The 1,139,070-nt window shown below is 40.0% G+C and overlaps 5 protein-coding genes, 2 long non-coding RNA genes and 1 other non-coding gene across 31 annotated transcripts; 5 read left to right on the forward strand and 3 right to left on the reverse strand.

The window, feature by feature from the left end:
- Window positions 1–69,516: 69,516 nt before the first annotated feature.
- On the forward strand, window positions 69,517–737,359 carry HPSE2 (heparanase 2 (inactive)). The gene is made up of 12 exons (XM_073240566.1): window positions 69,517–69,927; window positions 72,792–72,949; window positions 136,387–136,548; window positions 520,116–520,289; window positions 531,456–531,627; window positions 550,302–550,349; window positions 594,241–594,334; window positions 610,704–610,810; window positions 612,773–612,887; window positions 706,273–706,418; window positions 712,777–712,923; window positions 731,967–737,359. Exons 1-12 carry the CDS (start codon window positions 69,638–69,640, stop codon window positions 732,130–732,132), a joined length of 1,779 nt encoding a protein of 592 aa, XP_073096667.1. The 5' UTR covers window positions 69,517–69,637; the 3' UTR covers window positions 732,133–737,359.
- LOC118966962 (small nucleolar RNA SNORA17) lies at window positions 168,587–168,716 on the reverse strand. Its single transcript, XR_005053716.1, has one exon. It is a non-coding gene; the product is annotated as a small nucleolar RNA SNORA17 (small nucleolar RNA).
- Window positions 737,360–746,489: 9,130 nt separating the features above from the next.
- On the forward strand, window positions 746,490–771,267 carry HPS1 (HPS1 biogenesis of lysosomal organelles complex 3 subunit 1). Of its 13 annotated transcripts, none has more exons than XM_073240567.1 (22): window positions 746,490–746,647; window positions 748,209–748,321; window positions 750,106–750,222; window positions 754,497–754,634; window positions 754,829–754,971; window positions 755,364–755,472; window positions 757,701–757,861; window positions 758,341–758,443; window positions 759,162–759,260; window positions 759,385–759,454; window positions 761,292–761,347; window positions 762,520–762,687; window positions 762,776–762,955; window positions 764,039–764,100; window positions 764,597–764,731; window positions 764,815–764,879; window positions 765,907–766,052; window positions 768,328–768,441; window positions 768,532–768,572; window positions 768,728–768,767; window positions 769,999–770,081; window positions 770,514–771,267. In XM_073240567.1, exons 3-22 carry the CDS (start codon window positions 750,106–750,108, stop codon window positions 770,674–770,676), a joined length of 2,193 nt encoding a protein of 730 aa, XP_073096668.1. In that variant the 5' UTR covers window positions 746,490–746,647; window positions 748,209–748,321; the 3' UTR covers window positions 770,677–771,267. The 13 variants fall into 13 exon arrangements, 9 of the variants coding, with proteins under 9 accessions (XP_073096668.1, XP_073096674.1, XP_073096676.1 ...); XM_073240572.1 differs by having other exon boundaries at window positions 746,541–746,647; window positions 748,218–748,321; XM_073240569.1 differs by lacking the exon at window positions 746,490–746,647 and adding an exon at window positions 746,677–746,871.
- A 125-nt stretch (window positions 771,268–771,392) lies between these two features.
- Window positions 771,393–797,915, forward strand: PYROXD2 (pyridine nucleotide-disulphide oxidoreductase domain 2). Of its 2 annotated transcripts, XM_017642921.3 has the most exons (16): window positions 771,393–773,152; window positions 777,201–777,220; window positions 779,696–779,789; window positions 779,874–779,947; window positions 783,110–783,265; window positions 785,169–785,322; window positions 787,013–787,074; window positions 787,169–787,266; window positions 789,243–789,384; window positions 789,757–789,891; window positions 791,191–791,263; window positions 791,521–791,677; window positions 793,809–793,963; window positions 794,654–794,760; window positions 796,242–796,362; window positions 797,149–797,915. In XM_017642921.3, the coding sequence occupies exons 1-16, from the start codon at window positions 773,026–773,028 to the stop codon at window positions 797,232–797,234; spliced, it is 1,761 nt and encodes a 586-aa protein (XP_017498410.1). In that variant the 5' UTR covers window positions 771,393–773,025; the 3' UTR covers window positions 797,235–797,915. The 2 variants fall into 2 exon arrangements, with proteins under 2 accessions (XP_017498410.1, XP_017498411.1); XM_017642922.3 differs by lacking the exon at window positions 783,110–783,265.
- Window positions 797,916–896,267: 98,352 nt separating this feature from the next.
- On the forward strand, window positions 896,268–919,360 carry LOXL4 (lysyl oxidase like 4). 2 transcript variants are annotated; one of them, XM_073240577.1, is made up of 16 exons: window positions 896,268–896,804; window positions 897,113–897,135; window positions 900,623–900,937; window positions 901,550–901,728; window positions 902,601–902,806; window positions 904,240–904,278; window positions 904,415–904,634; window positions 905,524–905,707; window positions 905,895–906,049; window positions 906,816–906,983; window positions 908,087–908,249; window positions 910,579–910,822; window positions 911,928–912,043; window positions 912,722–912,858; window positions 913,258–913,369; window positions 915,447–919,360. In XM_073240577.1, exons 1-16 carry the CDS (start codon window positions 896,362–896,364, stop codon window positions 915,515–915,517), a joined length of 2,775 nt encoding a protein of 924 aa, XP_073096678.1. In that variant the 5' UTR covers window positions 896,268–896,361; the 3' UTR covers window positions 915,518–919,360. The 2 variants fall into 2 exon arrangements, with proteins under 2 accessions (XP_073096678.1, XP_017500305.3); XM_017644816.3 differs by lacking the exon at window positions 897,113–897,135 and having other exon boundaries at window positions 896,670–896,804.
- A 146-nt stretch (window positions 919,361–919,506) lies between these two features.
- R3HCC1L (R3H domain and coiled-coil containing 1 like) lies at window positions 919,507–1,060,411 on the reverse strand. 9 transcript variants are annotated; one of them, XM_037015732.2, is made up of 8 exons: window positions 1,060,245–1,060,358; window positions 1,040,687–1,040,772; window positions 967,781–969,591; window positions 939,200–939,375; window positions 934,625–934,695; window positions 928,379–928,474; window positions 927,746–927,886; window positions 919,507–920,315 (listed from the first exon to the last, which is right to left on the reverse strand). In XM_037015732.2, the coding sequence occupies exons 3-8, from the start codon at window positions 969,575–969,577 to the stop codon at window positions 920,248–920,250; spliced, it is 2,349 nt and encodes a 782-aa protein (XP_036871627.2). In that variant the 5' UTR covers window positions 969,578–969,591; window positions 1,040,687–1,040,772; window positions 1,060,245–1,060,358; the 3' UTR covers window positions 919,507–920,247. The 9 variants fall into 9 exon arrangements, 8 of the variants coding, with proteins under 8 accessions (XP_036871627.2, XP_036871626.2, XP_036871628.2 ...); XM_037015731.2 differs by lacking the exon at window positions 1,040,687–1,040,772 and adding an exon at window positions 1,006,445–1,006,550 and having other exon boundaries at window positions 1,060,245–1,060,286; XM_037015733.2 differs by lacking the exon at window positions 1,060,245–1,060,358 and adding an exon at window positions 1,059,906–1,060,116.
- On the forward strand, window positions 928,500–933,953 carry LOC140850371 (uncharacterized). The gene is made up of 2 exons (XR_012133089.1): window positions 928,500–929,391; window positions 932,433–933,953. It is a non-coding gene; the product is annotated as an uncharacterized lncRNA (long non-coding RNA).
- A 14,223-nt stretch (window positions 1,060,412–1,074,634) lies between the features above and the next one.
- LOC108396933 (uncharacterized) lies at window positions 1,074,635–1,115,115 on the reverse strand. 2 transcript variants are annotated; one of them, XR_005060643.2, is made up of 4 exons: window positions 1,114,966–1,115,113; window positions 1,105,700–1,105,837; window positions 1,099,138–1,099,250; window positions 1,074,635–1,076,018 (listed from the first exon to the last, which is right to left on the reverse strand). It is a non-coding gene; the product is annotated as an uncharacterized lncRNA (long non-coding RNA). The 2 variants fall into 2 exon arrangements; XR_005060644.2 differs by lacking the exon at window positions 1,074,635–1,076,018 and adding an exon at window positions 1,083,524–1,086,275 and having other exon boundaries at window positions 1,114,966–1,115,115.
- Window positions 1,115,116–1,139,070: the final 23,955 nt, after the last annotated feature.

Here is a 1,139,070-nt window from a genome sequence, read left to right on the forward strand (position 1 = left end):
TTTGTACATCTTCTATGGAAAAAATGCCTATTCAGGTTCTTTGCTCATTTTTTTAATTGTATTGTTTCTCTGCCTTTGAGTTGTATGAGTTCCTTATATATTTTATATATTAACCCCTTACCAGATGTATCATTTGCATTACATAGACTGCCTTTTCATTTTATTGTTTATTTCCTTAGCTCTGCAGAAGCTTTTTAGTTTGATGTAGTCTCACTGGTTTCATTTAGCTTTTGTTGCCTGTGTTTTTGTCATCATATTCAAAAAATCATTGCCAATACCAATATCAAGGAGTGTTTCCCTTACATTTTCTTCTAGGAGATTTATGGTTTCAGGTCTTATGTTTAAGTCTTTAATCCATTTTTTTCTGGTTACTAATTTAGTGTCCTTTCTTTTCAGCTTGAAGAACTCCTTTTAGTAATTCTTGTGAGGAAGGTGTGGTGGTGATGAATTCCCTCAGATTTTGTTTATGGGAAAAGATCAATATTTATAAAACAGAAATCTGGTTACATCAATCCTCTCCTCCCAGTGGTTCTCTGTCCATCTTAGGATAAAGCCCTTCATATGGCTTATCAAAGTCATGAGCTGCCTTCTCTCTGCTTCTTAATGATGGTAAATGGCGGAGCTGGGATTGGAACTTGGATAATAGACTTCCAGAGCCTATGTTCTTCATTGCTTCATTCCTTCCTTGCAGTCAGCCATATTGAATTGCTTTCTTGTCCCTCATGAACTATGCTTTTTCTTATCTTTAGGCTTTTCTATATGCTGTTGCCTCTGCCTGGAATTTTCTCTATCCATGCTCTTGGCTTAGAAAACCCCTCCCTATTTATCTTTCATATTTCAGCCTTGAAGATTCTCTAAAAAGCTTTATATAATTCCCCGAGTCGGGGTCAGAAGCCCCTGCCCTACAGTCCTCAATATCTGTTTTCTTCTCCTGTCATCTAACATACTCATATTATAATTGCTAGTGTATTTACTTTTTGACAAGTATTTCCTGTGATTTCAGGGACTGTGAATCTTATGCATCATTATGGTGGCTACCACAAATAAGCATTGGGAACATATTTGTTTATAAATGAACAGATTAAAGTTCCTTAACAGGATATTCTTTTTTTCTGGAAGTTTTTTTTATAAACAATACTGGTGTGCTCAGTAAGAGACAACTATATATTTTTCCCTTTTTGGATCTCTTGGGGGTGATTCAAAGTACAAACTAGAAAGAACTCAAAGGCAGAGAAGATGCTCAGCAGACAGAGACAGAAAAATAGAAGCCTGGGACGGGTGAAGGCTGGCACCATCTTGCTTCCTAGAGAAGTTTCCCCTCAATGGCTTTCTTTGCTGGGGTACCAGTATTTTGGCTGGGTGGGGACGTCTGTGAGACCTGGGAAGGTGGCTCCTTTCTAGCCTGGAGCCTCCTCACAGCTGGTAACATCGCGATGCTTCATCATCGATGAGGGCGCGTTGGCGTGGGGGGGGGGCCCTCTTTCCAGCCCAGAATGCTCGCACTGGGGAGCTTCCAGGGGTCATGAAAGGTTCAGGAACTTTTCATAGGTCATCGAATGTGCAGTGCCCCTCCGACACGTGTTCCGCTTCTGCGCTTGTCTGTGCGGAGCAGCGGCTGAAGCGGAGGGAGCCTGCGGAAGGATAACGGTGACCTGACGCGAGGCCGTGAGAGGAAAAGTGCCCGCAGGCGAAGAGCCGGCCGCTCTCCGCGGGCATCGTCTGAGCGGCGACCCCAGCCAGGCCGGGCTGGCGCCTGGGACCTCGGAGGGCGCTGACAAGAGCGAGAAAGCTATACTTTCAAGAAAGAAGGATCCAGGAGGGGATTATTTTTCCTGGCCTGCAATGGTCAAGGGCGCCAGGATCGGTAGACGGAAGGGGCCACCCAGCCAACACCCGACCCTGGGCTGAGGGTAGGGTCGGCGAGAAGCAGGTGGCGGCTCCCAAGACAGGTGAGCACCCCCCGCCCCCCGTTCGAGGACTCCTGGAAGTCCTGATCAAGGAGAGGGATCCAGTGGGTGGGGACCGAGAGCAAGATTTTCTGAAGAAATCATTTATACTCCCCCTTCTGGAAGACCGTGGAAAATGGTGGTTATTGGATTTTCAGTTAATGCAACCGGGTGAGGCTTTATGGAACCGAGGAAGAGATTAGTGGGTAGGACTCATCTGAAGAAATTAATTTTTAAAAAATATTCCCAATAGTTAAACATTTTTTTTTATTAAAGTATCATTGATATATAATCTCATGAAGGTTTCACATGAACAATGGTGCGGAAGAAACTAATTTCTTAAAAATACTAATATCAAATCACCATAGAAATAGCTATGGCATTGACAGTGAATTTCCAAGCTTTTTTGTTTAGCCTGAGTCCAGAGATTTAGGTACATTTATTTCTTGTTTGCCCTCCTTCCATTCCTCCTACCTGGCCTCCTTCCCCACTTACTCTCCTCACGTTTTAACTCCTGCTGCCTCTGGCCCTCATCACTCCGTCCCTTCTTCCAGTGAACTAGGAGTTCTTAACCTTAGAATTCTGGTGGTCCATGAACTAAGAGGGAAAGAAAAATCACATCTTTATTTTAACATCTAAGTAATTGTTTGTCTCTATCAATTATGAAAGTAATCATAAACCGTAGTAATATTAGCAATACCTGTAACTATGTCATCAATAGAAACCATGTAGTATTAACATGCACTTTTGTCACCCTAGAAATCACAAATGTTGGCATTCACATTATTGTATTTGGACATGTTTTTGCTTGTTATTTTGAAATTATGTTATTTGACTTGTCAGCTGGTTTTTTCCAATGCATTAATATTGAAACGTTTAATACCGTAATATTAATTTAAAAAAACACTTTTGATAACTGTAGTTCAGTATAATTGGGTTCCTTTGCATACTTCTCAGTTCCTAATCTCAGTATGGTGCATAGAAGGAAAATTGGTGTACGTCTTGATGAAGTGAATGACCCTAATCGTTGGGCTACAAGTCTTTTTCCAGTTTAGGAAGTTTCTAGTTCCTTCTTTCAACAAAATTCAAGAGGGATCTAATGTAGTTGTTAATTGGACTAAATATTTAGATGACTAAAAGTAATTTTTAATAATAGACTACTGTGGGATTTTTGGTGTGCAACTCTGGAGAACAAAGTATGTGATTTTGCCATAACAAAACGATTGCCATTCCTACTTATTTATTTACGTAAATGAGCTTTCTCAGGGCTAAAAAAAAGGAAAGGGATTGATTTTGTATATTGACTAATACTGTCAGTAAATGCACAGATTTGTAAAATAAAAGCCACATTCACCTCACTAAGAGATATCAAGCCAATAAAAATTTGCTTATGTTTAATAATTATACAAATTTTATTGTGTTTATGCTATTTTGCTTAATTGGGTACTAATACTAATTATAATGACAGCATAATTCAGAAGACATTTCTTAATACTCTGAGTCTTATGATCACTTTAAGGGACACCTTGATTTTGGATTTCTGGTCTCCAGAACTGTGAAAGGGTACATTTCTGTTGTTTTAAGCCATCAGGGCTATGGTAATTTGTAAAAGCAGCCAAAGGAAACGAATATATAGGGTATATAGTGTATGTAATGTTCAATTTGTTAGATAGTGCCAAATAGTTTTCCAAAGTGGTTGTACCAGTTTTCACCCTTAGCAGCATTGAGAGTTCTGGTTGTTCTGCATCAAGGGTTGGATGCCAGATATTAGAGTCAGATAGATATTTTAGGCCATATGGACTTGTGGCAGATATTCAGCTCTGTCATTACTGCATAAAAGAAGCTGTAGACAATACATAAATGAATGAGCATGACTGCATTCCAGTAAAACTTTATTTACAAAAACAGGTTTCGGGGCCTAGTTTGCTAATCCTTGCCCTGTATCCTCACCAGCACTTGGTATTTTCTGTCCTTTTCTGGTTGATGTGTAATGGTATTTCATCATGGTTTTAAATCACATATCCCTGATCACTAATAAAGTTGAGCATCTTTTCAGGTGCTGTCTATTCTCTTTTGTGATGTACCTGTTCAAGTGTTTTGCCCACTTTAAAAAATAATCGAGATGTAATCCACATACCATAAAATTAATCCTTTATTTTAAAGTATATAATTCAGAGATCATTAGAATATTCAGAGTTGTGTAACCATCACCACTATCTAATTTCACAGCATTTTCATCAACCACTCCCCGCCCCGCAAAAAACACCCCATACCCTTTAACAAATTTAACTGTCCATTCCTTCTACTCCCAGCAACCACTGGCAACCATTAATTTACTTCTTGTCTCTGTGGATTTGCCTATTTTGGACATTTCATACAAGTGAAATCATATAATATGTGATCTTTCACATAGCATAATGTTTTTGAGGTTCATCCATGTCGTAACATGTATCAGTAGTTCGTTCCTTTTGTGACTAGGTAATATTCCATTGTATTGGGTACAACACTTTTTTTTTATTATTCCTCAATGGATGGGCATTTGGATTGTTTTGGCCACTCTGGGTTCCATACTTGTCAAGTAATGCAAAAAGACAGCTGGGATTTTGATAGGGATTGTATTGAATTGTAGACCAACTTGGGGAGTATCCAATTTTTAACAATATGAAGTTTTTTGCTCCATGACCATTATAACAGGGTATGTCTTTCCATTTATTTAGAGCTTCTACAATTTCCTACAACAATGCTTTGCAGTGTAAAATTTTGCCTTTCTTTTATTAAATTTATTCCTAATTACTCTGTTAATGGTATTGTAGATTGAATTGTTCTCTTAATTTCATTTTTAGGTGTTTATTGCAAGTATATAGACATACAATCTATTTTGTGTGTTGATCTTGTATCCTGTAATGTTATTGAACTTGTTTCTTAGTTCTAATTGTTTTTTAGTAGAATTCTTAGGATTTTCTATATAAATATAAGGTTATGTCATCTGTGAATAGAGATCATTTTACTTCTTCCTTTCCAATCTGGATACTTCTTAATTTTCTTGCTTAATTGCTCTGGTTAGGTTAAAACCTTGAGTGAAATGTTGAATAGAAGTGGTGAGAGCAGACATCTGTGTCTTGTTTCTGATCTTAGGAAGAAAGACTATCACCATTAAATATTATGTTAGCTATGGGTTTTCTGTAGATGCTCTTTATCATATTGAGGACATTCCCTTCTGTTCCTCATTTGTTGAGTGCTTTTACTACAAAAGGGTGTTGGGACTTGTCAAATGTTATCTCTGGGTCTGCCTAGGTGGTCATGTCATTATTGTCCCTTATTTTATACATACTTATTTATACATACCTTATTTTATCCATATCTTATTATAGTGTCTGCTTTTCATATGTTGGTAATCTTGTTTTTTGCTCACTTTAAAATTGGGTTTGTCTGTGGGTTTTGTTTTTATTTGTAGGAGTTCATTATATCTTCTTTTGGTGTCATTGCACTCTTAATGATGTCTTAATGAGCAAAAGATCTTAATTTTAATATAATATTAAAGTTAGTATAATTATAATATAATCCTTGTCTTCTTCTTTACAGTTAATGCTTTCTGTGTCTTAAGCAATCTTTATCTACTCCAAGATGTTTTCCTGAAAGCTCTATTATTTTACTTTTCACATTCAAATCTGTAATCCATCTGGAATTGATTTAAGGTGTTACAGGTTGGGATTATGTTTATTCCCATATAGACGTCCAATTCACCTTCCTTACTGGACTGCCATCTTTTTTTCATGAATTAGGTGGTCCCATGTATGTGGGTATGTTTCTGGGTAATACTATTCTGTTCTAAAAGTATTGAAAAAAAATTTAAACTCTTTATGCTCAGTTCAGTTTTTGCATTAATTATTTCATGGCTGCTTTTTCTAGTTTAAACCAATTTTGTCATAATGTTCAAAGTTAAGGTGAAATTCACATAACATAAAATTAATGGCATTTAGCGCATTTGCAGTGTTGTGCAACAATTAACTCTGTCTAGTTCCAAAACATTTCATCACTCCAAAATAAATCCTGTGTCCATTAAACAGACAGTTCTGATTTTCCATCCCTGACAACCATCTATATGCTTTCTGTCACTCTGGATTTACTCTGTGAATTCATTCTGGTTATTTCATATACATTGAACTATACTTTTTCTGTCTAAGTAGTACGATGCTTTCTGCTTTTAACCACATTGTAGCATGTATTATGCATTAGTTTTGTTTATCTTTGCACCAAATGTCTTAATTTCTACGGTTTTATAATAAGGCTTATTATCTGGTAGTTCTCTAATTTTATCATGGTTCAAGACTTTTTTGGCTTTTGTTGTTCCTTTTGTATTTTACTGTAATGTTTGGAATCAGCTTATCTGTTACACAAAAAATAAAACAACAACAAAAACCCTAAAACTGGCTAGGATTTTAATTGGGAATGCATTAAATCCATAGATCTGGTTGGAAAGAACTGATAATTTAACATTTTAACTATTCCAATTCATGAATATGGTATATCACTGCATTTTAATGTAGAAGTCTTACATATTTAAAAAAAATATTCCTAGATATTTGACATTTTTGGTGCTATTATAAATGAATTTTCATATCTATAATATAAAATGAATTTTCATAATCTATTTACTTATTGCTAACATATAGAGAGATAATTTTTATATTGACATTTTATCTAGCCACCTTGCTAAATTCACTTATTAATTCTAATAGTTTACCTGTAAATTCCTTTAGATTTTATACATCACAATTATTTGGTGAATATGAAAGCTTAATTTTTTCCTTTTTAATCCTGTATGTCTTTTAAAACTAGTTGATTGAAAACATTTATTGCAGTAATATTGTTGAATTTTTTATCCTTGTTCATTCTTGATCTCAAGGGGAAACTTTATGTTTATTAGCTGTGTTTTTTTGTGCATTCTTTTTATCTAAGTAAAATAAGTTACTTTTTGTTACTAGTTTACTAACAGATTTTATTTATGAATGTGTTTTAACTTATATCAGATTCTTTTTTTAACTACCAAGATGATCATATGATCTTTATTCTTTTTTTAAAATTAATTTGATGAATTACTTTAATTCTTTTTTTTACTTCCATTGTTATTTTTTATTGAGGTGAAATTCGCATAACGTGCAATTAACAGTTTTAAAGTGTACAATCCTGTAGTATTTGGTGTATTCACAATGTTGTGCAACTACTAGCTCTCCCTAGTTTTAAAACATTTTCATGATCCCATAAAAACACGCTGTACACATTAAATAATCACTCCTCATTCTCCTCTTCTTCCAAACCCCTGGTAACATCCAATCTACTTTCTGTTTCTTTATATATAATTTGCCTAGTCTGGATACACATAGAAAGAATCATACGATATGTGACCATTTGTATCTGACTTCTTTCACTTAGTATGGTTTCAAGATTCATCTAAGTTGTAGAGTAGTATGTATGGTATGACTACTTCGTTTCTTTTTGTGGCTGAATAATATTCCATTGAATGAATATATCACATTGTTCATCCATCCATGAATGGACATTTGGGTTGTTTCACTTTTTGGCTTTTATGAATAATGGTGCTAAAAGCATTAATGTACATGTTTCTGTGTGGATATATGTTTTCATTTATCTTGGATGTATACCTTGAAGTAGAATTGCTGGTTCATATGGTAATTCTGTCTTTAACTTTTTGAGATCCTGTAGACATTAAAAAGAAAATGGGAAGATGTTATAAACAACTTGACTCCAATTAATCTGGCAAGCTGCATAAAACTGACAGTTTTTTTTGTAAAACATGAATAAAAAATAAATATTTTTTATTTTATTTTTATCCTGTATTAAGCTGTTCATTATATACTTTTGTACCATTTCAGTTCTAGAAATTACAACATACATTATTAACTTAATATAGTCTAATAAAAATTATTATCTTTATCATTTTTCCATTTTCAAATCTCTGGTAAACAACAACTTGTATGTGTTGGCCCAACTTGTTGCTGGAGGAATTAGTGTGTCTTGTGTGAGAAGGGACTGTTGGAAGCTTGCAGATGATTTCCTCTGGACATTGCCTCATGTACCATTTACCTTTGCTGATTTTGCTTTCAGTCCTTTTCAGTGTAATAAATTAGAGCCAGAAATATGACTGTAGGTTGAATTCTCTGAGTCCTTCATGCAAATCTTTGAACTGGGGAGTTGTTTTGGGGGTCCTCAACACAGATGTTGAGACATGGTGCCACACATGCATTAAGAGGGCATGATAAGCTATATTACTTATCTAGTGAACCTTTCTAGGGAGAGCAGGGCTAGGCTCCCAGTAGGTCCAAAAATGACTTGTGAGAACAGTAGAGGTGACTCACTTTGGCTTTTATTTTTGTTGGGGGTTGGGCTGGAGTTAGGGTTCTCATGTATGGGCCAGAGCTTGCATATTTTATTTTTTATTATTTCATTTTTTTTATATTAAGGTAATGGCTTGTGTGTTTTAGATTCCCACCTGTGCCAAAGGAGGGAACACATGGGGATTGTTATCAGCTTTCTCAGGTATTGGGGTTTGAAAGCCATTAGTAGTTATGGAAAGGAACACTAAGGGGCCAGACCCCAGGACAGTAGGCATAAATGGGGCTGTTCTGGGCAATCCTGCCATCTGGTATCCTGATTTATCAAACACCTACTATGCTCCCAAATCACTGTTGGTGCCATGGAGAGAGCAGCAAGCAAAAAGAAAAAATCTCTGCTTTTGTGGAGTTTATAGGTTAGTATTAACATTGACCACAGTTAGTATAAGGGTATATATTCTTCTAGGCATATATATGGACATTTTTCTTTTTTTTAATTAAAAACATCGTGTATTTTATCATTTTAATGAAAACCTTTAGAAGTATACCATATGACCTCCTGACTTCTTATGTAGAAGACCCTCAAAAACAGGCAATGCTGGAAAGGAGAATAAACCAAGAGACCTTGCCCCAGGGCTCCTGTTCCTTCCACTACAGCCAGCCAAGATGCTTTGTCCTGATCATTAGCCCCCTTTGGTCTCAGCCTCTCATCTGTACAATTTGGACATATGCTTTGCCCAAGTGAGGTCCATTTCCAGCACCTTCTGTGTGGGTTAATTCTGTTCTGCATTTCCTCCAATGAACTCTGATGATGTGGAAAGATTAAAATGCATCCTCCGAGAAGAAAAAATGAAAGCCATCAGTAGTTAAACATCAGAAATGAGAGTCAGATTCTTTATGGTATAAATCAACTCTGATATTTGACAACTGAAATGTTCCATGTTTCATTTAATTGAATTTAAATTTGTTTAAGCCATGTGACCTTTTTGTTTGGAACACCAAAGGTGATAAGAAGCGTCTTTGTGAGATCTTGTAGTGTGGTGTTAGTAGTATGTGTAGGAATATGTGTGACCCTACTGTATATTTTGGGTATCAGTAAAGCATGAGATTCTGAGAGTTATTTACCCCGAATGGGGCAGCTTTAGATAAGAAATTATTTCTATTTGCAATGACCCAAGGGTCTGTAAAAATGTGTAAATGAGACAGTTTTTGACTAAAGCATCCAGTTCTATGATCACTGCCCACAGTTTGGCCAATTTTGCTGACCCTTGGGTTCCATTCTTCATAAAGATGTACAATTAAGGGGATGAAATATTCCTATATTCCTAGGAATAGAGGGAGGTATCTTGTTCAAATTTAGTGAGATTCCTGTATAATTGTAGTTTGGGCTTCAGTACCAATTAAAACTATGGAGTTTTGCCAAGTGGCAGATTTCAGCAGATGTTAATGTTAATTCAGAGCCTATGTTGTAGAGGTGCAAAAGCCAGTTGGCATGCTTTTTTCTTTTTGTTGTATAAATTCTTTTAGTAGTTCTTGGACTTCCAATTGGATTAAATTGTGAACCTCTGTCCCAGATTTTTGTTTCTTCTCTCTGTAACCATGTATGTGTGTGTTTACTGGGCATATTTTGGGGTTGGGGGTAAGGTTCCTTTCAGCTCATATTTAGAACTTCTTTCTTCCATAGATTCTCAAATACATACCATCAGGATTAGGGGCTACCCCATGGCAAATGTAGTTTGATTGGTTTAAAGATCCTGGGTTTAACTCAAGTTTGGATTAACTCCTGGGCTGTGCCAAGCTGGCAGGAGCAGAAGTAGAGGTATTTAAGGCACAGCGTGAGCCACAGTGTTCTAGGTTAGTGCACCTCAGCACACTGGGAGGTGTTTACTCTTCCTCTACACGAGTGACCATGTGGGCTGTGTATAGCACAGTGTATCAGCCTTTTTCCTGAGTGTTCTGTACAATAGTGTCCTGTACTTTGTTGAGACACACAACCATTGGTCACAGGGTAAGAGTTGTATCCTTGAGTCTAGTATTAGTCGTGGGTGAAATTGAGACACACAATTTAGTATGAGACACATGACTCGGGGTCACTTGAAGGAAGGATCCAATCCCATACTCCTGTCTTTAAATGCAATGTACAAAAGTCTGAGAGAGTGAAAAGAGTTTCCACAGTTCTTGAGGTTATGAAGTAGAACATGGTACCTATGAAGGTTTGATTGTAAATTGGCTTTTTCTTTGTCTTCAGATACCTATGTATGTCTTTCCTTTTTAAAACTTAACTGGAATGGCCATAAGTAAAGCTATGAAGTCATTAGGAACTTTGATGCTACAAACCTCCTTTCTATACTGCTTTCTCTTCACTTCTCTTTTTCACCAGAGATCAAAGAAAAGAACAATAGCAGTCTTCATAACCAAGGATCCCACCAACACTTGCAAAGCATTTTCCTGTTTGCTTTCTTATTTTATACTCACCTTATGACATAAGCCTGGCATTTTACTAGTGCAAAACAGCTCAGAGATAGTAAAGGAGGGCTTAAGGGACAATGATGAGCTTTTCTTTGTGTCCTTGGTAGGCCCAAGGTGGTCTAGTAGAGTCCAAAATATTTGAGACCCCAATGGGAACAAATTTACCTCATCATAGTTTCTCTTAGTCAGTCATTCCATGACCCAGTATTTTTTATGCATCTTTCACTACTTAAAAAATTTTTTTATTTACTTATTTTTTCTAAGTTCCCATCTTAAGCCCTCTTTAAAGCCTTTCTTTATTTTTATTTTATTTTATTTTATTTTTTGAGAGGGCATCTCTCATATTTATTGATCAAATGGTTGTTAATAACAATAAAATTCTGTATAGGGGACTCAATGCTCAATGTACAATCATTAATCCACCCCAAGACTAATTCTCGTCAGTCTCCAATCTTCTGAAGCGTAATGAACAAGTTCTTACATGGTGAACAAGTTCTTACAAAGTGAATAAGTTCTTACATGGTGAACAGTACAAGGGCAGTCATCACAGAAACTTTCAGTTTTGATCACACATTATGAACTATAAACAATCAGGCCAAATATGAATATTCATTTGATTTTTATACTTGATTTATATGTGAATCCCACATTTCTCCCTTATTATTATTATTATTATTATTATTTTTAATAAAATGCTGAAGTGGTAGGTAGATGCAAGATAAAGGTAGAAAACAGTTTAGTGCTATAAGAGAGCAAATTTAGATGATCAGGTGTGTGCCTGTAGACTAAGTGTTAATCCAAGCTAGACAAGGGCAATAAAACATCCACAGATGCAGAAGATGCCTTTCTTTATTTTTAAACATTGTGGAAAAATAGACATAACATCTTTACCATTTTAAAGCATACAGTTCAGTAGTGTTAAGTATATTCACATTGTTGTACAACCCATCTCCAGTGTTCTTTCATCTTACAAAACTCAAAACTCTGTACCCATTAAACAAAAACTTCCATTTCCCCCTCTCTCAGGCCCCTGGTAACCACCATTCTACTTTCTATGTGTTTGACTACCCTAGGTACCTCATAAGAGTGAAATCACACAGTATTTGTCTTTTTGTAACTGGTTTATTTCACTTAGCATAATGTCCTCAAGGTTCATCAGTGATGTAGCATATCACAGAACTTCCTTTTAAAGGCTGAATAATATTCAGTTGTATATATGTCACATTTTGTTTATAGACATTGGGTTGCTTCTGGCTTTTAACAGTCGGGAATAATGCTGTTGTGAGCATGAGTGTACAAATATCCTTTCAAATAAAGAGATTCTTTTTTAATTAAAGTCTAGCTGATATGCAATATTATATTAGTTTTAGGTGTACAACATAGTGATTAACATTTGTATATATTTTGAAGTGATCACCATGATAAATCTAGCTGTCAACATGTAGAATTATTACAATATTATTCACTATATTCCATATGCTGTATGTTGCATCTCCATGTCTTATTTATTTATTTATTTATTTATTTATTTATTTATTTATTTAAATTTGAGTCATAAATACAAAGTTTATTTGTAATAGCAAAAAATTATAAATTACATGAGAATGCTTAAAAATATATATCCACTCATTGGAACAAAAATGACCATTAAAATTATGTTTACAATTACCTTTCTTTTTTACAAACATATAAAGGGAGGGGGACACAATAATTAACTCTCAGGTATCTATTACCCAGTTTCAACAATCACCAACACATGGCCAACAATTAGCTTTTAATAACATATAAAAATAATTTTGATACAAGACTAAGATGAAAAGAACAGTGTGATTCATCCATGTTAAAATAAGCCTAGGGAAAAAAATGAAGGAAATACACTGAAATATTAATAATGGTTGCCTCTAAGTAGTAGAATTACAGAATGATTTTCATTCTGCATCATTATTTTTTTTGTGCTTTCCAAATTTTCTACAAGAAGTATATTATTATTATTATTATTATTATTATTATTATTTTTTGAGAGGGCATCTCTCATATTTATTGATCAAATGGTTGTTAACAACAATAAAATTCAGTATAGGGGGGTCAATGCTCAATGTACAATCATTAATCCATCTCAAGCCTAATTCTCGTCAGTCTCCAATCTTCTGAAGCATAACGAACAAGTTCTTACATGGTGAACGAATTCTTACAGAGTGAATAAATTCTTACATGGTGAACAGTACAAGGGCATTCATCACAGAAACTTACGGTTTTGATCATGCATTATGACCTATAAACAATCAGGTCAAATATGAATATTCGTTTGATTTTTGTACTTGATTTATATGTTGATCCCACATTTCTCCTATTATTATTATTATTTTTATTTTTAATAAAATGCTGAAGTGGTAGGTAGATGCAAGATAAAGGTAGAAAACATAGTTTAGTGCTGTAAGAGGGCAAATGTAGATGATCAGATGATCAGGTGTGTGCCTATGGACTAAGTATTAATCCAGGCTAGACAAGGGCAGCAAGACATCCACGGATGCAGAAGATTTCTCTCAAAGCAGGGGGGGGTGAGGTTCTGAGCCTCACCTCTGTTGATCCCCAAATTCTCACCTGATGGCCCCCCTGCGACTGTGCCTGTCTTAGGTTGTTCCTCCCTTGAGGAATCTTACCCGTCTCTGGCTAACCAGTCATCTTCCGGGGCCATACAGGGAAATGTAAAGTTGGTAAGTGAGAGAGAAGCCATATTGTTTGCAAAGGTTAGCTTTTTACTTCTTTGCAGATTTATGCCCTGTGGCTTCTATGCCCAGCACTTGTCTCGAGGTATCTTTACCACCTGGAGGAATTATGATACTCGGTAAATTCGATATGAGGCACGAATTCTATTTAAGGGTTGTAATTAGGAAGGAAGAAGAAAAGCTATAGATGTAGCATATGAAGGAAACATGGGAGGATTGATTATTTCTTTGACATATCTTCTTGTATAGTACCTTAAGTATGTATAGGTTTTAAACTACTAACTAATTTGCACACACATATTAACATAATAGGAATACAATGACATAAACAAAGCAAATCTGTAATTACCATCCATCTCCAGTGAAGCCAAGAAAACCATTTAGGCACCCTAGGCATCTGTGAAAATTTATCTGTGATATGATGGATATTGTCCAACTGTACTTGAACCATCAGACAAATTAAAGCAGCCCATTTCTGGGATCTGTTCACATCCCATATGTTCTTTTAACCGTAGATAGTCTATAGTCATGAGATTTTGGAGTGCTACAACTTGCACCCCTCCCAACTCCTGGTTGAGTTCCAACAGTACAGATCCAGTCAAATTCGTTGTCTCACTGTATGCACATGCCAGCCTAGACATCTCCCTCCTCATTCCTATGGCAAGTCCAGGAGACGGTGGGCTGGATGCAGCCACAACCACAGCATCGTCCGGATACCTGTGGAGGCTTTTTGATGATCATCCCCCGGCACAAGTCCTCCAGAGAGTGCTGATGCCGGAAGTTCCTCCTCATATCGTATCTTAGTTCATTTTCTGGGTATCCAAGGTAGGCCTTGATCTTCTGCATAGAAACAAACAGACCCTTTGCCCACACTTTGACATGCCCTCTATACCACTGTGCAGAACTCATTGGAGGTCAGCACACAGTAACTGCTTTTTTTTTTTTTTTAATTAAGAGAAAGGAATATTATTAGAAAAGAGTACCTCCATAGCTGATCATCTGACACCCTTTAAGTGATCAACATTAAGGATATTTAAAGCATGTGTTGATCTTTGATTTACCAATAGTTTTATCCTGTCTAGGAGTAATCCCCCTTTTCTTTCTTTCTTTTTTTTTTTTTTCTTTTTTTAATTTTTAATCTACACTTACATGAAGAATACTATGTTTACTATGCTCTCCCCTATATCAGGTCCCCCCTAACAACCACATTACGGTTACTGTCCATCAGCTTAGCAAAATGTTGTAGAGTCACTACCTGTCCTCTCTGTGTTGTGCAGCCCACCCTCCCCTTTCTCCCTCCCCCCATGCATGCTAATCTTAATACCCCCCCTTCTTCTTCCCCCCCCATCCCTCCCTGCCCACCCATCCTACCCAGTTCCTTTCCCTTTGGTACCTGTTAGTCCATTTTTGGGTTCTGTAATTCCGCTGCTGTTTTGTTCCTTCAGTTTTTCCTTTGTTCCTATACTCCTCAGATGAGTGAAATCATTTGGTATTTCTCTTTCTCCGCTTGGCTTATTTCACTGAGCATAATACTCTCCAGCTCCATCCATGTTGCTGCAAATGGTTGGATTTTTCCACTTCTTATGGCTGAGTAGTATTCCATTGTGTATATGTACCACATCTTCTTTATCCATTCATCTACCGATGGACATTTAGGTTGCTTCCAATTCTTGGCTATTGTAAATAGTGCTGCGATAAACATAGGGGTGCATCTGTCTTTCTCAAACTTGATTGCTGCATTCTTAGGGTAAATTCCTAGGAGTGGAATTCCTGGGTCAAATGGTAGGTCTGTTTTGAGCCTTTTGATGAACCTCCATACAGCTTTCCACAATGGTTGAACTAATTTACATTCCCACCAGCAGTGTAGGACGGTTCCCCTTTCTCCACAGCCTCGCCAACATTTGTTGTTGTTTGTCTTTTGGATGACAGCCATCCTTACTGGTGTGAGGTGATACCTCATTGTAGTTTTAATTTGCATTTCTCTGATAATTAGCGATGTGGAGCATCTTTTCATGTGTCTCTTGGCCATCTGTATTTCTTTTTTGGAGAACTGTCTGTTCAGTTCCTCTGCCCATTTTTTAATTGGGTTATTTGTTTTTTGTTTGTTGAGGCGTGTGAGCTCTTTATATATTCTGGATGTCAAGCCTTTATCGGATCTGTCATTTTCAAATATATTCTCCCATACTGTAGGGTTCCTTTTTGTTCTATTGATGGTGTCTTTCGCTGTACAGAAGCTTTTCAGCTTAATGTAGTCCCACTTGCTCATTTCTGCTGTTGTTTTCCTTGCCCGGGGAGATATGTTCAAGAAGAGGTCACTCATGTTTATGTCTAAGAGGTTTTTGCCTATGTTTTTTTCCAAGAGTTTAATGGTTTCATGACTTACATTCAGGTCTTTGATCCATTTTGAGTTTACCTTTGTATATGGGGTTAGACAATGGTCCAGTTTCATTCTCCTACATGTAGCTGTCCAGTTTTGCCAGCACCATCTGTTGAAGAGACTGTCATTTTGCCATTGTATGTCCATGGCTCCTTTATCAAATATTAATTGACCATGTATGTTTGGGTTAATTTCTGGAGTCTCTAATCTGTTCCACTGGTCTGTAGCTCTGTTCTTGTGCCAGTACCAAATTGTCTTGATTACTATGGCTTTGTAGTAGAGCTTGAAGTTGGGGAGTGAGATCCCCCCCTACTTTATTCTTCTTTTTCAGGATTGCTTTGGCTATTCGGGGTCTTTGGTGTTTCCATATGAATTTTTGAATTATTTGTTCCAATTCATTGAAGAATGTTGCTGGTAATTTGAGAGGGATTGCATCAAATCTGTATATTGCTTTGGGCAGGATGGCCATTTTGACGATATTAATTCTTCCTAGCCAGGAACATGGGATGAGTTTCCATTTATTAGTGTCCCCTTTAATTTCTCTTAAGAGTGACTTGTAGTTTTCAGAGTATAAATCTTTCACTTCTTTGGTTAGGTTTATTCCTAGGTATTTTATTCTTTTTGATGCAATGGTGAATGGAATTGTTTTCCTGATTTCTCTTTCTATTGATTCGTTGTTAGTGTAAAGGAAAGCTACAGATTTCTGTGTGTTAATTTTGTATCCTGCAACTTTGCTGTATTCGGATATCAGTTCTAGTAGTTTTGGAGTGGAGTCTTTAGGGTTTTTTATGTACAGTATCATATCATCTGCAAATAGTGACAGTTTAACTTCTTCTTTACCAATCTGGATTCCTTGTATTTCTTTGTTTTGTCTGATTGCCATGGCTAGGACCTTCAGTACTATGTTAAATAACAGTGGGGAGAGTGGGCATCCCTGTCTGGTTCCCGATCTCAGAGAAAATGCTTTCAGCTTCTCGCTGTTCAGTATAATGCTGGCTGTGGGTTTATCATATATGGCCTTTATTATGTTGAGGTACTTGCCCTCTATTCCCATTTTGCTGAGAGTTTTTATCATGAATGGATGTTGAATTTTGTCAAATGCTTTTTCAGCATCTATGGAGATGATCATGTGGTTTTTGTCTTTCTTTTTGTTGATGTGGTGGATGATGTTGATGGATTTTCGAATATTGTACCATCCTTGCATCCCTGGGATGAACCCCACTTGGTCATGGTGTATGATCCTTTTGATATACTGTTGAATACTGTTTGCTAATATTTTATTGAGTCTTTTTGCATCTACATTCATCAGGGATATTGGTCTGTAATTTTCTTTTTTGGTGGGGTCTTTGCCTGGTTTTGGTATTAGGGTGATGTTGGCCTCATAGAATGAGTTTGGGAGTATTCCCTCTTCTTCTATTTTGTGGAACACTTTAAGGAGAATGGGTATTATGTCTTCTCTGTGTGTCTGATAAAATTCCGAGGTAAATCCGTCCGGCCCCGGGGTTTTGTTCTTGGGTAGTTTTTTGATTACTGTTTCAATTTCTTTGCTTGTAATTGGTTTGTTTAACTTTTGTGTTTCTTCCTTGGTCAGTCTTGGGAGGTTGTATTTTTCTAGGAAGTTGTCCATTTCTTCTAGGTTTTCCAGCTTGTTGGCATATAGGTTTTCATAGTAGTCTTTAATAATTCTTTGTATTTCTGTGGAGTCTGTTGTGATTTTTCCATTCTCATTTCTGATTATGTTGATTTGTGTTGACTCTCTTTTTCTCTTAATAAGTTTGGCTAGAGGCTTATCTATTTTGTTTATTTTCTCGAAGAACCAGCTCTTCGTCTCGTTGATTTTTGCTATTGTTTTATTCTTCTCAATTTTGTTTATTTCTTCTCTGATCTTTATTATGTCCCTCCTTCTGCTGACTTTAGGCCTCATTTGTTCTTCTTTTTCCAGTTTTAATAATTGTGATGTTAGACTATTCATTTGAGATTGTTCTTCCTTCTTCAAGTGTGCCTGGATAGCTATATACTTTCCTCTTAAGACTGCTTTCGCTGCATCCCACAGAAGTTGGGGCTTAGTGTTGTTGTTGTCATTTGTTTCTATATATTCCTTGATCTCTATTTTGATTTGTTCATTGATCCATTGATTATTTAGTAGCATGTTTTTAAGCCTCCATGTGTTTGTGAGCCTTTTTGTTTTCTTTGTAGAATTTATTTGTACTTTCATACCTTTGTGGTCTGAAAAATTGGTTGGTAGAATTTCAATATTTTGGAATTTACTGAGGCTGTTTTTGTGAGCTAGTATGTGATCTATTCTGGAGAATGTTCCATGTGCACTTGAGAAGAATGTATATCCTGTTGCTTTTGGATGTAGAGTTCTATAGATGTCTATTAGGTCCATCTGTTCTAGTGTGTTGTTCAGTGCCTGTGTGTCTTTACTTATTTTCTGCCCGGTGGATCTATCCTTTGGGGTGAGTGGTGTGTTGAAGTCTCCTACAATGAATGCATTGCAGTCTATTTCCCTCTTTAGTTCTGTTAGTATTTGCTTCACATATGCTGGTGCTCCTGTATTGGGTGCATATATATTTAGAATGGTTATATCCTCTTGTTGGACTTAGCCCTTTATCATTATGTAGTATCCTTCTTTATCTCTTGTTACTTTCTTTGTTTTGAAGTCTATTTTGTCTGATATTAGTACTGCAACCCCTGCTTTCTTCTCACTGTTGTTTGCCTGAAATATGTTTTTCCATCCCTTTACTTTTAGTCCATGCTTATCTTTGGGTTTAAGGTGAGTTTCTTGTAAGCAGCATATAGATGGGTCTTGCTTTTTTATCCATTCTATTACTCTATGTCTTTTGATTGGTGCATTAAGTCCATTTACATTTAGGGTGACTATTGAGAGATATGTACTTATTGCCATTGCAGGCTTTAGATTCGTGGTTACCAAAGGTTCAAGGTTAGCTTCTTTAGTATCTTACTGCCTAACTTAGCTCGCTTATTGAGCTGTTATATACACTGTCTGGAGATTCTTTTCTTCTCTCCCTTCTTATTCCTCCTCCTCCATTCTTCATATGTTGTGTGTTTTGTTCTGTGCTCTTTTTAGGAGTGCTCCCATCTAGAGCAGTCCCTGTAAGATGCCCTGTAGAGGTGGTTTGTGGGAAGCAAATTCCCTCAGCTTTTGCTTGTCTGGGAATTGTTTAATCCCGCCATCATATTTAAATGATAGTCGTGCTGGATACAGTATCCTTGGTTCAAGGCCCTTCTGTTTTATTGCATTAAGTATATCATGCCATTCTCTTCTGGCCTGTAGGGTTTCTTTCGAGAAGTCTGATGTTAGCCTGATGGGTTTTCCTTTATAGGTGACCTTTTTCTCTCTAGCTGCCTTTAAAACTCTTTCCTTGTCCTTGATCCTTGCCATTTTAATTACTATGTGTCTTGGTGTTGTCCTCCTTGGATCCTTTCTGTTGGGGGTTCTGTGTACTTCCATGGTCTGTTCGATTATTTCCTCCCCCATTTTGGGGAAGTTTTCAGCAATTATTTCTTCAAAGAGACTTTCTATCCCTTTTCCTCTTTCTTCTTCTTCTGGTATCCCTATAATACAAATATTATTCCTTTTGGCTTGGTCACATATTTCTCTTAGTGTTGTTTCATTCCTGGAGATCCTTTTATCTCTCTCTATGTCAGCTTCTATACGTTCCTGTTCTCTGCCTTCTATTCCTTCAATGGCCTCTTGCATCTTATCCATTCTGCTTATAAATCCTTCCAGGGATTTTTTCACTTCTGTGATTTTCTTCCTGACATCTGTGATCTCCTTCCGGACTTCATCCCACTGCTCTTGCATTTTTCTGTGCATCTCATCCCACTGCTCTTGCATTTTTCTCTGCATCTCATCCCATTGCTCTTGCATTTTTCTCTGCATCTCTGTCAGCATGTTCATGATTTTTATTTTGAATTCTTTTTCAGGAGGACTAGTTAGGTCTGTCTCCCTCTCAGGTGTTGTCTCTGTGATCTTTGTCTGCCTGTAGTTTTGCCTTTTCATGGTGATAGAGATAGTTTGCAGAGCTGGTACAAGTGACCGCTGGAAGAGCTTACCTTCTTGTTGGTTTGTGGCCTTCTCCTGGGAGAATAGCGACCTCTAGTGGCTTGTGCTGGGCAGGTGTGCGCAGACAGGGCTTCTGCTTCCTGCCCAGTTGCTATGGGGTTTATCTCCGCTCTTGCTGTGGGCTTGGCCTGGCTGGGGCTGTTCCTCCAAAATGGTGGAGCCCGGTTGGCGGGGGAGCGGCCGGGAGGCTATTTATCTCCGTAAGGGGCCTCTGTGCTCCCTGCTGCCCAGGGGGTTAGAGTGCCCAGAGATCCCCAGATTCCCTGCCTCTGGTCTAAGTGACCTGTCCTGCCCCTTTAAGACTTCCAAAAAGCACTCTCCAAACCAAAACAACAACAGCAACAATGAGAGAGGGAACAGAAAGAAAAAAAAAGGAAAAAACACGCGATTTTTTTTTTTTTTTTCCCTCGGGTGCTGGTCCCAGGCACCTGCTCACTGGTCCTGCTGCCCTGTCTCCCTAGCACCAGGGTCCCTGTCCTTTCAAGGCTTCCAAAAAGCACCCACCCACTGGTCCCGCAGGGAAAGAAAGCTCCATAGTCTTTGTCCTCAGGCCCTGGTCCCAGGCACCCGCTCACCAGTCATGCCGCCCTGCCTCCCTAGCACTGGGGTCCTTGTCCCTTTAAGGCTTCCAAAAAGCACTCGCCAAAAAGAGAGAAAAAAAGGGGAAAAACGCGCGATTTCCTCCGTCCTCAGGTGCCGGTCTCAGGCACCCGCCCACCGGTCCCACAGGGAAAAATGCAGGATATTCTTTGTCCTCAGGTGTCGGTCCCAGGCATCTGCTCACCAGCCCCGCCGCCCTGCCTCCCTAGCACCGGGGTCCCTGTCCCTTTTAGGCTTCCAAAAAGCACTCGCAAAAAAGAGAAAAAAAAAAGGGGAAAAACGCGCGATTTCCTCCTTCCTCAGGCGCCGGTCTCAGGCACCCACCCGCCGGTTCCGCATGGAGAAATGCGGGATATTCTTTGTCCTCAGGCGCCGGTCCCAGGCACTTGCTCACTGGTCCCGCCACCCTGCCTCCCTAGCAACAGGGGCCCGTCCCTTTAAGGCTTCCAAAAAGCACTCGCCAAAAAAAAAACCGCTCCGGTTTCTTTCCACCTGCCGGGAGCTGGGGGGAGGGGCGCTCAGGTCCCGCCGGGCCGGGGCTTGTATCTTACCCCCTTCGCAAGGCGCTGGGTTCTTGCAGGTGTGGATGTGGTCTGGATGTTGTCCTGTGTCCTGTGGTCTCTATTTTAGGAAGATTTTTCTTTGTTATATTTTCATAGCTCTATGTGTTTTTGGGAGGAGATTTCCACTGCTCTACTCACGGCGCCATCCTCCATGTCGTATTTATTTTATAACTGAAAGCTTGTATCTTTTAATCCCCTTCCTTTATTTTTCTCATCCTCCTACTCACCTTTCCTCTAGCAATCAGATTGTTCTCTGTATCTATAAGTCTGTTTATTTTGTTTGTTCTTTTTTTTGTTTTTTAAAGATTCCACATCTCTTAGTACATTAGACCAAAATCTGATCTGCTGTCAGCTGTTTATGAATTTGAATAGGCTGGCTCAGGTGGCACTGTGAGAGATCTGTCCCCAGAAAATACTTGTTGAGAAAATTTCCAATAGATTTAAATTCTCATATTTGTTAGAGTTTTTTTTGCAGTCATATGCAATTTTAGCAATGTGGATCAACTAGGAATTAACTGTGCATTTGAGTTTCTGTAGGAAACAGTGTTTGACTTAAAAACAAACCAATGAATACAGCTTATTTGTAAAGTCTAAAGTGACTGTATTTGAGGGTGTTTTTTTTCCTTTTTCAGTTTTTTAAAAATTTTGGTATCAGTATACAATTACATGAGCAACATTGTGGTGGTTACTAGATTTCCCCCATTATCAAGTCCCCACCACATACCCCATTACAGTCACTGTCCATCAGTGTAGTAAGATGCTATAGAATCACTACTTGTCTTCTTTGTGCTATACTGCCTTCCCTGTGATCCCCGCTACATTATGTGTGCTAATCATAATGCCCTTTATTCCCTTTCTCCCCCACTTCCCACCCCTCCCCTTCCCCCAGTCCCTTTCCTTTTGGCAACTGTTAGTCCTTTCTTGGGTTCTGTGATTCTGCTGCTGTTTTGTTCTTTCCATTTTTGCTTTGTTCTTATGCTCCACAGATGAGTGAAATCATTTGGTACTTGTCTTTCTCCACCTGGCTTATTTCACTGAGCATAATACCCTCTAGCTCCGTCCATGTTGTTGCAAATGGTAGGATTTGTTTTCTTCTTATGGCTGAATAATACTCCATTGTGTATATGTACCACATCTTCTTTATCTATTCATCTACTGATGGACACTTAGGTTGCTTCCATTTCTTGGCTATTGTAAATAGTGCTGTGAGAAACATAGGGGTGTGTATGTCTTTTTGAAACTGGGAAACTGCATTCTTAGGGTAAATTTCTAGGAGTGGAATTCCTGGGTCAAATGGTATTTCTATTTTTAGTTTTTTGAGGAACCTCCATAGTGCTTTCCACAATGGTTGAACTAGTTTACATTCCCACCAACAGTGTAGGAGGGTTCCCCTTTCTCCGCATCCATGCCAGCATTTGTTGTTCCTAATCTTCTCTATGTTGGCCATCCTAACTGGTGTGAGGTGATATCTCATGTGGTTTTAATTTGCATTTCCCTGATAATTAGCAATGTGGAGCATCTTTTCATGTGCCTGTTGGTCATCTGAATTTCTTCTTTGGAGGATTGTCTGTTCATATCCTCCACCCATTTTTTAATAGGGTTATTTGCTTTTTGGGTGTTGAGGCATATGAGTTCTTTATATATTTTGGATGTTAACCCCTTGTCGGCTATGTCATTTACAAATATATTCTCCCATACTATAGGATGCCTTTTTGTTCTGCTGATAGTGTCCATTGCTGTACAGAAGATTTTTAACATGATGTAGTCCCATTTGTTCATTTTTGCTTTTGTTTGCCTTGCCTGAGGAGATGCATTCAGGAAAAAGTTGCTCATGTTTATATTCAGGAGATTTTTGCCTAAGATTTCTTCTAAGAGTTTTAGGGCTTCATGACTTACATTCAGGTCTTTGATCCATTTTGAGTTTACTTTTGTGTATGGGGTTACACAAGAATCCAGTTTCATTCTCTTGCATGTAGCTGTCTAGTTTTGCCAACACCAGTTGTTGAAGAGGCTGTCATTTCCCCATTGTATATGCATGACTCCTTTATTGTATATTAATTGACCATATATGTTTGGGTTTCTATTTGGACTCTTTATTCTGTTTCATTGGTCTATGGGTCTGTTCTTGTGCTAGTACCAAATTGTCTTGATTACTGTGGCTTTGTAGTAAAGCTTGAAGTCAGGGAGCATAACTCCCCCTGCTTGGAAAGATTTGGAAAAAAGTATATATTCCTTTTCAGGATTGCTTTGGCTATTTGAGGTCTTTTGTGGTTCCATATGAATTTTAGAACTATTTGCTCTAGTTTGTTGAAGAATGCTGTTGGTATTTTGATGGGGATTGCATTTAATCTGTAGATTGCTTTAGGCAGGATGGTCATTTTGGCAATATTAATTCTTCCTATCCATGAGCATGGGATGTGTTTCCATTTATTGGTATCTTCTTTAATAAAGTGTCTTGTAGTTTTCAGAGTGTAGGTCTTTTACTTCCTTGGTTAGGTTTATTCCTAGGTATTTTATTCTTTTTGATGCAATTGTGAATAGAATTGTTTTCCTAATTTCTCTTTCTGCTAGTTCATCATTAGTGTATAGGAATGCCACAGATTTCTGTGTATTAATTTTGTATCCCGCAACTTTGCTGAATTCAGATATTAGATCTAGTAGTTTTGGAGTGGATTCTTTAGGGTTTCTTATGTACAATATCATGTCATCTGCAAACAGGGACAGTTTAACTTCTTCCTTGCCAATCTGTATGCCTTTTATTTCTTTGTGTTGTCTGATTGCCGTGGCTAGGACCTCCAGAACTATGTTGAATAAAAGTGGGGAGAGTGGGCATCTTTGTCTTGTTCCTGATCTTAAAGGAAAGGCTTTCAGCTTCTCACTGTTGAGTATAATGTTGGCCATGGGTTTGTCATATATGGGAGAGTGTTTCTTTTTTGATTGTTGTTGATAAATATCTTGATTTCTAATGGGGATGAAGTACCTTTTATCTAAGTCAGCCTGGATAGTAGGGGAGTTCTAGTCCTTTTAACCCTATGTTCCTAGTGGTTAGGGTTGAAAAGGAAGAAGCAGTGGTACCATCAAATACCCAGATAGAGCCTCAGCTTGGCTGCTGTATGGATCACTTCGCAGGTCTCTCAAGGTGGGAATTACCTGGATGTAGGAGAAATGTCTCCTGGGGCCTGAGGCCACTGGCTAGAGAGATAAAAACAAACTCACATTGAGGAGGAGGAAATAAATTTTCATTCTGATTTACATGGAGGGGAAGAAGGAACACCTTGATCAAGGCTGGGAAATACTGCCTTCCAACTTACTTTCTTTTATTTGATGTTCACAGTAATTGTATTCTACATATGAGATGACTCTGCCTTAAAGTGGTTAAGTTGCATGATTTAGGTTTTTCAGCTCAGGTCTTTCCAAAGCCAGAAAAAAAACTTTATCTGCTGTACCTTGTTGCCTTATTAGTGGCCTTTTTTTTAAAAAAAAATAAGGTTTGGAAAAAAGTGTATCATTGGAATCTATTCTTTTGTCAGTTGAAGTACAGCTGTACTTCCCAGCTGTCCCTTGCTTCAAATAAAATTTTAAATACAGTATTATAAAGGATTTGGAAAATACAGAAATAAAGAAGAGGAAAAAGATCTTTAAACCAGTCTTTTTTCCATTGTTGAAATAATAATTGTGAGTGTATTTATTTATAATTGTATCTTGCTTTTTTCATTTAACATTACAACCTAAGTATTTTCAGCTTTAATAAACTTTTCATAAACCTAATTTTAGTGGCTACTTGATAGTCTATTTTGTGAATGTATCATAATCCCATTTGCTAAGGGGCAGTATAGTAAAATGGTTAAGAACATAGACTATGTATTTTCTGTGTTTTAGTCCTGGTTCTGTTTCCTTTTAGCTGTCTTTATAACCTGGACAGCTTAATTTAGCTACCTTGATTTCTCTGTTTTTACACTGAGAGTATAGTACCTGTTGAGAGGATTGAATGAGTCAACACATGAAAAAAACTCTTTGAATATTGCCTAATGTAAAGTACATGTTATTTAAGTAAAGGATAATATTACTATTAATTTTCCACTGATAAATATTTAGGTTGTTTCATTTTCTCATCTGATAAAAATGCTATTATAAACATCTCTATTCTTGTAGATTTTTGTGGGATTTTGATTACTTCCTTAAAATAGATTTCCAGGAGTGGAATTACTGAATCAAAGTGTATATTTTAAAGCTCTTGAAATATCTCACCACACTGCTTTCCAAATGTGTTGCTAATTTACAGTTTACCCTCATGCTTGCAGTGTGTTAGAATGATTATAGGTCTGTCCTATGAGTGTTGTTGGTAAAATGTAATAAACATAGCAGTTTTCCTTGACATAATTTTTTTAAATTAGAAGATTGATCTTCAGTGAGAAATATAACTGTTCCAGGAACTATCATGTATATGTAAGTGAAAACCCATTCTTTTTTAGATGGAGTTAAGTAGAAACCATGTTTTCTGAGCAGAGACTCAGAACAAAGGGAGTTGGTGGACAAATCCAATGTTTTATGTCACTAGGCTGAGATTACCATTAAACAACAATTTAATAATCTCCTATGTTATCTCCACAATGGAGGTCATCGTGTCAGTGGGAAAATAATGATAACATCACATTGAGCACTTACTAGGTGCAGACCCTTTAATAAGGAATTTACACATATGTATTATTTAAGGCCTATAATGACTTAGGTAATACTGTTATCACTGCTATTTTACACATGGAGAACTTAAGCTCTGAGAGGCTAAGTAATTTGCCCAAGATCATCAGAGTTGGGATTCAAACTCTGGCAGTGTAATGCCCAAGTCTGTGCTCTTTACCACTGCCCCATTTTGAGTATTGAAAGGGGTTAAGGAATACTCTCATTGGGCATAATTAAAAAACATAATCCATTCATCAGACCATACTGTTGTATTCATCTGAGAGAAATATTGCTGGAAAGAGGTATTTTTGCCCTATTAAATAGGTTTGCCAGGAGGTGAAGACTAAGGAGGAAACCTGGAACCTTTTTGGAGTTTAAGGTGTTAGCCTTGTCCATCTGTGAGGGACCTTGGCAAGCATTTTCACTGTCAGTCTTGGAAAATCACAGATAGCGATGGTTTGGACTGAGAGAATAAAACATTTTTAACTTTCTCTGCTCATATTTCCCTTTCCTTTCTGTCACCAGTAATTGGCTATAATATGGGTCTGAGGTTTAAAAAAATTATAATTGTTACATTTTTTTATTGAAATCTGTTTTGTCTTCTTGATCAATTTTTAAATTGTTCTGTGGCTTTATACTGTTTTGAATTGTTTAGATTAAACAAATATTTTTCCTTGTCTTATGTTTTCTTTTAGAACTGGCAGCTATAAAACACAAAAGTTGTTCACTTGAGCATGACCCTTAATTGACTCCTTCCATCTCCAGCCCCTGTTTTTATAGGACGAACAAAACATTCCTATCCCCTTCCCTAAAACTTGTTCTGGGACTGGGTACACAGTCTTCTCAGAATTTTAAAAATGTGTATTAAGTCATAGCTTGTCCAGATTTCAAATTCTTAATTTTATATGACAAGGGCAAATCATACCTCAAATTTTATTTCAATGTGAATTATTTATCTTTCAAGGTACAGTTCAAATCGTATTCCCTCAATAAAGCCTTGCCTGACTGCTCTAGCCTATCTGGTGTTTCTCAATCTCAGCTCAACATTTGCTATATAATCATGCACTGCTCTGTGAAATAGCTTATATAGTTTGCTTTTTTTTTGCTATTTATTTCCTCTAATGGTAACATTATTTCATTTTATATTTGTGTGCCTTTAGATTTCATCGTAATTCTCTAATAGGTGTTGTATGTATGCGTAGTGGTGGTATCTGGGGAGTGGGTAGCTCCTTATCATACCTAACAGATGAAGGGGTCACATGCACCTTGGAAAAGCATAGGACTTATGGCCTCCTGCTCAAGCCAGCAAAGTAGAGATGACCAAATGGGTGGGGATAGAAAGGGAGGGATGAAAATTGAGAGGGAATTCCTCCTTGAAGGAGGGCTGGGAGGAGGTGGAAGCAGTTGCATATCAGAAACTTCAGAGGTGTGTGAGATACTTAGGTTAATCAAAAGATGTTTGAGAACTACTGCTCTAGAATTGTACTCTCCAGTAAGGTATCTACTAGCCATGTGTGGCTTTCGAGCACTTGTAATGTGGCTTAGATGAATTGAGATGTGCTGTAAGTGTATAATAAACATTGAATTTCAAATTTAATATGAAAGAAAAAATGTAAAATGTAAAATATATCAATAAGTTTTAATGTTAATTACATGTTGAAGTGGTAATATTTTATATATACTGGGCTAAATAAAATATATTATTAAAATTAGTTTGCCTGTTTCTTTTTACCTTTTTAAATGTGACTGCTGGAGAATTTAAAATTACATTATGTGACAAATCTGTGTTTCTCATTTTATTTCTGTTGAGGATAAACCTAAGTATCTCACACACCTCTGAAGTTTCTGACATGTATCCCTTCTGCTCCCACTTCCTCCTAACCCTCCTCAACACTGCTCTAGAATGCAAATTTTGTGAGTGTAAGGGCTGTCTCATTCTCTCTGTAATGCCTCGCATGTAGCACGGTGATAAGCACATAGTAAGCACCTCTTGAATCATTGTTAGATTAAAGCATGTCTTCCCCTCCAACTAGATTACAAACTTCTGGCAACTCAGGTCTGAATTTTAATGTTTTGAAAACCTCCCCATAGGCTTAGTAGAGTGTTACATACATAGTTGGAATTCAGAACGTATTTATTAGATGAATGAGTTAAATAATGCTTTCTCAAGAAAACTTCTCATTTTTTAAAACTGTTATTAGCCAGTTTCCAGCTGGTTTTCAAACATTTTCAATATGATATATTTGGCTACTTGTCTCTTTCCCTTTCCCTTTTCTTCTCCTTTCCCTTCTCCCAGTCCCTCTAAACTCTTCTTTTTCTTGGACATCTGCAAATCAACATAGCATAAAGGTCCTGACAACCTTTTATTTATTCCTTCAAAAGCCATCAGTCAGCCCCCTGCTGTATCTAATTTTTTGTTCATCCTTGCAAATTTCAATTAAAGTTCACTGGTGAGGAGGAATGGAGCTTGCTAAGATCTAGCTTTTCTCTCTTTGCCCAGAAGCCTGCACAGCCTTTTGCAGTGGGGCTTGTTATACTGTGATTTACTTGGCAGATTGGAACTCTCTCTGTAGGCCATTATGTTTTATAACTAAATAACTAAATGGGAATAAGAATCTAAGAGAAAAAAGAGAATGTGAGCTAAGGAAGAAAAAGTGCACAAACTCACAGACAATGGAGATCTGGTGGTGGTGCCAGCCCTGGTCCTTACTAAGAGTGTAATTCTGGGGAAATCTCTTCTCAGTCTCAGATCTTCATTAGAAAGACCTAAGGAGTTAGGATGATTTCTCTGGCACTAACACACTCAGTGATCCTCTAGCCACTAACCAGACAGCGGAAACAAATGAAGTTCAGACTATTGTGAATTCAGGATGTGAACTCTGTTCGTTGCCCCACCTTTTGTGACCTTGTGTGCTATCTTATTTCAACATAAATGTTAACTCACTTACCTTTTGATACTACTTGTTATTTTTTTCTGTTTCCAGAAGAAATAAAGATTCTGGAAACCAATAATATGGGGGCTCTTCCAAGGTTCACTTTAGCTCTGATTACTTGTGGTTGTTCAACAATTGCTTTTTCTTTCTTTTTATTTTTTAAAATTGTGTTAAAATACATAACATAAAATTTACCATCTTAACCATTTTTAAGTGTGAAGTTCAGTGGTATTAAATATAAACACATTGTTATGTAGCCATCACCACCATCCATCTCCATGACTTCTTTCATCTTGTAAATCTGAAACTTTATACCCACTAAGCAACAACTTCCCATTCTTTCCCCACCCAGCCCCTGGAAACCACCATTATACTTTATGTCCCTGATGATTTTGACTACTTTAAGTACCTGACAGAAGTGGAATCATACAATATCTGTCTTTTTGTGACTGGCCTGTTTCACTTAGCATAATGTCCTCAAGGTTCATCCACTGAAGCATATTGCAGAAACTCCTTGATGGACACTTGGATTGCTTCCGTGTCTCAGCTATTGTGAATAATGCTGCCACAAACATGGGTATACAGATGTTTCTTTGAGACCCTTCTTTCAGTTCTTTTGGGTATATAGCCAGAAGTGGAATTGCTGAGTCATATGGTAATTATATTTTTATTTTTTTAAGGAATCTTCATACTGTTTACCACAGTGACTGTACGAGTTTACTTTCCCCCAGCAGTGCACAAAGGTTCCAATTTCACTATATCTTAGCCAACACTTTTCTTACTTTTTTTTTTGCATTAGTCATCCTAATGGGTATGAAGTAGTAACTCATTATACTTTTGATTTGCAGTTTCCTAATGATTGGTGATGTTGGGCATCTTCTCATGGGTTTGTTGGCTATTTTTATATATTCTTTGGAAAAATGTCTATTCAGGACTTTTGCCCATTATTGAATCAGGTTTTTTTTTTTTTTTGTTGTTGTTGAGTTTAAGGCATTCTTTATATATTCTGCATGTTAATCCCTCATCAAATGCATATAGTACCCTACTTAGGATTTTTTTTTAAGTTTTTAAATTTTATGATGGTGTGAAAGTTTTACACATTCAGTAGAAACTGTACTTTGAATTTAAAATTTTGACCTTTTCCCAGACTAGCAATGTGCAGGATAATATTATCTCATGATTCTGGGCAGTAGCAGCGAGCCACAGCTCCCAGTCAGCCATGCGATCATGAGGGTAAATAGTTAATGCACTAAAACCATTCTTTATCCATACAACCATTCTGTTTTTCACTTTCAGTACAGTATTCAATAAATTTTTGAGATATTCAACATTTCATTATAAAAGAGACTGTTGGATGATTTTGGCTAATTGTAGACTAATGTAAGTGTTCTCAGCATATTTTAGATAGGCTTAGCTAAACTGTGATGTTCAGTAGGCTAGGTGTTAAATAGGTTTTCTATTTATGACATTTCAATTTACAGTGGGTTTATTGGGATGTAACCCCATCATAAGTCAATGAAGATCTGTAAATGATTTGCATATATATTCTCCCATACTGTGGGTTGCCTTTTAATTCTGTGGATAGTGTTTCTTTATGTACAAAATTTAAAAATTTTCATGTAGTCCAATTTTCCTATTTTTTCTTTGATTGCCTGAGCCTTTGGTGTCATATTCAAGAAATCATTGCCAAACCCAATGATATCAAGCATCCATCCAATGTTTTCTTCTAAGAGTTTGTTTTAGATTTTGCATTTAGATTGATCCATTTTGAGTTAATTTTTATATATAGTGGTAGGTAAGGGTCCAGCTTCATTCTTTTGCATATAGTGTTCAGTTTTCCCAGCACCATTTGTTGAAAAGACTGTACTTTTTCCATTGAATGATTTTGGCACCCTTGTCAAAAATCATTTGATCATATGTATACATAGTTTTCTTTTTTCTTAGTGTCTTTGTCTGGTGTTAGTATCAGGGTTATGCTAGCTTCAAATAAGTTAGAAAAGTGTTCCCTCTTCTTCAGTTTTTTGGAAAAGTTTAAGAATGATTGGTATTCTTTTTTATGTTTGGTAGAATTTACCAGCAAAGCCATCAGGTCCAGAGCTTTTCTTTCTTGGGTGAATTTTGATTACTGATTCAATTTCCTTACTAGTTATAGATCTACTCATATCATCTGCTTCTTTGTAATTTAGTCTTGATAGGTTTTGTGTCTCTAGGAATATGTCCATTTCATCTAGGTTTTCCCATTTTTTGGCATACATTTGTTCATAGTACTCTCATAATTCTTTTTATTTCTGTAGAGTTGGTAGTAATTTCTTCACTTTTACTTAAATTTTATTAATTGGAGCCTTCTTTTTTTTCCTAGTCCATCTAGATAAATGTGTATCAATTTTGTTCATCTTTTCAAAGAATCAACTTTTTGTTTATTGCTTTTCTCTGATGTTCTATTCTCTCTAAGAGTCCCTTAAGTTGTAAAGTTAGTTTGTTGATTTGGGATAGGTCTTGTTATTTAACGTAAGCATTTATAGCTATAAATTTCGCTCTTAGCCCTGTTGTTGCTGTGTCCTGTAAGTTTTGATGTAATGTCATTTTTGTTTTCATTAGTTTCTAAATATTTTCTAATTTTCCTTGTGATGTCTTCTTTCACCCATTGGTTGTTTAAAAGTGTGTTGCATTAATTTCCAAAATTTATTGCATTTTCCAGTATTCTTTATGTTACTGAATTTCTTCATTCTGTTGTGTTCAGAGAAGAAACTTTGTATGACATTTATATTTTTAAAACCTATTGAGTCTTCATTTGTAGCCTAACATAATTATCTATTCTAGAAAATGTCCCATATGCACTTGAGAAGAACGTATATGCTGTTGTTGGGTGGAGTGTTTTGTATATGTCTGTTAGATCTAGTTGGTTTATTGGATTGTTTATATCTTCTATTCCCTTGCTTATTTTTTGCCTGGTTCTTCTATTTATTATTGTAAATGGGGTATTGAAGTCTGTATTATTATAGAATTGCCTGTGTCTCCCTTTAGTGCTATAGTTTTCTTTGCTTCATATATTTTGATGGCCTGTCCTTAAGTGTGTATTTACAATAATTATTTGTTTTTGCTGTATTGAATCTTTATTAATGTATGGTGTCTCTCTTTGTCTCTCATAACTTTTTGATTTAAATCTACTTTTATCTGATACTAGTATACACACTCCTGCTCTTTTTTGATCACTGTTAGCATGGAATATAGTTTTCCGTCCTTTTACTTTCAGACTCTTGTGCCTTTGTATCTAAAGTGAGTCTCTTATAGACAGTATGTAAATAGATCATGTTTAAAAAAATCCATTCTGCCAATCTCTGCCTTTTCATTGAAGAGCTAATCTATTTATATTTAAAGTGATTACTGATAAGGAAGGGCCTCCTTCTGCCATGTAGCTATTTGTTTTCTGTGTGTCATGTTTTTCATTCCTCAGTTCCTCCACAGGCCTCAAATTGTGGAGGAAATGAGAAAATCATGGTTTTAATACTTAATACTTGAAAGTGCATTTTAAATCTGTACACATATGATTCAGTATCAAGATGAGAAAGATGAGTTATTACATGTTAAATAGTCTTCAAGGAAAGTGGAAGATTCTTGAAAAAGATGAAGCTACTTAAGTATTCATTTTTAAACAACCATTTATGAGGCACTTAATATTTACAAAGTAGAGTGCTTGGCTCTGTAGAGATGTAAAATAAAATAATAATAATGGCAGTCACCATTTGTTGAATAAAGACAAGCACAATGTTAAGCCATTTAAAATGTAAATTTACTTAATCCTTACAACTCTGTGAGGTTAAGTATTAATTATTATTCTCTTGTTCCCTCACTGCATCAACCAGTCTTCTTGGCTCTACTTCCATATCTCATTTCAATTCACTTCTAGGTATCTTTACTGCTACTGTTCTAGTTCAAGCCCAGTAGTATCTCATGTGACTTGCTGATTTCCTGCTTGCATTTTTGTCTTCCTGTGATCCTCTCTCTACACAGCAGCCATCATGAACTTCTGAAAAATATCTCTAAGATTAAGTCACTTCTGCTTAAAATCCTTTAATGGGGAGACAGAAAAAAAGATTGTGGTGTGGGAAGGCAAGGCAAAAACCTCCTCCCGAAATCACATAGAAAATGAAAATACAGCAAATATAACTAGGCCTGAAATCAACCAGGAGACTGCAGAACTGAACACCTACATCTGGGGACAAGAGAAGACCCTACAGAAAAAGCCAAGCCCTCTCCCAACCCCACCCACAGATAGGAGGAAGAGGAACAGAGTGGGGAGGGATTAGAAGCCCAGGACCCTGAACACCTGGCACTGGTGATCTGCTCCTTGAACATGAGCCCACAAGCCAACATTGCATGGTGCCCTCATGATTGGTGGGGCTAGACAACAGAGGTGGGCAGAATACTCAGGGAGGCTGAGATCCCAGCTGCCTGTGGAGACCCCTCTGAGAAAGAAAAGGACAGCAGGCAGTTTGAAAGACTTCCCAGCATTGAAAGGGGGCGCCAGAGGAACAAGGATTGTAGAGTGCTCTCTGTTTAGGAGAAAGGTCAGGTGGACAATACTTCCCAGCCTGCCCTCAGCCCAACAGGTTGGTAGCCCTCAGGAGGTTTAGATGCTCTATCCTGTCGCTGGCAACACAACCAGGAGACTCCTTGCAGTGAAGCATGGCCTGCTGGCTGGCAGTGAAATCAAACTTTACACTCAGGTGGAGAACCCCCAGGCTTCTCAGCCCTTTGTTGGCCAGCAGGGGAGCTGCATGCAAGAACCAGTCTCAGGAGCTCCTTCTTACTGGCAAGCCCTGGTTCTGTTCACCAGCCTCCCAGCCATCACAGCAGGCTGGGCAGAGGGCCCACTGCACGGCAACAGCTGGGGCTCCCACATGGGAAATTGACCTGGGCACTAGAGGGTGCCTCCTCCACAAATCTATTATCGCATAAGAAATACTAAAAAAAAATGAAGAGACAGAGAGGAATTTGGTCCAAACAAAAATTAAATAAAAAATTCCAGAAAGAGGGCTTGGTGTAACTGAAATCATCAATCTTCTTGATAAAGATTCCAAAATAAAATTCATAAACATGCTTACAGAACTATAGAAATATATCCAAGATTTCAGGGAGGACTTCAACAAAGAGATAGAAATTTTGAAAAATGCAGTGTCTGAAGTGAAACATGCAATGGAGGGATTTAAACATAGATAAGATGAGGTAAAGGAGATGGTAAATGAAATAGAATTAGAGAACAGGAAAACAAAGAAGCTACGGAACAGAGAGAGAAAGGGATCTCTAGAAATGAAAGAATAATAAGAGAGCAATGCAACCCATCCAAATGGAGCAATATTCACATTATAGGAGTACCAGAAGAAGAAGAGACAGAAAAAGGGACAGAAAGCCTTTTTCAGGAAATGACTGTTGAAAACTTCCCCAATCCTAGGAAGGGAATAGTCACTCAGGTCATGGAAGTGCAAAGATCCCCTAACACAAGGAACCCAAGGCATATAATAATAAAAATGGCAGAGATCAAGGACAAGGAACAGAGTATTGAAAGCAGCCAGACAGAGAGAAAAAAACCATTATAAAGGAAAACTCATCGAACTATCAGAAGACTTCTCAGCAGAAACCTTATAGGCCAGAAGGGAGTAGCATGGTATATTTAATGCAATGAAACAGAAGGGCCTCAAACCAAGAATAGTCTACCCAAGATTATCATTTAAATTTGAAGCAGGGATTAAACAATTTCTAGATAAGCAAAGTTGAGGGAATTAGCCACCAACAAACCATTTCTACAAGGTATCCTAAAGGATCTGCTCTAGACGGGAATGTTCCTAAGATGAAATAGCTGTCACCAGAGAAAATAAACCCACAGTAAAGGTAGTAGAACAATTAATTTCTAAGCAATTACAAAATTAACTACTCACAAAGTTAAACAAGGGATGCACAAAGAGTATAGAATATGACACCTAATATATAAAGAGTGGAGGAGGAGGAAGAGAAGAAGGGTAGAAAAAAGAAGAATCTTTTAGATTGTGTTTGAAATAGAGTAATAAGTGGTTTAAGATAGACTGTTATCTAGTAAGGAAGCTATCCTTGAACCTTTGATAACCACAAATCTAAAGCCAACAATGGCAATAAGCACATATCTATAGATAATCACCCTGAATGTAAGTGGACTGAATGCACCAATCAAAAGACATAGAGAACTTGTATCAGACAAATACTACCTTTACTGTGGGTTTATTTTCTCTGGTGACAGCTATTTAGCCTTAGGAGCATTTCCATCTAGAGCAGATCCTTGAGGATACCTTGTAGAAATGGTTTGTTGGTGGCTAATTCCCTCAACTTTTGCTTATCAGGAAATTGTTTAATTCCTGCTTCAAATTTAAATGGGCAGAGTATTCTTGGTTCGAGGACCTTCTGTTTCATTGCAGTAAATGAATGAAAACAAGGCCCATCTATATGTTGCCTATAAGAGACTCACTTCAAAACCCAAAGACATACACAGACGAAAATTGAAGGGATGGGAAAATATATTTCTTGCAAGTTATAGGGAGAAAAAAGTAGGAGTTGCAGTACTTGTATCAGATAAAACAGACTTCAAAACAGAGAAAGTCATAAGAGACAAAGAAGGACATTACATGATAAAGGGGTCAGTCCAACAAGAGGATTAACCATTATAAATATCTATGCATCCAATATAGGAGCACCTAAATATGTGAAAGAAATGCTAACAGAATTAGAAGGAGAAATATAATGCAATGCATTCATTTTAGGAGACTTCAACACACCACTCACACCAAAAGACAGATCATCCAGATAGAAAATAAACAAGGAGACAGAAGCACTGAGAAGTATATTAGGACAGATGGACCTAACAGACATCTACAGAATACCCCATCCAAAAGCAGCAGGATACACATTCTTCTCAAGTGTACATGGAATGTTTTCCAGAATAGATCACATACTAGGACATAAAAAGAGCCTCAATATATTAAAAAAGATTGAAATTGTGCCAACCAGCTTCTCAGACCACAAAGATATGAAACTAGAAATAAATTATGAAAAAGAAACAAAAAAGCCCACAAACATATGGAGGCTTAATAACATGCTCCTAAATAATCAGTGGATCAATGAGCAAATTGAAACAGACATCAAGCAATATATGGAGACAAATGAAAACAACTCAACAGCCCAAAACCTGGGGGATACAGTGCAGTTGTGAGAGGAAAGTATATAGTAATACAGGCTACCTCAAGAAAGAAAAACAATCCCTAATGAACAGTCTAAACTCACAATTTTAATGAAACTAGGAAAATACGAACAAATGAGGCCCAAATTCAGTAGAAGGAGGAACATAATAATTGATATAATAATAATAATGATCAGAGCAGAAATAAAAATTGAGAAGAACAAAACAATAGAATCAATGAAACTAGGAGCTGGTTCTTCAAAAAAATAAACAAAATAGTTAAACCCCTAGCCAGACTTATCAAGAAAAAGGAGAGTGTACACACATAAACAGAATTAGAAATGAAAAATGAAAAATCACAATGGACACCATGGGAATACAAACAATTATTAGAGAATACTATGAAAAATTAAATGCCAACAAATTGGATAACCTAGAAAAAATGCACAACTATCAAGAAAAATACAACCTTCCAAGACTGATCCAGGAAGAAACAGAAAATCCTAACAGACCAATTACCAGCAATGAAATCAAACTGGTAATCAAAAAACTACCTAAGAACAAAACACCTGTCCCAGATGGCTTCACCACTGAATGTTATCAAACTTTTAAAGAAGAGCTACTACACATCCTTCTTAAAGAATTCCAAAAAGTAGAAGAGGAGGGAATACTTCCGAGCTCATATATGAGGCCAGCATCACTCAAATACCAAAACCAGACAAAGATATCACAAGAAAAGAAAATTACAGACCAATATCCCTGATGAACCTAGATAAAAAAATACTCAACAAAATATTAGCAAACCTAATTCAAAAATGCATCAGAAAGATCATGCATCATGAACAAATAGGATTTATTGCAGGGATGTAAGGATGGTACAATATTTGAAAACCTGTCAACATCATACATCATATCAACAAAAAAGACAAAAATCATATGATCATCTCAATAGATGCCGAAAAAGCATTTGACAAAATTCAGCATCCATTCATGATAAAAACTCTCAACAAAGTGGGTATAGAGCATATGTACCTCAACATAATAAAGGCCATATACGACAAACCCACAGCCAACATCATGCTTAAGAGCAAAATGCTGAAAGCTTTTCCTCTAAGATCAGGAGTAAGAAAAGGATGCCCACTCTCTCCACTTTTATTCAACATAGTACTGGAGGTCCTAGCCACAGCAGTCAGACAACACAAAGAAAAGGCATCCAAATTGGTAAGGAAGAAGTTAAACTGTCACTCTTTGCAGATGACATGATATTATACATAGAAAACCCTACAGACTCCACCAAAAATAGACTCCACTTCTATTAGAACTAGTAACTGAATTCAGCAAAGTTGCAGGATATAAAATCAACAGACAGAAATCTGTTGCATTCTTATATACTAACAATAAATTGGCAGAAAGAGAAATCAGGAAAACAACTCCGTTTACAATTGCATCAAAAAGAATAAAATACCTAGGAATAAACCTAACCAAGGAGGTGAAAGACCTATACTCTGAAAACTACAAGACACTCATAAGAGAAATTAAAGAAGACATCAATAAATGGAAATACATCCCATGCTCATGGATAGGAAGAATTAATATTGTTAAAATGTCCATTCTGTCCAAAGCAATTTTCAGATTTGATGCAATCCCTATCAAAATACCAACAGCATTCTTCAATGAACCAGACCAAATAGTTCTAAAATTCATATGGAAACACAAAAGACCCTGAATAGCCAAAGCAATCCTGAGAAGGAAGAACAAAGCTGTGGGATTACACTCCCTAACTTCAAGCTCTACTACAAACCCACAATCATCAAAACAGTTTGGTACTGGCACAAGAAGAGACCCATAGATCAATGGAACAGAATAGAGAGTCCAGATATAAACCCACACATATGTGGCCAATTAATATATGATAAAGGAACAATGAATAGGGAAAAGACAGCCTCTTAACTGGTATTGGCAAAACTGGACAGCCACATGTAAGAGAGTGAAACTGGATTATTGTCTAACTTCATACACAAAAGTAAACTTGAAATGGAGCAAACACCTGAATGTAAGTCTTGAAACCATAAAACTCATAGAAGAAAACATAGGCAAAAATCTCTTGAATATAAACATGAGCACTTTTTTTTAGAACACATGTTCTTGGGCAAGGGATACAAACTAAAAAATGAACAAGTGGGACTACATCAAACTAAAAAGCTTTGGTACAGCAAAGGCCATCAGCAGAACAAAAAGGCACCCTGGGAGAGTATATTTATAAATGACCTATCTGATAAGGGGTTAATATCTAAAATATATAAAGAACTCACGTGCCTCAACACCTGAAAAACAAATAACCCAACTAAAAAATGAGCAGAGGGTCTGTACAGACACTTCCCCAAAGAAGAAATTCAGATGGCCAACAGGCACATGAAAAGATGCTCTACATTGCTAATCATCAGGGAAATGCAATTTAAAACCACAGTGAGATATCACCTCACACCAGTTAGGATGGCCAACATCCAAAAGAGAAGAAACAACAAATGCTGATGAGGATATGGAGAAACGGGAACCCTCCTACAATGTTGGTGGGAATGTAAATTAGTTGAACCATTGTGGAAATCAATATGGAGGTTCCTCAAAAAAACTAAATACCAAAATACCATTTGATGCAGTAATTCTGCTCCTAGGAATTTACCTGAAGAAAACAAGATCCCTGATTCAAAAAGACATATGCACCCCTATGTTTATCTCAGCACTATTTACAATAGTCAAGATATGGAAACAATCTAAGTGTCCATCTGTAGACAAATGGATAAGGCAGATGTGGTACATATATGCAATGGAATGTTATTCAGCCACAAAAAGAGAAGAAATCCTACCATTTGCAGCAACATGGATGGAGCTAGTGGGTATGATGCTCAGTGAAATAAGCCAGGTAGAGAAAGACAAGTACCAAATGACTTCACTCATTTGTGGAGTGTAAAAACAAAGCAAAACTGAAGGAACAGAATAGAAGCAGACTCATAGAAGCCAAGAAGGGACTAGTGGTTACCAAAGGGGAGGGATTGGGGAGGGTGAGTGGGGAGGGAGAAGGGGATTAAGGGGCACTATAATCTGCAATCACAATATAGGTAGGCCACGGGGTAGGCAGTATAGGATGGAGAAGACAAGTAATAACTATAGTGTCTTACTATGCCGATAGATAGTGACTGCCAGGGAGTGGGGGTGTGAGGACTAGATAATATGGGTGAATGTTGAAACCACAATGTTGTTCATGTGAAACCTTCATAAGATTTTATATCAATGATACTTTAATAAACAAAAGAAAACAAAGCAAAAAACCCTTCAGTGACTTTCTGGTACATGTAGTATAAAGCCCAAACTCTACCATAATCTACTGGGTCTTACACCATCTGTTCTTTCTTATCAAGGCATTGGAAGGGACTTTGAAAAACTCCTCATCCAGAAAGCTAAAGAGACATGTCCAGGGTTACACAACAGTTAATGGCAAAGCTAGCCAAGAGCCCAGATATCCTGCACTTGCAATCACAGGTTCTTTGCATAGCCTCACTCTGCCTCACTGTTGGGTTGCTCGGAGCAGTCTTTAAAGGATATGCTGAGAGAGCCTCTGGGTCTTCTCTGACATCAACTTTAAAATATGTGCCAGTGTGAATTTTCATATATCGAGTATGGGATTTTTCAAGAAAGTCACGTCTGTTTTATTTATTCAGTGTAGTCCCTGACAGCAATATGCAAATATAGAATTTATTTAGTCTGCCTCCCCTGGTGACTTGCCAGTCTCTGAGGGGGAGGAACACATTTTATGTTTCCCGTGGGTTTTGTTGCCATAGCTTGATTTCCCATAATGAAAAGAGTCCTGGGTAGCCTCATATGGGAGAAAGCTGGAGATTATTAAATGCTTCTGTCTTATGTACATTGGGCATTCATATTTACTTATGAATATCCTCCATGCATTGAATTTAGAACTTGCTAAAATCTAGCTCTCAAAAATTGCTTTCTTGGGTATTCTGATGAACTATAGTATTTGACAAAGGAAAGCCTAATCTTTTAGTTTTAGTGTAAGAAATAGGAATTTGTGTTTTATTTACAATTTATGAATCTCTCTTAGCTAAGTGTACTCCCTTAGGTAAAGAATAGAAGTCTTGATTCTTACTGAGAACTATAAATTCTTTCACCTCTTTTTTTCCAGTGCAACACATTCTTTATTAGGATGGATCTTCTTGGTCCAATATCCTGCATCATCCTGTCTTTCTGGATGTAATTTGTTCTCTGAGTTTGCTCATTTATGTATTATCATTTTCTGTGGTATCAGTAAAGAACAATGCAACTTTTTCATGAAAAGAAGCCTTTCTAGTTGGTCTGTTATCTGTTAAAAAGAACAGCAATGGCAACTCTTGTTCTGAAATGAAACTTCTTTTTTCCTATGATAAATGAAGATCCAGGGAATTTATACAAGCCCAATGACTAGGAGAGGAATAATGGATTTTATAAATTGTGATTTTGATGACTTCAATCAGTTATCTTTGGTGTTTTGAAGTCTAGAATCTAAACAGGCACTTTTCAAAGGGAAATATGTGCCTAGACCATAGTTTGTTAAACATTTCACTATTTCTCTCTTCCCCCATTGGTACTTTCAATAAAGGAATTATCCGAGCCTTTCATTTATTGAACACCTACTGTGTGACAGCTTCTTTTACATACTTTAACTTATTTAATCCCCTCAGTAACTTAATTTTTATACTAATTTGTACTGATGAAGAAGTAGAAGGTCAAAAGTCCAAGAAATTTGCCTAAGGTCACACAGTTTGTGTGGTAGAGCTGGGATTTAAACCCAGATTTGTCAACTTCTATGGTGGTGAATGCAGTTGACTACTAAATATTCATCCTCTCCTCTTATAAACAGAACCCAAATTTAATTTGAGGCAGCAAAAGACTATTTCTCAGTCTCCTTTTCAGCTAGGAATGGCCATGAGATATTGGTGGAAATTGTTGGATGGGAGTTCCTGGAGTGACTCAGTCTGGGTTACCTTTTGTTCCTCTCATTTTCCTTGCTCCTATCTAGAAATTAGATGTGATGGCTGGAATTCCAGAAGTTGTCTTGTGAACATGAAGGAACCTTGAGAATACAAGCCACATGCCACTGCTAAGGACAGTGGAGTGGAAACATAGGAGTCTGAGACTCTGATGACAGTATGGTGCTGTCTTGCCAATGGGTTTCAGCCCCAGAGAAGTTCATATAAATTCAGTGAGACTGAAAACATTCCATTGTCAAATGTTCTTGGGGTGAAAGGTTTTATACCCAGCTTTGTTCCCACAGTGGCAGGTCAATCACTAGAATCCCATCCACTCAGAGTGAGTCTGCATGCAGCAAGCCAGTCTCTGCCTCTGGGCCTGTGTGTCTAGTCTCTGTCCTCGGCACTGCCACCACTCCAGCCTCTGCTCTCCTGCAGCCATGCAGCAGCCCAGAGCACTGGGCAGAGCTCGTTATATAGTGACTCAGTCAGTAATAGCTTATTGCCTATGGGTGTGGAAGCAGTAGCCTAGCAGTAGGCAAGTTATATCATCAAGTAGTTTAGGTTTAGGTGAGGATCTTGGCCATAGGAACTTCAGTATCCCCACTGGTTCCACCATAACAGTCCTGGACTGTTTAACTTCACACTTTATGTTAATGAGGGAGAGAGAGACAAACAGAAAAAAAAAAGAGTTCTCAAATCTGTAACAAGCAGCTGAGTGCAGTTCCTAATTAAGACAACCTTTAGAACCCATTCTACATTTACTAGACAAGTACTAGACCAGTACTTCTGGTCTGCCTGCCATTTTTTGAATAGTTGAGTGACTAACTTTTTAAGTTTAATATAATCCAGTGTCTTGCGATTCAAAGTGAGGTGGGTGGAAGAGCAGCATTGGCATCACCTGGTAGTTTGTATGAACAGCAACATTTCAGGCACTGCTGCAGACCTACTGAGTCATAATCTGTATTTTAACAAGATCCCCAGATGGTTTTTATGCCTATTGAAGTTTGAGAAACACTGGTTGCCATAGGCTATAAGAGTTTCTCAACTGAAAATGAATTGTGCAAAGTATACTTACAAGTATGCCTTGATTTATGCAAGGCATATATTTATGATAAACAGTAGACCAAAGTTTTGTAAATTAAATTATACTAAATACACTGAGAAAGAGTGGCATATTCCTTTTTAAATTGTTTTGGCTGACATTTACTATATATCAGTCATTGGGTTAAGCCTTTTACTTGGCATTGTTTCTTAAAACAGTTCAATGAGTATAGATACAATCACTCTCATCATCATCATCATCATCACCATTCCAGTTTATAAGTGAGAAAACTAGAAATCAGAGAGTTTAAGTAACTTGCATACGCTCAAACAGTTCATTTATGGCAAAACCAGAACTTCAGTTCAAATCTGTCAGATTGTAAAACCTGCACTGTTAGGCTTTTAAAGTTATCATGGTATATAGTCTTTGTTAAGATCTTTTTTTAAACGAAATACCCTCTAACCTTTTTCCTTGGAGGTTTTTGATACACTGAAACAAGTTATGTAATAAATATAATAATTCTAAGTTATCTATTAAACATCAGTTGTTACTGGCATTAACAGCATTATTTCTGCCAGAACTTTTTATTTGAATTTACATAGTTATTATGATAATACACAAAATAAAATTTGCATTTTGAAAGTTCCTAATTACCCTTCTTTGATCTTATAGTTTAAATTTTATTTCTTTAACTATTATTTTTTCTAATTAGATAGGTCATATGTTTATCATAAAATGTTTTGGAAATACAGGAAAGTGTAAAGAATAACATAAAAATCACTTGTAAACACAGAAATAGCCATGTCTGTCTTTTAGACTTTTTTTTTCTGGCATATGTAATACATACACATTTTCATTGTCAAAGTTTTTTGACAAGTCCTGCTGTCCCTAATTTATTGTTTGGAGTTTTATATGTTAGCTTTTCTTAATGTGAGGTGCATATATGTATTATATGATAGACATCTTGAAATCTCCACCATCTTCTTAGAAATTTGAGAGTTTGTATTTCATTATATTGTGCATTTGGCATTTATACTATCAAGAGTTAGCTAATTGTTCCAAAAACCACCAGGATGCACAAATACTAAGTATTTCTTTTATTAAATGCCTTCTAACATGGGGAGCAGTATCTAAAGTACCCTCAGAAGTGGAAGAGCTTGTAGAGATCTCACCTAATGAAGAACCAAACCCCTTCCAGTATCCTGTATTTTTATGCCTTCATCCAGTGAGACTGAGCTCACTCCCTCATAAAGTATCTATTTCATTTTTGTTGAACAGTTTTATTTGGCAGATTTTTCTTAAACTGAGCCCCAAACTTACTTTCCTTTGTTTCTGCCTGTTGAATCTGGCTCTGCTCTCCACAGAAAAACAGAAATAATTACTTGAGCTTCTTTCTGATTTTCTCAAGGTGGGGTGCAAGTGTCCCAGGAGAATGAGTGACATGATTTACCTTTTTGATTGATATGTTTTTGTGTTATTAATGTACTTTACTTGGTACAGTAGTAAATGTGTATAATTCATAATTATATATATTTGATCTGTTAAAATAGGATAAAAAAGTTTGGAGATCAGTTTTAATATCCTGCCAATGTCTTTCTAATATCTGAAGCCTCTCTTTTATAGTTCCTTTTCCAACTAAGAAGTCTCCTGGGATCTTTCTTCAACTGACCTTCATAAGGTTGTGTTTTTAGATTTTTACTATCTGCTTTCTCTCCCCAGAAGCTCTCTAAATCAGTTGTCCCTCCAGATGTGGCCTATCTAGTCAGAACAATATTTTGTGAGGATAGACTCTAATGTTTACATTGCACATGAGTTATTTATCCTTTTGTTAGACATTTAAGTTCTTTCTGACTTATGAAAAATGCTCTGTGCTCATATATGTACATGTATTCTTGTGTATCATTCCAATTATTTCCTTAGGATAACTTACTAATTGAAATTGTTCTCTTAATAAATAACAATACTGTAAGGCATTTGATATATATTGCCAAATTGCTCCCTAGAAAGATTATATTACTTTATTCTTTGGCTAGAATTAGATGAGAGTATCCAATTATTTTAGCCTTGGCAAAAATTAGTTATATTTTGGGGCATTAATATTTTATTTTATTCTTTTCTAATTAAATTTACAAAATGAAATTCATTGTTTTCATTTCTAATTTCTTTGACTTTTGGTGTTATGTTTTCTGTACTTAACCTTCATTGTACCAAATGTGTCTCTTCGGCACATGATTTGTTCTGAACATTACGTATTTGCTATTTCTGAATACCTTTTTCCTTGATTTAATTTTTGGGCCAACAAGCAAATAAATGGAAAAATATTAATTAAGGCATCCTATAGAGGTAAATTTTGTCTTTACAGGAGTAAGAAAAAAGAAGCCTAAGAAATGCAGGTTTAGGTACATACACCCATGACTTTAAAGTGTAGACTAGTAGATTATCTGAAGAGAAGCATTTTACTGGTATAAAGCCATTTTCTATCTTCTAGGATCCTAGCAAAATTGCTTTTCCCTCTGTCACAGTATGTTGTTTTCTAAAGTTACTTGCTCTGTAAGCCTTGTGTGCGTGCAAGTGTGTGTGTGTTTAAACTTTGTAATGCCATTGAATGATAGAGAGGACTGTGTTTTTGTGCAGTGTCTCCTCTCACTCCCTGGAAGATGTCTTGGTTTGAATGGGAGATACGTTTATTCCTAGAAGTTGTCAACATGTTTGTTTTAAATATTTTTCCTGTAATTAGATAAAAACCTACTAGAGCATGGTCACTATCTATTTTCTCCTCTTTATCTAATTCTTTCAGAATTGACCTGATACCTTGAAGATTGTGACTGTCGGCAATATAGCACCATGATATAATATATTTCTATTTCCATTACATAAACACAATAATCAGTGTAAATGGTTGCAGTCATTATTTTTTGCTTTTATTTTAAACTTACAAATACTAACCATTATTATAGTAAACTAATATTTTTTATATTACAATATTCTTTTTAGTGTCTAAGTCATTTCTTGATAACTGATTGGTTATGCTAGGGTACTTCTTTTGCATTAAATGAGACTCTTGTGGCTTGAAAAGAATCACTGTCACTGTCACTATCTTAATAACCCCTGTAGAGAATAAACTCAGTATTATTGCTTGTCTGCTGTTACTAGTAGCAGTTAAGCTATTTGCCAGTTATGGGATTTTCAAGACCTTAAGCACAGATTTAAAAAATAATCTCGAATGCATAAAAGAGCTTTACAAATATAATTTGGATGAGGCTATGAATGCTTAGGTGAGAGCTTGGGAGAAGAGAAAGGATAGGTTATTTGAGGTATAAATATATTAAAGGATTATGTATAGTGAAAAACCCTGGGCTGGAAGCAAAATTCCTTTAAAAATTATGACTAGACATTCATGCTACATAAGTACCCAACTATGACATTTTAACACTTTCCTACAGGGTTTTTATATACTAATGAAATAAAGACATTTAATGATACATAGAATAGTTCTTGGATTGTTTACTCAATAAGCAACTGTTATAGTAACAGTATTAGTCTAGTCTAGTAACAGTAACAGTATAGTAACAGTATAGCTATTACTATATCTCTTGGATTGTTTACTAAATAGGCAACTAAACAGTAAACTGTGTTTACTAATTAGTAAACACAATGTATATAAAGTACTGCACAGAGTGCTCAGTTGTAGGTGCTAGTAAATGGGGTATTCTGATTATTGTTCTAAGTAGTAATATTGTTTTATATGTGTGATAAAATAGTTCAAAAATTAGTTTTTTCACTTTTCAACAAATATTAAGTACTTACTGTAGGCAAGGTACTATGTGTGATCATAAGATGAAAAAGATACTATTATTTTAGACATCTAAGCTATCATCACTAAAAATTACTAATAAAACCAAATTTTTAGTATCTCTGTTTTGCTGGGTTGTTTTTCCACATCTGTGTACATGATACTGTGTACTTTTAATCAGTTGTTAACATTAACAGGATTTCACATCACACACATACACACCCTCCTGTAAAAATCTCTTCCCTTTACTCCGAGGAGAAGGGTTCTCCTACAGTCCCATGTCCAGGACATTTTGGCCGGAGGGAACCCTGGCTGGTCTGGTACCTGGGATGATGTTGGCTGTTCTCAGAGCAATACTACAATCATTTTCTTGTGGGGGAAGGGATGAAGAAGACCCAGGAAGGATGCTACAGCTGGAAAAAGGGAGTATTTGAAGTACATGGGCTTTTCATAATCCTGGAATGGACCCTAGAAGTGGTGTTGGGGGAGTGGGGGCTGGTGAGGGTAGGGGGGAGGGGGATTCAGTAAGAGGGGTCATGATTTTTAAAAAAAGGAAGGAAGGGAGAGGGCTGTCTCTGGAATCCTTTATAACCCAGACTTCCAAAGCAGGTAAAGTAGGGTGATCGTAACCTGTCCAGTTTGTCCAGAAGAGTCCAGTTTATGCCTTTGTCCTTATGTACTTATTAGTAGTATCCCCTTAATTCTCAGAAATGTCCCAGGTTGCACAATAAATTATTTGGTCACCCTTGGGGTACTGAGGTATAGGAGTCAAGAAAGTGCCCCTGGCTCATGCCATCTACATGTCCACCTACAGAGAGTACAGGGATGCATTGAGGGGAAATGATACAAGAAGAGTTAAGTGCAAACAGTAAGATGAATCTTAAGGATTTCACCTCAGCTTGTCTTTATCTCAATAGGAAAAGACAGAAGCTGAATGCAAAATTACTCCTATTCTCCAAGAGCCATAATACTGGGTTTTGGAAAAACTGGATTCTAGATCTAACTCAGTCACACCTGGCTATATTGCTTTTCCTCTTTGGCCCTGCAAAAGCTTAAGTTTTCACATCTGTAAAATGAAGGACTGAATTAAATTATTTGTTTTTTGAATTAAATTATTTAAGTCCCATGCAGTTCTGATATTAGATTATTAAAAAAAAATAAATAGTAGACTGGAAAAGAGTACCCTTGTAGAATTTTGTTCTAGTTTAAAATGTTTTGTTCATGTAACTGAGATCACTAAGTCTTCTGTTGGTGATGTGTATTTCCTAGCTGAGAACTGTGTGGTTTGACTTTATACTACATGAAGACTTGCTCCAGTTTGCTCTGTGGAAATTGAGATAAAATTGTTTTTCAGACAGTTGTAGTATCGTCCTTGTTAGAGAATTTTATTACCTGCATTTAGTCACCTAAGAAGTGATCTCAGACAGAATGGGAAGCTCTGAAGACATCCAGACATGTTATCTCTTACCAAGGCAGTTTGATGCAGGACCTGAAAGCCCCCTTTAAGTTCCCCTGTCCACTGAGTGATAGATTACTGCACAGGAGTGCTAAGCTTAGTCCTTAGTTTCTGTTCCTCTCTTCTTGGACTTCTTACCTCACACTGTTAATAGGTATTTAGCTATTCTTTATTTATACAAATGGTATCAGAGAAGTTATTTGATGTCAGATTGGTTAATGATCCATTTGCCTTTAGCTTCTATGGGCTTGCTTCAGATTGGATCTTACAAGTCATGTCCCTGACATGAGAGATAGTGCACATCTCCTCACTGGCCAGCTTCATGGCTTCTGTTTTGTCTCCACTGTTAACAGCCACTCTGTCTCTCTGTACCATTCATTTTTTCTAGAGGCTCTGTCAATTACTGGATCATTTATCTGCCACTCCATCCCTCTGTCCGTCCATCCATCCATCCATCCATCTGTCCATCCATCTGCCAATTTTATATGTGTGCTCCTTAAGATCTGTATCAAAACTGCAAGAGAGATGGCTTGTATCCTTTGTTGTGCAGAAGTTAGTCCCATACTTCAAGGGGTAATTTATGTTTTAGACCTGATTCTCCTGGATTTTAGTGCTTAGATTTAGAGTCCCATTTTCTTAGATTCTGTTTTCCTTGTCTATAATTTGTTAAACATTTACCATTAACCTGCTTTACAGTCATTGCATTTGGGCCAATGATAGAAGGAGAAAACAAATTCTGACGCTTTGCTTTTTTTAACTAAAAAAAACCCTTTTATTATGGAGAGTTTGAAAAGAGCCCCCAAAATAGAATTGTGTGATGAACCCATGTATCTACCACTTAGATTAAATAATTACATTTTGAGAATTTTTTTCTCTGTCTTTCTTCTCCTTTTTCATAGAGTACCTTAAAGCAAACCCAATTTCACTTATAAATACTTAAGGATGCACCATTAACTCTGAAGACCGTTTCTTTTTTTAAACATTGTGATACCCTGAGGTTTGTTCTATCTTTGATGTTCTAATTTTTGCTTAAAGGGAGCTTTCATTATGGGAAGAGTGTAAGGAAGGAGGCAGGGAAGGGGAGGTTGGGGTGTATAAATGGGGGTCTGGGAGTCTAGCAGTGAAGGGAATTTTAATACCTCTTTTAAAATCATACACAGGTGATCAGATGATGATCAGATGATTCAGACCCTAATTGGTTACCACTGGTAGCGCTATATTATTATTTAATCTTACTTGTAAGCAGATGTTCTTCTAGGGCTTCCCAACACAGGACCTGAGCTTGAGGACATTATCATAAATATTTCATTATATATTTAAAAGATAAGAGCTTTAAAAAAAACGTAACTATAACTATAGTTACATCACCTATAGAACCATATTTCATAAAAGATAACACTAAGAGTAGGATGAGAAGATGGCGGCGTGAGTAGAGCAGCAGAAATCTCCTCCCAAAACCACATGTATCTATGAAAATATAACAAAGATAACTCTTCCTAAAATAGAGACCAGAGGACAGAGGACAACATCCAGCCACATCCACACCTGAGAGAACCCAGCGCCTCGCGAAGGGGCAGCCCAAGCCAGGCCACGCCCACAGCAAGAGCGGAGATAAACTCCATAGCAGCCGGGCAGGAAGCAGAAGCCCTGTCTGTGCACAGCTGACAAGCACAAGTCACTAGAGGTCACTATTCTCCCAGGAAAGGAAGGCCACAAACCAACAAGAAGGAAAGCTCTTCCAGCTGTCACTCGTACCAGCTCTGCAAACTATCTCTATCACCATGAAAAGGCAAAACTACAGGCAGACAAAGATCACAGAGTCAACACCTGAGAAGGAGACAGACCTAACTAGTCTTCCTGAAAAAGAATTCAAAATAAAAATCATAAACATGCTGACAGAGATGCAGAGAAATATGCAAGAGCTAAGGGATGAAGTCTGGAGGGAGATCACAGATTCCAGGAAGGAGATTACAGAAGTGAAACAAACCCTGGAAGGGTTTATAAGCAGAATGGATAAGATGCAAGAGGCAATTGAAGGAATAGAAACCAGAGAACAGGAACGTATAGAAGCTGACATAGAGAGACATAAAAGGATCTCCAGGAACGAAACAATACTGAGAGAACTATGTGACCAATCCAAAAGGAACAATATTCATATTATAGGGGTACCAGAAGAAGAAGAGAGAGGAAAAGAGATAGAAAGTCTCTTTGAAGAAATAATTGCTGAAAACTTCCCCAAACTGGGGGAGGAAATAATCGAACAGTCCACAGAATTATACAGAACCCAACAGAAAGGATCCAAGGAGGACAACACCAAGACACATAATAATTAAAATGGCAAGGATCAAGGACAAGGAAAGAGTTTTAAAGGCAGCTAGAGAGAAAAAGGTCATCTATAAAGGAAAACCCATCAGGCTAACATTAGACTTCTCGACAGAAACCCTACAGGCCAGAAGAGAATGGCATGATATATTTAATACAATGAAACAGAAGGGCCTTGAACCAAGGATGCCATATCCAGCATGACTATCATTTAAATATGATGGCGGGATTAAACAATTCCCAGACAAGCAAAAGCTGAGGGAATTTGCTTCCCACAAACCACCTCTACAGGGCATCTTACAGGGACTGCTCTAGATGGGAGCACTCCTAAAAAGAGCACAGAACAAAACACACAACATATGAAGAATGGAGGAGGAGGAATAAGAAGGGAGAGAAGAAAAGAATCTCCAGACAGTGTATATAACAGCTCAATAAGCGAGCTAAGTTAGGCAGTAAGATACTAAAGAGGCTAACCTTGAACCTTTGGTAACCACGAATTTAAAGCCTCCAATGGCAATAAGTACGTATCTCTCAATAGTCACCCTAAATGTAAATGGACTTAATGCACCAATCAAAAGACACAGAGTAATAGAATGGATAAAAAAGCAAGACCCATCTATATGCTGCTTACAAGAAACTCACCTCAAACCCAAAGTCATGCACAGACTAAAAGTCAAGGGATGGAAAAACATATTTCAGGCAAACAACAGTGAGAAGAAAGCAGGGGTTGCAGTACTAATATCAGACAAAATAGACTTCAAAACAAAGAAAGTAACAAGAGATAAAGAAGGACACTACATAATGATAAAGGGCTAAGTCCAACAAGAGGATATAACCATTCTAAATATATATGCACCCAACACAAGAGCACTAGCATATGTGAAACAAATACTAACAGAACTAAAGAGGGAAATAGACTGCAATGCATTCATTTTAGGAGACTTCAATACACCACTAACCCCAAAGGATAGATCCACCGGGCAGAAAATAAGTAAGGACACAGAGGCACTGAACAACACACTAGAACAGATGGACCTAATAGACATCTATAGAAATCTACATCCAAAAGCAACAGGATATACATTCTTCTCAAGTGCACATGGAACATTCTCCAGAATAGATCACATACTAGCTCACAAAAACAGCCTCAGTAAATTCCAAAATATTGAAATTCTACCAACCAATTTTTCAGACCACAAAGGTATAAAACTAGAAATAAATTCTACAAAGAAAACAAAAAGGCTCACAAACACATGGAGGCTTAACAACATGCTTCTAAATAATCAATGGATCAATGAACAAATCAAAATAGAGATCAAGGAATATATAGAAACAAATGACAACAACAACACAAAGCCCCAACTTCTGTGGGACGCAGCGAAAGCAGTCTTAAGAGGAAAGTATATAGCGATCCAGGCACACTTGAAGAAGGAAGAACTATCCCAAATGAATAGTCTGACATCACAATTATCGAAACTGGAAAAAGAAGAACAAATGAGGCCTAAAGTCAGCAGAAGGAGGGACATAATAAAGATCAGAGAAGAAATAAACAAAATTGAGAAGAATAAAACAATAGCAAAAATCAATGAAACCAAGAGCTGGTTCTTTGAGAAAATAAACAAAATAGATAAGCCTCTAGCCAACCTTATTAAGAGAAAAAGAGAATCAACACAAATCAACAGAATCAGAAATGAGAACAGAAAAATCATGACAGACTCCACAGAAATACAAAGAATTATTAAAGACTACTATGAAAACCTATATGCCAACAAGCTGGAAAACCTTGAAGAAATGGACAACTTCCTAGAAAAATACAACCTCCCAAGACTGACTAAGGAAGAAACACAAAAGTTAAACAAACCAATTACGAGCAAAGAAATTGAAACGGTAATCAAAAAACTACCCAAGAACAAAACCCCGGGGCTGGACGGATTTACCTCGGAATTTTATCAGACACACAGAGAAGACATAATACCCATTCTCCTTAAAGTTTTCCAAAAAATAGAAGAGGAGGGAATACTCCCAAACTCATTCTATGAAGCCAACATCACCCTAATACCAAAACCAGGCAAAGACCCCACCAAAAAAGAAAATTACAGACCAATATCTCTGATGAATGTAGATGCAAAAATACTCAATAAAATATTAGCAAACAGTATTCAACAGTATATCAAAAGGATCATACACCATGACCAAGTGGGATTCATCCCAGGGATGCAAGGATGGTACAACATTTGAAAATCCATCAACATCATCTACCACATTAACAAAAAGAAAGACAAAAACCACATGATCATCTCCATAGATGCTGAAAAAGGATTTGTCAAAATTCAACATCCATTCATGATAAAAACTCTCAGCAAAATGGGAATAGAGGGCAAGTACCTCAACATAATAAAGGCCATATATGATAAACCCACAGCCAACATTATAGTGAACAGCGAGAAGCTGAAAGCATTTCCTCTGAGATCGGGAACTAGACAGGGATGCCCACTCTCCCCACTGTTACTTAACATAGTACTGGAGGTCCTAGCCACGGCAATAAGACAAAACAAAGAAATACAAGGAATCCAGATTGGTACAGAAGAAGTTAAACTGTCACTATTTGCAGATGGTATGATACTGTACATAAAAAACCCTAAAGACTCCACTCCAAAACTTCTAGAACTGATATTGGAATACAGCAAAGTTGCAGGATACAAAATTAACACACAGAAATCTGTAGCTTTTCTATACTCTAACAATGAGCAAATAGAAAGAGAAATCAGGAAAACAATTCCATTCACAATTGCATCAAACAGAATAAAATACCTAGGAATAAACCTAACCAAAGAAGTGAAAGACCAATATCTATCCTGAAAACTACAAGTCACTTTTAAGGGAAATTGAAGGGGACACTAACAAATGGAAACTCATCCCATGCTCAATGCTAGGAAGAATTAATATCATCAAAATGGCCATCCTGCCCAAAACAATATACAGATTTGATGCAATCCCTCTCAAATTACCAGCAACATTCTTCAATGAATTGGAACAAATAATTCAGACATCCATATGGAAACACCAAAGACCCCGAATAGCAAAAGCAATCCTGAGAAAGAAGAATAAAGTAGGGGGGGATCTCACTCCCCAACTTCAAGCTTTACTACAAAGCCATAGTAATCAAGACAATTTGGTACTGGCACAAGAACAGAGCCATAGACCAGTGGAACAGATTAGAGACTCCAGAAATTAACCCGGACATATATGGTCAATTAATATTTGATAAAGGAGTCATGGACATTCAATGGCAAAATGACAGTCTCTTCAACAGATGGTGCTGACAAAACTGGACAGCTACATGTAGGAGAATGAAACTGGACCATTGTCTAACCCCATACACAAAAGTAAATTCAAAATGGATCAAAGACCTGAATGTCAGTCATGAAACCATAAAACTCTTAGAAAAAAACATAGGCAAAAACCTTTTAGACATAAACATGAGTGACCTCTTCTTGAACATATCTCCCCGGGCAAGGAAAACAACAGCACAAATGAACAAGTGGGACTATATTAAGCTGAAAAGTTTCTGTACAGCGAAAGACACCATCAATAGAACAAAAAGGAACCCTACAGTATGGGAGAATATATTTGAAAATGACAGATCCGATAAAGGCTTGACATCCAGAATATATAAAGAGCTCACATGCCTCAACAAACAAAAAACAAATAACCCAATTAAAAAATGGGCAGAGGAACTGAACAGACAGTTCTCCAAAAAAGAAATACAGATGGCCAAGAGACACATGAAAAGATGCTCCACATCGCTAATTATCAGAGAAATGCAAATTAAAACTACAATGAGGTATCACCTCACACCAGTAAGGATGGCTGTCATCCAAAAGACAAACAACAACAAATGTTGGCGAGGCTGTGGAGAAAGGGGAACCCTCCTACACTGCTGGTGGGAATGTAAATTAGTTCACCTATTGTGGAAAGCAGTATGGAGGTACATCAAAATGCTCAAAACAGACTTACCATTTGACCCAGGAATTCCACTCCTAGGAATTTACCCTAAGAACGCAGCAATCAAGTTTGAGAAAGACAGATGCACCCCTATGTTTATCGCAGCACTATTTACAATAGCCAAGAATTGGAAGCAACCTAAATGTCCATCGGTAGATGAATGGATAAAGAAGATGTGGTACATATACACAATGGAATACAACTTAGCCATAAGAAAAGGGCAAATCCTACCATTTGCAGCAACATGGATGGAGCTGCAGGGTATTATGCTCAGTGAAATAAGCCAATCAGAGAAAGAGAAATACCAAATGATTTGACTCATCTGTGGAGTATAAGAACAAAGGAAAAACTGAAGGAACAAAACAGCAGCAGAATCACAGAACTCAAGAATGGACTAACAGGTACAAAAGGGAAAGGGACTGGGGAGGATGGGTGGGTAGGGAGGCATAAGGGGGGGAAGTAGAAGGGGGTATTAAGATTAGCATGCATGGGGGTGTGGGATAAAGGGGTGGGCTGTACAACACAGAGAAGACAAGTAGTGATTCTACAACATTTTGCTATGCTGATTGATAGTGACTGTAAAGGGGTTTATAGGGGGGACCTGGTATAGGGGAGAGCCTGGTAAACATAATATTCGTCATGTAAGTGTAGATTAATGATAACAAAAAAAAAAGCATTTCCTGTGTGGTGACCTCCAATGAGTTCTACACAATGGTATAAAGGGCATGTCAAAGTGAGGGCAAAGGGTCTGTTTGTGTTTATACAGAGGATCAAAGCGTAATTTGGCTACCCAGAAAATGAACTAAGATACGATATGAAGAAGAACTTCCAACATCAGCACTCTCTGGAAGAGTCATACCAGAAGATGATCATCAAAAAACCTCAACAAAGATCCAGGCGATGCTGCAGTTGTAGCTGCATCCATCCCACCGGTTCCTGGACTTGCCATTGGAATGAAGAAGGAGATATCTAAGCTGGCCTGTGCTTTCATTAAAGCAACAAATTTGACTGGATCTATACTGTTGGAACTCAACCAAGAATTAGGAGAAGTGCAAGTTGTAGCGCTCCAAAATCTTACGACTACAGACTATCTACTGTTAAAAGAACATATGGGATGTGAACAGTTCCCAGGAATGGGTTGTTTTAATTTGTCTGATTTCTCTCAGACTGTTCAAGTACAGTTGGACAATATCCATCATATCATAGACAAATTTTCACAAATGCCTAGGATGACTAACTGGTTTTCTTGGATTCACTGGAGATGGCTGGTAATTATAGATCTGCTTTGGTTATGTAACTGTATTCCTATTATGTTAATGTGTGTGTGCAATTTAATTAGTAGTTAAAACCTATACATACTTAAGTTACTCTACAAGAAGATACGTCTACGAAATAATCAATCCTCCCATGTTTTATTCCGTCTACTACCTCTATAGCTTTTCTTCTTCCTTCCCAATTACAACCCTTAAATAGAATTCGTGCCTCATATCGAATTCACTGAGTATCGTAATTCCTCCAAGTGGTAAAGATACCTCAAGACAAATGCTGGGCATAGAAGCCACAGGGCATAAATATGCAAAGAAGTAAAAAGCTAACCTTTTCAAACAATGTGGCTTCTCTCTCTCTTACCAACTTTACATTTCCCTGTATGGCCCCGGAAGATGACTGGTTAGCCAGAGACGGGTAAGATTCCGCAAGGGAGGAACAACCTAAGACAGGCACAGTCGTAGGGGGGCCATCAGGTGAGAAATTGGGGATCAACAGTGGTGAGGCTTAGAACCCCCCCCCCCCTGTTTTGAGAGATATCTTCTGCATCCGTGGATGTTTTAATGCCCTTGTCTAGCTTGGATTAACACATAGTCTTCAGGCACACACCTGATCATCTACAATTGCTCTCTTACAACACTAAACTATGTTTTCTACCTTTATCTCGCATCTATGTACCACTTCAGCATGTTATTAAAAATAAAAATAATAATAATAATAAAGGGAGAATTGTGGGATCCACATATAAATCAAGTATAAAAATCAAACGAATATTCATATTTCACCTGATTGTTTATAGTTCGTAATGCGTGATCAAAACCGAAAGTTTCTGTGATGACTGCCCTTGTACTGTTCACCATGTAAGAACTTACTATGTAAGAATTTGTTCACCATGTAAGAACTTGTTCATTATGCTTCAGAAGATTGGAGACTGACGAGAATTAGGCTTGAGATGGATTAGTGATTGTGCATTGAGCGTTGACTCCCCTATACAGAATTTTATAGTTGTTAACAACCATTTGATCAATAAATATGAGAGATGCCCTCTCAAAAAAAAAAGATAACACTAAATCCTTAATATCAAATAGTCAAGTTTCCAATTGCCTTATAAATATTCTGAGATTTTTTTCATTTGAATCATGTGGTTGATATATTTTTAAGTCTCTTTTAATCTAAAGTGCCTTCCTTGTAGTTTTTTTCTAGAAGAAACCAGGTCATTTGTCCTAGGATGCCTAGCTGGTAGAATTTTCCTAAGTCTGGATTTTTCTGCTTACTTACTTCCCTTGATGTTCAATGTGTTCCTTTGCCTTCTGTATTTTTCTGTAAATTGGTCATTGAGTTTGGAGATCCAGGTTCTTTTTTCACCCCCCTCAAGACTTCTTCATAGGTAACTGTGTTCTTCCACAAGGAGGCACATTATATCTGATGGTTTCTCTTTTTGTAGTGTTATATTCCCAAGGTTCCGTGATTCCTCTTAGTAGGGAAATCCGTGCATTGTGGTGGGGGTTATTGCTACTGGTTGGTCATTGTTTCTATTCTATTTTAGTGGATAGAACTAGGAAATATGATTTTTTAAAAAGATAAAATACATCCTGAATTCTTACTCAAACTCAGTACTCTAGGATTTTTACCTAACCTCATCTTTTTTTAATTTTGCTATTATTGATGTACAATTACATGAGCAATATTATGGTTACTAGACTCCCCCTATTATCAAGTCCCCACCACATACCTGATTACAGTTACTGTCCATCAGCATAGTAAGATGCTATAGAATCACTACCTGTTTTGTCTGTGTTATACTGCTTCACCTGTATTCCTCCAACCCTGCTACATTATGTGTGCTAATCGTAATGCCCCTTTCCCCCCCTTATCCCTCCCTTCCCACCCATCCTCCCCAGTCCCTTTCCCTTTGGTAACTGTTAGTCCTTTCTTGGGTTCTGTGAGTCTGCTGCTGTTTTGTTCCTTCAGTTTTTTCTTTGTTCTTACACTCCACAGAGGAGTGAAATCACCTGACACCTGTCCCCTTCCCCCGGTCCCCCCACTGAGCACAACACCCTCCAGCTCCCATCCATGCTGCTGCAAATGGTAGGATTTGTTTTCTTCTTAAGGCTGAATAATATTCCATTGTGTATATGTACCACATCTTCTTTATCCATTCATCTACTGATGGACACTTAGGTTAACCTCATCTTTTTAAAAATATTATGTGTTATTCTAATTCTCTTGCCTTTCTTCTATGCTGAACACTCTCATTCTCATTAATGCTGGATATAGAATAAAATAGAATATTACATAAAGTATTAATTTGCTTTATCTCACATCAAACACATAATATCTAAGAATAATATCAACACTACCTCTAACAATTATGACTTTAAAGTCACTTGAAATATTTCCTCTGTGTGTAGTACCCCCACGTGGATATACAGTTAGGTTGCTTTGTTTTATTTTATTTTTAACTTTTAAGGGCTGCTTTAAAACTTTTCTTTTATAATTAAGTAAAATATTTACATGATTCTAAGTCAATCACTAAAACAAGCTCATTAAAAAAATTCAATACATACGTAATGTTTTAGTCCACTTGTACTCTAATTTTTGTCTCTTGGCTTCCTATGTGAATCAATATTAAAATTAGCCAGGTATCTTCTTTCCTTTTCCATTTCTTCTCCCCTTGCATCTGATCTGAAGTAACATCCATTTATTTCCAGTTAATTAAGTTTATTCTACTTTTTTTCATCCTTTCCCAATTTTTGTTAGTTTCAATGGATCTGCATTTTTAGAACATATATTCTTGTCTGCTATATTTATTATATTTGCTCTTTTATACTTATCATTTAGTCTTAGTTATAAGCCTTATGTGTAAGTAAATATATTGTTAATACATACCTAACATAGTTCTTACATAGATGTCTCTCCTGTTGCTTGGATTACCTAAGTTTATTTTGTAATAGATTTCTCTGGAAAGGGTCCATAGAACAATATTCCTCGAGTCCTTACGTGTCCTTAAGTTTTTCTTTGGCTTACTTGAAAGACAGTTTGGCTTGATGAAATCATTGACTAAATTTTCTGACCTTGAGTATCTTAAATATGCTATTTTACTGTTTTCCAGCATAAAGTGTTGCTGTGAAAACTGATGATAAATCTGATTTCCTTTCCCTTATAAATAACTTGGTCTTTTTGCTTATGACCAGAAAATGTTTTCTTTTTTTCCCCAGCTTTATTGAGCTGTAGTATATTTTCTTTTATTTTTTTATCCAGTATTTTACTAGATTATGTCTAGGTTTTGGTCATTCTGTGATGCACTGTGTCCTTTTCAATATGTAGTTTTTTTCCCCAGGAAAATTTTATTGAATTATGATTTTTTTATATTTACTTTCTGTAGTTGTCTCTTTCTCTCAGTTTCTTTTATAAATCTTTTTATTTTTGTTCTCTTTTTTATGTTTCTTTTATATATATTCACTCTTTCAGTTCTTTTGCTCTTCATTTTTGAAGTAATATTTTTCTTTTATTTTTTATTCTTTTCCTGAGTTCTCTCACCCTACATCAGTTTTTCTAATTGTGGTTTATGCTTTTCTTTCATATTTTCTTTAATATTCTTAATTTCCTTTACTAGGCTTTGAAATATTAGATTATAGTTTTCATTGTTTTCATGGGCATGTGCTTTCTGGCATAATTTTATTATTTCTAGAGAGGTTATTCAACTTCTGTTCTCTTTCTTCTTAACAGTTTTTTTGCATGAGGTTGATTATGATTTTTGTTGTTCATTTTTATGCAAAATTGGTTTTCCTGAATTTTAGGAAGAGGTGATGGATTAGGAGAGCTTGCCTAGCTTCGCAGCTCTAAAGCTTCTGTGTGTGTGTATAGCATTGAAAAGTATGGTCTGTTGCTTTCTGAGATATCCTGCTTTCATTTCTCTCTTCCAATTGTATCTGAGCTTTCTGTTTCCTTTGCCTTGATTAACTGCACCAATACATATTATTTTCCCAAACATTTCTCCTCATCATGGCATTTTGTTTGTAGAAGGGAGTTTTGGCTGGTTGGTTTTGTGAATTCACAGGGCCCAAAGAACTTAAGGCCCTTCAGACTTCCCATGGATCCTTGAACCCACCTACAAGTTGGATTATACAAAGTCTCCTCAGTTTTCTGCTGCTGTTTTCAAGTATGTCTGGTGCTCTTTACAGTGAATGTATATGGACACAGAGAGAGAGGGAGGGAGGCAGAAAAGATGGAGAAGGAGAGGGGGAAAGGGAGGGAGGGAGAGAGAGGGAAACATAAACAAGAATGCATGCATGCACATGAGTTAGAGGATTTCTGAGAAGGCGTCAGGAGCCAGGTTCTCCATGCCTTACTCTCTAACCACAGTGTGCTCAGTAAAAGAGAGGATAGTCATGGGTATAGATTTAGAGTCTATACAATAGCAAATATATATCATATTCAAAATCTTTAAAGAAAATGATCAACATTGCTGAAAAAGGAAATTTTCTTTTGTGCAAAATATATTCTCTGATGTCTAGAAGGGAGTGCCATTTTGATCAAGGAAGGAAAGCTGATAAAAATGTTGAAAGATATGCTATGTTGATTTAAATATTTATAAAATATTTTAATGTTTATTAGCTAAATATATGGGCCTACTTATATATTACGAAGACTCATTCAAAATATCCTAGTTTAGCCTCTGAATCTAGATTTGAATCCCCAAGCTATGTCTTACTAGTTACTTCCAGCAAGTTATTTAATTTCTCCAAGCTTCAGGTTTTTTTTTTCTTTAACATGAGGCCATGACATCTTACTACGCTGATGGACAGTGACTGCAATGGGGTATGGGTGGGGACTTGATAATATGGGTAAATGTAGTAACTGCATTGTTTTTTCATGTGAAACCTTCATAAGAGTGTATATCAATAATACCTTAATAAAAAATTAAAAAAACATGAGACCATGAGAACATGTTAAACTTATTGTAAAGATTAAATGAGGTAACACATTAAAATGCTTTGCACAGTGCTTGGTACCTAATAAGTGCATAAGAACATTGCTTCTTTTTAAGTATTATTCTTTGTCTGCATGAGTGGGTAGATGGATTTCATACCTGAGATGACAAAGGGCTTACAGGGACATTGGTTTTATTTTCACATTGAGTTTTCCTCTGGCAAGAACAGTTTTTGCCTGTTTGTCTTCATGGTATTGTGTATGACCTACTCTTTCTCTTCAATAGTATGACTTTATTTTGATTCCATTATGCCTTGCACACAATGGGTACTCAATATATTTGACAACTTTTTGTCTTCACAAAATGTGAGTAGCTCACTGCTTGTATTTAGATAATCTGGTTAAAGCTCAGCTTGGCCATGTCCACTTTTGTCTTCATGAACTTTGTGCTTTTTTTACCACTTGGACTCTCAGACTTCCTAGCAGACAACCTAGGGGTTGTTTCTCTAGCTGGTGCTGGCTGTTGCTGTGTTTGAGATTGCTGCTTCATCTATCATTACTCTTGCAAAGATCTGTAGACACATCTGTGGGCATTAATTTTCGTGATGTTTCTGACTGCTCTATTCCATATTTTACAATTGCTTATTCACCATCCATGTTCACCGAACCCTATAGTCCATATTCCTTGTAGTGTTTACCCAGTCCATTTCTGTTTTCTTTGGCTTTGGAAAATCATCTTATTAATGACATAGTAGTATGAATTTTCCTTTTGCCTCTCTTTCCATGGGCTGTATATTAAGTGCTATGTGTTATGCAAAGATGAGTTCCACTGGACTTTTAAATAACTGAGGAAGTTTCAGTACTTAATCGCTAAAACATAGACAAAAGGGAACAGAGCTAGTCCTGGAAACCTTCTAAAATAATGGAGCTCAGGTTCTATTTGATGTCCCCTAAAGTAATGCTTCTCAGACTTTAAATCTGAATTTTAATCTCTTGGGGAATTTGTTAAAATGTAGATTGTCATTTGGCAGGTCTGGGGTGGAGCTTGACATTCTGCATTTCTAACGGCTCCCAGGTTTGATGATGGTGCTGGATCTGTGGCTCTTACTTTGAATATCAAGGCTTTTAGAGCAGCAGTATGATCTGACCAGTTGTACAATGAACTAGTAAAATATGTTTTCCCTCCATTTACATATTTATGGGCATTAATCATATGAAATATCTTAATACTGGTAAATATTTATATAAAATACAAATCTCAAATGTAAATGAGAGGAAGACTTATTTAACAGTTTTTAGCTTCATTGAGGATGGATTAGGAAGCGTATTTAAATTAGTATTAGGGGTTTAGTTTAGCCATTAAATATTTTTCTGATGTTGCTAGGCATTTTATTTTTACATGTACTCCCTGCCCCCAAATTATTACAACAGATTACTGTTCTCTGTTCTTATTTTACATATAAAGAAATTGAGATTCAGGGGAGTTAAACAACTCCTTTAAGGCTTCTTAGTAAGTCGTAAAGTTGAGATGAATTTAGATTTGACCTTGAAACTCATCCATTTGGCTCTGTGGTAAGCTGCTTTCCAAATACTGCTTTCCTGGGAAATGGTCTTCATATAAATATTTAAATATGTATTATGGATCCCTGTAAAGGAGTTCATATGTTTATCTATCTGGGAAATTTTAGGTATTTTAGCTTTGTGAGTCTTTACAGAGTTCTGTGAAGCTTACAGCGGTGATGGAAGGTGTGTGAGTGTGTGTGTGTGTGCTCATGTGTGCACACTCATTTTCCTTACATGAGATAGTTTCCTAAGGAGATATTTCCTCCTCTGTAAAACCAAGGACCTGAAGTAGATGATCTCTAATATTCCTTCAAGCCCAAATATCCTATAATATATGGGATGTTTTTGTTTTTGAAAATGTGTTGAGGTAGAGGGAGGATTTAAAACATTTTCACCAGCAGATGGCGCTCCAACATTTCTACAACAGGTAACCTATAGCTAATAGAAGCTAGGCAAAACTGGAGACAGAAAAGGCAAGAAACAAAAAAACAAAAAACCCCACCAACTCATACAAGTGTGATGATTCCAGTTATCACTGTGATGGAAAATTACATATATCTGTCAAGTAATTACATATATTACATATATATATAATATATATATAATCAAGTAATAGACCCCTATATATACAAATTAATGTTAAATCATAATCCCTTAAAAAATTCCTTACAGTGTTCCATAGCAATTTCCACCAAACTCTAGTATAGTACTTACCAAATGGATTTTTGTTAACCTGTTCATTTGCCAAGCTAGACCATCAGGTTTCTTAGTACAAGATTTCTCTTTCAATCCCAAGATGGGGCAAGGCACTAGGGAGACACACTACCTAGTCATTAGTTAATACTCAATAAGTATTTCCCCCTTTCATTACCAAGAATATTAGTTAAATATTGCATTGAATGCAGGAAAATGTTTATGAACATTGGTCCATGCAAAGCCTTTTTTATTTCCTTTCAATGATTACCTAATAGGCATCAACTCTAATGTGTTTGGTGTGTCCTTTGGTATTTTGTATCCTTGCAAAATATATTGTTTTGTGTATGTTTAATAACATTGTTATTATGCTGTGGATATTCTTCTCTTTTTTGTTTCTCACATATTATTCTATTTAAAGCCCATCCATGTTGTATGTACATTTAGGTCATTGCTCCTGACTGCTGCCCTCCTCATTTTATCTATCCATTTCCCTTGTGAAATGGCACTCGAACTTTTTATAGTAAGTAACCTATAACTAATCTCAAAGTAGAAACTAGGCAAAACTGGAGACAGATAGAAAAGAAAAAGAACCCCCCCCCCAAAAAAACCCATAAACTTATATAAGTGTGATATGTATTAGTTTAATTCCTCAGTATTAAAATCAGTTTTTACTGATCATCCTTATTTAAGTCCTTTTATGAGTCTTTTGTGAGTTGCTTGGGAATTTATGCCCATAATGGGATTGCTGTGTTTTAGGGAATACACATAAGTAATTTCACTGAGTATCTCCAGAATGGCCCAACTGGTTTACACTCTTCTCAGCATGCAGAAAGGTTCCCATCTCCCCACATTCACAATTTGTGTTTCTCACTATTCACATTTTGCTAATCAGATGTGTAAAGTGAAAACATTTCTTGAATGAATAATCAGTTGAGAACCCGTTAAAGCTAATAGCATACATGGTATTTGCTTGCTTAATTTTCCCCCTTTGAGGATAGTTCCTTACTATTTGAACTTTCGTTGCCTGAACTCAGGGACAGAATAGATTCCAGTAATTTTTTTGTTTTTTGAGATACTTTTTAGTATTTGAACTCTGGCTCCTCATTACCTGAAACCTAGGAATTAAATAGATTCAAATAACATGGTATTCTTTGTCATCTAAATTTGCTTTCTGAAACTAGAAGCCAAATAGAGTTGCATAGTAAGGATATGCTGAGGCCCTACTCCAAGTAAATTATCAGAATATCTGGGGGTGGCCCAGGCATGATAATTTTTAAAAGGATCCTCAGGTGATTTTCATGTGTGGCCAGGGCTCTTAAATCATTGACCTAGACTCTTAAAATCATTTTTATTTCTTCCTGAAAAGGAAAAATTATTTTTACTATTTAAACACAATATCATGCTGGCTAGGCTTCAGAAAATCAAAAAAGAAATGCAAAAGTTAAGTGTCTGATGGAAATGAAACATACTTTCTGAAAGTCACAGCACATCAATGTCTCTAGGTGACCCAAAGGACTAGAAAAATTGGACAATTTGGTGAGAACTAAGGTTGGTAAAGTTTAGCATAATGGCATTGAACCAAGGAAAGATTAGGATCTTCTTATGTGAGGACAGAACTAATCCAAAGAATTAGGGATCTAAATGTTAATTCAGACAGAGGTAAAATATTCAGTTGAGCATGTATATACAAGTAGAGTCTATCAGCTGATTTTGATTATTGAGGAGTAGATTGAAACAGTGGCAGGCTTTCTGTTGTCAGTATTTGTTTCATTCCATTATTATGAACAAAGCACGTTAGGGTATATAAAAAGGTCAAAATATGCTGTTAGCCTAGGGAGCAATAGAAAATATAATCATAGCTAGTCACTTTTTTAGGGTCATCAAATACAATTGTGTTCCCTGCAGATGTATTATTTCAGATCCAAGTTCTTAATGTTGAGACAAAAGCAGATATATTGAGATAAGTATATATGATTTATGTATTTCATTTTCTTAGAAATTATCCTTAGCAGTAGTTAATACTTAGAATTGTCTGACTAGGAAAGTGGTATAGAGGAGAGTGTATAAACAGCTTATAGTTTGAAGGTAAGTATAAATGACTTATGGTTGATGAAGCTATAGAATATATGAAAGGCAATCTGGATTTTTGTCCTGGGACATTATATATAAAAGTTCTCAGGTATTTTCAAGAACACACATACCAAAAACATAATCTGGTTATCAGTAGAGCTGGCTAGTCTTAGGTTCTTTAAGAAACAGCATTTTGAACTTTCTATTTGCTTTATAGAATTATGAGGATAAAGCTTGTCCTATCTATGCTATGAGCATAAAATGGAATAGTATACATATAAAATATACTATTTCAAAACCTTAGGTTTTAAGTGTGTAGAATTATTCCTGCCTTATCTATGCAAATTATAGTTCCACCATGAAACCCAACCAGTGAAAATGTAGTCAAGTAGTAACTATGCCAGGAATTAAAGACATTACCTCATTGAAATCTCACAACACTCATGGAGGGACATTTTAAAAATTTATTTTATTTTTATTTTATAGATGGGGAAATTGGGGCTAAGCAAGAATAAATAAGTTGTTCAATAAAGGTCACATGAGTAGAGAATAAATTGTGAGCTGGATTTTAACCAAAGTCTATTGAGCTCCAAAGACCTTGCAATTTCCAGTTTAACATGATGCTTTTGAGAATTTGCCTGACTGTACAAAACGCAAAATGGGCTAGGATGGTAAAATGACTCTTCAATGAGTGTGACTAAGGACATGAATAATTTTAATCTTTTTAATTGTTACTTGGTTTTCCACCTATAGCACTTCCTCGAATAGCTGTAATCCCTACCCGCAAACATGCTAAGGGATTTCAAACTGAACTCATTGGAGTTATCTACATTTATTATGGTTATGATCTTCCCCACGTAAGTTTGTTGCTTGATGGCAACAACAGGGACAAAAACTATCCAGGTTGAGTTTTCTTAGGTTATGAGGGAGAACGTAAGTCATAGAATTATAAATTCCTTTCCTCTTCAACTTTCCATGTGGAGAAAGTGTTGCCATCCTTTGCTCCTCAAAGCAGGACAGAAGCACAGTCTTTGTTATACTCAGCACTGTCCTTTGCCCACTTTTGTCTCCCTCTCCTAGTGGAAAATTGAAGGAGGCATGGAAACCTACTTAACTTTTCTTTTTTTAACCCTACGTGGTTAAAATATGTGGTATCTACCAATTCTGTTACTGCATTTATTGACATCATATTAGATATTGTTTACCTTTGGTTTCAAGTTTACTACTGTTTTTTATATATAACTTAATTCTTGCCCCAGGCTTCAATTAGGGGGATGTATTTGTGGCAAGTATGGGAGAGAGGGAATAAAAAATAACAAGAAACAAATAGCACAATTGTATATTTTAGAATTTATAAATCACTTTCTTCATGCATAACCTGATTTGATTCTTACTCTATGCTAGCATGTTATATTAATTTTAGAGTAGGCAGCTGAGGCTTAGAAAGTTAAAACATTTATCCAAGGTCACAAAGCAAGTATCTGGGAAAATCAGGATTTAAACTCAGATCTCCTGACTCCTAGTCCAAGGTTCTTTACTTTGACAAGTTGTTAGAGGGTATGCAACATTTTAGCCACTTACATTTAGCCACTTACGTTGGTTAAGAACACAGACATGGGCTTTGGACTTAATTGGCCCTGTGTTTCAATCCCTGTTACTACTTACTAGCTGTGTACCATGAGAAAGTTGTTTAATGTCTCTGATCTCAATTTTCTTATATGAAAACTAGGTATAATAATGAATTTTATTGGACCATGAGTTCTCAATAAATAGTAGTCATCATGGACAAATACACAAGCAAGGAGGAAACAGTAGACTGGCTGCTATCACTTCATACTTCTCAGTCCCAGTTATGAGGGAAAGAATTTTGTTCCTGCTATTATACATCAAGGTATAGTTCTCTCAGTTGGGAAGAATGGGTATAGAAATAACTATGGCTTTGAATGTTTAATAGAAGGAAAGGGAAGTGGCATATAGAGTCAAAGAGTTTGTGACAGGCTAAAAGTGACAAAAGAAAACAGGAAAAGTGGATAAATTATTGTAGTGGAGATGACCATTGTTAAAAAGTATGTGCATCTTGCAGCAATAGTGTATGTATGCTACAGAGTAGACTTTGATCACATTAGTCTCAGTCACCACTCTTGGTACCTATGTTGGTCACTGGCATACTTCCAGTGGTCTGAGATGAAATGATAACAATGTTATAGTGATTTCTCATGGAGCTAAGTTTATTCAGTTTAAACAATTGCTCTTTGACATGTCATTTCAGCTTTATATGGCTGTTAGTATGATCTTTTCTTTTAGAAAGTAATAATGATAGTTGATAGATTTTTAAAAGATCCTTACCAGACAAAGTTAAAAATTGGCTATTATATGTAAGCTGTTCTCCCCACTAACTACTGTTTATTTTGAAATCCCATAGTCTAGAAATCACTGAACCAGTTAATCTTCAAGATTTCTTACAGGTATGGCAACCTAGATTCCTAGATATGAAGACTTGATCTACTAGGACTATTCAGTAACACCAGGCAGAGCCTCCAAGGAGACTTCAATGCATCTTGTTTCCAATAACTCATATTTTATACAGAGGCCCATTCTTGTCCCCTAGTAAATTACAGTCTAAGAACAGAGGTGCAAATTGTTGTCACCAGCACACAGAAGATAGGATAGAAACATCAGTCTAATATAAAGATTAATAATTAACTACTTACAACATGTAATTTAGGGTTAGATGAGAGGCAAGACAAAAACCATGATACAGGGAGGGAGGGCTATTTGGAAATTGCAGCACTCTGGAGATCTACACCCAAACTAGACCAAAGGACCAAACAATCAAGTAAGTCATCTAGGAGTCAACTAGTGCTATCTGGAATTCCTTAAATTTTACTGAATTGCTTTCTTTGACTCAATGTCCTGAGGCTGGACATGACTATAGAATTTCAATGGTTAGACTCCAAAGATGGTTTTCATTAAGAATTAAGAAAAAAGCACTTTGTTTTGTTGGTTTTGATTTTTATACTACATATGGATGAAAACATTAAATACTGGATAAAGTAGGTAGGCCACCGAACAGTTGCAAAATAGTTGGATCAGTAAGCAAAAACTGTGGATAAAATTCATAATTAAGCAGATTCTCCTTATACCCAAGATCATCCTTGGTCACAAGAGTAGGTATTGTTGAAAGATACTTTAATTATAGACATCTAGTAGGTGAGTTATTTCTTTATTTTATTCAAGTGGTCTTCCTCTGGTTGGAATTAATGTGGCTTCTAAAAGTATATCTCATTGTAAGCCAGGGAGTGTTTAGACCCTTGGAAATTCTGGCCTTGTTAAAAATATGCAGTTGGTTTTAGTTCTAAATATTGCAAAGGAACTAATAGTTTCTGAATTTGCAAGGTGTTTTCTTAGCAAATGCAAATTAGCAAATACTAATAACTGAGAAAGCAAATCCTTGAATAGAAACCTTAAACAAAGTTTACTGTGACAAAAGTATTCACATTCTTCTTGAGAGCAGTATATGATTTTAGTATATTGAGCATGGTTTGATTTACCATTAATTTATTTCACAGACATTTATTGAGTGCATATTACTAAGTGCCTAGGCCTGCAGATACAAAGATAATCTTTGCTTACCAGGCTGTCACCATCTCTAGGAGGTGCTTGGTGTACATTTTAAAAATACAGAAATTTCCACTGGACCTTATACTGTAGCACATATTCACACACACACATATTTTAAAGAATCTAGGTGTGTTAGAAACTTTTAGGAACTTAAGGAAGCAGGACCAGAGGCTTAGGGCCAGAGCCCACATCTAACACTTAAGTATGTAATACCTTGTTTTTAAAAATCATTTAAAAATAATATGCCATGGCCTCATTTTATGAGTCCTATTACTAGAAGGTCTTATAGGCATGTCACACTTTAACCCAACCTAACCTCTGGATTTCCTGGTTGCTTACTTTGGAAGGAGCTAGATAGGAAACCTCAGTTGAAGGTCATCTACTCCATCTAGCCCTTTTCAGATTCTTTAATCCTGTCTGGGGGTAGGGAAGGGGAGACAGGTTGCCATTTTAGTGTTTGTGGGCTCTGAAACTGCCTTTTGTGTACCCACCCTTGGGGAAAATCTTTGTTCTGCATTTTAGAGTTTTGCCTGTTTGATATCGTGGGTACCCATGCTTCATAAAGTAGTTATTTTCATCTGCCAAGTAGAAGGCCCATTTTGTTTCAGAAAGAAGTCAAAAGTGGGGCCCAGTTGAGTGACTGCAGTAAACTGGGCCTGGCTTTTTTCCTGTCCTTAAGTTTGGGACCCAGGACTCCATATGAGAGGTGCTGTGGGTTGGCACTCCCTCTGTAAGCTTGGGTGGGTGGTACACTGTGGGCCCCCCAGGACTGTTCCAGTGCATTCAACATCCATGTGCCTGTGGCCTCTGGCTGTGACTGGGGCTGAGCTTGAGAACCCAACCATGTCACTCTGTTCCTCTCTGGCACCATAAAGTCACACTTCCGTGCAGGAGGGTAAGCCCAAGGTTGACCTCAAGGAGGGGCTGGTGGAGTGGCTGAGCAGTGGCTCAGATGGGCGCAGCTTCCCCCCAGACTATCCAAGCACTGACCAGGTTGCTTTGACTTGGCCTGTCAGTGAGTATCGAAAACCCAAGACACTTTAGCGTTGGCTGCAGGCAGAATGGAGCCACATCTTGGGCCCTTTTCCCGCCTGGTGGATAAGCCTTTTGACCTGGTAGCTGTGTGTATTCCTTCTGGCCACTCTTTGCCCTATCAAGGTCGGAGGATCTTCTGTGTGGCTGCCCATCGCGTCGCAGAGGTCCATACTTGTGTCCATGGAGCCTCCCTCTGCACTCTGTTTTGGCAGGATTGCAGTCGCCGGCGCAGGACCCCTCTGCAACTTAACCACTAATGCTTTGGCTGCTTCAATCCAAAGGGAAGGGCCTGGAACACATGAAATGCCTGACGCTGTCCCGACAAACAGGCGTGCGGCCGGTGCGGACCCTACTCCAGTGTGCTCAGGGCTGGCTTGGGGCTTTCGTGTCGGGGTCGTAGCTAGAACCGCCCTCCCCAGAGCCTCGCTGGGAGGGAAGTAAAAACAAGAAGTACCGCCCCGTACCCGAAACGTTATAGCAGTACAGTTTCGATCCCTCTTTCCGTTTCCTGACCCTAGAGGGTTAAAATCAGGAGGGTACATCGCCACCCCTTCCCCCTACTTCCCGCCTCTCCCCCCACCCCCTTACCTTTAAAAAGTTAAAAAATGTCTGCAGTCCAAATCTCTTAAAGGGGCGGTGCTGGTGAACGAGTACTTTTGGCACGAGTCGCTGAGAAGGCTGGCTAGGGGCGTGAGTTCGCTCCACCAGCACCAAAACACTGAAAAAAAAAAAACATAAAAAAAAACCCGAGAGAGGTGGGGGGGAGGAAGGGAAAAAAGGGGGGGGGAAGGCAGACAGACACACACTTTAGATAAGGACAATTAGTCACCAGCGAGACCCTGAAGGAAGAGAGGTTTTAAATCAGAGGGATTTAATGAGGGTGCTCTGTGCCCTCCCTGAAGCCATGCCCTGCAGCGACTCCCGCCCCCCCGCGTGCCTAGCCCCGGTGGCCGTCTTCTGGGCTCTGTTGCTCCATCTCTCCCTTTCCTCCCGAGCTGGAGACAGGAGACCCTTGCCTGTAGACAGAGCTCCAGGTTTGAAGGAAAAGACTCTGATTCTACTTGATGTGAGCACCAAGAACCCAGTCAGGACAGTCAATGAGAACTTCCTCTCTCTGCAGCTGGATCCGTCCATCATTCATGATGGCTGGCTCGATTTCTTAAGGTAAGGCAGGGGCTTCGAAGGATCATTTTTTTTTTTTTAGTTACAACCCCCCACCTCTTCCTATCCCCCAGTTCAAAGGGGGAAGAAGAAAATAAGCCAAGCGGATCTCTCAAAGAGAAGAAGGGTTTTCCTCCTCCTGGAATATTTGCTGTGAGTCTGTAACTGGTGATTGAGAAAAGCAATGTTTTCTATTAAGATGCACATGTTTGCAATGCAGAAGGCATTTCAGAAACTTATCAGTTATGACTGAAAAAATGTTGTGCTTACATATATCCACAATTAGCCTCCCCGTCTCCTTCTGAAAAAGAAACAAGAGGTTCAAGGCAGTTACAAAGCGAAGATCTCGAGCAACAAAGACCCGAGAGGAATGGGTGTGTGTGTGTGAGTGCGTGTCTGCGAGTGTTCAAGCGGGGATCGCACCAAAGTGGAATTTTCCACGGAAAGAACGTCTCGTCAGTTCTCTCCCACTCCCAGACAGAAAACGAATTTAAGCAGTGGCTTGAGCGATGGGCAAGTCGGATCGAATTAAAAAATTTTTATTTTATATCCTCTTTTGTCGTCTCCAGACTTCAGGACTTTGTTAAGACGCTTTTTATAGACCGAATGGCCCCTACCGAGTCCCTCCTCCTTAAGTCTCCTGCGGTAACTGCATAGTTTAGTTTTTCTTTAAAGAAAAAAAAAAAAAAAATCCTCGCTCCGGTCATAGCATATATAAGGAGAGCGGAAAGGGTCCTAGAAATACTCCCGGAATATTTCGGAGGTCTGGACCCGGCACCGGCGGATAGCAAACCTGGAGGTTTGTGATCACGGACTCCCCTACTCTAGGGTTTGGAATATAATTGGGCTCATTTTGTCACCGGGTTACTAGGTTAGAAGTTAGGCAACCAACCACGGTTTCTTCCGATCAGGAACAGTTGCAGTGTAAAAAGGAAAAACTCCTCTAATGTCGAATCCAAGTGTTGAATTTTTAAAAATTCCCTCCAAAGTGGAGCCTCAGCTGTAGGCTCCCCCAGTGAGCCCTGAGCGCTCTCAGTCCCACTTCCCTGCCCTGAGGCCGCGTCCGCCGTGCGTCTTTCGTGAGTATCTTTAACTCCTTAAGAAATAAGAGTTTTGCTTTTCGTGTGAGTTTTGCTTTTCGTGTGCGTCTGGCCCTCAGCTCCGCAGGTCTCCCCCGGCCTCGGCCTGGTCCGCGGACCGGGCAGGTAGCGGGGAGGCTCCACTCGGAGCTCTCCATCCACGTGGAGCGAGTGTCGCGGGAGGACTAAGTGGCTGCTGCTGTCGCAGCAGAGGCCGTTTCGGTTCCTTTGGGGGCCTCCGCGCGGCCCGGCGGACTCCTCGGAAGCTCTGCCTTGCTGCGGAGCGCGTCTCTGAGCTTGTCCGAAGGTGGGGGGCATAGGGGTTTTTCTGAAATGCACGCCCCACTTGCATTACGCTTCTCCAGCTGCGCGGACTCCTTCAGGTTTCTTTTTCTTTCTTTTTAATTTTAAAACCATCTTTTCGCTCAAAATGCTTGCCGGTGAAACAGATTCTGGAAGGCGTCTTTTCGGGGAAGAAGCCGTGGCGGGCGCTTTTGCATTGGCTGTGTAGGCTTCCGGATGGATGGTTGTTGGAAGTGCAGTTTCCGCGGGGCCAGCCTTCGCGGAGGTCTCCTCTGCCCGCTGCCGGCCCACGCGACGCCGCGACTGCGCCCGCCCAGGAACTCGATCCTGGAGTCCTTGGCCAAACACCCTTCCCGCCACCAGACTTCTCTGAAAGCGGAGCCCAGGGTTCTTTTTTTGTTTCTCGTATCCACGTCTTTTATCATCCTCTTTAGTTTCCCCATTTGGATTTGGATTTTCAGAACCAGAACCAAAACCAGAACCAGCGAAGAGTTAAAAAGAAGTCACAGACGCGGAGCTCAACAGCTGATCCCCTTAGCACTAAGATCATCTGTACTTGCTCTTTCTCTACCCCTTCGCAAAGTAGCAGCGCTGGTCTTAAAAAAACCTGTTTACGCAAACCATGAACTTAAATAGATGTAAATGCCGCTGTTTTGGTGCTCCTCTAGTCTCTTCCGACGCGCAGGTTGCACATTTAGGCAAATTTCACATTCCCCAGCGCTTGCTTCCAGAGGACCCCAGGTGGGAAGGAAAAAAGATGGAGCCCAACTCGAGGGGCGGAGAGGGTGATGTTGCCTTTCCTGAGGTCGTGGTGAATCATTTCAGATGTCAGAGAGACATTGCTTTTATTGCGAAAGGTGGGATGGGGAGTGTTCTCAAAAAGTCAAGCATTTACCCTGGGAATCGCTCTTGTCCAGGGGTTTGGGACATGGATGCGGTTAAAGAGTAGTGGAAAAGTAAAAATCAACTTGACCTCAGGTGCCTGCTCTGAGAAAAGGGTTGCAGGTTTCGCCTTCTGGTCGAGGAGACAGATCCCGGCTTTCACCTTAGAAATTTGACCAAAGTCTGAGGCCGGCGGTCCCAGTGCTGGGGGACTCCGCCTGGAGCGCCATCCCGGCAGTGGCAGAATCCACCCACTCCGCCTTAGTCCGGTGTTCTCAGCAGAAGTGCCCCTCGCTCCCCTCCACACATAACTGTTAACATAATTTACCTTTTGGAAATAATTACCTTTGGCGAGTAGCATCGGGGTGTCTGAGGGAAGGGGTCGCCGCAGCCTGGGCGCCCTGGGGAGCCGGGCGGCCGAGGGTAGGGGCGGGCTGGGGCGCTGGGCGCAAGCGAGACACATCCGAGCGGCCGGGGCCCCTCGCGGACGACGGGCCGGGGCGGACACAGAGCCCCTAGCCACGGCCAGGGTGCCCTTGGTGGGTGCCCCTCGCCCTCTCGCCTTCCCCCGGCTCCTTTCCTCTATTTTCTCTACCCCTGCAGCTCCAAGCGTCTGGTGACCCTGGCCCGGGGACTTTCGCCCGCCTTTCTGCGCTTCGGGGGCAAAAGGACCGACTTCTTGCAGTTCCAGAACCTGAGGAACCCGGCGAAAAGCCGCGGGGGCCCCGGCCCGGATTACTATCTCAAAAACTATGAGGATGGTGAGAAACTTGCTTTCCAGCCTTGCGGGGTGGGAGAAGTGTGTGGAATGGGAGAGAGCATTTGCTCTGGTGTGTGTGTGTGTGGTGTGGTGTGTGTGTAAAAGCTGGTAGCTGTGAGCAAGGGGGCACTGGAGTGTGGGACATCTGACATGATTACTCAAAGGCGGCTCACCAGGTAGTCCTGGTCCCCGCTGCCAGCCTTTCTCGGGGTGGCTGAGCTCCGAGGGGAGAACTGGTAGCCAAAATTTCTGGCAGGCTAGTCTTGTGGGGAGAAGATGCAGTGAGTTTCTTGAGAAACTTCAGCCAGGTTCATAGGCTACTAAAGGGTTAGGGTCACATTTCATTATTAAAACTCCAGAAAAATGTGCTTTTTTGTTTTTCTTACTTCTTCTTGCTTTCCTGAGATGAGGATATGGAAGCCCCTTTTAAACCCACTCTATAAAGTGTTTTGGAATAATCGCTTTTAGATGGGTCCCTTGTTGGGGAAAGCTTGAAAAATCTCTGCGGTGGCTTCTCCTTCAAACTGCTTAATCTCCACAGTCCCATTTCTTCTGTTTTAAAATGGAATTATAAATGCCAGCCTTCTTTCCTGCCAGGATCAGATGAGTTAAGTGTTGGAAGGGTTTTGAAAACTCCAAATACTATTCCAGTGTGAGAAGTCAATCTTTTTAAGTTTTAACAGTCTCATTTTAACTAGGGAAAAATAAAAATAAAAATAAAAATGGGATTAAAAAATTTTTGTTTAGAGCGTTTGGTGTAATATCTATGAACTTTCTTGTGGGTAAAGGGACATACTGTTTCAAACAGGCAAGATGGGAATTGGTGGGTCTTCCATTATTGAGGCTATTTAGATTGGATAAAAGAGACATTGGTGTTCATTCTTGAAGGGCTATCTCTGCCCTGCTGTCCCTTCTCATAAGTGAGCTACAGTTTTATTTTTAAAGGGTTCAGGGACAGGTTCTCAGAGCTCCCTGGATTTTGTTACAACTATCTTTATAAGCCAGCAAAATGAGGAAATGCTGTTGTATATTCTGGGGCTTTCCCTGAATGAGCATTCTGGAGAGATACTGGAATCTATTTCAAGGGTGCCCGAGAAACACTTTTAAGTGCCAGAATGGAGAAAGAGAGCAAGGCTTCTTGAGTGTGAAGTGTGAATAGGACTTAGTCTTACAACATTTGCCAACATGGGTAGGTGTTTAAGGCTACACCTTTTCAAAGGTAAATGTCATTGCTATAAAAACATGGATTGCAAGTATATTTTGCTGTCACTCAGCATAAAATGCTGAAAGGTAAAAGATAATCCTGAACAGCAGCTGTGATGGTAATTTGACCCAGGGCCTTATAGCTCCCAGGGTCACTGTCAGTTCTGTGATCAGACACAAGAAGGGATAATATTAATGGTTTTCCTGATGAAACAGCTCTTCTTCCAATCTATTTGAATTGCTTCCTCTTTGGTTTGTGGAAAAACTTGTAAGAGCCTGATTGACCACTGGGAGGGGTGAGGGGGAAGGATCATTATAAATTAATAGGAATTGGCTTTTTTCTCCCAAACTTGTACCTGGTATTATATTATCTATTCAATGAGAACATGAGAGCTGCTTAAAATGAAGGGTACAATTTGTTTCCCTTTGTCAAAGGAGAAAGTGGGCATCATGGGGAGAAAGGAAATTGGCGGAAGGCCTCGCCCCATAAAACTTCGTAGAATTAAAAAAAATCAGATATGGAAAAGATCTAAGAGGTCATCTTCAATCCTCCCACCGCTTCACAAGCCAGTACAGGATCATTGCATATGGAATCTTTTTCGTGTTTTGTCCAACCTGGTATTAAATATCCTTAGGAATTCAGTTTTTACCATACCTGTGGGAAAGAGTTCTTCTTATCTCATACATTTTTGCCAGCAAATTTTCCTTTTATAAATATTCTCTAAATCTTTTGATTATTCCTTTTTGCCTTTTTTTAGACATCTACCTTCAAAATAATTTGTCTTTGGTGTGTCAGCTTTTCAAAAAAAGGGTTCCTCATAGCTGCTTTTTATCTAGACTACCTGGATTTAATTCTTTTAAGACTTTCTTTAAAGTCACTCCTTCAGACACTAATCTGTTTTATTGCTCCTAGCTGAACTCCTTTTGATTTATGTCTCCCTAGTACTAAGATGCTCTGAACTATAGTAGTATTTGAGGCCTTAGCAGAGTTAGAGAGAGTAGGAATGCCCCTTTTCTGCCCTTTGCTGCTCACATATCCTTAAATCACCTAGCAGAATCAAGGCAAAAATGTTTTTGGTATAGTCTTAGCAATTTTGTAAATATTATACTTGAATTATTGCTTTTCATCCAGTGATAACTGTCATCATCATGAGCATCTAGAAATAATTAGGTCTTCTTAGTCAATGGCCCTGTAGTAGGCACTTGGGCATAAGCACCTTATTAAAAAAAGATGTATTGACTTAAACATAGTACAGAGTAATAACATACATTTTGAGTAATAAGATACATCTACTGGCATTTCATGAAGTGGAATTTCATTGTGGAATTTGGACTTACAAAGCCTGCATTGCAGGCTGTTTTATCATCGGTGAATGTATGGCCTTGAACTTGCTGCTTCTCTATAGCATATGGATGATGATACTACCTGCTGTGCATTGCTTTGTGAGGGCTCTAAGAATGTGTGTAGAATATTTTGTCAATTACAAAGCACTATATGAAGGCTAAGGATTCTTTAATTAAAGAAAATTTCAGAAAATTTATAACATTTAATATTTTAAAGTGGGATTAAGGAATGATTAAGATTTGGTGAGACATAAGTTTATGCAGAAGAAAGGAGAAAGATTTAGGGATTTGTTTGAGAAGATTAAGAGAATATAGGGAGTTTTGTTTCTAAGGAACAGAGATGGAACACAACGTGGCTTTTTTTCTTCCGTGTTTGGTAATGAGAGAAGTGACTAATCTTTGGTTTTGTTATACACTAATGTTAAAATGAACTGATAGTTTCAGCTTGGGTAAAATACACTTTTCTGGTTAATTCATTTATATTGCTACCTTGATGTGATTTGTTGTTATTTTCACCTGAATTAATAGTGCAATTAGTAAGTCACATGGCTTTTATTTTCCAGGTACTTTTTTTAGAAGCACTTTAATACAATTGCATTTTCTCTTTCTAAAGCCACTGTTCATGTATCCTTTAATATGGGTATCTACTCCCTTCTATGCTTAGGGAACTTGAATTTCATAGAAATATGGTGATGATGGAGGAAATGAAAATAGAATTGTTCTTTCATACCTCGGAATCTTACCCTTTGCCTAACTTCCTCTCTGTTCTGTGTGAGGTTATGCTTTTCTTGCTCCCAACAAAGAAATCTTGGGTTAATCTTTTGTTCTTAAGTTTATTTTGCTTCTTTGTTATAAATTCAGTGTGCTTTATTTGTATGCCTGTCTCTTTTATGTACATATCTTTAATCAAGATGTACATCATTTATTATGCACATTGAAAACCAGATTAATATTTATAAAATATCAGATTCATCACGTCACTCTTTTGCGTAAAAACTTTGATTAGTTTTGGATTGCTTACAGAAAATGTTGAAACTCTTCAACTTGGCATTTAAAACCTTTCACATTTCAATCTCAGCTTATATTTTGTGTCCTGTTTTTTCATATACCTTTTATTACAGCTCTACTTGGTATTCACTGTCTCCTTAAAGTACCTTCATAATCTCAACCATGCACTTTTGTTCAGCCAGTATATCCCTTCTTTGAATGTCTTTCTCTTGGATTCTGTTTAAATCTTGACCCCTACCCTACCCAATTCTTGAAGGTCCATTGCAGATGCCCCTTATTTTAACAAGAACTCTCCTGAGTAGGCCATTCCATAGTAATCTCTTCTTTCTCTAGGCTGTTGTAGCTTTCACTCTTTATATAGTTCTTTTGTCCCCTTCCTTGTTTTGCTTATTAACTTTCCACATATGTGTGTGTGTGTTTTACTTTTTCAACTAGAATGCAAATTCTTTATAGTAAGGGACCATATCTAATTATTGTATATTCAGAAGAGTTTAGCACTGTGTGTGATGCATAGTAGAACTTCAGCAAATATTTTTTGATATGTAATAGATTAAGAGTGCTGTTAAAGGCACTGGGAAAATTGAGGCAATTAATGAAGAAATGAATGCATACAGAAAAATTTTATTCATTTTTGCCTTCAATGCATATTCCAATGAAGTCCATTTTTAATGCCTATATTAATGACATTCTTCATTATTTTAGCCATTTGCTTGTATCTTTGGTAGTCTTAAATTGTCTTGGTTTCATGCTATGCTAAATCAACTTTACCCTCTGATTTAAAGCCTTGTACTGGACCCATGTGAGTTTTTTATTGTATCTGTTTCTTCTTTGACTTTACTTTTGCTTTCCCTCATTAGCTTATGTCGTTTCTATGCCTAATTTTCCAAGTCTTGATTTTATAAAATGCCTTTTTACAGAGTTCAATGTTTTTAATCTCCATCTCCTGAAGATTTTCTCTTTAGAGAGCTTCTGAAATCCTATATGATGAATGTGAGTATACTTTGTAAACACTAAGGCACTATACAACTAATATTATTGTTTTCCTTTCTCCAGGAAGTTTTCCCAGTCTTAGTAGAGGTGAGATAGCTAATTCTTTTTCTTTCTATTCCCATTCCATTAGTCAATACATATGACATAAGAACAGCACAACTGCCAAAGTATATATTTACTTTGAACTTATCCATCTTTCACTATCTCATTTTATTTCACATAAATGTTTATTGAAATTCAATTACATTTAACAAGTTTTTGTTGATTACTATTTATTTTCATGCTGTAGAAAAAATGCCAGAATATCAAATAAATAAAACATACTGTCCCAAATCACCGGTAGAACACAGCAGTAATAATTGCTCTAGGTAAGATTCACTAATCAGTAAATAAGTATATGAAATTTTAAGGTAAAACAAAATACTTACATACCTCAAACATCTCTCCCATAATATTAGTTAATTAATTGTTGTGGTGGTTTTAGCATATTTAAAAAATCCTTTGATACTTCTCTCTCTAGGAGGTAGAGTTTGACTTCTCTCCCCTTGAATGTGGGCTGGATTTAATGCCTTGCTTCCAAAAGAGTGAGTCTGTAAAGGGGAAAATACTAATTTTACAGTGGAAAAGCTGACAGACATCATTTTAGTAAAGTGATCAAGGTTAACATCAGCAGCTAAGTCATATTTATATCATATATTCCCTGACATGATGTGATGAAAAGGGCACTTTACCTTTGTGGTACTCTTTCCCCAAATCTATAACTCTCAGTAATTATGAGAAAACACTAGTAAAACCCAGTTGAAGGACACCATACAAAATACCTAACCTGTCCCACTGTCAGTGAACTGATAGCTTAGTTAGTGAGATAACATTTATACTGATAAAAATGAAGAGTAACAAAGGCAATATAAAATGAAGTGCTCAGTGGAACATAATAGTTTGCTAGTAAAACAGGAAAAGTAGAGATGAATAGTGGCCAGTCTTAGGTGGGAGTTAGATTGGGCCTTGTGAAAGATGGGTAGACTTTGGAGAGGTAGACATCAGAAGAGGGGACGTTGACTCAAGGAAAAGAGCATGAGAAAGCCTCAGTGTGTGTTTGAATAGTAAGGAGACCACCCTGGCTGCATAGAAGGTGTATGTTAGGAATTATCTTATTTCATATTGGTAGAACCATGTCAAATTCTTTTTTATAGAAGCCTGTTTGCACATTTTTTGCTAATTCAGAAATGTTTACAATGAAAACTTTATCAGTAAAAGTACATGTTAGAAATTATTCTATGGACTATTGCTAGAATTATGTCTAAACTGGGTTTGGAAGTTCTGGTGTATTTTTGCTAGTTCTAAAATTTGTGACTAATAAAGAAGGAAGAAATTACATGTGTGAGAGAAAAGGTTGGTTGGGTAAATCCAGATCAGATTGTGAGACTCTAGAATTTTAGACATAGTAAAATGAAACTGTTCCTGTAGGAAAATAGAGGCTGTTATAAGTTCGTTTACTCCTTTGGGGAACAGAAGGACACATTACAACACAGGTAATGACCCTTGTCCTCTCACATTCTCCTTTTCCAAATATTGTACACATTCTTGTACTCTAGCTTAAGTGTGCTATAAGTGCACTTGGTGAAGTTTGAGTTATAAAGCATGTTTGAAAGACAGATAATTTAAAATTGAATTCTTAATTTGATTGATACTTTGTAGGGTATGTAAAATGAAGAAAGGCTTTAGGATTTGTTTATTTTTTTTTATCCTACAATCTTTTATAAAGTAAAATGAGGCTAGTATTTTATAGTGTTCATTCACTCATGAATTTACTCATTGAGCGGGCATCTAGTTTCAGGCCTCTTTTTGACACTGAGGCTGGGAAGTTGAATGAGGCCCAGGTACTCTTGTCAGATTACATGCTACTGACCTCTTGTCATGTCAGCAGAATCAGCCAAAAGCATTTTCAAGAGAGTGTTAGGCCCAAGAAAAGCCTCCATGCCAACTGTGTCATTTGGCATTGTGTGATTTGTCTGTCAGCTTTCTATTTGATAACAGTTTAATATATGTTAAACTATATATTTGATACCATTAAATATTGTATTAAAGAGTGTCAAAAATCACCTGAAGTCTTATGTATGCTTTATTTTGTCTGTTGGAAACAAAATGGATGTGTTTTCTGTAACGTCTGAAATTTGGTACCCAGGTTCTGAGTGCTGGCTGCAGCTCACTGTACCCCTGTGAACTTGAATGTGGTATCTCACAAAGATACTGTCATCATGTCATTTAACCACAGTTCAGTCATTTTGGCCATCTACAGAGTGCTGGAAGTGGTAGAGATCAGGAAATTCTGGTGTACTACTTTCATTGAATCAAATCTAGTAAATAAACCTTTGACTTGCAACTATATTTGTATAATTTATTACCTGGTCATTGGGTGCAAAGGTAATATACAAACAGTTTAGACACAGTAAAATGGAACTGTTCCTGTAGGAAAATAGAGGCTGTTATTGTACAACACACATTGTACTGTTTCCAGTACCAATTATCATTCTCTCCCCTGCCAAATTCATTTAAAATTTCTCTTGTTCTCCCAAGCCCACCTGGTGGAATAGGTACCTCATGGAAGAAAATAAGTTTCTTTCAGAATTTCCTGGATCTGTTCAAACTGCCAGTCATGTGGTTTGGGCTCCTGGCAACTGGAGCCAGGAGCCTCTTCTGAGAATCCTTCATCAAAACTGATTCGATGTTAAGAATCTAAACTTTTGTGCTTCTTCTTAGTGCCTAATCGAGTTTTCAGTGTTTCAGTCTGTGAGGCAATGGACCTCTCAGCTGTGTATGTGTGTGTGTGTATGAGGGTGGGGTTGTCGGGGGAACTCTGGAGAGGAAGAGAAAGTGAATGACTATATGAGCACAAAAGAGTTTGGTGTGTTTATTTCTTGCACTTGTCCATGGTTGTTGATTAGGCAAAGTAATACCCATTTTTAGACTAGTGGCTATTGCTGTACAAGATATAGATATCTTGTCGAACTCTTTTATGCTTTGATTTCATGATCTGATTGAACTGGGTTCAGTTTTGTTCAGTTTTGTCACTTTAGTATAGTGAAAAACTGTAATTTTGCTTAATCCAGAAAACATTTTTTGATTATCAGATACATACCAAGCTTAGTGCTAGATATTGGGGCTACCGAGAGGAATAAAATACGAACTGTACTCTCAAAGTGCTCAGGTCTTACATATTCATTAGAATTTCACAGTGGTTTCCAGTATTGTATCTCTATTTTAGTCAGTCTAATCTTTGCCCTATCCTCCTCTTTGCTCATAATATACCCTCCACCTTGAATGCTCATCGTCCCTCTTGAGTTCAAATTTTATTTGTCTTTCAAACTCTGCCCAGGTCCCCTCTTCCATTAAGCCTACTACTAAGCCAGTCCCCATTAATTCCCCTTCATTCTCTGAATTTTTCTGAAATTCTCTGAATACTCGATCTAATTTACTCCAAGTGCCTCAGAATTCACATTTGATTGACTTACGTAGACATTATGTATTTCTCTAGGAATTTACAATAAAAATACACTGGCAATGACAGATACATAAAAATCTAAATAGAGATCATTACATTGCATGGAACAGACATATTAAGGCAAACTAAGTACTTATGTTACTTACAAACCTTAAGGCATGTTCATTTTGCTTTTGGTGTGGCAAAGAATGAAGAGTGAAAAATATAAGCTGCATATTTAGAAAAGATGCATATTAGAAAAATTGGGGACCTTATTTTCACTTGCTCTGGAAAAGCAAGAATGCCTTGAAGGATGGAAGGTGAGATTGCAAGGCTGGGAAAAGGTAAATTGCCCAGATTTGTAGCATTATCTCTGAAATACGGAAGAATGGATGTTTCTCTGCAGCTAGTAATGGTAACAATATCGTATTACCTAATATTATACAGAGTTCTTATTATATGCCAGAACTATTTTAAGCAATTTACATGCATAAACACTTTAACCCTCTTATCTACCTTATGAGGAAAGTACTGTTTTCTCCATTTGATATATGGGGAAACCAAGGTGCAGAGTGGTAAAGTAAGTTGCCCAAGACCACGCAGCTAATGAGCTGTGGAGCAGGGACTTAGTGACATTCGTCGTTAAACCTTCAGGCTTAAATGGAGCCTCTGCTGTAAGAGATTGACAAGGAGACTTTGGTACTAGTCTCAGTTCTTCTACTAACTGTGTGCCACTGGGCAAGTTGTTAATCTTCCTGAAAACTTGCTTATCCGTAAATGAAAAAAACCTGTCTACATTGCCTACATGTAGTGTCTAATTCTAAGATTCTGTGAGTTAAAGATCTCAGATACAAAGACATGCAGGAAATAGTAGCAAGGAGAACAAGACAGGATATATTATATTCTAAGGTTAAAGGATGTAGAACAAGCTGTAAGGGCTATATGAATTCAGAGAGGTGGCTTGAGTAAGAGCTGGCATAGTCAAAACAGGAGCCTAGGATCAGAGGTCTTGACCTGGCCTTAGGGGTGAAAAATAATAGCTACTGTTTGTTGAGCTCTTACTGTGTTTTACATATGTTGTGTCATTCAATTTGTAAATCAATCCTGTGAGAAATGTTTTGTGTGTGCATGAAGAAACTGGACTGAGACTTGCTCAAGGTCGTATAGACAAATAGTTGGTAGAATCAAAGTTAGAACTCAGCGTTATCTTCTCTTCACTATGCTTGGATAAGAAAGGGATCCAGGCTTTGATTCATTCATTATTTTGTTTATTGGTTCCTCTATTGTAGTAATCAAAAGCCCTATACCAAGCGTTGTAGAACATTAACAAAATATGTGCTATAGGCCTTCCTATGAGGGTATTTGAAGGTCTTGTGGGTAAAGACACAAAATAGATTAAAACAATTAAAGAATGATCACAGAGATATGTGAATAATTGAAAGAGATGGCTGTCACACTTTGCCACATATTGAAGGAATAGAACAACAGCTAATACAATGTGGGATAGAACTTAATAGTTTCTCTGCCAAGGAGGTATATTTTGGCAGTACCTGCATTGAAGAGAATAATAGCAGTGGATCAATTGTGTTAATTAATGTAAGCAAATGTCAGGAAAAAAAGCAGAAAAACAAGAATATTTGAAAAAATTTTTGGAAAGTTACCATCAAACTGTTGGGCAATTGTACAATTACTTTATTTTTATTTAGAAACTGGAACCATACTCTGTCTTAAGCCTGGTGAAACCTTGTAAAGGGTAAAGAGAACTGGTAAAGGTGAGGTTTCAAGAAAACCCTTCCTTAATCCCTCCGTTCCTCCCTCCCTTATCTTTCTGTTTAAACTGAGATTTTGTTAAATTCAAGTAGAGAATACTTTTATAGAAACTTAAAGTGAAGAAACCAAGTTGTAAAGAGGCTATATGTTCTACAAAGACTCTCAGGGTATTTAACGGACTGCTGGTAAGTGGTAGGGCTGTGGGTGGGTAGAAGACACTCTCATTCTGAAGCTGGTGATTTGCACTGACTTTATATAGCATAACAGCACAATGTTTCTCATTCTTCTACCAAGTCAGCTTCAGGGGCCTTTCCTCTAGGGGTTTATATTAGCTTGAATCTGATTTGAAAGTTTGAGAATGGGGTTAACTGAAAATTATTATTATTTCCCTTGCATCTGTTTCCATCTCATTTAGGCACTCATCACCTCATACCTATTCTGTCCCTTTCTTTCAGGGAGCTGAGTTCCCTCTCTCTAAACTCAATCCATCCTGCTGCTTGAGTAATAATTCTGCAGCTCCATGGTCTTCCTGTCACTGCCCAGTTAGAAACCTTCAGGGATATCCTTTGTCTGCTAACTCAAGTCCTCCTCATCTTCTGCAGCTTTCCAAGGCCCTCTAGGGTCAGGCAGCATTCCTAGTCCAGCTTCTCTCTGCTTCTCAACAGGAGCCAGAGTCTATTTCCAAGCAGATGGTGTAGCTTCTTGTTACAGAGCTCTTACTTTCTCTGCATTCTCTTAATTTCTAACCTTCTGGGTCCCCCTGCTGCATCAACTGTTAGCCCACTTTCTACCCATTTCTGAATTCTTCCTACCTTGCAAAGCCCTATTCAAATTTGACCTCCTTCTCTATGGAGTCTTCACTATCTCAGCTCAAAGTGATTTAATTAATCAGTTCAGTAAGATTTATTGAGCCTGAATTTCTAAGGTACTTAATTGTCTAAAAATCCCTCCTTTGCTATTTTCATATTCTGCCTTATGTTCTCAGGTATCTTTTTGTGTATGTTTATGTAGACTTACACCATTTCTTTTGTTTCTACAGCATCTAGTTGAGTGTGTTTTGCATAGTGGCTCTTCAGTAAATACTTGTTGACTGATTATTTGCCATTTATTGGGTTGCTTAAACACTAAAGGAAATAATCTCTCTTCCATTCATTGTTTTTTTAAAAATTCATAGTATATTTCTGATTAATGCTTAACTTCTTTATTCATGTTTTTATTTTTAAAGATTTATGCTTTTTATTTATTTTATTAAATACTAATGTAATGCATACTTGCTAATATAAATTCAATAATCCATATATCAAATAACACCTAACCCCACTCCATAAATAGAAGCACTTTTAACAGCCTGGCATGAATCTTTTTAGAACTTCTTCTATGCATAGTGATGTATATAAATTTTTAAGTATATGAGTGATCATAGTATTATACAACTTATCTAGATAACCTTTTGGTCAGTAATTATGTCTGTTTTTCAGTGGCTAAAGAATAATCCATATGTGGATGAACTATAATTTAACAATTTAATTTTTTCATTTATCATTTTTTGCAAAGTCTTCCATTTGCTACAGTTTGTAGTTTCTAACAAAGCAGTGCTGTAGTATCATATTTCTTTCTCCATATTGGAACTTGGTCTAAATTATTTTCCCCAATGTCTTTTTAAACACCCTTTATCCATTTTAATCCTTTCTGCTATAATATATTTTTTGAGCAAATGTCAAGTAAACAACCACAGCAAAACTAAACTAACTCTGTACATCAAAGTATGGTTTCCTTTAGTAAAACAAAATGTTTTGTAATGTTTTGGATACAGATGGAAAGTGACGCTAAAAGCATTTTGACTTTTTGTTCAAGTACTGTATCACTGTATAATATGAAAGAAATCCTATCTCAGGATTTTCTTTGAATGTCACTCATCTTGTTGAAGCTGCTCTGTGAATCTGAATACTAGTAAGCTGAAAAAGAGAGATTTATAAAGATCTGGCATAATGTTTTGTTAGAATAAGAAGGTGGAAGATAGCCAATTTTGAATGGCTCCCTTATCAGTTGTTTGCAGGAGAAAAATAATTACTCTTACATTTGTAATGTTCTTTATAAGATTGTAAGAACTCCCATCCTCACAGTAACTGTGTATAAAAAGTTTATTTAAAATTTTGTCATTTCCATTTTATAAATGAGAAAACAGACTCAAGGAAATTGCTCAAAGTAACAGCTTTCCAAGTGGCAGAGCTGGGATTAGAACACAATACCTTCCTTCAGGCCTGAAACTCTTAAATGAGGTATCACAGCTAATGATAATTCCTTTGCACCACAGAAAGTAACCAAGCAGGGACTTGGGTTCTTTGGTGGTTGGGCCAATCTGAAACAGATTCTCTGGGAGGCTAGATTTTGAGAAAGGTCATGTTTGCTTGTAGGTGTGTTGGGGCCCAGTTTAGTCCTGGATTCTTGCATCTTTTTGAACTGTTCTTCATTGACAGACTCCTAGACAGCCCATAGAATCCTATTCTTGGAGATCTAGCACCTGAATCCCAGACTCCCTTGAGACTAGCCTACAAACCCAGGATGAGATTAGAACCAGCCCTAAGAATGGGACAGAGGGAACTTTGAGACTCTGTGGGATGCCACTGTCACTGAGGAGACTTGCAACAAAGAATTTAAAAGCCTTTTAAATGCAAACATTCATTAGCTATCTCAGTGCATCAAAGGACAGGGAGGAGGAGATTTTTTTTGTTTCATTTACCATGGAGGAGGCCTATAGTGAATAAGCAGAGGAGCTGGAAATAGAACATGAGCTTTTTGGTGACATAGGCATGAAACCATGCACAATTAAAAAAAATGTTTGTAATCACCATTGAGATAAATCTTTGCATATCTCTCAGTGCCCTTATAGATATGCTGTTTTCATCTGGGTATTTATTTCCTTGCAGTTGTTGAAAAACCAGATTGTGGACTCACTTCCCTGGCCATTATGAAACCCTTTGGAAGAGTAGACTCAGGTTAAACCTAGACAGATGTAGCTTCAAAAGTAACTCCAGGCCAGGCTTAGCCAAGTTAAAATCTATAGGTGAAACTAAACACGTAATCTAAGACCACTAGAAAAATAAGTGTTATTGTTTCGTAGAACATTTGTAGAAGCAAATGAATGGCACCCCAGTCCAAAGGTCAGGATTTTCAACAACTTGCAGCAGAAAACTTGCACTTACTAAATGTCTTCTCTAGGGTTTTTGTGTTAGTGTATGACTGAGGTCTTTTGTTTCTTCTGTTTTCCTCCTGGCAATAAAGTTGAAGTTTAGCAAGCTTTGAAAATGAAATTTCTCATGGAAGTTATAGCCACAGGTTTTAAGTTTTCATCACCTAAATGTGGAAGAGAATGATTGAAAACTTGGGGGGGAGGGTAAAAGAGAGCCAAGGACACATGTGGTGTGTATCAAGCATCAGTATAAATCAGGAAGGTGTGGTAAGGGGGATTTCCTGTGTTACAGAACTGCTGAAATAGGGCTCCCCCACCTTCTATTGCTAATTCCAAGTAAAGGTGCTGGCCTTTTTTGACACCTTGAAGAGATGGTTTGCCTCTTACCTGACATACTGTAGTTTCCTTGTACCTTCAGTTAACTGTTTACTGCTAGGAAAAAGTCATCCTGAGGACAATGTGTTCACTGATTATGTCCTTTCTTTTGTGCCTCGTAAGATTGGCAGGTACTTACCTGTAGATGGGGCCAGACTAGTATATTTGAGCTTGTTCTTTTTTATGCCTGCTGTAGGACAATTCATTTCCAGGTTTCCAGGTCTTATAATAACAACTATGATTTTTGAGCACTTACACATCCCAAGTATTAGGCCAACAGCTTTTCGAAGGTGATCAGAGTTTTAGCTTAGAGAAGTTAGGCAGTGGTTCTCAATTCTGGATGCACATTACAGTTAGCTAGAGGAACTTTGAAAAATATTGAATCCTAGGCTAATCAATCTCTGGGGTGAGGCTGAGGCATTGTGATTTTTAAAAATCTCTCCAGGTGGTTCTAAAGTGTACACTAGTCTAAGAACCTCTGGGTGAAGTGATTTACCTGAAGTACCCCACCTAGTCTTTTGTGCGGTTCAAATCTAGACAGTCTAAATAGGAATCTAGAGTCCAGGCATAGCCAACTCTACTGTAGTGATGCCTAAACTTTAATGTGCATGCAATTCAATTTTGCCCATGCTGTTGGTCTGGGGACCATACTTGGAGTAGTAAGGTTTTGCCACTGGTTACTAATAGTACAAATAGCAGCAGAAGGAAAAAATGTTCACTGAAAGGCAGCAAGATGGGAGCTGGGAGGGGCTGCCTACCAATTTTACATTAGCGATGATGTCAGGGATCATGGTCTGATTATATAAACTTTTCAGTATTTTTCTAGGGCTAAATAACCTGTTTCAGATTATTTCACTATTCCTGAGAACCTCTGGAACTTCAGGACTGTAGGCAAAACTAGTAAAAATTCACTTATTAAAGTGTTTTCGTCTGTTAGGTAGATTTGTGGGTGGTAACTGCTAAATTGGTCAGCTTTCAAAACCTTTTCCTCCTCTTCTTTAAGGAGGCTGAAACAGGAGTTCAGATAGATGAGAAATTACAAGAAATGCATGAATTTTCAGTTCAATGCTCATTTGATTAAGCACCTAATGAGTACCAGCATTGTAATATACTCTCCCAAAGGACACAAAAGTCAATGGAACATTCTAATAGAACACTTTAATGCTCTAATAGAACTCACACTTTACTGCAAAAAAATGGCATATACAATAGATAATGATATGGTAGAAATATGAATATATAAATTACAGAGGAAGAAGCAGTAAACTTAGCCTGAAGTAGCTGAGGAAGACTTCATAGGTGTTACCAGACGTCTGATTTGTTATTTCCGATTGTTATATGGTTTATAAAAGCTTAGGTTCTTAGATCATTAATGAGATTCTGTAAAGTTTCCTCTGTATTATAGAATAGTTTTATAATTTTGAGATTAAGTGCCCAGGTAATTCTCATCAACTACATGCATGAAAAAATTGAGATTAAATGTATTTTCTTCTGGAAACAATATCAGTAAACATCATCAGCCTACATTTATTGATCACTTATAAGGTATTACAAGCATTACCTCATTTAATCTTTTTAAAAAATGGCTTTATTGAGATATAATTCATATTCAATACAATTCACATACCATTTAAAGTATGCACTTCAGCAGCTTTTAGTATACTCATGGAGTTGTACAAGTCACCACAATCAATTTTAGAACATTTTTATCACTCCAAAAGGAAACCTTGTGCCATGCTGCCCAAAGCAATTTACAGATTCATTGCAATCCTATCAAAATACCAATGGCATTTTTCAGTGAACTAGAGAAAATAATCTTAAAATTTATATGGAATCACAAAAGACCCCAGTAGCCAAAGCAATCTTGAGAAGAACAAGCTGGGGTGTTACACTCCCTGATTTCAAGCTCTACTACAAAGCTACAGTGATTAAAACAGTATGGTACTGGCCCAAGAACAGATACCTAGATGAATGGAATGGAATAGAGAGCCCAGAAATAAACCCACACATACATGGTTAATTAATATATGACAAAGGAGCCATGAATATACAGTGGGTAAAGGAAAATCTCTTTAATAACTCATGTTGGGAAAACTGGACAGTTATATGTAAAAGAATGAAACTAGATCACTTGTCTTAAACCATACACCAAAGTAAACTCTAAATGGATTAAAGACTTAAATGTGAGATATGAAACCATAAAACTCTTAGAAGAAAACATAGGCAAGAATCTCATGAACATCAGCATGAGAAATTTCTTTATGGATACATTGCTATGGGCAAGGGAAACAAAAGCAAAAATAACAGGTGGGACTGCATCAAACTAAAAAGCTTCAGCATAGCAAAGGAAATCCTCAGTAAAACAAAAAGGCGACCTACCATTTGGGGGAATATATTTGTAAATGATATATCTGATAAGGGGCTTATATCCAAAGTATATACAAAGCTCATACAACTCAATAGCAAAAAGTGAAAAATAAAAATAGTCCAATTAAAAAATGGGTAGAGCACTTGAATAGATATTTGTCCAAAGAAGACATACAGATGTGGCCAACAGGAACAAGAAAAGATCTCAACATCATTAATCATCAGGGAAATGCAAATAAAAACCACAATGAGTTTCACCTCATACCAGTCAGAATGGCTATTATGCAAACAACAAGGGATGTGGAGAAAAGGGAACCCTCCTGTACTATGGGTGGGAATGTAAATTGGTCCATTCTCTGGAAAACAATGTGGAAGTTTCTCAAGAAACTAAAAATAGAATACCATATGACCCAGCAATTCCACTTCTGGAAATATACCTGAAGAAAACAAAATCATTAATTTGAAAAAAATATATGCACACTTTTGTTCATTGCAGCATTATTTACAATAGCCAAGATATGGAAGCAACCCAAATACCTATTGTAGATGAATGGATAAAGAAGAGATGGTACATATACACGATGGAATATTACTCAGCCATAAAAAAGAAGGAAATCTTGCCATTTGCACCAACATGGATGGACCTAGAGGGTATTATCCTAAATGAAATAATCCAGCAGAGAAAGACAAATATGATTTCTCTCACATAAAGAATCTAAAAAATAAAACAAACAAACAAATGAAAATAGATCCCTATATATGATCATCTGACTCTTTGTCACCATAGAGTAGAAGTTGGCAGGATAAGTGAAATAGGGTGAAGGGAATAAAGAGGTACAAACTAAAAATTACAAAATAAGTTAGTCATAGGAATGGAAGTACAACATATAGAATATAACCAATAATACTGTAATTTCTTGGTATAGTAACGGAATTACACTTACTGTGGCAAACATCTAATGTATGTAATTATCAAGTCATTATGTTGTACATCTGAAACTAACATAATTTTTCATGTTCCAATAAAAATTATACAAAAGGAAACCTTGCATTCCTTAGTTATCTCCCGCACTTGCCAGATAAAGGCAACTTCTGTCTCTGTGGATTTGCCTATTACAGATATTTCTTATAAATATGTTGTTCTTTGGGGCTCACTTCTTTAATTTAGAATAATATTTTCAAGGTTCATCATTGTAGCGTATATCAGTACACCATTTTTTACTACCAAAGAATATTCCACTGTATGGATATACCACATTTTCTTTATCCCTAAAAGAATGTTTCATGAGTATAATGAAAACTTTTTGATGCAGTGCCAACTCCCTCCTGCCTGTGTAACTGCCTTTGGTATTTCTCCCTTTGGTCTTATTATTACTGTCCTATTTTAGGCCTTTCACAAAAATGGTAACCTCTTAACAAGTGTCAGTGGCCCTAATTTCTTTGGAAGAAGAGAATGAACAGCTCTTCAACATCTGTTCTCTGCCGGGCACTTTGTATTATGTCATTTAATCCTCACAACAACCTTACGAGGCAGGTTTTCCAAATACAACCATCTAAAGATGAGGAAACTGAAGTCTAGACAGGTTAACTTAGTCCAAGCTTTATAACTAGGACTTGGCAGAGCCAGAGCTGATCATGATAAAATCTGTGTTTTTTTCAACAATACATGGTTGCTCCCAGTCCATTTTAGAATCTTATATCTAGTTCAGTGATGAGTACTTAGTAGGTAGTCAAAAATGCTTGCTTGTATTGAATAATGTTTTAACATACCCTTAGAACATTTTAAAGTCAGTGAGGGGCTAATGATCCTCTTACTATAAAATTCTGACTCACTCCACACATCATCTTAGAATAGACCTCTGTCCCTGGTAGCTCAGCTCCTGAGTGTGTGGTGGTATTTTTAAAATCACTATATATCCTGTGCAAAGCACAGGGCTTGACACACAGTAGGTGCTTGATAAATATTGTTGAAAGAATAATGAATGGGTTAGTTTGTGGTGGTCCAGAATCCTCAAAATTGAAAACAAAGATTTTTAATTCACGTCGCTTGAGGGTAGTTGTCCTTTCTGTGGTTGGTAATGGAACTGAATTTGCAATCACCATTAACCAAAAGAGCCCCAGAGTCTACAGAGAGTCTATGAGTCTAATGTAATTAAATATTCACATGTGAAGATAGAGGTCTTGAAAAGCTGCAGCTTGTATGTGAAGGAGTGCTCACATCTAGAGAGTCTTTCTGTCTTGGAGCTAGCTTGTTTATTCAGAAGGAAAAAATAAAAGGAAAAACTAAAAACAAACAAAAGCTAAATGGGCAGTGCTTAGTAATTGGATATGAAGAAGGAGTAGAGTTCCTAGACTCTGCTACTTGGCAGAGCTCTGGCTTGTTCCCCAGTAGTCTAATTTGCTTTCCTAGCATAGGAGAGAGCAATGGTGAGGGCATGGAAGTGAGCACTGTGAGATCTTAGTGACACTGGTTGGCTGAAGAGTTGCCGCCATAGATACCAGTGTCATGCTCATCATCTGGCAGTCTTGGTTTATTGGGAGTTAGAAGGGCTCTGGAAATAAATGAGCATAATTTGAGAAGTGAAATTTTCTTGGGAATGAAGGAATAGAGGGTGGGTTTTTGTTTTATGCATGTTAAACTTTGATCCCCTTTTTGGGGTTTTTTAGTCATGGTCAGAAGTACTTAGAAATGAAGGGATACTTGTCTTTGTTTTGTGTGTTTGTTTCATAAACTGCTTAATGTTTGGGAATTGATAAAGTGAAAATAATGATCATGTGCCATTGGGCCAGCCCCATTCCAATATACCAAGGCCATTTGGAAACCAGTTATAAAATACTTCCCTTGAGAAATGAAATTGGATTGGGATTTGGGATCAGACTGTTGTTGAAGACAATCTGAAAGTTAATTTGAGAGTTAAGGGTTTCGGATTTTATCCTTCAGAAAGCAGAGAATCAAGGAAGGATTGTGACTTAAGAAAAGTATATGTGATTTTTCGGAAGGTCTCATGTCTTCTCACTGGACAGAATAAAACAGTGGTAGGTTCCTATCTGCAGAAGGACCAAGGAGAGGCTAATGAAGATATCTAGGAGTGAGTTGAGAACAGATTACATTAGTGAAGGAGCAGAGGGAAGGAAAGGAATAGTTAGGGAGTTATTACAAAGGAAAAATTGACAGGACATGGTAACTGATTTGATGTGGATAGTGTCCTTTGCAATTAATTTGTGCTCTATTTTTAACTTGAAAGGGAGACTTAAAAAAAGATTCACTGGGATCAAACAATGCTTACAAACTAAGGGATTAATAGTATTGGCATTAGTCAAACTTAATTTTTAAAAATTTAGTCACTGCAGAGCTGGTTTTTGGCTTTGTTAGTCAACTGGAAACAATCGCCTTTTTCTCTTCTCGCTTTTATGTTTTTTTGCCTGACTTCACTCGCAGAAAGGCATATAAAGCCAGACAACTGGATAGGTGAGGATGGCATTAAAAATGTTTTCCAAGTATTAGAATATGGGAAGAAAACACCTATGTATTTCAGACTTCCCCAGATATTTTTTCCATATCTGTGTAACAAATGTGTATGAATCTAGCTAACATATATGGAAAAACATTTCCTGTCACTAATCTGTACTCTTGAACCTGCCCTGTTATCCTGCAGTTATATGTTCTTGCTTATAGATACTAGGTAAGTGAATGGATGGTCCAGTTATTGTCATCATCATTTTGTGGTCCTCCTCTATGGTTATTTTTATTATAAATGACTTCAATTAAACATTTAATATTAGTCAGACATTGTATTCATATTATACCTACTATAGGTACCATTTTTGTATTCCTTAGATAAGGAAACTCAGGCACAGAGATAAGTGACTTCAAGATCATACAGTTAGTAACAGAGCGAGGACAGGAACTCAGATCACATTGACCCCAAAGTTCTGTTATATCTGGTAAAATGTTTGCAAGTACATCTCCAGTAGACACGTAAGGAACATCTGTTTTAGAGCTAAAAATCCATAGGATAATATTATTGTATTTCATAAAGAGAAATTGGGCTGAAGGGGCAAGGAATTATTTACAAAATGTTTGACATTTTTCTAGGTGCCTGTCACCTTGCTACATACTGAACACATTTCAATAAGTGAGTGACTAAAGGTAATGAGTCCCTATCTGCCCAGGTAGGGTTTTATTTTTTTAATTTTGTTAAAAATCACATAGGATTTACCATCTTAGGGAAATATATTAATTCAGTAAACTTGCAGGATATAAAATCAACGTAACTAAAGTCAGTTTTGTTTGTGTACACTCACAACATACTATCCAAAAAGGAAATTAAGAAAATAATCTCACTTATAATAACATCAAGGAGAATAAAATACCCAGTAATAAATTTAACTAAGGTGAAAGACAGGTACACTGAAAACTACAAAATACTAATAAAAGAAATTAAAGACACAAATAAATGGACAGATACCCCATGTTCATGGATTGGAAGACATACTCCCCCAAATTATCTACACATACATTGGACTCCTTAGCACATCTCAATGGCATTTTGGCATCTATTTTTATACAGAAATAGAAAAAACAGTCCTAAAATTCATTTAGAACCACAAGGAACTCCAAATAGCCAAAACTATTTTGAGAAAGAAAAAGCTGGAAGCATCACACTTCCTGATTTAAAATGTAGTACAAACTTACAGTAATTAAAAACAGTATGGTACTGGCATGAAGACAGACATAAAGATCAGTGGAACAGAATAGGGAGCTCAGAAATAAATCTATGCATGTACAGTCAACTGATCATCCCAGTACCAAGAATATACAATAGGGAAAGGTTAGTCTCTTAAAAAAATGGTGTTGGGAAAACTAGATACCCATTATCCATATGCAAAAGAATGTAATTGGATCCTCATCTTGCACCATGCACAAAATCAACTCAAAATGGATCAGAGACTAAAATAAAATCTAAAGCTGTAAAATTCCTAGAAGAAAATACAGAGGAAAGATTCATGACATTGGTTTTTGGCAATGATTTTTGGATATAACATCAAAAGCACAGGCAACAAAAGCAAAAAAAGACAAATAGACTGTATCAAACTAAAAAGTTTCTGCATATTAATCCAATCTGTTTTAATAACTAGAATGAAAACTGGGCAAAGGACTTGAATAGACATTTCTCCACAAGACATACTAATGGCCAGAAGACATGCAAATGGCCAACAAGTATATGAAAAGATGCTCTTTGATTACTAATCATCAGGGTTATGAAAATCAAAGCCATAGTGACATTAATCTCGCACCTGTTAGGATGATATTATCAAGATGTTATCAAAGAAGTAAAAGATAACAAGTGTTGGTGAGGGTGTAGTGAAATTGGAATCTGTGTACACTATTGGCGGGAATGTAAAATGCTACTGCTGCCATGGAAAACAGAGGGTCTTCAAAAAATTAAATATAGAAATATCATATGAGCCAGTAATATTACTTCTGGGCAATTATCCAAAAGAATTGAAATAAGCATCTCAAATGATATTTGCACTCCGTGTTCATTGTAGCATTATTTATAATAGCCAAAATATGTGGATATGGAAACAACCTAAATGTCAATGGGTGAATGGATAATGAAAAAATGGTATATACACACAGTGAATGTTAGTCAGCCTTAAAAAAGAAAGAATCCTGCCATATGTGACAACATGTATGGATGTTGAGGACGTTTTGTTAAAAGAATAAGTAGTTATAGAGTGGCAAATACTACATGATTCTACTCACATGAGATATCTGAAATAAACACATAGAAGAAAAGTAGAATGGTCGTTGCCAGGAACTTGGAGGCAGGGACACGAGGAGTTGCTATTCAACAGGTATATAGTTTCAGTTATGCAAGATAATTAAATTCTAGAGATCTTCTGTAACAATACTGTTTTGCACACTTAAAATTTTAAGAGGGTTGGTCTTAAGTATTCTTACCACAATAAAAAAATTTCCATCATCACATTATAAAGCCCTGAAGTTTATTATATGAATACATTAGGGTTTAAAAATTTCTGTTTTTGGCATCCTAACTCAATTGCAAGGTCTATGAAAGTGGTGTCCATACCTTTTATTTCTTCCGTACTTTGTACATCTAAAATCGTGGAGAATCACAAGTAGGTAGTTAAAACTTTAATGGATATAGTTGTTAATTGTGAAGAAAGTAATGACATTCAAAGTGGTGGAAACTGATACTTTTGAACATTTTCTATGTACCAGACATTGTGCTAAGTGTTTAGTGTGGTTTGTTTCATTTAAATATTTACAAAACCCTAGAGAAATTATTACTACTCACTTTCTAATGATGAGGCATCTGAGAGAAACATAGTGAGTTGTGTGAGATATGTTAGTAAGAATTGAAACTATGTCCTTTTTTAATTTAGTTTTTTTAAGTATATTTGATACACAATCTTATATTGGTTCCAAGTATATAACACATTCAACAGTTACCCATATTACTAAATCTTCACCTCCACTACTATAGCTACTCTCTGTCAACACTGGAAAATGTTACAGAATCATATGCTTTATTATCCATACTGTACTATGATCCCTGTGGCCAGTTTATATGATGATTGAGAATTTTTGTGCCCCATTATCCCTGTCAGCCTCCCCACCCACCCAACCCAATCCCTGTCCCATGATAATCATCAGTCACTTCTCAGTCTCTATGAGTCTACTCCTGTTTTGTTCATTTTGTTTTGACTGGTTATTTTATATTCCATAAATAAGTGAAGTCATGGTGCTTGTTTTTCTCCACCTGGCTTATTTCACTAAGCATAATACCCTCTACGTACATCCATGTTTTTGGAAATGGCAGGATTTCTTTCTTATTCATAGTTAAATAATATTCCACTGCATATATGTACCATGTCTTCTTTATCCATTCATGTATTGACACTTAGATTGCTTCCATATCTTGACTATTGTAAATAATACACTGATGAACATAGGGGTGCATATATCTTTTTGAATCAGGGATTTTGTTTTCCTTGGGTAAATTCCTAGGAGTGGAATTAGTGGGTCAAATGATATTTCTATTTTTAGTTTTTTGATGAATCTTCATACTGCTTTCCACAGCAGTTGCACCAATTTGCATTCCCATCAACAGTGTAGAAAGTTTCTATTCCTCTGCATCCTTGCCAGCATTTGTTGTTTCCTGTCTTTTGGATAGTGGCCATTCTAACTGGTATGAGGTGATATCTCATTGTGGTTTTAATTTGCATTCCCTGATGATTAGTGATATGGAGCATCTTTTCATGTGCCTGTTGGCCTTTTGTATTTCTTCTTTTGAGAAGTGTCTGTTCAGGTCTTCTGCCCATTTTTTAATTAGGTTATTTGCTTTTTGGGTGTTGAGGCATATCAATTCTTTATATATTTTGGATGTTAACCCCTTATCAGATGAGTCATTTACAAATATATTCTCCCATACTGCAGGATGCATTGTTCTGTTCATGTTGTCCTTTACTGTACAGAAGCTTTTTAGTTTGATGTAGCCCCACGTGTACATTTTTGCTTTTGTTTCCTTTGTTCAAGAAGATGCATTCAGGAAACAGCTGCTCATGTTATATTCAGGAGATTTTGCCTATGTTGTCTTCTAAAAGTTTTATGGTTTCATGACTTACATTCAGGTCTTTGATCCATTATGAGTTTACTTTTGTGTATGGGGTTAGACAATAATTCAGTTTCATTCTTTTACATGTAGCTGTCCAGTTTTGCCGACACCAGCTGTTGAAGAGGCTGTCATTTCCCCATTGTATATCCATGGCTCCTTTATTGTACATTAATTGACCATATATGCTTGGGTTTATATCTGGTCTCTCTAGTCTGTTCCATTGGTCTATGGGTCTGTTCTTGTGCCAATACCAAATTGTCTTGATGACTGTGGCTTTGTAGTATAGCTTGAAGTCAGGGAGTGTAATTCTCTCTGCTTTATTCTTCCTTCTCAGGATTGCTTTGGCTATTCAGGGTCTTTTGTGGTTCTATATGAATTTTAGAACTATTCTCTCTAGTTCATTGAAGAATGCTGTTGGTATTTTGATACGGATTGCATTGAAACTGTAGATTGCTTTAGGAAGGATGGCCATTTTGACAGTATTAATTCTTCCTAATCATTAGCACAGGATGTGTTTCCATTTATTGGTGTCTTCTTTAATTTTTCTCATGAGTGTCTTGTAGTTTTCAGAGTATAGGTCCTTTACTTCCTTGGTTAGGTTTATTCCTAGGTATTTTATTCTTTTTAATACAATTGTGAATGGAATTGTTTTCCTGATTTCTCTCCCTGCTAGTTCATAGTTAGTGTATAGGAATGCCACAGATTTCTGTGTATTAATTTTGTATCCTGTGACTTTGCTGAATCAGATATTAGATCTAGTAGTTTTGGAGTGGATTTTTTAGGGTTTTTTTTTATGTACAGTATCATGTCATCTGCAAACAGTGACAGTTTAATTTCTTCCATGACAATCTAGATGCCTTTTATTTCTTTGTGTTGTCTGATTGCCATAGCTAGGACCTCCAGTACTATGTTGAATAGAAGTGGGGAGAGTGGGCATCCTTGTCTTGTTCCCGGTCCTAAAGGAGAAGCTTTCAACTGTTTAGTATGATGTTGGCTGTGAGTTTGTCATATATGGCCTTTATTATGTTGAAGAACTTGCCCTCATTTTGTTGAGAGTTTTTCTCATGAATGTATGTTGAATTTTGTCAAATGCTTTTTCAGCATCTATGGAGATGATCATGCGGTTTTTGTCCTTCTTTTTGTTGATGTGGTGGATGATGTTGATGGATTTTCAAATGTTGTACCATCCTTGCATGCCTGGAATAAATCCTACTTGATCATGATGGATGATCTTTTTGATGTATTTTTGAAATTGGTTTGCTAATATTTTGTTGAGTATTTTTGCATCTGTGTTCATCTGGGATATTGGTCTGTAATTTTCTTTTTTTGTGGTGTCTTTGCCTGGTTTTGCTATTAGAGTGATGCTGACCTCCTAGAATGAGTTTGTAAGTATTCCCTCTTCTTCTACTCTTTGGAAAACTTTAAGGAGGATGGGTATTTGGTCTCCACCAAATGTTTGCTAGAATTCAGTGGTGAAGCCATCTGGTATAAGGGTTTTGTTCTTAGGTAGGTTTTTGATTCCCAGTTCAATATCATTGGTGGTAATTGGTCTGTTCGGATTTTCTGTTTCTTTCTGGGTCAGCCTTGGAAGGCTGTATTTTTCTAGAAAGTTGTCCATTTCTTCTAAGTTATCCAGTTCATTAGCATATAGTTTTTCATAGTATTCCCTCATAATTCTTTGTATTTCTGTGGTGTCCATAGTGATTTTTTCCTTTCTCATTTCTGATTCTGTTTATGTGTGTAGACTTTTTTTCTTGATAAGTCTGGCTGGGAGTTTATCTATTTTGTGTATTTTATTGAAGAACCAGCTCCTGCTTTCATTGATGCTTTCTATTGTTTTATTCTTCTCAATTTTATTTATTTCTGCTTTAATCTTTATTATGTCCCTCCTTCTACTGACTTTGTGCCTCATTTGTTTTTCCTTTTCTAATTTCATTAATTTTGAGTTTTGACTGTTAATTTGGGATTATTCTTCTTTTCTGAAGTAGGCCTTTATTGCAATATATTTCTGTCTTTGCATGGCCTTCACTGTGTCCCACAGATTTTTGCATTGTTTAATTGTTATTGTCATTTGTCTCCATATATTGGTTGATCTCTGTTTTTATTTGATCATTGATGCATTGATTATTTAGGGGCATGTTATTATGCCTCCATGTGTTTGTAGGATTTTTCATTTTCTTTGTATAATTTATTTCTCATTTCAGACCTTTGTGATCTGAGGAGCTGGTTGGTATAATTTCAGTCTTTTAAAATTTACTAAGGGTCTTTTTGTGACCTAGTATATGATCTATTTTTGAAAATGTTCCATGTGCACTTGAGAAAAATGTGTATCCAGTTGCTTTTGGTTGGAGTGTTCTGTAGATGGCCATTAGGTCCATCTGTTCTAATCTGTTAAGTGTCTCTGTCTGTTTACTAATTTTCTGTCTGGTTGATCTGTCCTTCAGAGTGAGTGGTGTGTTGAAGTCTCCTAAAATGAATCCATTGCATTTTATTTTCCCCTTTAATTCTGTTAGTATTTGTTTCACATATGTATGTGATCCTGTATTGGGTGCATAGATATTTATAATAGTTATATCCTCTTGTTGGACTGACCCTTTTTCCATTATGTAGTGTCCTTCTTTGTCTCTTTTTACTTTCTTTGTTTTGAAGTCTATTTTGTCTGATACAAGTACTTCAACTCCTGCTTTTTTCTCCCTATTAGTTACATGAAATATCTTTTTCCATCCCTTTACTTTCAGTCTGTGTATGTCTTTGGGTTTGAAGTGAGTCTCTTGTAAGCAGCATATAGACGGGCCTTAATTTTTTATCCATTCAGTGACTCTGTGTCTTTTGAGTGGTGTATTCAGTCCATTTACATTTAGGGTGATTATTGATAGGTATGTACTTCTTTCCATTGCAGACTTTAGTTTCATGGTTAGCAAAGGTTCAAGGTTAACTTCCTTACTATCTAAGAGTCTAACTTAACTCACTTTATATGCTATTGCAAACAGAATCTAAAGGTTCTTTAGTTTTTTCCTCCTCTTTTTTCTTCCTTCTCCCTTCTTTATATATTAGGTATTATATTCTGTACTCTTTGTCCATCCTTTGACTGACCTTGGGGATAGTTGATGTAATTTTGCATTTGCTTAGTAATTAATTGTTCTACTATCTTTTCTGTGGTTTTATTTCCTCTGGTGACAGCTGTTTATCCTAGGAACACTTCCGTCTATAGCAGTACCTTCAAAGTTTACTCTAGAGATGGTTTGTGGGAGGTAAATTCTCTCAGCTTTTGCTTATCTGGAAATTGTTTAATTTCTTCTTCAAATTTAAATGATAACCTTGCTAGGTAGAGAATTCTTGGTTTGAGGCCCTTCTACTTCATTGCATTAAATATATCATGCCATTCCCTTATGGCCTGTGAGGTTTCTGCTGAGAAGATTGATGATAGCCTGATGGGTTTTTCTTTGAATGTGATCTTTTTTTTTTATTAAGGTATGATTGATATGCACTCTTATGAAGGTTTCACATGAAAAAAAAATGCAGTTACTACATTTACCCATACTATCAAGTCCCCACCCATACCCCAATGCAGTCACTGTCCATCAGTGCAGCAAGATGCCACAAATGCACTATGTACCTTCTCTGTGCTACACTGTTCTTCCCATGATCCCCCACACCATGTATATGTGATCTTTTTTCTCTCTCTGACTGGTTTCAATAGCCTGTCCGTATCCTTGATCTTTGCCATTTTAATTATTATATGTCTTGATATTGTTTTCCTTGCATCCTTTGTGTTGGGAGATCTGTGCCTCTCCATGGCCTCAGAGACTATCTCCTTCCCCAGATTGGGGAAGTTTTCAGCAATTACCTCCTCAAAGACACTTTCTATCCCCTTTTCTCTCTGTTCTTCTTCTTGTACCCCTATAATATGAATATTATTCCGCTTGGATTGGTCACACAGTTCACTCAATATTCTTTTGTTCCTAGAGATCCTTTTTCTCCCTGTCCCTCAGCTTCTTTGTATTCCTCTTCTGTAATTTCTGTCCCATTTATTGTCTCCTCCACTGTATCTAGTCTGCTTTTGAGTCCCTCCATTGTATTCTGAAATGATTGCATCTCTGTCCTGAATTCGTTCCTGAGTTTTTGAATATTTTTCTGTACCTCCATGAGGATGTTTATGATTTTTATTTTGAAATCTCTTTCAGGAAGATTGATGAATTCAGTTTCACTTGATCCTTTTTCCTGTGTTTGTGGGATTGGGGTTTGAACGAGGTTACTTTGACATTTTCATATTTGTATGTGGTGCCCTCTAGTGTCCAGAAGATCTACTCTCTCGAGCTGTTCAGCCCCTGGAGCAATGTCGGTGGTCAAAGGGGAGTGCTGCTGGTGCCTGGTCGGAGGAAAGAGCTGTTTCCTGCTTCCCGACTTCTATGCCTATTTCCACTGCCAGAATCAGTGGGCTGAACACACGGGTGTAAGCCTTTATGCTTTGCATTTGTAGCTTCTGTAGGCAGGGCTTCCCTCTGGCTGGCCTGATGCCAGGGCAGGGGATGCCAGTTTGCTAGTCAGGTATGGGCTGGCTGGGAGGAAGGCACAACAGGCTGTGTGTCATGGTGGGGGGCCTTGGGGCTCTGTAGCTAGCCAGTGTGATGTAGTGTGTGAAGTTCCTGAAAGTTCCCAGCCTGCTGGGCAGAATGCACCTGGACAATTTTGTCCACCTGTCCTTTCTCCTGAGTAGTAAGCTCTGTGCAATCCTTGCCCTTTTAGCAGTGCTCTTATTGTTAAGAAGTCTCTTAGACTGCCTGCCTTTCTTTTGTCCCACAGCAGCCAGATATGGATCCTTGTTTTACACAAGTGGCTGGAATCTCAGTCTCTCCTGGCATGCTGCCTGTCATAGCTTTCGAAGTCCTCTAATCACCAGAGCACCATGCAATGTAGGTTCGTGTTCCCAGAGCAGATCTTCAGGGCTAGGTGTTCAGTAGTCCCAGGCCTTTATTCCCTCCCTGCTCCATTTCTCTTCCTCCTGCCAGTGAGCTGGGGTGAGGGAAGGGCTTGGGTCCTGCCAGAACACAGCCTTGGTATGTTACCTTGTTCTGTTGGTCTGTTCTTTTCTCCAGGTATATGCAGTCTGGTGCAGCCTTCTTTCCTGTTGCTTTTTCAGGATTAGTAGTATTAAGTATATTTTTATAATATATATGGTTTTGTTAGGTGGCCTCTGTCTCACCTCTCACACTGCCATCTTTAATCTCTCTTGTTTTTTTTTTTAACTTCATACATGCTTAGTAAGTAATTGGTCTACTACCATTTGTGTAGGTTTATTTTCACTGACAAAAAATATTTAGGTCTAAGACCATTTCCATCTACAGAAGTCCCTTTAACATATACTGTAATGCTTGTTTAGAGTAGTGAATTCTTTTAACTTTCATTTATCTGGGAAACTTCTAATCAATTCTGAATGATATACTTGCTGAGTAGAGGATTTTTGGTTGTAGGTTCTCCCAATACATTAAATATTTCAGGCTATTCCTTTTTGGCCTGTAAAGTTTCTGCAGATAATCTGCTGATAGCTTTATGGAGCTTCCCTTACAGGGAATTTCCTCTATTTCTGCTTTTAAGATTCTCTCTTTATCTTTAATCTTTGCCACTTTAATTAGTGTATTAGCGTTGTACTCCCGGCATTCCTTTAGTTCCTCTGTACCTCCAGGACCTAGGTGTCTATTTCCTTCCCCAGATTGAGGAGGTTTTCAGCAATTACTCCTTCAAAGAGACTTTCTTTTTTCTCTCTCATCTTATTCTGGTACTGGTATTATGCAAATATTGTATTGTTTGGAGTTGTCTCTCAGCTCTCTTAGTATCTTTTCATTTTTATAAATTCTTTTTTGTCTCCTGGTTGTTTTCTTCTTCTCTAATTTCTTTCTCATTGATTATCTTTTCTACTTTCAGTAGTGTAGTTGCCCTTCTCTCCATGTACTTTTCATTTCAATTATTACATTTGTCATCTCTGAATAGGTCTTTTTTCAAATCTTCTTTCTATTTGTTGAAGTTCTCCTTGAGATCATCAATTATTTTTGTCAGGTCAGTGAACATCTTTATGACTATTACAGCGAAATCTTTTTCAAGGATATTTGTGATCTCTATTTTATTAAGCTATGTCTGTGGTGTCTTATCCTATAGTTTTGTTTGGAACATATTCCTCTTCCTCCTCATTTTGTCTGGGTTTCTGTGTTTCTTCCTTTGTATTACATATATACACTATGCCTCCTGGTCTAGAGAATGTCTTTACGAAGAAGGCATCTGTGGTACCCAGAAGGTCAAGAGTCTTTCTCACCAGTGCTTGGCTCTCCTTTGCAGTGCAGTTACAGTTGCTGTTCTTGGGCTGTGGGCTTTTTGCCTGCCTGAGGGCTGTCACTGATCTCTGTTAACAGATGATGAACAAGCTCTTCAATGGACCCATTTTGTGCTGTGGAGTGCTTCTCCTGGGATCATTTTGAGCAGGGATCCCCTCTGTCTTCTATGCAGCATTGGCTGCTCTGTTGACCTGGCATGGTGGATGGAGTAGTGTGCTTTTCAGTGCTGCAAGGCTGAGCCTCCAGGGAGGGAGTTGGAGCATTTGGAGCTTGGTTCTGCAGCACCTCAACAGCTGGGCTGTTAGAGGGCCTGTAAAGCTGGGAAAGCCTCCTTTGCGTGCCATGCATCAAGGTTGACTGCTGTTGGGCCAAGTGGGTTGGGTAGATGGATGGGTATGCAAGGAAGCATCCTATGGGGCTGAGCCACCAGAGAGGGGGATGGAGCATTTTGGGCTGGTTCCTGAGTGTGCCCAAGCAGTTGGACTTTAGGAGGGTGGGTGAAGCATTGTCCACCTGTCCTTCTTTGGAGAGACCTCCTTACAGTCTCCACCCCTTTTGCTCACTTTCTGTTGCTGCTAATCTTTCAAACCTGCTGCCTCTTTGTTGGGTCTCAGTGGGATGGATGAAGCATGCCTGTCCTCCATAAGCAACAGAAATGTCAGCCCCCCAGCGTGCCCTGACTCTCCCTGATGTCTAATTCCGTTAATCACCACAGCCCAATGCAATGTGGACTTATGTTCCCAGAGCAGATCTCCAGGGCCAGGTATGCAGGATTCCTGAGCGCCTATCCCCTTTCCTCTCTGTTCTTCTCCCTCCCTCTTGTGGGCTGGAATGGGGGAAGGTCTTGGGTCCTGACCCATGACAGCTCTCCACTTTACCCTTCTCAATGTAGTCTTTTCTTCTCCTTCGCTCTTCCTCCTGCCTGTGGGCTGGGATAGACTTGGGTCCTGCTTGCTCATAGTTCTGCCACATTACACTTTTCTATGTGGTCTTCTCTTTTTCACTAGCTGTAGATGGCCTGTTCTACAGTCTTTCTGGGTTAGTTGTATTTGCTGTAGTTCTTCCTTGGTGTGTATGTTGGAGGAGGTTTCCACCTTGCCTTCCTACTCTGACATCTTTTGATCCCCTGCCAGTATACTTTTCATTTCTCTTATATTTTTTATCTCTAGAAGTTCAATTTGTTTCTTTTATATCTTTTGTATTTCTCATTTTCACTCTTATGCTTACCTTTATCTTCTTGAACAGAGATATATTAAAAATTTTATTGTTTCTACATCCATCATCTGTCATTTCTGTGTCATAATTATATTTATTTTTCTTCTGTTTCATTATTTTCTGTATGAGGAACCTGAAGCATAACTTGTACCATAAATTTCAGTTATAGTGTGTTCCAGATTGGTGATTTGGTATTTTAATAAAATGACACCATTCACCACACTGAGTTGATGATGGAAATAATTTTATGGATTTTGGTTTGTTTCTATTTAAGTTATAATTTTTTTTGTAGTTGCTTAAGAACTATAGGGTGATTTTGTGTTACTAAATAGTTGAATAACGTGATGGTGAAAAGAATCTAACTTAATTTTGGGGATGGTCCTTGAGAATTTCTTTTCTCCTCTTTGTCTTTAAAAGGAGAGCTACATCTGAAAGACACTGGCAGGGAACATCATAGATATTCTACTCTTGTCTCTTCTCATCCTCTATCACAGCAGCATGCCACTTTCTGGGTCTAGACATTGAAATAGTGGACTCCCAACTTTTCTACTGACAATGTACCTCTGTTAGTAAAACTTCTGGTCACACCCACAAATTCTGTTTGTGCATGCATATTTTTAAATCATGTGCTATAGTAATATAGCATATCCATGAAATTGTATTCTGTATTACATATATACAATATGTTGTATTATATATATATTTATATAGTATACTTTACAAAATTATATATAGCATATTCACAAACACAGAAAATATAACAGATTAAAATGTATGTTATTCTAGAGTTTTAGGTTTTTACTGGTGTATATACTAATTATAGAAGTCAGGACATATGAACATAATTCTTGCCAACATTACTCACATTTTGTTAGTGATTGGTTAATTCTTTTGATATTTTTACAAAGGATGGTACCATGATGCTGCATATCTGTGAAGTATAGTTTAATTGTCAAATGTTTGTGAAACATTAAAGCAAATTAAATAGAGTTTAATGAGTTGTTGCTATATTAGTATGCAGTGTAAATCTCCAAGAAAGCAATTAAGTATGTATTTCATTAGACCAGTGTTCCTCAAGATGTGATTTGAGAAACTCTGGGTCTCTGAGAATGTTTTGTTTGGAATCAATGTGGTATACCAATTAAGGACATTGGCTTTAGAGTCAGATAGGCTTACATTTGGACACGAGCTGTGTGATCTTGGACAGGTCATTTAATCTTGCTAGCTCTTAGTTTTTAATATCTGTAAAACAAATAATAAATGGCTAACATTTATTGAACACCTCATTTAATCTTCACAGATATTCCATGCAATAGATTCTCTCTTTATCTCTGTTTTATAGATATGGAAACTAATGAACAAAGAGGTTATATGCCTTCTCAAAGATTACTCAGTTTATAAGTGGTAAATTACAAAGACTGAACTCAGGTGGTCTGACTCTAGGATCTGTGCTCTTAATTATTACTCTATGCGGCCACATTGTGTTATTGTAGAATGACATGATATATAAAATATCAGCACAGTGCCCAATGCATAGTAGATACTTAACAAATGGTAGTTATTCTCTTCTTTTAGCTGAGTCCTTGCATTATTGCCCCTAAAGCAATCTGTGTTAGGAAGGGCTGTGTACCAAACGAGGTTAGAGAAACTCCATAGTGAGGCAGGCAGTAGGGGAGATTCATGTGGGTTAACAGAAGCATCCACCTGGGCTAGTTCTTAGGGAGTTGAAAGCACACTCCTCTACTTCCTAAATTGGCCAGAGCATCTCTTGAATGTCCTGTGACTAAAAGCACAGCAACAACTCCCCATCAGGCATTGTGGTCAATTAATTCAGAGGAGGACAGACATTCTAGGATATTTCAAGGGTTTCCCTTTGTCTCAAAAAGGACCCACGTCAGATGCACTGCTCCCTTCAGAGCCACAGAGTCTGTTCAAAAGATTATGTTGTGCATAAGCAAAAATAAAGAAGAAAGCAAAACAATATAAAAAACCATGCTTGATGTGCAATTGGTTATCTGTACCACGCAGTCAAGTGAGTTCCCTCAAGATACTAACTTAGGGTATTAGTTGCAGTCTTCATGTGGGTCTGATGTCTTTTTGTGTATAGCCCCCACTAGGCAATCATCAAGCTTTGCAGCAGATAGCACTTCATTAGAATTTCTACACAATGACAAAACCGCTTAAGTTAAGTTCATGCTTTTTAACAACCCCTTCATCTCTCAAATAAGAGTCTTTTTCTCATCAGTTGTCTACTCTGACATGTAGAAAAAGAGAGCAAGGTAGATGTCTCTGCCTTATGAGGAAATGTGGGATCTTCATTTAAACTTGTTCTCATGTGTGTTTTGCTTTCTTGGCCTATTTATGTAAATATAAGAAGCCAGAAGCCAGTAAAAAGAAAAATCATGAAGCTATCCATGAAACATGGCAGAAGCACCCTCCTTGAATGATAAACAAGCTCAGCTGCAGTAAGATCTGTAGTCTGATTTTCATTACTGAAAAACTTCCACTGGATGGACAGTTTGTCCAGATGAGTTAATTAATTTTAAGAGCTTTCTGTCCTCTTAGAAATATACCATTCCAGATTGGATGAAAACATGTTTACTTTGAACATTCATTAGTAATTCTGGGTCAGCCACCCCACAGCTTGGTTTGCTTTGGTGCCAGCTGCATGTGGCAGAAAAGTTAATTAGATGTCTCTTGTTGTGTTAAAAGGGGGAAAAGTTATGTGGGGAACAGGACTCTTGCAGGGAAAATGGAGCGTGGAGTTTCCAGTTTTCCTCAGGATTGGGAAGCCATAAACACAGAGACTATTCCATATAAATTATAATGGATTCCGGCACTTTTTCCAAGGATATCTTCTCATCTCTGCAAATGAATTTCTATTTCAATATTCTGCATATATGTAAAGAAATTATTTCACTTGTCCAAAGGCTCTGTTTTACCCTCAGATTTATCCTGCCTTCCAAGTTCTATTTGAATGCTACCTTTACTCCCAAAGTTTCTCTTAATTGCCATGGTTTTATTATGGCTTCTTTTGTCTGATGTTCTAAAGCAATAGGATATAAACAGTGTGCTCTTTACCAGTGTATTGTACTGTTTGCTGGTGTTTTTTAAGTGTATTTAGTAGGTCTCTCAATTAGATTTATATGAGGAAATACCTGGAGAATGGGTAGAATAAGAGACAGCCTTTGCAAATGATTTTGGAAAAAATTCCCTCTTCCTCCACCTCCTCCCCATCCCCTTTTTATCAGTCAGCATTATTTAGATGAAATTTGCCAATTTTTAAGTCTACAATTTGATGGATTTTGGCAAATATGTTCATTTGTTGACTACTACCACAATCATGAGAGAGAACATTTCTCAAAAAGTTTCTTCTTTCCCCCTTTTAGTCAATCCCCCACTCCCCCTGGGAACTAGTGATCTGCTTTCAGTCACTATAGTTTTACGCTCTCTAGACTTTTATTAAATGATATCATGCAGTAGATAGCCTTTATGTTGGGCACCTTTGACTTGGTATAACACGTTTGGAGATTCATGTTGTATGTTTCTCTTTATTGGTAAGTAGTTTTCATATACTACAGTTTGCTTATCCATTTACTACCAGATGTAAATTTTGGGTTCTTTCCAGTTTTTGGTTATTATGAATAAATTAACTGCTTTGAAAATTCCTATGTTTTCATGGACATATGTTTCCATTTCTTTGGGATAAATACCTGTGAATGAAGTTGTTGGATTGTTTGGTAAGTGTATGTTTAAATTTTTAAGAAATTGACAAGCTTTTCCCCAAAGTGATGGTACCATTTTGCATTCTCACCACCAGTGTGTGAGAGTGGCAGTTACTCCACATCCTCATCAAAGCTTGTTATGGTTAGTTTTTTTAATTTGTGTTATTCTAGTGTGCAATGGTATCTCTCTGTGTTTTCATTTACATTTCATTTAATTTGTGTTATTCTAGTGTGCAGTGGTATCTCTGTGTTTTCACTTACACTTCCCTAATGACTAATGATATTGAGCATTGTTTTATGTGCTTATTTGCCATGTGTATTTTCTTTGGTGAAATTTCTGTACAGATCCTTTATCTTTAAATTTGGTTGTTTGTCTTATTCAGTTGTAAGATTTTTAAATATATTCTGGATGCATATCCCTTTTCAGATATTTGTTTTGTAAATATTTCCCCCTTGTACCTAGTTTGCCTTTTCATTTTTTGAAAATGTCTCTTTTGAAGAGTAAAAGAGTGAAGAGGGTAAAAGGTTAAAAACAATAATGTAAAAAAAATAAAAGCTGTGCATCCTTCAATTAGAGAAGGACAGCTATACATTACTCAGAGTTCCACTTTCGTGTTGGAGACAAAAGGGGCTCAGAGCCAGAGTCACTGCTAAGTCATAGAAAGCCATCCTTTCCTTAACTTTCTGGTATGATCCATGTGTCTTGTGAGGGCAGGGGTTAGACTGCGTTTGTGTCTGTGTTTTCAAAATGCCTTGCCAGGTAATAATAGTAATATTTAGAGTGCTTTCTTCATGATAGGCAGTGTGCTAAGCATTACAAAAGAAAGTTTTTAATTTTGGTGAAGTCCAACTCATCATTTAGAAAATAGTTTGTGCTTTTTGTGTTCTAGGATTTACAAAATACATTTTTAAATGATCAGAATCTACCTTCAATTAATATTAGTTTCTTGCATAGTATAAGGACTAGATTTCTCCCCCTATCCTTCATGCCATCAATATCATAATTTCATTTTGACATATTCAATTCACAAAATTCATTGCTCCTGTTTTTTGCTTGAATCATTCAACTATCTCTTAGAGTAATTAAAAAATAGGGAAAAATTTTGCTTTACCTTCATTTATTCCTTTTCTGACACTCTTCAGTGTTTTTTTATATCCAAATTTCTGACTTATATCATATTCCTTCTGCCTGAAGACTTTCTTTAACATTCTTGAAGAGTAGGTGTGCTGACAATGACTTTGTCTGAGAAAGTATTTTTTACTTTTGAGGGATGTTTTTGCATAGTATAGAATTCTGGGTTGACATATGATTTTCTTTTAACAGTTTAAAGATGCCACTTTATTTTCTTCCATGGTTTCTGAAGAGAAGTTTGCTGTAATTTTTATTATTATAGGCACTGTATCATTTTTTCTTTGGCTGCTTTCAAGATTTTTCTCTTTGCCTTTGGTTCTTAGCATTTTGACTTTGGTATATCTAGGGTGGTGTGTGTGTGTATTTGGTTGTTCCTCTGCTTTTGAGTTCTCTGTTTATTTTTTTAAATCTTTATTTTCTCTTTGCATTTCATTTAGGTAATCTATTTGACCAGTACTTGCTTGCTTGCATTGTTTCTGACAGAAAAGTCTATTGTCATTCACACACACACACACACACACACACACACACACACACACACACACACACACACACACATATTCACAAATTATTTTTCTAAACCTAATGTGTCTTTTTGCTCTGTCTGCTTTTGAGATTTTCTCTTCACCTCTGGTTTTTAGCAGTTTGATTACGATATGCTTTCTTGTGTTCTTCCTGTTTCTTCTTCTTTTAGGGGTCTTCTGGGTTTATCATTTTTGTCAATTTAGAAGTTTTGACCATTATTTTTTCAAGTATTTTTCCATCTCTTTTTTTGCACCAATTACTAATATGTTAGGCTGCTAAATATTGTCTGATAGTTCAGTGATGCTTCGTCAGTTTTTTTCCAATCTTTTTTTTATTCTTTTTATATGTTATTTTAGATAGTCTCTACTGCTATGTCTCTAGTTCTGTTAATCTATTCTGCAATGTCTGAGTTACTGGATTTGTAAATCCAATCCAGCATACTTTTTTAAATTGAAGTATCATTGATATACAATCTTATATTGGATTCAAATATACAACACAGTGGTTCAACAGTTACTTATATTATTAAACCTTCACCCCCACTAGTGCAGTTGCTGTCAACATTGAAAGATGTTGCAGAATCATTACAGCAGTTGTACTACTATCCTCATGGCCAACTTATATTACGATAGAGAATTTTTGTGCCCCTTCATCCCCCTTACCCTCCCCACCCACCCACCCACCTCAAACCCTCCCCCATGGTAACTGTCAGTCACTCCTCTGTCTATGAGTGTACTGCTGTTTTGTTCATTTTTTTTATACTCCACAAATAAGTGAAATCACACGGTATTTGTCTTTCTCCACCTGGCTTATTTCACTGAGCAGTTTGCCCAACCCCAGTTATTGAAGATGCTGTCTTGTTCCCATTGTATATTCATGGCTCTTTTATCGTATATCAATTGACCATATATGGTTGGGTTTATATCTGGGCTCTCTATTCTGTTCCATTGATCTATGGGTCTGTTCTTGTGCCAGTACCATGCTGTTTTGATTACTGTAGCTTTATAGCATAGCTTGAAGTCAGGGAGCATAATACTCCCTACTTTGTTTTTCTTTATGGCTGAGCTGATCTAAGTCAATTCATGTTGCAAATTGTAGTTTTTTTATGGCTGAATAATATTCCATTGTCTATATGTACATCTTCTTTAGCCATTCATCTGTTGATAGACATGTTGCTTCCATTTCTTGGCTATTGTAAATAATGTGCTGATAAACATAGGGGTGATGTATCTTTTTGAATCAGGGGTTTTGTTTTCTTTGGGTAAATTCATAGAAGTGGATTTACTGTGTTGAATGGTATTTCTATTTTTTTTTTTTTTAGGAATCCCCATATTGCTTTCCACAGCAGTTGTATCAATTTACACCCCTATCAACAGTGTAGGAGGGTTCCCCTTTCTCCACATGCTTGCCAACACTTGTTATTTCTTGTCTTTTGGATAGTTCATTTTGGATAGGTCATTCTAACTGGTGTGAGGTGATATTTCATTGTGGTTTTGATTTGCATTTCTCTGATGATTAGTGATGTGGAGCATCTCTTCATGTGCCTGTTGGCCATCTGTAATTCTTCTTTGGAGAAATGTCTGTTTGGGTCTTCTGCCAATTTTCTAATTGGGTTGTTTTTTTGGTGTTGAGTCATATGACATCTTTATATATTTTGTGTGTTAGTCCCTTTTTGGATGAATCATTTACAAATATATTGCCCCATACTGTAGGTTGCCTTTTTGTTGTGTTGGTGGTGTCCTTTGCTGTACAGAAGCTTTTTAGTTTGATGTAGTCTGACTTATTCATTTTTAATTTTGTTTCCCTTGCCCAAGGACATGTGTCCATGAAAAAAATTGCTCATACTTATGTTCAAGATATTTTTGACTATGTTTTCTTCTAAGAAAATTGTGATTTCATATCTTTCAGGTTTTTGATCCATTTCAAGTTTACTTTTTTATAAGAACTTAGACAGTAATCTAGTTTCTTTCTCTTGCATGTATCCATCCAGTTTTCCTAACACCAGTTATTGAAGATGCTGTCTTGTTCCCATTGTATATTCATGACTCCTTTATTGTATATTAGTTGACCATATATGCCTGTGTTTATATCTGGGCTCTTATTCTCTTCCATTGATTATGGGTCTGTTCTTGTGCCAGTACCATACTGTTTTGGTTACTGTAACTTTGTATTATAGCTTGAAGGTAGGGGGCACACTATCCCCTACTTTGTTTTTCTTTCTCAGGATGGGTTTGGCTATTCAGGATCTTTTGTGACTCCATATGAATTTTAGAACTGTTTGTTTATGTTCATTGAAAAATGCCATTGGTATTTTGATAAGAATTGCATTGAATCTGTAAATTGCTTTGGGAAAGATGCCCATTTTGAGAATATTAATTCTTCTTATCCATGAGCACAGGATAAATTTCCATTTGTGTCTTCTTTAATTTTTTTCATGATTGTCTTATAGTTTTCAGAGTAGAAGTCTTTATTATTCTTGGTTTATTCCTAGTTATTTTATTCTTTTAGGTGAATCGGAAATGGAATCATTTTCCTGATTTCTCTTTCTACTAGTTCATTGTTAGTATATAGGAACAAATGTAACAGATTTCTGTGTATTGATTTTGTATCTGCAACTTTGCTGAATCTGTTGTTAGTTCTAAAAGTTTTCTGGTGACATCTTCAGGGTTTTCTATGTATAATATCATGTCATCTGAAAATAGTGACAACTTCTCTCTTGCCAATTTGGATGCCTTTTGTCTCTTTGTGTTGTCTGATTGCTATGGCTAGGACCTCCAGTACTGTGCTGAATAAAAGTGGTAGGAGTGGACATTGGTGTCTTGTTCCCAATATTAAAAGGAAAGCTTTCAGCTTTTTGCCATTAACTATGATGTTAGCTGTGGGTTTGTCATATATGGCCTTTATTATTGTGATGTATGTGCCCTTTATACCCATTTTGTTGATAGTTTTTATCATGAATTGATGTTTTACTTTGTCAGATGCTTTTGCAGCATCTATTGAGATGGTCATGGGGTTTTTCATCTTTCTTTTTGTTATTGTGGTGTATCATATTGATTGATTTACAAATATCGCATCATCCTTGCATCCCTGGAATAAATCCTACTTGGCTGTGATGGATGGTCTTTTTCAGGCATTTTAAAATTCAGTTTGCTAATATTTTTTGAGAATTTTTGCAGCTGTGTTCAGGGATATTGGTGTATAATTTTCTTTTTTTGTAGTGTCTTTGCCTGGTTGTGGTATTAGAGTGATCCTGGCCTCATAGAATGAGTCTGGAAGTATTCCCTCCTCTTCTACTTTTGGAATACTTTAAGAAGGATGGGTATTAGTTCTTCTTTAAATGTTTGGTAGAATTCAGCTGTGAAGCTGTACAGTCCTGGACTTTTGTTTCTTGGGAGTTTTTTGGTTACCAATTTCATTGATGGTAATTGGTCTGTTCAGATTTTCTGTTTGTTCCTGGGTCAATCTTGAAAGGTTGTATTTTTCTAGAAATTTGTCGATTTCTTTTATGCCATATATATATATATATATATATATATATTTTTTTAAATGTTGGTTTGTTTACCTATTTTATTTATTTATTTAAGGTTTCACATGAAAAACATTGTGGTTACTACATTCACCCGTATTATCAAGTCCCCACTGCACCCCATTGCAGTCACTGTTTATCTATGCCATATATTTTTTCATAGAATATTCTAATAATTCTTTGTATTTCTTTGGGATCCATTGTTACTATTCCTTTTTCAGTTCTGATTCTGTTTATGTGTGTACACTCTTTTTTTCTTGGTAAGTCTGGCTAGGGGTTTATCTATTTTGTTTATTTTCTCAAAGAGCCAGCTCTTGGTTTCATTGATTTTTTTCTTTTTTTTTTTAGTCTTGTCTATTTTATTTATTTCTCCTCTGATCTTTATTATGTCCCTCCTTCTACTAATTTTGAGTTCTTCTTTTTCTAGTTTCTTTTAGTGTGAGTTTAGACTGTTTATTTCTTATTGTTCTTGTTTCTTGAGGTAGGCCTGAAATGTCTCAACAGCTATGTACTTCCTTCTTAGAACTGCTTTTGTACATCCCATAAATTTCAGACTGTTGAATTTTTGTTTTCATTTGTGTCCATGTATGGCTTGATTTGTGTTTTAATTTGTTCATTGATTCATTGATTATTTATTTAGAAGCATGTTGTTTTCTTTCCATGTATTTGTAGGGTTTTGTTTTCTTTGTGTAATTTATTTCTAGTATCATATCATTGTGGTCTGAGATGTTGCTTGATAAAAGTTTCAATCTTTTTGAGTTTATTGATGCTCTTTTTGTGGTCTGGTATGTGATCTGTTTTGGAGAATGTTCCATGTACACTTGAGAAGAGTGTGTATCCTGCTGCTTTTGGGTGGAATGACTGTAGATAATCTGTTAAGGCCATCTGATCTAATGTATTGTTCAGCACTGTTGTTTCCTTACTTGTTTTCTGTTGGGTTGATCTATTTATGTGAGTGGTGTGTTAAAGTCTCCTAAAATGAAGATTTTGCAATCTATTTCCCTCTTGAACTGTTAGTATTTGTTTTATGTATTTAGTTGCTCCTATGTTGGATGCATAGATATTTATAATGGTTATATCATGTTGTTGGACTGATCCCTTTATCATTGTGTAATATCCTTCTTTGTCTCTTGTGATTTTGTTTTGAAATCTATTTTGTCTGATATAAATACTGATATTCCTGCTGTTTTCTCCCTATTATTTACATGAAATACCTTTTCCATCCCTTCACTGTTAATCTATGTGTATGTTTGGGTCTTAAATGAGTCTTTTGTAGGTAGTATATAGATGGGTCTTGTTTCTTTATCCATTTTATCACTCTGGGTCTTTTGATTGGTGCATTCAGTCCATTTACATTTAAGGTAATTATTGATAGGTATGTACTTATTGCCTTTTATTGGTTTCTCATTCTTTTTATAGTTTCTCTCTGTTCCTGTCGTCCTCTCCTGTTCTCTTGTTACTTGATGGTTTTCTTTAGTATTGTGTTTGGATTTCTCTTTAAAAATTTTTTATGTATCTATGACAGGCTTTAAGTTTGTAGTTATCAGAAGGTTCAAGGATAGCTTCCTGACTCTCTAACAGTCTATAGTAAGTTGATGATTACTCTGTTTCAAACACAATCTAAGGGTATGTCTTTCTTTTTCCTTTTTCCTCCTCTACACTTTATGTATTAGATGTCATAATATACATGTTTTGTATATCCCTTGATTGATTTTGTGTATAGTTGGTTTTACTTTTTGTTTTAATTTCATACTTGCTATGTATGTAAGTGGTCTACTGCCTTTACTATGGATTTATTTTTACTGGTGAAAACTATTTAGCCTTAGGAGCATTACCATCCAAAGCAGTCCCTTTAACATATCCTGTAATTCTAGTTTAGTGGTTATACATCCCTTGAGCCTTCATATATTTGGGAAATGTGTAATCTCTCCTTTGAATTTGAGTGATAATCTCAGTGGGTAGAAGATTCTTGGTTGAAGGTCCTTCTCTTTCAATACATTAAATATTTCATGCCACTCCCTTCTGGCCTGTAAAGTTTCTCCTGAGAAGTCTGCTGATGGTCTGATGGGGTTTCCCTTATAAGTAATCTTTTTTCTCTGTCTGGGTGCTTTCAATACTCTCATCTTATCCTTAATATTTGCATTTCAATTATATGTCTGGTACTGTCTTCCTGGGGTTCCTTTTGTTAGTGATTCTCTGCACTTCTGTGACCTGAGTGTCTATTTTCATCCTCAGATTGGGGAATTTTCAATAATTATTCCCTCAAAAAGACTCTCTATTCTTTTGTTTCTCTCTTCTTCTGATATCCCTACTGTGTGAATATTGTTTGGATTGGTCACACAGCTCTCTTATCATTCTTTCATTGATACATATTCTTTTTTCTCCATGTTCCTCAGCTTCATTGTGTTCCTGTTCTCTAATTTCCATCTAATTGATTGTCTCCTCTACTTGCAGCAAACTATTATTCATTCCTTCCATTATATATTTCATTTCAGTTGCTGTAGTCTTCAGCTCTGAGTGGCTCTTTTTCAGCTTTTGTATGTCTTTCTTGAAGTACTCCCTGAGATCTTCAACTCTTCTGCAGATCAGTGAGCATATTTATGACTGTTAGTTTGAAATCTTTTCAATAACATTGGTGATCTCCATTTCATTAAACCCTTTCTCTGGTGTCTTAATCCTCTAGTTTTGTTTGGAACATACTCCTCTGCCTCCTAATTTTGTCAGGGTTTCTGTGTTTCTTCCTTTGTAATACATGGCTCCACTATGCTTCCTCGTCTATGGAGTAACGGCTTTATCAAGAAGGTATCCTGTGGCACAAAGAAGCTCAAGAGTCTCTCCTCTCCAATCCCTGTTTATCCTTTGTGGTGGAGCCCTGTTTGCTGTTGGTGGGCAATGGGCAAGGCTACCTTTCTGTTTGTCTGCAAGGAGTAGTTCATCTCTGTCTGCTGTGGCCTACAGTTTGCCTCAGCTGGCCCTTGTAATCATAGCCATGGCTTCTGCTGGGATTGTTGTGGGTGGGGCTGCCTTCTGCCTGTCCTGCAGCAATGATAGGCCTCCTGAGTTAATGGGGTGAGCAGGGTGGTTGCACAGCAAGTCGCTTGGTGGCAGTGGTCACAGCTGCTGTAGCTTGTTGCTTGGGTGCTCCCTGGTAGTGGCAAGGGCACATCAGTGGGCTTGGCTGCCCATGGAGAGGAAGGAGCTCTGGGTACTGGCTTCTGTAGGCACCTCTCTAATTGAGCAGGGAGAGGAATGAGAAAACTGGGAAGCCTCCCTCTGCCTGCCAGGCAGCAAAACCTGACCCTACTGGGTCAAGTAGGCTGGTGGACCAGCAGTGTGCAGGTAAGTGTCTAGAGGCTCAGCCACCAGTGAGAGGGATGGTGTGTCTGGGACTCCTGATAGTACCTGACCTGCTGGGCCATTGGAGGGCTGGAAGGTATCATTTCTCCAGCAGAGAGAGCTCTGTCCAACCCTCACTCCTCTGGTACACCTTCCAGTGGTGGTGAATCTTTCAAACTGCCGCCTCTGTGTTGGGTCTCAGTGCAATCTGCAGAATGTGCCTGTCTTCTACAAGTGGCTGGAATCTCAGTCTCTCAGAGTCTGTCCCTGGTGTCCCTCCCTAGTAATCACTAGAACCCAATGCAGGTGTTGGCTTTTGTTCCCAGAGCCAGGTGTGCAGAGCTCCTGAGCACTATTCCCTCTCTGCTCCTTTTCTCTTCCTCCTGCCTGTGGACTGGGCTAGGCTTGGGTCTGGCTTGATCTCAGCTCTGCTACATTACCCTTTTCTGTGTGGTCTTCTCTTCTTCACTAAGTGTAGGTGATCTGTTCTGCAGTCTTTAGGTCATTTTCAGGTTTTTGTATTTGCTGTAGTTACTTGTTTGGTGTGTATGTGGGAGGAGGTTTCTGCCTTGCCTTCCTACTCTGCCATCTTTTGACCCCCTGCCAGTATACTTTTCATTTCTCTTATTATATTTTTATTCCTAGAAATTCAGTGTGTTTCTTTCATATCTTCTGTATTCCTCATTTTTACTCTTATGCTTGCCTTTATCTTCTTGAACAGGGATATATTTATATATCTTGAATAGAGATATATTAAACAACTTAAAAAATTTCTTTGGTTACTACATCCATCAACTGTCATTTTTGTCTTATATTTATTTATTTTTATCCTGTTTATAAGTTTTATATTTTCTTCTTTGTATGTTTCAATTTGGATATTAAACATTTTGAATTTTACATTGTTGGATGCTGGATATTTTGTAACTCCTTTAAATATTTTTTTGTTTTTTTGGGGAATGAAGTTAAGTTTCTTATAGTCCATTTGATTTTTTTCAAGGCTTTCTTTTAAGCTTTGTTAGAGTGGTCAAAAACAGTCAGTCTGTGGCTAATTTGGCTTCTCTACTGAGGCAATACCTTTCTGAGGCAGTACCTTCCTACATCCATACCTTTCTTATTCAAATGCCTTGTGTGTTAGGAGGTTTTTTCATTCTGCCTACCAGAACATGAACTGTTCCTGGCTCTGTGTGAACTGTGGTGATTGTTCCACTTCCTTCTCTTCTTGTGGCTCTTTTCCTTGCCGTGGTCATTTTTCATGTATGGCAGGTCATTATCCCAAGATATTAGGTGATTCTACTGCAGATATCTGGAGCTTATGCTTTTTGTGTAGCTCCCTCCTCCCCTGTACTCTATTCTGTAAATTCTAGTTTTGTTGGCCTCCTTGAACTCTGAATTCTGTCTTCTCAACTCACCAAGACTGCTGAGTTCTGTTTGGGTTCCCTCTGCTCATACTACAGTCTGAAAGCTCAAGGTAGTGAGATGGGGCATCATAGGACTCTTTCTTTGTTTCTCCTTCCTCAGGGATCACTGTTCTGTGCTGTTTTCCTATGTCTGAAAGCTTGTTTCATGTATCTTCGTCCTTTTTTAAGTTATTTAAAGTAGGAGGGTTAGACTGGTTCCTGTTCCTGCATCATGAGTGGATGCCAAAATTTGTGATGTGATTTTAAGTTTCCCAGAATGTCTTCCTATACCCAAATGTCTTCCTTACTCCCTTTCAGGGTGCTTACAACTCCACCACTAAATAATCAGTAATTTGGATCTTTTGGTATTTGAATATCCTGTTAAGATACAGAAATACCCCATAGGAGAATAAGCATAATAGCACAAGCAGCTCATTAAATATTTATGGAGCATCTGAAAGCATAGAAATGTTATAGAACTAGAACTCTGGGTATCTGGTTTCAGTCTGAGATCTACCACAAACTACATGTGAACCCTGGCCAAGTTATTTAACTTGTCTAGGCCTGGTTTTATTTTTTATTTTGGTATCATTAATATACACTTACATGAGCAACATTGTGATTACTAGATTCCCCCCATTATCAAGTCCCCACCACATACCCCATTACAGTAACTGTCCATCAGCATAGTAAGATGCTATAGAATCACTACTTGTCTTCTCTGTGTTGTACATCCCTCCCCATGACCCCTCCTACATTATGTCTACTAATTGTAATGCCTCATTTCCCCCTTATCCCTCCCTTCCCACCCATCTTCCTCAGTCTCTTTCCTTTTGGAAACTGTTAGTCCATTCTTGGGTTCTGTGAGTCTGCTGCTGTTTTGTTCCTTCAGCTTTTTTCTTTGTTCTTATACTCCACATATGAGTGAAATCATTTGATACTTGTCTTTCTCCACCTAGCTTATTTCACTGTATTATGCTCCATCCATGTTGTTGCAAATGGTAGGATTTGTTTTCTTCTTAAGGCTGAATAATATTCCATTCTTTATATGTACCACATCTTCTTTATCCATTCATCTACTGGTGGACACTTAGGTTGCTTCCATTTATTGGCTATTGTAAGTAGTGCTGCGATAAACATAGGAGTGCATATGTCTTTTTCAAACTGGGCGCCTGCATTCTTAGGACAAATTCCTAGGAATGGAATTACTGGGTCAAATGATATTTCTATTTTGAGTTTTTTGAGGAACCTCCATAGTGCTTTCCGCAATGGTTGAAATAATTTACATTCCCACCAGCAGTGTAAGAGGGCTCCCCTTTCTCCACATCCTCACCAAAATTTGTTGTTTGTCTTTTGGATGTTGGCCATCCTAACTGGTGTGGTGATATTTCATTGTGGTTTTAATTTGCATTCCTCTGATGATTAGTGATGTGCAACATCTTTTCATGTGCCTGTTGGCCATCTGAATTTCTTCTTTGGAGAAGTATGTGTTCAGATCCTCTGCCCATTTTTAAACTGGATTATTTGCTTTTTGTTTGTTGAGGTGTGTGAACTCTTTATATATTTTGGATGTCAACCCCTTATCGGATGTGTCATTTGTGAATATATTCTCCCATACTGTAGGATTCTAGGCCCAGTTTTATCAGTCATAAAACATAAGGTAGATGGAATGGATTAGTTGGAATAGTGATTAGTTGTCCTCTGGCTAAGTATTTACTCCTTAAGGAGATTAGAGTTGGAGAAACACAATGCAATTTCCTTAAAACAAGAACAAATCATAAAGGACAGTGCAGCAGAATATTACCTATGCTAAGTGCCAAGAGAGTCAGATGTTAACCTAATAGAGTAACATATTAGGTCTGAAGGAATAAGATCAGGCTTTGTGGCAAAGATGGAACTCAAGGTGTTCCTTGAAGGGTGGACAGTAAGGAGAGTAAGATGTTCACCTTTGTTAGATAATTTTCATTGTCTAATGAGAGTCCAGTCTTCTGAGACTGGATCAATTTCAGAAAGTTATTTATGAAAAGTAACTGTTCCTTTTCCTGTATCACTAAGCGATAACAATATTTTAATAGTGGTTATACTTCTTGTGGCTATTTTGAGATGGTTATAGTATAATTTTTTTAAGGTATGAGTTTTGCAGACACTATCTAGTGTTTCTTAAACAATTCCAGATCTAATTTTTATGTCCCAGATATAATTTTTAATCATTATTCTTCCCTTCGACTTCTGTGTTCCCTACCTTGGTTAATGGCATCACTGTCTGTCTTCTCTTTTAAGGAAAACTTTGAACTACTTTTGATTTTTTTCTGAATCTGATCTCTCGTATTCATTTGGCCATCTGGTGGTTTTTCTTACCTCTGCACTCTTCTTTCTTGCTACTGCCAACCCTTCTAACTTCTCTCCTTAACTATTATGACAGGTTACTAGGTCTCTCTGCTCTGAAGCTCTCCTAATATATTCCTCATACTGTTATCAGAGTTATTCTCCTGAATAGTCTTCAGTAGGTTACTTCTTTAATTCATAACATCTGACATTTCATCAGACCCTGGAAGATAAAGCTTAAATCATAAAAGCACTCATAAATTTGCTCCCAGACTGTATTTCCAGGTTTCTTTCTACCCTGCTGTACTCTGGTCTTAGTATTCTAAATATTATGTGTGGAAAAGGGAATATTGCGAACAGGAAGCAGGATTAGCAAAGGTGTGAAAATATGAAATGCACTTGGATTCTCCATCATGTAGACATCTACTTATCCTTTAATAGAGCCTTGGCTAAGAAGTCAACCTCTTTTATTACAGAATCCTGACTTCATCTCTTTTCCCTATTTATGCAGATTGTAAGTACTTAATACATTTTTTCGGAGTTACTTCTGTTCTTATTTATATGGTAAGCCATTAGCTTCCTGAGGCTAGGGACAAACATTTATTCATTTTTACATTCCTTGTATCCAGTATAGTGTGTTGAACACATTGTAGGAACTGATATATTCGTTTGAATTGATCACCAGCATATATAATAACTCCTTTTGAAAGCCTGGTCCTTTCTAGGACTTTTATTTCTGTAAGTCCCCTGAGGCTGCCACTAGGAGGCTCCAAAGCCATCTACATGACGAAATTTGGTTTGCTTCCAAGTTAGACAAGGAACTGATGATGCTTGACAAATCCTTATCTAAAATTCAGATGTCTAAACATTTGTTTTAATTTTTTCAGAATTCTGTTTTTTTTTTTGTGGTTGACTTTGACATTCAGCAGCTTTATATTATACATTGCCCTTTGGAGAATTTATAATATACCCAAATGATGATAAGGCCAAGGGTATAAATATTCTAGTCCAAGCCGATCTACCCATATCAAGGGGGAAAGTCAACTCTCAAAGAAGCTGTGTTAGCTTTTTCAGGCACAGAGTGAAGGCAACTGCTACTAACTCTAATCTGGTACCTAAATATTTTTTCTCTTCATGAAAAAGGCATGTATTAAATGTAGTGGTTGGCTTCTCTCCTTCCCTGTCATTCAATTAGCTTCAGAAGATTTGAACACATCAAATTCCAACAGAAGTTGCTTTTTAAGATTATTGTTGCTCAATGACCAAATATGTCAGGCTATTGGCTTTAACTGGAATTCATGATTGATGCTTTGGTACAGTAAATTATAAATAATTTCTTAGAAGGTTGGCTCTGTAGGGCCCTCTTGACCCTAGAGCTTCTGCTTTTCCCCGTTTGGACGTGAGGAGGAAGAGATGAGTCCATTGGTGCAGAGTTACACTGAACTGTTCATCTGCCTCTGTCTTCTCTTTTCACATCTAAATTTTGTCTGTTCTTCATGGCTGAGCTAATCTTCTATGAGTGTTTCTCCAGGTTGTAATAATCTCTTTTTTTTTATGAATTCAGAACAACTTTAGTTCTTGTAGTGCAATCTTCTACCCAATGTGTGAATCCTACCAACTATGTGTAAATATGGTCCCAGATACACTGAGTAAATCAGCACATGTCTTAGTTTCTGCTAAGACTGGTTATGTAGGTATTCTTGTCTGAGCCCATTCCTATTCTATGAACTAATGCTTTACTTCAAGCTGTGTGTACCACTTTAACAGTTATTTATGGTTACACAATCCTTGCGTGAGACAATTTATTTCGCACTTTTCTGAAGAACCAATCTGGCCAAACAAAGTATCTCTGTGGATGGAATCTCAGCAATAGCAGTGAAAGAGAAGAAGTAGAGGTGATACATTTTGATATTTTATGTAAGTTATCATTAGATCCAGTTCTTATGGGACTTACACTTGGAAATAGACTTTATGTTGATTGGGTATGAGTCCTGGTGTACAGATGAAAAATCAGGGTTGTGGTCAATACTGTGAGAACAGTACTAGAAATATTTAGTAGATGACTTATGCTGAGTTATGGAAAATCTCTGCTGCTGGGTCCAGCCTCCAACCGAATTGTATTGCATGTTTTCATGAGCATTCTTGAGATGAAACGATGGTGTCTTCATCTGGGAATGATGTAAAACTAGAGAAATACTGCAGACCGCAGCAGAGGGGGCTGGAGCAGAGACTTGAATATTCATGGACATCTGCCAAGTGTCCATATATATTTGCATACACTTAGTAGAAATGGATAAAAATACCTACTGAGGCAAATACTGCCAGGGCATCATTTATTTTGCTGGGTAATATAGTGAGAAGAGCAACAGCAGTTAGAAGGTCCAGGTTCTAATCTTTGCTTAGTACAAAATAATGTGCGGTCAAAATGCTGGGCAAATAACTTCATCCTTGACCCCTCAAGAGCAGGGCTCAGCAGTACAGTGGGCAGGCCAAGTCTTGCCACTACCTGTTTTTGTAAAGTTATATTGGAACACAGCCAGGCCCTTTTATTTATGTGTTATCTATGGCTGCTTTTGTATTACAACAGCAGAGTGAGTAGTTGCAGCAGAAGCTGTGTGACTTATGAAACCTATTTATTGTTTGGCTTTTTATAGAAAAAGTCTGCTAACCCCTGCTTTAGAGAACATTTGTAAAAATTGGGGTGGTTTCACTCATTGAGACTAGGGATGCTATTGGTGCCTGGATGGTGGAGCCAAGAATGTCAAATGCCCTTTAGGTCAGGACATAATGAAAAACTGTCTTACTTGAAATTCCAGTAGCTTCTTTCTAGGGATTCCTTATCTATTTTTGATTCTAAGGACAGCCCAAATTTAGATTCCTAAACTTAAGGAAATTTAAGTTTCCCAAGTAAAACGGGTGAGGAATTTTTTTAACGACTCTTCATAACCTGAAAAGAAGTATCCACCAATAATCTAAATCAATTAGTATGCTTAATGGTGAAATGTCAGAAGCGTTCCATTTAAAATTAGGAAGAAGCCAACAGTGCCCGCAGGTCACCTTTGTACTAGAGGTTCTAGCTGGCACAGTAATGTCAAGAATTGTGAAGGGTCTGAGGTTTTGCTCTACTTGCAGGCTAACCAGGTAGCCTGCCAGAGTTTCCTAGATGCTGACAGAAGATATGAGACTCCTGTGTTAGACACAAAGGAATTTATTTTTTATAGCAGTAGCAGTGGACAAAGTATTAGTATGTTTTTTGCAGTTTTCCTGAGCCTCAGTTCCCAAAGGACAATGGAAAGAGTCCTAGGTGATATTTGTATATGAGGGTTGTATGATATGAGGGGAACCCTGAGATTAGGGAACCTCAGTCTTTTATAATGAGAAGTAAACAGATCTGCCCTTTATTCTGGAGGGAAATATTATGTTTATTATATTGGACACTAAGCATGCCTGCCCTTTGCTCTGGAGGGAGGCACTATCTCCATCTTCCGAGGCTGTTCATATACAAACATTGTTGAAAAGATAATCTGCAACAAAGGCAGCCAATGTCTCTGATTGTGAGATAAGCAGAAATTTAGAGTCCTATGTCTTCCAACAAATAATTAAGGTAAATAAAAAATGTGTAACTTTGTATGGTGACAGATGGCAACTAGATTTATTATGGTTATTATTTCACAATTTATACAAAATGTTGAATTACTATGTAGTACAGCTAAAGTTAGTATAATGCATGTCAGTTATGCTTCAATAAAAATAAAATATAAAAGGTTTAAGAATAAAGAAACAAACTTGTTTTTATTAGCACATGTATGTTTGTTTACATAGTGAATTGATGAACGTCTAGACATAAGTGTTTAGAAATTATCAGAGAGCTCACTAAGGTTACTGGGATTCAAGTTCTGTATAGCAAAAACAGTTGCATTTTTATAAATTAGGGACAAAAATTTAGAACATATTGTAAAAATGATACCATTTATAAATTCACAAATAAAGTATAGGACCTTTGAATAAATCTAAGAAATGTTGCACCACATTTTAATAGAGTACACTGTAAAACTTCCCTGAAAAATATAAAAGAAGACCTACATGTAGAACCATAATGTCATGGATGGGAAGATGAAATACCTTGACATTGTTTACAAATAAATTTATAAATTCAGTGCAGTTCAAACTCCTGCAAATGTACATGTGTATATGTGTGTGTGTGTGTGTGTCTAATTTAAAAGGAGTAGAGTATTTGATGTAGAGTAAGCATTTAATAAAATTTAATCTCCATTCATGATAAAAACTCCCAGAAAGTAGGAAGAGTAAGGAACTTCCCTACCCTGATAAAAATCATCTATAAACATGCTACAATAACATCATTCTTAATGATGAAAGGGGGAATACTGTCCATCTAAGATTAAGAAGAAGGCAGGATGTTCAGCCCACACTCATATTTAACATAATACTTGAAGTCCTAGCCAGTGAAATAAAGCAAGACAAAGAAATAAAAGGTATTCAGATTGAAAAGTAGGCATAAAACTGTATTTGAAGATAACATGATAATCTACATTAGAATATCTCAAAGGATCTATAAAGAAGTCCCTGTAACTAGTAATGAGTTTACCAAGACTGCAGGATAGTATGACAATATACAAAAGTGAATCACACTTCTATACATGTACTTACTATGAACATTGAAATGTGAAATGTACAGAAAATGCCATTTACAGTATCACCAAACATATATATATAACTAAGTGTATGCAAAATATTTATACTAAAAACTACAAAACAGTGGTGAAAGAAGTCAAATAGATGAAGAGAGATACATGTTCATGAATTAGTAAACTCAATATTGTTAAGATAGCAATTCTCCCCAATATGTGATCTATAGATTCAACTCAATCCCAGTCAAAGCCAAAGAAAACTTTAGAGATATGTGTGTGTGTTTATTAGAATATGTGAATATGTGTATACACACACACACACACACACACACACACGAACTAGAATAGGTAAAACAGTTCTGAAAAAAAAAAGACCAAATTGGGAAGACTCATATTTCTTGATTTTAAGACTTATTATAAAGCTACAGTAATCAAGGGAGTACAGTATTGGCTATAGTAATCAAGAAGAGTATAGTATTGGTAAAGGAAAAAGAATTAGTGAAACAGAATAGAGGGCTTAGAAATAGACATAAATATTGTCAACTGATTTTTGACAAAGGTACAGGGTAATTCAAGAGGGAAAGGAAGTCTTCAACAAATGGCACTGGAACAATTGGAAGTTCCTATGTAAAAAGATAAACCTTGGTACACACTTCACACTTTAATAAAAAATTAACTCAAAATTGATCATATATCTAAATATAAAACATAAAACTTACAAGACTTCTAGAAGATAAGGTAGAAGGAATCTGTGTGATCTTAAATTGGCAAAACAAATTTTACAATAGCAAAACTATGATACATAAAAGAAAGAACTGATAAATTGGATTTTATCAAAATTTCAAACTTTTGCTCTGTGGAAGACCCTGTAAAAGGAATGAAAAAGTGAAACCACAGACTGGGAACAAATATTTTAAAAATCAAAAATCTGATAAAGGATTTGTAACTAGGACTTAAAAATAACTTAAAATTAAAAATTTTTAAACTGAATAAAAATTGGGCAAAAGGTATGAGCAGGCATTTTATCAAAGAAGATATTTGGATAGAAAACAATTATGTGAAATCATTGTCATAAGAGAATGGATATTAAAACCACAATGAGATACCACTCTCTGTTAAAATATCTAACAAACAAAACTGAAGATACGAAGTGCTATTGAGGATGTAGAGCAAATAGAGCCCTCATATATTGGTGGTGAGAATGCAAATTAGTGCAGCCACTCTGGAAAAGAGTTTGGCAGTTTCCTATAAAGCTAAACACACTTACCACAAGACCTGTAGTTTTGCTCCTAGACATTCATCCAATTTCATTAAAAACTCAAGTTCAGAGAAAGACCTGAATGTGAATGTTTATAGAAGATTTATTCATTGCCCCAAGCTGGAAACAACTCAGATTTCCTTCAGTAGGTGAATGGGTAAACAAATGGTGGTATGCTCATTCAATGGAATACTATTCAGCAATAAGGAGGAATGGGCTATTGATTAACAGCACGGAGGAATTCGAAATACATTTTTCTAAGTGAGTGAAGCCATATTCCAAAGCTACATAATAAACGATTTCATTGATATGACATTCTGAAAAAGACAAAGCTTATAGGGACAAAAACCCCAAGCCAAACAACAGAAGAGTGCCAGGGTGAGAATGGAGGGAGGGACTTGTAATGAAAGGGTAGCATAATGTCATCAAGGCTTATCTATGTGGTAGCATGTGTCAGAATTTCCTTTAGCAGCAGAATAATATTCCACTGTATGTATGCACTACATTCTGTTCATCTATTTTTCTTCAGCTGCTTTTATCTTTTAGCTATTGAGAGTAATGCTTCTGTGAACATGGATGAGTTATTTTTGTTACTTTCTAATAGCTTTTTTGAGCTATAATTTGTAGATAATAAAATTCATCCAGTATAAGTGTATAGTTTAGTTATTTCTGAGACATTTAATAAATTGCACAACCATTATCATAATCCACTTTCAGAGCATTCCGATGCCTGTTTGCAATCAATCCTTATTCCCATACCAGCCCCAGGAAACTATGGATAGCTTTCTGTCTCTACTAATTTGATTTTCCCTTCCTAGAAATTTTACAGTCTTCTTGTATTTTGGTTACCCAGTCTAGCATTTATCAGTTGTTTATTTCTTTTTATTGCTAAATAGTATTCTACTGTATGAATCCACCATATTTTGTTTATTCATTTACCAGTATATAGATGTTTGGGTTGTTTCCAGTTTTGACTGTTGTGCACAATGCCACTATGAATATTCATGTACAACTTTTTGTGAACATAGACTTCATTTCTCTTAGGAGTGGATTGTTGGGTTGTACAGTAAGTTTGTCTTTTTTAAGAAATTGCTTAAGTGTTTTCCAAAGTGGCTATATTGTACATTCCCATTAACAATGTATGAGAGCTACCATTTCTTAACATCCTTGTTAACACTTGGTATTGTTGGTCTTTGGGATTATAGCCATTCTAGTGGGTGGTACCTCATTGTGGTTTTAGTTTGCTTTACACTAATGACTAATGTTGTGATGTTGTGTATATTTTTTATATGCTTATTATCCATTTGTATATCTTCTTTGGTGAAATGTCTATTCATATATTACATGTTTTTAATTGTGTTAGTCTTTTTATTAATTTGTCCTTATATATTTGTAAAATTGTGTTTATATAGTTTATCACATACATGATTTTCTAATATTTTCTCTCAATCTTTGTCTTGTCCATTTTCTTAATGATGTCTTAAAAAGCAAAATCTTGTACTTTTGGTGAAGTTCAATTCATTTTTTTCCATTATGAATGGTACTTTTGGCATTATAACTGAGAAATTTTTACCTAGCCTAAGGAAGAAAAGAAAAGACGTTCTCCTTTATTTCCTAGAAAATTCATAGCTTTAGTTTTTATATTTTGGTCAATGATCCATTTTGAGTTAATTTTGGGGGGTATGATTTGAGGTAAAGGTCTAACTTTTTTTTAAACTTTATTTTGTAAACTCATAAAAACTTGCAAAAATATGTTATTTAGAAGTATGTTCTTTAGCTTTTTAGTATTTGGGGGATTTTCTAGAGATCTTTCTGTTATGGATTCCTAATCTAAAATTCCACTGTTGTCAGAAAATACACCTTGTATGACTTCAGTCCTTTAAAATTTATGAGACTAATTTTTTGGTCTAATAGAAGATTATCCTGGTTATGTTTCATGTGCAATTAGGGAATATGTGTATTCTGTTTTTATTTGGTATGTTCTATAAATGTCAGTGGGTCAACTTGGTAGATAGTATTTTTCATGCCTTTTTTTTTGATACCCTTACGTATTTTCTGTCTGGTTCTATCAGATATTCTGTAAGGTATTGAAGTCTCCAGCTGTAATTGGTGAATGCCCCTTTTAGTTTAGTCAGATCTTGCTTCATGTATTTTGGAACTCACATAGGTGCATATACATTTACAATTGTTGTGTCTTCTTGACCCTTTGATCACCATGATCTGTCCCTTTTTGTTTCTGGTAGTATTTTTTGTCTTAAAAACAATCTTGTTTTGCATAGCAAGAGAAATCAACAAAATGTAAAGGCAACCTACTGAATGGGAAAAATATTTGCAAATGTACCTGATAAAGGATTAATGTCCAAAATATGTAAAGAACTCTTACAAATCTATAGCTAAAATAATACAAAAGAAAATCCTCTGAGTAAGAAATGGGCAGATCTGAATAGACATTTTTCCAAAGAAGACATACAGATGGCCAACAAATGCATGACAAGATGCTCAACATCACTAAGTAAGGGAAGTGCAAATCAGTGTGCAATGACATATCTCATTCCCACCTATTCCCACATGTGTTAGACTGGCTATTATCAAAAAGACAAGAAATAGCAAGCTTTGGTGAGGATGTGGAGGAAAGGGAGCCCTGGTGCACTGTTGGGAATATAAAAGCCAGCCATTATGGAGAACAGTGTGAAGGTTACTCAAAAAATGAAAAGTAGAACTACCATATAATCCAGTATTCCACTTTTGGGTATTTATCTGAAAAAAACAAAAACCCTAATTTGAAAAGATTTTGCCCCCTCTCCATGTTCATTGCAGCATTATTTACAATAGCCAAAATATGGAAACAACCTCAGTGTCCATTGATGGATGAAAGAGTATATATATAATGAAATATTATTTAGCCATAAAAAGCATTGGAATCTTGCCATTTGTGACAACATGGATGGAGCTTGAGAACATTATGCTAAATGAAATAACTCAGACAGAGAAAGACAAATACTGTAGGATCTCACTTGTATGTGGAATTTAAGTTAAAAAAACAACCACCAAGCTCATAGAGAACAGATTGGTGATTGCTGGAGGTGAGGTTGAAGGAGGTAGGTGAAATGGGTGAAGGAGGTCAAAAGGTACACACTTATAGTTATAAAATAAAAAAGTCATGGGGATATAATATATACCATGGTGACTATAGTTAATAATGTTGTATTGCATATTTGAAAGTTCCTAAGATACTAAATCTTAAAAGTTCTCAACACTGAAAAACATTTTGGTAACTGTGTATAGTAATGGATGTAATAGATTTATTGTGGTGATCATTTAACAATATATACAAATATCAAATCATTATATTGAAACTAATACAACATTATATGTCAATTATACCTAAAAAAAAAAAAAAAGCAGATTACCCAAAGCTTAAGGGAAAAAAACTTAAATGAGCTCTCTTAGCCCATCATTAGGGAGTATTGCCTAGAACTTACAAATTGTGAAGGTAATGTGAAAGAATGGGGAAAACAGAGTGGGGCAACCCAAACTCAAAATAAACCACCTTTGTGAGTCAGAGCCATGAACTCTTTGCCTAAAGAGAATGAAGGAGGAACTAAGTTTCTTAATGCAATAATGAGAGCAATTGTTCATAGAAAAAGGAAAATCTTTACATTTCCTCTCTTCCCCAGAAAAAGCATGATTAAATAACATAATGGTTGCCACTCCAAATCCTGTAATTTTTTTTGTCTGCTATGAATATGACACTCTGTTATGGATATCATTTGCATATATTTTTTCCATTCTTTTATTTTTAACCTATTTTTGTTTTTAAATCTAAAATATGCCTATTTTCAACAACATACACTTGGATCTTGCTTTTTAAAACTCAGTCTGTATCTGTATCTTTTAATGTGTATGTTTAGTCCTCTCACACTTATTGCAGTCACTGATATAGTTGAATTTATGTCTCTCTTTTTGATATCTTCTATATCTCTTATGTTTGCTACCTTTCTGTTGTATTTTCTGGATTTTTTAAAAAAAGATGTCTTTTAGATTACTCAGTTCTGGTGATTTTGATATTGTTTTACTTTCAGTTATTTTCTTAGTGGGTGTCTATGGTATTATAATATGCATGTTAACTTATCACATATTCAAGTTAATATTAAATTATAGAAATTTTACTCCAATATAGTTCATTTTCCAATTCCCTCTGTTGTATTATTTTTTTATATATCACATCTATATGTGTTTTAACTATAGCTATAGCATATTTTTTATATTATCTTATGCCTTTTAAAGAAATTAAGAGTATAAAAGCTCTTTTGTTTACCTACGTGTATACCATTTCTAATGTATTTCATTTCTTTCTGTGTATTTGATTTATCTACTATCATTTCCTTTTAGCTTGAGGGACTTTAATTTTCTTATATTGCAGACCTGCTAGCAACAAATTTAGTCTTTTATTTAAAGTAGAAATACCATTATATTGCTTTCAACTTTTGCTTTCATTAAAGTATTATTGATATTACAATCTTATGATGGTTTCATGTAAACACCACTGTGGTTTCAACATTCACCCACATTATCAAGTCCTCACCCCCTCTATTGTGGTCACTGTCTTATCAGCATAGTAAGATGTTATAGAGTCATTCTTTGTCTTCTCCGTGCTGTACTGCCTTCCCCATGACCTACTTATTTTGTGATTGTTGCTTTCATTTTTTAATGATAGTTTTGCTGGAAATGTAATTCTTGGTTATCAGAAATTTTTTTCTTTCAGTATGTTCAATATGTTATTCCACTGCTTTCTGGCTTCTATCGTTTCAGATTAAAAGTAACCATTATTTGCATTGCTGGTTCCCTTCTTTGAGATGAGTCCCTCCAACCAGCTTTTAACTTTTTCTTTTTATCTTGGGTCTACAACAGTTTTACTATGTGTGTCCAGGTATAGATGTGTCTAGGTACAGATCTCCTTGTAATGATTGTTTTGTTTGTTGTACTTATTGGATCTGTAGATTAATAATTTTCATCAATTTTGGGATGCCTTTGATCATTATTTTTTAAAATAATTTTCTACCCTTTCTGTATTTCTCCTCTCTTCCTAAAACTCTCATATTACCCATCTGTTGGAATGCTTCATTTTGTCCTACAGGGCTCTAAGAATTGCTCATCTTTTCCTTGATCCTTTTCTCTGTTTTTTACATTATGTCATTTCTAGTTATCTGTCTTCACATTCTCTGATTCTTTCTCCTGCCACCTCAAATTTGCTAAATCCCATCTTGTGCATTTTTTATTTCAGTTTCTGTACTTTTCAACTCTAGAATATCCATTTGTTCTTTTTTTTTTGGATAAAAGTTACTATTTCTTTATTTCATTCTCCTATTTATTGAGTCATTGCCAGGCTTTTCTTATATTTAACATGGTTTCTTTTAATTCTTAAAAACATCTATAATGTATTCTTTAAAATCTTTGCTGGATCCATATAGAGTTAATTTTATTGACTACTTTTTTTTCTTGAGTATGGATCATGCATTCCTGTTTTTGCATGACTTTTAATTAAAAAAAAACTTGGACATTTTAGATATATCATAGGCAATCTGTAATCTTATTTTTTCCCATGAGAATTGTTTTGCCTTTTTAAAAAGTAAATTGTTGGGACTTAATCTTTCTCTCTTGTGTTTTCTTCCTGCAATAACAATGAAAAACTGATATTTATTCTTGGTTTTTAAAGTTATTTTTATTTTTTAGCTTGACTTCCTAGGGTTTGCCTCTGGTTCTTCATAGCTTAGTGATCAGTCAATGATTGTTCAGAACTAGTGTTTCGAACACTATGAATCTATGAATCTTTAAGTCTTCTACTTTCTGCTGATGGATTTTTGTGTGGATTGGTAAGAAGATTTAGTTCTGTGGTCATTTTTAAGTCTGCCTCACCTTTTGCTTTCCTTCTTGCTTCTTGGATCTCATCTCTGTGTTTGTGTACAGTCTCCCAGTTAGCCAGCTTTGTGTGAAGAATCCTTTGCTAAATATCCTCTGCATGTGAACACAGGCTTCCAGTCAGGCAAGGATATGTGGAGAGTTTATGTAGCTCATTTTTATGTCTTTCAAAGTTCTAGGATCTCCCTCTTACAATTTTTGGCTGGTCTGCCAATCTGCCACTTGTCCCCACAAGTACTGCAACCTTATGCTAGTGGAACTGTGGGTTACTAATTTAATGAAGAATGGAGAAAGATGTATGGAAGAAAGAAGCAAGGACAAAAATAGAAACATTTCTGTACTCATGTTTCAAAACTAATGATGGGCAATAACTTGATGTTAGGGTATCAACTTTGGTGCAAGATGCCCTCTTCTTTGCTGCCTTTCACAGGCATCCTTGAACTATAAATCAGGGTAAAGTTCATAGGGGAAGATGATATATGGACAGCTTGATATTGAGAACCATACTTGTTATGTGTTACAGCAAAGAATATCAGCAAGAAGGAGAAAGCTAGTAGCAGGAGAGTAGATATTTAGAGATCTTTCACTCCATCAACTTCTCAGTTTGGTAGACCAGGAGAAAACCAAGGCACAAGGATGTTAAGTTTTTAGTTTATAGTTTCACAATTATTTGGCAAATTAGTTGAAATTTATACCAGTCTTCTGGCTTTAAATCTTTATTGTGTTTAGCAAGGAATACAAGGAAAGCATAAGTTTTGGTAGGACCATAATGTCCTTGAGTTAAAAATGACCTAGAGGAATAGAACCCTGCTACACTGTTAGTGGGAATGTAAGTTGGTGCACCCACTGTGGAAAGCAATATGGAGGTTCCTCAAAAAAAATAAAAATAGAAAAATCATTTGACCCAGTAATTCCACTCTTAGGAATTTACCTGAAGAAAATAAAGTCCTTGATTCGAAAAGACATATGCACCCCTATATTTATCACTGCACTATTTGCAATAGCCAAGATATGGAAGCAACCTGTGTCCATCATCAGACAAATGGGTAAAGAAGATGTGCTTCTTACATACAATGGAATATTATTCGGCCATAAAAGGAAAAGAAGTCCTTCTATTTGTAACAACATGGATGGATCTAGAGGGTATTATGCTCGGTGAAATAAGCCAGGTGGAGAAAGACAAATACCATATGATTTCACTTATTTGTGAAGTTTAAAAACAAAGCAAAACAGAAAGAACAAAATAGTAGTAGACTCATAGACAATGAGAAGGGACTAGTGGTTACCAAGGGGGAGGGGTTGAGGCAGGTGTGGGGGGAGGGTGACAGGGATAAAGGTGCACTATAATTTGTGGACACAATATAAGTTGGTCATGGAAACAGTAGTACAGCATGGAGAATACAGTCAATGATTCTGTAACATCTTACTATGTTGATAGTAACTGCAATAGACAGGGTGAGGATTTCATAATGCGGTAACTATTGAACCACTGTATTATATATTTGAAACCAACATAAGATTGTATATCAATGATACTTTAATAAAAAAATGACCTACAGGAATAATGCCCTCCAATAATAATTTACTGATATTATTATAATTATTCTTAGCAACCACTAAAACAACCAGTGCTTGTTGAATGCCTAGTATGTCACTATCCCTGTGTAAGGTCATTACAAATATGTTATTAGTATTCTCATTTTTGAAAATTAGGAAAGGAGAGATTTGCTGATTTGTAAAGAGCTCTCAGATAGTAAGTAGTAGAGCTGGGAACCAAACTTGTATCTGCTTGAATTCAAAGCTTATGCTTGTAAGTATCTATTATATTGCTTCACATAATTTTGGTGAAAGTACTTAACCTGCACTTGGCAGGCTGTAGTGATTATACTGAAATTATTGTGCCTGTGTCGCTTCCACTCTGCTTGAATATATCTAGGGATGGGAAACTCACTCCATCCTCAGTTAGCTCTTTTCCTTATACGACAGCTTCTGTTGTTTTCTCATGTGGAGTTGTATTGTATGTCTTTTGGTTATGTCTGTAATGTTTCGCTTTCTGGATTTATACAGAATAAGTCAGTTTTCTTTTTGGTATAAAAGCAAGTCTTCAGTTTTTTTCTTTGCCATGCTCAACAATCTCATCTTTTTTCATCTGTTTTTAAATTATAAAATTATTTCCCATCTTGATACTTAAGATGTACTCTAGATAATTGGTATTCTGCTGAGAGATCCTAATTACAGTTGCAAATAAATATAATACCACAGCTAGGCTGCTAATAACAAAAATAGTAATACCTTCTCTTGGTAGAGCTCATATTAGACAGGAGGCATAATGCTAAGTCTTCTGTGTCTTTTTACAGTAACAGTAGATGAAGGAATTGAAGCTTACAGAGGCACTGTTGTCTGTCAGTTCTGCAACTAATAAGTCACCACTATACCAGAATTTGAACCATGGTCACTGCTTAACTCTAACTCTTCACTACTACTCATCCATACAGTAGGAGTAATAATATTGTTTATTGTTTATCATTATGAAAAAAGATTAGGATTTCAAAAATAGATAGCTATTATTGGTTTATACAAATAGTGCTTTTATCTCACACGACAAGAAATCAAGAGATGGGCAATCTAGCCCAAGTATGACAGCTATGGTAGCTCAATAACGATGTAGGGACTTAGGCCCTTCCTATCTTTCTGTTCACCATCCTTAGCATGTAGTCCTTTGGCCTCTTGCTTCTTGACTCATTGCCAAAAAATGACTACTGTTCTTCTGGGCCTTATGTCTATGTTTTGTCCATGGAATAGGAAGGACTAAAAAGCTGAAGGAAAAAAAAACTGGTTTCCTCTTAGTGAGGTTTGTCTTTTAATTTGGCAAGGGAAGGCCCCCTCAGGATGTCTGTCTGTAGCTCATTGGCAACTACCATGTTACATGGCTACTCCTTGGTTCAGGAAACAGAAATTTTGTGTTTTAGCTTTTCAGTCTCTGGAGTAAGGTGAAGGAGAAGGGATTGTGTTTAGAATTTGGGTCAGCTTGTCAGTGTCTACCACATACATGTATAGGATTGTTGGAAGGATTCAATGATACATTGTAATTTAAAAGTTCTGCAGAGTGTAATTTAAATATATGCCAACTATTATTCCTCTTGCCTTCTATTAATAGTTTTAAAAACTAAAGTGTTTCCTTGAATTTATTCTGATTTTGTATTCAAGCCTCAGAAAAATCTATAAGATTAATTACTTGTGTAAATGTTAAACAAGTTCACTTTATTTTTTAAATTAAAGCATAGTTAATATACAATATTATTTTGGTTTCAAGTATACAATATAGTGATTTACCAGTTATCTACATTATTAAATCCTTACCTTAACTAATGCTACTATCTGTCAACATGGAAAGATGTTACAGAACTATTAAATATATTCTCTATGCTGTACTTTCATCCCCGTGATGAATTTATATTATGATGGAGATTTTGTACCTCTTTATCCCCTTCACCTATTTTACCACCCACCCGAATCCCACTCCCATGGTAACCACCATTCACTTCTCAGTGTCTATGAGTCTACTGATGTTTTAAACAAGTTCACTTTATTGCCTACATTCTAGAAATTGGTACAAATGTATTTACACATAAATACTACATTATTTCCAACCAGCTACCCTATTTTCATCTAAGAATGAGTAAGGACCATTCCCACATCTGGCTAATCTTTGTGTACCACACATCCTAAACCCTCTTTGTATCAGGGGTTTGTGTATTTATATCTTGTTTATATCTTGACATCTTATAGGGTTCTCTTGATGGATTTGAGGTTATTTGTCTAGAACAATGTTCCACTGTCCATGCCAAATGCCCTATTTTCTATTAGGTGTTTTGAACATTGCTTAAAGAGCCAAGTCTTTTCTATTGGGACTATCAATGTGGGCATTAGTTTTTCCTCTCCAAAGCCTTTGGTGTCAACAGTGACAGAGCAGTGTTTTAAAAACATTTTCTCTTAAAATCCTTCAGTTTTCTATGCAAAACTTGAAAGTTTCTAGAGTTGTCATCCAGATTATTGCTGATAAAATCATTTTTTTCTATGATATCAGCTGAATTATGCTTTAATTTGTAAAAATAAATAATTAACTTCAGGATATGAAAGCTCCTTGCTAATTGGGAAGCATTCTAGATAAATGGTCATTCTTGAAGAAGGCTGTTTTCTGGAGAATATTTTTGCTTTGAGTGAAGTATAAAATATACTGAAGTATAAAAAACATCCTGTCACTAATGGGAAAATAATTGGGAAGAGGCAAATCTGCAGAGTGACTCAAAGAGCCCTGCTCTTGCTTTCTTCAGTGACCCATAAAATATTTCCAGATTTAAAGAGTGAATAATGGGTCAGAATTTACCTAGAGGTACATGAAAAATAGAAACCTGACCAGCTAATCCAAAGAATGGCAGCCTTAATTTGAACTGAATGGGCTGGTTGGGAGGTAAATTTGAAAACAGGCCAAGTATCCTGAATACACATGCTGGAACTGTCACCTAGACCTACAGGATGAGGTAGGGGAAATGACCTTCATAGTCACTAGTATTCAGACAACTATTTAAAACACAATAAAAATATTGTATTATTTTTCTTAATGGAGTTTATAAATTCTGTCATTTTAGGTGAAACAGAACTTTGATGTATGTATGTTTTTTTGTTTCCTTTTTTGTTTTTGCTGCCTGCCTTCTTTCTTTCTTTTTGTAGACATTGTTCGCAGTGATGTTGCCTTGGATAAACAGAAAGGCTGCAAGATTGCCCAGCACCCTGATGTTATGCTAGAGCTCCAACGGGAGAAGGCAGCTCAGATGCATCTGGTTCTTCTAAAGGAGCAATTCTCCAATACTTACAGTAATCTCGTATTAACAGGTAAGGCTACTGGAGTCAGCTGAAATCTTAGAGCGCTGTAGATTGATGGCCTTTATCAGTTAGCAACTTGATGCTTGGGAGACACTAAAGGGGGATCCAGATGAGCCCACATCTGTCTGTCTCCACCCACCATATTCCTTTTTTAATTGTGATGACTCTTGTCTTCTTGTGAAAAATGTTTCTTGTAGTTTGCAGATGTATTTTGGCTTGAAGTTGTGGGCAATTCGGCATGTATGATCTCAAAAGACTGAACCAATGAAAACCTAATGAAGCTTTGTAAAAATATGACTTTTTAGATGTGTGCCAGTAGATTTGAGAGAATTACTAAATTTGGTTTCTAAGAAGCAACTATTTGCCTCTTCCTGTTTATGCCTTTTCTATGAACTCAGTGAATATAAAGATGAAATGTAAAAGAGATAATGATCCACAGGCAGAACTGAAAATTTTCTGTTCCTGGTAGAGTTTGAAATATCTAGGGAATTTGATTTTCTTTTTAAGAGCAAAAAGGCTATGAGACTGAGCCATATTCCCTTTGGTTCTAGGAGGGAAGTGAATATGTGTGAGGGCTCAAAGGAGGAACAACTTTTTTGCAGGGCTGCCTATAAACTTTGCTGGTAAAGAGAATGTGAGTTGCATACTTCTTTCCAGCTTTGGAAAAGATTCTAATAGCAGACTAATGTGAGAATCATGAAGGACTTGAGATGAGCTAAGAAGAGCAGTCCAAGTTATCCCTGTTTTCTTAAGGGAATGCAAGGTGGACCTGCATTATATTGATCCTAAAAATCTTTGCAAATCAGAAGTGTATTTTCCCTTGTTTATGTCTAGTTAAAAAAATAAAAAGATGGGATGTCTGACAATATATGAACACTTCACACTTAATTTTGTAAGCTCCAAGTTAGGAAAATTTTAGTTTTTTTTACAGGTTTCCTGGTATTTTGCCTGGAATTGCTGAGGGGCAACCAAGTTGTTTTCCTTTTGAAAAAGCATAAGTCTCTTCCAACTTTTCATCTTAATACCTGGTAGAAAACCCAATAGCATGAGATGAGAGCCAGATTTAAATGTGGCTTTGTTGACCAGAAAAGAGGATTATGGATTTCTTAAGTATAGTCTCTGTTTCGCTCTTTGATAGGTCATTAAGGAGAGAGAACTTAAAAGTGATTTATGGCCAATACATGTATTTTCCTAAACGGATTAGTGAAACTGTGTTTAAGTTTAGATGTTTAGGAAGAGCATAGATTTTTCTACAGATTTCTTTAGTCTACCTCAAATATACAAATGTACATGTATTTAGTATTTTCCAATTGAATTATTAGATATGAGATTTTTAAATTTCATCCTTATTTTGATATTTCTAATTTCCATCCATATTCTCTAATATGTTAGATTGGTCAGACCCATCTTCTTTAACGTGGCATAGAAAGGGCTTAGGGTAATTCTAACCCTAAACTGTGGATCCAGAGTATGGCTTAGAGGCATATTATCTTTGAAAACACAAGTGTTCCATTGCGTTCATTGGAATCTTTTCTAATTCTCAGTAACATAATCCCTTTGGATGTTTATTCGCAGTTCAAACTGTTGGAATCAACATTGTCAACTTTTACTCTGACAACTTGCTTACTTTCCACTAAACAAACTTACCCTAGAGAAGAGCCTCTTTCCTGCTCTCACTTCTCCTAAGCTGCTTCAAAGAGTCCTCAAACATAGTCCACATTTTTCACCCAAATGCCTATGCAGAGGTGGTACCTTGCTGCAGACAGAGCATTTGGTGTGCCCTAGTTTGTTTACATGAAAGTTCAAAAGGTTCTGGTTCCAGGTGTTGGGAAGAAATGGAGTCATTTTAACTTAGCATTAATGATAAAACTATTTTAATATCCTTTAACTAAGTCTTTGATTTTACACAGTGTGGTTTTCTAATTGTTATGAAGTTTAATCCTTGATTTCTTGTATAAATTTTGAGAACATGGTCTCCAGACAGCTAAACATAATATTTAAACATAACTAAACTAACTTTTGTAAATATTTCCCTTTTCAGTGATGAATGTATATTGGTAAGGAGGGTGAGGTTGAAGGGGCAGAGACCTTTCAAATGAAGAGGCTTTCTTAACCAACATGTTCAGAACACTTACTCTGGGATTTCTGCTTAGTGATGTTCCACTTATTTTGTATAACTCTAGCATAATGTTTGAAATACCTGCAATGAAAGTATTTACGTGGGAGCAGGATGAGGAAACTGGGCCTCTAAAATCTTAGAAAGAAAACTTTTTTTTTCATGCCTCTGTCCTCCAACCCCTCTCCTCAATTACTTATAGCATTTCATGTATATGGGTAGCAGTGTGTCATAATTGTTCCCTGGTCAGTTAGTGGTATATTCTTTATTTTAAAATTGGACAACTAAGATCATAGTATAGGAAAAAATTAATCAAGTGATTGAAATGTCAGATGGTTAAAAGCATGTTAAAAATAATTGTTTTTGTTCCCCTCATGGACAAGCCCACATTTTTAGATGTTCCATCTTTAACTGATGTGATTGTCAGTGTTGAGGTGAGAGGCATGTATTTATATTCTGCATTCCAGCTCATGATCTCTCTTAAACAGCCACCCCTCAGATGAGGACAAATGACATTCTAGCTTTGAGGGTCTTCTGACCATTTAATAAAAGGAAACAACTCTACAGTCTTAGTGACAGCCTAATTAATGGAAACTAATAACAGTTCTTAAATGCATGTATCATATTGAAGTTCCTCATTATATCATATTTTTGGAAAAATGGATTGTATTTTTGCATGGTATTAAGCATGTTTTAATGTTTTCATATGAATGATTTACATGGTATTGGCAATAATGTTTGCATTTCCTAACCTACAGGGTTTTTGAAGTGAACTCTAAGGTTATGGGATGGTAATGGAATAATCCCAGGAGAAACACCAGTGATAGTACTGATTTAAATGGTGAGGAGTCTTATGTACACTTTGGCCACACTGACTCACCATCACATGCATGTATGCTTGTCCTGTAGCTTCTTGAATCTGAAGAGTTAATGTCAATGTGCATGTTACTCAAGGAGTGACAAATGAGAGGGAAAGTTGGGGAGGAGACTTTAAGAAAGGGCAGGGATCATGTCTTCAGTTTCATTGTTATCTCAGGATTCTTAATGTAGTAATGCCCTGTAAATTTGTTGAAATATTTTACTGTGTGCATAATTGAAGACTACATTTTAAGGGATAATTTTGACATCTATTAAATAACTTTCATAGATTCAGATTCAGTTATTTGTCTCCCTCACCTTTACCCCACCCCTTTTTGAGGTATAAATAATCATCATAAATGGATGGTATTATTCAAGATGCTTCCCAATATTCCTTTATGAAGACTTGCATCATGTTATTGGCTGGCACTTTTGGTTTTATACTTCTCCTTCCCATCTTTAGATTCCAGAGTGGACTGGGACTCCTGTGATCAGCTTTACTGTATTATTTGGCAAATGAATTGAGCAAAATTGGTTCATACTTCCTGTTGTGGACCATTCTTCTACCTTCAATATTGAGCATAGAGCCCGAATCAGTGGAATAATTGTTCTTTCAGTTCCAACAAACTATAATGATGAAAGAACTGTTTCCAAGTCTTTTTAAATTATGTGCATTGTATTTCATAGTATTGGATATAACATACTTTATTTACCATTTTCCTATTAATGTACATCTTGACATTTACTTCTTTAGAGTAGATTTCTCAAAGTGGATGTTGTGGTCAAAAGGTATTTTTAAATTTTATAAATTCAGGTTTTATTGAGGTATAATTTATATTCAGAAAGAACAAATTTTGACAAATGTATATACTATAGAGTCATATGGCCATCACCATGATCAAGATACAGATTTCTGTTACTTAATAAGTTCTGTTGTCTTGCTTTGCAGTCAGTCTCCTTTCCCTGCCTCCAGTCCTTAGCTGTGTCTGATCTAGTATTTGTCCCTAAATGTCATATAAGTGGAATAATAAAGTAGTTGTGTGTCTAATTTTTTTCACTTAGTATACTTTTTTTTGAGTTTCATTCATCTTGTTACATATATTAGCATTTCATTCCTTTTTTGTTGCTGAGAAATATTTCATGTTATGAATATCTTTTAACTTATTTATCAATTCATCTGTTGATGGACATTTGGTTTTTAGTTTTTGGTGATTATGAATAAAGGCACTGTAAACTTGTTCTCAGATCTATGTTGACATATTTTCATTTCTCTTTGGTAGATACCTAAGAGTGGGATTGCATGATTTATTGTGTTTGGAAAAGAAATTGTCAGACTGTTTCCCAAAGCGTCTGTACTATCTTGCATTTCACCAGCAGTGTGAGAGTTGTAGTTCCTCCAAATCTTTGATAACAATTAGTATTGTCTTTAAAATTTTAGCTATTCTAGTGAATATGTAGTAGTTTCCTTTGGTTTTAATTTGCAGTTTACCTTATGACTAATGATATTGAGCATCTCTTATGTGCTTATTTGCTATCTATATATCTTTCTTGGTGAAGTATCAGTTCAAACCTTCTGCCCATTTTAAAAAAAAGTAATGAGTGTTGTTTTCTTACTATTGAGTTTCAAGAGTTCTGTATGTATGTTGGGCTAACAAGTCCTTTATCAGACATGTGATTTGCAAATATTTTTTTCTCTGTGACTTGTCTTATTTTCTTAACAGTTTATGTCAAAGAGCAGAAACTTAATTTTGATGAAGTCCAATTTATGACTTCTTTGCTCTTGTATTTAAAATTTTAATGCACCTTGCCAGACAGTTTTCAGAAAAGACTGTAGCAATTCCCATTCCCACTAGCAGTGTACAAGAGCAGTTATTTCCTAGCATTCTCATTAGCACTAGGTATCCATGCTCTTTTCAGACATTTTCAGTATAACAGGTGAGAACTATTATCTTGTTGCAATTTTATGGCTGTAGCTAGGGCAGGTGTATTTTCACACATTTATTGGTGATTTCCGTTTCTTGTTTTGTGCATTGCCTATTAATATTATTTGCCTTTTAAAAAAATTGGGTGTTGATCAGTTTATAAGTGTTCTTTGTGAATTAGGAATTAGGAATGTTAATCCTTTGTCAAATGTATTGCAAACCATTTTCTTCCCTGGGTATCATTCATTTTTGTGACTCTTTTTTATTTAGAGCTTCAATCTTTTACTGTGACTGAAATTTGTTTATATATAGTGCAATATAAGTGTTTTAATATTGTTTTCTTCCAAGTAGCTAGCCAGTTTTGCATACACTGTTTTTAAAATAGAACATTCTTTTGCCACTGAATTAAAACATCGTATTATTACATATTTATACTCCCACATACATTTGTACCTATTTCTGAACTCTATTTTCTGTCATTTTTCTATTCTGCTGATGCTATACTGTTTTCATATCCTTTTACTAGTATACTATTTTGAGGCTTATTAGCCACCCCCTTATTTTTCTTTTTCAAGGTTTTCATGTTTATTCTCATAAAATTACTTTTGGAATGAACTTTTTATTTTCTCTAGTTCAAGAAAATACATCACTGGATTCTGATTTGAATTGCATTTGACATAATCCTACTTCGGGAAGGATTGATTTTTTTTTTTTATAGCAAGTCTTCCTTGGTATGTCTCTTCACTTGTTCAGTTCTTGTTTTATGTCATTTGATAATTTTTATAATTTTTTCCTATACCTTTCTTGTTAAATTTATTCTTTAAAATTTTATACTTTTGCTGATGTTGTGAGTGAACTTATTTCCCTTTATAACTTACTGATCAAACATAAAGGTAGATCTGTCTCTTTTCTAAATTTTTGCCAATTATTTTCCTTTTAATTTCCAAGACCTCTCAAACAGTATTGAAAAATAGTGATGATAGCTGCTTTTTACCTGGTTTTAAAGAAAATCACTTCACTATTTAATAGGCATAAACATTTGAATACTTATCCACTAAAATCAATACCTTTAAGGTCAAAATATGTTTTTTCAAAATGAGAATGACTATTATTATTTATGATTACAGTAGAAATAAAAACATTTTGATGTTTTTCTAGACATCTATTCATATACAAATTATTTGTAAGTCATAAGCTCATAATTTTATGCAACCAAATGAAATAATACATGCCTGTTATTTTGTAACATCCTTTTTAACAACATTTTGTGGACATCTTTCTGAATCAAAGAATAGAGCTTCATATTCTTTTTAATGGCTATATTAGAATTGTATTGTATGGATATATTGTAATTATTTAGTTGACCTTCTTTAATAGACATCATGGTTGCCTCTAATATTTCATGATTATAAACTATGTTGTGATGAACATCATAGCATATATATTTATGTATATCTTTCTATAATTCCTGGAAGTATAAGTGATATGTCAAAGGAATGCACATATAAAATTTTGATGCATTTAGTAAGTGGACTTCCAGAAAGATAATGGCAATTTATACTTTTATCAACAAAAATGAAATAATTAATTTATCTTGTCTTTCATTAATGATGATTATTTTTCATCCTTTTATCTGTGCCAGTGTAATAGACAATAATCGATATGATGTTTTTAATTACATTTCATTTAATTGATTACTAGTGAGGTTAATGATTTTTTTATATTCTTTGCCATTTCTATTGTGAATTACCCTTTTCTTTAGCTCACTTTTTTATTGGGTTATTGTTCAATTTCTTATTTAACTATAAGATTTTTTAATGTATTAGGGGTAGTAATCTTTTGTCATGTGTATTGAAAAAAATGTTTTCTTGGGCTTTAAAAATTTGTTTTTGTTGTGTATGTAGTTTAGAAGTCTTTCCATTTTGTTTTTTTCTCTCCCTTTTTCCCTTTCTCCCTTTCTCTTTCTTAGCTCACCTCTTTCTTGGGGCTTGCCTCTAATCAGCCTTTGGTATTTCTAGTCCAGAACCAGGTTTTACTGTGGTTTTCAGTTTCTGCCCTGTGGTGATACTTGGGGCATTTTACGTCCAGTCTCTGGGCCACATGGCCTGCCTGAGTTCTAGGTGTCCTTTCAGCCCCCTCACCTCTCTCCCTGCCACTCCCCATTGTTGTCTCTGGCAGCAGGCTAGCAGTGCTCTTTTCTTCCCGGGATTTAGTGAGTCTGGCTCTGGTCCTCCATCTCTTCCCAGGGCACTTTTTATGTGCATTATCTCTTAGCGGTCAAACTGCTGGCTGCCACTGTGACAGTGATAGTAGGTTTGGATCAGAGACTATTTTAGATACAGCAGTCAGGGAGGGCCTCTCTTAGCTGAGACTTTCCAGCTGTGTAGTCATTCCTTAGTATGTTCTAAGCATCAGTGTCCGCATCATTAATAGGTGGATTGTTTTTCACTTGAAAATGTGCAGTGTTTTTCTCTTTGAGTTATTTTTGGGAATCATAATCTCAGACTTTGTCAAAACTACAGGAATAATATTTTGTTCTTGTATTTAAATAAGACAGTAAGTGTGAAAATACTTCACAAATGGTAAGATATCTGCGTCATTTCTTTATAAATGAAGGAATCTTAGTGGTCCCTTGGTGTAGAAATGTGCAAGTGGTTGGGCAGCTTTTAATTCTACCTACTATGTTCAACATATGTGTTTTGGAATCAGGCAATCTGAGTTTGATAGTAGAACAGTGGCTTAACCAGCTCTCTTATATTTATCCTCTCTTTAGCTTTAATTTGTTCAGGCAAAAAATGATGATGGTATCTTACCTATGTCAGATAATTATTTGAGGATTTAATGAAGCTATGTATATGTATACAATGCTTTAGCACAATGCCTGGCCCAGAGTAAGTATTCAATATATGGTAATTTATTATTATGATTAATCTTAATGTGCTTTCAAATGCAAATATTATTCTTGGGTAGTTCATTTCCTTTTCTGGTACTGAAATTTGTTCTTAAAACCTCAGTTGATATAGTATGATAAGACAAAAACCAATCAGAAGCAATTTTGAGCTCTGCTTTTTAATTTATGATAACTTCATGGTAAATCTCACTACCACTCTGAACCCTGGATTTCTTAGGTATCTACGATGTGTGTAGAATTAGTAAAATTAAGCACAGAGTCACTCAGTCTCCTGGAAAACAAAGGTCTGAAAATGTGTCATGTAGGCAGCATTGGTCATATTTTTTTAGTCAAGCACTGTGAGTTCCTTGAAGGCATGATACTAACTAGATTATTATTAATTGGTATTAGAATTCTTCCTGATTAACCCTAAAGTGAAGCTCTGAGGCTGAACAGAACAGAATGTAGGTGGTATTTTACATATTTAGAATGAACTAAATGCTATTATCAACACAATGAAATGACTGCATAAAATTCAGTGAAATACACAAGCACATGAGGTTAAATAGCACATAACTAGAAGTTCCTCTTTTCTCCAACTGCTTTATGGTTTTAAGCACAAAGAATACATTCTGTTGCTTGTAAGTCCTCTTATGAGTCATCACACAAGTGAAGAACTTTTGTTTTTTACAAACTCAATTTCTTCTTACTAGATTTAACAGATATAAAATTACATTTCAGTAAAGATCAGATTAGTAACATAGGAAAAAAGTATATAATTACAAAATACTATGTACTTTGTGTATTAAAATCATTGTATTGGCCATTAGCATAGAGAATTACTAAATGATGTTTTTTTTTAAAAAAAGTGCTCATGTTCTGCTTCTCCCAAAATTAGACTTGGGAGCATTGACTGATTTTTCTCCTAAGTAGATGAAGGTTTTGTCTATATGAATTGCAGAATGAACTTCTTGTTTTCAGGAGTCTTTGTATTAGGAGACCTGTAGAGATGATGATTACTTCTTGCTTTTCACTTCTACTCTGTAAAGGATGATGTGGGAAGGAGTCCTTTGAATTCACTTTAACTCTCCTGTTTTCTCACTATGAGAAGTAATTCTTGTAGGGCTCCTTCATTTAGGTTGATGGTATCACATCAAACATAATTGAATAAAGCAATTGGGCATTGAATTAAATGTAGACAGCCCTCTGCAGGTCTGGTTGAACCCACCAGTGGATTGGAGTATTTAGGCCATTTATCTCCAATGTCCAGGTGGGTATGGGGGGGGTGTATATAGGCACTCCAGGAGATAAGCAAAAAAATCCATTGAGTGGGGGAGTTTTGCTAATAATTAATTGCATGGTCATGTTGACAGAATATTATTGGTATTGTAAAATTTTAAATTTATTCTGAGAATAAAGTGAGAATTTTCATAATTGGGAAGAATTCCCAATGTACCATCATCTGTCAGATTATTTTTAGTGTATTTCAACATATTGCAATTCACATGTGCCAAGTGAAGTAGATTTCAAGGGTTTTCTGAGAAGAAACTAGATTGAATATAGTTCTAATAATACCAGCACAAAGAAACAAAATTACAAAGCTGGTGGTTTGTCTTTTAGCGTGAAATCTTTGTCAGCCACATAATGTGGTAAAAATAATCTGAACAAAGTTGTCCAAAAAAATTCTGAATTATCAAGAAGACAATTTGAAAATTGAATGTACATGTTATTTTTAGTAATGTGTCTTATTGAAAGTTTATATAATGCCTGTCATTATTATTAATACTGTTCTAAAAATAGCAAAAAAGGGTTTTGAACCATTATCAAAACAAAACACAGTTTAAAAGATATTGCTTATTTAATTTTTACCTGATTAATTTAAAATCTCTTTTTTGACCTATGTTTTGTGTGACTAAAATATTACTACAGTAGGTGTCTGTGTAATATATATGTATTACATATATGTAATTATGTATAAATATACATAATATATATGGGTTTATGATAAAAAATATTCTACTGATATGCAGTAAAAAAATTTGGAGACTAAAAACCTATGAAGTGCTGTGTTTCTCAAAGCAGCATGGGAAAATAGATATAAGCAGAAACTTTAGGTCTAAAGAGACCTGAGTTTTAATCCTATACTTACCATGTGCTAGTTGTGTGTGGGCGAACTACTTAATTTCATTCCTATTTGCAAAACAGAGAAAATAGTATCTTACATGGCTTGTAAAGATTTGATTAACTAATGTTATGAAGTGCTTAATACAAAGTCACCCCTCATGAACATTAGCTATTGTTGTTATTATAATTATTATTAATAAAGAGGTTGTATGTCCTTTAGGGAGTCATCCATAAATGCACTCATGTCTCAGATACTATCATAGTGCAAAGTGATAAACAGCTTAGTAGATTACAAAAGAAGCACAACCTTAAGTTTCATGATTGTTGTCAGAACTAAACTTTTCCATGCATCTGCTTTGTGTGTGTATGAATGTATGAGGATCTCGGCTTTGGAAGAAGTAGAGTTTATTGTAGAGATTCTATGGGTACAAGTACATGAACACACTTGGCACACTTCTTTCCCAGAGCAGCTCTAGTCTCTGTTAGGGTTCTGAAGAGGAAAAGTGAAAACATCTGATAATTTCTTCAGTCTTCAGCCTGTTTCTTTTGAATGTAATGGCTTCAGCTGTTACAGGTTTCCTCTTCCTTCTCTCAGTATGAATGAAATTTACAGATCTGCAGATAAAGTTTCACATACAGTCTGGGTTACTGTGAAAGTATTGTGGGAATAGGAAGTGATTGCACTATGCAGTAGGGAAAAATAATGTTTTGTTCATTTGGAATAACCACTTGATTCTTCTGTGTCTTTTGTTGTAAAATATATTATTGCTATACAGTGATTAATGGTTAATGTATTAAGAAGAAATTTTCAGAATTGAGAGATTTGATTTTCAGCTTTGCCATTTGCTTCATGTGTGTTCTAGGGCAAGCCTTGGCTCCCTCATTCATAAATTTGGAATCAATAGAGTCTGCCTTTTGCCAATATTTATGCATCCCACATCTGAGCATCTATCATGTAGTAGCATTGTCTTAGGGATATGTAGATGATAATGATCTGATCCCTGTCCTCTCTGAAAGTGTAGTCCAATAGGGAGATAAACATGTAAACAATGATGCCTGCAGTGATTAGAGCTATATTTGTGGGACAAGAGTCTGAGTTGGCCTACGGCAATCAGAGTGGTGTTCATGAAGGAAGCATGCTAACGACCTCTGTGTTTCCTATTCTTGCATTGAAATTCTGGTTAGCACTTGTTTCAAAACTAAGGACTTTTTCGCAAACTAAAAGGAATAGGAACAGGAAATGTTTTCTTCAAATTTGTTGGTAGCCTCTGATGCCTTCAAACGAAAAAAATTAGGTTGCAGGTAAGTAACATACCTTTTTTTGTACACTAGGATTAGAGATACTATATGTAGGTACCTGCAGATGTGGTTTGAATTAGGAACTTGGAAGATCTCAGTCTATCTTCCTTCTTCTTTTTCTTCTTATCTGTCTTTTGCTTGTGGGAGGATATACATCAGGGCCTTACCCTCTTCTTTCTCCCTCCAGGTTTCAACCCAAACATACAGTTTAAAATGTCACAAAGTGGTTGGTTCAGATTTTGTGGGGTCCATAACTCATAAAATTTTATTTGCCTTCTTTAAGACAAAATACAAAATTGTGAACTCAAAATTACACAAAAAATTTATATGGAAAGGCAAAAGATACAGAATAGCAGCACAATACTGAGAAAGAACAAAGTTGGAGGACTAACACTACCCAAATTACTATAGAATCTCTGGGTGTAAAAGATGGCAGAGTAGGAAGGCAAGGCAGAAACTGCTTCCCATGTACACCAAAGGGAGCAACTACAGCAAATACAACTAACCCTGAAAATGACCTGAAGACTGCAGGCCATCTATGTCCAATAAAGAAGAGAAGACCACACTGAGGAGGGTAAAGTGGCAGAGCTGTGATTAATGGGGACTGAATCCTTCATCCCAGCCCATAAGTGGGAGGGAGAGGAATGGAGTGGGGAGGGGATAGGTGCTCAGGAATCCCACACACCTGGCCCTTGATATCTGCTCTGGGAACAAGAGTCCACATTGCACTGGGTTTTGGTGATTAATGGGGCTGGACATCAGGGTGAGTTGGAGTACTTTGGGAGGCTGAGACTCCTGCTGCATGTGGAGGACAGGCACACTCCATCAGTCCTGTGTAGACTGAAAATAGAGGCAGCAGTTTGAAAGATGTACCAGCAGTGGGAAATGTGCCAGAGGGGTGAGGGTTGGAGAGAGCTCTCTCCAGAGGAGAATGGGCAGGTGGATGATGCTTCCCTAAGCCTCCCTTAACTCAACAGTTTGGGTACTCATTTGACTCAGTTTGGAGTCAGTTCCAAATGCTCCATCTCCCTCACTGGTAGCTCAGCCACGTGGAATGCTGCCCTGGGCACTGCTCCACCCATTCTACTAGCCCAGCAGGAGCCAGCAGATGGTGGCCACATGCACAATGATCCTGACAGAAGAGCCCATGACACATAAAGGGCACTCTGATATGATCCATCAGCCTTTGTTGACAGAGATCAGCAACTACCCTCAAGCAGGCAGAAAGACAGCCCCACCTATAGCCAACTAACAACTGTGGCTCCACTGCAAAGGAGACCCAAGCCCTGGTGAGCAAACAGTCTTGAGCTCCTGGGCATTACAGGATGCCTTTCTGATAAAGCCATTATTCTCTAGACCAGGACTCATAGCAGATACATATAATACAAAGGAAGAAACACAGAGACCCAGACAAAATGAGAAGGTAGAAGAATATGTTCCAAACAAAAGAACAAGTAAGAAACCAGAGAGAGGGCTAAGTGAAATGGAAGTTGCCAGTCTTCTTGATAAAGATTTCACAGTAACAATCAAAGATGCTCTCTGACCTGGGGAAAAGAATTGATGATCTCAAGGAGAACTTCAACAAAGAGAAAGACCATTTGTAAAAGAGCCACTCAGAGCTAAAGAATACAATAACTGAGATGAAATATACAAGGGAGGGAATGACTAGTAGACTGCTGGAAGTAGAGAAGATAATCAGTGAGATGGAAATTAGACAACAGGAAAACAACTAAGCTGTGGAACAGAGAGAAAAATAAATTTCTAAAAATGAGAAGGTGCTAAGAGAGCTGAGTGAAAACTCCAAACAAAACAATATTGCATTATAGGGGTACCAGAAAGAGAAGAGAGGGAAAAGGGAATAGAAAGTATATTTGAAGAAATAATTGCTGAAAACTTCTCCAATCTGGAGAAGGAAATAGACACCCAGGTCCTGGAAGTACAGAGAGTCCCTAACAGAAAACAATACCAAGACAGCTAGTAATTAAAATGACAAAGATTAAAGATAAAGAGAGAATCTTAGAAAGAGATAGGCAGACAGTCATCTGTAAGGGAAACTCCATAAGGCTATCAGCAGATTTCTCAGCAGAAACTTTACAGGCCAGAAAGGACTGGCATGAAATATTTAATGTATTGGAAGAGCCTACAACCAAGAATCCTCCACCCAGTAAGCATACCATTTAGAATAGAAAAAGAGAATTCACCGCCAGTAACCCAGCATTACAGCATATATTAAAGGAACTTCTGTAGATGGAAATGTTCTTAGACCTAAATATTTTTCATCAGTGAAAATAAACCTACAGGAATGGTTGTAGACCAGTTACCTTCTAAGAAAGTATGAAGTTAAAACACCAAAAGTACCAAAAACATCTATACACAGAATAGTAAAGGAATGTGCAGAAGATATAGATTATGACATATATAAAGTGTAGAGGAGGAAAAAGAATTAAAAAGTAGTACTTTTACATTATGTTCAAAATAGAGCAATCATCAACTTAATATAGACGGTTATATATTTAGGTAACTATGAGCCCTATGATAACTGTAAACCTATAGCCTATAGCAGATACAAAAAAATATTAAAAAAGAGAAATACAAGTATAACACTAAAGAAAACCATCAAATAACAAGAGAAAAATATAGGAGAGGAAGAAAGGAACAGAGAGGAACTACAAAAACAGCCAGAAAATAATTAATAAAATGACAATAAGTACATACCTACTAATAATTACCTTAAATGTAAATGGACTAAATGCACCAATACTAAGACATAGGGTGACAGAATGGGTAAAGAAACAAAATTCATCTATATGCTATGTACAGGAGACTCATTTCAGACCTAGACATACATAGCCTGAAAGTGAAGGGATGGACAAAGATATTTCATGCAAATAAAAGGCAGAAAAAAAGCAGGAATAGCAGTACTTACATCAGAGAAAATAGACTTCAAAACAAAGAAAATCACAAGAGGCAAAGGACATTACATAATGATAAAGGAATCAGTCAAACAAGAGAATATAACCATTATAAATAAATATGCATTCAACATAGGAGTACCTACATATGTAAAACAAATACAAACAGAACTAAAGAGAGCAATAGACTGCAACTCAATCATATTAGGAGACTTTAACACACCACTTACATCAATGGACAAATCAACCAGACAATGAAACAGGTGTTGAATGACATATTAGACCAGATGAACTTAACAGATATCTACAGAATGTTCCACCTAAAAGCAGCAGGACACACATTTTTCTCAAGTGCACATGAAATGTTCTCCAGGATACGTCACATATTAGGCCACAAAAAGAGCCTGAATAAATTAAAAGATTGAAATTGTATCAAGCAACTTCTCCAACTACAATGGTATGAAACTAGTAATAAATTACACAAAGAAAACACATGGAGGTTAAACAACATGCTCCTAAATAATCAATGGGTCCATGAACAAATCAAAGAGGAAATCAAACAATATGTGAAGACAATGAAAACAGAAACACAATAGTTCAAAATATATGGAATGCCACAAAGGCTGTTCTAAGAGGGAAGTACATAACAGTACAGGCCTATCTCAAGAAACAAGAACAATCCCAGGTAAACAGTCTAAACTCAGATCTAAAGAAACAAAAAAAAAGGAACAAATGAAACCCAAAGTTAGTAGAAGTAGGGGCATAGTAAAGATCAGAGCAGAAATAAATAAAGTACAGAAGAATAAAACAATAGAAAATTGTCAATGAAACCAACAGTGGGTTCTTTGAGAAGATAAACAAAACAGAAAAAAGAGAGAGGACACAAAATCAGAAATTAAAATGAAGTTACAGTTGACACCACAGAAATACAAAGAATTATTAGAGAATTATATGAGAAATTATATACTAATACATTTGACAACCTAGAAGAAATGGACAAATTCCTAGAAAAGTACAATCATCCAAGACTGATCCAGGAAGAAACAGAGAATTTGAACAGATCCATTATCATGAAGGAAATTGAACTGGTGAATCAAAAAACTCCCAATAAACAAATTCAGGACCAGATAGCTTCATGGGTGAACTCTACCAAACATTTAATGGTGAGCTAATACCCATCCTTCTCAAAGTATTCCAAAACATAGAAGAGGAGAGAACACTTCCAAACTCATTCTATGAGACCAGTGTCACTCTAATACCCAAACAAGATAAAGATAGTAAAAAAAAAAAAGTATAGCCCAATATCCATGATGGAAATAGATGCAAAAATCTTCAACAAAATATTAGCAATCCAAATTCAGAAACACATCAAAATGATTATCCATCACAACCAAGTCAGATTTATTCCAGGCATGCAGGGATGGTACAGTATTTGTAAATCAGTCAATGTGATACACCACATTAACAAGAAAAGGATAAAAATCATAGGATCATCTTAATAGATGTTGAAAAAGCAATTGACAAAACATCCATTCATGATAAAAACTCTAAATAAAATAGGTATAAAGGAAACATACCTCAGCATGATAAAGCCCATATATGACAAACCCACAGCTACATCATATAATATGGCAAAAACCTGAAGGCTTTCCCTCTATGGCCAGGAACAACACAAGTATGCTTACTCTTACCACTTTTATTTAACATAGTACTGGAGGTTCTAGCCATGGCAATCAGACAAGACAAAGAGATAAAAGGCATCCATGTTTCTAAGGAAGAAGTAAAACTGTCACTATTTGCAGGTGACATGATACTATATATAGAAAACCCTAAAGACTCCACCAAAAAACTATGAGAACTAATAACTGCATTCAGCAAAGTTGCAGATTGCAAAATCATTATACAAAAATCTGTTGGATTCCTGTATACTAACCATGAACTAACTGAATGAGAAATCAGGAAAACAATTTCATTTCCAATTGCATTAAAAAGAATAAGCTACCTAGGAATAAACCTCACCAAGGAGGTGAAAGACCTGTCTGTACTCTGAAAACTGCAAGACACTCATTAGAGAAATTAAAGAAGACACAAATAAATAGAAATCTATCCCATCCTCATGGATAGGAAGAATTAATATTTTCAAAAATGCCTACTAAGCCTAAACAATTTGCAGATTCAGTGCAATTCCTATCAAAATACCAATGGCATTTTTCAATGAACTAGAGCAAATAATCCTAAAATTCATATGGAACCACAGAAGACCCCCAAAAGCCAAAGCATCTTGAGAAAGAACAAAGCTGGGGATATTATCCTCTCTGATTTCAAGCTATATTACAAAGCTATAGTAATGAAAACAGTATGGTATTGGAACACAAACAGACCCACAGAAGATCAATGGAACAGAATAGAGAGCCCAGATACAAACATGCATATATAGTCCTAGTCAATTAATATATGATAAAGGAGCAATAAATATACAATGGGGAAAAGACAATCCCTTCAATAACTGGTGTTGGGAAAACTGGGCAGCTATATGTAAGAGAAACTGGATTACTGTGTTAAGTCCACACACAAAAGTAAACTCAAAATGGATTAAAGATACCTGGATGTAAGATATAAAACATTAAAGCTCTTGGGAGAAAACATAGGCAACATTTTCTTGAACAGAAACATGAGCAATTTTTTTCTGGACACATCTGCATAGGCAAGGGAAAGAAAAAAGAAAATGAATAAGTGGGACTACATCAAAATAAAAAGCTTTTGTACAGCAAAGGACACCATCAACAAAACAGAAAGTAATGGAATATATTCATAAGAGATTTATCTGATAAGGATTTATCATCCAAAATACATAAGGAAATCATATGCCTCAACACCAAAATAACAAATAACCCACTTAAAAATGGGAGAGGACCCGAATAGATGTTTTTTCCCAAAGAAGAAATACAGATGGACAACAGGCATATGAAAAGATGCTCCACATCACTTTTCATGAGGAAATGCAAATTAAAACCACAGTGCGGTATCATCTCACACCAGTTAGAATGGCCACTGTTCAAAAGACAAGAAATATCAAGTGTTGGCAAGGATGTAGAGAAGTGGGAACTCTCCTATACTGTTGTTGGGGGTGTGAAGTGGTGCAGCCACTATGGAAAGCAGTATGGAGAGTCCTCAAAAAACTAAAAGTAGAAATACCATACAATCCAGTAGGATTTACTTGTAGGATTTACCTGAAGAAAACAAAATCTCTCATTTGAAAATTATAGGTACCTCTATGTTTATTGCCACATTATTTACAATAGCTAAAATATAGAAGCAACCAAAGTGTCCATCAATAATAGATGAATGGATAAAGATGTACATATACACAGTGGAATATTATTCAGCCATAATAAAGAAATAAATCCTGCCATTTGTAACAACATGGATGGATCTAGAGGGTATTATCCTATGTGAAATAAGCCAGGCAGAGGAAGACAAATACCATATGATTTCACTTGCTTGTGAAATCTAAACACAACACAACAAAACAAAAATGAACAAAACAGCAGTAGACTCATGCTGGTGGTTACTGTGGGGGAGGGTTTGGGATGGGTAGACTGGTAGGATGAGGGAGGTAAAAGGGCACAAAGTCTCAATTATAGTATAAGGTGGTCATGGGGATGAAAGTGCAGCATGGAGAATATAGTCAATGGTTCTGTAACATCCTTCTATGTTGACAGTAACAGTACTAGTTGGGGTGAAGACTTAATGTGTGTAACTTTTGAATCACTGTGTTGTATACCAAACTAATATAACATTGTATATCAACTATACTTCAGAAGAAAAAAGACTTACTATTAAGGTACAGTAATCAAGGAAATTTGACACTGGTGAAGGAATAGTTAAACAGATAATCCGATAGACTCAAGTGCCCAGAAATAGATCCACACAAACATAGTCAATGATCATTGACAAAGGAGGGAAGATAATTCAATGGAGAAAGGTTAATATTTTCAACACATTATACTGGAACAACTGGATATCCATATACAGAAAAAAAATCTAGGAATAGACCATTCACCTTTCACAAAAATTAACTAAAAATGAATCATAGACTTAAGTGTAAAACACTAAACTATAAAACTTATAGAAAATAATATAGAAGAAAATCTAGGTGACTGTGGGTTTGGGGATGAGTTTTTAGCTGTAACACCAAAAATATGATCTGTGAAATGAAAAATTGAACTTCATTAAAATAAAAAGCTTCTGCTCTTTGAAAGACATTGTTAATAGTATGACTAAAGTCCAAAAATACTCTTAATTCTTAATTTTAATTTGGAGTAATATAATGATATTTAATATTTGATTTATGAAAAAATTATCTTTGCTTTCTTCCTGACATATATTTCAAACGCGAAGTGGCTGACCTTCTACAAACTTAACAGACATTTCCCTTTTATGAAAGGGGAAATGACTACTAAATAAGATTTGAATGATCTTTCATTAATCTTTTAGATAGTTTCAATAGATTTTTGAGTTTTCCAACCCATTGGTAAAGGAGAAATTGAATAAAAATAGATTTTTCTTCTGTCACCAGGATTTAAGTAAAATGTTTATTTTATCCAGTAAAAGCATCATCTTTAAATGTCAATTTCCATTTACCCCATGATTACTATTTTCTTAATGCATTTTGTGAAAATGGAACCCTACACATCCTTGTATGAGTGAGCCTTAACTTCTCTATCAGGCTTCCCGCTTCCCGTATAGTGCAGTCATACTTTCTGTTGGAAGAGAGGAGGCTACTTAACTATTGTATGCTCTAAGACAAGGAAGACATGTTCTACCGCTCAAGGGTGGAGCTTCTGTATACAACTCGAGAAGTTTCCACGTTTGTGCGGTGGCTGCTGCTCCCTTCTCCTCAGCGAGGACTTTAGGCTGAGCAGACAATCAGGACCTGAGGCACATCTATACAAGGAAGTATAGAGTCCCATTTTCACAAAATGTGATGAGAAAATAGTAATCCTGAGAAAATTTGTTCAGGGTAAGTGGAAATTGATGATTGAAAATAAGGCTTTTACTGGATAAAATAATTATTTTAATTAAATCCTGTGACAGAAGAAAAACGTACTTTATTCCATTTCTCCTCTATCAATGGATTGGAAAACCCAAAATTCCTATTGAAGTTACCCAAAAGATTAATAAAAGCATCATGGGCCCACTCAAAGTAAGAGTATGTGTTAAGCAGGAAATAGTAGAGGAAACTAATGCTGAGGAGTATGCCCTTTTGCTTTAGAAGAGCTTTAACATTATATTGCATTGGGAGGAGAAACTCTCAGACTAACATCCTTGTGTCTTAGATAATTCTTTTTATGATGTTTTAGAGATGTTTGCCTATGACACATACTTACTTACTAGCATATGATTTCGGGAGAACAAATTGGTCTGCCCACCTTAAAGTGTTTTGTTTACACTCTTCCTGACCCCATCACATCACTCTGTCTGGGCTCTTGTTTCTTGATCCTTTTTCACATGAGTAGATTCACAGAACCTGATTTTCATGGGACCTCATACAACCAATCTCATATTCAACAGTGATATTTAGACTTTTATTTCTTTCAGCTTAATTGTTATATCTGTGATGATTCCATTTTTCTCCACACACTGGTGATACCCAGCCCCGTGTATGGAAAATTTTTCTTTGTGTTATCCTCAACCTGTTTGTAGAAGAGGCAAAGTGGAAGAGAACAGGGCCCACAATTGTTATGGAGTCAAAATGCATTCTTGAGTGTTTAGGGGTACAGAATGCTGCCACTTTTGTTCCATTTTTTTCTCATATAGAGCAGAAGAGGCAGCAAAGAACCAGCCCCATAATAGCACAAGAGCTTCAGGTTCAGCATTATCTTTTAGGTAATTCTTGGAGTCAACCCATTTGCAGCTGGGAAATGATCCATTATACCCTGTGCCACTTGGGGATGACTTTTGTTTGCCTGGCTGAAGTCATCATTTAGCATTTAGTACTCTAGGCAAGAATTGCAGGAAACTAATAAAAAGCTAACCAGATAAAAGATTTTCCAAATTAAATATATATTTATAGCTGGGAGTAGTATTAGCAATGAGGTCCAACCCTGCCACATTATAGGTAAATAAAGTGAGACTACTTGTCGAAGATTATACACAGTTGTCTAGGTAGGACTCAGATCCATGCTTTGGATTCTTCAGTTCATTACTTTTCCATTACACTGGAAAATGTTTTCTGTCCTGGAAATAAAATAGCTTCTGTCCAATTGAAAAAGAATTACACAATTAAAGAATTAATTCATGTATGTACTCCAACAATTTTATTGAGGGACTGCTCTGTTTAATGCAGAGGTAGGTACCTGAAATATGGAGGTGAATATGTCAGTTTGAGCCCCAGGTGAGCCTTCTATCTGTTGGTCCACCTGACAGGTAGATCCACACAACCGAGGAAGTTAAGTACTGTCTACTCTCAGATGTGTGGACCCAGAGTAATTCTGCCTGGGGAGTAAGGAAGTGGAATTTTTACTTGGGTGTTGGAGAAAGAATATGAATTTTGCATGAGAGGATACAGTTTAATTTTATTGAAAATGTAACCAATCATTTAACCTTTGATGATCTACTGACACTCTGATGTCCCTGTAGTAACGGTGTCACTGCAAGAGCATCCAATTTAAGAAACCACTTAAGGCTAAAAGGATTACAGCTACAAGATAAATATAACTTTTAAATTCTCTTTAGGTCTTGTGTCTTTATTTTTGATGGCTAGATGGTAGTTACTGATACTGTCTGTTTTTAGGACAATGATTAGGTTTTAGGCATAGATAATGGAGAACAATATCCCTCTGTTATATGCTTGTATTTTGAATAATAATTGTTTACCTAGGGGATAATATAAATTGGCTATGAAATACTGCATAGGGAAATTGGAAGAAACATATTTCTAAATATGAGAGGCATGCTGTGTTCCTAAAATAAACTATGATTTGTGTGTGTGTGTGTGTGTGTGTGTGTGTGTGTGTGTGTATAAACAGTGTCTCCTCTTTCTCTTCTGGGTTATCACAGATCACTTTTAGTATGTCCTCTCTTTTTTCTGAAGTCATGAAATACTTTGTTAGTACTTTTCTGGTGATCTCTGAACACAGTAAAATTTTAAAAGACTCTCAAATCCTCTCAACACAAGTCTTTTTTCCAGTTGCCTAGTTTTGTGGCTTTGTGTATTTGTTCTCAGCTGTTTCCTGTCTTGTAGCTCAAAATTACAGTATCTTCTTTTCACTCTTCAGTAGTTCTGAACAGTATCTTCAAGAGGAGGCATACAATGCTATTGTCTGCTCTAGCTACTTATAATTCTTTCATCTAGAGAGGAATATAGCCTGTTGTTATATCTATATTTTTATATCCTGTTTGAAAAAGCAAAACAGATTTGAACTGCTTCTTCATAGAAAATTACTATTTGCAGAAGGTGAGGGGGACTGCTCTTTTAGAAAGATGAGTCCAGGAGATACTGTTCACTTTCTTACCCTTCCTCATTCCATGAAAACTAAGTATGTTCAGTGTGCAGGTGTCTGGGAGAGATACATATTTAGTGATCAACCAGAAGTTCCATGATAATTCCAATAATATGCTGTTGGGATTTTGAGTATCCTTTTATCAATCAACCATTTATTAACAAAATCAAGTGTATATAAGGCACAATGGTAGGAGCTATAGAGAAAAAGTTTAATGTAAGTTTTTGGTAGCTAAAACTGGTAAATATTGATTTTAGAATAAATGTCAATATAAAAACATTTAAAATTACAGAGTTAATAGCAAATATAAAACTAAATTGTTACAGTTTATGCATAGTGTTGGTTGAGATAGAGAAGGACATGGCATTTTTGGGAAAGGAGCCTATTAGAAACAGTACTAACTCATTTTCTCAGTTAACTGAGAAACAATAAAGGGCTTAAAAACCAACGACAGAAATTTTTTAAAAATTACAGTCTCAGAATAGAAACTGATTACTATATAAAGGTATAGTTAATGTTTTACAACCAATGGATCTTTTCAAGGAAAAGTTTAAATATTCTGTTTCAAAAAAAACCTAGACTATTATCAGATTAATGTCAGAGAAAAGGACATGGAACACATTCTAGAAAAATTAGTGGGGAGTAGTAAATTCTTTAAACATTGGAGTCAGAAAAGGCCTATGTTTCTAGTCCCAGAAAGCAGGATTAGAATTCTGACTTAAATAACATAAACAGTGGAACTCTGGAAAATAATTTAAGCCTTAGTGCATCAGCTATAAAGTGGGGATAATAATAGTATTTATTTCATAGAGTTGAAGTAAGGATTAAGTAATCTGTATGTTTAGGGTTTAGCACAGTGTCCAGTTTATAGTAAGTTTATAGTAAGCCCTCAAGTAAGTGGCTGAGTAAGTGGTAACCATCACAAATACAATGTAGTCAAAGTTTGGAAAAAATACTAGAGGTTTAAAACATAATATTATTTTAAAATTTTTATGCTGTTTTTCTATTACATTAAAATCAGAATTGCTTTTCATATTTAGTTCATGAGAACTGTAGCACTTTAGTTAGCTGGTGTAGGCTTAAAATGGTTGTTGAATAATTATTGATCAAATATCATTAACCTTCCTGTAAATTGCCCCCAAACCCTGCTAAAATATGCACCAATAAAATGATCATCACAAGCAGAGCTGTTTTAAAATTTTTTTTCCTTATGGAGATTTTTATGTAAATATAGAAAATATTTTTTCTAAATGTGATAAATGGAGTGGTCAGCTATTTTAAGAGCTTTTTGTGTATATTTTCTACAAACCTAAATATCAGTACAACAGATAATTTTTGCATTTTTTAATAATTCAAGTAATAAGATGGAATTAAGAATAAAAGGTGCATATTAGAAACATTCATTTAGTGTTACTTTATCATATTAAGGAAATCATAATAATAGAGATTCAAGCTTTGTGAGAGGAAAGATAAATAGCATCGGAATTGAAATTCAGCGTATTTGCAAAGTATATAGGCCCTCTTAAAATATGAGGTGTGTGTTTTTTACTCACTAGTATCTTGTGTCAGAATTTAATGATGAAAGGCTAAGACGATTAAATTTGGAAGTAGAAAGGACAGACCTCTAAGAAAGACAGGTTTGGTGGGAGGAATAGAACCCCCAACAGCAAGTTATAGCCATAGAAGTTCCCCACCCCCTGCCCACTTTCAGAGTCTTGACAACTTTATGGGGAGACAGCGACTTTTCCTATCTTGAAACTAAGAATGTCCTTACTATGTGGTCTCCTTCTATTTTATGAGTTCAGTTTTGGAAAAGCAGAACACTGGGGGCTCGGTCCTAGTTTTTCTACTTATACTAGCATTTTGATGGACTTGCCACTTAATTCCTGTGAACCCATTTTCTTATCTGTAAAATGAGGATAATGTTTTCTATATATCTAGCTCATAGGATTGTTTTCAAGATTAAATGAACTAAGGTACATAGAAGTACTTTGCAGATTATAAAACCCTACTTAATTATGAGACAGTGTTATAATATAGGTATATCCCTAGGTGTTAACTATGTTATGTTTAGGAAGTAGTTTACAAAGATTATTATTGTGAAGTACTTGGCACTATAAAAAGTTTATAACCTGTAACAAAGTAAAATTTTATGACTTATTTTTTATTTTATTAATGGAGATAATTAGATTGTGAGAAGAGAATACTAGAGTTAACTACAAAAAAGAAAATTATAGAACTAATTGGAATAGATCAGTTATTTTCCAGAATTTTTAAAGAAACCTAAAAATATATTAAGGACATGAAGTTTCCTAATATTATTGAAATAACCAAATGCCTCTTACAGTGTAAAAGAGGCTTTGCTTATTAGCTTTGTTAGGGATTCAGGAAATATAATGTTCTTTACTACAAGGAGGGATATTTTTTTTTCCCCTGTGGGAAATAAAAGCATTTTATTCCAAGTTCTACAATTTAGAGAAAACATAATTCTTGGAAAATATTTCAGCATCTTACAGCATGGATTGTCCCCAAATACAAAAGTTTGATCAGTTAACCCAGAGGAGATACACAAAGATTATAAATCTGGACTATATAGAAGGATGAACTGGTAATACAGAAGGGGACCACATAGTAAGGACATTCTTAGTTTCAATTGGAAAGTTATTTAACAATCCTAATGTCATTTTTTCATTGCTTAAACAGGCAACAAAACCCCATGAGATTGTTGTGAGAACTAAATAAGTAAACCACTTTGAAAAGTGTCAGACATGTAGTGAGTACTCAGTACATTTTAGTTATGGTATTATTTTCATTGTTGACAAAATATAGATGTTAGATAAAAGAAAAATCAAATTTTAAAATTATGTACTATTATAGAATCATTCAATAAAATGTCATGAAGCTATTAAATTCCTGGGCTTTTTTTTTTGAAAAGGAAAATTATATATGGAAAAAACACCATATGCAAAATCAATTGAGTCATCTCAGTTTTGTTTCAAAATACGTAATTTTATGAAGATTTGAAGACAATATATAAATTTATACATATAAATTTATAAGTTTACTTATGAATCATTCATTATGGGTGACTTTAATTTTCTTCTTTGTGTTTTTGGGTAGGACTTCACTCATCCAGTAAAAAAACGTTTTCAGACTGCATCATAATGCAAAACCATACTGTGTTATATACAAGAAAAAGAACTTTAAAATGTGATTCAGAAAGATTGAAAATAAAAGCATGCAAAAAGTATACTAGGATGTCTACACAAATATTCATAGCAGCATTAGTAAGAATAGCCAAAAATTAGAAACAGCCCAAATGCCCATCAACTGATGAATGGCTAAACAAAATGTAGTATATCCATTACAATGGAGTATGATTTGGCAGTCAAAAAAATGTTGTAGCATGTATTGCTAAATGCATTGATTCAACATGGATGAACCTTGAAAACATGCTAAGCTAGTCACAAAAGGGCACACTGTTGTGTGATTCCATTTATATGAAAAGTCAAGAATAGTCAAATCAATAGACAGAAAGTGGATTTCCTAGGGCTTGAGGCTTGGGCAAAACGGGGAGTGACTGCTAATAAGCACAGAGTTTCTGTTTGGGATGATGAAATGTTCTAAAATTGAATGTGGTGATGGTTGCACAATACTATGAATATAATAAAAACCATTGAATTGTACACTTTAAATGGGTGAATTGTATGGTTGTGAATTATATCTCAATAAAGCTGTTTATAAAAGTATACTAGGCAAATACCAAAAAAATTCGGAGTCACAGTAGAAATAACAGGAAAAGTGAATGTTAGGCCAAAAGTAATGAATGAGACAAAGCAAATTTAACCATGCTAATACATAAAAACTGCAATGCCAGATGTGTATATCTATGTACCAAATAACTCTCTCTCCATTTCCTTTGCATGTCTTGAGACTGGGATGATCTGCAGAGTATACTTTCAAAAACACTGTGTAAAAAGATATGTTTGGAAACCTTAGGATTAGCATTTGTGCTCACTCACGTAACAAAGATGAGAGCAACTTTTGAGTTAAAGAACTTTAAAAGGAAAGCTCATAGAGAAGTAAAAAGCCATAGTGAATTTTGTTTTAAGTTAATGAACAAAGTAACATGTCCTTTATTGACAGATAATATGGCAAAAGGACCAGAAAAAAAAAATGATGTCGCAGAACTGCAACATCAAGAACATTTGAGTTAGGGGACATAGTGATTACATTCATACCCCAATAAAGGAGTGCATCTGAGGCAGAAGAATATGCTGGCAGAGCTATCAAGAAATGCCACAGTAGGGAATGGAGCACAGAATGCCAAATGGAACAAGTGTAGGAGACTTTGTCCCCTTCATTTTTTTTTTTTTTTTTGAAATTAGAGTAACTCCACTTTCTAACGAAACAGAATTGGGCCAAAATCATAGCAAGTAATGGCTCTGACTTTTAAAGAAAGAACTCTGTTATTTATAGATCGCTGAAGCTGTGAGTGTTCTAGAAATAATCATGAATTTAGAATCTGGAGTCCTAGGTTCAGTTTTTGTTCTGGAGGTAGCAAGTGGCTTTGGACAAATAACAATGTTATTTACCCTTATTTCATAAGGTTCAACTTAAATGAGGTAGTTACTGTGATTCTCTGTGCTGCATAATAGGAGCTTAATAAGTTGAGTTACAGCTCTGTATCACCAAGTACATGAAATAATTTAGGATATTTTAATTAATTATTTATTTTTTAAGGTTAGGATATTTAAGAACTTTTTATTTTCTAATTTTACTGAGTAATATTACAAGAAGCTGCTAAGGACTAATAGTTTAAAAGGAATGTTTTTGTCACTAATAGAAGTGTTGGTCTGTAAATAACATTTCTGAAGGCTTATTACCATCAAAGAAAGAAAACACAGGTTTTTTTTTCTTTCTTTTATCCCTGGTTAAGGTAAAATCCAAGTGTTTGAGTTAAGATTATTGGGACTCAGAGTTTTGTGGGAGGGAGGCTGAAACACAGTTGGCTGCAGTGGGTTTTATGGACTGACAGGCTACAGCAATAGTTCTCAAACTCAAGTAAGCATGAGAACTTGTTAGAAAATACAGATTTACAAGCTACAGCCCCAGAACTCTTGAATGGACACAGGAAATTCCAGTTTTACCAATAAGTACTTCAAATGTTTTTGATGCACACAGATCTTTGATTGCACTTTGAAAAAATTGAGCTCCAACCTATGTAAAACTATCATAATAATAACGGTATAAAATATAATAATGTACAGATGAAAGAATGATTTTTTAGAAAATTTATTAATATTTTTACATAGTTGATCATGTTAAATTCCTTGAAATATTTTTTCCTCCCCTATTCATCTATTTATTGCTTTATGTATTTCTCACTTAAGCATGTACACTTAGATTTTATTTAACATTTATAGATAATTTAAATTTATACTTTTGAAAGGAGAGTACTCTGATAATGATTTCCTGCTTTGGGGAAATCTTGTTGCAGTAGAACTTTCCAAATGTTCCAGGTTCTTCTTGAGCAAATTCCCTCATTCATTCAAAACATATTTATTGGGGACTTAGTATGTGGCAGGCACTGTTTTCACTGCTGCAGAATCTTAACAGTAGCCATTTTAGAAAGGAAGAGAAAACAGGCTAAATGAATAAAATATGTTCTCTGTTAGATGGTAGTAAGTGCTCTGGAGAAAAGGAGCTAAGAGTTTTCCATTTTAAGTAGGGTGTTGAGGGAAAAACTCATTGGGAAAGTGACATTTAAGGGAGATTGAAAATAGTTGGGGAGCTAGTCATATAGGTAATAGAGGAAGAGCGTTCCAGGCTGATGGTGTATCATGTGCAAAGATCTTGAGTTATGAGCATGCCTGTGTGTTCCAGGGACAGCCAGGAGCCCACTGTGGCTGGAGAGGTGTGAGCATAGGGAGTATAATAGGGAGATGTGTTCAGAGACTTGATGAGAAGGGAGGTTCAGGAGGTAAGGGATGGGAGGGGACAGATGATTTATGGTCTTGGGAGTTTTTTAAGTTAGAATAATGATCCTAAAATAATCAGAAAGCATTGGAGCATTCTGAGTTGGGTTTTAATAATCTAGTTAAGTATTGCCACAAAATATCTTATTCCTCTCTGAAAATTCAGTGCGTGCAAAGTAAGCATTTAATAAATATTTTGTTGAACTGCAATTCTGAAATGAATTGTCATAAATAGGGTTTGGGATTGGCATCTTCACATTAAGAATTTTTAAAATAAATTATTTACAAGTTGATTTTGATAATAAATGCCAAAGTTCAGTCAAGTTTTGATAGTTAGTTCTTGCTGTGAACTCCTAGTCTTCAGATGAGTTAATCAAAGCTTGCACAATCACAAAAACACTTCTTGTGGATAAAACATGTCTTTCCCTTAGCAATTTTTAAAACTGAAGTAACATTGTGTATACGTTAGCTTTTTCAAAAGTTATCGCGCACTGAGCCCCTTCTACCAAAAAAAAAAGTAATATGTTTATTATAATCACTCAGCAGTTTTTGTTTAAGTCTGGAACTTAAAAAATTGTAAAGAAATCAGAGTTTAATTCCAAGTTTCTAAATCTTATTGAGTTTAATGGAGGGGCTTGGTAGAGGCATCTCGATAACTTGACTGAATTTGCAGTTTTGGGACAGTTCAGGTTAGTATTGCCTGAAGCCCATGGAAAGCCATTGGAATATATTGAGAGGATTATTCTTAGATTTGCAGTTTAAAAATATCATTCTGCCGCCTGTGTGGAAAATGGCTAGTATTCAAGTTGGGGGTCAGGAGATCAGAACAATGAGACTATTACAATTGTCTGGGGAAAAAATGAACAGGGTTAAATATAGTAGAGCTGAAGAAAAAGTGAGACTCAAGAGTTATTAAAGAGATAGAACTGAGAGGTTTTGGTGACTGAATGTATGTGTGTATGTGTGTGTATGTGTGGAGAAGGTGGGGTGGAGATAAGGTAAGGAAGAGTGAGGAGTGTAGGCTGAGGCTTAAGCTTCCAGGTAGTTCCAAATCACCACTTGACCAGATTGCCTCCATGTGTATGCAAGTTCATAAATGTCTTGGAATTATTAGTGTTTCCAGTTCAATTCAGTGAAAAATAAATGAAAACAAGAAAAAACACAAGAAAAAAAAAGACAGTCAAATTGTTTTAGAATTGAATACAGCTTTCTAACACTCTAACAATTGTTTTTGAAATTATCAGCATTAATTGGACTCTCAGTTTTATTTTCTCTTTAACTAGGAGGTGGATCTGGGAGTGAAAAATCTTCTTCTGGGCTGGTCATCAGGGCAATAGCAGGCTGGGGAACACGGAGGATTTAAAATCTATTCTTTCCTTAGGTCAAAAGGCCACACAGGATCCCACTGGGCTGTGAAGCACTTCATTTGATCACAGCCTTCATGCATACTTCTGGTATTCTGTGCACATTTAAGAGAATGGGAGCCAAAATCAAACCAGTCTTAGCAAAGAGAATTTCAGCAGTTGACTCATTAGGAATATGCAGAGGACCATAGTCTGCCCTCAGACGCACACCCAAAATTTCCATTGACATCAGTACTTACTGTTCACATGTATCCAGGGACAGGATCTGGCCCTTAGACATTAAATTAAATAATTCCGTCTGTGGGATGCCAGAAAGTATCACAGATCTGCTGAGAGGGACAAGCTACTAACCATGAAAGGGAAGTTTTTCTGTGGTAATGTCGATACTGATGGATTAAGATGGCCTAGGGATATAAAATAAGGCCCATACTCATTACTGTTTAAGTTTATAAGCATTTATGATTCGCAAATGTGTTTTCAAGAATACAAATGATTTTTCAAATATTCAAGATATAACTCTAGTGAAGTTTTCATCCTTTGCTTTCACATACAGTGAAGTTAAAAATCTAAACCCTAACATTTCACATTCACTCTTGTTCTGTAACTTCAGACTTGGAATAATACAGAGAAAACCAAATATTCTCCAAACTAGTGCTACATTTCATCCACTGGTAGATGCATTTTCCACAATGAAGGTGTCTAGAGTTTGAGAACTGCTAGGAATCTTGGACTCAAAAAATGAGGAAATGATATACTCTGCATGATTTTCTAATTTGGGAGTTAGATGGAGTTCAAGCCCTTGACAATTCTCAGAAGGAGAGAATGGTCCTCCCAACTTTTTTTTGCATGATAGTAAATAGAAGGGAGTCTTCATTTTGTGACTGTAACAAAATGTGGAAAATGCATTTGTTCTTTGAAAGTTAAGATCAGTATAATTTGCTTTCTGTAAGAATACTAATTCAAAAGAAAACATAGGCAAAAATCTCTTGAATATAAACATGAGCAACTTTTTCCTGAGCACATCTCCTCAGGTAAGGGAAACAAAAACAAAAATGAGGAAATGGGACTACAGCAAACTAAAAACTTCTGTACAGGAAAGGACACCATCAGCAGAACAAAAAGGAGGCATCCTACAGTATGGGAGAATATATTCATAAATTACTGATCTGACATGGGGTTAACATCCAAAATATATTAAGAGCTCACATGCCTCAGCACCCAAAAAAACAAATGACCTGATTAAAAAATGGGCAGAGGATCTGAACAGACACTTCTCCAAGGAAGAAATTCAGATGGCCAACAGACACATGAAAAGATGCTCCACATCACTAATTATCAGGGAAATGCAAATTAAAACCACAATGAGATATCACTTCACACCAGTTAGGATGGCCAACATAGAAAAGACTAGGAACAACAAATGCTGGTGAGGATGCAGAGAAAGGGGAACCCTTCTACACTGTTGGTGGGAATGTATATTAGTTTAAACATTGTAGAAAGCAGTATGGAGGTTCCTCAAGAAACTAAAAATAGAAATACCATTTGACCCAGGAATTCCACTCCTAGGAATTTACTCTAAGAATGCAGCAGCCCAGTTTGAAAAAGACGTATGCACCCCTATGTTTATCACAGCACTATTTAAAATAGCTGAGAAATGGAAACAACCTAAGTGTCCATCGGTAGATGAATTGATAAAGAATATGTGGTACATATACACAATGGAATATTACTCAGCCATGAGAAGAAAACAAGTCCTACCATTTGCAACAACATGGATGGAGCTAGAGGGTATTATGCTCAGTGAAATAAGCCAGGTGGAGAAAGACAAGTACCAAATGATTTCACTCATTTGTGGAGTACAACAACAAAGCAAAACTGAAGGAACAAAACAGCAGTACACTCACAGACTCCAAGAAGGGACTAGCAGTTACCAAAGGGAAGAGGTTGAGGAGTGCGGGTGGGGAGGAATGGAGAAGGCGATTAAGGGGTATTATAATTAGCACACACAATATGGGTAGGTCATGGGGAAGGCAGTATAGGGTGGAGAAGACTAGTAATGACTATAGCATCTTACTATGCTGATGGACAGTGATTGCAATGGGTGAGGGTGGGGACTTGATAATATGGGTGAATGTTGAAACTACAATGTTGCTCATGTGAAACCTTCATAAAATTGTATATCAATGATACCTTAATTTAAAGAAAATAGAAAAGAAAATTTAAGAAGGAATTCTGATTCCAATATATACAAAAGTTATCATTTGAGACAGAGGATTAAAGATGGTGGCATGAGAGGTGAGACAGGGGCTTCCTCCTAAAACTGTGTGTAATAAGAAAATATAATTAATACAACTAATCCTGAAACAGCAACAGGAAAGAGGGCAGCGCCAAACTGCATACACCTGGATAAAAGAATAAACCTCATGAAACAGGATAACATACCAAAGCTGTGGCCCAGCAGGACCCATACCCTTCCCCCACCCCAGCTCACCAGTGGGAGGAAAAGAAATGGAGCAGGGAGGGAGTGGAGGCCTGGGCCTTCTGAATACCTAACTCTGGAGATCTGCTCTGGGAGCACAAACCTACATTTCATGGTGCTTTCATGGTACTCTCATGATTAGGGGGTTGGAAAGCCAAGACAGGCAGAATTCCTGGAGAGACTGAGATTCCAGCCACTTGTGGAAAGCAGGGATCCATATCCAGCTGCTCTGGGACAAAAGAAAGACTGGCAGTCTGAGAGACTTCCTAACAGCAAGAGGGCTGCTAAAGGGGCAAGGATTGCATTGAGCTCACTGCTCAGGAGAAAGGACAGGTAGATGAAATTATCTGGGTGCACTCTGCCCAGCAAGTTGGGAACTTTCTCAGTCTTCAGGCACTCCAGCTCCATGGCTGGCTACACAGCTCAAAGACCCCATCCATGATATGCAGCCTACTGCACCTTTTTCCCGGCCAGGGCTCGCAAACCGGCAAACCCTACTCTGGCATTAGGCTAGCCAGAGGGAAGATCTGTCTACAGCAACTACAAATGCAAAGCATAGAGGCTTATTCCTGTGTGCTTGGCCCACTGGTTTTGGCAGTGGAGGTAGGCATAGCATCCAGTAAGCAAGAAACAGCTCTTTCCTCCCTGCAGGGACCAATACCACTCCCCTGTGACACCCAACAATGCTTCAGGGGCTGAGCAGCTCCAGAGAGTAGAGCTTCTGGGCACTAAAGGGTGCCGTATACAAATATGAAATGTCAAAGAAACCTGGTTCAAAGTAAAATTATGAATACACCTGAGAAAGTTTAAAATGAAATTGACCTCATGAATCTTGCTGAAAGGGATTTCAAAATAAAAATCATTAACATGCTTAATGATTACCAAAGGTTACCAAAGGTTCAAGGTTAACTTCCTTACTAGGGACAGAAAAATATTCATGAACTCAGGAATAAAATCCAGTTAGAGATCCAATCATTGAAGAGCACAATGGAGAGTATTAAAAGCAGATTAGATATGGTGGAGGAGATAATAAATGAAATAGAAATTAGAGAAGAGGAACACAAAGAAGCTGAGGCACAGAGAGGAAAAAGGATCTCTAAGACTGAAAGAATATTGCGAAAACTGTGTGACCAATCCAAGCAGAACAATATTCACATTATAGGGATACCAGAAGAAGAAGAAGAGAGAGAAAGGGATAGAAAGTGTCTTTGAGGAGGTAGTTGCTGAAAACTTTCCCAGTCTGGGGAAGGAGATAGTCTCTCAGGCCATCGAGATCCACAGATCTCCCAACACAAGGGACCCAAGGAAGAAAACACCAAGACACATAGTAATTAAAATGGGAAAGATCAAGGATAAGGACAGACTGTTAAAAGCAGCCAGAGGCAGAAATAAGATCACATACAAAGGAAAGCCCATCAGACCAACATCAGACTTCTCAGCAGAAACCTTACAGGCCATAAGGGAATGGCATGATGTATTCAGTGCAATGAAGCAGAAGGGCCTTGAAACAAGAATACTTTATCTGGCAAGATTATCATTTAAATTTGAAGGAGGGATTAAACAATTTCCAGATAAGCAAAAGCTGAGAATTTATCCCCCTCAAACTGTCTCTACAGTGTATTTTCTGGAGGGATTGCTATAGATGGAGGTGCTGCTAAGGTTTAATACCTGTCACCAGAGGTAATGAAACCACTGTAAAGAATGTAGAACAGTTAGTTACTAAGCAAATGCAAAATTAAATAAACTATTCTCAAAGTCAATCAAGGGATAGACAAAGAGTGCAGAATATGATACCTAATATATAAAGAATGGAGGAGGAAGAAAAGGAGGAGAAAAAAGAACCTTTAGATTGTGTTTGTAATAGCGTATTAAGTGAGTTATGTTAGACTCTTAGATAGTAAGGAAGTTAACCTTGAACCTTTGGTAACCATGAATCTAAAGCCTGCAATGGCAGTAAGTACATACCTATTGATAATCACCCTAAATGTAAATGGACCGAAAGCACCAATAAAAAGACACAGAGTTGCTGAATGGATTTAAAAACAAGACCCATCTATATGCCATCTACAAGAGACTCACTTTAAACCCAAAGACATACACAGACTAAAAGTGAAGGGATGGAAAAAGATATTTCATGCAACTAATAGGGAGAAAAAGCAGGAGTTGCAGTACTTGTTTCAGACAAAATAGACTTCAAAACAAAGAAAGTAACAAGAGATAAAGAAGGACATTACATAATGATGAAAGGGTCAATCCAACAAGAAGGTATAACCATTATAAATATCTATGCGCCCAACACAGGAGCGCCTATATATGTGAAACAAATACTAAGAGAATTAAAAGGGAAAATAGAATGCAATGCATTCATTCTAGGAGACTTCATCATGACACTCACTCTGAAGGACAGATCAACCAGACAGAAAATAAGTAAGAAGACAGAGGCACTGAACAACACATTCGAACAGATAAACCTAACAGACATCTTCAGAACTCAACACCCAAAAGCAGCAGATTACACATTCTTCTCAAGTGCACATGGAACATTTTCAAGAATAGATCATATACTAGGCCACAAAAAGAGCCTTGATAAATTAAAAAGGATTGAAATTGTATGAACCAGTTTCTCTGACCACAAAGGTATGAAACTAGAAATCAATTATGCAAAGATAATGAAAAAGCCCACAAACACATGGAGGCTTCACAACATGCTCTTAAATAACCAATGGATCAATGACCAAATAAAAACAGAGATCAAGCAATACATGGAGACAAATGACAACAATAATGCAACACCACAAAATCTGTGGGACACAGCGAAGGCCATGCTAAGACGAAAGTATATTGCAATACAGGCCTACCTCAGGAAAGAAGAACCATCCCAGATGAACACTTTAAACTTACAATTAACGAAACTAGAAAAAGAAGAATAAATGAGGCCCAAAGTAAGTAGAAGGAGGGACATCTTAAAAATTAGAGCAGAAATAAATAAAATCAAAAAGAATAACACAGTAGAAAGAATCAGTGAAAGCAAGAGCTGGTTTTTCGAGAAAATAAACAAAATAGATAAACCCCCTAGCCAGATTTATCAAGAAAAAAGGAGAGTCTACACACATAAGCAGAATCAGAAATGAGAAAGGAAAAATCACTACGGACACCACAGAAATACAAACAATTATTAGAGAATACTATGAAAAATTATATGCCACCAAACTGGATAACCTAGAAGAAATGGAGAAAAATATAATCTTCCCAGGCTGACCCAGAAAGAAACAGAAAATCTGAACAATTAACAGCAACAAAATTGAATTGATAATCAAAAACTTACCTAAGAACAAAACCCTGGGCCAGATGGGTTCACCGCTGAATTTTATCAAACATTTAGTGAAGACCTAATACTCATTCTCCTTAAAGTTTTCCAAAGAGTAGAAGAAGAGGGAATACTTTCAAACTCATTTTATGAGGCCAGCATCACTCTAATACCAAAACCAGGCAAAGACACCACAAAAAAAGAAAATTACAGACCAATATCCCTGATGAACGTAGATGCAAAAATACTCAACAAAGTATTAGCAAACTGATTCAAAAATACATAAAAATGATCATCCATCATGATCAAGTAGGATGCAACAATGGTAAAACATTTGAAAATCTGTCAACATCATCTACCACATCAAAGAAAGGATGGACAAAAACTGCATGATAATGTCCATAGACGCTGAAAAAGCATTTGATAAAATTCAACATCTATTCATAATAAAAATTCTTAACAAAATAGGTATTGAGAGCAAATTCCTCAACATAATAAAGATCATATATGACAAAACCCACAGCCAACATTATACTTAACAGCGAGAAGCTGAAAGCTTTTCCTTTAAATCAGGATTAAGAAAAGGATGCCCACTCTCCCCACTTCTATTCAACATAGTACCAGAGGTTCTAGCCACGGCAATTAGGCAACACAAAGAAATAAAAGGCATCCAGATTGGCAGGGAGGATGTTAACCTGTCCATGTTTGCAGATGACATAAAAACCCTAAAGAATCCACTCCAAAATTACTAGATCTAATATCTGAATTCAGTAGAGTTGCAGGATACAAAATTAATACACAGAAATCTGTTGCATTCTTATACACTAACAATGAACTGGAAGGAAGAGAAATCAGGAAAACAATTCCATTCACAGTGGCATCAAAAAGAATAAAATAGCTAGGAATAAGCCTAACCAAGGAAGTGAAAGACCTATACTCTGAAAACTGTAAGACTGACATGACAGAAATTAAAGAAGATACCAATAAATGAAAACACATCCCATGCTAATGATTAGGAAGAATTAATATTGTCAAAATGGCCATCCTGCCTAAAGCAATCTACAGATTCAATGGAATCCCTATCAAAATACCAACAGCATTCTTCAACGAACTAGAGAAAATCGTTCTAAAATTCACATGTAACCACAAAAGACCCGGAATATCTAAAGCAATCCTGAGAAGGAAAAGTAAAGCAGGAAGATTATGCTCCCCAACTTCAAGCTCTACTACAAAGCTACAGTAATTAAGACAATTTGGTACTGGCATAAGAACAGACCCATAGACCAGTGAAATGGACTAGAGAACCCTGATATAAACCCAACCATATATGGTCAATTAATATATGATAAAGGAGCCATGGACATACAGTGCAGAAATGACAGCCTCTTCAACAATGGTGTTGGCAAAACTGGACAGCTACATGCAAGAGAATGAAACTGGATTATTGTCTAACCCCATACACAAAAGTAGACTCAAAATGGATCAAAGACCTGACTGTAAGTCATGAAACCATAAAACTCTTAGAAGCAACATAGGCAAAAATTTCCTGAATATCAGCATGTGCAACTTTTTCTTGAATGCATCTCCTCAAGCAAGGGAAACAAAAGCAAAAATGAACACATGGGACTACATCAAACTGAAAAGTTTCTGTATGGCAAAGGACACCATCAACAGAACAAAAAGGCATCCTACAGTATGGGAGAATATATTTGTAAATGACATAACCAACAAGGGGTTAACATCCAAAATATATAGAGAACTCACAGGCCTCAACACCCAAAAAGCAAATAACCTGATTAAATAATGGGTGGTGGATATGAAGAGACAGTTCTCCAAAGAAGAAATTCAGATGGCCAACAGACACATAAAAAGATGCTCCACATCACTAATCATTAGAGAAATGCAAACTAAAACCAAAATGAGATATCACCTCATACCAGTAAGGATGGCCAGCATTGAAAAGACTAAGAACAACAAATGCTGGTGAGGATGCGGAGAAAGGGGAACCCTTCTACACTGCTGGTGGGAATGTAAGCTAGTTCAACCATTGTGGAAAGCAATATGAAGGTTCCTCAAAAAACCAGAAATGGAAATACCATTTGACCCGGGAATCCCACTCCGTGGAATTTACCCAAAGATTACAATTTCTCAGACTCAAGACATATGCATCCCTATGTTTACTGCAGCACTATTTACAATAGCCAAGATATGGAAGCAACCCAAGTGTCTATCAGTAGATGAATGCATAAAGAATAAGTGGAACATATACACAGTGGAATACTATTCAGCTATAAGACACAGATCCTACCATTTGCAACAACATGGATGGAGCTGGAGGATATTATGCTCAGTGAAATAAGCCAGGTGGAGAAAGAGAAGTACCAAATGATTTCCCTCATTTGTGGACTATAACAACGAAGCAAACCTGAATGAACAAAATAGCAGTAGATTCACAGACTCCAAGAAGGGACTAGTGGTTACCAAACGGAAGTGGTGTGGAAGGGTGGGTTGGGAGGGAGGGAGATGAGGATTGAGGGTATTATGTTTAGTACACATGGTGTGGGGTGTCATGGGGAAAACAGTGTATCCCAGAGAAGGCAAACAGTTTATCTGTGGCATCTTCTACACTGATGGACAGTGACTGCATTGGGGTATGGGTGGGGACTGGATAATGTGGGTAAATGTAGTAACCACACTGTTTTTTCATGTGAAACCTTCATAAGAGTGTATATCAATAATACCTTAATAAAAAGTTTAAAAAATGTTATTATTTGAGCTCTTCAGATGAAAGTACTCTTGTGTATTACCATATTTAGGCTGCTTAGTGCTGATACTTAAACATATCAGCATTGTGATATGTTTTACTTTCCCCTCAAATCTTCAATTCAGTTAAAGAAACATTTTTTGTGTGACTCCTTCTAGGCTAGTTTCAGGGCCCACACTCTAGGCTGAAAATCCTGTTTCCACTATCTAGGTACTGATTACCTATTGATTGGGGCAGACATACACATTATGCACAGAAGACAGAGTATATGATAAGTTCTGTAATAGACATAAGTAAAATTCTAGGAAAGAGAAAGTTCCAATTTGCCTGCTATTTTGGAAGGGCATCAAGTAGCCATGATCATCTGTGATGCACTTTGAAAGTGAAAGTTGTTTTGACAGGTGACAGAGGTAAGGGTAGGATAATGAGATCAGTGTTCCAGGTGGAGTGATAAGCCTTAAAAAAGGACTAGATAAGTGCTTGATGTGATATTGGGGAGCAGTGAAGTATGTGGTGTGATTGGAGTGTAGAGTGTAGTGAGTAGTAATAGTGGAGGTAAGATAGTTGGCACCTACCTCTGGCCATTAAATGCCAAACTGAGGAATTTGGATTTTCCTCTGAAAGCACTTCACATTTCTTAGTGTTTGGTCCAATCTCAGTCCATATCGGGATAAAATTCCAGTCATTTCTCTTAATAAAAATAGTTCCAAAGATAATATCTCTAAGCGTCTTACACTCACATCCAGTTTTTATTTTTCACTTTCTTTGGCTACTTACAATTCTCTCTACCCTATCAGGAAAGTCTTAATATTGAATAAATGGGTTTATGAGTTAGTATGATGGGTATCACAGAAGGGATTCAAGGTGAGAAGGTAATATGCAAGTGTTTGGATGAGAAAAAAAGATGCATGAAGTAGAAACAGCTTTCAGCTCTTGTCATTGTAGTTTTCTCTTGCTTGGAGATGATGTACGTTACCAGCAAAGACATGCATCTAGTCCCAGTCTGGCAAATGGTGGTGCTGGGACATAATCTTGGGCCTCTCTATTAACCCCAATACACACATTTGGACAAATTACTCCATTTCTCCGGACCTCATGTTCCTCATTTTAAAAATGAGGGGTGGTTCTAAATAAGCTCCAGGTCCCCTTCCTCTTCCATGAGGCGATGTATAGCAGTCATGGCAAAACAGTACCTCTTGGCTTTTTCTTTGCTGAGGGACTCTGGCATCTCGCTCTGGATGCACTCAGCTGATTTCCTGCATCTGGCTTGCTCTGCTGTCTTACACTTACATGCTAAGGGAAGGGTTGTGGAAGATACGGGAATGAGAGTGCTAGAGGTAGAGAGGAAAGTTGGTCCTCAAGGTGTACTTTGAGCTGGCAGTGTGAAGGGTATAGACAAGGAGGGAGAACTATAAAATAGACAAAGCTGATATTTCTCACTCCTGAGTATGTTGCTTTATGTACCTTCTGTGTGTCAGGCAGTAATGACTGGTGCCAGCTGGCTTGTTTTGTACATTCTACTCAGTTAATTTCTTCAGATATAATCACTTTGTTTGCTGGCAACCAAAGGCATGCATTTGCTTAAAAGAGGAGGTATCTCTTACCAAGTTTTTTTCTTCTTCTTTTGTTTCTGTTTTTTTAGCATATTGTCCCTTGACAGATAAAATTCAAATTGTTGGCCTCATTCAAATCCATTTCTAACTAGTGGAGCCAACCTGCCCAGCAAAAATGGTTCCCCAGGGAGGCTCAGTGGTGGCTTCTTTGCAGAAATAGCTAACTTTAAAAATAACCCTTTGAGTATAAGGGAAAATCCATGCCCTGAGATAATTTGGATTCTTATGTTGAGGGCCTTTCACCTACATGTGTGCACCAAGTGGTTTATTAGTGAAAGGGCTATCACATACTTGCATAGAAAAAGACTGTGTTAAATCTTAATTTTTTCAGCATTTTCTTTAGGGGAAAAAAGGTTGAAATCGTTCATTGTCCTTAGTTCTCTGGAATTGAAAATATGGACTTAATGTCTTAAGTGTACCGATTACCAAGAAAAGCAAATGCTTTTCCATGGCATTCTGGAAACATTACTCTGCCTAGCACTTATTTCAGGATGGTCCTTTCTGCAAAGTGTGCAAGCCAAGCATATCTTGGATTTCTGACCTGGCTGTGAATGGCAGCCTTTTTCTAAATAGCTGTGCCTTCTGTTTCAGATTGAAAAAGAGGTAACCAGGCCTGGAATGATTCTTGGGAGAAAACCTTGAATGGTAACTTAAAAAAAAGCATTTTGCACGTTTTCTTACAACTTCAGAAGCCTTTAGGTTCAGACTTGCAAATGAACAATGCCTTCTGGTTTCATAGGCAGTTTCAACCTTTTGAAAAATTATCTTCCTTGACATCTGTTCTTTTTTCTTCAACACATTTTCTTTTCCATGATTGACCCCAAAAGCATATTTGTTGGAGGAAAAGAAGCTCAGGTCCCTCTCAGTAAACACTTCTTTCCAGGAAAAATAAATAACAAGATAGTTGAGAAGTGATGGAGGATTTTTCGCTGCCCTCTGGATTGCCCACAGTGCACCCAGGAACTGTCTAGACTGAGGAAGAAAAGACCTTTGCTTTTGGTCAGTGTTCGTGTGCCCTGGGTCTGGCCCCTGCAGCCTTCTCCCTTTGTTTTTCTCATAGTCTGTGAAAATACATTGTCCATCATGTATGAGCCTTTTGTGAGTTTCTGAGTATAGGTTTCTGTAACACCAAGACTTGTGGCCTATTCCCGAAGGTCTCTTTCTCCTTCAAGTTTAGGCAGGAAATCTGAGGTTCCATGTCATAATAAAAATAAAGAGGTGAAATACATGAAAGCCCACTGTAAATTGTGAAATGCACTTTAAATGTAAGATCTTATCAAAAATAAAATGGAGGTATAAAAAATCTCCTAGACTTCTACATGATTTACTTTAAGTACTTTTCACAGTTGCTTTTGATTAAAAACTTCTTAGAATAGTGTTGAAGTTATCTAGTTCACACTTTTCTTTGGGCAGAAATCCACTTAAATAATTTTAGAAAGATGGATATTCTTTTCATTAAAGTCTGTAGAAGAGAAGAATCCACATCCCTTTTGGCAGCCCTTGCCAGTATTTCATAGTTCCTTGAGGTGTGAATTCTGATTTACAACCTAAGGATCTCCTTACCTAACTGAAGGTTGTTTCTTTTGTCTCATTAAGTACTCCTATTCCTAACATTCACAGTCACAAAGAGTTGATTATGTTCTGTGTTCAGGAGCTTCACTGGACTGTTCATTTCAGCCTTTAGCAAAGGTGTTGAACAGGCCATGCAGCAGCTCTTTCGGCTCCAAAATGACAGACTCTGTCATTGTCTCCAATTATCTGAAGGGCTGTGGAAGAGTGATTAACCATGGCCTGTAGGTGTAGGGTCTTGTGAAATATGACAGGTGCAATTTAAAAGGAGACATGTTTTAGTTCACTGTATGGAAGGGCTTTGTGGTAAAGCTGTGTAAAAACGAATGGGTAGCTTTAGTTGATTGTATCATCATCATCATCATCATTATCATCACCACTATAATTATTTTTATAGCAGAATAGTACTCTAGTAGCTACTTATTGAATGACTAATATGTCCAGGTAGTGTACTAAGGGCTTGAAAGACATTATGTTTAATCTTCAAACCATCTTGTGAAGTATCATCCATTTTACAAATAAAGAACCTGAGACAGAGTTTTGAGTTCCTTTTCCTATATCCAGGCTACATAATAGATGCTCATATTGTAAAAAGATTGAAGCAGTACATGGGAGGAGGTTGACCACTATTCATTTTTATATTGTGCCATGTGAGTTTTAAATGCAAATGCATTTAACTTGTATGTAGAAGTACAGAAATTATGACTTGTACTTTGTAGCTCATGCATGCATATGTATTTTTTATCTTAACCACAACAGTGGAAATGCTATGCAATCCATCTCAACAGTTTTTATTTATTTTTTGATAGTGCACACATTCTACAAACATTTGCTACTTACTGACGAATAAGGAGGAACCAAAAGGACTAAGAACTATGGGTTGTCCTATCTTTCCCTGTATTTCCATGTTATTTTTATTGTGAGTGGTTGGCTAATACAGTGAAGGAACATGAATAAGAAAGGATATGATAAGCTTCCTTGGTTGTTTGAGTTTCTTAGAATGCCACTGCTTTCTTTCTACATTAAAGAAAGCTCTGGATTGAATAAAAAGTATGACTCTAAAGGTTGTTAGTGCCTCTGCTTCCTCAGTCATGGATACAATCTTCTTATTCTGGACTGACTTTGAGTCTTCCTGAACTCCTACATTGGACTTCCATTGGAATCCATTGGATCCATTGGAATTGTGTGCTCATAGAACTTTATGAGGGCTAATATGTGAAAGAGTAGCAAGGAATGGTTGGGTGGCGGGGGGACTTGGAGGGTGAGGGAGTGGGGTAGAATGGGATACACTTACTGTGCACATTGCCTCTACTCATGTACATAATGCATTGTCCCTGGACTTAACTTATAAAACACAAGATCAATGATACAATCATAAAGAATTTTAAGATGGTGATGGCAGAGCATCAAACTAAAGGCAGAGCCCTTATAAGCACAGGACTTTGAGTATAAGGTAAGCATGTTATAGAAGCTGTGTGGTGAGTATCACAAAAGCTATATGCAAATGGGACAGCAAGTAGCTGGGTTCACATGCATATTGTATGCATCTCTTCTGCTCACAGTCATGTTTCATTGTCTCAGCGGACTTTGCTTACAGAACAAAGTTCAAGGATAAAATTATAAGGAATTAAGATGGCAGCAATAGAGATTAAACCAAGCATAAGGCCCTTCTAAATGTAGGCCCCTGTAAGACTGTATAGATCTCATACCTATGAAGCTGGCCCTGGCTTCTTCACTTAACATTTCTGATGCCTGGGATAGGAAGACTCAAAGCTTGATCTCATCTGGGCCTGTTGACTAGAGCACCTACATGTGGCCTCTCAGTGTGAATTGTTTTTCTCTCAATGTGGTGCTTAGGTACCAACAGGGAGAATCCTTAAAGGGATATTTCAGAGGGTAAATATTCCAAAAGAACCAGGTAGAAGCTTGGCCTTTAATGATATAATCTTGGATATCACATGATACCACTTCTGCAGGTCAAGGGAGGGGACATAAAGACGGGAAGAATGTAAAAAAAAATGTGGGACCATGTTTTAAAACTTTCAGTTTTATCAGGTGCTCAGGTGTTTTCATATTCTTTTTTTCTCTTCTCCATTCTCATTTCTTCCAACTAGTTCTTTCTCTCTCATTCCCCCTCCTCCCTCTCCTTGCATCACACTTTTTCTCCATGTTGAATGGGAGAAAAAATTTAGAGAGATGGAGAGGAAATAAAAGTGGGTGAGAAACCAGGAGAAAGCAAGAAAGAAAGTGGGATTAGCACTTACCTCTCCATTTAGCTATGAATTTATGGCAGTATTTAAATATTTAAAAATTTCAGACACCCCAATATCTCCATTATTCCATCTCAGCCCTACCTCATCGCAAGAAAAATATGTGATTCTACACAGTACCATTTTTTCCTGTTTATTTTTCATTTATTTGCCTTTAAATATAAGCACTTCTATTAGCCATGGTCTTATATTCTCTGCACTTCATTTCTCTCTATCGACTCTACTACATTTCTTGACTTCTCTAGAATTCAAGCAACATGGCTTCAAATATTCTATAACCAGCATTATATAAAAGAGATAGAAACTTATTCCAAATAAACTGAAGCAAGATGTGACTTCAAGAGGAATTTTGGCCAATAAATGTGAAAAAAAAATCTCATTGTATATGCTAAGAGAATGCATTTGGCAAGAGCATAGACTTCAGTGCAAACTGATAGAGCTGGTTTGTATAAAGCATCTTTAACCCATCTGCTACTTGAATGATGGCTTCTGACTTAGTCTCCTTATTTCAAAGGATACTATTTGAGTATTGCCTTAAATCTCAAATAGCACTCATAAAACAGCACTTTGATTTGCTAAGGGGAAGTAAATCAGAAACATGTAGACTTGGCATCACTCAGATTTACAAAATGATTGAGCAGTGTCAGGATAATGCCAAGTAAAACAATGTGATGAACTCCAAACATCATTTTCTCACATACCTAAGATTACTTGGTTCCAGGCTCTCCAGGGTCAATGCCAGAGATATCCTTGCCCTGATAGAATCTATGGCTTTAAGAAGGGAATGTATCATGGTGTTTATCTCTAAAGTCACCACAGGACTGGTTTATATTATTTAGTAGACAATTAAGTACCAACAAAAGCATTTTATGTTGGTCTTATTGTTTTTTTTGGCCAAGATAGTTCAAACTAGGTATATTAAAGTAGTGTCCCATAAGAAACATTAGGCTAATAACTTAAACCCAAATGAAATCTTTTCAGAGTAGGAAATTATATTTTATCTTAATAGTTATAAAAGTATTTTCATTTTTGTTCTCTTTAGATAATTACAGTATCATATCTATACCATTTTATATTCCACTTTTCCCATGGATTGTAACAGTATGAAGAACATGGGTTTTAGAGCTGGACAGATCTGGATTCGAATCTTGGCTCTGTCATCTCCAGTCTCTATGGGTTTGATCAAGTTGTTTATCCACTTTAGTCTTCAGTTTATCTGTAAAATGAGGATGACAGCTGACACCCAAATATAACTTGGGTTCCGCATGACTAGTTTCTGTGTATTATCATATTAAAAGAAACAGCGATTTAGCACAACAGTGTAACTGAAGATAATTAAGATCTTTAGTCTTTAAAATGCAAAATAAAAAACTTACAAAAACCTGTAACAGCTTTATCAATGTGTAATTGGTATTCAATAACTGCACATATTTAAAGCATAAAATCAAAATAATTTTAACATTAATATACACCCATAAAATCATCACTACAATCAAGATAATGAATTTATCTATGTTCCCCAGAAGTTCCTGCATACCTCATTGTAAAACTTTACTTCTGTTCCATCCTGGTTCCCCCATCCCTAGGCAACCACTGACCTGTTTTCTGTCATATGTATTAGATTGTATTTTAAAAATTTATGTAGATGGGATCATACAGTATGTACTGCTTTTTCTTGGCTTCTTTTACTCAAGCGTAATTATTTTGAGATTCATTCATGTTGCACATATTAATAGTTCATTCCTTTTTATTGCTGAATGAATAACCTGTTTTATTAATATACCACAATTTGGTTATTCATTTACCTGTTGATAGCCACCTGTTTGTTTTTCTTTGAGTTTTTCACCATCACAAATCAAGCTACTGTGAACATTCTTGTACAAGTCTTTGGATATATGCTTTTATTTCTCTGGCAAGTGTATGTTTAATTCTTCAAAAAACAAACAATTTTCTGTAGTTATTTCTCTGTCAGGTGTGTGTTTAACATTTTAAGAAACTAAAAAACTGTTTTCTATAGTAATCATTTTATTGTTATCGTTTTACTTTCCAACAATGTTGTGTGGAAGTTCTAGTTGCTCCATATCCTTGTCAATACTTGGTATGGTCAGTCTTTGTAATTTTAGGTATTCTAATAGAGATGTAGTGATATCTCATTTTAGTTTTAATTTACATTTCCCCAGTGGAAAGTAGTGTTGAACATAATTTCATGTGCTTATCTGCTATCCATATATCATCTTTGGAGAAGTGTATGTTAAAATAATTTCCCATTAAAAAATTGGATTGTTTGTTTATTTTTGAGTTTTGAAAGTTCTCTATATATTCTAGATAAAAGTCCTTTATGAGAAATGTGATCTGTAAATATTTTCTCCTCGTGTGTGGCTTTTTATTCTCTGGACAGTGTCATATAAAGAGCAGAGTCTTAATTTTGATGAAGTCCAGTTTATATATATATTCTTTTATGAGTTGTGCTTTTGGTGTTATTACATTCTAAACGCACAGAAAAATCTTTAAAAAATGTTTTTAGACATCTCTAAATTGCTCTGGACAGCAGTACTGATAAATCTAGATCTATACTTTCCTCAGATCTTCTCAGTACTTGGATATGTAGACTTCTGTTTCTCTGCCTCTACCCACTTTTCCTCTTTTTATTATGGACAAAATATCTCAATCTTATTTGTCCAAGGAAGCATTTTTTTTTAGGTTACCAAATAAGAAGCTGCTACAGTTGTAGTAATTGCACTGTCTACATAATCTTCTTTAGATGAGAGCAAAAATGAACAATGTGAGCATTAGATGAGATGATACATGACAGTACTGAGTGCTAAGTGAAATGCTTGGTATGGCTATCATTATGATTGCCATTTTCTACTGGTTAGCTGAACACTTTTCAGCATTGAGTAATGGTGCTATATAGCTATAACTATAGTGTGTACATAAGAAAGGAGAGAGGGAAGAAAAAGTCCTATTTTGGAATATACTCTTAAATGTAAGGTTTTTTAACTGGAAAATCAGTTGTTTTCCACAAATGTAGTAACCTCATGTGAGAGATACCACCTAGACCAGTAAGATGTCCAAAATCTATAAAATGATTTAAGAACTTAGAGGTCTAGCTCACATGACTTGATCCCAATATTGTCCTGCAGGTCAAAATATTTCAGTTATGAACTTCTGTGGACAGGGATAGGGGAAAAAAATTTCTCTTACAACCTTTATAGGTAGCTATTCTTGATTTTCCTATGAGATGGCCTTAAATTTTTTTTTATAATTCTTTTTAATTTAATTTTTATTTTATTTTGGTATCATTAGTCTACAATTACATGAAGAACATTATGTTTACTAGGCTCCCCCCTTCATCAAGTCCCCCCCACATACCCCCTCACAGTCACTGTCCATCAGCATAGTAAAATGCTGTAAAATCACTACTTGTCTTCTCTGTGTTGTAGAGCCCGCCCCATACCCCCTCCACATTATACATGCTAACTGCAATGCCCCTTTCTTTTTCCCGTCCTTATCCCACCCTTCCCACCCATCCTCCCAAGTCCCTTTCCCTTTGGTAAGTGTTAGTCCATTCATGGGTTCTGTGATTCTGCTGCTGTTTTGTTCCTTCAGTTTTTCTTTGCTATTATACTCCACATATGAGTGAAATCATTTGGTACTTCTCTTTCTCTGCCTGGCTTATTTCACAGAGCATAATACCCTCTAGCTCGATCCATGTTGTTGCAAATGGTAGGATTTGTTTTCTTCTTATGGCTGAATAATATTCCATTCTGTATATGTACCACATCTTCTTTATCCATTCATCTACTGATGGACACTTAGGTTGCTTCCATTTATTGGCTATTGTAAGTAGTGCTGCGATAAACATAGGAGTGCATATGTCTTTTTCAAACTGGGCGCCTGCATTCTTAGGGTAAATTCCTAGGAGTGGAATTACTGGGTCAAATGATATTTCTGTTTTGAGTTTTTTGAGGAACCTCCATAGTGCTTTCCGCAATGGTTGAAATAATTTACATTCCCACCAGCAGTGTAAGAGGGCTCCCCTTTCTCCACATCCTCACCAAAATTTGTTGTTTGTCTTTTGGATGTTGGCCATCCTAACTGGTGTGGTGATATTTTATTATGGTTTTAATTTGCATTCCTCTGATGATTAGCGATGTGCAGCATCTTTTCATGTGCCTGTTGGCCATCTGAATTTCTTCTTTGGAGAAGTATGTGTTCAGATCCTCTGCCCATTTTTAAACTGGATTATTTGCTTTTTGTTTGTTGAGGTGTGTGAACTCTTTATATATTTTGGATGTCAACTCTTTATCGGATCTGTCATTTATGAATATATTCTCCCATACTGTAGGATACCTTTTTGTTCTATTGATGGTGTCCTTTGCTGTACAGAAGCTTTTCAGCTTGATATAGTCCCACCTGTTCATTTTTGCTTTTGTTTCCCTTGCCTGGGGAGATATGTTCATGAAGAAGTAATTCATGTTTATGTCCATGATATTTTTGCTTATGTTTTTTTCTAAGAGTTTTATGGTTTCATGACTACATTCAGGTCTTTGATCCATTTGGAGTTTACTTTTGTGTATGGCGTTAGACAGTGATCCAGTTTCATTCTCTTACATGTAGCTGTCCAGTTTTGTCAGCACCTTCTGTTGAAAAGACTGTCATTTCCCCATTGTATGTCCATGGCTCCTTTATCATATATTAATTGACATATATGTTTGGGTTAATGTTTGGAGTCTCTATTCTGTTCCACTGGTCTGTGGCTCTGTTCTTGTGCCAGTACCAAATTGTCTTGATTACTGTGGCTTTGTAGTAGAGCTTGAAGTTGGGGAGCGAGATCCCCCCCACTTTACTGTTCCTTCTCAGGATTGCTTTGGCTATTTGGGGTCTTTGGTGGTTCTATATGAATTTTTGAACTATTTGTTCCAGTTCATTGAAGAATGCTGTTGGTAATTTGATATGGATTGCATCGAATCTGTATATTGCTTTGGGCAGGATGGCCATTTTGAAGATATTAATTCTTCCTAGCCAGGAGCATGGGATGAGTTTCTATTTGTTAGTGTCCTCTTTAATTTCTCTAAATAGTGTCTTGTAGTTTTCAGGGTATCAGTCTTTCACTTCCTTAGTTAGGTTTATTCCTAGGTATTTTATTCTTTTTGATGCAGTTGTGAATGGAATTGTTATCCTGATTTCTCTTTCTATTAGTTCATTGTTAGTGTACAGGAAAACCACAGATTTTGGTGTGTTAATTTTGTATCCTGCAATGTGCTGAATTCTGATATTAGTTCTAGGAGTTTTGGAGTGGAGTCTTTAGTGTTTTTTATGTACAATATCATGTCATCTGCAAATAGTGACAGTTTGACTTCTTCTTTACCAATCTGGATTCCTTGTATTTCTTTGTTTTGTCTGATTGCCATGGCTAGGACCTCTAGTACTATGTTAAGTAACAGTGGGGAGAGTGGACATCCCTGTCTTGTTCCTGATCTCAGAGGAAAAGCTTTCAGCTTCTTGCTGTTCAGTAGAATGTTGGCTGTAGGTTTATCATATATGGCCTTTATTATGTTGAGGTACTTGCCCTCTATGCCCATTTTGTTGAGAGTTTTTATCATGAATGGATGTTGAATTTTGACAAATGCTTTTTCAGCATCTATGGAGATGATCATGTGGTTTTTGTTCTTCTTTTTGTTGATGTGGTGGATGATGTTGATGGATTTTCGAATGTTGTGCTATCCTTGCATCCCTGGGATGAATCCCACTTGTCATGGTGTATGATCCTTTTGATGTATTTTTGAATTCGGTTTGCTAATATTTTGTTGAGTATTTTTGCATCTACGTTCATCAGGGATATTGGTCTGTAGTTTTCTTTTTTGGTGTGGTCTTTGCCTGGTTTTGGTATTAGGGTGATGTTGGCTTCATAGAATGAGATTGGGAGTATTCCCTCCTCTTCTATTTTTTGGAAAACTTTAAGGAGAATGGGTATTATGTCTTCTCTGTATGTCTGATAAAATTCCGAGGTAAATCCATCTGGCCTGAGGGTTCTTGGGTAGTTTTTTGATTACCGCCTTAATTTCATTGCTGGTAATTGTTCTGTTTAGATTTTCTGTTTCTTTCTGGGTCAGTCTTGGAAGGTTGTATTTTTCTAGGAAGTTGTCCATTTCTCCTAGGTTTTCCAGCTTGTTAGCATATAGGTTTTCATAGTATTCTCTAATAATTCTTTGTATTTCTGTGGGGTCCGTCGTGATTTTTCCTTTTTTGTTTCTGATTCTGTTGATGTGTGTTGACTCTCTTTTTCTCTTAATAAGTCTGGCTAGAGGCTTATCTCTTTTATTTTCTTAAAGAACCAGCTCTTGGTTTCATTGATTTTTTCTATTGTTTTATTCTTCTCAATTTTATTTATTTCTTCTCTGATCTTTATTATGTCCCTCCTTTTGCTGACCTTAGGCCTCATTTGTTCTTCTTTTACAAATTTTGATAATTGTGACATTAGACTATTCATTTGGGATTGTTCTTCCTTCTTTAAATATGTCTGGATTGCTATATACTTTCCTCTTAAGACGGCTTTCACTGTGTCCCACAGAAGTTGGGGCTTTGTGTTGTTGTTGTCATTTGTTTCCATATATTGCTGGATCTCCATTTTAATTTGGTCGTTGATCCATTGATTATTTAGGAGTGTGTTGTTAAGCGTCCATGTGTTTATGAGCCTTTTTGCTTTCCTTGTACAATTTATTTCTAGTTTTATACCTTTGTGGTCTGAAAAGTTGGTTGGTAGGATTTCAATCTTTTGAAATTTACTGAGGCTCTTTTTGTGGCCTAGTATGTGGTCTATTCTGGAGAATGTTCCATGTGCACTTGGGAAGAATGTATATCCTGTTGCTTTTGGGTGTAGAGTTCTATAGATGTCTATTAGGTCCATCTGTTCTGGTGTGTTGTTCAGTGCCTCTGTGTCCTTACTTATTTTCTGTCTGGTGGATCTGTCCTTTGGAGTGGGTGGTGTCTTAAGGTCTCCCAAAATGAATGCATTGCATTCTATTTCCTCCTTTAATTCTGTTAGTATTTGTTTCACATATGTTGGTGCTCCTGTGTTGGGTGCATATATGTTTATTATGGTTATATCCTCTTGTTGGACTGAGCCCTTTATCATTATGTAATATCCTTCTTTATCTCTTGTTACTTTCTTTGTTTTGAAGTCTATTTTGTCTGATACTAGTATTGCAACACCTGCTTTTTACTCCCTGTTGTTTGCATGAAATATCTTTTACCATCCCTTGACTTTTAATCTGTGCATGTCTTTGGGTTTGAGGTGAGTCTCTTGTAAGCAGCATAGAGATGGGTTTTGCTTTTTTATCCATTCTATTACTCTGTGTCTTTTGATTGGTGCATTCAGTCCATTTACATTTAGGGTGATTATTGAAAGATATGTACTTATTGCTATAGCAGGCTTTAGATTCGTGGTTACCAAAGGTTCAGGGTTAGCCTCTTTAGTATCTTACTGCCTAACTTAGCTTGCTTATTGAGCTGTTATATACACTGTCTGGAGATTCTTTTCTTCTCTCCCTTCTTATTCCTCCTCCTCCATTCTTCATATGTTGCATGTTGTGTTCTGTGCTCTTTTTAGTTGTGCTCCAATCAAGAGCAGTCCCTCTAAAATACCCTGTAGAGGTGGTTTGTGGGATGCAAATTCCCTCAAGTTTTGCTTGTCTGGGAATTGTTTAATCCCTCCTTCATATTTAAATGATAATCATGCTGGATACAGTATCCTTGGTTCAAAGCCCTTCTGTTTCATTGCAGTAAATATATCATGCCATTCTCTTCTGGCCTGTAAGGTTTCTGTTGACAAGTCTGATGATAGCCTAATGCGTTTTCCTTTGTAGGTGACCTTTTTTCTCTCTCTGGCTGCCTTTAATACTCTGTCCTTGTCCTTGATCTTTGCCAATTTAATTATTATGTGTCTTGGTGTTGTCCTCTTTGGGTCCCTTCTGTTGGGAGTTTTGTGTGCTTCCATAGTCTGAGCAAATATGTCCCACCCCAGTTTGGGGAAGTTCTCAGCAATTATTTCTTCAAAGACACTTTCTATCCCTTTTTCTCTCTCTTCTTCTTCTGGTACCCCTGTAATGTGGATATTGTTCCTTTTGGATTGGTCACACAGCTCTCTTAATATTGTTTCATTCCTGGAGATCTTTTTATCTCTCTCTGTGTCAGCTTCTATGCGTTCATATACTGTGGTTTCTATTTCATCAATGGCCTCTTGCATCTTATCCATTCTGGTTATAAATCCTTCCAGAGATTGTTTCATTTCTGTAATCTCCATCTGGACATCATCTCTTAGCTCTTGTATATTTCTCTGCAGCTCCGTCAGCATGTTTATGATTTTTATTTTGAATTCTTTGTCAGGGAGACTGGTTAGGTCTGTCTCTGCAGATCCTCTCTCAGGGGTTGTCTGGACTATTTTGGACTGGACTAAATTTTTCTGCCTTTTCATCGTGATAGCGGTGGCTGTAGGCAGGTTGCGGGTGTGTCAGCTGGGAGAAGAAAGTCCTTTCCTGCTTACTGGATGCCTTGCCCTTCTCCACTGGCTGTGTCAGTTACCCGCACTCCTGGAGCAGCCACCGGATTAATCCCTTAAGCTGTTGTGGGCGGGGTCTCTGTCAGAGCAGCGCAGAGCCCTGCAGGGAGTGGCAGGCACTCCAGGTGCACTCCTCACGATAGCGGTGCCCCTGCCAGGTAGCTGTGTGCTAGCAGCGGCCTTTGGGTCTGGCCTAGGTGGCTGTTCATCGGGCTGGGATTCCGGTTGGCTGCTTGGAGTGCAGCTGCTCCCTCTGGCACTGCTGCAGGTGCACACGGGCCTCTCCTGTGCTCCTCTGGCACTGTCACCACTGGCTCACGTGGGCCGCTCCCAGGGCACTCGGTCGCCACTGCTGTAGGCTCACGCAGGCCTCTCCCAGGCCTCTTTGGCACCGTGGCCACCAATGCACATGGGCTGCACCCAGGCTGCTCGGTCGCCACTGCTGCAGGCTTGCGCTGACCTCTCCCAGGCCCCTCTGGCACCGCTGCCATTGGCACGCATGGGCCATTCCCAGTCTGCTCGGTCACTGCTGTGGTGGGCTCGCATGAGCCGCTCCCAGTCCCGCTGGTGCTGCCGGCGCATGCGGGTTGCTCCTGGTCCCCTCTGGCACCACCGCCCCGGGCGCACACTGCCACTCTCCCACTACTGGGCTGGTGTGTCGGGGTCTGCGCCAGTTGTGGGAACGACTGGCAGGCTGCTTAGTGCTGTGAGGGGCTTCAGAGCTGTGCTGCTGCCCAGGGGGTTAGGGCGCCTAATGTTCCCTGGGATTCCCACATGCTGGTTAAGTGTGCCAGGACAACTTCGTCCAGCTGTGTTGTCCCTGTCTCTTTAAGACTTGCAAAAAGCACTCACTTTTCTTTTGTCTCAGGGGTGCCGGTTGCGGGGACCTGCTTGCATGTTTTGCTTTTCCATTTCTCTAATAATCAGCACCCCGTGCACCTTGTGTCTGCACTCTGGGTGTGGATTTCTAGAGCTGCTTGTTTAGCAGTCCTGGGCTTTCACTCCCTCCCCATTCCGACCCCTTTCTTCCCACCAGGTTCTGGGGTGGGGGGTGTTCAGGTCCCACCTGGCCACTGCTTGCATCTTACCCGCTTCATGTGATGTTGAGTTCTCACAGATATAGTGTATCCTGACTGTTGTACTGTATCTGCTGGTGTCTCTTTTAGGAATAGTTGTATTGTATTTTCATAAATATGTATGTTTTTGGGAGGAGATTTCCACTGAACTACTCACACCGCCATCTTGGCTCCACCCCCCTCGATGGCCTTAAATTTTTAAAGGACTTTTGAGATCTAGGTTGGTTCTAGAGCTTCTTTAATATATACTTGGATAATATTTCCAGTTTCCTAGTGGCCTTAAGAATCAACCCAACTGGAACACAGAGGTATCAAAACTAACTGAGTTCTGTGATGTTGAGTTTTGTTCAGACCAGGTTTAGAGTACTCTCAGGGGAATATTGGCCTCACAGATGAGTTGGAAAGTATTCCCTCCTCCTCCATTTTCTGGAAGAGGTTGTGAAGGATCGATATTATTTCTTCCTAAATGTTTAATAGAATTTACCAGTAAAGCCATCTGGATGTGATCTTTATTTTGAGCACAGATTGTTAATTACCAATTAAGTGCCTTTACTCATTATAGGTCTATTCAAATTTTCTATTTCTTTGTGAGTTAGTTTCTTCTTGAGTCATTTGTGTCTTTCTAAGAGTATGTTATCTAAGTTGTCTAATGTGTTAACATAAAATTGTTCATAATATTCCCTTATAATTTTTTCAATTTCTGTAGGATCAGTGGTGATGTGTCCTTTTTCTTTTCTGATTTTGGTCATCTGTCTTATTTCTTTTCTTGGTGGGTCAAACTAAAAGTTTGAACAGTATTTTTTTTTTTAACCTTCTCTGAGGCATTTTTTGGTTTTATTTATTTTTCTCTATTGCTTTTCTGTCTTCTTTCTAATTGATTTGCAGTCTCTTCTTTATTCTTTCCTTTGGATTGTGTTTACTTTTTATTTTTTAGGTTCTTAACATGGAAGCTTAGGTTATTGATTTGAAAACTTTTTTTTTATAGCAGAGGCATTTAAAAGTTATAAATTTTTCTCTAAGAATTACTTAGCTGAAAATAGATAAATTTATTGCTGGCTATTTTTACTTAAGAAGATAGAGTAGTAGTTTTTAATCTTGGTTTGGCAGAGACTATCCAGATATTTGTTCTGCTTGGACATTGGGGTTGAATATTTACTGCCCTGCCAAAGCTACAATCTTTAGGGGCATATACACTGTTGCTGGAAATTCTGTTTTGTCCCAAACATTTGTCTTCTAGAGAAAGACTTACAAAACTATTTCCCCAGCTGCCTGTCTTTACCTAATTCACTTTCTGCCCTGCATTTGTGATTTTTCTGTGACTTTTCATTTTATTAGTTCAGTTGATTTTTATGATCACTAAACTGAAGAGAGGAGAGGAAGTGAGGGATATTATGCTCCAAATGATGGAAGGACCTAACATTAGAAGGCTTGAATTTTGTCCTCAATTTCACTACTTTTGGTTGAGTAGAGTGATATGATTTCAGAGGTATCAGGAAGGCATTCTTCATACCTTCATTCCTTCCATCCATCTCTGTCTGGTTGATGCGCACTTACTTTTCAGTCCTTGGCTTAGATATTCCTTCTAGAATTTTCTATCACTTTCACTTGGTTAGACCTCCCCTTGCATAACAGCGTGGCTTAACTCTATCATAGCAATTACTGTACTTTAGTGTACCTGCTTGTTTATTTAGGTTCTCCATGTTCTCTGAGGAAAGGGCCCATTAATTTGGTTTACATTGTATACAGTACCTGGCAATATTGGGTACTCTTGTGGAATTTAAAAAATCAATTTCTAAAATTTAGCAGTTATAGCTTTATTCCTTTGTATGTTTTTTACTCATCAATGTAAGTAGTTTTTCAGATCCTTTCCTGAAAGCAGAATTTGTTGGAAAGGAGCTTGGGTAATGGGAGGCAGCACTGAAGGAGAACTGGGCAATTAGAAAGAGGCAAAGGGCACTCTAAATGCTCCATTTGCCTCTGAGCTTAACATGATTTATTGGAATTATGTTTTTTCAAATGCAAATTTGTAGCATTTTTATATTCATTGATGAAATGAAAAATATGTATATTTAATTTGATGATGTCACAAAATTAAGCTGGTGATCTTGTTATTCCTGAGAGAAAAATGTTCAAATTTGAAATGATCTGACAAACTGATAAAAGGGAAACCTATAAAAAGAGGGAAATTTTAGTTTGGGGTAATTATATTAGAAGACAAGTAGGTGAGAGATGGCATCCTGTTCTTTGGGAATGGTATTGATGTCTGTAATATGGCTTAAGCATGAGAATAATAGTAAAAAAAGGTATGGGTTGCTAAAATTTATAAGGAAATTGTATCTAATCATATTCTTATAATTCTGTACTTTAAACCTAGAATTACCATATTTTTATGCATATGGAAGACTTGACACACTGGTTTTTTTTTTCTTGACTCAAAAATGATTTAAAGTAAATTCTGGTAAGGAACAACAATACTTCACATTTTTCTATCACCTTAATTCCTTTTGGTTGATGAGATATAACTTAAAAATAACACCCCCTGTACTTTGCTTTATAATCTGTGGAACATTTTTCTTTTTCTTTAAAAATTGTGGAGGACATTCATTTGGTTGGAGAAAACTGTAAGATATACTGTATATATTTATATATATATTTAACATACATGAATATATATATAAAGTTTCCCCTATATTTTCCAATCCCACTTCCCTGGAATTGACACCATTAACAGTTGTATAAAACTTCCAGACTTTTTTCTATTCATGTGTAAACCTTTTATGTGTGTATATATAACATATGTAACAAAGATATAAATGTAAAATATCCACATATAGGCACACATTTATTCGCAGTTTAGTTATTTTAATGAACATTCTGTACATGTATTTTCATGAATTTATGATAGTTTTTCTGATTAACAGTTAACTAGCAGTAGAATTGGAATGAAGATTACTTACATTTTAAATGTTACAGGCAAATTGCCTCCCAAAAGGTTTATATTCCCTCCAGTTATGTATGTAAGTATCATTTTTCCTACAACCTTGCCAATGTGGGTATTATCAATCTCTTTAATTCTTGCCAAGCTGAAAAGTAGTATCTCCCTGTTTATTTTGCAGTTTGTTGATCTCTAGTGTGGTTGAGCATCTTCTGTAAATTGCATATGTATGCATTGCCATTTTTTTCCTGTGTACATGTTCTTTGTATTTTTTATTTTGATTTGTAGAAGTTTTTGAATTATTAGGGTTATTGATGTTTTTGTTAAATATTTGTTATAAATATTTTCTCTCAGTTTAATATTTATTTTTAACTTTGTTTGTTGTCTTAAAAAATTCATTTGTATTTTGTCAGATCTTCAAAATTTTCACATCATACAATTCTTAAAACAAACTTATGCAAGTAAGAATTACCTTCATCATTGTACAGATGAGCTAGCCTCATGAGGTTCATACAGTTTAAATGACTGGCTCAAGGAGCAAGGGACTCAGATCTATGCCTCCGCTGCTAGTAATGCACACGAAGACAAGGGAGACTAGAACATTGCTGAATTGGCTCAGGAGGTATAGAACAAGGAAGGAGCCACAGAACAAAGAATGTTCCCTTCCAAACTGATTGTACCTCAGGGCCCAGCTGTTGGCTAACAGTCTATAAGGAAGGTATGCCTAAAGCAGCAGGAATAGTTTTGCAATGGCCTCTAGGTGGTTCTGGTGATATGAAGTGTTTGTAACTCCTTTGGCTTAGATTTGACACCCATTTCCCTTCCTCGCCTCTCCTTGCCAACTTTGTTTTATGGCTCTTGGCTCAGGTCTTGGATATTAACTTTGCTTATTACTTCATGACTTCTGGCTCTGGCCATTGGCTGTGCCTATGGACAGATTACTGGCTGTAATCCTCCTGGATCCCCTGGTTCCAGATCTAGGATTCTGGCCCTGGTTGTAGACCATGGTGCTGATACTGTGCTTTTAGGTCTTTGTATTCAGTGGATGACAGAGAAATGGAGAGTTGGGGAAAACGCAACAGAAAGCACTGTATTTAAAAACGCCCTTAAAATGTTTAATGAGAAAATTCAGCTACTGGATACCAAGTACCTGTGAGGAAGTGGGGATAGGTTGGAAGAGTGGTTCATTTTATTCTTCTTTCTGGCTGGAAAGAGCTAGTTATGGGCAATTTACTCTTTCAGCCTGAATTAAAATCATATGAATTCTCCTTAATCATTCTGTCACCTGGGGCTTGGAAGGCACAGGGAGACTAGAAGTAACTGGAATGTACTTCCTAGCCAATCTGAAATCTAGGAAGCAAAGTAAGTTATTGTTAAATAAAAAAGCAAAGTATGAAACATTATGCATAGTGTAATCCAATTATAAAACACTACCCTAGAATATGAATATTGGTTATAATTCTAACTCATTATCAGTAAAGTCCAACTTTGACTTACTGAAGCAGAAACCTCCTGGTAGGGGTTTTGGTGGCAGATTAATAGAAGTGTTGGAGCAGTTTCTTGGAGAACCCCTCTACCACTATGAGTTTACTATAAGCAAATACTGTCATCAATCACAGTCTTGTACCCAGCCGTGGGGGAAACCCAACATTTCCTCTAATAGTTGTCAGCAAATGGAAGTTTCTATAATTTTCAGATTAATGAACACTTTAAAGCAGTTCTATTTTTCTAGATATTGTTTACAAGTAATATCTCATTTAATCCTTACAACATTCCTATTTACAGATAGAGAATTGAGACACATAGAGCTTGAGTAATTTGCTCAAGCTCACTCAGCTAAAGTGGTAGAGTAGGGACCTCCAGAGTCTGTGCACTTTACTATCCTAACTGCTATGCTGTGCTGCCCTCCATGTGTGAAAATGTGGAAGAGGATGGATGTTTTCTTTAGCAATAGCTAACATTTATTATAGCTAACATTCATTGTTTATTACATTCCAGTACATGTGCTATGCACTTTATATGTGATGTTACTTAATCTTCATGATAGTCCTTTGTGGGAGGCACTATTATTATTTATTTTTTATAAATGTATGTTATATAAATAGATGTAAAACTTGAGGTTTAGAGAAGTAAGGTAACTTGCTCAAGGCCATATAATCAGTAGTGGCAATGCTAGAATTTAAGCATACGCCTCTCTGATGCCAGTATCTATGATACTGACTATCCTCTATACTGATAAAAAAGAAACAACAATAAACTACAGATAAATTTACTTTTCTAAGCATTTGAACTTACAAATCTGCAGTTATAAGTTCAGATACTGAAAGGCAACTTTGGGAAATTTCTGATTGACTAGTAAGAATTGATATACTCATTTGAGGACTTAGTGTAGAGACAGAGTGGTGTAATAGACAGCATACTGGACCATCTGGGAGATAGGTTACTAGGGTTGGAGTAGACCAACTACCCAGTCATGTGACTTTGTGTAACATAGTCTACCCCTCTGGGTTGAAGACTTACCTATAAAATCAGTGAATAGGATTGCATAATCTCAAAACAACTTTCGGATTCTATTGTCATTGATGATTGCCACAAATAGATTATATGGAGGAAATGTTAGGCTATTTTGGAGTTTGGTTTTGCCTGGCTGTCCAGTCTGAAATTACGCTGTTTGCGTCTTTTTTGGGCGTCTTTTTTGGACAATTTTCAATTGGTTGACTCTCTTTGCCATGAGCAGGCAAATTTCCTTCCTGCTTAGCTTCCTTCCATCATCACCCTGTCTGTAGAGGGCCACCCCTGTCTCTTAACATGTGAGTTTCTTTTCTGCAGGGCTTTCTGTGTAACTATGTTCTTCTATATTTTTTGTAACTATATTCTCCTTGAATTTTTATTGTTGCTCATGTTTGCTTCTTCTGTAGAATTTTAAATACTATAAGCTCAAACTTTTAAATTCACTTTGATTTTAAACATTAAAAATATGTCCCTCAATATATTTCACAAAGACATTGATTTATGTTGCTATTATCATTTTATTATGCCTTTTGTGATTTATTTCTCATATTTTACTATATTTGTAATGTCTCCTTTTTTTCTTTGGGGATGATCCTTTTTTATCTGTAAGGTTTTTTGGGGGGATGGTAGGGGATTTACATTGCATTATTGCCTTTTTTGGCATTTTTCTAATTTTGTTCTTGTTAGGCAGAAAGTATTTTTTCAGTACATTTTTGAAAGTTGGGATTTTTCTCATGCAATTCTTCTAAGCTTTCAGTACCAGTTCCTGGCCTGGTACCTATATCTAGGAATGGACCCCTCAGTGAAAACTCTTAAAAGTGCTGTGCTGAAACTTACAGTCATAAATTATGAATTGTTCATCTTGCTTCCCTTTTTCTGTACTTAATTCTTTTTCCTCTTTGAAAATGATATATGAATTTGTTGTTCCCAGCAAATAAGGCTACCAAAATAGATATGCTAATTTGTTTGGGTGGACATGTTAGCATTTTCATTAAGAAAAAGGGGGAGGGGGGGACAGAAAGAGAAAAGAAAAGAAATGTACCATTACCTGTATTAATCTCTATCATTACCAAAATAAAGCCACTATAGGTATTTGAAAATGTTTGTGATCATCAAGGGACCGCCCTTTCTTGATGTCCACAAGAATGAAAGAAGATATATAAAAATAACAGAGTAAAAAATTCTTGAATGTTTGAAAGTGGAGAAGGAATTTATTTTAGATACTCATTTATTTAGATCTCTAGGCATCTGCTTATCCTGAGAATGAAAAGTTTGCCACAATTACTCATGATATGATGGAACACTTCAATTTTGAAAAAAATATACTCTGAATAAGGACTCACAGGAGATTCTTGCTGCAAACACTGTGCAGTATTGGATCTGAACCTTGAATATTGGTCTTTATTGGTACTGAACAAGATTAGCAAACTATGGCCCATGGGCCAAATCTGGTCCACTGACTGTTTTATGTATGGTTTGTGAGCTAAGAATATTTTTTTTCATTTTTAAATGGTTAAAAAAAAATCAAAAGAGTAGTATTTCATGACATGTGGAAAGTATATGAAATCCAAATTTCAGTATCCATAAATTGGAGCATACTCATTTGTTTACATATTGTCTCTAGTTGTTTTTATGCTACCATGGCAGAGTTGAGTAGTTGCAACAGAACCTGCATGGCTCATAAAGTCTAAAATAGTGGCTGAGTTCTTCTCTGTTTTTTTTATAGACAAAGTATGCTGTTACACTCATTGTATAAAGCAAGATAGGACTAAAAGAAAAATGGGTGGGGGGGAAGAAATGAAGGTAGAGAATCCAAGCAGAATTCCTTTCCTGTTACCTTTTAATCCTGCCCTTCGCCCTTCTATTTTCCAGTAAGCTTTTCTCATTTTCTCTTTATATACACCCTTTTGCACCCCACGTTCATATTCACAAACACACATATCCTGTGAAAAGAAGAGAACCAAAGTCTTTCATTTTTATCAGGGTTCACAGTTGCTTTTAATTTTTAAATTATATTTTCCACTATTGTTTTAAATCTGAAGTTTGGACCAACCTGGGGAATGAAACAGGACCACAGTATGTAGGCTCTCCATTTGGCAACAGCTAAAAGTAGTGCTAAGACTAGTCAAGAGAAGTGAGACTGAAAATGAAGCTTTGTTGGCTTGTGTTGGGAAATTTGGACCAGAACTGACAGTTGGAGCACCATTTTTGACCACTGTGCTGGGAATCCTTTTTTTCCTCTGTGCAGAAAGCATTTAAGGGTTAAGCTTCTACCATTAAATTCTTTGTGGGGAAACAACACACAAAACTAGGGGGTCAGTTTGGAGGAGAAGCTGAAACTGATTCAAACAAGATTTCATTAACTAATTTGGGGAGCATTTGGCGCTGTTCTGAGCTATACAATTACTCCTTTTCTCATCTCCACTGGCACTCTGAGAATCAGATCACCTGGGGAAAGCAGATTTAAAAAATTCCAGATGGTGTGTGCGATGCTCCAGCTGTGGAGAATCTCTCCCAGTCAGGCAATCTGCCTCTCTGCCGGAACCCTCTAAAACTGTGCTGCCCATTTGTCATGCTTCTCCAATTGCAGCCTTCTGGATAGCTTCTCTTTGCCTTGTCTGACTCTTCCTTTCCAGTTTTTATCATCCCCCTCCATGAGCTAATGTAGTAACATCTCTTCATTGGCTATAAATCCATAGAAGAACCCTATATAAAATATGGTTTTGTGAAGGAAAATTGGAAAGCATCTGTTTTTTACCCATAAGATTCAGTGTTCACTTGTCTCATATGACGACGTGACTGTTCGTGCATGTGTGAAAAAGAAAAGAAACAGGAAGAGGGGTGGGAAAGGCTAGCACGAGGGTAAGCAAGAAAGAATTCATGCATGTGTTTTTGGAGCCATCTGGACAAAATAAGTTCATCTCCATGTCAGCTTGATTAGAATCTTGGGTTAATGGTGGGAAAGGTTAGTCTCACTGACTTGAATGATCTTGGTGGGGCTACCAAGGAAGCGATTGCTTCTGGATTGGTCCTGGCTATTGTCTTAATAATAAGCTTTGTCTGGAGTTATTCCTAGTTCATGGTGGCAAGGCTTGATGCTTATGGGCATCTTCTGGTCTCCAGAAGGTTCAGGTGGGCTTTTCTTGGAAGTTGAACACTGTGGGAGGTGAAGGATAGAAGCAGATAAAAGATGAAACTTCATGCTGTTAGCTACCTGATGTCTTTGTGTCTTACTGTAGTGAATGTGCCTTTCCTAATCTATATAATATTAAATGGGTGAGTCTAAGAACCTTCCATTTTTGCTATGTTGTAGTCTATAATTGGGTTCATTAATGTGCATGGGTCACTTGAGTTTTTTTTTACTTGGTACTTGGAACCTTTTGAATTTGAGATGGAAAATTACATAAATTGACAGGGCTGAAATTTCTTTTCCCATATTGTCATTTTAAAAATTGAAGTAAAATTTACATATCTTAAAATGCAAAGATCTTCAGGGTACAATTTGATTGGTTCTGATAAAAATATACACCTATATAACCACCACTTCAAACAAGATCTAGATTATTTCCATCATCCAGAAAATCCCTTATTGTCCCTTTCCAGTCAGTTCCTACTTCCCAAAGGCAAACACTCTCCTGATTTCTATCACTATAGATTATTTTGCCTATTCTTGAACTTGATATGTTTTCTTTTGTGTTTGGCTTTGTAAGCTTAACATGTTTCCAGTACTCATCCATGTTCTATGTATCAGTAGTTCAATTAAAAAAAATTGAGTATGTTTTCTATTGTATGAATCCCACAATTTATTTATGCTTTCTCCTGTTAATGAACTTCTAACTTGTTTTCAGTTTTATAAAACAAAAAGTTTTAATTAGGGTAAGTCCAGTTTATCAAAATTTTCTGTTACAGTTAATGTTCTCTGTGTGCCATCTAAGAAATCTTTGTCTACTTTCAAGGCCATAAAAATTTTCTTTCATGTTTTCTTCTAGACATTTTATAGCTTCAGCTTTTATACTGAGGTCTGTGATCCATTTCACATTAATTAGTTGTGTCAAGGAGAGATTAATGTTCATTTTTTCCATATGTTTATCCAGCTATATCAGCAGCATTTGCTGAAAACACCATCTTTTCCCCACCTAATTATACAGTTGAGGATTTGGGCTATTTGTCTGTAGGTTTCTCTTTTTGTAATGTCCTTGCTGGATTTTGGTATTTCACTTATGCTGGCTTATACAATAAGGTGGAAGCATTTTTTTTCTTCTGTTTTCTCAAAGAGTTTGTGTAATACTGATACTGAGTCTTCCTTAAAGTTCATAGAATTTGCCAGTGAACCCAGCTGGGCCTGGAGTTTTATTCCTCTGAAATTTTTAGTATAAATTTAGTTTCTTTAATAGATATAGGGCTATTCAGATTTTCTATTTCTTCAGTAATTTTTTTTTTGTCAAATTTGTTGGCATAAAGTTGTTCAGAATAATACCTTATTATCCCCTTAATATCTGTAGGATCTGTAGTGATGCTTCTGTTTTATTTGTGATATTGCTAATTTTTTTCTTAATTATTCTTGGTTGATGTTTATTAGTTTTATTAATCCTTAAAAGAAAAAACTTTTGGCTTTGTTAATTTTCTCTTTTGTTTGCTGATTTCTATTCTGATTTTTACCCCTTTGTTATTATGGCTTACTTTGGATTTAATTTGCACTTTCTCTGGCTACTTAAGGTAGAAACTTCACTAACCAATATTATATCTTTGTCTTTCTCTAATGCATGAATTTGAAACTATCATTTCCTCCTTCAAATATTGTTTTGACTGTATTCCACATATTTTGGTATGTTTTTAATTCTCAGGTTGAAGTATTTGTGACTTTTCTTGTGATTTCTTCCTTGACAGATGGGTTAGGTAGAAATGTATTATTTAATTTCCAAATACTGAGAGATTTTCTAGATATCTCATTATAATTGATTTCTGATTTAATTTAATTTTTTTGTCAGACAATACTGCATAAGTTTTCAATCTTTTAGTTTTTAGATTTACAGTTGGTGTTTTTCATCAAACTTGTCAAGTTTTGGTCATTATTTCTTCAAATATTTTCTTTGACCCAGTTTTATGTACATTAAATCATTTCATATTGTCCCAACAACCCATGAGGCTCTATTAAGTTTTTTCAATAATTTCTCTCATCCCTTCTTTAAATTGAGTTATTTTAATGATCTGTCTTCAATTTACTGCTGTTTTTTCTACACTCTGCTCTTAAAGCCCATCTAGTGAATTTTTTATTTTAGTTCTCAAATTTCTATTTGGTAGTTATTTATTTCCATTACTTCACTGAGGTTCTTTTTCTTTTAACTCTTTAAAACTACATTTTCTTTTAATTCTTTACCTGTTTGTAATCAATGCTTTAAAGTCTTTGCTAAGTTCAACATCTGAGCCATTTCTGATCTGTTTTTCTATTGACTAGTTTTAATTTTGTTGTTATTTTTGACTATGAATAACATTTTCTTATTTTTTTGATGTATTTTTTTATGAATTGAATAGTGATATTGCAAATAAAAATATTGTAGAGTGTCTGGATTCTGTCATGTTTTTCTGAATAGTGTTGATTATTATTATATATTATATAGCAATTCAATTAAGGCTGGTCACCTTAAACTTTTGTAGACTTTGTTTATGCTTTGTTCAGATCTGTAGACAATCCAGGATGTTTCTCAAGCCCCTCTAGCTTGACAGAATTTAATGTTCAAATTCTGTCTCCCTTGTGGATCTCATTAGGACTTGGTTTCAGACTTTGTTAGGGTATATCTAGAGTGAATCTTACACTAAAGCTTGGTCCTTACTCCTGTGGTGTGTCCCTCTGGTGTCTCAACTGAATGCTAGGGATGTTATCAAAGTATTAACAGGATCTCTCTACTCTGAAGAGGCCAGGGACTCTGCTTTTCATCTAGCATTGCTTATCTCTAGTATCTCTATTTCCCTCTAAACTTCATAGAAACTGCTCTCTAGTAGACCTTGTGTGGTGTCATTTTGAACATGTATGTACAGCCTTGCCCTCAGTCAGGGATTTACATTCACCTCCCACATGGGGCCTTCTTCTCTGCACAGCCAACTTTTCCCTGTTACCTTGCCTCATAAATTGGAGCTACTTCAACTTACCTGAGCTCTGATTTCTGCTTTTTCAGGTTAGTGGGATAACCTTGACTTGGTCAGGCTGGAGTTTTCTGCACTGCAGTTGGAAAATTATATCCATTTAGAGACATGGGTGACCATGTGGCTTGACTCATGAGTTTCCTTTCTCTCAAGGGTTGCAATCACTGTTCACTGCCTTATAAAGGTTGTCTCAAAGAGTTTGTTCAGTTTTATAGCTGTGTATTTCAGGAGGCTGATCTAGTACCAGTTACTTAAACATGGTTGGAAGTGGAATTCCAGGTCTGCTATTTGCTGTTTGTTTTCTGTGTTCTGTTTTTTTTTTTCTTCTTCTTGTTTTTCTCTTGTTCCGGAAGCATCCCATCAAAAATGGTAAGGAGAGAATAGAATGCTGCCAAGAAAAGTGTGGGGCACATTTCCTCCACATGCTAACTATAGGATTCTGCCTTATTTGTGACTAGCTTAATTACCAAGTTATCTCTTGTCAACTAGCCTTTTGGGAATGAGTGAAAAAATTTAAAGGAGAGGCAAATATCTCAGGAACTAGAGTTCCCAGCCTCTTCCTTATAGTTGCTTCATATTCTTATGGCTGAATAGAATATGAGGTCCAGGCCAGTGGACTCTTGGAATTGTATGAGGTTTAAGCATACCTTTTATATTCCCATGTATGGAAGTATAACAACATGTTAACTTGGAAATTTCTACTAAGGCTTCAATATACAAAGATGTCACAAACTAAAGCAAAGTACCAGTCCAAGATACAAAAGGATGTATGTGGAAACTGGTCACATAATCTTAAAATCTCCTCACCCATAAGGATGGTTAGGTGTCTGAGGAGAATTTTTTAAGGAAGGCAAATTGGAGAAAGTAGTACTTGTGAATATTTTTCTCCATGCCTTTTTCCCAGGAATAGGGTGAGAGTGCCTCCCTCTTCACTAAGGTCAAGAGAGAGGGCTACCTGAGGCACTTGATAGGAATTTCCTAACATTTTGTGTGGGAAAATGCAGTGAACCAACTTCAGGAAATCTAGAAAATAAAAGATAGGTGGCCTATCTACTTTCATGGTAGGACAAAAGAGAATTGTTGCTACATTGGAATTGGCTTGTACTTGCCAGAGTGTTATGAGGGAAAGAATTCATAAATGTTTCTAGTGGATCAGATGTGAGGTCATATGAACAAGCAATTATAGGGGACATCTTAGATCCAGTTCTACAGAGGATCATAGAAGGGCAGACAGTCCTCAGCAAGGTGGATTACTATGTCCCTTAGAGCCTGAGGAAGGAATGGGTCACTTCCAGAATAGCATGCATTCCGCAAAATTGAGGAAAATAAATGTGATAGGCTTCTAGCATTTGGGTGTGTGTGTGGAGCTTTGAAAGCTCCTGCAAGAGAAAGAGTAGCTTTAAGCTTCTGTCAGGCTCAGAGAGCATGAAGTCAAATCATAATAATATGAAGCCAAATTATAACATACCAATTAAATAAGAGTTTTCTTGTTTCCCTTACTTTTCCTTTACCCTTGTGCAAACCCTTGAGCAGGAGGTAGATGTAATTTTGAACAAAGTATAAAGGTTTGATTATTCTTACTTGTTCCTCAAGAATGACTTTCAAGTATAAATGTCTACCTCTATCCCTTAAAACCCACTTACTAGACCTAAGCTGTTAACTGTAAAATATGTGTCCTTCCACATTTTTTCTATGATTACCTGAGTAGATTATAGACTATATACATGCATATATATGCATATGTATGCCCTCACATGTATATTTTTCTTTTTGTAAAAATTGATCATATACAGATGTTCTTCAAATTACATTTTTCATTTAAAAATGTATCATAGGTATTTCTATATCAGTGTATATAGTTCTGCCTTCCTTTTAATAACTGTTTGTATTTCAACTGAACAGATATAACATATTTATTAATCACTCCCCTATTAAGGCATATACGGTCATTTCTAGTATTTAACTATTTTTAACTATGCTACAAAGAAAATATATGTTAAAATAGTCATGGAATTATTTCTACAAGGTGATAGGGTTCTAGATTTAGGATTGCTGAGAGTGTACTTCTTAATTTTGTTACCAATTTATATTCCCAACATTAGCGTCCATTTTCATAACCACCAATTTTTTGTCTTCTGTAATTCACATTCATTTTCTTCTACCTGTTATATTGAACTTCATATTTTGTAAAACAGAAGAGTATTCTTATGTAGTTAAATATGACACTCACTTCAAAGAGCAGAAGACGAAAGCAGAAGAGTTAAGTCAGAGAGATTAGATGTGATGTGAGGACTCTACCTATTGTTTCCTTTGAAGATGAAGAAGGGAGGCTATGAGCCAAGAAATGTGGGTAGCTTCTAGAAGATGGCAAAGGCAAGGAATTGGATTCTCCTCTGGAAATTCCAGAAAAGACTGCAGACCTGCTAACACAATTTAGCTCAGCGAGACCCATATCATACTTCTTGCTGCCAGTAATACAATAAAATAAATTTATATCATTTAAGCCACTTAATTTGTGGCAACTTGTTATAGCAGCAATAGAAAGCTAACATAAACTGTCAAGATAATTCTTCTAATCATAAGTGTTCATCCACTACAGGATTTTTAAAAAACTCTTAAAAAGCAAAGGAATAAATTAACGTTAAAATAGATAAAAGTGACTTGAAAGGGATAGGAGAGGGAGTATGTGTGGACCCTGAGGTACTTCAATGGAATCCTTAGTGTTCCTTAGGAATCCTTAGTATTCACTTTGAAGATTATTGATTTTTTTTATTGAAGTGTTGTTGACATGCAGTATTATTATTAGTTTCAGGTGTACAACATAGTGATTCAGCATTCATATACATCGTGAAGTGATCAAGATAAATCTAGCTACCATCTGTCATCATACAAAGTTGTTACATATTCCCTATGCTGTACATTGCATCCCCATGTCTTATTTATTTTATAACTGGAAGTTTATGCCTTTTAATCCCCTTTCCGTATATTACTGATTTGTAATAATTGAATAGTGTTGTGTTTTGCTGCTTTTGTAGACCCATAATTACTAATGTACTAATGTTTTTTCTCTCCACCTCTTTCTAAAGCAGTGGGCGAGTGGAAGAGGGACCTCATGATCTCAAGAAGTAATGGAACAGGTTGAAGACATTTTCTAAACATTGGTCTGTGTGCAAATATGTGTCTGCTGAATCTAGATACAACAGCTGTTTCTTACTTTCTTATGATGTGCTCCAAACATTCAGCAGTATCTATAAAAAACACCTTTAAAATGTCTTATTTATGATGTGGCAAGTGGAGATTAAGATTATTGTGCTTATATTTGAGCCAGATATATGTGGTGCGATTGATGCAGGCATTCAAACTAAGGCTAAAAGCCTAGGTTAATTCGTGTATATTTTGTGGATGCTGGGGTTGCTCTAATACTTAATAAGGTAGTGGAAATCCCAGGAGCAAAAGTCACTGACTAATAATAGCTTGCCATATTTGAACTTCTGGCATTCTGTCTATAAGCCTAAAAAGTGCTGAGCCTGTTCCTTTTTCATTCATTCCCAATATGTCACATTTACCTTAGAGATGTACCGACTTAACTACAAATGTTTATTTTCACATTTGAGGACATTCACAGCCTTCCCCGTTTTGCCTCCCAATGGTATCCTGTAAATAATCAAAATATTATGAAAACTGGTGATTTTCTGGTCCCCACAATTAGTTGTACTTTTGCCTTTCCATGCCTCCTTCCACTTAAAATTCTCTTTCATCCTTCCTCCATCTTAGCCTATAGAAGATTTAAACATTTTTCAAATCCCAGCTCAAATTCTGTCTCCTTATTTGGAGCACCCTCTTATTCCCTCTGAATTGGAAGGAATTTGTCTGTTATAGAGAGGTTAACTTACTGTGCACAGTATCATAGAAATTTACATATTTATAAACTTGGATCAGGACTTTCTTAGTTAATGTTTTTAATTTCTTTAAGATGTAATATAATTTTAGGTTCTCAGGAGATATAAGGTTATTTGAAATAATTATTAGAGTAGAAAAGCTAGGACACTTGACATGGGCATACCCACACAGAAAATTTTTCACATTTGAAGACCAGTTTTGGTTGTTTGGGGTTTGGGTTCAGTGTTTTTATGTGCACCTTCTATTTTGTATTAATGTATTTTTTTCCTTACATACTTGTTTCATTTATTTGATATGAAAGTTCAAATAACTATTTTTTTATTGCTGTATTATTGAGGTACAACCTTATATTGGTTTCAAGTTTACAGCAGTCTTTAAACAGTTACCCATATTATTGAATCCTCATCCCCATTAGTGCAGCTACTATTTGTCAATATAGGAAGATGTTAAAGAATAATTTTCCATGCTGTACTACCATCTCTGTGACCAACTTATATTATGATTGACAAGTTTTTGTGCCCTTTTATTCCCCTCACTCTTCCCACCCATCCACCCTAATCCCTCCCTCACGGTAACCACTAGTCACTTCTCAGTGTTTATGAGTCTACTGCTGTTTTTTTCTGTTTTGATTTTAGATTCTACAAATAAGTGAAATCTTCTGGTATTTGTCTCTCCACCTGGCTTATTTCATTTAGCATAATATGTTCTAAGTCCATCCATGTTGCAAATGGCAGAATTTCCTTTTCTTTATGGCCGAATAATATTCCATTGTGTATATGTATTACATCTTCTTTGTTCCTCTATTGATGGACACTTAAGTTGCTTTCATAACTTGGTTATTATAAATAATGTAGCGATAGCCAGAGGGGTGCATATATCTTTTTGAATAAGGGATTTTGTTTGGGTAAATTTCTATAAGTGGAATTACTGGGTTGTGTGGTAATTCTATTTTTAGTTTTTTGAGGAACCTTCATATTGCTTCCCACAGTGGCTGCACCAATTTACATTCCCACCAACAGTGTAGGAGAGTTCACTTTCCTCATGCCCTTGCCAGCTCTTGGTATTTCTTGTCTTTTGGATAGTGGCCATCCTAACTGGTGTGAGGTGATGTCTCATTGTGGTTTTGATTTGCATTTCCTTGATAATTAGCAATGTGGATTTCATGTGCCTGTTGGCCATCTGTATTTCTTCTTTGGAAAAATGTCTGTTCAGGTTGTCTGCCCATTTTTTAATCAGGTTATTTTATTTTACTATTTTTTTGGTGTTGAGTCATATGAATTCTTTATGTATTTTGGATGTTAACCCCTTATTGGATAAATCATTTACAAATATATTCTCCCATACTGTACATTGCCTTTTTGTTCTGCTGATGATATCCTTTGCTATACAGAAGCTTTTTAGTTTGATGTAGTCATGCTTGTTCATTTTTGATTTTCTTTCCCTTGCCCAAGGAAATGTGTCCAGGAAAAGATTACCCATGATTATGTTCGAGAGATTTTTGCCTATGTTTTCTTCTAAGAGTTTTATGGTTTCAAGTCTTACATTTAGGGCTTTAATCCACTTTGAGTTTACTTTTGTGTATGGAGTTAGTGAACCAGTTTCATTGTTTTGCATGTAGCCATCCAGTTTCTCCAACACCAGTTATTGAAGAGACTGTCTTTTCCCCATTGTATATTCATGGCTCCTTTATCATATATTAATTGCCCATATATATGTTGATTTATAACTGGGCTCTCTATCTGAAGTACTAGACTATTTAAGAGTGAATAGTATATTAGTCTTCTTGGTAATGATACTTTAGGACAAAGAAGGGAAAACTTGACTCTGCTATTTCTGAGTTCACCTCATAATTGAAGAACACCCCCAAAATTATTATTTTCTCTTGAGCCTTGGGAGGCTCAGAGGGGTAAAAAATGAAGGTTCTATCATGGGTTCTTGTCCTATTATGGACAAATTGTTTCTTGTTTAACATATTCTTATTTCTCCTTTCAGCTGCTCAATTAGCCAAAAACTAGCCTTCAAGAGAAACCAGTTAGGTCTCCTACAGATAACTTTCATTCCCCCATTTCCATTTATTCAAGAGGAAAGAATGAAGAGTCAGCCTCAACTGTATTCGTTCAACATAAATGTTTTTTGTTCACCTAGAACAGTGTCTACCCCATATATTAGTGACCAAATCAAAGTTCCTGTCCTCAGACTAATGGTTGTTCTGGGTACTTGATCCAGACCCTTAAGCCATCATTTTCTCATTGAAAATCTGTGCTCTCTTATCTTCCCATTTTCCCCAAATCTTTGCTGACCTCAGCTACCATATTGCACTTACTTCTACCTTACCTATGACTTGACCTTATTTTTGCTGTTACACTGTATTTCAGAACCCATGTTATTTGGATGCCCAATGCTCTGGCCTCAATTCACTGTCATTCTTGATTTTCATCTACATGTCACTGTTCTTTACTGTCAGAACCTAGAGCTTGCTCTCAAAAGAGATTGAGGACTTCTGCTTCTGACCAAGAAAGAGTAATAGGAACTGAATTTACCTTGACACCTGAAACATCTACAACACCAGGAAAATATATGAAAGCAGAGTTTTAAAGACAGCACATTGGGCAGCCCAGGAAAGTGATCTCTGAGAAAGGGAGATAGATAAGATAAGGTGTGTAGTTGCAACAGCTTATTGCTTACAGAGAACTTGCTGACTTCAGTGGAAAGAGCGGGAAACCAAGGCTGAGTCCATTGGTTTCTCCGAGATGAGGAGATTGAACTAGGAGTCCAAGAAGAACAAGGTGGCTAGATTTCACATATGTACACAACGTTTCAGAGATATTCAGTGTCTGCATTGAGTTTCCAGCATACTACTGACCAGCACACTTGTATATCGAAAATGTCAGAGACCAGGGAATAGTTATTCAAAAGAAGCAGAAGGAACAATCTGTGGAGTTACATAGGTCTGGTAATAGTTATTCTCACCACCATTATGAAAAGCCTTAAAATTAATGGGATATTGGGTAAATTACTCAGAAGTGTATTCTCTCATTGGTGGGGTAAAATCAGTGTTAGGTCCTGCTTAACAAGACTAAAAAGCAGGCATCAACAGAATCAAACTGGTTCTAAGAGGGAGGAGTTCGGGAGAGTGACTGAGTTGTTTATGTGCTCCAAGGCTTATCTCTCCTTGAGCTGGGAATGTGTAAATTTGATCCTAAACACTATATTAAAAACTGAGAACTGAAAAAAGAGCTAGACCACTGACCCAGCACCATACTAGCCACTGGGGGTCACAAATGCAGAATATATTAAAATACACAATGCTTTGAAAATAAGCCTCTTGTTGAAACCATAATCCAAGGAGGACTGGTTTGAACTTGTGGCCTGAACTCATCTGCATTGACTGCCAACTAAAACAAAAATGTCAACATTCTCTATAGGACAAAAGGATCCAGTGTCTTACATCATACTATTCAAAATGTCCAGATTGTGTCCAAAATTACAATCCATACAAATAAACAGGATGCTCCAACAAGTAAAGGTGGATACTCTTAACACAAATGGCAATCTACACTGTCTCAGTAAAGAAATAGAAGATATGAAGCAGAATAAAGGGGAATTTTAGAACTGGAAATATAATAACTGAAATAAAAAACTCACTACAGAGACTTTACAGCATAGTGGAAATGACAGCAGAAAGTGTCAGTGAACCTAAGTTAGATCAAGAGAAACTATCCAGTCTGAACAAAAGAGAGAAAAAAAGATTGAAAAATAATTTAATAGATCTCAGCGATCTAAGGGTCAATACCTAACATTCATGTCATCTGAGTCTTAGAGGAGAAGTGCAGTACAGAAAAAAATATTTAAAGAAATGATCTCTGACATTTACCAAATTGGATGAAAGACATAATTGTACAGATTCAAGAAACTCAGAGAACACCAAACAGTACAAACCTAGAGAAATCTACACTGGATACATCATAGTCAATCTGAAAACTTAAAGCAAAGAAAAAGCTTTAAAGTAGCCAGAGAAAAAGAATGTATTATTTATAGAACTACAATTCAAAAAGTTGCAGATTTCTTATCAGAAACTATGATTGCCAGAAGAAGCAGATATTCTCAAAGTGTTGAAAGAAGAGAACTGTCAACTATAAATCCTGTATCAGGTGAAAACATCCTTCAGAAAGAAGGTGAAATAAGACATTCTGAGACTAATGAAAATAACTTATCCCTAGGAAGTCTCTTCTGAAGAATTGCCACAGTACGTTTTTCAAATAGAAGGGAAACGGTACCAGAAGGGAACTTGAAAAATCAGAAATGAAGGAAGAGCAATAGAAATGGTAAATTGTATCTTATGTGTACTTTATCACAATAAAAAAGTAAAAATATGGAAAAAGTTATTCTGTGAAAACACTGATAAAAAGAAAGTTGAAGGGATTACATTAATCAGACAAAATAAAACTCCAAAGAAATGAAAATTATCGGGGACAAAGGAGGATATTACATAATGATAAGAGGACCACTTCACCAAGAAAACATAATAATCCTAAATTTGTGTGCACCTAACAGCAGAATGCCAAAGTAACTGAAGTAAAAAGTAACTGGGATAAATTATTTAGATTAAGTTACATTAAGAATGATTCTGTTTATGTAAAAATGTACAAAATATAGACTATTGCAACAGAAATCAGATCAATGGTTGCCTGGGTACAAGTGGTGGGATTACCAAGGGTATGAGGAAACTTCTAGGAGTGACGGATATGTTCATCACCTTGATTATAATGATGGTTTCTTGTGTACATACCTATTTTAAAATTTATCAAATTGTATACTTTAAATATAAGTTCTTTTTGTATATTGATTATGCCTCAACAAAGTTATAGAGAAGCTTAGAAGAGAGAGACTGAAACAGCTCTAATCTTTCACACTCATCTTGATTCATAGACTCTATTTCTCCCTATTCCTGCTTTTCTTCCCATTCAAATCCACTGTTTATCTTCTTTGGTTCTCTGGCGTCTTAGTCACTTGAAGCTCCTTTGCTTTTGGATAGCCCCTTTCTGACCATATGTCTAGGAAAGTCAAGAGACTGAGGGAAGTTTTGGAATGTCTGACCTTATAATTCTAGCTGAGAAAAGAGAACATAATCTAAAGGGAGAGGGTACAAGAAGGACAGATATTTTAAAGGTTTTGTTTTAAGATCTTGAATTTTGAAGTCACAAAGCCACCAATTATTTATAAGCTTGGTGTACTGAAAGCCACACACACGCACACACACACACACACACACACACACACACACACACACACGGCAAACACTTGTCCCTGTCCCCAAAATGCACACCCCCCCAAACATTTGCAAAGATCTCAATATCACCAGTCACTAGGGAGAGACAAATAAAAACCCAATGAAATACTACTTCACACTCACTAGGATGGCCATAATAATTTTTAAAATAGAAAATAACAAGTTTTGACAAAGATGTGGAGAATTTTGAATCTTCATACAATGCTGGTAAATTGTATGCTTTGTAGTCTAAAATGTGTGATGGATATCTCTGGGATGTGATCTGTGGTTTGTTTGGGTTGCTGTCATGTGTGCTTGTATTTGTGTTCATAAATAATTGTAGAATGGCTTTGTAAATAAATACTGTCTTTAGGACACTGTAAATTTGAGAGTAATGTAAAACAGAGGGCCAGTGTAGGGCTTTTCTAGAAAGGAAAGGTTTTCATTTTAGAACATTATAACTAATTGGAAGAATAACTTGTATAGACATAGAATATGAATAACTAATTAACATTTGTATAAATATTCTGAAATTCAAAAAGTGTTTTACCATATGTAGTCTCATTGATTCTTGTAACATCTCAGTGTTATAAGTGGCTTTCATTATCCTTATTTCATGAAGGAAAAACAACTTACTTTTCAGTGCACTTAATGCTAATCTAATGTAGTTTTTGCTAGGTTAAAGATCATGTGAAGATAACATCAAGAGATGATCTTTCCTCCTGAATTGTCTCCATTCTTGCCTGAAGGATAGGGTCCTTCCTAAATATCCTAGGGCTTTTGTAGTTCAAGGCAAACACTTGTTCTTATCCCTGAAGTGCTTCTGGGATGAAGAAGCAATTGGAAAGTAAATATTGGTTTGAAGACTACTAATATTTCAGGAAGAAAACAATTCTGAACCAGACACCTTGAGGCTCAGGGAGTGAACCCTTCAGGATAGGAATATAGAGAGTTAGTGGACAGGCCATTATGTGTCCATTATGGTGTGTATTTTGTAGATATAGAGATTTAGAGAGAAAAAGGCTGCTGGGAAATGGGAACTTGTTGATATGGATGGTTTGATAGTAATCTTCACTCTCTGTGTAAACCTTGGCTATGTTATTTTAAGTTGGTGTTTTCTCACCTATAAAATAGAGATAATAATAGCATCTCCCTCGGAGGGCTTCTTTTGAGGATGAAAAAATACCACACATACAAATCGTTAATATAAGACCTGATATGGGCTAAGCAATTAATACTATTAGCTATTAATATTAATAAGTTGTCATAGTGAAGACAAAGATTATATACTCTAGTAGCAGCAAATCTGTTAGAGAACACTTGGAAGTTGGAGAAGATAGTCACATAGAATACCTTTAGGTAGACAGATAGGACTTGGGGGAAAGAGAGGATTACCTAGAGAAATTTCCACAAATGAACATTAGGACCACCAGGAATGCAGGTGATCTAACCTACAGGATAGGTAATGGAAGAACAGAGAGAAAACATCTTTTTTCCTAGGTCATTATAAAAGCAATGAGGTATTTTCTAGATTTAGGGGTGGGAGTAGAAGTAAGGGTGAAATTAGGAAAGGAAGTGACAACTAGTTTTGGATGAGGGGTACTGAGAGAATTGACAGGAACAGAAAAGATTCTTTCAGCAGTATGGTCTAAAGAAGAAAAATACCTGAAATCTCTTGGGAGTGTTATTGGTAAAAGCAAAGAATTAGGAAAAAACACTTGAGGACCTTTTGTAGGAGGACTGCTCAGTTTGTTTTTCACGTGTTTTCAGCTGCTGGATATGGTTGCACTCTGAGCACTATATTGGTTTGCTATTGTTATGTAACAAGTTGCCCCCCAAATTGAATGGCTTTAAGCAACAAATATTGATCTTAAGTCTGAGGCTCAGCTGCTTGGGGATTACTTGATTTAGACTGGCCTTGGTTTAGGCTTCTCTGCTCTTTGAATCAGTGAGTTAACCTGAGCATGTTCTTACAGTGATTGTAGAATGCAAGAGAGCAGATGGAAACATGCAAGGCCTCTTAAGTGCTAGGTTCAGAAATATATCACTGTCATACCAGCCTCATTTTGTTGACAGAAAGTCACATGGCCAACCAAACTTAAGGTCATGAGGTTGGGAAGTACATTTGACACATAGAGGTAAAGCAGAGTGAGTGAAAATTTATGAACAATTATCTATTATCTATTCTACTAATAGCTCCAAGAACACTGGCAAAGGCTCTTCAAAAAGCTAAATAGTTTGGCACCCATTACATTGATTTGCACTATGTAAGTCATACTCCTGACTAAAACTGGAACTTTGAACAGATCTTTCTATTTGCCTAGCAAATTAGAATTAGAAAGAACTTTCACATGTTATTTCAGAACTATTTTTTAGGATAAGCAGAGGTAATCAACCCTAAATTAAGGATCAGAGACATGAAATGGCAATCCCAGGTTAACAGTCTCTAAGGATGAATAGACAGGAATGACTTCCACCTGATTTAATACAGAAGAAATTCTGAAACATAGTTATATACTCAGGAGCCATCTTGGGCCTTTAATACAAAAAGTAATTCTTTATCTCTGATTAAGGGCGGGGAGATTGGAAGAATGGCTTTGACACATTTCCTTCTCTTTGTCCAGTAGAGGACTGTAGACTAAGAAAGAAACCATAGTTTTCTTTCTTTGATATCAGATGGGTGGAAAACTGATTATTTTTGGTTGCTTCTACAATTTCCTCTTATTCCAAAAGCCTAGGAAATTAGAATTGATTACTACTTTGCCTTTGAAAATAACTAGATTTGAAAGCATTTGTCAACTAGTATTTGGCAGTGGTTAGAAAATGCCTCAGTTGATGTAGCTTTTAGTTGCACTTATGATTTGGTTTGAGTATGTGGTGGCAGTTACTATTTGTTTCCTACCCAACAGCCATTCCTGCCCTTCCTTCTTTCTACAAGAGTCTCACTTTTGTTTAGGAGCAGGAAGCTATACACTTCAGGGAAAGATGCTTGCTTCCCAGCCTTAGGAAGGTGCATCTTAATTACTTTAAGTCAATCTTGGGAATTCTAATCTCTTTATCAGTGATTGGTTTGGGAATGGCTAGTGAAGTAAAAATGGAAGTCTACTGGGGGGATTCTGGGGAAGGTTTCTTCACTTTTAAAATAAATGCTCTGAAGAAAACAGTCAGCTTTTCTGCCTCCAGACACAACTGTGTGAGGAGGCAGTGCCTGAAGCTGCGGCAGCTATCTTGCTACCATTAAGGGACATGCCTGAGGACAAAGACCATCACTTTAACAACAGTGAAGCAGAAATTGGAAAGGATTTGCATCATTAAATATATCACTGAGCCACTGAATTAATCAGCCATAAAAACACTTCAAGACTCCCTTTTTAATGGTAGATATTACATTGATTGTAATTGAAAGTAGGAACCTGTAGTGAGATGTCATGATGTCACCTCTGGGTACTCCACCCTCAACCACACCACGCAACAAGTATACACACACTCTATCCTTCCTCAGGTATGCTTTACAAAGAATAAAGCATTTTATAGTTGTGGTAGGAGATAAAAAGCTTGGAAAGCCTCCCTCTAGAGAAGCTGCTGTGACTGCCTTGGAAATGAAATGTCAGATCATCTTTCAGTCCAGGGAAAGCACACTGAAATTTACAGGGGTGCAGAGTGAAAGAGAACTGGGCTTGGATCCAAAAGACCAGTATTCTATAAAAGACTTACTGTGGGACCTTAGGAAGTCATTTTACCTTGATGTCTATTTATTTATCCTCAGTTAATAACTATACAGTAACTGAACAATTATTTAATTTATTTAGTAATTATTAAATTTTATGAATTATACATTCATTTGAAAACTTTGTTAATGTTTTGTTATTTAATTGCCTCCAAGAGATCAGGAGCCATGTCTGGTTCTACTCATTATCGTAACTGTTAGCATAATTCCTGACAGAATAAGTGCTCAAAAAATAATTATGACTGAAGAAATCTATCTATAATATGAATAGGACCTAGGAGAGGATCCCTAAGGTCACTTCTTGTTCTGTAAAAAAGGGGAAAATTATATTTTCTCATGCCCTCCTTAGTGTAAAACAAAATAGTCCTTCTTTGAGAAGGAATATAAATGCCATTGTATTTGAGGGGGAAACTATCTCAGTCCCTGAAGCATCAAGATACTGGGGGAATTAAAAAGAACTTTGAAACTAAATCTGGCTATTTTAACTTGACAGGAGTGAATTTGGCCAAGCTTGAAAGTATATGCATACATTTACTTTAAAGGCCAAGGTAAGATCATACAAAGGTAAGACTATTAGCTTGGACTATTTGGTCTCAACCAGGAATAAGAGAAAGTCCAATTTTTCATGTGTTGAAATAAATTTTGGAGCTTCCATAAAAGTGATTGGGAAACTAAAGAATTCTCTAGGAGAACTGACTCCTATATGTGAGGTGCCTCTGATGCAGAGGACATCTTGAAGTAATGTGCAACTCTCGACACCTCTTTGACACTTAGTAAATCTGACCTTTCCTTTCATCTGTCATTATACTGAATCACATGGCCCAGCTAACACATTGCAACCAAACTTCAAAATTGCAGCCTGGGAACATGTGCTCCCTCAACTTGATTAGCGATATTACCAGTGTTTAAACCCATTTCCTGTCACATTGGAGGATGGAGGTTACTTGACAGGAAGTCATTCTGCTGTCATCCAGCAGGGCTGCCAATGCAATTCTTTAAACTTGTTGGTGAGTAGAGAGGCAGCCAGCTTTCCTCTGGTCTAAAGCTTTTGCACATGTTGAGTAATGCAGGAATTTAGCATATCATGGAGGCACCTAGTTTTGATACTAATGGAATGTGCATTTTCTTGAGATTTTGAAGTTCTCAAATGTTTTGGCAAATGCTGACATAGAAACTGTTTTCGTTAAAAATGAGCTTCTTTTGTGCTTAAAGGGTCATTTTGCATTAGCTGTGTCTTCAAGTTGATTTTGAAAAATCACCTCTTTGGGGAGTGGTCAAAAAAGAAGTCCCAAGAGGCAGCACATTTCCTCTAATAAATTCAAGCAACCTTTTCTTTGTATTGAAGATATTATTTGTCATACATTTTCCTTGTCATACTGAGTATTCCCAGACCATCATTTAAAACAGATTGGTAATTTGGCCCTTAATTTTGGCACCTGTACATCTTTTAAAGCTCTGGTCTGTATTTGGAGACTTAACTACTCTGTAAGTTAATACCCTTTTAGGGCCTAAACACCACCATTAACAGCAAATTGGCCTCTCAGGATGCTGGATAGAACCATTTTTTATATTTATTTGTTTAATCTTTATTAGCCAAAGGTTGTCCAACAGCTCTAAGGGAGTGAATTGCCCATGAGGCTTGGAGGCATGTTTAAATCTTTCCCTATAACTCCAGGGTTAGGATCACTGTAAGTATTTTGGGCTGCTTATGATTTCAGCCTCCCTTTCTAGGCAGCCTCAAAACCCCAGCCATATGCTGCTCCAATTCTGGCCTGTTTTAAGTCCTAGATTTTCATAGCTGGAGGAGACCACAGAGATCATCTGGTCAAAACCACTTATTTACAGATAGGGAAGCTGAAGTCTAAAGAAGAGAAGTGATTCAGCTGCTAGAGTCTGACATTTTTTCTTTTCCCAGAAGGCATTTGCTTTTTAAAAGAAGTTATTTAAGGCAAAATCTTCAAGAACCAGGAGAAAGGATTCCTGCTGATGGAGTTGCATGAACTTCCATGTGGTGGGGAGGGAGGTGTTCCTGGACAGGGAAGCTCTTTAAGTAGGTGCCTATTCCTTCTGCTTTTCCTCCTTAGTAGTACTAAGTCATCCTCTTCTAGGGAGGAAGACTTTAAAATTAGAGAAGCTTCATTTCATAAAATATAAGGGTGTGTTTACTTCAGGACAACACCTAAGCAGAGTGCTTGGCATGAAGTAGGTGCTTAAAATGTGTATTGAAAACATATATCAAAATGACTTTAAAGATTCTGATCTGACGAAAAGTAAGATTCTATTAAAGGAAGAGCATTTTACTTAAGAGTCCAGATTCCCAACTCTAATAGTAGTGCTTGCACATCCAAGCATGACTAGTGATTGTTGAGCTGTCAATATTCTGAAATTATGCAATTAACATTTATCTTCATGAGGTGCTCGGTGTCTGTTCAGAAGTACTTGACTAATCTTTTGCTGATTCTTGGCTGGTAGGGCTTGAGACGAGATCGGAATACTAGATTCTTAGAGTTGGATGGCCTCTTAGTGGTCATCTCAGCCAATCTACTCTCTAAGCCTTACTTGATCTCCCTTTGCAATAAACCTGCCTGCCATATTATTAACCAGGTTTCGTTTCAAGTACTTCCAGGATAGAGCAGCTCCTCATACCACGATGTGGTCAGTCATCTTTAAGCAGACTTAGAAAATTATTATTTTAAAAATAAGTTCTTATCATTAGCAATAACCTGCATCCCCTGTGGAATCATAGCAGTCAAAAACAATCCCTCTTCCACAAGACTACAGTTCATGAGTCTGTTTTTTACCCTAAGCTTGCAGGGTATATTGTTAACATTATATGTTCTTCTAATGGAAGATGAAGATTCCTAATCAGACTGATTCTGTGGTTATGTTTTTCCTAAAGTATGTTTTATTTACCTTTTATAATATTTTGTGCTTAAAGATTTTCAAAGTGGTAGCTAATAAACACATTGTTCCCTTCCTAGTCTTTTGGCTTTCCAAAATGATTGTTGCTTTTTGTTGTTTGTTACTTTCAAAAATGGACAAGTTTCTTTCGGTGTCCTCTCTAAATAGTAAAGAATCTCATGGCCCACAAAATCTCTCGAGTTTTGGATTGTTTCTTTGTGAGAGAACAGCTGGGTCACAATAGAGAGGATTCTAAAGGTCTGCCATTAATAATAGGTTTTTGGGTAATTCCAGTTTTCAGTCCAAAATAAGTGAATAAATAGACAAAAATAAGAGTGTATCACTCCTCTGCTCAAAGGTTCTTTTAGCCATGGTTGTCTTCCCTTTATGTTTAAATGTTATTTGAATGTTACAGTCCTACTCCCAGTGTGATCCACAAACAGGCAGCATGGATATTACCTAGGAGCTCATTGGAGATGAATTCCCAGGTCCTGTCCAGACCTATTGAATAAAAATCTCTGGTTCCCAAAATTTGTGTTCTAATAACTTCTCAGGGGATTCTGATGTACACTAAAGTTTGAGATGCATTGATACTTACTTCTTAGACTGACATTCAACATCTACTGAAATGCCTAACATTTCTTCCTGTTTCTTTCCTTATTATCTGCTCCTAAGCTTTGTCCAAATTCAAGTACTTGATATTCCATCATGGATCCTTAACTACTTTACTACTAATTTTTGCTCACACCATTCACTCAACTATGACTATTCTTTTTGCTTTTTTTGCATTAAGGACCAGTTAGATGTGTTCTTTTCTATAAAAATATCAGGAAACCCCCAACTGTAAGGTGGCTTCTCCTTTTTCTAAGGCTGTTACAGCAATTTGTGTTCCTTGCACATTACATTCTCCTCTAAATTAGAGTTGCTACTTATCTTTTCTGCAAACCTCCATCCACTTCTCTATTCCACTCTGACCATATATTCTTAGGAGAGGTCTCTTTTTTAACTTTTCCATAAACATATAATTGGGGATCAGGAAATGTTTTTGAGCAAATGAAATAATCTGCTATAAATGGAAAAGCAGTGAACTCAGAATTTAGAGACCTGGGTTCTGGTCTAATCTCTGCCATCGATTTGATTTTTTTGAGGGAGTTTCTTCATCTCTCAGAAAGTCAGTGTTTTCTTCAGTAAAGTAAAAAAAGGGTTGGACTAGCTGGTTGTTTCCCAAACAATAGTCTACAGATGAAAACCAATCTGTGATGAAGTTTTTAACAATTTAGGATGAAATGAGAAAAAAAATATATGAGTTTTAATGAGGCTAAATTAATTTAATTTTTAAGTTCCGAGTTGATGTCCTTGCCAGATTATTGTTATTAAAAATGTCTATAACATTATAAAATGGGGATGATAATTGGTGGTAGTTTTTATTTTAAATATATTTTGCTAAAGCAAATGACTTCAAGAAAATGAACAACCCTATTCTGGTACCCTCAAAATTTTTCTTTTTTGACATGTTACTCATCTGTGAAATCCATAAATATGTGAATTGCTGGCTTAGCTGCTCTCCCAGTCTCCTTTCACATTTAACATTCTATAGCCTATGAATTGTAGCTTGGACACAAAACCCCTATGGAGAACCTTAAGTGCTACAGGAACTGAAGTTTGGAATTCCACAAGAGACTGGCTGCCTTGTCCCTGGGGTCCACTGTATAATCGGTACTTCAGGATGGTGGCAAGGACATATGGCTGCCAGCAACCCTGCTCTGGGGGGAGATTGAAAGCTGGCTGTGGTGTTCAGTCTTCTTTTAAGAGCCTGCAGAACAGCTCTAAAAGCTTTTGAATTGAAAAACTACATATTTGCATAATTCCCTCCAATCCTTGAAAAGTTTTTGGTTTACATTTGACAGGGCAATAGGAACTTTCAGGTGTAAGCTAAGGAAGGGCAGGGGGACCAGTTAATAGTAAATAGCAATGCTTCTAAAACGACGCTTGTTTTCAGTTATAGGATTGAATTCTATTGTAGTAATAAAGGAACCATGTAAGAAAAGCTTATCAAACTGTCCGTGATATTGTTTCATTCTATTTCTATTTCAGCCCCCATATCCATTCCACTCCCCCAAGCACTGAGTCTGGCTGCTTTAGTATTCAAGCAGGCTGACTCAAAAGGCTTTCTGCATCTGATTTTACAGTAGCATATCTCTCGATTATTAACACATTAAAGGCAATATATTTTGAGCTTAGAAATTTGATACTAATTGGCTTTGAGATATTTTATTTAAAAAACATTTTCCAAATGGGGCTGTGAATTGTTAAGTTTCTTATTCAGGACTAAAGAAAACATTAATTCTGCCAGGAAAAGTTTGTCCAGCAGGGCAGAAATACTAGTCTTGGAGTTTACCTGTCAATCTTTTATTTTCATGTCCTTTCCTAGAAACAAGCCTACAAGCTAATTGACTTCTGTTCCTTTCCTCCTGGCCTCTCATTTTTCTGAACATAGAGACTCAAATTAAAACGAAGATAAAATTCCAGGGGAAGCTGGCATTGATCAGGGTTTGGATTAAATTAAATTAAGTGCTTTTTATTGAACTCAGCAGTATTAGTTATTAAAACCAGAAGGCTTTACCCTGGCTAGCATAAAAAAAGAAAACAATGACTCATACTGCAGCACAGATTTTATTGGGAAATTAAAGCACTCGTTTTCTCTTATTCCATTAAAACTTTTTCAGACTAACACATGTAAACAAGATCAGGAGATGGAAAACAGTGAGGAGTCAATCTTTCTGGGCTCTCGTGCTTTGTGGGTTCTAGCTTTCAGTTTCAGGAATTTAGGGGGAGAAATCGTATCTGGAAAGAAAACAGGAAGGCATAGTAGGATTTTGTTTTTTGGAGGGCATAAGTCAGAGGAGTTGCCAAAGTGCTCCTTTGTTTCTGTATTGACTTGGAATTATGTGTATAGGGAAAGGAGAGAGGGCAACAGTATATTTTAGGATGAAGAGCATTAACCAGGAACTTAGACCACCAGATACTAGCCTTGGGTTCACCACTTACAGGCTGGCTGGCCTTTGGGTAAGATGCTTAATCTTTCCGATCCTGTTTTCTCAGCTGTAAAAGAAGGAGCTTGACAGGGATATTCCTATGGACTCTGCTGTCATTCTGTCATCTATTTCTGTGTTTTGTTTTGTGCTGTGGGAAACCACCATGACCTATAGGAAATGTAGCAATTAACCAGGCCAAATCAAATCTGGCTCGCCATCTATTATTATTATTATTATTATTATTATTATTATTATTATTATTATTATCTTAACTAAGAAAGTCCATACTTTATTCAGAGATCCTTAGTTTTTTACATATGTTTTTTTCTATTCAGGATCTCATCCAAGATACCATGTTACAAGGAGTTGTTATACCTTTTTAAGGCTCCTCTTGATTGTGACAGTTTCTCAGATATTCCTTTGTTTTTGATGACTCTCACAGTTTTGAGGAGTACAGGTTAGGTATTTTATAGAGTGTCCTCTTTATAGGGATTCGCCTGATGTTTTTTTATGATGAGACTGGGACTACAGATTTTTGAGGTAGAAAACCACAGAGATAAAGTAACATTCTCATTGCATCATGCTAAGAGTACATGTTATTAGCAGAACTTAAGCACCATTGATATCAACATTGATGACCTGGTTGAGATAGTATTTGTCAGAGTTCTCCACTGTAAAGTTACTGTTTTCCTCTCTTTTCCATACTGTACTTTTTGGAAGGCAGTTTTATGTGCAGCCTACACTTTGAGTGAGAACTTATAGTCTACTTCCTTGAGGATATAGTATTTATATGAATTATTTGTATTCTTTTACATGAGAGATTTGTCTCTTCTCCATCTATTTATTTATTCAGTCATTCATTAATGTCAGTATGGACTTATGGATATTTATTTTATGCTTTTGGTTATAATCTAATATTACTTTATTTCATTGCTCAAATTTTTCTAGCTTTGGCCATTGGGAGCTCTTTCGGTTGACTCCCATGTATCTTTGACATACTCCATCATTGAGTTTTTGTTATTGTTATTGTTAGTGTTGAGCACTTCCTTCTATCACCTGTTTTTGTAAATAAAGTTTTATTGGAACACAGCCACACTCATTCATATTCTGATGATTGCTTTTGCACTACAAAGGCAGAGTTAAGTCACTGCAATAGAGACCATATGGCCTGCAAAGCCTGAAATGTTTACTATCTGACCCTTTACAGAAAAACGTTTGCTGACTCTTCATTTAGACCATTCTTTATGCTTGCTAGTAATGCACTGTAGTTGTAACTTGATGGAGTATAATTTCCAGGATTTTCAGATTTAACTTTTTGTCATTATTTTCACTCAGAACATGATCTTGACCCTCAAGTATAAATCATGAGTGTACTGTCAACAAGCCTTGGCTAACCACTCATGCGTTTGGGTGACTGTGTTCCTTTGGCTATGTCTACTTCTTTGCCCAGTTACTTGACTAGGTGCGAGGTACTTTTTCTGTCAGCAGTTCTTTCATTGAAAGGAAAAATTGAAAGATCAGTTTTACTGTGTCTTTATTCCTTTTACTAACTTTGACTAAAACATTCATACAACCAAGGTCTGAGTTGTTTAAATGGCTGTATACTTGAGAAATTCCTTGTTGATAGTGCTCTAACTAGATCTACTTCATGAAAGCAGATAGGTGGAGAATTTGTTGTGAAGTGAAGGATGTTGACTTGAGTTTTGTACAAGTCCATCAAGCTTATTTCATTGGTTAATTCACTCAAATTAGAACCAAAGGTTCCAGTAGTGAAATATGAGTGCATTAGCCCACTTCTCCTAAGTGTTCTCTAAGCCATATGCTCTGACCTATAATGAGAGAAAATAAATTATCAGGGTCCATGGTGGTTTAATATGTCTAAACATCTGGATTTAGACATAAATCTTATTTCATTATGGTTTTCACAGTCCAACATCATCATCTCACCAAATTAGTAAAGTTATCAATAGAGGGTGATTAGAAAAATAGGGTGATTTATTTTGAATAATAAGTGTATTAAAATCCCAATGAAATAACATTAGTGTTATACCTTTAAATTACAGTTCAACCCTGTAATAACACAGATAGGAATAGAGTGGAAAGGGTAATACTCATATACCTTCTCTGGTGTATTGAGACTGATATCCTATATGACATCGTGCACATAGAGGACAGGATTTGACCCATTGTATGGCCTGATTCAGATTATAGCATAATGGTGCTTTATAATAGAATTTTCCTATAAAAATTAAAATTAAAATAATGGACTGAGAAAGGTAAAATTATCTCAGGTACATTAAGCTTAACACATAATATAAAGTCCTATTTCTTTCTTTTTTCACTGCCAGTGTTTTCAAATATGTAGTCTGTCCACAGTCTCTACTTTAAGTCCATGCTCCCATTAGTTTTCTGAAATCTTCCTTTTTCTCTGATTACTTGCCTGACTCTGAACTCTTGAGGTCACGATAACCTCCTAATTGCCAAAGACAGTTGTGTTTTACCAGCCGTGGTTTCCTTGATTTACATGCAACATTTGATACTGTTTTGTACCTCTGAGTATGTGCATGGGTTTTTTTTTTAAGTTGGTTGTTAGTACTTAACTTTTGTTGCTCTGTGCAGTTTTCCCTGGTGATTTTGTTCCCTAATTTGTCTCCATGTCTATGCAGATGATGGTCAAATGTACTGCCAGCCTGATCTCTCTCCTGGGTAATCTTCACCAAACATTTTCATGTGGTGTCTTGAGTCATCCCAAATTCAGTGTGCTTTAATCTGTTATTTTTCTTTCTTTATTTGGTTCCTTTCTCAGAAGAACAATCCCATATGAACAGTCTAAACTCACAATTAACAAAACTAGAAAAAGAAAAACAAATGAGGCACAAAGTCAGTAGAAAGAGGGACATAATAAAGATTAGAGCAGAAATAAATAAAATTGAGAGAATAAAACAAAAGAAAGAATCAATGAAAGCAAGAGCTGGTTCTTTGAGAAAATAAAGAAAATAGATAAATCCCTAGCCAGACTTATCAAGAAAAAAAGAGAATCTATACACATAAACAGAATCAGAAATGAGAAAGGAAAAATCACTACACCACAGAAATACAAAGAATTATTAAAGAATGTTATGAGAAATTATATGCTAACAAACTGGATAACATAGAAGAAATGGACACCTTAATAGAAAAATACAACCTTCCAAGGCTGACCCAGGAAGAAACAGAAAATCTGAATAGACCAATTACCAGTAACAAAATTGAATTGGTAATAAAAAAACTACCTAAGAACAAAACACCTGGACCAGATGGTTTCACTGCAGAATTTCTTCAGACATTTAGTGAAGACCTAATACCCATCCTCCTTAAAGTTTTCCAAAAAGTAGAAGAGGAGGGAATACTCCCAAACTCATTTTATGAGGCCAGCATCACTCTAATACTAAAACCAGGCAAAGACACCACAAAAAAAGAAAATTACAGACCAATATCCCTGATGAACATAGATGCAAAAATACTCCAAAAAATATTAGCAAACCAAATTCAAAAATACATAAAAAATATCATTCATCATGATCAAGTGGGATTCATCCTAGGGATGCAAAGATGGTACAACATTCGAAAATCCATCAACATCATCCACCACATCAACAAAAAGGACAAAAACCACATGATCATCTCCATAGATGCTGAAAAAGCATTTGACAAAAGTCAACATCCATTCATGATAAAAACTGTCAACAAAATGGGTGGAGAGGGCAAGTACCTCAACATAATAAAGGCCATATATGAAAAACCCACAGCCAACATCATATTTAACATTGAGAAGCTGAGAGCTTTTCCTTTAAGATCAGAAACAAGACAAGGATGCCCATTCTCCCCACTTCTATTCAGCATAGTTCTGGAGGTTCTCGCCATGGCAATCGGACAACACAAAGAAATAAAAGGCATCCAGATTGGCAAGGAAGAAGTCAAACTGTCACTGTTTGCAGATGACATGATATAGTACATAAAAAACCCTTAAAGAATCCACTTCAAAACTACTAGATCTAATATCTGAATTCAGCAAATTTGAAGGATACAAAATTAATACACATTCCTATATATATTGCATTCCTATATACTAATGATGAACTAGCAGAAAGAGATATCAGGAAAACAATTCCATTCACAATTGCATCAGAAAGAATAAAATACCTAGGAATAAACCTAACTAAGGAAGTGAAAGACCTATGCTCTGAAAACTACAAGACACTCATGAGAGAAATTAAAGAAGATACCAATAAATGGAAACACATCCTGTGCTCATGGATAGAAAGAATTAATATTGTCAAAATTGCCATCCTGCTTAAAGTAATGTACAGATTCAATGCCCTATCAAAATACCAATGACAGTCTTCAGCAAACTAGAGCAAATAGTTCTAAAATTCATATGGAGCCACAAAAGACTCCTAATAGCTAAAACAATCCTGAGAAGGAAGAATAAAACTGGGGGATTATGCTCCCCTGACTTCAAGCTTTATTACAAAGCCACAGTAGTCAAGACAATTTGGTACTGGCACAAGAACAGACCCACAAATCAATGGAACATACTAGAGAATAAAGAGAATATAAACCCAACCATATATGGTCAATTAATGTACAATAAAGGAGTCATGAATATACAATGGGGAAATGACATCCTCTTCAACAACTGGTGTTGGCAAAACTGGACAGCTCCATGCAAGAGAATGACACTGGATTATTGTCTAACCCCATACACAAAAGTAAACTCAAAATGGATCAAAGGCCTGCATGTAAGTCATGAAACCATAAAACTCTTAGAAGAAAACATAGGCAAAAATCTCTTGAATATAAACATGAGCCACTTTTTCCTGAACACATCTCCTTGGGCAAGGGAAACAAAAGCAAAAATGAACAAATGGGACCACACCATGCTAAAAATATTCTCTACACCAAAGGACACCATCAGTAGAACAAAAAGGCATCCTAAAGTATGGGAAAATATATTTGTAAATGACATATCTGACAAGGGGTTAACATCCAAAATATGTAAAGAACTCACATGCCTCAACACCCAAAAGCAAGTAACCCTATTAAAAAATGGGCAGAGGATATGAACAGACACTTCTCCAAAGAAGAAATTCAGATGGCCAACAGGCACATGAAAAGATGCTTCACATCGCTAATTATCAGGGAAATGCAAATTAAAACCACAGTAAGATATCACCTCACACCAATTAGGATGGCCAACATAGAAAAGACTAGGAACAACAAGTGCTGGCCAGGATGCAGAGAAAGGGGAACCCACCTACATTGCTGGTGGGAAAGCAATATGGAGGTTCCTCAAAAAACTAAAAATAGAAATACCATTTGACCCAAGAATTCCACTCCTAGGAATTTACCCAAAGAAAACAAGTCCTCAGATTCAAAAGACATACGCACCCCTCTGTTTATTGCAGCACTACTTACAATAGCCAAGATATGGAAGCCACATAAGTGTCCATCAGTAGATGAATGGATAAAGAATAAGTGGTACATATACACAATGGAATACTATTTAACCATAAGAAAGAAACAAATCCTACCATTTGCAACAACATGGATGGAAGTAGAGGGTATTGTGCTCAGTGAAGTAAGTCAGGCAGAGAAAGACAAGTGCCAAATGGTTTCCCTCATTTGTGGAGTATAACAATGAAGTAAAACAGAAGGAACAAAATAGCAACAGATTCAGAGACTCCAAAAAGGAACTAGTGCTTACCAAAGGGGAGGGGTGTGGGAGGGTGGGTGGGGAGGGAGGGAGAAGAGGATTGTGGGGGATCAAGATTGGTGCACATGGTGTGTGTGGGGTCACAAGGAAGACAGTGTAGCACAGAGAGGACAAGTAGGGACTCTGGCATCTTATTACACTGATGGACAGTGACTGCAATGGGTTGGGAGGGGGATTTGATAATAAGGGTGAATGTAATAACCACATTGTTTTTCTTGTGAAACCTTCATAAGAGGGTATATTAATGATACCTTAAAAAATTTAGTTCCTTTCTCCTAAATTTCTTATCCATTTTAATAATCCTACCAGTCTCAGGATTGTCTGGGTCTGGCATTTGATAAACCTTTTCTCTAGTTCTCTCTAGCAGTGAGTTAACAAATTCTAATGACTTTCTGCTTGTACTGCCCCACTCCCTTTTATTTCCTTGCTCTGCCTTTCAGTAAATATTTACTAAGTACTGTCCACCATGTGCCAGGAGTTGCTTTCATTTTTCCCTTCCTTTCCATTCTCTCCTAGTTTACTACTCCACATCTGCACTATTAAAATGAACACCTCAGATTGGCTTCACTGCTTTATTCTTTCTCCGTTAATCCATCTTTCCTACCCCATGCCAGGTGACATTTCTTAAGAGTGAATTCCATCATTTCATTCAAAGAAGTATAGTGGGCCCCCACTATAGAGAGAAGAAGGTAAAACTCCCAAGATTAGTGGAAGAATCCTATGATTTGGCCCAGGCTTGTCTTTGGAGTGTCAGCTACCTCTTCTTTGCTGTGTAATCCTTTGTCTTGCCAATGGGTTTCAGCCATGGGCAAGTTCACTATGGATTCAGTGAGACTGAGGAATGGCAATGGAATGTTCTTGGGGTGAAAGGGTTTATTACCTGGCTTGTTGTCTTGGTGTTAGGTTTAGCACTGTAATTATGTCTGCATCCAACAGCCTGCAGGTCTGTCTGTAATCCTCCTTCATCTCTGCCTCCTCCCAGAGCACTGGGCAGAGCTCTTTATACAGTGACTCAGTCAATAATAGCTCATTGCCTATGGGTGTGGGAGCTGCAGCCTGGCAGTAGGCCAGTTACATATCAAGTAGTTTAGGTTCAGGTGAAGATCCTGGCCATAGGAACCTTCACTTTATCCACACGCTCTGTCCTCCAAAGCAAGCTTCCTCATAACCCCCTAAACTCACCTTTCATTGGGCTTTCCCTCTTGAAAATCTTGGTAGTCAGAGTCTGCTTACCTAAAATGCCTTCCCCTTTGCATTCCACAGGGAAATCTGTATGTCCTTCAAGTTACAGCTTACATCTCACTTCCAGTGAGATTTTGTAAGTACAGAGTGGCAGCAGGCAAAGGTAGTGTGGCATATGAAAGGAGAAACAGAATTGAACATGGAGGACCTATCTCTGATAGTCACAATCTGGGTAACTTTGGACCAATCATTTGGCCTGTCCTGGCTTCATTTCCTCACCTATAAAAGTTAGAGTATACTGTTACCTTTATAAGGATGTTCAGAGGATTAAAAAAATAGACATGGGTAAACTCTCCAGGCATAGTATCTGGCACCTCGTTTTTGTCCACAAAGGTTTGTTGCATGTGAGTCTCCAAAGATAAATTGCAATAGCATTGTTTGCACAACTCATTTCTTACTCTGTGTATTTACTGCCTACTGCAGTGAGTTAGCTCTTTATAATTGCTTTCTCTCCCTCCTCTCTCTCTCACACACATACACATGCACATGCACACACACACATGCTCCCTCTCCCGCTCCCACATACCTACCAGATTTCTTTGGGCATCGCATGGGAACAGTGAGTTCTGACTTAAAGATTATTTCACCGATGGCACAAGATTTAACTATAACCATCTCTCACTTTTTTTCTCCAAGCTCAGTCATCCCCAAACACTACCCCTATCCCCATACACACACACACACCCATATTCTTGGATCCAAGCAATAATTGATAAATCTGATTACAGTCTCATTTAGAATTCCATCTTTGATGTGCCTTGCCCTTTGGGCAGAATGGAAGGAAAAAAAGAACTTATTCTTTGCTAATGATGAATACATTTACAAGTTTGGAGTCTCTTTAGGATCCTCTGGCAACTGGGAGGTGTTGCTGCAGCCTTATGTACATTGTGAAATGGTAGAATGTACCTTTTGCTGAGTGGACTTCTTACTGTAGTGTGGAAATCTGGTAGTAGGTTATCTTCATGTGTCTCTCAAATAGCGAGCACATGAGTATCAAGGGGGAAGCATTGAAATTCAAGGCACAAATCCCTATGTAATCCTGAGAAATGATGGAGAGTTGTTGGAAGGTTGAGTGAATTGGTTCAGTTGTAGTGTATGGAAAAAGTGATTTGAGGTCTAGCTTCCAGAACAATTTAGAGCTAAATAAAGGAGGATCTATGTTTCCAGGGAGCTGAGGCCAAGGTGTGATGATTATTTACAGGCGTTTTCATGCCTTTCTTACAAGAAGCTTTCATAGGCAGATAGTAATGGGCCAAAAGCATATAAAGAAATCTGTAATCTTTCATCTTTTCTACATCTAGAAATCTCCTCTATGTTCAACAAAAACTAGCTGAGCTTTCCATCAGGAAGATATTTAAAGGCTATCACAGGGAAAAAAAAAACCACTCAAAATTTTCTTTCATTTTGACAAAATAAACAAGTGAAAGTTTTCAAAAAGTTCCTAAAAGGACAGTCTTTGGATTGTAATGTGTCTGTATCCCCTTAACCCAAATCATAGCTTTCTCTGTTCTACTTGCTGGTGATGAAATATATCCAACTAGGTGTTGGCTTGACCTTCTGACATCAGGATAAAGACTTCATCAGATTTCAGCACAGTTAAGCTTGTGTACAGTGTGGTACCTAGAAAGGAGTCCTCAGAAAGCAATGGTTTGGGCCCAGGTAGTGGGAGCATTTTTCCTATTGTATTAGAAGTAAACCAGTGCTCCTGATGGGAGGAAAAGGTCACCATGTTGTGGGACGTGCCTTCTGTGAGATGAGGCTCTGACCACTAATGACACTTGTGCTTTTCATTACAACAGAGGTGTTAACCACATCGTGCTGGCTGTGCTCCAGCCCAGGCCAAGGAACCTTCTGTTGCCACAGCCTTCCTCGTCTTCACCTCAGTTGGTTGTAGAATTCTTCACTTCCTGTCCTAAACTTTTGTGAGGTGTCATGGTTGTTAAACAGCTGCCATGTTGCAGGCCAGATGTCGCTGCACTTTAGTGTGCATGAAATATTCCTCTTATAACATATCAGATAGTTAAAAAATTTGTTTTGAAGGTTTGTAAAACACTTAGGATTCCTTCAGATAAGAGGGCTATTTGTATATTCTTAAATTGTATGTGAAAAATGTACCAAAATATAAAATACAAAGGTGAAGATACTGTAGGCCCACAGTCTTCTGATTGTGAAGATAAATTACCAGCTATTTTGAGAGGAACAAGTGGACATAATCCAATTAGACTTTCAAAAATCTATAACAAGTTTTCTAATCAAAAACCTTTAAAATGTAGTAATTGCATTGATTTTTGGAGTGGGAAGGATCTGTCTTGACTGAAGTAGGGACTTTAGGAACAAGAAACAAAAGGAAGGATTAATGCATACTTATGTTAGTTTAAAAATTATTTTATTGAGGTGTAATTTACATAGAGTGAAGTAAAAAGATATTAAGTGAACAGTTTTACCAGCTTTTCACAAATGCAACACCCTTATGTAAACCCATCCATATCAGTACCCAGTACATTTCCATCACTCTCAGAAAGTTTCCTTTTGCCCCTCTTTCCCAGTCACTACTCACCCTGCCCCACCCTCAAAAAACCACTGGTCTAATTTCTATCAACATAGATTTTGAGTTTGACTTTTCTAGGACTTCACATAAATAAAATTATGAAGCATGTACTTTTTGTGTCTGGCATCTTGCACTAAGTGTAACATTTTGAGATTTATCTATGTTGTTGTTTGCATCAGTAATTTGTTCCCTTTTCATTGCTGAGTACTATTCCATTATATGTCTGTACCATAGGTTGTTTATGCATTATCCTATTGATGGACATCTGGATTGTTTCCAGTCTTTGGTTATTATGAATAAAGTTTCTAAGAACATTCTTGTGCAAGGATTTTTTAGACATACATTCTCATTTTTCTCATATAAATACCTAGGAGTGGAATTGCTGAATCATAGAATAGATAGATATGTATGTTTAGTGTTTGACGATATTGCCAAACTATTTTCCAAAGTGGTTTTACCATTTTATGCTCCCACCAACAATGTGCAAGAATTTTGGTTGTCTCACATCCTCTCCAACATTAATTCTTTTTCATTTTGCCAACAGCAGTGGATGTGGACTGGTACCTCATTTTTTAAAAAACTTTTGAATAATTTTGGATTTAGTTTTGAAATTTAATCTAAGTTTGGATTTTAAAGTTCCTATAACCCTTCACCTAGCATCTCTTCATGGTTACAGTGATCAAAACTATGAGATTAATATTGTTACACTACTATTAACTAATCTACAGCTTTATTTGGATTTCCTTAGCTTTTCCACTAACACCCTTTTTTGTTTCAAGATCCAATCCAGAATATCATATTGCTTTTAATATTATTATGGTTTTAATTTTCACTTTTATGGTCACTAGTGATGATCATTTTTCCATGTGTTCATTGGCTATTTGTAGATTTTATTTTGTAAAGTGTTCATGTGTCTTGCCTGTTTTTTTTGTTGTTGTAGGGGACTGTTAATTTTCCTTTTTTTATCACTGATTTTTAAGAACTCCTATTTGTCTGGATATAGGTCCATTGTCAGATATATGTATTGTGAATTTTTTTCCCCAGGCTATGGCTTATCTATTAATTTTTTTAAAGTTTCTTTTGATGATCACAAATGAGTACTTAAGAGAGAAGTATAATATTTGAGTTCACTTGGATCAGAAAGAGATTTAACTCAGATTTAATATTTTAAAAATTAATCAGAAGAAAAAAACATACAATGACTTTGCCAAAGAGATAGATTGAACTAAGTTTGTCTGGACATTAAAATATAAACCTGGAGGGGGGGATAGATCAGAAATTGTCCCAATAACGGTAATAATAATAATAATAATAATAATATCAACATCAAGGCTAATCCTTTTGGGCACTTATTATATAGCAGACCTTTTGTTTACTGGTGTATAGGCATTATTTCATTTTATTCTCACAACAATCTTATGAAGTAGGATTATTATTACCCACATTTGAAGGTAAGGAAATCAAAGTTTAAAGAAGTTAAATAATTTGCTCAAATTATGATTTAGAAAATGGTGCATTAATCCAGGTAATCTGACTCCAGAATTTCTGCACCATTGTGACAGAAAGAAAATCAGTGAATGTCAGTGTGTGGCTATGAACATGGAAACCAAGAGCTATTAAATTCTGTTTCCTGATGTCATTGCTATGGCAGAAAACTTTATGGAAAATACAGTTTTATCCTTGGACAAAAGCAGGCTGAATTATATTCCAAGTAGGTACCCTCCTACTTACAGCACCATGTATAATTTTTTTGGTCACTGTATTTCAAAATGATGGAGTTAGAAAGGTCAACTAAAATAATATATATAGAAAGGAGGAGGGGTAGTGGTGATTGAGATATTCAGGAACAAATTATATAATGCATTTCTTTTAAAAATTGAAGAAACCTTTCCCAGAAGCCCCCAGTAGGCTTCGGTATTTACTTCAGTGGCCATTCCCAAAACCAATCACTGATAAAGAGATTAGAATTACTACAACTACTTAAAGTAACCAAGATCCACCTGCCTAATGTTGGGAAGGAATCAGCTTCCCCTGAACAAACTTAGGTCCATTTAGAAAGGAAGCTAATATGAAACTGAAAGGGAATATAACCAATATATATAAGTACACAGTATATGGACAAAATAAGCATGGTTTTAGTCACTGGATCTCAGGAATGTAGCATGAGGACCATCATTGAAGCTTCTTCTACTGATGGAAGCTTAAGTGTAAACTAAAAGGAATAACTCCTTTATACAACTTACGGAACTTATTTATTGAAGACATAGTGAAGGGTAAAAATAGAAATATATTCAGAGGAAAGGTTGAAAGGTTTAATGAATGGCCATTACTGAGTTATTTAGGGGAGCTAGGCTGTGACAGGGAGGGGAGTAGGACATTCCTAAACTTTGAAGTTGATGTCCAAGAAGACAGTTATGTTCAATTTCAACAAATCCCATTGTGGAACTTCAGGACATTCTATATGTCTGAACAACTTGTCTTTCCCAGAATATGACATTGTATTTTTGTTACTGTGTATGCTTGGCGCTCTTCATCTTTTAAGATTCAGCTCAAAAGACTTCTTTTGTGAAGACTTACCCATCATTTCCAGGCAGTTAGTTACTCATTATTCTGTGCTTCCTGCAATTTCCTCTATTTTAGCACCAATTACAGTGTTTAGGCAATGTTATACCTGAGATTTTCACTAGTGAATGACTGGATGGCAAACTCTGAGTTCAAAAGATCAAAGAGAGAGCAAGAATGTAAAATCCTCCTATGTACCCAGAACTACAAAACTAGGTATTGGTTAACTGTAGTGATTCCCACCACAACTATTACTCCTCTTGTGAACTAAGGCCCAGAGAAGTTAAGTAATTTGTCCGAAGTCAAATAGCTGCAAAGAAGTATAGTCAGGATTTGAAACCAGTGCTGTTTAACTTCCAATCTCATGCTTTTAACTGGTATAATATGAAGATTTTTTGACTCCTGTATCACATTTTAATTTACTCTACACCTGGATACTATTGAGAATACCTGTAGGGAGGAGGGATGTTACTCCTTTCCTTAAGCAATTTGGGCCTCCTTTACAGACATCATTCTACTCTCCCTTGTTATACTTGGATAATATGCTCTTGAGTGAAAGACTTTTCTTTTGCTTCATTATTTATCCATAGATCTAGCACATAGAAGATGTTAAATGAAAATTTATTAAGTTATATCTTACTGTGTTCTAATGATTCAGCGCAGAGGCTGGACTATAACTTGGAAATAAAATCCTCATTGCCTACTTTCCCTATAGATCTCCCTATTAAATGATTGGCAGCAACATAATCCATGCTTGTGTTCTGGAGCACATTAATGTTTTCTATTTTGGCTTTTACTAAACTCTAAACTAGAGTTAGAGTTTAGGGTTATTACTAGAGAAGTTCTTAAAAAAAAACCCAAACCAGTTACTATGAAAAACAACTATTTAAATTACAGAATCATCCTGAAGAAGGCATAAAGCTAAAGGAGAAAGGACTATTTTAGTTCCCTAAAGCCCAAGGGAACAGTAAAATATTTTATACAGTAAAGTATATTTTGTCATTTTTGACATTTATTTTTAAAAAGTGACCTTGCCTTACATAAGAGTCTATCCTGTATTTAAGAATATGCAGTAACATATTGTCTCTGACTTTAAGGAAATTAAATTCCAGTTGGGAAGACAAGATAAAGTTAAAAGATGCAATTGATTTATTTCTACATGAGTTAGTGGTGTATGGCTTTAGATAAATATTTGTGCAACTGATGAAATGGGAGAGGTGTTGAAAACATTAGGGGTCAGGGAGGGTTTTGGAGGAAGTAGAATTGTCTGGGTACAGAGTGCTTCAGAACTGCTTGCCAGCAGGTTTTTTTTTTTTTTGCTATCACAATTACATTAACAACATTATGCTTACTAGACTCCCCCTATTATCAAGTCCCCACCACATACCCTATTACAGTCACTGTCCATCAGCATAGTAAGATTCTATAGAATCACTACTTGTCTTCTCTGTGTTGTACTACCTTCCCCATACCCCTCCCACTACATTATGTGTGCTAATCGTAATGCCCCTTTTCCCCCCTTATCCCTCCCTTCCCACCCATCCTCCCCAGTCCCTTTCCCTTTGGTAACTGTTAGTCCATTCTTGGGTTCTGTGAGTCTGCTGCTGTTTTGTTCTTTCAATTTTTTTCTTTGTTCTTATACTCCACAGATGATTGCAATCATTTGATACTTGTCTTTTTCTGCCTGGCTTGTTTCACTGAGCATAATACATGCTAGCTCCATCCTTGTTGTGGCAAATGGTAAGATTTGTTTTCTTCTTTTGGCTGAATTATATTCCATTGTATATATGTACCACATCTTCTTTATCCATTCATCTACTGATGGACACTTAGGTTGTTTCCATTTCTTGACTATTGTAAGTAGTGCTGCGATAAACATAGGGGTGTGTATGTCTTTTTCAAACTGGGCTGCTGCATTCTTAGGGTAAATACTAGGAGTGGAATTCCTGGGTCAAATGGTATTTCTATTTTGAGTTTTTTGAGGAACCTCCATACTGCTTTCCACAATGGTTGAACTGGTTTACATTTCCACCAGTGGTGTAGGAGGGTTCCCCTTTCTCCACGTCCTTGCCAACATTTGTTATTTGTCTTTTGGATGTTGACCATCCTAACTGGTGTGAGGTGATATCTCATTGTGGTTTTAATTTGCATTTCTCTGATGATTAGGGATGTGGAGCATCTTTCCATGTGCATGTTGGCCATCTGAATTTCTTCTTTGGAGAAGTGTCTGTTCAGCAACTCTGCCCATTTTTTAATTGGATTATTTGCTTTTTGTTTGTTGAGGTGTGTGAGCTCTTTATATATTTTGGATGTCAACCCCTTATTGGATATGTCCAATGGATTTATGAATATATTTTCCCATACTGTAGATGTCTTTTTGTTCTACTGATCGTGTCCTTTGCTGTACAGAAGCTTTTTAGTTTGATATAATCCCACTTGTTTGTTTTTGCTTTTGTTTCCCTTGCCCTTGGAGATATGTTCATGAAGAAGTTGCTCATGTTTATGTCCAAAAGATTTTTGCCTATGTTTTTTTCCAAGAGTTTTATGGTTTGAAAACTTACATTCAGGTCTTTGATCCATTTTGAGTTTACTTTTGTATATTGGGTTAGATAAAAATCCAGTTTCATTCTCTTACATGTAGCTGTCCAGTTTTGCCAATACCAGTTGTTGAAGAGGCTGTCATTTCCCTATTGTATATCCATGGCTCTTTATTGTATATTAATTGACCATATATGGTTGGATTTATATCTGGGCTCTCTAGTCTGTTCCATTGGTCTATGGTCTGTTCTTGTGCCAGTACCAAATTGTCTTCATTACTGTGGCTTTGTAGTAAGTAGAGCTTGAAGTCAGGGAGTGTAATTCCCCCAGTTTATTGTTCCTACTCAGGATTGCTTTGGCTCTTTGGGGTCTTTTGTGGTTCCATATGAATTTTAAAACTATTTGCTCTAGTTCATTGAAGAATGTTGATACTTTGATAGGAATTGCATTGAATCTGTAGTTTGCTTTAGGCAGGATGGCTATTTTGACAATATTAATTCTTCCTATCCATGAGCACGGGATGTGTTTATATTTATTGGTTTCTTAATTTTTCTCATGATTGTCTTGTAGTTTTCAGAGTATAGGTTTTTCACTTCCTTGGTTAGGTTTATTCCTAGGTATTTTATTCTTTTTGATGCAATTGTGAATGGAATTGTTTTCCTGTGTATAGGAATGCAACAGATTTCTGTGTACTAATTTTGTATCCTTCAACTTGGCTGAATTCAGATATTAGATCTAGTAGTTTTGGAGTGTTTTCTTAGGGGTTTTTATATACAATATCATGTCATCTGCAAATAGTGACAGCTTGACTTCTTTACCAATCTGGATGCCTTTTTTTTCTTTGTGTTGTCTGATTGCTGTGAGTAGGACCTCCAGAACTATGTGGAATAAAAGTGGGGTGAGTGGGCATTCTTGTCTTATTCTCAATCTTAAAGGAAGCTTTCAGCTTCTCACTGTTAAGTATAATTTTGGCTGTGGGTTTTTCATATATGGCCTTTATTATGTTGAGATACTTGCCCTCTATACCCATTTTGTTGAGAGTTTTTATCATGAATGGATGTTGAATTTTGTCGAATGCTTTTTCAGCATCTATGGAGATAATCAGGTGGTTTTTGTCCCTCTTTTTGTTGATGTGGTGGATAATGTGGATGGATTTGCGAATGTTGTACCATCCTTGAATCCCACTTGATCATGATGGATGATCTTTTTGATGTATTTTTGAATTCTTTTATTATGTTGAGATACTTGCCCTCTATACCCATTTTGTTGAGAGTTTTTATCATGAATGGATGTTGAATTTTGTCGAATGCTTTTTCAGCATCTATGGAGATAATCAGGTGGTTTTTGTCCCTCTTTTTGTTGATGTGGTGGATAATGTGGATGGATTTGCGAATGTTGTACCATCCTTGAATCCCACTTGATCATGATGGATGATCTTTTTGATGTATTTTTGAATTCAGTTTGCTAATATTTTGTTGAGTACTTTTGCATCTATCTTCATCAGGGATATTGGTCTGTAATTTTCTCTTTTTGTGGTGTCTTTGTCTGGTTTTGATATTAGAGTGATGTTGGCCTCTTAGAATGCGTTTGGGAGTATTCACTTCTCTTCTACTTTTTGGAAAACTTTAAGGAGGATGGGTATTAGGTCTTCACTAAAAGTTTGATAAAATTCAGCAGTGAAACCATCTGGTCCAGGAGTTTTGTTCTTGGGTAGTTTTTTTTATTACCAATTGAATTTTGTTGCTGTTAATTAGTCTATACAGATTTTCTGTTTCTTCCTGGGTCAGCCTTTGAAGGTTGTATTCTTCTAAAAAGTTGTGTATTTCTTCTAGGTTATCCAGTTTGTTACCATATAATTTTTTATAGTATTCTCTCACAATTCTTTGTATTTCTGTGCTGTCCAGAGTGATTTTTCCTTTCTCATTTCTGATTCTGTTTATGTGTGTAGACTGTCTTTTTTTCTTGATAAGTCTCAGTAGGGGTTTGTCTGTTTTGTTTAATTTCTCAAAGAACCAACTCCTGCTTTCATTGATTCTTCCTATTGTTTTATTCTTCTCAATTTTATTTATTTCTGCTCTAATCTTTATTATGCCCCTTCTTCTACTGACTTTGGGCCTCATTTGTTCTTCCTTTTCTAGTTTCATTAATTGTGAGTTTAGACTGTTCATTTGGTATTGTTCTTCTTTCCTGAGGTAGGCCTGTATTGCAATATATTTCCCTCTTAGCACAGCCTTTGCTGCATCCCACAGATTTTGCAGTGTTGAATTATTGTCATTTTTCTCCATATTTTGCTTGATCTCTTTTTATTTGGTCATTGATCCACTGATTATTTAGGAGCATGTTGTGAAGCTTCCATATGTTTGTGGGCTTTTTCATTTTCTTTGCATAATTTATTTCTAGTTTCATACCTTTGTGTTCTGAGAGGCCGGTAGGTACAACTTCAATATTTTTGAATTTACTGAGGCTCTATTTGTGTCCTAGTATATGATCTATTCTTGAAAATGTTCCATGTGCACTTGAGAAGAATGTGTATCCTGTTGCTTTTGGATGAAGTGTTCTGTAGATGTCCACTAGGACCATATGTTCTAATACATTGTTCAGTGCCTCTGTCTCTTTACTTATTTTTTGTGTGGTTGATCTGTTCTTTGGAGTGTGTGGTGTGTTGAAGTCTCCTAAAATGAATGCATTGCATTCTATTTCCTCCTTTAATTCTGTTACTATTTGTGTCACATATGTAAGTGATCCTGTGTTAGGTGCATAGTTATTTATAATAGTTATATCCTCTTGTTGAACTGACCACTTTATCATTATGTAATGTCTTTCTTTGTTGGGACTCTCTTTGTTTGGAAGTCTGTTTTGTCTGATACAAGTACTGCAACTCCTGCTTTTATCTCCCTACTAGTTGCATGAAATATCTTTTTCCATCCCTTTACTTTCAGTCTGTGTATGTCTTTGGGTTTGAAGTGAGTCTTTTGTATGTAGCATATATATGTGTCTTACTTTTTATCCATTCAGTAACTCTATGTCTTTTGATTGGTGCATTCAGACCATTTACATTTAGGGTGATTGTCGATAGGTATGTACTTATTGCCATTGCAGGCTTTAGATTTGTGGTTTCCAAATGTTCAAGGGTAATTCTGTTACTATCTAACAGTATAATTTAACTCACTTTGTATGCTATTACAAACATAATATAAAGGTTCCTTTTTTTTGTCCTTTTTCTTTCCCCTCCATTCTTTATATGTTATGTTTCATATTCTGTACTCTTTTGTCTATCCCTTGATTGACTTTGGGGGTAGTTGATTTGATTTTGCATCTGCTTAGTAATTAATTATTCTACTTTACTGTGGTTTTATTTCCCCTAATGAAATCTATTTAGCCTTAGGAATACTTCCATCTATAACAGCCCCTCCAAAGTGCACTGTAGAGGTGGGTTGTGTGAGGTAAAGTCTCTCTGATTTTGCTTATCAGAAACTTGTTTAATCCCTCTTTCAAATTTAAATGATACCCTTGCCAAGTAGAGTATTCTTGATTTGAGGCCCTTCTGCTTCATTGCATTAAATATATCATGCCACTCCCTTCTGGTCTGTAAGATTTCTCTTTAGAAATGTGATGATAGCCTAAGGGTTTTCCTTTGTATGGAATCTTTTTTCTCTCTCTAGGTGCTTTTAAAAGTCTGTCTTTATCCTTGATATTTGCCATTTTAATTATTATATGTCTTGATGTTGTCTTCCTTGGGTCCCTTGTGTTGGGAGATCTGTGCACCTCCATTGCTTGAGAAACTATCTCCTTCCCCCGATTGTGGTAGTTTTCTGCAATTACCTCCTCAATGACACTTTCTATCCCTTCTCTCTCTCTTCTTCTTTTTCTCTCTTTTTCTCTCTCTTCTTCTTCTGGTACTCCTATAATGTGAATATTGTGCCGTTTGGATTGGTCCCACAGTTCTCTCAATATTCTTTCATTCTTAGAGATCCTTTTTTCTCTCTGTGTCTCAGCTTCTTTGTATTCCTCTTCTGTAATTTATAATCCATTTACCAGCTCTTCTACTGCATCTAATCTGCTTTTAAATCCCTCCATTGTATGTTTCATTTCAGAAATGGAATTTCTTAATGATTGAATCTCCGACTTAAATTCTTCCCTGAGTTCTTGAATATTTTTCTGTACCTCCATGAGCATGTTTATGATTTTTATTTTAAACTCTTTCAGGAAGATTAGTGAGTTCACTTTCATTTGGCCCTTTTTCTGGGGTTTGTGAGATTTTAGTCTGAATCAGGTTCCTTTGATGTTTCATAATTCTATGTGATGCTCTCTAGTGCCCAGAAGCTCTAGTCTCTGGAGCTGCTCAGCCCCTAGAGTGAGGTTGGAGGTCATAGGGGAGCAGAGCTGGTGCCTGGGGGGAGGAAAGAGCTGTTTCCTGATTCCCAGCTGCAGTGCCTGTCTCCAGTGTCAGACCCAGTGGACCGAACGCACAGGTGTAAGCCTCTGTGCTTAGTGTCTCTAGCTGTTGTAGGTGGGGCATCCCTCTGGCTGGCCTGATGCCAGTGCAGTGACTGCCATTTTGCGAGCAGCTGCCAGCAGGCCAGGAGGAAGGTGCAGCAAGCTGCATCTCACGGTGGGGGGCGGCTTGGAGCTGAGTAGGCAGCCAGGGGGATATAGTGCCTGAAGCTCCTGGAAGTTCCCCACGTGCTGAGCAGAGTGCACCCAGACAGCCTTGTCCACCTATCCCTTGTCCCACATAGCAAGCTCCATGGAAGCTTACAATCTTTCTTGTGTCCCTGTTGGTAGAGTTCCATAAGCTTGCCTTATTTTGGAATGTAGATGAGCAGATTTGAATTAATTTTCATTTTTGAGCTGGAAGACACATATGCCATATTATTCAAACTACTACCATGATGCTGTAAATGTCATGGTGAGAAGTATTGTTTAGCATATTGTCTGATATTTAGTAGGAGCCAGTAAATATTGGTTGTATGAACACTGTTTGTTGAGTGGAGACAAGTCCCAAAGAATTAGAGTGTATTTCCCAACAGAGTGGTTCCCAACTCTCATCTTTTGACAACTGTTCTTCATGGTTTCTTTACAGCAAGTAACTCAAGAGATTAACTATATAATCCAGATGCTACATTTAGATTTTTTTCTTCCTTAAGTGATTAACTATTAAAATACAACAGTGTTTGTTATATCAAAGGTAAATAACTCAATGAAATATACTTTGGATTAAAATGGAATGAAATAGAAGCATAAGTACAAGTTGATTTGTAAATCCCTAGTTGATTGCTTTTCAGGATTGTCTTACCTAGCATGCATGCATAGTAAACTTTTTCTACCATAATTTTATCTTGGCCTCTGCTTGGTTGGTTACTGGTAACTTTGGCATTAGCAAGCCACATCTGCTTTTAGGTATTTAAAGCTCTTCTGAGTCTTTATTTTCTTTTATTCCTTCTTAGCAAGAAGAATTAAAATTTACTTCCTTTGCTTTTAGATTTCAGATATTCAATAATTTCACCCTAAAACTCAGCCAGGAATTCATTTATTTATATGAGAGTCTTCTAACTGTTAAGGAATCTGTTGGGTTCATAGAGAAAACTTTCTTCTTAGGGTATTCCCTTTGCCCCCAGCTCTTTCATCTGTTTTTATTGTTGTTCTTTTGTGATTGACTTAAAAAACTTATAACTTGGCAACTTTACACCTATCTCTCTTCTCACTGCTCCAGACTCCTCACAAGACTGTATCTTTGTGGATATATAGTTGAAAGAGAGTCTTAGTTGACACTGTTCAGGTGAACTGGCATTTTCTTAATTTAATGACAGATGACCTTTTATCCATTACTTGAATTTTTGCTGGGGGCTGAGCCTTTTTCCTTTAAAAAATACTTTAAAACAAATATTGATCAAGATTAAACAAAACCTAATTTTTGAGGAAAAAATGGATACAAGAATTATTTTTTCACAGCAATAACTTGGAAGCAGCGATTTAAGATCAGTATGGAGTTAGTGATTAGTCAAATGGACAGTTTGAGGGAGTGAGGCCAGTAAGAAGGTTGCTGTATCCAGGATTAAGGTTTCAGTGTTAAAGAGATATTATAGAAATAATGTATGGATGCAAGGACTGGATTGACTTTTTAACATTTTTATGAGTAGTAAGGGGGAAATAAAAATTGCTGTAAATACAAGGCATTCAGGAGGACAGACTGGTTTTAGGTATATATATTGGGGGTGAGAAAGGAGGGCAGGTAACAATATTAGACAAGAAGTTAGAGGAGATGTCAATATTGGAAAGAGAGTTTTGGACTTCAGTAGTCTAGAGTTCTTCTACCTTAAGACTGTTGGATCTCCTGGTAGAGCCAGAGTGAGAAGGAACAAGAGGAGTGAACATTTTGTAAGCCCATTAGTAAATTGGATAATGTGTTAATAACCTTTCATAATGCTGCTTCAATGACTTTTATACTAACCCTGTGAAGGTATGAGCCTCATTTTCCAGATGAGGACATCAAGGGACTTGCTAGCATGTGGTGGAGACAGAGTTAAACTCAGTATTTTGTTTCCAAAATCCATGCTCTTCCCATTTATATCACTCTTGATTCTGACACCAAGGGAAAAACTGGAAAGAAACTTTGGAGATAGGGATCAGGAAATACACAAGGGTAGTAATTTGGGGATGAGAGAGCATATAGAGAGCACCAAAGAGTTAAGTTGTCTAAGAAAGAAAACAGGGTGTAATTTAGGAAGTGTGAGAATTTGTTGTCGACTAGTGATGTTTTATCTAAAACCAGGTTATATAAATGTGGAGTTGATTCAGTTTGGAATATTTCTTCAGTGGTCTGGTCACTGCTGTGCTTGAATTTTTCTCTCAACATTGAATGCATTGTATATTGCCACCTACCATAAGTATATTCCCATCTTTGACTAAAGATTCCATGAGGGATAGCTACTGAAATTCTCACAATTCGGAAGGGTTTTAATTATAATATTCCATCATACTCCAAATTAGCAGCAAAATCACAGCAGATATTGGTCCATAGAAGAACATTTTGACTTTACAGGCAGACTATAAGCTACTGGACAAAAATATTGCCTAATGGTTTACTTAACATTATTGGGCTTTGCAATAATATCAGGTTCAGTCATGTGGAATTGCCAATACTATAAAATTTTAATAAAAATAAAAAAATAAGAGCAATAATTTTTTTATTCTTTTTTATTAAAGTATCATTGATATACACTCTTATGAAAGTTTCATATGAAAAACAACGGGGTTACTACACTCACCCATATCATCAAGTTCTCCCTTAATACCCCATTGCAGTCACTGTCCATCGGTGTAATAAGGTGCCACAGAGCCACTACTTGTTTACTCTGTGCTACACTGTTTTTCCCATTATTCCCTCACATACCACGTGCACCAATCATGATACCCCACAATCCCTTCTCCATCCCTCCCCACCCACCCTCCTCCACCCCTCCTCTTTGGTAACTGCTAGTCCCTTCTTGGAGTTTGTGAGTCTGCTGCTATTTTGTTCCTACAGTTTTGCTTCATTGTTATACTCCACAAATGAGGGAAATCAGTTGGTATTTGTCTTTCTTTGCCTGACTTATTTCACTGAGCATAATACCCTCTAGCTCCATCCATGTTGTTGCAAATGGTAGGATTTGTTTCTTTCTTATGGTTGAATAGTATTCCATCATGTATATGTACCACTTATTCTTTATCCATTCATCTACTGATGGACACTTATGTGGCTTCCATATCTTGGCTATTGTAAATAGTGCTGCAATAAACAGAGGGGTGCATATGTCTTTTTGAATATGAGAAATTAAATTCTTTGGGTAAATCCCTAGGAGTGGAATTCCTGGGTCAAATGGTATTTCTATTTTTAGTTTTTTGAGGAACGTCCATACTGCTTTCCACAATGGTTGAACTAGTTTACAATTCCCACCAGCAGTGTACAAGGGTTCCCCTTTCTCTGCATCTGCGCCAGCATTTGTTGTTCCTAGTCTTTTCTATGTTGGCCACCCTAACTGGTGGGAGGTGATATCTCATTGTGGTTTTAATTTGCATTTCCCTGATAATTAGTGATGTGGAGCATCTTTTCATGTGCCTGTTGGCCATCTGAATTTCTTCTTTGGAGAAGTGTCTGTTCATATCCTCCACCCATTTTTTAATTTGGTCGTTTGCTTTTTGAGTGTTGAGGCATGTGAGTTGTTTATATATTTTGGATGTTAACCCCTTGTCACAAATGTTATTTACAAATATATTCTCCCATACATTAGGATGCCTTTTTGTTCTGCTGGTGGTGTCCTCTGCTGTACAGAACCTTTTCAGCTTGATGTAGTCCCATTTGTTCTTTTTTTCTTTTGTTTCCCTTGACCAAGGAGATGTGTTCAAGAAAAAGTTGCTCATGTTTATATTCTAGAGATTTTGCCTATGTTTTCTTCTAAGAGTTTTATGGTTTCATGACTTACATGCAGGCCTTTGATCCATTTTGAGTTTACTTTTGTGTATGGGGTTAGACAATAATCCAGTTTCATTCTCTTGCATGTAGCCATCCAGTTTTGCCAACACCAGTTGTTGAAGAGGATGTCATTTTCCCATTGTATGTCCATGGCTCCTTTATCATATGTTAATTGACCATATATGCTTGGGTTTCTATCTGGGCTCTCTATCCTGTTCTATTGGTCTATGGTTCTGTTCTTGTGCCAGTACCAAATTATCTTGATTATTGTGGCTTTGTAGTAGAGCTTGAAGTTGGGGAGCATAATCCCCCACTTTATTCTTTCTCAGAATTGCTTTAGTTACTGGGGGGTCTTTTGTGATTCCATATGAATGTAAGAACTATTTGTTCCAGTTTGTTGAAGAATGCTGTTGATACTTTGATAGAGATTGCATTGGATCTGTAGATTGCTTTAGGCATAATGGCCATTTTGACAATATTCATTCTTCCTATCCATGAGCAGGGGATGTGTTCCATTTATTGGTATCTTCTTTAATTTTTCTCATGAGTGTCTTGTAGTTTTCAGAGTATAGGTCTTTCATTTCCTTGGCTAGGTTTATTCCTAGGTATTTTATTCTTTTTGATGCAATTGTAAATGGAGTTGTTTTCCTGATTTCTCTTTCTGCTAGTTCATCATTAGTGTATAAGAATGCAACAGATTTCTGTGTATTAATTTTGTATCCTGCAACTTTGCTAAATTCAGATATTAGTTCAGGTAGTTTTAGAGTGGATTCTTTAGGATTTCTTATGTACAATATCATGTCATTTTCAAACAGTGATGGTTTAACTTCTTCTTTACCAATCTGGATACCTTTTATTTCTTTGTGTTGTCTGATTGCATTTCTAGGACTTACAGAACTATGTGGAATAAAAGTGGGAATAGTGGACAACCTTGTACTATTCCTGATCTTAAAGGAAAAGCTTTCAGCCTCTTACTGTTAAGTATGATGTTGACTGTGGGATTGTTATACACGTCCTTTTGTTATGTTGAGATACTTGCCCTCTATAGCCATTTTGTTGACAGTTTTTATCATGAATGGATGTTGAATTTTGTCAAATGCTTTTTAAGCATCTATGGAGATGATCATGTGGTTTTTGTCACTCTTTTTGTTGATGTGGTGGATGATGTTGATGTATTTTCGAATACTGTATCATCTTTGCATCCCTGCAATATATCCTACTTGATCATGATAGATGATATTTTTGTTGTATTTTTTAATTTGGTTTGCTCTTTTGTTGTGTATTTTTGCATTTATTCATCTGGGATATTGGTCTGTAATTATCCTTTTTTCTCGTGTCTTTGCCTGGTTTTGGTATTAGAGTGATTCTGGCCTCATAGAATGAATTCAGAAGTATTTCCAGTTCTACTTTTTGAAAAACTTTAAGGAGGCTGGGTATTAGGTCTTCATTAAATATTTGATGAAATTCAGCAGTGAGGGATTTGTTCTTAGGTAGCTTTTCATTACCAGTTCAGTTTTGTTTCTGGTAATTTGTCTGTACAGATTTTCTGTTTCTACCTGGGTCAGCCTTGGAATGTTGTATTTTTCTAGAAAGTTGTCCATGTCTTCTAGGTTATCCAGTTTGTTAGCATATAATTTTTCATAGTATTCTTTAATAATTCTTTGTATTCCTCTGGTGTCCATAGTGCTTTTTCCTTCCTCATTTCTTTTTTTTAAATTTTGGTATCATTAATTTGCAATTACATGAGCAACATTATGATTACTAGACTCCCCCCATTATCAAGTCCCCATGACACATCCCACTACAGTCACTGTCCATCAGCATAGTAAGATGCTATAGAATCACTACTTGTGTTCTCTGTGTTGTACTGCCTTCCCCATGGCCCACCTGACATTATGTCTGCTAGTCGTAATGCCCCTTTTCTCCCCTTATCCCTCCCTTCCCACCCATCCTCCCCAGTTCCTTTCCCTTTGGTAACTGTTAGTCCATTTTTGGTTTCTGTGAGTCTGCTGCTGTTTTGTTCTTTTAATTTTTGCTTTGTTCCTATACTCCACAGATGAGTGAAATCATTTGATACTTGTCTTTTTCCACCTACCTTATTATTACTTTTTTTTTTGGAGAGGGTATCTCTCATATTTATTGATCAAATGGTTGTTAGCAGTTAACAACAGTAAAATTCTGTACAGGGGACTCAATGCACAATCATTAATCCACCCCAAGCCTAGTTCTCATCAGTCTCAGATCTTCTGAAGCACAACAAACAAGTTCTTGCATAGTGAATAAGTTCTTACATGGTGAACAGTACAAGGGCAGTCATCACAGAAACTTTCGGTTTTGATCACGCATTATGAACTATAAACAATCAGGTCAAATATGAATATTCATTTGATTATTATACTTGATTTATATGTGAATCCCACATTTCTCCCTTATTATTATTATTATTATTATTATTTTTAATAAAATGCTGAAGTGGTAGGTAGATGCAAGATAAAGGTAGAAAACATAGTTTAGTGCTGTAAGAAAGCAAATGTAGATGATCAGGTGTGTGCCTATAGGCTAAGTATTAATCCAAGCTAGACAAGGGCAACAAAACATCCACGGATACAGAAGGTTTCTCTCAAAACAGGGGGCGTGAGGTTCTAAGCCTCGCCTCTGTTGATCCCCAGTTTCTCACCTGATGGCCCCCCTGTGACTGTGCCTGTCTTAGGTTGTTCCTCCCTTGAGGAATCTTACCCGTCTCTGGCTAACCAGTCATCTTCCAGGGCCATACAGGGAAATGTAAAGTTGGTAAGTGAGAGAGAAGCAATATTGTTTGAAAAGGTTAGCTTTTTACTTCTTTGCAGATTTATGCCCTGTGCATTTTATGCCCAGCATTTGTCTTGAGGTACCTTTACCACTTGGAAGAATTATAATACTCAGTAAATTCGATATGAGGCATGAATTGTATTTAAGGGTTGTAATTAGGAAGGAAGAAAAAAAGCTATAGAAGTAGCAGATGGAAGAAAACATGGGAAGATTGATTATTTCTTTAACATATCTTCTTGTAGAGTAACTTAAGCATGTATAGGTTTTTGTCGCGACCCTTCAGGGACCGAAGTGACATGCCCAAGGTCTTGATTCTTCTCTAGGCTTTATTGTCTAATCTCTCGTGGCGGTTACAGCAGTTGTCGGGCAGCTCCTCTCCCTCCCGGCGGGCTCCCTTATATTCAGTCACCCAACCAATCCGGGACAGTATCATGCGTGACCTTTAAGCGGATAGGTGTCACGTGCCACTCTAAGTGGGCAGCACGAGCTGTGCACGGGTACGGAAGTCTGCTGGGCCAATCCCCAACAGGGAAGAGGGGAAAGGGTGGTGAGCAGGAAGCAGGCGCCATCTTTAGGGCGTTGTCCAGGTAGAGTGGGGCTCAGCCTCGGCTGTAGGCCGGGCCCCCACATCTCCCCCTTTATTGTTTTATAACCAAAGGTCTGTCGGGATCATGCCTGTCTTAGGTTGTCCGGAGTCTGCAGCATTCTTACCTGTCCTCAGGCAACAGACAGCTTAGGTCTGCGCCCTGTCTTAGGTTGATATGCGCAGCTCCCGATCTTACCCGTCCTTGACTACTGATCCAGCATATTAAGCCATACTCTAGGGGAGATGCCTTCCTCTAGCGCTGCCATGGCCTGCAACAGGACCTTCCTTTCTCCCCGTTGCTGTTTATGTAACAGACTTTCCTCCCAAGCAGGAGGAGGCCCACAATTAGCAATATTCCTATGATACCTACACCTGACCAGGCTTTGGTGGTGTTTAACACAGCTTCAGCTATTTGAGCTACGGAGCAAAATTTCTAACCATAGCTGAGTGGTGAGCTCATCAAGCTCACTGGACCAATTTGTGGTTAACATCTTGCCTAACTGTCTGGACAAGTTGGCAGCTTTAGAATAATTATGAAAAGGAATACCAGTAACATACCCCCGTATAAGAATGGACGCAGCCCACAGACAAAACCTCCCCCAAGAGGTCCAATTGTTCTTGAAGAAGGTTCAGTGGCCTGGGACAGACCATTCAGTGTCTCTGCCGTAGGAATGGTGATAGTCAGCGCGGCGGTGGCTGCAGCTGCAGCTCGGCTCCGCCGTCGCCTGCTGTAGGATCCACGGCAGGAGCAGAAGCAGTGCGATCATCTTGTACCTCCGCTCCGGGGTTTTCCACTCTGCGTATCAGACGTTCAGGCACCCAAACAGGGTTCCGCTGGTCCCTCCTCGGTTCCCTCTCCCAGTCTGGTCAGCCGACCGAACGGCGTCCAGCGACGTTCCTGAAGAGTTACAAGCTCTACTTCATCGGCAGGCGCCAGGGTCAGCGGATCAGGTCGTGACGAGGTTTAGCGATTCCCGGGGTTCGGCACCACTTGTCGCAACTCTTCAGGGACCAGAGCAACATGCCCAAGGTCTTGATTCTTCTCTAGGCTTTATTATCTAATCTCTCATGGCGGTTACAGCAGTTGTCGGGCAGCTCCTCTCCCTCCCGGCGGGCTCCCTTATATTCAGTCACCCAACCAATCCGGGACAGTATCATGCGTGACCTTTAAGCGGATAGGTGTCACGTGCCACTCTAAGTGGGCAGCACGAGCTGTGCACGGGTACGGAAGTCTGCTGGGCCAATCCCCAACAGGGAAGAGGGGAAAGGGTGGTGAGCAGGAAGCAGGTGCCATCTTTAGGGCGTTGTCCAGCTAGAGTGGGGCTCAGCCTCGGCTGTAGGCCGGGCCCCCACAGTTTTAAGCTACTAATTAAATTGTGCACACAGATTAACATAATAGGAATACAGTTGCATAACCAAAGCAGACCTACAATTACCAGCCATCTCCAGTGAAACCAAGAAAACCAGTTAGGCACCCTAAGCATTTGTGAAAACTTATCTTTGATATGATGGATATTGTCTAACTGAATTTGAATAGTTTGAGAAAAATCAGACAATTTCAAACATCACATTCCTGGGAACTGTTCCCATCCCATATGTTCTTTTAACAGTAGATAGTCTGTAGTCTCAAGATTTTGGAGCACTGCAACTTGCACTTCTCCTAATTCTTGGTTGAGTTCCAACAGTATAGATCTAGTCAAATTTGTTATTTTACTGTATGCATAGGCCAGCCTAGATATCTCCTTCTTCATTCCAATGGCAATTCCAGGAACCAGTGGGATGAATGCAGCTACAACTGCAATAGCGCCAGGATCTTTGTTGACATTTTTTGATGATCATCTTCTGGAATGACTCTTCTAGAGTATGTTGGTGTTGGAACTTCTTCTTCATATCGTGTCTTAGTTCGTTTTTTGGGTAGCCAAATTAGGCTTTGATCCTCTGTATAAACACAAACAGACCCTTTGCTCACACCTTGATATGCCCTTTATACCATTGTGAAGAACTTATTGGAGGTCACCACACAGGAACTGCTTTTTTTTTTAAGAGAAAGGAATATTATCAGAAAAATGTACTTCTATAGCTGATCCTCTGACACCCTTTAAATGATCAAAATTAAGGATATTTAAAGCATGCATTAATCGTTGATTTACAGTTAGTTTTATCCTATCAGGGAGTAATCCCCCTTTCTGTTTTTTTTTTGTTATCATTAATCTACAATTACATGAAGAATATTATGTTTACTAGGCTCTCCCCTATACCAGGTCCCCCCTATAAACCCCTTTACAGTCACTGTCCATCAGCATAGCAAAATGCTGTAGAATCACTACTTGTCTTCTTTGTGATGTACAGCCCTCCCCTTTCTCCCACCCCTGCTTTATGCATGCTAATCTTAATATCCCCCTTTGTCTTCCCCCCACTTATCCCTCCCTACCCACCCATCCTCCCCAGTCCCTTTCCCTTTGGTACCTGTTAGTCCATTCTTGGGTTCTGTGATTCTGCTGCTGTTTTGTTCCTTCAGTTTTTCCTTTGTTCTTATACTCCACAGGTGAGTGAAATCATTTGGTATTTCTCTTTCTCCGCCTGGCTTATTTTACTGAGCATAATACCATCTAGCTTTATCCATGTTGTTGCAAATGGTAGAATTTGTTTTCTTCTTATGGCTGAATAGTATTCCGTTGTGTATATGTACCACATCTTCTTTATCCATTCATCTACTGATGGACACTTAGGTTGTTTCCATTTCTTGGCTATTGTAAATAGTGCTGTGATAAACATAGGGGTGCATATGTCTTTTTCAAACTGGGCTCCTTCATTCTTAGGGTAAATTCCTATGGGTGGAATTCCTGGGTCCAGTGGTTTTTCTATTTTTAGTTTTTTGAGGAACCTCCATCCTGCTTTCCACTATGGTTGACTATTTACTAGTTTACATTTCCACCAGCAGTGTAGGAGGCTTTCCCTTTCTCCACAGCCTCGCCAACATTTGTTGTTGTTTGTCTTTTGGATGTTTGTGATCCTAACTGGTCTGAGGTGATATCTCATTGTGGTTTTAGTTTGCATTTTCCTGATGGTTAGGGATGTGAAGCATCTTTTCATGTGCCTGTTGGGCATATGAATTTCTTCTTTGGAGAAGTGTCTCTTCAGATCCTCTGCCCATTTCTTAATTGGATTATTTTCTTTTAGTTTTTTGAGTTGTGTGAGTTCTTTATGTATTTTGGATGTCAACCCTTTATCAGATATATCATTTATGAATGTATCCTCCCATACTGTAGGATGCCTTTTTGTTCTGTTGATTGTATCTTTTGCTGTACAGAAGCTTTTCACTTGATATAGTCTCACTTGTTTATATTTGCTTTTCTTTCCCTTGCATGGAGAGATATGTTCATAAAACATGAGCTTTTTCCTAAGAGTTTTATGGTTTCATGACTTACATTCAGGTCTTTGATCTATTTTGAATTAACTTTTGTGTATAGTGTTAGATGATCCAGTTTCATTCTCTTACATGCAACTGTCCAGTTTTGCCAACACCAGCTGTTGAAGAGGCCATCATTTTCCCATTATATGTCCATGGCTCCTTTATAGTGTATTAATTGACCATATATGTTTGGGTTAATATCTGGACAGTCTATTCTGTTCTACTGGTCTGTCAGTCTGTTCTTGTACCAGTACCAAATTGTCTTGATTACTGTGGCTTCATAGTAGAGCTTGAAGTTGGAAAGTGTGATCCCTCTTGCTTTATTCTTCCTTCTCAGTATTGCTTTGGCTATTCGGGGTCTTTTGTGGTTCCATATGAATTTTAGAACTATTTGTTCCAGTTTCATTGAAGAATGCTGTTGGTATTTTGATGGGGATTGCATTGAATCTGTGGTTGTTTTAGGCAGGATGGCCATTTTGACATTATTTATTCTTCCTAGCCAAGAGCATGGGATGTGTTTCCATTTGTTAGTGTCCTCCTTAATTTCTCTAAAGAGTGTCTTGTGGTTTTAAGGGTATAGGTCTTGCACTTCCTTGGTTAGGTTTATTCCTAGGTATTTTATTCTTTTTGATGCAATTGTGAAGGGAAATGTTTTCCTGATTTCTCTTTCTGCTTGTTCATCATTAGTGTATAGGAAAACAACAGATTTCTGTGTATTAATTTTATATCCTGCAACTTTGCTGAATTCAGGTATTAGTTCTAGTAGTTTTGGAGAGGAGTCTTTCGGGTTTTTTATGTGCAATATCATGTCATGTGCAAGCAGGGACAGTTTGACTTCTTCTTTACCAATCTGGGTGCCTTTTATTTCTTTGTGCTGTCTGATTGCTGTGACTAGGACTCCAGTACTGAGTTGAATAACAGTGGGGAGAGTGGGCATCCCTGTCTTGTTCCCAATCTTATGTGAAAAGCTTTCAACTTCTCACTGTTAAATATAATGTCTGTGGGTGTGTCATATATGGCCTTCATTATGTTGACGTACTTGTCATCAATACCCTTTTTTTTGAGATTTTTTTTCATGCATGGATTTTGATTTTTATTGAATTCTTTTTCAGCATCTATGATGATAGTCATGTTGTTTTTGTCCTTCTTTTTGTTTACGTGGTGGATGATGTTGATGGATTTTCGAATGTTGTACCATCCTTGCATCCCTGAGATGAATCCCACTTGATCATGGTCTATGATCCTCTTGACATATTTTTGCATTTGGTTTGATAATATTTTGTTGAGTATTTTTGCATCTATGTTTGTCAGGGATATTGTTTGTAATTCTCTTTTTTAGTGGTGTCTTGGCCTGATTTTGGTAGCAGAGTGATGCTGGCTTCATAGAATGAGTTGGGCAGTACTCACTCCTCTTCTATTTTTTGGAAAACTTAAAGGAGAATGGTTATTATGTCATCTCTATATGTCTGATAAAATTCAGCAGTCAATCCATCTGTCCTGGGTGTTTTGTTCTTGTGTAGTTTTTTCATTACCAATTCAGTTTCGTTTTTGGTAATTGTTCTGTTTATATTTTTTGTTACTTCCTTGGTCAGTCTTGGAAGGTTGTATTTTCCTAGAAATTTGTCCATTACTTCTAGGTTATCAAGCTTGTTCGCATATAGATTTTCATAGTATTCTCTGATAATTCTTTGTATTTGTGTGGTGTCCATCCTGACTTTTCCTTTCTTATTTTTGATTCTGTTTATGTGTGTAGATTCTGTATTTCTCTTAATAAGTCTGGTATGTGGTTTATCTGTTTTGTTTATTCTCTCAAAGAACCAGCTCTTGGTGTCTTGATTTTTTCTGTTCTTTTATTCTTCTCAATTTTTTATTTCTTCTCTGATCTTTGGTATGTCCCTCCTTCTTTGGTCCTCATTTGTTCTTCTTTTCCAGTATTAATAATAATTGTAGACTATTCATTTGGGATTGTTCTTCCTTCTTTAAATAGGCCTGGACTGCTATATACCTCCCTCTTAGAACTGCCTTTGTTGTATCCCACAGAAGTTGGGGCATTGTGCTGTTGTTGTCATTTGTCTCCATATATTGCTTGATGTCTGTTTTAATTTGGTCATCAATGCATTGATTATTTAGGAGCATGTTGTTAAGCCTCCATGTGTTTGTGAGCCATTTTGTTTTCTTCGTACAATTTATTTCTAGTTATTTTATTCTTCTCAATTTTATTTATCACAGAACCTTTGTGATATGAGAAGTTGGTTGGTACAATTTCAGTCTTTTTGAATTTGCTGAGGCTCTTTTTGCGCCCTTTTATGTGGTCTATTCTGAAAAATGTTCCATGTGCAGTTGAGAGGAATGTGTATCCTGCTGCTTTTGGATGTAGAGTTCTGTAAATGTCTGTTAGCTCCATCTGTTCTAGTGTGTTGTTCAGTGCCTCTGTGTCCTTATTTATTTTCTGTCTGGTGTATCTGTCCTTTGGATTGAGTGGTGTGTTAAAGTCTCCTAAAATGAATGCATTGCATTCTATTTCCTCCTTTAATTCTGTTAGTATGTGTTTCACATATGTCAGTGCTCCTGTGTTGGGTGCATATATATTTATAATGGCTATATCCTCTTGTTTGACTGACCCCTTTAACATTATGTAATGTCCTTCTTTATGTCTTTTTACTTTCTTTGTTTTGAAGTCTATTTTGTCTGATACAAGTACTGCAACACCTGCTTTTTCTCCCTACTATTTGCATGAAATTCCTTTCCCTTCTCCTCTCTTTTAATCTGTGTATGTCTTTGGATTTGAGGTGAGTCTCTTGTAAGCAACGTGTAGATGGATCTTGCTTTTCATTCATTTTACTTCTCTGTGTCTTTTGATTGGTGCACTCAGTCCATTTACATTTAGCATGATTATTGATAGATGTGTACTTATTTCCATTGCAGGCTTTGGATTAATGGTTACCAAAGGTTCAAGGGTAGCTTCTTTACTGTCTAACTGTCTAACTTTAATTCATTTATTATGCTATTATACACATAGTCTGACGATTCTTTATTTCTCTCTTTCTCTCACATCTTATTCTTCCTCTTTCACTCTTTGAATGTTAAGTGTTTTATTCTGTACTCTTTTGTGTTTCCCTTGACTGTTTTTGTGAATAGTTGATTTTATTTTTTGCCTTCAGTTAGTATTTTGTTGGTCTGCTTCCTTTGCTGTGATTTTATTTTCTCTGGTGTCTTCTCTTTAGTCTTAGGTGTACTTCCTTCTAGAGCACTTCCTTTAAAATACCATGTAGAAGTGGTTTGTGGGAGGCAAATTCCATCAACTTTTGTTTATCTCAAAAATTTTAAATCCCTACTTCAAATTTAAATGATAATCTTGCTGGATACAGTATTCTTGGTTAAATGGCCTTTTATTTCATTGCATTAAATATATCATGGCATTCTCCTCTGATCTGTAGGGTTTCTATTGAGAAGTCTGATGGTAGCCTGATGGGTTTTCCTTTGTAGGTGATCTTTTTTCTCTCTCTGGCTACCTTGTCTTTGATCTTTCCCATTTTAATTATGATATACCTTGGTGTTGTTCTTCTTGGGTCCCTTGTGTTGGGAGAGCTGTGGGCTTCCATGATATAAGAGACTGTTTTCTTCCCCACACTGGGGAAGTTCCCAGCCATTATTTCTTCAAAAACACTTTCTATCCTTTTTTCTCTCTCCTTTTCCCTTAGTACCCCTATTATGCGGATATTGTTCTGTTTTGATTGGTTACACAGTTCTCTTAATATTCTTTCATTCCTAGACATCCTTTTCTCTCTCTCTCCATCAGCTTCTTTGTATTCTTGTTCTCTGATTTCTATTCCATTAACAGTCTCTTGCACCTCATCCAGTCTTCTCTTAAGTCCTTCTATCGATTGTTTAATTTCTGTTATCTCCCTCCGGACTTCATCCCTTAGCTCTTGCATATTTCTCTGCAGGTCCATCAGCATGGTTATGATTTTTATTTTGAATTCTTTTTCAGGAAGATGCGTTATATCTATCTTGCCAGGCCCTCTCTCTGGGGTTGTTTGAGTGATTTTCAACTGGGTCAAGTCTTCTGCCTTTTCATGGTGATAGAAGTGATCACCTGCTAGTGGAGCTTGTGTCAGCTGAGAGAACAAAATCCCTTCCTGCTTGCTGCTGGCCTTGCCCTTCTCCACTGCCGGTGCCAGTTACCTGCAAACAGGGAGCAGTCGTCTCTGGGTTAATCTCCTGAGCTGCCATGGGTGGGTTGGCCCGTGGGATAGCCAAGGGTACTGTGGGTAATCGCAGATGTGCTGCATGTGTTCTCCTGCAAGAATGGTGCCACATCATGCCTTCCAGACCTGCCCCAGCTTACTCTCCCTGTGCTGGGCAGCTGCACATAGGGGCAGCTTCTGGGTCTGTTCCAGTTAGCTGTGCACTGGGAGAAGACTCTGTTTGCTGTGGGCAGGGCTGTTTCCTGGCTGCTCCACAGCAGTGTCAGGTTAGCTTGTTTTCTTTTAGCTCCTACAGGGGGGAATGAATGGCAGGCTGCTTATAGCCATGAGGGGCTTCGGAGCTGCATCGTCACCCAGGGGGTTAGGGCACCTGAATAACCTAAAGATTCCTAGCATTCCGGGCTGAGTGTGCCGGGATGATTTTTTCCACCTGTTGAACCCTGTCCCTTAAGATTTTTAAAACACTGGCTTTTCTTTTGGCCCAGGGGAGCTGGCTGTGGGGACCTGCTCACAGTCTCCCTCTGGGATTTTACTTTTCAGTTTCTCTAATAACCATTACACCGTGTGATGTTTTTATATGCTCCTGGTGCAGATTACTAGGGCTGTTTATTTAGTAGTCCTGTGCTTCCACTCCCTACCCACTCTGATTCTTTTCCTCCCACCAGTGAGCTGGGGTGGGGGGTTGGTGATCGGGTCCCGCCAGATCACGGCTTTGTATCTTCCCCTTTTTGTGATTTGCTGAGTTCTCACCAATGTAGATTTAGCCTGGCTGTTGTACTGTATGTTGTGGTCTCTCTTTTAGGAATAGTTGTATTTGCTGTATTTTGAAAAATACGTATGGTTTTGGGAGGAGTTTTCTGCCACCTTACTCATGCCACCATCTTGAGCATCTCCAGTTCCTTCCTCATTTCTGTTTCTGTTTATGTGTGTAAATTCTATTTTTTCTTGACAAGTCTGGCTAGGTGTTTATCTATTTTGCTTATTTTCTCAAAGAGCTAGCTTCTGCTTTCATTTATTCTTTCTATTGTTTTATTCTTCTCGATTTTTTCTGCTCTAATCTTTATTATGTCCCACCTTCTACTGACCTTGGGCCTTATTTGTTCTTCTTTTTCTAGTTTCATTAATTGTGCATTTTGACTGTTTATATGGGATTGTTCTTCTTTCCTGAGGTAGGCCTGTATTGCAATATACTTCTCTCTTAGTGCAGCCTTTGCTGCATCCCACAGATTTTGTGGTGTTGAGTTATTGTTGTCATTTCTCTCCATATATTGCTTCATCTCTGTTTTTATTTGATCACTGATCCATTGATTACTTAGGAGTATGTTGTGAAGCCTCCATAGTTTTGGGGATTTTTCGATTTCTTTGTGTAATTTATTTCTATGTTCATACCTTTGTAGTCTGATAAGCTGGTTGGTACAATTTCAATCCTTTTGAATTTACTGATGCTCTTTTTGTGGCCCGGTATGATCTATTTTCGAAAATGTTCCATGTGCACTTGAGAAGAATGTGTATTCTGCTACATCTGAGTGGAGTGTTCTGTAGATGTCTGTTAGGTCCATCTGTTCTAATGTGTTGTTCAGTGTCTCTTACTTATTTTCTGTCTGGTTGACAGAATGTCCTTTGGCCCTGTGTTGAAATCTCCTAAAATGAATACGTTGCATTCTATTTCCCCCTTTAATTCTGTTAGTATTTTTTTCACATATGTAGGTGATCCTGTGTTGGGTGCATATATATCTGTAATGATTATATCCTATTGTTGGACTGACACCTTTATCATTATGTAATGTCCTTTGTCTATTGTTACTTTTTTTGTTTTGAAGTCCTTTTTGTCTGACACAAGTACTGAAATGCCTGCTTTTTTCTCCCTATTAATTGCATGAAATATCTTTTTCCATCCCTTCACTTTTAGTCTGTGTATGTCCTTGGGTTTGAAGTGAGTCTCAATAGTAGGCAGCATATAGACAGGTCTTGTTTTCTTTTTATCCATTCAGTGACTCTTTGTCTTTAGATTGGTGCATTCAGACCATTTACATTTGCTGAAATTATTGATAGTTATCTTCTTATTGCCTTTGCAGGCTTTAGATTCGTTGTTACCAAAGTTTTATGGGTAACTTCCTTACTATCTAACAGTCTAATTTAACTCACTTAGTATACTATTAAAAGCACAATCTAAAGGCTCTTTTTTCCCCCCTCCTTTTTCTTCCTTATCCATTCTTTATATATTAGGTATAATAATATGTACTCTTTGTCTATCCCTTGACTGACTTTGGAGGTTGTTGACTTGATTATGCATCTGTTTAGTAATTAAGTTTTCTGCTTTGTTTACTATGGTTTTATTTCCTGTGGTGACAGCTATTTAGCTTAGGAACACTTCCATATATAGCAGTCCCTCCAAAATACACTGTATAGATGGTTTGTGGGAGGTAAATTCTCTCAGCTTTTGCTTATATGGAAATTATTTAATCCCTCCTTCAAATTTAAATGATAATCTTTCCAGGTAGAGTATTCTTGGTTTGAGGCCCTTCTGCTTCACTGAGTTAAATATATCATGCCATTCCTTTCTGACCTATAAAGTTTCTGCTGAGAAGTCTGATGATAGCCTGATGGGTTTTCCTTTGTATGTGATCTTTCTTTCTCTCTCTGGCTGCTTTTAATAGTCTGCCCTTATCCTTGATCTTTGACATTTTAATTATTATATATCTTGTTGTTGTCTTCATTGGGTCCATTGTGTTGGGAAATCTGTGCACCTCCATGGCCTCAGAGACTGGGGAAATTTTCAGCAATTACCTCCTCAAAGACACTTCTATCCCTTTTTCTCTCTCTTTTTCTTCTGGTACCCCTATAATGCGAATGTTCTTCTATTTGGATTGGTCACACAGTTCTCTCAATATTCTTTCATTCCTAGAGAACCTTGTTTCTCTCTGTGCTTCAGCTTCTTTGTATTCCTTTTCTCTTCCATTTACCATCTCCTCTGCTTCATCTAATCTGATTTTAAATCCTTCCATTGTATGTTTCATTTCAGATATTGTATTCCTTAATGATTGAATCTCAGTCCTGAATTCATCCCTAAGTTCTTGAATATTTTTCTGTACCTCTGTAAGCATGTTTATGATTTTTATTTTGAAATCTCTTTCAGGATGATTGATGAGTTCCATAATTTTCTGGTGTTGTGGGATTTGGGTTTGAACCAGGTTCCTTTGATGTTTCATATTTGTATGTAGTGCCCTCTAGTGCCCACTCTTGTCTTTGGAGCTGCTCAGCCCATGCAGGAGCAATGTTGGCAGTTCCAGGGAATGGCGCTGGTGTCTGCGGGGAGGAAGGAGCTGTTTTCTGCTCCGTGGCTGCGGTTCTTGTCTCCACTGCCAGAACAAGTGGGTAGAGTGCACAGGTGTAAGCCTCTATGCTTTTTGTTTGTCGGCGCTGTAGGCAGGGCCTCCCTCTGGCTTTCCTGATGCCAGGGCAGTGGCTGCCAGTTTGAGGGCCAGTGCTGGGTGGCTGGGAGGAAGTCACAGCAGCTGCATATCACCCTGAGGGGCCTTAGAGCTGCATAGCTAGCCAGCAGGATGGAGCGTCTGAAGTTCTTGAAGGTTTCCAACCTGCTGGGCAGAGTGTGCCCAGACAATTTTGTCCTCCTGTCCTTTGTCCTGCACAGTAAGCTCTGTGCAGTCCTTGCCTCTTTAGCAGCTCTCTTGCTGTTAGGAAGTCTTTCAGACTGCCTGCCTTTCTTTTGTCCCAGAGCAGCTGGATGTGAATCCCTGTTTTCCACAAGCGACTGGAATCTCAGTCTCTCCAAGTATTCCACCTGTCTTAGCTTTCCAACCCCACTAATCTCCAGAGCCCATGCAATGTAGGTTTGTGCACCCAGAGCAGATCTCCAGGGCTTGGTGTTCAGTAGTCCTAGGCCTCCAGTCCCTCCCTGCTTCATTTTTCTTTCTCCCACAGGTGAGCTGGGGTGAGTGAAGGGCTTGGGTCCTGCTGAATCACGACTTTGGTACATTACCCTGTTCTGTGAGGTCTTTTCTTTTCTCTAGGTGTAAGCAGTCTGGCATAGCCTTCTTTCCTGGTGCTCTTTCAGGATTAATTGTATGAACTATATTTTTGTACTATTTATGGTTTGGGGAAGAGGCCTTGTCTCACCTATCATCCTGCCATCTTTTTTCTCAAGAGCAATAATTTATTGACATTACTAAATCTTTATGATGTTCTAAATGATTACCATGATTATCTCATTTAATTCATAAAGCAAGCTATGCAGTAGATACTATTTACTTCTTTCAGAGATGAGGCTAAGAAATGTGAAAAGAGTTGTTATGAGCATACAGGTTGGAAGTTCACAGAGTTAATATTTGAACTGAGGTCTCTGTGGAAATGCCCTGCCTTTCAGTATATTAGGTTGGTTTTAATGGAGAACTGTAAAACTGAAGATACCTGTATTATTAATTACCTATGTATAGTATTGATCTTACATGGAATACGTTATTTACTTTTTAATTAAGTCATGCAAACACGGATTGCCTGTCTAGCTGCAGATACCTTCCTAATGTGGCTTTAAGTTTAGAATAACTTTCTTTGTTCTGAGGACAGTGCAGTGTAGCTTTCTCTCTTTTTCTTTGCCTTGCAAACTCCTTCTCTAGACATTTCTGCTTTTGTTGATTAAATATCTTTTTGGAAAATAGGGAGGATGTTTGAAAGATGATATCAATAAGAAAGGATTTCATTCTTTCCTATTCATTGTTCTTTAATGAGTTACTATAGTAGTTGATTTGTATAAAGTTGATGAAAACACTGAATTAAGGAATACTGAGCTATTATTTCTCAGGGAAATCCAAGGTTAAGGTAGGTTCCTGTGAGCTTCTGGTCACATTTTCATCAGTCAATCAACATATTGCCTTGTTTTATATGTGTTTCTGTGTAAAGACACCTTATTTAATATGTACTTCATAGGAATAATTAATTGTATTCATCTATAATAAAAGATTATCTGAGATGGTAGTAATATTTTCCTGACCCTGGGTAATGTGAAAGCAAATTTCTTTGGCTTTTAACCATACCACAATGCTGTCTTCTCTGCCTTTTAAAAAATTGGTCATCATCGCATGAATTCACAAATTTAGCCACTTTTCCATAGCTTCACCACACACATAGATGTTATTTAAGTGCTATTTTGAGTGCCCTCCTTTTAGGAGATATACTGTATTATTGATTTACTAACATCAAACTCAAGGCCAATAGAACTAGAACTTGTGCCTGAAGGAAGCTTATCTACTAAACATGTTTCCCTGGTAAGGCACATCATAGCATTCATCTACTTAGGAGCACTAGAGAGCACTTCTGCGCTAAGCTTGGGGTCCATTTTAAATAGCACAATCACTGACAAAAAGAACAAAAGTGTGAAAAATGTGGCACAAAATAGGCTCATAAAATCACACTTGTTTACAGTATGAAAGCTGAAACAGAAGGCAGATGTCAGCTTGTTTGACCTCAGTTGGGAACATGTGAGTTGAACATCAAACTTTATGCCACTCTCCCTGTCTGCAAATGACCACAAGAGTACCATGAACATTGACTTTGGTGTTACAAAGAGATTTTAGCCAATGGACAAATTTACAAACACAGAATCAGTGGAAATAAGGACCTGTAATTGGATTTATTATAAACCACAGTTTTTTATGCACTGCAATTTTTAGTACTTTTATGATGGCTTTGAATAAATTAGGAAGAACAAGACCACATTTTAAAAGTTACCACATACTTTATTACTGTATATTTCTTAGAGTAGTCCTGTAAAGGAAACTTTTGAAAGTACCAGGTTGCTATCAGACAAACAGAAGTGAATTATGTAAAGCGATTATTTTTAAACCATGGAGCAAGCCACTGGTTAGTCAAAATGCTACTGTGCCAGTCAGCGGTAGATTGCCAGGTTATTTTTGCCACTTCTGTTGGTACTATCCTGCACCTTTTCCTTTTCCTTTTTACTAGGGCCTGCTGAAGGAAGATGATCTGAGATTATAGCTTTTTTTCCTTAATATTTTACACCTGCTCAAAGGTACATGTTTTGTCAAGAAATACTTATTGAAGGTTTTACTAAATATACTTGCAGTTTTTAACATTTGTATTACAAGTGTGATGAAGTGGTTAAAATTGCAGGCTGGAAATTAAGCCTGGTTCACATGCTGGCTCTACCTTTTTCTAGATATGTAGATGAGGGCATGATGTTTACTGCCCAGAAGTCTTTTTCTCTATTTGTAAAATTGATGAAAGAATAGCATGTTATTTCATGTATACTATAAATATATGAAATACATATTCACCTGTATGAAAATTTATGAAATCTTTATTTCATGTGTACTATAAATAACATATAATTCATATTCATAAATAATTACTAGGCTGTGAGAGTTAAATGAGATAATTTGTATAAAATGTATAGCATAACACCAGCTACAATAGTATTTTATAAGTAGCTATTCATTACAAAGAATCTGTTTTAAATGAGAATACAACAGTTCTCTAAGAAAGATAGTGTTTATGTCACCTCTGTATTTATTGTATGCTTTATAATGAAGCCTCAGAGAAGTTAAGTGACTTGCTCCCCAGACTCTACCACCTTAAGTCTGGATAGCCATCCCTCCTGTGAATTTACAATAAATCCTGCTCTTACCCTGTTAGAATATTATTTATAAGATAATGTAATAAGTTGCTCCAAATGACATGAGGGCAAGGATCATGTTTTCATGGTTGACTTCCTGGTTGCCCAGCTCATTGCCTGGCGCATAGGTTTCCAGTGTCTGAATACTGAATGAATAGATTCAATAGCCAAAGTCACAGTTTATATGTAGTAAATCAGCCCTTCTGTTTTCCATTTCTACTCTTATTGCCATTATATCCATGGTTCTCAGGTATAGACTAGATTCAAAGGATGAAGACTACAGAGATGTACAAACATGGCTCCAGTTCAAGGAGTGTACAGGCTATTAAGACGGAGGATAGAGAGTGAAGGAGTTTGCTGCAGCTCCAGTAACAAACTACCACAAACACAGTGGCATGAAATAGTAGAAATGTATTCCCTCACAGTTCTGTAGGCCAGAAGGCTGAAATCAAGGGGTCAGCAGGGGTGGCTTCATTGGCAGACTCCCAGGGACATTCTGTTCTTTGCCTCTTCCAGCTTCTGGTGGCACCAGATGTTCCTCGGCCTGTGGCTACATCGCCCCAATCCCTGCCTCTGTGGTCACACTGCCTTCTCCTCTTCTCCTCTTCTATCTGTTCACTATGTGTCTCTCATAAAGGCACTTATCTTTGGACTTAGGGCCCACCCAGATACTCCAGGATAATTTAATCTCAGATCCTTAACATAATTACATCTGCAAAGACCCTTTTTTTTATTACGGTATCGTAATATACAGTCACGTGAGCAACATTGTGGATACTAGATTCCCCTCCTTATCAAGTCCCCACCACATACCCCATTACAGTCTCTGTCCATCAGCATAGTAAGATGCTGTAGAGTCACTACTTAAGACCCTTTTTACAAATAAGTTAACATTCACAGATTCCAGGAATTTGACATGGATATTTTAAGGGGTCATATTTTAGCCTACCACAGACAGCAATCACTGTCAAATCTGTGTTTATGAGAGTACAAACCATTCTTTACTTCAGGTGTGAGGAATGATTGTGTTGTCAAGAAAAACAGGGAGATAAGTATGTACAAAACACAGCTCAGCCATACTTAAGATTGTCTTTTTAACATATATTAATTTCAGAATATCTTCCCAGCCACTCATGCTAAATACTTATTGGGAAATTTAATATGCAGTTCCTCTCCCACCAAGAAAGGTAGTGGAATACAGGCTCTGGACTTAGATTGCTTGGTTATAAATCCCTCATACTATGCCCATAATTTACTAGCCATGTGACCTTGAGTAAGTCTTGCCTGTAAATGGGAATTACAATAATACTTACCTCACTGGGTGGTAGTAAGAAATTAAATGAGTTAGTAAATGTGAAGCATTTTGAACAGTACCTGGCACATATTAAGCACTTAGTTACTTAATGCATATTAACTATTATTAGCTATTGCCTTTGTTGGGGATGCAGGAGAAATATAAGATATGGTTCCTTTCCTTAAGGGAAATACAGAACATTCTATTGAGGCAAAATTCTGTGGAAAATATAGGACTAAGATAGCTGAGTTCTGGTTGTAGGATGAGACCCAAATTGAGAAGTCTGTCTCAGAGGATGTTACAGTGAATCTCTTGAGAGATGAGGGGACCTAAACTGGAGCTGTAGAATAGAGTAGAAGGGCTAGATGAGAGAACAGTTTTAAATAAAAGCGGACCAAGACTTGGCAACTTTATTCTACCTTGTTATTGGGGAAAGGGGACCAATTCTTTTCTTAGTTCTACACTATTTCTAAAACTAGCAGTGGTTAACGTTTTTTTCTGAAGTGAATTAATAAAAAGATTCCTTTCAGAGCTCATGTTTTCTGAATCTGAACTCTTCTGATATTTGAAGAAATATCTCTAGGTCCAACAGTTTGTTCTGGTGAACTGAGTGCTGGAGGCCTAACCTAGGACCAGCCTCTCCTATTGTCTCAATTGTTCTCTGCTAAATAATCTATCTTAACATCCACTCACTCCTGCTCTTACAGCTGTTGAAACACATGAGCTGGGTCTCAGATGTCTATATATATATAGAGAGAAGACTTTCTGAGTAAATTACATATGCTTATATCTTTCGTAAATACTTATTCTCTTTCCATTCCCTTCCTCTGATGGAAATACAGAGAAATAGAAAAGAAAAAAAAAAAGCAAGTCTTGTGAAAAGAGGTGGCTATTATTTCTCTTTTTTTTAAATTTTTTTTTATTGAAGGGTAGTTGACACACAGTATTACATCAGTTTCAGGTGTACAACACAGTGATTTAACATTTATATACATGATAATTCTAGGTACCAGCTATCACCATACCAAGTTATTACAATATTTTGACTATATTCCTTATGCTATACATTACATCCTGGTTACTTATTTATTTTACAATTGGAAGTGTGTACTTTTTTTTTGTTGTTTGTTTTTTTTTTTTTTTTGAGGGCATCTCTCATATTTATTGATCAAATGGTTGTTAACCACAATAAAATTCTGTATAGGGGGGTCAATGCTCAATGCACAATCATTAATTCACCCCAAGCCTAATTTTCATCAGTCTCCAATCTTCTGAAGCATAATGAACAAGTTCTTACATGGAGAACAAATTCTTACATAATGAAAAAGTTACATGGTGAACATTACAAGGGCAGTCATCACAGAGGCTTTTGGTTTTGATCATGCATTATGAACTATAAACAGTTCAAATATGAATATTCATTTGATTTTTATACTTGATTTATATGTGGATACCACATTTCTCTCTTTATTATTATTATTTTTAATAAAATGCTGAAGTAGTAGGTAGATACCAGATAAAGGTAGAAAACATAGTTTAGTGTTGTAAGAGAGCAAATGTAGATGATCAGGTGTGTGCCTGTAGACTGTGTTAATCCAAGCTAGACAAGGGCAATAAAACATCCACGTATGCAGAAGATTTCTCTCAGAATGGGGGTGGGGGGGTGGGAGGTTCTAAGCCTCACCTCCTTTGATCCCCATTTTCTCACCTGATGGCCCCCCTGCGACTGTGCCTGTCTTAGGTTGTTCCTCCCTTGAGGAATCTTACCCGTCTCTAGCTAACCAGTCATCTTCCGGGGCCATACAGGGAAATGTTAAGTTGGTAAGTGAGAGAGAAGCCTTATTGTTTGAAAAGGTTAGCTTTTTACTTCTTTGCATATTTTATGCCCTGTGGCTTGGTATGCCCAGCATTTGTCTTGAGGTGTCTTTACCACTTGGAAGAATTATGATGCTCGGTAAATTCGATATGAGGCATGAATTCTACTTAAGGGTTATAATTAGGAAGGAAGAAGAAAAGCTATAGAAGTAGCAGGTGGAAGAAAACCTGGGAAGATTGATTATTTCTTTGACATACCTTCTTGTAGAGTAACTTCAGCATGTATAGATTTTAAACTACTAATTAAATTGCACACACACATTAACATAATAGGAGTACAGTTACATAACCAAAGCATACCTGTAATTACCAGCCATCTCCAGTGAAACCAAGAAAACCAGTTAGGCACCTTAGGCATTTGTGAAAACTTATCTATAATATGGTGAATATTGTCCAACTGAACTTGAACAGTCTGAGAGAAATCAGACAAATTAAAACAACCCATTCCTGGGGACTGTTCACATCCCATATGTTCTTTTAACAGTAAATAGTCTGTAATTGTAAGATTTTGGAGCGCTACAATTTGCACTTCTCCTAATTCTTGGTTGAGATCCAACAGTTTAGATCCTGTCAAATTTGTTGTTTTGCTGTATGCACAGGCCAGCTTAGATATCTCCTTCATTCCCATGGCAAGTCCAGGAACTGGTGGGATGAGTGCATCTACACCTGTAGCAGTGCATGGATCTTTGTTGGGGTTTTTTGATGGTCATCTTCTGGCATGAGTCTTCCCGAGAGTGCTGATGTTGGAAGTTCTTTTTCATATCATATCTTAGTTCATTTTCTGGGTAGCCAAATTAGGCTTTGATCCTCTGTATAAACACAAACAGACCCTTTGCCTACACTTTTATATGCCCTTTATATCATTGTGTAGAACTCATTGGAGGTCACCACACAGGAACTGCTCTTTTTTTTTTTTATCATTAATCTACACTTACATGATGCATATTTTGTTTACTAGGCTCTCCCCTATACCAGGTCCCCCCTATAAACCCCTTTACAGTCACTGTCCATCAGCATAGCAAAATGTTGTAGAATCACTACTTGTCTTCTCTGTGTTGTACAGCCCTGCCTTTTCTCCCACCCCCTGATGCATGCTAATCTTAATACCCACCTTTTTCTCCCCCTCCCTTATCCCTCCCTTCCCACTCATCCTCCCCAGTCCCTTTCCCTTTGGTACCTGTTAGTCCATTCTTGAGTTCTGTGATTCTGCTGCTATTTTGTTCCTTCAGTTTTTCCTTTGTTCTTATACTCCACAGATGAGTGAAATCATTTGGTATTTCTCTTTCTCTGCTTAGCTTGTTTCACTGAGCATAATACCCTCCAGCTCCATCCATGTTGCTGTAAATGGTAGGATTTGCCCTTTTCTTATGGCTGAGTAGTATTCCATTGTGTATATGTACCATGTCTTCTTTATCCATTCATCTATCGATGGACATTTAGGTTGCTTCCAATTCTTGGCTATTGTAAATAGTGCTGCGATAAACATAGGGGTGCATTGGTCTTTCTCATACTTGATTGCTGCATTCTTAGGGTAAATTCCTAGGAGTGCAATTCCTGGGTCAAATGGTAAGTCTATTTTGAGCATTTTGATGTACTTCCATACTGCTTTCCACAATGGCTGAACTAATTTACATTCCCACCAGCAGTGTAGGAGGGTTCCCCTTTCTCCACAGCCTCGCCAACATTTGTTGTTGTTTGTCTTTTGGATGGCAGCCATCCTTACTGGTGTGAGGTGATACCTCATTGTAGTTTTAATTTGCATTTCTCTGATAATTAGCGATGTGGAGAATCTTTTCATGTGTCTGTTGGCCATCTGAATTTCTTCTTTGGAGAACCGTCTGTTCAGTTCCTCTGCCCATTTTTTAATTGGGTGATTTGTTCTTTGTTTGTTGAGGCGTGTGAGCTCTTTATATATTCTGAACGTCAAGCCTTTATCGGATGTGTCATTTTCAAATATATTCTCCCATACTGTAGGGTTCCTTTTTGTTCTATTGATGGTGTCTTTTGCTGTACAGAAGCTTTTCAGCTTAATATAGTCCCACTTGTTCATTTTTGCTCTTGTTTTCCTTGCCCGGGGAGATATGTTCAAGAAGAGGTCACTCATGTTTATGTCTAAGAGGTTTTTGTCTATGTTTTTTTCCAAGAGTTTAATGGTTTCATGACTTACATTCAGGTCTTTGATCCATTTTGAGTTTACTTTTGTATATGGGGTTAGGCAATGGTCCAGTTTCATTCTCCTACATGTAGCTGTCCAGTTTTGCCAGCACCATCTGTTGAAGAGACTGTCATTTCGCCATTGTATGTCCATGGCTCCTTTATCAAATATTAAATGTCCATATATGTCTGGGTTAATTTCTGGATTCTCTAGTCTGTTCCATTGGTCTGTGGCTCTGTTCTTGTGCCAGTACCAAATTGTCTTGATTACTATGGCTTTGTAGTAGAGCTTGAGGTTGGGGAGTGAGATCCCCCCTTCGTTATTCTTCTTTTGCAGGATTGCCTTGGGTATTCGGGGTCTTTGGTGTTTCCATATGAATTTTTGAATTATTTGTTCCAATTCATTGAAGAATGTTGCTGGTAATTTGAGAGGGATTGCATCAAATCTGTATATTGCTTTGGGCAGGATGGCCATTTTGACGATATTAATTCTTCCTAGCCATGAGCATGGGATGAGTTTCCATTTATTAGTGTCCCCTTTAATTTCTCTTAAGAGTGACTTGTAGTTTTCAGGGTATAGGTCTTTCACTTCTTTGGTTAAGTTTATTCCTAGGTATTTTATTTTTTTTGATGCAATTGTGAATGGAGTTGTTTTCCTGATTTTTCTTTCTATTGGTTCATTGTTAGTGTATAGGAAAGCCACAGATTTCTGTGTGTTGATTTTGTATCCTGCAACTTTGCTGTATTCCGATATCAGTTCTAGTAGTTTTGGAGTGGAGTTTTTAGGGTTTTTTATGTACAGTATCATGTCATCTGCAAATAGTGACAGTTTAACTTCTTCTTTACCAATCTGGATTCCTTGTATTTTTTTGTTTTGTCTGATTGCCGTGGCTAGGACCTCCAGTACTATGTTAAATAACAGTGGGGAGAGTGGGCATCCCTGTCTTGTTCCCGATCTCAGAGGAAAAGCTTTCAGCTTCTCGCTGTTCAATATGATGTTGGCTGTGGGTTTTTCATAGATGGCCTTTATTATGTTGAGGTACTTGCCCTCTATTCCCATTTTGCTGAGAGTTTTTATCATGAATGTATGTTGAACTTTGTCAAATGCTTTTTCAGCATCTATGGAGATGATCATGTGGTTTTTGTCTTTCTTTTTGTTGATGTGGTGGATGATGTTGATGGACTTTCGAATGTTGTGCCATTCTTGCATCCCTGGGATGAATCCTACTTGGTCATGGTGTACGATCCTTTTGATGTATTTTTGAATTCGGTTTGCTAATATTTTGTTGAGTATTTTTGCATCTACGTTCATCAGGGATATTGGTTCACAGTAGTTTTTCTACTGTGTAAGTATGCAGCAGAGTATATACTGATTCAGCCAGGCACGTCAACCTAATAATCTCAGCAACTGTTGCAGTTTCTCTGAAATCTAGTTATATTTCATGAAAAGCAGTCATCCAAACAAAGTGAAAAAGGAATCAACTTCGGAAATAAAGTTGAAGAAAATAAAATTAAACCAAATTGGAAGAACATTTTACCTTATTTCTATAGATCAGTCTTAATATATTATTCATTCAAAGAAGGTAAGTCTAACATTTCATCTGCTCTATAGAACACCAATAAGAAAACCATTACATTAAACAAGAGGATAACAGAACTAATAGAATTCAATTTTTCTACTAATGAAGGTTTTATGTTATCTTTATTTAGCATCAGTACCCTGCTTCTAAAATAGTACATTTGCAATCTTCAGTTAGTGCGTGTAGCTAAAGAGGAATTAGCAGTAAAAGGTAACAAAAAGTTCTTAGTTACTTTATAATGAATATATTTATGCCCAAAATTGCCATACCTATCATGTAACTCAGAATTTTCCATAATCTCTTTCTATGGTCACTGAGTAATTTTCTCTATAAACTTGCTGCAGTCTTTTAACACCCCACATTAAAGATACAGGTTTCTCCTGTCAGCTGAACATTCACTTTACATCATTTTGCTTTTACGAAAGACCTACATCAGTACCTGTTTTGCTAACCAAGAGAAGTCTGGAAGAAGTTTTTCACTTCTATAAAATGGTAGTTGCTTTTCCTCTTTCCTCCATTTTGGCTTTCCAAAGTTTTCATAGGAACACTCTACTTTCAGATAGCAGAGAAAATCTGTATTTTATTTGGCATTATAAATCATTATTTAAGCTCACTTAAGCTCCCCTGTACTTTGAACCTCTCTTTTGTTACTATGTGTGTGGTGATGTTAGTGGAGATACGGTGCATGGTGAGGATAAATATAGTTTTTTTTAAAGAAATTATTTCATTTTTGTCCATTTTGCTTAAAAAATAAAAAGTAGAAAAGAAGGTTAAAAACATGACCTAAATATACTTCTAGAAAATTATAATTAAAACATGAGCATGTTTGCCAACTGAAAAAGAAAATGTTGTATTTCTGTTCTTAGAAGTTGTTCACATTTGGTAAAGCAAATTTGAAATTTGCTTTGTTATAACTAAGATGTAATTATCAAGACCATTTAGTTCAGAAAGACTGCTTACATAGTTGATACTGTTTTAAGTTTTGTAGGCCTCAGTATTTTGCTTTGGAGATAGCATCTTCAATACATGACAATTTACCTTCAGAGACAAAGGTGTTTGTGGGCAGGAAATTCTTTGAACATTCTCAGATGGTGATACATTGGAGGAATATTCTATAATAAGTGAATTAGCTTGTTTCTTTTAACTAGGTAACAGCTTTTTCTGAAAGCTGTTTGTGTCAAAGTAGTGACTTGCAATTGATCTAGACAGAAGATTGCTTATTTATTCAGGTAACTTTGACATACTGGTAATCATGGTTATATAGTTCAAACAGAAAGCTGCAAACACTGTCCATTTTGTGTTATGGCTTTGCTGAGGGCTTTCTTAGCAAGGGTTACTATAACCTCTAATTGATGGAAGGTATAATAAGCCTTAAATTTATACTTCATTAGTATAGTTTATTATTGTTCCCCTTAATTTATACAAATCATTACAAAATTATATTGTACAGTGGAACCCACTACAACTGCAGTCCTTATAAGAAAAAAACATTCACAGATATATGTATCTTTTTTTTTTCTGGTTGCTTAGTGAAATCTAGAAGAATACACCACAGTTCAACATGATGGTGTTAATATTACATGACTCAGGAATCAAGATTAACAGCTTATCATCTTTAAAAAAACCGTTTGTATCAAAAATGTTTTTGATCTTGAAACTAGGAACATGATGCCCACATGGAGTTGTCCCATTGAGAGATAACTGCATCCAAGGAGAGTACATTTCTAGGAACAAAAATGTTTTCTGCTTTGCTGATTAGGGGTAGAAGCTGATATAACGAAAATAGAACTATGTTTGTGTCTTCCTTCTCTTGACAATCTTAAGCTTTTTGGAATGGGGTTGATGAGTAAGAGGAGGAGAGGAATAAGGAAAGACAGTAGCAAAGTTGTTTTACTTACTGCAAAAATAATGATGCAATGTCAGATAATCAGCCTAATGTTGCAGAACAGAGATCTCAAAGAAAGACCCATGGATCAGTGGACACCACAAATCAGTGGACCAAGACGTGGAAGATTAAGTCCATGAAGTTAATAGAAGAAAATATAAGTCAATGTCTGTGTGATCTAAAGGCTCAAAAATAACTTATTGACAAAGTTTTAAAGCACAACCCATAAGGCAAAGACTGACAAATTGAATGAAGAATTTCTGTGCAATGAACCTTCCAGGGCCAAAATTAAAGACAGATGTCAGAGGAAAGAATACACTGAGAATGTCTATAATGCATAAGAGATTAATATCTTGGGTGTATTTGGAACTCCTGAAATTAACAAGAAAAGAAAATAGCTGAAGAATAGGAACAAAAGATTTACTTAGGAGAAAACCCTAAAAACTAACAAGCATGCACTCAAAAGTCATTAGTAATTTTGAAGATACACATTGTAAAAACAATGATATACTACTTTCTACCTATTAGACTGGCAAAGTAAGAAAGTTTGATGAAGCCAAGTGTTGACAAGTATAAATATAGGAACTCCCATGCACTGCTGGTGGGACTGTAGACCAGTACAGTCATTCTTCAGAGCAAATAAAGAGTATCCTTAACTTGCTGACTTTGAAATTCCACTCATGTGTTTTTACTTCCATGGAAATTCTCATGTAGATGCATAGAAGGACATGTACAGGGTATTCACTGCAACTTTATTCATGGTGGAGGAAGTTGAACAATCTGGTTGTTCATTACTGCAACAGTACATAGATCAACTGTGGTGATGACATAGCAAGGGGTATTATGTGTTATGCAACAATTAAAAGCAAGCGATTTTGTTGTTATACATAGCAACATGGATGGATCATAAAAACATGGAAGAGATAGCAACATATAATGCAATACATGCTTACAAAATAATATTCATTTATAAAAGCACATGTAAAATAAAATATATTAAACACATTTAAGTGGTTGTCTGTCTTCAGGAGAGGGGACTTGAATATGGTATGGGTATAAGAGAGAAATAAGAAAAGAAATGCAATAATGGGGGCCTTTGCAATGATCAATGATGATAATGTGTCATGAACTGAATACATTAATTCTGCTCTCTGCAGTTGAGATCACAAGCAAAACAACAAAAACAATGTTATAACAAAAGAAATTAAATAATAACAGAAATTAAAAATAAAAATTACCTACAATTCCTCTACAAATTCTATGTTGTTTGAAAGAATGAATTTTGCTGCTGTTAGTCTTTGTAAGTCTGGTGCCTGGTCACATAATAGTAAATGCTAAGTGAATTATTGTCAATTAAATAAGTAAAATGAATGGGTAAATGAATACAAGTAATTATTTTTCAGTAATCCTGTGTTCCTTACACTTACTATCTCCAAATTTTAAACTGCTCTGAATCAGGGAAATAAATACAACCTCTCTGTTTTGGTGGCTCTGCACATGTTATCACAAACTGTTTAATTAGATCAGAGACTTCTTATAGAACACAAATTTGATCACTTCAATAATAAAATGCTTTATTGGTTCTATTTACAGTTTTGGGGGAAAATGACTTTTAAAAATTTAACATGTTCATGATTTGGCTTGTGACTACTTTTTCCCCTCTCTTTTTGCTTTTAAAATTCATTTTTTAAATTGAAGTATATGTGATGTACAATATTGTATTTCAGGTGTACCTCACAATGATTCAATATTTTTATACATTATAAAATAATCCCCACAGTAAGTCTAGTTACCAGCTGTCACCATACAGTTATTATAATATTATTGACTATATTTCCTGTGCTATGCATTACATCCTCATGACTTATTTATTTTATAAGGAAGTTTATACCTCTTAATCCCCTTCATTTATTTGTCCCCTACCTAACACCTACCTCCATACTTTGCTAACCAACAGTTTGTTTCCTATATTTATGAGTCTCTTTCTGTTTTGTTCGTTCATTTGTTTTGTTATTTAGATTCCACATATAAGCAAGATCATATGGTATTTATTTTTCTCTGTCTTGCTTACTTCATTGTAACATAATTCCTTCTGGGTCTACCCAGTTGTTGCATATGGCAAGATTTCATTCTTTTTTATGGCTGAGTAATATTCCATTGTGTAAATGTACCACATCTTTTTTACCCATTCATCTATTGATAGATAGACACTTAGGTTTCTTCCATATCTTGTAAAAAATATTGCAGTAAACATAGAGGTACATGTATCTCTTTGAATTGATGTTTTTGTTTTTTTTGGATAAATGCCCAGAAGTATAATTGCTGGATCATATGGTATTTTTATTTTTCATTTTTTGAGGAATCTCCATACTGTTTTTCATAGTGGCTCTACCAATTTACATTCATACAACAGCAGTGTTTAAATGTTCCTTTTTCTTCACATCTTTGCCAGTACTTATTTTTTGTGTTTTTGATAATAGCTAATCTGACAAATGTGAGGTGATATCTTTCTGTGGTTTTCACTTGCATTTCCCTGATTAGTAATGTTTAACATCTTTTCATGTGTCTGTTGGCCATCTGTATGTCTTCCTTGAAAAAATGTCTACTCAAGTCCTGTACCCATTTTTCAATAATAGGGTTATTTGTTTTCTGATATTAAGCTGTCTAAGTTCTTTATATATTTTTGGATAGTAACTCCTTGTAGGACTTATCATTTGTAAATATATTCTCCCATATGGTAGGTTGCCTTTTTGTTTTGTTGATGGTTTTGTTTTGTTGCTGTTTGTTGTTTGTTTCCTATGCTTTGCAAAAGGCATTTTAGTTGATGTAATACCACTTGTTATTTTAGCTTTTTTCCCTTACCTGAGACTGATCCAAAAAAATATTGCTAAGTCTGATGTCAAAGAAAGACCTTACTGCCTGTTTTCTTCTAAAGTTTTATGGTTTTAAATCTTACATTCAAGTCTTTAATCCATTTGAACTTATTTTTGTATATGGTATAAGATTGTCCAGTTTCGTTATTGTGTGTGTAGCTATCCAGTTTGCCCAACACCATTTATTGAAGATACTGTCTTTTCCCCATTTTATATTCTTGCCTCCTTTGTCATAAATTAATTGACCATATGTGCATGGGTTTATTTTTGGGTCATCTATTCTATTCCATTGACCTATGTGTCTGCTTTTTTGCTAGTGCCATGCTGTTTTGATTTCTGTAGCTTCATAGTATAGCTTGAAATCAGTAATTGTAATACATCCAGCTTTATTATTCTTTCTCAGGATTGCTTTGGCTGTTTGGAATCTTTTGTGTTTCCATACAAATTTTAGAACTGTGTTTTAGCTCTGTGTGGTATTTTGATGGGGATTGCATTGAATCTGTAGATGCCTTAGGTAGAATGGACATTTTGACAATATTAATTCTTCCAACTCATGATCTATCTTTCCATTTATTTGTTTGATCTTAAATCTCTTTCATCAACATCTTCTAGTTTTCAGAGTACAGGTCTTTCATCTCATTGGTTAAATTATTCCTAGGTATTTTATTCTTTTTGATTCAACAGTAAATGGGATTGTTGACTTAATTTCTCTTTCTGATACTTGTTATCAGTATATAGAAATGAAACAGATTTTTGCATGTTAATTTTGGGTCCTGAAACTTTACTCAATTCATTTATTAGTTCTAATAGTTTTTTGTTGGAGTCTTTTGAGTTTTCTGTATACAGTATGATATCATCTGCAAATAGTGATAGTTTTACTTTTTCCTTTCCAATTTGGATACCTTTTATTTTCTGCTTAATTGCTATGGCAAGGACTTCTAATTTATATTGAATTAAAGTGGTGAAGTGTGCTTCCTTGTCTTGTTCCTGATTTTAGAGAAAAAACTTAACTCACAGGTGTTAGCTGTGGGCTTGAACACATATTTTTGCTTCATGTCTTTCTTCAAGTACACTGAGCTCCATGTCATTTGGAATTTCTTTCATGTGATAAATCTTTTCATGTGTGACATGTTATTTGATGACCGTTTGTCTCTGCACATTCTGATTGTGGAATAATGCTCTTTCACCCAAGAAATTTACAAGTGGTTTCAAATACTTGGGAAAATCAAAAAGTCTGTTTTAGGCCAGTTACTTCTATTAAACACTGTCTTGGATGCAACGGATGCACTTACAAGAAGAATGTAAGGCATGTATTCCTTAAGTTAATGTGCTTATTAGTATCAGCTCACTTTGATTGAACAGAGTACCCAAATCATTATTTTTCCACTAATCTAGCTTTATCCTTGCCTTCATTGAGCCAGAGAAGGTTCTGTAATTTAAAATATCAGAGTTGCAAGTGGTTCTTAAGATCACTCTAGTGCAAACCCTTGGGTCTCCAGTTAGAAACTGAGGGGAAAAGGAGAAAGTGATTGTCTTAATGCCACAATGTATTTTGTCATCAGTCAAGAGTGCTTTCTAGAAACCACATCATGCTATTATTTCTTAGTTAGCTTCAAGTAAGGACCTAACATGAACGCTTGTCTAGAAAGATAGAACTAGAAACATAAAGAAGAGAAGATTGAAGCACAGACTTGTCAATTTGCCACCTTGAGGCTTGTGGGATTTTCCCTTTCTGATAGACTAGGGGAAGTCTGGGTAAAATCGTTGGCATTGGGCCTCAGATCAGTGCAACATTAACTATCTGAACTAGGAATGAACAGTGGACATTTCTTCTCGGATGCTTAAGAGCAGGTGGGAAAAGGAAAGGTTCATATAGAAAGTCTTTGGGTTACTAAAACTTGGCTTATGTAAATTTGGCTTTACTTAGTTTTCCATAGGCCAAGATAAATTTTTCATGGTGCATAAACATATATGTCATGCTCAACCTTGAGTGGTTTTTTTGTGTGAGGAATGAGAAGACCTGACAGGAGTCTCATTGGAAAGTCATACTCTCTCTCGTTTTATTACAGATAGTCACTTAGTTATCTAGTAATGTAAAGTGACTATGTTTTATATAAAAACCTAGTACTTATAAGGAGTTTCCACAGTACAGACTGTCCATGACTTATGGTTTGACTTAATGATTCTTTGACTTTATGATGGTGGGAAAGCAATACACATTCAAAAGAAATAGTACTTCAAATTTTGAATTTTGATCTTTTCCCAAGCTGGCTATAAGCACTAGAGTACTCACTCGTGGTGGTGGACAATGGCAGTGAGCTGCAGCTCCCCAGCCACATGATCACCACAGTAAGCAGACTCTACACTTAGAGCCATTCTGTACCCATGCAACCATTCTGTTTTTCACTTTCAGTACAGTATTCACTAAATTACATGGGATATGCAATATTATAAGATATGCTTTGTGTTAGATGGTTTGCCCAACTGTAGGCTAATAAAAGTGTTCTGAGCACATTAAGGCAGGCTAGGCTAAGCTATGATGTTTGGTCAATTAGGTGTTGTAAATATGTCTTCAGTTTATATTTTCAACTTAAGATGGGTTTGTTGGGATGCAACTCTGTTGTAAGTTGAGGATGATCTGTAGTCACTTTATTGAAGTCAGGGAATATTAGTGATAAAAAACCCAAATGGTGTACCTATGGGGATCCACTGCTGATTACCTAAAGGCAAACTAAGCTTAGGCTTATGGTTCTGGTGAAAATAGGTGCAGCTGATTTCAAAAAATAATATCTGTTTATACAAAAGTGCCTCCATGGAGAAAGTCGGAAATTTGTTGGACTTCCTTATAGTTTTTTTCCTTTACAGGTTGGAGTTGTTTTTATCTTGAACTACATGGTGGGAGATATGTAGGGAAAGGGAAGTCCCCAATTTTTCAGTTCTATGAAGGTCTAAATCAATCCTTAATCTGAAAAATTCATTATTCTAGACAGGAGTAAATGAGTCATGTGTGTGATAGACTTGTTCCCAGTATTCCCTAAGGCCTCAGAATTTCAATCGAGTGAATCAGACTTCACTCGATTCTAGCCCCTGGTCAATTTGGAAAGCCATTCACCACAATTGGGTTGTTTCTGAACTCTCCAAAGTTAAAATCTTATAAGCCATCTATCCATAACAAGTGGCAGTTTGGGGTCACCAGTTGTTACTCAACTGAATTATCAACCAAATATTTTACTGTATTTGCTTTACCAGTTCATTATTTAAATTATTTTTTCCCAAACTTAACTTAGAGTCTGTCTGAGGCTTGACCACATGGGACGTTTGACATTTTAAAGGTCAGCTGGTTTGAATTATTTGTATGTAAGAGTCAACAGATTTGTTTTTTCTTTTTAAACAGGGAAATGTCTATTGTTTTTTCCACTTGAAAAACTAAATAAAACATACAAATATCTCATGAGCTTTCCTCAGACTTTCCCAGAAAGAGTCTGTATTTATGCTGAGACAGAGCATAGGGAAATTGTAACCTCAGATGGTTTGGAGGCAGTTTGTTTGCAATAGCTGAAGGGTTAGATAAGGGGAAGCCTGTAGGAAGAAGACTTACACTGGTTTAAGTGAAGAGAAGAAAACAGGACTTCTTGTTTGTGTTACAGCAGTTTACTCCAATACAGAAACTCATAAACTCCAATACAGAACCAAATTTGGGATATGGTAGGGGTGGAGCTAATATAGTACTATGTGCTAAGCTGTTTTGCGAATATTTTATTGCCTCTTTGCTTAGACCAGCTCCAGTATCCATATTATCTTGTTGAACTTATCCTCCATGGCAGCTAAAAGTACAGGAGAAAACATCTTGCATTCTACCACCTTCTAACTGCTCTCTCCTCTAAACCATGATTCATACAGCAGAGAATGATCTTAGAATGAAACCCAGGTAATACACTTCCTTGCATAAAACCGTAACTTTTTTCCATAGCCTGGAAGAGCTCTGCATGATCTGAGCCTGTCCTAGAAGGATTAAAATCTCAGCTAGTTGAAGGGGAGGGTTAGGCAGGGAATAGGCCAAGGGAGCCTGGCTATTGGTTGGTGCAAAAGCTACAATTTTAAAAGTCACTACCATTTAACTCTCTTCTCTTTGTATTACATTGGTAGCTTTCATATTGCTACTTCTGAAGTCTTTTCATTATAGTATTAGCAACTGCAATTTAATATATTACTGGTACCTTAAAAAATGTGACACTTTGGTAGAATATGCTAGGGGGTAGGAACTGCTTCCCCTTCTCTCCCACCTTACTCTGCTTCAGTCTAGTCCCTTTTTGTTTCTATACCTCATCTATCTTTTCAGTTACTTTAATTTGCTAAACTGTTGCTGCTCTCAGGACCTTCACATAAGCTGCTGCTTCTCCCTGGAAACATGTCCTCCTTCTGTTTACCTGATCAACTTCTACTAATCCTGTAGAACTCAATATAATTCAGTCCTCATTAAAAGGGATTTACATGAATGATTGAATGAATGAAAGATACAAAGAGGAACAATGCAAAGTAGTAGACCTCAAAGATCATGTAAATACTAGGATGATACATTCTGAATACACGAGAAATTCTTGATACAAGACAGCTAATTAAGAGACCTGAATGTTTAGAGGAGGCAGCAACCATTTTTAGCTGAGGTTTTTGTAATAGACTTTACAGAGTAAGGTTGGTTTTGAAGAGAACTTGAAGGATGGTATATTGTAGGCCTAAAGGAGGGGCACAAGAAAATGGAAGGCTTTTCTTGTTTGAGAGAAGTTAATATGGGAGTTGGATTGGAGTGAAGAGAATTGTCTTGCCCATGGGTTTCAGCCCCAGGCAAGTTCACTATGGATTCAATGTGACCAAAGAAATTGACAGCAAAACGTTCTTGGGGTGAAAGGGATATACCCAACTTTATTTCCAGGTGGCAGGTCAGGCACTAAAATCCCGTTCACTCAGAGCAAGTCTGCATGCAGCAAGCCGGCCTCTCCCCTTGCCTCTGGGCCCCTCTGTCTGCACAGCCATCCTCTGGGTCTCTCTGCCTGCACAGCCATCTCACACAGCTGTCCTTTGGGCCTCTCTCCACAGTTGTCCCACACAGCTGTACTCTGGGCCTCTGTCCTCGGTGCTGCCACCACTCCAGCCTCTGTTCTGCTCTCCTGCAGCCTTGCGGCCCTATCACTGTGTTGTGTGCAGAGCACTTGGCGGAGCTCTTTATATAGAGTCAACAGCCATGTATTGCCCACAGGTATGCAGTGAGCTAGTCAACCAGGGCCAGGTGAGAATCCTGACCACAGGAACTCTCATTTATCCACAAGAATCATGAACTTTAAAGATTGAAGAGAGTTTATATCCAGACTCAGATAACTTCAGTTGAATACTTATCATATGTTAAGCATGTTCTTTGTTTTTTTACTTAAATTATATTTCCCCAATTATATTAAAACATTATTATTTATCTTTATATTTTAGTTAAGGAAACTATGATTCATAGAGGTTAAGTAACTTGTGCAGGAATATGCAATTAGCAAGTGGCAGAAACTGGCATTTTAACTCCTTATCTCCTTGCTTGGAGTCTAGTACTCTTTACTTTCCTGAGCTAGTTTTTTCAGACAGTCCCAAAATAAAAAACTTGGGTTGGAAATAGATTGCAGAGGATCTGAATATGAAATTTGAACTTTCTCTTTTAGGCAACAATATGTATTAAAGATTTTGGTCAGGGGAATTACATGATGAAAATAATATTTTAGGAAGATTATTCTGGCAGCCATATGCTAGATAGGTGAGAAGTGGGTGTCAACTGTCTGTTGACAGAGAGACTAGTAAGGAAGCTGTTGTAGTAGTCTGTGCATGAGGTAATAAGTGGCCCTACCTGGAAATAGAAAACATGGGGAGCAATTTATGAATATTAGGGAAAAGATCAAGGACGAATCAATAGTACTTGGTAAGGAAATATAATGGGCAGGAAAGAGAAGCCAAGGGTGATTCCAAGGTTTTGAGTCATCTAGGAGACTGGTTCACCTCTACTAAAAGAGAATGGGAAGCCAGAGACTGACACTGGTTTCAGGGAAAACATAAAGAAATTGGATTATTCTTATTATGCTTGCAGGACATATAATTGGAGATGTTCTGCAGACATCTTAAGAAGATATGACTGGAATGTGGGGGAGAAGTCAGGGTTTGAGAGAACAAATTAGTGGTCAATTTAATTAATTTATTAGTTGACTAATAAATAAGGTAGCAAATGTCATGAATGCAGATGAAATATGTAGCATTAGAGGGTTTTGATAGAGATAAGAGCAGAGGACTGGGAAAAGATACTTGAGGAATGCTATCCTCTAGAGGGAAGGGGAAAGTGGTACCTGAAATATAGACAGTAGAATGTTTAGAGGGTGGGAGAACCAGACTACAGGAATATTATGGGGAGGAAGGGAGGAAGGTGCTTTAAGACATCAAGTGTAATTAGCAATATGGCAGTGTCAGGTGCTTGGTATTCACAGATAATATGGTTTCTAAGTTATTACTAAACAATATCAAGTTTTTAGCTAGAAAAGGGGTCAAAATGAAAGGAATGTCAAGGAAAACCAAGTAGCTCCATTTAATTATACTTCCAATAAACTCATTTATTTATAATGTATAACAACTATTTTCCTCCAAAGAGTTTTGATCTCTGTACAGGAAACTTTAACTAGAGATTGCTACATTACACATTCACAGGAAGGATAATAAAAAAAATAACTGGAAAATAAAACAAACAAAATTAGGAAAGAGTAGGCAGTTGAGAGAAGAGCAAAATCAAAATTTGGAAGGGTGATGGTCACAAGTGCCTGGACAGGCATCAAGGGTGGGAAACTTTGGTGTGGAGCCATTGAGCTGTGCAGGCATTGCTCACTTAATAATAGGCACGCTCTTCTCAAGTATGTGAACAACCACCTGTGTTTCCCATTGATTTACATTATAATGTGAAATATTTTATCTCTATCTTGCATTGAATTCAAATAATAGACTCTGATGTTCCTAATGACTGTTTTTGCTAAGTCTTTAACTTTATCTTGACATTTGGTCCTAGTCTATAAAGTGTCTTGCCAATGGGTTTCAGCCCCAGGCAAGTTCGCTATGGATTCAATGTGACCAAAGAAATTGACAGCAAAACGTTCTTTGGTGTGAAAGGGTTTATTACCTGGCTTGTTCTCCCAGCGGTAGGTCGAGCACTAGTGTCTCTGCCTCTTTATATAGCACAATAATAGCTACTGCCTAAAAGTGTGGAAGTGGTAACCTAGCAACAAGCCAGTTATATCATCAGGTTGTTTAAGTTCAGTGAGGATCCTGGCCATAGGAACCCCAACTCCCCCACAAAAGGCACTTCTGAAGCCTTTTTCCAGCCCACACAGTCTCTTATTCCATTCCTGATGCTTAGTTGAAACTGCCACCATTGATGTTCTACACTTTAAGAAACATTTTCACACATCTTGTCTGAAACTTCTTTGTTTTAAATCACCAATACCTCTACTGGGCAAAAGGCTATAAGGGGGCTTTCATACCCATAATTTTGTATTTCTTGATAATTCTGCATTTCTAGTCATTTCATGGCTGTTACAAAGAAACCAAGTAAAAGCAAGGCAACACAACAGTGAATTTGGGGATGAGTGAAATAAAAGATGGGGACACAACTTAATATACAAAACATCCTCAAAATACTGAAATAAGCAAGCAAAGAAAAGAGACTGGAAGAAAACATTCTAAAGTGTTAATAGTAATTATCTGTAGATGTATGCATTGTGGTTTATTTATTTTTGTATTTTCATACCCTTTTGCTTTTGCTGTTTGTATTGTCTGAGTTTTCTGCAATTACCATATTTTAATTTTTACAATAAAACATGATGGAAGTGTCTTGTTACTTTTTTATGCATTTCCCTAAGGGCTTTAACATGATGGAAATTTAATAAGCCTATCTTAGTTATTGACTAATTCTTAATGAAAGTAGTGAAAATTGTGTGTTGTAGAGAAATCTTATGCTGTGTGGGTTCTAAGGACCCTTAAAGTGACTACCAATATTCTACAGATGGAATTGAGTTGGATTAGGTTCCCAATTCAAGAAACATTCGCAGAGTTTGTACTCTGTGTAACATAAGGGAAGCTAAAGGTGAGCAAGACTTCCGAAAACTAAATCCATTTAGGGAAAATGAGAGATGTATGGCTAACTACAATTCAAAGAAGATGAATTCATGCTTATTAGAGGTACAAACAGGGCTGTGGGGACTACAGTTGAGGAGGAAATTAATTTAGCATTGGGGTTGTAGAGGGATACATTTCTAAATGTTCATTTTTCAGATTATATAATAACTAGTAACTCTCAAATTTAGTCATTTCAACCCACCTTCATAATTTCCCCCTTACCTGCATAACATTTTACAGTTGATCCATCTTTTTTACATTAATAATTTGAACAAATGAATTAAGAAAGTAAACTTTATCTTAGTACTATAAATGGAAAACCAGTTCACTTGCATAAAAAGATAGTGACAAAAAATAAAGACAGTATAAACAAAATAGAGTTATTAACTTCTATCTAGGTAGTGTTGCCTGTTCCTTGGCTCTGAGTCTGAGTCCTAATAAAACAGAAAGCTTAGCAAGTGTTGGAGAGATGCTAATGACATTATAGCATGGCACTGGGACTTGCTTCTTAACAAATCTGAAAATCAAAAAGAATAGAAAATGGAATGGCTTTCTAACTAGGTGACTAAATGCTATTTAATTACTTCTCTAACCACTCATAGTACCAGTCTCATTTCTTTGGAGGTACTTTGGTGAGTAAGTATTCCAGATTTTAGGTCTGAAAGATATGATCTCAGTAGAAGAAAGGCAAATTTTATGGAAGAAGTGGTGTCTGAGGCTTTTGGTTGGCAGAATCTGAGGCAGGGATATTTCCACGGAAAAACTGTACATAGAAACATACTAGATTCTGTGGAGGCAGTAGAAAGAAGAGAAGGAGGAAGACTTGCTTCTATTTTACAGTATTATTTTTCTGCTTCCAGAACTCATTTTGGCTCTAGAAGTAAGGATGAGCAAAGTACTAGCCTTTCTGTATTTCTAATGCTTTCTTCTTAGTTGTCTCCATCTTAGATGAAGGCCTCTGCCCCCAATCCTCTGTGATTCTGCTTTAGACTATAAATGCCTCTGCAGATGTGAATAATAGGTGCCTTTTTGAATGTAGAAGGTGTTTATATACTGAAAATGGACTTCACTGTTGGGGTTTGCTGGAGTTTTATCAGCTTCAAAATTATGACCTCTCAAATGTAGATCATTGAACACATTAGTATCGTTCCACAAAACATCTTGGGCACCAACAGTGCTTTGATGCTTTGAAATTCAAGATAAATGCTGTCAGTCAAGATAGAAAATGATATTCTTTATGAGCCAGACCTCTGAAAAGATACGGGTGCTGGACTTGGCAGCACATTAACAGCCCCTGGGACTCCTTTCCCACTGGCCATTTTTTCAGAGCTAATTTTGACAAGAGGCTGGAGAGAATTCCTTTTAGTTCTCTGGGGAATGTGAAATTACTAGATTTATAATATTTATCTTGTTCGCCTCAGAAGTGCCCAACTTTAAGCTTGGTCAGAATTGTAATTTGTAGCAGAATGTGAAGTAATAATGAAATGAGTCCCTTAGAAAGTAGGAATTCATGTCTCAGGCTAATATTCAGAAAACATGACCAGTGTCCTAGTCAACTTCCTCTCAGAATAATAAAAAATATATATGTTTGCTGCATGTTTGTAGTGCCTTTTCCACTCACTGTATGTCAGACACTGTGTTTTTTACTTCACACACATTAGCTCTAATTTTCACATCAACTCTATAAAGTTGATATTTTTCCCACTTTCAGATTGAGAAATTGAGGTTATGCAACTAGCCAAGGTCACATAACTAGAAGTGGTGGGATTCAGTACCTTCAAACTCTACAAGTCTGTATCTTTAAATTTTGTTCCTAAATTTGACATAATACTCTAGGTGAGGTGTGATAGAAATATAATCTAATAGAAATATTGTAAAGTTTTTAGTATTAATGTAGCTTGAGATTACATCTTCCTGTCTCCTCCTTCCTATCCATCTGTGGCATATGAGCATCACAAGCATAAGATGCTGTTAGAGCACAGGGTTTAGAACACAGATCTGGTTTGAGTCTAACTGCATCACTGACTAGTTGTCAGATTTGGCAAGAGATTTAATTTCTCTAGTGCTCAGTTGCTTTAACTATAAATCAGGCATAATAACAGTGCCTGTCTCTTGAAGTTATTATTAGTAAATGAGATAAAGTAATTTAAGTGCTTAGCACATTGCCTAGCATGTAGTAAATTCTCAGTGATAGCATAAATAAAAATCATTGTCATTACTTATTTATTTAATTGAAGTTCACCCTTTCCTATTGCATCAGCTTCTCTTTTATTCCACAGTTTTTTGTGTAACCTCTTTCCTTCTATGTTTTTTCTATAATTCATTATCTGTTTGACTACTCCTTGACTTTTAACTTTTTCTCTGCAGTGTCCAGCCAGGTTCTAAAAATGTGTTAAAAATATGTCATATGCAAATTAGTTGGCCTGGTTTATGTGTTATATATGTTTATAAATATATATGAGTGTGTGTGTGTGTTTGAGTGTGAGTGAGTGACATGTATAGAGACAATGAAAGACCTCTGAGACACCAGCCTTATAGGGTATCGTTTTGTTATCAACCCCACTGATCTCTTGGGAATCCAGATCCATCTTTAAACTTCTAAATTTTCTGGAAGATCTGTGACTCAGATTGTCACAGCTTGAAGAGAGCAAATGCTGGAAGAAGAGTCAGCCCCTCAGCTGCTCCCTTTCTTTCCTCTGCAGATGGGAACCCTTCCCACAAACCCCTGTATGAAAAGTGGGAAATGCAGAAGGGAAACTGTTGAGCTGTTTATTTTATTGCAAACAAAGGTTAAAAGAGTCTTCTCTGAATATTTTTCTTGGAAGCCAAGAATGAAATCTTGTATTACTTTCCAGTATGTTTATTTTGAGGGAATTAAAGATTTAACTACCTTGAATTGTACCTCTATTCATAACATGCCTACATAATCTTCTTTAAGTCCAAGTACTGCAATGCAACAATTGGGAAAAGCTGCTCACGAAGTTGGGGAAGGAGGAGTGAGACTCAAGAATCAGAAGACACTTTATTGTTGGAGCATATGGAATTAGAAGACTGCTGTGTGAGCATGCAGTCATGAAAAGGGAACCTAGATCAATCAGTGTTGAATGGTCTCAGGCTAAGATGACCTTATTTATCCTTATCACAGTGAAAATGATCCTTTTAAGTGGATTGAAAATACTACAATTTAAATTTATTACTGTGACCTATTATAAGGTCTAATATGCCACTCTCCTGATTTCATGCTGTAGTAGCCTTTTCCTCATTCAGTTTTTACCAGTGCCCCAGCTTTCTTTTGATTCCAAAGATACAAAGAGTTCATTCCCACTTTGGGGATTTTGCACTTGTCCTTCCCTCTGATTGAAACATTCTACCTCTAAATCTTTTATAGCTTGCTTTGTTTTCATCACTGAGGCTACAAGCCATATCTTAGTTCTTCAGAGAGGCCTTCCTTGACCATCTTTGCCAAGAATGCTATTTGCTTCCTACTATCCCTTCCCCCTTTCTTCCCTTCTTGGGCACATTGGCACACAATCAAATGACTCTATTATGACCCAGCCTTCCTTGCAGCTGAATGTTGCCCTATAACTAAGTTTTGGCCAATGAGATGTAAGCCAAAGTATAATGAGGTGCCTTGTAAACAATCCCTAAAAGGAAGAAGGTATGTCCTTTTTTATCTCCCTCTCCATCCTGTTTCCTGGAATACCAAACATGGTGACTGGGCTCCAGCATCCATCTTGGATCATGGGGAAAATGACATTTACTAGGTATGATGGAGTGGAGATATGGAAAGCCTGAGTGCCTGATAAATTTGTGAGTCTCTAAAGTAGCCCCAGATCATCTACTTTCAGGTTTCTTTTAAATGAGAGGGAAATATCTCATTTAGGCTATTTTTGGTTCTTTTGTACATTCAGCCAAACCTACATTAAAGTAACCCTCTCCTACCTGCACATGCCATGCTCTTCCCTACCATTATTCTCTGGTTTGTCTTCTTCATGACACATTTTAGAAAATGGAAATTCCACTTACTTTCTTTATTATTTGTCCCTCCCATCCAGATTGTAAGGACTGTAGAGAAGGGACCTTCTTTGTTCATATAGTGTCCTCAAAGCTAAAACAGTGTCTAATAGGTTGCAGTGAAGGTGGTTGAGTGAATGAAATCTGTAAGCTAAAATCCCCCCTACTCATATCAGCATTTGTCTCTGTGATTCTGCTTCTATGGCTACCAGTCTTATGAAACACAACTTCTTTATGTGGGTATAGCAATGTATTTAAATAGGTCTTTCTAGCTGGTATCATTGATGCTTTGATCCATTGAGTATTTAAAATGCAACATCACCTACAAAGCCACGGTAACACAATTTGGTACTGGCACAAGAACAGACCCATAGACCAATGGAACAGACTAGAGAGCCCAGATAGAAACCCAAGGGTATATGGTCAATTAATATACGATAAAGGGGCCATGGATATACAATCGGGAGATGACAGCCTCTTCAACAACTGCTGTTGTCAAAACTGGACAGCTACATGCAAGAGAATGGAACTGGATTATTGTCTAACCCCATACACAAAAGAAAATTCAAAATGTATCAAAGACCTGAATGTAAGTCATGAAACCATAAAACTCTTAGAAGAAAACATAGGCAAAAATCTCTTGAATATAAACATGAGCAACTTTTGAATGCATCTCCTCGGGCAAGGGAAACAAAAGCAAAAATGAACAAATGGGACTATATCATGCTAAAAAGCTTCTGTACAGCAAAGGACACCGTCAGCAGAACAAAAAGGCATCCCAAAGTATGGGAGAATATATTTGTAAATGACATATCTGACAATGGGTTAACATCCAAAATATATAAAGAACTCACATGCCTCAACACCCAAAAAGCAAATAACCTGATTAAAAGTGGGTGGAGGATATGAACAGTCACTTCTCCAAAGAAGAAATTCGTATGGCACATGAAAAGATGCTCCACATTGCTAATTATCAGGGAAATTCAAATTTAAACCACAATGAGATATTACCTCACAACAGTTAGAATGGCCAACATCCAGAAGACTAGGAACAACAAATACTGGTGAGGATGTGGAGAAAGGGGATCGATCCCTCCTACACTGCTGGTGGGAATGTAAACTAGTTCAACCACGTGGAAAGCAGTAAGAAGGTTCCTCAAAAAACTAAAAATAGAAATACCATTTGACCAGGGAATTCCACTCCTAGGAATTTACCCAAAGAAAACAAGTTCTCAGATTCAAAAACACATATGCACCACTATGTTTATTGCAGCACTATTTAAAATAGCCAAGTTATGGAAGCAACCTAAGTGTCCATCAGTAGGTGAATGGATAAAGAAGTGGTGGTACATATACATAATGGAATACTATTCAACTATAAGAAAGAAACAAATCCTATCATTTGCAACAACATGGATGGAGCTAGAGGGTATCATGCTCGGTGAAATAAGTCAGGCAGAGAAAGACAAATACCAAATGATTTCCCTCATTTGTGAAGTATACCAAAGAAGCAAAACTGAAAGAACAAAATAGCAGTAGACTCACAGACTCCAAGAAGGGGTGATTACCAAAGGGGAAGGGTGGTGGAGGGTGGTTGGGGAAGGAGGGAGAAGGGAATTCAGGGGTATCATGATTGGTGCACATGGTGTGTGTGTGGGGTCACAGGGAAGACAGTATAGCTCTTAGAAGACAAATAGGGACTCTGGCATGTTACTACACTGATGGACTGTGACTGCAATGGGGTATGGACAAGGACTTGATAATCAGGGTGAATGTAATAACCACATTGTTTTTCTTGTGAAACCTTCATAAGACTGTATATCAATGATACCTTAATAGAAGAAACCAAAAAAAACTCAATGTCATCTTCGTGTCTAGTTTTCTTTTGAAGGGAGCATCCATTGTCATCTCTAAGTATGTAAAATCAATTTAAGCTATTTTTAGTTCACTATGATAGAATCTAAACTGTGCATACATTACAAAGAAGCAAAGTGTAAAATGCTGGGTTTATGTAGTACTCACCTTCTATGTATAATAATAGCCTCAAATAGAATGAAAGTTTTTTATTTCACTTATTTGTCACTAATGTACTAAGTGGACAAGGTTGGTGCTTTGTAGAGCTGTGCTCCCAGGATTCCAGAGACTGCATATGGCTGACTGGTGTTCAGATTGTCATTTCTTTTGACCCCACGGAGAAAAACACATGGGATCTCCACCAAAAGTGGTTCAAAGGTAACCATTGATGATATGAGAAAATGTTTAGAATACTTTGCAAGTGGTAGGAAACCAAGGAAACTTAGCTCTGAAATATTTCTAATGTCTTAAGGGAGGAAAATGAAAAATGATGGAGGGCCAAATGGTATTAATGTGTAGAGGAAATCTCTGAGAAGTGATAAAATCTAATGTCCTGTGCTCATAGAGGTGAGAATGTGACCTCTGGATTCATGAGGGTAAGGGTGCATTGTGAATGGTAAGACATTTTAGGGTTTTTGGAGAGAAGGGGTAGCAAGGAGGATTTTGAGAGTAGAAGGAAATGCAGAGAAAAAGAAAGGGGATATTACTTCAAGTGCGGTGCTGGAGAGCAGACTCCTTCATTTCAGTGCCCTCAGCATTCACACTGGGCTGGCACGTAGGAATGCTCTGTGAATGGTACACTGTAAATGGGAAAAGTGTAGCCTGTCTGCTCTCTCCACATCAAAGTTGAAAAAGCCATAGAAAAATACCTACATTAAAATCAGTCTGAAGATTTCATTCTACTAGAGAAATATAAAAGCATGAGAAATACAGAACCTTCAGAAATGTCAGAAAGTAACTTCAATCAACTGGTGACTTTTAAAGCTTAAATCTTTAAAATGTTCTCCCTAATGCTGTTAGTGTTGTCATTTTTGAGGAAACCTTGGTACCTTGCTATCATGAGTGTTTAAATCAAGAAGATTTTAGTGACGTATTTGGTGCCATTGGGACTCCCAACAGAATGGAAAAAGGAATGAAGGTTTTCAAGCCTTCACACTTTCCTGCCCACGGCCCTCTCCAGACTCTTTTCCTCCCACTTCATGTTCCTTCTTAATAATAATAACTACTACTTACTGAGTGCTTATTACAGATTTGATCCATACTCAGCACTTTCCTTACAGTTTTAATCCTGGCAAAAACCATGTAAATTTGGAAATTTTATTCCCAGTTTGTAGATGAAGAAGATGAGGCTTAGAGGAGTTAAGTGTTCAGTGTTGGATAGTCACCAAGTGGCAGAGCTAAGATGAGGACCCAGGTCTACCAGGCTCCAAAGTCTGTGTTCTTAACCAGTTGCTCTGTCATGTGACCATGTTTTACTGTTTCCATGTTACCCATTGTTTCACTCCCTAGTTATCATCCAGGTAAGCCTTATCCATCATCACCAGTTCCTCCAGCTCCAAAATAGTCTGTCCTTTCCCTCCCTTGATGTGGAGCGTGTCCTTTTGCTCTTAGCCAACTGAGTTCACAAACTTCAAGCAGGGCTGGGTGGATTATACAGGATACCACAGTGCACAGACAGGAGCTGGGGTAGAAGGGACCAAGACTGTGGTGTTAGCACAGTTTGGTGCAGGGAGATGGCTAAGGCTGACCTGGTCCCTGCTGTGTTGGACAGAAACTTGGTAAGCTAAGCAAGCATTGATAAGGACAAAGGGTCACAGTCACAGTGGCAGAACTGGATTAGACATGTCCATGTGGGATAAGGCCACGTCAGCAAGGTTCCAGTCATGCGGGATGACTTCCATTCCAAGGCTCTTTCCCTAAGGAGTGGAATGAATTCTAACTTCTACAGGGATCTTAGAACTGAAGCCTTTTATTGGGCATCTCAGAACTGCCAGGTCAACCCCGCTACCAGAAGAAAGCCCAGCATTTTTGTGTAAGCAATAGCCCTCTTGTTCACTGGGCATTTTTTTGGCACCTATGTAATAGACCCTTTTTTTGGAATCTTTTTCCAGCTATGAAACAGTCCTTTGGACTTATTTGGAGCTTTGGCAGAAGTGGGGAGAAGAGAAAGTGTGGGTTGGGTATCATGAGTCATTACTCTTTCTCAGCTTACTGCCCTACTGCTATGGAAACAATTATGTCTCCCCAAATTTATATGTGAAGCTCTAACCCCCAGTGTGACTGTATTTGGAGATAGGGCTTTTGTGAAGTAATTAGGTTAAATGGTATTATAGAGATCCTCTAGCATTGGTGGCCTTATAAGAGAAGGAGACAAAAGACCTTTCTCTCTTTCCATGCATAAGCACTGAGGGAAGGCCACGTAGGACACAGTGAGGAAGCCGTCTGCAAGCCAGGAACAGAGCTATCACCAGAACCCGACCATGCTGATGCCCTGATCTTGGTCTTCCAGTCTCCAGACTATAAGAAAATAAATTTATGTTATATAAGTTACCAATCTATGATATTTTGTTATGACAGCCTGTGCTGACCAATACAATTATTTTATCATCAGAGTATTTGTCTTCAGAGGCTGATCACTGGCCAGAGCAGCAGGAATTCTTTCAGTTCTAAAAGGAAAGCAAACTGATGAAAGTAATTCACACTGAGTTGTGAATGACTGATAAATTAATCTAAGAGAGAAAGGATTTGCCATTTTAAAGTCAGGTTTGCAGCAACTCATCTCTCACTCTTTCTTTATTCTCCAACTCCCAATCCTGTCTCATTTTGCCCAACTACACACACACACACACACACACTCACACACACTCATATATACTCACACATGTCATCCTTTTTTTTTTTTTTTTTTTGAGGAAAGAATCGTTTATTGACTTGCTAGCAAATGAGGGAGATGTCATCCTTTTAAGCAAGGAGCCCTTCCTCAATGGCCCTTGACTTTCTCAATGACCCTCTTTTCACACACATGGGAGTGGTTGAACATGGGAACAAGAGGTGATCTGCTGAACATCTCACTTGCAAAATGGAGGCCCCCTCTGACAGTAGATTGTTCTTTTTTGTCCATGACATGTGAAAAACAAAATCCTTTAAAATAGAATCCAGAGAAAGTCACTCATCATCCCCCGTTGTAACTAAGAACAGCAACTCAAGTCAGCAATTATTCAGTGTAGGGTTAAGAGTGGTTAAGGCTTTGGAATCACCTACTTGGGCTTGAATCTTGGCTCCCGATTATACTGAATGAACTTGGGCAAGTCACTTTACTTCTGCAAGCTTTCATTGCCTCATCTATAAATGGAGTTATGATAATAACTATTCAAAGGGGTGGGGGATTTAGTTGGGTAATCTATGTTAAGCTTGAAGCAGATAATGTGGTTGTCTAAAAGTCAATAGATGTTAGCTTTATTGTTATTATTTTCTAAGCACCTCCTGTAAAGGACACTGTACTTGGAAATACACAGAGAAATAATGCTCTGCTTTTGCTCTCGGGGAACTTACAAGCATGAAAAACAACATGCAGAATTCCTATGAGATTAAGAGACTCTCACAGACACCACATCTCTTCAAGTCCCTGTTTTCCAGTAAAGCTACTGTCATGTTTTCCTGCACAGTCAGTTTATCTGTCTTCTTAAGCCTTTTGAAGTCAGCTACACTTTTTTTTTGCAGCTTTCCTCAAGCCCTGTGCACAATATGGCCAAGTATTATACCTCATGTATTATTTTTTGTCACTTCCCTGGTGCTTCTCCAAAGCAGATCTTTGAATGCAAAGGAAGGAGAGTTCCTTGGAAGAACATCTAGTCCAGAGAGACGCTCCATGTATCAACATGCCAACTTTGTTGTTTCTTCACAAAGGTAGTGTATTTTCTTGAAAACAAACAAACAAACAAAATAAAACAGCTCTCTAAGAATGATCAGTGTATCTTAATGGTACCACTGTTTTAGGGTAAAAATATTTTGCTTATCTGCTCCATTAGAGGCAGGGCTGCAGTATTTCCATAGTCATATTGTTGTCATACAGAAGGGGTTAATGCAGTGTGCTTTTGGTTTTGAAAAAGAAAAGGAGCCAGTGTTTGTCTTCTCATGCTTATAAAATGGTTCCAGTATCTCCCTCATGTTGTACCCCTCTTCCTTCTCTAGTTCAACTACTAGTATGTGAAAGGGGTTAACCACCACTTCTTGTCACCTATACTTACATGTCTGGCTTAGATAGCTGTCACATGAACTTTTCTTCATTCATTATAGTCTTTCACATAAGGTGGCTCAGAAAGCTAGCCAGAGGCAGAGCATATATAAACAGTGACACTAGTAGTTAGAACAAAGAAAGGGGGGGGGGAAGTCTTACCACTTTTCAATGGGCTAAAAATTGCAATGTTACTATGTTTTTTGGAAGAAGGAGCATGTCAGTTCAGCACTTATTTGAATTGCTCATTCCCTTTAATGAGTTATTTGAGATCGAAATGTTGATTTGTTTATTGAGTGAGCATATGTCAGTATTGTACTTAAAAAAAGGTGCTGATTAGTTCAACCATTTCAAACTGGGCAGGAGCCCAGTTTGAAAAAGACATATGCACCCCTATGTTTATTGCAGCACTATTTACAATAGCCAAGAAATGGAAACAACCTAAGTGTCCATCAGTAGATGAGTGGATAAAGAAAATGTGGTACATATACACAATGGAATATTATTCAGCCATAAGAAGAAAACAAATCCTACCATTGCAACAATATGGATGGAGCTAGAGGGTATTATGCTCTCAGTGAAATAAGCCAGGCAGAGAAAGACAAGTACCAAATGATTTTACTCATCTGTGGAGTATAGGAACAAAGCAAAAACTGAAGGAACAAAACAGCAGCAGACTCACAGAACCCCAAAATGGACTAACAGTTACCAAAGGGAAAGGGACTGGGGAGGATGGGTGGGAAGGGAGGGATAAGGGGGAAAAGGGGCATTACGATTAGCACACATAATATAGGGGGAGTGGGCACGGGGTAGGTTGTACAACATAGAGAAGACAAGTAGGGATTCTATAGCATCTTACTACACTGATGGATAGTGACTGTAATGGGGTATGTCGGGGGGGACTTGATAATGGGGGAAGTCTAGTAACCATAATGTTGCTCATGTAATTGTAGATTAATGATACCAAAATAAAAAAAAAAAAGAAAGAAAAAAAATAGGGGAGTAAAAAGGGTGATGGTACATTTGCCATCATATGACATCATAATGAAATAACAGGTTAATTACAGTGTTTCTGGGATTTGTGCTTTTAGAAAATCAGTTTTAGGGAAATTGGTACAGCCACAGAGATGGTCAGAAACAACAGGAAATATTGATAATATAGAAGAAAAATTATAATTGATTCTGTGAAAAAGATAGTATCATTTTATATTTTTTACTCATTTTAATCATTTGACAAATATTTATTATATCCTACTGTATTTCAATGAATTTAAGACTATCCATTATGACATGAATCATCATTTGAGGTACCCCTAGAGTGACAGGCAGCTTCTGATACAGCTTCCAATGATCCACACCTCCTAGTATGCATGCTTTTCAGTAATCCTGAAGTATGGGCTAGACCTGGTGACTTGTTTCTAAAGAAGAGAATATGGAAAAACAATTGGGATGTCATTTCATGACTAGGTCACAAAAGCCCATGACTTTAATTGGTCAAGACTCTGGCACTCTTCTTTGCCTTCTTGCTCACTTTGTTCAGATAAGGCAAGCTGCTCTTTTGTGATATGCAATAAAATACAGAGAGGCCAACATCCTAGACACCCTGAGGGCAGAGGCCCAATTAAGCTGCTCCTGAGTACAATACACATAAAAAGGAAAACATTAAGATGGAATAAATTGTTATTCTCTAGAATTTTCTTTCCTGACTTAATACAGAAGAAATTAATCTTTTCTCAGTTTGAACTAGATGTAAATGCTTTTACTGTATATTTTTTTGCTGGTATTTTTACAACATTTTCCTCTGTTTGCCGTACGCTGCCTTGTATTTTTCCTTTTCTGTGCCTTTTTCCTTCATCTGACTTTTTCCCCCTTGGGATGCAACTTGTCTTTATAGAGAAGAAATATATGTGCTTCAAGGCCAAAGCTTACTGACTTTGTTATCTTAATTTTCCTGAGCCTTAAGTTTCCAATGTGTAAAATGGGAATAGTAGTATCTGCTATATTGACATGACATTTTTTATTTCAAGTGACAGAAACCCAATTTAGACTAACTTAGGCACTTAGGCAAGCAGTAAAAGTAGAAATTTATTAATTTATTTAACTTCAGAGTGGGGTACGATTGAGGCTCTGGAGTGACTGACACCAGGGACTACGATGTTGTAAGAATGGTCCCTTTCTGTGTGTGAGCTGTACACTTTCTGGTCAGCTTCGTTTTCCGATGCTGCTTCTTTTTCATGGCTGGAAATTTGGTCACCAGCAGCTCCTATTTCTTATGTCTCTGATACAGCTTTGCCACCAGAGAGAGACTGAATTTCTTTCCCTAGAGAAAGTAGAGAAAACTCCAATTTAATAAATGCCAAGGAAAGATTAATTGGCCCAGCTTGGGTTACACTGGTTGTGGGAAAAGGCAGAGGCCTGTATTTGGCAACCCTCACTCAAGAAAACTACCTGGTTAGAATGTGTGTGTGTGTCCAGGAGGACATTATACCATTTTTTTGAAGGATTATTATGAAAGTTAGAATAAAAGCCCTTCTGAAGTACTTGGTTTATATTATTATTATTATTATTATTATTATTGTTACTCTTTTTTTCTATGAGTGTATAAGGAATAGTCTTATCTATATATGTGTGACATAGAGACTGCATTCACCACCCACCGATTTTGATGATTGGGCAAAATGAAATATTACAATGTGAATGGTAAGTGCAAAACAGAAGATTAATATTATCAAATTGTCTTTCTTTGGGTACCATTACATTTTCTCCAAAAATGGTCTGACATCGAAAAATATGAGATTAAAGAAAAACTTTGAAGAGGGAAAATAATTACCTACAATCCCATTTACTTAATGTTTTTTTGTGTATTCCCATTCAGGCTTTTTCCACATCCCCCCAAATCTATAGAGTTATAATTGTATTTACCTATACTTTCTATCCTGCTCTTAATATTGTGTAATAAATATTACCTACCTTTCTAGGTTCCCATCTTTCTAGCAATTAGTGATAACATAATGGCTATATACTATTACATTGTATTGATGGACCATACTTTTCCCTTATTTGTTGGATTTTACAGTTTATTTTTGGTTGTTAGATAATGTTGCATTATTGATTCTTAGTAGTACACTGGATTAAAGATAGGTTGTATTAACATAAAATTGTTCACAAATAAACAATTATACTACCGGCTGGTAAGTGTTCAGTAGTGCATGAAAGAATGTGTCAGAATGTGTTTCATGGAAATAAGCAAACTTTAACATGTAAAGAGTAATTGGTTGAGGATGAAAGGAGAGGGAAAATTATGTGCACTTGAAAATTGTGATGGACAGATCTTGTGTTATAATGTAAGATGCCTTCAATATCAAGAACTTTGACTTCTGTATTTGCCCAGCTCTGTGACTTCGGAGAAACCCTTTCCTAATCTCCTGAGACTCAGTTTTCAGAAGATTTTTAAAGTTCCTTTCAAATAAAAATTTATTTGATTAATATCTGATTGTATACAGACTATCTGACCAGACAGATGCTATAGGTAATGCTTTCCTAATACAGATTACAAAGCTGAATAGCAAAATTATAATAATTGTGAGTAACAACTATCTTGATAGCTGCTGGAAGCTAGTGTCTGCCAAAGGTAAGACATTTGATTGTGGCAGTTTTATATCTAAGAAGGTAAAGAAAGAAAGCAATGGTATATTCTTTCTGTGTCATCTATAAATGTGTAAGTAGGGAAAGCTATTAGAAGATCAAATGTGAGCAAAAGGTATTTTTTTTTTTAGAGGGCATCTCTCATATTTATGGATCAAATGGTTGTTAACAACAATAAAATTCTGTATAAGGGACTCAATGCACAATCATTAATCCACCCCAAGCCTAATTCTCATCAGTCTCTGATCTTCTGAAGCATAATGAACAAGTTCTTACATGGTGAACAAATTCTTACATAGTGAATAAGTTCTTACATGGTGAACAGTACAAGGGCAGTCATCACAGAAACTTTCGGTTTTGATCACGCATTATGAACTATAAACAATCAGGTCAAATATGAATATTCATTTGATTTTTATACTTGATTTATATGTGAATCCCACATTTCTCCATTATTATTATTATTATTATTATTATTATTATTATTATTATTATTTTAATAAAATGCTGAAGTGGTAGGTAGATGCAAGATAAAGGTAGAAAACATAGTTTAGTGCTGTAAGAAATCAAATGTACATGATCAGGTGTGTGCCTATAGACTAAGTATTAATCCAAGCTAGACAAGAGCAACAAAACATCCATGGATGCACAAGATTTCTTTCAAAACAGCGGGGGTGAGGTTCTGAGTCTCACCTCTGTTGATCCCCAATTTCTCACCTGATGGCCCCCCTGCGACTGTGCCTGTCTTAGGTTGTTCCTCCCTTGAGGAATCTTACCCGTCTCTGGCTAACCAGTCATCTTCTGGGGCCATACAGGGAAATGTAAAGTTGGTAAGTGAGAGAGAAGCAATATTCTTTGAAAAGGTTAGCTTTTTACTTTGCAGATTTATGCCCTGTGGCTTTTATGCCCAGCATGTGTCTTGAGGTGTCTTTACCACTTGGAAGAATTATGATACTCGGTAAATTCAATATGAAGCACGAATTCTATTTAAGGGTTGTAATTAGGAAGGAAGAAGAAAAGCTATAGAAGTAGCAGATGGAAGAAAACATGGGAAGATTGATTATTTCTTTGACATATCTTCTTGTAGAGTAACATAAACATGCATAGGTTTTAAACTACTAATTAAATTGCGTACACATATTAACATAATAGGAATACAGCTACATAACCAAAGCAGACCTACAATTACCAGCCATCTCCAGTGAAACCAAGAAAACCAGTTAGGCACCCTAAGCATTTGTGAAAACTTATCTATGATATGATGGATACTGTCTAACTGAATTTGAATAGTTTGAGAAAAATCAGACAAATTAAAACAACACATTCCTGGGAACTGTTCACATCCCATATGTTCTTTTAACAGTAGATAGTCTGTAGTCTCAAGATTTTGGAGCACTGCAACTTGCACTTCTCCTAATTCTTGGTAGAGTTCCAACAGTATAGATCCAGTCAAATTTGTTGTTTTACAGTATGCACAGGCCAGCTTAGATATCTCCTTCTTCATTCCAATGGCAATTCCAGGAACCAGTGGGATGAATGCAGCTACAACTGCAACAGCGCCAGGATCTTTGTTGAAGTTTTTGATGATCATCTTCTGGAATGACTCTTACAGAGTATGTTGATGTTGGAACTTCTTCTTCATATCGTATCTTAGTTTGTTTTCTGGGTTGCCAAATTAGGCTTTGATCCTCTGTATAAACACAAACAGACTCTTTGCCCACACTTTGATATGCCCTTTTTACCATTGTGAAGAACTTACTGGAGGTCACCACACAGGAACTGCCTTTTTTTTTTTTTAGAGAAAGGAATATTATCAGAAAAATGTACTTCTATAGCTGATCCTCTGACACCCTTTAAATGATCAAAATTAAGGATATTTAAAGCATGCATGAATTGTTGATTTACAGTTAGTTTTATCCTATCAGGGAGTAATCCCCCTTTATTTCTTTTTTTTTTGTTATTATTAATCTACAATTTGATGAAGAATATTATGTTTACTATGCTCTCCTCTATACCAGGCCCCCCTATAAACCCCTTTACAGTCACTGTCCATCAGCATAGCAAAATGCTGTAGAATCACTACTTGTCTTCTGTGTGTCGTACAGCCCTCCCCTTTCTCCCCCCCCATTATGCATGCTAATCTTAATACCCCCCTTCATCTTCCCTGCCCCTTATCCCTCCCTACCCACCCATCCTCCCCACTCCCTTTCCCTTTGATACCTGTTAGTCTATTCTTGGGTTCTGTGATTCTGCTGCTGTATTGTTCCTTCAGTTTTTCCTTTGTTCTTATACTCCACAGATGAGTGAAATCATTTGGTATTTCTCTTTCTCCGCTTGGCTTATTTCACTGGGCATAATACCCTCTAGCTCCATCCATGTTGCTGTAAATGGTAGGATTTGTTTTCTTCTTATGGCTGAGTAATATTCCATTGTGTATATGTACCACATCTTCTTTATCCACTCATCTACTGATGGGCACTTAGGTTGCTTCCAATTCTTGGCTATTGTAAATAGTGCTGCGATAAACATAGGGGTGCATCTGTCTTTTTCAAACTTGAGTGCTGCGTTCTTAGGGTAAATTCCTAGGAGTGGAATTCCTGGGTCAAATGGTAAGTCTATTTTGAGCATTTTAGGGAACCTCCATACTACTTTCCACAATGGTTGAACTAATTTACATTTCCACCAGCAGTGTAGGAGGGTTCCCCTTTCTCCGCAGCCTCGCCAACATTTGTTGTTGTTTGTCTTTTGGATGGCAGCCATCCTTACTGGTGTGAGGTGATACCTCATTGTAGTTTTAATTTGCGTTTCTCTGATAATTAGCGATATGGAGCATCTTTTCATGTGTCTGTTGGCCGTCTGTATTTCTTTTTTGGAGAACTGTCTGTTCAGTTCCTCTGCCCATTTTTTAATTGGATTGTTTGTTTTTTGTTTTTTGAGGTGGGTGAGTTCTTTATATATTTTAGATACCAAGCCTTTATTGGATCTTTCATTTTCAAATATATTCTCTCATACTGTAGGGTACCTTTTTATTCTATTGATGGTGACTTTTGCTGTATAGAAGCTTTTCAGCTTAATATAGTCCCACTTGTTCATTTTTGCTCTTGTTTTCCTTGCCCGGGGAGATATGTTCAAGAAGAGGTCACTCATGTTTATGTCTAAGAGGATTTTGCCTATGTTCTTTTCTAAGAGTTTTATGGTTTCATGACTTACGTTCCGATCTTTGATCCATTTTGAATTTACTTTTGTGTATGGGGTTAGACAATGGTCCAGTTTCATTCTCCTACATGTATCTGTCCAGTTTTGCCAGCACCATCTTTTGAAGAGACTGTCGTTTCACCATTGTATGTCCATGGCTCCTTTATCAAATATTAATTGACCATATATGTTTGGGTTAATGTCTGGAGTCTCTAATCTGTTCCACTGGTGTGTGGCTCTTTTCTTGTGCCAGTACCAAATTGTCTTGATTACTCTGGCTTTGTAGTAGAGCTTGAAGTTGGGGAGTGAGATCCCCCCTACTTTATTCTTCTTTCTCTGGATTGCATTGGCTATTCAGGGTCTTTGGTGTTTCCAAATGAATTTTTGAACTATTTGTTCCAGTTCGTTGAAGAATGTTGCTGGTAATTTGCTAGGGATTGCATCAAATCTGTATATTGCTTTGGGCAGGATGGCCATTTTGAGGATATTAATTCTTCCTAGCCATGAGCATGGGATGAGTTTCCATTTGTTAGTGTCCCCTTTAATTTCTCTTAAGAGTGACTTGTAGTTTTCAGGGTATAGGTCTTTCACTTCTTTGGTTAGGTTTATTCTTAGGTATTTTATTCTTTTTGATGCAGTTGTGAATGGAGTTGTTTTCCTGATTTCTCTTTCTATTGGTTCATTGTTAGTGTATCGGAAAGCCACAGATTTCTGTGTGTTAATTTTGCATCCTGCAATGTGCTGAATTCCAATATCAGTTCTAGTAGTTTTGGGGTGGAGTCTTTAGGGTTTTTTATGTACAATATCATGTCATCTACAAATAGTGACAGTTTAACTTCTTCTTTAACAATCTGGATTCCTTGTATTTCTTTGTTTTGTCTGATTGCCGTGGCCAGGACCTCCAGTACTATGTTGAATAATAGTGGGGAGAGTGGGCATCCCTGTCTTGTTTCCGATCTCAGAGGAAAAGCTTTCAGCTTCTCGCTGTTCAGTATAATGTTGGCTGTGGGTTTATCATATATAGCCTTTATTATGTTGAGGTACTTGCCCTCTATTCCCATTTTGCTGAGAGTTTTTATCATGAATGGATGTTGAATTTTGTCAATTGCTTTTTCAGCATCTATGGAGATGATTGTGTGGTTTTTGTCTTTCTTTTTGTTGATGTGGCAGATGATGTTGATGTATTTTTGAATGTTGTACCATCCTTGCATCCCAGGGATGAATCCCACTTGGTTATGGTGTATGATCCTTTTGATATATTGTTGAATTCGGTTTGCTAATATTTTATTGAGTATTTTTGCATCTACAATCATAGGGATATTGGTCTGTAATTTTCTTTTTTGGTGGGGTCTTTGCCTGGTTTTGGTATTAGGGTGATGTTGGCTTCATAGAATGAGTTTGGGAGTATTCCCTCTTCTTCTATTTTTTGGAACACTTTAAGGAGAATGGTTATTATGTCTTCTCTGTGTGTCTGATAAAATTCTGAGGTAAATCTGTCCGGCCCTGGGGTTTTGTTCTTGGGTAGTTTTTTGATTACCGTTTCAATTTCTTTGCTCGTAATTGGTTTGTTTAAGTTTTGTGTTCCTTCCTTGGTAAGTCTTGGTAGGTTGTATTTTTCTAGGAAGTTGTCCATTTCTTCTAGGTTTTCTAGGTTGTTGGCATATAGGTTTTCATAGTAGTCTTTAATAATTCTTTGTATTTCTGTGGAGTCTGTTGTGATTATTCCGTTCTCATTTCTGAATCTCTTTTTCTCTTAATAAGTTTGGCTAGAGGCTTATCTATTTTGTTTATTTTCTCTAAGAATCAGCTCTTGGTTTCATTGATTTTTGCTTTTGTTTTATTCTTCTCAATTTTGTTTATTTCTTCTCTGATCTTTATTATGTCCCTCCTTCTGCTGACTTTAGGCCTCGTTTGTTCTTCTTTTTCCAGTTTCGATGATTGTCATGTTAGACTATTCATTTGGGATTGTTCTTCCTTCTTCAAGTGTGCCTGGATCGCTATATACTTTCCTCCTAAGACTGCTTTCACTGCGTCCCACATAAGTTGGGGGTTTGTGTTGTTGTTGTCATTTGTTTCTATATATTCCTTGATCTTTATTTTAATTTGTTCATTGATCCATTAATTATTTTGGAGCATGTTGTTAAGCCTCAATTTGCTTGTGAGCCTTTTTGTTTTCTTTGTAGAATTTACTTCCAGTTTTATCCCTTTGTGGTCTGAAAAGTCAGTTGGTAGAATTTCAATATTTTGGAATTTACTGATGCTCTTTTTGTGGGCTAGTATGTAGTCTATTCTGGAGAATGTTCCATGTGCACTTGAGAAGAATGTATGTCCTGTTGCCTTTGGATGTAGGTTTCTATTGATGTCTATTAGATCCATCTGTTCTAGTGTGTTGTTCAGTGCCTCTGTGTCCTTACTTATTTTCTGCCCAGTGGATCTGTCCTTTGGGGTGAGTGGTGTATTGAAGTCTCCTAAAATGAATGCATTGCTGTCTTTTTCCCTTTTTAGTTCTGTTAGTATTTGTTTCACATGTGCTAGTCCTCTTGTGTTGGGTGCGTATATATTTAGAATGGTTATATCCTCTTGTTGGACTGAGCCCTTTATCATTATGTAGTGTCCTTCTTTATCTCTTGTTACTTTCTTTGTTTTGAAGTCTATTTTGTCTGATATTAGTACTGCAACCCCTGCTTTCTTCTCACTGTTGTTTGCCTGAAATATGTTTTTCCATCCCTTGACTTTTAGTCTGTGCATGTCTTTGGGTTTGAGGTGAGTTTCTTGTAAGCAGCATATAGATGGGTCTTGCTTTTTTATCCATTCTCTTACTCTGTGTCTTTTGATTGGTGCATTAAGTCCATTTACATTTAGGGTGACTATTGAGAGATATGTACTTATTGCCATTGGAGGCTTTAAATTCGTGGTTACCAAAGGTTCAAGGTTAGCCTCTTTAGTATCTTACTGCCTAACTTAGCTCGCTTATTGAGCTGTTATATACACTGTCTGGAGATTCTTTTCTTCTCTCCCTTCTTATTCCTCCTCCTCCATTCTTCATATGTTGTGTGTTTTGTTCTGTGCTCTTTTTAGGAGTGCTCCCATCTAGAGCAGTCCCTGTAAGATGCCCTGTAGAGGTGGTTTGTGGGAAGCATATTCCCTCAGCTTTTGCTTGTCTGAGAATTGTTTAATCCCACCATCATACTTAAATGGTAGTTGTGCTGGATACAGTATCCTTGGTTCAAGGCCCTTCTGTTTCATTGCATTAAATATATCATGCCATTCTCTTCTGGCCTGTAGGGTTTCTGTCGAGAAGTCTGATGATGGCCTGATGGCTTTTCCTTTATAGGTGACCTTTTTCTCTCTATCTGCCTTTAAAACTCTTTCCTTATCCTTGATCTTTGCCATTTTAATTATTATGTGACTTGGTGTTGTCCTCCTTAGGTCCTTTCTGTTGGGAGTTCTGTGTATTTCAGTGGCCTGTTCGATTATTTCCTCCCCCAGTTTGGGGAAGTTTTCAGCAATTATTTCTTCAAAGACACTTTCTATCCCTTTTCCTCTCTCTTCTTCTTCTGGTACCCCTGTAATACGGATATTGTTCCTTTTGGATTGGTCACAAAGTTCTCTTATTATTCTTTCATTCCTGGAGATCCTTTTATCTCTCTCTATGTCAGATTCTATGTGTTCCTGTTCTCTGGTTTCTATTCCATCAATGGCCTCTTGCATCTTATCCGTTCTACTCTTACATCCTTCCAGAGTTTGTTTTACTTCTGTATTGTCCTTCCTGGCATCTGTGTTCTCCCTCCGGAGTTTATCCCATTGCTCTTGCATATTTCTCTGCATCTGTGTCAGCAGGTTTATGATTTTCATTTTGATTTCTTTTTCAGGAAGAGTGGTTAGGTCTGTCTCCTCAGGTGTTGCCTATGTGATCTTGGTTTGCCTGTAATTTTGCCTCTTCATGGTGATAGAAATAGTTTGCAGAGGTGGAACAAGTGACGGGTGGAAGAACTTCCCTTCTTGTTGGTTTGTGTCCTTCCTCTCCTGGGAGAACAGTGACCTCTATTGGCTTGTGCTGGGCAGCTGCTCGCAGACAGGGCTTTTGCTTCCTGCCCAGCTGCAATGGAGTTTATCTCCGCTGTTGATGTGGGCTTGGCCTGGCTCGGGATGCTGCTCCAAAATGGTGGAGCTGCGTTGCAGGTGGAGCGGCCGGGAGGCCATTTATCTCTATAAGGGGCCTTCGTTCTCCCTGCTGCCCAGGGGGTTAGCCCAGGGGGTTAGAATGCCCAGAGATCCTCAGATTCCCTACCTCTGGACTAAGTGTCCCGCTCTGCCCCTTTAAGACTTCCAAAAAGCACTCGCAAAACAAAACAAAACAAAACAAACAAAAAGTAAATAATTAATTAAAAATAAATAAATGAAACCGCTTGCTTTTCTTTATCCTCAGGCGCCTGCCTCAGGCACCTGCTCTCTGGTCTTGCTGCCCTGTTTCCCTAGTATTGGGGTCCCTGTCCTTTTAAGATTTCCAAAAAGCACTCGTCAAAAAAAGGAAAAAAAAATATTGGCCACTCGCTTTTTTTTGTTCTCTGGTGCCGGCCTCATGCACCCACTCACTGGTCTTGCTCTCCTGTTTCCCTAGTATCCAGGACCCCATGCATGCACTGTGTCTGCACTCTGGTCTGGATGGCTGGGGCTGGGTGTTCAGCAGTCCTGGGCTCCCTCTCCTTACCCGCTCCGACTCCTCTCCTCCCACTGGGAACTGAGGGGGAGAGGTGCTCGGGTCCTGCAGGGATGGGGCTTGTATCTTACCCCCTTTGTGAGGCGCTGAGTTCTCACAGGTGTGGATGTGGTCTGGATGTTGTCTTGTGTCCTCTGTTCTCTATTCTAGGAAGAGTTGTCTTTGTTTTATTTTCATAGATATATGTGGTTTTGGGAGGAGATTTCTGCTGCTCTACTCACGCTGCCATCTTGGCTCCCAAAAGGTATTTTTTTTAAAAGAAAAGCAGTGAATTCTGCAAAGAGAGTAATATATATGTTCCAATGTCTGTAAAAACAATGTAAAGAATTATAAAGCTCGTGCTTTGTGAACATTTAGAAGAAAAAGTGATCAGTAAAATAGCCAACTTGTGCTCACTAGAAGAAACCCTGCCAAAATAAATTTGCTTCATTTTTGGGTGCGGTTAGTGGCTTGATGTATTGGAGAATTCTATACACGAAGAATATATTGATTTCAGCAAATCAATTTACAAAGGCTTCCATGTCATGCATCTTGTAGCTAAACTTGTGAATTTGCACCTAAGTGAAGTTGCCGCTGATAGAGCAACCATTGTGGTGTGACAGCGAAACAATCTAAGCAATTTTAGGCTCCATTAATAGATGTGTAATGTACATAAAAAGGGAAATAATGACCCCCCTCACCATTTATCAAAATTAACAGTGCTTAGGAAGGTCCTTGCTTTCCAGGTGCCCTTATCTTCCAAAGTCAGCACTGTGGAGAAGATAAAAGAATAGATGTGTGAGCTTAAAAAGGTCAGGGATGAAGAAACTTGAAGCTAACTAGGGATTTCAGGGATAAAGCATATATTGCGGAAACATCAGAACAGGTAGAATGAGTGTGTTACAGGTTTCCTGAGGAATGGTATTGTGTTTCATTGACTTTTAAATCCATTCTCACCCCTAGAGTCTAGCACATTATGCCTGGAACAGAGGAAATCCTCAGTAAACAATTTAAATAAATGATAAATGAAAATTCACAATCAGGTTGTCTTCTATATTGAGCAGATGCCCTACTAGTACCTCTGTACCTCATGATCACTGAAACAGCATGAACTATATAATTTACCCAACACGATGCTACTGCCCCTGGAGTTGTGCAAAGATAATACTTCAGTGGCAGAGTTTATAGATGTCCTATCCAACTCTTTCTTTTCTAGATAAGGAAACTGAATCCCCAGAGAGACCAACAGACTTGTTAAGGATCCCATAGCTAATTAGAAACACAATTGATGTGGGAAATGCTGGTCTCTTGGATACTAGTCCAGCAAAGCTCTTTCCCTGCTTCCTTTCTGTTCTCTGGCTCTATGCTTGAGTGGCTTTGTAGCCAAGTCACTTAATATATTTTGCACCTGAGTGCTTGATGTAAATGGACTCCTGATCACTCCTGAGCTCATTCCCTACTTCCACTCTTTGCCTTCCATACTGATCTGCATACTTGTTCTTATACCTGTTTGGCCTTTCAGCATCTTCCTTTCACTTTTCACTGTACCCAGTCTGGGATTTTGGTCCTCAAGACTATCCTAATGCTTTCTTTTTTTCTTGAAAAGCCAAAGATAATGGTTTTATTAGTTATCTATTTGTGTGTACAGACTACCCCAAAGCCAAGTGTCTTACACTAAAAACATTTATCATCTCAGTTTCTATGGGAAGAGAATATGGGAGCTGCTTAGCTTGATGGTTGTAGTCTAAAGTCTCTCATGAGGTTTCTGTCAAGATACTGGCTGGGGATGTAGTCTCATCTGGAGGCTTAACATGGGGAGGATCCATTTATAAACTCATTCATATGGTGTTGGGAGGCCTCAGTTCCTCACTGGCTGTTGGTCAGAGGCTTCAGTTCCTTACCACATGGAGTTTTCCATAGGTTGTCTGGGTCTCTCCATGATATGGCAGCTGGTTTCACCTAGAGTGAACGAGCTGAGAGACAGAGTGACAGAGAAGAGGAAAGAGAGGAAGAGGGAGAGAAAAATCATTGTCTTTTGTTACCCAATCCTGGATGACATGCCATCTGCTGTGTGTTATTTGTTACACAGACATTACTGGTACGGTGAAGGGTACTACACGAGGGTGTGGATACCAGGAGGTGGGGATTATTGGGGTCCGTTTTGGAGGCTGCCTACCACAGAATCTAGGAGTGTTCTTTGGTAAGGAGATCCAGAAACAATTAAAACTTATTTGAAAACCTATTTTCATGGGGAATGTATTCATGTAGTCCAAAAATTCAAATATAAAAAGATATTCACTACCAGTCTCCCATTCTTGCCCTCAGTCTTCCCTCTTCTCATTTCTAACCATTTAAAAATATTTCTTATGTATTAATTTAGAGCAAAGGCTGGAAAAAAGCTTTTATAAAAGGTAAGATAGTAATTATTTTAGGCTTTATAAACCATATAGTCCATGTTGCAACTGCTCAACTCTGTTGTAGAATGAAAGCACCCATAGACAATAATAAACAAGAGAGAATGGCTGTGTCAAAAAAACTTTATTTATAGACACTGAAATTTGAATTGAAAAAAAAATTTTCTGTCATGAAATATTATTCTTTTGATTTTTTTAGCCATTAAAAAATGTAAAAATTATTCTTAATTTGTGGGTTGTACTAAAACAGGCTGATTTTGCTCAATGGCAGTAGTTTATCAGCCTCTGTTCTCTATTTTCTTTATGCAAATGCAAACATGCAAATATATAGTCTTACTTTTTCCCCATTAGGTACGTTAAATAATTCTGCATCACTGCAGGGTAATCCTGTCATCTGTAGTCTCAAATTTTTGGTTGTTGGAAACTCTGCAGTCAACTACCCAACGTCTTCAGCAGCCAGTCAACATGCATACATTTTAACAAAGTTGGGCTAGAACTACAATCCTGATCAAGGAAGACCTTTTCTCTCTGTTAGTCATAAACCATAGGAAAATGGAAGATTATAAAATCTGCAGGGTCCAGTGTCCTTGACGCTTCCAATTCTCTGTTCCTTTGCCTGGCATGATGACAGTGGTGTATGTTTCTGGAACTTTGTGTCTGCTATGTGTTTACAAGGGCATGTTCGATGTACCATGGGTATTAGTAGGAATGTGGCAGGATGTCGACTGCTGCTAGGGAGCATCAGCATCCAAAGAGGACTTAAAGGACTTAAAGGGAGGGTGGCTTGTGGTAGAAATGTGGAATTTGGTGGTAAATGGATAAATAAAACCTGGTTTTTATGTCTGGTTGGATTTTTTTTTTAATTTAGAGTTTGGTGGCAAAGTTTCAGTGTTCTGGAAAGAATAAGGGTGAGTAAGGAAGCTGTATTATTACTTCCATTTAATGTGTCCTAATAACTGACTTTTTTCCCCTTCACCTTGTGGGCTTTGTGGGAACAGCATGTCTCAGGTTTAATGGTGCCTTGCAGGCATGTTGTTGTTTTGTTGTTGTGACCATTTCTGTCAATGCTTGAAAGAGGGTGATTAGGAGGGAAGACAACGAGAAGTTACTTAGGCAATAGGCTGGTGACAATTTAAACAGACCAAATTTCCCCAGTACCTAAAAAGCTACTATGAAGCTCACCTTCTTTTTCTTATGCTTCGTGCAGGGCTCACTGTCTCCATGAATGGGTAATCATAGCTGTATTACACTGTCTCCTTCCCTCAGTTCGGCTCTGTGCACTCTGTGTGTTTCACTACTCTCTGGTCATATATATATTTTTAATTTTGCTATCATTAATGTACAGTTACATGAACAGCATTATGGTTACTAGACTCCCCCAATTATCAAGTCTCCACCACATAACTCAATATAGTCACTGTCATCAGCATAGTAAGATGCTATAGAATCACTACTTGCCTTCTCTGCATTATACTGCCTTCCCCGTGTCCCCCACTACATTATGTGTTCTAATCATAATGCCCCTTTTTCCCCCTTGTCCCTCCCTTCCCATCCATCCTCTCCAGTCCCTTTTCCTTTGGTAACTGTGAGTCTATTCTTGGGTTCTGTGAGTCTGCTGCTTTTTTGTTCCTTCAGTTTTTGCTTTGCTCTTACACTCCACAGATTAGTGAAATCATCTGATACTTGTCTTTCTTTGCCTGGCTTATTTCACTGAGCATAATACCCTCTAGCTCCATCCATGTTGTTGCAGATGGTAGGATTTCTTTTCTTCTTATGGCTAAATAATATTCCATTTTGTATGTACCACATCTTTATCCATTCATCTACTGATGGACACTTGGGTTGCTTCCAATTCTTGGCTATTGTAAATAGTGCTGCGATAAACATAGGGGTGCATATGTCTTTTTCAAACTGGGCTCCCGCATTCTTAGGGGAAATTCGTATGAGTGGAATTCCTGGGTCAAATGGTTATTTCTATTTTGAGTTTTTTGAGGAACCTCCATATTGCTTTCTACAATGGTTGAACTAGCTTACATTACCACCAGCAGTGTAGGAGGGTTCCCCTTTCTTCACATCCTCGCCAACATTTTTTGTTGTTTGTCTTTTGGATGGTGGCCATCCTAACTGGTGTGAGGTGATATCTCACTGTGGTTTTAGTTTGCATTTCTCTGATGATTAGGGATGTGGAGCATCTTTTCATGTGCCTGTTGGCCATCTGAATTTTTTCTTTGGAGAAGTGTCTTTCAGCTCCTCTGCCCATTTTTTAATTGGCTTATTTGCTTTTTGTTTGTTGAGGTATGTGAGCTCTTTATATAATTTGGATGTCAACCCCTTATCAGATATACCATTTATGAATATATTCTCCCATACTGTAGGATGTCTTTTTGTTCTACTGATGGTGTCCTTTGCTGTACAGAAGCTCTTTAGTTTGATACAGTCCCACTTGTTCATTTTTGCCTTTGTTTCCCTTGCCCAAGGAGATATATTCATGAAGAAGTTGCTCATGTTTATGTCCAGGATATTTTTGCCTATGTTTTTTTCTAAGACTTTTATGGTTTCATGACTTACATTCAGGTCTTTGATCCATTTTGAGTTTACTTTTGTGTATGGGTATGACAAAATCCAGTTTCATTCTCTTACATGTAGCTATCCAGTTTTGCCAAAACCAGTTGTTGAAGAGGCTGTCATTTCTCCATTGTGTGTCCATGGCTCCTTTATCATATATTAATTGACTGTATAAGCTTGGGTTTATATCTGGGCTCTCTAGTCTGTTCCATTGGCCTATGGGTCTGTTCTTGTGTCAGTACCAAATTGTCTTGATTTCTGTGGCTTTGTAGTAGAGCTTGAAGTTAGGGTGTGTAATGCCCCCTGATTTATTCTTCCTTCTCAGGATTGCTTTGGCTATTCGGGGTCTTTTGTGGTTCCATACTAATTTTAGAACTATTTACTCTAGTTCATTGAAGAATGCTGTTGGTATTTTGATAGGCATTGCATTGAATCTATAGATTGTTTTAGGCATGATGGAAATTTTGACAATATTAAATCTTCCTGTCCATGAGCATGGGATGTGTTTTCATTTACTGGTTTCTTCTTTAATTTCTCTCATGAGAGTCCCTTAGTTTTCAGAGTATAAGTCTTTCATTTCCTTGGTTAGGTTTATTCCTAGGTATTTATTCTTTTTGATGCAATTGTGAATGAAATTGTTTTCCTGATTTCTCTTTCTGCTAGTTCATTATTAGTGTATAGGAATGCAACAGATTTCTGTGTATTAGTTTAGTATCCTGCAACTTTGCTGAAATCAGATATTAGATCTAGTAGTTTTGGACCGGATCCTTTAGGGTATTTTATGTACAATATCATGTCATCTGCAACAGGGACAGTTTGACTTCTTCCTTGCTGATCTGTATTCCTTTTATTTCTTTGTGTTGTCTGACTGCCGTGGTTAGGACCTCCAGTACTATGTTGAATAAAAGTGGGGAGAGTGGGCATCCTTGTCTTGTTCCTGATGTTAAAGGAAAAGCTTTCAGCTTCTCACTGTTAAGTATAATGTTGGCTGTGGGTTGTCATATATGGCCTTTAGTATGTTGAAGTACTTGCCCTCTATATTCCCTGTTCATTTTTTATTTTAATTTTGTTCTGTACCTTTAGTTCTTATTTAGACTTTTATTCATTCTTCCTGTTCACCTTCAAACCTCTTCCCATTGGCTCAGGACTAATTTTGAAAGTCAAAGGTCTTTTATTATTTTTTTTCCTGAGAGTACTCATTTTGTGGCTTCATCAATTCATTCAGTAAGGCAAAAAGCCTGCCCTTATGAGGCTTGCTTTCTAGCAGAGGAAAACAGACAATAAATAGTAAACATTATCACTAAATAAATAGAGTATTTTAAAAGGTAATGTGGCCTATTTGCACTTCCAGGAAGATAGGGTAGATGTACTTTTACCTATTTTTCTTGCTAAGTACAACTAGAAATCCTGGGTATGTGTGTATATATATATATATATAACAAATAGAAAAAGAAATGTGGTGAGAAGAAGGCAGGCCCGAATCCAAGGAATGACATGGTGCTGAATTCCTGGGGTTTTCTTTTTCCTTATATATCCCAAACTTGATGCTGAAGAAGCCAACAAGCTAAAAATGCCAATGTATGCAGAGAGAACAAGTCCCAACAAAAGCCATTCTCTGTAGTCAAAGGGCCAATAAAGGAGCAACCTAGTAAAAGGGAACGCTTTTATGTAATAATTGCTTTACTCCACCTGAACACTACAGAAATATTGTGTCTCCCTCCACTATGCTAACAGAGGCTGAGTGTGGATCCCATATTACCACATTTGTGAAGCTTTAATGCTGCTCCCCAGCATCCTTGCCAGAGGAATTTCAGATAAGTCCAAGTAGGGCCTTGGACTTTCATTCTCACTGACTGAAATGAGGGGCTGCTTTCCTCCTCCACATGGTATCATTGGGGACTGGAGAGCTGGAACTTACACTCAGGGGGGACTCCCCTTAGGAGTCCATGGAGGCTGAGTTGGTAGCCTGGACTTTTGCTTCCACCTGGCAGTAATGAAGTAGTGTTCTTACTACTCCTACCAGAATGGTGTCAAAAAGAGCCTGTTAAAACAAGGTTTAAAAAACACCAGGAATCATATAATGTAATATGAGAACTTCCAGGTTTCATTAGAAAACTACTACTGTCATTCCAAGAACCAGATCTCAAACTGAATGAAAAAATGCATCTAATAGTTACTGTCTTAGTCATTTGTTTTATAAGAGCACCAATCCCATTCATGAGTCTCCACCCTTATTGCCAAATTATATTCTAAAAGCCCCATCTCCTAATACCACAGTGGGAATTAGGATTTCAACATATCCATTGCAGATGCCAATACCAAGATGAAAGAAATATTAAGAGTTATCTGACAAATATTTGAAAGTCATCATGATAGAAATACTATAGTGAGCAATTTAGGAACATACTTGAGACAAATGAAAGATAGTCTAGGAGGTATGAAGAAGAACTAAATGAAAATTTTAAAACTGAAAAATACAATAGCCAAGACAAAAGAACTCAATGAATAGAGCAGAATGGAAGGAATAGAAGAAATGATCAGTTAGCTGGAAAATGGAGTAATAGAAAATAATAAATCTGAACCAAAGAGAGGAAATAAGCTATAAATAACAAATGAACAGACTTTCAGGGACCTGTGGGATTATAACAAATGAGCAAATATCCCTGTTATTAGAGTCCTGGAAGGAGAGAAAAAGGGGGTGAGGCTGATAAAGTACTTGTAGATAATAATGGCTGAAAACTTGGCAAGAGAAATAAACCTACAGATTCAAGAAGGTAAGTGAAACCCACACAGGACTAGCTCAAAGAAACTGAAAGCAAATAAAAAAAGTCTTGAAAGCATTCTAGAGAAAAATGAAACACTACCTATAGGAGAAAATACTTCAAATGACAGCAGATTTCTCACTAGAAACCATGGTGACCGGAAGGGAGTGTCACAATATTTTTCAAGTACCGAAAGAAAAGAACTATCAACCCAGAATCCTATATCAGTGAAAGTATCTTTTGGGGCTAAGGCAGAAATCAAGATGTGGTTAGATTGAGGAAAATAAAGAGAATTTGTCACCAGAAGACCTATTCTAAAAGTGGCTAAAGAAAATTCTCCAAGTGAAAGGAAACAACAAAGGAAGGAACATTTGGAAGGGAGAAAAACATAAGCAAAAATACGGGTAAATACAATAAGCTTTTCTTTTATTGAATTTTACATTTGACATGTAAAGCAAAATTTATACCACCGATATGGTTCTAATGTAGGTAAACAAAGTATTTCTTTAAATTGTATTATAAATAAGGGATGGTAAAGGAATGTGAAGAGAGAGGTAAAGTTTCCACATTTCACTTGAACTGATAAAATGACAATATGAGCATAATAATAAGAAATAGAAGTTCATTTAAAATATAATGACATAAGTGGCTGAAAGTAAAAGGATGGGGAAAAGTATACCATGTAATCTTTAATCAAAGGAAAGCAGAAGTAGCTACAATAACACAAGATAATATGTGAGGTGATGGATGTGTTAATTAACTCAATGGGAGAATCCTCTCACAATATATATGTATATCAAATCATTATGTTGTACACTTTAAATATCTCACAATTTCATTTGTTGACTATACCACAATAAAGTTGAAAAAAAATCAGATAAAATAGACTTTAAAACAGAAAATTACCAGAAGTAGACAGGACATTACATAGTGATAAAAAGGTCTATATATCAGGAAAATATAATAATCTTCAGTGTTTATACACCAAACAATAAAGCTGCATACATATGAATCAAAAACTGATAGAACTTAAAGGAGAAACCCAGTATTATGGTTGGATATCTCAATACCCTCCTCCCAACAACTGATATAACAACTACACAGAATATTGGCAGGGTATGGAAGAACTCAGCACTACCATCAACCACGAGGATCTAACTAGCATTTATGGAACATTCCACCCAACAACAGCAGAATACACATTCTTTTCAAGTGCCCACAGAATATATGCCAAGATAAACCATACCCTGGGCCATCAGACAAGCTTAACAAATTTAAAAGAATTGAAATCAAATAGAATGTGTTATCCAACCACAGTGGAAACAAACTAGAAATCTGTAATAGAAAGATAATAGGAAAATCTCCAAACACTTGAAAATAGATGGTAAACAATACACTAAAAATTCCTGTGTCAAAGAGGAAGTCTGAAGGGAAATTAGAAAATACATAGTTCAATGAAAATACAACATATGAGCATGTGTGGGACACAGTTAAAGCAGTGCTGAGATGGAAACTTACAGCAATAAATGTATACATTAGAAAGGAAGAAAAGGCTCAATTCAATAATCTAAGCTCCCATATTAAGAATGAAGAAGAATAGTAAAATAAAACCACAGTGAGAATGAAGGAAAAGTAAAGAGCAGAAATCAATGATATTAAAAACAGAAAAGCAGGAGCCAAGATGGCAGCGTGAGTAGAGCAGTGGAAATCTCCTCCCAAAACCACATAGATCTATGAAAATATCACAAAGAAAACTCTTCCTAAAATAGAGACCAGAGGACATAGGACAACATCCAGACCACATCCACACCTGCAAGAACCCAGCGCCTTGCAAAGGGGGTAAGATACAAGCCCCGGCCCGGCGGGACCTGAACGCCCCTCCCCCCGGCTCCCGGCAGGTGGAAAGAAACCGCAGGGGTTTTTTTTTTGGCGAGTGCTTTTTGGAAGCCTTAAAGGGACAGGGACCCCGGTGCTAGGGAGGCAGGGCAGCAGGACCGGTGAGCAGGTGCCTGGGACAGGCGCCTGAGGACGGAGAAAATTGCATGTTTTTCCCCTTTTTTTTTTCTTTTTGGCGAGTGCTGTTTGGAAGCCTTAAAGGGACAGGGACCCCAATACCAGCGAAACAGGGCAGCAAGACTGGTGAGTGGGTGCCTGAGACCAGCGCCTGGGGACAAAGAAAATCGTGTGCTTTTCCCAATACTAGGGAGGCAGGGCAGTGGGACCGGTGGGCGGGTGCCTGGGGCTGGCGCCTGAGGACAATGAAAATCGCACGTTTTTCCCTTTTTTTTTTTTTTTTTTTTTTTGGCGAGTGCTTTTTGGAAGCCTTGGAGGGACGGGGACCCCAATACGGGGAGGCAGGGCAGCAAGACCGGTGGGCGGGATATAACCATTCTAAATATATATGCACCCAATACAGGAGCACCAGCATATGTGAAACAAATACTAACAGAACTAAAGAGGGAAATAGACTGCAATGCCTTCATTTTAGGAGACTTCAACACACCACTCACCCCAAAGGATAGATCCACCGGGCAGAAAATAAGTAAGGACATACAGGCACTGAACAACACACTAGAACAGATGGACCTAATAGACATCTATAGAACTCTACACCCAAAAGCAACAGGATATACATTCTTCTCAAGTGCACATGGAACATTCTCCAGAATAGACCACATACTAGCTCACAAAAAGAGCCTCAGTAAATTCCAAAAGATTGAAATTCTACCAACCAATTTTTCAGACCACAAAGGTATAAAAGTAGAAATAAATTCTACAAAGAAAACAAAAAGGCTCACAAACACATGGAGGCTTAACAACATGCTACTAAATAATCAATGGATCAATGAACAAATCAAAATAGAGACCAAGGAACATATAGAAACAAATGACAACAACAACACAAAGCCCCAACTTCTGTGGGATGCAGTGAAAGCAGTCTTAAGAGGAAAGTATATAGCAATCCAGGCACACTTGAAGAAGGAAGAACAATCCCAAATGAATAGTCTAACATCACAATTATCAAAACTGGAAAAAGAAGAACAAATAAGGCCTAAAGTCAGCAGAAGGAGGGACATAATAAAGATCAGAGAAGAAATAAACAAAATTGAGAAGAATAAAACAATAGCAAAAATCAACGAAACCAAGAGCTGGTTCTTTGAGAAAATAAACAAAATAGATAAGCCTCTAGCCAAACTTATTAGGAGAAAAAGAGAATCAACACAAATTAACATAATCAGAAATGAGAATGGAAAAATCACGACAGACTCCACAGAAATACAAAGAATTATTAAAGACTACTATGAAAACCTATATGCCAACAACCTGGAAAACCTAAAAGAAATGGACAACTTCCTAGAAAAATGCAACCTCCCAAGACTGACCAAGGAAGAAACACAAAAGTTAAACAAACCAATTACGAGCAAAGAAATTGAAACGGTAATCAAAAAACTACCCAAGAACAAAACCCCGGGGCTGGACGGATTTACCTCGGAATTTTATCAGACACACAGAGAAGACATAATACCCATTCTCCTTAAAGTGTTCCAAAAAATAGAAGAAGAGGGAATACTCCCAAACTCATTCTATGAAGCCAACATCACCCTAATACCAAAACCAGGCAAAGACCCCACCAAAAAAGAAAATTACAGACCAATATCCCTGATGAATGTAGATGCAAAAATACTCAATAAAATATTAGCAAACAGAATTCAACAGTATATCAAAAGGATCATACACCATGACCAAGTGGGATTCATCCCAGGGATGCAAGGATGGTACAACATTCGAAAATCCATCAACATCATCCACCACATCAACAAAAAGAAAGACAAAAACCACATGATCATCTCCATAGATGCTGAAAAAGCATTTGACAAAATTCAACATCCATTCATGATAAAAACTCTCAGCAAAATGGGAGTAGAGGGCAAGTACCTCAACATAATAAAGGCCATATATGATAAACCCACAGCCAGCATTATACTGAACAGCGAGGAGCTGAAAGCTTTTCCTCTGAGATCGGGAACCAGACAGGGATGCCCACTCTCCCCACTGTTATTCAACATAGTACTGGAGGTCCTAGCCACAGCAATCAGACAAAACAAAGACATACAAGGAATCCAGATTGGTAAAGAAGAAGTTAAACTGTCACTATTTGCAGATGATATGATACTGTACATAAAAAACCCTAAAGACTCCCCTCCTAAACTACTAGAACTGATATAGGAATACAGCAAAGTTGCAGGATACAAAATTAACACACAGACATGTGTAGCTTTCCTATACACTAACAATGAACCAATAGAAAGAGAAATCAGAAAACAATTCCATTCACCATTGCATCAAAAAGAATAAAATACCTAGGAATAAACCTAACCAAAGAAGTGAAAGACTTATACTCTGAAAACTACAAGTCACTCTTAAGAGAAATTAAAGGGGACACTAATAAATGGGAACTCATCCCATGCTCATGGCTAGGAAGAATTAATATAGTCAAAATGGCCATCCTGCCCAAAGTAATATACAGATTTGATGCAATCCCTATCAAATTACCAGCAACACTCTTCAATGAATTGGAACAAATAATTCAAAAATTCATATGGAAACACCAAAGATCAGGAATAGCCAAAGCAATCCTGAAAAAGAAGAATAAAGTAGGGGGGATCTCACTCCCCAACTTCAAGCTCTACTACAAAGCCAGAGTAATCAAGACAATTTGGTACTGGCACAAGAACAGAGCCACAGACCAGTGGAACAGATTAGAGACTCCAGAAATTAACGCAAACATATATGGTCAATTAATATTTGATAAAGGAGCCATGAACATACAATGGCAAAATGACAGTCTCTTCAACAGATGGTGCTGGCAAAACTGGACAGCTACATGTAGGAGAATGAAACTGGACCATTGTCCAACCCCATATACAAAGGTAAACTCAAAATGGATCAAAGACCTGAATGTAAGTCATGAAACCATTAAACTCTTGGAAAAAAACATAGGCAAAAACCTCTTAGACATAAACATGAGTGATCTCTTCTTGAACATATCTCCCCGGGCAAGGAAAACAAGAGCAAAAATGAGCAAGTGGGACTACATTATGCTGAAAAGCTTCTGTACAGCGAAAGACACCATCAATAGAACAAAAAGGAACTCTACAGTATAGGAGAATATATTTGAAAATGACACATCCGATAAAGGCTTGACGTCCAGAATATATAAAGAGCTCACACGCCTCAACAAACAAAAAACAAATAACCCAATTAAAAAATGGGCAGAGGAACTGAACAGACAGTTCTCTAAAAAAGAAATACAGATGGCCAACAGACACATGAGAACATGCCCCACATCGCTAATTATCAGAGAAATGCAAATTAAAACTACAATGAGGTATCACCTCACACCAGTAAGGATGGCTACCATCCAAAAGACAAACAACAACAAATGTTGGCGAGGCTGTGGAGAAAGGGGAACCCTCCTACACTGCTGGTGGGAATGTAAATTAGTTCAACCATTGTGGAAAGCAGTATGGAGGTTCATCAAAATGCTCAAAACAGACCTACCATTTGACCCAGGAATTCCACTCCTAGGAATTTACCCTAAGAATGCAGCAATCAAGTTTGAGAAAGACAGATGCACCCCTATGTTTATCGCAGCACTATTTACAATAGCCAAGAATTGGAAGCAACCTAAATGTCCCTTGGCAGATGAATGAATAAAGAAGATGTGGTACATATACACAATGGAATACTACTCAGCCATAAGAAGTGGAAAAATCCAACCATTTGCAGCAACATGGATGGAGTTGGAGAATATTATGCTCAGTGAAATAAGCCAAGCAGAGAAAGAGAAATACCAAATGATTTCACTCATCTGAGGAGTATAAGAACAAAGGAAAAACTGAAGGAACAAAACAGCAGCAGAATTACAGAACCCAAAAATGGACTAACAGGTACCAAAGGGAAAGGAACTGGGGAGGATGGGTGGGCAGGGAGGGATAAGGGGGTGGAAGAAGAAGGGGGATATTAAGATTAGCATGCATTGGGGGGAGGGAGAAAGGGGAGGGTGGGCTGGACAACACAGAGAGGACAAGTAGTGATTCTACAACATTTTGCTAAGCTGATGGACAGTGACCGTAATGTGGTTTTTAGGGAGGACCTGATATAGCGGAGAGCATAGTAAACATAGTATTCTTTATGTAAGTGTAGATTAAATATTAAAAAAAAAAGAAAGAAAGAAAGAAAGAAAAGGGGGATTACTCCTTGATAGGATAAAACTATTGGTAAATCAAAGATCAACGCATGCTTTAAATATCCTTAATATTGATCACTTAAAGGGTGTCAGATGATCAGCTATGGAGGTACTCTTTTCTGATAATATTCCTTTCTCTTAATAAAAAAAAAAAAAGACAGTTCCTGTGTGCTGACCTCCAATGAGTTCTACACAGTGGTATAGTAGAGGGCATGTCAAAGTGTGGGCAGAGGGTCTGTTTGTTTCTATGCAGAAGATCAAGGCCTAGCTTGGCTACCCAGAAAATGAACTAAGATACAATATGAGGAGGAACTTCCGGCATCAGCACTGTCTGGAGGACTTGTGCCGGGGGATGATCATCAAAAAGCCTCCACAGGGATCCGGGTGATGCTGCCGTTGTGGCTGCATCCACCCCACTGTCTCCTGGACTTGCCATAGGAATGAGGAGGGAGGTGTCTAGGCTGGCATGTGCATACAGTGAGACAACGAATTTGACCGGATCTGTACTGTTGGAACTCAACCAGGAGTTGGGAGGGGTGCAAGTTGTAGCACTCCAAAATCTTATGACTATAGACTATCTACGGTTAAAAGAACATATGGGATGTGAACAGATCCCAGAAATGGGTTGCTTTAATTTGTCTGATTTCTCTCAGACTGTTCAAGTACAGTTGGACAATATCCATCATATCATAGACAAATTTTCACAAATGCCAGGGTGCCTAAATGGTTTTCTTGGCTTCACTGGAGATGGATGGTAATTACAGATTTGCTTTGTTTATGTCACCGTATTCCTATTATGTTAATATGTGAGCGCAAGTTAGTTAGTAGTTTAAAACCTATACATGCTTAAGGTACTCTACAAGAAGATATGTCAAAGAAATAATCAATCCTCCCATGTTTTCTTCCATATGCTACCTCTATAGCTTTTCTTCTTCCTTCCTAATTACAACCCTTAAATAGAATTCGTGCCTCATATCGAATTTACCGAGTATCATAATTCCTCCAGGTGGTAAAGATACCTCGAGACAAGTGCTGGGCATAGAAGCCACAGGGCATAAATCTGCAAAGAAGTAAAAAGCTAACCTTTGCAAACAATATGGCTTCTCTCTCACTTACCAACTTTACATTTCCCCGGAAGATGGCTGGTTAGCCAGAGACGGGTACATTTACATGGCCCCGGAAGATGACTGGTTAGCCAGAGACGAGTAAGATTCCTCAAGGGAGGAACAACCTAAGACAGGCACAGTCGCAGGGGGGCCATCAGGTGAGAAATTGGGGATCAACAGAGGTGAGGCTCAGAACCTCACCCCCCCCTGTTTGAGAGAAATCTTCTGCATCCGTGGATGTTTTGCTGCCCTTGTCTAGCTTGGATTAATACTTAGTCCATAGGCACACACCTGATCATCTACATTTGCCCTCTTACAGCACTAAGCTATGTTTTCTACCTTTATCTTGCATCTACCTACCACTTCAGCATTTTATTAAAAATAAAAATAATAATAATAATAAAGGGAGAAATGTGGGATCCACATATAAATCCAGTATAAAAATCAAACAAATATTCAAATTTGACCTGATTGTTTATAGTTCATAATGCGTGATCAAAACCGAAAGATTCTGTGATGAATGCCCTTGTACTGTTCACCATGTAAGAACTTATTCACTATGTAAGAATTCGTTCACCATGTAAGAACTTGTTCATTATGCTTCAGAAGATTGGAGACTGACGATAATTAGGCTTGAGATGGATTAATGATTGTGCATTGAGCATTGACCCCCCTATACAGAATTTTATTGTTGTTAACAACCATTTGATCAATAAATATGAGAGATGCCCTCTCAAAAATAAAATAAAAAAAATAAAAAAATAAAAAAAAAACAGAAAAGCAATAGAAAAATCAATGAAGCAAAAAGCTCATTATGTGAAAAGAGCAATACAGTTGACAGGATAGCAAGACAGAAAAAGAGAAACACAGATAATTGAATTCACAATTTAAAAACTCCCAAAAAAGAAATTTACAGGCTCAGATGGTTTCACTGGAGAATTCTACTGAATGAATAGTGTTCTAAGCAATTTCTCCATAAAATAAAAGAGAGGGGTCCATTTCCCAATTCATTTTATGAAGCCAGTATTGCCCTGATATATTGAAACTGGAAAAACCCAGAATAAATAAGGAAAACTACAGACAATATCCCTCATTTATATAGATTCAAAAATCCCTAACAAAATATTAGCAAATAGAATTCAGCAATATATAGAAAGATTTGTACACCATGACCAAGTTGATTTTATCTCAGGGATGTCAGGCTTGCTCATTATTCAAAAAGCAATCAGCGTAATCCACCATATTAACAGACTAGAGAAGAAATACAATATATCCCTTAATGCAGAAAAATCATTTGACAAAATTCAACATCCGTTTATGGTTAAAAACTCAGAAAAACAGGCAAAAAGGGGAGCTTCCTCAACTTGGTAAAGAGCATCTACATAAAACCTACAGCTGACATTCTATTTACTGGTGTAAAACTAAATGCTTTCCCGCTTAATTTGGGAACAAGGGAAGGATATCTATACTCATCACTCTTGCTCATGATAGTGTTGAAAGCTCTAGCCACTGCAGTAAGGCAATAGAAGGAAATAAAAGCCATATAGAACAGAATGGAAGAAATAAAACAGTCCCTATTTACAGATGACCTGCTTGCCTATGTTGAAAATCTTAAGGAATTTACCAAAAATAAACAAATAAAACCTACAACTAAAAAAACGAGTCCAGCAAGGCAGCTTATAACATATACCAACATAACAAGACCAACATATAAAAATTTGTTGTATTTTTATACATTCATTGTATACTAACAATGAACACATGAACATTGAAATGTAAAATGTAATGCCATATATAATCACACAGAAAAATGAAATGCTTCGATGTAAATGTAACAGACCTGCATTGGAATCGTATGCTTAAAACTATAAAATGCAGAGGAAATAAACAAGAAAATATTTAAATAAATGTGGAGACATATATTATTTATTGATTGGAAGACTCAACACAGTAAAATGTCAATTCTCCCCAAATTAAGATACAGATTTAACAGAATTTCTATCAAAATTCCAGCAAGGTTTTATTTTTAAAGTTACATGAAAAGGCAAAGGAGGTAGAATAGCTTAAGTCATTTTGGAAAAGAAAAAGTGGGAAGAATCAGCTTACCAATTTTGACACTTATTAGGTAGGTACAGTAGTCAAGAATGTGTAATATTGGAGAGTGATAGAAACAAAGATCAATGGAATAGAATAGAGAACCTGGAAATATTCCCACACATATATGACCAACTGATTTTTTACAAAGGTGCAAAGGCAATTCATGGAGAAAAGATAGCTCTTTTCAACAAATGGTATTGGAGCAATTGGACATCATAGGCAAGAAAATGGGCTTTGACTTTTATATCACACCTTATACAGTTATTACTGAAAATGGATTATAGATTTAAATTTAAAACATGAAACTATAAACTTTCCAGAAAAAGGCATAGGAGAAAATCTTCAGGATCTAGGGCTAGGTCAAGAATTCTTAGACCTGTGCTGAAAGCATGATCCATAAAAAGAAAAATTAATAAGTTGGGGTTCATAAAAAGTAAAATTTGCTCTGTGAAAATCCCTTTTAAGAGTATAGAAGACAAGCTGTAGACTGGAAGAAATATTTGCAAGTCACGTATCTGACAGAAGACTTGTATTTAGAATATATAAAGAATTCTCATAATTCAACAGTAAAAAGTCCAATTAGAAAAGTAAAAGAAGACATGACAGATATTTCACTGGAGAGGATATACAGATGGCAAATAATCATGAAAAGATGTTCAATACCATTGGCTAGTAGGGAAATTCCTTAATTCTGTTCTTAAACTCAAGCTTGTTCTTTATTATATAGATCTAACTCTCCCACTCTTCTTCCTAGAATTTTATTTATCAAGTAACAAGTAGGGTTGTGGCATAACCATTGTACAGGCATATTCCATTACCAAAACCAAATATTACTCTTACTCTTGGCCAACCATGACTCTAAGAGCCATGAGAAGGGGGCAAACCCTTTACTCTTTAGTTTTCCTTTCATTTCACAGAATATTATTTAGATAAGTGCTCAGAAGTCTTTCATTTGTTCTTTCCCTCTTTTTCTTCCTTTTCCCCTTCTCATAGTGTGTCAGTTTCATGTTGCTGTCCTGTTGGTGCTCAACAGTTGTGAGCATCCTTTCCCTTTGTGGCCATTTCATCGTGTGTTTCGGAGTGGAACACCTCCAAGGCAAAGGCAAACATAGCCCTTTCGCTTAGACAGACGGCCTTTTGCAGCCTAACTTCAGTATGTTAGGCTCTCAGACACTCTGCCTTTCACTAAGGAGTGAGGATAGGCTACACGATAGAGTGTCCTACCTGGTCAGTTTTGATAATCATAGTAGTTGAGTACTTAGTATGAGCATGTACTGTGTACCAAGTGCTGTACCAAGAACATGACATACATTAAATCCTCAATTTTCCTTATAAGAAAGATACTATTACTGTTTCTGCATATACAGATGAGGAAATGGAGATCCAGAGAGACTCAGTGGCTTGTTCAGAGTAACAGGGCCAGTAAATGACAGAGCTGGGACTTGAACCCTTGTCTCTAGAATAACAAAATCTGAGTATGTAGGTCACTATCTAGATTTCTTTATTAATGTGGATTTCTAGTTGAAACTATAAAACCCACTTTAGCTGTGTAAGCATAAAAGGAATTTATTGAAGGATATTAGGTAGCTATCAGAATCTCTGAGAATGCCAGAGAGATCCTAGATTTATCCTTTTCCTTACAGCTGATCACTAGACTCCAGCACACAAGTCTTTCCTCATGAGTTGTCCTCTACTACTTTATAGTTACTAACCCTTACCTCAAAAAAAGGAGCATAAGAATAGATGATAGAACATCCTGGAAAATACTCCCTTAATAAGGTTCTCTGGCATTGATGGGAGGAGGTCTATGACTGTACTGATTTCAGAAAATTTCCTTACAGGACACTGGCTCCAACTGCTGGGGAATAGACTTTGAAAAGAGAAGGTCTGTGCTGATAAGTGATGTCACATTTGGGCAAAGGAGCATGTGCTAATGAACCATGCAAAGCCCCAGTCACTAAAGTTGGGGTTTACAGATGTGTTTTTATGGATCCTTATTTACCATGAACATTTAGATGGTAATTGGAGCACAAATTGTCTGTTAAAATAGTTATTTCAGCTTTCCCCTGACCATCATAATCTTCTGGTAATCCCTCTTTTGGCCTCTCCAGCTGTCTGTCCCTTATTTAGAGAGAGGCCAGCTTCCCCTTTGCTGTTGTGAGTGAAGGCTGAGCCTTAATGTGTGGCCACTTACATAGCTTCTCAGCTTTCTAGTCAAAAAAGAGGCCAGATCACTTTGTATGGTCACTGTGGAGACCACAGTGGAGAGCAACTGCGTCCACTCCCAGAACACGTTTCCACTAACAACAATGACATAAATAATAGTAATTTCCAGTTACTGAGTACTCAGTGTGTGCCAGGAGCTGTGCTAACTGTTCGGCCTTGATCCATTTAATCCTCACAGCAATCACACAAGATGGGGACTATTATTATTATCAGTTTACAAATGAGGGAACTGAGGATCACAGAGGAAAAACACTTGCCCAAGGTCACCCAGTTTGAGCACTTAGTGAAGCCAGAATTTAGACCCAAGTGTGTAGGAGTATAGAGCCTGTACACTTAACTATCATGCCAGACTGCCTCCCTTAACTAGAATTCTTGTGTGTTGACTTTGAGTAATGTCATCCAAATATTCTCCTGGCAGCTGGATGAAGCTGCTTGCAGCAGGAAAGGCAAATTCTCCTGAGAAGTGGATGAACGTTGTGCTCCAGAAAGGACTATGTATTTGCCTGAATTGCTTGTGCCCCTGGGACTCAAAGAGGAGACAATGATTATTTTAGTTGAGAATTCACTTGGTTCAAAAAAAAATTCTTATGGATAGAGCTTTCACTATTTTTAGTTCAATTCAGTTTTTATGGGAAGTTTAATCTAATTTAATTCAATTATATGAAATGTTAGTAAAAGATGTTCTGGAAGTTAGAATGGAACATATGACCCAAGGGAGGTGGGTAAGTCATTAGGAATAAAATGTCTGTGAGGGTTGTTAAAAACTGGACCAATGTGTAATTTCTTCCTGAAGACCAGCTACATTTCAGTCTCCAAGAGGTGGTTTAGGTGTGAAATTCTCTGAGGAGGGTCTCACGTTTCCTTGTGATTCTTATTCTTAATAAACTTACTTAAACTACTATGCCAGTTCAGGTACTCTATGAAGCAGACCCCAAGCGAGGAATTAGACGTTGTATAAGTTTTATTTGGAGAAACATACATGAAGAGTAAAGAGGAAAGGAGCAGAAGTAGGCACAGAGAGCCTTCGGATGGTGATGCAGGTCTGTTGCTTGTGAAAGGAGCCCGAGAAGGAAAGAAATTGGGCAGGAAGAGCTTTAGACCCCAATGCAGTTCTGAGAGTCTTGCTGATGGGGAGTCTTTGGGCAAAAGATTGCCAATAGAAAAATTCTGTGTTGGGGGAATGGCCTAGCTCCTCTGCACCTTCTGGGAGCAGCACATGGGTCAGAGGGTGGGGAGTGTGGCCTCAGAGTGAACGCTGCAGTGGATCTAAAGGTATAGCAGCTGGAGGCTGTCAGACAGCTATGCTTCTAGCAGCAGGTCTCTTGAAGGGAGTGCTCAGTGGGGCGTTTTCCATGTCTGCCATAGTTACATATTGCCTTGCCAAACTGGGGTACATTCCTAAAATTTACTGCTAGTGTCAAGTGAACCAAGAAACAGACTTTCCATTTAAGCAGTATTTTCTCCTAAAAGTAAATCCCCTGGTATCAAAGTGTATTGTCTGTAAAAATCCCTTCATCCTTTCCTTTCTGGACACTGTATCCAACTATCTGGCCTTTTTCTTTTTTCTTTTTTGTGGAATCTATTAAAGCTTTGCCATTTTGGTATCTAATAATTTTTCTAAAATCTTTGTTCTGATGTGAGTAGAAAGAACATTCTTGTATATACTTTTCATTTTTCCATATTGATTGCTAATTTTATCTTTTTAATACACTTACAATTTGTTCTTTCTCTTCATTCCTTGTGCTATTATATTAGCTCAGTTCCCACATCCTCACTTCCTTGGATTATTTTATTACCCTTACATCTGTTCTGTCTACCTCTGTCTTGTTGCTGGTTAGTATAGGTACAAAACACAAATCTGACTTTTAAAGAAATGGCTTACTAGCATTTAGAGGAAAAAAAAATCCAAGCTCCCTAACAGGGCAAGTGAGGCAATTCATAACTTATCCCTGCCCACTTGTTACCCTTATCTCCTTCTATTCTTCCCCATGTGCTTTCTATTCCAGTGTTATGAAACCAATTATACAATTATAGTTCTGCATTCTGCCTGCCTATGTATATACTCTCTTCTTTGTCTAGACTGTGCTTTTTCATATCTACTTGACACACTGCTACCAAAAATTTGGTCAGGTAAAGCTGCTCTTTGAAGCTTTTCCTGATTTCTGTACATAATTGATCACTTCATCTTTTATATTCCTTCTGAACCTCCTATCAGTCTGTAATTGCAAGCCCCATGTTTCATATTATAATTATTTGTATCCTTTTCTCAAGGACCCAGTTTGTGTCTTATTTTTCTTTACAACCCTTGCACCAAGCACAGTGCTTGGCCCAGAAGAGGTGCTCAATAAATACTGGTGAACTAAACCAAATTGAGTTATGTCTTTGTATTGTCTATGATGTCTTCCACAGTCTCCTTGAACAAATAGTTGTGTAATAGGATGTACATGAATAAAATGAAAATGTATTTAAGGAACAATAAGAAACCTCATTACGTGACCAAATTTTTGGTCAAGTAGATATGAAAAAGCACAGTCTAGACAAAGAAGAGAGTATATACATAGGCAGGCCGAATGCAAAACTGTAATTGTATAATTGGTTCCATAACACTGGAATAGAAAGCACATGGGGAAGAATAGAAGGAGATAAGAGTAACAAGTGGGCAGGGATAAGTTATGAATTGCCTCATTTTCAATATTCATTAACTGGAAATATTGTTGATAATCTTTATTTACATCTTATAATCTTCATTAGTTGAGAGCAGTTGCCTTATTTGTCTTACTATAGGGTCAACACCATTCATGTGTGCATCACATATGTACACACAAATGTGATGATGCAATAGGCAAGAATTTAGGGCCTGAGTTATCTGGCAAGCATGATCCTCACATGGATCATTTTCATTTCCAAATAATCTGTGCTTGAACAATTATATTCAGTTGTATCTGCAGAAAAATGTCACTAGTGTGTGTGACTGCTCTTCATTTTTATTCCCTGTGGGCACTAACATCAGAAAGACAAATAAAAAGAGAAGTGAAATTTCCTTGTCTACCAGAGTCCCTCCTTTACAGGTGTTGCAAGATGTTTATTTGTTCATTGTGTCATTCATTCACTCAGTCAGTCAGTCATTTCATTCATTCATCTTTCAGTTTACAGAGATAAGTAAAAACAGTCTTTGAGGAAAAAGTAGTAATAGTAATAATGAGAGTAGATACCAGTTATTGTGCTCATTCAGGCACCAAACTCTGATTTAATCCTCAGAACAACTGAGGTAAAAAATATTTTCATTTTAAAGATGAAGAATTGGATGCTCAGAGAAGTTGAGAGGTAGAGCTAAGATTTCAAAGCAGGAATTAGTGCTTTAAATTAGCCCTATTCCAGGGTTGATTTCAGAATCTTTTATTTCAGAATCATTCCCACCTACTCACCTGAAGGTTGATTATATAATTTATATTGCTGAGATTTTTGCACTCAATCCAGGAATTGGATGGTACCACTTGTAAATTAGATGATGGCATACAAAATAAGATTCTGAATTACCATCATATTTATTAAACAGCTAATGTAAATAGTTAGAACATTTGTAGTTTAGTTCTTATTTTGCCTAGGAGAATCATTTCTATTAAAAATGCTAGTGATTCTTCCTCAGAGCTGCCAGGGAGGGTGTCTGCATTTAAATTGACAATGATAAAACAGTCTTGGATAGATTTATAGTTGTGTAACATTTATAAATGGCTTCCTCCTTTCCTATTTTCCTCACCAAAACAGAAAGAATCAAAAAACCTGGCACAATCTGGAATAGTTGCCAAGCCCCCATCTGAGGCCTTTACTTTGCTTTTAATAAAGACAGACCACAACAAAGCCCAAGGGGAACTCCAGTCAGACCTATAGCGGCCTCATTTCCTCCCAGTAGGAGGCACGGCTGAAGAATGGTTCAGAGGATAGATGCTCTCAAAATAGAGCAATGCTAAAGTGAAATGGGCTGACCAAGGTAGAGAGTGGGGCCCTGAGCTCTGGGTAGAGGCAGGGGCAAGGCTTCTGTGTTAAGGCTAATCAGAATAGATGATCTGATTATCTCTTAGGATATAAACACTCCCCAAACTTAATGGTTCTATTTATGTTGAAAGGAATCAAGAAACAAACTTTGTTATGTTATTTGGAATAAATCTGTGCAGATGGTAAGCAGAACCAGTAACTGTTTGAAATTTTGTGACAAGCCAGGGGCATACATGAATATGATAACTTTTCCTTTTTGAAAGCACTTGATTTTATCAGCTTGTTTACCTACCTGTCACAATAAAGCATAAAACCAAGAAACACTTGCATAGACTAGATATCTGAGAAATGTGTTCCTGGTAGCTAAGAGGCAACACGAGGGTCATATATCAGCTTTCTGCTCTTTGTTAAAAGGAGTAATAAACTAGTTCTTCCAAAATCACCTAACTGGTTGTCAAATGGAGTATGACAGTGGGCAGATTTATAGCAAGGGTAGATATTGTCTGTGTAACAAATTGCTCTCTTGCATCAGTATTTCATGCCCTGTGCAGATAAATCAGAAGCAATTTGTCTCATTCCCAAAAATCCACTCCCATTAAGTTGTTAAACAAAGCAAGTAATTGTGGCACAGAGTTTTCTATTCTTTAATCCTCAAGCAAAGGACACTATTGAGGGCTCTGACAAACCTGGATAGTTATTGCAGCCGGAGCAGAACTGGTTAAGTCTTATTTTGCCTTCCAACAGGGAGCTAAAAGTAATTGCAAAATATTTCGTCCCCCTTGGCTCTGCGTGTAGACTTAAAATTAAATTGGTTCTGGTTAGCAAGCTAGAACAGGGCAACTAAATTGAATTTTCTGAGGAATGTTGTGAATCCTATGTGAAACATACACACACACACACACACACACAATTTGTATGTTTCCTGCTATCCTTTCCTTTGTACTCTTCTCTCTCCTGTCCACTGTGGTCTTTCTGTGCTCTTTTCCCTGTTGGTAAGGCCAGCCTCAATTGTATCTCATTGGAGTTTTATAGCATTTCTACCTGTGCATATTTTTCTGAAAGTTCCAGTTGCTCTTTGTCACCCTTTCCAAACATCCTTCCTTTCCCAAAGTACAAATTACTCCCTTTTTTTCTCTTCTCACTCACACACCTCGCATGGAATGAGATTATTGTCAGCATTTTATTGAGTTTGCATAGAGGAAAAACAAACACAGAAAGACCATAGACAGAATCATGTGAAGTGTTAGGCTGCTGATTATGTTTTTAAAGCACCATCACAGCCTTTTGGTGATGCTAACTTCCAGAATAGATGATGACATTATAAAGAAGATTCTAGAACTATCCCCTTATAACTCAGTTTTTCCCTTTTACTTTAATTTTTTTATTTAAAAATTTCCTTTCTTACTGTAAAACTAGTGCTTTGTTCATTGTAGAAAATATGGAAAATTCAGAAAAGTATATAGAAAAATGTAAAAACTGTATCAAAGTTTATTGAGTTTCATGGACATATATAAAGAAATAATCTTACCATCAAAGATGAAAACAATGAATGATTTGATATACTTCCTCCCAGTTTTTTTTTAATGTGTATTACTTTCTGTATTGTTGAGATTATACTGTAGATACACTTTTAGATATTGCTTTAACTTTGGAAAATTTTATAACTTTTTTTCTTAAATTGATCTTTGATGTAGAGTTATGGCCTTGGGGTGAAGTCTTCCACCTACCTCCTTTCCATTATTGTCTGAATGTTCAGTTAGCAGGACATCTGGAATGCGATAAAATTGGCTTCAGTTTGGCAGCAGATGGATGCCCATCTTCCAAGCCCTTCTACCTTTACCCTTGAGTGTAGAGGGTAGGTATCTGAGTGCTTACGCAGTTCAGATTTCTCAGCCTCCACTAGGGTGCTTTTTCACAGGGCCTAAGCAACTTTTCTTTTTAAACATCCATTGTGTATGTAAGAAGATACTAGATCAGACATACATCTGATGCTATAGCAAGTTACTAAGTGTGGCTGTCCTGTATAAAGAGGTATTTGCATTTGGCCTTTAGGTAACATATTGGAGCAATCTTAGTTTTTATTTTATGGTTCCTTCCAGGAAGGTAAATGCCTCAACTAATACTATATTGTGTGTATTTGAGAAATTCATAGTGTTTTTTGTTTTGTTTTTTTGCCCCTTACTTTTGATGAAGAAAAAAGCATTAAGTCTCACAATGCTTGAATCCTCCATTTTCACCTACTAAAATTTCATTTCCCTCACTGATCTTATTAGAAAGAGAAAAAAAATACAAGCTATTTGTTTTAGTCCCCTCAATTATTTGTGGACTGGAGGCTCTGCCAGTCATTCAGTATGATACTTTGCTTGCTTTTATCAGCCCCTTCTTGATAAGTTCCTCAATACTTTCAAAAATCTATTTAAAAATGTTTGAAGATCCATCTTAGATGCACCATTGAGAGCTTTAATTTCATTTTATTTGCTCTGATTCAGGTGTTTCTATCATGGTGGGCAGTCAGTGGTTCACATCCCTGGGCTTTGTCAGTGGTGTTGGGCTGATCATTTGGGAAATTTTTAGACTAGTTTTTCTCACAAACAAAGTGTCTTCTGGGTGGTGGTTTCTGATGTTTCAAGAGGAAACCAAAAGCCAGGAATATTTCAGACTTCTTGGAGGCCAGTTCTTTTTCCAGTATTGTTGGGACCTGCTTCATCTCTGCTGTGCACTAACTGAAGATGCCATAGGAGATTATAGAGATTTACACACAATTTACTTCATTACATGAAGATAGATCACAAATGATTTTGTCCTGCAGTTCATCTCGATAGTTCTCCCACTAAAGCAAATAAATAATTTAAAATGGTGATTGGCTTCCAATGTGTACAACACTCAAGTTGCAGGGGTAGTGACTTTAATCATCTCAGTTTAGTTGTAGGATTTGAGAAGATGGGGTTCTTTTAGCATTTTGCAGCTGACATGGTTAATTAAATGATAACTATCTTGGATATAAATTAGTTGACACATTTCTTTGATATGTTTCTTTTGGATAGCTGAAATCTTTGGATAGAGAATCTTAATGTTAGCCTATGAAAACAGAGGGAGATATAAGAAAGAAGAGTTTACCTAAACTGACTCTAATGGCATTGCTAGAGGATATGATTTTCCAGGCATGGTGTCTAGCTGAGGCAGATGTTACCAATTCAGGAGGTGAGTATTAGACATAACTATTACAGAGAATAAAGTAGTTGCTAGATACAGGACATTCCCCTCTCTTTGCATATTCCTTCAATTCCACATCCAGTCAGTCTCCAAATCCTGTTAATGGTAATCTGTCTTCCTATCCTTCTTATCCTTGTCAACTAATCAATGTGTTGCTAAAATTTATTACTTAATATTTGCCAGATACTACCATAGATGCATTATCATATTTAATTCTCACAACAGTTATGCAAATATAAACATTAATATCTATATTTTACAGAAGAGGAAACAGGTTTGGGAGATTATGTAATTTCCCAAGGTCAGACAACTTGTAAGTGACAAAACTAGGTTTCAAACCCATTCCATCTGGCCCCAAACTACTCCATCCATTGCCTGCTCTATATGCAACAGCCTCCTAACTTTCCTGCCTCCACCTCCATCTCATTCTAGCTCCCTCTAATCTTTTTTTTCAGTACTACTATGTTAATATTGAAATATGCAAAAGTGAGTCTGTCCCCAGTTGCATAAACAATGAAGTCTAAAGTTCTTCGCTTGTCCCAAACTGATTGTAGCTGGATCCCTATTTCATCTCTGACTATCCTACTCATTCTTTGCCTTTGTACCCCTCCCATCTCCTTATGCTTCAGACTTGTTGGCATCATCCAGACGATCCCTATTCTTCAACATTTCGGTGATGTTTGGCTGCCTGGAACACACTGCCTGCCCCTTCTTAGTCTGTGAGCTCCTCTTCGTCTTCCCACACCCAGCTCCACTGTTCCTCTGTGCGGCTTCTCGCAGCTTTTCCAGGCAGATTTCATCACTCTGACTTCGATACTTCTATTACATGTGCCAAAAGCCTTAATTATTTATGTGCCTGTTCCCCCTCACAAGCTTGCTCTCTCCTTATGAACAGGAGCTAAGTCTTATTCTTTGTATCATCTCCTGCAGTTCCTAGCAAACAGTCTGGCAATGGGTATCAATTAATGTGCTGCCCCCAAAGATAACTGGGAGCCACATCCTGTTCTTGGTTAAAGAAATACAATCCAAAGACTAGAGCAACATATATTAAAATTCTTTCCCCCCTCCAAACAACTTCCTTTACCAATAGAATTTGGTCTAATGGAAAGATCACTGCATATTATCCAGCTGACTTGGGTTCAGGGTTTGTGTTCTGGGTCATACTGAGTCTTAAATGTTATATGTGGCATAGAAGCACTTTGCAAGCTACAAAGCAATGTACTCACCTTGAGTGATTACTGTTGCCCTGGGCCTGTTTTCAGGCCTACATTGAGCATTTTCCCTTTCTGCCTCTAAAGCCTTCTTCTGTCTCATCTAGGAAGATACTGCTGCTAGATTTTTTTTTCTTACATTTTTCTACCAAATATAGCATACAAATAAAAAAGAGCATAAAACAGGTATGTACTACAAATAGTTATACACAAATGAAGTCTTATGTAACTATCAAGAAATAGAAGACTGCTGGCACTCTGTGTAGTTGTCCCCACTCTCTGTGTGTCCTTTTGTGATTTTTCAAACTTTTAGCCCTGCTTCCTTTGTTTCCTTTCAGTTGAAACTTTTCACTCCTGGTGGCTCAACATCCTCCTTGGGCCTGGTACTGTGCTGAAGACAATGAGGGCACCCAACCAGGGAAAGCTTTACCCAATAAAGCAGCTCCATCTCATTGCCCCAGTTCCTCCCTGGGAACCATGACTACCCTTTCCTTCCTCACAACTGTCAACTTCTTCCCTGTGTCCTTGGGAAGGTAAGCAGACAGTCCCTAAGTGCCCATCCTATGGCTTCATTGCATCAAAGGCCTTGCTGGTGCCTTTATCTCTTGGAGCATGTGTAGATATTGTCTTTATGAAAATATTTTTCTTCTTACAATAGTATTATGGTCTCTTTTTAGAAAGCTTGGAAAATACTATAAAGTATAGATAAGAGTGTTAAGTAATCATGCAGAAATAGCTTACATTTCTCTTGACTGTTTTTTCCATATTTGAACAACTTTTAATCTTGTTTTTTTCATTTAATGTGGTATTATAGGTATTTTCTCATGTCATTACAATTCATTAAAATTATCTTAATGGTTGCCCAATATTCCATCACATGACTATAATTTACTAAGCTATTCCTTTATGGGTGGCATTTAAATTGTTTTCTATTTTTAAAATTTTCTAAGTAACCTTTCATTAAACACCTTTGTGAATAAGTTTTTGCTGCATTTCAGTTTATTGGCATAGACTAAATTCCCCAAACAGAAATTACTGAGTTTAGAGGCATGCATTTCAAAATATATCCTCTTTTTTTTTTTTTCTGATTGTAGAACTATCACATGTTTCTTATTGGCATTTTGGAAAGTATAGGAAAGGAATAAAGAATATTACAAAAGTTACCTGTATCAGTTACTGAAGTAACAAACCCTGAAGTGTCAATGGTTCAATACATTAGCAGTTGATTTCTGTCTCAGAGAAGTGTGGATCAGGCCTTACCTGAAGTGCGACTCTCCTCCAAGCATCACAGGAAAGTTCTCTTTTTGGCTCCATCATTTTGTGGCTTCAAAGTCACTTTGGTGTTATAGCTGACTGACAGTAGGGAAAGGCAAGTAAGAATATACATAGATCTAGGCCTGGAATTGACGTGTATCTCTCCCACCTACATTTTGTTGCCTGAACTTGGTTACATGACCAAGAGAGTTACCAGGCTACAAGGGAGAAGACGGTTAGGGCAGGACATTTGTCTTTGGGGCCAGAAGGAAAAAGAAATTGCTTGGAGAATACACAGCCTTGTGTGTATGGCATGTTACCCACAATCCTTTCTCCCAGAAGTAACCACTCTAAGTGTGTGCTACGGTCTGAATGTGTACCCACCAAAATTCATATGTTGAAAACCTAATGCCCAATGTGATAAAATTAGGAGGTATGACCTTTGGGAGGTGATTAGGTCATGAGGGCAGAGCCCTCATGAATGGATTTAATGCTGTTATAAGAGAGACACTAGAGAGATCCCTCACCCCTTGCACCATGTGAAGATACAAAGAGAAGTTGGCAACCTGCAACCTCAAGGAGGACCATCACCGGAACCTGACCATGCTGACACCCTGATCTTGGACTTCCAGCCTCCAGAGCTGTAAGAAATAGATTTCTGTTGTGCATAAGCTGCCAGTTTATGGTATTTTGTTATAGGAGCCTGAATGGACTGATACTATGGTTAGATTTATTTTCTTTTAATCTTTTGATGTAAATATACTGAATATAAAAGCAATCATTTTTCATATATATCTTATATCCAGTATTTATTGCCTAACATCTTAGGAACATTTTTATATTATTAAATATTCTAGCTTTGAATATTTTTGAAGCTCTTGACATGTAATGGCAAATTTTTTAAAAAACTATGGTGCCACTCTCACTTGTGTGAGAGTGACTTGGATGGTTCTTTATTGCTTCATGTCTTGCTTGACCTTTCTGGGCCTCATTTTCTCATTTATACACTTCAAGTAGTTGTGAATATTTAACAACTTAGTGCAGGTAAATTGCTTAAAATAGTGTTAAGTAAATGTTATCTATTATTATTATTATTATAGTTGTATGAAGAGACTTGAACTTTCCAAGTCAACTATCAACGTTATGCTTTTATTTTGGTAACTTGAATACATTTTGCATCCCTTTGTGCTTGATACTGAGTTTTCTAAGTACTTGTAAAATAATTTTTTAGTCACAAAAGGGTGATCTCTCTCAAACAAGCTTAACTACAGTGGTGAGGTTTTCAATAAATACTGAAAATTTGTTGGGGATACAGGAAGGGTAAGAAAATTACTGTTTGTTGAATACCTTCCTTGTGTCAGACAATGTTTTGTATCTTTATACCATATCTCATATAATTCTTTTAGCAACCCTTTAAAGCAGGAATTATTATCCAGATTGATTAGATAAAGAAAGAGAGGTTCAGGTAATTAATCCAAGATCACAAATGTTAATAAGTAGTGGGATCTAAATTTAAACCCAGATCTGGCTCCTATCAAAGTCTCTCTACTATCCCATGCTTCCTCCTATTCATTCTGCTTTTCTTACTGCACTTGTGGAATGTTAACGTGGAGTAATGTGCAGTTTTTATAGGCCAAGCAGTGTCAGAGCAAATACAGTGAGTATTGTTAAGTATCCAAAAAAGAAACGTGAAACACCTTTGAGAGAATCCTTTAATGTTGAGAGCTGCTTCTTTACTTTTCCATTTTCTTTTCTTCCCTTCCAGATTTTTCAACTGAGAAGCAGAAAGAGCTCTTTAGTTTACACACGTTCAGACAATGTGCTAGCATCAGAAACAAAGTACACATTGTACCTCCTTACTCTGGTTGTGTTGGCTACATTGCCCTGAGACTTCAGCTGAGTACATACCAAAACACAAATCCAACTCCCCACTCAACATTTTCTGTTATTAATGACTTACCTTCCTGGCCATTTAAAATAGTCTGGATTGGTACAGAAACTTGGGGAAGTTTGAGCACATTATCATTTAAGCTTCTTCCCCACATCCATTGTTTTCAGCACTCCTCTTACTTAACAGTTAGGCTCCTACCGTCCTAGTTGGGCTCCCTTAATCTCACTCACAGACTGCTATAGTAGCCTTCTAACAGGTCTCCTTGCTTCTGGTCGTTTTTCCTTCTGCTTCATCTAGATCATTCCTTGGGCCAAATTTGGCTTGCCGCCTGTTTTTCTACTGTCCTGAGAGCTAAAAATAGTTCTTGCATTTTTTAAAGGGTTGGGGGAAAAAAAGAAGAATATGTGGCAGATCCAACAGCCAAGAATATTTACTCTCTGGCCTTTTACAGAGCAAAGTTGTTGACCCTTGATTTAGATTATCTCCTGCAGATCAATCTACAGAAAACTCTCTCAGAGACAATGAGGCATATGATATAATGAGATGAAAACTGGCCCTGGACTGTGGAATCTTGAGTTCTAGTCCCAGGCTAAAGTTTCTCTGTTGTATCCTTATTTAGAAAGGGAAGTGAAATGATAATGATCTTTAAGTTGCTCTTGTTTTAACATTATACCATTTGCTTAAAAAAACTTGTTTTTAATTATATGAGTAATTCATGTATATGAGAAATGTTTAAAGCACTATAGTGTATATATATACAAACACACACATGTATACACATGTGTGTGTTTGTGTGTGTTATGTGTGTATCTTAAAACTGTTTCTAGGTGAAACTTTTAAAGACTTATATACACACATGCATACACAAACACATAAACATATAAATATATGTCTACAATTTTTTTCCAACTTAACAATACATTGTGGATATCTTAAGTTGTCAGTGCATAAAATATTTCTATCATTTCCAAAGATGGCAATACAGTGGCCTATTTACACTCCAGGTATGTGCCATGGCAAATGCAAAATTTGCATTCGTGCCTGGAAATGAAAAGCTTCATGAAGCACTGATCTGAAGTATCCCTAGCCTTCATAAAAAGATGGTGTTAAGTTATTCCATATGGATGAGTGATTCTTTTGTTCTTTCTTTAATTAAGGTATCATTGATGTACAGTCTTATGGAGGTTTCACAACAGCAACATTGTGGTTTCACATTCACCTATATTATCAAGTTCCTCCCCCATTGCAATCACTGTCCATCAGCGTAGTAAGATGCTATGGCATCATTACTTGTCTCCTCCTTGCTGCACTGCCTTCCCCGCGACCTACCTATATTGTGCCTGCTGATTATAATGCCTCTTAATCCCCTTCTCCCTCTCTCCCACTCAACCTCCCCAAAACCCCTTCCTTTTGGTAACTGCTAGTCCCTTCTTAGAGTCTGGGAGTCTACTGCTGTTTTTTTCCTTCAGTTTTGCTTTGTTGTTATACTCACAGACGAGTGAAATCATTTGGTACTCGCCTTTCTCTAACTGGCTTATTTCACTGAGCATAACACCCGGTAGCTCCATCCATGTTGTTGCAAATGGTAGGATTTCTTTTCTTTCTATGGCTGAATAATATTCCATTGTGTATATGTACCACTTCTTTTTTATCCATTCATCTACTTATGGACACTTAAGCTGCTTCCATTTCTTGGCTATTGTAAATAGTGTTGTAATAAATATAGGAGTGCATATATCTTTTTGAAACTGGGATTCTGCAGTCTTAGGGTAAATTCCTAGGAGTGGAATCCTGGGCCAAATGGTATTTCTATTTTTAGTTTATTGAGGAACCTCCATATTCCTTTCTACAATATTTAAACTAACATACATACCCACCAACAGTGTAGGAGGGTTCCCCTTTCTCTGCATCCTCACCAGCATTTGTCTTTTGGATGTTGGCCAACCTAACTGATGTGAGGTGATATCACATAGGCTTAATATAGTTCCATTTGTTCATTTTTGCTTCTGTTTCCCTTACCCAAGGAGATGTGTTTAGGAGAAAGTTGCTCATGTTTATACTCAAGAGATTTTGCCTATGTTTTCTTCTAAGTGTTGATCCATTTCTAGTTTACTTTTATGTATGGAGTTAGACAGTAATCCAGTTTCATTCTCTTACATGTAGCTGTCCAGTTTTGCCAAGACTAGCTGTTGTAGAGGCTGTGATCTCCCCATTGTATGTCCGTGGCTCCTTTATCATGTATTAATTGGCCATATGTGTGTGGGTTTATATCTGGGCTCTCTAGTCTGTTCCATTGATCTATGGGTCTGTTCTTGTGCCAGTACCAAATTGTTTTGATTACTGTGGCTTTGTAGTAGAGCTTGAAGTTGGGGGGTGTCATCCCTTAGCTTTATTCTTCCTTCTCAGGATTGCTTTGGCTATTCGGAGTCTTTTGTGGTTCCATATGAATTTTAGAACTATGTGTTCTAGTTCATTGAAGAATGCTGTTGGTATTTAGATAGGGATTGCATTGAATCTGTAGATTGCTTTAGGCATGATGGCCATTTTGACAATATCAATTTTTCCTATCTGTGAGTACAGGATGTGTTACCATTTATTGGTGTCTTCTTAAATTTTTCTCATGAGTGTCTTGTAGTTTTCAGAGTATAGAGCTTTCACCTCCTTGGTTAGGTTTATTCCTAGGTATTTGATTCTTTTAGATGCAGTTGTAAATAGAATTATTTTTCTGATTTTCCTTCTGCTAGTTCATTGTTAATATATAGGAATGCAACAGATTTTTGTGTATTAATTTTGTATCCTGCAACTTTGCTGAATTCAGTTATTAGTTCTAGTAGTTTTTTGGTGGATTCTTTAGGGTTTTTTATGTACAATATCATGTCATCTGCAAGCACTAACAGTTTAACTTCTTCCTTGCCAATCTGGATGCCTTTTATTTCTTTGTGTTGTCTGATTGCCATGGCTAGGACCTCTAGTATTATGCTGAATTAAAGTGGTGAGAGTGGGCATTGTTGTTTTGTTTCCAGTCTTAGAAGAAAAGCTTTCAGTTTTTCGTTCTTAAGTATAATGTTGGCTGTGGGGTTGCCATATATGGCCTTTGCTATGTTAAGGTACTTGACCTCTACACCCGTTTTATTGAGAGTTTTTATCTTGAATGGATGTTTATTTTGTCAAATGCTTTTTCAGCATCTACTGAGATTATCATGTGTTTTTTGTTCTCCTTTTTGTTGATGTGGTGGATGATGTTGATTGATTTTCGAATATTGTACCATCCTTGCATCCCTGAAATAAATCCTACTTGGTCATAATGGATGATCTTCTAATGTAGTTTTGAATTTGTTTTGCTAGTATTTTGTTAAGTATCTTTGCTTCTATGTTCATCAGTGATATTGGTCTGTAATTTTCTTTTTTTGTGGTGTCTTTGTCTGGTTTTGGTATTAGAGTGATGCTGGCCTCATAGAATGAGTTTGCAAGTATTCCCTCTTTTACTTTTTATAAAACTTTATGAAGGATGAATATTAGGTCTTCTATAAATGTTTGATAAGCTTCAGTGGTGAAGCCATCTGGTCCAGGGGTTTTGTTCTTGGGTAGATTTTGATTACCAATTCCATTTCATTTTAATTGCTGGTAATTGTTCAGTTCAGATTTTCTGTTTCTTCTTGGGTCAGCATTGGAAAGTTGTGTTTTTCTAGAAATTTGTGCATTTCTTCTAGGTCATCTGATTTGTTAGCAGATAATTTTTCATGGTATTCTTCAATAATTCCTTGTATTTCTGTGGTGTTCCTAGTGATTTTCCTTTCTCATTTCTGATTCTGTTTATGTGTGTAGACTCTCTTTTTTGCTTGATGAGTCTGGCTAGGGAGTTATCTATTTTGTTTATTTTCTTGAAGAGCCAGCTCTTGCTTTAATTGATTCTTTTTATTGTTGTATTCTTCTCAATTTTATTTATTTCTGATCTTTGTTATGTCCCTCCTTCTACTGATTTTGGGCTTCATTTGTTCGTCTTTTTCTAGTTTCATTGATTGTGAGTTTAAACTGTTCCTTTGGGATTGATCTTTCTTGAGGTAGGCCTATATTGTAATATACTTTCCTCTTAAAACTGCCTTTGCTACATCCCACAGATTTTGGGGTGTTGAGTTTTTGTTTTCCCTTGTCTCTATATATTGTTTGATCTCTGTTTTTATTTGGTCATCGATCCATTGATTATTTAGGAGCATATTAAGCCTCCATGTGTTTGTGGGCTTTTTTGTTTCCTTTGTTTAATTTATTTCTAGTTTCATTATTCTTTCTTTTTTAAAGACTTATCTTTTTTACAAAAATGAGATGCTTGTCCATGTTGTTATTCTGTCTTGCTTGAAATGACCTTTTGTATTACCTCATATTTATCCTAATTCTACCAGCCCTTCAATATTCATCTTTATCCCAGGGTTCCATTTTTCCTGGGAAATTTTATATCCCATTGCCTAAGCCTAATTTACTCTGCTTTCAGAATTTCTACTCTCTTGCTCCTCTCTTTCTCCAGGAATGTAAGACTTGCCCTTGCATATAAGGACATTATTTCTGTCTCCAGTTTTTCCCAAATCACTAACTTAGAGCAGCAACTATAAGTGAAAAATCCTGTTTAATTTCTCAAAGGCATATAACATTCTGAAATATTTTATTCTATTCACCAAAAGTGTAGAATTCTAGATTTTATTGCTGAGAGGATCTCAGGCAATAATTTGTTTTTCTGAGAGCTTTTAGGCAAAAAAGATATCATCATATCTATTTAACCCAAACAGCAACAGAGGTCTCCAAAGATTCTATGATTTGTCCAAGTCTGTGTCAACTAGTCATTCTTCCTTCCAGATTAATGAATATTAAGCAGGTCTTTTCATCTCAGATTCTGACACAGTATATAATATAAATATATATACAAAAACAGTAATTGAGAGCATAATTTAGACCACAAGCAAGACCTGTGTTAGAGTCCCTACTTCATCCCTTCTTTCCTAGCTGTGTATTTCTAGACAAGTTACTTTACCTTTGTAAGCCTTTATTTCTTTATCTTTAAAATGGGCTTAATAATAGTGCTTCCTCATAAATACTTGTGAGAACTAAATACTTAAGTGTACTATATGACATGCTTAACATAGCTCCTAACAGAGCAAACTCAAATCATTATTAATATAAATGATGCTAAATATACTTCAATAAAGAATATATCAAAAATAAATAAATAATTGAATACTAATCCCTCCTCCCCCCAATGACATTAAATAAACAAATTATCTCCATTAGCAAGCTGTCCTAATATTCTGAATCTTTTAATTATTGACAAAATGTCCTTATATCTAACCTGTATCCTTCATACTAAAATTTTTCTATTCTTATACTATTTGTTATCTCCCTTTCACTTGTTGCTGAAATGAATAGCTCAGATACCTTTCACCTGCCCTCTAATGTTCCTTTGGCTCCCGTGCCTCCTCTCCAGGTTTTCGGTAGCTTATGCAGTTGTTGAGTACCGAGTTGAATACCATAACTGAACAAGAACCTGATCAACTGCTCAGTGTCCTGGGTTTCCTAGAGACTTATGGTTCTCCTAATATCATAGTTTTTTCACAATGAAACTATGTGGTAGTGGTTCAGCATCTCTGTGGCTTGCTGGTTGGTTTTCCCAGAAAGCAGATTCTGAGGTAGAGATTAGCATAGAGGGAGTTTTTATGGGGCATACTCTCAGGATTAATGCTTCCAGGGGAAGAGAAGGAGGCAGAATTGGGCAGAGGAAGTAGTTCAACTGTGATGCTTTCCAAATAAGGGCTCAGCAAACTCCATGAAAACTCTGGAGGTGGGATACCCTTTCAGAGCTGAGGTGAGGGGGTCAGATTTTCAGATCCCTACATCAACTGGTCATTGGATGCAGGCTGCATGACATTGGAGGAAGTGGCTCTTTTCGGTGAAGGACAGTTCCTCGAGTGGCGGTCAGTTGAAGATTGTCAGTTAATAGCAATCCTGGCATCTGGGAAATAAGTCCTTCAGCCCTGAGGAGGAGTCCTGGTGGGTGTAGCATAGTATCCACTACAGCTTGTTTTGTGCAGTTGTTCTCCCTGACCCCGAAGGGCATTGTCTTCCATTGTCTCTACTGAATATAATTCTTTTAGTTTCCAATTCTGTTTTCAGTTTGGGTCTTCTTAGTGTACCCTCTAAAATCACAGAGTACTTCTGAACACAATTAAGGGATTTTCAATCCAAGACCAGTAACATTCAACCTACGCCTTTCCAACCTTTATTAAATAATACAATGTTGGTGCTGTTTACAGCAGCTCAGGGAGAGCTTTATAACCAGTTGTTTTTAATGCTGAATAGGTGGAGAGGAACACCACAATGCCATAGCTAGTAGTTACTATCTCCATACCTACAGATTGGCTGAATGTGAGTCAACGGGGCCAGAACATTTAAGTATTTCTCTAGGTTATTTAAATAAAATATTTCCCTTTTCTTAAAATTTAGTTTACCCCCACCCCATTCATCTATGAGTTGCTAGGCTCCAGTCAGAAGTTGTCAAAAACATGATAGTATTATATAGGTACAAATGCAAACATTTAGCTTATATATTGATTGATTATGGTCTCTCTTTTCCTTCTGTCTTTTATGGCCAGATAAGTGAGAACTGGCAATAATGTATTAAATGTTAAAAACTTTTTGGGAGGGGCTCATGATGGAAGCATGAGTAGGATCGTGGAAATCTCCTCCCAAAATCATGTATAGTTTTGGAAATACAACAAATACAATTATTCCTAAAAGAGAGACCAGAGGATACAGTACAACAGCCAGGCTACATCTACATCTGCAAGAACTTAACATCTCATGAAGTGGGTAAGATACAAAGCCATGACCCGGCAGGACCCAAGCACTCCCCCAACCCCAGCTCACCAGCAAGAGGAAAGGAGTTGGAGTGGGGAAGGTGTGAAAGCACAGGACTACTAAATAAGCAGCCCTAGTAATCTGCACCAGGAGCACAGACACACATTGCATGGTGTGTGCTGGATATTAGAGAAACAGAAGGGTAGGGTCCGAGATGGAGAGTGCGAGCAGGTACCCATAGCGGCTCCCCTGGGACAAGAGAAAAGTGGGTGCTTTGTAAAAGTCTTAAAGGGAACAAAATCGTCCCAGCACACTTAGCCCAGCAGGCTGGGAATCTTGAGGAACTTTGGGCCCTCTAATCCCCTGGGGGGTAAAGCAGCTCTGAAGTCCCTTATGGCAATAAGCAGCCTGCCATTCATTCCCCCAGCTGGCACTGCAAGTGGGGCTGACCCACCACAGCTGTGGTGCAGCCGGAGAGTGACCCCATCTACAGAAACCATACAGTCTCCTCCCAGCATGCAACTAACCAGGACAGGCAGCAGAAGCTGGAACAAGGTATGGAAGGCACATAGGGGCACCGTTCTCACAGAAGAACACACCTGGCATGGCTGTGACCTCCCACAGTGCTCTAGGCTAGCCTGAGGGCAGTCCCACCCACTGCAGCTCAGGAGATTATCTCAGAGACTGCCTCCCACTGTGTGGGTAACTGGCACAGGCAATGGAAGCTGGAGCAAGGTCTGGAAGGTATGAAAGGGAACCATTCTTGCAGGAGAACACACAAGGCATGGCAGCAACTCCCTGCAGTGTGCTAGGCTATCCCAAGGGCTATCCCACTCACAACAGCTCAGGAGATTATGCCAGAGGGTGCTCCCAGTGTGCGGGTAGATGGCACATGCAGTGGAGAGGGGCAAGGTGACCAACAAGCAGGAAGGGACTTTGTTCTCCCAGCTGACACACATGCTACCTGCCTGCGACCACTTCTACCATGATGAAAAGGCAGAAGAATCTGGTTCAGTCAAAAATCACTCAGACAACCCCAGAGAGAGGGCCTGGCAAGATAGATATAGCCAATCTCCCTGAAAAAGAATTCAAAATAAATATCATACCCATACTGATGGACCTGCAGAGAAATATGCAAGACCTAAGGGATGAAGTCCGGAGGGAGATAACAGAAATGAAACAATCGACAGAAAGTCTTAAGAGCAGACTGGATGAGGTGCAAGAGACTGTTAATGGAATATAAATCAGAACAGGAATACAGAGAAGCTGAGGCAGAGAGAGATAAAAGGATCTCTAGGAATGAAAGAATATTAAGAGAACTGTGTGACCAATCCTAATGGGACAATATTCGCATTATAGGGGTACCAGAAGAAGACAGAGAAAAAGGGATAGAAAGGGTCTTTGAAGAAATAATTGCTGAAAAATTCCCCAAGGTAAGGAAGGAAATAGTCTCACAGACCATGCAAATCCACAGATTTCCCAAAAAAGGGACCCAAGAAGGACAACACCATGACATATAATAATTAAAATGGCAAAGACCAAGACAAGGACAGAGTATTAAAGGCAGCCAGAGAAAGAAAAAAAGATCACTAACAAAGGAAAACCTGTCAGGCTATCATCAGACTTCTCAGCAGAAACCTTACAGGCCAGAAGAGAATGGCATGATATATTTAATGCAATGAAACAGAAGGGCCTTGAACCAAGAATACTGTATCCAGCATGATTATCATTTAAATTTGAAGGAGGGATTAAACAATTTCCAGATAAGCAAAAGTTGAAGAATTTGCCTCCCACAAACCACCTCTACAGGGTATTTTAAAGGAACTGCTCTATACAGAAGCACTCCCAAGGCTAAATAGATGTCACCAGAGAAAATAAAATCACAGCAAAGAAAGCAGACCGACCAAATACTAACTAAAGGCAAAAAGTAAAATCAACTATCCACAAAAGCAGTCAAAGGAAACACAAAAGAGTACAGAATAAAACACCTAACATATAAAGAATGGAGGAGGAAGAATAAGAAGGGAGAGAAATAAAGAATCATCAGTCTGTGTTTATAATAGCTTAACAAACCAGTTAAGTTAGACAGTTAGATAGTAAACAAGCTACTCTTGAACCTTTGGTAACCACGAATCCAAAGCTTGCAATGGCAATAAGTACATATCTATAAATAATCACCCTAAATGTAAATGGACTGAATGAACTAATCAAAAGAAACAGTGTAATAGAATGGATAAAAAAGCAAGACCTATCTATGTGCTGCTTACAAGAGACCCACCTCAAACTCAAAGATATACACAGACTAAAAATGAAGTGATGGAAAAAGATATTTCATGCAAACAATAGGGGGGAAAAAGCAGATGTTGCAGTACTTGTATCAGACAAAATAGACTTCAAAACAAAGAAAGTAACAAGAGATAAAGAAGAACATTACATAATGATAAAGGGGGCAGTCCAACAACAGGATATAACCATAATAAATACGTATGTACCCAACACAGGAGCACCAACATATGTGAAACAAATACCAACAGAATTAAAGGAGGAAATAGAATGCAATGCATGCATTTTAGGAGACTTCAAAACACCACTCACTCCAAAGGACAGATCAACCAGAGAGAAAATAAATAAGGACACAGAGGCACTGAACAACACACTAGAACAGATGGACCCAACAGATATCTATAGAACTCTACACCCAAAAGCAGCAGGATACACATTCTTCTCAAGTGCACATGGAACAGTTTCCAGAATAGACCACATACTAGGGCACAAATAGAACCTCAGTAGATTAAAAAGATTGAAATTGTACCAACCAACTTCTCAGATCACAAAGGTATAAAACTAGAAATAAATTGTACAAAGAAAACAAAAAGGTTCACAAACACATGAAGGCTTAACAACATGCTCATAAATAATCAATGGATCAATGACCAAATTAAAACAGATATCAAGCAATATATGGAGACAAATGACAACAACAGCACAATGCCCCAAATTCTGTGGGATGCAGCGAGGGCAATTCTAAGAGGAAAGTATATTGCAATCCATTCCTATTTAAAGAAGGAAGAACAATCCCAAATGAATAGTCTAAAGTAACAGTTATTGAAATTGGAAAAAGAAGAACAAATGAGGCCCAAAGTCAGCTGAAAGAGGGACATTATAAAGATCAGAGAAGAAATAAATAAAATTGAGAAGAATAAAACAATAGAAAAAATCAGTGAAACCAAGAGCTGGTTGTTGGAGAAAATAAACAAAATAGATAAATTCCTAGCCAGACTTAGTAAGAGCAAAAGAATCCACACACATAAACAAAATCAAAAGTGAGAAAGGAAAAATCACGACAGACCTTACAGAAATACAAAGAATTATTAGAGAATACTATGAAAATCTAACAAGCTGGAAAACCTAGAAGAAACAAACAACTTTCTAGAAAAATACAACCTTCCAAGACTGAACAAGGAAGAAAGAGAAAACCTAAACAGACCAATTACCAGCAATGAAATTGAATTAGTAATCAAATAGTACCCAAGAACAAAACCTCTGGGCCAGATGGATTAACCTCTGAATTTTATCAGACATATAAAGAAGACATAATACCCATTCTCTTTAAAGTTTTCCAAAAAATAGAAGAGGAGGGAATACTTCCAAACTCATTCTATGAAGCCATCATCACTCTCATACCAAAACCAGGCAAAGACCGCACAAAAAAAGAAAATTACAGATATCCCTGATGAACATAGATGCAAAAATAGTCAAGAAAATATTAGCAAACCAAATTCAAACATACATCAAAAAGATCATCCATCATGATCAAGTAGGATTTATTCCAGGGATGCAAGGACAGTACAATATCTAAAGATCCGTCAACATCATCCACCACATCAACAAAGAGGACAAAAACCACATGATCATCTCCATAGATGCTAAGAAAGCACTCGACAAAATTCTACACCCATTCATGATAAAAACTCTCAACAAAATGGGTACAGAGGTCAAGTACCTCAACAAAACAAAGATCATATATGACAAACTCACAGTTAACATCATATTTAACAGCGAGAAGCTGAAAGCTTTTCCTCTAAAATCGGGAACAAGACACGGATGCCCACTCTCCCCACTCTTATTCAAAATAGTACTGTAGGTCCTAGCGACAGCAGTCAGACAACACAAAGAAATACAAGGCATCAGATTGGTAAAGAAGAAATGAAGTTGTCACTATTTGCAGATGACATGATATTGTACATAAAAAACCCTAAAGACTCCACTCCAAAACTACTAGAACTAATATAGGAATTTAGCAAAGTTGCAGGATACAAAATTAATACACAGAAATCTGTTGCATTCCTATACACTAATGATGAACTAGCAGAAAGAGAAATCAGGAAAACAGTTCCATACACAAATGCATCAAAAAGGACAAAATACTTAGGAATAAACCTAACCAAGGAAGTGAAAGACTTATAGTCTGAAAACTAAGATACTCATGAGAGATATTAAAGAAGACTCCAATAAATGGAAAAACATCCCATGCTCATGGATAGGAAGAATTAATATTTTCATAATGGCCTAAAGCAATCTACAGATTCAATGCAATCCCTATCTAAATACCAACAACATTCTTCAGTGAACTAGAACACATAGTTCTAAAATTCATATGGAACCACAAAAGACCCCAAATAGCCAAAAAATTCCTGAGAAGGAAGAATAAAGCAGGGGGAATTATGCTCCCTAACTTTAAGCTCTACTACAAAGCCACAGTAATCAAGACAATTTGGTACCACGGAAGAACAGACACATAGACCAATGGAACAGACTAGAGAGCCCAGATATAAACCCAAACATATATGGTCAATTAATATATGATAAAGGAGCCATGGATATACAATGGGGAAATGACAGCCTCTTCAACAACTCTTGTTGGCAAAACTGGACAGCTACATGCAAGAGAATGAAAATGGATTATTGTCTAACCCCATACAAAAAAGTAAACTCAAAATGGATCAAAGACCTGAATGTAAGTCATGAAACCATAAAACTCTTAGAGAAAAACATATGCATAAATCTCTTGAACATAAACATGAGCAACTTCTTCACGAGTATATCTCCCCAGGCAAGGGAAACAAAAAGAAAATGAACAAGTGGGACTATATCAAGCTGAAAAGCTCCTGTACAGCAAATGACATTATCAATAGAACAAAAAGATATCCTACAGTATGGGAGAATATATTCATAAATGAAATATCTGAAAAAGGATTGACATCCAAAATATATAAAGAATTCATGCACCTCAACAAACAGAAAGCAAATAAACCAATTAAAAAATAGGCAGAGGATCTGAAGAGATGCTTCTCCAAAGAAGAAATTCAGATGGCCAGCAGGCAAATGAAAAGATGCTCCACATCACTAATTATTAGAGAAATGCAAATTAAAACCATAATGAAGTATCACCTCACACCAGTAAGGATGGCCACCATCCAAAAGACAAGTAACAACAAATGTTGGGTAGAATGTGGAGAAAGGGGAGCCCCCCTACAATGCTGGTGGGAATGTAAAGTAGTTCAACCATTGTGGAAAGCAATATGGAGGTTCCTCAAAAAACTAAAAATAGAAATTCCATTCGACCCAGGAATTCCACTCCTAGTAATTTACCCAACGAATTTAATTCAAGAAGACATATGCACCCGTATGTTTATCACAGCACTATTTACAATATCCAAGATATGGAAGCAACCTATGTGTCCATCAGTAGATGAATGGATAAAGAAGATGTGGTACACATACACAATGGGATATTATTCAGCTGTAAGAAGAAAACAAATTCTACCATTTGCAACAACATGGATGGAGCTAGAGGGTATTATCCTCAGTGAAATAAGCCAGGTGGAGAAAGAAAAGTACTAAATGATTTCACTCATATGTGGAGTATAAGAACAAAGAAAAATACTGAAGGAACAAAACAGCAGCAGAATCACAGAACCCCAAAATGGACTAACAGTTACCAAAGGGAAAGGGACTGGGGAGGTTGGGTGGGAAGGAAGGGACAAGGGGGGAAAAGGGGCATTACAATTAGCACACATAATGTAGTAGCGTCAATGGGGAGGGCTGTACAACACAGAGAAGACAAGTAGTAATTCTATAGCATCTTACTATGCTGATGGACACTGACTGTAATGGGGTATGTGGTGGGGACTTGATGATGGGGGAAGTCTAGTAACCATCATGTTGCTCATGTAATTGTAGATTAATGATACCAAAAGAAAAAAATTAATTAAGAATAATTAAATTAAAAAAACTTTTAGAAAATCCCTTTTATTTGTATATCATTAAGATTGAAATACATATATATATGAGTCAGGTCATTGAAATATTAGATTTGAAATCATCCTATTAAGTCTGCTATATTACATTACTATTTGATATTTTAAAATTGTTTGCATGTCTTTAATATAGATGATCTGTCTGTAGAGCCAGCTTACTTTTACCATCATTTAAAAAATTTAGCCTATATATTGATTGATTGTGGTCTCTCTTTTCTTGACTTTATGTGGATTTATTGATTGACTTCTTCTTTAGCTTTCAATTTCTTTGATTTTTTTTAAAGATAAAGGAAGGGTAGTAAATATGCAGAGAATTTTCAGTTTTTACCAGAAGCCACCATTGCATTGTTAAGAAAATATTAAATCAACCAGAAGACCCTGTTCTTAAGCCTGTGCCTGTAGCTGCCTAGGTCCTCATTTGTGGAAGATTTGAACTACAGTAGGTTTGTATTTGAATTATTCTGGGAGAGGATATTGCTCTCACTGAGATAACTTCACTTTCACCTTTCAAAAGAAAATGTATGTGATCAATAAGAGTATCAAGCTCATAACTCTTCTAAAATTCCCTTTCACCTTCAAAGCCCTGTGTTCAACATCATATTTTCTACCACACCTGTGTTTCATTCAAGATGGCTATCCAGTTGGCCTTTGTCTCTTCCAACCATGATCTAACTCTTCTTCCATTTCATTCTCTATCTCCTCACTTAGTCTTGAAATCATTACATTTCAAGCTGTTCTCTTTTCTTGCAGAAACTATTAAAATTCCATCTGTTACTCTCAGTGACAGAAAAATACTATATTTATTATTTTTTTCTCAGATCTGAAAACACATTCCTAATTCTTTATCCTAATTTACTAAGAAAATTAGATGAAGCAGGAGTTATTTCTAAACTTGACATGTCAAGTGTACTATAATATATAGTTATGTTTCTTATCATATTTGTACTTAATTATCACAATAACCCAGTGAGGTGGGTGGCATTTTATCGATTTTACAGTTAAAAAACTGGGAGAGGACTCAAGGTCATTAAATGTCTTGCACAAGATCACAAGCCACTTCATCTAACTCAACTTTTCTAACTCTAAGTCTAAATGGCAAGGCCTGTTCTCCCTTAGCATTTTTACATGCTTGAATCATGGTACATGTTGATTTATATCTTAATTGTACATTTACATATTAGTCTCCCTTACTAGGCTGTGTACTTTTTGAGGGCAGACACCAAGTCTTTTTGACTTTGTACCTTCGATGCTTAATGGAGTGTAGAACATGATATAGCCATTCCATAAATTTGTCATGTGAATGAGTAAAATCAGGAAAGCCTCACATATTATTGTAGTCCAAGAACAAAGGTGAAATAAAACCCCAAAAGAAAATCTGAGGAGCAGTTTTCTAGGAATATAAGAACATTTTAAGTGCCTCTAATGCAACCAACAGGAGAAACAGTTGGTAAGACCACTTCTGATCATTTAGTATACAATTCACCTATTTAAACTGTACTATTCAATGACTTTTAATATATCTACAAAGGTATGCAGCTGTCACCACTGTTAACTTTAGAACATTTTCATTTCTCTAGAAAGAAAACCTCCAGTCATTAGCTGTCACCTCCCAAACCTTCATCTCCTCTAGCCCTAGGGAACCAGTAACCTACTTTCTGCCTCTGTAAATTTACTTATTGTGGACATTTCATATAAATGGAATCATACAATATATGGTCTTTTGTTACTGTCTTCATTCACTTAGCATAATGTAGTCAAGTTTCATCCATTCATCCAGCATATATCAATACCTCACCCCCTTTTTAATGGCTGAATAACATTCTACTACATGGAGATACTACATTTGTTTATCCATTCATCAGTTGATGAACTTGCAGGTTGTTTCCACCTTTTGACTATTTTAAATAATGCTATTATGAACATTGCATTCAATTTTTGGTATAGGCATGCTTTTATTTCTTATGGGTATATATCTAGTGGTGGAATTGTCAGATCACATGGTCACTCTATGTTTAAACATTTGAGGAACTATGAGACTGTTTTCAAAAGAGGCTTCACTATTTTACATTTCTACCAGCAGTGATTGATAATTCCAGTTTTTTCATATCCTTGCCAATGCTGGTTTTCATCTTTTTATTAGCTATATTGTTTATATAAGGGAATAAGGAATGTGGTGAAAAGGTCAGAGAAGAGAATATTGCCATATGATAGAGGTCTATAGGATCATCAATTTTATTTGAATATCTAAGAAAAAATCAAAACTCTAGAGTATTTTTTCTGATATTTAAAAAATTACTTAACTGCTATTTATTTTCAATATTTGATATGAAAATTTCAAATATATAGGCAGGTTGACAGAATTTTACATTGAACACTCATATACTCGCCATGTAGATTCTACTGTTAACATTTTTGTATGCTTGCTTTATCAACTTTCTATCCACTTGTGCATCTTACTTTTGGTGCATTTTAACATCAGCTCCAGAAATCAATATAGTTCATCCCTAAATGTTTCAGCATGTATATCATTAACTATAGTTTATTACTTAATATAGATTTTCTTTAATTTCACAAAAAATTTGCATACAGTGAAATGCACAAATAATAAGTATATATTCACTGAATTCTAACAAAAGCATATACATGTGTAACACAGATTATAGACTTTTAAGTTAGAAAGGACCTTAGAGGTTATTAGACTCCCCACTTCCATTTTATAGATAGGAAAATTGATGTCCAGAGAGAGGAAGTAACTTGTTCAAAAAAGAAGGAGGAATAGAACATCAGCTTAGCATGCTTTGACTCACCCAGACTGTAGGTGTTGAGGTTGCTATGATCCATAGGCAACCCCTCATGTGGCAATAATCTTAGACTTTATTTATTTATTTGAAAAATTTTTTTATTAAGGTATGACTGATACACACTCTTATGAAGGTTTCACATGAAAAAATAATGTGGTTACTACATTTACGCGTATTATCAAGTCCCCACCCATACCCCAATGCAGTCACTGTCCACAGTGCAGCAAGTTGTCTTAGGCTTTATTTAATCTCATGTTCATTATACATGGGCTTAAATGAAGCAGGACTTTGTATGTCAAGTAGTCAAGTTTCCTTTCAGAGCACTTCATGAAACAAAACAAGTTAAGTGACTGAAAAGTGTATTCAAAATCACAAATTAAATTTTCACGTCTTTCTTCAGTCAAACACACCTTTATTCATGTATTTCCTAGTTTGCATAATCATATTCAGGTACTCCTTCTGCTAAAACTTTGTTCCAAATCCCTCTCTTTTCTAATCTTTTGCCCTATTGTTTATCCCATATAATTAATACCTCCTAAGTCAGCACACTGTGATTGTGGCTTCAGATCCTAAGGCATCTTTAATGCTGAGGAAATAATGGATGACTTCGGGTTATGATTACATTAACAAATGATAGCATTTTCAGGCAACCTAAATGTTGAACACTCTGAAATTAAAGTCTTAGAGATTGAGGTTACTGGTGTTGATTAGCCTGGGTAAGAGAGATAAGGAGAGCTGGCAGTAATAACTGAGGATGTGCCTATTCCAGTCTTCATGTGAAGTGCTTTACATGTATTATCTCCTTAATTTTCATAATCCTCATAGTAGTCTTACTGTGAATATTTAACAGCTGAGGAAACTGAGGCCTAGAGAAGTTAAAAATGACATAGGATATACCAAGATGAAATTCCAGACCTGTCAGATGCCAGAGCCAATGGTGCGACAACTCTGTTATACTGTCTCTGAGATAGGTATCTTTGAACATTCAAGGGCTGTCAAGGAAGGTTATATTAGGGCAGCTGCTGAGGGCAGAACTTGGACCAAATATGGCTGTTAGAGGAAAGTATATTTAGACTCAGCAGGGGAAGCTTTTCTGACAGAGCTGTCAAGAAGTGGACAAGGTAGCTTGTATAGCTTCAAGCTTCAGACATGAGAAATAGTCAGTAGGCTAGGTGACTGTTTTAGAGAAGATTCCTGAATACAGTTGGAGATTAAATTTGTTTTTAGATTTCCCCAATACTGGAATCACCTGGAAATTTTTTTCCAGGTCAACTGGATTGAGGCAAAATTAATATATAATAAAATGTTCCCATTGTAATTGTACATTTTTAACAGATTTATACAAGCATGTAGCCACCACCAAAATCAAGATACAAGACATTTCAATAAGCCTCAGAATGGCCTTGTGCTCCTCCCCTAATGCCACCTGTATCTCCCTTCTCAAGCAAATATTGCTTCTCTTTTTTTCCCTAGTTTTTGGCAATTAGGAATAAAATGGTTATTAATATTTATGTATACATTTTTGTGTGGACATATGCTTTCATTTCTCTTCAATAAATATCTAGATGCACATAGAGAAACTGCCAAACTGGTTTCTGAAGTAGTTGTAACATTTTACATTCCCACTAGCAAGGTATGAGAGTTCCAGTTCTGCATCTTCACCAGCATTTGGAATTGGAAATCTTTTAAATTTTATCCATTTTGGTGGACCTGTAGTAATATCTCACTGTATGTGTTTTTCATAATGGCTTTATCGGGGTATAATTTACAATAACTGTAGCTATTTAAAGATTTCAAGGTGATGCACCTGTGAAACCATCACCACAACCAAAATAATGAACATATATATCCATCATCCTGAAAAGTTTTCTTGTGCCTTTTTGCCACTCTTCCCTTTCTCCTGCTTTCCACTCTGTCCCCAGGTAACAACATTGATCTGCTTTTAATTATGATAGGTCAGTTTGCATTTTCTAAAATTGCATATAAATGGAATATTATAGTATATCCTTTATATTTGTTTTAACTTCTCTCTCCCAGAATAATTACTGTGATAAGCATCCATAGGGTACTATTCTTTTTTATTACTAGTGATATTCAACTGTATGGCTATACCACAGCTTGTTTATCTATTCATCTATTAGTGGACATTTAGTCTGTTGTCTAAATAGGTACTTAGTCTATTGATAGATGGTTATTTCTAGTTTTTGACATTTAAATAAAGCTTCTATAAACAGTTTGATACAAATTTTCACTTGTTTGTAAGCTTTTATTCCCTTTGGGTAAATAACCTAGGGATAGTTGGGTGACATAGTAAGTAAGTGCATGCTTAACTTTCTAAGGAACTATCAAAATGTTTTCTAAATGAATATACTACTCTCCATTCCCACTAGCTATGCATGAGAGTTCACATTCCCTTACATCATTACCAAAACTTGGAATAGGCAAGCAATCTTTTATTTTCAGCCATTCAAATAAGTATATAGTGGTACGTCATTATGGTGTTAATTTTATTTTCCTAATGACCAATGATGAACATTTTTCCATATGCTTATTTGCCATCCATATATCTTCTTTGTTGAAGTGTTTGTTCAATCCTTTGCCCAGTTTAGAATTTGGTTGATTTTTCTTATTATTGACTTAGTGTTTTCTTTCTTCTTGAGTTTTAAGAGTTCTTTATGTATTTTGGATACAAGTCCTTTATCAGATAAAATGGTTTACAAATTTTTTCTCCCTATATGTTACTCATTATTTCATTATCTTGATGATATCTTTCACTAATCTAAAGTTTTCAATTTTGATGAAGACCAATTTATCCATTTAAAAAAATAGATTGTGCTTTTGGTGTTCTATCTAGGGCCCATGGGCCAAATCTGGCCTGTTGTTTGTTTTAGGCAATAAATTTTTTGAGACACAGCCATGCTACTAGTTTACATACTGTCTATGACTGATTTTAAACTATGATAGCAAAGTTGAGTAGTTAGAACAGACTACATGCTTCACAAAGTTTAAAATACTCTTTTGCCCTTTACATACAAAGAAAACTTTGGCTAACCCAAGACAGAGTTTTTTGCCTTAAGTTTCTTGTACAAGTTTTATAGTTTTAGATTTACATTTTGGTATATGATGCATGTAGAGTTAGTGGTTTTTATGGGAAGAGAACAAGTATCAAAGTTTGTTGTTCTACAAATGGACCTACATTCCTATGAAATTAATTCAAAAGACTATCCTTTCTCCATTGAGTTGCCTTAATACTTTTATCAAAATCAGTTTTCCATATATGTTTTACTTTATTTCTGGGCTCTGTGTTATGTTCCATTTATCCATTTGTCAATTTTCACACCAATGCCATACTCTCTTGATTTACTTTTAGCTTTATGATAAATCTTGGCATCAGGTAGAAATAACATTCTATTTTGTTGTTCTTAAAATTGTTGAACTAGTCGAGATCCTTTGTATTTCCTCATGTCTATTTTAAAAAACTTGTATGTATCAAAATACCAACAGCATTCTTCAATGAACTAGAGCAAATAGTTCTAAAATTCATATGGAACCAAAAAAGACCCCAAATAACCAAAGCAATCCTGAGAAGGAAGAACAAAGCGGTGGGGGGAGGATTATGCTCCCCAACTTCAAGCTCTACTACAAAGCCACAGTAATCAAGACAATATGATACTGCCACAAGAACGATTCCATAGACCAATGGAACAGACTAGAGAGCGAGATAAAAACCCAAGCATATATAGTCAATTAATGTGCGATAAAGGAGCCATGGATATACAATGGGGAAATGACAGCCTCTTCAACAACTGGTGTTGGCAAAACTGGACAGCTACATGAAAGAGAATGAAACTGGATTATTATCTAACCCCATACAAAAAAGTAAACTCAAAATGGATCAAAGACCTGAATGTAAGTCATGAAAACATAAAACTCTTAGAAGAAAACAGAGGCCAAAATCTCTTAAATATAAACATGAGCAACTTTTTCCTGAATGCATCTCCTTGGGCAAGGGAAACAAAAGCAAAAATGAACAAATGGGACTACATCATGCTAAATAGCTTCTGTACAGCAAAGGACACTATCAGCAGAACAAAAAGGCATCCTACAGTGTGGGAGAATATATTTATAAATGACATATCCAACAAGGGGTTAACATTCAAAATATATAAAGAACTCACATGCCTCAACACCCAAAAAGCAAATAACCCAATGAAAACATGGGCAGAGGATATGAATAGACATTTCTCCAAAGAAGAAATTCAGATGGCCAACAGGTACATGAAAAGATGTTCCACATCACTAATTATCAGGGAAATGCAAATTAAAACCACAATGAGATATCACCTCACACCAGTAAGGATGGCTGTCATCCAAAAGACAAACAACAACAAATGTTGGTGAGGATGTGGAGAAAGGGGAACCCTCCTACACTGCTGGTGGGAATGTAAACTAGTTCAACCATTGTGGAAAGCAATATGAGGTTCCTCAAAAAACTAAAAATAGAAATTCCATTTGATCCAGGAATTCCACTCCTAGGAATTTACCCAAAGAATTTAATTCAAAAAGACATATGCACCCGTATGTTTATCACAGCACTATCTACAGTAGCCAAGATATGGAAGCAACCTATGTGTCCATCAGTAGATGAATGGATAAAGAAGATGTGGTCCATATAAACAATGGAGTATTATTCAGCTGTAAGAAGAAAACAAATCCTACCATTTGCAAGAACATGGATGGAACTAGAGGGTATTATGCTCAGTGAAATAAGCCAGGTGGAGAAAGAAAAGCACCAAATGATTTCACTCATATGTGGAGCATAAGAACAAAGCAAAAACTGAAGGAACAAAACAGCAGCAGACTCAGAGAACCCAAGAATGGACTAACAGTTGCCAAAGGGAAAAGGACTGGGGAGTGTGGGTGGGAAGGGAGGGAGAGGGGAATAAAAGGGCATTACAATTAGCACACATAACGTAGGGGTTGGGCACAGGGAAGGCAGTATAGCACAGAGAAGACAAGTAGTGACTCTATAGCATCTTGCTACGCTGATAGACAGTGACTGTAATGGGATATGTGGTGGAGACTTGATAATGGGGGGAATCTAGTAACCACAGTGTTGCTCATGTGATTGTATATTAAGGATACAAAAAAAAACTTACTGAGATTTCGATTGAAATTGTAATGAATTTATTGATAAATTTTGGAGAATTGACATCTTAACAATACTAAGTTTTCAAACCCATAAGCATCATTTATTTTTCAGCTATGTAGGTCTTTAATAATTCTTAGTTATGTTTTATAGTTTTCAATGTACAAATCTTTCACCTCATATTTATTCTTAAGATGTCAATATTTTAATGAAATTGTGAGTGATATTTAAAAAAATTTATTTCTGATTTTACATTGCTGGTGTATAGAAATACTGTTGATCATTGTATATTTATCCTATATATTACAACCTAGTAGGTTTTTTGTAGATTCCATTGGATTTTCTTTATAAACAATTATCATCTGAGAAAAAAGATTATTCTTTTTTTCCAGTCTGAATGCCTTCCATTTTTTGTATTGGCCTATTGCACTGGCTAAGACTTATAATCCAATGTTGAATAAAGTTGTGAGAATGGGCAACCTTTTCTTCTTAATCTTAGAGGAAAAACATTCACCCTTTTACTATTAAGCATGATGTTAGCTGTAGATTACTTATAGATATCCTTTATCAGATTGAGAACATTGCTTTCTATTCCTATTTTGATGAGTGTTTATCATGAATGCATATTGAGTTCTGTCCAAATTTTTTTGCATTTATTGAAATGATTTTATAATTTTTCTTTTTAATCTGTTTAGATGTTAATTACATTGGTTGGTTTTTCAAATGTTGAAACAGCTTTTTAGTCCCAGGATAAAACTCATTTTGTCATGATGTATTATTGTTTTCTATATTGCTGAATTTTCTTTGTGGGAGTTGTAAGTTACAAATGAATTTCTTTAATAGATACAGGGCTATTCAGATTTTCACTTTCTTCTTTAATCAGTTTTGACAATCTGTGTTTTTCATGGAATTTTTCTTTTCATCTATATTGTGAAATTGGCAAAAAATTGTTCATAGTATTCCCTTATTACCCTTTTAATATATGTAACATCTCCAGTGATTACTCCTCTTTTATTCCTGATCCTGTAATATATGTCTTCTTTCTTTTACATGCTCAGCTTAATTTAAGAATTCTAATTTATATTTTCAGTGAACCAGATTTTGGTTAAATAAAATGTTCTATTGTTTTGTCTCTTTAAAACTTTCATTCATTTCTGCTCTTACTTTGATTTCTATCCTACCTAGTTATGGTTTAATTTGCTCTTTTCTTTTTATCATCTTTATTATATCTTAATTCTTTTTGTCTTTAGAGGTCTTTATTTCATCCTCATTTTTCAAAAAAGGCTGTGCTTAACATACAATTCTGGGTTGGTAGTTATTTGTTTTCTCATCACTTTAAGATATTTTTTCACAGTCTTTTGGTTTCAGTTGTTTTTGAGAAGCTAGACGTCAGTCTAAGTGTTGTTCCTGTGTATACCATCTTTCTCTCTGACTACTTTTAAGATCATCTCTGTCTTTGATATTTTGTAGTTTTACTGTGATGTGTCTTGGTGTAGATTTCTTTTTTATGTATCTTGCTTGGTAATGTTTTTATTCCTAAATCTGAAAATTCAAGTTTTCATCAACTCTGGAAAGTTTCCAGTCTTATCTTTTAAATATTACCTCTCACACTTTCTGTCTGTTATTTCCTTTGGAACTTTGTTTATATTCATATTAGAACTTCTCATTCAAACCTCAGAGTCTCTTAACTTCTCTTTAATATTTTCCATCCCTTTGACTCTCTATATACCTTTCTAGGTAAATTTATTTAGGTTTGTCTTCCATTTAATTAATTTTCTCTTTTGCTTTATTATTCTGTTTAACCTTTCATTGAATTTTTAATTTAATGGTGACATTTTCAATTTCTAGAAGTTCTATTTGATTCTTTCATTCTTTTTCAGATTTGCCTCATGATTTCAGTTTTTAAAATGACCTTTATTATATCTTTAAACATGGAAAACATAATTTTGTCATATTCTGTACCTGATAATTTCAATATCTGAAATCTTTTTTGGGTATGATTCCTAGGATTGTTATTTTTCTTGCTGCTTCTTGCTCATGGTGCTTTGTTTTCTATTATTACTTATATGCAGAGATTGTTGCACTCTTGAATTTATGATTTTTCTCCAGGTACATTTGGGCACCAGGTACATTTGTTTTACCAGGTACATTTGGGCACTAGCAATCCATAACCACTTTAAAATAAATTATAAGACTAGGCTTTTCTTTTATCCATATCACTAGTGTGAATTTAGGTTACATACTTATGTGAAAGTCAGGTAATAGCAGTGTTTTCAGAACATATTTTTTCCTTCCATCCATGTGTTCTGTGCCAACATCGAGAGAGGCAGTTTTCTTTGCTGTTATCTTTCATGGGATTTTTGTTTGTTTGATGTTTGATTTTCTTCTAGTTTATCATTTCACTGTGGTAAAGCCCTTGGAAGCCCTGGCTTTATGCAAGGATCATCTATCTGACTTCCTGCCTTGAGGAGCTCTGGACTTTCTCTTCTGTCTTTGTACTCAACAGTATCATAATACTAGTGCTCACAGTCTCTAGGCTTTGGTGGATACTCCCAGAACTTTTGTTTTAAGTGATTGCTTTTCTCTCTGGATTCTCTAATTTCTACCGTTTTTTATTTCTCTTATTTTTTGCCAGCTCAGTAACATATTTTTGAGGTACTTTTATGTTTTATTCAGAATTTTACTTTTTATGCAGGTCAAGTAATGTTCAGGGTATTCAATTTCCTGTTTGACTAGAAATGGCACTCAGGCATTTTCTTTTATTATTTGTTGTCCTAGCTCATGACTTTCTTGTAATTTGATCCTGTAAATGCAGATATTTACATGGAATACATACACTTTCAACTTCAGAAGAAAAGGCTATCTTAACAAGTAAGGCTTTATGACTGTGTACTAGTTATGTATCCTTTTAAACCTCATTCTAAGGATGGTGATGATGATACCTACCACATAGTGTTATTTACAAGAGTTAAATGAGGTAACGTACATAAAGACCAGTGTGTGGCATTTGGTAAGTACTCAAGTTAGCTCTCCCCTTCCTTCCCGCTGCAGGAGAGAGGATGTCTCTACAAAGGCTTAACACCAAAAATATAACAGCATTATTGGCTTTTTAAACAATATACTTCTCACTTTAGTCACAGAAGTTAGTCACAATTCTTGGCTATAGGGATAATTAAAATCATTCAGGAATATGAGAGACTTGTCATTAAGGTAATTAATTTTAGTTGCCAGTTAACTGGTTGATGAATTAGTTGTGTCTTTTGGAAGTTGGGACTGAAACTCAACTCATCAGAAGGGGCACTGGCCCAGCTGTGAATATCTTGTTTGTTCCAAAAGAGATCTTTAAAGGATAGGAGAGTGTTCTGCTCAAGAAATGTCTGAGACTTGGTAAATTGGGAGCTCAGGACAGAAAGGCTCATATTTGTTAATATCTGGTTGATTTCCTATGCCTATTCCCATGCCATGCACATGATTGGCAATTAATAAATATTTGCTGAATTAAGTAGAAGATGGACTTGGTAGTATCAGGCTATATTGAGGAATTTTTATTCCAAATTTATTCCAAAGCTCATTTAGAATCTTTGGGATTGTGATGGGGCCTTGGTTGTCATAAGTAGGTCTTATGAGGATTTGAATTGAGCCGCAGAGATATAATGCACCTAATCCCCAGGACTCTCTTATTTTCTGATAACATTTAGCTTACTTAAGTTATTCTTTTTTCTTTTCCTTTCATACATAACTTTAAAAAGAGTATTTTCTAACATTTTGCACATCTTCTTTTTTTATATTCCCTATCTGATTTTGTGTCTGAAAGATTTGTGACCAAATGCTCGATTTAAGAATATAACAACTACTAATTTCAGTACTTAAATTCTATGAATTAGTGAGAAATAAATGTCCCACATCTGTGGCCTTTCAGCTGCACTGATTCTGTATGGTTTGAATAATTAATTCAGCTTATTCTTACCTTTCCATGCTTGTGGGATCATTTTGAAATTTTGATGACCTTCTATTCAAATGGTTTTCACTGGTTATTGCTAATTTGGATTTTAGTTTGTTTCTTTCTTTCTGAATCCATTTCATATTTTGAGTAAATACTTTGATGGAATGACCATAAGAGTTTAAAATCTAGTCTGTCAGTAAAATAGTCATGTCAAAAGCATCCTCTCTAATCACCCTGTGCACACAGCACAGAGCTGTGGAACGTTCTACTCAGCTATTAGGATTCTTTGAGCCTGGCGCCCCTTTTATAATACCAGATGAGCCCAGACTATCATTTCATAATGTTATCTGTTATCCGGAAGGTTTTTTTCTTTTGTTTCATTTGTTTGTTTTTGTCTACTGAGTTAATTTTAAAAATGCATTCTATGACAATATACCACACTAATATTGAAAAATGTTTAAAGAAAACCTTCATTTATCCAAATAACATCAACTCTTTTCATTTCAAGTCCTTTTGTAGCCCTTATATACATGTACGCACATTTTACATAGTTGGAATCATAATGTATAAGCAATATGGGACATGCTTTCTTCACTTAACATTATGCTATACCTATTTTCCCATATCATCTGCCCCTTATAATAATAATTTCAGTGGCTTCTTAATTCTCTCTTAAGTTTTTTAAATCTCATTTTAATTGTTGAACATTTACATTTTTTTCAGTTTTTTCACAGCATATTCACTGATACCACACATTATCATCAAACACCTTGTTTCTTCTTTACAATTCTTTCTTTTTTTTTTTTTGAAAGGGCATCTCTCATATTTATTGATCAAATGGTTGTTAACAACAATAAAATTCTGTATAGGGGACTCAATGCACAATCATTAATCTACCCCAAGCCTAATTCTCAACAGTCTCCAATCTTCTGAAGCATAACGAACAAGTTCTTACATGATGAACAAATTCTTACATAGTAAATAAGTTCTTACATGGTGAACAGTGCAAGGGCAGTCATCACAGAAACTTTCGGTTTTGATCACGCATTATGAACTATAAACAATCAGGTCAAATATGAATATTCGTTTGATGTTTATACTTGATTTACATGTGAACCCCACATTATTATTATTATTATTATTATTATTATTATTATTATTATTATTATTATTATTTTTAATAAAATGCTGAAGTGGTAGGTAGATGCAAGATAAGGGTAGAAAACATAGTTTAGTGCTGTAAGAGGGCAAATGGAGATGATCAGGTGTGTGTCTATAGACTAAGTATTAATCCAAGCTAGACAAGGGCAACAAAACATCCACGGATGCAGAAGATTTCTCTCAAAAAAGGGAGAGTTGAGGTTCTGAGCCTCACCTCTGTTGATCCCCAATTTCTCACCTGATGGCCCCCCTGCGACTGTGCCTGTCTTAGGTTGTTCCTCCCTTGAGGAATCTTACCCGTTTCTGGCTAACCAGTCATCTTCCAGGGCCATACAGAGAAATGTAAAGTTGGTAAGTGAGAGAGAAGCCATTTTGTTTGAAAAGGTTAGCTTTTGACTTCTTTGCAGATTTATGCCCTGTGGCTTCTATGCCCAGCATTTGTCTTGAGGTCTCTTTACCACTTGGAGGAATTATGATACTCAGTGAATTCGATATGAGGCACGAATTCTACTTAAGGGTTGTAATTAGGAAGGAAGAAGAAAAGCTATAGAAGTAGCAGACGGAAAAAAACATGGGAAGATTCTTTATTTCTTTGACATATCTTCTTGTAGAGTAACTTAAGCATGTATAGGTTTTAAGCTACTAATTAAATTGCATACACATGTTAACATAATAGGAATACAGCTACATAACCAAAGCAGACCTACAATTACCAGCCATCTCCAGTGAAACCAAGAAAACCAGTTAGGCACCCTAGGCATTTGTGAAAACTTATCAATGATATGCTGGATATTGTCTAACTGAATTTGAATAGTTTGAGAAAAATCAGACTATTTGAAACAGCACATTCCTGGGAAGTGTTCCCATCCCATATGTTCTCTTAACAGTAGACAGTCTATAGTCGCAGGATTTTGGAGCGCTGCAACTTGCACTTCTCCTAATTCTTGTTTGAGTTCTGACAGTATAGATCCAGTCAAATTTGTTGTTTTACTGTATGCACAGGCCAGCTTAGATATCTCCTTCTTCATTCCAATGGCAAGTCCAGGAATTGGTGGGATGAATGCAGCTACAACTGCAACAGCGCCAGGATCTTTGTTGAAGTTTTTTGATGATCATCTTCTGGAATGACTCTTCCAGAGAATGTTGATGTTGGAAGTTCTTCTTCATATCGTATCTTAATTTGTTTTCTGGGTAGCCAAATTAGGCTTTGATCCTCTGTATAAACACAAACAAACCCTTTACCCACACTTTGATATGCCCTTTATACCATTGTGAAGAACTTATTGGAGGTCACCACACAGGAACTGCTTTTTTTTTTTTAAGAGAAAGGAATATTATCAGAAAAATGTATTTCCATAGCTGATCATCTGACACACTTTAAATGATCAAAATTAAGAATATTTAAAGCATGCATTAATCATTGATTTACAGTTACTTTTATCCTATCAGGGAGTAATCCCTTTTTTTTCTTTTTTCTTTTTGTTATCATTAATCTACAATTACATGAAGAATATTATGTTTACTATGCTCTCCCCTATACCAGGTCCCCCCACAAACCCCATTACAGTCACTGTCCATCAGCATAGCAAAATGTTGTAGAATCACTACTTGTCTTCTCTGTGTTGTACAGCCCTCCCATTTCTCCCCCCCCCATTATGCATGCTAATCATAATACCCCCTTTTTTCTTCCCCCCCTTATCCCTCCCTACCCACCCATCTTCCCCAGTCCCTTTCCCTTTGGTACCTGTTAGTCCATTATTGGGTTCTGTGATTCCACTGCTGTTTTGTTCCTTCAGTTTTTCCTTTGTTCTTATACTCCACAGATGAGTGAAAACTTTTGGTATTTCTCTTTCTCCGCATGGCTTATTTCACTGAGCATAATACCCTCTAGGTCCATCCATGTTCTTGCAAATGGTAGGATTTGTTTTCTTCTTATGGCTGAGTAATATTCCATTGTGTATATGTACCACATTTTCTTTACCCATTCATCTACTGATGGACACCTAGGTTGCTTCCAGTTCTTGGCTATTGTAAATAGTGCTGCGATAAACATAGGGGTGCATCTGTCTTTTTCTAACTGGGCTGCTGCATTCTTAGGGTAAATTCCTAGGAGTGGAATTCCTGGGTCAAATGGTAAGTCTATTTTGAACATTTTGAGGAACCTCCATACTGCTTTCCACAATGGTTGAACTAATTTACATTCCCACCAGCAGTGTAGAAGGGTTCCCCTTTCTCCACAGCCTTGCCAGCATTTGTTGTTATTTGTATTTTGGATGGCAACCATCCTTACTGGTGTGAGGTGATACCTCATTGTGGTTTTAATTTGCATTTCTCTGATAAATAGTGATGTGGAGCATCTTTTCATGTGTCTGTTGGCCATCTGTATTTCTTTTTTGGAGAACTGTTCAGTTCCTCTGCCCATTTTTTAATTGGATTATTTGTTTTTTGTTTGTTGAGGTGGGTGAGCTCTTTATATATTTTGGACGTCAAGCCTTTATTGGATCTGTCATTTACAAATATATTCTCCCATACTGTAGGGTACCTTTTTGTTCTATTGATGGTATCTTTTGCTGTACAGAAGCTTTTCAGCTTAACATAGTCCCACTTGTTCATTTTTGCTCTTGTTTTCCTTGCCCGGGGAGATATGTTCAAGAAGAGGTCACTCATGTTTATGTCTAAGAGGATTTTGCTTATGTTCTTTTCTAAGGGTTTTACGGTTTCATGACTTACATTCAGGTCTTTGATCCATTTTGAATTTACTTTTGTGTATGGGGATAGACAATGGTCCAGTTTTATTCTCCTACATGTATCTGTCCAGTTTTGCCAGCACCATCTGTTGAAGAGACTGTCGTTTCATCATTGTATGTCTGTGGCTCCTTTATCAAATATTAATTGACCATATATATTTGGGTTAATGTCGGGAGTCTCTAATCTGTTCCACTGGTGTGTGGCTCTTTTCTTGTGCCAGTACCAAATTGTCTTGATTACTATGGCTTTGTAGTAGAGCTTGAGGTTGGGGAGTGAGATCCCCCCTTCGTTATTCTTCTTTTGCAGGATTGCCTTGGGTATTCGGGGTCTTTGGTGTTTCCATATGAATTTTTGAAGTATTTGTTCCAGTTCATTGCAGAATGTTGCTGGTAATTTGATAGGGATTGCATCAAATCTGTATATTGCTTTGGGCAGGATGGCCATTTTGACGATATTAATTCTTCCTAGCCGTGAGCATGGGATGAGTTCCCATTTATTAGTGTCCCCTTTAATTTCTCTTAAGAGTGACTTGTAGTTTTCAGAGTATAAGTCTTTCACTTCTTTGGTTAGGTTTATTCCTAGGTATTTTATTCCTTTTGATGCAATTGTGAATGGAGTTGTTTTCCTGATTTCTCTTTCTATTGGTTCATTGTTAGTGTATAGGAAAGCTACAGATTTCTGTGTGTTAATTTTGTATCCTGCAACTTTGCTGTATTCCGATATCAGTTCTAGTAGTTTTGGAGTGGAGTTTTTAGGGTTTTTCATGTACAATATCATGTCATCTGCAAATAGTGACAGTTTAACTTCTTCTTTACCAATCTGGATTCCTTCTATTTCTTTGTTTAGTCTGATTGCCATGGCTAGGACCTCTAGTACTATATTAAGTAACAGTGGGGAGAGTGGACATCCCTGTGTTGTTCCTGATCTCAGAGGAAAAGCTTTCAGCTTCTTGCTGTTCAGTATAATGTTGGCTGTGGGTTTATCATATATAGCCTTTATTATGTTCAGGTACTTGCCCTCTATACCCATTTTGCTGAGAGTTTTTATCATGAATGGATGTTGAATTTTGTCAAATGCTTTTTCAGCAACTATGGAGATGATCATGTGGTTTTTGTCCTTCTTTTTGTTGATGTGGTGGATGATGTTAATGGATTTTCGAATGTTGTACCATCCTTGCATCCCTGGGATGAATCCCACTTGGTCATGGTGTATGATCCTTTTGATATACTTTTTAATTCGGTTTGCTAATATTTTATTGAGTCTTTTTGCATCTACATTCATCAGGGATATTGGTCTGTAATTTTCTTTTTTGGTGGGGTCTTTGCCTGGTTTTGGTATTAGGGTGATGTTGGCTTCATAGAATGAGTTTGTGAGTATTCCCTCCTCTTGTATTTTTTGGAACACTTCAAGGAGAATGGGTATTATGTCTTCTCTGTGTGTCTGATAAAGTTCCGAGGTAAATTCGTCCGGCCCGGGGGTTTTGTTCTTGGTTACTTTTTTGATTACTGCCTCAATTTCTTTGCTGGTAATTGGTTTGTTTAGATTTTGTGTTTCTTCCTTGGTCAGTCTTGGAAGGTTGTATTTTTCTAGGAAGTTGTCCATTTCTTCTAGGTTTTCCAGCTTGTTGGCATATAGGTTTTCATAGTAGTCTTTAATAATTCTTAGTATTTCTGCTGAGTCTGTCATGATTTTCCCGTTCTTATTTCTGATTCTGTTGATTTGTGTTGATTCTCTTTTTCTCTTAATAACTTTGGCTAGAGGCTTATCTATTTTGTTGATTTTCTCAAAGAACCAGCTCTTGGTTTTATTGATTTTTGCTATTGTTTTATTCTTCTCAATTTTGTTTATTTCTTCTCTGATCTTTATTATGTCCCTCCTTCTGCTGACTTTAGGCCTCATTTCTTCTTCTTTTTCCAATTTCGATAATTGTGACGTTAGACTATTCATTTGGGATTGTTCTTCCTTTTTCAAGTGTGCCTGGATGGCTATATACTTTCCTCTTAAGACTGCTTTCACTGCCTCCCACAGAAGTTGGGGCTTTGTGTTGTTGTTGTCATTTATTTCCATATATTCCTTCATCTCTATTTTAATTTGTTCATTGATCCATTGATTATTTAGGAGCATGTTGTTAAGCCTCCATGTGTTTGTGAGCCTTTTTGTTTTCTTTGTAGAATTTATTTCTAGTTTTATACCTTTGTGGTCTGAAAAGTTGGTTGGTAGAATTTGAATATTTTGGATTTTCCTGAGGCTTTTTTTGTGGGCTAGTATGTGGTCTATTCTGGAGAATGTTCCATGTGCACTTGAGAAGAATGTATATCCTGTTGCTTTTGGGTGTAGAGTTCTATAGATGTCTATTAGGTCCATCTGTTCTAGTGTGTTGTTCAGTGCCTCTGTGTCCTTACTTATTTTCTGCCTGGTGGATCTATTCTTTGGGGTGAGTGGCGTGTTGAAGTCTCCTAAAATGAATGCATTGCAGTCTATTTCCCCCTTTAGTTCTGTTTGTATTTGTTTCACATATGCTGGTGCTCCTGTGTTGGGTGCATATATATTTAGAATGGTTATATCCTCTTGTTGGACTGAGCCCTTTATCATTATGTAGTGTCCTTCTTTATCTCTTGTTACTTTCTTTGTTTTGAAGTCTATTTTGTCTGATATTAGTACTGCAACCCCTGCTTTCTTCTCTCTGTTTTTTGCCTGAAATATGTTTTCCCTTCACTGACTTTTAGTCTGTGCATGTCTTTGGGTTTGAGATGAGTTTCTTGTAAGCAGAATCTAAATGGGTCCTGCTTTTTTATCCATTCTATTACTCTGTGTCTTTTGACTGGTGCATTAAGTTCATTTACATTTAGGGTGACTATTGAAAGATATGTACTTATTTCCATTGGAGGCTTTAAATTCATGCTTACCAAAGGTTCAAGGTTAGCCTCTTTAGTATCTTACTGCCTAACTTAGCTCACTTATTGAGCTGTTATATACACTGTCTGGAGATTCTTTTCTTCTCTCCCTTCTTATCCCTCCTCCTCCATTCTACATATGTTATGTGTTTTGTTCTGTGCTCTTTTTAGGAGTACTCCCATCTGCAGCAGTCCCTATAAGCTGCGCTGTAGAGGTGGTTTGTGGGAGGCAAATTCCCTCATCTTTTGTTTGTCTGGGAATTGTTTAATCCCTGCATCATATGTAAATGATAATCATGCTGGATACAGCATCCTTGGTTCAAGGCCCTTCTGTTTCATTGCATTAAATATGTCATGCCATTCTCTTCTGGCCTGTAAGGTTTCTGTTGAGAAGTCTGATGGTAGCCTGATGCATTTTCCTTTATAAGTGACCTTTTTCTCTTTAGGTGCCTTTAAAACTCTTTCTTTGTCCTTGATCTTTGCCATTTTAATTATTATGCATCTTGGTCTTGTCCTCCTTGGGTCCTTTCTGTTGGGAGTTCTGTGTATTTCTGTGGTCTGTTCGATTATTTCCTCCCCCAGTTTGGGGAAGTTCTGAGCAATTATTTCTTCAAAGACACTTTCTATCCCTTTTTCTCTCTTTTTCTTCTTCTGGTACCCCTATAATATGGATGTTGTTCCTTTTGGACTGGTCACACAGTTGTCTTAATATTGTTTCATTCCTGGAGATCCTTTTATCTCTCTCTGCATCAGGTTCTATGTGTTCCTGTTCTCTGGTTTCTATTCCATCAATGGCCTCTTGCATCTTATCCATTCTGCTTATAAATCCTTCCAGAGTTTGTTTCACTTCTGTGATCTCCTTCCTGGCATCTGTGATCTCCCTCTGGGCTTCATACCTTAGCTCTTGCATATTTCTCTGCATCTCCGTGAGCATGTTTATGATTTTTATTTTGAATTCTTTTTCAGGAAGACTGGTTAGCTGTGTCTCCTTCTCTCATGTTCTCTCTGTGATCTTCGTTTGCCTGTAATTTTGCCTTTTCATGGTGATAGAAATAGTTTGCAGAGCTGGAACGAGTGACCACTGGAAGAACTTCCCTTCTTGTTGGTTTGTGGCCTTCCTCTCCTGGGAGAACAACAACCTCTAGTGGCTTGTGCTGGGCAGCTGCGTGCAGACAGGGCTTCTGCTTCCTGCCCAGCTGGTATGGAGTTTATCTCTGCTGTTGCCGTGGGCGTGGCCTGTCTCAGGCTGGTGCTCCAAAATGGTGGACCCGCATTGGAGGGGGAGCAGCCGGGAGGCTTTTAATCTCTGTAAGGGGCCTCCGTACTCCCTGCTGTCCAGGGAGTTGGAGTTCCCAGGGATCCCCAGATTCCCTGCCTCTGGACTAAGTGTCCCGGGATGTTTCCATCTGGTTTTGGGGTCCCTGTGCCTTTAAGACTTCCAAAAAGCACTGGCCAAAAAAAAATCCACTCACTTTTCTTTGTCCTAGGGTGCTGGCCACAGGGACCTGCTCACCAGTCTTGCTGCCCTGTTTCCCTAGTATCCAGCACCTCACGCATGCACTGTGTCTGTGCTCTGGTCCGGATGGCTGGGGCTGGGTGTTCAGCAGTCCTGGACTCCCTCTCCCTCCCCGCTCCGACTCCTCTCCTACAGCCAGGAGCTGGGAGTAGGGGTGCTCGGGACCCGTGGGGCCGGGGCTTGTATCTTACCCCCTTTGCGATGCGCTGGGTTCTCGCAGGTGTTGATGTGGTCTGGATGTTGTCCTGTGTCTTCTGATCTCTATTCTAGGAAGAGTTGTCTTTGTTATATTTTCATAAATATATGTGGTTTTGGGAAGAGATTTCCACTGCCCTACTCACGTCGCCATCTTGGCTCCATCCCCTACAATTATTTCTTAAAGATAAATCCCAGAAGTGTAGTTATTGGGTAAACACGTAATAAAAGATAGTAGCTTATATGTCTTTGGTACTTGTCATGTACCAGGTTGGCAGTGAAGCAGTCCTTTACCTCAATTTTATTTAAACTTCACTATATCTTTCAAATTGCTACATTATTATCATTATCTTACAGATGAGATAGCTATATTAAACAGCTTAATTAAATGGGTTTTGCAATCTTGCCTCTGAAAACTAGAGACTGCAATTGGAACCACTGTGTGAGTCCCATGTCCGGGATGCATTTTACCAAATTTCTCTTCTGAAGAAGAGTTGTATTAATTTATAGTTGTTCTCCACCCTTTCTTGTCCACCCAAGCTGTGAATGAGAGTACAGAATCTCATGAATCTTAGAACAGATTGTGCATTCTCCTCCCTCTTCCTTCCACTCAGTTTTGTTCATTTGGTAAGAGCAAAAGGTACCCCATAGTTAATCTAGAATTTTGGAGCTGGGAGGGAACTCCTGGACTACTATCTTGTTGATTAATAAATTGAGGTTCAGAGGAGTGAAGACATTGTCTGAGACCAGGCCGCAATCCTTTGACTCCCTGGCAGCGCCTTTTTGCAGTGTACTTTGCTCCATGCAGCTGATTGTGTCTTCCTTTTGTATTCTCTTCCATGTTCTCACTTTGTCCTTGTCCACAGATACCAACTATATATTTTGTAGAATGAGCAAAGAGTCAAAATTTAAAAACCGAAACAAATCCACTTTTTAAAACTCAATCAGCATAATTTCCAGTTCATTGTTATTTGGAGAAGGAGCAAAAGAAAAAAATCTAAAACAAAAATGCATGTTATTTTGGAAGAGAAAGTGATTGATCTGACATTAGTATCACTGATGAGATTTCTAATTCTGTGAATGTGACTCCAAATTACAAGTTTTCACATGTCTTTTAAGCAATTCCAGATTGAAAGAAGTATCAAACTTAATTGGCTTCCTACAATTCCTGTTTTTGTTGAGAAATGACTTGTTTATAGATAACAAGAGATTTATTTTACCAAGGCCTTGTGGACTATAGAGAAACATATTTGATGCGTAAGTGAATTATGTGTGTTTCAGTGTGTTTATGCGAGCCACTTCAAAGAGGAGTAAAGCAGGGAAGAAAAACCCCTAAATGCCCATTTAGTTAAATTGTTTGACATAGTTATCTTTCTGTAAAATAAAAAGAGTAATTGAGTACTTAATATATGTCAGGTTTGTGTTTATCATACCTTCATTTATGTAATCCCCAAACCAAGGATAAAATCATTCCCATTTTACAGATGAGGAAACTAAGCTCAGAGAAGTTAACTTACTTACTCAACATCACAACAGATAATTAAGAGGTGAGATAGTATCTACCTGATTCCGCTATGGTTTGTGCTCTCACTGAAGTGCACTGATATTTTTCCTTGATTTCCTAGTACAAAAATGGGATAGTCAATTATAATCATTTTTAGTAAGTATACAAAAATAATTTATCCTTTTATGGTCTGAGAAAAGAGATTTCTGAATGAGTCTAAGAGTTATTCTGAAGAAATTTCCTTAAGTATGAGAATATAAGTGACCAGACTCCATCACTCCAACAGATTTCACTGAACAATAACTGTAGAGAGATCAGAAGGAGGAATCTCATTACCAGATTGCCTTCCGAGCTGATTACCATGAGCTGTCTGGGCTTTCTTTCTGTAGAACTTACCCTGGTGTTTGCATGTGTGTGCACACATCTGCACGTGCCTGTGTCTTTAGAGGCTTGTCTCCGTTAATTTCTGCAACTGGTCTTTTTGTGTATCCACATTTTCATTTTAAAATGGCTTTAATTATATTTGCCTCTGTCCCCAAGGCTTATGTTTCCTGTTTACCAAAGGGTACATCTGTACCAAGTTTGGCACATGCTTGTTTTTCATCTCTTCCCTGTGCAGCTTCTCTTTCCCCATGGTAGGTTCTCCCTCTATGTATTCAAGATTGCATTTTTTCTGCCCCTCCTCCCTTATTGCTTTTCCTGTTAGTTTCTGGTCTGCTGACTTGTTTTTCTTCAGAGCTCATCCCTGTGAATATTTCTGGAAGTAATCCTGTTTTCCTTTTTGAACTCTCACCATACCTCGAATGCTCTTTCTTTCCTGACTCCAAGACTTTCATAATACCTTTCTGTCTATGCTTCTTGCTCCCCATTTACTAGACTCACTGATTTTGCATTGTCCACATGGTTCACATTTTTAAACCAGAAACATCTGCATGGGGAGGAGATGCTAATAATGCATAATTAAATTTTCCAAATCTTAGACCTCTTTACCAGTGTTATTTAGTTCTTTCACATAACAAAAGGGCTAGGAGATAATAGCACTTGTTTTATTCCTACTGCAGAAACAGAGGGGGCTGATGACTTGAAGAAAATGAAGTAAATTGAGATCCAATCCTGAAGTCCATGCAGTATTAAAACTGACATTATGATTCCTAGCTTTGACCTGAAAAGATTAACTTATACTTTATGTTTGTGTTCTATACAGCATTAATCAGAGGTGATTATGTAGATTTGTGATACAGGAAAGATTATTGTTTAGTATCTTAATCATTTGAAATTTGTGACTTTTTTTGACAGCACTGAGGCCTTTCTGTGTGCTATTTCTCTAAATTTACAGAAGAAGCAAAACCATAAGTCTGTGCTTTGCTTCTTCATAAAATAGAAGATTGAGAAGTATCTGATCATACTGTTTGTTTTTATATGAATATGATTAATTGCATATGAACCCATAGAAATTTGGAAACTGTTTTTAAGCAGCTAATTATCCTATTATATCTTCCAAATTCATGATTCATCCTATCAATAACCTGCCTAACAAAAACACTCTGGCTGCCCCTTTCCTGCTGAATTAAGGAAGTACACTCCTAGCCCCACCTAGCTGGTTTTGCATTAAATATATCCATCTTTTCATGAACTCTTCTGATCCTCTTAACCCTTTCCTTAATCTCCAGTCCTGATGAGTTTACTCAATAGGCCATTCCAGTTCTAGCACTAAGCCTGGAACATGTTAGGAACTTGTCTTCATTCAACTCTTTGCTGAGTGGATGAACTTTACTGTTCCACCAAATGAATCCTTTTATCTCTCTCGTTGAACGTTCCTGGCCCTGCAGGAGTTTCCCTATAGTGCTTTTTACTTAGTAGGTTTTGTATTTGAGTCATTAGCCCTAGAAGACCCATAACTCTCTCTGTCTAGAAATTAATTAAGGCATTGCACATGATAGATGCTCTACAAATGTATGGGTAGTTGGACATATGTGAAAATAATAAATATATATTCCACTAGGTTAGACTGGCATGCCTTTTATTTAGTCTAAGTAAATATGATTCACCTTATGTGTTTTGGTTGTATCTATGTATATAATTCATGTATATAATATATATAGAATATATGAATATTTGTAGTATTTCTTCTCCAGTTTATTTCTGAAAAGCCATGTGGCAGGAGATTTATGACTGAGAAATATAAGAACTCATGGTGAAAGTAGTCTTTTTTAAAAAAGAAGTGTTTATTTTTTTAAAAAATAATCTTAGGAGGACTAAGAAATCACCTGTAATCATCTTTATAAAATTCTTTATTTTGTATGTCTTAATATTGATAACCTCAAAGGACACCTTTCAGATTCTCTTCAACCTAAAGTTTACAAGATACTCATAAATTGGTTATGCTTTTTTCTTGCAGATAATAAGGATACTAAGAGGATGTTTATTTTTCTATAACTGGCCTTTCATCTAAACTTTTAACACATTTCAGGTTGTATGTTCTGTCTCCAGGTTTCACTATGGTCCCAGAGGTTAAAATAATTTGGATTCTGTGAATGGAAACATAAAAATAAAAATAAAAAGCTATAGATACCCTTAATTTAATTTGCTCTGCAAAACTGAGTGGGCATTTCCCAGTTTTCCTAGGTCTTAGCTCTGCCATGCCAAAGCATATTTTTTCAGTCCCTGTTTTACATATAGCTTCCTTTCTCCTAACAAATAAAACATACTAAGTTCTAAGTACTCGAATTACTTTCTATAGTTTCCGTTATGTATTTCAAGGCAGCATGGTAAACATTACTACTGCTTTGCCAACATTTTTACTTTTTTTAAATTCCCACCATCCTTCTTTTGCTGGATTACCTCCAAATCATCTATCTGTTCATCATTTGCATCTCTTTGAATAGTTGTGGTGTAGAATTTAGCACCTGTTGGAACATCCTCACCACCTCCCCTAAATTCACTTGCTCTAAAGCACCAGCAAACAATGTAGATTTTGTTGAAGATTTCCTGAAGGAGCAGAGGAGAGAGTTTATATCACTCACTCCACAACCAACAAAATCTCACTAGTTATTTCTATCCTTTAAAATCTTTCTGTAGCTTTGCTCTACCAGCAAGGATTTTCTAACCGTAGTTTTTCTTCATGCGCTTCTCAGTTTTATTGGCTCCTTTTTTGACCAGATTTTCCATAGAATTCTTAGTTCTTCATCACTTTACTATGAAAAGTTCTTAGGTCAGTTCTATCTCTTACCTGCAAACCTACAGATATAAAATCCTCCCATAGCTGAAAAATACAAAGGACCATTTAGTAGGGGATCTATGTTGTCTGTGAGGAATGATCTTTTATAACATGAGAGGTCTTACTCCAAACTCTGAGCATATAAAATATTTATTTCAATTAAGTTCTGTGTTCTTCCCACCCAAAAGAAGCTGTCTTTTTATTTGCTAAGAGAATAAACAATTCTCTATATTTTTGTTATACCTAATATCTCTAATAAGAGTGGCTTAAAATTAACGTATTTTGGAATATATTCATTGGAAAAGGAAAGATACAAAAAAATCTACCTATATTAGAATTTTGTTCCGCATTAGTTGTTGTGGAAGAATTCATATTGGGAGTATTAAATACGTAAACATGTATTAAGTGCAGTGTCTGGTTATTCTTATTGTTATTTGTTAATTCTTGTTTATTGTTGTATTGCTGTAAATTTTGTTAGATTTCCACCAGACTAAAATTATATGCAAGAATCTTTTAAAAACATATTAGAACTATAATGTTCAAATGAGTTTTAATCTCTGTAAAGTACTTATTAGCCATCAGACACGTACTCCAGCAGTGTTGCTATCACAGTAAACACTTTTGTCCGAGGGAATAGCTTTCAGGCGATTAAGTTAAGTCCTCATGGGAAGAAAATCAATTTCTTCTATATTTAATTGTAATTAAGAGTTGGTTTTTCTACTCCAAAAGTAATAAGGTAGTTTAGTCACAAACTTTCTTCACTGATTTAGCTCCAAATTGCTTTTGACTTACCACCAGTGAGAGTGTTGTTGAAAATAGTGTGCCACAGGCTCAGAAGGCAGTATCCAAGGAGAACCAACGGTAGCAAATTTATATATAAATATACCATTTCTTAAATACTTGTGTGATCTTCAACAAGTCATTTCTCTTTTCCTCTGGCCCTGTTTCCTTCTTTAGTGTATTGGCACTGTCAAATTCTGTCGTTCAGTGATCACTCTAGAAAATTGATAGCAGAAAAAAGCAACACCTTAAGGCAACTTGAGTTGGACCTTCAAGACAGGGAAAATAGGATGAATGTTTATCAGGAGTGTGATTTCATTATGTACTCTTGCTTGTTTTTTAATGCTATAATTTAAATTTTAACTCTTTGGATTTGGAAAATATAGTTCTTGTGACTACCATTTTATTAGAAAAAGCTGGTCTCAAGACAGGTATTATGTTATGTAAAAGGCTGTCAGATAGGAATAAAACTATATGTGATTGTGAGTTTGAATGAAACTGAAGTAGACCACCGGAATCCAGTGTTGTCCTTTTTGCCCTTCAGTGATCTGAAAGACAAAGTCAAATGTATAATATAATTGGTAACCAAGGCTGTGCTGAGATGCCTTCATTGTCAAAAAGGTATATATAGCCATGGAGATGGGAGCTGGCTCTCAGAATACCAGTTAAGCTGCAGCAGGGCTGATGCCACAGTGTCCCTGAGAATTTCCAAGCATCAGTGTATAATAGTAGAAAAAGTACAGACCTTAGAGTCTGATCTGATCTAGGTGTATTTCCTGGCCCTGCCTCTTACAGTTCAGTGATTGTAGGAAAGTGATCTCACTTTTTTGAACCTCCGCTTCTGTGTTCATATGTGGGAATAATTCTGCCTACTTTGCTCTGGTGTTTTCATGAGAAAGTATATGTAAAACATAGATGCTCAATCAGTGGGGTTTTGATTATGTACCTGGTTTATTCTTTGGGGCTCATAAAAATGTAATTTTAATTTACCCCCACTCCCATCATTAAGGTAAAACATAGCCCTTTTGGCTACATCCAAGTAGAGTTGATATGGAAAGCACAGTTAGGAGCTATACCCAAATGAAGTCCTTCTCCTCTAATACAGCAGGACTAGACAGAACCAGACACTTGTCTTCCCTGCATTCACGCAAGTGTTGGTACCCCCGTGTCTTGGTCTTAGGAAAAAAAGCTTGTGTACTTTTTAGCTAAAATCACTTAGATTCTTAGTCATGTTGGTATGATTAAATAGTATATAATATTATTCATAATTAATGACATCTAATAGCAAATATTTTTAAGTTAAGTTTTATATAACTATTCTTATTTAAGATAATTTATTCCTTGATTAAACAAATATTTATTAGATTCGTGCTGAAAACATGATACAGGTATCATTAGAAGTTTGCATTATGCCACGTTGCCTTTATGAAAGACCTCCATTCCTGTTTTACAAACCAAAAGAAATCCAGAGAATTATTACTTTTATGAAAAAAAGTGAAAAGCAAAAATATCGTTCAGCATTTGTTTTGCAGTGAACTGTTACAGAGGCAGCATGTTTATACCCCAGGCAGCAGGAGTGGCACAGTCCAGCTCGTTTCCCAGGAACTACATCAGCATCTCAACATCAAGCTGCCAAAGCTTTGAACTGTGTGAGCATCTGTGTTTTATCTTGATTTATTTCGTGCAACCCTTCACAAAATGTGTCCTAAGGTACCAGACAAGCCTACGAGGTTAGTTTTTGTGTCTGGGAATGCTCAAAGATTTTTCCATATAAATTAATAGTAATTGCTTCTTCACTTTGCGCCATTTCAGCTTACAGAAGTTTTTGTAGGCATGCTCTACTTTTGGGTAGTGGGGGAAAACTGTTCTGTAGCATTTAATCAACACCTTGAAGGGAGGATTTAGATATGCAGATTTATTAGAGCCTGTCATTCCAAGCAGAAAAACAGCCTGAGCAAAGGTTTCCAGAAAACTGGCTGCTGTAGATAAGCAGGTAAAATGGTGCCTATCTTTGGTAAAGTTAATAACTCTGTGAACAGTTACGTGCTTTCTTAGTAAGACTGGAAACTATTCCTTTTTGAAAATAGTTCCAGGTATAGAAGTAGAAACCCTGAAAATTGCATAAGAACTCATTGAAGATGCAAAATAGTAAATGCAAAAAAGTAAATTGTTGGCAGCCCAAACAAAAAAAATTTACCAATCTTCTTTTTTCTCATTATTTCCCTACCTCTATTCAGAGGAGAAAAAATTTTTACATCTTGGACAAATCGTTTTTCTCCTCTATCTACCATTATATCAACTATTTAGGCATTTTATTTTGATTCCTTCCTATGAGCTAGGGTTAAAGACTAGTCAGGGAACAAGCATGCAGGCTGGTTGGCAAGAAGGATTTTCTGTAGAGGCTTTTTCCCCAACTAAGAAATAGAACACAGTCAAATTCCTCTGTGAATTTGAAATAAGTGTGGTCAAGTTTAATACTTGAAATACAAGGGCATCTTGCTCCATACTGTCTCTAGTCTTGGGGATAGAATGAACATCCTGTTTTCCTTCCTGTGGTGGAGAGATTGCTAAGCCCAATTCTGGTGGTCAACATGACATATGTAATTCCAGCATTAGACTGAGCCAGAGTTTACCAAACTTCTTTTATATCATAGTCATGATTTTTGCTGTATCTATTCACCATCTGTTAAATTGTTGACAATATTTTCATTTAAAGCAACTTACTCTTTACTAATCTTTTATTTAAATACTTATATTTACCTCACTTAAGGTAAACATACCTGTAAATTCTCAGGTTTGATATAGTAGGTTTTCTAACATTCACAGTAAAATTTAAACGTTTGCTTATTTACACTCAGAATCATACCATGAAGTTCCAGTGGTACACATACAGCATTATGAGCAATGATAATTTAAACTCACCACTGTCCCTTGACACTACTGACTGCAGTGTCTAAGAAAATGATATCAGAAAAGTGCCAAGAAAGCTACAGCAACTTCTAGATATTTTTTCTTACCTTATCAAAAAGTATGAAGCTGTCTCATTCGTCACTGTCACCCACTACCTAGAACCCTTTCTGGCATGTGATAGATTTTCAGTAAATTTTTATTTAAAAACTTATGGATAATTGAAGACCCAAAGATTTGTTTACTGCCTTTTCTTTTCCCAGAGAAGTTCAAGAGTGTAGCTTCCACTGAAAGGATGCTAAGCAGCATCTGCTTGTTCTGTGTAGATTAATCAGAGAACATTAAACTTGACCACAAAGTGCCATGACCAACAAAGAGGCCCCTAGTTAATGCTGGAGATTTGTTTCTCAAAGTATAGGACATAAAATTTTAGGTGATTTTACATGATTCATGGATGTGGCATTAAATGGCATATGAATCACATAGTGAGGAAGTTATTCTAGTTTCAAGCTTCCTTTAACTCTATTTACATCAAGTACTTTCTAATTTGGTACTTGCTGAAGAGCTCTCAAATACTTCAAAAGGCAGGCAACAATATATAATTGGCTTTTAATAGCAGAATTTTATTTTCTATTTGTATCTCTGTTTATAGAACAGTATGTTATAGTTGTTAGGCAGGCAGGCTTTGAGTTACTCAGCTGAGATTAAAAATACCAGGTGTGCTACCTCCTGGCTGTGAGATGCTGGGTAGGTTACTTCTCTGTGTCTCTTTGTTCTCAACTGTATGTGGATTCAATAATGGTATTTACTTCATGGGGTTCATGCTAATACATGTAAAGCACCTAATAGAATACCAAGCACTAGTAAATAAATAATGAATAAGTGTTAGCTATTGTATTTATTTTTGGTAAGTGACAATAGTTTTGCATTATAGTCAGAAATTAAATTTATGTTAGAATTTGACAAGTAAAAAAGTGGTTAATATAGGAAAAAAATAAGTAAATATAGCATAGGAAAGATGGCGGCATGAGAGGTGAGACACAGGCTTCCTCCTAAAACTGCATGTAATACAAAAATATAATCAATACAAATAATCCTGAAAGAGCAACAGGAAAGAGGACGGCGCCAGACTGCATATACCTGGAGAAAAGAGCAGACCTCACAGAACAGGATAACATACCAAAGCTGTGGCCCAGCAGGACCCAAGCCCTTCCCCCACCCCAGCTCACTGGCAGAAGGGAAAGAAACAGAGCAGGGAGGGAGTGGAGGCCTGGGACTGCTGAATACCTAGCTCCAGAGATCTGCTCTGGGAGCACAAACCTACGTTTCATGGTGCTTGCATGGTACTCTTGTGATTAGGGAGTTGGAAAGCTAAGACAGGCAGAATTCCTGGAGACACTGACATTCCAGCCACTTCTGGAAAGCAGGGATCCATATCTGGCTGCTCTGGGACCAAAGAAAGGTGGGTAGTCTAAGAGACTACCTAACAAGGAAGCCCTTAGCAAGAAGGTGGCTAAAGGGGCAAGTATTTCCCAGAGCTTACTGCTCAGGAGAAAAGACAGGTAGATGAAATTGTCCAGGTGCACTCTGCCCAGCAGGTTGGGAGCTTTCACGATCTTCAGGTGCTCCAGATCCCTGGCTGGCTACACAGCTCCAAGGACTCCCTCCATGATACACAGCCTACTGTGCCTTTCTCCCAGCCATACCCACCTGGCTCGCAAACCAGCAAACCCTACCCTGGCATTAGGCCAGCCAGAGGGAAGATCTGTCTACAGCAACTACAAATGCAAAGAATAGAGGCTTATACCTGTGTGCTTGGCCCACTGGTTCAGGCAGTGAAAACAGGCATAGCAGCCGGGAAGCAAGAAAGAGCTCTTTCCTCCCCCCAGGCACCAATACCACTCCCCTGCGACCCCCAACATTGCTTCAGGGGATGAGAAGCTCCAGAGAGTAGAGATTCTGGACACTAAAGGGTGACATATACAAACAGGAAATGCCAAAGGTACCTGATTCAAAGTAAAATTATTAATACAACTCTTGAGAAAGATTTAAATGACATCGACCTCATTACTCTTCCTGAAAGGGAGTTCAAAATAAAAATCATTAACATGCTCATGGAGGTACAGAAAGATATTCAAGATCTCAGGAATGAATTCTGGTCAGAGATCCAATCATTGAAGAGCACAATGGAAGGTATTAAAAGCAGATTAGATATAGTGGAGGAGACGATAAATGAAATAGAAACTAGAAAAGAGGAATACAAAGAAGCTGAGGCACAGAGAGAAAAATATTGAGAATGAAATAATATTGAGAGAACTGTGTGACCAATCTAAACAGAACAATATTCACATTATAGGGGTATCAGAAGAAAAAGAGAGAGAAAAAGGGATAGAAAGTGTCTTCAAGGATGTAATTGCTGAAAACATCTCCAATCTGGGGAAGGAGACAGTCTCTCAGGCCATGGAGATGCACAGATCTCCGAAGACAAGGGACCCAAGGAAGACAACACCAAGACATACAGTAATTAAAATGGCAAAAATCAAGGATAAGGACAGACTGTGAAAAGCAGTCAGAAAGAGAAATAAGATTATGTAGAAAGGAAAGCCCATCAGGCTATCATCAGATATCTCAGCAGAAACCTTACAGGCCAGAAGGGAGTGGCATGATGTATTTAATGCAATGAAGCAAAAGGGCCTGGAACCAAGATTACTTTACCTGGCAAGATTATGATTTAAATCTGTAGGAGGGATTAAGCAATTGCCAAATAAGCAAAAGCTGAGAGAATTTACCTCCCACAAACCATCTCTACAGAGTATTTTGGAGGGACTGCTACAGATGGAAGTGTTCCTAAGGTTTAATAGCTGTTACCAGAGGTAATAAAACCACAGTGAAGAAAGTAGAATAGCTAATTACTAAGCAAATGCAAAATTAAATTAACTATCCCCAAAGTCAATCAAGGGATAGACAAAGAATACAGAATATGATACCTAATATATGAAGAATGGAGGAGGAAGAAAAAAGAGGAGGGAGAAAAAAAGAAAAAGAACCTTTAGATTGTGTTTGTAATAGCATATTAAGTGAGTTAAGTTAGACTCTTAGATAGTAAGGAAGTTAACCTTGAACCTTTGGTAACCACGTATCTAAAGCCTGCATGGCAGTGAGTACGTACCTATCGATAATCACCCTAAATGTAAATGGACTGAATGCAGCAATCAAAAGATATAGAGTCACTGAATGGATAAAAAAACAAGACCCATCTATATGCTGCCTACAAGTGACTCACTTCAAACCCAAAGACATACACAGGCTAAAAGTGAAGGAATGAAAAAAGATATTTCATGCAACTAACAGGAAGAAAAAAGCAGGAGTTGCAGTACTTGTATCAGACAAAATAGACTTCAAAACAAAGAAAGTAACAAGAGACAAAGAAAGACATTACATAATGATAAAAGGGTCCATATAACAAGAAAATATTACCGTTATAAATAACTATGTGCCCAACACAGGAGCACCTACATATGTGAAAGAAATACTAAGAGAATTAAAAGGGAAAATAGAATGCAATGCATTCATTCTAGGAGACTGCAACACTCCAGTCACTCTGAAGGACAGATCAACCAGAGAGAAAATGAGTAAGGGAACAGAGGCACTGAACAACACATTAGAACAGATGGACCTAACAGACATCTACACAACTCTACACCCAAAGCAGCAGAATACATGGAATATTTTCAACAATAGATCATATACTAGGCCACAGAAAGAGCCTTGGTAAATCATAAAGATTGAAATTGTACCAACCAGTTTCTCAGACCACAAAAGTATGAAACTGGAAATAAATTATGCCAAGAAAAAGAAAAACCCCACAAACACATGGAGTCTTCACAACATGTTCCTAAATAACCAGTGGATCGATGACCAAATAAAAACAGAGATCAAGCAATATATGGAGACAAATGACAACAATAATTCAACACTGTAAAACCTGTGGGACGTAGTCAAGGCCTTGTTGAGAGGAAAGTATATAGCAATATAGGCCTACCTCAGGAAAGAAGAACAATCCTATATGAGCAGTCTAAACTCACAATTAATAAAACTAGAAAAAGAAGAGCAACTGAGGTCCAAAGTCAGTAGAAAGAGGGACATATTAAAGATTAAAGAAGAAATAAATAAAATTGAGAAGAATAAAATAATAGAAAGAATCAATGAAAGCAAGACCTGGTTCTTTGAGAAGATAAACAAAATAGATAAACTCCTAACCAGACTTATCAAGAGAAAAAGAGAGTCTACTCACATAAACAGAATCAGACATGAGAAAGGAAAAATCACTATGGACACCACAGAAATACAAAGAATTATGAGAGAATACTATGAAAAATTATATGCTAACAAACTGGATAACCAAAAAGAAATAGACAACTTTCCAGAAGAATACACCCTTCCAAGGATAACCTAGAGACAGAAAATCTGAACAGACCAATTACCAGCAAAGAAATTGAACTGGTAATCAAAAAATGACCTAAGAACAAAACCCCTGGACCAGATGGCTTCACTGCTGAATTTTATCAAACATTTAGTGAAGACCTAATACCCATCCTCCTTAAAGTTTTCGAAAGAATAGAAGAGGGAATGCTTCCAAATTCAATTTATGAGGCCAGCATCACTCTAATACCAAAACCAGTCAAAGACCCCACCAAAAAAGAAAATTACAGACCAATATCCCTGATGAACATAGATGCAAAAATACTCAACAAAATATTAGCAAACCAAATTCAAAAATACATCAAAAAGAACATCCATCATGATCAAGTAAGATTTAGTCCCGGGATGCCAGGGTGGTACAACATTCAAAATCTATCAACATCATCCACCACATCAACAAAAAGAAGGACAAAAACCACATGATCATCTCCATAGACACTGAAAAGGCATTCAACAAAATTCAACATCCATTCATGATAAAAACTCTCAACAAAATGGGTATAGAGGGCAAGTACCTCAACATAATAAAGGCCATATATGACAAACCCACAGCCAACATTATACTTAACAGTGAGAAGCTGAAAGCTTTTCCTTTAAGATCAGGAACAAGACAAGAATGCCCACTCTCCCCACTTTTATTCAACATAGTTCTGGAGGTCCTAGCCATGGCAATCAGACAACACAAAGAAATAAAAGTCATCCAGATTGGCAAGGAAGAAGTTACTGTCCCTGTTTGCAGATGACATGATATTGTACATAAAAAACCCTAAAGAATCCACTCCAAAACTAGTAGACATAATATCTGAATTCAGCAAAGTTTCAGGATACAAAATTAATACACAGAAATCTGTGGAATTCCTATACACTAACAATGAACTAGCAGAGAGGGAAATCAGGAAAACAATTCCATTCACAGTTTCATCAAAAAGAATAAAATACCTAGGAATAAACTAACCAAGGAAGTGAACGACCTTTACTCTGAAAACCACAAGACACTCATGAGAGAAATAAAAGAAGAAACCAATAAATGGAAATACATTCTGTGCTCATGGATAGGAAGAATTAATATTGTCAAAATGGCCATCCTGCCTAAAGCAATCTACAGATTCGATGCAATTCCTATCAAAATACCAACAGCATTCTTCAATAAACTAGAGAAAATCTTTCTAAAATTCATATGGAACCACAAAGACCCCAAATAGCCAAAGCAATCCTGAGAAGGAAGAATAAACTGGGGGGGATTATGCTCCCCAACTTCAAGCTCTACTACAAAGCCACACATTTCAAGACAATTTGGTACTGGCACAAGAACAGACCCAAAGACCAATGTAACAGACTAAAGAACCCTGGTAAAAACCCAAGCATATATGCTCAATTAATATATGATAAAGTCATACAATGTACATACAATGGGGAAATGTCAGGCTCTTCAACAGTGAGTGTTGGGAAAGCTGGACAGCTACGTGCAAGAGAATGAAACTGGATTATTGTTTAACCCCATACACAAAAGTAAACTCGAAATGGATGAAAGACCTGAACATAAGTCATGAAACCATAAAACTCTTAGAAGACAACATAGGCAAACATTTCCTGAATATCAGCATGAGCAACTTCTTCCTGAACGCATCTCCTCAGGCAAGGGAAACAAAAGCAAAAATGAACTCATGGGACTACATCAAACTAAAACGTTTCTGTACCACAAAGGACACCATCAGCAGAACAAAAAGGCATCCTACAGTATGGGAGTACATATTTGTAAATGACTTATCCAACAAGGGGTTAACATCCAAAATATATAAACAACTTACATGCCTCAACACTCAAAATGCAAATAACCTGATTAACAAATGGGCAGAGGATATGAAGAGACAGTTCTCCAAAGAAGAAATTCAGATGGCCAATAGACACATGAAAAGATGCTCCACATCACTAATCTTCAGGGAAATGCAAATTAAAACCACAATGAGATATCACCTCAAACCAGTAAGGATGGCTAGCATTGGAAAGACTAAGAACAACAAATGTTTGCAAGGATGCGGAGAAAGGGGAACCATCCTACACTGCTGGTGGGAATGTAAGCTAGTTCAACCATTGTGGAAAGCAATATAGAGGTTCCTCAAAACACTAAAAATAGAAATACCATTTGACCCAGGAATCCCACTCCTTGGAATTTACCCAAAGAATACAACTTCTCAGATTCAAAAATACATATGCACCCCTATGTTTATTGCAGCACTATTTACAATAGCCAAGATAGGGAAGCAACCTAAGTGTCCGTCAGTAGATGAATGGATAAAGAAGATGTGGTACATATACACAATGGAATACTATTCAGCCATAAGAAAGAAACAAATCCTACCATTTGCAACAACATGGATGGAGGTGGAGGATATTATGCTCAGTGAAATAAGCCAGGTGTAGAAACACAAGTGCCAAATGATTTCCTTCATTTGTGGAGTATAACAATGAAGCAAAACTGAAGGAACAAAATAGCAGCAGACTCAGAGACTCCAAGAAGGAACCAGTGTTTACCAAAGGAGAGTGGTGTGGGAGGGTGGTTGGGGAGGGAGGGAGAAGCGGATTGAAGGGTATTATGTTTAATACACATGGTTTGGGGGATCATGGGGAAAACAGTGTAGCACAGAGAAGGCAAATAGTGAATCTGTGGCATCTTACTACACTGATGGACAGTGCCTGCCTTGGGGTATGGGTGGGGACTTGATAATATGGGTAAATGTAGTAACAACATTGTTTTTTCATGTGAAACCTTCGTAAGAGTGTATATCAATAATACCTTAATAAAAAATTTAAAATATATATATAGCATAGGTAGTAGGAGGCATAGTTAAAATCAGGAAGGTAGACGACTCAACTTTGAAAATAGTATGCTCACGTATTAGTTAAGAAGTGAGTTAACCAGTTCTGGGAGAGCTTCCAAAAGCTAGTGCCTCCCAAATTGAATGTTCCATGGAATTACTCCAAAGTTTATTTGTGACCAGTGAACCTAGCCTGGCATATAGGAAGAATTTTATACATATTTGTTGAGTAATGAATGAATGCAGATAACTGGTACCTAGAATTTCCTTGGTAAAAACTCATTTTTTTTTTCTATTTTGCTTTTTGAGGAAAATGTTAAGCCTATTTTCAGCTGTCCTGTAGCCCATCTCTGTGGAGACATAGGGTGGAGTTTTCTAGTTATTTTTCATAATAAAATGGCAACTTTGCCATCTGTACATTGATATGCAAAGAATATGGATTTCCTTGCAAGAAACAGCAATAGAATATCTTCATTGCAGGCTCTCAGTAGAGAGCATTGTCCTGAAATGTCACACAATGGTCACAGTCTTAGCTGAGCTCAATAAAAATTGAGGAAGAAGGGCGAAAGAACATGTGCTCTCTTTACCTTTCTGTGAATTCCAAGTTCTATTCTCAGACCAGATGAAACTAACAGATGAATATTTATCTGCGTCTTATTACTTACTATCCTGTATATATGCTTTCATTGAGTTTTTAATGTTATAGCTTGAGTTAGTTGGACATAGCTTTATTATAGGGAATGCTATTGAATATTTTAAAAGCCATCCTCAAAAACATTATTTTATTGTGAAATATTAGATAAGCACCTACTGTATAAATGTCTTTTAAAAGATGAATTAGCATCCTGCCTTTTACTATAAAATATGGTTTATTTGGTGGGCTCATGAGTTTCTGTTTTGCTTCTAAGTGATGGGAAGCTTGGAACTAAAAATAATGTTTCTTTTTATAGTAACATATATTAGCCTAGTTTTTAAGGAAATACATGCTTCCTATCACTATGACTGTTATTTTAAATTTCTATTTTACTAAAATATTTGTAGATGTTTTTTATTGTAAGCTATGTGTAATCCTATTTGGAAGAAGAAGTCCTGGGAGGCAGTTTAGGTAGTGATAAAGTGCCCATGCTCACACTGTGTTCAGATCCTGGCTTCATTGTGTCCCAGCTGTGTTATCATGACACTTTGCTTAATCTTTCTGTGCCTCATTTTCTCATCAATTGAATGGGAATAATAATAGGCACCATCTCATAAGTCTGTTGAGAGGATTAAATCAGTTAATGCTTAGCCCAGTGCCTGGGAAATCCTAACTGAAAACAAATCCTAGCTGTTTTTCAAAAGTAGGAAATGTGATAAATAATAACTAGGATTTAATCATTATGAGACTCAAACTGATAAAAATTGAAGTAGTTAAAAATTAAGTGTATAATGTTTTCATTTCCAAAACAAATGTACCAACTATTTGTAGGGTGGTGATTTGCCAAGGCCTATGTTCTCTGGTTTTGGCTGGATAGCAGATATACAGTAAGAGTATTTGGGAGCAATTTTCATTCAACTTTTAAATTATTCCATGTCTTCCATGTTCCATGTGTTGCTCTGGAACCTGAAGATTCAGAAATAAAGAAAATAAAGTCCTAGCCCAGTGGAAATTAGCATCTAGGTTTAAGAGGGTATCAAAGGAAAAAGCTAGCTAGCTTCAGGGAAGAAACAGAATCTAAGCTATTGAGAATTTCAATATATAGTAATTCCAAAGGAATGTATGTGAGTTCTAGTCTTTAAAACTGACCTGGAATGTCCACTTCCAGCCAAGATCAAATAACAAATAACAGAATTATGCTCTTGACTTAAACAACTTAAAAGCTGGACAAAATATAGGTAAGTTTCAGATCTGGGACAATAGACAGAACAGGACTGTGATCACGGAGAAAAGGAAAACAAATTATCTCCGACTTGCTGCCTGTAAGTACTTTCTCGGTCACAGCCCATGCACAGGATGTGTATAGTGAAGGGGTCTAATTTTTTTCTGGGAGTTATGGAAGGCCTTCTTAAGGAAGATATATTTATGCTGAGACCTAAATATTCATTTATTTATACAACAAATATTTTTTGAACATCTATTAATTGCATGCATTGTTTTAGGTGCTGTGGTGGCAGAGCTGAACAAAACAGACAATGTAGGTAACTTGCTTTCATGGGTTAGAAAGAGACAAACAGGACAAGGTGGTTAGGGATGATGGAATGTTCCAGACTGAAGAAAGAGATGGTTCAATGGCACAGAAGTGAGAGAGATCCTAGTATGTCCAAGCGATTAAACATTTACTTTGATTAGAATGGAAATAGAGGGAGTTGACAGGTGAGGAGTTGCAGCGCAGCTGGAGAATGATGCAGTGGTCACAGCATGCAGAGTTTGTAGGTTGTGTAAAGATTATGATGCTTTATTTCACTGGTAATGGGAAAGCACTGATACTTTTAAGCAAAGAAGAGGTTGAATCAATTTTATTTTATTAAAATGTCACTTTGGCTTGAAGTCAAGAATGAATTTGAATGGGCAGGAGGCAGGGACATAAATTAAACTAATTCAGAACCCCTAGTGAGTGGCTATAGAGACTGGACTATGGTATGACAGTGGAATGGAAAGAAGTAAATGAATGAGATAGATTGGGTGGTAGATTCAATGTCTGGGGAGGTAGGAAAGAGAGAGAGAGGTGAGAAATGACTTCAGCAACTGGGAGAATGGTGTGCTTTACTGAAAAGGCAACTCTGGAGAAGGAACATATTTGGGGGAGGACAAGATAAGTTCAACTTTGGATAGACTGCATTTGAGAAGCCTATGAAATATTCACAAGGAGCTGGTAAGGTAGTGAATAACAGGTCTAGAGCTCAGTGAGAGTGCCAGCAAAATATGGGAGGCTTCAGCATGTAGATGGTAATGGAAGCCATGGATGTTGGTAAAAGTAGCCCTGTTTACCACAATACACCTAGAGTCTTTTGCCTTTTGATTTTGTTTTGTTTCACTTCTCTGTATGCTTAGTAGTTGTTTAAAGGTACTCCCAACACACCTGTATTCTATAAGAGATGCTCTTAGTCTTTGATTTCCTTCAGAGTACTCGTACTTCTTTCTAGCTTCTGGTATAAACGTCTGTACTGCTGCATGCACCATCAACATGTTTGATAGAGAAACCGGGAAGCATTATTCCTGGTCTAATTGGTGACTCATAACAGGTATATCATTCCACATTTGAGACAATAGGTTTCTTAGGAATTACAGGAATTTTGAAGGATTTTTTCTTCTACCATGATGTGTATCCTGGCAAAATAAATATGCATTCCTTATTGGATCAGGCAGCCAGGAATGTAGAGCTCTGGGAAATCCCTGAAGTAATGAGCTCTGCAATGTAAAGACCCATGTGAATTATTTTCAGGCACAAGTTGATTGAGCTTGTCCCCAAATTGGCAATGGTTTTTATGGAGCAAACATCTGTGGCCTTGGTGGACCTCAAGAAAATAGACTTACAGCTGACAATTTTTGAGTTAATAATGGGGAACAACTGTAGTTCTGTGTGTGTGTGTGTGTGTAAGATGCATTTCTGCAGAATTCTGTTCCAATAGGGAACATGAGTTTTACATTACGCCTGTTTGCCTTTCTATACATGACTTTGCCTTCAGTCTTTCCCTTGCTGAAGCTGCAGTGCTAGTCTTACTCTGATGTTTCTTCAGTGAGGCTGGAGGCATGTCTTTTGGCAGGGTTCTGTGTTTATTATAATCTCTGTGATGTGCAAAAGTAAATTTCTTCTTTAACTTTCTCTTTAAATACTTAGAATTATGAATGTGGTTTTAATTAAGGATTTCAAATTGAAACATTTCCTTTTTCTTAGGACAGTTTTCAGTTAGAATATTTTAGGGTTTTGAGAAATACCAGATCCCCAACTCACAGAGTACAAAAAAAAAAATCATCAGTCACTCCTTTAAGCTGTCATGGTGTGGCTTCAGTTATAGGGCATGGATTTGGGTCACAGTCACAAATAAGTAACTCTTTTTGCCCCTTTAAATTACTACAACTTATCTGCAGATTTGGAAAACCTTTCCTAAATTATATGGTGGGTCTTCTTCCTTTATGTAAACTCATGCTTGTTAGGCTTAGGTCTTACTCCAGGACTGGCTTGTCAGATCAGATACAGACTTTTCCTATTCTAGGCTTATGACCTTGGCAAGTTGATTAGCCTCTGTGAACCTCAGGAGCTTCATATGTGTACCTAGATGTTCTGCTTTTACCAGGTACAAAGTGAATGTTCAAAATTAAATGACTCTGTATGCTCTACTTCCTTTTGATCATCTATCTATCTATCTATCTATCTATCTATCTATCTATCTATCTATCTATCATCTATCTATCTATCTATCTATCTATCTATCTATCTATCTATCTATCTATCTATCTATCTATCTACTTATAATTATGTGGAAATAACTCCTCAGAGCTATTATGGAACCTAAGTAAAAATCATTGCCTCTGGCAGTTGGCCGGAGGTACTTATTTTCCTCTCTATATGCTTTTGTACCATCAATTTTTTTTCCATGTTCAAGTATTACTTTTTAAAAAAGAGCAAAGAAAAGTCAATATGAATGCCCCTATATTGTGAATTGTGAGAAATATTTTCTATTCTTGGAGTTGTTTTTTCAGATGTTCCTAAGATTGCTTTCCCAGTCCTAAGTGATCCATCCTCTTGAGTGTCAATAGCAAGTCTGCCATGCCAGCAAAGGATTTGTACCCTGATGCTGTTGCTATTTCTCTTTCTTGTAGGGTGGCTTCTTTATTCAAGGACAACTTGTAGTACCTGCTAATTTCTGCCCAGAAGCACAGCTTTGTTTGCTTCCAGATTTGGGCCTCCACCCTCCTTTTCCCACAGTCTCATGGCCTTGCACAGGCTGCAAGCAGCTGCTCAGAAAGAACCAACAGGAATGATGAACTAGTAGAATTGAAAATGTTTTCAAGAAGTCTCCTCTTGCAGGAAGCTGTCAGCTCTGTTTTTATGGGTAGGGATTCCATAGCTTCCCTGGTAGATGCGGTCCAGTTTAGTCTTTACCTCCTATATTGTCAGTATTACATTTCTCTCAATAACTTGGATGAAGATAGAGAATACATATATGACATGATAATGGTGATAACATCAGGATCCAAAAATATCTGAGGAGGCTGTAACTAAATTAAATATAACAAGATAGACCTATATAAATATAGGCAAATGGTCTATTACTTTAATGGAAAGAGATGTCTGAGCATCAGTCTGTGTGAAAAAGAACTAGGATTTTAGGTGAAAGTAATGGGCTACCAAAAATATTTATCCTCAGTCTGTTTGAAAATATGAAAAAATACCTAGAATGAGAGCGATGATAATCTCATCCAGTCAGACTATATATAAACTGTTGCTTTATCTATCAACAACTTATTTTTGAGGGGGATAGTAACAAACTGCATTTATAGGAGAGTAACAAAAATGGAGAAGAACCTGAATCTTTGTGGTGATGTTTAATTGTGAGAGCTAGCATCTGTTCATCAGTTTTTGTGTACCAAACATTCTGTTATGAGCTTGTTGCGTAACTTGTGGTAAATTAGATTATTATTTAGTAAATATTCACTCCTCCCTTTCCCAAATCCACTAGAAGAATAAACTTTCCCATCCCACTGATGTTGCTGTGGACTCATGGTCCACAGAGTTTATTTTCCCCTCCTCTTAGCTTTGGACTTGGGCACAAACTTTCTTTGATCAATGGTAAGCTAGTAGATGGGCCAGGGAAAAGCCCAGATTTTTGTGTTTTCTTAGTTGAATTTACCCTCTTACACTCCTGCTTTTCACCATGAGAGGAACATGCTTCAGGTAGTTGCTGGTCTGAGGAAGATAGGACATATTTGGAGCAGATCAAGACCTAGTCTGCAGCTTTTGAAGTGCATCACAGCCAAAACCAGCATAAATCAGCTGAACCCCAGTCAATCTGTCAGTAAGAGAGCAGAAATAAATGCTTGTTTTGTACACTATTGAGTTTTGGCATAGTTTGTAATGCAGCTCTATTGTGGCAATAGTTGATGCATATTGTAACAGATAACCTTGAAGTCTCAATGGCTCATAACAAAAAATTCTTTTTTCCCAAAAGTCTGTGAATCACTTGTGGCTCTGCTGGACTTGGCTGAAATAGGCTAGGCTTGACTTCAGATGCAGGTTGGGTTCAAGTCAGCTTTGTGTGTTTTCTTACCTTCCTTGGACCAGTGGCTCCCTGGGAACATATTCTTATAGAAAATCATCACAGCATAAGAGAGTAACCAAATCATTCAAGGATGTTTAAAGTTTCTGATTATGTCACTTCTGTTAAGATTACATTGGCTAAAGCAAGTCCTTTGGCTAAACCCAGTGTCACTGGGATAGGAACATATACTCCACCCCCCGTGGTAGGGCCCGCATACATGGCAAAGAGCATGAAAATGTATACTTCTAACACAAGGGGGGGTCTGAAAAGTTGAGGACAGTGCTTATCCCAGTCACCCTAGTGCTTGGCATATAATTTATTTTAATCTTAATAACAATACTATGGAATCAGTATCATTAATATTTCTCTTTTACAGATGGGGAAACTGAGATACAGAGGGAATAGTAAGAATCCAAATATCATACAGTCAGCAGGTTGTGGTTATGGGATTTGAACCTTCAAAATGTGATGTGAAAGACTGTACTCTTACTACTATGATTCACCTCCTCCCAAACATGCCATATGGGCAATATCTCAGGGAATCAGAACCACTTTGCCTAGAGAGAAGAAGCCATGTGTTCACCATCCTACTAACTCTATAGGGTTATCATGCAGAACAGAGAAATAAGGTATGTTTTATGTGTCCTCAAAATGTAGGAGTAGTGGCTAGAGAGATCAAAGGGACATAAATTTTGGCACAATTAAAGAAAACCATTTTAACTATTAAGTCAAAAGTTCTTAAAGATGGAATATCCAAGTAGATGCTTAGATGACCACTAGGGATGGATTTTATAGAGATTTCAATATCATATGGCAAATCCAGTTAGCTTAAGAGAGGACTGAAACTTTAAGGATCCTTCCAGGCAAAAAGTTTTGTAATCCTATGAAAATATAAGTTGTTCTAAATGTAGATATTGATTCTTAGTTTAAAAACTTTACCAGTAAATCCTACCATTTGCAACAACATGGATAGAGCTAGAGGGTATTATGCTCAGTGAAATAAGCCAGGCAGAGAAAGACAAGTATCAAATGATTTCCCTCATCTGTGGAGTATAAGAACAAAGCGAACACTGAAGGAACAAAACAGCAGCAGAATCACAGAACCCAAGAATGGACTAACAGTTACCAAAGGGAAAGGGACTGGGGAGGATGGGTGGGAAGGGAGGGATAAGGGGGAAAAAGGGGCATTACAATTAGTACACATAATGTAGTGGGGTGGGGGGAACCCGGGAAAGGCACTATATATAGAGAAGACAAGTAATGATTCTTTAGCATCTTACTACGCTGATGGACAGTGACTGTAATGGGGTATGTGGGGGGGAACTTGATAATAATAGGGGGAGTCTAGTAACCATAATGTTGTTCAAGTAATTGTATATTAACAATATCAAAAAAAAAAAAACTTCACCAGTAGTAATAAAGGAGAGTTTTCAAATGTTTAAAGTGGCTAGAAATTTTTTTGAGCTAGCTAATGATACTTTCTCTTCTAACTTTATCTCAATATGCTCTGAATAAGCTATTCCCCATTCTATAATATTCCATGAGGTTTTGTGACAAACTTTTAATTTAAAAGTTGATAATTAAAACTCATAGTAAAGATAGCATTTGAAGTTTCTACTAACTGTGTCAAGTTTTAAAGAATATTTTTTAACAAGAAAATATACTAAAATAGTTGTCTGATAGAAAATTCCAAATTCTCATGGAATTCTTCTTCAGCAGGATGTTCATTAATATGGTAAACTGTAATTTGTTGACAGGGTCACATGCTAATGTCCTTCTGGTTTGATAAGCCCCATGACCCTTCTACTACAGTAGTTTCTTATTTATACATATAACAGTAGCTGTCAGGCAAAAGTCAGAGGATGTCCCAAGACAAAAATTGCTTGATGGTAACAAAACCCCACTCTACATTTTATATTTTTCAGGACAGCAGTCAGAGGACCAGCCAGTGTAGTGATATTTGAACCTTCTGTTTCTGCTGAAGGTTTTGGTTAGAGTAGAAATATCAATTTCTTTGAGCGGATGTGTCTTTCTATGCTTAAGTGGCATGGTCTATCATAGAAATGTACTTGTTACAACAAATTATGAGAAGGATAGCTTCCTGAAGTCTTTATATATTTAAAATTACATAATTAGTGATATAATTTCCTATAGAAATAGGTGTGGAGCCTTATAACTATTGCAGAAAAATTTTGACTTTAATGATACTTTTTGTTCTTCTAACTTTGTCTCAGTATAATGGAAGTAACTCCTGAGAATCTGCATTCTCCTAAATTAGCAGCATGACATACTATGGTTGTTGTCTAGTATTCTTCATGACATTTTGTCAGATCTAATTTTCTTTTTTTTATTTTGGTATCATTAATATACAATTGCATGAGCAACATTGTGGTTACTAGATTCCCCCCATTATCAAGTCCCCACCACATACCCCATTACAGTCCCTGTCCATCAGCATAGTAGGATGCTGTAGAGTCACTACTTGTCTTCTCTGTTGTACTGCCTTTCCCCATGCCCCATGCCACCATGTTATGTGTGCTAATCATAATGCCCCTTTTTTCACTTATCTCTTCTCTCCCACCCACCCTCTCCAGTTTCTTTCCCTCTGGTAACTGTTAGTCCATTCTTGGGTTCTGTGAGTCTGCTGCTGTTTTGTTCCTTTGTTCTTATACTTTGTTCCTTTGTCCAGTTTTTTCTTTGTTCTTATACTCCACAGATGGGTGAAATCATCTGATACTTGTCTTTCTCTGCCTGGCTTATTTCACTGAGCATAATACCCTCTAGCTCCATCCATGTTGTTTCAAATAGTAGGATTTATTTTCTTCAAATGCAGAGCTGGTTTACCATTTGAAAATGTACATATACACCTTTATCATATACACCATTTGCAAATAACATCTCACATTCAGTAGGTTGCCTTTTCATTTTGCTGATGGTTTCCTTTGCTGTGCAAAAGTGTTTTAGTTTGATATAGTCCCAATAGTTTATTTCTACTCTTGTTGCCCTTGCCTAAGGAGACTGGTCCAAGAATTATTTCTAAGACTGATATCCAAGAGTTTACTGCCTGTGTTTTCTTTTAGGAGTTTTATGGTTTAAGGACTTAAGTTTAGACCCTAATCTATTTTGAGTTTATTTTTGTATATGCTGTAAGACAATGGTTCAATATCATTCTTTTGCATGTAGCTGTCTAGTTTTCTCAACACCATTTATTGAAGAGACTGTTGTTTCCTCATTGTATGTTCTTGCCTCCTTTTTTGTAGATTGATGGTATTGGTGTGGATTTATTTCTGGGCTTTCTATTCTGGTCCATTGGATCTATGTGTCTTTTTGTGCCAGTACCCATGCTGTTTTGATTACTGTAGCTTTGTAGTGTAGTTTGAAATCTGGAAGTGTGGTATCTCCAGCCTTGTTCATTCTTCTCAAGATTGCTTTGGCTATTCAGGGATTTTTGTGATTCCATACAAATTTTTGGATTGTTTGTTCTAGTTCTGTGAAAACTGTTAGCTGTATTTTGATAAGAATTTCATTGAGTGGATACATAACTTTGGGTACTACAGACACATGAGCAATATTAATTCTTCCAGTCCATGAACATGGTATACCTTTCTATTTATTTATGTCATCTTCAGTTTCTTTCATCAGTGTCTTCTAGTTTTGAAAGTGTAGGTCTTCCACTTCTCAGTTAAATTTATTCCTTGGTGTTTTATTCTTTTTGATACAGTTGTTAATGGGATCATTGTGTTAATTTCTCTATTAGTTCATTAATAAGGCATAGAAATGCAATAAATTTTGAGTCCTGCAACTTTACTGAATTCATTTATTAATCTAATTGCTTTTGGTGCAGTCTTTAGGGTTTTCTACTTATACTATGTCATCTGCAAATACTGACAATTTTACTTCTTTACCAATTGGGCGCCTTTTTTTCTTTTGTAAAAAAAAATTCCTTTTGATTGCTGTGGCTAACACTTCCAATATTATGTTGAATAAAAGTGATGAGAGTGGGAATGCTTGTCTTGTTCCTAATCTTAGAGGATTAAGTTCTGAATGTATGTACTACTGTGAGCATACTGAATTCTGAGAGGCTTTTTATTATTACACATTTTCTCAATCAAAAGAACTAAATACTGCTTGGGTTTATATCCTAGCTCTACCATTTGCTAGTTTCCTGACCTTGGCCAAGTTCTTTAAGTTCCCCAAGCTTCATATAGCTCATGAGTAAAATGAGGAGAATAATATTACCTTTTGGCCTTATTGGCAGATTAAATGATATAATTGGTGCAAAATATTGATCATGGAGCCCAGTTTATAGTAAGTCCTCAAATGTCAGCTATTATTGGTTTTTTAAATCACATAGTTAATCCAATAAACATCCACTGATACATAGCTCTATGTGTTCGCATCCAGCTTACGATACTGATTTCCTATTGGAAACCATGTACTTTTGCAGTATCTCTGTGGCTGTTTACCAAGAACGGTCTGCAGTGTCACTTTAGCAACTTAGAAAGAACATTCTTCTCCTTTATGTAGTTATTTTTATAAAACTTTGACCTTCTGCTTTTTAATAAAATATTACAATGTGGTGCAAATAACAAATATAATTAACAATGTATTCTTAATTTATTCCTTTTGCACTTTTCAAATTAAAATTCCAGTTGGTTAAACTTTGGTATATAAAATTCAGTTCATATAGAATTTCAGTTAAAACAGGCTGAGGTTTCGCAAACCCTTTAGTCTCCTAAAATACCTCCTAGAAATGTGTTCTTTTTGGACCAATTTTCTAAAATAGAGAATTTAGTTTGTTAATATAGTAAATTTTATTGATTGATTTTCAAATGTTAAACCAGCTCTGCATTCCTGGAATAAACCTTACTGGTCATTATATATTATCCATTCAATATATTGTTGAATTCAATTTGTTAAAAAAATTTTTAGAATTTTTGCATCATGTTCACAAGGAATAAATCAGTTTGTACTTCCTAATAATGTCTTTGTTTTGACATCAGGGTTATGCTGGTCTCATAGAAAAAGTTGAGAAGTACTCCTTCCTTTTCTATTTTAATCATTTGTTACTGTTTCATCCTTAGATGTGGGTAGAATTTGACAATGAAACCATCTGGACATGGATTTTTCCACAGGAGGTTTAACTACAATTCAAACTTCTTTAGTATATATAAGGCTATTCAGATTATGTAGTTCTATTTGTGGAATCCAAAGTGATGCCATCTTTTTCACTCCTATTACTAACAATTTATGTCTTCTCTCTTTTTCCTGATTAGTCTTGCTTGAGGTTTATCAGTTTTATTGCTCTTCTCAAAGAGCTAGCTTTTAGGTTAATTGGTTTTGCTCTGTTATTTTTGTGTTTCATTGATTTCTCCTTTGATCTTTATTATTTCCTTTCTGCTGGTTACTTCGTCTTTAATTCACTCTGCTTTGTCTAGTTTCTTAAGGTAAAAGATAAGATCTAATATAGGAATTTAATACTATAAATTTTCTCCTAAGTGTTGCTTCAGTGGCATCCCATAATTATGATATGTTTTCATATTCATTCAGTTCAAAATGCTTTCTAATTTCTTCTCTCTGTCTTTATACAGGCTTATTATTTAGAGCAGTTTTAGGTTCATAGCAAAAGTAAGTGGAAAATACAGAATTCCCATATACTCTCTGCCCCAACACAGGCACAGCCTCCTCCACCATCAAATTCCAAAACCAGAGTGGTACATTTGTTATAATAGATGATCAATATTGATACATCATTATCAAACCAAAGTCAATAGTTGACATTATGGTTCACTCATGGTGTTGTAACTCATGGTGGTGTAATGATATGTATCCACCATTATAGTATCATACAGAATTGTTTTACTGCCCTAAAAATCCTCTGTGCTCCACCTATTCATCCCTCCTTACCCTCAACCCCTGTCAACCACTGATCTTTTTACTATCTCCATAGTTTTACCTTTTCCAGAATATCATATAGTTAGAATAATACAGTAGGTAGCCTTTTCAGATTGGCTTCTTTCAATTAGCAGTATGTATTTTAGGTTCCTCTACAGTTTTAGTGACTTGAGAGATCATTTATTTTTAGTGCTGAATAGTATTCCATTGCCTAGATATACCACAGTTTATTTACCTATGCACCTATTGCATCCAAATTTGGTCAATTATGAGTAGAACTGCTGTGAACATTCATGTGCAAGTTTTTGTCTGGAATTAGGTTTTCAATTCATTTGAGCAAATACCAAGGAGTGCAATTGCTATATGGTATTAAGAAATGTTTAATGTCATTTACACATGTTAAGGATCTTTCTAAAGGTCTTGCTGTTACTGATTCCTAATTTAATTCCACTGTGGTCAACGAACATACTTTGTATAACTTGAATTTGTTTAAATTTACTGTTTTATGGTTCAGAATATGGTCTTTTTAGTAAATTATTTGTGTGTTATTGAGAAGAATGAGTATTCTGCTGCTGAGTAGATTGTCCTATAAATGTCAGTAAAGTAAAAATATTTGATAGTATTATTCAAGTCTATTCTGTCCTTGCTAATTTTTCTGCATGCTTTTCTATAAATTATTGAGAGAATACTTTTGGAATCTCTGACTATAATTATGGATTTGCCTATTTCTCCTTGCCTTTCTGTCGGTTTTGCTTCAAGTCTACTTTGTGTGATACAAATATAACTAGCTTTTCTTTGACTAGTATTATTATGATGAACCTCTGCTCATCCTTTTGCTTTTAACCTGTTTGTTTCATTTAGTTGGTCTTGCTTTTTTATCCAATCAGACAACCTTTGCTTCTTAATCAAGGTATTTGGAGAATTTATGTTAATTACTGATACATTTAGGTTTGAGTCTGTCATTTTATTTGTTTTCTCTGTGTTCCATCTTTGTTTCCTTTATCCTCTTTCTCTGACTTTTTTTGGATTGATTTTAAAAAATGATTCCATTTTGTTGGCTTTGTTGGCTTATTAGTTATACTTCTCTTTTGCTATTTTAATGACTGTTTTAAGATTTAAAGTATACATCTTTAACTTTTCATAAACTACCTTTAAGAGACATTGTACCACTTCATGTATACTATAAGAAGCCTACAATGACATCCTCTCCCAGCCTTTGTATCATTGTTGTTAAGCATTTTACTTTTATATGATATAAACTCCACAACACATTCTATTATTTTTGTTTTAATAGCTAATTATCTTTTTTTCATTAAGGTATCATTGATATACAGTCTTATGAAGGTTTCACATGAGCAACATTTTGCTTAGAACATTCACCCATATTATTAAGTACTCCCCCACCCCATTGCAGTCAGTGTCCATCAGTGTAGTAAGATTACTACACTGCTAACTATCTGTTACATATATTTAAATCATTAGAAAAAAATTAAGAATTTATCCCTGTGCTTTCCACTTCTAGACTCTTCATTCTGTATGTAGATCCATATTTCCATCGGCTATTATTTCCCTTCTGCCTTAAGGGCATTATGTAACATTTCCTGTATTTTAGGTCTGGTGCTGAATTATTTGATCTTTTATATTCTGAAAATGTCTTTATTTCACCCTTATTTCTTGAAAGCTATTTTTGCCTGGCTATAGGATCCTAGATTGACAGGGTTGTTGGTTTGTTTTTTTTTTTAAGAGGGCATCTCTCATATTTATTGATCAAATGGTTGTTAACAACAATAAAATTCTGTATAGGGGAGTCAATGTTCAATGCTCAATCAATAATCCACCCCAAGCCTAATTCTCATCAGTCTCCAATCTTTTGAAGCATAACGAACAAGTTCTTACATGGTGAACAAATTTTTACATAGTGAATAAGTTCTTACATGGTGAACAGTACAAAGGCAGTCATCACAAAAACTTTCAGTTTTGATCACGCATTATGAACTATAAACAATCAGGTCAAATATGAATATTTGTTTGCTTTTTATACTTGATTTATATGTGAATCCCACATTTCTCCATTATTATTATTATTATTATTATTATTTTTAATAAAATGCTGAAGTGGTAGGTAGATGCAAGATAAAGGTAGAAAACATAGTTTAGTGTTGTAAGAGACCAAATGTAGATGATCAGGTGTGTGCCTGTAGACTATGTGTTAATCCAAGCTAGACAAGGGCAATAAGGCATCCACAGATGCAGAAGATTTCTCTCAAAACAGGAGGGGGTGAGGTTCTAAGCCTCACCTCTGTTGATCCCCAATTTCTCATCTGATGGCCCCCTGCGACTGTGCCTGTCTTAGGTTGTTCCTCCCTTGAGGAATCTTACCCGTCTCTGGCTAACCAGTCATCTTCCGGGGCCATAAAGGGAAATGTAAAGTTGGTAAGAGAGAGAAGCAATATTGTTTGAAAGGGGTAGCTTTTTACTTCTTTGCAGATTTATGCCCTGTGGCTTTTATGCCCAGCATTTGTCTTGAGGTATCTTTACCACTTGGAGGGATTATGATACTCGGTAAATTCTACTTAAGGGTTGTAATTAGTAAGGAAGAAGAAAACCTATAGAAGTAGCAGACGGAAGAAAACATGGGAAGATTGATTATTTCTTTGACATATGTTCTTGTAGAGTAACATAAGCATGTATAGGTTTTAAACTACTAATTAAATTGCACACACACATTAACATAATAGGAATACAGTTACATAACCAAAGCAGATCTATAATTACTAGCCATCTCCAGTGAAGCCAAGAAAACCAGTTAGGCACCCTAGGTATTTGTGAAAATTTGTCTATGATATAATGGATATTGTCCAACTGTACTTGAACAGTCTGAGAGAAATCAGACAAATTAAAACAACCCATTCCTGGGAACTGTTCACATCCCATATGTTCTTTTAACAGTAGATAGTCTGTAATTGTAAGATTTTAGAGCACTACAACTTGCACTTCTACTCATTCTTGGTTGAGTTCCAACAGTATAGATCCAGTCAAATTTGTTGTTTTACTGTATGCACAGGCCAGCTTAGATATCCCCTTCTTCATTCCAATGGCAAGTCCAGGAACCAGTGGGATGAATGCAGCTACAATTGCAGCATTGCCTGGATCTTTGTTGAGGTTTTTTGATGATCATCTTCTGGTATGACTCTTCCAGAGAGTGTTGATGTTGGAAGTTCTTCTTCACATCGTATCTTAGTTCATTTTCTGGGTAGCCAAATTAGGCTTTGATCCTCTGTATAAACACAAGCAGACCCTTTGCCCACACTTTGACATGCCCTTTATACCATTGTGTAGAACTCATTGGAGGTCACCACAAAGGAACTGCTTTTTTTTTTTAAGAATAGCTGATTATCTGACACCCTTTAAGTGATCAAAATTAAGGATATTTAAAGCATGCATTAATCGTTGATTTACAGTTAGTTTTATCCTATCAGGGAGTAATCCCCCCCTTCTCTTTCTTTCTTTTATTATTATTATTATTATTTTTTTGATATTTTTGATCTACATTTACGTGAAGAATATTATGTTTACTAGGCTATCCCCTATCCCAGGTCCCCCCTATAAACCCCTTTACAGTCACTGTCCATCACCATAGCAAAATGTTGTAGAATCACTACTTGTCTTCTCTGTGTTGTACAGCCCTCCCCTTTCTCCCACACCCCCATGCATGCTAATCTTAATACCCCTCTTCTTCTCCCCCCCCCTTATCCCTCCCTACCCACCCATCCTCCCCAGTCCTTTTCCGTTTGGTACCTGTGAGTCCATTCTTGGTTTCTGTGATTCCACTGCTGTTTTGTTCCTTCAGTTTTTCCTTTGTTCTTATACTCCACAGATGAGTGAAATCATTTGGTATTTCTCTTTCTCTGCTTGGCTTATTTCACTGAGCGTAATACCCTCCAGGTCCATCCATGTTGCTGCAAATGGTAGGATTTGCCATCTTCTTATGGCTGAGTAGTATTCCATTGTGTATGTGTATCATATCTTCTTTATCCATTCATCTACCGATGGAATTTAGTTTGCTTCCAATTCTTGGCTATTGTAAATAGTGCTGCGATAAACATAGGGGTGCATCTGTATTTCTCAAACTTGATTGCTGCGTTCTTAGGGTAAATTCCTAGGAGTGGAATTCCTGGGTCAAATGGGAAGTCTGTTTTGAGCATTTTAATGTACCTCCATACTGTTTTCCACAATGGTTGAACTAATTTACATTCCCACCAGCAGTGTAGGAAGGTTCCCCTTACTCCACAGCCTTATCAACATTTGTTGTTGCCTTTTGGATGGCAGCCATCCTTACTGGTGTGAGGTGATACCTCATTGTAGATTTTATTTGCATTTCTCTGATAATTAGTGATGTGGAGCATCTTTTCATGTGTCTGTTGGCCATCTGTATTTCTTTTTTGGAGAACTGTCTGTTTAGTTCCTCTGCCCATTTTTTAATTGGATTATTTGATTTTTGTTTGTTGAGGCGTGTGAGCTCTTTATATATTTTGGACGTCAAGCCTTTATTGGATCTGTCATTTACAAATATATTCTCCCATACTGTAGGGTTCCTTTTTGTTCTATTGATGGTGTCTTTTGCTGTACAGAAGCTTTTCAGCCTAATATAGTCCCACTTGTTCATTTTTGCTGTTGTTTTCCTTGCCCAGGGAGATATGTTCAAGAAGAGGTCACTCATGTTTATGTCTAAGAAGTTTTTGCCTATGTTTTTTTCCACGAGTTTAATGGTTTCATGACTTACATTCAGGTCTTTGATCCATTTTGAATTTACTTTTGTATATGGAGTTAGACAATGGTCCAGTTTCATTCTCCTACATGTAGCTGTCCAGTTTTGCCAGCACCATCTGTAGAAGAGAATGTCGTTTTGCCATTGTATGTCCATGGCTCCTTTATCAAATATTAATTGACCATATATGCTTGGGTTAATGTCTGGAGTCTCTAATCTGTTCCACTGGTCTGTGGCTCTGTTCTTGTGCCAGTATGAAATTGTCTTGATTACTGTGGCTTTATAGTAGAGTTTGAAGTTGGGGAGTGAGATCACCCCTACTTTATTCTTCTTTCTCAGGATTGCTTTGGCTATTCAGGGTCTTTGTTGTTTCCATATGAATTTTTGAATTATTTGTTCCAGTTCATTGAAGAATGTTGCTGGTAATTTGAGAGGGATTGCATCAAATCTGTATATTGCTTTGGGCAGGATGGCCATTTTGACTATATTAATTCTTCCTAGCCACGAGCATGGGATGAGTTTACATTTGCTAGTGTCCCCTTTAATTTCTCTTAAGAGCAACTTGTAGTTTTCAGAGTATAGGTCATTCACTTCTTTGGTTAGGTTTAATCCTAGGTATTTTATTCTTTTTGATACAATTGTGAATGGAGTTGTTTTCCTGATTTCTCTTTCTATTGGTTCATTGTTAGTGTATAGGAAAGCTACAGATTTCTGTGTGTTAATTTTGTATCCTGCAACTTTGCTGTATTCTGATATCAGTTCTAGTAGTTTTGGGGTGGAGTCTTTAGGGTTTTTAATGTACGATATCATGTCATCTGCAAATAGTGACAGTTTAACTTCTTCCTTACCAATATGGATTCTTTGTATTTCTTTGTTTTGTCTAATTGCCATGGCTAGGACCTCCGGTACTATGTTAAATAGCAGTGGGGAGAGTGGGCATCCCTGTCTAGTTCCTGATCTCAGAGGGAAAACTTTCAGCGTCTCACTGTTCAGTATAATGTTGGCTGTGGGTTTATGATATATGGCCTTTATTATGTTGAGGTACTTGCCTTTATTCCCGTTTTGCTAGGAGTTTTTATCATGAATGGATGTTGAATTTTGTCAAATGCTTTTTCAGCATCTATGGGGATGATCATGTGGTTTTTATCTTTCTTTTTGTTGATGTGGTGGATGATGTTGATGGATTTCGAATGTTGTACCATCCTTGCATCCCTGGGATGAATCCCACTTGGTCATGGTGTATGATCCTTTTGATATACTTTTGAATTTGGTTTGCTAATATTTTATTGAGTATTTTTGCATCTACATTCATCAGGGATATTGGTCTGTAATTTTCTTTTTTGGTGGGGTCTTTGCCTGGTTTTGGTATTAGGGTGATGTTGGCTTCATAGAATGAGTTTGTGAGTATTCCCTCCTCTTCTATTTTTTGGAACACTTCAAGGAGAATGGGTATTATGTCTTCTCTGTGTGTCTGATACAATTCCGAGGTAAATTCGTCCGGCCCGGGCGTTTTGTTCTTGGGTACTTTTTTGATTACTGTTTCAATTTCTTTGCTCATAATTGGCTTGTTTAAGTTTTGTGTTTCTTCCTTGGTCAGTCTTGGAAGGTTGTATTTTTCTAGGAAGTTGTCCATTTCTTCTAGGTTTTCCAGCTTGTTGGCATATAGGTTTTCATAGTAGTCTTTAATAATTCTTTGTATTTCTGTGGAGTCTGTCCTGATTTTTCATTCTCATTTCTGATTCTGTTGATTTGTGTTGATTCTCGTTTTCTCTTAATAAGTTTGGCTAGATGCTTATCTATTTTGTTGATTTTCTCAAAGAACCACCTCTTGGTTTCATTGATTTTTGCTATTGTTTTATTCTTCTCAATTTTGTTTATTTCTTCTCTGATCTTTATTATGTCCCTCCTTCTGCTGACTTTAGGCCTCATTTGTTCTTTTTCCAATTTCGATAATTGTGATGTTACACTATTCATTTGGGATTGTTCTTCCTTCTTCAAGTGTGCCTGGATCGCTATATACTTTCCTCTTAGGACTGCTTTCGCTGTGTCCCACAAAAGTTGGGGCTTTGTGTTGCTGTTGTCATTTGTTTCTATATACTCCTTGATCTCTATTTTAATTTGTTCGTTGATCCATTGATTCTTTAGGAGCATGTTGTTAAGCCTCCATGTGTTTGTGAGCCTTTTTGTTTTCTTTGTAGAATTTATTTCTACTTTTATACCTTTGTGGTCTGAAAAATTGGTTGATAGAATTTCAGTATTTTGGATTTTCCTGAGGCGTTTTTTGTGGGCTAGTATGTGGTCTATTCTGAAGAATGTTCCATGTGCACTTGAGAAAAATGTAAATCCTGTTGCTTTTGGATGTAGAGTTCTATAGATGTCTATTAGGTCCATCTGCTCTACTGTGTTGTTCAGTGACTGTGTGTCCTTACTTATTTTCTGCCCGGTGGATCTATCCTTAGAGGTGTGTGGTGTGTTGAAGTCTCCTAAAATGAATGCATTGCAGTCTATTTCCCTCTTTAGTTCTGTTAGTATTTGTTTCACATATGCTTGTGCTCCTGTGTTGGGTGCATATATATTTAGAATGGTTATATCCTCTTGTTGGACTGAGCCCTTTATCATTATGTATTGTCCGTCTTTATCTCTTGTTACTTTCTTTGTTTTGAAGTCTATTTTGTCTGATATTAGTACTGCAACCCCTGCTTTCTTCTCACTGTTGTTTGCCTGAAATATGTTTTTCCATCCCTTGACTTTTAGTCTGTGAATGTCTTTGGGTTTGAGGTGAGTTTCTTGTAAGCAGCATATAGATGGGTCTTGCTTTTTTATCCATTCTCTTACTCTGTGTCTTTTGATTGGTGCATTAAGTCCATTTACATTTAGGGTGACTATTGAGAGATATGTACTTATTGCCATTGGAGGCTTTAAATTCGTGGTTACCAAAGGTTCAAGGTTAGCCTCTTTAGTATCTTACTGCCTAACTTAGCTTGCTTATTGAGCTGTTGTATACACTGTCTAGAGATTCTTTTCTTCTCTCCCTTCTTATTCCTCCTCCTCCATTCTTCATATGTTGTATGTTTTGTTGTGTGCTCTTTTTAGGAGTGCTCCCATCTAGAGCAGTCCCTGTAAGATGCGCTGTAGAGGTGGTTTGTGGGAAGCAAATTCCCTCAGCTTTTGCTTGTCTGGGAATTGTTTAATCCCGCCATCATATTTAAATGATAGTCGTGCTGGATACAGTATCCTTGGTTCAAGGCCCTTTTGTTTCATTGCATTAAATATGTCATGCCATTCTCTTCTGGCCTGTAGGTTTTCTGTCAAGAAGTCTGATGTTAGCCTGATGGGTTTTCCTTTATAGGTGGCCTTTTTCTCTCTAGCTGCCTTTACAACTCTTTCCTTGTCCTTTATCTTTCCCATTTTAATTATTATGTATCTTGGTGTTGTCCTCCTTGGATCCTTTCTGTTTGGGGTTCTGTGTATTTCCGTGGCCTGTTCGATTATTTCCTCCCCCAGTTTGGGTAAGTTTTCAGCAGTTATTTCTTCAAAGACACTTTCTATCCCTTTTCCTCTCTCTTCTTCTTCTGGTACCCCTGTAATGTGTATATTGTTCCTTTTGGATTGGTCACACAGTTCTCTTAATATTGTTTCTTTCCTGGAGATCCTTTTATCTCTCGCTATGTCAGCTTCTATGCGTTCCTATTCTTTGGTGTCAATTCCATCAATGGCCTCTTGCATCTTATCCGTTTCTGCTTAGAAATCCTTCCAGAGTTTGTTTCATTTCTGTAATCTCCTTCCTGGCATCTGTGATCTCCCTCTGGACTTCATCCCATTTCTCTTGCATATTTCTCTGCATCTCTGTCAGCATGTTTATGATTTTTACTTTGAATTCTTTTTCAGGAAGACTGGTTAGGTCTGTCTCCTTCTCTGGTGTCTCTGTGATCTTGGTTTGCCTGTAATTTTGTCTTTTCATTGTGATAGGCATTGTTGGCCGAGCTGGGACTAGTGATGGCTGGAAGAACTTCCCTTCTTGTTGATTTGTGGCCTTCCTCTCCTGAGAGAATATCGACCTCTCGTGGCTTGTGCTTGGTAGCTGCACATAGGCAGGGCTTCTGCTTCCTGCCTGGCTGCGATGGAGTTTATCTCCACTGTCACTGTGGGCGTGGCCTGGCACAGGCTGCTGCTCCAAAGTGGTGGAGTTGCTTTGGAGGGGGAGTTGCTTGGAGGCTATTTATCTCCGTAAGGGTCCTCTGTGCTCCCTGCAGCCCAGGGGATTAGAGTGCCCAGAGATCCCTGGATTCCCTACCTCTGGACTAAGTGTCCCGCCCTGCCCCTTTAACACTTCCAAAAAGCACCTGCCAAAATAAAACAATGACCACAGAAAAAATTTAAAAAAAAAAATGGCCACTCGTTTTTCTTTATTCTCTGGTGCCCATCTCGGGCACCCGCTTACCAGTCTTGCTGCCCTGTTTCCCTACTATTGGGGTCCCTATCCCTTTAAGACTCCCAAAAAGCACTCACCACAACAAAACCCCAACAAAAAGAAAAAAAAAAAACGGTGGCCGCTTGCTTTTCTTTTGTTCTCCGGCACTCATCTCCGATACCCGCTCGCTGGTCTTGCTGCCCTGTTTCCCTAGTATTGGGGTCCCTGTCCCTTTAAGACTTCCAAAAAGCACCCACCACAACAAAAGAACAAAAAAAAAAATATGGCTGCTCGCTTTTCTTTTGTTCTAGGCGCTGGTCTCCAATACCTGCTAACTGTTCTTACTGCCCTGTTTCCCTAGTATCCAGGGCCCCGCGCATGCACTGTGTCTGCGCTCTGATCCAGATGGCTGGGGCTGGGTGTTCAGCAGTCCTGGGCTCCTTCTCCCTCCCGCTCTGTCTCCTCTCCTCCCACTGGGAGCTTGGGGGAGGGGCACTTGGGACCCACTGTGCCGGGGTTTGTATCTTACCCCCTTTGCGAGGTGCTGGGTTCTCGCAGGTGTGGATGTGGTCTGGATGTTGTCCTGTGTTCTCTGGTCTTTATTCTAGGAAGAGTTGTCATTGTTATATTTTCATAGATATATGTGGTTTTGAGAGGAGATTTCCACTGCTCTACTCACGCCGCCATCTTGGCTCTGCCTCCAGTTTGTTGGTTTTTTAAAAATTATTTTTAAGTACTTTATAGATGTCCTAGTTTCCTCACATTGTTTCTAATGAGAAATCTGAAGTCTTAATTATCTTTGCCCCTCTGTATGTAACACATAATTTTTTCCTGTGGCTGCTTTTAATGTTTTCTCTTTATCATTGGTATTGAGCAATTTATTTATGATGTGCGTTGATGTAGTTTTCTTTATGTTTCTTATACTTGAAGTTCTTGGAGCTTCATGGATCTGTGCTTTTATGGTTTTCATTAGATTTGTTAAGTTTTTTTCCATAATTTCTTCAAATAGTTTAAAAATCTTCACTTTCTCTATTCCTTCTGAGACCCCAACTGACTATGTATTAGGCTGCTTGAAGTTGTTCAGTGAGCTTAGTTATGATCTACCATATTTTTGGATTCTTTTTACTCTGTGTTTCATTTTGGATAGTTTCTAATACTACTCCTTCAAGTTCACTAATATTTTTTCTTGTATTTTCTAATGAACTGTTAATCCCATCCAGTGTACTTTTCATCTCACACATTGTAGATTTTACCTCTAAAAATTTGATTAGGGTCTTTTTTATATCTTCCATGTCTCTCTCTCACTTTCTGAACATACAGGAAGTTGATTTTGATTAACTGATTATTTTTCTTATTATGGGTCATATTTTCCTGCCTCTTTGCATACCAGGTAATCTTTGATTGAATGACAGATACTGTGAATTTTACCTAGTCAGGATCTGTATATTTTTGCATTCTCATACATTGTTTTGAGATTTATTTATGAGTAGAGTTGAGTTACTTGGAAACAACTTCATCCTTTCATGGCTTGCTTTTATGATTTTGCAGGAAAGTCTTGGATGGATAGTATTCAGTTTAGAGGTATTGTTCTCCATACTGAGGCAACTCAGACCTTTCTGAGTACTCTATCCAAAGTGTTGTGAATTATGAAACTTTCCACCTGTCTTTTGGCAATTAGTACTATTCTCAGTCTTGGTGAGTACCAGGCACTACTATCTATAATTTTTTTTGGTGATTATTTCCATGCCTTCAGGTAGTTTATTCATGCTTATGCACTGTTCTCTACTGTGCTGAATACTTGAGGAGAACTTTCTGCAGATATCCAAGAGTTATGTTTCCATACTTTTCCCTCCTTTCTGGTACCCTGAACTAGGTGCCTTAATCTCCCCAGACTCTCATTTTCATCTCCCCAAATCAAGAAGTCTACTATCTTCCTCTTACTTTTTCCTCCCTGTGCCAAAGCCTATAAACTGTCTCAGGTTAGAAAGATGAGATATTATAGTGCTCACCTTATTTATTTCTTATCTTTCAAAGTTCACTGTCCTTTGGTGTTTGATGTCCAATGTCTTGAAAATCATCATTTCATGTATTGAGTCTGTTCCTTTTACTCCACCTTGGCTGGAAGCAGAAGTTTCCCACATTTTCCTTCAAACTACATTTAATGCTTAATTTGAAAATATCTTAGGAATCAGTCGACATACTCTCTATTTTTTAAAATAATTTGTTTTTAAGTAATTTTGTTTTCTTTTTATGGCCACCAAGATTAAATAACCTCCTCTACTTGAGAAGAGAAAGTTCTTCACTATAATTCAAGTCTGAATTATTCTTCTATCTAGGGGTATCATTATTGTGCTTCCATTGAGATTATCTTCTATGAACTCTTTTAACACCAACATTTTATATATCTGTTTTCCTGTGACAATAGGCACAAACTATTTTGGTAACACTTTGTAAAGATAGAAACAGTGAACAAAAGAAAATTAATTTGACCTAATTAAATATCATTGTTGCCTGCTAAAATTACCCAATGCTAAAACCAGCTTTCACATATCTTCTAAGGTGTTGAAACAGGAAATGATCTAAGAATGATAATTTTTAAAATTGCTTTGATTATTAGGAAATGAAAATTTCAAAACATTAAAAAATGTTGTTAAATAATACACATTTGATCAATAGTGCTCAAAAATTATTCTAATACTAAGCCAGTAAAGACTTTCTAGGCATAGTCAAATAATGAAGGTCAGAGGAAAAAACCTGGCAATTTATATAGTAGCTTTTCCTCATGCAGAATGCATCACTTTAACACTGTCATTCTTTAGCAGCAGATTTGCATTTGTGGGTATCCTATTTGGCCTGGGAAATGTGTGATGTATAGTGTTTTCAGATAGTTCTGATGTGGGCTTAGTGAATCTAACAAACTGGGTAATTTTGTTTAGCTTCTCTTAGGCTCATTGTCTTCACCTGTAAAAATGGTAATAATAATAAGATCTATTTTAGTGTAAAGATTAAATAAGATAATTTCTTAGTCCATGCATTCTCAATAGGGTCAGTTTAACCCTCAAGTTGGTGAAAATTGATTCTTAGGGGAGTGTGGATGAAAAAAATTTAGATATTACAGTGCTCTGTGCCCCTTCAAAGGGCTTCAGTAATAAAATAGATATATAGTATATGTGTGGCATTAAATTTTATGGGGGAGGGAGGGTGATTAAGAAAAATTTCCAAAAGGGCTCCCAGGGGAGTTATCAAGAAAAAGTTGAGACTAACTGCTTTAGTCTAGTATTTAGCCAGTCTCATTAGTATTATTAGTTTGGCTGACTGATTAGAATCAAGGATGCATTTTCTGTGTCAGATTAGTGTTGTAAGTTAATGGTTCTGAACATGTAGACTTCAGGTTTCTAGGAACCTCAGAATTAGAAGAGGTCTTTGAATCCATTTACATACCAATTGTTATCTATAGGCTAAATAAATTTTATTTTGCATACTATATATCTTTTCAGTTACATATATATATGTGTGTGTGTGCATATTGTTATAATAGTATAACTTCTCAAATATATATTATGATGATTACAATTGAAATTCACTTAAAGTTTTGAGTTCATAACAGCTTTCTTCATTATGTATTTTTTCAACTAATAGATCCTAAAAAATCCAGCTATCATCATTTGAGAGTTCAGAAGATGTTTTTCTATTAGAAAAAGCTCCTTATAATTGTATAAGATTGATAAAAATACTTACAAATGAGAATTAGGGTTTTTAGGCCAACATTGAAGATCTATTTATCTCAGAGCATAGCTGAGCTGTATTACCAATTGTAGGCTTGAGTAGCTCCGAGATGAGCCCCTTCTAAACTGGAAGCAGGAGGGTGTGGTAGGTTTCTTCTACAGATAATCCTTTAGTGGCACTGCATAGGGTGAGTAGGAGAAGCCAAGGAGCAGCAACTGTGTACATATAGGTAGTTCAGAGGGCAAGTATTCCTAAATTGGGAACTATGTATATATTTTTATTTATTTATTTATTTATTTATTTTGCCAGGTTTATTCCTTTTCCTAGCCTTTCAAATTACTGACAAGATCTCCCAGAAGTAATGTCAATGATTGGGGCACTGGAGTTTCTTGAATCCTATTAACTGCTTTGTTATTTCCTTCTCATATTTTACCAAGGCTTGGGTCTCATTGCCTGTGACTTCATGGAATCATGAATTTTCTTTTCTATGTACAAACAACATTGTTTCCACATCTGGTCCCAAGAATCCTAATCAGGCCTCCTTGAAAGTTTTCTCTTGCCTGCTCTCCTCTTTTGGGACTTCATGCACAATGCCATTGTTTTATTCAAAATTTTCCTTAGGGATCCTATTTTGTATTATGAAGCCTTCCATGATCATTATCCCATAGCCAAAAATAACTGGACTCTAGACTGATGATCTGATAATAGCATTAAAGAGATGAATATTTTCAAATTTATCATCCACACTTTAATATCAGGTTAGCAACACTGTGAGATAGGACAGCCATGCTCTGCTAATCCCACTGAGACCGAAAACAGAGGCAGTTTGAAAGATTTACCAGCAGTAAAAAGTGTGCCAGAGGGGCAGGGGTTCGAAGGAGCTCTCTCTGGAGGAGAAAGGGTAGGTGGATGAGGCTTCCCTGGTCCCTCCTCAGCCCAGATGGCCAGACACTTGTGGGAGCCAGCTCCAAATGCTTCATCTCCCTTGTGGTGGCATGCCCCTGCACACCTGCACAGCCCAGCCCACTCAGCCCAGCAGCAGTTTAACTTTGCTCCCTGGAAGGCAGAGGGAGGATACTTTCCTGGCTTTTCTGGCCCTCCTTCACCGCAACTGGTGGGCCCAACTCTCAACTCTGTAGCTCCCTCCCCAGCAGCTCATTCCCAGAGTGGTACTCCACTGCACATCCACCCAAACTGGCCCACCTGGTCCAGAAATACCACCATTGCTACTGGCAGGCAGAGGATGGACCCACCCACAAAGAATCCTAGCAGAACCATCTCACAGCACACAAAGGGCATGCAGAGGCCAGCTGTCAGCCTCTGCTAACAGAGATCAGCCACTGCCAGAAGACAGGAAGAAAGGTGGTACTGCCTACAGCCCAGCACCAAAAAACTACAGCTCCACCACAAAGGAGAAGTAGGCACTGGTGAGCAGAGTCTTTAGCTTTTGGACACCACAGTACACCTTCTTCATAAAGCCATTACCTTCTAGTCCAGGAAGCATAGCTGAGCTATATAATATAAAGGAAGAAACACAGAAACACAGACAAAATGAGAAGGCAGAGGAATATGTTCTAAATGAACAAGATAAGACATAAGAATAAAGGCTAAATGAAACAGATTTCCAGTCTTCTTGATAAAGCTTTCAAAAAACATTTGTAAAGATGCTCACTGACCTGGAGAAAAGACTAGATGATCTCTGGGAGAATTTCAACAAAGAGATAGAAAATTTTAAAAAGAGTGACTCAGAACTGAAGAAAACAGTAACTGGAATGAAACACACAGTGTAGGGAATGACTAGTAAAACACTGGAAGTAGAGAAGATAATAGGATGGAAATTAGAGAACAGGAAAGCAACCAAGCTGAGGAACAGAGAAAAAAATAGAATTCCTAAAAATGAGAAGTTGCTAAAGAGCTTTGTGACAACTCCAAATGAAACAATATTTGCTAATAGGGGTCCCGGAACAAGAAGAGAGAGACAAAGGGGTAGAAAGTCTCTTTGAAGAAATAATTGCTGAAAACTTCAGTCTGGGGAAGAAAATAGACACCCAGGTCCTGAAACCACAGAGATCCCCTAACAAAAGGAACCCCAGGAGACAACACTAAAACATTTAGTACTTAAATGACAAAGATTAAAGATAAAGAGAATCGTAAAAGCAGCAAGAGCTAGGCAGACAGTTACCTATAAGTGAAACCCATGAGGCTCTCAGAAGATTTCTCAGCAGAAACTTTACAGGCCAAAACTGAATGGCATGAAATATTTAATGTATTGAAAGGGAAGAACATGAAACCAGGAATCCTTTACTTAGCAAGGTTATCATTCAGAATTGAAGGACAAGTTAAAAGTTTCCAAGATAAATGAAGATTAAAAGAATTTGCTACCACTAAACAACCTCATAGGATATGTTAAAGGGCCGTCTGTAAATGGGAATGTTCTTAAGCCTAAAGATTTTTCATTAGTGAAAGTAAACCTATGTAAAGGTAGTAGACCCATTACTTACTAAGCAAGTATGAAGTTAAAAAAAAAAAGTAAAATTAGCTATAAAAAAATCTGTTGAGGGATATACAAAAGATGTAGATTATGATATACACAAAGTGTAGAGGAGGAAGAAGAATAAAAAGAAGAAGTACTTTTAGATTGTGCTTGAAATAGAGCAATCATCAACTCAATATAGACTTTTATATAGTCAAGAAGCTATTTTTGAACCTTATGGTAACCACAAACCTAAAGCCTATAATAGATACAGAAAAAATTAAAAAGGAGAAATACAAACATAACACTAAAGAAAACCATCAAATCACAAGAGAAAATTATAAGAAAGGAATATAGAGGAACTAAAAAAGAATCAGGAAATAATTACTAAAATGGCAATAAGTACATAACTATCAATAATTACCTTAAATATAAATGGCCTAATGAACGAATCCAATGACATAGGGTTTCAGAATGATAAAGAAACCAGACCCATCCATATGCTGCCTACAAAACACTCATTTTAGACCTAAGTATGTATGTAGTTTGAAAGTGAAGTAATGGGAAAAGATATTTATGCAAATATTGGAAAGAAAAAAAAGCAGTGTAGGACATATATGAGACAAAAACAAGAGACAAAGAGGATATTACATAATGATAAGGGGATTAGTCATATAAGAGGATAAAACAATCATAAATATCTATATACCCAACATAGGTGCACCTGAATTTATAAAGCAAATACTAAAAAACCTAAATGGAGAAATAGCAACACAGTTGTATTAGGATATTTTAACACCCCACTTAACTTCAATGGACAGATCATCCTCACAGAAAATAATTAAGGATATAGAGGCATTGAACAACACATCAAAAAAGACTTAACAGATATATACAGAACTATCCACCCAAAGCAGCAGGAAACATATTTTTCTCAAGTACACATGGAACATTCTGTATAATAGATCACATATTAGGGCATAAAAAGAGCCTCAATAAATTCCAAAAGATTGAAATTGTATCAAGCAACTTTTCAGATCATAGTGTTAGGAAACTAGAAATGAATTACATGGAGAACACAAAAAAAACCCCAGGAACACATGAAGACTAAACAACATGCTTCTAAATAATCAGTGGATCCATGGAGAAATCAAAGAGGAAATCAAACAGTACATGGAAACAAGTGAAAACAGAAACACAACAATTCAAAATATATGGTATGCCGAGGACTAAAGATGGCGGCGTGAGAGGAGAGACAGAGGCTTCCTCCTAAAACTGGATACAATTAGAAAATTTAATTATCATAATTAATCCTGAGAGAGCAACAGGAAAGAGGATGGCATCAGACTGCACACAACTGGAGAAAAGAGCAGACCTCAGTGAACAGGGTAACGTACCAGAGCAGTGGCTCTGTGGGGCCTGAGCCCCTCCCCCACCCCAGCTCACCTGCGGGAGGAAGACAAATGGAGCAGGGAGGGAGTGGAGGCCTGGGACTGCTGAATACCTAGCTCTGGAGATCTGCGCTGGGAGCACAAACCTACATTTCATGGTGCTTTCATGAGACTTGCATGATTACTGGGTTGGACAGTTAATACAGGCAGAGTTCCTGGGGAGACTGGGATACCGGCTGCTTGTGGAAAGCAGGGATCCATATCTGGCTGCTCTGGGACAAAAACTTATACCTGTTTTCCCAGCCCACTGGCTCAGGCAGTGGAGACAGGCACAGCAGCTGGGAGGTGAGGAACAGCTCTTTCCTACCCCCAGGCACCAGCACCGCTCCCCTGTGACCCCTGACATTGCTTCAGGTGCTGAGCAGCTCCAGAATAGAGCTTCTGGACACTAGAGGGCGCCATATACAAACATGAACCGCCAAAGGAACCTTGTCCAGAGCAAAATTGTTAATACAACTCCCAAGAAAGATTTAAATGATATGGACCTCTTGACTCTTCCTGAAAGGGAGTTCAAAATAAAAATAATCAACATCCTAATTGAGGTACGGAAAGACATCCAAGAACTCAGGAATGAATTCAGGTCAGAGATCCAATCATTAAAGAGCACAATGGAGGGTATTAAAAGCAGGTTGGATATGGTGGAGGAGACAATAAATGAAATAGAAACTAGAGAAGAGGAATGCAAAGAAGCTGAGGCACAGAGTGAAAAAAGGATCTCTAAAAACGAGAGAATATTGAGGGAACTGTGTGACCAATCCAAACAGAACACTATTCACATTATAGTGATACCCGAAGAGGAAGAGAGAGAGAAAGGGATAGAAAGTGTCTTTGAGGAGGTAGTTGCTGAAAACTTCCCCAATCTGGGGAAGGAGATAGTCTCTCAGTCCATGGAGATCCACAGATCCCCCAACACAAGGGACCCAAGGAAGACAACACCAAGACACACAGTAATTAAAATGGGAAAGATCAAGGATAAGGACAGACTGTTAAAGGGAGCCAGAGGCAGAAATAAGATCACATACAAAGGAAAGCCCATCGGACTTCTCAGCAGAAACCTTACAGGCCAGAAGGGAGTGGCATGATGTATTTAATGTCATGAAGCAGAAGGGCGTGGAACCAAGATTACTTTATCCAGCAAGATTATCATTTAAATTTGAAGGAGGAATTAAACAATTTCCAGATAAGCAAAAGCTGAGAGAGTTTACCTCCCACAAACCATCTCTGCAGTCTATTTTGGAGGGACTGCTATAGATGGAAGTGTTCCTAGGGTTGTATAGCTGTCACCAGAGGTAGTAAAATCATGGTAGGGAGGGTGGAGCAGTTGATTGTGAGGCAAAAGCAAAATTAAATTGACTATCCCCAAAGTCAATCAAGGGATAGACAAAAAGTACAGAATTTGATACCTAATACATAAAGAATGAAGGAGGAAGAAAAAGGAGGAAAAATAGAAAAAAACCTTTAGATTGTGTTTGTAATAGCATACTACATGAGTTAACTTAGACTCTTCGATAGTAAGGAAAGTAACCTTGAACCTTCGATAACCATGAATCTAAAGTCTGAAATGGCAATAAGTATATACCTATCGATAATCACCCTAAATGTAAATGGACTGAATGCACCAATCAAAAGATATAGAGACACTGAATGGATAAAAAAACAAGACCCATCTATATGCTGCTTACAAGAGACTCACCTCAAAACCAAAGATATGCACAGACTAAAAGTCAAGGGATGCAAAAAGATATTTCATGCAAACAATAGGGAGAAAAAAGAAGGTGTTGCAATACTAGTATCAGACAAAATAGACTTCAAAACAAAGTAACAAGAGATAAAGAAGGACATTACATAATGATAAAGGAATCAGTCCAACAAGAGGATATAACCATTCTAAATGTATATGCACCCAACACAGGAGCACCAGCATATGTGAAACAAATACTAACAGAACTAAATGGGGAAACAGACTGCAATGCATTCATTTTAGGAAACTTCAACACACCATTCACTCCAAAGGACAGATCCACCAGACAGAAAATAAGTAAGGACACAGAGGCACTGAACAACACACTAGAATAGATGGACATAATAGACATCTATAGAACTCTACACCCAAAAGCAACAGGATACACATTCTTCTCAAGTGCATATGGAACATTCTCCAGAATAGACCACATACTAGGCCACAAAAAGAGCCTCAGTAAATTCCAAAAGACTGAAATTCTACCAACCAACTTTTCAGACCACAAAGGCATAAAACTAGAAATAACTGTACAAAGAAAGCAAAAAGGCTCACAAACACATGGAGGCCTAACAACACGCTCCTAAATAATCAATGGATCAATGGCCAAATCAAAATGGAGATCCAGCAATATATGGAAACAAACGACAACAACAGCACAAAGCCCCAACTACTGTGGGATACAGCAAAAGCAGTCTTAAGAGGAAAGTATATAGCAATCCAGGCATATTTAAAGAAGGAAGAAAAATCCCAAATGAATAGTCTAACGTCACAATTATCGAAAATGGAAAAAGAAGAACAAATGAGGCCTAAAGTCAGCAGAAGGAGGGACATAATAAAGATCAGAGAAGAAATAAACAAAATTGAGAAGAATAAAACAGTAGCAAAAATCAACGAAACCAAGAGCTGGTTCTTTGAGAAAATAAACAAAATAGATAAGCCTCTAGCCAAACTTATTAAGAGAAGAAGAGAATCAACACACATTAACAGAATCAGAAACGAGAAAGGAAACATCATGACGGACCCAACAGAAATACAAAGAATTATTAGAGACTACTATGAAAACCTATATGCTAAGAAGCTGGAAAACCTAGAAGAAATGGACAACTTCCTAGAAAAACACAACCTCCCAAGACTGGCCAAGGAAGAAACACAAAATCTAAACAAACCAATTACCAGCAAAGAAATTGAGGCAGTAATCAAAACACTACCCAAGAGAAAAACCCCTGGGCCAGATGGATTTACCTCGGAATTTTATCAGACATACAGAGAAGATATAATACCCATTTTCCTTAAAGTTTTCCAAAAAATAGAAGAGGAGGGAATACTCCCAAACTCATTCTATGAAGCCAACATCACCCTAATACCAAAACCAGGCAAAGACCCCACCAAAAAAGAAAATTACAGACCAATATCCCTGATGAATGTAGATGCAAAAATACTCAATAAAATATTAGCAAACCGAATTCAAAAATATATCAAAAGGATCGTACACCATGACCAAGTGGGATTCATCCCAGGGATGCAAGGATGGTACAACATTCGAAATCCATCAACATCATCCACCACATCAACAAAAAGAAAGACAAAAACCACATGATCATCCCCATAGACGCTGAAAAAGCATTTGACAAAATTCAACATCCATTCATGATAAAAACTCTCAGCAAAATGGGAATAGAGGGCAAGTACCTCAACATAATAAAGGCCATATATGAAAAACCCACAGCCAACATCATACTGAACAGTGAGAAGCTGAAAGCCTTTCCTCTGAGATCAGGAACAAGACAGGGATGCCCACTCTCCCCACTGTTTTTCAACATAGTACTGGAGGTCCTAGCCATGGCAATTAGACAAAACAAAGAAATAGAAGGAATCCAGATTGGTAAAGAAGAAGTTAAACTGTCACTATTTGCAGATGACATGATATTGTACATAAAAAACTCTAAAGACTCCACTCCAAAACTACTAGAACTGATATTGGAATATAGCAAAGTTGCAGGATACCAAATTAACACACAGAAATCTGTGGCTTTCCTATACACTAACAATGAGCCAATAGAAAGAGAAATCAGGAAAACAATTCCATTTACAATTGCATCAAAAAGAATAAAATACCTAGGAATAAACCTAACCAAAGAAGTGAAAGGCCTATACCCTGAAAACTATAAGACACTCTTAAGAGAAATTATAGAGGACACTAACAAATGGAAACTCATCCCATGCTCTTCGCTAGGAAGAATTAATATAATCAAAATGGCCATCCTGCCCAAAACAATATACAGATTTGATGCAATCTCTATCAAATTACCAACAACATTCTTCAACGAACTAGAATAAATATTTCAAAAATTCATATGGAAACACCAAAGACCCCGAATAGCTAAAGCAATCCTGAGAAAGAAAAATAAAGTGGCAGGGATCTCACTCCCCAACTTCAAGGTCTACTACAAAGCCACAGTAATCAAGACAATTTGGTACTGGCACAAGAACAGAGCCACAGACCAGTGGAACAGATTAGAGACTCCAGACATTAATCTAAACATATATGATCAATTAATATTCAATAAAGGAGCCATGGACTTACAATGGGGAAATAACAGTCTCTTCAACAGATGGTGCTGGCAAAACTGGACAGCTACATGTAAGAGAATGAAACTGGATCACTGTCTAACCCCATACATAAAAGTAAATTCAAAATGGATGAAAGACTTGAATCTAAGTCATGAAACCATAAAACTCTTAGAAAAAAGCATAGGCAAAAATCTCTTGGACATAAACATTAGCTACTTCTTCATGAATATTATCTCCCCAGGCAAGGAAAACAAAAGCAAAAATGAACAAATGGGACTATATCAAGCTGAAAAGCTTCTGTACAGCAAAGGACACAATCAATAGAACAAAAAGGAACCCTACAGTATGGGAGAATATATTTGTAAATGACAGATCTGATAAAGGCTTGACATCAAAAATATATAAAGAGCTCACACACCTCAAACAAAAAGCAAATAATCCAATTAAAAAATGGGCAGAGGAGCTGAACAGACAGTTCTCCAAAGAAGAAATTCAGATGGCCAACAGACACATGAAAAGATGCTCCACATCGCTAATTATCAGAGAAATGCAAATTAAAACCACAATGAGATATCACCTCACACTAGTAAGGCTGGCTATCATCCAAAAGACAAACAACAACAAATGTTGGTGAGGTTGTGGAGAAAGGGGAACCCTCCTACACTGCTGGTGGGAATGTAAATTAGTTCAACCATTGTGGAAAGCAATATGGAGGTTCCTCAAAATGCTCAAAATAGACTTACCATTTGACCCAGGAATTTCACTTCTAGGAATTTACACTAAGGATGCAACACTCCAGTTTGAAAAAGACAGATGCACCCCTATGTTTATCACATCACTATTTACAATAGCCAAGAAATGGAAGCAACCTAAGTGTCCATCAGTAGATGAATGGATAAAGAAGATGTGGTAGATATACACAATGGAATATTATTCAGCCATAAGAAGAAAACAAATCCTACCATTTGCAACAACATGGATGGAGCTAGAGGGTATTATGCTCAGTGAAATAAGCCAAGTGGAGAAACACAAATACCAAATGATTTCACTCATCTGTGGAGTATAAGAACAAAGGAAAAACTGAAGGAACAAAACAGCAGCAGAATCACAGAACCCAAGAAGGGAGTAACAGTTACCAAAGGGAAAGAGACTGTGGAGAATGAGGGTAGGGAGGGATAAGGGCAGGGAAGAAAAAAAGGGGATATTATGATTAGCATGTATAATGTGGGGGGTGGGTTAAATGGGAGGGTTTTGCAACACAGAGAAGTCAAGTAGTGATTTTACAACATCTTACTATGCTGATGGACAGTGACTGTAATGGGGTTTGTGGGGGGGACTTGGGGTAGGGGAGAGTGTAATAAACATAATGTTCTTCATGTAATGGTAGATTAATAATAAAAAAATTAAAAAATATATATATGGTATGCCACAAAGGCAGTTCTAAGAGGGAAGTCCATAGCAATGTAAGCCTACCTCAAGAAATAAGAACAATCCCAGATGAACAGTCTAAACTCAGATCTAAAGGAGCTTGAAAAAAAAAGTACAAATGAAATCCAAAGATAGTACAAGGAGGGACATAAAAAAGATCAGAGCAGAAATAAATGAAGTTCAGAAGAATAAAACAATAGAAAAATATCAATGAAAACTAACAGCAGGTTCTCTGAGAAGGTAAATAAAATAGACAAACTCCTAGCCAGACTTAACAGGAGCAAAAGAAAGAGAACACAAAGTCAGTAATGAAACAGGAGAAGTTACAATTGACACCACAGAAATACAAAGAATTATTAGAAAATTATATGAGAAATTATAACCTATAAATTTGACAATCTAGAAGAAATGGACAAATTCCTAGAAAAGTACAATCTTCCAAGACTGACCCAGGAAGAAACAGAAAATTTGAAGAGATCAATTATTCTGAATTAAATTGAAATGGTAATAAAAAAAACTCCCCATAAACAAGTTCATGACCAGATGACTTCACAGGTGAATTCTTCCAAACATTTAATGATGAGCTATCTTTCAAAAAATAGAAGAAGAGGGAATCTTCCAAACTCATTCTATGAGGCCAGCATCACACTTATACCCAAACAGAAAGTATAAACTAATATTCTGATGAACACAGATGCAAAAATCCTCAACAAAATATTAGCAAACAGAATTTAAAAATACATCAAAATGATCATCCATCATAACCAAGTGGGATGTATTCCAGGAATGTAAGAATAGTACAATATTCATAAATCAATGAGATACACCACATTAACCAAAGTCAGGATAAAAACATGTGATTATCTCAATAGATGCTGAAAAAACATTTGACAAATTCAATATCCATTCATAATTAAAACTTGCAACAAAGTGGATGTAGAAGGATAATACCTTAACATAATAAACGCCATATATGACAAACCGACTGCTAACAATTTACTCAGTGGTGAAAAGCTGAAAGCTTTTCCTCTAAGATCATGAAGGATGCCTTCTTTCACCACTTTTATTTAACATAGTACTGGAAGTCCTAGCCATGGAAATCAGACAAGAAAAAGAGATAAAAGACATCCAAATTACTAAGGAAGAAGTAAAGCTGTCACTATTTTCAGATGACATGATACTATATGTGGAAAACTCTAAAGAGTCCACCAAGAAACTATCAGAACTAATAACCAGATTTAGCAAAATTGTAGGATACAAAATCAATACACAGAAATCTATTGCAATCCTATATAATAATGAACTTGCAGAAAGAGAAGTCAAGAAAACAATTCCATTTACAATTGCATCAAAAAGGATAAAATATCTGGAAATAAAATCTTACAGGTGAAATACCTGTACTCTGAAAACTATAAGAGATGAAAGAAATTGAAGAAGACACAAATGAATGGAAATCTATCCCAAGCTCAGGGATAGGAAGAATTAATATTGTCAAAATGGCCATTCTTCCCTACGCAATTTACAGATTCAGTGCAATCTCTATCAAAATACAAATGGTATTTTTTAATGAACTGTAAGTAATAATCCTAAAGTTTATATGGAACCAGAAAAGGTCCCAGATAGCCAAGGCAATCTCAAGAAGGAAGGACAAAGCTGATGGTGTCACACTCCCTGGTGTCAAGCTCTACCACAAAGCTACAGTGATTAAAACAGTATGGTACTTGCACAAGAACAGACTCATAGATCAATGGAACAGCATAGAGAGCCCAGAAATAAACCCATGCATATATGGTCAATTAAAATATGATAAAGGAGCCATGAATATCCAGTTGGAAGACAGTCTCCTCAATAACTGGTGTTGGGAAAATTGGACAGCTACATGAAAGAGAATGAAACTGGATTACCATCTAATAACATACACAAAAGTAAAAGCTCAAAATGGAGTTAAAGACCTAAATATAAGATAAGAAATTATAAAACTCTCAGAGGAAAACAAGCAGAAATCTCTTGAACATAAGCATGAGCATGTTTTTCTGGGCATGTCTTCTCAGGCAAGGGAAATAAAAGAAAAAATAAGCATGTCAGATAACATCATACTTAAAAGTTTCTGTACAGCAAAGGACACTATCAGCAGAATCAAAAGGCAACCTACAGTATAAGAGAATATATTCATTAATAGTTTATCTAATAAGGGGTTAACATCCAAACTATAAATAACTCATATGACTCAACACCAAAAAATATAACCCAATTTGAGGAAGGGAAGGGCACAGGATCTCAATAGACATTTTTCCAAAGAAGAAATACAGATAACCAACAGGCACATGAAAAGACGCTCCACATTGCTAATCATCAGGGAAATGCAAATCAAAACCACATGAGATATCCCTTCATACCAGTTAGAATGATCATTATCCAAAAGACAACAAATACCAAGTGTTGGCGAGGATGTGTAGAAAAGGGAAACTTCCTACAGGGAATGTGAATTGGTGTAACCACTATGGCAAGCAGTATGGAGGTTCCTTAAAAAACTCAAATAGAAATACCATATGATCTAGTAGCTCCACTTCCAGGAATTTATGCAAAGAAAACAAAAATCTCTGATTTGAAAAGATATGCACCCCTATGTTTATTGCCACATTATGTACAATAGCCAAGATGCGTATTTAACCAATGTGCATCAATAGATGAATGGATAAAGAAGATGTGGTACATATATACAATGGAATATTATTTATCCATACAAATGAAAGACCTCCTGGCATTTGTGACAATATGGATGAATCTAGAGGGTATTAAGCTAAGTGAAATAAGCCAGGCAGAGAAAGGCAAATACCATATGATTTCACTTATATGTGGAATCTAAAATCAAAACAGAACAAAGGAACAAAACTGCAGTAGGCTCATAGACACTGAGAAGTGACTGGTGGTTGCCATCGGGGAAGGGTTGGGGAGGGTAGGTGAAATAGGTGAAGTGGATAAAGAGGCATAATATACATTTATCACCTGGATGAAAATATAGCATAGAGGATTGTCAGTAGTTCTTAAACATTTTCTGTGTTGACAGATAATAACTACACTTGTTGGGGTGAGGATTTACTAGTGTATGTAACTGTTGAATCACTGTATTGTATACTTGAAACCAATTTACTATTATATATCAACTATACTTCAATAAAAAGTGAAACTAGAGATTTTTCTAAATTTCTAAGAACTGACATTTGGAATATATGAGAACTTCAGGTGTTACCAATTTGAAGATAATGGATAAAACCCTTTAATTTCCTTCCTCTATGTTTTTTCTTTCTGGATGTCAGCATGCTGTCTCTTTTCATGGGGGCTCATGCTGTGGGCCTGATCTCTCGTACCCTTGACACCTTGGGGCTTTGTTTCCAGAGTATAAAGGTGTCACCTTCTTATACAAAATAGTATATCAATCTGAGCCTTGGCTCCAACCCAGCTAGTTGGACCCCTATGAATGGACTCATTTCTTAATATGTCTGCTAACCAATGTTTATTGGGAGCACATAATTTTTCTCAATTTAAACATGTATTTTCATTTTAATATCATATTGGACAGCTTATTATTCCTCTCAATACTCGAGAGCCTATATTTCAAAGATTCACCCTCTCCAGTTGATATTTAAATCATGAGACTTCTTGGAATCATAAATATCAGTGGCCACATTTCTTATTACTGGTGGCACTAGGGTTCACCTCCCACAGTGTTGAGATGTGGCCTGTTGAGCTCTTCTTCCTGAATCCTCCTCTTGATAGTGATAGTCGTCTTTTGCCTGTCCAGGGATATGGTGCCCTCTCATGTCTGTCCTCTCCTGGATCCATCAAGATCCTTTCTTGACCTCATATCTATCAAAATTTATCTTCACATTATGTCAACAAGAGATGATGAATGATGATCTAGTAAGTAATAAAGTAATGGTGGGTGAAAGTGCATGAATGAATTAACATTTACCTTAATATGGTTTCCAAAGCCAAATTATGCCCTGTGTCCTAGATGTTCTGTGGTGGTGCTCCCAGATCCCTTGGGAGGTAGAAGTATTCTAGATCTACCCCTTCCCTGCCTCTCCAGCCTTCACTGCTTCAATCACAGAGCTTTAATTTCACTTGTTTTATAATTTGGACCTCCCATGTGGGATTTCATTCAATGAAATATTCAGGGAATAAGAAGATTGGAAGAACACTGTTTATTCTGGAAAAGAGGTGAATGTTGGGGCTTCTGTTTCTTTGGCTAGATCTTCTATAAAAAAAAAAAAGCTTCCCCAAGCCCTGTATTTGGCTATATTTAGGTCTTGCTTCAGATAGTTATGTGGGTCAGAGAAGAATATCTTGACTATCACTCACTTTGAATATTTAATGAAACCAAGCTCCCTACCTTTCATAATGAGAATACTTTAATATCTTTATCAGCTGAGGAATTGTCTTCATTCTGCATTCATCCACTCAATCAGAATGCATTTGTGAAGCACCTTCAGAGTATGAGATAGTGAACTGTGTGTTCCTTGCCTCAGTGTGCCTAACATCCACATTTTATTTGTGTGTGTGCCTGTGGGAGGGGGGAATGGGACATGTAAATTGGATTACAGAGTAAAATGAACTGAATGCTTTTATAGATGTGCAGAAAACTAATAAAGCAATTAGTGTAATTATTTTGAACTTGTGGGTATAGGGAATCTGGGGAAAAGGCTTCATAAAGAAGCTGGCATTTAAGTCTTAAAAATTGAGAAGGCTTTCAAAAGTTGAAAAAGAGGATATATAGCTTCGTGATTAGTGGACAATGCACAATATTGAGATTGTGCTCTCTTGCCAGGGTTTACACCCGGGCTCTAATACTACCTAGAAGTGTTACTTGGAACAAGTCATTTAACTTCTCTTGGTCTCACTTTCCTCATTTGTAAATGGGCATATTAGTAGTAACTGTTTCATTGAGTTGTGAGGATTAAATAAAGCAATGAATGTAAAATACTTAAATTATATAGAAATGCTCCATTTCATTAACTCATAAATGTTGGCTATTTTTATTGTTTTTATTTTTGATTGGGGGAGGGTATTCCAAGTTCATTGAATAGCATAAGCAAAAGTAGGAAAGTATGACTTTGAAAGGTTGACTCTGATATTCAGGGCTTCCACGGCTGGGACGTCACTGGAGTTCTCAAAAGAGCTCAGGTCCCTTACTTGGGGATGTCTTATGACAGCACAGTCATATTTTAAATGATACTCCTTTTTGCCAGCCAACCTGGGAATGAAAAAATCATTTATAAAGAGGACCAAAGTTTTTCTGTAAAGGGAGAGATAGTGTGTGAATGTGTGTGCTTTAGGCTTTGTGAACCATATGATTTCTGTCACAACTCTGCTGTTGTATGTGAAAGCAGCCCCAGGCAATAATACATAAGCAAATGACTGTGGCTGTATTCCAATAAAACTTTATCTATAGACACTGAAATTTGAATTTCATGTAATTTTCATGAAATTCAAATATTAGCTATCTTTTGATTTTTTCAACCGTTTAAAAAAATGTAAAAACCATGTTTTGTTTGTGGGCCATGCACACACAGGTTGTGGGCTGGATTTGGCCTGCAGGCCATAGTGCTGATCCCAAATTCGGAACATTTTTCACTTGGTGGAATAAATTCTGCATTCTAAATAATTGAGTTTGAAATGGACTTTTGTAATACAACCTGTTGGTAAGGTAAGGGCTACATAGCCTCTACACAGTATTTTTTAGCACCCCCTCTGCTGGTTGATTTTATTTACAAATGTATTATGAACACATTTCTCAGGAATTCATTCTCCTTACAAATGATTACCAATTCACATTTACTAGTAACATTGAGTTTGACATCCTTCTACACAATTCCAAAGAGGCTTTTTCATCAACTTTCGCTCTCCTTTCAATCACTAATATCAATCACTGTTACTTCTTCACACTCATTTTAACTTCCTACTGATTTATCAGTGAAAGTTGTGGCAATTAAGACCATGGAAGTCAACTTATCAAGTACAGAAATGAAATTCCTAATGGCAAATTTGGTGTTCTATTAATTGCCTTAAAAATATCAGAGATTTTAAAGTTGGAATCAAAGCTTAACAATCATGCTTCAGGGTTTGTTTCATTCTGTTTATGTTTTGTATTTTTCATAGGCTGCTAATTGCCACACTTACTCTATTCCAAACAGTCAAGGTCAAGAGTAGTAGAATTTACAGTTTCTGGGTCAGTCCTTCTCTTGATGTCTGAAAAAACAAATTTCAGCCTCCAGAGGTAGGGATGTTAACAAAAAAAAAACAGTCTCATTCTTGTAGGCATTAAGTAATTACTGCTGTATCACTGGGCAAGCTACTTTAGCTTTCTGAATCTCAGTAGCTTGTCTGTAAAATAGGAAGAATAGCTACTTTGAAGGATTGTCAAGGACTGAATGAGATTATATGTGATACCTGATAGCTATGATTGTTATTTGATAGCTATTATTATAATGTGCCTCTAAGACCAGTGTTTTTCCTGTATAAAACTTTCTCAAATAGTTCAGTCTCCACCTTTTTTCCTACTCACAATGTTTTGTTTCCACTCTGCATTCCCTGTTTCAGATAATGCATAAAAATGCTAAAGAAAACTGTGTTAGATTAGATCTCTGGGTAACTCCATTATTAATACTTGTTTATTAAAAGTCATATACATTTAATTCTTTGTTTCTGATCATTAATATAATTCTCTTTCTGGTGTAAGACCCAACTCCATGGAGATCCATGGGGTAGATTTTTTATGTCTTTGGAACTTGGTTTGGAGGATGTGTGTGTTTACTGTTGTGTATTTCAAAACATCATTTTTATGTTATAAATATTGTACTTCAAGTAATATGCTTTGGGGGATTATTTAAAAATTGATGGTGTTTGGTGTTCACACCCAATAAAGAGGTATTTGTGGCTCCAAAAAATCATACTCTTTCTTCCCCAACTAGCAATTGGTAGGGATGAAGTGCCTTCATATTGTAGTGAAGTATTTTCTAGCTTATACAGGAATATAAACATGTTTTTTTTCTATTACGTATATGTCTGGCTACAAAGTACAGATATGAATGCCTCTCTTCCTGTGTAAATAAGGTACTCAAAGGGGACTGTAAGTAAAATAGATGGTCCTGGAATAAATAGGAAGGGCTGATTAGCATTATTAAGTGAATAAAAGGTATAAGAGTCAGAGGATGAATTAGCCTACAGTCCCAAGAAGGGAGCTTCCATATTTGGTCTGATATCTCCTGAGAGATGATGTCTCTGAGTGCCTCTACTTACAACTTTTTGTGATCAATATTTGATAGACACAGGCCTGGAGGTAAGGTCCGCCTGAAGAGAAGCTGAATGTGAGGAAGTCATAGAGAGGGAAAGGAGACATTTCCTATATTATGGAAAAGCTAAACCACCTGCTGGGTTGCTGAGTCTTGGCCAGACTGCAGCTGATCATCAGCTTCCTGGAGTAGTAAAGGTTCTTCTGTGGGGATAATACTAAAGTAGTACCTATTATATTGTTTCTGACTTTTTTACTGGAGACAATGTATAGCTACATGTGGGATGACAGGGAAAGGCAAGGAGCAGGGTTTTCATTCTGTGTTCTCCTGGTTTAGCTTTAGTCTTAGATGGGCATTGTGTCCCTAGGTCTCAGAGGTGAGGCTTTCTCATCAGTGATTCTGCCTCATCCTGGGTGATAGAGAATCCCTAACGGTCTGAGTCCAGGACTGTTTCCTGCCCCACCCAGAGGGGTAGTGGGTTTTTTCTTTTTCTCTTCACACCCTCAATTGCAGTTCATTTTCAATTGTTCTTTGAGAGTGATAGGGTGTGCTTCTAATTTCCCAGCAGTTTAGACCTTTTGCATCTTAGAGAAGATAGGGGGAAGGACCTGGACAGGCTTCGTGCCTTTCCCGGAATAACTGTTATTTTTCTCACTTTTCCTCAACCCTCCCAGGCCTGAACCACCAAGGAGAGGTTTCCTTGGTTTCCCATTCTGTCCTGGTGCCACCCTGCCCATCACTCTAATGCGCGCTCACTGAGATCCAGAGAGACGAGACTACAGGTAGTTGGCAGAACTCTCTTTGTATCTCAGAATTCCAGGCACTCTATACTCTCATGCTAGCCCACATTCTGCCTTTTGTAATTTGTTGAGATTTTTAGTTGAGTTCCTACCAGCTTGGGTGGGTCTGGCATCTCCTACCCCCATGCTCTTCCCCAGATAAGCAAATATAGGCATCCCATCTCTCCTTGGAGGTACATATCTTTCATTAAAATTCAGCCTTGTTGGTTGCCCTGAGATTTTTGAACCGTTTCTAATGGATTCAAGAAATAAGTTTGTAGATTATCTGGCTTTTTCTTGCATTAGGGTGAGAGTGAAGCTTCCTATATTTTAAGAAGGCATCACAAATCCAGTGAATTGACACATTCCTCTTTCTTGTTAGCTTTATTGGTTATGATAGGTGAATATTATGTATAAAGAGCCTCAGTGGTTTAGAATAACTTCCTATAAAACAAGTATAGAAAGTTCAGGTTTTCTTTCCCCTCTCTGGTAGTGAGTGTCCCTCCCTTTTTTGTGCATATACATCTTGGTTTTCATATGCTTCTCAGTATGGTCTTTACATGCTCTATGTTCTTCTCTTTTCTCCTTACTAGAATTTCAGTTCCTTGTGGACAGCAGTTTTTATCCATTATTCGTATTTGTCCCTCCCCACCTCCTCCTAGCATACTCCCTGTGTGAAGGAGTAGGTTCATATATGTTTGCTAACTTCCAAATTTATCCTCAGTTATAGATCACTAGCCTAGTAGGTCTTTAAAGTCATTTCATTCCCTGAATGGAAAGCTGAAATGTCATTAATTGGTCTTGACAAGTAATAAAATACTGACAGTAGTGCCTAAAGATACATTAAAATAAACAAAAAAAACTAAAAATAGGTTTCAGTCTTCTCTTGTGTGAACAATGCATTTAACAATTCATAATTGAATTTCTTGTAAGTGAACTTTGAGATAATTCTCTTTGCTTGATTACACAGTAAACCATTTCTCATAAAAGAATCATTAACTCATGAAATAGCCATTATGATGCAAAGTGTGCATGTAATATACAATATAAGGAAAGCAGTCTAAAGGAAATTGTGAGAAAGAGCAGAGGACTTTCAAGAAACCTTTACTTGTAAATTTACCTGTAAATTCACATTCTTGCCTATAAGATCTTCAATTCCCAGAGTCAAGGAAAAAAGGCAACTTTTTCTTGTTCTATTATTTCAGATTGCTTGCTTTTCTTAGCATAATTTTAAAAACTTTTGAGATATACAAATCTTACTTACTGTCTTTATTTTTCTGATCAATTTACTTAGAAAGAAAGACCAAAGGGAAGATGAAGAAGATAATATTATTCTTTCACTTGTTTAGTGCTTTACAGTTTGTAAAATAATCTCACGTATCTCTTGTGTGACTGAAATAGGACCTTTAGTTCATTTTACAGATAACGGAAGCTCAGAGCAGATACATGAGTGGCCCAAAATCATGCACTTAGTAAGAAGTAGAGTTAGACCATCTCTTCTGACTTAGCCTCATAAATTGCCTTTTTCTGTCTGCTCTGTCCCTGTTAGGATTCTTTTATAAACACATTCAGGTTCCGAATATATGGAATAGTTGTTGCTGAGGAAGAGACTACTGTGGGTACGTGGGGTTCAGTGGGAAGGTAGTACTTCTGTTTTTCTTGGCCATTTTACTCAAAACCATCATCTCACTATGCCAAAACATTTTCCCTAATGATGCATGTGGAAAGGAAAGGAGATGAAAAGAAAGAAAGGAAAGGTGTTAAGACTATGAAACCAAAAAAGTAGAGGAAAAAGAATGAGAAAAGGATAATCATAGGAAGCTCTATTTTTTGTGTTGTCTATTGTCAATATCAAAGGCAAAAACGTAGACCGGAAGAACTCCAATTAGAACTTAGTTCTTGGGGAACTTTGTTTGCTAAAGCACCTTGCTTCTCTGGAAAGGAATGGAACAAATTGCCTCAATGCCTTTACTTGGCTCTATAGCAAACGTAAGAGGGAAAACATCTCCCCTTTGTTTATGTTTTCTTTACCTCCACAAATGCTCAGAACTTGCAGGGAAAGTTTTGCTGTTCCTCATCATTTAGCCATGAGAATAAAATGGCTTGGCCTTCCATAAATTGCCTATGCATAAGAACTTTTCAGAGAAGATTAATGACAAGGATATTTATGAAAATGTTTCTGTGACTTTCATTTGTAACGATTCAGATATGTGGTTTTTGCCATTTGTATTTAATTTACATTTTAAAACTTTTGGTTTGGAGCTGAGCCAGACAACATATAGCCCAGCAGAGGGTCTTGAAACTGTGTAAAAGCAAATAAATAACTGATCCAGTGGCTTTATGTACATATAGGAAACTTCTCAGCTCTTGTTCAAAGAAATCAGCAGTGTTCTAGTGGCAGGTGGGTAGAAAAACTCATCTTGTTTTTCCTACTTTCTTTCTTCAGTTTCTTCCTTCAGTTTGTAGGGTGTTAGAAAAAATTCAGGGTTATTCCTTTTGTGAAATCTTCATCTGAAGAGGATTAGTTCTTTGAATGTAAATGAAAATGGGGGCTACCATATCTGGACACCAGTCTTGCCGACATGACATGGTGGATTCATGATAAACCCTATTTAGCATTATTTTAGCATCTCTTTCTCCCAGCTCTCTTAAAAGACAAAGTAAGGGAGAAGCATTACCAACCTGTCTTTGTCTAGGTGATTCTAGGTGATACTGATAACTTAAGACACTTGGTTGTAGAGAAAAAGACTCCAGAAATAATTGGTCTGATCTCATGTAGAAACTTTCTTGGAAGTAGGGGTGAGCTTATCTGCAGCACAATTAAAAACTAGTTTACTTTTTGTCTTAATGACCTCAGGAAGTTGGTATTCTAGCTAGGCTTTCACGGAGGTGAGGGTAGGATTAGAGAACTTTTTAAAGAAAAATCACTTCAAAATGCAAAGGAATCTAGGAAAGAAGACCCAAGTGGTGAAAGGCTACAGAGAATCTGCAGAGAAGGTGTTGTTCCATGTGAGAGACACTTGCTTTTTTCAGAAAGAGGAAGAGCAGAAGGATCTGGGAAGAGGCTACAAGAGAGGCATGAGTTGGTTGGGGGACATATTTTCTTGAGGAATACTTTCCTGGCTTTGTGCTGAACAAAAATACAGTTCAGCATTGAACAACATAGGTTTGAACTGTGTGGGTCCACTTACACAGCATTTTTCAATAAATATGGTACTGTAAATGTATTTGCCCTTATTATTTTCTTAATGTTTTCTTTTCTCTAGTTTACCTTATTGTAAAAATACAGTATATAATAGGTATAAGATAAAACTGTGTTAATCGACTGTTTATGTTATTGATAAGGCTCCTGGTCAACAGCAGGCTCTTAGTAGTTGAGGTTTTTTGGGGGAGTCAAAAGTTATGCACGACATTTGATGGCATGTTGTGTGGGCATCAGCACCCCTAACACCCATGTTGTTCAAGGGTCAACTGCATAAAACCTTTTCCCTCTCTAAAAACCTGTGCAGCAGTAGTTTAAGGATATGTGGAAAGAGGTAGAGTGCATGGACTACGGAGGATCCCAGAGAAATAGCACCACTAAAATTTAAACCTTCCTCTGTTCAGTCAGGCTGCCCAAGTCTCAGGTAACTTCTTGCCCCTGTTACCAAGACCTTTGGAGGTTTCACTTCCAAAGATCTGTAAAGGCCCAGATCATGTGGATGTGTCTCCTAAGGTACCTCTTCTCTTCCAAATTCACCTATACTCAATATATATGGTTGGCTGGTTAAATAATTTTATTAATGTGTTGAACAATCTCAAAATGCAGACTGTTAGTTTCAGATATTTAGTTTTAGTCACATTGCCAACTCAGTTTGATGTGGATTTCCAAAACATCCCAAGTTTTAGAGTCATTTCTGTTCTCCCTTTCTGGTTCACTTGCTAAATCAACATCTGTTTCTCCCAGCTCCCTTGGAATATAGAGAAAAGCAATAGCTACCTGGTTTTGTCTAGGAAAGTTATTCAACCTCTCTGAGATTATAGAGACCTATAAAATGACAATAATAATATCCACTTTACAGGCTGGTCAGGAGGATTAAAGTAATACTTCTAAGTCATCTAGCTTAATACCTAGATCCTCGTAAGCATTGGAGTCTACTGACTTGTTTCAGATAGTTACTTCTAAAGTTGCCAGAACTGTTTTTTATTAATTCTTTCTTCATCACTTCTAACCTGTGTTACTCACTTACAGAAAGTCTTGGAATATCTGTTGAACAATGTCAAATGGACTTGGAATGTGTTCCACTCCATATGGAATGATTTGTGGGGTACACACAGGCCTTTTCTATCAGGAAACTTTTCCTGTATAAAACTAAAAGTGATCTTATTGGTATATTTGAGTTCACTTCTTCATATATCAATAAAAAATAAAAATTTTTAATTCTGTTTTCTTATTTTTACTTTTTAAGGTGAACTTAGAGCTAAATTATCTCTTCTTTATATTTATCCTTATATTGAGAAAGAGGAATGAGTCTTACCACTTTTCTAGTTCTTATCTTTCCTTTTTCTTTAGAAGATCCTATGGTTATATTAAAGCCTTGACTTTCCCTTCCAAAGCTTTGGGTGAATCTGTTCCTTAACTTCCTGGTGATGAATCCAGGACTCTTCTATCTTGGTCTTCCTGCCCTTCCCTCCCCTTCCCTCCTCTCTCCTTCCCTTCCCCTTTCCTTCCTTCTTTCCTTCTTCCACCTCTTCAGCCCAGCTACATTTCGTGAGTGCTTCATCTTGATCCTTGAAATGTACTGCCTTTTGCAAGAATAGTTGCCAGATATTTCAAATCTTAGCTTACTCTTTTGCTTATTTACTCTGCTGTTTAATAATGGGGCTCACTTGCTCAGCCTTTTGCAAGATGTAGAGTACTTTCACATATATTTAATGTCATCCTTTACACACATGTGTGCATGTGTGTATGTATATGTGTGTAACATGTGTCAAAGTATATGTATTAATTATGCAGCCTATTGTGACACAGTTAACTGGGAGGGAAAGAATGTATCCTTCACTTTCTTCTCACTCATTCTTTCTCTGGCACTTCTCCATTTCCCATATTCTATAGTAGAGGGCTAGTATTGGACAATTTACTTAATGTCTTTGGGCTTCAGTTTCTTCGAGTATAAAAGGGAGATAGTAATTCCCTGCCCTGTATGAGAAAGTGCTTTGTAAAGTGCTGGGAAATTATAAGGGGTTATTTTCTTCTTCCCCACTGGACTGTGGGCCTTGAAATGGCAGAGAGTGAATCTGATTTGCTTGTGTAAACCCAGAACACTTGGAATGTGGCAGGCCCTCAAAAATGTCTTGTGAGAGGAAGGAAAGGAGAGAGTAAAAATAGGAGGGAAAGGGAGCAAGGGAAGGACAAAAAGGGAACACAGGGTGAGGAGGAAAGGGAGAGTGGGGAGTAAAATTCCCCAGTGCAGAGATTCAAGATGGTGGCATGAGAGGTGAGACAGAGAACTCCTCTCCAAACCACAAATAGTACAAAATATAGTTAGTTAATAAAACTAACCTGAAAGCAGCAACGGGAAAGAAGGCTGAACCAGAGTGCATACAGACCTCATGAACAGAGCAGACCTCATGGAACAGGGTAACATACGAAAGCCTTAATCCAGTGGGACCCAAGCCCTTCCCCCACCCCAGCTCTCTGGTAGGAGGAAGAGAAATGGAGCCGGGGACGGGGTGGAAGCCTGGAACTGCTGAATACCCAGCCCTGGAGAACTGCTTTGTGAGCAGAAACCTACATTGTGTGGTGCTCTAGAGGTTAGGGGGCTGGGACAGGGGCAGTGCTTGAGAGACTGAGATTCTGGCTGTTTGTGGAGGAGGGGATCCACACCTGGCCACTCTGGGACAAGGGAAAGGCAGGCGGTCTGAGAGGCTTCCTAGCTGCGAGAGGGCTGCTGAAGGGGCAGGGTTTGCACAGAGATTGCTGCGCAGGAGAAGGGAAAGCTGGAGAAGGTTGTCTCAGTGCACTCTGCCCAGCAGGTTGGAACTTTGAGGAGCTTCAGGCATTCCATCCTCTTGGCTGGCTGCTCAGCTCTGAGGCCCCCCAACTGTGATACGCAGCCTGCCGAGCCTTCCTCCTGGCCTGACAGCACTGGCTAACAAAACAGCAGTCACTGTGCTGGCGTCAGGCCAGCAATAGGGAGGCTCCACCGACAACAGCTAGAGATGCCAAGCACAGAGGCTTACACCTGTGTGCTTGGCCCACTGGCTCTGATACTGGTGACAGGCATCGCAGACCGGAATCAGGAACCAAATGTTTCCTCCCCCCAGGCACCAGCTCTGCTCCCCTACAGCACCCAACCTCACTCAGCTGGGCAGTAGAGGGCACCACATACAAATATAAAATGTCAAAAGAACCTGTTCAGAACAAAATCTCATAAACCCCAGAAAAAGGGCCAAATGAAACTGAACCCACCAATCTTCCTGAAAGAGAGTTAAAAATAAAAATCATAAACATGCTTATGGAGGTACAGAAAAATATTCAAGAACTTGGGAATGAATTTAAGATGGCGATTCAATCATTACATAATTCCATATCTGAAATGAAATGTACAATGGAGGGATTTTAAAGCAGTTTAGATGTAGTAGAAGAGATGATAAATGGACTAGAAATTAGAGAAGAGGAATACAAAGAAGCTGAGGCACAGAGAGAAAAAAGAATCTCTAAGAATGAAAGAATATTGAGAGAATGGTGTGACCAATCCAAATGGAACAATATTCACATTATAGGAGTACCAGAAGAATAAGAGAGAGAAAAGGGGATAGAAAATGTTATTGAGGAGGTAATTGCTGAAAAGTTCCCCAATCTGGGGAAAGAGATAGTCTCTCAAACCATGGAGGTGCACAGATCTCCCAACACAAGGGACCCAAGGAAGACAATATCAAGACGTAATAATTAAAATGGCAAAGTTCAAGGATAAAGATAGACTTTTAAAAGCAGCTAGAGAGAGAAAAAAAATCACATACAAAGGAAAACTCATCAGGCTCTCATCAGATTTCTCAGCAGAAGCTTTACAGGCCAGAAGGGAGTGGCATGGTATATTTAATGCAATGAAGCAGAAGGGTCTTGAACCAAGAATACTCTATCTGGCAAGGTTATCATTTAAATTTGAAGGAGGGATTAAACAATTTTCAGATAAGCAAAGGCTGAGAGAATTTACCTCCTACAAACCACCTCTACAGTGCATTTTGGAGGGACTTCTATAGATGGAAGTATTCCTAAGGCTAAATAGCTGTCACCCAAGGGATAGACAAAGAGTACAGAATATAATTCATAACATACAAAGAATGGAGGAGGAAGAAAAAGAAGTAAAAAAAAGAAGAACCTTTTGGTTGTGTTTGTAATAGCATATGAAGTGAGTTAAATTAGACTGTTAGATAGTAAAGGAATTACCCTTGAACCTTTGGTAACCATGAATATAAAGCCTGCAATGGCAATAAGTACATACCTATCGATAATCACCCTAAATGTAAATGGTCTGAATGCACCAATCAAACGACATAGAGTTGCTGAATACAAGACCCATCTATATGCTGCCTACAAGCTACTCACTTCAAACCCAAAGACATACACAGACTGAAAGTAAAGGGATGGAAAAAGATATCTCATGCAATGAATAGGGAGAGAAAAACAGGAGTTGCAGTACTTGTATCAGACAAAATAGACTTCAAAACAAAGAAAGTAACAGGAGACAAAGAAGGAAATTAAATAATGATAAAAGGGTCAGTCATTGAGAGGATATAACTATTATAAACATCTATACACCCAACACAGGATCACCTACATATGTGAAATGAATACTAACAGAATTAAAAGGGGAAATAGAATGCAATGCATTCATTTTAGGAGACTTCAACAAAGCACTCACTCAAAAGGACAGATCCACCAGACAGAAAAAAAGTAAAGAGACAGAGGCACTGAACAAAGTATTAGGACGGATGTACCTAACAGATATCTACAGAACACTCCATCCAAAAGCATCAGGATACACATTATTCTCAAGTGCACATGGAATATTTTCAACAATAAATCATATACTAGGCCACAAGAAGAACCTAAGTAAATTCAAAAAGATTGAAATTCTACCAACCAGCTTATCAGATCACAAAGGTATGAAACTAGAAATAAATTATGCAAAGAAAATGAAAAATCCCAAAAACACATGGAGGTTTAATAAAATGCTCCTAAATAATCAATGGATCAATGACCAAATAAAAAGAAATCAAGCAGTATATGGATACAAATGACAAAAATAATCCAACACCACAAAATCTGTGAGATGCAGCGAAGGCCATGCTAATAGGGAAATATATTGCAATACAGGCCTACTTCAGGAAAGAAGAACAATCCCAAATGAATAGTCTAAACTCACAATTAATGAAACTAGAAAAAGAAGAACAAATGAGGCCCAAAGTCATTAGAAGGAGGGACATAGTAAAGATTAAAGCAGAAATAAATAAAATTGAGAAGAATAAAATAATAGAAAGAATCAATGAAAGCAAGGAGCTGGTTCTTCAAGAAAATAAAGAAAATAGATAAACCCCTAGGCAGACTTATCAAGAAAAAAAGAGAGTCTACACACATAAACAGAATCAGAAATGAGAAAGGAAAAATCATGATGGACACCACAGAAATACAAAGAATTATGAGAGAATACTGTAAAAATTTATATGCTAACAAACTGGATAACCTAGAAAAAATGAACAACTTTCGAAAAATACAACCTTCCAAGGCTGACTCAGGAACAAACACAAAATCTGAATAGACCAATTACCAGCAAGGAAATTGAACTGGTAATCAAAAAATTACCTTAGAACAAAACACCTACACCAGATGGTTTCACTGCTGAATTTAATCAAACTTTTACTGAAGACCTAATACCCATCCTCCTTAAAGTTCTCCAAAAAGTAGAAGAGTGGAGAATACTCCCAAACTCATTCTACAAGGCCAACATCACTCTAATAACAAAACCAGGTAAAGACACCACAAAAAAAGAAAATTACAGACCAATATTCCTGATGAACATAGATGCAAAAATAACCAACAAAATATTAGCAAACCAAATTCAAAAATACATCAAAAAGATGATCCATCATGATCAAGTGTAATTCATCCCAGAGATGCCAGGGTGGTACAACATTCGAAAATCCATCAACATCATCCACTACATCAACAAAAAGAAGGACAAAAAACACTTGATTATCTCCATAGATGCTGAAAAAGCATTCGACAAAATTCAACATCCATTCATGATAAAACTCTCAACAAAATGGGTATAGAGGGCAAGTAACTCAACATAATAAAGGCCATATATGACAAACCCACAGCCAACATTATACTTAATAGCGAGAAGTTGAAAACTTTTCCTTTAAGATTGGGAACAAGACAAGGATGCCCACTCTCCCTGCTTCTATTCAAAATAGTTCTGGAGGTCCTAGCCATGGCAATCAGTCAACACAAAGAAATAAAAGGCATCCAGATTGGAAAGGAAGAACTCAAACTGTCCCTCTTTGCAGATGACATAATATTGTGCATAAAAAACCCTAACGAATCCACTGCAAAACTACTAGATTTGATACCTGAATTCAGCAAAGCTGTGGATACAAAATTAATACACAGAATTCTGTTGCATTCCTATACACTAACAATGAACTAGCAGAAAGAGAAATCAGGAAAACAATTCCATTCACAATTGCATCAAAAAGAATAAAATACCTAGGAATAAACCTAACCAAGGAAGTGAAAGACCTACAATCTGAAAACTACAAGGCACTCATGAGAGAAATTAAGAAACCAATAAATAGAAAGACATCCCATACTCATGGATAGGAAGAATTAATACTGTCAAAATGGCCACCCTGCCTTAAGAAATCTACAGATTCAATGAACCTATCAAAATACCAACAGCATTCTTCAGTGAACTAGAGCAAATTGTTTTAAAATTAATATGGAAGCACAAAAGACCCCAAATAGCCAAAGCAATTCTGAGAAGGAAGAATAAAGTGGGGGGGAATTACACTCCCTAACTTCAAGCTCTACTCCAAAGCCACAGTAATCACGACAATTTGGAACCATCACAAGAACAGACCTATAGACCAATGGAACAGATTAGAGATCCCAGATATAAACCCGAGCATATACAGTCAACTAATATATGATAAAGGAGCCGTGGATATACAATGGGGAAATGACAGTCTCTTCAACAGGTTGTGTTGGCAAAACTGGTCAGCTACATGTAAGAGAATGAAAGTGGATCATTGTGTAACCCCATATACAAAAGTAAACTCAAAATGTACCAAAGACCTGAATGTAAGTCATGAAACCATAAAACTCTTAGAAAAATCATAGGCAAAAATTTCTTGGACATAAACATGAACAACTTCTTCATGAACAAATCTCCCCAGGCAAGGGAAACAGAAGCAAAAATGAACAAGTGGGACTATATGAAATTAAAAAGCTTCTGTACAGCAAAGGACACCATTGGTAGAAAAAAAAGACATCCTACAGTATGAGAGAATATATTCATAAATGACATACCCAATAAGGGGTTGACATCCAAATTATATAAAGAGCTCATGCACCTCAGCAAACAAAAAGCAAATAAGCCAATTAAAAAATGGGCAGAGGAGCTGAACAGATATTTCTCCAAAGAAGAAATTCAGATGGCCAACAGGCACATGAAAAGATGCTCCACATCTCTAGTCATTAAATTAAAACCACAATGAGATATCACCTCACATCACTTAGGATGGCCAACATCCAGAAGACAAACAACGAGAAATGTTGGCGAGGTGTGGAGAAAGGGGAACCCTCCTACACTGCTGGTGGGAATGTAAACTAGTTCAACCATTGTGGAAAGCAGTATGGAGGTTCCTCAAAAAACTCAAAATAGAAATACCATTTGACCCAGGAATTCCACTCCTAGGAATTTATCCTTAGAGTGCAGGAGCCCAGTTTGAAAAAGACATTCACCCCTATGTTTTGCAGCACTATTAACAATAGCCAAGGAATGGAAGCAACCTAAGTGTCCATCTGTAGATGAATGGATAAAGAAGATGTGGTTACATACACACAATGGAATATTATTCAGCCATAAGAAGGAAACAAATCCTACCATTTGCAACAACATGGATGGAGCTAGAGGGTATTTTGCTCAGTGAAATAAGCCAGGCAGAGAAAGACAAGTATCAAATGATTTCACTCATATGTGGAGTATAAGAAAAAAGAGAAAACTGAAGGAACAAAACAGCAGCAGATGCCCCAGAACCCAATAATAGACTAACTGTTGCCAAAGGGAAAGGGATTGGGGAGGATGGGTGGGAAGGGAGGGATAAGGGGGTAAAATGGTTCATTATGATTAGCATGTATAATGTAGTGGGGGTGACATGGGGAAGGCAGTATAACACAGAGAAGACAAGTAAGTAGTGATTCTATAGCATCTTACTATGCTGATGGACAGTGGCTGTAATAGTTATGTGGTGGGGACTTGATAATAGGTGGAGTCTAGTAACCATAGTATTGTTCATGTAATTGTACATTAATGATAACAACAACAACAACAAAGAAACATTCTCCAGTGCATTTGGTGTTTACTCATCTTGGGCGAGTTTAGCAGGTGAGACTGGTGCGGCTAAAGGAATGTGCTAACAGTCCGACTTCCCTGCTGCTGTCTCAGGGCTTAGGCACTCACCCATGTCCATGGCTCCTGAAATATATGTTCTGTTCCTTGTATTCCCAAGGCTACTTCTGACCTATCTATTTTGGTGCAGTGATAAAAATTGACAGAATGTAAGCAGTAAGTAAATAGGCCTTTAGAATCTGACATGAGTTTTATGAGTTTCCAGCTTTTACCTGATTCTCTTTTTCTCTAACTTTGCTGCTCATTGGCCTTTCTTTGTTTTTAATCCTTCTGCTCGCCTCCTGCTAAGTCTATTTTCTCTTTTAGTCTCAAATCCTTAAAACTTCCTTGGCTGTGGACAGTCTACTTCATCTTAGTCTCAATTTTTTTGAGACTGTTTTTTTCACTTGAATTATTTTATATATTATGTACACAGAAAACATCTAGCTGGTGCACTAAGATTTGTTAACATTTAAAAATCCATATGCTGGTTCTTATTGTTCTCCCAGCCCAGTTGAGCGATCAAATTCTTGTGGAAAACTCAAGGCTGCTTGCTGTTTTCCACAAATAATACAATGACCACACAACCTGGATAGTCTAATAAAGTACTAATTAAGTTAATTTTGTAAGTTGACAGACCAAGTGTTTTGATATTATTCTGGCAAAATATGGTCATATGGAGATGACATAAGCTGGTCTACAGGTTATGTACCATATGTAGAGAGAGTAATATTTCATAAAGGATACATTACCTAGCTAAGGCAGAGTTGGCTCATACCTGATATGTATGTTGCTGCTACCTCTTTCACTTCTTACTCAGAGGAGGCATTAATAAATTATCACAGTTCTATTTCCCACTGAGGTCCCACTTTGCCTGGGAATCCAGGAATACATTCCTGATGCAAGCAGATTGACAGAGAATATAAAATCCAGTAGCTGTGCTGGAGTAGTGGTTAAAACTACAGACTTTAGTGATTAGGCAAATTTGGATCAGTCTCAGCTCAAACATTTATTAACTGTATAACCTCTCTTAACCTTAATTCCCTTAGCCATAAAATGGGGATAATAATAAATGCCTCCTATGGCATTTATTTTTGTAAGTATTAAATGAGATAATATGAAGAGCTCAACAAATGACTTGACACATAACAAGTGTTCAATAAATGGTAGATGCTACTGTGATTAGAATTAAAAGAGATACCAAATGAATTTTGGGAGGCTGTATCTTTGTGTATATTGCTTTCCACAAAGACCCATCTTTGACTGAGAAGCAAGGGAACATAGAATCTGCCCTGAACACAGCATCCTCAAAGCTCTGGGGAAACCTTTTAATAATATAGAGTTTGTATTTCCAATCAAATGTTGTTGAATCTGAAGACGGATGGTGAATTGAAGAAAACAACTGTACCAGACTGTCAAAGGTATTCTTGGGCCAAGTTCAGCCGTCAGTGTCCTTCCTTTGTATTTTCTTATATATTTATTTATTTATTAAGGTATCACCAATATACACTCTTATGAAGGTTTTACATGAAAAACATTGTGGTACTACATTCACCCATATTATCAAGTTCCCCCCATACCCCATTAAAGTCATTGTCCATCAGCATTGTAAGATGCCACAGAGTCACTACTTGTCTTCTTGGTGCTACACTGTCTTCTCTGTGACCCTCCCCCAACACCATGTGCATCAGTCATAATACCCCTCAGTTCCCTTTTCCCTCCCTCTCCACCACTCTCCCCTACCTCTCTGCTTTAGTAGCTGCTAGTCCCTAATTGGAGTCTGTGAGTGGGCTACTGTTTTGTTCCTTCTGTTTTGTTTTGCTGTTATATTCCACACATAAAGGAAATCATTTTGTACTTGTTTTTCTTCACCTGGCTTATTTCACTGTGCATAATACCCTCTAGCTCCATTCATGTTTTTGCAAATAGTAGGATTTCTTTTCTTTTTATGGCTGAATAATATTCCATTGTGTATATGTACCACATCTTCTTTATCCATTCATCTACTGATGGACACTTAGTTTGCTTCCATATCTTGGCTATTGTAAATAGTGCTGTGATAAACATAGGGTTGCATATGTCTCTTTGAATTTGAGATCTTGTTCTCTTTGGGTAAATTCCTAGAAGTAGAATTCCTGGGTCAAATGGTATTTCTATTTCTATTTTTAGTTTTTTGAGGAACCTCCATATTGCTTTCCACAATGGCTCAACTAATTTACATTCCCACCAGCAGTGTAGGACGGTTCCCCTAACTCCGCATCTTACTAGCATTTGGTCCTTGTCTTTTTTATGTTGGCCATCCTAACTGGTGTGAGGTGATAATCTCATTGTGGTTGTAATTTGCATTTCCCTGATAATTAGTAATGAGGAGCATCTTTTCATGTGCCTGTTGGCCAACTGAATTTCTTTTTTGGAGAAGTGTCTGTTCAGATCTTCCACACATTTTTTAAACAGGTTATTTGCTTTTTGGGTGTTGAGACATGTGAGTTATTTATATATTTTGGATGTTAGCCCTGTGTTGGATATGTCATTTATGAATATATTCTCCCATACTGTAGGATGCCTTTTTGTTCTGCTGATGGTGTCCATTGCTGTACAGAAGCTTTTTAGCTTGATGTAGTCCCATCTGTTCATTTTTGTTTTTGTTTCCCTTGCCCGAGGACATGTGTTCAGAAAAAAAGTTGCTCATGTTTATATTCAAGAGATTTATGTCTATGTTTTCTTCTAAGAGGTTTATGATTTCATGACTTACATTCAGGTCTTTGATCCATTTTGAGTTTACTTTTATGTATGGAGTTACACAATAATATAGTTTCTTTCTCTTACATGTAACTGTCCAGTTTTGCAAACACCAATTGTTGAAGAGGCTGTCATTTCCCCATTGTACATCCAAGGTTCCTTTATTGTGTATTAATTGACCATATATGCTGGGGTTTATATCTGGGCACTCTATTCTGTTCCACTGATCTATAGGTCTGTTCTTGTGCCAGTACCAAATTGTCTTGAGTACTGTGGCTTTGTAGTAGAGCTTGAACTTGGGGAGCATAATCCCCCCAGTTTTATTCTTCCTTCTCAGAATTGCTTTGGCTATTTGAGGTCTTTTGTACTTCCATATTAATTTTAGAACTATTTGCTCTAGTTCAGTGAAGAATGTCATTGGTCTTTTGATAGGGATTGCATTGAATCTGTAGATTGCTTTTGGCAGGATAGCCATTTTCACATTATTTCTTCCTATCCATGAGCACGGGATGTGTTTCCATTTATTGGTATCTTCTTTAACTTCTCTTATGAGTGTCTTGTAGATTTCAAAGTATAGGTCTTTCACTTCCTTGGTTAGGTTTATTTCTAGGTATTTTATTCTTTTTGATGCAATTGTGAATGGAATTGTTCTCCTGATTTTCTCTTTCTGCTAGTTCATTGTTAGTGTATAGGAATGCAACAGATTTCTGTGTATTAACTTTGTATCCTGCAGCTTTGCTGAATTTGGATATTAGATCTAGTAGTTTTGGAATGAATTCTTTAGGGTTTTTTATGTACAATATCATGTCATCTGCAAAGAGGGACAGTTTGAGTTCTTCCTTTCCAATCTGGATGCCTTTTATTTCTTTGTGTTGTCTGATTGCCATGGCTAGGACCTCCAGAACTATTTTGAATTGAAGCGGGGAGAGTGGGCATCCTTGTTTTGTCCCCGATCTTAAAGGAAAAGCTTTCAGCTTCTCGCTGTTAAGTATAATGCTGGCTGTGGATTTGTCATATATGGCCTTTATTATGTTGAGGTACTTGGCTTCTACACCCATTTTGTTGAGAGTTTTTAGCATGAATGGGTGTTGAATTATATCGAATGCTTTTTCAGCATCTATGGAGATGATCATGTGGTGTTTGTCCTTTTTGTTGATGTGGTAAATGATGTTGATGGATTTTCAGATATTGTACTGACCTTTCATCCCTGGAATAAATCCTACTTGATCATGATGGATGATCTGTTTGATATATGTTTGAATTTGGTTTGCTAATATTTTGTTGAGTATTTTTGCATCTATGTTCATCAGGGATATAGATGCATAATTTTCTTTTTTTGTGTGTGGTGTCTTAGCCTGGTTTTGGTATTAGGGTGATGCTGGCCTCATATAATGAGTTTGAAAGTATTACATCTTCTACTTTTTGGAGAACTCTAAGGAGGATGGGTATTAGGTCTTCACTAAATGTTTGATAAAATTCAGTGGTGAAGCCATCTGGTTCAGGGTTTTGTTATTGATTACCAATTCAATTTCTTTGCTAGTAATTAGTCTATTCAGATTTTCTGTTTCTTCCTTGGTCAGCCTTGGAAGGTTGTATTTTTCTAGAAAGTTTTCCATTTCTTCTACGTTATCCAGTTTGTTAACATATAATTTTTCATAGTATTCTCTATTAATTCATTGTATTTCTGTGGTATCCATAGTGATTTTTCTTTTCTCATTTCTGATTCTGTTTATGTGTGCAGACTCTCTTTTTTTTTTTGTTAAGTCTGCCTAGGGGTTTATCTATTGTCAATTTTTTTTAAAAAAACCAGCTCTTACTTTCATTGATTCTTTCTATTGTTTTATTTTTCTTGATTTTATTTATTTCTGCTCTAATCTTTATTATGTCGCTCTTTCTACTGACTTTGTGCCTCATGTGTTCTTCTTTTCCTAGTTTTGTTAATTATGAATTTTGACTATTCATATCGGTTTATTCTTCTTTCCTAAGGTAAGCCTGTATTGCCATATACTTCCCTCTTAGCATGGCCTTTGCGGCATCCCATAGATTTTGCAGTGTTGAGTTATTGTTGTCATTTGTCTCCATGTATTGCTTGATCTCTATTTTTATTTGGTCATTGATCCATTGATTATTTAGGAGCATGTTGTTAAGCCTCCATGTGTTTGTGTGCTTTTCTTTGCATAATTTATTTCTAGTTTCATACCTTTGTGGTCTGAGAAGCTGGTTGGTACAATTTCAATCCTTCTGAGTTTACTGATGCACTTTTTGTAGCCCAGTATATGATTTATTCTTGAAAATGTTCCATATGCACTTGAGAAGAATGTGTATCCTGATGCTTTTGGGTGAAGTGTTCTGTAGCTGTTCATGAGGGCCATCTTTTCTAATGTGTTGTTCAGTGCCTGTCTCCTTACTTATTTTCTGTCTGGTTGATCTGTCCTTTGGAGTAAGTAGTGTGTTGAAGTCTCCTAAAATGATTGCATTTCATTCTGTTTCCCCCTTTGATTCTGTTAGTATTTGTTTCACATATGTAGGTGTTCCTGTGTTGGGTGCATAGATATTTATAATGGTTATGTACTGTTGTTGGGCCAACCTCTTTATCATAATGTAATATCTTTCTTTGTCTCTTGTTACTTTCTTTGTTTTGAAGTCTATTTTGTCTGATACAAGTCCTGCAATGCCTGCTTTTTTCTCCCTATTAGTTGCATGAAATATTTTTTTTCCATCCCTTCCCTTTTAGTCTGTATATATCTTTGGTTTGAAGTGAGTCTCTTGTAAGAAGCATATAAACGGGTCTTGTTTTTTTATCTGTTCAGTGACTCTATGTCTTTTGATTGATGCATTTGGACCGTTTACATTTAGGGTGACTTTGTATTTTCTACTTGCTTGAAATTTTTCTAGGTTGTTTTGCATCTTTGGATATATACTCTCTCTGACTTTCACAGGATACTATTGAATTCATCTGCCTATGTCAGTGTGAGCCCTGTCATTGAAAACTGTGCCACTGCACCAGTTTGGCAGTTACTTTAGGGAAGGTCATTTTAAAAGAGCATTTGTTTATTTTAATGATTTTTTTTTTTTGCTTCTTGCCTTGTGTTTCAGTAGCTTTTGATTTTTTAGGTTGTACTGGAAGTGTCTTCCTTAATGATAAACATTTTTTAATTGTGCATCAGTTATTCCATAGATATTTCCAACAGATGCTACCCCATTCCTGGGTTTTCTAGACAACAAGTGAAAAATTGTGCAGGAGATATGTATCAAGGCCTGTCTCCACACTCATCACACTCACATATAGCATTGTACTGTATGTATTTTCAGGTTCCTTTTAATATAATCAGGAATTTCAAAACACAGGTCATTATAAAGTAATATAACCAAGTGTAGGAAGTAGCAGAGCTTAACTTAAAGATCCAGGAGCCTTGGATCCTAGTCTGGGGCTTGGTTCTAATTGGTTGTCTGACCTTTCTTGTTTAAATCACTTAACTGCTGTGGACCCTAATGTCTTTGACTCTATATGAAAATGAAGGTCCACATTATCGATTCTTGGTGACTTGGTAAAACCTCTGAGGCATTTTAGAATGCAGTGGAGTGGTATATGAGTAGTCTGAGAAATATATTCAATACAAAAAGTATGTATCATTGCCATGAATAAAATTAGAGAAACAAAAAGTAAAAAAACTCTCCTTGGTTTGTAGTGCTAAAAGAGTTTGAGAAATAAAATTTTGCAAGTATCTCAGACCTCTTCTATATTTATTTGGCATGTAAAGATGCAGAAATCTATTAGAGTTAGCATTTCCAAATGTGAATATAACACAATTTCTGGCCTCTAGGAGTTACTAATTTTGATAGTAATGCCCTTCTGCCCTTACTTTCTGGTCTCTGTTTCTTAAACTCTTAAAATTTTGAAATTATTTCTTGCTAGTTTCAAGTCACCATTTGTAAGTAATATAACAACTGCCATTTCAGAGTTTTTCTATGAACATCCCTTAAAACAATGCTTTATGTTTTGTGTTTCCAAAATCCAAAATATGAGTTCTGAAAATAATAGCAATCATGTTTTAAAATTTATCTTATGTTAATGAATACTCTAATTGAAAGTGGTACAATTTAATGTTTCTTAATATAACTATCAAAAAATAACTTAAAATAATTCATATATGAAAATGGTTAGTAAAGCCATTATGTTTTATTTTCCTCACAACCAAGAAATTGTGTGTTAGATGTAAATAGAACATTGTGCTTTTGAAAGCATTTTCAAATATATGTTTATGTATAGTGATTCCAGGAGGTAGGCAGGCAGGGTATAATATAACTATCAAAAATTTCAACTTTAAAATTCACAAAAGCTGATACAGACATTTTAACCCAGCTTAACGTCTTCTCAAATATAAGTTTCTATCAGTAAGCTTATAATAATATATTTCTCTGCAGAATCAGCCATGACAAAAACCCATCTGATGGTAAATAATTCTAGCTGTAGAGAGAATCTGTACAGTTATCTTGCTTTATAGGAGACAGAAACCCCACAGCACATGGCAGGCCCGAGGCCTCTTGTTGTGCATCTGTTCAAGAGGGAAATATTATGAATGGAAAATAATTCTTACTGGTTGGGAAACATAACTACTGGTAATTACAAACTCTGATTCCTTTACTGAACAGTCCCAAGACAATTAGCAAGAGCTTGTGATCTAAAGATTCCAGCTGCCTTCAGTGCAAATGACCCAGTTCTCAGCCTTATGTTAGTTCCTGACACACCTGTGTGCTGGCCAGGACACACTGGAGAGTAGACGGGAAGTCCCTTGTCCAGCCCTCCTGCAGCTACAGACCAGAGACACACACCAGGTGTGACTAGAAAGTAATGAGGCTCAATTAGAAACAAAACAAGACAAGGAACCAAGAATAGGATTTATGCATCCAGTGAAGGACTGTTCCTCAAAGTGGTCACCATGGAAAACATAAAATGCTGCCACAGCACATAACACTTTTAGAATATTTCCTTGCAAACGGCCTTTAAAGATTATAACGTCCACAACAAAATCTGTCCATTTCTTTATACTCACATGTCGGTCTTTTAACCAAAACTTTGTGATTTTCTATATATATATGTGGTAGTGCTCAGAAGGGAGGTCTGTATGGACATAGGCACCACCAGAGATCCACCATTGCCACCAACCACTTATTAGAAGCAGTAAAAGGAAATGAGAAACTGATGTTGAAAGTACTCTTGGGGCTGCTCACTAATGTTCAGCACTGCAGCATTGGCATGAGTGGGGAGAGAGGAGTAAAGCAATGAGCTCTCCTGCCCTGACCGTGCTCCTGACTTAGCTTGGTACACTTTTTATTTCCTTTTCTGCAAGTCTGCCTCATCCTGCCCCACTCTGAGGCATCTCCCTTATTCCTAGCTATCGCTTACCACTTTGCCCCTCCCAGTTACAACTCTAAGAGTTCCCTCCATTTCATTTGTGTCACACTTGCCTTCAGCCAAGAAATAAAAATCTTAATGGCATTTAACAACTGCCTTACCTTGCACATAATGGAAACAAATGCTCTTGATTTGATGTAATTTGTTAATGGAGGAGTACACTGGACAGAGGTTGGAGTCTGCAGTCAGAAAGCCAGGATTAGAATCTTGGTGTTGTCAAATATGTCACCACTGTGAGTTTCAGATTCCTCATCTGTACCAGGGAAAAGAAATGCCTGCTTTTCAGGATTTGTTGTAAAGATTAAATATTAGATATATATATACATACATAATATACACTTAATATCTGGTAGCTAATATTAAATATAAATGCTGAAGCTCAGAGGTTAAGTGATTTTCCTATGGTCACATGGTTGATTGATATCCTGGTATGGACTGGGATTCACCTGTCATCTGTAATAACTGCTAATCCATGGTGCTGACTTTTCATTTCATTAATATTTCTCTGTCTTTGTCTTGGAAACTTTCCTATGTACATGTCAAAAATTGACAAAGATCTAAATTCTTCAAATTACTGTCCAGTTCTAAGGAATTATTGTTGGACATACTGCTACCATTTAAATAATTACCAAAACCATGTAAGAATATGAATAGGTTAATATCATAAACTCAAGCATAGCTCCCAACTCCAAAATCTAAGCAGCTTGACATGAAGATCCTGGTAGCCTAGAGACTGACCACTCCTGCATACTCAGTTTTTACTGGAAACTGTAACCTTGCAGATGACTTCTGAGAAAGCTTCTCACTCCTTCTTTTATCCTTACCAACCCAAAGACTATCAGATTTGGAAGAGACCTCAGAACTCAGCTAATCCACGTCCTAAATTTGCAGATGAGGAATGTTAGGCCTAGAAAGGGAAAGTGACTTTGCCTGTCAAGGATATACAGCATTAAGTAAGGAAGACTAAGCCCTGCCACAAATCATGGAATGAATTCTACTGGAGGACACTGTACTTTCTCTCAATGTTCCTCTAGATTGCCATCTGCCCCCACCTTTTATTCAACCATATTTTCTACTCTTTTCCTTTACCTACTGTATAATCTAGCCCAGCTGAACTATTAATTCACTTTTCCTTGTAAATGATTTCCTGCCCCATCCTGATAGTGAGGAGGTTTTCTTAATTAAAAGGTAATTTTTTTACTGGAATGAACAATAGGGATGAAATAAGACAATTTGAGTTTAAGTTTTTCAGTTGTAGGATCTTGGACAAGTGACTGAATTTGTCCAAGCCCCCGTGTCCTTACATGCAAAATATAAAATCCAGCTGAAAATTGTTCTAAGGTTTATATAAGAATGTGTATTTTTAAAGGAAAATGTGTATTTTGAAAATGCTTGGTAAAATGTTTTTAAGTGTTATTGCTGCCTCCCATTTCTGTTTCTCAAAGATGATTTCAAATGCCACTCTTGGAAATTTTCATTTACCATCATCATCTCTTCTTCCAACTGAAAGTAAATCCTCCCTTTTTGACCCCCAATAGCACTTTCACTATACTTGGGTCACTTAACCTATGTACCTTTTATTATAATTATTTATATGTATGTCCTACCTTTCCTACTAACTTGCAGGGATCTGGAGGACTGGATTTCAGATCACTTCATCTTTGTGTTCACCTCTGAGAAGGCAGTATGGTGTTGGGACATTGTGGAGATTTTATTACACTTAATGGATAAATGAGGAATTTGAATTCATGATCACAAAAGCATTATTTGCTTTTTTAATAATCCATTTCTTCATCTAATCTGCAGCTTTCATGAACAGAATACTGGTGAGGTTTGGGAAAGGGTTTGAATCTGGTGAGAATTTAGGGTCTCATAACTGATATCAAATACAATAGCAGTGCTAGAGTCAAATTACCAGATGTCAATAACATGAGAAAATTACCTCTCCTGACTTTTGGATTCAAATTTTCAGCCTTAATGTTGCATGGCTTTGCTTTTGGCCTTTAATTTATAAAGTTTCTGTATTTTAATTATGTCAAGATGAATGAAGTGAATGTTCTTTATATGGCTCATTATCTACATTAGTAAAGACAGTGTAGTAAAATGTGAATCACATAGTTTTCACTGGCCTATTTCTAGAACTGTCTGTTGCAATTTTATATTAACTTCTTTAGATGGTTCATGAATTTTAAATATAGACTAGATCATAAATTTCCAAACTCATGTAGCTGGGTGAAGACTGTGTATGGAATCCACAACTGTTCCCCTGTGTGCATTGTCAGTTGAGCTCTGCTTCATAGGAAGGCAGCTGAGGGTTTAGAAGGCCAGTAGTATAGATAAAATAGGGCAATGGATACCTTCCCACATTCTTTTACAATCATTTAACACCTAGTACTATGTTGGTGCTATGAGGAACATAAAAATGAGTCAGGCATCGATCCTTCTCTAAAAGAAAGGATGAAAATGTAAGAAGATAATTATATTATCAACAGGGTTTACAGAAATAATACAATGCATTTAACTCTATGTGCCAGGCTGTTTGTACATTATTGTTATATTACGATGTAGTACATCTTTACAGTAAAAGGGTAAGATACACACTGTTATCACGTTTTTACAGATTAGAAAACTGAGGCTCAAAGGGATAAAGTAAGTTGTTCATAGTCACTGAAATAGTTATTGGGATTAAAACTCAGCTCTGTCTGACTCAAAAGGCAGTTACAGCAAAATTTGAACCATAGGTGAGAGGTACAAATTTCTATGGGAAATTAGAGAGAAAAAATATTCCCAACCTGTAATTTTAGGAACAACTTCAACTGTTTTTAAAATTATAGTTGATATACAGTTTTATATTTGTATCAGGTGTACAATCTTGTAAAATTTCAACTATTTTGACAGGAATTTGTCTGAAATATATAATATACTTCCCTGATGTCTTTTTTATAAATTATGTAATAGTTCAAACATACAGAATAGAGAATAATACAATGAATATTCATGTATCAACTATACAGATTTGTCATATATTATTGTTATCAAATTTGCTTCATATATGTATATATTTTTCTTTTTAACAAAACCTTACATATATTTAAGGGTTTCTTTGTACCTTTCCACGATCCAATTTCTTCACTCTGCTGACTTAATGGCTATTCTGATTTTGATATTCCTAAATCTGATCTTTTTGGGTCCTATATATAGAAAATAGGAAACAGTAATAATGCTAATGGGTGGCATCAAATGGCAGCCTTAGCACCCCCCCCCAACACTTTCTCGTACCTGCTCCAGTGACAATACAGTTGCCATTTCTCTGCCTTATGTACAGTGCAAATGCTTTTTACTCTTTCAATCTAACAAGCTTACTGACTCTAAGCCTCTCCAACCCAAAAATTCTTGAATTATCACTGAATGAAAATAATGCATACATTTCTTGATGTAGCTGGGTCAAACTATGAATATTAATGATGATGCTGTCTTAAACTGTTGTGGTATTTTGTTATGTCAACTAGGCAAGGCTAAAGTCCCCAACTATTTAGTCAAATGTCAACCTAGGTTTTACTATGAAGGTATTTTGTAGATGTGATTAAAGTTCATAGTAACTTGACTTTATTCAATAGAGAGTATCCTAGGTAATCTGGGTGGATTTTTTCAATCAGTTAAAAGGCTTTAAAAAGCAGGGTTGAGACTTCCTGAGGTAAGAAGAAATTCTGCCCATGGACAGCAGCTTTAGTCTGTGCCTGTGAGTTTCAGTCTGTCCTTACTGATGGCTTGTCTGGTGCATTTAAGAGTTGCTAGCCAGACCCAAGTTGCATAAACCTTGTAATAAACCTCTTAATATATGTGCAATATATTATATATTATTGTACATATATATATGTACATCTCCTTAATATAATTTTATATATATATATATATATATATATATATATATATATATATATATATATAAAAATCTCCTACTGGATATCTCCTGCTTCTCTCATTGAATTCTGAGTTCTATACTATATTGGAAGAATATTCTGGTAGGGTGTGTATTTCTTTGCTACTTCCTTCTTCCTTCTTTCTTCTCTCCCTCCCTATTAAAATATTAGTTATGTTATTATTATTCAATCATTCAAAAACTATTATTTTGAGTTGTTCATCTTCTCTCTCCCTTTGAGGCTGTTTTTTATCATCCATTATTTAACAGTGTATTGTGTATTTAGTAGGTACACAATACACATTTGCTGAACTGATGGTCTATAGCTATCCCTCTTCATTTCTAGTTTGTTTCTAAAACACTATAAGCTTACAAACCACACAAGCTAGTATTTAAGAAAAGTGCATAAAGTGAGAATAGATAAAACAGAATAAATGGCATGGAGTTCTATGCATCTGTCTCAGAAATTTGAATTCTTATCAAAATCCACCTTAAAGTTTGTGAGGTCATATATAATTGGTTTCCTGAAAATCTGCTTTATGCCAATCAATTGCAAGGAAGCAGATAGATTGTGAATTGATAAAGACAGCAAAGCATTCCAGGTTCCATGCTAGAGATTTGCATGGGGTACTTTAAAGGTCTGAAAGCGGCAGAATATCACTTTATAACCCAGGTTAATGACTAAACATGTGAAACATTACTTCACTTGCAAAGGTAGTTTTAGATTCCAAAGAAAAGGTGTGAGAACACGTGATTAGAAAGTTATAGAAATGAGAATTTGAGGAGCATATAGGTAGTATCCCATCTTCTTTTAAATCTGTAGTTGAAGACTGGTCTTTTGAGTTGTAGCACTTCCATCACTATAGCATAATGATTAAAACAGGCTGTGCACTCAGTCCTGCACTGGAAAGGATTGAGTGGCCTAGGAACATGCCATATCTTAGTGATTCTAAGATGGACTCTTTAGAACTTGATGAATTATAATAAGATGAGCACCTTTATAACCACCACTGAGGTTAAGTAAAACTTTTTGAGCCATACCAAATCCCTTCACTGTGCATCACCCCAATTAATCCCCTCCCTCCCTCCAAAGTAACCATATAACAATCAGTTCCTTGTATTTATTTATATTTTTACCACCCAATCATGAATCCCTAAATACTCTAGTTTAGTCTTCTTCATTAAAAAAGAATCATGCCTTTGAAGTCCTTTAATAAGTTCTCCCTTCCTCCTTTTCTGTTCCTTATAGTTTGTATGTGGAAGAATCCAGGGCATTTGACCCGGAGAGTTTACCACAATCTGAGTTGTGCTGATTGCATAGTTATGTTGCAGTTGAACATGTTCTTCTGTCCTCTGTATTTCTGGAAAATTGACAGCTGGATTCAGAGGCTTGATCAGACTCAGGTTCACTCTCTTTGGCAAGACCAACAGTTCTCAAACATTTTAATTTCAGGATTCCTTTATTTCTTAAAATTTTTGAAGACCCCCTCCCAGAATCTTTTGTTTATGTGAGTCATATTTATCAATATTTGCCATTTTAGAAATTAAAACTGATAAATTTGAAATACCTATGTAATAATTCATTGAAAATAATACAAACCCATTACACATTAACATAAATAACATTTTTAAATGATAAATACTATATCTTACAGAATGAAAAAATGGTGAGAAGAATAACATTGTTTTACATTTTTTGCAAATCCCTTTAATGTCTGGCTTACTAGAAGACAACTGGATTATCATATCTGCTTTCGTATTCAATCCATTGTATCATGTTTTATTTGAAGAGCATGAAGGAAACCTGCTCTTATATTAGATATATAGGTGGAAATGTAGGGACTTCACAGATCCCCCAAAGGGTTCCAAGGTCTTTAGATTACCCTTTGAGAATCTCTGGACAAGTCTATAGGTGGTTTTGAGATTTTTCATCAAGAGGAACATGATGTTCAGCACCCAAATGGATTAAATCATTAGAGGATGCAAAATGGTGATACTCTTATCATTTATTTTTAATTAACTGATTGAAATAGTTTTTGCAAAAATCTACTTCCCACATCTACTGGTTACTCAGTAGCACAATTAATATAGGAAAGGTAGAATAAGTAATTCTTTTCCCTGTTTACCATTTTTCAGGATAATTAATTAGTTGTCTATCATCCTCTGAAGGTGACCAGTTGGTTTTTAAAATGTCAGTATGGGTTAATGGACTTAAATATATTTCATGTCTTCAAATCAGTTGCAGTTATTATCCTTTTTGAAGCTTATATTGCTCTAAACTAGCTGGAGCCTCTTGAAATTGCCTCCAGAGTCCTGATAGTGAAGAAGCTAAGCCCTGTCATTTTTTTCACAGTCAACATCTCTGAAATAAGGGTTTGTCTTACAATTAGTTGGGTGTCATTGTTTATTTACCAACATTTTTTTCTTTCTTAGTGATATATAGAATAATAGTGTATGAAATAGTCAATAACATTTTAGATTTGTTGAAATGCTTTAATACAAATGAAATTTATTTCTTGCTTAAAGTCTGATGGAGGCATGTTAAGCAGCCCTCATTCATGTTACTATATCATCTGAAGTGCTGGCCTCTAGATTTACTGTGGCAGATTTATAAAAATCAGAGGATTGTACCAGATGCTTAGTCTAGGCTCAGAAGTGTTATGTATCACTTTTATCCAATTCCTCATTGGTTGAATTTAATCATGTGGTTGCAACTTGATTACAAGGGATTCTAGGAACTGTAGTCTTCCATTGTGCCTAAGGAACACATCAGTGCCTCTATAACATTAGATAACTTGCTAACATCTATGTCTCAGTTTCTTCATCTATAAAATAAAGATGATAACAATACCTACTATATAATATGTTAAAGATGAAATAAATTAGGACATATAAAGCATTTCATATAGTACCTGACATATAGTAAGTACTTAATAAATTTTACCTATTAATAATAATAATATTATTTCAATAGCAGTGTCTTAAAACAAATGCCTAATATGTTCCAGAATTCTGAAGCGTGGGTATTCCTTAAAAGGTATTCTTCAGAACATGGTCAGAGTCAAGAAGCATATTTTGTTTTAGCAGATACGTCCATGCTCCAAACCAGTCCCCTGATGAAGCCATCGTTTTTTAATTTACCTTGAATTGTCAGGTCAAAGAATAAAGATTTCCAAGAAGAAAACTAGTTGGTAGTCATAACTTGATTTTTGCTTCTTCACTAAGGGATCTGATTCCATATTTTGCTTCTCTAAGAGCCTCATGGATTGTTAGGTGTTTGGAGAGCTGTCTGCATCTTGACTATTTGAGTATGCTTTTAAAAGGTTCCAGAAACTGCTGTTTGTTGATAAATCAGAGTAATCAGAAAGAAGAGTATTAGTGAAACTGTAAAAGAGGAACAAGATTTTATGCAGTGGTGCCAGCTGTCATCCCACTTAGGAACACACATCATAGATTTCAGTGCTTTTCAGACATCTGCTCTCATAGCCATATTAAACAGTCGTTCTGTCAGCAAAAGTCCTGGCAAAAGAGCTCCATTATTTCAGGAATCACATTCCCAGGCCTGGTGTCTGTATCTCCATACTTATGGGTATGAAGAAATCTTATACTACTTTCTTGCAAAATTAGCCCATGCTCTAGGACTTGTATACACATTTTCTTGCTTCATGGCTGGAATTCAAGCTTCTTTCTACATTAACTAAATCTGTAGCCCTAGATCAATAGTATCTGAGCACCCTTTCTATCTCGTAATCTGAAAAGAGTAGCCACTGTCTAAATCCTTTCCCACATGGATCACTACCACAAGTTGTCTCTAATCACCTGGTGCAGATCCTTAACTACCTCACCTAGACTTTCTGAATCCTCCAAGCTGAACTCATACCTCATGACAATTATCTAAACCCTTAACATTTTTAGATTGAACCCAGGTCTTGCAGTTTATTTCAAGCTGTTTGTCAGCTTTCACTTGAACCTAGAAACCACTGTTGTCATTTGAACTCTTTACCATCTGACGATTGAAAACAGACCCCACGCTGGTCTTCCAAGCTTTATAATGGCAAGAGATTGAACCCAGACCTCATTCCTGACATCCAAAATTCTTACCATTTGAGGATTAAACTCACTCCCAGATATTGTCCAAGCTCCTTGCCATTTGGGGACCAAACTTTAGGTCTTAGGACTTTTATCTAAGCTCTTTACAGTTTCTGGATTTAACCCATGCTGCTCCTGTTATCAAAGTATTATCTCAATTGGAGATTGACTGCACTCCACAAGGCAGACAGCCAAGCTCTTCAGCAGTGAGATATTGAACCCAGACATCACTGAGAATTGTCTTCCAAGTTTTGTGCCAGCTGGATTTCCAGCCCAGTCTGTGGCTGCCTTCCAACCCTTTACTGGTGGGGGAGAAACAGAGGTCCCCAGACCACTTTAAGCATTCTATCCAGAGGGACCAAACCTATCTGTGGTCATTATCCAGCCTCTTTACCAGCTGTGGATTGGACTCGGCTGTCAAAAAAACAAGCGGAAAGATTGGTTGAAAGTCTGTTTATCTTTTTCAGCTGCTAAAGATCTTGAATGATGATATTAGTAGCTCTAAGAAGCAGTACTTCTCAAAATGTGGCTTCCCACCACCTGCCTCAGAATCACCTGAAGCTGCCTATTTAAAAGGCAGATTTCTGAGCTTTCTCCAGGTTCTTCTGGCTCACAATTCCTAAGCTTGTGACCATGGAATCTGCATTTTTAGCAAGCACTCTAAGTGATTCCCCTGCACACTAAAATTTGAGAACCACTGCCCTTGAGCAAGGTCTCCCTTATCTGTTAGAGAACAATCCCAGATCTCCCAGCTGCCATCCAGCTGTTCACCAGCTGGAGCTAAAATGCAGGTTCTTATTAATATATTTTATCAGTATATTACTTTATCAGCTGGGATATATAAGCCAAGTTTTTCCTAACTTAGCTGTGCTAGTTTTACTCATTCCCCTGGTTCCCCTCCTCTGCAGGGAAGGGAGTGAGTTGAGTTGAGGTACAGCATAGCCAACTCTGCCACAGGGATTTTATTTCCCATTCAGAGAGGATCACCAGTATAGTACTTGCCTTGGGTGAAGCCCGTCAGCAACCCCTAATGCATGCTCCTAGGACTACACCATCCTGTAAATACAGAAAGGCCTGTGTGTGTGGCTTCTGTGAAGGTTAAAACTGGTCCTTCTCCAGCTTCTGTCTAGGAGGCAAGCTAGTCAAATTGGCATAGCAAGCAGTGAGACCCTAAACTTCTTGTCCACCCTACTTCTTTCTGCTTCCTTGCACTCTCCCCTCCCCAATATAAAAAAATAAGAACATTTGCAAAACACTGTTCTAAAAGGAAATGCAGAGGGGTGGAGAATGAAAAACAAACAACCTAGATGTTAACATCTGGAGCAGACCAAATTAAGACATAAGAACTCATTACTGCAACAATTACTTACTAAGTCTGGGAAACTTAAACCTAAATCTGGGTTGAAATTTTTCAAGCATGCCTTAATATAAAAATAACTTGGGAAAAAATCTGCATGGACTATTGTGAATCAAATTGAATTTCATGTCCACTATTGAAAATGCGTGGCCTTACTTTCCCATTGATTCTGAGGGGAGAATCCTGCTGTCTAGGGCTGAAACACGTTTGTTTGCGTTTAACCAAGGAATGCTAAGTTAAACCATCAAGTCTTTTTCCAGATACAAGATGAATGTTTATCTTTTTAAACTCTTCCTAAAAGTGAAGCAAAAATTCTCATAATGTTAGAAGTTTTGTTAATAAACCTTACTTGTGTCTACACAAGCACTTTTACTGGAGGTTCAGATTCAGGAAGTGTCAAGCATAATTCTTATAAATTCTTCTTCCCAGGAATCCCTGAGGCTCAGGGTTTTGTCAGTGAACCTACTATTTTTGTCCTGAAGCCTTTGTTTCAGAATCATAGATATCTTTTGCCCATTAAGTAAAGGAAGGCATGATGCTGATCTAAAATGCTCCCTTCCTCTCCCTTAAGGCCTATTCCTTAGCTGGCTTTCTTTTTCTTCATCTTTCCCTCCTCCTTTTCATTCCCCTTCTGTCCCCTCCTCCCTGCCACTCTTATGTCACCATTGTTTTCTGTCTTCCCCACTGAAATGTAATCTCCACTAGGACAGGGACTGAATCTGCCTCACTCATTGCAGTTTTATTAGTGCCTGTCACATAGTAGACAGTGATATTTATTGGCCAACTGCAAGAATGCCTCGTTAAATAAATGAATGAATAAGAACAGCCAGAAAAGAAATAATTAACTTAAAAAATGACCAGTGATAATGGAGAATAGCAAGATGTTAAAAAAAGAGATTTAAAAAAAAAAGAAGTTAAAAAAATCCAGGTATATATCAGAAATATTGTGGGTTCAGTTCCAGACACTGCCATGAGACTAATATTGCAATAAAGTGAGTCAAATGAATTTTTTGTTTTCCCAGTATATATAAAAATAATGTTTACACTATACCAGTCTATTAAAGTGTGCAATAGCATTATGTCTTAAAAATGTACATGCATATACATAACATAAAATTTATTATTTTAAGCATTTTTTTGCTTTTTTCTTTTATTTTTTCTTTATTTATTTTTATTAAGAGAAAGGAATATTATCAGAAAAGAGTACCTCCATAGCTGATCATCTGACACCCTTTAAGTGATCAACATTAAGGATATTTAAAGCATGCGTTGATCTTTGATTTACCAATAGTTTTATCCTATCAAGGAGTAATCCCCCTTTTCTTTCTTTCTTTTTTTTTTTTTAATCTTTAATCTACACTTACATGAAGAATACTATGTTTACTATGCTCTCCCCTATATCAGGTTCCCCCTAACAACCACATTACGGTTACTGTCCATCAGCTTAGCAAAATGTTGTAGAGTCACTACTTGTCCTCTCTGTGTTGTGCAGCCCACCCTCCCCTTTCTCCCTCCCCCCATGCATGCTAATCTTAATACCTCCCTTCTTCTTCCCCCCCCCTTATCCCTCCCTGCCCACCCATCCTCCCCAGTTCCTTTCCCTTTGGTACCTGTTAGTCCATTTTTGGGTTCTGTAATTCTGCTGCTGTTTTGTTCCTTCAGTTTTTCCTTTGTTCTTATACTCCTCAGATGAGTGAAATCATTTGGTATTTCTCTTTCTCCGCTTGGCTTATTTCACTGAGCATAATACTCTCCAGCTCCATCCATGTTGCTGCAAATGGTTGGATTTTTCCACTTCTTATGGCTGAGTAGTATTCCATTGTATATATGTACCACATCTTCTTTATTCATTCATCTGCCAAGGGACATTTAGGTTGCTTCCAATTCTTGGCTATTGTAAATAGTGCTGCGATAAACATAGGGGTGCATCTGTCTTTCTCAAACTTGATTGCTGCGTTCTTAGGGTAAATTCCTAGGAGTGGAATTCCTGGGTCAAATGGTAGGTCTGTTTTGAGCATTTTGATGAACCTCCATACTGCTTTCCACAATGGTTGAACTAATTTACATTCCCACCAGCAGTGTAGGAGGGTTCCCCTTTCTCCACAGCCTCGCCAACATTTGTTGTTGTTTGTCTTTTGGATGGCAGCTATCCTTACTGGTGTGAGGTAATACCTCATTGTAGTTTTAATTTGCATTTCTCTGATAATTAGCGATGTAGAGCATGTTTTCATGTGTCTGTTGGCCATCTGTATTTCTTTTTTAGAGAACTGTCTGTTCAGTTCCTCTGCCCATTTTTTAGTTGGGTTATTTGTTTGTTGTTTGTTGAGGCATGTGAGCTCTTTATATATTCTGGACGTCAAGCCTTTATTGGATGTGTCATTTTCAAATATATTCTCCCATACTGTAGGGTTCCTTTTTGTTCTATTGATGGTGTCTTTCGCTGTACAGAAGCTTTTCAGCTTAATGTAGTCCCACTTGCTCATTTTTGCTGTTGTTTTCCATGCCCGGGGAGATATGTTCAAGAAGAGGTCACTCATGTTTATGTCTAAGAGGTTTTTGCCTATGTTTTTTTCCAAGAGTTTAATGGTTTCATGACTTATATTCAGCTCTTTGATCCATTTTGAGTTTACCTTTGCATATGGGGTTAGACAATGGTCCAGTTTCATTCTCCTACATGTAGCTGTCCAGTTTTGCCAGCACCATCTGTTGAAGAGACTGTCATTTTGCCATTGTATGTCCATGGCTCATTTATCAAATATTAATTGACCATATATGTTTGGATTAATTTCTGGAGTCTCTAATCTGTTCCACTGGTCTGTGGCTCTGTTCTTGTGCCAGTATCAAATTGTCTAGATTACTATGGCTTTGTAGTAGAGCTTGAGGTTGGGGAGTGAGATCCCCCCTACTTTATTTTTCTTTTTCAGATTGCTTTGGCTATTCAGGGTCTTTGGTGTTTCCATATGAATTTTTGAATTATTTGTTCCAATTCATTGAAGAATGTTGCTGGTAATTTGAGAGGGATTGCATCAAATCTGTATATTGCTTTGGGCAGGATGGCCATTTTGACTATATTAATTCTTCCTAGCCAGGAGCATGGGATGAGTTTCCATTTATTAGTGTCCCCTTTAATTTCTCTTAAGAGTGACTTGTAGTTTTCAGAGTATAAGTCTTTCACTTCTTTGGTTAGGTTTATTCCTAGGTATTTTATTCTTTTTGATGCAATTGTGAATGGAATTGTTTTCCTGATTTCTCTTTCTGTTGATTCATTGTTAGTGTATAGGAAAGCTACACATGTCTGTGTGTTAATTTTGTATCCTACAACTTTGCTGTATTTCAATATCAGTTCTAGTAGTTTTGGAGTGGAGTCTTTAGGGTTTTTTATGTACAGTATCATATCATCTGCAAATAGTGACAGTTTAACTTCTTCTTTACCAATCTGGATTCCTTGTATTTCTTTGTTTTGTCTGATTGCCGTGGCTAGGACCTCCAGTACTATGTTAAATAACAGTGGGGAGAGTGGGCATCCCTGTCTTGTTCCCAATCTCAGAGGAAATGCTTTCAGCTTCTTGCTGTTCAGTATAATGCTGGCTGTGGGTTTATCATATATGGCCTTTATTATGTTGAGGTACTTGGCCTCTATTCCCATTTTGCTGAGAGTTTTTATCATGAATGGATGTTGAATTTTGTCAAATGCTTTTTCAGCATCTGTGGAGATGATCATGTGGTTTTTGTCTTTCTTTTTGTTGATGTGGTGTATGATGTTGATGGATTTTCGAATATTGTTCCATCCTTGCATCCCTGGGATGAATCCCACTTGGTCATGATGTATGATCCTTTTGATATACTGTTGAATTCTGTTTGCTAATATTTTATTGAGTATTTTTGCATCTACATTCATCAGGGATATTGGTCTGTAATTTTCTTTTTTGGTGGGGTCTTTGCATGGTTTTGGTATTAGGGTGATGTTGGCCTCATAGAAAGAGTTTGGGAGTATTCCCTCTTCTTCTATTTTTTGGAACACTTTAAGGAGAATGGGTATTATGTCTTCTCTGTGTGTCTGATAAAATTCCGAGATAAATCTGTCTGGCCCCGGGGTTTTGTTCTTGGGTAGTTTTTTGATTACCATTTCAATTTCTCTGCTCGTAATTGGTTTGTTTAACTTTTGTGTTTCTTCCTTGGTCAGTCTTGGGAGGTTGTATTTTTCTAGGAAGTTGTCCATTTCTTCTAGGTTTTCCAGCTTGTTGGCATATAGGTTTCCATAGTAGTCTTTAATAATTCTTTGTATTTCTGTGGAGTCTGTCGTGATTTTTCCATTCTCATTTCTGATTATGTTGATTTTTGTTGATTCTCTTTTTCTCGTAATAAGTTGGGCTAGAGGCTTATCTATTTTGTTTATTTCCTCAAAAAACCAGCTCTTGGTTTCGTTGATTTTTGCTATTGTTTTATTCTTCTCAATTTTGTTTATTTCTTCTCTGATCTTTATTATGTCCCTCCTTCTGCTGACTTTAGGCCTCATTTGTTCTTCTTTTTCCAGTTTCGATAATTGTGATGTTAGACTATTCATTTGGGATTGTTCTTCCTTCTTCAAGTGTGCCTGGATTGCCATATACTTTCCTCTTAAGACTGCTTTCACTGCGTCCCACAGAAGTTGGGGCTTAGTGTTGTTTTTGTCATTTGTTTCTATATATTTCTTGATCTCTATTTTAATTTGTTCATTGATCCATTGATTATCTAGTAGCATGTTGTTAAGCCTCCATGTGTTTGTGAGCCTTTTTGTTTTCTTTGTAGAATTTATTTCTAGTTTTATACCTTTGTGGTCTGAAAAGTTGGTTGGTAGAATTTCAATATTTTGGAATTTCCTGAGGCTTTTTTTGTGGGCTAGTATGTGGTCTATTCTGGAGAATGTTCCATGTGTACTTGAGAAGAATGTATATCCTGTTGCTTTTGGATGTAGAGTTCTATAGATGTCTATTAGGTCCATCTGTTCTAGGGTGTTGTTCAGTGCCTCTGTGTCCTTACTTATTTTCTGCCCGGTGGATCTATCCTTCGGGGTGAGTGGTGTGTTGAAGTCTCCTACAATGAATGCATTGCAGTCTATTTCCCTCTTTAGTTCTGTTAGTATTTGCTTCACATATGCTGGTGCTCCTGTATTGGGTGCATATATATATTTAAATGGTTATATCCTCTTGTTGGACTGAGTCCTTTATCATTATATAGTGTCCTTCTTTATCTCTTGTTACTTTCTTTGTTTTGAAGTCTATTTTGTCTGATATTAGTACTGCAACCCCTGCTTTCTTCTCACTGTTGTTTGCCTGAAATATGTTTTTCCATCCCTTGACTTTTAGTCTATGCTTGTCTTTGGGTTTAACATGAGTTACTTGTAAGCAGCATATAGATGGGTCTTGCTTTTTTATCCATTCTCTTACTCTGTGTCTTTTGATTGGTGCATTAAGTCCATTTACATTTAGGGTGACTATTGAGAGATATGTACTTATTGCCATTGGAGGCTTTAGATTCGTGGTTACCAATGGTTCAAGGTTAGCTTCTTTAGTATCTTACTGCCTAACTTAGCTTGCTTAATTGAGCTGTTATATACACTGTCTGGAGATTCTTTTCTTCTCTCCCTTCTTATTCCTCCTCCTCCATTCTTCATATGTTGTGTGTTTTGTTCTGTGCTCTTTTTAGGAGTGCTCCCATCTAGAGCAGTCCCTGTAGGATGCCCTATAGAGGTGGTTTGTGGGAAGCAAATTCCCTCAGCTTTTGCTTGTCTGGGAATTGTTTAATCCCGCCATCATATTTAAATGATAGTCGTGCTGGATACAGTATCGTTGGTTCAAGGCCCTTCTGTTTCATTGCATTAAGTATATCATGCCATTCTCTTCTGGCCTGTAGGGTTTCTGTCGAGAAGTCTGATGTTAGCCTGATGGGTTTTCCTTTATAGGTGACCTTTTTCTCTCTAGCTGCCTTTAAAACTCTTTCCTTGTCCTTGATCCTTGCCGTTTTAATTATTATGTATCTTGGTGTTGTCCTCCTTGGATCCTTTCTGTTGGGGGTTCTGTGTAATTCCATGGTCTGTTCGATTATTTCCTCCCCCAGTTTGGGGAAGTTTTCAGCAATTATTTCTTCCAAGAGACTTTCTATCCCTTTTCCTCTTTCTTCTTCTTCTGGTACCCCTATAATATGAATGTTATTCCTTTTGGATTGGTCACATAGTTCTCTTAGTGTTGTTTCATTCCTGGAGATCCTTTTATCTCTCTCTATGTCAGCTTCTATACGTTCCTGTTCTCTGGCTTCTATTCCTTCAATGGCCTCTTGCATCTTATCCATTCTGCTTATAAATCCTTCCAGGGATTGTTTCACTTCTGTGATCTCCTTCCTGACATCTGTGATCTCCCTCCGGACTTCATCCCATTGCTCTTGCATTTTTCTCTGCATCTCATCCCATTGCTCTTGCATTTTTCTCTGCATCTCTGTCAGCATGCTCATGATTTTTATTTTGAATTCTTTTTCAGGAGGACTGGTTAGGTCTGTCTCCTTCTCAGGTGTTGTCTCTGTGATCTTTGTCTGCCTGTAGTTTTGCCTTTTCATGGTGATAGAGATAGTTTGCAGAGCTGGTACGAGTGACCGCTGGAAGAGCTTCCCTTCTTGTTGGTTTGTGGCCTTCCTCTCCCCCTTCACAAGGCGCTGGGTTCCTGCAGGTGTGGATGTGGTCTGGATGTTGTCCTGTGTCCTCTGGTCTCTATTTTATGAAGAGTTTTCTTTGTTGTATTTTCATAGCTCTATGTGTTTTTGGGAGGAGATTTCCACTGCTCTACTCACGCCGCCATTCTGGCTCTGCCCCCTATTTGAAGCATTTTTAAGTGCATAGTTAAATTCCATTAAGTATACTCACTTGTGCAGCCATCACCACCAGCCATTTCCAAAACTTTTTCCATTTTGCAGAACTTAAACTCTGTACCTGTTAAACAATAATAATACCCTATTTCCCCTTTTCTTAACCTCTGGCAACCACCATTCCACTTTCTGTCTCTATGATTTTGAATACTCTAAGTGCCTTTTATGGGTATAATCACACAGTATTTCCTTTGTGACTGGCTTCACTTAGGATAATGTTTCACTTAGGATAATGTCCTCAAGGCTTATCGATGTTGCATTTATCAGGATGTTCTTTCCTTTCCAAGGCTGAATAATATTTCATTGTGTGTATATACCACATTAAAAAAATTTTTTTAATTGAAGAATAGATGACATACAATATTACATTGGTTTCAGGTGCACAGCATAGTGATTCAGTATTTCCCTAAATTACTAAATACCACAGGAAGATAAGTTACCATCAGTCACCAATAACAAAGTTATTACCATATTGACTATATTCCCTATGTTCTGCTTTACATCCCCATGACCTACTTATTTTGTCACTGGAAATCTGCACTTCAAAATGCCTTTCACCTATGTCACCCATACCCCCACTCCTTTTCCTTCTGGTGGCCACCACCTTGTTCTCTGTGTTTATGAGTCTATTGTATTTGGTTTGTTCATTTGTTTTGTTTTTTAGATTCCACATATAAATGAAATCATATGGTATTTGTCTTTGTCTTACTTATTTCACTTAGCATAGTACTCTCTGACTCATCCATGTTGTCACAATTGGGAAGATTTCATTTTTTATGACTGAGTAATATTCATTTGGTCTGTGTGTGTGTGTGTGTGTGTGTGTGTGTGTGTATTTACAATGTCTTCTTTATCCATTCTTCTATTGATGGACACTTAGGTTCCTTCCATACCTTGGCTATTGTAAATAATTCTTCAATGAACATAGGGGTGCATATATCTTTTTGAATTACTGTTTTCTTTTCTTTGGGTAAATATCCAGAAGTGAGATGGATGGTAAGATTGTATGGAGTTTCTATTTTTCACTTTTTCAGGAACCTCCATACTGTTTTCCATAGTAGTAGCTGCACTGATTTATATTCCCACCAACAAGGCAAAAGTGTTCCCTTTTCTCCACATCCTCACCAACACTTGTTTTTTTTCCTTGTATTAGCCATTCTGACAGGTACAAAGTGGTATCTCATTGTGGTTTTGATTTGCATTTCCCTGATGACTAGTGATGTTGAGCATCTTTTCATGGGCTTTTAGCCATTTGTGTATCTTCTTTGGAGAAATGTCTATACAAGTCCTTTGCCTTTTCTTGAATTGGGCTTTTTCAGGGTTTTGTTATTTTGTTTTAGGAGTACCTGATCTTTGACACATTCAGACGGCAGGATGATATGACACCAATAATTTTTACCAAGAATCAGATGATTATGAATTCTAGCCCAGGCTTTACCACTTAGCAAGTTTGTGACTTTGGAAAATTTCTTTATTCCTTCCAAGCTTCAGCACCCTAGATATTTTCACTCTGCTTACCTTTCAAGATTGTAGGCACCCAGTAAAAAATATGAATATCTTCTGAAAATGACAAAACTTTATGCAAAGAGGAAGCTGTGTGATTTAGTTAGTGTTCTCCAGAGAAAAACAGAACCAGTGGGATGTGTATGCAGTGGTGTATGTGTGTGTGGGGGGGCAGGGTGTAGAGAGAGAAAGAAGGAAGGAGGAGGAGGGAGAGAGATTGGTTTATTTTAAGGAATTTTCTCTCACAGTTGTAGTGGCTGGCAAGTCCAAAATCTGCAGGGCAGGTTGGCAGGCTGGAGGTTCAGGAAGAGTTGCAGTTTGAGTCTAAAGGCAGTGTACTGGCAAAATCTCTTTTCTGCTAGGGAGGCCAATATTTTTTCCTATTAAGCCTCCAATTGATTGGATGAAGTCTACCCACATTATGGAGGTTAATCTGTTTTACTCAAAGTATACTGATTTAACTATCAGTCTCATCTAAAAAAATACCTCCACAGAAATTTCTAGAATTATGTTTGACCTAACATCTGAGTACCATAGCCTAGCAAAGTTGACAAATAAAGTTAACTATCACACAGTGATATAGTGGGCAGATATATTCTTTGGCGGTACCTCTGACCCAACAGTTTTAAAATACCTTTTAATTGTTAACTTTCATCACATGATAAAATATGTAATTCATTCACCCTTCCATGCCCCAGTCCTTTAACCACCATAATTATAGTTACTATTATTGTTTCTCTTTTGTAAACAAATTTAAGCTGCCCTACTCTAAGCATCTTTCTGCCCTTTTCTGTCGAAGGCTGTTACAGTGATCTACTGCTGCATTACAAACCACTCCCAAACATAGTCGTTTACAATAGTAATTATTTAGCTCACAAGCTTTTAATTTGTCCAGCACTTGGCAGGGAAGGCTCATCTTTGCTCCATGTGGCATCAGCCAGCTGGACAACTTAACCTGGAGTTGGTGGATCAACTTCCAACATGGCTGACTCACATGGCCAGTAAGTTGGAGCCTGCACAATACCTACTGGGGTTGAGGGCTAGGGGCCTCAGGTCCTCTCCACATGGGACTTTCCATGGGCTGTTTTTCTTTCTCATGACATGATGGCTGGGTACCAAGGGTGAGCATTATAAGAGACAGGAAGTAGAAGCAGGCAGTTTCTTAAGAGGCCTAGTTCTAAAAATTGGCACAGTGTCCCTTCTGGAATGTTATATTGGTCAAATAGTTACAGAGTCCAGATTCAAGGGCAGGAGATAAAGACTCCACTTTTCAATGGGAAAATTTCTCCTACACAATACACATATTTTAAATCCCTCAGAATTTTCTCATGCATTCATTCAACAGATCTTTACTGAGCATTTACTATGTACTTTGTATTTTAAGCACTTGAAATACAATGGTGAACATGATAGACAAGGTCTTGGCATTCTTTGGCATATATGTTTTAGTGGGGAAACAACATGAAAATCAGATGATGATAGATTTTCTTCAGAGAATTAAACTACAATGATATGATAAAATGCCTGAAAAATGAATGCTTTCAGCTGCAAGTAACAGCTGCAATGAATTAAGGTAATTTAGATAAGAAGTCTGGAAATAGAGTGGTTCTGGCTAGTTAACCTAGTGGTCAGAGACATCATCAAGAGCCCAGATGCTTTCTGTTTTTCACCTCTCTGTCATCAAACGGCAGCAGGTGTTCTGGCATTGCGTTCGTCCGTGCCTCTGTCCTTTCACAGGTGAAGAGAAGGGATGCATACACATCTTCTCTTTTCCTTTTGCATAAGTGAGAGAAGTTTTCCCAGAGTTAGGTTTCCTTCGTGTCTTATTGGCTAGGATTGTGTCACATGCCTATGTTTAAACCAATCCTAGAAATGGTAGTGAGACTGCTACAACTGACTTAGACCATGGAATTCATCCCCTATCCCCTTGTAGGCATCAATCTACTTAAGTGAAGGGTAAATAAAATTGGAGTTTTGTTAGAAAAGAAAGAAGGGGAACTGGCTTTACCTTCAGTGACTAAAATTTAAGTTGGGTGGTTAGAAAAGACCTTTCTTGAAAAGGTGACATTTAAACTGAAATTGGAATGAGAGGAAGGAGCCAGCTTTGCTTGAAGGAAAGAAAACCCTTAAGGAACTATGTAATTGTCATCCTACCTACTTCTCCAGGGTCCTTTAAAATTATTATCTATGTGTCCATACCAGCCTTTGGCTTACGACATTCCCTGTGGCTTTATGGGCTTCTCTCCTTCCTTTCATCATAGTAGTACCTATTTTTCCCTCAGAAAAGCTCAGCTCAAGCATTACTTACTCGGGAAAACTTTCTTTGCCTCTCCCCACCCCACATACAGCCAAACACCAGATCAAATCTCCTTGAACTGATGAACTCTTAAGAACTATGTATCTTTTGTAAGCTGTATGTCTGTCTTTGGTTGTAATTATTACAGCAGAGTTTTTGAGTATAATTACTAGAATAGTGTGTACTCCTCCTATTATGCCTTTGGCTGCAAGAACACAGGCACCATATCCATTTTTTTCACAGTATTATATCCCTAATGCCTAGCACAGTCCCTGGCACATAGTGAGGGTTCCATAATGTTTGTTGAGTGAATAAAAGGGAGGAAAGGATGGAAGGAATTCTTAAGAAATATATAGGCTACTAAGGAAGATAGAGAAATAAGCACACAATTTCAATGTGGCCTGCTAAGAGCTAAATTAGAAGCAAGATATTAAAAGGCTTTTAAGAACAGAACAGCAACAACTAACTCTGCCTGAAGGGTTTTCTTGAAAGCAAAGCCAACTCATGAACTGGTTTCATATTCTAGGCAAGTCCCATCTTTTAATTATGTCCTCAAACAGCCCAACTAAATAGCTTAAGGGAATAAAATAATACTACAAGAATCAGAATGTTCCTAATCTGTCCCCTAGTTTATAGAATCATAAAAGATTAGAAATGAGACAGACATCTGAAGTCATACAAATATTAACTTCTTCATTCTAAAAATAAATTAAATAATACTGTTAACCTAGTGAGCTCTCTTGATGGTGAGAGACATTAGCACACGCACAGTCTTTAAGTACCACAGGAAGTAAAAATGAAGGAATATTGTCTGACTTAGTTAATAAAGTTGTTTTGAATTAAAACATACATGCAGAAAAGTGTATGCAGCATTAATGACTAGCTAGAACATATTTTACACTTTTACAGTGAACACAACTATATAATCACCCATATCAGGAAATAGATCATTACTAGTACTGAGAAGGTCTCAACATGAGCACTTTCTGTCACTAGCTTTAATCTTCTTTTTGATTTCTGTTTTGACTTTAAGCACCATAAATTAGTTGTGCCTGGTTTTGAACTTTAAATATATATATGGAAACAGAATTCATATTCTTTCATGCTTGGCTTCTTTCATTCAACATTATTTCTGTGAGATTCATGTTGCATATAGCTATAATTTGTTTATTATCATTGCTATATAGATTCTATTATTTGAAAACACCATTTATTTAATATATCTATTGTTGATAAACATTTGGGTTTTTCCAGTTTGAGCTATTAAAAATAGTACTTAAAAATAGAATTGAATATTAAAAATAATGCAAGAATGTCTAGAGACATTTTTGTGTTTTGATGAATATATGTTCACATTTCTATTTGGTACATGCCTAGGAGTGAAATTGGCAGGTCATAGGATTTTATACTGGGCTTTATCTATTGCCCAACAGTTTCCCAGTGGGTATCCAGTTTATACACCCCATTAGCTGCTCTAGTTTTTCTGCATTCTTTCCAACACTTGGTAGTGACAAACTTTTTCATTTTAGCCATTCTGATGGTACGTAGTGTTATTTCATTGCATTTTGCTGATGACTAATGCAGTTAGGCATCTTTTCAAATGTTTGTTAACCGTTGGTTAGCCTCCTTTATGAATTGCCTTTTCAAGTCTGTTCATTTTTTATTACTTGTCTTTTTCTTACTGAATAGCTATTCTGTTTTTATATATTTTAAATACAATCCCTCTGTTGAGTATATGTATTACAAGTACTTTCACCCTCTCTGTTCTCACTGGCTTCATGGTATATTTTGGTGAAAAGAAGTTCTTAATATTATTGTAGTTCAATTTGTCAATCTTTTCCCTTTTTGGTAGTGCTTTTCTGTTTAGGAAATTATTGCTACCCCATGTAATGAATATGTTCTCCTGTGTTATTTTTTAGAATCTTTATTGTTTTACCCTTTACATTTAGACTGATAGTACCCATTGAATTGATGATTTTGTATATGAGGTTATGAGGTGGGAATGGGGCAGGGCTAGGTTAAAATTTTTTTCTATTTGCATATCCAGTTGACAAAGCACCATTTTTAAAAATTAATCAATTAATTGATTTTGTTGTCATTAATCTACAATTACATGAAGAATATTATGTTTACTAGGGTCCCCCCTTCACCAAATCCCCCCCACAAACCCCATTACAGTACTGTCCATCAGCATAGTAAGATGCTGTAGAATCACTACTTGTCTTCTCTGTGTTGCACAGCCCTCCCCATGATCCCCCACATTATACATGCTAATCGTAATGTCCCCTTTCTTTTTCCCCACCCTTATCCCTCCCTTCCCTCCCTTTCTCCCCAGTCCCTTTCCCTTTGGTAACTGTTAGTCCATTCTTAGGTTCTATGATTCTGCTGTTGTTTTGTTCCTTCAGTCTTTCTTTGTTCCTATAGTCTTTGGGTTTGAGGTGAGTCTCTTGTAAGCAGCACAGAGATGGGTCTTGCTTTTTTATCCATTCTATTATTCTGTGTCTTTTGATTGGTGCATTCAGTCCATTTACATTTAGGGTGATTATTGAAAGATATGTACTTATTGCTATTGCAGGCTTTAGATTCGTGGTTGCCAAAGGTTCAAGGTTAGCTTCTTTAGTATCTTACTGTCTAACTTAACTCACTTATTGAGCTATTTTAAACACTGTCTGGTCATTCTTTATTTTTCTCCCTTCTTATTCCTCCTCCTCTGTTCTTTATATGTTGGTTGTTTTATTCTGTGCTCTTTTGTGTTTCCTTTAACTGCTTTTGTGGGTAGTTGATTTTATTTTTTGCTTTTAGTTAGTATTTGGTTGGTCTGCTTTCTTTGCTGTGATTTTATTTTCTCTGGTGACATCTACTTAGTCTTAGAAGTGCTCCCATCTAGAGCAGTCCCTCCAAAATACCCTGTAGAGGTGGTTTGTGGGAGGCAAATTCCCTCAACTTTTGCTTGTCTGGGAATTGTTTAATCCCTCCTTCATATTTAAATGATAGTCGTGCTGGATACACTATTCTTGATTCAAGGCCCTTCTCTTTCATTGCATTAAATATATCATGCCATTCTCTTCTGGCCTGTAAGGTTTCTGTTGAGAAGTCTGATGATAGCTTGATGGGGTTTCCTTTGTAGGTCACCTTTTTCCTCTCTCTGACTGCCTTTAAAACTCTGTCCTTGTCCTTGATCTTTGCCATTTTAATTATAATGTGTCTTGGTGTTGTTCTCCTTGGGTCCTTTCTGTTGGGAGTTCTGTACACTTCCATGGTCTGATTGATTATTTCCTCCCCCAGTTTGGGGAAGTTTTCAGCAATTATTTCTTCAAATACTCTTTCTATTCCTTTTTCTCTCTCTTCTTCTTCTGGTACCCCTATAATGTGGATATTGTTCCTTTTGGATTGGTCATACAGTTCTCTTAATATTGTTTCATTCCTGGAGATTCTTTTATCTCTCTCTGCATCAGCTTCTATGCGTTCCTGTTCTCTGGTTTCTATTCCATCAATGGCCTCTTGCATCTTATCCATTCTGTTTATAAATCCTTCCAGAGATTGTTTCATTTCTGTAATCTCCCTCCGAATGTCTGTAATCTCCCTCCAGACTTCATCCCTTAGCTCTTGCATATTTCTCTGCAGCTCCATCAGCATAGTTATGAGCTTTATTTTTAATTCTTTTTCAGGAAGACTGGTTAGGTCTATCTCCTTCTCAGGGTTTGCCTCTGTGATCTTGGTCTGTATCAATTTCTTCTGCCTTTTCATGGTGATAGATGTATTTTTGGGGAGCTGGCGCATGTGTTGGGTAAGAGAAAGTCCCTTCTTTCCAGTTTATGGCCTTCTTCTCCTGGGAGAACAGCGGCCTCTAGCAGCTTGTGCTGGGCAGCTGCATGCAGACAGGGCTTCTGATCTTGCCTGGCCGCTATGGAGTTTATTTAGCTCTGCAGTTGCTGTGGGTGTGGCTTGCCTCTGGCTGCTGCTCCAATATGGCGGAGCCACGTCAGAGGGGAAACAGGTGGGAGGCTGTTTATTGCAGTGAGGGGCCTCCAAGCTGCGCTGCGGGGGTTCTGGCACCCAGGGTTCCCCAGGATTCTTAGCTGCTGGGCTAAGTGTCCCAGGGTGCTTCCATCCAGGTGTGGGGTCCCTGTCCCTTTAAGACTTTCAAAAAGCACTCGCTTTTCTTTGTCCCTGGGGCGCCGGCTGCGGGGACCTGCTCACAGGTCTTACTGTCCTGTTTCCCTAGTTTCCATCACCCCACACATGCACTGTGTGTCTGCCCTCCAGTGTGGATGGCTAGGGCTGGGTGATTAGCAGTACTGGGCTCCCTCTCCCTCCCCACTCCAACTCCTCTCCTCCTGCTGGGAGCTGGGGTGAAGGGTGCTCGGGTCCCGCTGGGCCGCGGCTTGTATCTTACTCCCTTCGCGAGGCGCTGGGTTCTCATGGGTGTGGATGTAGTCTGTCTGTTATCCTGTGTCTTCTGGTCTCTCTTTTAGGATTAGTTGTATTTGTTGTATTTTTAAAAATATATATGGTTTTGGGAGGAGCTTTCCACTGCTCTAGTCATGCCACCATCTTGGTTCTCTCCAGACCAAGCACCATTTTTTGAATAGATAATCCTTTCCCTGCTTATCTTCACTGTAACCTTTATCATAAAGCAAGTGTCCAGATATGTATAAGTATGCTTCTGGGGAGAACTAATACTGAGTTTTCCAGTCCATGAACATGATATATCTATTCATTTATATTTTCCAGTAATTATTTCATAGTTTTCTGTGTAGATGCCTTATACATCTTTTACTTTAACCAAATTATTCAAAGAAATCTTGTTTCAAATGCAGTATGTTATTGGAAATATAACGTCTCATGTCTTCCTGATTTCATTTTCTCATTTTTTGTTGATGGAATATAGAAACACAATTGATTTTTTATATGTTGATGTATATCCAGGAACCCTCTTAATTTATTTATTCATTTGAAAATCTTATCTGCAGATATTTTAGATTTTTTTATGTATATAACATGTCATCTATAAATGACATTTTTATTACTTCCTTTCCATTTCTTATACCTTTATTTTTAATTCTTGACTTGTTAGATGATGTGGACCTCCAGTATAATGTCAAGAAGAAATGCTGATGGACATCCTTATTTCATTACCAATATTAGAGAGAAACCTTTCACTTTTCTATCATGACTGTGAGGTTTGTGGTAGATATTTCTAAATACCCTTTATCTAAGGATGTTCCTTCAGTCCTAATTTGTTCATATTTTTTGTTATAAATGGATGTTGAATTTTATCTAATGCTTTTGTTGTTTATCTATTGAGATGATCATATAATTTTCTCATATATGGTGAATTACACTGATTGTTTTTTGAATGATAAGATAACTTTGTAGTCTTAGAATAAACTCAGTTTGGTTTTGATGTATTATCCTTTTATATATTGCTAGATTTTGTTGGCTAAGATTTTATTTAGGATTTTTACATATCTGTTCATGGGAAAACCTGATTTGTATTTTTTTCTTTCTTGTAATGTCTTTGTTGGATTTTTGAATTAAGGTTGCACTAGATGTAATCATATCAAGGTTATGCTTTATCTAATAAAATTGATTGGGAAGTGTTCCCTCTTTACTTTGGTTCTCTCAAAGACTTTGTGTAAGTTTGGTATTATTTCTTCCTTAATTTGAAGGGAGAATTTATTAGTGCAACCACTTAGTTATAGAGATTTTTTTTTGTGGGAATGTTTTAAAATACAGATTAAAAATTTTAATAGGTATTAGACTACTCATATTTCTATTTCAATTTTTTATATCAAGGTATTATATTAGTTTCAGGTGTACACCATAGTGATTTGATATTTGTATACATTGTAAAATGATAACCACAGTAAATTAGCTAACACCTTTAACACCTTATATAGTTATAAAAGTGTTTTCTTGTGATAAGAACTTGTTAAATCTATGTTCTTAGCAACTTTTAAATATATAATACAGTATTATTAACTGTAGTCACAATGCTGTCCATTATGTCCCTATGTCATTTATTTTATAGCTGGAATTTTGTGCCTCTTGACCCCCTCCACCCATTTCTCCCTACCACCCCTTGTCTCTGACGACCACCAATCTGTTCTCTGTATCTGTGAGCTTGTTTTTATTGTTTTCTTTGGTTTTCAGATTCCACATACAAGTGAGTTCATATGGCATTTGTCTTTCTATGATTTGTTTTACTTAGCATTATACTTCTTTTGCAAGATTTCATTCTTTTTTAATGGCTAGATAATATTTCATTGTATTTATGTACCACAACCTCTTTATTCATTCATCCATTGATGGACAGTTAGGTTGCTTCCATATCTTTGCTATTGTAAGTAATGCTGCTGTGAACATATCTTTTAGAGTTGCTGTTTTCATTTTCTTTGGATAAATACCCTGAAATGGTCATATAATAGTTCCATTTGTCAGTTTTTGAAGGGCCTCCCCACTGTTTTCCATAGCGGCTACACCTATTTGCATTCCCACCAACAAGGCACAGGTTTCCCTTTTCTACACATTCTTGCCGACGCTTGTTCTTGTCTTCTTGATACTAATCATTATAACAGGTGTTAAAATGAGATATCTCATTATATTTTTGATTTACATTTTCCTGATGATTAGTGGTGTTGAACATTTTTTCCTGTATCTATTGCACATTTGTATGTCTTTGGAGAAATGTCCATTTAGATCTTCTCATTTTTCAGATTGTTATCTGCTATTGAGTTGTATGAGTTCTTTATATATTTTGGATATTAAACCTTTATCATTATATGATTTGCAAATATTTTTTCTCATTCAGTAGGTTACCTTTTCATAGTTTTGATGGCTTCCTTTGCTATGCAGACAGTTTTTGATTTGGTATAATCCCACTGGATTATTTTTGTATTTGTTGCTTCTGCTTTTGGTGGCAGATTCAAAAGTTTATTGCCAAGATCTATGTCAAGGAGCTTATTGCTGCCTATGTTTTCTTCTAGGAGTTTTATGGTTTCAGGTCTTACATTAAAGTCTTTAATCCATTTTGAGCTAATTTTTGTGTATAGTATAAAATAGTAGTCCAAATTCGTTCTTTTGTATGTGGCTGTCCAGTTTTCCAAGAACCCGTTAATGGAAGAGACTGTCTTTTCCTCATTGTATATTCTTGGTTTCTTTGTCATATATTAACTGATGTATGTGTAGGTTTATTTCTGGGCTCTTTATTCTGTTCCTTGATTCTGTTTCTTATATATGTCAATTTTGTTAGATTGATTTTTATGGGAGTTTCCATGTTGATCTATTCTTTCACCCATCTGTTACTTAAAAGAGTGTTGCTTAGCTTCCAGTTATCTCTTAAAATATTTTAATTCCAATGTAGAAAAACACATTCTTACCCTTTGAAATTTATTAAGACTTTCCTTGTGACCAAGTATATGTTTTATATGGTAAATGTTCTTTGAAAAGCATTTTTTTTGTTTGTTTGGAGTTCTGTAAATATTGATTATATAAACTTCATTGAATCTGTTCTTTAAATATTACATATCCTTCTTGATAGTTTTTACCTGCTTCTGAAAGTTACTCATAGAAATATGTTAAAATCTCCCAGTTATGATTTGTGGACTTGATTATATACATTGTTAGTTCTGTTAGCTTTTGCTTTATACATTGAAGCTATGCTTTTACAAGCATGAAAATATAGAATTATTATATATTCTTGGTGGATTACCATTTAACCACTTTTTCTCTTTATAGAAATCCATCTGTATTAGTTTATATTGCTGCTATAACAAATTACCACAGATTTAGTGGCTTTAAACAACACACATTTATTCTCTTGCAATTTTAGAGATTACTATTCAAAAATGGGTCCCCCAGGGTGGTGTTCTTTCTGGAGGTTTCCAGGGAGAATATGTTTCCCTGCTCATTCTAGGTTCTAGAGGCTGTCTACATCTTTTGGTTTATGGCTCACTTCTTCTATCTTAAAAACCAGCAGCCTAGCATATTCACCTCTCTTTCCATCTATCCCTCTTCTGCTATTGTCACATTGTATCCTGATTCCTTTTGCAGCTCTCTTACAAGGCGTCTTTGATTAAATCAGGCCTATCTAGACAATCCATTATAATCTCCCAAAGTCTAGATGTACAATTTGAGCACATCTTCAAAATCCCTTTTGCCATACAAAGTAACATTCACAGGTTCTTGGGATTACAATGTGGACATCTTGGCAGTGAGGGAAGGGAGCCATTTTTCGTCCTGCCACACTATCTTTTAAGGTTTCATTGTCTGATAGAAATACATAGGTACATACAACTTTATTTTGGTTAGTCTTTGCATGGGATTTTTTTTCATCCTATTACTTTTATCCTTTCCCTATCCTTATATTTAAAGTTTGTCTCTTTTTCATAATACATAGTGGGTTTTGTTTTTCTGTTTAGCTGAAAGTGTTTGTCTTTTAATTGGAATTCTTAATCCATTTCCATTAAATGTTACTTATATGTTTGGATTTACATCTATAGTTTATTATTTACTTTCTAACCATCCTATTTTTTCTATGTTCCTGTCTTGAATTTTAAAGTTCATAACTTTTATTAATTCATTTCCCCCCTTAGTAGCTAGTTTTATAAACATTCTGTTACAACTTTTTAGTGATTATCCCTCAAATTATAGCCTACATTATTGACTTATGATATAAATTAGTACTTTTATTTATTTATTTACTAGATAATGCAAGGATCATAAACTCCCTTAAATCCATTCATCTACTTCCCATCTTTTGTGCTGTTGCTGTCATATCCTTTACTTCTTTGCATATTTGGAAGCCCACACTCCCAGAAGGGAGTAAGCATGAGCTGAAATCCACTAGGTACCTTTGCCTCCCTTGATAACTACTTTGACCATGAAGGAATTTAGAGTATAATGGCTGCTGCTTACCTTCTGCCTTTATATCTTCCATAAATTCCTTTTGGTCAACTCTAACCCAGAACTATATAGGAAGGGGTCTGGGAAATGTTCCCTACTTAACCAAGCCAGCACGTCATTTTCCTCCAGAAACCATTTACTTTTGTTGCTATCCAACAGAGTAGGGGCAAAATTACCTTAATACATTTGGGGACAGAGCTGACTTGAAACTTGTTTTAGTGTTTGTGGGGACTTCTAGTTTGTGGGGACTTCTACTTGTGGTTCATTCTACTCCTAGGATGCATCCTTTTAGAATTCCAACAGAAAGTTCAGGACAAGTGTTATATCCCAGTACTGTGAGACTGGGGAAAGCTGTGCTCAGTGTCTCAGCCCTTTAGCTGCTATTTTCTTCTTGACTGTAGCTGCTTGGCTGTGCACTGCAGGTGAAACAGCAAATGATTTGAGAAAAGGACCATGAAAGTACATTCAGTTAACCTCAGGAAGGTACACCCTTCTTTCATAGATTTACCTCTTAGGTCCTGACTGTCTGGTAACTTCCCAATGTCTTTATACTGATTTTTAAAATCCAGTTTTTCTAGCAACAGGAAGGTTTGTCTGATACAGCATGACTCTTTATAACCAAGAATGGATATCTCAGAGTAATTTTTAAATTTATTGGTGACAAATGTATAATACAACAAATTATATTGGGTGAGAAACAGGAAGCAGGCAGAAATAACATTAAGAAACAATAAATAATTGTTATTTTATTGGCTGACTTCCCTATTGTTGAAGAGAATTGTTTACCATAGTTACATAAATAAACTCTGCTGCTTCTCACTGTGAAGCATCATAATACATAGGATTGCCTAAATGAAAAGTGGACATAAATTGTGATTTGGTATGTCTGCCCTTAATGTGCTCCTTAATTGGTTGTTTTCTTCTGTCCCTGGTATTTTAGTAAGTGTGGCCTTTTCCTTCAGTAGTAGACTATCAGCCTATTCAACCTGTGAATAGACTAATCGCAAGCTATGCCCTTCAAATTTGATGAAAAAATCCATGTGGCCATTTTTTATTTGGAATAGAACAGAGAAATAGACAATTATGTTTATGTGGATTGGATCTGTATAATCTACAAAAAATACTGGTAGGACTAATAAGTGAATTTATAAAGATTGTAGGCTATATCGTCAATTCACAAACAATTCTATTTCTACATAGCAGCCATAAACAACTGGAAAATAATTTTTTAAAATACCATTCTCAATACCATCAAAACAAAAAATATTTAGCAATAAATTTGATAAATTGGATCTATGAAAATTTATATAAAACATTTTCATTGATATGTATGGGGCCTTTGGGTTAAACAAATTCAAGCCCTGGTTCCACCAATTCCTAACAGGTTAATCTTGGGGTACTTACCTCTTTAGACTTCAGTTTCCCAAATTAGGATTGTAAAAAATATCTCAAGGGGTTCGAATAAGTTAACTGTATGGCACATAGCAGGTGCTTAATGTATGTTAGTGGTCTCTCTTTGCTTTGTATAATACTTTGAAATCACACTCTACCTGTAAACTGAAATGTTTTATTTCAAAGGTGGCCAAATTGGCTATTTTAACTTTTTCAGATACTGGTTTGCTGATTAAAGCAAAAACATATATTTCTATATGTTATCTATATTCATAAATGATATGTAATATGCTTATGTATACTATATATTTACATATAAATAAACAAGGTATTTATTTTATATATATTATAGATAGTATATTATTATATACCATGTATAATATGTATTTATATATTATTATTTATATGAATATTACATATAAAATATGTATAAATTTATAAAATATATTTTTATCATATATAATTATGTTATTTATTACTTGAATTGTTTATAAATTTTAATCAATTACTTACATATTTATAGAAATACTTATAAAATTTACCCCTCAGGAATCCTACAAAGCATTTTCCAGTTGGTACAAGTGGAGGTCAGAGAAATAAAGCAAGTCAGTCCAGGCAAATAGCTGGTTAGCAGTGGAGTTGGAACCCCATCCCACACTGAGTGATTCCAGAATCTATGTCTTTAAATGTTACATTTCACTCTTGTATAGCATTTTTTTCAGTGATCTGGTTCTATTTGGCTCTTGAGGTCAGGGCCACTTTTATACCTAGATGGAGAAGGAAGTGATTTTAGGGATTCTGACGTCAATACTTCCTCCTCTTCAGCTTCAGAGTGATTTGAAGCCAATGAATTGAAGCTTCTTGTTAAGGTGGCTAGATTCAAGTTAATGACTGAGGTACTGCCTGTAAAGTTGCATCCTGCTTCTATCTAGAGAATTTAGTTTAGATACCAAAAATGCTGGTATTTCTAGGTCTTTCCATGATTTGTTGGAAGAAAATGAACTTCTGGGCATGCAGCTTTGATCCAGGTTTATTTAGATGGCTCAAGTGTCACAGTAAATGTCATTTATTATTATTATTTTTATTTCTTGATAGGAATGATAGATCAGAAAGCAGTTTTCCTGGGAGGAAGAAAGAGAAGTCATTGGGGATTATCTTTGAGATAAGGGGAAATAAGCAGAATTGGGAGGCAGGAGAAAGCCAGCACTGACCACCAATTCTTTATTGTTCAATGATCTCTTAATCATATCTTTGGTCTCAACCAGAGCATAGAAAATATTTGTGTGAGAGCCCACATGAACTGTGGTCCATACTTTGCTGCTGTGAGTTCCAAACTTACCTGAAAATATGAACCATGTTAAGAAGCATGAATTCTTGGGGTTCTCTCCTCAAACCTGCTAAATTAAAATTTTCAAGAGAGAAACTTATTTATCTATATATTCAATAAGCATTCAGAGAAAAAACAGAAAATTCAAAGTGACTGTTATCATCAAAGTTAAGAAACATTGCTTTAAATCTGTACTGTTGAATACAATAGCCACTAGCCACATGTGGCCATTGAGTGCTTGAAATGTAGCCAGGACCATATGTCAGATGATAACATTTTGGATATATTGTGCTAGAGAAAAGGTATTATTATTAATTTCATTTGTTTTTTATTTTTATTTTTTAGTGGGCCTTCCAAAAATTTTTAAATTACACATGTAGCTTGTATGACATTTGTTTTTCTGGACAGTGGTGCTTTGAATAGGTAAATATTTCTCAAATATGGTTTGTGGACCACCTGCATCAGACTCTCCTGGAGTGATTTTTGAAATAGAAGATTCCTAGGTACTAGCACAGGAATCTCTGAGGTGGGACTAAAAATCTGTGTTTTTAACAGGTGTTCACAGGTGATTCCTGTGCACTGTCAAGTTTGAAAATTCCTGTAACAGGCCTTTATTCCTGTAGTTCCAATTTTCAAATCATAGGAGTCAGGACAATTCAGGTGAATTTGGGTAATCTCCTCAGGTTAACTCTTGATCCACTTATAATCCTCCCTGAACAGTATTCCTTGTAGATAGAGGATGGAGCAAGAGTTACTCATAAGAAGATTGTCCTGTGGTTGAAATCTGTCTGATATTAATATAGTATTGGCTAGTGCTAGATAGGCTTATGAGAAAGAACCACACTCATCAAATGAAAGCTGAAGTGGCTTTATTAAAATGAGACAAAGTAGACTTAAGAATAAGGACTATTGCCAGGATTAAAGAGAAACACCTCATACAGATAAAGGGGTTGAGTCATCAAAAAGATTTAACAATCCTAAATATTACTGTACAAAGCAGCAGAGATTCAAATTATATGAAGCAAAACCAGATAGAATTGAAAGGAGAAATAGACAAAATCACATTTCTGCTCAGTGACTTTAACACTTCTTTCACAATTGATAGGATAAATGGAGAGAGAACTAATTAAGGGTATAGAAGATCTGACAACACTATCACCTAATTTCACTTGATTGACATTTACAGAACATTCAACCAAAACAAATTACATACCCTTCAAGTGCACAGAGAGCATCCAGCAAGATAGACCATATTCCGGCCACAAATCCAGGCCAAATTTTAATGAAATTAAAGGGAATGAAATCAAAGTATGTTCTCCGAGTGGAATGGAATTAAATTAGCAACCAATAACAGAAATATACCTGGAAAATTCCCCAAATATTTTGAAATTCCTCAAATAATTGAAAATTAAACCACACATATCTAAATAACCCACAGGTCCAGGAGGAAGTACAGAGGGCATTTAAGAGTACCTTAAGTAAAATAAATATGACAATACACTCTATTAAAATATGTGGGATGTAATTAAAACAGTGCTTTGAGGGAAATTCATAAGCATCAGTGATCTAAGCTTCAACACTTATGGAACTGCAAAAATAAAAAAATTAAACCTGAAGCAAGTAGAAGGAAGCAAATAGTAAAGATAAGAACAAACATCCATGAAGTTGAAAACAATAACAGTAGAGAAAATCAATGACACAAAAGCTGATTCTTTGAAATAAATAAAATTGACAAGTCTCTAGCCAAACTGACCAAGAAAAAAGATAATACATAATTTATATGTACTAAAGTTCAAGAACTTAGATGAAATAGACAAAGTTCTTAAAAGACCAGAACTACCAAAATTCACTCAAGAAGAAATAACTTGAGTAATACTGTATTTATTAAAGAAAGAAATTGAATTAATATTTAAAAACCTTTCAACAAAAACTCCTGGCCAACACTGTTCATTGGCAAATTTTGCCAAATATATAAGCAAGAAATAATACTGATTATATACCAGCACTTCTAGAAAATAGAAAAGGTGGAAGCACTTCCCAACTCATTTAATGATGCTGGTATTACTCTCATACCAATATCAGACAAAGCCATTACAAGAAAACTACAGATCAATATCTCTCATGCAACATAGATTCACAAATCCTTAACAGAAGTTTGGCAATTGAATCCAGATATGTAAAAAGGATCACATGGTAATTATCCTCAAAATGCAAGGCCGATTCTACATTCAAAAACCAATGTTCTTCAGACTAAGTAAGAAAAACTATGTGATTATCTTAATAGAGGCAGAAAAAGCATTCAGCAAAATTCACTATCCATTTATGATGAAAACTCTCGGCAAAGTAGGAATACAAGAGATTTCCTATGCCTGATAAAAGATCATCTGCAAAACCCACTGTAATCTGAATGGTGTAATGCTTAAACATTTCTTCTGAAATAAAGAATAATGCAAGGATGTCTACTTTAACTATTCCTATTCAACAGAATGAGAGACAAGAAAAAGAAAGGCTTCCAGATTAGAAAAGAGTAAGTAAAGTTGTCTCTATTTACAGTATGGACAATGTGATTCTACAGAAAATTTCAAAGAATCTGCAAAACACCACTGGAACCAATAAGTGTGGTTAGCAAGGCTGCTAAGATTAATATTAAAAAATTTGCATATCTTAACAATGAACAATTGGGGACAGAAAGATATCTGGAAAATTCCCCAAATATTTTGAGGTTCCTTAAATATTTGTAAATTAAACCACACATATCTAACTACAATGTAATAGTTTTGTAATATGATATGTTCGTGTATATAAATACATTATTGTATGTAACATACAACATATTATGTAATTATTATTATTATGTAGTACTGAATAATACATTTATAGTAGCATCCCAAACCATGTTAGTATTATATACAACTCTAACAAAATATGTGTAAGATCTGCATGCTGAAAACTACAAAACACTGATAAAATAAAGAATATCTGAATAAATGGAGGTTTTGCTGTGTTCATGTTTTGCAACACTCATTACTTTTCAGACGTTAGTCTGATCTTTAGAGTTGTTAGGGGAGGCTTTGGGTATTTTCCTCGGTTCTTGTCCCCACCACAACAAAGAATTGAAGAGCAGAGACACAATAATTAAGCAGAGTAAAAGTTTTATTTAAAGTTACTTAAAGAGAGAAAAAGTGTGAAAGAGCTCAGGGAGGAGAGGTGCCCTGAAGGTTAAGCTTTATTTAAAGAGAGCAAATGCACACTTGGAGAGGGGGAGTATGAGCTACCTCATAGAAGAGGTACACTGAAAGGTTTAGTTTAAGTTTTAAGGCTACACACTTAGAAAGTGCGGGTGACCTCAGAGAGAGGAGTGCACTGAAAGGTTTAGGGTCTGTGGTTTTATAGGTGGTTGAAGAGTTTTAGGAATGCAACACAGGGCCAGGTGCAGACCAGCCAAATTGTTTCAGAATGTTCATCTTTGTTAAGATATTAAGTTTCCTTTTTTTTTTTTTTTACCTAAACACAAGAAATACACTGCTTTGATTCCTTTCCAGGATATCAGCTTCTGTCTGATATTCTGGAAAGGATATCAATCAAGACTGTTTGCCCTGCCTCCAAGGTGGGCTGAGCCACTGTCTTTCTGATTAAAATGCAATCTTAGCTTTAAGATAGAATTCTTTCTGAATAAGCTGGGCCTTTTAGCAGGTGCTAAAGTAAATCTTACAATGCTGTGTTCTAATTGACACAGTGAAAACATAGGTCATGCTGAGATACTTTTCTTTATCTGGGGAGTATTCAAACTTCTAGGCCAAGTTGCTCCTGGCCTTTGAGCTTTCTATTTTTAACTGGTTAACTTTTTGAGTCCCTTCTAGTGGGCTTTACTGGCCTTATTCTCTTTCCACCCTGCTCATATGTTTTCCTGCCTAAGAGAGTGACCTGAAGAGTGGTATCACCATCAAAACCCAGAAAGAATTTTTGTAGAAATTAACAAGCTGATTTTAGTATCTATTTGCTTAAGGTTGTTCTGAGGATCAGATGATATAACTACATATAAAGAGTTTATTACAAAGCCTACCACATAGCAAACAATGCATATTAGCCAATATTATACAATCTTTTTTCACTGCTCCCTTTGATCTGTGGATGCCCTTGATCTTAGACACTATATTTCCTTCCATATATACAAAGAGTTGTATCCTCTTGGGCTTTCTTCCTCACTCATTCATTCATTCATTTCTTCATTCAGTCTACAAAAATTTATTGAGCACCTACTCTGTGCACAGCATTATGGTAAACTGGGGAAACAATGAATAAACAAACAGAATTTTCATTCCAGTAGCAAAAGAGGCATTAAATTATATCTATAAACCATAAAACTATAGGTATTTTATACAACTCTGTAATTACAATTGTGAAAAGTGTTTTGAAGAAGTAGAGAATACCATGAGTGAGGTGACTGGGAGATTTATCCTGGGCTGGAAGTCTTCCTTGACAAAGTAGCATCTGAATTGAGGTAGGGGGATAGGAGGAGGGGTCGATCACAGGGAACAGCCTATGAACAGGTCCTGAGACTGTGAGAGAAGGCCGGTGGTATAGAAGATAAGAAAGGCCTGTGTATCTGGGTATATACACTAAAGAAGAGGAGAGTTCAAGAGGTTATTGGAGAGGAAGGCAAGGGCTAGATCACGCTGTAGTCTTTATCTTAAGAGTAACGGGAAGCCAGTGAAGAGTTTGTAACATGGTTTGGTAAACAGAGGATTAATCCATCCATCCCTGCTTTCATGCATCACAGCTGTATTTTGAAGACCTATGTATAAGGCACTAACTTGACTTCTTCATTCAGCAGTGAAGAAGCCAGATGTATGTAGATTATGTTGAAACTGATGAAGCTTAGAGTTTAGGACCCAGCATGTGCACAGGCCCCTCTGAGTGCCTGTGCCAGGTTGCACTCAGGATGCATTTCTATGTAAGCATTTCTAGTAAAATGTCTAAAAAAAGTCTCAGAAGAGAGAGATCTTAATCTCTAAAATCTAATGTAAAGTTTCAATAATCTCTCATGGTTTCTTTTTTCATTCTAAATATATATATATAAGAATGCTCCCTAAGTTGTATTAGTTGCAGGTCCCACAAAACCTGGATCTACCCTGAATTGTAGCCTTCTTACAGTCTCATAGGGGAGGCAGATAAGTAAACAATTTCAGTATAATGAGGAGTGCTGGAATAGAGAAAGGCACTGGACCCCAGACATGTGTGCGGAGGTAGTGAAAAGCAGGGAAATTAGTACCTGAAGGTTGTAATGATTCATACATAAACACAAAAGCAAGGAGAAGTGCAGATCCACTAATAAAAATATGGAAGGAGTGGGAGTGTCTTTGGGCTAAGCAGGAAGTTACTGGTTACTGGTTGCCATGGAAACACAATTTGACTCCAATCATGATTTTGAAGAAAATTGTGAATATGGACCAGACTAAAGGGCAAGAAAATATTTTATGGTTTTCCTCCATCTGTTCTGCCTATAACAAGGAAAGATCAAAGAATTAAGTAAAACCTTGCCAGGAAGTAAAAGAAGGCAATCCCAGATAAGGTTGATAGGAAAAGCACTTAATTAAAGTCAATTTCTTGAGAGAGTAGGTCAGATAATAGGATTTTACCTTCAATATGTAGCATTCTTTAAAGTATAGATGTCTACTATTAGTATTCTTTAGAATTTAATATTCTTAAGAATAATTCGTCAGGTCCCTGTAGCACTAAAGATTTTAGTTGTTAATATTATTATTAATATTACATATTTTAAAAAATTTACAGATGCTGGTAAAAATACAAACTTCATTGCATTATGTAGAGTAAGACATGATCATCCACTCTTATTCCTCCTAATTCCCAGGGTTAGTTATCATTTAGTTTGGTCTTTTTCCAGCCAAATAAGCAAATATATATTGCAGATAGGTAAATATATACACTCATAAACACAGAGAGCTTTCAAAACTCCAGAATGGAGCCATGCTATACTTACTATTTATTAACTTGCTATTTTCACAGCAAGTGTTAATAAAGCTTAACACTGTATCATAGCCTTATTTCTGTGAATACAGATTAACATTGTTTCTAGTGTTACATTATATTCATAGTAGGCAGGTACCTTAATTTTAAAAATTTATGGAAAAATTTTAAACATAAGCAAAAAACCAGCGAGAATTGTATAATGAACCCATCACTCTATTTTAGCAGTGAACAAAATTCATGGCAATTTTCTTTCAGCTATACACTCACCATTTCTCCTACCCAGTTATGATTAGACATTAAAGTTATGTCTAAGATTTTACTAAATAAATACATCTATAATGGATATGTTTATTTTTTAAGTATTTTTTAATTGAAGCATAGCTGGTAGTATTATATTGGTTTCCAGTGTAAAACACTGATTCAACAGTTACACACATTATTAAATCCTCACCCCAAATACTGCTATTACTATCCATTAACAGAGCCATTGAGTATACTCTCCATGCTGCACTTCCATCCCCATGACCAGCTTGTATTATGATTGAGATTTTTGTGCCCCTTTATCCGCCTCACCCACCTACCCACACCCAGCCCCTCCCCACTGATAACCACATGTCACTTCTTAATGTCTACGAGTCTACTGCTATTTTGTTCATTTTGTTTTGTTTTGTTTTTACATTCCACATATAAGTGAAATCATATGGTATTTGTCTTTCCTATAGTGGATATATTTATAAATGTATCTATTAATGCATATTATCAAACTTTGAGCCCCAGAGCACAGGAGTGAGTGAGTGACAACTGGAGTGTTCTCTGATGGAAGAGGTACCTGGGAAGGTAGATGTCTAGACTCTTCTAGATTGCAAGAGAAGCTGCAAACAGAAAACTAAAATCTGGGAGTTAATGATTTTGTAGAGCTGGGGCCTTGGAATAGAAACCAGTAATTAGAGATAAATGTTCTCAGTTAAGATAAGTTCTAGCTTATATATTAAGCTAGTAAACTGGAACTTCAGAGCTATGTAGCTAAGATACTAATTGGAGAATATCAAGACTGGAATTTTATGGCACCTTTGAAGGGCTCTCTAAATGTAATCATGGGAATATAAGTTTTTATATAGAGACTGTAAAATTAGGAAAATGTGAGAGGTATTTGAGAGGGCCCAGATTGTGCTCAGATTTTATTGGTGTGATTTCTCTGAAGATTATCAGATGTTTGCATCATTCAGACCTAGTTATAAAATAACATGTTTTACCAATAAAGAGAACTTTGTTTTTTTCTGGCTCTGAAAAAGGACTTAAGTTTTTTTAAACTTTCCCAAGTGTTAGCTGAAGGACTGCTGAGTGTGACTCTCAATTCCGAAAAGAGTTCAAAATTCTTTTTTCTTGATTAAGGACTATATGCTAGAAGTTGTATTTGATCAACCACATGAGCTATTGCATTAATTAGGTTGTGAAGTTGTAATGCCCCCAATTATTGGAGTTGGGAATGGAGTGGAGCAAATAAAAAAAGTATTTCTAAAGAAGACTCACTCTCCTTTGGGGTTGAATTGGGTATAGGATAGGGATTTTTAAAATGGAAGAATGATACTGTGGCTTAAGACAGGATGACCAGAAGAGTGACAGTACCATCCACAGAAACAGGATTTCTGGGGGTTAAATAGAGTTTGGGGGATGATGATGAGCTCAGGAGAGTCAGAGTCAGAGAACTGTGGGCTAGAGATGGTGCTGTTAGAGCAGCTCATATAGAGAAGTAGACTGAAGCCATAGACAGGAGTCATCTAGCTGAAGTTCGTAAAGGAATTCAAGGCTGAAGAGTAGGTCTCAGAATATCTCCCTATTTAGTATACAGAAGGATAAAGTGACACGGGGAAGAATCTATCAGTGATTAGTGGGCCTAGTCAGAGCAGGGGCCACCAAAGAGGGGAGTCAATGCTTTCTGGTGTCTTTTGCAGTGAATCAGTCATTAAAGGAAACTCAAAGGAGCTTTTGATTCTCCCATCAATACACTTAATAAGGGGCTGCAATGAGTTGAGAATCTCCTCACTTCGGCTATTAGAGCTTATTTTATTACTTTTATAATTAAGTACTATCATCACGATATAAAGAACTTCATTACTTTTCTACAAAGACTGTTTTCATATAGGAAGCTTAATTAGATTTATATGCCCCGCCTAGATAAGCTCTAAGGGAACAATGAAGAAACATCAAGAAAACAGTCCAAATAAAACTTTGGAATCATCACGTCAGTAAATGAAATTCACTGTGTGATCAGCACAGCTTTATGGGAACGGTCTGTACCGTGGGAGTGGGGCTGGTGAGTGAACTAGCAGTTATTGGGTCTCTGCTATTGATATTACAGTGCATTTTTAAAAGTTCACAGCACTTGGAGAGAGAGGTGATATGACACCCATGAAGGGGACACAAGATTAGAGCAAAAATGTTGCATGTGAATTTGGGAAATTGAGGTGTTAGACATCTGATTTAAAAAGTGAGGTTCTTAAAATCACGGAATAGATAGATGGGGAGTGGTTGGTTTAGATGATACAAGAATAACAGATATGACATGTAAATGTACATAGTGCCTTGAACTATACACTTAAAAATGGTTAAAATGGTAAATTATATGTCATGTGTATTTTATCACAAGAAAAGAAAAAGAATGGCAGAATTTTGAAAATATTAAAACTGGGTAATAGGTGTAAGGCAAACCTCAGAGATATTGCACGTTTGGTTCTAGACCACTGCAATAAAGCAAATATCACAATAAAGTGAGTCAGATGAATTTTTTGGTTTCCCAGTGCATATCGAAGTTATGTTTACACTCTACTGTAGGCTATTAAGTGTGCATTTAGCACTGTGTGTAAAAAATGTACATACCTTAATTAAAAAATACTTTATGGCTGAAAAGTGCTACCTATCGTGGGCTTTCAGGAAATCATTAGCACTGGTCATAGATCACTATAACAAATATAATTATGATGAAAAAGATTGAAATATTGCAAGAATTACTATATATGACACAGAAACACAAAGTGAGAAAATGCTGTTGGAAAAATCACACTAATAGACTTGCTCAGCTCAGTGTTGCCACAAACCTTCAATTTGTAAAAAAACGCAGAATCTGTAAAGTGCAATAAAAATGTAATAAAATGATGTGTGCCTGCACAAGGGTACTCATTATATTCTATTTACTTTGTATGTGTTTGAAATTTTCCATAATCAAAGTTTCAAAAAGTTAAAATTATTTAAATTCAAATTTAAATGTATGTAGCATCTTTCAGAAGCATGAGAATTAGGGATATAAACTGTTGTACAACATCCACATTAACAGTCTTCTTACTTGAAAGACATCTGTATAATCAAATTGTGATTATGAGATAATCATCATAATAATACATCCTAATGGTTTTAATATTTAATTTAATGTTTTTTACAAAGCATTCTTGCTTTGAGTATAACAATTTTATGAGGTAGGTCTTATGACTCCCCTTCTATAGGGAGTTGCGGTGATTGCCCGCGGTCCCAGAGAGAGGCAGAGGCAGAACTGGGGCTCCAGTACTAGTTTCCTGACTCCAAGTCCAGTGTTCTATCTCCTGTGCTCTTAGCTCCTGGTGCTATTTGATAGTGACATCTTCATGACATCTTTACCAACCTTTTGGGGCTCTGAGCCTGAACTGTCTGCTCATTAGTAGTGTCAGTGTTAGGTAACTTTGGGCAACTTAACTTCAATCACTTCATTTTTCTCATTTGAAAACTGAGGGAACTAAACTCAACAATAGTCTTGGTTCTTCATCTCTAAAATTCTGCTGATTCTATTTGATGGTAGTTTAGGCACTAATAGAGGTGTAGAAATGAAAAGTGAGCAGCAGTCCTGTAGTATGTCCTAGATCATATACAGAATTCTCATTAGAACTCTGGATACCTATTTTAAGACAGACGTGAAAAAAAGAACTGTAACTGGATAACAATCATAGTCCGTGTCCTCAAGGCCCCTATGATCCAGAGGTCTAGTTCAATTCATGTTACAACACTCTTACTCAATACCAACCATTCTCATTCCATATATTTTATATACAGACTTTGGATTTTCTGGTCTTTTCCTTCTCTATTATTCCTGGTTACAAAGTTTCCAACCACACCTTTCTGGTTTGCTTGTAGCTTGTGTTTGTGGCGATATTACTCCAGTACATTGCAACTGAAGGAAAGCTGCACTGCACTGGAGACTGTTGCTCTTGCCGCTGGGTGTGTACGCTAATTTCAGTTTCATAAATGCTTAACAATTCCTTTTTGCATTGCCTATGTAAAAGAAACTTATTTATTTATCTAAATATTTCCTCTATTTCATTCAAACTCAGTAGATTCATATTCACAATCACAGTTATTTTTATTTGCTGGAAGTTTATAAATGTATCTTTGTCCTTATTAAAATATTGTCTTTTCCATCTATTTCTTCCTTAATTCTTTAGTGACTCTTGAGATTCTCCTAAAGCCATATATTCAGGGTTTTGAACAAGTAAGGAAAGGCTTCTTGCATTTAATTTGTCGGCATTTGTCCACATTATATTTTTATTCTTAGAATTAACACTTCTTTTTACTACCACCTAAAGCATAAACATACATTAATCTCTCCCTAACAAAAGATAGATTTTTTCATCACATCCCCCTTACATATTTGTAATGGAACAAATTGATATTATATACCTCCTGATATTCTACATTGAAAAGGATAAAATTTTCATAAACTGAATTTAATCTCAAGGAAACGTCAAACAAACCCAAATTTAAGGACATATTGCAAAACAAATAGCAGTTCTTCAGAAAAATGTCAGTGCTATGAAATACAAAGAAAGGGTGAGGCACAGTTCCAGATTAAAGGAGACTAAGGACACATGAAAATTAAATGTGTGGTACTAATATTGTTTTAATGTTATTTTCTGATTTTGATAATTATTGGTTACGTAGGTGAAAATTTCCTGATTTTCATAACTGTACTTTCATAATTGTCCTTGATCTTAGGAAAAACACACTAAAATATTTAGAAGTTAAAAAAAAAACACTTTACTCTCTTCAAATTCTCTCATGTATAACTTCATAATTTAGCATCCCAGACTGCTTCCTTGGCCTATTGTAACTCATGTCCTACCTCCCCCTCCCTTTCACTGGGATTCAACAACCTTGAGCTTCTTTTCCTTAATCATTCCAAGTTCCTTCTGCTTCCAAACCTCTGTATTGCTGTTTTCTCAGCCTATAGCATTTTTCTGCTAGGTCTGTGCAGGGCTGGCTTCTTGTCATGATCGGGCCCTGGCTCACATGTGCCACCTCGGCACCTTGCCTCAGGCCAGCAGTCCCTGATACTCAAGCAAAAGTAGTTCTCCACTCAGTCTCCATAACCCTCACATGATTTCTCTTACTTACAGGACTTAATCAGATCTGAGTTTATTTTGTTTATTTATTGCCTGTCACCTCCTTCACTCCCACTCTTCCTTTCCTACCTATTTAGAAAATAAGTCCCTGAAATCAGAGACCTTGTCTCTCTTGGTTACTGCTATAAACCCATTGTCTACAACAATACTTGGCACATAGCAGGTGCTCAGGAATATTTGTTGCATGGATGAATGCACTTATATGTACAAAGACTAGATTTGAATAACAGCAGAGAAAAAATCAGGTATAGGGAGTGGTGATATGGATAACTAAGCAATTTGTTCAACACCACTAGCCAGTTGATTTTATACTAGAAAATACCCATGACTGTTTGTAGGGCAATAGCTATGTCCTTGAGAGAGGAGAGGTCTTCAGGCTCATGGGAGTGGGGTGTTCACACATTCTGAGGACAGCACATTGGCCTGAGGGCCCACTCTAATGAAAAATTTCACATTCCAAGTAAATTTTTTTGTCTGTGAAGTGGGCATGTCATTATTACTTTACCACATTTTGAGATGTGCCAGGGAAGAGCTAAGGCATGCATTTGTTTAATAAAGACACTAAGTAACAACATTCCTCATTTCATCTTCTTTCGACCTTTTCAAAGCTCTTATTCATAGCTGTTCTCTTTGAGGCTGTATTTACTCCATATTAAATGTCTCTCTGAGTAAATTCTTTGGGCAAGGGCCAGTCTTCATGGTGTTCTTGCTAATGCAAGACTTTGGGGCTGTCTATAAATGGCAGATCTCCTTTGTACAATTGGTTAGTGTAATAACCACCACTCTGACCCCTGGATGGCAGGAACAATTTCCCATTCTTCATTTTTTTGTAGGAATTTGTAAGGAGCTGGGCTTCATTAGACTCTTTTAAATGCATAAAAATGTCAACCACACTTTGTAGACATGATGTTTTCAGACACTTTCAAGTTCAAAAATACCCTTTATTCTTCCCAAATCAGTTAGGAGGCTGTTCCCCTATGGAGGCCTAGCCACAAAAGCAAGTTTGAAGTTTTCTTTTGTTTGGCTTATATGGAGTTATTGGTGAACTAGTTATAGAAGCCTTTCCACCCTTTTTGCTGTGTTTGTGGTGGGGGAGGTAAACGGGAGAAATAAAGCTTAAGTTGTTTTCATTTCACTATTCTTTATGTCTAAAGGGATCAAACACATTTTTATACAAGTACGGACACCAGTAATGTTTTATTTTGATTAAAAAAAGAGATTAAAATAAATGGCTAATAGGTTAGACTTACTGGCCAAAAAGAAAACTGTTTTGGATTGTGTGATGGAACTGTATTCTAGAAGTACCTACAAACCTGAAATATCAGGCACAGGATTTTACCTCTTCAGTGGTACATTAATTTGTAAGTTCTTAAGTTCAGCTCAAGGTTATACTTAGTTTGTAAAAAGCAGAGATGACAATAAGCATATTTTGCATACTTTTCTGGAGACAAGTAATTTTTAACTATTGCATATCTGAGATAGCCCAAAAGATATTCAAAACAGGGTAATTTCAAGGAGCCATTGTTATTTTATAAGTAAAATTAGATAAGTGAAAAACTTGAAATAGAAATCAGTAACAGGAAAAATAATCTGTAGAGGAGATACAGAATTAAGCATCAGAAAACTTAGCCCATGGGTCTATTTATGTCTAGTTGTGCAATGTTAAGGAAATCCTATGATCTCTCTAGGCCTTGATTCCAATATTCACTCTATAGGCAGTATAATATAAGAAACAGATATGAAATTATTTTGACAAGTAAGTGCTATAATATTGGGGGACTAACAGGGTTATTTAGTTGAGTAGAAGAACCTCTGCAACACAAATGCATTTTTTTTGTAGAGATACTGTTATGAGAGGCCAGCTGCCACTTAACAGGTATTTTAGTCAAATATTTGAAACATAAACAAGGAAAACAAACCCTTTTTGGGAAGGGATTTCTCATAAGGAAAAAGTCTACCTGGTTTCCCGCCTATCCTTCACAACAGGTGTGCTAAGCACATAGTCTGTCTACTTCTTCAGCACATTTTCAGTCCTCAACACCAGGCTCCCTGGCTTCCATCTCCAACAGTACTGGTTTTCTTGAAGCTCATCAATCAGTATCTAAGAGCCAAATCAAACAGCCTTTCATTAAGGTTTATACTGGTATCTGCAGTAGTATTACACTTGTTCCCTCCTCTAGATTTTAATACCGTTGCCACCCCCAGTCAATTCCGACATTTGTTATGTATTCATATTTTAAAGGAAACACAAAAATAAGCTTTTGGAAAATGATAGAACATGAAACATAATGTTCTTGTATGTTCTTATATTATATGTAAATTGTGAAACAAAAGGTATTTGTTCTATGACAATAACAATTTTGCAGAATTCTTATCGATAGAAACTCAGAAAAAGAGGAACTGTGAGTGCCATCTTGCGGCAAGGCATGCCCTGCCACATCTAATTTGACACCTCGTTGTCCCCTTTTCCCCCGTGTTTTAGCTTGCTCTGCTTGGCTATGGCTATGTCATTTGATATTGGAGTCCATTTTTTTAAAGCATTTTTATCCCCAATCTCTGAGTCATTGCAGTGACTAAGTTTTTATCTTCCTTTATCTATCTTCTTCACTTTTCAAGGGTCAGTATTATATTATTTTATTATTTTAAAAACCACCTCCTTCCTTGTATCTCTTTGCTATTTACTTCATCTTGGTCCTTGGATCATTCTCTGATTCCCTCTTACCTTGTCTTGACAGTCCTACTTCTCTCCTGACAACTGCGGCTCTACTCTAAGACAGCCCTTAGTAGAGTTGCCAGATAAGATACCGAACACCCAGTAAAATTTGAATTTCAAATAAACAAATAATTTTTTAGTGTAAGTATGTCCCAAGCATTATGCGGGACATGTTTGTATTGATGAATTACCATTATTTGTATTTGTATTTGTTAATCTGGGAACCCTAGCCATCAACTTTCTCTTTCTTCCCCATTCGTGATAGGTAAGGAGATGTACTGCTCAGATTTCCCTTCCAAGAAATACTTGCTGCCCAGCCCTGGGCAGACAGTCTCCAGCAGTCAACTCCTTTAGGATTCTTCTCACCCAAGGTCAGCCCTTCTCAGGGCAGCCTACATCAGAGGCTGAATGAATGAAGTAGGGTGCAGGGCCCAGGCATGTTGGTCTGAGGCAGCACCTCTGACAGGCAGTATTTGCTTCAGAGTTCCTCATCAGGCTGGCCAAGGCAGTTTTAGCCTGCATTGTGGTTTGACTTCTACCTCTCTCCAGTCCACTTACTTCCCTTCCTTTCAAGAGTATTGATCCTTAATAAATGTCAAGACTTTGTCTCAGCACCTGCTCTTGAAGAACCTAACCTGCAACACTCATCCTCATAAGGAACACATTCCTGTGACTTCAACCATGGCCTCTCCGGCCATGTTAGATTCCCTAGTATGTGTCTATGGGTCTCTCCCACCTGAACTTACTTCTCCCCTGGAAGGCCTTGCTGTTCTCCAGAAAGAAACTGAACTTACCATTTTGTTCATTCATTCATCCAGCAAATATTTCTTGAGTGTCTACCACTGGGATTGCCACAATGAACCAAACACACAATATTCCAGCCTTCATGGACGGCATTCTACTGGGAAAGACAGATAAAAAAACAAGATAAATAAATAATGCATTGTAAATTATAGAGTGACAAGTGCTAAAGAGAAAACTGGACAATAAAGAAGGATGGAAAACATATATGTGTGTGTTTGGGGTTTGTGTTTGGGGTTTGTTTTTGCTGGTGGTGGTGGGGATTTTAGTTATGGTGGCTGGAAAATGTGTATTAAGCAAAACAGGCTATGCTATGCTATAGTAATAAAACTAGATGTCAGTAGTTTAGCCTGTTTAGTCTTTGCCCATAGGAAGTCTAATATTTAGTCTTTGCCCATAGGAAGTCTAATATAAGTGATTTGTTACACTGCCCAGAGATTCAGGATTCCGGGCTTCCTCCATCTGGTGATGTTGCCACAGTGGCACATAGTTTTTAGGGGCAGAGAAAGACATACATCAGTAGTCAATAGGTGCATTGGCTTGGAAGTGACACATCACTCCTGCTCACATTTTCTTTTGCCAAAACTAAGTCACACGCTCTCACCCTTAGCTACAGGGGAAGCCAGGAAATGCCCTCCTGTCTGCTAAGAAAGGAAATGGTGCAGTGATCATGCCATTTTGTTTCCTGCCACAGAAGCCTTCCCTGAGAAAGTGACATTTGAATAAAGACCTGAAGGAATTTTCCCAGGATTTTTGCTCTATTTTAAGATCTATTTGTTCCAAAGATATTATCACTCATAACCCCTTCCCAATTTTGAAAATGTGCAGTTATTGTGTATTCTTCTTCCATCTTCTCTAACCAATAAAAAATTTAACTCTTGTCCACAGTATTACAATAATCTCCTATCTTCTATTACCATCTCTAGCCCTTCTCCATTCCCCAGCCCCCAATTTGCCTTTATGCCACAGCTGAAGTGAAAGTTCTAAAGCAAAAATCCTCTTAATATATACTTTTCTTTAAAATTTTTATTACTGATAATAAAGACCCAACTGTAGACTTGCATCTGTGGATTTCCCACTAATTACTATTATTTACATGTCTTAAAAGTTAAACTAAGAGCAAGATTGAAAAAAAATAAACATTGAAGTACAAATGAAATAATCTTTCTAATAGAAATTTAGTTATTAATCATTGCCAACGTTTACTGATAAATAATTTTCTTTTTAAGAATTCTAGATTTCCATGTTTTGTGCTTGCCTATGGTTTCATTTTTTGTATCAGCATTTTTCAAGCTTCCCTTGACTCTCAACGATCTGCCTATAATTTAGCAAAAAGAAGATATCACCTGTTTTTGAGTACTTTGTCAATTCTGCCTTTCTAATTCTGTCTCCTTACATATACTGTTTCTCTTTCCCTTTCCCTTTCTTCCCTATTTTTGTCCTTATAGAGGGAACAGTTTTTAATTCCAGGTAATTTTTAAAAAATTGTTCCAAGAATTCCAATTTGGAGGAATAAAAACCATATTATGGGAGACCTCCATTCTTACAACCCATGTTTGACTTTTTAGGAAGTCTCTTCCAAATCAAGCAACTTCCTACTCTTTGAAGTCAGCTTTTTAGTAAAAACCTTTGAAGTTAACTCCAGTGGTATGGACTTGAAGATAATGTCCTTAAAGACATCAGCGTTATTAGGACTGGTTTCTAGTTTGTGAACTTTTTGGGATTAGGGATTCTGTCTTCTTTATTTTGTATTCTCTTAACTTCACTCAGTATATGCCATAGCTAGTTAGTCAGTAAATGTTGAATGAATTAATGAATGAATACTAGTCTTCTTAAAAGAATCTCCCTCATTTTGCTTCTGAACACCTAAAAACACATTTTAAAATATAAGTTTTTGAACAACAAATATTAATTTTCTAATTCTCAAGATAATTCTCTATTAGGGTTTGAATGGATAGAGCAGAGCCCATGGTGCCTGTAAATATTCGCCTTTTCTAGTGTTACTTTGTGCCTGACGTCTCCCTCCAAATAAGAGTGGAATTGCGAAAAGCAGTACTTTCCCTTGTTGGTGCTCCCGCTGCTCATGTTGGGGGAGTTGAATAATATGGGCGTGCTTCTTCCTCTAGCTTTAGTACAATTGATTCCACCCCACCCAAGTGTCAGTTTTAATGTGTGGAAGAGCTCTGAGTCTTTTGGGAAAAAAAAGAGAGATGAAGAGATTGAATAATTTCAAGGTATTTCTGTGTTAGTGATTTCATGCACTAATCTTCCCTACAGCTTTTAATGATTTATCTCTACATCTCATAGGTGAGGGTGAGACACTAAGAAACTAGTGGGCTGGTTCATGGACTACATTCGTATCAGCAGATTTATACAGACTCTCTGCCGCCTGAGCCAGTTTTCTGCCTGGTAACCAAAATGGAGCTAAATTTCATACTGCAGCTTAAAATTAATCTCCCATTTAACATCTGTTTCACCATATTATTTAGATTTTCAGATGTGATTTGATATAAATCTGAAAGATGACACATTTTGAATTTGTTATATCATTGGTGAAGCCAATTTTGACTGTGGTTAGGAACTTTATCCTTTATTTGACTTTCACAACTAATTTGAGATGATTTCTCTTAAAAGAAGAAAAACTTCTTCTATTCCAGAATTTATCACACAAGTTCCTTTAAGATGTCTCTAGGGCAACCTCATAGATTCATGGAGAGAGAGCAAAGAGCACGTAGACATTAGAGATCATCTGATTTAACCGCCTCCTTTATAGATGAACAGACTGAGGCTCCGTGAGGATAAGGGGCTTTCCCTAGCAGAGCCAACCCCGAAGCAGAATCCTGGCCTTCTGGCTTCCTCCGTGTATAGACTTGATCTTGGGTGTTCTTGTGTCTAATATGCTTGCATTAGGCATACCTGTGGCATGCATGACCACATCATATTTCCCTAGATCACCACCAAGAAATCCTGGTGACATGAGAGAATCTATGCTTCAAGGAAGTATAAGTAGTTAAATATGGCTGTAGCATAGGCAATAAAAGAAGGAAGGAAGGACAGGAAGACAGGGTCTCCTTCAGGTTATTATTCTAAATGCAACAAGGATTTTATCACGACTTGGCATAAGGCTTTCTAAAAATTGTTTTATTTTGTTGTGAGCCATGAGAAAACTCTAATGTAGAAGAAAAATAGAAAATTATCAATACTATCAGAAGAAAAACAGATTCAACCGTTCTGTTTTTAAAAGGTTAACATGTTTTCTTCGCAAACTTTTAGTATCACATAAGGCACTTTATTGATTTGACAGTTAAAAACTCCAGGACATAACTCAGTTTGTTTTCTTCTTGTTTTACTCATCTCTAAAATGAAGCTAAGTACCTCATTTGGTTATTATGAGGATTCAATGAGATATTGCTTGTAATTGTTTTTATATTCTTTTGTGTAAAAGAAAATGGCTGGCTTAAATTTAGTTTGTCTGTTCAACTACCTAGCCACTTCTATATATAGCTTTTAAGTCTGGTATTAACTTGCTTATTGTGCTTACTTGAGAATTAAACCTGCCCAAGGTTCTGGAGCTGAGAGTAAATGGTTCTGGTTATTCAACACTAACGACCTTTCTTCCATTTTTTTTCATAGAATTTCTCCAAGCAATTCAAGTTGTTTTTGTAACATGGAATATGTATACTGGAAGAACAGTTTAATGGTAATGACTAGCCATACACTCTCTGTTTTTTTTCTCCACAACATTTTATTTTGAAAAATTTAAAACCCAAGAGAAAGTTGAAAGACTAGAGTCATCAGTTGTTTATATTTTGTTTTCTATCATCTATCTGTCCACCTATGTAACTGTTTGCTGAATTGTTTGAGAGTAAGTTACAGACATCATGACATTTCACCTCTAAATATTTTAGCATGCACTTTGTAGGAACAAGACCTTTCTCCTACAAAACCATAATACTGTTACAACACCTAAGAAACTTGAAATCTATTTACTCAATATCACCTAACACTTGGTTCATATCCTAATTTTCCTAATTATTCCAATAAAATTAATATCCCATGTTAGTCATTCCCACTCCCAACCCCTCAATCCTGGATGCAAACAAGGATAATGTTTACATTTAATTTTCTTATCTCTTTATTCTTCTTTAATCTAGAACAGTTCCTCCAATTACATTTGGTCTTTTGTGACATTGACATTTTTGAGGTCCAGGACAGTTTTCTTCTGGAATGCACCTAAATCTGGATTGGTCTGATTGTTTCCTTATGGTTAGATTCTGTTTAAATATGTTTGGCATGCATGGATGATGTGTAGATCTCCTTTTTAGAAAGGTCTCTGGGCTGTAGTATGGAGATAGGATTGAAGGCTGTTAAATGGGGAGGTTGTGGATAGTATCTGGGTGAATGGTATGGTGGTCTGAATTACAGTAGAGGTCATGGGGATTGAGAAGGGTGAGATGTGGGAAAGATTTAGAAGATCAACTTGATGGGTAGACTTGGTTGTGGTAAGTGATAGGGAGGAACCTAGAATAATTCTCAGGGTTACTAATAAATGACTATGTCATTCATAATTTAGGAAACATAAGAAAAGAAATGTTTATTGAGGTGACTGATGAGTTTATTTTTCACATGAAGCATTTGAAATGCCCATGGCTTATTCAGATAGAGACCATTGATACAAAGACTGGAGTTCAGGAGATGAAGCCTTGACTGGAGATTTTAATTTGGGACTAAAATACTAGCATACAGGTAGTGGTAAAGCCATAGGGATGAATCAGATTGCCTAGAGGGAGTATGAGTTGAAGAATGATGGGGTATAAAGCTTTCTTAGTTAAGATTTAGCCTTAGCTCCTAGTCCAGTGCAATTTGCTTAGAAAACTTAGTTTTTCAACATTTTAAGGTCTGAGCTTGTTCCACTGATTTGGTCTTTAGTCACCAATTAAGCTCAGAATTGTTGGGCCTCATCACAGATTGCATTTGCCTCAATTAGACAAAAGAATCACTGGCATTAACCCCACTGATCCATGTTTATCCTGGTTCCCATGGGTAAGTGTGGAGCTGTCTCCTCCAAAGGAGCTGACCATTTTTAAGATGGGGCTGCCAGACCTTCCCCATCAGCACTTAGTTCAGTCCCTGAACATGCTGAGGCACATTATGCAAATAAACCAAACACAGTAAAGGTGGTCATACATCAGCTGTGCATGTGCACATGTGTTTCTGTAATCTGAATTGCAGTTCTGTGGTGGAATAGTTCCAGACTAGCAGAAGAAAAGAAAGAAAACCTGAAGAATGTTCTCTCAGCTCCATTTATGCTTTGACTTTATCAAACTTGTGTGCTGTGTTTCTGCCTGTATCCCTCATATGGAAAAAAAAGACCCAGGACCCAGTCATTCCTCCACAGTCCTCCAAGGAATCTTTTCTGCTTGTTCCACGGGTAGTAACCTTAGTCACAACAACACCAGAAGAGTGCTTTATTGACACTCGTGGAATTCTGTTACCAAAAGCCTTCCTATTCCCAACATGCTTAGAATCTTGTCAGGTGTGAATCCCTACAAAATGGAAATTCTTATTCAATGACCTCTAAAGAGGAGGTAAAGGAGATTGAGGGGATGCAAAAGGAAAAGGGAAATCCTAAATACTTCTTGCAGGGAAAGGCAAGGCCTAACTCAGGAGGGAGGCTGAGTGTTCAGCTGCCAATACCTGTTACTGAAGGATTGACATTTTCCAGATCGCACTTCAGGGAAGGCAACACCTGATTTCACTTAAAACTGCAGCATCTGCCCTGCAGCTTTCCCCTGACCAGGCCCAAGCCTCATCAGATGGAGCCATGAGGGCTGAAAGAAAGGAGGATGCAATTAGCAGGTGAGGGGGGTTGGAATGAGTGGGAACTTCTTGAGAGTTCTGATCTGATTGTGCAGCTGACTTAGGTTTCTTCCACACACTAGCACACATTAATACTATAGTCCAGTGCCAAGAAGTAAGAGTGAGAGCTGACACAGTCATTTAAACACTCTGCTGGATTTTGTTTTGGTGGTGGTTGGTGGTGTGTGGGTTTACTAGCTGTGGCTCTCTAGTTTCTGCTTTCTTGAATCACCAACACTGTTTGATATATGAAGCAGATAGGAATTTTTCTCTTAAATACTATATTTAAGAGAATCATAAAGTTGATCAGAACACTAATGCTTATTTTGTTATTTTCTGTTCTGGTCCTTAATGTCTTTGTCTTCACTGTATTTTTTTGTGTATGGGTGTTGTCCATATTTATGGGTCTATTTCTTTTTGTTTGTTTTATTTTTTAGATTCCACATATAAGTGAAATCATATGGTATTTGTCTTTCTCTGCCTGGCTTATTTCACTCAGCATAATACCCTCCACATCCATCTATGTTGTCACAAATGTCAAGATTTCGTTCTTTTTTGTGGCTGGGAAATAGTCCACTGTGTCTATATACCACATCTTCTTTATCTCTTCATCTATTGATGGGCATTAGGGTTCCTTCAATATCTTTGCTATTGTAAATAATGCTGCAGTGAACATAGGGGTGCATATATCTTTATGAATTAGCCATTTTGTTCTCTTCAGATAAATTCCCAAAAGTGGAATTGCTGGATTGTATGGTATTTATATTTTTAGGTTTTTTAGGAAGCTCCATATTGTTTTCCTCAGTGGCTGTACCAATTTACATTCCACCAATAGTGTAGGAAGGTTCCCTTTACTTCACACCCTCACCGCTTAGTATTTCATGTCCTTTGGATAGTAGCTACCCTGATTGGTGTGAGGTGACTCCTCATTGTGGTTTTGATTTGCATTTTCCTGATGATTAGTGATGTTGAGCATCTTTTCACAAGTCTGTTGGCCATCTGTATGTCTTCTTTGGACAAATGTCTATTCAGGTCCTCTGCCCACTTTGAATTGGATTATTTTGTTTTTTTGGTGTTGAGTTGTATGAGTTCTTTATATATTTTAAATATAAGTCCCTGATCAGATACAGCATTTGCAACTATATTCTCCCAAAAAGTAGGTTGCCTTCTTGTTTTGTTGTTTTCTTTGCTGTGTGGAAGCTTTTTAGTTTGAAGTAGTCCCATTTGTTTATTTTTGCTTTTGTTTCTCTTGCCCATGGAGATGTATCCACAAAGAAATTTTTCATGTTGATGCTCATGAGATCTTTTCTGTTTTCTTCTAAGAGTTTTATGGTTTCGTGTATTACATTTAGGCCTTTAATCCATTTAGAGTTTACTTTTGTGTATGATGTAAGAAAGCAATCTAGTTTCATTCTCTTTAATGTAGTTGTCCAGTTTTTCCAGTGCCATTTATTGAAGAGACTGTATTTTCTGCCATATTAATGACTCCTTTGTAATATATTAATTGACCATATATGTGTCAGTTTATTTCTAGGTTCTTTATTCTGTTCCATTAATCTATGAGTCTGTTCTTGTGCAAATACTATATACTGTTTTCATCACTGTAGCTTTGTAGTATAGCTTGAAATCAGGGAGCATGACATCCTCAGCTTTGTTCTTCTTTTTCAAGATTGTTTTGGCTTTTAGGGGTCTATTGTGGTCCCATATAAATTTTAAGATTATTACTTCTAGTTCACTGACAAATGGCACTGGTATTTTGATAGGGGGTCGCATTGAGTCTGTAAGTTGCTTTAGGCAAGATAACCTTTCTGACAATATTAATTCTCCCTATCCATGAGTATCGGATAGATTGCCACTTATTTGTATGTTCTTCAATTTCTCTCATCAGTGTGTTTTAGTTTTAAGAATATGGATTCAGAATACAGGTTTCACCTGCTTGGTTAGGTTTATCCCTAGGTATTTTATTCTTTTTGATGCAATTTTAAATGGAGTTTTTTTCCTGATTTCTCCTTCTGCTAGTTCATTGTTAGTATATGGGAATACACAGTTTTCTGTATACTGATTTTGTATCCCGCTATTTTGCTGAATCCAGTTATTCCAATAGTTTCTTGATGGAGTCTTTTGGGTTTTCTATATATATAGTATCATGTCATCTGCAAAATAGTGACAGCTTTACTTCTTCCCTACCAATTTGGATGCCTTTTATTTCTTTTTCTTGTCTGAGTGCTGTTGCTAGGACTTCCAGTACTATGTTAAATGAAAGTGGTAGGAGAGGGCATCCTTGTCTTGTTCCTGATCTTAGAGAGAAAGCTTCTAGCTTTTCACCCTGAGTATGATATTGGCTGTGGGTTTGTTGTAAATGGCCTTTATAATGTTGAGGTATGACCCTTTATACCCATTTTTATTTATTCACACTGTATTGTTGGAAATTTAACCAGTTAGTCTCATTCTCATTATCTCCACTATTAAATAAAACTGTGGTGATTCTTATGCACGTACTTTGCATCCAGTTCTGTCTATTTCCTCAGGGAAAATTTTTGGAAGTAGAGTTTTTTAATCAAAGTGTATATGTATTTTTAAAGCTTTTGATACATATTGTCAAGATGTTTCTTTCCAGGGAAGGTTATAAAGTCTAATGAGGATTTTCTGATCTGAAATTTCCATAAGCAGATTGAGATTTAGGCCATAGGAGTACAAAATACAAGGGAGGTCATTGCTGTATATTCTAAAAGTGTCAGGACCAGAATAATTGGGATAGTGTCATTGATCATTATGCAAGAATAAGTCCTCTCAACTGTTCTGTCTGGATCAAAGAGAGCTAATATGAGAACTGGGCTTCTGATTCTCTATTGATTGTGTACTCACTGATGCATAGGTAGTGCTTGTATCTAAATGAATCCACAGGGTTTGAGATTGAGAATACTAAAAGCCCACAGTCTCATTTAAAAAAAAAACAAGGAAATATAAGGAGATAATAGTAGAAAAACAATTAAAATGTAAGAGAATGGATTCTTGTTGTGTCCACTGAATTAAATACTTCTTTTATATAGTGTATCCTTGACTTGGGGGGGAAATTCATCTACCTCTGGTTAGGACCTTTGAAAATAAGCTTTTCTTGGAAATTTATACATGGAACATTACTTTCTGTAGCCATGTCTAAGGAATAAAACCTTTCACCTTAATTTCCATACCCATTCTTGTAGTAAATCAAATCGATCAACAAGTACACATCTATTTGCATTAGGGACAATTCTAGGACTCCATTTATTACCTGACCTCTGTAATCTCCAGTCTCATATGCTGTTCAGGTTGACACTTTAGGTCTCCAGGTGTCAATGTCCACTCAGACCCTGTGCTAAATATTCCTCAAAGCATCTGGGTGTTCACTTTTCTTAGTGTACAGTTACCTGAGTAAATGACTATAGGTCCTTCTTTGGGGAAGGAGAATCATAATATATGATGCTACAGTGTTCCTTTTAAAGACCTGGCAGTGTCTGTGTCAATGGGTTCTGGATCTGAAAATTGGCTTAGGACCAAGAACTAGCAAGGGATCAGGACTTTTCATTGGGGCAACTATCCTCAGACTCTTGCCCATCCATTTTTGTCTTTTTGTGGTTGTAGATAATAACCAACACTTCTACTGGGTTCCCATCTTTTTGCCTCTAGGAATGTCATGCTCTATTAAAGGTCTCCACAGCTCCCTGCCTGTCTAGCCCCCTTAACTACCCCTTAATTGCCATATGGTAATTGCAATATTTTGGCTTCTTACAGTTAGACACTGCCACCTGGGCTCTACTGCTTTGGCTCCCATCATCCCATCCGCATGGTTTTTGACAAGCCCAAACCTGGCCTGAAGCCCAGAGCCACCACTGAACTTATTAGTAATGCTGAGCCCATCTCAGCAGCACATTCCTAATGGCCTTGGTGGAATGGTGTCCTTTGGATTCTCTCCTACCATAGTCCTCTGGTGGGTCTTCTGGCCTTAATAATACATCCATTCTAACATGGCCACTTTTCTCAGACTCTTTATTCCTCCCTCCACCATCTTCCAGGGAAACACAGGCATTTCTACTTTGCTCAACATAGCCATTACTTTTTCTAGGCATGTAAATGTCATCTAGCAGCTAGTTTGCTCCATCTCCTGGGATCATGCCAGCATGCTAAATCTCATGTCTCAAAAAAACACCCCCAAGTCAATGAGTTCTTGATTTTCCAGTCTTACATCCTGGCTCCTTAATCAGGCATCTTCAAAATTCAATCCCAGGAGTACATCCCTGGCTCCTGTTGATAAATGCTAAATAATTCTTGCCACTCCTCAACTGCACCATCTCTTCATTTACTTAACTGGGTAATGTTAGAATTTAGTCCTACTCATCAGCCTGGGAGCCAGGAAAGGAGGTGGGACAGCTTCAGAGGGGAGTACCTGCTATCTTGCAGAAAGAGGTTCCTGCAATGTATTCAAACACAGAATAAATACTACCTCTTACCAGGGAAGGATGGGCCTCCATGTAAGATCTGGAAGTTCAAGGGGGGTCTTCAGCTCCAAATCCAGAGCATCTATCCAGATGTCCCTATCCCATATATCATGGCATGGGGTTTACCAATCAGATTCCCAATATTATCTTAAGAGACCTATCCTGATTGAGCATGCAAATGTCTCTGAAACCCTGTGACTCTATCAGATCTTCAGTCTTCTGCTTAGTTGTGTCTACTTTCCACAGCAGGATAAAAGGGCACCTTTATAAAAGACTAGAGAAGCCCTCTGGCTCTCACATAGCCATTGCTTACTTGTTAATGGCCATCAGTTTCTCATTATTTTTCTTCAGAACCTCAATACATTTTGGAGTAATCTGCAACTATGATCTCTTTGTAGACATCCTCCACCCTCCCCGTATCACTTAAATTACTGCAGTTGAGTCCCTCTAACCTGGCTATTTTCTTAAGTTGCCGCCAGTGAAATCTTCAGCCTACCTCACTCAAGATGGTATTCTTTTAGTTCACTAGGTGGTGTCCCAAATCCCCATCTTACTGCCTGCTTTCTTGGGCCATTCTCACTATCATTTGCAGTAGTTTGCCAAGAAGAAAACAGAAAGATAAGATTAGTTGTGTCAGAGATTGACTGAGGGCAGGAGAGTTTGCAAAGGTGAAGAAAACCTTCAGACCAGTCTAATGTCTGTAGAGAGAGAGAGATGGAGGAATAGGATAGGAGGAGTCTTAGATGATAACAGGGTTCTCAACAGGTTCTGGCAGGCTCATGTGGAGTTTGTCAAGCCCAAATTATCTGTAGGAGTCCTGTTACTTGTTGGAATGAACTTACTTTAGTACTTTTGGCCTCCATGTTCAGTCATGGACTGGGAACAACTCATGGGAAGTGCGGCCTCAGCACAGAAACAGTGATGAATGCAGAAGAGCAGCAGCTGGAGTAGTTAATAGTTGTGCTCCCTGTAGCAGGATTTCTTAGTGGCATATATAATGGTGCATGTGCATGCTCACACACACACACACACACACACACACACACACACACACACACACACACACACACACAGAGTCATTGCTTAAGTTGATAAATCTTCATGTTCATTAGTAGCAGATGAGAGTTCCTGGGAAAGGAGACCCTGACATCTCCAATTCAAATTCAAAATACACAAACACATGCACACAGTACACCTAGAGATCAGACTTTACCACACCATTATTATAATTTTTTATTCAGAATGGATTTTGTACTACTTTTCTTGTACAGTCTAAAGGCATAACCCCCATTTGTGGCTTTGTTCCTTTGTGAAAATATGTACCAAGTTTCCCATAACTGACTAAAAAGTGGGTCTTTGGAACATAGCAGAATTACAAAATAAGAACTCCCTGTAGCCACGAGAAGCCACTTGTATCCCTTTTGGGAATTTTGAGATATTAAAATACTATGTGTGAATTCTATCACTGTTTCAGTGGCTTTGGCAAAGGGACTTCTCTATCCACGCCCTTTCTGGACAAAAACTCTTCAAGCTTAACAACAATATTCAACCTTCATATCCCAAAGAAAAATAATGTAACATTGAAGTGTGACTTTTGTATGTGACCAACATGACTAGTGCATATGTTTCTGTCTCATTATTTTATCCTGTGTTGATAATCTGCTGTGCTGGTGTATCCAGGTTACTGTATCTCAGCCTATAAATTCCTTGAAAGCAAGAACTATGTTTCATCTTTGATTACGCTCAATACCCATGTGACTAATTCAGTGCCAACAAGTATTTGGTGACTTCTTTCCTTCTCCCTCCTTCCCTGGACTAGCTTCTCACTGTTCCCCATTAGACTCATAATCCATGGAGAGATGCCTCCATATCTCTGCATAATGATTTATCTTCTCTGCATTATTTAGCACCCAACCCCTTCATTCATGGGAGAGCTGGGTCTGTCCTAGAGCCAAAATGGTTTCAAGTGAGAAGTGTCCTACCCTGTACTCCCAGACAGTAAGATTTATCATTGGCTCAGTGGGACTTTTGCCAAAAAATTTGTTTTTTTGTTAGTGTGTCATCATGGCATCTTAAGAAATTTCTTCCTAAGAAAATATCTTTATGACTAAAGAAGCCAGTTTTCATAATGTCCCTAATTAAAATATCACAACCACCACCTCCACCTCCACTCCAGAACAAACCACATTCAGAGGCTTCAAGACACATATATATGGAAATATGTTTCTTTAAACAAATTAATTCTTCCAGTCCAAGAACACAGGATGTACTTCCATCTATATGTGTCTTTTAAATTTTCTTTCATCATTGTTTTGTAGTTTTCCATGCACAAGTCTTTTCACCTCTTTGACTAAGTTTATTCTGAAGTATTTCTTTTTTATACTAATGTGAATGGAATTGTTTTCTTAATCTCCTTTTTGGATAGGTTAATGTTAATGTGTAGTGTTAAAACTGATTTTTATATAATAATTTTTTTACCCTGTGACTTTATTGAATTCACTTACTAGTTTTAATGTTTTTTTGTGAGTCTTTAGGATTTCTACCTATAAGACCATGTTATCTACAAACAGAAACTATTGCTTTTCTTAATAAGCTCCTTTCTAATATTTGATTTGTACCTTGTCTATTAATAAAAAGATTTTTGTATTAATGAAAATGATCTCATACAAGAAAACTTTGAGGACCATTTTGCAGGTTCAGAATTCTTTGATGTCTTGATCTTATTTATCCCTGTGTTGAGTCTAACTGTAGTGCCCAGCACATAGTGCATAGTAAATACATATTTACTGCTTGTTGTATTTTATTTCCTAAAGATTATAGTCCACCCTGATCTCTGTTTTCTAATCATTGGTCACAGATTTACTTCTTAGTTACATAATTTAACTCTGTGCTACTTCACATTCCTTATTTTTCACGTGTCAGTAATACCTGTCTTGCCTCCTTCTCAAGGCTACTTTAAGTTTCAAACAAGAATATGGATATCAATTTTCTTGAAAAATATAAAGTCTATATGAACTAAAGAAATGTAGGTGATCACTGAAAGACTGGGAAGAATTCTCAAAAGATCATATCATTGTATAACATCCACAATCTTTTCCAGAACATGTCAGTAAACATTTTTAAAAAATGTTAAAATATCAGTAGTTCACAAAATGATCTACAGTCTATAGATTCAGTGTAATCCCTATCAAAATCCCAGTGGCATTTCTGACAGAAATATAAAAATAATCCTAAAATTCATTTGGAACCACAAAAGACCTCAAATGGCCAAAGCAATTTTGAGCAAGAACAAAGCTAGAGGTATCACACACTCTGATTTCAGAACACATTACAAAGCTACAATAATCAAAATAGTATGGTACTAGCACAAAACAGACATATAAACCAATAGAACAGAATAGACAGCCCAGAATATAACCCATGAACACATGGTCAACTGATCAACAAGGATGAATGGGTGAAGGACCTGAATACACATTTCTTCAGAGAAGACATATAAATAGCCAACTGGTATATAGAAAAGTGTACAGCATCACTATTCATCAGGGAAATGCAAATCAAAACCACAGTGAGATATCACCTCATGCCTATTAGGATAACTTATCAAAGAAAGCAAGACAAGAAGTGTTGGTGAGGATGTGGAATGTAAACTGATACAGCTACTCCTTTTAGTTATATTAGTTTTTACTTCAAGTTGTTTTGGAAATTTATTGTTAGGTGCATACACCCTTAGATCATTATATTTTCTTTGTGAATCAACATATCATAGTATTCTGCTCCTTTTTACCCCTAATAAATTTCCTTTTTCTGAAGTCTATATTCCCTGCTCTTAATATATACATTCAAGTTTTCTTTTGAAGAACATTTCATGGTATGTCCTTTTCTATTCTTTTAACCTATTTTTATCATAGTTAAAGTAGATTTCTTGCAGATAAACTATTATTGGATTTTAAAAAAATGAAATCTGACATTTATCATTTATAGTGTGTTTATATTTAACCTAATTACTGACAATTTTATCAGCAATTTTAATTTTTTGAAATTTGTTTTTATTTGATTTCTATTTGTACTACTCTGTTTTTTTATTCCTCCATTTCCTCATTTCTCCCTTCTTTTGGCTCATATGAATATTTTTAGTATTCCATTTGAATTTATCTATTGAATCTTGGCTATATATTTTTGCATTATTTTTAGTGGTATCTCCAGGAATTAAAATGCACATACTTAAGCTTCTTGGTTTACTTAGACTCGGCATTTTACCATTTCAAGTAAAATATTAAGACTGTTTAACTATATGGATCATTTACTGTCTCCCTTCACGTTATAGTTACCTAATATATTATGTCTACATTAGATTGAAATCCTTCAATGTTATACTTTTTGCTTTAAACTGTCATACATATTTTAAATAATTTGAGAGTAGAAAATAGTCTGTTTCATTTACTCCCTGTTGTTTTTATTGTTCTTTCTTTATTTCCCTCTGGCATCATTTCTGTTTAGCCTAAAGATCTTTCTTTTAGAGAATATCTCACAATGAGTTTAGCTTTTCTTCATCGAAAAATATCTCTATAACACTCTTATTTCTGAAAGATACAATCTGTAGTATAGAATTCTCAGTTGACAGTTATTTTCTTTTAATATCAGCACTCTAAAGAAGTTGCACTGCCTTCTGACTCCATGTTTTTCTTTTGGGAAATGCATGGTCTTTTATTGCTCTCTTATACATAATATGTTGTTTTCTCTGGCAGTTTTAATGGTTTTCTTCATATTTGGATATAAACAGTTTGATTTTGCTGTGTCAGGGTGTGTGCATGTCTTTGGTGGTTTTTTTTTTTTTTTTTTTTTTAGTTTGTGTTCCTTGGGATTCATTTAGTACTTTAAATCTGTAAAGTATTTTTTTAAAATCAAATTTGGGAAGTTTTCAACTACTGTTTCTTCAAATATGTTTTTTGTGTACTATTTCTGATTTTAGGATGTCAATGACATGAGTATTACAAGTTTGATATAGTCTCAAAGCTCTCTGAGACTGTGTTCTTGTTTTACATCCTTTCTCTCTTTGTCTTTATATTATGTATTTTGTACTTCCTATTTTCAAATTACTTGATTTTTCCCCTCATTTTCATTCTGCTATTGGGCCCATCAAGTGAATTTTTTATTTTGGATATTATATTTTTCAGATCTAAAATTTCTATTTGGTTCTATTTTATAGTTCTACTTAGAACTTTTATGTTTTTATTCATTTCAAATATGTTCATCTTTACCTTATGGATGGTGGTTTTAATAGCACTTTTAAGTCTTTGTCTGATAATTTCAATTTTTGGGTCATCTCAGAATTGTCATCTGTTGATTGTCTTTTCTCTTGAGGATTGGTTAGTTTTCCCCCAACCCCCACTCTCCTTTTTTTGTTTGATTTTGAGGGTTTTTTAAAAATCATGTTTGCTTAATTTGAATCGTATTCTGAATATTTTGAACATTGTGAGATCTTGGGTCCCTTTTATTGTTTTGTTTCAGCATGCAGCCAACTTAGTTACATTCACACTGTAAGTTTTGTCTCATCTTCCATGAGTGGTGGTTTCAATGTCAGTTCAATTTGCAAGGTGGTTGCTATGCTATTTGGGTCTGCCTGGTACATCTGCTGCTTAAGGATTAGTTTGGACTTGGGCCATTGTTTATATCATGTTTTATTTTTTAAGTACTCTTTTATGCTTCTTTGGATCTCTTTGGCATATATGCAACTCCAGGGTAATCCTGGGACTTTTGTTGTTTTATACCTAGAAGTGAGTGTTTTTCTCTCTCTAACTCTTCTCTCTGGGAGTCCCTTCCCTCCCCAAAATATACTCCCCGCCAACACACACACACACACACACACACACACACACACACACACACACACACACACAGGTGGGTATTTTTCTACACAATGGCTGGTATACAGGAGCCTCTTTTTTTGGTTCCATGGGTAGAATCAATGTTTTATGTCTGAGAATTTTTGCTTTTAGCACCCATGGCACAATTATATCAGTCAGGCCATCCCTCGGTTAAAGCCTGGAGATGATAGAGGAAAATAAGACCATGAAACACCCTCATTACAGATCATTGTCCAGATTGTTGGGTTCAGTCCAATCTGCTTGCTAATGTTTACTTTCAGAGGAATTGTCTTTGTGCCTTCTCTGGGGATTTTAGTTGTGATCAATATGAGAGATATGCTGTAGGTGGCCTACTCTGTCATGGATGACACAGATGAAATCTTGGAAGGCTTGTCTTCATTTTTGGAGGGTATTTTCTTCTGAGTAAATGATTCTGTGTTGAAAGTTTTTACTTTCAGAACTTTAAAAAGTCAGCTGACTTACATAGTTTCTATTGAAAAGTGAGCTGTCAGTTTTATTGTTGATATTTTCAAGGTAATATGCCTTTCCTCCACTGTGATTGCTTTTAAGACATTGCCTTAGCTTTGAGTTTTAGCAATTTGGCTATAATAGTTCTAGAATTTCTTTGATCTTTCCTTCTTGGGGTTTGCTGAGCTGCTAAATCTTTGAATTGATTTCTTCTATCAAATTTGAAATATTCTTGGCTATTATTTATCTCCTCAAATATTGCATGACCCTATCCTCTTTCTCCTCTCATCTGGGACTCAGTTATGCACGTTAAACCTTCTGACTCTTCATCCTAGTCCAGAATTGGGAAAGGTCACCACAGAGGACAATGAGTAACAATCATCAGCTAACCTCACGGGGCTCCTGATTCTAAGAAATTCTTTGCTTGTTACTCTTCCATATTAATTTTAAGATCACTTTGTCAAGTTCTGTGATAATCATTTGCATTTAGTTGCCATGTCTCCTTCAGTCTGTGATTGTTCCTCAGTCTTTTAATTTCTTCAGGACTTTGACACTTTTGAAGAGTTCGGGCCAGTTATGGTGTGTAATGTCCCTTAAATTGGGTTTGTCTAATCTTTTTTAATAATTAAACTCAGAGGTTTTACATTTTTGTTCAAAATACCATTAAAACAATGTCTTACCCTTTTCAGGGCTTTATATCAGGGTACCTTATGTCAAAATGTCTATGAAGGTTAATTTTGACCACAAAGGCAAGATGGTATCCTCCAGGCTTCTCCTTTGTAATTAATGACTACCTTGGGGAAGATACTTGGGGGTGACCCAGATGTCTTTTGTTGCCATCATCCTCTCACATACTAATTTTATACATCAGTTGTTCTTGACTGCAACACTTACTACTGAGGTACACCCTAATGGCAATTTTCTACACCCAGTCTTCTACATTTATTAATTGGTATTCTGTGAAGAAGAGCTGTTCCTCTTTTCCCTGTAATTTATTTAGTCAATTATTTATTTACACAAGATAACTTTGGGGTATTAGTTTATTCTGTGGGTTATAATTCAGAGCTGTCATTACTGACATTGTTGTTCAAATTGTCTCAGCATTGCATTGGATGCTTCCTCAGGTAGGTTCTTATGTCCTTTTGACATTCCTCCATCATTTTTTGAGCATTTCCTTACGTTCTAGTAACACAAGATGTTCTAGGCTCATCTCATGTTTTCTCTGACCTAGCTCTGACATAAGTCTTTTCTCCAAAGAGCCCTAGTTCCTTTTATTAGAGAATGGTATTTAAAACCCAAGATCTGAGTGCTAGGTGTGCTCATTGCTTCTAGCTAGGCCTGCTCAGTGGACAGGAAATATATATATGTATATATAAATACACCCATATACACATCTATATTTCTGTATCTATTCATTGGTACATGTATTAAAAACCATGAGTTATACAGATACTTCCAATTCTAATCCAGATCCACAGAGTTTATTCTAGCCTTCTCCCTTTCCTTATTTGGAATCTCTGGAATATAGATTATTTATAATTTGTTAAACTAGTCCCCATTTGATAGGCATTTGGATTATTTTCAGTTACTGGCTCTTAAAAAGAGTGCCACAATGATCATCTTTGTACATTTTGTAGAGATTTTGCAAATATATAAATATATATATATGTGTGTGTATGTATATATATGAAAAATGTCTAGCAGTGGGCTTGCTTGGTCTAAAGGAATGCACATTAAAATTTTTGATATGTATTTCCAAGCTATACTGTAGAAATGCCATTTTCATCTTTTAAAATTATTTTCTTAAGGTTTTCTTAAAAACAGTCCTAGCCTCATTATTAATATCAGTGTCTCTTTTACTCTTCCTGTGACTGTTTAGATGGACTTCTGATGAGATCCAGGGGGCCCACTATACTGCTGGCATTTAGTTTTTCCTTTAATCTAGTTAAATTGATTAATGTAATAATTAGTCTCTAGCCCAGAATCCTGATAGTGTTATAATTTTTATTCACAGACATTTCCCAAACCTCATTTTCCTTCAACAGTTTCAGTCAAATTATAGACATTTACACTGATTTCTTTATAACCTAGTAAAGGTTTCATTGCCCTGAATAATCTGGAGATATCTCTCTTCATATTAAAATTAGCTATTAGCTTAAAGATTTTTTCACTCTTTGCAATCTGGCTGTGTTTTCCTTGAAGGCAATTTTCAATCTGTTCTCTCTTAATAGCTCCAATTAAAATGCTGCCTTCTTATTGGTTGCACTTGTTAATTCAAATGGCTCCCCATTAACTGATGGTTTCTCTCTGAATTACAAGAGAGAGAGTTGGACAGAGTTCACCTCACTCTGGTTTCACTCTCACATTTCTCTTCTGGCTTCCACTAGAAATTCTTCAGTTCCCCTAATCTCTATTGGAGAGTCACCTATGCCTCTCCTATATTACTCACTTCAAACTGGACACGTAAAGTAGTGAGTATATTATTTGAATGTATTTAGCAGCATGGAGTAATAGATGTAATCTGGAAGGAATTTGCTACAGTGAATAACAATAATTGGAGTTTGGGTATTTAGGGTGCAAATAGAGTGTAAAGGCATTGAATGGGTCTAATTAACACCTGTATGTGTTAAACATTTGTTAAGGCTTATTGTATATCAGACACTAAAATGGATGCTAAAAAAGCAAACATGGTACCTTCTTTTTTGGCAAATGGTCTGCCTTTGGAGAGGCAGGCAGAATTGAACAAGGATTGCATGGTTGACTGTTGCTGTAATAGGAGCTAATCAACAGCAGGGAGACACCAGAGGAGGAAGCCCCAGTGTCTCAACCTTAGGGAGTCAGTATAGACACCACAGAGGAGGCCACTCACCTAGGCTATGAAGAATGAAGGAAAGAAGAGGAAGGGTTTTCCAGGCAGAGATAAATAACTTAGAACAACAGGGAGCCATGGAATAATGTGGTTTGTAGAGGAATGACGGGGAGTTCTAAAGTGACCCAAGGTTCAAGAGACTAATGTTTGAGAAACTCTTTGACCAAATATAGACAAGTATCACACAAAAAACGTTGTTTGTTTTAAGGACTCGGTGCAATCTTATTCCTTTCTAAGTTGTCAAAAAAGACTAAAATACCCTCTTTGTGACTACTTTGTTCTTTAAAAATCTTCATGTGAAGGGAGAGTGTTTCTTCTGTATGGCTAAGGACTTGGGCACGTGGTCCTTTCCCTTGGTTCTTAGAGGACAGTACTGGTACTAAGTACACTGGAGTACTGCCAGCTCATTCTGCTTGTGAGCACATGAGAATATGAATAGATTATTCAGTCACATGAACAACAAAATGTATAGATTAGCCATACTTGAGCATAGCTTAGTTAATACTTTAGTGTCAGTCCTCTGAGGCCAGCTGCTCCCCTCCAACCCAAAGGGGGAAAAGATAATGGAAAGGAGCCTATTTGGGGCAGGGTAAACACTGGGATGACTTCTCAGGTATTGAATTGTGAAGAAGCTTTAATGCCTCATTTGGAAAAGCATAACTGGAAGCCAAAATTACTCAACAAATCACTGTTAATTTCCAGATGACACTTATGGCTCCATAATTTCTACGGAAGAGGAATTTAGAGGTGGCTGTCACTTTGGAAAGTGAGGGATGGAGCCATATCTATAAGCTTTATTTGTATAGCACTTTACATAAGATTAAGAAAAGGTCAGTAAAGTAGGGTAGCCATTACTTTGGGGGAAATAAATAAACAAAAACAAGATGAAAGAGGGAGAAGCTAATCCTGAAGAGGGAGTTAAGGAAGGTGAGAATCAACAAACTTTGGGGTGCTCTGCAGAAAGAGGAGTGGCGAGGGGCTGGACTAAACCTCTTTGAGGACATTGGTCTCTGTAAATCAGAGAGTTCCTCTGAGAGTTCCACTCCCCCTCCTTTGTAGCCCTGTACTTGTCCCAGTCTCTCAAAATGTTTTACTTAGAATTATATCTTGACATAGATATAGCTCTTCCCTCAACCCTGGGTTTATATATTCTGCCAACTCGAATTCTTTACCTTTATGTCTCATATGGCATCTCAAACTTAACATGCCCAAAACTGGAATTCCGATTTTTGCCTTCCCCTCCTTCCTTTTCCCAGTCTTCCACAATTAATACTTCAATGTCAAGTTCATCTTTGTATATTGCCTACACCAAAAACTTCAGTTTTCCTTGACTCCTTTTTTTCCCCTCATACCACACATCCAACTCTGGAGCACATCTTATTAGCTCTATCTTTTAAAAACCCAGGAACCCAACCACTTCAGCTACTCTGCTGCTACCACCCTGTCCAACCTTTATAATACCCTTGCCTGAATCTTTACTATAGGCTCCTAACTCCTTTTCTTTCTTTCACCTTTGCCCTCTCCTCCCCCTCTAGTGTCTTTTTAACTCAGCAGCCAGAGGGATGCTTTTAAAATGTGACCAAATTCTTGCATAGTGAATAAGTTCTTACATGGTGAACAGTACAGGGGCAGTCATCACAGAAACTTTTGGTTTTGATCACGCATTATGAACTATAAACAATCAGGTCAAATATGAATATTTGTTTGATATTTATACTTGATTTATATGTGGATCCCACATTTCTCCCTTTATTATTATTATTATTTTTATTTTTAATAAAATGCTGAAGTGGTAGGTAGATGCAAGATAAAGGTAGAAAACATAGTTTAGTGTTGTAAGAGAGCAATTGTAGATGATCAGGTGTGTGCCTGTAGACTATGTGTTAATCCAAGCTAGACAAGGGCATTAAAATATCCACAGATGCAGATTTCTCTCAAAACAGGGGGGGTGAGGTTCTAAGTTCACCATGTAAGAACTTGTTCGTTATGCATCAGAAGATTGGAGACTGACGAGAATTAGGCTTGAGATGGATTAATGATTGTGCATTGAGCGTTGACTCCCCTATACAAAATTTTATTGTTGTTAACAACCATTTGATCAATAAATATGAGAGATGCCCTCTCAAAAAAAAATGTGAATCAGGTCACATTCAAAACCATCCAGTGGTTTCCTGTGTCATTCAGAGTAAAAGCCAAAGTCCTTACTCGAGCCAGTAAGGCCCTACACAGTCTGGTCCTGCTGCTGCTCTGACCACATCTCCTACTGCTGTTCATGTTATTCCTTCTGGGCAGCCACACATGCACCTCTTTGCTGGTCTTCACATTCAGCAGTCTCATACCTGTCTTGGACCTTTGTCTTTACCCTCTGCCTAGAATTCTTGCTGTAGGTATCTACTTGACTTACTCCTTCACTGCCATAGGGCCTCTGCTCAAATGTTACATTTATTAATGAGGCTTGTGCAAACTAGCATACCGTCCCTATTAGTCCCACTATCCCCTTCCTTGCTTTACCTCTCATGGACCCCACTGCAACCACAGTAAACCTAGACTCCATGGCACCGAGACCTGCTCTCTGTTTTGTTCATTGCTTTACCCTAGAGTGTGTAATGTTGCCTGACATAGAGTAGGTGCTCAGCAAATAATTTTTTTGAATAAATGAATGAATCCTACTAGAAATTTCAGTCATTAATTGCTCAGATCAACAAGAATCTAGAGTTTTTTTGTCTGTTAGATTGCTGTTTGTCTATTTTTCAAAGTTCCAAGTCATGAGGAAACTAAGGAAAATGCCCTTCATTCATATCTTAGTGTGAATTCATTGACCTTATGCATTTGTAATATAAAGGTGAGATTAGCCTTGTCAAAGAAATAGCTTTTTGATAAAACCAGGTCTTAGATCTAGATTTTTTTTAAAGCTTATCTCTGGTGCTTCTCTAGTAACTATTTTGTTTTCCTTCTACCTGTTATTGCCACAGAGCTTCAATGAGTAAGTTGAATGAATGTACCAGGAACTATTACTTGTCCTCTATCACTCATTCTTTAAGTTAAACCCCACTGTAAATCTTCTTTCTAACCTAATGGTTTGATTAACCATAATGGCTTTTTTGTCTGGTCCTTTTCTCCCCAATGCCTATTGTCACTGACTAGCACCTCCTTGAAAAATCATCTTCTTTTGGGTTCATTAAGACTGCATTTCTGTGTTCCCCTTCTCTTTCCCTCCCCTGACCCTTCTTCCTAGAATTTATATTAAGTACCCATTTCTTAAGGTTTTATCCTCAGCCATTTTGTCTTTCAGAAGCCTCAAGACCTTTCACAGCAGCAACTAATAATGCTACATAGTTGACTCTCAAGCCCAGTCTCTTTTACATCTCAAGCCCCAGCTCCTCATCTTCAACTGTCTGCTAGACAAGGCTTCTTCTAATTACGTTCATATGAGATGCCCAGGACCCGGACTAGAGGACACAGAGGCGTTGGCACCCTCTGGTGGAGAGAGTACAAAGTCGTCTTTAGGTATCTGCTTGCTTAGTGGATCCTGACAGCAGATATTCCAAGGAAGATTACACTGGTTGAGCATTTACCAAATGCTCCATATTCAAATGTATGTAATTTTCTAATAACTCTAGAGTACATCTCTTGAGTTATCAATAATAATTACTAGACAGACCTCTTTTTGGGACCTTTCAGTTTCTTGCTAGACTATTTATATGCAACAAAAGGATTTGGATTATAAGAATTCCTAAGCATGGTTTTAAGGCAAGAAATTGCTCTAAAAGATGCTGTGAAGGTTATAATGAGATACAGAACCATTCTTACGGAACTTAATTAACTAGGAAAACAACCCATTCACTCTGGAGAAGTGACTAAATCAAGAGGTAAATCCCAAGGTAGGATACTGCGTGTAGAATAGGAGATGTCACAAGGCACTCAAATGCCAACAAATGGTACAGAACCTGAGTTTAAAGAAGGTTGAGTGTAGAAAGATTAGTATGTTTGGGAATGGCTTCTTTGAGGAGGCAGGACTTAAACTTATTGTTTTTTTTTTAATTCAATTTAAATTTTTTTATTTTGGTATCGTTAATATACAGTCACATGAGCAACATTGTGGTTACTAGATTCCCCCCATTACCAAGTCCCCACCACATACCCCATTACAATCATTGTCCATCAGTGTAGTAAGATGCTATAGAGTCACTACTACTTGTATACTCTGTGTTATACTGCCTTCCCGTGCCCCCCCTCCACATTATGTGTGCTAATCATAATGCCCCTTATTCTCCTTCCCATCCCTTCCCCCCACCCTCCCGAATCCATTTCCCTTTGGCAACTGTTAGTCCATTCTTGGGTTCTGTGAGTCTGCTGCTGTTTTGTTCCATCAGTTTTTGCTTTGTTGTTATACTCCACAGATGAGTGAAATCATTTGGTACTTGTCTTTCTCCGCCTGGCTTATTTCACTGAGCATAATACCCTCTAGCCCCATCCATGTTGTTGAAAATGGGAGGATCTGTTTTCTTCTTATGGCTGAATAATATTCCATTGTATATGTACCACATCTTCTTTATCCATTCATCTACTGATGGACACTTAGGTTGCTTCCATATCTTGGCTATTGTAAATAGTGCTGTGATAAACATATGAGTACATACGTATTTTGAATTTAGGATCCTGCGTTCTTAGGGTAAATTCCTAGGAGTGGAATTCCTGGGTCAAATGATATTTCTATTTGCAGTTTATTGAGGAACTTCCATACTGCTTTCCACAATGATTGAGCTGTTTTACATTCCCACCAGCAGTGTAGGAGGGTTCCCCTTTCTCCACATCCTCACCAGCATTTGTTGTTCCTAGTCTTTTGTATGTTGGCCATCCTAACTGGCCTGAGGTGATATCTCATTGTGCTTTTAATTTGCATTACCCTGATAATTAGTGATGTGGAGCATCTTTTCATGTGCCTGTTAGCCATCTGAATTTCTTCTTTGGAGAAGTGTCTCTTCAGATCCTCTGCCCATTTTTTAATTTGGTTATTTGCTTTTTGGGCGTTGAGGCATGTGAATTCTTTATATATTTTGGATAGTAACCCCTTGTCGGATATGTCATTTGTAAGTATACATGTCATTGTAAGTATACTATAGGATGCCTTTTTGTTCTGCTGATGGTGTCCTTTGCTGTACAGAAGCTTTTTAGTTTGATGTAGTCACATTTGTTCATTTTTGCTTTTGTTTTCCTTGCCTGAGGAGATGCATTCAGGAAAAAGTTGCTCATGTTTATATTCAAGAGATTTTTGCTTATGTTTTCTTCTAAGAGTTTTATGGTTTCATGATTTACATTCAGGTCTTTGATCCATTTTGAGTTTACTTTTGTGTATGGGGTTAGACATCATCCAGTTTCATTCTCTTGCATGTAGCTGTCCAGTTTTGCCAACACCAGTTGTTGAAGAGGCTGTCATTTACCCACTGTATACCCATGGCTTCTTTATCATATATTAATTGACCATATATGGTTGGGTTTATATCAGAGCTTTCTAGTCTGTTCCATTGGTCTATGGGTCTGTTCTTGTGCCAGTACCAAATTACCTTGATTACTGTGGCTTTGTAGTAGAGCTTGAAGTTGGGGAGCATAATCCCCCCCAACTTTATTCTTCCTTCTCAGGATTGCTTTGGCTATTCAGGGTCTTTTGTGGCTCCATATGAATTTTAGAACTATTTGTTCTAGTTTGTTGAAGAACACTGTTGGTATTTTGATAGGGATTGCATTGAACATATAGATTGCTTTAGGCAGGATGGCCATTTTGACAATATTAATTCTTCCTATCCATGAGCATGGGATGTGTTTCCATTTATTGGTATCTTCTTTAATTTCTCTCATGAGTGTCTTGTAGTTTTCAGAGTATATGTCTTTCACTTCCTTGGTTAGGTTTATTCCTAGGTATTTTATTCTTTTTGATGCAATTGTGAATGGAATTGTTTTCCTGATTTCTCTTTCTGCTAATTCATCATTGCTGTATAGGAATGCAACAGATTTCTGTGTACTAATTTTGTATCCTGCAACTTTGCTGAATTCAGGCATTAGATCTAGTAGTTTTGAGTGGATTCTTAAACTTATTCTTAATGAAGTATTTCCCAAACTTCTAGCACTCTAGTTCACAACTTTTGCCATGAAACTACTATCTATGTTATTTCTCTACATTGACACTTAAAAAAAAATTTTTAGTAAATACCTTTTGCCTTGTCTTATATCATCAAACCCATGAAATCACAGGTTTGATGGGCTTTTGTGCTTGGTATATATTTGTTTTTCTAATACAAGTGAAACAAACACAGTAAATCCTCATTATGTGGAGATAATTTGTTCTGGAAAAAGGCCACATAAAGGGACTCAAGCTACCTAAAGAGAATATCATTCATTCATGCAAAAGTTTGATTAGGATTTTAGTTTGTAAGTAAAACTAAAAATTATGAAAACAAGTTTATTTCATTGTATACTTAACAAATTATAAGATGTCATTGCAACAGTGAACATTCAGAATGAACAAATTGTGATTTAATTGCATGCTAAGTATTTTTCTGATAAAATAATTTAACTTTTGTGGCACAATCATAAATATTAAAAGACTGTAAAACAGACCTTGATCCTTTAATATTCAGGTGATTTTTTTGAGCAACAAATTTTGTTATTATCCTTGTGAATTTTCTCTTGTTCAATTAACTAATTTAGCCCTTCTAGAACCTTATCTGTTAGTGGATTTGCATGTGATTTAAAGTTATCAGACATTATTTTTATTGACATCATGAAATTCTGCCTCTTTTGTCAGATTTGCAACTTTGCTTTCTAATCAATTTATACTAGGTTTGTATTATTTTGGAGAAAATTGAAAATATCATTGATTTGAACAGTGAAAATATTACCAAGTGGAAGCAATGTTTAAGTCAGTTCTCAGTGCAACAGTGAATATTTTGATGTTAGGATGAGTTTTATTTTCCTTGCATTCTTTAACTCTAGGGCAGCCTTCTCACACTTTTTATACTGGAGGAACACTTGAAATAATTCTCAATTCTCAGAGAATCTCTGGGAAAAAATTATATTTAAAGTGTATAGCATGTCAGTGTGATAATTTAGTTGCAGATATTATAATCCAATAATAATTGCTAATACTCTTTTAAATAGTGATATTTTCCTAAGAATCTGTCAACTTTTTAGTCTATTTGTTTGTAAATCCCCCCACCTTTCCACAAAGGATACCAACTCTAAGGTAGGTCAGTGGTATAGATAGAGGAAACTGAAGTTTTTCCTTTTTAAAATTCTCTGCTTGATTTCTTTGTATCTTACCAAGCAGGACTAAAAGTCTAATCACAAGTTTTTATTATTTGTAGGCATATGCCACTGAGGTATGTTTTGTGGTGCATACTCAGTACAAGGATAAGTTTCCCCACTCCTATTAAAACTAAAAATGACTTTTACACAAACTCTCTTGAAAAGGAAAAAAATAGTTAACTTTCTCTCTCAGAATTAATCTCTTCCTTTCCTTTCAGTGAATTTGAAAACTTATAAGGCAAACAGAACATGTTTTTGTTAAGTAATTGTTTTAAGCCAAAATGGGATATAATTTTCCTAAAGGTAGGCTTGTTAGGTTTATTTAAATAAAGTTTATGAATTTACTTTAATGTTGTTTGCAATATGAAAATAAATTAACAGTGCTGAATAGTAAAGTTGCTAAAACTATATGTCAAAATAACAAATAAGACACAAGACCTTGAAAAAAAACATTTTCTTACTGAGTGGAATGGTTAGGTTCACATAAGTAATTATAAAATTAACACACATGTGTTAGTTTCTTGATCCTTTTAATAGTCCTAAAAATGCATGTAATTTTAATTGCTATTTTGGGACAAAAAATAATCACGTTTATTGTTGCTGCCTTGTTCTCAGGCCTGGGTCAACTGTGAGAGAATTTCCCATGGGTTTTATTTTCAACTGAAATGAGATGATTTCTGTCCTTGCTTTTAGTGGTTCTTAAAAAACAATTTCTCAGCATGTAGGAAGGTGAAAGTGCAGCTTCCTTGTACCTTCATCAGAAGCTGGTAGTAGGCACACCCAGATAGCTGGGGTCCTGCTTTGTGAGACCAAAAGACCTGTGACAGATGCTGGTGAGGCTCCTGGTTACTCTGTGTCCTCTTCTGCAGAACCCTTAGTGACACCTTTTGAAATACTCCCATTTGAGAAACTCTCCTCAGGGGACCTGGATAATGAATACGAGGATAATGTGAACCCCTGTGTATAATTATTGACCTAAAATTTTTTTCAGTGTGTATACTACTTAAAGTCATGTCATGTGTACCTTGGGAAACACTGCCTGAAAGGACAGGTAAGATCTGGATATGTTTCACAGAGGAGAAAGAGCATGCCAAAGAGGAGAATAATTAGAACAAAGGCCAGTGGGCAGTGATACGTTAAATAAAACTGGCTGACACAGACAAACAGCTTATTGACAAAGGAGGCCCGAAGTTGGGGGAATAGCTATCTATGGTTGAATTGTAGAGGCCTTGAACTAAGGAAGAAAAAAGTCTTGGAAATCCACTAAAGATTTGAGGGGTGAATGAAACTGATGAAAAATGATGGGGGAAGATCAATTTGGCAGGGTGGGAAGAATCTAGAAGTAGATAGGCAAGTACAGACATTGTTGTGATAATTTGTGCACATGGAACTGAGAACCAGAATCAGAATGGTGGCCATAGAAATAAAAGAATGGGCTGGCCATACAGCACATGTTGATGGAGGTGATGGTATCAGGAATCAACCTGGGAATGAACACATTTCTACTAATGTTTATGGTATCTCCATTCTCAGAAATATTAGAAATGTGGGATTGAGTGGAACTTTTTGGAAATGCTGCTAGACTGAGCTATTTTCCAAGACTCACTAGCCAGTCATCTTTTCTGGCCTTGTCTCCTGATACTATTCTTGTCATTTCTTGTAGGAATACAGACCTAGTCATTAGAGATCTGATTTTTTCAAGAAAAGCTAGAAACCCAGCCACTTTGTGATAGCATCCCATTTTTAAATGTTGGAAATTAAAATCTTTGTTAACAAATAAAACATATAGTGGACTAGATTTGATTGCCAAATTGCAATCTCTCTGTGGAATTGTGTGTGTTCCTTTTTAAAATCACCTTGAAATGTGCCCTAAACCAAAGGTAATGTTCCCTTTTAGAAGCCTCTCTATGAAATTCCTATTAGCAGGAAGCTCATAGAAAGGCTTTTTATAGTAGCTAATATTTTCCTTTTGTTGGGATGTTGATTTGAAAGTTACAAGCCTTTCTCTGCTTCTTCCCAGCCAGGTCTCTAGACAAACTTTACAACTTTGCTGATTGCTCTGGACTCCATCTGATATTTGCTCTAAATGCACTGCGTCGTAATCCCAATAACTCCTGGAACAGTTCGAGTGCCCTGAGTCTGTTGAAGTACAGTGCCAGCAAAAAGTACAACATTTCTTGGGAACTGGGTAATGGTAAGTAAGGATGTTATTTCCTCTGAATTGACAAGATAAAGGGTAAAATAAATTGGCCTGGAATGTAGTCTCAGTCAGACCATCTCTAGTGCACTGGCCCAGAAAACAGCTGGGATGTTTGGCCACTGAGTTGACCTCAAAAATGGTAAAAAAAAAAAACAAAAAAAAAAACAGTGAAGGACAGTGAATTTAGTGAATTCACACCATTTTCATCTATAGTTATCTCTGGTTACCTCATTCCAAATATGAGGAAAATGCCATATGTGATTTATGACTAACAAATTGATGTTAAACCAGGTATAGCCTGTCTACAGCCTAAGCTGCCTTTTATAATGTGTGTTTTATGGAACAATCGTCCTTCAAGATGATCCTTATAATAACTCAAAAGAACTTGGTCAAATATATTTGGGGACTGCTTGATAGTATATGTGCCTTTTGAAGGTTCACAGTGCACATTAGCATAGAAAAGACTCTAAGAAGTCCTGCTGCAGTGAGATCCGTGTAACGTTTTTTTAACCCAGCATTTCTTAAACTGTCTAATCGGGGTTGGTTCCAGGAGTGTGCAACCTGTGTAGTCACATAGGGCCACGTTGCTTGGTTTAATGCTCTACTGTCGCCATCCTGAAATTCTTTATTTTTTACCAACGGTATCCACATTTTCATTTTGCATGGGGCCCTGCAAATTATGTACCTGGTCCTGTAATGTATGAATGGTATTCCATGGAACACACTTTGGAGAAATATTACCTAAATCAACCCATTTTTCCCAATGACTGAGATATATATATATATATATATGATATTCTGTAGATTCCATGACTTTCTAATGTTGTTGAATTAGTTAATATGGATTATAGTTAAATTATGGATAGTATAAATTTGAAAATATGCTGATTCTCTAATTAAAAGACACTGTATGTAATAAGCCTTAGAACAAAATAGTGGAGTCTAACAAACCAAGGCTTCTTTTTAAATTACTGTTACAAATTGATAGCAACACTTTGTCCAGGGCCTTATGTATCTGTAGCTAAACCATATTTGTTTGGAGCACTGTGTGTGTGTGTGTGTGTGTGTGAGCTCACAGGCATGCTTATGTGTGCATATACAAGCAAATGTGCATATTTTTTGCACTCCAAGTCCTCATAATAAGACAGAGAGGAGATGAGAGTAGGTGAGGGTCTTATAGGAGTATATGTCCTACTTTCCTATTAGTAGCTTTTAACTGGAAAGTAGCTCTCAGTTTCTTGCCTCCTCCCCTGGAATGGGGCAAATTTGAAGAGAGTTAGGAACCATGTGGAGACCCACTGAGTTGCACTGAAGATACTTGGGCTGCAGGGGGTGGAAATGGGGTAGCCTGAGGTTTTTCATGTTCCCAAGCAGTCTGGGTATCAGACATTGTATAACAAAAGCAAGACTGATGTGATCAACATTGAGCTAGGCAAAATTACTGCATAGTAAGCAAAGTCCTTCACTGATTCTTTCCCCCTCCCATCTTCTATTCCACACCCCTTGACATTCTTTGGTACTTTATGTTGTTTACTCATGACTAGCCCATCTAACCTTACCCTGCTCCAATATCAGACTCCACCCAGCTTAGCTGTCTTCCACAAACAGAACCAAATATTCTTCAACCAGTGCATGCCACAAATAGGGAGTTATATCTGTCATGAGGGACCAGTTAGGTATAATGTTTTAAAATGGGTGAGTATTAAGTAGTAAGGGGTGGTAGGGGCTCTGGTGAACTAGAGAGTACATGCTGTGCCTACAGGCTTTGTTTGTTTTCTTTTTAAAATACTGTGCTACCTAAATAAAATTGACGTGTAAGAAATCTCAACTGGTTATACATTAGCCCAAAGCAATTAAAACTTACCTGTAAGTGATTGATGGGAATAATTCCTCCAGGGTTTTTGCATCTCTGAATGTGGGAGCTTATTAAACCAAATAAATCTTTAACCAGTATAGCTGGAGTGATTTAGTGGTGTGGGTGAGTAGGGAGAGAGAGTATATGCACCTTTATACCCATCTGTTGTAGACAACTGAGAGCCTGCCCTTTCCACCTACTGCCTTCCTCCAAATTATGTCAAATCATTTGGAGATGGAGCTAATTACATTTTTTTAAATTTTATTTAGTCACTTTAGTCACACAATATTTGACTCCCATCATCATCTTTGAGGTGTCTCTGTAGGGCTTAACAGAAAGAAAGAATCATTTATGAGAAGGAGAAAAGGCACAGTCATAGATAAGAAAATAGACAGAGGTATAGACAGGAATAAATAGGAAAATAATCAAATCTATAAATTCAAAACTTCAATGAAGTGGAAACCATCTGATAATGTTTTTATGAGCATTTCTATCAAGGTGTATATATAGATAGTTTTTGAGTCTCTAGTCAAGAAGATAAAAACTTTATTTCTGCTTTTTGATATAACTAATAAATAGTCTGCCCAACTCAATATACATTTTAGAGTTTGAAGATTTATTTTGCTGCTACTTCTAATTCATTTTACAACTACTGATAGTGTTTCTTGTGCTAGAATCACATCCCTTAAGATATCTAGTGCATTCTGCTCGCAGCTGTTCTGTGTTGCCCCTTCAGGCCATTCCCCCTCAAAAATTACCTGCATAGTCATCCTCCTGGGCTAGACTTGTCTTTCCAATCTGTTATTCATTCTCCTCTTTTTAGATAGAGGCAATAGTTTAATCATTATATCCAGATTTAGGGAGGGACAGGAGAGCTGGTCAGTCCTCTTATCACTCATCCTCCTTTATGCCCACATTCTGTTAACGTGAATTTTATCTCCAGAGCAAGTCTAGCATTGGAAAAATCAAGGTAGAAATTTCTTTGGTTGTTTTTCCTAGAGTGGCTAAACTTCAAATGGCTTTTTTTTCTCCTTTTAAGTCAGTGAATAGACCACAAAAGCAAGGCATACCCAATATTAAGAAGTGAAGATTAAGAAAATGTAAGTTGTCAAAGTCTATGAAAGAATGACTTTCTTGATACAAGATTAGTAACAACTATGTTCTGTAGATATAAAATGTTTCCTTAAATGTCATAAATTTTAACTCTGCGTTTGGTTAATTTTAGGTGATGATTTAATTATTTGCATTTCTATTAGTCATTGGCAAATCTAGAGTAAGGAAGAACTGGGGGAATTTTGAAGATGGGACTTGAATTGTGGAAGTGTAGAATAAAACCTTTAGTCCAACTCTGCTCCAGAGAGATGGTGTTTGTTCTTTAGAGAGCTATCCTTAACAGAAATCCTTTAAGATAAGACGGTATCTCTAATTGAACCCTCAATTATGAATTGCTTCCCAAGTTAAGTGTGCTTCTCAACTAGATCTACCCACTTCTGTGAGCAAATAAAAGCTACTGTAACTAATTACTGAATCAGTGTCATAGATTCATACCTATACCTGACCTATACATTCACAAATTATTCTCTTGTGATTTTAGTTACAGTCCCTGGAAACTGATGTCTACTGAATGATTTCGTTAAGTCAAATTTTTTGCCTTAAAAAATTTAGCGCCCTAGAAATGGCAATTCTAGCAGCCCAACTTTATTTATTCATCCATTCATTCAATATTTATTACATTTTAGGTCTGTGTGTGTGTGGACAAATGTATGCTGTATTTGTGTATAGCTATTTATACATTTTGATTGTGTGTATTTGTGTGTATATGATGTTATAGTCTTGTGAAGGCCAAACACAGGATTGAGACACTGTCTTCAAATACATTTCCAATTGTTTATGAGGCTAGGTCATAGCCCAGAGCTTTAAAGAATTGCATTGTGATAGGATAGACTTTTGATGAGCAAGGATGGAGAAGAGGGGAAAAAATATGAGAAGATGAGAAACCATATACAGTTTACCTGCTTACTCTTCTCCTTTCCTTCTCCCCCTGTGCTTCTCACGTTCGTCACCTTCAGCTTCTCAGTTCTTTCTCCATGCACTCCCATCCACATACATACTCTCAGGTAATTTAGTCATTCCTGCATTTAACATATATGTATTGAGCACCTGCTATGCAAATGCCGGAGTGGGAATTGGAGGAAAACCTTAAAACCCTTCTCTGCCCTCTACTGCATCTCTTGGTAGAGCATTCTGTTATAGAAAATGGATATATAGGACAAAAAATTCCTAGTCTCTAGGAGCTTATTATCTAAAGGTAAAGTCAGGATAAACTCAGAGCTGTTGAACTATGAAACTCTCATATGCTAGAATTGGAAGGAGCCCTCATAGTGAGAAAGGAGTATAGAAAAAATCAGAGAAGTTGTTGAACCAACAAACAATATAGGATAAAAATGTAAATTAATGTGCAAAATAGTACATTCATATATAATTATCCTTTGATTATTAAGGGAATTTAATGGTGTTTGAATTACATCAATTCTTTATTGAAGTTCAGTGTCATAGTGGATAATAATTTACAATGTAGCTATTTAGTGTTATAGTTAGATAATTGAAGAAAGCATTTGTGGAATAGCTGCTCTGTGTGTGTGGAGGTTAGATGAGTCAGTGATCTGACCAAGGTCATTTGTTTTTTTGTTCTCACTGATATGAGCCACTGATGAGGTGCAATTGACACTTTAAGGAGCTAATAAATAATTTTCACATCCTACTTATTTCTTGAACACTAACTTTTGTTTGCTCAGAACAGGATACAATGAAAGAGAACACACCTAAATGACATGGTCCAATAGAACTTGGCTGTAATTCTTAAATATTTAAAAATCTAGAAATTTGTAAAAGGTAAGACTGAATATGTTGTTCTAATTTACCTCATTGACACATCAGTGACTTCTCTGTCCATATGAGGTTGATAAGAGACAGAAAACCTGCTTTGGTCATTTTTTTGGCTCCAAGTACTGGACATGCACCCACAGTGACCATTCACAGCATGAGGCCAACTCCGTATTTCATTAAAAAGACTTGTGAGCCATGATTCCAACTATGTGATGGTCTGGAAAATGTGAAACTACATTTAGAGAGTGAACAGATCAGTGGTTGCCAGTGGTTTTAGGGGGACAGAGGGAAGGATAATAGGTGGGACACAGGAGATCTTTAGGGGATGAACTTATTTTATATGATACTGTAATGATGGATGACATTATGCTTTTATCAAACCCATACAGTCTTACAACACAAAGAATAAATCATAATGTGAACTATCGACTTCAGTTATAGTAATGTATTGCTATTGGTTCATCAGTTGTAGCAAATGTACCAAGCCAAGGCAAGATGTTAATAATAGGGGAAACCGTGCATGTGGAGGAGGAATATGGGGAATATAGGGGCTCAACAGTTGTAATTTTCTATACCAGACTTTTCTGTAAACCTAAAATTGCTCTAAAAAATAAAAATAAAATCTTTTCATTAAAAAAGAAAGACTATGGGTCACAGTGTTCACTACTTCTTGGAACAATGAATATGATTTGTTGTATTGTTTCACTTCATATTAAGGGCAACACAGGAATCAGTTAAAATAATACTGTTGGGCAAAGGATCTGAATAGATATTTCTCCAAAGAAGAAATACAAATGGCAAACACATGAAAAGATGTTTGACATCACTAGCCACCAGCCATCAAAACACGAATCAAAGCTACAATGAAATCATACCTTACATCCACAATCATGGCCATAATAATAAAAAAAGGAAAATAACAACTGTTGAGAGTATATGGAAAAACTAGAACCCACATTCTTTGCTGAGGAGAATGTAAACTGATGTAGCCACTTTAGAATACATCTGCCATTCCTCAAAAAGTTAAACATAGAGTTACATATGACCTGGCAATTGCTCTCCTAGGTATATATCTAAGGAAATGAAAATATATGTCCATACAAAAACTTGTGCACAAATATTCATAGTAGCATCATTTTAATAGGCAAAAAAGTAAATTTTGTTTTTCTTTTCAAAGAACTAAATTTTGCTTCATTGATTTTCTCTATTTTTATATCTTTGATTTCCACTCCAATTGTTATTAGTTCATCCCTTCTTCTTGCTTTGGATTTAGTTTTCTTTTTCTCTTTCTTAATATAGAAACTTAGGTAACTGATTTGAGAGCTTTCTTTTCTAATATAGGAGTCTAAGGCTATAAATTTCCCTGTAAGCATTACTTATTTTTCCCTAAGCAATGAAAATTTATTTTCTCAGTGTTCTGGAAGCTAGGAGTCCAAGACCAAGGTATCATCAGTTCTGGTTCCTTCTGAGGACACTCTCCTTGGCCTGCAGATGGCTACCTTCTCACTGTGTCCTCGCCTGGCCATCCCTTTATGTGTGTGCCTACTGTCTCTTTGTATGTTCAATTCCCTTTTTTTTTAAGACTTACTTTTAGAGCACTTTTAGGTTCACAAAATTGAGAGGAAGTTAGAAATTTCCCTTATACCCTGCCCCCACACATGTATGGCCTCCCCCACTATCAACATCCCCCACCAGAGCGGTATATTTGTGACAACTGATGAATCTACATTAATACACTGTAATCAACCAAAGTTCATAGTTTACATTATGGTTCACTTTTGGTGTGCACATACTGTGCATTTGGACAAATGTATAATGACATGTATCCATCATTATGGGATCATACAGAGTATGTTCACTTCCCTAAAATTGTCTGTGCTCCCCCTGTTTATCCCTTCCACCTCTTCACAAACCCCTGCCAATTACTGATCATTTTGCTCTCTCTACAATTTTGCCTTTTTCAGAATGCTGACAATTGGAGTCTTACAGTTTGTAGTCTTTAAAGATTGGCTTCTTTCATTTAGTAACATGCATTTAAGGTTCCTCCATGTCTTGCCATGGCTGATAGTTCATTACCTTCTAGTGCTGAATAATATTTCATTGTGTGCATTTACCACTGTTTGTTTATCTATTCACCTACTGAAGGACATCTTGGTTGTTTTGGTGATCATGAATACAGCTGCTAGAAATCCATTTGCAGACAAAAGCATGGACATAAGTTTTCAACTCCTTTGGATTAATAACAAGGAGCACAATTGCTACATCATATGGTAGGAGTATGTTGTTTTGTAAGAAACCACCAAACTCTTCCAGTGACCTCAGCATTTTATATTCTTATCCAGTGACAAATGAGACCATTCATTGTTCTACATCCTTCCTAGTATTTGGTGTTGTCAGTGTTATAAAAGTTGGCCTTCAAATAGGTATATAGTGGTATTTCATGGTTGTTTTATTTTGCATTTCTCTGATGTCCTATGAGGTGGAGCATCTTTTCATATACTTCCTTGTCATTTTATCTTCTTTGGTAAAGTGTCTGTTAAGATGTTTGGCCCATTTTTAAATAAGGTTGTTTGTTTTCTTTTTGTTAAGCTTTTAGAGTTCTGTGTATGTTTTGGATAACAGTCCTTTATCAGATGTGTCTTTTGCAAGTACTTTCTCCCAGTCTGTGGCTTATCTTCTCATTCTATTGATATTGTCTTTTATGTAGAGCAGTTTTAAATTTTACTTGACTCCAGTTTATTATTTCTTTCATAGATTGTGCCTTTGGTGTTATCTGATGTTTTTATATATCATATTTTCATTTTTATTCCTTTAAATTCTTTTTCTAATTCTCCTTGTGATTTCTTTTTTGACTTATGGATTATTTAATTTCCAAAAGTTTATGGATTTTTCAAATTTCTTTCTGTTGTTGAATGCTAATTTAATTTTGTTGTGGTCAGAACATATATATTATATGATTTAATCCTTTTAAATTTATGAGATTTGCATAGACATTGAGAAGTGACTGATGTTTTCCACTGGGAAGGGGGATAAAGGGACACAAAAATTCTCAATCATAATATAAGTTGGTCATGGGGATGGTAGTACACATTGAGAATATAACCATTAAATCTGCAACATCTTCCTATGCTAACAGATAGCAACTGCACCAGTTGGGGTGAGGATTTAATAATGTGAGTACTGTTGAACCACTGTGTTGTATACTTGAAGCCAATATAAGATTGCATATCAACTATACTTCAATTTTTAAAAATTTAACAAAAATAAATAAATATGTGAGATTTGTATTATAGCCTAGCAGATAGGTCTAGCCTAAAGGGAATTCTGTGTGTCCTAGAAAAGAATGTGTATCCTGCTATTATTGGATGGAGTGCTCCGTAGATTTGATCAGGTCAAGTTTGATGATACTCAAGTTTTCTGTATCTTTGTTGATTTTCTGTCTAGATTTCCTTTCCATTATTGAGAATTTGGGATTGAAGTCTCTTTCTATTGTTGAATTTTCTATTTTCCTTTCCAAGGTTGTCAATTTTGTTACATGAATTTTGGTGTTCTGTTCTTGGCATGTATATGTTTATAATTGTTATATTTTTCTTGTAAATGGATCCTTTTATTATTACAAAATGTCCCATACTGATTATCTCTAGTAAATTTTTTGTCTTTAAGTCTATTTTTTCTGGTACTAGTACAGTCACTCCTACTGTCCTATGGTTACCATTTGCATGGTGTATCTTCTTTCATCCTTTTATTTTCAATCTATTTGTGTCTGACTTCAAAGTGCATCTCTTCAGTGGGAGCCTATATTTTTATTCAGCCTAATGGCTTCTGCTTTTAATGAGTGTTTAATCCATTTACATTTACTGTAACTATTGATATAGTTGAATTTAAATCTGCTCTCTTGCTGTTTTCCATTTATTTCATTTTTTTTGTTCCTCTGTTTTTCCTTTACTACCTTTTTGTGCAAGAGATATTGTCTAATGTACCATTTTAACTGTTTTGTTTTGCTTTAGTTATTTACTTAGTAGTTTCTTATCTTAATACATCTTAAATCATTTGAATCTACTTAGCATAGTACAACAATTCCAGTTAAATATAAAATTTGCTACATTAGAGCTCTATTTTCTCCTCCTTTGTGCCATTGTTATTCCAAGTATTACATCTTTATATGTTATAAGCCCCAAATACAGTTTTATAGTTTCTGTTTTATGCAACTGTCACTCAAATTAGTTGAGAAGAGTAATGAATATTTTCAACTGTCTTTTATATTTACCTGTGTAATTACATTTACTGGTGTTCTCTATTTTTTTGTGTGGTTTTGAGTTACCATGTGGTGTCATTTCCTTTCAGCCTGAAAGGCTTCCATTCTTATTTCCTGTAAGGCAGACTTTTTCTCACAGTGAATTCTGACCTTTGTTTTTCTGGAAAGATCAAAATGTTGCTTTCAACTTTGAGGGACAGATTGCTTCATATAGAATTCTTGGCTGGCATTCTTTTTTCTTTCAGCATTTTGAATATGTCATCCTACTGTCTTCTGGCCTCCTTTATCTGGTAAAAATTCAGCTGTTAATTCCATTGTGTTCCTCTATACGTGAAGAGTCATTCCAATTACAAGATTTCCATTTGATCATTTTTTATAACTTCCATCTCTGTATTTATATTTGACTAGTCAATAAAGTCACACCTTCCTTTAATCTTTTTATTGATCCCTTTAGTTCTTTGAACATACTTATAATAGCGGTTTTGAAAGCCTCATCCACTAAGTCTAAAATTTGGGCCCCATCAGAGAAGGTTTCTATTGACTGCTTTTGTTTCTTGTTTTGGGGTCATACTTTCCTATTTCTTTGCACATTATGATTTTCTCTGTTGTTGAAAACTGTGAGTTTTAGATAATGTGTTGGAGCAACCGTGGATTCTGAATCCTCCATTCCAGGTTGTTCTTGTTGTTTCTTGTTTGTTTGTTTCATTAGTGACCTACCTAGGCTAATTCTACAAAGTCTGTCTCCCTTGCATCATGTAGCTGCTGATATCTCTTAAGTGTTTTATTTTTAATCATTTTTTGTTTTTAAGGCCAGCTTCCTAAGGGTTACCTCTGAGTCAGCATAGCTTAATGCTGAGAGAGTGATTGATCAGAGGTTGTGCTTACCCTGAGCCAATTTTGCCAGTGGGTCTGTGTGTGGGTTGGGGAACACATTCAAAATGTAAGCAGTGTACAAGTCTGACTGGCTTTTACTTTCTGACATGCCTCCTCATGTCTCCTTTATGAGTGTGCTGGGTTTCACTTTCATCTGGGAATGCATGGATAGCTAATGCCCTCTCCAGTCTCTCCTGAGCATACACAGCTTTCCAGACTACAGGGTATGTGTGAGCTTATCAAGGCCCACTGTGGCTGTTTTTCTCCCCAGATCTCCCTGTTAAATTTCTTGCAAGTGTCCTGGTCTATTTCTGGTCCTTACCAGTATCAGACCTCAAGGTGGAGATGTTAGCCTCCCTGGGGTACGTGCTTCATTCCAAATCAAGTTAGCGCCCCCAGCAGTGGAGCTGCTGGGTTTTAGGACTTTCCTTGCCCTTTTAGAACTACCAACTTAACAGAAACTGGGAGAGGGTATTTTTCTCTAAATTATTTCACTCAGCCACTTTGAATTGAACATTAAGGTTTTTCTGACTTTTTGGTACACTGACCATCCTTATGAAGTTTTCATTTCTTGCCACTTGTTTTAGTTTCCTAGACCTGTCATAACAAATTGCCATAAGCTCAATGGTATAAAACAACAGAAATTTATTCTCTCATAGTTCAGGAGACCAGAAGTCCAAAATCAAAACTTGCCAGGGTTGACTGCTTCTGGGGCTCTGAGGGAGAATCTATTCCATGCCTCTGTCTTAGCTTCTGGTAGCTGCCAACAACCCTTGGCAGAGCAACATCCTACCAGTGCCTGTACCCATGAACACTCAGCTTTCTTCCCAGTGTGTCTGTGTGCCCGAATCTCCCATTCCTTTCTTTTATAAAGATACCAGTCATTGGGTTTAGGGTACAATGTAATTTCATGTTGCCTTATCTTAACTATGTCTTCAAAGATCCTATTTCCAAAGAAGGTTACATCCTAAAATTCAAAATGGATATGAATTTGGGGGGAAACCTCTTCAACCCAGTATACCATTCATTATAAAGTATCACCTGAAAATCAGTATGGTCTCTTTGTTGTGGATCCTGCCATCTTTTGTGAAGATGAGTTTGAAAATGAAAACAATGGTAAGAAAGCACTTGACCTTTTTTGTTGGGTTGGTTCCTCCAGTTAAGCTAGCTTATATCCTCTTTTTGGCTTTTTTATTCACATTGTTAAGAAAAAGGCAGATCTGTGGACAGGAAAGGAGTTGCAGAGCCTCACCCTTCTCAACTCTGATTTGTGCGTCTGTTTTTAATCTAGAGCCGAATAACTATCGGACCATGCATGGCCGGGCAGTAAACGGCAGCCAGTTGGGAAAGGATTACATCCAGCTGAAGAGTCTATTGCAGCCCATCCGGATTTACTCCAGAGCCAGCTTGTATGGGCCTAATATTGGGCGGCCCAGGAAAAACGTCATCGCTCTCCTTGATGGGTAGGTCCGATTATTTAGCAGTTGTTCAACATTGTTCATTAAATGTAATAAATTAATGTATTTGTACTTTTCCTGGTTATTTCCAGTCGTAAGAAGGATGCAGAGACTTTTTCTGTAGTCACTTTCCCCACTCTAAGTCAGGGTTTCCCCACGTTAAACCAGGGATTCCCTGCTTTAAATCTGCATCAAACAGTGGAAGAACTCATCTCTCCAGGCCTTACACAGTCAGCAGAAGGTGGTGAGACGGGAGGAATATCACAGTCTCCAGGGCAGGTTGGAAAGGATACAATGTTTCAAGTAGCACATGTAATATTATAGCATTTCATAGCATCATTTTATATTTTTTGAAAAGCAAAATATTATCTGCTCTATTCTTGTGACCTCTTACAGAAAGTAAAATCCTGGTCAGTGGAGCTGGGTTAACAAGTTGAGAAACACTACAAATACTTGCAGATGAAAGCACAACTTAACAAATAGAATTAGTAGTGGGTATTCTGGAAATTGCTATAAAGTGACTTATTTAATTTTAAGCATTGGTTATGAACGCTTACTATGTTAAATGCTCTCCACCCCAGTCCTGCTGCAGGCCCAGATTGTGTAAGTGGGACGTCTGTGCAGGCTGGGTCCTTTTATTCAGGGTCAGTGGGAATGTCTGAGGAAATGGAATGAGAAAGGCTGAAATGTATGTTGAGTCCAAGACCCAAAGTGGAGCTGTAACTGGAGCAGGAAGGGTGGGAACAATGAAGATGGGACAGTCTAGAGTTTTTCTGAAACACAGAGTATGCAACAAGGCACGGGTTTTATGTGGCGTCTGGTCATACTCTGGGATAGTATGGTTATTCCTGCAAATTCAAAGCTGAGTAAGGCCTTTTCCAGAGAAGTGCACAGCCCAAGTGAAGTTAATAAATGCTACACGAGTATGAACAGAGGTATCTAAGGAGAGAGAAACGTTTGGCCAGCCCCCTCCAGTGGCCCCTGTGGCTCCTTGGCCCCAATGGCTCTCTCCTCCAGGTTGTGGTGGCTTAGATTAGATCAAAGCTAATGAACACAGCAGACATGACTGAAGGTTTGGGAAACAGATGGATTTGCATTGTAAGAACATTAACAACCTGAAATTTAATTTTAGGTATTTTCCTCTTTACAAAGAATCCCCAAGCCCTTTCTTCAGCTCCTGTCCTGTCCCCACCCTCCCTTTTTCTCTCAGGAGCACAATTCAATGACCTCAGATCCTACCTGCAAATGTAGTTCCCAGCTTCCCTTTGTATGCTTTCTCTGAACTTTCAAAGTGCATTCTGAGAAAGAGAGAGAGAGAGAGAGAGAGAGAGAGAGAGGAGAGAGAGAGAGAGAGAGGTCAGTTTTGTTTTACGTGATATAATTAGGGAGTAAGAATCACCTGTGTAGAACTTTATTCACAGTTCATAATACATAATCCAGTGAAGCAAGTAACTCTATGATTTAAGTCCACATAATTACTCTTTGGGATTATCCTTTCTCTTTAATGATTTAATTATGTATTCTCATGGGACTGACAATATCCTCTTAGTAGCATGACCCTGATTCAATCATTCATTCATTCATTCATTCTGAAAATTCATTCATTCATTCTGCAAATGTTCCAGGTACTATGTTACGAACTGTGAATGTAATAATAAACACAGATACTTGCTCTGCCTTCGTGGTGTATATAATATGGTAGGGGAGACATAAACATTAATCAACTGATCTTAAAACTAAGATAATACCAAGGAGAGGTACATGATGCTATTAATGACCAAAAGGGTTGGTATTTGACTGAATTAGGAGGTCATGGAGTCCACTTCCTCATACATCCAAAAACAATTAGGACTCAAGAGAGTAGAGAACACAACTTAGTGCTAGGGAAGGTACTGATGAGCACAGTTTTTCCTTTTAAGTCCCAGAAAAAAAAAATGGAGATCTATCTTTCTTAATGTATATGTACTAAATATACAGTGAAATATAACTTGAAACACATAAACATTCCCAGCAACTCAACCAACAATAACAAAAATGTCAGCACTCTATATTACCAGCTCCATAGTCTTTTGCAACCCTCCTGGTTATACAGATATGATTTTACATAGTTGTGATTATTGTATATGCATCATTTTAAGTTCTGTGTTTTTTATTCATTGCTTTATATTGCTCTTTCATTATTTATACATAGTTCTCATATTTGTCACTCTTAATAGCAATAAAATATTCCATTACATTAATATACTGAAGTCTGCCTAAATGTTCTCTCATTTTGGGGCATTTGGACTGTTTCCACGTTTTGTCTGTAAAATATAGCACAGCTATAAACATCTTTATACAAATAGCTTGTTTTATTTCTTTAGAATTACATCCTTGGGCTATATTCCAAAAAGTTGGGTTTCTGGGTCAAAGTTTATGATAGTTTTTATGGCTTTTATATTTGTTGCCAAATTTCCTTTCAGAACAATTTCACCAGGTTGCAGGGCAACAAAGTATTGTGTATCTTTCCCCTCCAAACTCCCTAGCATGAGTATTATCATTTTTATTCATTTACTCTATTTTAAGTAATGCAAGATCATGCCTCATGGTTGTTTAAATTTGAATTCCTTTAACTACGAAAAGAACTGAAAATTTTCCAAATCATTATGCTGTGTCCTTTCCCCATCCCAGGTTTGGTCAGTGATGCAATGACCATGTTGCGTGAGGTGAGATCAGGAGGCCATTATAGCTTAATTCCTCCCCTTTGTTCATGCTCTCCGCTAGTCATTATGTTCTGTTATTTCTGACTAGTGACTATCACTCATATCTTATCTTCTTTTCATCTTTATTTTAAACCTTATCATTTTCCCCACTAAATGACTTCTCTGTATTTAGCCTCAGAGTCTAATCATTTCTTCATATACATTTCTGAGTAGTTTTAAAAAAATACAGTATGTAGTCAAGTCACTCACTCTTGCTTGAAATCCAAGCCCTTTCACATGCATCCTTGTTTGTTAGGGTCCAGTGCATCCCTCACCTTGCAGCTAGTAAACAGCTATACCCCCTTGTACAAGCTGCCCCTTAGCTACATCAAAGTTTGTGTGAATTTTGGAAGATGTCATACACATTTTTACCTTTGCACCTTTTTAGTTTGTGTCACTTTCTTTGGGATACCACCCACTCCCCTCACTTTTCCTCTTTTCAACAGATCTTCTTTGACATCTATAGGCAGGATTTCTTATCATCTCTTCTGTCCTTGAATGGCACGTTAAAGTGTTTTCTGTTATAGTACTTGTCAAATTTACAATAATGTACTTATTTACATATCTGCCTTCCCTAATAGACTGTGGGCTAGGATCAAGACTTGGTTTGTTTTATTCATTCTGTAATCTCAGAACCTAGGAAAACAGTAGGTGTCTTCCAGGTGATTGTTGAATGAATACTCTTTTATTCAACAACTGACTCTAAATTCATCTGATTTGAATAGGAGCAGGGGGAATGGGCGAAATAGGTGAAGGGGAAAAATTAGTGAGAATATTTGATATCTTGATCTGGGCAGTGGTTTACATGAGTGTACACATGTCAGAATTCATCAAGCTGTACACTAAGATTCATGCATTTTATTGTATGTACCTCAATATTAAAAAATTTTTAAGAAAAAAATTCATCTCATTGTAAAACAGTATGATAAATGTATTTGGGAACTATTGTAAATCATATACTTAGTGATTTAAGTAAATTATGGTGATTTATATAAATCATAATGATTGGCTTCAGTGTTAGAGAGCCAAACCAATTTATAAGCTTTTTTTTTTTACTTTGTGTAAGAAGATAGTTGGATTATCTTCCCAGTTAGGATATGAACTCCACTAGGAGAGAAAAGAATCTTCATATTTGTATCTTCAGGAACTAGTGTGTTGCTAGAATATGGGAAGTACTTAATAAAATGCTTGTTTTATTATTTTCATTTCCTCATTTGGGGATCAGCTATTCCCTAGTCATTGATTTTTATCTGAAGGTATGAAGAATTGTTCTTTAGGATTGTATCAGTTTTCTCTGTTTTTATTTTGTAAACTTCTATGCATCATCTCTGTAATGACAACTTCATCTTAATCTCTTGCTTTTCTTATTTTGAAACATGTTTTTATTGTTTCTGAAACTTATTTTTATTATAATTGTTCTTATCTACTTTGTTGTTGATAGTCTTTCTGTTTCTTTCCTTACACAGTTAGGATAAAGTTATTGTTTCATTTTCCTCTAGACTTTTTTTCAATGTTTCATTTTTTAATGTTAGGGTATTCTGACTTATTTGGAATTTATTGCTGTCTGCTACAGAGAAAGGACCTACTCTATTTTTTGGTGATACAGTCATATCAAGAAAATCAATATTCATTAAAAGCTTGTTTCCTGAGGCTCCTTTTGAAGCTTTGAAGCCATAATTAGATGAGTAAATTCCCTCTCAATAAGTATTTATTGAACACTTACTTTATGTTTGATCCTTGCTACAGTTCTGGGTAAATGTTGATGAATAAAGCCGAAGTGATTCTTAACTCTCTTGAAGCTGAGCAAAAGAGAGTCACAGTATATAAGAAAACAAGTAAATTATTAGAAATTGTATGCAATTCTGTAGGGAAAATGATCAGGATGCCTGGGGTTAAGGGATCTATTTGGACTAGGTGATCAGAAACTTATCTGAGGAACATTTATTTAAGCCAAGAACAAAAGAATGAGAAAGAGCAACTGTTCAAAGAGTGGAAGGAAGAAAGTTCTAGGTAGAAGTTCTAGATCATGTTTATCAGTGTCCTAAATCAGAAACAAGGTTAAGGTATTTGAGAAATAGAAAGGTGGGTGGTATAGTGGTGGGAGATGAGAATGCATAGACAGACAAGGACCAGATCATTACTGGACGATATATACCATAGTAAAGAGGTTGTGTATTTTGTTCTATGAGTGATGGAAAGCCATTACAGGGTTTTTGTAAGGGCAATGACATGTACTACAGTCTATCTACTCTATTCTGTGGGCCAAATAGATATCAAGGTGCAAATGTAAAGGACCAAAGAGCTCAATAAGGAGGCTATTTCACTATAACATGATGGTGGATTGAGTTACGATAATGACAGAAGAGGTGGAGAGGAGTTAGAGTAATGTGATTTGTTGATTGGTGAGGGAGGGTAAGAGAATAGGAGGAATTAATACTAAAGGTTGACTTCCACCTTTTGAATAGTTAGCATATAGAAAGTACCATCACATGCAGAAAAGGGTGCTTTTCAGAAGGACCACCAAAGGCTACACCAAGATGAACACACATTCATACTTAAGAAATACTATCTCTGGAGCAAAAAAAGATGGCTTTGAAGTGTACTAGTCGTGCTTTAAGTTAAGGATAGTGATCTTAGCACAAGCTCCATTTCCTCCTGGAAGCACCATCCCAACTCCTATTAAAAATTGATAAAGAACAAATCTGTAATAACAAACACACAAAAAAAGGGCTCATCAGCAGATGAGAGATTTTTGACAAATTTTTATAGAACAGTAAACAAATGTAAGCCTCTTGATAGTTAAGCAGAGTGAGGAAGTGGCAACCCAGAGAACATGGGCCCTGGGAAAAGGTAGCCAATCTGTCTAGCAGATAGGCTGAGTCAGGAGGGGGTGGGGTAAGAACTGGGGATCCAGCCAATGGGTTTATATGACTGTCTGCAGAGGGAGGATAGACAGAGCTCAACTCTCCCATCCATCCTTTTAAGTTCCCTACACTGTCCATACAGAGCAAAGACAGCGCAGTCTGTTATTTCAAAGCAAATGCCCAAACAAGACTTAGGCACCTTCATCAAAAAAAGCTGAAGGGATAGCCTGGGGATGAGCCTTGTATTGCTAACAGGGAATTGCTGCTGCATAGTAAAACACTGAGTAAAGCAGTGTGGGGTGCCCTAGCCCAAAGGCTGTCTGTGCACCCATTTCCCTGTTTAAAAGGAAGTGTGTTTGTCAACATTCTGTGCCTACAAAATAGAGATCACAGTGAAAAGAGAGGCTTATCTAAAAAGCCCAGATATTCAACTGCTGAGAAAAATCTGTACCTGCTCCCTAGAAGAATCTCCTTAGTCCCCAATTTTTAAATATGAATAGATAGCCAAAAATCACAGGATATAAGAAGGAAACTAGTAGCATGAAGGAGAAAAACCAAAATGAACTTAAAAATTGACCCAAGAAGAATTATAATTCAAGATTAGAACTTTAAAAATGAAAATCTGTAATCAGTATCCTTGTACCTAAAGAGTAAAAACACATTTCTATGAAAAAAAAGGTACAATCAGAACAAAAAGATACTTCTTGAAACTAAACATACAATTGCTGATGACATAAAGCCCATTAAAGGTTAGGCAATGATTTCTTGGATACAACACTAAATGTGTAAGTGATAAAAGAAAACATTGATTAATTGGACCTCATCAAAATTAGGAACTTTTGCACATCAAATGACACTATCAAGAATGTGGACAGACACACAGAATGGGAGAAAATATTTGTCATATAACTGATAGGGGACTTGTATTCAGAATACACATGGGGAACTCTTACCAGTCAACCATAAAAAGACAACCTGTTTTTAAAATGAACAAAAGGGATATGGTAGACATTTCTCCAAAGAAGATGCACAAGTGGTCAATAAGCACGTGAAATGCTCAATATCATAGTGATTTGGAAAATGTAAATCAAAATCACAGTGTGATACCAGTAACATTTACTATGATAGCTATAATCAAAAAGACATACAGAAACAAATATTGGAGAGGATGTGGAGAAATTGTGGGACCCTCATAACATTGTTGGTGGGAATGTAATATGGTACAACTGCTTTGGAAAACATTCTGACAGTTATTCAAAAGGTTGAATATAGAGTTATCACTATGAATCAACAATTCTACTCCTAAATATACACCCAAGAGAAATGAAAGCAGAGGTCCACAAAAACTTCTGTACAAATACTGTTAGTGGCATTATTCATAATAGCCAAAAAGTAGAAACAACCTAACTGTACATCAACTGATGAAAGGATGCATAAAATGTGGTATATCTATACAATGGATTATTAATTTGACAATAAAAAGAAATACTGATACATGCTACAACAGGGATAAAACTTGAAAACATTATGCTGATGAAAGAAGCCAGTCATAAAAGGCCACACATTATATGATTCCCTTTATATGAAATGTCACAATAGGCAAATCCATGAAGATAAAAAGTAGATTACTTAGGGCTGGTGGAGACTGGAGAAATGGAGATTGCTCATGGGTATGGAGTTTCTTTTTGAAGTTAAATATTCTAGAATTAGATTATATTGACTGTTGCACAACTCTGTAAATATAATAAAACTATCAAACTGTACACTTACATGGTATTGTCTCCAAAAGGCTGTTAAAAGAAAGAGTCCAATAAAAGAATTGGAAGATAAAATCAAGGAAATCTCCCATACACAGAGCTTTTAGACAGGGACAGAAAATTTTAGATCAAATATTACTGATATAGAGAATCAATTTAGGATGCCCAACAGCCATTATCATAGGAGATCCAGATTCAGAAACAAGGAAGAACATTATTGTTACAGAAAACATGAAGATTTTATCAAACTTTATAATGAAACTACAGGAGTTGACAGAAAATATAAAATGGAGAGAAGAAATAACACATATAAAGGCTGTGATATTCTCACATAATGTATGTGGAGTCAGAAAATATTGTCTAGACTATTAAAATAATAAACAGAGAGGTGAAGAAGGGGAGGCCCAGTAAACCAAGTACATGGAGTTAATTCTTGGTTAGAGTGACTTATGGTGGCATTTCCTTAAATGTGTTCTGAAAAATATCAGCTCTACAGGATATTAACGTGTGAAAGAGGGAAAAAAAGGTTCCCTGGTCAAGTAATTTGAGAAATAGTGGGATACACAAATTTACTGAAACACTTGCCAGCATATTTAATTTAATATATTAGTTTAAATGAATCTCCAAGAAGAGGATTTAGCATGCAGGATTTCTTAAATTTATTTAACCAGAGTATTATTTTCAGAGACCATCTTGAGGAACTAATGTTCCACTAATATGTTTGGAGCACACTGACTTGGAATATGAGATCTAATTAGGTGAGGGACGGCAGCAGAGCAGACAACAAAGTAACTACAGTTTGGGGAACTCAGAACCTGGACCACTGCAGTAGCCTCATCACTGGTCTTCTTCTTCCACTCTCGTCTTCTCCAATCTCTTCACCACTCAGGTGCCAGAGAATCTTTAACAAACATAATTCACATGATGTAAGTTACTTGCTAAACATTCTGTAATGACTTTTCATTGCTCTTAGGATTAAATTTGATCTTCTTACCATGTTTGACAAAGTTATACAATGAGTGATCTGGTTGCTGCTCAGCTCTTCATTCCTATCTTCTCCAGCTTTCCCTATTTCTTACTTCACTCAGGCCTCACTAGCCTGGTATAGGCTCTGTTTCTCATTATTTGGTAGCCTTCATATATGCTCTTCTTTCTACCAAGAGTGTCCTTTCCACTTGCCAGGGCTGTTTTCTCCTCATCCATCAGTCCTTCCTTGAGTAACCTAGCTAACTAGTTCCCCATTAACACCTTCTGTTTGTTCTCTAAGAGAGAGAGTATGGAATTTATCACAATTTGTAACCACATGTTGATCGTTCATTTATTTGTTAGTTATAGATTTTAAACTTTATGAGGGCAGGAAGTATATCTATTGTATTTACCAGTGTATATGCAATGCTGGCACAAAGCCTAGTATGTAGTAGGTGCTCAGATTCGTTGAATGAATGAGTGAATGAAGAATGGAAGTTATCCTAACATTCTACAGAGTCATCAGTGGAATAGTCTAACCCAAACCTATGTTAGAACAAAAAGCTAGACAGGGTCTTCTGCTCCCTTGGTAGCCCAGCAAGCTAGGAAAGCATTCTAATTTAGGCAAAGAGGACAAAAGCAAAAGAGAATTAGGAAACAAGTAGTGTTTTTTTCCATCACAGCAGACCATATGATGTATGATATATGCTTAATGGTCTACAAACCAGAAACAGAAAAACTGCCTTTTTATATCCAGAAATTTATCTTTAGTTATGTCTAATTACCAGTACTTCTAAGTGCCTAATGCTGATTTATAGACTCTACCTATACTCAAAGCATAGACAGCAATGAAGGCTGGATGGGTGCCTAAGGATGGTAACTTTACTACGTTCCTGTATATGGGCTCCCATTATGACTTTTGTGCATCCTAGGCATTTTTGATTTCATGGGTCCCTTCCTCCATAAAGACATATTAAAACAATAGCCTTATGTTTTCTACTGTAATAAGTCAATATAGCAGGAGTGGATGGGGGAGAAATAGTGTGATGTGAAGAGCATGCACTTTGAACTAGATGAGACACAGATTAGTTGCTCAGTAGGGCATCTTGAGGAATGATTTAATCTAAAACCTCAGTCTCCTCATCTGTAAGATAATGAATTACCTATGCTTCTTGTGAAGTTAAATGAGATAATGAATTTAAAGTGCTTAACACAGTTCCTGGCACAGTTGATACCTAAACAAATGTTAGCCACAATTGTTAGGAAGAACAAGTGTATTTCAAAGATGAAATGACATGTTTTTTCCAATCACTTTTTTTGCATATGACTCAATGTAACCTTCTAAGCAGACTGGAGAATTAAATAAGGACTGGAACTAGAAAGATTAGCTATAACAACATGTCAAATGAGGGCGATCACAACTCTACCTCCTGTCTAGAGACCTGCCTACATCATATTCTCATTTGGGGCGGGACAATGGAGAGCTGGGAAAAATTTGGTGCAGAAAGTAATTATTACAATGTTATTTCTAATCATTGATCTGCTTTATTTCAACTGTGAAAGAGTTATATGACTTGGCCAAACTACAGGAGGAAAGAACAATTTATTCCTCTTAGTTTGTAAGAAGAGAGTTTCCATCTCTGCCTCTCTAAAGCAAGGCTTGCCAGCAGCTGTTCAGTGCTCATTATCAAGAAAGCATTGGCTACTGCAACCATCTACTCCCTAGCTGAGAATTGTGTTAACAACTATTTACTTCTAAAGTCGCTTTCTTCTGTTTTATTTTTGTCCAGAAAAGGACTTCTTTCCTTGATTAGAGAAACAGCCTAATTCCTTACTCAAGCCCAGGGTTAGTGGTTATTGCCATTATGATAAAGGATGTTTCTCTCTTTCACTAATGTCAGAGAGGTTAGACGGGGGTTAGAAAGAACACTGGAGAAGCAGGCTGGAGTTCTGGGACATAGACTTAGAACTGACACAGATGGTCTTGGGAAATACTCTTCCTCACTTTCTTTTATTTCCATTCCTTAATTCCCTTCCTCCTACTTTTCCGAGAACCCTACCTTCTCCTCCAACAATGGCTTACCCTAACAGGTGCTGCTAAGATCGGAATCTGTCAAAGGTGTGGCCTCTGATCCTCTTGCATTAGAAGCACCTGGATTGCTTCTTAAAAATGTAGCATGTTTCCTAGGCTCCAGCCCAAACCTACTGAACCAGAATGGGTGGAAATAGGACATAGATAATGGCACTTTGAACAGGGACCCCAAGGGATTCTTTGCATATTAAAGTATGAAAACCCATTCCCTGTCATATACGCAGAGCAAGTTTTATTAACTTCATTTTCCAAATCAAGGAATGGAGGTGCATAATTATTTACCAAGCTCCCATTTACTGAGTGGCAATGGTGTGCTAGGCAGTATACGCTTGTTCCTTCATATGCTACCTTGTAAATCCTCACATCTTTGAGAAGTAAATGCTGTTATCTCCATTCGAGGTGTTTTGGGGAGGTGAAGCAACTTATCCAAGGTTAGGGCTAAATCAGATCTCTGTCTGACTCCTGGGCCCATACTGTTTCTACTCTGTGGTGCTCTTTTCCTAAATCTTCATCTTTGAATGAAGCCTCACAGTCTAGCACACTAGAAAAAAATATAATCCTCTCCACTCAGTTCACAGTGTTCATTCTCATAGACTCAGCTTCATACCAGAGCATGACTTTTGGAAAGTTTACTTTTCCATGTGAAATTCATCATGACATCTTGATGTATTTTTTTTTTCTTCTTCCCACCAGGCTCCAAACCAGGGCAAAGCATATAAGGTCAGTTAAAGGCTTCTTTGCTTGAATCCAAGTCTTTATAACTTTCTCAGCAGCATTTTAGGCTGCTGAGACATGTCTATCATAATATTCCCCTAGCACCATCTTCCAGCTCTAGCCATTCCCTCCTCCCAACCCCCTTCTGTAGCAAATAGGCTTCATGTTGGGGGCCAGGTTATAATGCCTGGCACCCTGTCTTGAGAAGGATTCTTAGGCCAATTCTGACATTAGGGAGAGTATTGAGACAGATTACTGATATCTAGCATGGGCTCAGAAGAAGGGAGCCACCCCACATTTCACACCTTTCACCACCTCTGCATGGTGAAGGCAAGGGCGTTAGGGTCAGAACTGGATTTGAACCTCAGCTCTGCTTCTTATTATGTGGTGATCTTGAGCACAGTTTCTTCATCTATAGAGTAATAATACCAACCTTGTAGGCTTGTACATTATGTAAACTACTTACCAAGTGCCTAGCATTTGGTAAATGGTAGATAACTTATTTTTTCCTTCCTTCATTCAAGATCCCCCTTAAATTAAACCTCAAGGATATAACTTTTATTGGCAAGGGAGATTGGTTGAAGAGTCTCACCCATCACAAATCTTTTTATTAAGAGCTCTCTAAGTCTATAAATTAAGGAAATTGTAAGCTAGAAGGGAAGCCTAGAGAGTGGCACTAGCCATTAGAGTCAGTGAACATACAGTCAGGCAATTTGCCAGATCACTGCCAGTGTAATATTATATATAAATAGGGTGGGGAAGTGAGAGAGAGAACAAGATGTCACTATTTTATTTGCTCTCTGTAGCACCTAGTATAGTTCAACATATGATCAGCCATGGAGAAGTAAGTCGATTTGGACCAAATGGAAGATACCTGTTAAACTCAAAATGAATAATTTCCTCACAAGTTTTTCCTGGGCTTTTGTGTAGAGCAGTTGTCACATTTTATTCTTGTTGGATACATAACGAAAGATTCTCTTTGTGGACAAGGGAAGAAAGACCAGGCTGCCACGCTCTTATTGAAGTTTGTGCTCCTTTAGACATCCAATTCCCTGTGAAGAATTTGTCATCTTTCCTGGGAACAAAAGTCAGAATCCAGTTTTTAGGGCTGTACTCTGTGGGCCAGAAGTAGAAATCAAACCCCAAAGACCATGAATAAAGATGTGCCTTATTATAAGAGAGAGCTGTGATATGCCCTGGGAGAGAAGGCTCAACAATATTTCAGATATGTCATATGTGCAGGTGGATAACAAAGGAAAGAAATTCTCCCAGATTTGAGGCCCCTTGGGGAAGGAAAGGAACTCTCACAATGAAAGGGGATATTTTGTTCTTTTCCATAGCAGCAGATTGACTCCAATGGGAAAGATCTCAGACTCCAATAATGAAAGGTCTACCTGGCACTGGCCAATTTCTTTTGATACAGATCCCTGCCCCTTCCCTCTCTTATCCTTCTTTGTGTGACTGGATGTCAGCATAAGGGCAGACACCCCCTGTTCTCTGAGATAATCACCCAGGATTTCTGTCTTCATAATTCAGCTTTGGAGACATTCCACCTTGGGAAAACCAAGATATTCCCCTCTTGTCGTTATTCACATCCTGGGTCATCTTTTACTTATACATTCCTAGCCCTAAATCTAGGGATTAGAATGGAAGTGGATGGCTGAAAATCACTGGATAATACCAGACCCTAAATGGAATTTCACTTTCCCAGTGGTATTTCACTTCTGACAGCCCTAGTCTATGCGCATGTTATTCCACCTCTAATATTACCATTGCCGAGCATTCTGCAGCTGCGTTGAAGTTATTCATTTATGTGGTTTGGGCCAGTTTCTGAGAAGCAGGCAGAACTAGAGAGCAGAATAATCCATCAATGTTAAATTTGAACAAAGAATATTCTGATCTTTTTGGACTTGTTGTCCCCCACAGTGCCAATATAGATTAAAAAAACAATATAGAAATGATATAGATACAGATACAGGGCAGATAGAGAGCTCTAATTTTTGAGGAAGGGTCATGGTGATGGGGGAATCCCTCATGCTCATTGGCCTTAATATCTATTCCTTGGAGTGTTGTCTAATCAGTTTCCTTTATGTGTTATTTCTGTAGTTGGTTTTTGTTATTCTAGTTTTTTAAAAAAATCATTCAATTAAAAACAGAACATTTTTCCCATTTTAGATTACTTTTTTTAAACTTCTTAAAAATAACATTATATTTCATCATCCTGGTAGTATTTGGAAATGCATATTATGTTTGACGTAATTTATGAATTATATTTTTCCTCCTTAGAATAAGTGTACAAGTGCTTCTTCCATATGTTTGAAGTTGATCTCATTATTTTGTTGAGAGGGAGAAAGAAAGACTGTAGTTTACAGAAATTTTCATGTGAACACATATTTAATACACATTTCCTCAAAGTTAGCTAAAGCAACTTTTCTGTGCTTCAATATACTACTAAAGTTAAGAAAATAGTATCATTCACTTAAAAACATTAAATTGTGATTGAATTACCTTTAAAAATATAATGAAACTAAACTATATTTTACAATTTTGATTTCCTTTACAAAATAAGATCTTAAGTGAAGATCTGACTTCAACCTTATTCCCAAATAGCCACAAATCACATAGCACCATTAAAAAAAAATACCTGTTTTTCATATACTAAATTCTTTTCCTTGTAATATATTCTTATATATAAATTTTTAAATATCTATTCCATTCCATAGATCTCCTTACTAACCCCTGATCTCTTTACTAATTTCTAAGATCTCCTTACTAATTTCTAGAAATGTTTTAAAAACTGCAAGCTTTATGGTAAAGCTTAATTTATAGTAGATCAAATACATGTCCCTTTATTATTCCAGTTTTTCAGAATATTCATGGCTTCTTCCAGATGGATGAATGTTAGAACAATTTTGTAAAGTTTCAAAAAGATCTGCTAGGATTTTTTTTTATTAGGTTTTCATTAAACCCATAAGCTAGTTTAAGAAGAATAATTGTTTTTCCTATCCAGGATCATGGTAGGTCTTTTCCCATATTCAATTTAAAAGTATTTCTCTGTAAACTATATAATATTCTATATATGGGTCCAGTATATTTCATATTTAGTTATAGATTTCATAGATTTTTCTCTGAGGAATGTGGGGGTGTGGGGAGAAACTATTAGCATTTCTTGGAATGTTCTAACTCTAGTTTTCTCATTCTTTTTACAATGCCATTTTTGATAATGGCAGGTTATTTAAGGACTTAATTATCAATCCGTAGTAGAACAAACTATCCAATGCATATGAGGGTCTCCAGATTATAGCACCATGAAGAACCAGTTTCCAACTTCTAAGATGCCAAATTAGATGTGATTTTAGTTACCTGTCCAGAGCCTTTGGCCAAGCAGGGCAGTAATTTTTTCCCTCCTAATTGTCTTGTTAATGCATAGCTATTATCGTCAACGACTGTTTACTTCAGTTTCTTTGAGGGATATTCAGGAGAATTGGAGTACATTCACCACCGTCGGAGTCAAAAGTATGTTCCTGAATTACCCATCGCAGGCAATGGCATTACTGCAATGAAAACTTACCAGGTCCTCTCTTACACCCCCACCCGCACTTAAACTCTTGATGCTCCAACAGTGTTACTCAGCTGTATGTTTTCTTCATTCCAAGTTTCATTCTCCCATCTCTCTGCACTCATCTCCTGCCAGTGTTCCCACAGTGATATCTTTCACCTTTCCTATGGCCAGCGTGATCTTCTGTAAAACTCAAATCTGATCCTGACACTCCCTCACTTGTTCAAACACTGGATAAATCCAACCAATATAAATGAAGGAGGGCCTAGCTATATTTTATAATATTATGTTGGTTCTAGTCACACAAAGATAAAAAGGGCCGGACTTGTATCTAATTGTCAAGGAATAAAGGCCACATGTGTTAGTTTATTATGGGTTGAGTTCATTGCCCTGCATCCGTGTCCCAGCCGCAAGAAAGAATTCGAAGACAGAGACACAATAGCAAAACAGAGTGAATGTTTTACTTGAATTCACTTCAGGGGGGCAGTGGGACAGAGTCAAGGTAAACAAAGGCCTCCATCTGTTGTGTGGGAGGCCTATATATTGCATTCTGGCTAGGAGGTACCATTTTGATCGACAAGGTGGGGTTATTTGATTGACAGGTACACCTGCATAGCCATCCCTGTCAGTGCGCATGTCCTTTCCTATGATGGCGGCGTGTTGTGGGCAGTTCTTAGTTTTGTTCCATTGCTCCCACATTGGGAACAGGTTGGGACCAGTTTCCTGGTCCTGATAGGCAAAGAAGTCATTTCCCTTTAAAGCCTTTGTTGTGTTCACGTGAGACTTCTTACCCGGGCAGTTTTTCCTTGAATTTTATCTTCCCCTCCCCCTAGCTGCTCATGTCTATCTTCCTACCTCACAGCATCACAGGCGGGCTAGTGATGTGACCAGTCTGACCCCCGCCACTCCCTTCCCTGACCCTTGACGTGCAGCCATGCTGGACTCCTAGGAACACATTCACCTTGACTCTCCCTTGCTTTGACCAGGCCGTGCCTATGCCTGGCCTGCTCTTCATGGCAAAATCCTGCCCTTTCTTCAATGTCAGATTCAATGTTACGTGTGACATGAAGCTTTTCTCAATGCTTATCCTTCTTCTAACACCACAGGGGCAAGAGCCAACTGCCCCCTCCACGGCTCTCCCACAGCAGTTAGCTTGTGCTGGTGGTGTTGCTTCACCAAGACACTCGGAGAGCTCACTACCTCAGGGTCTGTCTTCTCAGCTTTATTATGGTTGTCTCGCAGCACAGGCCCTGTGCCAGTCACCTCGGATACCTGCTCCAGCACCCTGTCCTACAAATAGGCCCTGAAATGCTCTCCTCCGTGCGAGGAAGCTAAGAGCAAAGGAGGTACCCAGGCCTTTTTATTTTTCTGATAAATATGGTAGTGTTGTCTCAAGGCAAAAATTGAACATATTTTTTGCATCTTAGAGTTGTATTATACTTCTTGGCCTCAGTGAAAACAGCTTGCAATCAGATAAGACTTTAGAAATGGGGTTGAGTTTGGTCTGCACCAGCTCTATGAATTTGAACAAAGTTATCCTCCACAAGTCTCAGCTTCCTCCACTGCAAATATATCTACCCACCAGCCATGTTTTGTGGGTTATGGGAAATTATACAGATAAACTGAAAAACATTTTATAATGAGAAAGCTCTATATATCTCAGTGTTATTTTCATTATGGTTTTTTTATATGCAAATGGAGACAGTTTTACATGAAATACTTCTATTTCAGAGATTTTAGAAATTATTTTGAGGAATAAAGCCCATATAAGTATATTTAAGTACTTTATTTCTTTTTGAAAATGATACTCATATCTAAATTTGTCAAGGTTTTCTAATTTTTAAAATATCCTGGGGGGTGGGTACAAAATTGCATCTCCTCCTCCTTGTTTTCGGGTGATCCTGCTTCTAAGGTCATCATCAGGTCTCCACCGCTTAGAGTACTTATGTGGCGGGGACGGTATGTTGATGCTAATCTGTTTTCCTTCTCACTGTGTTTTTCCGTTTTCCTCCTCTCCATTCAAGCAGATAGTGGTTGCATGCTGACTGACTCAGGGGTAGTGCATGGCAGGGTGGACAAGAGAAGGCAAGCCTTTCTGGCTTTTGAATTCCAAGGGGGCAATCCTAGACACAGGGCCAGAAACAGCAAGGAGGATGGAGCCACCTTCCTGGACTCAAGACATTGTCCTGGGTTGGGGAAAGGAGATGAGAAGACAAAGAGCCATCCATGGGCTCCAGAAGCAGAGGCTACCTGTGCCCTGCTTCTAAGAAGTGCTACCAGGAGGGGTGGCACGGCCCCATTACATGAGCTGTTTGGGGTGTCTGGAGATACTACTTCTCTAGTCAGTGGGGAAGTTAATAATCTCTATAATGGGATCAATAATATCCACCTCACCAAGCAAAGCAATTTTTGGAATTATAAGACATAACACATGTGAATGGCTGGTACTGAGTAGGTACTCAGTAAATATTATATTCCCTCCAAAACCCACTTACATTTTGGTCCTGCCCGTCAAACCAGTTCTATTCCTGATTACCCCCATGCTCCATTTCCCAGTCTTGCTCCTAGAATGCTGAATGGCACTGAAGAAAAAAAGATAAAATACAGATAAGAGCCAAGCTGCCTCCTTCTAAGCTCCTCCCTCTTTGGCCCTCCACCTCCTCCTGCTCCTCCTCGCACTCTCCATCTCCCCTTCTCCTCTCCTCGTCCTTCCTCCCTTCTCCTATCTCCCGCCTCTCCTTCCTCTTCAGGTTCTTTTATAAACTTCATTGTGATGCTAAGCGCAGTCCTGGTGGCCTTCCTGCAGTCTCTCACCCAGTCTGCAGACACTCAGTCCTCTTCCAGCTCCCAGGAAAGCAGAGCCTCTGTTTGGGCAGCGCTCGGCAACCCCTTTGCCCACGTGTCTGCCTGGCAAGAGTATACAGGGTAGGGCAGGGGTAGGGCCTTCCTGACAGAACACTGTCTGCCTTCCGAATGGAAGAGCTCTTTGGTTATAAAGCAGTGATTGAAGATGATTTCTGTCTGTAGAAAAGTTCCCTTTCAGGGTCTCAGGGTTGAAAGGAATATCTTAAAGAACTAGATACTCCTTTTGATTTCCTGTGTCTGGGTGGCAACTCTCTCTGATAGTAACAGCAACCATGAGAGCGCATGGCCTCAGAAAATGTGGATGGGGAGGAGGAGGCAGGCAGGTAAATGACTTATTCACAGACTTGCAGTTTATGATGTCCTGTAGCATCTCTGAGACCTTGGGTACTTCCTCCCAGCCCTTTGACTCTGGTGGGACCTCCAGGAACACAGGCAGGAGGGAATTTCTAGAAAGGCTTCACTGTGAGCTCAGCAGGGAGACAGGTCTGGTTCCCTTTTGAGCTGAGCATGCTTGTCAGATAACACTCAATTCTCTACTTAGCTACTCCAGAAATGGTTGGATTTCTCTGTGTGGTTACTCAAGTTTCTACCCGCCAAAAGGTGTGGCAGCCCAGCATTGGGGCATATTTGATAATACTTTGTACTTGTATAAATAAATTGGGGTTTCCCATGGTCCCTTCAGAAGGAGAGGCCTGAGATTGTTCAAAGGCATCTCTAGAGTGGTCCTCCTTGGGGCAATGTTACCATTTATTTGTCTCCTAGCAGATCCTCAGAGTCCTTAGAGAATAGGAAAGGTGATAGATAAATTTTGATCATAGGCAAATCAATGTGGGAACCGTTGGCATGGGCTTGGGGAGACAGATGTAGGCAGAATGCTGCACTGGGGCCCTGATTTCCAGATGGGGAAGGATGTGTGGAGTGCCGAAGTGTGATTACCTTCACCTTCGTATAGTTAACCTTCCAATAGCTATGGATAGGCTGTGATTGTGGCTGTGGACCTTCTCAGAAAGCAAGTTGTCCAGGGATTGGCCTGATCTGTGTCTCTGTTTGTTTATTTTAACCCTGGGGGTGGATATGGTTTACTTTACTTTGCAATATCTTTGTTCTTTCTGGTCCTTACAGATTCATGAAAGTGGCAGGAAGCACAGTGGATGCAGTTACCTGGCAACAGTAGGTATTCACCACTTTTGCTCTTATTATCAGCTGCTGTGAAATTAAAGATAATTCGTTGTCATGAGGTTTATAGCTGACATTTAGTAAGCTATAGTTCATCGTCCAAGAAAAAAGTTAAAACTAACTGCACAGCTGTTTTTATATGCATGCTCTCTCATAGTGATATAATTTTGTTTCCAAAAACGAAACAAAAAAATGTGAACACATTTTGGAAAGCTCAGCTCTTACGTCCACTTTTATATTAATCTGTCATCAGTGAACAGGTAATGAGAATCTGAACACGCCACCATTTCCCCATAAGCTTTCCCTTGAGAATAAATTTCCTTAAGAGAAGAAAGTTTTAATTACTCAAATACCATGTGAAAATAGAAACACTTCATTACATTAATGGCAGTGCTCTTAATTACTCAAAGGAAGTCACAAATATGAAGCAATTAAGGAACAAAGAATATAAAGAGAATGCAGCTTCAACAGAGGATAAACCCCGTTAGGAAGAAGTTTACAATGGCAAAGACCTGTTACAAGCAAAGCACAGCTTGTCTTGTAAAGATAATTACCTGATATATAAATTTAAATTTTCTTTAAGCCTCTTTATGGTATTCGTGCTGGAATGTCCAGCACCTCACAATATCTCACTGGTTTTATACTGGAACCCTGCCCTTCCTTTTTGTAAGAAGTCTATCCCATAGCATCTTTCAAATCACCTTCATTCAATGTGGTGCTCACAGCTCAGATGTGCACCTCCATGCTGGGCTCTCAGAGCTGTCAACGATAGCCATCTTTCCTGTTACTCTAACTCCACTTGCCTAGCACATTTATTCCTCTTATCTATCCTCCATATTAAGTGGGCCATAGTATCCCTTGGGATTTATGACAGTTGTGAAAGAAAGAGAAGTGGCTGACATTTTTGCTAAGTACCCCTAAAGGATTTTTCATGGTTGACAATCAGTAACTTCAAACATAATGGAAAATATTTTATTGTACATTTACATGCTTCAGTTCTCTAAACAAGAAGTCTCAAATGTTTCCAGAAATTCTTACCCTCTTTCATTTGTTTTTGTGGGTCATAGATTAAGTCTGAGGATCTTGTCATTTCCTTGCTTAACACCCCTCAGTGCCTGCCCTTTGCCCTGAGACCAAAAGCCAAACTCTCCACTCTGGTCTATCAGACCCTTTGTATTTGGCCTTTGCTACCTTCTGATGACATCTGGTGCCACTCTGCCCTTACTTATTCTGTCCTGACACACTGGCGGTCTTTCAGTTCTTAGAGGGTTCATATGCATATCTGCTGCAGGATCTTTGTATGTGCTATTCCCTCTGCCTGGAATGTTGTTCTCCCTATTTTTTTGTGTGCCTGGCTCCTCCTCATCTCTTAAGACTTAGCTTACATGTATGTCCTCTCCTTCAAGAGGACTCACCTAATGACCCAATCTAAAACACATTCCCCATTTAATTATCTTTCTTAGCCCTTCTTCTCATAGTAACTGTCATAACTTACAATTATTATTTTTTGCTCATAACTTGTTTTTGTAATTTGTTTTTCTTCCCCCAGAATAGCACTTATCCAATTCAACAAGTGCTTATTTAGACAGTTCATTATTGGGCATTTAATATGGGGGAAAATAATAACAATAATAATAATAACAATGTGGCAGGAATGTTACAAACCTTTATAACTGGTTTTTACAACAACCAAATGAGGTTGGGAATATTTTTATCTCTATTTTCTACAAGATATAGGAAGTTGTAGAAAATACAAAGATTACACAGAAAGTGGCAGATTTTGGCCTTGGAATTGGGTACGTCTGACTGAAAGGGCTGTTCTCTTTTTTTTTCAACTTTTTCACCTTTTTTAATGGATAAAGTTAAAAAGAAAACAATGTCATTGCAGGTAGGGCTAACCAAACATATTGTAAGCAATGCTTTAAGTGTAAATTGGTAGGATCAGAAATCCTCTTATATCATATGTTTGTAATTTCAACCAATTCAATTTTAGTAATGTATAGTCATTTCTCATTCCATCATAGTTTACAATAGCTGAAGCTTGGTAACGATTCTGTGACAGTAGAAAATTACCACACATCTATACAATGAAATACCATGCAGCCACTAAAAGAATGGTGTACAAATACACTACTGACATGAAAATATTTTATAACCATGATCAAGTGAAAAAAATTTACAAAGTGGCATACAAAAATTCTGTTTCCAAAATATTTATTTAGGGACCATTTGTAGAGTGCTCTACTCTGTGCCAGGGTACTCTTCCAGGTGCTGAGGATATGAGTATGTTTAGAAAGTTTGGAAGAATATACGTAAAATATTAATAATAGTGAAGATCTCTAGGTGGTAAAATACTTTTCACATTCTCTACAATAGATATGCATTACTTCTATAATATCTTCAAGTTTTTTTTTTGAGAGGGCATCTCTCATATTTATTGATCATATGGTTGTTAACAACAATAAAATTCTGTATAGAGGACTCAATGCACAATCATTAATCAACCCCAAGCCTAATTCTCAACAGTCTCCAATCTTCTGAAGCATAACGAACAAGTTTTTACATGGTGAACAAATTCTTACATAGTGAATAAGTTCTTACATGGTGAACAGTGCAAGGGCAGTCATCACAGAAACTTTCGGTTTTGATCATGCATCATGAACTATAAACAATCAGGTCAATTATGATTATTTGTTTGATTTTTATACTTGATTTATATGTGAATCTCACATTTCTCCCTTATTATTATTATTATTATTATTATTATTATTATTATTTTTAATAAAATGCTGAAGTGGTAGGTAGATGCAAGATAAAGGTAGAAAACATAGTTTAGTGCTTGCTATAAGAGGGCAAATGTAGATGATCAGGTGTGTGCCAATAGACTAAGTATTAATCCAATCTAGACAAGGGCAACAAAAGATCCATGGATGCAGAAGATTTCTCTCAAAACAGGGGGGGTGAGGCTCTAAGCCTCCCCTCTGTTGACCCCCAATTTCTCTCCTGATGGCCCCCCTGCGACTGTGCCTGTCTTAGGTTGTTCCTCCCTTGAGGAATCTTACCGGTCTCTGGCTAACCAGTCATCTTCGGGGGCCATACAGGGAAATGTAAAGTTGGTAAGTGAGAGAGAAGCAATATTGTTTGAAAAGGTTAGTTTTTTACTTTTTTGCAGATTTATGCCCTGTGGCTTCTATGCCCAGCATTTGTCTTGAGGTATCTTTACCACTTGGAAGAATTATGATACTCGGTAATTTCAGTATGAGGCACGAATTCTACTTAGGGGTTGTAATTATGAAGGAAGATGAGAAGCTATAGAAGTAGCAGACGGAAGAAAACATGGGAAACATGGGAAGATTGATTATTTCTTTGACATATCTTCTTGTAGTGTAACATAAGCGTGTATAGGTTTTAAATTACTAATTAAATTGCGTGCACACATTAACATAATAGGAATACAGCTACATAACCAAAGCAGACCTACAATTACCAGCCATCTCCAGTGAAACCAAGAAAACCAGTTAGGCACCCTAGGCATTTGTGAAAGATTATCAAAGATATGATGGATATTGTCTAACTGAATTTGAATATTTTGAGAAAGATCAGACACATTAAAACAACACATTCCTGGGAACTGTTCACATTGGAAGGGCTGTTCTCTTAATTGTTACTGCTTCACTTAACAAGAAAGTGATCCTTTACTAAAAGCATTATATTCTAGCGAGGAAATTAAAATCCTTTTCAGTGTCTTCACCAAAAAACTATCTGGATAATGTAGCATAAGAGGCAAAGCTTGAAGAATTTATTTTGTTTGTAGGAAGAAATAATGAGATCAGTATATGAAAATTATTGGGTAAGAATGTAAGGCTTGTCCAATTGTCACAGCTTACAGGAAGGGATCAGAGAAAATTTTTCTTCCCTATTTAAGCACTCTCCATAGCAAAAATAGAATGAAGTGAGCACAATATTTTTTTTTCTTTCTTTTTCCCCATCCTTGTCCCTCCCTTCCCACCCATCCTCCCCAGTCCCTTTCCCTTTGGTAACTATTAGTCCATTCTTGGGTTCTGTGATTCTTCTGTGAGCACAGTATTTTTTACAATGGAGAAATATATTTTTATAAATGCATTTGCTTATTAGCTATTTAAAAATATTGGCCTTCTCTCAAGATAAATATTATGTTTTGCAACTACTCTAAAAATACCCCTCAAAGCAGGCAAGGGGTTGTGTTTCTTTTGGCTCCAGGATTAGCACTTATTTGGGGACAACCAGTAGCACCGGGAATCTACCATTTATCCCTTCCAGCCATAGTTTTCAGTTAGGACTTGGAATAGTCATGGAACAATTCCAGGAAACCTGGCCAGAAGGACTTAGTGAAAATTAAAGCCAAATGCCATATTTTTCTAACTCCAAGAAATGCTGAGGTGAATTTCTTAATAATGTAAAGAAAATCAACAGTCATTTTCTGAAAAGGAAAAAAAGAAGTAATATGGAATTTACCAATATATCCATATATATAGTTAGCCAGAAGAGTCAATTCAGTACTGGGTTGTTGAGCTTGGTACTTGAATAACCAGAGCTCCAAGTCTGAAGTTATAAATAAATAAATCTGTATAGTTAAGACTATTTTGATTTGGAAGTTAAAGCTTTGGGATTTTGAAGACCAAGATACATCACTTAGTGATCGGTCCTGCCTACCAACCCAAACAGAAAGCCCAGCAAACATTAGTGAGATGAAGTTCCAATTATAGGAATGGTGGAGTAGCTTGTAACAGATATCAATGATAAATCTGGACTAAAAAATACATACACAAACACACACACACACACACACACACACACACACACACACACACACACACACACTGGAGAGTGACCAAAAGGCAGCAAAAACTAGAGGAAGTTATTCAGTTCTTGAAAGAACTAAATGGTACTGGTGAGATCTATGGTTACTTAAGAATCCACGCTTTTTAAGGTGGCTAGAACACAAATGAAATACAGTCTTATTGTTTTGAGGTATCAGAAAGAGTCAGAAATCTTAAAAACAAGAAGCTATGGAACAAACCATCGTACAGTATGCATACGAAGTTTCCTCAGATCTTTGCCTAATCCCTGAAATGTGCATTTTCAAGGGATATTCCAAGGGACTGGTAGAAAACACCAGCTGGGAGCCTGGAAAAGTTGAGCAGAGATTTCAGCTTCTGTCTGTCACATGAGGAACAGAGATTAGAATTTGAATCTCATAGATCTATAGGTAGTTGATAAACACCTTGTACTTTCCAGTGAAAACTGAAAGAGTTATGTCTCAGGAGTAAAGTCTATGTTCCAGGACTAAAGATTTTCCCTAAGTCTAATGTATAACCAAAACAGATTCACCCTAATCAAGTGTAAACTAAAGCTGCCACAAGAACAAGATGATCAGCCATTCAACTAGCTTGCTGCTAGATCTAAAACCAACACTCTTCTGTCTTTTCAACATATTATCTACACTTCCCAGTATACAATTTAAAAATTACTAGAAATGCAGAGAAACAGGAAAATGCACCCATGGCCAAGGTAATGAGCAATAAATAGAAACCCTGAGATAACTCATAATAGAATTAGCCAGCAAGGATTTAAAGAAGCTATTGTAAATATATTCAAATAATTAAGGGGAAAATGTCTGTATTAACTAAATGTGGGAATACATTGGTAAATATCAAGTCATAGCAATGATATATAAATTTATATATGAAAGAACCAAATGGAATTCTTAAAAAAAAAAAACACAGAATAACTGAAATGAAAAGCCCACTGGATGGGCTTAGCAAATGATTGGAAACTACAGAAGAAAGAGTTAGTGAACATGCATACAGATACTATAAATTATATAATTAAAGAACAAAGAAAAAAATATTGGGAAGAAAATGACAAAGTTTCAACAACTTCATTGCCAGTATCAAGTGGTCTTGTTAGCATATGTCTAATTAGAGACCAGAGGACAAGAGAGGAAGAATGGAGCAGAAAACTTTTTTTAAAGAAACTAAAGCTGAACTTCCACATTTGGTGAGAAACATTAACCTATAGAGCCTTGCAAGAAGCTATGCAAATCCTAAGATGGATAAACACAAGGAAAATCACACCTGGGCACATCATGGTCAAATAGCAGAGAACAAAAAGATGAGGAGAAAATCTCCAAAGTATTCAGACAAACATGGCACTTTATATACAGCAAAGAAAGACACACATGATGGCTAACTTGATATCAGAAGCAATGGAAGACAGAAAGCAATGGAACAACATCTTCAAAGTGCTAAAGAAAAGTCAAGCTAAAATTCTGTATCTAGCAAAAATAATCTTTAAAAATGAAAGTGAAATCAAGATGTTTTTGATAAACAAAATTTGATAGATGTGCTATAAGAAATACTAAAGGGAGTTCTTCAGACAGAAAGGCAGTAACATTAGAAGGAAACCTGGATCTCAAAAAATAATGAAACATACTGGAAATGGTAAATTTGTAGATAAATATAAAAGGCTACTTTTTCTCTGAATTAAAAAAAAACGAATGCAAAAATGGCACATTGTATCATGCAGTTTATAGTATAGATAGATGTAAAAATACATGGCAATAATACCACAAAGGATGACAAAAGAAAGAAGCAGTAAATAGAATTATACTGTTGCAAGATTCTTTTATATGAAATAATATGTTTAAAAAGACTGTGATAAGTAATAATACAACTTACTTTTGTATTCCCAAAATTAAGGGTGCAAATGAAACTAAGGTTGCTGGCCTCAAGTAGGGAGGTTATCCTGGATTATCCAGATGGACCCAGTATAATGGTAAGAGTAGTAGAGGAAGGCAGAAAAGAGGAGGCATGGGAAGATTTAACTACAGAAAAGGAGGTCATAGTGATGTGATGTGAGAAGAACTTGACCTCCATTGCTGAATTTGAAAATGGAAGCAGGGGAACAAGCCAAGGAACATGGCGAGTCTCCAGAAGCTGGAAAAGTCAAGGTAATAGATTCTTCCCTAGTACTTCCAGAAGTACAGCCTCCTAATACCTTGATTTTAACTGAGTGAGACCCATGGTACTTTCTAACCTATGGAACTACAAGATAATAAATTTGGATTGTTTTAAGCCACCATTAGTGATAATTTGTTTAGTATACCAGTAGAAAACTAACATAGGACCTAGTAACAGAGATTCAAAATACACAAAGAAAGAAACTGCAGAACCAAAGTGGGGGTGGGGATAGACAAATCCACTGTCATAGTTGGAGAATTAAATAATCTCTTTGGGTAATTAATAGGACAACTGGTTTAAAATAAAAACAGGAAGGATATAGGAGATTTGAATAACACTATCGATCAGCTTGACCTAATTTGACATTTGTAGACTACAATTGAACACACTTTCTTTTCAAATCTACATGGAACATTCACCAAGATGGACCATATGCTAAACTGTAAAACAAATCTCAGTACATCAGAAAGGATTGAAATCATACAGAGCATGTTTTGTTTTGTTTTTTGATGACAAAAAATTAAGTTAGGTATTAGGAACAAAATATTTATAAAACACCTGAATATTTGGAAATTAAATAACATGCCTTAAAATAATCTGTGGATCAAAAACGGAATCATGAGGAAAAGTTAGAAATATTTTGAAATGATTATGAGGATATATTTAATCAAAATTATTGGAATTCAGAAAAAGCAGAGCTTAAAGGGAAATTTATAGCCTAACATGTTTATACTAGAAAAGAAGAAATATTTTAAATCAATGACCTTAGCTTCTGTCTTAAGAACCTAGAAAAAGAATGAATTAAACTGAAGCTGAGTAAAAGAAAGAAAATAACAAAGATAGAAGCAGAAAGCAATTAAATATAGACAAAATGTAAAGTAAATTTACAAAACTAAAAGCACTTCTTTGAATAAATCAACAAGTTTGAAACAGTATGAAGAGAGAGAAAGGGAAGGAGGGAGGGAGAAGAGAGACAGAGAGAAAATGAGAAAGAAAGATAAATTGCCAGTATCAAGAATGGAAGAGGTTTTCTCTATAGATCCATAACATTAAAAATATAGTAAGGGAATATTATGAACAACTTTATGGCAACAGATTTGACAATTGACATGGACAAACTTCTTGAAAAATATAATTTACAAAAAAATGAACAGATTAAAAATTCTTAATATTCCTATATATCTGACTCACTTTGTAAAATCTGGCAAACTTATATAACATATACCTGTGACAAAGCAATTCCATTCCTAGGTATTTACCCAAAGAAAATGAAATATATGTCACACAAAAACTTTTATAAGAATATTCATAGCAGTTTTATGTATAATAAGCAAAAACTAGAAACAGGCCAGGTGTCCATCAGCGAGAGAATATATTAAACAAACAGCTGTATATTCATAGAAAGAAATGTCACTTAACAAGATACAAGAACAAACTAATGATACACTCCACAAGATGAATGAATCCCAAAATCATTATGCTACATGAAATAGCCTTATAAAAATGCTCATTTGTGTTATCTCAATTATATCAATTCTGGCATAGATTTTTAAAATTAAAACATTGCCTCTGTGAGTGTATGGGGTCAGGATATAGTTGTGAGGGAAGGGCACATGAGGGAATTCTCTGGGGTGGTTTAATGTTCTACGTCTGGATAGGCATTCAGCTTCCATAGGAGTATACATTTGCCAAAATCCATCAAATGATAACATTTAAGATTTATGCACATCACTATATGTAAAATTTACTTAAGAAAAGAACCATAAAGAGATATTGAACTCCAGTTAACGGTATGCCTGGTGAAGTATATAGGATAAAGTGTACCAAAGTCTGCAACTTTGAATGCCTCAAAACATATGGATTTATGGATGGACAGAGGGATAGATAGATTAATATATGTGTGATAGAGCAAGTATAGTAAAATGCTAATTGTAGAACATAGGTGGTGAATATATGGTTTTTACTACGCAAGTCTTTCTACTTGTCTCTATGTTTGAAATTTTTCATAGTAAAATATTAGGAAAAAGCTTAATTTTACACCTAAATAAATGTTATCTATTATGAAATAATATGTTGCTGCGAATATGTGAAAAACATCATAAAAGGGAAAATGCTTTTGGTAAGTGAATAAAGTAAAATATAAAATATACAGATCATACCATCAGTGATACAAAAAAGTGCATGTAAAGGCAAAGAAAAGGCAATAATAGGTTAGTGCTGTTAATCTTAAAATGTAGGGAGTATAGAGACTCCTATTCTCATTTTTACTTTTTTGTAGCTTCCAATTTTTCTGTACTAAGCATGTAATGCAGCTTTGTTAATAATAGAAACTGTGAGTACCCAGGTCTACCCTTCCCACCCAACCCTCCCAATCCAGAAGTAGTTCTCACAATTTTAGCTACTTCTTCTGATATTTGTTTCCATATTCCTAAAAAACAGTACGATGCTTCTACTTACTGGGATTTTTTCCAATTCAAATATTATCTATTAATTTTCTGCTATGGGAGGTGAGAATTTAGCTTTCATACCTCCCTAACTCCTCACATACTGAAACATATTTACTTCTCCCCATCCCCCAGTATTTTATATTTTAAGTATTAGTTAGATCAGAATTCAGTGCTCACATTTTTGTCACTATGTAAATATGGTTCACAACAGAGAATGTGGTGCACTATAATAACATTTTCTTTCTTTTACAACTTTTTGTTTTCTAGAGTTTATAGCTGTCTCTTCACTTGCCTGGTTTCCTTTTAATATTTCCCTGATTCATCCCTAAATTCTATACCTGGAGAGTAAATCTGCTCTCTCTATGCAAACACCCCAGGTAGCCATCAGTTTCATCTCATCCTTGGAGATGCTGTCTGTAGCCGTCCCTCCTCTGGTCCCATCTGCACTGGTTGATGTCTGTGCTTCCTGCACAGCTGTTGACCTGGAATCTCCCTTCACCATCATCCCAGGGATTCCTTTTGACTCTGTCTTTGTTGGATCCATGCCTTTTTGTGAGGTTTACTCCCTCATTTTGGTGGAATGTTTTTTTTCTTAGGCAGTTACTGAGAAAAGATAAATGGAGAGGTAAACATGTTGAGAACTTGTAGTAGAGTTTGATTTATATTTTGGGTGCATATAGATTTCCTTCAAATTTTGATGCTTTGGCTCCTTTTTATGCTAGTTTTCCTTGCAACTTTAGAGAAATCCAATGCCTTCTGAATTTCCAATCCTTTGATTTGTCCTGCTTTTTTGTCTTGGTACTTAAGATCTTCTTGTCCCAAGTGATCCTTTATGTGGCTCTCTTTTTATTCTTTTCACTAAGTATGCGGTGGACCCTCTCATCTGTAATTCATTCCCTTCAGTTTAGGGAAATTTTTTTAACATTTTTTTTCTTTAATAATTTCCTTTTTTGTGTGTGCTCTCTCTTTCTGGAGCTGCTACTAATCAGATATCAGAACAATTCTCAAACAATACTCTCATTTTTATATATTTTTCTCTCCCTTGTTTTTTTTTCTGTTTTCTGATAAATCTGCTGAATTATCTAAATTTTCTGATGAAATTTTCATTTCTGTTATCATATTTCTGATTTCCAAAATTGGCTTTTTTTTATTCCTCAAAACTTCCTTTCTATGGCTTCTACATTTTCCTTGTTTCAAGATACAGTATCTTCTATCTTCTCTCTGAAAATATCAGTGTTAGTTGTGTTTTAGTTTTTTACTTCTTTTCTCTCTCCTCCTTCCCCCTTTTCTTCCTTCTTGCTTTATTTCTTCTTTCGTTTTTTCTCCAATGTTTTCTTAGGATTTCTGCATTAAACTTTTTTCTTCTATGTTCCCTCATCCCCTCATTTCTTTTTTTGATCCCTGTCTTTCACATTAAAGATTTTCCTCAAGTGTCAAATGATCCTTAGCTCTCTACTCCTACTTAAGAGAGAGGCATGAAATGTGGATTGGACGTTTTTTAGTTAATGGACCTTTCTTCTCAACTAGTGGGGGCCTATGTAGGGTAATCTGGCGGGTTATCACATTAGGGGATCCTAACTGTCCATATCTGTTGGTCTTTCACACAATTTGGTTTTTCCAGAAAAGAATTTTCTCTTCTCCCAACTTGGAAGTATAAATCTGCTAACATTTTCACATCTGAGGAAAAGAGCTAGATATCTCATTGTTTAGCACGTAGCTTTTCACTTAATTCTCTTGTTTTTGGTATAGTTGCCCCCACCTCAGATATGTGTGATGGCCCCAACTTGAGCTCAGCCACCAGTGTCCTACTCTCTTGGAAGTGAGACAGTTTCTCAACTGTGTAGGGCAATGGTCCTACCTTTTTATCTCAGGACGCTTTCACTCTTGAAAAATATTGAATGCCTCAAATAACTTTTGTTTATGTGGATCTTATTTATAGATACTTACTGTAGCAGAATTAAAGCAGAAAATTAATAAAAATTATTAAAATTACTAAAAATAATAACCCATTACATTTTGTATATATACATAGATAATGCATTTTTATAAGGTAATTATTTTCAAAACAAAAAATAATAGTGGCATTATTTTATATTCCCATAAATCTCTAATGCCTAACTTAATTGAAGCAATGTGGATTTTTATATCTTCTATGTTTTATGGCAATATGTTGTTTTGGTTTAAGAATATGAAGAAAATTTGCCCTCACAGAGCTATGTGATTATTGTGGCTGTTCTTCTCAGATACTACACCAAAATTCAACAAGTGATATTTTCATAAAAGCTAGTTGTAATGTGGAATATGAAGCCATGTCAATGAACTTTTTATACTCTGATGCATTAAAATTTAATGGTCTTGCATTTTGAGTGCATGATTTTGTAACATCATGCATTGATTATTTGGAACGTACTGTTTTATTGAGTTGTGAGTTATGCAGAGCTTCCAAATATTGACACATTTCATTACAAAACAAAAAAAAGCACACTTAGAAATATCACCACTGACCTAATCAGAAAAATCTTAAAGTTTTGGGATGCTAACAAGTTCGTGTATATTCCTCATTTATTCACACAGAATATTTTTAAAATATGTATGCAGGAGCTAAAATTTAATAAATTAGTATTTTTATTACTTTATCATGGGATTTATTAAGTGAAACAAGTATATGACAGTGACCACCAGTACAGTTGATGCTCCTGACTTGGTTTATGCTAAGCTGCCGGCAGTTTTAACCACTGCTGCTTTTGTACCATCAGTCCAAATGTCAACATAGTTTTTCCAGTATAAACCATGAGAGTCAAATACATTTTTAACACTTTATATATTTCATCACTGCCTTGCCTGAAGGTTTAAGACCCAGGCAAGTTCACTATGGATTTGGTAAGGCTGAAAAATGAAAACGGAATGTTCTTGGGGTAAATGGATTTATATCCAGCTTTATTCTCATGGCAGTAGGCCGAGCACTAGAATCACATCTGCATCCAACAGTCTGCAAGTCTGTAATCCACCTCCATCTCTGCCTCCACCCAGAGCACTGGGCAGAGCTCTTTATATAAGGACTCCGTCAGTAATTGCCAAGGGGTGTGGAAGCAGTAGCCTACCAGTAGGCCAATTGCATAATCAAGTAGTTTAAGTCAGATGAGGATTCTGGCCATAGAAACTCCTATTTTTCCCACAATCACCATATGTATTTAGTACCAAGCATTTGTATTCAGTGCCAATACACCAACTGTATTTTAGTGCCATTCACATAAAAGATCTTTATCAATGATGAGTTGGTGTTGATGTTGGATGAATACAGGGAAAAAAACTACATCTGTAGATTTATGTAGATACTAATATCCTGAGATATTAACTTTTTCTTCATCTTTGAAGTTAAATCTTTAATTTAGCAAGTTCCTGTATTATCAAGAAGTAGCACTGGGATGGTTTCTTTCACCAACTTTCACTGACTTTTCATCCAGTAGGCATACAACATATCAGCTGTGCAAGGCTCTATCAGTCTCTCAGCTACTTTGTACATCTTTCTAGCCAATGCAATACAATAACCTACTCTTTAAGATGCTTTTCTGAATTAAAATTTTTTTAAAGCAGCCTGCTTTTAGGCTTCCCTAAAAGAATTTACAGGTGTGGAGAATTCAGCTTCCTCTGGTCAGCTAAGTCAGTTATCTCTCTTCCTTATGTTTTCTAATGTTTTTATTGTGGTGTTCTTCTTTCTTATCTCTTAGACCTTATGGGTGAATGCCTTTTTGGGGGGTCCCATTATCATTGTTTTAGTAGAATTTGGGGAAGAAACTTAGTAAATAACCATTTATAAGCCACCATATTTAACCTGAAATCCTGCTGATTTATTTTGTTCCTTTAGGGTTATTTTTAATAAGACAAAATCTAAAAATTAATTTCCAAGAAAGTATGAAATCCATGTTTAATATTTATCAAGTTACATTAATCCAGGTATTCCCAATGCCTGGGCCCCACCAGGGAGAAATAGAATAAAAACATACGGTTGAGTGGCCCTGTCTTACCAATGGGTTTCAGCCCTGGGCAAGTTCACTATGGATTCAGTGTGACCAAAGAAATTGACAGCAAAACGTTCTTGGGGTGACAGGGTTATACCCAACTTTATTTCCAGGTGGCAGATCAGTCACTAAAATCCCATTCACTCAGAGTGAGTCTGCATGCAGCAAGCCAGTCTCTGCCTCTGGACCCCTCTGCCTGCACAGTCGTCCCACACAGCTGTCCTCTGGGCCTCTCTGCCTCCGGGCCTCTGTCCTCGGCACTGCCTCTGGGCCTCTCTGCACAGTTGTCCCACACAGCCGTCCTCTGTCCTTAGCGTTGCCACCACCCTAGCCTCTGCTCTGCTCTCCTGCAGCCGTGCAGCCCTACCACCATGTCGCGCCCAGAGCACTGGGTGGAGCTCTTTATATAGAGTCAACAGCCATGTATTGCCCACAGGTGTGCAGTGAGCTAGTTAACCAGGGCCAGGTGAGAATCTTGGCCACAGGAACTCTCACTTTATCCACAGGCCCAGATGTCAGTATTTTTAGGGGTTCATTAGGTTGCACTCAGTGTACGACTTCCAAACCAACAACAGACGCACCACCAGGGAAACTGTTAGAAATGCAGATTCTCAAGATACAACCCAGCCCCACTGATGCAGGACCCAAGGACCTGTGGTCCAATGCCCTCTGGGGACTCTAATGCACTGCAGTGCTCAACAACCACTGCCAAAGAAGATGCTGCCTACATCTGAATTCTGTGAATACATCCATTACTATATGTTTTGGCATAAAACTTTCTTCAGTAGCTTCTTTTCTGAAATGTGAATGGCAGAAAAGAGATAAGGAAAATTGTCCTGGGAAATGGCCTTTAGAAAATTCCTGCTCCCTACAGTCAGGGTCAGAGCATCACATCATCTAATTCTCAAAAAAGTTTTTGTCTTATATAAAAGTCAGCACTTTTTTCTCTTTGTTCTCAATTTACACTTGTATATGCCATTGCTCACTTCTGCTATTGCAGATAAAACAAAATATGGTGTGTATACTATAGCTGAAGCCTTAAAAAGATCAATTTTGAGAGATCAATTTTATAATTTAGATGTTTAGCTACATTTAAAAGCATAAAATTGAGTATTTTTAAAAAGTCATTGCAATAGTAACTATGGATTTGCCCACAGTAAAAGTAATTGTGAGCAAATGACTCTGAGAATAGCATCTATTAGAAATTCATGAACATTTCCAGAGGTAATGGGACATCAGACTAACTTGTTAAGCAAAGATTCTGCTTAAAAGGAAAAGCTGAAGGAATCCATCACATCGATACTCAATTTTAGAGGAAAGAATGCTAACTAAATGTGGACCCTATTTAGAAAAGAATTGGAAAAAGGATTTTAAAATGTAATTGAGTCACAAAAGTGCTGAAACTTTTTTAAAACACTGTTTGGAATCAGAGAACCTATAGAGCTGTGTGTTGTGGTTTGGTAGAAAGAACAAGGGATTTAAAGTCAAACAGGCCTAGACAGAATCTCTCTTCCCTTAGAAGATGTGTGGCCTTGGGGAGAAAGTACATCCTTTAGAGCTCAGTTTTCCCATCTATTAAGTAGGTTTTTGCCTACCTCACAGAAGTAGTGTGAAGTCTAAATAAGGTAATGCATGAAAAGCACTTTGCATAGTACACACAGTATATTGAGCTCTCACAAAAGGTGAGTTCTCTTCTTCATTCTTCTTTGTGTTGATTCCTCCCAATCTCTGTTTTTGAAAGTGTCTCACTGTAGAATATACATATGTTTAGCGCATATTCTATTTCTGAACATTTTTATAGTACTCTGCAGATGCTTCATGGCTTTTCCTTATGGTCTTTTCAGTCAACAGGGGAACCTGGGTGATTCTGTGGAGTTACACTGCTTTGTATTTATTAATTCATTCAAAATGTATTTACTGAGCACCTACTATGTTCAGGCACTGTACTAGATGTTATGGATAGACTAGGGAGAAATAAAGAGATAGGATCCTTCCCCCTGGGGAACTTAGTAGGCTTGCTAGTTAGCAAGGAATTTATCCTGCTAGTGATCACTTCTGTAAGCCATGCTTATTCTCCTTCCTCCGGAGAGGAGGTAGAAAGGGACAGGTGGTCCTGGTGGAAGAACAAGGATGACAATAGGAAGAAAATCCTTGTGAGCCCCAGAAAGAGCTATGCCTAGACAAAGAGGACTCAAAACGGAAAGGATAAGGAGGGTAGGGAACCATAAATGACACATGGAACTTGTTGCAAAAAAATTAGAGGAAAAGGAAGAGAAAGAGAACTTTCTAAAAGTGAGTTGAAGAACCCAAAGAACTCTTTGTTTTAAGAACGGGAAGACTACACACACACACACACACACATATGTATATACATATATTTTTAATTCAGCATTTTCTGTGGTTAAGCTCTATGCTAAGTTCTTTAGAGAAGTGATCCAGAGCATGGGTTTTGCTGTCTTAACAGACTGAGTTCACATCTTCAGCTTCTCCTGTCTGTGTGACCTTGGACAATTTGCTCAGCACCTCACTGAGCCTCAATGCCTTCTTCTGTAAATTAGGTATGATAATACCTGTCACCTAGGTGGTAGGCTCCTTACCATTGACCCAGGGAATGTTTGTAGCTTTCCTCTCAACCTAATTCTGGAAAGTTACATAGTCTCCATTAGTGGCTCCTTTTACCTCAGTCATTCCCAGGGAAGCTGTCTCAAGTGTCTTAATGCTGATTTGAGTGAGAGAGAGCGGGCTACTCCCTTCCCATTTCAGTGCACAAAGCCCCAAAGAAGACTCGATCTTGCATTATCTCCATGTTTCCACAGGTGTCTCCTTTGCCTAAGGAGGGAAAGTTTGAGAAACACTGGTCCAGGGCACAAAGCCAGTAACATCTGCCATTTATTAAAGCTGCCCAAGAACATTATATGCATTGTATCAGGGTGTAGGGAAAATGAAAGCTCCTGTGGCCAGGATCCTCACCTGACCCTAAAGTACTTGATGATGCAATTGGCCTACTGCTAGGCTGATGCTTACACACCCATTGGCAATGAACCATTATTGTTGGTTTTACTATATAAAGAGCTCCGCCCAGTGCTCTGCCCAGAGGCAGAGATGGAAAAGGGCTTGCTGCTTGCAGTCTGCTCCAGAGGCAGATGTGATTCCAGCGCTCGACCTGCCATGATAAGAATAAAGTTTGGTATAAGCCCTTTTACCCTTAATGTTCTGTTATGTGGTCTCACCGAATCCAGAGGGAACTTGCCCAGGGCAGTCCCGCTCAGGTGAGACACAAGGGCATCGGCTCAATGTATGAATATTAAATAGACTGCATTTAGAGTCTTATTAGGCTTGAAATCCCAAGACCACCCCTTCTATCTTTGTGCCAGGTCTCAACTGTCCTCATCTCAGTCACCCTGGAGCCCATCCTGGAGAGGTGCTAGTTGGTCATACTGTTCCATCTTATAACTTCAAAGGGTTTTCCTATCAGCTTAGACTTAGAAATTCCTGATCCTCACTTTCTTTATTCCTCTGTTAGATAAAAATATCCTTATTGTCTCTGAATAAGTTCCTTCCTTAGCAAGAGTCATAAAAAGGTATAAACTGTGTTATAGTAAACATTTTTTTAAGCTAGCTGGGTGATGTGACCACTGTTCCTGTGTCTTCAGTTGCTTTATCAATCTCTCAGTAGTTATTATCTGAAAGGGTGCTATGAGCACCAGTACAGTCACCTTGTAGGGAGGACCTCCCAATATTCCCAGCCAACCTAACCATTTTTCTTTCCCATGTCTCTTTTTGTTTTAAAAGAAAAGGAGATTTTTGTGTTGCTAGAATTCTATTTTGGCTGTCTCAAACTGCAGATCCTCAGAGGAATTGAAGCTCTGTATACATAGTGTTTTATGTAATATATTGTGTGAGGTGTGGATGATGAAAATAAAAAGGAAGAGCGCTAACTGAAAGTCTTCCATCTGCCAAATATTGCTTAAGCTGCTTTATATAAAGTCAGCCCTTTGAAAGACCTGACTAACTTGCTACTCAAAGTGGAGTCCAGACCAGCAGCATGAGCATCTCCTGGGAGTTAGGAATGCAGGCTCTGGGGCTTCACTGCAGACTAATTACTGAGTGGGAATCTGCATTCTAATATCCCCAGGTGTTTCATATGCACATTAAAGTCTGGACAGTATTGCCCTGACAAATGTCATTAACACCATCTTCCTCAGATGAGGAAAGTAAGCCTCAGAGAGCAAGTACTTGTGCAAGTACTCAGAGTTAATGAATGGTGATCCAGGATCAACTGAGGTCTATTCATTGATGAGTCCACACTCTTTCTGCTACACTATTCCCCTCACTAGTTATTTTTAATAGGAATATTTCATAATCTATTTTAGATAGAGGGAAAAAAAGAAATAGGTCAACTTCCACTTGAATGTTCTTTAAAGCATTTGCCCAGACAGGCTGAGTGTAAACACCTGGCCCAAGGAGGCAGGCCGAGAAGATAATTGAGTTCGTGTGTGGCTGTGGGGGGAGTGAGTCACATGCTTCCCTGCTCTTCTGAGGTGATCTGCCTTTCCGTTGAGTTAGGGAACCCAAGTGTAATTGTTGGCAGGATTCTCCCCAAATCCTACTCTGATGAACAGAAGACAAGAGTAAATGGGGAAAGGCAGACCATGGCCTGAGGAGATGAACAATCTGGTGTGTGAGTCAGGGAATGTCTCTTTTATGAGCAAGGAGGTATTTTTATGGTTTGCCTTGAGTGCCTAGCCTCTGATGTTGGGAAAACAGACTGAGAACAGCTGGGCCACACTTTGGATCAGTTGCCACAACAACTTGATACATTTGTCTCTGGTGTCATTTGATCCCTTGGAGAGCTGTATTACCTCAGTGTGGATATTTGCCTTTCAGGCTTGCTTTGTGCAGTAAGCATGTCTGTTTGATTGTATTCCCCAGATTACATGGAGTGCTGATTATATTCATTTGGGATGTGGATTCTAGGGTTACAGAACATGGCAACCTCACAGGTGACTGGATCCCAGGATCTCATGGAGCCATAGTTAAATTTACCACCATCAGAACTGATTTCCAGGGGTATGCCCACCTGATAACACCTGGGGAAAATCATACAGATATTCAAAGTCCCCTCCAATTTTAAATTTCTGGTAATATATTCCACTTTCTCAACTCATGTATTCTTTACAAGCAATACTTCCCAAACTTGATCTCAGCACAAAATTTATTGTTCTTATTTAATATTTACTGTTTTTTGGAAAAATCAAGCAAGAGACACTCACCAGTAGAACATTTACAATGTAAAACTGAATGCACTTGTGTGATTTGAAGAGCAGCTTAAATCTTCCCTCTTAAAGCAATCACTGGTCTCTTGATGGCAGTTTGAGAGTGAGCCCAGCTACTATCACACTGGAAAAGGCTGAATGCTCTTCGTGAATCATCTACCCTTACAGACATTTCTTCTTCTTAGGAAAAGTGGCTGCTCTCTCCTCCTTTTGATAAGAAATGGTCACATACTTTAACCCAGCTCCCAGATTTAGGATGGCCGAAACTGGCGGTCCTGATAAGCTTATATTACCACGTTTTTGCTCACCATCACCACCTTCACCACTTGCTCTGAAAGTCATCATCTTCTTTTTAAGGCACAAAACCTCCTAAGAGTTCAAGAAAGCAAAGAGCAAAAAAAAAAAAAAATTGTTACAAGCTATAGAAGATGGTTTTGAGCATGTGCAGGATGTAATTTCACTATTGTCTAGAGTTACATGGCTGTTTCTGGGATCAGGGAGTTTCCGAAACAGAATATGTTGTTAGATGGCAGCGTAACTGTGGTTTTCTGCTGGTATTTTGGTGCGGAGGTGGATAGCTGTTTCCTGTCATTTTTCCCCTTTTCCCCTCTTCCCATTTCATTTTGCATAAATAAAAGGAAGCAAAGTTACGGGTAACAAACCACCACCAACAAACACTTCTGTTAAAGTTCTAAAGCTGACCCTATACAAGTCAAGGGTTCAGATTTTCTATAATTTTAAAAAATTCATTTACATTGTGAATGTAATGCTTCTTTTCATGCTTTTTCAACTTTTACATAAGATGCTTAAATATGAATCACATGAAAACATGGCTGAACATTATGCGCACTTTAAAGTTTGCGTTTCCTGCTCTGTGTGGGTAATTCTGTAAATTTGGGGTTAGCCTGACAGGCTAGGAGGCGGGGCAAAGAGGGTATTGGCCAGCTGGGTTTGTAAAATGCCCTTGCTTTTTGGATATTTGACATGCCCTGAATGAAGGCATTGGGATTTCCCTATGGCATGGAGGACACTGCTATTTCATGAAGATCTGAGTTTTACCATAAGGAGAGCATAAAGCCTGTCTTCCAGACAGGGCAAGATCATCGGCATCTCCAGCAGCAGCCATCTTTCAATGTTTGAGAATGAGCTGGTGGGATTCAAAATCCCAGGAGAGACTTCCAGGTCTTCAGAGATTTCCCAATCTTTATCCACTTACCACAGGAGCCAAATCTCTAGTGCTATTTCTTTGAGTTTAAAGGCACTCTTTAAGGCAATCAATCCTTTTACAATTCTGATGAAAACTATTGATTTTCTTAGAACAATGAGTGTATATGCAGAAATACACGATTTTACAAAAGATTTCAAGGTTTTTATGGATCCCCTGGAGCCCATCCATGGACCTCAGGAGGAACCCAAAATGCTATATTAAGAACTAGGTTTGCAAATGCTTCCTCCTGCCCTCACACCTCACTAACTTCCTGCCCCGAAGTCCTCTTTTAAAATGCCTTTGGGGTAGAACACATAACGGTTCAACCATCTTAATGTAACTTATTCTTGTGTCACAAGAGACAGAAAGAGGTTATAGGTACCAGGAGAAAGCTTTCTTGGTATCCCCTCCATTACTTGACTCCATGTTTTGAATGTGACAGTGCTCACTGAGTGACTGTAGAGAGAAATGGAGATGACACACAGAAAAGATACGTGTGACTCTCTGAAGATATTTTACTTTCTTAATTTATTTTTCTTGGACCGGTATTCTGCCAGAGTTTGGGTGCGAGAGAGAATAAGGCAGTGAAATGTTTGTAGAACACGATTCACACAGTTTTTATGAATTCCTCCCTCAGAGACTCATGGAATATTGCTGGCTGGCATATTCTCCTTCCCAACACTCTGGGAACATCTGTATGGACAAGCATTTTTACTACAACTATAGTAAGAATTTTAATTTACAGTCAATAATGCCCAACAGATAGAACATACATTTAGAGGACAGATTACAAAAAGGTGCTGATTATTCTGGCAGAACATCGTTTTGCAGAATCTATTCAATTAACAGTTGCTTTCTGCTCACTTGCTTCTGTGTTCAGCTTCAGCTTCCCAAGGGCTACACTGTGTGAGTTGAGCAGAAAGACAGGAAAATCGTTTTGACTCTGCCGGTCTCATCACTTACCCTTGTCTCCACTGGGTGCTCTCTTGACCTCGGTGTACTCAAATTATAATCATGTGTTGCCTCCTTGAAACTCTCAAGTCACATGGTAGCTGTGGCTTCCTTTGCCTCCAGGGCACACACACTATTGAAGCTACAGTTCCAGTGTTTCCAAGAGAAAAAGAACTGACATATTTTTGTAGGTGATTGTCACTTTATTTCACTTCTCTATTTCTCAACTTCTTTCTGACTTCTTAGGGCTTCTCAGCTGAATCACCATTTTTTGTTTTTTGTTTTTTTAATTTTATGTATTGTTTTGTCATGGAAGAAATACTAGAGATCTTAGGTAGATAGATCTTACTATATATAATCTGCTATTGATAAGTGGTAGGGCCTTAGGCAAGTTGATTTAATTTTTCTGAACCTTGATTTCTTCATTTATAAGATGAGGGTAATACCATCTACTGGGCAGAGTGATTGTAAGAGAAAAGAGAGATGATGCATGTTAAAGTACTAGGTTGAACTGTATTGTGAGTATTGAAATTGTGAAAATTCAACTGTTTTTGACCCATAAAGAAAGGCAATTTCATGTGGTTCAGCCTAATAGCAAACACAGACCATTGTAAATGGGAGACAGTCAATAAATGTTGAATCTGAATCTATTTCAGTTGGGGGAAAAGTGGAGCAATGATCATTATAAGGTTGCTTTTCCTGTACCTTCCCTGATCATGCCTCAAAATACATGCTTTACTTCTGAAGAACACCCTTAACAGTGCTGTGGGGAGATAATTCAGGTTTATCCTATATCACAACTTGTCCTTGAGGAAAAATACAGAAAGTTTCAAGGCCACAGTGTTAATAATTTGATGGTTTCAGGCGTTAGTAGAACCTAGGTTTCTGTTGTTTCATGTCCTCCTTCATTTCTTTACTTGATTGGACACATACAGCTTACTGAGTACCAGCTGTATGGCAGGCCTTGTTCTCCCTCTATTCAGTCCTGTGGTATGAGTTTCCTATAGCCCAGCATTCCTTGTAATCCCTTTCTCCTGTTTACTCTTTCTTTGTAGCATTTATTAATTTTTGCTTCCCCCCACCTCTTCTAGAATGCAAGTTTCATGAGAGCAGAGGCATCATCTGTCTTATTCACTGCTATATCCCCAGTACCAAGAATGGTGCCTGGTACATAGTAGATGCTCAATAAGGAATTGTTAAATAAGAGAACTAAAGAAATATTGGTGAAGACTGGACACCTAATCCTACTGGTTTCTATTATGCCCAGAACATGCTTTGCATTTTCTTGACTCCTGAAATATCTAACTCATGCCTCTTGCATTGAATTTGTGCGTCCTTTGTGACCCATATTAAATCTTACTTCCTCTATTAATTAAGTAACCTTCATATATCCCTAAACTCCTGTAGTCAGCATGGGCAATTCGACAATTCATCATGTCCTATCTTAATCCCTGCAGTTACTTGATTTCTTTATTTTTCTAAGGTGTCATTGATATACAATCTCATGAAGGTTCCACATGAGCAACATTGTGGTTATAATATTCACCCATATTATCAAGTCCCACACCCCCACCCCAGTGCAGTTACTATCTGTCAGCATAGTAAGATGCTATAGAGTCATTACTTGACTTCTCCATGCTATACTGCCTTCCCCATGACCTACCTATATATATATATATATATATATATATATATATATATATATATAATGTCCCTTAATCCCCCTCTCCCTCCCTCCCCAACCCCTTCTCTTTGGTAAGCTAGTGCCTTCTTGGAGTCTGTGAGTCCCTGCAGTTATTTCTTTATTTTTTTTTAAATCCTTAAAATTTATTTTACAAGTCTGTATTATCTTCCTAGACAAATCAGTGTTTAAAGCAAATCAAACAATATTTATTGAGCCTGCTGTTCAAGCATGCATTAAATACTGAATGTACAAAACCTTGGACCACTCTTATTTCAAAGCTGTAAAAGGAGGATGGACTGGATTCCCTTTTCTCAAAGTGTCCTCTGAGGGACATTAATTTGTCAGCACATTAACAGTCAAGACCTGTATTAAGCATTCAAATCTGCAGTGTGGGCCAGTAGGCTCAAGACCTAGGAGAGTTGATGATGCAGATGAAGTCCAGAGTCATCTGCTAGACTGCCTCTTGCTCTCTCTCTCTCACTCAAGGAAGCCAACTTTTTGTTCTATTCAGGCCCTCAAATGGTTAGATGAGGCCTACCCATATTATGGAGGGCAATCTGCTTACTCAGAGTTTACCAATTTAAGTGTTAGTCTTATCCAGAAATATTCTGCAAATTGACACAAGAATTAACCATCACAGTCTCTGGAAAAAAATATAACCTCATTATTAAATACACTTGTGAAACCCTGGATTAATTAATGCTTGTTCTCTGTGGTCTTCTCAGAGTCTAATGTGCACTATCAGTTTCCAGGGTGTGCATCCTTTGGGACTAGTGTTCCATGCACATGCTTTGGAAGATGCTAGACTAAACGGGCATTAAGATTCTTTCCATTTCTAAAAGGTCAGAATTCCAGCTGACTTGCTAAAGGCCACATGGCTGCATAGTAATAGAGCTTAGACTAAAAACCAGTTCTCTTAGACATCCATTGCACAAGGTTATTTATTGCAGCTTTGCTTGTTATAGCAAAAGATTGAAAACAACTCTAAAGAGGTAATTGGTTAAAAAAAAAACTCATGGTATATGCACACACAAGAATACCATGCAGCTTAAAAAAGAAAGAGGAAGTCTTTGTGTACTAATATGATACAATATCCAAAATATATTTAGGTGAAAAAAGGAAAGTCAAGAACAATGTATATAGAATATTACCTTTTGTGTAAAAATATTGGGGGTTGGAGAGAGATAAGCTCTGCTAATACATCTTAAACTAATTAGTGACATTTTCCCCTCTAAGGAGGAGAATAAGCTCACTAGGACCTAGAGATGGTTGGAAGACTTTTATCACCATAGAGCCTTCAGTCCTTTTGATTTCTAAACCTTAGGAGTATCTATTACCTACTCAAAAACAAAAAGTATACAGATAAATAAAAAGCCATCTCAGGTGTTTCTAATGAAGCAGGGATTTGGAAATCACTGAACTATATGTCATCCTTCTTGGAATCCTTGGAGGTTTCATGAGTCCAAGTTTTATCCTGCTGCCTTCAGTGACTTTCCCTATGCATCCTTTGAACGGAATAATCGTGCCCCCCTCCCTTCCCCTGCCTGCTCTAATTCTCAGCCCTCATGCAGGCTTGTGATTCCCAGAGGAGCGCTGTGCTGGTTCTTCTGTGTCTAGCAGTCATAATACAACCTGGGAGGAAGGCTATGTCAGGGCAAGGAAAGGCCAAGGAATGGCTACCAGCCCAGATGCAGAGTGGGCTTCTGAGATGAGCCTTGCTCTCTGGTGCCAATTCAGTATACTACCTCCTTGCATTTCAAGTTTCTCTTCTGAAAATTTGGGCTCACAGGGCCTAACTTACTTTTATCAGGGAGGTGTTGAGGCTTAAATGAAATATAGATGGAAATGCGCTTGGCAAACGCAATGGGTCCCGTGTATATGGAAGTGGGCTTATTGTGGAGAGTACATGCCCTGGGGGCACCTGCTGGCAGGACAATACAGCCGAGGCGCCACTTTCCCTCACAGAGGACGGAGGAGGTGGCCATCTCTCCTTCAAGGTCTGAGCCTTACCTTGAGTGTGTCAAGGGACATCATGAGGAGTGTAAGTCCAGAGGCATGCTGATGTCATAAGTGATCTCCCCTGTTCAATGGACTCATGGCAGGCTCTTTGCCAGGGTCTTTCCTGTGGCCAAGAGAGGCTATGGTGTGTCATGAGTGCCTTTAAAAGCTGCCTTTTTAGTAGGGGTGGAATAATTTTAGAAGTAGAACATGACATTATGTTCAGGCATTGAAAGGAAGGAGGCCTAGTAATGAGTTATACGGCCTTGGATCAATGACTTAACATCTCCAGGTCTCAGTTTCCAAGTCTGTAAATGAGAAGGTCCTTCAGACCATGTAGGCCCTTTCAATTCTAAAGTAAGAAAACAACCAGCGCAACTGGAAAAAGGAAAACAGAAATCCCAGGCACTTGTGCAATTCTGCACTCAAACTGTCGTCAAATTTAGAAAATAAATTTGCAGCCAGAAGATTGTGCCGAGAACCGCTCCAGGACCCGCTCTGCGGAGCCTGTTCATTAGCACATGACCATTCTTTCCCCTTCGGTGCACTTCAGTTTGATCTGCTCCCCCCAGCAGCACTTCCTCTTTTCATTCAGACAAACAAATAAATAACCAGTTTAGTAGCCAAGAATGAAATTAGTAGCAGGCGGGACAGCTTAGTTTTAATGATGCTGCAACCAAATTTTAATTGAATGAAGACTCCTGGCTTTCCCATTCTTAGCCCATTTAATGCCTCACAAATATGCAGTGAAGGTGGCCCTGTCTCACTCTCAGGGAGGAAAATGCTAACACTCTTGGCATCTTGTTAGCTCTCCTTTCCACCACTGAAATTTCATTTTCACTTTGCCCTGGGTTTTGTGTTTTTGTTTTCTTTATTTAAAAGAACTTTTCTGTGTGGAAATTTTTTCAGAGGAGACTCTTTACTGACTTCCTGAGGAGAGAGGATGATTTCAAAAGAACCCTCCTACTATCTTGTTTTATAAGGAGACAGAAATGTCAGCAGAAAGAATTACCTGAAAACATTTGTATATCCACACTCATAATTAATAAGTATCAGTATGTTTTTAGTTTTGCTTATGATATTTTTATAGAAAACAAAACATCGTAGATAGAAAATTGAAGTCTATTCCCCTATCTCATCCTGTTATTTCCCAGAAATAACCACTTACATAATTTTAGATTACATGCTTATGGTCTATCTTTATTTTTATATTATTTCTAAAGCTGCAAGAATCTGTAAACTGTTGTATTTGTATACTTTAAACATTTACATAAATTACATAATTGAAACTATAAAATTACATATGGAGTGATAAGTCTATATAATTCTGCAAATTGCTTTCTTTGCTCAACATGTTTTTAAACTCTATGTATATACTGTTACATATAAACTTTGTTCATTTGTTTTCTCTACTGTAGAGTATAATGAAAAACATTTCCTATTATGAGATCATAAAGACAGTCCTTTTTTCTTAGAATTTTAAAAGTTTATAAAAATACTTCAAATAATTCCATCTAGAATATATCTTTATTTATGGATGTGAATTTGAAATCTGATTTTATAAGTTTCTTTATATATTTCCTGAACATTTGGATAGATTTATTCCCAGGTTTGCTACAGTTGTAAATGTTATCTTTTTAGTATATTTTTAATTATTTACTTTTAGTATTTGGGAACACTACAGATTTCATGTTTTATCTTTTAAGTAATACCATGATTCATTTTCTCACTAGTTCTCAAAATTTTTCTAGTTTCTTTAGCTTTTCTATAGACCACGATATTGTTTGCATATAGTAATGAATTTCTTTCTGAAAGTTATGTGCTTTTATTTTAATTTTAATTTTTTGAACTAGTTAGTATCTTCAGTATAGTGGTCCTTACCTTGAAATAGTATGAGTAATGGAAAACATCTTTGTTGGTTCCTGACTTGAATGGGAGTGACTTAATTTTCACCATAAAGTATGATGTTTTCTCTTGGTTTCTGTTTGGTAGCCTTTATCAGGTTAAGAAGATCTTATCTTCCTGGTCTGTTAAGAGTTGTGTGTTTTTTGTTTTTTTTTAAGTAAGGGGAAGTGTCAAATTTTATCCAACAAAAAATAATGTCTCTATCGAGATGATAATGTGCTTTTTCTCTTTTATTATGTTAAAATAGTGTATTACATGGACAGAGTTTTTCATATTGAACCATCCTACTTATGCAATAAACCTGTCTGAACTGGAGTATTTCTAAATACATTCTGAATTCTTTTTGCCAATATTTTATTTCAATAGTTTGTTTCTGCATTTGTGAGATGATTCTATAATTTTGTTTTCTTGTACTGTACTGTTTTTAGAATAGGATTCTACCATCATCATAAAATTATATAAGTAATCTATTTTTGTCTGTTCTTTGAAACAATGTACTTAATATAAGGATTATTGTTCTTTGAAGATTTTGTTAAACTTGTTTGTAGAGATCTTCTGGTCTGGCATGATGGAGGAATTGGTGTTGGACTGACTCCCACTAAAAACAACTCTAAAAGCTGGTCAAATAATAAAATAACCTTTCAAAGGCACTGGAGTATAACCAACACAGGGAGACTTGAGGAGGTAGGATTCTTGCAGATGGGAAGTTCACGAAGTGAACCCCAGATCACCATCATCCCTAGATTTTCTGTGATGATATTTTCCAGATTACAGCCTAGGGTAAAACAGTTTAAGCAGAAACAGTACTCTTTTTGGGCTGGAGAGGTAGAATCAGAATTTGGGGCTGCCACAGTGGCTGGATGTTAGAGGGCAAAATCCTAGAGAAAAGCAAAGTGCAAAGGAGCCCAAAAATATGAATATAATTTCCCACAAGTCATTGGCCAGCTCCTCAGCTGCGTGTATGAGTGGTGAGCTCCCGCAAAGGAAGCAGAAAACAGCCACTGAGAGGTTGAAGTGCTGCACAGATTTCAGCAATCACATGGTGACAGATTAGAGCTCAAGTCCTGCCTGCCTGTAGGGGCTTTAATAAGCTCCCTGGTTTTCGGCTGTGACTATGCAAGGCTTACTTACACCTTAGGAGTAATGACCACACCCTACAAATAAGGTCAGTGTCTCAGAAGTAAGGGCAAATCTGAAATAGACCAAATCTAGCAAAGCCTTAAACCAAGCTTCAGTAGGATCAAAGTGATCTGCCGGTATTCTGTATTCTTTCCAGAAGAAAACATAACTGTCCTCCATACCCCTTAAGATTTTTCCTTCACAGTGTTCAAGATCCACTAGAAACTTATGAAGCATGCTAAAAAATAGAACTAAGAGGCCAGATGCTAAGAGAGGAGAAACACACAACCCCCCATGCATGCGTGCACACTGTACTCAGGTGATTCTGTCATTGGAATCATCTGTCAAGGAACTTTAAATAACTCTGGTCAATATTTAGGAAGATAGAGGAAAATACGAGTGAAAGGTGAAAAATAGAGAATTTTAACACACAATTGGAACCCACAAATATCAAATGGACAGTGTAAAGTTAATAACTGAAATTAACTGGATGTGTTTAACAGCAGACAGGATATAGCAAAAACTAGGATTAATTAACATTTGGACAGGTGAATAGGAAATATCCAAAATGAAGTACAGGAAAAATAAAGAATGATAAAAAATGTGGCATGATAAAAGATGAAACATGTGGCATACAGTTAACTTTTCCTATACTTAGAATTGGAGTACCAGAAGGAGAGGAGAAAATGCAACAGAAGCAATTTTTGAAGATAGAATAACCAAGAAAATGCCACAAATTCAAGAAGCTCATATCCTCAAAATGTTAAACATAGAATTACTGTATGACTTAGAAATTCCATTCCCAGTTAAATACCCACAAAGAACTGACAACAGGTATTCTTAAAAACAAATCATTGTATGTGAATGATCATAGCAGCACTATTTACAACAGCCAAAAAAGGCAGAAGCAGTCCAATATGCAAGAATGGTTAAATGTATAAACAGAATATATCTATATGATGAAATAGCACTGATAAATGACACAACGTGGATGAATTTCAAAAACATTATGCTTAGTGAAAAAAATCAGTCACAAAGGACCACATGTTATATGGTCCTTTTATATGGAATGCCTAGAATAGGTAAATCCATAGGGGTGGAAGATAAATGGTTTTCTAGGGGCTGGGATTGGGGTGGGGGTAGGAGGAACTGGGCGCTCCTAATAGAGCACTGCTTAATGGGTGTGGGTTTCCTTTTGGGGTGAAAATGTTTTGGAACTAGATAACAATCATGGTTGCACAACAGTGTGGATATACTAAATGTTAGTAAACTGTAAACTCTGAAGTAATTGTGTGTTAATGCAATTTTTGTCTCCATTGAAAAACATTAATAGAAGAAGCTCAGCAAATTACAATAAGTATGTATACAAAGAAAACCACACCTGGATAAATTATAGTCATACTGCTAGAAAACAAAATTAGCAATTGAAAAAATGTCATTTCATAATCTTCTAGCTTACATTGTTAAGTCAAATGTAACTAATATGGTCACTCTTTTGAAGGTAGCCTTTTGTTTGTTTGCTTTTAAGATTTTGGTTTGATCCATAACACCATAAAATTGTTAATTCAAGACAGAACACAGGCCTAAATGTGAAAGGTAAAACAGTAAAGCTTCAGAAGAAAACATAGCATATTCTCATGACCTTGAAGTAGGCAAATATTTCTTAAATAGGACATAAAAATCACTGATCCTAAAAAAAGATTGATTAGTTGGACTTCATTTCAATTAGCAACGTCTGTTCACTCAATTTAAAAAACAAGAAAAATGACACCATACAAGAGTGGAAAGGCAAGTCACAAACTGAGAGAAGATATTGAACATACATATAAAACAAACATTTGATTCCAGAATATATAAAACATTCCTGCTAGTTTATAAGAAAAGACAGAACTTGATCATGAAAAGGGCAAAAGACATAAATAGGCACTTCACCAAATGGCCATTTCATGTATGGAGAAACCCCCTGATATTAATGATGTAAGTTGTAGCCCTCGTTCCTACCTTTGATCTGGGTTCTACTGATTCTACTCAGTTACCATTCTGATTTTGAATCCCTATTTCTACTATTTCAAGATTTCCCTTAATTTCAAATTCAGCTAATATTCTTTGTTTTATTTGTGCAGCATTTCTACATGTTTAAGATTGGAGGGGGGATTCCTAGTATCCATTCAGTCATGTGCGTTTACTTAGAAGTTCTAATTCCATTGTTATGGAGTCAGTTTAGGTTAGAGTGGATGACATGGCCCTGGGTTGTTTCTGGATTCATGACTTTATATTTCTAAATCATTTAGTGCATAGTAGGTTAGAAGAGTCACAGAGAAGGAAGCTGTTCAGAATGGAAAAAAGTGAAACAGCAATCTGGAGGTTTATACAACTGTTGGAAACCAGTGCTGGAAGTCCAAGTGTACTTGTAGCACATTCTTTTCTGGTTGACCTTATTTTGAGCCCTTGCTCTTTGTCATTAGTGACCTGTGGGTTTTTGTTTGTTTGTGTTGTATAAGCAAAAGATCTAGTATTGTACAATGATCCCATGATTCTCAAAGTTTGCATTTACTCACAAATCATATTACCTGGGATTTTGATTAAAAATGTGGATTCAAGGGCTCTACCCTTGGCAGGGGAATATACATTTTTTTCTTTTTTCTTAAAGTATCATTGATAGACAATCTTATGAAGGTTTCACATGAACAACATTGTGGTTTCAACATTCATCCATATTATCAAGTCCTGACCCTCCCATCCCATTGCAGTCACTGTCTATCAGCATGGTAAGATGCTATAGAGTCATTACTTGGTTTCTCTGTGCCATACTGCCTGAGGGAATATACATTGAACATATTTTCTATGATGGTCATTCATATATTCAAGTGTGAAAACCACTACAGATAAGTATCAGAGATATGTATGTTATCTCAGCCAGTGCTCATTGTATATCAGCTGTGGAATATCAGGCAGATAATGCTTAATCCAAGAAGCTAACTGGTAGTTTTCTAGCTGTAGAGAACTTTAATTGTTTAGGGTGGAAGGGACTAGCAATTTATGGCCTGCAGGCCAAATCTAGCCTATGGTGGGTTTTGTGTGACTAGTAAGCCTTACAAAATGCTATTTGCATGTGTAAATGGATGGAAAAAATCAAAAGAAGAATAATACTTTGTGACATGTAAAAATTCTATGAAATTCAAATTTTGGTATCTGTAAAGATTTTTGGAACATAGCTATGTTTATCAATTTACAAACTGTCTATGGCTGCTTTTGAAGAACAATGACAGAGTTGAGAAATTGCAGCAGAGACCATGTAGCCTCCAAGACCTAAATTACTTATTATCTGTCTCTTTACAGAAAAACTTTGCCAGACCCCTGGGCAAGGCTATATGCCTTCATCATACTGTGCAGGGCTGTCAGTCGCCCTAAAACCCGAAGGCTGCCTCCTCTTCTCTACCTCCCACAGCAACACCTGCCCTCCCTCCCCTCAACCTGCCCATAAACTCCCATCAAATACTGTATGCCCTGCAGTGAACCTCTTGACTATCTTCTTGTCAAAGAAAGCAAACCTGCCCTGGTCTCATTCAGAAAGACCCTTTAACTTTACCTGTGAAGTATTCCATGATCTTTGGGGAAATTTGTTCTGAAACTATCAGGTAGCTCTGATCATATTAATTCAACCCTTATCAACTCTTAGTGCCACTTAGGAGGGCCAGTTCTAACCCAGGAAAACATAAAAATGTCAAAAAATTCATAAAAGAAGAAATCCATTTACAATAAGCCAAAGGTTTAATGGATTTGTGATTCAACCTCAAACTATATTATATCAAATAAAGCATGTGAGCTGACAAAGGAAAGAGTATTTTAAAACTTGATAAGAAAGTGGGATTTCTTGAAGCTTTCCCAAATACTTGATAAAATAAAAGATGAATTTTGGAGAAAAGAAAATAAAGGAGGAAGTAAAATTAAAGGTCTTTGCTTTGTATACAGAGAGGGCTAAGTATTAGTTTGAATTCCTGATTGCCTTTTTTTCCCCAAAGCTTCTCTCAACCTTCTGGTCAACTTTTCTGTCCAATAGCAAAATGGTAAAAATAAACAAAGAAGTAAGGGTAAATGGAAATAGGCCTAGAAGAATAATAAAGCAATGGGAACGATTAGCACTATAAAATGCGTATCACCTGGTTTTATTCTCTTGTTAGAGATGAGCTACAAATTTGCTTCTGTGCTTCCCAGTAGCCAAAGCAAAGTGACAAAACAAAATCTAGTGTCCATAAATCAAAAACTAAACTATGTTTTCATGACAAACATCATTTTCCCCCACCCATATCAGTTCAGGCCACATGGAGAGCATTATCAAGGCACTCCTACCCCTCAAAGTCAGGGTGACAAGTCAGTGGGAACCTGGTGGGGAGCTGAAATTCCTGTGCCCACTTACCAATAATGACGTTCCCTAACACCTGAGTGCCAACTGAGGAATGTAGACTTCCACCTGTACCTGGCAGTGATGAGGCAATGTTCCCTCCTTACCCTGCCAGAGAGGTGGCCGAGGAGGCCAACCAAAATGGAAGATTTAAATAAGACCCAGAGTCATAACACAATACCCCAAATGTCCTACATCATGTGAAAATCACTTGTCAAACCAAGAACCAGAAAAATATCAACTTGATTCGAGAAAAGACAGTCAACACTGAGATAATACGAGATGTTCGAATTATCTGGTTTTTAAAGCAGCCATCATAACAATAATGAGAATTACAAATACTCTTGAAACAGATGAAAAAATAGAAGACATAGCAAAAAAGTCAGAAGTCTCAACACAGAAAAGTTATGAAGAAACAAATGAAAATTTTAGAATTGAAAATATGAAAAATGAAATAAAAAACCTCAGTGTATGGGCTCAACAGCAGAATGGAGGAAGATAGATGAAAAAAATCAGTGAACGTGAATATACAATTAGAGAAATTACCCATCTGGACAACAGACAGAAAATAGACTTGGGGGAAAAAAAAGGAACAGAGTCTCAGGGATCCACAGGACCAAAACAAAAGATCTCACATTTATGGCATTGAAGGCCCAGGATGGAAGAGGGCAAGACTGAAATAATAGCCAAAGAAGTAATGGCTGAAAATTTCCCAAATCTGACAAAAAAGCATAAACTTATGAATTCAAGAAGCTGAGCAAACCCTAAACAGATAATCTTAAAGAAATCCATACCAAGGCGCATCATATTCTAAACTGAAAGCTAACAACAGAAAAATCTTGAAACCAGTGAGAGAAATGGCACCTTACTTTGACATAAAAAGCTACTCAAATGACAACAATTTTTTTTCATCATAAACCATGGAGGCCAGAAGGAAGTGGCATAACATTTTTTAGGTGCTAAAGTAAAAGAATTGTCTACCCAGAATTCTTATGCACCCAAAATAGCCTTTGGGCATTAAAGGGAAATAGACATTTTCAGATGAAGGAAAAATAAGAGAATATGTTGACAGAAGACCAACCTAAAAAAATAGCTAAAGAAAGTTTTCTAAAAAGAGAAGAAATGCTAAAAGATGGAAACTTGGAACATCAAGTAGGAAGAAAGAAAAACAAGTAAATACAGACTTCTCTTTCTCCTCTTGAGTTTTCTAAATTATGTTTGATAGTTGAAGTAAAAATTATAACACTGGTTGATGTGGTTGTCAATGTTGTACAGAAATTGAGGAGTAATGTCCTTTTCTCTTACAGCAGGTGGTTGATATATACTGTCTAAAACTGAACATAGTTAAAGCAAAAGCATAATGACTCCATCTTTTAAAATATTTCATAAGAACATTTTAAGGAACTATTATGTGATATCCATAATTGATTATTGTACTTTAACTTCTTTTTCTTCTATTATATTCAAATACCATTAAATCTGCTCCATTTAAGAAAACAGCTATATAATATACATTGCTCTAAAATTATTGATGTCAGCATTTTTTTATTTTAATTTTTTTATTAAGGTATTATTGATATACACTCTTATCAAGATTTCACATGAAAAACAATGTGGTTACTACATTCACCCATATTATCAAGTCCCCCCCATACCCCATTGCAGTCACTGTCCATCAGTATAGTAAGATGCCACAGAGTCACTACTTGTTTTCTCTGTGCTACATTGTCTTCCCCATGATTTCCCCCACACCATGTGTGCCAATCATAGTACCCCTCAATCCCCTTCTCCCTCCCTCCCCACCTGCCCTCCCATACCCCTCCCCTTTGATAACCACTAGTCCCTTCTTGGAGTCTGTGAGTCTGCTGCTGTTTTGGTCCTTCAGTTTTGATTCACTGTTATACTTCACAAATGAGGGAAATCATTTGGTACTATTCTTTCTCCACCTGGCTTATTTCACTGAGCATAATACCTTCCAGCTCCATTCATGTTGTTGCAAATGGTAGGGTTTGCTTCTTTCTTATGGCTGTATAGTATTCATTGTGTATATGTACCACTTCTTCTTTATCCATTCATCTACTGATGGACACTTAGGTTGCTTTCATATCTTGGCTATTGTAAATAGTACTGCAATAAACATAGGGGTGTATCTGTCTTTTTGAATCTGAGAAATTATATTCTTTGGGTAAATTCCTAAAAGTGGAATTCCCAGGTCAAATGGTATTTCTATTTTTAGTTTTTTGAGGAACCTCCATATTGCTTTCCACAATGGTTGAACTAGCTACATTCCTACCAGGAGTGTAGGAGGGATCTCCTTTCTGTGCATCCTCACCAGCCTTTGTTGTTCCTAGTCTTTTCTGTGTTGGCCATCCTAACTGGTGTGAGGTGATACCTCATTGTGGTATTTATTTGCATTTCCCTGATGATTAGTGATGTGGAGCATCTTTTCATGTGCCTGTTGGCCATCTGAATTTCTTCTTTGGAGAACTGTCTGTTCATATCCTCCACCCGTTTAATCAGGTTACTTGCTTTTTGGTTGTTGAGGAGTGTGAGTTCTTTATATATTTTGGATGTTAATTCTTGATGTCAGCATTTTTATTCTGCATATATATGTATATATATACAGCATGATTTTCTCTGAATGTTGATAAAGGTGGTGCATTGATTGGGATTTAGTGTGATTATTAAACTTTGTACTTTTTGTTATGTTAAAGCTTTAAAATAAGTATGTATTTTTATTATAGAATCACTTAGAAGTTATGAATCAAAAGAATATAGCAATTAAAAATCTATTTAAAGGAAAATTGTAATCTTATTTTAAAATATTAATGATACTCAAATTACATAAAAATGCACATATTGAAGTTTAAAATGCCCTACTAGAAGTGGTTACCTTAGGGGTTCAGTTCACATTCCATACAACCTAAAATCTGACTTTACTGTTAACTCTTAAAATTCTTCTAGTAGATAGATATCAATCTCCAATTTCTTTCTGTCTCTTTTAACACATTCATACATATACCTAACACATATACATGTGTGTACATACACATATATCCTTAGTAAATAGTCTCTTTAAAGGCTTTATAGGTGAGAGCCAGACTTTCTTTTTAAACAAAGAAGTGGCAGTTGTCATGAAAAGAATTGTATTGATGTAAGATTTTCTCTAGGTGCAATATTCTACTTACCGAGTATACTTTAAGGAGGGACAGTGCTATGACACTGAGTTTCCTGGGAATAAAAGTTAGACGCAGGAACTAAAATATGCAAAGTATTGGTGGGTATAGATAGAGAAGCAGTTTGTGGGGGCAGTGCCTATGCATGTGCTTTGATGAATACTGGGCATCTGGAAATGAACAACATCATGCAGAATAGAGTTTAACCTCTGGTTTTCCTGCTTATGTGATACATGCCAGTTAGGACATGTGATTTCATTAGCAATGAGAATGCCTAGATGAATCAACCTCAAACTATGGCTGTCCCTCAGAGTGAAAACTCAGGTTTTCCCCAGAAGCCCATTGGAAAATATTGGCTGTAGAGTCAAAAGGCTGTCATCTGCTGTTGTGTGACCTTCATTAACTGACCTCTCTTCCAACATTCTAGATTCCATGTCTTCCTTGGTCATTAGTAACTGCCTTGGTCACTTTTCATCCTGGCTCAGTTTGTCTAGGTATAAAAGAATAAAAATGATCTTTCCTCTCATCAAATGTCCTTGAATGGTTGTAGAATTCAGCCATCATTGACACTTAGTTACCCAGTCAGTTCAAACTAGAATTAGCTAGAGTTCTCCAGGTTAATCTTTTTATTTTCATAACAGAGACCATTTCCTCTCAAAGAATAACCTCTTTATTATGAACTGTTGGTCAAATAGGTTGATTGGTGTAATGGAGTTTTGTTGTAAAGAAATGCACTAGTAATTACAATAATAATTGCTTTCATTAAATGTACCCCCAAATCTCCGTGGTCTAATGTTTCTCACCCATGTCTCCTACCATGTTGATGTACAGCTTTCATGTGCTCATTCCAGGACCCAGGTTTGTTTGTTTTTTTCCATCTCATAACTTCTTGGAGACTTTTCCATTCCTCTGGCAGTGGGGAAAGAGACTCCAAGGAAGCCACGGCTTCTTGATTTCTGCTCAGACACATCTCCACCTACTTCAGCTGGGAGGTGACACACTACTTCTGCTCACATGGCTTTGGCCTGATTAGTCTTATGAAGGCCTCTCCTGCCCCCATGTGACAGGGGCACAGAAATAATAGTTTCTGGCTGTGCAGCTGCTTCTTGGCAACAATTCTGTACTGTGAAAGGGAAGCACAAAATTTTGGTGGTCAGTAAACTGTCTCCCCCTCCCAGGGGCGCAAGCCAGGTGAGTGTGGGGCTCACCTTGTGTGCTCTCCCTCTCTCAAGGACCATGCCTAAGTCGGCTGTTGCCCAGTTCCTTCCAACAGTTTTATATATTTCGTCTTGGATTTCAAATAGTCTTATGACGTGAGGGTAATTCAGATACCATCTATTCTGTGTTGACTGGAACAGGAAGTACTACTTAACTTGATTTTAACCCAGTATTTCTTAAACTTATTTGACAATGAAGCCCCTTTTCTTCACATAACAATTACTAAAATACTCTGAAAAACATTTTTTTAAGGAAAAGAGTAAAGCTATAACCACCTCCATTCCTTTACTTCTCTGGGTTTTTGATTTTGTTATTGTTTCAGTTTTCTATTTTGTTGTAATTGTTTTTCTTGAGAAATTTGGGTTTAGCTCAGTATTGTTTAAGTCGTCAGGATGGTTGAGGCAAGACTCAAGGCAGTTGAAAAGCAATTGTACATGATTGCAGGACAAAAGAAGCAAACACAGCACGCTATAGCTCCAACTCTTGTTAGAGCAGAGAGGGAAGGTTTCAGTTTCTGTCACTTAGTACCTGCATGATCTCCTGTTTCCTACTTACTTGGCTCTATGGCCCAGTTTCTAATCTGCAAAACAGGGAATGTTCATGAGGATTAAATTAGACACCATGTATAAAATAGCCAATAAATAAGAAGAAATTTAATATATATAAAGTTCCTCCCTTCCCCTTTCTCCTTTCTTTGTTCTCCTAGTTAATAATGCACTAACTTAATTACAGTTATATTAGTTGTGTTATTCTGCTACAGACAATGACAATTATAGAAAAAAGGCCAGGGAAAGGATGTGGTAATTGTATAAGCAGCTGCCAATTTACAAACACTGAATTAAAATAGAAAAAATACCGTACATAGAAGGTTAGGTTCCAGTAATGTACAGATCCTGCCATTCCTATTATAGATGCCCCACAATCAGATTGACAATGATTTAATGATTTAAGCTTCAAGCCTCTCACATGCTTTGATTCCTAGGAGTGCTCAGAGATGATGAGAGTTATAGGATGTTCTAGATAGTAAGGGGCTAGGGCAGATTGCTATCAGGAAGCACTGCTATGTAAGCATTTCTGGTAAATTGCCTAAAGAGCTCTCAGAAAGAAGGGTCTTGATTCTCTAAGTTTCTGGGAGTTTGTTGTGATTTGTCATTCTAAATAAATATTTAGTTTTGTACCTAATTTCATGTTTTGATTTCCTTTTCTTAAAGAGAGTTCCACAAATGGTTTAGGTTGCACTTCCAAAACACATGGATCTACTCGTGCCCAAACTTTTGGTGCCATCACTTGCTACTATGAAAATTCCCCAAGATGCCCTCATTAGAGCCCACTGCACTGGCTGGAGCTGCAGAAGGCTTTCCTACCCCTCTCCTTCCCTGCGTCCTGTAGAGCTCCTCAACACTGTTAGGATCAAGGACCAGTTGTTTGAGATTCTGCCAAAACACAGTATCTCTCCATAGACACTGGGCTCATGGGGAAGAATGATCTGGGCTTGAGGCTTAGGACCCAAAGTGTGCATGGAATTAGGAGAGAGAAAAGATCAAGTAAAAAAGGGCCCCGAGGACAGCACTTGAGCCTCAGGACCACCCTTTTGGCTCATTGTTCATTAGATTATATAGGCACTTACGCTTTTATTAAATATATCTTTTGAGCACCCATTATGTGCCTGTGGGATTGCCCAGAACCTTGATCTTTACTCGTAGCATTTTTCACTGATAACATTTTACCACAACCCTTTAGTCAACTGGGTGACTCCTGTATGGGTTTATAGGAACTGGTTTAAAAAAAACGAAGAAATGTCTATATTATTTTGTAGGATCTTTTTTTTTTTGGTAACAATGTTCATTTCATCCAAGCTTTACCTCCCAAAGTAGTTCTGAACACAAGATAGAGAGGTTGACCCATTTATAAAGGAGATCTAGAATAATGGAGCATCCTAAAGAAAATCTAAAGGCAAGTGTGAATAATGGGCTCAGCAGGAGCCCAGAGTGAGGGGGTTTTGGAGGAGGGGCAAATACAATTTATAAAGCTTCAGAGAGACTCAATTCAGCCTCTCCAGTGTTTGGCTTCCAGGTGTCAATAGGTTTTATAGGTCAACAGGGTTGTTCTAATGATTATCCAAGCTTCTCCCAGCTTCAGTGGGGAAGGCTCCAGTTTTATGGAATTACCTGCCCAGTTAGCAGGCTGGGTGTTAGAACTCTGAGCAGACTGCCCCTCCTCCCTGAAAGCAGCAGGCAGCAAAATAGGTCCGGAAATTCCTCAGCATTGGGAAGCCAGCACTAACGCAATTACCTGAAATAAAAGAAGGGGTCAGATAATAAGGGGCAAAGGTTTTTCCTTTTAAAGTAAAGAGCCAGGTAAACAAAACCATCTGCTTCTGGAGCCAACAAACTCTCCTCATTAAATGTTTTAAGAGGCTAATGGGCTTAAGTGGCTAATCCTAGTACAATCCTAAAGACTGAATCTAGGGGCCTGGGGAAGGAGGATCAGGGTTCAGACCTGGCTGGCAGAGGCAGAAGCAGAAAGGAGATGAAACCTGCTCCTGCAGAAGATCCCTAAATGGCCAGAATGGAATTAATAAAAGTATAAGAATTAATAAAAGTAAGACAGTTTGACCTGGAGTCTCTAATGTTTCTGTCAGTATCCCTGTGAGATGGGCTTGGAAGTCTCCTCTGGGACAGTTGTTAAGTTTATATGCTAGTAGAATAGGATCTGGAGTGTTTAAATAACTATGGGAAATTTTATGTGTATTTACTATGAAAAAGTCTGAAAGGGTATACAGAAAAATGTTAACAGTGGGTCTCTCTAGGTGCTGGACTTAACAGTGATTTTTCATTTTCATATTTTAATTTTTATGTGCATTTTCTAATACGTCTGTAATGAGCACCTATTTCTTTCATAATAAAAGGCAAAACTTTAATATGAAAATTATGAAACTAGAAATAAACTTTAAGCTAAGGAGGGCAAGACAGTTGGTGAATGAATTAAGTGGTTCCATTTCCTTTGTGTACTGTGCCATCTTCGCCACCTCTCCAGATGTGTGCCTGATGTGACCAGCCAATCTGGAGGCCAGCAGAGGAAGGAATAATGGTTGCTGGTATTGAGCCAGACAGGCTATTTGTCCACACACAAAGATTTCAACTTCATTGCATTTGTAATAATTCCCAGAAAAGTTATTTCTGCAGTCTCTCTTGGGTTCAGCTTTTAATTGAACAGCTCAGCCACTTGTGGTATGAGCCTAAGAGATGTTGAAATTTCAAGAGAGCTTGGAGGAGAATTATGACTTACCTAAACGTATCAGTCTGTTTTCTAGAACCAACCATCCTGCCAGGGTTTATGTGGAAGATGCCTAAGCGCCTCTAATTAGTGAATTTCCTTCCTTTCTTCCTTCCTTCTTTCCTTCCCTCAATCCATCCTTTCCTCTCTGATTTATTTGGTTTTCTGATGCCTTTGTAGCCATTACTACATGAGTTAACTCTCTTGGACAGAATGATTGGTAGCTAAGAATCATTTTTATCTTCCCAGTGAAAAAAGACAGAGAAAAGCAGAGGGAGTTGCCCTCAAGTTCACTGAATTGTCAGTTAAAACCCAGTCCTACTTACTTTAACCCAGTCTTGGTTAGAAATCACCATCTTCATTGTTTTTAACAGTTTATTCTTACCAAATGGTTACCACAGGATACTATCTTCTTCATTTCCAAATCTAAATGATATGTGGCCCTTTCCCACAGGCAGCCACTATCAGAGAACCAAAACTCTGTAAAAGGTGGACATTTTTCAAATAACCACAGATTGTTGACACTGAATGTTTTCTTAGAAGCTTTACATTTATGAAGAGTAAGTGCAGGGTCCAAGGTATCAAGAAAAAGGCATAGGTATTTATCAGACTCATACCCATGGTCAGATCTCCCCCTGTCTTAAAAGTAACACTGAATTCTTGGGGATCAAACTTCATATTACAATATAAATGTAAGTTTCAGATCACAAAAGTACTGATACTTCTTTGTATATATAATATGGGGATTCCTTTGACACCCAAATGTGAATTTGACTCAGACTAAAATTGTTACAAGACACTGATAGACAAAGGTAGAAGCAATGCCATGGACATATTTCAGAAGCATCTCAGAGGGTCTCTGAATCTCTGATAACTCCTCTTATTCTCTTAAAGAGCTTGTCTATAGCCATGGTTTCATCCATTACTTACAAGCTATCTCTCAATTTTTCTCTGTACCTCCTTCTCATATCTCCACCTTCCTGTTGTATATTTCCTCTCTGATATTCTCTACGTCCTTAATATATCTCAAACAGATGCACTTATCACTTTTGCCGAACTTACAACCCAGTCTGACCTGACTGCACGTCCTTGGCACCAGTGTTCCTCAAGACATTCTCACATAGTCTCACAGTCATCATTAACTCCCTTCCTCTCTCTCTTATGCTCTACAGAAGCTTTATTTTATTAGTTCTTCATAAGCTCTCACTTTTACTTCTTTCTGTGACCTCACTTACTGAAACCCAGATCCCTTCTGGCCTGCACTATTGAGCTGAGATAACCTTGCCAGGCTGGTTTCCTGCCCAGGGCTCTCCCTGCTCTGCTCTAATTCCCAGCCCCCAGGAATAGCTGAAACCAACTGAGGGTGATTGAATCCAGCTTGTTAGGTTGAAAGTGGGGCCAGGAATAGGTTCTAAAAAGCTTAAGCCAGAGTTATTACTGAAATTCTTCCCCCACGTGTCAGATTAAGGAAGAACTGGACTATTTCTGGGTCCAAGGAATAGCCATTGAGTCGACAATGAGAGGGAGCAAATTGAGACGGATGGTAGAAGAGCGTTTTATGGATGCCAGCTGTAGTATAGTGGACCAGTACTAGTAGTATTAGGAGTGGGGTCCCTGCCCATAATCACTTCTCAGGGATATTGTAGCAAGCTTAAATGTTTCACACCACATGACCATTAAAGTCTTTTCAAACTCCAACTTTTTGCAACATAATCCTAGCACTCTCCACCCTCCCTCTGCCTCCCACCTGCTGGGAACCCCAATCTGTTCTCGCTGCTCCATCCTTCTTCATTCCCAGCCCTACAGCGGATGACATGCTTTCCTTTGCCACACTCCCTGCCCAGCCCAGCCCACAGCTTTCCAGCCTAGGTTGCTGCCACCTTGGGCCCGTAAGTAACCCAGAGGGTAGATTTGACTCTTTAATACCTTTTATATGCCAGGGTCTGTGCCCAGCGTTTTTCTGGATTTGATTGGTACAGCCACCCTGTGAAAATACTGTGGGTTTTGGATTCCTTTTTTTTAACCAGTTTTAAAGAGGAAACCCAATATCATACAGGTATTAAGTGGCAAAGCTGGGATCGAAACAAGGTTGTCTAACTCCAAATTCTGTGTACTTGAGAAAAGAGACAAAAAGAAGGAGGGGAAGAGTGAAGCGTCCCTCAGCCCCGGGCCCCAAGTTGTACGGGATTGAGAGCGTGTTCACAGGCGGTCTTACATATTGAAAAAGTACATCTGGAATCTCAATAAGTATGAAACTGTGTGTTGCCAGCAAAACTTGTAAACGCTGATGTTTAGAATAGTTACTGGGAGCTAACAAAGAGACAAGAGGAAACTATAATGTACTTGATTAAAGCATGAAAGAACACTAATTTCTGTACTTTTTTATAATAAGTCATCATGTAATATAGTAATAAGTATTCATGTCTTTTAATGTGTGTTAGATTAACATTGCATGAATTATTTTAAATATTTTTATACTCATGTTTTAATGTGCCTAGCTTTCATGTAGTATGCTATCTAATCACAACTTAAAAAAAAAAATCGGGTGCTGTAGTAACGTACTAACAGGAAGAGCTTGTGAGGCAATGGACATGGACATGCTTAGCACTGTATGTTGTTCATATCTAGCATCTGTACCAAGAATGCCAAAAAGTCATGTCACTGTTTTGTTTTATTCTTTAATATAAGTAACCACCAAAATTGTCAAAAGTATGCACCTTTTGACACAAATCCACTTTTAGGATTCTTTACTCACACATCATTTAATTAACCAGTCCCCTATTGTTTATGATCCATCAATGTGAACTGAAAATGAGAAAAATCAGAAAAGGATTAAGACTTGACTGCCTTCTATGTGCCAGACACTTTAGGTTTATCTGCTTAACCCTCAGTTAATCCTGAGGAGAAGATACATTACCTTTCTTTGAAGACTAAGAAAATTGAGGTCCATAGAGGCCAAGTATCTTGCCCAAGTTGATTTAGGTAGTTAATACCTGATTTGGAATTTTAACTCAGATATCTCTGGCTCCACGCTCTTTTCAATACACCAATGATTTAAACATTGGATTCTGTGGAAATGTCTGATGTGGTGCGGGAGTCCACAGGGAAGGCTGAGTGGGTGGAACTCATTGCCCACTATCACTTCAACCAGAGCACCTGCTTTACAGTTAAAAAAAAAAAAGAACTGTTCTATTAAATCATGTATTGGTATGAGAGTTTTCACATAGTTCTGTAGTATGTACTGATAGGTTGCTATTTTTTTTAAATGAAATAATCTATCATTAACCATCAACACAAGGAGACCTGAGTAGGTTGGAAAGGCATCCAGGAGTCGTAGCATGGATTTAAATTAACTTGATTTAATTTGGAATTTTGCAAAGATGGGTATAAGGAGGTTTGAGATAGTGAAGTTCACCTAACCCTGGGCCAGTCTTAGTTTAGTCTTCAGAGTAAGGATTCACAAAGAGGGTCCCCACAAAATGGGATGAATGTTCTTCAGTCAAATGTTCACAGCATAGTAGCAGCACAAACTGATGCTTCACCTAAGCTACTTAACAAACTTATTACTCTCTTAGGAGAGGGCTCCTGGACTTTAATCTGTCTGATTTATTTATTTGTTTATTCATTCACTCATCCATTCATTTGGTCTGGAGGTGGTAGGAGAAGGCTGACTACAAGGTATTTTGCCCAGGGAAGTGAGCTGGAGAAGAAACCTTTGAGACCCACTCACTGCTCTACACCAGATGATTATGGTTGGTGTTTGTTTCCTTATATAAATGTGTGGAAACCTATCAAAATGAGTGTTCTTTTAAACCTCTCACATGCCTTTACTACTTTAAGGTGGGGGTAGGGATAATAGGGGGTAGGTTTTAAAGTTACTTTACCTAGGGAGAAAAAAGTCAGCTTTTCCCCACTATCAAATTTGTATTATTGGTTCTTGTCAGTTCCCATAGAGCACACAATGCAGTTTCAGGTGACAAAGGTTAAAACAAAATCACAATATTAGCCCACAACTGGAGGTGGAAATGAAGAAAATGAAAAGTATATTATCTGTTTGAAAAGTACCCAGGGTCAAAACATTTCAAGATAAGAGTCCAAGTGAACCGTGGACTGTTTCCTCAGGCAACAGAGACCTCTGGCTAGAGAAGTGTATTTGTCGTTTCCTGCTGTAAATTTTATGTGATTCTCATTTTATTTTTATTCCAGTTGCTACATTAATGGCCGGGTGGTCAAGGTGATGGACTTCCTGAAAACTCGCCTGTTAGACACACTCTCTGACCAGATTAGGAAAATTCAAAAAGTGAGTAAAAATCTCCTGGGAAGAAGAGAAGTGAGTACAGGGGTAATGGAAAAAGGCCCCAGAGTCCCAGCTGGACCTCAGCACTGTGGCAACCAGGGTGCAAAGTAGTACCGTCCAGATCTGCTTAGTGAGAGCCCCTCTCACAGTTAATAATTGTTATTGTTTATCAAACTGAGAAGGGTTTGGAATGTGCCATATCAAGGTTTAAAAGCTTCTCTATTTTAATAACAAATACTTTGTAATGGTTTGCTTTTAAGTTGTGAGTTTCTTAAGGGAAGAATAAATTTTCTTTGCTATTGTCTTCTTGCGGGAGTTTATTTGGGGTTAGTTAAGGATAGAATGATTACATTTACTCAGTGAAATTCTGGTATGGGGCACTGGCAGTTCTGAGTCATATTTACACTATTCTTAGGTGTCTTAGAATCAGCCAAGTAACACCTTGATTTTATAAAGATATGGTGGGGGGAAGCTATAGTATATTAAGTAACTGCACGTAAATCCTATTAGCAAGACATTTGGTCAACAGGTTTCAAACTTGAGTATAATCAAAATCCAGAGAGGTTAATTGTAAAGTTTCTCATCTCACTCCTAATGATCTGATTTACTATGTCTAGAGTAGATCCCAGGCATCTCTGTTTTTGATAGTCATCTGTCAAGTGATTCTACCCAATGGAGATCACATTTTGAAATGAACTTAGCTTAGTTACTTCTGACTTGGGAAGATCTTCTGTCTGTATTTTTCATCTGCCTCCACAAAATAGTGATGTCACATCTTTTGTTGTCTAGTCAGGTTCTTTTTCAGAGAATGGGGAGTTTTTGAGCACTTATCTATCTCTTGAGCAGATTAAACAACTGCAGAAAAATAGCAACAGGTAGAACCCCATTAACATGAGATGAATGAGTAAATGGATGAATGGCTCAAAGAAACTCCTTTTTGGAGCAATCAGAGAAGCACTTTTGATTGGTAAAGTGGAAGTCTTTTTTGTATTCATACCAGTTCATACCATGTCATACTCAGATTACAAATAGCCTTTTGAGTTCACTTGTTCTCAAAGGGTATTATTGGCTGGGATGCCTCAGGACGTCTGGATTCTGGCATCCCAGTCTGATCCCTCTGGGGATCAGGTGCATTGGCCAGCACCTTTATCTGTCACTGCCTTCTACTAGGCAAGGCCTGAGAAAACGATTGATTTCTCCATCAATAATTTGGAGAAAACCAAATGAGAAAACAAAATGATTTCAGATATCTCTACCAATCTCTGTTTGACATTCATTTAGTTTTTAATATTTATTTATTTAATATTTACTGAGTATTAGCAAGTACCAGGCAACATGCCATGTGCTGGGGATACAAAAAGGAGTAGTATATGGTCTCTGCCCTCAAGGAACTCACAGTTTTAAGGTTTAATGCTCACTTTGAACCCATTGAAAAATGTGGTACCTAAGGCAGTAGAATGTCAATCTGCTGAACACTACAGTTTTCCAAGCACATTATGCTAATCTAAAATTAGATCCTACTTTCCAAAAGAAGGAAATTTCTTTTGTTCATTCATTTGTTCATTCATCCATTCAATAGATATTTACTGGGTACTTACAATGATCCAGGCATTGTTCTAAATATTTGTACTAGGACAGTATACAAGACAGACAAATCCCTATATGTTTGGCTTTTCCAGTTTTGAGTCTAAGGGCCTGATCAAAGAGTTGTCATTGAAAGTAGAATGGTTCAGTGGTATCATGGTTCTTCACATGACAGTGAAGGTTCTAGCATGTAACTATTTAAGAACAGGTAGAGCTAAGTCAGAACCCAGGCAGCACTGCTAGGAGTTAGGTTCTTCTCTTTCTCCACACTCCCTCCACCACGGCACACTCCTTAACCATCACAGAATGTTCAAGGACTGAACTGAGGGGCTATGCTTACCTCCTGATCTGTCCAGGCAAGGCCCAAGAACCCTCATAAAGAGGGCTCAAACCCTTTGCACAATTGAGATTCAGACCTTTAGAAGCATGTCTGGTGGGCTGGATGGGGAGGGCCGCGTGAGATTGCAGAGAGGAGCAGCGGGACCTCTAAGAGAAGTGACCTATATGCAGACAGCACCTAGCAGAGGTTGGCTTTCTTTGGGGCCTGGAATCACCTTTTGGCTATTGGCAATAGAACATGCCAGAGGTCCTCTCAGGCCTAGGTTCTTGTTCTGATTATATCTTGCTGTGCAAGAAATTACTCCAAACCTTAGTAGTATAAAACGCCACTGTTTACTCTTCCCACATAGGTCAGGAATTCCCACAGGGCACTTGTCTTTGTTCCATAGTGTCTGAAGCTTCATCTGGAAGACTCAAAGCTGAGGTGACTCAAAGGGTGATGAACAGGATCATCAGAAGGCTTTTTCACTCATGGGTCTGGCAGCTGATGCCAGCTGTCAGCTCGCACCTTTGTGTTATAAATGTATATGAGCTCTCCGCATAGCCTGGGCTTCCTCCCAAGGTTCAAAAGTCAGATGCCTGAGAGAGAGAGCATTCAAAAGTCAACAGGTGTCACTTCAGCTACAGTTTCTTCATCAAGGCAGTCACAAAGACCAAGAGAGTTCAAGGAGAGAGGAAATAAACTCTCTTATTGGCAGAGTGGCATGATTGTGGAAGCACATATACTTTTTCATTCATTTTTGGAGAGTATCCCTCTGCCACTGTTCCATCATCGCAGTGCCATTTAGAAGCCCTTCAGTTATTTCTCTAACTAGTTTTCTGTGTCCAGCTCTCCCTTACAAAGCTCTTGCAAGATATTACCTTACCTGGGCATCTGCTGGATTACAGATTCCCTGAGATTTTCATGTACGGTAGACCCAGTTTTTAGGGCCTCTGGGATGAGAGTCTCTCTCACCACAGCCCAGCATTGCCAAGTCCTGGCCTGCCCTGGGGAGATGGGGGCTGGGAGACAAAAAAAGGGTCACTAAGGTTTGCCAGTTAGAAAGTTGCTTTGGCTGCTCCTGAAGTCCGCCTTGGGTGGGGAATCAGAGTCCAAGGTGCACACCGGGGCAGACTGGCCAAGCTTCTTTCAAGTCTCCAAAATCAGTTCAAAGATAGGCCAAGTAGGGTTTTAATATGTATATACCTAGAACCTTCATCCAGAAGCTAGAAATGGAATCTTTGTTTTGATTGTATCTGTTCAGAGATATCCTAATGACCCTCCTTAAGCCTACAGTGATGAAAAAAACCGCACATTTCCCACCAAAACAGATTCATGTGGGAGTGGTTAGATAAATCAGTGGTGAGGCTGTTTGAATAAGAGATAGAATATAGTATTTGAAGTCTGATGACTAGCTCTGGAGCTCAAGCTTAGCTGCGTGACCTTTAGCCATTCAGTTAACTTCTCTGATTTTGATTCTTCATCTGTAAAATGAAGATGCTAAGAATACTATCCTCCTTCCCTCTTAGGGAGATTAGGAAAGTCACATGAGGTCCTGTGTTGTTAATTGCTATTGAATGCTACCTCTTATTGCTATTATTATTATTGTTTCAGTTACTATAGTTATTTTTAATAGTAACATATATCCCTGGAGAAGCTTCATGCTACCTTTATCTTCAGCTTGTTCTTTGCTTTTTTCCTCTTTCCTCTTTCTTTGAACCCCAGGGAATATGATAGGTGATATTTTTGGCACTTGAAAGGCAGTGACTCAATTGCTAAAAACAGCTGTGATTTCCAAATTTGGACTGCCACTTACAGAATTCTCAATTTTTTGAGCTGTGGGTGAATCCTGGTTATATGTAAGCCTACATGATGCATTTGAAAGCCAGAAAGAGAAAATGTTTGGACAACCACTCCTTTGGATGATCCACACATTCTCTTCCTTTTATTAGAATAAGGAAAATCATCTCTACTTTGGGAGATGAGTCAAGGGAAAGAGTTGGGAATCTGACAATGCAAGCAAGAGTCCAGTGGGAAAGTAAGAGATGTCCAGGATGCAGTGCAGATGGTATGGCGGGGACAGCTGGCCTGATTCTGAAACAGCGACATAAGAACCAAGAAGAACCACTTTGGTTTAAGTCACTTGGACACTATGATTTGCATCTTCGTCTCCTAGAGGAATCAGAGGAGGAAATAACACTTTTTGATATTATTTTCAGCAATTCAATAAGCACAGGAAGGAGTTGGTGAAATCCCAGTCAAGGGAAGTATTTCCAAAAGTACCATCCATGTGATTACATTTTGAATACAAAATAAATGGAACAATTGGCTTCCCTAATAACATGAAAAGGTCCTTCCTTCTTTCTTCCCTTCTTTCCTTCATTTATCAACTGTTTATAACAGTCTTAGTAGTTTCCAGACCTGTGAAGATAAAATGATGAGCAAGACTAATGTGATGGTTGTTCTCATAGACTTTCTGGTCTGGTGGGAAAACCACCAGTTAACGAAGTAATGATAGGAAGATGTGATGACTCCTCTGATAGGGAAGGTATAGGCTGCTGTGGGAGCCCATGGTGGGAAGTATCTACCTTAGGAAAGGAAATCACAGAAGGCCTCTCCAGAGGAAGTGACATTTAGGCAAACACCTAAAAGATAGACACCTTCTGATTTATACAGTTGTTTGGGTGTGATCAGAGGACCACTGGTGGTAAATGTGTGTGGTGGATAGAATAGTTTATATGGTTTGTAATGTAACCATGACCATTCTTTTTTTAATGTCATCATTGCTTACGATTGCTTATAATATTTAATAAAGATGAACTCTTTTGAAGCCTCAATAAATGCAGTGACATTAGGCCACTTTTTCCAATATGTATAAGTTGCAGGATCATGGAATTAGGTAAGGCAGAAGAGTATTTAATCCTTTTGAAGTAATTAATAGATCAAAAAGAAGCTTTCATTCTCAACCATACTTCTGGCTTATGCGCTTATTTGAGCCTCTTAGTATTTCAAAGAGAAAAGTGGTTAAAAAAAAGTTAATTCTTGAGGATCATAGAATAATTGAAAGCACAACTGAAGGAAAAATGAGGTCAAAGGTAATGTTAACCTTCTCTAATGAAGAAAGGGGAAAATGAAAACACATTACTAGGGCAACAGCCAGAATATCACCACAAAAACCAGTGCTCGCATCATTCATTCATCACTCATTCATTCAGCAAGTCGAGGACTTGTTCCAGTGTGCCAGCGCCTTCCTCCCATAATGCCTGTCACATGGCAGGTGCTCATTAGTGTTTGAGGAAGGAGGCAGGTGTGAGGGGAGGGCAGATGAGCAGAGTGAAATAGTGGAAGAAGTGTGAAAGAAGTAATGTCTTAGTCCTATTCATAACTGGATCTGCTATCTCTGCTGCTCACATGCAGAAGAATCTAACCTGCTACTAACTTTGTAGCATAGTATTATATACATAGAAATTAATTTAGCTGCCATAAATGGGCTATGGCTATGTGTGGGCCTAGCAGAAGACTATCTTCTGGGTGTGTGTCTAGGAGTGAAGGAGAGGTCTCCCTGTGGTTCAGAGTAACATTTCAGTGTGTTTGCTAATGCCAGGTATTTCATTTGAAAGAAATAACCTCTCATCCTACCTTAGGAGGAGGATGCAAATATAAATAGTCTGAGAAGAGGTAAACAATGCTCGTTTAAAGTCACACTGAGGGGTTACTATAAAATAGAAGGTCCTTTCCCAAAAGTCGGTTTTGATGGAGGGGAGGAGAAACACAGGCCAAGGAAGGACTCAAGAGAGGCAAAGGACCTTAAATACAAATGATGCCACCTTAATACTTGGGTGACATCCATGGGTGATTCTAAGCTTTATGGGACCTGAAGCTCATACAATGTGGGCCTCTAACTATAAGAAAAACAAAACAAATTTGTACATTTTAGAAATAAATCTGACTGTGAGAACACATTACTAGGGCCCTTCCTGGGATATTAGTAGAGGCCTGTGAGAGTGGGAAACTGGAAGTTTCAGTTTTTGTGAGCTTCCTAGTAAATTAGCCTCTGTGACCCCACTTGGTTGTGCATCTGCAAATGGGAGACTATGACCCAAGGGAAACGTTGGCTCTTCTCCTTCATGTGTAAGATGACACTAATAATAAATAGGGGGCACGAGCTAGACAGGTGTGTTTGCCACAAAAGAGCTACAAAGTTTTAGACAGTGTTACCCTGTGAACCATATTTCCTTGGTTCTTAAAACAAATAATTATAAAATGTACCCTCAATTTAATAACAGCTGGGGGGATAGGGTAAACAGCCAGCAAGTTTCTTTTGTTATTGATTATGAAAAACATGATTTTAAAACCATTAAAATGTGAAAAATACATCATTAACTTAAGAAATATGGTCATTTTATTACCTTTTAGGTTACAAGTGCCATTTATGGACTGCATCATATATCACTAACACATTGAGGAAACCAGTAATTTGCTCAAGGTCACACTTGCTAAGTAGTGAAATTAGAATTCAAGGCCACGCCTACCTTCCTCCAGAGCCCACACTCTTATCCACTATTCTGCATCTGCCATACTTGTTAATCATTTATTTTGTAAGCCATGTAATATTTATATGTCCGACCACCCAGAATTAGGAAGGCTTTTAAAGAATGCTGAACACTGCTGACCCCACAGTCAGTTGATATCATCTGGAGTCAGTGCCCTAGAAGTGAGGGTTGAATGAAAGTTGGGTACCACAACATCAGGTAGCATCTAATATTACCACAATGGTAGAGAATGGAAGAGGACAAGACTTTTCTGGGAGTGATCTGCTTTCATTCCCTGGAATCTATTCTCATATTCCATGTGCACAGATTTTTGGTCACTGCATAGTGAAGTCCTATTATGTGCAAGGCAATGACAGTGTGGAGGCACGTGCTGCTCATGGACACTTGGAGGAGTAGCCTTGGGAACAAACTGCTCTTTGGGGCAAAAAGCTCCTTCAGGAGGAAGAGGCAACTTGAGGTGACCTTCTAATGTTTCCACATAGAGAAAGAAGGGGGATTATAGGGTTTGTCCTGAGTGAGAGGGAATCACCTCTGAGGCTGGTGGAGCCTATGACTTGTGAGTGGTGGGCTGTCCAGTAAGCCCGCGGGATTGGTTAGCCACAGGAAGGCACTGCGACAGGGCGGAACAGTGATGTTTGTGCAGGTAGCTGCTGTCCCACCTCTCCTTCCACGAGCACTTATCCTTGAACATGGGCATTGCTTTGGTATTCTGTGAAACTTTCTTCCTTATTTTCTCACCTTTGCTCCCCCGTGACTTTATCTTTTTTTGTGTATGTTCTTATTTTAATTTTATGTTTTGCTGCAATTATATTCGATTGCTTTTCTGTGGTTTGAGATAACACGAGCAAAGAATGCGATTTTAAATCCTAAAAATGTCACAGAAACAGAAGCCACAAATTAAAAATTGATCTGATACCAAAAGAAAATGGGCAAATACGGCACTCCAGAATCAGGAAATAATAAAAAGAAATTACACAGAAAAAAATTAATGGAACTGACAGGAAGTACATTAGGCAGAAGACGTATGTCAGGAAGAATATGATGAGACGTCAGGATGGCTGAGCTCAGAACAGCCTGGCTGGCCGCACCCAAGAAGGACATATTAAATATGGAGGCAGTTTAGTCACTCAGAAGCTTCTAGGCCTCCTCAACAGGAAAATTCTGTTAGAAAGTAGACAGAGCCTGGACTAGAACTGGGAGAATTTGGTGCTTGCTCTTACGATTATTAGTTATCTTCTCTGAAACTCAGCTTTTCATCAGTAAAATACTACTTTTCTCATTTATTAACAAGTAGATTATTTCATATCTTATTATTTAACAAATTTGTAATATGCAGAGTAACTATCAAGCATTCTATAAGGCATACAAAAAGGGGGAAAAAATGTGGCCTTCTCAAGGTTCTTACAGTATAGCAGGGAAGACAAACAGGCAAACAGAAAATTACAACTCAGGATAATAAGGTCAAGGTCCGAGATAGGTTCAAAGAATTTTGGAGCCCAGAGGAGAGAAGAATTAATTTTCTGAAGGTTTGAGGAAAGTTTCACAGAGGAGGTAACATTTGAAAAAAGCCATAAAAAAAATCAGACAACATGGGTGAGGAGTGGGTAGGGAAGAAGGTGATTAGTAAAATCCTAAAAGATGATGTAGTAGGAAAATGAGTCCATTCTGTGTGGTGAACCATACATAGATCTTGTTGGGAGGGAGGGAGAAGAGGCAGCTAAGGGGTGGTTATGAAAGGTTTTCCACACCAGCTTAAATCAGACAGTTGGCATTGTAGCCTATGGGTTGGTGGTTCTCACCGTCATTCCACCATGTTTTGCTCCCAGGGATAAATGGATAAAATAGACTATGGGTTGTGTGCAATTACTGGCTCCTTAGCTTTTGTTCCCATTAAGGAAACATTTCAAAATTCTGGTGAATGCAAAGAATGTTACTGTGACAACTCTGAAAAATCCACTCTTTATTTTTAAGCAAATCATTCCGCAGATCACTGCTTTCAGTATTACCACTCATAGCACATCTCCCAGCAGATCACTCAGACCTGTTTGTGAGCAATGAATGAGCACTGCTGCTGGTAATGGGGAACCAGTGAAGTTCTTGAAGCTGGGAAGGGACTTGTCAAGTTAACAAATGGCAGCAGTGTGGAGGATGGACTAGAGGAAGAGAGTAGGGATGGAAAACTAAGGAAGAAATGATAAGATCCAGAACTCAGAAGAAGCAGAGTGGAAGGAAGGGGGAATACAATGATCCCTTCCTCTCTAATATTGTAGGTAGCTTAGAGAGTCCAAACACACAAGAAGAATGGAAAGGACCACAGGGATATTACTGAGCTCTCATCTGGACCTCTTATTAAATACAGTAAGGAACAAAGAGGCAGAGGTACCCCCAAGAAGAGCTCAGGGCACAGGTAAGGCTTCAGAAACTTCCTGAAGCTATTCAGCTCCTTGCCAGCAATATCAGGGACCAGTTCTGGTTACTCAAGAGCTACTTACTGCTCTTCCTGAAGTCCTGGGGAGGGTTGATTCCCAAGCAGAGATGCTGGAATTAATGGTCTCCAGCTTCGTTTGGATGGTGGGCCTCCTGCCAGGGCTGATTAGCCCAGCTGGCCTGTCCACTCTTCCTGTTTTATTGCTTCCTTTCTCATTAAGGAAGGTGTTGGGTTTGGATAACCATAAACAACACGTCTGAGGCTACAGGGCTACCATCTCCTGCACAGCCAGTGGCTGAAACCAGGCTCTCAGGAGTCTTTTTTAAAAACTTAGATCACAGTTTTGAAGAAACAGGAAAAGGAAGCCCAAGTTTGAAAAGGTGCCATGTAAATGGTTATTTTCATACTTCTCATATTTCTTCTGCTTTCTTTGTTTTCATATTTTAACTGTGTTTTTCTTTTAAAAAAATAATTAAAAGTGGTAGGGGGAATAAAAGCTTAAATAAAAGTCAGTGCTGTTCTTTATTAACCTCTCTCTTCTTTCTCACCCCTCCTCTCTCAACATGGCCACACAAGGTGGGGTGGTCCCGATGTCCTGAACCCCTGCAATGTGAGGGAAGGGAACTAGGTTTCCCTTCATGCCGCTCTGCCCCCAGTAGGCCCAAGGATTCCGAGTGCCACTGGCCACTGGCTGGGCTGCTCTGTAGGTGCCTCAAAGCCCCCTTGTCTACATGGGCCCAAAGATTCGAAATCTGCTGGGGACAAAAGGGAACAGGCCACTCCGCTCCCTCTACCCTCCCTTCGGTGACCTCCGCATTTGTATGCCTTCTCCCTCCCCAGACAGTGTGTTCCTCAAAATAACCTTCAGTGGCACATCATTTCTCACCAGGAACTGTACCCTTGTTCTTTCCAGTCCTCCAATTTTCTCTCTTCCAGCACAGGGAGAATCATATTTACTTAGAAAACCACAGTGTTGAACTATAACCCTCGGTTTCTTAGAGTTTCACTTTCTAAGGGAATTTTGCAGCTGCTTCCATCTGCTTTTCCTGATTTTTTTCTCTCCTCCTCTTCTGCCCATACTGATTTCTTCCCCAGTCCTGACCAGCACCAGCTTCAGCACCTCCCCTACTTGCCACCATGATGGGCTCCCCTGCTCATGGTAGACACACAACTCATCAAGCCTCTCTCCAGGTCCCAGACAGTAATGCTCAGAAAGTCATTGTTGATTTGTACAAACTACTCCCAGAACCTTTAACATTAATATTTTCTAGGAACCTCTCTCCCATAGAACATGTCATAATGGTGTAGGTTGTACCAGAGTTCTACCTCACTGTGCTTTTTGTTCACACAGCTTCTCTAGGAAAAACCAGGAGGTGATCCCATGCTGAGAGTGAATAAAGGACTACCATGAATGCTCATTATGATAATGTGAATTTATCAATGTGCATTTTAAATTCTAAGTGCACATTTCCTTGCTACTTAGCGTACATCTGGGCTATTACCTACCAGCACAAATGTGGTGCCCTTAAGAAAAGCAAACAACTCTCAAATTAGTTTAATCCAAACACAACTCAGGCTTTGGACAAGGAGAGTGGTCTAGGTAACATTTAAGAGCTTACCACATGCCAGACACCTTTCCAAGTGCTTTACAAATATTAGGTGTTTAAATATCAAAAGATGCTCTGAGATAGATATTATTATTATTAATTTTATAGCTGAGGAAATTAAGGCACAGAGAGGTCTGGCAGTGAGTAAATGATAGAACCAGAATTTAAACACAGGCAATATTAAAAAAAATGAAACAAAAACAAAAATAGACTCATAAATACAAAGAGCAGACTGATGGTTGCCATAGGGGAGGCCAGGGTGGGGCATGAGTGAAATAGTGAAGGAAACAAAGAGGTACAGAGTTCCAGTTATAAGAGCAGGCACAGGACTGAAAGCACAGCCTAGGGAGTAGAGTCAATAATATTGTACTGTCTTTGTATGGTGACAGATGGTAACTATACTTACCATGGTGAGCATTTAGTAATGTATGTAATTGTTGGGTCACTCTATATGCACCTGAAACCAGTATGATAATGCATGTCAGCTATATTTCAATAAAAACAAATAAACACAGGCAATCTTGTGTGCAGAGTCCATGCCCCTACCACTACTCAATAGTACCTCACCACCAACAATGATTTTTAGATGGTTTCCTTCCAAATCTTCCTGCTAGTCAAAAGAGAATTTTCAGATGAACTTTTATTTACACAGTGTCTGTGTCCTTGCAGAGTCCTGTGTATACAGTATTTTATAAATCCAGTCATTTTCTGAAATGAAGTCCTCATTTAAATGAGCTAGATTTTGAACTCCTTTTGAAATACAACCGTCTCATACAGACTGCCTCTCGGAGGTAGGCCTGCCACCTACCAACTAAGTACCCATAACAAAGGCCTTCATTGATTAGGTGGTAGAAACATAAGATGATCTCCTTACCGTCAGCATCATTGTAATGAGCTGGACACATCATAAAATCCTTCTGGTCTCGCAGTCACACTGGATGGTGATTTGCCTTTGCCATTTCTGGGGGTTTTAGATTCCATGTATAAGTTACCTGATAAAGCAGTAGTTCCCTCTCCTTCTCCCAAATCTCCATCTTTCAAAACTCAAGGGTCAGATCTCAGGTTTGGTATGTTGAGCATTAGCAAGTAGAGATGTGCTGCTCGTGTCTAGATCTTTCATGCTGTTGTAGGTTCACCTTTATTTCTCCTGATCACTAAAGTTATTTTTGCAGGCGAGGTTTTGCTTCCAATTCTTTGACCAATTTAGTTGCCCTTTCCTAGGTCATATAGCTTCTTTGAAAGGTGATAGTTTCTGGTGAGCTTGTACATGGGCAGGTTTGGAATCCCTTTGACTTCGTGTGACTAAAGCACCACAGTCTCCAGTTAAGCGCTTACTCTGGGCCAGGAGCTCCGCTAGGAAGTAATGCAAAAGTAAACAATACAGGATCCCTGCCCTCAAAGAGCTGATAATTCATGGTTTCTAAGAAGTAGTCTATAGACTTCTGGACATTGTCATTGGATCACAAATGATAGTTCAGATCACAATGATAGTTCAGAATCCCACCATCAAACTCTAAGTATATTTGTGTTAATTCCTCTGAACTCATGCATCACTTCAGAGGGACCCAGATAGGTGTTAGCTGCTACATCTGTCTCACTTACCACTAGTTCTCAGGATCTTCCTGTGATTGGCCTAATGTTATATATCCTCTGACTAGTGGCCAAGATCCTTAGCACAACCCTGTCAGCTGTTATTCCATTTCATCAGTGAGGAAATGGAAGCTCAAATTAGTCACAGAAATGACAGACTTTAATGGTGTCTATAATGTTAGTTTTTGTCATATTTATACATATAATATTTGTTTTATTTATAGATAATATATGTATGTGTATATGTGTGTATATATACAATCTCATAGATAATATATGTATGTGTACATGTGTATGTATATACAATCTCATAGCAGCTACAGTCACCCTTTCATAAATCAGTTCATACCACTCTTTTGTTTAAATGCCACCGATTGCTTTCCGTTACACTCAGAATAAGAGACCCCCAAAGAAACCCTCCTTTCTTCTCTCACCTTTTACATCTTTCCTCTCCTTACCCACTGCACCTCGATGGTCTTCCCTTGGTTCTGTACAACAGTCTTGTTTCCTTCGCAGGTCCTTTTCTGGGCTGCTCCTACAGATCCGCTCAGGGGCTGGCTCCCTATTCAGCTTAGATACCACCTTTCACAGGGTGATCTGATCACTATCTAAAGTATCTACCCTCTCCTCCTGTCAAGTCACTTTCTATCGGATTACTCTGTTTCATTTTCTCCCTAACTCTCACCTTCTTTTATTTGTTTTTTCCTAGTCTGCCCCCCTTGACTAAAATGTAAACAAGTGTAAGCCTTGTTCTGTTTCGCCTGCCCCTAGAATCTGCTTAGCATGTAGCAGGTGTTTAATAAATATTGGTTGAGTGAATGAATAAATGCATTTTATAATGCCTTAATATTTCTGGATGGAAACCCTCAGCCCTTTTCTAGTCTCATTTTCTTAAATTCTCCTTAGGTCATTTCATCTACTCTTGTGGCTTTTGCTACGACTCTATTTACCTCAAGCCCAGATTATTGTTTCTGAGATGACCAGCCCTAAGCTGTATTTGACTTTTTTTTTTTTGTCTCCCATATTTATTTTTCATGTAATTTTAATTTACATAGTCAAAGATGCTCTTGGCCTTTGAGGGATAGGTGCCAAGAGGACCTGTATTATATTACACAATGTTAATACATTTTAGCATTTTGTATTTGGAAGGACTTAGATTTCATCTACTCCACATTCATGGCTTTCCTTGTTGATGCAGAAACTGAAGTCCAAGATAAAAATGAGCCAGAAATCTCATAGTTAGTGTGTGGTAGAACTCAACATTTCAGGGCGCGTTCCTCTTTCCTGGTAGTTATCTGCCTTATTAGACTCCAGCTTCCCTTTTGCTCACGCACACACACACACACACACACACACACACACACACACACACACAGCATTACTGATATAAAATTCACATACCATAACACAGTGCAAACACTAAAGTATGCAATTCAGTAGTTTTTAGGATATTTACAGAATTGTAAAGCCATCACAGCTATTTAACTTTAGAACATGTAAATCAGCCCCCAAAGAAACCCCATACCTATTTGTAATCACTCCCCATCCCCAAACTGCCCCCTTTTCCTTCCTCCCTCCCCTGCTTCAACCCTAGGAAACCACTAATCTACTTTCTGTCTCCAGGGACATGCCTATTCTGGACATTTCATATAAATGAACTCATACGATATGTGGCCTGCCTTCTGTGTCCGGCTTCTTTCACTTAGCTTAATCTTTCACCTTTTTTGTTGTGTTTAATCAAACCCTTTCTCTCACTGCCTCATTTCAATATGTGCCTTTGAGCAAAAATTAAACTCTGAATATTCTGGAATGCAAAGGCAAAAAAGAAAAGCACAAATATATTACACAGCACTTGTTAGTCATACAGGAAGCACACAGTTTATCAAGAGCACAGATATTTCTCTAATACTAATTTTAAGGGAAATCATCAATGTAGTCCTTTAATTTTACTGTATAGTTCTATCTTTTGATCACTAAAGATGTTTCTCTTGTTTTCTTATTTATACTACTTGTGGTTCCCTTTGGGTTGGACACTGTACTGTGATGAGTGTCAAGAAGCAGGAGAGGGTTACTGTGTGTTACCTTCAATGGCTCATCTGTTTCCAGGTGTGCAAGGGGAATTCTTTTTTAATCTTCAATAGCATTCCAGTTTGACTTCTACTATTAATTCTCAGGTTCTTCCCCCCATTCTTGATCACAATCCTTACTTCTATCTTAAATTTGTGATGTATTTATACAACTTTATTCCTGAAAGGGTCAAGCACTTTGCCAACTCTGATTTTAAAATAGGCCTCAAATAATACAAGTTCATTTGTAGGTGGGGTTGGGGACAGGCGAGTAGCTGAACCTAGGGAGAGATGCAAAGAGGAATGTGATTGCTTGCTGATGCCTGCCTACGGGTTTGAGAAGAGGAAAGTTCTGGCAGTTATGCTAAATCCCACATATAGTTTTTTCTTCTTTTGGACCCAAGATACAGGAAATTAAATTAAAATCATACTCCTCAACTACAGCAAACTAATGCCATCACTTCCTACAAAGCCCTGCTTTTGTTTTAATTTTCACCTTGATCTCTAATCCCACTTGAATTCATTTCCCTCTTCTGCATGCCTTCCTTATATGTTTGATATATGTCCTTAGAGACATGTGTTTATATATATTGTTTAGTGTTATTGGGTGTATAATTGGTGAGTAGTTACAAAAATAATAAATAATATTGTGACATAGATTTCATTCTGTTGCTGTTTTTTTAAGCCTACCACCTAATGTTTAAAGCCTATTCATGTGCTGGATTTATATTGAATCTATTGCACTAACTGCAACATAATGATTTATGGTATGTATCCCACATTTTACTTTTCCATTCCTCTAGTAATGGAAACCTGTCTCAAGCAGTAACATAGCGAACATCCCCATACCTGTCTCCTTAGAGGCCTGAGAAAGAATTCCTTTGGCCAATATGTTTAGTTGAGAGATTGGTGAGCCATACGGCCTAAATACACTAAATAAGTATTATCGTTATCCAGCCCCTCTTAGGCATAACCAGCATCCTGTCAGTCCTACCCCTACACTAATCATGGCTGCAGAGATTGGAGCTAGGCAGGTGCACAAGCTGTAAGGAGCTTGATGCTGGCGTGACGCGGTAGCACCTTGCCTCTCATTTCCTGCCTTGGGACTTCTCTCAGGTGGAGATGTGGGGCTGCTCAGCACTCATGTGGGAATCTTGCACAAGGAAATGGGGTAATGGTGGGAGAGGTTTACAGTCACGAGGCTACTCTTGGCCTTTGGCGGATAGGAACCAAAGGGTAGAAGCTTCCCCTTGCATCCCTTTGGGGGTCAATTCTGAGACATGGTTCATAGGCTGTAACCAAGATCCCTGTGGGATCGAGTACAGGTTGCCAGCAGTGGTTGCCAGCGTGAAAACATATCCTTGTCTTGGTTTTTCCTTCTTCCCTCACTCTGTCCCCCAGTTCCCCATTCCTGCTCCCTGTTATTACTTCCCAGAGGAACTGCCTGTAGACAAGCCTTTGTCTCTGGCTTTCAGGGGCTGCTAGATTGTTTACCAGAGGATCTGGGCCCTAATCTGAAGAGTTTGGCAAATGTCCAAATTGTGGCTGAGAAACCAGGCCATTTCAAAACTTCAGAGGTCCACCTTTTCACAGGAGGCTTTGTGTCTGCTGGGAAGGCTGCTCCCTGTGCAGGATCTTTCAGCTGTGGGTTGGTTGGTGATTTTTCTTTTTACGCTTAAAGCAGTTATTTTCAAAAGGTAGTTGCAATATACATTCATAAATGTATATATATATGTATTCATAAATGCATATATTTATGTATTCATAAATGTATTATATAAAATGTCTCTCCCAAACATTGACCACTGCCCTCATGACTCATAACTCCTGATGCACGGACAGTGCACTCATCCATGGAGGTACAGAGTTTTAAGAAAATTTGCTTCTCAACACTTGTTAATATAGAAACATCATATGATTCATGCTTCTCATGAAGGGCGTCGTAATCAGTTTATGTCCTGGAATATGCATATGCACTTGCCCTCCTGCCGTATTATCACTTGGGTTTGCTTAGGAAAAACGTGATCATTTATTTGAATGGACATGTGTCAATATTAGTGCTTCTGTGTGTGTATTTGCCAGGGTGCTCTATAGGATGAATTGTTATGAAAAAGTACAGCTCATAACCACACGGGAGCAGGGGATGGAAGGAATTTGTGTCCCTTCTCTTTTGGGAACAGCTTTTAAAAATTTCAGTATCCCCTTCTGCTTTTTTGTGTGAACAGGTGGTTAATACATATACCCCAGGAAAGAAGATTTGGCTTGAAGGTGTGGTAACCACCTCAGCTGGAGGCACAAACAATCTATCAGATTCCTATGCTGCAGGATTCCTGTGAGTAACACTTGCAGTTTTGACCCAAGGGGCTTCGAGGAAAGAAGGACAGCAACACTACAGCCCTGCTCAGTACTCTGCCCACTGGAGGGGGAGGGTTCATTTCCCTTTGCAAGTTAAATCTGTTACTCTGATTTCACAGGATTGCTTAATTGATTAAAATAATAATAGCAGGTAGCTTAGCCATGTATTCCAGAAGTAATTTCAATTTACTGGGTCACAATGTCCCAGTCCGAACAACATCAGCAAAGGTTCTGTTATATTATTGTCAGATTTTCCTTTTGATTTAAAACTTTTGTTTTTGGTTTACTTTATTTGTAATTGATTATCAATAAATTTTTGTTTTTATGAAAATATAATGTAATTGTCAATGTGAAAAAGATTTGAAAATCTTAATAATATTCATTCATAAGATAAAAATTAGCAATGCTCTTTATTCCAGTAAAGAAAAAAACCTTAATTCTATAAGTCACTGGTTTGGAGCTCCATATGGTTTCAGATTTGGAAAATAACTATGCATAATTTGTCCCTAGTATGCTGAATAGCACTTCTCAAAACTCATAGACTCTAATTTTATCCAGAGCAATTTCAATATAACAGAGAGTGCTGAGCATCTAGTGTGCTAGGAACTATAAGGGTATTTTGTGTACAATGCCAAAACACTGTGTTGATGAGCTCATAACCAACTAGGGGAATGCAAAGTAAGTAAGGAAGTATATCATTCAGTGTGCTGGCAGAGGGTGTTAATGAGGCTCTGGGGACGTATAGAGAGGAAGGCGTCACTGTTGACCAGGGCAGCAGAGTTTAGAAGGAGAAGACACTTGACTTGGAAATTAACAGATGGGAAGAAGTTTGCCAATGAGGTGGGTTAGAATAAGGGAATTCTAAGCAGAAGTTAAAACATGTATAAAGACTTAGGTGAGTGCATGGTGTATTTGGGCAGCCAAGAGTAGTTTTTTGTGGCTTAGAGCCTAGAGAATAAAGGTTAGGGTGAGAGAAGAAGGAAGAAATGACAGATGAAGCCAGACATGTGTGCTCGGGAAAGACCAAAATGCCCTAACTTTAATATTGAGAAGACTGAAGCTCTCTGTCACATTTATCACACATATATTATTACAACTAGAAGTTTCCCTAAGTTTCAGAAGTGGGAATACAAAGAGAGAGAGAGAGAAAAAAATAAATGAATTCGTGAATGAACTGAATGTGTAAATAATGAAGGCAGAGTTAGCAGTGAGTGTCAGAAGAACCAAGAGCGCAGTATTTTTGAAGGATGAGTTGGAAGCATGCCCTGGAGAATGGGTGTTTGGCACAGTGCGGTGTGTGCTAAGTGTGTGAGCAGTGCAGGTCCTCTGCTGTAATGTAATGTGTGTATGGTAGCATCGTTGAATACCTGTGTGGTTAGTTATAATGCAATTGTTATTGCATAGACTGCTGACAGTGATATACAAGGGATGCAATGACTGGACCATTCTTGCATAGGTCATGGAGTGTGTGCATTAGAATCACATGGAAAGTACATGTACAGTGATTGGGTACAAACTGGGGAGTTTGAGTGATGGAAAATATAGCACACGTGCTTCCCTGTGTGTGTGTCCTGTGGCCAGGGGTGGGGTGGGAGGAGTGATAATTAGGCTTACAAATGGTTTGGGTGTTCATTTTATTTGTTAGTATTACAGGAAGAAAAGGCAAGTCATTAGCAACAAGCTATTTTATGACCAAGGGCAATTCATTTTACTTCCCTGGATCTCTGTCTCTTTTACTATAAAGTGAAGAGTTTGGATTTGCTAATCTCTAAAATCTTTCGTAGCTGTGTATTTGATGCTTAAAGTAATCGTCTTTAAAGTACTAGGTAAATCTGGTGGTGGGGGTTGATGTGTATGTGTATATGTTAACCATTCTCTATGGAGCTTGTTATATGCCATTTTTAAAATGTATTGATGTAGCTCTTTTCCTGCTTTTCAGATGGCTGAACACCTTAGGAATGCTGGCCAATCAGGGTATTGATGTCGTGATACGGCACTCATTTTTTGACCATGGGTACAATCACCTCGTGGACCAGAATTTCAACCCATTACCAGTAAGTGTGAGATAAAGATTCCCAACTCCTTTCCACTCAGTTTTTTTTTTGATGGTGCCTTGGCCCACATTGGGAGACTTTTTCTCCTCATTCTGTTACTAGTTAATTTTATAAATTCGACAGAAGCTTTCTTGTCTTTGTTATTTTCATCCATTTCACAGACTTCTGGCTTTACTACACACACACATCTTTATATACACACATATATACACATATGCATGAGTGTATATACATATACAGATATACATATTTATGTACTTATTTACTACTATTATTTTAACAAACCTTGTGCAGTTGAGATTCCACATCTACTTGTAGCTTGTTTGAACTCTGCTTGAGAGTGAATTTTTCTAGATTGTTTTCCTCTAATGCTAATAGGAGACATTAGTTAACATCAGGTCAGATGCAACATGTTGAAAGCAGATGGGAGAGTGTTGGCCAAGATCAGATACAGTAGGACCCCATCTCTTGGGGAGCAGCTGAAGTGCACTTACAGTTAGATGTTGATGCATTTGTGACAGTGAGGGGATTGGCTCAGAGCACCAACTTCTCTAGGAAAGCAAAGGAAAGGGGAAGCTAAAAAGAATGGCAAGAAAAGATATATGGGTTTGTCTGATGACTTTATTGACCAACCAGAGAAATTTCATAGTCCAGAGAAGCTGCATTTATCAGAAATGTTATATGGGGTGTTCTTTTCACAGACGTCTTGGTCATGGCGAAAAGTCAGACGCCTCTCATTCACTCACAGATTGTCAGAGCCGGGGTTCCCTTTAAAGGTGATCCAGTTCCACCTCATGCAGCAGAGGAACTGATACCCCAGGGCTGAGAGAAGGGACATGTAGAGCCAGCCCTAGAACCTGTCCCTGTGCCCTGGTCTGGTGCTCTTCCTACAGAATTACTGCTGCTGGGTCCACAGTAAACAAACCCAAGTGGAACTGGTGAGAGTTCCTGCCATTTGCTTCCTTCTGCCTATGTCCACCCCTCACCCTCACCCCTGCTCTGAGCCAGGAGGCCTCCACCCAGAACAGAAAATGGCTTGACACCCAAAACATCATTCCCACGTCTCCAACTCTAGGTTAAAGTACTAAGTGCAATCATAGACTCTATGTGGCTCCAGTGAAATCACAAATACTAAAACTGATCGGCACACTTACTTTTATTCACAGTCAGGTTACCTCTATCAAAGTATGTGGGAGCTGCCATAGGGTGGAGAGGGGGCTTTCAAATGTGAACCATAGCGTTTTGTGTGTATTTGTTTATTTTCAGCCCATAAATTATTATTTTATCTTGTGGAGATAAAATAATAATTAGAAAAGTCTCTATGAAATGTAAGCATTAAACAAATGTATCATGCGAAAATAAATATATACAGATTATCAGGCACTGGGGAGGGACTAGTAATAGATAGATAGATAGATAGATAGATAGATAGATAGATAGATAGATAGATAGATAGATAGACAGACAGATAGACAGACAGACAGACAGACAGACAGATAGTACTATCACAAGGAGTCTGTGAGGGCTCCTTTACAGCGCATGTGCATGTATAAGGGACGCCTCTGAGAAGGTGATGTATAAGCCAGGAGCCCAGTGACAAGAAGCCAGCCACATGGCTTTTACAGGTACACATAAAGGCACCAAAGCAGGAAGAGACTTGGCATATTTGAGTGGCGGGGCCCTGGCAGAGAAGGGGCAGACTGGTTAGACATGAGGCCCCTAGGAGTCAGATCACACAGGGCTTTGGAAAGTGAAAAAGAGTTTGACTTTTACTACATGTAATAAGAAAAGCCATGTTACTTTACACAGGGAAGTAACATGATTTAACTTACATTTTAAAATCACCCTAGTATAATAAGTGCATCAAATTTTGGTTACAATTATTTTAATAAGCTGGCAAATACTTAATAATTTAAGGACCACCACTTTCATACATGGTACCTCAGTCATGCTGCAAACACTCTCCTTTATTCCTTTGTCCTTCCTTCTGTCCTTTATTCCTTCCCTCACTCATTCAAATCTCTCTCATGCCTCTTGATCTTATACTATGTGCTAATCACCAGGCAGTGGGTCACTGTAATGAACCAAAAGGACAAGGTCCCTGAACAGTTAGAGCTTATCATCTTGGGGAGCACACTGAAAAATGGGAAATAATAAATACATAAACAATGCTTTATCACAGTGGCTCTGAAGAGAATCTGGTTAGGTAATTATGACTATACCTACTTTTCTGAAAAGAAACTAGGGTTCTGTGAGTTACTAAGTAACCTATCCAAGGTTAGACAATTGTTAAGAGCTGGAATTCTCCAGAGTTTTTCCATTTCAAATCTGACTTTCTTCTCAGCACACTGCAGTCTGTCTTGTGGTATTCCCTGTGTTATCTGTCCTGTGGTCTGAAGCGAGTATTTGCCTCAGAGTTGGGTCTACAGATGAAAACCTAGGCTAGAAAAAGATGCTCTTTGGGTGACAGACTTGATTTCCAGAGTTGGCCAAACCTGGATTCCATATCAGCTCTGTACCTTTGATGGCTGGGTGGAGGTTAAAGACACCAGTCTGTTTTCAAGATGCTTTTTTCTTCCCAAATAAGAATTTCTGTGGGTGACTTCCTTTAAAAGCATAGCACAAGAGACCTTAGCTGATACATGGTAGCAGCAGAGCTCACAGAAGTTCGTAGGAAACTGAAACAAGTCCCACTGATTTAGCACAAAGGCTCAAATGAGCTGGGCAGCCGTATTTCTGCAAACACCGAACTCTAATAAAGGAACTGTATGTAAAAGCACTTAAAAAGGTAGCAGGCTTTCTTTTTATCTTTTTTTGTGCTAATAAATTCTGCACCTTATAGTAAAGAACTTGGCAGCTGACAGAGTGTGTCCTAAGTCTCCCCTGGAAAGAATTTACTAGGCTGAAGGGCACCAATCTGACAGAACTTGCCAGCAGGCCCCTGGAATTTGTAATGGAGACAGACCTGGGAATCATATTGGTTGCCACTTCAGAGAGTACAGTTGATAGCCAAACACTGCCAGTAAAAACTTGTGGATTTTACATTGTGATTAAATCTTCAAGAGAGTTTGTTAAGCGCTTAGGAGATTAGTGAGTTGTATTTTGGTTGCCTCCCAAAAAATCAGTATTTTCTATTCTAGTCTTTCAAACTCAGCTCAGTACATTTTAGGAAAAGATCTAATTAGCACATACTGTTCTGTTTTTGTTTTGGTTAGTACTCTTAGATAAATTCAGAAAAAGTATAGATTTTGGCTTAATGGTTCCTCAACCCACGTCCCATGTTACCCTTCTGCCCACCCAGTCAACTTTGATCCCAGTTTGTGGGATTCCAGCCTAGTTCTGAAAGATCCATTCCAATAGAGCCATTCCAATCTAAGGTAAGAGAGAAAATGAGGGTGGCCCTTTAAAAAGGAAACTTGTCTTCAGAAAAGTCCCTTTTCAACTACAATCCACGTTCTTCATGGTGGTTCCTCTACAAAAGTGCCAACACTCCTACTCTTGTGACATTTCCCTTCTCCTGGGAAGAGGAGAACATTTGGTTCAGCAGTGCTTCATCACTCCACTCCCACCCTTTTCCCCTGACCCCCCTGCCATTGGGAAAGAGGGAGCACGTGAGTCTCCACAGCCAGTCAGCCAGTCATGGGCTCCCTTGGGAGTCAGAGATGTTTGTGCGGAAGAAATCTGCACATTCAGTGGACATAGTCCAGACCCCATCAGCCGTGGGCATTTCTCCTAAGAGAGGGTTTGGGAATTTAGCTTGCTGTTTTGTTTAAGAGCATGATTTACAGAGCTTCCAGGGAAAGGAATGGTGAATTACTAGTCAACATCTTAACTCCCATGCCAGCCTAGCAATATAATTCAGTTCAAAAAACATTGACACTTCAAACGTGTCTGGCTCTGTGCTGGGTATTCTGGAAACACGCAGATAAATAAGGTATGGTTCCTTCATCTGCATAGTTAACAACCTGGTGTGTGTCTGTGTTTGGGGGATTACAGTATAGTCCTCTATTTAGAATAAAGCAGAAAGCTAGTGCACATTGGATCACCTTTCCTATACTGGGCATGGTGGTGGTGATATTTATATTTGCTGTCACATTCTTTTTTGCTGACTGCCCCTGCTGAATAATAATAAGCATCAACTCAGCCCAGTGCACACTTACTGAGCACTTACTGTGTACATTGTTCTAGAATACAGTCAGTGGTCATGGATTGGAGTACAGCTCCCTAGTCCATGATGGACTGAACCGAGGGCTGTAGTTTGCATGGCAACATGCTCTGATTCCCACCACTGCTGTGGTGATTAGAAAGATACTGTGAATCTAATGGTGCTGTCAGTTAGCCAGTCACAGGGATGAGATACTACATGCTCCATCCTTGCTTCACTTTGAAATGTTAGCAGCGCCCCTTATGCACTGCACAACCATGATATGGACACAGGATCAGCTTAGATCTGTCCATTTCCAAAGGAAGAATATCCAGTTAAAAATCCTCATATTATGATGCTAGATTGATGCACCCTTTTCTTGTAAGAAGAACACCACCTAATTAGGAGGCCTCCTGGGGAGCAGCAGGAGCTTGGACTATGACAAGATTCACAGGTTCTAGTCCAAGTTCCACCATTGATTAAGTGTGTATCTTTGGGTTCCAGTTTTCTAATCACTTAAGTTGTGATAAAAACATCTCCTCCATCTACTCCAAAAGATATTGTTGTAATCCTTGAGAAAATTAGATAGGACAATAGGAATCTGATTTCGTATATACTCATACACATAGGAAATTTCTGGAAGGGACTACATCTGAATGGTAAAAGTGATTTTCTTTGGTGAAATGACAGAGTGTTTAATTTTCTTCTTTGTGGCTTTTTGTATATAAAATTGCTGCAAGCAGTATTTTTGCTGTTGTAAAGGCTATTTTTAAAATAATTGAGTACTTCAAATAGTTTCAGCTTAATTAATTTATCACTCATGATTCATTCATCCATAAACACTATGCTGATGCTACGTGCTAGGTGCTGTGATGGGCACTGGAGGCGCTGTCCCTGCCCTCAAAGAGCTTACAGTGTGGATGGGAGGCTAATAAGTCAGCAGGGACTGTGGCGGAAGAGGAACGGGAGCCTGCCTGCCTGCCTGGAGGGCAGACGCGGGGCATCAGGGAAGGCTTTCTGAAGGAGACAACACCTGGGCTGGATCTTGAAAGAAAAGTTCAAGTTAGCCACAGGAGAAGACTCTGGGGTCTGAAGAGGATTTTGTAGACAGAGGCAGTAGCATGTGCAAAGGGGCAAAGGCATTAATTTTCCAGAGCATCATGGTGGCTGGATTATGAAAAATACTTAGAAATGCTTTTCCCATTGCTGTCCAGTGGCCACACAGGGTGAGAATTTCAAAGCTACAGATCTGGAGGTGGTGGGACGGGGGAGACACAAAACCTAGCCAAACCAGCCTGTGAGCGGTTTCATGGTGTAGCTTCCCTTCCCTTCTTTCCTTTCCCATGGGAGCCCTCAGGAAGATGAAAGAAGCAGAGTGTACCTGGTTAGGGGGAGCTGTGAGGTGAAACCCAATCCCCTCATTAGAGGCCCCGACAGAGACGGCTCGGTGCGCAGCCTCCCTTTGTGGGCCCCTGCGGCTGCTGAGAGAAGGGCGTCCTCAGCTGCAGGATCAATCGCAGGGACTCAGGCCAGCTCCCGGTCCGTGGCCCCGGCGCCCGGGCTGCTTGCCCAGCGGGTATGACTTGCTTCTTTCCCCCTCTGTGCCTTAAACCCTGGCCTCTCAGAGCAGAGTCTGTGGCTGCACCATCTGACCAGGAGGGCAGCTTTTTTTTTTTTTTGCCTCGAATGCTTTAAATAGAAGCACCTCTGATTTTTAACTACCAGTCCTCCTCCTTTGCTCATTTATCAACCTGAGTGGTGCCAGTGACACACCCGACACCCGTTAGCAGCCATAACAGCTCACCCCCAGGAGGCAGAAGGAGCTCTGCCCCTGCAGTCAAAAGAGACGGGGACCAAGTGCAGCACCTCAGAGGCCCGGTTCCTGCTTTGTAACATGAGGCTCACTGTGCTGGGTCTCAAGTGGGGAGGATTTCAGCATAGCGCTTAGAATATTGGCTTCAGAATCAGACCTGAGTTTCAAACCCAGCTCTGCCACTTATGAGCTCTGTGTCCCTGGGCACTAAAATGAGGCAATAATAGTATCCATCTCAAAGAGCCAATGCATATGTACCTCAACAAATGTTAGCTGCCATTATTATTTATAAAGTTACTTTGCAAAATGTAAAACTGTAAGTTACAGTAACAATTATCATTAATAATGAATATAACTGTAGTGAGATAATATATTTTTGAATATTTGTATCTGGAAGTCAACTCAAGTGAAGATAACTGCAGTATGAAAAGTAGATATATTTTATAAAATTTAAATTACTAGAAAATCAGAGGAATGAAGAAGAAAACCTGTGGTTCCTGCACTTGAGAGGAACTGATGGCAAATGGTTAAAAAACTAAAAATTGCATTTTATTTTCCTCCAGAGAAGATACTGCCAGCCTTTCCCAATGCAGGCAATTAAGGCAGTAACCACATTGCAGTGCCAGCTCTAACACCTTCATTTGGTATTTATAAATGGCCCAGTAAGCCCTGGAAATCATGATATGTCACATAAAAGTGCTAATGACAGTACATTATGTGAATCACTGAGAAGCACCAATTGAAAATCTCACCATGCTAGCAACCATTTATATGGTTCCCTGATTGCAATACTGAGGGATTACAGCTACAGCAAATCACACAGCAACCTAAATAAATTAAGGAGAAGAAGCAATTATGGCCTTGCTGCATTTGAGCTCTCGAGCAGAGTGTGCAGTCCTCCAAACCACCTTCAGATGATGGAGGGCGAGGCAAGATATGGAAATGAGAAAAGCTGTACCTCCTGTAACCTCGTCAGTTCACCTAAAACACACTAAAAAATTATCTAAAAATAATCTGATAAGAAAGAAAGGAAGGGAGGGAGGAGAAAAAAAGAAAAAAGAAAGAGAAGAAAATGGAATGCCCTTTGGTGGGTTGGAAAGATCTTTTGTCGAGTGCTGCAATATGACAAATATAAGATTATTTCATCTTAAACATTATGTTTGCAAACACTAAGGATGCAGTGATATCTGGTTATGACATTTAGGAACCAAGAAATAGGCCTCTGATAGAAGTGACCAATGATAAAACATTATTTTTTTTCTAACTCATTTATGTTTTTTTTGTTCTTTAAGTAAAAGCAGAAGTCTCTTATAATAGAAATAATGCACATAAATTCTGTTTTTAATTCCCATTTAAATTCAGTACATGGTTGATAAATTTTTAAAAAGATATCTCAGTAGTGAGGTAATTCACTCACTTTCAACTATTACCAATCTCTTTATTTCATCTATGATTTGGTTTTTTTTTTTTTGAGAGGGCATCTCTCATATTTATTGATCAAATGGTTGTTAACAGTTAACAACAATAAGATTCTGTACAGGGGACTCAATGCACAATCATTAATCCACCCTAAGTCTAATTCTCATCAGTCTCGGATCTTCTGAAGCAACAAACAAGTTCTTAGATGGTGTACAAATTCTTACATAGTGAATAAGTTCTTACATGGTGAACAGTACAAGGGCGGTCGTCACAGAAACTTTCTGTTTTGATCACACATTATGAACTACAAACAATATGATTTGGTTTTAAACATTGAAAGGTTTGAATAGAGCACATCATTCTGATTCACTCTTAACCTGACTTGAGTGGACCTGCTTTCTACTCTGGAATTCACTGCTCTCATCTTGATGTCAAAATCCTTATAGCCTTTCTTCATTAGAGCAGTAATTCTCAAGCCTCTGCACATTACAGCCACCTAGAGAGCTTTTAAAAAATTCCTATGCTAAGGCACCACCCCCAGAGATTCTGATTTAGTTGGTCTGTAGAGGGGCCCAGGTGTCAGTATCTTTTAAAGCTCCCTAGTGATTCTAATGTGCAGCCAGAATTGAAAACCATGGGTTAGAAGTTTCCAGGTACCCTAATTAAATCAGAAATTACCTATTCCTTTCCCTCTACTCTTTTGTACTCCATTATTGCTCCAATTAACAAGATAGTGACAAAATTTTAATACTATCTATCATTAATTCATTTGACAAATATTTCCTGAGTATCAGTGATGTGCCAGACACTGCTCTGGTTTCTGAGGAAATAGAGGTGAAGGAGAAAGACAAGGTCCCTGCCCTCCTTGGAGGTTCCGTTCTAGTATGTGAGACTGAAACGAAGCAAACAACCTACCAAATAGTTCATTATAAAATTTCGAATGGTGTGTAAGAAGCGAACAGGCTGCCAAGTTGAAGAATAATGAGGAGAGGATACCTCTTGAGAAAGTATGGCCAGGAAGTCTGCACAGGGGAGCTTGTGGAAGTGTGAAGCGTTCTTTCTGAGAGAAAAGCACCTGCAAAGGCTAGAGCAGGAAGAAGCTCAGTCAACCTCAGCGGCTTCGCAGTGCCTCTCAGACCACCCTGAGGCCTGGTCCACCTGTGCCAGGCACAGAGGCAACCAGCGAACTTCTTGGTACAATTTATCTCACGCTCCCTGCACCTGATCCCCCACTCTACCTGTGCCACTAACACTTGGCAAATCCCTTTGCTCCTGTCTCATGTGTGAAGACCGCCAGTGCATCCCACTGCCTGCCCCTGTGTCTGGGGTCCTCGACTGAGCCCAGTGCCCACTGTGTCTCCCTGTCACTGGCCTGGCCATCTCCATGTGCACCCTCTGTCACCTCTCAGCAGGCTTTGAAACAAGAATGGCAGAATAGTGATATTTGTGGAAGGTGGTGATGACCATTTGGGAGTTGGTCATACAGTCCTATTTTTGTGTATGTTTAAAAATTTCAGTGGTAATTTTTCACAATATCTTCATGAGAAGCTGTCATAACATACAAGAAATTTAGCGAAGCACTGCTTTTGTTGCTTGGGGACATAAAAAATAAAGTCAGTTTCCTTCTCTCCATGCTTACAATCTGAGGTGACAAAACATAGAGCCTTGGAGAGACAGCTAGTTGATGATGGTTGTAAAGCTCTATCTAGTTTACTTAGTATCTCCAGAGCCAGACCTCTGAGTAGGACATACTGCTGCTAGCTGGAGGGGAGAATTGGGGAATCTTTGTGCAACAAGATGTCATTAGTGGACATTTGTAATATTACTTACCAAGCAGTAAGTTTTCCTGAGAGAGCCCCTTGCCACAAGGCACTGCCATGCTGAGACAGTAGCAAGGAAGAACCAGGAATTCTGGATCTGAATCCAGCTTCTGCTATCAGTTCACTCATCCTGGGGCACCAGAGCCTCTGGATCCATCTTAAATGTGGGTATTGAATTTAATCATCAGAGGACCCCTTTAGCTCTGACATTTTCTGATTCGTCTTCAAGATTTCCATACCAGTATCTTCAGACAGACCTCCCAGCTGAACTTACATTAATAAGGCCTTTTAAGATAAAATTAAACACCATTATTTCATTTTTAAATCATTCATGGAGTAATCCCTCTTTTCTCAAGTCTTTTGCATCCCTGTTACAGCCATTATCATTTTCTTTTGTTATTAGACTTGTTTGGGTACATCGTTTCCTCTGAACATAAGCTCCTTGAAAACAGAAACCATCTGTCCTATCTTTATATCCCCCACAGTGCCCTGCTCAAAGATGCTCGATGACTGGGATTCTAGGGGCTGCAGTGCACTGCTCAATAATGGAAACATGGAAGGCAGGCTTTTATTGTCAGGTATTGTGTGTGCACTGTGTACAGGGAGGCAGTACACCTTGGTACTTTGGAAATTGGGCTTCAGAGATAGATCTTGATGTGAATCCCAGTTCTGCTATTCACTTGCTGTGTCATATCTGTCAGATTCTCCCATTTTCCATCATCTGTATAATAAGGATGCTAATAGTCTATAACCTCACAGGGTTCTTGTGAATGCTTAAGACAGTGTCTGACTCTTCGTAAGTACATAATATTGTTTCCATTATTATCTATTCTAAATATTTGAAAACTGTTCCTTGGAGTTGGGTGAAATTCTAACATTTTAGGAAAGATGGAAACTCTTGGGGAGTAACCAACCCGGCAGGCAAATACTACTTACAAACTATCAGTAACAGGAAATATTTCAGTTATGATAATGTTAGTTAGCAAATATAGGTTGTCTTAGAATCTTCAAAGTCCTCCACATCTCATTTCATGTTCCACAAACCTATATAATAGTAGTTTTCTTATTTGGTTTATTTGACTTTACTCTGTGTCCCACAAAAGTTTCCACAGCTTACTTGCATCCATTAATTCATCTAGCCTTCCCAGCTTCTTGACAGGGCAGGTAGGATGCAGACACACACCCCATTTGGCAGAGAAGAAAATGAATCCCCAGAGAGGTCCAGCAACTTATTCAAGGGAACAGTAAGGTAGAGCCAGTTCTGAGTTCTGTGGTTCATTACCACTGAGACGACTTCTGGTTGATTCTGCCACAGCTTTGTCAAGTCAAGAACTCATAACTCTATCTGCTATCAGTCAAGGCAGATAGAAATGGCAATGGGGAAGAAGAAAAGCTGGCTTCAAGGTAAAATAAAATGACCCAGGAGATAAAACCTGGGATTTAACACTGGCTGACTCTTACAGATTCATATTTTTACTGAATAATGAAAGAAAAAAAGGAAGAAAGGAACAAATTTTCAATTTCATGCAGCAACAGGTGAGCACTACTTATACTGAATCTTTTAGCAGAGCAATATAGTGCCTACCTTTCTTATGGCAGTTACCATTTTGCCCCATTAGTGTATATATGTCTACCTTCTTGAAAATGGGACCACTGTAAGAACTTTTCACCCCTACAACCATGAACAGTGCAGGATCTGGGTCATGCCTAATGTTTTACTGTCTGATGATGGATGGCAGATCCATATCCAGAAGTCAATTACTTAGGAGAACCACATCAGGGATTTTCCTTCTTGAGGAAGTTTCCAGGGTGGCTCTGAAAGATAAAAGATCATTAATGCCCATTCATTAATTTTACCTCCTGGGAGATACTGCAAACATGTATAAGAGGCTTTGCCATAAATACAAACTGATCTAAACTCTTGCCCTTGGGGGCCAGTGGAATTGGAATTGGAAAGAAGGTGTTGGCAATATCCAAGACAGAACAGCATGTGCCAACAGTCTATGCAATGCATTCTGTTACAGTTACAATATCTAGAACAGCTGAGGCTCTAGGAATAACAACTGAACTCAGTTGGCAATAATCTGCCATAAGTCCCTAATTCCCACCCCTCTGGACATACACTGTATTGAGACACTACATCTCTTACTCTCGCTACCACCTTTTAGATCTTAATCAAAGCTGTGATTTACCTTTTTCCTCATGGTTCAACATGGAATAGGGAGGTAGGTGGAGTGATTTGCATGTCCCACTACATGTCATCATCCCACTACATGTCCCACTGCTTTGCTACCTGTGACTCTTCTCCATTAGGTGAATCCCCTTTAAACATAATGAGCCTTAACAGCACAAACATGCAAAACATCAACACAAATATATATTCAGTAAGGAATATATGTTGGAAGCCACAACAACAGGATATAGAGTTGGTCCAAAGGGTCTCACTTACAAGATCATTTTAGATTTATTTTCCCTACTGGGAACCTTGTACAAACCTCATTAATTGAATTCAGGAGCCTTCCTCCCCCAAAAAAGACAAGTAGGACAGTGCTTGAGCACCTGCATCTAACAGAGCCATAAGAGTTTGAGTTCTTTCCTCCATGAAGTTTCCCAGAAAACTTAAATGGATGCATATGGCCTTTAATCCCCATGGAGACAGGGAGACCTCAGTCCCACCTCTAGTCATTTATCTCCTTAAAACAGCTAGAGTTGGGGTGGAGGGAAGGGAAGGATCAGGGGTGCTGAGGGAGAGAGCAGCTCCACACCAGTAAGAAAGGCTTTGCATTTACATTAATTTAGGTTTTTTAAAAGAGTTTTATTGAGATAAAGTTCAGCTACCATAAAATTCACCCATTAGAAGTGTAAAGTTCAATTGTTTATAGTATAGAGTCATACAACCATCACTACAATCAATTTTAAGATATCACCCAAAAAGGAAACCCCATACCTATTAGCGGTTACTCCCCATTCTGCTTTTTCTTCAGCTTCTGGAAACCACTAATATACTCTCTATCTCTGTAGATTTTCCTGTTTAAGGTATTTCATATAAATGGAATCATAAATATGTGACCTTTTGTGACTGACTTCTTTCACTTAACCATGTTTTCATAGTTCATCCATTCTGTAATATGTATTAGTACTTACTCCCTTCTCTAATAATACTCAGTGTGTGGATATACCATATTTTATTTATCTGTTCATCAGTTGATAGACATTAGAGCTATTTCTACTTTCTTGGCTCCTGTGAAAATGCTGCTATTAATAATAAGTGTACAAGTTTTTGTGTGGTGTATGTCTTCATTTCTCTTGGGTATATATCTTGGAGTGAAACTGCTGGGTGATGTGTATAACTTTTTGAGGAGTTGCCCACCTGTTTTCCAAAGTGACTTCACCAATTCTTATTCCCACCAGCAATGTTTGAGGTTTCTGATTTTTCCATATCCTCACTAACATTTGTTATTGTCTGTCTTTTGATTATAGTCATCCTAGTTGGTATGAAGTTGAATATAATTATGGCTTTGATTTGCATTTCCCTAGTGACTAATGATGTTGAGCATCTTTTCATGTGCTTATTGGCCATTTATAAATCTTCTTTGGAGAAATTTCTATTCAAATTATTTGTCATTTTTAAGGGGAGCTATTTGTCTTCTTGTTGAGTTGTTAGAGTTCTTTATAATACAAAATCCTTTATCAGATATGTGATTTGCAAACATATTTGCCAATTCTGTGTGTTTTCCTTTCATTCTTTTAGAATGAAAGTTTTTAATTTTTACAAAATATAGCTTATCTATTTTTCCTTTTGTCACTTGTGCTTTTGGTGTCTAATGCAAGGCCATAAAGATTTACTCCTATGATTTCTTCTAGGAGTTTTATCATTAGCTCTTACATGTAGATCTCTGATGCATATTGAGTTAATTTTTCTATGTGATATGAGGTACAATTGTTCATGCTTTTGCATGTGGGCACAGTTGTTCAAGCACCAATTGTTGAAAAAGCTATACTTTTCCCATTAAATTGTCTTGGCATCCTTGTTGAAAATCAATTGACCATAAATGCAAATCTTTATTTCTAAACTCTCAATTCTATTTCATCGATCCATTTGTCTGTCTCTATTCCAGTACTGTACTGCTTTAATTATTGTAGCTTTGTAGTAAATTTTGAAATTGGGAAATGTGAGTCCCAAAAAGAAAATGTTCTTCATTTTCAAGACTGTTTTAGCTACTACTTGCAGTTTTGAATGGTGTGATAGCTGCTCATAGTTCAACCAAATGAACTTCTGATGTTTTCAGTCCACCCAAAGCCCCATATCAGATGTCAAGGTCATCATTACCGACATTATCTATTTTAACTTTAGAAACACGTGGCTCAGTAACAATGACCACATTGACTTTAGGTTGGTGTCTCAAGGCTTGCTGCCCCATTGTCATGGTAATAATAATGACACCCTTGCCCACCTGGGAAGAGTGAACAACAGGTAAGGTGACTTGTTTCAATCCTACCTCTCACCACTCAGCCTTTAAATATTAATTCAGTTTTTGCTCATTAACAGGCAAGACATTGGGGTCCCTTACTACACAAACTCACCAAGTATTTGGGTGAGAGCATTCATTACCAGATCCTGGGCAGTATTCTTATATCCCTGAACCAGACCTGCAAAGCCCTTACCCTTCCTCTTTCAGAAAGTCATGTCACTGTCAAAATCCCATCCTCATCACCATAGCTGTCAGGAACTGTGAAGGGCCTGAGATTTTACCCACCTTAGAAGCTAATATGTTAGCCTTTTCTGCTTCGTAGATGTAGAGAGAAGACACAAGCTTCCTGGATTAGAGATGAAAGAAGACTTTATATACTGATGCACCACAAACAGCATGAATATTAGTATATGTGTGTTGGTTCTTCTAGCTGCCCAGTCCACAAGGGCAATGCAGTGGGCCCAAATGTATGGTACAAATGCAGTGGGTTCAAGCTGCAGCTGAGAAATTCAGAACCAAGGGCCCAGCACTTTTTCAGCAAGCAGCAAACATTGTAGCAAACAACAGAAAAGCTAATGTTCTCCCCTCAGCAGTTAGCAGTTATATGGTGGTCATGCTGTGGTCACTTTGACCCACTTAGTTGCCTGTGTGAGTACCTATATAAATTACTCTTTGTCAGAAGAAAGATAAGCTTGTGGTCTGGCACACTTATACTTAAACTCAGAAACATCCAGGGGCAGTCAGGACTAGTGGCCAACTGCCTCTCCCAACAGTCTATCTCCCAGCCCTACAAGTTCTTGACCCAACTCAAATTTGTACCCAAGTATGCCAGCCTGTCGGCCATCTGATTAATCTGACTGACAGAGGCTGGGACCAAATTTGTTCCCTTTGTCTCATACAGTACTGCGATTACTTTTATGTGTCAAGTTGGCTAGTCCATCATAAGCAGATATTTAGTCAAACATTATTCTAGTTATTTCCGTGAAGATATTTTTGGATGAGATCAACATTTAAATCAGTTGACTCTGAGGAAAGAAAATTCTCCTCCATAAAGTGGTAGGCTTCATCTAATCAGCTGAAGGCTTTAATAGAAACAAAACCAACCAACCCTGATCAAGAAAGAACTCTGCTGGCGGACTGTCTCCACACCCTGACCGCAGCATGACGCTTCAGCCTGCCAGCCCTCTGCAGACCGTGGGCCGGCCAGCTTCCACGGCTGTGTGGACCAATCACCTAGAATAATCCCTCAGGTAAATAGATAGATGATATAGGCATATAATCACACACCTGTCCTACTGGTTATTGGGTCTCTTTCTCTAGAAAACCCTAATAATATAGGTAGCTCTTAATTAACGTTACTCTCAGCAGACCTTTATAAAATACTGATCATAGTGTGTTACAGTTCACCCATCCTTCTCTTTCCTCCCCTCCCATTATGGAGAGAAAGTTTTTTCTTTGAACTGAAAGATACTGTGAAACCTTAGCTGCTGAGACTTTGTTTTAGTAATCTCAGTCTTCCTCCAACATAGTAGACACTCAATAAAGGTTTGTTGAATGAGAGAAGGACTATGTGTGTGAGTGTATGATTGGAGTCATCATAGTTGCCTCCCCCAACATCTCTAGCCAACAAAATAGACTAGCTGTCTTTCCGGACAGGGTCAATCTCTTTCTCAGAGCTTTTCTGAAATTCTCCTAAGTGCAGGTCTTCACTCCTGCTTCTGAACCTCACTAACATTTTATCTGTATCCCTTCATGCATTTAGTAGGTATGGTATTGTTATAAAGATCTAAGGTCTTTTACAAACTTATCATATTTCCCTTTCTAGACTGTAAGTTCCTTTAGAGTAGGGAATTGGTGTACCAATCCTTATATCTTCTCTAACCCAAACACAATTGGTACCTAATAGACACTCAAAAACTGTTTCCTGAATTGGGCTGTATCAAGCCAGGGTAGGGAATCACTGGTGCAAATGTGCTAATTACCTATGGCTTCTCTTAAAGGTGTTTCTAATTATTAGCAGTTCAGATTCCCTTTAGGAAACATGGCCTTTTTGCTAATGATTACTTTAACTACCACACATCTCTGTAATGACTGGTTGCCTTTAAAATGAACCAATAACTAAATATTTACAGGAAAGCATACATGTGAAAGACCTACAAATATAATACATAAAAGGTTAAAAGATTCAGAGACCCAATAGCATGGGTTTTAAATTGTTCTAAAAATCCTAATTCATACACCTCATTATCATCTTCATCTTCCAAGCTAGCATATAATGAAAGCCTGCTATATGCCAGGAACTAAGTCATTTCATATCACAATTTTTTTGAGAGGTCATCTCTCATATTTATTGATCAAATGGTTGTTAACAGTTAACAACAATAAAATTCTGTACAGGGGACTCAATGCACAATCATTAATCCACCTCAAGCCTAATTCTCATCAGTCTCCAATCTTCTGAAGCAGAACAAACAAGTTCTTACACGGTGAACAAATTCTTACACAGTGAATAAGTTCTTACATGGTGAACAGTACAAGGGCATTCATCACAGAAACTTTCAGTTTTGATCACGCATCATGAACTATAAACAATCAGGTCAAATATGAATATTCGTTTGATTTTTATACTTGATTTATATGTGAATCCCACATTTCTCCCTTATTATTATTATTATTATTTTTTTTTTAATAAAATGCTGAAGTGGTAGGTAGATGCAAGATAAGGGTAGAAAACATAGTTTAGTGCTGTAAGAAAGCAAATGTAGATGATCAGGTGTGTGCCTATAGGCTAAGTATTAATCCAAGCTAGACAAGGGCAGCAAAACATCCATGGATGCAGAAGATTTCTCTCAAAACAGGGGGGGTGAGGTTCTAAGCCTCACCTCTGTTGATCCCCAATTTCTCACCTGATGGCCCCCCTGCAACTGTGCCTGTCTTAGGTTGTTCCACCCTTGAGGAATCTTACCCGTCTGGCTAACCAGTCATCTTCCGGGGCCATACAGGGAGATGTAAAGTTGGTAAGTGAGAGAGAAGCAATATTGTTTGAAAAGGTTGGCTTTTTACTTCTTTGCAGATTTATGCCCTGTGGGTTTTATGCCCAGCATTTATTTTGAGGTATCTTTACCACTTGGAAGCATTATGATACTCGGTAAATTCGATATGAGGTACGAATTCTATTTAAGGGTTGTAATTAGGAAGGAAGAAGAAAAGCTATAGAAGTAGCAGATGGAAGAAAACATGGGAAGATTGGTTATTTCTTTGACATATGTTCTTGTAGATCATATCACATTTTTTAATCCTTGAAACAACTGGAAATACTATTTTTAATTTACTGTTAAAGAAACAAGCCCATATAATTTACCCAGAGATCACTCACAGCCTACCTAATCTTCATATCTTGCTCATCTCTAAGCCCTTCGGGGCCCATCTCCACCATGTATCTCATAGCCAAGCCATCCACTGTCATTAATCTAGTCTCTCTGTCATTATGCAGTGCCTCTTTAATTCTTGTCTGAATCATCACAATGGCCCCCTCATGGTTCTACTGCCTGTATTTTCTCCTACATCCAATATATTTTCCACAGTATCACTTAGAGACATGGTCATGTCGCTCCCCTTTTTCTAAAACCTTTGTTGGGTCCCCATTGGGTAAATAATGTCCTCAACTCCTAACTATGGCGTCCAAGGTTTTTCATAACCTCGACTTGCCCTATCTTTCTAGTCCTATTTTGAACCAATCACTGACAGATTATATGTCTTCCATTGGATCACTTATGCATTCACCCCCAAGATACCCAAAACTTTGTTTCAAAGCCCATCCCCACTGCCACATTCTCTAGGGTTCCCAGGAGGAATCTTTCATTCTGGTCCTATTGTAGCTCTTTGACTATATGTTACACTTAGTCCTCACTATACAATGCTGGCTATCATAGTTATAAATACATAGGTCAGTCTCTCTTTTTAGACAATGAGCAAATTGAAAGCAGGGAATATTATGACTTATTGTGCTTTAATGGGTACATAAGAAAAGATTATTAAATTTGCTGGAATTAAATTGAAATGACTTTGAATTTGGGGTGAATAAGCCATTAGAAGCCGTACTCCACTCTGAGGAACAATTACAGCTGCTGCCTAAAGGAACGCAGGTTGTATTCTTTTATCACTCTCTATACTGTAAGACGCCAACCATTCAGACAATTGTGTATCAATTAAAATGTGGAATGGCCTCTCTGATGTATTCATGACTACTTTTCTAAGTGTTTGCCAGTCTGGAAAACACCTGGGTACAGTGGCTCTGTCTGACTCAAATAATACTTGAGAGGGGATCTTAAGGGTGAGAGAGAGGTAGCTTGTCAAATGAAATGTCTTAGAAACACCAGTGTAATGACTTGCATATAAATTAATCATAAACATGTGAATTAAATTTCCCCAGAAAAGGCATGTTTTGGCTCTCTGTGGACCACAAATGATTGAAAAATGATTGGAGATACTTCCTGAGCCCAAAGACAAAGAAAGAGCAGGTCTCTACTTCTTTAACTGCAAATATTAGCACAATAGATAAATTATCCAGGGGGTCTGGGAAGTTAGAAATATGGACAGGAAATAAGAAAATGAGATTCAGCTTGAAAATATGCTCCAGGTACATCTGGGGCAAAATAATCAGAAACAGATTTTTTTGAGGGAGAACCCAATAAAGTCATGGAGACTACAAGACATTTAGGGTGATTTCTGTCTGACATGGCCCATGTGATAGAAGGCAGGTCATTCTCATTCCTGAAGATACAAGAGAAAAGGTCCTGTTCTATGGAATAGGAAATATACTCATTGCCCAAAGAATGTAAACAAAGCCTTTGATTTTGGTTATATCAAGATTTACCTAGCCAAAGAATGGTATGGCTAGAATTGGACGAGCTTTTCAGCATAACTCAAGGAAATAAATGACCAAAGTCAAGATTGTAGTCTAGTCCAGAGGCAAGATGGAGTCTGAGCTTTAAAGCAAGAGCAACTGAAGCTTGAGTCCAAATGGGGTGTCTCCACTAGGAAAAGACACAGCCTTTGTTTGAAGCCGTAAATGCATTATGGGCCACCCACAGGAGACCTTCCTAGAAGTGTTTTGACATTCCTTGTCATTTGGAAACATTTTCTGAAGATACCAGACATAGAATAGGCCGAACTAAAGTACAGTCATTACAGGCAAGCTCTGACCTTGGAAATGGGGCCATGCGGTGTTATACAAGTACACTGAAGTGAAGACCAAATGCTCTAATGCCAAGGAAATGCAAAGAGGTTTTCCTTAAGTTTAGGAAAAAGAGTTGAAGAAATGATTGATCTATTGCTTTCTAGGAGGCAGGGTATCTTGATCTTACAAAAAAATCTCTAGATGCCCAGTGAAATATGAGAAAAATAATAATGATCAATAATAATCTTTTACATTTGTACAATGCTTTGCCATTTATATGGTACACTTTATAAATAGACCAATAATCTTCTCAATAACTACTAGGCAGTATTATATCTCATTTTTACAGACGAAGTAACTGAAGCACAGAAATAACAAATAATTTGCCAGCTAGTGGCGTATCAGGGGCTCAGATACAGTTCTCCTGAGTATCTTTGTGTATCTAAATGACTTCATCGTTTATTGGTATAACTTTATAGGGAAGAAGATTACTACAGCTTCTTGAAAGTTCTGTTTATGTAATTCACATCCCTTGTTGATTTGATTGTTAGATGGTCTAAGCACTGTATTAACTAATTGAATGCTCACATCGATACTATGATCTATTGCTCTCATTTTAAAGAGAGAAACTATAGAGGTATTAAGTAACTTGCCCACTAGTTAGTAAATGGAAGGTCAGGAATTCAAATCCAGCCAATCTGACTCCAAGGCTTACTCCCTAAGCACTACATTGTACTGAATTTAGAACATACTTTATCAAAACTAATATTGTTCCGGATGTGAGGAAGCTGTATCAGAATGCAGTTGGCATCTAATTCTGTGTGTGTCTGATCCTGGGGTACAGACTGCAAGTAAGTGCATGTTTTTGTCCTGGAGAAAAGCTAAGTGACTTGCCTATCAGCAGATGGTACAATGTGACTCCAAACTAGATGGATAACTCTATTCTCAGCTACTATTGTGACTATCGAATCCTGGATGTAAAGCAAATTCTAAAGTGACAGAATAAGGAGTGATATTTTAAAAAGCACAGTATTTGACTTATATGACCCCTAAAAGCATAAGCAGAGATTCCCATTGGCAAGATGGCAGCTGCTTTCTTCTTAAAGGGGAATGGAGAGAATGGAAAGTTATCTTTCTTGATTAGAAAGAGGAACAGGTTTTGGGGTTTGGTGTTGGGACATGCAGACACCCCTATTTTACTCTCTTATTTTCCTGTTCTTGCTCTACAAAAAAGTAGTATCCAGGAGACTTGGACCTAACAGCTGACCTTCTAGTTCAGCCCATCTCTGTTTAAATCGACCAAACAGCTCAATGGAGACAAGGCAGGAAAAATTGTGAGCATCTGGATAGTTGAGTCACAGCTGCCAGCATGTTTTGAGAAGCTGACTGAATTCTGCAGTACTTCCATGAGGTGTTTCAGTCATAGATGAGGATCCAAAGGGAATAAAAAGAACCATCCAGTCAAGACTGAAGATGAAAGTGAAGTCGTCTCAAGCAGTGATGTGCAACAGTTTGGGATGAGTGTGAAGGGAATGTAGACAATTTGCAAATGCTTCTAGGGAGAGCAGCCTGGATGTTGAGAGGACCATGAATCATGTGACATGAGTCCAGGGAAAGTAGGTGAACGAAGGGCAAACTCACAGGTGATGTAAAGGTTATCTTCCGACATCTGAAAGGCTGTCATGTTCAGGAGGAGAGTTTGGATTTCTATAGATTTCTTGTAAGGCACAGAACTGCACCCCTGGGTGGAAACTGAAAAGAGGAGGATTTCAATTTCTGCTAAAAGTGATGAGTCAGGATGTGAAGCCCAAGTCTGACCCCAGGGCACTACATCTTAACCACTATGTTATTTTAACAGGAGGACTTGAATTTATACTCTACAACTCAGATATTTTTTAAAAAAACAAATTTTGTTTTACTAACTGATCACTCGTGAACCCCTAGTCCTGCTTGAGAATAACAAAACAAAACAAAACAAAACAAAAATCAACTGGCCAGTCAAAGGTAGCTCAGGTTTTGTTTTTTGTTTTGTTTTGTTTTTTTCCTGACTTTTCTTCCTGACTTTGCAGACTTTTCTGAGTGTCAATCTTTCTCCCTCATTTCTTCCTCCTAGATGCCATCTGGGTACAAAGGAATGCTGACATATGCTGGTAATGGGGAGGGGAGCGTGGTTCATGTGCTGTCGTCTGGTTACTCTCTGACCTTCACTCAGTCATCCCCCCTGATTACCTGGTGTGCTGCCCTGGTATTTACTGAGCTGTAGTGGGTGCTACCAGGTCTTTTAACTTCATGTCGGCTCCTGCTGTTGAGCATGAGCACTACCATTGCTCCATGCTAACCTCCCCATACTCTGGAACTTCCTTGTACTGTCACCTAGATTCTATAGAACACCAGTCACTTTACAGTTCTCTGGGGCCTCACACAGCACATGGGAATTCATGATCTCTGACAGCTGACCGCTGAGTGCAGGCCTGGCAGGTGGAAGCGGTGGCTCAGGCCCACCCTTAGAACTGCTCCAGGCCACTGGTGCTGCAGCTGGAGATGCACTATGTGGTCTGTGAAGTCTCCCCACCATAATGCCATATGAAAAGTGGAATTCGTGCCCACTCTTCTTTCAGTTTCTCCTTCTTGGCAGCCTGAGAACTACGGAGATGAACACTGGGTCTCTTCTCCGTAACCCAGGCAATTTGCTAACCCTGGTCTCATCCCCTGCAAACCTTACCTATGTCACAGCTTCAATCCTCTCTGCAGTAAGGCCTCCAGTGAAACTTTATGTTTAGACCTCTGAGCTTTGCTATTTTAAGAAAAGCTAGAAGAATTTAGCAGGGGTTGTGGGTGGGGGACAACAAAACCTGTTTTCCACAACTTTGCCTTACTAAGTTTTTTTAGGCTAATTTGAAACTCAAAGCTGAGTATTAACCCTTCCTTTCTAAGTGGTTTCTGACCTGTTAAACAAGTTTGAATGTCTGTGATTCTGTATATAAAAAGCTGAATGAAGGGCAGCAAGATTTACAAAGAATGAAAGCTAAAATTGGTTACAGAGAATAAAAACTAAATTGGTTATTTTATGTATTCTTTTGTTTCAGTGAAATATTTTACAATAATGAAATTTAAAGACATTGGTTTAAGATCTTAAAATATCATTCTCATTATTTACTGCATTTTGTAGTAAAGAAAGGCAACCAGAGCCTGTTAGCGTAAGTCTTTATTGAAAAATGCCAGGCAAGAGAAGGTTAGGAAGGAGAGTTCTCACTTGGGGAAGCAGGGCAGAAGTTTTAAACAGGGAGTTGGCAGGAGGGGTTAGCCGTAGTTCAGCTAGTTTCCCGAATAGTTGGATCAAGACAGTTCTCAGAAGAGGAAGGAATCGTACTTGTGAGTTAGCAGCCATTGTTCGAGCAATTTGAATTTTAATAAGAGTAGAGAGGAACAGCTGTGGGAGACAAGAACATGCTGGGACCAGAGTGGAAAATTCTCTGGCCTTAAGTGTTTCTTAATTTGCAAAGTGGAAAAATAAACCATTTGCTCTGTTCAGAATGTGAAAGGTTATTTTCTGAGCAACTAACTGTTCTAGTGATATAGCCATAACCCATTTTAAGTCCTCTGTCTCTCAACTACATTTGCAAATTTCTCCAAATAATGATATGACTCAAAAGCTTTGAACACAGTAAGCTTTCAATCGATGTCTGCCATGCTGGGCTGTGCCTTTGAAGAACTCACCAAATGATGGGTGAGACAATTATAAACAGATTATTCTGTCAAAATGAAAGTATATTCAGAGTGCTGTGAAGTTTCAGTGAAGAAAGTGGCATTTCTGCAGAAGGAATGACATTTCATTTATACCTTTAAGGATGGTAATGATGATGATTATAAAAATAATAATATTAATATAAGCTACTGTTCATTTTTAGACCTATCATGTGCTAGACACTTCATATACATATTATCTCAAATCCTCAAACTATCCCACTGTCTTCATTCGGGCTGCTATAGCAAAAGCACTGTAGACCGGCTGGCTGATGAACAACATAGAGTAATTTCTCACACTTCTGGAGGCTGGAGAGTCTGAGGTCAGGTTTCCAGATTCAGTGTCTGGTGAAGCCTGCTTCCTGGTTCATAGATGGCTGCCTTTTCTCTGTGGCCTCACATAGAGGAAGGGATGAGGCATCTCTCTGGGGTTTCTTTTATGAATGCTCTACCCTCATGATCAAATCATTTCCCAAAGCCCCCACCTCCAGATACCATCACCTTTGGAGATTAGGAGTTCTTAAATTTTGAGGGGAGGACCACAGACGTTCAGTCTATAGCACCCACTGAAATAGATTTTATTTACTTAAGAAGAAGTAAGAAAGTAAAGCTGACAGAGGTTAAACGACCTGTCCAAAGCCAAATTTATGAATGGCAGAGCTTAGATTCAAGCTCAGTCTGGGAGAACAGTCTGGCTCCCAAGACCACCATTGTTATAAACCAATGTTTCTCAAAATGTGGGACAAGTGAAGATAAGGGAGAGAAGTCTAAGAGTGCTGTGAGTGGGAATGGCATAACATTACAGAACCCTGAATCCCACAGTGGGGGAGTTCTTCCCATTTCATTGTTCTGTTAAAGTCTAAGAGGAAGTTCCAGTCCGATGGCACACACCCTTACACATCTTTGATCTTGACAGTCTCCCATTTTGCAGAAAGCCTCAGCTTCAGAGCATTTGGTAGCTTTCTAGTTTAATTTAACAATGCATTTTTTTCATCGTACTTATTTTTATGGTTATTTCTAGTTATGGAAAACAATGCTTTTAAAAAATTATGCAATTTGATATGAAGTTTCCAATTTACACATTGGAGTTTAGAAGTATTTTTTTTTTAATACTGGGAAAATAGTAACAGAAATAGATGATGAATATGTGATAGTGGCCTACATGAGGGGCATTGCGACATTAAGGCACTCTACCTTACTGAATAGGAATTCACTAGGTGAACAGTGATGATGGGAAAGAGCTGCTGGTGGTGAAGGAAAAAGTGCCCTCCAAGGAGAAGAAATGACTCATAAAATGAGAAGCATATCAAAATACGATGTACTTGGAAGCAGCAAACATTTTGAGGAGCTAAGATATGCATGGTAGGTATTGAGGCATGAAATTGGCAATGTTATTATTACACACAAATCCTTTACCTTATGATTTCATAATAGGGATGGGACTGGTATTAAGTAGTGTCCTTGTCTTTTTTGTTGTCTATTGTGAAATCTCCTTTCCTTTTTTTGTATGAAGCTGCCATAACCTTAATTAAAAATTAGAAACCTTTCATGTTCTGTAAGTAGGTAAGAGATGAAGGTGAAGGTAATCAGAATATGCCACCCCAAAATATGCTACCTTAGCATAAAGACTGTTTTGGGCTAAACACCATAAGAAGGGGGACATAAATTCCTCTCTGTGAAGGTCTCTCCCTCCCTTCTCCCATACCAGAAGGAGGATAAACAATGATTATCACTGGAGACAGGAGGTCAGCACAAGCAACCCTTACTGAAATAACCCTTCTCTCCTCTTAGATGTGCCAGTTTCCCCTACATATGTCCCTTCCCACAGTTTACTGCTCCTGGAAGCCCAATATCCTCTTCCCTAGTCTTGCCACTTCTCCATAAACCTACCACCCTTAGTTAAAATGGTATATCATCTCTTAGTCTAACTGTTTCTTTGGGTCTTTATTTCTTTTCTATGTAGACCTCCACACATATAAAAATTAACATCGAGTAAAATTGTGTGCCTTTTCTCCTACTGATCTAATTCACAAGCCCCAGATGCCAAACCTAAGAAGGTAGAGGAAAAGTTTTTTTCCATCCCTACAAAAGCCTTTTAAGCAAACAAGCCCTATCACAAGTTTCTTAGAAGGGAATATGAGGGAAGAATGAGGCTGTTTTTAGTTTGAAAAATATGCCCCCATAGTGAGGTATGCCTATCTCCTTGAAGAAATGTACTTTTAGGAAAATTTCTGACTTTTTCCAGTCCTCTACTTCTAGTTATTTCAAAATAATAATAAGAGAAATGTGTGAGAACTTATCTGCAAAGTGAGTTATACTAATTTCCAATTAAATAAGTTAAATTTCTGAGAAAGACAAAGGTAGGGAGTTTGGTGACAGTTAAACCTTCTTATATAGAAAGCAAGACCATTGTGCTCCCTGGAGCAAACTGCCCTCTGTCACTTTGTCTCTCTCCTCTGTGATTTGTACAAAAAAGGAGGAGGATCTCTGAGGGTTGGAAGGTAGGAGAGGCCTTTTTTTGGCATTTTTTTTAAGGTATCATTGATACACAATCTTATGAAAGTTTCACATGAACAACATTGTGGTTTCAACATTCACCCATAATTATCAAGACCCTTGCCAGCCTCACCCTATTGCAGTCACTGTCCTTCAGCATAGTAAGATGCTATAGAGGCACTACTTGTCTTCCCTGTGCTGTACTGCCTTCCCCGTAACCTACCTATATTGTGTGTGCTAATCATAATACCCCTTAACGCCTTCTTCCTCCTTCCCCACCCACCTTCCCATCCCTGCTTCCCTTTGGTAACTGCTAGTCCCTTCTTGGTGTCTGTGACCCTGCTGCTGTTTTGTTCCTTCATAAATGAGTGAAATCATTTGGTACTCGTCTTTCCCCGCCCAGCTTATTTCACTGAGCATAATACCCTCTAGCTCCATCCATGTTGTTGCAAATGGTAGGATTTGTTTTCTTCTTATGACTGAATAATACTCCATTGTGTATATGTACCACAACTTCTTTATCTACTGATAGACACTTAGGTTGCTTCCATATCTTGGCTATTGTAAATAGTGCTGTGATAAACATAGGGGTGCATATGTCTTTTTGAATCAGGGATCTTGTTTTCTTCTGGTAAAGAGAATTGAGACCTTCTTACGATTTAATTCAAACCCTTAGGTGAGGTGAATAGAGAAATACAGCCAAAGCAATAAATAACAATATCCCTACATGCTGTGTTACTGAGCTGGCCTTAAGGGTGAGGACAAAAAGGGAGAAGTCATGCTTAAGGCAGAGGTATGTCTTTATCCCAAGGTGGTAGAAGCTTCTGCTCACCTCATACACAAACTGTCACTAACCAAAAATATACCTTTTTAATATAAAACATTCAGTATCAATTAAACATCAAACAATGGTTGTTTCAAAGACACTAGTGTATAACAACTTTTAAAACCCAGAGGTGCTTGTGGTATAATTTGGCACCTTTCTTAATGGTGATCGCTTTCCATGTAGCAGCTAACCCAAGATTCATGGCAAACCACGTGACTTAAGTCAGTCTCCTCATGGTTTTGTCACACTGCCACCTGGGAGCAGCAGACCAAACTGCAGGGGATATTTTTTTGAGTGATTAAACCAAACCTCCAAGAGATTGGAAACCTCCAAGAGAACTTATATTCTTACAGAAAATTTAAATTTTGGGTTCTGTCTTTGATTTTCTCATTTTACTACCAGAGTATTCTGTGTCACTTTTTGAAAAGTAATACAGGAGCCTTTTACTACTCATTCCTAGACAGGTCTGGCCTTTCAGGTAAGAAGGCAAGACACCTGTCTACATAAATACCTGGGGTTGCTGGCTTCCCAGAATATCTCCAAAGCAGTCTGTTGATGAGACAAAACTTAATTTGTTTCTGCTGATAAGGAAAACACTACCTAAATAGAGTCTTGGTAGCACTCAGATTGGGGAGGCAAAGTTCATGGAATTCTTGAAGTCTGGCTTAGGGTGGGTCTTTCAGTGTGGGAGCTTGGTTAGGACTGGGTAAGCGTCTAGGTATGATAGTATTGGTGAAGAGAGCCAGGCAAGGATTTTGAGGGCAGGGATTCAAAGGAGCATTGGAGCATAGACCGTTGTTTGTTGCTCCCTGTTGAAGGGTCGGTGTGTCTTCCAGGAAGTTCCTGGAATGCATGATTATCTCCAACCTTGGTTATTCCTGGGCAAGAATTTCATGGAGTAGTAAAGTCATATTGATGAGGACAGGGCAATGGTAAAGTCAGGCTACCAGACGGTTAGCTTTGCAGGTACAGATAGTTTCGGTTCTTACCACCCAACAGCTTGATTCCTTGTTTCTGCTCTTACAGAATTGAAGATTCCTTCCAGGAAGGCTTTTTGGTCCTCAGGGTAGCACAGCAAAAACTTCCCAGGTTTAGGAATTAATGTATTTTGTAGTGCCTTGTGCTCAGCAAGTGTTCTTTCTCTTGTTCCTCCTGTTTCCCTCCCTACTTTCAAAGGCTTCTCTTAAGATGCAGAGAAACTGGAACCCTCACACATTGATGATGGGAATGTGAAATGATGCAGCCACTTTGGAAAACAGTTTTGCAAAATGTTCAACATAACAGTTACCATATGCCCTAGCACTTCCACTCCTAGATACATAGGAGTGGGAAAAGCTTGTACGTCGATATTCATAGCAATATTATTCACAGCAGCTAAAAATTGGGAACAACCCAATGTCCATCAACCAATAAATGGATAAATAAAATGTGATCTGTCCATTCAATGGGATATGATATGGCAATAAAAGGAACAAATTGTTGTACCTGCTACAACATGGATGAAACATGAAAACAAGATGCTACATGAAAAACCTCAATCACAAAAGACCATGTATTGTATGATTATATTTATATGAAATGTCCAGAATAGGCAAAAATACAGAGACAGAAAATAGTTTAGTGGTTGCCTGGGGCTGGCAGGTAGGAGAGAGAGGATGAGCAGGGCAAATGAGGAGTGACTACTTATGGTCATGGGGTTTCCTTTCTGAGGTGATGAAAATGCTCTAAAATTGGTTGTGGCAATGGTTGCACAGCTGTGAACACGCCATCGGATTATAGGGTTTAGATGGGTGAATTTGTACAATGTGTGAATTATATCTCAATAAAGAATTTTTTTAAATTTCCCATAAAATATAAATACTCTTTAGTGAGGGTCTGCTATGAAAGAATACATTAAGCAATTATTGATAGCATAATTTCAAAAAGGGAGTCTTGGATTGGACTGGGAAGGAACAGGGCCTCAAAGAGGAGGCACCGCAGAGCTGATGGGCGGGCACCATGACCGCAGCTGGTCCCAGCACTGCCTGGGCTTGCCCTAGCAGCTGGCCAGCTCACACAGGCGCGTGCTCAGTGCCTTTAGCCCCAGAGGGATCATTCTTTAACATCCCCACTCCTCAGTAAGACAGTTATTTGTAGTCAGATCAGTAATAATATTCTTTTCTGGACACCTTCTTGATATTAAAATGGTTGACCATTTAAAAGGTGGATACCTTTTTATTTTAAAGATATTTCTATTTCAAGAGATTGTTCAAAGTCAGTGAAAGATTTTAGTATGAACTAAAACTTTCATTTGTCAAACAGGAATAGCATTACCTCACAGTTTGTGCTCTGTTGTACTGTTTAAATTTTAAACACAAATTCTCCAAGTGGTCACGTAATACGACAGAATTGAAATAACTCTAGTTCTGTTTGTTCACCATGCAATGGCTGTTTATTTAGAGCCTGTGGCTTAAATGTAGGACTAGGCAGTACCGCTGGGGTCGGAGACTGTGAATGCTGTCTTGAGGGGTGCTCACAGTTCTGAGCACTTCACACTGCTACATACTTATTCTCAAGAGGAAAATATGTAGCCAACTCCATGTGTGTAGGGGACCCACTGAATAACTAGGGGTCTCAAAATTAACTTCCATGTAGAATACAATATTTACTAACAGATAAATTATTAAAATGTGCTAATTTGAAGCTTACTACATACCTTATTAGAACTTAACAGTAATCACTATGGTTGTTTCCAAGTTAGACTAACAAAGACGTATTTCAGGGGGGAGTATTTTATCACCAGCAGTGTTTAGAATTGTTGGCACATGCTAATAATGAAAAGCATGCTGACTTTTAGTTGGTTTTATTATTGTTTTTAAAATCTCTACACATGATGCACCCTGTCAGATGCCTATACCCAGGGCAGACTGTCCCCACCACCCTACATGCGTAATACCACTGATACTAAGTTGCAAAAGTCTGTTTAGATTTAACTGTATCAATGGTAAATGATTACTTATATATTCCAATAACTATAGTTACTGTGAATAAAATATGTTAACCTAAGAGTAGAAAAAGTATATCATTAAATCCAAATTTGCCATGTCTGTTAAATAATCCTAGCATAGAAATTAGAAGGTTAGTTTTTATCAGACGTCTATGCTCATGGAGGATGTAAAGCCCATACTAAGTTGTAATGAGTTAAAATGAATTTCTCCGGGTAAAAATTGGTTTTGCTCATTACGAAGAAAAGACTGACTTTTACAGACTACTTAGAGCCAGATGTTGAGCTTTTGGGGCATTCAACACCCATTTTGTTTTTAAATGTTCAAAATCTTTTAATAAAAAAAAATACACATGAAAAGAGGAATAATAATAATAAGCAAATGATTGTAACAGTACTATAGAAAAGCATTTGAAACTACAACTTCTAGTAGCATACAATCTGGGTTTCATTTTCAACAGAAGAGTGGCATGAAATATAAGAGAAATATATGTATATATGGAAAATAAGGTCAATTAACCCTATAACTTGAATCATTAAGAATTCTAGAAACTTCTTATATAATTTACTCATATATTAGAAATCTAAACAGTTTGTTTGAAAAACTAAAATATCCATCCCTTCTCCTTCCTTTCTATCTGCCTTCCTTCCCCCTTCCTTTTTTTTTTTTTTCATTCTTCATTCATTCAATTCCTCTTATATTCCAGGCACTATGCTAAGTAGTAGATTACAAAGATAAATAAGTTATCATTTCTGCCCTCAAAGATTTCTTGGTCTGGTAGCAAAAACAGACACATAAACAACTTGTGATAATTCAGTGTGGTTACTACTGTAATATTAAAATTTACAGACAGCTGCAAGAACATCAAGAAAGAGGTAATTAGCTGTGTATGGGCTGAAAGAAACTCCATATAGGTGACATGAAACTGAGTTTGAAGGGCTTCAGGGATGCTCCAGGTGGTGATGTACGTGTGCAGTGTCGGAAGTGCTGGTGGAGCAGAGGAAAGACATTCAACAGTCAGAGTTTAAGACTTGGTTTACTTTTTTCTTTTCATATTCCTCAATTTTAAATTGAAGTCATTTAAAAACTCATTCATTCTCAATATTTACTGAACACCTCATATGTACAACATTCAATTAATGGGAAATTCCAGGATTATTGGCAGCTTACGTATCATGAATTGCTTCTGTAGAACAGGTTGTCAACCTCACTTAAATGGGATTTACACAAATTTTAATTCTTACCCTAAAATCTCCTTTTCTTTCTGCTCAGTTCTACACAAGAGTGAGTTTGAGACATGCAGTGTTTTATAATTGTATCCCATCTCCAACTCTCAGGTATAAGAGGCACTATTAATTCCAACAGTCCACAATTTGGTATACAAAACATGCTTACCTTGGTTGATTCCACTGAGAGCAGGGTTAGGGAAGCCAGCAGGCCCCTCTCCCCTGGCATTCCTTTCCTCAGAAAGCTATTCCAAGGGCCTGCTCAGCCTCACTGGAAAAAGTGCCATCAGGCCACCTTCCCCAGCAACTAAAGTTCCCAACCACAGCAAAATCAGCCAGGTGAGAGGAGAAAAGCTGCTGCCGCTTCTCAGAAATAAAGTTGCTCCCACATGGACTCAAATCAATGAAAAATTCACTCAACAAAAACCTGGAAGTATGCTTGTACCTTATTGTTTTCCAGACTACCACAATAATATCTATCATCCCACATGTTCTTCTTATACTGTGACCTTGACATTGCTACCATAGAGTGGAGGGCTCTGGGTTGGCTCTCCCTGAAGCTGGGCATGCCACTGTGACTGGCTTTCTTAATAAAGAACAGCAGGAGATACACTATGTGACTTCCAAGACGAGGTCATTAAAATAGGAGGCACTCTGCTACCTTCTCTCAGACCCTGTTATATCCCAGCCTCCCTGCTGTGAGGAAGCCCAAACTAGCCTCCACAGAGAGACCATCTGGGAAGGCTGCATGTGAGTATTCCAACCAACAGCCCACCTGAGGTCCCAGCCCACATCAGCCACCAGGTACACGAGTAAAAATGCCTCCAGATGATCCTAGTCATCAGCTTTTGAGTCCATGCAATTTATTAGCATTTTATTTTCTAAATTAACCTGATAGCATTAACCTATGAATCCATGTGACCTAGTATGCTAAAATTGCCTAGTGTGTGGATCTACAGTGACAAATACTTCTAGGAGTTTCCTATTAATTTAAGTAGACCACACTATAATAGAAATTGTCACCTAAATTCTTTTCTTCATGACTTCTCTGTTCACATCTGAGGGAAAAAACACAAAAAACTAGTCTAGCTATTCCACTCCCTCCTGAGATCATAATGCCTTTTCATGGCTGGGAGTCTGAGAGCTGCAAATGGAATCTAATGTGAACAATTTAAGGTAACCCTGCCTGTCAAGACTATCAGCCAGGATTTGAATTGGACATTCTTCTCTACCTCCATTTCCTGACTCGACTCAGCAGGACATACCGTCCCATTATCCACCTGGCTTCAACATAACCACACAGTCCCCTGTCATTCTCTTTTTCCTGTTGTTCAGCCTAGGAGAATGGCCCAGGACATAGAAATTTCAGGAGCTTAGAAAAGAGAGAAATATCGGCATTTCTGTAGTTCTGGGAATAACAACAACCTGCCTCAGATTTGTCCACCCTTTAGTTTCACATGCTTTATACTGCTGATGAGGATGCCAGAAATCGGATCTCTCACACGTTGCTGTGAAATGGTACAGACACTCTGGAGAACAGTTTGACAGTTTCCTAAAAACTAAATGTACACTTACCATACAACCCAGCAATCACATTCTTGGCTTTTATCCCAGAGAAATGAAAACTTATGTCCACATAAAAACATACACTGTTGTTCATAGCAGCTTTATTAGTAATAGTTAACAACCAAAATGTCTCTCAGTAGGTATATGGTTAAACTATGGTGCATCCAGGACAAGGAATACTACACAGCAATAAAAAGAAGTAAACAATCAACACCCACAACAATTTGAGTGGATTTCAAGGGCAGTATGCTAGGTGAAAAAGGCCAATGTCAAAAGGCCAGTATGTATGATCCCATTTATATAACATTCTTGAAAGAACAAAATTATAAGATGGAGAAAAGATTCATGTTGCTGGGGAGTAGAGATGGGGAGGGGGCTGTGGGGTGGGTGTGACTGAAGGGGTAGCCAGAGGGAGAGCTTTGTGGCGGAATATTTCTCTATCTTGACTGTGGTGGTTACACAAATATGCACATGGGAGAATATTGCATGCAGCAATACACATATTACCCCTATGTCAAATGCCTTGTTTTGATATTATACTATAGTTACGTTAATCAAATGTGAAGGCAATGTACAGAAATTTTCAAACATGGAAGTCCAAAAAGCACAGCTGGGTGGCAAATCCGCAGAGCAGAAGGTCCCTGCTGGAACAGGAAGATGGAGGACTCCTGGAGAAAGATTTCTGGGGAGACCATGGCAATGCGACAAAACCGGCAGAATGTTAGAGATTTTAGGAAAAAACAGAGGACATGTAAAAGCATAGTCTTTCCATGTGCAGGCTTGTTTAGGACAGGGGAAGTATCATGACATAATGATTTAGGATTGCTGGACCTAGCAAAGCAAGGGTTTTGAGGTGAGGGCTTCAAGAGTCTCAGAGAGTAAACAATCATTTAATACTCTCTCTTGAAAACCTGAGCATCAGATGCTCATTTCAATGTTCCTGAAACAAACAAGGAACTTATTTTCAGGTTGCATCTTCCTGGACGAGAGCTTCCTGGAATAGAAAAAGCCGTGTTGATGAAGACAGTGAAATAATAAAGTTGAATAGCTGGGGTCTCCTTTCCCTGTGGAGTAGCAATAGATAACTGTGCATGGTTGCTAGCAAAAGAATTATATGTTTAAACATGTTGTTTGAACTCTAGAGATAAACAGTAGAAGTGAAAATTTAATCCTACTGGGAGAAGGAAGAAAGGAATAGAGTCTTGGGCTTTTAAAGAGCTAAATCCTCATCTTTTATACCAGAAAACCAGGGATAATTCCTAAAACTGATAATTAAGAAACAGTAGTATATTTGGTGGGAGAGGCAGCTCTCTTCATTATAAGCCTTTTGGTCCTTTGTAACCATGTGGATATATATTACATTGGTAATTAAAAACAAAGAATAAAGAAGGAAAGGCTGATTAGCAAATCAAAGTTCCAGAGAAAGGCCAGGGATAAGAAGGGCTGTCATTAGAGAAGAGGTCATGGACAGTCCTCCCCAAGCATCCTCACAGCAGCAGGGTTGGGGGGAGAAGGAGGGACTGGGGAGCACATGGGGGGAAGGAGGGAAGGCGGAGCAGCGGGACTGCAGAGAAGTTCAGGCGGCAAGGGAACAAAGGCAGAGGACATCCGAGGAGGGCACTCTGCCTCTGCGGGCAGCCGGTCTAGCCAGGTGCCCTCTGCTCTCCCCACTGCACCCCCTCTCTCTGCTTCTCCTTTACCTCTTTTACTGGCTGTTACATGGGCCTGGAGTAGTTCTTATGACAATTTTTGCTGTATTTATTGAGTATAGTTTTATGTTTCCTGTTCATAATTGGAAAAGCAGATGAGTTAAACATTTTCTGTTTCTCACAAAAAAATATTAAACCACATTGAGCTGCTTTTTATATCTCTGTGGTGTTCAGTTGTTGACTTCATTCTGTGGATGAGTGGTCTTCAAAGACTCGCCTCTCCCCCCTTCCCCAAGCCTGCACTATTCCCTCTGGTAAATGTAATCTGCCTTCTCGTGTGCCGGAATTTTTATTGTCATGTTGGTGATTTGTGCTCTTCTATGACACCTTTGATTATTTTAACCTACTTTAGATTTTATCTGTAATAACCTAAGTTGATCACTTTGTTGCATAGTATATAATATTCAAATCATTTCAAATTAATATAGTATATAATATTCAAATTATTAAATTAAACTCATTTTTTACCTTTACATATATTTCCTCCAGCAAAAAGTGAAGCAAGGGTTTCAGACCACCTATAAACTCAGAAGTCAATTTCAATTTTTAGTTGAGCAGTGACAAAAACACCTAGATTATAAATGTCAAGATATGAAAACTAACTGGAGGTTCACACTGGATGAGCAAAAGTCTAGCAGATAATTATTTACTAAAATAACCTCTTTCCTTTATTAGATGAAGCCAGCTCAAATATATAATTAAAAATGAGAAGAAAATATTGAGTACCCTATCTCCTATTTAGAAGCTAAATGAAATTAAAGATTTTGGTGGTTGTAGGCAGCATAGGGCAAGAGAGTCAGCACTGGCATGGTGACATACCAGTAAATGACTCAAATCAGAGACATGAGGCATAGTTCCAGCCTCATCCTAGCTATATGACAGTCAGCAAATTACTTAATCTCTCTGAGCTCCTATTTCTTTATCTGTTAGATGGGGATAATGATAACATCTACATCATAAGGCTGTTATGCGGATTAATTGAAATAATAAATATGAAATGCTTAGCATAGTGCTTGGCACAAAGTAAGCACTCAATAATATTAACTATTTTATCATCAATTAACTGTTTTCTCATTTTTATAATTGTTGCTACCAGAAATTCACCACTGGGCTTCAGGCAAATGACTACCTATTCGGGCATTGTTTAGAAAAGATGAATTCTATCTTACCTCTCTGTTTTTTGATGCTCCAACTCTGCTCTCTTCTACCAAAGATCTACCATGGACCACCATGGCTGTGTGGTGCCCTGAATTCTATCCCAGGTAGGTAGACGGCAGACATCCCTTCTTAGATCACTTTGTAAATAAATTCAATTGTTCTCAGGTCTTAAGCAGCATCAGTGTCTCTTGAAAATGAACCTAAATTCTTCTCATGATCCATAATTAGCTGCGTAAGCCCAGGGTCCAGTCTGATATTTTTCCTGTTCAAGGTTGCTCAGCCTGTTTTCTAAAGGAACCTCCCCTATAGTGACTGGCTACAAAATTAGCCTCCCCAACTTCTCTCTTCCCTGCTATTCCAGAAAATATTTAAAAAGAGGGAAGGAAGGGGGAAGGAGGGAGAGAGGAGGGAAGAAGGAAATAAATGAAAAAGAGGAAAAGAAAAAATTCCCCTTTTTTTCTTTTGCTTTAAGAACTTCTCCTCTAATCTCTATGGACACTGCTGAGGTTGAGGTAGTTTCCAAGGTTCCAGAGACTGGATCCTGATCCTTGGGTAACCATCTGGGTAATGTAGTTCCTGCCTCCCTTTCGTTTCTTAGATCTTGACCGTCTCTCGGTGCCCAAAGTCCCCAGTCACCCACTTCCCTTTAATTAGTAGGAAACTGAGGACAACTCAGGATTGTCCTGTGGCTGAAGGAGACCTTGTTTCTGACTCCAGGGCACGAAGGGGATCACCCCCTCTGAGCTGTGCTCAGGGCTGACTCCTGCCCAAGGAGTTTACATGTTGGGTCATTTGGGTGGGTCCGTGACACCCGGACAGGTGCACGTTCTTCAGGAGGGTCAGGGCACCTAGGACTTCCCATCCAGCTTCTTTCTTGGGCTTTTCAAGGGAAGTTCCTGCTTCTCTCTCCCCCTCATTGCTAATTTTCTCTTTTTTAGTCCTTGTTCTCTTTGCTTTCCAGTTTTCAAGGATTCTAGCTTGATGAATTCTCTAGCTCAGAGATATTTTTCCTCAGCCACATCCAGCCTCCTACTAAGTCTAGCAATCATTCTTCATTTTCATTACAGTGTTTTTAATCTAGCATTTCTTTTAGGTTCTTTGTTAGGATTTCCATCACTCTGCCTATCTGTTCGTGCCTGCTACTTTATCCTTTAGAGCCCTTAGTATATTAATCATAGTTTTAAGTTCCCAGCCCAATAATTCCAACATTCCTGCCATGTCTCATTCTGATGCTTGCTCTGACTCTTCAAATGGTGTTATTTTTGACTTTGGTTCACCTTGTCATTTTTTTCTTGATAGCCGGCCATGATATATGGGGTAAAAGACTTTTAGTACTGTGGTGATGAGGTGGGGGAGAGGGAGGGTCCTATAGTCTTAGGGTTGGGTCTCAGCCTTTCAGTGAGCCTCTGCCTCTGGACTGTGAACTTCACAGATATTTCTCAAGTTTCTCCTTCCCCCAGAGGTGGGCCAGGCTGCCTGGAGTGGGCTGGAGATGGGCGTTCTCCTTCCCCAGGTCAGTGAGGCTTGATAAAGCACACCACGGCAGGTTAGGCCCTGCTGAGCTGGTTTCCCTGAGGAAAGGCCTTAAGAAGGACAGTTCTGGTGTATCTTTAAATGGTACCCCACCATGCCAGAAGCTCAAGGGGCTTTTTCTCTGGTATTAGGCTGACAGAGCTCTTGAAAGTAAATCTCACAGTATTGGGGGGCCTCTCTGTGACTGCGTCCCCCCTGGAGTTTTTAGTCTCAGAGTCAATTATAGCTCAGGTTTCCTCCCCAAGGCACTGGTCCCCACCGCAGTTCCTGTGCCCGCGTCTCTCCTCCTCTTACAGCACCGACCTGTATTCTCTTGACTTTCTGGCCTTGGGGGCAGTGGTCGCACTGTGTCCTCCCCTCTCTTATGAATCCAAGAAGAGTGGTTCATTTTTCAGTCTATTCAGCTTTTTACTATTAGGATAGAGTGTCTGCTTCCACACTCCTTACACGTGAATCTGGAAACCAGAAGTCTAATGTTAAATAATTTTTTTATTTTAAAGTAATGCATGCATGAATAAACAAACCTTGAAAAAATTAATATATTCCAAATAAAAAGACTCTTCGTTACATTCCCAGTCTTATTCCTCTCTTCCCCTCTCTGTAGGTCTCCACTTTTTTCATCTAGATGTGTATTCTTCTAGGTTTCGTATTTGCATGCATATATTGGAGGCCTGTATTAATATATGTAAATCTACCTAATTTTTTTTATAAAGTGCTGCAGTTATCCACAGTATGGCTGTACTCTGCTTTATTTAACAATTCCCCTTTTGACAAACACTGAAGATAGCACTGTCTTCAAGAAATATAGTAGTGCTAAATGCAAGAAGTCGCAAAGAACCACATATCGTATGATTTCATTTATATGAAATGCACAGAATAGGCCAAGTCTATAGGGACAGAAGTAGTTTAGTAGTTTCCTGGGCTGTGGGTGGGGAGCAGAGCAGTGCCGGGGAATGATGACTGAAGAGCACAGGGTTTCTTTTTAGTGCATGAATATTCTAAAATTGATGCACAACTCAGTGAATATACTGAAAACCATGGAATTGTATGCATTAATTGATTAACTGTATGGTACAAGAACTATATCTCAATAAAGCTGTAGAAAAGAAATATGGTAATAATCTCATTAAGTATGCCTCATCAAGACTAAATTAGAGGGTGTCTCCAGGGACTGCCTAACAGTCTTGGTGGTTTTTAACCTCAGCTCCTCTTCTGCACAGGTAACACGTTCTATGACAAGCCTTGTGTCCCCAACAGTTAGTCCTTTTGGGTTTGAGCCATGACCTCGGTGACTCATGATGTTTGTGAAAAAAGTAAGGAAAGAGCAGTGTAGACAGAGGCTGAGCAGTATAGAGTTCCTGGTGGTTTATAGCATCCATCCTCAAAGCAGGAGTCAAGCAGAAAAGTCACTCTCACCCCATTTCACTGCGATTCTAGAATGAGGGCAACAAACTCGATGTCGTCCTCTTCATCCTGTGGGCATGAGCAATGAACCACACACTTCCTAGAGTGGGCTCTCTGAAGAGAAGCTGGCCCGAGGTCATGCAGATCTGTCGCCCCAAAGCTAGTGCCCTTTCCACTCCCTCATGCTGTCCTCTATGTATTTTAGCCTTGAACATAATGCTGAGGACTTGAGGGATCTTGGAGGTCAGAGGTCTTACTCAATCTCTGTTGTTCACTAGCAGGGTGCTTAGCCCACAGTCGGCTCCTAGTACATGTCAGGAGAAGTGCATTGCAGGAACCCTCTGCTTTACTTGATCTGTGCAAGTCTTGCCTGAGCATGGCCACCTACCACCTGAGATATCAGCTCCCTGTCAGAGGTGTGAATAGGAGGAGTGTCTCACTAACTCCAAGAAGTGGACTTTCTTTTTAAAAAGAGAATGTTAGGAAGAGTCTAAAGGAAAATTTTAGGAAATTAAAATCTGTGAAATCAGCATAAAGGCTGCTTTTGGACTGCAATAGTCATGGAGGTGAACTCTCTCTCAAGAAAGCAGAAAAGTGAAGAGACAGGAGGATGCAGTTGGCAGGGTGCAAATGACAGGTACTGGAGTTGACAGAGTGCCCTCAGAAGGAAGAAACCCAGCCCCAGTCATCCTTAGTGCACAGGAGCATGTACGAGTCAGATTAGGAAGGAGGAGAGAAAATTGGAGCAGCAGCCAAAGCAGAAAGACGCACAGTGAGATATGATGACATGTTCATGGAAACAAATGAACCTGAACTCTGGAACACACGGGTGCTATCTCCAGACAAAAAAATAACTCATCAACTATAGCTTCTCATCTCAATGGAAGGGAGATACTATATTTGGAAAGCTGTTTGAAATTAGAAGTAAGGCCAGATAAGAACAAAAAACAGATAAAGGAATCCTCTTCCTCTGGGCTGGATCTCCAGGACTGGGATCCCAGAGTAGATCATCAAAATATGCCTGGCCTAAATGCCAATGCCTGAAATGAATCAGGCTGGACCTAAAGATCCTCCTTTGTCTCACAATTATTTTCTGAGATTTCTATGGAATTTTGTTCTGGAGGCATCTTTCAAAGCCCTCAATTCTGCTCACAATTTATCCACCTCATGAAACAAGTCAGCAGTCCATGAATGTTATAACTTCAAAATCGGAGTCCAGTCTCTGGAATAAGTAAATCTTGAATTCAGAAGTGGTCTACTCTAGACATGTTGGGAGATATGAGTCAGTTACTTTGTTTTTCTATTCCTCCGTTTCTCCTTTTGTAACAGGGATAATGTAGTCTTATTGGTCAGTTACCTTAGGATAAATGCTTTTTAAAAATGTAAAATTATTTTACTCCTTTGAAACCCACTCAACAATCATTCATTAAATATTGATCTCCTTGTGCAAGGTACAGGGCTAGTCTGTGCAACATGATCCCCAAGCTTAATCCACAGGATTATTGTACCAGGCGGCATATGCCCCAAGCACTGACGTGCATTGGGTCTTTTCTACTTTCTTTTCTAGGAATCTCTCTCCTGGAATCCAGCTCTGGAATTTCCTGACTTTTCCAAGTTTAGACAATAAATCTTCCATTGCACTAGTATAACTTAATGCTTTTCTTTGCCTGAATTATATTTTAAAAAGAAAGTTGTACATTCCCACTGCCCTCCATGAGGCCACAACAAGCATATTTCATTCAGTTTATACACTTGAGATTTTACACTGTACAGTACTAAGAACTTTAAACATACAATAATTAACACTATACAGTTGAAAACAGAATCTGTGAAGGAATAGTATTTTAAAATTGGACAGGATAGATTATTTCAAGCCTCAAACTTAGAATCAGAAGATACAAGAAGGGGCTCCAATTGACCTGTCCTGATTAGTTGTTCACCCCTGGGCCTCCCATCTGTGTCTACAGGGTCACATTGTACAAATGGCTGCTTCTGGGGTAACCATCTGATGGCCCTGTTTTACATGAAAACATTAGGGAACCAGCAGATGGGGGCTAAACAGTCAAAATGAAAAAATGAATTCAACTACCAGGTCACCACTGACTGCTGGTTTTCCTATTCTAAAGACCAGGTCAAAAAAAAAAAGAGAGAAAAAAGAGTCCCCACAGTGCCTAGCACATTGGACAATTAAGAATCAATTCGTTAACAGTTCAATGTCAAAAACAGAACAGATGTTCTCAGTCCGGAGCAGAGCTCTGAAGCAGTCAGGAGGTTCTTCTTTAAGAAGAAAAGAAGTCAGCCAACATTCACTGAGCACCTACTGGGTACAGTGTATCATACTGTGCAGTGAAGACATAAAAGCAGAGGAGCCATGCCTGGTAGATATTACCAGCAAAGGCAAATTATGGGCCATTAGGTGAACAAAGAAAGATCTGCTAGGTGTGGAAAAAGAGTCTTCAGGGGGAAACGTCCTCCAAGGAGAAGAGCCGTTCAGATCTGACCTTGGGAAGGGGTGAGGGACAAGGAAGGAATAGCCTGGGGAGAGGATTCCACCTGCAGGGAGAGCCCTTGCAGAGGCCACAAGTGGGCATGCTGGGAAGTGGCAGGAGATGCCAGTGAGATATAAAGCAGCTGGTCCAAAGTGGCCTCTTATCATTCAGATGGGTTCTTAATTAGAGGAATGTAAATGGAATTGGTGTATAAGGAAATTTCTTTTGTGGCAGCTCTTCGGAAGCCTGGGGAGTGAGAGGATCCAGGAGGCAGAAAGTCCTGTGGGCATCAGCCCTGGTCTGAGTCGGGCTTGAGGGATCTTGGAGGTCAGAGGTCTTACTCAAACTCTGTTGTTCACTAGCAGGGTGCTTAGCCCACAGTCAGAGATCTCCAGGGTTAGAGGGTGTCTCCAGGGACTGCCTAACAGTCTTGGTGGTTTTTAACCTCAGCTTTTGGGGGTGATGAAAATGTTCCCACCCCCTGGAAAACTATCCTGGAACTACCCTGGAAAAGGTGAATGGGAGAGACTTGTAGGTGGAGGAGCCTCCAAGAGTGGTCCTAATATCCTCCTTTACCCCCGCATCTCTGCACCTGAGAGCCTGGTCCCATGTAGAAAAGAGAGGAGGGACAAAGCACAGGTTTGAGAAGTGATTAGAGAGAGGAGACTTGCTGGTGGAGACCAGGAAAGGCATTGTGGGGTACATCTGAAAAGATAAATTGAGTTTCAATGAGTACAATAGTTCTTGATGAAGAGGAGAGAGAGAGAATGAGAAGGAATATAGGTTTCCAGGAGTAGAGTTTGTATTTAACCTTGGCTCAAAACACTATTGGTATGTTAAAGCACTTTATAGTTTTAACCAAATTTGTATTTTATAATTTAACTTTATAATTTAAATTTATAATGGAATTATAATTTATATTTCAATTAAAACTAGAGAGGTACAGAAGAATGGAAAGCTAACTAGATAATCTGACCTATTTTATTTGTAACAGCTTTATAGAGATATGTATCATAAATTTCACCTTTTTAAAGTTTGCAATTCAGTGTGTTAGTATATTCAGAGTTGTGCAACCAACACCACTGTCTAATTTTAGAACATTTTCATCACCCCCAAAAGAAACCCCATGCCCATTAGCAGTAGTCTGACCTATTTTTAATTTAAAACTCACAAACATAATGAAGATGGAGGCTCTGGTTGCCTGCAGTTCTCTGTCTTTCTTAACTGGGTAGAAACCTTGATGACTCTCATTAATCTTCACATCCCAAGTCACTGCTGCTCTATGGAAAAATATCCTGATGTGGCTGATCTGCAGGGATGGACAAGACAGGAAAAGTCCTAGAGCCCAGACAGGAGGGATGGGTAAGAGAACCTCCAGGGAGAGGACGGGAACTGTCGGACCCTGAGGGAATGAGAAGCCCGCCTATGTCAGGGCTGTGGAGCAGATAACAGGGCAGCACTTCTCCCAGAAGCCCCAGGAATGCAAGAATCTTGTGGGACAATCACGCAACTGCTCTGTCCCCATAGACGTTCTGGGGCTTGGCTGAGTGGGAAGTTATTTCTCTTTTTCTATGCATCCTCTCTGGAGCAGTGGAGCCTGTCATGTCCCCACTCCTGCCATGGTGCCGCTAACTGCCAGGCCCTGGTTAGGGACTTTGTTTAATCTCACAGAAATAATTGAATCCCCCAACACCCCATGAAGTATATATGTACAGCCATCCCCTCTTTTTTGAGAGATTAACAAACTGAAGCTCACAGAGTTAAAGTAATTTGATCAGGGTCATACATCTGATAAGGCCAGAGTTGATTTCAAACACAGGACTCCAACCAGGACTCATTTAGCTTCTAGACCTTTACTGCTGCAGAGCCAACATCCTTCTGTATCCTTCTTGGCACCCCAGGACAAAGAACCAAGGCATAAGAGAAAGTCTACACAAGCCTGATAAAAGCACTGTAGTGACTTCAGGTTATAAAAATCTTTGAACCCTTCCCTAATGTTTCTGAGAGCTACGTGGTCTTCCCAGCAGTGTCTTTTCTGTGTTAGCCCTTTGCACATCTGGCATGCAAGATCCCAGATGTGTGATTTTCATCCCATGCGGTGGGGCCACAGTACTGGGGATCCTGCCGGTTCAGCTGTGCTGAGGAAGGCCTGTTTCTTTGACAGGGCCTGCAGGAGGTGGCTAGTGGTGGTTTGCTAGCCCCTGATTTATTACTGTCTCCAGCCAGAGACAAATGCTACCCAATTTGGTACACACACACACACACCATTCATCCACTTGGAGAGGAACGTGAAGAAGGAAACATTCACAAAGCATCACCACTGATTTCTCTTTTCTCCCAGATCAACTGGTCTGACTTCTCCCTGTTGCCCCCTTTGCCTGTGGTCTGTCAACTGGAGGTGCTGACAAGGAATATTTCAGACTCTTTCCCCATCTGCTCCAAACACCAGGAAGCTGCAGGCCTGCTTCCCTCCAGGCCAGCTTAGAAATCCTGGTGTCAGGATAGAGCAGGCTTCCAAAAGCCAACCACAGAACATTTAATACCTGTGCAAACCCCACGCAGAATTCATATGCCATAGGGTCATGGCTTTATGAGTGTTTCCATGACATGGTATTATTACACCCCAGATCTCTCACCTCATATGTCACTCAAACATTCTCTGTCAGGAAACCAAGGAATAAACATCCAAAAAGAAGATTAATATTAGAGAGACTAAAAGAGTAAAGTTCACCCAAACCATATGGTTCACCTCAGAAGGGATGTATGTCAGCTCTTCTCTCTCTCCCTTCACCCCTGCTTTCCACCTCCTCCTGTCTCACACGCCAAACAGGAATCCCTGCGCAGCAGTGTCACAAGGGCTGCCTGGGTCAGAGTCAAAGAGAAAGCATGTTAAAAATACAGTTTTGGGGGACTCATCATTCTGAGGATATGACCTGGAATTCTGGATGTCACAAGCTCCCCAAAAGGTATTTGTGGATGGCAGACTCCCAGGTGACCTCCCCAAGAAGCTAACCAACCACGTAGCCCTGTGTGAGTCTGTTTTGTCCCATGGAACTCACTACTTCCGTGGGCAGCTAAGTCTAATGTGGGATGAGGAGGAGAAAGGCCTCTTTTATTAGGCTGAACTTCACTTTCTATAATTCTCATCTGCTTATTTCCCACTTTTCCTCTTGCCTCTGAAGCCTCTGGGACTAAGTCACCTCCCTTCCCTGGGAGAGCCTCTAGCTCAGACACGGCTGTGTCCCTCCTCAGGAAGCAGAGAACTGAATCCACCCACTGAACTGGAACAGCCACTCAGGGTGGGGCACCAAAGCAAAAGGTTTGGAGCTTTCCATGGTCTTGCAGAAGGTCTGGAATTTGGCTAAAAGTCCAGCCTCTGGACTCCTACTAGGGGCAAATCCTGGCTGTATGTCCCTAGGCAAGATTCTCCCTCTTTTTGTCACCCATTTCTTCGTCTGCAAAACAAGGATGAAGATACTATACATTTTTTTAAGATTAAATAAAATAATACATATAAAGCACTCATAAGAGTGCCTGGCATATAGTAAGTGCTCTGTAAATATTGTCATTGGCATCACTGCCATCATCATCAAAGGGGAAGAAGGCAAGGAAAAAAACTGCTTCCTTGGACTTCTTCTTTTTTCCATTCCACAAATTGACAAAAAAGGGAAAGCCTATGAATATGAGGTTGTTATGTACAAGATGAGAAACCAGTTGTTCCTCTCCACTGAGTACCAAGTAAACTGATGTGGGCAGCACCCATAACAGGAGGAGGAATTGCCATTCGTGGGGTGACTATATGTCCCAGCAGTTTGCCCCAAATTGCCCCACTTTGTTCCTGTGGTAATTATTAATACCCCTAAAAATGTCACAATTTGGATGATAAATGTTGAGTTGCCCCAGGCATTAGATTTTTAGAAGACTTTCAGTGTAGGTTGGAAGCATTAAGAAAGGTTACTAAGAGAGCTTGTGAAAAATCTCTTCCTTGCAAATATTTAAAACATGCCCATCTGGCTGGGATGATTTAGAGCAACTACAACTAAGTACTCATTTATAAACCCCTAAAATGCTTTGTTTGGTTTGGTTTAACTAAACTGCCTTGCTGTGCCTCCAGGATGTACAAAGGTAGTAAAATTAATGGAAACAACACTCTTAACTACTCAGCTTTCCAAACAAAAATTGCTTTCTGCTGTGGACGTGGATAAGCAACCATTGTGAGTTTTCTGCCTCCAATTATAGAAAAGAGATACTATAGGTTTGGAAGTTAACAAATTCTTAAACAACTACAAGTTTGAAATAAGAGTGTAGATTACTACTTGGGCAAGAATATTATAATAATAGTTAACAATGTGCTGGATACCGTACAGATATGAACATATTTCATCCTCAGAAAACCCTATGAAATTAGTGCTATTTTACAGGGAAGAAAACTGACTCCCAGATTGTCACAGAACTTGCTCAAATTACTGGTGGAGTCATGATTCACCGCTGGTGGTTGGGATCCGGAGCCAAGCTCTCCGCCACTCTGCTGCATGTGCCCCAGCAAGAGAGGAGAGTTTCGTTCCAGTGAAACGGGGGCAGTAGCACCAGTTAGTCCCCAGTCTGTCTGAGCTGGCAACTGGTGAGAGCAGACTGCTTGCAACAGAGGGAAACAAATTTGGCCTCACAGAGCAATAAATGAAGAAAAAAAGCATTTACAGAGCTATACATTTAATCTCCATGATATCTTAGAAGGTGGGTATCTTCATTTCCATTTCACAGTTAAGGAAAGTGAGGGCTGAGAGAGGTTTAGGGGTTTCCCAGGCCTCACAGTAAATTACGGTCAGCAAGATTCTCACTCGGCAATTCTGTCTGACCCCAGACTCCCTGCTTTTAGCATCTGTGGAAAGTGCCTGTGGTCACTGCTAAGCCAAACACACAGGCTAGAAGCCTGAATATAGAAAATGACCCACACGTGTGTGTGTGTGTCTGTGTACACATAGCAAGGATAAGAAGGAAGTATAGCAAAAATGGCAACAATGGTTATCTATAGGTAGTAGAATAATGGGTAGCATTTCTTTATATTATTCTATGTTTTCTAAGTTTGTTTAATGAACATGTATCTTCTCATAATAGCTTTACTGAAATATCATTTACATGCCATACACTTCACCCATTTAAAGAGCACAATTCAATGGCATTTAGTATCTTCACAGAGTTGGGCAACCATCACCACCAGCACTTTTAGAACATTTTCATCACCCAAAAAAGAAACCCCATAATCACTGGCAGTCACTCCCTGTTTGCCCCCAAGCCTTCTAGCCCCAAGTAACCACTAATCTACTTTCTATCTTATAGAATTACTTATTATGCCACATTTTATATATCTACCCATCAGTTGATGAATGTTTGAATTGTGCCAATTTTTTAGCTATTATGAACATTCATGCACAAGTTTTGTGTGCAGTTTTCATTTCTCTTAGCATATACCTAGCAGTAGAATTGCAGGGTCATATGGTAACTCTATGTGTTATGTTTTGAGGAACACACGTATCATTCTAAAAGGAATTTTTTTCAAAGCCAGGGCCCTAGGAACTACTTACATGATAGTCGGAGCAGGGAAGATTATTTTAAATTAGATGTTCTGTGTCAAGCCTCTTATAAAATCCAATCATCTAAATAACAAAGAGAAAAATAGTATAAAAAATAAGGAACTAATTCTCAAAAGAGATTGATCTGTACATTGAATTATTTGTTTATACTATGAATATTTTTTGAGTATCTATTATATGCAAGAAAGGACCGGTGGGTTTGAAATCAGAAGGTCTGATCAGTGCCCTTCCAGGCTCTCTCAAAGGGCCCGTGGCCTTCCAACAGGCTCAAGTGTTTGGTGCTCTCGATGGAACTGGCTGTGCAGCTGTGACGGGGTTGCAGTAGGAGTGGTGTGAGGGAGGTAAAGCCTCCTGAGGTAGACCAGGAAAATAGACTGAATAGAGAAGAAAAGTCCTGAGGGGCAAAGAGGCAGGTGGGTCTACATGGGGACAAGACTAGGCTTTGTTCTCAGGCTGTTCAGGGTTTATCAGGAGATCCCAAAGGGAGGGGCAGGGCCCGGGACCGTCCATAACGTGCATCTCCTGGCAGAGACAAGTCTTGCATGGCTTTGCCCCTTCCTGCACCTGCTCTTTTTCCCAGTAAAATCTGGTTAGGAGAAGGTAACATGTGCAGTCACACTTTAAGGAGACCGCAGGCACGCTAGCAGAGGAAGAGGAAGAAAGAAGCAGATGGCTACCATCGTTCCCAATCCCCAGAACTCCTGTGGTGGTTGGGGGAGATGTTCAAGGAGGTTTGGGGATGCTATTGGCAGTAATGGTAGGCAGAGTTAAGGAGGAGTCCAAGGGATTTAGTGTGGGAGAGGTGAGTGTGGATGAATCAGATTCTTTACAGGTCCAGCTCTGCACTCTATTTTTCAAAACCTTTCAATATTACCTATAAAAGGAAGTCCCTAGGGAGGCATCCCTGATCCTCCATGGTCTGACTCCAGCTTAATTTTCCAGCCCTACTTCCCACTTCTACCCTTCAGTACGTCCAGCCACACTAAAGTATTTACTCTCTCCCAAATGAAACAAGAATACAGCCTTTGTCTAGAATTACCTCCTTTATTGTTTGTGTATCCAAATAACTTCCAGTTCTTCAAAGCCCAGCTCACAAACCATCTCTTCCACAAGGGCTCTCCAGAACCCCAACACCCTCCTAGCCAGACAGAAGTAATCTCAGGCTTGCCGGGATACTTACACTGCTTTACCTGTATAATGACTCTCACAGGCTGTCTTTACTTCTCATCAGAGTGTAGGCTTCTCGGGGACAAAGACTGGCCCTTGATTCGTCTGCCCCTGATACAGAGTCTGACACATAATAGGTATTCAACAAATGTTAGTTGAATCAGTGGTTGGATGATTAATGTAATAGAAATGAGGGGGGGAGAGAGAGGGTTTTGGGGATGTGAGGATAAACATAATCATGTAAGTGCCAGTGCAGACCAGGAGAGAAGGCTTCATGGAGAGATGACTAGAGATATGCTGCGGTACAATCAGATGGGAGGGGAGATTGGTGGTGGGGAGCAAGAGCAGGAAGGGGGGGGGCGTGCACAGGGCAAAGAGTGAGCTCTATCCTAGGGACTCAGACTGAGCTAAAGAACCAACAGACAGCTTTTATTCCCAGGGACAAACTCAGATGCCTGTAGGGTCTAGACAGGGAGCCTCAATGAGAGAAGTGAGTAGGGTCTGAAGGGCCCACCTCTGCTCATGGATTCATGGAGCTCCGCCATGGACAGATCTAGAACTGTTTTCATGAGAAGTCAGAAATATCTGTTTTTTGGTGAAATCTTCCATTTAAAATTTTTTTATGGAAACAGAATATATACACAGAAATGTACCATATCCTAAGTGAATTTTCACAAACTGAACTCATGCATGCAAACGGTCTCCTAATCAAGTATCAGAACATTACCAGCAATTCAGAAACACCCCCTATATACTCCCTCCAGTCCTCACTGTCTCAGTAGTTGTCATTATCTTGACTTCTACTACGATAGAATCATTTTATCAGTTTTATACTCTATCTAAAAAGAATATTCTAGTATTTAATTTTTTGTGTATCTGGGTTTTTCACTCAACATTATGTTTGTAAGAAGCATACACAGTGTGGGATGTAGTTGTGGATTGCTCACCCACATCCCTATAGAGTACCCCATTGTGTGAATATACAACTTATGTGTCTATTCTACTGCTGAAGGACATTTAGTTTCAGTATTTTAGCTGTTAAGTATAGTGCTGCTAGAAACATCTAGTAGATGTCTTCTGGTGGACATATTTGCACATTTCTATTGAATATATGCCTGTGAATAAAGTAGCAGAATCATAAAATATGTGTGTATTCAACTTTAATAGATAGTGCCAAAGTGTTCCTATAGATTTACATTCCCACCAGCAGTGTATCAAAGTTCCAGTTTCTCCACAACCTTGTTGACACTGATTTTTTTTTTCATTTTAACCTTCTCATAAATGTGTAGTGGTATTGCACTTTGATTTTGATTTATATTGCCCTGATGAACAATGGAGCTAAGCACCTTTTCCTACGTTCATCAGCCCTTTAGATAGCCTCTTTAATAAGGCGACTTGGTCATTTTTCTATTGAGTTGTCTGTCCTTTTCCTTATATGTTTTGGATGTGAATATCCTTTGACAGATACATGTACTTATGAATGTCTTCTCCCACTCAGTCATCTTCCTTTTCACTCCTTCATTGGTGCCCATAACTTTAACATTGTCCAACATACAATTTTCTTTTCAATCAGCAGTCTTTGTGTCTTGTTTAAGAAATATTTGCATACTTTACTGTCACGAAGATGTTCTATGTTTCCTCTGAAAGCTTTATTGTTTTATCTTTTATATTTAGCTCTACAATCCATCTGGAATTGTTTTAATATATGGTATAAGGTAGCGGTCAATAAACATTTTTCCATATGGAAAGCCAATTGTCTCAGAACCATTTATTGGAAAAGATCATCCTTTCCTCAGCACTTTGAAGTGTTGCCTTTGTCATAAACCAGGTTATTGTGTATGTGAAGGTCTGTTTCTGGACTCTGTTATATTTCATTCATTAGTTTGTCTATTCCTGCACCAAAACCTCAGTGCCTTAATTACTGTAACTTTATAGTAAATCTTCATATCTGATGGTATAGGTCTCTAACAGCTCTGTTTTTTTTTTTTTGTCAAGATTACTTAGGATATTTTTGGCCTTTTGCATTCCATATAAATGTTAGAACCAGCTCATTAATGTCTGCAAAAGAACATACTGAAATTTTGGTAGAGATCACATTAAATCTGAAGTTTAACTTTTGGAGAATTAAGATATTTACAACAGTGCATCTTCCAATCCATGAATATGGTAAATCTCTCCATTTTTTAAGATTTCTCAGTTACTCTCTGTCGTATTTTATAGTTTTCAGGGTAGAGGACTTACCCACTTTTTGTCAGATATATTCCTAGGTATCTGATATTTGTGGACTTACAGTATTTCTCCCTTATCCACAGGGGATACATCCCAAGACTCCCTGAAACCGCAAATAGTACAAAACCATATATATACTGTTTTTTCCTATACATACATGCCTATGATAAAATTTAATTTATAAACTAGGCACATTAAGAGGTTAGCAATAATAACTAATAATAAAATAGAACAATTATAACAATATAGTATAATAAAAGTTATGTGAACTTATTCTATCTCCCTCAAAATATCTCATTACACTGGACTCCCCTTCCTGTGATGATGTGAGATCATAAAACACCTGTGTGATGAGATGAAGTGAGGGGAATGGCTAGGCATTGTGACCTAGCATTAGGCTGCTACTGACCTCTGACTGTATGTCAGGAGGAGGATCATCTGCTTCTGGACCGTAGCAGATCATGGGTAACAGAAACAGCAGATACGGTGGGGCTACCGCATATCTTCTTTAAAGTTTTATTTTCTGTATAGTTGTTGCTAGTATGCAGCAAAGAAATTGAGTTTTGTTTGTTGACCTTATACCCAGTGATTTTGCTAAATCCACTTAATTCTAATAGTTTATAGATCCTTTTGGATTTTTTACATACACAATAATATTTTCATCAAATAACGACAGTATTATTTCTGCTATACTGAGTCTTATCTTTGATTGGGGCCATCTATTTACTGAAGAAGTATGTTTACAGAGATGACCTACCATTTCTTTTGGGATTTGTTGTTCATAGCTCCATCCACCCAGTTCCATAGACTCCTTCCTCTGTTCCCTGCATTCCAGGGGGTGGTGTAGCTCACAGTAGGTTCCTTTAGATCTGGACTCCGCTGTTATCTGGTGCGCTCACCCTCCCTTTGTCACCATCAATCTCTTTTGGCTAGATGAGTGGGTGGCAAACAATAAACATGGGAAGTCCACATGGTTTCTTCTTCAGTTCAATCTTTTTTCTGGTAGGGAGCTAAGTCTCCAAGAAGAGCACCCTGCTGGTCCACGTACGCCCTTAGATCTCTTAGTGCTAATAAGAATGCACTCTCCAGACTGGGACTTTATTTTACCTCAAGCAAACAAACCTAACACTGATAAGGATGCAACAATCGAGTATTGTAGTTGTTTCCTTGTTTCCTAGATATTGGGCCTTCTTCCTCAAGCTGCTTTTCATTTTTTTGCTTTTTGTCAATAGGTTTTGAAGGAGGAAAATGAAGTTAAAATGCCTTCCTTACATCATCTGTAGCTAGATGTCTCCTTCACACTTTTAAAAATTAAAATGTGTAGCTCTTTATTATATATTTTATACATGCTCATTATAGAAAGTATAGAAAATGAATGGAAATACACGGAAGAATTGTTAAGGATGGAATAGTATGGACTTATTTGCTTAAGGCAAGAGCTGCAGAAACTTTGGTACAACTGCAAGACAAGAGGTGTTAATGGACAAAAGAATCCCGTAGAGAGGCAGACGGTGCCAAAATACACAGCCCTCAGAGGGGAGCTTAGTCAGACAAGTCCACAGGAGAGGCCGAGTGTGCAAGCACAAACAGCCCTCAGAGGGGAGATCTAGGCAGTCAGACACAGGCAGGGCCCTGCAGGAAAGCGGAAGCTACAGAAAGGGCAGAATGTGCAAACAGTACCTCTCAGAGGGGAGGCATCAAGAGGGTGAAATCCCAGGCATCAGAGGTGCTGGAAGGCTGATTAAATTACATTCCATTCCCTGGGGCTATGCCGAATCATTCCCAGTTAAAAATTCATTTAATGCGTTTTACTAAATGGTTCAAGAGAGGGCATGACTTCCCCAGAAAAGACGGAGCTGTTATTGCTAGAAGAGGCCTCAGGGAGCATCTAGGCTAACACCCCCCAAAGCATGAGCCCTGTGCCACTGCTGGCATAGGACATTTTTAATGGTACACAGATTTCTTTTTACTTTAAGTTATTTTAATTTGTGTTAGAAAAAAAAATGATCACCAACACAATGACACCACAATTTCACAGATATCATTATTTAGGATGAGACTAAAATTGGTAGTACTGTTAGGCCTGGGTTGATTTAAATAAAACTCTTAAGCAAATAAAGCACAGGTATCGTGCAGATATTGCAAAAATCAAGAAGGTTTGGGAAATACTGTTAGAGAGCAACCCTGTCATCTCAACCATGAGGAAACTAACCAGAGAAAAGATGTGATCCACCCAAGGAGAACCAAGACAAACACCCAAGTCTCTGAATTCCCAGAGCATGTGGCTGCTTTTGCCACTGACACTATTTCCTAGTTAATTTGAGAGAATTCAAAATTGGAAGAGTTTCCAGGTATTCAGCTTACCCTTCTGGCTATCACTTACCTGTAAGATCCTGACATAATTGTAAACAAACTGTCTGTCTTATAGTCATTCACTGAATAAATATTACAGAGTATTGCAGGGAGTGATATAAGGAATACTGAAATAAGAGGAGGTCACTCACCACAGAGAACTTAAAATTAAATGGGGAATTAGTTGCTCAAGTACAAGTAATTATTCAAGGCACAATAAAGTAGGTGTACATACAGCAAAATAAGAAAAGAACTGTGGGACAGAAGAGGAGGCAATTATTTCCAGGTAGACTGAGAGACTCCATGAAGTAGGTCCTGCTCGAGGTAGGTTTAGATGAGTGCCCAGAATTTCAATGGCAAAAGGAGGGAGAGAGTCTCACAGAGATGTCTGACACCCGTATTCATACAACATTATTCACAATAGCTAAAATTCATAACAGGCAACAACCCAAGTTGCTGGAGGGGAGACAAATGGGAAGCTAGTGTTTAATGGGTATAGTTTCATTTTGCAAAATAAAAAGATTCTGAAAAAAAAAAGATTCTGCAGATGGATGGTGGTGATGATTGTACAACAATCCGAACATGCTTAGCACCACTGAACTGTACACCTAAAAATGGTTATGATAATGAAATGTATGTTATGTGTATTCTCCATTTATGTAACACTAAGAGTACTCAAAATACCCCAAGTTCTTGATGGGTCCTGAGGAGAGAGCCTGAATAAACAAGATCAAGACATCAGATAGTGCTATAAAAAGAAACAGGCTAGAGGACTGAAGCGGCATAGACACAGTTCATTGTCCACTTTAAGAAAAGGAGCCCCAGTGAGATGAAAAGCAGCTCCTCAACCAGCACAGGAAGAGCCGCAGACAGAAAAGAGAGAAACAAAATGGCAAACATTGGTGAGGGGAAGTAAGTTCCCCCTTCCTATTCTGACACAGGACAGGTTTCAGCATCACAGGCTTTGGAAAAGAAAGAATGTTAGTGCCTTCTTGTGATCTGAGGATCCAGAAGGTAAGATGGGGAAATCAGAGGCTGAGCAATGGAATTGCAGGGCAAGAAGTGGTTGAGGGAAGGATGGCAGAAAGATCAGCTGGGGCAGACCAAGAGAATTCACTTGGCCATTGCCAAGGCTTGAGGTATGCCCTCTGCAAAAGGTAGGCTTGGGGAAGAGGTTAGCCCTTTACCTCGATAAGGTTACATGTCTGAGAGTGTAGTTGACCCCTGGGGATCCTGGGATGCTGAGCACAGAGGTAAGAGCCACCCAAAGGCCCACATGTCAACTGGGAAGGGAATAAAGTTTCTTTAACAGGTAGAAAGTACAGACAATACGAATTGCGATCACTCAGAAAGAATAAGCGTGTACTGCAGTTACATGGTTCATGATTAATATGTGTGTGAACACTGTTCTTTCTTCTCCATGTAACTTTGTGGTAAGATTTCTGGTTCTATCTCTTAAATAGTTCCAGGAATGCCAGGAATAAATTTTCTGTAAATAGTTCATGTAGTCAACCACCTATGGAATTCAAATGACAGATGCTTTGAATCAGGTATAATGTTAGTAAATCTGAAAACAAGTGTGTGTTATGCATGTCAGATTACCTAAAAGATGGGAACATTGATGAAGCTAATTGCAAAATATCAGAAATTCTAGAAATAATTGATATCCTGCTGTGGGGTCCAATTTAATTCAAGCAGTTTTTATTGATGTTCCTCATTATTATGAATTATGCTGCTGTGAACATGGGTGTACAAACATTTACATGAAACCCTCTCCCTCCTTTTGCCATTGAAATCCTAGTCACTCATCCAAGCCTAATTCAAGTAGCACACACTTGAATGAGAAGCAAAAAGGAAAACTGGGGGCTTTCTTGACCCTTGGGGACCTTGTAGTCTCATATTGATGGATGTCTCTAATAAAGGCAAACAAAAATAAGTATTACAGGGCAAACTCATCTAGGGTATCTTGGAGTTCAAAGAAGAGTAATAACACTTCTCATATCTCATCAAATCTAAAACATCAATTCAAAGACACACATTATTTTATGCACCACTAAAAAAAAAAAGAGCTCTGACAATTGAACTATGACACGTCATTGATTTTAAGAGGCTTCCCTTTTCCAGAGATGTTAACAATGTGAAAAAAGTCATCTTTGAACTGATGAAATATGGAAATTGAAGAATGTTGACAGGTTTAAATAAGTGAAAAGGCCCACCAACCAGGGGTCCTTCTGCTTTTTTTATATTCTACATACTTCCTTTGATCTTTCACATGATTTCAGTCACTCCCTTTGAGATCATAACTCATAAATCTTCATCTCCTGCCAGAATTTCTCCCCTTAAATGCAGACCTGTAAAGGTTCAACTCCATTTCATTCATTTATTTAACACTTGCATAGCACCTATATCACGTGCCAGGTAGCATTCTAGGTGTTTTATATTAAGTGCCACAAGAACTCTATGAATACTAATTACCATTATTATTATTATTAACCCCATTATACATAGAAGTTAAGTAACTGGCCCAAGGTTACACAGCTAGTTAAGTGACAGAACTAGAAAAGTTGGAAATGGCAGACACTGCAGATCTACAAGACTTGAATCTACAGTGCTTGTCCATTGAGTTGGGATGGAAGCTAAAAGAAGGTTTTCAAAGGGGAAGACAGGAAGAATTACTGCCCAAGCTCAGGCTGGCATAACAACATGCCACAGACTTGGTGGCTTAAACAGAAATGTATTTCTCACAGTTCTGGAGGCTGAGAAGTCCAATGTCAAGGCGCCAGGCAATTCAGTTCCTGGTGAGAGGCTTCTATTTGGCTTGTAGATTGCTGGGAGAAAGAGAGAGAGAGAGAGAGAGAGAGAGAGAGAGAGAGAGAGAGAGAGAGAGAAGGAAGAAGGGAGGGAGGGATGGAGAGAGAGAGAATGAGGGAGGGAGGGAGGGCGCTCTGGTCTATCTTCCTCTTCTTATAAGGACACTAATCCCATCGTGGGGCTCTACGCCCAATACAACATTTAACCCTAATTACCCCAAGGCCCCCACCTCCAAATACCATCCCATTGGCAGTTAGGGCTTTAACATATTAATCTGAGGGGGACACAAACATTCAGTCCATAACAATCACCAACAGGGATAAGGAAGTTAAATAAGAAAATTTCCTCTGGAAGGAAAATATTCAAACTTGGACAAGTTGAGTTTTTAAGTGCTGCAAGAAATGCAGGTGCAAATATCCTCTACTCAGTTGGAAACACTATTGTTGGATTTTGGCAGATAATCGGGCCAGGGATATTGACTTGGGAGTCAGATACAGAGCTGAACTGTGGGGGCAGATGATACAGCTGAGGAAGAGGTCTGGTAGGAGCAAACTAAGGACAGCTTTAGAAAAGTCCACGGCTAAGTGAGGGTGGAGAGAAGGCTCAGTCTGAGGTAGGATGGTGACATGGACCGTGGAGCACCACGGAAGGCAAAGAAGGGAGTTTCAAGAAGGTTGTTGATCAGTGTTGAATTGCCTGTGTTAAATGCAGATGCAGAGAAGAAAAACTAAGTAAAGCCCTCACGCTGGGTAATGAGGAGCCCACCAGTGATGAGAAGGAACATGTGCATCAGATTGATGAGGTGGGAACTAGTGGGTAGGTGCTTTTACAAGGAAGCAGGTGGCGCAGCTATTTTTTCAGGAAATTTGTTCATGCTACCAGGGAGAGCCACAGTCCTGCAGTACAAATGAAGAAATCCGTTTTTTAAGTTGTATTTTCAAGTAGTGAGGGAATAGACTTGATGGAAGTAAGTCACAATATATGATGCAGATAATTAAAGCTTCTGAAGGAGGCCGGAGGAAAGGAGGATCCTAAACAAGGATACTTCATTCTCTGCAATGGAAGGGTAATAATAACAGTCTTATTAATTTGGACTTCTGTTAAGTATCAGGAACTAAATTGTAATTATTTTATAAGTGTTTATCAAAAATTATGTAAGGTACACACTCTTATTTTTCTCATTTTAATGAGGCTCAGAGTTTTAAACCACTTTCCTGAGGTCTCAAGGCCAGTAAGTGGCATAAGCAAAATTTAATTCCAAGTACCTTGATTCCAGAATCTCCACTCTAAGCCAATAACCTATAAGATAATTAAGATACTGAGGTTGCTAGAATGGAAGTGTAGGGTATTTGTGTCAGAAGGCCTAAAACCTTATAGTAAAATAGAATTGCAAGTCATCTGCTGCAAGTGGGTGAAAGAAGGTGAGGTTGGGGTGCTCCATGGGAGCAGGGATGATTTGGGGATCCACTGTAGGAAACTCAATAGGGATCTAGTAGGAGGTGAACCAAATATCCATATCCTTCTTACCTGTCGCAATAAGAAAAATTGAGTATCACAGTAAGATTAATTGCTTATATTTCTTGACCCTTCCAAGACATATCCAGATGCTAAAGTACTTGATTGTAGAATTAAGAGTAGGGCCCTAACATCTCAGCTTCTCAGTGTGCTGAACTGGATCCCTACAGTGGTAGGCCTATGTCAGTGTTCAGAGAAACTCGTGCACCATAACCCCTCACCTGAAGGTTAACAATAATAATTATTCATCTCTGAATCTCTGAAATTATACAGGAAGATAGAAGGGAAAGGGAAACTGTTCACCCATTGTCATCTATTTTTGTTGACACCATTCTCTAGGTCAGAAAGTCAAGATTATGGCCCAAGTTTTGTAAAGCTATTAGACACAGGTGATATATCCTCCTCTGTGGTCTTAATGCTTTGTCTCCTTATGGAATATATAACTTTTATTGTATTACAATTATTTGTGGGCATTTTTTTTTTGTCCCGCTATGAGAACATCATCTTTGGAAGGCAGGGACTATGTGTTGGCCATGTCTGTATTTCCAGTGCCTGGATTCTCATAAGTGCATAATAAGTCTTTAAATTGAATTATTGTAGGAGAGAAAGACCTCTTGCCCAACTTCCTGGAAATTATGTCGAGTTCAAATAATTCTGAATTAAATGAATTCTTGGATGTGGAGAAGTCAGTTTCAATATCCTCACTTTAGTTTTCATTTAAGTAATTTGTGGAGACAATTGCAATGTGTGAATAAATATAATTCTTCTGTATGGTTCAGAATTTGACATATGCAACACATTTCAGGGGAGTGAAGCTCAACCTTGAAAAATTAAATTTTAATGAACTGATGTAGCAGTAGAAGGAGATCCTAATATTAAATAAAGCCTTTTTAATTATAATCGAAAAGTAGAAAACTGTTTTTCTAACTACAATGGCTCTAAACATTTATTCCACAGTAAATTGTTACATTAAAGCCCTATTTTTAAATTATATAAGGGAAATTAATGAAAAATTATCTATCTAATGAGTCATCTGAGTCCTAAGTAAGGATTATTTTAAATGTACAGCTATTCCTCATCTTCACATTGTTCTTACTTCTCCTTTATAATTTGATACAGCTTATATTACAGTCTGTAAGTCTATATAACCTTAATTTAATTATCCTGATATTTCCTTTTTACGTCAAGAATCCAATTATATCACGGTGGATGCATTTGTAATGGCTGAGCATTTGCAAGCATGCTGCTTCCTAACTGAATTATAAGTCTTAATATGCTATGCTTTAGTTGCTTTTGTTTACTTAATTTCTTGCTGTTTAACTTTCCCTCCATCTTGCAAACTATATTTTAAAAGAGCAAACATTATTTAAGAGTTAATTTATGTGCTTTTGAAGGAGTTTATGCTTTGTATCTTTCATTAATTGGACTCTGCTCTCCATTCATATAGTCTAGTTTTTAAAAATGATTCTTTTGCTTTCTTCATATGCTCTTGATTTCCTTTAAAATGTGTTTAAGACACACTTGTAAATGATTGTAGAGAATGGTCAAGCCAACCATAAATGCATTTGGCCGAGTGCATCTTCATGGTCCAACGATGGTCAAAGTCCTAAACCCTTTACCATGTGGCCAGTTTATGTTGCACTGTTTACAGATCACAGACCTTGCTCATGACCTTGTTCAAAATTCACACAAATGTATATTTTTAAGCACAAGAGAAACTAGGGAAAAACATACGTATGAATAAATCCAAGTCCAACCCCACTGCTAAAAAAAAAAAAATGGGTCAGTATATGTGCTCTATCACTGATGGCTTATTCAAGCAACGAATTTATTCCTTTATTCAATAAAAAAATTATTGACTTCTTCCCATGTTATTTATACTCTTAGTTACTGGAAATACACAGGGAACATGAAATTTTGTAGCCCTCATGGAATTTTCATTATTATAAGCCCCCACCTCCACCGTAGATAATAAAGATAACTAAGTACACAATCTAGTGTGTTACATAGAGATATGTGCCAAAGATTTTTTAAAAAGCAAGTAAAGTAGTTAGGAAACATTAGGGAGAAAGGTAAAAAATTTTAATAGAATGCCAACTCTGTGAATAACTGGCACCTTTTCTGTTTCATGTATATGTTGAAAAGGCAAACATAGTTCCTGCCTTCAGGGAGCTCACAGTCCAGTAAGACAGATATTGAACAAGTAATTACCCGTCCAGTGAGTGTCCTAAAAGGGGGAGAGTAGAGTACAATTCTAGGTATTAGACTATTATAAGGGGTGCCAACCTGAGGATTAGGGAAAATCTCCTGGAAGAAATGGCATTTAAAATGAGATCTAAGGCTGAGGAGTAGCTAGGTGGCAATGAAGGGTACCGTTCCAGCAAATCAGTAGGATCGCCTTGAGAAACCTGGTCAAAGTTATCAAATCATAGGATTCAGGGGGCCCTTAGACAGCACTGTTTCTAAATTATCCATTTCACTTATGGGGAAACTAAGCCCTAGGAAGATCAAATCATTTACCTAAGTTATACAATGAATGAAGGACAGAGTTAGAACTAGAATCCAGAACCTCCAGAAAGAAAGCTCCACAGAAAGGGGTTTTCATTTGTTTTCTTCACCACTATATTCCTAGTCCCTAGGACCATGAACATTTGTTGAATCAAAGAAGGAATGAACTGATTGGCTTATCAGATAGTTTTCCTACCCTATCATAAAGCTCATGCATAATACTGTACTAGGCCCTTAGGGCTGAGTTTAATGTATGAAGTAAAACAGACACATTCCCTGTCCTCCAATAGCTTGTAATATTAGATCACCAGGTCTCAAACAGGTGGTCTCAGGTCCCCTGTACTCTCTTAAAAATCATAGAAAAACCCAAATATATATGGATATATTTATGAATATTTATCTTATATAAATTAAAACTAAATTTTTAAAAATATTTATGTATTAATTCATTTAAAAATACAGTACCAGTAAACCCCATTTTGTTAACATAAATAACACTTTTATGAAAAATAGCTCTATTTTCCAAAACAAAAAAGTAACTAGTGAGAAGAAAACAAAAATGTTTTACATTTTTGCAAATCTCTTTTGTTTCTGGTTTAACAGAAGATAATTGAATTTTCATCTGCTTCTATGTTCAGTTTGTTGCAATCCATTGTTTTGGTTGAACTATATGAAGAAAATTTGTTCTTATACAGTCACATAGCTGGAAAATGAAAGTGTATTTACTAGTTTTTTCAGGTATTTCAGATATTCCTGTTTGATACTACATCAAAACTCAGTTAGTTATGAGTTTTCAAAGGTTAATTACAATCCAAATATTGGAACCCAAAACTCTACCAATAGATTTTCATATTCTATTATATTAAAATCCATTGGTCTGTTTTATAATCTGAATGGATCTTTTATTTATGCGTGATTTTGTAACATCATTCCTTGGTCACCTGGAAAATATTGGTTCACTGAGCTACATGGGTTTTCCAAATGTTATATAATTAAATTATAAATATCAAAAAAATCTTGTTGATATCACTACCAATCTCATCAGACAAGTCATTAATTTTATTGGGAAGTTGTAGGCTCACGAGGTAAATCCAAGTCTGCCAAAATACTAATTTTACTTGAAAGTTCTAATTTTTATTATTGGCAACAAATGCTGTCAGTCATTTTTCTTGAAGTGACAGATTCATTTCAATCATTTTGGAGAAAATATCTGCTGAAATACCCCAGTCTGAATAATCATAGTTTGCCTGATAATCATTTATTCAAGGAAAATTATGTTCCACAAAAAAAGCAGGTAGTTTAGCTCACATCTCAATCACCCAAGGCATCTCTTCAAGATAATCGTTGCACTTCGGTGTGCAGTAGAAGTGCTTCATGCATACTTCCCATTTTGTCACACAGAATATTAAAAAGATATGCATTTGAGAGTCAAGAATTAATAAGTAAAATTTTTTTTACTGTCTCATCAAGAACATCCTTACGTTAAACTGATTTCATTGTTACTGTTACTGTGAGTGTGCAGCCGGGGGGACTATGACATATTAGTGCACTTCAGTGTCACCACCTTGATCTGTGCCAAGGCTCCAGCAACCTTACCACCCACCATCAGTCCAACGCCAACCAGGGCAAATGATGGGCAAGGTAATTGATGTCTTCATATTGTACAAATAGTTTTGATTTCACAGACCCCCTGAAAGGATCTTGGGGATCCCCTAGGGCCTGCAGAAAATCCTTTGAAATCTGCTGATCCAGTTTTATGGAACATACAGAGGTTCTTCCAGGGCTTCTGTATGTTCCATGAAACTGGAATCCTTGGTTTTTACTCTTTATTCAACATTTTAACCTTTTTATTCATGTTAACATTTCTAATTGGCACTTAGTGTCTTACCTTCTCTAGCTGAGGTTCTTCACACACATCTATACTTCTTACTGTGTGATGTTTGCCTCATGCAAGTCATTATTGGTGTGGTTAAATTAAATGTGCCTTCTAGCCAATCCTTTCAGATTCCTTTTTAACTACATCCTTAGTGCTATTTACTCATTCCTATTTGCTTTCATTCAGCCTTAAAAACCTAGACCCTTGAAACTATGAAATTATAAAGTTCCTCCAAAGCTGAGCCAGACTGGATATAGGCAAAAGAAGGGACGGAATTCTGGAGGTCCTGAGAGCGGTCTCCTTACGTCTGTAGGCAGAGAATGTGATCCTGGCAACAGCTCCGTCAGCACAACCTTTGGTTTCACTGATCTGGAATGGGACCCTCATAGTGGTATTTTTGGAAAAGTTTTCCAGATAATTCTACTCTATTCAGTCAAGGTTGAGAACTGCTGATCAACACCAACTGTTTTTTAGATGAAGAAACTGAGGCCTCTCAGCATTTAAGTGCTTACTCCAGGGAATACAACTGTCAGGGTGGAGCTTAAAGTCCAGGCTTGGGTTTCTCTCCCGTAATGCCCTCTCTTAAAGGTGTGGGAAGACTACTCAGGGTCCAGGGAGAATTGTGGAAAACAGAGCTAAGAAAGTCGTGCTTAACAGTGGGCAAAACCAGGGATGAATATGAAGTTCAAAAGGGGCAAAGGAGGCAAAGAGCTTAGGACAATGTGCCAAGAAACCGGAAGAGGCAGGTGTGTGAGAGACGAAGAAAAGAGAAGGAAATGGAGGGAAAGAGTGATTAAAGGAGGGACAGGGGCAGAGACAGCCAGAAGCAAAGAAAGGAGATGCAGAGATGGCAAGAAAGAGGTGGGTGGAGGAGTTGCTGAAGTAGAATGCCACCCACGCTCTTCCACAATATGAGTGAAATGTTAAAAATAGGATTACACAGCTTTTTTAACATGCCTTTTAAGGAAGGGTGAGCATCATCCTTGCACGTACCAGACTGTTAAATCTTGTAGAGTTGATTTGTTGATAAAATGGTTTGACAAGTAAAGGCCAAAAACAGATTTCCACCTCTGCACCACTTTCCTGAGCCTAATTTCAAGCAATCACCTATTGCTTTCCTTGTGCAATGAGTCAGTAGTTCTGGAGAATGGCACTCTGATTCTGTATTTGGTGCTGCTGAAAGAAAGCCAGCCTGTTGTCGCGGACCAACCATGGGAAATTTAGACGTGATAGGCTGAAGTGCTTGGCGATCCATAAGAAACCACCTGCTGTGGTCCCTCCAGTACCGTCACTATCCCCGCAAGCAGGCATGCTCACTCCATTCGCTGGCATTCCTCCAGAACCTGCTCAGACTTTTCACTTCTTCCGTCAAGCTAAACCAAGCAGTTCTCTAGAGATGAATGTATGTCCTTTATTAGGAAGCACTGATGTAACATCAGAAGCCATCTTAATAAAGGTCAATTGTTCTCAATCTTGGCTACACATTTAGGATCACCTGGGAGCTTTTGAAAATTACAATTCCCAGGCAGCATTTTGGACCAATTAAATCAGCGTTTTGGGGGATAAGACCCATTTATCAGTATTTTTTAAAGCTCCCCAAATGATTCCAGTGTACAGCCAAGGTTCAGAACCACTGACCTGGCCCTCCTTAATGAGACATACTGGAGGATATTACAGAGACGTAGAGAATAAATAATCTGCCTTGCTTATTCCCAACCACCCCAAGAAACTCAGGTAAAATAGTAATAAACACAGTCCCAAATTTACTGGTACTATTCGGGTAAACCAAGTTTCAGGAAGGTTCATGACTACTGGGACTCACAGGAAGACAAAGCCCAGCGGAGGAGACTGATAGATGCTTGACTTTGAGACACCATTTTTTCATGACTTCCTGCCTACATCTTTGTCTGCACTTCATTTCCCTTTGCAAGCTCTTCTTCCTCTACCCATCCTATAAACATCAATATTCCTTAGGCTTCCTTCCTAGTCATACTTCTTTTCTTATTCTGCATACCCCATGTAAGCTCATTCACTCTCTTAGCTCCAGTTATCTTCTGTTCATCAGTCGTTCATAAATACATACATCTGTCTAGCCCATTTCTTGCTCTGAACTTTGAGCTTCATACTGGGCATATCTGATTGGGTGCTTCCTAGGCATGTCTAAATATAAATTGAGCATCTCAATTCCTACCCCTGCACTCCCTTGCCGTAAGTTTGACTGTCCTCCTGTGTATGCCATATCTAAATGAATGGCACCATCATCTACCCAATTGCCTGAACTAGAAACCTTGACTTCACTGCCCAAGTCTCCTTAATTTGTCTCCATCCTTCTGCTGTACCTCTCTTCAACCTGTTTTCTATACTGCAGCCAAAGTGATTTTCTCTAATTCAGTGCCTGTTTTTACCTGCTTAAAAACCCTTTAATTCATTGCCTTTGGAATGAAATTTAGATTGATTAAAATGGTGCACAGAGACGCATATGATTTGGTCTGTATACCCATATCTCCAGCCACTCTTTCTCTTACACTCTGTGCTTCAGCCAAATCAAATTTCTTTTAGTTCCTTGAATGTACTTTCTTTCTTTCTTATCTCTGAGTAAACTTTTGTGTTCCTCACTATATTCCCAGTGCCTCCCACAGTACCTGGTTCAGAGTAAGTGCCCAAGAAGTGCTTGTGACACATGTGTTTGTGTGCACAAGAGACTAAATTTTTGAGGCCCTTAATTAGATGTTCTCCGTGATAATGAACTAATTCACCAGCACTAATTCACTGATTTAGAATAGTAATACTTCTCTTACCCTACCTGACTCTGATATCTGTTGTCTTGGCCTTGGCTTAGCAAACGTGACTCTGGCCTCTTACACTGTTGACCTCACTTCCTGATGTTTTACCATCAGCCCTGACCTTCCCTGTCTGCCGTCTCTCAGATAACCTGCTCTACCTCCGCTTAATTCTGCCTTTAGTTTAGTAAGAAGGACATTAATATGCACTGTTCACATCAGAAGCGCCCTCTCTTTCCAGCATCATCTCAATGATTTCAACCAAAACCGCTTCTTTGGCAGTTTTGTTTAGATTCTCTATTAGCCCAAAATAAAGCAATAACAAAATAGTTAGGTCTGAAATAATATTTCTAATGATAAACTGAGAATTCCTTTCAGCTCTTTGTTGGCTTTGATCATCACTGAGCCTTTGCTTTTGTAACACATGGGATTTTTTCTGTGTCCATTTCAATCGAGGACACAAAGCTGAGGTCAGTGGGTGTTAAGTGCCACATACCTTAAAGAAAACTAGATCATTCATGCAGGACTTCTTACATGGTAGCCCCAGGCCAGCTCTGGACCCCAAGCAGATAGAATCCAGTGCCCATTTCCTGTCTACATATAAGAGGGAGTTGGAGATTGATGTGTCTGAAGAGGGTTTATCAGCCTGGCAGTAGGGACTGGAAGAAGAGTCTTCCTCTCTACCCCAAGCCAAACAAGAGGGCTCCTGGGCCCCAAAAGTATTCTAGGAGGAACAGAAGGAGAGCTCTTAGGAGGGCATGACATGTATCCCCTGAAACTCAGTAGGCACAGAGTCCATTGCTGGTCCTTACAGCCAATGAAAAGGCTGGCTGGAGCTGACTGAGGGGAAAGAGCCTGGGCTAGAGTGAGAACCACAGAAGGTAACCAGGCTTCTGTTGCCTTAAAAGAAGTCACACACCAGCAGAAAGAGGATGTGAGATATACCTCATCAAGGCAGAAGCTGAGAGGAGTTTTGAGGGGTCAACTGCAAAGTCTATTGTATACATAAGAAAACAGTATAACATGGAGGGCCCAGCAGGAAAGTATTGGAAGAATCCACAAAATGTCCCATGTAAGAGAAGGGTCTGTGATTTGGGCATCTCCCTCAGAGGGGACCCCAAAGCCAGGTCACACTAACACCAGTCAGTAAGGCATCTTTGCCTGCATTTCACTTTTCTTCTGTCTCTCTACTCCTTCAGGAGTTGGTAGAGAAAAGGATTAAGTATAAAACAAACAGGCAAACAAAAATATGTATCCCCTTCCTCCACTATAGTTTTCTGATATTTTTTCAATATATGTATTGAATTGGATAATAAAACTAAAATTTTAATGTAAGATTGGGCTGAACTTTTTAATACCTGAAAATGAAATTATGTATTAATATCCAAAAGCTAAGAAATCTAGCTTTGAGATGACATTCAGCAATAGGAAAGTGGGTTTGAATGGCAGTGGTAAAAAAAAAAGTATAAAGTTGTTTTCTGTGGGTTCCCCACCAAGCTGAGCCCCTTCAGTAAACCATTATGCTTGTTCCCTGCACATCTAATAGGGTGGGAAGGGGCAGAAATATAACTCGCATATGAAGTAAGATTAGGAGATAACATGCTAACTTTTTATCAAACATGCCAGAAGTAACATACCCAAATGGAGGGAGTTCTCTTCAAAAAGAATCGATCACTTCAGAAGGCTTCATGGTGTTGCCTCACTCAAAATACCTGTGAAACCTCTCCTTAGGAACTGCTTCCTGAGTTTATGTCACAGTCTTTTGCATCTTACGCATGGCTAATCTTTATCCTGTAATGGTTAAATTGGATTGTTTGAAATAGCTAAGTGTTATTTGGAGCAAAGACCAATGAAGAGAGTGGATAATTTAACTGAGAGATTTCACTTAGGATGAAAAGAGTCCCTGGTTATGACTATGAAGTGGATTTCTTCCATGACTTTTACTGGCTCAGAAGTCAATTCCAATTTAAATATCCAAATGGTTGTGAGTCATGGCAGTGGTATTTGAAGCACCAAGTGACCGAGTTGGTATCCACCTTTAAGGACCAAATTGTCCTCAATCTTCTAGTAGGACAAAACAGTGGTAGCTGTCGGATCTTCAGAGCGGATGCCACCCATCCCATCCCTTGGTGTCATGGTGTTTGCCAATTGTTCTAATTGGGTTGTCCTTGCATTTGAAGCCTTATATCCAGCCCTTATTTCTATTACTTCTTAAATTATAAATTTCTTCTTGCCCTAAAAAGCTAAGTCGTCTCCCAGACTCCTTTCTTCAGACAAAACAATAAGCACAGTTGTTGGACACCAACAAAAAGTCTGGTTAATTGCTCTCTGAGGACCAAGTGAAACTGTTTCACATCATTAGAAAAAAATGAAAATGTTCATTTTTAAATTCAGAATGACTATTAATGACCAACTAAATCAGTATGTTCTCCATCTGTATTGGAAGTCCCCACGAAAGGGTTCTGTTGACTTTCATTGTTCTGTCCAAATTTGAAATTTCCAGATCCTACCAAAGTCTGCTAAACAGCTTCCTAACTCCCTTCATTGCTCAGAGTGAGCAGTATTCACTGAGATGCCCCAGGCCTTCATGCTTTCCTTTGGGAAGTACCTTTCTAATTCCTCTGCTGACCCCATTGCTGGAATCATCTAAGGATTTCTCCCCAGCTTGAATACCAATCAGAACCACCTCTGAAAAATATCAGACCCTAATTTCATCAAAGAGTTAACTGGTGTTTGGAACCATACAGGTCCATTCAATATAAAAAACATATGTTTAAAATTGACATTTGGAGCAATTTTTGCATCCATTAGATCCCAGATTTAGAAGAACTGCATGTGATTAACATTACGAAACATAAACACTGTGTTCCAGTGACTCAAAAGAAAGCCAGGAAATTTTGTATTAAGGCATTATTATATCTTCAGAAGGTCCCATTGTGACTCCTATAAATACCTTCCCAAACCTTACCTTCTTCTATAAAATTACACTTTATGCTGTTTGGGCCTCACATTATGGTGATGCTTCTTGATATAGCTGCTTTGTAGTCTGGTGCACTGGCTGCAACCTTTGTTGCCCACACTACCCTTAAATGCATCAAGCTTTGTAGCACTCAAAGCCAAACATCCACTGGAAAAGGGTATGGTTGAGATCTATGAGCTCATAGAACATTGGAATTAGAAGGGTCCTTAGAGATCATCCTGACCCTACAACTGTGAATACTGAGGCTCTAAAAGGGACCTACCTGCCCCTAGGTCTTCGATGAGTCTCAGGATACCAGGGGATCAGAGTAAGGCCAGACCATCTTCAGACATGGAAATGGACTCAGACCCATGAAGGAGAAAGAGCCAGCGAGCCCTCGTCCCTGAGAATCCATACGGCCAGAAGCAGAAAAGCTCAAAACAGACAAAAGGAAGCTCTTCCAGGGTTTACAGTCTGTTCTCTAAATCCCAGAGAGGGCCTATTGTTCTGCCCTCTGACAGGTAAGATGACAAGCTAAAATCTGATTAGAAATGGGAAGATTCTTTTGAGACCATCTTCTCCTGATCCTTTACTTTATTAAAAAGAGAACTAAGGCCCCAAAAGGTTGTCTGATATCATAGAAATTATTAGTGGCAACCTGAACTAAAAATCTATTATTTCAACTTCCAGTCTGATCTTCTTTCCACTGTGCTCCAAGACCTTATATTATTGAGTGCTTGTTATGTTATATGCCCAAAACTAAACTAATAATGCTTTACCCAAAATATGTATCCCCTATGCTTCCACAGATGTGCATTTTAGCAATTACAGCTTTTGCTCTTCTTTAGTAACCACTTAGATGTCTGTCTTCTCCACTGGGGTATGAGCTATTTGAGAGTGGGAACCATGGTTTCCACATGTGTTGTCACTAAGGTCCTTAGTACAGTGCTTGGCACAGAGCACATCTCCAGTTAATGTTGGGGGAAGAAAGGAAAGGAGAAAAGTATGTGTGTTTGCTGGGAGACACAGTAGAGAGAGGGAGTGTGTGACTAGCGTATAGGCCCTTCTCCACCAGGCACAGTAATGTGCTCACTGAACAGCCCCTCTGCTTGTTTCCGCCTGGTCTCCAGATCACCTTTGGAGGGCTGGGGGCCGCAATGCTGGAAGGGGATGAGAACACAGGGATGCCTCCTCTCCCACATCCAACACTCCAGAGTCCTGCTAGAGGTTATGTATGGAATGCTGTGTGCACACTGCAGGGGGCGGGGCTGCAACCCTGGAGCCAGGCAGAGACAGAGTAGAGACATTCCAAACAGCCCTGTGCTACTTTCCTAAAGCAGACATTTCACCCAGCTTATCAGGCAGCAAAATCAAGGCCCTGGACTGATACTAACAACAGGGTCAGATGCTCTCCTGTATGACCTCTTGACACTTGCCTCAGAATCTCTGTCCATGAGAAAGGAGGGTCAAAGTGACCCCACTAAAGCAATGATTCTCAAAGTAGAGTTCCCAGACCATTATCATCACCTGGGAAATTGTTAGAAATGCAAATTCTGGGGCCTACCCCAGTTTTAGTGAATCAGAATCTCTAGAGGTGGGGCCCAGGATTCTGGGTTTTAACTAGCCTTCCAGAAGATTCTTTATGCATGCTGAAGTTTGAGAGCCACTAGAGAATGTCAAGGCCTCCAAGCAAGGGATGGAGCACACAGTGAACCCATGTAAGTCTGGCTGTTCTTAGTCCCTTTCAGCAGGAGCAGCAGGAAGGCCAGGAAGGCCCACGTACCCACCCTACTCCATCACCACATACACACACCCCTCCATGATGTCTGTCTACACAAGTGAACCAGCCAGAAGGTAACCAAAAGGAGCCAGTGGGCCCTAATGTGATCGCAGGTTTTCAAGTCAGATGAAGTCCTGGCCATGGGTGAGGATCCAGGGGCTCTGTGCCAGAGGCCCGGGGAGGCTTCTAATGCTCCAAGCACTTTATAATGAAGGCAACTCTTGCCTGCTGCCCTTAGCAGAGGTGCAATGGGAGTGTTACCTAGTTCTTGGTTTTGTTTATTTTTATATACTTTTTTTATTGAAGTATAGTTGATATACAATATTATATTGGTTTCAAGTCTATAACATAGTGATTCAACAGTTACATACATTATTAAATGCTCATCCCAACTAGTGTAGTTATTTTCTGTCAACATAGAAAGATGTTACTGAACTATTGGTGCATGATTTTTAAATCATATAATGTTGTAAAGAGGTTAAACTTACTCTGGTAGATTAATCTTCCTACCTGCCCAGATTGAACTTTTTAAAGCTCAGAGTCTTCCATGACCCCCCTGGCTCCCATCCAGTTAAATGCAGACTACTTGCTCTGCATTCAAGGCCCTCCCTGATCAGGTTACAGGTCCGCCTGTTCTGACTGTCACACTAAACACATTTATTAGCAGCCACCTCAAGTTAACTTTTTGGAACAAGGCAGAGCAGGTCTCTAGTAATTGATGAAAATGGTTACTTACGTGTGTCCTTTATCCCAGTAGCTTCTAGCAAACAGCCTAGTGCCTCTTAGAGCAAGAATACAATATATGGCTAAGTTTTTGTTAATTAACATATGTTTGTATTTTAATTTTAAGTAGTTTTTTTTAAGTTATAAAAGTAACACATAATTATGATAAGAAATTCAAGCTGTACATGAGGACATAAAGGATTTCCTCTAAGCTGAAGTGTCAGCTGTTCATAGTTTCTCTTGGTTTCAGAAACTTTCCATGCATCTGCAATAATACATTTATGAGCGGCATAAACCTTTTTAAATACCATGTTCTGCAGTTTGCTTTTTTTCACTTAACATATCTTGGACAGTTTTCTATCTCTCTGCAGAGAGTTCCACATTTTAAGATTCTAAGGATAAACCATCATTTACACAATCTTTCACTGATCAATAAATATTTAAGTTTACATATTTGCTATCATAACAATGCTCTAACATTCTTGTATTCATTCATTCATTCATTCAAATATTCATCAATATTTATTGATCTCTTTCTATGTGTACATACTGTGGGCAGGGCTCGGTGTAGCTGGCTAATATTCCCAGCTTCACGGAGCTTACAGTCTAGAGGCAGAAATATATACAGTAAATGAGGATGTAAATATAAATTACAAATTATGATAAGTGCTATGAGGGAAATAAAATGTGCTAATGTAAAGTTAACTAGAAACACTTACCTGAACAGCACAGCCAGGAAAGGACTTTTTGAGAACTTGATGTTCAAATTGGGACCCAAAGACTATAGAGCATTCCAGGCAGAGGGAACAACATTTGCAAAGCCATAGATAGAAATGAACTTAGCATTTCAAGGAATTGTAAAGAGGTGAATGTGGCTAAAAAGTGATAGGTGGGGAAGAGTAGCATGAAATAACACTGGAGAGGTAAGCAGAGGCCAATCATAAAATATCTTGTCAGCCATGGTAAGAAGTTTGGGTTTTATCTGAAGTGTTATGGGAAGCCACTGGAGAACTTCATTCAGGAATAGAATTTTATTCAGATTAGAGATGGATAGGCTATAGATGTAGATACAGATATAAATACAGATATCGGTATATAAAAAGCTGCTCAAATACTCCATGGAGAAGAAATTGTAATGAGACAAGGAAGAGGCCAGGAAGGACACTATTTCAGTAGTTCAGGCAAGATGACGATGAATATTTGGGCCAGGCTAGTGGTATAAGTACACAGATTCAAGATATATTTAAAAGGTAGAACTGACATGAATAACAGGAATGGCTGTGGGATTAAAGAACAGAGACCTGGACAGCCAATGAGAAGTGGAGTCACTCACGACATGAGGAAGACTAGGAGGGTGGAGACTAAGTCCGTGGAGGAAGGATGAATCCAGGATCCACTCTGACCATGTTGAATTTGAGGTGCTTGGGGGACACCCACGAAGAATACCAGGTATGCAGACTAGTTACAAGTCTGGAGCTTGAAAGAGATCTTTGGACTGAAGATAGAAATTTGTCAGTGTATTTAAAGCCAGGCGAACATATGAGGGCTGACCGTGCAGGAGTGAAAGAGAGTGACGGCCCAGACTAACCTTTAGGAGGAACAGCACATCCCACTTTGTCAGGAAGGAAGAGTAGGTACAGAGGCGTGTAGATTGGGTGATGGAAAGAAAACGAGCTCCCAAATCATGATTTCTTCTTGCATTGCTTGAAGCATAAGGCAGGGTCCTTGGCTGAGAGAAAGGGAAGTGAGTGGAGAAGACGATTTGAACAGAAATGAAGTGTACAAAATAGTCATCTCAGAGAACAGAAGAGCAGTTTGAAGGAGAACCTAGAGAAACAGCATAGGATTACAGATGGCGTTGAGAGCACGTTTGAGATATAGGATCATATTTAAAGTGAAGCTGTTGGCCTATTTGTGTGCTTTTCTCCAGTTACTTTCAGCTGCTTGGGTACAAAACTGAGGAACAGTGGTTAAGAATGTCTCTGTGTCTTGTGGGAAGCCTGTAGTAAAAATACCTAGAAATAAAATTACTGAGTCAAAGGCATTAATGTAGATAGATATCACTGTCAATCAATATGCTTGCAGATGTAACTGGAAAACTTTTTTTAAACACATTGTTTTCATCCCTGTTAATCTCTTTTAACACAAAAAAAACAAAAGCATTAACTGGATAATAGTATTCTAAAGACCAGTAACTCAGAAGTTTCAAAATGGAAAAGTTTAATGCAATTTAAGGAGAAAAGAATTTACTTGCATAATTCATCTTGTGTTTATGAAATTGTTGCTCCATGTGTGTTGGCTGAGTAAGGGTTTGGGGGGCAGGTGTTTGAAAATGGTAAGTGGTATCCCTTGGCCCAGACGGACCCACAAACATCACGACGGGGCCCGGGGTGCACCATAGTGGCTTGTGGTTACCACCACTGATGCCTCGCAGTGTCTTCCCACTGTGCAAGTATCTGTCAGGAAAACAGATTCATTTGGCTAGAGATGATTGGGATTTGTTATGAGTGGGGTGGAGCTGTGGGGTTTATATGGCTTTTTCTCTTGAAAATATACAGCCTTCCTTTCTCATTCACAGTAACTGTTAAGCTCATTTGGGTCTGTTGCTTCCCTGTCACTTGGCTCCCCATGTTCTAATGAATGCACAGCGCATCGCTCAGAGGGCCTGCACTTCCGGCTGACACATCAGATGGGAAATTCTTAGGGGTTTGGTCCCAAAAATTATTTCTGGGTGTCCATGTTTCCATAGTCCTCTCCTTTCACTTTCCAGTCAAAGGTTATTATAACTAATTGGGTGTCTATCCTCCACTGGCATCCACGGTCTGATCTGCACACACTTAGCTGCGCTAATGGAATCACCATGTGGTCTGGAAATAAGTGCCGATCAAAGTACCATCCATCCTCTTACTCTCTGACTCTTGTTTTTAAATTCCAGCTCTGCCTCTGGAAATGCCCTCTCAAAATCACATATAGGCTTTTTTTATAAAATGACATGACTCAGAGAATGTTAGTGTCTAGAATTATTATCTCATAAAGCTCAGCTTTCAAAACTTAAGTGTGTTGCATTGAAGCCAATCAAATGAACTGAAAGCTGGCTGGGGGAAGACAAATAGGGGAGAGTGATGAGTGACTCTGGGCTGAAGGGAGGGCCGCCTGCCGTGAGGCTGTCAGGGAAGAAGCACCGTTTACTCCCTGTCTCTCATCATCATTCGCAATCTAGAAGGCAGATGGTAAAGCTGCCTGAATGACAATATAGGTGACACTAAGTTTAGAGCCATTATGCAAGACACAGAAAATATAGGTGGGAAGGGCACAAAAGAAGACCTTTTTGCTGAAACTGCCACTGCTGTAACAGGTCAGAGCTTCAGATCACTTGGCTGTGCATAGTACCCACCCTGTCCCAGTGGGGGCCTTAGATAAGCAAGTTGAGTGCTTGAACATATGGTTTATTTTACTGCCTAGGTATGTTCATCAGCACTGTGGCTGCAGACACCTTCCTCAGAATGACCACAGGATTCAGAGGTCCAGTTTTAAAATATATCGGGCATTGCACTGGCCATGTGACAGGAGACAAGTTTAGTTATTCAGCACAATTGACTGAGTGCCAGCCTTGTGCTAATACTGTGCTGGGTTCTGGGAATCCAGCTATAAAGGAAACAGACATGGCCTCCTCTCAAGAAGCTCAGAGTCTATCTAAGAGAGAGACAAATAACAAATAAGTAAACAGATAAATAAGATAATTACAGATTTTTAGAAATGCAATACAGGTTTGGAGAAATCCGGTACAGGCTCTTTTAGATAAAGTAGTAAATCTAGGGGAGGGACACTTCGGCAGAGCCCTAAAGGATGAGAATGAGGCGGCTTCCAGAAGAACAGGGGGGAAGCACGTTTGTGCAGGGGCCTTAGCAGGGACCTTAGAAGGGAGAAGATCTGGAGGATTCACAGAGCAGAGGAGAAAGCTGCATGTCGTGGGGCAGGAGAAGAGCGATCTGAGATAGGGTTGGAGCGCTAGCAGGAATGCACCCTGAGGGGACCACGAGGCACTCGGGTTTCAGTCTAAGAGGGGTGAGCAGCCTGCCTAAGCACTGGGTAGGGCTACAATCTGATTTCAGTTTTAAGAGGATGACTTGAACTGCTCTGTGGAGAACGCATCATAGAGTCAAGGGTGGAAGCAGAGAGCCTGGACTGAAGCCGGGTGCTGACCAGACGAGAACCTGAAATGGCTCCACCTGGGGTGATGGCAGTGCAGAGAGTAGAAGGGGACAGATGAGCAGGACACAGAGATGAGTGGACGTGGACAGACTGAATGGGGAGAAGTAAGGTTAAGAGAGGAACCACTTTTGCATTCTACCTCCTTTTATGCAAAGGAGACAGTTATGACCCTCAGTCACATCAGCACTATATACCCCCCAGAACGGGTTTGCGCTCTCCTGAAAACATTTTCCAGCCCTTGCCAAGCGAAGGCAGACTGGCTGAAAATCTTTGCAAGGGATTTGACTTGATGTTAGACAGTTGGATGCTGGGCCCTCTTCCAGAGCGCTGGGCCCCAGAAATTTATCCCAGCTCCATCTCCCCAACCCCAGTGAGCCCTGATCCTCATCAGACATGACCACACAAAGGCAGTCCTTCACCATCGTTCACTTTTAATGGTTAAGATTTTCTCTGCAGGCCTCTACCCTGCATTTATTCCTATTTGGAATTCCTAACCCACCCTTCTTCCCATTAGTGTCATCTGTAAACTTAATGATGACCATGTTCTGTATTTTAGCCTCCAGGTCCTTTAGAAACAATGTTTTCTGTATTTATTTTTGAAGTTATGAGCAGATGGCCATGCTGCCTGAGCACAGGCACTGAAATTTGAACCATGGAAATGTGATTTTGGAATGAGACTGGTTCCCCATGACTAGTGCTAAACTTTATACTGTAGAGTTTAGTTTAATACTGGAGTTAGTGTGGTAATCAAAATAAAACTTATGTTAGAGTTGATCTGATACATCTAATAATATGATTATTATTATGCTACAAGAGAAATGACATTTGTGTTAAGTGATTTATACATGTTTGTATTTCACGGCCACGCCAAGGCTGTTGTTTCCTTAAAAGAGTTACCAGGAGTTTTCCCTATCACCCATGTGAACACAAACTCACAGTGAAAGCCAAAGATCCTATCTAGACCTTACTTCCAACCATTGTCCTCACGGGGCTGAGATATCCCTTGCTATACCTGGTCCTCTCCTGTACCATCCAACGGCACCCAGGTCCTTAAGTAACACACATAATGTTTTCCACGTCGAGCCATACTAGAAGGCTAGAAATAGCAGAAACCCTAGCTGCTGAGGCTGTGGACTTTTTGCCTGAGGTATGAAGGCAGTCATCATATCCCTGTACTGTGGGGTGACTAAGGGACATGTAATGTTGAAAAATCACACCTTAAGCAATGCATTCTTAGGCAACTTCCCATGTAATTTTGTCTTGCACTCATGGAAGCATCTGACCTGAAGACAGATACTCTTTTTGGAGACTTACATTAAAAATTTGGAGTTGAACATTATTCATCATCAGTGTTAAAGGCTGCCAAACGCTACTTCCCTTATGGTGCCAAATGCATGAATTCTTTTATGGAGGCAAAATATTAGAGACTCTTTCTTCCAGTCTTGCCCTTGTGAGTCCCCATGCTCCCCAGCCCACCCTGCCCCCACGTTTTACTTGCTGCCTTCTGAGATCTGGAGGCCACCCAGGTAGCTGAGCTCACTACAGCAGTCCACCAGCCTGCTTTGCTTCCTCTGAAACTTGTGTCTCACCTCCCAAACTCAGTTTTCTGCGGAGGAAGATCCTTCCAGTTCCCTTAATCAGCAGTTGCCAGCCTTTCTTCTTCTGTCGCTGTTCCTTTTATAGCTAAAAGGCCACTTTGGATCTGCCTTAGGCTGTCTTTCCAGTAAGTAGCCCATCAGTCTCTCCCGTATTTTTTGGACTCCCACCCAATTTTCTGGTATGTGTCTATGAAATATTCAACAAGAAGGGGATATTGCCATGCTGTAGAGTGGATATGAGAAGTGAGGACTGGTCATAGCACCTACATAATTTGCAGGACCCCTTGCAAAATGAAAATGTGGGACTTTAACTTCAAGAAGAGCCATTAGAAGTACTAAAATGTAAAGCTTGGTTCCTTTCCGCCAATCTCTCTCTTGGCTCACAGTATTTTTTGCTACTTAATATTGCTCTAAGTAAAGAAAAAATTTTAAATAATTAGCATGAATTTTGCCATTCATCTTTATATTGTGCATGTGTGATTTAATGCTAATAGAAGGGCATTTAAGTTGTATGAGAATTAACAAAATTATACAATTTGTATTTCACAGCTTGTACCACGTGTATGTGTTTTGTTCTTACCAGCACAATGGAAACACTGCACAAAACTAACTCAGCTAGTTCTGTTTCACTTCTTGATATGCATACATTCTACCAATATTCTCTACTTTTATATCATTAATAAGGAAAGAAAGACTGAAAGAAAAAGCAACTATGGGTTGTCCTATCTTTCCCTTTCCTTCTGTCACCATTTTCAGCAAACATGGTTAGCTAATACAAGGAGGTAATGTGAGTTAGAAGGGATATGACAGGTTCTTTTATGTTTCTTAGAATGTGATTGCCTCTTTCCTGGGTTTTCAATGAGTTCTGGTGTGAAGAAGGTGTGGCCTCTTGTGGCTGTCAGCCTCTCCATTCCCCACTTACACCCATTCACTTTGCGTTCACTTTGAACCTCGTTGAACTCTCATGCATCATGGATCCGCCAGAATTTTGTGCTCGTGGGGCATTGCAAACACTATATGTTAATTAGATAGCAAAGAACTACAGATGCACAATCTCCCCTGCTCATGTGCATGCTCCATTGGCTCCTTAGACTTGACCAACAAAACATGTTCAGAGACAAAATGATTAAGAATTTCAAGATGGCAACTGTAGAGCATTATGCCAAGTGCCAGGTTCTTGTGAACACAGAGCCCTTCTGAACACAGGCTCCTATTCAGTTGCACAGGTTGCATGCCATGAAGCCAACCATGGGACGGAGAAAGAGTTACCGGCTTGGGGAGTGGGGTAGTTGAGAGAAAGCATATGGAGCAGAACCTTGACTCTGCCAGGAAAGATCACTTATTATATTATGAAAGGCCTCTAACCTATTGGACTTTGTGGTCCAGCTTCTATCAAGAACATCTGCCCGTTTTGTTTCTCTGTCTGACTAAGGGGTAGAGAAGATAGGAGGGAGCTCTGCCAATTTTTTCATTCTATTTGATAAGAAGACTTCACTGAGGTAGAGTGTGGGACCAGGTAGTGAACCTATACGACATAGGCTTAATTTCCTAACCATCAGGGGAAATTTTAAATGCATTTTCAGTGTCCTACTTATACTTTTAAAACAAGCTGCTGTCACTTAAAACTAAGGAATGGTGATCAGAGCAAAATTAGGATAAAATTTTCCATCCAGCTAATTTTCTGTGGAGAATTTGACTTTGTACAATTCAAGACTTATGTCAGTATGCTTTTGCAAATGTCAGAATTATCAAATTATGTAATGAGATTTATGATAATGTCTTCATTCAGGGTTCAATAAGCTGTTTTCCAGCTGTCAGTTTTTGGGAATTGACTTTCTTTTGAACTTCGAAAATTTTCACATTTCAAAGAGTCCATATTCTATTTCACACTGGGTTTCTGTGCCAAGGCTGCTGTTCTTTCCAGCTTCTCCATTAACTGATGTTTCTTCATGCAAAGTCTGTAAAACCCTATAAATGAAGCCCTTCATGTTTATAATGATTGATTTCCAATACATGGGAGCTGTAAATGAAAATAGCAAAGGAAGTTAATGAGTTAGTAGTGTGGCTGCCCATTTGTACTTACAAAGAATAACAATATATCTTGGCAAAGAACCTGCTGTAAAGTGCTCCTGTCACTAGCCCTCAATCGCATTCTGAATAGTAAAGATGAAGTAATGGCTGAATATAAAAAACTTTTCTAATGGTTCTGTGTTGTGCCCAGCCAAGTGACCTGCTTGTTGTCCTTGGGCATAAGGCAGCATCCATATAGGAAAAATTGAGCCACAGTCCAGAAAAATCCTGCTGTATGATGACTGCTTGGGTTAATTTTGTTTCTAGTGTATCTTCTGTTGCTATTAATCCACTTTGTCAGCATGAGTTTGCCAGTGAGTGATCAGCCCTCCTCTTCATCTGGTGTCAACAAAAATGGTCACCTTAATGAGACCTATACTCAGGCATAGGATAGATGCAGGCCTTCTGCCTTTTCTCTCTGCAGCCTCTGTCTCTGCCTCTCCAGGTTCTCTGATGGAGGTGGGCTTTATGCACAAGACCTGTTTGCTTACATCCTGAAACTGCCTCACACACCTCTGACTTCTCTGCTGTTCAAAAAGATCAAAATACCTACCAGCTTCCATTATAGGATATGGAGGGGAGCAAAGATTCTCTGCCCTCCCCAGCTTGATTCTTTATCTTACTCATATTTCTACACACAAGCCCTGGCTTTGGGGTACAGTATATACCCTTTGGTGATTGCAAAGTTAACTATTCTTTTAAAAATCACATAAAGCCCAATATCAGTGGAAATATCCTAAAAGCCATTAAGTATACAGTTTCTTCTTAAAGGATGGTTCTTACCTTGTACTTTGAAGCCCACTTACCTGGGAAGCCTGGATTCACTTGAGTATGGGCCTCATAGTATGGGTCTGGAGTCCAGATAACCTTAATGGGCCCCATAAAGGTACAGACAGCATAGTCTGCACTTTAAAAAGTAAAATGTGAGGTTATTTAGGACTATTTCCTAAAAAATTCCTTTTGAAATCTCTCTGTAGATGGTCCTTGGATCTGTAAGCTGTGGCCTGCCTAGCAGTTTAACTTCTGCTCAGGAGCAAGGGAAGAGATGGAGAGACTAACCTAGTTACCTGAGGCCAGCATTTCTTCTCAAGAAGGATCCTAAACTTACAAGTACCTCAGGCACAGAAACCCCTTGTCTGGTGTTCAGCAAGAGTAAAGGAGCCAGCCCCTTCTCCCAGCCCCACTTGGTGTATTGGTCCTGCAGCGGGTGGACTGATAAAACCACTTGGCCATGCTTTCCCACCAGTTGCACATTGTAGCCATTTCAAGTTCAGCCATGCGTGCCAGATTGAATGAAATGCTTTTTAAAAGTCTCCAAAGCAGGAAAACATCTTTCTGTGACTGGTATTTTTTTCATTTTTATGTATTTGTTAATAAGTGTCTGCACAGTAAAGATGTGGTCTGTAGCTTGTTTTCCAAGGAGAAATCCAATTTGGCTCTTATGGATGTTGCCGCTACTCAGATTGAGTTTAATTCTTTAATTGAAGCAGCTGCAGAATAGCTTGTGGACAACGCAATGTTCCACAGGCTTTTCTGGAGTTGTCTGGGTGGAGACCACCTTCACTTTTGTGCTTGAATCCTGTGAGCTCATCAGCGTGGCTCTGAAAAAAAATGTCTCCTCGGGGTTGCCCCTGCTGCTGGCCTGCTAAAGCTGTGCCTCAGTCCGTGGTCACGTCACAGAATTGATTCTATTCTTTGTAGTGAAAAAGCAGTAAGCGTTATGCTATCCTGGACAAAGGAATGAACCAACTTCTCTCCAAATGCCCTTCCAGAAATCTCTCCACTAGCTCAGCTTCTGTAACCTGCCTAGAAGACAGCGGGTTATTATAAAGCCTCTTCTGTAAGCGGCTTACACACACTTAACTTTCCTGACTTACACAGATATTTTGGGTACAGAAAAGCTTTGGTGGTAAAAGAGGACAAGTTTGGGGAGAGAAAAGATCTATTTAAGTCCACAGCTTGCATCCCTCTGCCTGCCAACACCCAAAAGATGGGTCCAGTAAGGAAGGGGAGGTGGGACCTCAGAGTTAGCTCAAATACTCTACTAAGAGACCACATGGGCTCTTGGCCAGCTAAAGAATGAGCTCTTCAAGGTATTAAACTATGTCTTAGCTATTTCCCTTTGTCCAGTGCATCGCAAGTACCAAGCAAATGTTGACTGATGAAGATGATGGTGGGGATGATAATGATGATGATGTCTAGACAGCAAGTCCTTCTCCTATCTACCCATTCATTTCTAGTGGAGGCAGGACCTTGTTTCTGGCTGATTCTCTTAAGATTTTAGTGCACATGGGTTACCAGCCCCAGCTTTTACATAAAAGTACCACTATTCACTTGTAACCTTTGTCATTTTGCCCACTTTTTCAATCTTGGTCTTGCATTTTTTCCGTATCTACTATTTTCTCTGCTCATTCTCCTTGAATGGTTAGTTGTTTGAATTCTGTCTTATGTGCCTTGGGCCTTATTTTCCCATCACTCACCCTTTCTAAAATGTAGTCAGATACAAGAGATAAAAAACACAGGACCAGAGTCAAAGATCAAATATTAGCAGGAACTGAGGGTAGACACAGATATATATGTTTTATTGTTTCAGAGAATCAGGGAGAACCCAGTGAATTTAGGAAATTTGACAATCCTCATGAAAAATAGATTCCTGTTTGCTGAATCCCAACGTAACATTGAGAGTTTGGCAGCCTGCCCCTTGTCTTTTCACAGCAGCGCTCAGTGGATCATAACATTTGTCCCTGGCTAGTTCTTAATATGTCAGGCCCTTTGTCACAGTGTGAAGGTCTGGACAATGACCTTCACACCTGGCTTTGCTCAGCTCTTCACGGTACAGCAAAGAGAGGTACAGGGCATCTTGGGGGGCAGTTCAGGTGAGGAAGGGCACATTTACCTATTGCCTTTCCTGTACCTGATTCAGCCAGTGAAGTGGGGCCTCTTTTTCACTAATTCTCACAGAGACATTCAGAGGAGGAAGGAGAATGGCATTTTTAATTCTAGCAGCGCTTTTTAAGAAACTTTTTCAGGAACTGCAATAGTATGATTTATGTACATAATCTTAGTACATTTACTAATTCAATGAGTACTTATTAAGCATTTACTATATACCTAGACACTGTGTTAGGTGCTGAAGCTACAACTCCATCACTTAGTAGCATTGCTTTACACCTGTAGATCTCAGTCCCCTCACCTGTAAAATGGAAAAACAAAGGTGTTTTGTCATAGGATTGACAGGCAAATTCAGTGAGATAATGCATGTGTAGCCCCTGTTAGGCACTGGACTCTGACCTCCCAGAAGGGTCCAGTGGAGAACACATACAGATAAAGAGGCAATCAGCATACACTATGCAAACTGCCCTGAGGAGGCCTGCAGGGCACACAGGATCACATGCAAGAGAATCCCTCCCCTGGACTTGGGGCTTCTGAGAGACTTCCAAGAGGCAACCACACTTAGGCAGAAACTCAAGAATATGAGGAGTTAGCCAGGCAGGGCATCAGGGGAAGAAGTCTCCGGACAAAGAGAACAGCAGTTCTGCAGGGTGGGGGTGTAGGAGAGCCAGGAGAAGGGAAGCAGTGCTACTCAGGGATAACCTCCCTTCCTTTCTGTTGTAGATGCTGCAAGTTTAACTGCACAGAGAGGCACTTACTCCCCCTCAAAAATAGGATCACCTTATTTGGAGCCCACTCTTTTTCTATGCATTATAATAAACATCTTTTGACATCATTAAGTATTCTTCTAACATATGATTTTTAATGCAAAATAGCCATAGTTGGATCTACCATAATTTGTTTATACAGTAATTTATTCATTGAACATTGGATTGTTTTTAGGTTTTTTCACAGTGAGAAATAATGCTGTTGTGGCCATAAAACCAATTAGGATTTTTTGGTCATAAGAAAAACAAGGAGGGAAGGAATCTAGGGAACTTCAGCAGAGAAGAAATGGGGTAGTTGATACTCTGAGGCACCCAGTTGGGCAGGATGGACCCAGGACAACAGGGATCAAGGTGGTAGCACCAGTGAAAGGCCAGCCTTCTCCAGGTGCTACTGCGTACGGGAAGTCCACTCCAGCCACTCTCAGTGTGCGTGGCTCCACCCCTCAGTCTCCAGAATCCCTGGAGAGGAAGTCCAACTGGCCTAATATGGTCACTTAGTCACCTCAGGGGAGATTAGGAAAGCTTGATAAACAGTAACCAATCATGGCTAAATCATCTCCCAAAAGAAATCAGATGCTGTAATCAGAAGGAGGCATTATTGACATCAAGGCACAAAACCATCGATGGCTACTACAACCATCTTCCAAGTACATCTTTGCACATATCTGTGATCTCTACTTTGGAATAGTTCAATAATAACAATTCCACAGTGGAATTGTTGGATGATTGTTGATCAGCAAATTGTTGATGCAGCAACTTGAGACTTTTGGTGCGTATTACCAAGTTATTCTCAAGAAAGTTTATTTCCAGCAATCCACTTTTTTCTTTTTTATTGAGGTAACATATAACATAAAATTTTCTAATTTAACCATTTTTAAGTATACAATTCAGTGGCATTAAGTACATTCACAGTATTGTACACCATCTCCACTGTCTCCAAAATTTTCATCACTCTGAGAAGAAACTCTGTGCCCATTAAGCAATAATTCCCCATTTTCACCTACCCCCAGCACCTGATACCCTCTGTTCTGTTTTCTATCTGTATAAATTTACCTACTCTAGATATTTCATAGAAATAAAATCATCCAATATTTGTCCTTTTGTGTATAGCTGGTTTCACTCAGCATAATGTTTTCAAGGTTCATGCCATGTTGTAGCAGGTATCAGAGCTTCATTCCTTTTCAAGGATGAATAATATTTCATTATATGGATATACCACCTGTTGTTTATCCAATCATCTGTTGGTGGACACTGGGTTGTTTCTACCTTTTGGCTACTGTGAATAGTGCTGTAATGAACATTCACTTGCAAGTATCTGTGTGAGTCCGTTTTCAATTCTTTGACTCCTCATTCCTAGGAATGGAATTGCAGCTGCATTAGGGTAATCCTATGTTTAACTTTATGAGGAACTGCCAAACTGTTTTCCACAGTGGCTACACCATTCGGCAATTCATTCTTGACACTAAACACTAGGAAATGTTTCATAGACATGCTAGAACCTTCATAATTGACTATCCAAATTGTTGAAACAAGAGTAGTCTAAATATATCATTTTTGCCTTAAGTAACTTTCATTAAAAGCATATAATTTGGCTTCTTTTCTTCAGCAAACTTATCAGTTCCACCCCTGGCATTTTGAACCCAGACAATATTACCCACCTTATTCCAGTAGTCTGTGAAGTCAGGCCTTCATAATTCTTTGTGCAAGCTTGAGTGCTTTTACATGCAGTATGCCTGGAATTGTAATCTCATACCCCAGTACTCCTGGTGCCCTTGTGTGATGACCCTTTGGGCTGCACATCTAGGTTGGAGGCCTCTTGTGTCTCCGTTCCACTCAGTTCTCTGGTTTGGGCATCATCCCCATTGTACAGGGCTGGAAGTTCCTCTCTGCTGCCACTGCTGAGCCAGGGCTTCCTCCCACCCTTACTCAGGACTGGGATTGAGGGCACTGAGTACGGAAAAGCTCTGTAATTTGTTTCTAAGTAGATAACCTGAAGTCCAGGTGTAGAGAAGCAAGGGGCAGGAGCCAGACCAAGGGGAAAATAGGGATCTCTAGGCCCTTCCAGTTCCAACTGTTTATTGAGCACTTTTATATTCCAGGTGCTGCATTAGGCTCTGGGAATACAACTATGAGAAAACACAGTCCCATCATCATGGAATTCATAGTCTGGAAGGGAGGTGGCATATGAATCAGAAAATACTACCAATAAGGTGTAAATACAAACTGAATCAAGTGGCCTGAGAGAAAGAAATGGTTCTATGGGAACATATAACACAGAAATGTGGCTTAGCCCACATGGGGTGGTCCAAGAAGGCTTTGCTGGGAAAGAGCTAACACCTGAGTTAAGTGTTAATGAAGTGTATGTGTGGTGTGTGTGTGTTGGCAAGGGGTGTGTGAGATGGGAGTAGAAGGTCATTAGAAAAACACGAAGGCCCTGTTTGTTTGGGAGGGGAAATAATCTGTCATTTAACATAAAAGGCCAGGTAGAGAATGGAGAGGTGGTAAGCAGCCAATTAATGTTAAAACCACTGGATTTAGCCACTGGTCTCAAGCTTGCGATCAATGGGAAGCCATTTGACAGTTTTAAGTAAGGTGGTGAAAAAAATGGATTGGAGGAGATTTCATTTCCTCTAGAGAGGGCAGCAGGGAAAATTATAACTTCTTATATTTCCAAAGATGCTTCAGTCACGCGGAAACTTTCTGGATCTGCCCTGCGGCCCCCTGTCTGTGCAGGAAGTCAGAGCAGCAGGGTTGTTCCCCTTCCATGTGAGCTCTGGCATACTGCCACTTGTGCAAAAACCCATCGTGATCTTCTACTTCATTTCTTCTTGGCTCTCTAAGGTCAGATATCTAGATGAAGTGTGGCTGTTGATGTAGAATTTGTACCCAATAGAGATAATTGGGTTTTTTGTGACTTTGGAAGTCAGATGAGAGGTTCCATGAAGGAAATATACTTGCAATTTTGCTGTCACCCTTCTGCACAACTATACTTCCAAGGAACAGAAAATACTAAGATTACACAGGTTTAGTCTTCTGCAGCAAGGCCAATCAGTGGTCAGGAAAACAATGACCTTTGAACCTTGCAGAGTTGTAATTTCACTCCCATTCAGCCCTGGAAGCCCTCTCATTAGCATTCATCCAATCAGACATTTATTGAATACCATTATCTATGTTCATAGGCGCTGGGCATGCAAAAGGCAGCTCCCCTCTCAAGGAAAAGGAATATCCTTCCAACCATCTTTAACCTTCCCAACATATGCACACACACACACACACACACACACACACACACACACACACACACCAGTTATGTTTGTATTTTGGGGCAACTTGGAACATAACTGTGTACATATTAGAATATCACTAATTTCATGAAGCTAAAAATATTTCAAGGAATAAAGAGAAGAATAAGCAATATTTATTAAATACTTTTATGTATCAGGCGTTATGATAGATACTTCCAGATTGAATTATCTCATTAAACCCCTATGAGGACACTGAGGTTTGGAGATAATAAATAACTTTCCAGGATTTGAATATATATCTTTCAACTATAAGCAAATTACTTTTCCACTTCTGTTTCTCTGTGAAGCCTGCCCCAAAACCCCCAGTCATAAATAATTGTTTCCTCTTTTGAATTCCCAAAATACTCAAGTGGTTCCCTCTCATGTGGTGTTTACTTTAGTCAGCTGCATTTTACAGAGAATTGTTTACATGTGTCTTGGCCACCAAGTTCCTTGAGGACAGGAAGATGTCTTGTTCATCTTTGTATCACCGTGGCTGAACAGAATGCCTTGCATGCCACTAATACGTGCTCAGGAAATGCTTATAGAATGAAAGAATGTACTCACAGCTCTCAGATGGTTAGTCAGAGCCTATGGCCACAGCCCAGCACCTCCTTCTCATCCCTGGTTCTGTACTTAGGCCCATTAAAGTCCTCATGGTCATGCAGTCCAGTCTACAAGGCCATGCCCTGATCACACCTCCAGACACAGCTGTCCCTTGCCATCTTTCCAGCCTAGTGGAACAAACTCCAGAGCTATGGTCCACTCTTAGGAAGCCAGACTCCAGGTTGAGGTCCATGCAGGTCCAAACTACAAGGTAGGGACTATCAGAGAAGAGAGAATACTAGGGTCACAAGTACTCATAACATGGTCCAGAAAGAGGCATGGGCCCTTGGTTCTGTGGACCTCTTGCCCCATTTAGAGGGGCATAGCTGAAGGAACTTGACTCTCCAAAGCAAATGTTCCCGTGTCCAGCTCTAGATTAATGGAAATTGTAAATGTGAGATATAGTAGGTGACGTAAGTGGGTAAAGATGAAACATTTCAAAAATATGCATTGGATTTATGTGCACTAAAAATGATAAAAAGGAACTTCAGAACTAAATTTGAGGGGCACATTGGGAAAGATTTGACAATGCCCATTTGTTAGTTATTACTATTATTCTGATTCCATTTTCTTTTGGGTTTGCTCTTTACTTATCCCTGCAGAACTCGATCTCACTAAGTTTTTGTGGTCTGGGGCTAGGCCCTGAGGCAGTGGGGCTGAGGACAGAAGTCATACTCTGTGCCCATCACTGTGCTGCCAGCAGACACCCCATCCTCTGGAATTAACAACGTGAGCATTCGAAAGTTTGGAAACTACTAATCCAATTTCATGTTCATTCTCTATATCCAGTCAATCAGTAGATATGATCAATTTTACCTGCAGAATATCTCTCAAATCCCTCTCTTCTCTCTAATTTAACTTCCTCACCTTAAGCAAACTCAAGTCATTTTTCTTCTAAACCAGCCTCCCAAATGGTTTTCTCCAATCCATCATCTGCGCAGCTGTGAAGGTCAACTTGCTAATTGAATAATGTCACATTATCTCTTAAAGTTCTGTAAAATGGCTTCTCATTTATTTTGGAGACAGATTCTAAAATCCTGAGGTCTGCATGAATGGGCTCTACCATCCTCACCTTGTATTCACTTGCTGAGGTCCAAGCTGAATTGGTCTGCTTTCAGATTCTCAGATATTCCAAACTCCTTCCCATCTCAGAGCCTTTGCCAAAACTCTTCTCTTGACCAAAACACTTTCTATCCTCTCCTCTTTCTTCCTCAAATCTTAAATTTCACTCCATAAGAAACTCCTTTCCTGATGCCACCCCCAAGCCCTACCCAGACTATATCACAGGTTCTATGGTCTCCTAGATTCCCCCATCACCATTAGCACCATCTAAGTAAATTAATTGCCTGATTCGTTGGCTTAAGGACTTTTTTTTTAATTAAGTTATCATTGATATGTAATCTTATGAAGGTCCCACATGAGCAACATTGTGGTTTCAGCATTCACCCATATTATCAAGTCCCTCCTCCACCCCATTGCAGTTACTGTCCATCAACATAGTAAGGTGCTATAGATTCATTACTTGTCTTCTCTGTGCAGTACTGCCTTCCCTGTGACCTACCTGTATTTTGTGTGCTAATTATAATGCCCTTTAATCCCCTTCTCCCTCCCTTCCCACCCACCCTCCCCAACCTCTTCCCTTTGGTAACCACTAGTTCCTTCTTGGAGTCTGTGAGTCTGCTGCTGTTTTGTTCCTTCGGTTTTGCTTTGTTGTTATACACAAATGAGAAAAACCATTTGATACTTGTCTTCTTCCACCTGGCTTATTTCACTGAGCATAATACCCTCTAGCTCCATCCACATTGTTGCAAATGGTAGGATTTGTTTTCTTCTTATGGTTTATTCCATTGTGTGTATGTACCACTTCTTCTTTATCCTCTCATCTACTGATGGTCACTTAGGTTGCTTCCATATCTTGGCTGTTGTAAATAGTGCAGCGATAAACATAGGGGTGCATCTGTCTTTTTTGAATCTGGGATATTTTTTCTTTGAGTAAATTCCTAGGAGTGGAATTCCTGGGTCAAATGGTATTTCTATTTTTAGTTTTTTGAGAAAACTCCATATTGCTTTCCACAACATTTAAACTAATATACATTCCCACCAGCAGTGTAGGAAGGTTCCCCTTTCTCTGCATCCTCAGCAGCATTTGCTGTTTTTTGTCTTTTGGATGTTGGCCATCCTAACTGGTGTGAAGTGATATCTCCCTGTGGTTTTAATTTGCATTTCCCTGATAATTAGTGATGTGGAGCATCTTTTCATATGCCTGTTGGCCATCTGAGTTTCTTTTTTGGAGAAGTGTCTGTTCAGATTCTCTGCCCATTTTTTAATCTGGTTATTTGTTTCTTGGGTGTTGAGGCCTGTGAGCTCTTTATGTATTTTAGATGTTAACCCCTTATTGGCTTTGTCATTTACAAATATATTCTCCCATACTGTAGGATGCTTTTTTGTTCTGCTGATGGTGTCCTTTGCTGTACAGAAGCTTTTAAGTTTGATGTAGTCCTATTTGTTCATTTTGCTTTTGTTTCCCTTGCCCCAGGAGAAGTGTTCAGGAAAAAGTTGCTCATGTTTATATTCAAGAGATTTTTGCCTAAGTTTTCTTCTAAGAGTTTTATGGTTCCATGACTTACATTCAGGTCTTTGATCCATTTCAAGTTTACTTTTGTATATGGAGTTAGACAGTAATCCAGTTTTATTCTCTTACATGCAGCTGTCCAGTTTTGCCAACACCAGCTGTTGAAGAGGCTGTCATTTCCTATTGTATATCCATGATTCCTTTATTGTATATTAATTGGCCATATATGTGTAAGTTTATATCTGGGCTCTCTATTCTGTTCCATTGATCTATGGGTCTGTTCTTGTGCCAGTACCAAATTGCTTTGATTACTGTGGCTTTGTAATAGAGCTTGAAGTCGGGGAGTGTAATCCCCTAGCTTTTTTCTTCCTTCTCAGGATTTGTTTGGCTATTTGGGGTCTCATGTGTTTCCATATAAATTTTAAAACTATTTGTTCTAGCTCATTGAAGAATGCTGTTGGTATTTTGAAAGGGATTGCACTGTATCTGTAGATTGCTTTAGGCATGATGGCCATTTTGACAATATTAATTCTTCCTATCCATGAGCACAGAATGTATTTCCATTTACTGGCATCTTCTTTAATTTCTCTCATGAGTGACATGTAGTTTTCAGGGTATACATCTTTCACCTCCTTGGTTAGGTTTATTCCTAGGTATTTTATTCTTTTTGGTGCAATTGTAAATAGAGTTGTTTTCCTCATTTCTCTTTCTGCTAGTTCATCATTAGTATATAGGAATGCAACAGATTTCTGTGTATTAATTTTGTATCCTGCAACTTTTCTGAATTCAGTTATTAGGTCTAGTAGTTTTGGAGGGATTCTTTAGGGTTTGCATACAATACCAGGTCTTCTGCAAAGAGTGACAGTTTAGTTTCTTCCTTACGAATCTGGATGCCTTTTATTTCTTTGCGTTGCCTGATTGCCGTGGCTAGGACCTCCAGTATTATGTTGAATAAAAGTGGTGAGAGTGGGCATCCTTGTTTCCAATCTCAGAGGAAAAGCTTTCAGCTTTTCACTATTCAGTATGATGTTGGCTGTGGGTTTGTCATATGTGGCCTTTATTATGTTGAGGTACTTACCCTCAATACTCATTTTGTTGAGAGTTTTTATCATGAATGGATGTTGAATTTCATCAAATGTTTTTTCAGCATCTGTTGAGATGGTCATGTGATTTTTGTCCTTCTTGTTGATATGGTGGATGATGTTGCTGGATTTTCAACTATTGTACCATGGCTTAAGGACTTTCTTTATTACTAAATTATAAACTTTATTATGTCAAGAATTGTATTTGTCTTATTCACCACTGTTTCTCTAATGTCTAGCAGGGAGTCTTGAACATAATACCCAAACCATAATTGAACTCTAGCACCTCACATAGGCAAGGGGCTCCAGCAGACCTGGGCTTATGTAGTCTGAGACCTCAAGGAACACAGGGTTCAGTAATTAATCCAGTAAATTCTGCAACCCTCTGTCAGTTCCTTTCTCTTCTCCCATTTATTTTGGTTCAATTTAACTCCATATGCTGCACTGTCTAACTTTAGACAACAATTGACTTCTTGACAAATACTAAAAAAGAAGAAAAGATTTAAAACCTCTGTCTTTTCAGTGTCATCTGTTATTAGTTTTCCCTCTCCAACTAATAAATGGACACTATTTTTCTTCAACCTCTTCTTATGTCTGATATACTTAAAGAATGTCTGTGTCTCTCTTTGTCCCTTGAAAATTGCAACACATTTCTTGCTTTGGATTTTTTTTAAGTATTGACATAAAAAGTCATTATATTTGCCTTCCTTCTTGATGATTTTTATTGTCTGAAAACTCTTTATATTCCATCTTTCATACAATGCCTTTGTGTTGTTGTTGTTATATATGTAAGAGCATTTTTTTTCCTATCTGCTGTATGCATAAATTTTTTCTGCCTTTTCAAGTCTTTTCCTTAAGGAATCAGGGATTTTTTTCATTCTTGAAATGAATTCAGGAACCCTATCAGTTTTTTAATTTTATTTGTGATTATATAACATATATATATATGTGATTATATATATATTTTTTTAAAAAGCAAAAAGCAAACATTTGCCTACAGCATAGAAACACACAGCTATTACCTAGACCACACCCTTTCCCTGGGCATACCGTACTTGAATTCTTCAAGGGAGAGGAGGCAGGGAAGTAAAAGCTTTGTCTATCAGTGGACACTTTTAGAAATGGAAGTGAAAGATGCATCACAAATAGTTTTCAAAGAATATCAAAAGGACAGGCAGAGAGAAAAGGATGTAGAAGCACTTTGAAAGTGCTTTCTCCAGCAACAATCATTGAATCTGCCAACAGAGCGAGTTTATGACTTAATGCTGGATGATTATTATGGCCGTGCTTACTACTAAATGGTTAATAAACTCCTAAAAATAAAATATTTTCTGATTTCAGTCCTGAACTGAAAAAGTTTCCATGTTTTTTTCCCTTGCAAGATCTGTTTCCATTGTAAAAAATCTAGAATACTTTCTTAACAGAAAAAAGTTATATGATTGTGACCTTTCACTTTCAAAGCAAAAAAGCCAGTGAGAAAGGAAGGAAGGAAGGGAGGGTGGGAAGAAAGACTCCCTGACTGGAAGAAGTTTATTATTCAGGTCCTTTCATATTGGTGGTAAGAAGACTCAATTTCATAAAAATGTAAATTCTCCTTATTTGAACTTAAAAATTCAATGAAATTCCAAGGCCCAGCAAATTTTGTTTAGATACTTTATAATCTGATTTTGAAATGTCTATGACTGAGTAAAGGTCCAAGATTAGCAAAGCCATTTCTGAAGAATATGACAGGAGGAACTGTTCTACCAGATTTCAAGACATATATAAAACAGTGCTCACTAAACAGTACTGTATTGGTGCAGAACAGAAAAAGAATGAAGAGCCAGAAACAAACCCATGAATTCAAACCCATGAGTGCATGGAAATGTGACACGGAAGATATCACAGATCACTAAAGAAAAGAGAGCCTATTTAATAAATGATGTGGGTATTGATAGAATCTGGACCTGAGTACCACCTTTGAAATAAGCCCCACCCACCATCTCAGAGACACGTAGGTGTCATCTTACCTAGGCTACAAGCATCCTCTAGAGGGCACGTCAGCAGGCCACACGCCCACCTTTCCCCAGCTTTCCCCGGATGCCTCTCCTCAAAGAGCCTGACAAAAACCTGGCCATAAAAAGCCTCTTGACCTGTGAGAGACCTTTTCCTTTGTTCTGCTGGCCAGGACAGAGGGTTCCCTCTCAGTTTAACAGTAAACCTGCTTGGACTGTTGAGTTCGCATCTCTTTCGGGTATAATTGATTATCCATATGGAAAAATAAAAAATTAGATACCTACCTCACACTACACCTCCAGATCAATTCTAGATTGATTTAGATTTAACGATGAAAGAAGAAAGAACTTTAAAAGAAAATACAAAATATCTTTATGAGCTACACATAAGGACTTCTTAACACACAAAAAGAACTGGAGATTTTCTGCCCACTAGATTGGCAAAAATTAAGAAGTGTTAACATAACAGGTGTTGGAAAGGATATGGATCCAAGGGACTCATACAGACACTGCTAGAGGAAGGATAAGTTGGAATAATTGGAACCACTTTAGAAAACAGTTTAGTGTTATCCTGGGAAGTTGAATATCTGTATACTTGTGTAGGACGCAGCAGCTCCACCTTGGATATATACTCTAGAACAATGCCTCTCTGACTTTAAGGAGCATCAGTCACCCGGAAAGACACACAGTTTGGGGGCCCCACCCCTGAAGATTGTTATTCAGTAGGTCTAGGGTAGAGTCCATGAATTTGCACTTCTAAGAAGCACCCAGATATTCAGGCTGCTGCTGGTTTCCAATCACAGTTGGAGTAACACTTCTCCGGATTTCTTCACCTGTGTCTTGAGAAACAAGGAACAAGAATGTTCAAAGCCACATTGTTCATAATAGCAAAAATCTGGATACAACCCAAATATCTATCATCAGAAGAATGAATAAACTGTAGGATGTTCACATAATGAAGTCTCATATGATATTAAAAATGAACTGTAAGTATGTGTAAGAGTCTGAATGGATCTTAGAAGCATAATGTTAATTAAGAAAAGTAAGTCACAGAAAATTGTATATAGCATGATACCACTTTTATAAAGCTAACAAACAATATATTGCTTAGGAGCAAATATATGGACAAAACTAAAATATGAAGCAAGGGAATGAAATACAAAAGTGGGGAAGAGAAGAGTCACATAACTAGATGCAACCCTGTGCATGTCACAGTGGCATTTGAGGTGGGTGGCAGGTTCTCATGCTTCAGCACTGTCACGTGAGTTACATAGAGTCTCCTGTATATGGAAAATAGAGACATAATACACATGAAATGAAAAAAAAATGAGTGCCAATCAGGTAAGCTAAAAGAGACAAAAACTGCAAAGAAACTAAAATTATAATAACAACTAAAATACTCATTGGACTTAGTAAATGACAGAAATGATCCTGAAGAAAAAAGATATGCAATGTAGAAGACAAACTTCAGACATCCTTAAAGAAAGAAAATAAAAAGACTAAAAAACAATGAGAAAGAAGATGATAAATGCACAGAACTGAAGATGAAGATCTAACAGACTCCCACAATGGAGATTGGAACAAACAGAAAGAAAGAATTCAAAGCTATATTTTAAAAAATGCTTATAGGTTGAAGAAAGGTCTTAGTCTTTCTCATCAAAAGTACTTCCCAAATACCAGTAAATTAATGCAGAAACCTACATGGACATATTCCTAGTAAAAGTTCAAATATCCAGGCTAAATCATGACTCCTATAGCATCCTGGCAGAACAAAATATAAAGAAAACAAACAGGCTAACCAAACATAGAATGAAATGCATGCTAGCTTCAAACTTCTCTGCCACAACAAACACTGCAAAAACATGATTTCAAAGTTTATTTGGAAAAATAAATGGCTATGACTAATTAAGGAAAAGTTTGAACAAAGAAAAAAAAGTCTAATGAAATGAATTTGGATCTTTAGATATGAAAATATAAATTATAATAATGAAAATGATATGAAACTGATAAAAAATGGAGAGTTCAGTGGAAAAGAATAGAAAATCCAGATACAGAATTATTTATAATATTTCTTATGAGTATATCATGATATACATGTCATAAAATAGTATATATGACAGGTATATATTTACATATATGTGTTATAGTATATGATATACATATTTTATAACATATTACATGTTATAAAATAGTGTAATGTGATAGTATATATTACATATGCTACATTATAATATATGACATATTTTTATATATTTGCATATAGATAAAACTTAGTATGTGATAAAGATGAGCTTAGGCATAAGCCATTCACTATATGATGCTATAGCAGCTAGTAAATTATTAAAAAAATAATGAAGTTAGTACCATACACCAAAATACTGTCAATGAATTAAAACGTAAAAATTTTAAATGGTAATATGAAAAGAGCTAGAAAAAAATAACAGTGAAGATTGGCCTGATCCTTGTATGAGGAAGGACTTTCTAAGAACTAAGAACAAGGAAGAAATTTTTTTTAAAAAAGATTGGAATATGTTCCTATACAAATTTTGTTAATTCTCTATGGCAAAAAAATCTTAAAAAGTGATAAAAAGCAAACTATAAATTTGGACAGAACATTTACTCTTTATACATTCCAGGGGATTCTGACCCTAATATCAAAAGATATGTTACAAATCAATAAGAAGAAGGTGGGTATCCCATTAGAAATATGGGTGACTGTAATAATCACTTCACAAAGATGATTTCAAATCAAAAACACAGAAATTATAGTCAATAAGAGCAAATTGAACCAATGAGGGTTTTTCCATCTATTTGATTGATAATGATGAAATATTTGCCATTTTCAATATTAAGAAGCCATATTTAACAACTATCCAATGCTACTTAAAATTAATTGAGGTAAATGTTTAAGCAACTCTTCAAGCCCACAATTGAGGGCAGATTTTGAGCTATTCCCGTGACAGAGGGCTTTTTAACTGTTCTGATTTGTGCAATTCACCAGACATTTTTAAGCTGCTGATGTTACAAATGACCACACAAGAAGAGCTGTACACGTTGTGCATTTTATTGTATGTGCCTCCATTCAAAAAAACAAAAGATCATTAAGAGGCTTCTGCCTGGGAAGGTGAAGACTGAGAAGACATCGTTGATGTCTTTAAGGCCCTGAATAGCATGCATATACTGACTAGTATATTCACTGAATTCCAGAACTGGGGTCGGGGCGGGGGAGTTGGGCGGGGGGAAGCCTAAACAAATTAGGAAGCTCTGTTTTACACGGTGAGTTACAAACTCTAAACTCATTACCCCACAATAGGATATAAGACCAAATACAAAACAGGTAAGGCCAAAATGGGATAATTAGCAAATGCAGTAGAAATTAAACTGGCAGTGAATAGGCATTTGTAAATTCAAATACATGTGTGGGTTACAGATTGAATATTAATCAGTGACATCCTTTCAGTTTAGAATTATTGACGATGCCCAAGAATTAGTACCATGGTTTGCAAACATTCTTCTGTTTATATTTGATTCTGGAATTCAGGACTGCGGTCTCCTGTCTGGAGGAGCCTCATCTCCCTCCTACCACACTAACAGTACTTAGTGACAGTATTTGGAATATGACATTTTGGATTGTAATATTGGTCACAGTCCTAAAGATTGGAAATCCTCCATTCTGCAATTAAACAGGAGTCATACATAACCAGTATGAAAGTGAAGTCACAGGAAAAGAAAGTTAAAAATTTAAGGCCCCAGCTGGTTAATTCATATGTGAAAAGCTTGATTCACTTGTTTGTATGCTGCTCTGGGTCTGCCCTACTGATCTTTCCCTATTTGATCAGTTGAAAAGTGCCCACTTCATTATCCACCCAGGATGGTGCTTCACTGGAGTGACCATGTGCACAGGGTTAGGGCCTCATTATTGGGATTCACTGTATTCCTGGTAAGAAGTGGCCTCTGGCCTGTGTGTTTGTGCAGTTACTCAGAACACCTGAATATGCCTCTTTCTCTGTCTCTCTGCTTCTTTGTTCTTCTCAGGACTACTGGCTCTCTCTCCTTTACAAGCGCCTGATCGGCCCCAAAGTCTTGGCTGTGCACGTGGCTGGACTGCAACGGAAACCACGGCCAGGCCGAGTGATCCGGGACAAACTAAGGATTTACGCTCACTGCACAAACCACCACAAGTAAGTCTTCAGAGAGATGTCCTAAAAAACCAAGCCCAGGAGTATTCAGGTTTCCTGGCCCTCTTAGAATTCCGTACTATTTGGAACCCCTTTAAGACTTACTGAAAACTGCTTCTGGAATTACCAAGTCTGCTCTTTGCATGTTTTAAATGATCTCTGATAAGAACTTTTTCTCCAAGGAAACCCCCTTTCTCATACTTAGAAAATGTATTCATAAAAATACATAGCATTTTTTTTCATTTGCTTCATCCAACAAATTTTTACTGAGCATTTTCTTGGTGCCAGTTGATGTAATGACCATGCAGCTTTGCTGTGGGCCTACACCGGAACAAAGGCTGGAGATACAAAATCCATTCCTGTGACCCACCAGCAGGGCTTGAGGAACTAAGTCTGTCTCTAAGGTGCATGCTGAGAGCTCTGCCACCGGAAACCTCGCCAGAGGCCAGCGTGTCCCCAGCTGTGAGCTCCCAAAAGTAGTCATGCTAGCTTTAGAGCCATTTTCAGTATTTGAAAAATCTTTTCAGCTATTTTAACACTTAAAGGTTAAATAAAATCTAGGCTTCCTTTTTTTAGGGGGCTAGACTTAGAATAATCAACATGGAAATGTATGGTTATCCTTCTCTTTTTGACCTGAAGCTCTGGTTGTCACTGGAGTTGTCATTGAACAAACAGGAAAAATAATTATCAGTAAGTAAGTAAAGCTTGGCAGATAAAATATTTTAAAACATGAAGATCAAAGGGTAAAAACTTAAAATTGAGTCTAAAACAAAAGCCGACCAAATATGGCTTTCTTACATCATTTCCTGTTGAAGGAGCAGAGTAGGTGGCTCTGGAGAAGAGAATTCCTTCTCTTAATTCAGAGAAGCCCTGCGGGTGGGGAGTGGGGAAGGAAGCAAGTGCCTCCAGCCAGACCTTCATTCCGGTGGGCCTATCAGGGGCTAATCACAGGCAGTGGGGAGCACAAAGAGCTCCAGTGGTCAGGTTACAATAGGCTCCTTCCCCTTCCTTGATGAGAGAGGAGCCAAGCCAGTTAATTTATCATGATAAGAGTTTTCAAAGAATCACTCTGAGCATAGGAGGGCCAGAGGCCAGTTGTCTTGTCTGTAGATACAAGTGCCTATTGTGGAGGAGAGGAGGCTGGTTTGGGCAGAGGCCAGAGGCTTTCAACGTCCCTTTTGCTCAACAGGAAGCTCAAACCAATACCTGACAGAGAGTGACTGCTTTGTGGCCTTGGCTGGAGTTATCTGATCACCGCACAAGGAAATATTGTATTCCTTGTCTCCACCCTGGTCCTGAGATAACCACCCAAAAAGGTGGACCCCCAACTTCAAGAGAGAAAAATTACTCTTGGCACCTTTTGTCTCTGTGGGGAAGCACATCAGTTTGTGGCCTTTATACTACTAGTCTGAGGACCCAGGGAAAAAATGTCTTTAGCCATGGGCTTAGCAGGCCTTGGATGTCCTCACAGAGGGCTCCTCATAGTCTCACCCCAGAGTTCATCCTGACATTCTTTGACATTCTTATGGAAAGTTGTCACTCATATTCTGAGCATACCGTGAACTCAGGGCCAGTGTCTCATTTCTTTTTGTATTCTTGGTGTCGACATAGTGACTGGCTTAAGGAGGGCTCAGTGACTGATGAATGAATGCAGAAACAGAGCATCAGGGCACCACTGATGCTTTGCAGTTCTGTCTTCCCCTTTCATATCACATCAGCCAGAAGGAGGTGGTGTGGAAGAGTGGTTCAGAATTCTGTCCTTCACTAGCATGAGACCTCAAACAAGTTATGTCCCAGAGTGGGGCACACTGGCTTTACACTGTTCAATCTTGACCAATACTCTGAAAATATACATCCTTGGTCAAAATGGGGATTGGGTGAGAAAGTATACACTCACCAGTAGAACAACCCAAAGAAACTGTCTATTAAAACAACCCCTGCACTCTGGTGTATAGTGAGCACTTGCTATGGGCCAAGTATCTTGTCAGATATTTACATTTCTCTTATCATATTGAATTCCAAAGGTTCTATGTTATCACCCCTATTTACAAATAACAACATTAATACTGTAAAAGATTTTACATTTGGAAAGAACCATCAGAGATCTTTTGGCCTAGTGTCTTACACAACACAGAAATTCCTTTTACAGTCTCCCTGACAGTCATGCAGCCTCTGCTTGGATGCCTCATCGCCTCTCACAGCAGTCTTTCACATTGTGGGTTGTTTCTGACTGTTGGAGCTTTGCCTTTTATGACTGAGTTAGGATAAAAAGTTAGATACTCATACCAACACCAGCAGGTGCTTTTCTGCTTTCTGTTCTAGAATTAACAAATTAGGTCCCTGGCATCGTGGCAGTTCTCACCCTGGGTCTTCTTGTTCAGAGAACAAGTAAGTTTGGGTTGGGAAACCTTCTTCTTTATGAACTATTCTGCTGAGACAATGTATGTTTCGGGGGAAAAGCCGAGGTCTTAAGCCAAGTTCAGAACCAGTTGGAACCTGGTGGATATTGAAGCAAAATTGAGCCTTTTGGGGTTCAAGTTCATTTATTATTGGAAAAACATGACTTCCTGTTTTTCAGAAGAAGTTTTTTTAAAGACTCATAAAAAAAGGTTCCTGAGGCTTCTTGGACATCAAATGGCTCTTACAAAACAATATTTTGATGAGTTAAGTGTAAATGAATCAGAAACATGTGGATTAAATTTCCCTTAAAATACACAGGGGCTTTGAAATTAGGGGAAAAAATGTTTGGCAAAACATGGCCTGACTTTTGCCGAACCCAAGAACTTTGAATTAGATTTGAAGACAATGGACCAACCCAGTTTTCAAATATTGACTTGCACTGAGAATGACCATGGGTTCCAAAGTATTGTCTTCCCTTCCCTTTCCTAGTCCTCCATCTTCGCTGGGGACATTTCTAGAACAGTGACTGTTTTTATCTGGAAGTCAAGATGCACCTCCCACTTCTTACACCCGGGATCTTCCAGTTCCTTCCTTGCCCCACTCTCCTCCTGTGGCAGCACAGAGAAGAAGTCAGGGAGCAAAAGAACAGCCAGAAAGATGGGCTCCAGATACGTGGACTCTCTGCTGGTGGAAAAGTCTCACCATCAGTGAGACATGGAGCAGAAGGTATTCTACCAGACAGAGAGGGGCATTCATTAAGAGAACCACAAGCCACCTGGACTTGACAGCATCAGAAGGGCAGCAACCATCTGCAGTCCACACCTTCAGTCAGACCCCATTTTCTTAGGGAACAGAGACTCCTACGAGATTATTTTTCCGTGGGCAGAGAATATTCATTCTTCAGGAATCTCCTTCTTCAGCTCTGTACTTTCAGGTTAGTGCTGCACTCCCCATCCAAGAATGTGTCTTTGCAGCCAGAAGTCCTCTGTTTAACATCCTTGCCCATCAGCCAAGCAGGGAAAGGGACGGCTCAGGCAGTCTCAGTGCCAGTTCCTGCCTGAGGAGGTTCCCTGAGTCCAGCAGGAGCCCCAGCACAGTTGGCCTCAGGGCTGCCTTCCACTACTGGTTTGTCTCCCCCAGGCGAGCGATGCAAGTGGAAATCAGACCATTGCCAAGCAGCGTAAGAAGACTGCTTTCCCTGCAGTAATTTCAGGTCTCCCTCCCACCCACCATTTCCCCACATCTCACCATTCTCCACAGTCTCCAAGGGCTCATTCTGCCCAGCTCTGCAGAGGAGAAACTCAGAAAGGCATGTGGCTGTCTTCTCCACTGTTGGCCTTCAAGAAGGGTACTTGAGGGTAGTTAGCAAAAGGGTTTACCACAGTCCAGCAAAATTGGTATACACACATGCATACTTTTGCTCACACTCTGAAGCCCAAGCTACCTCTAGTTAATAGCTTCCTCAATTCTGCACAGAGCTCAGCTAAGCTTAAAGCCCACCAATGGGCTACAGTCAGCATTCTTTAAGGATTGCAAACACTGACTCAGCAGCATCTTTCTTCAGAGTTCTGGGGACACAGTCTGCTCAGATAAACTGGCATTCTCTTCTAACCTAACTCACTGGGTTCCAAAAGCTAGCTTCAGGGAATTGAGAAGGATGAGGACAAGGAACCAGATGAAAGAGTCATTTAATAATTTATCAGAGTATCAATTCAGGCATCCAAAGCCACTGAATATAATAATGTATCCTCCTACAAATGCAAAAAGATCATCTGACACACAGCCAGCAAGACATTACCTTGGGAAGGCATCTCATAACCTAATGTATTGCTCTAGGTAGTGGTTCCCAAACCCAACGCATATACCAAATATCCCAGAGAGATTAAAAGAGAAAAAGAAAAAAAAAAAGCAGATTCCCAGGCCCAACTCACAAATAAATTGAATCAAAATCTCCATGGATGAACCCTGGAACTATAATTTTTTTAAAAACCCAAGTTATCATATTGACCTGCCCTTGGTTACCCAACTCTTAATTAGCACCTTTAGAAGCAGAGATGAGTGACCCACAGGGGCTGAGGGGTGCTGTTTCTGCAAGGAATGGTATTTTCCTCCGGGCAAAGCTGACTTCGAGTTTCTCTGAACTCCTCTTTTGAAGGCAGGACTGGGTCATTTTTTCTGTTTCCTCTCATTAACCCATCCAGATGGGGTCCTAAGGGAACCCTTAGAAACAAAGTCTTTTTTTCCTACAAGAGAGAAGGAAATCATTACAGTTTTGTTGATACGTGCTGAAAGGCTCTTGCATGTAGGCATATAGTTCTGAACATCCTGTGCTGTTTTAAAAGGATTACAAAATGGTGAATAGTTTTATAATCTTGGGGTAGGTAAAAGGCCAAAAGCAGAAATCAAAAAGTTCAATAAATTTGACTACATTAAAGTTTTAACTTTAATACATCCAAGTACAAGATAAACAAACTGAATTGATCAAAGAAAACTGGGGGAAATTTTGCAACATACATGAAGATAAATTATCACTATCTTTAATAAATAAATAGTTTTTATAAATCAATAGAAAGGCAAAGGACATGGTCAACTTACAAAAGAAGAAATGAAACAAACAAGCAAATGAAAAAAATGATGCACCTAGTATGAGTTTTATAAAAATACGAATTAATACAACATTGAAATCCCATTAACACTCTCAGGTTAAGAAAGATATTTTAAAAGGTGAAATCCAGTGTTCTTACCAGAATGAGGAAATGGGTACTCTTAAAAATAGCTGCTCAGCGCAAATTGGCACAAGCTTTCTAGAGTTAATATCAAAATTATCAAAATGTGTGTATCAGTCAGGATAGGCGAGGATATGCTATGATAAGGGACCTCCAAATCTCCATGACTTTCAATAAGAAAATATATTTCTCATTTAGGCTGCGTGTCTGTCAGGGCTCAGCTGTAGCTCTGCTCTATATCATCTTCATTCCAGGATGCAGATCAATAGAACAGCCTCTGTCGTCTGGCAGAGGGAGAACAGAAGTAGTAAAACAGAGGCTCTCTCTTAAAGGTTCTGCCCAGAGGTTTTAACATGTCCAGCCATTGGTTGAAGCCAATCATGTGATCACTTGAGTGTTTAATAGAACAGGGACATAAAATCTTCCTACAGGGAAGGGCACCACTGGGAATGAACCAGAAGATTTGGTGAGGAATCATACAATGTATATTATGCCCCTTGACTTAATGTTTCCAACTTCCAGGACTTTATGCATCAGAAATAATCATTATGTACAAAAGGTTTATGTACAGTGAAATCCTTCATCATATAATTTATATGGCAAACATTGAAAACCCCCAAAAGTAGGAGGTTAGTTAAACAAACTTCCTATTATTGAAGACTATAGCCTTCTTATATAAGTAGAAAAATGTATCATAATAACATGGGAATATATTTAAGATGTTCATGAACTGAAAAATTTGTGTGAATAATGTGATCCCAATTACATAAAAACTGAGAAATATATATGTGTGTATCAAAGTACTCAGTAATATTTCTCAAATGAATAAACTAAAAAATACTGGAAGGATCTTACCCAAAATGTTATCATACCTCAAGATACTTAAATTGTGGAGGGATTTTCTTTTTCTTCTTTGTGTTTCTCTATATTTTTCCTTTTTTTGAAATCACTATGTTTTAATTCCGCACTCAGAAAAAGATACTTTGTTTTCTAAAATCATCACAATATATTTAAACAAAAACAAAAAGCGCATGGTGGGAAGTGGGTATCTTCTTTGCAGGAAACCACAATAACAAGGCCTTCCTGTCTTCCAAGATCTAGTGTGGCCAAGAACTATAAAATAAATGCCTTTTCCTGAGGTAGTCCTGTTTCATGCTGTCTATAAATTACTTAGAAGTATCTAACTGACCACTTTGTTTCCATCTTTTCCTACTTTCTCTCTCTCCTGATCTCAGCCACAACTATGTTCGAGGATCCATTACACTTTTTATCATCAACCTGCACAGATCAAGAAAGAAAATCAAACTGGCAGGGACGCTCAGGGACAAGCTTGTACACCAGTATCTGCTACAGCCTCATGGACAGGAGGGCCTTCAGTCCAAGTAAGTGCCACCCTGGAAATAGGAGCGAGTGCAACAGGAGCTGCTTGGGGAGGGGGCTGGAGTAGCTCCTTTGCGGAGAGCACCGGGTTGTTATTAAGTCACTCAGGGGCTCAGTGGGATGGAGTCAGGAGACTGCTGACTCCCTTTGAGACTTTGGTCAAGCCCCTCCCTGTCTCTAGGCCTAGATACCTCACCTGTAAAGTCAAATAGTGGACAAAATATTTCTCAGCAAGGGCACTCTGGCTATCTGGGCAAGACAGTTCTTCATTATGCAGAATGGTCACATTTCAAGCTGTTTTGCATCCTTGGTCCCTGTCCACTAAGTGCCAATACCACCCCCTAGTCCCGTAACAACCCAAAACACTAGCACTGAGAACTGTGTCCCTTTCAGCTGTAAAATGTAACTGTATAACATATTCCTCAATGCTGTAACTCACTGTTTTGTCATCATCTACAAACCTTCTGGGGCTAGAAGGGAACACTGGACAAAGGATCCCAAGTTCAGAGAGAAGGAGTCAGATCTGCCCCTAACTCTGTAACTGTAGGTGTATCACCTCTCAGGATCTCAGTTTCCTTATCTGAACATTAAGAGACAAATTACATTCTGGGAGCTTTGTGGCCTCTGCAAACCCTATAAATATATGACTCTAAGATATTCTCTGCCTCCCTCAGTCTCTAGGAGAGACTGTTGGCAGCACTGCCCTTAACCACCAGAAAGCAGCAATGGGCTTGGCCACGGGCAAGGCCACCCCAGCTCCCTGAATAAGGCCTCCCAGGAAGGACATGGGATGCTGTGCAGACTGGGTGCGTTCCCATTCCATTTTTAATGTTTACCAAGTTTAACAAAGCTGTAAACTTGGAGCAGGTGGCTTGCACTCCCACAGCCACCCACAACTATTTGCGCTGATTGCCCGCCGTTTCACTGCGGCCGTGGTGGCTGGCGCTTGGCTTCCAACTGTCTGTGCGACGGGAACAAAACACAGTCTGGGGAACCACTTACTGAGGCTCTGTAGCCCACCCTAAATCTGTAATTTTCAGTCTTGGTTCACATACTGACTCTTTTTTCTGGCTTCATGTCCACTGTGTCTACTTTTCTTTCCTCTCAATCCTACCTGTATTAGGAGAACTCTGTTGAGCAGTTGATCCTCTCTCTCTGCTTCCTGGTAGTTCATGACCAGCTGAATTCCTGGTCTACATCCTAGACAGGGTGCCCAGGTCTGGTCCCAGCTTTGCTAAATAATCATTTGACCTGGACAAATCCTTAAGTCCTTACCCTTAGCCCTCATTTTCCTCATCTACAAAATTCGAGGGCTGTTGTACATTTGGTAAGATGCCTTCCAGCTCTCCAGTTCTCATCCTGAGTCTGTTTGTCTAAGGATTGCAAGTATGCTGGTCACCCACTGCCATCCAATAGTGACCTGCCAACTCTGGCAGAGGGGCTCACTCCTCAGCAGCAGTTGTGATAGTTGAGGGTTCTCTGGAGCCAAAGAGGTTAGGAGCTGAGCCTGCCCAGTATCAGGAAGATCACATGTACTACGTGGAGGGAACTGACCAACCGCCTTAGTCTAACAGGCTGAGCTCTCAATCCCTGCCCTGGCTGTGCATCTGAGGCAAGGTACACAATCTCTGTGAGTCTCAGTTTTCTCATCTGCACAACCTCCCATGTGGAGAGGAGTACGTGAGGTTATCTATGTAAAGTTCCTGACACATAGTAAATGCTCAGTACATGTCCGTTGCCTTGCTATTCCTCAGCTCAGGACTCTAGCTGCCTGGCGAAGAAGATGAGAACAACTGCTCTAAGATTTCTTCAAACGTGGGGTCTTCTGAGATTTTTAGGATAATGTGTGGATAAGGATTTGTTAAGATTATGATAAAAAGACGGGATAAAAATTGCATAAATGCAAAGCCATGAAACGTGAGGCGATGGTAGTTAGAGGGTGGCATCATTTTATGAGCTTGTTTCCCCACCAACCAAGGGCACTTCAACCCCGTTTACTCCATTTTTATCCCTCCTCTAGGATTTCTCCTCTGATGTTTGACCCAGGCCACACCTCGGCTCCTGTCCTGCCTATACCTGTCCTTAAGTGTGGCTCAAGTGACTCTCACTGGCTACCAATATGTTGTATGTTGCAGTTATGCTGTCTTGTGCCTCACCTTGTCACTACACTGCTGAGGAGGTGTGCTGTGGCTTTGTTGAGCATATCGGAGGGGAACAGAGTAAAAGAGAGTTCCATTCCACAGGGGGCCTGAAGAGGGATTTGGTAGTACCTACTGAGATCAAGTAACAATGTCGCTTAACTGGAAGAAGAGGCAGCTAGAGTCAGAGGGCCTGGATATGGATCCAGTTGCCTCCATTTATCTATGTAATCAAACCTCAGCTCCCTTACCCGTCAGATGGGGTTATTGTGAGAATCAAACGAGAGCACATGGGTGACACGAAACCTTCTACAAATGAACAATTCACACACCTATGCATACACATACGTATATGAATATAAATACAGACTAACATGTCTGATTTTACACACCCTGAATTAAAGGGCGTTTGGATGGAAGTCAAGAGAACTGGATTTCAGCCCTAATCGTGCGCCTACCTCCCTGTGGAGCTTTGGGCCCTTCTCTCATTTCTCTAAACCTGCTCCTCTCCTATAAACTGCTAGGGTAACACCTCTCCCGCTCTAGACCTTGGTGGCTCTGCCCTGTGCTATGCCATCTGGGATGTAAGCAGCTAGGCAGGGACTGTCATGTGCATGTTCAGTGCCCCATCCAGTGCTCTGCTGAATAATTACTAACAAGATCAAGGGCCCTCAGTGGTTCTGGGATGGGGGACTCACAGGAAGGGGGTGGTTTCTGTGCGGCAGACTCCACAGGAAAGGATGAAAGGAAATGCTAGGAAGTGATTTCAGCCTTTGGTGTCTCCTTCACTCTTTTATAAGCCCCCGGGGCTAGATTCTGTGTTCTGTGTCTGCTGAGCCCTTGCTGGAGCCATGTTAGCTCAGAAAGGGGTGGAAAGCTCTGGGAGCCGGGGAACCTGTGATTGCTCTTGTCTGGAGGAACCAGGATGAGGATGTAGAGCAAGTCAATATGCCATTTAAGCCACCAGTTGGATATTTGGCCTGGGCTTTCAGGAGTAGGGAGATGCTGGCAAAGTCCTTAGATTTTGTTGAGAACATGGGGTAATTCTCATTCTCTTAGAGTTGCCGTCAGGGCTGGAAATACTTGAAATCTCCCAAAGGGTTACTTCTATGCGAACTCAAGGCTCAGGTGTGTCAGGAGGCACCTTGGGGCCACTAATAGGGCATTGCCTAGGCCACCACATCCACAAATGAAGGGTCCTGTTTCTCATCCCACTGAGTGAACCAATCATAAAACTCACCACTTAAGTCTTGACTCTTTATGTAACCAAGAGTTCTCATTCTAGGAACCAGGCATAGGTGGGTGCCCTCTACCCTATAGGGTAGAAGAAGGAAAACGTAGAAAACTGTAGTGTGCACAAGAGAAGGGTATTCTGTGTCTGGAATTCATACTTTTTAAGGATGGCTAAGGAAATGGGGAGATTTAATTCACAGAAGAAAAATAAGGTGAGTCATGGGGACTTTCTTTAAATATTCAAAGGAGTGCTAAGTGAAAGAAAATGGATTTGGCCTAGAATCTTCTCAAATGACAGAAAACCAGGGAGTGCAGTTTTAAAGAGAAAGATTTCACCACAAAACAAGCTCATTTTCCAAAGGCTTGCTGGTCTGACCAGGGATGGAACAGGCTTTCTCAGGAGGCAGCCTATTAGTCAGAGGAAGCAGCCATCTCAGAGGTGCCCTTATACCTCACTCAGGGGGAAGCTGAGATAAGGGGTTACCACGTCCCATCAGACCCTAAAATCCTGTTTTTCTCTTCTCCCTCCTCCCACTCCCACTTCACTTTGCGGGCTTGCTGTCTCTGTGGTCACCAGCAAAGTAGCTCCTTCAAGCCACTAAAAGGCCACACAAAAAGGGAGTGGTGGTAATATCAGGCTTGTTTTTCTCCAAAAAGTCTCCATCTGCAAGTCCTTCCCCTGCCCTACTCCCTGGTCGCTCACCTTCCTGGGAAGAAGACCATAATAGTAGTCCCTCCTGGATAAATCAAAGCACACCTTTGGTGCAGCTTTCCCCGCTACAAGGGAGAAAATCTGCCCAATGCCTCATGTGATCACAAATCAATAAACACTCTCCTCTAGGGAATCAGTTCTACCCAAGACCTAAGTTTCTCCAGTGTCTTTCAACAAACAGAGAAGCAACATGAAGTTGGGCCAAGTAAGTAAACTTACACCAAAAGACACGACTCACCTTTTTAGGGAAAAGTCAAACTAAGAGCAGGTGTTTGGTTAGATCCCAGTGGCCTTCCCTATGTATCTTGTTCAATTCCATTTGGAAGGAAAACTATCCAAAAACTAGAAATGAAGGAAACAACTTTCATCACAGTGGCTGCTCTATTCTGACACACTAACCTGGGGGAATCAGCAGATGCTAAGAATCCTGGGATGAAATGATATTTTGAGGTGATCTGGTTCATTCTCCTGCCCTCAGATAGTCTCTGGCTAAGCCATCTGGACCAGAAGATGCTCTGTGTTTTAAGACCTTTGGGGATGGAGTGGCCATAATTTCTATCCTATCTGAGCAGTTAATTCTATAAGAACATTGGGGCCCTCTGTGCTTATGGCTGACACTTTATATATAATAAAGAGCCTTAATAACCATTATCTCATTTAACCTTCTGAACAGCACCAAGAAGCAAGTGGAACAAGTCCTGCCTCCCTCCCCTTTTAGGGTTGAAGAAACTGAGCCTTAGACCATTTAGTGACTTATTCAAGAGTCACACAGCTATGAAGTGACAGAGCTGGGAAGTATCTAGCATCCAGTTCTCCTGGCCCCAAATCTAGTGCACTTTCTTCAACACTGTGCTACTCCAACAGTCTAGTGAGATGAAATGATGACATATTGACAGATACCCAGCATGGATAACTGAACTCTGTCATGATGCTGTCTGGATTTGTTTCATCTTTGGCTCTTCACATAATGAATATATTTGAGGAGTATTAGGTTACTCAGCAATGTTCTCTCCCTTAGGCTAACTCGCCCCAGTTCCATTAACTTTTTGTCCCAAGTCCTAATTTCAGATCCTTCTTAAAAATTCTTCTTGGAGTTGCTTCTAAGACTCTGTTTCCCAGTCACAGAATTTTAGTAAGACCTTTTTTCTTCTCAGCAGAATTGGGTAATTCCCTTGTGTCTTCCACACGCCTCTCAAACAAAGGGACTATTAAATGCCAGGAGTGACTCAAATTACTTTAGTCTGAGGTCTATAAAAATCAGTCTCAGCTTTCTATATTCTGACCCCATCCCGAGGCTCTGCCAGCTCCTCTGCACCTGACAGGCTCCTCCTCGGAGGTGCATTGCTGAGGGGAAGGGGCTGGCAGGGGAGGCTTACAAGGATGCTTTTACTGAGGTCCTACTTGGTGCCGAACATAATTAGTTCCTTTTCAACAATCCAACTTGCAATAGCAATTAATGTAGCTAAAATTTTAAATGAACTGTGGTCTCATAACTATAACAACTCAGGAATCCCAAGTACACAAATCCAGAAGAAAGTCTGAACGTGAAGTGAAATGTGACTGCTTCAGACCAGAATGTCCCTTGATCTTCCTAATGCCAGACCCCATCCTCACCCAGCCTTCAAGAGCTATTTAATGTGGGATGTTTGGTGGGGGAGCAAATTCTGAGGTCCCTGTCCTCAGAAGCTCATCTCTTTTTTTAGAAACAAATAACTACCAGGAAGCAGCCTCTGGGTGGTGTCATGAGAGATGTGCAGAGTATTTCTGCTTTGTGGCTAATAGGTTCCATACTAAATGTTTAAATTTCATATCTATATGAGCCTCTCCTTCAGCTTCCATTTTAGCTGAAAGAAACTGAAGGCCCCTGTGAACCAAGAATCATATTGCCTATTCTGTGAATAAATGAACATCTCCTTTTTCCTTTTCTACATACTGCTTATTTTTCCCCCTCTCTGGAATATAACTTTTGCTTTTCATTTCACCCTCGTTAAATCCTATATCAAAGAAAAACATTGGCATCTAACTGCATGCCTTTAGAGAAGTGTCATTTAATGTCAGCCAAACAGAATGGTTCTGAAAATACTCAAGTAACTCCCAGGTGCTAAGACTTTAAATATATCTTCATATCCCTGTTGGAACAAACCACATTATAATACTTCATCTTGAGATTCAGAGCTTGGCTAGTGTGAGAAGTCCTCAGGGCTGAACTGGCCACCATCTGACCTAGCACAATGTCTTTATAACAAGTAAAATACCACATTTATTTTTGGACATGGACAGATCTGATGAAAAAAAGCTTTGGGAGAAACTTTAGCCCTAAAATTCTATACCAAGGCTTCCCAGTCACACACTCAGAAACAAAATCTGAAGACCTTTTTCTGGGACCAAAGGGCCATTACTCCATTTATCTTAGCAGACTCAAGAGAGCAAAGTGTTTAAGTTCTATGCTGCTGATATTGAGTGGTACCTGGAGTTTTTGAACTCTGGTCAACCAGATGTACTCTCTGCAGGTTTCCATTGCCTTCACTTGTCTGGGATCATTTAAATTAGTTTTGTCTTAAAATAAACCAGCCTATGAAAGTTCTGCCATTATTAAAAGATGACTTTGTAGAAGAAAAACTTGAAAGTACACTTAGAGGTCAAGAAATTTCTCCTATGACATCCCTGACAGAAAGCCTGTCAGCTTCTGGCTGATGAGGTTGCTCTGATTATAGGAAAGATCCTCTTCATATGTGACCAAAGGTGTTTTCTTCTCTTTCTGTCCTTGCCTTAGAAAAATTAAGCAGAGTATATCTATACCTTCTTTATAACAATTTTCCAATATGTTTTCCCTTAGAGTTCTAGTCTCAGAGGTAAACACTCAGCTCCTTCAACCATTCCTCAAATGGCCAGGTCTCCAAATTGCTCACTATTCTGTTCACCTTAGAATCCACTGAGTTACTGAACCTTATCTCATAGGATTAGCTGTTCAGTTTTCGTACCTCAGACAAGCTTAGTTGTGCAGGTCTGAGAAGGAGTAGGGAGACAGTTTACCTCACCAATGCACAACAGTGATATCTTTAAATATTTGCCAACTTCATAATGAAAAATAGTATTCTCATTTTAATTTGCATTCTTTAAGTATTAATGAGTTTGAAAATTTTTTCATGCCTATTAGTACAGTATTGCTTTTGTGAATTTTCTATGTGCTTTGCTTATTTTTCTATTGGTTATCTGTTTTATTGATGCTTTCTAATATAAAGGTAGCTTCCCTATGCTACCTATCATGTGTTCAGATATTTTCTCTAGTATTTAATTTGCTGTTTTCCCAACTATTTCATTTTTAATGTAGTACCTTGACACACAGAGGTGTTGTTCCCTTTTCATAGTTAAATCTACTTGTCTTTTGCTTTGTGGTTTCTTTCATATCACTTACATGTGCATGATTTATATTCCTAGAATCAGATAATTATGTGGGTGTCTTTATTTTCTTCTAGTTTCTTTTTTTGTTTCATTTTTTTGTATTCATTTCTTTAATGCATTTGTAATTTGTTGTGATGTTCTGTAAGAGGTAAGAAACGTCCATAGCCCTGTTCAAGCTGACAGTATGTGAGGAAGCCTGTTAACCCATGCCAGGCTGCGCGTGCTGGTTTAAAAATGTCAGGGAAAAAAAAGGATCCTTCTTTGAAAAGCAAGTATTCAAATGGAGACCTCTTTGGCCTGGAGGAGGAGGCCCTGCTGGTGTGTACACAACCAAAACACCTGCAGCCATTCTGAAAAGCTACGCAGAGCCCCCCAGAGGCTGGGAGCACTGGGTGGCAAGAAAGGTGCCTGGGATTGGGGAGATTTATAAGCTGGCTGTGGGTGAACAGAAAGGTGGTACTTACTCAACCAGCAGCATTCAAGTTAGTGTTCCAGTCCAGAAAGTCTGAAATAGATGCTGTGAAAGTAGAAATGTAAATATATATCAGCATATCGATTTATAAAGATACTTAAGGCTCTGAGTCAGTCTATAGAGAATATAAAGAGAAGTAACTATACAGAGAAATGAACCTTACAAATCTTTGGTTAATGTTCAGTTTACTCATTGTAACTTAGAAGAGTTTGGATTCTTTTGACCTCTTGTGCTCACTTGAGGGTGTTTTGTGGTTCAGAGTTAGTAGCTATAACCAATGTATAAAGCATTATCTAAGTAAATAATTATATGCACATCTGAAAAGTGGAAAGATATATTTAATGCCCTTAGTTCCACCTGCCTGAAAAAGTGTGAACTCCCACCCTTTGTCTATAGGGAGCTCTCTGTGACACTAACCAGGACCTGACAGAAAACTACATGCCTGTATAGAACTTGACCTTCAGGAAAAGCACAAAGTTTTTCTTTTCAGTAGTTAAGAAACACAGAGCTATCCATGCAAGTGCTTCATCTAATTCAGTTCCTAATTCATTCTGTAAAGTGCTGCACACACACTTTGCTGGTATGCATTGAGGAGCATGTTCATCTTGCCAGTGTACCCGCAAGGGGGAAAACATTAACTGAAACAGTTCTGTTGACCTGGCAAAAATGCTCACTTCAGACTATTCAACAAAACCTTCCTTTGAAAAGTTCACATCTTCCTTTTAGGTTAAAAAATGTGGCTTCCTGACACCGTACTCCCAAAGAGTAAGGAAAGCTCTTTATTCAAAATAAACTCAGACTGTACTGGTTAAGAAAGCTGTTTGATTTCCCTCCACCCCCAGCTGCAAACATATTCCCTCTCTTTCTTCCACCCCTGGTGCTCAGCCATGGTTGCCCTTTGAATCACATGGGGAGCTTTAAAAATCCCTATGCCCAAGCTGAACCCCGGGACAATTAAATAAAAATCTTTGGGCTGGGACCCAGGCCCCAGTATTTTTTAACGCTCCCCAGGTGATTCAAGTATGTGGCCAAGGTTGAGAACCACCATCCCTTTAGAAAACACTGGAGCAAGATCCCAGCTGATTTGCATCTTTTCTTTCACCCAGACTCTATTCCTCATTCAGGCATTAAGCCATTTTGCCAAAGGTGTGAACATGCCATGAACCCTTGAGAGTTCTGTATGACTAAGTGGAAGGATGTGTACAGCTCCCCAAAGGTTTTAATGTTTGTTTTGTTTTAACTCCCAGATTAGTAATGTACAGATCACTGTGAAGATTAGAGGATTATAAAAAGCTTTTATATTTTACAGTGACTTGACATCTTAAACCAAGATGTTTAGGAATCCAGGGTTTTCACTGTTGTTTTCTGAGAGTTGTTCATTTGTTCTCAGCTCCAGAAGACATTTTTTTTTTTCAGCTTACTCCCAGCAGCTGGACTTTCTCTGCATAGCTGTCCATCAAGGCTGTGGTCTCCCCTCCCCACCTCCACTTCACTTAGGGACCCTCACTGCAGGCAGATTTCCATTCTGTTCCAGATGACCCAGATGAAACAAGATTATCCTTATTTACCAGTGTAAATAAGCACTTTTGGATAAAACTAACATATTTCCAAGCAGTTGATTCTAAATTGAGGGGCAATAAAGCAAACTCTGTAGGCAGTTCTGGTGGACTGAGAAGACATGGTCCTTGTGTTCTTTCTGCCTACCCTCCAGAGGCTGTGGTTCGGGTGATGGACCAATGTAAGCCCCAGGGACTGGGGAGTCCTCATCTGCCTCATCCTTAGAGCAGGTGTGGGCCCTAAATCCGTCTTTCTTTGACTTCCAAGCATCGGGAAGCCTACAAGAAGGTGAAGTTCCTTCCAGACAAGGCATCTGGAGACCCAGCCTGTGGCCCAACTGCCAGACTGCAGCAGTCGCTTCACAGACTACCTCTTCCCTGCTTATCTTTGCAGGAGTAATTGAGAATCACTGCACACTTTGCACTTTGACATCTATGAACCCTGGAACAGAGCCTGTGCCACATGGGATGTCTTATTTTTTCTTTTTGAGGGTACACCAGTGTATCTGGTATTATAGGGTACACTTGGTCAAAATCCAATAAGACTGAGATATTTATCCCTTTAACGTGTTTGAATAGATGTCTGGCGCCATGAATAGGTATCCAGGGAGCCATGATGGAGCTAATTTCACATGTGGTTTGTGGACCCTCTCATACTTTTACATATGGAAAACTTGTCTGTGCACATATATGCACACACACAGACCCCTGCTCTCTTACCTGACTCACTTCATCTCACTTGCATATTGCCTATAAAGGGATGCTTCTTGCCCCACCATGGCCTCTCCAGCTCCATACAATTAAGACTAGGAAAACCTGGTCTCTCCCCTAGGGGATGCTTGAAGACAAGACGAACTACAAGAGAATAAACAGAGGAGAGTGGGAGCGTAAGGAAGGGAGCATTCTGATCTGGGAGTCTGGACAGTCGTCAGAGCTGACAGCCTTTGAGCAGGGACTGGAAGGAAGAACCATACGTCTAGGAAAGGCGAGAGAGAAGGCAATTCCAGGCAATGGGATGAGCCTACTGAAGTTTCAGAAGTACAAGAGTTGAAGCCCATTTTGTTTGGGGGGACAGGAGGGCAGATCATCTCCCATGATGGGAATATAGGATGCTTTGTGGGATGAGGGAAAGGCCACAAAAATATATTAGAGTCAGAATGCAGAAGACCTCAAAATTCAGGCCAAGAAGTTTGAGTTTTCTTCGGTCTCTCTCCTTGTATAATATGTTAATGATAGTGTGTCTGGCCACACATTTGCATGTTTCTGTGTTTTCTGTCTTAATGGGTAAGGATTATGTTTTATAGAATTTGTACAACACAAAAAACAGTAAGGACACAAGTAATGCCCCTTACATACCACTTGTGAATGTCGGAGAGCATGGCACTGATTCTTTGCAATGGGAAAGAACAGAGTTAACCACATATGAATTCTCAAAGTCTCCATGGTTTTTATATCTGGTTCCTATTGTGTCCTGTGGTGGGAGTGTGATATGCCTATGACACAGAGCTTTAAGATGGTCACAGAATGAAACTTTCTTCCCAAACTGTCCCCAAATGATTCCCTCACCTGTTGGGATTTAACAATATCAATATAAATCCAGGTTTCTTAGCTGGGCTCTAATCTTATCTGCCAAGCGTGCTAAATTATTTTAAGCCATTAGAACCATTATAGCTTGGCCCCACTATTACATGGACTTGGATAGAACACAGATTAAATCATGACCCCGAAACCTAACTGCAGACAGGAAAGGCCTATATCCCTAAAATCCCCCAGCTCTGCTTGCAGGAGGGAGTCCTAGTGTTTTCTCTACTCAGTGATACAGACACTAGATTGAAACTCCTCTTGTTTCAATATGACCTTCAAAGAATAGGATGAAGGGCAAGTGAGATCTTAGCCTCAAATTCTCCCAGTGGCCAGAAACTTCATATGTGATGTGGGCTGTTGGAGGGGTTTGGGGGTCAGGAAGCTTTTATCCCCATTTTTTGTCTCTCTTTTACAGTCCCTCTTTAACACTAGAGGAAGGGATCATAGTATCCAACTAGCCACATGAGAAATCCTAGAACTGACTGAATGAACTCAAGAAGCATTCATTTGAATTAGTCATAGGCAAGACGGCACTGAGCCACGTGCTACTGAAAATTAAGAAATGAAAACAATTTCATCTAACAGGCAAAATGACTCCAGCACCCAGACGAAATAAACCTAGGAAGGTCACATGCCAAAGAGGGAGCTGCAGATAACATGCTTCTCTTCCAACCGGGGCTGCACGATAAGGCCCACGTGGAGGAGGCTACAGCCAGAGAAGCCTGGTGGGAAGAGTGGACTTCTTGACAGATTCTATCAGATTTCAGGCAGAGCAGAAAGCACATAGGACCAAAGCTTCAGGACACGCTTTGGACGAGAGTGCACCCTGAGAAGTGAAAGCACCTCGAGAGGTTGCGGGCAGCCTTCAGCCATTGCTCCAGCTGGGCATGTGAGACGTGGGGACACAGAGCCTGTGGCGGCCACATCTGAGCCGCGCTGCTCAATGGGGTGGCGATCACTCAACGCCCAAAGCAGCCTCTCTTCCAAGCTGCCCCAGGGGCACAACCCCTTCTGGAGCAGGGATGAGGAGCAGGGCCCCTCAGGCCTCAAATCCGCAGGGCTCCCTCCTGGCTCTCACCTGCCCCTGACCCGGAGGAGGACAGGGCAGCTGCACAGACCAGCTTCCTAACTCAGCGAGGGCGCACGGGCAGCTTGGGCCCTGGGGGCCTGTAAAGCGCACACAGGTGCGCAGCTGGCGGTGAGAGCGGGGGCGCCGGAGATTGGGGTCGGGAGAGCCGGGCGCTTAGTGGCGCGGGAGCCGCCAGCCCCGCACCTGCGCGGACCCCCGTCTCTGCACACTGGCCGAGAAGCCTGCATCGCCGGCAGGAATCGCAGCCCGGCTTCGCACGTTTCCTTAATATTAGCCACAGTCCGGTAGGCCCCCTGCCAAATGGACCGCAGCGAAGTTTTTGTAGGGATTTGACTGATCCTGCGGTTTGTTCCTCCGGGAGGCCAAGTGCAGGGCACATCTCCCGGCCTTCCCCGGGCCGGAGCGCAGGCTGCGGGGGCAGCGCACGCGCTCTGTCTTCCTGGGCGCCGCCGCCAAGTCGGGCAGTTCGGCCCCGAAGTGTAGAACGAGAGTGACCTCTAGTGGCGCATGAGGAACCGCACTGGAACTAGGGTGAACCTAGGAGGCACGCGGGTTTCTGAGCAAAGGGAGCTGTTACTCCTCTACCGCTCCCTCCAGACACGCTAAGATTCTTAGACCCCCTCCTCGCTCTCCCTCTTTCTCATCCCCCCACTCTCCTTCTTTCCCTCTCTTCCTCTTTCTAATCGTTTATCAATCCAGAAACTGAGACAAGATTGGACGGGTGACATATCTAGGCCTGCACATTTCATGCTGGGAGTTTGAACTCCAACCCACGTCTCTGGCATTTCCGTCCAGAGTCCCTTCCTTCTAGGTTGTAGTTCATCTACCCACATATTTATATTCAGTCCTTTTATTCTGCAGTGCCTACTGCGTGGGTGGCCAGGAGCGCAGGGTGAGGAGGACAGACACATGGTCTTCATGCTAGTAGACTGACAAGCAGCCCCCAGTCCCAATAGGATGTGATGAGTGCAGCAACCTGAGACTTACTGGCTTATATGGAGCATTTGGAAGGGGCATCTGACCTGAAAGACAGGTAGGCGTAGCCAGGAAAAGGAAGCTGGAAATGGGAAGGGTGTACGGAGAAGGTTCCAGGCAGAGGGAACATGATGTACAAAGTACCTGAGATGGGAGAGATTGTGCCTGCCAAAACCTCAGCACAGAATGAAAGGAGGCAGTGGATGGGAGGGAGCTGGGATGGGCAAGAGCTAGAGTGAGGCTTTCAGAGGCTGGAGAAGTAGGTAACATGACTTGCTTGCAGGCCTTGTAAGAACTTTGGGCAGTATTCTAAGAATATCAGGGAACTACAGAACATTTAGATAGGTGAAGGTCATGATCAGATTTCTGTGTGTTCAGGACCACTCTCATTTGGGCATTAAACTTTGCCTCGGGTTAGCTGTTAGGCTTGGGCAACCCACCCGAAAAATGTTCAAGGCAGAAGGAATCTTAGGGTTCATCTAGTCTACCTTACAGATGGAGAAACCAAAGCTTAGAGAAGGCAAACCACTTTCTCAAAGTGGCTGAGGTGGAACTGGTTATCTTTAAGTCCATTCACCTCCCTCTCAAGGCCCCAAATATGCCACCCTGAACCAGACACCAGCAACCAAGGCTGCTCCCAATAATACACAGGCTTCTCCTGCCTTTACCCCAAACTAAAGTCCACCCAGAGCCAGACCAGAGTCCCATAAATTATCCTTAAGACTGGCAAAGGGCATGCTCACTAGACTTGCTTCCCTGAGCCCACAGAACTGTTGAAAGCTTGCTTCAATACCCATGGCTAGCAAGAACCATGATAAGATGTGCAGACCAGAGATTGTAGGCAGGTGGGGGTGGTGGGGGAGGAAAGTGACCCAGCCACGGGGCTCCCACGGAGACCTAGGAAGCAGAGGGCTTGACTCCAAATTGAGACATTGAATCGTGTTTCAAATAGTGTGCAAAATAAAGAAAACAACTTTAGGAATTGCAAAGTAACTCAGACTTTGTAAAAACAGATGGTGATAAAACACAGTTGTCCTAATATTTGGATAATTTAAATGCCCTCAGCAGCTAGGGAATTAAGAGAAATAGTTCAGCATAACCTGGATCATTTAGCATTTGGTTTGAAAAGTCATGAGCAGTAAGGAGGTCCCAGAATATGATGAAAATATGATAAGAAAGGTTTCAAAGAAACATAACCCTGGTAAGTGCCATCTGGAATTGAAGAACAATGTGAAATAGTAGAAAGAAGTGTCAAGAGGCCTGAATTCAAGAGCTAGCTTAGCCACCTATTAGCTGTGTGACCTTGCCCAGACCAGTTAACCTATCTGACCTCATCTAAACAATAATTTATAATAATAATACTTGTCCTGCATACCTTACAGCAGTCTCAAGGGAGGCCAGACAGTACTATGATGAAGGGCATCAGTGCAAGTCTCAGCTCTACCATTTACTGACTGTGTGACTTAGGCAAGACCTCTCTAAACTTTTATTTCCTCATCTGCAATATATAGGGATGCTGACACTGCCTCACTTGGTTTTTGGAAGGATGAAAGTCAACAGTCAAAGTAAATTATAGCATAGTGCCCTTTGTATAGACAGTGCTCAATAGTTGATTCTGATCATCTATGTGATTATGTTTACAAACTTACAAATTGTTCATAAAGATGAAAGATTATTATAACATTTAGCATGATGTGACTTGACTGGATAACAGGATAAATATTAAAAGAAAAATGTAAGCAGGAAAAAATAGAATGGAGGTTGTAAAGCACGTGGTCCATTTTCATAATGAAGGGCCTTTGTAGATAAAGATGTTATGAGGACTTGAGGTCTCACAAAATTAACTCATGTGGGCTTAGCTAAGAGATAGTCATATAGATCTTTTCTAAGGATGAAAAACACTAGGCCTGATTAATGACCTCCAGTCAGGTTGGGATAAGGTGTCTGGTGAGTGACTGTGAGAATCAGTGATAATTCAGGTCTTACCTAACATCTGCAGAGCCACTGAGAGCAAGAGTAATTGATGCTCTGTAAAGACACTCAGGGAACCTCCAGAAGCCTCTTTTGAGCTGGAGAAACTCCATCTAGGAAGACCAGAAGTAATGCAAAAGAGCCTCAAAACTCAAAAAAAAATATTTCATACCTCTTCCATGCTAAGCACCTTGTTAGGCACTGAGGATTTAGAGATGAAAGACATGATCCCTTTCCTCACCAAGCTCACAGCCCAGCAAGGGAGAGAGCAAGAAGTCTCTCCAACTCAGTAAGGTTGTTACAGGTAAGCTTGGGATACTAGAGAGTCCAGAGGTGGGGCTCCCAGCCCAGCCCAGGGGTCGGGAGAAGTTCCCCAGAGGAGACACCTGAGCAGGCTCTGCAGGGACCCGCGGGTTACGGAGCAGGGCTGGCTGTGCTCTGGGTGGAGGGAGTGCGATACCACACTCAGCACTCAGGAGGGGAACTGCAAGTCATTTCATTCGGTGGTCCTGGAGCAAGGGTGGAGCCTTCTCCAATCTACTGTTCCTTTGTAATGCCAACAAACCCTGCAGCCCTCCCAACTATAGCAAGTGGTCTTTTAAAATTTCTCGCTTGATTAAAACATGATGCCCTCCTCCTCCCAAAATAATCTGTTAGGAATTTTATAACAGTTTTAAATGAACTTGTGTCTTTCTATCTTTTTAATTACAACAGTGTCTACTGGCATTTACATTTGAAAAATATTTACTATACTATTAAATGAACTTGATATTTTATTCCCAACGGTATCTACTTGCATTTTCATTTGAGAAATATTTATCTCATTGATGTGCAGCACTTCCTATTTTTTCATCATAAAACAGTCTTTGCTTATGCATATCTTAGCAGCATCCTTACCATAACTGCCATCTCAGCCTATGCCCACCCCCAGAGGCCCGGGACCCACAGTTAGCCCTGGACTGGGGGCACTGGCAGCCTCCGAGAGTGGAGAGAGAACTGGGCTCAGCTTCACCATATATATCAATGCGGAAGGGATAGGTTGCTGTCAGGAGTTTAAAGCAGTGATAGCCACAGGTCACCATCAGCAGCGTGGCAAACCACGGGGAGGATGGTGAGGCCAGGGGCAAGGAGATGGGTTATAAGGCAAGTTCTGATCTAAAATAAAAGCATTGAATGGAGAGAAATGAGTAGATCTGAAAAATATTAAAAGGTAGAATTGGTTGGGCTTATGACCCCAGATATGGAGACTGGGGTAGAATCACAGGTGACTCCCAGCTCTCTGGCTTAGGTGATCGGATAGAGGGTGGTACCAGCACAAAGATAAAAAGGCAGAGGAAAGGACAGGGTTTGAGAAGAAGATCTGACTTTGGACATAGTGACTTTGAAGTTCCTGTGGGACAGCAGAGTGGAGATGCATACTTCAGAAGGTACTAGGCTGGAGATACAGGTTCGGGAAGCATCACCACGCAGATAGCAATTGAAGTCCTAGTTGTGGATGATCGTTCCCAGGGGAGTGTGTGGGTGGGAGGAGGGCTGAGGACAAAGCCCTGGGAACTCCTGGTGTCTGAAAGGCAAGAGGAAGGGAGCAGTCCCCCTCAAGGGAGCACCGTGCAGGAATGAAAGGGGGAAGGCTGCACGTACCCATAACATGCACGAGGCGGGGTGGTGCCAAGGGAAGACGGGGCTGTAAGAAGGGAAGGAAACATGCAACTTGTCAGGGTCACAAAGCTGCCATATGGACCAAACAATTGATCCACCCATAATGATAATGAAAAGAATTAACAACAAAGACAATGCCTCCCACGTTTTGGCTTATTATTCATTTGAAGCACTTTCATTTCACTTTTTCCTTGCCTTTCATCCACACTGATGCCTGTGTAGCATTCTCACAGATGCCAAAGACACAGCAAGTGAGGTGAGGAGATTTGCCAGGGCTGTCTAGCAAGTGAGTGGCCTCTGGGCTCCTGGAATGAGAGGTCCGTCCAGATCCAGATCTTGACCATGATCCCTGATTCCACCCACACCGAGTTAGCTTTTTGACCAAACAATAAGGAAATCAGAATGGGGCCTGCTCCAGAATCACCACGCCTCCATCATTATAGTACTACTACTTCTTGGTGGAAGTAATTATAACTCACTGTTAGTATAGAAATTTGAAGGCTTGGTTGTCACACTTCATTTTGTACTTCCCAGAAACCAAAGATGCCATATTCTGGGATCATGTAAATCTAAAAGGACATGACCTAATTCCTCGGGGGAGGGCTTGCACCTAACTCCCTGTGTAGAGGGGCCACTGACAAGCTTCAAGTATACAAGTGATATAAATTTGGGTATGTTTTAAAGGTTAATTTGTATTCTTGATGGTGCATATGTCTGGTTGTTGGATATTTATACCACCTGAAACAAAATAGTGAAAATACACTGCGAAGACCTGTTGCACCTTCTTCTGCAACTGAATCCTCTCCCTCACCCTGCCTCCCACTCCAGTGAATATACCTTCTTCATTAGAGAGGGTTGCTTAAATTTGGAGCTAAAGCTCCCCTGGTATCTGATGAAGTCAAGGCCAATCAGATCTCGATTCTCCCACCCTGCACCTTCCAGAGGCAGACCTGGCTCTCCATACAGGAGTCCCCTGCTCACTCATTTATTCCTCTGTCATATGAACAAAAGGGGGGCTGCCCCTCCCACCTATCAGATCTGGACAGGGCCCAATCTTATCCAGGTGGGGCCAGGCGTGGAGCAGCCTCCTGCCTAGCTCTCCACTGGGAGCAATTTATAACACCTACATCTCTAGGAATTCCCTGCTTTATTGGGCATGGGTCTGATCCTCTCTCTCTAAACCTGTCTATCATTCATAGCACAGAAGGAACACTGAACAAGACCTTTGTATAGATTTCTAACATTGTATTCCCTTACGGCTCAGGTGGTATCTCTGCAATATGATCACACTGGAGGTCCGGGAGGCCCAGAAACAGTCACCACAGTGCTGTGCTGATTTTCTGAGGGTGACACAGTCTGGTTTTCAGCTTATGGGCTGAGTCTGGCCTCTTCTACTGACCCATAAAACAGCTTCAATCTGGGAACATGACTGTACAAGTCACTCCCCCATCAGGAGCAGCTGGGAAGTTCTCTGGAGTTTGTACCACAGGCCAAGGATGGGGGCTGGGCTCTTTGTCCTCTCAGCATGCTGTGTGGCCCCCTTCTCAGGCACACAGGGAGAACAGAAGCAAGCAGGGCAGGTGAACTGGCACTGCAAATGCCTACCTTATCACCTACTTCACTGTGTTATAAAAAGGAAACATCTATTAAATATGACATAGGAAAACTCATTTAGGTTAGAAAAGGGAAAGTTGTTACTAAATAGAGCTCTGTCCTCCTTCAGAACAACCCTAGACAGGTAATGATGTCAATTCTGTAATCTCCCAAAAATCGAAAGGAAGTTACCAGTTAAATAGGAGATTTATGAAATCATCATTCCATAGGTAAAAACTCTTCAGGTTGAAAAGTCAACCTAAACTGCTATTATGATTTTTTTTTAAATAGGCATGAGACACTTTTCAGCTTCTGTGTCCCAGAGACTCCTCACTTTTCTCTAAGTAGTGTGTTTTGGGAACCAGACTAGCTGCATTCAAATCCTGGCTCCCAGACCTACAAGCAGTATGGCCTTGGAAAATCACTTAACCACTCTAGGTAAATGGGAAATGACGGTTTCTTCCTCAAAGCATTGCTGGCATGTTCGAATGTATTACTCAAGTACAGCACCTAGGCGAGAGCTGGGGAATAGCAAGTGTCAGTGAGTGATCACTGGGCAAGCATCAAACAGGTGGGCCGGCCATCTGGGGCTGCCCAGGCTCCACTGCGATGACTCTGCCAAGGCAATAACAAGTGCCATGCTGTGTTTCCTCACTGCAGGTCAGTGCAGCTGAACGGCCAGCCCTTAGTGATGGTGGATGATGGGACCCTCCCAGAACTGAAGCCCCGCCCCCTGCGGGCCGGCCGGACACTGGTCATCCCTCCAGTCACCATGGGCTTTTATGTGGTCAAGAATGTCAATGCTTTGGCCTGCCGCTACCGATAAGCCTCTCTCACATTTACAAGTGACCAGCAGGCCTGCTGGGCTGCTTTCCACTCTTCCACACAAATAGTATCCTTATTTTTCAAACATTTTCTTAGCAACAGACCAGTCTCTGCTGCTCCATCCTGCTGAAATCAACACAGACATGCTCTCCAGAGAAATGTCATAGTGTGAGTTTTGCCTAGGTAGGTCACATCCACTCCGGGGGAAAATGTATATGTCACCTGCACCTGTATAAGGATGAAGGTATGTGTGTAGAGCTATATGTACCCATGTATGCACACCATGAGAGCGAGCTGACAGCTGACCCCTGGGACAAGGGAAACAGCTCCTCATGGGCCTGGTCGCACAGCAGGAAAGCTGTAGACCTCAGCCTGTGGCTGCTGCCCTCAGCAGACGATGAGGAAGGAAAAAGCCGGGTGGGCCTGGGAGAGCCTAGTCCTCTTCCAACTCCTTTCCTTTGTCTGTCCCCCGCTGTTGTCCCAGCTTTCTCTCAGCTCTCCTCCCACAGGGGAGCAAGTGGGCGAGTCAGTGCAGCCTGTTGGGTGAGCTGCTCCTGTCGTCTCCTGGCTAATGTATGAGGGTGTGCATCTGGGCTGCGGACAGCGTCATTAGTCACTGGCTATTCCTCCAGGAAGAAGGTGCTTCAAAAGTAAAATTGCAATCACACTCCGGATTTTGTACGAAGGTTCTATTCCTCTGTGAATCCAGGTTCCCCCAGGGCTGGAATGGGAGTCAGGTACCAATATTCACTGAATGGAGAGCAGTGTATCAGGCACCACAAAAAGCAGCCGTCATCCATCATGTGGCTGCAAAGGAGAGCATTTCAGTACAAAGAGAAGCACACCAGCCACCAAGCACCGGCACCCAGCAACTGAACAAAGCAAACAAGTAGACCTGCCTCAGACTTGAGAGGATATGAAGGGCTCATCAGGGGAAGCCCTTAATGGTTTGGTTCATCAAAACCATAAAATAAAAGGTGTAAATTCAAGGTCATCACTGTAAGATACAACTGAATCTAGCATCTTTGCCTCTTCCCGAGTACCTATGTGCCTCTCAGCAGCATTTATTAGGCAGAAATCTAACCTGGACCAGGTCCATGTATCCCAGACCAGCCTTTGTGAGCATAGAACAAAGCTTTCAGTTCGCCGTTTGAGGGGGCAGGGACCCTGGAGGCTGAGGTCTGGTGGGGAGCTGTGGAACGGTAGACGGGAGGTTCCTGAATCGGGCAGAGGGACGCAGAGTGACTCAAAGCTCATGACCAGGGTCTTCTGTGTGGTTCAAGGAGCATGCGGTCTTTGCAAACAAGCTATTACTGAAATGACTCTTTTCTGAGGATGTGATTTTCTCTCTCAGGATAAATGACTTGAATAAATACCTTTTTTAAAAAGAAAAGGTATTTTGACCATGTCATAGGGTTCCGATTAGGACAGTGGGACAGTTTCTGCCATTGCGCAAGGATAGGAATGCAGAGGAGGGGCAGTGTCGCTGAGGACAGAGGCCAGGCTGGCCGCCCAAGATGCCAACCCAAGGAGTTAAGGATTAGGGTCATGTCTGCAAAGTGAACGGTAAGGTGAGAGACAGGAGGAAGATTAGATAAAAGAGGAGGTAGAGAATTCTCAGCTTAGAGAACCAGGAATTTGGGTGAGGGAGGCTGACAGGCTCATTTATGTGTAAGGAATAGAGTGGACTTGGTTTTGACATGCTTACTATTGGTGCCGGAGGAACAGTATGGAGGAGGCAGGACCAAGAAAGAGGGAGACCAAGGACCAGGCTGGACCTTGGCAGCCGGTGTGCTCAGCCTGGAGGCAGTGGAGAGAGAGGAGCAGGCCCTGACCCTGCCTTGTAAGGTGCCCCAGAGGGGCCTCCCCTTCTCTGGAAGCAGGCACCTCCCGCTGAAGCTCCAGCCTGAAAGGGAGGAGAGAGAAGTGCCGAGACTGGGATAGAAAGGAGGGACAGAGGACAGGCCAAAAGTAAGGAAGAGAGAAGAAGAGAAAAGAGTTGTTTCTCCAAACTTTTAAAAAGGTGTGCAGACACCAGGGTCTCTTCTGTTCACTGGTGCAGGCAGAGCAGGAGAGCCCTGGTAACAAGGGCATACAGAGTCCTGGTCGGCCAGGCCCTGGCTAGCTTGCTTCACATACATGGCAGCCTCCTGAAGAAGTTACTGTTATTATCCCCATTTCTCCTATAAGGTGTGGGGAGGGCCCCCTAGCTTGCCCAGCCTCACCCAGGGAAATGGGTTGCTAAACTCAGAACAAGCCAAAGTCTGTTCATTTAACCAAGTTCAAGGGCTGCCCAATTCACAGATTCACCACCTCCCTCATCACCTCTTCATAGGTTCTACTAATTCGTAACCTCCTGAGTGCCATTTGAACACACTTACTGTAAGTATTGATTCTTCACTAAACCCCTAACCTTGCAGAACATAAGCAGTTCCTGCTTCTTTTGTCTTTCTCTGTGTATTAAATGCTGCTCCTAAGAGAATTAAGTCTTGGGTATTTTTAGTTAATAAAAGGGGAGGAGAGAATCACTGAAATTTATCTTTGGAGTCCTGCAATTGTAACTTTGCAACTGTCTCACGGAAGAAGTATTTGCATTGTTCAAGGGACGCTGAGGAACTCACTATAACATCACATTCTGTAGGGGGTTTAGGGCATGGCATCTGTCCTGGCTTTTTCATTTTAGAGTGGGAAGTAATTGCTACATCAGGAGGGATCGCTCTTATCATGATTCCCCCCTCCCACTCCCTGCAAAAGACAACCTGCCACAAAGCTCAGCATCACCTGCACATCAAGGGAGCAGCTTGCCTGGCTGGGCCCTGAGACAAAAGAGCTCATCTATCAGCCTCCCCAGATCAGATTTTTCCTCCTAAAACAAGACATGGCCAAGATAATCTAACACTTTAGAACCACTTTATTTTAAGCCAAAGAATGGGCTTGCGGAAATGCTTATTTGAAAGCATAATAATGTATAATGAGAAGTCTGTGCCTTTTGTTCAGATGATTTTCTGCTCCTCCTGCCTTTAGGAATGATTTTTCTTTCTCCTTTCTTATTGCAAAGGCTCAGACAGAACAAATTCCCATTGTAATTTGAAGAGAAAGTCTCAGTTCTTCTATTGCCCTGAAAAGAGCTACAACCATGGGATATTAGCATTCTTGCTGACTGGAGAAAAGCTTGAAATATCCCAGAACTGGGCTACAGTGAGACCAAGGCCTGGACTCCCAGAATTGTAATTCCCAAAGGCTCACTCACCCTCTGGTGCCCCGGCCCCTCACAAGCAGTTGGATAATTCCAGGCCCAAGCCCTACACCCTCCAACAGGGCAGACGCTGTTGGTGGATTCTGCCTGAGAGGCCTCCACTCATTCTTAGGGAGCCTCTATGGCCTCCTGAGGTGGACAGGCCCAAGTGGGACTGTGAAGTGCTAAGCTGCCCCCTTGGTCCGGGCCAGGCCCTGCATCTGCAGGTGTGCCCCACTGCATGCACCTGAGGCCTCTGTGTTGGAGGTGGATGCAGCTGTTGGATTCACCTTGGAAATGCATAGACAGAAGCTTTATTTCTGTAAAGAAAAGGGCAATGTTTAATCTTTGCGGAAGCAAATGTGAACCAGTTGGATCCCTCTGACAGTAAAAATATTGGAACAGAGAAGGACTAAAAATTTGAGATATCGATAGAGCAACCAAAAAGAATAGAGGTGTAGCTTGGGGAAGGCAAGGGACGAAGGGCACAGACATCCGTGTAGCATGGCGTCCTCCAGCACCCCTCCCCACCCGCAGCACCTCAGCCCAGTCTGGAGACTGCCTGTTGCTGCTCCCACTGACTTCTCTCCTGCTCCAGGGCCTCTTTTCTGCCAGCCCCTCTCTCCCTAACCTGGAGCTAAGGGAAATCTGCTGTACTGAGAGAGAATTACATTTTGATCATAGAATCATTTGCAGTCTTTTCTTAGGATGTACCAGAACTATAAATAAGATAGTAAGGGGCACTCAAAGATACACAGTTATCACAAGGCCCACACAACTAGAGCATTACAATCACTGCCTCTGAGCTCCAGTAACAGAGACGGAGAGGCTCTGTAGCTGCCTCCCTATGCAGTGGAAGTCCTGAGGGGCGACTGTTTGGGGAGGACCAGAGAAGTAATTTGTCCAAAGCCATCCAGATAAGCAGAGTGGCAGGACTAGGACTTGAATCCCAATCTGTTGGGTTTCAAAGCCTGCTGTCTGCACTGTGCTCTCAAGGCTGCTTGTGGCTCACTTGTTTTTTCTTACTTTTGTGTTGCCCACAGCCCGCTCCCTTAACGTCCTGTGTGTCTGTAGGGAACCTAGAAGCGCCTTCACCCAGGACAGTTGATCCTGGATTTGGGGAGGTGGATAGCAGCTCTGATGAGTGGTGAGCAGGGCTGGGACCAGTCTTGGCTGTAGAAATTTGAGTCCAGGCTTACCTTGACTCACTAGTGGCCCTCCTGGGCTGCTCCTCTCCTTCTCTGTCTTTCTATAGAACAATGTAAAGGGCCACTCCCACCACCAGCAACCAGCATGGTGATGATTCTTGGCATTTCTAAGTCCTAGGGGTAAGTGGCAGGCCAGTCTGCACCCACACATGCAACAGCCCTTCCCCTCCCCACCCCTCAGGTCTGGAGGTCTCTCTTCACCTTCCCAGGCTAAATCATTAATCCATTAACTATTGCCTGGAGCAGTATTCCCAAATATCACTCTGATACAAGAAAGGCAAAAGACCACGAACCAACTGCTCGGGACACCTACTTCCTTCCAAGCCCCAGGATAGCCCCCAGGAGCCGTGCGGGCATCTGGGAGGAGCTGACCAGGTTCCACGTGACGGGCTCATTCGTACATCCCACTGACCTAGGCATCCAGCAGACAGAAGGGAGGTCTTTTTTATAGCCCACATCATGAACATTACACTTCTAATAATTATTATTCATAAAACTATTCTAGGATTCTTTTTCAGGTTGTAAATGTTATGTTAGTAAATTATATTTTTGGAAGAAGCAAAAAGAAGCCTTAATTTTATTCATCTGGAAGTTGGCGAAATGAGTGCAGGAATGCCTCCCAGGGAAAATTTCTTCCCTGCAGGGGATTTTAACAGGTGTTAATATTTTCTTCCAGAAAACAGATTAGGTTTATATGAGCCTGGTGACTGCAGAGAGTTTGGGTCCATGAGGTAGTTTATATTTTGAGGTAATGTTTTGTAAGTAATAAAATGTGAATAATCTAACTTTCTGTTCTCAGGGTTTTCTGTGGGGAGAGGGACTGTTGTCCACAGTACACCTTGAGCTTAAGAATGATTGCCGAAAAAACTAACATATGCTGGGGACCTTTGATTTCACGGTGTGCTGCCCTCTCATTCCCGCTTCCTCCCTCCCCCAACACACACAGCACCACAAGCTTTGCTTCAAATACTCTGAAAGGAAATTAAATTTTATTACTCAAGTCAGAGGTCATTGACTATGTTAAAGTAACTGTTAGCTGCAGTAACAGGTAAACCCCAGAATCTCAATGGCTTAACACAGTTGAAGTTTATTTCTTATTAATAAATCATATAAAGTTCAATTGGAGGTAATGGGGTAAGGTGGGCAGTAGTTCTGTTCCATGTAGTGCTTTAGGGATCCAGATGATGTAGGCTCTTTGCCATCTTCGGCACTTGGCCTCCAAGGTTCCATCAACATGCAGCTGGCAGACAAGGAAAGAGAGATGCAGGATCACATTGGAGTATTTTAGGGGTCTAACCAAGAACTGGTATAAATTCCTTCCACCAATTCCATTGGCCATAAGTCTGTCACATGGTCCCATCTAGATGCAGGGAGTCGAGAAAATGAAGTCCCTGTCTAGGCAGTCACTTCCCAACAACAGTTATATTTCATTACTATAGATTGAACATCTGTATCTCCCCAAAATTTGTATGTTGAAACTTAACCCCTGATGTTATGGTGTATTTGGAGGTGGTTAGGAGGTAATGATTTGATGGTAATGAGGGTGGAGCTCTCATTAATGGGATTATAAGAGACCTCGGAGGGCACCTCTGCCTTTTTAATCATGGGAGGACACATCCTTAAAGTTCCTATGAACCAGGAAGCAGGTTCTCATTAGATGCTGAATCTGCCAGAAACGACCTTGGACTTCCCAGCCTCCAGAACTATGAGGGATAAATTTCTGCTGTTTATAAGCCAGCATGTCTATGATATATTTGTTTTAGCAGCCCAAACAAACTAAGACATTCATGAAAAAGAAGCACAAAACTTGAATAGACAGCTAGGAGACCAGAGAATGAGTCAATGATAGGGTCCTTCCAGTTGATTTGCCATCAAGTAAGTTTTACAAACACACTGTGTGGGTGATATCTAAATTCAAAAGATTTTTTAGAGAATACTTTATAATGATATAAAGGAGATTTCTTCTCCATGTCTCCAGTTCTTTGAATTCTGCCTTTCCAAGTACATGGCTGATTTTTAGTCAAAAACAATCTCTGTGGTGTCCCACTGCTATTCAGTTAGGATGCACCTAGTACTGGATGCTGCACCCTCTACTGGCCACATCAAAAATTTATACTTCAAATAGCAAAGCGGGTTAACAGATGACTGGAGCATCATGAGGCCACAGCTCTAGACCAAGTGCGATCACAAAGCTGTCCCGCTGAATCCACCTGAGGGCAGGGAGCTGTACTCTCAGGCAATGGAAGGAGGCTGAATCTGTCTTGATTCCAGTCCTGGCTCTCCTCCAACTAACTGTGTGACATTAGAAAGTCAGCCTCAGCCTCTCAGACCTTGGCATCCTCATCTGTAAAATGAGGACTTTGGATTAAGTGAACTCTAGCATTACCTGAACCTACACATTGTCCAAGCCTATGTCAGATGTCTACCTATATATATAATATACATGCAATGACCCTCGAACAGCAGGTTTGAACCACACAAGTCCATTTGTGTGCAGATTTTTTTCAATAAATACATTGGAAAACTTTTTAGGGATTTGTGATAATTAAAACATTTTCTTTTGTCTAGCTTACTTTATTGTAAGAATACAGTATATAATACATATAGTGTACAAAATATGTTTTAATTGTTTATGTTCTTTGTAAATCTTCTGGTCAACAGTAGACTATTAGTAGTTAAAATTGGGGGGAGTCAAAAGTTATACTCATATATTCAACTGTACTGGCAGGGAGGGGGTCAATTCCCCTAATCCCCAAGTTGCTCAAAATCAACTGTAGATAGATATATAAATACATATATAGATTGACTTATATGTTAGATATATCCTTTTGAGATGTTTAAATGTTAGCCTTAAATTTTTTGTCACTATTTCTAACCAAATGCCTTGTGCCTTTTAGGATGCATGCATGTGAAGTTCAGCACAGACAACACATTTTGAAGATGGTTTCTTTTTTTTTTTAGAGGTAGAGGTCATGATTTTTCTTTGCGCTAATTAATTGATTTCTCCCAGCCAAATTTCTTCCAAGCAGTGATTTAGTGCAAATTTAATGTAGATAAAGCATGCCCCAATGTATACTCACCCTGTTATCAGGTTTTTAAAAGAAAAAGTAATTTCTCACTTTTGATAAATTAGTTAAATGGAAATTTAAAACATATATCTGGGATTACTATAGCAGCATCTGAAATGTAACATAATAGAATTTTGTCATGTATGTACCTAATGTCCTGGAATTCAACTACTTATAGGTGGGGGTGGGCAGTGGGAGGGATAAGGAAATTGGAGTAGCAATGAAAGGAAAGATGGAGGGGGAAGGGAGGAGGGAGAATGGTTAATCAAAATAATGCTAAAGGAGATGCAGGAAAGGATGAAGAGCAACATAAAGGGTAAGTACATGGGAAAATCTAAATAAATTTGAAACAGTAATAATGCCTCATGAGATTTGAAATGTATATAGAACAAAAATGCATTTCAACAATAGCATACATATGAAAAGCAGGCAAATAGAGCGTATCTAACATCCTATTTTCAAAAAAGTTACATGTGCCAATTTATGTTAAACTTTGGTAAGTCAGGGATGCATGTTTTAATCTCTAGGGTAACCATTGAAAGAATGTATTGCTTCTAGGTGAATGAGGAGGGAGTGGGATTATAACACAAAGTAGCTGATCTAAAAGAAAGCAAGATAGCAAAGAAAGCAAAAAAAGATAGCAAAGAAAAGGTGGGACAAATAGAAAACAAATAATAAAATGATAGATGTAAACACAAATTGATTTGTAATGCTACTAAATATAAATAGAATAAATGCTCCAATTAAAAAACAAGAGATTGTGAGATGAAATAAAAAGAAAGTTCAATGAAATGCCATTTCAAAAGGAACATCTCAAATAGAAGAAGGTAAAAAGATTAAGAAAGATACACCATGCAATGAAAGGTAATGTAACTTTGTTGATATGTGATAATAAGTATTTTTGTAAAGCAAAAAACATTGTTAATAACAGGGACATTTCATAAAAAAGAATATTTTGAATTAACAGTAAAAATTCTGAATTTGCACATCTAATGACACACCCTCTGTGTAAAGCAAAACCTCACAGAGGTAAAAGAAAAAAAACAAATTCACAAAATAGATTTTTGACACACTTCTCTAAGAAAATGAATGTAAAAATAGACAAAAATCAAAAAGAATAGAAAAGATTTAGACAATACAATTTATGAATTTCACCTAAATTGTCCCGGCCTGCGGGACGAACGTGGAGTGTGCCGGAGACGCCTGCAGAAATGAGACAAGCAAGAGACACAAAGAATGACCAGCAAGACAGGATGTCTGATGAAGCTGGCGAAGTTTATTGTTTACAGGCTCAATTTATACAAGTAGCAAGTGGGTCAGGAGATAATTGGACCTTAGGTGGCGCTGGCGGGGAGGTGTTTTCACACATCCTCAAGGTCTCCCTATTTTCAGAGTGAGGAGTCTTGGCTCATCTTCAAGGACAAGATATGTTTTTGTGAGCAGGTAACTTCCAAGGACTGCACCGGTTGCTCTCAAGCTTGTGCTTTCCCATGCTACGTTCAGACGTGGGGGAAGGGACATAGCCCCGGCTCCCAACACTAAATGAAATATATGTAGAAGACCACAGCCAACAAATGAATACATAGTCTTTTTTTAAAGGGCACATGGAAACATCTACAAAACTTGACTGTATGTTCTAACATAAAGTAAGTTTCAAAAAACTTCAAAGAATAATAACATACATTTCTCTTACAACAGTGAAATACAGGTGGAAATTTAAAAAAATAACTAGAATATTTCCCTGTATTTGGAAGAAACACACTTCTAAATAATCCATGAATAAAAAAAATCAGAAATCACAGTAAAAAGTAAAACATATTTCAAATTAAACGGAAAATATTATACCAAAATGTCCAGGAAGAACTATCACCTCCCAGTAATGTTAAAGTTTTATCAGACTGAGCCTTTGCCAATAGAAATCATAAACTCTATATATCAAATATCAAAACAAAGCAAGACAAAAACCAAAAACTTCTTTGAAGGCAATGGAGAGCAGCTTAAAGCAGGCAAGAGCTGCAGGAGATCTAACCCTTGAATAGCAGGAATCACACTGGGAAGGATACACATGAATCTGGCTTTTCCCCTGAAAGAATTCCCGCAGTTAATCATAAAAGGAAATTGAGGTCAAATAAAAGCAGCTGTATGTTGGACTGCAGAGGAAAAGCCTTTTTTTCAGGACTGCTAGGACAACTGAAATTGAAGGGGGTAGGGAAAAGGAGAAAAGTGGGAAAAGCCTAAAAAATCTGATACCAGTGACCTCAGATGTTTCACTGATCTCTGAACTGTGTATGCACAGAATGAGACTCCCTAGCAGAAAGAAATTGCCAGAGGCTGAGAGAGGAGCAGAGATCTAAATTGTTGCCCAGTGCTGGGAATAAGAGTTGGAGTTCAAGTCCACAAGTTAGAGGGGCTTGGCAAACACCTCAGACTTCCCATTGAACCCAGAAAGGCCACACGTTAGGAGTTAGTATCATGCCCTCTTAAGATTAAGGGGAAAACTGAAGTGCACCCATCTAAACAAAGTCTAAAATCAAGCCTCCACAGTAACAAAGTGAACTTCCATTAATTCAACTGCCTCCTAGAAGAAAACTCAATGCTCATCAGTGGAAAATAACAAAATCCAGAGCCTTTTCAATGCATTATTTACAATATCTGTATAAAATACAAAATTAATACACATAGAAAAAGAGAAGGAAAATGACCTGCAGTCAGTAATAGTGTTATGCCATGCTACACTGGAGCCTAAGACAAAAGGAAAAATAAAAAATACTGATCATGTTTACATTTAAATTCTTGATTTTTTCATCATGGATATTTTGCATTAATTTTGACTTTTAAAGACACAAATTAAAATAGTATTTATCCTGATTACCAATTTTTTTGACATCCCTTTAAATTTTCTACTGAAGGTGAGTATCTCATGCTCCTTACCCCAGTCCTGGTCCTGAAGCCAATAAAGGAGATAAAAATGGAATCGTAAGACTAATCAGTAAATTTTTTGAAAAGGATGAAAAGAGGAAAAAAGGAACAAAGAAAAGATAGTACAAATAGAAAACAAATAGCAAGATTATAGACTAATAGACAAGCCAGACCATATTAATCACCACATTATTTGTAAGTTCTCTTAACATACAATCTGACAACTCAGTCCGGCAGAAATTGTCAATCTGAATAAAAAATCAGATCCAATTATATGCTGCTGCCAAAAAAACACACTTTAAACACGAAGACACAAGTAGGTTAAAAATAAAAGATTGGAAATTACATATGTAGGAGAGGTAAAATTTCTCTGCAAACTGCATTTAGTGATTTTTACATGTACATTGGAACAAGAAAAATGAAGACCTAAAGAAGTGGCCAGGCTTAAGTGTTTGTATGCTAGGTTGAACAAAGAGTGGCAATTATGGAAAAGTAACTAAACTATACGGGGAGATGAAAGATAAAAGAGTTACTTAACAAGGTCTATTTGTACAGATTTCTCTCGCCTGGACTTCTGTCTCTGGTGATAAGAATGCCTCTTTTCTCTTGGATAGGTATCTTTCACATAGGAGGTTCATCTCCTGCTTTCAGAAAGAAAAGGGAAAGGCAAAGAGCCCTTCTTGCACCTGCTATTTTCAAGTGCTTTTAGTTCAAAATAATCAATTTGCAAAGAGGCATATTTTGAGGTGGGATGTCCTGAACTCCTTCACATGCCATGTTAACACTAATCGAAAGAATGCTATAGTGACTATAGTATTCTCAGACAAAGCAGATTTAGTGTAATGAAAATTTTGCCAAAACTTAAAAGGTAATTTCATTATGATATAGGGGTTAATTCTTCAAGAGGATATAACAATCATAAATATTTTTGCATCAAATAACAGAGCTTCAAAATATACGAAGCAAAAGCTGACAGAACCACAAGAAGAAACAGACACATCCACAATCATAGTTAGGGAATTCAATACCACTCTGTCAGTATTTGATAAAACAAGTACACAGAAAATCATTTAAGGATATAGAAAGCTCAAATATTATTATCAACCACCTGAACCTAACTGACATTTATAGATCACTCAATACAACCAAAGAAGAATACATGTTCTTTTCAGTTTCACATGGAACATTCACCAAGACAGACTATACCCTATGCCATCAATAAATTCAAAGGGATTCAAGTCACACAAAGCATATTCTCTGATCAAATGGAATTTAAATAGAAACCAATAACAAAGATACCTGGGAAACCACCAAATATTTGGAAATTAATAACATATCTAAATAACCATGGGTCAAAAAAATGAAAAGAAAACTTAGAAAGTACTTTGAACTAATTAAAAAACAAAATACAGCATATTAAAAGTTGTGGGTGCTGATAAAACAGTACCTTGGGGGAAATTTAAAGCAGTAAACTCTGCTGGTAAACATAAGATCTCAAATCAGTGGGTCAGTGTCTATTTAAACTACCAAAAATAAAAGCAAATCCATTCCAAAGGAAATAGTAACTTTCAGTGCAGAAACTGGCAAAATAAAAATCAGAAAACCAAAGAAAACTGATGAAACCAAAAGCTTTTCTTTAAGAAAATCAACAAAATCCTTAGTGTGACCTGAATCATAAATGTATTGAACAGAAAGAATTTAGAAATAGGTCTGCACATATATGATCAGTTGATTTGCAACAAATATGTCCAAGTAATTCAATAGAGAAAGGATATTTTTCAACAAAAATGGTGCTAGAAAAATTGGACATTTATATCCAAAAAAATGAACCTGAACCTTTCTCTCACACCTTCCACAAAAACCTTCTTGGAAGGGATCATAGGCCTAAATTCAAAGCCTTAAACTGTAAAACTTGTGGAAGAAAACACAGGAGAAAATCTTTGTGACCCTGATTTAGGCAGAAACATTTTAGAAATACACAAAACCTACAAAGACATCTGTTCTTTGAAAGTCACTCTAAAGAAAATGAGAAGACAAAGCCCCAGTCGGGCAAAAGAAGGAAAGGCAGACAGACCAACAGATATCTAATAAAAGATTTGTATCCAAATATATAAAGAAATCATATAAATAATAAGAAAAACAGTCCGATTTTTAAATGGACAATTTGATCTCTTTACCAGAGAAAAATACAGATGGTATATAAGCACATGAAAAGAAGTTCAGCATTATTAGTCATTAGGAAAATGGAAATTAAAACCACATGGGATACCACTATATACCTACTAAAACAGCTAAAGTTAGAAAAGGCAAAATCAAGTGCTAAGGAACCTATAGAACAGCAAAACCCTCAGTATTGCTAGGGGGAATGTGAAATGGTGCATGCATTTCAGAAAGCAGTTCAGTCATTTAATATATATAAATGTAAACTTACACTTAACATACATCCCAGCTATCCCACTGATAGATATTTACCCACCCAAGTGAAATTACAATTTATGTTGACACAAAAACCTGGACATAATTACAAATAAATAAATTGAATTACATCCAAATGGAAAACTTCGTGCTATAAGTGATACTACTAGAAAGTGAAAAGACAAACTACATAATGGGAGAAAATTTTTGCAAATCATGTATCTGATGAGGTATTTGCATCCAGAATATATAAAGAACTCTTACAAGTTGATAATAAAAAGACAGATACAAAATGGGCAAAGGGTTTGAAAAGACCTTTCTCCAAAGAATATAATACATACGGCCAGAAGCACATGAAAAATGCTGACCATCATTAGTCATTAGAGAAATGCAAATCTAATTCACAATGAGTTACCACTTCACACCCACTAGGATGTCTAAATTGAAATAGACTATAAAAAGTTAGCAAAGATGTGGAGAAATTGGAGTGCTCACACACTGCTTCTGGAAAGTGGAAACTACTGTAGTGAGAATGAATAAGTAATAGCATATCCATTTGATGGGATTTATTCAACCACTGAAATTCATGCTTCTATTTGATGTAATAGGGAAACATGGTGAGTGAAGACAGCAAGATAAAGAGTATACAGCCAGAATTATCTCAAGTGTGGTCTGGAGAGAGATGCCTACCTGGGGCTATGTGTTGTGATAAGGAGTTGGAAGGTTTGGTCCCCAAGGTGGGCTGGGAAGGGAGGGCAGTGAAGTGGGGGAGGGGCAGGGCAGTGATGTTTGCTTTGCCTGCACGTGATGAAGGAATTATTAATTCTTCCCCCACCCCCTTATCCCAGGGGCTGCTCAATCTACTCCAGCAAATCCCTGCCACTCATCCCCTGCTGGGCTGCCTCAAAGCTTCCCAGTGGCAGGCACCCAGGCAAGGGGGTTTGGGTAGGGGTTTACTCCCTTCCATGATCTTCAGCTCCCACAATCTTCAATCACTCCAGATACACAATTTAAGAAAATCTTGAAAACACAGGCTCAAAACAAAGCCTCTAATATGCACCCCAGCCCCATAATGGGTTGAGAACCCTTATAAAGAAATTACAACGTTGGCACTTCAGGGGCAACTGGGCCCTTCGACGGGCTGTCTCCCCCAGAAGGCCAAAGAAAACAGACCCAGAAAGGCAGCTCTCGCTCCAGAACTGCACTTCAGCAAGTAAAGTCAGAGGATGGGAAAGAGCCCAGCCGGGGGCCAGGACACCTGGGTTCTGATTCTAACCCCTCCCCTCATTAAGCTAGATCTCTCTAGCCTCAGTTTCCTCTTCTGTTAAGATGGGACTAAAATGGGGACGTTATAGTGCTTCAGTGGGGAATCGCTAATGCTAAGGCAAATGGAAGGGCCCAGCAGTGCTGGCCACAGCAGGTGCCGTGACGCCTGCGGGCGAGGCCCCTAATTCCGCGGGGCTCGATGCCCCCTTGATGACAGGGGGGAGTGGCCAGCGGAGAGCAGCAGGAAGGAGCTGAGCTTGCACCCGCGGAACCCAAGGGCGACTTCCAGCCCCCTGGGGCGGGGCGGTCACGGGGGCGATCACGTGGCTCCACCCGGAAGTGCGCCCCCCCCGGGCGTGCGCCCCCCAGGCCGGCCAAGCTGGGCGGTGTTTGCCCCGCGATCGGGTATGTGGGCTTCCCGGACTGTCGAGCGCGGCCCTACGCTGCCCGCTCAGTGGGCGGCGGGCTTTCTCCGGGACCCCGGAGCGGCCCTCCCGGAAGTGGGGAAGCGGGCTCCACCCCCAGCCTCTCCGACCCCTGCCTGGGGGCCGTGAGCCCGCCGCTTCCGCGCTCCGAGCTGGGGTTCTGCCGCTGCGAAGTGGGGCCACAAGCCAGCCCTTCTTCTCCGGGTAGCTGGCAGCTGGGAGGTTCCGGGGGGAGGAGGGGGCTGAAACTGCTGCACAGACTGTGGGGTGCGGGCAAACAGGAAGGGTACCGTTGCATGGGAGCCCCACGGCGGCCCGCTGCGCCCTCCCGCCCTGCGGATTCTCACGCCGGATCTCCGGCCCTGCAGGGGAAAGGCCGCGCGCGGCCCAAGGGAGCGCCGCAAGCCCGAGCTTTTGGGAGCCGGGAGCGGCGGCCACAGAGGCGTTTTGCTGGGGCCGGTGGTGAGGTGGGCGCAGGTTGGCCCGGCGCCGTCTGGAGCTCCAGTAAGTGCTCTGGTCCACTTCAGAGCAGAACAGAGAGGGAAACCACAAAATCACACCGGTGAGGTTCTCTTTCCAACAACCTTTTGGGGAAAAAAGTAGAACCTAATGTCCACTGAAGAGCATTCCCATTTTTCTGGGACTGATGACATTAAAACAACCTTGCTGGTGATACAGCAACTCTGTTATGTTGCAAAAGAAGCGGACACCACCACCACCCCCTCCACCACCGCGCAGCAGACCTTAATTACCTCTTACTTGCTTACAATGTTTGGTTTCCTAATTAAGCTGAAGCTTTATATTGTTCTGCCTTTTATCATCAAAATGTGAATGCTTCTGGAACCAGTTTAGTTCATCCTATTATTTGACAAAGGGATGCTGGGAAATTGGAATAAGTGTCCCTACCTCTGGGTAAGAAAGCAGTTTGCTAAGGGTAGTCCCACCAGCCATTTCCTGACTCACTATAACCCTATAACCCTGTAGGGAGCTGAAGCAGTGGTTTGTTCCTGCATTTCACAGCCGTTTGAGGATCAGAGAGGTTCAAGTGCTGTGGCAAAGCCAAATCTAGAACCAAGTCTCTGATGCCTTTGGTGTTGGTTTACGGCCATTCGTTGCATGGTCCCAGAATACCTCCTCTTTTCTGGGACTGCTTCCCTGTTGGTTGGGGATGTGCTATGCTATCTCCAGACAGTCACTCAGCAAGCTCCCTAGGGCTTCACTGGCCACGTGGTGGCTCTGAGTGACCCATGCTGAAATGAAAGTGCACAGAAGGAAACAATAGGTGAGAATTATGTTTGTGGGCAGATGCTACATCCGAAGGGCTGTGCTGGCCAGGTTTGTATTCGTCATTGGGGAAGAGCAGGGGTGGGCAGGAAACAGGGCACTAGGATGCGTCCTGGCCATGGGTAGTACGTCCTGAGCAGACCGCCTGAGGGCCAGAGACCGTTGTCCGTTCCACCTCACCAGCGTGTCCACTCCCAGGAACCAGCAGCAACGAGAATGAGAGCCTCTGCTGGCCCTCATGTCCTCTCTGTTTTAAGCGTTTGCAGGACCCAGGATGTTACACTGCTCTCCACAGGCTGGTCACTGAGTCTGTCTGCTGCAACGCTTTCTGGACCTCCGGCTGTCTGGGAGCTCCACCGTATCTGCCAAGGTAGATGAATGTGCCCGGCCCGGGGGCTGGACAGGGTGAGGCAGACAGTGGATGAAGCTCTCCCAGGCTCTGCAGAGCCGTCTCATACTCACCCCCTCCCTTACACACACACACACACACACACACACACACAACCACACACACACACACAACCACACACAACACACACACACACACACACACAACACACACACACACACACACACAACACACACACACACACACACACCACCACCACCACCACCCCCTGGTATCCACCAGGGAGTGGGCTCTCATTACCCCACCAGGACTGCTGTCCTCCACCTCCTTAATGTCACCCATCTCTGACCAGCATGTCACTTCCCACACCTTTACCAGGTTATGAGGGCTTTCTGCTGCTGACCCTAGCCTCCTTTCCATGACCTGCCTTTCCGCACCCCATACACTCACTGCCCATCAGATCAGCCTGAGCCCCAGCTTTGCCCTGGTCACCTGGGAGTCACCGTGCAGCCTCTCCAGCAGCCCTTTCTGCACACTCTGTTGCTCTTCCAGTCTCTGCCTTGTGTTTAGCAATTCTGTGGGAATCAGCTACGTTCTTTGTTTTTTTCACGGTGCAAGAAACACCTTGAGGCCAGATGCTCTGAGTTAGAGTTGATAAACCAACTGGGGATTTGGGAAGAATTCAGTAAGCACCACTAAACTGGTCACATAGGGGGTCCTGAAGAGTGTTCCTGAGTTTGAGACCTTAAGGTGCTATGCGTCTGTTGAGGAAGGTGGACATCGGCTCATAGGAGAGTTAGAGCAGAGCTTCCTAATCGTCACATCCTAGCACTTCAGCAGTGTGATCACATCAACAGTGTGATCACGTCACAGTGTGATCACATCAGTGTGACACACTGAGCTACATGAGATCTGAAGCCCCGGCCTGAGGTCCTCTCAGCTGCAAGCAGCTGACCTAAGAGCTCCGGCCTCCCCAGGCCTGGTCAGGCTGCCCCAGGGACTGGGGGTCAATGTCTTGCTGCACCCCAGGGGGCCAAGGTACAGCATAGGAAGCTGAATGAAGACTCTATCCACTGGTGAATAACAAAGCACTTTCTATATAATCAAACACTGAAGTGTGTGGCACACAGTAAAGTGTGGGGGTGGTAGGAAAGGAGGCTCCGAAGAGCCAGATACACTGGGGGATGTGGCCGAGGCAGCAGCAGCCAAGTGGATGTGAGAATGAACTAGGGACAGGCAGCCTTGGTTTGCACCCACAGCAGGAGGAGCTTGTAAATGAAATCCCTGTAGTGCTGAGTCCACCCTTTCTGGGCTTTGAAGCTCTTCTTCTGGACCTGTTTTTTACTTGAGGAGAAACACATTTCTGAACTGCCAGGAGGGAGGTGCACTAGTCGCCCTCCATTCCAGACCAGGCACTGACCATCTGCCATGAACCATGAGACCGCCTGCCTGCCTTGTGCAGTTGACACTGTGTCCAGATCAAGGGCAGAGTCCTTAAAACACTTGGCTCCAGGAGGCCCGTGGTGGGTCAGCCGCTCTGGGGGAGCTGGAAGGTGCCGCAGCCAGGCCTCAGCCTTGGCATTAGACAGGCCTGAGCTCCGGCCCGAGGTCTGCCGCTTGAACCTGTGCCAAGTCCTGCTCTATAAAACAGGAGTGACTGCCGATTCCTGCTCTATCAAGTTGTTGGAAGAGTGAGGAAGTAACCCCGGGAAGGCCCCGTGGTGCCCGCTGGGGGTGACAACCTTCTCCTCGCTCAGGCCACTGGAGGGCCTGGGGCTGACCTTGGCCTTGCTTCCCCCTGGCAGATGAAGTGCGTCCTCGTGGCCACGGAGGGCGCAGAGGTTCTCTTCTATTGGACAGACCAGGAGTTTGAAGAGAGTTTACGGCAGAAGTTTGGGCAGTCAGAGAATGAGGGCGAAGAGGTGAGTGCAGGGCAGGGGCATGGATGGGAGGGAGAAGCACAGAACACCAGCAGGCAGGAGAGGGGCCTGCCCCTCGAGGAATCAGCAAGGCGGTGTGCAGGCTCCAGTGCCCCTCAGACTGGGCGTGTGTCCTCAGAGGCCAGCCTCCTGATGCCCCGGGGGCGGTGAGCTCACCCTGCGTGCCCAGGGCTCCCTGGGTACATGAGGATGGGAGGAGGAGGAAGTTTACCCACGCAAGAGGGAAACCGGGTGTCATCAGTTCCTCTATGTATAATGGGTTGTATAAGCTTAACACATTAATCTTTTAACAGCTGTATTAAGATATAATTGACATACCATAAACTGAACGTTTATTACCAGTGTGCAGTTTGATAGACTTTAAAATGTATATATGCCTGTATTCCATCCCAGTCAGTAAAGTGAACATACCCACCGTCCCAAAAGTTCATGATCCCTCGCTTACCTCCCCAACCCAGGGGACCGCTGAGCTGCCTGTGGTCACAGTAGATGTGTTTGTATTTTATAGACTGCTAGATGAATGAAATGATACAGAATGTACTGGGCTGTGTTTTGGTTTGGTTACGGCCTGCCCTCTTCCTGTCAGTGTGATTATTTCGAGATTCTTCCATGTTGTAGCTGTATCAGTAGCTGGTTCCTTCTTGTTGCAGAGCAGTCATCTGTTGTGTCAGGACGCCGCAATTTGCTCATCCACTTTTGGCTGATGGTAACACAAGTGGGTTGTTCCCATTTTATGACACAGATAAAGCAACTGTGAGCTTCCGCATACAGGTGTTTGTATGGACATGGGCTTTCACTTCTTCCAGTATTGCCTAGGCAGAAAGGCTGGCTCATGTCGGTGTATGTTAAACATTTTAGGAAACTGCCAAACTTTTCTAAAGGGGCTGCGTCATTTCCTATTCCGCCAGTAGTGTGTGAGAGTTCCATGTCTTCCATATCTTGACTATCACTTGCCACAGCCAGTCTTTTGAGTTTTAGTCACTCTAGCAGGTGTCTATAGGAATCTCATTCTGTTTTAGTTTTCATTTCCTTAATGACTAATGATTTAGAGCATCATTTCACCTGCTTATTTGCCATGTCTGTATCTTCTTTAATGAAGTTCTCAAATCTTTTGCCCATTTTTTATTGGGGAGATTGTTTCTTATTTGTGAGTTTTTAGAGTTTGTTACGTATTTTGGATACAAATCCTTTCTTAGATATGTTTTGTAAATATTTTCTTCCAGTCCGTATCTTTTCTTTGCATCTACTTAACAGTATCTTCCAAAGAGCAGGGTTTTTTTTATTTTGTTGAGTTTATCCACTCTTGGCTTTTATGAATCAGGCTTTTGGTGTCATATCTAAGAAACATTTGCCCAATCCAAGAGTACAAAGAATTTTCCCTATATTTTCCTCTGAAGTTTTACAGTTTTAGGTTGTATATTAGGTCTAATCCATTTTGAGTTTTTGTATGTAGTGTAAACTATGGATTAAAGTTTATTTTTTGCAAGGGAACATCCAGCGTAACCCTTTAATATTACAGCTCGGAGGTAGTTGTCATTTTCACTTATTTAATTTATACTCTACATTTTAAAGGAATAATTTATTTTGAAAATTTTTCCCATGTTTATTTTGGAATAAACAGTTTTTCATTGGGGATGCACTAGAAAGATTGCTTGCATTTCCTCAGCCGCATAGACTGGTTGCCCATCAACGCCCTTCCTGTTCTAACTGACCTCATCATCAGCTGAACCAGCTCTACGTTGGCAGGTTAACGAACCTCAACATCGCTGATGTTCTGGTTACAGTCTTTTTAGGAATAAAACAAGATATCAGAGATCAGAGATATTTAAGTGGTTTTATTTAAGCTAAAAAACATGTCTGCTATAAGACTTCTGTTGTTAGTAGTTAATAGATACAACTTTTAAATTAAGAGTTTTTAAGTATTTCTGTTTTTAAACTACTATTTCAATGAGGTCAATTTGAGAAACAAACTATCAGATAATGTCTCTCTTCCTATTATTAAAAACCTTATACAGGATCAAATTGCTGGTTTTTCAGTTCCTAAATGACTAATGTAAAGAAAAAAAGTCTCAAGTTTTATTTATTATGTGTATAACACATTTTCTTTTCTGATCCTTTAATGTGAATTAATTGTAGGAAAGGAAATACAGAGAAATAGTTTTTAGATGACCCACAATTCTACCATCCAGAGCTATTAGCTCTTCATTGTTTTCTCTGGGTCTTCATCTTTTATACATAGTTGGGATCCTACCACATTTATAGTTTTATTTCCTGTCTTTTTCAGTTGCCATTATATCAAAACATTATTCCATTTAGTTAAATAATCTCAAAAGCATAAATCTTGATGAAAGCATTCTATTCCAGTGTATGAATGAATGTATCACCGTTTATTTAACTATTTTTCCAACACTGGCCATGTGTATTGCTTCTAGTTTGCTGTACCTGTTGCTGGAGGGAATATTTGTACTTGAATTTGACCCCACATAATATTATTTTCTTAGGATAATTTCCTAAAAATACAAACATCAACTCAAAAGCCATTCAAAGATATTGGACCACTTTATAATTCTACCAAATAATAAATGAGAATGCCCCTTTATACTCTGTCAACAGTAAATATTTTCATTTTCCCCCACCAAAAGAAATTCTTGATATACGTGCAGAAAAAGCTACTACTTTTTTAGTGAGTTGCTATAGACAATCTATATTTTAAGTGCCTTTTCTGTTAATATAATTTGTTAATGATAGCTTTAGAAAATCATGGTATATGAATAATTCAACAAATGTTTGCCTATGTGGAAGGATATTGATTCAACCAATATTAATTGAGAATCTATTACACACCGGCCTCTGGGATAAGCAGTGAACATGGCAACATGATCCAGCTCTCATGGAACATCCAGGCTGAAGAGGGATCACAAATAGCAAACCAGAGGGCAGATAAACACCATGAGTTCAGGTAGTGATAAATGGGTGGAAGAAGTTAAACAGCGTGTGGGACGGGGAGTAACCAGGGCAGGGGGCCCAAGGGTGGTCAGGGGAGGAGCAATCTGAGCTGGGATCTCAATGATGAGAAGGAACCACTCACTGTTAAAGCTCAACTGACAGAGCAGCAACTGCACACAAGAATGTTGGGACAAAATACACTCCACAGTGCTGTGTCCACACATACTGCAAATGTTACACATTACCACTGGCTGTTGTTTTCAAGGCAAGGTCTTGTGCAGCTCCTTGTAGACTTCACCAGCTCCAAGCTGGGACTCTGCTTTCTCCCTATTTCAGTCAAGGCTCCCAAAGTCAGGGAAGGTCAGCTGTTCTCTGCCTTTCTTTTCATTCTAGTGTTAAGAATCGTGATCATTCCACTGGCTTTATCCCATTTTTATCTGCAGATTTTCAATAAATTAGGCTAGTTTCTTTTTATTTTGTTATTTTGTTCCTTTTTTGGAGGGCAGAGAGAATGGATGGGGGAAGAACTTATAAAAGTTAAGGTATGTTTGATACAAAAATAGGGTTAAGTCTGGAAAAATTAAAAGTCAGAGGAAAATCACTTATAATCCCTCTCTCCAGAAGTAATAACTTTGTTATTGACTTTCTTAATATTAATACTTTGTCTTTTTCTATGCATTTTAAGATACAGAGCATTCACAACAATTTTTTTAAACATGACATTGTGTCAGAGGAATTTTCCATGTCATTGAAACACTCCAGTATTTTAAGTGACTGTATATTCTTCCATCATTCAGATGTACTGCTGTTTATTTAACTGTTTTCCTGGTACTGGACATGTACATTTTTTCCAATTGCTACTGTAAATTGTGATATAGTGAACATCTTTGCACACGATCTTTGCCCCTGTCCCTGATCATTTTTCTTAGGATACAATCCCAAAGTAGACTCATTGCAGCAAAGGGCATGGGCTTTGGTACACATAGCAAACCTCCTTAACAGTTGGTCAGTTCTCCATTAAATGTCCCCACACATTCCCCAAACATGCCTGATTCTTTAACATTTCCTTCTCGGTTCAGAGCCTTAGCAGCAGAGTTAGCTGGCTGACCCTTCCCAACTTTCCAACTACCAGCCAAGGGGGTTGGAGGCAGTTTCTTTTTGCCCCTTCCAGCCACCCCCCACCAACCCCGTCAAAACAGTGATACCCTCCCAGGTGAGTTTAAAACTGTGGAGACCCTTGCTGGCTTGTCCATTCTTTTGTCCCTGATGTCTGGCCCTCTAAACAATGTTATGTTCTTCCCTTCTTACAGCTTCCCGCCGTGGAGGACCAGCTCAGCACCCTCCTAGCCCCGGTCATTATCTCCTCTATGACGATGCTGGAGAAGCTCTCAGACACATACACCTGCTTCTCAACGGAAAATGGCAACTATCTGTATGTCCTTCACCTGGTGAGTGTGTAGCCCTGGAACCGCTGTTCTCTGGGCTCCTCAGCTGTCCACATGCCTCTTCCTTATCCTGAACTTTAGATTCCTTTAAAAAGCAGAAACTGCATCCTATCAAAATCCTCCCCCACACCACCACCATCCTCAGGGCAGTAAGGGGAGCCTGTGGGCCGGCTGACATCAGCCTGCTGGGCCCACAGTTTGGAGAATGCCTGTTTGTCGCCATCGGTGGGGACCACTCAGAGGGCGAGGCAGACCTGCGGCAGAAGCTGTGTGCGCTCAAGTTCCTGTTCGAGGTGCACTTCGGGCTGGTCACTGTGGACAGCCAGCTCATCCGAAAGGAGTGAGTCCTTGCTGCTGGCCCCCACCGGGTCCTCTGCTAAGCACCCTCTGGAAGCCAGGCAGTATGTGCCCAGCCTCTGTGAGGCTGCCCGCCCGCACTCAGCCCTTGCTCCTTCCTGGGTCTCTCTCTGGCTTTGTGTCGTATGTCTGCATAGGAGAGACTGAGAAGTGAAGCAGTTTGCTCAGGCACCTGACTTCCGGCTCCATGCCCATCCCACTCACCTGCACTGCTGGGGCACAGCCTGAGCATGGCCCGTCGTGCTTTATGGGCCCTCCTGGTTATGTGGTCATATCACACGCTCGCCTGACTCTGGTGGTGATCCAGGGCACTGCTCCTTTGGTTGAGGGCGGGGACGGCCAGCTTTTTCATGGTTCTCTCCCACTCTGCCCCAGGCTGCGGCCTCCAGACCTGGAGCAGCGTGCCCAGGTGTGGGGACACTTCCAGAGCCTGCTGTGGACCTACAGCCGCCTGCGGGAGCAGGAGCAGTGTTTTGCTGTGGAGGTGACGACTGGGTGTGGGCCTCCTTGCTAAGGGGATCCTTTATGGCCAGAGGCGTGAGGGCACAGACAGACCCGCAGAGTCATGCCTGTACAGGGTGGTTCTTTCTGGCCACATGGCCGGTTGGACCTCCCTATAATAAAACAGCTAAATCCTGGATGAAACAGGCTTTTTAATGTAGTTTTGGGCTTATAGTAATTATGGAAATTTCTGAAGATGGTTCCCTCAGACCCTTCCCTCCAGAAAACTTTATTGAGCTAAAACTTAGGATGCAAAGTAGTGCAAACTAAATAGCACTGAAGGCAAGATTGCCTGAGTGCAGTAACACTACAAGCAGAAAACTAAGCCTTGGGCCAACAGCAATGTGGTGCAGCAGAGCCCAACACTCCTAGGTTAAGCCCAGACCACAAACAAGTAGGAGCTCACAATCGAAGGTCAGATACACATGAAAATAAGCCAGTATGAATGAGGGGATTCAGTCACCAGCAGATTTAGATCTGAAAGAGCTTGATATACTGGAACTGTTAGGTATAGGATAGACACTATTCTATGAAATATTTATAGACATAGAAGTTAGAGAAGAACCCATATAGATATTTTAGAAATGAAAACATAATTGTTAAAATAAAAATCTCAAGGGATGGGTTGAGCAGTAGGTAGAAAGAGAATTAATGAACTGGAAAATAGATCTGAAGAAATTCTTTTTCATGTCCTACTCACTCACTCTTCCAATGAATGTATAGTACCTGCTGTATGCTAAGAGGTGTGTCAGGCCTTTGGAATACAGAAATGAATAAAGACACAGTCCTCATCCTTGAGGGGAAGTCAGCCATACATACTAAAAAATACAAGAAACATCCTGGAAACTACCATACTGGGTTTCTGATCAAAATCCATGGTGGCGCAAAAGATGGTGTGGTCAGCTCTTTCTGAGGCATTGGGAAAGGCTTCTCATAGATCGTCATCTAGTGCAGCTAAGATGAAATCCAAACTGCTCCCCAAGCCTACCAGACCCTGTATGATCTGCCGCTGCCTGTCTCACCCAGCCTCATCCCATGCCTCTCTTGTCCTCTCCTGCTATGTGCTGGCCACCTGGGCTTCTTCCCATTTTAGGAATGCTGTCTGTTTAACTCTACCAGTATGATAGTCATTAGCTACACATGGCTACTGAACAGTTGAAATATAGTTAGTCCAAATTGAATTATGCTGTACATGTAAAATATACACTGGATTTGATGCCTTCATACAAAAACTGAAAATTTTTTAATTTAAGTATCATTGATATACAATCTTATGAAGGTTTCACATGAGCAACATTGTGGTTTCAACATTCACTCGTATTATCAAGTCTCTCCCCTACCCCATTGCAGTCACTGTCCATCAACATAGTAAGGTGCTACAGAGTCATTACTTGTCTTCTCTGTGCTGTACTGCCTTCCCCATGACCTACCTCTATTGTGATGGCTAATTATAATGCCCCTTAATCCCCTTCTCCCTCCCTACCCACCCACCCTTCCCAGTCCCTTCCCTTTGGCAATCACTAGTCCCTTCTCAGAGTCTGTGAGACGGCTATTTTGTTCCTTCTGTTTTGTTTTGTTACAAAAACAGAATATTAAACATCCCATTAATAATGTTTTTATATTATATGTTGAAATGATAATATTTTAGATTTATTGGGTAAAATAAATTACTAAAATTAATTTCACCTGTTTATTTTTACCTTTTTAACGTAGTTGCTAGAAAAATTTAAATTATGCATAGGTCTTGCCATACATATCAGTTGGACAGCACTGCTCCAAACTCTCCCTGCCTCAGGGCCTTTGCATATGCTCTTTCCTTGGCTTGCAGTATTCTCCTCTTTCTGCAACAGGATTTCTTGTTCTTTAGATATCAATTTAAAGCTCTCTTCCTCAGGGACATTTACTTTGAAAACCCTACGTAGTTCTCTATTTTTCTCTCATTTAATACTGTGTATTTCCTATACAACACTTATTACACTTAGTGGCACTTACTTTGTTTTCCTTGCATATTGTCTGTCTCATCCCCTACAGTCCACTGATCAGACTGTGTGCCCAGAAGGCAGGGATAGTGCTGGTCTGCATCTCCCTGTCTGCAGGTGTCTGGCACACAGTTTGCATTCAGTGTGGACTGAGTGATTATACCCACCAGTCAGGGCCTGGAGCAGGAAAGGGGTCAGTGACATGGTTTCCTCTCTCCCTGCCTGTGGCCAGGCTGTGGAGCGGCTGATTCACCCTCAGCTCTGTGAGCTGTGCATAGAGGCACTAGAGCGGCATGTCATCCAGGCTGTCAACTCCAGCCGTGAGCGGGCCGGCGAGGAGGCCCTGCACGCCTTCCTGCTTGTGCACGGCAAGCTGCTGGCTTTCTACTCCAGGTGAGCCTGTGGCCCCGGAGGCCCCCTGGACCCTGACTCTCACCCTTCATATTCCTTCTACCTAAAAGCACCCCTCCCCAGCCAAGAAAACCTTCAAGACCCATCTCTTCATGAAGTCTTCTTAGGTACTTCAGTTCTTCAGCCCCTCTCAGCTCACTGCCTTCTCTGAGTTTCTTCTTCCTGGAACACTGTCTCAGAGTCTGAACTTAGGACTTCCTCAGATGCTGTTTCTGGTCCCCGTAGTTTCCCACTGGTAATTTTTTTAAACATAACCAAGTTTTAATTGTTGATGAGTTAATGAGTTATATTTATACTTTGCCTTTCTCTAAAAAGGATGAATTCAGCTGGCACATTTGTAAACTCCTTGAGGGCGGGGGCCATGCTCCCGATTCTCTTAACCCACCTGCTCCTGTCCATCGCCACCTGTGGGGCACCAGAGGCATCGGGCACATGCTCACAGTTGCCTGTTCTCTCTTCAGCCCCAGCGCCAGCTCCCTGCGCCCGGCCGACCTCCTCGCCCTCATTCTCCTGGCTCAGGACCTCTACCCCAGCGAGAGCACAGTGGATGCTGATGACACACAGGTCTTGGGGCAGCTCCCTGGGCAGTGGGAGGCCTTAGGGAGCTGGCTCAGTAAACCAGCCTGGAGAACGCTGGACAGGCTGCCTGGGGAGGCCCTGGTTTCTGAATCACAGTTTTGGGCCTGTGGTTGGGCATAACTTTTTCCTGTTACTTTCAGATACTGATATCTTAGGCACTTAGGGACTTATACTATATACTTAGGGACTTGGGGCTAAACCTTAAGGAGGGGTTCAGTGGGTTCACAGGGGCTCTTATTTCTCAGTGGTTGGATCTAAGCTTAATCACTTAGCTATGCGAGCTTGCCCCATCTGAGCCTCTATTCCCCTATCTGTGCAATGGGACAACAGTGGCATCTACCTCTCACGGCTGTTTTGAGGAGTAAAGGAGACAGTTTACTTAGAGCCCAGCAGTGTCTGGGTAGTGAGTGCCAGTGCTAGCCATCCTCGTGATCACCCGTGGTGGAGTTAGTGGTGTTTGGATGCCAGTGCTGGGATTTCTGAAATTTTAGTGATTCTGGAGAATATTAGACCACTTCGAATTCAAACATCCCTGGAAAGTGAGGACACACACCAGGGCTGCGAGGTGGAGCAGGTGCGGGGGCCTGGAGGTCCTGCGTGGCCTTTGCCTCTGAGGGCTCTGCTATGAGGGGCTGGGGACGGGAGGCTGGTGGGGAGGAACCCATCAAAGTTGCTCCAGCCTGTGTGTCCTGTCCTGTTGCAGCCCACTCCGAGGAGACCCCGAAGCAGCCAAAATATCCCTGTGCAGCAGGCCGAGAGCCCTTCGTCCACGGGCCCTGCCAGGGGGAGTTCTATGGGGACCGTACGTGCTGGGCACTGTGTGCGGGGGTGGGGGTCTGCCCTCCTGGAGACAAGGGGCCTTGGTTGAGCCCACTGGGAGTGCCTCTGCGACCCCTCAGTCCAAGACACCCTCTTCTCTCTCCCAGGACACTGACAGCTTCTCCCTCCCTGAGGAGTACTTCACACCAGCTCCTTCCCCTGGGGAGCAGAGTTCAGGTGAGGCCTGGGGCTGTGGCAGGTGCGAGTTGGCAGCCCCAGAGGGTCTGTCTGAGGGTTCAGCGAACCCCCACAACTAAAGGCGGAGACATCCAGATTCCTAGAGCACAGGGTGCTCTCTGCAGCACCCCTCTGTCTCCCTTACTGCTCCAGCTTAAAAGACTATAAGCCACTCAGATGGCTCCTAAAGCTTTCTGTGGCACGTTGACTCCATGTAAAAACTTACCTTGCATACACATATTCTCTGCCTTCCCTTTTTTGTAATAAATTAATAAGTAATTAATACTAAATAGTAATCATTTGACTTCAAGTACAAGGATTTAAAATACAAATATTCAGTCTCTATAGTTTACAACTTCCTTGTTTATCCAAAGTATGTGTGTAAATAATAAAAAGAAACTAAAAATACTCAGAATGTTGTTGACAACAAAAAAATAGACAACATTGCTTTGGGAAATAGAAAAGCCAAAATCCAGACTGTTGAAGTCACTAGGAACGGGCATCACATTTATCTCTAAAGTTCTTGGGAAGAGGGAAGGACTGGACGCTTTGCATCATCTAATATAAGAAAGAAGTCCAGGGTTTCAGGAGGAAAACTTCCCAGGGACTGAGTTTTAAAAGGAATTTCCTAAACATTAGAATCATGTGAGCAGCTTCAGCTGCACCAGTTGAGCTGCTGTCCATGGGCTGGGGCTCAGGTAAGAATACTTCTAGAACTTATACCATGAGGCCAGTGGGCATCAGAGTGGGAACCACTGCCCCACACAGATTTAGGTCAGAGCCGTGGTTCTCAGCCCTGGCTGGCAGTGCTCTGGGAGTCTTTAAACACTGAAGCTGGACCTGTGCCAGAGATTCTGACTGGATTGGTCTGGGGTGAGACCTGGGCATCAGCCATTTAAAAAGGTCTTATGCAGCCATGGTTGAAACACCTTAACTCTTAAGTCCTTGGATGGGCTGCAAGGAGCCTGGGACCCGTGATCACTCACCAGCTCGTGAGCTTGCACGTCTCTCTGGGCCTGGGTCCCCTAAGCTTTCCCTGAGCTCACAGGATGCTGAGAGGCACCACTTTGGGCTGATGGCTGATGTTTGTGTTTCTTCTTCAGCTCCCTCCTTTCACTTATCACAACCTGCCCCCCACCCCAGGCCTCTTTCTCAGTGATTGGCTCTTAGGCCTCAAAGCTGTGAATAAGGCCACGCTGCAGTGCACAGAATGAACAGTGGTTCAAGCTACCCTCATCCATTTGTAAGTCAGGTGTTTGAAACATAGGAACATGCTTCCCCAAAAGAAACATGATTATAAATGATAGTTATTTGCAATGAAATATAAGAGAGAGCAATATTATTACAAGCATACAGTATTTCAAATACATCGTGGGTTCAGTAGGCTTTTGTGAACTCTACTTACTAAATAAGCTCAGTTCCCAGCCTATCATAGGTGCTCAGAAGAAGTTTGCTGATTGAATAAATGAGTGGGGAAATGAAGATTGTGCTGCCTCCTAGTGAAGAGGCCCTGTTACAGTCAGGGAAGGCCTGAAGGAGTGGAGGGCACAAAGGAGCGGGGCTTCAGGGGCCCGAGGAGCTTGCCCAACCCTTGCAGCCCGTCCTCAAGAGCTCTCCCCAGCAGCTGGGTCTCTTCCCCAGGCCCGGGCTGCCTTAGCCCTGGCACTGCAGAGTCCCCCGTGGGACCGGGACAGAAGGGCAGTCCACACCAAGTGCCCTTTCCCCTGCGTCCTCCTGTAAACTGCTGATTGAGTGGGACCCTCCCCTCTGAGATGCGGGTGGGCCATTATTCACATTTTCAGGTCATTTATGTTATGTTATTACGTATGGCCTGCAGATAGCACCATCTGGCTGGATGGGGGCACCCCACCCGTGGATGCTTCTCAGGTCCAGGTGAGTTTCTCCTGGGGGCAGGGAGGCCTGCATGGCACCAGCTGATCTGAGACGCTACAGGGGATTCTCTGGGGGCTCTGGGGCTCCCCCTGCGCGTGGTTCTCCCCTTGTGCCGGCCCTCCTCCTGCCACCTCAGTGCGGGGACAGTGCTCAGCCCAGAGGCTGGGGCTGAGGTAGTAGGTGAAGGGTGATGCAACTCCTAAGAAATCCCCAGCCTACTCAACTGTTGTTGTGAATGAAAGTCCAACTTAATTTTCAATGATTTTTTTAAATGAGAAAGTAAATATATTCATTATAGAGAAATTGGAAAATATAGAAGTCTGGAAAAGAAATAAAAACTACTCTCAATCTCACCCCCAGATAGTAACTACTATTAAGATTTTTGGTCGTTTCCTTGTAGCCTTTGCTATGATTTTATGTATGTATACACACCCACATATGCATATGTATGCATATATGTATGTATATACACATACTACTTAAGTTTTTTTCTTCTGCCATATTTGAATCCAGTGTACTTCATTATACCTTTTACCTTGAGCAGTTTTGCACTTGTTAGGCACTGATTTTTAATAGCTGCTGAAGAACGTGTCACATGCATGTGTTATTTATTTAGCAGATCTGCAGAACAACCAGTACATTCTTCCAGTGTTTTGCTGTTATACATAAGATGCAGTGATTTCCCACTAAAGTCTTCTTGCACAGCATCCTCCCTAAGGCTGGAGTTGTACTCATTTAGTCATTCCATGCCTCAGTTTCCCCATTGGAACAGCTATCAGGATGTTCTGAGGGTGGGTGGGATGACAGTGCTATTTGAATCCCATCATCCAAGTGAGGACATGGGGAGGGGGCTTCTACCCCTTGTTCCACCCTTGTCTGTTTTTCCTGCCTTTTTAGTCCCTTTTTTACCACCCATCCCAGCTCCTACACCTATTCCCCACCATTCCTGCTTGCTGTTCAGTCCTGACTGCCGACGGGAAGGCCAAGTACTGGAGCTGCTAGGGCAGTTGCAATGAACTGTGGGGATTTAAGAACTGGGATTTGTTGGCACTAAAGTGTTTACCCGCCATGGTTCTCAGGGAGGACAGCTGTGGGTGGGTCTGACGTGGCCAGGAGGCCAGATGGCTCACCTCACCCCGCCCCCGCCTGCTAACAGATGCTTTTCTCCACAGATAGCTGAAGACACCCTCCAGACGCTCATCCCTTGCTTCCCAGCACCTTCCAGCCCCAGAAGGATTTTCCTGGATGCCAAAGTGAAAGATAGCTACTGCCGCATGGTGCCCCACACCATGTACTGCCTGCCCCTGTGGCCAGGCATCCAAATGGTGCTCCTGACCAAGGTACAAGCCCGCCCACCTGCCCCGCAGTGCCCTGGCCTGGACACCATCCCCACAGGCTCTTGGTCCTGCCCTGCACTTCTTCCCTTAGGGCCCCAGCAGCCCCCTGGCCCTGGTGCTGTCCCAGCTGCTGGATGGGTTTTCCCTGCTGGAGAAGAAGCTGAAGGAGGGGCAGGAGGCTGGGAGCTCCCTGCGATCCCACCCCTTCCTGGGGGATCTGCGCCAGAGGATGGACAAGTTTGTCAAGAACCGTCGGGGGCAAGAGATTCAGGTGAGATCCGGACCTCGGAGATGCCCACCCCAGGGAGGCAGAGCTGGGCCGGGGTGGCAGGCCCGCACCAGGTGAGGACCCAAAGGCTCCGGTCCTGCCCCTGCCCCACCAGAGGTTAGGATCCTTGTTTCCCCCATCATGAAATAATAAAAACTCACAGTGGCATATTACATTTTCAAAACACTTCTATGTGATTTGGGGGAACACAAATTACAGTTCCCATTTTTAGATGATGAAACAGGGCCTAGATAGATGGCGCCTCTGCCAGGGTGGTCGGCTGGTGAGCGATGGAGCTAGAGCCTGACTCCGGGACTCCAGAAAGGCTGGTTGCCGCCTGTGGTGCCCGCACAGTGTGGTGGCTCACACTGAAGGGCAGGACCCAGCCCACTGCCGTCCCAGGGGCTCAGAGCCTGGCGGGCAGGGGCAGTGCGTGAACAGTAGGAAACAGGAGCAGTCTAGTTAGAGCCCAGAAGGAAGTTCAGGGTGGCAGCTCCTGTAGCTGGCAGTGCTTGGGTCTGTCTGAGGAGCCGAGATTCCTGGTGCTGTGGTGCCCATTGGTCTGAAAGCGAGCAGAAGGATTAGCGGAGGCGGAGAAGCAGGGAAGCCCAAACCCAAACAGACCCGAGTCCCTGCTCCGGAGTCAGAGGCCGCCTAGCATCCCACAGGGCCGGGGCATCGTGTCGGAATGCAAAGCTCCCCGTTGAGGAGATGGCCCTGGGCTCCTCAGCACCCCAGCCCCACATCCAGCTCCCCTGTGTGGCACCTGCTGTCACCCCAGCCGTGTCAGTTTACATGTCCATGCCAGCTAGGTGGTGAGCCCAGTACTTGGCACACAGAAAGCACTCTTTAGATAAACGCCTGCTGAGTGAGTAGAATGTAGTATCCAGTGGGGTGCAGAGAGCTGGGGACCTGCCAGAAACCCAGCTGTGGCTGGGCATGGGCAGATGTGTGCTGAGCCTAAATATTGACGCTGTTGGTCAGGAGGCGTGGTGTCCCCTCAGGGCCCAACTTGGGAAGGTTCTCCCCTGGACCTTCCTCTGGGAGCAGTGTCAGTAAGCTTACCTGTCACCTGTCCTCTTGCAGAGCACCTGGCTGGAGTTCAAGACCAAGGCCTTCTCCAAGAGTGAGCCGGGATCATCCTGGGAGTGAGTGGCAGGCTCTGAGAAAGGGTGGGAGGTCATTCGGGCAGAGAGGCTGCTTCTTGCAGGCCAAGAGGAGGAGGATGCTCAGGAAGGCGCTTAGGCTGCAGGGGTCCTGGGGGAGCCGTGAGGCCCTGCAGACACTGGAGGGAGGGGAAGCTGAGAGGGCAGGTTGAGGAACAGGGCGTGAGGACCCAGCACCAGGGCAAAGGCCTGGGTTCCAGCCCAGCGTCAGCTGACTCAGATCTGACCTCAAGCAAGTCACTTCCCCTCATTTATCAGTAAAGTAAACCATGAGGTTGGATGTGACCCACACACTTCATCCCAGTTACATGGAACACCATGCTGGGGAAACCGGGAAGCTGCCTCCCAGCTCACAGAGGGCAAAGATGTGCTTTACTAGCCATGTCTGTTGTCTGTCAGAGCAGGGGTGACCTGCACTGGCATGACCCACTCTCCCAGGGCCCTTCCTGCTGTGATACTTTCCTGTCCTGGCACCCAGGCTGCTCCAGGCATGCGGGAAGGTGAAGCGACAGCTCTGCGCTATCTACCGCCTTAGCTTCCTGAGCACAGCTCCAGGCCGTGGAGGCCCACATCTGCCCCAGTCCCTGCAGGATCAGCTCCGGACGTTCATGCAGTAAGTGTGCGTGTGTGTGGCCCCGCTGCCAGAGCCGGCGTGGGAGCAGGGGCACACCTCATCATCCCCTGCTTCCCCGGCAGAGAAACGCTGGCAGACTGGAAGGACTTCTTGTTGGTGAAGAGTCGGAGGAACGTCACCATGGTGTCATATCCTGATGCCTGAGTCCTGGGCCGGCCTGCCGCCTCCACCTGCTCACTCAGCACTGCAGGTGTTGGGGGTGGGGCTGTATATGCCACCATCTCAGCAGCTTTGCTCTGAAGAAAAATAACAGGAGACACTGTCTTGGGTGCTTTTCTCTAGGAGTGCTCTAAGGCTAGAGTTAGAGAGCCCTGCTCTCCCAGAGTCACTGCATGGAAGCCGTGGAGATGGTGCTGTCCCACTGGCAGAGTGGCGGCAGGTGCTCCACAAGGGGCGGGTCCTGGGCGGAGTAGGTTTGAGAGGCCATGTCCTCCTCCTTGGAGGTCATCGTACACAGCAGATCATGAAGGCTCTGAGAAGGCCTGCAGGAAGTATGTTTATTCTGTTTGAAAAGCCATGTCCAAGAATTATTTGACCCTTTCATTATGGAACATTAATTTTATCAAATACAGATTTTCTCTGGTACTTTCTGTAAAGCAGCTTTTCCTATGTTGATATCTCCCAAATGTCAGGCCTCCAGTCGCTGAGACTTCTGTCTTCAGTATGCAGGTGAAAGGGATAACAGAGGATCTTCCTAGCCACCAGCCACCCTCCTTCCAGGCCCTTCTGTGCCCTCTCAGATGGGGTTCCCCCACCTCTGGAGGTGAGGCAGGCAGCTTGGGCAGTCATTAGCTCTATTGCTCTACTCTTATACCAGCCTTACTGTGTGTTCAACTTAAACTCATTGCTCATGAAAATGATAAAATAGGAACGTGCCATGTTCCTGTTAGGTCCAGAACTTATGTGTTAAATGTGATGTCAGGGATCCATTTTACTTGCCTCTTAGAACTTCTCAGGGTTGGGGGTTCAGAGGCAAAGTGAGGTCAAGGCAGCAGGGATATAGGGGGTTGGCTGAAATAGAACCCTGGGGTGGAGGCCAGGCGGGACTGGCCTGGTCTCTTGACTCCACTGCTCGCCCAGCTGGAAGCTGGGTAGAGGACAGAGAAGCACTCCCCAGATTCTTGGCTGTATGAGCACCTTAACTCCAGCCTTCACCTACCTTGAAGACTTCCCAGGCTTGGTGCACTTCATCTATGTGGACCGCACGACTGGCCAGATGGTGGCCCCTTCCCTCAGCAACAGTAAAAAGACTTCATCTGAGCTGGGCAAGGGGCCCCTGGCCACCTTCGTCAGAACCAAGGTAACACTGCTTGGCCCGGGCACTCTTCACTGCCCATCGGAGGGATGTGCTGGCCTGAGCCCTGCCTGGGAGGACTAACCGTGGCCTTTGCGGCTCCCGTGAGGTTCTGACCATGCTCTGCCTGAACCCTTGCTGTATTCTCTGCCTCCATCTGTGCCCAGCTGGATGCCCATCATTGTCACTCAGGGCCACATGGGCCTCAGTTGATGGCAGGGGGCACCTACCCATGTATAGTCTAATATGCCTGGGTTAGCAGAGTCTGGGCAGCAGGCAGAGGAGGAAATAGCCAGTGCCTAACACTGCGCCTGGCAGGCATAAATACATCCCAATAAGAAATTTGTTGAACTAACTAAACCGGAAAGAAGTAACACAAGCTCAGTCAATCAGGGTATCAGAATTTAAAACAAGGTAGTTTGTACCAAGGAAACATTCTCTGGGGCTTTTTTTGCTCTCTTTATGGCAAGCTAATATGTATACAGTTAACCCTTGAACAATGCAGGGGTTAGGGGCACCAGCCCCCTGCACAGTAAAAAATTTGCTTCTATCTTTTGACTCTCCAAAAACTTTAAGCCTCACTGGTAACAGTAGATTAACACATATTTTGTACAGTATTATATATTGTATTCTTAAAGTAAGCTAGAGAAAATGTTTTTTCAAATTGTCACAAATCTCCAAAAAAATTTTCCAGTATTTTTATTGAAAAAAATCCACATATAGTAGAAGCAGACCCAAGCAGTTCAAAACCATGTTGTTCAAGGGTCAACTGTATGTATTTTATGATATACTATACATATATATATATATATACACTCACACACACTATATAATCTAGTATGCATATTATAAATATACATACATAAATATAATGTGCACACTATATATGTTTGTCCAGATAAAGTATATCCTAATGTTTAAAATTAGATGGGGTAACAGAAGGCCTGTGGTGGAGACCCAGCTCTGCCTCTCACTGGCCGCGTGGCCTGGGGTCTTCCTTAGTCTGAGTTTCTGTTTCCTCATCTGTAATTATTAAACTAGACCATCATCACCAGCATCTTCATCTTCATCCCTCTTTCCAGAGATAGTTGGGGTTATCTTGGTACATTTCTTTTCATTGTTTTTCTGTACCGTTTGCTGTAGTTGAGATCATTCTGTATATGCAATTGTGTTTACCACATTTTCATTTCACATTATATGTGATGCATTTCCTCATGTCATTAATTTTTTATAAACATGATTTTTAACAGCTCCACAATAGTCCATCATGTGAATGTAACATAATTTACTTAGCCATTTCCTCAATGTTGAAACATTTAGATTGTTTCCAGGCTTTCACTGTTATAAATAATTCTGCAGTGCCACCTTTGTGCATACATCTCTGTCATCATCTCTGATCATTTCCTCAATATGGATTCCCAGAAAGGCAATTAGTAAGTTAAATGGGAGGAATGTTTTTAAGCTTATTGATACATGTTGCCAAATTGCCTTCCTGAAAAATACAACATATCCATGTGTTTGTTTACAGATGTAATTAGACATTGCCCAGTGGTCAGGCTTGGAGTGGATTGTGTATGCCTTCCACTGAGCTTTTCGATGAGCGCTCCTCAGGCCTTTCCCAGCCCTGGGAGGAGGGGCAGCCGAGCTGTCCCTGCTCCTTCCCTCCAGCTGTTTACAGGCAGCATCAGGGAGTCCTTGAATTAGGTCAGAACATCCCTGAGGAGACCTAAGGCACATTGTCCCCCAGCCCCTATGTTCCCATCAGACCCTGTGGTGAGCCCTAGCTGGAACTTCACCCCTGGGGCAGAGAGCGTGCCCCGCTCTGGGTTCTCTGCACATTCAAACGCCTCACCAGCACCTTGGCGTAGAATCCCTCGCCAGAAGTCCTGGGCACCACCGGGGGCCAGTGAGTAGGTGACCCTAGGTAGCAGAAGGGGCTTCCACCGTCATCCTGTTGTGTTAGTAAACAGTGTCCCTGGCTATTTTCTGGCCCGAGTGGTCAGTTTACTAATTTCTGGCTTGTGTGTGTAATAAGGATACACACTGTTCTACATGTGCCTTATCATCACAGGAACTGTGCAGAGGCGATCACCCATTCACCCAATAACAATTCACTCTTGAATTCCCGCCGAGCCAAGGCCATGCTGGCGCCAAGGGAGAAGATGAGGCAGAGAGGCCCTGCCCTCCAGGAGCCCCTCCTCTGAGTCTCTCCTCCCTGCCTTGGCAAAGGGGCTGAGGCCTGGGCAGCAGGGCGGCAGTGAGGCCTCTCCCCTTTCCCCAGGTCTGGTCTCTGGTCCGACTGGCGCGCAGATACCTGCAGAAGGGCTACACCACGCTGCTGTTCCGGGAGGGAGACTTCTCCTGCTCCTACTTCCTGTGGTTCAAGAACGAGATGGTGGGTGTCACCAGGTCCTGGGGCAGGACAGTCCGGAAATGCTTTCCTTTCCTGTAACTCTTGGACTCCTTTCTTCTGGATTGCGTTCAGTCTGTCTCTGCATCTCTTCTCGTCCCTGGTGGAGGTGACAGGTAAGCACAGCTGGCCACCCAGAACTCCGAGGGCCCATTTTCACACAGGCTTTGTGACCCCTCCTCCCTGCTGTCCGAAAGCTACGGCATCCAGGTAACATGAACAGATGGACACGTGCCCCGAGTGAGAGTCTGTGTGTGCTTCTCATTGTCAGCTGCGCTTGGGAGGCGGACACCGTCATCCCCACTGTGGAGGTGGATAAACCCAGGTTCCGGGCAGTCAACCCACCCGGGGTGCAGCCAGGGTGGGGCCCCGCCCTGCTGCCTCCTAGCCCTGTGGGCCTATCTGCAGACCTCGCCGTCAGGACAGCGTGGGCACGGCCTCGGCAGTCTGTGGTCTCCTCACCCGCGTGCATGTGCCTGCGTTCTCTGTTCTGACCTGTCCTGTTTCTGTCTCGGTTTTCTCCTCACCATCTCCCTTAGTTGTCATGCCGGCCCTCTCAGGGTCACCCTTCTGCTCCTCATATGCCCGTGGTCCCCCGTCCTCCTTCCTCTCCCCGCTCTGGGCAGCGAGCCCCCCTTCATGTTCCCCTGAGGGCCAGGGCCCCTCCCTCCACAGGGCGGTGCGATCCCTGGGGTCTCTCAGCACTGTTCTCACAGCCTCACGTGTGATGGTTGGGGCAGAAGCTTGGCCCCATTTTACAGATGGAGACACTGATGCCTGGGGATGAAACACTGTGACCAGGGCCACCGAGGTCCTAAGTGAGGAGGCCAGAACCCAGGCTCAGCCCTGCTGGCCTGCAGGCTCCCCTCTCTGCTCCATGTCCTCCTTAGAGGTGCCCAGGATGCAACCATTACCTTAGCTTTGGAGGAGAGACAGCTCCATGTGCTTGGTTGGCCCAGCAGAGTATAAGTAAAGTGGAGCTGTTGGTGGGGAGACCCAGGCATGAAGCTGGATGTAACTGTGCTGTTGGGGGCGGCCACTTAACACTGCTGAGTCCACCCCCTCGCCGGCAGGACAGGCCCCACAGTGAGCGGCAGAGGACCCACAACCCGCCTGACACACACGGGGTGCCCGACGGATCTTCATTCTTCCCTTTTCTTATCCTACCCTGGGAAATCCCCCTTGCTTTCAAAGCAGAGGCTTGGGCCTCGTGATAACGTTTTGCCCTTCAAGACCATGCACAACACTTCCCGGGGTTGCCCCCCCAGCAGCCTCCCTGAACACGTGCTGGTCGCTGCCCCAGGGCCACTCATCAATGGGAACAGAGCCACCACGGGATGCTCAGATCTGTATATCCATTTCTGTCATGTTCTTTGGGGGATTATTGTTATTCCCACTTAACAGATGAGAAAACAAGGTGAAAAGGTCCTCTTGTTTTCCTAAGCTCCACACACACGCAGGGCCGAGGCAGGCCTTGAACCAAACCTGTGCTGTTTCTGCCACACCCAGTACCTCCTGTTCAAGACCTTCCTCCTTCCTCAGGGGCACAAACTCCAGATAATCGAGGCTCCTGTCCTTTCTGATGACTCAGCTCCTGTTGGCGTGCTGGGAGGAGACTACTACAGGTGACCCCTTGGGACTCGGAGGCTGCTGGGAGCAGTGGGTGACAGGTGGGGGTGGTGAGTGCTGGCCACTGTGGGGAGCAGTGGCTCCTTCAGGAATGGCCCCCAAGGAGCTAGACACCCTCCTTGGAAGCTCCTCACAACCCAGCCCAGCATGCAGTGAGAGAGGAAGCGAGTGGGGGTCACCGTCAGAGTTCTGCCCATCTTTCAGTTGGCAGCCTTTGTAGACATCTGCGCTGGGGCCCAGAACTTCCCTGCTGGCTCTGTGGCATCCTTTAGCTAGGACGCCACGGTGGCCTGGGGCTGAGCCTCCTGGGTTAGTCACAGGGAGCAGGGAAGGCATCACTGGCCCGGGTGCGGGGGCCTAGTGAGCTGACAGGGAGAGGAGTGCCATAGCCTTGCTCCTGAATCCTGTCCCCCCTCCTCCTCCCCCAGGAAGCTCCTGCGCTACTACAGCAGAAGCCACCCCTCTGAGGCTGTCAGCTGCCATGAGCTGCTCACTCTCCACCTGTCAGTCATCCCCACAGACGTTCTCGTGCGGCAGGCCAGCGAGCTGGCCCAGCGCCTGTGGGAGGCCTCGCACGTGCCCCTGCTCTAGGCCAGGGCAGACAGCCCAGGTGCAGGCTGCATGTGCACCCTGGCTCTCCACTTGCCCCCCTGCTTGCATACTTCCCCCTGTGAGAGCCTCCTCCCATCCACAGCAGCCACCTGAGGAGGGGGCTGTCCCCAGGGGAGCCCCAGGGTTTCACAAAGAAACCCGCTAGACCAGCTTCCACACTGGTAACCAGCAAACCCCTAATCCTCTCTGGAGGAGGGGTCAGGGGGTTCCTCTGGTCTCTCAAACAGCAGTGGCTGCGAGGTTAGAGCTGGGGCAGCCCCTTTATCAGAGCGGCCTCTCCATTTATCCCTGGGAGATGGAAGTCCCAGTGCCTGCGGGTGTCTGAAGGCACCCTCCTGCCTGTGGGTCTCCAGAGAGGAAGTAGCTCCCTCAGGAAACCATTTCCCTCCCCAGAGGAAAGGGGCTCCAGTGGCTGGGTTGGAATTCCAGCTCTGCCGCTGCCTCTTTGTGGTGCTGGGCAAGATTCCTAAACTCAGCCTGTTCGCCCACATTTAGTGGCTGTGAGGGCTGCCAGACATGCAGTAGGTACTCAATAAATGCTGATTGTGGTTGTCGTTCAAGCCAAACATATCTAGACTCCTGGGCCTCCCTTTGGTGCCAACAAACTGGCAAAGTCCTGGCCCCTTCGTGCCCTGCTCTGTTCCCAACTCCTGCCCCCGCCCGGCCTCAGAGATGCAGGTCGTTCGGTCCCATGGATCCCAAGTTTTGAGGTTTTTAAAAGCTTCCCAGGCAATCCTAGTGTGCCCAGGATTGAGAACCACTGCCCAAGGGGTATGGCCCCCTCTACACTAGAAGCTCCCATCCCAGAGCAGACACAAGGACAAAGACTAGCAGAGCCCCAGGACTGGGGAGTGCCCACTGCTGGGACGGAGAGAGCCGTGCGGCAGGAAGCCCCCAGCTCAGCGCCTGTGACACACAGACGGCAGCCTGGCCTCTGTGACTTCAGTCCTGAGCTGAAGTTCATGCAAAGACTGTTCTTTCCCACTAAAGGAACAGTACAGGGGACAGAGGTACTGAAGGAGCTGGAACCACACATCAGGCTAAGGTGGCAGTGAGGGACAGAGTTGTCTGGGGTGACCAGGACTGCCTTTCTCAATATCATGACTTCACTGACAGAAATGGATTGTGGAAAATATAGTTCAAGAACACAAACAGGAAAAACTAAAAGCCCACTGTGTAGGACCTACTTTTATCACCTGATACTTGCCCTTAATTTTTAGCAGCTGTATGATGTGATCTGTCTAGTATAACTAATCCCCCTAATTTTTTGAAATAATGACATGGGGTGAATATCCTGAGTCGGATTTTAGCAGAGATCTGCACACAGTGTGAACCTCTGGTGTGTGAAGGGGTGTCTGTGGCCAGAGCAGAAGGGTCCCAAAAAGCCCTCTTACTCAGAAGCAACTTCTCCCGGTTTAAGATGTTTACAAGGGGAACGGCCTGCAGGCTAATGGGCAGAGAACAAAGGAGCTCCTAAGTGAAGACAGGCCAAGAGGGTAGCAAGAAAGTGCTTGAGCTGAAGATATTTACAGATGTGATCTCTACTCTTGAGGATTCTTGGAAAATGGGAAAGGTGCCAACAGACAGAATGTCCAGACCTTCAGAAGAAAAGGGCAAGCCCCAGGAATTAGAGATGGAACTGGCCCTGAGGCCCACCTGCCACAGCAGTTAGGTCAGGTGTGTGAGCATCTAGGAGAGGATGCACGGCCCTCCCTGTGGTTTTGCTGAGGCCCGTCTCAGCGATGCTCGGCGCTTGCTTTGGCAGGTGGACTTCCTGAGCCTGCTGTGGGCATAGAGCTGCTCACCACCCTGTGGGCTGGAGGGACGGGAAGTTGGAATGCCAGTCTTACCCGAATCTCTCCTACTCAGGATGCCCCCCTCCCTACCCCCAACCTTCATCTTCTCAATGAGAAGCAGGACAGCACAGAGGGGCAGATCTCCCCCAGCCCACACACTCAAGCCCACATCCCCTTCCCAGCCTCCATGCCCTCCTGTAAAATGGGAGTTCTGGGGCTTCCAGGAGAGGCTGCATGGCTGTGGTCAACAGGCACCTGGCAAGTGGGAGCCCTGGAGAATTACAGCACGGTGATTACTGAGGCCTGGAGGCAGCACGGCCTGTGCCCAGTGAACAGGGCACACTCCACACTGCCCTGTGTGGACTCCCTGGCAGGCAGCTCTGTGGCCTTTGTTTAGTCGTGGCCCAGGGCCAAGTACTGCAGCTGACCTGCAGCTCCTCCTCCACTTCCTGCTTTCTCCCTGCTCCTCCCCCTGCCTGGGTCAGCACAAAAAGCTGATTGCAAGCAAATCCTGACCTAGTACAGAGCAGAAATGGTTGCAAGTGGCCGAGGTCTCAGCAGGGCCATGGGAGCCCTTCCCTTCCCTGCGTGGAGGCGAGCACACTGGGAAGCCAGGGGACGCCTGAAGCCCGCGTACGATGCAGTGGTGATAGGAGCAGGTAAAGCGGGCTGAGCTAGAGCTGAAAGGTGAGGGGGGCCCTTCTCCAGACCCACCCCTCCCTCTTACCCGAGCACAAGCTGGCCAGGAGTCAGAGTCAGAGGCTGGGGTGGAAAGCCCCCTGGTTTGTGAGCAGGCACCTGGGTCCTGGGACTGGCTCTGCTATGGACTTGCTGTGTGATCTGTGGCAGGTTCTTGCCCTCTCTGGGCTTGGGTCTTCTCTTCTAGAATGACTGAGGAGGGCCAGGTGAGCTCAGGGGTTTTCATGTGTCTCCCATACAATTTGTGAGTTGCCACCACAGTCTAAGAAAGCATGGTGCATACAGGTTGAAAATAAAGAACCCCGGGACAACAGACCCATGACATCTAGCCGCCCCATGACATCTGGCCACCACCACCTCCCCACTAAGGAAAAAATAGAAGTGGGTGGCGGAGATCCTAGTGCACATGCGCAGAGGCTGACTGCCCACCATTGCCTCGCCCATCCGGGGCTCTAACGCCACCGCGGGCCTGCTGCACTCTGACCCCCAAGGCTGCAAAGCCCCTTCTACTGGGTGATCAGGTCAGACAGTGCTGCCAGGCCCATGTTGCCTCTCCCACAGCCTTGGATTCACACTCATGAAAGGCCCACAATTTCGGTGTGACCTATCTGCAGCTGCGTTTACGCAGAGAGACAATAACAGGGCTGCAAAAAGATGTTCATCATGAAATTCTACTCTGGCGTTCTTCAGTTTGCACATACTCAGAGCAGCTGTGTGCCAGTAAGCATTTAACGGCCTCTCCAGGGGAAAATGTTCACATATATATGTATGTAAGTTTATTATAAATACTGAAATAAAAAGTGTAGTGCACAATTTTACAAATAAATACACAATACTCTAAATTCCAGGTAGCCAACTGAATCTCACCAAATTTCTGTGGTTTTTGCCAAACTCAGCAGTAAACCTTTGGTTGCAGTTGATGTGAGGGTAGCTCAGAAAGGAATGTTGTTTGATATTTTCATTCAAAGAGTAGATCAGAAGTGAAATAAGAGAAGCAACACGATTTTGTGTCCAAACTTCACTTCTTCAATGCTGGGAATGACTTTGCTCAACCAGATAAAATTTTTTGAATACTGGAAAAATATTTTTTCAATGTTTCGTGCTATGCATGACACAACACACTGTTAGGTGTAATCTGCATTATTTTCTCCATCACTTTCTTAAGTTTAATAATCCACAAATATTAAATCAAGCCCCTGATGAGTAACGTTTGCTGATGTCCATGGTGTACAACTCCCACATTTTCCAAGTTACCAGCATGTCGATGAATGTGAACTTGGGGGAGAGATGAGCAGTACACTGTTGTATAGTATGGCTGCTTATATGGACACAGAGAGATAAATAACCACAATACCATAGATAATAGTAAGATATTAGGAAGTGACAAGTTCTGAGTATTCATTACCTTTGTTTTTAATATAATGTATTTCATTGTAAATTTCTGTAATTTAATTTTTAACAACGGCTGAGTTTGACAACCATCCTACAAACTTCCTGGGCTCAAGAAAGCCAACTCCAGCCTCACCTGATGGGCTCAGGGAATGGACTCACTCCCCTCCACCTTTTTGCTGCCCTTTGTGACAGCCCATCCTTGCGGTCTCCTGGCAGGACGGTGAACTAGGTCACCAGATGCCTGAGCCAATAGCTCACAAATATGCTATTCTCAGGTGTGTTTTTTCCTTGATACTCTTTCTTTAATTGCTAAGCTTAACAGGAAGCCTGATTTAAAGGCCTTTAGGGCCTGAGCAAGGAACTGTGGGGCAACTTCTGAGATAAGGATTATCTCTGCTCCCTGAAGTCACACCGGTACCAGAGCCACCTTAAGATGATCCTGATGTAGTCATTTAACTATGCCTAAGAATAACCCAAGGAGCTTGTTAAAATGCAGTTCCTGTACTTGGGATTAGGACTCTGAGGAAGTCAGTACATCTAACCAATTCTCTGGGTCTGATGCAGGTGGCTACTGTCCACACATTTGAGAACCTGAGGTCAGAGCAGCTTCTCTGAAGAGCCCTGAGTGCCTGCTTACAGATTCCTGGAGTCAGGCCCGGAGATTAGCTGGGCATGCAGCTTAAGACCCAGTGAAGGGCAAAGGAGAGATCACCAGAAGCCACAGGAGGGCTCAGTCAGGAGCGGGGGGTGGCAGGGGGCGGGAGGGAGGAGGGTCCTGGGCTGTTGGAACCTTGACCTTTGTCATTTGAAGTCTGTGCATTTGTGGGCTTATGTGTGATTATTGAACTGGATCCAGTTGCCAGGAAGCCTTTATTGGTTTTCCAAGATTTATGATCATCACTAATTTAAAGACAAATAGCTATCATTTATTGAGGGTCTGCTAAGGGTCAGATACTTTACATATATTGGTAACTCTTCTCCAACACTGCAAGGTCCAGCATTCTCGCTGTTTTACATATGCAGAAGCCTGAAGCTCATGACAGGCTAAAATGACTCTCTGAGGGCCATGTCCCAGTAAATAGCAGAAGCCAGGACGAACCCAGGACAGTCTGCCTTTAATTTGTTGTACGTATTTGGGAGCATGGCTTTTCAAACTGCAGGTTGCAATCTGTTCACAAGTTACATCCAGCATATTTTTGAAACTTTCTCAAGAAAATTTTCAAAAGTATGTAAAAATAGCATATCAACCATCATTTCTTAAAATGAAATAGTCAAGTATTATTGACTATATATTAAATATTACATATGTATTATTAAATGTTATAATCAAATATGTTGAAATACAATCAAATACATATATGATGAGCTAATATGAGTTCGTGAAACATTTCTGTGAAATACACTTATGGGGGGCGGGCTCCAGGTCACAGTGTAAAATGAATGTCTCCCTGTGCATCATGGGAGCCTCTATGTGGGAAATGTAAAACAAAATCAGCTCAGCCATGAAGAAATCCCTCAGCTGGGTCATTGCTGCCTCCTATGTATGGATGTTTGTCAAATTAATGGTTGAGCATTTTACTTGAGTCAACACTGGGGTCAGATTGGTGCTCAGAGAACATAGGCATCTATTGAAACTTTAAAGATTCAGAGTGACCCTCTGTCACCGAGGAGAAACATGCGCCAAGTGTTCCAGACAAGGCCTGTGCCCCCTCCCGAGAACAGCCACGCCTGTTCTCTCCCCAACAGGGATTCTCCATCAGCAGCTGCGTTTTGTCCTGAGAGTAAGGGAAGAGGAGGAATCACAGCCCAAGGGCCTGGGTGCTGGGCCAGCGGGTCTGAAACCACCTGCATCCGACTGACCTGGGCACTTGGGAGAAATCCGTTCCAGCTCCCTGCCCCCCAGTCTGCTGGGAGGCTCTGGGGAGGGGGCTGGGAATCGGCATTTACATGAGTTCTCAGGTGACCCTGAAGCTTCTCAAAGCTGATGTGGAACATGGGATCCCAAGCCAAGTTCAGGGCTCCTAACCCAGGGCAGCCCTCCTAAAATTCTCAGAAAGAAACTTTATAGGAGAGAGAACTTTGCTCAGTCAGCGGGCATCCGTGAAGCACACCTACTTATTCGAACGCACTTCAAAGCTGTGCTTAATCACTTCGTTTTGAACGCTTCCTCTTTATCTTGGGAGCCTTTATATTATGGGGAGCACAGGCGACAAAGACAAACCTATGTGCCGAAAGCCTCCTGGGGCACTATTGTGAGTGAACGAAGCCCAGCAGACCGAGGCCTCATGGAGTCGCTGTCATCTGAGGACTGAATCTCTCCTTGCCCCTCCTCAGCAGGGAGCCACTGGCCAAGCCAGGGTGACACCGGACTTCTTTTAAGTCAGGGCAAGAACCAGGGTTTTCTGACTCCCCACAGACAGGATGTCTTATGGCATCAAGCTAGATGCTGCTCCAACATCCAGGTACAGGTTGGGGGGGTGTCCCCCCAGTTTCTGCTACCTCTCCAGGATCTTCCTGGGCATGGGGACAGGGATGGGTGACTACACCCCTCAAGGAATGTGTCTGTCTGCCTGCTGGTCACTGCTGCCTTCCTCCCCTTTCCCCGTCTCATTGCAGGACACAACGGGCTGGTGGCTGTGAGTACCTCTGCTCTGCCCACTTCACTGGCCCCCGTGGTGTGTGGCTCTCGGCAGGAGTATAAGGAAGCCACAGGATGAGGTCCCTGGGAGAGAAGGAAGGCAGGCTAGTCTCCTCTCCCTGGTGCCGACCAGTGGGGAGTCAAAGGGGCCCTGCAGCAGTCAAGGAGGATACCCGGGCTCCCTCTCCTCTCCTCTCCTCAATGCATGTGGGTTTCCCCATGACCTTGAGAGTCAGGGAGCTTTCAGAAATGAGATGATGCAAAGGTGGGGAAGTGTACAGCTGGTGTAGCCTGGGAGACATGCTGGAGCCTGGGGATCGGGTCCCTGGGGCTGGGCGGGGCCCTCTGACTCCAGATGATGGGCATCCTTGTGTCCAGAGCCCTGTGCTCCCCAGCTAGGTCTAGGCCATGTGCCCACCGGAGTAGCCAGCAGCTACGTGGTCCTGAGGCAGGAAGCCAGTCCAGCAGAGGCTAACACAGCTGGCTTCTAGGCCCCAAGCTAAGCTGGGCCAGGGTTACCCTAAGGCCGTGCCTCCCCGACCTGAGTCCGTGTACCTCTGTGGGGCATTGGTGTGCTAGAGGGTGTTCAGGCCACAAGACTAACACAGACCATCTTCCTGGAGCAGTAGCAGCTCCAGAGAATCAGTACAGAGGGACTTAGCTGTGGGGGAGTGTAGAGCTGCGAGACTTGTGTTAAATCTTAATTCCTTCCCCAACATAACCAGTTTTACTTGAACATTTTACAGGAGTCATTATGTAATTCAGCTGATCAGTAATTTAAAACATTGATTTTATATTAACATAAACTGAGTTCATCAACCAGCTCTGCTATTTTCTGTCTGGGAAGGTGAAAGTGGCCTGAGCCACGGAGAAGATGCAAAGAGGCAGCGAGCCCACCTTCCCAGAACTGTTGTGAAGCAAACAGACACTGTGCTTCAGCGGCCTGCCTCTCGCAAATGGCGACTTATTATTGGAGGTTCCCGGCCTGAAAGAGGCTGGTGTCACTGCCCATCAGCCAAAGCCCCAGGCACACCCAGGCACACCCCAACCCTAATGGAGCGGTGGGGACCCGGGGAGAGCGCACGCCCTGGGAACCGTGTGGCCTCAGCCAGAGGGTTTTAGGGAGCGCCTAGCCTAGGATTGGGCTCTGGGTGGGTGCTCTGGGGGAGGGTAAGGAACTAGGGGTTTGGGCTCGATGGAATGCTGGCGGGGCACGGGAACAGCCCTGGGAGGCATCGCCATCAATCTCACCTGCAGGGAGGGGACTAGCACAAGGACTAGCAGGTGCTGAAGGAGCCGCCCCTCCTTTGGGTGGAGAGAAGGGCCATCGGCCTTCTGTGGGCTGCCCAGAGACCTGCTTTTGTGCTCAGACAAAATTGTGAAGTGAGCTTGATCCGTCTCATTTCCTGAAGGCCGCGGACTGCCCGTATGAGGTTGCTGTGCGGGCCCCCTTATGTGGAGCCAGAGAGTCACACAGCTCACCTCCCAGGGCCCAGCCAGCATCCGAACGTCAGGCTCCTCTTTCCTTCTCACTAGGGTGTGTCAGAGCTCCAGACAGTCTGGGTTCTCTGCTCTTCAGCTCAATGAGCCTGGTGTGAGCTAGTAACCTCATGGAGCCTCAGTTTCCTCAGCCATGAAGTGAGGAGAATCCCAGTGCCTACCTGTGGGGTGCTGGGGTGGATTGAATGAGGTGATTCACTCAGTGCTGGGCATGGAGGAGTCGGCAAGTGAACTTTAAAAAAATCTGACTTCTGACCTACACTGTCCCTGCTACAGTGATGGTAGCACCAGTATTTTAGGACTGTAGACTCAGGACTAGTTTGATTCAACAAATATTTATTGATTTCCCACCAAGTACTAGAGAAAGACTAACAAAGACCCTAGTTGCATTTGTTCCCCCAAATGAAGCTGTGCTCTGATCACAGCCTCACTTATTGACCACATCCATGTGCCAGGGACTGGGGTGAACCCCTTTGAGGGACCAGCTCGGGGAACTCTCACAGCAGCCCTGTGAAGCAGGCAAATGGGCATAATGATCATGAGCCCCAGCGGGTGGAACATGCTGCCCATGAAGGAATGAAGCTAGATGCAATGGGTACTGAGGCCGCCCAGCAGAGGGAGAGAGAGAGAGGAGTGGAACCCAAGCGGCCTGGCTCGGCAGTCACGAGGTGGGCTCCTGTGCTGCCTCTCGGGGCTGGTGAGGGGGGAGGAGGCTTGCCCCCCACCCAGAGGAGGTCCGCATCCCGGGCAGGCCTGGGCAGGCAGGGAGCAGTATGAATTTACAGAGGCACCTGGGCCTTGTGGGAGGGAAAATCACCTTCAGCTGGAAAGTAGAGACAGTAGCAGTCATGAGGCATCTTAGAAGATATCTAAGTAGGAATTTATGGAGGAAGCAAAAGGAATGGCATTCCCAGAGATGGGAAGAGCTTAAGCCAACAGGAATGAGGTGGGGGGCGGCCCTGTGTGCCCCCAGGCGGCATACCTGCAGAGACTGGGGGTGAACACAGCAGTCTTCGAGAGACGCCATGTGATCGGGGGTGCGGCTGTCACGGAGGAGATCACCCCAGGTGAGCCCTGAGAGGTGGGGGCCGGGGGTGGCAGGGGCAACCACTGGTGATGCTGGTGACTATCTTCATCTGATTCTGTTGCAGGGTTCAAGTTCTCCCGCGCGTCCTACCTCCTCAGCCTGCTGCGGCCGCAGATTTACACCGATCTGGAGCTGAAGGTAGAGTCCCCGTGACCTGAAGCGAGTGGGGCTTAGTTCCATCTTCCCAAGCAGGGGCAACAGCCCTCTGTCCTGTGCCCACGGTAATTCCTGGTCCCTGAGGTCTCTTTTCCGTCTGAGGGCCGTCTGCCCTGCACGGCCTCCTTGGCGCATTCCCACGGATGGATTTGCCTAGCACTCAGTGTCTTAAAAATCAGGAAACTTCACATAAAAATCAGACCTCTTCTAAAGAATAAGCCTTGTCAACAACAGGCCGTGTTCTCACACACAGCACTGGCTGGTGTCTTAGCTGGGGCCAGGGTCCCCAGCTCTGCTCTGCCACGTCACTTCCCAGGATCTACCTGGCAAAACTGCCTCAGGATGGGAGCCCAATTTCTGTCCTCATTAAGCTTTAGCTCCTGATACCATTCTTGGTGGCCTGAGCAGGAAGTTGAACCCCAGGGACTTTCACCTCTTCTGAGCCCTGTGCTGCCTTGATGGGTCTTGAGAGCTCCCAGGCCGCCCTGACTTGGTCCTCTTAGTCAGCTGAACATTGATCTGCAGGTTCGCCCAGCTCTGCCCCGACCCTTTCAGGTTCCTTTCACACCTCACCGCCTCTTTGTTAACTCAGTCACCATGTTCCTGGAGCCCATTTGGCTTCTACCTGTTTGGTGCCTCTGTCACCCACCACTCAGGGAGAGGGTCATCTATGCCATCTGTACAAGAAGCTGCATGCACTTTAGCCCCAACTTTGCTCTAAGTGGAAAGCTGGAAATTAACAGGACTTTCAGCCACTTTTGCCCATTAAAGGAATTATTCTTTGAGGCCCTGAGAGAGAGCAGGGTAGGGAGAGAGAGAGAGAGAGAGAGAGCATTTGTACCAGCCAGGACTGGGTGAAATCTGGCCAAGGCTTTGAATAGGTCTGTGATCCTCAGTCCATACCAGACCATAGCTGAAGGCAATTTGCAAATGCACCCATTATATATATGGCAGGTGCAGGGGTGGAGGTGTGTGGGTAGACCTTCCTTTTGAAAAAATCTAACTTATGAAAATTCAGGAACACAGAGTAGAAACTTTCAAAAGATTATTCTCTTTACAAAAAAAGTTACTGATTTGAAAATGGAATTGTCATAAGGTCCATTTAACTAGACACTCCCAAGTGAATTGAGTATATAATTTGACCTCTGACCTTGGGCTTCATTAATAGGTATATGGTACTCAAATCAAGGGAGCAGACAGTCTTGCTACATGATGCACAGACTACCCTCAGCTGGAATTTGAGCACCTTATTTTAACAGGACATTGACAACCTGGAGGGGATCTCTAAGAGGGCAACTAAAGTCTTTCTAAGAATAGTCTATTCCCAAACAATAAGGACCATTTATTTCACCCGTGTCACATATTGGGCTGTAAGCTTTAATGCTCTATTAACTGATCTTCACCTGTGAGACAAGAACTGTTAGTGTCTGCATTTTGTGATGAAAGAACTGAGGTTCAGGGAGATTAAGTTCTTACCATGGAAATGACAGAGAATCTGAACTGGGTCTAACTGACTCCTCCCTGTTCTTGGGCTATGCCTGCCGCTGCAGGAGCTCTACCTGCAGCTCTGGCCAGGGTGGACCCAGCATGGGGTTGAGATTGCAGACTCTGGCCAGTTTAGAGTTCATCAGCTGAAAGCCTTAGCCTTGTGCTGCCTCATCTTCCTCATCCGTAAGATGGGGGTGGTGAGAGTGCCGACCTCCTAAGGCTATTGTGCTGGTTAGTTTGTGGGCTAATCCTATGCCTAGCGGTGTTTGCATTCACCTCAGTAGAAAGCTCAACCTGAGGCAATCCTGCCATCTGGAGTGTCTCTGGTTTGGGGAAACTTCAGCTGTAATTGTTGGAAAGATCTGTTTTGGTTTCCTCATGCTTTCCTAAAACTTCCACTCACAGATCTTGCATCTGTCCTCTGAAGTTGTACCTTGTCTGCAACACAACCCTCATTTATTCAGTGGACAGAGTAGGTACCGGCTGCGCTGTGTGTACATGCTGGGAATATAGCCCTGAGCGAAAGAGACCATGGCCTGGAGCTCACAGAGCTTACATTCTACCTGGGAGGATTGTGGGAATCTAAGAATGTAATTAGCTAGGTGGTGAAACGTGCTTCTGAGAAAAATAAAGCAGGTGAGGGCAAGGAGTGCTGGGGTGGTCAGGGAGGCCTTGCTCTCAGGCGGCGTGTGAGCAGGGTTCTCAGACTGGTGAGGGGGTGGGCCAGGGATCTGGGGAAGGACATCTCCAGAGGCCAAATTCATCAAGGTGCCTACATGAAATAGGTACAGCTTTTTGCATGTCAATCATATCTTAATAAGGTGGTTTAAGAACAAAGAAGTCTCTAGTGAGAGCAGTAAATCTTATTTGGGGGGAAACACAGGCTCCTCTTGTTTTGTCTGTTCCTCCTTTGAAGATGTGGATGTGCTCTAGGAAATTTCTGTGTCCTAGTCCAATATTTGAAAATCAAATCATATTTTAAATGCATCAAGGGAACTTCCATATAAAGTGACCCTGAAGTAAATGAGTCTGCAAAGTAAATAAAATTTTTTATGTGAATAATTTATCTACCTTGTAAGTATGGATTTCACATAACCATTGCCTTATTGTGTCTTTCTAAGTTTTAATTATTTATTTCTGAAGTGGGGGCAGTTGGAGACTAGTGCTGAGAGCCAGGGCTTTGGAGTCACAAAGATGTGGTTTTGAAACCCATATCTGCTTCCCATTGTGAACCTGGACAAGTTGATTCACTTCTTTGAGTCCCCTGTTGCATTTGCACGGTGAGGATGATACCGAGTTGTTGTGAGGTGATCACTGTAGACCCTAGGACAGTCCCTGGCTCAGGGTACCAAGGTGTGTGGCCTGGTGTGGTGCGGTGTACAATGGGTAGTCTAGTACGTGTGCCCTGTTATGGGGTGACATAGTGTGATGCAGCATGGCATGGGGTGGCATCATGTGGCAGGCAGTGCTGTGGTCCACCATAGGGGGCCTGGGCAAGAGGGATTTTTATACACTTATATTAAAAAGTAGGAACCAGGACCACATGCCCTGGGAACCTGTGTGCAGGCACCTAAATGGGCACAAACACAATCCGAAAAGGGTCAGGGCAGAGGCCACCAATCCCTTAAATATTGCTGTGCTATCCATGTTCTGCAGAAACATGGGCTGAGGATTCATCTCCGAAACCCCTACTCCTTCACCCCCATGCTGGAAGAAGGCACAGGGAGCAGGCTGCCAAGGTCCCTTCTCCTGGGCACAGACATGGCAGAAAACCAGAAGCAGATTGCCCAGTTCTCACAGGAGGATGCCCAGGTAGGGGAGTAACCAGCGGTGGCCCTCCTCCCTCACCAGCCTGGGGGCAGCTCTTGAGTGGAATGGGGCCTGGTTGGAGTTGTGCTAGAGCATGTTTTCCAAAGGCCACAGGGGCTTGGACAGACTCCCTCCTGCCCTAGCAGGGCTCCAGTCTCTGCTAGCCTTTGATGCCAGGCACTGTGAAGAGAAGGGGATGGAGGACAGTGATTAAGACCAGAGGACCCTGGAGACCCTCAAACCTGTGTGTGTGTGCAGTGGGAAGCCACTGCTCAGGTGGAACCTGTGTGCGTGCAGGGGGAGGCCACTGCTCAGGTGGAACCTGTGTGCGTGCCGGGGGAGGCCACTGCTCAGGTGGAACCTGTGTGTGTGCCGGGGGAGGCCACTGCTCAGGTGGTCTCTACCTGCTGAATTTCAGAAGGGAACCCACTGGTGCACACTTACACTGTGTGCACTTTCTACCTCTCCTGCTTTCCGACAGAACTCCAATTGGGTGTCAGTGTTACAGCACATGGAAGCCAAAAAGAAGGATGAGGGAGGATCAGAGATAATTGAGGATGGAATGAATCAGATCAGGAATTTGGGACAAGACAGTTGTAATAAGTATTCATTTAATTTGACATCAATCCTCTGGCAGCCCACGGCAAGAAATTATCCTTGATGGCACACAGGTCTGGTGAAAGGAGGTACATACATATGATGGAAAATGCACATATTTTTCTTGGGATTGCTTTATAAAGAATTCACTGGGAAGCTTTGTGTAGAGGAGTCATGGAATAATGTAATGGGCCTGGTGTGATTGGTTAGCAGATATAGAAAGATCCTTTGGCCATTTTTTGTACCAAGCTGAAGGCATAGCACTAACTTCTCACCTGGGGAGCTTTGCTTTTTGAGGTGCTCCTCAAGTGATTCTTTGGTGCAGCGAATTGGGGACCACTACCTACACCCTCTCCTCTGAATCCTGCCCATCTCAGATGCATTAGAGAACATTCGGAACAAGGCTGGGCCCCAGAGCCCATAGGTCAGTGGCTGTGACCTTGCATGCTAGTGACCACAGGAGCAGAAGGCAGAAGACACATCCCAGTTGGAAAGTAAGGGGGCCCGATTCTGGTGTTGTCTTGGCACATTGTCATATTAAATGAAGGCCTGTGAAAGAGAAAGCTGTTTAACTGCATTTTTATCAAGACCTCTCATGTGTCCTTCAACACAGAACTTTTCCTTATGTAACATTTAACTAAAATCCCACGGGTATATCCACAAGTATAGATGAACCAAAAATTAAAAGCTCCAGGCTGAGAATCAAGAGAGGGCCTCGAGTGGCCCAGCACACATCCGGCTCCTGTGACCCTTCCAGGGAAGGAAGGGTGGCACCATAACCAGGCTGAAGAAGTGGATCCTGCCCCAGGTGCTGATGGAAGGGATGGAGGCTTCTACTCCTGCTGTGACGAGAGGACATGGGAGATGTACAGACCAGGACAGAACAGTCAGCATGTTGGAGTGCAGGAGAAGAGAGCTTATTTTACCAGTAGTTCATGGAAAGACAGGACACAGAGAAGAAAGTTTTAAGTGGCTTTGGCTTATCACTGAGACCACATCCTAGGATACTTGCCAGTCTTGCGTGGCTGAGGGCTGTTCCTGGCCAGAATGAATCACCTGTTGCTAGTACCACCCCAGTGGCTTTCCTACTGTTCAGGATCTCTCTGACCTCCCCTAGTGTTGACGTCAGCACAGTCCTAGGACTCAGCATAGCAGAGCCAAGCCATGAGGCCTGAGGTCTGAGCTTGAGGCCATCAAGGCTCAGCTGAGGGGCAGCTGGCCACATGGGGGCAGCATTCAGGGCAGAGATCAGGGCAATATCCTTGTGGGATTCTAGGCAATGGGACCTTGACTTTGGGTTCTCTTCCAGGCCTTTCCCAAATATGAAGCATTCATGAATCGTTTAGCATCAGCCATTGACCCTCTGCTGGACGCAGCCCCTGTGGACATGGAAGCCTTCCAGAGGGGCTCCCTGCTGCAAAGGCTCAAGTCACTCTCCACCCTCAAACCCCTGCTGCAGGCAGGTAAGACCAAAGTGCAGGCATCCAGGCACAATGAGTGACCTTCTGAACCTCCAAGGCAGCCTGCCGACTGCCATCAATTAGTAGGAGCCGCCTGGGACACTTCAGTGAAGTCTCAGCATGACACCTGCCCACCCCCCACCCCCCCGCAAAATAGAGCCTTAGACAATGACTTATGTTCAAGTAGCTCCTTCTGAAGGGTGATCCCAGGGAAAGGAGGAGGAAAACTGGAAAGAGGAGAGTCAGGCTCTGCTACTGTGCTGGCCACCACTGTGGGGGGCAAGGTGCTGGATCCTACCTCTGAGAAGGCCTAGGAAACACTCAGGAGGACCATTCCCAAGAGAAGAAAGGGGAAACACTTATTTATTGGGTTCTGTCCTCTACTGGTCAAAGGCTGCCCCATGGCATATTAACTCCAACCTGGAGCTGTGCACCCATGGGTGTCAACTGGGTTCCCACAGGTGTCCTGTCATGGTGCCAGAAGCCCCAAGGAAGAATGAAAAGGTCTGAGGCAAGATGCTGTCAGGTTACACTATAAATCTGATGGAAGCCTTCATGGAGCTTCGATCACCATAGCCATGCCTGGAATAAGAGACAGGGGCCAAGATAGTATGAAGAGATGTCTGCATACGAGAAGGACGCCAAATTTGGGCTTGGTCAGAAAAATTCTGTGATTAGTTAGTGATGTCTGCCATGGGTATGAAGGGAAATTTCACCAAGCATGCTATTATTTTCTACCATTCCTTTAGCTTATAAAGACCAATTTAGCTTCTATATTCTAGAAAAATAGTCAGTTAGCTGTGGTCACAAAATTGCTGCATAACAATGACAGAACTCCAGTGGCATGTACAAATAAACATTTATTTCTCATGTATCTGCACTGTTCAGCCAAGCCCTTCTGGGCTCAGCTGATCTGATCTGGTCTCACACATGTGTTTGTAGCTGGGGCAGTTCTGCTCCAGGGGCCTCTCACTCACCCTCCTTTTGGAAGTCACAGTCCAAGCATGGCCTCTTTACAGTAATGGCAGAAGGCAGGCACTGATGTGCAGGCCAGTTTCAAGTTCACATCTGTAAGCATCCCACTGGCCAAACAAATCACATGGACGAGTCCAAAATCAGAGACCAGCGCATGTCAGCCCAGCTAGTGGGAGGCACTGCAGAGTTACATGGCAAAGGCGTGTGGGTACAGGGAGGGGTGAAGGATTGGAGCCCGTCTGTCACAAACGCCACAAGGAGACATTGCCTCTCAGATTACCAATCCCAGGAGCTTCATGCAATAAACATTTACTGGTCAACCACTGTGCACTAGACTCTAAGCTAGGCACTGGGGCTACAATGCAGAGAGACCCTAATTTCTGCCCCCCAGGCCTTACTGCCCACTTACTCTCTGAGATAGTCTGAGTCAGCGTTGAAGGGATAAAGTGGCCAGGCTGGCTGCCTCCTTGGTCCAGGCCTCACGAAGGTCAAAGTAAGAGAATAAAAAATAAGCTAAAAGTTTTCCCAAAATAATTCTAACAGCTAAAATGTATTAAATGCCTATGAAATTGCAAATGCCTTACATATCTCATTTAATCCTCATAATTACTCTTGGGGGCATGAAAAATTACTCCCATTTTACAGATAAAGAAACAGGTATTACAGATAGGAGCATTTCCTTCTTGCCTGTCTCAATTTAGGTTATGGGTCTTTTTAGGCCGCATCCTGGGAGCCCAGCTGCCGCAGTATTACCAGGTCCTCGCAGCCCCAATTGCCAAGGTGAGGGGCTCCCCAGACTCAAGCTGGACCTTGCAGCAAGGGGCTGCACCTTCCAAGGCTCCTAAGCCCTTCCTCTGCCCTTTGGCTGTCCCAGGTGCTGGATCAGTGGTTTGAGTCTGAACCTCTAAAAGCCACTCTAGCAACGGATGCTGTGATTGGCGCCCTGACAAGTCCTCACACTCCGGGGAGCGGGTGAGTGCGGGTGGTGAGTGGGGGCAGCAGGAGTTGAGCAAATTCCACAACAAGAGTGGTGACAACAGCTGTCAGTCATTGAGCTCGCCCCATGAGCCAGGCAGGAGGCCAAGCGCGTCATGCACAACTCATTTAACCCTCAAAGCAAAATCCCAGGGTTGTGGTTCAGAGGAGGGAAGTGTCTTTGCCCTAAGTCACCCAGCTGGCAGTGGCAGAGCCAATTTCCAGTCCAAGCTGGCTGATCCCCTAAATCCCCCTTCTCAGCCACTATTTCCTAATGCTTCAGTAAGAAAAGCCTCTCCTATTATGATATCTCAGCATGAATGTCTTCCCACTCTCCTTCTTGTTCTCTCTCTCCTCTTTCTGTCTCTTCCCACGAAGCCCTGTAGCCCCTCACTCTCCCACTGATCCTTTCCCTGGGTTCCAGGACAGCGCACATAGACACCTTCCTGCAGGTGAGAAGCTGCCTTTCCCTTTGTGAGGGGGGAGGAGGGGGTGTTGGCAGCTGATCCGAGAGGGGGCAGTCAGACACAGCAAAGCCTGTAGCTGTGGTTTGGCTTAACAAGCACCTCATAGGAGCAGGAATGAGGGGGCTGTGTGCCTGTGTGTTGAGACAGAGGATGCTGCCAAGTGCTGGGCCACTTCCAGTGCACAGGACATGCAGCTAGAAGCTGTCAACGTGGCTTTCCTCTCAAGGAATGAGAGACCCTTGGAAACGGAACACACATTAAGCCAGCCCCCAAATCTCCAAGGCCAGGGAGAAGGGGGTTTGGCAGCAGTTGCCACACCTTGAGCAAGCTCTGTGATCAGGCTGCTCGTTTGGGGCTTCCAGCTGGGGCCTCCCATCCTTTTCTCTGTGGGTCCCTGGGAGGCTGAGCTACTGCCCAGCTTGTGAAATGTATCTTTAAGCAATTTGTTTCTTCATTAATTCTTCCAATGAATATTGATGGAGCACTTGTCTGGCTAGGTGCTGAAGACACTGTAGTGAATGGAGCTGAAATCCTAATGGTAGAGGTAGATTAAGCAGTGATAATGGAGGGCTGAGTGCTAGATAGGGAAGGGAAGCAGAAAGCAATGTGGTCTGCAGTCAGAGAAGCCGCCCATGGGAGAGACATGTTCAGTCTGAGACTCTGAGGACAGGAGGAGTTAGCTCAACGGAAGACGAGGGAGGAAGGGGGTCCTAGGCTGCTGGGCAAGTGCTGGGAGCTGGGAACAGGCCATGCGGCTCAGTCACGGGACTAGCAGAGGTTTGCTTTGGTCGGAGTGTGGGCTGTGCGGGGAGCTTGGTGAGGGAGGGGGCTGACGAGGAACAGGAGCCCCGGAGGCCACTTTTGGGGCCAGGCCATTAGCCAGGAGCAGCAGTGAGCTGGTGGGGGCTTGGAAGGAAAGCCGTAAGAGGAGCAGAGCTGGGTTTTGAGATTGGGCTCCAAGTTCTGTGCAGGGAGGGGTCTGCAAGGAAGAAAGAGCGGAAGGTGATCCAGACTGGAGGACATTCCTGCATCCGGGTAAGGCAGAGAGTGGCCTGGGCCAGGGAAGAGGCAGCAGGGAGCGGATTGCCCTTCAGGAGGCAGCCTGATTAACGCTTGACTGGATGGAGATGGCGAGGGACTAGTAGGAGTCAAGGCTGACCCTTTGAAGGCTGTTGAAGGCTGAAGGAGCCATCACCGGGTTGGGGAAGAAGGAAGGACAAACGGGTTGGGGAGGGGAAAGGGTTTATGCTGCCTACCTGCCGAGGAAGCATCCAAGTGGAGACATCTGAGGTAGTGGTGTTCGGGCTGGGGCTCAGGAGAGCAAGAGCCGCAGGCTTAAGGGCCGCCGCAGGCTTGTGGGCACTAAACTCTGCCTCAGACTCATTTGCGTGTGGAGAGGATGTAGAAGGGGAGGGAGGGAGGTGCTAGACAGGAAGGACTAGCAAACCTAGGACCCTGGGGAGATTCATCCCACCTCCCGCCATTGATTCTGACCATCGTCCTCAGGTATGTGCTGCTTCATCACGTGATGGGGGGCCTGGAGGGCCTGCAGGGGGCCTGGGGCTACGTCCAGGGAGGCATGGGTGCCCTCTCTGATGCCATTGCAAGCTCAGCCACTGCACATGGAGCAAGCATCTTCACTGAAAAGGTGAATCATCTGCCCCCACCCCCCGATTATTAGCAGTGATCCCAGGACAGAACAAAATGTCAGATTCAGAAGATCCCTCGTTTACTGATGCTACAAAGTGGGGCTCGGGACCCAGGGGCTAAGGTTATCCAACCTGTTAACGGCTGAGCAGCTATCAAGCAGGTCCTATTTCTTCTGACCACCTCTTTGAATTTGCTGGCCAATAACCCACATTTGGGCCAAGCCTTTACGTCAGAGGGGTGGGCTAAGGCTTTACCAAATTGCTGCTGAGCACAGCGGGGTGGCTTCCGGCTAAGGAAGCTGAAATCCCCCAAGATCCAACCTGCATTCTCTTCCTGGGGGGTTTCTGGGCCTCATTCCGGTGGGCTCTAGACGGTGGCTAAGTTACACGTGAGCAGTGGAGGGAATGTCCAAGGAGTGGTGCTGCAAGATGGCTCAGAGGTGAGGAGCAAAGTGGTGCTGTCTAACGCATCTCCGCAGATCACCTTTTTGAAGCTGACACCACAGGTGAGGCCTGGGGGTGGAGGTAAGAGGTCTGCCAAGGGAGGGTTGGAAAGTAGAGGGCCTCAGAGGAATCAGGACTACGTCAGGGTCGAAGATACAAATGTGAAGTCTTTCTGCATGTAGGGAAGCCAGTCCTTCTCTCCCTGACCTAACAGGCAGGTAGCAAACAGGGTAAAAGCCTTATAGGTGAGGAGAAAGGTCCGGAGAGATGAAGTGACCGAGACCATGCAGCTGGCCATCAGTAGAGCCAAAGCTAGAACCCAGGTCTGTCTTTCAGTCCAGAGTTATTTCCACACCTTCTCTACTATGCTGATTTCTTCCAACTCTAATTCTGCTGTCTGTGTCAATTAGCTATTGCCGTATTAATGCTGCATAACAAGCAACCACATAATTTTGCACATATAAAAAGAAACCCTGATTCAGCACACAGAGCTGGAAAATTCAACTGATCTTGGCTGAGTTCGGCTGACCTGGGCTCACTCGTGCACCTTCCATCAGCTGTGAGGCAACTAGCAGACCCTGCTGGTCTTGGCTGGCCTAGCACACGTACCCAGGGGTTGGTTGACTATGGCTTGTCCAGGATGATTGCTGCCAGAATGACCCAGATGACTTGAGTGTGCTCCATGTGTCTCTTATCTGCCAACGTGCTAGTCCAGGCATGTTCTCAGGGTCTGACAGAGGACAAAAGTGAGCAGACTCAATCATGAAACCGCTTGTCAGGCTCCTGTCTATATCCTGTGCTAACTTTGGCCTTGTCTCTTGGCCAAGCCCAGAGCATGGTGAAAGCGTGTTACACAGGGGAATGCACAGGGAGGTGCAAGGGCTTGGGGTAATTTCTGCAACTGACCGTGCCTTGCCTGTCCCCTAATGATAAGACAATATGTATATGAACACAGAATTCCCAGCCATTCTTAGGACTATTCTTGAGCACAAGGCACCACTTTTCTGAGTGATAAATCCAAAAAACATTTGTCCAAAAGTATTCTGTCAACAATTCTGAGATAATCAAGGCTTCCAAGAGCTTACAGACCAAAGGAGAAAAGAGGCCTGCAGCCCACTGGCCATATCCAAAGCGGGAGTTGCTGCAGGCCATTTATAGGCAGGCCTACTGGCAAAGCAGAGGAGGTGGTTAGAGCTGAGCCAAAGGGGGTCCAGGAAGCCTTCACAGAGGAGGTGGTTTGGCTGAGCTCTGAAGGATGGGGAGGACTTCTGGCCATAGAGGTTGAGGACCAGTCTGGGCAAAGGAAGAAGGCAACCACCTGGGGCTTCAGAATCCTCAGGCCGCATGGAACCTTCTTCCAGGAGTGGCTTCCTGAGGAGTTCGTGGAAAGAATCTCCCAGCTAGACACCCAGTCACCTGTTACCAAGATCAATGGTAAGGGGCACAGCAGGGCAGAGCTGGCTCTTTTGACATTATTGGAGTGAGAAATCTCCAAGTCTGGGAAAAACTGATCTACATCATTATTTCTATTCCCTGACCTCCAGCTTACCCCTCAACTCAAAGGTCAAACACTTTTTCATAATCTTTCTTCCCAGTCTACCACTTGGGTGAGCAGGGTGATGGGTACAGAAGGAGTTCCTGGGGGCTGGGGACCCAGGCTTTGGGCCCTGACACCCCCTTGTGTCCCTCAGTGGCTGTCGACAGGCTGCCCAACTTCCTGGCAGCCCCCAATGCTCCTGGGGGCCAGCCTCTGCCCCATCACCAGTGCTCCATCCACCTGAACTGTGAAGACACGCTCCTCCTCCATCAGGCCTTCACAGATGCCATGAGTGGCTGGCCTTCCCGCAGGTGGGTAGACCTGGCCTTTGCATCCCCTGGATATTCTTGCACATGGGCCAAGGAGTGGTGGTGATGGTCCAGACACTGCAAGACTGCCTCTTCCTCCTGGTGTTCAACATTCACAGTGACCTAGGGTCTGTCTAAGGCCATACTTAAGTTCTAAGGGTAGGAAAAGCATCCCAGGCAAGAAGTCTGTGGGCTGGGGCAGGTAAGGGGTGGGACCTCGTCGGTAGGGAAGAGTAGGATGTGTTTGGCCCCAGGTTAGCAGATGGGGTGAAGGACTGCAGAAAGAAGATCACCAGCATTTGGGAAGAACTGGAGAGAGTCCTTCCTGGGAGAGAAAAGGAGTTTCTCTGATTTAGCAGCTCATCAGAGGACACAACCCACCTAAGTCCTGCATTCTGTATTCTGATAAGTGAATTCTTATTTCTGATAAGCTGTCCTCATATAAAACTTCTGAAACATTTCCCACCTCCCACCACAGCTGTTCCATCCTTCTGGGAACAGGCAGGGATATTATAGGAGCATACATCATTCCATACCATCAACTGTCCACCAACACTTGTAAAAAACCTATTCTGTGCCAGGCGGTGTATTAGGTAGGGCTAGGTGGGGGTGGATCAGACAGGAGCATGAAGCAGACACAAAGCATATTATAGGACAGACATGCAAATATTCATAGCATGAGGTAAAGAGGATGAGTGCCCTGGGGGAAAGGCGGAGGGCAAAGACCATTATCCATAAATAATTGGGGGCTGCTACTCTGTGCCAGGATTGGTTAAGAGATCAGGGCACAGTGTAGCAAGCAAAATCAGCACTGCCTCTGCCCTCAGGTCACTGACTTTCTATGGTGGAAGACAAAATAACCAACACACTGATGATACAGAGAAAGGCAGGTCAGGGGAGGGGAGGGTTTACTAGTCTTTATAAGGAGGTCAGGAAAGGCTTCCCCGAGAACATGATGCTGAACAGAGACCCACAGGAAGTGAGAATGCAGGTCTCGTGGATATCTAAGAAAGAACATCCAAACAGAGGGAGCATCAGGTGCAAAGGGCCTGAGGCAGGAACGTGCTGCTGTGCTGGAGGTACAGAGATGAGGCCACAGTGGCTGAGAAAGAGAACCTGGGAGTACAGGGTAGGACATGGGGTCAGGGAGCGGCAGCTGCTACATCTTACTGGGCCTTGTTGACCACTCCTAGCTTTGTAGAGCCTGACTTGTATTTTAGAAGGACCACTCTGGCCACTGTATGGAGAAAAAGAGCATCTGTTGCAATTGGTTGCTATGCAAGGGAGAGAGGATGGTGGCTTGGACCAGGCTTGGGGCAGTGGAAGTGATGAGAAGTGGCCAGATTCTGGGTATTTGCAAGTGAAGCTGGCAGGATGTGCTGTTGGACAGAAAGTGGGGAAGATGGTGTGTGGAGGGATGAGCAGGAAAGGGAAGGAACAGGTTTTAGGCGTTTGGGTTTGGACACTCTATTTTAGAGATTCTTACTGGGCATCCAAATTCAGAGGACACCTTGCAAGTAAAGGATATGGGGAGAAGGGGCATTTTGGTGGCCTTGAAGGATGTCATATTTGGAGATCAAAGGGAAAACATGCTCCCTATAGAAAAGGTGGTGTAAACAAGGAGGAGGGGCAGGAAACAGTTCATGATTCTGTTGGGTGTCAGGCAGCCCCAGCAACTCTGTTTGGCTTGGACTGCTCAGGAAGAGGTAATCAGACAGGGGTAGGCATGGCTGAAATCCGGCTACCTCAGCACCTGCCATCTTAGGCCTGGCCCCATCACTCATCTGGGTTGTCTGTCGGACCCCAGAGACATCTGAGACCCTGGTTCGAGGAGAGGCAGTGTGGTGGGGACAGGCCCTGCATTTAGAGCAGGGCTGGGTGGGACCAGAGACCCTGGGCCTGGAGGCTGGGCCGGGGCTCACGGAGCTCTCAGGGGCGGTCTGGACTGGCTTGGTGGTCCCTGAGCTGGGCAAGCTGACAAACACCGGGCCTCACAGAGACAGTCAGCTGGCCTTGGTGCCAGCTCATCCCAGGCCTTCATTTTCCCCCAGTCATCTCAGAGTGGCGCCCAGCCCCTTCCCTCAGGGCAGCAGCTTTTCTTCAGCCTGACCCTCTCTCCTTCCCCATGTCGCAGGCCTATGATTGAGCTCTGCATCCCTTCCTCGCTGGACCCCACCCTGGCTCCCCCTGGCTGCCATGTCATCTCCCTCTTCACTCAGTACACTCCCTACACGCTGGCTGGAGGCAAGGTCTGGGATGAGCAGGAGAAAAACGCTTATGCGGACAAAGGTAAAGAGGGCTAGACCATCCCATCTCCAGAGGGACAGCTGGCCATGTGGCCCAAATGGACCGCTCCGCTCCTGACTGCCCTTTCAGGGCCCACATCTGCAAGTCCTGTCCCAGAGGGAGAGAAGCACCCCAGGGAAGCTGAGCCGACATAGTGAACGCCTGCTGGGGTCAGGCACTGGGCCAGAAAGTCAGAAAGACACAGTTCCTGCCCCCATGCTGCTCACAGTCCTGTGAGGGAGGCAAATAGGAACCAATCTTACAGTAAATGTATTGCGTGAACCAAAGGAGGAAGCTGTGAGCCAGACAGGCAAGGAGGGCTTTCCAAAGGAAGGGACGTTCGCACTGGGTTTTAAAGGATGAACAAGAGTTGGCTAGAGAGCAAAGGGCGTTCTAAGCAAAAGAAAGTAACTTAAGCCAAGCAATGAGGTGAAGAAAGTAACTTTGTGTTTAGGGTTGGAATGAAGAGGCAAGAAATAGGGCTAGCCTGAGACTCATGTGCCTTTGTAATGAATTGTTTATTTGCCTGTGGACTGTTTTTGGGTTTTGCTTAATGAGATAATTTTCATATGATTAAAAAAACCCATTTAAGTGTATAGCTTAATGAATTTTGGTAAATTTCCCAAGTTATACAGTCATACCTCCTCATTTTCCTCCTAACACCGTCTTGTTTCCCTGCCATTTGGTACCCAGTGTTCGACTGCATCGAAGCCTATGCCCCTGGCTTCAAGGCCTCCGTGGTGGGCAGAGACATCCTCACACCGCCTGATTTGGAGAGAATCTTTGGACTTCCTGGAGGGGTGAGTATAATCTGGGGGTCCCTCATCGCCTTCCTCTTGCTGCACCCCCACTCCCTGGCCTGCCATCAACTTTCTTGCCCCTCCACTCCCAGCCTTTATTGGGAAGGGAGAACAGGGGCAGAGACCTGGTGGAAAGGGGGACAGAGAAGGGGTCAAATCTGGGCAGTGAGGGAGGAGTGAGCAGGTACAGACAGCAGAGACAGCGCCTGCAGAGGAGGTACCAGGGTGAGGGCCCTTCTGCCTGGCAGCCCCATCAGCCTCTCCCATCTGGCTTCTCCAGAGGGAGCTGCCCTCTAAAGGCAGCATTTCCTCGGACTTCTCTCTGCTTTATCAAAACTCACTGAGCCTGCAGGCCGGGGGGCCAGTTAGGAGGCCGGGTCTGGCACAGCAGCCGCTGGTTTCCTGTGGCTATTGGTCACATAAATGTGACTAGGCCAAAGTGAGATGAGCTGTGAGTGTGAGGTGTACACCAGACTGCAAAGACAGTATGAAAAAAATGTAAAATTAATTAATTTTTTTACTGATCACATGTGAAACTGATGTTTTGGATCCATTGGGTTAAATAAAATATATTATTAACGTTAATTTCACTAGTTTGTTTTAAAATTTTAATGTGGCTACTAGACAATAAGAATTACACATGTGGCTCACGTTATATTTTTATTGCACCACATTGGTCCAGGTGTAAAGAGGGCGGGGCCGTGGGAAGGGGAAGGAACGGGTGGACGTGGAAGGCGTGGGGTGGGCCGAATTGAGAAGTCTTAGTGACAGGTGCGTGTGAAGAATCTGGCCTGGAGACCAAGGAGAGGATGGTGGTGGTGTCCACAGAGGCAGGAAGATGGGAGAGGAGCAGGCTTGAGGGAAGACGGCAGCTTGGTTTGGGACACGTCGAGGGTCAACAGGAAGAACATCCTGTGGCGATGTTCAGTGGGTGTCTGTCTTCTCGTCCAGACCTGGCCCATAGGCCTGGCCTGCCCCTTGTCCCACACTGCCTCCCTCCTCAGCTCGTGTGACCCAGGCCTGTGGCGCAGACCCCAGCTGGGTCCCAGTGCCCCTCGTCTGCCGTTAATGTGGTTCTGCTGCAGCTTGGAACCCCAGGGCCATTTTCAGATGGGTGTTTTGGCCAAAGAAACATGTGCCAGCAACTGAAATAAGTCAAATTCCTCTATTTTTCAAACAGAATGACAGAGGTGCATAGTCCACAGCAAAACCTCTAAAATCCCCCCTTTCTTTCCATTCAGTTTCCCCATGCTCTGACAGTGCTCCCCGCCCTTCCTTTTCCCTGAAAAATGCCTCTGGAAGACTTACCCCAGCCCTGGGATGTGTGCCCATTCTCTCTCTCCCTCCCTTTCTGCATCATGAGAACCAAGCAAGCATCCTGGAGGGAGGGCCTTCCTGGGAGGACGGGAGGGGAAGAGACACAGAAAGGCGGTCAGGCCGCCCCCTCCTCATGCCAGTGACTGTGGCCCTGCCTCCCGCAGAACATATTTCACTGCGCCATGGCCCTGGACCAGCTCTACTTCGCCCGCCCTGTGCCCCTGCATTCCAGCTACTGCTGCCCTCTCCCTGGCCTGTATCTCTGCGGAAGTGGGGCCCATCCAGGTGAGTGACCTCAGCCCCTGTGTGGGTGGTGAGGGCTGGCGGGACATCAGAGGCTGGCAGGCAGGGGAACAGGATTAAAACTGAGGAGGCAGAGGGCGGGGGAACAAGAACTCCCATGAGAACAAGCCATCCCCATATTCAGGATTCTCCTTGCAGGAAACAAACAGGTGCCACCGCCAGCTGGCCACCCCCTCAGGCTGGCTTGCATCTCCTCCTCATGAAGTCTGACATGTGTCCCAGAGGCATCTCTCCAAATTCCAATTTTGAGTTTTGAGACATCCCTGTCCCTAAATTCCCCTTCCATGTTTTAGGCCAGTAAGGATCAAGCTTGATCCTTAACATTTCTCAATTGAAAAATTCTACCCTGTGCCTAGTCCAAGCCTACCTGACCTCACTGAGGCTGTGTTTTGTGCTGACCCTTTCTCTGAGCTGTGTGGGCCTTGGCTTCCCAGAAGGGTCTGTGTTTCCACATCATCCCCCTCAAATCCTTAGTCTGGCATTTTAGTTTCATGTGCTGAGAGGCTTGCCATCCAGCACATAGGCTCTTGGATTGAGAAGAGGCGCCTGGACTGTGCGCCCGGCGCTCTCCCCAGAGCTCTGATGCAGGAAGCCTGGCGGGGAGCCCAGAATCTGTGACAGTCCTGCGGTGGTGGCCCGCAGGGAGCGCCACCCTGCACGCATCCCCAGTCTGCTTGCCAGCAGGCTCCTCTGCAAGCCCCGCCCTGCCTGCGCCCTGGGGGCGGGGCTTCTGAGTGCTGCTTGCGTTCATGGGAGATTCCGTTCCAGGAGGAGGCGTCATGGGAGCAGCTGGACGCAATGCAGCCCACGTGGTCTTCCGGGACCTCAAGATCATGTGGAGCCGAACTGACTGAGACCCAGGCAGAAGAATCCACCCTTGAAATTTAAGTTCCCATTGGGTCAGCTTCCCAGGACAGGAGTTGAGGCAGGCAAGTCCTCAAGCTCAAGCCACTATTTTAGAAGAAATACACAAATTACATTTGGTACTAGTTAACCTTGTAGCCATGACGTCATGAAAGAACTGGTTTGGTTTTTTTAAAAACAATGTCCTATATAGTTTGCATTTTTTCCTATATATTACTAGAATAAGTAATAATTACATTTGACTGTGTGATAATAGGTGGGATAAACTTGTCTGGGATGCTCAGTATTCCCACATCAGCTCCAAACAATCCATTTGACCAGCAAGCATCCCTTTCTCACTGCTGGGCCTCCACTACCAGCCAACTGGGGGACTGCTAGTGAGGCCCAATCTACTGCTGTCACATTCCTGGCAAACTGTAGGAAAAGATCCGATTCCCCAGAGGCCATGGGCCTGAACATTGGTTGGTATCTCAAGCCATCAAAACTGCCAGTCAGGCAAACAGCAAAGATGAGTGCGAAGTGGGAAGGGCTGGGGGCCATCTGGGTGCCACATTCCTGACTAGAGTCTTCAACTTCCTACTTCCCATGAGCTGTACCTGTCATATCACTAAAGCCTGTCAGTATAAACTTATGTTATTCTAAAGTGAGCTGTGTTGTCCCTCTTAGAAAGATACGTACAAATGTTCCTGTTGTAATACTCTTCTCCCAGCCAGCTTCTCCAATTCCAGCAGCCAAGGCCGAGATCCAGGGGGCCCCATCAGCAGAGGGAGAGTCCCCTGGGGCAACTATTTTCTCCTTAATACAGATTAAGATACAGCCACCTCATTACTTAATCTTGTATTTTTCATCTGTAAAGGAGTTTGGTTTAAAGACCCAATAAGACAATAGGTGATGTTTTCATCCAGCGTCTGGCACATGATAAGCATTCAGTACATGATGGTGGTCTTGCTGCTACTCTTGGTGAAGATGCTATTGTCATTTTTATATTCTGCAGAAGGCAGAATGGAAACCGGCTCACCAGAAGGCAGAGCAGGGCAGAACACTCTTCAGGTCCACCAAGCTTTGTCCATAAGAAGGGCTGCCAAGCTGACCCCTGTTCAGCATTGGCACAATTGACATTTTGAGCTTGTTGAAATTGGTTTTGATGGGCTCTAAGATTTCCTCTTCAAAAGACTTCCCAGGGCCCAAGGGGAACAAAACTTTGGAAGGAAGGAAAGGAGGAAAGAAGGAAAGGGCGGGAGGAAGAAGCGTGAGGGATGAGAGCAGATGCTGGCTCTGATGCTTAGTAAGAGCGTTTTCATTCTCTGGGAAGGCTGCTGCCCTGTTCCCGGCCCTCTGGTGCCGTGGCACACGCATTCCTAACACTAACAGACGAGAGCAGAATCAAATAACATATAGGATCCTGCGAACTCCCAGGCCAGATTTGACCTTTCAGAATATCAATGATTGGGGGTTTTTTTTGGTGAACAAAAGTCTCAAATGTGTAATGTAGGAAATGTAAAATATATAATAAGAAAAAACATAAAACTCAAACATAATCTTACCTACACAGATAAATTACATTATTTCCAGCTAGTCTTTTACATAATTGCAATCATGTTCAATAGACTAGATATGGGTTTTACATCTTCTTTCATTTTACTTCATGTCATGAGCATTTTTCAATGTCATAAAAATTCTTTGAAAACATTATTTTTAATAGTTACTTAATATTCTCTGGTAAAGATATACCATAATTTATTATGGGACACTGAGTTCAGCTGTGGCCTTGATAGCTAACTGGCCCCAGCCAAGGCCTGAGAGCTACTCTTTTATCCTTTGTCTACACCTACTTGAATGACTCACCGTCCATCAGGGTGTACCTGCTGTCCAGGCAACAGCCCCTCTAGCGGAGGAGGAACTTGAGAGGCAACAGAGCAGTCTCAGCACAGGGGGGAAGGACTTCCCACTGTTTGGTGACTTCCTGTCTCTGTCTCATGTCTCTGAAAGTTAACATTTGGTCCAGATGAAGATACAGGATGGATGGATCTGGCCTTGCCCTGTGGGGTGCCTTGGCTCCTACAAGCCCCCAGGACACCGTCTGGCTAAGCAAGGGGCATTGAGCTTTCCCAAAGTGATGCCTGCAAATTGCCCATGGCTCAGGCAGTGGGCCCCTTGCTGACTTCAGAAATGTTAAACCCTTATGAGGATAAGTCAGTCAGTGCTGTATTGTTACCTAATTTATGATTGCCTGTTTCCCCAAAGCAGTAGGAACATTTCCTCTGAGGTACAACTGTGTAGAACCCAGAAGTACACATGAACCTCACCTGGTTAAGTCATTAGGTAAGGTAGCCAGCCTACTCTGATGGCCCCAGGGCAATGGTGTCCAGAGTCTGCATGGGATGTGAGGTTTACAGCTCTGGGAGGATCGGGCATCCCAGTTGAAGGAATGACAAATGTGGTGGGCCAAGCCAGCCGTGGACTTTCTGAGTGTGCATTTTTCTGACACATATTCTGTTTCCCAAGCATTTGACAATGCTGAGTTATTCTGTGGGACATTAATATTATTCCCATGGTGAAGGCAGAGATGCAGCCTGGAAAGAGACTTGCCTGAGCACAGGGTGACATTTGAGGGGCAGGGGGCAGAGTGGGAAAACATGCTAAATAAAAAAGAATACAAAATGCAAAATAAAGAGAAACACAAATGGACAGCAAATCTGAAAAATTATTTAACCTCATCAGGAAACAATTAAATACAATTAAAACCAAACTATCATGTATTACACATAAAACTGAGAAAAATTATTTGTAGTAGAAAATTACAGTGTGGGCAGAAAAGACATTCTTGTACATTGTTGGCAGTGGCATAAATTTGTATTTGATAATGAGACTCAAAAGCCAACATCCCAGAGCCAACCCATTTGGTGAGTTACTCAACATCTTATCACTTAGCCTAAAGAAAATATTAGGATGTCCCCAAGGATTTAGGTGGAAGCACATTCATGCAGTGTTATTTGCAGTGGTGAATGGAAACAAGCTTAGATGTCTCCTAATAGAGAATTAGTGTAACTAATCATGGTAACTGCAATTTTTTAAATAGCAATTTTTTAAATTATGATTTTGCTATTACTTTCTTTAATCACATGGACAAATAAATGCTAATAAAAAGGTAAGGAACAGTGGAATCCCAATTTTGTTTTTAGCAATATAAAGATAGATATCTGTCTCTAGTATATATGTATACATGTTTATATGAGAGAAAGAGAAAGAGAGAGATTAAGAACAGAAACAGAGAGACGAAAGAACCAAGTACACCCACATGCGAGCAACAACCTGAAGGCTTTCTGACAACTTGGTGGCAGTTTGGAAAATGCTCCTTACTGTCTTCATATAACCTATCTTAGCTTAAGAACAAGCCCCAAGTAAATGGCTAAGGCTTTGAAAAATCATTTACAATGATGATTTAGTTCTGGTCCAAATGTGTTATAAATTACTTTACATTAATGTATGTTTATTGATCATAAATCGGATTTCAGACATGGTGTGGGCCTCAGATTTCCTTAGGTGGGGTGGGGATCTCCAGCCTCTCCGAATTCCTGTACCCTCACAGGGGGAGGCCAGCACATCGTCAGTGTTCCAACAGCCCAACAGGAACCCTGAGTTCTTGTAAGAGGCCGCAGATGTGAGCCCAAACTTGGACTTTCTTTGGTTTTATCTTGAAATTACATCATTTCTGTTAGGCGGGTGGTTGGATTAGCAGCTCTGAAGCTGGTTAGATGTGTCTTTTACTAATAAAAGCATTGAAAGATGAATTAAATAGTATTGAGCACACAATGTTTGCTTGGTAGCTTGGTATGCAGAGCTCTTCCAAAACAATGGGCCTCTGCAGAAAAAGTAGGGAGGGTTTCCAACAGTGAGCGAGCACTGGGGCCAGACCCACCCTTTCTCCACTGTGCCAGCTGGCCTTTCCTCCTGTGTGATCTTTCAGGACCTCTGGAGGAAGTATAGGTCTGGCTCAAGTGCTGTTATTCTTAAAGGGGCTGATGATGCCTTCCTCACAGATGGAATGTGGGAATTATACATAAAAACATAGCTCACCAAAGTATGCATACCCTACAACCCTGCAATTCCGCTCCCAGGTAGACATCTAACAGGAGTGCTTATGTGCATTCATCAAAAGACACACGCTGGACTGCTCCTAGCAGCACTGTTTGTAATACCTCCAAACTGGAAACTACCCAAATGCCCATTAACAGCAGAATGGATAAGTAAGTTGTGGTCTATTCACACAATGGAATCCTGTTTGGCAATGAGAAAGAACAACCTAGAACCACATGCTCCAATACTATGTTGAGTGAAGAAAGCCAGACACAAAATAATACAAGCTATAGAATACCACTTATGAAATGTACAAAAAGAGGCAAAAGTAATCTGTGTTGTTAGAGATTCACCTTTGAGGGTGATAGGAAGAGGAAGGAAGCCTGAGGAGGACTTTGGGGTACAGATAATATCTTGCTCTTTGATCTGTGTATTGTTTACACAAGTATATTCAGTCTCTGAAAAATTAATCAGGCTCTATACTTAGGATGTTGTGGTTTCTGTATGTAGATTATACTTCAATAGATTAAAAAGAAAACTGGCCTGGCTCCTAGCACAAAGTGATATAACTTGTTGGCATCATTAATGTAAAACTTTTATTTAGATTATTTGATTTAGCAAAGCCCTACGTCTGAGTCTAGACCAGGATGGGGAAATGAAAGAAGAAGGTAAGAAAGGAGAGGAAAGAGGGCAAAGGACAAGAGGGATGGATTGGATGGACCATCAAGGCGCCCCCAGCCATGAGCTCTGCTTCCTAGTGTTCAAGCCTTTGTATGAACCCCTCTTGAGTGTGGACAGGACCCACAACTTGCTTCTTATCAACAGTATATGACAAAGGTAATGAGGTGTGTGTGATTATATTACAAAAACGAACAGGACCCATCTTGCAGGAATCTCTCTCCTTGGCTGACTGTGAAGAAGCAGGTAGCCACAGGGGGAATCGCCACATGGCACGTAACTGTGGCATCTCTAGGATCTGAGAGCAGTTTCCAGCCAACAGCCAGAAAAAACCCAAAACTCTCAGTCCTACAACCCCAAGGAACTGAATGCTTCCCATAGACATGTGAGCAGGGAAAGGGATCCTTCCCCACTTGAGCGTCCAGATAAGAGTGTAGCCCTGGCCAATACCTTGATTGTAGCCTTGAAAGAAAGACCCTTAGCAGAGGTTTTAGCTAACTTGCTTAGAGCTTAGAGTCCTGACCTATGGAAACTATGAGATAATAAATGTTGCTTTAAGCTGCAAAGTTTGTGATCATTTATTACACAGTTATCGATAATACAAGGGAGGCCAAACAGCCATGCACATGGTAGATACAAAATATATCTGATGAGACTAATTGAAATTTTGCCCCTGGATTTTAGAGTATTTCCACTTAAAATGACCTGTGATCTGGACGTCTCTCCCATGATGGCTGACCCTCTGTTCCCCAGTGGGACAGACCTGGAGTCAGACCTCACTGAGGTTACACGTGGATTTGGATCCCAGCTCTACTACCATTTGACCTTGGGAAAGTTGCTTAACTCTTCTGAGTCTCATTTTCTTTGGACTAACTGGAAAAGTGATGTTTCACCTGCTGTGAAGCACATAACCAAGACAAGTTTTCTTCCTTTCTTACAAAATGACATGTTACTGCACTCAAGAGTGTTCAGGCAAGGTGAGAGGCACTCTGGAACATTCTGGGCCCACCTGAAAGAGAAGGATGAAATTAAAGACAGCACATGAAGAAATGGAGCAAGATTCCCTCCCCTCTCAGGTTTTCAAATCCCTCAGAGAGGACCCCCAGGCAAGGCATTTCCATTCTGGGACAGTGACACACACCACTACAGTAACTACACCAACTCACACACACACTGATCAATATATCAGGGAAAGAGAGAAGGAAGCAGGCAGGGCAGTTTGCCAAAGGCAGAATCTGTGTGTGGGTTGGTGAGCTGTATTTCTGCTCCAATAAATCAATCTGCCTTGAAAGAGCTCCCCCAACTCCGCAACTGTAATTGGAGCTACCTTCCGCGGGATTGTTTGTTACGTTCAAGGTCAGGTGACAGGTACAGGTTTTCAGAGTCATGTACAGACACTTCTCACCTGCCTGTAGGAAAAGCTCTGCAATATCTGGAGAATCAGCTAAAAACTAGTCTGTCTGCAGGCTGTTGAAAAGTTAGGAGAAATAGGATTGGGTTATTTCTGATTTCTCTTCCTGTTGAATTTCCAAAACTCACTTCAACATTCTCTCTAGGATGCCTCCTCTAAAGCCAGTATCTCCATTAATTAGTGGTTTGTTGAGTCTTGCTGTAACAGAGGACCCTGGGCACCAGCCCAAAAAAGAATGAGATAGTAATAATGCCTGCTGTCTACTGAGTCCTCATTCTGTGCCTGGTGCTGCACAACTGCACATTTCACATATGTTACATCACTTAAATCCACAACAAACCAAGGAACCAATTACACTGGGTATATGTTTTCACAAATGAGGAAGCAGTTAGAATAGCTTGCCTGAGGCCACAGAGCTGTGAGTTGACAGTCAAGATTTGAACCGAGGTCTTTCTGACACCAAAGTTCATGTTCTTAGCTATACTCTGGATCCACCTGGTTGTATCATCAACCATTAATGACCACATTGTCCCACTTACTGTTGACCTATGTGGAGGGCTGTATGTGAATGGGAAGCAATGGTCCCTAGTCTTGGATGGGAGAACAAAGAGCATGCACACCAGGATTATTAACATCTCTAGTACCATGTGAATCTGCAGAGCGCTCTATTGGAACTGGGTGGAGAGACAAGCTGCCTGTGAGCGGGCAGTGTCAGAGTATTTCTTACAGCAGAGGGGACTTGGCTAGAGTGAGATCACTCTAGACGTGATGGGTGAGAAGGATGAAGAGGGCATCTGGTCCCTCCAAGGTGCCACGTGACAGAGGCAGAGTGGTGGGAATGTGCGAAGAGATCAGGGAACAGTTAGATGGGAAGAGAATTTGTGAAAAGCAATGGTGGGAAATAGGGGGGACAAAAGGCTCAAGCTATTGAGAACCCAAAAGCCTAGCTGCAGGTAGGCTTCATTCTTCAGCCACTGTGGAGTTTGTTAGAGAAGACACTGGGAATTTTACACAAGTTGGAGTGTGTCCACCATTATGGTGTTGTCACAGGCCATCCAAGGCAAGCTTTTGAGGTGCTCTTACCCCCTTCTCTCTCCCAAGGCACCCAGGTGAGCAGTTCAGAGACGGAATATTGTCTGTAGGAGGCTAGAACCAGACCTTCAGACCATCACACCCCACCGTCTGTTCAGGCAGGAGCCCCATGTGGGCTGTCAGCAGGAGGCTCCTTCTGGCCTCTGTAGAAGAGCCCTGTGGCCAGCAGTCTTGATGCCAAAGGCTGCTTGTTCACCCCTGTCAGAAAGGTGAGAGCCCCCAGCCTTGGGACCTGGATTCAGGAAGCTTGAGTTGGCAGCCCCTGCTTTTTGTTAGAGATGTTTGCAAAACCTTGTAAGTAATAGTGCCTTGAGCGCAATGGTCCCTTGGAGATGAAAAGGAGGAGCTGCGTGGACACCTCTGCCGTGAGCATCTGCTGGGGGACTGGGAAGCTGACCTGCATTTCATCAAGGACAAAGGCAGGTGAGAACCTAGGGCTGGGGGTCCACTAGAGAAGGCAGAGACTCATCCGCATGCTGCATCCGCATGCTGTATAAACTGGAGCAGCCCATATTTGGAACTAGGAAGTTTAATAATAGTAAATAAACTTCCTTGGAAAGGGATGAACTAAAGGGGAACTGGTTATTAGGAGGAAAAAAACCAACAGCACTGCTTTTACACTAACCCTCCTCAGTCTATAATGAGAAAACCTCTCTTCTGTATAAACGACCTCCTAATGTGAGTCACACCAAGAGCCAGCTCCCAGCCCTTAGCCCAGGAAGCAGGAGCATAATGGTGCAATCAGGCATAAATTATAGGAACCCGTCAGGGCAGGAAGCAAGGTGAGTTATAATAGTCGAGTAAATTAATTTCACATAAGTGGGATTAGCAGTTAAATAAATAGCGGTCCCACCACTAACCCTGTCTGGAATGTTGAGTGTCTGTCCCCGGCCAGGGAACAGGAAAACCACATGGCTGAGCAGGAATCAGGTCACAACAAGGCCACCTACCCACTCTTAAGGACAACTCCTCTGGAAATATAAGGCAGAAAAGTTTTTGTGTTAAAAAAGACAAACCAAGTTGGGAAAAGGAGATGATGATTGGGAGAAGCTGCCTCCCATCGACAGTTCAGTCACTTCTTACAGCTGCAGTGATGCCCCATGAGCAACAGCGTGAAAGCGATCTGCATAGTGTGGAGGGCTGCCCCCTAGAGGACAAATTGGAGGCAATGGGCCCTGAGGACATCAGGAGCTTCCATTCCAGGCTGAGTACGTGTTGGCCTTATTTTTAATCTGTCAACCTCTTGCTTGCTTGTTTGGGCTTTTAAAAGCTTCTGAGCCTTTCACAATTTGAAATCTACCTGTGCTCAGGTGACTGGAGCGCTGGCTTCTTTGGGACCTCAGAGGCTGCAGGGGATGGTGGGGAGACCAGGGTTTAAGCTAAGTCAGGCCAAGGCAGGCTGGGCTTGAATTTCAACTCAAGCTCCCAGTGTACAATCAGGGTCCATAGGGCTTCACGGAGTTGTGGTGAGGACTAAATTAAATTAAGTCAAAAGCAAAAGCCTTTAATCCAAGTTCCGACTTGCAGAAGATAAACATGAAAATAAATGGCAGCTGCCTTCCGTCCCCTCCCCTGGAACAGTAGCACTAAATAAGAGAATCCATATTGGACTCTAACCAAAACAGGCTATGTCAGTATCAAAATCTTCCTAAGTGGGGAATACCTACCCTGAGGGAGTTCTCAGTAAGGCCTCCCGAGATACTCCCCAGCCTGTGATTCTTACTCTGCATTTATTTAGGAGCTTGAGTGGAGTCCAGGTGTATTTGCAACCATAGGCTGAAGTAGGGCTGGCAGCAGGGGAAGAAGCACTCTCACGAGTCCTTTAACAAAGATTTCCTAAGTGTTTTTGATTATATCCACTTGGGCAGGACCAAAGATCACAAACGTCCCACCTCTTCCACACTCTCCTGAGTTTGGTAATTAGGGAAATGGGGTTTAGGGGAAGGAGGTGAGAATTGCACAGGAACCGAATGAAGTAGTCACACGAGTTTGTGAGCATGTAACATGCATGAGTCACTTGCCACTTATGTTAAAAGAGAAGAACCTAACATTATACACTTGATTTTAGACTACAGATGCATGCCCTATGGTCTCAAAAATAACCCTACTAATTTTGTTATACAACGTTGGTTGTTCAGATAAATGTTTTTAGAATAGCACAGATCTACAGGAAAGCAAGCCACCAGTGAAGTTTCCCTAAATAATAAGGTGCCCCATCATGCCAGGCTGCCCAAGTTTTTTGGTTTTAGCATTGAAAATTCCACATCCTGGCAAGACCCAGGGCAAACAAGGATGGCTGGTTACTCTGCCATAAAAGCAAACTGTAAGGGATTTTGTGTCTATCTCCTTTAGCAATAGGGATATATGACTAATTATTTATTGAATTATAATTCATTTATATATAATGTCTAGATAGAGAGCAATTTTATAGGCCAAAAATACCCACTCAGGACAAACCAAAATCCTGCCATCAGACTAAAATGGATACTGAGGGCACAAATCCAGTAGTGATTTATAAATAAAAAGTATGAATAACAACAGTAGAAAACCACAATAGCTCATAACAACTGCTGAAGAACTAACTAAAAAGCATCCTTCCAGAAATTAGAGGAATTCCACCTATGTAAAGTAGTGTGGAATAGCAAATTTGAGTCCTTAGTAAGCCCTGTGAACACTAACTTTAGTTTATGAATACCCAGTTTGGGAGGTTTACTGGTAAGTAGCCTTTAATTGTACCTGAGGAGGAAAGTCCATGGAATGTGTACGAGTCACCTGTAGGAACCATGGGGAAGATTCACATTCTGGGGTCATTTCATAGATGCCAGAACAACACAGTTCCCACCAGGGTGTCATGGCCAACACCTTGAAAGCCGGTGCTTTAAATCATTTAATACATGAGAAAACCAAGACTCAGAGAAGTTAAATGCCTTTTCCAAAGCTACAGCTGTCATGGAGACTCCAAAAAGATTTCCTGAGCATTACAGAGCTGTGTTAGGGAGGCAGAGAAGTAGAATTGTTAGATATTTTGTCTGTCTGTTTAGTCATCCCTCCAGTTACGTCTGAAATAATGAGAAAGAGTTAATTCGGTCAGCCTCCAAAACGATCTGTTGATGTTCTGATCTCTGTATCTACGAATATGAGTTTATTGGGGTATAGGGTCTTTACAGATGTAGTCAAGTTAAGATGAGGTCACTAGGGTAGGCCCTAATCCAGTGTTGTTAATAGTGTCCTTATAAGAAGAGGAAATACACACACACACACACAAATGCCATGAGAAGACCTCTTCGCAGAGGGAAGACAGCCATGTGAAGAGGGAGGCGGAGATGTGAGTTAGGCTTCTAAAGCCAGGGAACACCTGGGGCTACCAGTCGCTGGAGGAGGCAAGGTGCTCATCTCCCCTAGAGGCTTCGGAGTCAGCATGGCCCTGCTGACACCTTGAATTTGCACTTTGAGCCTCCAGAGCTTCTAGAGAACAAATCTCTGTTGTTTAAGCCACCAGTTTGTGGTACTTTGTTATGACAGCCCCAGGGAACAAATACAGGACCCCTAAGTGGCTCACAGCCCCCAGGGGCTGGGTATCTTCCCTTTCACACCTCTGCCTGCAGCCGGTTAGAACAAAAGAGAAGCAATTCCTCATCCGTCTCTCCTGAGTCCTTCCTGTCTATGTGATGGCAGCAGCTCTGGGAAGCTCGGGCATGGAGAGGGGGGTGTGATGTCAGTGCTGGTGTCTGGGCACCCCTCCCCTTCTCCCCCAGGATGCCCTTCTTGGCCAAGTGCTTCCAGCAGGACCACTTGACATTTTCCTGCGCACACACCATCTGGCAAGGGCACGAGAGTCGATGAGCCACCTTGCCCTGTGCTGCTGTTTCTAGAACACAAGCACAGAGCTCATCAGATTCCTGGGGGAAGGGCTGCCCCGGCAGCAACTGAGAAGGTGGCACATTGCCTTGCTTTTATGTTTAATGTCTTACAGACGCACACTTGGTTGGGCAACAAACTATGCTACGGAATCCTACCCGGAGGAGGGAAGCTGCCCCGGGGCCAGGATGGTACCAGGCAGCATGAGGCGGATGGCACAAATAGGCATCAGACATAGAATGTGATCCTAATTTTATGAAATAAATGTTCTTACATGTCTATCTGCATATTGACATATCTGGGAAGAAAACACCAAAATGTTATCTAACCAGGGTAGAATTATGAATGTTTGTATTTTAGTTTACTTTCACTTCTTTTCTAACATTGCTACATTAAACAAGAAAAAATGATAAAATAAAACTAAGCAAAAAGTTCATCCGTGATTATAGCTCTTGAGCACAAATGCTGTTAATGTTTTGATGCCTGATAGAAACAGAGAGCACTATAGTGACATGACTACATGTAGTGCGTGATGTGGGTCCTTACTTATTCCAGAAGGCAATAAAAAGGGTGTTTTCCAGTGAAGCACTTTTTCTTTCCTGGCTGTGATCATCCTGTGCTTACAAAACTGTGGTTTCACCTCAAGTTACAGCAAACATTGCCCCATGTTGTTCTAAACCCTTCTATTCATAATAATCATAATATTTAATAGGTTCAGAGAAGGCCACTAGCATATAAAGCTTTGTTTACTTAGTTCCTATAACTGGACATTTTAGTTTTAGGTTCAGAATTTTAAAATGAGGAATTTTGTGTTTTACTCCAGCATCAAAATTCAGAGGGCCAGGTAACTTACAGGTTGTATTGTGGCTTTTAATCCCATTAGTTTATTTTTATTAATGAGCAACACATAATTTACTTTGTCACTGTCAGTGGTGTATGTGTGTTTATTTACATCTCATCACAGTGTTCCCTCCTTTCCTTTAAATATGTCTCCAGCTTTTTGTGTCCCAGGAGCCAGTTTGATTTGCCCTTGTACTGGAATGCAACTTCCCTTCTGCTGAAGTTGAGGGTTTGCAGAAATCAGTTGAGCACCAAGATTCTCCTAACATGTCTGGCCCATCAAGTTGGTGGCATCTGGTCCAAGGGAGGAGGGGTTGGTGGTCTGCTTCTTTGTTCCCACCGACACTCACGAGATGGAGACCAGCCAAGGTGCAGCCAGTTGCTTGGCCAATGCTTGGGTTTAGGCTTGTTTTGCCCCAGACCACCAGGCATCCATGCTACTATTTTTCATTTTGCTACCAGCCTTGTTGGTTTGAAAGTGATTTTGGAATATCAATTGATGTTGTATAAAAGAACACTATTTCTGCCACCAGCTCTCCCCATTTACCTAAAATACTTCTGCTATTTTCAACTTGAATCCTGCCCTCTCGTCACTCATATGACAACACTACCTCTCTGCAAGGAGGCAAATATGTGGCATATGCCACGCCACTCCTTGTCTGTTTCCTGTGGCCAAATTGCCAAATGGTCACCACCATTGTCTGGTCAAAGCCCAGACACAGCATTGACTGGCATGGCACCCGAGGTGGAAAACTGTGTCATCCTGGACTCAGTAACATTTACTGTCTCATCTAACACTGATAGTCTGTGAACCTTTCTCCAGATCTTTCCACTTTTACCTTTTTAGTTTGTCTGAACTGTGTAGGATCACAAGCAGAACATAAGAAATATCTGCAATTACACAAATCCTCATGTGAGGAATCCTGGCAAAAGGAACGAAATCTCCCAGGACCAACCAGCGTGGGGCAGGAACAGCTGCAGTAAGAGGGCTGGTGGCCATAGATGATAAATCCAAACCAGGTGAAAATGGAGACACTTCTTTAACCACACTTGACTGAGGATTTTCACTGATCCTTGGAGAGGAGGAGCAATTGGAAGTTAATGTTAGTATCAGAATCCCACTGTGTATCTGTAGTTCACAATATGTAATTATGTTTAATTTTACTTCACAATAAACTGGCCATAATTCTCTTTCCTTGATGTAGGTTCAGGTAGTCTCAAACTTTTTGTTGTCCTATGAAGTCTTACAGTAAAAACCTTACTGGATATGATTATAAGTATAAATCTGTACTGGATGGTGCCTCATGTGACTGTAGCAAATACGAATCAAATTCCCAAAGTGAGGAGACCAGGTTAACAGGACCCTTTCCAGAATGCTGCTCTAATCGAGCTTAGTTTTGACTGGGGGCACTACACATTACGGCCGCCTCAGAGGGCCTGTTCACGCAGGCATTCATTCTTTCCATAAGCATTTGTTGAGCACTCATGATGGGGCAGGAACTGCACTAGGCACCAGGGATACAGCAGAAAATTAGGAGTCCATAACTTCAAGGAAGCACCAGGAAATAAGTAAGCAATAAAGATGTGAGTGGGAATAGGGTTTTAGGAAGAGAAGGTCTGGGATAATCACTAAGGAACAAGGATGGGGAAGATGAGGAGGTATTAGTAAATGGACTGATGTAAGACTCCTGCCTTTCTGCAAGGAGGCAATATTGTGACAGAACCGGTTTCCAGAACCTGTATGCAACATTTAGGATACAGAGATCAGAGGGCTGGGCTTTCTGTTTCATGCTCCAAGGGCATAAAGCACAAACAGTGAGGTTCTGGGGGATTTGGATGGCTTTGAACGTCAAGATGTCAGGTGGCAAGTGCCCTGTAGCGTGCACAGATGGCTTGAAGTGGTGCATGGGAGCCAGGAGAGGAATCACGTCCTCCTGGAGCTGATAGTGGGTGACAACTGAAATGCTCATATTGGAGCACAGCTGCAGGAAGGATGGCCAACGAGACAGAAGCAAGCGATGGTAGAGGGAGCGTTCCAACAGGCTCCATCTTCGTGTGATGCCAGCCTGTGAGAGGCAAAGACAGAAAGTTGGAGGCAGCCCAGCTTGGTTAATGCTCAGCCTCAAGGTGCTTAATTGCCAGGAAGGGTTTAACAGTTGGGTTCTTAGTAAAGGAGATAGAGCTTAAATCATTGCTTTGAAAATTACTGGTGGAATTTATAACTCTACCCTCAGGCATTTGGCCTTGGTGGTTGTGACAAATTCCAGTGGAGCCTCATCTGTTCACAATACCTGAAGCTGAGAAGAATCTGAAAGTCCAATGGTTGCGTCCTCCAGCTCCCATCCTCCCAAACCCCACTGAGCTACCTTGCTGCACAGCTGCCCCTCCTGCCTGCAGCCACTTAGCCCAAGCAACCTGGCCTCACTTGATAATAATACAGTTCTAACTCTGCCTTCCTGTATCTGTATGTAGCTCACAGCTTATAAACTTCTGACAATTTTCATTTCATTTGACTGAACAACACAGAGATGGAGAGAGAGTACACATGACTATCCCCCTATTTTACAGCAGAACAAAGTGAGGCTCAGAGAATAGATGGGTATTTTCTCAGTCTCATAGCTGGAAAATGGTGCTAGACTTCCAACTCAAGTTGTTTGACCATAAAGACCACTGCATTATGAGCAGACTTTATAAAACAGTGTGTCTACAAGTTTTGGGATGAGGACCAATTCCTGAAGGTAGGAGAAATGCTCCTTCTCAGCAGGCAGGTTTGAGGGATATGGAGGCTCAGCTCATCTCTGCTAGATAGAAGGAAAGGGTGGAAGTGATGGTGGACATCCCAGTGGCGTGAGTAAGACTCAACCCTTAAGGCTCTGCCCCAGCCCTACTCCAGTTTGGGGTGGCCAGAATCTTAGTACCCAACACCTAGAAGTTTCTGGCATAGTACTCACATGTGTGTTGGTTACTTGGCATCCATTTTTCCTTCATTTGCTAACAGCATTGGGAGAGTTAGATGTCCTCCCCCATTGTGTGCCATTGTGGGGCTCTTCTCTTCTCTGGCTTGGGGTACAATATGGTCCCAGTACCACAAATCAGATTCTCTCCTGGGATTTCAACAATTGCACAGAGTAAGAGGAAAATCATTAGAGCAAATTTATTGCAGGGGCAGAGCCCCAAGGAAACTTAGTTTCTCCTGCCCAGACCCTAGAACACTCTGGTTCTTGTCCTTTTCAAAACCCTTTTCTCTTACATTCCACTGGATTCTGAAAGCCATCTAGTGCCCCTCCAATAAAACCTTACCCATCTAAGCGAGTTAGAATCAGCTTCTCTTGCTTGCAACCAGAGCACAGTTAATCAAGTCATCTCCCATCTCTTCCCTGTGTCCCCTTTCTCCTCTCAGTCCCTTTTAGGGGGAGCAGAATGGTATAAAGGAAAGAGCCCTAGAGTCAATGTCACAGTTCTGAATTTGAATCTAGTCTCTGACCAGGTCTCAACTTAACAGCAAGTTAACAGGGAGTTACATGCACATGGGACATTTTTAATGGTGCTTCTATCAATGAATCATGTGACAGACATCAGGGCAGTTAAAAACAGCTTCTAAGATAAGTAAGAATAAGGAAGGAATTCATAAAGCTGAGGGTAAAGCTGTTGATCCTGGGGGAAGAAGACAGAGAGCTAGAGTAGGATCCATGGTCTTCCCCTGACCAATAAGGGGAGCTCTGTCCTAGAAACTTGTAAGAAAAAGAGGGCAGGCCCAGAAATACTCTCTACAAGGAATAGTAAACATGCTGGGACCTGGGCACCAACCAAGACAATCATTCCTTTTCACTGGGGGATAAATGGGGCACTGAGTTTGCAAACACTGAGGGTGGTTAGGATGAAGTCGGAAATCCCAGCTGTGTCAGCCTGGCTCGGAGCTGGGGGTGACTTTGGGGTCCAGCAACCCTTTCCTGTTGTGCGTCTCTCCTGTTTCACACCACGTGTGGCAACAGGGGTCGTCGTGGCTGTATGCAGGCCTCCGTGTGTTAGCAGAGGGACGTACTCGTCCTGGGCTGTAATTAGGCTTCAGGGAGTCAGCAGGCAGCTGACTGGTTAGGGCCTGACTCCGGCTCTGGAAATGTGAGGGCAGAGCCCAGGGGCGCAGTGCCCAGGGCCCTGCCCCTTTCAGCTGCTGGAAGCAGCCTGTGCTCTGTGCTCTTCCCTCTGCCTCCTTTTAGTTGAGTCTCTTTCCACCGAGTTTGAAAGGAGCAGGGGTTTTTTTTCTAATTTTTTGGTCTCAGATAATAATTAACCATTTACTTGGCCCCATGCAGCTGCCAACAGCCTTTGAGGCTGGAGCCTCTTAGGCTTGAAATGGCAGAAGTTCCATAGGAATGGCCTGACCGGCTCTCCTTTTTTCTGAGCCAGAATTCAGTTCAGATCAGTCTTCCACCGAGTGATCTGTGTTCCGTTCCCATGCATTTGCCCAAGTAAGCGCTACAGTTCGGGCCACATGTAGGGTTTCTGGGCTCTTCTATTAGATGAGCGCTGTCTGAATTAGGCCTTCTGTGTGGCCCATCTGGAGTTGCGTCTTCAAGCTAGTGCCTTCAAGATTGTTAAAATCCTGTGTCTGAAAGTGTGGAAAAGAGTTTTGGTGACCAATAAAGCCTGACATCAGACCAGGTAAGAAGATGAGGTCTTCTTCAGATGCCCCTTTGCAGAGTTCTGGGACCCTGTTCTCAAAGGACCCATTGTTCCCTTCTCTCTTCCTTTCCCTCCCCATCTCCAATGGTGATGGATGGAGAACCATGGGTACCAGTGGGTATCATTGCTGGTGACTAATGTCTGCCCAGAGAGAGACTAGGCCCTCCTGGGTAAGGAGCAGGACCTACCTGGCAGCTCCCTTCAGGTGTCTGACTCAGGTGGACTTCTGTCTGGGCTCGTGGCACGTTCTCACTGTGATTAACTGATGTTTCTCTCAGAGGGGCAGGTTCCCAGCTCCCTGGCTGCACACGTTTGAATCTCTGATCCACATTTGCTAACTGCATGGATAAGTGACTCAGTGTGTCTGAGTGATGTTTCCTCACCCTAGGTGGGGACACCAGTGCTTCAGAGAACTGTGATGATTAAATAAAATAGAAGGTAAAACATCTGGCATTGTCCCTGGCATATAGTAGGTGCTTAATAAATGTTATTTCCCTTCCTGTGGTTGGTTGATGGTAGTAACAGCCATAATTTGTTCCCTATCTCCACTCGCTTTGGAAGTGCCCTCCCACACTGGTCCTGGTCTGTGCTGTGTCTTTCTTTGGCCAACTGGACAGCAGCAAGTATGACACAGAGACTTGAAAAGTGCTTGCATTTGGAGCTTGCCCTTTGCTGCTTCTGGAGCCCTGCCCCCACATGAACGAGCCTGTGCTAGCCTGGTGCTAGACTCGCAGCATCCCAGTTCACCTCAAAGACTCTGGTATTACAATTATCAGGAAAGGATGTGTTCTTTTGATCAAGCCAGGGTGATGCTTTCCCAGCAAAAGCTTTGTCTTCTGCCACCGTGGCTGTTAGAAAGGAAACTCCCTCTCTGAATTTTGCCAGGCCCTACCCCATCCTTTGTACCTGGATGAATAGTCATACGGTGGCCCAGAGCCCCCAGAAACTAGGCATGTGTGACTTTTCTAGGTGACATGTTCCCTCCCTTCAAAGCCCAGGCCAGCCTCCCCTTGCTTTGGGATCACTGCTCTCAAAGATTCTGGTCTCCCGCTCTCTCTATTTCTTCCCCCTGAGGAAAGCACATAGTGGAATTACCTTAGGAACTGTGTCCAACTCTCCAGGAGGTGCTTGGCCATCCCACCTGAATTAGTTTCCTCCCATGGGCACTGGGTAATATTATGCAAAGCTCCACTTAATCCACATGGATTAATTAATTCTTGCTGCATTACAAATTACTCTATAACTCAAAACAACAAATATTTATAATCTCCCTCTTCCCATGAGTCAGGAATTCAGAAGTGGCTTAGTTGGTGGTTCTGGCTAAGGGTCTCTCCTGAGGCTGTAGCCCAGTTGTCATACCCGCCGCAGGCATCAAGGCGCTGCCTAGAACTGCAGGATCTGCGTCCGTGTTCACTCGTGTGGCTGCTAGCAGAAGGCTTTTGCCCCTTGCTGGCTATTGGCTGGAGGCCTCAGTTCCTCACCATATTGGCTCCTCCTTGCATCACGGCAACTTCTTTCCCCCAGAACAAGTAATCTGGGAGAGAGTAAGGCAAAGCCACAATGTCTTTTTAAAAAAAATTACGTTCATTATTGTCTTTTATTTGGTATGTTAAAAAGCATATATAGTAATATTGACAAACTAGATTTTAATGCTTGACATAATGTGTAGTTCAGACCAGGTGATAGAGATCTGCTAGGCTTTGCAATGTGCCTTTTTAAAATAACAGCTTCATGAAATGTAATTCATATACTATTCCCAGTTGCAACATGCTGGCCAGTAGGCAAACAAACGAGCCAACAACCAGAAACCTTAAAAAACAACAGATGGAAAGAAAAGCAAGGGAATCATTGATGTAAGATTCAGAATTACCTTTCAGATTCCACTGGGGAATGCATACAAGAGTAATGGTCTTGGTAGTATTCTATTTTTTAAGGTGGCTGGTAAGTACTTGAATACATAGTACTTGAGTATATAGTATGTGAATATTTTTAGTATTTCCTCAGAGTTGTGCAATCATCACCACAGTCAATTTTAGGACATTTCATCACCCCCACAAGGAATTCCATAAGCATTAGCCATCACTACCCATGTCTTCCTAAGCCCCCAGACCTAAACAACCAATAATCTACTTTCTGTCCCTACAGATTGGCCTATTCTGGACACTTCATATATGCCTAATCATACAATATATTGTCTTTTGTGATTGGCTTCTTCCACTTTCCATAATGTTTTCAAAGATCATCCTTGCAGCAGCATGTATCAATACTTCAATCCTTTTTTAGGCTAAATAATATTCAATTGTATGATTATACCACCTTTTATTTATCCATCCATCAATTGATAGGGATTTGAGTTGTTTCCACTTTTTGACTATTATGAATAATGCTGCTATGAACAGTCATGTACAAGTTTTTGTGTCAACATATGTTTTCATTTCTCTTGAGTATATATATATACCCAGGAGTGGAACTGCTCAGTCATATGGTAACTCTATATTTTGAGAAACTGCCAGACTGCTTCTCAAAGTACCTGCACCATTTTACATTTCTATCAGCAACGTAGAAGGGTTCCAATTTCTCCACACCCATGTCAACACTTGTTATTACCTATCTTTTGGATCACAGCCATCCAAGTGGGTGTGAAGTGGTATCTTACTGTGGTTTTAATTTGCATTTCCCTCTGGCTGATGATGTTGAGCATATTTCATGTGTTTATTGGCCACGTTTATATCTTCTTTGGAGAAAGGTCTATTTATATCCTTTCTCTATTTTTCAGTTGGATTATTTGTCTTTTCAATGAGTTTGTAAGAGTTTTTTTTATATATTCTAGATACAAGACCCTTATCAGTCTTTTCACCTTCTTGATCAAGAGTTCGGTCTTGAAGCACTAAAGTTTTCAATTTTGATTGTGTCGTGTCCAGTTTATCTATTTTTTCTTTTTTTGTTTGTCTTTTTGATGTCATATCTGAGGAAGAACCATTGCCTAATTGAGATCATAGAGATTTATTTTCTTCTAAGTGTTTTGTAATTCTAGCTTACATTCAGGGTCTTTTGATTTTAAGTAAATTCTTACATGTAGTTTGAAATAAGGATCCAACTTTATTCAGTTGCATGTAAACACAATGTATTTAATGAACTAATCTCATAAATGACTTAACATTATTTCTGCCGTTTCTGTTGGTCACACAGGCCAATCCCATTACAATGTGGAAAGAAACTACACATTCTCCTCTGGTCATACAGACCGTGAGAACCACTGGGTACCATCCTGGAAGCTGGCTACCATGCCACAGACTTTCAATATTCATAAATCAGAGAACTCCCTTTGCTAAATAATAAAACAAGATTATAAAATATTCTCTCAGCTGTAAGTGATAGCTAATTTATTTCCATATTATCAATTTACTTTCTTGTGTGTCCTGGTGATAACAAAATCTATCATTTCTTGGACAATTACTTGATTCCAGGCACACAGCCAATTTTCCTAACCATTATTCCTAGCACCCACTGATTAGTAGGTATTAGAAAGGAATTTATATGCCCATTTACTGATAAAGGAACCAAAAGAGAGGGGAAATGACATATCCAAGGTCACCCAGCCAAGAATTGGTAGTCAAGTTCTAAAGACTTGTTTCATTGGCCTTCACAGCCTTTCCTTTCCCATCCCCAATTGCTATCCAGAAAGCTCCTGAGGGCGCACATCAGGGCTGGGCCTTGCCTGCTTCTCTGCTTTCTCCATGCCACATCAACCTGTTCATTCATAAAATCAGCCTCCTCAGAACACTCAGAAATGGACACTGAAGGGCCATCAGCATACTTTGATCAGATCAAGCTACAGGATTTGGGAGTAGGTGCCATGGTAGTTGATAGGTCCCATGGGGTCTCTTCAGTTCAGCCACATTCTTGATACTACCGCAGATCTCTAAGATATTGTACCAAAATTCAAGACATCATCCAAGTACATTTTAATTTGCATTTTATAGTTTATTTTGAATAGCCAAGTGCCTTAATGGTTATCCAAAGTGTATTATTTTCCTTTAAAAGCACACTTTAAAATGTTTCACAGCATCCAATATGATTTTATTACATCTTGAATCAAAATGCTTTCTAAAATTAATGTCTGATTTTATCACTCAAGACTATCAGAAAATAAGTCTAGTTACACACTCAAAAATTACATCACTGGATACTTTCATGTGTAACCATTCCAGAAGGAGGTGCGATATGCATCTCTCCCCTTTCCCCCTCTTCCTCTCTCTCTCCCGCTCTCTCCCCAGTGTTTCAAGAAGAGTCAGACACTAACTAATAGGCATAGAGACAAAGGGAATACTTTTTGGTCCCCAAAGAAATTTAAAACCATTTCATACATTAAGTTCCTTGTACTCTTTTGGGAGGATGAGATATTGCAATCTGGGGCTTTTCACTGTTTAAGCATTTGCCATTGAAAAACAGCTGCTGTTTTTCTCCTGTAAAACACACATACCAAACCACACAGGCAGGAGGTTCTCCCTGTGCTCCCATCATTTCCATCCTACCTCCTAACCATTGGGGATTTTATGTTTCCAGGGAGGGGCACAATATTGGAAATCTAACTCACCCAGCAAAGCTTCAGGCAGACACAGAAAAGCAAACATATCCATAAAAGTAGCTCATTTGTTTTGCTGTATTTAGTTTCCTTGTGGCCCTCAGATGGCTCCCAAGTTCCTCCAGGTCATGAAAATAAGCCTGTAGCTTCAGAGGGATGCCTAGCTCCAGGAGGCCTTCTGCAAATACAAACACCATGTCATTCCTTGTTTACACGAGGTAGTCATGAGGCTGGAAAGCAGCAACTTGCTTAGACCACATGGCAGCTTTCTAACTGGCCTTCCTGCCTCCAGGTACCCCTACCCCTGCCCAGACTCCACTCCACAGAAAGATCTTTCTGAAATGCCCAGCACTTCTCTTCCCAGCTTAAAATCACACCAGGAAGAAGACCAGGAGTTATGAACCCCCTGAGGTAGTCTCAAAAAAAAAAAAAGAGAGAATCAAATTCACATCTGAGGTCATCTCTAGGTCTAACTCTCAATTTACAGGAAGTACACAGATAGAGGCACATGTCAAATGGCACCATAGGCATGCGGTCCACAAAATCCAGACTCTGGAAAATACTACAGGAAAATAACCAGGTTTCCCCAACAAAAACTTGCAAGGGAAAAAAAAAAAGAAGAGATGAAAGGGGAGCCTATGAATTGAAAGACTTTAAAAAGCAGTGTATGAACTTTATATGGATCCTGAATCAAATAAACTTAAAAATAAAATAGGGAAATGTGAACACCTGACTGGATATTTGATGATATTAAAGAAACACCATTGGAGATTTTAGATAACTTTAAGGGTATTGTGGTTCTGTGTCTTTTTTTAAAGAGTCCTTATCTTTCAGAGACACATGCTAAATATTTGCAAGCAACACAATACAATGTCTGGGATTAGCATCAAATTAATTCAGGGGCTGAGGAGAGGCAGAGGTACAGCAGCGATAAGAGTGGCCATGAGTCGGTCATTGTTGAAGAGGGGACACTGAGTCCATTATATTATTCCCTCTACTTTTGGTATGTTTGAAAAATCTCTGTAGTAAATAATTTTTAATGGAAAATAAATGTTCTGATGGATCCCCCATGGTCTGTATCATCAGTGATGGATGTCATTGAGACCCTGATGAAACATAAAGAAATTCACGTACAAGGTCATGCTGAAAGCCTGTTCCCTAGTCTGCAGACTGGAGATTAGGTGCTTATTTGTGCCTAGGGTGCAGTCCCTAGACCTGGACAGGGAACACTGTGTGCACATGCAGGTTGACCTCCTGCCTGACCCACCCCAATCCCTGCTTCTCACTGCTAAGTCCACCAAGAAGCAATCCCGCCCTGGCATCGCCTTGGGGGAGGGGGCCGGGGTGGGGGTCCTCACATGCAGGAGACCACAGACCCCTGACGGCCTTATACTCTGGCCTTCAGGTTCATGTATTAACCAATGTCCTCCATGGTCTGGCCCCAATCACCTCTCCAGCTTTTCTACGCTGACTGCTATAGGCTCTGCTCACACCTGCTTCTCCTTGTCTCTACTCACAAGGTCCCCTCTGTCTGAAGACCCTTTCCTAAAAGAGGCCACGTCTGCTCTCCCCTCCTCTCTGTAGTTCTCCCTAACCAGCAGCACACCCACTGCCCTGGCCCCCGCCCTGCCCTCCCGTGGGCTGCTCATTCACCAGCCCTGTGTCGTACTCTGTACTACAAGCCTGGGCTTACAAGGTTTGTTCCTGTTAAGCTCCCCCGGGGACGATTCACCATTTTCTTGTTCTATGCAGAGCCCAGAGTTTTGCACACAGTCAATAAACGTTGGTTAAAATGAATTCAGTGGAAAATTTAAAGCCCCAGGGTCAGGGGAGAGCTAATGGGATCTCACAGCTCAAATACTACTTGTCAGAGCAGGGGAATAAAATGCTGAGCTCACTACTAGCAGGTCTTGATCACATTTGTCAGGTGAGGAGTCCATGCCCCAGGGTGGCAGGGGTAGAAGTGGAGGCTCAGCCAGGTCCAGTGGGACTGGGATTCTGCCCTTGATCTCAGCTAAAAGGTGAAGAGGACCAAAGACTTGCTGAGTCCACACCCATCACCCCACTCTCTCCTTGAGCGCATCTGTGGAGTGAGGGAGGTCCTCTTGCACTAGGGAGAGTCACCCTGCTCCTGAAGGTGTGTGCTGCCCTGCAAGCCTGGGGATTGCACAGAGACCACTGCACCAGTGGCCCTCCAGCCCTCACACCTCTGTACTCCTGGCTGCAAATTAAATACATTCCTGAGTTAAGCCTCGTTCACATCTTGGTGTAAATTAGTGCAATCTCCTGGGTGAAGGTCAGATGGAGGACTTTGCATAGGCTGAGACAAAAGGCTTCTTGCACTGCAAAGGCAGGATGCCGGAGAAGGGCTCAGAAGGGAAAGACCCCCACCAGCACGGATCAGTGAATATTAAATCTAGGGTGGACAGTGGCTAGAACTGAAAAAGAAGCCAACAAGCCCCAGAGGAGTGGACACAGGGGTCAGTCAAGAACAGAAAGGACCAATGACAAAGCCAAAAGAAACCGGGGTCCCAGAAGCTAAGACCCCCACCTGCCCACCACAGCATTTGCCTGGCATTTAGCATTTATTTTAAAGGGTTTAGCCTTTTCTGTTTTTTGTTTTTAAGACATCCCTGGGCTTGGAAAGATGAGAGAGAGAGACAAAGGGAAATAACATGATTTTTAGAGCTTACACTGATGTCTGAATGACAATGTTAGGTACAATCAGGACAGCTGCGAACTAAGATTCTATTTGCCTATCTGGGCACTTTGGTTTCCTTTAATGCGCTGGAAAGGAAAGGCTTCCTGATGTGGGACTGAGGTGTATCCCTGAGCGCTGCACCCATCATGTCAGGTGACCCTCGGTACCCTCCGCTGAGCAAGGCAAAGGCATTGATTGCCCTTTTATAGTTGGGAAAACTGAAACTTGGTGAGCAGACTGAGCAGCTGAGTCCCTTTCCAAGGAGCAGAGGTTCACAGGTAGCGGTGCTGGGATTAGAAATCAGAAGCCAGGTTTGACTTGCTTAGAAACCCAGGACCTGTCACAACCATTTTCCATGGGTTGATGTTTCTTTTAAGTTTGCAGACTCCCTCAGGGAGCATGCTTGTGCCTCAAACCACTCTGTCAGCTGCTCAATCTCCAGCACTGGTATGAAATAAACATCCTTGCACACAGAACATTGTATGGACAGGGAACTGGACTGCCAGGCTGTAAGAGGAGCAGGCAGGGCGGCGGAGCCCAGGAGGCAGGTGGGGCCATGCCTACCACTGCGCACTTGGCCACTTGGCCATTGCTCGCTCTCTCCCCAGCTCTCTCTCTCTCTCTCTCTCTCTGTTGGATGAGGCAACAATTGCTAAGAGAAAGTTCTCTGATAACCACATCTGGTCCAGACATGGTCCTTCCCCTCCAGGGAGACTCGCACATGAACGTCCTCAATAACCTTGGCCCTGCTGTCCACCTCTCCTACCCCTCCTGAGCTTACACATTTCTCCTGATCGCCTGCCTCTCTGACTCTGGCCCTAGGTCCTATCAGTGATTCCGTGGAATTTGTCAGCATTTTAAATTCTTATTACTTGGTTCCTGCCTTCTTGACTGCAGCAGACCTGGGGTACACTGTCATCCTCCTTGTAACGGACCTTGGGCCGCCACATCTTTCAGAGATTGGACTTACACTTTAGTCTGGGCTCCTACTCACGAGCTCAGCTTGTCCTCAGCCATCCCTGTGATCCGCAGTGGTGGCCACCAACCACAACACCCATCTCAGCCTGCCTGAGGTGCTAGAACAAAACTACCATGGACTGGGGGGCTTAACCAAACATTTATTTCTCACAGTGCTGGAGGCTGGGAAATCTGAGATTATTATTCCACGCCAGGTGAGGGCACACTTTTCGCTGTATCATCTCAGGGCAAAAGTGGAGAGGTAGCTGCCTGGGGTCTCTTTTCTCAGGGCACTAATCGCATTCATGGGCGCTCCCATGGCCCGATCTCCTCCCAGAGCATCCACCTCCAGACACCAGCACCGTGGAGCTTCAACATAGAAATTTGGGGGCACAAACATTCAGTCCATAGCAATACCTAACATCTCTGCTTGCTGCCCTCCGGAGCCAGGCCTGTGGGACCTGGGGATAGCCCTGCTCACACAGTGAGACATCCCTTCCTGGCATGGGATTCCCCAACGACAGCCTTTCTGCTGTCTTGGAGCTTGCCTGAGGAGTCAGAAAATGAAGTGTGCGTCATATGGTGGGTAGGGCAGGGATGCGGGATTAGCCCTTAGAGATGCTGCCCCAAGACAGTCTCGCACAGAGCTGGAATGAAGGCGAGACCATCTGAGAGGTGGTCATGGGCCTTAAACCAAGGCCAGGATAAGGCACAAAGGGGTCAGTAAACAGTCATGGAATCATAAAGTAGGGTGATTAAGGAAATTAAATCTCAAAGTTTAGTTCTTACAGAAAAAGATAAGTATGTGAGGTGATGGATGTGTTAATTAACTCATTGGGGGACTCCTTTCTTAATGCAAATGCACATCAACTCATCACATTGTACACTTTAAATATCTTACAATTTTATTTGTCAATTATACCTCAATAAAGCTGGAAGAAAAAGAAAGAAAATTAAATCTCCAAATAATAATCACCATTTCATAGCTATTCCTACCCCATCTCTATTTTTATCTTTCAAGATTTTTTATCTTGAAATAATTAGATTCACAGGAAGTTGCAAAGATGGTACAAAGATGTATAAAACTCCATTTTGTAGATTTTCACTTCAAAAGATAGCAGAAAACTTCATCCAGTTTCCCCAAATGCTCATGTAACTATAGTACAATCTCAAAACCAGGAAACTGGCACAGGACAATGTGTGCCAACAGTTCTATGCCATCTTTTCACACGCGTGGATCTGTGTAACTGCGGCCATGATCAAGGTACAGAATTATCCCATCACTACAAAGAGCACAGCGTCCCTTTTGAGTGGGTCCTAAACATGTTTCAGGTACTATGCTGAGCAGGATCTCCTTTACTTCCCGTAACACCTTACCAGACAGGTTGTGTAATCGTCTCCATTTCATCAGAAGACCAAAGCTCAAGGGTCTCCCACAGGGTCCCACAACTAGTGAGCAGCAGAGAAAGGCCTCAGTTGGGGTCTTCTTGTCTGTCACCCAACCAACCACGCTGTACTGCCTAGGGCGCAGGTCAGCAGGCCCCTGTTCGTCTAAGTCTTTTGGGTATTAGGTGGGGCTGGACATTTCAAACACAGAGACTGTGGAGAACATTATCTTGCATCCGCCTTGTCTGGTTTCATCACCAGAACTCAATGCTCTTCTCGTTCACATTAACATTTAATGGGAAAGTGGTTTGTGGCAGATAACACAACATAATTTAAGGAGCAGTCTGGGATATCAACCCTAAACAAGGCAAGAATTTGCAAGAAAGAAAAATCTAGCAAGCAGAACGTTTTCTCCAGGATAGCAAGCAAGGAAGAGCAAGCTGAAGATGAGGTATGAGCCAGGGGCTTCAACAGAAAGAGGGAGCCATGCAGCATCAGGGTGGGAAGGTCACTGCCAGAGATCTGCAGAGCAGAGGTGTAAGCGCTGACACACATGGAATGTGTGCTCTGACAGGGGCTATAGACATACACACTCTCACAAATCAGTCTCTGCCACCAACACAACGGTGATGCCACACAGAGCAGAGTCCTGGGGTCCTGGCCTCACTTCCTGCCTCAGCTACTCCACTTGGCAAAAGAACTTCCCACCTGCAACATCACTTGTCTTGGATATATCAAAACCTGATGCTGTGTTTCTCCCCTACTGGTTCTGACCAAGCAATACCAACAAACGACCATGGACTGTGAGCAATCCCTGTGACTAGGCCTGAAGGAAGACCCTCCTGAAGAGTGAAAAGTCAGACTTGTTCTAATTCATCCTGTACAGACTTACTGATTCATCATATATATCACAATATAGACTCCTGGATTCATAATATGGACTTACAGATTCATAGTATGGATATGGATTCATACATAGGGACTTAGGGATTCCACCCTACACAGGCTCTAAGTGGCAATCCTAATTAGCACAGCCACAGTGAAACCTCCTTTTCTGTAATATAAAATTCCTGGGGGATTTGCCATTCTAGAGCCACTTCACTGTCAGTGATTTTCTGCCCTTGTGTGAGCTCCCTCACGAGGCAAGCAGATTCTCTTTCATTTAGTTGATCGCTGTTGTGATCTTTGTTTTTCTTGTAACAATTTCTGTTTCACTCAGGAAATCACTGCAAAATACAAGTGAGATGATGGTCACTATGCAGAAATCTCAACTGCGTTTTCTTTCTTTTTTTCACAGCATGCTTTCTTCACCTTTGGAGCAAATGAATTGTAACATATCATTCCTGATCACGACAATGTGGTTGAGAACGAGCCAACTCCCATCATTTTTTCTGCAGGATGCATTGGTTTTTTTCAAGTCGAATGCAAGGATGGGTGAGACTCTAGCAATTTGACTGTGGTCAGAATCTCTGTGCAACCAGTTAGAGTGGCTGTTGGTGATCACTAAATTTGAGATGCCTTAAGGGGGCTTCCACTTGGCAAGCGAGATGACGGCTGTTTAGAGAGATGGCACTTTTTGACGTGGTTTGATATGATCATTCATGAAGCCATTACTTACATATAACTTCTTTCTCTTCTTCTTTTTTCTTTTTTGGATGCAATGTTTATAGTTACATGTTAATCACATTATCTACTTCCTTCTCCACTAAGCTCAACCCAGGCAGTGATGTGTTTAAGAGCCTCCTCTCAGCATGAAGCAAGGATGCCTGAATTCTTAGTTGACAGCAGCTTGCAGACTTGGAAGCTTTCCTTCTGTTATCCTGGAAAATGTAGGCTTGTTTGAGGTCAAGATGTGGGAAGGATCTGTGTTGGCCAGACCTGCTGGGTCATCAGGGAGTCATACTTCAACAGCAAGAAAAATGTATAGTTCTTGTTCTTAGTTGCAAGCCCAGATGTGCACACTCTGAAGAGACCGCACACTGAGAAGTGTTCAAGGTGGCAGCTGCTGTTCAGAAGCGAGGCCTGTAATTTGGCACCACGTACCTTCTCCTGCCGTTTGTCTGGAATTGACATTGCCTTTCAGGGTGTTTTGAGATAAGCTATAAATCTCTCCCTGCATCTGATTTGATCTAACAAGCTGTCGATGCTCCTGGGATGAGGGGGTAGCTTGACTCCTCTGTGGGGTACCTCCAGCCATCCTTTAGGGGATGGCCTCAGGGAATGAATTATAGCCCCAGGGTATGATCATTACTTGGAAATTCTGCACATGGAATCGATACTTATGCCTGCAGGTCTCAGGAGAGCAGGAGAACTTAAATGTTCCCACAGATTGGTCGGTTCACCTCCCCGTGATGCCGGGATTCTATAGAGAAGAGCATGGAAAGGAGCTCTCGGATGGGAATGTGAGAGGCCCAGGAGAGGCTGGTGGTGGCAGACAGTGAACACTCTTTTACCAGTCCAAAAGGTAACTGCCAAACAAGTAGGAACTTCAAGTTCAATGTCCAGAGGAGGGAGCCTTGATGGCCACAGGTGGTTTCTGCTACGACTGTTGTTTTTTTCTGCCAAGTGATCACACCAAGAGATGTTCATGCCTCAACATGAGTGCATCTTCCTTTAAATCTAACATTTTCTAAGTTCAAGTTTTGCAGTGTCTCAGATATCACACATAATAAGACTTCACAATAGCCCTCTGCAATAGGTGTTGTGAACCACATTTTGCCAATGACTACACTAAGCTCAGACAGAAAACTATGTGCTCACGGGCCCTCAGTTAGTGAGAGATCAGAGGTTCAAATCATGCCGCCTTCTTGAAGTTACCTTATCTCTAACAGGGTGTATGAATCTGCTTGGTCTGCTATAACACAATATCATAGACTGGGTGGCCTAAACAAAGAAATTAATTTTCTCAATACTTTGGAAGGTGAGAAGTGCAAGATCAAGGTGCTAGAGGATTCCATGTCCAGTGGGCCCTCTTCCTGGTTGTAGATGGTTACCTGCTTACCTGCTTGCTGTGTCCTCATGCGGCAGAGAGAGAGAGAGAGAACCTTAATATCTCTTATCTTCTTGTAAGGACACCAGTCCTATTGGATCAGGGCCCTCCATGACCTCACTTAGCTGTAATCACTTCCTTAAGGGGCCCCATGTTCAAAAGCAGCCTCACTGGGGATTAAGGCTTCAGCATATGCGTTTTGGGGGGCACGAGCATGCATTCTATCACACGGGGCTACTAATTCCCGCTTGACAGAAGCATGCTGTGATCATGCTTAAAAAGCCCCTACTATCCAGCTCAGCATGAAGCAAACAGTGTCTTGCTTGCACTAAAGGGGAACACATAGAGAGCTGCACCCAGGAAGGTCTGATGGGAGGTGTGCCTGGGGACTGAGTGAGCGGAGTCGCGGGCTCCTGGTGAGAGGGGTTAGGTCTGGCTGAGAAGGAGCATGTGAGCCACAGGTTGTTCTGTGCAGGTGGTGTCTGAGGTTGCCCATGGAGGACCTGGGATTGGGGGTGGAAAGGAATGTCAAGGAAGCAAAATGGCAGAGGTCCCCATTTCTTCCCCTCCTTTCCCTTCCTGCCTTTCCCTTTCTTTCCTTTTTCCTTACTATTCTATATTCTGTGTTTATTCTGGACTTTGCTTCCAGAGCCCTACAGGGGAGGACTAAATGGGGCCATGGAGGCCATCCTATATCTCGTCTGGCATCATACTAACCATCCACCTACAACATCAGCCTCTTGTGTACCCCCGCCTGATGAGAAACTCTCCACCTCCTGACCAGCTTGAAGTCAAAGACCTTTAACTGAAACTCCATCTCCCTGCAGGTCCTGGTTCTGCCTTCTGGACAACACAGATGAAGTCAGCCCTTCTGAAGACCTTTAGAAAAATTAATCTTCTCTCTCAATTCAAAATTCACAGGTCCCGTACCTCTCCTTCCTGTTCAGTGTTTCTGTCCATATTTCCATTCCTAAGATGAACTGGTCACTTTCTAAGATACATTTTATTTCTATCCTAGCAGTAAGTTCTAGGTAAATAAGAATGCATTCACCAGAATTAAGCCCACCATTACTCCCTACCTTGCTTCCTTCTGAGCCAGAAAGCTGCCATTCATCCGCCCAAGAACTACTTAGTGAGCATTTCCTATGCTCTGAGACCACCCACGGCACAAGGCCTACCGCTCTGAGTAAAATGGTCAGAAATCCTGCGCTCCTAGAGCTTTGAGTCTAATGGGAGAGACAGGTAATAAGCAGGCAAACAAGAATGCCAGGTAGGAAGTGCCATGAAATAATAGCGTTTTCTTCCTCAACAAACTACAGTTCTAAAGGCTAGTGAGCACTTATTTTGAGCAAGGCAATTTGCTAATTGTGGAGCTAATAATCTTGTATATAAGTATAATTTTTTTGTAGGTTTTTTTTTTTAGAGGGCATCTCTCATATTTATTGATCAAATGGTTGTTAACAACAATAAAATTCAGTATAGGGGGGTCAATGCTCAATGTACAATCATTAATCCATCTCAAGCCTAATTCTCTTCAGTCTCCAATCTTCTGAAGCATAATGAACAAGTTCTTACATAGTGAACGAATTCTTACATAGTGAATAAATTCTTACATGGTGAAAACAGTACAAGGGCAGTCATCACAGAAACTTTCGGTTTTGATCATGCATTATGAACTATAAACAATCAGGTCAAATATGAATATTCATTTGATTTTTATACTTGATTTATATGTTGATCCCACATTTCTCCCTTTATTATTATTATTTTTTTTATTTTTAATAAAATGCTGAAGTGGTAGGTAGATGCAAGATAAAGGTAGAAAACATAGTTTAGTGTCTAAGAGGGCAAATGTAGATGATCAGGTGTGTGCCTATGGACTAAGTATTAATCCAAGCTAGACAAGGGCAGCAAAACATCCATGGATGCAGAAGATTTCTCTCAAAGCAGGGGGGATGAGGTTCTGAGCCTCACCTCTGTTGACCCCCAATTTCTCACCTGATGGCCCCCCTGCGTTTTTGTAGGTTTTACAGAGCTTTATGCACCTTGATTCTCACAGGAACCTGGCAAAGTAAATGGGATGGGCATTGTTTTGATCATTAGGCCCATTGAGCAAATGAGGAAACTGAGACTGATTTTAGCAGCAATACAGCCAGGGAGGGTATGAGAGCTCACAGCCTCTGACACCAGCGCTCCAGAGAGCGCTGGCTGCCCAGAGTAGTGGGTTTGGAAGAGCTTCTCCTTGTTTCTCAAACTCGCTCTAATTCAGTCATTAGCAGTATTATATGCCAGTTTTGACAAATGTATGCGTTGAAATATTTCTTTGATGCGTTTGGTGGTTTGGATAAATGTGTCTTGCATCTCACTGTCATAATCAGCCTTTGCAGGGAGGACATCGCTGCAGGGGGGCCAGGAAGAGGCATCAGCGCAGGTCAGGGAGCTGGTTTCTGAGCCAGGAAGTGCAGGGTGAGACATCTAGGGAAGTCTAGCAGCCATTCCTTCAATAGGCAGAACTTAGGGGCAGGCGGGGTGTCCCACGCAGGTGGGTCATGGTGCACCCCCGCAGGGGAACAGTGAGCTGAGCCAGTGGGTTGTAGGGGCTGCCAGCGACGAGCAGAATGAAATGTCTTCCAACAGTGGAGGAGGCGGCTGCATTTGGAAGTCTGCTAAATGAGGTGGCAAAAAAATGCTTCTGGCTCCCTTGCTGAGTCCCTGCCTTAGCGCCTGCTCACTGAGGAGGGACAACTCAAAACAGAACATGCCCGTCTTTCTTCAGGTTTCTCATTACTAGTCTCAGGAAAAAAAAAACCTACACAGTTCATGTTTTATTCATTCTCTGACTGGCTCTTTAATCATTCTGCTTTGTAACCTCTCTATGACACACGTGCAATGTATCAATTGTATCAGTCCCCCGTGTTTGCAAGTACAGTTCAGTTAGTTAGACCGGGGCACAAACAGGGAAGCTCTGGTGGTTTGCCATTGAGATGGTACTGAGCTCGGTGAAAAGATACTGTATAAAATAGAGGGGCAGTGGGAAGCAGGCTCTACACCAGGACCCAGAGAGAATCCAAGGAAATTTGCACCAGAGAGGGTGTGATGATGCACAGGATGCAAGGGATCAGGCTTTCCATGCTTCCGCCCACCTGGGCCAATTGGATCCTGACCCTGAAGACGGTCATCCTTTCTAAAAGGGCCAGAAGCTCAAGAAGCCTGGGTAATTAAAATGCTTCTGGCTCCCTTGCTGAGTCTCTGCCTTAGGAAGACTATCAGGAAGCCCGCAGGGCCTGGGGGCCACTGAGTGAGCCTCCCTGCCTTGTACTCACTAGTTAGACTTCGTTTTTCTATAGTCAGCAGCATGAGTCGTCCTAACAAGAACAAGTGGGCTGAAAGCAAAAGGTAAACCAGGGGAGTAAAGAACAAAGTAAAATCTTAAACTAGAAGAATTCAATTCAGACAGCCTTTGATAGGCTGGATGGCATTTGATGTGTTTTTCAATGAGCTGCTGTGACTGAATCTGAGTCCATTTCCCAGTCTAGAACATGATGGGAATGGGTCAGACGAACTCTAAGCTCCCTCCAAGCTCGGGGATGCTGGGTTCCTGTGAATAAAACTGCAGGAGGAATGAGAAAGCAGAGGAATACTTGCGAAGAATTCTCCGAGGATATTAGAGGTTTTCAAATCTTGTTAATTTACCTCCTCTTTGCCTCACATTTCACAGTTTACAGTGTTTTCACATATATTAGCTCCCTCATTAAATCCTTACGGTGACTGTGTGCTGCCTCGTTTCTCCAGTGATGATGTGGCTCGGTGGGTAGAATCAAATGAGTTGTTCAAAGTGGTGCGCGTCGCGGAAGCGGGACGCCAACCCAGGATGTCTGACTCGGCCACCCTTGCTGCTCCTAGTCCAGCTCTTGGCCCATCACATCATCCCACTTTGTTCCCCACTCTTTCACCTGCTCCCCATCTCACAGGCTCTCAGCTTCCTGCCTTGACTGCAGTCTACGGCTCACATTCCCATGGGACTGTAATTGTTCCCCTTTTTTGACCTTGGGGCTCCTTCCAGTACTCGGCCTTGGGCTGCTTTTGTTTTTCTTGACCCAGGCAATACTGAGCTTAACCCCAAGACTTACCCCGGTGTGAGGTGGTGTGACCAGTATCTGTGAGAAAGGAATTCAATGATGACCTCATAACAGAATTATGTGCATAAAGCAAGAGGGTCTTTTGGCCATATCTCCCAACAGGAAAATCAATCCAACAAATATTTATTGAGCACTTACTCTGTCCAAGGAATGGTCTGTATATTAAAAAGAAAAATGGTATGGCCTTGAGTTGGTGGAAAAAATAAAAACATGGTTCAACCAATTTGTAAATGTCTGAAAGACTATAGGGAACAGGGTAGGCTCCATAAGACTAATATCTCTTTTTATTCCAGAATACAAATAATGACGTTGCAAAGGATATACTATGCCTTTGGACAGCATTATGACTTCTGTTCCAGAAGCCAAACAATGAGCTCCATCAAGAAGTAGCACTGTGCCCGAGGGCATGAGCTGAGTGGATCAGAAACCCATTGGCCAAGAGGCCGCCTGGGGCCGGCACACGCTGGGGCGGGGCTACAGTGGAGGGGCTTCCAGACTTCATGATGGTGCTTAGCTGGGACAGGGTGTGCTGCTTGCTTCCCCGTGGCCACTTCTGCAGGAGTCACTTCCCCTTCCCACATTTAGTACCCAACTTGGTTCCATGTGCATCTTGTGCATTCTTTTCCTCTTGCAGAAGGACATTGTCCATACCGTCTTGGAACATGAAACGCAGGGATTAATTCAAGACTTCTGGGAATGTATGTGAAGGGTAGAGACTGGAGGTAGAAATGAAAGAATGCAGACACTGCTGAGGAACCCTAGAGAATGCTCCCTGAGCATTTAGGCTAAAAAATTATGCCTTTTGGAGCAGGACATGGAGTCAACAAACTGCAGGGACCCTGAGGGCATGTGACATTTAAGTCCCTGACACCACTTCCAGCAGAGGGCATTCCGCCTCAGCCCAGACATCTCAGCACTGACCATCACAAGCTGGGCTGGCTGACCAGCCAATCTCTGAGCAGCTCTGCTTATTAGCACACTCTCCCTTAATGCTCACTGCCCCACGATGTCCTCTGTGGTCACAGCTTTGGCCCCTCCAGGCCATAACAAACAAGCACAATCCTCGAGTTTTCAATGGCTGGGCAACTAATGAAAGATTAAGAGCTCCTAGAGCATAAAGAGCAAATTAAACATTTGAGATCCTTTTAAAATTATGAAAGAAATACAGCTCACTGTGTAAAATTCAAAACACATGGTAAAAACATTCAGGTCTCCCTGCACCTCTTCGCCTGGATACCCACTCTAAGCAGTTTGGTAGTGATGCTTCCAGACCTTTTGTTAAGCATTTCTGTTATTCAAGAGTGTGACTTGGTCTGATCATAACTTTAAAAGGCTCTCTGGCTGCAGGGTGGAGAATGGATTACTGGAGGAGCCACGAGCAGAAACAGGAAGCCCACTTAGTCCAGGTGGGAAATAAAGGCTGCCTGGACGAAGACAGTAGCAAAGGAGATGGAGCGAGGCGGGCAGAGCCAATGCACTTTGGGGCAGCAGAACCAGGAAGCAATTGTTGAGTGACTGTCTAGGCAGTGTTTGAGGTGACCTTCCTTCTGCTGTGCTCCTCTTTGGTCCATCTTTCCCCTGGCAACAGTCAGAAAACCAGAGAACTTTAAAAATAGACATAAGTTTCCTCTCACCCGTCATCTAAAAACAGTCCCTGGATAAAGGAACAAATGACAACACAGGGAACAGCCACACTAGACCCAAGGGAGACGTTTCTCTTGAATCCTTATTTTTAAACACTGAGTGCTTACTAGAAAGTGACCCCCCAATGTGCATGTATATTTAGTTCTTCATGGTTTCCAACCCAAGCGTGGAATTTGAAGAAGCCAGATATTTGGGAAAATAACCCAACTCATACCACCTTTTGAACTGCCCCAGATTTATCCCTGGGGTGTGAGCCTATTTGCAGATTTCTTTTATCTTCCCACTTGTTTTCAAGTTGCTGAGTTGTCCCTATATGTAGCCAGGGAAGAGGCTGACTTTGCCATGAAAATAGATGCTTAGAGAAACAGAGCAATTTGGAATAAGCAAAAATAGCTCTTTGCGGTGACTTGAGTGTCTCATTTTCAATATTGATTTCCTTGCCCTCTCAAGTGTGGTTTTTCTGAAATCATATACAGAGGCAGGTAATGGTACCACCCTTGTTTATTCCCTGGTCCCCACAACACATGGTGGCTCTCTGGTCACATATGTTCAGAATGCTGAAATACACCCAGGGAGCAAACATTTACACCTGTGGTCATAAAACTTTAGGCACCAAATTCACAATGGCCCACGGATCTATTTCAGATGCCACAGAGCATCCGGTTTTTTTCTATGAAATGTGATTCTTACCACTGGGTGCTACCCGAATTCCCTCTTTTTGCTTCAGTGCTCACCACCCAGGTGACTTTTGAAAATTGGTGGCCTTACTTCAGAAGCACATCACAACTCAGAGCTGTGAAGCCCTGGAGACAAGGTCTGGGCACGTGTAGTGTGCAAAAGCCGCCCTCGTTTGAACCCTTTAAGTCCTGCTATTTTTCAGCCTTTTGTACTTGCATTCTATTGGGATACAGGGGACATCTGCTTGCTCAAAATCTACAAGTCTATGCTTGGAAACCCCCACCGAGACCTTGAAGAAGCATTCCACAGGCCTGCATCTCTCTCTGGGAAATACTTTGTCCATTATGTGCAGGAGGAAAGGACATCCCAAGAAAAACAAGTCAATAATAGATAGGATGGATGAGTCTCAAAATAATCATGCTGAGTGAAAGAAACAAACTAACCTATAATGACAGAAAGCAGATCAGTGTTTGCTGGGGGACAGGAAGGAGAGGGTGGGGTGGATTATAAAAGGGCACAAGGAAACTTTCAGGGGTGATGGATAGTTTCATAAGTATATCCGTAAGTCAAAGTTCATTGGTCGTACAGTTTAAGTAAGTGCAGTTTATTGTATGTCAGTTATACTTCACAAAAGTTCGGGGGGAAAAACCACTCTGAAAGAATTAGGTAGAGCGTATTGTTTTTGAGCCGCAGGAAGAGCATCAGGCCACCGTGACACCTCCTCTGCAGTGCCCAGTTTAGCCTGTGCGAAGCCCTTTCTGGATCAGCTCCTGTAATCCTCCTGACAGCCCTGGGAGGAGGGGAGCTGGCCAGACAAGGAATGGTTTCCTCAGACTTCCTCAGTGGGTAAGTGGCAGAGCCAGGACCGGGCCCCTGTCAGAAGGACTTCACAGCCCAAACTCTTAAGTCCACCGAAGTATTTGGTCCTGGCTCTGCCACTGAACAGCTATGTGACAGAGCTGGAAGGGACCCAAGGAAATATCTCCAAAGGCCCTGAACATCCTTCAAACAACATCTCTTTATAAGATTGTAATTTTTTGGTGGGGGGAGGAGGGGTGTCACCAAATTGTCCCCAAACTAGTCAAAACCTGAAGGTCTTAAATGCCATTTAATTATATGTGGCAATTTGAATGTACGATTCACTGAGTTTGAAACGTGGAAGTGCCTTTGGCTTTTGGCTCTCTACCTTTACAGGATGGGCGGGTTGCTTTGGCCCTGGAGGCAGAGTCCCTGCGGCCACCTCTCTGTGGCAGCCAGGGTGCTGGGCCATCCACATGGCCAGTGGTGCTGATGCTGACCTTCTGAGTCCTGCGGCCAGAAGGGCTGCTCAGCTCCCTACCAGAGCAGGAAGTACCAGAATCTCAGAGCCCTCGGCTCTTCTCCACATCCCAGTGCTCCACCATGCCTGGAGGAGGCAGGAGAAGTTTTCTTTCTCTTTGACTGGTCTTGGGCTTGTCTTACCCATGCCTCCTAAGTCTCCCAAGTGTTCTCCAAGTCTCAGCCCTCCCACCTCATAGGAAAAGGTCTTGCTGCTAGTTTCCCCCCCAAACATAGAAGGGTCCCATCATCAGACTAATGCCACGATCTTCAGCAAGTCACTTCAGCCTTCCTTGCACCAGTGTCTTCAGAGGCAATAAAATAAACACTTGATAAGTAAGATGATATTGGAAAAATCATCCAACCTCTCTGCCTCCTTTTCTCAGCTGTAAAATGGGAATGAAAACAGCTGTTTTATGTCCTAATGGGCTGGTCACATGACTGATGGAGGGAGTAAGTGAAAGGATACAAGAACAGAGCCTGATACATGGGGCACAACCCTCAACTGTGGCTCAGCTGTCATTACTTTGCCACTTACAAAGAGCTTTAGGTATTAATTTTGCACCCATGCTACAGAAGAGGGATTCAATGCTCAAGAAAGTTAAGTAACTTGCTTAGTTGGTGAGTGTAACTTACTAGATAATGAAAAAGGTCCCTTCTGCACTAGGTGGTTCTTTTTGACATCAACGGTGTTAACTCTGCAATATCCTGCCTACAGGGTTTCCCAGATCACTCCAATTCTTGGCTGTCATGAGGACGTGGAGGACAAGAGTGGGCGGGGAACACCCCATTGCCATGTGCTGCCCCTGGGTGGCTTGTCAGCTTCCCCTGAGAAGCCCCCCTAATCAGCAGTTGACTTCTGCTCACATGGGGCCACCTGCTTCCTGCCAAAGAGGTTAATCTTCCACCCCCAAAAGCATCTTCTGCTAGTGAGCTAAAGACTTTTTTCTGATTTTAACTCTGAAGCTATTTGGAAGTGGACATAAAGCATCCCAATGATCTTGAATCAACAGCAGCCCTGAAGGACACCCAGACACTTGATTTAGAAGGTATGTGTGTGAACCAGACTAAAAATCTGGGATAGCAATGCCAAAACTGTAACTTCTGAATCTTTTTTATTTACTGCTGCAAAATCCCAAACCTTATCTGGCAATTCAGTGGTCTAGTTAAGAGGAGCATTTCTCAGGGACAAAAATGTTGAACTGAGTTTGCCTTCAAAATTAAAAGAAGGAGAAATAGCTTTTTTCCTCATTGTCATTGCCTTCAAACTTAAGAGTTCTGGCTTTGTGGAGCAAGAAACAGAAAGCCATTTGGGCTAATTTAAATAAAACAGTTATGGAAGGAGTAAGGAACTAAAGAGTGAGGATCTAAAGGCCACAAGGATATATACTCATATTCATATTCTTTTTCTAAAGAAATGTTTCTTAAATGTTAAAGAATGTATTCCTAATGTTGTATAAGCTTCAAGCCCCACAAGAGCTGGAGCCATTCCTATGCTCCACACCTCAATTCTTTCTGCACACTGGCTTCCTCTGCTGACCTGCTCACTTGTGCATAGTGGCTGAAGTGGCTGCCTCAGGCCAAACTCTACATGTCATTCAGCGCAAGGCCCAGTTTCATTGCCTGGGACCTCTGCCACCTTCAGCTTACATCCTGTATAGAAAGAATCTCACCAGTTGTTGGCCAACCGATGCCTTGACTCTCCCCTATCCAATCACTTGGAAGAGTGCAGGGGATTGGAATCCTTTGCTATAAAATTATATCCATCCCTTAGCATAGCCTATAAGCAAGTGTGCCTCTCAAAGAAGCCCCAGATTGTGTGAACTAGAGAGAAGTAAGACAGAAAAACCCTGAAGAAAATAATCAAGTCCTCGAATTCCTCTTCCTCCCCCTCTCCTTCTTTATTCCTCTTTCCTTCCTTTGAAGGTAGCAGTATGTCTAGGGGATGAGGAGCAGGGGAACAAGGAGGTGGTGCCTGGCCCAAGGCCCAGGAAGTCGTCATGCTGAGATGGTGGTGGCAGGGCCAAAGACTCAGAGGCCACAGGCACTGTCAGGAGCTTGGTTACATGAGGGAGAGTGAAGGAGAGTGGGTGAAGAAATAAATATATGGAGGCTGATTGGAGCCATGTTTTCACTGCTGGAGAAGGGATTTATGAATATGGAACAAGCATAGGTAAAAAGAATCCTGCAGTGACAGACTGTACTTGGAAATGTTGGTGTCAACTTGTGATAGGTAGCTAGGTAGCTAGATAGCTATACATAGAGAAGAACAAATAGGTAGAGAGACAGACAGACAACAAGTAAATCAGAAGAAGAGCTCTTCTTTATGATAAGATGTCAACAAAGAAGAAAGAAGGAAGTTATCACCATTTGGCAAACTTCATAGAGGCTGTTGATGAAGGCATCTCCAGACGCAAAGGCTGGGTGGAGATTTGACGAGGAATAAGATACTAGCATAGCCTTAGAGTATCTTCCCAACCATATTCTGTGGTTGGAATCTACTTGTCAACCACAAAAGGGAAAACGGTGAGTTTCCAGTAGAAGTCTAGCAGACACCCCAGCGACCAGACAGACAGTAGAGGACCCACTCTCATGGTGTGAGGGGTCGACATCCTAACCCGTGAGGGGATGCGCTGAGGAGAGCGAGCACAGCCCTGTGCCTGTGGCTTTCCTGCCAAAAGGCATGGCCTGAGTCTAGGCATGAGGAAACATCAGAAAAACCCTATAAGATTATCTTTAGTTTTTATAAACTGTCAAGGTCAAGAAAGACAGGGAAAGACTATGGAACCATTCAAAATATTGGCAGGAAATAAAGAGATGTGACAACCCAAAGCAGCATGCAGTCTTGGATTGTGTTGAACCAGAAAAGCAGCAGCACTGCCGGCAAATTCTGGCTGAGATCGTGTGAACTGCATGGCCCTGTCACAACAATGTCACTTCCTGATTTGCGGGATTTGGGGTTGTTCTGTAGGAGAGTGTCCTTGGTTTGTGGGAGTACACACTGAAGTATTAGGGGTATGAGGCATCAGGCCTGCAACTTGTTCTCAAAGAGTTCAGAAAAAGAATAATGAGAATGGGTAGATACAGAGAGAGAGAAGGTAATGGAGCAAATGGGTAACATGTTAACAAATGGGGGATTTGGGTAAAAGCTCAATGGGAGTTCTTTGTACTTGTCCTGCAACATTCCTGTAAGTTTGAAAGTACTTCAAAATAAATTATAAAAATTTGTTTATAAAACACCCAAGTCCTTAAATTGCCATCCATGGCCCCCAGATTCTTGATAAAGGAAAGGGAGTGACCCACTGAGGCGAGCAGTGCCTGTTAAAAAGTTGTAGCCATTATTCACTTCGGTGAAGCAAGCGCATCCCCCTCTTCTGCTGACCAGTGCAAAAAAACAAAGCAAAATAAAATAAATTTTAAGATCTCTCACAAGAGTAAATAAGAAACCAGTCCTCCTTTTGTAAGAGAATATGAAGTAACCCTTTGTTTACAACCTCAAAAACAGACAACTAATTCATGCCAGAAATAGAAAGCATTTACAATTTTAAAAGTGCCTCTTGTGAACAATTGGAGCTGATCGGTGCCAAGGCAAAAGCATTGTCCTAAATACTTTCAAATACTTTTGTCATATCATAAATATTGACACTGAAGGAAATCACATGGTAAAGCATAAAGAGCTCATGCTTGGCAGTCAACACAGCTGGGTCAAATTCAGACCCTTCTGCTTTCTAGCTGTGTGTCTTCAGGCAAGTTACTCAACCCTTCTGAACGTGGTCTCTTCAGCTATAGCGTGTGGATAACAATAGCTACTTCTGACGGTTGTGATGAGGCATGGTGAGATATCCTATGCCAAGCATTCTGCATTTGGGAGACCCTCAATATACACCTGTTTCCTTGCTTACTGTGAACACATGGAAAACCTTCCAGGCCCACCCAGATCCCTGGGCCACACTTTAAGAACAATCTCAACAGACAACGAAGCACTTTGCCAGCTTCATTTGTGTCTCACCAAGCCCCGGAGTCCCTGTAGTCTGTGATTTCTTGCCTTCGCCCTGTTGACATTTTTTCTGCCTGTCTCTATTTCAACCAGACATCCCATCATCTCACAGCACAAAGTCCAGGCAACTCTTCTGGCATGCCCAAATTTATTATTTTTCCTTGAAGACATTTTCCCTCACTCCTCATGGCTTATGAGCTAGGGAAACCAAGAGGAAAAATGTTCGTCTGTCTTAGCCTGTCTGCAAAGAGGAGCAACACGGTAAGAAATTGAACTGAGATGAATTTACAAAGGGCTGAACTTAATAGCAAAAAGCCAAATAAATCCCAAGGAGTGTATACACAAGACACAGGGGCACTGCTTTGGTTCCTTTTCTCTTAAAAGCTGGTTTATCCTGGGAAGAAAGTGTCATCTTTTAAAAGCCATCCTGATGTCAGGGTCACCACCTTCTCTTGGTCCCTCCCCCCATCATTTTTCACATATAGATGCATCACCCCTAAGCTGCTTCGTCAGGACTAGCCTCATAATCATCCCCTAGCTAATCCTTTACCATCGTGTTTGTTGGGATGTGAGAGGGAGAAGAATGGACCTACTGGGGTTTCCGGCTCTCACACGAATCGCTTCAAACTCAGGGAAGACAAAACAGAGAGGGCGGAGGAGACAGATGGCCTCGAGATGCTCTGAGTCTATTCAGCTCCAACTTATTTTCCTGAAGTCAGCAGCCTGTTCCAAATATACTCCTTAAAGAGCATCCTGACACCACTGATGGCCCTCTAGTTTTCTCTGGAACAAGGAGCTAGGAAATAGTATTGCCTTGAAAAAATAAATGGCTTTTTTCTCTTTTTTCTTATTAGCAAAGAAATACATAATCGTAACAGAAATTTTAGTAAATACAGATAAGCTAAAAGTAGTGGGCAGGAGAAGGAAAGGGAAATCACCTCTAATCTACTGAAAAATTCCTTTTTCCAAAAATAAAATGGTCCTATGGATGATCTTTCACAACGTGCATTTTTCATTTAACAGAGAACCACAAAGCATCATCCCCTGCTTTTAAGGGTCCTTCCAAGCTCTTCTTTGTGATGGTTGTATTGTGTTCCTCAGGACCACAGTTTATTTAACTAAATCTGTAATGGTGAATATTTAGGTCATTTCCCACATTTTACTGTATAGATAATGCTGTAAGGAATATTTTTATAGCTCAATTTTCATGTGTAGACATGATTATTTCCTTATGATCAGCTTCCACAGAGAAAATGAGTGTAGCGATAGTATGCACATTTTAAAAGCTTTTGCCATGTATCACCAGTTTTCCTGCCAGATAAGCGGTGCCAAGGAAATAACACGTTCTTACTTTCAGGAGGTCACAGCTGCCAAATCTTCTATTATTTTCTTTACTCCATTGTGAAACTAATGCATGTGATGTATTTATACAATTTGGAAACGTGGGGTGAGTTTTAGGAGCCTGTGAGAGAAACAGAGACAGAGATGAAGAGGGTGCTGTAGTTCTGAAAGTGTTTCCTCCCACCTCCTTGGAAAAGCAACTGTTCAAGAAGACATGGACTCTGGCTGGTGATTCCTGCCCACAACTCAAAGACTGTAAAAATCAGAATTTGCAAAAGAAACCTCTCTCTCTCTCTCTCTCTTTCTCTCTCTCTCTCTCTCTCTCTCTCTCTCTCTCTCTCTCTCTCTCTCTCTCTCTCTCTTTTCTACTTACAAAAGTTACACAAGCTCTATCTAGAAGATTTGGAAAGTAAAGAACATGATAAAGAAAAGAATCCTCCAAATTTCTAAACCCAAAGGTCACACTATGAACATTTTGGCAGGTTTCCTTTCAGTCTTTCTTCCTTTGTGTGTATGTGGTGTTTGTGTAAATCAAGTATACCGGTTATAGTCCACTGCGGAGTCTGGTTTATCATGTGTCCCATAGCAAGGGTTTCGCTATTTTCCCGTGCTCAAGACACTGCCTTGTTCATCTGCCACACTTTCAGGGGGACATGAGCAAATGGGAGCACTTTCTCAGCCTGGCTCCCAGGAGTAAAGCCATGCATCTTCCAAGCCTTTGACCTCTGGCTCTCACACTAGCCTTCTGAACACTCCTTGCTGGGCCTGCTTCTACAACAATCTATAAGCCATTAGCTGGGGCTGTATTAAATCTAGAAGGGTTCATCCCTAAGACCTCAGCTTTTATCCAGGGTTGATATAATAAATGACTATCTGAAGAATGTTTCTGCATCTTCTGCAGAAGTCTTCGAAGAGCGTGTCTATTATGTGCCTCACTGTCCTTATATCGAGATTCTTATGATAAATTCCTGCTCACATTGGGTGTCAGGGAAAAGTTTGCTTCTCATGACAAATGACTCTACTTGCTTTTGTCCAATAAGTCATCCTATTTCCCCTTTCGCTTTAGCTCGATTTAATGTGCAATTGTAGCAACTATCTTCTGCTAGGTTTCTGGTTTAATCATTTCTTCCCTTCATCCACATGACTTTGGATATTTCCTCTTTAATCTCACTGTCTGGGGGCCTATCTTTTTAAATTGTCAGTCATTTCAAATTTGCTTGGAATTTAGTAGGAATACTAGTCATAAATAAATAAATAATAATCTTGACCTATAGGCCATCTCCTTAAAGTCATATCTGCCTTAGTAATTCCCTTCATTAATTCCAAGTTCCTTCTTGCTATTTCCAGTCAACTGCACCCAGAGAGATATTACAAGATGCAGTTGGTACATTAGGCCTGACTGAGAAGAATAAGATTTTTTAGGAATGAATTGTCATATATTGGTGTCAGTAATTTTCCTTTTTAACTATTTCCTATTTAAGCCTCTCTGATCAAATATACCCTCTTACTGATGTAACAGCAGGTTATGTCTCTGCAAGGGTGGCAGGCATGCCACTTTCATGCCAGCCCACTTGGCAATTGATAAAGTAAAATGGAGAGGGGCTTCTTGGCGGTGCCTTGGGACCCAGGGAGGGGACACTGCTGTTTCTGCCTGAACCAGTTCTGTCACTTAACGTCTCTTTCCCTACCAAGTCCCACTTCTTTGGCGTGTGTCTCCCCACTTAGTGGTCCATCTCCTATCTACTTCCCTCCATCAAGGACTTCTCTCTAAGTGGTATATTAAATCAAAGACCACAGTTCTTCAGCCCTCCATGCAACAACACTTCTGCACATCCTCAACATAGGCAGCGTGCACCTCCCTGCTTGCTGACCTGCTGTGTTCAGTAGATGCTGAGGCAGAAGTGACAGTGTACCCACTGTGAGCCTTGGCCATGAGATGCATGGCAAGCTTCCGTTTGCTTCCTGTGCTTCCTCCACAGCCACGAGAAGAGCTTCCAGGTAGCTGCTGCTCCCTCAGCCGGGGGCCCACGTGAAGCAGAGCTTCCCCAGAAGACTCATAGATCCACGAGCAAAAAAAAGTGCTTAGTGGTGTATGCCGCTGAGATGTTGTCTCTGTTACCCAGCAAAAGCTGACTGATACACACTGTGATAGGTGGTTCTGGGAAGATCTGGTTCTTTTGTTCTCCTTTTCCTTTTATCCTGGAATCAAGTTCCCTGGAAATTAGACTTCACTCCTATGTTGAGCAAGGACCCCAGCTCAGGTCAGAGTACTGGGCCTTCTGCTTGTCCCACAGGGCTAGAATCTCTAGGAAAAGTAGGTATAGAATGTGTGCATCTTAGTCCCTGGAATTTGGGTTCTTGACACTGGAATTAGCTAATTCTTCCTGAGCCTGTGCCAACCACAGTCCAGGCCCTACACAAAGTGCCTACAGGTATTTCGGATACTCCTCAGAATGATGTGGCAGGCATTGTTATTACCTTTGCTGTGCATAGGAGGAGACTCAGAGGAAACTCACTGGCCCAGATCTCAGAGCCATGTGGAGGGAGAACTCGAGCACACCTATGTCCAGCTCCAGCATCCATATTGTGCTGTCACCCTTTTAATTACCGAAATTGTGTGAATTCCTCAGTGCCCCACCAGCTAGGATGGCAGACAAAGCAATCTCAATCATGCTGCCCCACACCCATCTCTGTGCTCAGGACCAGAAAGCCAGGTGAGGGGCCAGGTCCTGGGTTTAGGGAGCTGCCATCCTCGCCAGTGCTCCCTTCTGCACTCTGACCATCCCGCTACAGGTGGCCTCCTAGATGGGAACTGTGGCAGCAGCCGGTATAGATCCTGCATGGGACCCCTGCGCTGTGTCCTGCCAATCGGTAACGAGGCCTTGGGGAGCCATTCTGTGGCCAGTGGAGACTGGAGAACTCAGAGTTTGGGAAATGATAGATAGCCAGGGAAGCTTTCCAGAAACTTCAGAGAGGGGCTCCATGTGACTTGTGGGAAGTTTGGATCACATTTGCTCCTTCAAGGCAATGCCTGAGCCCCATCACTACTGCTGAAAACCATGGAACCACAGAAGACAGAGCCAGATATGGCCCTAGAGAACTTTGGTTACAGATGGGGAAACTGAAGTCCATTTCTCTCACGCCTCACTTCCCAGCAGTGTCAGCAAGAACCACACGGCCAAGAAAGCACATTGGTTGCCTTATTAAGGTTTATTATAAGCCTTTGTCTTTAACTTAATTTGCAGTTGTATCTTTTAATCCCAGTTCTGTGCCTTGGGCATTTGTCACTATTAGAGTACTAACTCATTCAACTGAGACTTGAACGTGCCGGACTGCCAAGTACCAGACACCGTCCTGGGCCCTGCATGAATGAAGGTGATGCATTTCCCTTTGGATGCTCCTGCAGATCTTCTGTTTAACTAGGTGAGAATATTTATGTCCTGTAAGCCTGTCCCCTCCCTACCTCACAGGCCCCAGGGGCAAGTGAATTTGCCCCTCCAAGAGGTCTCTTGGGATGGAGCAGATGTGTGCCCACGTCACCCTCAACAGAAGGGGCTCCCCGCCTTTGCTTATTCCCCACATCCTCAATAGTCACAATGAGGTGTCTAACCTGAGAGATGGTGTTCACCTCCTAGGAGACTCACTCCTTGGGGTGGAGACCAAACCAGGGTGGAGAACGCCTCATCAATCTTTATTGATTCCCTGGCAGCAGGGAAAAGAGAGGGTCACTCCATTCCCACCTTTCCACCCCCAGCACCTGACATCTATCCCTGCACAGCGAGTCGTGCATGTGCACCCCCGCAATCCCTCTCAGAGAGGGAGGCCTGAGATCTACTCAGCATCGTCTGCAGAGGCCACGGCTCCACCGTCCCTCAGCAGGGAACGCGTGTCCCCACTGCCCTTCGACAGGTTTGCCAGAGGTGACAGCCTCATGGGCCTCTGGCTTTGGGAGCCGCCCAGCTCCTCTCCCACCCCTCCTCTGACAGGTGTAAATTGGTTCACAAATCCTGCAATTCGTTTAGCTTATGCTCCACTGAGTTTCCTCTGTGATTTTCTGGTTTATCACCCGTTGCCTGGTTGCTAAGATTCCTTGTAAATTGCATTGCCCTCTGCACTGTTCTGCTATTTGTCCAGGCTCAACGTGGAAGCTGTTGTCTGGCATTTGCCAATTTGCCAGTTGTGAATCGCCGTAAAGTAAAGGCTCTTCTGCAGGCAGGCCGGCCACCTGACTGCCAAGGGGGCTGTGCGGCGAGGGGAGACAGAACCCCAAGGGCACAGAGCGAATTTATGGTACCCAGCAGCACTCATCTTTCTCTCCCGTCTCAGTCTGGAGGAGGCATCAATGTACTGAAGTGGTGGGATGACTCGATGCTCTTGAAATGTTTCTTGTCACCATCCCATCACTCCCTAGGGACTGCAAATGACTGAAAGACAGATGGCCCTCCACTAGCACTAAAGAGACAGACAGACAGACAAGATGTGGCTGGGAAGAGACTAAAAGGGCAGGTTCTAGTCCAAGGCTCTAGGTCCAAATGCAAGCTCTACCACTGCTTGGTTGTGTGACCTTGGGCAAGTTACTTAAGCTCTCTCTGCTTTAATTGCTTTTATCTAAAGTAGAAGTAAAAAGAGAACCTACTGCCTTGGATGGTTGTGGGGTTCAAATGAGGTAGTATTTATAAAGCAGACACCCTGGCATATAGCAAATGCTCAAAAAATGTGAATTATAACTGTGAATATCAACAACATCATGGCCCTAAAGCAGCATTCCTGAAGCCAGGGAACACCCATCCTGTCACCCACCTGGCTTGTTTCTGTGCTGCAGCATGTTTCCATGCTGTTCTGACCACTCTTAGGCTTGGTGTCTTATGCGTCCCCTTCCTCATCTGCCTCCCTCTCCAGTTCCCTCTGGTTAACACGGTGGCTCCATAGTTTCTTGCACCCTTTACTTGGGAGAGGTGAGCCCTCATCATAATGAAAAGCAGGGCCCAGGCTTTCCTCCCACCTCTTCAGAATAGAATTGTAAATTACACATCACCTGCTATAGATGCCATATGGTTATATAAATTACAGGTGATGTTTTTATAACATGTACATATGAACCTTTATGTAGATAAAATATTTATATAGGTCCCTATAGAAAGGCTAATATACATTCCCCTGGCATAGACCATTTCTCAAATGTTCTCAGCAGCCACCAGAGTCCAACGTGCTGATGGAAGGATTGTTCCATATTGACCTTCCTCTTAGCTGTCCTTACAAAAGAACATCACAGGCCCCTGGGGGCTGAGAAGCCACTTTTGCAGAGCCCTTCACAGGAACTCAAAGGTGGAAGGAACCTCAGGAGTCAGTGAACCCAAACTCCTACCACACCCAGGAATCCTTTTTCCAGCAACCGTTAGTTAATGCAGACTGCAGACCTACACAGAGGAAGAGCCTGTTTGGTTGAAGGGCAACGCAAGATATTAGACTGTTACTTCTTAAACTGAACCAAAACTTGCCGCTCTGCAATACCTCACCCCATACCCTCTTGCACAATATAGGAAAACACCAACCCTTTTAAACACACAGAGTTTTCACGTGTTTGAACCTGCCCTCCCACCTTTCCTTAGTCCTCTCTCCTCCAGGCTAAATGCCCAAATTTTCTCCAATATTCCAGTCCCAGTTTCCTGACTCTTCCCAATCCTAGTCATTTCCCTCCAGCCACACCCTGGTCTATTAATACGCCCCTTAGTATGTAGAGCCCAGTCTGGAATGCTTTCCTGTAGATGTGGTCTGACTAGCCCAGTGGCTCTTACATCCCATACCATAATACCATAATAAATTTTAGATTTGTTTCAGGAACTTAAAATTTGAATGGGCTTTTCAGTTGTAGCTTTGACAATTAAAACCTATTTAGACCTTCTTCACCTGAACTGATAACTGATATAAGTCATGGCTCCCCTAACCTGAATTTGCAAAATTGATTTTTTTAAAACTAAAAGTGGAACTTCACATTTGTTCCTTTCTGGCGTCCACTCAGCATCTCCATTTTCTTGACCAAATACACACAAAGGAAGTGGACTCAACCCCCACAGCTCTGAGAGAAGCTTGAACCTTCACAGTGACACTGCCTCATTTCTCTTTCACTGGCATCTGTTACGGTGCTGTGTAGACAGTAGGTGCTCAGCAGGAGCTGAATCTGCATCCAACCTGCTGTGTCACCCCCCAAATCACAAGCTCAAATATGTGATGCATGTGAAAGCTCCTGGAACGTTGTCAGCTATCAGTTACTGTTAATATTGCCATTATTATGGCTACTGAAAGCTCATGGAGGGCAAGAGACATAGGTTGCTTTTCTCTAGTGTAGCTGGAATGTCTTTTCAACAGCAGATGCTCAGTAAAGGTTGTTGGCTGAATTAAACTGAAGGAGCTTGCCCCACATTGTAGACTCAGACTTAGAAGAATAAAGTCCAAAACTGGGGTAGGAGGTTCTGGCCAGGGTGTGATAGGAGGTGAGTCATCAGACAGAAAGGGGAAAGAAAGAAAAGAAGTTGGACTGTGCTGAACCCGAAGGGCATAATTTCCCATGGTTTCTACACTGGCCTGGCTGTCACTGCATGACCAACCACTCCGTAGCTAACTAGCTTAAAAGCAACAAGCATTTCTTACAACTCATGAGACTATGTGCCAGCTCGGCAGGTCTAAACCAGGCTTGGCTGGTCTCCAGTAGGCTGTTTTGCATCTGCTATCAGCTGGCAGGTCAGTAGGTGTCTCCGCATCCACACGTTTGGCAGTTGGCTGGCTGTAGGCTGGAGTAATGGGGTGACTGGGTGATGTGTCTTTCATCATCCAGCCAGCCAGCTCATGCGTATTCGCTTGGCAGCTCAACAGAGTTCCAAGAGAAAAGCAAAAATGCACAGGATGTCCTGAGGCCTTGGCTTGGTTGGGGCACATAGTCACTTCCGCTGCATTCCATTGACCAAAGCAAGTCACAGGGCCAGCTCAGAATTAAGGGATGAGGGGAAGGGAACCTCTGCTTCTTCACGTGAGGAGCTGAAAAGTCACATTGCAAAAGGTGCAGATATAGGGAAGCACTGGGGACATTTTAGTAATCAGTTTACCCTTTCCTTGCTTCCTTCCTTCTTTCAATCCATTCTTACATTCATCCATACATACATCCTTCCATCCATACATACACATGACTGGATACCTGCTATAGAACAGGACCAAGCTAGTTGGTGGAGGTATGGCTGGAAAATGTTTATGTAGGCTTTGGAAGTGGGTTCCAATCACACAAAACACCACTGAGGCAGATGAGAAGGAAGGCTGCTGGTAGCCACAGAGTTGCTCCCATGGGCATGAATAGCCTCTGTACTGCCGTGGCCTCAGGAGGAGGGTCCCTGGGCAGTTGCTCCATCCACACTCATGTGCTTTCATGACCGGGGTGAAGCCTTATGCCAAGGTTGCGGCTGCCAGAATCCCCAAAAATTTATGAATTCAGTCAATCACCATGTGTACTGCCACACTGCATGTCAATCCAGCCCTGGCAAGGACATAAACAACCTGCTGGGCCTCTTGAGAACTCAAAGAGCCTGGAAGCTGTAAGGGGCTGCAGAGCTCCCCCATGACGACTGGGACAAGACCAGCACCGCCGGACCTGATGCAGTGCTGGGTAGAGAGCCCTGTACAGAGCTCATGGCAGGGCACTGTTATAGCTCAGTTTTATGAGCTCTTAAATCTCAACATTTACTAAAATGAGGGAGCCCAGCAGGAAGATTAAGCACTGTTGGGCCCTTTAAATCATCAGCACCAGCCATCCTGGGGGCTAGATTTGTTTTAGGCGCTGGCGTGATCTCTGTGTCTCAGACCCAGGGAAATGAGCAGTGGTTAAGAGCTTGGGTTCCTTGCCAAGTTCTGCCACTTACTAGCTGTGTGACTTTGAGCAGTTTACTTCTTCGCACCTCAGTTTCCCCTTCTGTAGATGGGGCCGCTGCACTTGAAAGAGAATGCCTCAGGAGGCTCACAGGTGCTGTAATGGGACCCAGTGTCTCTGAGGGTTCTTGGTGACTTCCAGCTCCAGGAAGATCCCCCTGCCACCTCATGCCACCATGGTCTGGCACTGCCGGAGGCACAGGACTACAGTTTCTGTCAGAGCCCTCAACTCTTAATCAGCCAAAGTCAGGAAGAGATGCTCTGACCCATCCTTAGATTGCCCAGACCCTGGAAGACTCTTGAGTTCATGCGGAGTTACCCTTAGCCCAGGGTAAAGATGAGCTATGGTTGCTTCTTGCTCCTATCTTGCTGAGTAACTCTGGACCAGTCACTTAGCCTCTCTGAGTCTCTGAAAAGTGTCATAATACTGCCAGGGACTTTGGTGGAACACATAGTGTATCAGAATGAAAATCCTTTAGAAATTGTAACTCTCTGTGCAATTCATTCATTCATTCAACTTTTACTGAACACCATGAACCAAGTATTCTGTCAGGCCCTGGAGAGCAAAGAGTGAGCCTCTGTCCTTACCAGGTGCTCATAGTGTGGGGAGAAGCAGGCAGTCACAAGCTGCCGTCACAGGGACGGGGCTGGGGGAGCCCTGAGAAGAGCAGGTGTGTCTGAGTGTCAGAGAGGTGAGAATGCTAAAGCCTGATGACCCGGGCAGGGAGGACAAGGTGACGGCGCAGTCACGACACAGTCGGGATGGGCAGCTGCGAGCTGTCTGGCTGGGACCAGCAGCTGGGATCAGCACTGAGGAAGTCAGGGACGAGGCAGAGGATCGGGTGAGCTTACAGGGGGCCTCGTGGGCTATGCTGAGGGCACCGGATTCTAACCTGAAGGTCCTGGGGTGTCCATCAGCAGCAGAAGCATGGGCTCTTGTTGGTGTTGGCTTGTGCCCACTAGGAAAGAGCTAAGCAGTGCTAACAGCATTTCCTGAGCACTCACTGTATGCAGGGCTCTGTGCTATGTATATCTGTGCCCACGCATACACCCTAGAAGGCAGGGTGGTTGTTATTTGCATTTTTCAGGTGAGGTGACTTTGTTCCTCGCCTGAGGTCACCTGGTGAATCAGAAGCAGAGCTGACTCCAGACCCACACCCCTCTCCACAAAGCTCTGCCACCTCTCTGGGAGCCTGGATGATGTGCAGGCCTCCTCCCCCACCTTTCCCTGGGACCCCTGGAACAAGTGTCTGCCTCCTTAGGTGCCCCAGCCAAGGCTTATCTGTCCGCAGTGCTTCCCCACCCCTGCCCTGCCCGGCTCCCTTGCAGAGAGCAGGTACCACCTGATCCAAATTTAACCTCTCCCACTGGGCCTAGCACGGAACCTGCCAGTAAACTCTGTCCCCAGAGAGTGCACTTTGCAATCCTCTTCATTAGACTCCTAATGTGGGAAATTCAAACTATGAGCTTGAAGCTTTTCAGGGCAGCAAATAATATTTACGGTAATACTGTTTTAGAAGATCAAATATTTATAAAAGGGTAGACTCCATCATTCTAGCCATTGTCTGCATTTCTGGAGCTGCAGCTGCATTATGAATGGGCCCAGTCATTAAAACGCTTTCAAAATCATTTGTGCTCCTGGGAGCTCCTCTCCAAGGTGCAGGGTATGGCCCAGTGTGAGAAGCCAGAGTTCCATCTCTCCCAGTGACCAATGATGGTTAGATACCTACCCCTGTCCCTGCTTCCTGGCTGGGGGAGATGCTCCTTCTTTGTCCAGGTGCTGGGCTTCCCACCATGACCCTGTCCATCATTACACCTGACCTCATAATTATCACCTGGATTCCCTGCCAAGGAGTTCACTCCTTAAAGGGAGGACAGTGACTGTCTTCTACACGGAAGGGCCAGCACAGGACCTGACAGCTGGTAGGGGATGAAAAAATTATTACTGAATGACCAACATGCCCCTGAATGCATAGTTTTCTTACAAGCCTACTGTTGACCTTTCAAAGAGGGGTATTGCTAAACCATTTTTTCCCTCCAACTTTTCTGTGTATGCTTTCGTGTAATATATTCCATTTTACAAAAGATTATTTTGTTTGATTCGAAGTCACCCTTCCCAGGTCTAAAGTACTTCCTTACTTGCTTTTTCTTAGCCATTTTCTTCTTTCTCATGCTCATCTTAAGATACCATATTACTATATTATCATTAAAATTGTCCTATATTATTATTAAAAGAATTGTTTTATTTGCATGGGCTAATTATTCTTTTTATTACTCTGTCTTCACATCCTGTATCACTACCCCCTTGGTCTTCTGGAAATTTCCCTGAACTCCTTCTGGTTTGGAGGTGTCCAGCCACCAGGATGCATGCCCCACTCCACTGTGGCTAGTCTATTGCTGAGTTCAGAGGTAGGAAAATGGTTTCTGCAGGAGGCCAGTCAATGTCCAGGCTTCCTGGAGCTCGCAGAATGCCCTTCTGTAAACAACTGCAGAGAGTTTGTGGGCCTCTAGGTCCCTCTCTGGGGTTTCATTGGATAGCTCAATAGGAAGCAATGCAGATCAGAGAGACAATGGCCCTGATCCCAGGATATTCCCTTTTCCTGAGGGTGTTTCTCAAGCCAACTGATTGAGAGGTGAGCTTTAGGGACTCTGGGGCCTGAGGCCAGCCTCTGCGATGTGGCTTTTATTACAGCATCCATTTGTACAGACAGGCTGGGACAGACTAATCAACGTGTGGCCAGGAAGTAATGAGGCTATAGTTGGCTCATGATGTAATGAGGCTGATTTTCTGGTTTGGCTCTGGAGGCCAAAAGAGGTCTTCAGAGTGTTTCATATCAATTCTATTAGATGTGAAGTCTAATCAAATACTTTTTGAAAAATTTAAATAACTTACATTTATTGGTTTGCCTGTACCCATGTAGAGTTTCTACCTCCCCAAATGCTGACAAATGGCTTCTTTCAAACATCCTGCTTACTTATGTGTTCAATGATCTTACCCTTTATTATAGATCAGTGGTTCTCAAACTTGTCCATGTGGCTGAGCACCTGGAAGTTATGGGGCTTTTTGTGGAACACCATGAAATACTGATATATTTAATCCCATTATATGAGCCAGGAACAATTTTACTAGTAGAAAATATGACTATATTAATGTGTGCAGTATAATACTGCAACCACAAACACACGTGTTTTAGAGGAAAAACTCAGCTGCCAAGCTGAGACTGACTGTATACACAGTTTCTCTTTAGTATTTGTTTGCTGCTTGTTCATTCATGATGTTATCTCCTGAGGCTGCTCAGCAGTCAAGCGGCCGTAGGTACCAACGCTTTAAGAAAAAATTCAAGGATTGAGGATGAGAAGCAGGAATCCAGTCCATGAGGGTCAGAAAGCCCTTTCCAGCTGCCCAGACACAGGGCTCTGGTACCCCAGGGACTTGGGCAGCCCCCAGCCTGTCCTCAAGTCCATGGCTGCTGAGACTCTGGGTTGACGCACTGGATTCCAGTGTGAGCTGGCTCGCCCTGCTTTCTCATGTTTGCCTGCATCCCTAAGTCACCTGGGCAGACCTCTTCCTGAGATCAGGACAAGCCAGGTAGACATAACCAAGGTTGGAGATGCAGGAATCAAAGGGAAGTCACCACCTGACTATCTGTCGTACAGGAGGGGCCCCCCCAGGTAAACCAGCATGGCGTCACCCTGGCTAGAGAAGAAGATGAGAGGCTCGTGACGTCTCTTCTGTCTTTCCCACCGCAAACCCAGCCTGGGGCTCCTGCCTCTGTAGGTCCTGTCTGTCTGGGAGCCACAGTCTGCCTAGATTCCAGTCTGCAGCCAGCGTTTCCACCACTTAGCCTCCTAGGGCTGCCGTAACAAATTGCCACAAACTTAGGGTCTTAAAACAACAGAAACTTATTCTCTCACAGTTCTGGACCAGAAGTCTAAAATCAGTGTCACTAGGTCAAAATCAAGCAGGGCCGCCCTCCCATCCAAGGCCGTAAGAGAGAATCCTCGCCTCTTCCATCTTCCGGGGACTCCACGTGTTCTTTGCCTTGTGGTCGCACAACTCCAGTCCCCATCCCTGTCCTCACATGCTCTGCTCTTCTCTTCTAAGGGCTTAGGGCCCATCCAGATAATTTGGGATGATTTCATCTCAATAGTGTTATTTGAACACAACTATGAAGACACTTTTCCACATAAGGTTATTTTCATAGGTTCTGAGGATTAAGACATGAACGTATCTTTGCAGGGGCCACCATTCAACCCAGTATGCCCACCAAGACAAGACCACCCTAGTGGGACTCTCAGCACCAGGCATGATGCTAGTTCACCAGCCTGTGGATTCCCTTTCCCCCAGTCTGCTTCCTCTCCATCTTATCTGCAGGCTGAGCTTAATGTTATTACAGCGTCTAGATCATGCCTGGTCCCTAAAGTAACCACCCCAGGGAAGAACAGGCCCTAGGAGGTGGGGGTCTAAGAGTTGCATTCGGCTTCAATCTTATCCTAAGATCAGCACCCATGACCTTCTAGAAAGAAGTAGATTTTTCCATACAGACTATGATTTGCTTCAAAGTGATAAATAGGTTAATTTTTATTTACCTTTTTAAAGCTAGCTCTTGAAGGCTGGTCTCTTGGGTACAAAGTTAACAATACTAAAGGAAAAAAATTAAAATTGTTTATTTTCTACTAGGAGCAGAGAGTAAGATTATCACTGGTTTGATTCAAGTTGGAAAGTCTTACCTCCTCTGCCCCTGAGGAAGTATTGTCCTTAAGATCATGAATATAATAAAGCAGGTGACACTTGAACAGGGTTCTTCCAGGTATACAGCAAAGCAGAGGGATGAAGCCCCCTTGCCAAGTCAAGAAGTTGTCCAGACCCTACCCCCAGAAGAATTCACTAGGCTAGTGAGTGAGGGTCCCCAACTTCACCCCGCTAATCCCTTTCTGCTTTTTGCTTCTGAAATGCTTATCTGCCAGAGGATTATCATTTCATGTGCTGCTTGTCATCAGGCTGTTAAACTTCTTGCTCTTATATATTCATTTTGGTTATTTGGATTTTCCATCTCATTGTGTCTGTCTGCACTGCAGAATTGTAAAGCAGCCTCTAAGATTCTTCCTGATCCCAACATGGTTTTCCTCTCCTTTCAGAACAAGAGCAAAGCAGTGAGGGCCCCTGTCCTGGACACCCGACCCCCGCCAGCTCAGGATGGAGGGAGCCCTTGCAGATGACCCACCTCCAGAACAAAACAGAATATGACCTCAGCACATTTCGTGGAGAGCAGGGAGGCAGGAAATTCTGACACCACTACTGGGTGTAACTCAGCATCACTTCCTGGCCGAGTCATTAGGAAATTGTCTGTTTCTTTAAATGGCTGTCTCACCATACTAGGAACTCTCAAGGACAGAGATAATAATAGCTCTAATAGCCACCATTTATTCAGCTCTTACTACATGCCATGCACTGTTCAAAATATTTAATATACATCAGCTCATCTAGTCCTCATTCCAGCTCAGTGGGCTGGGGACCACTGCTGTCCTCATTTTGGAGATGAGGATGCTGGTGCCCAGGGTGGCTAAGACCAGCCAAGGGGTGGATCTGGACTTTGAACTCCAAAGCTGTTCTCAACCCCAGCACCAACCACAGTGCCTGTCACATGGTGGGCGTTTAATAAAACGTGGTGAAAGGAGATAGTGGCTAAATGAATGCCTTCTCCCTGTTTCCCACGTCACGCAGCTCAGCTCTTTCCAGCACAGGGACTCTGTAGCCTGCCTCTTCCAAATGGGCCTCAGACGGGTGCCCTGAGCCCTGCCATAAGGACCCGGGCCTGGTGCCTTCAGCATTGCTGCAGTGTATTGGTGAGAGCATGTGATTCTGGGGAGCAGAGCCTCTTATGGCTCTGAGCCATGAAATGTCCTAAGGATAAGGGGGAAAGAGAAATCTAAATGCTCTGCTGAGACTCATGGGTGTGGCCATCACAGGCAGAAGACAAGTGATTTGTTTCACCCCATTGCCACATTCCCTGTCCACCCTTTCCGTGGTCACCCTTCTCTATACCACCTGCTCTTGGGTCCTGATGAGAAAGACGCAGAAAGTTGATGTTGAGTGGAGGCCTGGTCCCCTGGGTGCCCCACAGAGAATGACACAGTGTGTCTGGATCTTTTAAGGAATCAGAGCCTCAGAGAGCAGGTCTTGTAAGGGTGACCGAGATGTGGAGTGACAAGGTAGGCTTTGGAGCCAGGCAGACCTGGTGCTCCTTCCAAGCCGGGCACCCTTAGGCAAGTCTCCAAACTCTCCCAGCTTGCATTTCCCGATTAGGAAAGCGGGCATTGAGAGCCAACCTGATGGTGGGGAGTAATAAAAAGCAAATATGTAGAGGCCTACCTGGTTCTTTGCAGGCCTGGCCTAGGACCTGGCCTTAGGCTCTCCCCTCTGGCCCACCCACTGGATCTGAAACACTGCATTATACAGAATGGTGGCTAAACCCACAGACCCTAGAGCCAGGCTTCCTGGCTCTGAAGCTTGGTAGCTGCATGGATTCACACAATTTTTCTCTGTGCCTCAGTTTCTGCAGCTATAAAATGAGGTTTTCAGTTGTCCCTCCTTCACAGTTGTCCAGAGGATGAAACACGGCTGAGAGCTGGCTGAACGGTCCTGTGACAAGTCATACCACAGCAGCAGTAGGAGCAGTGCTTTATTAAGACCCCCCTCGTCGCCAGGGGACAGGGAACTACCGGCACCTGCGAGGGACAGTCAGATGGCTGGCAGGAGAGGGCCTCTCCTCCTTCCCCACTCCTCAGTCTGGAGCACCTGACAGAAAAGACCCCAGAAAGAATCTGGAGCCCCTACAACACTGCACCCTCTGTCCAAATATTCAGAGCCCCCCACTCCCCTGGAGAACACTCCTGGCCTAGTGAAGATTCAGGGACTGAGGTCTGGGGCTCTGCAAAGAGATAGACCTGGGTGGGAATCCCAGTTCCATTACATGTACCTTAAGCAAGTTACTTAACCTCTCTGGGTCTCACTTTCCTCATCTATAAAATGGAAAGAACCATAGTATCCAAATTCTTTGGATTGTTATGGGGCTTAAATGAGAAAATGCGTGTAACTCATTTAGAACAGACCCTAGCAGGTTGTGAGCACTTGGTAAGTTTAGCTGTAACCCTTTCAACTGGCACAGTGCTTTACACTTTATAAAGCATTTTCACATACATCCTTTCCTCTTGGCAATCCAATCATAAAGGCAGACCCCAGGGGGCCTTCAAATTCATCAAGCACTACACATTCCAAAGAGGAATTACCCCCATTTGACAGAAGAACCCAAAGTTCAAAAATGAGAGGCCCAAGGCCGGGCCAAGCCGTATGACACTGGAGAGCATCCTCTTAATCATGGTGCCAGGCTATTGCCCAACCAAGGAAAAATGGCACCACACCCATGAAGGCATTTAATTTTGTTACAGCCCTGGCATCTAAGTCACCTCTTTGCACTGGCTTTGCTGGGTAAACAGCTCTGCTATGTGTCACCTCTGGGAAGAGGCCACTGTAGTGAAGCCAAAGCTTGGTTGTTGACATGCTAGAAACAGAGCCCAACTATTTTCATCCTGCAAATAAATGCCTGGAGTCTGGCCAGGGGCAGGAAGACCTCAGCCAAGAAGAAAGAAGAACCCTGTTAACCAACCCCTCAAACTGGAGGCACATGTCCCTCCTCTGTTGTTTTCCCCAATGTTCTATTAAAATTCAAGTTGTGCCAATCCCCTATTGGAAGTTGTGCTCTTGCATATGTTATGAAGTTGTGACCATACACTTGTTCCCCAAACACTTTTTTGTGACTCAAGGGATCCTTTTAACCAAAAGGTTGAAAGGCCTGAGTAATCCCCCAGTTTTGAAAGACATCCTTTTAAGAAAGCAGCCAAAGCTAAACCAAAGAATCGGCAGATGCATCTTCTATCCAAGAGAGCAAAGAGTAAGAAATACTGATAACCCGAAACAGAGAACCTTCTAGTTTATTCTCAAAGAAGAGAACGTGTTCATTAGCCTCCCAGCCCCAACATGGAGCTGCCCCAGGCTGCTGTGTCCCAAAATGTTCTCCACGTTATAGTCCAAGGATGTGAATAAATAATCACCAGAGGCAAGAAGACATTCAAGGAGGTGCTCTCCTGTCAAATAAGTTTGGAAAACTCTGGACTAAAGGAAGTTAAACCAGGGTCCTTCCTTCTCAAGCCTTTGAAAATGCTAATGGGGATGAGCTAAAAGAGAAGGGTCCAGAACACAAGGCTTCCCAAACAGGTTTGACAGCCATCACCAGAGGGCTCTCTGTTCTCCCACCTGTGGAACGAAGCCTGCCGCTGCGGTGGTGCCAGAAATGCCCCAGTCCCCATCTGGAGAACTCCATGAAGGTGGGACCTGCCTTATTCATCTCCACTTCCCCACAAAGCACCTGGCACAACACCTGGCCTGCAATAGGTAGTAATAAAAGTTTGTTGAATTTAACTGAACTCTAAAGCCCCTATAGTTCTGAAGCTGTTTGTCAGCAGCTTTCCAAGGTCTTCATCCTTGAATTCTAGAAACAGATTTTAATGCTCCCAAGTGTCCCTGACTACTCGGAACAGTTTCTTCTTTTTGTCTCAATTAAATGTCGCTGCAATTCCTGCCCAGGATGTTACTAGCTTGTGAGAATGCCTCCTCAGATAGCGGGCCCTTACCCCTCGAGGCCAGACAAAGGCAATCAGCCACACAAGTTCAGGACCCAGTTTGCCTGGCGTGTGGCCTTGGGCAAGGCAGAGACACTGCTTCTCATTTGCAACATGCACTTGATTACTCCTAGGCTCACCTTGAGGACTGATGAGAATGGAAGTGATGGTTCTGGCACATAGTAGGCCCTTCCTCAAGTCAGTTCCTTCCCTTGCCACACTTCCAAAACCCTGAGTAAGTTAGAGGCAGGGTCAGCCTAAGAGGTCAGGAAGGACTCTTGCAGAGAAGAAAAAGGCAAACCTTTAGCCAACAGCTATTACAAATGCCAAGAAAAAGCCCGTGAACGTTGCCTCCACAGAGGCGTTATACTTATCGCAGAAGTGAATTCCCAGCTGAGCTAGCCCAGCTCAGGGAGGTCCTCTGCTTGACAGGAGGCATTTGCACTGAGTCAAAACCACAGAATGCCCAGTACTTAGCCAGAGGTTTCAGCAAATAATCCATAATCCCATCACCAAACCCGGCTTCCTGCTCAGAGCTCTTAGGCTTACAATGCACAGTCTGCAGCTCATAGCCAGCAAAGGGGTGGTCATGCCTGGCCCAGGGTCCTCACTTGACCACTTAGCACACTTTGGAACAACTAATGTCTTTGAGCCTTGGTTTCCTCACCTATAAAGTGGAGATCATGATGCCTGCGTCCTGAGAATGTCATTATGAAGATTACATGAGCGAGAGCCAAACAAAAACCTATAAATTGCATAGTGGTCTGCCAGTCAGAGAAAACCTGTTATGCCACAATTTCCTGGACAAAGCCCAGTGACGTGCCCAGGGCATCCGGTATGTCACATGAGATGAGGTTTGTCTCTTTGGGTCCTGAAGGTGGGAGGAGGAGGCATGGCAGCCCTTTGATATTACTAACCCTGCTGCTATCCTTATGAGCAAGCGACGTACAGGGGCCCGGGAGGTGGGCTCTGCGGGTGCTTGTGGCTTGAGCTATACCTGATCTCAGTTCTCACCCACAGCTCAGGACCCAGGTAACCATATGGTAACTGCCTGGCTTGCCCCTGTTGTTTCCATGGATTTATAAACAAATCTGTCTTTTACTGTCAAAGGTTCAGATGATAACTTTATCAGCATGGTCCCCTGACTTGGGACATTTTTCTAGGGTCAGAGCAAAAGAAATAGAACTTCTTCCCAATGTCACTCCACGTAGGAAAATGACCAAACGTCACACCTGGAAGACCCCCTGGAGATCTGCTTGTTTTATGGTGAATAACTAAGGCCTAGAGAGGGCTGAGGTGTCATCCCCAAGTCCACCCAGCTCCAAACACCTAGTCTTCCTACTCCGGGCCAGTGATTTTCATCCCTATTTTGCACCCAGAGGTAGTGGGGGACACAAAGGTGAAGGAGGGCTGACGGTGGAATCAGCAGGCACCTGTTAAGCAAGTCTAACTCCTGGCGCTGTGGAAGAAGTGTGGACCTTAAGGCCTGCCTTCCACCTGTCGGGGCCCCAATAGTATGAGGGTGATGGCCAGAGGGCTAGTGCCTATTGCTGTTCTGCTTCACTATGCCTCCTGCTGGGGGCAGGCCAGCGGGCTCTCCTTCAGGCTTGGACAACTGCTGCTGTTCCCTGACATGCTCAGAAATTCTGAGCGTGAAATCTTCATCCATCCAACCTAGGTACACCCCAGTTCCCCCATGGAGCACCTTCCCCTTCATGTGCAACTCCACAAGGGCTAAATGAGTGCCTACTGTGTGCAAGGCACCTGGCCAGGCTTTGGGGTGACCAGGACCCAGACCCTGACTCCTAAGAGCCCCCTCTGGTTATGTACATATTCATTAGTCTACTTCTGTGATTTTTAAGTGTGCTAAAGCACTTTTTCTTTCCAAATAAAATCTCCTGGAACCCCAATATATTACAATGACAGCAAAAACAAAAACAATGCTGTGAAGAAGAGAAAAGCAGAGTTGGTGTGGGTGGAGGAACAGTTGGATGTCACCCCTTAAACACCCCTATCCCAGACTGAGGACACCCAGTCTGTATGAGGATGAATCATGTGGCTGCTAATTTAGTATTTTAAGGATTGGGTAGCAACAGAATAAAATGATTGTATAATGATGAAAACCAGGAACAAAGTGCCAGGTGCACCATGGCCCCAGTGGAGGAGTGACACAGCTAGGTGTGACAGTGGGTTTTTAGGTTGATTTTAACATTAATTAATCGTGTTTTGTAAGCAGGGAGAAAGGGCACACATCCCTGCTGTTTGGGGGGTACAGGGAAAGTGAGATTTCCCAGGGAAGGATTAGGGGTGCTGGAGGCAGGAACCCTCATGTTCTGACTGAGCAGAGATCTGGGGACTGTCAACTCCAGAGGGATGAGTGGAGAGCCAAGTGTGAGGGGGAAATGGGGAGAAATGAGATGGAGGGAACCAGAGCATAGAGGTGCCCCCCATCACTGGGTGTTTTTCTTTGACTTCCAAGCAAGAGAGAGCTGTGTTTCTGGGCAGGGGGTGGCACCTGGAGCTGTCTCTGTTCCCCGGGGAAAGATGGTCAGGGGTTGTCCCCCAGGTGCCCTCTGAGGGAAGGAGCTTTCCCAGCTCTCCTCTCTAAGGTGAACTGGAGCCCTCTGTCCATCCAGGAGCCAGGCCCGGGACACCCCGGCTGGCACTGTAGGTAAGCCTGCTATGGCCTGCCCAAGCCCCAGCTTTCTGGGCTGGACTTGGAGGTCCTGGAGGCTCCGGGGAGCTTGGAGCAGAGGCTGACTCACACGTGGCCATAAGAGGGCAGGAGAGGGCTGGTAATGGCCCACAGCCTCCACTGCGTGGGCCTGACCTGCAGTTGGAGGCTCTGGGAGTCTTTGGCAGGGGTTGGGTGAGGAGGGGAGGAAGAGGGGAGGAGGAGCAAGGTTAACACTGCCCCTTGGAGACAAACGTGATGAAAACTGGACTATGTCAGATAGGCCTGGGCTGGATTCCCAGCTGAACCACTTCCTGGCTGTGTGAGGTTGGATCAGTGAACTGACCTCTCTGTGCCTCGTGTCCTCTTGGCAAACTGGGAAATGTTAATGACAAAGTCATTGAGGTGTTCCAATGAAAGAAGGCAAGGAGCAATCTGCTTTAACCCTAAGGCACTGGCCAATGTCTGCTCCACATGCTGGTGCATAGACTGAGGTCTGAGGGTGGGCAGGGGTGGGACTTCTTCCCCTTTTACTAGAAGAAAATACACTGGGGCCTCCTGCCAGTGCCCACAGCCTCCCTAGGGCCCCTCTCTGCTGCTGGACCACACTCACTGCCCTCTTTCTCTCCCTCCATCCCCAACACTTGGCAAAGCCACACCTAGGAACTCCCTGCCCACCCATCCCCCTGACTGCTAGTAGCCCAGCATCCAACCAGCAGGACTCTGCCCCCAGCTGTGAGGGTCCCCCCAGGAATTCCTTCCAGCTTTGGGGCCCACCTGTGACCCAAGAACCCCAGAATAGAGTGAGTCCAGAGTCCATGCCACATAAACACACGCAGAGTCTCAGAGCACAGACCCCAGAAGGAGGCTTCTCCAGGGAGCTGCCTGGGGCAAACAGGACCCAATCCTATTCCTCTTCTGCACCCTACACTTCTCCTCCTCTGTCCCTTAGGACTTTGCTCTCCAAACAAGGTTAGGGACAGGGGTGCTACGTCCCCCTTAAATGGCTGCCCCAAGGATGGCAGAGAGTTGGGGTGGGAATAGAGGTCACCTTTGGGCTCCCAGCACCTCATGGAGGGCCTTTCGGTTCACACTTAATACGTATTTGTGGACCACAAGTCATTACATTATGTTCCTATTACCTGGGGACAACCTGGGACCACTAGCTTCCCCGAGTGCCGCACATAGGAACCCGCCACTCTCTCCTCCCACCCTGCCCTCAACCCAGATCGTGCCTGCCCCCTCCTCCTCAACAATATCTAGGTCTTTACAACTGGGGGGTCATGGAGCCCTTTGAAAATCTGATAAAAGCACTAGACATTTCTTCCCCAAACAGGCGCCTGTGCATTCTTTCCCGCATACATCTCCACAGAATGTACGGACACCCGGCCAAAGGCCACGCTGGGCCCCCTGGGGCAAAATCCCCTGCACATGCTCCGAGGAAGCTCCTCTCACCCTGAGAATCCGGAGACCAGGGCTAGAACTGACCCTGAGGACCAGAACCGACTCTGCAATCTTAGGCAGATCCATTTGCCTCTGTGGCCTCAGCTTTCTCATCTGTAAAATGATGGTGATGATAACCACACTGCCACCTTATTAAGCTCTTGGAGGACCAATCGTGCTAGTGTGCAGGTCAGAAGCATGATAACTTATTCTTTAGGGTCAGCCACCCTGTTAGGTCCTTAGTGGGGTGATGGCTCCTGCCCTTGCAGAGCTAGTGCTAGAGGTCCAGGCATGTCATTTAGGACATAAAAGGAAGGATCATATCTTTGGCCTCAGTTCCCCATACCTCTCAAGGTCTGTGTCTCCGGGAATACCATGGGCCGCCCAGGCTGGAAGCTTAGGCCTCCCTTCGCCCCAGTCCCCGGCAGCCACTCTGTCACAGACATGTTGTCTCACCCCTCGCACATCTCTCCACTCTGGCCTGCTCTCTCTCATCCTCTCGTCTGGATGACCTGACAGCTCTCTGTCCCCACTTTGCCTCTCTGATCCATTCTCAAGACAGTATCAGAGAGTCTTCCTAAAACATCAATATGATTGTGTCACTCCCCTGCTTAAGCCCTTCAGTGGTTCCCCATCACCCCAGAATAAAAATCACACACCTTAACATGGCCCCCCAGGCCTAGGCCACCTTGGCAGCCTCATCTGCCCATACTGTCTAAGGACTTGAGGCTCCCGAACGTGTGCGGCTCTCTCTGGCCTCTGGGCCTTTGAGTCTGCTGCTGCCCTCCCTTCCTTCCCTTCCCCATCTCCTCCTACCCTTTTCCAGCCAGCTCCCATGTGTCCACCACCTCTCCACTTAAACCTCACATGCTCTGCCAAGCCTTCCTGTCCCCTGGCCGGTGCCACTCTGCTCCCTCCATCCCCCTGTCAAAGCACCAAGCACGCTGGATTTCGTGACCCATTGTCCCACTCAGTCACAGGCCCCACGAGGGCAGGGACCAAGCCTGAGTCATGGCAGCCCCAGCCCTTAGCAGTACCTGGCCTGTGGTGGATTGATACTCCTGAACAGTGTGTTAAATGAATGAGTGAACGAGTGTACCTGGTCAGACCAGGCGCATGGACTATTTATCAGCAGTAGAAGCCGTGGCCTTTGAGGACTGTGCTCCACCGGGGAATGCGCAGGGACAGCAGTCAGAGTGCTCAAGGACAGATCCTTCTCTGCCCCCTTCCCCACTCTCCTTCACCTGGCACATTCCTTATCCCAGCACTGAGTGGCCAAGAATCTTGGTACCCATTTAATTGATGTAGTAAAAATGACCCAGAGCTAATATTTAAATACCCCAGGACTCAGCAAAGCTCTTTCCATGGGGACATTTTATTTAATCTTCAACAACTGCCCTGTGAGGCTGCTGTCCCATTGCTCAGATTAAGAAGCCAAGGCACAGAGAAGATCCCTGGACCACCAGGTGGCTTTCCCACCCTGGCTGTGTGATCTGAGAGCCCGTGTGCTATCCCTCCCCTTCACTCCCTGTTCTTGTCTAACCACCCCAAGTATAACCACCCCAGATGTATAAGAATCCAGGTTCGCAGCTCCGAAGTCCACTCTCTGGGTGCAGACCTCGTGCCTCACCACCCTGCCTTCTTGGGGATGCCAACCTTTCCCTTCTCCCTAATGCCCTACTGCCTGCACACTCTGAGGTGCTCCCTGAAGGCAGAGCTCCTCTCCCGACCTGCAGGAGCCCACGGGCATGCACACACAGGCCCTGAGCAGACCTTTCACAGCCCCAAGGATCCCGTTCCAAACTCCTCTGCACCCAGTGGCCCTGCTTCGAGGTGCATCCCACCCACCTCTCCTTCGGTGTGCCTCCTCCCCAGCCCCTGCTGGGACACTGTCACTCCTGAGCATGGGATGTCCAAGCTAGGAGGGCCTCAGAGTACACAGGACAGAGGATTCCCAGTGGAGCCCTGAGGGCCTGGGAGGTACCTGCGGAGTGGGGGGACAGCAGAGAGGGGCTCTGCCCCCTCCACCCCTTCAACTTGAGAGGCTCAGCTGTCAATCTGTTTCCAGTAACAGAATTCCACATATGCTTTGATGTGAACAAAGGATTCATTCTGACAGTAAGAAAGCCTTCAAGCCCCGAGGATGGGATCAAACCCTCTGCAGGCTGGGCGCTCCCTCCTGTCCTCCGGTGTTACATCAGTGCCCAGCACGATGACTCCATCCTCCCTCCCTGTTGTCACCTTGCAGATATTTATAGCATTACCGTGTCCACCAGAGAGCGTAATGGGCTTTTTAGGCTACACCAATTAAACTCTCCTCCCGTAAGTCATGTCTCTCGGATGGCTTCTGCTGCCCTTCTCTGAACTTGTTCTGTCTTCATTATCTCGGCTCTTTGTGCTGGGGGTAGGGCACGGTCTGGGACTTTACACGGTGGTTACCAGGGGGGTGGCTGCCTCTCTTTCCAGCCCTGCCTGTGTCCTTCTGCCCCAACCCCACTTCACATACCCTGGGTGTGTAGACAGACATGCTGCAGACCTGGGCAGTGCTGTTGACCCTCTTGTGAGCTGGAAGCAGAGTATGTTCAAGGAGGGCTCCTTTTTCCCTTTGCTCCCTGCAATCCACAAATATGAAGCATCCTAGCTACAGGAAGTACACAGGGCTGGTACCGCAATAATGCAAAAATGATTGGGCTCTGGGACGCACCCTGTAGTCTAGTGTGAAGCATTTCCCAGAGGTCGGTTGGACTCCCAAGGGCTCTTACTGATAGAGCAAAGGGTCCACAAGTGTAAGGGTCCACAGTGTTCCCATTGCTCTTCTAAATCAATAACGAAATATTTACTCTCTTAAAAGGGATGGTGTGGTGTTCTGAAAGCGTGCCGGGAGAGAGCCTCCACCCTGAGCACTCTGGAATCAGGTCCGTTCACCGTGCCTCAGGCTCCAGTGTGTCGGCTCCTCACTCAGCCGCTCACAGAGAGACCCTCCTGGTGGTTTTCACCATCATGTGGTATTAAATTCTTCTTATGTTTAATCATACTCAGTTTAATTTATACCCAGTATGGGCCATTGGTTTAAGAACAAGAAGCATAAGGAACAGTGGGGTGGAAATATGATGCCAAGTTAATGAGGAACATAAAAAAAACAGAATAATTTTCCAAATTTTCCTGGTACTCCATAAACCAATATTAAAAGGGGAAAATAGTGGCAATTATAGCCAATTTGACTTTTTTATTCATTAAGAATGAGACATCCACTCCAATAATTTGTTTTTGAGAAGTACTATCAACAAATAGCAGTTTTGAATGTTCTCTTTGATCTCAATATCCAGTGGAAGAAAACCCTGTGCATTTAAAACTTCAATTGACTTTTTCAAAACATAAAAATTTCAGTGACTCCAAATAAGAGGTCCAAAACCCAGATTTTTATGCTGCAACTGATAATTACAATCTGCATTTTAAAATATATTTGGTCTCTAATATATCAGACTAAAATTTGTCTTAATTAAGTAAATTAAATATCATTTATTACCTATTCAATAGGGAAAATGCCCCAATTCATACCTAAACATTATGGATATCATATTAAAGAGTGATTAAAATAAACTTTATAGTATGACATTTAATAATACACTGATCCAAAATTACATTACATTTAAAAATCACTCTGTTAGATACCACAGAAAAATTACAAAATGACTTTTAAAAACTTCATTAGTGTTGTTCTCTAATTTTTCTGGTTTTCCTCTTTCTGGGTCCCATGACAGATCTGCATTTTCAAGGTTCCTCTAGTTAGATGAAACTGTGTGCCTACTTCTGGCCAATGAGTTGGGAGTGGAAGGTTCTAGATCCTCCAAACTCCTTTTCCCTCTGGCACAGTGAGTGGTAATTTGAGATGGTGGTTGTTCTATCAGCCCAGCTCCCTGATAGGCTGGCACTTCTGTTGTCCCATAATGGACATGTTGACCAAGTGAAAGAAACTATTTTAAGCCACTGAGATATTTGGGCCTGTTTGTTACTGTATCTTCACCAAGCCTATCCTGACTGATATAATTCCCAAGTGGGACTATGTTAGATTATGTATCACTTTTTTCCTAGTAACAGATAATCCCTATCACGAGGGATAATATTGCAGTGGGTCAAGCTTGGGCCTTGGGGAAGAACAAAACTATGTCCAAATCCTGTGGATTGGGCAAGTCACTTTATTTTTCTGAACTTTGCTTCCTCATCTTTAAAAATAGGGTGCATAATACCTACCTTGACCTATTAAAAAGATTAGAGATAGCACATAGAAAAGGTCTTGCACCAAGTCCAACATACAGACACTTTAGAAATAGAGGCCATTATTAAATAATTTAGTGACCTTTTATCCACCCAGCATACCTTTCCCATGTTCCTTTCTTTTGGCAAAGTAATCCTCCCCTATGTAATCATGTTTTCTATTGATGCTGCCAACCACAGTGTCCTGCGCCCTGATGAGGAAGTCCTCATCAATCCCACTTCCCATTCACAAAGTGATTGGTCAAAGGCTGGGCATGTGACCCATGCAGGACCAATCAGAACACTTCCATGGCATTTGCTTTAAGGTCAATGGGAGAAAGGTTTCACCCTCCATGGGTAGTGACCAGAGATGAAATAAACCTGAAGTTTCCAGTGTTCATATTCCCTACCATACAGAAAAAAATCTTCAGTGGAAGAGAATGAGGCCAGTGTTTAAAGAAACGAGCCAAGAAATGGAGTGATGGAGAGGAATGAGGGAATAAAAAATAGTGGTAGGATAGGAGAGACAGAGAGAAATTAAGAGAGAGAGATGAGCTCTCATCATAGTTACCTTGGATCCATTCAGCCTTCTTCAATGCTAACAAAATCTCTTATTCCTACTTACATGAGGTGATAAATTCCTTGTGGATTCAGCTAGTTTGGTTTAAGTTTCTGTCATTTGCAGCCAAAAGCATCTTGAGTTCAGATTGACACACATAACACGTAAGACATGCACATAATCGTTGCACAATCCAGACTGAATGTGATAAGCACCGCAGAAGACACACCAAAGGTAAAAAAAAATACAGGGGAGGGAGCAGTCACATTTGGCTGTCTAAGGCAGGTGGTGATCAGGAAAGGCTTCCTGGCGGAGGTGGCATTTCAAGCAGTCTTGAAGAAGGGTAACCTGTCAATGGTGTTATACACCAATGAGAACACATACCTTTCCCCCCTCATCTCTTTCAGACCTGGACAATAAAACCAGAAAGTGATGTGAATTTTCCCTACTTCCTTATGACTGAAAATTAAATTTGTGTTAAAGGGAATATTTCAGAAAGTTTCCAGAGAAATGTTTCTTAGGCTTTGAATTTCCCCACATCCTTCACCACTCCAAATACCAATTGGTTGCCAACAAAGTGGCAGGTACTGGGAATATACAGGTAAACAAGACTGGCATGTCCCCCATGGTCATGGAGCTGACAGTCCACTGGAAGCAGGTCAGAGGAAGACCACAAATGTCGATGAGAGCCGTGAGGATAAGCAGCTGGAGAAGATGGACAGTAGTAGCAGGGCGGACGATGAGCACGTCCACCTCAGCTAGGGTGTCCAAAGCCTTTCTGAGGCAGGGCCCTCCATTCAGAGCTGGGTGGGTAGAAGAAAGGAGACTGTCAAACATGACAGGAAGCTCACCAGGGCAGAAGGACCAGTGTGTTTAGAAGCTCAGAGGTGGGAAGGAGCATATATGTTAGGGAAATTGAAAGAGGAAGCTGGAGAGGATGAAGCCCAAGAGATAGCCAAGGGTATGATCCTACAGTCTTAACAGCCACGGAATGAGTTGGGTTTATTTTATGGGTGTAGGAAGCCCCTATAAAACTCTAAGCAGCAGAATGACAAGATCCCTCTCATCCCTACCTATTCGAGCCCAAATCCTACTTTTTGCCCCATCAGCCCTTCATGGAAGGATCTGAGGACCTCACTACTTGACTAGAGGCTCCTCCTGGGGGCCAGTGCCTCTGTTCTAGTGGCCAGTCCTCACCTTATGTCTTGGCACTTGACCTACAGCTTTGACTACTGTGGTCATCTTCTCTGACACTACTGGGGCCTGCCCTGCTCTTGTCACTTCCCATGTGGTAGAGTTTCTCAAAATACTATCCCAGAGCATCTGAATTTGAATCACCTAAAGATCTTGTGCAAGACCAACTGTGAGAGAGTCTGATTGGGCAGGCATGGGCTTCTAAGTTTGTGGAAGCTTCTGGAGGCTTCAGAGGAAGCCCCAAGTATGAGGTGGGGCTTTCTTCTCCTGACTCCGTCCCCAGGGCTGCTGGTTGGCCTGCTTTGCCCTCCTGCTGGGTGCCCAGACATGGACCACCCACCCAGGGATTGCCCAGCTTCCCAGACTCAGGCAGCCAAGAACCATCTTCAAGGCCCATGCCCACGGTTATTTTTTGCAGGACATGCCCTGAGTGTGGACATCTGTTCCAGCCACCAACACCTGTCTGTCACTGGGTCCTCCTCCCCAGAGCCCCTGGCTGCTCACCGTCTCATCCCTTGCTGCCTGAGATCCACCAATCCCTAGGCAGGTTTACCTCCCCCATAGCCCCATGGCTAAACATGTGAGCTTTACGGCTGGATAGGTCTGAGTAAACCCTGGCTTGCTATGGCCCAGCTGGGAAGCGTCAGGCAGGTACTCTCTTTGAGTTTCAGTTTCTTGTCTGGGAAATGGAGCAAAAAATTACTATCATATACTTTTGCTATGAGGATTAAATGAAATACTACATTTAGCAGTTCCACATATATTGAGGCAGCACTCAATAAATGTTAGTTACTATTGCTATTATTACCATGATTACTATTATTATTCCTGGCCAGGTATGATTTGCTTTATAACCAAGCTCTCATTCTTTTAAATGATGATAGGAGCCTACCTTCTAAGCTGCTTCTCTCTGCTGCCCGTCCCTGAGGTCCATGTACTTTCTACGGTGTGGCAGGAGTTGGGAGATGGCAGGAAGACATTGCCCCAGGAACCAGTCATGCTCCTCCTGGTGTATGCTGACTTTTCAAAAAAGAAGAGGGTCTGAGCCCTTGTTCCCTCCTCGCATCTCTGCTGCTCTGGCTAAAATCTATTTTTACCAGCTTTGCACACCCCTGAGCTATTTGGCTGTAGCGAAGAGCTTCTCGAGGGGAAAAAAAACACATAATCTCCAAGCCTCTCTAAAACCCATTGCATGAGCAGTTCTGCCGCTCTGGCACCTTTGTGTGCTCCAGCTGGGAGACCAGCTGTCTGGGAGCCGGGGCGTCAGCGCCGGACTCAAGCGTGCCTGGCCGCTGGATAGCAGAGGAATGCATTTTCTTCCAACTCAACTACCCAAGGCTGGGGCATGGCTGAGGACTCCAGGCTTCAGGGATAGGGCCAACGTGGACACACATCCATATGTGAGCCATCTCCTTACCTGGCACCTACAGCTGTGTCAGGAAATGAGCTACCCAGAACCGGGCCTATTAGAGTTGGCAAGGACCTCAGAGATGATGTCTTCTGACCTTTCCATTGGACAGCTGGAGAACTAAGGCCAGAGAGGGAAGGCACGCTCTGAGACTGCAGTGAGGCAAAGCCCCAGCTCCTGACTTCACAGGGACCTCCCTGGGGGACTCACTGGCTGGGTTGCTCAACCAGGTTGTTGCATAGAGGAACAGTTCCACATCTGGCTGGACCAGCACCCCTGTCCAGCCACCTGGTTGGCCTCCTGCCCCACTGCTTACTGCCATAATCACCTTCCTGTTGTTTTTTCACAGGAAGAGCCAGAGGAGCCAGGCAGGGCCACAGCTATTGAATGGCTCTTCTGAAGAGCAGACTGTTATTCTAGCAGCTCTGGAATGTCTAGAAGGATGAAGTGGAACTCCTATTTCCAGGGGTGGGGAGTGATGTGGTCCTGGCTTCAGCCCTGTGCATATATGGAGTTAGAGTTTTAAATAATCCAAATCCCAGATTTTAAAGCATGTGTGCATCATTTTCATGTCTGTGCCTGCTGATGCCGCTGGGAGATTAAGGTCAGTGGCTTCATAGCCACTAGGGTCTATAGATGATTAGCTGCAATTTGCCCAGTCAAGTGGGCAGCCTGGTCTGTGGCTCCCACTCTTCCCATCTTGAATTGGAGGTTTGGAAAACAGTTTAGTCCCCCATTCCTGGGACCAGGCATAACTGGCAGAGCGAGATTGAGCACATGTGTGATACAGAATCCCTCAAAATTCAGGGGGTTTCCAAATAACAGGCCGCTCCAGGCTACACAGCATCTCTGTGCAAAGCAGAAAAAAGTTCCCCTTCCACAACCAATTTTACTTCCAATTATTGAAAAATTGTTATAATATATCAATTTTGTTAGTACAAGATGCCTGACTGCCAGGAAACTGTCATAATTCACTTATGAATCTGCAGTGCATATAATGCTCTGCCACAGCATGACAATCCCCTGCATGGCGGTGTGGGGCAGCCTGGGCTGATGGCACTGCTCCTCCCTCTATCCCAGGTCCTTCCCTAAGGGCCCCACCGAGTCCTTTGATTCTCCCCTTCTTTTCCCTGACCAGTTGGCTTAGCCTGGGATGGGCAGGCCGTGATGACCCATAAACTTGGGAAGCAGATTGACGGGGCCCTATGCTAAGTCCTCCCCAGCACAAGAAAATGACCAGAGGCCCCAGGGCATAGATGGGAGCCCAGGCCAACATCTGCCTGGAACAGAGAAGTGGGACAGGAGGCTGGAAGCTGCTCCTGACGGTGTAGATAGAGAAGTGAAGGGCAGTAGGGTATAGGGAGGCAGGCCAATGTGGGGGTCTGTAGGGAGAGCAATAAATAAGGGCACAAAGTCAAGTGCATCCAAAATGCATGAGACCCTGCCCCTGGGGTGTCTCTGAGCTGGGAAAGGAAAAATGTAATCCGTTTCTCCTCTGGAAGAAGAACATGAAGAGGAGAACAGACTCCTGGGTATCATCTCCTACACAGGCTGGGTACAAAACTATTACATTCCTGGCTACTCCCCACCAGAATCTCCCCAAATGGGGGAGAAGAGAAGAGTTATACCCTGGGGGTTTTAACTTCATTTTCACCTGCCTTTTGGAACCAGAAAGATAGCTTTGCCCCTACTTCCCATCACTCACCCTACCCCTCCTTCCATCTGGGCCCTCACCCTGGTCACTGCCTCTGGGCTCATTATCTGCCCACTGATATTCAGAATGATTTCATTAACATCATCATAAATGCAGTCATGAAGAACATATTAAGGAACTTTGCGCTGGCCAACACTTCCCACAAAAAGCCAACTTAAACACCAAGCAAAAGATCCATTTACTGTGTCAAAGAAAACCCCAAATGTTAAAGAAATATTGTTGCTCTTGGTCAATGCAGAGGGTGCTGCCAGAGAAGCTGTAGGAGAATTATTAGTATCTATTTTGGGGAAACATGGATTAAAAATAAACAGCCACACTCGAGGGCAGACATGTGACAGAAGAGCAAATGGGAAAGGCAATCGCAAGGGTGTTCAGTCACAGATTTCGAGCCTGAATGATCAAGCTTTATTTGTTCCCTGTATGGCTCATAATTTTAACCTTTTATTATGCAAAGCAGCCTGTTTGATTTTACATTGCCAAAGGAGGCTTGGCATGATTAACAGATCACATTTGCCAGTCACTTCATCTGTAAAAAGGTGGGCTAGCTTGAAAGAGATGGAAGTTATTTTCAACTTTTTGGACACAGAGACGTGGGCACCCTAAGTCAGCTTTCTCTCCCAAATGCTGATGCAGAGAAAAACTTATGGTGAAGCAGGATGTTGCAGACCCTGGGGAAGAAACCTTCCCTACTTATGCTCATGGACAGCCTTGAGCACCCAAAGGTTCAGGACAGCATCTGAGCTACCAAGTAGGAGGGTTTTGTCTTTGTTGCTACTTGGGAGCTCTCCAGGGTCCTGGATAGCCTCTACTTGAAACTCTCACCTAGTAGACCCTCAGGCCTTGAGCTGGGTCCACCACCCCTGCCTTCCTCCCTTTTGCCCTCCAGATACCAGCTACAACTAGCACGAACAGCCTGCCAGTGTCTGCATCCTCCTTGGTCTTACACCGCATGAAAAGGCAGGATGGTGTAACTCAAAGACGCTGATTATCAAGTCAGACAGACATGACATGGGTTTGAGTCTCAGTTCTACCCCTTATTCTTGAGTTGGGAAAATTATCTCTTCCCCTTGAGCCCCAGCTCCCCTTTTTATAAAATGAGATAACATTTGCTTTTTAGTGTTGTTGTAAAGATGTTAAAATTGGTGAATGTAAAATCTTATGTAGTGTCTGGCATATAGCAACAATAACAAATAACAAATAACAAATGCCTAACATCATTATGCATGTTAGCTTCAGTGCTGTTCCTAGGCTGCTTTAGCAACCTGTCAATCCCTGGACTGGTAACCTTTTCCCTGTTCATGAGTTAGGAAGCAGTGGTTGTAAGTAACAGGAAATGGCACTGGCTTATGTAAAAAAAAAAAAAAAGGAGGGGGTGCTCCATCCTTATGTAAAAAAAAAAAAAAAAAAAAGACATGGTGTCTAATGGAAGCCAAGAGCATGAGCAGGCCACACTCCAATACGGCTATAAACTGGGAGCAGTGAAGTGACTGGGACCCTTCATCATCTCCCATTTCTTTTTCTCCCTGGTGCCTCCTTATCCCATCTGTAGACAGTCGGTAACTTTCACTGTTATTGGGGCATGGTGGGAAACACTACAGACATTGTATTTTCACAGAAGTCCAAAGAAGCATGCAATCTCAGAGTCACCCTGTGTCCCTGTAGGGGAGAATGTCAGAATGACTGGGTCTCTTGGTTTATCAGTCTGTGTACCAGAGGCAGCACAACCCTGAAGGAGATACTCCTAACCAAGATTGACTGACTGTAGGTAAAGAGCGGAGCCTAGAATCTGTCCCCACCCAGCTGTTCTAGGATAAATGTTCAGCCTCAAAGGGCTTAACCTCATTTCTCATGCTCTTTGGATCCTTCCCTGCATCCTTTTTCCTGCCAGTATGTCCTAACAGCCTTCTAGCAGTTTGTTGTCTGTCTAAGCAGTGTTTCTCAACTTGGCTGAACATCAGAATCATTTAGAGTGTTTAAAATACAGAGATCCTTAGCCCGCCCCCATCCTAAGGACTGTTTGAAAAGCTCAGTGGTGGAGAGGCAGGAATTTATTTTTAAACAGCTTTCCTGATGAGTTGGATTTACATCAGACTTCAGAGCCCTGCACTAAGGTAAACAGTCTTACAGCACAAACATAAGTTGAGACTCTCTTATGCTGTGCCTGGGGGTAAAGACTTTAGATGTGATTTCTAAGAACTGTCTCTGCTTCGTTCCTCAGAGGGAAATTATGACTCTCCTTTCTTCTACACTGGTAAGGCTCCCCAGAAAACAATGCCATGGGAGCTCCTCAGGCTGATCAACAGAAGGATTGCATCTGTACTCTTCAGGGTGATGCCTCATCTTCCCAAGAACTCTCAGAAGAATGTTATCCACAAGCCTTCAATTTGAGAAAAACCATATTTTAAGTGAAAGGCAGCTAAATCAATTCCCCCTGGAGCAGCAGGACCGGGATCTGCCTGTGATTCAGGGTTGTGTGTTGCATTGAGCCACAGTTTACATTAGTCAGGACTAACTGCTAAGGGCTCATTTGTCAGGGGAAAGTAAGAGCCCCAAGCCCCCCTAAAAGGCACAGAGAGGCTTTGGGGCTAGGTGGGAGAGGGAAGTTAGGACTGGCAAAGAGTGGGAGTAGCTGGACTAGAAGCAGAAAATAAGAAAGAGCTTCAGGGGACAGAGAGGCTCAGGGGGAACTCAGGGCTAATTCAGGGGAAGCAGAGAACTAGATGGAAAATGCTAACTTCTCAGGAAATCTAGGAGAGAAGGGAACTGCATAGGAACAAGCTGACTTCATCTGGCTGCAGATACTTGTAGACTAAGTAATTTCAGGGGAAATTTCAGAGGAAAACCTCAAGAGTTCTCCAAGGACAGAGAATTTGGCCTTAGCCCTGGACTTGCCTCTAACAAGCTGTGTGACCTTGGCCACACTGCCTAACCTCTCTAGGTCTTGGTTTCTCCCTCAATAGGATGGCAGGGTAGGAGTGGTTGAGCTCCAGGTTCTCTTCCAGCTCTGAGATTGTAGATGACGTCGCCCCTGAGCTGGGGCAAACTCAACCTAGGTGTACTGGAATGTCTCCCTCGCCCCCAGCCTGGGCCATAGGGACCCTTCATGCTCAGATCTGCTGTACCCAGGGGATGGTCCCTAATGACTGACTAGGAGGAGGAAGGTGAGCACCAAGGGAGGGGGCATAATGGGACAGGGCCGTGGAAGTCAAGAGCCTGGAGGGGTGCCAGCCGTCCGGCAGGCAGAGCATAAGGGGTCTGCAAGCATAAGGAGACCACTGCTCCCATCATGTCTCCCCCCGCAGCCCCCAGCCTCCACCCCAAGGACCTCAAGGGAACCTGCAAAGAAGATTCACTCCTTCTGAACACAGAAGGGAAACTTTGCTCATGATCAGGTTGCACAGGCTGACCAAGGCATCGGGCTTTTGGCTTTGGGTGGGAATGGCCTCCCGGCAGTGTGGTAACTGGGTGAGCTGGCAGCTGCCTGCCTACACCTTTGATGGACGAAAAACAGATGGTGAATTACAACTTCCTCGTGCAGCCTGCTTGGCAGCAGCAGGATCTGTATCAGTCAGGGTCTGGTGGGGAAAACAGAAACCACAGCAGTTATTTTAATAGAGAGAATTCAATCTAGAAAATTGGTTACACTGGTATTGGATGAGGAAACAGAGTGAATAACTGCAAAAGCAGCTGCCACCCCCAGGGCAGGAACAAAGGAAGAGTTGCAATTACCGGAATGTAGACCCCCAGAGGGGGGCTGCAGGGGGAAGAGGTGGGACACAGGCTCTGAGGAGGGGTGCAGCCTGGCTGGTGTATCTGAGTGGGCACAATGAGGCTGGTTCTAGAAGTGTGCCAGCAAGGCTAGAAACTGGAACTGCCTTCTGCTGCCAGGGTGAGGCTGACAAGGACACGAAGCAAATCCTGAAGGAGCATGTCCCAAGTCCCTCTGCCTCCCACCTTCTTGTCCTCATTGGCAGAAGATACCAGGGACCACCTGGCACAGGGAACATATGGTTTACAGGGTCCCAGCCCAGGCACCGCAAAGGTGAATGCAGAAAGAGGCTGAGGTGAGGGGCCATATTCTGCAGCCTGTTTGGAAGCCATGGGGTCCACAACAAGTGGGGACATTGAGGAAGCCCAGGGGGCATTGTGAAAGCTAAGCTACATTTGCTTTGATATGATGCTTTGGGACCCACGAAACTGCTGGGTTTGGGGTGAGACACAAGCTTGAGTGGCAGTGGGCTACGTATGGGAGCCCCAGGAATTCAGGGCTGGACGCGCCCACTGTAGTGACAGGAAACCAAGAAAGGGCTGACTTGCAGCCTTATCCTTGTCCGTCTCCCACTTCCTCTCCTGCCTGCCTTCCTGTGGGGAAGGAAGAATACAGTGAGGGACTCACTCCAGGCAGATGTGGACAAGAACAAACCCCCACAGGAAAACTGCCCACAGAACTGCCCCCAGGGAGCACTGATTCCGTTTCACTGATCGTCCTTGCTGGATGGCAAGACCACTGGCCCTACTGGACAGAGAAAGGATGGGCATTTATTTTCTTGTCTAGAGGTGTTAACAGTGTATCGGGGGGCACATGTGAAACTTGCAGTGGCTGCCTTTCACTAGCTACACCAATGTTGGGTGCCCGAGTCTGGCAGCAGTCCAAGGGGACAGCCACAGTAAGTGCCAGGCTGGCATCCCTCAGCCTCTGCCACTTCAGAGCATACCCTGGGCTAGCACAGCAGCTGCCCCACCTGCGTGTGGAATGATGGAATTAGTGGCCCGCAGCAAGGCCTGATGCGGTGTATGCCCTGATTCACCTGCTCCCAGGTGGGCTAACTCTTGAGTTGCCTGCTTGTAGCTATTTCCAGCAGAATTAAACCCCAGATGCCCAGGACAGGAACTCACGTGGCAATCCTCTCCTGCTTTCCACAACTCTTTCCTGCCCCCTGTAGCAATGTGTTTCCTGGGCCACATCCTGGGTCTTGGCATCCATGGCTGAGCGAACTAAGAGACCCAGGGAATGGGGAAAAGGAGAAGGGCCTCATGTCAGACAGGAGGTGGCCCTGTATGAGGACACAGACAGGGACAGCGCAGTGGGTTCAAGCCTCTGCAGGTGGCCTGGCAGGCCCCCCCAGGAAGTCCCCTCTGGAGCCTGGCCTGTCAGTCTTGAGGCTTCTCTGAGCAAGACTGTGGCTATGCTTTGACTGGTATGTTTTCCCCAAAACTCTGTCACACCCATATCTACATGACACCCAGGCCTTTGAGTTCTGAGCATACTTTTGAAAAGGAAAAATCTGGGTCAGGCAGTCACCCCCAAGCAAGGTTTCAAAGGACTTTCCATTCCCCAAGCCCTTCCCTTTGAACTTGGCCAAATGTTCCTCCTTGGCTGGTATTTCTTCCTCAGAATGCTAGCCCGAAGGTGAAGAATGCAGGGCAGCATTCACCGCAAGTGGGTGGAGTTGTTTTGAGTCCTATGAGTAAGTGAGGAAAAGTACCGGCAGCCGAGGCCGCCGCCCAGCCCCACCTGTGATGGCCCAGCTCGGCCTCTCAGAGAAACCCCTCTTACACCACCGTCCTGGCCTTTTCTCCTGGGCCTCCTGATGTGGCCTGTGGTACTTGGGTCACCCACAGAGTTCCAGCTCAGAAATGTATCTCCACCCAGGTAGGGCCAAGGGCACCGCCAACATCAGTGTCACCACCCTGGAAGCTCTTCCCTGCGTCCGCGGGTCATCCATGCCCCATGCCCCTGGCTCCCAGCTCGGCTGGGCCAGTCCGGGGGGCTTTTCTCAGGGCAGGTGGAGCGACCTCAGGGTGTTCTCCCGGGGTATGTGTATGACTGGGAGGATGGGTTTCCTTTCTCCCAGACCCCAGGGAGTAGAACACAGTCCAGAGGAATAGCCCTGTGTGGGTCACATCTCTGTGCCCCACAGCATCCAGAAGGAAGAAGGGCCTGTAGCCTCCTAAGCCAGTCCCAAGGGTTGTGGAGAAAGCCATGGCGCCTGCTGCCCCCACCAGCCTGACTCACGGGGAGGTGGACCGTGGGCCTTGCAGCACCCCACTGAGCTTCGAGGGAAGCGCTGCCAACGGACCAGCTGCCAGACCGGAGCCCGAAACAGGTCTCCTTCCTGCTGGTTTGGAGAGTGGAAGGGCAGTCTGCAAAAGTCACCCCAGAACTTACCTCCCCCATGTGATGTCCCTTTTCCTCATTCTGTCCAAGCTAGATTTGTTTCAGCAGACATGCGTCCTTTCTTTATTTTTTTTTTATTGTATTTGGGGTATGTAGTTCCATGGGCTTTGACACATGTTCAGAGTCATGTACCAACACCACAGTCAGGATACAGGACAGCTCCATCCCCCAAAAACTCATGCTGCCCCATTGTGGTCATTCTCTCCCCACTCCATAGCCCCTGCCGAGGTGGAGGTAGGAAGAGGGGGCCCCAAAAACTGCAATAAAAGAAAGTGAATGAATTACATGGTGGACCAGAGTGACCGAGCCATCTGGGGCTGTCCCCAACACACCATGTATGCTTAAGGCTGAAAACAGCTCAAGCTGAGGCTTCAGGTGGACGTGGGGACATGAACATTGAGGGGAGAGATTGGGTTTTGTCACAGAAGGACTGGGTCTTAGCCTGGACATGGCTGTGTGTCTGGGCAAGCTTCTTGGCTTCTCTGAGCCTCAGTTTACTGGGACTGATTCTTGCAGGCCTGATGAGGGTGTTCTGATTGTGACATGGTCAGGCTTTGTGCTGAGCATCAGAAGGTCTAAAGGCTCAGGCCCCACGTGTGCCCTAGCTCCAAGCCACGCTGGGGGAAAGAGCCCCTCCTGGACTAAGGAGGAAGAGTCAGTCTGTGGCCGTGCCAGGTCTGTTCTTCACAGCCAAGGAGCCTCTGGAGGGGTGGGGCTGTCCTGATACTCAGGGGCCAGGGCACAGATTTGGTCAGAGAAGAGGGATCCATTCCGGCAAAAGTGGTTGTGCCTGAACTCTCCCTCCGGTCACCCCTGTGCCCCTCCTCTTCCTCACCCTCCTAGGCCAGGGTCTCTGGAATCTACGCCTCCTCTCTGCACCTTGACAGCAGTGAGGGCCCCACAGCAGAGGACTGGGAGCTTGGGTTCTGTACCAGGGAGACCTGGTTCAAAGCTGAACCACTTTCTGGCTGGGTGACCATGGACAAGTCCCTCGACTTTGCTGGCCTCACTTCCCTTGTCTGTTAATGGGGATAGTAATGGTGCCTCGCTGTGGGGCAGCTCTGAGGCTCAGTGGAGGCCACCCCCGCAGCCGGTAGTATGGGCCTGGCACACAGCATGTTGGCAGCAACTGCCACTTCTGCTCTTTGCTCCGTTGTTGTTAGTGCTGTTTTTAAATGTCACAGGATGTTGGACCTCAGATCTCTAAAGTCTCTCCCAGCTCTTGTGTTACTCAAAACAGAGAAGGGTCTACTTTGTACATTCTAGAAATTTAAAGTTATACAAAATTAATTGCCTGGAATCAAGGGCTCCCCTGGCAGAAGGGCCAATTCGGGCCCAGCTGTCCCCACTGAACCCAAAGTGACTTCAGCATCGTTTTGTTGATTACAGGAGACCAGAAATTCTCAAGCTCCTCCCCACTGGTGGAGGGTCACTCCTGACAGGTCAGAGGCCCGGGTCGGGGGCTCCTGGGGGCTGAACACAAGAAAGAGGCAACTCGTGTGCCCATATACTGCCCACACACCTGTCACTTACAATCCCTTCGGCTCCACTGTGAATCTCCAAACTTCAATTTTAAGTCACAGAGGTTTGCTTCTGGACTTTGCCTTGGCCACATGAGGCCAACCCCACCTCATAAATGCACAGACTCCATTTTGCTTCAACAAGTACCTTAAAACTGCATAATAAAACAGACTGCTGTAAAGCAGCCCACATTTTCCCACAGGCCCAGGGTTGGAGTTGATGGTTACTGGTCTGATCAGTGATGACTTAACAGCAAATTTATATGGCCAGCAACGTCATAAAAGCAAATACCGTACGTCTGCATGATCCCTTACGATATGCTCCCAGCCCTATAAAATAGGCATAAACACACCAGACCCCTTATTGCATGAAGGGAACCAACAGCCTATATGCAGTATATGTGCAGCTATAAAAATACAACCATGTCATAAATTTGAACTAAAACCATTATTCCAGCCTTAATGGACATCAATTAAATATTCAGTTAATGACAGTTTTCCCCACTTGCTTTGAATTACAAATGAATTTGGGAAGGATGATTTTAAAAGATCACTTTGAAAACCTGCCCAGGGAAGTTTGAGTGGTTATCTTTGTCCCTCAATACCGGAAGGTCCCGGGGGGCAGTGGCAGTGGCATCAAGCTCTGCAGGAGCTCGGAACTGGGGGACAAGCCCACAGGGCTGTTAGGGGTGGCGTTTATCTCACCGCAGAGATCACACCAAAAAAGGGCAGCCCCAACCACATGCCCCCAGCCTCCACACCCCCAAGGGGAACCGGCAAGGCTGGTGGCAGAGCTGCCTGGCTGCTGAACTAAGGGAGGGAAGGTGGCTTTATGGAGTTGCCACCGGAATGCTGCCATTACAGTCAGAATCATGGGAAGTTGGTTAAAATGCAGATGTCTGGGCCTCACCTGACACATACTTCAGGATGGCTGGGACGGGGCCTAGGAATCTGCATTTTAACCAGCACCTTGGCACATTGGTTGCACACCCGGGTTGGAACCCCTGCACCTGGGGTTGTTCTCATCTCCCCCATCCTGGTTGTGCATTACAGGACCCTGCTGTTCCCCGACTCCACGACCAGACTGTGAGCACCCTCCTCACGCCATCCTGTAACTATCCTTCCTTCCCTGCAGGCAATCCAAGCCACTCATTGGTTGCACACCTTTCTAGACTTTCTTAGAAACACATTTACTTCCTTATATAGAATTTGAAGTTCTTACCATTTACACAAATGGCCTCATTCTACACACATGGTGTGCAACTGGCTTGTTTTCACTTTAGGAGATGCCAGGAAGCCACTCCATGTCCGTGCGTGTACTGAGACCTCGTTCACTTTCTTGCCCTGCACTCCATGACAGGGTTATGGCCTGGTTTTTTAATCACTCCCCTGCTAATGTTTAAATCCCCCCTTTTTTCTGGTTACTAACCATGTTCCTTTGCATAAGCTCTTGGGTTCATTCACAGTCTATCTGTGGGCACTTCCCAGGCCTGGGCAAGGAAGGAAGCAAGTGACCCTGGGCATTGCTGGCCGGGTAGACAGCACTTTGTGGACCCTGCACACTTTGATGAAAAGCCTTTAAACAGTTACCCAGCCATTAGCTTGAACATTCCATTTGCTTCTCTCCCTAATTTGCTTACATCTTGAGATGCCTCATCACTTTGCCCCTGGGCTAGCCGCCCAGTATTCCCCCCACACAGTTGTCTCCAGTTGGTGCTACCAGATTGCTCTTCCTCACCCAGCATTTGATTGTATCATTTGCTACCAAACCTGCAGCAAAGCAGCTGGGGCCTGATTCCCTCCTCAGGCTGCTGGTGCTCTCTCAGAACCAGCACGGACCGCCTCTCCAGCACAACCGCCCCTTGAGTCCTTCCACCAATCCTGTGCTCCACAGGGCTGGAGTCGTGGCTAAGTCCATGAGGGGGGCTGTTAGGGGTGCTTCCTCCCAGTTTGTATCCTTGTGGCTTACTCCCTGTCCCTCCATGAGAACCCTTCTGGGGTTGCTCCCTGGGCAGGCCTTCCCCCATTCTCTGTGCTCCCCAAGACACTCATGCTCACGTGTCCCCATCCTCTGCTGAAGTTCATCACTCTAAGCAGTGCTACAAGTGTGCACGACTCCTCCTCCCAAGTGGATCACCAGCTCCTCAAGGGCAGGGACGGCCCTGCGCTGTGCACATCAGAGGCTCTAATTCAGGACCACCTCTCTGCAGACTCTGCACCCAGTGAGGGAATTCGGCAGGATTTAGACCCTGTACTCAGTTCCCTTCATCCCTTCCCGCTTGCCCTGTGTTACTTACACCTACATCTCCAGCTCTGTGTCTTCTCACAAAGCCAAGATGACACCTCTTAGCTGACTGCTAGAACTATCTACATAGAGGTCTCCACCTGTCAGAAACAGGATATAAAGCCTGCCCCGCTCCCAGCCTTCCTGTTCTCTAATCAGTAAGTGCCGAGGCAGCCCAGTCCTTCCTCTCAGACAGCTACAGGCCTCTGAAGGACTCGAGCTCACAGCCTCTGCTGGGCCTATCTCAAATGCCGTACTGACACTTTCAGGCCGCTGCATCAGCCTCACCGAGGCACCCAGCTAGCCCAGAACAAATCCAACAACAACTGAGGAGGTGCTGGCTCCCTATAGATGTAATTCTCACCTTGGTGTGCATGGGAATCATCCAGGGGGGTTGTTAAGACATCGATTTCTGAGCCCCGCCGGAGCTTCTGATTCAGGTCTCAGATGGGGCTAAGTTCGCAGGTGAAGCTGCAGCTGCTGGTCTGGGGACCTTACTTTGAGAAGCACTGCCTTCCTGGTTTGGAACTGGTTCCTCATGCCCTAGTTTTGGGTGGGATGAACCTGAGGGAAATCCCTGGTGACTTCACATCCCCCTTCAAGTCCTGTGGTTCTCTTTTTGCAGCTGGTTACACATACTGCCAAGGAAGTTACCTGGCAGGGCTGGTGGCCAGGCATCTGGCTGCAGAGCTAAGGGTGGGGGACAGTCTTGTGGGGCTGTGACAGGAGTGCTTCAGGAACCCTCAGTGTCTTGCCAATGGGTTTCAGCCCCAGGCAAGTTCACTATTGATTCAATGTGACCAAAGAGATTGACAGCAAAATGTTCTTGGGGTGAAAGGGTTATACCCAACTTTATTTCCAGGTGGCAGGTCAGTCACTAGAATCCCATTCACTCAGAGCAAGTCTTCACACAACAAGCTGGTCTCTGCCTCTGGGCCCCTTTGGGCCCCTCTGTCCGCACAGCCATCCCGCACAGTCGTCCTCTGTGCCTCTGTCCTCAGCACTGCCACCACTCCAGACTCTGCTCTCCTGCAGCCTTGCAGCCGTGCCACAGTGTCACGCCCAGAGCACTGGGTGGAGCTCTTTATATAGAGTCAACAGCCATGTATTGCCCACACATGTGCAGTGAGCTAGTCAACCAGGGCCAGGTGAGAATTCTGGCCACAGGAACTCTCATTTTATTCACACTCGGCATCAGAGTTACCATTGCTGATACTCCCCTTCCCTGGCCCAGGCTGTCTCCCCTTTATTTCAGCATTTTGCATCCTTTAGAGTATCACAGACCACTTGGAGAATCTGATGAAAGCAATGGATTCCTGCCCCTGGAAAAGCATGTATGCAGACAATTTTAGAGACCCCCTGCACCTGGGTTGTTCTCATTTCCATCACAATTTCAGGAGACATCACAGATAGCCCAAAGCCCACCACAGATCTCAGGTCAAGGACCCTGCCGAACTCAGTGATTCTCAACTTCCACAGTGCAGTAAAATGCCACCTGGGAGCCTAAAATATACAGATGTCTAGAAACAACCCCCAACCTCCACCACCACAGATATTCTGATACAACAGGTCTGGGGTAGGACCAAGACACATGTCTTTTTGAATGTGCAGCTAGGTTTAAAACCACTGCAACTTGCCTCCTTCCCGGGGAACTAGACCCTCTTCCCTTTTCCACACTGCCTAGACATGAGGCATCTCAAGGCCCTTGTGCATAGTGGAGCCCCTGGTCAGTCCTGAGCCCATTGCCTGCCATGATGATTATGGGTGGATGGGATGGCTTGGTGTCTGCCCAGGGTCACCTCTCCTCAATTACCATCCTCACAAGGGTGCATCACTAATCTCTAGGCCACGTCCCGTGTCTTCTCTGAGAGAGCATCTGGAGCAGTCAACCCTGTCCTTCCCACCTGGAAACAGCCGTATGCCCCATTAAATGGGCCGCTCCTTCCCACTTAGATTCAGATTAACAATGGATGGAGCTGCTGTTCTCTCCAGCCTTTAGAAACAATTAAGATGAAAAAGTATCTCAAGCAGCTGCATGGAAAGGTTGGCTTCCACTCAGGGTATCCACACTCCCATGAGAATCACAGTCTCTGTGGTAGCATCCCAGGAGGTGCTTTAAGATTTCCAGAATGAGGGACTCTATAATCAACACCTGGAGACAGCACAGGCAATGGTAATTGATTAAGTGAAGTGCTTAAATAGAATGATCAGAGTCTAATTGCTCATCACTGATTTGGGGCAGACGCTAAAGTTAGATAAAACAATTTGTGGCTTCTCCCTACTCCTTCTGAGGAACTGATCAGGAAGAAATAGAGGCTGGGGCTGGGGAACCAGGGCGAGAAGACGAATAGTAACCCCTTGCCCAGGTGGCTGGGGTGTCTGCCCAGCGACCTTTCCCCTTCATGTGGAACCAGCACTTCACTTCCCCTTTGAGGACCTAAGCCTCCCATCCCATGCCATGACGGCTTGGAAGCACTGTCCAACTGCCCCTTCTCCACTCCTACCTACCCCCTCCCCCCTAAGCAAGGCCTGGCCCAGAGCATCGTCTGCCCCAACCAGACCTTTTCTGGTTGAATTTAAACTTGAGTGAAATGATCTGAAGCCATTTCACTGGCAGCAGCGTGAATCAACTGCCCTTTAGTTCTAGGTAATAACCCAGGCCCCTGAGCTGTTGGTCTATTGTCAGCCCAGGTCATTCAGCGTTTCTTTTTCTTTATCATTCTTCTTGGTTCTTAACTTCTCCTTTTTGGAATTACCTCCCATGTAAGCAATTTTCACCCTAGCCCCTATCTCAGGAACAGGTTTCAGAGGAAACCAAGCGAATCCCCCTGCTACTAAGAGTGGTCCTACGAAGCACACCATTAAGGTGGGATTCTAGAACTGGATCATTTGTCAGCTCACACAGCAAAGGGACCACATGGATGCTGGGATGGGAAAAGCCTGTGGTGTGCTGCGGCTCACCAATACTAAGGCTCTTGGTGGCGGTGCATAGGGATGACACATGGGTGGAAGGGAAAGATGGCTCAGACAGTAACTCCAGCCCTTGAACATCATGGGGGCAGTGGTAATAAGACTGTAGAATTAGAAGCCTTTCACAAATATTATCCTAGAAATCTTCAAGAAAGAGAGCAATAGGCTCAACTAGCCACTCTGAACATAATGTGGAAGCCAGAAGGCCTCCCTGGCAGCATCTGGAGAGGCCCTCTTTCTATGCAAGCCATGTGGCAGACTGCTGGAAGTTGGGCAAAGTATTTTATCATAAGGGTGATAGAACTGCAATGGATATGGATGCACAGTTTCAGCAGGTTTCTTGTGCTAAAGTGAGAACCTGATAGGGAAGGAATGGGCCTTGAGATCAAGGATGGGACACATTGGAGGATGTGGGTGAGAATCATGAACCTCCAGACTCACCCGAACCCTCTGGACCATCAGAGGCAGCCCTGCTCCTTACTAGAGAAGGGAGCCCCCCATTGAGAAATCTGGACCGCTGACAGGATAACACTCTGAGTCCTCAGCTAAGGTGGATGCCTCACAAGGCAATGCTTGTCCTCTCCTCAAGGTCCGACTGACCAAGAGAAAAAGAGAGAAGATACAAACCACCAATATTATGAATGAAAACAGGGACATCAACATGAACCCTAAGATGATAAAAATAAAATGAGAGAATTTTAGAAAATATTTATGCCTATAAATTTGACAACTTAGATGAAATGGGAAAATTCCCTGAAAACCACAATCAAATTCATTCAATGAGAAATAAGAAACCCAAATAATCCTAGATATATTAAAGATATGCATGATTAAAAATCCTCCAACAGAGAAAGCCTCAGGCACACATGGCTTCCCTAGAAAATTTGACCACTTAAGGAAGAAATAATACCAAGTCTACACAAAATCTTTGGAAAACAAAAAGGAGGGATCACGGACTTCTGTTTCTGGGAAGATGAAGGAGAAGTACTTTTCCCTATCCTTCCCACTAAGGAGAGTTTAGTACAGCTGAAAACCTTGGGCATTGTATGTAAAATGAACATCGGAGGACCCTGAGAGGTGGAGCAGAAGGCACACAAGCTAGGGATCGTAGGACCAAGGACAACACAATTCTGAGTCTCTTTTCTGAGTTCTCTGGGTCCGCTTTTCTCCTCATTTGTCTGAGACTTGGTGCTGAAGAATCCAGCAGCCCGGCACCCCAGTGTACACAGACCACAAAGCCCAACAAAAGTCTCCTCTCTCTAGCAAAGGATGGGGAAGCCTGTCAAGACAGAGAAACGTTTAAGACAGCAACGGTTCTACTTCAGCAAACGCCATAGAAGAACACATGGGCACCATTCCCCAGGCACCTGACAGACACACACACACATGCACCCTAGCAAAGCCACGTGGAGAGCTGGATTCCCACCCTTACCAGACCATAACAAGATACCTAGTCCCCACCCCCAGGCAGACTGGCATCAACGAAGGTCGAGTAGGGAGCTGGGACCTGCGTCTCCTGAGTGCTCATGAGCCTCCTCCCAGCCTCCCCCACTCCACCGTGTCAATGGAGACTGAATTCCCATTACTACCCAGCAGTAACAAGGGGCCTCCTCCCCTCCTCGCCGGGATGGTGTCAGAGGAAGCCTAGTGGAGAGTCAGGACTATCGCCACCACCCAGCAGTAAGGAGGCCACCCCTCTCCCCGGGGCATTTGGGGTGGGGGGCATGTGAGAGGCAGCGACAAGACACTCCTACCCCTCTCAGCCAGGGAGGGATGGTGCTGGCCTAGCGGGAGCCACCCCTACCCCGCTGTCCTGAGGAGCCTCCCCTCGTGTGTCATGGGAGGCTGGATGGGGAACCTGGATTATACCCCCACTGAGCAGTGACAGGTGGTGTCCTCCCAGCCCCCGATGGAACAGTGTCAGAAAAGCAGTTAAAACAAAAGGTGTAAATGAGATGTACACTGTCATAATATAATGCCCCAAATGTCCAGGTTTTGATCAAAAGTCACTTTTCATACTGAGAGCTCTTACACTGAATAAAAAAAGAAAATCAAGAGATATGATGCTCTACACCAACTCCTTTCAGGGTGTGTGTGTGTGTGTGTGTGTGTGTGTGTGTGTAAGCGGGTCTTCCAATGCACAATCCTGTGCAATTCTCAAACACCGTGTGTGTGTGTGTGTGTGTGTGTGTGTGTGTGTGTGTGTGTGTGTAAGCGGGTCTTCCAATGCACAATCCTGTGCAATTCTCAAACACCGTGTGTGTGTGTGTGTGTGTGTGTGTGTGTGTGTGTGTGTGTGTGTGTAAGCGGGTCTTCCAATGCACAATCCTGTGCAATTCTCAAACACCAGCAGTGTCCAAGAACTCAACTCAATTGTGACCCTACCTGCGATTCCAAGGTTAAGGCCTCTGTCCTACGAGACTACACTCCACCTCCACACCACGTGCCAGGGCTGTGCTTCTGACCAACTGGCTACAGACTGGAGGTTCCCATGACCTTCCCCTTAGGTTCGATTTATTTGCTAGAGTGGCTCACAGAACTCAGGAAAACACTTACATTTACCGGTTTAATAAAGGATACCGTAAAGGACACAAGTCAACAGCCAGATGAAGAGAGACACAGGGCAAGGTCCTATAAAGGAGTTCCATCACCATTCCTCGTCCAGCTTGGGGCCTGGCTTGGTTGCATGTGGAAGCATCCTGGTTCCCCAAGTGTGGAAGCCCTCTTCACAGAGGAGCAGGATGCATAAGAAAAAGAGAGAACAAAATGCTCTTCTCATGGATTTTTGTGAGGGCTTCATTGCATAGTCTTGATTGACTAAGTCATTGGCCACTGGCTGATTTAGCCTCCAGCCCTTGCCTTTGGTTGGAATCCAAAAGTCTCTCATTAACATAACAAGACACCCATTTCACCCTGAAGGCTCTGAAGTGTTTTTAGGAACTATGGTGAAGACCGAATATACCTGGGAAATATACATTTGGTCATTTGAGTGATAAAATATGTATTTCTTAAATCTCATTTTATTGCAGATATACCAACACCCAACATGACAAAGATGTCAGAATTATCTTGCAAACATTTTAAAATAGCCATCATAAAAATGCTTCAACAAATACAAACACAGTCAAAACAAGCAGAAAAATAAAGTCTCAGCCAAGAAATGGAAAGTTTCAGAAAAAAACAGAAGATACAGAGAAGAGCCAAAAGGAAATTTTGGAACAGAAAAATACAACAGCCAAATTTTAAAATCTCAGTGGATGAGCTGAAAAACAGAATGAAGATCACTGAGGAAAGAATCAGTGGATTCAAGGAGAGAAAACTAGAAATTGCCTAATCTGAACAACATAGAGGAAATAAAAAAATTTTTTTTAAAGAATAAGAATGAACAAAGCCTCAGAGAACTGTGGGACAAAACATCTATTATTCCTCGTTCATGGCATCAGTATCCTGATAACAGAGTTAAAAGAGGGAAGGACTGAAAAAAACGCTTGCAAAAATAATGGATGAAATTTTTCCAAATTTGGCAAAATACATAAACTTCTAAAGCAAAGATGAACAAACTCCAAAAAGGATAAATCCAAACAAATCCATTCCAAGACACATCATAGTCAAACTTCTTAAAACCAAAAACAAAGAAAAGTCTTGAAAACAGCAAAAGAAAAATGACCTCACCTATGGGGGAAAACAGTTTGAATGACAGTGGATTTCTAATAAAAAACCAAGGAGGCCAGAAATTAATTTTTCAATGAAGATAAGATATGGAAAAAAGAAAAACTGTTAAACTAGAATTCTATTTCCGGAAAAAAAAAATCCTTCATGAATGAAAGAGTAATTAAGGCATTACCAGAAAAAAGAAAACTAAGAGAATTTGTTGTCAGGAGGTCTACCCACCCTGAAAGAATGGCTAGCAGAAGTTTTCTAAATGGAAGGGAAATGCTAAAAAGAAGGCACTTTGGAATATCAAGAGGGAAAAAAAATGTTTGGCAGTTGAAGTAAAAATTATAACACCGTCTGATGTGTTTATAAATTTAAGACAACTATATTATAAATGGGGGAGGGTAAAGAGATGTAAAGGGAAATGAGGTTTCTGCAGTTCACTCTAGCTGGGAAAACGGCTGTGAAAAATATATATTCTGTCTGCAAGAAACTCACTTCAGATATAACAATATAGGCAGATTGAAAGTAAAGAGTAGAAAAAAAAAAGATACCACTCAAGAATTAATCCAAAGAAAGCAGGAGTGGCTATATTAATAGCAGATAAGGTATATGTCAGAGCAAAAATTATGCCTAGAAATAGAGAGGGGTATTAAATAATAATAAAGGGTCATCCACCACAAGTACTTAGTGGTCCTAAATATGCATAAACAAACAACAGAGCTGCAAATACGTGAAGCAAAAACCAACAATAGGGGAAGAAAAGATAAACAAATCCCCAATTATAGTTGGAGACTGCAACATACCCCTTTCAACAGTTGATATAAAAACTGGACAGAAAATTAGCAGGACATGGAAGAATTCAATAACACCAGCAACTAACACGATCTAGTTGACATTTAAAAAAAGCCTGTACACACAACAGCAGAACACACATTCTTTTCAAGTGTCCCTGGAATATATACCAACATAGACCAAATCCTGGGCCATAGAAAACCTCAATGAATTTTTAAAAGTTTATTTCACATGGAGTGTGATATCTAATCACAATAGAATAAAATAGAAATCAGTAACAGAAATATAACTGGAAAATCTCCAAATACTTAGAAATTAACACACTTCTAAGTAATTCATGGGTCACAGAGTAAGTCTCAAGGGAAATAAAAAAAATACATTGAACTAAATAAAAATGAAAATATCCCAAAACTTGTGGGACAGAGATAAAGCAGTGCTGGGTAAAACTTAAGCACTACATGCTTATGTTAGAAAAGAGGAAAAGTCTCAAATCAATATTGTAATTTCTTACCTCAAGAACCTAGGAAAAGCACAAAATAAACACAAATCAGAGGAAGGAAATAACCCAGATAAAAGCATAAATTGAAAACAGAAAAACAATAGAGAAAAATCAATGAAGCAAAAAACTGGTTCTTTGAAAAGACCAAGAAAATTGACAATTCTCTAGCAAGAAAAAGACAGAGAAAAGGAGAGACAAGACACAAATGAATCAGGAATGAAGCAGGGGATATAACTGTAGATCCTGCAGACTTCGAAAGTATAATAAGAGAATGCTATAAACAACTCTACACACATAAAGTTGACAATATAGATAAAATGGACTATAGGTAACATCACATTTAGTGGTGAAAGACTGAATGCTTTTCCCTTAAGGTTGGAAACAAGCCAGGAACGTCCATGCTTATCCCTCCATTCATCTTTATCCACAAAAAGCAAGAGAGCAAGAAAAAGAAATGAAAGGCATACAGATTGGAAAGAATGAACTAAAACTGTGTCTATTCACAGATGACATGCTTTTCTATGTAGAAAATTACAAGGAGTATATAAGCTACTAGTGATGTTAGCAATTTCATAAGATAGAGGGTCAATATGTTAAAAAATGTATTTTTATATACTAGCAATAATCAACTGGAAACTTAAAAAAATTTAAGTGGCACCTATAATATTGCCAAAATATAGAATACTTAGGCATATATCTAACAAAAGTATGTCATATGTGGGATCTTCATGCCAAAAATTATGAATACTTAAAGAAATCAAAGAAGAAAAACTAATGGAGAATGAACTATATTGTGCTCATGGATTGGAAGGCCCGATTTTCTTAAAATATCACTTCTCCTCAAACTGATGTATAAATTCAGTGCAATCCCAGTAAAAATTCTGGCAGGCTTTTTGTAGAAGCTGACAAGCTGATTCTAAAATGTATATGGAAAGGCAAAGGAACTAGAATAATCAAGACATTTTTGGAGGACTCACCTACCTTGTAAGGCTTACTGCAAAGCTGTAATAGCCGACACAGTGTGGTGTGAGTGAACAGATGGGCCACAGACCAGTGAAACAGAACAGAGGTCAACTAATGCAGCACAGCGCTGTTGGGGAGAGGACTTCCCTCACTTCTGAGGGAAGGTAGCACCATTCTGTGCCTTGAGAACTGACAGCTTTAGAAGCCTCAAGAGCCGGCCCCTTTGGCTTGGATCTCAGCATGTCTCACAGCAAACACTAGCTACAAATACTTGAGAAGTGTTTCAAGAAGCTTCTTCATTAATGGACCTCAGCCGTTGGGGAGGGAAGGATGCAAAGCTTGAGTGGAAGATTACGGAAGACGCTGCAATCTAATCATCACTTACAGCCTGGTTTATGAGCACAGGTGGGCCACCTCTCGAGAACTCCTGGAGGTAAACTAGTGAGAATTTGATGGGGGCGCAGAAAGGGGTGAGGGGGTGTTGCTGGAAGGGCTGGCTAAATAATAAGAGACAAGAACTTAGAAAATATGGCCTTTACCACTAGTATGACCCCATTAGTACCCTGGAGCCTGGGAAACTTATGTTATATTTACTTTTCTAGATTTCCAAAACTAGCTACATAAATAATAAGTGCTCCACAAATAGCTGTTGAACAAATAAACAAATGAGTGACCTTATCTATACAAACAGATTTCACTGGCTGATGTAATTCATATAATTCATATATTGCTATAAATATAATTCATGACTTATGTTGAGGACAGGATCTGGGTCTTTACCTCAGTGCATACCCACTGTGTCTAGCAAAGTGCTCTCTGTACAAATGCAATGAATCCATGCTCAATATTTAGTACAGGATAATCTCCCAGTTTGAAAGAGACACATTCACCCATAGCTCTGGTTTACAAATCCTTGCCAAAGATATAAGGTATTAAAACAATTTCCTGTCACACCACCTCACCACAGTAACAGCAATTCAAAGAGTGCTGGTGGGTGGAAGCTTATGCTCATTAATTGGTAATGAGGAGAGGAAATTATTTCCCCTAAGAAGTTAAGTTTCTGCTGGTATCTTGGTGGAATTCCTTCTCTCCTGCCTTGTTTATTAGCACTCAATGCTAAAAGGAGACATGATTTATCTACATTTTTTTCTGGATAGTTCAGTCAACATTTTAGAGGTCAAGCAGTCCTAAGGAAAGTGGTTTTCAATTGATGTCTGGGAAATGGAGCTTTTCTTGTCCTTTCTGGACAGTTTCCTTTGCGAACAAATCAACAATCTTGCAGCTATTTAACTCCTCTTAGGCCACACGTATATCCAGAATGGTCCGAGATAAAGAATTATTTCTGCAATTTAGGACCTACTATGGATCATGAAATACAGGATCAGCTCCAGGAGGAAGGAGAGGGCATTTGGAACAGGCTCCACGTCCCTTCTGCCTGCCCAGAGCTGGTGGGCATCAGTGACACCTAGTCAGCCAACTAGTCTCCCAGATTTCAGACTTCAGGCTAATGTTCACAAGGGCATAGATTTGGTGGGATTGACAAGATGGTGAAATTCCTGTCATGCTGGAAGATACTGCCAGGGTCCCAAACCTCGGCCTGGCCTCCTACTCTTGGCCCAGGACAGGTAGGGCCACCTGATCACAGTAACGAGGAATCTCTCTACCGCCACTCCAGTGATGCCCTCTTTGGGGACATGAGGTCCTTGTAGAGCTCTATGTAGGACAGAAGACACGGCCCTTCCACCCCTCCCGAAGGAGTTGAAATTCCATTTGGGTATAACTGGGATATGAAGACTGTGATCCCCAAAGACTCAGCCCATCATCTGTGGAGGAGACTCCCCTTAATGCAAGAGGCGGAGCCTGACAAGCAGGGCTGGGACTCCAAGGCAAAAGGCTCTAGGCTCCGTCAAGGCAAACATTTTCCAGGGTCTAGAGAGGTGGTCTGGACAGGTGATTCTTGAATATTAGCAGGCGTTAGAATCTATATGGAGGACTTGTTGAAACACACCTGCCGGGCCCCATCCCTGTAGTGTGTGACTGAGCAGGTCTGGGGTGGGGCCTGATCAGTGGCATTTCTGACAGGCTCCCAAGTATGGCAGCTGCTGCTGGTCGGGGACCACGCTCAGAGAACTGAGGCCTAGAGTGTGAGACTGAGCAAAAAGCTAAACAAAGGTCTGTCTCGTTCTGTCTGGTGTTGTCCGAACAGGCCCATCCGATGAGCCCGGCCTTCTGGTGGGGCTCGCCTCTCTCCACCACAATCCCATCCTCACTCCTGGTTTGGCCTTTGATACTGACGGCCCCGTCCTGCCTCCAGCTCTCCAGCTCTGGTCTTGGCTCAGGTCCTGCTTCATCCAGGGACTTCCCTTGACCTCTATGTCCTGGCAGGTCCTCACCCTCTTCCCCATGGCAGGCCAGGTCAAGTGAATTCACTGCCCGCCCCACCAGACAGCTCCTGGCTGCCCCCTCCCTATTCCTGGAAACCACACATTAGCCAGTTAGATGAAAGTTAACCCTTCGGTCTGTGAGTCCCAGACTTAAATGAGCTTAATTCTAGCTGGGGAGGTAGAACCAATTCCTTACAAAGAACCTTTAAAATGTTTGCAAAACCTAGATCGACAAACGCAGATGCAAGAGAATACAGCACTATGTTTAGGTACCTACCATACGTACCTTATTTTTAATCAATAGCTCTCTGACTCATATTTCCCACTGACTGCCTCAGTTAACTCCAGAGGTAACTCAACAAATGGTGGTGAGTGGGTGCTGACCCTTACGCCTGCAGGTTGGTTCTGCCCCCAAATAGTTAACAATCTTTCCAAAGAGGCTGAGAAGGGGCAAGACCCTGGGCTAGGGGAGACGTTGTGCAGGCTGTGAGGTTCCCAGGCTAGCCGACCAAGGCCTACTGAGAGAAGCAATGCAGTTACTATATTAGTTGTTTTAAAAGATCCAGGAAAACTGTGGAGTAAGAAATGTTTTTTAATTTAACTTGTCTGGGATTGCTTGAGGAAAAAGGGGTTCAATTACTGGTGGCTGAGAAGGTCAGTGCAGCCTCATGTGAGATTCTGAAGGGACCTCGGCTTCAAGCTGTGGCACTGAGTCTTCATCCGTCTCATTTCCCCCAGAAATTATGACTTTAATTTACCTGAATAGAAGTGTGTCCAGGCACTATGTCTACGTTTAGCTGCTGGGACAGGAAGTTTGGGGTTTGCAGGTGGACTTGGTGGGGAAGAGGGCGAATGGGAGGAAGATATTCTTAAGGGAACTGGGGAACTTGAAGAGAGCGCAGAGAGGGTTGTGGGGCTGAGAGGAAGAGGTAGGAAGAGAAAAGGGAAGGGGAGTGGAGGAAGTGGTGATGGGGGACAATGATATGACCTCAGCCATGACCACTTCCCCAGGGGAGGACATAGATATGAGAATCTGGGTGATGAGGTGAGAGACTTTATCTACCTAGGGTGGGGAAGGGGACATACATGAGGCTATGGGATACCGATGAGGGTTTAGCTGTTGCTGTCAAATCAGACTGATGGCCCGACATCTGGGGGAGTTCAGGGCCTCTGTGCTAGGGTTCCCAGGGGCAGAAGTGGCAATGGGGGGGGGGGTCTAAGTCAGTTTCTCTGCCTTTTAGCAGCTTACAGATTATTAAGATCCTCCTTGGCCTCCCCCAAAAACATCCCTCTTCCCAGACCCCACACCCCTTTCCCACCAAAGGTGTGACTCTCTGAAGAGCTAAATACCAGCTTGAGACAGCACCAGGGAGGAGTTAGGTTCCTACAGTTCAGTTCTAATCAAACACCCCCATCGTCCTCAGAAAACTTCAGAGCACCCCCTGTCCCCCACGCCTCTGCCAAGGTAAGGCAGGGCCCCCACTGACTCTGGGGCTGGAAGCCTACCAGCTCTCTAAACATAACTTGAGTAACTAGGCACTCCACCCCTACCCCGGGGCCACCTATAGGCCGTGGACCCCCTGCACGTGCCCCCTGCCCCTGCTATCCTTAGCCCTGGGTGAGGGCTCCCTTCTCTGCTCCTCCTTGCTTCAGGGGCACTGCTGTGGCCCTCGCCTAGTCACCCTCTCCTCAAAGGGCACCGAGTTCACAGGGCCAAGAGCATGTGCCCGCTGGAGTCTCCACCCCATTTCCACACCTGTGCTCCAGGAACTCCTTGCCCAAGAAGTCCAAGCCTGCTTCTGGCCCTTTCCATGAGTGCAGTCTACCTCCAGGCTGTGCACTCAGGCTCGGCAGCCGAAGGATGGCTGTTGTGGAGGTCGGCACAGAGCTGGTGTGCAGGTGCTCCTGTCACAGTAGAAGGGATGGAGCAGAGGGTTGGGTGGGGAGGCAGGTGGGCCACACTTGGGCTCAGGGCCATGGGCAGACATTCCCCATAACATGTTCTGCACAGAACTCCAAGGAGTGGAAAGTTCTGGATTCAAACCTGGCTTCCAGGTTTTTTCAAAGGTGTACTTGTCAAGGCAGGAGAATAGGCTGTGTTTTATTTAATAATAAATTAGTTTTATATTAACTCTTAGATACTTAGACATATAGTTTGAGGCCCCCCTTGACTCATGCCCAAGTCTGCAAATGCTGTGGTGGGCCTGAGTAATGGAGATTTTTCTGAAGCTTCCAGAGGAATGGGGGAAGGTGACATTGAATATGACAAAGCAAAACTTCCTAAAAGCTCTAACCAGCCCTGTTCTTTCCCCAGTTTCTTCGCCTTTCCACAGCCAGCTCATCTCTCTCTCCCCAGGAATGCTCCCCCTGGCTAGCCTCTCCAGCCTGGCTAGATTCACCTCCTTCCTCTCCCGGCCCACAGAACTGCTTGAAATCCCCTCAGCTACCACGCCCCTGTGAATAAAGGCCCTGCCCCCAGTTAAACAACTCTCTGCAGAGGAAACACGTCCTATGTTGAAATAGTCTCTTGTCTTCCATTTGTCCAGCTTTCTGCTAGCCTGCTCTCCATCACTGCTGTGTCTCTGATTCATCTCTCCCATTGCAGAGCCACTTGAGAGTAGAGATGGCCTCCGGCGCAGCTCTGTGACTCCTGCAGCACCTTATACTGCAACAGCGTTCTTGCAGCTTCCATGCACAAATTCACAGAGAAGCTGGAATCTGAGTTATGCCTGAAGGGTGGGTAGAATATGTAAAATGAAGTAAGAAGAGGAAAGGAGTAGAGGGAACAGGAAGAATAACAGTGTTTTCTTTGCATCCTGTGGGCACCAGTGAGACACTGCAGACTCTTGAGCTGAAGCATGACAGCACATTAGGTAAATCAGTCTGCAGAGGACTTACTGAAGTCAGGGACAGCTGAGACACAGGGAAGACCAGAGAGCAATTCGGCTCTTGGATGTCAGAGGGCAGGGGTGCAAATGGATTCAGGAGACCAGACAGTGGGCTCGGCAAAGTGATTTCAGTTTGAATAAGAACTCAAGTGTCCCCATTCCCAAGCTGCACAATTTCATCCATTCTCAATGGAGGTGGAGCTAGACTGAGTCTTGAAGGCCACTGAGGAGAAAGGCTTGCCCTGGGAGCATGGCCCTGGGAACTGGAGCCAGGTTCTCCCCAGGTGCTGCTGGCAATATCCCAGGCCACAGCTTTCCACAGATTTTGTCTCCCCACTTGGCTGGGAAGCACAGGCCTTGATTGGGGTGAACACCCCACAGGGAAGAGATTCACAGTGGACTGTTGAACCTCTCAGCTCCTCACCCTGGGAGGGGTGGGCAGGTGGTGATGCATCATCCCCTGGGGCCCAGGGCTGAGTGAGGGCTAAGAGAGAGGGACTAATTCCTGACACCTGTAGAGTGCTCCATGGCTTCCGAAGCTTTATTCACGACCACCCACCTTCCCACCTCTCTACCTGTGGATCATATCCAACCCGCAAGGCATGTCTTCATGAGGCCCTCAATCCTCAGCCTTCTCTCCTCTGTACCTGCACAGCCCTGGGCTTCCACTCCAGCTTGCCACTTGCTACCCTTTGCACATAAAAGCTGCGTGACCTTGGCCAAATCACTAACCTTTCTGTAGCCCAGTTTCATCACCTGTAAAAGGAAGGTGATCAAAGTATTTATCCATAGCGATTTCAAGAGGATTAAGTGAGATGATACATAAAGCAGCCACTCCACATGCACCGTTACAATGACGATGACAGTGCCTCGCCTGTTGGTGGATTCTGGGTCTGTCTCCATCTCCCACCCTACAGATGCCTAAAGGACAGAGATCACATCTGGAATGTTTGCATGCGCCCCTGCTCTGCCTCAAGGACCAGCACAAAACAGGCCCCTTTTTTCAATCCACCAGGATTTGTTGGGCACTTGCTAAGTGCCAAGTCCTGTGATAGAATCTGGGTTTAGAGATTAAGAAGCTCAAGGGGCCCCCAGGGGCAAGACGGACAGAGACCCGTGTGCCAAGAGGACAGCGGAGGATGTCAGCGCTGGGTGAGGCTGAGCACAGTCGGGTGTGAAGTGGAGAGCCGGCAGTGTTCGTCAAACCAAAGTTTATGGAGATGAACTGAATTGTCCCATTTGACCCCCACAGCAATATCATTTAAAGATGAGGAGATGGCCACTCAGCTGAGAAAATCTCACTACTAGTAAGTGATGGGGCTGGGCCTGGGCCCTGAGCCCCCGACTTCTCAAGGAGGGGGACCCACAGTGACTCCTGGAAGAGCCCTCCTTCCATGGCTCCCAGCCTCAGCCTCTGCACAGAGTCCTGCAGGCTGAAGGGCTTCTGGGCAACCTCCATTCATTCCCTGGGCTCTAGCCTGGGCCTGCGGCAGCCTCCAGGGTATTTTTAGTTCTGGGCAGCCAGGCCAGGAAGGGTGATTGGCAGCAGGTAGAGTCCACATTTTCCAAGCCCTCCGTGTTGTTCCTGGCTCAGCATGAGAGGTGGCTAGGCATGGGGAGGGGGCCAAGGGGTACCTGACACCCCCACCCACAGCAGCCTCACTGCCCCTGGAGGAGGGGCTGGGCTGCTGCCACTGACCCAAGGCTGGGAGCATTCTTTCCCGTTGATTCACCACAGGGAATGCTCTGGGCCCAGTTGGGGTGGGGCAGGGGCACTTGGGGGACATCTGGGACATGGGCAGCCAGGGGTGGAGAGTAGTCCTCCAGCAACTGGGTCAGCATGACCTGGCTGTCAGCCAGGGATCAGAAAGGTCCGCCTTGCCATCACATTCGGCTGGTGCTGGTGTTTGCCTCCCCCTCTCACCCATTGCCCTGTATTGTCTAGCACTCTAGCACACTGTCTATCATGCAGGAGAAAATCAGGAAAGGTTTGCTGAATGAATGAGCCTTTCATTCATTCAGGACATTCAGGCAAGGTGGGGGGAAGTGGAGGAACCAGGCTGCACTGATCTGGGCCTAGGGAGGAAGCTGTGAGGCTGGAACCCTGCCCATTTTACAGATGGGGGCACTGAGGCACTGGGAGGGGACAAAACTGGGAAAAATAATTTGGAGGAAAAGGGCTGGGATCCAGGTCTCCAGTGCTCAATTAAGCTTAGGGGACTTCCCTCTGTCAGCCTTTTGTACTTTCCTCTTCCTGTCCCAAACCATCCTCCACTCATTCCATCCCCCTATGCAGCCATCACGGCCAGGATAGCCTCATTCCACCTTGTAAGGGGTTGTAGTGGAAGATTCAAGTTCTACCCTTTACTGTTTATTACCTGGGGAGCAGCTCGTGTCTCTTGGGGCTCAGTGTTCCCAACTGTACAATGGACAGAATAGAGGCCTCAGCCTACATAGTACTCAATAAATTTCCAGGGACCAGGGCAATGGAGGGGTCCTTCTGTCACTCCAAAGAGAGCGCTCCTGCACCGCACCATCCCGACCTCTTTTGAAAGGAGCAGGCCCAACATAAGGGAGTCTGCAGGGCCTGAGTAACCAAGCCCCTGGGATTCAGCCCCTGACAAGTGAGGCACCCCCACGTGAAGGGCGCTGTGCTGTGGCCACTGGCACCTACCCGTACTCACTGAATATAATTCCCAGCGCAACTCTGCGGCGGATGTCACTGTTTTGCAGAGAAGGAAACTGAGCCTCGGACAGGGGCTCCCGAAGCCACATGGCACTCCCTCGGGCCAACGCAGCCGCCGGCGCCCGGCGCCGTCCTCTCACGGGATCCCTGATCCTCCCACAGTCCCTCCTGCTGCAGCGCGCCAGTCTCCTCCGCGGCAAACATGCCCCCCGCCCCTCAGCAATTTGGCGACCCCGGGGTCTCCCGGCCGGCGGGGACACCTACACCACGGGCTGTGCGGGCGTTCGGCCGCCCACTCCCTCGTCGGACGGGGGGGCGGAGGGGCGCAGCTACAGGGACCGCGGGGCGGGGCTCCCCACAGGCCCAGGTCCGCCCGGGGGCGGGGCCTGCGGGGCCTTCTCCGCAGGCGGCGGGGTGGGGGGCACTAGTGGGCCGCTGCCGGATAAAAGGGCCCCGGACGCCCCAGGAGGCCAAGTAACACTGCTCGGCCCGGCGCCCTGGCCGCAGCCCGACTGCCTGCGCTCCAGCTGGTGAGCCCCCGCCTCACCCTGGCCCGGGTCTGTCTCTTGCTGTCCTGTCTGTCTGTCCCACTTCTGACTCTCTGGGGGTCTGCAAGCCTCTGAAGGTTCCTGAAGGCTTGGGGTCGGTTAGATGGGGATTCTGTGGACAGTTAGCCTAGACCCCCAGTTGCTGGCCAACCTGCTTTCTAATAGAAGTAACCAAACTGGGGAGCTTGGCCCTGTGCCCGGCCAGGGTGCTGCGCCCAGGCCTCAGCGTGTCTGCGTGTGTGGTTTGTGAACATGCTGAGTATAACCATTTCTCTGCCTTCTCACCCAAGGAGGAAGCAAGGGAAGGGGCAAGGTAGGTTCAAATGTGATTTGGGGACAAAAAGGTGGGATGGGCCAGGCTTTCCAACTAGACAGACCAGAACCACCCATTTTGCTGGGAAGTGGGTGGGGGAAGGAAGAGGATGGAGGGTGGGTAGAGGGCCCACATTCAACCTCCACATGTCCTGTGTCCAGACAGGTAGAGCACAGAGTCCATTTGCTGGCAGTTCTTCAGGTCATCATAGTCGCGGGTCACAGGAAGGGTCTCAGGCCTGAGAAGGGAAGCGCCACTCCATCCCCCAAGGAGCCAGAAAGAAGGGGCTTCAAGGGATCCCCAGTCTGGTGCCCGCCAGGACAGCACCCCCAATGCTGTCTCCTGAATACCCTTGGGCATTTTCAGCCCTCTTGGGGGCCAGGTCAGGCCAAGTGCCAGAGTCCCCTGGCAGTACCTGGAGCAGGTGCCTCTCTGCTTCAAGCTGGCAGGATCCTAATCTGTTACTGGTTGCACTCTCTGCTGGCACTTACCCCGGTGCCCTCACACAGCAGCTGGGCCATAAATCACCCAGCACCAGGGTGGAGTTTCATTCATCTCCCTGCCTCCCTTCCTTCTTCCTTCCTCCCCTCCCCCTACCTCCCCTCCCCCCTATCTCCTCCAATGTTCTTGTCTCTCATGGCTAAGAGCCTGGCTTCTGGAGCCAGGCTGCCTGTGTTTGAATCCTGTTTGAGCAAGTTATTTAGCTTCTCTGTAACATGGAGATAAATATTCAATAAAAAATTTTAATGTATAATAATTATTATTATATATATTTATTATTACATCATACTATTATGAACCTCCCTCTCAACCTTACTCCCCCAATCTCATTCCCTTCTCCTTCCCTTGGGAAAAGAACTGCCACTTTTGAGACTTTGTCATCCTCTAAGGGAGGCTTCTCAGCCGGTTCTCTTCTTTGGCTCCGCGCTGGGGGAGCAGTTGTAAGGAGACCCTGCAGAGACTGGTTGTGGACACAGGAAGCAAATCACCAATGCAAGGAAGGTGGCACCTGGGAGGGCTGAATGGAGGTGTGGCATTTGAGCTGGGTGTTGGAAGATGGGTAGGAATTTAAGTCTGAGATAGAAGTAAGGGTACTCCAAGTAGAAGGAACAGTGAGCACAAAGGCTAGGGGGTTGGGGACTGAAGGGTGCATCTGGGGACAAGTTTGGTGTGAGCAAAAGCAACAGAGGGAGCTGTGGTGGGCAGGAAGGCCAGCAAGAGGGGCCTCCCTGTCTGTGTGACTCTTGGTTCCTGTTAGTGCTCGTCCACCTCCTAGGCAGCTTTCCTGGAGAGGAGCTGCCCTGAGCCAGATCCCAGGGTCCTGCAGCAGCAGGCCACCCCAACCTCCAGGGAGGGTCCTTGGAGGGGAGGGAGCCTGTTGTCCTGGGACTGTCCACAGCCTCTAACAAGACCTCTACCATCAGCCACAAGCCACAAGCCTAGCCCACCCCATGGCCCATCACAGCATGTCATAGATAGGGGGACCCCTGGTACTACCCCTTCATTTTACAGTCTCAGAGAGAGGAAGGCACCTGAATGAAGTCACAGAACAACTTGGTGGCAGGGTGAGGTGCATCCTGACTCCTGGGGGCAGGGGCTGGGGTTCATCTCTCAGGCCAGACCCCCAGTGTGACCACTGGATCCTAACAGCTGGATGCACCTGAGCCCAGCCCTCCCCATCCTCTCCCATCATCCAGGGAAGGTCCCTACCCACAGACTTCAGTTTGGCTCAGTCCCCAGCTGTCCACACCCTCCTTAGTGGTGGGCATGGGGACATCCCAATGAGATCGAGTGCATCCCATGAGAGCACTCTACTCATGGTGACAGCCCCCACAGCCTCCTGAGTACGGAGTGACAAAAAGAGAACAGCGTTTGTTTAAGTCTGGGAAGGAAGTGCAGGAGGGGTCAGGGTAGGAGGAAACTTCAGTGGTGAGAATGGGGAGGAGGCAACACCGCGTCTCTGGGAGGGGAGAGAAGAGAGCCTGGGCTCAGAGGGAGAGAAGCAAAGCTGGAGAATGTCACAAAGAAGGACTTGCTGTTGAGTTAGGTGGTGACCTCCATTCCTTCTTTTTATCCAAAGAGGAGCTGGGAGACGCCTAGGCCAGGCATCCTGCTACAGCAGCTGTTTGTAATGGTCACCCTCAGCTTCCCATCACCAGCAGGGCTTGTGGGTGGAGCGTCAGCCTTGGTGGCTGCAGGCACTCAGACAGCTCTAGCCAGCTAAGACTCTCTCCTTTAGGCTTCTCCCCCACCCTGCACCCAGGACCAAGACTGCTGAAGGGAGAGGACCAGACCCCAACCTCATCCCCTCCAAGGGCCCAAAGAGCATCTGGTTACAGCCTCCTGGAGACAGGAGCCTGCTCTCTGGTGTACAGTCACTGCCTAAAGTCCTCCTACGGCCTCTTACTTCCTACAGGATGAAGGCAACCCCTCTGCATGGTATACAAGGACCTTGGTCATCTGGCCCCAGCTTGTCCCTCCACCTCTTTCCCCACAAGCTCCCAATACTGCAGTATAGAATTAAGATTGGGCATTTTCTGCTCTTGCACACACTTACCTCTTTTCCTCTTTCCTCCTTTACCCATCTTGTTCTCTCTACCTGGAATGCCCCTTTTCCCACCTGGGAGAACTCCTATTCATCCAACAAGGCCCAAGTTAATTGTACCTTCTCTAAAAGCCTTTCCTGATTCCTCTTCTGTGAGCATCATGAGAGCAGGAAGTAATATTTGATGTCATTACTCCTGTGTTTCAGCACCTAGCCTAGTAATTGGCCTGAAGCAAGTATTCCACAATTATTTGTTGAACCAGTGAGGATATCATCATAGACTATCTGAGCTGGAGGAGATATCAGACAAAATTTGTTCAACTGCCTCACTTCAGAAATAAGGAATAGGACTCAGAGAGTTTAACAGACTTGCACAGGCCACACAGTAAATAAGTGGTAGAAGCCTAGACTCCCCTCACATGCTCCAGCATTCCATGGGCCTCCTATGGTGAAGGTGGCCAAGGTTCTAGGTAGACAAGGGCAATGGCATGGGGTAGATATTCTAGACCCGAGGCCATCCCTAGGGGCTCCCCATGACTCAAAGGGTAGGCTACTCCTCTACCTATATGTAAGAGTGAATCAAGAATAGATATGAATGGAGTACTTACCATGTGGTAGGCTTGTGCCAAGTGTTTATATACAGTGTTTTACATATAGTGTTTTAGTGAACACTCAAGACACACTGTGAGGCAAGGATTATTATCCCCACTTTACAGATGAGGAGTTTGAGATTCAGTAAGGTTCAACTGAAACTTCCCCAAGGTTACATGGCCAATGGTGGGTTTGAACCAAATCAACTAATCTCAGAGCCCAGACTCATGAATGCCACCATACACATATACACAGAGTTGGAGGGAGCCTGCCATCCTGTGTGTGCCAGCAGAAGAGGCTTGAGGTTAGAGGTAGAGGTGGTGATCATTGTCACATTTACTCATTCTCCAGGTCCCTTGGCCCCAGCTGCCCCTGAAGTCACCATGATATGGCCCTCACCTACCACCTTCCTCCTGCCCCTGCTGTTCCTGCTGCTGGGCCAGGCCCCTCCCAGCAGGCTGCAGTCTCTGGGAACCATGAAGCTACGGCTGGTGGGCCCAGGAAGCAGACCGGAGGAGGGCCGCCTGGAGGTCCTGCACCAGGGACAGTGGGGTACCGTGTGTGATGACGACTTCGCTCTCCAGGAGGCCACAGTGGCCTGCCGTCAGCTGGGCTTTGAGGCTGCCTTGACCTGGGCCCACAGTGCCAAGTATGGCCAAGGGGAGGGTGAGTGCCTGGTGGATGACACAGAGAAGGATGACAAGGAGATGCTAGCAGCCTTCTATCAAGGGCTAGGCTCACTGAGACACCAAGAGAACATAGCAGGCTCCTGCCTATCCCTTAATACCCAGCTCAACTGACCTCCTCCATGAGGCATTTCCTGAGTACCCCAGCTGCAAATGACCCCTGCTCCAACCCTCCAATTCTTGTTTGCAGTGAGGCCTCCACCATCCCCACCATCACTACCATCACCACCACTTATCTCTAAGTTCCTTGAACATAGTGACTCGCACACAGTAGGTGCTCAGCAAATGTTTTTGAGTGAATGCTGTTGGATGAATGGATTGCTTAATAGGTGAACAAGTAGATCTAATTACTAGACCTACCTGGTATTTTTCCAAAAACAGATTCTACAGGACCTGATGCCAAAAGGTGGCATTAGGCAAGTTGTAGATACCAAGATCCCAGGAAAACCACAGTCCCACTTTCTACTCAGGGTTTAGAAGAAGAAAGTTGATAACTGTGGGGTCCTATCCAGGAGGCAGAGCCTGTGACTTGTCTCTCTGTACCCATCCCTGAGCATCACCCAACCGGAGCATCACCCATCCCCTCTCACAGGACCCATCTGGCTGGACAACGTACGCTGTGTGGGCACAGAGAGCTCCCTGGAACAGTGCGGGTCTAATGGCTGGGGTGTCAGTGACTGCAGCCATTCAGAGGACGTTGGGGTGGTGTGCAACCCCCAGCGCCATCGTGGCTATATTTCTGAAAGAGTCTCCAATGCCCTTGAGCCCCAGGTAAGGAGGCTCTTCAGGTCCTGGCCTGAGTGGAGGGGTGGCTCAGAAGACAACCTCCTGGGTGATGAGCCTGGAGGAAGAGGGAGGGGACAGGAAGCAGAGTGTGGGCTGTGAAGCATCCCTGGGCCTTATCTTCTTTTGGTGGGTTGGAGCAAGTATATGGACAGAGGGCCCCAGCTAGGAGCCGGGAAGGCCAGGAAATCAGAGGCTGGGCCTGCCGAGAATCACTGAAGCTGCTCCCCGTAAGGCAGGCAGCAGGGACAAGGGGCTGCCTTGCCCACAAGGCCTGGCCACAATTGCTGCCTCTTCCCAGCACAAACAACCCTGAGCTAAAAACAGACCAAGCCAAACAACAGAAGTAGGCAGGGCAGGTCCTGGCTCCTACCCACCACTGCCAGGCAGCCTCAGCCTGAGGACAGCTGGCCCTGGCCCACTGAGGGCAACAGGGTAGGGTCGGGGGCTCTGTATGGTCTAAGTCACCCCAGGGGTAGGGCAAGAGTCTCAGAGGCCACAGGATCCTGCTGGTGATCTCAAGCAGCTGACCTGTGCCCATCCCCAGCTCTCCCTAGGGTGGCATGACGAAGGCCTGGTAGCCTTCCCAACTCCAAGGACTCCCATCCTGATCCCAGGGAGGTCACAGATCGGCTTTGTTCTGAGTTGAGGAAAGGATCCTAAACAAACTAAGGTTCTGCCTTGTACTCATCATGTGGCCTTTGACAAACACTTCCCCTCTCTGGGCCTCAGTTTCCCAGCCTGTCCAATGAGGGGGCTAGTCGGGGTGATCTCAAGTGCCCTGAGCCCTGGCTCTCCCATGTGAAGACCTGCAGTGAGCTCAGCAGGGGCAAGACTCCTGGTAACTGTGCACCCCGCAGGGCCGGCGACTGGAGAAGGTGCGGCTCAAGCCCATTCTTGCCAGCGCCAAGCGGCAGAGCCTGGTGACTGAGGGGGCCGTGGAGGTGAGGTACGAGGGCCACTGGCGGCAGGTGTGTGACCAAGGCTGGACCAGGAACAACAGCAGGGTGGTGTGCGGGATGCTGGGCTTCCCCAGTGAGCTGCCTGTCAACAACCACTACTACAGGTAGGAGGGGAGCTGGATGGAGGGCCAAGGGGGAGGCAGTGTCTGAGCGTGTGTGCATTTCCAAGTGTACTTGAGTATGTGCCTATGTATGGTGTGTGGTAGGTGAGTGTCCTGTGCATGCACAGATTTGTGTACATGTGAGTGTGTGCCTATGTGGTGGGTGGATGTGTGACATGTGGGACCTCGGGCTGCTCAGCAGATTGGTAGGGGTTGATGTCTATGGCAGGACATTCAGTGGGTGTTGGCATTGGGAGGGAAAGAGGCCCAACTGAGGAATGTGTCTGGATTTCTGGATTACGGATCTCTCAGAATAATTAAGAGGAAAATGAAGATGAATTTGGAGACCCTGGGAAATACCTAGAAATAGGAAATAAATACTGTGTTTGCCAATCATATAAAAAGAATTGAATGTAATAAAGAATACTCTCAAAATAAAAACAATTAAATGTAAAGCTGTGTCCTAATTTGAAGACTAGACTTTTTTGAAGCTACCACAGTGGTGCTCTCAAGGACAGACAACCTGAGTTCTGATCTCAGCTCTGCCAGTGACTAGCTGTGGGGCCTCGCAGGGCATCTGGGCAATTATCCATCTGCAGGGAATTTTCTCAACTTTGTCCCAGTGAATTCCTTCAATTATGATCCAAGCCAAGTGCTGACTGGGTTGTATGTAAGCAAGGGTGGGTGGGGCAGCATTTGGAAGGGAAGCATAAAAATATTCTGTCAGAAATGTGACTGAACGGTTGAGACTGCATCAGCCAGTGAAGGATGACCCCTCAGAACTCTACCAGTTCTGTGTCAGCAAATCTATCACGTTCTCGTCAAGGGAGAGCTCTCCTTTTGGACATCTGAATCCCTGCCCTTGCCCATCTCCAGTCAGTTGTACCTGCTTTGCCCTGCATCTCTGACTTAGATGACTCTGGTCTCAAACACCAGCCACGTGGCTCCCTCCTTGGGGAGGATAGGACGTGGGCCCCGGATCCTCTACTGCCTGGTAATTGCACATCTGAGCCTGGCTGGCTCGCCTTCCGCCCATGAGGAGGGAAGCCCTGATTACAGCCTCTGGGGAAGCAGTCTACAGCAGCCTTTCCCTTGGGTTCCTTCTCTGGGGGTGCTCCCTAGAGGCACCCCCTTCATCTGGACTGGGGAGAGGCCGAGCTCGAAGAACCCGCCCCACAATCAGCCCAGTGCAGAAGAGACCCCAGTTTGGGACTTGTCAGTGGACCTTGCTAGGCCCTGCTTTACTTTCCTATGAAATGGTGATGACTGTTATCATGAGGTGACTACCCTCTCAGGGCTGCTGAGAAGCTCAGCACTGAAATAAGATTTGTGAGCAACTCTACAAACTGAATTCTGGTGCAAACTCAAAACTAGGAGGAGCCAGTGACGGAGTCTTCTGCACCGTCTCCACTCCCCACCTGTTTTCTCCCACCCAGGAACGTCTGGGATTTGAAGATGAAGGATCCCAAGTCCAGGTGAGGATTGGCACCCTCGGGAGGGTGCCAAGGGTGTGGCGTGAAGGACCGCCCTCTCATCCCCATTGCTTTGACATTCCCAAGTTGGGAGTGCTTTCCTCAACCCTTCCCCCACTCTGTCTCCCTTGTCCTCCAGGCTGAAGAGTTTGACACAGAAGAATTCCTTTTGGATTCACCGGGTCAACTGCCAGGGGACAGAGCCCCACATGGCCAATTGCCAGGTGCAGGTGGCACCAGCGCGGGGCAAGGTGCGGCCGGCCTGCCCAGGTGGCATGCATGCTGTTGTCAGCTGTGTGGCAGGGCCCCGCTTCCGCCCTCCGAAGGTGAAGCCCAGGCATAAGGAGTCTCAGACAGAGGTGGGTCCCACAAGGCCTGCACCCAGACGGGAAGCACAGCCCTGGCATCCCCAGCAGGACTCTCCGTGGTGGGGAGGAACTGCCCAGGACAGGAAGGAGAGGAGGAACAAATGACCCCTGTCAAGGAGGCATCAGTGCAGACTGGGAGGAGGAGAGCGAGCACAGAATGGTGGGACCTTGGAATTTATTTAGAAGGACCTTTTTATAACCCTACCATCAAAGGAAGTTGACATCATGGGCCATGAATAGAAGGTAACCACAAAAACAGTAATTACGATGTAGGTACATCCTGTGGGGTCGTGGGTCCCTAGAGTATTGAGGCCTCAGCCTGACCCTTAAAAGCAGTGAGCAAGTGCTGGGGAGGTGCTACAGACGTGACAGCACCACGGTGGGATGGTCTTGATAAGATAGGACGGAGTGGAAGAGAATTAAAACGGAAATAACTTCCCCACTGTGTGAGTCAGTTTAATTAATACCATGTCCCTGCACATCTCTAAAATAACTTCACAGATCCCTTTGGGAAGCACCCATCTAATTCAACCCCACAGGACAAAGAAGAAGGCAAGGCTGGGCAAGGGGAAGGGACTTGCCTGGAGATTAGGTGGAAGGTTGTCAAGCCCAGGGATCCCAAGTCCGAAGGCTCCTTCGTTAGCTGGAACTTGTCACCTCCGTCATTACCGTGGCGGTGCTCTGCCACTGAAGAGAGAGAGCTTGAGAAAAGAGCTTCTTCGAGGCCGTAGCTACGGGCAGTCAGAGGTGGAACTGGAACTCCAGGGTGTTGGCTCTGCCCAGCTCCAAGGGGCCCTGCCTGGGTTCCCGCAGCAGCTCAGCTCCTGCCCGCCAGCTCCCTCTTCCTCCTCCCTCCCTAAAGCCAGTTTTCTCCCAGCAGGAGCCAAGGGTGCGCCTGCGCTCTGGAGCCCAGGTGGGTGAGGGCCGGGTGGAAGTGCTCATGAACCACCAGTGGGGAACGGTCTGTGACCGCAGGTGGAACCTCATCTCTGCCAGTGTCATGTGTCGTCAGCTTGGCTTCGGCTCTGCTCGGGAGGCCCTTTTTGGGGCCCAGCTGGGTCAAGGTGAGTGAGGAGGCTGGGAGTTGGGTGGGGGGGCCCGGAGGGCCCGGACATGCCACTGGCCCATCCCTTGGTGAGCCTGGTGCCATGGCCCAGGCCAGAACGCTCTCCCCCTCTGTGGAGGGGAAGCCACAGGCGTGGGGTCACCAAGAAGGAGCCTCACACAGCACCTCTCGCCCCCCTGCCCCAGGGCTGGGGCCCATCCACCTGAGCGAGGTGCGCTGCAGGGGATATGAGCAGACGCTTGGTGACTGCCCTTCCCTGGAAGGGTCACAGAATGGCTGTCAGCATGAGAATGATGCTGCCGTCAGGTGCAACGTCCCTAACATGGGCTTCCAGAATCAGGTGAGCTCGGACCCAGGTGTGGCCTCAGGGTGAGGCATGGGGAAGCCACGTGGAGCCATTGGGGAAGGGTTCAGGAGAGGCAGCTAGTTCTTCTGCCTGGGGCCTGGGTTGACCTCCCTTTGCAACCTGGAAAGGCTTCTCCTCTGAGTCTCCCCTGGTCTGGCCCACATCCCCTCAGGGCTGGGGTCTGGGCTTCAGAGAGTCAGAAGGCAGTGGGGACTCTTCAGATGGACGCACTCTCCTACCACTCCCGGTCAGGTCTCCTGTGAAGTTAAGAAAGAAAGTGCCTAGGGCAGAGGGCTGCGGGGCTGTCAGCACTGGGGAATGGAGAGGCTGGGTGGGGTGGTCAAAGTTCAAGTTCATGCTAACGTGGACTGTGGGCAAGTTGCTGGTGTCTCTGATCTTGATTCTCTTTTGTAAAATGGGATTAACTGTCTCATAGGGTCACTGTGAAGGGATGATAGACATGAAAGTCCTTTGCAACTGACAAGTCATCATTAATGGTGGGATTTCAGGTAGGAGGAGGGCAAGTACCAGAGCAGGAGCCCCCGGTGAAGGCACTTGGAGTCAGATTTCTCTAGTGGGCAGAGACATTAGAGACTATCTAGGAGAATGTCCTCCAGTTATGAAGGAGACAAACCCAGAGAAGGGGAGTGTCGTGTCCAGGGCGGCACAATGAGCTGGCCTGGCAGGCCTCCAGGCCAGCAGTCTTGAGCTCTCCCCTCCTAAGGCTGCCCAGCTCCTCACACACCTCTTGCCATTTCAGGTGCGCTTGGCTGGCGGGCGCAGCCCTCAGGAGGGCGTGGTGGAGGTGCAGGTGGAGGTGAACGGAGTCCAACGCTGGGGCGCCGTGTGCAGTGACCACTGGGGGCTCACGGAAGCCATGGTGGCCTGCCGACAGCTTGGCCTGGGGTTTGCCAGTCACGCAGTCAAGGTAGGTCCCTGTCTTGCTCCAAAACGTACTGTGCTAAAGTTGCTAACCCTTCGTTCATTTGTTCAACAATTAAGAACTAGTGAAACTACAGGCCAATACAGTGCGGGTGCTGGGGGCATGGTGGTGAAGATGACATAGTTCCTGCCTCTTGGAAAATCAGAAAAGTGAGGGAGGCAGGCATTCCTAACACATTCACACAACAGGCACACAATTGTGTGTATAGGAAAGACAAACGGAAGTTAGCCAGATGAGGTGGGGGAGGAGTAAACAGCTGGCACACAGAGCCTGTGGCCAGAGGAGGCTTGACTCAGAGAAAGTTGAGGAAACCAGCGACCGGGGTTGGAGTGTGGCTATCAAGGGTGAGCAGTGTGAAGCATGGAGCGAAGGGTGAGCAGTGTGAAGTGGGGGAGCTGGGGTGAGGGGGAGGAGGGGGCAGGAGGCAGGGCCAGACCATTCAAAGCCTGCACTGCCGAGTTTAAAAGATTTCTTCCTTGCTGCTTGGCAAACAGTTGGGGTGGAGATTAATGTGAATAGAGGTAAACACACTACTGCAGTAGTCCAGCTGAGAAACAATGCTGGCTCGGACCAGACTAGTGGTAGTCCTTAGAGAAGTATGTGGATAGACTCAAGATATCAAGGAAACAAAATCAAGAGGCCATGGGCATGCCTGCGATGGAGAAACCTCTTCCCCTGGGCCTGTGGGGCGGCCTTGAGCTACCTCACCTAGAGAATGGAGCTCCACCCTGAGCACAACCAACCACCTGAGGCTATATGAAGAATAGCTGGGAAATGCGACAGGCCACCAGCGTGGGCAGGAAGGAACAGTAGCTAAGAGCTGCCCTGTGGGAGAAGGATGGGAGTGGGGCCAGTGGTGGGAGTTTCTGGCGCTGGATTTCTGCTTCAATACATGGAAGAAATTCCGAGTATTAGAGGTGTCCAAAGTAGCACGGACTGTCCTATCACTGAAGACGTTTAGTCCCAGGCTGGGCACGGCCCAGTGGGGGTCATCTGATGGGGTACTAGGCTCAGATGGGAGTCAGAGGAGATGGATGACACCAGATCGCCCCTCAGACCTGACAGGATGCTGCTGCTTGGTTTCTTAGGACACCTGGTACTGGCAGGGGACGCCGGGGGCCGGAGAAGTGGTGATGAGCGGGGTGCGCTGCTCAGGCACAGAGCTGGCCCTGCAGCAGTGTCAAAGGCATGGGCCAGTGCACTGCCCCCACGGCACAGGGCGCTTTTCAGCTGGAGTCTCCTGCACAGACAGTGAGTAATGGGAGGAGGGCCCATGGGACTAGCAGACAGGCAGGCCTGGGCTCCCCCAGTTTGACAAGCCAGCCCCTCTTGTCCTCATAGAGGGCCCCGAGTGCTGGCCCCAGCTCAAGCTGGCAGGGTGGGGGGCAGGGTGCAGGGCTGGACTTGGAGCACCATCTTTGCCATTCACCAGCTGTGCAGCCAAGTCACCTGTCACAGGTGACATGTCACAGGGATCCAAGCCCTGCCCTGCCTGTCTCATGGAGTTACTGTGAGAATTAAAACACAAAATAGGTGAAAACACAAGACTAGGCAACAGTGTTTTTCAATTTTCTGGTCATGACTAATAGTTTAAAAAAATGAAAGAGGATAGAAAACATTGTGTTACATTTAGTAAGGGCAGTATGTTTTTCATGGAACTGTGTATGTGTGTACTATGTACACACATAAATATTGTGTACTACACAACATAAAATGTATTTCTTACTGCAGTTGGCAGTAAGAGAAGAGTTGGAAAGCTTTTGCAGAGGGTACATACAGTGAGGAGCATGTGGGGCCTTAAGGCTCCGCTGTGTGTTCTCCTGAGCTGTAGGATTCAAAAGGCTTCAGGACAGGACCATTTGGAGGCATTAGTCTGCCTCAGGCACCCAGATTCTCAGCACAGCAGAATCCTTGACATCTGCCAGCCAGGCCCTTGCCAAGATAACAATACCCAGTCCAAAGGCTACAGGCTGGCACCAACCCTAGTGCCAGTTGACCTTCCCAGCCCAGCTTCAGTGCTAAGCCATCCTTACCTTTGTCAGAAGTCAGCAAGCTTCAAGGCTTCCTCCCTGTCCAGGGCCCCTTGGAAGAACAGCAGGCACTGCTGAGCTTGAAAACACACCTTCCCCTGCAGGGCGATGGGGCACCAGAGTGGGCCTTCCCAGTACCAAGGCTCACACACAGCATGCAGGGACCGGCTCCCTGCATTCTCCCCTTCCTGGGAACCTTGTCCCCTTCCCTGTCCTACCGCCTGGAGTGGCAGCTCTCCTCCTGAATATATTTGACACTTGGAACTGCTGAGCACAGACAGCTGACCTGCCACCTCTGTGGCCATCCCTGTTTCTCCTCTGACTTTTCTCATTTCTTCCTTTACCCTCCCTTCTTATCCTTCTCTCTGAAGGCTCTCCTTCAGGAACACAGCAACTCTAGGGTTTGTCAGTGGGCACACCTGCTTCTCTCCAAAATATACCACAGGAATGTTGAGAGCGTTTGGTGATAGTACCCGCCTCACAGAGCAAACCAGCCAAACTTCTGCTCCCCACTGCAGTGCCTGCCCACTGAAATAAGCCAGTGTTCCCCTCACACCATCATCAGCCCACAGGCTCACCCATGTGAGGCCTCTGTTAAAAATCTAAAAGGTAGCGCTGTTTTTGCACAAACAAACATTGAGACTGGACTTTTCTCTCTTGATGTTACATGGCAAAAGCTGTGTTTCTCCACATTTCTGTGCTGACATGTAAAGGAGAGAAAAGAGGCATGTAGCCTCTGGGGAGGGTCAGAGCCCCTGTGACAGGAAGGGGACAGGAGAAGCACTGAGCAGCCTGTCAGACACAGGCTTCACAGCTGGGATTTCTATACACTAAGAAGCCCCCAGAAATGTCCAGATGCCTCAGAGAACACACAAAATGCCCTAGTATGAGTGCCCACGGTAGCAATCAGGTGACCAAGACGAGCCAAAGTTAGAGCCTGCTAACTCTGGAGGAACTGCGGCAGAATGGACCAGAACAGCATAGCTCAAGAGCAGGCTGGGAGATGAAGTCCTCCCACTCTCCCTCCCAGCCCTGTCCCCTCTGCCCTTACACTGAAGGGACTGAGGCCCCCAGAAAGGGAGTGACTGAGCTGAGTAACGAAGCTGGTTACCAGATGAGCTTCCTGCAGGATTATGGGAGCTAGGCTACAAAAAGCACTTACAGGCTGAGAAGCATTTTACAAAATACTAGTTTTCCTCAATCGCATGCTTACCATGGGCCAGACAGTGATCTGAGCATGTTACAGGTATTTGTTATATTATTATCATCCTCATCTAACAGATGAGGAAAATGAGAGACAAAAAAGCAAGTCACAGAGCTGGTAAATGGTATAGTCAGAAATTACGACTAGACATGAACCCAAAGCCATCAAGCTTAACCGTGATACTGTGGCTGCCTCCTGGGTTAAGGCGATAGATGGTTCCTTTGTTAACAGAACTCACATCTCCTCCAAAAGCGCTTAGTTTGGAAGCAAGCCTGTCCTCAGCCAGCGAGCAAAACCGGCTGCCTTCCCACCTTTTGCATCCCCGCTGTGCCTTCTGCGGCCCCAGGTGCCCCGGACCTCGTGATGAACGCCCAGCTAGTGCAGGACACAGCCTACTTGGAGGACCGCCCACTCAGCCAGCTGTACTGTGCCCATGAGGAAAACTGCCTCTCCCAGTCTGCCGACCGCATGGACTGGCCCTACGGACACCGGCGCCTCTTGCGCTTCTCCTCGCAGATCCACAACCTGGGCCGGGCCGACTTTCGTCCCAAGACAGGACGCCACAGCTGGATTTGGCACCAGTGCCACAGGTAGTGCCTGTTCATGCCTTGGCTCTAGAGGGTCAAAAAGTAGGGGCCAGGGACCAAAGCAGTCTGGCCTTCCCTGAGAGGCGTGTGCACTCTGGCTGAGAGCCTTCCTTCCTATATGCCTTACAGGCCTTGCCTCGGGGAGGCAGTAGGGATCCAGGAGCGTCAATGTGCCTCTCTGTCGCTCCTCGCCTGTTACCGTGTTGATGGTGCCATGGGATCCATTTCCCCCAGCAATGCCCAACACAGCAGTCATAGCCTGCAGAGCTGGTGTTTGTTAGGATGATGTTGGGCAATTTTTCTAGGTTGGATCTTAGGCCTTGTCTTTGAAAGCCAGGTAAAGTGGGGACTCCTAGAAACCTAGAGACCCAAAATAGACATCCCATCCAGGATGCTGGCTCTGCAGAAAGAAGCTTGCTAGTTCCTGTAACAGCAAAGCAAGGCTCCCAGAGAAGAGCACAAGTGCTTGTACTCAAAGGGGGACAGTGAGCATCCTTTCCTGTCACAAGTCCCCAGCCCAGACGAGAGACACAATGCCTGTGACAAAGGATGGAAAAATGGTGTTTTCTCTTCAGGATACAGCTGTGGGTGGGGAACGCTGAGAGGAATGGGCAGCAATTTGGGGACTTGGCCTTGCTGAGATAATAAGCACCTTTCCCTGTAGCAGGAACAGAATTGTCATTAAAACTGGAATGGAAACAATGGTAGCAATTTGGTGCCAGGCTGACCAGAGCAAAGTAAGCACCCCTTCTCAGCAGCTCAGCTCCTGTGCTGGTGCCTAGATGTGTCACCTCCTTATACCTCCAGTTCAGGCCTGGTAGCCAGGCACCAGTCTCCTGGAAGTTACCAGGGCAGAGCTATTCTCTCCCCTGCCCTCCCTTGGGTAAAGACCCTAGGTGACAGTGGTGCTTTGCTGCCTGGCAGGGGTTCCAGGAAAGCAGCCCATGGGTCACACTAATCTTGGGCTTGGGAGGGAGAAGGGCACTCCCTACCATTATAATGTTCCTCTCTGATACTGAGGGGCCCAGTACCTCAATCTTGCCTGCCAGCTCCTCCAGAGAGAACCCTCTCCTATTGCCGCCAGGCTGACCACTCTGCCCTTCTGCAGGCACTACCACAGCATTGAGGTCTTCACCCACTATGACCTACTCACTCTCAATGGCTCCAAGGTGGCTGAGGGGCACAAAGCCAGCTTCTGTCTAGAGGACACAAACTGCCCTGCAGGTATGTGGTTTCCTGTCAGCATATGCGTCATATTCCTCAGTCCCTTTGGGGTCAGGTTCCCCTCTGTCCTGCTCAAAAGCCTCAGGCCTGGCAACAGGCAGCCCTCAAGGCAACTCAAAAAGATCTGTTTCTTACTTTCTGAAATCTTAGGTGAAAGGTCTCTGCTTCCTCTGCATTCCCAACATGCTTTTAACCACTGTTAAAATTAGTGTTAAAAAAGTTAATCCACTTTTAGTTTTGGATAATAGTTGCAGACCTGTCTCACTCTGCTAAATACTTTAAGGGCACGGATTGTCTGATTCCTATTTGCTACCCATAGTGCCTAGCTCTTAGGAATAGCATGGGGAACACTGGCTCTTCAGGACTGGATGGATGGATGGATGGACAAGTCTTTCAGCACAGTAGGGCTGGAATCTTCCAACCACATTTTCTAGGCCAACAGGGGTTTCCACTAGAGCAGGCAAGAAATCATTTCTGTCACAGATGGGTTTGCTACAGTGCTGGACTCATGGTTAGTGAGAATTCTGGCTCTGATACTCTGGTAAGTTACTTAAATGAACCTTAATCTGACTGTACTTCACTGGTAGAGCTGGTGAAGTATGTGAAAGACCTAGCGGAGTGCTTGGTCCTGAGTACCTGGTTCTGTGCCTCAGTAACTGTCAGTACCCTTCCTTACAGGACTGCAGAGACATTATGCATGTGCCAACTTTGGTGAACAAGGAGTGACCGTTGGCTGCTGGGACACCTACCGGCATGACATTGATTGCCAGTGGGTGGATATCACAGACGTGGCCCCTGGGGATTACATCTTCCAGGTTAGGGGTCTGGGGGACTCCCCAGAGGAACTCCATTTCCTCTAGATGCTCCAAAAGCTTCCCTGAGGTCAAATGAAGGAGACAGTTTCATAAACAGGGTCTCTGACAGGTCTGGCACTTAAAGGAGCTAAGCTATAGGGGAAAGGCCACTGAATCAGGATCCAGAGGACATAGGTTTGAGTCCTGATTCAATGGACAATGGGCAATCTCCTCAGCTGTCATTTCTCAGTCTGCATCTGTAAAAATAGGGACATCAATGCCTACCTCCTGTGGTGACTAAGGATCAATGAAGCAAAGACTAGAAAACACTTTGTAAGACTACTTGAAATGTAAAGGATTACAAGTCACTATCAAAGAAGCCAAAGCACGTGTTTTCAGTTGTCCTCTTCTCTCATCCAGGTGGCTGTGAACCCCAAATACGAGGTGGCAGAGTCAGATTTCTCTAACAACATGATGCGGTGCCGCTGCAAGTATGATGGGCACCGGGTCTGGCTACACAACTGCCACACAGGTAACTGTGAGCCACTGTAGGACCAGCTCAGCACGGCTCTCAACTCACCCTCCTGTGCAACCTGAATGTGTGTGCAAAAGGCTGGGGATGGGAGATTCATTTTCTTTGGTATCTCCACAAGTAGACTTCTAGAACAATGGTTAGGCCAGCAGCCTCACCCACTACTACTTCTGCATCCCTCTTGGTCCTTGAGACTGTTTGGACTGTCCATCTGGTTTGTAAAACTCAGCCTCCCTTCTGCCCTGGACTCTTTCCTGTTACCTTAAGCCAAGTCAGGATTTCCCTTTTCCAGTCCTGTTATTTCCCCTCCTTTTAATATGGTCTTTTTTAGTTGCCTCCATCCTAAGTTGGCTGCCTTATAAGCAAAAGTGGAAGTCCCCTATATCTGTATTGCTATTTCCACCTATGATCACTGCTATAAAAAGGGGACCATGGAGAACAGGACTCAATACATTTGCAAGTTTAAGGAAGAAGCAACACTCCAGTGGGGGCAGCATAAGGAGGGGCTGACCTACGTGTCCATAAAGAAAGGTAGCAGCCCTTCTATCTTTAAGTTCTAAGATGCTGTATTTGCTATGGGGTTTGTGTGTTTACACCCCCACTTTGCATATTCGGGGTGAGATGAGGCAAATTGGTTCATTCAGTCCACACGTAGTGTTAGACCTATTCTGCATTGAATACACTGTGCCAGATGTAATGGAGTAAAATGTGAGGAACACAAAGAGTAAAATGTGAGCTCAGTGTCAATTATGGTCAGCAGACATGCAAATGGAAAACTCCAATAAACCAAACCAGTATGAACTAATGCTGAGCCAGCATGAAGAGAAAGCAACGACCTGGAGGCCAGCCAGTAGTTTCCCAGAGGAAGTGATATTTGAACTGGGCTTCAAAGGAGGGGCAGAAGTCAGAAGGAGAGTAGGAGAAAGAGCGTAGGATTGGCTTCAGAAGGCTGCATTGGGTTCCACATTCAATTCCACCACTTTTTAGCTATAAGACAGTGAGGAAAATCTCAACTGCAGAAGCTTATTCTTTTGTAAAGTGGGGCTATGCATTTCAAACCCAGTGAAGTTCTTTGCAGGGAGGGTTATGACAGCTCTTACTATGAGAATGGGTTTTATTCTGTGGGTTTCTGAGAACCATTGTCAAATTTCAGTCAAGGGGGTGAAAAGATCAGATTTAGGTTTTCAAAAGATAACTCTGGCAACAGATGGAAGACAATGAGAAGAGGAAGAAGAAATTGTCTAAGCATTTCAAACTATGTGACAGAGTAGACTCTGCTGCCATTATGAAATGAGACAGAACATGAGAGAATCAGGAATGGGAACCCAAGGCTGCACATGTGGAGACAGATCCTCCGTGATGCTTATGGCCAGCTGCAGGGTCCAGGGCACAGAGGAAGAAAGACAAACAATGTAGTTCTGGTCCCCGCCAGGGTCTCTGCAAAAATCAGAGGGCACACTCAACTTAGAGTGTGAAGTTATTTAATGAAAATACTGTTTAGAGAGGTGTTGAGTAGGTCTACGGAAATAAGGGGTAAGCAAGCATGGAAAATTGTTACTGCCTTTAGGCTTGAAGAGGGAAAGGGTGTCCTGGAGCCAGGTGAAAGCTAGAGGTGTGGAGGAGGGAGAACCCAGCCAGAGCTGGAGCTCTGGGACACCATCATGCAGGAACGGGAAAAACGACCCTGACCTCTCTCTCCCTCCATCCTCTCATCTCCTGCTGTTGCTTCCCACTGACTTAAATCAACCAGAAACCAGAGGAGGGAGCCAGGGTGAGGCAATCTCTAGGGGCCAGTTGTTCAAGGCACAGAGAGAATAGAGGATAGAGAATGCATCTGGGGGAGGAGAGGGAGCAAAAAACAAACAGCACAACCCTTCCCACTCAACAGCCTGTTCTTCACGATGTCCCTGAAATGACACGTCTATCAGGGTCTATTTCTACAGAATGGATTGGTGATACCTGATGCAAAGGCTGAGCTGGGCAGAGTGTATCTGTGTGAAGCTGTCTGGGAAGGGATGAGACTCTGGTAGGGGTCGTCTACCTCCTGGCTACTTACTTGTTCTCCTTTGGTCCCCAGGGGATTCATACAGAGCTAATGCAGAACTCTCGCTGGAACAGGAGCAGCGTCTCAGGAACAACCTCATCTAAAGCCATTCTGCATACTTCCAGCTGCTGCCACACACCAGATACCTCAGCTTACTGGAGCCATGCCCTCCAGAGCCCGAACTCAGAAGGGAAGGGGCCAGTGCCAAGGGGCACCAAGAGCCTGCTCAGGAAGCCTTCTGATGGCAAGATCACCAACCCAGGATGGTACTGTTCCCCTGGGCTGGCTCTGGGCCTGTGTCCTAAGGGCCGTGGGTCTGTAGGCTCTGGCCTCCAGACTTCGTTCAGTCGAGCATTTCTTCCATAAGGGACCCTGTCTTTCCTGGCTCTTGGTCCAGAGTTTCTGGTTCAAAAGCAATTGATTCCCTAGGGATGGATTATGGCCCAATCCCCAATCTAAATGGTGCTTTGCAAATGTCTTGGAGGAGTAGGGGACAAAAATACACTGAGGGTGGTGTTAGCTCTCTCCTAGGAGCTCAGAACAACAAAACTTGTGTCAAATCACAACTGGCAAAGTAGGTGATGAATTCAGTCCCTTGCTTGATTTGTGCTCATTAAGAACTCACCTGGCATATTCTCTAAGAGTATGTTCTTTAGTGCCCTTACCTTACCTTTATCCTACTGCACATATGGGTGTTACTAATATCCCTGGAAGGTTAGGCCTCTGGCATCCCCTTATTTCCTAATGGGTCAACACCACCAGTTACTGAGTGCTTAAGAAGAGGCAAGATTTGCAGAAGTGGCCAGATAGGACCTTCTTGGAGAGTAGCGAGGAGGCCAAGCAGAAAGACTGCTGGGGTAATGTGGGCCTCAGCCCTTGCAAGGGCCTCTGCCAAGGAAAAAATATATGCCAAAAACTTGGCAGGCAACACAATCTCCCTCAAGATCACTGTGTGTCTCAGGGCCAGCCTAAATTTCAGGTCTTAGCCAAGTTTCTGGAGTGAACTTTGCATTTAATAAATTTTTGCATTGGAAAGAACGTCAAACAAGCCACTCATTTATGTAAGAGTTAGATGACAGATTCAGTAGAGTAGGGCACAGGAGACTATGGAGAAGCCCGAAGGGTAATATTCAATTTAGTTAAGGACTAAACCTAGGAAAGGCCACCATCCCTGCTCAATGTGACTGTAGTGCTCTTGCTCAGGTGGTATAAAAGCCCATGGTCATCTTGGACATGATCCTGTCTTCTCTCCACTTAGATACACTTAAGAGATGATCTTACAGGTGTGACACCCTAATGCCAATAAAGTGGCTCCCTACGGCCTGCCACAAAGATTGAACTGGCTGTGAGTCTTTGCAGGTCCCAGTGCACTAACTCCACCCCTGTTCACACTCCCACTGAGCCGGTGACTAGGATGTGTGGGGCACACAGATGACTCACCACAGTTCCACTCCATTTCTCTGATCAGATACTGGCCTACAGTCTGCTTCCCAATTCCTTTCCCAGACTTAGTGCTGAAACATGGTTTGGAAAGATTAAGGAATAAAAGGTAGGAGGCAGAAGGAAAAGTGTAAGAACTGCAAGCTTTTGTTAACAGTCTGCAAAGCCAAAATGAATGGTAGTCGGGGCAGATATACAGCAGTCCTCCCCTGCCCACAAGGCTACAGCTACCCCTTCCTTAGGGAGTGAAAAGGGACATGCTCTGGGGTAGACACCATGATACAAAGTGCTTCTTTTCCTCTTCTCCCCCTTCTCTCTTCTCAAGTCCTTCATCTTCTTCATTAGGCAGAGGGACCATTATAGTTTGGCATGGCATAGGTAAACAAGGGAAGGACCAGTTTCCTGTTGGATCCAGCAACCATCTCCCAAACAGTAACAGCCTTATAGTTGCACATACAGCTAACAGTCTGTGAAAGCATGTGCAGCTAGTGGGGAGCACGTGGTGACTGATGACTAGATTCAGGCTGAGAGGTTAACCACAGCTCTTGCTGGATCCAGTTTCCAAGAGGGTCAGAAAAAGCAGGCCAGGCAGCGAGCCACCAGCTCTGGTCTCAGTCCTGCTGCCCACATCACACGTTTGATAGATGCAGCCAGTTCTCATTCTTGGAAAAGGCTGTACAAGAGTTGTGCTGTTATACCTCTGAGTTGAAAGGGAAGGACATGGGAAGACTGGTGGCTGGCACGACTTGTAACTAGATGAGGAATGTTAACAGAATACCAACCACCAAATTCCAGACAGAACCAAAATTTCAGATTTTCACCTTGGCATTCTTTAGTCTGGAGAAACTAAAGTGTTAGGAACCTCAATCACTGTTCAAGAGCCTAATTTATTTCTATTCCACCAAGACCATCACTCTATGGGGAGCATGTTAGAACTTGGGGAATGCAAGTGATACTAGCATTCAGATGTTCAACATATATGAAGCAACATACATGCATAGCAGAGTCCATTAGCTGTCTTTCTGAATAGCTAAGAAGCCAGTGGCAGCTACAAGGGCTCTCTAGTTAGCTCAGCTTGTGAACCCAAGGATTAGATATGGCTAAGGATTTGGTTCCCATCTGGATAAGCTCAATGTAGCCCATGCTGGACATGGCAGGTCCTTCTACCTCCAGCCAGTAGACATCAATTCCAACTACTAGGAAAAGATAATTAAAAAGCACATTTTCTATGATGGTGAAGAAGCAGCACCCCATAGCTTTTGGTATTGGCTAAAAAAAATTCTTTCTCTGGGTCTGATTACAATGATAAATGTTAAAGTTAGAGGTGACTGATTAGTAGGTGAAAAAAAGCACAAGCTACTAGCTACCTAGTACATGGCATTAGAATGAGAACAAAAGAAACTCCTGGAAATTATGAGTCCTAGAAGAAAACTGGGTAATAAACATGGGCTGAATGCTGCTATTAACAATGGCCTTAAAAGCTAAAATGCTGTCAGAAAGGGGAAACATCCTCAAAGTCAAGTGATAGTAACAAGTCAGGTCACTCTCAGCCTTGAAGAATCAAAACAGAGCAGAGGTATACCTCAGATTCAGGCTGAGAGGTTTATCATTCAGTACGAAGTCTGGCTGTAATTCCCTGCATTTCCTTTCAAATGAAGCCATACTGCTCCGACAGACCTGCCTATCACAGAGAAGTCTGTTCAGGAAGCCAGAGAACACAAGTCATGTGGCTACAGGCTGAAGAGAGGGGCACTGACCTGAGCAGTCCTGGGACAGAGGGTCAAAAGGACTTATTTAATCCCCCAAACCTGGAATGGGGGCACTGAACATGAATAAGGGACAATCTCAGAGCTGACCAAGAATGTAAAAGCCAGTGCTAAGGAACTGTGTGGGAGGGCTCTAAGACTGGAAAAGCAGCAGGAATAGCTGGGTCAGGACTAAGACCCAAGGCCAGTGTCATCTGAGGAACACTTAAACAGAGCCCTCCTCCACCGTGTTCTAGGCAATGCTCATAACCCATCATTGTCACGGGCCCTAAATCATACAAATATGAGACTGCTGCCCTCTTTGCAAGTACAATGAGACACTATTTCTTGCCACTCAGCATCTTAAGGTCTAGTACTACCATTTCTTCAGTGCAGAACCACTTTCCGAAAACAGAGAATACAGATGTGAGATGGGTAAAGCCCAAGCTGAGTCTCTGACTTGTCTGTGTCTTTTAGAAATCCCTCACTGCCCAAAGGTGTTTGTTTCACTCTGGCTACTCTTCATAATGGATGGTCTTGTGCTGCTTGCCAAGTGCCTCTGGCACAGGCCGAGATCATACCAAGAACATGTTGTGTGCCAGATGCTTTCTGCAAGACGTCAGATTTAACAGAAATGGGAAAAGGCAAGAAGTTGAGGTAGGGGTGTACTAGGAGGACAAAAAGGGGAGAGGAACTGCCATATACTGATCCCAAAAGAGACATTTTTGTAGTATTTGTGGGGCAGAGAGATTATCAGCAGTCAGCGTAGTGGGGTTCAATAAAACCAGCAGATCCACTGAACCTATGCACAGCATTATAGGGATGAAGGTAAGAAGACAGTTGCTCTTTTAAGTTAAGAAGATAGTTGCTATTTTTTTGTTGGAATGACAAGCTTACAAAGAACAAAGTGGTATGTCATAAAATGGGCTTTAATGTCTCCCACTTACAACATGATAGTACTGCTTAAAACTGGAACTGGCACCCAGCTCCCAACACTGGCTTCCTATGAGGAATGAGGCTGGCATGCCCCCTGGCTGCTATGTAGATGGACAGCCCGAGGTACAGCTCAGTACAAACTCTGGAGTCCAATTTTCTACTTCTGTTGCAATTCAGCAGCTTTGGAGTTCTGGCCTGATGGTGTAGATTCTGTGAATACCAAGTACATCGGACACTGTTCTGTCTTTTTGTACTAACTGCTCCCTCCCCTCCCCCACCCAATACTGCTGTTCTCAGCTTTGAGAGGTACAAGGAACACCCTGCCTTTGCAGAGCCTAAATCTCCCATCATTGCAGGTTTGAATCCTCTGTTTTGTATTTGCTTAAAATAGCTCCGAAGTGTGACCCACACTAACATGACTTGCTCTGTCCAGAGGACTCAAAAGTCACATCGTCCAAGCTTCTTCCTAACTAACAGCTTCCTTCTATACCCAACACAGTGGGGTGATTCCAAAGAACTGCATTTAGGAGTGAAGACAGACAGGAATCTATCTTCTTTCTATACCCAGTCAGTCCTTGTCTTGATAGTTTTGGCTCTCTCTTCCATTAACATGCACATCTGCATGTGCACAGATCTCTGGAAGGATCCTCTTATTTGAAGACTAAGGAAATATTTTCTGAATTCATGGAATATCCCCTTTCACTGAGTGATGTTCAAACTGCAGACTGGTCTCTGCCTTCCCAGATATCTTCCCGTTGCTTGGCTTCCAGTCGTTTTCTCTCTGTAAATAAGGGCAGTGTTAAAAGTGGTAGTATGCTTCATACAACCAGTGACTTTCCCTTAATCCAAATTACAAGGCAAACTTTAATCATGACATAGGGATTTCTTGGTCTTCTCTTACCAGATTTCAAGAGTAAATAATCTTTTAACTTGCCAAGTGCTTTGTTAGTGGAAATAATGTTACTACTACTATATTAATAAAAAGAGAGAGACCTGGGGCTAACAGAAAAAAAGGTATATGGAGTAAGTTAGCATCTAGCAGAACCCAGATTCTAGTCTTGCTATTCTATTTCCTAATTATGTTGGTGCTTCAGTATAATTGCTCATTATTCCCAGTTTCCTGATCTTTACAAATATTTCAATAGGGACAAAGAATGTATTTCAATATTCTACTTTCTAGTTCAAATGGACACAACAGCCACTGGGCTTAGGAGTTTAGGGAGTCAGATCTCCCTACAATCTCACAGAAAAATTATTTCAGAGGCAAATCAAATTTCAGTATTTTTTAGAGCACTTTCAGAAACCAGAATCTTCTGGAATACAGAATTCCAACATGGAAAAGTGATCACATATAATGGGAGGAAATTAAGAACTATTTCTAAAAACAAAAGATGCACAAATCTAGGCAACTCATCAATTTTTAATATAGAAGCTTGTTTTCCATTTAACACTTCCACAAAGATCTAAGAAAATACAGACCATATGTTGTTTGGTGACCCAAGCACTTCACTAGCTGCCATAATACCAGTTCTAATTTCATGGCTAGTCATTTATCTTGATACCATAATGTAGGTAATAGGCCTAAATGCTTCCTTCCAAGGGTGATTATTTCAGATAATGTCTGTAAAAGATTTTACAACTCATGGACTGGGAGGATTACAGAAATCAAGGTGACTTTAGAGTTAACACTTGCTATTTTGACATAACTTTTTAAATCCTCAGAATCCCTTACATAATTCCTGTATTTGACTGTACTTTAAGGGCAAAGAACTTGGTCAGGAAGCTGACTGCCACTTGTAAATGTGAGAGAGAGAAATTTGCTGCTATTTGGGCACCATCTTGTGGCATTGTCTGAATATAGCAGCAAAGTTACAAGAGGCAAAAAAAACAGGGGTCAGTAAATTCCAAACTGAGAGCTAATTATATAAGTGCCCTGTGACCTGGCTTTGAGACAGACTTCAGTTGAGGTGGGGACTCTCCAGGGAGAGAGCACTAAGGCTAACTGGCTTGTCTAAAGGATCCCAGGATTTCTTAGGAAGGCACTGTGGTTCTGATTCTTGAGCAGGGAAAAGTTAGGAGGGTATCTAAAGGCAAAGGCAATCCTGGATAAAAGCAATCAAATACTGGTTCTGGATTCCAAGAAAAAGTAAAGAATCCAGAAAAATGAATTACTAGAACTCACATTTTCCAGTAAGCTCAGAAACTTGAATCAGAAAGGCAATATGGGAATATGTCAAATTCTAAGAAATCCAGGAGCAATAGAAAAATATAATGACCAGCCATAATCCACAATTCCAAAAATCAATAAATTTTGAAAGTTTGGGGCAAAAATTCATTTGGTGGTAAATATAACCTGAAGGGACATGAGGTTGCTTTATAGTCTTATACGTTGTTTAGTGTAAATAGTCAAACACTTTGCTACAGAAATATTAAGGTTAATGTGATTGATTTTGGTGTTACAAAGCATGTACTACGATAACTATATTATCTTTCTAAAACTGGAAAGGTTTAGAATTCTGAAATATTTCCTGCCCTAATGCTTTTTAACAAAAGACTGTGGATCTGTTACCAAATATATGTAAATATAAAAGGAAATACTGGTAGTAATCCACAGGAGAGAAAGGAGACAAATTGAAAAGTACAAAGAGATAGGGAAAATGTTAGGCATACATTTAGCAATACAGAACACGAACGGAATAGATAAATACAGGTTAAGATGAGACTTTAAAATATTTTCTTCATTTTAAATAGGAAATGGAAGCCTTGGAGGAGTTAAGTGAACTGCCCAAAATTATATACTCAGTGAAAACTGAAGCTGGACCCCAGGTCCTTATTTAATAAACCAGCACACTTTCCACTATCCTGACATCTGAAAATATAATTTAAAAAACTATCTATGAAGAAAGGGAAACAAATGTGAAAAAAAAAGTATTGACAAAAACATTTCTCTTTAAGAAGAAACATGTCTCTTATTAAGAGAAAGGAAAGCAGATAATAGCTGATAGACTTCATGAAAAAGGCTCCTATTAACTTTGCCTCCAACAATTAAAAAAAGTAAACTAAGGGAAAGCACAACAGCAGCCATAAGGGCAAGGAACTAAGGAAGAATAGAATAATTAGAATGAAATAGTTAGCCTAAATCACTCAGATAAGCTGGCCCTGAAGACTCTGATTTGCCAGTATAATAAATAAGTTGGCAGAAATGATAATATTAAATGAGTTGACTGAACTCACCACTTCTCACTGAGAAAACAGAAAGTGTTGAAGATGAAAAAAGGGCCAGTCTGGTGTCATGTTTTAAAAAAATAAAGAAAAGTGATGTAAATTAAAACTTTCAAAACTTACTTCTACACCTGAAAACATAAAGTACAAGTGTGGTCAAACTAATCTAATTGTCTTCTTTCATGAATTGACAGACCTGATAGATTAAGGAGAAGTAATATAAGTAACCTCTTAATTTTAGGAAGGTTTTACATTTTAAGCTTACCAACTATTTATATAACCATTAAAATACTGGGAAAGTATAGTCTGGATCACATTAATGTTAAGGGGGGCATTTAACTCTGGAGAGCAGAATTATAAATATATTAAGTATCAACACAAAGAACTAAGTGCTATTTATTTAGCGACAGCTGGTGAACTACCCAGTTAGTCCTAGGGTTAACATTTTCATCTCTGATCTACGACAGGGATGTAAGTTTATTAAACATCGACTGACACCACAACTATGGGTAAATACTGTGCCTCAAAGAAAGAGATAACATTAAAATGAAAGGAAATATGGTTAGAAATGAAGGGAATTTCATATCAGGGGAGAAAAGACACCAAGAAAATGCCCCAAGAACTAGATTATGAGTCAGCAATGCAGCACTACTCTTCGAAAAAGAACTGAATGCCTACAAAGGCATTCATAAGGGAGCCAGGTGATTACATTTTTTATTACAGTTGACTAATTAGCCTATAGAAATTATTTTTACTTTTAAGTTCTTAGTGATTTAATTAATCAAACTAGGGGATCACACTCTATAGCATCTTACTATGCTGATGGACAGTGACTGCAATGGAGAGGGTGGAGACTTGATAATACGGGTGAATGTAGTAACCACAATGTTGCTCATACGAAACCTTCATAAGATTGTATATCAATGATACCTTAATGAAAAAAACAAACCAAAAAACTAAGGGATCACATTATTATTTACTTACTGTGCCTTTCAGGCCTGTGACCCAAAAGATGGCCTAGAAGCACCAATCACCTACCCCCATTAGTAAAATGCAAGTAAGTTATGAAATAAAATTACAGCAGGCTTTAGAAATGAAAGAGTAGTTTATTCTGAGAAGTAATGATATATCTATCTCCAATTTTAGGTGGAAATTGTGGAACTTGGGGAAATTTTACATGTATCCCTAAACCTGGTCTTACTGTTCCCATGTTCTAAGACTTATGAACTAAAGCTCTTATCCTCCAAATATATACAATATGATTTCCTTAAAAGGATTATGGTACTTCTTTTTTCTTGATTATTCCCAGAGTAGCTTTACTTTCTGAATCTCTTTTTAAGGGCTCAGAAAGACTTCTCATTAAAATGGTAAAAAGGCCAAAGTAGGGTGAAGGAACTTAACAGGAATGTATTTAAACCTCAAAATCATAAATCCCAAATTCACTAATTCGGAGGGTTTCATATGCAGTGTTCCAACTCTTGAGTTTTATAAAGAAAACCACAGAGGACTTGAAAGGGAACAGGGTAGACCCATGAATGAAGTAAGACATATGAAGAAAAATTAAGTAACCAATGTCATTCATGAATTCAGTCAATGAACATATGTATGAGTATCTCTCTATGAACCAGACACTGTGCCACAGAGCAGAACTCTTCAAGTAGGAAAAAGAAAGGGCAGAAGGCTGTTCTACAGTATTATTAATAAAAGTACTTATATTAGGATGACACACATATTTCAGTTTCCATGCTAATTCTGATCAATTGGCAATATTCAAGTCAAAACTCACAGGAGTGTCATGATTAATGAGCACTGTCTGTCAGGGATAATGGATGAGGAGCAGCAGTACACAGCACCTATTTGTCATTACTGGCTCATATTATTATAATGAACATTAATTTCCCAAGAATCACATAATAACAGTTAGCCTGAATTTGTAAAGCACCGTTCTATCATTTTTACACATGTTAACCTATGTTATGCTCAAACAATTCTCCATGGTTAAATAAGCCAGGCATTACTTTCACTGTGTTGGAAACTAGGGCCAGAAAGATGTAAGAGACTTGCCCATGGCCACACAGCTAAATTAATGGCAAAAACTCGATTAATGCCTTGATTCTGTCATTCTTAAAAGATCTACCCTTGATCTTTACAGTTAAAGGCTTTTGAACAGAATGGTGTCCAGCTGTTCACTACCTCTACTATGGAAAAAGAAGAGGAAACTGGTTTAAATTCCCATGCAGTTTAAATTAGACTAAGGAAAAATCTTCTGACAGTGAAACCTGTTAACCACTGGATAGATAACTAAAACTTAGAAACCTGTCACATTTCATTTTCTGAAGAAATGAAAAATGTTTGATTTTTTTCCTGGGGAAAAAATGTTTATTACCCCAAAAGTCCTGTAAGAGGGACCACAGTACTGTACAAGGAGCATGGTTTTAACAGAGAGGCCTAGGTGCAAATGCCTCTTCTCCATTTACCAGCTGGGTGATCTTAGGCCAGTTACTTAACTTTTCTGGGCCAGCTCTAAACTGGAGGTAATACCATCCATCACAGAATTATCGTAACATGTCATACTGTCTGAACTGTCCTTCCAATCCTTTTAATCACAAAAATCTTTTCATGGCTTTTAATCTTAAAATCTTCAGAACTGAAGAGGAGAAACAAATGCTTAAAAGTCCAGGTTCATATTTTCTTTCTTATATCAAGGCAGATATCCTCATTAGACTATAGTCTTAAGGAGAGGAAGAAAATCTTGCGATCTCTCTAATTCTTCTAAATAGGGTGCATAATGCTTTGCACAGGGCAGGTGCTTAGTAAATGCCAAATGTTGATAGACTATGAAAGGAAATTTACAATAAAGAGAATAAAGACAAAAAATATGCACTGAAATCTGTGGACTCACCATATAATGGTATCGCTACTATTACTAAAAACAGCAGCAGGCCTATGGAAACAGGAGGAGAATACTCCTATGTGTTTTGAAGATGACTGAATATCTTTCATGGATTATTTCACTTGATTTCTATTTTAAGATGAGGAAACAGAGGACTCCAGAGAGCAAATTAATTTGCCCAAGGTCACACAGCCAACAGAGCTCACATGTAGACCCAGGCAATCTGATTTGAGAGTCTATAATGATATCTAGCATGTTGTACTGACTTCTCCCCCTCTAGTGGAAGATCTGGAACAAAAATATCTTTTCTGTTTAATACCTAAACAGGACTTTTAAATCCACAGAAAAAAATCATCAGTTGACAGTCTTGGGCAACATGAAGGCAGTACAACAATATCTGCTCAATGCATAAAGAAGCCACAAAGATGTATCAGGAGTTTTCCGTTTGTGTTCTCTCAGATATCAAAATGGCAGAACATAATAAAGGATGAGTCCTCTATAACCCATACAGCCTCAGCACCAATGTATAGGAGGAACTTATCACAGTGGGTCTCTATTCACAACTAAAAGCCTTGTTTTAAGATGTTAAGTAACAGGGTATCCACTTAGCCAAGTCTCACCTTTAATTTCATCACTGAAATGTCCTTTGTATAGCTGGGCACATAAAACAAATACTTCAAGTAGCACTGCATGCTAATGTACCTTCAGAGAAATGGAGGGGACCCCTTAGATGATATCCGTACAAAACTATCGCTGCAGTACCTGCAGATATACAGGTGAAATTACACCCAGAGGGAAGCATGATAGATTGCAAAGAGAGTCTATCTCCTTTTCTGGATACTCTTGTTATTACCCTCTATTGATCTTCTGAGATAATTGTGGTTATCACAGAGAAATCATTTTCCTCAGAGGTAACCAATTAATAAAGGATTAGGACACTGCACATTCCCTTTAATCTAGTCCTGTTACTGCCATCTATAAAAACTAGAGGGATCTTCCCTGTTTCTGTAGTCTGTAAGAGGCCTTGGAGTGAACAATACATTCATTGGAAAAATCAAAACCGCCTCATTATAATCATTAAGCTTTCATAAATTAGTTGGGTTCAACTCTGAAACTCTAGCACTTGCTAGGATACACTCTGTCACTGGTTATCTAGTCAGAGCAGCTGAGAGTCCACAAGCTGCCTGCTATCACCAAAGCAGAGCGGACAGGAAGTATTAATGGCCTTGTTAGACAGGCAATGAACTAGGAGTTTGAAACTTCAATTCGTTTAATGGAAAAATGAAGTTACTTTTTGGTAAGTGGAATTTTCAGAATAAATTGCTTTCACAGATTCCACCCATCGTGGGCTAAGGCAATGAAACTGTCTAAAGCCTGAAGGCTGATAAAAGTACTTAAGTGCAAAGCTGAGTCCCAAGCCTTTACATACAGTCAACAGCATATAAAGGGGGAGAGACAGATTTTTAACTTCAACTCCAAACTATAGGGAAAGAAAAATCCAGCTTGTGGATCAATCAAAATATTTTCTGAGAACTCATAGGTAATGGAAAATAATCAGAAGCTAGGTGAATCTAGAAGTACTCTAATGGAGCCATTCAAGACTGTCTTAAAAGAAAAAAAATTCCTCCCATGGTTATTATCATCAATGCCAGTTGCTGGCTTTTCCTTAATTTGTCTTCTACCTCCTACGATCTAAAACATCTGATAATACCGGCAATCATGGCCCAGTAAAGCCACAGCAAATAATGTTTTCTGCCCAAGAGACTATCATGCCTGCACAAGAAAATGTTTCTCAAGAGTTTGGAGCAAGAACTATAGAAAAAGCCATGGATGAGCTAGGAAGACTGAACCTCTCTCTTGAAAAGCAACAGCAGGAGTGTGAAATTAGGATGACTGGGCATGTGGGATGGCAGGCAAATCCGGAAATGTCTTCCTCCCAAATACAAGGCATGAAAACAATTTCAATACACTTGGGAGGCTTCAAGTTAATGGAAATTGCAAAATAGTATGGTGTCATTCATTCATTCTTTTTTTTACACATGCCTCACAGTGAGCTCTAAAGGGCCTAGAGAAGAACACCATCACTTCAAACTCACCTCGGGCCTCTTGCAGTTTCCTGAGCTCTGCTTCCTGTTCTGTTTTGCTCAGCTTACTTCGAACCCCAAGGGCACTGATGACTAACCTTCGGGCTAAGGCTGCTGAAGTCTCAGGACGCTCCTTTGCTGGCTGGAGGAACTCTGGATGGGAGAAAGGGAGGGAGTAGCAGGAAGTGAGGAAGAAAAAGCACTCAAGCTCCAAGTGATTTAACTCAGTAATTAACAAACAAAATAGACTAACAAGGGCTGCATCAGCAGTAATTAATACAAGCCTGATAAATGATGATCAGAGGAAATTAACAAGGCAAAGCACAAACAACCATGGCTTCATTATCTGTATTAACACAGTATCTTACAGTGACTCTATCAAACAGCTAAACACAGAGGTAAACTAGATAAGGATGTCATCAGAAAATGGTTGCTGCATTGCTTGGCTATATCTCCTACTCTCTTCAAGTGGCTGCTCAAATGCCAACATAGCCTTTTCTCTTTTCATTTTTCCTTAAAATCATACTCCCTTTAATACTAAAAATAAAAGTGATATGTTTACAGAACTCTGCATGCTATACAAGTGCTGGACAAAACAATACCACCACTACCAACAAGAAAAAGGCCCTGAGTTTACAGGCTTACCGGCATAAGCTCTAGCCTTCGCCTTGGCTGCTCTTGTGGCCTGTGACAAGGGCCGGATCTTCACCATGGTATGTTTACTACCCAGAGCATCACGAGCTGCAAAGAGAAATAAATATAAGTGTAAGAATAGAAATAGGTTAGCATAAGCATAGCCATCTTAAAGGCCTAGAAGCCATTTTCTGAGTATGTGACTTAGAAAGAAAAACTGGAACTGGGTAAGGCCTTGAAAAACAAGTTAATCATGAGCACCGGGTGGTGGGCAGCTGTGACCCTTGGTCAGCTAACCTTGGTCAGTAAATCTTACATACCAAGCTTATCGTGCAGAACCTCCCTAACCATTGAGGAGTAGTCTTACCCTGCCCTTGCTTAACCCCAGGATATATGTCTTGCAAGAATAATGTATAGTTATAGAAAATTGCTATGAGTTAAGTGCTTTGAAATTGCTATATAAACCCTTGGCTCTGAGTGCTCGGGGTCCTTGTTGAGACCCACTGCATGGGGCTGACTTGGACCCCAACTAGTTGGCTGAATAAAGACTTTGCTTGAATTTACATCTCTATGCCTGTGTATTTTGTTCTTTGGGGAAGCCTCGGAAGCCTGCACCCTAACATTTGGGGGCTCGTCCGGGATACGAGCAGCTTCCCTGAGAACAAAGGACAGCTGGAGGCAAGGTCTAATTGTCCGGACGGGGCAGTGTAATTCGAGGGTCGCCCCCTCGTGTCTGCATAAATCCATTATAAAGCGGGAGTCGCCATCCCGTGTATGGTCTCGGGTTAGTGGTCCCGAGTGAGGAAGTCCGGGCTGGTAGTCCCGGCCCCCAGGTTAGCGACCCTGGGTGAAGCCCAGGTAACCAATCCTGGCCCTAGGGTCCGAGTGACTCGGCCTTAGGAAGGCAAATCCGATCGGCAGAAAACTGGCGCCCGAGGAGGAAAAGATCGAGCTCGTCACCCTGCGGCAGTCCGAGTGGACGCCCTTCAGGAGAATTACGAGAGTTTTTGAAGACCCTGAAAGTGGTGAGTGTGGTGCGCACCAGAGTGAGAGAAGGACCGGTCCGAACGAGTGCGATCAGATGTGGTGTGTGTGTGCTTGGTGTTATCATTGACTGTTTTACTGTGTTTTGGTTTCAGTTTATATTTTTTTGCGCTTCTCATTTTAAGTTTCCTTGTTCTAAGGTTCTCCTGCTCTCTCCGTTCCTCCTTTCTGCCACTACATCATTCCCCGCGGGCACGGGTCGGGCAATTAAGAGCCATTAGGGCGCCCGCCGCTAGAAGACTCCCGTGACAGGATAAGGGGGTCACAGCCGCGAATCCCAGATAAATTCGCGTCCCCCGTGGAAGAAAAACTGTGCAACGACAGGCACTCGTTCACAAGCACATACAACAGTCATTTTGTTTGAAGTGGCATCTTCATCCTTCGCCTTTGTCTCCCTCATATTCTTTTTCCTTCTTTCTCACCATGAGACAGACTCAGACGACCCCCTAAGTGTGTAAATGAATATATCTTTCTACCTCCGGATGGTATTAATGAAATTGATTTAAAGACAAGCGCTTGTGAAAATTGGGTATTCTAAAACTTCCAGAAAACCTGATAAAAAGTGTTAAGCATTAATGCTAATTTGAGTTTGCCTGAGGCGGGCATGTCCTTGTAGTTATCAGCTGCCTAAATTTACCTGAGGTCATTTAAGTCATGTTATCTGCTAAATCTTTTAAAAATAAAATGCTTAAAAGCTTGGCTTTGTCTAATATTCAGTAAAGGTCTTGTAAGTAATCTAGAATAGTTGTTACGAATGAGTGAACTAAATGACTGAAGCAAGTGAACCTCTTTTTAATTGTGTGTTACAGTGTGTATACCTACCTACTGCCTGAGAATCTTTGTAGAAACCTAAAACCTTAAAGTTTTGCTAAGTTAAGAAGATATACTCTATGAGAGATTGTGCTGTAAAGCTCATGGTTACAGAAATTATAAAATGTGTTCATAAATTTGTCAATCTAAAGAATGTTAGTTTAACAGTTTACAATGGCCTGCTTCTCGGTGTTCACTGGAAATTAAAGTTTCTAATGGTTTTAAGTTTTAATTAAAACTATTTAAAGTAATAAAACATTTCTCTATGCTAAAAAATGTATGTTTTAATAAGAAAAAGTATAAAGAATGAAAAGTCTTCTGCATGCTAAAGAATGTGTTTTGTGATAAAGAAAGTAACTTTGTTCTAAAGTACAGCTATTTGTTTAAAGAGAGAAAACAGCGTGGTGCCTTTTGTTGTAGAAGACCCGCTCAGCATGTTGCTTTGGGGGGGAGGGTCAGGATGTTTAGAGATTAAGTGAGATAAACCCAGTCAAGCCGCAGGCAAGCCCAGGCTAATTCTCACCGGCTTATGTGCTTGGGACCATAGGGCAAATGAAGAATAAATTACTATATTCTTACAGATATAGTCGTGCCTAGTGAAATTAAAGCAAGTGAGTCTTGACATCAAGTGCACAGCAAAATTAGAATCTTGTTTCTAGTTAAACAGTTTTCTTTAACTGTTAGTCTGCTCTTAATGTTGAAAGATCAAAGCAGTTTCTCATGCTTAAAGTCTCAGTGAGTTGCCAGAATATTAAAAAAAAAAAAAAAAAATGAAATCGTAATATTAAAAAGACGAAAAGCTAAAGTTTGTTAACAACTGTATAAGCTTTATTTGCCTTTGAAATATTTTGTTATTGAAAACGATTGCATGGCCTGAGAAATTGAATTATTCCATATATTTTTATAAGTGGAAAAATCTCTAACCAACAAATGATTAAAGTTGTTACTGATTATTTGTTTTCTTAATTTATCCACCTAAGCAGAATGGTAACAAAGCTTTTTTCAGCTGATTAAATGCACTTAGTTAACAAACCAAAATTTATTCTTAAAAATTAAACTAGAATCTAGACAAGATTATGTTTCTCCCAGAAAAACAAGTTTCACTGTAAAAGTTTAAATGGACAAACGTGTGACCACTTTTGAGAAAGGTTGTAATAGATTTTTTTTGACAACCACCAGGTCTTCTTGTTTAATTTATATGCTGTATGTTTTAAAAAAAAAAAAAAAAATGGGGGATGAAAGGAAAGGAGCGACACATAGCAGCAATTAACCGGAGAGTTCCGCTTTATTAGGGAAAAGTGCTAGGTTATATAGGAAGGGGCATGAATTGATTGAGGTGTCACTTCTACGGAGCTGGTGGCTGTTGGCTAGGTGCTGGGATTGGGAGGGGAGCGAGAGGTGATTGGGCTTCAGGTGGCGCCGGCGGAAACCAAGGACCCCGAAGAGAAGCCGGAAGTTTGCCATCTTACTAGTAGTAGTCCTTCAGAGGACTCTTCATATTTTTTAATGCAAATGATCTTAGAGCTTTTAATAGAATTTGCATAGCAGCTTATATCTACTATTAAAGAGTAAAACATTCTTGAAGCTTTCAGAGAAGACCTGTAGACTTAAGCACTTTCTCTGCTTTTTTTGTATCTAGTCTTGGACACTTATGCTAAGTTCAAAAAAAAAGTGCTTTTACCTCTAGTTAACTCTGATATTTTCCAGAGGGCCCCTGGAACATGTCAGAAGAATTTTTTTCTCATTAGAGAAAGTATTTGACTAATTTGGCTTATTTATCTGATATATATTTATTTATTTACCAGGAAAGCACTGTCAAAGAGAATGATGCTAAACTTTGTTACTAAATGTTTTGTATTACAGAAATAACAGAATTTCCTTATGTCAACTGTCTTACAGTAAGCTCTCATCAGATCTTTAACCATTGTCATTTGTAAGTCTTTTGTCATTTATAGTATTATCCCTAAACTGGTAAAGAACTAGATTTCAGCAGAACAGGTATTAGTTACATAAGATTACATAAACTAAAGAAAATGATTTTGTGTCTTTTTGTTTCAAATGTTGCTGATAAAGTGTTTTAACCTTGTTCTCTTAAACTGACAACAGTTTAGTAAATGACTATCTTTATGAGCAGAATTGAAACTTCCTTCTCTCTACCTGATCCCTCCAGAGTTTAAAAACTTTCAGTGACTGTTTTTGTATTCCATGGCAGTATGTTTATTTGCATGAGTTCAATAAGAATCTGCTTTCCTTGTGAGAAGACTACTTAAGAACACTGGTTATACTGCCAGGGCTTTGACTGGAATGTCATACCTGAGAGACATGTGCATGGACTCAGATGTGAACAACTTTAAGGAACTAAGATTGACTTTATAAAGCCAACAAAGCCCTTTGGAAGAACTGGCCTAGTACCTTGCTTACAGAGTTCCCAGCAGCCTTACCAGGTGAGTAAAGAAGGTCACTTCCTGGCAGGTTCAGAGACCTCGAGAAGAGAAGAATTCATCCAAATCTACAGGTACTGCAGGCAAAGCCTGATGGCAAGTCTAGCTTGGCTGTCTGGCCTCAAGAGGCCTTTAAAAGTTCAATCTGAAATTCCTTATAAAAAGTTCCAGCAAAGCATATTTAAAAGAGCCTGTGTAATCAATTGCTCTTCTTGCTGCACTTGTGCAAATGATCAAGCCAGCTGTTAATTATTTTCTTAACCTGGTTATTTCTAATAAAAATGAGGGTGATTTTAGAGAAAAGTATTGTTTCAATAACTGCAGCCTCCAGAATAGAAAATCCAACTCCAGATGTTGCTACATAACCTAATAACACAATTTGTTTTATCTTGCCTAGAAGCCACAAAACTGCAAATAGTAATAGAAGCGCCAGCCTTCTGAAGCCCTCTCAACTGACCAGTAATAGAGACCTAGCTGCACCCTTTACTGCACCCCCTTCTCAGCACGAAGCAGCCAGAGCGGTCATCGCCCCTTTTCCCTAGCAGCAGCTAGAGTCCCTATCTGTAGAAGACAAAGACCGAGACTCACTTTATCCTCTGCAAGTAGGCAAAGAACCTGCATTGAGAGAGTTCCTAAAACTTACACCTCCCTCTACAACAAGACAGAAGTAATCAGCACCACCCCAGCTTATTCTAACAAGTAGTAGGCCCGCCAAACCGGAGTCACTCCATGTGTTACCTTTATCAAAGAACGCATTAGCACCGTGCAAATCATAGTGTTGAGACAGAACTATCAGAGTGTTAACCAAACAGATGACCCCTAATTTCATGATTGAAATAGATACAAGAAGAAGAGGGGAATGTAAGAATAGAAATAGGTTAGCATAAGCATAGCCATCTTAAAGGCCTAGAAGCCATTTTCTGAGTATGTGACTTAGAAAGAAAAACTGGAACTGGGTAAGGCCTTGAAAAACAAGTTAATCATGAGCACCGGGTGGTGGGCAGCTGTGACCCTTGGTCAGCTAACCTTGGTCAGTAAATCTTACATACCAAGCTTATCGTGCAGAACCTCCCTAACCATTGAGGAGTAGTCTTACCCTGCCCTTGCTTAACCCCAGGATATATGTCTTGCAAGAATAATGTATAGTTATAGAAAATTGCTATGAGTTAAGTGCTTTGAAATTGCTATATAAACCCTTGGCTCTGAGTGCTCGGGGTCCTTGTTGAGACCCACTGCATGGGGCTGACTTGGACCCCAACTAGTTGGCTGAATAAAGACTTTGCTTGAATTTACATCTCTATGCCTGTGTATTTTGTTCTTTGGGGAAGCCTCGGAAGCCTGCACCCTAACAATAAGGAAGTAGAAGACATTAAGAAGAGTGAGGCAAAGAAAAATTTAAGACTAGTTCTTAGAAAGCATTGCCTAGATGTTATGTTTTTTTTTTATGGCAAGCAAAAGAAGAGGTAACTCTAGAAAATTCATAAGGAATAACTTGGCAGTGATTACTTTTAGATCAGGGATCAGCAAACTATGGCTTTGGTGACCGAATCCAGCCAGCTACCTTTTTTACTGAAACAGAGCCATGCCTATTCACCTGCATATTGTCTCAGGATGCTTTCCTGCTACAACAGCAGTTAGAAACTGTCAGAAACTTTATATCCTAAAATATTAACTATTAGGCCCTTTACAAAATAAGTTTGCAGACCCCTATTCTAGGTGGTCCAGACAGGCACCAACAATTCTAATTTCTCTGAATGCCTTTGCATTCTGGAGACTCTCTTCAAATACCACCAGATTAAGGTAAAAAGGGAGAGGCGGAGTATATGGGTACATGCCTCAAAACCTGTATCTGTCCATTACCTATACTGGCTGAATAAAATGCCAGGCAGCTGAAATAGAAAGGAAATATGGACAAGCAGCAGGAGAAAATGCACAATAAGAAAAGAATCCACTGGGTAAATACCTGTGACTGGACTGGAGAACACTCCGAGGGCATGTGTATCATCCACCCACTTAATATCAAATCCTTTCTTACTGCAACAGAAGAACACAATGTTATTTCTTAAAATAAAATTTACTTTTATGAAACATCTTTCAAATAGAGTCTCATAAAGCATTTCATTATGAGATAAAGAAAAACACTCAGCAAGCGCACAGGTGGAATAGGAATAATGACACGAAAAAACAGCTTGGAGGACAGGAGAAGCCACTGAATTTTAAAAGCAATAATACCATCATAAAGAACTACCTGGGAGTATTTTACGTTCCCAGCCATTTTATAGACATCAACTAATTAATCCTCACATGTCCCTTGGGGAGGTAAAGTATTTATCGCACTATTTACAAGAGATGTTCTTATGGGCACAGAACAAGAAGAGATGGAAAGAGGAAGCAGAGGAGGGGTAGAAGAGTATTAGAGGAGAAGGTAGACAGGGAAGGTCACTTGGATTTAATGCAAATATAGGCTCAAGGGCAGAGACAGAGAAGGAGAGGAAGACAGGTCATTCAAAGAAAAAAAAAAGCAATGGAGAAAAAGGGCAACTATAATCAGTGACTGACTTAGTTGTTCTAGTTGTAGAAGCAAAGTAAGAAAGGGAAAATAGGAAAGAATTGTGGCAAAGTCAGAAAAATTCAGGATAAAAGAAATCAAAAGAAATATCAGACCAGATTAGAAAGACTCAGAAGAATGACCATGAAGTACTAAAAATAAACTTTTATTTTGAAGCAGGAGCACAAGGACTATCAGGATGACACAACAGTATTACGTTTTTCAGTCAGCAGCTTAAAACTGCTCTGGACCAGGTTCTATCACCTCTGGCCAGTTTAACCTCTCTTGAAGCCAGGTCTGCTCATCTATATTACTAATTTCCTAACAGAGTTGCGAAAATGGAAACAAGATTGTCCATGACAAAGCAATGAGCTGGGTGTTGAGCACTTAGTGCACATTTAAGAAATGAATGGTGCTCATTATTTTTTATTATTAATAGCAATATTCATCAGGAAGGTTATTAATGTTGATGAAGATGATCAAAACATGAAGCTGACTCTGGTGTTTGACTCATAGGCATTATTATAGGCTTTTGTACTATGACTTTTTCTTTATTTTTATAAAGCACAATAAAGAAAAAGAAAACCTGCTAACCTCTTTAACAAGTGAAGAAAAAAAAAATTCCTCTCAGGGAAAAAGAAGTAATGGGGTCTTCGAAGGTTGGTTAAGAGAATTTCCTGACTGTAGGGGTAAGTTTGACCATGGCATAAAATGACCGCAGGAGTTGAAGACTGGGAAACATTCAATAGTAGAAGAGCCTATGTTATAAAATAGCTTACAAAAAGGAAAGAAAAATACCTAGAAGGGCTCTGGAGGGCCTTTGAGACTTCAGAATTTCATAATCCTTCAAAATACTTCTCCTCTTTGGGAATGTTTTTGGGTTTGATAAAACATATCTTACAGGTAAAATAAAGAAAACAAAGCAAATGGAAGTTAATTCGTAGGAATGAACTACTCTTCAGGAAATTCTAAACATCAACAAAACTGATCCTTGGTTCTAAAAATCAAGGTAGTTCTAATTTGGGATTTGATTTCATTGACTGCTTTCTAAAATATATTATGTATTTCATATAAAATAGGCCCAATCCTGGGTCTTAACATAACTGTAATCAATTAGACTGACCTACACTGTATATTTAGAGTAAGGTGTATGGCAGAGATTAACTGTCCTCCAGGATCCAGTCATCTCTTCTTTTAGTTATAAAACTGATACTGCTCCCCAACCAAAGTTAAGTGAGATGCATGGCTGCTAGCTAGTTTTGCCTGTTCTGGAATTTTATAGCAAAACAGGATACTTGTTTTTGTACATAAAGTTTCAATGTATATAGCCATACTCGAGGGCTAGACTCTGATACAGAATCTTATAAATTTAATATGTACATAAATTTTAAATTTAAATTTTTAATATCAGACAATAAACCTGGTTCACTTTTAGTATAAGGATTGTAGCATTAAAGTATAATCCTTTGTGGTATTGACTTTCTTCTAGACCCTGAAAATCTTATTCTTACTTTCTTAATTATTTATTTATTCCAGAACCTTATTTTTTCTTATAAGCTAGAGACACACTTTTGACTCTTTTACCTTCTCCTATATATGTATGAACTATATACATAACAAGAGTTATAGCATAATTGTTCTCAAACCCCTCTTTTATCAGCTTTATATTTTCACTACATAATTTAATTAATTAAAATTAAAACAATGAAATATAAATGTGAAAAAGAAGAGTTGTTGTGTCTATAATAACTTAACTGAATACTTTGGAAGACTAGAGAAAAGTGGAGTAAAAAAAACCCCAAAGTTTATCAATCATGTTTGGCAAAACAGCTATAAAAGACACAGAAAATATTTTAACATAGAAAGAATATGCACTCAGATTGACTCTGAGGGTAAAGTTCTTGCTCCAGTGTAAAGAAATGCAACTTGTAGGTGATATATTATGAGGGTGATAACAACAACTCTTCTGTCAATATACCAATAACTTGGGGGCCAAAAAGCCTTGGTAGCACATCAAAGACAGGCAAGTGAATGCACATTTATATGTGTTGTTAAAATAAACTAACGGAGACATATAACTATCATTTTTTACATTCTCCATTTGACTATTTCTATCTCAGTGGTCAGAATAACCTCAAGTCAGTGATTTAATTTATAGTTATATTAAGTTGTAAGGGCACTGGACTATTAGGGCCTTAGTGCTTGGCAGAAGAAAACACATATCCTCTCAGGAGAAATCCTCTTCTTTTATTGTAGGTCTCAATTCCCATAAATGAAATTCCAAAGAAAATGGTAGGCCCATAGTAAAAAAATTAACTAAAACTCTACAAATTACACACTACGAGCAAGAATCTGCAGAAAGAAAACTAAAAGGACTTCAGGTAAAGGAATTATCAGACATAGACTACCAAAGATTCATTTTAATATACTTTAAGAAATTTTTTAGATCTTGAAAGTATTTGGAAACAAAACTCAATGGATAGATGTAACATCCAATTAAACACAGCTGAAGAAAAAATGAACTAGAAATTAGAGCAAAGAAATTATTCAGACTGTAACAAAAAGGTATAAAATTTGAAAAAGATATTAATGAGGATTAAGTAAAAATGTCTAATATATATTTAATTGGCATCTTAGAGAAGGTAAAAGAGGGAGATTGGCAGAGGCAATATTTGAACAGATAATATCTGAGTGTTCTCCAGAATCAATGAAAAACATTTAATTCACTGATTTTAGAAGCCCAAATAATCTCAAGAAGAATAAACAAAAAGAAACACAAAGCCACATCATACTTAAAATGCACAATACCAAAGACAAAGAGAAAACTTTAAAAGCATCCAAAGAAAAAACACATTACATTGAGAAATGACAATTGTTAGATTTTCAGGTGGGTTCTCATCCTCCACAGAGAAAGATAGGAAACAGGAGAACAAAATCTTCATGTTTCTGACAGAAAGATACCTGCCAACCAAGAATTCTATACCTAACAAAAATGTCTTTCAAGAATGAAGTTGAAATAAAGCCATTAAAAAAGCAACAACAAAAAACCCAACTGAGTTTCTTACCAACAGACTTACACAAAAAGAAAACAAAAGAATCAAAATAATCACAATACTGTATTATTTGGGGATGGAGGCAAAGGATGGAATTAAAAGCCCTTCTAGTGTTTGGAAAACAGTGTGATTATGTTAACTTTAGCCACTGACAAGTTAAGCATGCATTTTGTAATTTCTAAAGTAACTACCAAAGAATAGAAACAGAGTACCATTTCCTAAAAAATGGAATGAGAAAAAAATACCTCAGCAATCCAAAAGAAGGCAAGAAAGAAAAGAAAAAGATGGGACACAATAGATGGCAGGCATACACCCAAACATATCAGTAATTAAAATAATATAAATGAACTAAATGCACCATAAAGACAGATTCAGAAGTCATCACTGATGATGTTCTTCTTAATGCTAAAATGAGGTCAAGCAAGACTGTTTGGCATTTTTGAGGAACTTAGAAGACAAAGTTTGATACAGATTTCTAATGGGTTTGGAAAAGACAATAAACTTGATGCTAAATTACACAAAAGGGAATATGAAAAACAGAAGAGATGATTTTTCAAAAGACTTTAAGCTTTTTTAATTTTGATATCATAATGTACAATTACTTGAACATATGGTTACTAGACTCCCCCCATTATCAAGTCCCCCCCACATACCCCATTACAGTCACTGTCCATCAGCATAGTAAGATGCCATAGAATCATTACTTGTCTTCTCTGTATATACTGCTTTTCCCATGTCACTCCCCCTATATTATGTGTGCTAATTGTAATGCCCCATTTCCCCCCTTATCCTTTCCTTCCCACCAACCCTCCCCAGTCCCTTTCCCCTTGGTAATTGTTAGTCCATTCTTGGGTTCTGTGGGTCTGCTGCCAGAAGACATTTTTTAAAAACTTCATCCCACTTTTCCTAACATCCCCAACCATTTGCAAATACTTACTGATAACTGCAGAAAATCCGTAGGAGGTCTTCAGTACGAAATTCTTGGGGGAAGTCATAAATTTCAATGACATGTGGGAATTCACAATCACTGAGGTCAATATCAGAAACTTCATGGTTGTAATAATCAAATCTAGGTTCCTGGATGTTTTCTCTATTCTTCATATTCCCTGATAACTAGCAAAGAGGAAGCATATGTGACTAAATATATCAAGCCAGAGTTTTATGAAATATTCTACCATATACAAATAATCCTTGTAAGATAAATTCTAGCCGAAATAAGCAGGCGAAGAGAGGCAACAAAGGGCCAGGTAGTTTATTTGAGCGCAAATTCCTGGGTCATGTTCCACGGTCTGGCTATCACAGGCTGGGGAAGTCACACCCAGTCAGGGAGGTGGGGGCTTATAAGAGGTTAGGAGGGGGAGGAGTGGGAAGCTATCCTAGGGGGAGATTGGCTAAAGGTGACATAATAGACAAGTAGAAACTTTTTTTCCTTCCAAGAAGGAGGAGGCTGACATCCGGGTCTTAGCTGGCACATCAGAAGGATGGAATTCAGGAAGAGCTGTCCCCTCTCCATATAAGGCACGGACCTTGGGGTCTGGTCTGTTCTCCTTTTATAGTATCTCTCTGTTCTGTTTGCATATCCTTGTATTTCCTTCCTCCAGCCTAACAATCCTCATCTTTGTCCCCATGTTCCATTTCTTAACCTTCAGCACTGTCTCAATATTAATACTATTCATTAATATAATAATGACCAGGGGTCTATCACCCAGTTTATCCTATCCATGTGGAATACTTCTGAAAAGGTGCTGAAATTCCAGCAAAGACAGGCAATGCATGAAACTTAACTTGCATCTATCAACAAGCATGTGAGAAAATGTAAAATGATTAATGTGGTGAGTTACAAATTGTACATCTTGGAAAACAAACTTCAGAAAATAGCTGAAGAGATGAATGAACAACATTTGTTTTATTTGAGCTTATTGATCAGGCTCATGTCATGGTTTTTTTTCTGGAAGTGAACAAAAACAGAACAAAATTTTTAAAAATGGAAATACTTTTTTAGTCTACCTTTTGTTAATGTAGTTTACAAAGAAATCTGTTAAAAGACAAATAATGTAAGTGATACAAGTAATTACATTTAAGGTCCCCAGAATGAGAGCTACCTAAAGGAATTCACACATAGCAGGTTAGAAAAGGAATTAATAGTAATGAAAAATCTTAAAATTCTACTATTCTGTGAAAAAACATAAAGCTATTAACTATTTCACAGTAGAAGCAGGAGAAGGAAAAGGAAAAAATGGAAAGTGGCAGTGAAGCCATAACAGTCACCTTGCCATTCACTTGTTATAAAACTTAGATGCTAGTACTGACCACCACAGCCTTCAGAACCAGTGTCCTCTCCCATTAGATCAAAAGTCCAACTAGATTTATATCCCTTCAAGCTTTCTGTCTCTCAACTGTTCCTCCTTTCTCATTAAATGAGAAAATGAGAACTTTTAGTGCCAAGGATGTATCTCCTTTAGTGGCAGAAGTAAAAAATGGATTCAAGAATTTTATTTGGGAGGAATGGCAGGAAGAAGGCGATTGAGGTAAAATCAACAGAAATATTTATCACTATGCCTCTACTTCCTTTTCTCCACTAAGCTTCAGCTTTATATCTAAAAATATAGGAAAAATAATAGTACCTGCACCTCATACATAGGAATGTGGATTAAAAGGGATGACAAAGCACACCTCAAGTATTCAATGAAATCAACCTACTTCAAACAAATGTTAACTGAGTGCTGAATCTATTACAGGCAAACCACCATGTTATTTCTACTCTGCTTAGGATATAGAAAGCAGGAAGAAAATATTCCTTCCACCATAACGAGAAAAGACCAATGATCAATAAAATCATAACTCTTGAGTTCATCAGACAGCTGAGTATGCAAAACAACCAAGGAAACTGAAACCCAAAAGAATGACACGCACCTCCGAAGAAAAACAACACATAAACTGTTTTGCCTTTGGCAAATCATGGGAAGAAGTGGTCACCACACAAACAGGTGAGAAGGTATCAGCTAAATTTCAAACAAATTTTTAAAAGCCTAAAGTGGGCTTGTCTATCAGTTTAGAATAACTCAAGAGACTCAGAGACCATGAGAGAAATCTGCTATCACTTGCAAGTCCAGTGGTATGACAGTATCAGTTTTGAATTACTATGGTTTTATTACAGGTTTTGAAACCAGCAAGTTTGAATCTTATTACTTTGTTCATGTTTTTCAAAATCATTTTGACTATTCTGGGTCCCTTGGGTTTCCATATGAATTTGAGGATCAGCTTGTCGATTTCTATCTTCCCGCCCAAAAAAGGGATTGTGTTGAATATGTAAATCAATTTGGGAAGTATTTTAATGATATTAAAAAGACGAATATGGGGTGTCTTTTCATTTAGTTAGGTCATCTTTAGTTTCTTCCAACAATGTTTTGCAGTTTTCAGAGTATAAGTTTTATACTTCTTTTGTTAAATTTATTCATAAATATTTTATGCTTTATAAATGGAATTGTTTTCTTCATTTCAATTTCGGATTTCTGGCATTGACTTTTTGAGTTACTTTGCAAAAACCGAATAAACTGAATCACTGCATGTCCATGCATTTATAAATTGGGGCTAAACAATGCATTGTAAGAGATAAACAATACATGACTACAAAATACCTTGGAAATATAAATCCAAAGAACTAATTATAAAGAGGAAAGAAAGAGGCACAATGGTGTGACAAGAAACTGTGATTATGGCCTTTTGCTTGCTCTAACCTGGTCAGCAAAATTGAACTTGTATACTTATATCCCATTTCTGAGATAACTACTTAACATTTTGGCTTCTGGGACTGGTTAAATCCAAAGTGTTAGTAAGAGCAAAACACACAATTCTCATTCTACATTTCACAGAACCATAGACACAAAGCCTACAAGTAGCATACTCCTGACTACATTTTCCTATAGTACTCAGACCCCACTATTATCAGGGATTCCTAACTTTTCCTAAGAGGAGGAAGAACTTCATTTCATTTCCCCACGGTATAGATATTGTTGGGATCAGCTTACATTTCTTCTACTGTTAACACATTTTTTGTGGAGGTAGGTGGGAGGCCATATTGTTAATGGTACAAGTGAGATTCTTTTGTAAGAATCTCAGCAAAACATGCAAGGAGGCCTTGACAGAGTAAAGGAGAAAGGAATATACAACCTAAAAGGGGGAAATGTCTTAAAGAGGACAATATGGTATGATGTGAGGACCAGAGTGAGACTGTGAAGGAGAAGTTTGGGCAGGGCGCAGGGAGGAGGCACTGTCATACAGGGATCAGACATGGCAGCATAGACAGCTTTAAGGAAAGGCCCTAACATTTGATGCAATGATTATGAAGATACCTTTGCAGTTAGACCTGCATTGTCTAACAAAGTAGTTGTCAGCCACATGTGGCTACTGATTACTTAAAATGTGGCTAGTCCAAATTGAGATGTGTTTTATGTATAAAATATACATTGGATTTCAAAGACTAAATACAAAAGAATGTAAAGTAGCTCATTAATAATTTCTTATATTGATTACATATTGATAACTTGGATATATTAAAATATATTATTAACTTCAAGCATTTCTTTTTACTTTTTTGAATGTGGTAACTAGAAGTTTTTAAATTATATATATGGCTCACATTTGTAACTTGTACCAAAACATTTACTGTTAAGAGTCACATGTACTGAGGCAATGCTCGCTGTATCATTCAGGTGGAACCTTCATACTGTAAGACCCACATATATATTTTTCTTTTTTATAGCTAAGAAATTTTTGATAGAGCAACAACAGAGGGGAAAGGTTAGAATTTTATTTCTTTTGATCTAATATAAACCAAGGGAAAGTTTACAAACTCAGAACAGTTTTGAATTATGAATCACAAACATTTTAGGATTTTTACCGGTGGTCTGTTTTGCTATTTATAAAGCATAAGTGAAATCTGAGTATTCCTTCATATGCATAACCATCTTCCACAAAATCATTCAACTAAATTAAAATTATCTTCCCCAAAGTGAGGATTTTAAGACTCTCATAGCCTAGTAACAGCCTATTCTTGAAAAAAGTCTGTAAAACATTACCTGATGTGCTATGACATAAATTGCACTGACTTCCATTTGTAGGGGAAAAAAAGGATGGGGAGAGTAGGTCAAGAAGGCATGGATCATTGATCTTTTTATTTTTTGTTGATTCTTGGTTCTTCAAGATACAAAAGGAAAAAGAAGTTCTGAAGTATAAGCCAGTTACTCTTTACAACCAAACAAAAAGCTACATTTTTTTAAATAAGGTTAAATTCATATCCCTGTCACATGGGCATGTCAAATGAGCCCAATTACTAACATGGAGATTGTTATTAGCCCAATTACTAACATGGAGAATTGAAACACAGAGACTAAAGGATAACCCTAGGGTTAAAATCAAAATACTGACAAAGTTTGAACCATAACTCAGGTTTCCTGATTGCTAGCCTGGTATTCCTTCCATAACATGACGAAATGGCCTTAGAGTGAATAGAATCTGAAACAGTGGCTGTATCATTGTTCAGAACAACTAATTCTCTCTGATTAAGGATTTATGAATATAAACTGTTCTAAGAGGAAAAAAAGAAGAAAAAGAAACAAGGAGGGAAGGAAAGAAGGAGAGAGGATCAATAGTAAAGCTGAAAAGACAACTCAAGAGTTGCTGATTTCTTTCCAGTCCTATATTCTAGATAGCATATAGACTATAGATGAAACTTCCCAAAACACTGCTTTCATCATGCCATTCCTTTGATCAAGAATCTTCAATGGTTGCATTTAAAGCTACTATAATCTGCTCTATCCTACCTGTCATAGCAGAATAATGGCCTCTCAAAGATGTCTATGTCCTAACTCCATTAACCAGTGAATATGTTATATAGCAAAGGAGAATTAAATAAGCAGATGGAATTACAGTTGCTAATCAACTGATTTTAAAACAGGGAGATGATCCTGGATTATCTGGGTGAGCCCAGTTACAAATGCAAGAGTACTTAAATGCAGAAGAGCTCAGAGGCAGAAGAGGCAGTGAGTCAGTTATGTGATATGAAAAAGACCTAACTGTCCATTCCTGGCTTTGGAAATGGGGCCACGAGCCAAGGAATGTGGGCAGCCTCTAGAGGCTGAAAAAGGCAAGAAAATGGATTCTTCCTTCCAGCTTCTAGAAAGGAACACAGCCCCGCCAGTACATTAATTTTAGTCCATTGAGACCCATTTTGGACTTCTGACCTCCAGAACTGTAAGATAATAAATTTGTACTGTTTAAAGCACTAGTTTGTGGTAATTTATTATGGCAGTAATAGTTAACTATCGTTACTAGCTTTATCTCATGTCATCCCTTAAAATATGCTACATTCCAACCAAAGAATAATACCATGCCTAAACACACCTTGTTTCTTCCTGACTATTGCTTTGGTCACATTATTTTTCAAATGCTGACGTGTCGATTTGCATATCTGAAAATATCACATCATTCTCCAAGGACATAATCAAACACCACCCTCTTCTAGTATTCCTCCCCTAAATACTCAAAAGCATGTATAATCTGACTGTTCCCCTATAGTTCCATAGCATTTATCTTATCTGCACTATTTTTATAATATTCATTACACAACACCTTACATTACAGCTAGACCTGTCTCTTCCTCCAACCTTATCCTGACTGCCTAACAACCCACCCAACAAACATTTAATATGTGCTTACATACATTAGAAAAAGAACAAAGAACTTTAATATATATAAAGTTGTAAGAATGAAAAATGTGCTACCAGTGGGTAGAGGAGAACAAATTGTGCTTCCTCATCTTCAATGCCCAAGTAAAGACATAATATAGAGAAAATGCAAATAAAAATACCATAGGTAGAAGCGTGCAAAGGCATGAAAGGAAATAATGTGAGAACTTAGGGGAGTGTTTAGAGCTTATGTCCCCCCAAAATTCATGTTAAGTCCTAACTTTCAATACCTTAGAACATGACTGTATTTGGAAAGATCTTTAAAGATGTAATTAAGTTAAAATAAGATCATTAGGGTGGCCCCTAATCTAAAATGGGTGGTATTTTTTATAAGAAAAGTAATCTGGACACAGACACAGAAGGAAAACCATGAGAAGACACAGGGAGAAGACAGCCATCTACAAACCAGGGGAGCCTCAGAAGAAACCAACCCTGCTTACAACCTAATCTTGGACTTTTGGGCAGACTTGAGAGAAAACAAGTTTCTGTGGGACTCTGTCACAGCCAGTCTGGGGTACTATTTTCTGGCAGCCGTAGCAAACTAACACAGGGAGTAAAGCTGTAAAGAAAGGCTGGAGTTTCAATTTCCTCATCAATACTCTGATTCTGTAATTCAACTATGAAGGACATGTCATATTTATCCCTATATTTCCCCACTGCACACATTATCTTGCACAAACTAGGCATTCAGTAAGTATTTGCCAAACGCATAAAATGCACTTGCCTCAAATTAATTACTTTGCCAAAGTGAATGTTAAACAAGACTGATTCTACACAGAGCCTTCATCAATAAGGATTTGATTTATGCAACATATGTTTTTTAAATGATTCTGGATGGCATTCTGAAATTTGAAAAAAAATTAACACTTTTTTTCTTTCCTTTTGCCAATAAACTTTAATTGCTCTGGTTATATAGATCATGCAGAAAATCTAAATTAATAAATTTTTAAAAAATTTCAAAATAGATCACCTAAATTTCTGAAAATTTAGGACTTATATCTGGGAACATTCTATATATTTTACAAGCTGTTCTCACATCCTGGAATGCCCTGTCTGCTCCTGATGCTTCTTCTCCTTTAAGGCCCAGCTTCAATTTTTACCTCCTCTTGGAGCTTTCCCTGCGGACTCCAATATGGTGGTCTCTGCCTTCCTATACTACGTCCTAACACTTGGCAGGTGGAATATACTGTATTTCATCAATTCTAAGATGCACATTTTTTCACATTTTAACATCTCCAATGTCAGAATGCATCTTACAATCATGCATACTGTCACTGATTGCTGGCACATGCATGGGCAACAAAAGTATCAGTTCCAAAACTTGCAGAAAGGGTGGTTGACAGTGTGGAAGATAATTCGGATATACAAACATTTCTATATAAATGCAAAGGTGGCTTAAGAATCCAGCAAAAATGATTTTTTGCTTCCTTTATATATCCTTTTAAGAAAATGCTGCATCATCAAAGTTCTTGATGGTATAGAAGTTGATACAGGAAGGATAGGCATCATATCAATGACTGAGTTAGGAAGAGCTGGACTGTGAACGTGAAGTTTTAAGAAAACCTTAACCAATTTATTTCACCTATTTTTCTTTCTGTAAAAACAAAGACATAAAAATTTATGTCTAATTAAATCTAAGAGTTTTTTCAATATGTATAAAATAAAAATTCTAAAGGATAAGCATTGTATGAAAGTTTGATTTTTCTTTCTTCGTGATGTATAAAATAATGTACTTCACAATCAACAGCATTTTCAATTCAATCAAATAGAATACTGTTTTTTCTCTAGCCATTTCTAAGAGTAAGTCTCATTAGCTCCCTAAAACTATAAACTCCTTAAACATTGTCATCCTTCTCCTTTATCCCTAACGTTACCAACATCAGAGCTGGGCACAGAATAGCTGTACAGTGTCTGTTTGGCTGAGACCTGTTAAACAGAAGTAAAGGCTTAGTGTCAATGGAAAGAGCCCAGACCTAGAACCAGGAGACTCCGATTCTAGTGCCAACCTCCAGTACTACCCTTAGCTAAGTAAGTGACAACCTTTTTGGGCCTTAGTTACTTTACCTATAAAAGAAGAGGGCTAGGCTACATTATGTTACAGGTCCCTTTCAAAGCTAACATTCCACTTCTTAAAAAAGACTTGTATAGCTGTCTCTTTAACATGTTAAAGGTTCTAATTCCTAATTATAGTTCAAGGTCTATCATATAATCCTGACTCAGAACTTAGAAGGTAGGAATAAAAACATTTTTGAGAGTACTTTTAATTAACACAATTAAATATAATAAACCACTTTAAACTATAATTATGGTTATAATAAATTTAAATATGGGAGCATCAGGAGTTACAGGGACAATGACAACAAAGAATTAACCACAAGTTAACTGCAGTTACTTCAAACACCACAATGTCAATTTACATAATTAATTACAGAATTAACCCATATAGTCAATTCTCAATTATGCAGGTTAGATTATTTAAGCCCTTTGTTTCTATTTTTCTCTTCCACTGTTATCTTACAGCTACTTAACTGCTTACTAATTCACTTTCTATGAAAGAAATTCAGTTTTAAAATTTTACTATTTACTATAAACCACGGTAAATTAAAAGAACTGTTTAAAGAACAAACAGGTTTAAGCTATAAACAAAAAAATAAGCTTTTCTGAATTATCTTTGATTCTATCTAAGGTATTCCAGTATCACAGAAAAGAAAGTAACAGCCAAGAGTTTTTCTTGTTGGTCTATGGTAATGTGAGTAAATCAAAAGCTAGAATTAAAATGTTTTACCCATTTTAACTTCTTACCTTTGGCAGAGAAGGAAATAATACTATTTTAAAAAACAAAACATATTTTAAATCTTTTCAAATTACTCATGACCTAAGTTCAAAAATATCAGAAAAAAAGAGTTCCCTAAAAAGACAGTAACACTACAGTGTATAATATACAACGTAAATTATAGCTTCCAGTCTTCCTCTCTGCTGCTTTGGGCATAAGTCCTTTCAACAGTAGAAAGATAAATTCAGACTTTTAAACTAACATTTCATACACTAAGTGTAAGAGCAGATAAAGTCTCCAAGCGTATTCCCTATCTGCAAATAAAATTATCTAATACATCTAGGTGATGCCTCCACTGACCTTATCAAAAAACCAAGGCCAGAAAGGCAAACATTGGCTTCATAAAATTTATAATACAGAATAGGTAGAATGCCATGCAAGGTGCATCTAAAGATCTCTCTAGAATAGATACCAGCAACATAATACCTCTGATTATCATCAGTGGGAAAAAGCCATGGTCGTAATTTGGATTAAGGCATAGTAAAGACCAGAAAAGAGGAAACTTAACAGGAAGCAGAAAAGGAGAAGGGCAAAAGGAAATAAGAAAAATAAAGCTACAATGAGACACTTATAATTGCCCCATAATTGGTTCAAATGATTATTTACCGACCCCAGTGCCAGAGGATAATTTTGAGAACTCTAGTTCTCTCCCATTAATGGTAATGCATGGCAGGGACCAAGTGAATATTCTGAACCAACATGGACCTGGCTCCTATTTAGACAGTACAGAAAGGTTAACATGGCAGATAAACGTTGGCATTCTTGGGAAGACATTATACAGATCCACTAAACAGTGAGAACACTGTAATAGATTATCTTATAGTAAAGATGAAGACTGAGAAGACAGGGAGACCTATTGGATGTCCTCCCCTTCCCTGCAGGGCTGGGAAGACTAGGTGGAGAGATACCATGGATGAAACAGAAAGGTTAGACTAGACTAGCCTGGGATAGTAAAACTAAGTCAGAACACGGGATGCTAGAGGTTTAAATCATCCCAAAAGAGTGCTGATAGTTTAACTCAGGTACTGCTATGATAGTGAGTGACAATGACTGTCCATGAGACCTAAGAAAAAGTACAAAGCAGATAAAACTGACCCTTTACTGGCTTGATTTCTCTAGTCCCTGGTCTACTTTTTCCTTATACTCTCTCTTTAGCTACCTAAAATCCTGCATCACACCCAGGCCTGTTCTCCCACATCAAAATTTCCCCTTGTTTATTACTTTATGAGCATTGGTCCTTGCCTATCTGTCCCTCTGAGCAACAGGCAATAGATAGGTACTTCTGACCTTCAAACTGCAGACTCAGATCCACTGGTTTAAGAAATGAGTCAATCCTGTTCCAGTCAGGCAATATAATAGTATGACCCATCATCTATGTGAAAGATCAGAAATACAGTCTTAGTACATTAAGCCTAACATCTAGTACACCTAGGCAACCCTTTCACTTTTTGTTAACAATCTCAGTCTTTGGTCAATCCACACAAAAAATGTTCTATATAAGGTTGCTGCCTAGCACTTAAATTCCCTCTGTCCCAAATCTAGGCCTTATTGCAAACTTGTATCTCCCCACACTATACCTCCAAATTCAAAACAAAGAAGTCTGAATTTAAATATATTTAGACTGTTGGCTACCCACTTCAGCAGTCAGGCCTATAGCTAAGTCACTACTTTCCTCTAGCATTCCTTCCCAAACCCAGCAACAGAGTAACCAGCAGGCCTATAAGTAATTTCTGATACAAATAATTAAATTCATTCAAGTCAAAGTGTGGATGAGATTTAATTCTCCCGAAGTTATGTTCTATCTTTAACCAAGCCTTTTAACACAAATGAATTTCTCATTTGGAGATATAGTTGTGTATGTTTTTCCTGACTGGGTGAATGCATACTCTGGTTCTCTTTTATCAACCCTACCATTTCCTCTCTCTGCTCATGTTACTATACTGGGCACAAATTAAACAGAATGAACACCATGAGTCCTATCACTCTTGCTACCGCACCGGCCCCAACTGTATGTACTCCACATGCCACATCTCACGGAGCAAAAGCACTGCCATGGGTAGAGTACAGCACACCAAAATCTCTGAAGCTTCAGACAGAAATTCCTCCTTGTACTGACAGCATAGGCCCAGAACTGTTTACTTTTCTGTAGTTTTGAAAAAGGATCAGAAAGTAAAATGCTGTTGTCTTGAATGCAAGTTCAGAGGAAAAAACATGTAACAAATCTAATGGAGCGAGCTCAGAGAGGAGGTTTTTTTTTTATGTTAGGAGTTACTTGATTAAAAAAAAAACCTACGAGCAATGGTATCTACTTAATATGCCCTTTTTCTGTGTGAACCAGAGACCTAATCATCTGCTAGTGAACTAAACAATAAATAGTACATAATTGAGTCAGGTTCTTCACTGGATGTTCCAAGTAACTACATCAGAATATACAGTACCTGGAAGGTGAGTCTATACATCCCCACTCAGGGAGTCAATAACATGTTAACTGAGATATTTTAATAAAAATATTAAGTACAAGTAGGCGGAGCCAGGATGGCGGCGTGAGTAGAGCAGTGGAAATCTCCTCCCAAAAACACATAGAGCTATGAAAATATAACAAAGAAAAATCTTCCTAAAATAGAGACCACAGGACACAGGACAACATCCAGACCACATCCACACCTGCAAGAACCCAGCGCCTTGCGAAGGGGGGCTCCACCATTTTGGAGGAACAGCCCCAGCCAGGCCAAGCCCACAGCAACAGCGGAGATAAACCCCAAAGCAACTGGGCAGGAAGCAGAAGCCCTGTCTGCGCACAGCTGCCCAGCACAAGCAACTAGAGGTCGCTATTCTCCCAGGAAAAGGCTACAAACCAACAAGAAGGGAAGCTCTTCCAGCGGTCACTTGTACCAGCTCTGCAAACTATCTCTATCACCATGAAAAGGCAAAACTACAGGCAGACAAAGATCACAGAGACAACACCTGAGAAGGAGACGGACCTAACTAGTCCTCCTGAAAAAGAATTCAAAATAAAAATCATGAACATGCGCACAGAGATGCAGAGTAAAATGCAAGAGCAATGGGATGAGATGCAGAGAAAAATGCAAGAGCAGTGGGATGAGATGCAGAGAAAAATGCAAGAGCAGTGGGATGAAGTCCGGAAGGAGATCACAGATGTCAGGAAAGAGATCACAGAAGTGAAACAATCCCTGGAAGGATTTATAAGCAGAATGGATAAGATGCAAGAGGCCATTGAAGGAATAGAAGCCAGAGAACAGGAACGTATAGAAGCTGACATAGAGAGAGATAAAAGGATCTCCAGGAATGAAACAACACTAAGAGAAATATGTGACCAATACAAAAGGAATAACATTCGTATTATAGGGATACCAGAAGAGGAAGAAAGAGGAAAAGGGATAGAAAGTGTCTTTGAAGAAATAATTGCTGAAAACTTCCCCAAACTGGGGGAGGAAATAATCGAACAGACCATGGAATTACACAGAACCCCCAACAGAAAGGATCCAAGGAGGACAACACCAAGACACATAGTAATTAAAATGGCAAGGATCAAGGACAAGGAAAGAGTTTTAAAGGCAGCTAGAGAGAAAAAGGTCACCTATAAAGGAAAACCAATCAGGCTAACATCAGACTTCTCAACAGAAACCCTACAGGCCAGAAGAGAATGGCATGATATACTTAATGCAATGAAACAGAAGGGCCTTGAACCAAGGATACTATATCCAGCACAACTATCATTTAAATATGATGGTGGGATCAAACAATTCCCAGACAAGCAAAAGCTGAGGGAATTTGCTTCCCACAAACCACCTCTACAGGGCATCCTACAGGGACTGCTCTAGATGGGAGCACCCCTAAAAAGAGCACAGAACAAAACACACAACATATGAAGAATGGAGGACGAGGAATAAGAAGGGAGAGAAGAAAAGAATCTCCAGACAGTGTATATAACAGCTCAATAAGCGAGCTAAGTTAGGCAGTAAGATACTAAAGAAGCTAACCTTGAACCTTTGGTAACCACGAATCTAAAGCCTGCAATGGCAATAAGTACATATCTCTCAATAGTCACCCTAAATGTAAATGGACTTAATGCACCAATCAAAAGACATAGAGTAATAGAATGGATAAAAAAGCAAGACCCATCTATATGCTGCTTACAAGAAACTCACCTTAAACCCAAAGATAAGCATAGACTAAAAGTCAAGGGATGGAAAAACATATTTCAGGCAAACAACAGTGAGAAGAAAGCAGGGGTTGCAGTACTAATATCAGACAAAATAGACTTCAAAACAAAGAAAGTAACAAGAGATAAAGAAGGCCACTACATAATGATAAAGGGCTCAGTCCAACAAGAGGATATAACCATTCTAAATATATATGCACCCAATACAGGAGCACCAGCATATGTGAAGCAAATACTAACAGAACTAAAGAGGGAAATAGACTGCAATGCATTCATTGTAGGAGACTTCAACACACCACTCACCCCAAAGGATAGATCCACCGGGCAGAAAATAAGTAAAGACACACAGGCACTGAACAACACACTAGAACAGATGGACCTAATAGACATCTATAGAACTCTACATCCAAAAGCAACAGGATATACATTCTTCTCAAGTGCACATGGAACATTCTCCAGAATAGACCACATACTAGCTCACAAAAAGAGCCTCAGTAAATTCCAAAATACTGAAATTCTACCAACCAATTTTTCAGACCACAAAGGTATGAAAGTAGAAATAAATTCTACAAAGAAAACAAAAAGGCTCACAAACACATGGAGGCTTAACAACATGCTACTAAATAATCAATGGATCAATGAACAAATCAAAATAGAGATCAAGGAATATATAGAAACAAATGACAACAACAACACTAAGCCCCAACTTCTGTGGGATGCAGCGAAAGCAGTCTTAAGAGGAAAGTATATAGCAATCCAGGCACACTTGAAGAAGGAAGAACAATCCCAAATGAATAGTCTAACATCACAATTATTAAAACTGGAAAAAGAAGAACAAATGAGGCCTAAAGTCAGCAGAAGGAGGGACATAATAAAGATCAGAGAAGAAATAAACAAAATTGAGAAGAATAAAACAATAGCAAAAATCAACAAAACCAAGAGCTGGTTCTTTGAGAAAATAAACAAAATAGATAAGCCTCTAGCCCAACTTATTAAGAGAAAAAGAGAGTCAACACAAATCAACATAATCAGAAATGAGAATGGAAAAATCACGACAGACTCCACAGAAATACAAAGAATTATTAAAGACTACTATGAAAACCTATATGCCAACAAGCTGGAAAACCTAGAAGAAATGGACAACTTCCTAGAAAAATACAACCTCCCAAGACTGACCAAGGAAGAAACACAAAAGTTAAACAAACCAATTACGAGCAAAGAAATTGAAACGGTAATCAAAAAACTACCCAAGAACAAAACCCCAGGGCCGGACGGATTTACCTCGGAATTTTATCAGACACACAGAGAAGACATAATACCCATTCTCCTTAAAGTGTTCCACAAAATAGAAGAAGAGGGAATACTCCCAAACTCATTCTATGAAGCCAACATCACCCTAATACCAAAACCAGGAAAAGACCCCACCAAAAAAGAAAATTACAGACCAATATCCCTGATGAATGTAGATGCAAAAATACTCAATAAAATATTAGCAAACAGAATTCAACAGTATATCAAAAGGATCATACACCATGACCAAGTGGGGTTCATCCCAGGGATGCAAGGATGGTACAACACTCAAAAATCCATCAACATCATCCACCACATCAACAAAAAGAAAGACAAAAACCACATGATCATCTCCATAGATGCTGAAAAAGCATTTGACAAAATTCAACATCCATTCATGATAAAAACTCTCAGCAAAATGGGAATAGAGGGCAAGTACCTCAACATAATAAAGGCCATATATGATAAACCCACAGCCAGCATTATACTGAACAGCGAGAAGCTGAAAGCATTTCCACTGAGATCGGGAACCAGACAGGGATGCCCACTCTCCCCACTGTTATTTAACATAGTACTGGAGGTCCTAGCCACGGCAATCAGACAAAACAAAGAAATACAAGGAATCCAGATTGGTAAAGAAGAAGTTAAACTGTCACTATTTGCAGATGATATGATACTGTACATAAAAAACCCTAAAGACTCCACTCCAAAACTACTAGAACTGATATCGGAATACAGCAAAGTTGCAGGATACAAAATTAACACACAGAAATCTGTAGCTTTCCTATACACTAACAACGAATCAATAGAAAGAGAAATCAGGAAAACAATTTCATTCACCATTGCATCAAAAAGAATAAAATACCTAGGAATAAACCTAACCAAAGAAGTGAAAGACTTATACTCTGAAAACTACAAGTCACTCTTAAGAGAAATTAAAGGGGACACTAATAAATGGAAACTCATCCCATGCTCATGGCTAGGAAGAATTAATATCGTCAAAATGGCCATCCTGCCCAAAGCAATATACAGATTTGATGCAATCCCTCTCAAATTACCAGCAACATTCTTCAATGAATTGGAACAAATAATTCAAAAATTCATATGGAAACACCAAAGACCCCGAATAGCCAAAGCAATCCTGAAAAAGAAGAATAAAGTAGGGGGGATCTCACTCCCCAACTTCAAGCTCTACTACAAAGCCATAGTAATCAAGACAATTTGGTACTGGCACAAGAACAGAGCCACAGACCAGTGGAACAGATTAGAGACCCCAGAAATTAACCCAAACATATATGGTCAATTAATATTTGATAAAGGAGCCATGGACATACAATGGCAAAATGACAGTCTCTTCAGCAGATGGTGCTGGCAAAACTGGACAGCTACATGTAGGAGAATGAAACTGGACCATTGTCTAACCCCATATACAAAGGTAAACTCAAAATGGATCAAAGACCTGAATGTAAGTCACGAAACCATTAAACTCTTGGAAAAAAACATAGACAAAAACCTCTTAGACATAAACATGAGTGATCTCTTCTTGAACATATCTCCCCGGGCAAGGAAAACAACAGCAAAAATGAGCAAGTGGGACTACATTAAGCTGAAAAGCTTCTGTACAGCGAAAGACACCATCAATAGAACAAAAAGGAACCCTACAGTATGGGAGAATATATTTGAAAATGACAGATCCGATAAAGGCTTGACGTCCAGAATATATAAAGAGCTCACACGCCTCAACAAACAAAAAACAAATAACCCAATTAAAAAATGGGCAGAGGAACTGAACAGACAGTTCTCCAAAAAAGAAATACAGATGCCCAAGAGACACATGAAAAGATGCTCCACATCGCTAATTATCAGAGAAATGCAAATTAAAACTACAATGAGGTATCACCTCACACCAGTAAGGATAGCTGCCATCCAAAAGACAAACAACAACAAATGTTGGCGAGGCTGTGGAGAACGGGGAACCCTCCTACACTGCTGGTGGGAATGTAAATTAGTTCAACCATTGTGGAAAGCAGTATGGAGGTGCATCAAAATGCTCAAAACAGACCTACCATTTGACCCAGGAATTCCACTCCTAGGAATTTACCCTAAGAACGCAGCAATCAAGTTTGAGAAAGACAGATGCACTCCTATGTTTATCGCAGCACTATTTACAATAGCCAAGAATTGGAAGCAACCTAAATGTCCATCGGTAGATGAATGGATAAAGAAGATGTGGTACATATACACAATGGAATACTACTCAGCCATAAGAAGTGGAAAAATCCAACCATTTGCAGCAACATGGATGGAGCTGGAGAGTATTATGCTCATTGAAATAAGCCAAGCGGAGAAAGAGAAATACCAAATGATTTCACTCATCTGAGGAGTATAGGAACAAAGGAAAAACTGAAGGAACAAAACAGCAGCAGAATTACAGAACCCAAAAATGGACTAACAGGTACCAAAGGGAAAGAAACTGGGGAGGATGGGTGGGCAGGGAGGGATAAGGGGGGGGGAGAAGAAGGGGGGTATTAAGATTAGCATGCATGGGGGGGAGGGAGAAAGGGGAGGGTGGGCTGCACAACACAGAGAGGACAAGTAGTGACTCTACAACATTTTGCTAAGCTGATGGACAGTAACCGTAATGTGGTTGTTAGGGGGGACCTGATATAGGGGAGAGCATAGTAAACATAGTATTCTTCAGGTAAGTGTAGATTAAAAATTAAAAAAAAAAAAAAAAAGAAAGAAAGAAAGAAAGACAAGGGGGATTACTCCTTAACAGGATAAAACTATTGGTAAATCAAAGATCAACGCATGCTTTAAATATCCTTAATGTTGATCACTTAAAGGGTGTCAGATGATCAGCTATGGAGGTACTCTTTTCTGATAATATTCCTTTCTCTTAATTTAAAAAAAAAAAAAAAAGCAGTTACTGTGCGCTGACCTCCAATGAGTTCTGCACAGTGGTATAGAGGGCATGTCAAAGTGTGGGCAAAGGGTCTGTTTGTTTCTACGCAGAAGATCAAGGCCTAGCTTGGATACCCAGAAAATGAACTAAGATACGATATGAGGAGGAGCTTCCGGCATCAGCACTCTCTGGAGGACTTGTGCCGGGGGATGATCATCAAAAAGCCTCCACAGGGATCCGGACGATGCTGCGGTTGTGGCTGCATCCAGCCCACCATCTCCTGGACTTGCCATAAGAAGGAGGAGGGAGATGTCTAGGCTGGCATGTGCATACAGTGAGACAACGAATTTGACCGGATCTGTACTGTTGGAACTCAACCAGGAGTTGGGAGGGGTGCAAGTTGTAGCACCCCACAATCTCATGACTATAGACTATCTATGGTTAAAAGAACATATGGGATGTGAACAGATCCCAGAAATGGGCTGCTTTAATTTGTCTGATGGTTCAAGTACAGTTGGACAATATCCATCATATCATAGATAAATTTTCACAAATGCCTAGGGTGCCTAAATGGTTTTCTTGGCTTCACTGGAGATGGATGGTAATTATAGATTTGCTTTGTTTATGTCACCGTATTCCTATTATGTTAATATGTGTGTGCAAATTAGTTAGTAGTTTAAAACCTATACATACTTAAGGTACTCTACAAGAAGATATGTCAAAGAAATAATCAATCCTCCCATGTTTTCTTCCATATGCTACCTCTGTAGCTTTTCTTCTTCCTTCCTAATTACAACCCTTAAATAGAATTCGTGCCTCATATCGAATTTACCGAGTATCATAATTCCTCCAGGTGGTAAAGATACCTCGAGACAAGTGCTGGGCATAGAAGCCACAGGGCATAAATCTGCAAAGAAGTAAAAAGCTAACCTTTGCAAACAATATGGCTTCTCTCTCACTTACCAACTTTACATTTCCCTGTATGGCCCCGGAAGATGACTGGTTAGCCAGAGATGGGTAAGATTCCTCAAGGGAGGAACAACCTAAGACAGGCACAGTCGCAGGGGGCCATCAGGTGAGAATTTGGGGATCAACAGAGGTGAGGCTCAGAACCTCACCCTCCCTGCTTTGAGAGAAATCTTCTGCATCCGTGGATGTCTTGCTGCCCTTGTCTAGCCTGGATTAATACTTAGTCCATAGGCACACACCTGATCATCTGATCATCTACATTTGCCTTCTTACAGCACTAAACTATGTTTTCTACCTTTATCTTGCATCTACCTACCACTTCAGCATTTTATTAAAAATAAAAATAATAATAATAGGAGAAATGTGGGATCAACATATAAATCAAGTACAAAAATCAAACGAATATTCATATTTGACCTGATTGTTTATAGGTCATAATGCATGATCAAAACCGAAAGTTTCTGTGATGACTGCCCTTGTACTGTTCACCATGTAAGAATTTATTCACTATGTAAGAATTCGTTCACCATGTAAGAACTTGTTCGTTATGCTTCGGAAGATTGGAGACTGACGAGAATTAGGCTTGAGATGGATTAATGACTGTACATTGAGCGTTGACCCCCCTATACTGAATTTTATTGTTGTTAACAACCATTTGATCAATAAATATGAGAGATGCCCTCTCAAAAAAAAAAAAAAAATATTAAGTACAAATGTTATACTTAATATACAACACATATGAAAGATGGCAGCATAAGAGGTGAGACAGAGGCTTCCTCCTAAAACTGGATACAATTAGAAAATTTAATTGGCGCAACTAATCCTGAGAGAGCAACAGGAAAGAGGATGGCGCCAGACTGCACACACCTGGAGAAAAGAGCAGACCTCACCAAATGGGGGGGGGTAATGTACCAGAGCTGTGGCTCTACAGGACCCAAGCCCTTCCCTCACCCCAGCTCACCAGCGGGAGGAAGAGAAACGGAGCAGGGAGGGAGTGGAAGGCCTGGGACTGCTGAATACCTAGCTCCGGAGATCTGCTCTGGGAGCACAAACCTACATTTCATGATGCTTTCATGAGACTCGCATGATTATCAAGTTGGAAAGTTAATACAGGCAGAGTTCTGGCGGAGACTGGGATTCCGGCTGCTTGTGAAAGCAGGGATCCGTATCCGGCTGCTCTGGGACAAAAACTTATACCTGTGTGACCCGCCCACTGGCTCAGGCAGTGGAGACAGGCACAGCAGCCAGGAGGCGGGGAACAGCTCTTTCCTCCCCCCAGGCACCAGTACCGCTTCCCTGCAACCCCTGACATTGCTTCAGGGGCTGAGCAGCTCCAGAGACTACAGCCTCTGGAAACTAGAGGGCGCCATATACAAACATGAAACACCAAAGGAACCTTGTCCAGAGTAAAATTATTAATACAACTCCCGAGAAAGATTTAAATGATATGGACCTCGTGACTCTTCCTGAAAGGGAGTTCAAAATAAAAATCATCAACATTCTAATGGAGGTACGGAAAGACACCCAAGAACTCAGGAATGAATTTAGGTCGGAGATCCAATCATTGAAGAGCACGATGGAGGGTATTAAAAGCAGGTTGGATACGGAGGAGGTGACAATAAATGAAATAGAAACTAGAGAAAAGGAATATAAAGAAGCTGAGGCACAGAGAGAAAAAAGGATCTCTAAGAATGAAAGAATATTGAGAGAACTGTGTGACCAATCCAAGCGGAACAATATTCATATTATAGGGATACCAGAAGAAGATGAGAGAGAAAAAGGGATAGAAAGTGTCTTTGAGGAGGTAGTTGCTGAAAACTTCCCCAATCTGGGGAAAGACATAGTCTCTCAGGCCATGGAGATCCACAGATCTCCCAACACAAGGGACCCAAGGAAGACAATACCAAGACACATAGTAATTAAAATGGGAAAGTTCAAGGATAAGGACAGACTGCTAAAAGCAGCCAGAGAGGGAAATAGGATCACATACAAAGGAGAGTCAATCAGGCTAGCATCGGACTTCTCAGCAGAGACCTTACAGGCCAGAGGGGAGTGGCAATGATGTATCTAATTCCATGAAACAGAAGGGCCTGGAACCAAGACTACTTTATCCGGCAAGATTATCATTTAAATTTGAAGGAGGGATTAAACAATTTCCAAATAAGCAAAAGCTGATAGAATTTACATCCCACAAACCATCTCTACAGTCAATTTTGGAGGGACTACTATAGATGGAAGTGTTCCTAAGGTTGAATAGCTGTCACCAGAGGTAATAACCACAGTAAAAAAAGTAGAAAAACTAATTACGAAGCAAATGCAAAATTAAATTAACTATTCTCAAAGTCAATCAAGGGATAGACAAAAAGTACAGAATTTGATACCTAATATATAGAATGAAGGAGGAAGAAAATGGAGGAGAAATAGAAAAGAACCTTTAGATTATGTTTGTAACAGCATACTAAGTGAGTTAAGTTAAACTCTTAGATAGTAAGGAAAGTAACCTGGAACCTTTGGTAACCACGAATCTAAAGCCTGAAATGGCAATAAGTACATACCTAATGATAATCACCCTAAATGTAAACGGACTGAATGTACCAATCAAAAGACACAGAGTCACTGAATGGATAAAAAAACAAGACCCATCTATATGCTGCTTACAAGAGACTCAACTTAAACCCAAAGACATGCACAGACTAAAAGTCAAGGGATGGAAAGAGATATTTAATGCAAACAATAGGGAGAAAAAAGCAGGTATTGCAGTACTGGTATCAGACAAAATAGACTTCAAAACAAAGAAAGTAACGAGATAAAGAAGGACATTACATAATGATAAAGGGGTCAGTTCAACAAGAGGATATAACCATTATAAATATATATGCACCCAACACAGGAGCACCAGCATATGTGAAACAAATACTAACAGAATTAAAGGAGGAAATATAATGCAATGCATTCATTTTATGAGACTTCAACAAACCATTCACTCCAAAGGACAGATCCACCAGACAGAAAATAAGTAAGGAAACAGAGACACTGAACAACACAATAGAACACATGGACCTAATAGACATCTATAGACCTCTATACCCAAAAGCAACAGGATACACATTCTTCTCAAGTACACATGGAACATTCGCCAGAATAGACCACATACTGGGCCACAAAAAGAGCCTCAGTAAATTCAAAAACATTGAAATTCTACCAAACAACTTTTTAGACCACAAAGGTATAAAACTAGAAATAGATTGTACAAAGAAAGCAAAAAGGCTCACAAACACATGGAGGCTTAACAACATGCTCCTAAATAGTCAATGGATCAACAACCAAATTAAAATGGAGATCCAGCAATATATGGAAATAAATGAAAACAACAACACAAAGCCCCAATTTCTGTGGGATGCAGTGAAAGCAGTCTTAAAAGGAATGTATACAGCAATCCAGGCATATTTAAAGAAGGAAGAACAATCCCAAATGAATAGTCTAACATCACAATTATCAAAATTGGGAAAACAAGAACAAATGAGGCCTAAAGTCAGCAGAAGGAGAGACATAATAAAGATCAGAGAAATAAATAAAATTGAGAAGAATAAAACAATAGAAAAAATCAATGAAACCAAGAGCTGGTTCTTTGAGAATATAAACAAAATAGATAAGCCTCTAGCCACACATATTAAGAGAAAAAGAGAATCAATACACATCAAATGAGAAAGGAAACATCACAACGGACCCAACAGAAATACAAAGAATTCTTAGAGACTATTATGAAAACCTATATGCTAAGAAGCTGGAAAACCTAGAAGAAATGGACAACTTCCTAGAAAAATAAAACCTTCCAAGACTGACCTAGGAAGAAACAGAAAATCTAAACAAACCAATTACCAGCAAGGAAATTGAAGTGGTAATCAAAAAACTACCCAAGAACAAAACCCCTGGGCCAGATGGATTTACCTCAGAATTTTATCAGACATACAGAGAAGATGTAATTCCCATTCTCCTTAAAGTTTTCCAAAAAACAGAAGAGGAAGGAATACTCCCAAACTCATTCAATGAAGTCAACATCACCCTAATACCAAAACCAGGCAAAGAACCCACCAAAACAGAAAACTACAGACCAATATCCCTGATGAATGAAGATGCAAAAATACTCAACAAAATATTAGCAAACCGAATTAAAAAATACATCAAAAGGATCATACACCATGACCAAGTGGGATTCATCCCAGGGATGCAAGGATGGTCCAACATTCAAAACTCCATCATCATCCACCACATAAACAAAAAGAAAGACAAAAACCACATGATCATCTCCATAGATGCTGAAAAAGCATTTGACAAAATTCAACATCCATTCATGATAAAAACTCTCAACAAAATGGGTATAGAGGGCAAGTACCTCAATATAATAAAGGCCATATATGATAAACCCACAGCCAACATCATACTGAACAGCGAGAAGCTGAAAGCTTTTCCTCTGAAATTGGGAACAAGACAGGGATGCCCACTCTTCCCACTGTTATTCAACATACTACTGGAGGTCCTAGCCACGGCAATTAGACAAAACAAAGAAATACAGGGAATCCAGATTGGTGAAGAAGAAGTTAAACTGTCAGTATTTGTAGATGACATGATATTGTACATAAAAAACCCTAAAGACTCCACTCCAAAACTACTAGAACTAATACTGGAATTCAGCAAAGTTGCAGGATACAAAATTAACACACAGAAATCTGTGGCTTTCCTGAACATTAACAATGAACTAATAGAAAGAGAAATCAGGAAAACAATTCCATTCACAATAGCATCAAAAAGAATAAAATACTTAGGAATAAATCTTACCAAGGAAGTGAAAGATCTATACACTGAAAACTATAAGACATCTTAAGAGAAATTAAAGGGGACACTAACAAATGGAAACTCATCCCATGCTCGTGGGTAGGAAGAATTAATATCATCAAAATGGCCATCCTGCCCAAAGCAATATACAGATTTGATACAATCCCTATCAAATTACCAACAACACTCTTCAACGAACTAGAACAAATAGTTCAAAAATTCATATGGAAACACCAAGACCCCAAAAAGCCAAAGCAATCCTGAGAAGGAAGAATAAAGTGGGGGGGATCTCGCTCCCCAACTTCAAGCTCTACTTCAAGCTCTACTACAAAGCCACAGTAATCAAGACAATTTGGTACTGGCACAAGAACAGAGCCACAGACCAGTGGAACAGAATAGAGACTCCAGATATTAACCCAAACATTTATGGTCAATTTATATATGATAAAGGAGCCACAGACATACAATGGGGAAATGACAGTCTCTTCAACAGATAGTGCTGGAAAAAACTGGATAGCCACATGTAAGAGAATGAAACTGGATCACTGTCTAAGCCCATACACAAAAGTAAATTTGAAATGGATCAAAGACCTGAATGTAAGTCATGAAACCATAAAACTCTTAGAGAAAAACATAGGCGAAAATCTCTTGGACATAAACATGAGCGACTTCTTCAAGAACATATCTCCCCAGGCAAGGGAAACAAAAGCAAAAATGAACAAGTGGGACTATATCAAGCTGAAAAGCTTCTGTACAGCAAAGGACACCATCAATAGAACAAAAAGGTACCCTACAGTATGGGAGAATATATTCATAAATGACAGATCCAATAAAGGGTTGACATCCAAAATATATAAAGAGCTCACGCACCTCAACAAACAAAAGCAAATAATCCAATTAAAAATGGGCAGAGGAGCTGAACAGACAGTTCTCCAAAGAAGAAATTCAGATGGCCAACACACACATGAAAAGATGCTCCACATCACTAGTCATCAGAGAAATGCAAATTAAAACCACAATGAGATATCACCTCACACCCGTAAGGATCGCTGCCATCCAAAAGACAAACAACAACAAATGTTGGCAAGGTTGCAGAGAAAGGGGAACCCTCCTACATTGCTGGTGGGAATGCAAATTAGTTCGACCATTGTGGAAAGCAGTATGGAGGTTCCTGAAAAAGCTCAAAATAGACTTACCATTTGACCCAGGAATCCCACTTCTAGGAATTTACCCTAAGAATGCAGCACTCGAATTTGAAAAAGACAGGTGCACCCCTATGTTTATTGCAGCACTATTTACAATAGCCAAGAAATGGAAGCAACCTAAATGTCCATCAGTAGATGAATGGATAAAGAAGATGTGGCACATATACACAATGGAATATTACTCAGGCAGAAGAAAAAAACAGATCCTACTATTTGCAACAACATGGATGGAGCTAGAGGGTATTATGCTCAGTGAAATAAGCCAGGTGGAGAAAGACAAGTACCTAATCATTTCCCTCATATGTGGAGTATAAGAAGAAAAACTGAAGGAACAAAACAGCAGAAGAATCACAGAACCCAAGAATGGACTAACGGTTACCAAAGGGAAAGGGACTGGGGGGGATGGGTGGGAAGGGAGGGATAAGGGCAGGGAAAAAGAAAGGGTGCATTACGATTAGCATGTATAATGTGGGGCACGCATAGGGAGGGCTGTGCAACACAGAGAAGACAAGTAGTGAGTCTACAGCATCTTACTATGCTGATGGACAGTGACTGTAATGGGGTTTGTGGTGGGGGGACTTGGTGAAGGGGGGAGTCTAGTAACCATAATGTTCTTCATGTAATTGTAGATTAGTGATAATAAAATGAATAATAAAATATATATATATATATATATACACACAACACATATATGTTATTAAGTACAAATGTTATACTTAATATACTATATATGTTTTATATATAATATATAAACTAATAATAAAAGATACTATGCAAATAGAAATTAAAACAGTAATGAAGAATAAGGTAGTATACAGATGGGGACTCTGTATTTTTCACTCAATTTTTTTCTGTAAACCTAAAACTGCTCAAAAAGTAATTTAAAAAAGTAGAATAGAAAATAGAAATTCAAAACAAAGAACAATCTATGTAAGTGGGAATCATAATCTCATTTAATTCAATGACCTCACCAACATGAAATAATATCAACCGGTTTAACCCTCAAGGATCTAGTCTTCTTTTGAAGCCATTGTCTATATCACTTATCAGAAATCAAATTCAGTATTACAGCATCTCTTATATGGTTGTTTTATAGGTTTTTTTATATTAATCAACCTTCAGATTGTTATGTGACTACCTAATCACATGGTTATATCTTATCTCTCCAAATAAAATGTAAGTAACTTAAGAGTAGAGAAAAAAGGCAGCATGTAGCACAGCGTCTTTAACATAGCAGAGATAACTATATCTAGCTATTTACAATTTATAGTTTATTCAACTGTAAGTGTCCAATATTTGCCAATTAACTGCAAAGTGATGATGGGGTACCCAATATTAATGAGGTCCCCTAGAATATAAAGGACTTTTCTCTCTTTGTACTTCATGTAATTTGCTTTCAGCGGTTGGATTATGAATTTTTCAATTTTGGGTTTCCTATTTAAAATGAAGAGCATTTTTACAAAAGGCTATAGGAAGACAGAGAGAAAGTACAAATGTGAGTTAGCACACACAGAAGGAAGATGGTTTGGGGCTGTGTAGTGTTCCTTCACTATTTTCTCTTTCCTGGCTATACACTGTTAGTAGCCTTCTGTAACAAAAGGAGACTCCTACCTGAATATTTACCCCTATCTAAAAATTCAAATCCACTCTAGAAATTCCAGCCAGTAAAGGGACCAGATGCTGGTATCCATCAATATCAATGTTATGTTGCTGGTATCCTACTAATTCTCCTACCAATAGGTTTGTTGATCAGTATAGGAGGCAGCAAGGGTTTTGGAAGTTTTATCTAGACAACAATAATTCCTGTGTTTTTGTACGAAGATCTTAGAGGGCTGAAAGAGGTCATACCAATATCCTTTTCTTTATTAACTAACAACTTAAGTTTTTGGGCATCCCATACCATGGCTTCAGGAGATTAAGTGTGATCTTTGAAGATTCATCAAGAGTTGCAGTTCTGGGAGCTCAATAATGACCTACCTATGCTCTCTACTCACCTCAGAGGTTTCAGGAGTTCAAATGACACAGAAAACTGCTTTACGTGCCAATAGCTGCCACACCCTGCTCTAAGGCATACCTCTCTGCCTATTAGAAATATCAAACATACCTCCATGTGTAGCCATTGTCAACAGAGAAACAGCCCAGCTAGGAAAACAGCCAAAAAGCTTTGACTGGAAAGTTTTCAAAGTAGGCAGACACTCTGGTTTAGCCTTTAATAAAGTATGTTTGGAGCAACATAAATAATATATTAAGAATAATAGTCACCAAAGGGCCATTAATGTTATTGGATTTATGACATCTTTTAATAATCTTCTATTATTATTGTATCTTCTAAATCCCAAAGCACAGGAGACCATAGCCTGGAGCTGTATCCACCACCTGCATTCTCAGCCCATCAGCATCTCTCTTGTTCTCATCCATCCTCATCTCTCAAAATAAATTCCACTCTCTATCAAGGACCTCCAAAGAAATAGAAACACAACACCAAGGCATTCATTGGCTGTCTTTTTTTTCTTCCATTCCATGCTTTAGGTCATGCCAGTGTCCTCTTTGCCTATATTACTATGTCCTCAAAATATTGAGTAGTTGCCTGAAATCTTTTGTAACCATTCTAAACAGTGTTAAAACCTGAAAAACAGAATTGCACACCTGAACACCCCTCCCCCAAATACAGAAACCATATTCCTCAGCTACCACAGAGAATCCAAGTTCCAGCAGCAATGTTCTGAAACCCCTGGAGGCCCCTCTAAAAAGGCAGAGCTCCAACTAGCCCTATGCCTACATGCATTCAATATTTACTGAGTCCTACCACATGTAAAAGGCTCTGTGTCATGCCCTTCTTTTGTAGGAAGCCATTCTTTCCTAATCACACTCGTCCGTACTCTCCACCCACTCAGGTAGTCCCTTTGCCAACTCCTAAGAACACCGCCTCTTTCTCAGACTAAGGCCTTCTCCCAATGCTTGCAGCCTTAACAGCTCTTCTTTATTCACCTAACTTCCCACATTATTAGTACTTCTTAAACTGGTCTAAAACCTCTGCTGAACAATTTCTTTCTTTCTCATTATGGGCTGACAGCTATCTCTAGTTACCACACTAACATTCTGACATACACTTAAGTTTACATATTACCTTTGAGCAGTGGTTCTCACTTTATGTACATCAGAATGACCTGAAAAAATTGGTAAATATACAGTCTTCTGGGGTAAAGAATACATTTCTAACAAGCTCCAAGGTGATGCTCATGCTGCTGGTCCAGAGACCACACTTTGGAAACTATCACCTTTGAGAATATGATAAAAGCTATGAAAAACTGCACGTACATATAATATTTGCATGCAATTTCAAGCAATTCATGAATGCCCACTTACAGATACCTTCTGTGCTGTATTTCTTTCTAAGGGATGTTTAGGACACAGTGTTCCCTGATGTGACCATAAGAAGTGCTAATTGTGGTACAGATGTGCATGCCAATACCTCCTACAAATGAGGAGGAATGCTTGGCATTGGAAAATCAATTCTGTACAATGCGCTGCCCCCTTCAGTCTCACCTGTCTCTCACATGCATGTGATGATTTTTCTGTACCTCTGGTTTAATTCCCAGGAAAAGACTAAGAGGCTCTTTGGAATCACTCAAATAAAACCATATTATAGGTGAAGAAGTGATCTGGTAGAAAGAACATAAATACTGGATTAAGACAAAACTAGACTGAAATTCTGGTTCTGTCTTTCTTAAAGTTATGATCACTAAGCCTCAACTTCTTCACTTATAAAATTGGGGATTTTCCAGGAAAATCATTTTTTCCCTTCTAGGCAAAGGTTATATGAAACCCCCATGAGGATGAAAGGAGTGGTGGTTCTACCATTTAAAACCAATGATTCTTATGTACGGTAAGGAATTTAAGTGTTGAACAGCAAGTGAATGTCTAAATTAAGAAAATGAAATAACTGAACTAAATAATCTCTAAGATTCTTTCAAATCTAACACTTTGCATTTATGAACTCTGGCCCACATAAAATCACTCACTTATATTATCTATACATACTCAACAATCATTTATTTAACTCAGCACAGTAAACTCTTTAAAAAACAATTATACCTTTATTTCCCTTCTCTACACTAATAACATTCCAACACCTACTGGAAAAATAAATATAAATAATAATAAGCTTTTCTCCTTCCCTCAAATAGGCCTGTGTAAATTACATCTTAATCAGAACAGAAAAGCCCTTCTGAAGAAGCTTCCCTCTGTATTTCCTCAACAGATAGCCAGAGTTTACTTTAATTTTTAATTTAGTAAATTTAGTAAATTTCTTTATTCAGTAAGATCTCTCAGGATTTGGCTGTTACAGATATAGCTCAATTCTATATATTTTAGCTTTAAAAGATCTATCAGGTATTCTTTTCTCAACCTACAATCCTATAGTTTATTGCAAGAACCCACACACTATATGTAATGTGTGAATATGTACAAATATCTATCAGAATTACCCCCTAAATCCCAGGTTCTATGAATCTATAAATTACCTAAGCATCAGGCAATTAGCACTAAACATACCTCTTGTAGAAGACGTGGATCCAGGCAGTCACCATCATCATTAAACATAGACTCCCAGCTCTCCTCAATGGCAGCACTTTCTTCCATGTAAGAAGTTTTAGTTGCTTTCATTTCCATGGATTTTTCCACAGACAAAGAGTCTATATCAGGAAAGGATACACCAAATTCTATATTCTCTGAGTCATCTTCCTCTTTCGTTTTGAACTCTTCAGCAGTTTTTAGTTCATTCAATGCCTCTGCTATATCACCAGTACAATCTAGATCATTGCCCAAGGCACTGTCTGATAGTACTGTCCCATTTAACATACTGAGTTCAGAGTCCAAAAAAGTGTTACAATTACTACCAGCAATCTTCTTTATAGGTAAGGAAGAAGCAGAATCTGACAAGCTCTCTATCAACTTTCCTGTTGACTCTGTGAAAATAGATGAAATACTCTCAGCATAAATATCTGAGCAAGCAGTCAGGTTGCTGAAATTTTCAGTGTCATTACCACTTCCAGCTGTATGAAGAGGAGCTGTATCTGCACTCATTTCTAAATATTCTGAGGAATTACTTATGTTGCTACAGGCCCCATCAACTATTCTAACTGCAACTCTACAAGAGCTGCCTACAGCTTTCTGATTGGGCATGACATCTGTAATGTCTATCATACATGCCTTATTGGTAATGTCACCTAAGCTCTTAGAGCCATTTTCTGTAACTGTTTCATGAGGAAGGAAAGCTGCATCAGAAGGTTCATACTGTACACATAACTCATCAGCAGTGCTGTCATTCTCATACTCTCTAATCATTGTTGAATCAAAAATGCCATTTGTGCTCTCTAATTTGGGGATTACAGTCATTCTATGAGAGATGTTACTCACGGTATCAGGAATGGAATCTATACTTTTCTGACCCAACATGAAATCAGTATTGTTGGATCTATCACCAACATTCTCAGCTTCAAAGTCTACACAAGTTTGGTCAGTGACACCATCCGGACTTCCAGGAACAGAACTCATGGTGACACCTCCATTGCTGAGCTTCAACACTCCACCTGAGGTTTGCATGCTTTGTTGTACAATCCCAGAATCAGAAGTTGGTTTTACTGGTACAGTCATACTCTGAGATGTCAACACAGAACTAAAAACTCGAGGAAACTGGGATAGTATCGCCACAACCTTGGTATCAGTTTCAGTTCTGCTTTCCAAACCTCTGTCTTTACATGCTTCCCCACTTAATTCATGCCTACTGAAATCACAGAATTCCTTATTTTGTAATGTTCTGTTTATCAGAGCTTGAGCCTCACTGGTTTCTGAACAAGACTGAGGGAGAGGCAACCTCTCATGTCTTGTCACATCTGTGGTTCCAACCTCCAAACACTTCACCTTCAGTGGTTTTAAATGTCTTTGTAAAGGTATACTAGGTATAATCCCAGGATCTGGGACTCTGTGCTGATGTCCTTGGGATAATACTTCTTTGGATTCTGTACTTCCCCTCTTAGTACCAACACTAGCTTGCTTGCTTGCTTGAAGACATGTGTCTTTTCTTAATTTTTTTGAAGATTTCTTTCCTCCCCTAAGATTGTACTCCTTAATATTACTTAGTCTTTGAGCCTCAGGTTTGTCTCTAAAGCTCTCCTTTTGGGACAGACATTCTTCTTTTTGTTCTTGTTTCACCATGGAGTTAGGTTGACCACATCTTTTTTCCCCATCACCTGACTTGAGGAGTATTACACCTCTTCGAGCTTTAGGTACATAAAGTGCCATGTCAGGCCTTCTGGCTCGAACTCTGCATCTCTCTGCTTCTTGCTGCATGGCACCACCTCAATCTAAAAGAAAAAGACGGAATGATTTAATTACCAGAAAGTAATTACAATGTATTGAACCAAGATATTTTTAAAGACTAGGTAGAGGGCCCACTAATCCATCCTATAGAAACCCTCAAGTTAAAAGAAAGTAAAATCTTCCATAAAATAATTAATGCAATCAGGTAAGCAACTAAGGAAATTAAGTTCTAAAACAATTCATGAGCCCGTGAATTATACCTACCTATCTTCTTTCTTCATATTCCCCAAGCCCTTTACCTCCACCTCCCAGTCCTACTTTTTAACAAAAGGCCTTGTCTCAGACTAAATTAAAACACTGCTATAACAGTGACTGCCAGCTATCAAAGACTCATAAAATACAACTGTCTCCCTACTGTAGGAACTCAGAATTTACATTGAAGAGTATACTCAGAGAGAACCCCAAAAACATATTTGCTCCACATAAATATATATATATACATGATATTTAAGATTAACTTACAGAAGTAACTTGAATGCCAGCTAGAAAATGAGACTATTAATCAAGGACTGCTTTCTAGAAGATGTTTCTGACCTATGTAATACTTTAGCAAAGAAATAGGTAGTGGGAAAGAGAGACATTATTCTATTAATACTTTTTAATCAAGTGACCTACTATAAATTTTTCCTCCTTCCAGCAGCAATAAAACAGGTGTGGATAGGATGAAGGAGGGTGGAGACCAAGGAATGTGATGAGAAAAGTCCACTATGGTTGATGAATGGAGTTACAAGGGGGAGAAATTTAATGACAGTTAAAAAGACCTTAATCTAGTATCTACAAGACACAAGCAATATATGCTAGACAATTTCATACTGAGTTATTGTTTTACTCTTCAAAATAATACTGTGAAATAGGTATTAGTTTGTCCAGAGCCAAGAGAATAAGTAGCTGGTATACAAAGCAAAAAAACACCCATACACACTCCAAAGCACCCAATGTTAATACTCACCACATACATGTCAAAGGAAAGAGATAGGATAGGAAAACTATTTTCAGATCCCTAAAATTTCTCCTGCTCCAGAACACCTCCTCAGTGAAGCAGCTCTGCTCTCACAGCACAGGCTATTTTCTCTTCAGCCATGGTATATACCATGGTCCAGTGATGCTCTTGTCCCTTTTCTCTTTTGATGTCTTATTATCTAGCCCATTATTGTTCATGGGTTCTCTCCCTATCTATTCATTTGTGGAAAAATATGACTTTAAAACTTAGCTATGCCAGGATTTTTCAAAAATGCTGACTTTCCAAAAATAGAAGTATTACAGTGTATTTCATTGAAAGGGATACCAATGAAGACATCTAGTATCCAAACAAGACATTTGTTTCTTGATCTTGGCAAAGCATCTGACAAAATACATCATGATGAACTATATGTAAGATGGTAAAATGTAGGCTACTTAATATAACTGGTAGGTGGTCTCATAACAAGAAGTAATAATAATGGGCAGAAGTGAATTTAGAGAGGCTTATTTTAAGAACAGTGCCCCCGTAGCCTTTTGGAATTTAATATTTAAAAAAACAATTTGGATGAAAAAATAACTTGGATATAAACAATAAACATTGAGTGCTTATTAAATCTGCAAATGACACAAGACTGATAGGATTAATAAGTACCAAAAATTATAAAGTTAGAATTTAAGTAACATTTCTACAATCTGGAACGCTGTGCTGAAAACAATATGAAGACATAAGAATGAATAAATATAAAGATCTACTTTAGGTTTAAAAAAAACAGTTGACTTCTGTGTAAAATTTGCACAAAAAACATCTAAAAGCTTTTATCTCATCTACAAAGTCAATAAAGGCCAAAAGGTAGTAGTGTGGATGTTTAGAAAGGCAACACAGTCTTAGATTACACAGAAACTATGCCATACAATGTAGGATTAAAGGAACTAAAGGTATACTCCTTGCCCAAAAAGGACTACAATGGAAACATCCCAGCTACCTTTATACTAACAGGTTGTTTGATCTACAGAAAAGACAAATTTTCTCTTCTAAGTTTCTATGCTTCTATACTATCAAGTAATGAACTCTGTCTCTAGAATTCTGTCTCTAGAATAATTTAAATACAGTCTGGAAAACTGACTGATTACACTAGAGAAACAATTTCTATCTGTATGGCAGATTGGTCTGGATTAATTTTAATCATTCTTCGAACTCTAAATATTCTATTTCTCATTTACACCAGACATATATACCACAGATTTCAAATTTAAAATAATTATTACATGCTATACAACTGATGACATAAATTTTAAAACTCAAACCTTTTATATTAGTGCCCACATGTTGTCATTATATGTTTTCCTAAAGCTGAATAACAGTGTAATAAATTTGTTATTATCTAATTCTTAGCAAAACACTGAATTCAATTATGTCATGACCACCAGTGTTGACATGGGTTTAGCAACCAGCTTTCCAAGCGCAGTTTGGACAACTGGCTGACACTTATGTTTACATCAATCATGTCAACAATATGATTTCTTTGCTAACCTGGATCATCATTTTTGAATGGAAAATTATATCCTCTACTTTTTGAGTTATGCACAACGTAAGAGCTAAAGACATGACATTTTTCCCCATCACCTTAACTCTAGACAATCAAAAAACAAAAAATCAAGCCCTGACTTAAGACATTTGCTGATCTCTGTGGTGTAACTATTCCCAACATGGCTAATTCCAAGCTACCAGTGTGACATCACTGAACATGGAACTAGGAAAATTATACACAATATTTCAACATTATATGCAATAGTTCAACCATAAAGATACAATATATATATAAATAACTCCAAGGGTAAGTAACATAGTAAAATGTAGACAACTAATTAGGAAGGCATGAATTTTAATTTATTACCTTCCTATAAAAAGCATCATTTATTTACAATAAGGTATGTAATTTAATTTTAATAATGGCTATGTTCAAAAATCAGTTTGCAAAATTCCTAAAATTTTAACAATCAGCTCTTAGGCCAGAAGGCGATGCCCCAATACACCACTGGCTGTGACTTCCTTCAAAATACTCATCGACACACACACACAACAACAAAGGACATCCCCATCCTGTGGGCTTTCAAGATAATGCCAATTCAATTTAAAACCTTGTGTTTTCATGAATTTCCTTTACAATTGTAGGCATGAAAGGCCTTTAACATTGAGAGACAGGGTGCCTTTTATGTGCAGGTTTAAAATATATCTTGGATTAAAAGTTTCCCACCCAGGTATTTACTAAGAGCACTTGATATTTTCTTTCTCTCTTTAAACACAGTTTAATTTTTCACAATGTTGTAAGTGCTTTTATCAGTCCAATTTGTTTCTTAACTGCAAGGGAGAATCAGTTATTTGGGGGGTATATTTCACAGCTAACTTATCCTGGAATGGCCATCAGCATGCAATTCTATTCAAAATTACATTCCCTAAAGGGGATAAAAATTCATATTTCTTTACAATTGTGGGCAATTAATTGCTAATGTACACCTTTAAAATATTTAAGACAAATCATTTTTTATACTACTTTTGAACACTGGGATCATACATAAGCACCTGCCAAACTGCTCCTACAGTTTCAAATTCTCCTTAAAAGAAAAATAACTTCCTTTAAGTACCCTCTGACCCATACTCATGAGTAAGTGAACTAGCACAGAACAAATTAAGTTTTTATATTTTTGTAACAGAAAGTCAACACTGTCCACATTTGGTATCTGAAATATATGGATCTCTCTCCAATCAACAATAGAGAATATTGGCACTTAAGGTACTCACTGGATAATTCAATTAATTCAATCCAGTACTCACCAAAGGTTCAAATGAGACATCTGACATTTGAGAGAAGTGCCTAATGGGCATTTTAACTACTCATTATTTGAGAACAAATTCGCTAAGCTCTATCACTTAACTGGCTTATTAAAATGCATCATAACTAAACCATATATTTTTGTCTTAACTTTTTATTTGGAAATAATTTCATATGTACAGATAAGTTACTGATAAGCACCTGTACATCCTTTGCCAATATTTAGCTACTATTAACATTTTACCGCACTTGCTTTATCAGTTGAAATTGTGTGTTTCGTCTCTCCTTTCTCTCTCTACACATACACACACAATTTTTTTCTGAACCTTTTGAGGGCAAATCAGACATCATGGCCCTTTTACCCCAAATACTTTAGAGCATATTTCCTATAAACAGGTATATTCTCTTTCATAATCACAAGTTATCACTGTCAGCAATTTAACATTATACTTTTATCCAGTCTAACTTAAATATTACAGTTCTGTTAGTTGTCCCAGTAATATCCTTTACAGCATATTTCCAATACTGGATCCTAGATTAGAATTACATAATGAATTTAGTTACCATGTCTCTTTACCTCCTACATTCCAGAATGTTTCTGAGGCTTTTCATGGTCTTTTCTGACATCAACATTTTGGAAAACTCACACTCCTGGCCTTTTGTGTTGTTTTGTTTTGTTTTCTTTTGTTTTCTCTTCTTTTTCTTTAATAGGATTCATTTTTTTATTTTGGAATCATTAATCTACAATTACATGAGCAACATTATGCTTACTAGACTCCCCCCATCATCAAGTCCCCACTACATATCCCATTACAGTCACTGTCCATTAGTGTAGTAAGATGCTATAGAATCACTACTTATCTTCTCTGTGTTTTAGAGACTTCCCGGTGCCCTGCACTACATTATGTCTGCTAATCCTAATACACTTTTTCACTCTTGTCTCTTCCTTCCCACCCAACCTCCACAGTCCCTTTCACTTTGATAACTGTTAGTCCATTCTTGGGTTCTGTGAGTCTGCTGCTATTTTCTTCCTTCAGTTTTTGCTTTGTTCTTACACTCCACAGATGAGTGAAATAATTTGATACTTGTCTTTCTCCGCCTGGCTTATTGCACTGAACATAATACCCTCTAGCTTTATCCATGTTGTTGCAAATGGTAGGATTTGTTTTCTTCTTACGGCTGAATAATATTCCATTATGTATATGTACCACCTCTTCTTTATCCATTCATCTACTGATGGACACGTAGGTTGCTTCCATTTCTTTGCTATTGTAAATAGTGCTGCAATAAACATAGGGGTGCATATGTCCTTTTCAAACTGGGCTGTTGCATTCTTTGGGTAAATTGCTAGGAGTGGAATTCCAGGGTCAAATGGTATTTCTATTTTGAGCTTTTTGAGGAACCTCCATACTGCGTTCCACAATGGTTGAACTAATTTACATTCCCACAAGCAGTGTAGGAACGTTCCCCTTTCTGTACATCCTCACCAACGTTTGTTGTTGTTTGTCTTTGGGATGGTGGCCAACCATACTGGTGTGATGTGATATCTCATTGTGGTTTTAATTTGCATTTCTCCGATGATTAGGGATGTGGAGCACCTTTTCATGTGCCTATTGGCCACTTGAATTTCTTCTTCGGAGAAGGGTCTGTTCAGATCCTCTAACCATTTTTTAATTGTATTATTTGCTTGGTGTTTGTTGAGGTGAGTGACTCTTTATAGATTATGGATGTCAACCCTTTATCAGATATGTCATTTATGAATATATTCTCCCATACTGTACGATGTCTTATTGTTCTATTATGGTGTCCTTTGCTGTACAGAAGCTTCCCAGCTTGATATAGTCCCAGTTGTTCATTTTTGCTTTTATTTCCCTTGCCTTGGGAGGTATGTTCATGAAGAAGTTGGTCATGTTTATGTCCAAGAGATTTTTGCCTATGTTTTTCTCTAAGAGTTTCATGGTTTCATGACTTACATTCAGGTCTTTGATCCTTTTCAAATTTACTTTTGGGTATGGGGTTAGACAATACTCTACTTTCATTCTCCTACACGTAGCTGTCCAGTTTTGCTAACACCAGCTCTTGAAGAAGTTGTCATTTCCCCATTGTATATCCATCACTCCTTTAGTGTATATTAATTGACCATATATGTTTGGGTTAATATCTGGACACTCTGTTCTGTTCCACTGGTCTGTGGCTCTGTTCTTGTGCCAGTAACAAATTGTCTTGATTACTGTGGCTTTGTAGTAGAGCTTGAAGTCGGGGAGCATAATGACCCCTGCTTTATTCTTCCTTCTCAGGATTGCTTTGGCTATTCGGGGACTTTTGTGATTCCATGTGAATTTTAGAACTATTTGTTCCAGTTCGTTGAAGAATGCTATCAGTATTTTGATAGGGTTTGCATTGAATCTGTAATTGCTTTAGGCAGGATGGCCATTTTGGCAATATTAATTCTTCCTACCCAAGAGCATGGAATGAATATCCATTTATTAGTGTCCTCTTTAATTTCTCCTAAGAGTATCTTGTAGTTTACAGTTTATAGGTCTTTCACTTCCTTGGTTAGGTTTATTCCTAGGTATTTTATTCTTTTTAATGCAATTGTGAATGGAATTGTTTTCCTGATTTCTCTTTCTGCTAGTTCATCTTAGTGTATAGGAAAGCAACAGATTTCTGTGTACTAATTTTGTATCCTGCAACTTTGCTGAATTCCAATATTAGTTCTAGTAGTTTTGGAGTGGAGTCTTTAGGGTTTTTTATGTACAATATCATGTCATCTGCAAATAGTGACAGTTTGACTTCTTCTTTACCAATCTGGATGCCTTGCCTGAATGCCTTGTATTTCTTTGTTTTGTCTAATTGCCGTGGCTAGGACCTCCAGTACTATGTTGAATAACAGTGGGAAGAGTGGGCATCCCTGTCATGTTCCTGATCTTAGGTGAAAAGTTTTCAGCTTCTCGTTGTTAAGTATGATGTTGGTTGTGGGTTTGTCATATATGGCCTTTATTATGTTGAGGTACTTACCCTCTATACCCATTTTGTTGAGAGATTTTATCATGAATGGATGTTGAATTTTGTTGAATGCTTTTTCAGCATCTATGGAGATGATTATGTGGTTTTTGTCCTTGTTTTTGTTGATGGGTGGATGATGTTGATGGATTTTCGAATGTTGTGCCATCCTCATGTCCCTGAGGAATCCCACTTGATCATGGTGTATGATGCTCTTGATGTATTTTTGAATTTGGTTTGCTAATATTTTCTTGACTATTTTTGCATCTATGTTCATCAGGGATATTGGTGTGTAATTTTCTATTTTTTAGGGTCTTTGCCCGGTTTTGCTATTAGACTGATGCTGCCTTCATAGAATGAGTCTGGAAGTATTCCCTCCTCTTCTATTTTTTGGAAAACTTTAAGGAGAATGGGTATTATGTCTTCTCTGTATGTCGGATAAAATTCAGTGGTGAATCCATCTGTACCAGGGGTTTTGTACTTGGGTAGATTTTTGATGACCAATTCAATTCCGTTGCTGGTAATGGGTCTGTACGGGTTTTCTGTTTCTTCATTGGTCAGTCTTGGAAGGTTGTATTTTTCTAAGAAGTTGTACATTTCTTCTAGGTTTTCCAGCTTGTTAGCATATAGATTTTCATAGTATTCTCTAATAATTATTTGTATTTCTGTGGGGTCTGTCATGATTTTTCTTTTCTCATTTCTGATTCTGTTGATGTGTGTAGATTCTCTTTTTTTCTTAATAAGTCTGGCTAAGGGTATATCTATTTTGTTTATTTTCTCAAAGAATCAGCTCTTGGTTTCATTGATTTTTTTCTATTGTTTTATTCTTCTCAATTTTATTTATTTCTTCTCTGATCTTTATTATGTTCCCCCTCCCCCTGACTTTGGGTCTCATTTGTTCTTCTTTTCCAGTTTCAATAATTGTGACTTTAGACTATTCATTTGGGATTGTTCTTCCTTCTTTAAATAGGCCTGGATTCCTATAGACATTCCTCTTAGAACTGCCTTCGCTGTGTCCCACAGAAGAAGGGACTTTGTGCTGTTGTTGTCATTTGTCTCCATATATTGCTTGATCTCTATTTTAATTTGGTCATTGATCCATTGATTATTTAGGAGCATGTTGTTAAGCCTCCAATTCCATGTGTTTGTGAGCCTTTTTGTTTTCTTTGTACAATTTATTTCTAGTTTTATACCTTTGTGGTCTGAGAAGTTGGCTGGTAGAATTTCAATCTTTTTGAATTTACTGAGGCTCTTTTTGTGGCCTAGTATGTGGTCTATTCTGGAAAATGTTCCATGTGCACTTGAGAAGAATGTGTATCCTGCTGCTTTTGGGTGGAGAGTTCTGTAGATGTCTGTTAGGTCCATTTGTTCTAGTGTGTTCTTCAGTGCCTCTCTGTCCTTACTTATTTTCTGTCTGCTGGATCTGTCCTTTGGAGTGAGTGGTGTGTTGAAGTCTCCTAGGATGAATGCATTGCATTCTATTGCCTCCTTTAATTCTGTTAGTATTTCATTCACATATGTCGGTGCTCCTGTATTGGGTGCATAGATATTTATAATGGTTATATCCTCTTGTTGGAATGAGCCCTTAATCATTATGTAATGTCCTTTATCTCTTGTTACTTTCTTTGTTTTGAAGTCTATTTTGTCTGATACTAGTACTGCAACACCTGCTTTTTCTCCCTATTGTTTGCATGAAATATCTTTTTCCATCCCTTGACTTTAAGTCTGTGTATATCTTTGGGTTTGAGGCGAGTCTCTTACAAGGAGCATATAGATGGGTCTTGCTTTTTTTTTTTTTTTTTGAGAGGGCATCTCTCATATTTATTGATCAAATGGTTGTTAACAACAATAAAATTCAGTATAGGGGGGTCAACGCTCAATGTACAATCATTAATCCATCTCAAGCCTAATTCTCGTCAGTCTCCAATCTTCCGAAGCATAACAAACAAGTTCTTACATGGTGAACGAATTCTTACATAGTGAATAAATTCTTACATGGTGAACAGTACAAGGGCAGTCATCACAGAAACTTTCGGTTTTGATCATGCATTATGACCTATAAACAATCAGGTCAAATATGAATATTCGTTTGATTTTTGTACTTGATTTATATGTTGATCCCACATTTCTCCTATTATTATTATTTTTATTTTTAATAAAATGCTGAAGTGGTAGGTAGATGCAAGATAAAGGTAGAAAACATAGTTTAGTGCTGTAAGAAGGCAAATGTAGATGATCAGATGATCAGGTGTGTGCCTATGGACTAAGTATTAATCCAGGCTAGACAAGGGCAGCAAGACATCCACGGATGCAGAAGATTTCTCTCAAAGCAGGGGGGGTGAGGTTCTGAGCCTCACCTCTGTTGATCCCCAAATTCTCACCTGATGGCCCCCCTGCGACTGTGCCTGTCTTAGGTTGTTCCTCCCTTGAGGAATCTTACCCATCTCTGGCTAACCAGTCATCTTCCGGGGCCATACAGGGAAATGTAAAGTTGGTAAGTGAGAGAGAAGCCATATTGTTTGCAAAGGTTAGCTTTTTGCTTCTTTGCAGATTTATGCCCTGTGGCTTCTATGCCCAGCACTTGTCTCGAGGTATCTTTACCACCTGGAGGAATTATGATACTCGGTAAATTCGATATGAGGCACGAATTCTATTTAAGGGTTGTAATTAGGAAGGAAGAAGAAAAGCTATAGATGTAGCATATGAAGGAAACATGGGAGGACTGATTATTTCTTTGACATATCTTCTTGTATACTACCTTAAGTATGTATAGGTTTTAAACTACTAACTAATTTGCACACACATATTAACAAAATAGGAATACGGTGACATAAACAAAGCAAATCTATAATTACCATCCATCTCCAGTGAAGCCAAGAAAACCATTTAGGCACCCTAGGCATTTGTGAAAATTTATCTATGATATGATGGATATTGTCCAACTGTACTTGAACCATCAGACAAATTAAAGCAGCCCATTTCTGGGATCTGTTCACATCCCATATGTTCTTTTAACCATAGATAGTCTATAGTCATGAGATTTTGGAGTGCTACAACTTGCACCCCTCCCAACTCCTGGTTGAGTTCCAACAGTACAGATCTGGTCAAATTCGTTGTCTCACTGTATGCACATGCCAGCCTAGACATCTCCCTCCTCATTCCTATGGCAAGTCCAGGAGACGGTGGGCTGGATGCAGCCACAACCGCAGCATCGTCCGGATCCCTGTGGAGGCTTTTTGATGATCATCGATGGGTCTTGCTTTTTTATCTATTCTATTACTCTATGTCTTTTGATTGGTGAATTCAGTCCATTTACATATACTTATTGCCATTGCAGGGTTTAGATTCAGGGTTTCCTAAGGTTCAAGGGTAGCTTCTTTACTATCTAACTGTCTAACTTAACTCCTTTATTAAGCTATTATTTACACAGTCTGATGATTCTTTATTTCTCTCCCTTCTTATTCTTCCTCTTCCATTCTTTATATTTTAGGTGTTTTATTCTGTACTTTTGTTTTTCCTTTGACTGCTTTTGTGGATATTTGATTTTATCTTTTGCCTTTAGTTAGTATTTGGTTCGTCTTCTTTGTCTGCTGTGATTTTATTTTCTCTGGAGACATCTATTTAGCCTTAGGAGAGCTCCCATCTAGAGCAGTCCCTTTAAAATATGCTGTAGAGGTGGTTTGTGGGAGGCAAATTCCCTCAACTTTTGCTTGTTTGGAAACTGTTTAATCCCTCCTTCAAATTTAAATGATATTCGTGCTGGATATAGTATTCTTGGTTCAAGGCCCTTCTGTTTCATTGCATTAAATATATCATGCCATTCTCCTCTGGCCTGTAAGGTTTCTGTTGAGAAGTCTGATGATAGCTTGATGGGTTTTCCTTTGCAGGTGACCTTTTTTCTCTCTCTGGCTGCCTTTAATACTCTGTCCTTGTCTTTGATCTTTGCCATTTTAATTATTATATGTCTTGCTGTTGTCCTCCTTGAGTCTCTTGGGTTGGGAAATCTGTGGGCTTCCATGGCTGAGAGAGTATTTCCTCCCTCAGTCTGGGGAAGTTTTCAGCAATTATTTCTTCAAAGACAGTTTCTATCCCTTTTTCTCTCTTCTTCTTCTTCTGGTACCCCTTGTTCTGTTTGGATTGGTCACACAATTCTCTTAATATTATTTCATTCCTAGAGATCCTTTTATCTTTCTCTGCCTCGGCTTCTGTGTATTCCAGTTCTCTGATTTGTATTGCATTTACAGTCTCTTGCACCTCATCCACTCTGCTCTTAAGATCTTCTATCGATTGTTTCATTTCTGTTATCTCCCTCCGGACTTCATCCCTCAGCTCTTGCATATTTCTGTGCAGGTCCATCAGCATGGTTATGACTTTTATTTTGGAATCTTTTTCAGGAAGATTGGTTATATCATCGTATCTTACCAGGCTGTCTCTACGGCTGTCTGAGTGATTTTTGACTGGACCAGATTCTTCTGCCTTTTCATGGAGATAGATGTGGTCGCAGGCAGGTAGAGCGTGTGTCAGCTGGGAGAACCAAATCCCTTCCTGCTTGTTGGTCACCTTGCCCTTCTCTGCTGCCTGTGCTCTCTACCTGCACACTGGGAGCCGTCTCTGGGATAATCTCCTGAGCTGCCATGGTGGGAGAGCCCTCGGGTAGCCTGGGGCCCTGCAGGGTTTCGCAGTCACAGCAGGTGTGTTCTCCTGTGAGAACAGTGCCCCTTTGTGCCTTCTGCACCTTGCTCTGGCTTCCGCTGCCTATGCTGTCTACCCGCACACCGGGAGCAGTCTCTGGGATAATCTCCTGAACTGCCATAGGAGGGGTGACCTTGGGATATCCTAGCACACTGCGGTGGGTGACAGACATGCCACATATGTTCTCTTGCGAGAACGGCGCCCCTTCGTGCCTTCTGGACCTTGCTCTGGCTTCCTCTGTCTGTCCCGGTTAGCTGCGTGCTGGGAGGAGACTGTGTGGTTGCTGTCGGCAGGGCTGTTCTCCAGCTGCTCCGCAGCTGTGGCGGGTCAGCCGGTTTGCTTGCAGCACTGGCCGGGGGGAATGGATGGCAGGCTGCTTATCACTGTGAGGGGCTTCAGTTCTGCATTACCCCCCAGGGGGTTAGGGAGCCTGAAGTTCCTCAAGATTCCCAGTCTGATGGGCTGAGTGTGCTTGGACAATTCTGTCCAGCTGTTGAGCCTTTGTCCCTTTAAGACTTTTAAAAAGCGCCCGCTTTTCTTTTGTCCCAGGGGAGCCGGCTGTGGGGCTCAGCTCTCAGTCTCCATCTCAGATTTCAGTTTTCCATTTTCACTAATACCCAGTATACCATGCATTGTGTCTGTGCTCCCGGTGCAGATTACTAGGGCTGGTTAGTAGTCCTGTGTTTCCACTCACTTCCCACTCTGATTCTTTTCCTCCCGCCACTGAGCTGGGGTGGGGAGAGTGCTCAGGTCCTGCCGGGTCACAGCTTTGTATCTTACCCTTTTCGTGAGATGCTGAGTTCTCACAGATGTAGATGTAGCCTGGCTGTTGTACTGTATCTTCTGGTCTCTCTTTTAGGAATAGTTGTATTTGTTGTATTTTCAAAAATATATATGGTTTTGGGAGGAGATCTGTCACTCTACTCACACCACCATCTTGAGCCCCTCTCCACCTCCCAGACTTTTTTATTAATAGAACCATCCCTTATTTTTAAGGTTTGTGTGACATTCCTCATGATTAGGTTGAGGTTATACATTTTCAGCCAATATAGTACATAGGCAGTTATGTCTCCTTCTCAGGGCATCATGTCTGGACTCACATGATTCTATCTGTCCTTCAATGGTGATCCTTGCATTATCACCTCGTCAAGATATTGCCCAATTTCTCTGTGTAATTACTGTGTATTTTTTCCCTTACAACCAACAGGGAAGGTGTAGGGTAACAATTTAAGAGCATACAAATAACCTGCTCCTCATCAAAACTTCCCCTAGATTTAGCATCCACAAATGATTCTAATCTGATCCAATCTTTATTATGATGGTTGCAAAATGATGGTTTTTCCCAACTGTGAAAGTCCCTTCACATGTACCAGTCAATCCTTGTCATTTCTCTGAAAGCCAAAGTAAACCATGTATCTTAGCTAACCATAAAAGCTAAGGATCTCTAAGTTAAAGTCAATGTTAAAATCTTAGTTTTTATAATTGGTCATACAGGGAATGTCCATCTGAAAAACATTTCCTAACTTTTGCAAATCAAAGTTGAAAGTAACTATTTTCTTATCTAATGCCATTTATAAAAGAAAAGAAAAAGCATGTCTCTCAAATTATATGGTTCCTTTAACAGACACAGCATGTCTCTATCTACTCTTTTCCAAAAAAACACAGACTTAAGTTTGGTTTTCAAACACAATGACTAATCCATCCCAGATGTCTGGTAGTATTTATTTTTCTGTCTCTTTTCAAAGCCATCTCAAATTCCTTTGGGAAGAAGGCAAGGCATAATCAATTCATGTACATTAATAAAGAGAAATATGAGGGCACAAGAGGAAAACATTTTTTGTGGAAAATATTAGGAGAATATTTACTTCAAGTCTCTTTTCAACTTAGATTTGTTTCAACTATTAAATATTCTTTAGAATAATGAAATGTCTCAAATGAGGTATATTTTGAGTTCTGACCCTGGCATCCCCTTCAAATGATACGCAAAAACTAGGCAAGATAAAATATTTACGTAAAGTATATATTAAAATGCCAATGCAAATATTCTGATAGCAAGATTCAACAGTTAGATTTTCAATTGAAGATAACAGACAACCACACAAGTACTACCCCACTCCCAAAAGAGACCTACTTCTATATGGGAATTCAGATTACAATAAATGTGGCACTTCAAATAATGGAAAAATCTGGAACATACAATGTCAGGACAACTGCCTGGCTTGCCTTTATTGAGGATTTTGTGTGTTTATGCAAACGAGTATTCAGTCTATGAGTTGTTCCTAGTATTGAGAATTACATGATTATCAAGTTTACTGTAAGATGTACTATGCAAGTTAAAGATTCATGTATAAGGCTGGGTTTACCACTCCTTAAATGGTGGTGGAACTTACCTGTAGCTTTGTCTGGAAATGGTAATTTTGGTGGAGATGTTTTAAAATTATTTGATTTTTTTAATGTTAAAGGTCTACTGAAGTTTCCTTTTCTTCTTGATTCAGCTTGGCAATACATTTCTCTAGAAAATCTGCCTTTTGATCTAAGTTTACAAACTTATGGATATAAAAGTTGTTTATAATACTTTTGGTTATTAAGCATCTCTGTTATGGTAGCCATTATGTTTTCGTATTTGGTTCTTAAGATTGTTTATTTATGCTTTCTTTCTTTTGTACCTTATCAGTCCTGTCAGAAATCTACTTGATAAATTTTTCAAAGGACCAGATTTTGGTTTTATTTTCTTTTTCTGAATCCTTAATTTCTGCTCTCACCTTTATTATATTCTTTAATTTTCTTTAGCATTACTCTATTTTTTTAAAATTTCTTGAGTTGGTGACTTAATCAGCCATATTCCCAAATTTTTTGTTTCTGCTTTATTTTTATATTACAAAATTTTTCAAACATATTTAAAAGAGGAAATATAATGAACTCCCAAATGCCCGCTGCTTAGCTTCAAATCACAGTTAATGTTTCTTCTCTTTATCTGTGCATACACTCCCACCCACAACTGGATTATATTAAAGCAAGTACCAAACATCCAAACATCATGGCATTTTATCCTTAAGTACCTCAATATATATCTTTAAAAGATTAAGACTTTTTTAAAACAAAACTATAATATCTATATACACTTTTTTGAAAAAGGAAGTAATACCTTGTATAATCACATTCAATGCTCAAATTTTGCCAACTGTCTTTTTAACACTTACTTGTTAAAATCAGGATCTACAAAAAGATTTACACATTGCATTGGTCTTTTAATTTACAGGTGCCTGTTAGCACTGTTTTTGTTTTCCTATCTTGCCATTCATTTGTTAAAGAAACTGGGTTTCTTTAATCCAGAATTTCCCACTTTCTAGAGTTTGATGATTGCATTAATAAGTTCTTATACATACTATCTGTACTTCCTAAAAAGTAGTGGTTAATCTAGAGGCTTGATAGGATTTGGGTTTAAATTTTTATAGCAAGAATATGATGTCATAAGTGGTGCTATGAACTTCCTATTGCATCACATCAGAGAACAGTAATGTCTGATTGTCTCCTTTTTGTAATGTTAACACTGATCAGTGGGTTCAGGTGCTGTCAGTCTGAGCCATCCACTATAGTCTTTTTTATCCCTATTAGTCTTTCACCCAATGGTTTTAGTAGCCTTTGATGAACACTGCCAAGATACACTACTACTTTAGGGTTTGCAAAATGATGACATTCTAATTGCCATTCTTTTGGCATTTATTACTTGGAATTCTTTCATAAGGAACTTTCCCTCATCAACTATTTTGTGATTCTGAGGTACAGTTCTTATAGGTAAGACAGAATATGTAATTATTTATTTTCCAGTTTTTTCAAGAACTAGTTTCATGGCCTCCTCCTAAGGTAACCAACTTTTTTTTAGTCTATTTTAACAACAAAAACTCTCAAAGATTTTAACTTACTGTGTTTGAGTCCACTGCAGTAATTATTATTCTTGAAGTCCACACTATCTTTGGCCATGGCAGTCCCTCAAAGTTCTTTTTATACAACCCCAAGTTGACTTTGATAATTTCATGCTTTCTAGTATGACATCTTGAATTTTAAAACCAAAATCTGGGCACTGTAAGAATTCACTGCTATGGGGTGGTCATGGTGTCTAAGCCCTTTCAGAACTCACAAGTTTTGATTCTTGGAGTGAAACAATAATGAAAACACACATTTCCATGCTTTTTTCATCTCGTAAGTTTTTAAAAGTGTCTGCCAAATGTATGTATATTTATTATATTTTTCAACTGATTTCCAACAATTACATTGGGGTCTGAATTAGATTAATTCTTCAAAATGTGTTGAATTTTGTTTTATGGTCTCATAAATGGTCAATTTTGGTAAATGTCTCATCTGTGCCTAAAAATAATGTATACTGCTACATTTTTTGGGTGCTATGTGTGTGTATTCATTAAATCAAGTTTACTATTATAACAACAAAGCAAAAGTGAAGGAACAAAATAACAGTAGACTCACAGACTCCAGGAAGGGACTAGTGGTTACCAAAGGGAAGAGGTTGGGGAAGGTGGGTGGGAAGGGAGGGAGGGAGAAGGGGATTAATGGGTGTTATAATCAGCACACACAATACAGGTAGGTCACGGGGAAGGCAGTATAGCACAGAGAAGACGAGTAATGACTCTATAGCATCTTACTACACTAATGGACAGTGACTGCAATGGGGTGAGGAGGGGGACTTGATAATATGGGAATGTTGAAACCACAATGTTGCTCCTGTGAAATCTTCGTAAGATTGTATAACAATGATATCTTAATTTTTAAAAAATCAAGTTTTCTATTGTTCAAATCACAACTGTACTTACTATCTGTTAATTACTCACTGAGATGTATACATACACTCCCCATGTTTTTGGATTTACTGGTTTCTCTAATTTTGTTCATCAATTTTTATATATTTATATAATTTTTTGAATATCAGATACTTATATTTAGAACTGTTCTATCTTCCTAGTAAATTGTTACTTTTTACGATTATATAGCAATCCCTTCTACTGTTGAACTTTTTGGGGACAGGGGGCCCTAAAATCAATTTTGCATAAAAAAATAATACAGCAACTTCTAGTGATTAGCTATCTTCTTTTGTCCTTTTACTTTCAACCTTTCTGTGTCATCATGTTTTAGGGGTGTCTCTTGCAAACAGGATACAAATGAATTGCATATTCTTTACACACTCTGTTGAGATCACCTTTTAATCATCAAATTTAGTCCATTCACATTTACTGTGATTATGGATAAAGGTGGAAGTATTTCTACCTTTTTATTTTGTGCTTCCATTTATCCTACTTTTTGTAGTTTTCTTCCTTTCATGCTTTAAGGTTTAGCAAGTTTTCATTTTTCTTCTATTGCTCAGAAAGCTCCAGATTTCTACTCTGTGCTTGGCATTTTAATGTAATTAGCTTGTCTAAATACCTAAAGTTAATCATTATATTTGTATCTGCCTCCTAGACAATCATACACTTTTATTTCACAATTCCTTCCATATATAGGTAGTTTTTGTCTGAAACTACCCTTACATTGTTTTCACTCTCTAATGGATTTTGACTTCTGTTGTTACTGTTAAAAAAACCCATTGCCAGTTTGCCACTGCTTTATAGTTAATCTCTTTTTCCTCTAATGATTCTCAAGATACTCAAGTATTTGGTGTTCTCAAGTGTCTATGTGTTTTGTATTATTTTTCCACTAGCACAAAACACTATGCTTCTTGAGTTTTTTTAGCTCTGAGTCTTTAACCAATTCTATTCATTCGGGGCAGTATTTTCACTCCATCTTCCATATCACCAGTGTTCTCTTCAAATTTTAACTATTCTGCACTTTACTATCTAATCAGTTTTTAAATTTTCATGACTAGGGTTTATCACAGAAGTCCTATGTATCCCCTACCCAGCCCCGATCTCCCTGGCCTTATGTTTTTTTAAAAATGGTCTTGCTGTTGTTCTTGTGTTTGTTTTCATCTTTTATCCTTAATGATTTTCAACATTTGTTTTATTGTTTAATTTTTATTATTGTAATTGCAGCATTTGCTTTTTAGCTGACTTTATAATTAGATGTAATATTAAATATTATTTAACAGTTCTACATTTTCAAGTTTTGGAAGATTTAATTCTGCTGTCTCTTGTGTCTCAGACTTTTGCTTAAGGCATTATCAATTTTTGTGGGGTTTTTTTGTTTTATTTTTTGTTTTTGATATTTTGTTATAATTTTGAGTATGGAGATCAGCATCAGTGGGGCTTTTATCTGTGGGAGTTCCACATAGCCAGACTACAAACATTCTTCCGTGGAGTGGTTTTGCATTAATGTTAATTTTAAAGTTTGAGTTCTTCTGGACCAGTTAAGTATTAATATGAAACACAAACCCACATGAGGGTAGAACTATAACTACAAAATCTCAAGAACCTTTTTCCTTTTACCCAGAATCCATGTGGAATCAGAAAATCTTATTTTCTTTCTATAACTCTGAAGAATTTTTTTTTCTAGCCTATCCTTTGAATAAGGGTACAACCCTTTGAGATTAAAGCCTTTAGGTGAACTGGTTTCCAGCTCATCTCTACCAAGCCCAATGCCTCGACTCTTTATTTCCCACAGGGCTATTAAAATCTAAGTTTCTTAGTTATTACCAAGAACAGCAACATTAGTAATATAAAAGATAAACTAAAACTGTAACCAATATAAGCAGGAACAATTTCTTAAAATTACAGTCCATCCACACAATGGATCTAATTAAGCATTATAAAACATACTGCTAAAAGGAAAAGGAAAACTACAATTCAATTCATTCTCTTTTTGCACAAAAGTGTGTGTGTAGGGTACATGAGAGTGTAGTCAAGTATGGGCTCCGATTCCTAGGTTAAAATTCTAGCCCCACACTTAACTAGACCCTTACTTCAGACAAATTACTTAATTGTGGCAAAGGTTACCATTCTAAACCTTAGTTTATTCAAAAATAAAATGAGGATAATAAAAGACATTGAACAGATTAAATAAAATAATGCATGTATAGAAATTGGCCAGTCATGGTAAAAGACTCAATAAAAGTTATTAGCTATTATTTAAATAAGCAGTTAAAGTTCCTTATGTTTACACAAGGAATCAAAGTCCTTACAATACAATAATATTCAAAATTTGCTTTGATCACCTATAAAATCCATTTCTGCTTGACATTAACAAGTACTGCAACTATGCATCCTGGCTTTGCCCATCAATTTCTCACTAATAGTCTAATGTTGTAGACATCCAATATAAACACAGTGTATCTCAACTGTAAAGTGAAAACACAAATCTTGAAAAGAATGCAGGACTTCGTGAAGCCTATGAAAATAATACTGAAGGAAGTGCTCATCTTATAGCAAAACCCCTAAGATATGGCAGAAGCAAATCAGTGAACAACTGGAGAAGGGAAAACTGAACAAGGATAATAACAGAATAGTAATTGAGAAAGACAGTATCTAGGGATTTAAAAAATTCTTTTAAGAAACTACTAAAGCCCTCAATTGTTTTGGCACAATTGATGCATTAGTATAACCTGTATGATAAACACTAAGGAAATTAAACAAAGTGAAGGACACTATCAGACTATCACACCATTGTAGCAGAAAACTATACCAAGAAAACATGTAATTAGATAGAGGGAGGAGCCAACACAGCGGCGTTGAGTAGGACAGTGGAAATCTCCTCCCAAAACCATATATATTTTTGAAAATACAACAAATACAACTATTCCTAAAAAAGAGACCAGAGGATACAGTACAACAGCAAGGCTACATCTACATCTGTGAGAACTCGGTATCTCATGAAGGTGGTAAGATACAAGCCGCGGCCCGGCGGGACCCAAGTGGTCCCCCCACTCCAGCTCCCCAGCCGGAGGAAAGGAGTCAGAGCAGGGAGGGAGTGGGAGCCGAGGACTGCTAAATACCCAGCTCTAGTAATCCACACCATGAGCGCAGACACACATTGCATGGTGCACTGGATATTAGGGAAACAGAAAAGTAAAATCTGCAAGCGGGTCCCCGCAGCCAGCTCACCTGGGAGAAAAGAAAAGCAACTGCTTTTTGAAAGTCTTAAAGGGACAGGGGCTTCACAGCTGGACAGAATCGTCCTGGCACACTCAGTCCAGCAACTGAGAATCCCAGGAACTCCAGGCGCCACAGCCCCCTGGGAGGCAATGCAGCCCTGAAGCCCCTCATGGTGATAAGCAGCCTGCCATTTATTTCCCCTCCTGTGCAGCCACAGCAGAGCAGCCTAGGAGCAGCCGTGCCCACAGCAGCCGCCCAGAGTCTCCTCCAGTGCACAGCCACCTGGGCCAATACCAGGGCCGCTGCCAGCGAGCAGCTGCCTGGCACAGACAGAGGAAGCCAGACAGGGCGTGAAGGGGAACTGTTTTCGCAGGAGAGCACACCCAGCATGCCTGCCTCCCCCTGCAGGGCTCTGGGCTACCCCAAGGGCTGCTCCCGGTGTGCAGGGAACTGACATAGACAGCGGAGAGGGGCAGGGTGACCAGCAAGCAGGAAGGAACTTTGTTCTCCCAGGTGACACATGCACTACATGCCTACGACTACCTCTATCACCATGAAAAGGCAGAATATGGTCCAGTCCAGAATCACCCAGACAACCCCGCAAGAGAGGACGGCTTGGGGATACAGATATAACCAGTCTTCCTGAAAAAGAAATCAAAATAAAGGTCATAACCATGCTGATGGAACTGCAGAGAAATATGAAAGAGCTAAAGGATCAAGTTAGGAGGGAGAATACAGAAATAAAACAATCTCTGGAAGGACTTAAGAACAGACTGGATGAGGTGCAAGAGTCCATTAATGGAATAGAAATCAGAGAACAGAAATACAGAGAAGCTGAGGCAGAGAGAGATAAAAAGATCTCCAGGAATGAAAGAATATTAAGAGAATTGTGTGACCAATCCAAACGGAACAATATTCGCATTATAGGGGTACCAGTAAAAGAAGAGAAAGAAAAAGGCATAGAAACTGTCTTTGAAGAAATAATTGCTGAAAACTTCACCAAACGGAGAGAGGAAATACTCTCTCAGACCATGGAAGCCCACATATCTCCCAACACAAGGAACCCAAGGAGGACAACACCAAGACAAATAATAATTAAAAAGGCAAAGATCAAAGACAAGGACAGAGTATTAAAGGCAGCCAGAGAGAGAAAAAAGGTCACCTACAAAGGAAAACCCATCAAGCTATCATCAGACTTCTCAACAGAAACCTTACAAGCCAGAGGAGAATGGCATGATATATTTAATGCAATGAAACAGAAGGGCCTTGAACCAAGAATACTGTATCCAGCACGAATATCATTTAAATTTGAAGGGGGGATTAAACAATTTCCAAACAAGCAAAAGTTGAGGGAATTTGCCTCCCACAAACCACCTCTACAGCATATTTTAAAGGGACTGCACTAGCTGGAAGCACTCTTAAGGCTAAATAGATGTCTCCAGAGAAAATAAAAGCACATCAAAGAAAGCAGACCAACCAAATACTAACTAAATGCAAAAAAATAAAATCAACAATTCACAAAAGCAGTCAAAGGAAACACAAAAGAGTACAGAATAAAACACCTAACATACAAAGAATGGAGGAGGAGAATTAAGAAGGGATAAAAATAAAGAATCATCAGACTGTGTATATAATAGTTTAATAAGAGAGTTAGGTTAGATAGTAAAGAAGCTACCCCTGAACCTTTGGTAACCTCGAATCTAAAGCCTGCAATGGCATAAGTACATATCTTTCCATAATCATCCTAAATGTTCAATGGACTGAATGCACCAATCAAAAGACACAGAGTAATACAATGGATAAAAAAGCAAGACCCATCGATATGCTGCTTACAAGAGACTCACCTCAAACCCAAAGACATACACAGACTAAAACTCAAGGAATGGAAAAAGATATTTCATGCAAACAATAGGGAGAAAAAAGCAGGTGTTGCAGTACTTATATCAGACAAAATAGACTTCCAAACAAAGAAAGTAACAAGAGATAAAGGACATTACATAATGATAAAGGGGTCAATCCAACAAGAAGATATAACCATTATAAATATATATGCACCCAATACAGGAGCACCGACATATGTGAATGAAATACTAACAGAATTAAAGGAGGCAATAGAATGCAATGCATTCACCCTAGGAGACTTCAACACACCACTCACTCCAAAGGACAGATCCAGCAGACAGAAAATAAGTAAGGACACAGAAGCAATGAACAACACAACAGAAAAATGAACCTAACAGACATCTACAGAACTCTCCACCCAAAAGCAGCAGGATACACATTCTTCTCAAGTGCACATGGAACATTTTCCAGAATAGACCACATACTAGGCCACAAAAAGAGCCTCAGTAAATTCAAAAAGATTGAAATTCTACCAGCCAACTTCTCAGACCACAAAGGTATAAAACTAGAAATAAATTGTACAAAGAAAACAAAAAGGCTCACAAACACATGGAATTGGAGGCTTAACAACATGCTCCTAAATAATCAATGGATCAATGACCAAATTAAAATAGAGATCAAGCAATATATGGAGACAAATGACAACAACAGCACAAAGTCCCTTCTGTGGGACACAGCGAAGGCAGTTCTAAGAGGAAAGTCTATAGGAATCCAGGCCTATTTAAAGAAGGAAGAACAATCCCAAATGAATAGTCTAAAGTCACAATTATTGAAACTGGAAAAAGAAGAACAAATGAGACCCAAAGTCAGGGGAAGGGGGGACATAATAAAGATCAGAGAAGAAATAAATAAAATTGAGAAGAATAAAACAATAGAAAAAAATCAATGAAACCAAGAGCTGGTTCTTTGAGAAAATAAAATAGATATACCCTTAGCCAGACTTATTAAGAGAAAAAGAGAATCTACACACATCAACAGAATCAGAAATGAGAAAAGAAAAATCATGACAGACACCACAGAAAGACAAATAATTATTAGAGAATACTATGAAAATCTATATGCTAACAAGCTGGAAAACCTAGAAGAAATGTACAACTTCTTAGAAAAATACAACCTTCCAAGACTGACCAACAAAGAAATCAAAAATCTACCCAAGTACAAAACCCCTGGTATAGATGGATTCACCACTGAATTTTATCCGACATACAGAGAAGACATAATACCCATTCTCCTTAAAGTTTTCCAAAAAATAGAAGAGGAGGGAATGCTTCCAGACTCATTCTATGAAGGCAGCATCAGTCTAATAGCAAAACCAGGCAAACACCCTACAAAAATAGAAAATTACACACCAATATCCCTGATGAACATAGATGCAAAAATAGTCAAGAAAATATTAGCAAACCGAATTCAAAAATACATCAAGAGCATCATACACCATGATCAAGTGGAATTCATCTCAGGGATGCAAGGATGGTACAACATTTGAAAATCCATCAACATTATCCACCACATCAACAAAAACAAGGACAAAAACCACATAATCATCTCCATAGATGCTGAAAAAGCATTCAACAAAATTCAACATCCATTCATGATAAAATCTCTCAACAAAATGGGTATAGAGGGTAAGTACCTCAATATAATAAAGGCCATATATGACAAACCCACAACCAACATCATACTTAACAGCGAGAAGCTGAAAGCTTTTCCTCTAACATCAGGAACAAGACGGATGCCCACTCTCCCCACTGCTATTCAAGATAGTACTGGAGGTCCTAGCCATGGCAATCAGACAAAACAAAGAAATACAAGGCATCCAGATTGGTAAAGAAGAATTCAAACTGTCAGTAATACAGACGACATGATATTGTACATTAAAAACCCTAAAGACTCCACTGCAAAACTACTAGAAGAAATATCTGAATTCAGCAAAGTTGTAGGATACAAAATTAGTACACAGAAATCTGTGGCATTCCAACACACTAATGATGAACTAGCAGAAAGAGAAATCAGGAAAACAATTCCATTCACAATTGCATCAAAAAGAATAAAATACCTGGGAATAAACCTAACCAAGGAAGTGAAGACCTAAACCCTGAAAACTACAAGACACTCTTAAGAGAAATAAAAAAGGACACCAACAAATGGAACTCATCCCACGTTCTTGGCTAGGAAGAATTAATATTGTCAAAATGGCCATCCTGCCTAAGACAACCTATAGACACAATGCAATCCCTATCAAAATACCAACAGCATTCTTCAACAAACTGGAACAAATAGTTCTAAAATTCATATGGAAACACAAAAGACCCCAAATAGCCAAAGCAATCCTGAGAAGGAAGAATAAAGTGGGGTGGATCTCGCTTCCCAACTTCAAGCTCTAATAGAAAGCCACAGTAATTAAGACAATTTGTTACTGGCACAAGAACAGACCCATAGACCAGTGGAACAGAATAGAAAGTCCAGATATTAACCCAAACATATATGGTCAATTAATATATGATAAAGGAGCCATGAACATACAATGGGGACAGGACAGTCTCTTCAACAGATAGTGCTGGAAAAACTGGACAGCTACATGTAAGAGAATGAAACTGGATCATTGTCTAACCCCATACACAAAAGTAAATTCAAAATGGATTAAAGACCTGAATGTAAGTCATGAAAACATAAAACTCTTAGAAAAAAACATAGGCAAAAATCTCTTGGATATAAACATGAGTGACTTCTTCATGAACATATCTCCCCGGGCAAGGTAAACAAAAGCAAAAATGAACAAGTGAGACTATATCAAGCTGAAAAGCTTCTGTACAGCAAAAAAAACCACCAATAGAACAAAAAGGCATCCTACAGTATGGGAGAATATATTCATAAATGACAGATCCGATAAAGGGTTGACATCCAAAATATATTAAGAGCTCACACACCTCAACAAACAAAAAGCAAATAATCCAATAAAAAATGGGCAGAGGAGCTGAACAGACAGTTCTCTAAAGAAGAAAGTCAGATGGGCAACACACACATGAAAAGATACTCCACATCGCTAGTCATCAGAGAAATGCAAATTAAAACCACAATGAGATATCACCTCACACCAGTAAGGATCACCACCATCCAAAAGACAAACAACAACAAATGTTGGCGAGGTTGTGAAGAAAGGGGAACCCTCCTACACTGCTGGTGGGAATGTAAACTAGTTCAACCATTGTGGAATGCAGTATGGAGGTTCCTCAAAAAATTCAAAATAGAAATACCATTTGAGACAGGAATTCCACTTCTAGGAATCTACCCTAAGAATGCCGCAGCCCAGTTTGAAAAAGACATATGCACCCCTATGTTTATCGCAGCACTATTTACAATAGCCAAGAAATGGAAACAACCTAAATGTCCGTCAGTAAATGAATGGATAAAGAAGAGGTGGTACATATACACAATGGAATATTATTCAGCCATAAGAAGAAAACAAATCCTACCATTTGCAACAACATGGATGGAGCTAGAGGGTATTATGCTCAGTGAAATAAGCCAGGCAGAGAAAGACAAGTCTCAAATGATTTCACTCGTCTGTGGGGTATAAGAATTAAGAAAAAAACTGAAGGAGCAAAACAGCAGCAGACTCACAGAACCCAAGAATGGGCTAACAGTTACGAAAGGGAAAGGGACTGGGAGGATGGGTGGGAATGGAGGGATAAGCGGGGGGTGGGAAGAAAGGGGGCCCCATGATTAGCATGTATAATGTGGTGGAGGGGCACGGGGAGGGCTGTACAACACAGAGAAGACAAGTAGTGATTTTACAGCATCTTACAATGTTGATGGACTGTGACTGTAATGGGATATGTGGGGGGGACTTGGTGATGGGGGGAGTCTAGTAAACATAATGTTCCTCATGTAATTGTAGATTAATGATACCAAAATTAAAAAAAAAAGAAAACATGTAACTCTTTGTTAATTCTGAAAATTAGCACAGCTGTAATTACAACCTAAATTTTCTTAAATATGTGGTAAAATAAATCTCTTCACTATATAAAATTGTCCCTGACAAATCTTTTCATTAACAACTATGAAACTTTAGTCTCCATTTTAAACAGGTCCACTTTAAGAGGTATTTTCAAAGTAGAAATTTCTCACTTCAGAATTTCTCTTAAATGTATATTCCTAAAGGAGAGAAAGGCTATTAAGTAAACTGTTAACAGTGCTTACATCTGGAAAAGGGGAAAGAATTAAGAATTATCTTTTTATACATATATCTCAGTACTATTTAAATCTGTTACAATAAATGTAGTATTTTCGTAGTTAAAAACAAAATCACTAAAATTTAAAGACATGCTATTGTTTTAGTATAAAAGGGCGTTACTATAAGTTGCTGTAGAAGAAAGCAAAAGCAATGAAAACTGATAAGCAGATCTTTATTGGACAAAATTAGTGTTAAGTACAGAAATGATGGAGAAAAGAATGACCTCTTTAATATGCTTGACAGAATAATGAAATAAACAGCACATAAATTACCTGATATTAGAAAGATATCCTCAAATGTTACAGAATGCTGAGCAACCTCTACTTTTTGGCCTAGAACTATACTATCCAATACATTAGCCACTAGCCACACTTGAAAAGTGGCTAGTGTAAATTGAGGTGTGATATGTATGTAAAATACCCCCGGATTTCAAACACTTGGTATGTAAGAAAACAGTAAAATGTCTCATTTATATTTTTATGTTGATTATATGTTGAAATGATTCTATTTTAGATATAAAGAGCTAAATATAAAATAAAATTAATTTCATCTGTTTACTTTTTTAAAGTGGCTACTAGAGAACTTAAAATTATGTATGTGGTTCACTTTTGTTCCATGTTATATTTCTAATGAGATAGCACTGGTCTAAGATCTTGCTATATCCTTAATGCCACAAGAACAAACACAGTCCGTTTTTCCTCTTGTGTCTTGCCTGTTTCAGATTTTTCCACTTTCAACAAGAGAATAAATAAACCAAGAAATCAACTACATAATGAATGTACAGGTAAGCTTATCTCTGCACTGACCTTTTAATGTTCCAATTTATAATGATCAAAAAACGAAGAATCAAAAGAAGTCTACTCATTTTTCATAAATCAGAAAATAAGACTGATTAGACAACATTCCTATCTGGTAAAAGTTATCCTCAACAGATTTAGGAACATTTTTTCATATATGTTTAAAATTGTGGAAGGTCCTAGATTTAGAGTCATTTCTTTGCATAATTAATAAAACAACTTCCTTTATTTTAATAGTACCAAGAGCAATCTTATTCTTGTTCTATTTACAAACTGGTAAAATTATGACATGCCAATATCCTTTAGTTCACTGCATATATGCCCATTTCTAAAGGAGTAAAAAACAGTAAACTTAGTATGTTTATAAGTAGATATAATATATAAAATACATTAAGTGATACAAGTAAACCAATAGGTTTCTGTACACTAAGATAATTATATATTTGTAAATTCTAGCCATCCCCTCAGAAGGATTCACTACTCTTACCTCCCCAATTTCATAGTTTGAATGGTATCACTGTCAACCCAGTTTTTAAGTCCAAAACATAGAAGTCATTATCCCTGACATTTCAATTAACAAGCCCTGTTCATTCCACCTCTACACTGCTTCCAATGATTTTCTAAAATACAAATCAGATTTGATCATTTCCCTGTTCAAAATTCTTCAGTGGCTCTTTACCACATGCAAGTTTTAGTGTCCTGCATAGCATATTTGGCCCTACATGATCTGGCTCCACTAATTTCCCTAAAACTACCTATCTGCTCAGTCTCATCTCCAGCCACCTAATTTCAGACTTTACAATCCATCCATTTCAACATGTACCAGACACATGCCCAGATGCCTTCTCACACCTCTGTGGTTTATGACAGACTATTTTCCCAGTCAGAAGCCTGCCTGATAGCCTCCTACCTGTTCTTTAATTCTCTCCTTAAAGGTTACTTCCTCTATAGATTCATCTTTGACTCTCCCTGATATACTATGGTCCTACCCGTAAGTTCCCACTATATACCTTTACATATACCTTCATTAAAGCAGTTATCATACTGCTTTTCAGTTACATGTTTGCATGTCTTGTTCTCTTCTAGACAGTAAATTCCTTCAGTGTAGAGTTAGTGTCTATCTTTCTATCTACAACGCCACAGCACTACCTTAAGCACCAAGTATCTGTGAAAGCATGGCAAGTGAGACTTCTCAATAAGTGATGCTATCCCAATGTCCAGCTGAGACTTAGGGCACCATTCATTTATTCATTCCACAAACATTTACTGAATACCTACTATATGCTAAGTCCTGTCTTAGGCATTGGAAACACAGCAATAAACAAAACAAAACTTCTGGCTTCCTGAAACTTACATTTTAATGGTGGAGGCAAAAAAAATATATTTGAACACATTATAATATCCAATAGTGATAAATGCAATGGAGTAAAATGAAGAAGGGACAGAGAAATGGAGTGATGGGGTGTGTGGCTATTTTAAAAAGGAAGACATTTGGTAAAGTGGGGACGACCACTCTGAGTTAACACCTAGGCTGACACTCAAATTGAGTCAATGGCTCAGATAAATTATCTGGGAAAAAGAGAATTCCAAGAAAAAAGAAGCTCTGCGGCAAGACAAGCTTGGAATGTTCAAGGAATAACAGGAAAATGCGTGCTAACAGTAGATTAAGAAGGGGCACAGAATTCAGTGAGATAGCTAAAACCAGAACAAGTAGTGGCTTGCATGAAGGCAAGAACTTTGGATTTTATTTTGAATGTGTTGAGAAATCACTGGTAGGCTTCAGCAAGAAACGAGATGATTTGACTTACCTTTGCTAAAGATTACTCTAGCAAAAATTTGAGGAGCTGACTATAAAGGTAAGAGTAGAAGGAAGAAAATCTGTAAGGAAGTCTAAAAACTAATAGAAATGCAGCATGTCTAGGACAGCAACAGAGGCAGTCACAAGTAATTGAATTAATGATATATCCTGAAGGCAAAACTAAAAAAACTTGGTGGAATGCCTGTACAGGACGTGAGAGAGGAATCGCTTTGAGAGTTCTGATCTGCTCAATCTGGATGATGACAGTTACACTTATTAAGATAGGGAAGGAAACAGGAAAAGAGCTGTGATTTGGATATTTTAAATTTGAATGCCTCTTGGACAACCTGTACAGCTATTACAAAAGCAATTGGAAATATAAGACTGAAGCCAAGGGGAGATGCAAGAATTAGAAAATTTTGGGAATCACCACCATAAAGATTCAAGCCAAGGAATAAGGTAAGACCACGTAGGGAGTGACAGAGACAGATGACAAGGGGGAGAACTAGCCATGGAAGAACTATAACCTTCAGAGGTCAGGAAGACGAGATGCAGCCAGCAAAGGAGACTGAGGAAGAAAACAGAAGCATATAATAAATACCAGAAGCAAGGGAAGAAAGCATTTTTAAAAGGCAAGAATAATCATTTGCAGGTAATGTTAAAAGGTCAAGTAGAAAGAACTGAAAATTTTCTACTGGACTTGGCAGGATAGAGGTTGTTGGAATGGTTTCAGTGGAGTTGGGGGAGATAAACACCTCACTGGGATGAGTTAGGGAGCAACTATGAGGAAAAATGATTCAGTAGGAAGGGAAAAACTGATGATGCAACTGGGGGACAATGAGGTTAACTGTAATAATGACATGTTTACAATAGTTGTTAAATCCTGGCACAAAAAGCTAACAACTACAAGATTAGAAATTCTATCAAAACTTGCTTTGTTATATCTTTCTTAAAAATACAAGAGAGTATTAAATGGAGTATAATATTCTGAACTGCTCAATTATCCACCTCAGGACAGTTAAGGCACCTGGAGCCTCAGTATTTACACAGAAATCAAGCTCACATACTCAGCATCTTTTTTCTTAAGAGTTAGTTTTGCCTTAGCAAAGTTCAGGATTCATTAAAGCCTGTACAAAATCAGTTCTTCAGTCATTTGAATTCAGTCAGTCTAAGGAATACAAACAAATTCTGCTTCTTAAGCAATGGCCAGTATTTTGGAATACTGGGTGATCTTGCAAATGTAGCAATGAATATTCATTTACAAACTCTCAGCATACTCAGTGTTCTGATAACAATCTAGATCACAAAGTTCTTTTTCTTGGTCACAAAGGGCTACAAACTGAGGAATGACATCTCCAAGAAGAAAAAAATGGGATTTCTTTAAATAGGATACCTTCTTGAAAGATAATGGATAGCTCAAGGGTCTATAATAGAAGGGAAATCTAGTTTTAGGAAAAAATTTAATGAAGTAAAAAAGTACGTTTTTTGGTATTTTCCTTAATACAAAAGCATTAAACAATAAATCTAAAAATAAAAAATTTGTGTTCTCACCTTATAAAGATAATCACTGTTAAAATTTTGCTGTATATGCTTCCATCTTTCCATATTTTTTAAAAAGCCTTGTGAATGAGACTTATGAGCTATGAGAACAAATTTCTATACAGAAAGACTAAGTCATTTTTTTTCCAAAATATTTTCAGCACTCTAAGAACGTTTCACATCATGACATAGTACATGCAAGTTTCATACACATATGTGTGACTGAAAAAAGTTCCGTAAAATACTATTTGTACTGCTCTTAATTTGACTTTAATTTAAAAAATTTAGATTCTTATCATAATTTAAAATCAATTTATTCACTAAGTTGTTTCACTTGATTGACTAAAAAACACTACTCCAGACAGCATATATTCAATGCCATAAATTTTCATAGCAGGGATAAAAAACATTCTTTATTTCAAATGATTCATAATTTTGGTTGTAGAGCAAGATAAAAGAGAAAGTAAAAATGTGTAAAAAATCAGGAGATTATTCCACCTGACCAGGAGTCTTTAGCAAAATAAAATTAGGAATATATCTAATCTTTCTACACTTTCAAGGTCCACCACACCCAATGCAAGCACATTTCTGCAACTAAGAAACCAAGAAATGTCCTTCCTCTGCAAAAGAGCTCCACTTTAAAATATACTTGATCCAGACACAACACAGAGGCATTTGTGTGTGATAAAATGACATGAAAAATTATACTTGGACAGCAGAAAAATGGCTTCATACTCAAAAAACTATAAAATCTGCTAATGAACCACAACTGATTCTGCTATAGTTTTCTTAATGCATCTTTCCCTAAATGGCACTCGCATTAGTTAATAAAATGACATATTTCACACTTGAAAAAAAACAAAAGTAATTCCTATATCCACTTAGACATTTTTTCTTACTTCTATTTAAAGCAGGTTTACAAAATATGTTATAATTTAACAGAATAAAGATGATAATCTGTGACATTAGTGTCTATAGTTCAAGAGATTACTTCAGGCCTTCTCTTAAAGTCTCATATCTAGAATGAAGATTTTGAAAAAGATTTTAAACTGGGTAGATAATCATTTAGAAAACCTTCCATAAACCTTACTCAAAGTTATGCAAGAAACAGATTCATTAATGGAAGCATTATTCAAACTGCTAAACTGGCCATGTATTAAGTGACACATCAAGGCCTTATTCACTGTGAAAAGCTGCTCTTCCCCCGCATACAACTGTATTATGACCTCCGATTGCTATTTCTCAGCAGTGACTGCTTTTTATTGTTTCCATCCCTTTACCACCTGTCACCTTTTGCCACACTAAGCATTTTTATTTTTCTCAATATAATGAGTGCTGTCAATTCCTGTGTATTCAAATTATATACAAAATAAAAGGCTTCTAAGTAAGGATCTGAGATGCTTCTTATTTGAGTGAAGTGTGTGAACTTTAATATATGAACTCGGTCCCTTACCAAATATTATTTGCTTACCTGATGATATTCAAAAAGTGATGTCCTCATTTAAGCCTCCGAACAATCCTATGAAGTGATATTACTACCAATCCAATTTTGCAGGTGAGAAAATTGAGGCATGCAGATGTTAAATAATATGGCCAAAGGCCAAAGAACTAGCATGTGACTGATTCAAATCTAGATAATCTGACTCCAATGTTTGTGCTCCTAACTCTTCTTATGGCAGTATGAACACACCAATGTGTTTAGTACCTTCTGCTTTAATATCTTTGACAACCCTCTATGGAAGAAAAATAGGAGTAACTACACCAATTAGTTGATGTCTAGGAGACCAGAAGCTCTGACTACCTCCTTACACCTCTTCAAAAGCTGCTCCAAAAGATGTAATTGAGCCATGGAAATGAAAAACCAAAAGGCACGCTAGTGGGTCAACAAAGCTAACCACAACATTTTCAGAGGTCTAGCCTTGTTTAGGATTACATTGTGCCCATCCTACAGTGAATCCTAACCCAAGACTCTCTCCATTGCCATTTGTTAGGACTGTTGCTTTTGAGATGCAGCCCTAAATGACCTCTGAATGGTCTACAATCTACAACTGTTGCATGTTGTAGATTTCAATAAATATTCCTCGAATAAATGTGAGGTGGGTATTTTCTGCCCCCTGCTGCCATATCAAACTGTTAGCTTACAGCTTACCTGACTCTCAATTATACCTTGAACTTGCTGGAAGCAAGAAATACTCAATCATTGTTATAGCCTCAATGCCCAGCACCATTCCTGGCACATGGATGGCATTCAATAAATGATTAGTAAATAAAAGAATATAAAAACAAATATTCCTAACACAGAGCAATAGCAATACAGATGTTTCTCCTTAATTTGAGACTGTGAATAGAAAAAAAGGTATATGTATTCTTGATAAAAGTTAAGAATTTTTTATTATTGTGTTACTTTTTGATTCATTAGCTATTTTCCTACCAAAGTAGACTTTACTTGTATGTGTGACACAATACATATCTACTCACAGGAAAAGGCCTCATGTGCAAACTAATGGTGAGAACAAAATTAGCCAGACCTCTAATAACTGATTCATTCTTAAAAACTGCAACTCCCTATCACCATCAAAGAAACGTTGTTCTATATTTTTTAAGTATTACCCATTTTTACAGATAGTCAATATTCATATTGCAATTATGAGAAATGCTAGAAAGCACTAAGACTATGAATGTTTCTGAGATATAAGAATGTTGTAGTATGTTGGACTTAAAAATGAAAGTATAATTTAAATTTGTACTGTACTAAAGAAGTCAAATGAATGAAGCACTGTGCTAAGTGCACATATATATTATCTCACTTAACCATCATAACAAGTTCTTGAGGTATGTATGATTATTATTACCATTTTACAGATAAGTTAACTAAGATTCAAGGTCACACATCTAGCTATCAAGCATTGGAGCCAGAACTGAAACTCAGCTTTGACTGATACTAAAGCTCTTAAATGCTCTTAAATCTGCATCTCATAGTATATCCTCAACAAAACAACTCTGAATTTTCTGAATCACGAATGCCTAACTTTAATATTGTGACAACATGTTTATTTTTAACTTCATCATTTTGAGAAGAAAAATAAAGGAAAATTGTTTACTTCCTTGAGCTCCACATGTAACTTTACATCTTAACCAATATTTACCATATGGGGCTGTTCATCACTAACTTTCCCTTTTCTTAAAATTAGACTTTGCCCCTCCAATATAATGAAAACACTGTTGGCATCCACCACTATGTTATTTATAAAACTTGCCACAGCTTTTTGTGGTAGTGCTCACTACCTTAGTGACTGAATCTTAGAAGACTTGAATTCTCTAACACAAGTTCTAAAGGTTTCTATAATAATATGTACCACACTAAATACTGAGTAAATCCATCTGGGAAAAGCAAGGAAATTAGGTGATTAAATATAGTAAATTTCTCTCTGCACAGAACAGCTCTGTTGATATCAGTTGTATATTATTATTATTCCAAAAGAGAAAGGAAGCCAGTTTACAGATATTTTTTGGATGTCAATGGGCTAAACATTAACACTAAAGGAATCAAACTATCTTCTATTTTTCTCAACACTCAAAAACAATCAAGAAAGAAAACTTTATTTGCCATGACTTACAGTATTATTTAGATTTTGTTTCCTTTTCTGACTGACTTCCACCCAAAAACTTCAATGAATTTTGAATCATGAGCCATAAATTGTAGTATTTTTAAATAAACCAAGGATCTTTTCTTCTAGTCTTTCTTTCTCATGGAAGGAAGGAAACTTGGAGGTTCTGTAGAAATATACCAAGTTATACAGGGTACACTTAGTCTTCCCTGTCCTTCACTTTCCATATTCGATCAATTGGCAAGTTCCACTGATCTCCATACCTGAATACCTTTTTTATCTGTCTACTGTTGCTATCCCTAACAATACTCCAGGGTAAACCAACACACACAACTGCCTAGATTACTACAAAAACCCATCCAACTGGTCTGTTTTGCATCCACAATGACCCTTTTAAAACAATCAGCTGCTCAGACATGCCCCTCCCTAAAACCTTTTGATGACTTCCCATCATTCTTATGACAAAATCAATTTATTTTTAACAAAACTCTTTCTAACCTGGCTCCAATCAATTTAACTTAGCTTTTGTCATTTCCACCTATATGCTACACAGCCACACCAAACTCCTCTTCAGATTCTTCAACTCATCTGTTTGTTTTGTGTGGTTTTTGTTCCCATCTTAGCCTCCATACACAATCTCTCCCCTCTACCTAGTTTACTGCTTGCAACCTACTAACCATCTTCACCTAATTTCTACATAACCTTTGGGTCTCCAAGATAGCTCTTTCTTAGAGAGCCTTACCTAATTATTATAGATTAGAGGAGGTACCTCTGCCATATACTTCTCTTATTACAGCTCTTATATTTGATTATAATTACTTCCTTAATTATCTGATCTTCTCCACTGCACTATAAGCTCATTAGAGAAGAAGGCATTATGTCTTCTTGCTCATGACGTATCCTTAACACTTAGCACAACACCTGAGCATATAGCAGAGAACCTTTCTTTCCCTTTTATTTTTATTTTTTAAGAATAATTGAATGAAAGAACAAAGGAACAAAAATAATGATTTGGGGGTAGGAATTGGATGGGACAGATTTAAATGGTACTTTGAGCAACAAAAATCCAATATCAAAGTAACATCCTCAAAGACATGAGACTTCTGGATACTGATTAGGATGTACAAAGTGGAGAATATTATTCCCACCCTTAAAACAAACTAAAAGGTAGATAATATGCAAAATCACAATTTTCTTAAACTCATCAGAGAAGTAAGGTCACAGGACAAACAATGAACCCAAAATTTAACGAAGACAGATTCCTCAAAGGAGAGATTGAACGTGAATGCTTTCTTGCTTGTAGTAAACACTAGACAACATACAAGCCAGTAAGAACTCAATTAACATGTTTAAAAATTGCCAAAAGGCCAAATGCAGGGTACCATGAGAAAACAAAACCCTTGGCAAATACAGAAACAAGGGGAATTATCAACCCACTCATGTAATCTTCTCCAAAGACCTCACTCAGAGGTTCAAAAGACAGACTAAGGGCAAGGCAAGAGATGGAGAAGTCTAGCCTTGTGGTGTAGACCTGGGAGAAGGCAACAGCAGCCTCTGTGGAGAAGTACCAAGTTCCACCTGGATTCTTCTCGCCTACCTTCCCTACAGGGGGGAAAAAAAGCATTGTCTGGGGAAAATGGAGCAAATCCTGTTGCCACCAGGCAAAGGGTGAAAGACCACTGCAGCTAGGGGAAGTAGCAGAACAAAAACAAAGACACCTCTACCCTAAAGAAAGGGCAGGATCACTGAAAAAGCCCCAGCCCTTAGCTATGACCCAGGGAAAATGCATCTACATAAAATGAAACTGAACCAAATCAATAGAAAATGTACTCTTCCATTTCCCCCCATATCAGGGTAGCAAAAAGTAACAGCAATTTATTACTCTGGGAAGAGCAAAAGCAAGAGACCTCTCTGAGATGCAGTTCAAAGGAAAACACATAAAGCTGAGGGTAGAACAGATGTATGAGAAAAGTCTGGCACACCAAAGCCCACCCTAAACACAAGCCAACACTAGAGAAAATCGAAGTGTATGGTAAACTGAGGATAACCTGGCAACAATTAAACCTAAACTCAGCTGAAAATCCTAACCAGAATGACCTGGGCGCAAACCCTCCTCCCCTTAACACACACATAAAAGAGTCTTAGCAAAAGATAAAGCATGCTAATTTCCAGGTTGTGGGTAAAATCCCATTATTTCCAGAATCTCTCACCTGGCCTTAGCGCATCTCCATATCAACAGTTGTTTCCAAGGAGTGCACAGAAGCAGTCCATCTCCATATCAACAGGTGATTACAAGGGCGGGGGAGCAAGGGTATACCTGGATGGGGGAAATTTGGAGTCCCTTTTTGCAGCCAGGTTATAAGAGACACAGGTGAGCAGAAGTGGTTGACTGCTTATAAGCAATAAACAAGTTTCTCCCACTTTATATCACCCTTTGACTGATTTCGGTTTCAAAGGTTATCTGCCCCAAGCTGAAAACTTATTTCTCCCCCAGAGTTACACAGGCATAAACACTATTTACCTGTCTACAAAATATGTCCAGATTTCAACCAAGAGACATAAAAAGGAGCAAAGAAAAAAAAAACAGAAAATCCTATCTTAAGAGATAAAGCAGTCAACAGAACCCAACTCAGAGATGATGCTGATGTTGGAACTACTATATATGGAATTCAAATAATTACAATTGTTGAAAGCCCTGATGGAAATGTGGACAACAACACACAAGAGATGGGTAATTTAAGCAGAGAGGTGGAAACTATAAGACAAAACCAAATGGAAATGCTGTAAATAAAAACACAGTTATTAACATGAAAGCCTTCAATGATCTTATCAGTGAACTCAAAACAGCCATAGAAAGAATCAGTAAAGAGAAATCAATAAAATTGCTCAAACATATATAAAAAGAAAGAATGAAAAGAACAAAACAACATACAAGTGCTATGGGACAATATCATATAGTCTAATATATATGTACTTGGAATCCCAGGAAGGAGAAGAAAGAGACAGACAGAAATAGTATCTGAAGAGACAATGGACAAAACTTTTCTAAAATTAATAAAGTACAACAAACCACAGATCCAAAAAGCTGAGAACACCAAGTAATATCAAATAAGCAATAATAAAAATCAATACCTAGATACATCATATTCAAACTGTAGTAAAAAAAATAATAAAAGACAAAGAGAAAATCTTAAAGGCAGCTGCTAGAGTAAAAAAGATGTGTCATATACAGAGGAACAGGGTAAGAACTTTCAGAAACTATGAAAGTGAGATATCACTGAAGTGCTGAAAGAAAAAACTGTTCACCCACAATTCTATACCTTTCAAAAATATCTTTCAAAACCAGGAGGAACAAAAACTTTTTCAGACAAAATGTAATTTCAGAACAAAACTGCAATTCACCATAGCAAAAGACTAAAGAAGGTAAAATACATGATCACCTCAACAGATGCACAAAAAGTATTTGACAAAGTTCAACACCATCCATAGTAACAACTCTCAGCAAGCTAGGATCAGAAGGGAACTTTTCACCTTGAAAAAGGCTATCTAGAGAAAAAGAAAAAAAAAAGACATCAGCAAAGTAAAACCTACAGTTTACATCACACTTGATGGTGAAAAACCACATTCTTTCCTACTAAGATCAAAAACAAGGCAAGAATGATTGCTTTCACCACTTCTATCCAACACTGAAAGGGAAGTTCTAGCCAATGCAGCAAGGAAAAAAAAAAAGCATAAAAGACATCTGTATGGAAAGAAAGAAATAAAACTATCTTTATTTGCAGACAACATCACCTTGTATATAGAATTTCCCACAGAATTTACAACAAAATTACTATAATAAGTGAGTTTAGCAAGGTAACAGGATACAAGTTCTGTATGCTATCAATGAACAAATAAAAATCGAGAATTTAAAGAGTACTGTTTGTAATAATAGTCAAAACATGAAATACTTAGTAAAAAACCTAACAAAACATGTGTAGATTCTATGCTGAAAACTTTCAGACACTGATAAAGGAAATTAAAGATCTAAATAACGATCATGAATGGGAAGACTCAATATTAAGATGGCAGATCTCCCCAGTTATCTTTAAAGTTTTGATCAGAATCCCAGAAGAAACCTTTTTGTGTGTGTGTGTGTGATTCTTTTTTGTGGTTTTTTTTGGTATCATTAATCTACAATTACATGAAGAACATTCTGTTTACTAGGTTGCCCCTTTAACAACTGCCCCCCTCAAACCTCATTAGTCACTGTCCATCAACGTAGTAAGATGATGTAGAATCACTACTTGTCTTCTCTGTGTTGCACAGCCCTCCCTGTGCACTACCCCCACACATTATATATGCTAATCGTAATGTCCCCTTTCTTTTTCCAGCCCTTATCCCTCCCTTCCCACCCATCGTCCCCAATCCCTTTCCCTTTGGTAACTGTTACTCCATTCTTGGGTTCTGTGAGTCTGCTGCTGTTTTGTTCCATGAGTTTTGCTTTGTTCTTATATTCCACATATGAGTGAAATCATTTGATACTTGTCTTTCTCTGCCTGGCTTATTTCACTGAGCATAATACCCCCAGGCTCCATCCATGTTGTTGCAAATGGTAGGATTCATTTTCTTCTTATGGCTGAATAATATTCCATTGTGTATATGTACCACATCTTCTTTATCCATTCATCTACTGATGGACACTTAGGTTGCTTCCATTTCTTGGCTATTGTAAATAGTGCTGCGATAAACAGGGGTGCGTATGTCTTTTTCAAACAGGGCTGATGCATTCTTTGGGTAAATTCCCAGAAGCGGAATTCCTGGGTCAAATGATATTTCTATTTTGAGCTTTTTGAGGAACCTCCATATTGCTTTCCACAATGGTTGAACTAATTTATATTCCCACCAACAGTGTAAGAGGGTTCCCCTTTCTCCACAACCTTGCCAACATTTGTTATTTGTCTTTTGGATGGTGGTGATCCTTACTGGTGTGAGGTGATATCTCATTGTGGTTTTAATTTGCATTTCTCTGATGACTAGCAATGTGGAGCATCTTTTCATGTGTGTGTTGGCCATCTGACTTTCTTCTTTGGAGAACTGTCTGTTCAGCTCCTCTGCCCATAATTGGATTATTTGCTAGCTTGTTGAGGTGAATGAGCTCTTTATAGATTTGGATGTCAATCCTTTATTGGATCTGTCATTTATGAATATATTCTCTCATACTGTAGGATGCCTTTTTGTTCTATTGGTGGTGTTCTTTGCTGTACAGAAGCTTTTCAGCTTGATATAGTCCCACTTGTTCATTTTTGGTTTTGTATCCCTTGTGTGGGGAAATAAATATGTTCATGAAGAAGTCACTCATGTTTATGTCCAAGAGATTGTTGCCTATGTTTTTTTCTAAGAGTTTTATGGTTTCATGACTTACATTCAGGTCTTTGATCCATTTCAAATTTACTTTTGTGTATGGGCTTAGACAGTGACCCAGTTTCATTCTCTTACATGTAGCTGTCCAGTTTTGCCAGCACCATCTGTTGAAGAGACTGTCATTTCCCCATTGTATGTCCATGGCTCCTTTATTGTGTATTAATTGACCATATATGATTGGGATAAAGTCTGGAGTCTCTATTCTGTTCCACTGGTCTGTGGCTCTGTTCTTGTGCCAGTACCAAATTGTCTTGATTACTGTGGCTTTGTAGTAGAGCTTGAAGTTGGGGAGCGAGATGCCCCCCACTTTATTCTTCCTTCTCAGGATTGCTTTGGCTATTTGGGGTCTTTTGTGTTTCCATATGAACTTTTGAACTATTTGTTCCATTTCGTTGAAGAATGTTGTTGGTAATTAGATAGGGATTGCATCAAATCTGTATATTGCTTTGAGCAGGATGGCCATTTTGACGATATTAATTCTTCCTACCCACGAGCATGGGATGAGTTTCCATTTGTTAGTGTCCCCTTTAATTTCTCTTAAGAGTGTCTTATAGTTTTTCAGTGTATAGATCTTTCACTTCCTTGGTAAGATTTATTCCTAAGTATTTTATTCTTTTTGATGCTATTGTGAATGGAATTGTTTTCCTGATTTCTCTTTCTATTAGTTCATTGTTAGTGTACAGGAAAGCCACAGATATCTGTGTGTTAATTTTGTATCCTGCAACTTTGCTGAATTCCTGTATTAGTTCTAGTAGTATTGGAGTGGAGGTCTTTAGGGTTTTTTATGTACAATATCATGTCATCTACAAATACTGACAGTTTTAACTTTTTCTTCACCAATCTGGATTCCTTGTATTTCTGTGTTTTGTCTAATTGCCGTGGCTAGGGCCTCCAGTAGTATGTTGAATAACAGTGGGAAGAGTGGGCATCTCTGTCTTGTTCCCGATTTCAGAGGAAAAGCTTTCAGCTTCTCGCTGTTCAGAATGATGTTGGCTGTGGGTTTATCATATATGGCCTTTATTATGTTGAGGTACTTGCCCTCTATACCCATTTTGTTGAGAGTTTTTATCATGAATGGATGTTGAATTTTGTCAAATGCTTTTTCAGCATCTATGGAGATGATCATGTGGTTTTTGTCTCTCTTTTTGTTTATGTGGTGGATGATGTTGATGGATTTTTGAATGTTGAACCATCCTTGCATCCCTGGGATGAATCCCACTTGGTCATGGTGTATGATCCTTTTGATGTATTTTTGAATTCGGCTTGTTAATATTTTGTTGAGTATTTTTGCATCTATATTCATCAGGGATATTGGTCTGTAATTTTCTTTTTTGGTGAGGTCGTTGCCTGGTTTTGGTATTAGGGTGATGTTGGCTTCACAGAATGAGTTTGGGAGTATTCCCTCCTCTTCTAATTTTTTTTTTTTTGAAAGCTTTAAGGACAATGGGTATTATGTCTTCTCTGTATGTCTGATAAAATTCCAAGTTATATCCATCTGGCCTGGGAGTTTTATTCTTGCGTAGTTTTTTGATTACCACTTCAATTTTGTTGCTGGTAATTGGTTTGTTGAGATTTTCTGTTTCTTCCTTGGTCAGTCTTGGAAGGTTGTATTTTCCTAGGAAGTTGTCCATTTCTTCTAGGTTTTCCAGCTTGTTAGCATATAGGCTTTTATAGTATTCTCTAATAATTCTGTGTATTTCTGTGGGGTCAGTTGTGATTTTCCCTTTCTCATTTTTGATTCAGTTGATGTGTGTTGATTCTCTTTTTCTCTTAATAAGTTTGGCTAGAGGCTTATCTATTTTATTTTCTCAAAGAACCAGCTCTTGGTTTCATTGATTTTTTTCCATTGTTTTATTCTTCTCAATTTTATTTATTTATTTATTCTCTCATCTTTATTATGTCCCTCCTTCTGCTGACTTTGGGGCTCATCTGTTCTTCTTTTTCCAATTTTGATAATTGTGACTTTAGACTATTCATTTGGGATTGTCCTTCCTTCTTTAAGTATGCCTGGATTGCTACTTTCCTCTTAAGACTACTTTCGCTATGTCCCACAGAAATTGGGGCTTTGTGTTGTTGTTGTCATTTGTTGCCATATATTGCTTGATCTCTATTTTAATTTGGTCATTGATCCACTGATTATTTAGGAGCATGTTGTTAAGCCTCCATGTGTTTGTGGGCCTTTTTGCTTTCTTTGTACAATTTATTTCTAGTTTTATAGCTTTGTGGTCTGAAAAGTTGTTTGGTAGAATTTCAATCTTTTTGAATTTACTAAGGCTCTTTTTTGTGGCCTAGTATGTGGTCTATTCTGGAAAATGTTCCATGTGCACTTGAGAAGAATGTGTATCCTGTTGCTTTTGGATGTAGAGTTCTATAGATGTCTAATAGGTCCATCTGTTTTAGTGTGTTGTTCAGTGCCTCTGCGTCCTTACTTATTTTCTGCCTGTTGGATCTGTCCTTTGGAGTGGTGTGTTGAACTCTCATAAATGAATGCATTGCATTCTATTTCCTCCTTTAATTCCAGTAATATTTCTTTCACATATAATGGTGCTCCTGTATTGGGTGCATATATATTTACAGTGGTTATATCCTCTTGTTGAATTGACCCCTTTATCATTATGTAATGTCCTTCTTTATCTCGTTGCTTTCTTTGTTTTGAAGCCTATTTTGTGTGATACTAGTACTGCAACACCTGCTTTTTTCTCCCTGTTGTTTGCATGAACTATCTTTTCCGTCCCTTGACTCTTATTCTGTGTATGTCTTTGGGTTTGAGGTGAGTCTCTTGTAAGCAGCATATCGATGGGTCTTGCTTTTTTAATCCGTTGTATTACTCTGTGTCTTTTGATTGGTGCATTCAGTCCATTTACATTTAGGGTGATTATTGAAAGAGATGTACTTATTGCCATTGCAGGATTTAGATTCACGGTTACCAAATGTTCAAGGTTAGCTTCCTTACTACTTTACTGTCTAACTTAATTCACTTATTGAGCTGTTATAAACAGTGTCTTATGATTCTTTATTTCTCTCCCTTCTTATTCCTCCTCCTCCATTCTTTATATGTTGGGTGTTTTATTCTGTGCTCTTTTCTGTTTCCTTTGACTGTTTTTGTGGGTAGTTGATTTTCTTTTTTTACCTTTAGTATTTGGTTGTTCTGCTTTCTTTGCTGTGATTTTATATTCTCTGGTGACAACTATTTAGCCTTAGGAGTGCTCCATCTAGAGCAATCCCTCTAAAATACCCTGTAGAGGTGGTTTGTGGGAGGCAAATTCCCTCAACTTTTGCTTGTCTGGGAATTGTTTAATCCCTCCTTCATATTTAAATGATAATCGTGCTGGATACAGTATTCTTGGTTCAAGGTCCTTCTGTTTCACTGCATTAAATATATCATGGCATTCTCTTCTGGCCTGTAAGGTTTCTGTTGAGAAGTCTGATGATAGCCTGATGGGTTTTCCTTTGTAGGTGACCTTTTTCTTCCCTCTAGCTGCCTTTAAAACTCTGTCTTTGTCTTTGATTTTTGCCATTTTAATTATTATGTGTCTTGGTGTTGTCCTCCTTGGGTCTCTTCTGTTGAGAGTTCTGTGTGCTTCCGTGGTCTTAGTGATTATTTCCTCCCCCAGTTTGGGGAAGTTTTCAGCAATTATTTCTTCAAAGACAGTTTCTATGCCTTTTTCTCTCTCTTCTTCTTCTGGTACCCCTATAATATGGATATTCTTCCATTTTGATTGGTCACACAGTTCTCTTAATATTGTTTCATTTCTGAGGATTCTTTTAGCTCTCTCTGTGTCAGCTTCTCTGCATTCCTGTTCTCTGGTTTCTATTCCATTAATGGCCTCTTGCATCTCATCCATTCTGCTTTTAAGTCCTTCCAGAGATTGTTTTATTTCTGTAGTCTCCCTCCCTACTTTGTCTGTTAGCTCTTGCATTTTTCTCTGCAGGTCCATCAGCATGGTAATGACCTTTACTTTGAATTCTTTTTCAGGAAGATTGGTTAGGTTTATCTCCCCAACCTCCTTCTCAGGGGTTGTCTCTGTTAGTCTGGTCTGGATCAAATTCTTCTGCCTTTTCATGGCAACAGAGGTAGTTGTGGGGAGTTGGCGCGTGTGTCAGCTGGGAGAACATCCCTTCTTGCTAGTTTGTGGCCTTCCTCTCCTGTGAGAATGGCGACCCTAGCGGCTTGTGCAGTGCAGCTGCGTGCAGATGGGGCCTCTGAGTCTGGCCAGGGGGTGCTGCTGTGAGCGTGGCCCACCTCAGGTTGCTGATCCGCTATGTTGGAGCCGCGATGGAGGGTGAATGGGTGGGAGCCTTTTATCATCGTGAGGGGCCTCACAGCTGCGCTGCCACCCAGGGGGTTAGGGCACCAGGAATTCCCTGGGATTCCCAGCTGTTGGGCTGAGTGTGCCGGGATGCTTCCATGTAGCTGTGAGGCTCCTGTCCCTTTAAGACTTTCAAAGAGCACTTGCTTTTCTTTTGTCCCAGGGGCGCCGGCTGCAGCAACCACTCACTGTGTCTGCGCTCCCAGTGTGGATGACTAGGGCTGGGTATTTACCAGTCCCGGGCTCCCTCTCCCTCCCCGCTCCAACTCCTCTCCCCACGCCATGGAGCTGGGGTAGGGGTGGCACTTGGGTCCCACCAGGCCGCTGCTTGTACCTTACCCCTGTAAGGCTGGAGGCACAGGGGAAAGCGGTGAGCCCACTGGACAAGCTCAGGCTTTACCAAATAAGGTGAAGAGACCAACAGGTTCCGGTCTGACAACATTCCCAGGTCTGATCAGCAACATTCCTGAAGTTCTTAACTAGAGCCCTCCCCCAAGCTGGAGGAGTAGTGGTAGCTTTCCAGTGCCTGTCTAGAGACCAATGAGAGACCTCCATGCACCCAAGGCTAGCCAATCCTCACACTGCTGTAAATCTAAGCTCTGCCTCCCCCTACCTTCTTTAAAAACTTGCTGCCTGCCCTGCTGGGCGCAACTTCCCCAGCCTCCATTTATATAGACTGGTGAACCTTGCCTGGGATCGTGCTCAAATAAACTGCCTGGCCCTTTGTTGTCTCTCATCGCCTGCTTATTTCGGTTGGAATTTATCTTACATTTCGTGCCAAAACCCGGGAGGGTGCGTGAGCGCAGGGCCCCGACCACCCACCGGCGGCCCTGCCCCCTCCTTCCCCAACCAAAAACCTCAGCCTGATCTCCACTGCATAGACTATTTTTCAGTGAGTCCCTCAGTTTCCCCCAGTCTGTTTCCCTTCCTAACTCCATTTCACCTGGTCCGTTCGAAATCATAGCTATGTCCAGGTTGGAGCATCTGGCCCCTGGGCATCCGGCCCACCCTCTACAGGCATCCAGCCCGCCCCTGGCCCTGCGGTGTGGGAGACGTCCCTCACCCAGGCTCCCAGGACATCTCCCCTAGCTTGGCGAGTTTGGGACGCTGGGTGCTCCTCTCAGCGGGATAAGTTGAGGAGTGATGCAGACATGGGGAATCAGCCCTCAAAAGCGGAGGCCCAGACCCCATTACAGTGTCTCACTTCTAATTTGGCTACTCTATATTTTGCCCTGGGAAGTTTGCAAACAGAAGCTGGTCTTCCTTTGCTCTCAGGCCTGGCCTCAGTATCCCTTGGACAACCAATCTCACTGGCTCCCTGAGAGAACTTTCAATTTTAGCCTCCTCACCGACTTGACTAATTATTGCCACCAGAGCGGAAAGTGGAGTGAAATCCCATATGTGCAGACTTTTTGGACTTTGCACGCCTGCCCAAATCCATATGTTAAGTGTACTCCTTCCCAAGTTTTGTTAGTCCAGGCCTCCACCAAGGACCGCCAATCTCTACCACTCCTATTACTGGGAGGCTCTTCTCTGATGGACTCGGCGGAGGATCTCGGCTACCCCTCTTCCCACTCCTCCAGGCCCACCGCGGGGGCCAGTTCCCTTCCTCAATGTTCATGTCCTCACCCCTCCTCCTCTCTCCCTCTCTCTCCACCATCTTGTTCCCCTTCTCTTCCAGCCTCTCCACCATCCTGTTCTGCTTCTCTTCCAGTCTCTCCACCATCTTGCTCCCCTTCTCTTCCGGTCTCTCCACCATCTTGCTCCCCTTCTCTTCTGGTCTCTCCACCATCTTGTTCCCTTTCTTTTCCGGTCTCTCCACCACCTTGTTCCCCTTCTCTTCTGGTCTCTCAACCATCTTGTTCCCCTTCTCTTCCGGTCTCTCCACCATCTTGTTCCCCTTCTCTTCCAGTCACGCCGCCATCTTGCTCCACAGGTGACGACACCACTTTGGAAAAAACAGATAAAACTCCCCCATATCCTAGTCCCCTACCTTCAAGTTCTGCATCGATTCCCAGGTTGTATCCCCCATTGCCAGTGTCGCCTCTTCCATCTCCTTCTTCAAACCCACTGCCGTCCTACTCGCCGCAGCTGGCACCCAAATGGTCTACCCCTCCCGTAACCCGCTCTAAGTCACAGCAGTCTCGGGTTCATGTGATAGCTCCTCTGAGGGAGGTGGTGGGGGCTGAAGTGGTAGTGCAGGTTCATGTTCCCTTTTCCCTGGTAGACTTGTCCCAAGTGGAACAGTGATTGGGGGTCCTTTTCCTCCAACCCTGTAATGTTCGCTGAACAGTTTAAATATCTCACACGAGCTTACAAGCTCACCTGGCACAATGTACATGTAGTCCTCCAATCCACTCTAACCCCACAGGAATGTGACCGTGTCACGGCGGTGGCACAGCACTGCGCCAATGAGGCCCACGCCACAGATGAATGGGAACCTATGGGCAGGGAGGCTGTTCCTCTACAGGAACCCCTGTGGGATTATAATTCTCCCGAGGGTGAGGCGTGCAGAGATCGCATGATTCGCTACTTTTTAGCAGGTATGAACTCAACCACCCAAAGGGCCATCAGTTACAATAAGCTTAAGAGAAATTACCCAGAAGCCTGATGAAAACCCGTCAGAATTCCTCAAGCTCCTCAAGGAAACCCTAGGGCCTTTTACTAAGATTGACCCGAACCCAGCATTGGGTTCCTCTCTCATAGCCATGCATTTTATAACTCAGTTGGTTCTTGACATCAGGTGCAAGCTTTAAAAGGCTGAAGATGGTCCCAGACCCCTCTAGGAGACCTGGTAGATATGGCATTTAAGGTTTTTCATGCCTGAGAGGATGAGAGCAAGAAGAGGTCAGCTGCCCAAATGGCAGAACAGACTCGCACCATAACAGCTACTCTGCAACCGGCTCGGGAGATCGTCAGGGTGTCCCTGAAGATCGACCCAAACCTCCAGGTCCCTGCTTTCGATGCAGCAAAGAAGGGCACTGGGTACGAAAGTGCCCCAACCAACCATGTAGACCGACCAGACCATGCCCCCGCTGTGGTAAGCGAGGTCATTGGAAAATAGACTATCCACTAGGAGGTGGTCCTCCTCCAGCCGCAGAGCCCTGCAGGGAGTGGACGCCCTCGAAAGACTACCCTTCAGACCTGCTGGGCATCCTCGAAAATTGAAGACACCTAGACTTGGACACCCCAATCATCCTCGCTGAGCCCAGGGCCAAGCTGTAGATAGCGGGTAAGCCCATCTTCTTCTTGGTGGACACGGGGGCTACCTATTCTGTTCTCCCCTCCTTTAAAGGGCTTTTATACCCTGCCAGGGTCTCCATAGTTGGGGTCATGGGAACCCTCTCCAGGCCTTTAGAGATGGGCCCGGTGGCCTGCACCTTCCAAGGCATCCCTTTTACCCATTCCTTTCTGGTCATGCCTTCCTGTCCTACCCCCCTGTTAGGACAAGATTTGCTCTATAAGTTAGGAGCCTCTATTTCCCTCCCACCTTTTGAAAGCTTACAGGAAGCCAGAAGCTCCCTCATTGCTTTGGTCGGTGAAGGAGAGTTAGACAACAGGGACCTGAGTCTCCCAACTCCCTGGACTGCTGTCAATCCGGTCATGTGGGACATCTCCACCCCTGTGGTGGCAACCCACCACACCCCGGTTCTAATATGCCTTAAAGACCCATCCCGCTTCCCTTCTTGGCCTCAATTTCCTATTTCGCAGGCTCACTGAAGGGGACTACAGCCTATTGTTAATCGTCTGCTCTCGAAGGGGCTTTTAATACCGACTAACTCTCCATGCAATACTCCCATCTTGCCGGTAAAAAAAGCCTTCTGGAGCGTATCGCCTCATTCAGGACCTCCGAATAATTAACGAGGCTGTTATTCCCTTACACCCAGTAGTGCCTAACTCATATACTCTTCTGTCTCAGGTCCCTTCCAGTACCTCTCATTTTACTGTACAGGACCTTAAAAATGCCTTTTTCACTATACCTCTCCGCTCAGACTCACAGCCGCTATTTGCCTTCATGTGGGAAGACCCTGACACCTGTCAATCTAGACAATTAACCTGGACAGTTCTACCTCAAGGTTTTAGAGATAGCCCCCATCTTTTTAGACAGGCCCTGGCAGAAGACCTCTCGCTACATTCAACGGGTGAGAGTACTCTCCTCCAATACATACATGATCTTTTACTTTGCAGCTCCCCCCTCAAAGGAAGCCTCGGTTCTGGACACCACATCCCTTCTTAATTTCCTGGCAGACATGGGATACAGGGTATCCCCTGCCAAAGCACAGCTGTCTCTATCCCAGGTTACATACCTTGGGCTAGCTCCAACTCCCACCACTAAAGCCCTAACAGCAGACTGAGCAGCTGCGATTAAGCTGTCTTGCCACCTACTTCAGGAGCCGAAATACTATCCTTTCTAGGATTGGTAAGGTTTTTCAGACACTGGGTGCCTAACTTTGCCCTTCTGGCCAGACCGCTCTATGCGGCTGCCACAGAGACTCCTACTGGGCTGCTAACTTCACCCACCGAGGTGGCTTCTGCTTTCAATCAGTTGCAGAATGCATTGCTCTCATCCCCCCCCATTGATGCTCCCTGACCTAACTAAGCCCTTTACCCTATATACAGCAGAGAGGGCAGGGGTGGCCACCGGAGTGCTGGGACAGCCAGTGGGGCCAGGGTGCTGTCCCATTGCCTTTCTCCCCAGTTAAATACCACCACCAAAGGGTGGCAGCCTTGCCTCAGAGCCCTGGCAGCTGCAAGAAGTCTGGCCTGAGAAGCCCTGAAATTAACTCTCCAACAGCCCATTACTGTGTTTTCCCCACAACGGTTACAAGATATTTTGAGCCATAAATCCCTGGCCTCCTTGAGTCCTTCAAGGATACAAGAATTCCATCTTCTGTTCATTAAACATCCACAGGTAACCCTACAAGTCTCCCCACCCCTTAACCTAGCCTCCTTGCTTCCTGTCAGTGATGAGATGGATCAGCCCACTCATTCCTGTGTAGAAGTTGTAGAAGCTCTTAGAAAACCTAGAGAGGGCCTACAAGATGTGCCCCTTTTAGACCCCGACTTGACTTTTTTTCGTAGATGGAAGCTCAGTGAAAGAGAGTGATGGGGTGTGAAGAGCAGCCTATGCAGTGGTGACTCTGTTGCAGGTGATAGAAGCAAACCTACTCCTGTCTAGGACCACCTCCCAGAAAGCCGAATTAGTGGCTCTTACCCAGGCGTTACAGCTGGCAGCTGGGAAGAAGGCCACAATTTATACTGACTCTAAATATGCCTTCCTAATTACACACACTCATGCTGCGATTTGAAAGGAAAGGGGCTTCCTTACCACTAAGGAAACCCCAATTATCAACGGCAGGGCTATCCTGCTACAGGCCCTACAGGACCCCAAGGAGGTGGCCATCGTGCATTGTAAGGGACAGCAGACTTGAAACAATCCAGTAACCAGAGGTAATGCAGCAGATGCCATGGCGCAACAGTTAACATCCAGGTCTAGGCAACCCTCTGTGCTGTTTCTCTCCCCCTCTCTATTGCCCCAATACCCTGATGACGAACGGCGACTGCTTCTACATCAAAGGGGGATGGTGAGAGATCAGAAATAGATATACCTTGGGGGACGAATTGCCCTCCCCTAAGCCCAAGGCAGAGATATATTCAAAATTCATCAGTTTCTACATATTGGGCCAGAGGCCATGCACCAGTTTCTCTCCCCCATATTTGCCCCTTATGGTCTCCGCAAGGCAATAGATCAGGTGCACCAGACCTGCACTACTTGTCATCGTGTCTCATCTCAAGGTGCTCTGAAGACCCAGACGGCCCTCCACCAGATGAGGGGAGCAATCTCCGGACAGGACTGGCAGGTCGATTTCACCCATATGCCTAGGCATAAAAAGCTCCAGTATTTACTAGTTCTGGTTGATACCTTTTCAAGGTAGATCGAAGCCTTCCCAGACTACCGAGAGATTGCATCAGTAGTAGCGCAAGTGCTGGTAGAACATATCATTCCTCGTTTTCAGGCTCCCCACTTCACTCCAATCCGATAACGGACCTGCCTTCGTCTCCCAGGTCACTCAGCTAACAGCCGAAGCTCTCAATATCATCTAGAACCTCCACATACCCTATCATCCCCAATTGTCAGGCAAAATCGAAAGGGCTAACGGTCTCCTAAAGGACCAACTAACTAAACTGTCTCTAGAAGTAAAACTCTCATAGCCCAATCTTCTCCCTATCGCTCTCGCTCGGCTGCGTGCTGCCCCCCGGAGACCAGCTGAACTAAGCACATTTCAGCTAATGTATGGCAGACCCTTCTTATTGAACACAGGCCTGCCTGCTACCTCTTCCCCTTTGGCCTCCTACCTTCCTTACTTTTCACTATTGAAGCATCTTCTCAGGGAACACGCAGACCAGCTCCTACCCCTACTTACGTCATCCAACAACCCAAGAGACGCAGTGATCCTTCAGCCAGGGGACAAGGTACTTCTAAAAGAACTCCAGCCAAAATCCCTCCAACCCCGCAAGACAGGGCCTGAACTACACCCTCACTACACCCTCAGCAGTCAAACTACACAGGCATTCTGCCTGGTATCACTTTTCTAGGCTCAAACGGGCACCCAGACACAATGATTGGGTGTCTTGTGAGGTAAGTCCTCTTAAGCTGCGGGTTAGTCATGTCAAGTGCAACCAGCCAGATGAATAGCCCGGTGGTCTCCAGGCAGAGTTACTCTGCATGGAAGTTTAAGCTCCAACTAACTCTTCCTCAGAGAACCAAAGCCCGAGAAGTAGGCACCCAAAGTTGCCCAAGTGTGGGTTGTCAGGCACTGATCCAGATACCAGTACACACAGACATCTTAAACACTTTCTCAAACCCTACGCTGTGCTTTCCGTATGACCAAATCTCTCAGACATGTACTTTCCAGTCCAACATGTATGGGAAATGTCATCCTCAATTAGACACATGTAGAGTTCATGCAGTAGAAGATACAGCAAGAGAAGTCTCTGACAGCATGTTCTTCAGAATACAAGATGAGCTATACATTACCATTAGTGATCCATGGGATCAACGCTGAGAGAGAAGAGTACAGAGCAAGCTATACGATAGTTACCAAGCCTCCCCACAGGGCACAGTATACATCAAGAGAGAATAGACCACTGTAAATCCCACTCTCACGGAAGTTCTAAACACCCAGGCACAGGTATCAAGTAATAGTCTACAAACAGAACAGGTACTAAACAGAGGATTCAGTCAGACCCCTACCTCCACTCCCTACGACCAGCAGGAGCACCACTTTCCTGGGCTGGAGTCATTAGAGAAACAGTACGGTTTCTTAATGCTTCACATATCCTCAGCAATGTGTCCTATTGTTTCCTCTGCACCTCCCTCCAACACCCCCCAGGTGGCGGCAGTTCCCGTTAGTTTTTTCCAAACTCAACCAGTAAACTCCTCTGAAAAAGACTGCAGCCTCCCTTTAAGTGAGGTACTGATGTGAAAAACGAGCCTAGAGCCTGAAGTTCAACAGAGGTCCAGGGCCACCAGAAAATGGTGCAAAGAATCATCATCCCCACTAATCTGCTACCTGACCCAGCATTCCACCATCTCGGAATTGTCAATGCTGATGACAGGTAACCGTAGACACTCTAATCTCCCTCCAAGGGGGCGGGTTTTTCTGGTGCAACAACACCCTTACCCAGTGTATCAGCAGCACCACACTAAGACCCTGCTTTCAGTGATGCTAGTTCCCCAACCGACATTATACAACAAACCTGAGGTAAAGCAGGCACTAGACGGATGGTCTATGTATCCGAGAGCTAGGCAAAAGAGGGCTGTCTTCCTGCCCGTACTAGTAGGAGTAAGTCTGGTCACCGCAGTAGCCGCGGCCACAACAGGGGCAGGAGCATTAAGCCATAGCCTAGTCAGCTCTCAAAGTCTCGCAAGTCAACTGGCAGCATTAGATGATAGAGTGAGCCTGACCCTGGAAGAAACCTCAACCTCTCTTATTTCCCTCCAGCGACAGCTTACTTCCCTTGCCCAAGTCACCCTTCAAAATAGGCGGGCTTTAGATCTGCTTATCGCAGAAAAGGGCAAAACCTGTATTTTCCTACAAGAAGAATGCTGTTACTATATCAATGAATCCAGAACTGTAGAACAAAGTGTTAAAAAATTACAAGAACTACAAAAAGACATCCACAAAACACGAGTATCTGAAGGTGTCCCTTATGGGTGGCTTCAGTCCCCCTTGATGGCCTGGCTAATGCCTCTGCTAGGCCCCTTAATAACAGTTTGTGGTTTACTCTTAATTGCCCCATGTGTTTTCAAGTTCCTCCAACAGCACATAGCAGAAATGTCACACATAAAGGTCAATCAACTATTGCTGCACAAGTACTCACCCCTCCCAACTGGGCCTCCTCCAGCCGTCGACCAGCCTTAAACCCCGCCCCCCAACAACGCCCCTTGTCAGCCAGATCAAGTCGGTGCCCACTATGACCAAAAGGCTGGAATGTAAGGCTGGAGGCACCAGGGGAAGGGGTGAGCCCACTGGACAAGCTCAGGCCTTAACAAATAAGGCAAAGAGACCAACAGGTTCTGGTCTGACAACATTCCAGGGTCTGATCGGACAACATTCCAGAAGTTCCTAATGAGAGCCCTCCCCCAAGCTGGAGGAGTAGTGGTAGCTTTCCAGTGCCTGTCTAGAGACCAATGACAGATCTCCACACAACCTAGGCTAGCCAATCCTCACGCTGCTGTAAATCTAAGCTCTGCCTCCCCCTACCTTCTTTAAAAACTTGCTGCTTGCCCTGCTGGGCGCAACTTCTCCAGCCTCCATTTACGTAGACTGGTGAACCTTGCCCGGGATTGTGCTCAAATAAACTGCCTGGCCCTTTGTTGTTTGTCTCTTGTCGCCAGCTTATTTCAGTTAGAATTTATCTTACAACCCCCTTCGCGAGGTGCTGGGTTCTCGCAGGTGTAGATGCAGCCTGGCTGTTGTACTTTATCTTCCAGTCTCTCTTTTAGGAATAGTTGTATCTGTTGTATTTTCAAAAATATATATGGTTTTGGGAGGAGATTTTCGCTGCTCTACTCATGCCGCCATCTTGGCTCCTCCCTCCAAAGACCCCAGAAGGAATCTTACAGAAATTAATATTCTCATTCTATTAGAGTAGGCAGATATTAGACATAAACAGAAGAAAGGGGCCAGCCCATCACCAAGGAAGACTCCTCCCTGGCTAACCCCTAAGCCCTCCTTAGTTTCCAGTTACACAGTCAAGGACACCTAGTTTATCAGGGTGCTCAGGACCACAAGGGCTTCCCTGATTTCAGAGCACATGCAAAGTCCAAAGACCTTGTCCAAAAGTAACCCCACCTCATTAAAATAACATCTAAAACTAATTAGCATTGCAGTTTTGGCCCCACCATAAGCTTCACTTAGGTATTTATGGGTAAGGTGCCTGTGCACTGAGAAAAAAAGTTATATAACCTAGGGCCATCAATCAACCTTTTAGTCAAAGGCTGTAAGACACAGAGCAGGACTTCCTGCCATCTTAAGAAAAAATAAAAGCCAACCTAAACCTAAGAGCAGGGCTGCTTCTGGTTTCCAGAGTCTGCTCTCTTCTCTCAAGAGTGTACTTTTTGCTTTAACCCAATAAATTCCTCACTGCTTTTTTCTTGCTATCTGGTCTCTCAACTGAATTATTTCCTTTAGGAAGACAAGAATCAGGGAAACACAATGTACTCCACCAGTAACAATTCTAAAATAGATAGTGAGGCAAAGGAACTAAAATAGTCAAAATAGTTTTGAAAAAAGAACAAAGTTAGAAAATTCACACTACCTCAATTCAAACGTACTGTAAAGTACAGTAAATCAAACCATTGTGGTACCAGAGAAAGGGTAAATAAGAGAAAGGGTAAATATATATATCAATAGAATGGAAAAAAAAGAAAGAGTCCAAAAATAGGCCCACATATATGATTGACTGATTTGCAACAAAGGCACAAAGGAAATTCAATGGAAAAAGGATAGTCTTTCCAAAAAACAGTGCTGAAACAATTAAAAATTCACAAATAACAATAAAAAGATAACGTTTATCCATACCTCACACCATGTACAAAACTCAAAATAAATCACAGACCTATATATAAAACTTAAAACTGTAATACTACACTAGAAGAAATACAGGAGAAAATTCTTGTGACTTGGGGTTAGGGAAAGATTTCTTTAAAAAAACACCAAAAGCAAGATCCATAAAATAAGAAAAGAAGTTTTAAATCAATAAACTCAACTTCAGAAAAATTAAGAACTTCTGCTCTTCAAAGACACTGTTAGGAGAATAAAAAGACAAATCACAAACTCAAAGAAAATATTTGCAAATCACATATCTGATAAAGAACATTTATCCGTAATATATGAAGTCTCAAAATTCGATACCCCAAAACAAACAACTTGAACAATACCTCACGGAAGAAGATAGAAAGATGGCAAGTAAGCACACCAAAAACTGCTCAACACCATTTCCTATCACTTGGGAAATACAAGTCCATTTATATGACATTCTGGAAAAGGCAAAACTTTAGGGACAGAAAATACATCAGCAGTTGCCAGAAGCTCAGGTTCAAGTAAGGGCTTGACTATGAAGGAACACAAAAGCATTTTTTGGATTGATGGAACTGTTCTCTATCTTAATTACCTGGGAGTTATAGGACTGTATGCTCTTGTCAAAATTCACAGAATATACTCTAAGAAGGGTGAATTTTACTTTATGTATATTGTACCTTTAATTTTTAAAATGAAAAAAAAAATCACTTATCTAGAAATTCCTACTAAAGTTTGCCTGCTAGCATTGACTCTTTAAATTCTGATTCTTGGTTTTAAAATCTAGAAATCAGTGAGTCACCAGTGCAGCCTTAATGAAGTTACATTAGTAAGACTGAAGATCAACGTCTTTCTTAAAAGTTGAGGCTATAATCCTTCCTAATTCTGAGATCCTTACTTAAAACTCGATTGATTTACTCAACTTTGCATGAGTAAAGACTAAAGACTGTAAAGCAGTCTCTTTTGACTGTCAACTCAACTATCTACTCCATACATAACCGAACCACACAATTTTTTACACTGCACTCAGGAAGATACATCAAACTATATTTTTAATCTGCAAAGTTGTATTCTGAACCTTAGAAAAGCGGGCACTGAAACTATTTTAAGATACTCTGGCAATCCCAAATGACATTAGGCATATCAACATAATAACATTTTCTAAAACATACCATTTTTCATAATTCCTTGCTCAAACACCTTCATGACTCACCAGAGTCTACAAGATAGAAACTAAGCTTACCTGGCAGTCAAGGTTCTCCACAATTTGGTGTCAGTCCACTGTTCCAATCATATTTCTATCACTCTCAGACACAAATCCTCCATCCTGCACTGGATGGCCTCATGGTTTTGTTCATTCTAACTTCTGAAATCCCTTTAAACACTCACAGTCACTATTCTTTCAAAAGGCTTATCTCAAATCTGGCTTTTTCCTTTAACTATTTGAAGGCATACTGATTTCAACTTTCTGTGAATTCATGTGCATTCATCATTGATGGTATTCATTGGTCATTATATACTACCTTATTCTTATTTAAAATGATTCACAATATGAATCTCATATTCCATACTACAGTTTCCTGAGGGTAGATACTGTTTTTCACATGCTTTTTATATCCCCAGAAACACAACACATACTCAATAAATATTCAGAGAAAAAAATTAATATAGAAGGTAAATAAAGTTTTAAATTAAAATACCTAAACAACTTTCTAGAAAAGCTTTTTTTTATAGCTTGAGAAACAGAAGCCCGAAGCCCTAGACTCTGCTCCCTGAGGTCTGTGCTATATTATATTCATCTTCATATTTCCAGAGTTGAATACAGTACCTGACACATGGAAAACACTAAAATATTTAAATATCTAAGTAAATTTCATTTTCTAAGGCCAAAGTAAGAATAGAACCCTGGAGTTCTATCCCAATCCTCCCAAGATTATATTAGTGCCTTTAAATGTTCTCTAGTTTCTCTTTTTTGTTCTCAGATTCTCCCTGAACAGATTTACAAACACCACAAACACAAATCTAGGCTTTTTTGTCTCTTTAAAGCTTGAAGATCAACTATCACAATGTTGAGTACATGCATAGTAGGTAAGCAATATTTCTATCAGATGTCTTAAAAGTAACATAAAGTCAGCTCATATATACTTCTCTGTCCCATGTAAATACATACTAGGTTACTCATCCAACTAGAAAGATTTATTTTTCATCATCTTTGACACAAATTCTAGCATGCTATCTGCCAGATCCCATGCCCCAATAAATATGCATCCACAAGCAATTGAGATGGATAGCTTATGGGGAGGGGGCATTCTTTGGTCAAGTCCCAGTGCTGGCCTGTGGTTAGGGGAAAGGGTAAGTAGGGGGAGGGGTATGGCCCCATGATTAATCATTGCCCACTCTACTTAGGGGTATTTATCACAGCCCGCTGTCAGGTAAATCACTGGAAAAACACCTCTTCAGTAATTAATGTGAAGTGACGGATGGACAGCCCCTGGGCCCATTAATCAGGAACATCAGCAGCCTACTGAGATTATGAATGTCAGGATGCATAAACTGCCAGTGGATCAATAGGCCCAGGAATACATCCAAGGCTCTCATTTCCAAGGCATCTCCGGTACATTAGACTCCCTCAACCCCTCCCCCAATCTAAAATGAAAAGCAGGGCTGCAGAACAAAGAGCTGAAGCTGAGGTCTGAAGTGACCACTGCAAGAAGTCAGTCAAGGAAGCCAGCCATGGCCAGGAAAGGTACCAGAATAGTCAACACGAGCACAGAACTATACAGACAATCCCAACTTAAAATGGATCCTTCAACTTTTGATTTTTCGACTTGGCAATGATGTGAAACCATACCATACGTTCAGTAGAAACCATACTTCCAATTTTAAATTTTGATCTTTTCCTGGGCCAGCAATATGCAGTCTCATCCTCTCTCTTGACTCTGGGCAACGACAGCAAGCCATAACTCCCAGTCAGCCACACAACAAGGCCAAATGACAATATACTTAAAACCATCCTTTACCCCCACAACCATTCTGTTTTTCCCTTTCTATGTAGTATTCAATAAATAACATGAGCTATCAAACACCTGATTATAAAATAGGCTTTGTGTTAGGTGATTTTGTCCAAGTATGGGTTAATTTAAGTGTTCTGTGCACATCTAAGGTAGGCTAGGCTAAGCTATGATGCTTAGTAGATCATATTAAATGCATTTTCAACTTAAGATAGTTTCAACTTGCATTTATCAGGATGTAAACCCCACTGTAAGTTGAGTAAGATCTGTACTAACCAAAAAGCTCTTAGAAGCTCAATGCACTGGGAAAGCAGGGGAACCAGGAAGGTAACAGTTAACATTAAATTACTCAGTTTGATTATCCATTTTAGGGTAATCCAGTTTCTTGCTTCTAATCTTTTACCCACTTTCCTGTCCATCTTTTCTTTCCTTTCTATTGGTACCACTAATGTAAAGTAGACAGAAATAAGAGAAAGTTCAATTTCTGCTACCTAACAATCTACATAAAAATTCCAATTTAAGAGGAAAAAGAGGAATTTGTATAAAATAAAATCACTGAATTATCCTTGAATTTAATTTAGCCTCATCCTTCATTACCATGAAGAACTGGGAATTGATAGTGTTTTCAATTGAGAAAAGGGTGGTCTTTCTGATTAATATCCATAAAGCATTATGCAAAAATAAGATATGGGTTAAAGGCTAAACTGTGTGGTGGGATTACAGTGAAATGAAATCAGCTCTTAATTCTATTTCTTCTCCAAGTTAAACAAACAGTTCTCCATCAAAAGAAAAGGGTCTGTTCAACTTGTAAAAGAGTATGGAGCTTAAAGAGAATTACTGTTTGCTTGTTCCCCAAGTTCACTCAAAGTCTGGATGGGAATCACAGTTGTGCTCCCACCTCATACTGAACACACTGTGGGCTGCAGTGACAGGAATGAGACTGCACTTGCTGCCACATCCCACCAAACCCCAGTGCTGTGCTTTGTGGTCAGACTCAGGCCAGGGCTACAATTGTTGGTTAGAAAGTATCTCAGAGTTACGGCTGCCCGTTCTGCTAATCTCATTTCATCCTACTGATGGATGGATGGACAGATGGCTGCTTGGTGAAGGCAGCATTATCAGGCAGCTTCTATAGGGTCTCTGAATGATGGATAGCCCTCTTTCTACTTTCCCCAAACCACCATCGATCCAAGCCATATTTCAGCAGTCAGAAGCCCAGTAATATTAAGACACACAATCAGGTTAAGTTACTTGCAGTGTAAACCTCTAGAACAGAAATTCTAACACCTCTGCTTTGCTGTCATGTACTAGTCTGAAAATGTTACAGTTTCATTCTTTCTAGCTGCTAATGCAATGAATTCCAACAACTCAAAGCCCGAAGGGAACAGATTGGCTCCATTCCTAAGAACACTTGAAAAGCTAGCTTGCCTGTCAAATTTTTTACTAGCCAGTTCTGTGAAATGAACTCTGCAGCAGTGAGCAGGTCTGTGAATATGTGTATCCAGTGGAATGTGAAGCTACCAGAAGCATACAAACCACACAGAGTTTGTCAGTGATATAATCACTAGCCTCAAAAACATGTTGGAACTTTGGATATACCAAGTAGACCTTGCCTAGCAACATCAAGGATGGTGCTTAAAACCAGGACAGATTAAAATTTTGTCTTCTGCTCATAATCCTAAAATGCTGTTTCTAGCTAGTCTGCCTGACTAGCTTCTATTCTCCTGCATACATATCAGATCCTAAGTACTAACCCATGCCTGTTGTCACAAGCATACTTCTGCATCCATTTGCTCTGTCACCTTCTAGACACTCATCTCATCTTGTCTATTTGGGCTCCATGCCCTCCTTCTTCCTTCCATGATATCCTGTGCTCTCAGACAGCAACTGAGACATATAATTGGACTCTGTGTCAAAGTTATTTCCACTCATGTAGTGGGAAGAAAGGGACTCTGACTCCAGCATTGGGAGATTCCCAGAACGCACATGCCCTCTTTTTCTAAGATCACTTACCCTCAAATGACTTCTCTAAATGTTTCACTATCAACTATACCCCAAATCAGCATGACCTGCCCTTACACCTGGCCCCTTTTGGTCACCCTGAGCCTATGGGCACAGAGAAATTGCTTGTATTTGTTTGCAGGGTTAGAAAAATGTCTCAGTGGAATGGCCACTGTTTTTCTTCTTGCTATATGGTAGTATATTTGATTACTTTAATATTTATGCCTTAACAACACCTACAGCTCTGTTCTTTGCAAAAAAAAAAATGTGCTATTTCTGTAAGATATTACTTAATTATAATGTCATATCAAAAATAGCACTGCCCTTCACAAAAGCTTTAAAAAATTTTTACAGAATCTTAGAATTACATTACTGAAAGGGGTTATATAAATCAGAATTCAACATCCCAATTTTCCAAATAAAGAAAGTTAAGATCTAACATTGTAATGTCCATGGTTAGATAGATATTAAGTGGCCAAGCATGACTGGAACCTAGGTTTTAATTACAAATGTTGTGCTCATTCTACTATATTTCTCAGATATTTCATTTTATCTGGAATTTCAAAGAGTAGGGGTAATTAGGGTTCAGTGTCATTTGTGTGTGTGCATGTGTGTTTCAGGGGAGAAAGGTGGCCACAAATAATTAAATTTGGTCACCCATATTATTATGCTTCCCATCAAATTTGTGCATGGATCATCTGAGAGCCACTCACTATCTTAAAGAACAAAAGTAAATGAATTCCTGACAACTAGAAACCTCTACTGTTCTCCCTTCATGTTATTTGTTCCAGGTCTACCTAAAAGGTTGAAAAGATACTTAATGCAAATAAAATCTGAAAATTGAGAGGCTCCATATCTATAACTTAAACTAAGTGGACAGAATAGTAATGTGGCCTTTTCATTTCCGAGGACACCACATTCTGGTCAAATATAGAACATAGATTAAGTTGACTGACTGGACTTCACCCTCCGGTGGCCAAAATGTGTCACTGCTGCATTTCCTGATTGCAAAAAGACCTCCACACAGGTCATATTAAATATACAGCTGAAAATACCTTTGTAAATTACATCAGATAACTTCTTCATTTTTCAAGATGAGGAAACTGGGTGAGGAATTTATCTAAGACATACAGCTACTTGATTGGGAACTAAGACCAGAACCCAAATCTCTTATTAACTAAAATCGATAGTTTTATCACCATGACAGCTGCCTTACCCAGTCTTCCACCCAGTATATGTTCAGGATTTACTAGCTGAGCAAAGTTTAATCAAGAAGTTAATTGTACTGCAAAAATAATCATATAATGCACATGAAAACCAAATATATCATCCACATGAATGCTCATCTGTATTAGCATAAATGATTAGGAACACTTTTCCATCCCATCCCCAGAAATATGTGCCTCATACACTAGACAAGAACTCTACTCTGACTTTTCTTAACAACAAACAAAACATGTCTCCAAAGAATTCCAAAAAAGACACCTCCTCAGAAAAAACATCTTGTGTAAGGTAGTAAGGAATGACAATTCTTCGAACTCTTACTTCTATATACTCCCTAAATTCATGCAAAGGCTGTTTTATTTGCATTAACCAAATATGTTTTAGAATAATCAATTTTTATATTCATTTTCAAGGCTATCTTAAGCCAACACAATGATCCTTCCCTTTCATTTAAAAAAATCCTTTTCACAGAGTTTTTATTTGGTTAAGAAAGATCTATTAAGCCATGCCTAAGAGAACAATGATGTATTTTTTTAAATCTACTGCCATGAACCATGTCTAATTATGTTTTCTGTTTCATTAAGGTTTAGGCCCTACAAGCCCAAGTGAAGTAGTGTAGTACCAATGCTAGTAGCAGAGAAAGAAGAATAGCCAGCTACCGTTTAATGACTGCTTACTGTGACAGGGACTGTGCTAAATGTTTTATATATTTTATCTCATTTGAGTACAATTGTAATACTGTGAGGTAGCTATTATTATCCTACTTTCACAGATTTTTAAAAAATCTGAAGCTTACATAACTCAAGGCCATGCAGCTTCAAGTTCTGGTTAGGATTCTAAAGTCCCTGTATTTAACTCCTGAATAATTAGACTGCCTAATATTCAGCAGGATGGTCTCTGACTACAATGTATTAATTTCATAAATATTCACAATTGACTTAGAATCTCTATAAAGGCAAAGCAACCAAAGCTGCAGTGAAACAAGAAAACAAGCAAGTATAAGAATGAAAGAACTTCAATGCTTTCATGGCATGTCTCTTTCCAATAACCTTCCAGACTCAAAAGTGCTGACAATAATTCACTATTGTCTCTGAAACTTCCTCATTCACCTTGCCTCACCCTGGAAGCCATATGGTGAAGAACCTCACCAGGTGTCAGGAAAGGAACTCCCTCTCTTCTATTTCCCATAAGAATAATCTCTATACTTTTTTCCTGCCAACCCCCCCAACCATGTGAAAACATTATCCTTTTCTACATACTACCCTTTCTCCAGAGGCACTTGTGAACATGGAAACAACCAATGAAACTGATAACACAGTTCTAAGACTGAGGAAGCTTCAAAGCTGAATGTAGAATGCACTTTCAAACCTCAGTATAAAAACAAAAGAAACTTGTGCATCAAATACCTAGTACAGATAGTATACTCAGTTGTAATCTTAAACAGAATATATAGTTACAGTATTTTAATTTTAGTCTGCCTTGGGATTTCTAGTCTTTGCCTCACTATATGCAAATGGACAAAGATACAGCTTACATAATACTGAAACATTTCATGAAAAATCTGAGTATCAAGTCAATGAAAGATGGATACATAATTCCAGTAGGATCTTGGGGGACCCAAAACACATAATCAAACTACAGCATGAAAATATTTTTTTTCTCACAGTATAACACAATTCATGGCCTCAATTTATTTTACACTCCACTGGCTATAGTCGCCATGCATGAGCACCAACTGATTTCACACTTCATAGGCTGCGAAACAATCCACAGCTTAGTTTCTTTCACACTCCACTGACATGGTAACCCCATGGTTCACCAACTTAACTGTTTCAAGTTTAATGTCAGCACCCATTACCGACCACCTCAAAAGGCAGTCCGAGGAAACCTTTAATGTAACTGAATAACAGCAATATGATCTGCAATACAAAGGGAAAGGGAAAGCTCTGCTTCCTACCCCCATATATACCTGGGAGCGAGGGTTGGGGGAGGGGGAAGAGAAGGGAAAAACTCTCTCCTAAAACTTCTTTCCCTCACTATGTAAATTAGTTGGTCTGTTTTACTACACTTACTTGAAATAAGCTCCTCTCCTGGGTTATGCTGATATCCTATATTTGATAATAAAACAGTTGAGGCTATGCCTCAAACATGATATGCATTAAACTTGATCTTTTTCTCTTTTAGGATTCAGAGACTAAAGCTAAAAAACCATTGAATGAATTTTGAAAGTAGAGGCCAAAGAGCTTAATCTGTGCTAAGCACCTTGTATGTATTATCTCATTTGATCCCAACTACATACTAAGAGGTAGCTATTATCTCAATTTCACAGATGTGAAATCTGAAACTTAAGTTACCTAAGATTGCACAGCCTCCAAGTGTTGGTTAGGATTTCAAAGTCCCTGCACTTACCTACCAGTAGACTTTAACACATGCCTTCTTAAAAAAAATGGGTAAAAAAACACATTGCAGAGGACAGTTTAAAAACAAAACACCAAAGTTCATAGCAACAAAAGAGAGTAACTGTAAAGGAGGGGGAGTCTCTATGTTAGAGATAGTTACAACTCTGTATCTATATCCTCCCTCTTAAAGATATGCTAGCAAGTGTGAAGGCCAAATGTGCCTGTAGGAAACAGAAACCAGAAGAAGCAAAGTTTCACTTCAACGCAGGCCAAGAAAACGTTAAATAATTAATAAGAGCTTTTCTTTCATGCAAACTGAAAGTTTACTAATTCGAGTTTCAAAAATAACAAATAATTATCTTAGAATACAATAGTATCTTCAGAGTAATGCTTCTTTAAAGATCAGGAAGCCTACACAGAGTGCTACAGAAGGCTTTCAAAGAAGAATAATCTATGGAGCAAACATGGCTCTGGTACTTAAACTGCATTCTAATCTATTATTCTTATGATACAAAAAAATAAATGAATGTTAAAGACTGGAGAAAGCTAACAACATGTAATTGCATTTTCTCAAAGTCAAACAAATATTTATTAAGTGCACATGTACTAAAATCTATGCTAGAGGCAGTGGAGGTTTCTAAAGTAGGACTACAAATAGTAACATTTTTCGAACCACATGAATAATGTAGCCCCCACTTTAAGCTGTCTCTACTTAATTGGGAAGACAAGAGGTTTTTTTTTTAATTGTTTTAAGTAGTATATAACTGTCAAATAAAGAGAAAAGCAGTAAGTGATAAAAACCCAGAAGAGGGAGATATCACTAAGGGCCTGAAATGGCTGAAGGTGTCACAAAGTAGGTGGAAGTGGAGCTGCGCCTTTAGAAGCTGGTACTTATAGACAGAGAACTGAAGAGACACATTCCAAGTAGGACTAGCCTGAACAATATGAAGAATCAGTAAGACAAGAAGTGTTATTCTGGAGACAGTTATAGAAACTATTCTACCTAGGACCAAAGGTCCAATGTAGGAAGTATTGGAAGACTCTGCCAGGAAGACTTGTTTTCAGCCTGGAGGGCCTTCAACACTAGGTTACGGCATTCAATACCTGAGGCAATAGAGCTGAGTCTAGACCCTAGAGACAATTTCTGAGAAGTGATACTATTATAGCATCTCTAGGTCCCCATACCTTCTCTTACTCCATTTGCCCTTTCATTTACCTGTGGCATCTTTTAATATGTTTCATCAGGAGCAAGCAATCTCTCCTGTGCTTACTTAATCCACTGATAACAATGTCCAAGCAGTAACATATTTAACCAAAATCTAGAAACAGAGTCAACCAGCGAGATGAGTTCAAAAATGATGTGTCCCAAGTCTAATCCCATATTCAGAATTAGACATTATACCTAGGGGAGCAATCAAATACATTTACTTTGTATAGCCATTCTCATAAGCAGAGAAAGAACTGAACCATAACTTGCCGCACACTAAATTATACTCCACTATCAAAATAATATCCAGAAACTAATGCCTTGATAACTGATGAAGACTGCTGTAGTTGGCCAAGTGTTTCTGAAATCATAACTGCTGGTGGAATGTGTATATGTGTGGGTATAAAATCCAATAAGTAAATTAAAACAGGATATATATTTATCTAAGATAAAGGCCTAATCATTTTAGATCTAGATATGGTAATTGTAATAATTCCTGGAAAACAGAAGCCCCATCCCTATTACCCTGACTTTTATAGTCTCCTTTCCTGGCATGAAGTGATATTTCTAGTCTCTTCAAAATGTTTACATCTTTCCAGTCCATACCCTCATCAATAGAACATCGAACCCTACAGGTTTGATGACAGAATGTAACAATAACACCATGGAAGGAAAAGTGAAATATACTATTTCTACCCCACCAAAACCCACACACTCCAGCTGCTTCTTTCACAATCATATTAGTACAGCTAACAAACAATGCTTTCGAATTGCCCAGAGAACTTAAGTTGCTCTGTTCTCCCATTTCTCCCCCTCATCATCTCCTCTATAACTTATACATAACCACCTCACTCTGCTGTCCATCTTCCCCAACTGCTGCCCAACAATTCACAGGCTGTCACAGATTGTAAGCACTGCGTTTGGGGACTGGAGAAGTACTCTTGTGGGACAGCGCAGTGTGTTAGTTAAGCATTTTCCAGGACACAATGTCACTCTTTATAGCCAGCTGCAAATTAGCTTCTTCTTAAAAACATAATACTCCTAATAAGACAGGTACAAGGAGATTTTAAATAACTAAGATTAAAATTCACACTGGTTTGCTCTGAGATCTGGGCCATTTCAGAGTCATGCACAATGAAATCCTATACCTCTACTCATACAAACCATACATACCATCTAGAAACATCTGAAGTCAGCTTTCTGATGCTAACAAAGAAAATACCAAAGAAAGGTATCAAAGGAGAATCTTTTTCCCCTTTTTTCTGTGGCTGTAGCTCCTCATCCTTAGATTCTATTTGAGAATACTTTTAAGTTCAGCTCTCAACATTAAAATTACTTCTCTGTGTAAAACCATTTAAAAGAAAATTCTGCAAATAATCAGTATCATTTCATTATAGCTTCTCTCCAATTTTTTGCCATGTTAGCAAATAAAAAGTAAACCATATTAGTTATCAAAAAATGCACATTAAATATACTCTTTTTTGTCTTTTAAACTGGCAAAGATTAAAAAGACATCAGTAAAGTCCTGTGTTGATGAATGTACACTGAATGGGTTCACACATTGCTGATGGAAGCATATACATTTTTATTAATGTATAAAGTATTTTAATAATTTCAAAATCTTTTATATGTCAAAGAGCCTTTGGATCAGGCAATTCTCATTTAAAGAATTTACTCTAAGGGAATAACTGAACTTCTACAAGGATACTTATTCCAGAACTCCTTATAATAGTGAAAATTATAAACAACTCTAATGTCCATCTGTATGGGGCAGGTTAAATAAATTATCATATATCTATACAAAGGAAAAGTATACAGACATTAAAGAGAATCATGCAGCTCTATAAATATTGATAGAAAGATCAACAAACTCATTAATGAGTTTCTTAAATATGGAGAATTTAATAAGAAGTATTCAAAACCACTATAAAGAAAACTTTAAAACATTTCTCAAAGACACAAAAGTAGATTTGACCAAATGGAAAGTTATTTTTTGTCCTTGGATGGAAAACTCAATGCAACTCAACATCATGAAGATGTCAGTTCTCCCTAAATTATGGATTTAATATAATCCAATAAAAATCCTGATATGAATAAGCTTTTTTATAAAGATAGACAGCAGATACTAAATTTCAACAGAAAAATTAACATGTAAGTATAGCCAATAAAACATTATAAATTTTTACAGCTAGCCTTTCACATATTATGGAGCCTCTATAATTAAAAGTGTTATATGATGCAGGAATAGACAGACCAGTGCTAAAGAAAAAAAAGTACAGAAATAAACTCATTGGAAACTTGATATGTGATAAAGTTGTCATTATCAAAACAATGGAGCAAAATACGACTTTTTAAAGCAAATTAAAATACAAATACTACTATTTTAAAGCAAATATGCTGGGACAACTAATTAGCATCTAGGGAATGATTATTAACTTACACAATATTCACTAAAAGAAAAAAAAGCTCCAAATGGACCAGGGATCCAAATTTAGCAACTATAACAATAAAGTACTAGAAAAAAACATGTGCAAATTTCTCTTTACTCTGTTTAAAGGAAAGGTTTCTAATTATAATCTAAAATTCAGACGTAAAAAAGACTGAAAAATTAGACTACATAAAAGGCTACACACACAAACACACACACACTCGCTCTCTCGCTCTCTCTCTGAACAAAATCAAAATATAACTGACATTCTGGGAGAAAATATTTATAATACATAACACTTAAAAAGAGCTAATATCCCTAATATATAAAGAACTCTTAAAAACTGAAGGACAACAAAATCAAAAACCTGATAGAAATATGAATAAAAAACCATAATTCACACATAAAAAGATATCAAAATAACCCTTATACATATGAAAAGATGTTTAACCTCACTACTACTAAGATAGACATCAAAACTATATTGAGATACCATTTCTTACCTATAAGGTTAGCAAAAATCAACAAGTATATTTGTGGTGAGGCTGTGGGTAAACTAACACTTTCATACACTGCTGGGGGAATACAAATTTGTTCAACCCCATAGAAAAGGATTTAGCAATATCTAAGAAAACTATATATGTTTTTAAACTTGTGACACAATGATCCCATTTTAGGAATTTACCCAAACATACACTTCCAACACACACAAATAATATACAACAAGGGTAGTCATTGCAGCACTATTTGTAAAAGCAAAATATTGGAAACAGCATAAAAGAATGATTCAGAGGAAGACCCAAGATGGCGGCATGAGTAGGGCAGCGGAAATCTCCTCCCAAAACCATACATATTTTTGAAAATACAACAAACACAACTATTCCTAAAAGAGAGACCAGAGGATACAGTACATCTACTGTACTGCTACATCTACATCTGAGAGAACTTAGCATCTCACGAAGGGGGTCAGATACAAGCCACAGCCCAGCGGGACCCGAGCACTACCCCCACCCCAGCTCCCCAGCGGGAAGAAAGGAGTTGGAGCGGGGAGGGAGTGGAAGTGCAGGACTGCTAAATAACCAGCTCTAGTAATCCGCACCAGGAGCACAGACACACATCGCACGGTGTGCTGGATATCAAAGAAACGGAAAAGTAAAATCTGCAAGCAGGTAACCGCAGCCGGCTCCCTTGGGACAAAAGGAAAGCGAGTGCTTTTTCAAAGTCTTAAAGGGACAGGGGTCTCACAGCTGGATGGAATCATCCCAGCACACTCAGCCCAGCAGCTGGGAATCCCGGGAAACTTCGGGTGCCCCAGTTACCTGGGAGGCAATGCAGCCCTGAGGCCCCTCACAGCACTAAACAGCCTGCAATCATGATTAAGTGGGATTTATCTCAGGGATGCAAGGATGGTACAACATTCGAAAATCCATCAACATCATCCACCACATCAACAAAAAGAAGGACAAAAAAAACCCCACATGATCATCTCCATAGATGCTGAAAAGGCATTTGACAAAATTCAACATCCATTCATGATAAAAACTCTCAACAAAATGGGCACAGAGGGCAAGTACCTCAACATAATAAAGGCCATATATGACAAACCCACAGCCAACATCATACTTAACAGTGAGAAGCTGAAAGCTTTTCCTCTAAGATCTGGAACAAGACAGGGATGCCCACTCTCACCACTGCTATTCAACATAATACTGGAGGTCCTCACCACAGCAATCAGACAAAACAGAGAAATACAAGGCATCCAGATTGGTAAAGAAGAAGTCAAACTGTCACTATTTGCAGATGACAGGATATTGTAAATAACAAACCCTAAAGACTCCACTCCAAAACTACTAGAATACTGGAATTCAGCAAAGTTGGAGGATACAAAATTAACACACAGAAATCTATTGCATTCCTATATACTAATGATGAACTAGCAGAAAAAGAAATCAGGAAAACAATTCCATTCACAATTGCATCAAAAAGAATAAAATAACTTAGGAATAAACCTAACCAAGGAAGTGAAAGACCTATACACTGAAAACTACAAGACACTCTTAAGAGAAATTAAAGAGGACACTAACAAATGGAAACTCATCCCATGCTCTTGGCTAGGAAGAATTAATATTGTCAAAATGGCCATCCTGCCTAAAGAAATCTACAGATTCAATGCAATGCCTATCAAAATACCAAAAGCATTCTTCAACGAACTGGAACAAATAGTTTTAAAATTCATATGGAACCACAAAAGACCCCAAATAGCCAAAGCAATCCTGAGAAGGAAGAATAAAGCAGGGGGGATCTCGCTTCCCAACTTTTAGCTCTACTACAAAGCCACAGTTATCAAGACAATTTGATACTGGCACACAAACAGACCCACAGACCAGTGGAACAGAACAGAGACTCCAGATATTAACCCAAACATATATGATTAATTAATATATAATAAAGGAGCCATGGACATACAATGGGGAAATGACAGCCTCTTCAACAGCTGGTGTTGGCAAAACTGGACAGCTACATGTAAGAGAATGAAACTGGATTATTGTCTAACCCCATACACAAAAGTAAATTCGAAATGGATTTAAGACCTAAATTTAAGTCATGAAACCATAAAACTCTTAGAAAGAAACATAGGCAAAAGTCTCTTGGACATAAACATGAGCGACTTCTTCATGAACATATCTCCCCGGGCAAGGGAAACAAAAGCAAAAATTAAAGTGGGGCTACATCAAACTTAAAACCTTCTGTACAGCAAAGGACAGCACGAATAGAACAAAAAGGCATCCTACTGCATGGGAGAATATATTCATAAATGACAGATCAAATAAAGGGTTGACATCCAAAATATATAAAGAGCTCACACACCTCAACAAACAAAAAGCAAATAATCCAATTAAAAAATGGGCAGAGGAGCTGAACAGACTGTTCTCCAAAGAAGAAAGTCAGATGGCCCACACACACATGAAAAGATGCTCCACATCGATTGTCATCAGAGAAATGCAAATTAAAACCACAATGAGGTATCACCTCACACCCGTAAGGATGGCCACCATCCAAAAGACAAACAACAAATGCTGGCGAGGATGTGGAGAAAGGGGTACCCTGCTACACTGCTGGTGGGAATGTAAACTAGTTCAACCATTGTGGAAACCAATATGGAAGTTCCTCAAAAAACTCAAATTTTGACCCAGGAATTCTGCTCCTAGGAATTTACCCTAAGAATGCAGCAGCCCAGTTTGAAAAGGACATATGCATCCCTATGTTTATCACAGCACTATTTACAACAGCCAAGAAATGAAAGCAACCTACGTGTCCATCAGTAGATGAATGAATAAAGAAGAGGTGGTACATATACATAATGGAATATTATTCAGCCATAAGAAGAAAACAAATCCTACCATTTGCAACAACATGGATAGAGCTAGAGGGTATTATGTTCAATGCAATAAGCCAGGCAGAGAAAGACAAGTATCAAATGATTTCATTCATCTGTGGAATATAACAACAAAGGAAAAACTGAAGGAGCAAAAAACAGGAAGACTCACAGAACCCCAGAATAGACTAACAGTTACCAAAGGGAAAAGGACTGGGGAGGACAGATGGGAAGGGAGGGATAAGGGGTGGGGGGAAGAAAGGGGGCATTATGATTAGCATGCATAATGTGTTGGGTGGGAGCACAGGGAGCACTGTACAACACAGAGAAGACAAGTAGTGATTCTCAAACATCTTACTACGCTGATGGACAATGACTGCAAAGGGGAATGTGGGGGGAACTTGGTGATGGGGGCAGTCTCGTAAACATAATGTTTCTCATGTAATTGTAGATTACTGATACCAAAACAAAAAACAAGAATGATTAATATCCTCACAATAGAGGACTATGCAACTGTAGGACAGATGAAAAGACAGAGGGAGGGTGAGGTCTATAAATTGATGTGGAATGGATCCCAAAATACATCATGTTAAGTGAAAAAAAGCAAAGCACAAGAGTATATATGCTACCTTTTGTGTAAAACAAAAAAAAAAGAGGAAAAGAAAATATACATGTATCTCATCATTTCTGAGGGAAGCACATGCAGGAAGTATAATTCAGAGAATGATGAAACTGGTTACCTTTAGAAAGTAAATGGAAAACAGAGTGGAAAGGATAGAAGAAATGAGTGTCAAAAATATGTACAATGCTGACTTTTTGATCCATGTTAATGTCTCACATACTCAAAATCAAGTAGTCAGATCAAGTAGGATGGTGAGAGAGACTTAGACTACAAATAGAACTGAACGGTACTTCAAATGACTAACATAACCACATGGGGAGGAAAGAATGATGGGGAGAGAAAATTAATCCAATTAACTTTAGAACATGGTTTTTAGATCAACGCTCCAACAGAATCATGAGAGCCATGTACATTATTTTCTACTAACTACTAATAAAATAAAAATAGGTGAAATTAATTTCACTACTGTATTTTATATCTAATATATCTAAAATACTTCAAACTATAATCAATATAAAAATGGTATTACATATTAATAAGGTATTTCATATTCCTTATTTCATTCTAAGTTTTCCAAATCCAGTGTGTGTTTTATACTTACAGCACATTTCAATTCATGTGGTTCATGGCTACCCTATTGGACGGTGGAGGTTTAGACTATATACCTTCAGGCTAAAGGAGACTATCAACAAGTATTGAGCTACATTTACTAGGTGTCTTTTAGTGATATGAGTTAACGATTCTTATATGATTTTCTGATATTCCTGGATTGAGCTAGCAAGTAAAAATATGATTATGAATATGGGAGTAGGATTCTCACTCTTGCAAGAAGTAGTTACACAAATGGAAAGAAAGGATAGAACACATCCTATAGTGCTGGACTGGAATCAGAGGTACCAGTATAAACTCACTGTTTTCAAAAGATGGATAAAGATGAACTGAGTGTGTGTGGATAAACACACATATTACATACATGTACTTCACAGAAGCCTGCTGAGAAGGCCTAAAAGCTATGATATCCAGTAGCAATGAGGATATCTAGAATCAAGATCCTGGCTTTCAAAGCCATTCTTTAAAACAGGAAGTAGAGCTCCCTGAAGAAAATATCTCATTCCAGGGCTCGGGCTTGGAAAGTGAAGATGAACCTAGAACATGCTGTTGTAGTAAAAAGTGAGGAAGTGACCATTGCAAAAAAGGAGACAGGAACCAACTTGAAGGACACCCACTGCCCAAATCAGGGAGAGCATCAAAATAAATAATGAAATAAAGTATTATAAGTAAGTGCAGAAAGAATGATGGAATTAAGAAATCACCATTTAGGAACCATCATGAAAATGATTCAGGCAGAAACCACCAATGAATACTAAAATTTGGGAGTAAAAGTTCAAGAAGAGGATGTAAAGTCCCAAAGTATTATTTCAAAGATAAGTCTAAATTACAAACAAAATGTGAATGTGCTTAATCCCACTTAACTGTACACTTAAAAATGGTTAAAATGGTAAATTTTATGTTAGGCATATTTTACCACTAAAAAAATTACAAAAGGAAAAACAGTAACTTTACACTGGAAAACCTGGCAGACACTAACTTAATGAAGTAATTCAAAATCACATTACCAGTATTTCAACATCTGTGTTTCCTGACATGATGCCCCGAGAAGAGTAGCATTACCTCTGTGGTACTCCTGCCAGAAATGGATAACCTGAATCCAGTGATGAGAAAACATCAGATAAACCCAAATTAGAGGTATTCTACAAAATAACCAGCATGCACTCTTCAAATATATCAATGTCATGAAGAAAAAACAAAGACTGAGGAAATGGTCCAAATTAAAGGAAACTAAAAACATATGATAACTGAATGTACTCCATGATCCAGAATTTTCTTTAGCTATCAAAGTATATTATTGGGACAATGGGTGAAACTTAGACAAGTCTGTAGATTATATATTATATATATATAGTTATATATATATAATACATATGCTAATATTAAATTAATGTTAATCTCCTGATTTTGACAAACGTACCATGGTTACATAAAAGAATGTCCTTGTTTTTAGAAAGCACACTCTGAAGCATTTAAGTATACAGGGGAATAGATCTGTACTCTACTCTCAAACAGTTCAAGAAATAAATATTGGGAGAGAGGGGGAGGGAGGGAGGAATGGAGGAGGAGGAAGGAAGAGAAAGAAATAAGGAGGGAGGGAAGAAGGCAATGTAGTAAACTGTTAACATTTGGGGATCTGGGTGAATTTTTTATACATTCTGAAAACTTTTCTGTAGTCTAACATAATGCCAACACAAATTAAACAGAAAAAAAAGATGTTACCATAGTCCCTAGCTCATAATCTGCAATCAATAAATGACATCTGTTAGATGTTGTTAATGAGAATATTATCTCTAGATTCTGCACAAAAATTTCCTTTAACTCAAGAGATATACTATTTTATGGTGAAAAATGAGAGGACTAAAATACATAGTTTGTTCCAATTAAATGTACTTGGGTAAATGCATACAAAAGACTAAAAAATATACACTAAACGGTTAATACTGGTTAGCTCTAGATAATGAAATTAAAGTGATTCTTATTTTCTTCCTCATGCTTATCAGTATTCGATAGCTTTCTTATAATGAAGATGAATAACTTTAAAGCTTTACTCCAAAAACTATTTTCTGAAATTAAAGGGTAGCCCACAAAGTACATCATTGCTTTTCTAGAACAGTGCCCTCTGTGCAGACTTGTATTTAGTTATTGTATCTGAGTAACATATTCTGATACTTTGCCTCTCATATATTAAAATTACAGTGATCATGTAGTATCATTTCACATAAAAATATTCCCACTAATCTTATCAACTCATTTCAGTCTTGTGGGCTAGGAAAGTGGGGTGGATATACACATATAATTTTGCTCCTTCCCCAAATCCTACTAAAATAACAGTAGTTTTTTTGTAACATCTAAATCAACAAGAATAGAGAGTAAAGAGAAAAAAAAACAAATGAATGCTAACTGTAGAGAAGATGGTGGAGAGCCAAATTGCGATCCCAAATTGGGCTGAAACCCAACCCAATTTACAGCCAGAAATCTATACAAGGGTTAAGAACGGCCAGCACAATCTCTGGAACTGGAAGTGGGGATGGGCACTAGGTGAAAGCTGTTTGAAGAGCACTTAGAACTTTAAATCCCCTCCCCTTCTTTGAAAGAAGACTTGTGGTTAACTCTGCAGAATGTAAAATACATGATCTCTGGCTTGGGGACTGAACTAAAAGTGCAGAGGCTTTTCTTTCAATCTGGGTGATTAAGTGAGCATTTTTAATGCTAAGATCTATTTCCCCCACCCCCATTCCCACACCAAACTACCAGAAAAATGCAAACTGTTCTAGATCGAAAGGGCCTACAAATATCCAGCACAGCATAAAAACACAGACCCACACCAAGGCACATCATAGTGAAATTTCAGAACACTGGGGACACAGCAGAGATCCAACAAGTGTCCAGTGAGAAGGTCCAACAAAAGACTATTCATGTTGGCTTAGGATTTCTCAACAGCTACAGAGGACAAGGAGAAAAAAAACTATGCCTTCAAAATTCTGAAGAAAATATTTCCAATCTAGAACTTTACACTCACCTAGACTACATTAATCAAATTTGAGAACAGAAAAAAAGACATTTTGACATGGAAAGGGTGAAAACCTTACCTCCCATGCACTTTCCCTTAGGAAATTAAGAGAACTGAGAATTTAAAGTTCCTACAAATTTAGGCAAAGACTGATTGTAGCCAACGTGTTGCCAGGAGAACCAGTGTTACCTCTATTCAAGTGATAAGGACAAATTACCTCAGCAGGCATTCTTTTACATGCCAACCAATCAGAGACTGATTCATCCCAGTAGACACACCTTGAGTGCCAACCAATCAACAAAGTCACCCAAGTAACCACGCTTATACACATGATGTTAATCCATTTCCACCTCTTAAAATCTTCCGGTCCCTGACTCCACACTTCCAGGGACACTATCGAAGATTAACAATCTGCTTTGTTCAGGAGACTGCACCTGACCAGATATGCTAGACAGCAGGTGGTGGCCTCATCATCCTTTGACACTAAATGAGGAAATAAAACAAACACAGGATATGGAAAACAGGATATCTAACGTAAAAGAAGTGAAGGAATATTGGTGAATGGGGATTCCAGAATTCCAGGATACTAACTGCACCAGAAGTAGAAGGCAACCTTGAAGTTATGTGACAGAAATAGGCATATTGAAGGCTCTCTGCCATAATACTTTTTAATCCAACACAACTACTATGTAGTTGTACTCTACCTAAGCAAGACAGCACATGAAGAAGGAAGAAGAGTTCCAACATCTGGAATTAAACCCAAAAGGAGAGAAAAGTCTAAGGATGTTAACAGAGGGAAATCATCCCAGGTAAAGCGCTATGTAGAAGATCCAGAAAGTAGGCATGGACTGGAGGACAATGAAGGTCTGCAGAAGAAAAGTTTCCAAGAATTTTTTTTTAAAGTAAAGAAAATTGGAATTGACAGATTACTGTGAGTGACCCTGTGGAAAACTGTACCAAGAGGCTACTAATTAAGAAGACAACACCAGCAAATGAAATCTGCACAGGCATAATAATATAAACACAACATTAACTATTTGCTTTAACCAAATATGGTACTATAACTAAATTGCGAGGTCAGGGAAGGAGTAGCAGTGGTGATGGTGGTTTAAGAACACTAAAACTTTCTCCACCATAACAGAAACTCTATAATAACAAGTTGGTGAATCAAAAGATAGTATTACACATACATTATTTTAAAATATGGAGATATGCAAATACCAGAAGAAATGGCTTAGGGAGTTGAAAGTGGTTACCTTTAAGGAGGGAACTAAAGAGTGGGGAGGGGTGGGATAAGAAGTATTCACTGTATGAACCCTTCTTTTTACTATGTGAAAATACTTTTTAAGCTATATTTCTGAACTAGATGTCTGTTAATAAAATAAACAGCAACAGGTGAACTTATATTGTTCATTCAAAATATATATAAGTAAAAATATATATAAATAAAACATTTTCAAGTGAAAAGGACAAAAAAAGTCCTAGGGAAAAAGTTTTCCCTTCTCTGTTGGAAGACCTTCATATTTCCAATATCAAAAGAATATAAAAATACAAAATATAGAAGCTTTAAAAAAATTTTTTTAATTTTAAACAAATTATTACTAATTGAGGGGACAGACAGAATTCAGTAATTGCACTACTAGGAAGACTGTAGGTCTGACCTTACTTAAAAATTCATTAATGATCAAGAAGGTGCAAATAACACACATTTAATTAAATTTGCTCATTTATCTACTTTGGGAAGCACGATTAACAGCACTGAAAGACCAGTAATACAAAGGACTGAGATGGATGAAAAACACTGGCCCCAAACAACCACACTGGAGAGTGGATGGAAAGCTAGGTAAAATTACAGGCTTAAAATAACCAAAGAGGAATATCACAGGCTTATTTACCATCAATTTTACTGCATACTGTTGCAATGAAGTAAAGTTGGCCAAAATTAATGTCAAATGAGGAGATACACACACACACATATATATACACATAATAATCCTAATTAAGCAAGGACTCATGAAGGGATTATACCCTAAAAGCAAAGTACTACTGATGCAATTTGACAAGAGTAGTTTTATACTCACAATTTCTAAGTATAAAAACTCTATGAAGGATTACTAATAATGAATTAAATTGTTCCTGAAGACAATTAACTCTATTTTCTATCCTATATTCTTCATCTAGCTACACTCGGATTACCCTCATTGTTTCTGTTCTTTATTCCCAGGCACTGACATTAAAAAAAAAAACCTGTATTTCCCAGCCTCTCCAGCAGAAAGGTGTGGCTATATGACTAAGTTTCACCAATGAAATGTGAGCAAAAGGGGGTATATATAACTTTCTGGAAGAATTCTTAAAGGGAGGGAGATGTGTTATTTTATTCTTTTCTGTTGGTTGGAATGTGTATGAAATGGCTGGAGCTCCAGTAGCTATCTTAGACCATAAAGTGACTTTGGAAAAGAACAGAATCCATGCACAGTGTAGCAACAACATGGCATGATGACAAACCATACTAGTCTTAGACTAGTTCTGGAATTCCTGACATGGACAAAAATTAATTTCTATCATGTTTAAGTCTGTTATTTGGTTGCAACCAAACCTAATCCTAATTAATATAACCTCTATACTAATATACACTTGTTTTCCTTCTGCTCTTTGCTGGCTCCTTTTCTGCCTCTCATTTCCTTACTTTAAATATTCCCCGATATTCTACCCTTGGTCTTTTCTGTTCTTCTCCCACTAAGTTCTAAGCAAAACATTCTAATAACTTCATGTCTCTATAAGCCTGCTCTTTTATTTTAGCTCTAACTTTATCTCCAGCTGCCTATCATTTCACTTGTATGAGACACAATTATACATGAACCTATGTAATTTTTAAAACAAAATAGACAAAATGGTGGTGGTAGCAAGAGTAGTTGTTGTAATGGTAATAAATGGCTAATATTTACTGAGCTCTTAGTATGTGCCAGGCATTGTCCTAAATCTAAGAGCTAATTCTCACAATAACCCTTTGAAGAAGCGAGTATTGTCACCATTCCCATTTTAAAAATGAGGAAACTGAGACCCAGACAAGTTAAATAATTTGCTCAAGACAAATAACTAATGTACTAAAAAGACCATCTAAACCTTATTATAAGGATACTATCACAGCTTAAGACTTTTTGTCCTCAGCAAACATGATAGCCACTTACATATCCACCATGATAATAAAGTTTACACCTTTGCAGGTTAATTTTCAGAAACTGCCAAATATCACTTAGAAACAAGTATAGCAAATCAGTGATCAAGCAAGATAATTTCTTTTGGGGACAAAGGGTATGCTATCAAGTAATAAGACTTGTTTTCTTAAAGGGCTCTACTGGTTCTGAAAGCAGTTTTAAAAGACAAATTCCAAAAAAATATTCATTTGCTAGAATAAATGCATGGCCTCAAGAACAGATTACTTTAAAAGGGAGAGAATTAATTTATGCTATTAAGTCCTTTATTTTTAAAGCACCAGATTTCTTAAACTACCACTCAAATTACTGAATACTTAAAACTTGTATTAGCAATTGAACTCATTAACTTTTCCCCTAGGCCTATACATTTATGTCAGACTAAAACTTTGAGGTATTCTGACTCTTCCATTTCTTCTAACCCCATAGTTATTAATATTCTTCCTCCACACTAACTATCATGTTTTCTACTTCCCCATTACTCCATAACTGTCCAGCCACTCCCAACGTGAGGTTATCCTACGAAGCTGTCAATACAAACTTTCTCACTGTTTTGATCATACAACTTTTAACAAGTACTATCACCTATAGGATCAAAACTAAGTTCTTCAGCCTAGCTTTCAAAGCCTACCATTAATTCTTCTTCATTATCCTCACATACATATAAACCTAACAAATTCTATCTCTTGATTACTCATTATCAGTAAAAACCATACCTTCTACTTGTGCAATATTATTAACATTCCCTTTTTATCTCACTCAGTTCATACTGCACTCATTTTTGCTTCTAACTTCTCCCCACTCTGTTTCTGTGGAATTTTCTACCATTCTCTACAATTTATTATCACTTCCTTCAATACAATCCTCTTCCATGAAGCCTAAATAACCTCACAGATACTGCTTTACTTTGCATTCCTCAACAAAGAGAACATTCAGTAGTAGAACTGGAAGAATCTCAAAGATTGACCAGACTAGGTCTTCTTCTGTGCATGCATGATTTTTCTAAGGAGAGGGTTAATTTTCATTAGATTCTTGTGTCAAATGCATACCTTGGAATTCATTTGACAACTGCCACAATGGAAGCCCTGAGTATCCTATACCTTGCCCTAGTTTTCAGGTTGACAATGAAATAACAGAATTTGAACCCATCTCCTAGGTTCCCACTCAAAATGAATACAAAGTTAAAGATCAATGCCCAATAATATAATTCAGGCTAGTTCTAAAAACAGTGCTAGACCCTACTGTTATTTTCTTAAAAAGCAGGGTACAAATGTACATCCAATAACAAGAGATTCCAATATAAGTGTGGATATGTTACAATAATACACTTACACAGAAAACGGAATGGAAGAAATAAACCTCCATGTTAATAGTTACTTCCAGGTGGTGAAAATACAACTATATTTTCCAAGTCCTCTATAATAAACAAATATTGAATTTATAATAGTTAAAATAAGAAATACTTTAAAAATTAAAACTGTATGGCATGAAGTTAAAGATAAAACCCTCAACCTTGAACTCAAGTGTCAGAGGCAAAGAAAAGTTTCAGGCTACCCAGGGAAAGAAACAAGAAGCACAGTAGAAAAAGAAACACCACAGTAAAATGGGAACAAATAGCCAACGTCACATCAACAACATTGGTGGCAAGAAACAACAACTACGTAACTCCTGGGACTTCTCAACTCCAGTACTTAAATCCCTGGTTCTCACACTGGAATAGTCAAGAGGTCTGAAAGTCACTGGAAATTCTGAATGTATTGAACTTAATTAGGATGGTTGCAGAGAACTACCAATCACATAAACAAATAAAGATCATTTCCTTTCGTTCTTCTGGTTCTTCTCCTAAAATGAAACTGTGAAATCAAAGGACAAAAGTTCTTTTATCATATGGTAAGATTCATATGGTGAAATCAAAGGACAAAAGTTCTTTTATCATATGGTAAGATTCATATTAGACACTAAAATAGGCTAATAAATTTGTCTTTTCCTAGCACTAGGTTTTTAATTCCAGTCCAAATCCCTTTCTAAAACTCTTGGGGCCAGAGATGCTTCAGAAATTTTTTCAGATTTTACCAAAGTTAATACAGTATATATTCTATGTTACAAAATATTCCAACCTCAGTCTGGGCAACACTCTGTAATTAGACACATTAATATTTCTGTGGGGAAAAGTATGAATCATTAAACTAATTACAATAAATAAAGACTACCAACAGAGTTTGCCACACTTCTTAAAAATTTTCCATCTTCATTACAGAATTTAGGAACCAAGGATAAAAGATTATAGACCTGAATTCAGCAAAGCTGCAGGATACAAAATTAAAACACAGAAATCTATTGCATTCCCATATACTAATGATGAACTAGCAGAAAAAGAAATCAGGAAAACAATTCCATTCACAATTGCATCAAAAAGAATAAAATACCTAGGAATAAACCTAACAAAGGAAGTGAAAGACCTATACACTGAAAACTACAAGACACTCGTAAGAGAAATTTAAGAAGATACCAATAAATGGAAACACATTCCGTGCTCATGGATAAGAAGAATTATTATTGTCAAAATGCCATCCTGCCTAAAGCAATTTACAGATTCAATGCATATCAAAATACCAATAGCATTCTTCAACTAACCAGAGCCAATAGTTCTAAAATCCATATGGAACCACAAAAGACCCCAAACAGCCAAAGCAATCCTGAGAAGGAAGAATAAAGCAGAGGGGATTATGTTCCCCGACTTCAAGCTCTACTACAAAGCCACAGTAATCAAGACAATTTGGTACTGGCACATAAACAGACCCACAGATCAATGGAACAGAGCTCAGATATAAACCCAAGCATATATGGTCAATTAATACACAATAAAGGAGCTATGGACATACAATGGGGAAATGAGCGCTTCTTCAACAACTGGTGTTGATAAAACTGTACAGCTACATGTAAGAGAATGAAACTGGATTATTGTCTAACTCCATACATAAAAGCAAACTCGAAATGGATCAAAGACCCGATTGTAGGTCATGAAATCATAAAACTCTTAGAAGAACACATAGGCAAAAATCTCTTGAATACAAACACGAGCAACTTTTTCCTGAACACATCTCCTTGGGCAAGGCAAACAAAAGCAAAAATGAACAAATGGGACTATATCAAACTAAAAAGCTTCTATACAGCAAAGGACACCAGCAGTGGAACAAAAAGGCATCCTACAGTATGGGAGAATATTTTTGTAAATGACATGTCCAACAAGGGGTTAACATCCAAAATATATAAAAATATATAAAGAACTCACACACCTCAACACCCAAAAAGCAAACAGCCCTATTAAAAAATGGGCAGAAGTTATGAACAGACAATTCTCCAAAGAAGAAATTCAGATGAAAAGATGCTCTACATCGCTAATTATCAGGGAAATGCAAATTAAAACCACAATGATGTATCACCTCACACCAGTTAGGATGACCAACATCAAAAAGACTAGGAACAACAAATGCTGGCAAGGATGCAGATAAAGGGGAACCCTCCTACACTACTGGTGAGGATGTAAATTAGCTCAATGATTGTGGAAAGCAATACGGAGGTTCCTCAAAAAACTAAAAATAGAAGTACCATTTGACCTGGGAATTCCACTCCTAGGAATTAACCCAAAGAAAGCAAATTCTCAGATGCAAAAAGACATATGTTTACTGCAGCTATTTACAATAGTCAAGATATGGAAGCAACCTAAGTGTCCATCAGTAGACGAATGGATACATAAGATATGGTACATAGACACAATGGAATACTATTCAGCCATAAGAAAACAGATCCTAACATTTGCAACAACATGGATAGAGCTAGAGATGCTTAGTGAAATAAGCCAGGTGGAGAAAGACAAGTACCAAATGATTTCCCTCATTTGTGGAGTATAACAATAAAGCAAATCTGAAGGAACAAAACAGCAGCAGACCCACAGACTCCAAGAAGGGACTAGTGGTTACAAAAGGGGAGGGGTGGGGAGGGTGGGGAGGGAGGGAGAAGGGGATTGAGGGGTATTATGACTGGTACACATGGTGTGTGGGGGTGGCACAGGGAAGACAGTACAGCACAAAGAAGACAAGTAGTGACTCTGTGACATCTTACTACACTGATGGACAGTGACTTCAGTGGGGTTTGGGGGAACATGATAATATGGGTGAATGTAGTAACCACAATGTTTTTCATGTGGAACCTTCATAAGAGTGTATATCAACACCTTAATAAAAAAAAAGAAAGAAAGAAAAGAAAAGCTGGTTTTGTCAGGTTCCCTAGGGTCCTTCCAAACGAGAACGACTTTAATTCCTCAGAAAAGGGTTTCCTAGACATCCAGGTAGCACAAACTAAAAACTCAGATTCCACACACTGGGGGGCCTTGATTACATCACGGAGAAACTTTTTTCTGACCTAGCACAAGTGAAAGAAGCAGATCCATTTCCACGGAGTTCACTCAACAAATATTTACTCAGTTGCTAATATGGGTGAAAAACTACTTGTCATTAGGTTACTAATTCGAATACATATGTAGGGAAGAGAACAGGAAAAGTACTTGAGTCCCCCATTTTTTTTTTAACACACTTATTTTTCTACTTGGTTTCATTGTTAAATCATAGCCGGAGATGAAAACTATACTTTGCATTTCATTTTTCATCTGGTGTAATAAGAAAGCCAAAGTATTCCTATTTCTTCAAACAGCCCTGAATGTACTCTTAGAACTCCTTACTGGCACAATGTTTGATACTCTAGTATATGCGCTGTATTTATGCAATATTTGGAATGACATATTAATAAGTAATCTGTTATGAAAAAAATAAAAAAATTATGGAACTGAAACTGGTCACATATGAGAGGTGTGATTATGGGTGGACTTTATTTCCTGAGTTGCCTAACTTTCTACAGTGAAATGTATCATATTATTTACAAAATAATACTTGGATTTTAAAAGGGCATGAGGAAAAAAGTCCAAGTATAGAAATTGACCAACCCAAAAACAGGGTTTAAAAAAAATCTAGTTTAGAGCTTAAAAGTCAAGAAAAGAATTAACATATCTTTGAGTTTAAAAGTTTTTACAAGTTTGGTATCAGTTTTTAAAACATATTAATAATAACACCATTAGGAAAAACTAATATTCAATAGCATATTTATTCTCTGACATTCAAAAAGTGACTATTAATTCATTTTTAACAAATTACATTTCAGTTCAATGAGTGCTTGTGATAAACTGTCTTTCCCCAAAATAGCACCTACCCCTTTCCCCAGTGCTTTCCTTTCAGTGTGTCTCTGACACTCTTCCTGTAAGAAGTGGATTCAATGTAACTGCTGTTCTCTTTGAATCTGGCAAGTTTGTGTCACTACGTGACTTCACTGAGTCACAAAAGGCAACACAGCTTCTACTTGGTTCTCTTGGGATGCTCACTCTTAGAAAACAGCCACCACCATGCTGTGAAGAAGCTCAAATCAGCCTATGTAGAGAGACCATAGGTGGGTGCTCTGGGAGACAGCCAATATCAACCACCAGACACATGAGTAAAAAAAAAACCCTCCAGATTCTAGCTCCGAGCCAGAAATCACCACCACCTTAGTCTTTCCAGCTAAGGCTCAGACAAGCCATCTCTACTGGCCCTGTCTGAATTCAGACAGAATCCACAGTATAATAAAATGTTTGTTTTACACCACTAAGTTTTGGAGTGGCTTGCTATGTGACAAAAGTGAACCAGAAAAAACACCCTTTCCCACTTGAGGAGTTTTATGTTAAACACGTACATACACATACACATACACACACACATCCTAATTTCAAGGTTTTCTCAGCTTTAAGGACAATCTAATCAGCCAATGAGGAATTGGGCAGGCCTATTTAAATTAGACAGTTTCTATTTAGGGAGCTTAATGATTCATCTCAAATATATTCTGAGTACCAAATATATGTAAGATGCTTTGCTGGGATGCCTAAAACACAAAGATGAATAAAATATAGTTATTAGTCTAATCTAGGGAGGGAGGAAATAAAAAGAGGTACACAAATATGAGTACCTAAGTGCCAAAATAGTTGATTTATAAAATCATTTTGGACTTATAAACAGTTTTTTTTATTCTTTTAGGAAAGCAGAAGGGCTTTGGAAATGCCTCGGAAAAAAACTGGAAAGAAAACATGAAAAACATGGACCTTATTATGTATTTGGATTGTGAACTTATGAGTGTTTTATGTTGTTTCTCTTTTTAATTATTTTATGTATTTTCTACAGTAAATATGTATTAGATTTTGTAAGAAAAAAATTCCTAAAAAGAAAATATTTGTTTTTTTTTTTAATGTGTTTAAATTGTACTGTGAAGGGGCTCAATCAAGTAGTTAACAGGTCTGTAAACACATAAACTGGCATGGTGTTTACAGGCTGAATATGCAAATTAAATTTAATGTTTAAAGGAAAATTTTGGTGTAATAAAAACTACATAAACAAGAATCACGGGAAGATGGTGGCATGAGTACTGCAGTGGAAATCTCCTCCCAAAAACATACATATTTATGAAAATACAATAAATACCACTATTCCTAAAAGAGACACCAGTGGATACAGTACAACAGCCAGGGTACATCTACATCTGTGAGAACTCAACATCACACGAAGGGGGTAAGATACAAGCCGCAACCAGGCAGGATCCAAATGGCCACCCACCCCAGAACCCAGCGGGAAGAAAGGAGTCGGAACGGGGAGGGAGTGAAAGCCCAGGACTGCTAAACAACCAACTCTAGAAATCCGCACCCGGAGCGCAGACACAAGGTGCATGGGGTGCTGGATATTAGAGAAACAGAAAAGCAAAACCTGCAGGCAGGTCTCTGCAACTGGCACCCCTGAGACAAAAAAAAAGTGAGTGCTTTTTGCAAGTCTTAAAGAGACAGGGACCCCACAGCAGGATGAAGTCATCCCGGCACACTTAGCCAGCAGCTGGGAATACCGGGGAACTTTCAGCACACTAACCCCCTGGGCAGCAGCGCAGCTCTGAAGCCCCTCACAGCACTAAGCAGCCCGCCAGTTGCTCCCACAACTGGCATGGACCCCGACACACCAGCCAAGTGGTGGGAGTGGCAGCACGCACCAGGGGCGGCAGCACCAGAGGAGACTGGGAGCGGCCCGCATGCGCCGGCAGCGCCAGTGGGGACCGGGAGAGGCTCATGCAAGCCCACCGTAGCAGCAACCGAGCAGCCCGGGAGCAACCCGCGTGCAAAGGCGGCTGTGGCACCAGAGGAGCCTGGGAGAGGTCCGCGCAAGCCCACAGCGGCGGTGACTGAGCAGCCTGGGAGCAGCCCACGTGTGCCAGCGGCGGCACCACCAGAGGGGCACGGGAGAGGCCCGTGCGCACCTGCAGCGGTGCCAGAGGGAGCAGCCGTGCTCCCAGAAGCTGACTGGAATCCCAGCCTGATGCACAGCTGCCCGGGCCAGACCCAAAGGCTGCTGCTGGCACACAGCTGCCTGGCAGGGGTACTGCTATCGCAGAGGAGCGCACCTGGCATGCCTGCCACTCCCTGCAGGATTCCGCATTGCTCTGACGGAGACCCCGCCCACAGCAGCTTAGGGGATTAACCTGGTGGCTGCTCCAGGAGTGCGGGTAACCGACACAGGCAGCAGAGAAGGGCAAGGCATCCAACATGCAGGAAAGGACTTTCTTCTCCCACCTGACACACCCGCAACCTGCCTACAACCACCGCTATCACCATGAAAAGGCAAAAAAATTTAGTCCAGTCCAAAATAGTTTAGACAACCCTTGAGAGAGGATCTGCAGAGACAGACCTAACCAGTCTCCCTGAAAAAGAATTCAAAATAAAAATCATAAACATGCTGACAGAGCTGCAGAGAAATACACAAGACCTAAGGGATGACATCCGGAGGAAGATTACAGAAATGAAACAATCTCTGGAAGGATTTTTAAGCAGAATGGATAAGATGCAAAAGACCATTGATGGAACAGAAACCAGAGAACAGGAACGCATATAAGCTGAGGCAGAGAGAGATAAAAGGATCTCCAGGAATGAAAGAATATTAAGAGAACTGTGTGACCAATCCAAAAGGAATGATATCCACATTATAGGGGTACCAGAAGAAGAAGAGAGAGAAAAAGGGATAGAAAGTGTCTTTGAAGAAATAATTGCTGAGAACTTCCCCAAACTGGCGGAGTAAATAGTTGCTCAGACTACGGAAGCACACAGAAGTCCAAACAGAAGGGACCCAAAGAGGACAACACTAAGACACATAATAATTAAAATGGCAAAGATCAAGGACAAGGACAGAGTATTAAAGGCAACCAGAGAGAGAAAAAAGGTCACCTACAAAGGAAAACCCATCAGGCTAACATTAGACTTCTCAACAGAAACCTTACAGGGCAGAAGAGAATGGCATGATATATTTAATGCAATGAAACGGAAGGGCCTTGAGCCAAGGATACTGTATCCAGCATGATTATCATTTAAATATGAAGGAGGGATTAAACAATTCCCAGACAAGCAAAAGTTGAGGGAATTTGCCTCCCACAAACCACCTCTACAGGGTATCTTAGAGGGACTGCTCTAGATGGGAGCACTCCTAAAAAGAGCACAGAAAAAAGCACCCAAATTATGAAGAATGGAGGAGGAGGAAAAAGAAGGGAAAGAAATAATGGTCAGACTGTGTTTATAACAGCTCAATAAGCGAGTTAAGTCAGACAGTAAGGTAGTAAACAAGCTAACCTTGAACCTTTGGTAACCACGAATCTAAAGCCTGCAATGGCAATAAGTACATATCTTTCAATAATCACCCTAATGTAAATGGACTGAATGCACCAATCAAAAGACACAGAGTAATAGAATGGATAAAAAAGCAAGACCCATCTATATGCTGCTTACAAGAGACTCACCTCAAACCCAAAGACATGCACAGATTAAGAGTCAAGGGATGGAAAAAGATAATTCATGTAAACAACAGAGAGAAAAAAGCAGGTGTTACAATACTAGTATCCAACTTCAAAATAAAGAAAGTAACAAGAAATAAAAAAGGACATTACGTAATGATAAAGGGCTCAGTAAAATAAGCCAGGTGGAGAAAGACAAGTACCAAATGATTTCACTCATATGTGGAGTATAAGAGCAAAGAAAAACTGAAGGAACAAAACAGCAGCAATCACAGAACCCATGAATGGACTAACAGTTACCAAAGGGAAAGGGACTCAGGAGGATGGGTGGGAAGGGAAGGATAAGGGCGGGAAAAAGAAAGGGGGCATTGCAATTAGCATGTATAATGTGGAGGGGGTACGGGACAGGCTCTACAACACAGAGAAGACAAGTAGTGATTTTATAGCATCTTACTACGCTGATGGATAGTGAGAAGGGGTATGTGGAGGGGACTTGGTGAAAGGGGGAGCCTAGTAAACATAATGTTCTTCATGTAATTGTAGATTAATGATACCAAAAAAAAACTACATAAACGTGTTACTTAATATCTACTTTTCTTCCCTTTCCTAGCCAATTACAAATATTTACAAGGTCTCCTCAAATAACGGATAAAAACTAACTCAAGCTTTCCATCTTTGGCCATGCCCTCATGCCCTCCTGGTTGGTCCCTCCTGCACCCTCTGCCTCCTTCTCTACATCTGTCTGTCATTTCTAAGTTCGTCCTTCTTTCTACATCCCTGATTATACTCTCCTTTCTACATGCCTCTGCTGCTCAGAGCTTCTGACTTCCCTTATGTCTCTTAAGTGACCTTTGCTCTCAGTCTACTATGTTCCCCTTTCTGTCACTCCTCCAGTTACCCATTTGTTTGTGTGCGTGTGTGTTTGTGCACACATGTACTTGTGTTTGTATTCCTCTCTTGGACTCTGCCTTTCTGTCAGTCTCTCCTCCAGTTACCCAACCTATTTCCAGGACATCCTTATTAACTTTTCCCTCTAATCTTTATAAACAAGCAGCGTTGATATTATTATCCCTATTTTAAGGATGATAAGAAAACAAACAGGACTACATGTATAAATTCAAGGTTAGGATTTAAATCCAAGTGCTTTCCTTTTTTAATATTCTTCAGGTATTCCATGGCAAAGAACTTGAAACAGCCCAACTACAAGCCAATATCAACACTATACACGGTCTTTTCTAAGAGGCAAATGTCATACTAAGGAGTACTGCCACAACCTTTTACCCACATTTTTGCCTCTGCACCAAGTTAAATAGTTATGAACTGTCAGTCACTTGCCTATTCCAGAAACCTGTACTATCATATTTACAGGTTAACCCATGTTATATTGGAACCTCATGATACTAGACACCAGAACCTATTATTTCCAACAGTACTTCTCTGCTTCTCTATTTTTATCCTAGTCTGAAACCAGCCATATTTGATATAAAAAAAGATACAGGAGGGACAACAAATATTAATAAACCTAAAAAGTGAATTGGAAGAATGAAAACTATACAGAAGGCTAGCGTGCAACAGTGAAAAAATGCACACAACCGATGAGGAGCAACTGGTCTATGTTTTATAAAGGAGACCTCTTCAACTGCAGACTTAGTGCTGCTGAGAAACACCCTATAACTTCTCTTCTACCTAAAGCTCTGACAACTGGAATTTCTCTGTAATTCAATAAGCTCTTAGGAGTTACCCAGGCTTCATCCATCCTGCTGGGCTCATTAATGGAGAACTTTAAATGTTCTCCCCACTAGCTAAGAGTACATTTTCTGCTGGTGGCATAGCAGAAGTAGGGTTCTCTTTCAGACATCAGCAGCTTACCTCCACTCACTTCTCCTATGAGTGGGGGGTCTGCAACAAATACAATTTATGTCAACTAAATTGTAATTCAGATTAGTGGTTGTTAAAGACCATCCTATAGATCATCAGTTTTATACAGTGTGAGGGTTAGTCTTGTATTTATACAGGTTCCTAATAAAAAATCTACAGTTTTACTTCTGGCATTAGCTCATTTATTTCTATTATGTCTAATGAGTGCATGAGTGTCAAGTAAACAATATACCAGTCATAGAATTCATTCTGGTGAGGTATTTTGTGAACAGCTTATGGAGCTAATGAGGACAAGTACACAGAGTCAAACATGTCAGTCAATTAACTTTGCTGTTTCAGGGTACTATGGTCATTGTCAACAACCTTAACTTTGGCAACAAAAAAATACACTGACCATGTGAAGCATTAAGTGAATATAGATGTATCACCAAAATCTGTGACTATGAAAAAAATACAATAAAAAAATTTTAAGTACCATCTTGATTTTATTAAGCCTGGCTAGATGTGCCTAGTTCAAATAACCTCTAACCTTTTCAGTCATGCAGGGTTGGTATTATTACAGATAAGAAAATGAACTCAGAATGATTATATGAACCAAAGTCAAGAAACTTGTAAGTAGCAGAGTCTGGATTCAAACTTCTATGTGTATGAATCCAAATCTTAGGTTATTTCCACAGTACCATCTGGTCTCTCCAGAACCTGCCTTAGGGACATAAGACAATCAAAAAAATGTTCTTATTCAGAACTATTCAGCAGTCATTACTAAAGGAGCATTCACTATGCACACTTAGATGCTATAGCTGAGAAAGAGTCTATCTGCCAAAAAGTTTTAACTAAAAAAAGGTCAAGAAAAGTCAAGAAACCAAAGTATTTAAAACAAAGGAAAAAACAACACATTATAGCACACAAAGTAGATTTTAATGGAAGCGACTCCATTGTCATAGCTTTGCATACAAGTCTGTGGTGAAAAAAATGGTTATCCTGCTGATTCAAACTTGAAGGTAAGAATTAAACTGGCAATGTAGAGCCGGGGATACCACATCAGAAGAGTCAGGAAACATTTCCTAAACATGTGAATCTGCAAGCATCTTACAGTCAAGAGCATTCGAAGGAATGAAAAATAAACATGTCAAGTGTTAACCCTAAGACTTCGCTTTGACCAACAAATCTTTTTTCTCTATTAGGTTTTCCTCCTTGGTTTCTCTCAACTGTCACTCCCTGCAGATAAACACACACACACACACACACCAGTGCCACCAATGCACCATCACTAAGAGTCTCCACCTTCAAAAAGAGGATTACCAAGTCTTCTGGACCCTACCCATGAGGCTGAAATTTTAGTCAAATAGTCTGGCTTAAAAAAAAAAAAAAACAAGTGGGAGGGGGGGGAAGACACAAAATGCTCTGTAAAACTCTGCCCTAGTAAACAGTCAGTATCTAAGCCATAAACATAGATAACTGTTCTGCTACAAGCTATAATGTGCAGACACAAAACTACATTCTTACTACAGGTAATAAATGAAGCATCAGTCCAACAGCACGTCCCAAAAATCTCTTCAAGTCAGCATTTTGAAAACCTTTAAAAGTGAAAAACAGCATAATATAATCCTCAAATAAAATGCAATTGCTGGAAAAGACCAAAACCCTACAATCTGAGAACTTCTGTTTACAGTATTTATGAGTTAAGAATAACTATCCTCATTTCACAAAGAAAAAAAGGAATCCCAAGAAAATACTTTAAAATTATCATCACTTATCATCATCATAGTCATCAATTACAATAGCAACAAAATAATGAGCACTTTCTCCAGGCACTCCTAAATTCTTTATCCTCTCATTGAATCCTTATAAACACCTCCTGAGGTAAGTGCTATTATCTCCACTTTAGAGATTAGTAAACAGGCAGAGAGGTCAACTAATTTGCCAAAAGTCATAAACTAGAAGTCACAGCACTAGGATTTGAACTCAAACTTGTCCAACTTTGAAAATTCAACTAATTCACTAATTCAATACGATCCTTTTTTTTTTAGCTACATTCAAGTATTTTTTAACCAGTAATTTCAGAAAAATACAAAGTAAGACTACTTAATTAGTACACCTCCAAATCCATAAAAACCAGAGTAAGACAAACCACCTGCTTAGAGTCTCAGAGCTTAATTCCCAGTAAAAAGAGCAGACAGGAATTTATATTTTGAATTCTAACTATGAGGAAACCAGACTTCTTAACACAATATATCTAGGACAAGTAAAAATTATGCCAATATTTCAGCTAGTATGCATACAAGGTTAGTGGGACTGTGTTAGAAAATTAGAGACAGGTTTAGCAGGTGTAGAATCTGAAAAGGGGAAAAAGACAAGCCCTGATGGAGAGAGGCATTAGTTTAGCACCACAGCTGGGGAAGATTAAGTGCTTTCTGAGACACCTGTACCTGAGTAGTGCAGAAGAGTGGTTGCTTGTAACAGAGCAAGGGGTGTACACAGGTGTGTGTGTTGCGCGGAGAGGGAAGGGTCCAAATTCTGGTGGATTTTAACATCCAGATGAGGTTTGAAACTGCCTCCAACAGGTGATAGGGCCCTAATGTCACCTCTTCACCAGAAACATGGCTTAAAAATACTTGTATGGCTCCTCTTTATTTCCAAAGACACTTTTTCCCTATTAACTCATTTGACCTTCACATAAATCATGATCATATTTATGATCAGGTTCATAAAGACACGAGTGTGGTTTTAAAATTCAACTAACCTGGAGTGGAGAAGGGACAGTAAAGTTATATACTTTCTCACATCTGTCACTTCTGCTGAAATCCACAACACCGGGAGGCAGGCGAGCCAGACTATTATCCCTATTTTATAGATAAGGAACTGAGGCTGCGGTAAACGGTTCAGCAAGTGGCAGACGTGAGATTGCTCCCAGAACATCGGACTCCAAATCCTGAGCTGCTTCCCTTCCTCAACTCTGCAAGGCGGCTTTATTGATAAGGAAAACTTTAATAATCGGACTTGGGGTTTCCGAGGGCCGGCCAAGAAAACCAGGAAGTTCGTCCTCTCATATCGACCGCTCGCTCCCAGCCCACAGCCCATAGCCCCGGGCTCCGGGGCAAAGGAGCGGACTCCGCTCGCGACCCGGAAATCACGAGCAGCCCCTATCTGTCTTGGGGCGGCATCTGCTGGCTACAGTTCCGAACCCGGGAATGTGGGGGTGGGCATCGCCTCAGACCCGCTCAGTACCTGTTGAAACCCGCGAAAGGAATGTCCACTCCTCAAGGAGTATTTGAGGGGTGGCCCCACAGCGGGTATGCTGCCCCGGAAGAGCAGGTGAGCTTCGGGAGGGTCCTCAGCAACCTAGGGCCCGCAGGGGTCGAAGGGCCGGAGCTTCCCAGTAACCTCCGCCCCAAGCGGGAGCCCGCCCCAGGCGGGAGCCCGCCCCGCGCGTCACGTGAGGGAAAAAAATACCGGTAACAAAAAGGGGAGAAGTCTTGTCCCAGGTGTAAGTGAAGAAGTGGAACCAACAAGCCCCAAGATGGGTGCGGTAGGAGGGAGGGACAAGAACGCGAAGCTTCTCGTTACCGGGGGCACCGTCGCTCTCCGCTTCCGCCGCCTCTCTGAAGCTTGGGCTCTTCCGCTCGCGCCTCTGGGGCGCGCGTCGGGCCTCAACACCGCCCCACCGCCCGCGCGCCGCGGGTCCTTCTGGGAGCTGGAGTCTCCGCGCGGGCTGCCTCCGGGTCACGTGAGGGAAGGAGGCTGCCGAGACGACGTGGTCAGAGAGCCGCTTGCTCTTCGCTCTTATCAGCCCTTACGGCTTCCTCTAAGCTATAAACGTACTCAAATAGCCTCACATACTGCTTGATAATACTCCTCCCTCATGTTCTCTTCACTGCCAAGTTTCCTGAAAAAAGTAGTGTAAATCGCTGCCTCCACTTCGTCCGTCCTCTGCACTGTAGCTTCTGCCCCCGCAGAAAATGCCCTTGTTGCCATCGGTGTCCTTGTCGCCAAACTCATCAGAGGTATCTTGAGGTCCTCTAACTTAAGTGTTAGGCACCATTTGACGTTGTTGGGCATTCTTTATCACTCGTTTACAGTGTCATTATACAGGTTTTTTTTCTTTCTCTTCAGTCATTCTCCGTCTCCTTGAAGGAATGTTTTTCTTAACCCACCTCTCAAATACTAGTGTTCTCCAAGCGGTAATAGAGGAGGGGAGACCCATCCCTTTCTCTCGTGAGCTCAATTTTTGTATTCCCAACTTGATGGACAATCCCTCCTTATCCGTGCCCCTAAGGCATCTCAAATGTAACAACTTAAAAAGTGAACTACCCGCTCTGCCCTATTCACTAATGTTCATTACAACCTTCAATTTAGATACCTCTCTCTCTCACTTCCCTTCCACCCATGCCCAAATGGCCACCAAATTTTGTGGAGTCTACTTCCCGAGAATCTCTTGAATTGGTTCCCTCTTCATACCCACTGCCAGTGATTTAACTCAAACCCGCATCATGTCTTAACCTGATTACTGCATTGCCATCCTTACTAGTCTCAGCACCTCTTTTGAGTCCACCCTACCGCCATCTGACCCATTTAAGCAATCGGCAAGTTTAAACATTTCACCCTTTTGGTAAACTCCTTGAAAGGATCCACCTAACAATTTGGGAAGAGGAATGGAGGTGAATCCCTTAGGTGGCTTTACAAAATACAGACACCAGCCTCACTACTCCCAAGCCCCCTATCCCATCCCATATTATGGTTGGAAGATCAAAGAAGGCAGATTTATAGCAGAACCTATTTTAGGATAGGTGGGCATAGTATTTTTTAAAAGTTCCCCCACGTAATTCAGCTATTCCACAGGTATTTTACTGGCTACCACATACCAGGCATTGTGCTGGGTGCTGAGAAAATAATAGTCAACAAGACAGTTCCTGCCCTTGTGGATTTTACATTCTCTTGGAAGAGACAAATGTTAATCAAATGATTCTATGCCAAAAACAAAACCAACAATAACAACAGCAAAACACAATTGACAGCTAAGGTAAGAACTATTCAGGAAAAATAATCTTTCCCTTTCCCTCTGCCACCTGCCCCAAACCAGAGTACAAATCACCACAGCCTATACATCTAGATTTACCAAACTGTTGACTTGCACTTGCTCTCTTCCCTTTGCATAAGCTGCCCCTCTACTTGGAAAACCCCTCCCTTCTCCAGTGACTAACTTCTACCCTAATTCTCCTCTGCTGGACTAAAAGCAAGCCCAGGAGAACACCAACCACATGGAAGATTTTCTGAGGACTGCACTGAGTCAGGCAATTAACTCCTAAGCAAGCAGAGATGAGCTGAGTAGGGAAGCCAGGAGCAGTTGAATGTGGGCTACTGGGAGCAGGGCTGCGCTAGCCAGTTTAGAGATAACAGGCCTGAGCCATTTGTGAAAACACAAATCAAGTATCATCTGCTCCAGGAAGCCTTTGCTGAGTTCCCCTGGGATGACCTATTGCCTCTTTCTTAGGTACACATCACGCTCATGCTGATCTCTTCCAGTTATATGCTAGAGCCAACTCATACCATCTTTGAAGATACAACAGTTAAATAAATACTCAGGAATATTAAGTCAGTTTTGGCAACTTGAAATTAGCTGTGATGGCAGTATTTATAGCACCAATCAGCAAATAACAATCAGAGTCTTGTTTTTGTTTTTTTTTGGTAGAGTCAGTTTGCCAGCACATCACTGTCTCTATCATACCAGCATCTCTACATTATGTCATGGTGATTACTCCCCTATTAGATAAATTCCTTGTAACAACTTCATTTAGCAAATATTTATTGTTATTTATTACTATGTGCCAGAGACTAGCCAGATGCTAAAGGAGCATACAGTGGAAAACAAACAAGCATGTTTCCTACTGTTACAGAGCTTACAATCTAACAGATAAGACAGAAAATAAAGAACTGGGCTTTATAAATTGAGCTGGGCAACTTTGTGATAGAACATCCTGGCAATGAATGGTGATGGACACTATTTTAACAAGGTGGTCCAGGAAGGCCTCTCTGAGGAAGTGACCTTTCCACTGAACACCAAAGGATGAGAAAGAGATGGTCAAAGGGAGAACCAGGGAAAAATGTTCTGGCCAAAGGGATTAGACATACAAAGAAAGCTAGGCTATTTGAAGGACAAAATGATCAGTTTTTGTTGGGATGGTATGATTATTAGTTTTATGTGTCAAATTGACTGAGCCACAGGTTGCTCAGATTTAACATTATCTCTTCGTGTATCTTTGAGGATGATTCCGGATAAGATTAGCATTTGAGTGGATGGACTCAGTAAAGTAGATTGCTCCCCACTTCAATGGGTGGGTGAGCCTCATCCCATCTGCTGAGGGCCTGAACAGAACAAAAATCAGGGGAAGGGAGGACTCCTTCCTTTCTTGCCTGTCTGCTGAGCAGGGACATTGGTCTGTTGTTCTTCTCCTGTCCTTGGGCTTGGGTTTACACCACTAGTTCCTCTGGATCACAGGCCTTCAGACTCAGACTAGAATTATACCATCAGCTCTCCTGGGTCTCCTGCTTGCAGAAAGTAGACTGTGGAACTTCTCAGCCTTCATAATCACATGAGCCAACCCTTCACAATAAATCTCTTTTATGTGTACATATATATATGTACATATACATATATGAGAGGTACATAGATATATACATATGTATATACACACACAGATACATAAATGCAAGATAGATGTAGAGATACATACATGCATACATACATAGCCCCTCGGTTCCCATTTTTCTGGAGAACCCTGACTAATGGAGAGAGCGTGGGTTCAGTGATGCAGAGGACATAATGAGGTATTTAGGACCAGGTGTGCACAGCTTGGAGGCCATGGTGAGGACCCTGGATTAAATTTTAGTCACCGAAGAGTTTAAACAAGGAGGGTGATATTATCTGATTCATGGTTTAATACAATCACTCTTGCTTTTGTTTGGAGGACCAGCATAGAAGTGGAAGCCCATCTGTTGCAGTAGGCTAGGTAAAAGATGATGAAAAGAAGTGCTGACAGTGGAACAAAGTGGGTGGATCTGACAGATATTTTGCAGATTGAGTCAGCAGGACTTGCTAATAGATTGAATGCGCATAGGGGAGGGTAGGCTGTTGAAGGAAAAAGAGGAGCCAAATGCAGAAATTGTTTATATTCATTGCCATAGCCTTAGCCCCTAGAACAGGGTCTGGCACATAGTAGGTGTTCAGTAACTGTGTGTTGAGTGAATATATCCATCCTATATGCTAAGAACTGTGCCCTATCACTGTCACACTGCTTCCTACAGGCCTTCACTAGCCCATATGGTACTTTTGTGCAAAGTAGAAAAAAAGTGTCCCTTTCTCCAGGTGGACATGGCCCATCACCATTGTGCACAAATTGATGAGTGGAGAATGGGATGCATTTCAGCCCCCACTCACCCCCTCAGCTGGCACCCTTGTGCAGTGTACAGTCTGCACAACCACATATAGTGTCCCTGGATGAACATCCTTGGGATGTGGTTTTGTGGCATGAAGCCCAGTATTCATGGGGAGAATTTGAGGTCCAGGGGAAGGAAGCCACCTGCCAGGGTCACCATCGCTGCTGCCAGGGTGACTGAGATTCAAACCTCTGCCTTCTGAATCCCTGTGGGCTCTTTAGCCGTGGAGCCACATTGTCTCTCCCAAATCACTCAGCCCATCAATAAAAAGCTAAATTCAAAATGGTGACTTTGCTTTCTTGAGTTTCTCATCTGTCTCAGTTACTATTGTTAGCGTATTTCACATTTACATAGTATCCAATATGTGCTCAGTGCCTGACAAAATACAATAAAGGAACATGAGACCAAAGGACTTTCTTTTTCTTTTTTTAACAGAACAAATAAGGAATGGCTGGTTTAAAGGGCCCTTAGCACTTGGATTAAAATGAACTGTGCTGTATTAGCTTAAATGATGCTGTAAATAATATGGGGAAAAAAATGTTCATGTGCAAATTGGTTATCCTTTGCACCCCAAACCAGCAGAGGAAGGGATAGTGAAGCAACTGGCTTCAAAGTATAAATGAGAGAGAGAGTCAAGGACATTTAAAAAAAGAAAAACAAAAGGATTCTCTCTTTAGTAAATAATAATAGCATTTAACATTTAAGAAGTACCTATTGTGTGCCAGGAGCTGTGCTAAGCCCATTACACGCCTGACCTGAGTCAATACCTGCACAACCCTACAAGGTACAATTCATTACTACCATCATTTTACACTGGAGGAAGCTGAGGCTCATGCCATGCAATTAACAGGTGACAAACCTGAGATGTGAACCAGCACAGTCGGGCTCTAAAGTCTGAGCCTCAACCACTAAATTATACTACTTCTCCATAGAGATGTTTCTGATGCCAGATCCTCCATTTTAGTAGTATGACATTTAGGAATCCTCAGAAAACGAAGAGAGGATACTGGTTCTCAGACCCAGGGATTCCATGTGGCCTCTCTGCTGAATGATTAGGGCATGGTCATTTCCAGCTTGGCTTCAAAATGGACAATTTGAACAAGGTATATAAAGAGAAAAACTCGGCTGGGGGACATTTTACAATCTCTTGGAGTTTCAATCTCCAATATAATACCACAAGTACCCATATGGAGGAGAAAATATTACCAGGAGAGAAGTAAACCTACCCCATGGAAATGTGGTCCTGATTGGTGCCTCCTAACTTGAGAATGCTTTCCTTCTGATGTTCAGCCAGTGAGCACAGAAGAATCCAACTTTACTGGACTTTCAGATCCCTCCCTTGTGACTAACATTAGTAAGCACTCCTATTTAGAAAGGTGTGGGTCCTGGGCATCGACTGGAGGAAAGATAAGACATTTTAGGACAATAGGAGGGCAGGATATCAACAGCTCCCCTTTAATGCATGAGGAAAAGCAGGATAGAGAACTCTTGACAGGTAGAGTCTGGAACTATTGACTTCAGACTCCCAATGCCTAAGTTAGGAACCCAGAAAACTCTCCAGTTATTCAACTCTAATTGAAGCCACCTTGAAAAGGCATAGCAGCAACTGTTGTTTTGGGTGACTATCTGGGCTGTGAGGTCACAGCACCTGATGCTATTATCCAACTGTGAGCTGTCCCAGTACCACCCCCGAGCTCCCCACATCCCCCAAAACACACACACACGCTCACAATTAGCTTTCCTGCACCAAGTCTATTCCATCTGCCTCTTTACCTCAAGGCTTATCTGACTAATCTGTCCAACACCACAATGCCTGCTTGGAGGGTAGGGCTTGGCAATATTACGCCTGTTTTCATCCTGATCTCAGAAGAACTTGACGCCTTAGAGCTATAATTCAGAAATAGTCTAGTAATTTCTGCCACTTAGAATCTAATGGCTCAGCTCCAACTGAGCCACCCAGATATTTAGAACTGAGTTTTGGGTTCCAACATGGCATCATCTGTGCCCTGATTTTGACATCCTTGACACCTACCTCAGGATGTGCAGCAAGCCATACCTCCCAAAGGTGCCATTAAGGACCTCTGACATTCATCTGTGGCTGTGTCAAGCACAGAGCTAGAAGGCAAGATGGCATATATAAGGAAACAATGAGACCAGGATCCTGAAAATTTCTACAATTATTCAGCACATAACCTTAGCTGAGTCACTAATCCTCAGTTTCTCATCTGTAAAATGGAGACCCACTGAAGTCACCTATCTCATTGGGTTTTCATGAGCATTAAGTCATAAAATGGATGGGAAATGGTTTGGTGAACTATAAAGGACTAACAGGGAAATGGGCAAAACAAATTTCTGCCCACAAGGGTCAGGGATGAGTAGGGAACAAATAGATTCTTTAAATTGCAATGTTAATTCTTTTTTCCTTAGGGAGAATGGTAGAGGCAGTGACCCTTCTTTAGTTTCCTTCCCAGTCCCAGACCCTTTCTCATGGCCCCAGAGCACAATCCCTTAACAAAAAGTCACAATCCCTTATCAATAGCACCTAGCACAATTTGCCTTACATATAGTAAAAATTTAGTAAGTATTTGTTAAACAAACCATCTTTTCTACTCAATTGACCAGACATGTCGCAAAAAGTTACATTCTCAGGGATATCCCAGAGTTTGTGACCCACCCCTTCATCTAGGGCAATGGAGCCTCAAATTGACCCATGTAACTCAAGAACACAAGAAACCCATCTCCAGACAAACAGAACTTCTTGCTATTCTCCAAATTGTTGTGCTATTTCATATCTCCCTTCCTCTTCCTTTTGCCTGTAACAGCCTTTCTCTCTTTCCTCCACCTCTATCAGGATCCAACTCGTGTCACCTCCACAAAACTTCCCAGGACTAACAAGTCACCTCTGCCTCCTCCTTCCTGTGAGCTCTCAGAATCCTTGCTTAAGGTGCTCCTCACCAAATCATAATTATTTATGTATGTCTCTACCCAACCAGTGCAAGTGCCGTAATTAAGCACAATGCATGGCACATTTCTATATTGGATGATCAGGTCCTCTGACCTTTTAGGCAGAACTGGAAATGGGGAGCCAAGAAGAAAATCAAGTGACCAACAACTTTAGTTTACACTCTCATTCTTCAAGAATACTTTTACAGACAGCTCCCCCCCACCAACCTAATTTGTTTACCTCTAGAAATAATCTTGCAAAGCATATGATGAATTGCCTGACAGTATGCAGAACTTTACAAGCAGTGATTCTGCTTGACCTGCTCCCTCTACCCACCCTTAGGCTGGTTCATAATAGTTAAAGGCATCTGAAGCTAAATAGCCTAGGTTTAAATCCTAGCTCTCCCAATTACTAGCTGTGCAACTTTATGCAAGTTATTTAATCTTTCTGTTCCTCAATTGTCTGATGCATATAATAATAACAGTAGTGACATTCCAGAAAGTGGGCAAGGGGTGTGGGCACTAAATAATACAAGTATCCAGCTCCTGGCACCTAATAAGGGCTCCATAAATAGCTGGTTTGTAAACAATCCAATCGTACAGATGACAAACCCATTCTATTTAAACCTTCAGAAGGTTGGGTTTGTTCCAGGACATCCTGGGCAGGGAGGGCATGTTGGGGCCACTCTGGATTTCTGTCTGGAGGCAGGACAACTGGTGTCATTGACCTTTGGGTCTAATTTGGATCCGTCACTCACTAGCCACGGCCCTTGCCTAAGTAGCTTATCTTCCCAAAGCCTGATGTCCCCAATAGGGCTGGCAGCACTGAGCTGTCTCAAAAGGGGGTGCTGAAAAGATCAATTCGTGTTAGCAAAGTGCTTTGGAAACATAACATGCTAAATATTAATGGGTCTTTCTGAGTGTCGGGAAATATGCAACCTGAACTCTACTCAGGGCAAGCTGAAGGTGGGGAGAGCAATTCTGGGCAGCCGATTGCCACATCCTTGGTCTAACTGGGAGGTGGTGCTGATAAAGGAGTGAGTGCAGCCAGCATCTGGGGGCTGGGCAGGGCTGTGGATGGAGTCTGGAAGGAAGGATGTTCAGAGGAAGGAGCTAATCCACAAATAGACAGAAACCTGGGGTAGGTTTGGGGCAAAACCAGTAAAGTCCTCAGGTTTTCTTTACAAAAATAAAAACACGAGCTCACTGCTTGCTGCTCTCTCTCTCTCATTCCTCTGAAGAGGACAGCTCCATGAGGATTTTAGCCATCTTGAGTTCTTGTCCTGCTCTCCACCTCCCAAACCCTGTGGGTATGGTGAGAAGTAGAAAATTTTTAACCTTATCCAGAACTCTCAGTCCAAAATCTTTAGTGTGGCCAGACATCAAGGACTCTCTGCCTTTGCCATTGTTGAACAGTTCTGCAGCAGGGCATCCTTTAGGACACTGCTCAACTGTCACCTCCTCCAGGAAGACTACCTGGACCCAACCAGGTTGAGCCGGGAGCTCATCTTTGGGGCTCGTGTGGTGCTCTGGGTTATTCCTGTAACTGCAGGTTACAGACACTGTTCATACTCTTCCTATACCCTCTTGACACCATCAGTTCCCACACACCCATGGCTTTCTACTGCCTATGACCACACATGTGCACACCCAGAGGTCAGAGCAAGCCAGAAGTCGGGAGTTAATAGCAAATGCCCCATATTCCCAACACTGAGACAGCTTCTATACTAGCTCTGGGAAATCCCCAGTGGGACTGAGCACTAACCCGCTTGTTAACACACTGCATTGGTTCCCTTTTCTTCCCTGTCTCAGCTTCTCATTTCTCTACTGGTACTTCCTGGGATCACTGCCTTCAGCTGCTTCTGGGCACGCAACCTAAAACACTGCCCTTGCCCTGCGGCATGAGCATTATCTGTTTGTACCTCTGTCACTAGATATAAGCAACTTAAGGGGAGAGACTTCTACTTCATCTTTTTATCCTCAGTGTTTTGAATTTGGCCTGGAACATGAGTGCTCCGTAATAGCTGTTGAATGAATGAACAATTCAAGTATTGGACCAAACAATATTAATAATAATATCCAGCACTTACTAACTCTTATATAATGTATCTCTCACTATTCTCAATATCAGGCCAGTAATGAGGAACAATTACATCCCAGAGCTTAGAAGGTAAAATATACCTGTCATAAGTGAACTTTCCAGATGTGGTCAAAACTTGCTTGCATGCCCTCACCATTAGCTTGCTTCCCCGGCGGGCTGCTCCCGAAAGCCCAGTGGCTCTGGCCTCAGGGAATCCATCACATTGGTAGGACAGCTGCTTCTGCCATAAATAACAGCAAGTGCTCCTTTCTTCTCATACCAAGTCCTCAGGCCTCCTCTCTCTTTGCTGCTCTTCAATTAAAAAAAAAAAAAAAACTGGCTGACTATTTTTCATGAATTTTGTGCAGTGTTGCCTTTCTTCTTGACTTCTTTACTTTCTTTGTGCTAAAAGAAAGGGAAGAATGTGAATCTGTAAGAATAGTGTCCAAAAAGCTGAAGCTAGAGAAGGAGCCAGTGCTCTAGGAAAAGCTAAAAGTGACCAAAGGGACTCTCTAGCCATGATTGGACGAGAGCATTAAGAAAAGGCAAAACCCATTGCTGCTGGGAAGTGTGGGAATGTATGGGTGACAGGGATAAGGAGGTCAAACTATTCCATGTTTGTTTTTTCCCATCTTCTCCAGTCTCTACAAAGGTGTTCAAACTAGAAATTGTAAGATAATTAGTATAAGAATGCATAGAATTCCAACAGAAGGGAAGCACCTAAGCAATTTACAGTGAGGTCACATCAATCAAATTCCACTATTGGCATTTGGGAACAGAGAAACAGAAACAAAGACAGTGGAGAAAGTGACTACAATTTCAACAGTCCAATACATTCTGCCTGCCTTTCCACCCATTAAGCATATACCCCAATATGAACAAGAGATGGGAGATAATAAAATAGTTATAAATATTAATTGAAATACTATATGCCAGGTGCTATTCTAAGGACCTTACATACATTAATGAATTTGGTCCTCAAAATAACCCGATGAGGAATGTACTATTACTATCCCATTTTACAGATGAGGAAACATGCATAGACAGATTGAGTAACTTACCTATAGTCATAGTGCAAGTAAGCAAGTGGTAGAGCAGCTAAGTAAATGAATCCAGGATTCAAAATTAGTCTGGCTCCAGCACTCACTAGACTCAGTTCCGAAATGCCTATGCAGGAAAAGCATTTAACCAGCTAAGAGCGATTTGGGTGTTCAGAGATCCATTATTTTTCATACTACAAGCTTCCTAATGCAAACAAATCAATTTATTGGGTACACAACTAAAGAATCAGTGATTTGTTGCAATGGTGAGGATCTTCAAGGAAAATTCTGATACGTCACTTTTAGCTTTCTATGCTAACTTGAGCATGTGATCCTCATGCTAGATATGAATCTTTTGCAAGGGCAATTTGTATAAGTCCATAGACCTTAGTAGAAAATCTCCCAAACAGCTGAACAAATTTGCAGATCTGAAAGCCACAGCCAAAATCCTTGAGAAATCATGAAAAGTAGGACATACCACAGGATTTCAAATGAGAAACTATTTAGGCTCATTTTCAAAGAGATTGGACTTGTTTCTAGATACAGTACACTGGATATTAATACCAACTGCTGCTAGTGTTATTTTAGAATAAGTTATCAAAAAGATGAACTCATTCACTCATTCCACAGATATTTATTTGGTACCTGTTATGTTCTTGACACTGAAGGATACAGCAAACAAAACAGATAAAATCCTTGCCTCCATAGAGCTTATATCCTACTGGGAGACTGTCAATTAATAAATACAGATAATTTCAAGTAGTGATAAATGTTATTAAGTAAACAAGGCAGGGTAAGAGGATAACAAGTGACATGTTGAAGCAGGAAGTGGATTTTAGGTCTGCACAATCAGCAGTTGAACAAAGACTGAATGACATGAGGGAGGAAGCCAAGGGGAGGCCTAAGGGGATACACACAGTGTAAAGGTCTTAAGATAGGAATCTGATGGGTTCAAGGGAAGCAAGGAATGCTGTGTGACCAGAGTGGAAAAGCATGAGGGTTCATGTGGGCAATGAGAGGTGGGCAGCTACCAGGTCATGCAAGACCCAACATACCACTGTAGAGACCTGGGGTTCATTCTGAGTGTGATGGGTAGGCTTGGAGTGATAAAATGTAGTCTGATTTGGTTTTTAAAGAGATAATTCTAGCACCCATGTAGACACAAGAACAAGCCATCTCTTCTCTCTTCACTAAAGTAACTACCTTTTCTTCTGTACTTCCACAACATTTAGCCCATGTTTCAATTACAGCCTTTGTTTTACTCCTTCCTGTGTCCTCGCTCACTATGGTGTAATTTCCTCAGAGACAAAAATCTAGGTTTATTTGTCCTTGCTCCTCTGCCTTGATTGCCTGCATGGATTACTCACATCCACTGGCATACACATACCCATACACACACAACGCCTAGAATAGTGCTGAGAAAATGAAACACTCAATAACTCAGGAAGATGACTAACATTACAGTGAGGCAGGTTTCAGCTGAAAAGGAAGAACTCTCAAACAGAGAAATCAAAAACTGAATGGCCTGCTTTCAAAACTAACCAAGTTTCCCATTAGAGAAGATATTCAAGGCTGCTAGTCTTTTGCAGGGAATGTTGTAGCCTGGCTGTTTAATCATCAGATGGGCGGTTATGCCTTTTAAGGATCTTTGTACCTTTGAGCTTTTATAATTCTAAGAATAATTGTTAAAAGTCATGAAACAACAATAGGACTTGGTTCATGTAAGAGTTTTCAAGATCCACCCCAATTAAGTCTTGGTTACACTTTCATAGACGTTCTCCCTGCCTAGAGACTGTCAGCTCAGTGAACTCCTTTTCACCTATCAAGATTCACTTCAATGTCCTTTTGTTAGCTTGTACCCCTAATTGATAAGATAACAAGTGAAGTACTGTGTTCATTTTCTGGGCACCATGATTTAATAGGAATGTAGATAAACTAGGGCATGACCACAGAAGGCTAACCAGAGTGAGGGGTCTCAAAACCAAACACTGTAAGAAATAGCTAGAAGCACTTAGAAGATTTCTTCTAGAAAAAAAGAAGACTAAGATGGGAGGACAGGGGTATGGAAGTCACTATAGCCATCTTCATGTAGTGAAAAGGCTGTCTTATGATATGGAGAGAACCTACTACATGCTATCCAGAAGGCAGGTGAAGGACCAATGGCAAGAAATTACAAGGAGGCAGATTTCTCACCTAGTTTTTTCAACACCTAGTTCTGGAGGAAGCACTTTTTCAACACCTAGTTCTGGGCCTTCCCTGCAGTGGAAACACAATGTGTTTTCATTGAGCTGGAGGTTTAACAATTTAAGCTATTCAACAACTAAATAGGCTCACAAAGCCTCTAGATCAGCCCTCCAGAAAGCCATAGAAGGGAGCCCCACTAGAATGATGTTAGATTGGATTAGCTCAGGAAAGGCAAAAAGTTCACATTCCATGAATGTTTGGCAGTGGCTCCTGAAACATTGGTGAGGATATTTTGAAGCTGCATCTCTGTTCAGCAAGCGTGTGAATGTCAATGGGCAAAGTCTCCTTTGGATAGGGGAGCAGGGAATGGCAGCATGAATGGCAGCCCCAATACTGAGGGACTCTGCCAATCCTTCAACTGTATGCTCCTCTGTTGCTGTGGGCTTCTTTCTGTATTGGGCCTTCACTGGCCCAGGTACAATTGCAGATATGAAAATCAATAAAGTGTCTTCCAGTCTCCCAAACACGTACACATTGTTATATCCTGCAAAATCAGCATGGAGCCTCCATCCATGCACCCCATGGTTTTCAGGTCTGCTCAGAGACTTGGGACAGCTGGAATTAATTCTGTTTGTTTCCTTAGATGGAACAGTATTGATCTACTGCACCGTGAAATGTGCACCTGGGTCGCATAGTACGAACAAGCAATTCCCTTGTCTTCGCAGCTATTTCAAAGTCCTCTAGATGGTCTGCTTCTATTCTGCTCAGCCTCTAGGTAACAGTCTTCTGATGCTGGGGACCACCAAGCGCCCCCGGTTTAATCAGTGTAACTCTTCCTTTCCACCTTCAGACAAAGCCAAATCAAACACCTGCCTCTTCAGCGTCAGGAACAGTGCTGGGCACTCTGCATATGGTTGGCTCCAAACCAAAGTCTCATGCAGACAACAGATAAAAAGATAAATTACCAAGTGTGATGTAGGCAATCTTAGCAAAGAAAAGTGAAATTGGGGCTAGGTGACGGCAAAGGAGGGAGGCAAGCTCTGCTGGGGCTGGACTGGAGTTGCTTGCGTTTGAGGGAGTGCTTCCATGGAGGCTTAGCAGTGGGGGGAGGTGGGTCTGGAAGAAAGAGTGAAGATCTCTCCTGAAGTAATTAGTACAATGTTATAGTTTGGAAGTCACCTCTAATGACCTAACAAGAGTTCCGAAGATTGGTCAACAAAGTGTGAAATCAGGACCAGGGCTGGACAAATTGTGAGGAAAATAAAGTTTGGCATTTCCCTTCCTTCTGCATTCTCTCTCTTAAACATAGTCACCCTTCCTCAGGCCCAGGAAACCATTCCTTCCTGCATCTGCACCAGAAGAAGGCACTCTGAGCACTTACGCTGCCTCTTCAAAAGGTTCTACTGGGACCCTAACTCATGTGAATTCTGACAAACTCCAGAACACTCAGCCTCCTTCCATCAAAACTGATCTTCCCCACTGTGCTCACAGCAGCATTATTCACAATAGCCAAAAGTGGCAGCAACTCAAGTAGTACAGACATACAATGGGATATTACTCAGCCTTAAAAAGGAAGGAAAATCTGACACAATCTACAACTGGGTCTTGCTGTCCTTGAGGACATTATACTAAGTGAAATAATCTGGTTCCAAAAGGACAAAACCATAGGGTTTCCCTTTATGCAGAACCCAAGATAGTCAAATTCATAGTCACAGAAGGTAGAATTGTGGTTGTCAGGGGCTAGAGAATGGGGGAATGGAGAGTTGTTTAATGGCTACAGAGGTTCAGTTCTGCAAGATGGAAAGGTTCTGGCGATTGATTAAACAACAACATGAATATATTTAGTACTACTGAACTATACACTTAAATAGTAAATTTCATGCTTTGTGTATTTTACCACAATTTTAAAACTTTTAAAATTATATATACATAAACACCCCCACCCACCCACCCATCTTCGTCTTGTGCCATTCTCTAGAACCAAGAACAAGGTTCTGCAGGGAGCTCTCTGCCAGGAGAGGCCAGTTTGGCCAATAAATTGATTGTGCTACATGGGTGATAACAGGATAAGGTGATACTCCCTTCCGGCTAATACACCATAACCAGAATTCTTCTGAAAGTTATTCTTGGAAGCCAAGAGTCATATTTAGCAGAGAGTTATTAGGAACTGTAGCAGTCCATGCAGGGAGGTTTTTGAGCCCTCATCCGACTGGAAGCTCCAGGAGAGGAAGCTGGTGTTTGTCTTCATCTCTGCTGTCAAAAGTTCAGAAATAATATGTAAAACCAATGAATCACTGAAGCAGTAATTAGTAAGAGTTTATTGTGCCCATACCAAAAAAGACAGTTTGCAAACCAGGAGCACACTAAGGGATATATTGTTATGAAGCTGTTTATACGGTGAGAAAGAAGTGACTTTATTCCTCACAGTGACTGGTTATAATATCAGAATTTTCTTAAATGGTAGAGAATTGGTCAGTGGTTACTTCGTATCAACCTTGGGAAGCAGCTTAAGTTTTGCTTACAGTTTTCAGAGGCATTAGCAAGAAATGACCCAGGTCAAGCTAGTCTTGCAAAATAAGCGAAATAAAGCTTTGACTGGCTAAAGTGGTTTTGTCAGCTCAGAGAATTTTCAGGGCTGGTCTCCATTTGTTTTTGGTTTTAACAATTACCTATTTTGTTCATTCTCTCAGGAGACTGAGAATATGGCCAGCTGGTATAATGTTATTCTCAGTTACCACTGTCGATGTAGTAGTCAAGCCAAAGCATCATACATTTAGTGTCTCCACTAGTTGAGTCACCCTGCTGGAAGGCCACTCGTCACCATCTTCATCATTTACGTGGTTATCGTTGATTTCATCAAGTTGTCAGATTCTGACGGCTACCATTTTGCATGCGAGGGGCTGGCTGCCAACTGGCATTTAAATCCCTCGAGTATACAACATACTAGAGAGGTTAATACGATGACTATAAGGAGAATAATAGCCAGGGATTGAATAACTGCCTAGAGCATCGATGCTCGGGAGCCAAGATTTAACCAATTAAATAACTCAAATGGGTTATAATTTTTTAAAAGGTATTTACATAGGCACAACATGATCTGTTAGCAAACACATATCCTAATGATTAACTTAGGATAGGATGAATTTGAGGATGTTTTTTATTTCAAGAGTCTGTGTTGCAGGTGAGCTTCCACCTAAATGAAGCTTCAATGTGATGTGAGCAATCAGGGAATTTAACAAGAGACATTTCTATGGAAACAAAAGAAAAAACAAAGGTTAATAGTTTCAGCAAATTATAAATTCAGTTTCTGAGTTTGGAGAGCAGCCAGTTGAGAAAATTTCTAGATGTCATGTTCCAAACATCTTCAGATGGATTGAGGGCAAGCAGTAGCAATCAGACAGATTTTCCTGGTCTGCAGTTTGAATGCCTCTGGTGATCTTTCTGAGTGGCCACATAGCAACAGGCACGAAGATTATCCACACATGAGCTGTTGTGATGATTTCCCTGAAGTTTATATCCCATCAAGTTGTCCAGCTTTAACTTGCATGGCTTCCAGAAAAGGGCAGTTTCAGTTTCAGTGATTCCAAGTCAGAAGAGTGGGAGAAAATTGGTTTGGAGAGTTCTAGCCAAATATTGGAGGAAACTGGGAGAACTCAGGATCTAGTTTATAGATAGAAAACAAAAATTTCCAAGACAATTAACAGCACTAGAATCTCATATCCACAAACGTGTATTACTGGAACATAATTTTTTTCTCTATGATCCCTTTCTATCAAACACAACAAAGTAAGTCTAATTTGTTTGCAAATTAAGTCTAGGTTCAATAAACTTGACCTGGATGATTTATATAAGTGCATCATAGTGACTAACCATATAATCTCTTTTAAATCTGCTTTGCTGGAACTTCTCATAAGGAATCTCATACCGGACTTTCAAAAGCTCTTGAAGCTAGGAAGCCAAGCAAGAGACTTGTGCAATCATATCCTGTTACAAGGACAGGTTCTTATTAAACTTATGCAAATACATATATTATCATGAAAAATAAAACATTTAATAAGAGTTTCAGAATTCCAGAAGGATCAGGTACGGAGAAAAAGGTAAGTGTCTCAACCTCCCTTATAAAGATACACTTTACCAAATGCTGCAAGTTAAAAGAGAAGAGAAAAAAAGGTCCTTCAAGTTTGGTAAACAAAATTTTGAAGAACTAGCAATATTTTAAATGAATAATAAAAATTATAATCCCTTTCATCAGTTCATTCAATATTATGTAATTGATTCTTGTTTTGCTTCACCTTGGGGAGCCACTTTATGTATGACTAAATCAGTTTCCATTAGAGTTTCAGAAATTCTTACCCAGTTCAATGTTATGATCTTAAAGTTACCAGAAATCTGCATTTTAGAGTACCAGATAGGGTATTTTCCAAGGATCTCTTTGAACATGAAGCATTTTTACAGGAATACTTTTACAAAAGCATCAGAGTAAAATAGTGACTGTCTGTAAATGACAAAAGATTTTTAAACGGCCGTGGTTAAAATTCTGGTCAGAGTTCGCATATACACACCAAAAATTTATGTAACTGACAAGTAAATGTGGTTGTTTTGTGACATACAATGTTTAAAGATAATACCTAGAATTATGATTGACAATATTATACCAGGACATTTTAGATTTTTTTAAATCACAGACAAATATATCCTCAAGAAAGTTTAGCATCATTTTTTATTTGACAATGCTTCCTATAAAATGTAACATATACAAAAGTTACATAGTATAAAACACCTAGCTCTTTTAATAGAGAAGAATCAGTTTTGCTAAGTAATCAGACCTGATAAAGACAAAGCACAGAATATTGTTTTCCAGGCAGATTACATTATACGTAAAAAAATTTTTGCTTACAACTTCTTATTAAAAGCAGATTAATAATCTAAAAACACAAATGACTTTAACAGAGAAAATGTAACTCTAATTTTGTACTGGTGTACTTTTGATATTAAAATTCTCCTTTTTTTCCTTTTAACTTAAATAAATCCATAGCAATCTTAGCTTGACTACACATAAGTATGTCCTTTTTAATATTCCTTTTTCATAAACCTGCAACTTTCTATAGTCATTCAGCTTTTGTCTTCTTTTTCTTTAGGACAAAATTACTTTCCTTTTTCCTTTACCAAAAAAAAAACAAAACAAAAACAAATGATCTTCACACCTTTCCTTAATAAAAAAAAAAACCTACATTCTATTTTCCTTAACTACTTTTTATTTATTTATTTATTTATTTATTTATTTATTTTTGCATATGAATGTTCATATCAGATTTATTTGTTGTCTTGGCTCAGGTTGTCATAATAAAATACAACAGACTACATGGCTAGATAACAGAAAATTATTCCTTAAAGTTCTAGAAGCTGGAAAGTCCAAGATCAAGGTGCTAGCCAGTTTGGTTTATGGTAAAATCTCTCTTCCTCTCTTGTAAACAGCCACCTTTTCCCTGTATCCCCACATGCAGAGAAAGAGAGAGAGAAAGGGAAAGAGGGAGATTATAAGGTTACAATCCTATCAGGTTAGGACACCACTCCTTTGACTTCCCCATCTTATAAATGAAATCATTTAATTTTAATTACCTTCTAAAGATTCAATCTCTAGATAAAATCACATTTGTAGGTGAAGTATTCAACATATAAATTTTGGGGAGACACAATGCAGTCCATAGTATCTGTTAACAGCCAAACACTGAAAACACCCTAAATGTCCATCAGTACGTGAATGGCTGGCTCAACAAGCATAGTCTTGCAGTGGAATGCTACTCTGCCATGAAAAGGAGTTTAAAATTTGGATGGATCTGTTAAAGTCAATAACAAATAGAGACCAGCCTTAAAAATTTCCTGAGCAGACAAAACCAGTTTAGTCATACTAAAAAAGCTTCATTTAGTTTACTATTGTTCCTTACCTACTTTTTATGTACAATCTTTTTCTTTCATCCTTATTATTTCTAGTAGTTTTAATTACATATGTTAATTAAAATTCTTAACCCTTAGAATCTTTAATTCCTAGTGAAATTTAAGAAGTAATTATAAACTGGCAAAGTTATAAATACATTTCATAATTTCTAGAAGTATATTCTTCCTCACAGTAAATTTTTCAAAGTTTCACAAAACATGTTTATTAATAGACCCAAATATCTTCGTCTCTCTGAAAAAAGCCACAAGTAGATAAACCTAAACCCATGTTTGGCACTTAATATTTATCTCATTTGGAAAAAATTTAGATATTCAATGAATATCATTATTTAGTTTAACAGTATAAATTTTTATTTACACTTTTCTAAATTACTTGCTTTGAACATTTATGCTTGGACTAAACATTAAACAACTAATCATCAATTTATATTATTTTTCTTAACAAATTTTGAAGACATGTTTTAATTAAACCAACAAACTTAAACTAGCTTTCATTTATCAAAGATTATCCTAGATTATGTGAACTCAAACTCTTTATGCTAAGTAAATAGAACTCTTTACAAATTAATTTTGGCAATACCATTCAGAGATAGAAAAATATCATATCTGTAGTACACATATGTAGACAAAACTCAAAAGAATTGTTGGAGTCAAACTGTGTTTCTGGCAGATGGACTAAGTTAGGGTTACTTGCTTAGATGGCCAGAGTTTTTACTAAAGATTTTTTATTTGTAAGCTGTAAGGATCTTCTTAGAGCTGTTTTTGGAGTCATTTTGTCTTTTAGAAACTTCTGCATATCAAAGAATGCATTCCATTGTATCTAAGAGGTTTGTAATACTTTGTTTCAAGGGTGCCCCTTAAGGTGGCCTTATCTAAGATCAAGTTTCCCCAAAGTGGCCACTACAATTCCAAAAGTTCACCTAGTTTCCAGAAAGACACAAGATCCTGGTCCATAGACCAGGTGAAATCCATCTTTGTCTTTAGGTTCCCCTCACCTGTGAGGGGCCCTGTTTTCCAACAGCTGTTTTTAACAGGGAATCACCTGCCCCCACCACCATCCCCTACCACCTTTTGAACATAATAGGGTGACTTACCAAGAAGCTTCGATATACAAAACACAGGTATGCACAATAAGTTGGAGAGCTCAAAATGCAAAGAAAGTAGAATTTGGATCTAAGAAAGACTTACCCTCAAATTTCAGAGTTAGCAAGGGAGCAGTGAGTGCAATGGTCCTGTGGGTGCCAGCACCTATTTGCTCCCTGGCCTCAGAGTCATTCAGGGTCTTCTTTGGATCCCTTTTCTGACACCATGAAATACCAAAAGTTCAGAAATGAGAGTAGTAAAACCAGTGAATCACTGAAGTAGTAATTAGTGAAAGTTTATTGTACACATACCAAAAAGGACAGCTTGTACCAGAAGCACTCAAACCAAAACATGGGATGTGACTCAGGGATATATTGTTATAGAACAGTTTATATAGTGAGAAAGCAGTGACTGTTTATTCCTCACAGTGATTGGTTATAATATTAGAATTTTCTTAAATGATAGGGAATTGGTCACTGGTTACCTCATACCAACTTTGGGAACAGTTATGCTTATAATTTTTAGAAGCATTAGCAAGAAATGACCCAGGTCAAGTTAGTTTTACAAAATAAGCTAAGATTATATGACTACAGTGGTTTTTGTCTGCTCAGAGAATTTTCAAGGCTAGTCTTCATTTGTTATTTTATCGTTGCTTTACCCCAACCCTCGGCCCTGGGCTGGGGGCTTAGAGACCTCAAAATGGTTTTATCTTCCTCAATAACAGTGAATGAATAAATGAACGAGTAAATGAAGCTGGGCCCTTTAAATAACTAAGCAGGCAGTTTTAAGCATAAAGGATAGGAAAGGGTATATTTTCTACTCATACACTGAACAGGTTACTTTGTCAACACCCCTTCTTTGGGAGGTACTACCTCTCCCTCATTCCTGTGGTCTGTGGGTCTGTCGACCACTACATCATTCCCCACGGGCCTTGTGGTGAGCAGGTGACCCAGGCTGAGTCAACCATAGCACTACCTCCTTTGAACTCACTGACTGGTCCAGATGTGGGCACAGGACCCAAGCAGGATCAATGAGAATCCTTCTGTGAGCTATGCATGCAGACACAAAGATAAATTGTGATCTTTTTGGTCTGAAAGCCAGTAGGCATGCTTCCCACCACCTAGAGAGATGCTGCCTAAGAATGAAGCCACAGAAGCAGTGCTTAGAGCTGGAGAAAGAGACAGCATCATGACTTCAGTGTTTTAGTCCCTGGGAGCAGCAGTGCATAAAGTCAGTCCCACTCTAGAACTTCCCAACTGGGGGAGTCAATAAATTCTTTTTCTTTTCCGGAAGCTTTTTTGAATTGGGGTTTATGAACCTTGCTACATGAATCCTGACAAATATAGCCTGTTCATTTCAGTTTGAGTGTTTTCCATATGTGTTCCACGTCATGACACTGACTATTTTTAAGAGTCCACGAAATGTATTCTGCACATTTTTGTATGCAGTGTACCAAGACACAAATCTGGAGAGAAAGAATTAGAAAAGCCAGTGTTTGTCCTCAGGGACATTCTAATGGAAATGAAGGATTGGGGGAAGGGAAAAATTTCCATTAACTAATATTTTTAAATTGCTATGTGTCAGATATTTTCATCACCATCAAACCTGAAAATAAGGAATTGGTATGTGTACTTTACAGATAAAATAATGGTTCAGAGAGGTTCAACAACTTATCCAAGACTATCCAGTTATTAAGAGGTAAAACAAGTTTTCAGACTCAAGCCTCTGACTCTAAGCTCAGTAGCCCTGCCCCTTGGACAGGAGACAAGAAAAGCTCGACTAGAATAAGGAAAACAGAGGAATTTGTTCATTGATCCATTCAGCAAATACTTATTCAGTGTCTACTATTCAGTAATGTCCATGAAAATGACTAATAAACCAGCATATACTAAGCAAATGTGAATTTTTATCAATATATGAATCACACCATGCTAGGCACTGTAGAAGGGGGAAATAAAAATGAATAAAACAGCCTTTTTCCTCAGGGATACACAATAGCATAGACCTAGAAATATTACATGGCAAAGTATGATTAATGGCATAAGAGAGGTTCAAAGTATTTTGAGAGTTCTGAGCAGGAAATGCTCACATCTGATTGAGGGAGCCAGAAAGACTTCACGGAGAAAAAAGTGTATTAGGTAAGTGCAAGTGAAGGTACTGCTAATGATGTATTTATCCAGGTACAAATGGGATTTTGAAAAGAAATGGAAAAGAAAACGAAAAGGGAAGGAGGAAGGAAGGAAGGGGGGAAAGAAAGAGAAAGGAGGGAGGGACAGAGGGACTGAGGGAAGAAAGACAGGGGAGGAGGAAGTGGGGAGAGAGGGGAAGAGAAAAGAAGGGAAGGGAAGAGAAGAAGGAAAAGAAGGGAAAAGGAGAAAAGAGAGCAATGTAGGGATATGAAAGGAGGCCAAGCAGCAGACAGGCAAGCAGCTGCAGCATTGTCTTGGGGCTGTGGCCTGGGAGCAGGCTGAGGATCAGGGGCCCTCTAACCTTTCTCTCCATAGATGCTCCTTCAAGGCAAGATGCCCTCTGGATTGCTCATTCATCCATTCTACTCATTACTGCAAAAATAACTTAAACTGTACTTAATCCAGTAACACCTACATCTTAGAATAGAAGAAAACTTGGAAATTTTTAAAGCTTAGAGGTTTTTAACTTGCATGTGAATAAAAATCAACAGGGGGGCTTACTAACATGCAGACCCCTAAGCCCTGTCTCCAAAGATTCTTTTTCAGTAGCACTGGTTTGAGTCTAGGGAACTTGTGTTTTAAAGTCACTCAAGTGAACCTGATGCAAGTATCCTGAGGACCACACTTTGAGAAACATTGTAGTCTGACTGTATTGTTTCACAGATAAAGAAGCAACAGAGTCTCCAAGAAGTTAAAAGACATGTTCAAGGTCACACAGCTAGTTAGTGAAAGATCCAGGCCCAGAACTCAGGTCTATGGACTATTAGTCCATTTTTTTCCCTCACTAGCCTTAATAGCTATAGAGCTCAGAGTTAGCACTAAATACTGATAGTAGAAGGTAAATCAGCCCTCAGCTTCCAGTAACATCCTTATGGACTATGCTCTGAGACCCATAGCTCTGAGCCATCTCAGTGTGTAAGATTTCAAAACCAGCTTCTTCCAGATTCCAGTGTTAACTTACACATAGTTAGCACTAAATAAATATGTGTTGACTTGATAAATCCCTAGCTGGAATATAAGAAAGGAAAAGAAAAAAGAGGTTCTAGTGAATCTGCAAGTAAAGAATAAGACTTCTCAGGCACCTTCTTGTAGCATCTCATCTCCATAAAGTTTCCCTTAATTCAGGCTGATTAAACAAGTATTTACCAAGCACCTACTATTTTCAAGGCCCTGTGCTCTGTGCTTAGGGGATTCAAAAATAAAAGTCAGCTTTTCTGTTCTGATAAGTGATACAAGGGTGACAAGTTGTAGGAGTTCAAAAAAGAAAATGTTTTTTTCAGGGAAATCAGAGTGTCAGGTAATTAGGCAAATGTGAGCAGGTCCTGTCCTGTCCTGGACAAGGTCCTCTCCCTCTCCACCTACCCCTTTGTCACCAGATGGCAGAACACACCCAAATCCCCTCCTGTTTATGGTTCAGTCTCTTGCCTTATGAGGGGCAAATAAGATGTAAAAAGTCCAGCAGGGGTCCCAGACCACCAATACAGCTTGGCCACAGGTGCACTAAGACCCAGAAGGTGACCTAGAGCTACCTCAGGTTTCATTGTACTGTAATTACAATAAATTTACATTACAGGTTTGTCGCCCCACACTCCCACCTCCTGATCCCCCCATCCTGTGGATTTTGCTTAGGTACTTAAGGGTAAGCACATGCGCACTAGGAAGAAGTCAATCAACATTTCAATTAAAGGATGTAAGATGCAGGGAGGGACTTTCTACCATTTTAAAAACCAACCCTAACCCTCATAGCAGGGCTGTTTTGCTGGTTTCCAGACAGCCTGCTTCCCACCCTTCTAGATAGTGTACTTTCACTTTGCTTAATAAACTCCCACCACTAAGACTGTTCTGTCTCTTGATTGAAATAATTGCTTCAAGAAGACAAGGACCAAGAAAACATAATACATTCAACTGGTAACAGAAGTATACTTTATTGATGTGTTTTTTGAGGTGAATCTTAAGGGATGAGTAGTAGTTCAATAAATGAAATCTGAAGGAAATGAGTAGTAGTTCAGTAAATGAAATATGAAGGAAAAATGGTCTAAGTGGGATTCATCTCATTAGCAGCAAGGTGTGGAAGAAATAGTAAATAGCCCAGTTTGGCTGTAGCTTGGGACCAATGAGACAGTAATGAGATTATAAGACTGGAAAGATAAAGGGAAAAAACTTGTAGTAGAAGAACTAAATTTAGGATGGAAAGAGTGGGTGAAATCTGAAACATATTGAGAAACCATTGAAAATGTTTGTTTGCTTTGGTGTTTAAGGAAGGTGTTTCTGAAAAGCTGTTCTATAGGGTGGTCAGAAACTGGAATACCCAGAAGGTAGAAAGATAGTCAATTTGAAAAAGAGGTAATTAAAGTCAGGATATAGCCAGAGGCAAAAGTGTGAGGTTATGGCAATTGACTGGCTGTGGGATGTAAAGGAGAGAATTATATAGATGGCTCTAAAGTTTTAAATTTAGGCAACTGAATAATCAGGTAGGGAAATAGGGAAGTAAGGTTGATTTGACTTGGGCAGTGGTGGTGGAAATTTTGGTGTTAAGTTATAAGATTCAAGCTCAATAGACCACATAGAGCCACTCAGCAAAAAGCTAGCAGTGTTGGAGTTGGAGGTGAGGAGGCAGGTGTTAACTAGGGGTGTAAAGGAACCATCCACATAGATGCGATCTTGGAACGGATGAGAGAGTATAAAAGGAGAACAGTGAAGAGGGCTATAATGGCTGTATGTTTGAACTACAAATAACAGAAAGCCCTACATTATGATTTAAATGATACAAGTAATTTAACTTGTATTGAATCATTGTCTTGCCTGAGGGTTTCAGCCATGGGCAAGTTCACTATGGATTCGATAAGACAGAGAAATGACAATGGAATATTCTCCGGCTAAAAGCATTTATACCTGACTTTTTTCTCACGGCAATAGGTCGAGCGCTAGAATCACATCTGCATCCAGCAGTCTGCAGTTCCATAATCCACGTCCATCTCTGCCTCTGCCCAGAGCACTGGGTGGAGCTCTTTATATAGTGACTCAGTCAATAATAGCTCATTGCCAATGGGTGTGGAAGCATCAGCCTAGCCTTAGGCCAATTACATCATCAAGTAGTTTAAGGTCAGGGGAAGATCCTGGCCATAGGAACTTCCATTTCTTCACGGTCATGTAACTGAAAAATCCAGTAGAGTGGGCTTCAGGCATGGATCCATTATGCTTCATTTCTCTAGATTCTGCTGTTTTCTGTGTTTTAACTTCACCCTCATACTAGATTCCCTCAAGGCTGTAAGATGGGGGCCAATAGAGGGTGAAGTGACACATAAATCATTCTTCCAGAAAGGTGGATGGTGAAGAAAGATGAGGGTAATTCAGGGAGAGAAGGGGAAAGTACTTAGCACAATTAGGAAAAAGGAGACTTGATAGTTGCAGGCTGTGGGAAAAGAGCAGGAGAAGAGGGAGAGATGGATGACATGAAAAGAGTGGCATGACTAATGCAGCATGGTTTCAAAGAGACAGGAGGGAATGAGGTTCAAGTATGCAGTCACGGAGGTTTGTTTCAAGAGCAAACTGGACACCTCTTCCTCAGAGATCAGCCTAGGAGGGGAGCCAGCATGAAAATAGAAATGTTGATATGGAAGGAAGTGGAGGAAATTCAGGGACACATGGCTCTAACTTTCTCAGTAAAATCGCCGCTGGACGGTGAGGGGGACTGGGTTCCCCAGGCAGGCCCTGAGGATTTGGAACAACCCCTGGAGGAATTCATGGGGAGGCTACAAAACATGAATAAAAGGACTGGAGAATTGCAAATTAGCACAGGCTTTCTGGAGAGCAGTCTGGCATCTCACAACAAAAGCCATAAAAGTGTTTCTAGCCTTTGACCCAATATTCCCTCTTCTGGGAGTATATACCATGAATATAACTGAAAAGAAAATACCCTCTATTTGCAAAGAGATGTTTATTGCTGCCCTATTCATAATAGGAAAATCCTGGAAACCACCCAAATGCTCTACAATGGCAAATGGTTAAGCAAACTATGAAACATGATTATGATGGAATATTATATAACCATTTCAAATGATGAATATGAGTCTCTGTCAATGCATGAGAAAGAATACACAGAAAAACATTTGGTGAACAAGGCGGAGTATGAAATAGGATGGATAAGTTGATTTCTACCCTGGAATATGAAGCTTATACAATGATATGATTCATAAAAGGTCACTGAATTCCATAAACAGTTCGTGTGAAGAAGTGAAGAGATTTTTTCCCCTTTGAAAAATTGTTTAAATACATATCTTTTAAAGAGTTGTCAAGCAGCTGAAGCTAGCCAGCACACATCTGTAGTGGTGCTCACCAGCAGGACTCTCAAGCAACCTCCCTTTGCAGAGAAGACCTTCAGAGACAAAGACTGGTGAGGTGGTGGGTTGGGAGAGCAGAGGTCGCTGAGAGCTGGCCACCTTCTCTGCTGAAATGGTTCATGATGACTCCGGCTTTATAGGGAAGTGAGCAAAAACAAAACAGAGAAGGGGACCCAGGAAATTGGGAGGTGGGGAGAGGCTGAAGAGGTGAAGAGTTGTTCACTAAAAGAAGTGAATGAGCAGAAGCTTTGGAGTCCTCAGAGGGGTGCTACTGAACTGGAGGTCATGGGATGATGAGAAATGAGAAGCCATTGAGAGATGGTTGAGGGAGGTGCGGTGGGCAGAGTTCCCTGGAGTAAAAGAAGTAGGATAGTGATGTTAGAAAAACATATCTGGGATGAACAGAAAAATATAATAAATACCATTCATTCATTCATTTATTCACCCAACAAATACTTAATGAGTTCCAAATATGTACCAGGCACTAGGTAACCAATAGTGAACAAAACAGACAGAGTGATTTGTCCCACCAGGGACTGTACTCCACTGGGTGGCCCTGAACCACATTTCCTCTCTATTGCAGGTACTAGTATATGATTGGTGCTTTCTTACCTTGGGTTAAATGAATGTGGAAATGAGATGAATTCTGTTGGTCTTCTAAAGAGGGGTTCATTTAGTATGCTCACATCCCAGAAGCAGTAAAGGGGAGACCATCAGGGCCCACTGCCTGCCCTAGAGCAGTTGGACAGTTGCTACCCAAGAAGGTGGGCACAGTGGAGATGAAGGGGCCAGGTTTAGAGAAGAGCTGATACCATCCTTTCTAGAACCAGAGGGACCAACAAGAAGATTGATGTAAGGATAAGAATATTAAGATGAAGAGTGGCATGTCTGAGAACATAGTCTTGGAATGTTCTTGGTGTTTTCCATGAAGTCACTCATTCACCACTCACCGGGCATCTACCTGGGCGCACAGTCTGGCCTAGGGATTGCGGGGCCTATAGAGTTGAAAAAACTCGGCTGCTAGTCTCAGAAAGAGTACAAAGTCGTAACATCAGAGTTTGTCTTGAAAACTGGAGTTTAGGAAGAGAGGGGCCACTCCTGAATGCCTCAGTGAAGGAAGAAGCTGTGAAACTGCCCAGGGCTCCGTCCGCCTCCAGAGTTATCTGAAACCAGGGGGTAGAAACAAGAACACTGTCCGGTGCAGGTTTCTCAGGGCTTAGACAGAGGCCAGAGGAACACAGGGAACTGAGATGCTGGGAAGAGAAGCTGAATGGCTGATTGTACAGCAGGGGCCGGGGAGGGGACTGGAGACAGGATGGCCAAAAGAGCTGCTGGACTGAGGACAGTGAGAGTGGCCAAGTAATTGGGAGCTTCTCCTGGGAAGGGGACAAAAAACTTTCTCTAGGGCTTTGGAAGAAAGCTTTGTCTGGCAGAAAATGGACAAAGGATGTCAGGGCAAGTGGTATGGTGCCCTGGAGGCAGAGAAAGCCTGAGCTCACAGAGATGGGGAAGGGGCTGAACTGGTGGGATGTGTCGTAGGATCTAGACCAGAGGTCCCTCTGCCAGTCTACCTAAGGGGCTGCTGTCACTAAGAAGCAGGAGCAGGGCAAAGAGGGGGAGATTCATTCAGATAGTACTGGATTCCAGTCCCTGCTCTGCCATATACTAGCCAGGTGTCCTTGGACAGGTCACTTCACTTCTTCAAGCCTCGGTTTCATCATCTGTGAAATGGGCTCAGTAACTTGGAGGATTCCATGAAATAATGTATAAGAAGGACCTTCCAAGCACTGAATAAGCCATCAATACATGCTAGTCAGTATTTTGATTAAGAACTATGTCTTATTCTGTGGAGGATACAAAGAAGAGCAAAATACAACCCTCCCCCACTTCCTGCTACTACTCCCTATAATGGGGACAGACAAATATAAACAAGGGATTACAACCCGCTAGAATATAGTGTGGTAATTGGTAAAACAGTGGCATGCCTGCCATGGGAGCCTGGAGAAGAAAATAATTAGTTCTTCCTGGAGAGGTCAGGGAGGGCTTCCCAGAGGAGGGGACACTTGGTCTGGGCCATGAAGCAGATCACCTGGCAGAGAAGAAGTAAAAAGGCATTACAGGCAGAGCAACTGCCTTGAGCAAAAGGAGGGAGAAGGCAAGGGCAGTATGGATTTGGGAATAGCGACTGGTGCTGCCCGCAGCCTAGTGGGGGTGGAGCCGGGGTGGGTGCGGATATAGGGCTGCAGGGCTGTTTGGGGCCATTCTGGGAAAAGCCTTGAGCTAACGGCATGGACTAAGGTGTATGGATGGACTCCTGCCACAGCGGGCAATTTCTCAGCTTCTGTCAATAAGGGAGTGACATGATCAGGAGAGAGGCCTCTGGTCCAAGGGCGGACAGCGGGGAGGAGGGGAGAGCAGGCACTGGGAGACCAGGGAAGAGCCTGAGGCTCAGATCAGGCCCAGCCCCCGCAGCCATGCTGCAGCCCCCCTCCCAGACAGTCTCTGGGGCGTCCAGGGCCCCTGTGCAGCAGTTAGTCATCCCTGGTCCCCCCAGTGTCTGGTGCCGTCCCTGCAGCCACCCACCCATTCCCTGCGGCAGGGGAAAGGGCCCCTTGTGAACACAGTGCCAGGACGCTGGTGGTCCAGAGTCGCTCTCCTGCCGCAGTGGGCCCCATACTAGTCAGGAGGCAGCCCTGGGCTCTTTCACAGGAGGAGGGAAAGGACAGTCCCCACCTGTTCAGCTGATTTTCCTTTTCAAACAGAGCTTTGCTGATGAAGAGTGATAAGTGTCATTCACAAAGGATTTTAATAATGTCTGCTGATGACTCTTGCCCTGTTCCACCGAGATGCAGAAACTCATTCTTCTTTCCTCTAATAACCCTGCATGGGCCACACTGGGAGGGAGCAAGCTCCACTGCCCCTTCCCCTTGGCCTGGGGGCCCACCACCCTCTGCCCCCCAGCTCAGGCCCTCCCCTGTTCTCTCAGCCTCCCTCTCTTCCCTGCTGCCAGACTCGACTTCCCTTTTCTTCTCCCCCTGCCTCCCCTTTCTCTGAAAGAGTCTGAGGCTGGGAGGGACCTTATTAACAAGAAATTTGCTTCAAGGAGATGGATGGGTTGGTCAGTGGGGGAGCGAGCTCCCCATCACCTTGTCGTGATCACATAGACTAGAGATCTTGCCAGAAGGTTCTTGTTAGCAGATAAAATGTGGTTCTCAGACTTCAGTTTACTTCAGAATCACCTGTGGAGCTTTCTAAAAACATAGCTCCAATCCCTGCCCCTGAGCTTCTGCTCTCCAGGTCTGCAGAAGGCCAGGACACTGAGGGTTCTACAAGCCCCTCTGGAGACTCAGACAAGATGCTGTTTTGGCCCTAACCATGAACAAGTCACAGCCTCTGACTCTCCTGGTAAATCCAATAGCCTTTCCTCCAAATCCACCTGTTTTCAACAATCCCCGTGTGTGCTGAACATTTTGGTGGTTTGAGAACTTGAACTGTGTGGTATGTTACAGTTGGTTTGGCAACCGCAGTAGGTAACATTCATCGAGCATATGAGTGTAAGTAATTGGGTAAGCACTTCGCGTGCTTCTCCTCTGAGCCTGGCCGCGCCATGAGGTGGGTCTTATTCCCTTTGCTGCCCTTCCATGACTTGCCCAGGGCTCCAGGCCAGTGAAGGCTGATGAGGGACAGAATCCTGACCGGCTCCCCAACCCATACCCATCACCCCACTCCACGCGATTCACAGAACAAGTGCACTGGAGGTAGGCTAACCAGGAAGAAACAATGGGAAGAACTGTTACGGAACTGCCTCTCCAATGTGAAGCTCAAAGGGAAACGGTCCTCAAGAGAAAAGGCCTGTTCTCCGTTGCTCCCCTTCACCTTGGGATTCTTGTGTCTGCCCTGATATCCCTCCTCCCCAAACCTCTCTCCCTTCCCTTCCTCCCCAATTCTCAAACTCAGTTCTCAAACTACCTAGTTTGCCATCCTCTCCAAGCTTCTCAGGCCTAAACATGTAGATTCCACTTGACCCCCTCTCTGGTTCAGCCCTTACCAAACCCTAGTGAGCCCTTCACTGCACCCCTCACGGCTTCACCCCTTGATCATTTTCTGGCCACCACACTAGCCCCTACTACCATCACTACTCCATGACTGGAAGACTTCCTTCATTACCTTCCTAGCTAAAGTTCGGCCTTCCAACCTTCCAATAGTCCAGGATGGCTGACATCAGTTATATCTTTCTAAACCTGCAGCTGTCATCTTACATTACCTTGCTTAACCATCTACACTGACTCAGCACTGCCCTCCCCCTGAGTCTTTAGTCCACTGCCTCTGATTCTGCCGCACGAATTCTCCTTTCCTGAAGGACCAGCATATCACACTGTGTTCTTTCCAGCCTCCAGGCCTTCGCTTACCTGGTTTCCACCATCAGACATGCGACTCCCTCTCATTTCCTCTGTTCCTGATCCCTCTGTCCTTTTACCACCCAGTCTAAACTCCACCTTCTCTGGCTGAGCCTACCTTCCTTCACTTTTAGTTTCCTGAGGCTCAGTATGTTTGGTTGGCATCATACCCGCTCACATTTATTTGTTTGTTTGTTTTTTTATTCTAAGGTTGTTTTTCAGGTCTGTGTATTTTTCTCTCCCCAGCCAGATGCCACTGGTGTTTAAGAACAATAACCAGACCTTCTTGCTCTTCAGCAGCCCCTTCCCCAGAATACAGTGGGTGGCACTAGAAATTTCACATTGAACTGAAACAATTCCTAAATAACCAACCTTTTAATTAGAATGAATGACTCCAAAGTCCAAAGCCAGTGGAGTGTGTGCTTTGTGGATGGAAATGATCAGATGATATAATGGGGACAAAGAATACAAGACTAAAAGGTAGGACACCTGCTTTCCAATCGCACATTTTCTTCTGTGCAGTTACTCCACTTCTCTGTCCTAAGGGGTCAGGCCGGATATTCTGTGAGACCCTTTCCAGCTCTTGTATCCTATGATGAGTGCTAATCCACCCACCCTCTGTCCTAGCCAATGATCAAGGGCCATGTCTCTCTCTGGACCTTACTTTACTTCATATGAAATGGAAACTATGGTAATAGTAGCTAATTTGTGGAGTTGTTGTAAGGATTAAATGCAATAATTCAGAAAGCTCTTAGCCTAGAGCCTGTTCCATAGAAAATGACCAATAGATGGAGATGGTAGCTATTTTTGTCACTTGGCCAGGGTTAGGAGAGTGGGGTGTGCCCAAGGGAGAAAAGAAGGCTGTGCCTTAGTGTCCTGATCCAGGTGGGAAGTTGGAGAGTCCATGAGGCCATCTGAGCTCTGAAGAGGTCAGTCTGGGATCCTGCCCAACAGCCTTGCAAGTGGCTAGAGTGCCAACTGTCCCATTAATGACAGCCCTCCTGGCACTTGGGGTGACCCTGTTGTATAGTCCCATCGATTTTCCCATTACCCTTTAATGCTGTGTATTAAAGGCTTTGCAGACCCACTGTTACCTTCTTTCTTTATTATCTCCAAAGCCTGCCCAACTGCTTGGGAGGATTAAATGGCCTGCATACAGTAAACCTATCCTCAGGGTGAGACACCTCTTATTGGGCAGACCTTGGAAGCCAGGCGCCTTGGAGTCCTCGGCGGCTCTCTCCTTGGGTCATACACACACTGCAGAGAGCACAGGCTATGCACCTGGGCCTGACATAGAACCCACTGCCAGCTGCAGGAGGAGATACCAGCAGGCCAGCTCCTCACTCCTCTGCTGGCATCTCCTGTGGTCATACCTGCTCTCAGTCTGCACCTGGTGTGTAACTGCCTGTGCTTGATCCCCTCCCATGTTCCACATCTTGTTTCCTGATGGCCACATTTGTCCCTGCTCAGATCCCATGATCTGCCTCTGCCCCTGTGTCTTTGTTTAGTGATTCTGTTTAGTATTTGAGATCCTAATACATTCACAGCCTCACACAAAAAAACTCCTTATCTGAACTTAAGTTTGCCTTGATCTTCTTATTCATGAAATGGGACTATGAGTCCTCTCATCAGGATCAGTGGGGGATGGAGTCCATATTGTTCTCTGCAGCAAAAGAGGCCAGGAGAACAAGCACTGCTATTATTTTTGAGGTATGACCAAAAATAATGAGGCTGATATTTCATACTACAATACATCTATGCAAATGAATTTTCTCCCATTCACCTTGAAAAGCAAAATGCCAGTTCAAAGATGTGCCTGCAACCTATTCTCAGCTGGCATCCTAGTCAGTAAATCTCCATCCTCTGAGGCTAGATTTGAGTTTTGGATATGGTGAATCAGAATTAAGCCTGGTGAACAAACTAAGTGTTCAAACAGAATAATCTTCTCCTCCCTTGCAATGATGTAAAGTAAGGAGATGACTTTATTATGAAATTGGTACCAAGAGTTATCTCAATCATTGAAAGATTTTATTTTAAATTTTTACCTTATTCTTGAATTACATTTTATAAAATAAATAGAAATGTAGATGTCCCTTAAAAGCAATCTATACTTGAGGAGGAAAAAAAAAGGGAAGAAAGAAAGGAACTGCCTTATTCATTTCTGGCTGCATCTTTCAATGTCCTTGCACTGGGGTGTAGGGCATTTGTCTGGAGAGGTTTTCAGGAAGGTCTAACCAATCAGCATGAATATCTTCTCATTTGTTGTCTCCTTTATACAACATCTGGCTGGCATGTTGAGCAATACCCTGTGGTTATAGATTAGTGGGTTTCCAACCTTTTGTAGAGGCAGAACCCTTTTTGCAAATACCACCAACCCTGCCTTAATCAAACAGACAGCAGCAGAGCTGTTGTGGTTGATCAGGAGGAGGAAACCCAGATCCCATCTGCTAAACTTTCTCCTTCCCCTGTTCTTCTCTCCATTTCCCTCAGCCTCTGATTCATGACTGCAGGATCCTGAGTCTCCAGTGAATGCAGTTTGAAAATCACTGGAATAGAGCAAAGTAACTGGCTTTCCAGAAGAAAGTCTGTGGCTCTGGCTCCAGCACCATGGCTGGGAGGAGTACAGAACAGTCATCTATCAAGCACTTACCATCCAGATACTACACCTCCTTTATCTCATTTAATGCCCATGACAGCCCCATGAGGTAGCAATTATTATCCCCTTTTACAGATGGGAAGATTGAGACTTAGAATGCACAAAGCTGCCGTGGTATGGAGCTAGTTTTGAAGCCAGGCCTTTCTGATTCAAGCCACTGCATGCCTCCTTGTCTGTTCATGGAGTGCCTCCTGTATGCAGGTGCCATACTAGGTATTTTGATACAGACTGTTTCATTTGATCCTTTCAATACCCTTTTCCTAAGGGAAATAATCCCGACACCAAAGAGCACATACTGTATGATTTTTATATAAATTTAAAAAATACATCTATCTCATCTGTAATTACGGACATCAGAAATAGTTGTTACCTTTGGTGAAGCAGGGGTGGAGTTAGTGGGTGGTACTACCTGGGAAGGAGTATGAAGGACCCCTGCAGAGTCCTGGCAATGCTCTGTATCTTGATCTAGGTGATGGTTACACAAATGTACACATATGTGAAAATACATCAAGCTGTATGCTTAAGATTTGTGTGATTTATTGTATGTGAGTTATACCTCAGTTGTTTACAATTAAAACCTTACTACTTTTCAAAATTGTCATTGTGAATATGAAGAAACTGTGGTTCAAGAAAGTAACGTCTAGAATCCACTGCCAGGATTGGAACTTTCCATGGACAGTGTGATGCAGTTCTCCTGGCATGCAGGCTCATCTAGGATACATCCACTGACCTCTGGGTGGGGGCATAACATCCAGGATGGTCAATCAGAAAGAGCTGTGTTGTTCAAGACAGTGGCCAGTCACTTCAGACACCCAGGGCAATATCTCCACCCCTGCACCCACCATACCCCCTTCCTCTTCTCCACTGGCTTTGGTTTGATGGCTCCTTAACTCTCTCTAATGTCCTGTGTAGGTTTGATGGCTATGCAAGCCCTCTCTGGGAATGAGGACAGAGCCTGGGCAAGGCATGGGTTCAGAGCCAAGAAAGGCATAGGAGAGAAGTTGTAAGTGGGGGAGACAGTTTGCGCCCTCTCACTCTCAGAGCCTCCGGGGTCAGTCTCCATGCTCCCCAGAGAGCCCTCCAGGTGTCACTTCTGTCTATTGAAACCCTGCCTGGGTCTTTTGCCTCTTCCCTTACACTATAAAAGTGGCTTCTATTTTTAGGCTCCATTGTAAGGGAGACCCTGGGATTCAGGCCAGGGATCCAGGGAGCTGGGAAACCGCAGTCCTGGGGGCCTGATTAGCAGCATAACTGAGTGGATAAAACAGCAGCAGCCTTGGCATCGACTGGGTGTAAATCTAAGTCGGGTGATGAATCACTGTGAGGCCCTCACCGAGCCCCTGGCGCCCTGGATCTGAGTTGCTGGGCCAGGGTCCGGTTCAGAGCGAAGGCCTGCCCATCTCTAGTCCCTCCCCCTCTGATCCACCCCCATGAAGCTTTAGGAACAATCAGCACCAAGTCTGGCCACATCACTCTTCCTCCTAAAACTCCTCAATGCTTCCCTTCCCTCCCAGAGTCAAGGGGAACATCAGAGGGTTTAAGCAGGGAAATAAGTGCTATAATAGAGCTGGCATCAAAGACAAGTCCTGAAGGATGAGTAAGATTTCAGTAAGTGAGCAAAGAGCCCACTGAGAGGACTCATGAGCTATGAAGACCGAGTGACTGAGCAGGACAGATTGCCATTGTCAGGCATTGTCAGGCTAGGTGACTTGGGCTTCCTGTACAAGTACTGGGCAACAAATGACAATTTTGTGAACAGAAGGATAATCTGACCATGACGTCTGCAAAAAAAAAGTATTCTATGCAGGCCAATCCAGAGAGGAAATAGGCTTGAGGCAGGAAGGTCATCTGTTTATTCACTCAACAAACATTCACTGAGACTCTATTATGGGTCAGGCACTATACTGTGTCCTGAGGAAACAGTGGCAGAAAACAAAGAAGGTGTGGGTCTTGGCCTCTGAACTTTATCATCAACAGAAAGGAAAAATACTGAGCAGGAAATTCCCAACGTGATGCGTGACATGAAGGGAAAGCTCCAGGTGTGGTAGGAGTGCTTGCCAGGGAAATCTCCGGTCTAGGGTAGCCGCAATGCTGCAGCTGAGACCTGAAGGATGGAACAACAGGTGCAGGGGTGCGGAGGAAGCAGCCCAGGCAGAGGAAACACACATGAAAGGTCTCTGAGGTGGGAAAGAGGAACAGGACACCTCTGGAATTTTTTACAAACTCGAATATGGATCGAGCTCAGAGGGGAGAGGAATCATGGTAGATGAAGCTGGAGGAGAAAAGAGAAGGGTAGAGCGGGAGGCTTGAACTGGAGGGCCTGTGGGAAAGCCCGCCTGTCATTTTAAAACTCACTGGGTAAGGGAGAATGGATAGGGGAAGGGGCCAAGAGTGCTACAGGGCAGCCTTTCGGAGGTCACCGCGATGCCAGGAGAAAGGGGGTGGAGGCCTGACCCAGGCTGTAGTGGGGAAGTGGAGATGAGGGGGTGGGGGTCCCAGGGCCTGTGGAGACAGGATCTGCAGGGCCCAGTGAGGAGGGAGGGAGGGGTCAGGGCACCTCCAGCATTCCTGGCTTGAAGAGGACCACGACACAAGCGTGAAAGCCCCTTTCTCCTTCAGAGCCACCTGAGCACACCAAGTTGCATATGCCAGCTCCATCCTTTAACTGGATCACAAGTGCCTTGAAGCCAAATACCAGGTCTTGCTTTGCCCTACAACACCTATCCTAGGGCCTTCCCAGCAAGAGACGCCCAGGGAACAGTGGTTGAATGAATGAATGACAACCACTGAGGAGACATTTGAGTTGCTCCCAACTCTGGCCTGTTGTGGCCAGACCTAGCTTTCCCTCCCTTCTCAGTCCCTTCCCCTCTCTTCTCCACTGCCCACCAGTGACAGGCAGAGGCCAGGGACAAGGGGTAGAAGTGGCTTGTGGGCACAGTGCCACCTGGAATACTTAAACCATGAATTGCAAGTCAAGTGGCCCCTCTCACAGTTAATCGATGGCAGCATACCCTGATCGCTTTCATTATTATTATTTTCTTATGCATGTGTGATCGGGAGATTTATTGTTGAGGCTACAGAGGCAAAATCAATTATTCATGTTATAAATTAGAAAATGATTTATGTCTACAGGAGACGGGGCCTCAGTGAGCCGAGCCCATTACAGATAAGCTTTGCTGAAAGGACCAAGATTTATCTGTAAACTTCACAAATTGCAGCTCACCAACCCAGGCCTGTTCCCACCCCTCCCCAGGGCACCCATCCCTCTCCCTGAGTCATTCTGTCTTTCTCTGCTGGCCACTATCCCCTTGACTCCTATTCCCTCTAGCTGCTTCACACTGACTTTTCTTTGTTCTTCTTTCCTGCTTTTTACTTTTGACAAATGCCCCGTCACTCACTCATATCTCTTTTGGGGGCAGACACTCTTGAAGCTTCTAAATAAACTTCTGGTCTCTGTGCACAGCCCGCCCTGTGCAGGGAAGAGTTAGGGAACAGAAGTGGAAAGAACCCTTTTAATTCCTGGGCAAACCTGTCAAGAGGCTAAAGAGCTGGAGCAGCTGACCCCCACCTCAGGTCAAAGACAGCCATCACCCACCATCTGCTTTCTGTCTTTCTCCTGGCTTCTTCCCAGCAGTAAGGTGAGGGCACAGAAAGCCCGTGGGTGCTTGGAGTCAAAAGAACAGGAGTAGAATCCTAGCTGGGCTATCAGTGATGTGACCTTGGGCAAGTCACTTACACTCTCTAGGCCTCAGTTTCCTCATCTGCAAAATGGTTTTCCAGCGTCAGCCCTATCTCATGGGATCGTTTAAGTAACAAAGATGGCAGGTGGGGAAGACCAGTCAGAATGACAGCCCCTGCCCTGTGCCTGGTACACGTGGAATGCCCCCAGGGTGTTAGTTTCATTCAGGTGGACAAAAGATTGCAAATGGACTGTCTCTCTCCCTGTCTCTTATTCTTCTATCCAACAGTAACAGGCACCCTGGACTCAGTGAAGAACTGGCATCCTGAGCATGAGGGACAAGTTTGTCCCAGTGAAACTGCTTCCGGTGGAGGCATCGCACGCAGGGAAAAAGGCTCTGCTCCAGGAGTCAGAAAACCAGGGTTCAGACTTGCTCTCTCCTGCAAGCGCATGACCAAGGCAAGTCACATTCCTCTCTGCATCTCATTTTCCACTCCTGTTAAGTGGAGATGATAATACTTGCCTTGCCTACTTCATAGGTTTTTGTATTAAATGAAAGGAAGGCTCTAGAGTTGCTTGGAAAACTCTAAACCTCTCCACAATAATCACACCACCACCTTCCAGCATTCTCACTGGATAATGTTATAGGAGAAAATTGGCAAAAAGAGATTTGGGTCAGTTGGGGGAGACTGTGGTAGAAATGTGCTTAAGAGTCAGTGTCTTAAATGACTGAGTGAATGCTCCTAGAATGCCCTGAAATGGCCCCAAAGTCCCCTGAGGGATCTTCACACAGGGCCTGTGGTGGCCACCAGGTCTGTCTGCTGATGCCCGAGCCTCTGGCCCTGCCTGGCTCCCAGATCCAAGGCTACCACACTGGCATGGGGCAGTTCCAGGCCTGACAGGTGTCTGTGCAGTGGTTTGGTGCAGAGGCAGGATGCACTGACCCCAGAGAGCTGCAGCCTTCTGAGGGCCCACAGCATGCCAGCCTTTGGGGAGACCTGATGCACAGCAAGCACAGTGGCTGCCCTCAGGAAGCCGACAGTCTCATGGAGGAGACAGATGTGGGACAAAACCACACACACACACACACACACACACACACACACACACACACACACACACACCACGTAAGCCTATAAATTGCAAACTGCAAGAAAATTCTATGATAAAGATGCACAGGGAGCTATGAAATCCAAGAAGGGACCCTAGCTGCATCCCCACAAAGAAGTGGATGTAGGCCAAGACCCAAAGGACAAGCAGGGTAACGAGGGGAAAGGGACACGTAGGGGAGGGAAACAAGGTGTCAAGGGAGGAAAGCAGACCAGTGCACCTGGAGTGCAGTGAACCAGAAGCAGGGTGATGGAAGGTGGGCTGGGGAGGCAGGCATGGGCCAGCTTTTGGAGAGAATCCCAAATGTCTCCAGCTCCCCAGCTGAGAACTCGCCTGCTTTTGAGTGATTGTCTAACTGAAGCCCAGCAGCCTGATCCCAGGGCCATAGTCCTTGCCTGGGAGATTCAGCCACATCCTCTTCCAAGGGACTGGAACCCTGGAATCTGCCAAGTATGTTCCTACAAAGGACCTCATGTTGAAAGACAGAGCCCCTCCCCCTTGCTCCCTGGAAGATCTTAGAGACCAGGCCCCAGGCTCTCTGGAGAGATTCCACGGAGTCCACTCAACACTGCCCCCAGAGCCCTGGACCCTTTCCCCAAATCTACAGGTGCCTGTCCCCATGGGCCTGGGGCCTGAAAGTACATTTTCCCACCCTCATGGCTCTCTCTTGAAGTCCTGACATGTGGTGTTTCAGCTGATGGGAACCCTATGAACCCATCCTCTCCCTGTGCCCCATGGACAACCCCTAAGCCTCCTGCCCTGGCCCAGGCAAGAACCACAATCCCAGAGCCAGCCTCAAGTGCCTCTTGGGACACACAAGTCTCCTGATGCCTTCCCTACTGTTGACCAAGAAGCCTCAGATTCACCCCAGCTCCAACAATATTGTCACTGGACAAAACCACTCAAGTCAACTTTAATTCTTTCATCTGATTCCTCAAGGACTGGTGTCAACTGTTTTCCTTGGTATATCAGACATTCAGTCCCTCAGAAATTCCACCTACCTTAAAGCCCAAATTAGATGGTCGCACTGTCCCCTACTCCAAATCCCAGTGGTTCCCCACTGGCCATGTCTGTAATAAGGTTCAAAGTCATTAAGATGGCTGGGAAGGCCCTCAAAGTGGGACCTCACATTCCCACCAAGTCCTCAGCCCCATCTGCCCCCAGCTGTACAGGACCATTTGCCATGCCCAGTCCCATCTGCACACTTTTCACCTTGCATATGCCTTCCCTCACCATCAAAATCCTGCTTGTGAATTTTGGCCCAGGAGGGTCCTACAGAAATGAAGCAAGCACGTTGTGGTGCAGAAAACTCCAGGCTTGAGCCTTGGCTTCTCTATTCAATAGCTGTGTCCCCTCACTCAGGACCTTACCTCTTGAGGCCTCGGACTCTCCGTATCTTAAAGAGGCATCACCATCTTCCTCCCAGGTAACGGTAGCGTCTGCTACTTGTCAAGAGTCAAGAGCTAGGGCTTCGGGTTCAGACCTGGTTAAGGAGACAGATGAAGATTCAAACCCAGGCAAAAAATGGGGATCAGCACTTCAGATGGAGTTTAGGCCTTCAGGGGCCACAGAGCACTCTTGGAATAGAGCCTCATTATTAATGTGCAACTGAGAAAATGCTTATGAAAATCACTCGAAGTGGCAGGTAGCTGTACAGGTTATAGTCATTATTTCTGAATTATCAAGGAAGGAAACTGGGGGCTTTGGAGGGAGAGGGGGCAGCACTCGCAGACCCAGGACAGGAGCCAGCAGCTGCACCTGGGACACCAACCAGCTCTGATGAGGATGGGAGCGTCAGCTCCCGCTGGAGAGGGACGTGCAGGAGGTTGATGAACTAGCTTTGGCAACGCTTGGTTACCTTGTCCTGCCAATAAAGTCACCAGGACTGAAAAATGGAAGTGGCTCCCTCCCTTGCCCTTGTCCTCGGGTGTTCTGTGTGTCTGAGCTCTGTCCTTTTGGCTGCCAAATTGCCTTTGCTCCCTGTGCTCTGAAAAGCTGGTGATGAAATGACCCCCATACAGAGGTAATACAGCAATGCTGGATGTGCAAGCAGAGTGGACAGTACTGGAACCGAAGGCAGTCGGGCTCTCAGGGAAGAGGAGATGGGGCGGAGGGAAAGTGGCCATCTGGTCTCTCCTCCCAGGCAAACGACACTGCACGAGGCTTTGTTTGAAGACTAAAGGGAGTCAGTCTAAAGTGATGTTTATTAGCACAGGTTCAGAATTAGGTAGGCCTGGAATGAAAGATGGGTTTTCTCACTAAGTAGCTGTGTGACCTTGAGCAAGTTAACCTGACCTTTCTGAGGCTCTGTGTGCTCCTCTGAAGAAGGAGATGGGGGGAATATCTACCTTACAGAGTTGTTGTAAGGATTAAATAAAGTTACTTGTTTAACTTGATGCCTAGTATTAGTGTAAGTGTTCAGTAAGTGGTAGCCACGGTTATTTTTAATAATCCTCCCAGCTGAACCCTTCAGCTTTCTCTCAGAACTGTGAGAAATGGCCAGGAATTAAGGTAAAGTAGACTGGAAGCAAGAAGGTAAGATTGCCATTAAAAAGATAATTATGGCTGAGAAGAAACCAGGCTTGTACAGGGAGGAAACTTTGCCCAAGAACTTGAGAGCCCTACTTCCAATTCCCTTTGGCTTATCATCAATTGGGAAAGTGGGCGTAAGAACAGAAGGGCCAACAAGATCTATCCTGCCTACCCATGCAGGGTCCAGATAGGGTCTTGCAAAGACTCTGGACAGGGAGCCAAGCTGGTGTAACTATAACTGAGTCTGAGTTTTTCCTCTTTAAAAGGATCTCTAAGCCTCTATGCAGAAAATAAACTTAGTACAATGTAACAAATGCTGGATAACATTTTGTGGAAAGGAAGGGAAGTGATAGGGAGGAGAACAGGGAAGAGGAAGGGAAAAAAGGAGGAAAAGGAAGGCAGACCCTCAGGGAGGAAGCCAGTGGGAGCAGCGTGAGGGTCAGGCTCACACCTGTTCCCTGTCTGCAGCACTTGCCAGGTAAGCAGTCTGCACCTGGCCAGATGCTCTGCTGTGTGTGTTATACAGTCTGATCTCTTCCCACGCTGCCCAGAGGTCTACAGCTGGAACACAACCCCTCTGTGCAGATCCTGGCAAGCCTGGGGCCCCTCACCTCCTGCCCCAGGCTCAGGCTGGGCAGCACAGTGAGGAGCTCACAACTCCCAGGCAGCTTACTGCCTCCCTCCTCCTGACCCCACAGATCTTGTCAGCTGCCATCCCAGCTCCTTTCCTTGCTTCACTGACTAAGCAGCTCATCAGCACACTGTCCCCCAGGCTCCAGAGCTTTCCACGCCTTTGCGGCATTGGCCTGCTTCACCCTTCCAAAAGAGCAGCTCTGCCTGAAACCTCCCACACCGTCCTGCTGCCTTGTGACTGCCTCTTCCCTCGCCTCCCCGCTGCTGAAGCTCCCCACCACTTACCAAAGAAGCACCTCCCATCCTCTGGACTCCTAGCCACACTGAGCTTTGAATTAAGTCAGTGTATCTGGTTCTTGCATGAGTGCTTAGACATTCAGAGTCATCTTAGGAGACCTCCTGCCCCCATGCCGACTCTAAACTTAAACATGACCTTGGTCTAGAACATTCGCTACTCCCCATGACACCCTCTACCACTCTCCTCCTGCCAAAGTCTGTAGATGATGCTTCTTTAAGTCCCTACATTTTGCTTACCTCTTCTGGTACAGATTGCACATAAGGCCCAGCTCAAATGCCACCTCCTCTTTGAGGCCTTCCCGGAGCTCAGCCACCAGAATTAATCACCAGCACTTTGCTTACAACACTGTTTTAAGCATGACTCACAGGCTGCCTGCACTAGACTGTCACATGCCTGCCTCCCCACCCCACCTCTATTCTAATTTTATAAGCAGGAACCCTCTCTTATTCATCTCTGCATCCTTGGCTCCTAGCTTGTTGCCTGGAACATTAGGGTACTGCAATAATTTTTTTTGAGTTGACTAAATGGTAGGTACTTAGGGTTTGGATGCACTCAGTTCCTTCAGAAAATGAAAAATTGTGTCGTTAAGAAGGACATCACTTCAGGTTCAAAATCCCCCAGGAATGGAGCAATGACCCAGCAATTTTCCTCTCCAGTCCTGTGGCCTCCAGCACACAAAGACAGTGGCCACTGTATATGTAGTTCCCAACTGTCATTGCGCTGCCATTCTGTGGCTGTCCTCTGCAGCAGTACTGATTTCTGCTAAGACCTCTAGAGCTTGTCCATCCTTATGCATATATAGCCACTGAGTAATTCCTACACCTTCACACACACCTTTTCATATGTATAGCTGATTTTTCCCTCTTTGGAGAAAAAAACATAATTTTGATCTCTTTGTTTGTATAATTACCAACAAGTCATCTAATTTGGGCGAGCATTCATATCTTCATCCTTTCCTCACTTTCCGTTTTCCTTGTCAATGGAAAAACCTTCAGTTTTTAAACCTCAGGCATTTTTGCCTCTTCAGTCAGTTCACTCTTGAGAATGTCTCTAGACTCATCCCTTCCTTTCCATTTTTAGAGCTTCCACTGCCATGATGTAAGGAGATGCCATACCCAAGGACAGCCCTTATGGAATGCTAGAGCAGAAAAAAACATGAGAAATCATGGTCCAGACTTCTCGTCTTAGAGATGGGAGACTGAGGCTGAGATGTGAACCGATGCCAGTGTCGTGCTGAGAGTGAACGCCGTGTGAGGGCAGGGTGTTCTGCCGTATCCGGCGCTGTGTGCCCAGCAGGGGGCCACATGGCACATAGCATCATACTCAACAAGTACAGGACTCAGTTCTGGGTCTTCTGACTCCCAGCCCAGGGCTCTGTCACCCCTGCCAGTGCAGGAGCCACCTGGCCCCTCCCCCAGCTGCCAGCCCATCCCAGTGGCCAGTCTAAACTGTGCTTCCACATCTAACAAATGCTTCTTTTGACAGGCTTTCTCCTGCCTCAGAACTTAACATGGATCCTTATTCACTGCCTTATAAGGAAACATACTTTCTCTTCTCTCTCAAATTTTAGAGGCATTAAGGTTTCTTTCAGAAAGGAAGGCCAAATAGTTTATATTGTTGAGTGTGATAGTAAGAAGAGAATGGGCTTTGACATTCTAAATTCATGAAAATCCAGACTGCTCTCCTGGCAATAGGATCCAGGCCAGGAAAAGATGAGTTGCTTGAACTGGGATGATGGGAATGAGGAGAGGGGCAGGAGGGGACACGGGCAGGAGGAGGAAGGGGGGGTGACAGAAGGGGACACAGGGCAGGAGGAGGTGGAGAAGCCAGGACTGAGGGAAACCTAGCTTTGTCTGGGTAGGCAGAGGTCACAGCCAGGATACATTCCCCAGTCAGTAGGCTCTGACCAGGACCTCATTAGTAGGGAGGTCAGGACATACTCAGTCTTCAGAATGGAAACCAGGAGGTAGTTCCACACAGACTGTTGTCTCCGCTGAGCGCTTCCCTGCCTTGGGGTCTGGAGCTGCAGTGCTGAAGGGAGGACTATCCCCAAGCATCCTGATGGCGTCAGATGAACATCTAAGACGGGCCTCTCCCTCTGTACAGTCTGCTCAGGTGCCGCACCACATATCACAGAATGGACAGTTTAAAAAACAGAAATCTATTTCCTCATAGTGCTGGAGCCAGAAGTCTGAGATCGTGGTGTCAGCAGGGTTGGCTTCTTCTGAGGTCTCTGTCCTTGGCTTGTAGATGGCCATCATCTCCCTGTGTCTTCACATGATCTTCCCTCTGTGCTCATACATGTCTGGGTCCTACTCTCTTTTGATACTCCAGACAACTGGATCAGGACCTACTCTAATGGCCTCATTCTAACTTGGTTTCCTCTTTAAAGATCCTGTCTCCAAATACAGCCACATTTTGAGATACGAGGGGTTAGGACTTCAACTTACGAATTGAGGGGGAACAAAATTCAGCGCATAACACCCTCTCAGAAGACAGAGTCCAGGGTGGTGTAGAGCATAAAGGCTGCAGAGGACCTACCTGGCTTACAGTAGACACTCAGTAAATGGTACTGTGGGGAAGTTGGGGTTCCTATGGCCAGGATACTCACTGATCTTAAACCACCTGATGATGTAACTGGCCTGTTGCTAGGCTACCACTTCCACACCTTTAGGCAATAAGCTTCCATGGGCAGGGAAGACTTGGAAGTGAACAGCAGCTCAGAAATGCCCATGAATTCAGGGGTTCCCAATTAAAGAGCTTTAAAAAGTATGGCTTCTGAGACTTTTGTGGCAGCAGACAGGCTCTGAGCTGCAGTGTCTTCGTCACTGTCTGAGAAAAAGCAAGCTCAGCCTAGATGGAGATATCCAAAAGTCTACCTGGGCAGAACCAGTGTGTGAGACTCAGATTGTTGTCCCACTGGCAAATGGGCTATGGGATCCCAGGCAGCATAGAACTCTCAGCGATGAGGGTGGGGAGCCATATGAGCATCTCACTGAGCAGGACAAAGATGGTAGGAAGTAGAGTAAGGCAGCAGAGCCAAAGACCCTGGGAACAGAGGACGGGCAGTGGACTGATTTTGCTAATAGCTCCAGTTAATGGCGTTGCTGAATTACATCCTCTTGTAATTTTGTAGTCCTACCCACTCTGACTCTGGATTGGATATGTAATTTTCTTTTGCCAAAGAAATGTTAGCAAACGTGTGCAAGCAGAAACTTGAAAGGTGTCTGCGTGTTTCCGTTCCTTGATGATTGCACTTGTTGCCATGCACTGGTGTCGCACCATGAGATTATGGTCCCGTCTGGCCCAGTCTGCTGGACACTTGGCAGAGAACTGAGTCATCTCATATACCCCAATCATCCAAGCCGTCCAGTGACAGCCATCCTAGATCGGCCAACAGCAAGCCAACCACTCCAGAAGAAACCAGCCATTATAGGAAAACCTCCCAGCTGAGCCCAGCCTCCATCATTGACCCACAGCAAACTAAATAGATGCTTATAGTTTAAGCCTCTGAATATTGGGGTGGTTTGTTAGAACTATCGTGGCAATAGAAAATGGATTCAAGAGACAAAGCAAAATAGGTGGTATCCAAGTAGTAGACAACAGTCAGTGATCCTGAGACCCTCAGATCTGAGGAAGTCTAACAACTTGAGACCCCCAAACGGTAGAGTGGAGGCCAGAGCAACACCAAGACTTAAACCATGATATCAAGCAGCCTACTCCTTACCTTGTGTCTCTGATCCCCCCTATGCCCTGTCCTTTCACCCCAACTGAGGTTACTTGTGCATTTCCCATACTATATTTTATATGTCTTGGTCCCTCCATCACTGCCTCTCCCCTTCTCACCATCTCCCAAGGGTGCCAGAAAAGCACACTGACTCAAGAGCCAAAAGCCCAGCTCTTCTAATACTGAGTGACCTAGGGCAGCTCACTCCCCATCCCTGATTCTCAGTGTCATTGTCTGTAAAGCGAGAGATGGGGCCAGATGACATCTAGGGTCCCTTCAGCTTGGATATTCTAGAGCTCCCTGTCCCTGGGGACCCCAGACCTTTAGTTTCTTGCATCATTTCCTCTTCACCTTTCACTCTCTAATTGTTTTCTTCGCCTTCTAGTCTGTCTGCAGTTTGTTCTAGCTACCTGTTAAATAAAGCATTAAAAACCTATGCATTTCTAGTGCCGTCTATTATCAGCTTTCTTTCATCATCTATTAGGAAGAAACATTCCTCCTTATCTTCCTCTTGTTCGTAATGTATTTTAAAGAATGTTTTTCTATTTCCTTTTATGTGTCTTGCAGGTGCATCTCATTCTTTTCTTTGATTTTTCTCTTCTCCCACCTATAAATTCTGACTATTTCTTTGTTCTCTTCTTGGGCAATCCGGCCAAGCTTCCTGTTTTTGCCTTTCCAACTGACAAATTTGTTCCCTCTGCAGCTTTTTGTCTGACCAATGAGATTCCTCCTTATCACTTACCAGTCTTGTTCATGCTGGAGTTTTTTCTCGGCCTTTTAATTAATTCTACATGCTGGAGAGCTGGTTGACAGAATGCTGCAGCTTCACTGAGTGACCTTGGGCAGGTCACTTAGTATCTCTGAGCCTCAGTTTCCTCACCTGTAAAATAGAAAAATAACACCTGCCCTTACTACCTGCCAGAGTTGTTATGAGGCTCTGAAAAGATGGTGAAACAGTCTTTGGTAACTCCAGAGAATTATCTAAAGAGGGGGATTATTGTTTTGTGGGTAGGTTTAACCTTCTGCCTTATAAAGCTGAGCTCCGGAAAAACCAGGAGCCAGGACTGCCTTTTGTCCCAAAGAGCCCACTGAGCAGGGTTGCTCACCTTTCCTGCCCTGATTCCCGTAGCCTCCCCACACCCCTTCAGGAGCTCCTCTAGGAGCCCCTCACCTAAGTTCCAAGAGCTGTGTGTATCCACTACAGAGCTCCAGAGTATTTAACATTTTTATTTGTTCAGTCTGATTCCCATCATCTTTCTTTCGGTTCTTTAGGAAGGTCCTCTCTCACTTCAGGTGGCACCATTCTCATTCCCAGTGCACCCCCTCTCCCTCCAACAGGTGAAGCCCTGAGACTAGTGCCTGTCAATCAGTATACATGGTCAAGAACAAAGCTGGGTCAATCAGAGCCTTTGTGATTGATGTATGGAAATTGGGAGAGAGAAGATGCTTTTCAGCTGGTGTTGCAAATTAGAAAGGGTGTGATTCTGGGACTCATGGCAGCCCACCTTGTCACAGCCTGGTCAGAGCCTGTCTTCAGAATAAAACAAGGCAGAGAATGAGGGCTGGAGGAAGGGGCAGAGTCATGATGGAATCATGTGATAAACAGCCTTCCTGCTTTACCCCTACCCACTCCCACCCAAGGTTCAGCATATCTGAAGCTGACTTCAACCTTGATCCTGCTCCTGCTTACATGCCATGGGATTTGAGACCCACACCCTCTCTGGGCTCCTATTTTACGGGACTATTTAGAAAGAATGTGTATACAGAGTGGCTTATAGTAGACACTCAGTAAATGGTACTGTGGGGAAGTTGGGGTTCCTATGGCCAGGATACTCACTGATCTTAAACCACCTGATGATGTAACTGGCCTGTTGCTAGGCTACCACTTCCACACCTTTAGGCAATAAGCTATTATTGCGCTGTATAGAGAGTTTGGCCCAGTGGTCGGAGCAGAGGCAGAGATGCTAGTGCTCGACCTACCACCTGGAGAACGCCGGGTAATAAACTCTTTCACCCCAAAGAATGTTTTGCTGTCAATTTCTTCGGTCACATCGAATCCATAGCGAACTTGCCAGGGGCTGAAACCCATTGGCAAGACAGGTACCTATTATTAAAAGTTTCCTAACCTTCCTGAATTCAACTTTCTAAACTGAAATTGTCTTTTTTGTGTGTTTCCTCTCCTATTTTTCTTGCAAACTTTGGTTGTGTAATAGTTTTGGTCATTTCCGTTAAGGTTATCTTCAACTTTAAAACCTCAGAGACTCCTTTCCTATTGTACCTGGGTGCTTCCTGCACATAACAGGCTCTCGGTGAATGTTTGCAGGATGAATGGAGTCAGGGAACACTGAACTGGAAAGTATATTCCCCTCTAGCTCTACCTTCGGCACCAGCACCATGGGGCTGTCTACAGTGCTACCTGGAACCAGGGAGTCATTTTAGAACTTAAATATGGGTTGTCCAGCTGACTTCTTTAACTATTTCAAGTGTATTATCTGGGCTCTTCAACCCGGAAGTAGGCTCCTTGGTGAGAAGGAAATTTTACTTTTTCCTCATTCATTCATCCAACAACACTTATGCAAGTTTCTGTGCTAGGGAGATATCTGTTGCTCTCAAAGAGAACATAAACTCCCAAAAGTAAACTTACAACTTTCCTCTACACATTTCTAGACACATGATGTCTGCTCCATGGGGATAAAAACAGAATCACATATTAAAGGTGAAAAAAACCTTAGAAATTATTAAATACGACTCTCAACACCCCATCCCAACCTCCCAACCATTATTTATTTATTTATAAATGCAGAAACTGATGCCCCATGATTTTTCCAAGGCCATACTTACAGTTTGTCATTTGATTTTCAACAAATCCTATGTGCCTATATTCAAATATTAAAAGGTTTCCATCCTTAGAGTTCTAGAAAACAGTTCTTCATAATTTTTGCTCTGGTCAAGAGCCCTCTGACTCTCCTTTCATTGATCTACATTGCTCCTGTCTCCTCCATCCTCCCCATGAAATGGGCTGTGCTTTGTGTTCAAGGCCACACCATTGCTCCCTCCCTTTTTCATTTTTCCTTGCTCTCAGATCAGTCTGGCTGCACAGTTAGCCCAGAATCTCAATCATACATGTCACATCATAGTCACCAGAACCAGGAACCCCTCTGGGATGGGATGCTTTATAGACTGCCTCTGGGAAGTGAGGGTCCCCCTGCCAGGACATCCTGTCCTCCTCCCCATCGCCTTTGGATATAGAATGACTCACTCACTGTTCTCCTCGCCCTTGCATAGAGCAGAAACACTCCTCCATCCTCCTACAATTCTTGTCATTCAATGGGAGCGGTTATTCAGACATGGGACATGTATCTGACCCTCAAAAAGGGAGACAGGAATCACCTGGTAGGGCCAGAAAAGGGGAACCTAGGTAAGATTTTCAAGATCCTTTTAGGTTTTCCTTTACATGAAGAAATCACCTATTATTCTCCCACCCTAGAGTCTTTATATATGGATCTATCACCTCCACCTAACCTCTACCCAAAGGCTTCCTGAGAGCTGTGCTCAGAGGAGAGGAGGGCAGCGGAGAAAACAAATATGTGTATGTTTGTTAGCCTATTCTGGCTGTGTCCCCCACCAGACTGTAAGCCCCATGAAGACAAAAACCAAATATATTTTGTACACGTCATTTTTCCAACACCTCACCTATAGCAAGTATTCAATAAATACTTGTTGAATGAAGAAATAAATTAATAAATAACAAGAAAAGCTGGAGAGGCGAGCAGAGGAGAAGCACTTCCCTGCACACATGTCTCTGTCTTGTAGCTAATGGAATGGGACTGATGAGAGGGCAGCTTGTCCTCAGAGGCTTGTCTGAAAGGCGCTCATGCTCCCTCTGCTCACCCAAGGGCCAGGGTTATTTCCCATGATTTCTGATCCAGGGCTGACATTCGTCCTCGAAGGAAGACACAACGGGCAGCTGCCTCTCTCTCCTTATCCTTGTGCAATCATCTGTAACTGTGACAGATGGCAGACAGGGAGGACTGTGTGTGTAAAGGGGCAGAGGCAGTGAGAAGACCAAGGCAGAGAGAAAGGAGCTGCCTCAGGGTTTCAAGTTCAGTCACTTCTGCATTCTGAATAGGCGAGACGGTCAAGGCTTTTTTGGGTCTTTCAGCACAGGCTGAGCTCTCTCTTTAGAAGGCCACATGGGGTTCTGAGGACATGGGTGTTCTGCTCAATCTGTAGCAGTCTGTGTGCAAGGCATTGCAAACATGTGTCTTAAGGGAGGGGCCAGAATCCAGAATTTATCTCAGCTTCTTTAGAAATGCACAGAAGTGCTATAAGCTCTGTTCTCTTGTCTTGACAGCCTAAGTGTCCATTATTTGACCTTCAGACTATTTTACCAGCCTCATTGCCCACTGCACTCCCTCTACGCCTCATGGCATTCCCCTCAGGCCCTCAGTGATTTTTCATGGAATTTTATTAGCACCTCCTAGAATTCATACAGAGGAGTCAATTTTCCAGAATAGCCATAACTATTTTGAAAAAAAAATAAAGAGAGGGGTTTGTTTGCCAGATGTCAAGACGTATTACAAAGCTTTATGAATTTAAATAATGGGATACTGGGTTAGGTACAGAGAAAGAAGACAATGAAACAGGACAGAATCCAGAAACATACCCAAATATTTAAGGGAATTTGGTATAAGAAACAGGCGTTATTTTTAATTAGTGAGGAAAGGATTGACAATTCACTAAATGGCATTGGGACAATTAATCATCTACATGGAAAAAAATAAAGTGAGATCCCTACCTCACATCACCTAAGATATATTCTAGATGGAGTACAACTTTTAAACATCCCCCATTCAACTGCTTGCATTTCTTTAAACATGCATTTCCAAATCTGTCTGCCTTTGTTTATATTGTTCCTTCTGTCTAAAATAGTGCAAGCCCTAACTCTGCTCCCCCTCTCCTCCAAATAACTCTCTTCTGCAGGCCCAGGATAAATGAACCTCCACACTGAGGTTCTCCCTGGTTTTCCCCTTGGGTTGGAATCTCCCCAAGAAAAGGACAGGACCTGTATCACATCTCTGTATTTCTATCCTCAGAATCTACAAAAGTTCCTTGTGAGACACAGGAACTCTGTAAATATATACTAATGATAATGATTTTGGTGGTGATGATGATAAAGAAGCTTAACTGAATGCTCTAGGAAATGGAATGAATGACACTCATGGTTTGCAAACAAAACTGTCTTCATCAAACTCCCAATTAGATCATGAGTCAGGAAGTTCAGTTCCTCCCCTGATGTCTATCTATTAATTCCTGATTTGGAATTCAAAATTTTAAATGATACTTGTCAACCAAAGCCATCCAAGATCTTCAAGATCTCAAGAAGGTTAAAATGCCACTGTTTGGAAATAAGTAGCAAAATCATAGGAATTTAAAAAATTTTAAACCTTCACCATTAATCAATTAATGGAAAAGCATTTACTGATCCTTTCCTATGTGTCAGGATCTATAGAAGATACAAAGTGCTACATTCAAAGTAGCCAGTTATAAATGATATACAGCAGTATAAGCCAAATCCTACTTCTGTGATTAAGAACATGGATTTGAAATCACAAATATATGGGTCTAAATCCTGACTCTGCAACCTACATCTGTATGGGCTTGAGTGAATTATTTTAACTCTCAAAGTCTGTGTTTCCTCATCTATAAAATGGAGATAATATCATTATCTATTTTATAAGGTTATTATGAGAATCAAATGGAATGCATCTAAAGCACTTAGTATAGTGGCAGATATGTAGGAAACAGTATATGCTAATGAATACATATTCTTTTCATTCTGCCCAATCTGTGAGCAATAGATCCTACTGGAGCCCCAGAATTATTATAGGGGATCCCCAAGTCTGCACAACAACTAAGAAGAATCTATAGAATGAATAATATGCCTCTCACAAGTATGTCTTAGCATTTTTCAAATGACTATAATTCTTCTGTAATAAAAAAAAATACTGATCTAAGATAAGGAATATCATTGTTTACTTTATCACTTACATTTTCCTAACTTCTAAGCTACTAAAAAAAATAATAATCCAAAGACAGGGAGAAGGTTTTGCTTCATTTACCCTAGGAAACTCAGAAACATGTGCAAGAGTGGTAAGAGAGAATTCTAAAAAACTGTTCTCTGCATAAGAGTTTTGAGAGAAAACTCCAAAGTTATAGAGTTGAGCTGGAGGTTATACATTCTGCTCACTGCCTTTCCTTCCACTATAATTGCTTGCAGATGGGAGCCAAATGACCAGGATCCTTCCTGAGATCAGTGGCCAGCACAGGGCAGCTGTAATCATGGCTAATCCCCCAGTTTTCTCATAACTGTCAAGAGAAGAGCAGAGGGACCCCCAGCAGCAGGCACACCGAGGGAGGACGCTGATGACTGGAGGCCCCAGGAAAGACAGAAGGGCCTCTTCTCACTAGGGCCTGAGGAGTTTGGGATCGTGAAAGGCAACATTAAGATTGATTTACCTGCAAAGTGCCTTTTTCGTAAATGCTATCTTTGAATGTTTTAAGTGGATAATCTTTATTTTCAGGAACTTTTCTGAAGGAATTGGACTTGAATATTTAAAACCTGAAGTTTCATTTATTGAAACCCATGTTTGGTCTCTGATGGTCCAATATTTAAGTCTCCTCTCACGTTATTGCCAACTTTAGATTTCCTAACTAAAAACCCCAGGCATGTACTGGAAGGTGTGGCCAAGAGGGTATTTATAAAGAACAGGGACCCAAAGAGACTAGAAGCATCTCACATGGCAAGAACCAGAGATGGAGGCCAAATGCTCAGACTTCCCAGCTGTAAAAAAGAGACAGAGAGAGAAAAGAATTTTGTTTTATCAGTTTCCAGAATCACAGAATCAATATGCCACTGAAGCTCAGAGAAGGAAGATTTTCCCAAGGTCAAGGAATAAAGATCCAGAAGGGCTGGAATTAGAATCCAGGTCTCCTGGTTCATCAGTGACACCCTCTGAATCTGCCACATAGGCCTTTCCCACAGTGGCTCCATGGAGATAGGGGACAAGAAGCCAGGAACCCCAAGAGCTAAAGGTAGAAAAAGAAGACTATGCTGACTCACCTTCCACTATGCAGCTTCTGATCAGGGCTACAGTCAGGATTTGGCAGAGTCATAGCATGAAGAAAGAAGGAGACTGAACAAAATTTCCTGTGGCCTATGGTTAGGAATTCTAAACAGGACAACCACTGATTGACAGTTCCTGTTCTATCACCCCCAGCAACACTGGAGGCTCAGGTTTATTCAAAGTTCAGCTTACCCTCAACCGGGGACCAATGGTAAAAAATCACAACCCCCCCCCCAAAAGCAGAACACTGTGAGGGGCTTCAAGAAAGAAGAGCCTTTGAGATGCCTCCCAAAACCCAGACCCCGTCAGCAGCTCTTCTACTGACCCTCAAAGAGCTGACCTTAGATAATGCCACACTCTACTCATTTGTAACACTATTTTAATTGCATTGTTTAAAGGCAAACACAGCTGTTTGTACAATAAAGACTCAAGATTTTCATCACAGGGTGTTTGTGTATTTGTGTGCATGCCTGAGTCTTATTTCAGCACAAACAGCCCAGCTTGAATTGTTAAAAGACTTCATCATTTGCAAACATACAAATACACTCCCTCTGTCTTCCAACTACCTCTGCCCACCCTTGAGATTTTGAAAACATTATGCCAGGATTAAAAAGCTGCCACCACTCTTTCTAGACTGGCTAGAACAGGGTTAAACTCTGCTGTGATGGAAGAAACCCTAGGTTAGCTAACGGAGCCATTTGGCCGACGTCAATTGTACTGAGTGCCACAACATTAGCAATGTTCTGCCAAGGAATGACTCAACATTGTCAAGAATTCAGGAGCAGCTAAAAAAAAATGAAAAGAAGTCTATCTTCCAGCCAAGGATGTTCACTCAACCTGGAAAATAATGTGCTGGCAATAAAAGTCAATGGGCTAAAGGCACGATGTTCTTGAGGCCGTGCTCCTCGCCAACACTGAACTGGAGTGCCCTAACACTTTCTAAAATCAGAGCGCTGGAGAGGGCTGGATGAGTCCTGAGACTATTATGAATCCATGCCTGTACCCTGGGCTTTTCCCCTGGAGATTATGTCAAAAAACCGCCTTCTAGCAGTGCCATAGAATTGAAAACTTTCAGGTTTGGAGGTCAGACAGATCTGCGTTGAGCCTTGGCTCTGCCACTTAACTTGCTGTGTGACTGTGGGCAAGCCTCCTTCTCCATATTGTAAAATAGGAATGCAAATGCCAACCTTTCCGTTAGCTGTCATAATTTAGCAAATATTTACTGAATACCTCAGCGCCTGACTCTGGGGAAATAGCAGGGAACCAGATATGTGATCCCGTCATCATAGAGCTCTAATTATTTAAGTCATATAATAATGTATGCAGAGTAATGGCCCATAAGAAGTGGTAGTTAATAGTTGTGGTGGAGACCTAGGAATTCCAGCACATTACTGCTATTCGAGGGGAGGAGGGTCACAGATGGAGGGAGCATGAGAAAGGGCACCAAAGGACCTGGGGCAGAGGGTGTGTAAATGAAGCTCTCCCTTCTTTGAAGAAAGAAATAATTTCTTGATTAACCATTAGTGAGTGCTGACTCTTATATAGGAAAAGTCTTCAGGACTTAGTTGAGGTAATCAGAACCTTCTCAACCTTAAAGCCATGCTGACAATGGTAGGTAGGCTGTTGTCCTCATTTCACCGGTGAGGGAGCAATGGCTCAGAGAGGCTTAGTGCCTTGCTCAAGGTCACACACAGCTGGTAAGTGACGGAGCTTGGACCAGTACCTGAGTCTGTCCAGTGCCAACCCCCATGTTATCAGTCCCTGTACGATAGCACCTACTTCTCCAGCTCCGGGAAAAGGGCGTGAGGCCCTCAAGCTCTAAGGGAAGCAGCCCTTGTCCCAGGGTCTGCACAGCTGCTGGAGATACTGAGCCCAAGTCACTCTGAGCAGTAGTCATTGTATACATTCAGTAAGTATCCGTTATGTTTGTGCACCATTTTGGCTTTGGAGATACAACACTGAGCAAGATAGACAAAAATCCCTTCCCTCCTGAAACTTACACCCTGGTAGGGGTGAGAGACATAAATAATAAATGAGAAAAATATACGGTAGGTTACAGAGTGGTAAAAGCTCAGCAGAAAAATGAAGCAGCAAAAGAGGCAAATGGGCCGTGAACAGAGAGTCTCAGGTCCAAATGGGACGGCCAGGGAAGGCCTTGCAGAGAAGGCTGTATGGAAGTAAGTCATGTGGATATCTAGAGGAAGACTAGAGAAAGAGTGAGAGTCCATGGAAGGACAGAAGCAGTCTGTGACTTGGCTTCAGGCATGCCAAACCAGATAGGGCCACCGTGGTCACGAGAATGTGCCTGACAGACCTCCAGCCACAGGGCCAGGATTGACCAAGCCTCCGGGTGCCAGGCTCTGAAGCCCATCAGTTCACACCAAGGCCCTGCTGCCCTCAGGCTGCTCCCAGCCAGTGACAGAGCCCGACAGCAATGGTGCAGCAGGCCCGTGCCTGGGAGACACCAGACCCCTGAGACAGCAACTCGGGTTCAGAGACGCCCCAGCAGCCTTGCTGAACCTTCCTGAGACTGCAAGGCAGCCAAGCATGCTTTCCGCCCAACCTTCATCCTGCACTCAAGGTCGGACTTGCATCGCTTCCTTCAGCCTTTTTAGCTCCCTCCCCATTTTTCTCCCACAGGTGTTTCCCCAGAAAAACTGAGGCTCCTTTAATCCTATCTTGGCATCTGCTTCTTGGAAGACACAGACTAACACAGGGTGGAAGTGAAAAAAAAAAAAAAGAAAGAAAGAAAGGAAGAAGGAAGGAAGGGAAGAGAGAGAAGAGAAGGGAAAAGGAGCGGAGAGGAGAGAAAAAGAAAAGAGAAAGGAAAAGAAAGCAAAACCAAACCAAAGGAGCCTGGTTTCCAGGAGACTGTGCTCACTGGGCTAATGTTGAGCGTCTTGGGTTGAAGGGTCCCTGCTCCGCAAACTCCTCCATTTCAGGCGTTTGTACTTTCTGTTCTGATGTGGTTTGGTGATTTGCTGGAGCTCCTTTTAAGTAAACAATGACGAAAGCCCCGGGGTGTCGCGGCGCCCTGCTTACCCACAGCCTGACACACACAGGGGGCAAACCCCGACGACAGCGGCAGGGCGAGGCTCCGAGGCCAGATGTGGTGGGGGCGGCAGCCAGCTGGGCGGTAGCCAGCTGGGCGTGGGGAGGCTGAGGAGACGCCGCTGGGGGCCACCCGAGGACGAGAGTGGAGAGGAGAGAGCAGGGGCCGCCCGGGGGGCCTCTCGCATCGCCCGGCCCGGGGCTCCCGACGGGGTGGTGTGTGGGTTGATGTGCAGGTATTTCTGGGAGGGAGGGAGGGAAGAAGGTCGGGGGTTGAAAACCCTATGCGGGCTTCAGCGAGGTCTGTCCTAGGCTCACTAACTTCAGTTTCCCTATTGGTTTTGAAGGCAAGTAAGTCGTTTCCGGATGTTCTGCCAACATCAGCTCCAATCCATAGCATCGAAACTGTTTCTTTGCCCCATTTGTTTCCAACAGCCCGCCACCAGCGCTCCCCGACGCTGACTTTCTCCAGCGGCAGCTGTGTTCTCCTTGCTCTCCGGGCCCCCTGTGGGTGCACAGCAGAGGTCCCCAGCCGAGCAGCAATCGCAAGTTCAGGCCTTTAATCTCCTACTCAGAGGGATAAGGTCCCGCTCCCCTCCCTGAGCGGATTATAGCATTTACTGCACAAGCAACTGACAGCCTTCTTTTCCCTTGTGCTGGGTTTGCTCTTGAGGTTATCATTTCCTGGTAGGCAGGACCGTCCCTCACTCACAGACACTCCCGAGAACTTTGTAAACCTCAGCAGCTGCAAGAAGACTGGCAACTTGGTTTCTAGGGGAAAGAGACTCAGCGGGAAGGAAAGGGCTTCTGCTCTGTCCCCCACCCTATGAAGGGTTTGGTCTGCTCCTGGAGAAAGCACCTCTCAAGCCAGATACCCCAATCAAGACAGATCCTGCCCTGACCCCCAGGCAGTTCTAAGAAGCTCTGATAATCCATTTACCCATCTACCCACATTTCTTCAACAAATCTTTATGAGCCCCTACTACATGCCCAGCACTGTGACCCATGGAGCACCCAAGGCCTGCCCTCAAGGACTCTGCAGAACAGCAGGAGAGAAGGCGATGTGGACATCCAATTGCCACCACTCATTGGGCCAAACTGAAATGGTCACCAAGTCCTGGAAAACAGCATGGCGGGGAGGAGGTACTATTTGTTCTGCACTCACTCTGTTTTCCTTTACATGTTGGTTTATAACCAAGTCTGACTATACTAGGCAATGGACTTCAGCCATGGTGGGGACTGTTCTACGTGGAAGACCACTGACTCACACACATGCACACAAATCAGCTAAGAAAGGAAAGTGGTAATAATAGAAACTAAATATACTAAGTGAGAGGTGTGGATGGAGGGGATAATCACCCCACCAGAATGTAACTTCCATGTGGACAGGGAATTGAAACTGCTTTGTTCACTGCTATGTCCCCAACCCCTGACACAGTGACCAGCACACTGTTGACACTCAATAAATACTACTGTGTGGATGAATACAGAATAAAATGACAGGGGGCTGGTTTTAAAATTAGTATGATGAGTTATTCATTAAAAACAGAAAATAATGGTACTTCTTTTTATGACTAAGTAAGAAGGGTCATGGGAGGAAGGAAAGTCCCCAAGACGGTGGCGGGAGACACTAACAAGGGAGGAGCAGAGTGCAGCCAGCTGCTGGGGAAGACTCACATTTCCCTCCTGCTTCTCTGGTCCATCTAGCTCCTTAGTCACTGCAGCTACTCTGTCACCCAAACACTCACCAAAATGTGTCCTCAAAATGACCCAAATTATGAACATTTCAAGCCTCTGGATCCCTCAAAAGCCAAAGCTGCCCCATCTGGAAGATTAGTGTGTGCAGTGGAAAGGACGAGGATGGACACCCCCTAGATTATCTCATGCAGGCCTCAGAACAGCCCTGAGGGTCATTATCATTCCCACTGCATGGACAGGGAAAACTGAGGTTCAGAGGGTGTCCAAAGTTAATAAGCATCGGAACTGAGAGCTCTTCCCGTCTGCCTTGAAAGCTAGCTCTGGTTTTAGCTCTGCCACTTCCCATGCAACCCTGGCCAAGCCATTTCACCTATTTGAGCCTCAATTTCCTCATCTGTAAAATGAAAAGCTCATAGGGCACCCACCTAGCACAGTTCCATTTCCAGAACTTTCCAGAAAGGCAGGCCCCACCAGTACTCCTTTGTGCTGCCTAGATACCCCATATCTCTCTGCAGCATGTACCCCTATCTGGCAAACAGGGAGCCCAGCAATCCCACCACCCATCTTCCCCAAATTGAGCCAGACTGACTCCTAGAGTTGAAATGACTCCCTCTTTCCATCCTTTACACCTCAAGCAACCAGGAGCTGGTTGTCCCTGCAGAAGCACACCAGCTCAGAGTGAGTAAAGTACCTGGAGATAGGGTGGGCTCCCCTCAAATTATGGAGCCTTCCTTCAAGTTGCCATTAGAGTAGGTGGCCAGACAGACAGATGCTCAATGAATCTGTTGCTACAAATAATGGGAATGCCGCTATTGTAGGCAGGAAGGGACAATCTTAGAAACATGACATAGACCACCCATTCTTCTTTCTTCTTCACTCGTTTTTCCTGTAACCCCTTGTCCCGGGACCTGGATTTTGGTCTTCTCAAAAGTGCAATGCAGCACTTATTTATGACCTACTTATGACAGACACTGGTCTGTGTGGCAGAATGGGGTAGAGGGAAAATGAGAACAGAGATGCTAAAACAGCAGCAAGTGACCAGTGGAGTCTGGCAATGCTTGCCTCTGAGTATTGGGAGCGGGCCAGGGCACCCAGACAGTGCACTGGCTAGACAGGTCAGTGTCTTGACACATCTTCTCCTCCTGGGATTTGAGTCGAGTTCTGGGCTAGAGGACACAATGCCGCCTCTGAATTCCTGTGAGGAAAAACTGGGAGGAAGAGAGATGGAGGCTTGGGACTTAGAAAAGCAGGTAAAGAGGCCCCTAATCACCAGCTTCAGCTGAATCATAGTCTGCACCCTGGGCAGCTGGGACACTCAGAACTGCTCGGCCAATAATGATAATGGCGATGCCTTTTATTGAGCAGTGCTTGGTATTTACAAGCCTTTGCACTGAGGTTCATTTGATCCACACAAAAACTCTGTAAGCAAGTAGGGCATAAACAGCCCCTACTTTACAAATGAGGAAACTAAGACCAGATGCACCATTCAAACCAGGTATTCATAAATTCTACCTTGTCCCAGGCATCCCTCCTCCCAGCAAGACCCAGATGGAGATGCATGCACAAATGAGGCAGTGCCAAAAAAGATGCTTTTTCTCTTGGACAGGCAATGTGGTGCAGTGGTTAAGCACATGGACTGTGAAGCCAGGCTTATCTGGTTTGAATCCTGGCTCCACCACTTACCAGCTGTGTGACCTTGAGCAGGTCATTTGCTTCCCTTCCTTATACCTCAATCTCCCTCTCTCTTAGAAAGGGATTATAATAGCATTTTTTGCTAGGTTGTTGAGAGAATTAAATGCACTTAATACTGGCACAAAACTCTTGGCACCACGCTACATAACTACTTATGTGCTGGCTATTGTTGCCACAATTAGGAAGGCTGAACTGTGCAGGGACACCCTCTCCTTGTACCAAGGAGGCCATTTGTTCCCTTCAACATTCAAACTCAGATCTGAGAACATAATGCCCCTGTGGGGTACAAGGTCACCCAAACCAAAGGAAGGGCAAGACAGCAAGAGAGGGGCTTTTCCCAGTACCTCCAGTGAGGCTGCTCTGAGCTTCCACCCCAAGGCCCCCTGTGCCTGGGGGCTCACCCCAAGTATGACAGCCTCAAGGAGAAATGAAGCAAGGAGGAGATCATGGCAACTTCTCAGAAGGGTTGCTGGTGTTGGACTGTAACCCACCTTCACCATCCTTAGGGTGGGCCAGAAAGTGAGGTGGCCAGGGCCAAACACTTCATCTGACAAGGGGCTCACCCCCAGCTGCCCTCTCCCTCTTCACCAAGGATCTATAATGGAGCCCTGAGTTATCCTGTTCTATCAGGCACATGGCAGCAGAACCTGGCCTGCAACTCTGATTCTCTGACTCTTGTCCTTACTGCCCACAGTGCTAATTTTGCTTTGCACACCAACTCTGTTGGCCACTGTCCCAAGCAGCTCAGAGCCCTTTTCACCATTAACAAAATGGAAGATATAATTCTAAATGAGCTCGCAGGCTTGTTTGGAATTACTCTGGGAATAGCATGAGAGGACTTTGCAAATGGGCAGGGCTATTTAGACTGAATAGCTAGCTCCAGCTCAGGTGCAGTGCTTCTAGAAACAAGCAGGGTCTGGCAGAGGAAGATCCAGGGAAAATAGACCCATACATGGATTTGCCCCAGACGTCTACAGTGTTGGCTCTATTCTCTCCCCATACCCTAAGGAATTAACAGCAATATTGTCTAAGATTTAGCAGCAATATCAGGAAATTTGTTTTCCTATAGTTTCATGACAGCAGAGTGGTGTTTCCTGACCTTTTGGGAAACTATGGAAAATATAATTTGAAAATAGACTTAAAGCTATAGGCTCTTTCCCCAGAAGGGTATGTTGCATATGATGCTCACAGCATTTGGCAAACTGTTTGGAAGTCATCCTAGTCCCCTCTTAACACTGCTCATGGATCACTGACTCAGGGCACATCTTGGGTTGGTGGATATACACAAGAGGCTTTCCTGAGTTACCTGAACAACCTGTAAGCGACAAGAATTTTTACATTCATCAAGTACGTCACACCTTACAAAATGTTTTCTGCTCTATGTCCTCACGCTCTTCCAGCCATTATGTACATGATGGAAACATGGCTCGGAGTTCAGTGACTTTTGCCCAAGGTCATGAAGTCCAAACTATAGTTTACTACAAATATGTGCCAGGCATTTCAGATATGTTAATCTGATTTCCCAGCCCGAGTTTGCAGATGGGGAAACAGGCTTTAAAAAGCTAAGTAGCTCAACCAAGATCACATAGCTATGAGTGGCAGAGCTGGGCTGCCAGAGTGCAAAGCCCATCCTGTATAAGGGATTCTTGGAACATGAAGCTAGTATTTTAATAACATGCTACTTGGTTAACAAAGGACAGGATTTTGTTTAAAAGGAGCATTTGGAGAGTGTAGATATTGTGGCATTTCTTCAATATGGAGCAGGAAAAAATGTTTATTTAGATACACTTAACTATCCTAACGGTCTGCCCAAATCTGTGTCTTTCAACCAGGCCAAACCACCTCAGGCCCCAAGCGCCTGGCCACAAAAACAGCAAGCCGTGGGCTTACCAGTTACATTTGCTGAGAAATCTCTGGACCTCCTCAGAGCACACACACCTCTGCTCCTTGAATTTTCTAGCACTTACTTGACATTTACTCTCTTGGCTTGTCTCCCATGCTAAGCCCCATGCCCATCCCTCAGGCCAAAGGACCAGCTGAACTTTACTTCTCCGGCTTCCCAACTAGACGCTATTTGAGCTTCTCCTTTGTCCTTTCTCTTGCCCTCTCTGGCATCCCCTGTCATGCCCCCCACACTTAATTAAGCCTATTTGGTTAACATCTTCCAGCCAGTCATGTGACTTTCCCCTCCATGTGGGGTTAGGTGACAGTTCTCAGAGTAAATTAGTATGCTGCATTCTGGCTTAACAATCAGCCTCTCAGAAAGTTGGTTTTATTGATACAAATCAGACATGCACTGATTATATTCAACTCAACTCTACGCCTGAGCACCAGATCTCCTGGTGTCATTCTCATGCTTTACTATATCAGTCTGAATGCCAGAGAGATATGAGACAGCCATCCAGGCAGGTGTGCATCCATTCACACAATTATTGAGCACCTACTGACTATAAAGCCCTGAGCTACATGCTGTAGGCACACAAAGAGAGCTAACATTTTTTGGATCCTACATTGAACCAAGTTCTGGGCTGGGTGCTTTTCATAGATTATTATTTAATGATTAAGACACAGCCCCTGACTTAAGATGTATATTTTTGAAAACATTTAATAACAAGAGATATAAAAACTGGCTTAAAGAAAGGGAAAAAAAAGTTCAGAGGTTCATGGGGGAGATAAAAATGCAAGCAAAAATTACCATACATCAAAGACTGTTATAACAAATAATATGAACATTTGGGAGAAGACAGTACTTGTAAGTAGCAGAGGTTTGTGTGCTAACCCTTCAACCTTAAATGGGCTTCCCTATATTTTCTACAGTGAATCTCTGTAGTCTTAGTCATTTACACACTTATTTTTCTTTTCCGTCCCCCAGATAGGTAAACATCTTGCTCATCACATGTCAGCAGCAATTCCAGTCATTCAGGCAGCACGTCAAGGCAATGATATGGACCCAATGCATCTTGATTTCAGCGTGGCATTTGACAAATGCTTTACCTGGTGTCCTTGAGGATGTGATGGGGAAATGAGAATTGGGTCAGAGGACAGGAAGTGGAGTCATAGCTGGATGAGCAACCACAGTCAAAGAACATTGATTAGTTTTTCTGTGTCAACCCGAAGGAGGTCTCTAGCGACATGCCATAGAGCTCTGTCCTTGGTGCTGACCTCATTGGCATTGGTATCTGTGACCCAGAAGACGACATACAAGGTGTTCTGATCAAGTCTGCAGCAGACGCAAAGCCGGGGAGCATAGGTACCACTACAGATGCCAGAATGGAAAAAAGAAATTACCTCAACAGGAAGGAACACAGGGCTGAAACCAACACGATGGAATGAGAAGAGAGAAATGCAAAGTCCTACATTTAGGTTAAAAATTAATTGCATGAGTACTGGATGGGATAGACCTGATTTGGCAGCAGTCCATGCAAAAAGGACCTATTTGTCTGTTGTTCTGTAAATTGGCCATTAGCTCAGCCTGGTCCAGCTGTGTTATGTGGCTGATATGTAAAGTGAGCACAATCTTGGCTACATCAAGGGGAGTAGAGTGTCTCTGGTCTAGATCATAACATGGCCTCAGAACTGATTAATACTGTCTCGAGGTGCTCTAGACAGGACAGGTAAAGAAGGACATTGAGAAATCGGAGCACATCCTGAGAATGGCAGCAAGTTAGTGCAGGAGCTAAAAGTCATGTCCATAAAGAAGGCTTGAGAGATTTGGAAAACTTTGGTCCAGAAGGGGCAAATCAAGGGACCCATGTGTCCCTGCTTCAAATGTGGTGTGTTGTTCAATGAAAGCTGGAGTAGACTTTTTCAGTGGGTGCCTCTAGACCAGCCATTCCCAACTACACTTATCTGCTGGGACGCATGGTACAGATAATGTGCACAGGCCCAATACATTCCCATGGCAGACTCCTTTTTAGATCTCCCCCCACACCATACTTACAGGAAAGTATAGAACTTATAATGGCTTATTCTCACGACAATCAAAGTCACATTAGTTGTGATGATTTGCTGGCCTCCAGCAGGAGTCTGGTAGCCAAGGATATGTCACAGTTTCTCTTTCTGCCTCACCATCTCCCAGGAAGGAGAATGTTCTACAGGCCATGAGGTCTGAGGGTGCTGACTGGAGCATGCTGGGAAGGGCAGAGTCTGAGCAGGGTGGAGATTAAATAAATCCACAGTGTGCAAACGTCCTCTTGATGTCTTGTGCTTTCATCTACCTCTTGCTGACAAGTGTGGCCTTTCCTCATGTTGAAATGTTAAAAGCCAAGAACTAGGTAGGCATTTTGGCATGCAAGTCAGCAGAGCAAGCCCTTCAGCTGGCTCTGGTTCTAGGCTGTCTTTATTGATATAAAAGAGTTGTCTAAAGGGTCCAGTGTGGCTTGCTCAAGAATAATAACCTATTCCTTTGCCTCGCTTGTTTGCTGCTTTTTGCAGTTCTGGGGACCACTCATGCAGAAATGGCAGGATTCGTTTATTTGGGTCCCTGGACAGGGATTATATGAATCTCCCCCACTGTCTCCAATAGTCATGGGACAATTAGAGTCTACCAAGATAGACAGACCTGCCTTCCTGCTCAGGACCTTGTTCTGATGTGTTTGTTTCTCAGCCGGGTGACATCTCTTCTAGTTTGCTCATTTGTAAAATGAGCTAATAATGACTCGTACTTCTGAGAATTAGTGTGAGGATCAGGTGAGATAATACACGTAAAGTTCTTGGCACATTGCTGGTCAAAGAGTAAGTGCTCAATATTGGCATGATTGTTGACCCATCCTTCCCTCTCCTCAGTTATTGACGTCCTGGGCAGAGATAAGACAGGGCGTGGGTGTGCAATGCCTATCATGTGGCAGGACCACCACACTCTTCATTTCTAATCAAGAAAGTGTCCCGGAACACAAGTAAATAAAAGCAACACTATTATAGGAGTAATCTTGAATCTGAACAATTTAAGAAGTAAATAATTTGCAAACTTAGCCACTTTATTTTTAGGAAAATTACTGGCAGCATATGTCACAACTGATCATACTGTTGGGCACTGTGCCACCAAGCTGAGGGCCCCTGCTTATGGGTCTGGTTCTTACAACACTGTGTGTGTGTGTAAGAGAGAGAGGGAGAGAGAAAAAAAGGAAAGAGAAATGGGGCAGTGGGGAGCAAGAGCAGAAAAAGAGAGATGCAAATTCCTGGAGATTTTGATTCAGTAGGTCTTGGAGGGCACTGAACTCCCTGACATATTTTCTGGAACTTTGAGAGGCACAGTTTCAGAAAATAGAACCAGGAGTTATTTATGGAATTGAAGCCCTCTGAAAAGGGAAGTTCAGTACAAAGAAGAGTTTTTTAAAAAGTAGAAGTACCCAAGAGTGGGGCAGACAGGGAGGGGCTCTGAGCTCCCTGTGATTGGAGCCAGGCACACAGGATCTGCCTGAGAACCTACAGCAGAGCAGGTCAACAGGTAGAGCTGGGGAGGGCAGGCCCCAGCCAAGTCTTCCCCCTTCTCCAACTGCTGGGGTCTCTGAATAGCTGGTTGAAATGTCGCTGAACTCAATGTGGGCCCCCACTCCGCCCTGGGGCAGACCTGGGAAGCAAAAATTTGTCTTGGACAAGCTTTCTTCCCTTTTATTGCTCTCCCCAGTTTGGGTGGCAGGGTGGTGGGTAAAGAATCAAGGTCAAAAACTCCATCTCTGCTAAGCCACTCCTTGACTTCCCTGGAGGCTTGGAGCATCCCTTCTCTTAGAAGTATCTACACCTTAAGAAGGGGACTCCTCATATTGACAAAATATTTAGGAACTGATGGTAACTTTTCTATCATGTCATAACCCAGCACTTCAACATTTACAAATCCTTACTGCTGGAGACAATAGACTGGGTGCTTATGATTTGACATTTCAGGCCACACGGCCCAGTAGAAATATGATGTGAACCACTTGTGTCATTTAAAATTTTCTAGTAGCCACATTAAAAATAGGAAAAGAAACAGGTAAAGTAAATTTTAATAACATTTTATTTAACTCAATATATACCCCAAATACTACCTTTTTAACATATAATCAATATAAAAATTATTAACGAACTATTTTACATTCTCTCTCTCTTCGTACTGTCTTTGAAATTGGGGTTATACTTTACAATTAAAATACATCTCAATTCAGACTAACCACCTATCAAGAGCTCAATAACCATACCTGACCAGTGGCTGCATTATTGGACAATACAATTCTAGTCCCTAAATTATCCTAATAACTTCCTAGCTGTCCTACTTACTAGCATATGACCACAGGCAATTTATTTAACTTTTTTTATTATCTGACTTGCCTCCTTCACAGCTAGTGATAATAATAATAATAGTGTCTCCATTATAGAGTTGTTATGAAGAGTAAATGAGTTAATCTGTATAAAGTCTATAGAATAGTGGCTGGCACATAGCAAATGCTCAGAAATTCAGCCCTCCCAGCTCTGACACATAGAGAGGGCAGGAATTTTCATCTCTTTTTTATAGATAAGGCATGAACATTTATTTATTAAGATCCTCAGTATGTCAGGCTCAGAGCTAGAGGTCATGACCTCATTAAATTCCACAGAAACCCAAAGATGGAGAGATTAGCGCCATGTTTTAATGATGAAGCTCAGAGAGGTTATTGAACTTGTCCAGGGCCACACAGCAAGTACATGGCATAGCAGGGATTCAAACTCAAGTCTCCTGACTCCAAAACTCTGTTCTTGTCACTGAACTACATGACTTGAGGTGCAAAGGGGTGGCCCAAGCTCTTAGAGCAGGTAGTGACCACTCTGGGCCTGGAGCCACTACATTATTCTTCCAATGAGCTCCCCTCCACTAAGCTGCCCCCTCGAGGGTTAAAGTATGGCACTATAACAGGGCAGAGAGATCTTTCCAGCGATTCCTTCTCTTTTGGTGGCTTCCCAAGTTTGCCAAGAAAACTGGGCCATCTGAGCTAAAGGTACAGAGGGGATGAAAGACATGGGAATTTCTTAGGTTCACCAAAAATATTTCATAGCATGTGAACCCAGTTTTTGCCCAGATTCTACCCAGTTTTCACGTCCTTAAGTCCTCAATGTTTTCAGAGCAGGAAGTGGCTCTCTGGCCAGAATGACCCAGCAAAGGGACATGTCCAGGTACCTCTCCCTGGCTGGCCCTTGCTTGGGGATACCCCAGCTCCCCAGACTGCAGGTGAGAGGTGATCAGAGGAAAATGAGTAAAGAAAAACAGAAGCCCCAGGAGCCAGGAGCCAGTTACAGAAAGAAAGAAGAGGAAAAAGATTGTGAGAACAGCAATGCAGCAAAAGGAGCTTTTAGTGATAATTAATAATTAACATTTCTAATGATGTCCGGGAAACAGGAAGAGGCCAGCACAGAGCTCTGGGGCACAACTTGGGGTGACGGCGACCTCCAGGAGGACAGGCAGCCTGAGCCTCATTAACCTTCATGAGCCCCCCATGTGGCCCTTCATGCATCCCGTGGGTTGCTCTATGCTGAAATGGCCATTGCTATGACAATCACAGAGAAGGGGGAGGCTGGGGAAGTGATTTAAGGGGGATAAGCGGCCGGTATGAGAGGGTTCTTGGGAATTTCACAGATCCAGCTCCTATGAAAGCTAGGTTTCCCTTGGCCAAGGCAAGCAGCCCATGGAAGGCATATTCAAAGACACAGAACATTCCTAGGGAGCAGCAGCTGCTAAGAGCTAAAGGAAGGGGTGAAGGCAGTGGAAGGGAGTAAAGGCATGGGAATGCCTGGGCCGGGGAGCAGAAACAGCCAAAGCCAAGGGCAGAAGAGACATGGTTATCACAATGGTGGCCGTGGTATGAATGGGTGGTGGATGGTCCCCCCCACCCCCCAGAATGCATACGTTGAAACCCTGACCCCCAGCATGACTGTATTTGGAGACGGAGTCCGTGCAGGGGTAACTAAGGTTAAATGAGGTCATAAGAGTGGGACCCCAACCTGATGGAACTGGTGTCCTTAGGAGAAGGAGACACCAGAGAGCCCCCTTCTTCCCTGTGCACACACGAGACAAAGGCCTGTGAAGAGGAGAGCATAGGAGGAGGTGGCTATCTGCAGGCCAGGAAGAGAGCTCTGACAGAAACCAAGTCAGCCAGAACCTTGATGTCGGACTTCCCAGCCTCCAGAACTGTAGAAAACAGATGTCTGTTGTTTAAGCCTGAGCAGTTTAATCCAGTGATGGTTGACGTGCTCGTGGCAATCAAAATGTGGTAGGCTCTCAGGCGCCCAGTCACCCCAGCGGGCTGAGAGCTAAGGGGCTTTCAGAGCCAGAACTGGGATAGTCACAGGCAACCCGGGGCGGCTGGATATCCTGGCTAGTACCAGGAACAGCGGGAACCGCGGTGGCAGTGACAGTGGCTGTCACAGGAGCCCTAATAGCAGCAGTGGGAGGAGCAGCAGTATGAGTAACAGGCGCGGTAGCAACAGAGATGGTCAAATACTGAGCAAATGCTTTATATTATATTTATATCATATTTATATGTTGGTCACTTTTAAATTGCCTTATTCCTAAAAGATGCTATATGGATACAAAGCATTCTGCAGACGCATCTGCCTTGTTGCCGTGAGCCAGCTCTTTGCCCACCTAACTCAAGCCTGTCCCACTTTGCCCCAAGGTCTGCGGGGATCAGCCAGCTGGAGGGGCCTCTCCTGCCCAAGGAGCCCTGGCCACCTCCTTAGCTGCCCAGCAGGTGCCCCAGGCCTCAGCTTTGGAGTTTGATTCCTGCCAGCTGGGTAAGGCCTGGGATTTGGCAGACTTAGTCAATTCTCCAGGGGTTCTGAGCAAAAACATGTTCCAAGTGTTCCCCAGTAGCTCTGTCTACTGCTGCTTATGTTCATTTTATTTGTTGCAACTTTTTATTTGATATAATGTCAACTTTACAGAAAGGTTTCAAGAAATGTATAAAAAAATCTCTCATTTCCCCTTTACCAGATTCACCAATTGTTCACATTTTCCATTTGCTTAATAATTTCTTTCATTTTATTAATCTAAAAAATAAAACAAAAAGTAGACTTTCCTAGTGTGTATCATACAGATTGACAGTAGGCAAATATAATATGTAAGTAAATGCTTCCATATTTGGGAGACATATATATACATATATATGGGCAGCTCAACACCTGCTTAATGATAGAGATGTGTCATTGTTACGTGTGGTGGCAAAGATCATAGTTATCTGGGGCTGGGGATAAAGGGGGTTGACTGTGATTGAGGGCAAGGAAGCTTTGGCAGGGGAGGGGGTTGATAGAAAGTTCTATATCCTGATGGTGGTAATTATACAAGTTATACACTCATCCACCTAACTGCATATATGGGTGTTGGCATTATAGACAATATACATCAATAAAGTTGATTTTTAAATGTAATTTTTTTTAAGTTTAGTAGCCTCTGTTCTGAAGGATTTGGCAGAGAAAAACTGATGCCTGAAGAAGTGTGGATTTTATGCCCTTAATTAGCATACAATTATGTGGCACTTTTTATGTGTCAGGCTCTGTTCTAAGAGCTGTGCAAAAATGAACTCATTTAATCCTCACAATAAGCCTGTGGTATGATAGAGATGTGTCATTGTTACGCTTGGTGGCAAAGATCATAGTTATCTGATGTAAGGCTACCATCACCCCCATTTCAAAGATCAGGCAGAGAGGTGAGCCTGTGGCCCAGGATGGCACCACTGAAAAGTAGCAAAATGTGACTGCCCCCAGGCAAGCTGGTAGCAGAGCCTCTGCTCTTGGACACTATGCTAAGCTGCTTCTTTATGTGATAGCAAGAAACCACGTCCTGTCTAAACGTGGACTGTTGGCTCCACAGCAGAGATGCCCTTGAGTGTCTGGGACCAGCCAGTGGGCAGAGCAAGGCTGATTTCCCTGGGGCTTCACTGCTGAGCACCCACATTACCAGACTTTCCCCCACTTTCCTCCATCCTCAGTCTGTCAGTCTCATCTCTAGTGCTTTCCAATGGCTCAATTCTAGGGAGAATCCACTGATGCCTTGCAGCCTAATATTGGAAACAGAGTTGGTCATTAAGCCACTCTTGTCCCTAAGAGACATTAACAGAAAAGAAATATGTGCATGTAGTTGCCTGAAGTTCTATGTTTCAGGAGACAGGGCTGGTTTCCTCATGACCTGTGTGCTTCTGTAAGTCAGGGCTCTGTGGGAGAAGAGCTTTGGGCCCCATTTCACACCTGGTTCAAATATGGACTTTGCTACTAAATTGCTCTGTGATGTAGGACAAGTTACTTCCCTCCTCTGAGTCTCAGTTTTCTCACCTAAAGCACCAGGAGATTAGATCAGATCAGCGGTTCTTGGCCTATGGATCCCTAGAAAGTTCATGGATGGTCTTCAAATATTCTAGGAATCCCCCAAAATTTGTAGGCAGAGTGTTTTATGCTTGTGGTTAAAAAGGCCCATAGATTTTTCTGATCTTCAAAGGGACCCACTATCACTCTAAAATTTTAGCACCACTTGCCTGCCAAAATCCTTTCTTGTTCTAAAATTCTAAAATTCTACATATCAATCTAAGTCTTTGTAGTACACACAAGCTTGGGACCTTCATTTCCAGAGAATGATGGAGACCCGGGACACTCTTGGCAAGGTGAGGACTGGCCCATGGGTCTCCTGATTGTAATCTAGCCTTTTTTATTCATTCATTCATTCAATCATTCAACACAATTCCATTATAGAAATGTGTGCTATTCAAATGATTATTTTTGGCATATGCCCAGAGCCTCTACAATACCTGTATGGGGCCTAGCACAATACCTAGCACATAGTAAATACCACTGGCCCTTGAACAACATGGGTTTGAACTGCACAGATTCACTTATATGTGGATTTTTTTCAATAAATATATTGGAAAAGTTTTTGGAGATTCATGACAATTTGAAAAAACATTTTCTTTTCTCTAGCTTACTTAGTTGTAAAAATACAGTATTTAATACATACAACATACAAAACATATGTTAATTGACTATGAGATTGGTAGGGCTATTACTAACAGTAGGCTATTAATAGTTAAGTTTTGGGGGAGTGAAAATTATAGATTATTTTTGACTGGGTGCTTGGCACCCCTAACTCCCAAATTGTTCAGAGGTCAGCTGTTTTCAGTGAATGAACCAGTGAATAGGGAAGCTGACAAGGTGCTGGGAATGGGGATATAGGGAGAAAAGGCTACACCCTAAATCAAGAGGGCTGAGTTCTAGCCTCAGCTTGACTCCACCACAAAACCTCTTCTCCTTTGGCCTCTCTTTTTCCATCTGTAAAATGGAAGAACTATATTAGCTAAGCTTAAAGACCCCTTCTGGACTTAAGATTCCAGGATGTCAAGACTACTTCTGGCTACTCAGATGGGGTTCTGAGAAGGAACAGTGCCTAAGGGTTCCCCATCCCAAGGGAGTCTCTAGCTTAATGTATTGGTTATCTACTGTTGTATAACAAAATAGCCAAAATTTCAGCAATTTCAAACAATAAATACTGATTATCACACACAGTTTCTGAGGATCGGGCATCTGGGTAGTTCTGGCTCCAGCTCTCTGATAAGGTTTAGGTCAGGATGTGGGCCCAAGTGGCGGTCATCCGAAGGCTCGACTGGAGCTGCTTCCAGGCTCACTCACATGCTGTATTTTACTACTTATAAAGATCAATCCTGGTGTAATGTAGCAAGGAACCACATACATAGGGCATGAGTATTGGTAGGCGGGGGTCATTGAGGGCCATCTGGGAGGCTGGTTACCACAGCCAAATTGGAGTCAAATCCCACAGAGCCCCCATTTAGATGAGGCCAATGCTCGTAACTTTTCCAGGGGATCCCAGTGGGGGGAGTTTGGGCATAAGCCAACCAGTATCATCAGTAGAATGTCTTTCTGGTCCTTTCCAAAGCAATCACAAGAATTTGACAAGGCTACTCACTGAACTTCTGCTGCCCAGCACAGCCCTGCAAGGGTGAGGGCAGAGCTGTGTAGGAGCTCAGCAGGGATGACCATAAATAACCCAGCAAAACTTCAGTTAACTAGAGCAAAGTGAACCAGGACCCTCATTTAATCAGATATTTTTTTTATTCAACTACCCACTCTTATAAATAAATCTAAATGCTATGGTTGATGATAAAGAGACAAATAGAAGGCAAGTAAATTGCTATTAAAGATTTTTTAAAACCCTCTAAGGGTGTATATCTATAAGCTTGTATGTTCTCTACATCTAAAATATTGTAAGATACTAAAAGATCCAGAATTATTGAAATTTTACTTTGCTTGCTACATCAGAAAAGTGAAATAAAATATTTTAGGAAGTTTTTTTAAAATCAACATTTCTAATAGTACAGCCTTTGTGCTGAACTTCCATCTAATTAGGAAATTAAATCAGCCAGACCATTTCACTTCCTCAGTAAATTGGATTGGATTTCTGAGACTCAGAATCCTTTCTCCATTTCTCTGACATGTCTGGTACTTCCCACCCCAACCTTTCATCCCTCCCTCAGCCTGGAATTTTGGGTGAGCCCAAGTAGGAGTGAGAAGATGTGGGTTCTAATCTCTGTTCTGTCTCTTACATCTAGGGCATTTGGCCTCTGTGAGCTCCTTTTTCCTGGCTTATAACATGAGATTAAAGTATACGATTCTTCAGATCTCTTCTGCCCCTAACATTCTAGGTCTCCTTAGATTAACCCTTCTCTTCCTCACTTTTTGAAATCTGACTGATTTTTCAGGATGCAAATAAAATGCTGTCATCACCTTGGAGTTTCCCTTATCTCCGTGGGCAGAAGTAATTTCTCCCTCCTCTATGATTCTGCAATTAATAGGTGTTAACACATAGTTTTATGTATTATGTATAATATATATGCACATTTTGTCTCTCTGACTGGACTCCAAGCTCTTTGAGGACAGGGGTCTGATTCTTCTCATCTTTATATCCCTTAGCACTACACCTAGCACATAGTAGGTGCCCATGCTGTGGTTTGAAGGAAGTCCAGAGTTGTTTTGCAGCATGCCGCTGTATTGGCTGCCCTCAACCAGCAGGGGGAGTGCATTTGCTCCTTAAAAGAAGCCAATTCTGAAACGTTACGGATAGCTGATGGATTTACCTCAGGGTGAGAGAAGCCCATGGGGCTGGGATGAAGGCAGGGACGAGGGAGAGCCTGTTACTTCTGACTAAGAAGCTACCATTTATTTTGCAACTTGGTAAACAGAATAGCATCTCAGGAACAGAGAGCAACCTTCATGATAAATTCAGAACACTTCCTATCTCTAAGGCCTGCATGGAGTTACAATGGGGATATATTCTTGATTGTGTAACTTGGGGCATTTAGTCTATGATAAATTGGGAGATAGGAACTTGCAACCACCTTTCTTTTAAGGATATTTAATTGCATAATTCTATAACAACATAGCTTTATTTAAATGGTTTCTCACCAAAAAAATGGGTCTCAAAAGGTGAGATGATGCTGATAGAATAGGTGCTGTGCCTTCAGGGTTTTCCACAAGCTCTCCCTGTACCACTGCACTCTGTTCAGAAATCAGGAAGAGGACAGGAACATCTCCTTTCAGAAAACAGCCCCCGGGGGAAGGTAGTCTCTCTTTCCACCTACCCCAGTGAACCTGCCCCCACAGATGTTGGAGTGCCAAGCAGCTAGGATCCTATTAAGGAGAGATGTCTGGTGGATAAACCAGCTCCCTTTAAAAGGACAGACACCTGCCAGTAATAAGCAGCTCATTAGTTACTCACACTTTAGTATAAATTATAATAATCATCTTTTTCCAATTTTTCCCTCTCCCAAAAAGAAACAGAAGAGAGATTTTTAGCCTGAGAATGGTCGGTTTGACTGTTATTAGAAGTCATCATTTTGCAGCACAAGATACTCTGCAGGAGAAAAGCCACAGCAATGAGCCTTCCCAGGAAGGATCTGGGCAATCAGAGAGTGGTGTGGAGTCACAGAACAGAAGGGGCACCAAAAGGTAGGTGCCTGCTGAGGACCACACTGAGAGCAACTGCTCCTGGATTTTTCCAAGAGCCTGCTCCATCACCAGTCAGTGCATCAGACCACATACCCCAATTTTTCACTCAGAAAATATGGCTCCTTGGCTTTCCTGATGAGTTAATACCTTCTCCAACAACTAGAAGCAGAAACATGGCAATCCTGGTGGCTCAGCTTTGAGGAACCTGTTTCATCAGAGTCTGAGACAGATCTCCTCAACCAGCAAATAGGGAGCTTTGTCTTACTCCCCTCGTAGGAAATATGCTGACACGTACATTAGTCTACTGAGCACACAGTGAGCCCTCAACTGCTGCCGGCTGCTGCAGTTCCTGTGGTTGCTCTTGCTGTTGTCAGTACCCGGCACATGAGAGGCCCTCGAAAAACACTGGCTGGTGTGATTACAGAATCCTTCTCTGCCCTGTATCCAGGGTCATCCTGTGACACAAGGTCTGCTGCTCATTACTTACATCACCTTAGCTCTTCACCCCTGAGCTGCCTAATTAGGAGCCAGAGATGATGTTGAAAACTGGCAGGAAATCTGACAACCCCAGCTGTGCTCTCCCTTCCTCCATCACTATGCGGACCAGAGCAGTGCTCCTTGGGAGACGCGTGCTCCTTCTAGGAATTCAATATTCTGGAGCATTTGTGGAGATGGTAGATAGTTCATCAGTGCCAGACACCTTGTGGTAAAGCCCCATCATGTCCCAGCTGTGTGACTTTAGGCGTATCACTTACCCTCCTTTTTTTTCTCATCTGCAAAATAGAGACCATGTGGGGCTGCTGCGAGGACCTGATGCCACTGTGCCCATTCAGTGCCTGATATAAAGTAGAAATTGAATCAACATTAGCTTCCTTTCCTGCCAGCCAAAAGGGCTGAGAACAGCAGAGCTGTGGGGAATCTGAAAGACCCGCCAACTCGGTCTTATTTTTCCAGATTAAGAAAAGACATACAGCGAGACAGAGGCAGGCCCAGATAAGAGGTCAGATGGCCCACTCCTAGTCCATGTGCACCCCCAATATTGCTCTGCCGCCATGACCCTGTAGTGGGGCTGTCAGTACAGAGCGCAGTTCTCCGGGTTTCAGTTAGCTGAGATTAGGGCTCTTCTCATTCTCTGAAATTACATCAAAGAAGCTCTAATGGCCATCAGCCATTGTGGTTTTCTCCTTTCCGAGGTTGCTCATGTCTTTGACTATAAACTCATTTGTGTGAGTGTTTGTTCTCTGCTCCTATTTTCAACAGACCTCAGGAATGGTGCCTGGGCTGGGGCTTCTTACAAGTGCAGCACTCTAAATTCAAATCCACTAACCAGTGTCTGCTTTCTGGAGCACATCCAAATGTGGGTGAGTAAGAACAGGCAGTTTATAATCCTGAGATGCTAATCTACCTTTCCAGGTTCTGACTGGAGTGGAGGAAGTAATAAAGGAGGAGAACAGACTAGGTTCCAGACCTGAATGACCAATTAAGCCTCTTTTTAAATGACTAAGAGCAATATATCTGTAAGATACAAGCTAATTACAAGAATTAACAACTACTACCCAAAAAAACCGCAGAGATTTCAACTACATCAAATACTGAGGACCAGAAATGCAAGCCATCTTATTTTCACTCCATCTCATATTTTACTGCCTATCTGTCAAATTAAGCCCAGTCCTGGCCCTGTCCTCAATGCACCTCTGGTCCTGGTTATATAAGGGAGGGGTCCAAAAAACAAAGAGGGAAGGATAGGAAACCACAGGAGGGATGAGCAGGCCTCTGAGTTAAATGCATAGGAACCTGGTCAATAGACCTTTTCTTCCCTGACATCTCCAATCACTCATCCAGGAAATATTTACAGAACAACTGCTCTGCAAGCACTATACTAGACACTGGGAGTGCAGTGGTGTCTGCCTCCACAGAGCTGACATTCTGCTGGGGCATACAGATAACAAACAAGCACTCAAACAAATAAGTAAGTTCATCTCGGAGAGTGCTAAGCCCTAGATAGGCAATGCAGTAAGTTAAGGGGACAATGACTCAGGGCATCTTGAATGGACAGTTGGAATAGCATCATTGAGCAGGTGACCTCTATGAGCTGAGACCTGGATAATGAGTGTCTTGCCAATGGGTTTCAGCCCCAGGCAAGTTTGCTATGGATTCAACATGACCAAAGTAAATGGCAGTAAAACGTTCCTGGGGTGAAAGGGTTATACCCAACTTTATTTCCAGGTGGCAGGTCAGTCACTAAAATCCCATTCACTCAGAGCGAGTCTGCATGCAGCAAGCCAGTCTCTGCCTCTGGGCCTCTCTGTACAGTCGTCCCACACAGCCATCCTCTGGGCCTTTCTGCACAGTCGTCCTGCACAACCGTCCTCTGGGCCTCTGTCCTCAGCACTGCCACTGCTCCAGCCTCTGCTCTGCTCTCCTGCAGCCTTGCAGCCCTGCCACCATGTCACACCCAGAGCACTGGGCAGAGCTCTTTATATAGAGTCAACAGCCATGTATTGTCCACAGGTGTGCAGTGAGCTAGTCAACCAGGGCCAGGTGAGAATCCTGGCCACAGGAACTCTCATTTTATCCACATGAGAAACAGTGATGGGTAAACTGGAGAAAACATTCCAGGCAGAGGGCACAGCAGGTGCAAAGGCCCTGCATGAGAATGAGCTTGAAGAAGAGAGAGAAAGTCAGAGTGGCTGCAGCCCAGGGAGGTGGGGCTGTGGGATGAGATGGGAGGGGTAGGCAGTGGCCTATGGTACAAGGGTGAGAGGCAGGATAACGGTACTTTGGTAGAAGGGGCCCTTGGCGGTCAGCAAACTTGGACTTCAGTTCCAGTTTTAAGATTTACCAGCAACGTGACCTTGAACAGGTTACTTAACTTCTGAGCCTCAGCTTCCTCATTTTTGAAATGGGGATGATGATGATAGATCAACCTCAAATGGTTACTGAGAAGCATAAATGAGAGGAGCCACTGACAGAGCTCAGCACAGTGCCGGGAGTGCAGTCAGTGGTCAATAAATTCTACTTCTCTTAGGAACTTTTTGTCGTGGACTCCCAAGACCAGGGCTCATAGGCCCTGGGTCCAGTTTCAGCCACCACCATCAAGGAAGCCACCAGGTGGCAGTCTTTCAAGACACTTTCCTAGTGTCTCCAGTGCTTGGTCAGGACTGTGCCGTCCTTGTTTTCATCCAATTGGAAAGTGGAAAGACACAAAAATTGGTTGGGTACAGGGTTACTGGAAGTACACAGGGAATATTTTCTGATTTAAGCAACAAAATGTAATGGAAAGAACACTGGGCTAAGAGTCAGACCTGGATTCTAGTCTCCCCTTACCTGCAGACCAATCAAACTTGGTAGTGGATTTAATGGTTCTGGGCCCCAACTGCCCATACTTAAATGCTGGTACCATTGTGAGGCCCCAGTAAGGTACGATGTGGAATGGCTCAAGGTTGTCTAGAGTGTGCTCGAGTGATAGTCCTAGCTTTGCCATGTACTTGCTGGTGACTGAACCTGAGCTTTTTCATCTATAAAATGGGCTTAATAATAGAATCATAGCCTTGTTGGGATGATTAAAGCTGTCAAAGTGCATGAACAGCACCCAGGACAGGTAAGCGTAGCGTCAGTGTGTGCTGTTACCATTTGTAAAGCACAGTGTAGACAGATCAGCTTGCGGACACAAGCCATGGTGACTCCTGGGAACATATGACGAAGGATGAGCTCCCAGAAGACCATGAAAAGGCAGGGAGAGGGGAGAGTGCCACGTGGAGATGGGGAGGGAAGGCACACAGTAGCTGAGTCAGGGAAACATCTGCCCAGTTCCCAGGTGGAGGTTGCAGGATGCAGGAGGAGGGGCATCATCTGCTGATCATGGTCCCCCAGCCGGGTAGTAATCCCTCTCTTTCTGCACGAGTTGGGCATCAACTTCCCACTGTATTGTAAGCTCCTTGAAGGCAGAGAAGGTCTGATTTATCTTTGTTCCCCCAGTAGCCTGACACAGAGCCCACACCTAACAAGCCCTGGATAAATGCTTGCTGGTGACCCATCCATCCTAGGCCAAGCAGTGAATTGATTGCACCAGATGCCCCTAGGCTATGCACTGAGCTGGAATTCCTGCTGGCCCCGAACCTGGGAACTGGACACTCTGCCTGTGACCTGGGAATGTTGGTGACTCTGCGCTAATGTCCCCCTCTGTGAGTGTGTGCACAGCATGTCATAATCATAATTAAAGGCACTAGTTGGATTTCCTGGGCTTTGCATTTGCTCTGGACCTGTCCCTCCTGCCCAGAAGGCTCTCAGGAGGGAGCATGCAGCATTGAGTGCTGTGTAACTGCTTAATAGCAGGGAGCAGGCGTGGGGAGGAATTGCAGTCATGGAAAAGGGTGGAATGCACACTAGAATAGGCATGCATGCCAAAAAAAAGAGCACCCACATTCCTAACCCACATGAGAATTAGGTTGGGGATGGGATCTCTCCATCTTTTGGGGCCTGCTTCTTCAACTCTACTACTGGTAGAATATAAATACCCACTTCCTGGTCATAGAAGGCATATTGCATGGCCCACAGAAAGTGCTTAAAGGTTTTTTGACCATTCCGATGAGATAGCATAGGAGACAATGCTTTGTAAATACTACAGCAGCCCTGGTAAAACTTTTCTACCAAAATACTCTAAAAGCAGAAGAGAGGGTCATCACAACCCCAGGGATCCAACTGGAAGCCTGAAGGGTCTTTTGTCTAAAGAATAATGCAAACAGTTTTGCATTCAGCTACATGATATATCCAGATTTATTGACATAAAAAGTGTATTTTCAATTTCTTACCAGTTATATAACCTACCACTCCTCTTGCTCCCTGCCCCTAACACATCTTCTAGTACAAGTGGATTCTCCAGGAAGATGTGGCACTGTTCTCTGGGGTCATTTGTGGTCCTGGAAATACTCCCCAAACACCCTTTTTTAAGGAGCACAGTGGAAGGCATCTTTAAGTTCAGTTACTTGTATTTAATATTTTGGTGGGCTAGCCTCTGCACCCTGCTGAACTTCAGAATGTTTGGTGTTTGGCCATTCGGTCCAATCAGCTCCTGAGGGTGCAGAATGAGCTCCTTCCTCCATGCTGCAGCACCCACTGGCACAGCCAGCAGGAAGTAATTGGACAGATCAGTCAACAAACAGCCTGCAGGGCTCTCCACTCAGAACTCCATCTGCTGTTCCTGCTGTTCTTGTTGCCTGCTCTTTAGACCCCCTGCCTCCCTGGGGCCTGCCCTTCCCTCCCTGTCCTGACTCCTGGCCCAGCCTTTGAGCTCTTGCCTGCCTCCTGGGATGGTCCTAAACCCTCCATCCCGCTGCCCGTGCCCCAGACTTATATGCACATACTGGCGCACAGCCATATCCACCTCGCCTAGAAAGTGAATTCTCCTCCAGCTTTTAAAGACCTCCAGGAGAGCAGTTTCTATGACCTCTGCAGGAATCCTGTTCTCACACCTCACAGCTCTCATGGAGAAGAAAGCCTTCGTTTCAAGAAACCTCAATTCCTTTCTGTTGCAGTGAGCATGGCATTGGTTTATTCTCTGTAGTTTGAGCTACACTTGAACAACCATAATTCCTCATGATTTCCTCCTTGCTCACCAGAGTGTGGAATGCTGCTTGACTTTTGGTCATCCTCCATCTACCACATACACTGCCTGGGTCAGGGCTTGGCTTCAGCCTCTGAGGTGTGAGCAGAGCAGCCCTGAAGCAGAGTGGACCCTTCCACCATGGAGGTGGGGCTGAGCCAAGGGTGACCCTTCTTTGCGTGCCTGGATGAAGTGAATCACCTGACACTGGTTAAAGGCCTCTTGCAGGCCAGACCCTAAGATGTTTATGGGAAATATAAAACCTCTCTATCCTCTATCCTCAGAACAGTGCTATGAAAGAAGCTGTTGTGTACTTGACTGTGGATAGTGGGCAATGCTAAGAGACAACTTTGCATCTCAGCTCTGCTTTTTACTAGCTGTGCCACATTGGGCAAACCACTTTACCTTTCTGAGCTGTCCTTATGTGTCTTTCTCATAAGTAAACATTAATAAGGATTTCTTTATTCTGTAAAGTGCTGCACAAATGAAAGGATTACTATAGATTTGGTGGGAAGCATATGTCGGCAGGGGACCCACACATCTGCTCTTGTAGGAATACAAATGTGAAGTGCTTAAGGTCTGGGAGTGAAGAGAGAGATGAGTGGCATTTCAAAGGAAGGACAGGCAGGTGGAGATGACAGGTTGGGCACAGAGATTGGAGGAAAGAGAAGAGGAATGACAATAGTTATCACTTATGGAGCACCCAATACGTAGCAGGTACTCTGCTAAGTGCTTTGCATACATTATCTCATGTGTTCCTTATCAAAACCCTGTAATGGGCTTTATTATCCTCATTTTATCTGCCAGGTCATAACAATACTTTGGCACCCTGAAGCTGAACCTGAGAATTCCATTCTATCTTTAATGGAATTTGATGTCAAGTTGAAGGTGGAGTTTTAGGACAAATCAGGGAAGAAACAAGAGTTGCAGAAACAGGTGGTGGGGGAATGGAGTGCCCAACAAACTCTGGTTAATGAAATCAGGATGGAG

Source organism: Manis javanica, chromosome 7 (assembly GCF_040802235.1).
Source record: "Manis javanica isolate MJ-LG chromosome 7, MJ_LKY, whole genome shotgun sequence".
Classification (NCBI taxonomy): domain Eukaryota; kingdom Metazoa; phylum Chordata; class Mammalia; order Pholidota; family Manidae; genus Manis; species Manis javanica.

Bases quoted from the DNA above. Each gene is read 5' to 3' on its own strand.
- PYROXD2 (XM_017642921.3), top strand. From the start codon at position 773,026: ATGGTTGCAAGTGGCCGAGGTCTCAGCAGGGCCATGGGAGCCCTTCCC. The intron at 793,964-794,653 runs GTAAAGAGGGCT...TTTGGTACCCAG, and splicing joins AAACGCTTATGCGGACAAAG to TGTTCGACTGCATCGAAGCC. The intron at 796,363-797,148 runs GTGAGTGACCTC...ATTCCGTTCCAG, and splicing joins CGGAAGTGGGGCCCATCCAG to GAGGAGGCGTCATGGGAGCA.
- HPS1 (XM_073240567.1), top strand. From the start codon at position 750,106: ATGAAGTGCGTCCTCGTGGCCACGGAGGGCGCAGAGGTTCTCTTCTAT. The intron at 761,348-762,519 runs GTGAGTTTCTCC...TTTTCTCCACAG, and splicing joins TGGATGCTTCTCAGGTCCAG to ATAGCTGAAGACACCCTCCA. The intron at 764,880-765,906 runs CATATCCTGATG...CTCCAGCCTTCA, and splicing joins GAGGAACGTCACCATGGTGT to CCTACCTTGAAGACTTCCCA.
- LOXL4 (XM_073240577.1), top strand. From the start codon at position 896,362: ATGGCACTCCCTCGGGCCAACGCAGCCGCCGGCGCCCGGCGCCGTCCT. The intron at 896,805-897,112 runs GTGAGCCCCCGC...TTCTCACCCAAG, and splicing joins GACTGCCTGCGCTCCAGCTG to GAGGAAGCAAGGGAAGGGGC. The intron at 906,984-908,086 runs GTAGGTCCCTGT...TTGGTTTCTTAG, and splicing joins TTGCCAGTCACGCAGTCAAG to GACACCTGGTACTGGCAGGG.
- R3HCC1L (XM_037015729.2), bottom strand. From the start codon at position 969,577: ATGCAGCAAGAAGCAGAGAGATGCAGAGTTCGAGCCAGAAGGCCTGAC. The intron at 934,696-939,199 runs GTAAGTATTTGC...CTTCTGTTGCAG, and splicing joins CGGATTTTCTGCAGTTATCA to TAAGAAAGGATTTGATATTA. The intron at 927,887-928,378 runs GTAAGCCTGTAA...TCTCCCATCCAG, and splicing joins GAAGGCTAGAGCTTATGCCG to AGTTCCTCCAGCCAGCAAAG.
- HPSE2 (XM_073240566.1), top strand. From the start codon at position 69,638: ATGAGGGTGCTCTGTGCCCTCCCTGAAGCCATGCCCTGCAGCGACTCC. The intron at 531,628-550,301 runs GTAGGTCCGATT...TGGTCCTTACAG, and splicing joins GTCATCGCTCTCCTTGATGG to ATTCATGAAAGTGGCAGGAA. The intron at 594,335-610,703 runs GTGAGTAAAAAT...TTGTGTGAACAG, and splicing joins AGATTAGGAAAATTCAAAAA to GTGGTTAATACATATACCCC.